This window comes from Peromyscus maniculatus, chromosome X, assembly GCF_049852395.1.
Source record: "Peromyscus maniculatus bairdii isolate BWxNUB_F1_BW_parent chromosome X, HU_Pman_BW_mat_3.1, whole genome shotgun sequence".
Classification (NCBI taxonomy): domain Eukaryota; kingdom Metazoa; phylum Chordata; class Mammalia; order Rodentia; family Cricetidae; genus Peromyscus; species Peromyscus maniculatus.
This window is the reverse complement of record NC_134875.1, coordinates 92,467,436-93,620,868: the sequence shown is the minus strand read 5'-3', so window position 1 is coordinate 93,620,868 and position 1,153,433 is coordinate 92,467,436. Positions and strand designations below refer to the sequence as shown.

Below are 1,153,433 nucleotides of genomic sequence, written 5' to 3'. Positions count from 1 at the left end.
ATGTGCTGTATAACCTGAATATGCAAGACCCACAAGGAAATGACTACTGAACTTGTTAAAACTGGGTGAGACAGTCCTTCAGAGTTCCTGCTTCATGGAAGAATCTGCCCGACATTCTGTAGGACATAGAAAAAAGCAACTGATGAATTTTGCCAAAATAGGTCATATAGTCCTTCAAATTTTCTGCTTCAGTGAGAAATCTGCCAGATACTCTAGGCCTGTTGGCTGCAGATGACTACTCCAACATCACAGAAGAACGTTAGTTGACTGTTCAGGCATTCAGATATCTCTGTCATTTCTAGAATTTTGGAAGTTGCTTAGTGCTATGAGATGTTCTGTATGCTGTGAATATGTTGCTCTGATTGGTTGATAAATAAAAAGCTGATTGGCCAGTAACCAGGCAGGAAGTATAGGAGGGATAAACAGACAAGTAGAATGGTGGGAAGAAGGCTGATTCAGGAGATGCCAACCCACTGCCCAGGAAGCAGCATGTAATGGCACACAGGTAAAGCCATGGAACATGTGGCAACATATAGATTAACAGAAATGGGCTGAGTTTAAATGTAAAAGTGAGTCAGTGGTAGGCCTGAGTTGATAGCTGAGCAGTTTTAATTACTATAAGCCTCTGTGTGTTTACTTGGGTCTGAGCAGCTGTGGACCAAGTAGGACATAGAAAAACTTTCAGCTACAAATGGGGCCAAAATGTGGACCTAAAACCTGAGAAAGCTTTAAAAAAAAGAGAGAAAGACTCTAAACTACAGCTAAAAACAGCTTCCTAGTTTTCTCTCTCAGGCCACCTGCAGCCTGTGGGCTTGAGTGCAGCATGGTGGATTTCCACCATGGTACACAATGGTATCTCCAAGCTGCACATTGCACTGCATTGTAGCAGATTTAGCTTTTGCTAATACAAAAAAAGAGGCTTTTTGGCTACATGCTACTGCATAGAAGCATAGACTCACTTCCTCACAGAGTCAAGCAGTGAGCGTAGTTCCTCCAGAGCTGGTGGTAAACATAATTTAGCCATGTTGGAAAGCTGAGGTATGCAGACCAAGCAACCAAAGCTGCCCTTTCAGTCCTAGTCATGTCTAAAGCAATAGATTCACAATAAGGCAGATTCAGATGGAACAGGACTTTAAATGCTTTACAGTGTGTGTAAAAATGTACATAGGCTTGGAAGAGAGAGAAAAAGGAATATATACAGTTATATAAAGAAATAGTTTTTAAAAATAAATCCTTTAAAAGGCAGTAAAGGTAGTATAAAAAATAAGCCATGTATAGATGGATATTACACATAGAATCTGGATTGTGTTGTCTTTGATGTTTTTAACTGCAGAAAAACATTTGATTGTAAAAGCTGCTGAGTTAAATCAATATGTATATTTTAAAGGTATCTCAATTTCAAAATTTATGTCTAAGGATATGTTGCTTTGGAAAAGAGGTTCTGCTTTTGTTTCCACAGAAGATGAGAACCTGTAAATTGCTTCCAGGCTAATATGGTTTGACCAGCCAAGATCCCCTGAAAGGTCTTCAATGACACCATGGCCCAGATGATCCAACATCCAAAATCAACTTCAAGGCAACTGGCTCAGAAAATACAGCCTCACAGGCTACTCCAGTCAGGACTTGACCATAATCCTAAAATTTCATAAGATTACCAGTGCCCTTTATCAGCAAGAAGTATCCTAGAAAACTATGTCTACATTCCCAAAACATAGATTATGGATGTTTGTCTTTGTTTAGGTTGTTGGTTACAAATTGTTATTGGTCATATTCAATCTCTCTATAAAAAATAGAAAGGTGGACATGTTATAGAAATATAGGATAAGCCGGGCGGTGGTGGCGCACGCCTTTAATCCCAGCACTCGGGAGGCAGAGCCAGGTGGATCTCTGTGAGTTCGAGGCCAGCCTGGGCTACCAAGTGAGCTCCAGGAAAGGCGCAAAGCTACACAGAGAAACCCTGTCTCGAAAAACCAAAAAAAAAAAAAAAAAAAAAAAGAAATATAGAATATATATATATATACATATATATATATATGATAGGATAAAAGGATGGATTGTTGAAACTACTTTTAAAGAGCAACTTGTTTAAGATATTTTACATTGCTATAAATTTTAGTTATTGATACAAATTTAAAGTTTGAAGTTAATTTTGTTATATTGTATATATATTTCTACTCTCATTTGAGGTATTATGTTTATGTAATTCATTCAAATTGTAATGGATAATTAAGAAATATAGATTATCAATTAGTCTTCTATGATAGTCAAACTAATAGTCATGTTAAGTTTTCTAGGTATACATAGATAAAATTCAATTAGGTAGGCAATCTTCAAACACTTCAAAGACCTACAGAATATGGCATTTAAAATATTTTAAAAACTTAGACTTTCTGGGCAGTGAGACATGTATGCTCCTGGCAGCACCAATTTACTTCAAAGAGGAAGATTGGCATTGAAGACACTCCATATGTGGAGTTTATCTTCTTCTTAGCAAAAATAGCCACTTGAGCAAGAAACTGTTCTTGCCTGGACTGCTTGATAAAATGTTGTATCGATTAGACCTGTAGAACCCATAGGAAGATGACTGCTGAATTTTGCTTGGCAAAATGGTCCTTCAAGTTCCTGCTTTATAGAGGAAACTGCCAGACATTTTACAGGACAAAGAAAAAAGTGACTGAGAGACTCTAGACCTATGGGCTAAAGATGGGTGCCCCAACATTGCAGAGGAACTTTGGATGATTGTCCAGGCAGGCAGCAGTCTCTATCATTCTAGATATTTGGAAGTTGCTTACAATGCATTTCCTGTTTACCTAGGTAATATTATATCCTTCTGAGGTCTTTAATGTAGTTGAGAAGTAGATAATTATAATTTTCTTTGTTTATGATAAAAGATAAATGAGATATAAAACTTTAGACTCATAAATATAGGATAGATAGAATATTTGATTTTGCCAAATTCAAATAGACTAGATATTGTAACATAATTCTTGCTTGATAATTGTTTGTTATATGTAATTTCACTATGTTAAAGTTAAACCCTTCCTTTTTGATTACAAAGAAAAGGGGAGGTGCTTTGGTATGTTCTGTATGCTGTTAATGTGTTGCTCTGATTGGTTGATAAATAAAAAGCTGATTGGCCAGTAGCCAGGCAGCAAGTATAGGTGGGATAAACAGACAAGTAGAATGGTGGGAAGAGGAAGGCTGAGTCAGGAAATGCCAGCCCCTGTCCAGGAAGCTGCATGTGATGGCACACAGGTAGAGCCTTGGAACATGTGGCAACATACAGATTAACAGAAATGGGCTGAGTTTAAGTGTAAGAGCTTGTCAATGGGAAGCCTGAGCTAATGGCTGAGCAGTTTTAATTAATATAAGCCTCTGTGTGTTTACTTGGGTCTGAGCGGCTGCAGACCAGACAGGACACAGGAAACTTTCAGCTACAGCTTACAATGCACTTCATATTTACTCAGGTAATATTACATCCTTCTGAGATCTTTGATGAATTTGAAAATATTATAAGTAGATGGTTATAATTATAGTTTTCCATAGTTATAATAAAAGATAAATTATATATGAAACTTTAGACTCACTAAAGATAGCATAGATGATAAAATATTTTCCTTAATTTTGCCAAACGTAAATATGCTAAATATTATAACTATACTTTTTTCTTTATAACTGTCTTATTATAAGTAATTTTACAATATTAAAGTGAAAACTTTCCTTTTAAATTAGACAGAAAAGGGGAAATGATGTAGGATGTCCTTCTGTATACTGTGAATATGTATTGTTTTTATTGGTTGATGAATAAAGCTGCTTTGGCTGATGGCAGGGCAGAATAAAGCTAGGCAAGAAAGCCAAAATGAATACATGGAGAAAGAATGGCAGAGTCAAGACAGATGCCATCCAGCAACCCAAGGAGCAAGATGCCAATAGACTTATAATGCCATGACTACATTGCAAAATATAGATTAAAAGAAATGGGTTAATTTAAGTTGTAAGAGCTAGTTAGTAATAAGCTTGAGCCATCGACAAAACATTTATAATTAATATAACCTCTGAGTGATTATTTTATAAGAGGCCACAGGACTGGGAAGGATACAGAAAAGCCTCTGGCTATAAATGACTTTTTAAATATATATATATGTTATGTCAAAGACCAGATGGAGAAACACATGAGTAATTGGTTTGAGGTATCAAATCACGCCTGATTATTTTATCCTTATCCATGTTTTTTTTTTTTAAAAAAGAATTTTACTGGTTATTTTTTAACATGTTCCTGGTTTTATTGTATTTTTAGTCATATTTTTATAGGATGACCTTCACCTTAAGCAATATAAACTCCAGCTGATGTATCATGCCTTTTTTGCTTACTCATCTGATTTACCATGACACCCTTTGTCTTCAGTAGCTTCTTTGCACAGACTGTGGATTCCTGCTAGTTGCCTTCATAATAAGCATATGAAGAAATGGTACTTTTCCTTCCTTCTCAACTGTTCTCTTAACCACTAACTCTAACTAAACAGTAAGTTTTATCTTTTCCTACACCCTTTTCTTGTCCAAACACGTATAGGATGGTTATTACTGAATGCCTTCTCTAGATGAAGATTCACTAAATTAGGGATACTGGGGAGAAATATTGGATGCCAAGTATCCCAAAATACTGTTTGTATTCCCTTTTCATTCTTGCTAAATTATAATACAAAATCATTTCCAGGGATTTGGAAGACTATGATGTCCAGAAACTCTCATCCCTATCCTCTTAGGATATATGGGCTTACCAGCTGTCTCTTTTACTTGTGAAGCTGAAAGCTCCAATGAACATCTCCTATATACTTGGCAGCCTACCTGTCTTGCATGGATGGCCATAATTTTATGCCAATATTGCTTGAGTTTGTCTGTCTTAGAAGCGAGAACACAGATTTGGTAGACCATAGGACAGTTTGTGGTTTCCCAGGAACCCTTTGAATGAGTTTCTGAGTGGGTTTACGTAGCACACTATCAAGTGAGGAGAGCATATAACCATCCCCATTCTGACTTTCAAAGGTTTAAAATCATTATTGGAAATCCATATATTTCAAATAGTGTAATCCTTCACTTGCCTGGCCATTTCTCCAAGGGTCTCCATTTGACTCCATATCTGTTTTTCCTCCTTTATCTCTAATACTTCTTTCATATCTAGAAGTAGCAGTATAAGTATACAGCAATCTTATGACCCTCTCACTTAAGATTTCTATTGAAAAGGTTTTCTTGAACACTGCAAACACAGGCCACAGTACTGTCCATGCTGAATCCTGACAGTAGGGCATTAGCTAGGAGGAGAGAGAAGGTATTGAATTGTATCACCCCCCTAACCTTGGCACAGAGAAGTCTTATCCATCTTTGGAGATTTGGCCCTACTTGACAATAATTTGTCCTCTTCATTGCCAAGACTAGTGGTGAATCAGTTCTTTGGTACAATTTGGGATTTAATTATTTGACAGATCACAGTAGATTCAGAAAAACAAGGCCCAGATGATATTTTGACAAGTTTCATGTGACATATTTCCATGTTAATAGTGTCTTTTAAATATTCATAGTGTTTTGACTCTGGCTTGTTGAGTGATAGCTTTGTTTTAAATAAGAGTATTGTTTTGTAATAGCTAAGGCAATAGAAAATACTTAACCCAGACAAAGGACTCAGAATTCCCTTTTTTGTATTGATATCAAGTATACCTGACCAGAAAGAACAATATCAAATTTATCTTAACCCAGAGATCTTTTACTTCACTTCTCATACTTAGATTGTAAATAAAAGCCCAGTGAGTTCCATGATATATTCTTTGTCTCTGAGGGAAGTAACCTGTGCCTGTTTATCTGAGAGTTTCATTCAACAACCCTTATTTTCTAGGACCATCATTATTTCCTTATGTATGATACCTCTATTCAACTCCTTTTAAAAAGTTAAAGAAACATCTCCTTACAACAGATGAAGTTAAGAAATTATTGAAGAAAACCACAACCAATTATAATGCAGAGCTGTGGATGCCAGTCCCAATGAATACATCTACATTGTGGAAGAAGGAGCAGAAAGATTTAAGAGCCAGATGAACAGAGAGTTTGCTAAGAGATTCTGTCTCCTAAGAATGTTAGACACTATATTCATGAAGTCTAACCAACATGGATACCTAAACATGATCTGAACAATGACAACACCAGTGGGCAAACCTTTATGGATGGAGGAAAGCTCAGAAGGCCCCAACCCTTCACAAAGAACTACAGGCAGCTAAGGAATGCTGAGAGTGATAGAAACAGTATTCCCCTAGGAAGAGCACATCAATTGGTTATCTAATACCAAATGGTCACACTTGAAAAATATATAACTATTAGTAATATAATATGGACTAAGCACATTGTATTTATATTTTTTGGAATACATATATTAGATAATATGTGTGTGTACATATGTATGTATGGAACCATGGTTAATGAAAAAGAGGCCATTAATTTGAAAAAGGGCAATGAGGGGTATATGTGTGAGTTTAGAGGCATAAAATAGAAGGGAGGGCTGGGCAGTGGTGGTGCACGCATTTAATCCCAGCACTCGGGAGGCAGAGCCAGGCGGATCTCTGTGAGTTCGAGGCCAGCCTGGGCTACCAAGTGAGCTCCAGGAAAGGCACAAAGCTACATAGAGAAACCCTGTCTCGAAAGAAAAAAAATAGAAGGGAGGAATGATATAACTGTATTATAATTTCAAAAAATTGTCTTTTAAAGAGAGAATAAAAGTGTGAAGTTGGAGAGGTGGAGAGGTGAGGAATATCTGGGAGCAGTAGGAGGAGGAAAAAGCATAATCAGGATATATTGTATAAAACTTAATAAAAATCAAAATATCAAATAAGTAGAGATTAATGATAAAAATATAACATGATTTTAAAAACTAAAAAGAAATCACATTATTTTCTATAACCAAAAACAAATCCCATGAGATGAAAACTAGAAATTAACTATTAGAAAATTTCATTCTAACTTCTGACATTCTTATATTGTTTCTTGTTTCAAATTGGAAAGAACTTGATTTTCAGCAAATTGTAGGTGGTAAGTTGCATTGTAATATGTGATGCTTGTTCTAGGCCTAAAATTAACAAAGTCATATGCATACATATGCATATAGAGCAGTTTTAGTTCTTCTATTCTTGTTTTGACTATTGATTCATCTTATACATTTATACCACAAGCACTTAATTATTTGTTTTAAAAATGGTAATTGACAGCTGAGTCACAAATTTCACATCAACCTGGGCTAGACTCTGTCTAAACAAATCAAAAAAATCATTATTCAAAATTTAAAGATGAAGGTATATAAATTAAATCCATTTCACTAGAATTAATCTTTAATCCTTTAATAATGTCCACTAAAATATTTTGTATCACTTCTTTCTAATTACTTATTGTGTACATTTTATTATTATTTTTTGCCCACTAGATACTTAGTAAATATTATTAAAATAGTCACTAGCTTAAAATGTTATGTTTAATTGGTTTATGAACTAGTGGGTCTTCATAAGGCTTCTTTATACAACCCTTAGTTTTGCCTAACCCACTTCTATCCTCCTTTTCCCAATCCCCAATTAAAAATTTAACTCATATTCATCCAGCCCCCTGTTATTTCAGATCACATGTGTTCTACTATCCCTTTTTTATATTTTTATTTGGATAACAAGATCATAGGTTCCCATGTAGTTTCTTCCTGTACACATGCACAAATTATTTTCATTAAACCTTATCTTACATCCTTATTTCGACATCCTCATCACTCCACTGCCTGCCTACTTGAATCACTCTCCACTTCATTTCTCCTCTTTACTTTCATTTTACCATAATCTACTCTCCCCTCTCCTGAAATGAATCCCCCTACTCACTGGACTGTTACTAGTTTCCTGCCTTCCACATAAACTTCATGATATACAAATACAATATAAGATTTGCTGGGTGGTGGTAGTGCACACCTTAAATCCCAGCACTAGAGAGGCAGAGGCACCAGGATCCCTGTGAGTCCCAGGCCAGCCTTGTCTACAGAATGAGTTCCAGGACAGGCAAAAAGGTACACAGAGAAACCCTGCCTCAAAAACAAACAAACAAACTCCCACAAGATTTTAATCATGCATATAAGAAGCACAGTGTTTTTTTAGAGGAGCCTAGTTGACCTTACTCGGTATAATTTTTTTCCAGTTCCAACCATTTATTTACAAATTTCATTATTTTATTCTTGTTTACATCTAAGCAATATTTGATTGTGGACATGTACTCATTTGTCAGTTGATAAACATCTAAGTTGATTTTATTTCCTAGTTATTGTGAATAAAACAGTGATGGGAATGGATGTGCAAGTGTCTGTACAGCAGGATATAAAATCATTTGTGTATATGCCCAAGGTTGGTATATTTGGTCATATGGGGCTTTTTTTTATAAACCTCCAAATTGATTACTAAATTGGTTGCAATACTTATACTCCCACCAACAGTGTAAATGACTTCCCTTTTTACCACGTCCAAGTAAACATTTGTTGTCTTTGTATTCCTGGTGATAGCCATTCTAAACAAAATGATATGGAATCTTAAAAATAGTTTGAATTTTCATTTCCCTGCAAAAACAATACAAGCTATTGTTATTTCTCTCAGACAATAAAACCCTATTGCTGAAAACTCCACAGAGTGAGGTTTCAGGACACAGAAACAGCAATCTTGAACTGAAGGGAAACTTTCTTCCTGCTGGTTAGCTTTCATAGCACCAGAAGGTGCTGGGGAGGAAAAGCCATCAATAGTCTTCCCCAGCGCTATCCACTGCATGCTATAATAATAACCTGCCAGGCAAGATGTGCCTACTGATGCGTAGTGGCAAGACTGTTCATGGTATCAACCGACCGCTCTCATAATTGGATTTGAAGCCTGCTCCACAAGTGGGAACTCATGCCTAGTATGGTAAACATGTTAAAAAACCATTGCTAAGGAAGTTGTAGTCCCTAGGGGAGAATGGTTTGATGTTGTTTTTGTAAAAGGTCATGCTGTAAAACTCTCTTCTAAATATTTATGTTCATAGCCATAGGAAAGGAGAAATAATAAATACTCCTTTAAAATTACTAGAGCAGGCTTTCTGCATGCTGACATAGTCTCTGTGAGTTCATATGTATATCAATTCTGTTGTGTCCCAAGCCAGACAAAATCACAGCGTGGAGAAAGTGAAGTAGACACAAAGTCCTACCCCTAACCATGAAAGGGAAAGGGAAAATCAGTTTTTTTTCTCCAATGGATTCTCCATATATCAACCATATATCAACCATACTCCAGGGCAGCCCCCATCCCCAGGGGTGACTGAACAACACAAAACAAACATCATGTTTCTTGTGCGTGCTTTTTGTTTCATTTTGTTTTGCTTTGATACTTTTTGTTTTATTGTTTATGCATGGAAGAGGGAAACAGAGAGAGAGAGAAAATGGGTTAAGAAGAGATAGGGGATTTCTAAGAAGGATTCTGTGGAGAGGAAACACATTGTATGAAAAAACTTTTTTTAAAAAAAAAGTGGCTAGAGAAAGTTTTGAATACCAGTTTTAACTCCTTTTTTTCTACTTTCAGTTCCTTTATTGACAAATAACAGACTATTAAGTTGGCTAAAGTGTGTTTCCCTTGTGGCACTCTTCAACTCAGTATCTGGGACTGAGTAATTTCTTTCTTTCTTTCTTCCTTTCTTTCTTTCTCTCTCTCTCTCTCTCTCTCTCTCTCTCTCTCTCTCTCTCTCTCTCTCTCTCTCTCTCTTTCTCTTCCTTCCTTTCTTTTTTTTTCCGATTCAGGGTTTCTCTGTGTAGCTTTGCGCCTTTCCTGGAACTCGCTTTGGAGACCAGGCTGGCCTTGAACTCACAGAGATCCACCTGCCTCTGCCTCCCGAGTGCTGGGATTAAAGGCGTGTGCCACCACCTCCCGGCCGAGTAATTTCTTAAGAAGGAAGAATTATTTTTCAGATCTGGGGCCTTCAAAGTATAAGACAACAGAATTGATTTTTGCTAAGTGATAGCCTAATCTATTCTATTGCAGGAGAGGGAAAGGACTAAGCAAAAGTTAGAAAGGAAATAAAGAATAGAGAGGCAGAGGAAAGAAAGGACAGTGAGAAAGAAAGATGAAGAACAGAAGTGAGTGGGATGGAAGGAGGTAGTGAAATAAGGAGGGAGAGAGAGACAGATTTGAACGAGAACCCAAAAGAGTCTTCAAGGAGAATCAGAACATGGTGACAAAGGTAATTGTGGAAAGAAATATGGAAGGGGGTAGAAAGGAGGATGTAAGTGGAACAGGGACAATAAGAGGTACTTTCTGGAGAGGGCAAAGGAGAGTGAAGGAGGACAAATACCAAGAGGGTGAGAAAGATTGCTTAAACACATCTTTTTATATATAGTATTTTTATTTTATAATGAACTTAATTTCACATATCAGCTACGGATTCCCCCATCCTCCTTCTTCCCACCCCCAGCCCTCCCACCCCCAATCCACCCTCTACTCCTACCTCCTTCAAGGCAAGGTCTCCCTTGGGAGTCAGCCCAGCCTGGCAGACTCAGCCAAGGCAGGTCCAGTCCCCTCCTCCCTATACCAAGGCTGAGCAAAATGTCCATCATAGGCCCTAGATTCCAAAAAGTCAGCCCATGCACCAAGGACAGGTCCCGGCTCCACTGCCTGGGGGCCTGGGGGCCTCCCAAACAGTTCAAGATAATTAACTGTCTCACTTATCTAGAGGGCCTGATCCAGTTCCATGGGGGCTCCTCAGCTATTGGTTCACAGTTCATGTGCTTCCACTTGTTTGGCTATTTGTCCCTGTGCCTCCTCCAACAATGGTCTCAACATCTCTTGCTCATATAATACCTCCTCTCTCTCGCCGATTGGACTCCCGGAGTTCCACCTGGGGCTTGGCCACGGATCTCTGCATACGCTTCCATCAGACACTGGATGAGATTTCTATTATGACAGCCAGGGTGTTTGGCCATCAGATCACCAGAGCAGGTCAGCTCAGGCACTCTCTCGACCATTACCAGTAGTCTACAGTGGAGGTATCTTTGTGGATTTCTGGGGACCTCTCTAGCACTCTGCTTCTTCCTATTCCCATGGGGTCTTCATTCATCATGGTATCTCCCTCTCCATTCTCCCACACTGCTGATCCAGCTGGGACCTCCCTCTCCCCTAAGCTCTCTTTCCCCTGACCCTTGCCCTCCATTACCCCCCTACCCCTAGTTTGCTCATGTAGATCTCATCATCTATTAAACACATCCTTTAAATAACTGATTTTCATGTAAATGAACCCTTTCCAACTCCTTTTGTCTTTAGCATGCTCACCACAAGTATTAAACAGCAAACTCTTAAGGTTAATTATTTAGGACTATGGGGGTTCAGCCCCTTGATAGTCCCCTCCCAGGGTCCGAGAAGAATCTACAACCAGCTGATAATTAATCTTTGATGAGAAGAAATGAATCTATGTACACGAAACTCCTTAGTTCATACACTTTATTATTATTCTGTGATAGTTCTCTCTCTACACAGCTTCTATTCTGCTCTCATGCCTAGCTCCTTCCTTGCCTGATTTCTCTATATTTGTCTACTGTCCCCTCTAGGTTCTATCTTAATTCCTTCATCTAGTTCTGTCCCTTCTAGGTTCTCATCTATCTAGTTCTTTCCCCTATCAGCTCCTCTCCCGTCTCCTTCTCTCTCATCTGGCTCTTCCTCATCTTCCATCTCGTTCCTCTTGTCCTCTCTTCTAGCCCTTCAATCTAGTTCTTCCCCATCTCAGTTCATTCCTCTCAAGTTCTTACCCATCTAGTTCTTGCATTCTCTTTTCTCTTCTCTCCCCTCTCGTGCCCTGGGAGTCCCAGCATATATACACTTACAAGCAGTATTCCCTTAGCAGTGCAAAACCAGGCTTCCAGGGTCAAATGGAGGGGTGATAAGAATCACATAGGGAGGCAATAACCGTTAATTATCACTTGCAACCCCAAAGGGAAGTGACCAATGGGGAAATGAATTAACTAAAGGCTAAATTCAGGTAATATCTAAGAAGAGGGCTCTTATGTGCTCAACTATAATCTTAAACGTGGTTGGTAGAAAGTGTTAAGAATCTATAAGTTGCTAGGTCAATGGGAGAAAATAAAACTATCTTCTTTTTTCCTGTAGCTCCTATCTGTCCAAGCTATCTGCCGTTTTTCTGCAGGGTGAGGGAAAGTGTGCTCAGTCGCTAGGCAACCTGTGTACAGCTAGATGCCTCTGGTGATAGTTAAAGGGAGATCTGGAACTGGAGGTAAGGTTTGGGAAAAGAGGAAGTAAGGCTTAATTAATTGGCACATCCGCCAGGCCTTCTCAAACAGGTAGCCTGGATGTTTAAGTCTGTTCTTAGAGAGTACAGAGGTATCTCTGATAAAGTACTTTCCTCCATCTGGGTATGGACCTGGCCGGATGCTGCTAATGATGATAATTACAAGGAGGCTTGAACTAGGGTTCTGGCTGAGCATAGCTGTCAGCACAGAAGGTTATCTAAATATTCCTAGAAGTGGTTAGGTAAGGAGTTAGCGGTCTATAAAGTTGGTAAGGCTGTAAAAAAGGAGGGTCCGAGCTGAATTGTGTAAAGCTATTACTTAACATCCACCTGACCTAGGTGGTGTCTCCTTGTGGAATTTATCTTAAATCAGGACACTTGCATGTGGACTGTTATTACTGCTCGTCCTTAAAAGTAGCCAAGGGAGATATCTGATTCCAGGGAAAGTCTTTCCTGAGGCTGTTCTCCAAATACCTGGAATGTGTATGTCCAGAGAGTGATCAGTCCACACTGTTAGGCTTTCTTAGGAAAAAGTCAATGGGGAAATCTATGAAGGCACACATGATTTTTATAAAAGAATACAGCTGATATATAACAAGCCAAGTAACACCAAAAACTCCTTGGGATTTGGCTTCCTCTGGAGGAATTCCCTGATTCCTCCAGGTAGTGACTTTGCCATAACCAGCTGAGTTCTTATGATATATTCCTGCGGCCTGTAGCAGTTAATCACTCTGTTAGTCTGTCAGTGATGCTAAAACAGAGTGCTTGAGACTGGGTCATTTCTTTTTATTTGTTTGTTGAACATAGATCCTTTTCTCATACCATATATCTTGATTACAGTTTCCCTCACACTATTCCTTCCAGTCCCTCCCTGCCTCCCCTTTCCTACTCTCCTCCCCTTCCTTCCTTGCAAATCCATGTCCTTTCTGTCTCTCGTTAGAAAAGAACAGGCTTCTAAGAGGACTAGAAAGCATAACAAAATAACATTTAATAAGATACTCAGAAGACAACTAGGACATTTTTACAAACTCACAGATATGAAGTGACATCTGAAAGGAAGGATGTCCTTCCCATATATAATAAAAATTTCAGGAAAGAAAATGCATTGCACTAAAAAGTACCATTGGAACAACCTAAAACAGCAACTTTCTATTGAAAACATGAAGCCCAAACTATCACCATTTTTCTTAAATTAGTAACTCAACATGAAATTCTATCATTCAACTCAAGAACCTTTTTCAGCCCTCTAATATCTTGCATCATAGCTTAATTTGGATTAGCTCTACATTTTTACAAACTGAAATATATCAAACATTAGATTGTATTATATGTTTGATTGGGAGTAAATAATGTAACTACTATATATAACAGAATCCTGAATTAAAAAAATAACTTTAGAAAAAATTGTAAGGACAAAACAGAAGAATCTTCTCTTGATAAAACAGATGTCAGTAAAAATCTGAAGAGATAAGCTAGAACAGGAAAAAATGAAGAAAATTTTTTACTCATAAAAAGAAATATAAGTAAACACAAATTTTAAAAGTATAGTTGGATCATTTGGTAGTAAATATTGGTTACATTTATTTATTTATTATTTTTTGTTTGTTTTGTTTGTACGGGGAGGTCATGGTTGCATATCCTTGTGTATGTGTAAAGACCAGAGCACAAATTGAGGGAGTCGTTTTGTTTGTTTGATTGTTTTGTGTTTTGTCCCCCACCTCTCTACTCTATGCAACCTGGGGATTGAATTTAAGTCATCAGGTTTAGCAACAAATACCCACAGAGTCATATTGCTGCCCCCATATTTAAGATTTCTACAATGGCTAGAAAAATTTGTGATCTCACCAGGTTTTTATGGGTTTCCTTTTTTTCTGTCCCAATTTACTCCAAAATTGTTAATGGTGGCTTCTTTGATCCTGGTTATTGTGACTGGAGAAGATGAAGTCTCAGTTTTGTTTTGAATTTTTCTTCTATTTACTAGGTATTTGCACTTCATTGAAAATTATTCATACTGTTCATTTGTCTATTTATTCATTGGAGTTTTTTTAATCTTTTGTGTTCAATGTTTTACCTCTCTATTCTCTGTATTAGTCAGATGTCAGATTAATAGCTCATAAATATTTCTCTTACTGTTTCTCCATTCTGTTTATTTTTTATTTGCTGTGTAGCAGCCTTTTAGTTTGATTAATTTTCATTCATCAGTTCCTGTTATTTCCTCAATCATTGAAGTATTCTTTAGACAGTACATTCCTAAGACTATATCTTGAGTTGCTTCTCCTGTACTTTCCTTTAATGCCTTCAAAGTCATTTTATATCAAAGTTATTGGTTTATTTTGAGTTGGTTTTTATAGATGGTAAAATATGCATGTGGTTTCCATTTTCTTGATGTGGATTTCTTGTATTCCCAGAACCATTTGTTAAAGAAACTCACTTTTGTCCAATACACACTTTGGGTGTCTGTGTCAAGAATTGCATTGCAATAGCTGTGTTCTTCATTTTTTCCCATCTGTTCTATTCTATTCCATTGACTGGCTTTTAGTTTTGTATAATATTAACATACTGTTTTTGGGGGGAGGTATTTATTTTGTATTTTTTATTCTTTTTACATCCCACCCAAAGTTTCCCCTCCTCCCAGTTCCTCTCCCCTACCTCTGCTTTCTCATCAGCCCCACCCACTTCTCCTCCTCTGTTTCTCTTCAGATACAGGTGGGTCTATCATGGATATCAGTCAGCCATGATATATCAAGTTGCAGTGAGACTAAGCACCTCATTTTATATTAAGACTGGATTGGGCACTCTGGTAGAAGGAATATGTGCCCAAAGCAGGTAACACAGTCAGAGACTGCCCCTGTTTCCATTGTTAGGAGTCTCACAAGTAGACCAAGCTACACAACTGTCACATATATGCAGAGGGCCTAGGTCTGTCCCATGCAGGCTGTCTGGTTGTCAGTTCAGTCTCTGTGAGCCCCTATGAGCTCAGTTTAGTTGATTCTATGGGTTTCTTGTGGAGTCCTTGACCCCTCGGGTTACCATAATCCTTCCTCCTCCTCTTCCATGGGGTTCCCAAGGTCCACTTAATGTTCATTTGTGAGTCTCTGCATCTGTTTCCATCAGTTCCTGGGTGAAGCCTCTCTGATGACAGTTGGGATAGGCACCAACCTATGAGTATAGCAGAATCTCATTTGGAATCATTTTATTCTTTTCTGCCAGTCATGTTTGGCTCTATCCTAGTTCCATGGAGTATCCTGCCTCTGGGTCCTTGCCATTAGTGGTAAGCTCCCACTCAGGGTATGGGTCTCATTACTGGACCAGACATTGTTTGGCCACTCTCAAAATGTCTGTGCCACCTTTACCCCACCACATCTTGTAAGCAGGCCAGACTGTAGTTGGAAGGTTTTGTGCCTGGGTTGGTGTAATAGTCCCTCCACTAGAAGTCTTGCCTGGTTACAGGAGATGGCCATATCAGGTTCCATATCCCCTATTGCTAGGAGTCTTAACTAGGGTCACTCTCTTAGATTACTGGGAGTTCCCATTCCTTTAGGCTTCTAGTTTCCATATCTCTAGTTCTAAAGAACAATTTGACTGTAGTTATTGTGCAACCAGACACATTCTATTGCCCACTTAGAGTTACTTCTGATAACTTTTATGAATCCTTCTGAATTTGGCATTGCCTTTTTTTTCTTTGTCTCTCTTGGAAATTAAATGTATATGTATTTTTTTCTTTGAAAAATTTCATATATAACATATATACAATGTATTTTGATCATCCCCACACACTGTACTCAGACTCCCCCCGACATATTGCCTTCCCAACTTCATGTCCTCTTTTTATTTATAACCCGCTAATATAATTAATGTTATGCATATGCACATGACAATCTGCCAGAAATCACACCCCTGAAGAAACTGACTCTCCCTTTCCTAGCAATCTCCAGTCTTGTCCAACTAGCTCTTACAATCTTTCTGCCCCTTTTTCTGTGCCATTTGAGCCTTGTGGGAAGAGGATGTGATATGAATGTTGTATGTAGTGCTCAGCACTCCACCATCACTTGTTCTCTGCACTTTATTCATTGTGAGATTCTGTATTAACTGAAATTCAATGCAAAAAGAAATTTCTATGATAATGCCTGAAAGCTGCACTTACTAGCACAAGGATTTGGAGTAGCAGTGAAAGTGTGCATCAGAATTTGAGCCTTTCAGGACAACTTACCTGTCTGCTCTAGGAGCTCTTTTCTTGGAATTTTGATATTGGAGATCGTTTATGGTAGGAAAGCCATTTTACAATACTTATTTTGGTGATTCAGGAAAACAGTGCTGAGAGCATCTTTTAATTTTCTAATCATTTCTTCAGCTTGGAGCTTCAGTGTTTTATAGTTTTCATTGGAGATGATTTCCCTTCTTTTATTAGTTTATTCCATTTATTCTGGAGTGTTTTATTTTATTTAGTATTATTTGAGCCTATTGTGAAATTTGCATAGGAAAGATACTGATCTTTCATGTTGATTTTGAATTCTGCTAAATTGCTGACTTATTAGACATGAAAGTCTTCTAGTGGAGTCTTAAATGTATTGTTAGCATAAGAACAGATAATTTCACATCTTTGTTTCTATTTGTATCCTTCTTATTTTTTTCTTTAGTGCTGTGGTTAAACATATGGATGTTATATTAACTAGGAGTATCAAAATTAGGTATACTTGTCCTATTACTGATTTTGGAGGAAATAATTTTAGTTTTCAACCAATCAATATGATGTTGACTATTGATTTGTCAAGTTTAGCCTTTATTTTATTTATGCATGTTCCTTCTGTTACTAATTTCTTCACAGATTTCAACATCAAGGAATGTTGCATTTACTCAGAAGCTTTTCTGATTTGTTAAAATGACTGTGTGACATCGATTCTTGTTTATTTTTATGTTCTTTAATATGTTAATTGATTTGCACACATTGAACAATCCAAGACTTGCATGTGTAACCATCAAGAATCCTGTCATTTCCTGTTCTGTCTTCATCTGGTTAGTGTATCATGGTGATTATGGCTTCACAGAATGAATCTGTTTCTTCTCTTTTGGTTACTTGGAAAAATTTGATGAGCAATAGCATTTTATTTGCTATGACTTTTATTAATATTTCAATCACATTGCTTGATAGAGATCTGCTTAAGGTGTTTATATCCTCTCAGTTCAATTTTGAATTTTGGCAGGTCATATGTACCTAGAAATATTTCTTTATTTTAGATATTCCAATGTGTTGGAATATATGTTATATAAAGTATGCCCTAAATGTATCTAGATTTCAGTGTTATTTGTTGTAATATCCACCAGATCATCTTTAATTTTATTAATTCTTGGCATTTTCTATCTTTTTATATGATTCCCTAATACTTTACCAATATTGCTTACCATTTAAGAGACACAACTTTATTTTATATCATTTATTACATGTAATTACAGCTCTAATCTTTATCTTTACCTTTATATGTTTTATTCTGTTTTCTATGTCCCTGAGATGCATCATTAGGTTCTTTTTTATGGTTCTTCTTGGTTTTTTTTAGATGCTAGACCTTCCTCAGAGCTAAAAAAATCCCTCTTATATTTGCTTTAATTATATCCAACACATACTGATATACTGTGTTTTATTTTCACTTTTTTCTAAAAATTTTAAGTTTCCTCCATGGTTTATTCATGTATCCACTGGTTTTTAAAAATATAAATTTTTGTGTTTGTATAGTACTTTCACTGTTGATTTTTGCTTCATTCCATTTTGATCTGATATGATACAATGAACCATTTTAATTTCTTTGTACTTGTGATGAGTTGGTTGATGATCTAACATTCTCTACTTAGAGAAAATCCCCTGTGTTCCTGAGAAGAATATGTATTTTAAAACTGTTCACTGGAATCTGTTAAGCTCATTTGATCTACCATATAGTTAAACTCTGATGTTCCTTTTTGACATGTTTATTTGGATTGTCTATGTATTTGTGAAAATAGGGTGTTGACAGAACTTTGTGTTGTTTTTATTGGAGCTTATATATTCTTTTATGATGAACAGTGCTACATCGTTAAATTAGATGCACCAATGTTCAGCCCATATGTATCTCCAAATATTGCATTATTGCTGGAGTGTTATTTTTATCTGTATGTACTGAGCTTCTTTATTTCTTCTGATTAAATTTAGCTTGAAATCAGTTTGTCATATAGGAATCTGACTAGTCTTTCTTGCTTTAAGATTCCATTTGCTTGGAATTTCACTCTTTCAGAGAGCATAAATTAGCAAATGCTTTTCTTTCTCCCCAGTCCGTCCGTATCTTTGAATGAAAGAATTTTTTCATTATAACTTTTTCTTCTTTTTATTTTTTTATTAGTTCTCTTTTGGATTTCCTTTGGGGGGGCACTACAAGGGTGAGGGGCAGATGCTTAGGGACTGGGAAATCAGAGGGATTGGGGTGAATGTGAAATTACTAAAGAACCAATAAACGTTTTTTAAAAAAAATGGTAGTATTTTGTGCTCTTTGATTAGAGAAAATTCTCTTAGGGATGATATAAAAGGCAGAACCAGTAAAAGAAATAATTAATAAAGATGATAGTTTACACTCGATACTTTTATTGAAAAGAAAATGCATCAATCCCTGTTTTTTTTGTTGTTTTCACCCCATGGGGACACTGTTCTTTTCTTTATCCTACATCACTTTACATTATTCTTTTATTTTATATGTAAAATAAAATGAATACTTAGTTTATTCAAAGTAAACAAAGAAAAGACTGAAGTTATAAGAAGGAATGTGAGGAAAGTATGAACAAGAAGAGCAAGGAACACAGAAAAAGGCAGGAAGGAATATGAAAAAGAATAAAAGATTAAGTCAAATCCAATTAAAGCCTAAATAAGCTAAGCATACTAGTGCAGAGCTATAAGCCAAATACTCCAAAGACTGAGGAGGGTGTATTGTAAACTACAGGCTACTCTGAGCTCTATAACAAGACTGTGTTAAATTTTTAAAAAAGACAACAGAAAGAAAAAGCAAACAGAAAATAAACTCAGGTAACATTTGAGATAGGGGTTTTATTGAGACAAAAAAAAATAAAAAAAATGTAATATTAGGAAAAGACCTCCTAGCTGTGGGAATTGAATTAGAATTTCTACTTCAGTTTTTAATATGGTGGAAAGTGCTAGGTGTTAGTATATGTGGTGGGGAGTATTGGTTCATAGATGAATATAATGCTATGTGTTCCCACCACACAGGAGATGCCATATGTAGGTTAATGACATGACCACTCAAGATTATATGAGTGACAGAGTAGCATTCAGTCCAGATGCTTAATTTCTGTGAATACTGGCAACTAATGCTGGCTACAATGAGCTTTGAAGACTGTGGCTACACAGGCAGTAATTGTTCCTGAGACCCTCAGTCTGTGCACTCATAATATCAAATGTCTAGACAAAGATTATCTTCACATGCATGGGAGAGTTGGAGTGAAAGCATTATTGAATTGTACATTGTAGGGTAAAAACTTTGGGAACCAAAAACTTGACTGGCCTTGGGATCCATGATATCAATCCTCACCCCACCAAAAATCTATAAGTAGACATTCTCTCTTCTTTCCACAAAGAGCATGGACCACTAAATGTGTGCCATATAAATCCAATATTCCCCACTAGTTAGCTCATTCAGCAGATCCATGTCATACCTTCACCCTCCCTATGATTGTCTGTAGATGTAATTCTAAACAGTCTTATTAAATAAGAAACACGGAGTCAAATAAATAGTTAAAAGCCCAAGAGGTCAGAGCACTAGCGAATAGCCTTTAGCTTACCAGCCACTGCCGTCTTTCCTCTGAGAAAAAGACCTGCTTCCTGTGTGTCTGTATTTTTTATTGCCTTTTTTTCTGCCTTCTCATTGGCTCTAAACCCAACCACATGACTTCCTCATCACTGCCTGTCTATACAGAACTCCAGGTCTCTATGGTTGCTACTGGGATTAAAGGCGTGTGTCACCATGCTTGGCTGTGTCCTTGAACACACAGAGACTCTGCCTGCCATGTAATTGGATTAAGGGTATGTGATACCACTACCAGACTTCTGCTTAATGGCTATGACATCATATCTACAGGCAACTTTATTTATTAACATACAAATAAAATCACATTTCAGCACAAATAAAATATAACCATATTTCCCCCTTCTATTCTAATAGAAAGAAAAAAGGAAAAGTTATAACTAATATAAGAAAAACTATACACAATAAATACAATAAGTATATACAATATATACAAACAATAAATACCTAAACAATGTCTAGTCAATTTGCAGTTGACAAACTCAGGGAAAATATTGCATTATCTATCCTATTTTGGTAAGTCCAAAATGTACCTGATTCACTTTCTATCCTAACTTATATTACTAACAGAAAACTATCTTATAATGTCTTTCAAATTTATATATTCACACCTCTTTAGTGAGTTTCTTTTCTGAAATTCTTAAAAAGGGAAACTATAACTATATAATCTTTAACTATAACTATAATTATATATAATCTTCAACTAACTACAACTATAACTATCTAATCTTCAACCCACTCAGAGACCCAAGAAGGAAATAATATTACCAAAAAAACAGGAAATGCAGCTCCCCAAAAAAATTGTGAGTTGACAGAAACAGTCAGCTGCCTAGACAGTCACCTGAGGTTTCTCCACAATGTTGGGGCATCATCTTCAGCCTATAGGCTTAGCATATCTGACAGATTTATTTGTAAAGTAGGATGCACACAAGGCCTACAGTTTGACCTCTCATTTGGTGAGTATAGTCCATGTACCAGAAACACGTGAATTCCACTAGTGTCCTGTCATGATTCAGAATTTTAAAATCTAGAAATTGTTGGTGTCTTTGGAATTCAGCTGTCCATTCTTCTTGGCTTATGGGTGGCTTCATCTTGGCATCCAGTTCTTCTCTGCATCCCATTCTTCTTGGTTTGTGGGTGGCTTCATCTCTTTTATTAAATGCCAGTCTACCATTGAGAGGTTAGTTTCTGTCAACCTAGTTACTCTTTCAAGAATAACTGTTTCAGCTATTATTCCATTGCACACCAGAAGCCATCGGTACATTGTCTCTTCAGCTGCTTTCAAAGAAAGGGGCACTGTACCTTTTCTGGATTGCAAAGGCCACTTCAGCGATGGTGATATATTGTCCTGGCCTCAGAGAATACCTGTTGCTAAAGCCACAACCAAACTTGTCAAGAATCCGTAGTCCTTTGTTTCTTGTCCTGTCTGTCCATTTTGTCCTGCTTGTCAGCAATTGATTCAAGGACACTTTGTTGCCCAGTGGCTAACTTTTGCCACAATGAAAGTTAGCTCCATATACAGTTTCTTCAATGCCCATATCTTCTCTAAAGTAGTTGGTACTGCCAGGAGCCAACATGTCTCACAGTCATAACAAAAGAAAAAAAAATTCTAAGTTATTAAAACATTTTAAATGCCATATTCTGTAGATCTCTGAAGGGTTTGAAGATGACCTGTCTATCTAAAATATATCTACTTGACCTTTAAAATATACCTAATATGACTACCAGTTCGATTGTAATGTCTAACTATTAACTTTCATTTCTTTATATCCTAATACTTGGTAATAATAACATTCAAGGATTAGCAAATTGCATTACATTGTTAAATGAACTGTATAAGTACAATATCTTGAACTAGATTAGAAATATACATATAGCATTTATTAACAATATATATATAATTTGTATATAATATACAAAAATCCAATCCAATATAAAGTATTTAAAACTAGTAATTGTCTTTTAAAAGTAGATTCAATAATATATCTTTTTATCTATATCATATCTATATCTTCTCTTTACATTTCAGAGTAGATTCAATAATATACCCTCTATTCTATCATTTCTATATACCTTTTTTTAAACAAAAACCTTATATCTAATCTTTCATTAGCACTTTTCCTAACCCTTAACAACAACTTGTAATCAACTATCCTAAACAATGAAAATGATCTCAGACCCAAAACCCATTAAAAAACCAAAAACCACCTGCCCCACACCACCTCTTTGGAAATGTGGGCGTCCTGTTCTTAAAATTGCTTCCTGCTGGTTATGGGCAAAGAAATCTTTATTCTGAAAAGAAAAATTTTGGGGTTAATTGTCCAATTCTAGGAAAGGTAGCTATATCATTTGTTGTCCAGTCTCTGCATAATGCCAAAGTTCAGGGCTTATCTCAAGTCATTATTCAAGTAGTCTGTGAAAGTGGATCATCTCAGCTAGTCATCTCAAAATTACTCTGAGCAGTTTATAGTCAAAGCTGATCTATAGATGATGTTTGTCAGCTTAATGGTATTATTATTGTCCATATGGAATTGTTGTTTTTGTGGGGCTCCATCATCTTTCTGGAGACTTCAAATTTGATGTTATACCTGGTCATGATTTCCTGCAGAAAACTGATAGAGACTCGAACACAAAGACATGTATAGGCAGCTAATTGAAGCCTTTTTTCTAGAAATAATGAGTACTCTATATGACCATTAATATCTTAACAAAGTTTAATAATTTATGCATAAATTATGTTACATATATCCTATTAACATTAATCTTCTCATGTAATTGTTCTACTTTCAGACTGCCTAATGTTTTATCAAACAAAGACCAATTCCCTTCTATTGTACAGATATTACCCATTTTTTTAATGTGGAAAAATTTTTCTCTTAAGTATTCTTTCCCTTTAAAATATATGATACTTTAATTGACTTATCAAGTCTACACAGAACAGTAGAAATCTGAGGGAGAGAGAGAGAGAGAGAGAGAGAGAGAGAGAGAGGACCTGACTTGGGCTTTGAAATATCAAAGCCCAACCCTAGTGACACACTTCTTTCAACAAGGCCACACTTCCTCCAACAAGGTCATACCTATTCCAACAAGGCCATACCTCCTAATCGTTTCAAATAGTACAACTTCCTAGTGACCAAGCATTCAAACATATGAGCCTATGGGAGCCATTCTTATTCAAACCACCACATTCCACTCTCTATTCCCCATAGGCTTGAAGCAATATCATAATGCAAAAATGCATTCAGTCCACCTTCAAAATTCCCCATAGTCTATAACTGACTCAAATTTATTTAAAAGTCTAAAGTTCAAAGTCTCTTCTGAGATTCAAGAAATCTCTTAACTGTAATCCCCTGTAAAATCAAAATCATAAAACAGATCACATACTTCCAACATATAATGGCACAGAATATACATTATCATTACAAAAGGGAAGATATGGAGCATTGTGAGGAAATACTGAACCAAAGGAAGCCCTAAAAGCAGCAGGACACACTCCAAGTTGTACATCTCCATATCTGATATCAAAGGGCTTTTCATATCTCCAACTCTCTTCAGCTTTGTTGACTTCAACACACCTCTCTCTCTTAGGCTGGTTCTAATCCCTGTTAGTGGATCTCCTCAGCAGATATCCCACAGCTCTAGCATCTCCAACATCATGGGGTCTCCAAGGCAATACAGGCTTCACTTTTACAGCTTCCTGTAATGGCCTCTCCAGGCCTCCATGCAGGGACACTCTTGACACACACCTCACCTCAGTGGCCTTCTTTAATGGCAGAGGAAGATTCCATAACCCCTTTTTTCTACCCTTGCCTCTAAATCCAGAACCACATGGTAGAAGGAGCCAAGTTCTACTGCTTGATAGGGCTGGAATTTGGCATCTTCCTTCAATTACATTTTCATTAACTTTTAGTTGTTGATCATTTCCTTCACTGCTTAAGCTTTTCTTTAATTCTTTTTCACAAATTTGAAGCTTATATGGGTGAGGTCTTGCCCTGAGTTCACCACTCCTTTTATTCTATTTAGCATCAGGCTCTTCTTAATTATTTTTTATCTCCTTATTCATTGGAATTAATGCCATTACACTTTCTGATGTTCCTTTTCTCTTCAAACTGCACATTTTTAAAATTTTCTTTGTTCAGATTGCTCCTTTTCATTATGGATCTGCAAAAGAATTTTTGGTCACTAATGGTGCAGGAGAAGTATCTGAAAGTTCTGCTTCCAGACCCACAGGCAGCAGGGAGAGAGTAAGCCACTGGGCCTGGCTTGGGCTTTTGCAACCTCAAAGCCTGCCCTCAATGACTCACTTCCTCCAATAAGACCTGCCTCCTAATCTTTTCAAATGATGCCACTTCCTAATGACCAAGCACTCAAGTCTATGAGCCTATGCAGACCATTCAAACTACTACAGGCTCTTAATGTCTTTTTCCACACTTTTCTATGATGTATCCTGAGCCTTAGGTATAGATGTTGTGTTGCAGATGTGCCAACTGTGGCTAGACACCCCATGGTCACTTAATTTCTGTATTTTGACCAGTTGTGGCATTCTGTAGTAACCTCTGTCTGCTACAAAAACAAGCTTCTTTGATGAGGGGTAAGAGCTACACTCACCTATGTGTATAAATATACATATTTAAAATGCAGTGGGAAGTTTATTAATAGGAAAATAGCAGTAGAACTCTCTTTGGCTAGATTTACAGTACCAAGCATGAATTCTCGTCTATTGAGTAGGTTTAAAGTCCAATTAGACAGCTGTTGTTTATCCCCAAGGTGGAAGTGTCATTATCGCACTCCATACTGGCCATGGTTTTGGTTCGCAGGCTTTATAACCAGATAGTACTGTTGATATTTTCTTCTTCCTTGGCAGCATGCCTGCTTCTCATATTATGGAAACTAGACCTAAGGGAGGAGGTTTCCAGGTCAGTGCCAGCTTGATTCCTCTAAGTTGAGTCCAAGATAAAAATAATATCTTGAGGCTTTATATCACACAAGTTAGAGTGGCTATCATTAAGGAAATTAAAACCAATAAATTCTGATGAACATATAAGGAAATAAGAACATTTAAATTCATTTCCAAAAAAAATGAGTTAGTCTAACCACTATAGAACTCTGAACCATACTATTTCCAAGACTTACAAATAGAAATAACTTATGATACACTAATACCAGTTTTGAGTATACACTTATACACACAAAAAAATCAAAGTCAGGTTATAATAAAGATGCCTGTACAGTAACATTTATTGTGGCACTATTCACAACAGCCAAGTAATGAAATCAGCTTTACTGTTCATCAGCTGATAGGTAGATTTAAAAATATATATCGGTATGTACCTACAATAAAAATTTATTCAGCCATAAAGTTGAACAAAATAATATAATTTATAGGAAATTGAATTCAAGTAGACATAACCATACTAACCAAATTAAAGCCAGATTGAAAAAGAGAAGTAGAATATATTTCAACTTAGGTAGAAATGCTCTTAAAGTTTATGAAAATAAAAGTATGCTAATAGGGATGAGAAAGAAGAAGATATTAGATGTTATTAGAGGGGATGGATATGATCAAAAGCTATACATTGATGAAAATTTCTCATTGCAAGCAATTGTTATGCATAGTTAATATGTGGTAATAATTGCATACATGCTTACAAAACAATAATTGGCACAGAAAATACATAAGCATTGAAAGCAATTGGGAAAATAAGGGTGCAAAAGGTCACTATTGTGAAGTCAGAAAGATAGTCAAATGAAAGTAACTCATTAGAACATTATAAACATCATTTAAAAAAACATCCAAAATATACTTAACAGACAACTGAAAGAAATGCACAAGTTGTTTTACAGAAACAAATGTAAAAACTTTTTGATACACCCAGGGAAAAAAAGTATCCCATAGAGATGTGTACTGTTTATGCATTAGAAAAGAGAATTTTGTGAAGATGTCAAAGACTCATTCTTTAAAAGACGCATTTCTTTGCACAAGACTGTGAAGATGACAGTGACAGGAAAGTTGATATTTCCCATGACTAACCTCAACCATGAAATAATAGAAGGGAAAATAATAACATTGTCAATAATAAAAGAATAGTCTTTAATCTGGATGGAAATGTAACCTGTATATGTTCCTTGAAGTGGAGAAAGATCTGTAGACAGCAACATAATGAAATAACAGAATTGGTTGGAGAAAAACAACTTTTGGTTGTTTTGGAGGCAGGGATTTTCTGTGTAATAGCCCTGGCTGTCATAGAACTCACTCTGTAGACCAGGCTGGCCTCAAACTCAAAGATCCGTTTGCCTCTGCCTCCAAAGTGCTGGGATTAAAGGTTTGTGCAAACACCACCTAGCAACAGAAAAAAACTTTTAAGAACTACCTTTTTTGATTATGACCATGGCTTCACTGAAGAAATCTGAGTTGGCGAAGCGCATCAGTCTGCTGCTAGCAGGGGAGTCATGTTAGGACAGCACAGTTATCTGAGTTATTTGAAAGTTTGGAGATTCTACCAAATCACTTGAAACCTATTTGATAGATGAAGATTACCCAGTCATTTCTTATCATTTTGACACAATATAGCCACAGGGATGACATCAGTATATCAAATATCATGTTAACTCATACCTGATCAGAGTTAAAATTCACTCCTGAAAGTATTGAACAAACAGTTCAGTCAACATATTTAACCATGGCTATCGGGACAAATAGACCCCATACTTTATTCTTAAGGGTGATCAGGGAGAATCAGTCTTCTCCAGGGATGAGCTTCACAATAGGTTTCCTAATCCTAAGTAGCCGTCTCTAAACATATGTACATAAGAATAACACTAAATGGACACACATATACACACATGCATGTAACAACTAAATAAGGAGTTATGAATTTTAAAAGGATTCAGGAGTACACAGGATTAGTTTGAAGGTGGAAAGGGAGGAGTGGAAATGATGTAATCATGTATGGAATTCTCTTTTAAAAGTTAAAATTATCTTTGCCCTGGAGGAGGTGGGAATGGGGGTGGGCTGGGGGGAAGGGGAGGGGGCAAGAAGGGGAAGAACAAGGGAATCTGTGGCTGTTATGTAGAACTGAATGGTATTGTAAAATAAAATTTTTTTTAAAAAGATTTATTTATTTATTATGTATACAGCATGTATGCCTGCAGGCCAGAAGAGGGCGCCCGATCTCATTACAGATGGTTGTGATTCACCATGTGGTTGCTGGGAATTGAACTCAGGACCTCTGGAAAAGCAGTCAGTGCTCTTAACCTCTGAACTATTTCTCCAGCCCCCGTAAAATAAAATTTTAAAAAAGTTAAAATTATAATTTATAATTAAAAGTGAATATACAGTGAGTCAATTCTTTCCTCTTACTATATGGTGCCCAGAGATTAAGCTCAGGTTTCAAGTTTGAAGATGCCTTTACTTTCTGAGTCATCTCACCACCCCACATTTTATTAACTCTTAGGGTAATTTAGATACATAAGAAGTATCTAATCTCTATATTAGTGATTTTGTGTTTATATGTATACACATAATGCTAAAAATTTCAAAAAAGTTTATGTGTGATTCACTCTGAAGTTTGTTGTTTTAGTACACTAAAGTATTAATAAAGTAATTCTATTACTCATCTCTAAAATACAGGTATTTACTCTTATATCCTCTGGAAATACAGCATCTCAATCATCTAGACTATTGCACTTTGTCCAAATAGAATAGGAAAATGTAAATAAACAAATACATGAAAGGCAATGGAAGGCTGTTTTTCACTATTGGAAGGACTTGGAAATGTGAAAGAGTAAAAGCTGAAGTGTATTTTATTGTGCTGGAATTAGTTGATGGCATATTACTTTCAATATGTGTGATATAAGTAGAATAATGTATATGTATTCACATATATATACATATACATATATATATATGTATATATATATATATAAACACATACAAAAATAAAATACATTGGTAGATACACAAGGAGGCTATTGCAGCAAGATGGGGGAAGCTTTTCTATAGGCTCATATGTTATCTGATGAAACTCTCAGCTGTTGAGTTGGTGAAGCTAGTGGTCTACTAAATTAATCAATTCCAAGAGGTTTTTAATCTATTAGTCACAGAGTGTTAGTTCAGATACAGAGATGGGCAAGAAATAGCTATCTGGGGGAATAGTGCCAGCCCGAGATAAGTTAATTTAGCCTATGGACCTATAAGATTCAAACCCCTTGACATCTCTACATTTCCCATCAGTCAATTAGCTCTACAGGCACAGCTTCTTACCAAGGAGTTCTCCTTCATGCTGATAATGGACAAGTCCATTATTTGACTCATGAGTCACTTAAAGTTGGAAAATGTGGACACTGACAAAGGAAACACATTTTTGAGCAGCTATCCTCTGGAGAATTCTAATCTTGGGAATACATACTGGTAATATTTTATAAATATTTGTAATTTTGATAAGCTCCTCTATGATATTAAAGTCCATTTTACCGGTTTAGTCATTGGAATTGTATTGCTGCACTGAATGATTCTTTGTTTTATCTGTGGACTCTGTCCAAGGTTATCTTTTAAAGATTAATGCTTTCTGTAGAGTGATTTTCTTTCAATTAATTTAATGTACCTTGAACATTTACAAAAGAAGGGAAAAAATCATTAATTCTGGCTGTTTTCATATGTTCCTACCTAGATTCATATATACATAAGCGTATGAGCATGTATAAAGCTTTATGTTAAAGGAAAAAGGGCATATATATGAATATTGGTTTGAATTATCCAATAATTTCTGGTTATCTTATCCCTATATATGGTTTTTAATGAGTTTGCTGATTTTACTTCCAATTATTATCATAATTCTGTGGGGTTCCTTATACTGCTGTTTCTATACAAAGTATATATTCCTTTTGCACTTGGAAGACCATAGGCAAGGCTGTCTGGTTGAGGGGCTTCCTAGTTCTTCTTTGACCCTTATTGATGTCTCAAAACCATAAGAGCCTTAACTTAGGGCAGTAGTTCCAGTTATACCTCAGTAATAGTTTTTAATATGTCTTAATAGAGTTAAGATTAGGATAATAAGTGCTGAAATACTCTTATCTGCAAGAAAAAAGAATAAAAAAATCCCTTGATTAGGTTGAATTGGTGGTTGAAAGAATACTTGAGAGGGAATAAAGAAATTATGTTTATTTATGTTTTATTATGAGACAGAAGCCTTAGGATAGTTTTGCTATCAGAAAAAGAAAGAAAACAATACAAAGGTACCCAAACTTTTTGCTTTTGACTACTACCAAGTATTGGCGTATCACAGAATTTACAAATTTCCTTTTAGAGAGAAAATGTAGAACAGGCTGAAAAGGCAAGGTCTTGATGTTTTCATGTTGTTTAGAATTCCATGTTCAGATGATAATATTGCTATTGAGTATTATTTTATTCATGTATTTAATACATTTATTCAGTTTTGATTTTATTGTAATTGTGTATTTCCCATCAGAACAGGATTCTTTTAATTTTCTGAGATGCATTTTGGATTAAAGCAAATTAAAGTGAATTACAAAACAATCATCTAGCTTAGCCTGGGAGAATTGTAACTTTGTGAGCTCTAGACAAATTGAAACCAATAATCTATGAAGTTGTACTCATAAACTTGTGAAATTTACAATATATATTCATAGACTTGGTCTGATAATCTAGAACTTCAAGTAATATTGAGATATTTATGCAAATATAAATGATATGGAACAAAAAATTGGATATTTAATAAAGTATAGTTATATGGTTATTTTATTTTCACACTTCATGGGGACTCACCAAGATAGACCCTAGAGGAGGACATGAGAAGCCTGGGTTCATAATGGTGTGGTTGGAGATAGCCCAGAAGGGATTTGTGTGTGGTTTTATGTAGAAGGAATCCTCATAGAAGCCTAGCTTTCGGCTTTGGTACAGGTAGATGTGGCCAAACTAAGTTTGAGAAAGGGATGTGAGGTCTTGGAGAAGCCTAGAGGTTTGCTGCATTGCAGTTGGAGTGGCCAGACTAGACCTGGGCCCTAGACGTGGGACCTGCAATATATCTGACAGATTGAGGAAAGTATGTGGATGGGGAGATCAGGTGTACTCATCAGGCTAGACCCTGAATGAGAATGTGAAAAGTCTGGCTAGTGGTAATAGAGGCAGGACAGAAGGAACCTGTGAGTGACTGCAGGTATGCATGGTTCTGGCAGAAAACTAAAGGATGACTGCAAAGCAGGCAAGGCTGGTCAGATTATACAAGGGAAATTGCCACTCCAAGGAAGTTTAGAGGCCTGGTGCTGTGCATGCAGGGATGGGCAGACTAGGACCAGAAACAGGTTGTGGGAGTCTAACAAGATCTGAAAGTTTTCAGAAATGGCATGTTAAGGTACTCACTAGACTAAACCCAGGAGGAGGACGTTAGAAGTCTGGGTACCAAACAGGGTGGTTGGGGGCATTGCTGAAAATGCCCATAGGCAGTTATAGGTAGGGTGGGTCCTGGCAAAAGCCTGGAGATTGGCTGAGTTGTGTAGCAGTTTCTGCTTCTGTAAGTAACCCCCACAAATCTCATTGGTTCACCAAGTTGGACTTACGTGGTATCTATACTGTGGTCTGTCATGGGCTCCATATCTACAGTGACTGTGTATTGCATCTTCTCGGTAAAAGTCTGTCGCACAGCATAATTGGTGCCTAAACAAGGATGTGACAGAACTAAATACAAATTGGGGATGAATGAGTATATTTTCCTGATTATGTGTAGGAAGGCATGCAACTGAGGCTGAGCAGCCTGAATGGAGGGAGGACATCTGTGCAGGAGATTCTGATAATGTCATCTTTTTCTATGTGCTATTTATTAATGTGCCTTTGTGCTATGACAGCAGTTGCATGGTTGTTGCTATGGCTAGTGAGACATGCTGCTAAGGCTGGGCCATCGGGATTATGAGTGTCTATGGGAGGAATCTCAGTAGAGTAGTCGTCATTTATATAAGCAGTCATCATTGTGCCTGCTTCATGAACGGGGTCCTTTTCTTTAATACAGAGATTCCATGAAAACAGTTAAAGGTTTAGAGGAAAATTTGTAATTGGTGAGATTAGTGCACAAGGGTCAAGATTGTTAGCAATCAGAGGCAGAGGTTTCCTGGCCAATGATGTGTATAGTAAGAAATGTATCTGAGGCTAAGATGGCAGTCAAGCAGGGACGTTTTGTGTAAAGGAGGAGTTCGAGCAAGAAGCATAGATGAGGCTAGCACCCTCCATGTTAGCCTCTGATTTGGTAATTAGACAAATGGGAGGATAAGATAAAAGAAGACGATAAGATGATAAGGTAGGATAAGATGACTTGCCTCTTCTTCAGATGGAGGCCAGAAGAAAAAAAGAGAGTACAAGTTAGATCCATGCTTAAAAGACCCTCCTAGGATCCAAAAACTTGGAATTCCATGAGAAGATTCAGAGAGTGATGAGGAAGAGAACATGGTAAAAGCAGTAAAAGATAATCGGAATTCTGATTTTTAGTAGAAGAAAAAGGAAAACACACAATTCAGCATGCAGATAGAGCCCACAAGATACACTGGTACAACAATGGTACAAAGCTTGTGGGAGTAAGAAACAAAGATCTGATCTGATTTAAGGTCCATTCCATCCATGAGATGGAGCCCATACCTCACCTTGCTTGTGTGGCCAAGAACCAGAGACTAAATAGGCTAGGAACCTAGAAGTAAAACCAAATACCACTGTTCTGCTAAAGTAATGTAGCAATAAAATGATTCCTACATGATCTTTTTCTATACTCATAGAGCATTGCCTTCGTCAACCATCATCAGAGAAGATTTTTTCAGAAGTAGATGGGAACAAGTACAGAGACCCACAGCCAGACCAGACAACAAGCAGAAAGTAAGAGACCTTGAACACTCAATCCTAAATAGAATGTCTCCATCAAAAAACTTTTGTCAGGACCCAGAAAACTCTGAGAAAAACAAGGCAGAAAGAATGTAAGTGCCAGTGGGGATGGAAGACACCACAAAACAAGGCCTTCTAAACACAACAAGGCCAAAGCACATATGAACTCATAGAGACTGGTGGCAGCATGCAGAGAGCCTGTACCAGAAGAGGTCCTAGAGCTGAGAGAGTTTGACTGGAGACACCAACAACTCTTTTTTTTTTTTTTTTTTTTTTTTTTTTTTTTTTTTTTTTGGTTTTTCGAGACAGGGTTTCTCTGTGTAGCTTTGCGCCTTTCCTGGGACTCACTTGGTAGTCCAGGCTGGCCTCGAACTCACAGAGATCCACCTGGCTCTGCCTCCCGAGTGCTGGGATTAAAGGCGTGCGCCACCACCGCCCGGCGACACCAACAACTCTTAAGGGCAGGCTGCATGCCCAGCAATGGATGGTCAATGAAATACAAACTCAATGGCATCTTCAGAGTTTCTTTGTCTCATGTTGTGTCAGGGCAATACTTTTTTAAGTTTACAGGACCTTTGTGTGTATATGTGGCTTATAGTTTGTGTTTATGGGGTTTCTGTGTGTCTCTGTGTCTATAAGAGTTTCTTATGCTTTTTCTTTGGTTCTTTTGCATCTGTCTGTTTTGTCCTATTCTGATTTGTTTGTTTTTGTTTTATCTTATTATTGTTTATTATTTTATTACTGTTTCTATGTTTTTTTCCTAAGAAGTGACAGAAAGGGTATGAATTTTTAAGGGGGGGAGGTGGGGAGAAACTGGGAGGAGGTGGGAGAAGGAAAACTGCACTCAGACTATATTGTATGAAAAAAATCCATTTTCAATAAATGAAAAAAGTAAAGGCTGAAAGTTTTGAAGAAGAGAATGATGTAGACATCTATTTATGAACAGGAACTAGTTTCACAAATATGCATTATGTAAAAGACTATTTGATATTTTCATAACATTAGCATCATACAGAATAAGATTAATTTACTAGGTTTTGAAGATACTACAAAAAATCAGATAATTATTATTTAATTTGTATTAATTTGTAAACATTTTGTTCACTTTTAAATAGTCTCCATATATATATATATATATATATATATATATATATATATGGTGTAGTTGTGGGTGTGGGTGTGTTTTCTAGACAAATTAGATTATTGATTATTCTAGGACCTTGATAATATACTTTTATGGAAATTGGGTTAGGTGAGACATAATTATTTTAAGAAGAAAATAATTTTCCATGTGTTACATTAGCTTGTGAAAAGTCACTTCCCATGTTAAATAATGGATGATACATTTGGAAGAACTCCATTTCTTTATTTTTCTTAGAATAAAATAGTTTTCTCTGTCATAAAAACAAACAAAAAAACAACAGTACAGCACAAGAAACTATGGTAATCATAGAATATTCAGTGTCTGAGCTGCTAGAGCTGTGGAAGACTTTTAAACAAGCAATAAAAGAGCCTGTCATAGCCTGGCTTGTGAGGTTGTGTGACATGGGAATAGATGGTATCAGTCTGACTGCTGTAGAGGCAAAAAAAAAAACTGAGTATATAACTACCCATCTCTCCTTAAGGCATAGGCTGCATAATATGAGACAGTATGAGAGAAATCAACCACTGATGGACTGGCTGATCAAATCATTAGGAAAACTTGGTTATCTCCATCTGAAGTCCCCATGAATATTTGGAAGACAATAGAGGTGGAACCGATGCTACTAAAGGAACTAGGAATAAAAGAAACAGTGCTTGAAGCCTGGTTTATGGGGCCAGATTGAACTGTGTTCACAGAAGCATTAAAGAATAAATTGATCTCATGGCTGGTGTGGAGTTCTAACAACTTGCTGAGTCCTTGGTGGGGTTAGATCTATAAAAAATAGGAAAAGCTTTGACATATATTGGTACCTTAAACCAGCATATAAAGAGAGCTGGTAAAGTGAGAGAGAAACCTAGAGGAGAGAAGAAAAAAGGAAAGCAGATATATGTGGATATTAGTCATTAAATAAATGATAACCAAGCCACAAGCTGAAGACCAAGAGAATTTAGGTATAAAAGAAGGGACTGTGCTGTGGAATAATCTTTTTGTACACTGTGAATATGTATTATTCTCATTTGTTTAATAAAGAGACAGCTTTGCAAGCTAGTCAGGAAAGGGTTAGGTGGGATTTGCAGGCAAAAAGATAGTGCTGGGAAGAAGGGGGATAGAGTCACCAGCTGATGCAGAGGAAGCAGGAAATGAACATGTCATGCTGAAAAAAAGGTACCATCATGTGGTAAAGTGTAGATAAGAAATATGGGTTAATTTAAGTTGTAAGAGCTAGTTAGTAACAACCCTAAGCTATCAGCTGAGCATTTATAATTAATAATAAGCCTATGTGTGGATATTTGGGGAGCTAGCTGTCACAACAAAAAACTCCACCTACAGGACTGAGGGAACACATAGATCTCCTGGGATGGGAAAATAGAAACTTCTTAAAACAAATGAAGGAGATAATAATGAAATCTCCAAATAATGGAGGAAGACAGTTTCCCAATTGGCTAACTCTTGTCACCAAATGAAACTTTCAGTACTAGGACTGAATTAAATCCAATTGAGCTGTTGGCCAAAAAGGTCCCATGGAAATCTCCAAACAATCAAGGCAGTTGCCAAGATAATAGGTTGCTCTTCACAAACTGAAAGCAAGGCCCCATTGCTTAAGACAACACCCATACAATTCATTGAACATGGAGTTGCCCAGCTGGTGTCTATATAGAAACTTCATCCCTAATTTCTTGTATCTTTGGTACAGAAAAGTGATCTGCAGGCTACCAAAAGAGAAACGTAAATACCAACACAACCACAATCCCTTTGATCTACAATCTGTCCTGACTGCAAAATATGCTAGAGCAATTGTGTCACAAAGTTTGTGGGAGTAACCAACCAATGTCCAATTTGACTTAAGACCCACCCAACAATATGGAACCTATACTCAACATTGCTTGGGTGACCAAAAACAAAAGGCTAGATAGCTCATAGACCTAAAGTAAAACCAAATACTACTGTTCTAAAGAAAACAAACAATAAAATAACTCCTAATGATATCTTGCTATACTCATAGATCAGTGTATAATTCAGCCACCATCAAAGAATCTTGTTGTATTTTTTGTTTGTGTTCTGACAAATAATGCTTTCCTGGAGATCAGAAGGCAGACCTAGCCACTAGTTAACCATAGAAGCCAGGCAGTGGTGGCACACACCTTTAATCCAAGCACTTGGAAGGAAGAAGCAGGAAGATTAGGAGTTAAAGGCCACTCTGGACCACATGAGACTGATCCAGTCTAAAAGAGAAACAGAGCTGGTCATTGGTAGTACACACTGTTAGTCCCAGCACTAGGGAGGTGGAGACAGGAATATAAGGTGGGTGGAGACAGGATATCCACCCCCATTCAGTATGAAGATTCTTAGAGGTAAGAAGTCTCTCTACTGACTGGCTGCTCTGCTTCTCTGATCTCCAGGAAAGCTTTATTTGTCAGAACACAGATAAAATATACAACAGAACCTTCCTCATGCAGAAAATGGAAAGAAATACATAGACCCACACCCAGGCATTACAGGAAGAGAGAAACCTTGGATGGAACACACAGCTCTAAATGGCATGTCTTCATCAAATCCTTCCTCTCAGAGTTCAGGGAACCCCAACAAAAGTGGAGGAAAAGTTAAGTAACAGCCAGAGGGGATGGAAGACACTAGCAGAACAAGGCCCACTAAATCAACTCATATGAACTCACAGAAACTGAAGCAGCATGTTCAGAACCTGCACAGGTCTACACCAAGTTCTTTGTGCTTATATTATAGCATTCAGTGTAGTATTTTTATGGGACTCTCAAGTGCGTGAACAAATGGATCTCTGATTTTGTGCCTTGTCTTGGAACACTTTTCCTCCTGTTGGGTTGTTGTGTCCAACTTTGTAACACAAATTGCTAAATGGTCTTATTAATTAAAAAGAAAAAAACAGGAGCCAGATATTGGGATGAAAGCTGAAAGACCAGAGAAACAGAGCAAGCCAGCCAGATTCTTACCTTTATGAAATTCTCAGCATGAAGAGACAGACTTCCTGTTTACTCATGCCTTATATAACTTCCTGTGCCCAGCCATCTTACTTCCTTCCTACTTCCTTCCTAGCACTGGGATTAAAGGCGTGTGCCACCATGCCTGACTCTGTTCCCAATGTGGCCTTGAACTCACAGAGATCCGGATGCACCTCTGCCTCCCGAATGCTAGGATTAAAGGCATGTGCTACCACTGCCTGACCTCTGTGTTTAATATTATGGCTGGCTTTGTCCTCTGATGCCCAGGCAAGCTTTATTGGGGTGCACAACATATCACCACACAATTTTGATATGATAGTTTTTTCCTCATCTTATTATATTTTATTTTGTCATGTTTTGTCATTATCTCTTAGAAGCCTGTTCTTTTCTAATGAGTGACAGAGAATGGATCCAGATGGAGAGGCACATGGGGAGGAACTGGGAGGAGTAGAGGGAGGGGAAACTTTAATCAGGACATTATATGAGGAAAAATCTATTTTTATAAAAGGGGAAAATAAAATTTGGATCAAATTAAAAATAAATAAATAGGGGGCTGGAGAGATGGCTTCCAGAGGTCTTGAGTTCAATTCCCAGCAACCACATGGTGGCTTACAACCACTTGTAATGAGATCTGGTGCCATCTTCTGGCCTGCAGGGACACATGCAGGCAGAATGTTGTATACATAATAAATAAATAAATCTTTAAAATAAATAAATAAATAAAAATAAATAAATAATAAGGTGAGAAAAAATATTTCTGGGAAAAAAAAGCAGAGGAAGAGGACTGTCTGGATCCCTCAAAGATAAATATGACAGGATTGGTGTTAAGCTATAGTTTCTAAGGAAAATCCTGATTAAAAAACCCACACAATCAAACATATGCTAAGGGGTTTCTGAAAGACTTTAAAGCCCAAGGAACAGTTTATAGAAGACTTCTATGATATGAGAGAACAAGTGAAGATGATCAAGCCTGTCCCATGGATAGATAATTAACCACCCAAGGTAAGGAGTGTAGCTGAAGGTTCTTCTGTGCTCGCCCAGCACCAAGGACCCCAGAGCCACTTATAAAATAATCATTCAGAAACTTATATTAATTAAAACTGTATGGTCTCATAGCTCAAGCTTAGCGTTTTGCTAGCTAGATCTTACATCTTAAATTAACCCATTTCTATAAATCTATACCTTGTCACGTGGCTTGTGACTTAAGGTGGCTGGTGACTCCTGACTCAGCCTTCCTGTTCCCAGAATTCTCCTCTCTGCTTGTCCCGCCTATATTTACTGCCAGGCTACTGGCCAATCAGCACTTTATTTATTAACCAATCAGAGCAATACATTCACATACATACAGAGAGATATCCACAGCACTTCCCCTTTTCTTTTTTTCAAAAAGGAAGGTTTTAACTTTAACATAGTAAAGTTACATATAACAAAACAATTATCAAGCAAGAATTACAGTCACAATATCTAGTCTATTTATAATATGTAGTCTATTTGTATTTGGCAAAATTAAAGAAGATATCCTATCTATCTTATATTTGTGAGTCTAAGGTTTTAGAGCTAGCTTATCTTTTATCATAACTAAGGAAATTATAACTATCTAGTCTTCAACTACATCAAAGACCTCAGAAGGATATAATATTACCTGAGAAATGGGAGAAGGATGCAAGCAACTTTCGAGAGTCTTGCGAGAGTAGACAGAGACAGCTGGTAGCCTGGACAGTCATCCAAAGTTTCTCTGTAAAGTTAGAGCATCTGTCTTCAGCCCACAGCCCTAGACTCTCTCAGTCACTTCTCTGTGTGTCCTATAGAATATCTGGCAGTTTTCTCTGAGAAGCAGGAACCTGAAGGACCATATTGCCAAGCAAAGTTCAGTGGTCACCTTCCTATGGGTCCTCTATGTCCAGTCAATCAAGCAGTCCAGGCAAGAACAGTTTCTTGCCCAAATGGCTATTTTTACCAAGAAGAAGATAAACTGCATATATAGTGTCTTCAATGCCCATCCTCTTGTCTGAAGTAAATCAGTGCTGCCAGGAGCAGACATGTCTCACTGTTCAGAAAGTCTAAATTTTTAAAACATTTTAAATTCAATATTCTGTAGGTCTTTGAAATGTTTTAAGATTACCTACCTAATTGAATTGTATCTATATATACCTAGAAAACTTAACATGACTATAAGTTTGACTGTCACAGAAGACTAATTATTAATACATATTTTTAATTGTCTATTACAATCTAAATGAGTTATATAAACATAATACCTCAAATGAGAGTAGAAATATATATATATACATATATATACATGTATATATATATATATAGTATAATAACCAAGTTAAGTTTAAACTTTATCAGTAAACTAAAATCCATAGCAATGTAAAAATTTCTAAACAAGTTGCTACTCTTTAAAAGTAGGTTCATTAATCTACCCTTTTATCCTATTATATCTATACTATCTGCCCCCCCTTTTTAAAAAGAGTTTGAATTTATAATCAACCTGCTTTAAATAAAAATATTGGTTTTTCTCTGTCCCACTACAGAGGGCTCTTCTGATATGGGACAGAAAAATCTCTCAATTTTTTTTTAGCAATATGGTTGGGTTTAGAGAGGGAGTGACCCAATTCCAACTCCAAAGTCAGTTTTGTATATTTGGGAATTTGGGTGTAGCTTCTCATACTACTTCTTGTTGGATGAAAGTGCTGTATTTTTATGGGGACACAAAAAAAATTAGGATTATGGAGTAGTCCATAAGGCTGTATTGTCTGAGCCAGTTGTCTTGAAACCATTTTGGATGTTCGATCATCTGGGCCATGGTGTCATCGGAGACCTTTCAGGAGGTCTTGGCTGGTCAAACCTGATGTATCTTAATCTGGAACAAATCCATAGCCTCTTGTTTTCTGTGGAAACAAGCACAGAACCTCCTTTCCAAAGCAACATATCCTTACATCCAAATTTTGAAGTCAAGGTACCTTTAAAATATACATAATGATTTAACTGAGCACCTTTTATAATCAAATGTCTTTTTGTAGTTAAAAATCCCAAAGACAACACAATCCAGATTCTTTGTGTGATATCAATATTTACATGGCTTATTTTTTATGTTACTTTTACTTTTTCTTTAGACACTTTATATTTTAAAACTATATATTTTTTATATAACTGCATATATTACTTTTTTTCTCTTCCAAGCCTACATACAATTTTACACACACTGTAAACCACTTAGAGGTTTATACCATCTGAATCTGTCTTATTATGAATCTATTGTCTTAAACTGCAGCATTTTCTATCCACCTTAGTTTCCTAACATGGCAGTGGTACATTTACCACCAGCTCTGGGTCTTGAAGCCATGTGTACCATCAACTCTCAGAAGCAGTGGGCCTATGCTTTTATCAAAGCAGCATGTAGCCCAGAAACCTCTTTTTTTTTGGTAGCAAAAGCTATATCCATCACGTACCATGTTGCATAGCTTGCAGAAACCTTTGTGTAACTTGGCGGGAATGTGTTATAGCCATAGAGTAGCTCAAGCCCACATGTTGCAGCGTCTTGCCCCCCGCATGAGACATGAAGCAGGAACCTGTTTTTTGGCTGCATTTAGAATTACTTATTAAGTATTTTCAGGTTTTAGGTGGAAAGTCGAGCTGTTGGGCATCATTTGTAGCTGGAGTTTTCTCCAGTCCCACTCGGGCCTGTAGCCGCTCAGCTCCAAGTAAACACATAGAGACTTATATTACTTATAAACTGTATGGCTGTGGCATGCTTCTCGATATCTAGTTCTTATATCTTGAATTAACCCATTTCTATAAATCTATACCTTGCTACGTTGCTCATGGCTTACCAGTACTTTTACATCTTGCTTCTCATGGCGGTGGCTGGCAGGTCTCTTGACTCAGCCTTTTACTTCCAAGAATTCTCTTCTCTGTTTGTCCCGCTTATACTATACTTCCTGCCTGGCTACTGGCCAATCAGCATTTTATTTATCAATCAATCAGAGCAACACATCCACAGCATACAGAAAGACATCCCCAGCAAAGGAGGGTATGTTTACCTCCAGAAAATGGTTAGGCTGGAGTGTAGTAGATGGTTTTCTCAGTCAAGGTCTACCCCAACATCCAGATATGATAAATAGGGAGGCAGTAGCTACAGTACCAATCAATGGCCTTTATGACCCAGGGACCCAGCAGGTGCAGCATGGGAGAATAAGTTCACAGTCCCCCTTGACCCTAGAAAGGTCTGAGCAGATTAAGTCATGCCCACTGGGTTCATCATGCATGGAGAAATGGAGAGAGGCTCTGTGGAAAAGCTCTAGGATATGGAAATGTGATGGCTCAGAGAAAATAAATAAGGATTACTACCTCCTGTCCATGCTTTGTACACAATCTGGATCTGTGAAGGAAGCAATTAAGTAAAATGGAAGAAACCTTTCCATTCTATATTAGACCTTCTTTGTGTTCAACTTTAGTATCTCTTTTATTTGTGAACTTCTGGAGTCACCTGACTGTTGCTCAGAACAGATGACAACAGACTTTCAGAGTGCTTCACCACAGTTATTTTTGTTATGGGATGGTATCTCAGGTTGTTTCCTTGTCCTGCCCATCCTCTGGAAAAGGCATTGTTATATAGGTAACATGATGCTGACCTCTGAGTGTTTTGAACATTTGGAAAGCAGATATTGGAAACACAACCAAGTATAATGTTATTTCCATCTACCTTACAACCACACTGAGGCTATGTTAATTAAAAGGAAAAATAATTCAAAAAGTACTCTATGTGGGTGGAAAAGGACCCTCCCAGAGGCCATAGTGTTACTGAATGAAAACCCCAGTTCTAGGGGTGGGCTAGCTCCCTGTGTGTTGTTAGTCAGGGAAGCCCCTAAAATTCCACAAATCATAAAACTATTGTTACTGCTGTTGCTTGTATGCCAGAACTAGATGGTAAGACCTTTCTATTTCAGAAGCTCATGATTTGACTGTAGGACTTGGATAAATTAAGCTGGGACTGAACTGGAAACTCCCACCTTGATGGCTGTCTTTAATACTGCCAAAGGGGGAAGGCATGCAGAGAACTGTCATCAATATTCCGGTTTGGCTAAGGATTTTGCATGCTAAAATACTGACATGCCAGGCAGAACTTACCTCCATGTGCAGCACTGGCTTTGCTCTCATGGATAAGTCCAAAAGCCTTCAGATTGGATTAACCGCCTGTTCCACAAGAGGGAGTTCAGGTCTGGTAAGGCAGGAAAAAATCCTGTGGCTGAAGAGGTCATGCTTCCCAGTGGGGAAACAATTTCTATCATTTTACTAGATGTATGTGATGTGCCTGTGAAACTGTCTTCTAAACATGTTTTTATACCCATACATCACTGTTGTTGTCATCCTCAACTCATAAGCACTAGTAAAGCAACATTTAAATGACAATTGCTGTGGCACCATAGCCTAATTTTTAGTCATAGGTAGAAAAATATAATCACACCTCTAAGACTCTAGGGTGGTAAGAGTTTAAGAGCCAGAGGAAAGGGTGGGGTGCTGTATAGCAGATTGTCTGAGATTGAAACATCCCATCCTGCACAGACTCTCCTTTAAAAAGAAGGTAAACAACTAAAAATAGCCTCAGGAAGTCCCAGAAACTGACTAGATTCTCTAAGTTCCTCCCTTCAAACAGCTTTATAAACAGTCAAGACTGCTCAGACTTACTTTCAGACAAGCCAAACTACAAAGGAGACTGAGAGTAGAGCAGCAACCATGAAAGAGCAGAAACCAGCCAAGCTGCCTGGAAGAGTTTAGACCAACTGAGTCACAGGTAAAGAATACTCTCCAACCTGTTGAGCTGCCTGCAGGGTGTGCAGTGTGCTCCAGGTTTCCAGATTTTGTGAGCTGCCACTTAATCTGGAGTGGGCTTTGGTGATGCAACTGTCTTTGAACCATTTCTGCTCCTGTAAGTAATCCTTCACCCATATTGCAGTAAGTAACCCCAATAAGGTTAACCAAGTTGAACTTAGGTGGTATCCATATTAGGGTCCAAGGGAAGTCTGATTAAAGACCATCAGTCACAAGTGTAATCATCATGAGCATTTATTAGTTCTAACATGTTGGGGTGGCCAGTGGCAACCCCAAAGACACTCAAAGACTCCTTTTAAGCAGGATTGGGGGAATTCTAAGGAGAAGGGATTAGTCTAGGGGATGATTGGTGGAGGACAAATTCCTCTGAGGGCTTATTGGTGGGAGGCTGTAGTGGTTAGGGACTTTCCAGCAGCAGAGTAAAAAGAGCTATCTCTAGCAAGCAGAAGACTTGCGGGGGGGCGGGGGGGGGGGGGTCAGTGCTCAGGCAGCAGAAGGCTGTAGGGTGCCTGTTGATTGGTTGCTCCTAAGTTGTGGTGCTCCTGAGAACTGCTTGTTCAACTGGAGCCAGTTTCAGTAAACTGAAACTAAGGCCTGGTCCCTGGCAGGGCTATTAGAAACCTGTCATAGCTCTGGTCTGGCTCCCCGGCCCTCTAATCCATAGTTTAATCTGCCATGGACTCCCTATCTTAGGTGAGTAGATGTATATTGCATCTCCCCATGAAAAGTCTCACTCAACAGGCTGCAAAATAAACAAGGGTGGTCATACTAGGCCAGAGCAAGGGACATGGGATCCTGAGTAAGCCTGCAGGTTGGTTTTTGCATGAGGAGTGGTCAGAGTAGGCCAGAATACCTTTTGTCAGACCCAAGCTATACATGACAAGTTTCAGAAAAGCCGTGGATGTGGAGCTCAGGAGATTTGCCAGGCTTGACCCTGGAGGAGTATCTCAGAGTCTTGGTACTAAGGGAGTGCTTAGAGGTGCTGCATAAAGGACCTGTGGGTGATTTCAGGGAGAGTAGGACATGGTAGAAGCCTAGATGTTAGTTTCAATGCAGGCAGGGTCACCAGTACAGGTTGGGGGAGTTGATGTGGTCCAGGGTTAGATTTGGCAGGTTGCAGCAAAGGCTTGGATTGGGAAATCAGGTGTACTCACAAGGCTACATCCTGGAGAATGTACTGGTAAGTCTGGGAACCAAAAGGCATGGTAGAAACTGCAAAGAAAGGACCTTTGTGTAGCTGCAGGAAGGCAAGCCTAGAGTATAGTGGTATTTGCTCTACCCTTGGCCCTGGGCTATACAACCCAAATGAGGTGGTGCTTGCTGCTGGTGTAAGTGACCTCTGTTAAGGAGCTGGGGAAGACAGACAGGCTCTCTCTCCAGGCTCCTGGCTGCAAGGTGAATTTGCTCCTGGTCAGATCAGAGCACAACTTATACTGTCTACTCTGTTCTGTAATTGTGAGTGTGTTTCCTCAATTTATATCTTAATAAATTCTGTTACCTATTCAATAGATTCAGGTGGATTAAATGTAATACTATAGGTTGTCTGCTATACAGGCAGGAGTGGTCAGACTAGGTAGAGCAAGGGATGTAGAACTTTCTTAAATCCTAGACCAGTATGGCTAGACTAAGTCAGAGCACAGGTTTTGTCACCCAGTCTACATCTTCCGGTTTGAAGAAAAGATGAGATCAAGGGAACATACCAGGCTAGACACAAGGAGAGAATATGGAAAATTTGGGTACAAAGTAAGGTGTTTGCAGATAAAGCAGGACCTATCAGAAGCCTGTCTGTTGACTGAGGTACTGGTGGGTGTGGCCAGATAAAGGTGTGGCACAGGCTGTGGGACTTGGATTACATCTCACAGATTGGGAAAAAGGCTTGTGGGGTAATACATTGTGTACCTAATAAAATTTCCCTGAAGATCAGAGAACAGAACAAGCCACTAGATTAAACATAGATGCCAGGCAGTGGTGGCACACACCTTTAATCCTAGCACTGGGGACACAGATCCATCTGGATCTCTGAGTTCAAAGCCACCTTGGACTACATGAGATTGCCTCAGCCTATGAGAGAAACAGAGCCAGGCAGTAGTGGCACACACTTTTAATCCCAATACTTGGGAAGTACACATGCCTTTAATTGCTGGGCAGAGAAAGGTATATAAGGCATTGAGGAGACTGAAACTAGAAGCTTTTTTTTTTTTTTGGCTGAGGAAGCTCATTTAGGTAGAGGCTTTTCAGGCCGAGGAGTCCTAGAGGTGAGAGGTGGTTTGTTCCTTTGTCTCTCTGATCTTTCAGTATTTACCCCAATATCTGGCACTGTGATTTTTTATTAAAAGATCATTTAGTAATTCATGTTACGGGCTTGGATGAGGAGGTCAGGGGAACTCACCATTCCAGACCCTGAAGGAGGATGTGGAATATATGTGTAACAATTGGCATGTTTTCACTTGATACAAAAAGGAACCTGTGTGTGATTTCAGGTGGGCAGGTCCTGAAAGAAACTTAGAAGTTGGCTACAGTGCAGGAGGGACTGATCAAATTAGGCTGGGGCCAGGGGTTTTAGACCCTCAATAAGCCTAGAAGTTATCTGCTGTGTATGCAGGGATGGCCAAACTAGGACTGGGTATTGACCACGATAGATTGGGCAGATTTCATAAACGATGTGGATGGGAAGATTAAGGGAATTCAGCAGACTAGACCCTAGAAGAGAACATGAACAGTCAGGGGACATGTAGATGGCTGAGCAGAAGGGATCTGTTGCTGGTTGCAAGTAGGGCTGGGACTTTCCAAATCCTAGAGGTTGGCTACATGAAAGGTTGGTCTGATAAGAGTAGGCCAGCAAAAGTGAGGTGGAACCCTAGCATAGCTTGAAGCACAGTCAGAGTTGGCCAAACTAGGCCATGGCACTGATTGTAGGACCAACACTAGACCTGGCAAGTTTCAGAAGAGGCATGTAGAGGGACATCAGGTAAACTCACTAGACTAGACCCTGAAGAAGTATCTGGGAAGAGGGAGTACTAAGTTGGGTGGTTGATGCCTAGCAGAAAAGACTGGTAGTAGTTGCAGGTAGGGCAGGTCCTTGTGGAAGCCTAGAGGTTGACTAATGTTCAGGTAGGGGTGGTCAGACTTGATAGGTGCAAAGGATGTGGGACCCTGAGGAAGCCAAGAGCTTGGCTGTGGACAGGCCAGAGTATCACACTAGGCCAGGTCACTGTTTTTATGACCCAAGCTACATACGGCTGCTTGGGGAAAAGGAGTGGATGGGGCAGTCAGGCATACTCACCAGGCTTTTCCCTGGAAGAAGATGTGGTAAGTCTGGGTATTTAGTGGAAGTGGAGTTGTGGAGACAACACAGAATTTCTGGGACCTGGGAGTGGTTGCTTATAAGGTGAGTCCTAGGGGAAGTCAAGAGTTTGATGGCAGCAGAGCAGAAGATAGCGGTCAGACTGGTTAGGTTGGGGAAAAGCTGTGGATGATATGTCTGGGAGACTCATAAACCAGGCTTGATCTTGCAGGATTACATGGGAACTCTGGGTACAGATGGGGTGGTTGGAGGCTTCACAGAAGTGTCTATAGATGTTTCCGGGAATGGTGGGTCCTGGCTGAAACCTAGAGCTTGGATGCATTGAAGGTATGGATGTTCTGCCTAGCACAGTGTGAGGGTTGTGGAACCCTTAGGAGTTCTAGAGTTTGGCTATGGCAGCCCAGAGTTTGGCTATGGTGTAGGCAAGGGTGGCCAGAATTGTCAGCTGTACAGGTTGTGCATCAGGAAAGCATATGTCAGGCATTGGAAAAGGCATGGATGGGGAGATCAGGTGGACTCACTAAGCTAGATCCTGGAGGAAGACTTAGGAAGTCTGGGTACCAAGTGGGGTAGTTGAAATCAGTGCAGAAAGCACCTGCTGCTGGTTGCAGGCAGGGAAGACCCTGGAAAAAGCCTAGAGGTTGGCTTCAGCACAGGAGAGAATGGTCAGATTACAATGGGAAAAGGGATGTGGGACCCTAGGGAAACTTAGAGATTGGCTGTAGTGCAAGACAAAGTGGTCAGACTCAGCCCAGGCACTTCTTGTGGGGCCTGGGCTACATGTGGCAGGTTACTGAAAAGGATTGGATCGGGAGCTCAGGGGAGCTCACCAAGCTACACCCTTGGGAAGGATGTGGTAAATATGAGTACAGGGTAGGCTGGAAGAGGTGATAGAAAAGGGACCAGTAGCCAGGCAGAGGTGGCACACACCTTTAATCCTAGCACTTGGGGGGCAGACTCAGGTGGATCTCTGTGAGATCAAGGCCAGCCTGGTCTATAGGGTGAGACCCAGGACAGGCTCCAAAGCTACACAGAGAAATCCTGTCTTGAAAATACAAAAAACAAAAAGAAGAAGAAAAGAAAGAAAGAAAAGAAAAGATACCAGTGAGTGGTTTCAGATGGGCAGAACCTGGGGGAAGCCCAGTGGTTGACGGAGGGGCAGGCTATTGTGGACAAACCAGGCAGTTTCGAGAAACCTGGGTCCTAGGAGTCTAAAGGTTGGCTGTAGTACAGATGGCGCTGGCTAAGTAGGTCAGGGCATAGGTTATGTGGCCTGAGCTACATCTTACAGGTTGAGAAAAATGAGTGGTCCAGGAAGCTCTCACTAGGCTAGACTCTTGTAGTGGATAGATGTTCTCACCATGCCCTGAAGCATCGCCCTTAGTGAGGTAGCAGGTAACTATTACACCTGCCTATGACCTTAAAGTACATGGCTCTGGGGCATGGCCGATGGGGACCCTTAAGACATGGAATGCATGTACACAGTGCTCTCTTCACTATCTCATGGTTTGGGATGCTGGGATGGACCAGGGGAGCTCTCGGCAACAAATAGTTTTGGACAGTGTCTCACCCTTCCAAGATCCTGTGATGAATTGCTCTATTTTGTCTTGTGAGTTTTATTTCCAAAATAAATTCCTTTGCCCATTTAGCAGACTCTGTCAATTGTTATAGATATAATCCCATTAGACCCTGGAGGAGGTCACGGGAAATCTGCATACTGAATGGGGTGATGTATGCAGTGCAGAGGGACCCGTGGATGGTTGCAGGTCCTGGCAGAAACCTAGAGATTGGCCACAAAGCAGGCAGGGTTGGTCAGGCTATACAAGGGTAAAAAGCCTGGCTGTTGGCGCATATGAGACTGTCAAAACTACTGTTGTGAGAACAGAGCTTAATCTGGTGGGTTCAAGATGAAGTTCAGAGGTATTTATTAGGTTATTGCTGGAGGAGTACTTGGAAAGTCTGGATACCAGGTAGTTGGACATGCAAAAGAGACCTCTGTGGGTGGTTATAGTTAGGACAGGTCATGGTGGTGGCCTAGAGATTTGCTGTGGCATAGGCAGTAGTGGTCAGACTAGGCCGGGGCAGGGGATGTGGGAACCTGGAGAAGCCTAGGGTTTGGCTGGAGGACAGGCAGGGATGGTAGACCAGTCTGGGCACTGGTTGTAGGGAAAGGTTTGGATCTGTCATGTGAAAAGGTGTGGATGGGGAAGTCAGGTGTACTCACCAGGCACAATCTTGCAGGAGGTATAGGAATTCTTCGTACTGATTAGGATGGTTGAGATGGGGCACAAGGGAGGTGGTTGTAAGCAGGGCAGGTCCTTTTAGAAACCTAGACGTTGGCTGCATTGCAAGTAGGGGTGGTCACCACTATGCTAGAGCAAGAGGTGTGGGACTCTGTGGAAGCCTAGACCTCAGCTGCTTTGTGTGGACGAGTGGTCAGACTAGGCTGGGACACTGACTGTGGGACTCATTCTACAACTAACTGGTTGTAACAAAGGTGTGGATGAAGATATCACCAGGATAGGCCCTGAAAGAAATTGTGGCATGGTCAAAGTAGCTTTGGTCAGTGGTTGTGGGACTAGGAATAGATTGGCAGTTTGTGGCAAAACATAATGGAGAGATCAGGTATAATCACCAGGCAAGACTTTGGTGGAGGGTGTAGTAACTTTAGGTAAGGAGTAGGGTAATGGAGGAGGCACAGAATGGTCCTATGGGTGTTTGCAGATAGTGAAGGTCCTGGCTGGAGCCAAGATGCTGCCTGGTGGGCAGGCTGATGTGACCAGACTAGTCTATGGCAAGGGATGTTGGACCCCAGGGAAGCCTAGAGGCTTCCTATGGTGCAGGTGGTGATAGTCAGGGTAGGCCTGGGCATTACCTAGGCCCTGGCTATATATGACCAGTTTAGGAAAAGGCATGTATAGTGATATTTTATTTGTATTGAAATGTGATTTGCATGTTAATAAATAAAGTTGCCCTGGGTGTCAGAGATAATAGCAAGCCTTAGCAGAAGCTGGGCAGTGGTGGTGCACACCTTTAGTCCCAGCTCCTGGGAGGCAGAGCTAAGCAGATCTCTGTGTGTTCAAGGATACAACCAGCATTAGAGACACACACCTTTAATCTCAATACCAACCATAGAAGACCTGGAGGTCTATACAGACAGGCAGTGACTAGGAGGTCATGTGATTGGGTTTACAACCAATGAGAAGGCAGAACAGAAAGTCCTTATAAAGACAAACACTCTCTTTTGGAGAGGTAGGACCACAGTGACAGTGAAGGGTAAGGTTTTTAGCTCTTAGCTATTGCTCTGACCTCTTGGCTTTCATCTCTGTATTGGCTCTGTGTTTCTTATTTAATAAGACAGTTACATCTACAGGCATGGATGGGAAAATGAGTTTTATTCACCAGGATAGACCCTGGGGGAGGATGTGGGAAGTCAGGGTACATATTGTGTTGGAAGAAGAATAGAAGGCACTGGTGGTTGGTTGCAGGTTTGGCACTTCTAGGTGGAAGCCTAGAATCATTTTTTCTTTAATGGGTTAAATTCAATGACACCAGAAAGAATACTAAAACATATGTTTTAGTCATATTAGTCATGAACTGGTTTCACTGTTGTTTAAATTTTTATTATTTGTTACGTGATATTTTGGGACTCTTTTCCCCTTAAGCCCTCAATACTAAAACTTTTTCTACTCCTACTTTGAAAATTTGATGTGGTGTATATGTTGAGAAAAACTGCAGAATTATAGCACTAATGTCATTTCTGTATAAAATTAAGTTACTAAATGGAAAATGAGAAAATGTCATTTTTTCCAAAAGTAAGTTAACTTGAAAATTTGCCCTTGTTTTCTCATTAGAATAGGCTTATCTATCCATGACTTAGCTAAATTTAACCTCAGTCCCATTCCTTAAAATGCCATTTGCCAAATGAAACTGCAGTTTTGAATTTACATATTTCTTCTGTTCTTCTGGGGAAAAAGTTGTGTGACATCTTGCTTGGAACAATCTTTTTTTAAAGTGTCACTCTAATATACCATATATTACTGTTTGTTCGGACATTATAGTCCTCCCAGACAAAATCATAGCATTCTTTACGATTAATAAGACCAATACCACCAAGGAAACACCTATTCTAATGCCATTTATTCTATTTTGGAATGAAAAATTAGAGTAAAAACTTCTTAAAGTATTATACCAACATTTACATATAAGATATACAGCAGTAAACATTTGAACAAATGCATCATAAACTCATAAAAAGGAACTCTTTGAATGATCTAATAAAATGAATATTTGGAAAATGAGTAAAATAGAATATAATCAGTGAATGCACAATGTAAGGAAAGAAGAAAGAGGGAGACATGATGTGTGGTGTAACCTAGAAAGCAAAGAAAATGTGCATCTGTTGGAAAAGAGAAACCACCATAGAGTTAGGATGTTCTCAACCAGAGAATATATAGCAGGGGCAGTCTGATCCACTGAGAACAGACTATAGACAAAGTGACTGGAAAGCAGTGTCCAGCATTTGGTAAACTGAAGTTATTTTGAGCACTGATGAAACCTTCATCCACACAAAGAAAAAAAATCTAAGAGATGCTATTCAAAGCATGCTGAATCACCCAAAATTTCTTCCCCAAAATTTTGCCCTAGGAGAGCAGTGATTTGAGTGTTCGGTGGTTTTCTCTTGTTAGGTGGACTTGGTATCATGATACAAATTATTCATCACTTCTAAATTCCATTCCCTCTATCCTGTCTCTATTTACATTCATGGTTGCCATAACAAAATCTAGTCCTTAATCAATGTTTGCCATTGAAAAACAACATGATTTTATATGGCCTGTTCTTTAATGGAGTCTAATTTTCCAAGTTCAAAATAAAAAGGATCAAAATAGTGGCTTGTGGGCATAACATCTTTTACAGTACTTCTCAGATACTCTGGAGCTAGAATAAGCACAGGTTACCTGCTTTGAAAACTGTGCTGTGTACAACAGTTGAAGGAGAATTGTGGAAAACTTCCCTTCCTTTCTAGGTGGAACTATCGCTGTCATTTACACACAATTTCCAATTGTCAGAGTCATTGACACATGGACCTGGATGAGTTTCCCTGCTCATTTATGGTGACAGTCTAGTTCATAACGTGATGGGATTAGAATGAGGACTTTGAAATAATTAGATCCCAATGATGGTATGAGTGTGGCTCCCCATTTTGAGATTATTGTTTATGTAAGAAATCAGAGAATACAGCTCTCTCACTCACTTTCTCATCTCTTTTACTCTTCCTCTCCCTTTCACTTTTCTCTGTCCCAATTCATCCCTTACTCTTTTTCTCCTTCTCTTTCTTTGCCCCTTTCCCCATGCTCTCTCTCCATACCTGAATATTACCCTTCTCAAGAACTGAATCTATTGCCAAATTTGTCTCATACTTCTAGAACTGTGAAAATGAAATATTGTTCCAGTGATGCTCTCCATCTCTAGCATTTATGATAATTTGAAACAGTCTTATAATTTGTTTCTCAATTCCAACACACCCTGAATGTAGGGGATTTACTTGTCATATCCAGAAGTCCAGTTAGTCCATCTCCCAGGATAAATAAAAATTATCAACCACTAGGGAATTGTTGCTTCCTAAAATGCCTCAAATACCTTGCCCTTAGAATGTTCTGTGACTTTTCCTGGATAGAGGTGAACAAATGTCTATACACTTCAAACAGGACACCTACAATACACTTAAATTATTCCACTCAAGTCCAGCTTATAGGACCAATATATGTATTAGGGATACTTACAGAGGTGTATGTGAGGGGTTTGTTACAGTATCATGGATGATTCAAGGGCAGATGCATAACCAAAAATCCCACCCAAGACTGAGTAATGACTGCTAGAATAAGCAAGGCTGGAGTTTTGTGCATTTCTCCCAGGCTGTTCAGCTGGCAGTATTGTCTCCTCTAACAACAACATGCTACAGCTTATCTAACTTTGGGGAGGGAATTTATAAATCTTGTTTCAGTTTTTTCACACATGTAAGTTTTGTTACTTACTGAATTTATGGATATTCTTCTTCTCTCTTAAAAGAAATACTTTATTTTGGAAGATATATACATATATATATATATATATATATATATATATATATATATATATATATATATTTCAGTCTGTATAATGTTACCTGTATGTATATGAACAGTAATTTATAAAAAAAAAGGATGCCAAGAATTTTAGATAGGGGTTGCATGGGAGTAGGTAGAGTGAGGAAAGGGGAGAGGAGAAATGATGTAATTATAATAAAAATTAATTAGTATTTTCTATGGAAAGTGATATTTAATTTGGGGTGGGTTGTTTTTTTCTGTAGGTGTGGGCAGCTAAACTCCTGCTATGTTCAAGGTGCAGCAACGTTAATCTTTCCATCCAAATTAAGTTTTGGCATTGCTTTTTACCACAACCAAATTTTAACCTTGTCCTTGAAGTTTAGCAAAGTATGTTCTAAGAAACCTGGTTTAAATACACTGTAATGAATCATAACTTGGCTCTATGAGCCAATTCTGAGTAACAGACAATTGTCTTCTTCATTTTTTAATTAAGAAGTTTTTTATTCATTTTAAATACCAACCACAGATCCCCCTTTCTTTCCTCCTCCTGCTCCCCCCATGCTCCCTCCCCCATCTCACTCCCTATCCCCTCCTCTGAAAAGGTAAGGCCTCCCATGGGGAGTCAGCAAAGCCTGGTACATTCAGTTGAAGCAGGTCCAAGTCCTTTCCCCTCCATTAAGGCTGTACAAGCTTTCCCACCCTTTGGTAATGGACTCCTAAAAGCCAGCTCGTGAACCAGGAATAGATCCTGATCCCACTGCCAGGGGGCCCTCAAACAGAACAAGCTACACAACTGTCTCCCGTATGCAGAGGGCCTAGTCCAGTCCCATGGAGGCTCCACAGCTGTTGTTCTAAAGTCCATGAGTTCCCACTAGCTTGGTTCGGTTGTCTCTGACTGGATTCCTGGAGGGACACATGGATCACCCTGGGAAGGGGAAATAGATGACATCTCCTTAGTAAACTGGAGGTGAGGAGGACAATATAGGGTAGGAGATGTGGGATAAGAACGTAAAGGAATAGGGTGGATGAGCTGGAACAGGGATGGAGTGGGAGAGCAATGAAAGAGATACCTTGATAGAGGGGGACATCATGGGGATAGGGAGAAACTGGTGCTAGGGAAGTTCCCAGGAATCCACAAGGATGACCCCAGCTTAGACTACTACTAGCTGGTACCTGAGCTGTCCTACCCTAGTAATCAGATCAGTGAATACCCTGTCATCACTGAGCCTTCATCTAGTAACTGCTGGAAGCAGATGCAGAGATCCACAGTTAGGCACCAGGCTGAGCTCCAGGAGTCCAGTCGACCATTGTCTTCTTAGAACTTCTTTGCCGTGGCCTGTGCAGCTGGAGCACGAAATTTGGCAAGGGACGCTGAGGTTAAACAGCACTCTAGACACCCAGTTTCAGTTTGTCAGGGAAGCAGCTCCCTTTATTCTTACCAACATGGGCTTATATACCCCTCCAACAGCAGGTGTCAAGGAATGGTTACTCTGTATCCGTAGGCAAGCCGGACACTTTTCCAAACAGGAAAAACCACAGGGGAACTGATCCCCAGCACCCTCAGGAACCCAACTGCACATTTTTCACACAAACAACTTAACTGGGAAATGACAAAAAAGGGCATTTAAAATTAAAGCAGCAAACTTACTGCTGCCGACACTTCTTCTTGAAGGATTATCATCCATTTCTCTCAGAAAATCTCTGCACTTCATTGTATAGCTTGTGCAGTGTATTTGCCTACACTGGGGTAAACAAATGGACTATCAGAACTTCTGTCCCAGGCAGAATTTCATCCAGGTACACTCAAAATTCAAAGGGACATTTATGATGTGTTTCCTGTGCCAATTTAAACTCTGTGATGCACTATCTGGGCTTTGTTCATCAACTCACACTACCTCAAGGAGCCCACCTTCTGAGGGTCTGGCCTGCATCATCACTCCCACAGCCTCTTACAACCCACCAGGCAGCATCACTTAAATCACAGACTGTTGACAGAATTGAAATTCCCCAATGCTCTACATGACCACAATCAGAAAATCGTATTGATAAGAGATTCTCTGCTCTTCTTAATCATTTCTTTTGCATGCACTTCTTAAAGTTTTCTATCCCTTTTCTTCTATGTAGCTGCTGGGAAATTCTAAGTCCCTGTGGGCAGTGAGTGGATCTTTGTTGTCATCAACAATAATGTTGTTGGGGAGGAACTACCAAAGAGCTGATGCCCAATGAATAACTGGGGAAAGTAATGAAATAACAAAGAGACTGATTATGAGGTTTAACTTCTTACACAGTTTAATAAAGTACTACAACCAACTCTGTTTCCATTAAAATTACAGAGAAAGGCAAAACCAATAGACACAAGGATGAACTGACCACTTGACTTTGTTTCACCAATTGTAGCACATCACATTCTGTGAAACCCTTTCTCGTGCCATGTTTTTTTACACTTACTGAGAAGAAATATGTGAAGATTTTTCCAATAAACATAAAACCCCAAATATCTTACTCTTAAACTTGACAAAGAGCAATAAATGTGGCAGATATAAAGTTAAGAAGCATATATGAGACAAATCTTCAGTTGCAGGAATATTAACAATGTAACAAAGAAACTTATATTTTCCCAGGCCTAACAGAAGAGGAAGATAATCTCTTAGTGCTGTCCCTTCTACCCATAAACACCCCACTACTCAGGAGACTGGCTATTCTCCAGCACAGTGACAGCTATACCCAAGGGCCAGCTAAGTGTGGGAGGAGCTGCTAGATTGGGCATGGGAGGGAATCCTGGCACCATGGTGACCAGAAGCCTCACCTCTCCTGGCTGCTCTCTCAGCCTGGTTACTCAGAGCCTCCTCATACTGCTGAGGGTAGAAACCAGGAATGGCATTTTTGATCTTAGCTAAAACATCCAGGACTTTCGCCTTGATGGTTTCATCGTGGGCCCTAGAACCCCACAAGAACTCATAGGTTGGGGGATGACTACCAGGCACCTGGCGGTACTCCACATAATTTTGCTCAACTAGCTCTTTGGTGATGAACTTCCGGGGCTCCCCAAAGATTAAATGCCTCCTCCCAGGATATATCCCCTGCATATGGAGGAATTGCCAGACCTCTTCCTCAGTGGCACGATTGCCCTTCATCATGATCATACCCAGGAGGGTCAGTATGAGACCCGTCTTTGGCAACTCTTTCTTGCCACCCTGTTTTGCCCCAGGGGGGATAGGTAACTTGTTAACAAGAACATAGGAGTGAGTGTGGTCAACCTTCAACTCCAGCCCATAGACCATCTCCAGCTGGTAGGTGGCTTTCTCCAGGATCCAGGGGAAGTGCACCTTGTACTTCCTGTTGATCAGCTTCAGCATTTCTGCCTCTACAGGCTGCTCATCCTTCTGGTACTTCTCCAGCAGGTAGTGGAGGATCTTGCTGGCCTTCCTGCTCAGAGGATCTCTGCGTGCAGAATCGATGGCTTCTGCTATAATGCAAGCATTTGAACGCTTCACATCAACACCTGCAACAGAACCCTCAGCACTGACATTAGAAACTGAGTGGGACACATTTAACTCAGGAGAGCCATGGGATGCAGCCTCCTGGGACCCCTGAGGAGTGCAGATATCAGGAGAGCTGGGGGCATCTCCCTGGCCAAGAGTGGGGGATGCTGCTTCCTTCTCTGAAGTGGGCTTAGCACCCTGGAGATTCTGGCTCTCTCCTCGAGCTTGCTGCCTTTTGGCCCTGGAGCGGCTCTTGCTCTTGTTGCCCCTAGGCATGGTGCTCTGGGTAGCCAAGCAGGAGTGCTGGAAAGAATCTAGGGTGGGGTGGGAGAGAGAATGGCACTGTAAACATTACTAGGTAGAGAGGAACTTCCCTTTAAGGAGGGCCCCCTCTGTGCCTTTACTCAGGGTACCTTTCTGGATTCAGACTGTGTTCATCTTCTCTTGTTACATCCACTTCCTGAGAAATCTGTGGAGAGAATCAGACTTTGTTAGATCAGTGGCTGGCAACCCAAGTTTGAGATTCCTAGGGTGAAAGAACGGTTTCTACTAGAGCCCATTTTATTCCCGGTGAACCCTCATGTTCATTTGTAACTATGTTTGGATCCCCACTTTACTCTGCTGTTCTGAAGTTAGCACTAAGATCTTCATTAGTAACACACAGGAGGTGTCTGACACCATTCGAGGACACCAAATAGACCTATACTTTTGTAAGCCCCACTCCGTTTATTTCCCTGAAATAGTTTCCACTGAAATCCCACCTCCTAGTTTTTCAAAGGTCCGAGTAGCATCTCAGCCCTTAGTTCAGTTGTACCCACCTGCACCACATAGGGAAACAATTTTTATTCCCCATACAGTATGGAGTCTTTCTAATTTTCATAACTCACCTCCTGCCTACACTCAAAGAGTCACGAACTTTCCCCTTTTCCCATGAACCCCATAACCTCTCACCTATGCCTTTACTACTTGAGAAGAACAAGGACCGTTAATGACAACAGGGTCTAACTGCCATATTCAGGAATTCTGGGAAATAGTGCTGGGACCGGTCCGTTGCTCGGGCAGGGTGGGTTGTGAATTTAGGAACCAATAGTGGGCTGTCACAGTTTTAACTCATCATAACCCCAAACCAGATAGATTCTCACTTGGGTGAAGTCGAGGCTTCTCAGACAAACGCCCAGTGGCACCACCGGCAAAGCCAAAGCGGAAACGAAGGCCCTCCACTTCCGGCCCCTCCCCTAACAACCCCCCGCCCCTCCCCCCCCCCCCCCCCCCCCGATTCACCCACTACTGAGCTCGTGGTCCTCTAAACAGAACTCCAAGGGGAGCTAATCCAATCTTTTTTTGTTCCGGGGAGGGAAACTCCCAGAGAGTACATAAAAATTATTTTTGTTGACTTTGAGTGGAGCTGGGATTCCACCCTTTAAGTGTGGGCCAGTGGGTCTCAGACAAAAGACCCAATTCCCATCAGAGTCTTCTTTAGGAAGTAGATGTAGCGATTCTTAGTCCAGTACCCATGCACAGGACCCCAGTATAAAATATAAATAATTGCTCAATCTATGTGTTTGTGATCCTTGTTCATGACTGCATTGTCCTCTTCTCACTCTTCTCCTCGCCCCTCACCTCCTCTCCTTTTCTCTTTCCCTCACCCACCATGTTTCATTACCTTCTTTTCATTATCTTCTTTTATTTTATTTTATAATTTAATTTACATATCAGATACTGGTTCCCCTGTCCTCCCTCCTCCCCGACCCCGCCCTCTCCCCAGCCCACCCCCCATTCCCACCTCCTCCAGGGCAAAGACTCCCCCGAGGACTGAGATCGACCTGGTAGATTCAGTCCAGGCAGGTCCAGTCCCCTCCTCCCTTCACCCAGGGTGAGCAAAGTGTCCCTGCATAGGCCCCAGGTTCCAAACCACCAGCTCATGCAGTAAGGACAGGTCCTTGTCCCACTGCCTGGGGGCCTCCCTGCTGCTGGGTTCTCCCTATGCCAACTCAGGCTGTTATGGAACTCACTATGCGTCTCAAGTTGCCTAGAAGTCGCTATCCTTTTACCTCTGTGTCCCCAGTACAGGTATTATTGTTACATATCACCATCCCTGGCATCGCACATTTTTCCTTATGAATAATTGTGTTATTTTATAGTGGCATTTTGAAACCAAATATTTCTGTGTAATATAAGTTGTCTTGTAAATGCCTATGTAGCCTAAGGTGGACTTAAACTCACAAGTCACCAGCTTCTGCATCTCCAGTGCTGGGATTAGAGGTGAATCGCCAACCTTGGATCTCACTAACTTTTTGATATTTTCTATAGTTGCTGGAAAATTGACATTTCCACCCAGTGTAAATAAGGATATTTTTCCTTGTAACTTCATTACAATAATTTCTCCTCTTCCTCTTCTTCACCATGGCATAGCAATAAATCTATTTTTTCATTTATTTTCCTTTTATTGAAAACAGATTCTTTCACATTTTCCATTCTCACTACAATGAGAGAAAGTCACAGTGCCATAATGATTTGTTTCCCTAATGGATAAAGGTGTTGGCTGTTTTTCATTCTTTTATTGGCTGTTTGTACTCTTCACTTGAAATGATGATTCAGTTTATTTGTCAATTTATGGAATGTGTTATTTATATTTTGCTATGTATTTTCTAATTCTCTCTTTATTAATTGCATTAAACTCGGTGTTATGAATAACTGGCAAAGATTTTATGCCATTCTATGTACTTTTCCTTCTGGAAGTTTGTTCTTTTGATATGCAGTGTTTTCATTTCCTGTGAGTTTCACTTGGCAATTTTTGGTAATATGACCACAGCTTTTGAGTTCAAGTATTTAGAAATTTATTGTCTGTACATATATGCTGAATTATTTTCCAAAAATTTTCCTCTAGAAGTTTCAAGTTTTCATTCTCAGATTAATTTCTTTGATCCATTTTGAGTTGTATTTCACACAGAGTAGATGAGGATGTAGCTTTTTCCTCTTTTATCCTTTAGTCATTATCTCTATGTGGATATCCAGATTTCTCAGCACTCTTTAAAAGTAGATTGTGTTTTTTTTAAATTATTATCTTTGCTTTTGGCATACAGAGAATTGAGACTCATATGGTGCATCAATTCTTTAAGTGACAGCACTATACTGTTACCAGTACTCTTGCTTGTATTTATTCGTATCTCTTTTTATTTGCTGTTTTTGTTGAATGTGAGTATCCACTGTGGTGTTTCATTCAATTGTCAATAGTAGAGTTTAGGTCAAATATCTGAGAATTCCAAACTCTGTACTGTGTATTGCTTATGGTTTTCTATTAGTATTTTCACTGTATACTTTATGAAATGGAAATTTGCTAAAAGCTATTGGCATTCTTGAGCTTTTAAGATTTTTCAAAGGCTTTTATTTACTTCCAAACATAATTACATATGTTTTCAATTTTATGGTAGCAAGGCTTTCCAATGAAAGATATTTGTAATGTGATATTCTTCCTTTCCTTGGACACTATTATTTTTCTTTTTTAAATGATTTTTTATGTGTATGAGTATTTGCCTACATGTATGTACTTGTACCATGTGTGTGCCTGGTGCCTGTAGATTCTGGAAGATGTCATTGGATCCCCTGGACATGGTTGTGAGCTATAATATGGGTGCTTGGAATGGAATCTGAGTCCAGAACAAGAGCAGCAAATGTTCTTAAACTTTGAGATACCTTTCTAGTCCTCATTTAAAAATTTATTCTTGTGTGTATGTGTGTTTGTTTCTATATTCATGTATGCCCTATTGCCTTATGTATGGGATATTTGAGGAGGCCAGAAGAGGGTATTGGAGTCCCCAGAAGCTACAGTTGCTGGTGGTTGTACTCTTAATTTTTAATTAGTACACCACTACATTGCGTATGCTACAAATTTGTTTATGATATTTTGTCTCTGTAAGTAAGCTGTCTCAAATGTGTTTTTGAAATTTTCTTCTGTGACTTAGCAATTAAGAATTTGTATTCATATTTTGTGTGGACATTATTTTCAAGTCACCCATGAAAACACCAGAGTTCAATTGCTGAATAATATGATAAAAGTATATTTAAGTTTATTAGCCCCTGTTAAACTGTCAGCCAAAGAAGCTGCAGAATTTTGTATTTCTGTGGGCACTAAATGGTGGCCTCTCTTGTTATACATCTCTTTTATTATTTTATGTTGTTAAGGTTTTGGAGTTTATCCATTTTAATAGGTATTTAGTGGTATCTCATTGTTTTAAGTGATAATCTTCTAATGATGTATGGCAATTAGCATCTTTTCATATGCTTATTTGTATAGAACATGTATCATTATTCTTAAATATTTAATAGAATCAATAAATGAACCATAGTAGGACTATTGTTTAAATTTATGTCATGGATATAGAGCTATTTAGATGTCCTACCTCTGCATATAATTACCTAGGTGTCTTTCAAGAAATGGGTTTCTTCCATCTATGTCATGAAATTTTAGAGTTATAGAGTTTTTCTTAATATTTTGTAATAAACTTTAATATACTTTTGTTGCTAGTGCAATCATCATTTTAAATGTAAATTCTCCTTAATTACTGATACTTTTGTACATGTATACAATGAAATACGATCATATCCTCTACCCCATTTCTCTGCTCCAATTCTCCCCATCTCTCTTCCAACAAATCTCCCTCCCAACTTCAAGATTTCTTCCTTTTAAACTTCTTTGATAACCTATTAAATTTAGCTAACATTGCCTTTATGTGGATAGGTGAGACCATCTACCTGGACATGAGAAACCTACCAGTGGCCACACCCTCAAAAATAATAGTGCTTCCTCCTCCACTAGCTGTCAGCTGCCAATATATTCTATGCAAGGGGTAGGGCCTGAAGAATACTTTCCATACCTATGCTGGAAGTTTTTTCAGGCTTGATCTTATGCAGACATTGTGCAGGTAACCATAGCTGCTCTATGTTCATGAGTGAAATAGCCATCTCATGTCCATAAGGCAATTCTTAACAGCACTTTTCCCCATCATCCAACACGTTGAATCTTTCTGACTCCTCTTTCATTATGTTTTCTGAGCTTTGATTTGGAGTTGATTTAGCTGTCACATGCAGGGATGAGTACTCTTTCTCTTATCCTCAGCACATCGTCTAGTTGTGTGTCTCTGCACTGACTACTGCTCACTGCGTCAGGAACCTTCTCTGAAAAAAATGTTGAAAGCTGTCCAGTCTATAGACATAAGCATAAATATTTATAAGGCACTTTGCAGCACAACCATTTATAAAATAATAACCATAGTTTCTACCCTAGGCCTATGACATCTCCACCCATGAACTTTTGACCAGGATTACATTACCAGGGATGAAATAACCTCTTGTTGAGCAGGCCTCAAATATACTCAGAAAGTGGTCATTTACCTCATTAGCCTCTCTAGTATTGTACCAGTAGGCATACCTAGCCTGACAGGTTGGCATTGCAGCATGTAGGGTCCATCCCTTGTTAGACTGTGTATTTTATCCCTCAGCAGCCTGTGTGTAGCACCTTCTTTCATTATGAAAGCTAGCAGGGGAGATATTTCTTGGTCAGTTTGAGAGAGGTTTTCTGTTTTTATTTCTTTTGTTTTTTGAGATTATAACTACTTCACATCCTCTTTCCCTTTCTTTTCTCCAAATCATCTTGTATATTCCTCCTTGCTCTCTTTCAAATTATGGCCTTTTTTATGTACTACAGCCAATGTATGTGGAATCTTCAACAATAGATTCTTAACATTCAGTTATGGGAGTAACTAAGGACAATGACAGCAGCCTGTGTTCATTTAAAGACGTATGGTGTCTCCCTGACAAATACATGTAATCACTATTGACAGACTACATTGATTTTTAGATGATAAACTTGTATCTTCCCCATTCTTAATGTGGCTGGATATGTTTAAAGTTTATTAAACATATAATATAAACATTCATTAAAATGTTATCTTTTGATTTTATTTTCTCTACCAATATCTTGTATTTCATTCAGTTCTAAATTAATGTATAGCATTTTTCCTTTTACTTGGAAATTAAATTATATTTAATTTTCTGAGGTAGGAGGAAGTGTGCATCCTCAGATTAGATAGTCTGTCTTCCTATTATGTGTCCAGTGTTGTAAATTTCTCTTCAATCACTACTTTTATTGCAACTCAAATACTTTGATGCATTTCTTTTCTGTTGCTTGCTCTGCAGTTGGGGTCCCACTGTCTCTGATCCCGGTGGCAGGGAGTGAGTAGACACAGAACCAGATGATACAGGCTCTGGGAGGCTGTAAGCAATCTCATTTATTAAACAAAGGACTGAGGTATTATGTGTGTACTTTTTGGCGGGCTCTGCTTCCAGCTGCCGTGATGTTTCCTGGTTAGCTTTAGATTATATGTCAACAGTGGTCATCTTGAGGGTCCAGTTTCAGATCCTCTGGGTCAGGATAGTGCTGAGCATGTCAGAACTCTTGGTTAGCTTAAGGCATAGCCTAGTGCTTTAGGCCTTATCTGCCTCACTTTTCAGCCCATGCACTTTAATATGATTTTTAAAGCATTCCATCAAGAGTCTTTTGACCTATGTATTCTTTAGAAGTGTGTTATTAACTCTTCAATTATTTGGAGATTATTTTCTGCAAGTATTTTATTATCAGTTTCTGGTTCAATAGCATTACAGTCTTAGAACATATATTTTATGATTTCTATTCCCTTAAATTTGATTTTGTTAATAAAGATACAATGTGGTATTTGCATATATATTTTCCTTGTCAGTTTGAAAAGGTGCTGCTTACTTTTTGTTTAAAGTATTCCATAATAGTCATGAATATCTTATTAATTGATGGTAATATTCAGCTTAATTAATAAGAATGGTTTCTTTAGCATGACTCATTTTAGCCATTTTTGGAGATAAAAATATTGGTACTATGTTTTTAGAATGGTATTCTTACCCATTCCTGCTGTGGGATGGTCTGTAGGTTAAATTGCTCTGATTGGTCAATAAATAAAACACTGATTGGCCAGTGGCCAGGCAGGAAGTATAAGCAGGACTAACAGAGAAGAGAAAAGAAAGAACAGGAAGGTGGAAGGAGTCACTGCCAGCTGCCGCCATGACAAGCAGCATGTGAAGACACCGGTAAGCCACGAGCCACCTGGCAAGGTTTAGGTTTATGGAAATGGATTAATTTAAGCTATAAGAACAGTTAGCAAGAAGCCTGCCACAGCCATACAGTTTGTAAGCAATATAAGTCTCTGTGTTTACTTGGTTGGGTCTGAGCGGCTGTGGGACTGGCAGGTGACAGATTTGTCCTGACTGTGGGCAAGGCAGGAAAACTCTAGCTACAAATGGGGCCCAACGTGTTGGCAAGAGTTTCCACCTTAAACCTGAGTAAAAAGATTCTAAAACGGAGCTAAAAACAGTTCCTAGTTGTTTCTCTCAAGTTAGCGGCAGCCTGCGTGTTTGAGCTACTATGGCGGGTTCCTGGTGTGTGTACTCGACCTGCAGTATGGTTGGAATGAGGCCTCTGCAAGTGGCACATTAAGCTGCGTGGTGGATTTAGCCTTTGCTAATACAAAACAAAAAGAGGTTTCTGGGCTACATGCTGCCTTGATAGAAGCATAGACCCACTATTTCTGAGAGTTGATGGCTCCCAGAGCTGGCTGAAAACATACCACCACCATGTTGGGAAGCTGAAGTGAGCAGAACCAGCAGCCACAGCTCCATTTCAGGCTTAGAAGGCTACAGTTTAAAGCAATAGGCTCAAGGTAATATAACAAATAAGCCACGTAAAGATGGCTACCACACAGAGAATCTGGATTATGTTCTCTTTGATATTTGTAACTGAAGAAAAACATTTGATTGTAAAAGCTGTTGAGTTATGCCAAAATGTATATTTTAAAGGTACCTTCACTTCAACATTTGGATGTAAGGATATGTTGCTTTGGAAAAGGGGCTCTGTTTTTGTTTCCACAGAAAGCCAGGGGCTATGGATTTGTTACAGATTAAGATACATCAGGTTAGACCAGCCAAGACCCCCTGAAAGGTCTCCGATGACACCAAGGCCCAGATGATCCAACATCCAGAACCATTTCAAGACAACTGGCTCAGAAGATGCACCCTCACAGACTACTCTTTAATCCTAAATTTTTTTTTATGTCCCCATAAGATACAGCATCCTCCTCCAGCAGGAAGTAGTAAGAGAAGCTACGCCCAAATACCCAAATATACCAAGCTGGCTTTTGAGATGTATAAAGTTAAAACCTTCCTCTTTAAAAAAAAAAGAAAAGGGGAAGTGCTGTGGGATGGTCTGTATGTTAAATTGCTCTGATTGGTCAATAAATAAAACACTGGCCAGTGGCCAGGCAGGAAGTATAGGCAGGACTAACAGAGAGGAAAAAAGAAAGAACAGGAAGGTGGAAGGAGTCACTGCCAACTGCCGCCATGACAAGCCGCATGTGAATATGCCGGTAAGCCACGAGCCACATGGCAAGGTATAGATTTATGGAAATAGATTAATTTAAGCTATAAGAACAGTTAGCAAGAAGCCTGCCACGGCCATACAGTTTGTAAGCAATATAAGTCTCTGTGTTTACTTGGTTGGGTCTGAGCAGCTGTGGGACAGGCGGGTGACAGATTTGTCCTGACTGTGCACAAGGCAGGAAAACTCTAGCTACACATTCCTTTATTTGCAATCTACTTTTATCTTTATATTTAAGATAAATTTCTTGTAGCCAACATACATTTGGCTTTGTTCTGTTTAATCTGTTCTGTCACCTCTCAAATCTTGGTTGGTATATTTAAGCCACCATTGGCATTTAAGGTTTCATTTATTTCTCTCCAGTGATTAATAATATCACTTACATACCTTTTACTTACTCTTGAAGTATAAGCATATTTTGAGCAAAGTGTTGTCTTCTAAACCTACTGACAACAGAAAGCAAATGATTGTATTTTGACTTCATTTATTCTGAAATGCTAGACCTGTCTGTGTATAGATCTGAAGTTTTGACTTACATCATTTTCTTTTTCATAGAAGGACATCGGCTTCATTTCTTCCAAGAACATTGATGAAAAACCCTATTTCTGTTTTTTTTTTTTAATTTTTTTGGTTTCTAGTGTGTCTTTTTTTCTTTGCCTATATACAAAGTTTTTGCTGTACATGGGACTGTTTCTTGTTTCCTTTTAATATTCTGTCTTTTACTTTATTCTTTCACATCTTTGTTTACATTAACATTTAATTTTACCTGTTCTCTACTTTTTCCGTTATGATCCTCAGCATATTAATCATAGATATTTCCTTCCTGCTCTGATAATTCCAATTTATTTTATATATGAATTTCTTATTAGTGCTCAATTTCTTGCTTCAAACTATATTTTGTCTTCTAGTATGCTTTGCTAGATTGTATTTAGAATTGTATATAATGTATTAGTAATAATTAAGTTAATTAGGTGATTAGTGTGAAATATTGTAATTCTCCTTCATAGAATCAATGTTTAAAGTGAGCTATATAGAGGTAATAGAGCCTAAGGCCTCTGCTGATATACTTAGTTTTATGTTCCCTTTTTCTTAGATATGCAGTTTTTTGGGGGGTTGGGGGGATTGAGACAGGAGTTCTCTGTGTAGTCTTGGTGCCTGTCCTAGATCTCGCTCTGTAGACCAGGCTGGCCATGAACTCACAGAGATCTGCCTGGCTCTGCCTCCTGAGTGCTGGGATTAAAGACGTGTGCCACCACCACCCAGCTTAGATATGCAGTTCTTTCTGTAGTGCTATTCTGTTATTAAAGAGGACCCCTCTAGATATGCTAGAAAGGTGTGAGGAGAGGGGAGGCATTGAATAATCCTATGATAGGGCTTCAGAGTCTCAGTGAGCCTCTGCCACTTGATTACTTCTCAAGATTTTTTTTCCTTTAGATGAAGAAGAAAGTTAAGAGTGTATGTAATGCCATCTTTCACTTCTATGCTTGAAAGAAGGGTCTGTAGTTTCATATTCATCTTTCTGGGAATCATTTTAGACTGTGCTAAAATGTGTGACCCATGGGCTCTGATGAACAGTTTGTTTTCCAGCAGGCTTTATTTTGAAGAACAGATAACACATACATTGGAATACCCTTTAAAAAAACCTCTATACTTTCACTGCAAAGACAACTTTATCTAATACTCGGTCTACATTGTAAAAAGAACAAATAAGAATACCTGGAAGTAAAACTCACAGTAGTGTATGGACCACTATATGCTGGGCAACACTAAAGCTCTTAACTCTCAAGCTGGGCTCAATTGAGGGCCAGTTACCCTGATGTTACCAGTAACAGTGGCTTCTCTTTCTTGCCTTCTGTTACAGACAGTTGTGATTCTGTCTGTCTTTAGTACATTTGTCCAAGTTTTGTGATCCATAGCTTCTCTTCCCTGTGATCTTGCTTCTCTTATTGATCATAGGAAAAAATGCTGATTTTGAGTTTATTAGCACATTCCTTAGGGTGACTATGTCTACCTACTTATATACTTTAAACTAGAAATTAAAAGCCACCATAAAATTTACTCTGCTTTCAGGATTGGTTTATTTTTGTCTAGTAGATTGTTTCATTTTGCTCACAAAACATCATCAGTTTTTAAACACCACCTGCAATTTGTATGTCATATTTTTCTCTTCACAGACTGTTTATAACATGGTAATTTTATACCTTAACATAAGCATGACAGCAAGAATTAATTGGAGGCAACACAATGTCTTACATAATATACGTTGTTCAGAAGCTGTTGTCTTTCATTTGGTATATAATGTGTTAATATCAAATGATAGGCCATTAACTTTGTCATGATCTATTCCTTATAATCAAACCAACTGCCGTGGGACAGAAGGTTACATGTCATGACCAGAAGATAAGAATCTTTGAGGATCCATAACATATTTTCAGACATATTTTGTCTTCTAGACTGTTATGTGCTTCTAGTCCTATTTCAAAGGATAATTACCATTCCAAAAGTTCCTCCCAGCCCACATTCCTTTGAAATACCTGGTAAGTACTCAAATCTTGTTATCTCAACTACATCTACTTAATGATGAGGCTCACAAGAAGTAGGTGTTAAATCTATCCAAAGGGAAAATTACACCTTTGTTTGTGACTCTATGAAACAAAAAATGGAATCATATACCCCGGAATAATACATGTTTCTATGTATACAGACATAATTGGAGCTATAAAAGTATAATGAAACCATATTGACTTTTAAACATTTTTTGAGAATTTCATATTTGAGTGTTGTATTTCTATAATTTTCACCTCCATTTCTTCTATCTAATCCCTGTTAGTTTCCACTACTCTTCAAATTCATGGCCTCTTACTCTTTATGTATTATTGTTTATATATATTCACATATATATATATATATATATATATATATATATAAACAGCAATACATTTATAAGTACCATCTACTAAGTTAATTCAGTGTTGTTCATTTGTGTGTGTGTGTGTGTGTGTGTGTGTGTGTGTGTGTGTGTGTGTGTGATGTATGCAGGGCTGACTACTTAGGATTGGACAACTTTTCAGGGGGATAATCCTTGGAAAAGACAGAATCTCCCTCTTTAAGTAGCAATTAATTTCCTGTAGTTCTTCATCTAGGCAAAAAGCCTTATGATATTACCCCTGTGTGTGTTGGCAAGTCAATTGGTACTGTTATTTTTCAAGTCATGCTTAGGCAACTACATTGTTGGTATTTCATGAATGTAGTGTCCCTGCCATATATAGAAAACACTCTGGTCCTCTAGCTCTTATAATCTTTTCACACTCTCCTCTGTGATGTTCCCTGAGACTTAAAGGTAGGGATTGTGTTGTAGGTGGACATATTGTGGCTGAGAACTTCATAGTCAGTTGTTCTCCATGTTTTGAGCATTTGTGGCTTTTTGTAATGTTATGTATCTCTTGTAAAAAGAAGTTTCTTTGGTGAGGGAATACTTATGTCTAAAACTGCCTCATACTCACAGAGATCCACCTGCCTCTGCCTCCCAAGTGTTGGGATTAAAGGGGTGCACTTCCACCGCCCAGCAAGACTCTAGAATCTTAATGAGCAAAGATTGACATATCCTAGATAAAACGTGAAGGCCTAAATGTTAGCTTTGTACCTACTGGCTCTACTGACCTGGGTACAAGCTCCACTCTCTGTGTGTTCTGCCACTTTTAGTGGAATATAGCACATGTTTGCAACAAAATCTGTAGAAAATTCACTGACCAAATTTCAATTGTTACTGTTATCATCAAGGATACTAATGTTTTTCAAAAATGTCACAATGGTTACAGTCAAAAGTGAGCCAGTAAACATTGATAGAATAATTCTTTTCCTCTAAACTCATGTTGAAATCCCAACCCCTCATGTAATGGGATCAACTGGGAAATCTTTTGAAGGTATGCAGGACATGAGTACCTAGTTCTCATCAATAAAATTAATGTTTTATAGAAGAACACAAGAGAGGTGGTTTTCTATCTCTCTACTGACATATGGGGATGGCCTGAGAACAAATTCTTCTGCAAACTTGAAACAGTGATTTTAACAGACATGAGAGGTCTGTGGTCCTTTGATATTATACTTGTCATCTTCTTAAAGTATAAGAAATAATTTAAAAAATTTAAACCATCCATTTTTATCAAATTTATTAATCTTTACTTTCTCCTAAATTATTGGATAAGTTATGTTAGTCTTATTATGAAACTAAAGATTTTTTTTTACAGAACAGTAAACTGAAAAAATTAAACATTAGGATTGAACATCTTTTATTTGTATTCATTTCTTGAACAAAATGATATTACTGTTGTGTTGTTTTAAATTTACTTTACATCATTTTTAAATATAAAATAAAATTAAATATTTGCCAATTAGTATTTTTTAACACCATAGCTCTTATTCTTAAACAATACTAGTAATGAGATTATACTTAATATGGTGATAAATATATTATGTTCTGATGCTAGTTCTGCTGCCTATATTTATGCCAATGTGATATAAGTTAAAGTCATTTGGGAAGATGGAACTTCAAAGGAGAAAATTCCCAGACCAGATTGGTATGTGGGCAAGCCTGTGGTAGATTTTCTTTCTTAGTGATTGATGTTGGAGATACCAGCCTATTTTGGGTTGTGCCACCTTTGGACAAATGGCCCTGGGATACACAAGAAAGTAGGCTGATAAAGCCCTGGCAAGTGTCTTGGTTTCTTGTTTATTACTGTGATAAGACACTATGATCAATGCAACTTATAGGAGAAAGAGTTTACTGGGGCTTATGGTTTCAGAAGCTGAATCCATGACCATAATTGCAAGGAGCGTAGCAGCAGGCAGGCATAGTACTGGAGGAGCAGCTAAAAGCTTACATCTTGAGACACAACCAGAAGACAGAGAGAGGCAGAAAGAGAGACACTGTGAATGGAAAGAGCTTTTGAAACCTCAAAGCCCATCCCCAGTAAAACACTTCTTCTACCAAGGCCACACCACCTAATCATTTTTAAACAATTCTACCAATTGGGGACCAAGTATTCAAATATAAGCCAGTCGGTGAAATTCTCATTCAAAGCTCCACAAGAAGCAAGTCAGTAAGTAGTGTTCCTGCATGGCTTCTACTCCAGTTCTAGCCCCCGGGTTTGTAGGTGCAAGTTTTCCTCTGGTCCTGTCTGGTCTTCAGCCACTCAGACCCAAGTAAACACACAGAGGCTTATATTAATTAAAACTGCTCAGCCATTAGCTCAGGCTTACCACTGACTAGCTCTTACATTTATACTCAGTCCATTTCTGTTCATCTATATGTTGCCACGTGTGTGTTCCATGGCTTTGCTGCCTGTGTGTCATTACATGCAGCTCTCTGGACTGCAGGCTGGCATCTCCTGGCTCAGTCTTCTTCTTCCCAGCATTTTCTTTGTCTGCTTATCCCATCTATATTTCCTGCCTGGCTACTGGATAATCATTGTTTTATTAAACTAGTGTACAAAAGCATTATCCCACAGCACAGGTTCCTGCCTTGAATTCCTGTCCTGACTTTCTTTCCATGATGGAATATTGTCCAAGAATTGTTAAGATGAGATAAACCATTTCCTCTCCAAGTTACTTTTGGTCATTTTGTTTTCTCACAGCAATAAAAATGCCACTAAGTGAAACAAGAATACACAGGCAGTAAATAGTTAATTCTCTGGATATCAATGCTAGCACTCCTCTATTTTTAAGTGTGACTGCATTGCTCAACCAGAATGTCTACAATCTGACAGAGTCCTCAGTGGCAATGTAAAAGATTTCATTGCATGCCACAGAAATGTGTGTCACCCATAGTGATAGCTTAGCTTTGGCTTGGGCTCTTTCCCTCATCCCATTAAGATAGTGGAGGCAGAGCATGAACAGGAGGATCATAGAGGGAGGGAGAGAGAAGAGGGTGACAAAGGAGAGAATACAGGAAATGACAGCTAAAATGAAGGGCCATTTGAGGTATCATATGTGAACCTAATATAATAGAAGCTTCCTAAAATATCTACATATATGAAGGCAATATAAATAAAATTGTGAAATAAAGGGGGGGGGAGATGGAACACCAACTTGACATCTCTCATCACCAAATGAAGCTTCCAGTGCCAGCAATGAGTTGTTGACCAATGGGGCCCCATGGAAACCCCCAACAACCTAGGCTATTTTCAATGTTATGGGTTTCTCTATAAAAACTGACAGCAGGGCTGGAGAGATGGCTCAGAGGTTAAGAGCACTGCTTGCTCTTCCAAAGGTCCTGAGTTCAATTCCCAGCAACCACATGGTGGCTCACAACCATCTGTAATGAGATCTGGTGCCCTCTTCTGGCCTGCAGGCATACATGCAGACAGAACACTGTATACATAATAAATAAATAAAATCTTTAAAAAAAACTGACAGCAAGGCTCTGTTGCTGAAGACAACACCTGCACAAGTCATTAAGCACAGAGAATTTGAGCTGGTACCTATCTAGAACCTTCACCACTACAGACTAGTGTTCATGATACTGAAGGGTACTGTGCATTCTGTCAAAGAGGAAAGATTAACACCAACCCAACTACAAACTCTTTGTTCTACAATGCTGACATGCCTGCAAGGTATTCTAGTGCAATAGCAGTACAAACCTGTGGGACTAACCAATCAGTATCTGTTTGGACTCACTCCATGAGATGGATTCAATCCTCAAGACTCCTCTGGTAGCCAAGAACCTGAGACCAGATAGTCCAGGGTGCTAAGGGAAAATTTAATGTAGCCATAAAATGACTTCAAAGATGAGCCATCATCAGAGAAGCTTCCTCCTGAAATAGATAAGAACAAATCCAGAGCCCCATAGCTGGACAATGTGCAGAGAGTGAACATTGTCTGTTTCATTCATGTTTGAACACTGAATCTTAAATATGATGTCTCCGTCAAATTCCCACTCATACCTAGGGCTCAGACAATAAGAAAATAAGGGCTTCTAGATACAACTGGTTTGATGCATATATGAACTCACAGAGACTATGACAGCATGCACAGGACCTGAACGGGTCTTTGAGAGAGGAGGCCCCAGCATTAAGAGGAAAAGTGAACACAAACCTTCATCCCAAATCCAGAAGCTGTTCCTGATTGATAATTACTTGCAAATGAAAAATTAGTTTCCTCCAATTGAGTCTCACTTTTGTATACAAACCACCCTTAAGGACTCTCCCATGCCCAATTGTAGATGGCCAACACACAGTGTACTCAGTAGCATCATCAGAGGTTCTTTGTCTCATCATGTTTTATCAGAACATTTTTTTTCTTTTAATCTTTCAGGTCCTTTGTATATATCATTGCTTCCAGTTTTATGTTTTTATGGGATTCCTTTGTGGGCAAATATGTGTATCCCTGTCTTTATATGTGTTTCTTGTCTTTTTCTTTCACTCATTTTCTTCTGTTGATTTTGTCCTATTCCGGTTTGTTTGGGTTTTGTTTTATCTTGTTTAATCTGTTATTTTCTTTAGATGCGTATTTGTTTTCAAAAGAGAGACATAAAAGTTGTGGATTTTGATGGCAGGGGAGGTGGGGAGGACTCAAAGGAGTTGAGGGAGGGTAAAGTGTAATCAAATATATTATATGAAGAAAAAAAAACTATCTTCAGGAGAGAGGAGGGGCTTCTTTTATGGGAAGAAAAACAGAACACTGTCCTTGACCTTGATCAAAATTTTCTGGACTTTAAGTCTTGCTGGTTTCAGTGTGGGCTCTTGAACTGCATAGACAGTCACAGGTGATATGATCTCGACTAGACTAATTTGATTGTCTTTGATGATCTTTCCCAGTAGCAAATCTCAGTTGATGAACAGTCTGGTCTGCACAAATACTAGAGATCTTGTGCTGGCATGCATCTGTGTCATATTCAGGAATTCTCATATCTCCTGCTCAGTGTTGCAATTTCCATTTATGGAGTTTGGCCACAGGAGAGTGATCAGGTTGCAAATCTTTATGACAATCTGCCATTGCATCCATTCCCATCATTGCTACTTTCAGTTTTATTTCAAGGACATAGAAAAGTTTAATAGTGTCAAAATTTATTCCAATCAGGATAGAATGTGGTGATGCATAACTTTAATCTAAACATTGGAGAGGCAGGTGGATCTCTGTGAGTTCAAAGCCAGCCTATTCAACACAATGAGTCCCAAGCCAGCAAAGGCTACATGTGAGACCCTGTCTCAAATATATATTTCCAATGAAGATCAGTGGCCAACCCCATGAGTAACAGATTCCTCATCAAATCAGTTTTTTTTTTGTGTGTGTGTATAGAGAGAGATGAAGATAGGATATCATATAGCCCGGTTTATACTCACAATGCAATGGAGGATGGCCTCAAACTCTTGCCTCTACTTGCCACGTGCTGGAGTTAAACATCCAAGATTATGTAGCACTTGGGATTGATACCAAGGCCTCATGAATACTGAAGAAACCCTCGACAAACTGAGCTACATCCCCAAACCCTGTTTGTTGATACTTTTAAGCATGTGTGTCTTTTTGATATTTAAATTTTTATGTACTCATCAAAAACCATATTATAAGATCTTAATCTTATTTTTAAGTGGCAAGCCTTATAATAGGTTTCTATAGTTATTCAATAATTCCATTTTGTACATAGTCACATCTTATTTAGCACACAGTCAGTTTGAGATCTACTGTGTTTACACCAAGAAAGTAAGGAAATGTCAACCCAATACTGTTGGATGAAAACACACTTTTCTCCATGGTTGTGTTTGGAATCTTGCAACCTATTTAATGGCTATAGCCACATATTTAATGTTAAAAATATGTACTTTCATCAAAACTGCCTACTTTTAAGTAAAAAATTAAAACTTTTTAAGAAATTTGAACTACAGACCACATATATTCTTGCATATAGCTTTTAATTCTACTGTTGGTTTTTACATTTTATAGTAATGGGAGACATCCATATTTTAGATTAATCACTATGAATGGCTCTACCAGGTAGGCAAAATGAAACTGAAATGAATGAGGATTTCTTCCCCTTTTTCTTTCTTCTGCCAAGGAAGATTTCCAAAATTTGTGCTGTTATTTCCTACTATATGCATGAATGTTAGTTAAGCACAGTTTTCAGCATATGATTAACAATATGTAAAATCAAATGCAATCAAATTTTGTGTTTTTTTCTATTTCTCTGTTTTGATCTTGCTATCTTATTTAGAATTTTTTACAAGACAGTCCCTCTTCATTGTATTGTTTCTGTATTACAAATCAATGGCTGGTTTTATAGTGGAATTTGGCATTCAGATTCCATATTAACTGATTTTTTAAAATAGGGTATGCAGTGAAAGCCATTTTTCCTACTTGAAGTTATTTTCATAAGTTCAATCATGATGGATTGGGTGATCATTATTAAATAGAGAATAATATGCCAGTTACTGCCTGAGAGGATACTAGAAAACGGAATTTCTCTCACAGAAAGCAGTGGTCTGATATCCTTGCCGTCCATATTCTGTGAACTACTCAGTCTCTCATATCTGAAAAACAACTGCATAACATCGGTAAATGTAGAGAACAGGGACAAAAATAGGATGATCTGTTTTATGCTGTTAGGTTTGTGGTGCCTTCAGTTTCTATCTCATTCAGAACTCCCTTGCTATTGATTAAAGGGCCTCCCAAATCCCTGGCATCTCTGAGCTTTGGCCAACTATATCTCTTACCAGGAATGGGCGGGGGCCTAGTTTACATATGAGGAGAGGAACCCAAACAAAAAGCATGTTCCTAAACAGAGATAAGGAGCTGTCACCAATGATTACTTCCTTTCTGTATTAATCAGGCTTTGTTTCCATACATTTTTCTGTTCAGAAAATATTGACATTATACAAAGATGAGCAGGACTGGGTGATGACATGAGACCCTGAACTTTTGAACATAGGGTAATATTGAATAAGTTATTGCAGGGACTAGAATACTTTGACTTATTCCATTTGCATTTGTATCCTCGTCTCCTTCTGTTATTGTATTGATATAGCTAAAACTTCAAGCACTATATTCAACAGGAATGGAGAGAGTGAGTTTTGTTTTAATACTGATTTTGGTAGAAATACATTGAGTTTTCTTTGGTAAAACATTCCTCTCTCCCTCTCTCTCCATCCTTCCTCCCCTCTCTCCTTTTCTCTTCATCTCATACTTCCAATCCAACCCCTGGGCTTGTGAAAGACTAGTTCTCTAACACTGAGCTACATCCAAAGCCCATTCTTCTTGTTTTCAGTCCTTTCTTTGGTATTTTAAATTGCTCTATTATTGTGTAGTTTTTTATGTAAATCAATTGAATAATATTTCTGGGATTAATCAGACAAAGTGATAAAAATAGATGAATTAATAGCATAAAGAGAAATGAAAAAGAAAATGACAAATATTTTTTCACAGAATGCAGTGTATGAAAGGTGTGGAAGAAATGTAATACTAGATATGTGAGGCTTGCTGTGCGTTCACATTGTAAATCAGAGTGAAATGCAGAAGAGTTATGGAATTTACTCATTTCCAAAGAATGTATAAGAACAACAGAGCTGATTTTCTGATGTTGAATGGGTAATGAACAAAATAGAGTGTTATAGATAAATGGCCTTGGGGCTCTAAAATTATAGTCAATTGTCTAGGTACAACAAATAATGTAAGATTTTTCAGAAAAGTTAAAAAATGACAGAATATATATTATAATAATGCCTTGGCTGAGTCTACAAGGCTGGGCTGACTCCTCAGGGCAGACCTTGCCGTGGAGGAGGTTGGAATGGGGGGAGGATTGGGGGGAAGGGATACGGGGTGGGAGGAGGGAGGACGGGGGAATCCATGGCTGATATGTAAAATTAAGTTAATTATAAAATAAAAATACTATAAAAAATGCCAAATCGTGTCGACTGTTAACACAGCAGGTTTGTGAAACTGTTTAAAAGTAAGGTAGGGATGTGGACATTTTCTAGGTAAAATCACATACTGGAAGTACAAATCGGTGAAAGAACTCAGGATAATATTATATGTATTATTAATAATATATATATTATTCCTTCAAGATTAATAAACCTATACACAAATTTAGGCTATGTGGCATATCCACCAGAGTGAAAGGTGAATGGTACATAAACCAGTGCTCAGTTTCATCATATGATTCTGTGTTCTTTTTTGTTTAACAATTTTTTTATTCATTTTACTTACCAACCACAGATCCTCCTCTCATCCCTCCTCCTGATCGTCCCCCAGCCTTCTCCTCTCCAACCCACCCTTCATCCCCTCCTCTGAAAAGGTAAGGCCTCCCATGGGGAGTCAACAAAGCCTGGTACATTCACTTGAGGCAGGTCCAAGCACCTTCCCCCCTCCGTCAAGACTATACAAGATGTCCCACCATAGGTAATGGGCTACAAAAAGCCAGCTCATACACCAGGGATAGACCCTGATCCCACTGCCTGGGGGCCCTCAAAGAGACCAAGCTATACAACTGTCTCCCATATGCAGAGGGCCTAGTCCAGTCCCATGCAGGCTCCACAGCTATTGGTCTAAAGTTCATGAGTTCCCACGATCTTGATTCAGTTGTCTCTGTAAGTTTCCTCATCATTATCTTGACACCACCCCCACTCATACAATCCCTCTTCCCTCTCTTCAAATGGACTCCTGGAGCTCTGCCTGGTGCTTGGCTATGGATCTCTGCATTTGCTTCCATCAGTTACTGGATGAAGGCTCTGTGATGACAGAGTATTCACCAATCTGATTACTAAGGTAGGCTAGTTCAGGTACCTTCTCCATTAATCTGGGGTAATCCTTGTGAATTCCTGGGAATTTTCCTAGCACCAGGTTTCTCCTTAACTCCACAATGTCTCAGTCTATCAAGATACCTCTTTCATTGCTCTCCCATTCCATCCCTACACAAGCTGGACCATCCCATTTCCTCAGGTTCTCATCTTTTGTTCCCTCCCCTCTATTGCTCCCCGTCACCACTAATTTATTCCAGAGATCTCATCTATTTCCCCCTCAGAGGACTATCCATTAGTCCCTCTTAGAGTCCTTGTTTCCAAGCTTCTCTGGAGCTGTGGGTTGTAGTCTGGTTACCCTTTGCTTTACATCTAGTATCCACTTATGAATGAGTGCATACCATGTTTGTCCTTCTGAGTCTGGGTTACCTCATTCATGATGATATTTTCTAGTTCCATCTATTTACCTGCAAATTTCATGATGTCATTGTTTCTTTTATAGCTGATTAATACTCCATTGTGTATATGTACCACATTTTAAGTGGGAACCTTTGGGAAATTGCTCCCCCCCACACACACACACATTTGCTTTCACTGTAAAAACAATTAGCTGGATGACCAAAGGTTGGGCACACAGTAATAAGACCACAGGACTGGGGATCCTGAAACAGATTTAGCCCCAGTATACAGGTCTCCAGCTGACTGCAGCTGGGAGTTGCCAGACAACAGCCTGCACTCTCCTCTACACCACAAATTGACACTTCTCAAATAGCCAGAACAGGAAGAGATACAGAGTCAGGACCAAGGACTGGACACACTATGAATAGAATTGCATCTGCTAAGATGTAACTTAAAGTTATAAGTAAATTAAATGGAATGTAGATTGGCAAATAATTAATATTTAGTGAGTTATAGCTATTATATAATTACTTTTGTTTACTTTGGGATTGTCATTAATTTTTGAGATGATTCATTTATGTCTTTTATTTTATTTTATTTTTGCAAACAATATTTAGTAGATAACATGCAATATATTATGACTACAGAAATATTCTCTTTTTAATATATTTATTTATTTATTTTACATCCTGGTCACAGGCCACAGCTTCCCCTCCCTCTTCTCCTCCCAGGCCCTCCCTTCCACCCTCTTCCTGTTCCCACCAACTCCTAATCCACTCCCACTTAATTTCTATATAGGAAAGGGCAGGTTTCCCACAAATATCAACAAAATATGGCATAGCAAGTTGCAGTAAAACTAAGCACCTCCCCATGTGTTAAGGCTGGGCAAGTGACCCCGTATAAGGAGTAGGGTCCCAAAAGCCAGTAAAAGAGTCAGATACAGCCTATTCCCACCGTTATGAATCCCACAAAAGGACCAAGCTACACAACTGTAACATGTGCAGAGTGCCTAGGTCAGTCCCATGCAGGCTCCCTGGTTGTCAATTCAGTCTCTGTGAGCCCCCATGAGCCCAGATTAGTTGATTCTGTGAGTTTTCTTGTGGTATCCTTGAACCCTCTGGCTCCTACAATCCTCCACCGCCCCCTCTGCAGGATTCCCTGTTCTCTGCCTAATGTTTGCCTGTGAGTCTGTGCATCTGTTTCCATCAGATGCTAGATGAAGCCTCTCTGATGACAGTTGGGCTAGGCACAAATCTTGTCACGGGAGATGGCCAGTTCAGGCTACTTATGTACTATTGCTAGGAGTCTTAGCTGGGTCATCCTTGTAGATTTATGGGAGATTCCCTTGTGCCAGGTTTTTACCAGACCCCAAAATGCCCCATTTTCCAGTAGTCTCTTTCAGTACTCTCCTCCTCAATCCCCTCCAACCCAATTGCTCATGACGTATCCCCACCTGTCGCCTATCCACTCATGAAATCTATTTCCCCTTCCCAGGGAGATCTGGGTGTCCACCCGCCCCCCCATGAACATTCCTTGTTACATAGTCTCTCTAGGTCTGTGGATTGTAGCATAGTTATCCTTTATTTTACAGATAATATCCACTTATGAGTGAGTACATACCATGTTTGTCTTTCTCAGTCTGGGTTACCTCACTCAGAATGATATTTTTTTCTAATTCCATCAATTTGCCTTCAAATTTCCTGTTGACCTTGTTTTTAACAGCTGAATTATTCTGTTGTGTAAATGTACTACATTTTTTTTATCCATTCTTCAGTTGAGGCACATGTAGGCGCTTTCCAGGCTCTGGCTATTACAAATAAAGCTGCTATGAACATAGTTGAGCAAGTTTCCTTATGATATGATTTAGCATCCTTTGGGTATATGCCCAAGAGATGTATAGCTGGGGTTTATGGTAGATTGATTCACAGTTTTCTGAGAAACTGCCACACTGACTTCTAAAATAGCTATACAAGTTTATACTCCCACCAGCAATGGAAGAGTGCTCCCCTTGCTCCAATCCTCTCCAACATGAGCTGTGTTTATCTTTTTCTTAGCCATTCTGACTGGTGTAAGATGGAATCTCAGAGTCATTTTGATCCACATTTTCCTGATGGCTGAGGATGTTGAACATCTCCTGTAGCTAGAGTTTTCCTGCCTTGCCCACAGTCAGGACAAATCTGTCACCTGCCAGTCCCACAGCTGCTCATACCCAACCAAGTAAACACAGAGACTTATATTGGTTACAAACTATATGGCCATGGCAGGCTTCTTGCTAACTGTTCCAGAGTCAGGGAATTGTCTGGTTCAGGCAGAGCTAAGAGCATATAAGCAGGAGAGAAGGAATCCAGAGGAGACGGTTTAGCAATTAGATAGAAGAAAGCTATGATATAGGGCAACTCTTTCCATTTGCCTGTTCACTGCAGAAGTTACATAATTCCCGTAAAATATGGGGATCTAAGGAACCTCTTGGTGGCTATTCTTTGTTATTTTCTAAGACATATTTGGGCGATCTGTTAGTACAGAGATGGACAAACTTAGGAATCTTTAAGCAAAGCATTAAGCTGAGAGGTTTTAAAGCTTCCAGAAGGCCTCCTGGGGGAGAGGTGAGACTGGTGGGATTGGAAGCCTTATTTCCCACATCTGCAGCAGAGAGGAAAAAAAATAAAAATAAAAAAAAAAACCTGATCCTAAGCCAAGGCCCCAGGCATCCCTAAGGCCAAGGACAGATCTGTACCAGGCACAAACTGCCAGATGACTCGTCAAGGCCTATGGCATGTGAGGCAAGGATTCCCCAGGAATCTGGACAGCATTTACTCCTTTGTCAAGCCAGAAAAACGTGTTGGCTTTACATAGCCTAAGAATGCACCCAAAAAAGGGGTCCAACCTTGAGGAATATATCTCAAACTGTAGATATGGGAGATGGCTAGAAATTCAAAACTGCATTAGGGACCAACTATAGCCAGTGAAGACCATGGTCGGGGTTTCCCCCAGTTTCAAGAATACCAGAGGGATACAGGACACTCACCAATCCCACAAAGTAGCAGTATTGTGTGTAGGATCCTGCGACCAGGCAAATGGACAGTGGGCTGTTGTGGACAGAGCAGACTCCCTGGTTTCCAGGTTTCCAGGCATAGAGTGCCCAGAATGGCCTATTGTGCCACGGCCAGGTGTTGGTTTTTAGTGGCGCTCTTACCCTGCGAGGAAAAGTCATGAAACACGACAGAATCCACTAACAAGAGTTTTATTAAGATGAGGAGAAAAGGATAGATGTGATCAGGCCTGCTGAAAGGACACGTGTGTGAAGGGGGCAGGGGAACATGGGGGCCAGCTTTTAAAGGCCAAGACACACCTGTGCACACAGGCCCACATGGCTATTTCACGCATGTGCATAGATCACTTGGTTGTGCCACACGCTTTACACAACCACGCAGCCATGGGGTCATGGGTCATGCAGGATGTATGACCCAGAAATGACTAGGCAGAAAATGACTAAGTGTCCTGCCAGGCATGCACGACCTTGGAGCGCGGAATTCCTATCAGGGGGTGCATCCCATGCATGGCTTGATGGGCACCATGGCTGGCCTCAGAGCAACTGGCCTGTGCCCTGGGAGGGACTACAGGCTGGGGCTAGCCAATCAGAAAAGGGTAGATCCTGCCACCACCACCCTGCCCTTAAGACATCTTGGCTTGTCCAGACTTGCCCTGACATGTCCAAAGATGACACAGCCAATCAGATTTAACTGCTACTTGTTTACTGAATCAGGTTTGTTGGAGATGACCTAACTGTCCCTGGAAGTCCCCTAGCTGTGTATAAAAGGAGCCTGTGAGCTTCTCTCAGGGTCACTGGCATTTTGTTGTGTGGCTGACCCCAGCACGCTGGAATTTGTTTGGGAGAGATAAATATTCTTGCTTTTGCAAACACGAGCAGTGGTCGTTTGTGAAGTGAATTGGGGACCCTAATACCCTTAAGTCAGCAATACTGGAATTTTCTGCTCCCTATTTGAAATATAAGTAGTGAAACTAAATATACATGGTGAAATAGTTCATATCACAGAAGTAAATAGTGGAGTAGAATCCTCAAACATAGTGAAGCAAAGAACTTCAAAAGCTTATACATTTGTAAGACTGGCCTTTCTTCTCCATTCTCCCATCCCAAACACTCCATGACATAATTAAATTTAAGTTTTGCCTCCACTGATGAACTTGCAATTTTCCAAATGTGCTAACCTCTGAAAATTTACATTTTACTGAAACTTTACTGTGATTTTAGGAATGTGCCACCATGCCTAGCACAATTATTTCTATTTTATTGGACTTATGGCCTATATATCTCATCATCATCCTTGTGACCCTACTGTTCCTATAAATGAAATTCATGGCATTCTTATCAATAGCACAAATAGCACCAAAGAAACACCAGTTACAATGCATTATTGACATGTTCTGGGTTACAAAATTAGAAGTAAAATTTTACAATTTATTATATTTGTATAAAACCCAAAATTTACTTTTGTGCTTGAAACATATTAAGTGTATAAACAAATGATTTACAAACTCCATATATACAAACTAAATAATCTAGTAATAGAAAAAATTAAAAATAAGGAATAGAGATAAGATAAATGAAGAGTATAGAGAATAAAGTGGGAGAGATCAAGTGATACATTTAATATGTCTCTTAACTTAGAATAGGAAGATGAGGTAGATGACCCCCAGGGAGTTGAAATGTTTTAAATCAGTGGAATGAAGAAGGTACAGTAAAGAGTTGCCCAGCAGCAGGTCAGACTCCAAAAGTGGGAGGAGTATGCTCTGGGGAAGACTTGAGAAAAGTGTCTTGTAATGGTGAAATGAATTAAAGATACAGATTTGGATAATAGTTAGTGAAAGACCCTAACCCTTCAGGTTACACCCCCCAAGCCCCAGCAGAATGAGGAACTAAAAACCTAGTTCCAAGGGCAAACTGACTCAACCATTACTCAACCATCCTTACCACAATGTATGGAGATTTCTGTTAAGATATGTTGCTCAACTATGACTGGGATAATTGCAAGTGTTCCAGGAAAGACCACTGTAACCTTTGTGTAACCTTCACTCCCGCCCTGATATCCCCCTGAGGTTCCGGGGAAAATTGTGTATGTGGACGTGATTGTACCTACCCTGTGATTAGGCCATAATCTTGTGAAAGTAGCCCCTAGACATGAACCAACTGGAACAAAATTGCATGGGAATTGTAATCGTATGGCTTTTGTGGGTTTTCCTTTTCCTTTACCCATGTGGCTAAAGTAGAGCTCGACTCTTGCTCTTGGGAGGAGAGGAGCCTGACTGTACAGCCACATCAATAAACCTCTTGCTGTTTGCATCAACTGGACCAGAATCTGTGTTCTTGGGGCGCCCACCTAAGAAGGTAGTACCCTGGGACTGGGGTCTATCAGTTAGTAGATCTAGAATCACCTATTGCTTAAGTGAAATAGGCCGTTTATGGGAAAACTTGTAGTACCAGATCATTCATGCGGAACAAAGCTCTCAAGCATCTAAGAACAATGGACACTGAGTGATGGAATATCAACTTTAAAACTATGTCTCAGCCTTCTAGGACTGAGAGTAGACTCAGGCTAGGATCTCTGTAACTTCTTTGGTTAACCAATATTGTGTCTTTGTGGTGTTATTTATCTGAAATTTCCTAGTGATTTTTCTATATATTCTATGGGAAGTTTGTAGGAAAAAGGTCATAGTACATAGTAACAATTGCTACTGAGAATTTTTGCTGTGGAATGTTCTGTATGGCAAATGTGTTGCTCTGATTGGTCAATAAATAAAACACTGATTGGCCAGTGGCTAGGCAGGAAGTATAGGCAGGACTAACAGAGAGGAGAAAAGAAAGAACAGGAAGGCAGAAGGAGACACTGCCAGGCGTTGCCAGGACAAGCAGCATGTGAAGATGCCGGTAAGCCACGAGCCATGTGGCAAGCTATAGATTTATGGAAATGGATTAATTTAAGCTATAAGAACAGTTAGCAAGAAGCCTGCTACAGCCATACAGTTTGTAAGCAATATAAGTCTCTGTGTTTACTTGGTTGAGTCTGAGCGGCTGTGGGACTGGTGGGTGACAAAGATTTGTCCTGACTGTGGGCAAGGCAGGAAAACTCTAGCTACAAATTTTCTTTTCTGAATATATTAAACACTATTCTGTGTCCAATATATTGGCAAACACAAATCAGACAAATTGTGGTCAGAAAGTAGAATTCAAGCTTATCAATTATTTAATGAAATTTAATTTTGGTGTGAGGTTGTTCATCTTTGGATATAGGAAAATCACCATCATTCTTGGTGTGAAGTGCTCTCGGCTTCCCTAAGCACTTCCTATTTTCTAAGTTATATGTTCTTATTCCTTTCATCCTTACCCAAATATTGAACCCTCCATCAGCATTTGGGTAACTATATTCTAAATAACCTGACTAAAATGTCCTTTTAATGGAACAAAATCTGGATCTACAAGAATGATAGCTCAGTGAATAAGAGGCTTAATGTATAACAGTTTCTTTTCTAATACATTTTGAGTAAAGCAATCACACCTGAAGTTTTTTCAGTTGATATTATAAACAAAAGGCAAAAGGTACTCAGCCAATTATGAATAAACCACTGTACTTTCATTTCGCCATTGTGTGATACCACATTGCCATAAAAGTTACTTTTCCAAGGACAAGTTACCTTATAATGTAGTGTAAAGAATCTTTAAGGTATCCCAACTTGTTAAAAACAACCAAACTTGATAAACTTTAATGAATGTATCAGAGAAGATGTTAAGAGACAGAAATTATAAAACCAATTAATCTTTAATCAATTAAACATCTGCAAACTAACAAAGGAAAAACATGAGTATACTTTGCTCTTGCTTAACAGGATGGTAAGATACATACTTTTCCCCCTCCTACCCATAAACTCTCCCCTACTTAGAAATCCAAACTGAAAACTACATCCCAACTAGGTGTGGCAGGAGCTTCATGCCACATACCTGACATGAGCCCTGGCTTTGATAACAGTGTCTGGCAAATTGAAGCTTTCCTTCCTGTTCTTTGTGCCTTAACTCACAGAGACTCCTCATACACTCCGGAAAGAATAATTATCCCTGACTTTAGCTAAAACTTCTAAAACTTTGATCTTGCTGGTTTTAGCATGTGTTCTGGAAACCAATGGGAACTCTCAGCTTGAGGGATCACTGCTGGATTCCTGGCACTTCTATGTTTTCCCAAAGATTAAGTTCCTGCTCCCAGCATTTATCTCCAGCACGTACAGGAATCTCAACAACTTCCTCAATGGCACAGTTGCCTTCCATTAAGATAACTCACAGGAGGGCCATTAACTGACCTGTTTTGGACAACCTATAGTTATGACTAAGACTTCCCTCGATGGAGAGATCTAACTTACATATAAAAGTATGGAGGTGATTGATAGGATTGACTTTGGTGAACTCAAAGCCAAAAACCAGATCCATGAGGGCCAAGATTCTCTTGAAAAATTCAGAGAAATACTCTTTGTATTTTCTGTCTACCACCTTTAACATATCAGCCTGCAAAAAAAAACACTCTTTCTTCTCATATTTCTGTAGCAGAAACTCTACCAAGGTACTGTACTTTCTGATGCGGGCTCTTAGTGTGGGCTGAATATAGGCTGCTGACTTGGAGAAACCTGAAAATTTTCCTCAGCGCCTATCTCATACATCTGAGCACCTGCATTAGGACTCCTAGTACCTACTTCATAATTTATCCTGAAACATCTGTATCAGAGAAGCAGTGGACACAGCTTCCCAAGACTGCTAGGAAGTCAGGTATTGGGAGATCTAAGGGGATCACCTTGCCCAAAAGGAAGAAACTCTGCTTCCTCCTCTGCAGCAGCTTGAGTACCATGGAGATTTTGGCCCTCCTAACATAAGTTGAGGTTTGGCCCAGGAGCATCTCTCATTGTTGTGGGATCTGAAGATGATCCCTGGGCTCAGGGACAGCAGAAGGTAAGAATGTTGGCAGGGGAACTGATAATATAGGTATCTGGACCAAGGAGAATGAAGACAAGTAAGACACCATCAGGAGGGAGAAAATGTCTCTGCCTGAAGCAGAACACCATGCTGCTTTCTTTGAGGGCACCTTGCCAGGAATGTACTAAGTTTCTGTTCTGGTCAAACTGTTTTGTAAGAATCATATCTTCTTAGGCTGCTGCATGCCATTCCTTTTCTGGGATTTCTGAGGTGAGAACAAGGGCTTTATAGGGACCCCATGTAACTTCTTGGTTTACCTTCATGGCTATCACATGTATTTTTGACAACGTCAGATCCCCACTTCCCTCTGTTGTTCTGGTACTAATAACACTACAGTTTTCCCAAGTAGGCCTCAGTAGGAAATAAATGAGCATTTACACCTACCGTGTCATTCAGGAGAAACCTTAGTACTAATAGTGCTTAGTATTGACAAGGGGGGATATTTTAGGGCCATTGCTATTACTTGTATAGTCCCTCTGTGGTCAAATTCTTCATACAGGTTCTTTTCCAGAATTTGGACCTCATCTAAGGATGGCAATCCACCTTTAGAACAAAGACCCCAACCCCCTATTTTTCTGAGAACAAAGTAAGGGAATACTCATACTAGAACCTACCCCTTCCTCTCAGTGGCATGTTGGGTATTTGCCCTTCACCCAGTTCTAAAGCATAGATTCCCCTTAGTCTTTACCATGGGCCTCTTTCAACTTCAAAAGGCCCTATATCTCTCTCTAGCTGCCTAAGTCCACAAGCTTCCCACTAAGGCCTCTGTTTTCTAAGACACACTGCAATGTGAACTAACTGTAGGCATATCACTTCTGGGAACTCAGGCGACCAGAACATGAGTAAGGCCCTGCATAGACTTTTCCAGAAAATAGTGTGTTGTGATTTGGGGAATCAATTGCCCAAATCTCATTAAGTTTCTTTTAATTTCTTGTTTGTGCTCAGCTAACTCACATCTATTGTTTTGAGGCCTTACATTCAAGTTATAGTCATCAACTCTTGAGACTGGTGATAATAAGTATTTATGTGATTCATCTGGCCACTTCTGTGTGACCTAGTTGCTGTAAATGTGTCATGGTGTAAGGGTGTGGGATGTTGTGTAATTTGAAGTGTGGATCTCCTGTTCTCACCTTAGTTTCCTATACTTACTGTGGGGCAGGACTATAAATACAGCTTTTTATGATACGTACTCATCCTGTTCTTTTAGCATGACCTTCAGCATCCCCAAGAAGAAACTGAGGGATAGGGACTCCTGAGCCTGAGAACCATGTCTCTGGATAATATACTGGCAGATATAAGTGCACATTTAAATTTCAGTGGAGGTAGGGTCAATTAAATGGCTCAGCCAATAAAAGTGTTTGCTATACAAGCCTGACAACCTAAGTTTGATCTCCAGAACACATGCAGAAAAGTCCCCTCCTCTATTTATCTATATCTCTCTCAAAATAAAAATTAGAAAAATACTTCCAGGGTAAATGTCTACAGTGATTAGGCAGGTGTTAGTAACAATGACAATTGCTATTATTTTCCACCATTCTAAATATATTTTGATAAGGTGATTATAAATTAATTCTATGTTCTCTTCAATTTAGCAAGTTTCATGTAGTTTATTACAGTATTTTGACTCATACTTCTCAAGTTTTTCAAATATTTGTGTTGTCTTAATATGACCTCATGGTAGGACAGGTGCAGTTGCTACCTCAAATTTCTTTAGTGAAGAAGTAAAAACATGTCGTTGCAAGGCACAGCAGAGGAAACAAGCCAAATTTAAACCTTGTCCTCTAGCCAATTCCATCATCTACTTTCTGTTGCAGACTACAGCATAACTTCAAGTTCAAGAAATAGTCACATTCAAGTTCTAGTTTTACACAGATTTAGAGGATTTTGTTTTCATGTTAATATTGCTTTTCTTTAATTACTCTATTGTTGATTTCAATTATGAGAACAGAAGACTAACTTCAGCTGTCATTTTCATGGCCATGTGTAAGACAATATACATGGCAACAATTTCAAATTAATTGTGTTATCCTACTTCTGGGCCTGGGGCCTGACCTGGAATGTGATTGATAAAAATGGTACACTCCACTGAAAAAAACTGATTTTCCCTTTCCAAGAAGATATCAACTGCAAATGGCTTCGTGGTTAAAGGTAGGACTTTTTGTTCAATTTCCTTTCTTAATTCTGGGATTTTGTCTAGTTTGAACCTTTGCAGGTCTTGTGTGTCCTTTTATAGTCTATATAAGTTCATATGTGTACCAGTCCTGTCATGTCTGAAAGATGCTGTTTCCTTGGAGTCATTCACCACCTCTTATTTGTTTGTTTTTGTCTTATTGATTTTCTTTTCTTTAGTTTGCTGGTTTGAATGAAAATTGTTCCATAGGCTAATATACTTAAATGCTTGGTCAGTTAGTGGAACTGTTTGGGAAGAACTAGGAGGTGTGGCCTTGTTGGAATAGATAACCTTGCTGGAGGAAGTCAGTGGAGATGGGCTTTGAGGTTTCAAAAGGCCACATCAGATCCAATCTCTCTCACTTTGCCTGCCTGTGAATCAGGATGTAAGCTCATAGTCCCATGCCTGCCTGCCTGCCTGCCACCATGCCTTCTGCCATGATGATCATGGCTTATGCCTCTGAAACTGTAAGCAAGTCCCCAATTAAATGCTCCCTTTTTTAAGAGTTACTTTGGTAATGGGATCATTGTGTTTCTTCACATCAATAGAACAGTAAATAAGACATTTAGTTTGTCTATTTTGATTCTTGTACTTTTGTTGCTTCTATGTTTTGAGAGAGAAAGTGAGAGCATGAAGTTGGGTAGATCAGGAGGATCTAGGAGAAGTTATGGGATGGCAAAGAATATTATTAAATTATATTTTAAAATATTAATTGTCTTTACAATACTTTCTATGAAGAATAAGCTGTATGTATCTCTATTAGTGACTCATTTTACTAAGTCTATCTAAGTTTTTGTGTGCCCTTCTTTTGGTTTTATATATGTATATTCTATATGGCTGCTGTTTGAATACTATATTGTCTGTTACATATTCTAGTCAGCTTCTTATTTTGTTTGACTAGGCCTTGTTGTTCCTATAGTGAGCTTCTGTACATCTACTTTCTGAATTAAATTATATAATTTAATATTATGCATTCATTTTAGTATTATTAGCATATATTAATTGTGTAATGTATTTGGTTTCTTTGTTACTTACTCACACATGCATATTATGTATTTTGATCATATTATTTCCTTTGCTTCCCTCTTATAACCTGGAACACCTTCCCCATATCTTCTTCCAATTTCTAATAGTCTCATCTCCCCCCTCTTTTTTCTTCCGGTTTTTCGAGACAGGGTTTCTCTGTGTAGTTTTGGTGCCTGTCCTGGATCTTGGTATGTAGACCAGGCTGGCCTTCAACTCACAGAGATCCTCCTGGCTCTACCTCCCAAGTGCTGGGATTAAAGGCATGTGCCACCACTGCCGGGCTCTCATTTCCCTTTTAATATACTGTTTGTTATAAATATTCTAAATTAGAGGAAACAATTTGCAATTTTATTGCTTGTCTATTTTTTGTGTATTTCCTTTCAGTTTTTAAAATATACTTCTTTGTGATTTATTATTTTAAAAAATCCTCCTTGTTGGTAAATAAAGACTAAAATTCCATAATATGCTTATTTTTTACTTCACATTCTTTCTCAAGAAGTAAAAAATACAAAAATCCCACAAAATGTATACCACAAAAAGATCAAGTTTTACTGGTGATTTTTTTATAACTTAATTATATTTATAACTTAATTCTTTATTGATTCTTAATTCTTTATTGATTCTTTGAGAATTTCACATCATGCATCCCAATCCCACTGACCTTCCAGTCCTTCCATATCTCACCCCCACCCCTACAGTATCCCTCAAAAGAATTCCCCCAAAATCAATTAAAAACAAAACAAACAAACAAAACCTCACTCCTCGGTCTTTCTAACACCTCTTTATTCATTCTAATGGCATTGGGAACTATAATGTGTCACACAGTACACCCTTTTGTCCAATCAGCCCCAGCCAAAAAAATGTTCATTGCAATGAGTCATTGGTCAGGTTCAAGGCCGCTGGCACTCCATCATCACTGGGGCCTCAATGAAACTCCTATCTTATATCTTGTTGTTGCCCTGAGTCATGGAGATCCTGTGGTTATCGTTCACAGGACCAACCAGTCCCTTCACTCACCCCAGAATGTCATAGATGGGGTAGATGTTAGGGTGGGCTACTTAAGGCCCAGGATGTGGGTCTGGGTGATAGCAGAGCTGATGGGTCTGAGCCACTGTGACTAAATCCCTCAGGCAAGGGGCAAAGCCAGCTCTCCCACACCTGTGGTAAAAGGTGGGTTCATCTCTCCTGAGTGCTGTGAGGTGGGGCCTGCTTTCCCTTGAGGGTGGGGCTGGTTTTCCTGCTGTGGTGTCCAGCAAAGGACAGCTATCCTATGACCAGTGAGGGGCAGGCCAGCTCAGCAAAGCTCTTTGATTTCAACACACATGGTTCCTATGACCCCCTGTGACAACATGGGCGATGGACATTAACACAGACCTCACTTGCAGGAAAATCACAGACCCAGACATGGCCCTTGGTAGCAGCTCAGTCCCAGACATCACCATGGCCCCTGATGGCAGCACAGGCTACCCAGATGAGTGTGTTCCCAGTGGCAACAAGGCCCTTGGACACCAACATGGTCACAGGTGGCCATCCAAACCTGGGCATCCACACAGCCCTCAATGGTAACAGGAGCTATGAACATCAACTCAGACCCTGGCCACTGCTGGGCCACTGACAGAGACATGGCCCTAGGCATCATCCCAGGGCCAGATGTCACCATCTGGTGACAATGCAGGTCACTCAGATCAGTATGGCCACCGCTGCCATGTGACCCTCGGACATCAACATGGTCCTAGGTGGTGGTACAGACCCTTTGCATCAGCATGGCCTTCAATGGTATCAGGAGCCATGGACATCAACACAGACCTTAGTTGCAGTAAGGTCACAGACCCTGACATGGCCCTTGGCAGCAACCTTGGCCCAGACAGCACCATGGCCCTAGGTGGCAGTGCAGTCCTCTTAGATCAGCATGGCCCTAGTGATGGTATGGCCCATGGAGCCCAACATGGTCACTGGATGCAACTTAGCCCCTGGGCATCTGTGTGGCCTTTGGTGACACCACTGGCCATGGACATTGTTTGGGTGGGAGCTCTACCTCATAGATCTCCTCCCCAAACCCGCCCCTTCAGAGCCTGCCAAACACAGCTCCTGCCCAAACCCGGCCCTTCAAAGCTCGACAAATACAGCTCCTCCCTCAGAGAGGCTCAGGAGGACTCCCACCGGGAATATATAAGTGGCATCCCCCAAAACAGACTCGTGGTTCTACCAGTCTCATGTCTCTGTCTCCTCTCTGAGGGGCTGGGGAATCGGCCAAGAGCACATTACCCATTAAACCTGCGCTTTCCAATTTGGTCTGAATAAGTTTGTTGAAAGGTAGAGAGGCCTTCAGGAGGCCTAAAACTACCAGACATTAGCACAGAAACCGGCTATGATAGGGCCATGGACTCAGACATGGTTCTCATCAACAACCTGGGCTCAGATGTCACCCTGGTCTCATGTAGCAGTGCAAGTCACACAGATAAGCATGGCCACCACAGCAGTGTGACCCTCAGATACCAACATGGCCCCAACTAGTGGCCCAGACCTCTGGCATCAGCATAGCCTTCAATGGTATCCAGATATTTGTTGTGTATTTCCTTTCATTTTTTTTATAACCGTCATAGTAATCCCTGTCTGATGAAGAGCTGGCAAGGATTTTCTGTTATTTTGGGAAATTTTCACTCTACTAATTCTTTCTTTTGCTGTGCCAATTTTTCATGTCATATGATTTTGTTTATTCTGTTATTTCCAGGTGTTTTAGAGTCTTATTCAGAAAGTCTTTGCCCCCAGATATATATTGAAATGCTTTCCTTGGGTTTTCCCCCAGCAATTGCACATTTCATGTTCAAAATATGGCCTTTGACCCAGTTTAAAGGTGGTGTTGTTGTTCAGGAAGATTAGGATCCACTTTCAGTCTTCTGCATTTGGATAAGCTCAATTTCCCAATACTACCTGATTAAGATGCTGGGTTTTCAGTAATGGTGGCTAGAATCAGGTGGTGGCCTAATAACTTTAAAAAAAATTGAGAGATAATATTGTTACCATTATTAACTGTCTTTATCATTCTTACCCCTTCCTTTTATTATTCTTATCCTATATGAATGCTACATCTGTATTTTCTCTAATTGTCAATAATCTCAATATCATACACCAATGAACTTTGGACTCTGTGCAAGATGTTTATAATATTATACTTTTAATAAGATTATTCTATAATTTGAAATGGAAATTTCTCATCATGAATTGGTTTGAGGTTTTTTAAAGGCCTTTTCATATATCTCTGCTCATAATAACATACGTTTTACCTTTTTTACACAGTGATTTCCAGTGTACAACATTTTATAATTGTGATATCATCATTCTATTCCTTGGAACCATCTATACTTTTCATTAATGCACTGCTATACTTGATGTACTATGAATTCGCATAAGGTATTGTGTCGCTGTGAGGTGTCTCTGATGTTATTTTATCCAGCCTCTGTACCAAGGAACACTACTTGTAAAATTGGTGGAGTAATTCCCTTTGTGTTTGCATGATTTGGAAGGGTTTTCATGGGTTGATGATTCCTTCATTTGTTCACATTTGATGGAGTGGACAAACCTGAAACTAGTTTGTCCACATACTTTGATAGTGCCTTGATGTGGAATACAGTTTGAGTTTCTACTGTGTAGTTAAAGATTTCTATTTATTTTTTCCCCGGTTTTTCGAGACAGGGTTTCTCTATGTAGTTTTGGTGCCTATCCTGGATCTTGCCCTGTAGACCAGGCTGGCCTCAAACTCAAAGCTATCTGCCTGGCTATGTCTCTCAAGTGCTGGGATTAAAGGCGTGCACCACCATCGCCCAGCAGAATTTCTATTTCTTTGTGAACGTTATACTGATGTACTTTCTAAACTGGTAACTTTGTTTTCAAACTTACAGGAATTATGCATACAAACATATATATTATAAAATTTGTAGAATGTATGCACTAGTACAATGGATAGTATAGTAAACCTAATTATCTGAGAATTAGCACTAGCTATCCTCAGGTTTTATGAGGAAAATCATGTTTGTTTAAAAGTTTATTTGTCTGTTGTTAATTGTACTGTACACATGACATTGTTTATGGCCTTCATGAAATATATAATGTCTGTTTTCTCCTTTTCTGAAATATTACTGGACATCACCTTTATCAGTTCACCTTTTAGGGAATAAAAGATGGTAACTCTCGAATTTTAAATTTACTTTGAGTTTATTAATTAAACTTTTGTGTTTATCATTCATTAATCTTGATGTGTTGGTATTATTTATAATATTACATTTTTAGTGTTTAGTCTCTTCTGTATCTACCTGTTTTGTGTACTCTATTTTCTTAGATTTAGGTTTCTGCTTGTTTTATTTGTATTTGACCTCCTAAAGATTTTCAAATAACTGACTTTAACTAGTGTTCTATACTACTGAAAAATTCATCAATTTTCCAGTTATAGTCTTTCTTCACATTTAATATAATGTTTATTATTTAGTTTCTTGGTTTATTTGGATGCGTTAAACCTTTTTCTGTTATACACATTTTGACTGTTTTATTTTAATTTTTTAGTTTTAAGAGAGCATCTCACTGTACGACCAAGGCTGATCCTGGAGTAGCCATATTGATCAGGACAGCTTTGAATTCTAGATCCACATATGTCACCCACCTACGTGCTAGTGTTCAGGGTTTGTGCCACCAATTCTGCTTGCAAATGTTATTAATAAGATGAATATTCTTGTGAGTACATCTTGGACTATTTATATCAACACAGCCAATTGAATTGCACATGTGATGTTTTAAATGTTTTTAAAATTAAATACACTTTTCATAATTCTGTATGATAGTTTAACATATAAGTATATTGTACGAATTATGTGAATTTGCTTATGCACATAAACACTAGAGAGTATACAATTTATTTTGTAAGAGCAGGGACAATTATTTAACAGAAGCTTCAGACTTCATGGGGGTGATTTGATGTATTATGTTCCATTTATAAATGATAGAAAATAACAAATATAACTGCTAGTGACAGCTGCGTTTTTGTTTTGAAGCAATAGAAGAGTTTCACATGAGAAAAATAAACAAAAATTCATGACCAATCATAAATAGTAATGGTTTATCTAGGCAAATAGGATCTATACAAAATAGATGAGACAATGGGTATTTTTTATTTTAGATTATTTCTAAAGCAGTTTTAGGTATACAGGCAAACTGGGTGAAATGTCCAAGGTCTAGGTAATCTGGCACACACCTAGCATATAGTTTCTCTTGAGATGGACATTTTCCATTAATATGACACACATTGTAGAGTTAATGGTGATGCCTATTAAAAGTCACTCTTTATTAATTATTCTATAGAGTCTTAAAATGTTAGATGTCTCTTCACAAGTGTAGTATCATACAAAATTGATGCACTGAACTGAAAAATATTGTTTTTTATGACATATTTTTTGTTTGATTTGGGAAGGTTTTGAGAGAAAGTTTCTCTGTGTACCCCTGACTGTCCTGGAATTTGCTTTGTAAATCAGGCTGGCCTTGAACTCACAGAGATCCCCCTGCCTCTGTCTCCTGAGTGATAGGATTCAAGGCATGCATCACCATGCCTAGCTCATCTTTTATTTTTTGAGATTGTAATATAATTATATCATTTCCCCATTCACTTTCCTTCCTCCAATCCCTCCTATATACCCTCACCTAGCACTCTTTCAAATTTATGGCCTCTTTTCCTTTAATTGTTGTTGCATATGGGTATATATACAATCTAAATATATGAATAGAACCACTCTGTATGTTATTTACATGTATATGTTTTCAGGGCTAACCATTTGGTATTGGGTAACCAATTGGTGTGACATCCCCAGTGACGATTATTTCTCCTGATCTCAGCATTTCTTAGTCACCTTTATCTAGGTAGGGTTGGTTGAGGCCTCCTGATCTTTTCCCCTTCCATGTTAACATATCTATAATTATTATCTTTGTTCTGCTCATGTATAGGCAGCCACACTGGTAAGACTTCATGGGTGTAGCTACTGACATTTATAGGAGACACCATCTCACAGCAAACTCCCTGTTCTTTGGACTGTTATAATCTTTCCAACTTAGTTGCAGGAGTTGTATTGTAGCTGTATGAGACTGAGCTCCACAACTCTGCATTTGGATTAGTTGTGGTATTCTGTAGTGGTCATCATGTTTTGCCTTGATGTTGGGTGAATACTACACTTATCTGTGGGTATAAGGATAAACATTTATAATGCAGTTAGGGATTATGCTGGTTTAGTAAAGTGATAGTTGTAGGTTCCAAACAACAACAACAACGATCCCCTCAAACAAACTCTCTGTTCCACTTATCCATCACTCCAGCCACCTGAACACCTCTGAACAGCTTACTTTTTAAATAGTTTTCATCATTTTGACTTTTAATTTTAAGCACTTCGCTTGATTTTGCCTTTTTCATAATGGTATAAACTTGGATTCATGTAAAATTCCCCAAAGTCTTTTTTATGGCTTATTAACTCTTTTTCATCACTAATTATAATTTTATTGTATAGATGTTCCAAACAGTTTATCCACTCATCTGTTGAGGCACATCTTGGTTTGTTTAATGTTTGGACAGTTATTATAAAGCTGCTATGGACTTTTGTATACAAATTTTGTGAGGGTATGGTTTTCACATCATCTTTGTAGTAACCAAGGAGTGCAATTGCTGAATGCAGGTATTGCAATACTGAATTTTATAAGATAGTTTCAATTTTTCATTGAATGAGGTTGTCCAATCATGTATATCTACAATTATCATGGAGATTTCTCTGTTTCACCATGTCTCCATCATTTGATTCTGTCATTGTTTTATAAATCATCCATTCTAATAGGTGCTTTATACTGTTTCATATCTATTTCCAAATCCCTTATGATGTATGATATGGTCTTACCTGATTTTTCACATTTGAAATTCATTAGTAAGCCAATTTCTGTTTGGGAACATAGTTTGTTTTATAGATATAGAGCTGTGTCTATTTATCATAGATAGATAGATAGATAGATAGATAGATAGATAGATAGATAGATAGACAGATAGATTGATAGATAGATTGATAGATTGAGAGAGTTAGAGAAATGCTGGTTTTCTGTCACTGCATATATTCATCTAAGTGGTTGTCAAGTAATTGGTATGCTTGATTGATGTTACCACATTTGTAGGCATAGAGTTGTTTTAAATAGTCTTCTATTACCCTTTAAATTTATATGAAAGCATTATTGATAATTCCCTGTGGTTTTAGATATTAGGAGTTTATATTCTTTCACAATGTGATCAGAAGTTTATTACTTTTCTTAAATGTGTTAATTTCCTTTGGTATTCACTTTTTCTCTAACAGTGCTTTTAGTTTACTTGATCTCTATTGTAATGTGTAGTATTTCTTTTCTCCTACTTTAGGTTTAGGTTTAATTTTTTCTCTTTCGAATACCCTAACATAGAAGCTAGGTGACTAGATTAACTTTTCCTTGTTTTTTAATATGTATATTCAGTGCTATAAATTTTCCTTCAAGCTTTCACTGCCACTTAAATATTTCTGTGAGCTTTGTTCTCATTTAATTTACTTCAAAGTGTTTTTAATTTCATTTTTCTCTAGGTTCCTTAGATGACCTATGGGTTCTTCAGAAATGTGTTCATTAATCTCTAACCACTTTATACATACAATAATTTCTTACCCATTTTTACTTTCTCTTATATCTTCATAGCATACTTTATATTATTTCTATCCCTTCAAATTGATGTCTGTGAAATGCACAGAATGTGGCCTATTTTTGTTGATGTATATTCTATTCCATGTAAACTTGAAAATATGTTTTTAGTATTTTTCATGTTAAGTATTTTATGAGTCCATTAAGTTAATGATAATTTTCTGCTCAACTTTTTCCTTACTGATTCTTTGACCTTTGCATCCACTAAATCTTCACACCAGTGATAAAAATCTTTAATGGTAAGAGTATATATTTTTGACCATTTTGACCATCATTGCCTCATATGACCCATTTTAACCCTGTGTTGGAGGCGGGCTAGGTTCTGGTGATGCTGTATTGCTCTTCATTTTGTTGTATGTACTTCTGCCTTGACGTCTGCCCATCTCCTTGTGGTTCCTTCTTGGTCTTATCAGTGTACTTGGTTCAGAAAGAGCTGACAGATTCAGGAAGTCTCTCTCTCTTGTCCAGATGGGAGTTCTCTTGTCCAAATGGGAACTCCGGGGCAGGATGGAAGCTCTTATCTGGACCGGAAGTCTCTGGTCCAGAAGGGAAGTCGGGAGCAGGATGGGAGATGGGGGCCGGTCTCTAAGTCTCAGGAGGTGGCTGGGGTCTTGGGCAGATGGGCGTGGGGGCAGGGCGTGGAGATTACAGGGGCTTCTGGGGGGCTTGGAGAAGGGGATCCCTCCCGGTGGGGCTAGAAGGGGACCTGCCCGGTGGCTAGAACCTGGGGCCAATTTGGGCAGGTCTTCCAGGAGTGGCTGGTGCCCCTTAAAAAATTATCTACTTAGAGAAACCCTGTCTCGAAAAACCAAAAAAAAAAAAATTATCTACTTGTATCCTTACAATGTGTTTTTCATGTCAGCATTCAACATGTTAATGCTTATTTTTAGTGTTTTCTTGACAGTTTTCAATTCTTAACTCATATCCTCAGACCACTGACTTTTAAAGTCAATAATAGATATATTAGTATATACCATACTGGTTATCAAATCAATATACTTTGCCACTACTTTTATTTTGTATTCTCAACTTTTATTCCTTCTTTGACATTAATTTTGGTATAATTTCAGTTTCCATCCCTATTAGAATAGCAATGGTACATTTTTTTTAATTAATTTATTTATTTTTCCATCACAGGCAATTTATTTTGTTCTATTCATTCACAGTTAATACAGAAAATACTTGGAAACATTTCCATATAATATTTGACACAGAAATCATCAAATAGAAGTATACAATGTTGACAGGAGGCAGTACATTTATAATTTATAACCCCAAATGTATTTATAAATTAGAAATGGAAAGATCTACAAATGAAATTATGAAGGTTCACCAAAGTCATCTAATCTGTCAGTTTCTCATTCATTTTTATGTCTTAATAATATTCTATTGTATGAATAAGCCACATTTTATTTCTCTCCAGTATTTGATAGCTATTTGAGTTGTTTTAACTTTTTTACTATTAGCAACACACTGCTGTAAATCTTCATGTACATGTTTCATAGGTGCACATTTTCAGTAGTTTGAGGTTATATTCCTAAGGGTAGAATTGTTGAGTAACAGAGTAACAATGTTTTGCATTTTGACCAACCACCAGACTGTTTTGCCAAAGTGGCACACCATTTTACAATCTCACCAAATCCTTGTTTTTAAGGCTCTGATTTTTGTACAAAAGCATTCAATCATTCTGTCAGACCAAACCAGGAAAAGTAAGCTATAGTTCAGAGCTGTTCTATTCCATTTACTATGCAAAGCCAATCTTGGTGTTTGCAACTCTCAGCCCTTTTGAGTATTCTTGCAGTGTTCACCTTTTCCTCCACCACTTTTTTTTCTTCTTTTTTTCTGGTTTATTTCTATCTATTACAAATGTATAAAAAATCCTCCATCAACACTGCTGATAGCAACAGAACCTTGAGAAATATACCTTTGGTTTGCCTCAGAAAAGGAACACATATTGTACTGTAAAGTTTATAAAATTGGCGCAAAACATTGTAATAATGTTACAATACCAGTTTTAAGAGTTCAGTGACTAATGGGGAGCCAATGGGATACATGCAGAACTGTGAAAGCGATCTCACTTAGCCAGCTGTACACGTAGACTGTAAATCTACATTCAGATCATTTCTGAACTAAGACTATCATCTCAGTTTATCTCTTGAGGTCAACCAGGAAACCCTAGAATATACCTTGATTTTTGCAAAAAAACAAAATAGGGGGAGGGGTTTCTTCAGCATTTCAGTCCACGAGTAACAGTATCCTAACAGGCAAAGTGTTCTCTCACTGTCAACATAGAATGAACTGCTGCTGGAGGTCAACTTGGGCTTTAATTTGCATTAGCACTTACATGCATAGTAGTCCAAGTTGTTGACCTCATGACTTTAAAAAGTAACTCTAAAAAAAAGTCTCATCAAAACAATATACCCTTTTATGAATTACGCCTCAATTAAAAAAAAAATAGCCCCAAATAAGAAGCAGCTCTGAAAAAGAAAATATAACTTAAGATATTTGAAAAAAACAAGGTGAATACAGGTTCAAAAGTAATTAAGATATATTTTCTTAAGGCTATCTAGAATTAGGCTTTAAAGAATTCTACCATTTCAAGTTTACCACTAGTTACTAGATACCTATTTACAAACAAGATGTTCACCTTTTTTGTTCCTTTATCAAGAGAAAAATCTACCTTCAGACTATGAGGGTGGTGATGGGGAGGGACTAGAAAACAAGATTCAAACAATCCCATGCAAATATCACATTTTTCAAATGGAAGAACTCCAAACTGCACTAGAAGTTCCAATCACTAAGACACTTTCCATTGAAATGATCTAAGTACAACTACACGGCACCAAGGTTTAGGCCTAATATAGGCCTGACAACCAAGACCTTGTTTTCTGGAAGAAAGGCCTCAAAAGTCCCACTCAATTCCATATAACAATACTTCAAAGATCAATTAGGTTTTCCTTTCCTTAATATTTTTGTTTTTGACTTCTAATCCTAAAGACTAGATTAAAACTGAGCTCATTTCCCAGAAGGCATTGCTTCCCTTTGCTCTATGAAAGAGTCCACCAAGACCTCTTCCTCAAAACCATCTAGCCCCCAGCCTCCAGCCTTTGCTTGTGATGCATCTTTCTCAACATCCTGAAAAGGTAATGTAGGTAAAATATGCTCATAAACATTAAAACTAGTTGTTAGAAAGACGTAACTAGCTTTATAATTTAAGTTTTAAAGCATAAATACTTGCAGCTTAATCTGCACTGACAATGATTGTCGAAGCCTAGAATTCAACATTTACAAATTCTCATTCACACACACAAAACACACTATTATCACACAACTTGTGTCTTGAGAGAATCTTCTGCTTTTTAAATCTTTGGCCTCCCAGTCAATCCCAAGTTCAACCAACTTTTCCGAGTTCTGGTAGTTACCTGGACCACTGAGGCATTGCCACAAGACTTCTTCTCTTTTGAAACATCCTTTTTCTCTAGATATTAGGATAGCTACACCAGCTTGTTTCTTCTGTGGTGTATGTTGGTGTGGGATTATCTATTGCTTGATTTTTCATGGATGTGTTTAGCTTCTTTGGGTTGAATTTTCCCTTCTAGTGCTTTCTGTAGGGCTGGGTTTGTAGACAGGTATTGATTAAATCTGGTTTTATCCTGGAATATTTTGTTTACTCTGCCTATGGTGATTAAGAGTTTTGCTGGGTATAATAGTCTGGGTTGGCATCCTTGGTCTCTTAGTGTCTGCATGAGATTTGTCCATAATCTTCTAGCTTTCATAGTCTCTATTGAGTAGTCTGGTGTTATTCTGATGGGTTTACCTTTATATGTTACTTGGTCTTTTTCCTTTGCGGCTCTTAATATTTTTTCTTTGTTCTGTGTGTTTAGTGTTTTGATTATTATGTGGCGAGGGGACTTTTTTTTTGGATCCAGCCTATTCGGTGTTCTGTAAGCTTCTTGTATCTTCATATGTATTTCTTTCTTTAGGTTAGGAAAGTTTTCTTCTATAATTTTGTTGAATATATTTTCTGTGCCTTTGAGTTGGTATTCTTCTCCTTCTTCTATCCCTATTATTCTTAGGTTTGGTCTTTTCATGGTGTCCCAAATTTCCTGGATGTTTTGTGTTAGGACTTTTTTGTCTTTATTGTTTTCTTTGACTGAGGAATCTATTTTCTCTATCATGTCTTCAGTGTCAGAGATTCTCTGTTCCATCTCTTGCAATCGGTTGGTTATGCTTGTTTCTGTAGTTCCTGTTCGTTTTGTCAGGATTTCTATTTCCAGCATTCCCTCAGCATGTGTTTTCTTTATTGTCTCAAATTCATTTTTCAGATCTTGGAATGTTTCTTTCATCTGTTTAATTGCTTTTTCTTGGCTTGATTTGATTTCTTCCCATTTTTTGTTTGTTTTTTCTTCCATTTCTTTAAGGGAGTTTTTAATTTCCTCTCTAATGGAGTTTTTCATTTCCTCTTTAAGGGAAGTTTTTATTTCCTCTTTAAGAGAGAGTTTTTCATTTCCTCTTTAAGGAAAGTTTTTATTTCCTCTTTAAGGTAGTTTTTCATTTCCTCTTTAAGGAAAGTTTTTATTTCCTCATTGAGGGAATGTTTTATTTCTTCTTTAAGGGCCTCTATCATCTTCTTAAAGTCATTTTTAGGGTTGATCTCTTCTGTTTCTTCTGTCATGGTATGTTTAGGTCTTGCAGGTGTAGAATCACTAGGTTCTGATGTTGCCATATAGGTCTTTATGTTGTTGCTTGTATTTTTGCACTGGCGTCTACTCTTTTTTTTTTTTTTTAAAGATTTATTTATTATGTATACAGAAGAGGGCGCCAGATCTATTTACAGATGGTTGTGAGCCACCATGTGTGTGCTGGGAATTGAACTCAGGACCTCTGGAGGAGCAGTCGGTGCTCTTAACCTCTGAGCCATATCTCCAGCCCAATGGTACATTTTAATATTTTTTAATTAAAATAGAAATACACCATCCTACCCCTCCCTATTCTTCCTTCAACCCTCTCCCCATTTGTCTCTATCAAATTCATGGCCTCTTTTGTTTTAATTGTTGTTTTAAACACACACACACACACCTACATATATAAATCAAATAAAACCTGTTGAGGCCTCATAATGCTACTTGTATGTGTGCATGTGTACACATATATGTATGCTATCTCAGGGGCTAACTTCATTTAGTGCTTGCTCTAAATCTGAACTATCAATTAATGCTCTACCATGTCACCATTTTTGCAAGAATCTTATAGCAGGGTAGTCTCAATATTTCTTTCTTTTTTTCCCATAGTGCCATCATACATTTCCCAAGTTCATAAAGTATAAACTCTGAATATATTAGTGCTCTTATTTTTTAATAAATTATCTGCTAGATCACTTACAAATATAAAATGAAGCCTTTTTTAAACCTTTGTTTTATTCTGTGATAAATTTCCTTTCTCTATGAAGATCTGAGTTTCTGCTTTACTTTTTTTCCCTTCTCTCTGAAGCAGTACTTCCACCATTCCTTGTAAGACACAATTCCTGGCTACAAATTATCTGTGTCCTTCTGTGAAAAAAAAAAAAAACCTTTTTGCTTCATATAGAATTTTATGTTGGTGGATATAATTATGCTTTTAGCATTTCAAGTCTTTAGCTTGATTTTTATCTCATCTCTGTGCCTTCATTATCCACCAATGTTTTCATGCTCTCCAGTTTCTCCATTATAGTTCTTAGCATATTAATCACAAGTATTTTAAGTGATTGAACTAGTTGGTAACTCTAAAATATTTTCTATATCTGAATATACCACTAATGTTTGTTCTGTTTTTTCAACTGATTTTTCTCATTTAATATAATCTATAGTGTTTTGTGAAATCCTGTTAATCTGTATTTATGTTTTTCTATCTAGGAGTCAGCCTGTATTTACAGTGGTGAAAAATGTTGGATACTGAAACTGTCTGGTATCTTTTTTGTCCACTTTTTGTAAGATGGTCAGTTCTGTCCATTTTAATCCTCTTTTATTACATAGGAGCCCTCTTGACGTGGTGGCAAGCTGTGAGGTGAGAGAAAGCATTCTATAATCCTATGATTAGATCTCAGTGTCTTAGTGAACCTCTGCCACATGGCCACTTCATAAGGACTTTTCAAGTTTTTTTTACACTTTAGATGAAGAAGAAAGTCAAGAGGGCATGCAATTTGGTGTTTCATTTCCACTGCTTAGAAAGCTAGAGAAGTCTGGACATGAGTATTTTCTTTCTTCCAGATTTCTTAGGTCCTGATGAAATTTGTATCAGGTACACTCTATTAACCAGCTTCTCTTTAGGCAGGCTTTTCTTTTTTTAAAAAATGGGTTACTCTGCAAATATACCATATGAGATATTTTCTCTCTCTGTTTGAAATAAAAGGCATCTTTATCCAATAGTCAATCCACATTCTAACAACCTGTTAGATTCTTAAAGTTAAAAGTCATAAAAGCATGGGATGCTCTTTATTCTGGATACTACTGGGGTACTTTAACTTTCAACATAGTATACAATGAGAACCCAGCAGTTTTTCAAACAGTTTCAGTATTTCCTATCCTGATTCTGTCTCCAGCTGTAGTTTCTGTCTAGTTTCTTCCCTAGCGAGTTGTGATTATCTTGACTTCCTGTATGTTTCTTTAGGTTTTAGAATCCTCCATTATCTAAATGATCTTTGAAAATTGGTGATTTTAAGGTTAGTCAACTATTTTATTGTAAAGATATTGGGGTGACAAAATCCATTCTTTTCATGTTAGACTAAAATCTAGAGCAACTCTTACGTTTATGTTCACTGTGTTTATTGCCAGAATTTATTGTCTTTTGTCTGTTGGATGAAGTGTAGCAAGATAAATCTAAGATCTTTTTCTCTCCCTCTCTCCTTCTCTCTCTGCCTCTCCCTCTCCCTCTCCTTCTCCCTCTCCCTGTCTCTGCCTCTCCAGCAGTGGGAATACAAGAATATACCACTATGGCTGGTTTTTATGAACTCAGATTCTCATGCTTCTGTTGCAAGTACTTCCCTGTTTTAACTCTCTCCCTAGCTTTTGTTTCTAATTTACTGAAACAACTTCCTCAGTTTTAGATTCTGGAATTACATGCCTCATCTTGCTTTCCATTAAACCACTCAAGAACATGGCAACTTTCTCCCATGGGTGAAGCCAGGCACCAAGAATTAATTGATAGCTTCTTGGTTTGTTATATAATGTGGATTATTAGAGATTTTTCATCTTACTTTTGCCATACTCAATTATCAGAGTAACATCTCATGAAATTTCTCATAGTATTTTCCTACAAATCTAACAAATATCCCTATCCACACTTAAGGTAGAAGGCATAAGGTATGACCACTAAAAGGTTAATATCCTTGGGGAGCCATGAGCTATATCCTTCTGTTATCTGTCTTCTAGGCCCCATTTCCCATGTCTTTACCTTATACAAAATATATTCAGCTTTCAAAATACTTCCAATCTATGTTCACATTACCACAATGTAAAATTTGGATTTTATCATCAAAACAGCAAACACCTGATAATGATACTCTTGGTGCATTTGTGATAAGTATATCTACTAGGCAAGTTATATATTTGCTTATAGATATGAGAAACAATAGAAGTTACCTATCCCATAGTCAGTGTATATCAGTAATGTAAGACTAGAGTAGTGGCCATATTCATGCTTAGGTACGGTTCTACTTTGCTTTGCTCTTGCTGTGATAAAACACTATGATCAAAAAGAACTTGGAGAGGAAAGAGATTATTTCAGCTTATAGGTTACAGTCTATCATCAGTGGAAACGACCGCAGCAAATCAAGCCAAGAACCTAGAAGCAGGAACTGAAGCAGAGATGGAGGAATGCTGCTTACTTGATTGCTACCATGACTTGCTTTCTTATACAACTCAGGACCATCTGTCCAGGGATGGCAATACCACAGTGGGTGTGGTGTTGTCATATCAATTATCAGTCAAGAAAATGCTCCCCTAGACTTGTCCACAGGCTAATCTGGTAGAGACAATTTCTCAGTTGATGTTTTTTCTTACCAGGTGTGTCAAGCTGATAACCATAATTAGCCATCACAAATACATACAGATATTATTGGAGGCACAAAAACATTACTAGACAGCAACAGAACTGATATCTTCATGAATAAACTAGTCAGTTTCAAAACTTAAAGTTAATTATTTTGTCTACGGGCATCATGCTAAGGCTTTCAGATTCCACCTTCTCTGTTACACTTTCTTTAAAAAATGAAAAGTAGCAAGAGTGAGTTTGCAGTTAAGTAAGTAGAATGACTACCTACCTTACTGTGATCAAATGCTATGGGTAAGTATCTGGAACCCCAGACTTGTGTCATCAAGGAAAATGTTTCTCTTGGGATATCTAAGGTTCAACAGTAAAAATGAAGAGTTATGTTGCATTCTCAGCTGTAGACAAATTTCTAAACAGTCTTATTAAATAAGAAACACAGAGCCAAATACAGGGGTGAAAGCCATAGAGATCAGAAAAATAGTGGGAGACACCAGATAACCTTAGCACACCACGCCACTGTAGCTTCCTGAAAGCGTCTTCCTGTCTAACCTGTGCTTTTATTGCCTTGCTGTTCTGCCTTTTCATTGGCTCTTAGTCCAGCCACCTCAGTTCCTTGTCACTGCCTGTCTGTACAGACCTCCAGGTCTCTGTGGTTGGTACTGGGATTAAAGGTGTGTGTCACCCACTTGACTGTGTCCTCGAACACACAATGACTCTGCCTGCCATGTGATTGGATTAAGGGCGTGTGCTACCACTGCCTGATTTCTGTTTATGGCTGGCTATGTCCTCTGATCTCCAGGCAAACTTTATTTATTAACATACAAATAAAATATCACCACATTTCAGCACAAATAAAATATCACCACATTTCCCATTTTATCTAATAAAAATAAAAAAGAATAAAAAAGGTATAACTAATATAAGAAAAACTATATACAATAAGTACAGTAGCTATAAACAATATATATAAGCAATAAATACATTAATAATGTCTAGTCCATTTGTATTTGACAAACTCAGAGAAAATATTCCATTATCCATCCTATTTTGGTAAGTCCAAAATGTACCTGATTCACTTTCTATTCTAACTTATATTACTAACAAAGAACTATCTTATAATGCCTTTCAAATTTATATACTTTACACCTCTTTAGTGAGTTTCTTTTCTGAAATTCTTAATAAGGAAAACTGTAACTATCTAATCTTCAACTCCCTCAGAGACCCAAGAAGGAAATAAAATTACCTAGTAAAACAGGAAGTGCAAAGCAGCAGCTTCCAAAAAAATGTGAGTTGACAGAAACAGCCAGCTGCCTGGGCAGTCAGCTGAGGTTTCTCCACAGTGTTGGGGCATCATCTTCAGCCTATAGGCTTAGCGTATCTGACAGACTCATTTGTGAAGTAGGATGTACACAAGGCCTACAGCTCAACCTCATATTAGGTGCGAGTATTCCATGTACCAGATAAACATGAATTCCACCAATGTCCTGTCATGATTCAGGATTTTAAATTCTGGATATTGTTGGTGTTTTTGGAATTCAGCTGTCCATTCTTCTCGGATTGTGGGTGGCTTCATCTCCTTTATTAAATGCCAGTCTACCATTGAGAGGTTAGACTCTGTTAGCCTAGTTACTCTTTCAAGAATAATTGTTTCAGCTACTGTTCCACTGCACACCAGAAGCCATTGGTCCATTGCCTATTCAGCTGCCTTCAAAGAAAGGGGCACTGTACCTTTTCTGGATTGCAAAGCCACTTTAGCGATGGTGCCATATTGTCCTGGCCTCAGAGGACACCTGTTGCCAAAGCTTTAACCACACTTGTCTTGGCAAGGATTGGTAGTCCTTTGTTTTGTGTCCTGTCTGTCCATTTTGTCCTGTTTGTCAGCAGTCAACTTGAGGACACTTTGTTGCCCAGTGGATAACTTTTGCCACAATGAAACTTAATTCCACATACAGTTTCTTCAATGCCCATATCTTCTCTGAAGTACATTCGTGCTGCCAGGAGCTGACATGTCTCATAGTCATAAAAAAAGAAAAAAATCTTAGTTATTAAAACATTTTAAATGCCATATTCTGTAGATCTCTGAAGGGTTTGAAGATGACCTGTCTATCTAAAATATATCTCTGCTTAGCCTTGAAAACACCTAATGCTTCAAGAGAACTGACACTGTGTTCACCAAAAGCATCTCAAGTGGCTCACAACTGTCTGTAACTTCAGCTTCAGGGAACCCTCCACTCTCTTCTGGACTCCGTGGGTTCTATACTCAAGTGCACATACCCAAACATATATGCACATACATGTGAATATATACATTTTTTAAATTAAATAAAACTTTTAAATAAAAGAGAATAACAAGAAGGGAAGGAGAAATGAACAGATGGAAGAAAGAATGAAAGAAGGGACAGAGGAAGAGGGGGAACAAAAGGGAAGAAATTCCTCAGGTTGTTCATCAAATCAAGGATAGAAACAGTAGTGTACTGTGTTCCCTCATGGTCCATAGTAGTTTTCTGTAACTTGTAAAGTTGACTACATTGTGCAGTCAGAATGTAAATAATCATCCTGGAACTTTGGTAACAGTGGCATATGTTGCACAGGGTCCTGAAACATGGAATAATCATAACAATAGCACCAACACTAGTTTAAATATACGCTTGGATTCTTTTAACATTCTTATTAAGAGATACTCATTTAGAGATAGAAAGAGAAATATGTCTTAGACTTTAATTAAAAAAAAGTTGGTCCTTTTATTCTTTGTAGTTTCTGTATGAGCTCTTGATCTCTCCAGTAACTCAAAGTCGATGAGATCACTGTTGAACACATGCTAGACTTTCTGGTACATTTTCCTGTACTACCAAATTTCGGGGCCTGAAGTTCCTGGGTTTCTCATAGATAAAATGAATTATTTCATACTGTGCTTGCATCACATTAAGAAATTCTTGGGTGCCTTCATTTGTGCAGCTGCCTTGTATGGAGTATGATTTTAGGAGATTTATCTGGACACTGGATTTTGGCAGTCTCTGTCATCACTCTTATTCCCATCGTTGGCGAGTTACAGCATTCTGAAAACAACACAGAAAGGCACAGTATTTTAAACTTACCTTAAGGCAAGTCAATGACCACTCTCACATTTCATAAGCTCTCTATTGGATGACTGAATTTGAGTATAAATATGTTGATAATTTTCAGCATGTGTAGCTTCATGATGGGATTTTTAACTTTATATCTTAGCAAAATATACAAAACAGAAGCAATACTTCCTTATATTTATCAAGTGGTCAAATTTATTGATAACAGTTAACTATCAATAGTTGATTCAAATAGATCTGTGTTACACATATTGTCATTTCATTTGGCACATACCAAAGACTGAGATGTGTTCCTTTTCCTCCCAGATTTCCAAGTGATTTGGGGAGGTTTTACTAATTTATTTCCTATTTTGTGTAGAAATGGTAATCAATCAATGCTTTCATTACAGGTGTTTTAAAATGTGCAAAGATAAAATGCATTTGTGTATAAATTTTATTTCATCTTGTTATTTTAATCTTCATATCTTAGCATATATAGAAAGCATCCTCTTTTTCTCATGTTGAATACAGTTTGAAGATCCATGGTTTCTTGTGTTTTAGGGAAGAAATAGTCACTCGGGTTCAGAATTAACTTCAATGATAATAATAATAATAAGTATAAGTATAAGTATAAGTATAAGCAAAAATTCACTTTCTTTACTTGAATTTTTTTCTTGAGGTTTTCCTGCCAGGTAGGGCATCTGTAATGCTCAGATATTCTTGAACTTAGCTGTTGACAACAACATGAGTCTGAAGTATGATTGGTGGATGGGATGAGCTGGAACGTGTGGAGAATAGCATGTCCTTAAAACCGACAGCATCTGGGAGATAACTAGAAAATTGGAACTTCCATTGCAGAGGCCGAAGATCCCTCTTTTGACAAAGCCATGGTACTGCCTCACTAACATCTAAAGACAGATGTCTGTTTTTTTTTTTTTCTGGGCTGAATGCAGGGGCAAAGATATGATCATTATTTGATTCTGAGATTTGTGATCTGCTCAGTCCTCTGTCATGTGGATGTTCATTGCTTTTTGATGAAAGGCTTTAGAGTTTCCTTGAGCCTTTGAACAACTGTATCCTTAACTGAGAGTGGGTCAGGGTCTCAGTCTAAATGCGGAGTAGGGAACCCGTGGCAAAAGGCGGAAGTTCAGGGTGGATGATGGGTTGCCAGAGGCAAAAAAATACATTGATCTATTTCTTTCTCTACTAACCAGAGTCTGTCTCCCTGTGTCACTGGCCAGAAAAGATTGACAGACATACCACAATGATTATCTTGAGCTGGATAATTTGGACAGACCCTGATCTTTTTAAGTTATTGTTAACATTGCATCATCTATTGCAAGTACCTGTTTATTTAATCTACAAATATAGAAGAATATATATGTAATAGTTAAAATTATTAAGAAATATATTTGTAAGTGATTTTGCATTTACAAATATTTTCACAGAAGATCAAGAGTTTCATGAAAAGAAATGTTAAATAATCTGCTTTTATTTCTTTAAATACCATACAATGATATAAAATATTATGATTGTCACCTGTTTAAAAAATAAGTTGTAAGTATTTAGTCATGTAACCAATGAAGTCATGGTACCTCAACTATTTATACTTTTCTGCTTTTGAATCTATGATCTGATATACTTTCTTAGGTTCCTGTGTTGAAGCATTATTAGGGCATTTCAGGAAGAAAGACGGTTAGAGTTTTAAGACATTTATTTTATTATAGTGTCATTCTTGTATCTTCTCTCACCAGCTATAGAGTAACCCTAACTTTAGGGCATGTCTTTCTTTTCCTACACAGTGAAACTAAGATTTAAGGTGTATGAAAAAGCCAGCCGGGCGGTGGTGGCACATGCCTTTAATCCCAGCACTCGGGAGGCAGAGCCAGGCAGATCTCTGTGAGTTCGAGGCCAGCCTGGACTACCAAGTGAGTTCCAGGAAAAGGCGCAAAGCTACACAGAGAAACCCTGTCTTGAAAAGAAAAACAAAAGAAAGAAAAAGCCATATGTAAATCTAGTGTTTTTTTTACTTTGTAATCTAATTTAAAAGTTACATATGTTTAACAGTATATGAATGGAGGCACCTTGTATTGGTGGAAAATGTTGCTCCCCAAAGCAGTCGGTTAATTGGCAAAACTCCCAGTGCCAGATGTAGCTTAGTACCTCCCTAAACGTTGTTGGTTAGAGAGACCCAGGAACTCTCAAAAAATGCAGGCCCTTGTCACTGCTCTTTGTGAACTGCATAGCAGGATTCAGTTGCTGAAGATACCACACAATTTGATTGAGCTATATAGATAAATTAAGCTGGGACCAAGTTATTAACTTCCTTCTTGGTGGCTAGCCAGAAGATGGTATGCAGGCTGCTAAGAGAGAAAAGTCATTTCATAGTCCTACCAAACTCTGGATTCTGTGTGCTACAATAATAACCCACCAGGAAAAATATGTCCACTGATATAAAAATGACATAAATATTTTGGAAATAACCAAATTCATTATGATTAGACTTGAGATTTGCTTCAAGGAGAGAGAAGATCTCATCCCTGCTGTAAATCTTACCTAAAACTTATGACTGGAGAAGTCACAGTTCCCAGGGGGAGCTTTACTACTGATGATGGACAGGTAATCAAACTACCTGCTAAATATTTATGTTTATACCCACAGGCAAATGCTGTTCTCAGCCTTTTTGCAGTTGGTGATGGTTAATGCAGGGACTAATAATTTATCAAAATGCTGAGAATAAGTGACTATTGAGTACTTAGCCCTAAATGAGATATATGTATCATGCCCATTAAAAGGCCCAAGGAACACCATGGAAGATATGGCAGGAAGCTTCCAAGAGCTAGAGAATGGGGAGCAGTGTTGTGAAATTGTGTGTTCTTGATATGACATGACTGTTGCAATCATGAGCACACAGTAGTTGTGTCTGACTGCATAAATCCTGTGAAAAAATATGACATGAATGTATAAGGGGACCAGTGGGGAAGAAGAAAGAGATCAGCAGGAAGCAAGACTGAGATGGTGAAAAGATGTGTTAATGCACAAATCATACATTGCATACATGTATGATATTGTCACAAATAAAAAAGGAAATAATACAGAATCAATAATTTATGAGGATCTGGTGCCATTGTATCACTCATGCATTGATTGTTGGTAAACAAAATGGTCCAGGGTCCATGAACACAAATTTAAAAGATTTTGTAAAATTAAACCCACATTTTTCTTATGATCAAGTGTGTAGCTAGAGTTTTCCTGCCTTGCCCACAGTCAGGACAAATCTCTGTCACCCGCCAGTCCCACAGCCGCTCAGACCCAACCAAGTAAACACAGAGACTTATATTGCTTACAAACTGTATGGCTGTGGCAGGCTTCTTGTTAACTGTTCTTATATCTTAAAGTAACGCATTTCTACAAATCTATACCTTGCCACGTGGCTCGTGGCTTACCAGCATCTTCACATGCTGCTTGTCCTGGCAGTGGCTGGCAGTGTCTCCTTCTGCCTTCCTGTTCTTTTATTTCTCCTCTGTTAGTCCCGCCTATACTTCCTGCCTAGCCACGACCAATCAGGTTTTATTTATTGACCAATCAGAGCAACTTGACATACAGACCATCCCCCAGTACAGCCAAGTGCAGACCATCTCAGACATCTGCACTCAGGCCCATGGTCCTAATCATCCTCTATGCAAACCTGCTGGGTAACGCCACAAGGAACCCAAGAAGGGCTCCCACAGGACATACATTAACATCCCACAGCACTTCCCCTTTTCTTTTTTTTTAAAATGAAGGTTTTAACTTTTACACATCTCCAAAGCCAGCTTGGTATATTTGGGAATTTGGGCGTAGCTTCTCTTACTACTTCCTGCTGGAGGGGGGCGCTGTATCTTATGGGGACACAAAGAATATTTAAGGATCATGGAGTAGTCCGTGAGGCTGTATCGTCTGAGGCAGTTGCCTTGAAACAATTCTGGATGTTGAATCATCTGGGCCATGGTATCATCAGAGACCTTTCAGGTGGTCTTGGCTGGTCAAACCTGATGTATCTTAATCTGGAACAAATCCATAGCCTCTGGCTTTCTGTAGAAACAAAAGCAGAGTCTCCTTTCCAAAGCAAAACATCCTTAGACATAAATTTCAAAATTGAAATACCTTTAAAATATACATATTGATTTAACTGAGCAGTCTTTACAATCAAATGTTTTTCTGCAGTTAAAAATCCCAAAGACAATATAATCCAGACTCTCTGTGTGATATCCATCTTTACATGGCTTATTTTTTATATTACTTTTACTTTCTCTTTAAAGACTTTATTATTTTAAAACTTTCTATTTCTTTATATAACTGTCTATGTTCCTTTTCCTCTCTCTTCCAAGCCTATGTACATTTTTACACACATTGTAAAGCATTTAAAGTCTTGTTACATGTGAATCTGTCTTATTGTGAATCTATTGCTTTAAACTGCAGCATTTGTAAGACTGAAACAGTGCTATGGCTGCTGGCTCCGCCCACCTCAGCTTCCCAACATGGCGGTGGTACGTTTACCGCCAGCTCTGGGAGCTATCATGAGTCTATGCTTTTATCCAAGCAGCGTGTAGCCCAGAAACCTTTTTTGTTTTGTAACTAGCAAAGGCTAAATCCACCACGCAGCTTAATGTGCCACTTGCAGAGGCCTCATTCCCGCCATACTGCAGGTTAAGCGCACACGTCAGGAACCCGCCAGTAACTCAAACCGGCAGCTGCCGCTCATTTGAGAGAGACAATTAGGAACTGTTTTTAGCTCCGTTTTAGAATCTTTTTTTCTCAGGTTTTAGGTGGAAACTCTTGCCAACACGTTGGGCGCCATTTGTAGCTAGAGTTTTCCTGCCTTGCCCACAGTCAGGACAAATCTCTGTCACCCGCCAGTCCCACAGCCGCTCAGACCCAACCAAGTAAACACAGAGACTTATATTGCTTACAAACTGTATGGCTGTGGCAGGCTTCTTGTTAACTGTTCTTATATCTTAAAGTAACGCATTTCTACAAATCTATACCTTGCCACGTGGCTCGTGGCTTACCAGCATCTTCACAAGTGACTCTTTCCTGGATATTTCACTATAAGACATAAATCACATATCTTTGTGAGCAAATGTGCCCATTTGTTACATTAACTTTTCCTGTTCAGATATAAAGAAATGTGTACTCACCCAAAATAGCGAACCAATGACACATCAAAGAAAAGTTTCCATGAAAGTCAGTTCGGCAAACCAGTGAGAGGTGTGTGTGTGTGTGTGTGTGTGTGTGTGTGTGTGTGTGTGTGTGTGTATGTGTGTGTGTACACTGTGTGTGTATTTTCTTTATGACTCACTCACAGAGTACTGATGACTCAAAGACAATTTCATTGCTGCAAAGTCACACCCCATAATGGATAATGACATCATGGGAATTGCATAATAGGCCCCTTTTCAGTTAACCTTCTACTTCCTCTGTACTCTAATATCCCCAGATATTACTTGTAGCTTGGGGAGGACAGGAAGGAATTATAGCTGGAATGCCAGGTGAAGGTCCTTTGATTCTTTCCTCAGTGTTCTAACAAGTGTCAATAACTCCATTACCATTAGCATATATTTTGGGTAGCTTAGAATGTTAGGTCCCCACAGACAAGAGGTAGGTTTCCATTCTTTGGACAGAAGGAAAGATATGTCCTCACAGAGCCTTAATCAAAGAAAGCCACTGTAAAAACAGGACAAAATTGTAGTGATGAAGATTAGATATTCGTTGTTAGAGGTTAAGGTTTGGAGAAGAAAAAGTATGACTTAAATGCCTAAGTAAAGATGTTCAGTGTGGTGTAGTTTCCTGATTGTAGTAGGGGCTACATGAATGAATGAATGTTGGATTAAATATCAACATTATTATGAATTGTGTTAGTTGATGCTTTATCACTCTCACAAAATACCTGAAGAATAATTTATTTGGGCTTATGATTTCAGCCCATGGTTATCTGCTTCCATTAATGGGGAGAAAGAATAGCAGAATATGTTGGACAATGAAGCTGCTTCCCACATAATGGCAGGGAAAAGTGAAAGATTAAGGGGAAGGGCATAGCCACAGAGATGTAATTTCTCCAACTAGGGCTCGCCTTCTAGTTTCTTTTACTTTCTAATAATGGCATCTAATATTGAAACAACCAGTGGATCAATCTACCTATTTTGTCAGAGCTATCATGATTCAATCCTCTGTCTTTATACTATTGAAACTGATGAAGGTATATTACTTGCAAGCAGTCCTTATAAATATGGAATCCAAACATGTCAGAGAAAATGCACTTTAACTATAAATATAATTTCTTTTCTTAAAATATAATCTGAAACTTTTTTTAAGATAGCCTTTTAAGTTGTGTCAGTATACATAGTATAATGCTTAGATTTCAATTATTACACAATTTATCAATGGAGGTTTTAAACTTACTTAAAAATAGAGTTTTAATAGAATTAGGGAACTATTCAGCCAATGTTACAAAACAACATCCTAGAGTGTGCGATTATTTTTGTTATTATCATGATTAATTTTATGTCAACTTGATTGGACCATAGTATGTTCATATATTTAGTTAAACATTATTCTGTATGTTTGAACAAGAGTAACTTCAGGAGCTATAAAAAGAGGAAGCAAAAAGATTGTGAGAGCCAGAAGAGATGGATGACACCAAGGAAACTGTCTTCAAGAAGCAATGGGACTGACATACATATGAACTCAAAGAGACTGTGAGCATAAGACAGGGTCAAACCACATAGGGTCTCAGTGCTGAGAGGGGGAAGTGGACAAGAACAAGGCATCTCCACGTAGTTAAAAGGGAGGCTTATTTGGGGGTTTTACTCAAAACAAGTAAAGGGATAGGTTACAGGGTCTAGTTGAGTTGAAGTGCAGTCCAGCAGTGTTCTCTGGAGAACTCTGCTCAGTCTACCATCCAACATCCCAGATCACCAGGAGCAAAGAGAGCCAGCACATCTGGATCTTGGGACTTAAGGGCTCCTGTCTCAGCCCCACTTCAGGGGCAGGCCATAGGTAGGTGTGACAGTTACTGGAAGCCTCAATGGGGGTAGTACTTCCAGGGCCGAAGATGGAACAGCTACCCACTACAGTGTGGTAGAATATTATTTTAAGGTGTGTTACTTTTGTTTATGCTGCATTTGTTTAACTCCATAAAGCTATGTTACTGTGCCTGATGGTCTAATAAAGAACTGAATGGCCAACAGCAAGGCAGGAGAAAGGATAGGTGGTGCTGGCAGGCAGAGAGAATATATAGAAAGAGAAATCTGGAACAAGGGAAAAGAAGAAGTAGCCAGAGAAGGAGGAGGACTCCAGGGGCCAGCCACCCGGCTACACAGCAAGCCACAGAGTAAAAGTAAGATTTACAGAAATAAGAGAATGGGAAAAGTCCAGAGTCAAAAGATAGATGAATTATGTTTAAGTTAAGAAAATCTGACTCCCATGGGAGGCCTTACCTTCTTATGGAAGGGAATGGGGGGCAGTTTGGGGGAGAGGAGGCTGGAAGGGCAGGAGAAGGGAAGAGGGGAATCTGTGATTGGTTTGTAAAATGAATAAAAAAGTTTGCTTAATTAAAAAAAAGTAAAGCTGACTAGAACTAAGCCAAACTAAGGCCATGCATTCATAATTAAGAATAAGCCTCCATGAGTGATTTATTTGGGAACTGGGTGCTGGCCCTCAAAAGAGCAAAAACGAACAACAGCACATAAGGGTAGGCCACATGCTCAACAATAAATATCCAGCACAAAAATGACCTCAGTGGGATTTTTGTAGAATTTTTGTTTCATATTGCTTTGTTTAGGCATTTTTTAAGTCTTACTGGTCTTTTGTTTGTATATTATGGCTTCCAGATTTGTATTTTCATGTGTTTTGTGTCATAGTTTGTGTGTTTTATTTGCCTACCTTTTTGTTTTCTAAAAAGAGACAGAAAAGGCATGGAGTTGGGTGGGTGGAGAGGTAGGGGGAATCTAGGATGGTTTGAGAGAGGGGAAACCATGATGAGAATATATTGTATCAACAAATCTTATTTTCCGTAGTGTATTTTAATTTAATTTTTTTGTTTGTTTGTTTGCTTTGAGACAGGGTTTCTCTGTAGCTTTGCGCCTTTCCTGGAACTCACTCTGTATCCCAAGCTGGCCTCAAACTCACAAAAATTCTGCCTGCCTCTGCCTCCTGAGTGCTGGGATTAAAGGTGTGCAATACCACCGCCCAGCTTAATCTTTTTAGAAAAGAATAATTTTGAGTGACTGAGTAAAGTACATTGCCCTCCCTAATGTGAATGGACCTCAGTCTGAACAGACCATAAATAATAGCTTTCCAAGAGTAGGAATCAGTTTTTACTGGGACATTAGCCCTTTTTCTCTTTCCTCTCAAATTACAGTTAAATAATCAAGTGATCCTAAATTTTGGGTTTGTCAGTTTTTGCTCTAGAAGTGTCTCATTGGAGCTCCTACATCTCCAGCTTAATGGCACTTCCTGAAAATGGAGGAAGTTAATCAATTTCCATATTGAATGAGCTAGTACTTTAATAGATGCATATATTCATACATGTGTAAATATATACATACACAGACATATTGATAAAAACCTTACTTAGTTCATTTTGACTAGCACAAAAGAACACTGTAGACTGAGTGACTTCCTTTTTTTTGGTGAACCATGAGTTTTATTGAGGTTACTTAGAGGAATATGGGTGAGGGGTGTAAGCATTGCAGCTTGGATGGAAAGGGATCCTGGCAGTCCGGAGCCAGAGTACCATAAAGTCACCTTAAGAGTAGCTGCTTGCAGCCCTGCTCCAGGGAAAAGTTGTTATAGCTCTGCTCAAGTCCCTGGAGTGTAACATCTCTGCTCTGCTAGGGGAAGGTTTCCACAGCATTTTTAATAGCGATCTAAAACAAACAAAAGCTGTTATCATTTTTTAATATAACCTTAAATATATTTTGCAGTTGTGAGGAGATACAAGAATACAGAATCACAAGCTCTGCTATTGCCTAGGTGGAGAGAAATTGTTGGGTTTTTTTTGTTGTTTGTTTGTTTTTATATTTAATTTTAAGGTATACAATCAATTTATTTATGTCTTAGTTACTGTTCTATTGCTGTGAAAAGACATCATCACCAAGGCAACTCTTATTAAGGAAAGCATTTTAAAAGGGCCTTGTTTACAGTTTTAGGGGGTTGGTCCATGATCATCCTGGCAGGAAGCAGACAGGCATGGAGCAGAGCTGTAGCTGAGAGCTTTACATCCTGATCCATAGGAAAAGAAAGAGATATTGGCTCTGATGTGGGCTTTGAAACGTTTTTTGAAACACATCTCCTCCAAAAATACCACAACTCCTAATCATTCCCAAACAGTTCCACTAACTGGGGGTTTAGCATTCAAAAACAGGAGCTTTTAGGAGCAGTTCTCATTCAAATTACCATAATTAATATAGTGAATTTTTCTCCTATATAGCTATTTGTATTTTTTCATTTATTCATTGAGAATTTTATATATTTGATTATATTTTTATAAGAAAAAAATTTTCCTTTTACATACCAACCCCTGTTCCCTTCACTCCTCTTCTCTTGCTCTCCCCCATCTAGCCCCCATTCTACCCATATCCCATCCCCATCCCCTCCTCATAGTGGGTAAGGCCTCCCTTGAGCAGTCAACACAGGCTGGCATACCAAGTTGGGGCAGGACCTAGCCCCTCCCCCCTGTGCAAGGCTGAGTAAGGCATCCCACCATAGGGAATGGGCTCTTGTAGCATGAATCTTTAAAGTTCTTATTAATAAAATCAAACCAGAGGCCAGTTATTGGGGTCAATGCTGGTAGATCAGAGAGACAGAACAAGCCACAGCTATCTCACCTTGTCAATTCCTCAGCTGGTCCTGTTTCCTCAGACTGGAAGCTTCTGTGTCCTCATCCCAATGGCTCTCAGCTGAACTGCTGCTGGGAAGCCTGAAGCTTAACCAGCCACATGCTTAACCAGCCAAAAACTTCTAGTTTCTGGTCCTCATGCCTTATATATCTTTCTGCTTTCTACCACCACTCCCTGGGATTAAAGGCTGGCTTTCTGGGATTAAAGGCGTGTCACCATGCTTGGCTATTTCCAATGTGGCCTTGAACTCACAGAGATCCAGAGGGATTTCTATCTCTGAAATGCTAGGATTAAAGGTGTGAGTGCCACCATTTTCTAGCCTTTGTATCTAGTGGCTGTCTGTTCTCTGACTGCAGATAAATTTATTAGAGTACACAATATTTTGCGGAACACAATACCACCACAGGCTCTAAAAAGTGAGTTTGTGTACCCCGGGATAAGTCCTGGTCCCATTGCCAGGGGACCCACAAACACATCAAGCCATTCAAATTTCACCCATATTCAGAGGGCATAGTTTGGTCCCATGCAGGCTCCCCAGCTGTCAGTCCAGAGGCCGGGAGCTCCCACTAGCTTGGGTCAGCTATTTCTGTGGGGTTTTCCCATCATGATTCTTACCCTCCTTGCTCTTACAACCCTTCCTCCCTCTCTTCAACTGAACTCCAGTATCTTGGCTAAGTGCTTGGCTGTGAGTCTCTGCATCTGCTTCCATCAGTTACTAGATGTAGGTTCTATGATGACAATTAGGGTAGACACCAACCCGAGTGCAGAGGAAGGCTAGTTCAAGGACCCTTCCCACCATTGCTATGAGTCTTAGCTGGGTCACAATCTTGTGAGTCCCTAGCTGCAGATTTCTCCTAATCCCCTTAATGGTTCACTCTGTCAAGATACCTCTTTCATTACTGTCCCTTGCCATCTCTCCCTCATGTTCCCACATGTTCTTTCTCTCTCTTAAAAGCAAAACCAAAAATAATGGGGTCTGATTCTGTTGGCCATTGAGTATCGGGCCTGTCCTGGAGCATGATTGATATATCCAGTGTTATTGATGCATATTTTTCTCCTCTGATAATGAGTATAGCACCTTACAGCACTGTGAATGATAGGCAGTAGGGGCAAAGCTTCCCGTTAGAGTACCAGTCAGAAATTTTCATGTTCTATATCATCAAAGAGTATTGGTTTTAAATGAACTCAGATCAGGGGTCTTGTCCATGCCCTATCACTTAGCATCATCAAGAACTTAAATAATTGTAAGTTCTTCATCAACAAAGTGAGTCTGATAAAGCTTAACTTGTAAAACTATGGTAATATATGTAATATTTGAAAACACTCAAAGCTAGGCTGGAGAAATAGCTCAGCTGTTATATATGAGCTCTTGCAGAGGATCCAGGTTCAATTCCCTACATAGCATTTGTAAGTTCCATGTCATAGGATTCTGCACCTTCTTCTGGACTCCAATGCACATCAGGCTTGCACATGGTGCACACACATGCATTCGGAGAAAACACTAATTCACATAAAATAAAAATAGTTTTGTAAAATACGTTCTGGTTGCTGGGCAATGGTGGTGCATGCCTTTAATCCCAGCACTCAGGAGGCAGGGGAAGGTTGATCTCTGTGAGTTCAAGGTCAGCCTACTCTACAAAGCAAGATCCAGGACAGACTCCAAAGCTACCCTGTCTCAAAAAACCAAAACCAAAAAGAAAAAAAAACACATGGAGGCTGTGGCTTTTACATGATGTAATTTATTTCTTATTATAACACTAGACAATGCTGCCAGCAACCTTGACTTTTTTAAAATGTCAGTATATATAAAAATATGCAACACCTTGGACAAAAATAAACAAGTTGCAAATAAAACTGCAGCAATTCTTCTCATGTGAGTCTGTCATTTCATTAATTTTGGGAGAAATTCCATGAGCTGAATAAAACTTGAAAGTCATAGTGTTTACGAAAACTTGACACTCAGATACCTGCAGAAACAAACCACTCCCTTTTTCATTCATTTGATCACTACCGAAATGAGTTCACCACACTGTATCCAAGGTAACCTAATTATGAAAATATCTCATTTAATGAAATGGGCTCTATCCTCTGCGCCCAGTGAAGAGTACAATCATCATAGCTCTGTGGCATCTCTTGTAGGAGATTATCACTCTTCCTTCAGAAACATCTTGCAGGTGATACCTTTTTCCAGCTATGCTCACTTGTGTATAAAGATTAGAGAACTTACATTCTTGGCCCAAGTGAAGATGTCCTCTGGTTTATTCATAACCCCAAATTAAATGTTAATTATTTTTTCCAGCCCAGCTTTTAGTTTCTTAACTCTAAAACGAATAACCTCCTTAATCCTTTATTCATATGTTCATAGTCTCATGTGACCTACTATCACATTTAGTATGATAGAAATTTTAGATACATTGCAGTTCCCAAATGCTTCAAGTTGCCTGGCTTCAGGTTACCTACACAAAACTCTTTTATCTGGAAACTTCTGTATTCCTCATTACATCATTTTTATTTATTTATTTAGATCATAGCATTTCACCACTTTTCTACTAAAATACCACACAAAGAGTCAACAGATTCTATTCTACAGATTCTATTGTGTGCATTTTATTAAAGTTGGAGTCCATTTAGGTTTCCTCGCGGCTTTACCCAGCAGGTCTGCATAGAGAGGATGATTGTCCACGGGCCTGAGTACAGGTGTCTGAGATGGTCTGCACTTGGCTGTGCTGGGGGGGGAGGAGGTCTTTTGCTCCACCCCTTGGTGTCTCTATAAAAACCCTAAGCAGAGAGAGTTGGCCTGATGGATTAGGATCCAGGCCCTCTAGAGGCAGTCCTGAATTTTCTATGTTTCTCTCCCCTCTATCCTTCTAACTAATATTTCCTGCTACTCCTACTCAGGAGTACACTGGGGAAATGTAGAGGTGAGATGCCCCCCCATATTACTATTCTTTTTTTAATTAAGAAAATTTTTATTCATTTTACATACCAACTACAGATGGCCCTCTCATCCCTCTTCCCACAGCCTTTCCCCCCAGCCCAGCCCTCATATCCTCCTCATAAAAGGTAAAGGCCTCCCATGGGGAATCAGCAAAGCCTGGTTCATTCGGTTGAGGCAGTTTCAAGCCCCTCCTCCTGCATCAAGGCTGTGCAAGGTGTCTCACCATAGGTCATGGGCTACAAAAAGCCAGTTCATGAACCAGGGATAGATCCTATTCCCACTGCCAAGGCCCCTTAAACAGACCAAGCTACACAACCATCTCACTTATGCAGAGGGCCTAGTCCAGTCCCATGCAGGCTCCACAGTTGTTGGTCTAAAGTTCATGAGTTCACATTAGCTTGGTTCAGTTGTCTCTGTAGGTTTCCCCATCATGATCTTGGTGCCCCTTACTCATAGAATCCCTTTTCCCTCTCTTCAGCTGGACTTCTGGAGCTCAGCCTGGTGCATGGCTGTGGATCTCTGTATCTGCTTCGATCAGTTACTGGGTGAAGGCTCCATGATGACAGTTAGGGTATTCACTGATCTGACTACCATGGTAGGCCAGCTCAGGCACCCTCTCCACTATTGCTAGTAATCTAAGCTGGGGTCATCCCTGTGGATTCCTGGGAACTCCTCTAGCATTAGGTTTCTCCCTATCCCCATGATGTCTTCCTCTATCAAAATATCTCTCTCGTTGCTCTCCCACTCTGCCCCTGTTCTAGCTTGGCCATCCCATTACCATATGTTCTCATCCCCTATCCCCTTCCCTCTATTCCCCCCTAACCCCAAGTTTACTCAGGAGATCTCATCTATTTCCCCTCCCCAGGGCGATCCATACATCCCTCTTAGGGTCCTCCTTGTTACATAGCTTCCCTGGGGATGTAGGTTGTAGTCTGGTTATCCTTTGCTTTACATCTAGTATCCATTTATGAGTGAGTACAAATCATGTTTGTCTTTCTGAGTCTGTTACCTCACTCAGGATGATTTTTTCTAGTTCCATCCATTTGCCTGCAAATTTCATGATATTATTGTTTTTCTCTGCTGAATAATACTCCATGGTGTATATGTTCCACATTTTCTTTATCCATTCTTTGATTTAGAGGCATCTAGGTTCTTTCCAGGTTCTGACTATTACAAATAATGCTGCTGTGAACATAGTTGAGCAAGTATCCTTGTGGTATGATTGAGCAAAAACCCAGGAAGGCTAAAAACAATCCTGTACAATAAGGCAACCTCTGGAGGCATCACCATTCCTGATCTCAAGTTCTACTATAGAGCCATAGTAACAAAAACAGCTTGGTATTGGCATAAAAACTGACATGTGGACCACTGGAATCCAATTGAAGACACTGACATTAATCCACATACCTATGAACTGATTTTTGACAAAGAAGCCAAAACTGTACAATGGAAAAAAGAAAGCATCTTAAACAAATGGTGCTGGCATAACTGGATGTGAACATGTAGAAGGCTACAAATAGATCCATGTCTGTCACTGTGCACAAAACGTAAGTCCAAGTGGATCAAAGACCTCAACATAAATCCAGTTATACTGAACCTGATAGAAGAGAAAGTAGGGACTAGCCTTGCATGCACTGGCACAGGAGACCACTTCTTAAATATAACACCAGTAGCACAGACACTGAGAGCAACAATTAATAAGTGGGACCTCCTGAAACTGAGATGCTTCTGTAAGGCAAAGAACATGGTAAATAACACAAAATGACAGCCTAAAAAAATGGGAAAAGATCTTCACCAACCCCATATCTGACAGAGAGATGATCTCCAAATATATAAAGAACTCAAGAAACTAGACTTCAAATTACCAAACAATCCAATTAAAAAATGAGCTACAGAGCTGATGAGAGAATTCTCAACAGAAAAATCTCAAATGTCTGAAGAGGAATGACATTTAAGGAATTGTTCAACATCCTTAATCATCAGGAAAATGCAAATCAAAATGACTCTGAGATACCATCTTATACCTGTCAGAATGGCTAAGATCAAAAACACTGATGACAGCTTAATTTGGAGAAGATGTGGAGCAAGGAAAACACTTCTCCAGTGTTAGTGGGAGTGCTAACTTGTACAGCCACTTTGGAAATCAGTATGATGCTTTCTCAGAACATTGGGAATCAATCTACCTCAAGACTCAATGATACCACTCTAGGGCATATACCCAAGGAATGCTCAATCATACCACAAGGACACTTTATCTGTTCTTTCAGAACACATGCAAAATTAATGGATGAGCTCTAAATCAGAGAAACAGTGAGAGAGGTGTCTAATTAATTATGGTTTATTTTTCCCACATTCCATGAATAAGCTAAGAAAATCAAGGTATATATCTTGTAATTTAACCCAAAGAAATAATGAAATAAATGGCAGTCTTCTTATTGCCTGAGAGCCATTTTGGAACAGTAAGGAAAAATGAACTTTTTTGTATGAAAGAAGTGAAAAATCCCGGGAGTCAGATGAATGCAGATCACAGCTCTAGTACAACTCCTCTACCTACAAATCTACAAAGTGCAGAAAATTGCATGTTCACTATTTGCCAAGTGAGTTTGGTAAGTACTACCTGGTTGGAATGCATATTTATATATGTATGTATGAAATGAATGATTAGAAAACAGTGCCCAATATCTTAACAATAGCAGCTCATGTTTTGGTCAGGGATGAAATCCCCAACCTCACTAGGATTTTTGAATTACAGATGTCAGTATATGTGGCATAGTTACATACAAAGAGTAACCAACTCCCATTACAAGTTCCTCCCTCTTTTTCCTCCTCCCTTAGACCTGTGTGCTGATAGGAACTACAAACCCATCCTGAAATTTGTCAGCGTGTTGAGATGGTCTAGATATATATGCCTCTATCTATTTCTGTCTTAATTTACCAATGCTGAGGGCAAGGGATAGTTTTCGTGGTTTATATGCTGTGATGTGGTATATGGTTGCCTGGGTCCTCAATGTAAGCATAATGTTCTCTTAAAAATCCTGTAAGCCTTCCAAAGCTGATTGCAGAACATAATTGCCTGTAGGCCAACTTTTTTGTTGTTAAATATATCAATTGATAATTTTGTGTGTGTTTATGTGTGTGTATGCAAGCCTTTTAATCATATCCACCCTACTAGGCCCTCCAACTCCCTTTATAATGTCCTCTCACAGTGTTTGCATCCAAATTTATTCTGTCTTTTTTTTTTCACATTTTTTCCTTTTATTGAAAATAGGTTATTTTTTCACATAATATATCCTGATTATATTTTCACCTTCCTTTGCTCCTCCCTGTTCCTACCCATCTTTCCTCCCCTCTGGATCCACTTCCTTTATGTTTCTCATTAGAATAAACTTCCAAGAGATAACAACCAAACATGTCAAAATAAAATATAAGAAGATGAAGCAAAAACTATATTGAAGTTGGACACAGCAACCCAACTGCAAGAGCCCCAAGAGCAGGCACAAGAGTCAGAGGCAATTTTGTAGTTGTTCTTTTTTTTAACTCTTTGCTTTTTGGGGACCTGCAGCCCAGCTCCCAAATAGATACACAGAGCCTTATTCTTACTTATGAATGCCCAGCATTAGCTTGGCTTATTTCTAGCCAGCTTTTCTTAAATTATCCTGTCTACCTTTTGCCTCTGGGCTTTAACTTTCTCTATTCTATATAACTTCCTTCCTTCTTCTTCTGTGGCTGACTGTGTGGCTGTGTGGCTGGCCCCTGGCATCCTCCTCTCCTTTTCTTGTTCCTCCCTCTCTGTGTTCTTCTTTAGCCTAGATTTCTCCTCCTATTTATTCTCTCTGCCTGGCAGCCCCACCTATTTCTCTCTCCTGACTAGCTAATGGATATTCAGCTCTTTATTAGACCAATCAGGTGTTTTAGACAAGCAAAATAATACTGCTTCACAGAGTTAAACAAATGCAACATTAAAGAAGGCAACATATCTTTGCATCATTCAACAAATATTCCATAGCATAAATGAATGTAATACATGTTAAACTAATATTCCACAACACACACTAATTCTCATAGTCAGAAGTTCATTAAAATACTAAGCAAATAGCTATAATATATTTGCAGAAGACCTGGTCAAGACCCATGTAGGACCTATGCTTGCTGCTTCAGTCTCTGTGAGTTCAGCTGATTTAGAGGAACTTATTCCCTCTGGATCATACAACCATTCTGCCTCATCTTCCATGTGATTCTCTGAGCTCTGAGGGGAGGGATTTGATAGAGACATCCTATTTAGACTCATTCTCCACATGATGTCTGGCTGTGGGTCTCTGCATCTGTTCCCATATGCTGCTGGAGGAAGCTTCTCTGACGATGACTGGATAAGGCACTGATCTGTGAGTCTAGCAGAATATCCTTAGGGATAATTTTATCAATACATTTTTAAGACCAACTCAATTGAATGCACCCTAGTCCCACCACTGTAAGCCTTGTCTGGCTACAAGAGATGGTCAGTTGAAACTCCATATACCCCATTACTAGGAGTCCTCATTAGGCTCACCTTCAAATTCTAGGAGGTTTATACTGCACCAGTTTTCCACATCACCTACCAAATGCCCCCATTCTAGCTATCTCCCCTGACTCTCTCCCTCCATTCTATCTCCTCCACACCTGATCCACCCCATTCCTGCCCCCAAGCCACCCCTAAAATCTGCTCTATTTCTCTCTCCCATGAAGATCCCTGAACCACCCCCCAAGACCACCCCTGTTTACCTCCCTGGGTCTATGGATTGTAACTGGATTAACATTTATTTAAGGGCTAATATGCCCTTACAAGTGAATACATACCATATTTATCTGGGTCTGGGTTACCTCACTCAGGATGATTTTTTTATAGTTCTACCCATTTGCTTGCAAATTTCATACTGTCATTTATTTATTTATTCTCTCTTATACTGCATCCTGACCCCAGTTTCCCCCACCCCATCTCCTCCCAGTCCCTTCCCCCCACATCTCCTTTCCCCAAGATCCATTCCTCCTCCTTTCCCTTCTGAAAAGGGCAGTCCTCTCAGGGATATCAACTAAACATGGCATATTAATTTATAATAAGACTAGGAACATCCTCTCATATCAAGGTTGAACAAGGCAACCCAGTAGGAGAAAAAGTGTTCCAAAAGCAGGCAAAAGAGTCAGATAGAGGCCTTGTTCCCACTGTTAGGAGTCTAATCTGTTTGGTGTTCTGTATGCTTCTTTCACCTTTATAGAAATCTCCTTCTTTAGGTTAGGAATTTTTCTTCTATGATTTTTTAAAACATTTTCTGGGTCTTTGTGATGGGTTTCTTTTCATTCTTCTAGTCCTATTATTCTTATGTTTGATCTTTTCATAGTGTCCCAGATTACCTGGATGGTTTGTGTCAGGAGATTTTTACATTTAACATTTTCTTTAACCAATGTATCCATTTTTTAAATAATATCTTTAATGCCCACGATTCTCTCTTCCATCTCTTGTATTCTGTTTGTGAAGCTTGTCTCTATAGTTCCTGTTCAAATTCCTGATGTTTGATTTCCAGAATTCCCCCAATTTTTGTTTTCTTTATTACTTTTATTTACATTTTCAGGTCTTGAACAGTTGTATCCCTTTCCTACAATTGTTAGTGGGTTTTTTTTTCTTTCTGTAAGGGATTTATTATTTTCTACAGTTGTTTGTGTTTTCCAGGGTTTCTGTAAGGAATTTATTCATTTCCTCTTTACGCACCTCTATCGTCTTCACATGGTTGGTTTTAAGGTCTTTTTCCTGTGCTTCAGCTATGTTGGAATATTCCGGGCCTGCTGTGGTAGGATAGCTGGGCTCTCTTGAAGACATATTGCCTGGCTGTTGCTGTGGATATTACTCTATGTAAATAAAACACTGATGGCCAGTGACCAGGCAGGAAGTATAGGCGGGACAAAGAGAGAGGAGAATTGGGGAAACAGGAAGAAGGAGGGAGAGACACTGCAGCCACCGCCAGGAGAAGAGCATGTAAAGAAGCCGGTAAGCCACCAGCCACGTGGCAAGCTATAGATTTATAAAAATGGGTTAATTTAAGATATAAGAACAGTTAACAAGAAGCCTACCACGGCCATACAGTTTATAAGTGATACAAGCGTCCGAGTGATTATTTTATAAGTGGATTGTGGGACTGCGGGGCTTGGGAAACCTGGAGAGAAGCTCTCCAGCAACAAATGGCGCCCAACGGCTCGAGTTTCCACCTTAAACCTGAAAATATTTAATAACCAATTCTAAACAGAGCCAAAAACAGGTTCCTGCTTCTTGTCTCATACGGGCAGCTAGACACTGCAAAACGCAGGTTTGAACACCAGCGGGTTCCTTGCGTGTGCGTTTGACCAACAGTATGGCGGAAATGAGGCATCTGCCAGCAGCACATTATGCTGTGTGGTAGATTTATTCTTTACTAGTATTAAAAAAAAAAAGGTTTCTGGGCTACACGCTGCTTTGATAAAAGCGTAAACCTACTATTTCTGACATTTCCAGAGCTGGCGGAAAATGTACCACCGCCATGTTGGGAAGCTGAAGTGGGCGGAGCCAGCAGTCACAGCGCCGTTTCAGTCTTAGAATGGTACAGTTTAAAGCAATAGGCTAAGGTAATATAAAAAATAAGCCACGTAAAGATGGCTACCACACAGAGAATCTGGATTATGTTCTCTTTGATATTCGTAACTGAAGAAAAACATTTGATTGCAAAAGCTGTTGAGTTATGCCAAAATGTATATTTTAAAGGTACCTTGACTTCAAAATTTGGATTTAAGGATATGTTGCTTTGGAAAAGAGGTTCTGCTTTTGTTTCCACAGAAAGCCAGAGGCTGTGGATTTGTTCCAGATTAAGATACATCAGGTATGACCAGCCAAGACCCCCTGAAAGGTCTCCGATGACACCATGGCCCAGATGATCCAACATCCAGAGCGGTTTCAAGGCAACTGGTTCACACAATACAGCCTCACAGACTACCCCATAGGCCTAAAGTTTTCTTTGCATCCCCATAAGATACAGCACCCCCCTCCAGCAGGAAGTAGTAAGAGATGCTACGCCCAAATTCCCAAATATACCAAGCTGGCTTTAGAGGTGGAATTGGCTCACTCCCCCTCTAAACCCAGACATATTGCTTTAAAAAAAAATGGTTAAGAGATTCTTGTGTCCCAAATCAGAAGAGCCCTCTGGTGTGGGACAGAGAAAAACCAATATTTTTATTTAAAATAGGTTGATTATAAATGTGATCTCTTTCTAAAAAAGAAAAGGGGATATGATATAGATATATAGGAGGATATAGAGATGATAAGATAAAAGGATAGATTAATCAACCTACTTTTAAAGAACAACTTGTTTAAAATGTTTTACATTGGTATAGATTTTAGTTTATGCTTAAAATGTTTTACATTGGTATAAATTTTAGTTTATTGATACAAACTTGAAGTTAATTTTGTTATACTGTATATATATATTTCTATTCTTGTTTGAGGTATTATGTTTATGTAACTCATTTAAAATTGTAATGGATAATTAAAAATAGGTTAATAATTAGTCATTTATGATAATCATATTTGTAACCATGTTAGTTAAGTCTTCTAGGTATACATAGATATATTTCAGATAGATAGGTAATCTTCAAACACTTCATAGACCTAGAGAATATGGCATTTAAATAACTTAGAATTCTGTTGACATGAGACACAATTGCTCCTGGCTGCACCAATTTGATCCCGAGAGAATGTTGGGCTTCTAAGACATTTCCATTTGGAAGTTTGTCTTCTTGGCACAAAATGGCCTACTGGGCAAAGAACTGCCCTTGCCTTGATGGCTGACAGTACGAATGCAATGCTGTCCTTCCTGGACAAGCGGGACACAAGGAAAGCGACCACTGTACTCTGCCAAGACAGGGTAAGATGGTCTTTCAGAATTCCTGCTTCTGAAAATGGTCTGTCAGATACTCTAGGCCTGTAGCCAATTTGAATGCACCAATAATGCTGAGAAACATTAGGTGACTGTCCAGGCTGCCAGCTGTCTTGGTCTACTCTTGCAGGATTCCCGAAAGTTGCTTGCATCCATCTACCATTTCTCAGGTACAATTATCTTCCTTCTCAGGTCTTTGATGTGGTTAAAGACTAGATAGTTATAATTTCCTCAGTTATGATAAAAGATAAGTTAGATATAAAACCTTAAACTCACAAATATAAGATAGATAGGACATCTTCTTTAATATTGTAACTGTAATTCTTGCTTGACAATTGTTTTGTTATATGTAATTTTACTATGTTAAAGTTAAAACCTTCCTTTTTAAAAAAAGAAGAAAGGGGAAGTGCTGTGGATATCACTCTATATAAATAAAGCTCTGATGGCCAGTGACCAGGCAGGAAGTATAGGCGGGACAAAGAGAGAGGAGAATTGGGGAAACAGGAAGAAGGAGGGAGAGACACTGCAGCCACCACCAGGACAAGCAACATGTAAAGACTCTGGTAAGCCACCAGCCACGTGGCAAGGTATATATTTATAGAAATGGGTTAATTTAAGATATAAAAACAGTTAGCAAGAAGCCTGCCACGGCCATACAGTTTATAAGTGATATAAGCGTCTGAGTGATTATTTTATACGTGGATTGTGGGACTGCGGGGCTTGGGGAACCTAGAGAGAAGCTCTCCAGCAACAGGCTGTTGTTGTTTTTATGGTGGTGTTTTAACATTTGGTTTTGGATGATTAAAGGTCTAAGTTCTGATTTCTGCATTTGTCTTTGTGGGGTGGGTGTTTTGTTCCTTGGTTTCTTGGGGGGGGTGGTTTTGTTTTTTTTTCTTTTTCTTTTTTGGAGAGTGTGGTGGCTGTATGTTTTCCTGGCCTGTTCAGCTGGTATGCTGGGTAACTGGGATGAGTTGGGGGAAGGAAGGTTGGAGAAGGTCTGTGTGATCTGGTGGGAAAGGGAGACCATAGTAGGTTTCTAGCTAGAGAGCTGGGCATGAGACTGCAGGAACTGGCTCTCAGGAGCAGTAGGGGAGGTGGGGATCTGCATTCAGCATATTTGTTGCCCTAAGTGGAGATGCCCTTGGGTTAGCAGGGGGTGACTGCTGGAGCTGGGGTCTGGAACACAGATACCAGTGGAGTGAAGGAGATTAGAAGGGGAAGGTTTGTGGTATGATCTAGGGGATTCTCAGGAGATGTGGGGAGGGGTGAGTGAAGGCTGATGCTGGTGTTCTGCTGCAAGGCTGGGAATGAGACTGAAGGATTTGATCTTGGAGAACAGAGAGCAAGGAGATCTGTATGCAGCCTACCTGGTATTCTCTTTTCTTCATTTTTTAAAAATATCCCACTTAGTTCAATTAGTTTTGTCTAGCTGTACATGGGTATAGGGTCCCCCAATGGAGCATGGGCAACCTGCCAGGGGATATGACCATGAAGAAAACTGAACCTCTCTCCCTCAGCATCCACCAGTTGTCAACAGCTCCTCAGCTAGGAACCTTTCTTGTGAGTCTATCATCTATACTGGAATATTGATTTAGGGCAACTTGATGAGACCTGTGTCCTATTGTTCTATTTTTTAATTGCCCTCATCTCCTGCCAATGCCTTTGTATTAATGTAACCTTTCTTGCAAAGGCCATTCTGGCAGCCTTGCCCAATTTGTTCCAGTGCACATGGTCGAGTAAGGTTCTGTATCACCTTAGTTCTCTGGGATTGCTGACCCTCAGTGTATCATTCATTGTACTCCATTTGTTCCTGGAGAGACAATGTGAACTTCTCTCCACTGTCCTGTTTCAAAGTCTCAGGACAGCTTTATTCTTTAAGAGAGAAGTCAGTCAATGTCAAATGGGCTAAACCTGCCTGTACCGTGCCAGGGGTAACATAAAGTTTCAGGCTCCTTGGGGTTCTCTCCTGTGTGTACTTCCAGTCCTCTCTCCAGTTCCTAACCTTAAATGTTTGGAGGCTCAGGTTTTCCTCTTTATAGTGTTTATGTATTTTAACTAAAATTGTACATATTAAATTGATATTGTAGGGTATTTCACTATATGTATACATTGTGTAATGTTAAAGTTTGACTAAATATGTTTCCTAAAACATTTATTTCTTTTTTTTTTAAACACGTTATCATTTATTACATGGACTTAGAAATCAACACAAATAAATGTCAGGCACTTCTTAAGTTTACACTATGAGAAATGTCTACCGAAGATCCATACATTGAGCAGGCAACACCAAAGAGACTCACTCTTCCATTTTAGGAACAGTACAGAGTTCAGAGAATTGAAAAGATGAAATATTGCATAATTAGCCCAATTGTATCCTGTTACATTTCTTCCCAATTTCAAACAATTTTAGGGTTAAATACAAGCACTCACTTAAGCATCCAGAGTGCTAAATTCTGCTTTTCTTTACTCCACTATCATGGTCTTCAATGATTGCACCTGCTGAGGAACGTGGCACAGAAGTTGTATTTTAAGTAGCATCCTGAATCTTTATTTTCTATAAGATCTGATTCTACAGAAACACATGATGGTTGATTGCTGGCTGTTTTTCTTCCTTCCTTCCTTTTTGTGATAGTCTTTTGCTATGTAGTCTTGGTGGCTGATCCTATTCAGCCCAGGTTGACCTTGTACTCCCAGCAATTCTCCTGTCTCACATTTTGAATGCTGGAATTAGACTCACACCACCACGTATTGCGTATTTTGCTGTCTTTTAATGCTTGTTTCAGCAAGTTTGTTTTGTAATACCAGGTCTCAAGTTACAAATTCCTTTAGACATTTAATGCTGATCTTTGCTATTTAAGCAAACACGAAGAAAAATGGAATGTGGGAAATCAACTTAGGCTGTCTTCACGTTCAACCCTATATACAGTCTTGTTTTGTCAACCTTCCCCATATTAAGCCAGCTGAACTGGTATTCTCCAAAACATCATTAATCTTGTTTATATGAGGATAATGTGAATGTAGCAATGGACTTTGGTCCTAAATCATAGCTCAAGGACCTGAAATAGTCTATGTATTTTTCTTCTCTTTCTGAATCTAGCTGTCAGCGTAAGAAGTTAATATTAAGTAAAATTAAGGGGCTAAATATAGTATAACATGAGTCTTCTACTGGTATCTCTATACCACAACCTGAATCTAGTCTCCTGATAAGACTCAGAATCTCTGGTGATGCAAAGGTCCCCAGCAATGGGTCAAGTCATGGTAGGTGGACAAACAGAATTAAAGTTGTTACTGAAAACCCAGTGGTCTGGGAACAATGGTTCCCGGTAGTTTAGGATCCCGTTAGATGAAAACGAGCAACCTTCATTGGTGGTGAGGAAACATCTAGGACAGTAAGGGCTAGCTGAGCTCTGAAAGGTGCTCCTGAACAAGAAATTCCACGTTGTGTTTGGAGAACGAAGTGGTCAAATCTGCTGTATAAAGAAACCCTCTCTACCTTGCCTTGAAAATGAGAATGATACCAGGATACCAAGAGCAATTAGAAGATCCCAAAGTTCACATAAGATCTAGGATGTGCTGTTATCCCCTATTAACAAAGTAGAACAGACTATAGATGCATTCCCAAAAATGCCTGCAGAAAAAAACTAGACAGCTGGCTATGATTTTTTTTATTTATTTACACTAATATAAACAGATTTTGAGGTTGTCTGTACTGTATGTGATTGCTGCAGTTACAGCAAGAAATATAAAGTGCCTGTAAGAGAGGACCAATACTGTCTCTCTTCTCGGCTTCTTAATACTATACACTCAGACAAAAGGAAAAGACACCTTAGGGACCTCTTGCCTGTCCTCACACTCCCCACACTTACCTGCGACTTCCTGTGACTACCTACGAGGCACTTCTTCAAGGCCAGGAAACACACTCTTATTCCTTCTACCTCATGCTATGCTTACGTAAGACTAGGTTTACCACCTGCATTCAAAATGCCAACCAGCAGTGCTAATGCACCTTTTTATTCTTAAGGCAAAATGTCACAAGAAAATGAATACTCATTCCCCACTGCCCAGCCCACTTGTCTTCTCTGTATTCTTTGTCTACTATGATGGCCAAGGTGTGCTAGAAATATAAGGGAAACTGAATTTTTAAAATAAAACTCTCAATATAATGGGAAACATACACTTTATAAATGTTATGACAAAATCAAATATATCCAAATGATTTATCTTATGGCCACTTTTACCAAGATATCAAGAGAAGTTAAACAACTTTCAAAATTAGTATCAAAACGGGACACTTAAATCTATTCACATGTACAGAGGTATAAATCTTTGTTCTTTTCAGAGCTGAGCACAGTGAGGTTAAATGAGATGTTTGTTTACACCCAGAAGTCGCATATTAACATCAGAAACCACAGGGCTTGCTGAGTTCTGCCCCATGACATGTAAACTGCCAGCATGACATCAAGGGGTACTCTGCCATAGTTAGGCCTAATACTGTTTGACAGTTTTGATATTTTCATATATTAAATCTCTTTTTACTCAGTTATAATTTTGTTTTTATGTACAAGTACACAAGAATCATATTTTTTGATGCTTAGCTTAAAAGGGTTAAAAAACCAAAAACCTCATATTTTGTAAAAGTGGTAAAGTTTCATGCTTTCTTATGACATATCAATAACTGACTATACTATGCCAACCTTAACAATGGAGCAAACACTTTAAACATCCAACTAAGAAACAAATTTTAGCCAATACCCTGGCAACATCAGAATGTGCTGGTATGTGTTGAACTGATGTAACAGTGATCCAAGCAACTATGCACATGATTGTTCAAATTAAAAAATAAAAATTTAGCTTTTTAGCAAGCTGTAGATCTGGGCTCTGGAGGGGTGGGAAGGGCTCCATTAGAGGCTGTTTGTCTTTAACAGAACTACGGAGGAGATGTGAGTCTTTAAGGGGATTTTCTAATACACCAGAGGAAACTTTTCATCGTGATTTGAAGTATGAGAACGTATGACTAGAACTTAGCACTACAAAGCCCAGTGATTGAGGGCTGATTTTCTCAGAGCAGGTGGACAAACATTAAATGCTGAGAATGTACTGGGAGGCTTACAGCAGATCTCAAACACAAAGCATCCCTGTTAACACTCATCCGCACCCGATGGGTTTAGACAGTTAAGTGTCTCACATTTAATGAAAGATTTTTCAAAGCTCCATTAATGCTTGTAATGTGGACTTCTATTTCTTATCAAAATCTTTAGGAAATTTTAAAGTCTGATACTAAAACTAGTTAATTTTTTTTTGAATATCCTAAATCTTGACAGTTTTGACTAACCTTCAAATTTCCAGGGCACAAAAGGCATATAGAGTCACCAAGAATATGTTAAAACACATGGTAATTTTGTTTATAGATATGACAGAAATACCTGCAACTTTTAGCTAAATTAGAAAAAAAACAGCAAATATAAAAGGTGTTTTGGATCAAATTACTTCTAGTACAAATAATGTAACATGTCAAATTTTCAATCAAATTCTCGAAAGCATTCAGAGTATTTGGATTTCCTAACTATTAAACAAGGTATTTTATGCAGTAGAAGAACATGTTAAGAAAACCTACAGAAATAAATAAATCTGCAAATTGAGAAATTATCAATGTTCACTGAAAATTATGCCTTATGCTTACTCTCAAATTCATTTTTAGCTGTTTGTCATGTTATACCTAAAAAGCTGCAGCTAAATTAATTACTACTATTTATAGAATGTTTCCTCTTTGGGCAGATATATTTCACACCATGATTTTCAATTAAAAATGACCTGGTAGTTTTAATCACAACTTATGACTGATTAGTAGCTGAGATGGCATAGGATCAACAGAAGGGAAAGTCTGGTAACTGCTCTGTCTATAATTCTGCCCAGTCACTCCTGGCCAGGAGTCTAGCAGACACTCTACTCACTTGTGTTACATTTGTCCATCTCAATTACTGAGCAAGAAAAATTGGTATACAATGTCAAGCTTTTTCCTGTTTTGTTTTTAAGGAGCAGCTCAACAATTCTAGGTCAGGGCTGGCTTGTTAGAACAATACAGAGAACAGAAGGGAAACTACAAAAATGACCCTTAACACTAACGTTGGTACTGAATAACATTAGGGTAATAATAACTAAGGTTATTATTGTATTATCTGCTTTTCTTTAGAACACAAATCAAAGCCATTAACCTGAACTTGAGGTATATACACAATACATATTCAACTTTAAGCAAAATACTTTCATAACATTCGTAACTGAAGAAAAACATTTGATTGCAAAAGCTGTTGAGTTATGCCAAAATGTATATTTTTTAAAACTGGGAACGGTATCTGTGCTGATTTGTATTTGATTCAACGTAATGAGAAGGGAACATTCAACTTGGGGTGGGGTGGGAAGGGCAAAGCACTCGGACAATAAAGCTCTACAGTTCAAATGTCTTCCTCTCCCTTCGTACTCGCCACAGCTCTACCACATCCGGAGAGGATTCATCGTGAGAAATGTCAGTCACAGCTTCGATGCACTTCGGAAGGAATGAGAGCAAACTGGGCGGTGACGTTCATCTTTGTTTTCAAATGAGTGGTCTTCATTTTCCTTCTTGTAGAAAAACACTTAAATCAGTTTATTATAAATATATCTCAACCGTTTTTTTTGCAGCTTGCAGGTAAAGTCCAGCACTTTGTTGATACAGAGTCTGTGAGAAGAGGTCAGTAGAGATCATCTGATCTTCAGCCGTGACATCATCCACTCGAGTCCTTGGCATAACCCCTCGCCAGTAAGAGCGCAGCATGCTTGGATATGCCACTGGTGCTCTTTTATAGACGTTAGCTTCAAAAACTGGGAGATCTCTGCTACTGTCATGCATTCTTTAACATCTTGTTTATTAGCAAAAATCAGCAATCCAGCTTTTCTTAAGTCCTCGTGGGCCAGCATTTTGTAGAGCTCTTCTCTAGTTACTGAAATTCTTTCTCTGTCTGTGCTGTCCACAACAACTATTACAAACTCAGTGTTAGTATAGTAAGTGTTCCAGGAAGATCGAAGCGATTCTTGACCTCCAATATCCCACATCAGGAGACGTGTATTATTAACCACAATCTCCTCCACATTACTTCCTATTGTAGGGGATGTATGTACAACTTCATTCATGGAAAACTGGTAAAGGATGGTCGTTTTCCCTGCATTATCCAGCCCAACAATGATAACTTTGTGCTCCTGGTGATTGAACAGCCTCCAGATCCGGGTGAAGAGAATTCCCATCCTCGGGCAGCGGAGCCCTCCAGCCGCCCGGGCTCAGGCTGCGGGGCAGAAGGACGCGCCGGGGCCTCCGCCACTGCTCCCGCGCCCGCCGCGCGCCCGCTCCCAGGGACCGGAGGGGAGGCCGCAGCCCAGGCCGCCCAGCCACGCGCGAGGCCCCGCCGCTACCGCTGCGGCGTTTGCCTGGCTCGCGGACATCGCCGCCGCGTTGTCTGAAAACATTTATTTCTTTGTAGTGAAAATATTAATCTTTTCTTCTAGCATTTGAAATTACAGAATACTATTACTATCAGTAGTCACCAAATGGTACCATATGATGAGGTTTATTACTTCCAACTGAAGCTTACTACACAGGGATCAGCTTTTCTGCAACCCTTCCTACCTCCTGATCCTTTAACTCTCAACTTGTTGGATTCCAAGTGTTTCACATTAGATTCACATTAGACATATGAGTAAGATCACACAATACTTAAAGGAATTATGTCCTGTGTAGAATACTCTTCCTCTCAGGTCACCTGTGCAGAGCAAAGCTCTCCTGTACCTAGGAACATGGTGCATCAAGCGATGAGGTATCAGTGTAAACCCACAACACCCTTCGAGGTCTGAGAAGAGAACCCAGGCTGGGATCTCTGCAATTCCTTTTCTTGAGCAGAATTTGTCTCTTGGAAGACTTCTAGACAGTAGCTATATCCCTGAAATCCCTTGGTTATTTCCCCTCTGCATAACCGATAGGGGACATACATGCTCCAAGAATTATAATCGTGACCAAGCTGAAATAGTAAAATAAGATCCCAGGGCAGGTGTTGTACAGTTACACAGGAAGAATAGTTATCTGTACTTACCACTGCCATCCAGGCGTGGCCTCTTAGGTAATTTCTATATAAAGATACTTATTTTCTATAGGAAAGCTTAAAGTTAGGATATGTGAACCTCTAATCTTTTGAAGTTTATTTTTTATGGAGTTTTAGGCAATTACATTGTCAATAATCCTTTAGGATGGGCCCTGCAGGTTGGCCTCAAAATCCCAATCCTCCTGCATCCGTCTCTCACTTTAATCATTTTTCCCATTTATGTTTTGTAGCTTCATTGCCAATTCCTTGGTTTCTGTATTGTAAAACAGTTCTGGAGGTTGGAAATCAGACGTTTATCATCAGAAGTACAGTTTGTAAGTAATGGGTAGAAAATGAGTCAGTGGCACAAAGCTTGCTTCTGGCTTGGAATAGTACAACACTATTTACTTCTGAGGAATCCAGATCAAGTGATTATTCTAGCTGTGTATCGTGCTATTCTTGATAACTTCAGAAACTGCAAGTTCTTTGACTGCATTTTAAAGGTCAAAAGTCACAGTGTAAGGCAGAGACTGTGTCTTTAAAAAAATGGTAGTTATCATTACACATATTTTTTATCTGTATGAATGTTTTGCCTGCATGTATATCTGTGCATCATGTACATGCAGTGCCCATGGAAGCCAGAAGGCATTGGACCTACTAGAACTAGAATTACATATGGTTGTGAGCCACCATGTGGGTGCTGTGAATCCAACCTGGGTCCTGTGGAACAGAAGCCAGTGTTCTTAGCCACTGAGCTGTCTCTTTAGCCCTGCTTAAATTATTTAGACTGAAGATGGTAACATCTTAAAATTCCCTATTAATGGAACATAATCTGGCTTTATCTGTGTATATTCAGTGAGCACTCAATGGCTTCTTAGTAACTCTTTTTAAGTATGACCTATATTTTATATAAAATCACTAAATATTGTTATATACAGTTCATGTACTATATTCATCTGCACTGGGGCATTGAACTGACTGTCCATTCTTGCCCCGGGTGGAGATTTCTTTGTGACACCCTCAAATTCCAAGAGCATGTAAGGTTTGCTTCCTGATTCAGACATAGTTTCTCCGCTCTCAAAAGTATCATGAGTCTGGTCCTTACCACTCCTATAGGCTTATCTAGGCCACTACAAAGCCTCACTCAAATTACTTCCCATTGATAAAATTGCAGTTGCCAAATGTTTTGCATTATAGTTTGTGAGACTCTAAAGGGGGAATCAATATTTTGGTGGTAAAAAATATTTAAAATCTTAATTTGGATAATTACTTAGTGAGGCTTATAGCCTTTAACTCAAAACACAAACTTTTAATTTGTCTACTAACAGAGAACAAGCCCACAACCCCATATGCAGATTAAATATTACACAATTGTTAAATCCTAGTAATACTCATTGAGCAGCATTTTGATTCAGTTATACCCTTTGAATTGCCTGTTCTAATATATTCCAAAGTGATTTGTACTTAGCTTTCAAGAAAACATCCTTCGTCGAGATCATGATGGGGGCATGTGCAGAGATGACCAGCCACACTGGTGGAAGCCCATGAACTGTAGACTGGTGGCTGTGGAGCCCCCATGAGACTGGACTAGTCGGTTGTTTGGCTCGAACTGTTTGGGGAGCACCCAGACAGGGGGATCGGGATCTCTCCCTGATCTATGGGCAGGCTTCTGGAACATGGTGCCTGTTGTGTGACACCTTGCACAGCTTTGGTGCAGTGGGGAGAGGCTTGGACCTGCCTAGGCTCAGTGTGCTGGGCTCTGCTGACTCCCCATGGGAGACCTTGATTTGGGGGATGTGGGGATGCGGGGTGGCTTGGGAAAGAGGGCTGGGGGTGGGCAGGAGGAGGGAGGAGATGGGATCTGTGGGTGGTATGTAGAGTGAGTAGAAAATTTAATAAAGAAAAATGAAAAAAAACCTCCTGTTCCTCATATGCCCTTTATATCTTACCTAGTATGTTACCCTCTTTCTTATATGTAGCTGCTGCTAGATTCTGATAATTCATTGTCAGTGACAATACCATGTTTTTCTTACTAGATCCAGTGTTATTGAAGGGAAGAGGGGAACTTCCAGAGAACTGATGCTCAATTAAAATTTGAAGAAAATAAGCCCAGCGGTGATGGTGCACGCCTTTAATCCCAGAACTTGGGAGGCAGAAGCAGGTGGATCTCTGAGTTCAAAGCCAGCCTGGTCTACATTTCAGAGTGAGTTCTTGGACAGCCAGAGCTACTCAGAGAAAAACCTATCTTGAAAAGAAAATTAAAAATTAAAAAATAAATACTTGAAGAAAATATAGTAATAAAAAATTACTTTCTAATGGCTGAGTAAAGTCATCAAATACAACTTTATTTCACTTAGCATTAACAAGGAAAAAAGTATACAGCTAACAAATTACAATCATATATGAAATTTAAAAAATTGCCACTTTACTTTTCTTTCACCATTGTATGACATCATATTTCCATGAAAATCGCTTTTCCAATGAAATGTTAACACTTCAGTAAAAAGAAAGCAGTGTTTTCCAGTTTGTTGCAAAGTAACAAAACTCTAAGTACTAAATTGACAAATGACAATAACAATTTTATGCAGCTAACATAAAACATGGCACAAATCACTGCCTAATTAAAGGGATATTTGCAAAGTAACAAAAAAATCTACATTTTACTAATGTATAGAAGGTCAAGAGTGTATACATTTTGCTTCTGGTAGTCTATGAAATCTCCACTAATTAGGAGGCTGACCGTTCTTCAAACAATGTGGAAACCATAGAACAGACTCAGCTACTTATGGGATCGAGACTTGGAATGAACCCTGGTTTTGGCAACAGTGCGAGCTCTACTTTGATCTCTCCTTCTTGCTCCCCCTGCTTGATCTCTAAGAGCCAACTGGTAGAGGTTAGGAAAGGCACTAGGGACAGTGCCATTGACCTTAGCTAAAACTTCCAGGACTTTCATCTTGGTGGTTTCAGCATGAGCTCTGGGACCCCACAGGAACTCAAAGGTTGGGGGATCACTGCCAGGAACCTGGCGGTACTCCAGGTAATTTTCCTGCACTAGATCTTTGTTTATGAATTCCTCAGGGTCCCCAAAGATTAAGTGCTTCTTCCCAGCATATACCCCCACTCCATTCAGAAACTGCCAGACCTCTTGCTCACTGGCACGATTGCCCTTCATGAAGATCACACCTAGGATGGACATTAGGAGACCAGTCCTGGGCAACCCCCAGTTGCTACTCAGACTTCCCTCAGTGGAGAGACCCAGTTTGCCTACCAGCATATAAGTGTGAGTGTTGGGATCTATTTCCTTCAACTCAATACCAAAGACTAGCTCTAGGCGTGCAGAGGTTCTACGGAGGATCTCAGGGAACTGTTCCTTATACTTCTTGTTTACTACTGCCAGCATTTCACTCCGTGTAACTGCCTCTTTCATCTTAAACTTGTCTAGCAGGAATTCTATCAGCACACTAGCCTTCCGCATGATAGGATCTTTAAGTGAATGCTGAATGGAGCTCACTACCTGGGTAGTATCTGAACTTTGCTTATCAGCAAGCACAACAGCATTCCTAACACCTACACCAGAGCCTGTACAAGACACATCTGCACTAAGAGATCCAGGGGTTTTCACCCCCTGTAGAGTACAACCAACAGGGAAGCTGGAGCCATCACTCTGGTCAGCAGGAGGAGATGCTGCTTCCGCTGCAGTGTGATGAACTGCTGGGAGACCCTGGAGCTCACTTCGTGCCTGCTGGCGTTTTGCACGGGAGCGGCTCTTACTCTTTTGACCCCTAGGCATGGTGACTGGGTTCAGGGTTGAAGCAGGAATGCTGACAAAACAGGAATCTGCAAGGGTAACAATGACAACCTGTAATTACCACGGTACTACCAGGTAGAGAATACCTTGGGTTTAACAAAGACCTGCTTTTGCAGCTCTCCAGATGAGAATCTTTCTAGGAACATACCAGGGCTCCTGTACTCGTGGATCAATCTCTATTCTGCAGATCCTGTGGAGGAAATGAAAGCTTGTTAAGTCTAGGTTCAGGCTTCCAAGAGTGAGTCAGGTCTTTCACTAGGGTCCCTTGGGAAAAAGACTCAAGAGTTCCCTTACTTTACATTCACAATCAATTATATCTATTGTTGGCAAAGTCTGTATGCCAATTTCCTTTTGCTCTTCTCAAGCTAACACTCCAAACTCGCTCAGTATCACTCAAGTAGAAATTTAATCTGCCTTCCTCTCCACTTCGTCATTCAGATGGCAATGGGGACTCAGCACTAGCAAAAATGGAGATACTTGAGAGCTTTTGCTATTACAAGGAGTGTTGTTTCCAGGGTGATTAAAGTCCTCATCCTAACTTTATCTGACCTAGGTATGATGTCTAGCTTATTGTTGGCAATGAGGTAAGGCATTTTCAAGAAAGCTCTTATTGCCTTACTTTCTTAAGGGAAAGTGAAGGAGCCCTTCAGGTTTTATACAGGGGTGGAGTCCCGTAGCTGTGCAGACCCACTTAGGCCACCATATGGGACAGAGGCCTGTGCAAAAAGACCCACTTAGGCCACGATACAAGGCAGATAAATAATTGTGTCCATCCAAAGCCACTTAGACCCCCCCACAGGAGCAGAGGCCTGTGCAGATAGACCCACCTAGACCACCATACAGGGGTACAGACCTGTGCCTGTACACACCCACTTAGGCCACCATATAGCATCAGCAGTATGTGTATGTTCACCCCAACCCCAGCTACAGAGCCTGGAATCTTCCAGACTGGCCTCTCTCAGTCCCTTAAAGCCTGATATTTCCATTTCAGTTGTCTAAATCCAACTGTCTCCTGCCAGAGGCATCGTTTTATGAGAACAGCAGAAAAGTAGACGGATCTGAAGAAAACTGCCACGTCTTTTTGAAAACTCTAGTAAAGCACACTGGGCCGCAAGCCAAAAGCGGCTTTTCGAATTAAAGGGCTCAGAGGGACAAGCAAGGGTGGGAGAGTTGAGTTTGTGATGATTTTAAAGTAAGTTACCCACCCCAAAACTCAGAAATACCTAGGATCGATCTCCACGCTTTCTGGACAACAAGCTGCTCGGCGCAGAACGTCACCCGGAAGTGAAGTAATCTCTAACATCCGGCTCCTCCCATTCTGTTTCTGTGGACCTCTAAACAGAACTACTAAATGAAGAAATCTTAAACTTCCGGTTCCTCCCATTCTGTTTCTGTGGACCACTAAACAGAACCAAGAAGGAAAGTAATGTTCAACTTCTGGTCCCACCCATTCTGTTCCTGTGAACCCATAAGCAGAACTACAAAGTAAAGTAATCATAAACTTCAATCACTTCTCATTCTGTTCCTATGGACCTACAAAGACAAATAATAAATCTGCAACTTCCGGCCCCTCCCATCCTGTTCCCATGATCCTCTACACAGAAACAGGAAGTGAAGTCATCCTCACCTTCCGGCCCCTCCCATCCTGTTCCCATGATCCTCTACACAGATGCAGGAAGTGAAGTCATCCTCACCTTCCGGCCCCTCCCATCCTGTTCCCATGATCCTCTACACAGATGCAGGAAGTGAAGTCATCCTCACCTTCCGGCCCCTCCCATCCTGTTCCCATGATCCTCTACACAGATGCAGGAAGTGAAGTCATCCTCACCTTCCGGCCCCTCCCATCCTGTTCCCATGATCCTCTACACAGAAGCAGGAAGTGAAGTCATCCTCACCTTCCGGCCCCTCCCATCCTGTTCCCATGATCCTCTACACAGATGCAGGAAGTGAAGTCATCCTCACCTTCCGGCCCCTCCCACCCTGTTCCCATGATCCTCTACACAGAAGCAGGAAGTGAAGTCATCCTCACCTTCCGGCCCCTCCCATCCTGTTCCCATGATCCTCTACACAGAAGCAGGAAGTGAAGTCATCCTCACCTTCCGGCCCCTCCCACCCTGTTCCCATGATCCTCTACACAGAAGCAGGAAGTGAAGTCATCCTCACCTTCCGGCCCCTCCCATCCTGTTCCCATGATCCTCTACACAGAAGCAGGAAGTGAAGTCATCCTCACCTTCCGGCCCCTCCCATCCTGTTCCCATGATCCTCTACACAGAAGAAGGAAGTAATCTTCAATTTCTGGCCCCTCCCATTCTGTTCCTTTGGACCTGTAAACAGAAGAAGGAAGTGAATTAGTTATCAATTTTCAGCCCCTCCCATCCTGTTCCTGTGGTCCTTTAACTAGAACTCCATGGGTGGCAGTCTGTTTTTTTGTTGTTGTTCGGGAGAGGGTTCCCTATTCTTATTCTTGTCTTTCCTAGCTAGTTCTTGTTTGTCCTTATGATGCCCTAGTCTACCATCTCTGCTTTTCTTGCCTCCTACTCTTAGTTTTCCTTTGTCTTTTCTCCTCCTCCTCCCCTCCCCTCCCTTCCTCTCCTCTAGGTCTTGTTCAGTGTTCTCATCTCCCACTCCTATCACTCCCTTAGTCTCCCCTCCCTTTTCTCTCCTTCCCCCTCCATTTTTACCTCTCTCCTCTTTAAGCATAGATTCTCTTCCCCTTCTAACCCCTCCCAGCCTCTTTATTCCCCTTCCACTCATCTTAACCTTTCTCCTCCAAAATCCCATCCCTTCCCTACCTACTTCACTTTCCTCCTTTAGCCTAATCTCTCCTCCCCTCCTCTATTCTCTCCTCCTTACTCATCTCATGGCTTATTTTGCCTTCTTTTCCTCTAGTCCCTATTTCTCCTTAGTATTCCTTTCCTCTTTTCTCCTCCTCTCCTCCACTTTTCCCTCTCCTTCCTCACCTACCTCTCTCCTTATTTTTCCTCTCCTCTCCTTCCTTGCTCAACTCCCCCCCCCAGTTTTCTCATTTCTTCTTCTCTTTTCCCCTCTCCACTTACTTCACCTCTCCTTGTTACTCCCCTCCCTGTCCTTCCTCACCTCTCTCTTACCTTCCTCTCCTCTCCCCTCCCCACATCCATTCCACCCTTCTTTCCTTCCCTTTCTTCTCTCCTTTCTTTTCCTACCCCACCTCTTCCCTCACCCTTCCCTCCCTGCCATTCTACTCCCTTGTTTCACTATGTGTTCAGGCTGCCCTCGAACTTCTATTTTTATATAGTTGGCCTTGAACTCTCAATACTTTGGACTGCTGGCATAACAGGTGAACAATCAGCTTTTTCGAGGGATTTGTTCTGAGGATGTACTTTGATCATAGCCTATCGTAGACTTAAACTGACAATCAGCCTACCTCAGCTTCATGCTCAGCCACTTCTACATGCTTTGTGGCTAACCCTCAAACTACAGACATTAATCCTTGAAACTGCTGATATGAAGTACTGTTATGCTTCATCAAGCTGTGTCTATCTGGCCTGGTTGATAAATGTAGTTCATAGTAGAGAACGGACAGAAGATTGTGGTGTTATATAATTTGAAATATGGTTCTTTCCTGTCCTTATTTCAGTTCACTATACTGCTGTCTAGGCCTGGAAATAAAAATTTTTCTCATATGAAATCATTCATTTCCTCCAACCATAGCCCAGTAGACTCTCTAAGGGGTAATACAGCAGCTATAGCTGAGTTCTTTGTAGGATGACATAATGGTATGTTCAAAATTTTCAGGAGTGAACTTCTACCCTTCTTAGATGTTAGTCTTGATTATACTTGCTACTCCACTTTCATCCGTGTTGGCATTTTCTGTTAGGATCATAAAAAATTGCTGATCAGGTCTCTTCTACTAAACAGGTTTCAAGTAGTTTATTCCTATCATTGGACTTACACTTCATCAGCAAACTCTAACATTTACGCTATCTTCGTGACTCCATTGATAATAGCAGGTACAGTTGCTGCCTTATTATCCTTCACTAAGGAAGTAAAAAAAGAATGTTCTGTTACAGATGGAACAGGCTAAACTTGAAAATGGTCTTTCTAGTCAATTATGTCATCTTCTATCACAGGCTACAGACATGCTTCCATTTTAGGGTACATTCATTCAGAGATTCTAGTTCCACACAGACTTGGACAGTTGTTTTTTTTTCATTATTTCTTTAATTGTTCCATGATTTATTTCAATCATGGTTGTCAGTAGGATGAGTTTTGTTGGCAACTTTACAGCCACAAATGAGGCAATAAGTAACAAAAATGTAAGATCAATTGATCTATTTTCTTCTCTGGTAAGTAAACACTGATTCTATTAAGGATTAATTTTTTCATATTTTTGCATGGCTTAATAACTCCTTTTTATTATGGAACTTTATTATAAAATTTTTATCTGAGAGAAAAGAGATGACACTTTTCCTTTGGAATGTTCCTGACTCACTTTGCTTTACTTGATGATAATCTAGTTACACCCAATTTCCTGCAAATGACATAGCTTTGTTTTTGAAAGCTCAGTAAAACTTTATTGTGCATGCTTGTATATATGTGTGCACTTTGTATTCTTGTTCATCTGGTGATAAGTACCTAACTTCATTGCATAATTTGGCTATTGTTGAAGTGCCATGTTAAACTTAGAGAATCAGCTTTATGATAAGCTCACTTAATTTTTTATGTAGGTAGAATTTGTATAAGTGCATAATATTGTACCTCTGTGTTATGGTTTCGTTAAACTGCTTTTCTGACTTCCATTTTGGTTAGACTAATTTACATCCACACTAACAGCATATAAGTTTTCTCTTTTCTTCATATTTTTGACAGAATTTATTGATAACATTCTGAGATGAGAAACATTCTAAATGTAGTAGGTTGATTTTGATTTCCCTAATGGCTAAAGATTTTAACTTTTAAAAATGTTTTTTATTGGTCATTTGTGTTTCTCTATTCAATTGTCCTCTTATTAGTTGGATTGTTTTTGCTTTGTTGTGTATATTTTTAGTTCTTCAAACATTTTCCATATTAGTCCAGTGTAATATAAATTACTGATAAAGGTTTTCTACCATTTTGTAATCACATTACTTCATTTTAGTAATTACTAAAAATCTTTACTAAAGAATTTTTTACAACTATACGTTTCTTTGGTTTTGATCAGTAGTTGTGCTGTGCAGTTAGCTCCGTGGACTTCTTTAGGAAGAACTATCTAGTCTCCTTCAATTTGATGTTGACAGCCACCATTTTTTTGGGTGATGTTAATTCTTTAGGGGTTATAGTATGGTGATTTTCTAATTCTAAAACTCCTTTGGAGCTTATTTCCTGTAATTCTTTCAGTCAACTATTTTTATTATTCTTTATTTTTTTAGTTACTATCTTGACATGGTGGTAATATCCATAATATTTCTCTATTCATTTTGACTCCCTTCTATATGTAGAACTTGTACTTTTTGTTTTCTTAGTATCATTTAGTTTTATTTCTTTCATTTGTTATTGAAAAGTACTTATGAAATTGTTTATATGTCTTTAAAGAGTTGATTTTAATTATTTCCTCATATAAAATTAATGCATTCTACATTTATTTTTTACTTGCTGCTTGTTTTCTGTTTAATTTGATATTCATTCTCTAATATTTTAAGTTAACTAACTGTCAAATAATCTTTCCACATATACATGCTTTGTTCCTATCCAATGTCTGTCTTTGTGTCTCAGCCTGGTCTGGCAGTGACAGTGGGGTTGAGATTGGTGTTGAACTCTACGTTCTCACACATCTGCCTATTAAAGGCTTATGCCACAAGCCTGAATATAAATAATGTTTTAATGAACAAAACACTACCATCACTGGCATTTGGGCTAGTTGTAAAACTATTGATAATAGAATTGTATTGTATGTTTTTTGTGTAAATATAACAAATATCGTATATATCTTTTGCAATTAAGTAGTATTTGGACCATATAAATATATTAAAAAACGCATTTTTGTAAGTGTGTATGAACAAAATCTCTAGGCAATGCTGAATAACTTTTGAGGGTAGAAAGATTTTTAAGAAGAGAAATTTCAGTGGAGAGGGGAGGGGAAGGGAGGGGCTTGGAGGAAATGAGGGAGGGGAAACTGAGGTTGGGATGTAATGTATGAGAGAAGGATAAATGGGTAAATAAATATTTTAAAAGTTTCAGAATTGATAGATTGATTCAGTATTATGTCATACTTTGCACTTTCTAATTACTTTCTAATATTAAACTTGAACAAATTTAACAACTAGGGACAGATTTTTTCTTTGGTAGAAACAAAAGAATTTACTTGAGATATAACAGTAAATGTAAGTAGACAACTACAAATATTCATAGAATACCCAGGAAAATTGAATTTCCTTTGAATAGCTATTGTAGATGGAGTTTTTTTCTTTTTCTCTATTCTTCTCTCATACAATACTTCCCAACCACAGAGCCCCCCCACCCCATTCTGTTCTTCCCAGTCCCCACCATCTCCCCTCTTGCCCAGATGCACTGCCCCTCTATTTCCATTCAGAAAAGAGCAGGCCTCCTAGTGATATCTGCTGAATACCACGTAACAAGATGCACTAAGATGAGGCACAAACACTCAAATGAGATGGATGAGGCAATCCCGTAGGAGGAAAAGAATCCCATGAGCAGGCAAAAGAGTCAGACACACACCTACTTTTAAGAGTCCCACAATAACACACACAACCATAACATATGTGCAGAAGCCCTAATGAAGACCCATGCAGGCTCTGTGATGGTTGCCTCAGTCTCTATGAGCCCCTATAAACCCTTCTTTAGTTAATTCTATGGGTCATGTTCTCCTAATGTCCTCAACCCCTCTGGCCCCTACAGTCCTTCCCTCCCCTCTTCTGTGGGGTTCCCCTGGCTCTGCCTACTGTTTGGCTGTGGGTCTCTGCATCTGTTTCCATTGGTTGCTGGATGATGCCCCTCTGATGACATTTGGGCTAGGCAACAATCCATGAGTGTAGCAGAATATCATTAGGCATCATTTCATTGACTTTTTTTGCCAGTTGTGTTTGGTTCTATCCTAGGTCTCTGGACCAACCAGCTTCTGGATCCTGTTGATCCAGGCAGTGTTAGGCATGGGCTTCCTGTTGTGGTATTGGCCTCAAGTTAGACTGGTCATTGGTTGGCCACTTCCACATGTTCTGATCCATTGTTGCCCCAGTGCATCTTGCTGGCAGGATGGGTTGTGGGCCCAGTCATAGGTTTTATGGTTGGGTTGCTGTCATCACTGGGAGACTTGCCTATTTACAGAAGATGGCAGGTTCAGACTACCATTTTCTCCATTACTAGGAGTCCTCACTAGGATCATCCTCATAGGTTTCAGGGAGTTTCCACTGCACTATGTTTCTACATCACCCCCTAAATGCCCACATATTCCAGTTGTCTCTCCCCACAGTCTCTCCCTCCATCCCTCTCTCACTCACCTGATCCTGCCTGTTCCCTTATACCACCCTGAATGTGCCTGATCTCATCTGATCTCAGACGGAGTTTTAAATTCATAGAGATATTCACAGTATTTTCACCTTTACTACAAAATTATGATAAATGCTTAGGGAGTCTTTATAAATTGTTGCAACTCAACACAGTCATTTTTTATACTGATAGCTTCATTAACATAATATTTGTGTTACAAAAATAGCTAATATTGATGCATTGTTATTAAGTGGAATCTATGGTTAACTTTAAATATTCTGTGAGTTTTAGAATAAACAATGTATGGGAGGATTTGAAAGATGGCCCAGAGCATTCACTCTATTTAAGAATACCTGGCTTTGGTTCCCAGCACCTGGAAGCTCACAAACATCTATAACTCCAGTTCCAGAGGAATCAGAGCCCTCACGAGGCACTGTAAACACATAGTACATTTACATACATGCAGGCAAAATAGTCATATACATAAACTAAAAGTTAATAAAATTTTAGAAGAAAAATATATGGTATGCATGTTGTCTTAAAAGACACTTTCACTACACTAAGATTCTTATTTGTTCACTTATTCACCTACCTCTCCATATCCTTGGTCACCTTGTCTTTCTAAATGGCTTTAATAGTATTATTCTTTTGAAACATCCAGCATTTAGCTTCTTTCAAATAGGCTACTTTCACTTATGCATATGCACAGCTTAGCAGCTTGTTTCTTTTTATCACTAAATATTAATCAATTTTATGGATGTTCTAGACATTGTTTATTCATTCATCTGTTAAAGAACATCTTGATTAATTCTATAATCTGACAGTTATTAATAAAACTGCTATCAATATTTGTGTGCAGGTTTTATGTGGACATAGCTGTAGCTGGAGTTTTCCTGGTCCTGCCTGGCCCACAGTCAGGACAAATCTCTCTCACCCGCCAATCCTGCAGCTGCTCAGACCCAACTGAGTCAACACACAGAGACTTATATTGCTTACAAACTGTATGGCCATGGCAGGATTCTTTTTTTCTAGTTCTTATATCTTAAATTAACCCATTTCTATTAATCTATATTTTGCCATGTGGCTCATGGCTTACCAGTATCTTACATGTTGGTAGTCATGGCAGTGGCTGGCAGCGTCTCCTGACTCAGCCTTCCTGTTCCCAGAATTCTCTTCTCTGCTTGTCCTGCCTATACTTTCTGCCTGGCTACTGGCAAATCAGAGCAACACATTCAAAGCATAGAGAACATCCCACAGCACATAGTTTTCAAAGAGTATAAATACTGAGGAGTTCAATTGTTGGATAGTATGATAAGAGTATGTTTGATTTTGTAAATTACTATTAAACTTTCTTCCAAGGAGGCTGTATAATTTTACATCAATACTAAAATGTTCTCTTGTTCTACAAATTCTCCATCATTTGATCTGTAGGTGTTTAGGACTTTATTCACTTTATTAAGTGTATAATTTCTTAAGTAGAAATACTCTGAACCAGATGTTCTCTTATCCATATATTTATTTTAATGTATTACAAAAAAACAGATTTAGTTAATCTATATTACTAACTTTTGGATATAGGGATGTTCATAGTATTTCCTTATTTTACTATTTAAAAGTAATCATTATTGACAGTTTATTTGATATTTGATACTAGGAAGTATGACTTATTTATAATGTGGCTGGGAGTTTATTAACTTTATTTTATTAAATGCTGGCTTATTTGACTTTATTGATTTTCTTTTCTATTAATGGTTACATTTTCCCTGATTACTGTTCTAATTTACATTTTTTGCTAACCTTTAATTTGTTCCTTTTCCAATTTCATTTTAGAAGACAGCTTAATTGATTGCATTAGATATCATGTTTCTGATATATATATATTCTATAATATAAATATATATAAATAAATATAAATTATATTCTGTAATATAAATATAAATTTTCCTGCTTTCACTAATGTTTGTATTTAAATTTTCTCCAGAATTATTCTTTCACCTATGTATTTTTTAGTAAAATTTTAGATAATCTCAAATATTTTAGGATTTCCTTATTACCATTTTTATAATTTAATATTTAAATTCCAGTGTCCATATAGATACAGATATTTCTTTTTCTTTTTCTTTTCAAAATTAGATTTTCTTCATACAGTATACTCTTATTATGTCTTCTCCTTCCCCCAACTCCTCCAAAATCTTTCCCACTTCCCCTCCTATCCAAATCCACACCTACTTGTAGTCAGAAGCTTTCCTTTGTCGTGTTTGGGCCTGCAGCTGCTCATATCCAAATAAACACACACAGGCTAACATTATTTTTAAATTATGGCCAATGCAGGCTTCTTGTTATCTAGTTTTTATATCTTAAATTAACCCATTTCTATAAATCTATGTTTGCCACGTGGCTTGTGGCTTACCAGTATCTTGCTTCTCATGGGAGAGGCTGGCAACATCTCCTCTGGTCTGTCTTTCTCCTCTCTCTCTCCCCTTAGGGAAAAACAGGCATCTAAAGAATAATAATAAAATACAATAAATTAAAGATAAAACCTCTGATTAGTTTTAGTTTGAAGTATATTTTGTCATATTTTAGGAGAGTGATACCTGTTTACTTCTTGTTCCACTTGATTGGTATATTTTTGTCTATCCTTTTACTCTAAGGTGGTCCCTATCTTTAAGACTAAAATGTATTTCTTAGAGGCATGTATTTTTTTTCAGCCATTCTGTGTCTTGATTGTAGAAATGAGGCCATTAACATTTAAAGTAATAATTGAAATGTGTGCATTGATTGCAGTCATTGTTTTCTTGTTTTTAGTTGGTACTTTATATTTTAGTACTTATGGCTTCATATTCTTTTCTAATATACTCTGGCTTGGCTTACTTGTGTCTTTATTCATAATTTACTGGATATGAATTTTTAGTCTGTTTATATCATGGAAAGTTTTTCTTGATGTTTTAAAAGATTAGGGTCATCCTTGGTGTGGTCTCTATTTTTTTGTTTGTGGATGGGGATGTGAGCTCTCATCTGCAGCTCCAATGCCATGTCAACCTGCCTGCTGCCATGCTGCCTGCAATTATAGTTTTGGATTCCTTTCCCCCTAGAACTTTAAGCACCAAATTAAGTGATTGATTCAATAAAATGCTTTGCTTATAGTGTTCTGTAACAGCAATGGAAAAGTAACTAAGACAGAGATAGGTACCAGGGACTAAGCTATTACTGTGATAGAAATGGAAATGTGGCTTTCTGGAGGAATGTGGAAGATTTTGAGACTTTGGAATAGAAAAACAGATGAATGCTGTAAGCAGAGCTTAATGGGCCATTCTAGTATGAGCCTGGAAATAGCAGAGCTAAGAGCTGTGTAGACTATGGAGGCTCAAGTCAAGAGGGCACTGGGAAATTTAAAGGAAAGCCTTACAAGTAGAATAATCAAGAAGGAGACATTATATGGGACAGATAATAATCAAATCTTTGGCTTTTGAGAATACGAAAGCAGCATGCAAGAGAATAATCAGGCCGTTAAAGACAAGATCTGCACCATTGGAAGTTTGGATTAGAGACACTGTTAATGTTGATTCTCTTGACCATGATGATATGTGGATAGGAGAAGCAATTTCAAGAGGTTTGAGGAATGTCAGATGTTTTGGATGTGGAAAACAAGGACATTTGAAAAGGGACTGTAAACAGGGCCTTCCTAGAAACAATGTTACTTCAAGGAACAATGGCAACAGAATGCCCCTTCCTTCTGGAGTATGCAGAAGGTGTGGTAAGGGAAAACACTGGACCAACAAATGTAGATCAACAAGGGACAGACAAGGTAATCCTTTGCCTCTGTCTTTGGGAAACGCCCAGAGGGGCCTCAGGCAGGCCCCCACAGCAAATCAAGTTCAGACCTTTCCTGCAGTCGTAGAGGAAACCCTTACTCAGAGAAATTAAATAACCCACGCTGATTGGGGTGATAAAACAGCTGAGGCAGAGAGATGCTGCTAGCTGCCGCCATGACAAGTAAGATGTAAGGTACCGGTAAGCCATGAGCCACATGGCAACTTATAGACTAATAGAAATGGGTTAATTTAAGATATAAGAACAGCTAGCAAGAAGCCTGAGCCATTAGGCCAAACAGTTTAAATAATATAAGCATCTGAGTGATTATTTTATAAGTGGGCTGTTGGACTGCTGGGGCTTGGCAGGACCTGGAGAAAACTTCAGCTATAAATGGCACCCACCGGGTTGGCAAGAGTTTCCACCTAAAACCTGAGAAAAAAGATTCTGAAATGGAGCTAAAACAGCTTCCTAGTTGTCTCTCTCAAGTTAGTGGCAGACTGCGGATTTGAGCTAATATTGCGGGTATGGCTGGAATGAGGCATCTACATTATGCTGCCTTTGCTATTACAAAAAAAGAGGTTTCTGGGCTACGCACTGCTTTGATAGAAGCATAGAACCACTGTTTCTAAAAGTTGATGGTTCCCAGAGATGGCGGGAAACATACCACTGCCATGTTGGGAAGCTGAGGTGGGCAGAACCACCAGCCAAAGCTGCTATTTTAGCCCTAGTAATGTTGCAGTTTAAAACAATAGATTCACAATAAGACAGATTCAGATGGAGCAAGACTTTGAATGGTTTACGATGTGTGTAAACATGTACGCAGGCTTGAAAGAGAGAGAAAAAGAAACATGTGCAGTTATATAAACAGTTTTTTAAAAATAAAGTCTTTAAAGAGACAGTAAAGATAATATAAAAAATAAGCCATGTAAAGATGGATATTACACAGAGAATCTGAATTGTGTTGTCTTTGATTTTCTTAACCGCAGAAAAACATTTTATTGTAAAAGCTGTTGAGTTAAGCCAATATGTGTATTTTAAAGGTACCTTGACTTCCAAATTTGGATGTAAGGATATGCTGCTTTGGAAAAAAGGCTCTGTGCTTGTTTCCACAGAAAGTCAGAGGCTATGGATTTGTTCCAGATTAAGATACATCAGGTTTGACCAGCCAAGACCCCCTGAAAGTTCTCGGATGACACCATGGCCCAGATGATCCAACATCCAGAACGGTTTCAAGGCAACTGACTCAGATGATACACCTTCACGGACTACTCCATAATCCTAAAATTTTCTTTATGTCCCCATAAGATACAGTACCCCCCCCCAGCAGAACGTAGTAAAAGAAGCCACACACAAATTCCCAAATATACCAAGCTGGCTTGGGAGATGAAATTGGCTCACTCATTCTCTAAACCCAAACATATTGCTAAGAAAAAAAAAGTTGAGAGATTCCTTTGTCCCATATCAGAAGAGCCCTCTGGTGTGTGACAGAGAAAAACCAATATTTTTATTTAAATCAGGTTGGCAATAAATGTGATCTCTTTCTCAGGGGAAGGACGGCAGTGGCAGCAAAGGGTAAGAAAAAGTTTTTAGTATCAGCTCTTAGCTACTGCTCTGACCTCTTGGGCTTTTAACTCTGCATTTGGCTCTGTGTTTCTTATTTAATAAGGCTGTTACATTGAAAGACCCCCACTCCATTATGAGGACATGGGGCGTTGGGCCAATGAAATCCCCCCCCCCGTCCCAATAACTTAGCCTAAGAAACGCCATTCTGAAAGGCAAGAACCAGAAAAACAGGAGTTCACAGCTGTGGCCAGCCACCCAGCCTTGAGAGAGATAACTGTGGCCAGCCATCCGGCCTTGAGAGAGAGATAACTGTGGTTGGCCACCGGCCTTGGGAGAAAAACCGTTGAGTCAAATCAGGATATTTATAATTGGCCCCCTGGCCTTGAGGAATAAGCAGCTGGGCTGGAAAAACGCCCACTGTACCCTAGGCAAGGCCAAGTCAGCCACACACATCAAATTTCCGAGAATTAAAAATACGTCCCCAAGTTCACGCTGGCCTTCTTTAAAACAACCAATAGGAACCCTGTAACTATGCTTCTCGCTTCTGTAACCGCGCCTCTGCCCCTGGGATCCTATAAAAAGTCCCCCTTGCCCTAGGAAGGCGCGCAAGTCTTCCAAGAGACTTCGCCCCAGGTACCTGTGTATCTGAATAAACCCTCTTGCTGTTTGCATCTGATCTGTGGTTTCGGCATGTTCCTTGGGTTTGGGGTCTCTCCTGAAGGAAGATCTCCCCTGGGGGTCTTTCATTTGGAGGTTCCACCGAGATAGAGACCCCTCCCTGGGACCACCGACCCACCATCAGGAGGTAAGCCAGCCGGCCTCGGTATATGTCATCCCTGTCCTGTCTGAGTGTTGTCTGTTTGTCTGTGCGCCTGATAATCGGTCTGTGGCGGTGGGGGCTGAAGGAGGTGACGAGCTCGGACTTCGCCCACCGTGACGCTGGAAGACATTCCACGGGTGTCTGAAGTCCCCTCTGGGGCACGGTTTTTCGGGGCCACTCATGTATCCGAGGGATACGTGGTGTTGGTCGGAGATGAGGGGTCCGGACCCTCGCAGTCTCCTTCTGGTTTGCTTTCGGTTTGGAACCGAAGCCGCGCAGTGCGTGTTAGTCTTATTTGCATTTGTCTGTCGTTCTTTGTTTTCTGTTTAACCGTTCTCCTCCTAGAAACAGCCATGGGACAGACTGTCACCACCCCCCTGAGCCTCACGCTTAACCAGTGGTCAGACGTGAAGACACGAGCCAACAATGAGGGAACCTTTAACCTCAGTCTTATTTCACAGGTGGAGGGAAAAGTTTTCGCTCCGAGTCCCCATGGCCACCCGGAGCAGGTCCCATACATCGCCGTATGGAGACTCCTGGCGACAGAACCCCCTCCATGGGTTAGGCCGTTTCTCTCCCCTCCAGCCCCCCCGGCAGCAGCAGCACTCGCCGAATCCCGGGGCCGAGGAAGCCGGGTTTGGGACCGCCCCCTGGCCGGCGACCGGCCACTGCCAGGCGCACTTCCACCGTGGCGGTGCGCCGAGTCCGGCTCCGGGACAGCTGGGGAGGCCCGGTTTGGGGAAGGTGGCTCGGGAGGGGCGGCGCCACCTATGGGCGCCGAGCCACCCCGCCACGAGTGTTACAGCCCCTCCACAGCATCACCACTCCCTCTCACCCCTCCTACCTCCTCCCTTTACCCTGTTCTCCCACGAAAGGATCCCCCTAAGGCCCCTGTCCTTCCCCCAGACCCCAATTCACCTCTTATTGACCTCCTGACAGAGGACCCACCGCCATACCCGGGGAATCAGGCGCCGGAGGGACCGGCGGCCCCTGCAGCAGCGCCGGAGGGACCGGCAGTCCCCTGCAGCAGCCCCCGAACAGCCTCTACAGAGAGAGCAGGAGGATGAGGCTCTGGCTCCCTCCCCAATTGCCGGTCGCCTAGGAGGAAGGCGCGACGAACCAGCTAAAGAATCCAGGGCCTTCCCCCTTCAGGAGGGCCCTAATCACCAGCTCCAATACTGGCCATTTTTGGCCTCTGATCTTTACAACTGGAAGCAGGTTCCAGGAGACGATGGAAGACCCACCCAATTGCCTAATATCATTGATGCAGCCTTTCCCCTCACCCGCCCGAACTGGGACTTCGCGACCCCAGAAGGTAGGGAGCACCTACGTCTCTATCGCCAGTTGCTCTTGGCGGGTCTCCGAGGGGCTGCTAGACGCCCTACCAATTTGGCTCAGGTTAGGAATGTGATCCAGGGAAAGGAGGAGATGCCGGCAGCGTTCTTGGAAAGACTTAGAGAGGCTTATAGGATGTATACCCCGTACGATCCGGAAGATCCAGGACAGGCGCCGGGTGTCATCTTGTCTTTCATCTATCAGTCAAGTCCAGATATAAGTGCCAAGTTACAGAGACTAGAAAGATTGCATTCATTCAGTTTGTCAGATTTATTGAGAGAGGCAGAGAAAGTGTTTAATAAGAGAGAAACTCCCGAAGAGCGGGAGGAGAGGATGTGGCAGAGGCGAGAAGAGAGAGATAAAAAACGTCATAGGGAAATAAGTAAAGTCCTGGCCACTGTAATGTCTCAGGGACAGGTCAGAGAGGGAGTTAGGACAGGAGATCAAAGAAGGACACCGCTTGACAAAGACCAGTGTGCTTACTGTAAAGAGAGAGGACATTGGGCTCGTGACTGATCAAAGAAGCCTCAAGGGTCTCGGAGAACTAAGCCAAGGGCCACGGACCTCCTCAATCTGGAGGATTAGGGAGGTCAAGGCCAGGAGCCCCCCCTGAGCCTAGGATAACTCTCAAGATTGGGGGGCAGCAAGTGACCTTCCTAGTGGACACCGGGGCTCAACATTCAGTCCTGACCCATACCGGAGGCTCTCTCAGTGACCGCACAGCTTTGGTCCAGGGGGCCACAGGTAGCAGGAGGTATCGATGGACCACCGAGAGAAAGGTGCAGCTGGCATCTGGACAGGTAACCCACTTTTTTTGCATATACCCGATTGCCCTCACCCATTATTGGGCTGAGACCTGTTGACTAAGCTCAAGGCCCAGATTTGCCAAAGCAAAGTCATTTACCTGGGTTACACCTTAGAGGGAGGACAGAGATGGCTCACGAAAGCAAGAAAGGAGGCCATACTCTCCATACCCCCTCCAGGGAACCCCCGCCAGGTGTGGGAGTTTCTAGGTACTGCCGGCTACTGCCGCCTCTGGATCCCAGGTTTTGCCGAGATGGCTGGCCCTCTGTATCCTCTCACCAAGCCCGGGATCATGTTCCACTGGGGAGAGGAGCAACAACAGGCCTTTCAACGAATTAAGAGAACCTTGCTTGAGTCACCAGCTCTTGGCCTACCAGATCTGACTAAGCCCTTTGAACTGTTCGTGGACGAGAACTCAGGCTTTGCAAAAGGAGTGCTGGTACAGAGACTGGGGCCATGGAAGAGACCTGTAGCTTATCTATCCAAGAAATTAGACCCGGTAGCTGCAGGATGGCCCCCCTGTCTGCGCATGGTAGCTGCCATTGCTGTTTTGCTCAAGGATGCAGGGAAACTGACTTTGGGACAGCCATTAACTGTGTTATCCTCCCATGCGGTGGAAGCTCTGGTCCGACAGCCCCCAGATAGATGGCTCTCAAATTTCAGGATGACCCACTACCAGGCTCTGTTGTTAGACACAGACTGAGTGGTGTTCGGACCAGTTGTCTCCCTCAATCCTGCAACCCTGCTGCCCTTGCCAGACCCATCCGAGGAGCACAATTGCCTCCAGATTCTGGCGGAGGCCCATGGCACCCGCTCCGACCTAACAGATCAACCGCTGTCGAACCCAGATTTTATCTGGTTCATGGATGGGAGCAGCTTCCTCCAAGAAGGAGAACAGAGGGCCGGAGCAGCCGTCACCACCGAATCAGAGGTACTTTGGGCCTCACCACTGCCGCCTGGAACATCGGCCCAAAGAGCAGAGCTGATCACGCTGACCCAGGCCTTCCGGATGGTGGAAGGTCCTCCTACAGGTGACTTCCAGCTGCCCTGCTTGTGCCCAAGTTAATCCAGGAAAAGCCCATCTGAGCAGAGGGAGCCGCCTGCGAGGCCACCACCCCGGAGTCCATTGGGAACTTGACTTCACCAAGGTATGGAATGCCCCAGATATTGGGGTCAGACAATGGGCCCGCCTTCGTCTCCCAGGTAAGTCAGAAGGTGGCCAGGCTACTGGGGATCGATTGGAAACTTCATTGTGCATACCGCCCCCAGAGCTCAGGACAGGTAGAACATGCAAATAGAACCATTAAGGAGACTTTAACCAAATTAACGCTTGCAACTGGCACTAGAGATTGGGTGCCCCTACTCCCATTAGCCCTTTACCGAGCCCGGAATACTCCTGGGCCTCACGGCCTAACCCCGTTTGAGATTATATATGGGGCTCCCCCACCAATTGTAAATTTCCTTCCCCCTGATATCTCCTCTTTTGCCACTAGCCCTACCCTGGAAGCACACCTCCAAGCCCTCCAACTGGTACAAAAGACGGTGTGGAAACCACTGGCTGATGCCTACCGGGAGCAACTGAATCGCCCGGTGGTGCCTTACCCATTCAAGATTGGGGACTCTAGCCGGGCGTTGGTGGCGCACGCCTTTAATCCCAGCACTCGGGAGGCAGAGCCAGGCTGATCTCTGTGAGTTCGAGGCCAGCCTGGGCTACCAAGTGAGCTCCAGGAAAGGCGCAAAGCTACACAGAGAAACCCTGTCTCGAAAAACCAAAAAAAAAAAAAAAGATTGGGGACTCTGTCTGGGTCCGACGCCATCAACCCAGGAACTTAGAGCCGAGGTGGAAAGGACCATACACTGTCTTGTTAACTACTCCCACTGCACTCAAGGTTGACGGGATAGCGGCTTGGGTCCACGCGTCGCATGTGAAGGCTGCCAGGGAACCCGACGGAGCTGAAAACACCGAGACATCTACATGGAAGGTTCAATGCTCTCCAAACCCACTAAAGATAAGACTCACCTGGGGGTCCCCTTGATCCCCCTAATCATCCTCCTGCTCATTTTATTGTTTGGGGCATGCATCCTCAACAGATTGGTGCAATTCATCAAGGATAGGGTTTCTGTTGTCCAGGCTTTGGTCTTAACCCAGCAATATCAGAAGCTCAGACAGTCAGAGATGGAGCTGACCCCTTATTCTCCATCCTAAAATGAAAGATTCCATTTGGTACAAAAGAAAATGGGGGAATGAAAGACCCCCACTCCATTATGAGGACATGGGGCATTGGGCCAATGAAATGCCCCCCCCCTCCCCGTCCCAATAACTTAGCCTAAGAAACACCATTCTGAAAGGCAAGAACCAGAAAAACAGGAGTTCACAGCTGTGGCCAGCCACCCGGCCTTGAGAGAGATAACTGTGGTCGGCCACCGGCCTTGGGAGAAAAACCGTTGAGTCAAATCAGGATATTTATAATTGGCCCCCTGGCCTTGAGGAATAAGCAGCTGGGCTGGAAAAACGCCCACTGTACCCTAGGCAAGGCCAAGTCAGCCACACACATCAAATTTCCGAGAATTAAAAATACGTCCCCAAGTTCACCCTGGCCTTCTTTAAAACAACCAATAGGAACCCTGTAACTATGCTTCTCGCTTCTGTAACAGCGCCTCTGCCCCTGGGATCCTATAAAAAGTCCCCCTTGCCCTAGGAAGGCACGCAAGTCTTCCAAGAGACTTCGCCCCAGGTACCTGTGTATCTGAATAAACCCTCTTGCTGTTTGCATCTGATCTGTGGTTTCGGCATGTTCCTTGGGTTTGGGGTCTCTCCTGAAGGAAGATCTCCCCTGGGGGTCTTTCAACATCTACAGAGACAGACTATCAGAACTTGAAGTAGATGATCTGGACAAAATAAGCAAACAACATGAACAAAATTTAAGAACACAGAAAAGGAACATACAGGAAATATAGGATACCATGAAAAGAAGAGAACTTTGAGTTATCAGCATATATAAGGGAGAATCCCAAGTCAATGGCATAAACAAGATCTTCAACAAGATCACAAAAGAAAACTTCCCCAAACTAAACAAAGACATAAACACACAGTTATAAGCAGCAGCACACAGAACTTTCTCCAACAAGGCCATACTTCCTAATACTTGCCAAATATTTCTACCAACTAAGGACCAAGTATCCATACATATAAGCTTGTAGGGTGTATATTATATAATATGTGCATATATGTATGTATATGTGTGTGGTGTGTATGTATTATATATAATATGTATATTGTAGACAATATGCATGTTTTTGTATAATCTTCTCTAACTACTGCAAACTTTTAGATAGTATATTGAAATTACTATTTTTTGTTATTTTTTATTTATTTTACATACCAACCAGTTTCCCCTCCCTCCTCTCCTCCTGATCCTTTCCTCCACCTCCTTTCTACCCACTCCCATCCACTCCTCAGAAAGTGTAGCTGAAAGTTGTCTGTGTCCTGCCTGGCCTGCAATCAGAACAAATCTCACTCACCTGCTGGTCCTGCTGTCGCTTGGACCCAAATAAACACACAGAGGCTTATATAAATTAAAACTGCTCAGCCATTAGCTCAGGCTTACCACTGACTATCTCTTACAATTAAACTCAGCCGCTTTTTGTTAATTTATATGTCGCCACATGTTCCATGGCTTTACCTGTGTGCCATTACATAGTGCTCCCTGGACAATGGGCTGGCATCTCCTGACTCAGCCTTCTTCTTCCCAGAATTCTCCTTGTCTGTTTATCCCACCTATACTTCCTGCCTGGCTACTGGCCAATCAGCATTTTATTAAACCAGTATACAAATGCATTATCCCAGAGCAAGAAAGGGCAAGGCCTCCTATGGCAGTCAACAACCTATGGAAACCACTATTTTAAAGTTACTTTTGTTGTAGTTATATTAATATAAAGTATTTTTATGACTGCGTATTTTGCTGTTTTGTTTTTGTATTTTACAAGGTTTTTAATGTGGATTGAACACTTACAATTCCATTTTTCCCTTCTCTCATCATATCTATTATATTTCCTTTTTGCTTTTTTAGTGCTTGCCACAGAGTTTCAAATTTATTTGTTGTGAATCCAAGTCCAATATCAAATAAAAGTCTATATTTTCACAGTTTTTGCAAGTATCTTACAGCATAGAGGTCTCAATATTTCCCTATCTTTTATCATCTTAGTATCTTCCATTTTACTTCTTCATAAGGTATAGACACTGAACACATTAACATGATTATTTTGAACAAACTGCAAGATCACTTAAGATTATGAAATAAAGGTGTCATTTTAACTTGATTTTAAGTGACTAATTTTTGGTGACTTCTAAAAATATTTCTTATCTTCAACTTGTTTATCTATAATTTATCTATATATAACCCACATCTGTTTGCATGTTTTCTGCTTTACTTACCTATTATAGTTCTTAAAGCATTTTCTATTTTATTTACTTATTATTATTGTTTAGAGATGTGTGTGTGTGTGTGTGTGTGTGTGTGCGTGTGTGTGTGTGTGTGCACATACACATGCACATATGCTTGGGCTTGTGTGCCACAGTGTGCCTATGGAGGTTAGATGACAGTTTGTGGGAGTTGGTTCTCTCCTTCTAATATGTTGGTCACACGAATTGTACTCAAGTGCACAGCTTTGTGATATAACTGCCATACCCTCTGAGTCACTTTTCAATGATCCCTCTGAGCTGTCACAGAACCCCAACAAATTCTAACTAATACTGCCATAGAGATCTAAAAATTGCAAGACTAGCATTTTGTTTTCCAAAAGAGGCAAATATTAAGTCAGTGCTTATAGGTAAAATGAGTTAAAGCAAATTGCTATTGAGTGAGTATCTGCATTCTTCTGAATTAGAATGCTGAAATCCTAACTCCAAATAATGAGAGAGAGAGAGTCTCACCTGACCACTTCTTGTCACCAAAGAAACTTCTAGTACTGGGACTGGGTTACATTCAATTGAGTTGTTGGCCAAAGTGGTACCATGGAAATCCCCAAATCACCAAGGATGTTGCCAAGACAATAGATTTCTCTCTACAAATTGACACCAGTGGCCTCACTGCTGAAGACAACATCAGTATAACTCATTGTACCAACTGCTGTTGAGTTGGTGACTCATAAAACCTTCATCCTTATGTTCTACTATCTTTGGTATGGGAAAGTAATCTGTGGGATAATAAAAGAAAAATGTAAACACCAAACCAGCCACAAACCCTATATCTACAGTGGTATACTGCCTGCAAATTATGCTAGGGGAGTGGTGGCACAGAACTTGTGGGAATAACCAACCAATGTTGTTTAACTTAAGGCCCCCTCTATGAAATGGAATCCATACTTGGCACTGCTTGGGTGACCAAGAACCAGAGATTAGATAGCCAAGAGACATAGGCAAAACCAAATATTACTGGTCTAAAAAAAAGTAACAATAAAATGACCCCTATTCTCCTATACTCATAGATTGGTGCCTTATTCAGCCATCACCAAAGAGGCTTCTGCAGTACATGGGACTAAATACAGAGATCCACAGCAGACATTATGCAGAGAGAGAGAGACCTTGGAACACACAATTTTAAATAAGATGTCTCCATAAAATTCCTCCCCTAGCACTCTGGAAACTCTGTGGAAGAGGAGGTGGAAGAGGAGGTAGAAAGAGTCTAAGGGCCAGATGGGATGGAGGACACCAGGAGAACAAGACTCTCTACATCAACTGGGCAAAGCTCATATATACTCACAGAGACTGAAGCAGCATATACAGTGCCTACACAAGTATGCACCAATTCCTCTGCATATGTATTATAACTTTCAGTTTAGTACTTTTATGGAACGCCTGAATTTGTGAATGAGAGGGTCTCTGAATCTTGTGCAATCTCTTAGGGCTCTACTCCTCCTGTTAGTTTGCCCTCTCCAACCTCAATGTGATGCTTTTTGTTTTATCTTATATTTAATTTTGTTTAAAAAAACACTATTGAGTATTGGTGGAAGTATTAAGACAACTCCATGTAGTTAAAAGGGAGATTTATTAGGGTGTTTTACTTACAACAAGTAAAGGGATAGGTTACAGGATCTGGGAGAGGTAAAGTGCAGTCCAGCAATGTTCTTCAGAGAACTCTGCTCAATCTACCATCCAACATTTAGGATTACCAGGAACCAAGAGAGCTGGTACATCTGGATCTCTGGTCCTAAGGGTTCCCATTTTGGACCCATCTCAGGGGCAGTTGATAGGTAGGCATGACAGTTACTGGAAGCCTCAATGGGGATAGTACTTCCAGTCAAAGCTGGAACAGCTACCCACTACAATTGAGAAAAAATCAAATTATTTTTTATTTTATGTATATGAGTGTTTTGCCTGCATGTATGCCTCTTCACCATGTTCATACATTTCCCTTGGAGGCCATAAGTAGGAATCAGATTCCCTGGAACTGGAGGAACAACAGTTAAGAGCACTTGTAGCCAGTTCCCAAATAACCACACAGAGACTTAATATTAATTATAAATGCTCAGCCAATAGCTGAGTTACTAACTACCTCTTACAACTTAAATTAAACCTTATTTTTTATCTGCCCTCTGCCATGTGGTGGTACCTTCTTTCAACATGGTACCTTATTCTTCCTTCTCTCTTCATATGCTTCAGACTCCTGAGATGTCACCCTTCTTCTTCTTCCTACCATGCTCGGTGTCCCACTTATACATCCTGCCTAGCTACTGTCCAGTCAGTTCCTTTATTAAACAAACCAGAAAGCACCTTGTTAAAGACACATCTTCACAGTGTACAAAAAGATTACTCCATAACATGTAACTACTGAACCATCTCTCTAGCTTCAAAGTGTTTATCTTTATGATGGGATTTTTAGTTTTATATTTTAACAAAGGGATCTAGCAAAAGTCAGACTCTTGTATTTATAAAACTGTCAAATTTATTGATAACTGTTAATGCCTCATAGTTTATTAAAGTCAATATTGTATGCATTGACATCATCTTTTTCAACTCACAACCATTAGAGACTGACATCTGCTCTCTTTACCCCAGCCAGAGCAGTAACAGTAAGACTCTATTAAACTAATGCCAAAAACAGAAAATCTGTTTTTCAGTGTGCTATTTGTAAATCAGTAATATATCTTCAACACATATACACATATTTTTACCATGAAATGGGTCTACTTTAATAGATAGTACCTAATTTTCAAGTTTAAATTTTACATGAAAAATTAAAAAATAAAAAAACCTGAAACACCTGTTTCTGTAAAAAAAAATTACAGCTGTTAAATATAAAGGTAACTTTTGGTTTTTTGTAGTAATAAGAGATTCTCTAATCAATTAATACAGATGGGAAAAACAAAGTTACTGTACCAGACAGGCAAAATAAAAATAAAACATGATTGCTGTCCTGTTCTCACCCCTTCACTTCATAGGAGATAAGAACAGTTTTCATTCATTTCTTTCCTATTTATTTCAAAAGTATTGATCAACTAATATTCCCAGCACAAGTCCAAAAATTATTCAAAGACAAAATAAAAGTGTGTTTTGAGGCTTTTTCCATTTTAATCCTTGTATCTTATACCAGAATGATAGAAGGTATCCCCTCTTTATCATGCTGAATTCAGGTTGAAGATTAGTACTTTTGTGTCAGGATAGAATTTGACATTTGGGTTCAAATTCATTATAGTCTTGAAACATAGGATATTGAGGAAAAGCCTCTTTACTTATTTGAAGTTCTTCCCACAAATTCTCAATGACAGGTAGCAGTTATATTTTTATCTCTTGGCTTTTGGTACCTTCATCATAGCCTGTAAAGGAAACATCTACACAGCTATTGAGTAGGCTGAATTGAAAGGAGCACAGTGTGTCCCTAACATCATTATGTGTTTATGGAATTAACATAAAATAGAATTGTTAGTATAGCAATAGCCTAATCTTGTTGGTTATTTTTCTACTCTTTTGGGGGGTGGGACTCACCACTCAGCTCCCAGATAAATGCATAGAGGCTTTTTTTACTTATGAATGTCCTCCTCTCCTCTTCTTGTTGCTTTTTTCTTTTTCCTCTTTCCTCCCAGATTTCTCCTTCTATTTATCCTCTCTGCTTGCCAGCCCCACCTATCTTTGCTCCTGACTTGCTATTGAGCATTCAGCACTTTATTAGACTATCAGATGTGAAGTACTGTCCTGCCTTGTTTTGGCAAAGTTCAGCAGTCTTTTTCCTGTGTGTCCTGCATGTCCAGTCTGCACAACACATTGTCAGTAGTTAAAGGCAAGAGCAGTTTCTTTGTCCAGTGGATAACTGTGGCACAATTAATGCAAACCCCATAAGGAGTTTCTTCAATGCCCATCATCTCTGAAGTAAATCAGTGCTGCCAGGAGCAGATGTGTCTCATTGTCATGAAAAAACTTAGGTTAACAAAATATTTAAATGCCATATTCTTTAGGTCTTTGAAGTATTTGAAAACCATTTATCTATTTAAAAAATACCTATTTAACTGAGAAAATATACCTAATATGACTATAAGTTTGATTATTATAGATTAACCACCAACTTCATTTCTCAATGATATATTACATTTTTTAAATGAACTGTATAAACGCAAACAAGAGTAGAAACATATACAGTGTAACAAAAATAACTTTAAATTTGTATCAATATACTCTATTCCCCTAAATTATAATAAACATCCATAGCCCACAAAATAATCAAAACCTCTCACAATCAAACTCTTGGGAATGTGGACATTGTTTTCATTTCCTCTTACTGCTTCCTGCTGTCTGTGGTTGAAGCATCATTAGGGTACCAGAGAGAAAATTTGAGATAATGGCCAAGCCCTGGGAAGATCAGCTATAACTTTTGTTGATAGATATCACCTTTGAAGTTTCAAGAGGTTTCCCTGGATCAAACCTGATCCATATTAACCTGGGATGAATCCACAGCCTCTGGTTTCCTATGGAAACAAAAGCTAAAATTCTTCCCCAAAGTATTTTTAATTTCCATCTGACAAATATTTTTTTTACTCTTTTAAGGTTAAGATATCCCTAAGGTATCTAGATTGGGCTCAATTTAGCAGTCCAGTTCACAATCCCATGTCTCTTAGCAGCTGTTGTTTGCTTATTAGCATTCAAAAAATTCAAAATCAATAAAATAACATACAGGATCCAGACTCCCTGTGTATTTCCCATTGCTATGTGGCTTATTCTTTTTTATTATATTACTTCTTTCTTTAAGTAGTTTATTATATTATTTTTTAAACTACTTAATTATTTCTATGACTGTTTATATACTTTTTCTTTCTTTCTTAAGCCTGCACACATGGCAAAACACACTGGAACCTGTTTAGAGGTTTTTAACATCTGGAACTTTTTTACTGTGTATCTTTCAGCCTTTTTTGACCATGCGAGCAAACTTTAAACTACTAAGTGGCATGGACCTCCACAAGGCTTTAGTGGCTAGCTCTACCCACTTCAGTGGTCATGAAAGCCAAGCCTAAAACTCATGACCCAGTTGGAGGTGCACTTGACTAGGAACTGCATTTAACCCCCCAGCTATGGAGTACCAGTGCCCTGCATGGTGTGAGGAATTTTTACTCAGTTTTTATTTGTTTCTATTTAACACACTGGCTGCTCATGGGCTCACTAGCACACCAGCAAGCATAAACTCTTAAAGGCGCCATATCCCTTTTTTTCTTAAAGCTTTCTCGGGCATTATTGAAATTCAAGCTCCATGTTGGTATGCCAAAATGATGTTGGTTATTTTTCTACTTTTTGAGGGGGGCTTGCCTAGCTCCCACATAAATATAGAGAGGTTTTTTTCTTACTTATTAATTTCCTCCTCCCCTCTTCATGTTGCTCTTTCCTTTTTCTCTTTCTTCCCAGATTTCTCTTTCTATTTAATCTCTCTGCCTGCCAGCCCAACCTATCCTTTCTCTTGCCTTGCTATTGGCCATTCAGCTCTTTATTAGACCATCAGGTGTTCTAGACAGGCACAGTAACACCGCTTCACAGAGTTAAACAAATGCAACATAAGCAAAAGTAGCACACCTTAAAGTAATATTCTACAACAGCCTAAGATTGCTCTCCTACCAGACTGTTGATGCCATCAAATTGAAATTCTTCCTTTATTGGCTTTATTTTGTTTTGGTTTGTCTAGCTTTGTTGCAGTGCTTGGAATAAAATTCAACACATTACTCATGCTAAATAACCAGTCTACTATTGAGATACTTAAAACATACCTTTCAGATGATTGTGTGAAATACCTAGATTTTACTGTGTTCACTTTACAAAAAGTACAGGACTTGATGCTTTCTTGTTTCAAGTGGAGCTGGACTCTGGCCTGTTCATAACACTGAAGGAAATGTTAAGGATGCTTTTCCACCTAGGTTTTAGTTTGTCAGCTCAGATATCTCTTGTCTGTGAGATAGTCAGTTGCTCACAGTTATCATAGACTCATCCAGCTTGCCATGCCATCTAACTTAAACATAATTCCCTTAGTAGATACATTGCAGTGCCTCAAATTCTCAAGCAGCCAAGCTTCAGCTTACTTAAACTTGACAGCTCATGTCATCAGACTACTTAGGCAATCCCCATTTCTTCTTTACACTTGTCATTTACTGAAATTTAGAATGTCACTATCTTCCTGTAAAGAAATCACCTGCAGACTCTAGAAACTTATTCTGTTGTCAGCAGCTTGGCTTTTTCCTTGTTGTTGTTTGTCATCAAGAACAGTTGCTAAGTTGTTGCCTAAGGCCTAAGTAATAGAGAGTAAGCAGTTCATTTAATTTATTACAGTGTAGCTATCCATGAATTCTTAAGTAAGCTGAGAAAATCTGTGGTGTGTGTATGCACTTTTTAGCATAAAAAATACTAATGGAAAGCCAACAAGATGGCCCAGCAGACAAAGGTACTTGCCACCAAGACTGATCTCCACAAACCTGCCATGCCACACATGCACACACATACACTGCAAATACTAAAGAATTAATCGAAAAGAATACTAAGAGAATTAAGGAATAAATAATTGACTATTGTGTACATTTCTGTTTTCACTTGTCATTATCCTAGCTACCATGCTGTTTGGTTCTGCATCATTAGAAATCACCACAGATTTTGATGTTACTTTTACGAAATATCAAAACTCTAATGGAAAGACACAATGCATAGCAACAAGTTGGTTATAGCTGATGGTATTTTGTCCCTATTTATCAATTATAGATGTTTAGCTGTTTATACTTTCACCAATTTTTCTGGTTACTTTTCCTTTGAACTCAGATTTCCATAGGATTAATTCCTCTGTAATATGCCCTTAAGGGTTTCTCACCCATCCCTATTTTGTTAGTTGGCCCTACATAAAAGTGGCTTTTTTTTGTTCCTAAAGCTAATTGTTGAGTCACCCCTCTGTGGTCATTTTGTTTTTAATTATTCTGACCTGTATCAGTTAAACTAAAAGATGATACAGTTCATGGTTTATGACAATTTTGAGGTGGAATTATGTAATTAATAGTACTAACTAAAAAGAAAATTTGAATCATTGCTTTCCTTGAGATACATTTCTTTCTTTTAGGTGAAAAGGGTCCCCTTGTACTATCTTGGGCAATAGCAAGTAGTTTGGTCTGTTGAGTAAATACAGCAAAGCTCAACTGGATTTGAATGGAAAGAACAGTATTTGAAAGGAACTTGACCTGCAAATTCTTTTCTTGAATTTTTACACCTTGATTGGAAAGAAAAGATCACTGAATTCCTTGGTGATTATCACATAAAATATATTCTGTAAGTCTGAATAGCATTATCAATAATCACATCATGTTTTCCACAACACCAAATGTTCAATGGATATTGGTATTCACAGAGTGATTATTTCTCTCCAAACTCACACATCGAGTTCCAGTTCCTAATGTTATATTATTAAATCCTTTTTGAAAGTATGTAGGTCTTAAGTAGTGAGTTTCCATGAAAATGATTAATATTCTATTAAAGATATGCAAGAGCTTATAATCCATCTCATGACTTGTGAGGGTGGCATTGGAGGAAAGGCATGTACAAACTTAGAAGAGTGGCTTCAGAAGACCCTGGATGAGTTGGAGCCTTGATTTTATGTGTGCCAGCGTCTAAAAGTATAAGATACAAATTTCTTCTCATGAAACCAATTATTGTGTCTAGTTGATTAAGATTTAATTTAGCCTATATTCTTAAGGTAAGTTAATCTAAAATATACAGGCATAAAGGGTTTTTATATTTTTTTACAAAAAAATAAACTGGAGATGTAAACAGGATAAGATTTGAACACCATTTTTATTCAGTTTTATGTTTTGAGTCCAACATTTTTATTGTTGCATTATTTAATTTTCCAAATAAACACTTCTTCACTACATTATTTTAGAATATAAAGTACACACTTAGAAATCTTTAATTTCTTCATTGTATGCTCTGACCAAATACAAACACATTTATAGCAATCATGTCACAAAGATATGCTTTCATTTTAAATATAATTCATACTTTTAAATTAGAGCTTAATACCTTTCTTGCAGGGTATTTTGGGTTTAGTAAGCAGATACAGCTTAATATTGAGAGTTATTTTTTTCCCTTTTTATAAATGGGGATTTAAAGTACTTTAGAATCAGGCAGTTCGTTGGCCAATATGGCAAAACAACAAAGCTTACAGAATATTAACCATACTTTTGGTATGGTTAATGTGATGGTTAATTTTATGTGTCAGCTTGACTGGGTCATGAGGTGCACAAATAGTTAATGACATATTATTCTCGGTGTTTCTATGTAGGTAAATGTTGATGCAGTTAACACTGGATTCAGTAGATTGAGTAAATCATACTGCCTTCCCTAACATGTGTGGGATTAAACCTGAACAGAAAAAAAAATCATAACCCTTTCCTAAGTAGGAGGCAGTTCCTCCTTTGTTCCAGTGGTCCCTGTCTTTTTATTATAATTGAACCATCAGGTGTTCCTGAATTTTGAGGCTGTCTGCCTTGGCTCTAGGACTGTACATTGTAGCTTCTGGTTCTTTAACTTAATGGTATTTCCTGTATGTCATGGAAACCATCACTCTCCATATTAAATGAGACAATCCTTATTCCATATATACAATATTCATGCATGTATAAATATATACACTTATGTGGAAATATATTTTCATGTTTTAGTTCATTTGAGCTGCTACAAAAGAACTCCATAAATAGGGTAGTTTCTAAACAGCAAAACTTTGTTCATCAAAGCTCTAGATACTGGGAATTACAAACTTGAGTCACTGACAGTCTGGTTAGGACCTACTTCATGCTCATAGATGACCATTGTTTTCAGTGTTCTCTTATGGGACAAAGGGTTCCTTTTATAAGGTACTTAATACCATTCATTATATAATCACCCTCTAAAGGCATCACCTGAAAATAAGAGGTACAGTGATGTCCAAATTATAATATACATATAGTCAGAAGATTTTCTGTGTCCTGCCTGGCCTGTGGTCAGGACAAATCTCTCACCCACAGTCCTGCAGCCTTTTATAAAATAATCACAGAGACTTAATTATAACTGCTTGGCCATTTGCTCAGGCTCATTAATGACTAGCTCTTACATTTAAATTAACCCATAATTTTTATCTATGTTTAGGGATGTGGCTTGGTACCTTTTTTCAGTTCTGCCTGCATATCTTGCTTCCTCTGTGTCTGGCTGGCCACTCAAGACTCTCCTCTTCCTCTTTCCAGAATTCTCCTTGTCTGTTTGCTCCACCTATACTTCCTGTCTGGCTACTGGTGAATCAGCGTTTTATTAAGCCAGTGTACAAGGGCTTTATCTCACAACATATACATATATTATTGTCATAAAGTAGCCATACATGTGATTCATCAGTACTGGAAAATATAAAAAATATGAATAAAAATTGAGTACTTGCCGGGCGGTGGTGGCGCACGCCTTTAATCCCAGCACTCGGGAGGCAGAGGCAGGCGGATCTCTGTGAGTTCGAGGCCAGCCTGGGCTACCAAGTGAGTTCCAGGAAAAGGCGCAAAGCTACAAGGAGAAACCCTGTCTCGAAAAACCAAAAAAAAAAAAAAAAATTGAGTACTCAGCTAAGTTTTCTCTGATAGTTTCTCTTGGTTTATATTCTTTTAGTGGAATATTAATTGGCCTATAAAATTTCATGCACACACACAAACATATACATATACTTATATTTTCATGTGTATGTGTGTGTATCTCAGTTTGCATCCAGGTTATTATTCTAATTTCTCTCTAATGTATATTGGCTTCCAGTTGGAAACATTTGCATTTCATAATAATTTCAGTTGTAAATGTGAATTATTAATATGAAATAGCTTCAACCACCTGCTTCAAACAGCTAAATGCAGAATAAACGACTATACATGAAGTCCAGGATATTAAACATTAAGTAATGAAAGAGTGTGAAACCTCAGGCATTGAGAATAAACATGAACCTGTTGTCACAGCTTGCTGCAATGATCACAGACTACAGAGAGGTAAAGTTCAGATGAGACCTGGACTTCTTTGTTGAGAAAGGTAAGGTTAAAGATCAGAGAAACATCATGTAGATTGAATTTACTTATTGAAAGTGAGAAAGACCAACAGAGATTTCTAGAGAGAGCACATGAAATGGCTTCCTGATCTTGCTAATTCTAGTCTGAAGACATGCCATGTCCAGGACAAAAGAGTAAAAAAAAAGGAAGAAAGAGGGAGAGGGATAGAAGGGGAGAGAGAGGCAGAGACTGACACAGAGAAATAACACTCAATAGTAATGTTTGTGTATTAATGCAGTCTTGGTCCTAAATGCATAATTCTCTGACAACAACTAATCAACCTTAAAGGGAATGATTGTAGGTTTCATAGAAAAATACATATGGATAAAAAAGCAGTATGTAGCATATTAGTGCTTTATAAATATGAGCAAGAGCAAATTCATAACATTTGCCCTCTAATTGAATTGGTAAGGGTGTAACAATGCAGAGCTCGGATTAGACTACTAGCAATAGTGGTGAGGGTGCCTGAACTGGCCTATCCTGGTAATCAGATTGGTGAATACCCTAACTATTATCATAGAGCCTTCATCCAGTAACTGATGGAAGCGGGTGTAGAGATCCACAGCCAAGCACCAGGCCGAGCTCTGGAAGTCCAATCAAAGAGAAGGAAGCAGGATTATATGAGCAAGGGGGTCAAGATCATGATGGGGAAATCTATAGAGACAACTGGACCAAGGTCATAGGAACTCTCAAACTTTTGACCGGGTGCTGTGGAACCTGCATGTGACTGGATTATACCCTCTGCATAAGGGAGACAGTTGTGTAGGTGATTCGGTTTGAGGGGCCCCTGGCAGTGTGATGAGAATCTATTCCTGCTGCATGAGCTGGCTTTCTGAATCCCATTACCTATGGTGGGACACCTTGCTCACCCTTGATGCAGGGGGTGGGGCTTGGTCCTGCCTCAACTGAATATACTAGGCTTAGCTATCTCTCCATGGGAGAACTTATCCTTTTGGAAGGGGGGATATGGTGGTATTTTATTTGTACTGAAATGTGATTTTAATTGTATATTAATAAATGAAGTTGCCCGGGGGTCAGAGCTACTAGAGCCATAGCAAGAGCATGGCGGTGGTGGTGCATGTCTTTAATCCCAGCACTTGGTAGAAGAGCTAGGTAGATCTCTGTGTGTTCAGGGATACAGCCAGCATTGGAGACACATGCCTTTAAGACCTGGAGGGCTTACATACAGGCAGTGACAAGGCAGTCACATGTTTGGGTTTACAACCAATGAGAAGGCAGAACAGAAAGACTATGTAAAGACATACACACAGGAAGTAGGTCTTTTTCAGAGAGGTAGGAGCACTGCAGGAGAAAGGGTAAGGTTTTAGCTCTGAGCTCTGAACTCTTGGCTTTCTCTTTTACATTGGTTCTGTGTTTCTTATTTAATAAGACGGTTGGTTACATCTACAGGGGGATGAGGGGTGGGCTGGGGGGGTAGGTTGAGGAGGGAGCATGAGGAGGGATGGGAAGGGGGTCTATGGTTGGTATGTAAAATGAATAAAAAACAATTAAAAAAAGAAATAGACTATAATTATGTATAAACAACAGTACACACCATAAGTAAACACAGTTATTAGCTGTCAAACTTAAAAGTCAGTGAATCAAAATTGATGATAGGATGATCAATGGTGAAGGGAATAAAAAGAATTGTTAAAACTTATATCCATATGTTTAAGAAAAAAGGAAATGAACCTATTTAAAATACATATATTTCGTGAGGAATAAAAAAAATTACTCAAATTGGTGCAATGTGTGACAAAATATTATTGGTTAATGTAATAACATTGTATATGACAAAAGGAAGGATCAGTCAACCTATGAATGTATTGTGAATTATTTTATCGTGCATTTTTGTACTTAGAAAAATAGAATCACCTTTAAAGTGATATTTATCTTATGCTAAATTCACTCCTGAGAAGACTGACAAGTTTATTAGTAATAATATAAAGTAGGCAATTTTGTTTCACTCTATTGTTATGATTATTAGCATACAAACATATAGGCACCATTATTTTATGTGATTAAAATGTCTAAATATGCCTAACAGCAGAAATGGCAGCTGTGCACTAGAGATGAAGGAATTGTTTAATAAGACAATAAACAAAATTAAAAATTTGAAATGAAAAAAAAGTTTATCCCTCAGTGCTCTGGAGGTGACCAGGTAATATAAAATGCTTGCTTAGCAAATGTGTGTCCCTGGGGAGTTCAGGTTAGCATGGGCTCCTTTTTAGGAGGTGAGCTAAAGAACTTGTTTAGTCATCTAAATGTGCTCAACAAAAAAATCAAAAAAGAAAAGTTGTTATGAAAACAAACCCTTTCATGTCTGACAGCTTCTAAGAAGCCCAGATTTGCATTGATTTCTCAGTAACTTTAGAGACTACAATATAGTGGTAATTTTGTAATGTAAACTCACTTCTAAAATTTTAGTTGTTGAATGCTGATTCTAGGGCTTTGTACATACTGATCATGCCATATCTTCAATCCTCTGTCTACTTTTATATATTTTATATATTTTCACAGAGTCTCATTAAGTTGTCCATGATGACCTTGAACAAACTGTAGCTAAGGAAGACTTTGAACTTGTAATCTTCCTCTCACATGTAGGTGGAAATTTAAGCTATGTCCCAAGTTCAGTCTAGTTTTATCTTTCCTATGCAAAGTAAGCATGCATGGTGGTTTGAATGAAAATATCCCCCATATGGGCTTATATCTCTGGACACTTGATCCCCAGTAGGTGGAACTGTTCAGGAAGGGTTAGAAAGTGTGAACATCTTGGAAGAGGTGTGTTACTGGAGGAGGGCTATGAGGTTTCAAAAGCCAGCACCATTCCCAGTTAGCTCTCTCTTCACCTCATGCTTGTTGTCTCAAGATGTGGGGTGGACTCTAACCCTCTGAAATAACAAGCCCTATTAAATGCTTTCTTTTATAAGTTGCACTGGTCACAACATTTTATCACAACAATAGAAAAACAATTAAAACATGTCTATTTTATTAATAATTGTGTCACTATAATGATATACCTAATTTGAGAGATTGGGTACTATATTAAGAAATTATATTTATTTATCTTGTAGTCCTGGAAATGCAAGATACCAGCATTGATTTGACTCTGATGGCTACGTGACACTGTGAAAGATGACATCATAGTGAGAGTGCATGTGAAAGTGAAATGTCATGTTACAAAACACGCGGTCTGGGGCTGGAGAGATGGCTCAGAGGTTAAGAGCACTGCTTGTTCTTCCGAAGGTCCTGAGTTCAATTCCCAGCAACCACATGGTGGCTCACAACCATCTGTAATGAGATCTGGTGCCCTCTTCTGGCCTGCAGTCATATATGCTGTATACATAATAAATAAATAAAACTTTTAAAAAAACACACGGTCTGGACTGGTCTAATCTGGTGACTGGTCTAGTGAATACCCTGTCATCATAAAGCCTTTGTCCAGTGACTAATGGAGGCAGATGCAGAGATCCACGGCCAGGCACCAGGCTGAGCTCCAGAAATCCAATGGATGAGAGAGAGGAGAGATACTGCAGGCGAGGGGAGTCAAGACCATAATGGGAGGATATGCAGAGATGACTGGCCACACTAGTGCAAGCCCATGAACTGTGGACTAGTGGCTGTGGAGCCCCCATGGGACTGGACTAGGCTCTCTGGATATGAACACTGTGGAGAAACCTCAGGTGACTGCCCAGGCAGCTGACTGTTTCTGTCAACTCACAAATTTTTGCTTGCATGCACTTCCTGTTTTTATTTTTGTTAGCTAACATTATTCCCTTCTTGGGTCTCTGAGGGAGTTGAAGATTAGTTAGTTATGGTTGAAGATTAGTTAGTTATAGTTGAAAATTAATTAATTAATTAGGATAGAAAGTGCATTAGATACATCTTGGATTTACCAAAATAGGATAGATAATGGAATTATTTTCTCTGATTTGTCAAATACCTGTTTAGGTATTTATTACTTGTATATATTGTATATAGTTATTGTACTTTTGTATATAGTTTTTCTTTTGTTAGTTATAACCTTTTGCTTTTTTTCTTTTTATTAAAATAGAAAAGGGGAAATGTGGTAGTAATCTAATTGTACTGAAATGTGATTTTGATTGTACGTTAATAAATAAAGTTGCCCGGGGGTCAGAGCTATTAGAGCCATAGACAGAGTGTGGCGGTGGTGGCACACGCCTTTAATCCCATAGATCTCTGTGTGTTCAGGGATACAGCCAGCATTGGAGACATATGCCTTTAAGACCTAGGGGGCTGTACATTCAGACAGTGACGAGGTAGTCACGTGTTTGGGTTTACAACCAATGAGAAGGCAGAATGACCATGGAAATGCCTGACACACAGGCAATAGCTCTCTTTTCAGGAAGCTGGGACCACAGGAGGCAGGGTGAGATTTTAGCTCTGAGCTCTGACCTCTTGGCTTTCTCTTTTACATTGTTTCTGTGTTTCTTATTTAATAAGACGGTTGGTTACATCTACATCTACAGTTCGGCTCAAACTGTTTGCGGGGCACCCAGGTAGGGTGATTGGGATCCATCCCTGGTCTATGGGCAGGCTTTTGGGAATCTGGTGCCTGTGGTGTGATTCCTTGCTCAGTCTTGGTGCGGTGGGAAGGGGCTTGGACCTGCCTAGGCTCAGTGTGCTGGGCTCTGCTGACTCCCCATGGGAGACCTTGATTTGGGGGATGTGGGGATGTAGGGTGGCTTAGGAGAGAGGGCTGGGGGTGGGAAGAAGGAGGAGGTGTGATCTATGGGTGATATGTAGAGTGAGTAGAAAATTTCTTAAGAAAACTTTAAAAAAAAGAATAAAAATGTTGAAAAAAATAAAATAAAAGAGCTTTCAAACTATTTTGAAGACAACCTGTGTTTGACATATTGTGCACCCCAATAAACTTATCTGGGGGTCAGAGACAGAACAGCCACTATATTAAACATAGTTTTAGGCAGTGGTAGCACACACCTTTAATCCTAGCATTCCAGAGGCAGAGATCTCTCTGGATCTCTGTGAGTTCAAGGCCACACTGGAAACAGCCAGGCATGGTGACACACACCTTTAATCCCAGGAAGTGATGGCAGGAAGCACAAAGGTATATAAGGCATGAGAACCAGAAACTAGAGTCTTGTTAAGCTTTTTGCTTTTAGCAGCAATTCAGCTGAGATCCATTCGGAGGAGGACCAGATAAGTTTATTAAGGTACACAATATTTTGGGGAACACAATACCACCATATTTCCTCTCGTTTTGTCTAAAATTAAAGAAAACATAACTAATACAAGAAAAACTATCCAATAAGTATATACAATATATACAGCCAAAAATTACATTAATGATGTCTAATCCATTAACATTTGACAGATTCAGATAAAAACTCCATTATATATATTAACAATGTCCAGTCCGGTAACATCTGATAAACTCAGACCAAAAAATTTTCATTACTTATCTTATTTAAAATAAGTAGTTCCTTTTTAAAAATAGATTCCATAATCTCCCTTTTTATCTTATTATATCCATATTCTCTCTTTTTTCTATTCATAATACATTCAGTAGTCTACCTTTTGTCATTTTTATATCTTCCCCTTTTTCTTCAGTGTAGATTCAATGATCTACCTATTTATCCTATTATTTCTTTATCTTTTTTCTCAGAGTAGATTCAATGATCTATCTCATATCTTATTCTCTTTTTCTTTTTTCTTTCTAGGGGTGAAGATATCTTTAGAGAATCCTGAAAAGAAAATTTTTGAGTTAATTGTCAAGTCCTGTATCATTTGCCCAGTCTCTGCATAAAAGGAAAGTTCAGGGCTTGTTTCAAGTCCTTGTTCAAGTAGTCTGTCAGGCTGGATCATCTCAGCTAGCCAACTCAAAAAGCCATAGGCTTTCAGTCTGAGGAAACAAGATCAGCTGAGAAGTTGGCAAAGTGAGGTTGGATGTGGCTTCTTCTACTTCTCTGAACTTTCAGCTTTCACCCCAATACCTGGCTACTGGGTTTGTTTTTATTAATAAGACCCTTTAAGATTTGTGCTCCAACAACCAGAGAAATATTTCTTTTTCAGCTTTCTATGGTAGAGTCCCACAATCAATCAGTCCAAAGGCTGTCCCCATCAAGACTTGGTGAGGGGAAAAAAATCTACCTTCTCTAACTATTGACTAATTAATTATATTTGGAACCAATGTGAAACCTCTCACTTCACCATGCTCTAACAACCCCACCCCCCCAAAGAAAAAGAAGTACTGAGTATGGTGCTGATTATTCTCCGTGGTTAGAAATGCTGAGAAAGAACAGGTCTCTGAAGGAAAATGAGATGGATAATGTGATTTAGCCACATTCACAGGTAAAAAGCCTACAGTCGCTGCACAGGGCAGAAAGGCTGCCTGAGTTTTAATGGTTAACTGTGCTAAAGGAACAGGTCATCCTTTTTAACTACATGGACACAAGTCAGAAGGAGGCATTAGCAATGCAGTAAAATCCACCTAAGTCTCAGTTACCTTTGAAAATTGAGCATTTATCCAATTGTTAAAGGTTTTCTTCTGAACGTCATTGTGTTTATTTGCAGGAGAGAAAGAGAAAAATGAGAACCAGATGAGTGTTTATACAGCTGGAGGGTGTGATAAATATAACCATCTCTTTGCTGGGGAGCTTAAAATAGGCATTTATGCAGCATGGGGCAAAGGACACAGCTAGTAATAAACCCACAGATGGGGCCCAATGTCTACATCAAAGTGAGACTCCGTCACCACATCCAAAGAATCTGGCTGTCCTACTAAACCCAAGTGGCTCACACCCAGTTATGAGATCCAGGATTGTTTAGTATAATCCAGACCTTCCTTCACAACTACACATGTAACATTTTCAGTTGCATTTTAAGTATAATATCAAACATGATAAGCATGTTAGCATGTATGATGGTTGGTTTTAAATGTCAGTGTGCCATAATCTAGGATCATCTGGGAAGAGAGTCTCATGAGGGAGTATATACAATAGGTTGGCCTGTTGGAATGTGTGTGGGGAATTGTCTTGATTGTGCTAACTGAGGTGGGTGCTACACCGTGGGTGAACAGCATCATCCAGTTTGGGGTACCATACTGTATAAAACTGGAGACAGAAAATTAAACAGTAGACATGTGGGCATTAGTTCTCTCTTTGCTTTTGACTGTGGGTCTGTTTGGCTGCTTAAAGCTCTTGCCTGAATCCCTACAATAATGGACTGTAACCTAAAATTGTAAGTCAAATAAACCAGTAGCAGAGGACCCCGCAGGAAAAACAAAACAGAAAACAAAAACAGGCAGTCATAGATTGGGAAGGAGCCAATTTCTAACTTTTAACATTTTTTTTCGAGACAAAGTTTCTCTGTGTAGCCTTGGCTGTTCTGGAACTCCCTCTGTGTTGGCCTGGAACTCACAAAGATCCACCTGCCTCTGCCTCCCAAATGCTGAAATTAAAGGCATGCACCACCACTGTCCAGTTTCAATTTCTAACTTTTGGAATCCTCTTTTTTCCCCCTGTGGAACCCTCTTAAGACAGCTATACACAGTCCTATGATAACTGCACCAATTCTTTATTAGGTTGAAGCCCAAGTGACTTCTCACTATACAACAGTTCTTTGGTTCTTTTATCCCCATTTTGACAATTTCATACATATAAGCAATGTGTTGTGAATATATTCACATTCAGGTACTCCATTGTATCCCTATTCTTGTTATTCTGAAACCCCTCTTCCCACCTAGGACCCCAGTAGCTATACCAATAAAGAAATTGACACCATCTTCTCCAGCAACTGGTAACAGTCATAAGCTCCTCAAGGAGGGATGGGGCTCATAGGAAACTTCTATATGCATTGTAAAAAAAAAAAATCCAAGGGCCTAATCTTCTATGGATATCCATAGCTATTGTGTGTTCATGGTTGCAACAGCAATGTCACATCTGGTTGTCAGCATTTCATGACACTCTTCCCCATCTTCTAGCTCTTAAATTCTTTTAGATATCACTTTTATTATATTCTCTGTGCCTTGGGGATTGGATGCAGATATCTCATTTAATGCTGAACACTCTTCAGTCACATATTCTCCAAACTTTGACCAGATATGAGGCTCTGCATTAACTGTCACCCTCTGCAAAAGTAGCTTCTCCACTTCACACTAAATCACATGAAGAGTTCTTGTGATGAGATCATTATCTCAGAACACTGAAGATAAGGCAGCAAGTGGCTTCCATGGCAGAAAACTTTTTGATTGAAACATGGGAAAACATGATGACATGGGTAATTTCAAAAGGAAGATTAAAGTCCTAGAGTAAGGATAGCTTGGCACACTGCAAAGTATTTCAGCATGGTGGTTTGAAAACAGAAATGAAGCCGGGCGGTGGTGGCACACGCCTTTAATCCCAGCACTCGGGAGGCAGAGCCAGGCAGATCTCTGTGAGTTCAAGGCCAGCCTGGGCTACCAAGTGAGTTCCAGGAAAGGCACAAAGCTACATAGAGAAACCCTGTCTCAAAAAACCAAAGAAAGAAAGAAAGAAAGAAAGAAAGAAAGAAAACAGAGATGATTCCCTCAACCCTTAAATTAGGTACCTCATCTTGTTTTGTCTTGTTTCTTCATTTCTAAAATGAGTTAGCTTAATATTGGCCCTTTTGACCTATGTGGCACAACTGCAACTCTGCTCTTTATGGAAGCTCTACAGTTCTTAAGAATAGTGTCCTACCTGCAAGATATGCTGGGAAATGGTGCCATGAAGCTTGAGGAAGTAACAAACCAATATCTGATTTGACCTAAGGGCCACTACATGAGATGAAAACCATACCCAACACTGCTTGGATAACCAAGAACCAGAGACTACATATTACAGGGACCCAAAGCAAAACAAAGTACTATTAATCTAAAAAAAATCTTGATAAAATAATATTTTAAAAAATTTGTTTAACTTGATGTATCTTAGTCTGTCTCTTTCAGTGTGACACAATACTATTAAAGTTAATCATGAATATTGTGCAAATTTTACCTTCTTGAAAATATTTTTTCAATGACATGTTTGTACATTACTCTTTTTTCCCTTCAGGTAGAATTTATAAACTTGATTTGTTACTTATCCCTTATGTCCTGTAATAATATAAACCCATTTTCGGGAAACTTGAAAACTATGGGACTTTGTCTTTGGGGAAATGGTTAATACATGCCCCCTTCACCTCTGAAGCTTAGGGTTGTAGTAATCATCATCAATAGGCTTAGCTGACCACTTGTCAGCTTAGTTACCATAAAATTCTTGCCGACCTTGCCTGAGACAGTCTGTCTTATAGGTGAGAATACTGTTTTGGTAGTTTATAGGGCATTCTTTGTTCATTGAGGGCTCCTAAGATCAAATTTCCTAGTAGGCCCACAGAACACTGGCTACATATGGAAGTAGGGGCACATAGCACCCATCCTGACTTGCAAAGAGGCATAATGCATTCTTGTGGAATGCATTGTTGCCAGGTGGTTTGAAAACATCCCTTTCTTTACCTTAGTCACGTTTCCAAGGGTCTCTATTTGTCTCTCTATTTCTTTCTCTATCTTTTATATACTATCCATATATTCATATATTATTTCTTTCTTGTATTAAGGGTGGTGTTGAGATGGACAGCAAACTTCTATCTCTTTCAGTAAACAGCCATAGTCAGGAGTTGTCTTTCATCACTGCAGATAGGAGCAACGGTTTCCTCCATGCTGAATCCTGTTGATAGAGATTTGACTGCTGGAGGGCAGATACGGGATGCTGTTATCCCACTTGTCTCTGCCTATGAGTTTATTGCCTCTGTGTTTGGAGGTTTGGCACTACTTGCAAATGATTTGTTGTTTATACATTTCCAAATCTAGTGGTGAATAATCTCTCTTTGCTAATTTTGGATTTCATGTTTTGTGGGGAACTGAGGAAGCCTTGAGTGAATGTGTAAAAAATGGATGAAGTCCAGAGTGTATGTATACTGCTGACATAGGTATGGCTTTTGAAGCTTGTAGAGTCCCAGTAGATTAAGAAGCCTCTAATTTGCACAAGTATGAGCATGTCAAACATACAAACCAAGGTGTCTATGCTCATTCATTAGACAGTATGGGAAGTAAAAGGAGTGAGTTTTACACTGTGGCTTGTGAATGCTGACAACATAGAGATACTCTGATCTGTCTCCAGGAATGCAGACCTATCCTCAGTGGTAATGTACAGGGTATCAGTATGTCTTTTTACAATAGAGGCTATGACTCACTAACCTCAGTGCTCCTCCAGACTCCACATACTTGATTTCTTAAATTTTTTGGCAAGTCTGTGTTAGAGCCTTACCCTTTCCATGACTGTCTTTGTTTTCATTACCCCCATCAGATACTGTGACAGGATGTTGCCAGTATTCTTGATTTGTAAGAATTCCATGTATATAGGTTCTTACAGTGACTTAGGTTCACACAGTAGGCTTCCTTTCAAGATGTCTCCTGGCAATTATACTCTCAGACTTGGAGAATAATTCAATATAATTCTCAAATGCTATCCTTCTAGACCAGAAGAATCACTGTCACACCAAATCAAAGCTCTTAATTCAAGACCTGGAAGAACCAAACATTTTTCTCAGACTAGGACCAATAGTTCTTTTTCACCAAGGATGTATATACTTTGCCAAATAACCTTATGCATGAGGCATTGCTTTCCCCTTAACTAATAGGAAGCTGGGATTCTAGCTAGATATTGTTTTCCACTTGTCTGTGGGCTGACTTTCTAATTCTCCATATTTTTTAGTTCCTGACTCCTCTATCTTGACTCCTGATCTCAACTTCTCTTTCCCTCATAAGAATTATTTGCTCTCCATTGTGTCCCTATCCTTACTGGAAGACTCACATGGAGCAACTTCTTAATCCTTTAACTTTATCTGGAGTCTAAGAACTGATGCTTTAATGTAGGCTCCTGTAGCAGGAATCTTAAAGGTTCTTACTAATAAAATCAAACCTGAGGCCAGTTATTGGGGTAAATGCTGGTAGATCAGAGAGACAGAATAAGCCACAGCTATCTCACCTTGCCAATTCCTCAGCTGGTCCTGTTTCCTCAGACTGGAAGCTTCTGTGTCCTCATCCCAATGGGTCTCAGCTGAACTGTGCTGCTCGAAAGCCTGAAGCTTAACCAGCCACATGCTTAACCAGCCAAATCTTCTTGTTTCTGGTCCTCACGCCTTATATATCTTTCTGCTTTCTACCACCACTCCCTGGGATTAAAGGCTGGCTTTCTGGGATTAAAGTGTGTGTCACCATGCTTGGCTACTTCCAGTGTGGCCTTGAACTCACAGAGATCCAGAGGGATTTCTATCTCTGGAATGCTAGGATTAAAGGTGTGAGTGCCACCATTTTCTAGCCTTTGTATCTAGTGGCTGTCTGTTCTCTGACCCCAGATAAATTTATTAGAGTACACAATATTTTGGGGAACACAATACCACCACAGGCTCCCACTGTCTCCAACGTCCTATTATGATCATTGCAATAAAGTTAGAAGTGAATGATGCTTCAGTTGCATTGAAGATACCTGAGTGAATGAGTTATTCATTTTCTCTATGTCTAAACTGTGTATACATGGTAACTATTTCCAAACTAATCAAGCTTTCCTGGGCCTTTTGCTCATCTTAAATGAAAATTGTACATAGCATACAAACTACTAGGTACACACAATCTCTCTGCCTTTCCTTTTGAAACATCAAATTTTAGATATCTATGGCTTTGTTAAATGTATATCACTGTCCATTTTTCTATGGAAAAGGCTTAAGTCAATCCTAAGGCCTCTCTATGATTGTTGAAGAATGTCATTAGTAGTTGAGTTCTGAGAAGTGCCTTCCTGATACTCATGATATTGGTGTTAGGAGTTTTGTATAGGATTGTGGAACAGGAAAAACAGACATTTTCCAATGAGATAAAGCAGGTTGTATGCTTCGTAGTCACGGTAATACTCACTGATAGCCCCTGAAATTTTGACCCCAAATAAATGCTTACTTTTTAAAGATTCTTGTATTAAGTAGTCTGTCATAGTGAAGAAAAGTGACTAAAAATTGTGATGCTATCACAGGCATTAGGCATTTCCATTGGCATTGCATCATGCTGATAAAAGCATGAGCACTGGGAACCCACAAGAATTCATAACATGGAAGACAACTGGTGGGTGCCTGCCTGTGTTCTGGGGACTTTTGCTACTTCATGTCTATCCTGAAGAGATTTCCAGCTTTTACTGTAGGGCATTGGTATCCAAGCAAATATTGAAATCTGATTCAAATGGTTTCAGATCTTTTCTGTGGTACAGTTTTCACTGATGAGAGACTATACGCAGGAGCAACACCAGTTCTTAGGCAATATTGTTTTAGTATACACAAACTTTCATTATGGGGGAGGTTCGATTTATTTTTAACTTTCCACAGCATCAAATTGGTCACAGCTATCAACTTTCTTTGATTCAAGGCCAGAGATCATGCCCATGTGCTCATAAGTTGTTCTCTGAAAACCTAAGAAAATGGTCTTATACATTTTTGGTGACAACTTTTAGTAATGCTACTGTTAAAAGTACTCTTTCATTTTGTATAATTCCAATAGAAATTACTTCATTCTTGACAACAGGATCTCTACTTGAGCTCTGAATGGAAGGTGCTGCTTAAAAAGAACCTGATATTTTCTTTTCTGAACTATTGGCCTCTATATTAGATGTTGCACTTGAAATACCTGAAAGAACAGTAGTGATGGATCAAAGCTCTGTGAAACATATTGGGCCTGTGAGCAGTAGATGATGTCTAAGATGTGCCCCCAAAACATAAATGAGGATAAAATGTCTTGCTTGTGTGATGTGGCTTGAGCACCCATGGGGCCAAGTAGCATTTTTAGTTGTTTTTTGTTTTTTTTGTTGTTGTTGTTTTGTTTTTCAAGACAGGGTTTCTCTGTGTAGTTTTAGAGCCTGTTCTGGAACTCACTGTGTAGACTGTAACATGAATCTTAAAAGGTCTTATTAAATTAAAAAAACAAAACAAAACAAAACAAAACTCAGGATCCGGGTATTAGGGTGAATGCTGAAAGATCAGAGAAGCAGAATGAGCCACAGCCAACCTCACCTTGCCAACTTCTCAGCAGATCCTGTTTCCTCAAATTGGAAGCCTCTGAGTCCTCCTCCAGGTAGATCTCAGCTGAACTGCTGCTAAAAGCCTAAATGCTTAAAAGCCTCTAGTTCCTGGTCCTCCTGCTTTATATACCTTTCTACTTCCTGCCATCACTTCCTGGTATTAAAGTCATGTGTCTTTCCTATGCAAGACATGAGCTCTCAAGTGCTGGGATTAAAGATGTGTGTCACCATGCCTGGCTATTTCCACCGTAGCCTTGAACTCACAGAGATACGAATGGATCTCTGCCTCCAGAATGCTAGGATTAAAGGTGTGTGCTACCACTGCCTAACCTCTATGTTTAATATAGTGGCTGTTCTGCTCTATGACCCCCAGATAAGTTTATTGGGGTGCACAATATGTCAACCACAGGAAATGAGGAGAGGAGGAAGGAAGGAGATGAGGGGAGAGGGGAGAGGCAGGGAAAACTAGAGGAAGATACAGGGAAAAGGAGGGAGAGAAGGAGAAGGGGAAAATAGAGAAATAGAAATATGGAGAGGGATAGAGAAATTCTGCTCTTTTGTTATAGGGCCATGATGGAGTCCACAAGATTATGCAGTAGATTACAGCTGATATTTAGAAGGCCAACCCACCAGAAATGTACATATCTGATGGAGGACAAACTCATATGCAGGATGATGAGGATTACTGCCTTTTGAATAGATGACTGCTTCTTACTGTAAATCTCTTATGTAATGTCATTGTTTCCCCTCACCCATAACAGCTTTGGGACTTGTTCCGCAACCTTAGCAATATATTCCTCATTTGTCAGGTAACATTATTCCTATATATTGATAGAAGGATGACTTCTTCCACATACTATGTAATTCTGATGAGAAAAATAAGTCCCATAGTTAAATATTTGTTCCACATTTGAATAAAAACTTAGAGTCTGTTCTCTATAATTATCTTTATGACAGGACAATTTGGTCAGATAAGGTGTCTGTGTTTAATATTATGGCTGTTCTGTTCTCTGACCCCCAGATAAGTTCATTGGGGTGCATAATATATCAACCACATTTACCCCTTTTTTGTCTAAAATTAAAAATGGCTTATAACTAATACAAGAAAAACTATATCCAATAAGTATATACAATATTTACAGTCAAGAATTACATTAACAATGTCCATTCCATTAACATTTGACAAACTCAGACAAAAATTTTCATTACTGATCCTATTTGAAACAAGTAGTTCCTTTTTAAAAGTAGATTCAATAATCTACCTTTTTATCTTATATCCATATTCTCTCTTTTTTTCTTTTCTGAGTAGATTCAAAAATCTACCTTTTATATTATATTTTCTATATCTTACCTTTTTTTTTTTTCAGAGTAGATTCAATAATCTACTCTTTTCTATATCCTCTTTTATTCTTTTTTTTTTAAAACAAGAACCCTGTGTCTAATCTCATTTATTTAGCTTTTTTTTCTGACCATTAACAATTCACAACTTGTAACCAACCATCATAAACAATGACAATGTCCATAACTCATTAAACAACCAAAAAATACCCACCCCACCTCTTGGGAATGTTGGCATCATGTTCTTAAAATTATTCCCTACCGTTTGGAGGTGAAGGCATCTTTAGGGTATCCTGAAAAGATAAATTTTGAGTTAAATGTCAAGTCTTGTAAGAGGTAGCTATATCATTTGTTGTCCAGTCTCTGCATAATGCAAAAGTGGAAGGCTTATCTCAAGTCCTTGTTCGAGTAGTCTGTCAGGCTGGATCATCTCAGCTAGCCATCTTGAAATTGTCATGAGCAGTTTGTAACACAAAGCCCATCGTGGGTGGTATTAATCAGGTTAATGGCTTTATCATAGTCCATGTGGAATTTTCATTGTGGGATCCTGTCATCTTTTTTAAGATTTCAAAGTCACTGTTAGGCATGGCCATGGTTCCCTGCAGAAATTTTGTGTGTGTGTGTGTGTGCTGCCTCTGTGGTTTGGAGCAATATCAATTGTATCTGTGCAGAATCGTGTCTCACAGCCAGCCCCAAATTTGCAGTACGACAGGTTCCATTCTTCTTCACCAAGATAATCTTTGATTTCAAATCTCTGTGAGCAATGCCTGGCTTTCCTTGTGTACCAACCATCTCCATGTGAAGATGGGCAAGACCGCTTACCCTGGACAGAGGAGTTTGATCAACCCTTCCACTGTAACAGTGTTTATTTATTCAAGTAATCAAAAAGGGATCCATGCTCATGGTAATCCAACACCAGCCACAGCTGAGTTCCTGTGCCATTGTATTTGTGGTCTGCTGCTATAATTTCTAGGATGTTTTAATGGTATAACATCACAGTCTGATAAGTCCCTGCCTCTCAGAACCACAAACATTCTTCCCTAAAAGAGAATATCTTCACAGCAACTTCTCCGCGCCACTTGCCTTGCCAAACTTCTCCAAATTGACCTTTGCCAGTGCTTTCTTGTAACACAATGGTCCTGGCAATCGTTCTCTGAACAAACGGTGGTAAACCTTTCATCCCTGGTAACAGTGTTGATGCTGCCATCCACATGATGATAAACAGCCAGCAATATGGAGCAGCAGCTGCTGCCTCCATGGTCCAACCACCACCATTTGTGGCCCAGTCTGGCCCTGGCTGCAGCTTCTCCTCAGCAAGCCTCCCAGGCTAGCCTAGAACTTGGGACCCTCCTGCTCCTGCCTCCTTCAGCAAATCCTACCGGCATGTACCACCACAACCAACTGAGTGCAGCTTGGGCCTGAGTTGGGGAATGCAAGGTCACAGGCAAGCGGCTTTTTCGTAAATCCGTGCCCCAAAAGTTGGACACCAAATGTAGTTGAAAGTTTTCCTGTGTTCCAGCTGGCCAGTGGTCCAGACAAATCTCTCCCACTCGTGTTCACCAAGTAAACACACAGAGGCTTATATTAATTATAATGGCTTGGCCATTAGCTCAGGCTTATTACTAACTAGCTCTTGCATTTAAATTAACCCATATTTTTTATCTATGTTTATCCATGTGGCTTGGTACCTTTTCTCAGTTCTGTCTTGACATCTTGCTTCCTCTATGTCTGACTGGTGATTCCTGAATCAGCCTTCCTCTTCCCAGAATTCTCCTTGTCTGCTTTCCCTGCTTATACTTCCTGCCTGGCTGTTGGCCTATCAGCATTTTATTTATCAACCAATCAGAGCAATACACATTCACAGCATACAGAGCGACATTCCACAGCACTTCCCTTTTTCTGTCTAATCAAAAAGGAAGGTTTTAACTTTAACATAGTAAAATTACATATAATAGAACAGTTATCAAGTAGGAATTACAGTTTTAATATGTAGTGTATTTGTATTTGGCAAAATTAAAGAAAATACACCTGGCTTTAGTGAATAAGGTGGGAAGTGATAGAAGAAGTCTCTTGATGTTAACCTTGGCTCTCAAAATACACATGTACAAACACTCAAATACATATAAACCCATACACACACACACACACACACACACACACATGTGCATGCATGCACGTATGCACTCACACATAATGAAAGACCCTAACCCTTCAGGCTTATACCCCCCAATCCCCAGGAGAATAAGGAACTAAAAAGAAAACTAGTTCCAAGGGCAACCTGACTCAGCCATTATTCAACCACCCCTGTAACAATGTAAAGAGATCTCTGTTAAGAGATGTGTGACCTTTGTGTAAACTCCACTCCCGCCCTGATACCCTCCTTGAGGTTTCAGGAAGAATGTACATGCGGATATGACTGTACCCACTCTGTGATCAGACCATGATCTTGTGAAACGAAATTATAATCTTATGGCTTTTGTGGGTTTTTCCTTTAAAAGCCCCCATGTGACTGCAGTAAGGTGTGACTCTTTCTCTCAGGACAAGAGTAACCCATCTGTACAGTCGCTTCAATAAAAACCTCATGCTGTTGCATCAACTGGACCAGAGTCTGGGTTCTTGAGGCGCCCACTTGAGACCCTATATTTTGGGGTCTAACAATACCACATATTTAAATAAAATAAATGATACTGTCCCCTTAGGCTAAACACTTGACCTCTTTGAGAGGCCATAAAATGTTGAGAAAAACCCATTATGCCAATGTTCCCTGGTTTGTCAGTGGCTAACACCATTATCTGACAGCAGTTATTTTAGGTATGCCCTGTCATCCTCACGGTCATTTACTTGACTCCTGTTAGGAGCTAGTTTTCTACTTTCAGTGTGTCTACTCTAATTATCAAAAGGCCCTCACCTGTTCATAAAGAGGAAGGTACACTTCTTACTGAGAGCTTTTCCCAGTTTGACTGAAACTTTTAGGTACTGCATACTCCATTTTGTCTGAGTGGACTGTTTATTTTCACTATAGGTCCTCATATTTTCTGCTAATCATACCTGAACATTGTATATCACCCTAAGGCCACTCTCAGACCGAGGTCATCATCTTTCTGGAATCTCAGTGTGAGAAATATAAGGAACCACATCTAGCCATGAGCATTTGGGCTTTTCTAAGGAAAGACAGCAGGGTCAGAATTCTATGAGACTATCTTTTGGTGTTGGTGGCTCTTTCAGTCCTTCCATTACAAGGTGGGACTTGAACTTCTACTGAGATGAGATTGCTAGCCTCATACAAAAGAAACAAGGGAGAAAATAGGGTACTATTCATATGGCACCCTTTTCTGGAATATTTATTTAGCTTCTTTTGTGGGAATGTCTCCACGTATCAGCATTTGATGATCTAATATGAAATTCAATAGGACATGTTAAGATTTACTATTTAGCTATTATGTCTCTGAAAGTGTTGAAAAATTAATGGCAACCTTCTTTTGTAGGCCTTTTAGGAAGACTCTGGGTCTGGCAGTAGATGCCAATTGCTCTTTCACTGGATCCTATTTTCAGGGACATTTACTTATAGAGCCACACTTATGGGATCTTCATCATGATGCTTCCTTTCCCTTTAACTAAAAATATGATAGGAAATATCACACCCCTTCTACAAACAATTGATCTAGTTCACTATTGTAATTGTTTTTTATTAAGAGATTTTGTATTCATTTTACATATCAACCACAAGATTATCCTGTCCCACTCCTCCTTCCACTCCTCAGCCTTCCCTTCCAACCCACCCCCCATTCCCACATCCTTCAAGGCAAGGTCTCCCATGGGGAGTCAGCCCAGCCTGGTACATTCAATTGAGGTAGGTACAAACCCCTTCTCCCTGCTCCAAGGCTGTGCAGTGTCCCACCATAGGCCCTAGGTTTCAAAAAGCCAGCTCATGTACTAGAATCAAGTCCCAGTCCCACTGCCTGGGGCCCCCCTAAACAGTTCAAGCTAAACAACTGTCTCACTCATCCAGAGGGCCTAATCCAGTACAATGGGGACTCCTCAGCTATTGGTCCACAGTTCATGTGTTTCCACTAGTTTGGCTACTTGTCTCTGTACTTTTTCCAATCATGGTCTCGATATCTGTTGCTCATATAATCCCTCCTCTCTCGTTGATTGTACTCCTAGAGCTCCACCTGGGACCCGGCTGTGGATCTCTGCATCTGCTTCCATCAGTCACTGGATGAGGGTTCTATCATAACAGTTAGGGTATTCAACCATCTGATCACCAGAGTAGGTCAGCTCAGGCACCCTCTCAACCATTTCCAGTAGTCTATGGTGGAGTCATCATTGTGGACCTCCCTAGCACTCTGTTTCTTTCTATTCCCATAGTGGCTACTGGTTCCAAACTCAATGGAAGAAATTGTACTGTAATTCAGGCTTAGGACATTTGTACTGTCAGAGAAAAAAACAAAACAAAACAAAACCTTTCATTTGCTTCCCTTACTAGATGTATCCCATTATGAAATTTTATAATGTATCGATTTCCTTTCTAGAGAAAAGGCAGAACAAAATGACTTTGAGAGCTATTGATAGTTTCATGTTATCTGGCCTTGTATATGTAGATGATAGTTTTGCAAATGAATGCTATTTTATTCACAAATATTATACATTTACTCAGAATTATTATTATTCTGGATTTGTGTTTTCAAAAAATGGAATATGGGTTCTCATTTATCTTGTAGTATTAGGAGTGATGAGAAGAAAGATGAATTATAAAATATAAAGTCCACCTTGGGCTGGGAGCTCTGGAAGATTGTATATCACAGACAAGTACTTCTTAAGCTTGTTTCAACTCATAAACAATCCCAAAATTCAAATATACAACCCTATGTGGAGTGAGAACTCACAAAAGCTATGCTAAACCCAGACTAGAAATTGAGTCCAGGTTTGTTAACTGCATGCTAGTGAACTTGAGAAATTTTCAGGTATTTTTCATCTGTGGAGAACATTTGCTAAACTGTAACTTCAAATTATATTGGAATATTTATAATGTGTATGTATATGTATGTATATACTATATTATATAAGTAAATAGAATATGGATTAAGAAATATTGTGTAATAAATATTAATTGTTATATGATTATTTTATTTTAAAGCTTTTTAATTTTGCTTTTTCTTATTTCTTCATTTTTTCTTTCCTTTTATTAAAATTTCTCACATAATATATCCTGATTAGAGTTCCTCCTCTTTCTGTTCCTCCTAGTTCCTCCCCACCTCCTCTCCTATCTGGACCCACTCCCGTTCTGTCCCATTACAAAACAGGTAGGCTTCTAAGTGATAATATAATAGAATGTAATATAATGATAAAACAAAAACTGACACATCGCAATTAAAAAGAATAATCAAGAAAAAGAGCCCAAGAGAAGGCACAAGAATCAGAGACCCACTCATTAGCACATTTAGTAATCCCATATAAAAATAAACTGAATGCCTATAATATCCAGAGGACCTGATGCAGACCTGTGCAAGTCTTTGCACATGCTGCCTCAGTTTATGTGGGTTGTTATGAGCTTTACTCATGTTGATTTAGAGGGCTTTGTTTTCTTGGTACTCTCTATCCCCTGTGGCTTTTACCCCTTTCCTGCCTCCTCTTCCACAGGGTTCTCTAAGCCCTGAGGGAAGGAATTTGATTGAGACATCCCATTTAGGGCTAACCTGTGTATCTTGCAGGCAGGTCAAGGTTGTAGGTCAGAGTTTGGTAGCTGGGCGATATTGATGATTGCTTTTCTCCTCTGGTAGTGTACAGAATACCTTCCAGAATCATGAATGCTTCTCAGTAGGGGTGAAACTTATATTTGGGCACCATTTTGACTTCTCCATGTCCGATGTTATATAAGTAAGTGGCCTCACACCACCAGGTATTTTGGCAATATCCTATGATGTTTGAGAGGACCTGTGACTACTCTGGCCAGCAATTCAACAGGATGTATTCCATTTCTAGCACTGGATGTTTTACTTGGTGGCATAAAATGTCTAGTTGGGCCGGGCGGTGGTGGCGCACGCCTTTAATCCCAGCACTCGGGAGGCAGAGCCAGGCGGATCTCTGTGAGTTCGAGGCCAGCCTGGGCTACCAAGTGAGTTCCAGGAAAAGGCGCAAAGCTACACAGAGAAACCCTGTCTCGAAAAAACCAAAAAAAAAAAAAAAAAAAAAAAAAATGTCTAGTTGGGACATAGTCTCCCCCATTGTATGAAAACTTCACTTAAATTCCTATCACATATGTATATATTAGGAAACATCTACTGCAGTAGGTTCCCATATGGTTTTTCAAAAGACCTTTGTGTTAGATAGCTCTCCAATGGTCCCTCCTTTATCATACTTTCCCACCCCCTTCACCATTTAATCCTTCTATTCTAGTTTCCACTTTAAATCTTTATAATACCATATTCTATTTTCTCTAACTTGGAAAATTCCCTCCCCTCTGCACCCCCCCCCGCCCACCGCCCCATCATTTACCATGTACCTACCCTTTGTAGTTATTTGGATTGAAGCACACATATTGAAAGCTTAAAAGCTAACATTTAGCCGGGCGGTGGTGGCGCATGCCTTTAATCCCAGCACTCGGGAGGCAGAGCCAGGAGGATCTTTGTGAGTTCGAGGCCAGCCTGGACTACCAAGTGAGTCCCAGGAGAGGCGCAAAGCTACACAGAGAAACCCTGTCTCGAAAAACCAAAAAAAAAAAAAAAAAAAGCTAACATTTACATATTAGAGAAAACATGCTATATTTGTCTTTTGTGATCTGGGCTACCTTACTCTGGATGATTGATTCTAGTTCCATTCATTTCTCTGAAAATTTCATAATTTCGTTTTTCCATTGTGCCACATTTTTATTATTTCAATTTGGTGGCTATCTAGACTATCTAATGACTTGCTATTATGAACAGATTAGCAATGAACATGGATGAGCAAGTGTTATCATACATATGTATATTTTATAAAATATAAAGATGGGTAAGATGTAAAGTCTTTTGGGTATATGCACAAGAGTGGTATAGCAGGATCTTGGGGTAAATCAATTTTCAGCTTTTTCAGGAACCTCCACACTGGTTTCCATAGCAGCCATTAAAAATACTGCTTTTTTATGTGTATGTGTGAATGGCTGCATGTATGTATGTGCATGGTACATACATGGTATATACATGGTACATACATAGTACCCTCTGAAGACAGAAGAGGGTGCCAGATCCCCTAGAACTGGAGCTATGAGTTGTTGTGATCCACCCAATGTGGGCATTTGGAACCAAACCTGGATCCTCTCTGCAAGAGCAGCAAGTGCTCCTAATAACTGAGCTTTCTTTCCAGCCACAAATTTTTAGTTTTTTTTCACACTGTCATTTACAGTAACAATTCCTTTACTGTGGGGTTCCTTTGGCTTTTTACTCCACCCAATACTAAGCCATAAACAAAAAATGCTTTGTGAATTTGTTTTCTTAATACTAAAACTGCGCAGTTTATGTGAGAACAAAATAATTGATAAGATTATTTGAAGCTAAGTAACTCTTGACTTAAAAGTACAAACACTAAAACAGTTACTTATTTAAGCAGAAAGAGCTTAAGAACACATGCATTTTTGTCCTCCATCCAGTAAAGTCTCCACCGCTGAGATGACTGTATGTTCCTTCCAAACAGAAAGTAAAAACTGTACTTCATGCTACCCCAACTAGATGAGGGATGAGCTGCTGGACATGGCCTTGGGTTGAAAGATAGAATTGTCAGAAACAACAGGCCAGTCTGTAGCTATCTTTGCTATTCCTTCTGCCTGATTACTCAGAATTTCCTTCAAAGGTATCATGGAATGCAAAAGGTAGAATTTACTAGTCCTAGATGAAACCATCCTGGATATCAATCTTGGTTGTTTCAGTTTAAATTCTGGGACCTCATAGGGACATAGCCTGAAGGATCAGCACCAGATGTTTGACAGTCACCAGGCACATCTTGGCACCAAATCTTTGCTAATTAGCTTTTTAGTTCTCAAACATAAAGTAGTTCATCCCACCAAACATGTGATGCCAGCACTTTGGTCACAGAAGGACAAAAATTTCCTTTTTGTTTTTTTTTGTTGTTTTTTTTTGCACTATTTGGTGCAACTGTGGACAAAATTCTGTAAGTTGTAAGAAAAATATAATTTTTAAAGTGTTAATATTATAAAATGAGAAATAATTACTTCTTTGTTTAAAATTCTAGTATTTGCAGAGTAATATTTAAGAACATTTTCCCTTAAGCCAGCAATATTGGTGCCTTTTTACTAACTGTATTTGGAGTATATGGAATAAAAAAAAATCTAGTGAAAAACATTAGAATAGCAAAAGTTAACATTTTTCCTGTTGTGTATCAAAAAAGTCAGAAACAAAGCTTCTCAATTTAATTCACAAATATAAAATCTACTTTATGCTTAACACATAACAATAAGAGTATAAACCAAAGAATTAGAAATACACCCAGAAAGTATTTAAATTATCTATAAAAAATGAAATGTTTGAAAAGCCATAGAAAAAAAGAAAAGGAGTGGGGTATAAGACGAGAGAGAGAGAGAGAGAGAGAGAGAGAGAGAGAGAGAGAGAGAGATTTCTAATATGTTGTATAAAGTAGAATTTGAAGGTGATAGACAACCATGGCAAAGGTGACAACAACATGGAGTTGGAATGTTCTGTCAGGGTTATGTGGAAGAGGCTATTCACTCCAATGAGAGCAGAATTTGACCTTCAGAGTAAGATGCAGTCAAGAGCTACTCATCAGGTCAGGCTCCCGAGGTGGAAGAAGTGCATACTGAGAAGATCCTGGGGAAGGGTGCTATACTTTGCAAAGACCTGCAGGTGTATCATACCAGGAATATTAGCTCCTGTATTGTGTTGCCTTTCAGGAAACAAAAGCCTAGGGCCACTATCTAAAGATTTTTTTAATCTGTTAACTTGCCTTTTATAGACTTGTTTTCACTACGTTGCATACTAGTATTTTTTTTGTCTGAGAGCCAGTTTAGAATAGTGAGAGAAAAAATACCGAATTGGAGGCATAGCATCTTCAAGTAGGAGTGGAAAAGTGCACCAGACAAATGTATATCAGGATTTAGTCTTACTATTCTATCTCCCAGCCTTAAAAAGAAAACCACAAGCTCAACATCAACCAAGTGAGTCTTGTGTGGGCTCTATCTGGTGGGAGTACACAGCTGGAAAAAAAATGCTCAGTCTTTGAAAAATTACTGTTATTATATTGGTCACAGGTGATACATCCACTTGTCGTACATCTTGTTCTCGTATCTTGAAAGTATTAGAGCATATAGAATAGTCTCATAAAAATTATAGTACACAGGGCAAAAGTAATGAGTACCACTATTTTCATTTCAACATGACAGCTCTAATTTGAGTGTGTGTGGGGGGGGGAGGGGGCTGTCCCAGATGACTACAATTCAAGGACTTAGAATTTGTTATAAGGTCAAATTCCACTGCCCCCATGATGTCCTTCTGTCCAGCTGCCTCATTTTAGTCATTATTACCTTAACAAAATGTAGCCCTTGATAAATGTTTGTGAAATGAAAATTAAGATAACTTAACATGAAATGCTCTTCTCATCAGTTAGCATCTACTTTTCAGTGCTAGTCAAACAGTGATGATGTAGTGGTTTCTATGGATCTCATCTCACTTGAGGGATCTCTCAAAATGTTGACAGAATATGCACCAATCACCTGATTTTTCAGTCTGACTTACCTGCACTGGAAAGAGAATCTAGGACACCTTTCCTTCCTGCCCAAATGGAGATTTTTGTTCCATTTGCCCACCAACACAATAACTTATATGTGGTGGTATTGTGTTCCCCAAAATATTGTGTACTCTAATAAATTTATCTGGGGTCAGAGAACAGACAGCCACTAAATACAAAGCCTAGAAAATGGTGGCACTCACACCTTAAATCCTAGCATTCCAGAGACAGAAATCCCTCTGGATCTCTGTGAGTTCAAGGCCACATTGGAAATAGCCAAACATGGTGACACATGCCTTTAATCCCAGAAAGCCAGCCTTTAATCCCAGGGAGTGGTGGTAGAAAGCAGAAAGATATATAAGGCGTGAGGACCAGAAACTAGAAGCATTTGGCTGGTTAAACTTTCAGGCTTTGGAGCAGCACAGTTCAGCTGAGATTCATTCTGGATGAGGATTCAGAGGCTTCCAGTCTGAGGAAACAGGACCAGCTGAGGAACTGGTGAGGTGAGATAGCTGTGGCTTGTTCTGTCTCTCTGACCTTCCAGTATTCACCCCAATAACCGGCCTCGGGTTTGATTTTATTAATAAGTACTTTTAAGATTCCTGCTACACTTATACCTTTCCCTGTCTTCACTTTGCCTTTCCTTTACCTTTGTCCATCCCTTACTCCCCTGTTCTTTTCCTCTCTCAAAGTTTTAAATAGGAATAGCATTGTTTAGAACGGGGTCAGCTGTAATCTTCATCTTACAATTTTCAGCATCCAAAACTATAAAAATTAAACCAAAATAAAGGTGATATACACCTCCATCTGACCCCAACCTCCAGTGTGTATTTTCTCTGTGTTGCTATCATAGACTTACAGTACTTTTCCCCATAAACTGTAAAGCATACCATCTAAGGAGATGGCATGTATTCATTACTTTTAAAGTCCAGTTAGCCCAAGAATTTCATGATCAATGAATGAAAATTGCATCTGTTTTCCAAGTTTAGGGAATTTGACTTTTCCACATGCCTTGCTCAATGAATTTCAACAAGATTGCTCTCATAAGAAAACACCATTGTCTTTATTCCTTTTTACTTTACCTTAAGTCAAAAAGAGGAAATCCAATCTTACTGGTAAAACTGCAGATACTGGCTCAAAATTTCTAAAATTGGAGGCTGGAATATTATATTACTGTTCTAACACTTTCACATCGACTTCTAAAGAGAATGTATTTGATATAGATTTGTACAATATCAGTAAATAAACACAAAGTCTAATTCATAAACATTTGACTTTTATTGACTTTTGTTTTACAAACCAGGGGAAATATTTAATTACATTTATTGCATTTAACTTTACCAAACCACATAATGAATGCAATTAAAGGAAACTAGACTTAACTGTGTTCTAATCCCCTGCTATTCCCAGTGTCCTGACCTACTAACTCTAAGATTATTTCATATTTTCAAGAAAAGCTTTTTTTCATGCTTTGTGTCCTTATCTCAATGACAGGAAAACTTTAAGGGTCAACGGGGACAGTGGGATTTGCTGGTAATTTTACTGAGGGATCTTCACTAGTTTGGTCAGTGGCATCAGAGTCATCTTCATCTCTGGCTTCTGTTTGTCCTTGGTCATCTTTCAAAGCCTCTTCGTAAATGGCAGCCATGGCACTAGGTGTTGTTTGGTTTATCTTGGCCAAATATTCCAGGACTTTCATCTTGCTTGTTTCAGCATAGGCTTGGGGACCCCACAGGAACTCATAGCGTGGAGGAACACTGCCGGCCACCTGCCTGTACTCCAGGTAATTCAGCTTCACCAAATAATTGGTCAGGAGCTTCCGGGGCTCACCAAAGATGCGGTGCTTCTTTCCTGGATAGATTCGCTTCTTCTTCAGGACTTTCCAGATGTCTTCTTCACTGGCACAATTGCCCCTAATGAGGATAATACCTAAGACACACATCACAAAAGCAGTCTTGGGAAAGCCTTTGCCAGGACGAATCCTCCCATTGTTGGGGAGCTTCAGCTTGCTGATGAGGTTGTATGAGGGCTTACTGGAGTTGACTTCCCTCACTTCCACTGCAAAGGCATCTTCGAGCTTCTGAGAGGCTTTCCTGAAGATCTCAGGGAAGTCGTCTTCATACTTCTTGGTGAGAAGCTTCAGCATATCTTCCTTAGTAGTAAGCTGCTTCACATTGAAGTTGTGGAGCAGGTGCTGTAAGAGCACTATTACCTTTCTTGCTACCATTTCTTGGTGAGGACGGATGGTGCAGGGCTGGTCCTCAACGGGGGATTCCTTTTCCTGGAATTCATCACTTTCCCCACAGGAATTCTCACGTGATTCAGAGGAAGAAATACTCAGAGTGCTTGAGGCAGATGGTGTTGCTTCCTGAGGAGCCTCGGGAGTGCTGGAAGACTCAGCCTCAGGCTGGCTCTGGGAAGCAGCAGAGGAGTTTTCTGCTGCCTCTTGTGGTTCCTCTGCTATTTCCTGAACACTTCCACAAGCCTGAGCCTCACCTCGGGCCTGGTGGCGTTTCTTCCGGGCATGGCGCTTATTCTTATGACCACGAGGCATGATGACTCTTGGCTAGGGACAACAGCAAGATGTGTGGGCAGGATGCTGGTGATGCAGACACCTGCCAAGGGAAGAATGAAATTATGTGAGCCCTTTTTCCAGGGGAATCCACCCTTTGTTTATTTATCTAACATAACCTCTGTATGTTTCCATGAGAGCACCGATTTTAGGAACCTACTGGCCTTCTGTTCTCAACTGCCTGTTCCCTAAGGAAGAAGCAGATTAAGTCTAGGCTTACAGCCTGTCATTCCTGCCTCTGCTGAGCTTGGCTGAATACAGCAGGCTGCCACTCATGCCTTCTAGCTTCTTAGAGTTGTTGGGGCCTTTTCAGTTTCCACTGAGAATCTTCAAGCAAGTTCTTGGAAATCCTGAACCTCTCTCCTCTACCACTTGCCAAATGTCTCCCTGTGATGTACTCTGTTGTGTGTGTTTTCCTCAGACATGACTTAAACTTCCTTGTAGAAATAGTTAGGCCATGTCCTCTGACCAAAATCCTTACCACTATTTTAGCTACAGCCTCATAGCATGGGAGTAAATGGGGGCCTGAACCAATACTACTGCAGAGAAAATCTAGGCTCTTAGCAGGGGAGAAGTACTCTGATTCCTCCCATGGAGTCCTTATCTGATTTCTGACCATACTCAGAGGACTTACCTGGCTAAAGGACCCTCCATTCACCCTAAGAATCTCATTACTCTTAAGACTCTTCTGATAGTAGTTAACACCATAGCCCTGCATATACCTCAAAGGATTGATGATAGGGGCAGGCTGTGAATCTCCTGAGTGTATTGGGATGGGGAGTTCCCTTAGAACACATTCTTAATTCCTTACAAAACATGGTGTTGCTTCTTTGGCCAATATGAGGATCTTTTCCCCTCATGTCGATAGCCTCAGTTCTCTAATTCTGTAGGAACAGAGGGCATATATCTGTGGGACACCCATGCTTGGCCTTTGTGACTATCTCCACCTGTGTTTTTCTGCATTTTCTATTGTCAGCATGGGCTTCTTTCCTCTACTAAAATGTGGCCCACATTTTTATTGACTGTGACATTTTTTGAAGCCATAAATGCATACATGAGTGTGTATTTCAATTGTCCCATTCTTCCCTGGGCTTCTCTAAATTGTTAGGGGTATCTTTTTCCTCTGGGGTGTTCCCCTACTGCAAACAAGGACCAGCTTCCTCAGGTGTGATGTGATTCCTTCTCTGAAAGTAATAGAGACTGAGAACCAGGGTTTGTGTGGCACAGGAGGGACAGCTATGATTTACACTGCACAGAGACAGATTAAAATGGTGGTCACAGACTATAGTTCTTGTCTAGGGTTGAAGCCCCCTTGCAGGAGGCCATGGGAGTATAAAGCAGATGACAACAAGTGTTTGACAGGTCCACTCACCAGCCCCACCTGATGAGGAGCCCCATCTTTCAATGCTGTGGATTCATTGACTGTAAAAGCCTGGCTGTTTCTGTCTGAAATTTTTCTCATGTGCCACTTCATTTCTTCCCTAATAACAGTTATGGGTATTTTCCCTACTGCTTATGTGTTTATCTCGTAAAAAATAAATTAGCTATGCATGGTCAGAAAGTCTGTTTAAGCTGTGTAATTCTGATCAATAAAAACAGTACTGGAATATTTTTCATAACTGACACAGGAAAGTAATAATTTTCTCATTCACAAAAGACAGCTAAGTTTAGATTTCAGGACAAATTCAAAACAGACTAACTGCCCTTGCTGAGAGCACACAAACATAAATTCCATTTGTTTTAATTGCTAAATCAAGATCAGAACTGAATCAACATTGGTCTACATAACCCCCTGCAATAATTCTCTTTCTGCATGTACTCCAACCATTCAAGGTTTAGCCAACTACTGTTATTGTTAAGTCCTGAATTTCAATCTCATTCTATGTCTGGGAACACTAACCATTCAGGCTACATGCTTGGCCAAGTGTTACCCACTAGCCAGTCAGTGCAACCTTCCTAGCCTGAGAAAAACTATGTGACTTATATGTTATGAGAATGGGTCAGACCCTGAAAATGTAACATATAATTTTGCAGAGTTTGGCCATGAGAGGAAGAAAGAGGAATGAGGCAATGTGTGAACATGTATGTGGGTATGCAGAGGGAGCTGAGGAAAGCGAATGAAACTAGGCAGGAGAGTGAGAACAAGAGAGACTTTCAAAAAGAGAAATACATATATATATATAGATAAATTATATATATATATATATATATATATATATATATATATATATAGAGAGAGAGAGAGAGAGAGAGAGAGAGAGAGAAGAGATATAAATATATGGAGTCAGATTTTCCTTTTATGTTTGGTTTTTATTAAGAAATATTTTATTTATTTTATATAGCAATCAAAGATCCCCCTCTTCCCTTCTCCCACCCCTCCAGCCACCCCCTCCCAACACAACCCCAATCATTCCTACAAGAAGGTAAGGCCTCCTGTGGGAAGGTATATTAAGTTGAGGCATGTCTAAGCCCCCGCCGCCCCGACTCAAGGCTGTGCCAGGTGTCCCACCATAGGTATTGGGCTCCAGAAAGCCAGCTCATGCACCAGGGACAGATTCTGACAATATTGCTAGGGGGCCTCTTAAGCAGATCAAGCTATACAACTGGGAGACAGATTTTCAGAGGAAGAGATTTTTTTAAGACGAAGTAAAAGAAAAAGTTACCATCAGAAAGCATATATGTTTCCTTATTTTCCCCCTCAGATAAAGTCTAACCCTCAAGTGGATAAGAATTTTTCCTAAGCCCTCACCAAATTCATGGATTTTTTTTGTATAACCTGGATGCAGTCTTGGAGCTGGCTCTCTTAAAGACTGCCTTACCTCCTGAGCTTGCCTCCCTCCACAGGAACATGCTGATTGCTGTCCTCCCTGTCCCTGTCTTGTTTGGACTCCAGTCACCATGAAAACATGTATGCATGTAGCACTACACACACAGACACACACACACACACACACACACAGACACAGACAGACACACACAGACACACACACATACACACACACACACACACACTACCACCACCACCAACAACAACAACACTGCCACCTACTCCACCACCACAACCACCACCAACAATTAAAGAAAAAGAGACTAGTAATTTAAAGGTGAGCAAGGTAGGTACATGGTTTGGAAAGAGGAAAAGGAAGTGGGGAAAAGATGGAATCCATGATATTTAAATAGCAATAAATAAAATTATTTTAAAAATATCAACATAAAAATGGTGGTAACTGAGGTAAAGGTAGATGTCTTCTGCAATGGCTAAAATAGAGAACAAGCTCGATTATTTGAGATGGAGGTGCTCCTCTGAGTTGGGCCAAAGCTGTTAAAAGGGGAAGAGTTTCCTACGGGACTGGGATACTTCTTTATGGTTAGGAGAGAATGTCACTCAGGACATACTTTGTGGGACTTGGCTATTTTTTGAGATGGGACAAGACTGAAATAAAGGGTTTCCAGTAGGGTGAGAATGGTGTTAACCACTTTGGTTAGTATAGAGACCAAGAACAATGATTTGGGTGTTGTGGGTTTTTTGTTTTTTGTTTGTTTTTGTTTTTTCCAGGTTTTTTGAATAAGGATTTCTCTGTGTAGCTTTGGAGCCTGTACTGGAAGATGCTCTGTAGGCCAGAATGGCCTTGTACTCATGAAGATCTGCCTAACTCTGACTGGGAGTTCTGGTACTAAATCCCCCTGCTTCTGCTCCCAACTAATGGGATTAAATCCCACTGCATTATTCTCCAGAGTGCTGGAATTAAATGTCCTTCTCACTCCTAGTGCTGGGATTAAATTCCCTTACCTCTAACTCCCAGTGCTAGGATTAAATCCCCTGTGTCTGCCTCCCAGTTCTGGGATTAAATCCCCATGCAACAGCCTCCCAAGTGCTGTAATTAAATCCCCCTGCCTCTGCCTCCCAGTTCTGGGATTAAATCCCCCTGCTTCAGCCTCCCCAGTGCTGGAATTAAATTTCCCTGCATCTGCCTACCAGTAATGGGACTAAAACCCCCTGCCTCTGCCTCCCAAGTGCTAAGATTAAATACCCCTGCATCTGCCTACCAGTAATGGGATTAAAACCCCCTGCCTCTGTCCCCAACTGATGGATTAAATCCCCCTGCATTAGTCTCCCAAGGGCTTGAATTAAACCCCACGTCCTTTCCTTCTGAGTGCTCTTATTAAATTCCCTTGCCTCTTACTCCCAGTGCTGGGAAGAAATTTTCCTGCCTCTGCCCCCTCCCCAGAGCTGGGATTAAATCCCCCTACCTCAGCCTCCCAGTGCTGGGATTAAATCCCCCTGCATTAGTCTACCAAGTGCTGAAATTAAATCCACCGGCTGGCTCTGCCTCCAGTGCTGGAATTAAATTTCCCTGGGCTGCCTCCCAGTTCTGTGAATAAAACCCCCTATCTCTGCCTCGAAAGTACTAGGATTAATTCCCCCCACATCTGCCTACCAGTAATGGGATTAAATCCCTCTGCCTCTGTCCCCAAGTGATGGATTAAATTCCCCTGCATTAGTCTCCCAAGGGATTGAATTAAATCCAGCTTCCTCTCCTCCCAGGGCTCTGATTAAATTCCTTGCCTCTAACTCCCAGTGCTGGGAAGAAATTTTCCTGCCTCCACCCCCCCCCCCAGTGCTGGGATTAAATCCCCCTGCATCTGCCTCCCAGTGCTGTGATTAAATCCCCCTGCATCGCCTCCCAAGTGCTCAAATTAAATCACCCGGGTCTGCTTCCGAGTGCTGAAATTAAATTTCACTGGGCTGCCTCCCAGTGCTGTGAAAAAAACCCCTGCTTCTGCCTCAAAATACTAGGATTAATTCCCCCCACAACTGCCACCCAGTACTGGGATCAAATCCCTCTGTTTCTGCCCCGGAGTGACAGGATTAAACCACAATGGCTCAGCCTCTCAGTGCTCAGATTAAAGACCCCTGAATCTTCCGCCAAGTGCTGGGATTAAATAACCCTATTGCAGGCTCTGACTGTTGGAATTAAAACCACCTGTCTCTCCCTTCCAGTACTGAGATGAGATCCCGCTGCCTCTGCCTCCTAGTGCAGGGATTAAATCCCCCTGCCTGTGCCCCAAAGTGATAGGATTTAATTCCCCTGCCTCTGCCTCCCAGTGCGGGGAATATATCACCCTGCATCAGCCTCCAAAGTGGTGAAAATAAATACTCTGTCCTCTGTCTCTGACTGCTGGAATTAAATCCTCGAGCTTCTACCTCCCAGTGCTTGGATTAAATCTCCCTGCCTCTGCCTACCAGCCATGGGATTAAATCCCTCTATGCCTCGATCCCAGTGTTGGGATTAAATCCCACTACATTAGCCTCCCCAGGTGCCAGAATTAAATGCCCCTTCCTCTGCCTCCCAGTGCTGGGATTAAATCCTGCTGCCTCTGTCCCCAAGGGATGGGATTAAATCCCCCTGCCACTGTCCTGAGTGATAGGATTAAATCTCCCTGCTTCTGCCCCAAGTGATGGCATTAAATCCCCCAGCATCAACCTCCCAAGTGTTGGAATTAAAACCCCCTGCCTCTTCTTCCCAGTGCTGAGATTAAATCCTCCTGCTTCTGTCTCTGAGTACTGTGATTATTTACCTCTGACTATCCCTCTCAGTGCTGGGATTAAATTCCCCTGCATCAGCCTTCAGAAACCGAGTGGTAGAATTTAATGCCCCTTCTTCTCCCTCCCAGTGCTGCGATTAAATTCCCTTGACTATGCCCCCCAGTGCTGGGACTAAATGCCCTGGCTCTGTCCCCGAGTGATGGGATTGAATCCTCCTGCATCAACCTCTCAGAGGTGGAATTAAATCCCCCTTCATTTCCACCACAGCAATGGGTTTTAATTCCCTTGCCTGTGCCTCCCCGAACTTTGCTTAAATCCACCTGGCCTCTGCCCCAAGTGACTGGATTTAATCCAACTGCCTCTGCCTCAAATGCTGGCATTAAATCTGCCTGCCTCTAACTCCCAAGTGCTGGAAGTAAATCCTCTGGCTTTGGCTTCCACATACTGGAATCAAATTTCCCTGTCACCTCCTCGAAATTGCTACGATTAAATCCCCCTGGATCTTCCTCCCAGTACTAGGATTAAATCGCCCTACCTCTGCCTCCAAGTGCTGAGATTAAATCCCCCTGCTTCTGCCCACAAGTGACAGGATTAAATCCCCCTGAATGAGACTCCCAAGGGCTAGAATTAAATCCCCATTCCTCTCCCTCCCAGTGCTCAGATTAAATTCCCTTGCCTCTAACTGCCAGTGCTGGGAATGATTTTCTTGCCTCTGCTTCCCAGTGCTGGGATTAAGTCCCCCTGCATCAGCCCCCAAAGTGCTGGAATTAAATTCACCTGCTTCCTCCAAGTACTTGAATTAAATTTCCCTGCCTCTGCCTCCTAGTGTTGGGACTAAAATATCCTGACTATGCCTCCCAAGTGATAGTATTAAGTCCCCCTGCATCTGCCTTCCAGGTGCTAGGATTAAATCTGCCTGCCTCTGTTCCTGAGTGCTGGGATTAATTTCCCCTGCCTCTGCCCCCAATTGATAGGATTAAATCCCCCTGAAGCAGCCGACCAAGTGCTGAAATTAAATCCTCCAGCTCTGCTTCTAAGTGCTGAAATTCAATTTCTCTGTGTCTGCTTCCCAGACCTGGGACTAAAATCCCCTGCCTCTGACTCCCAAGTGCAAGGATTAATTCCCTCTGCATCTGGCAACCAGGACTGGGATAAAATCCCCTGCATCTGCCGGGAGTGACAGGATTAATCACCAATGCCTCTGCCTCTCAGTGCTGGGGTTAAAGACCCCTGACTCTGCCCCCAAATGATGGATTAAATCCCACTGCATTAGTCTCCCAAGTGCTGGAATTAAATCCCGCTTCCTCTCCCTCCCACAACTCAGATTAAATTCCCTTGCCTCTAACTCCCAGTGCTGTGATTAAATTTCCTGCCAGTGCCCCCAGTGCTTGGATTAAATTCCTCTGCCTCTGCCTCACAGTGCTGGGACTAAAAACCCCTGCCTCTGCCTCCCAGTGCTGGGATTATATCACCCTGCATCAGCCTCCCAAGTGCTGAAAATAAATTCTCTGTCCTCTGCCTCTGACTGCTGGAATTAAATCCCCGAGCTTCTGCCTCCCAGTTCTGGCATTAAATCTCCCTGCTTCTGCCTACCAGACATGGAACTAAATCCCTCTGTGCCTCGTTCCCAGTGTTGGGATTAAATCCCACTACATTAGCCTCCCCAGCATCCAGAATTAAATGCCCCTTCCTCTGCTTCCCAGTGCTGGGATTATTTCCTTTGCCTCTGCCTCCTATTGCTGGGATTAAATCCCCCTGCCTCTGTCCCCAAGTGATAGTATTAAATCGCCCTGCATCAGCCTACTGATAATGAATGCTTGAATTTAATGCCCCTTTTTCTCCCTCCCAGTGCATTTATTAAATTCGTGGCCTCTGCCTCCCAGTGCTGGGATTAAATCCGACTGCATCAGCCTCCCATGTGCTGAAATTAAAGCCACCTGCTTCTCCTTCCAAGTGCTGGAATTAAATTTCCCTGCCTCTTCCTCCCAGTGCTGGGAACTAAAATACCCTATGTCTCCCAAGTGCAAGGATTAATTCCCTCTGCATCTGCCAACCAGACTGGGATAAAATCCCCTGCATCTGCTGGAGTGACAGGATTAAACCACAATGCCTCGGCCTCTCAGTGCTGGGGTTAAAGTCCCCTGACTCTGGCCCCAAATGATGGATTAAATCCCACTGCATTAGTCTCACAAGTGCTGGAATTAAATTCTGCTTCCTCTCCCTCCCACTGCTCGGATAAAATTCCCTTGCTCTAACTCCCAGTGTTGGGATTAAATTTCCTGCCTCTGCCCCCAGTGCTTGGATTAAATTCCCCAGCCTCTGCCTCACAGTGCTGGGACTAAAAACCCCTGCCTCTGCCTCCCAGTGCAGGAATTATATCACCCTGCATCAGCCTCCCAAGTGCTGAAAACAAATCCTCTGTGCTCTGTCTCTGACTGCTGGAATTAAATCCCCGAGCTTCTGCCTCCCAGTGCTGGCATTAAATCTCCCTGCTTCTGCCTACCAGCCATGGGATTAAATCCCTCTGTGCCTCAATCCCAGTGTTCAGATTAAATCCCACTGCATTAGCCTCCCCAGGTGCCAGAATTAAATGACCCTTCCTCTGCCTCCCAGTGCAGGGATTAATTCTCTTGCCTCTGCCTCCCAAGGCTTGGATTGAATCGCCTGCCTCTGTCCCTGAGTGATGGGATTAGATCCCCCTGCCTCTGTCCATGAGTGATGGGATAAAATATGCCTGCATTAGCCTCCCAAGTGCTTAATTTAAATCCTATGTTCTGCCTCCAAGCGCTTGAATTAAATTTCCCTGCTAGTGCTTTGTCTAAAATCCCCTACCTCTGCCTCACAAGTGCAAGGATTAATTCCCTCTGCATCTGCCAACCAGGACTGGAATAAAATACCCTGCATCTGCCCGGAGTGACAGGATTAAACCACAATGCCTCTGCCTCTCAGTGCTGGGGTTAAAGACCCCTGACTCTGCCCCCAAGTGTTGGATTAAATCCTACAGCATTAGTCTTCCAAGTTCTGGAATTAAATCCTGCATCATCTGCCTCCCACTGCTCAGAGTAAATTCCATTGCCTCTAACTCCCAGTGCTGGGATTAAATTTCCTGCCTCTGCCCCCAGTGATGGATTAAATTCCCCAGCCTCTGCCTCACAGTGCTGGGACTAAAAACCCCTGCCCCTGCCGCCAAGGGCTGGGATCATATCACCCTGCATCAGCCTTCCAAGTGCTGAAAATAAACCTCTGTCCTCTGCCTCTGACTGCTAGAATTAAATCCCCAAGCTTCTGCCTCCCAGTGCTGGCAATAAATCTCCCTGCTTCTTCCTACCAGACATGGGATTAAATTCCTCTGTGCCTCAATCCCAGTGTTCAGATTAAATCCCACTGCATTAGCCTCCCCAGGTACCAGAATTAAATGCCCCTTCCTCTGCCAACCAGTACTTTGATTATTTCACTTGCCTCTGCCTCCCAAGGATTGGATTGAATCCCCTGCCTCTGTACCTAAGTGATGGGATTACATCCCCCTGCCTCTGTTCCTGAGTGATGGGATTAATTCCCCCTGCATCAGCCTCCCAAGTGCTTAATTTAAATCCTATGTTGTGTCTCCAAGTGCTTGAATTAAATTTCCCTGCTAGTGCTAGGATTAAACTCCCCTACCTCTGCCTCCCAATTGCTAGGATTAATTCCCTCTGCATCTGCCACCCAGGACCTCAATAAAATCCCCTACATCTGCCGGAGTCACAGGATTAAACCACAATGCTTCTGCCTCACAATGCTGGAATTAAATCCACCTGCCTCTGTCTCCCAGTGTTGGGATTAAATCAAACTGCATCTCCCTCCCAGTACTTGGATTATAATTCCCTGTATGAGCCTACTGGGTGCTAGAATTAAATGCCCCTTCCTCTGACTCAGAGGGCTGGGATTATTACCCTTGCCTCTGCCTCCCAGTGCTGGGATTATATGCCCCTGCCTCTGCCTCACAGTGCTGGGACTAAAAACCCCTGACTCTGCCTCCCAGTGCTGGGATTTTATCACCCTGCATCAGCCTCCCAAGTGCTGAAAATAAATCCTCTGTCCTCTGTCTCTGACTGCTGGAATTAAATCCCCGAGCTTCTGCCTCCCAGTGCTTGCATTAAATCTCCCTGCTTCTGCCTACCAGCCATGGGATTAAATCCCTCTGTGCCTCAATCCCAGTGTTCAGATTAAATCCAACTGCATTAGCTTCCCCAGGGACCAGAATTAAATGCCCCTTCATCTGCCTCCAAGTGCTGGGATTATTTTCTTTGCCTCTGCCTCCAAGTACCATGATTAAATCCCCCTGACTCTGGCGCCAAGTGATTGGATTAAATCCCCCTGCATCAGCGTACTGATACTGAATGCTTGAATTTAATGCCACTTTTTCTCCCTCCCAGTGCATTTATTAAATTCCCTGGCCTCTGCCTCCCAGTGCTGGGATTAAATCCCCCTGCATCACCCTCCAAAGTGCTGAAAATAAATCCACCTGCTTCCTCTTCCCACTGCATTAGCCTCCCCAGGTACCAGAATTAAATACCCCTTCCTCTGCCAACCAGTACTGGGATTATTTCCCTTGCCTCTGCCTCCCAAGGCTTGGATTGAATATCCTGCCTCTGTACCTAAGTGATGGGATTACATCCCCCTGCCTCTGTCCCTGAGTGATGGGATTAATTCCTCCTGCATCATCCTCCCAAGTGCTTAATTTAAATCCTATGTTGTGCCTCCAATCGCTTGAAGTAAATTTCCCTGCTAGTGCTAGAACTAAATTCCCCTACCTCTGCCTCCCAAGATCTATTAATTTCCTCTGCATCTGCCACCTAGGACTGGGATAAAATCCTCCCAGTACTGGGATTATTTCCCCCTGTATCAGCCTACTGAGTGCAAGAATTTAATGCCCCTTCCTCTGCCTCCCAGTGCTGGGATAATTTCCTTTGCCTCTGTCTCCCAGTGCTATGATTAAATCCACATGCCTCTGCCTCACAGTGCTGGGATTTTATCACCCTGCATCAGCCTCCCAAGTGCTGAAAATAAATCCTCTGTCCTCTGCCTCTGACTGCTGGAATTAAATCTCCCAGATTCTGCCTCCCAGTGCTGGCATTAAATCTCCCTGCTTCTGCCTACCAGACATGGGAATAAATCCCGCTGTGCCTCAATCCCAGTGTTCAGATTAAATCCCACAGCATTAGCCTCCCCAGGGGCCAGAATTAAATGCCTCTGACTGCTAGAATTAAATCCCCGAGGTTCTGCCTCCCAATGCTTGCATTAAATCTCCCTGTTCAGATTAAATCCCACTGCATTAGCCTCCCCAGGTTCCAGAATTTAATGCCCCTTCCTCAGCCAACCAGTACTGGGATTATTTCCCTTGCCTCTGCCTCCCAAGGCTTGGATTGAATATCCTGCCTCTGTACCTAAGTGATGGGATTACATCCCCCTGCCTCTGTCCCTGAGTGATGGGATTAATTCCCCCTGCATCAGCCTCCCAAGTGCTTAATTTAAATCCTATGTTCTGCCTCCAAGCGCTTGAATTAAATTTCCCTGCTAGTGATAGGACTAAAATCCCCTACCTCTGCCTCCCAAGTTCTAGGATTAATTCCCTCTCCATCTGCCACCCAGGACTGGGATATAATCCCCTATATCTGCCGGAGTCACAGGATTAAACCACAATGCTTCTGCCTCACAATGTTGGAATTAAATCCACCTGCATGTTTCGCCCAGTGTTGGGATTAAATCACCTGCATCTCCCTCGAAGTACTTGGATTATATCCCCCTGTATCAGCCTACTGGGTGCTAGAATTACATGCCCCTTCCTCTGCCTCAGAGGGCTGGGATTATTTCCTTTCCCTCTGCCCCCCAGTCCTGGGATTAAATCCCCCTGCTTCTGTCCCCAAGTGATGGGATTCAATCCCCCTGCATCAGCCTACTGATACCGAATGATTGATTTTAAGGCACCTTCTTCTCCCTCCCAGTGCATTTATTAAATTCCCTGGCCTCTGCCTCCCAGTGCTGGGATTAAATCCCCCTGTATCACCCTCCCAAGTGCTGGAATTAAATCCACCTGCTTCTCCTTCCAAGTGCTGGAATTAAATTTCCCTGCCTCTTCCTCCCAGTGCTGGGAACTAAAATACCCTGACTATGTCTCCAAAGTGCAAGGATTAATTCCCTCTGCATCTGCCACCCAGGACTGGGATGAAATCCTCTGCATCTGCCTGGAGTGACAGGATTAAAGAACAATGCCTCTGCCTCTCAGTGCTGGGGTTAAAGACCCCTGACTCTGCCCCCAAATGATTAATTAAAACCCACTGCATTAGTCTCCCAAGTACTGGAATTAAATCCTGCTTCCTCTCCCTCCCACTGCTCGGATTAAATTCCCTTGTCTCTAGCTCCCAGTGCTGGTATTAAATTTCCTGCCTCTGCCACCAGTGCTTGAATTAAATTCCCCTGCCTGTACCTCACAGTGTTGGGACTAAAATCCCCTGACTCTGCCTTCCAGTGCTGGGATTATATTGCCCTGCATCAGCCTCCCAAGTGCTGAAAATAAATCCTCTGTTCTCTGCCTCTGACTGCTGGAGTTAAATCCCTGAACTTCTGCCTCCCAGTGCTTGCATTAAATCTCCCTGCCTCTGTCTCTTAGTGCTGGGATTAATTTCCCCTGTCTCTGTCCCCCAACTAATGGGATTTAATCCCACTGCCTCTGCCCTGGATTGATGAGATTAAACCACAAGATTCTCCCTCTCAGTGCTGGGGTTAAAGACCCCTGACTCTGCTCCCAAATGATGGAATTAAATCCCCATGCATTAGTCTCTCAAGTGCTGGAATTACATCCTGCTTCCTCTCCCTCCCAGTGCTCAGATTAAATTCCCTTGCCTCTAACTCCCAGTGCTGGGATTATATCCCTCTGCATCAGACTCCTGATACCTAATGCTTGAATATAATGCCCCTTCTTCTCCCTCCCAATGCATTTATTAAATTCCTTGTCCTCTGCCTTCCAGTGCTGGGATTAAATCCCCCTGCATCAACCTCCCAAGTGCTGGAATTAAATCCACCTGCTTCTTCTTCCAAGTGATGGAATTAAATTTCCTTGCCTCTGCCTCCCAGGGCTGGGACTAAAATACCCTGACTATGCCTCCCAAGTGCTAGGATTAATTCCCTCTGCATGTGCCCCCCAGGTGCTAGGATTAAATCAGCCTGCCTCTGTCCCTATGTGCTTGGATTATTTTCTCCTGCCTCTGCCCCCAACTGATGGGATTAAATCCCCCTGTATCAGCCTCCCAAGCGCTTAAATTAAATCCTCTGTTCTGCCTCCAAGTGATTGATTTAATTTTCCCTGTGTCTGTCTCCCAGTGCTGGGACTAAAATCCCCTGCCCCTGCCTCCGAATTGCTAGGATTAATGCCTTCTGCATCTGCCACTCAGTACTGGGATTAAATCCCCCTACCTCTGCCCTGGAATGACGGGATTAAACTACAATGCCTCTGCTTCTCAGTGCTAGGGTTTTAGACCCCTGACTCTGCCCCTAACTGATGGATTAAATTTCCCTGCATTAGTCTCTCAATTGCTGGAATTAAATACGACTTCCTCTCCCTCACAGTGCTCAGATTAAATTCCCTTGCCTCTAACTTCCAGTGCTGGGTATAAATTTCCTGCCTCTACCCCCGAGTGCTGGGATTAAATCCCCCTCCCTCTGTCTCCCAGTGCTGGGTTTAAATCCCCCTGTATCAGTCTCCCAAGTGCTGAAATTAAATTCCCTTTGTCTGCCTCCAAGTGCTGGAACTAAAACCCTCAGCCTCTGACTCGAAAGTACTAGAATTAATTCACCCCTGCATCTGCCACTCAGTGCTGGGATTAAATCCCCCTGCTTCAGACCCAGAGTGACAGGATTAATCCACAATGCCTCTGCTCTCAGTGCTGGGATTAAAGACCCCTGACTCTTCCCCCTAGTGCTGGGTTTAAATACCTTTGCACCAGGCTAGGACTGTTGGAATTAAAACCCCCTGCCTCTGCCTCCCAGTGCTGGGAAAAAATCCACCTGCCTCTGCCTACCTGTGCTAGGATTAAATCCTCTTGCCTCTACCCCAAAGTGATAGAATTTAATTCCCCTGCCTCTGCCTCCCAGTGCAGGGATTATGTCACACTGCCTCAGCCTCCCAAGTGCTGAAAATAAATCCTCTGTCCTCTGCCTCTAACTGCTGGAATTAAATCTCTGAGCTTCTGCCTCCCAGTGCTGGCATTAAATCTCCCTGCCTCTTCCTACCAGCTATGGGATTAAATCCCTCTGTGCCTCAATCCCAGTGTTAGGATTAAATCCCACTGCATTAGCCTCCCCAGGTACCAGAATTAAATGCCCCTTCCTCTGCCACCCGGTACTTGGATTATTTCCCTTGCCTCTGCCTCCCTGTGCTGGGGTTAAATCCCCCTGCCTCTGTCCCCAAGTAATGGGATTAAATCTCCCTGCTTCTACTCCCAAGTGATGGGATTAAGTCCCCCTGCATCAGACTCCCAAGTGTTGGAATTAAAACCCCCTGCTTCTTCCTCCCAGTCATCGATTAAATCCTCCTGCCTCTGCCTCTAAATGTTGTAATTATTTACCTCTGGCTCCTCATCTCAGTGCTGGGATTAAATCCCGCTGCATCAGCCTACCAAAACCGAGTGCTAGAATTTAATGCCCCTTCTTCTCCATCCCAGTGCTGGCATTAAATTCCATTGACTCTCCCCCCCCCCCAGTGCTAGGTCTAAATGTTCCTGGCTCTGTCCCCAAGTGATGGGATTAAATCCCCCTGCCTTTGTCCCTGAGTGTTAAGATTAAATCTCCCTGCTTCTGCCCCCAAGTGATGGGAATGTATCCTCCTGCATGAGCCTCTCAGAGGTGGAAATAAATCCCCCTTCATATCCACCACAGTGCTGGGACTCAATTTTCCTGTTTCTGCCTCCCAATTGCTAGGATTAAATCTCCTTGCTTCTGCCTCCCAAGTGCTAGGACTAAATCCCCCTTGGTCTTCCTCCCAGTACTGGGATTAAATCCCCCTGCTCCTGTCTCCCAGTGCTGGAATTAATTCCCCCTTCATCTCCCTCCCAGAGCTAGGATTAAATTTTCTTGCCTCTGCATCCCAGTGTTAGGATTAAATCCCCCTGCCTCTGCACCCAAGTGACTGGATTTAATCCAACTTCTTCTGCCTCCCAATTGCTAGGATTAAATCCCCTTGCGACTTCCTTGAAGTGCTGGAATTAAATTCTCATGTCTGCTTCCATATGCTGGGATTAAATCCCCTGACTCTCCCTCCCAGTGCTGGGATTAATTCCCCCATGCACCAGCTTCCCGAATGTTGGAATTAAATTGTCCTGCCTCTGCCTCCCAGTGCTGGGATTAAATTCTCCTGCCTTTGCCTCCCAGTGCTGGGATTAAATCCCCTGCACCAGCCTCCCAAGTGCTGGAATTAAATCCAACTGCTTCTTCTTCCAAGTGCTGGAATTAAATTTCCCTGCCTCTTCCTGCCAGTGCTGGGAACTAAAATATCCTGACTATGTTTCCAAAGTGCAAGGTTTAATCCTCTCTGCATTTGCCACCCAGGACTGGGATAAAAACCCCTGCATCTGCTTGGAGTGACAGGATTAAACCACAATGCCTCTGACTCTCAGTGCTGGGGTTAAGACCCCTGACTCTGCCACCAACTGATGGTTTAAATCCCACTGCATTAGTCTACCAAGGGCTGGAATTAAATCCCGCTTCCTCTCCCTCACACTGATCTGATTAAATACCCTTGCCTCTAACTCCCAGTGCTGGGATTATATTTCGAGTCTCTCCCCCAGTGCTTGGATTAAATTCCCCTCCTCTGCCTCTTAGTGCTGGGACTAAATATCCCTGCCTCTGCCTCCCTGGTCTGAGATTATATCACCCTGTATCAACCTCCCAAGTGCTGAAAATAAATCCTCTGTCCTCTGACTCTGACTGCTGGAATTAAATCCCAGATCTTCTGCCTCCCAGTGCTTGTATTAAATCTCCCTGCTTCTGCTTCCCAGTGCTGGTATTTAATCTCCCTGCATCTGCCTACCAGCCATGGGATTAAATCCCACTGTGCCTCAATCCCAGTTTTCAGATTAAATCCCACTGCATTAGCATCCCCAGGTGCCAGAATTAAATGCCCCTTCCTCTGCCTTCCAGTGCTGGGATTATTTCCCTTGCCTCTGCCTCCCAAGATTTGGATTGAATCCCCTGCCTCTGTACCTAACTGATAGGATTACATCCCCCTGTCTCAGTCCCTGAGTGATGGGATTAAATCCCCCTGCATTAGCCTCCCAAGTGCTTAATTTAAATCCTATGTTCTGCCTCCAAGCGCTTGAATTAAATTTCCCTGCTAGTGGTAGACTAAAATCCCCTACCACTGCCTCCCAAGTCCTAGGATTAATTCCCTCTGCATCTGCCACCAAGGACTGGGTTAAAATCCCCTACATCTGCCGGAGTCACAGGATTAAACCACAATGCTTCTGCCTCACAATGCTGGAATTAAATCCACCTGCCTCTGTCTCCCAGTGTTGGGATTAAATCAACCTGCATATCCCTCCCTGTACTTGGATTATATCCCCCTGTATCAGCCGACTGGGTGCTAGAATTAAATGCCCCTTCCTCTGCATCAGACGGCTGGAATTATTTCCTTTACTTCTGCCCCCCACTCCTGGGATTAAATCCCCCTGCTTCTGTCCCCAAGTGATGGGATTAAATCCCCCTGCATCAGCCTACTGATACCAAATGCTTGAATTTAATGCCCCCTTTTCTCCCTCCCAGTGCATTTATTAAATTCCCTGGCCTCTGCCTCCCAGTGCTGGGATTAAATCCCCCTGCATCAGCCTCCCAAATGTTGGAATTAAATTCTCCTGCCTCTGCCTCCTAGTGCTGGGATTAATTCCCACTACATCCTCCCCCAAGCGACAGGATTAAATGCCCCTGCCTCTGCCTCCCAGTGATGCGAGTAAAGGCCTGCCCCACCGCAACCGCCATGGCCACGGCCAGCCTCGTGGTCTTTCGAAATGGCGGCGACTGGTAGAAGGGCCGAGTTAAATTCCCCTGCCTCTGCCTCCCAGTGCTGGGATTAATTCCCCCTGCACCAGCTTCCCGAATGTTGGAATTAAATTCTCCTGCCTCTGCCTCCCAGTGCTGGGATTAAATCCCCCTTCATCTCCCTCCCAGAGCTAGGATTAAATTCCCTTGCCTCTGCATCCCAGTGTTAGGATTAAATCCCCCTGCCTCTGCACCCAAGTGACTGATTTAATCCACCTTTTTCTGCCTCCCAATGCTAGGATTAAGTCCCCTTGTGTCTCCCTTGAAGTGCTGGGATTAAATTCTGCTGTCTGCTTCCATATGCTGGGATTAAATGCCCCTGCCTCTGCCTCCCAGTGCTGGGATTAATTCCCCCTGCACCAGCTTCCCGAATGTTGGAATTAAATTCTCCTGCCTCTGCCTCCCAGTGCTGGGATTAAATCCCCCTGCCTCTGCCCCCAAGCGACAGGATTAAATGCCCCTGCCTCTGCCCCCAAGCGACAGGATTAAATGCCCCTGCCTCTGCCCCCAAGCGACAGGATTAAATGCCCCTGCCTCTGCCCCCAAGCGACAGGATTAAATGCCCCTGCCTCTGCCTCCCAGTGATGCGAGTAAAGGCCTGCCCCACCGCAACCGCCACGGCCACGGCCAGCCTCGTGGTCTTTCGAAATGGCGGCGACCGGTAGAAAAGCCGAGAAGTGGGGGGGAGGGGGGCAGATGGCCGGCGGGGAGGAGGTGGCGGTGAGGGGGCGGGAAGCTGTCCGGATGGAGGTGAAGAGCTTTATTCTGAGATGATGGACCACCTCTGGCAACAAGGGGCCCACGGGCCGGGCGGGGAGCGGGTCCTCGGCTTCGACGCCGGGCTTTAGGTAAACCGGGGGCGGTTGGTGCGAAGCCGAGTCTCAAGGACAGAGTCCGAGACCAAAGGCACGGGTTCAAGAGCAGGGAATTCGACTCTGAGATGCCTTTCTCAACCTTCTCACCTGGAACCACACAGACTGGGGCTTGTCTCCTGGTCCTGTTGAGCCGGCGGCCGCGGACAGCGCTCCTTACGCCTCCCGGTCTCGGTCTCGAACTGTGGAGAAGGAAATCACGCCCTCGCGGAGGGAAGAACCCCCGAGACGCTGCCGGAAGCCCCGCCTCTCTGGCGCCCCCTCTGGCGTGGGGGGTGTACTTCTCGGTCTCAGAGACAGTGGCCAGGGAAGACTCGAGCGCTCTTGCTGGGTTGCTTCTGCAACTCCACCTTCCTGGGTGTCTGCCTCCCAAATCCAACTTCCAGAAGTCACCCTCTCCGAGCGAACTCTCTTTAAACCTCAGGATTAAGCACGCAGAAAGGAAGTTTCTGCACAATTTCTTTTTCATATGTCTGTAATTATCCCGATCTCTGCCATGGTTCCCGTCTCTTTTAAATTTCACGGCAGAAGTCGTATCTGTAAATATTCACGAGTAATAACCCCCTTCAAACACCGGGAAAAGCAGGGGTGTGTCTTCGGAGTGTTGGGAGAAGATAAAGTTGAACATCAGGTAGAAGACTTAGAATAGGAGGAAGTAACTTCAAGAGAAAATATGTATTCCATCTCTTTATTATGCAGACTCAAGTTTTCAAGGTATTTGATTAGTACAGGAAGGAGACTAAGCCATGTGAGTTTGTAGATCCCAATCGGTTGAAGTTACACTTTACATAGAGATATTTATATTCTTACCAGTTTCCCCCTTTATTAATCAAACCCTCTATTTATGTTCATATTCTTTTTACTCTGGCAGTGGATTCAATCCAGTATTTTGAGCATAAAATCTCTTTTCAAATCATCTAGGATAAAATTTTGTGTTATTATGGGGGGGAGTGTATTTCTTGTGTTTTTTTTAAATTCTAGTTTTTGGTTTGTTTTTTAAAGAGAGACAGAAAGAGACAGAGAAAAGAGAGAGAGAGAGGGAGAGAGAGAGAGAGAGAGAGAGAGAGAGAGAGAGAGAGAGAGAGAGAGAGAGCGAGCCTATTACTAGGCTGAGGAAATAGTTATAGTTTGCATTTCATTTATTTATGCAGTTATAAAACTTCCACATATGAGATCTATCCCATCACCTTGAGATTATCTCTATGAACTTCTACAACTAATGGAATGATTTAAAAATACAAGAAAGTCGTCAGGCTGCTGTGGTACATGCCTTTAATCCCAGCACTCAGCAGGCTGAGCCAGGCAGATCTCTGTGAGTTCGAGGCCAAGCCTGGTCTACAGAGCGAGATCCAGGACAAGCACCAAAAATACACAGAGAAACTGTCCAAAAAAAAATAGATGAATGTCAATAAAAAGATGTCAAGTTCAAAAATAAAAGGTAGTGAAGAAAAAATTAATGCTTAAAACCACAAAAGGTCAGTTTTACTGTGGGAAGAGTAGAATCGCACATGCTAGATGGATCAACAGTCTGTACTTGCTCCAATATTTCATACCTTAAGAATCTTGAGAATGTTTTAAATTTATTTGAATATATATTTATATTATATTTTTATTTATTATTTATTTATTTATTATATATTTATATTATATATATATATATATAGTGTGTGTGTGTGTGTATGTGCATGCTTGTATGTATGCATGTTCACCACCTCTGTGTGTGTTGTGCTGCTAGAGGCATCAGATCTCCTGGAACAGGAGTTACAGAAGGTTGTAAACTACCTTGTGGGTGTTAAAAATTGAATCCAGGGCTTCTGAAAAAAAATAGTCACTGTTTTTTTTTTAATCTGTTTTAAAAATTTAATTTTCTTTTTTTCGTTATTTTATTTTATTTTTCATAATTTGATTTAATATTACATATCAGCCACAGATTCCCCTGTCCTCCCTCCCCTCCTTCCCCCAGTCAATCCCCCATTCCCATCACCTCCAGGGCAAGGACTCCCCTGGGGATTCAGCTACACCTGGAAGATTCAGTCCAGGCAGGTTCAGTCCCCTCCTCCCAGGCTGAGCAAAGTGTCCCTGCATAGGCCCCAGGTTTCAAACAGCCAGCTCATGCACTAAGGACAGGTCCTCTTCCCACTGCCTGGATGCCTCCCAAACAGATCAAGCCAATCAACTGTCTCACTTATCCAGGGGTCCTGATCCAGTTGGGGGCTCCTCAGCTATTGGTTCATAGTTCAAGTGTTTCCATTCGTTTGGCTATTTGTCCCTGTGCTTTTTCCAACCTTGGTCTCAACAATTCTCGCTCATACAGTGCTCTTAACTGCTGACCCATCTCTCCAGTTCTGAACCTTGAGAATTGTGTTGGTTATTTATCATACAATTGAGACTATTAAACTTTGTTATGGACTCAGTATTCATGGCTTTTTTCCAAACTTCATATGTGGTACTTTATTTTTTCTTTTGTGTGTGTGTGTGTGTGTGTGTGTGTGTGTGTGTGTGTGTGTGAGAGAGAGAGAGAGAGAGAGAGAGAGAGAGAGAGAGAGATACAGGGGTATAGCATCCAGGAACATGTGAAAAACAGGAAAACACAGTGTCACTGAATAACTTCCCTAGCGTTTTGCTTTTTTTGTATTTCTAGATAGCATCAGGTTAAATTGCTCAGGTTGATAATTGATAGTGAAGTCATTTTGTAGCTTAGATAGGCTTTGAACTTGCATTCCTTAACTTAAATTACAGAGCACCACTACAGCTCATAAGTTGAAAAATAACTGCTAATGTAACAGTAGAAGTGACCAGGGCCTTAGGGAGCTGATTTTTTTTGTTTGTTCATTTACTTACATTTGAAACAGGGTCTCACTGTATATCCTTGGATTGCCTGGAACTGACTATATAGACCAGGCTGGCCATGAACTCAAAGAAATCCACCTGCCTTTGCCTTCTGAGTGTTAGAATTAAAGCTATGTGACACTACTCTTGGCAATAATTATATTTAGATTGAATAATGAGCATAGAAACTTTATAAATTATGACCTTCATATGAAAAGACCACAAGTATTGTGTCCCAATCTACACCATCTGGACATGAAGCAAGCAAGAAAGTGTGTGAAGGGGTGAGGGGCACACCAGGTACCCAACTGGCCAGCTATTTGATCTTGGACTTTCTGTACTCCAGGATATAAATTAATAAATATTTTGTTGTTGTTTTTTTTGTTTTTGTTTTATTTATTAATTTTTATTTCTATTTGCTTTATATATATAAAATTTTACAATACCATTCAGTTCTACATATCAGCCACAGGTTCCACTATTCTCCCCCCTCCCACCCCCCTCCCCTTACCCCCAGCCTACCCTCCATTCCCACCTCCTCCAAGACAAGTCCTCCCCCGAGGACTGTGATCAACCTGGGAGACTCAGTCCAGGCAGGTCCAGTCCCTTCCTCTCAGACTGAGCCAAGTGTCCCTGCATAAGCTCCAGGTTTGAAACAGCCAACTCATGCAATGAGCACAGGACTTGGTCCCACTGCCTAGGTGCCTCCCAAACTGATCAAGCCAATCAACTGTCTCACCTATTCAGAGGGCCTGATCCAACTGGGGGCCCCTCAGCCTTTGGTTCCTAGTTCATGTGTTTCCATTCATTTGGCTATTTTTTCAATAATTGAGTAAAACCGAAATTTATTATAAGCCATAGGGACCTCCATGCTATATATATAGCCGCTATGGTTCTATGGGTTGTGGTCTGATTGTTCTTTATTTTATATCTAAAATCTACCTATGAGTGAGTGAAAGACCCCCAGGGGAGATCTTCCTCCGGGAGAGACCCCAAACCCGAGGAACACACCGAAACCACAGATCAGATGCAAACAGCAAGAGGGTTTATTAGATGCACAGGTACCCGGGGCCAAGTCTCTCGGAGGACTTGTGCCCCTACCTAGGGCAAAGGGGACTTTTTATGGGATTTCAGGGGCAGAGGCGCGGTTACAGAAGCGAGAAGCATAGTTACAGGGTCCCTATTGGCTGTTTTACAGAAGGCCAGGGTGAACTTGGGGTCGCGTTCTTTAATTATCAGAAGTTTGATGTGTGGCTGACTTGGCCTTGTACAGCGTATAGTGGGTGTTTTTCCAGCCTAGCCGCTTGTTCTTCAAGGCCAGGGGCCCGCCATAAAATATCCTGATATAACTCAACTGTCTTACTCCCAAGGCCGCTGACCCAATTATCCCCCCTATCTTAGGCCGGATGGCTGGCCACAGTTATCTCTTTCTCCCAAGGCCGGCTGGCTAGTTAGTCACAGCTGTGAACTCCTGTTTTTCTGATTCCTTCAGAATGGCGTTTCTTAGGCTAAGTTATTGGGGGGGGGGGGGGAATTACATCGGCCCAACGCCCCATGTCCTCATAATGGAGTGGGGGTCTTTCATGAGTACATACCATGACTGTCTTTCTGGGTTTGGGTTACCTCACTCAGGATGATTTTTTCTAGTTCCATCCATTTGCCTGCAAATTTCATGCTTTCATTATTTTTCTCTGCTCAGTAGTACTCCATTGTGTATATGTACCACATTTTTTTCATCCATTCTTCCGTTGATGGGCATCTAGGTTGTTTCCAGGTTCTGGCTATTACAAATAGTGCTGCTATGAACATAGCTGAGCATGTATCTTTATGGTATGACTCAGCATTCCTTGGGTATCTGCCCAAGAGTGTGATGGCTGGGTCTTGAGGTAGTTCGATTCCTAATTTTCTGAGAAACCGCCATACTGATTTCCACAGTGGTTGTACAAGTTTATATTCCCACCAACAGTGGAGGAGTGTTCCCTTTGCTCCACATCCTCTCCAACATTGGTTGTCATTGGTGTTTTTGATCGTAGCCATTCTGACAGGTGTAAGGTGGTATCTCAGAGTCGTTTTGATTTGCATTTCTCTGATGATTAAGGATGTTGAGCATTTCTTTAAATGTCTTTCAGCCATTTGTAGTTCTTGTTTTGTGAATTCTTTGTTTAGCTCTTTAGCCCATTTTTTAATTGGACTGTTCAGTATTTTGTTGTCTAGTTTCTTGAGTTCTTTATATATTGTGGAGATCAATCCTCTGTCAGATGTGGGGTTGGTGAAGATATTTTTCCATTCTGTTGGCTGTCTTTTTATCTTATTGACTGTGTCTTTTGCCCTGCAAAAGCTTCTCAGTTTCAAGAGGTCCCATTTATTAATTGTTGTGCTCAGGGACTGTGCTGTTGGTGTTTTATTTAGGTAATGGTCTCCGGTGCCAATGCGTTCAAGAGTGCTTCCTACTTTCTTTTCTATTAAGTTTAGTGTAACTGGATTCATGTTTAGGTCTTTGATCCACTCGGACTTGAGTTTTGTGCATGGTGACAGATATGGATCTATTTGTAATCTTTTACATATTGACATCCAGTTATGCCAGCACTATTTGTTAAAGATACTTTCTTTTTTCCATTGTATAGTTTTGTCTCCTTTGTCAAAAACCAGGTGTTCATATGTGCATGGATTAATGTCAGGGTCTTCAATTCGATTCCTTTGGTCTGTATGTCAGGTTTTTTTTTTTACCAGTACCAAGCTGTTTTTATTACTACAGCTCTATAGTAGAGTTTGCGGTCAGGGATGGTGATGCCTCCAAAGGTTGCTTTATCATATAGGATTCTTTTAGCTATCCTGGGTCTTTTGTTTTTCCATATAAAATTGAGTATTTTTCTTTCCAAATCTGTGAAGAATTGTGTTGGGATTTTGATGGGGATTGCATTGAATCTGTAGATTGCTTTTGGTAAGATTGCCATTTTTACTATGTTAATCCTACCTATTCATGAGCATGGGAGATCCTTCCATTTTCTGATATCTTCTTCAATTTCTTTCTTTAGAGATTTAAAGTTCTTATCAAAAAGGTCCTTCACTTGTTTAGTTAGTGTTATCCCAAGGTATTTTATATTATTTGTGGCTATTGTAAAGTGTGATGTTTCTCTGACTTCTTTCTCAGCCCTTTTATCATTTGTGTATAGGAGGGCTACTGATTTTTTTGAGTTGATCTTGTATCCTGCCACTTCACTGAAGGAGTTTATCAGCTGTAGGAGTTCCCTGGTAGAGTTTTTGGGGTCACTTATGTATACTATCATATCATCTGCAAATAGTGAAAGTTTGACTTCTTCCTTGCCAATTTGTATCCCTTTGATCTCCTTTTGTAGTCTTATTGCTCTAGCTAGAACTTCTAGTACTATATTGAATAAATATGGGGAGAGTGGACAGCCTTGTCTTGTTCCTGAATTTAGTGGTATCGCTTTGAGTTTCTCTCCATTTAATTTGATGTTTGCTGTTGGCTTGCTATAAATTGCTTTTATTATGTTTGGAAATGTTCCTTGTATTCCTGTTCTTTCTAAGACCTTTATCATGAAGGGGTGTTGGATTTTGTCAAAGGCTTTTTCAGCATCTAAGGAGATGATCATGTGTTTTTTTTTCTTTCAGTTTGTTTATATGGTGTATTACATTGACTGATTTTCGTATGTTGAACCATCCTTGTATCCCTGGGATGAATCCTACTTGGTCGTGATGGATGATTGTTTTGATGTATTCTTGGATTCGGTTTGCCAATATTTTGTTGAGTATTTTTGCATCAATGTTCATGAGGGAGATTGGTCTGTAGTTCTCTTTCTTTGTTGCATCATTGTGTGGTTTGGGTATCAGGGTAATTGTAGCCTCATAAAAAGAGTTTGGTAGTGTTCCTTCTGTTTCTATTGTGTGGAGCACTTTAAAGAGGATTGGTATTAGTTCTTCTTTGAAAGTCTGGTAGAATTCTGCACTGAAACCATCTTTTCCTGGGCCTTTTTTTTTTTGGTTGGGAGACCTTTGATGACTGTTTCTATTTCTTTAGGGGTTATTGGTCTATTTAAATGGTTTATCTGGTCTTGATTTAATTTTGGCATGTGGTATTTATCCAGAAAAATTTCCATTTCTTCCTGGTTTTCCATTTTTGTGGAGTACAGGTTTTTGAAGTATGATCTGATGATTCTTTGGATTTCCTCGTTGTCTGTTGTTATGTCTCCCTTTTCATTTCTGATTTTGTGAATTTGGGTGTTCTCTCTTTGCCTTTTGGTTAATTTCGCTAGGGGTTTGTCTATCTTGTTGATTTTTTCAAAGAACCAACTCTTTGTTTCATTGATTTTTTGTATTGTTCTCTTGTTTTCTATTTCGTTGATTTCAGCTCTCATTTTGATTATTTCCTGGCGTCTATTTCTCCTGGGTGAGTTTGTTTCTTTTTGTTCTAGAGCTTTCAGTTGTGCTGTTAATTCACTGGTATGGGATTGCTCCATCTTCTTTATGTGTGCATTTAGAGCTATGAATTTTCCTCTTAGCACTGCTTTCATAGTGTCCCATAAGTTTGGGTATGTTGTACTTTCATTTTCATTGAATTCTAGGAAATCTTTAATTTCTTTCTTTATTTCTTCCTTGACCCAGTGATGTTTCAGGTGGGCATTATACAGTTTCCATGAGTTTGTTGGTTTTCTATAATTTTTGTTGTTGTTGAGATCTAACTTTAAGGCATGGTGTTCTGATAAGATACAGGAGGTTATTCCAATTTTTTTTTGTATCTGTTGAGATTTGTTTTGTGGCCAAGCATGTGGTCAATTTTTGAGAAGGTTCCATGGGGTGCTGAGAAGAAGGTATATTCTTTTGTGTTAGGATGGAATATTCTGTAGATATCTATTTAGGTCCATTTGAGTCATAACATCTGTTAGGTCCTTTATTTCTTTGTTAAGTTTCAGTTTGGTAGATCAATCTTTTGGTGAGAGTGGTGTGTTAAAATCTCCCACTACTAATGTGTGGGGTTTGATGTGAGTTTTAAACTTTAGTAGAGTTTCTTTTATGAATGTGGGTGCTTTTGTATTTGGAGCATAAATGTTTAGAATTGAGACTTCATCTTGGTGGATTTTTCCCGTGATAAATATGTAATGGCCATCCTGATTTCTTTTTATTGATTTAATTTGAAGTCTATTTTATTAGATATTAGGATAGCTACACCAGCTTGTTTCTTAGGTCCATTTGCTTGGAAAGCCTTTTCCCAGCCCTTTACTCGGAGGTAGTGTCTGTCTTTGAAATTAAGGTGTGTTTCTTGTATACAGCAGATGGATGGGTCCTGTTTTCTTGTCCATTCTGTTAGCCTGTGTCTTTTTATAGGTGAGTTGAGACCATTGATATTGATGGATATTAATGACCAGTGATTGTTAATTCCTGTTATTTTTTTTCCCATCACAGGCAATTTATTTTGTTCTATTCATTCACAGTTAATACAGAAAATACTTGGAAACATTTCCATATAATGTTTGACACAGAAATCATCAAATAGAAGTATACAATGTTGACAGGAGGCAGTACATTTATAATTTATAACCCCAAATGTACTTATAAATTAGAAATGGAAACATCTACAAATGAAATTATGAAGGTTCACCAAAGTCATTTAATCTGTCAGTTTCTCATTCATTTTTATGTCTTAATAATATTCTATTGTATGAATAAGCCACATTTTATTTCTCTCCAGTATTTGATAGCTATTTGAGTTGTTTTAACTTTTTTACTATTAGCAACACACTGCTGTAAACTTTCATGTACATGTTTCATAGGTGCGCATTTTCAGTAGTTTGAGGTTATATTCCTAAGGGTAGAATTGTTGAGTAACAGAGTAACAATGTTTTGCATTTTGACCAACCACCAGACTGTTTTGCCAAAGTGGCACACCATTTTACAATCTCACCAAATCCTTGTTTTTAAGGCTCTGATTTTTGTACAAAAGCATTCAATCATTCTGTCAGACCAAACCATGAAAAGTAAGCTATAGTTCAGAGCTGTTCTATTCCATTTACTATGCAAAGCCAATCTTGGCATTTGCAACTCTCAGCCCTTTTGAGTATTCTTGCAGTGTTCACCTTTTCCTCCATCACTTTTTTTCTTCTTTTTTTCTGGTTTATTTCTATCTATTACAAATGTATAAAAAATCCTCCATCAACGCTGTTGATAGCAGCAGAACCTTGAGAAATATACCTTTGGTTTGCCTCAGAAAAGGAACACATATTGTACTGTAAAGTTTATAAAATTGGTGCAAAATATTATAATAATGTTACAATACCAGTTTTAAGAGTTCAGTGACTAATGGGGAGCCGATGGGATACATGCAGAACTGTGAAAGCGATCTCACTTAGCCAGCTGTACACGTAGACTGTAAATCTACATTCAGATCATTTCTGAACTAAGACTATCATCTCAGTTTATCTGTTGAGGTCAACCAGGAAACCCTAGAATATACCTTGATTTTTGCAAAAAAAACAAAATAGGGGGAGGGGTTTCTTCAGCATTTCAGTCCACGAGTAACAGTATCCTAACAGGCAAAGTGTTCTCTCACTGTCAACATAGAATGAACTGCTGCTGGAGGTCAACTTGGGCTTTAATTTGCATTAGCACTTACATGCATAGTAGTCCAAGTTGGTGACCTCATGACTTTAAAAAGTAACTCTAAACAAGTAAAATGACACTTCTTGGAAGACTAAAGAAAGACATCCAGCCACAGTTGTAAAAAGTCTCATCAAAATAATATACCCTTTTATGAATTACGCCTCAATTAAAAAAAATAGCCCCAAATAAGAAGCAGCTCTGAAAAAGAAAATATAACTTAAGATATTTGAAAAAAACAAGGTGAATACAGGTTCAAAAGTAATTAAGATATATTTTCTTAAGGCTATCTAGAATTAGGCTTTAAAGAATTCTACCATTTCAAGTTTACCACTAGTTACTAGATACCTATTTACAAACAAGATGTTCACCTTTTTTGTTCCTTTATCAAGAGAAAAATCTACCTTCAGACTATGAGGGTGGTGATGGGGAGGGACTAGAAAACAAGATTCAAACAATCCCATGCAAATATCACATTTTTCAAATGAAAGAACTCCAAACTGCACTAGAAGTTCCAATCACTAAGACACTTTCCATTGAAATGATTTAAGTACAACTACATGGCACCAAGGTTTAGGCCTAATATAGGCCTGACAACCAAGTTCTTGTTTTCTGGAAGAAAGGCCTCAAAAGTCCCACTCAATTCCATATAACAATACTTCAAAGATCAATTAGGTTTTCCTTTCCTTAATATTTTTGTTTTTGACTTCTAATCCTAAAGCATAGATTAAAACTTAGCTCTTTTCCCAGAAGGCATTGCTTCCCTTTGCTCTATGAAAGAGTCCACCAAGACCTCTTCCTCAAAACCATCTAGCCCCCAGCCTCCAGCCTTTGCTTGTGATGCATCTTTCTCAACATCCTGAAAAGGTAATATAGGTAAAATATGCTCATAAACATTAAAACTAGTTGTTAGAAAGACGTAACTAGCTTTATAATTTAAGTTTTAAAACATAAATACTTGCAGCTTAATCTGCACTGACAATGATTGTTGAAGCCTAGAATTCAACATTTACAAATTCTCATTCACACACACAAAACACACACTATTATCACACAACTTGTGTCTTGAGAGAATCTTCTGCTTTTTAAATCTTTGGCCTCCCAGTCAATCCCAAGTTCAACCAACTTTTCCGAGTTCTGGTAGTTACCTGGACCACTGAGGCATTGCCACAAGACTTCTTCTCTTTTGAAACATCCTTTTTCTCTAGATATTAGGATAGCTATACCAGCTTGTTTCTTCTGTGGTATATGTTGGTGTGGGATTATCTATTGCTTGATTTTTCATGGATGTGTTTAGCTTCTTTGGGTTGAATTTTCCCTTCTAGTGCTTTCTGTAGGGCTGGGTTTGTAGACAGGTATTGATTAAATCTGGTTTTATCCTGGAATATTTTGTTTACTCTGCCTTTGGTGATTAAGAGTTTTGCTGGGTATAATAGTCTGGGTTGGCATCCGTGGTCTCTTAGTGTCTGCATGAGATTTGTCCATGATCTTCTAGCTTTCATAGTCTCTATTGAGTAGTCTGGTGTTATTCTGATGGGTTTACCTTTATATGTTACTTGGTCTTTTTCCTTTGCGGCTCTTAATATTTTTTCTTTGTTCTGTGTGTTTAGTGTTTTGATTATTATGTGGCGAGGGGACTTTTTTTTGGATCCAGCCTATTCGGTGTTCTGTAAGCTTCTTGTATCTTCATATGTATTTCTTTCTTTAGGTTATGAAAGTTTTCTTCTATGATTTTGTTGAATATATTTTCTGTGCCTTTGAGTTGGTATTCCTCTCCTTCTTCTATCCCTATTATTCTTAGGTTTGGTCTTTTTATGGTGTCCCAAACTTCCTGGACGTTTTGTGTTATGACTTTTTTGTCTTTAGTGTTTTCTTTGACTGACGAATCTATTTTCTCTATCATGTCTTCAGTGTCAGAGATTCTCTGTTCCATCTCTTGCAATCGGTTGGTTATGCTCGTTTCTGTAGTTCCTGTTCCTTTAGTCAGGATTTCTATTTCCAGCATTCCCTCAGCATGTGTTTTCTTTATTGTCTCAAATTCATTTTTCAGATCTTGGAATGTTTCTTTCATCTGTTTAATTGCTTTTTCTTGGCTTGATTTGATTTCTTCCCATTTTTTTGTTTGTTTTTTCTTCCATTTCTTTAAGGGAGTTTTTAATTTCCTCTCTAATGGAGTTTTTCATTTCCTCTTTAAGGGAAGTTTTTATTTCCTCTTTAAGAGAGTTTTTCATTTCCTCTTTAAGGAAAGTTTTTATTTCCTCTTTGAGGGAATGTTTTATTTCTTCTTTAAGGGCCTCTATCATCTTCTTAAAGTCATTTTTAGGGTTGATTTCTTCTGTTTCTTCTGTCTTGGTATGTTCAGGTCTTGCAGGTGTAGAATCACTAGGTTCTGATGTTGCCATATAGGTCTTTATGTTGTTGCCTGTATTTTTGCACTGGCGTCTACTCATCTCTTCCTCTGTGCGGTGCAGGTGGTGTCTGTGTCTGAGAGTGCCTCTCTTGTTCTAATTTTTAGTCTTGGTTTAGTAGGGGTTCTTGGTTAAATTGGTGCTATTGGGCTGTTTCTTCAGGGACAGCTGATTTCAGTCGGTGAATTATATACTTATGATTCTCGTGATCTGTTTTGGTGACTGGGTAGCGCCTTCTTCTGTGTTCCCAGGTCACGTTTTGTTCATTTGTCAACTCCTCAGCTGATCTTGTTTCTTCAGACTTCAAACTGTAGGCATCTGAATCCTCTCCCAGATGGTTTCAGCTGAGCGGGGTAGTCTCACCAACACCTCCAAGTTGTTGGGTTTCACAGGATCAGCAGTTGGGCCCTGGGTTGTCCCCAGACAGAATGTCCAGACTCGCCCTGGTTCCGACCCACGGAGATAGCCTCTTCCCCAGGTGTTGGGGCTAGGGGCATCCCCATTCCAAGCTGTGTCCGCCCCTCTCCGTCCCAGGGCCTGTCCACCCCTGTGGCCCACCGCCACAGGCCCACCTGCGTCCACTTGTCTCCACCGCTGGGCCTGTATGTCCCTGTCAGCTGCCGCTGGGTCTGTCTGCCTCTGCGGGCGGCCAATGGGCCTGTATGTCTCTGCCGGCTGCTGCCGCGGGCCTACCTACCTCTGCTTGTCACTGCTGCTGGGCTCATCCACCTCTGCGAACTGCCACGGGGCCTGTATGTCTCTGCCAGTTGACGCTGGGCCTGTATGTCCCTGTCGGCCGCTGCCACCGGGCCCTTCCACCTCGGCAAGTCGCTGACCTGCATCCGCCTGTCTCCGCCGCGTGGCCTGTCCACCTTTGTGGGCTGCTGCCAGGCCTGAATGTCTCTGTCAGCCGCTGCCGCCGGTCCTGTCCACCTCCGTCTGCTTATCTCTGCCGCAGGGCCTGTACACCTCTGTGGGCCGCCGCTGGGCCTGAATGACTCCGCCAGCTGCCGCTGGGCCTAAATGTCCCTGTCAGCCACTGCCGCCGGACCTGTCCACCTCCGCGGGCCGCTGCCACAGGCCTACCTGCATCTGCTTGTCTCCGCCATCTCCTGTTATTTTTTGTGGTTGTGTTGTGTTGTCCTTCTGTGGTGTATGTTGGTGTGGGATTATCTATTGCTTGATTTTTCATGGATGTGTTTAGCTCCTTTGGGTTGGATTTTCCCTTCTAGTGCTTTCTGTAGGACTGGGTTTGTGGACAGGTATTGATTAAATCTGGTTTTTTCCTGGAATATTTTGTTTACTCCGCCTATGGTGATTGAGAGTTTTGCTGGGTATAATAGTCTGGGTTGGCATCCGTGGTCTCTTAGTGTCTGCATGAGATTTGTCCATGATCTTCTAGCTTTCATAGTCTCTATTGAGTAGTCTGGTGTTATTCTGATGGGTTTGCCTTTATATGTTACTTGGTCTTTTTCCTTTGCGGCTCTTAATATCTTTTCTTTGTTCTGTGTGTTTAGTGTTTTGATTATTATGTGGCGAGGGGACTTTTTTTTGGATCCAGCCTATTCGGTGTTCTGTAAGCTTCTTGTATCTTCATAGGTATTTCTTTCTTTAGGTTATGAAAGTTTTCTTCTATGATTTTGTTGAATATATTTTCTGTGCCTTTGAGTTGGTATTCTTCTCCTTCTTCTATCCCTATTATTCTTAGGTTTGGTCTTTTTATGGTGTCCCAAATTTCCTGGACATTTTGTGTTAAGACTTTTTTGTCTTTAGTGTTTTCTTTGACTGATGAATCTATTCTCTCTATCGTGTCTTCAGTGTCAGAGATTCTCTGTTCCATCTCTTGCAATCGGTTGGTTATGCTTGCTTCTGTAGTTCCTGTTCCTTTAGTCAGGATTTCTGTTTCCAGCATTCCCTCAGCATGTGTTTTCTTTATTGTCTCAAATTCATTTTTCAGATCTTGGAATGTTTCTTTCATCTGCTTAATTGCTTTTTCTTGGCTTGATTTGATTTCTTCCCATTTTTTGTTCATTTTTTCTTCCATTTCTTTAAGGGAGTTTTTAATTTCCTCTCTAATGGAGTTTTTCATTTCCTCTTTAAGGGAAGTTTTTATTTCCTCTTTAAGGGAGTTTTTCATTTCCTCTTTAAGGAAAGTTTTTATTTCCTCTTTGAGGGAATGTTTTATTTCTTCTTTAAGGGCCTCTATCATCTTCTTAAAGTCATTTTTAGGGTTGATTTCTTCTGTTTCTTCTGTCTTGGTATGTTCAGGTCTTGCAGGTGTAGAATCACTAGGTTCTGATGTTGCCATATAGGTCTTTATGTTGTTGCCTGTATTTTTGCACTGGCGTCTACTCATCTCTTCCTCTGTGCGGTGCAGGTGGTGTCTGTGTCTGAGAGTGCCTCTCTTGTTCTAATTTTTAGTCTTGGTTTAGTAGGGGTTCTTGGTTAAATTGGTGCTATTGGGCTATTTCTTTGGGGCAGCTGATTTCAGTCGGTGAAGTATATACTTATGATTCTGGTGATCTGGTTTGGTGGCTGGGTAGCGCCTTCTTCTGTTTTCCCAGGTCACGTTTTGTTCATTCATCAACTCCTCAGCTGATCTTGTTTCTTCAGACTTCAAACTGTAGACATCTGAATCCTCTCCTAGATGGGTTTCAGCTGAGCGGGGTATTCTCACCAACACCTCCAAGTTGTTGGGTTTCACAGGATCAGCAGCTGGGCCCTGGGTTGTCCTCAGAGGGAGTGTTCAGATTCGATCTGGTTCCGTCCCACAGAGATAGCTTCTTCCCCAGGTGTTAGGGTTAGAGGCGTCCCTGTTCCAAGCTGTGTCTGCATGTCTCCGTCCCTGGGCCTGTCTACCTCTGCAGTGTGCCGCAGGGGCTGTATGTCCCTGTCAGCTGCCTCTGGGTCTGTTTACTTCTGTGGGCTGCCGCCAGGCCTGTATGTCTCTGCTAGCTGCCGCCTCGGGCCTACCTACCTCTGCTTGTCACTGCTGCCGGGCCTATCTACCTCTGTGGGCCGCCACCAGGCCTGTATGTCTCTGCTGGCTGCCGCTAGGCCTGAATGTCCCTGTTGGCCACCACCGCCAGGCCCGTCTACCCCTGCGAGCTGCCGCCACAGGCCTACCTGCATGTGCTTGTGCTTGTTGTTTTTAAAGCTACCTAGTCTAAATCCCAGCACTCGGGAGGCAGAGCCAGGTGGATCTCTGTGAGTTCGAGGCCAGCCTGGACTACCAAGTGAGTCCCAGGAAAGGCGCAAAGCTACACAGAGAAACCCTGTCTCGAAAAAACCAAAAAAAAAAAAAAAAAAAAAAGCTACCTAGTCTATGCTATTCTGTTATTGACCCCAAATAAATTAAAAGCTTTATATAGTAATTGAATATGTGTCATGTATAAAATACCTGTCAAGGTAACTGCCAAATATTTAGTAGTTTATGAATGGCACTATAGTAATTTTGTACTGTAGAATACCACCATCTTCTATGAGTTATAAGAGAGAAAAGGAAATGCTTTCAAATAACAGCTAAAATTTTGCTATAGCAAGTAGAATTAGACTCTTCACTATGGCAACCCATGTTATTTAATTTGGATATTGGGCGTGTTCTCCACCTAGCTACAATTCAAAGCTCCTAGAGTTTTGTTAAGCATCAAAACCTTCAGTGCCTCTCAACTATCCTTCCATCTACATTTTTTTCTCATTCATTTCATGCCACAAAAAATATTCCCTTATGTTTAGCCAAAATACATTTAATACAGTCTAATAGGTAAGCACATTCAGTACAGTTCTGGGCTAATCATAGTAACACAATGGTGACTGCACCTCTCACCTTAGGGGGATATTACTCTTACTCTTCAGTAACTATCCAGCAATAAACAAAGAATGTCTGTTTGAGCATTGTATTCTAGTAAATGGAGGAAGCAAAATATTTCTCATTCCTGTCCATTATATTATTCTTTTTATTTTTTTATTTATTCTTCTTTCATATAATACATTCTGACCACAAGCCTTCCTTCCCTCCACTCATCCCAGTCACACACACCCCATCTCCCTTCTTCCCCAGATGCTTTCCCCTCTATTTTCCTTCAGAAAGAGCAGGCCTCCAGTGATTTCACCTGAATGTGGCATAACAAGATGCATTAAGACAAGGCACAAACACTCATATCAAGTCAGGAGGAGGCAACCCAGTAGAAGGAAAATGTTCCCCAAAACAGGCAAAAGACTCAGGGACACTCCTATTCCCATTCTTAGGAGTCCCACAAAAACTCCAAGCTAAACAATCACAACATATGTGCAGAGGGCATAACTTAGATGCATGGAGGCTCTGTGATTGGTCTCTGTGATACCCTATGAGCCCAGCTTAGGTGGTTCTCTGGGACTTGTTCTCCTTGTGTCCTTGACCCCTCTGGCTCCTACAGTCCTCCCTCCACCTCCTCTGCAGGGTTTCCTGAGCTCCATCTAATGTTTGGCTGTGGGCCTCTGCATCTGCACCCATCAGCTGCTGGAGGAAGCCTCTCTGATGGCAATTGGGCTAGGTACTGAAATATGAGTGTAGCAGAGTATTATTAGGAATCATTTATTGCTTTTTGTCAGTTGTAGTCTACCCTAGGTTTCTGAACCATCCAGGAATTTTCCGCTGCATTAGATTTCCACATTGTGCTCTGCCTGCCACCAATTCCAGCTGCCTCTAACCCCACTCTTTCCAAATCCCATCCCCACCCACCCCCAAAATCAATTCTATTTCCCCTTCCCAGAAAGACCCATGTGCCACCCCCAAGCCCTCCTTGTTACTTAGCCTTTCTGAGTGAGGCAACCCAGACCTAGAAAGACGAATATGATATGTACTCACTTATAACTGTATCTTAGCTGTTAAGAAAAGGGTAGTCATGCTATAATCCACTGGCCCATTATAATTTTTATTGAATTCCCACTCTGCACATGTAGATAACCTACCCTTTGAATAGACAGCAAGATGATGCCACTTAGGTTGATGACAGAAGCCTCATAGGAAATCAAATCTGCTGACATCTCAATATTGGACTTCTGGCTTCCAGAATTGTGAGATAATAAATACATTTATCCTGTTTAAGTCAATGTGGTACTCTCATATTATCCCACATAAGTTTACAGATTTTCCTGCATAATATTCTTTCTAGATTGCCTATGACCACAACATACTTCATAATCATGTTTTAACAGCCCATTTAATCTGCATGTGGGTTAAAGAGGAATTTCCATAATAGGATTATGTGATATTTAAACACAATACTAGACAGTATATAGAAAAGATGGGAATTGATTAACCATTCACATGTTTATTATACTCATAGTCATGAGAGTCTTATATTACTTGAAATACAAGGCCACACAGGGTTGGGCATACATGATAAATAAGCAAGGTCACTAGAAGTCAGGTTATAATAATCAAGGAGAACATCATACCCTATGCAATGCCAGTACATGTGAGGTTGTATTCTGAAACAGAGTAAACAAATGCTGAGGTCATTTGAGGTCCTGCTAGTTCCACCAAATGTCAAGGCAGTGTATCATATTAAAGCCTAATTTTACAACCTCTTTAAAAACTAGCTTTACATTCAGTAATCTATCTTCAATATTCTGATATATCATATCCTAAAAATCAGTGTCCTCTTCCTATACACAGCACTCAGTCTTCTTCATTCCAGAGAATCTTGGCAGGCCCAGGCTTTCTCTCCTCACATTATTCAAATGTATTTTAACTGATAAAACCACAAAATATTATTCTTGGTAAATTTTAGAGAGCTCAGGAGGTAGCTCAACAGGTAAGGATACTTGCTGTGTATGCCTATGAACCTGAGTTTTGGTGTCCATGTACAAATTAATACATGGTCACATATGTGCCAGTTCCCCCGGTTCTATAAAGACAGAGACAGGAGGATCCTTAAAGCCATCATCTTGGCTCCAACCTCAGTGAGAGACTCCTATCAAAGTAATAAACCATAAAAAGATGAAGCGGGTTCCCAGTGCCCTCCTCTGGATTCCTCGTGAGTGCACAGGCACATATCTGCACATACTGGTGGGCATATACCATATATATATATATATATATATATATATATATATATATATATATATATATATATCATGTACACACTCTTGTCCCCCCTTCTTCATGTTTTTGTCTTGGTCTTCATAGCTTATATACTATCTCACCTTCTTCCTTACATGTACATGCTGTCAGGCTTCAATATTTTTGAGTGACTGGTAGATAATTTTTCTTGTACCATCTCTAGTACTATTAAGGAATCTATTTAGAGCAGCTGCTTAATTAATGTTCATATAAAAACAAAATATTAAAAAGAGTTATAATTCTGAAGTATTACAAATCAATTTCATACACTTGGAGAACACTTAATTCCAAATTCAATTAACATAATAAGCACAGGATAAAATGTATATAAAACTATGTTATGAACAAACTATGATATGGTCAGGCTGCAGAAGTTAAAGGAGTATATACTGGGAAGAGTCTGGCAAAGGGTGCTGTACTTTGTTAAGACCTGCAGGCCCAGGTTTCTCATACCAGAAATACCAGCTCCTGTATCATGTTGCCTTTCAGGAAACAAAAGCCTAGGGCCACTATCTAAAGATTTTTTTAATCTATTTACTTGCCTTTTATAGAATTGTTTTCATTACTATGAATGGTAGCATCATTTTTTTTGTCTGAGAGCCAGTTTAGAATAGTGAGAGAAAAAATACTGAATTAGAGGCAGAGCATATTCAAGTAGTAGGAGTGGAAGAGTGCACCAGACAAATGTGTATCAGGATTTAGTCTTACTATTTTACCAGCCTTAAAAAGAAAATATGCTCAACATCAACCAAGTGAGTCTTTTGTGGGCTCTATCTGGTAGGAGTACACAGCTGGAAAAAATGCTCAGTCTTTGAAAAGTTACTGTTATCATATTGGTCACAGGTGATACACCGAATTGTACATCTTGTTCTCATATCTTGAAAGTATTAGAGCATATAGAATAGTCTCATAAAAATTAGAGTACAGAGGGCAAAATAATGAGTACAACTATGTTAAATTTCAGCATGACCACTCTAATTTGAGTGTGGGATGATCTGTACCAGATGACTAAAATTCAAGGTCTTAGAATTTGTGACAAGTTCAAATCTTTTCACTGCTCCATGATGTCCTTCTATCTGGCTGCTTCATTTTAATCATTATTGACTGAACAAAGTGTAGCCCTTAATAAATGTTTGTGAAATGAAAATTAACAGTATGAAATGCTCTTCTGATCAGTTAGTATCTACTTTTCAGTGCAAGTCAAATGGTGATGATGTAGTGGTTTCTATGGTTCTCATCTCACTTGAGGGATCTCTCATAATGATGACAGAATGTGTACCAATCACCTGATTTTCAAACTGACTTACCTGCACTGGAAGAGAATCTAGGACACCTTTCCTTCCTGCCCAAATGGAGATTTTTGTTCCATTTGCCCACCAACCCAATCACTCATATGTGGTGGTATTGTGTTCCACCAAAATATTGGGTATTCTAATAAATTTATCTGGGGTCAGAGAACAGACAGCCACTAAATACAAAGCCTAGAAAATGGTGGCACTCACACCTTTAATCCTAGCATTCCAGAGACAGGAATCCCTCTGGATCTCTGTGAGTTCAAGGCCACATTGGAAATAGCCAAGTATGGTGACACACGCCTTTAATCCCAGAAAGCCAGCCTTTAATCCCAGGGAGTGGTGGTAGAAAGCAGAAAGATATATAAGGCGTGCGGACCAGAAACTAGAAGCATTTGGCTGGTTAAGCATTTGGCTGGTTAAGCTTTCAGGCTTTGGAGCAACACAGTTCAGCTGAGATTCATTCTGGATGAGGACTCAGAGGCTTCCAGTCTGAGGAAACAGGACCAGCTGAGGAACTGGTGAGGTGAGATAGCTGTGGCTTGTTCTGTCTCTCTGACCTTCCAGTATTCACCCCAATAACCGGCCTCGGGTTTGATTTTATTAATAAGTACTTTTAAGATTCCTGCTACACTTATACCTTTCCCTGTCTTCACTTTGCCTTTCCTTTACCTTTGTCCATCCCTTACTCCCCTGTTCTTTTCCTCTCTCAAAGTTTTAAATAGGAATAGCATTGTTTAGAACGGGGTCAGCTGTAATCTTCATCTTACAATTTTCAGCATCCAAAACTATAAAAATTAAACCAAAATAAAGGTGATATACACCTCCATCTGACCCCAACCTCCAGTGTGTATTTTCTCTGTGTTGCTATCATAGACTTACAGTACATTTCCCCATAAACTGTAAAGCATACCATCTAAGGAGATGGCATGTATTCATTACTTTTAAAGTCCAGTTAGCCCAAGAATTTCATGATCAATGAATGAAAATTGCATCTGTTTTCCAAGTTTAGGGAATTTGACTTTTCCACATGCCTTGCTCAATGAATTTCAACAAGATTGCTCTCATAAGAAAACATCATTGTCTTTATTCCTTTTTACTTTACCTTAAGTCAAAAAGAGGAAATCCAATCTTACTGGTAAAACTGCAGATACTGGCTCAAAATTTCTAAAATTGGAGGCTGGAATATTATATTACTGTTCTAACGCTTTCACATGGACTTCTAAAGAGAATGTATTTGATATAGATTTGTACAATATCAGTAAATAAACACAAAGTCTAATTCATAAACATTTGACTTTTATTGACTTTTGTTTTACAAACCAGGGGAAATATTTAATTACATTTATTGCATTTAACTTTACCAAACCACATAATGAATGCAATTAAAGGAAACTAGACTTAACTGTGTTCTAATCCCCTGCTATTCCCAGTGTCCTGGCCTACTAACTCTAAGATTATTTCATATTTTCAAGAAAACCTTTTTTTCATGCTTTGTGTCCTTATCTCAATGACAGGAAAACTTTAAGGGTCAACGGGGACAGTGGGATTTGCTGGTAATTTTACTGAGGGATCTTCACTAGTTTGGTCAGTGGCATCAGAGTCATCTTCATCTCTGGCTTCTGTTTGTCCTTGGTCATCTTTCAAAGCCTCTTCGTAAATGGCAGCCATGGCACTAGGTGTTGTTTGGTTTATCTTGGCCAAATATTCCAGGACTTTCATCTTGCTTGTTTCAGCATAGGCTTGGGGACCCCACAGGAACTCATAGCGTGGAGGAACACTGCCGGCCACCTGCCTGTACTCCAGGTAATTCAGCTTCACCAAATAATTGGTCAGGAGCTTCCGGGGCTCACCAAAGATGCGGTGCTTCTTTCCTGGATAGATTCGCTTCTTCTTCAGGACTTTCCAGATGTCTTCTTCACTGGCACAATTGCCCCTAATGAGGATAATACCTAAGACACACATCACAAAAGCAGTCTTGGGAAAGCCTTTGCCAGGACGAATCCTCCCATTGTTGGGGAGCTTCAGCTTGCTGATGAGGTTGTATGAGGGCTTACTGGAGTTGACTTCCCTCACTTCCACTGCAAAGGCATCTTCGAGCTTCTGAGAGGCTTTCCTGAAGATCTCAGGGAAGTCGTCTTCATACTTCTTGGTGAGAAGCTTCAGCATGTCTTCCTTAGTAGTAAGCTGCTTCACATTGAAGTTGTGGAGCAGGTGCTGTAAGAGCACTATTACCTTTCTTGCTACCATTTCTTGGTGAGGACGGATGGTGCAGGGCTGGTCCTCAATGGGGGATTCCTTTTCCTGGAATTCATCACTTTCCCCACAGGAATTCTCACGTGATTCAGAGGAAGAAATACTCAGAGTGCTTGAGGCAGATGGTGTTGCTTTCTGAGGAGCCTCGGGAGTGCTGGAAGACTCAGCCTCAGGCTGGCTCTGGGAAGCAGCAGAGGACTTTTCCGCTGCCTCTTGTGGTTCCTCTGCTATTTCCTGAACACTTCCACAAGCCTGAGCCTCACCTCGGGCCTGGTGGCGTTTCTTCCGGGCATGGCGCTTATTCTTATGACCACGAGGCATGATGACTCTTGGCTAGGGACAACAGCAAGATGTGTGGGCAGGATGCTGGTGATGCAGACACCTGCCAAGGGAAGAATGAAATTATGTGAGCCCTTTTTCCAGGGGAATCCACCCTTTGTTTATTTATCTAACATAACCTCTGTATGTTTCCATGAGAGCACCGATTTTAGGAACCTACTGGCCTTCTGTTCTCAACTGCCTGTTCCCTAAGGAAGAAGCAGATTAAGTCTAGGCTTACAGCCTGTCATTCCTGCCTCTGCTGAGCTTGGCTGAATACAGCAGGCTGCCACTCATGCCTTCTAGCTTCTTAGAGTTGTTGGGGCCTTTTCAGTTTCCACTGAGAATCTTCAAGCAAGTTCTTGGAAATCCTGAACCTCTCTCCTCTACCACTTGCCAAATGTCTCCCTGTGATGTACTCTGTTGTGTGTGTTTTCCTCAGACATGACTTAAACTTCCTTGTAGAAATAGTTAGGCCATGTCCTCTGACCAAAATCCTTACCACTATTTTAGCTACAGCCTCATAGCATGGGAGTAAATGGGGGCCTGAACCAATACTACTGCACAGAAAATCTAGGCTCTTAGCATGGGAGAAGTACTCTGATTCCTCCCATGGAGTCCTTATCTGATTTCTGACCATACTCAGAGGACTTACCTGGCTAAAGGACCCTCCATTCACCCTAAGAATCTCATTACTCTTAAGACTCTTCTGATAGTAGTTAACACAATAGCCCTGCATATACCTCAAAGGATTGATGATAGGGGCAGGCTGTGAATCTCCTGAGTGTATTGGGATGGGGAGTTCCCTTAGAACACATTCTTAATTCCTTACAAAACATAGTGTTGCTTCTTTGGTCAATATGAGGATCTTTTCCCCTCATGTCGATAGCCTCAGTTCTCTAATTCTGTAGGAACAGAGGGCATATATCTGTGGGACACCCATGCTTGGCCTTTGTGACTATCTCCACCTGTGTTTTTCTGCATTTTCTATTGTCAGCATGGGCTTCTTTCCTCTACTAAAATGTGGCCCACATTTTTATTGACTGTGACATTTTTTGAAGCCATAAATGCATACATGAGTGTGTATTTCAATTGTCCCATTCTTCCCTGGGCTTCTCTAAATTGTTAGGGGTATCTTTTTCCTCTGGGGTGTTCCCCTACTGCAAACAAGGACCAGCTTCCTCAGGTGTGATGTGATTCCTTCTCTGAAAGTAATAGAGACTGAGAACCAGGGTTTGTGTGGCACAGGAGGGACAGCTATGATTTACACTGCACAGAGACAGATTAAAATGGTGGTCACAGACTATAGTTCTTGTCTAGGGTTGAAGCCCCCTTGCAGGAGGCCATGGGAGTATAAAGCAGATGACAACAAGTGTTTGACAGGTCCACTCACCAGCCCCACCTGATGAGGAGCCCCATCTTTCAATGCTGTGGATTCATTGACTGTAAAAGCCTGGCTGTTTCTGTCTGAAATTTTTCTCATGTGCCACTTCATTTCTTCCCTAATAACAGTTATGGGTATTTTCCCTACTGCTTATGTGTTTATCTCGTAAAAAATAAATTAGCTATGCATGGTCAGAAAGTCTGTTTAAGCTGTGTAATTCTGATCAATAAAAACAGTACTGGAATATTTTTCATAACTGACACAGGAAAGTAATAATTTTCTCATTCACAAAAGACAGCTAATTTTAGATTTCCGAACAAATTCAAACCAGACTAACTGCCCTTGCAGAGAACACACAGACATTAATTCCATTTGTTAATTGCTAAATCAAGATCAGAACTGAAGCAACATTGGTAGACATAACCCCCTGCAATAATTCTCTTTCTGCATGTACTCCAATCATTCAAGGTTTAGCCAACTACTGTTATTGTTAAGTCCTGCATTTCAATGTCATTCTATGTCTGGGAACACTAACCATTCAGGCTACATGCTTGGCCAAGTGTTACCCACTAGCCAGTCAGTGCAACCTTCCTAGCCTGAGAAAAACTATGTGACTTATATGTTATGAGAATGGGTCAGACCCTGAAAATGTAACATATAATTTTGCAGAGTTTGGCCATGAGAGGAAGAAAGAGGAATGAGGCAATGTGTGAACATGTATGTGGGTATGCAGAGGGAGCTGAGGAAAGCGAATGAAACTAGGCAGGAGAGTGAGAACAAGAGAGACTTTCAAAAAGAGAAATATATATATATATATATATATATATAGATAGATAGAGAGAAGAGATATAAATATATGGAGTCAGATTTTCCTTTTAAGTTTGGTTTTTATTAAGAAATATTTTATTTATTTTATACAGCAATCAAAGATCCCCCTCTTCCCTTCTCCCACCCCTCCAGCCACCCCCTCCCAACACAACCTCAATCACTCCTACAAGAAGGTAAGGCCTCCTGTGGGAAGGTATATTAAGTTGAGGCATGTCTAAGCCCCCGCCGCCCCGACTCAAGGCTGTGCCAGGTATCCCACCATAGGTATTGGGCTCCAGAAAGCCAGCTCATGCACCAGGGACAGATTCTGACAATATTGCTAGGGGGCCTCTTAAGCAGATCAAGCTATACAACTGGGAGACAGATTTTCAGAGGAAGAGATTTTTTTAAGACGAAGTAAAAGAAAAAGTTACCATCAGAAAGCATATATGTTTCCTTATTTTCCCCCTCAGATAAAGTCTAACCCTCAAGTGGATAAGAATTTTTCCTAAGCCCTCACCAAATTCATGGATTTTTTTTGTATAACCTGGATGCAGTCTTGGAGCTGGCTCTCTTAAAGACTGCCTTACCTCCTGAGCTTGCCTCCCTCCACAGGAACATGCTGATTGCTGTCCTCCCTGTCCCTGTCTTGTTTGGACTCCAGTCACCATGAAAACATGTATGCATGTAGCACTACACACACACACAGACACACAGACACACAGACACAGACACAGACACACACACACACACAGACACACACACACACACACACACACACACACATACACACACACAGACACACACACACACACACACTACCACCACCACCACCAACAACAACAACACTGCCACCTACTCCACCACCACAACCACCACCAACAATTAAAGAAAAAGAGACTAGTAATTTAAAGGTGAGCAAGGTAGGTACATGGTTTGGAAAGAGGAAAAGGAAGTGGGGAAAAGATGGAATCCATGATATTTAAATCACAATAAATGAAATTATTTTAAAAATATCAACATAAAAATGGTGGTTACTGAGGTAAAGGTAGATGTCTTCTGCACTGGCTAAAATAGAGAACAAGCTCGATTATTTGAGATGGAGGTGCTCCTCTGAGTTGGGCCAAAGCTGTTAAAAGGGGAAGAGTTTCCTACAGGACTGGGATACTTCTTAATGGTTAGGAGAGAATGTCACTCAGGACATATTTTGTGGGACTTGGCTATTTTTTGAGATGGGACAAGACTGAAATAAAGGGTTTCCAGTAGGGTGAGAATGGTGTTAACCACTTTGGTTAGTATAGAGACCAAGAACAATGATTTGGGTGTTGTGGGTTTTTTGTTTTTTGTTTGTTTTTGTTTTTTTCCAGGTTTTTTGAATAAGGATTTCTCTGTGTAGCTTTGGAGCCTGTACTGGAAGATGCACTGTAGGCCAGAATGGCCTTGTACTCATGAAGATCTGCCTAACTCTGACTGGGAGTTCTGGTACTAAATCCCCCTGCCTCTGCTCCCAACTAATGGGATTAAATCCCACTGCATTATTCTCCAGAGTGCTGGAATTAAATGTCCTTCTCACTCCTAGTGCTGGGATTAAATTCCCTTACCTCTAACTCCCAGTGCTAGGATTAAATCCCCTGTGTCTGCCTCCCAGTTCTGGGATTAAATCCCCATGCAACAGCCTCCCAAGTGCTGTAATTAAATCCCCCTGCCTCTGCCTCCCAGTTCTGGGATTAAATCCCCCTGCATCAGCCTCCCCAGTGCTGGAATTAAATTTCCCTGCATCTGCCTACCAGTAATGGGACTAAAACCCCCTGCCTCTGCCTCCCAAGTGCTAAGATTAAATACCCCTGCATCTGCCTACCAGTAATGGGATTAAATACCCCTGCCTCTGTCCCCAACTGATGGATTAAATCCCCCTGCATTAGTCTCCCAAGGGCTTGAATTAAATCCCACGTCCTCTCCCTCTGAGTGCTCTGATTAAATTCCCTTGCCTCTAACTCCCAGTGCTGGGAAGAAATTTTCCTGCCTCTGCACCCCCCCTCCCAGAGCTGGGATTAAATCCCCCTACCTCTGCCTCCCAGTGCTGGGATTAAATCCCCCTGCATTAGTCTACCAAGTGCTGAAATTAAATCCACCGGCTGGCTCTGCCTCCAGTCCTGGAATTAAATTTCCCTGGGCTGCCTCCCAGTGCTGTGAATAAAACCCCCTGCCTCTGCCTCGAAAGTACTAGGATTAATTCCCCCCACATCTGCCTACCAGTAATGGGATTAAATCCCCCTGCCTCTGTCCCCAACTGATGGATTAAATCCCCTGCATTAGTCTCCCAAGGGATTGAATTAAATCCAGCTTCCTCTCCTCCCAGGGCTCTGATTAAATTACCTTGCCTCTAACTCCCAGTGCTGGGAAGAAATTTTCCTGCCTCCACCCCCCCAGTGCTGGGATTAAATCCCCCTGCCTCTGCCTCCCAGTGCTGGGATTAAATCCCCCTGAATCAGCCTCCCAAGTGCTCAAATTAAATCATCCGGGTCTGCTTCCGAGTGCTGAAATTAAATTTCACTGGGCTGCCTCCCAGTGCTGTGAATAAAACCCCCTGCTTCTGCCTCAAAATACTAGGATTAATTCCCACCACAACTGCCACCCAGTAATGGGATTAAATCCCTCTGCTTCTGCCCCGGAGTGACAGGATTAAACCACAATGCCTCTGCCTCTCAGTGCTAAGATTAAAGACCACTGAATCTTCCACCGAGTGCTAGGATTAAATAACCCTATTCCAGGCTCTGACTGTTGGAATTAAAACCACCTGCCTCTCCCTCCCAGTACTGAGATGAGATCCCACTGCCTCTGCCTCCTAGTGCTGGGATTAAATCCCCCTGCCTCTGCCCCAAAGTGATAGGATTTATTCCCCTGCCTCTGCCTCCCAGTGCGGGGAATATATCACCCTGCATCAGCCTCCAAAGTGCTGAAAATAAATACTCTGTCCTCTGCCTCTGACTGCTGGAATTAAATCCTCGAGCTTCTGCCTCCCAGTGCTGGCATTAAATCTCCCTGCATCTGCCTACCAGCCATGGGATTAAATCCTCTGTGCCTCGATCCCAGTATTGGGATTAAATCCCACTACATTAGCCTCCCCAGGTGCCAGAATTAAATGCCCCTTCCTCTGCCTCCCAGTGCTGGGATTAAATCCTGCTGCCTCTGTCCCCAAGGGATGGGATTAAATCCCCCTGCCACTGTCCTGAGTGATAGGATTAAATCTCCCTGCTTCTGCTCCCAAGTGATGGGATTAAATCCCCCAGCATCAACCTCCCAAGTGTTGGAATAAAACCCCCTGCCTCTTCTTCACAGTGCTGAGATTAAATCCTCCTGCCTCTGCCTCTGAGTGCTGTGATTATTTACCTCTGGCTCTCCCTCTCAGTGCTGGGATTAAATTCCCCTGCATCAGCCTTCAGAAACCGAGTGGTAGAATTTAATGCACCTTCTTCTCCCTCCAAGTGCTGGGATTAAATTCCCTTGACTATGCCCCCCAGTGCTGGGACTAAATGCCCTGGCTCTGTCCCCGAGTGATGGGATTGAATCCTCCTGCATCAACCTCTCAGAGGTGGAATTAAATCCCCCTTCATTTCCACCACAGCAATGGGTTTTAATTCCCTTGCCTTTGCCTCCCCGAGCTTTGCTTAAATCCAGCTGGCCTCTGCCCCAAGTGACTGGATTTAATCCAACTGCCTCTGCCTCAAATGCTGGCATTAAATCTGCCTGCCTCTAACTCCCAAGTGCTGGAAGTAAATCCTCTGGCTTTGGCTTCCACATACTGGAATCAAATTTCCCTGTCACCTCCTCGAAATTGCTACGATTAAATCCCCCTGGATCTTCCTCCCAGTACTAGGATTAAATTGCCCTACCTCTGCCTCCAAGTGCTGAGATTAAAACCCCCTGCTTCTGCCCCCTAGTGACAGGATTAAATCCCCCTGAATGAGACTCCCAAGGGCTAGAATGAAATCCCCATTCCTCTCCCTCCCAGTGCTCAGATTAAATTCCCTTGCCTCTAACTACCAGTGCGGGAATGATTTTCTTGCCTCTGCTTCCCAGTGCTGGGATTAAATCCCCCTGCATCAGCCCCCAAAGTGCTGGAATTAAATTCACCTGCTTCTTCCAAGTACTTGAATTAAATTTCCCTGCCTCTGCCTCCTAGTGTTGGTACTAAACAATCCTGACAATGCCTCCCAAATGCTAGTATTAAGTCCCCCTGCATCTGCCTCCCAGGTGCTAGGATTAAATCTGCCTGCCTCTGTTCCTGAGTGCTGGAATTAATTTACCCTGCCTCTGCCCCCAATTGAGAGGATTAAATCCCCCTGAATCAGCCTACATAGTGCTGAAATAAAATCCTCCAGCTCTGCTTCTAAGTGCTGAAATTCAATTTCCCTGTGTCTGCTTCCCAGACCTGGGACTAAAATCCCCTGCTTCTGCCTCCCAAGTGCTAGGATTAATTCCCTCTGCATCTGCCAACCAGGACTGGGATAAAATCTATCTGCCCGGAGTGACAGGATTAATCACCAATGCCTCTGCCTCTCAGTACTGGGGTTAAAGACCCCTGACTCTGCCCCCAACTGATGGATTAAATCCCACTGCATTAGTCTCCCAAGTGCTGGAATTAAATCCCACTTCCTCTCCCTCCCACTGCTCAGATTAAATTCCCTTGCCTCTAACTCCCAGTGCTGGGATTAAATTTCTTGCCTGTGCCACCAGTGCTTGGATTAAATTCCTCTGCCTCTGCCTCACAGTGCTGGGACTAAAAACCCCTGCCCCTACCACCCAGGGCTGGGATCATATCACCCTGCATCAGCCTTCCAAGTGCTGAAAATAAATCCTCTGTCCTCTGCCTCTGACTGCTGGAATTAAATCCCCGAGGTTCTGCTTCCCAGTGCTGGCATTAAATCTCCCTGCTTCTACCTACCAGACATGGAACTAAATCCCTCTCTGCCTCAATCCCAGTGTTCAGATTAAATCCCACTGCATTAGCCTCCCCAGCTGCCAGAAATAAATGCCCCTTCCTCTGCTTCCCAGTGCTGGGATTATTTCCTTTGCCTCTGCCTCCTATTGCTGGGATTAAATCCCCCTGCCTCTGTCACCAAGTGATGGAATTAAATCGTCCTGCATCAGCCTACTGATAATGAATGCTTGAATTTAATGCCCCCTTTTCTCCCTCCCAGTGCATTTATTAATTTCGTGGCCTCTGCCTCCCAGTGCTGGATTTAATCCCACTGCATCAGCCTCCCATGTGCTGAAATTGAATCCACCTGCTTCTCCTTCCAAGTGCTGGAATTAAATTTCCCTGCCTCTTCCTCCCAGTGCTGGGAACTAAAATACCCTATGTCTCCCAAGTGCAAAGATTATTTCCCTCTGCATCTGCCACCCAGGACTGGGATAAAATCTACTGCATCTGCTGGAGTGACAGGATTAAACCACAATGCCTCTGCCTCTCAGTGCTAGGGTTAAAGACCCCTGACTCTGCCCCCAAATGATGGATTAAATCCCACTGCATTAGTCTCCCAAGTGCTGAAATTAAATACCGCTTCCTCTCCCTCCCACTGCTGGGATAAAATTCCCTTGCCTCTAACTCCCAGTGTTGGGATTAAATTTCCTGCCTCTGCCCCCAGTGCTTGGATTAAATTCCCCAGCCTCTGCCTCACAGTGCTGGGACTAAAAACCACTGCCTCTGTGTCCCAGTGCTGGGATTATATCACCCTGCATCAGCCTTCCAAGTGCTGAAAATAAACCTCTGTCCTCTGCCTCTGACTGCTGGAATTAAATCCCCGAGCTCCTGCCTCCCAGGACTGGGATAAAATCGCCCTGCTTCTGCCTCCCACTGCTGGCATTAAATCTCCCTGCTTCTGCCTACCAGCCATGGGATTAAATCCCTCTGTGCCTCAATCCCAGTGTTCAGATTAAATCACACAGCATTAGCCTCCCCAGGTGCCAGAATTAAATGCCCCTTCCTCTGTCACCCTGTGCTGGGATTATTTCTCTTGCCTCTGCCTCCCAAGACTTGGATTGAATCGCCTGCCTTTGTCCCTGAGTGATGGGATTACATCCCCATGCCTCTGATCATGAGTGATGGGATAAAATCTGCCTGCATTAGCCTCCCAAGTGCTTAATTTAAATCCTATGTTCTGCCTCTAAGCGCTTGAATTAAATTTCCCTGCTAGTGCTAGGACTAAAATCCCCTACCTCTGCCTCCCAAGTGCTAGGATTAATTCCCTCTTCATCTGCCACCCAGGACTGGAATAAAATCCCCTACATCTGTCCACGTGACAGAACTATCCACAATGCCTCTGCCTCACAATGCTGGAATTAAATCCACCTGCCTCTGTCTCCCAGTGTTGGGATTAAATCAACCTGCATCTCCCTCCCAACACTTGCTTTATATCCCACTGTATCAGCCTACTGGATGCTAGAATTAAATGCCCTTTCCTCTGCCTCCCAGTGCTGGCAATAAATCTCCCTACTTCTTCCTACCAGACATGGGATTAAATTCCCTGTGCCTCAATCCCAGTGTTCAGATTAAATCCCACTGCATTAGCCTCCCCAGGTGCCAGAATTAAATGCCCCTTCCTCTGCCTCATAGTGCTGGGATTATTTCCTTTGCTCTGCCTCCCAGTGCTGGGATTAAATCACCCTACCTCTGTCCCCAAGTTATGGGATTAAATCCCCCTGCATCAGCCTACTGATACCAAATGCTTGAATTTAATTCCCCTTCTTCTCCCTCCCAGTGCATTTATTAAATTCCCTGGTCTGTGCCTCCCAGTGCTGGGATTAAATCCCACTGTATCACCGTCCCAAGTGCTGAAATTAAATCCACCTGCTTCTCCTTCCAAGTGCTGGAATTAAATTTCCCTACCTCTTCCTCCAAGTGCTGGGAACTAAAATACCCTGACTATGTCTCCCAAGTGCAAGGATTAATTTCCTCTGCATCTGCCACCAAGGATTGGGATAAAATCCTATGCATCTGCCCGGAGTGACAGGATCAAACCACACTGCCTTGGCCTCTCACTGCTGGGGTTAAAGACCCCAGACTCTGCCACAGAGTGATGGATTAAATCACACTGCATTAGTCTCCCAAGTGCTGTAATTACATCGCGCTTCCTCTCCCTCCCACTGCTCAGATAAAATTCCATTGCCTCTAACTCTCAGGGTTGGGATAAATTTCCTGCCTCTGCCCCCAGTGCTTGGATTAAATTCCCCAGCCTCTGCCTCACAGTGCTGGGACTAAAAACCACTGCCTCTGCCTCCCAGTACTGGGATTATATCACCCTGCATCAGCCTCCCAAGTGCTGAAAATAAATCCTCTGTCCTCTGCCTCTGAATGCTGGAATAAATCCCTGAGCTTCTGCCTCCCAGGACTGGAATAAAATCTCCCTGCTTCTGCCTCCTAGTGCTGGCATTAAATCTCCCTGCTTCTGCCTACCAGACATGGGATTAAATCCCTCTGTGCCTCAATCCCAGTGTTCAGATTAAATCCCACAGCATTATCCACCCCAGGTGCCCGAATTAAATGCCCCTTCCTCTGTCACCCAGTGCTGGGATTATTTCTCTTGCCTCTGCCTCCCAAGGCTTGGATTGAATCCGCTGCCTCTGTCCATGAGTGATGGGATAAAATCTGCCTGCATTAGCCTGCCAAGTGCTTAATTTAAATCCTATGTTCTGCCTCCAAGCACTTGAATTAAATTTCCCTGCTAGTGCCAGGACTAAAATCCCCTACCTCTGCCTCACAAGTGGTAGGATTAATTTCCTCTTCATCTGCCAACCAGGACTGGAATAAAATCCCCTACATCTGCCGGAGTGACAGAACTAAATCACAATGCCTCTGCCTGACAATGCTGGAATTAAATCCACCTGCCTCTGTCTCCCAGTGTTGGGATTAAACCAACCTGCATCTCCCTCCCAATACTTGCTTTATATCCCCCTGTATCAGCCTACTGGATGCTAGAATTAAATGCCCTTTCCTCTGCCTCCGAGTGCTGGGATTATTTCCTTTGCCTCTGCCTTCCTGTGCTGGGATTAAATCCCCCTACCTCTGTCCCCAAGTGATGGGATTAAATCCCAATGCATAAGCCTCCCCAGCTGCCAGAATTAAATGCCCATTCCTCTGCCTCCCAGTCTGGGATTATTTCCTTTGCCTCCGCCTCCCAGTGCTGGGATTAAATCCCCCTGCATCAGCCTTGCAAGAGCTGAAATTAAATCTTCTGTCTCTGCCTCCAAGTGCAGAAATTAAATTTCCCTGCGTCTGCTTGCCAGTGCTTGAAATAAAACCCCCTGCCTCTACCTTCCAAGTGCTAGGATTAATTCCCCCTGCATCTGCCACCCAGTAATCCAATAAAATCTCCCTGCCTCTGGCTCTGTGCTGAGATTAATTTCCCCTGCTTCTGTGCCCAACTGATGTGATTATATTCTGCTGCTTCTGCCCTGCATTGATGAGATTAAACCAAAATGCTGCTCCTTCTCAGTGCCAGGGTTTAAGACCCCTGAATCTGCTCCCAACTGACGGGATTAAATCCCCATGCATTAGTCTCCCAAGTCCTGGAATTAAATCCTGCTTCCTCTCCCTCCAGGTGCTCAGATTAAATTCCCTTGTCTCTAACTCCCAGTTCTGGGATTAAATACCCCTGCATCAGCCTACTGATACCGAATGCTTAAATTTAATGCCCCTTCTTTTCCTTCCCAGTGCATTTATTAAATTCCCTGGCCTCTGCATCCAGTGCTGGGATTAAATCCCACTGCATCAGCCTCCCAAGTGCTGGAATTAAATCCACCTGCTTCTTCTTCCAAGTGCTGGAATTAAATTTCCCTGCCTCTTCATCCCAGTGCTGGGAACTAAAATACCCTGACTATGTCTCCAAAGTGCAAGGATTAATTCCTTCTGCATCTGCCACCCAGGACTGGGATAAAAACCCCTGCATCTGCTTGGAGTGACAGGATTAAACCACAATGTCTCTGCCTCTCAGTGCTTGGGTTAAAGACCCCTGACTCTGTCACCAACTGATGGTTTAAATCCCACTGCATTAGTCTCCCAAGGGCTGGAATTAAATCCCGCTTCCTCTCCCTCCCACTGCCTAGAGTAAATTCCCTTGCTCTATCTCCCAGTGTTGGGATTAAATTTCCTGCCTCTGCCCCCAGTGCTTGTATTAAATTCACCAGCCTGTGCCTCACAGTGCTGGGATTAAAAACCCCTGGCTCTGCCTCCCAGTGCTGGGATTATATCACCCTACACCAGCGTGGCAAATGCTGAAAATAAATCCTCTGTACTCTGACTCTGACTGCTGGAATTAAATCCCCGAGCTTCTGCCTCCCAGTGCTTGCATTAAATCTCCCTGCTTCTTAACAGCCATGGGATTAAATCCCTCTCTGCCTAAATCCGAGTGTTTGGATTAAATCCCAGTGCATTAGCCTCCCCAGGTGACAGAATTAAATGCCCCTTCCTCTGCCCCCCAATGCTGGGATTATATCACCCTGCATCAGCCTCCCAAGTGCTGAAAATAAATCCTCTGTCCTCTGCCTCTGAATGGTGGAATTAAATCCCCGAGCTTCTGCCTCTCAGTGCTGGCATTAAATCTCCCTGCTTCTGCCTACCAGCCATGGGATTAAATCCCTCTGTGCCTCAATCCCCGTGTTCAGATTAAATCCTACTGCATTAGCCTCCCCAGGTGCCAGAATTAAGTGAGCCTACCTACGCCACCCAGTACTGGGATTATTGCTCTTGGCTCTGCCTCCCAAGGATGGATTAAATCCCCTACCCCTGTCCCCAAGTGATGGGATTCAATCCCACTGCCTCTGTCCCTGAGTGATGGGATTAAATCCTCCTGTATCAGCCTCCCAGGGCTGAAATTAAATCCACCTGCTTCTTCTTCCAAGTGCTGGAATTAAATTTCCCTGCCTCTTCCTCCCAGTGCTGGGCAATAAAATACCCTGACTATGCCTCCCAAGAGCTAGGATTAATTTCCTCTGCATCTGCCACCCAGGACTGGGATAAAATCCCCTACATCTTCCGGAGTCACAGGATTAAACCACAATGCCTCTGCCTCACAATGCTGGAATTAAATCCACCTGCCTCTGTCTTTTATAGTGGGAATAAATCAACCTGCATCTCCCTCCCAGTACTTGGATTATATCCCCCTGTATCAGCCTACTCTGTGCTAGAATTAAATGCCCCTTCCTCTGCCTCCCAGTCCTGGGATTATTTCCTTTGCCTCTGGGCCCCATTCCTGGGATTAAATCCCCCTGCCTCTGTCCCCAAGTGATGGGATTAAATCCCAGTGCATCAGCCTACTGATACCGAATTCTTGAATTTAATGCCCCTTCTTCACCCTCCCAGTGCATTTATTAAATTCCCTGGCCTCTGCCTCCCAGTGCTGGGATTAAATCCCCCTGCATCAGCCTCCCAAGTGCTGAAATTAAATCCATCTGCTTCTTCTTTAAAGTGCTGGAATTAAATTTTCCTGCCTCTTCCTCCCAGTGCTGGGAACTAAAATATCCTGACTATGTTTCCAAAGTGCTAGGATTAATTCCCTCTGCATCTGTCACCCAGGACTGGGATAAAATCCCCTGCATATGCCCGGAGTGACAGTGTTAAACTACAATGCCTCTGCCTCTCAGTGTTGGGGTTAAAGACCCATGGCTGTACCCCCTGCTGATGGACTAAATTCTAATAAATTTGTCTCCCAAGTGCTGAAATTATATCCTGCTTGCTCTCCGTCACACAGATCGGATTAAATACACTTGCCTCTAACTCCCAGTGCTGGGATTATATTTAGAGCCTCTCACCCAGTGCTTGGATTAAATTCCCTTCCTCTGCCTCGCAGTGCTAGGACTAAAAACCCCTGCCTCTGCCTCCCTGGGCTGGGAATATATCACCCTGCATCAGCCTCCCAAGTGCTGAAAATTAATCTTCTGTCCTCTGACTCTGACTGCTGGATTTAAATCCCAGATCTTCTGCCTCCCAGTGCTTGCATTAAATCTCCCAGCTTCTGCCTCCCAGTGCTGGCATTTAATCTCCAAGCATCTGCCTACCAGCCATGGGATTAAATCCCACTGTGCCTCAATCCCAGTGTTCAGATTAAATCCCACTGCATTAGCCTCCCCAGGTGCCAGAATTAAATGCCCCTTCCTCTGTCACCCAGTGCTGGGATTATTTCTCTTGCCTCTGCCTCCCAAGATTTGGATTGAATCCCCTGCCTCTGTACCTAACTGATAGGATTACATCCCCCTGCCTCTGTCCCTGAGTGATGGGATTAAATTCCCCTGCATTAGCCTCCCAAGTGCTTAATTTAAGTCCTATGTTCTGCCTCCATGCGCTTGAATTAAATTTCCCTGCTAGTGATAGGACTAAAATCCCCTAACTCTGCCTCCCAAGTGCTAGGATTAATTCCTTCTGCATCTGCCACCCAGTACTTGGATAAAATCCCCTACATCTGCCTGAGTCACAGGATTAAACCACAATGCCTCTGCCTCACAATGCTGAAATTAAGTCCTCCTGCCTCTGTCTCCCAGTGTTGGGATTAAAACAACCTGCATCTCCCTCCCAGTACTTGGATTATATCCCCCTGTATCAGCCTACTGGGTGCTAGAATTAAATGCCCCTTCCTCTAACTCCCAGTGCTGGGATTATTTCCTTTGCGTCCACCTCCCAGTGCTGGGTTACATCCCCCTGCTTCTGTCCCCAAGTGATGGGATTAAATCCCCCTGCATCGGCCTACTGATACAAAATGCTTGAATTTAATGCCCCTTCTTCTCCCTCCGAGTGCATTTATTAAATTCCTTGTCCTCTGCCTCCCAGAGCTGGGATTATGTCCCCCTGCATCAGCCTCCCAAGTGCTGAAGTTAAATCTTTTGGCTCTGCCTCCAAGTGCTGAAATTAATTTTCCCTGTGTCTGCCTCCCAGTGCTTGGAATAAAACCTCCTGCCTCTACCTCCCAAGTGCTGGGATTAAGTCCCCCTGTATCTGCCACCCAGTGGTGTGATAAAATCTTCCTGCCTATGGCTCTGAGTGCTGGGAATAATTTCCCCTGCCTCTGTGACCCAACTGATATGATTAAATCCCACTGCCTCTGCCCTGGATTGATGAGATTAAACCAAAATGCTGCTCCCTGTCAGTGCCGGATTTAAAGACCTCTGACTCTGCTCCCAACTGATGGGATTAAATCCTCATACATTAATCTCCCAAGTGCTGGAATTAAATCCTGCTCCCTCTCCCTCCCAGTGCTCAGATTAAATTCCCTTGCCTCTAACTCCCAGTGCTGGGATTAAATCCCTCTGCCTCTGTCCCCAAGTGATGGGATTAAATCCCCCAGCATCGGCCTACTGATACCGAATGCTTGAATTTAATGCCCCTTGTTCTCCCTCCCAGTGCATTTATTAAATTCCCTGTCCTCTGCCTCCCAGTGCTGGGATTAAACCTCCCTGCATTAGCCTCCCAAGTCCTGAAATTAACTCTTCTTGCTCTGCCTCCAAGTGCTGAAATTAAATTTCCCTGCATCTGCCTCCCAGTGCTTGGAATAAAACCTCCTGCCTCTACCTCCCAAGTGCTAGAATTAATTTCCCCGTGCATCTGCTCCCCAACTTCTGTGATTAAATCCTGCTGCCTCTGCCCTGGATTGATGAGATTAAACCAAAATGTTGCTCCCTCTCATTGCAGGGGTTAAAGACCCCTGACTCTGCTCCCAAATGATGGGATTAAATCCCCATGCATTAGTCTCCCAAGTCCTAGAATTAAATCATGCTTCCTCTCCCTCCCAGTGCTCAAATTAAATTCCCTTGCGTCTAACTCCCAGTTCTGGGATTAATTCCCCCTGCATCAGCCTACTGATACCGAATGCTTGAATTTATTGCCCCTACTTCTCCCTCCCAGTGCATTTATTAAATTCCCTGGCCTCTGCCTCCCATTGCTGGGATAAAATCCCCCTGCATCAGCCTACTGATAACGAATGCTTGAATTTAATGCCCCTTCTTTTCCCTCCCAGTGCATTTATTAAATTCTCTGGCCTCTGCCTCCCAAGTGCTAGGATTAATCCTCTCTGCATCTGCCACCCAGGACTGGGATAAAAACCCCTGCATCTGCTTGGAGTGACAGGATTAAACCACAATGCCTCTGCCTCACAATGCTGGAATTAAATCCACCTGCCTCTGTCTCCCAGTGTTGGGATTAAATCAACCTGCATCTCCCTCCCAGTACTTGGATTATATCCCCCTGTATCAGCCTACTGGGTGCTAGAATTCAATGCCCCTTCTTCTAACTCCCAGTGCTGGGATTATTTCCTTTGCCTCTGCCTCCCAGTGCTGGGATTAAATCCCCCTGCCTCTGTCCCCATTTGATGGATTAAATCCCCCAGCATCGGCCTACTGATACGGAATGCTTGAATTTAATGCCCCTTCTTCTCCCTCCCAGTGCATTTATTAAATTCCCTGTCCTCTGACTTCCAGTGCTGGGATTAAATCCCCCTGCATCATCCTTGGAAGAGCTGAAATTAAATCTTCTGGCTCTGCCTCCAAGTGCTGAAATTAAATTTCCCTGCGTCTGCTTCCCAGTGCTTGGAATAAAACCTCCTGCCGGAACCCACGAAGTGCTAGGATTAATTCCCCCTTCATCTGCCCCGCAACTTCTATGATTATATCCTGCTGCCTCTGCCCTGGATTGATGAGATTAAACCAAAATGCTGCTCCCTCTCATTGCCAGGGTTAAAGACCCCTGACTCTGCTCCCGACTGATGGGATTAAATCCCCATGCATTAGTCTCCCAAGTCCTGGAATTAAATCATGCCTCCTCTCCCTCCCAGTGCTCAGATTAAATTCCCTTGTCTCTAACTCCCAGTGCTGGGATTAATCCTCCTGCATCACCCTACTGATACCGAATGCTTGAATTTATTGCCCCTACTTCTCCCTCCCAGTGCATTCATTAAATTCCCTGGCCTCTGCCTCCCAATCCTGGGATAAAATCGCCCTGCATCAGCCTACTAATAACGAATGCTTGAATTTAATGCCCCTTCTTCTCCCTCCCAGTGCATTTATTAAATTCCCTGGCCTCTGCCTCCCAGTGCTGGGATAAAATCCCCCTGCATCAGCGTATTGATAACGAATGCTTGAATTTAATGCCCCTTCTTTTCCCTCCCAGTGCATTTATTAAATACCCTGGCCTCGGCCTCCCAGTGCTGTGATTAAATCCTCCTGCATCAACCTCTCAAGTGCTGAAATTAAATCCACCTGCTTCTTCTTCCAAGTGCTGGAATTAAATTTCCCTGCCTCCTCCTCCCAGTGCTGGGAACTAAAATATCCTGACTATGCCTCCCAAGTCCTAGGATTCATTCCCTCTGCATCTGCCACCCAGGATTTGAATAAAATCCCCCTGCATCTGCCAAGAGTGACAGGATTAAACCACTATGCCTCTGCCTCTCAGTGCTGGGGTTAAAGACCCCTTACTCTGCCCCCAACTGATGGATAAAATCCAACTGCATTAATCTCCCAAGGGCTGGAATTAAATCCCACTTCCTCTCCCTCCCACTGCTCAGATTAAATTCCCCTGCCTCTGCCTCATAGTGCTGGGACTAAAAACCACTGCCTCTGCCTCCCAGTGCGGGGAATATATCACCCTGCATCAGCCTCCCAAGTGCTGAAAATAAATCCTCTGTCCTCTTTCTCTCACTGCTGGAATTAAATTCCCGAGCTTCTGCCTCCCAGTGCTGGCATTTAATCTCCCTGCGTCTGCCTACCAGCCATGGGATTAAATCCCTCTGTGCCTCAATCCCAGTGTTCAGATTGACGCACTGCATAGCCTCCCCAGCTGCCAGAATTAAATGCCCCTTCCGCTGCCTCCCAATGCTGGGATTATTTCTTTTGCCTCTGCCTCCCATGCTGGGATTAAATCCCCCTGCATCAGCCTCCCAAGTGTTAAATTAAATCTTCCGGCTCTGCCTCCGAGTGCTGCAATTAAATTTCACTGCTTCTGCTTCCCAGTGCTTAGAATAAAACCTTCTACCTCTACCTCCCAAGTGCTAGGATTTATTCCCCCTGCATCTGCTACCCAGTACTGGGATAAAATCTCCCTGCCTCTGGCTCTGAGTGCTGGTATTAATTTCCCCTGCCTCTCTGCCCCCAACTGATGTGATTAAATCCTGCTGCTTCTGTCCTGGATTGATGACATTAAACCAAAATGCTGCTCCCTCTCAGGGCCATGGAGAAAGGCCCCTGAATCTGCTCCCAACTGATGGGATTAAATCCCCATGCATTAGTCTCCCAATTGCTGGAATTAAATCTTGCTTCCCCTCCTTCTCAGTGCTCAGATTAAATTCCCTTGCCTCTAAAACAAGTTCTGGGATTAAATCTCCCTGCATCAGCCAACTGATACCGAATGTTTGAATTTAATGCCCCTTCTTCACTGTCCCACTGCATTTATTAAATTCCCTGGCCTCTGCCTCCCAGTGCTGGGTTTAAATCCCCCTGCATCAGCCTCCCAAGTGCTGGAATTAAATCCAACTGCTTCTTCTTCCAAGTGCTGGAATTAAATTTCTCTGATCTTCCTCCCAGTGCTGGGAACTAAAATATCCTGACAATGTTTCCAAAGTGCTAGGATTAATTCCCTCTGAATCTGTCACCCAGGACTGGGATAAAATCCCCTACATCTGCCCCGAGTGACAGGATTAAACCACAATTCATCTGCCTCTCAGTGCTGGGGTTAAAGACCCATGGCTGTGTCCCCAGCTGATGGACTAAATCCCATTAAATTAGTCTCCCAAGTGCTGGAATTAAACCCCGCTTCCTCTCCCTCACACTGATCAGATTAAATACCCTTGCCTCTAACTCCCAGTGCTGGGATTATATTTCGAGCCTCCTCCACAGTACTTGGATTAAATTCCCTTGCCTCTGCCTTTCAGTGCTGGGACTAAAAACCTCTGCCTCTGCCTCCCTGGGCTGGGATTATATCACGCTGCATTAGCCTCCCAAGTGCTGAAAATAAATCCTCTGTCCTCTGCCTCTGACTGCTGGAATTAAGTCCCCGAGCTTCTGCTTCCCAGTGCTGGTATTTAATCTCCCCGCTTCTGCCTACCAGCCATGGGATTAAATCCCTCTGTGCCTCAATCCCAGTGTTCAGATTAAATCCCACTGCATTAGCCTCCCCAGGTGCCAGAATTAAATGCCCCTTCCTCTGTCACCCAGTGCTGGGATTATTTCTCTTGCCTCTGCCTCCCAAGGCTTGGATTGAATCGGCTGCCTCTGTCCCTCAGTGATGGGATTACATCCCCCTGCCTCTGTCCCTGAGTGATGGGATTAAATCCCCCGGCATTAGCCTCCCAAGTGCTTAAGTTAAATCCTATGTTCTGCCTCCATGCGATTAAATTAAATTTCCCTGCTAGTGCTAGGACTAAAATCCGCTGCCTCTGCCTTCCCAGTGCTAGGATTAATTCCTTCTGCATCTGCCACCCAGGACTTGGATTAAATCCCCTACATCTGCTGCAGTGACAGGATTAAACCAAAATGCCTCTGCTTCACAATGCTGAAATTAAGTCCTCCTGCCTCTGTCTCCCAGTGTTGGGATTAAAACAACCTGCATCTCCCTCCCAGTACTTGGATTATATCCCCCTGTATCAGCCTACTGTGTGCTAGATTAAATGCCCCTTCCTCTGCCTCAGAGGGCTGGGATTATTTCCTTTGCCTCTGTCCCCCAGTCCTGGGATTAAATCCCCCTGCCTCTGTCCCCAAATGATGGGATTAAATCCCCCTGCATCAGCCTACTTATACCAAATGCTTGAATTTAATGACCCTTCTTCTCCCTCCGAGTGCATTTATTAAATTCCCTGGCCTCTGCCTCCCAGTGCTGGGATTAAATCCCCTTGCATCAGCCTCCCAAGGGCTGGAATTAAATCCATCTGCTTCTTCTTCCAAGTGCTAGAATTAAATTTCCCTGCCTCTTCCTTGCAGTGCTGGGAACTAAAATACCCTGACTATGCCTCCCAAGTGCTAGGATTAATTCCCTCTGCATCTGCCACCCAGGACTTGGATAAAATCCCCTGCATGTGCCCGGAGTGACAGGATTAAACCACAATGCCTCTGCCTCTCAGTGCTGGGATTAAAGACCCATGGCTCTGCCCCCAAATGATGGAGTAAATCCCACTAAATTTGTCTCCCAAGTTCTGGAATTAAATCCTGCTTTCTCTCCCTCCCACTGCTCGGATGAAATTCCCTTGCCTCTAATTCCCAGTGCTTGGATTAAGTTTCCTGCCTCTGCTCCCAGTGCTTGGATTAAATTCCATTGCCTCTGCCACTGAGTGCTGGGACTAAAAACCCCTACTTCTGCCTCCCAGGGCTGGGATTATATCACCCTGCATTAGCCTCCCAAGTACTGAAAATAAATCTTCTGTCCTCTGTCTCTGACTGCTGGATTTAAATCCCTGAGCTTCTGCCTCCCAGTGCTTGCATTAAATCTCCCTGCTTCTGCCTACAAGATATGGGATTAAATCCCTCTGTGCCTCAATCCCAGTGTTCAGATTAAATCCCACTGCATTAACCTCCCCAGGTGCCAGAATTAAATGCCCCTTCCTCTGCCTCCCAGTGCTGGGATTATTTCCCTTGACTCTGCCTCCCAAGGCTTGGATTGAATCCCCTGCCTCTGTACCTAAGTGTTGGTATTAAATCCCCCTGCCCCTGTCCTTGAGTGATGGGATTAAATCCCCCTGCATTAGCTTCCCAAGTGCTTAATTTAAATCCTATGTTCTGCCTCCATGCGCTTGAAGTAAATTTCCCTGCTAGTGCTAGTACTAAAATCCCCTACCACTGCCTCCCTAGTGCTAGGATTAATTCCCTCTGCATTTGCCACCCAGGACTGGGATAAAATCCCCTAAAACTGCCAGAGTCACAGGATTAAAGCACAATGCCTCTGCCTCACAATGCTGGAATTAAATCCACCTGCCTCTGTCTCCCAGTGTTGGGAATAAATCAACCTGTATCTCCCTCCTAGTACTTGGATTATATCCCCCTGTATCAGCCTACTGGGTGCTAGAATTAAATGCCCCTTCCTCTTCCTCCCAGTGCTGGGATTATCTCCTTTGCGTCCACCTCCCAGTGCTGGGTTACATCCCCCTGCCTCTGTCCCCAAGTGATGGGATTAAATCCCCCTGCATCGGCCTACTGATACCAAATGCTTGAATTTAATGCCCCTACTTCTCCCTCCCAGTGCATTTATTAAATTCCCTGGCCTCTGCCTCCCATTGCTTGGATTAAATCCCCCTGCATCAGCCTTGCAAGAGCTGAAATTAAATCTTCTGGCTCTGCCTCCAAGTGCTGAAATTAAATTTCCCTGGGTCTGCCTCCCAGTGTTTGAAATAAAACCTCCTGCCTCTACCTCCCAAGTGCTAGGATTAAGTCCCCCTGAATGTGCCACGCAGTGTTGTGATAAAATCTTCCTGCCTATGGCTCTGAGTGCTGGGAATAATTTCCCCTGCCTCTGTGACCCAACTGATATGATTAAATCCCACTGCCTCTGCCCTGGATTGATGAGATTAAACCAAAATGCTGCTCCCTCTCAGTGCCGGAGTTAAAGACCCCTGGCTCTGCTCCCAACTGATGGGATTAAATCCTCATACATTAGTCTCCCAAGTGCTGGAATTAAATCCTGCTTCCTCTCCCTCCCAGTGCTCAAATTAAATTCCCTTGCCTCTAACTCCCAGTGCTGGGATTAAATCCCCCTGCATCAGCCTCCTGATACCGAATGCTTGAATTTAATGCCACTTCTTCTCCCTACCAGTGCATTTATTAAATCCCTTGGCCTCTGCCTCCCAGTGCTGGGATTAAATCCTGCTGCCTCTGTCCCCAAGGGATGGGATTAAATCCCCCTGCCTCTGTCCCTGAGTAATAGGATTAAATCTCCCTGCTTCTGCTCCCAAGTGATGGGATTAAGTCCCTCTGCATCAACCTCCCAAGTGTTGGAATTAAAACCCCCTGCCTCTTCTTCCCAGTGCTGAGATTAAATCCTCCTGCCTCTGCCTCTGAGTGCTATGATTATTTACCTCAGGCTCTCCCTCTCAGTGCTGGGATTAAATTCCCCTGCATCAGCCTTCAGAAACCGAGTGGTAGAATTTAATGCACCTTCTTCTCCCTCCAAGTGCTGGGATTAAATTCCCTTGACTATGCCCCCCAGTGCTGGGACTGAATGCCCTGGCTCTGTCCCCGAGTGATGGGACTGAATTCTCCTGCATCAACCTCTCGGAGGTGGAATTAAATCCCCCTTCATTTCCACCACAGCAATGGGTCTGAATTCTCTTGCCTGTGCCTCCCTGAGCTTTGCTTAAATCCAGCTGGCCTCTGCCCCAAGTGACTGGATTTAATCCAACTGCCTCTGCCTCAAATGCTGGCATTGAATCTACCTGCCTATAACTACCAAGTGCTGGAATTAAATCCTCTGGCTTTGGCTTCCACATACTGGAATCAAATTTCCCTGTCTCCTCCTTGCAATTGCTATGATTAAATCCCCCTGGATCTTCCTCCCAGTACTAGAATTAAATCGCCCTACCTCTGCCTCCAAGTGCTGAGATTAAATCCCCCTGCCTCTGCCCCCATGTGACAGGATTAAATCCCTCTGAATGAGTCTCCCAAGGGCTAGAATTAAATCCCCATTCCTCTCCCTCCCAGTGCTCAGATTAAATTCCTTTGCCTCTAACTGCTAGTGCTGGGAATGATTTTCTTGCCTCTGCCTCCGAGTGCTGGGATTAAATCTCTATGCCTCTGCTTCCCAGTGCTGGGATTAAATCCCCCTCCATTAGCCTCCCAAGTGCTGGAATTAAATTCACGTGCTTCTTCCAAGTACTTGAATTAAATTTCCCTGCCTCCCAAGTGCTAGGATTAATTCCCTCTGCATCTGCCACCCAGGACTGGGATATAATCCCCTGCATATGCCTGGAGTGATAGGATTAAACAACAATGCCTCTGACTCTCAGTGCTGGGGTTAAAGATCCCTGACTCTGCCCCCAACTGATGGATTAAATCCCACTGCATTAGTCTCCCAATGGCTGGAATTTAATCCCGCTTCCTCTCCCTCCCACTACTTGGATGAAATTCCCTTGTCTCTAGCTCCCAGTGCTGGGATTAAATTTCCTGCCTCTGCCCCCAGTGCTTGGATTAAATTCCCCTGCCTGTGCCTCCCAGTGCTGAGACTACAAACCCCTGCCTCTGCCTCCCAGTGCTGGGATTATATCACCCTGCATCAGTCTCCCAAGTGCTGAAAATAAATCCTCTGTCCTCTGCCTCTGACTGCTGGAATTAAATCCCTGAACTTCTGCCTCCCAGTGCTGGCATTAAATCTCCCTGCTTCTGCCTACCAGCCATGGGATTAAATCCCTCTGTGTCTGAATGCCAGTGTTCAGATTAAATCACACTTTATTAGCCTCCCCAAGTGCCAGAATTAAATGCCCCTTCCTTTTCCTACCCAGTGCCGGGATTATTTTTCTTGCCTCTCCCTCCCAGTGCTCTGATTAAATTCCCTTGCCTCTAACTCCAAGTGCTGGGATTAAATACCCCTGCATCAGACTCCTGATACCTTATGCTTGAAATTAATGCCCCTTCTTCTCTCTCCCAATGCATTTCTTAAATTCTCTGGCCTCTGCCTCCAGTGCTGGGATTAAATCCCACTGCATCAGCCTCCCAAGTGCTGGAATTAAATCAACCTGCTTCTTCTTCCAAATGCTGGAATTAAATTTCCCTGCCTCTGCCTCCCAGGGTTCAGACTAAAATACCCTGACTATGCCTCACAAGTGCTAGGATTAATTCTCTCTGCATCTGCCTAACAGGTGCTAGGATTAAATCAGCCTGCCTCTGTCCCTGTGTGCTTGGATTATTTTCTCCTCCCTCTGTCCCCAACTGATTGGATTTAATCCCCCTCCATCAGCCTCCCAAGTGCTTAAATTAAATCCTCTGTTCTGCCTCCAAGTGCTTGATTTAATTTTCCCTGTGTCTGCCTCCCAGTGCTGGGACTAAAATCCCCTTCCCCTGCCTCCGAATTGCTAGGATTAATGCCTTTTGCATCTGCCACCCAGTACTGGGATTAAATCCCCCTACCTCTGCCCTGGAATGACAGGATTAAACTACAATGCCTCTGCTTCTCAGTGCTAGGGTTTTAGACCCCTGACTTGCCCCTTACTGATGGATTAAATTTCCCTGCATTAGTCTCTCAATTGCTGGAATTAAATACGACTTCCTCTCCCTCCCAGTGCTCTGATTAAATTCCCTTGCCTCTAACTCCCAGTGCTGGGATTAAATCCCTCTCCATCAGCCTCCTGATACCAAATGCTTGAATTTAATGCCCCTTCGTCTCCCTACCAGTGCATTTATTAAATCCCTGTCCTCTGCCTCCCAGTGCTGGTATTAAATCCTGCTGCCTCTGTCCCCAAAGGATGGGATTAAATCCCCCTGCCTCTTTCCCTGAGTGATAGGATTAAATCTCCCTGATTCTGCCCCAAGTGATGGCATTAAATCCCCCAGCATCAGCCTCAAATTGTTGCAATTAAAACCCCCTGCCTCTTCTTCCCAGTGCTGAGATTAAATCCTCCTGCCTCTGCCTCTGAGTGCTATGATTATTTACCTCAGGCTCTCCCTCTCAGTGCTGGGATTAAATTCCCCTGCATCAGCCTTCAGAAACCGAGTGGTAGAATTTAATGCACCTTCTTCTCCCTCCAAGTGCTGGGATTAAATTCCATTGACTCTGCCCCCCTGCCAGTGCTGGGTCTAAATGCTCCTGGCTCTGTTGCCAAGTGATGGGATTAAATCCCCCTGCCTTTGTCCCTGAGTGATAAGATTAAATCTCCCTGCTTCTGCCCCCAACTGATGGGATTAAATCCTCCTGCATGAGCCTCTCAGAGGTGGAAATAAATCCCCCTTCATATCCACCACAGTGCTGGGACTCAATTTTCCTGTTTCTGCCTCCCGATTGCTAGGATTAAATCTCCTTGCTTCTGCTTCACAAGTGCTAGGACTAAATCCCCCTGGCTCTTCCTCCGAGTACCAGGCTTAAATCCCCCTGCCTCTGTCTCCCAGTGCTGGAATTAATTCCCCCTTCATCTCCCTCCCAGAGCTAGGATTAAATTCCCTTGCCTCTGCATCCCAGTGTTAGGATTAAATCCCCCTGCCTCTGCACCCAAGTGACTGATTTAATCCACCTTTTTCTGCCTCCCAATGCTAGGATTAAGTCCCCTTGTGTCTCCCTTGAAGTGCTGGGATTAAATTCTGCTGTCTGCTTCCATATGCTGGGATTAAATGCCCCTGCCTCTGCCTCCCAGTGCTGGGATTAATTCCCCCTGCACCAGCTTCCCGAATGTTGGAATTAAATTCTCCTGCCTCTGCCTCCCAGTGCTGGGATTAAATCCCCCTGCCTCTGCCCCCAAGCGACAGGATTAAATGCCCCTGCCTCTGCCCCCAAGCGACAGGATTAAATGCCCCTGCCTCTGCCCCCAAGCGACAGGATTAAATGCCCCTGCCTCTGCCCCCAAGCGACAGGATTAAATGCCCCTGCCTCTGCCTCCCAGTGATGCGAGTAAAGGCCTGCCCCACCGCAACCGCCACGGCCACGGCCAGCCTCGTGGTCTTTCGAAATGGCGGCGACCGGTAGAAAAGCCGAGAAGTGGGGGGGAGGGGGGCAGATGGCCGGCGGGGAGGAGGTGGCGGTGAGGGGGCGGGAAGCTGTCCGGATGGAGGTGAAGAGCTTTATTCTGAGATGATGGACCACCTCTGGCAACAAGGGGCCCACGGGCCGGGCGGGGAGCGGGTCCTCGGCTTCGACGCCGGGCTTTAGGTAAACCGGGGGCGGTTGGTGCGAAGCCGAGTCTCAAGGACAGAGTCCGAGACCAAAGGCACGGGTTCAAGAGCAGGGAATTCGACTCTGAGATGCCTTTCTCAACCTTCTCACCTGGAACCACACAGACTGGGGCTTGTCTCCTGGTCCTGTTGAGCCGGCGGCCGCGGACAGCGCTCCTTACGCCTCCCGGTCTCGGTCTCGAACTGTGGAGAAGGAAATCACGCCCTCGCGGAGGGAAGAACCCCCGAGACGCTGCCGGAAGCCCCGCCTCTCTGGCGCCCCCTCTGGCGTGGGGGGTGTACTTCTCGGTCTCAGAGACAGTGGCCAGGGAAGACTCGAGCGCTCTTGCTGGGTTGCTTCTGCAACTCCACCTTCCTGGGTGTCTGCCTCCCAAATCCAACTTCCAGAAGTCACCCTCTCCGAGCGAACTCTCTTTAAACCTCAGGATTAAGCACGCAGAAAGGAAGTTTCTGCACAATTTCTTTTTCATATGTCTGTAATTATCCCGATCTCTGCCATGGTTCCCGTCTCTTTTAAATTTCACGGCAGAAGTCGTATCTGTAAATATTCACGAGTAATAACCCCCTTCAAACACCGGGAAAAGCAGGGGTGTGTCTTCGGAGTGTTGGGAGAAGATAAAGTTGAACATCAGGTAGAAGACTTAGAATAGGAGGAAGTAACTTCAAGAGAAAATATGTATTCCATCTCTTTATTATGCAGACTCAAGTTTTCAAGGTATTTGATTAGTACAGGAAGGAGACTAAGCCATGTGAGTTTGTAGATCCCAATCGGTTGAAGTTACACTTTACATAGAGATATTTATATTCTTACCAGTTTCCCCCTTTATTAATCAAACCCTCTATTTATGTTCATATTCTTTTTACTCTGGCAGTGGATTCAATCCAGTATTTTGAGCATAAAATCTCTTTTCAAATCATCTAGGATAAAATTTTGTGTTATTATGGGGGGGAGTGTATTTCTTGTGTTTTTTTTAAATTCTAGTTTTTGGTTTGTTTTTTAAAGAGAGACAGAAAGAGACAGAGAAAAGAGAGAGAGAGAGGGAGAGAGAGAGAGAGAGAGAGAGAGAGAGAGAGAGAGAGAGAGAGAGAGAGAGAGCCTATTACTAGGCTGAGGAAATAGTTATAGTTTGCATTTCATTTATTTATGCAGTTATAAAACTTCCACATATGAGATCTATCCCATCACCTTGAGATTATCTCTATGAACTTCTACAACTAATGGAATGATTTAAAAATACAAGAAAGTCGTCAGGCTGCTGTGGTACATGCCTTTAATCCCAGCACTCAGCAGGCTGAGCCAGGCAGATCTCTGTGAGTTCGAGGCCAAGCCTGGTCTACAGAGCGAGATCCAGGACAAGCACCAAAAATACACAGAGAAACTGTCCAAAAAAAAATAGATGAATGTCAATAAAAAGATGTCAAGTTCAAAAATAAAAGGTAGTGAAGAAAAAATTAATGCTTAAAACCACAAAAGGTCAGTTTTACTGTGGGAAGAGTAGAATCGCACATGCTAGATGGATCAACAGTCTGTACTTGCTCCAATATTTCATACCTTAAGAATCTTGAGAATGTTTTAAATTTATTTGAATATATATTTATATTATATTTTTATTTATTATTTATTTATTTATTATATATTTATATTATATATATATATATAGTGTGTGTGTGTGTGTATGTGCATGCTTGTATGTATGCATGTTCACCACCTCTGTGTGTGTTGTGCTGCTAGAGGCATCAGATCTCCTGGAACAGGAGTTACAGAAGGTTGTAAACTACCTTGTGGGTGTTAAAAATTGAATCCAGGGCTTCTGAAAAAAAATAGTCACTGTTTTTTTTTTAATCTGTTTTAAAAATTTAATTTTCTTTTTTTCGTTATTTTATTTTATTTTTCATAATTTGATTTAATATTACATATCAGCCACAGATTCCCCTGTCCTCCCTCCCCTCCTTCCCCCAGTCAATCCCCCATTCCCATCACCTCCAGGGCAAGGACTCCCCTGGGGATTCAGCTACACCTGGAAGATTCAGTCCAGGCAGGTTCAGTCCCCTCCTCCCAGGCTGAGCAAAGTGTCCCTGCATAGGCCCCAGGTTTCAAACAGCCAGCTCATGCACTAAGGACAGGTCCTCTTCCCACTGCCTGGATGCCTCCCAAACAGATCAAGCCAATCAACTGTCTCACTTATCCAGGGGTCCTGATCCAGTTGGGGGCTCCTCAGCTATTGGTTCATAGTTCAAGTGTTTCCATTCGTTTGGCTATTTGTCCCTGTGCTTTTTCCAACCTTGGTCTCAACAATTCTCGCTCATACAGTGCTCTTAACTGCTGACCCATCTCTCCAGTTCTGAACCTTGAGAATTGTGTTGGTTATTTATCATACAATTGAGACTATTAAACTTTGTTATGGACTCAGTATTCATGGCTTTTTTCCAAACTTCATATGTGGTACTTTATTTTTTCTTTTGTGTGTGTGTGTGTGTGTGTGTGTGTGTGTGTGTGTGTGTGTGTGTGTGTGTGTGTGAGAGAGAGAGAGAGAGAGAGAGAGAGAGAGAGAGAGAGAGAGAGAGAGAGAGATATACAGGGGTATAGCATCCAGGAACATGTGAAAAACTGGAAAACACAGTATCACTGAGTAACTTCCCTAGTGTTTTGCTTTATTTTTTTTTTATTTCTAGATAGCATCAGGTTAAATTTCTCAGGTTGATGATTGATAGTGAAGTCATTTTGTAGCTTAGATAGGCCTTGAACTTGCATTCCTTAACTTAAATTACAGAGCACCACTACAGCTCATAAGTTGAAAAATAACTGCTAATGTAACAGTAGAAGTGACCAGGGCCTTAGGGAGATGATTTTGTTTGTTTGTTCATTTACTTACATTTGAAACAGGGTCTCACTGTATATCCTTGGATTGTCTGGAACTGACTATATAGACCAGGCTGGCCATGAACTCAAAGAAATCCACCTGCCTTTGCCTTCTGAGTGTTAGAATTAAAGCTATGTGACACTACTCTTGGCAATAATTATATTTAGATTGAATAATGAGTATAGAAACTTTATAAATTATGACCCTCATATGAAAAGACCAGAAATATTGTGTCCCAATCTACACCATATGGACATGAAGCAAGCAAGAAAGTGTGTGAAGGGGTGAGGGGCACACCAGGTACCCAACTGGCCAGCTATTTGATCTTGGACTTTCTGTACTCTAGGATATAAATTAGTAAATATTTTGTTGTTGTTTTTAAAGCTACCTAGTCTATGCTATTCTGTTATTGACCCCAAATAAATTAAAATCTTTATATAGTAATTGAATATGTGTCATGTATAAAATACCTGTCAAGGTAACTGCCAAATATTTAGTAGTTTATGAATGGTACTATAGTAATTTTGTACTGTAGAATACCACCATCTTCTATGAGTTATAAGAGAGAAAAGGAAATGCTTTCAAATAAAAGCTAAAACTTTGCTATAGCAAGTAGAATTAGACTCTTCACTATGGCAACCCATGTTATTTAACTTGGATATTGGGCGTGTTCTCTACCTAGCTACAATTCAAAGCTCCTAGAGTTTTGTTAAGCATCAAAACCTTCAGTGCCTCTCAACTATCCTTCCATCTACATTTTTTTCTCATTCATTTCATGCCACAAAAAATATTCCCTTATGTTTAGCCAAAATACATTTAATATAGTCTAATAGGTAAGCACATTCAGTACAGTTCTGGGCTAATCATAGTAACACAATGGCGACTGCACCTCTCACCTTAGAGGGATATTACTCTTACTCTTCAGTAACTATCCAGCAATAAACAAAGAATGTCTGTTTGAGCATTGTATTCTAGTAAATGGAGGAAGCAAAATATTTCTCATTCCTGTCCATTATATTTTTCTTTTTATTTTTTTATTTATTCTTCTTTCATACAATACATTCTGACCACAGCCTTCCTTCCCTCCACTCATCCCAGTCACACACACCCCATCTCCCTTCTTCCCCAGATGCTTTCCCCTCTATTTTCCTTCAGAAAGAGCAGGCCTCCAGTGATTTCACCTGAATGTGGCATAACAAGATGCATTAAGACAAGGCACAAACACTCATATCAAGTCAGGAGGAGGCAACCCAGTAGAAGGAAAATGTTCCCCAAAACAGGCAAAAGACTCAGGGACACTCCTATTCCCATTCTTAGGAGTCCCACAAAAACTCCAAGCTAAACAATCACAACATATGTGCAGAGGGCATAACTTAGATGCATGGAGGCTCTGTGATTGGTCTCTGTGATACCCTATGAGCCCAGCTTAGGTGGTTCTCTGGGACTTGTTCTCCTTGTGTCCTTGACCCCTCTGGCTCCTACAGTCCTCCCTCCACCTCCTCTGCAGGGTTTCCTGAGCTCCATCTAATGTTTGGCTGTGGGCCTCTGCATCTGCACCCATCAGCTGCTGGAGGAAGCCTCTCTGATGGCAATTGGGCTAGGTACTGATATATGAGTGTAGCAGAATATTATTAGGAATCATTTATTGCCTTTTGTCAGTTGTATTCTACCCTAGGTTTCTGAACCATCCAGGAATTTTCCGCTGCATTAGATTTCCACATTGTGCTCTGCCTGCCACCAATTCCAGCTGCCTCTAACCCCACTCTTTCCAAATCCCATCCCCACCCACCCCCAAAATCAATTCTATTTCCCCTTCCCAGAAAGACCCATGTGCCACCCCCCAAGCCCTCCTTGTTACTTAGCCTTTCTGAGTGAGGCAACTCAGACCTAGAAAGACTAATATGATATGTACTCACTTATAACTGTATCTTAGTTGTTAAGAAAAGGGTAATCATGCTATAATCCACTGGCCCATTATAATTTTTATTGAATTCCCACTCTGCACATGTAGATAACCTGCCCTTTGAATAGACAGCAAGATGATGCCACTTAGGTTGATGACAGAAGCCTCATAGGAAATCAAATCTGCTGACATCTCAATATTGGACTTCTGGCTTCCAGAATTGTGAGATAATAAATACATTTATCCTGTTTAAGTCAATGTGGTACTTTCATATTATCCCACATAAGTTTACAGATTTTCCTGCATAATATTCTTTCTAGATTGCCTATGACCACAACATACTTCATAATCATGTTTTAACAGCCCATTTAACCTGCATGTGGGTTAAAGTGGAATTTCCATAATAGGATTATGTGATATTTAAACACAATACTAGACAGTATATAGAAAAGATGGGAATTGATTAACCATTCACATGTTTATTGTACTCATAGTCATGAGAGTCTTATATTACTTGAAATACAAGGCCACACAGGGTTGGGCATACATGATAAATAAGCAAGGTCACTAGAAGTCAGGTTATAATAATCAAGGAGAACATCATACCCTATGCAATGCCAGTACATGTGAGGTTGTATTCTGAAACAGAGTAAACAAATGCTGAGGTCATTTGAGGTCCTGCTAGTTCCACCAAATGTCAAGGCAGTGTCTCATATTAAAGCCTAATTTTACACCTCCTTTACAAAGTAGTTTTACATTCACTAATCTTTCTTCAATATTCTGATATATCTTATGGAGACCTGTATACTGTTCATCAGTATCATAGGCTCATATAACCGACCACGCAGCTTACTTTAAAATATATTACATTATATTGACTTGAGATTTTCAAAATCCAAAGTGCCTTGCCTCAGGAACTTCACTCTCACTTTCATCTATTCTTACTTTGCTGTAATTCCCATAGGGCATTGCAATATTTTCCTCATAAGATTTTATTTCCTTGGTTTTGAAATTCTATGGGATGAAATTCAATCTTTTTCTGAGTATCACCAGTACTACCACAGAACTTCCCAAAGAGCAGATACTCAGTTGATATATGCAAATATGAGAGATAAAGAGAACTAACTTCCTAAAAATCAGTGTCCTCTTCCTATACACAGCACTCACTCAGTCTTCTTCATTCCAGAGAATCTTGGCAGGCCCAGGCTTTCTCTCCTCACATTACTCAAATGTATTTTAACTGATAAAACCACAAAATATTATTCTTGGTAAATTTTAGAGAGCTCAGGATGTAGCTCAACAGGTAAGGATACTTGCTGTGTATGCCTATGAACCTGAGTTTTGGTGTCCATGTACAAATTTATACATGGTCACATATGTGCCAGTTCCCCCGCTTCTATAAAGACAAAGACAGGAGGATCCTTAAAACTTGCTGGCCATCATCTTGGCTCCAACCTCAGTGAGAGACTCCTATCAAAGTAATAAACCATAAAAAGATAAAGCCGGTTCCCAGTGCCCTCCTCTGGATTCTTCATGAGTGCACAGGCACATATCTGCACATACTGGTGGGCATATACCATATATATATATATATATATATATATATATATATATATATATCATGTACACACTCTTGTCCCCCCTTCTTCATGTTTTTGTCTTGGTCTTCATAGCTTATATACTATCTCACCTTCTTCCTTACATGTACTTGCTGTCAGGCTTCAATATTTTTGAGTGACTGGTAGATGATTTTTCTTGTACTATCTCTATTACTATTAGGGGAGACTGCTATTTAGAGCAGCTGCTTAATTAATGTTCATGTAAAAACAAAATATTGAAAAGAGTGAAAGTTTTGAATTATTACAAATCAATTTCTCTCATACACTTGGAGAAAACTTAATTCCAAATTTATTTCAATTAACACAATAAGCAAAGGAAAAAACGTACATCAAACTATTATATGACATTCTATATTCGTTACACCTTTATTGTAGCTACAGTTTTTCTAGTCCTGCCAGTCCCACAGTCAGGAAAAATCTCTATCACCTGCCAGTCGTGCAGCAGCTCAGACCCAACCAAGTAAACACAGAGACTTATATTGCTTACAGACTGTATGGCCGTGGCAGGCTTCTTGCTAACTATTATTATATCTTATATTAATCCATTTCTATAAATCTATACCTTGCCACGTGGCTCGTGGCTTACCAGCATCTTCACATGCTCTTGTCATGGCAGCGGCTGGCAGTGTCTCCTCCTGCCTTCCTGTTCTCTCAATTCTCCTCTCTGTTAGTCCCACCTATACTTCCTGCCTGGCCACTGGCCAATCAGTGTTTTATTTATTGACCAATCAGAGCAACAGATTTGACATACAGACCATCCCACAGTACTTTATTAATACTAGAGGTATATAAAATCACTTTTCCAAAACCATCTTATATTGTGGTGTGTTAAAAATCAATTATTTATGCTGTACTAAGTTGTTTAAAATCATCAAACTCTATCTTAAACTAGACAAATAGCAATAAACATGTCAGACTAAATATTAAGAAGCATAGACTGTGAGACATTTTCTTTGGTTAAAAGAACGTTTGCAATATAACAATAAAATATCTTTAATTTGCTCATGTATAACAGCACAAAAAGTTACAAACTACATTACTTCTAGCATATAATACATAGAAGGCTGACTACTCTTCAACAACCTGGAAAACTCTCAAACCCAGCTAGCTGTGGGAGGATCTGTGGGCTGTGCACCTGAGATGAGTCCTGGAATTCACATTATTGCCAGGCACAGCTGTAACTCTCCTTGCTGCTCTATTAGCCTCATCACTCAGAGCCTCCTCATACAGACTAGGGTAGGAACTAGGAACATCATTATTATCTTAGCAAAAACTTCTAGGACTTTCATCTTGGTGGTTTCAGCATAGGCTCTGGGATCCCACAGGAATTCATAGGTGGGGGGATCAGTGCTAGGCACCTGGCAGTACTCAAGGTAATTTTCTTCCACCAGATCTTTTTTAATGAACTTTTCAGGGTCCCCAAAGATTGAATGATTCTGTCCAGGATATATCCCCAGTGTTTTCAGGAATTCCCAGACTTCTCCCTCACTGACACTGTTGCCACTCATGAAGATCACAGCCAGGAGGGCCATCAGGAGCCCTGTCTTTGGCAACCCACTATTACTACTCAGACTTCCCTCAGTGGAGAGACCCAGCTTGCCCACATGCATATATGACTAAGAACTGGGATCAACTTCCTTCAACTCCAGGCCAAAGACAAACTCCAGCCAGGCAGAGACTCTTTTAATGATAACAGTGAACTTTTCTTTGCACTTCTTGTTAATTACTTTCAACATACCTTTCTGTGTAAATGGCTCTTTCACCTTAAACTTCTCCAGGATGAAGTCCATCAATATACTCGCCTGCCTGTAAATAAGATCTCTGTGTGTAGAGTCAATACTAGAGTCTATTATGGAGGTACATAAGGTCTCTTGCATCTATAACAGAAAACTCAGCATTTGTATCAGAAGCCTTGCCACCTACAGCACCTATGAATAACACACTTAAATCATCAGCAACAGAGGCTACATTCTCCTGAGTATCCTGGGGAATGTAGGTGTCAGGGGAGCTAGGAGTATCCCCTTGACCAACAGAAGATGTTTCTTCCTCCTTTGCAGCAGTGGGCTGAGCATCATGCAGACTTTGACTCTTCTCCCTTACATTTTGACGTTTGGCATGAGAGCGCCCCTTACTCTTGTGGACCCTAAGCATGATGACTTGGTTCAAGGGCAGCAGGACAAGATGTAGGCAGGAGACCTGGCAATGCAGAAATCTGGAGGGGCAAAATGACACTATGTGAGCACCATACCTTCACTATATTAGAGAGTAACTTTCCTTTAACGAGGTCCCCACTCTGCTGTTTTCCTAAACAAGTTTCTGGGAACTCACTTTGCTCCTATTGTCCTAGGTAATCTGTGTGTTGAGAAATCTGTGGAGGAAATAAATTCTAGTTAGATGAGTGCATGACAACTAGGTTTGGGACATCCTGGGTAAGAGTATGGACTAATATTGATCCCCATTTGCTAAAGGGTTTTTGGCACAGTCTGGATACCTACACATCCCTTTGCTGTTCTAATGTTAACACTGCAGTGCCTCCTAGTATTATACAGAAGAAAATTTAAAAAGAGCATGATAGGAATATTCAGAAGCAAACACAGATTACTAGTGCAGGCAAAGAGGGAGATATTTGAGGATCCCTGTTGTTACCAGGAATATAGTTCCGACAATGATCAAAGTCCTCACTATGAGCCTTTTAACCAGTAGGTAATGGCAGGCTTCTCAGAAAAAGTATCTCACTTCCCTGTTTTTCTAATGACAAATATCAGGGGCAACTCAGTCTATAGGCTTGCCCTTGAACACAATCAGGCCACCATAGAGGGGTGCAGTTCTGCATGCCACCCTGCCCCACCCAGCTTGAAATATCCCTTAATTTTTACTACTTTATAGTAATTGGGATAGAGCTTTCCCCTTCTCTGAGCCCTACAGTTTCCCAGGTAGGATTTCATTCCTGAGAAGAGCAAGGAAATCAATTGCCACTGAGCCTAACTGCCTGTTATGTTTTGAGATTCTAGAGACCAAAGCAGAGGCAAGGCTTTTGTGGCCTCCTTTTCAGGTGGATTATTTCTTGGAGGATTCACAGTGTATTTCACTTTGACACCTTTTGAATTCTGATTATCCTGTAAGGCATCTGACACCAGTGGATAGCATGCCTGACAGGGGCTGTACCTCTCAGCTGAAGCAAGGTCTTACTGTCTCAGGATCCTGAAGCAGAAGTCAAGGTCTCACCATGTCCACCCTTCCTCCCTTTACTGTGAATCTATTTGGTCCTCTGACTAGAACCCCAGAGTTGGAAGTATGCTAGCCCTCTCTCTTATTCCAGGCAAGAGAGTTGCCAAACAACTCAAATTGTGTTTATTTTGCCCAGGGTGAGTTTTGTCCTTCTTGAAATAAGCCAATGGGTCCCAGACAAAAGATCTTACTTCTTTTAAAATTATTCATTTGAAAATTTCATATAGTATGCCTTGACTCTGCCCAAATGCACCCCTTCTTCCCTCCTTACACAATTCCATGTCCTCACTTTTTTTCCCACTTCTCAAGTTCAGTTTCACTGCCCATGTATTCCTGGATCTGTGGCCTTCCAGTGGAGCATGAATGACTTGCCAGGGCCAACACTCTTAAAGAAAATTGATTCTCCCTCTTCCAGTAGCCATGAATTGTCAATACTGCCTCTGCTAGGGGTGGGAAATCATATTTACCTTCCCTCTCTGTGCTACAATTTGGTCTGGCTTGAGCTTGCACAATGATTGCTCATGCTTTCATAATTTCCATATGCTATGAGTGCCCTGATGAGGAAGTGAGATGGAGCAGTTCTGATTATGGTTAGGGCTCTATGGGGTCTGTTGGGACTCCAAATCATCACAACATTGAGTCTTATTCCTTTGTGATCATCTGTTCAGAGCATGGGAGGCAGAAATTTTCAGAGGCCTTTAAAGGATTCTCACAGATTTTTGCGGTTATACACCTACTCACCTGACAACACTTAAGATGTTTTATTCAGCTGAACAGAGCCCACACCAATAATACTGAAGGCAAAGCTGAAGTCAGAATCTTTGATTTCTGGGATGTAGTAGACCTGTTCTTTGGAACAGAAACCATGGGAATTTATGAGTCCTGTTATGATCCTGAAGGTGAGAGTTCCCAAATAACTCACAATACTAACTGATTAATCATTTGCTCAAAGCGTTTCCCATCTTCTGAAATGAGTCTAAAGATCTCAGATCATTGTTCTTTCTTCCCTGTGAGTTCTGACTAAGTAGGAAATGACTTTTCCTAGCAAGTTGTTCACTTTCTTTCTAAGGACTGGAGGCAGCCTGTAAGCCATAGGATATCAAATTGATTGCATACACTTCATTTTGTCACTACTTTTGGGACCTCTAAGACCTAACAGCTTCTGGGAGGCTTTTGGGGTCCTGTCTGCTTTGTGTTTCTGAGTCCCTCTGTTTTAACTCTTATTGTCATGTGGACTGCTGACAGGGCCTGGACTTCCTGATTTTTTTCTGATTTTCCTTTTCTGATTTTAATTATCCTTCCTTAAACCATGGCATCCAAAATTCTGAGTAGAAAAATGAGGATCCTGAAAACTATAGCTGAAGTCCTCCTTCACTTACATCATGGGCATTGCCAAATGTTTCAGGAATGAATTCATACCCTTGTCACATATGATTCACTTTCATTTTTCCTATTCCATTTTAGCCCATTCTTTATATTCTATGAAGGTGAGAATAATAGTTTAACATAGAATCCTCATTCTGTGCTCAGCATTCAGCCACTAATGAACTTTCAGGTGGTTGTTATTAGAATATCTAGATATACTGACTGGTCAACCCAAACGTTTATCCTATCCTGTTCCCATGGGCTCCTAAGAAGTACTTCACACTCTATCAATGGGGTAGTAGGACTTTTCTCCTCCAAGGAACAATGGAAGAGAAGCAAGGCTGAATCTAAAATTATTCTTCTACCTGACCCTGTCATCTGGTGTATATTAAAGTTACAAAGTTGTTTCCACTCCAGAGCTTGCCTTCACACAGGAACTAATTCAAAAGACCCTGAGTGTGCCTCAGGGCTCTCTTATTTTGTTAATCTACATGATGTTATTCATTTATTCCTTTAAAACTTTTGTGTATTTGGTTTGGGGCATTGGAAACAGCAGCCAAATCTTGATTGATATCTTGGAAGCTATTGATAAGAAATTGTATCTGTAAATTTGGAACTGATATATTTACAATAGACTTTCCCTTGAATACACATAGGCTCTTGGGCTTACTCTACTAAGTTTATGAGTAAATTTTTATAGTTACTGACAAAAGGATCTTGAAATTTCATTTTAGGTTCATTTTAGATATTGTTACAGTAAAGAATGGCATATTTTCTGTTATGTGCTTTAATCAGTTGTTTTCTAAATAGTAAATTTCAGTATCTCTTCTTAGGGGCAGGCAGGGCACCTTTGCCACAACATTGTTTAGCAGTTTGGTAAAGATGGATTTAGTTGGATGTTGTGCTGTCTTCAGTGTTTAAAGAGGAGACTTAACCTCTATTCAAGGTCCAGCCTATGGACAGAAGATGAACACAGGTGTGGTTTGAAAGAGACAAGAGAGGAGGTGGACTTGAGTTCTTGTTGATGGAGGTGGTTGGTATTGGGTTAAGGTTCATTTTAGATATTACTACAGTCAAGAATGGCATATTTTCTGTAATGTGTTCTCATTAGTTATTGTTGACACTAGTTAACTAATAGAAAAAAACCAAATTGTCTTATTATTAATATTAGTTAACATCTGAGTGCAACAGGAGCCCTCAGGCTGAGTAGCTGCTGCTATGATAACCTGCGTCTGCCCAGTTCACTAGCTCACTGCTCCAAACTATAGATAGAACTATTTCTGGGCACCTTCCAAAGAACTGCTGGTACAGATGGTACGATGTTCCTACTAATGTTGCTAAAATCTCCCAGCCTCTCTCTAGGTGTGTCCTATCATGGTCCTTGAGGTTGAGATGCAGGCTGCATTGTATACTTCTCAGACCATTAGAAAGACCATGATCACCCTGACTTAGAGTTCATCTTTCTGGTGAGAGTTGTTTATTAGGGCTTCTTCCATAGGTCTTAGTAGTGCTCAGCAAGAAAGCTCTCTGGTATGTGTAACATTTTGATCCCCACCAGCTCTTGGCTCTCACCTTTGAAAGCTCTAGATGACAGTCCCTAAAGAACACCTGGATTCCTCTAGATTCATCACAACCAGGGTACACATGCTGGCCCACTGAAGCTGAATTGCATACTAGTTTTGGCTTTGTGTGAGTACTCCCACCACATACATACACATTACACAGCAACTTGGAATCTTGATATGTGGCTATGGATAGGCTATAGATTAGGCTATAATGATTTTTTTAGGCTATGTTAGTTTTATTTTCTGTATCTACTTATATGTAGCATGAATCTTAAAAGGTCTTATTGATAAAAACACACCCAGTGCCAGTTATTGGGGTGAATGCTGGAAGATCAGAGAAGCAGAAGAAGCCACAGCTACCTCACCTTGCCAATTTTTCAGCTGATCCTGTTTCCTCAGACTGGAAGCCTCTGAGTCCTCATCCAAATGGATCTCAGCTGAACTGCTGCTCAAAGCCTAAAAGCTTAACCAGCCTAGTTTCTGGTCCTCATGCCATATATACCTTTCTGCTTCTTGCCATTACTTCCTGGGATTAAAGGCGTTTTTCACCGTGCCTGGTTGTTTCCAGTGTGGCTTTGAACTGACAGAGATTCAGATAGATCTCTGTCTCCCAAGTGATAGGATTAAAGGTGTGTGTGCCACCATTTTCTGGCCTCTATGTCTGTCTAGTGGCCGTTCTGTTCTCTGACCCCAGATAAGTTTTTTAGCATGCACAATATATTGGGGAACACAATATAACCATACTTATGTATGTCTGAATAGCCTATATGTGAAAGTACCATATATGAATATATCATGTATGATCTTATATTCGATGCTGTATCTGAATGAGTTTATATTACATGCAAATAACAGCACTTTGATATTTTGATTATAGAATTATATTGATGCTGTTACCTCTGTCTATTCTTCACTTATTTCATGTTTGTGCATGGTTTTCACATGTTTTTCCATGCTTTATTAAGTATCTTTTTAACATTTCACATTTACATGTTTGTTGATGATTTTGTGATGTGGACATTCAATTCTCCTATAAGTTTCCTGAAAGTTAACAACCAAGTTAGTATTAAATTGACACTAAAAGCTTTTTTCTTCCTAGATTGTGATCAAATGCTTTTTTCTGTCTCAACCTCCCCAGTCATGGGTTTACAAATGGAAACCAACATGCTCAACTACAATTTTGTTCTAACATGATTTCTTTGTATTCCTCGGGCCCAGCGAATTCATTAATTCATCACTATATTTGATATTTTATTAAATAAGATGTTAGTCTCTGTTTGTGTCTGAGTTTGATAGTGTTCTTTTGGGGAACACCCTTATCTAGTGTTTGTATCAAGGAGAACTAACCTGTAACAGATGAGAAATAATTTCACACTTTTTATAGGGTTTGGAAAACTTTACCTAATATGATGATTAGGTTGTCTTTCACCATTTAGCATAATGAACACTTAAATTTGGCTAGTCTGGAAGCATTTTGTGGATGCCTTGAATTTTTATTACAGTTTTACTTTATGCTGTTCAATGATATCTTCTATTTTTATGAGCCTATTTGCTAGTTGTTTTCTATATCACATTTTTCATGTAAAAACATAGCATAATATTTCTAAGAAGTTATTTTGTTATTAAAATACCTAAATATATACAACAAAATAATCATGAGCTCACTATACCTGGCACCAAGCATTAACACTTCTCAGTAGCTACTATAATCTTGGCCAGACAAAAGTGGGTTTATTGGCAAGACTATTCTTAAAATAATATTTGGTACTTCTATTATGAGATCCAGAAGGAGTGAGGGGAGGAAGAGACAGGCAGACAGACAAGGGGGAAGGGAGTAGAGGAAGAGAGAGACAGGAAGAGGCAAGGGACAAGATATAGCCCTCAAAGGCATAGTGCCCCTCGCCACTGTGATCTACTTCTGCAAAGCAGGCCCTATTTCCTAGTAGCCATTAAGCTATGAAGTTATCAATAGATGAGAATGACTTTCTCTCATCATCCAGTCACATCTCAACAGTGCCACCAACAGGGGAACAAGTATTTTATGCATGAGCCTTTGAGGCTATTTTATATCCAAACCATAACACAGAATGTGATTCCTTTCTGTTGATGTTAACAATCATTAAGGTTTGTCAGCCTCTTCTGTTAGTCTGCTGGGGCATGAAAAAAAGATAATTCTAACATTTGTTTTTATCTATTAGCATAATAATTCTATAGGTAGAACATTTCCCTGGTTCACTGTTGATAATATGATTTAAAAGTAAGCATATTTACAATTCTATCATAGCTATCAATATTCTCTTGAAGATATGTATTTACTATTTTAAAATATTTATTTTATATTTATGAGTGTTTTGCTTCATGTATATATATATGTATACACACACACACACACACACACACACATATATATATATATATATATATATATATATATATATATATATATATATATATATTATTTGCATGTCTGGTTCCATTGGAGGTCCAAAGAGAGCATTGGGTACCCTGTAAGTGGAGTTACAGATGGTTGTGAGCTACCACGTGTGTACTGAGAACCTAACCTGGATCATCTGAAAGAGCAACAAGTACTCTTAACCACTGAGCCATCTCTCCAGTCCTAGTATACACTAATTTTATTTAACTAGTGCCATGATTTTCTGCTTCTTTCTGTTATAATTGATATTACCTACAAAATGTGTTGGCTTTATTATCTAATTCACTCCTGCACTTAAACATTTCCTTGTAATTACTTAGGTATAATATGTCATTGTTTTCATAACTCTTGAACTGTTTGGATATTGCAAGCATTTTTTTCTTATAAATCTATTAAAGACCATAATATCCTTCAGGGAAACACTTATGCTGTTTTTCTTACATCACATTGTATAGCTTTACATTAAATGTTCAAAATTTTCTAAAGATGGATAAGTATCTATATTACAGAACTTTTGAATAGATGTGATATACATACATATGGAAAAGATTATATACCCAAACACATATAAGTATGGCAGAGTTGGTTTTATTTCTAGAACTGAAAGATCGAACATGAGAAAAAAAACAGTCAATATAATTAGTTCAATATATAGTCAAATGGAGATTATCAGGGAAGCAAAATCCTCTGTAAATACATTGATCCACACCGGCCAGTGATGTAACTCTCCATGGGTTGAAGGAAATGCCAAAGACCTGAATGGAGGAATCAGGAGGCTCAAGGCATTTGACTCAAGAGCAGTGCAAACAGAACACTTCTCATTTTTATTACTAAAGCAAGCAGTACATGAGGTGATGTTTACAGTTAGCTTAAACTAATGCAAAGTACAGCAGAGGGAATACACTTGGTGTTATGTCTTATTATCTTTGGTCATGTGAAAGAGCCAAAAATGTTCCTCCCGGGCTTTACTTTTCCCACAGAGATAATGTGGACATGTCAAGGAATTCTTTGCATGTCCTTGTTTTCAAGTGCATCCACTTATCGTAGACTGTGTAATTTTTTTAGAAGGACACCTTTTGGGAAGAACATTTTACACTCTGTTCCATTCATAGATCACACTAAGTTCACAGCTTTTTTTTTTTTTTTTTTTTTTTGGTTTTTCGAGACAGGGTTTCTCTGTGCAGCTTTGCGCCTTTCCTGGAGCTCACTTGGTAGTCTAGGCTGGCCTCGAACTCACAGAGATCCGCCTGGCTCTGCCTCCCGAGTGCTGGGATTAAAGGCGTGCGCCACCAACGCCCGGCAACACAGCTTTTTTTTTTTTTACACAGACTCCCACATATGTACCTAATGAGTTCATTGTAAGAAGTTGTTAACTTAATAAGCCAATCCAGGGTAATAAACACAATGATACATAACTCTTACCTGTATAATAAAAGAACAAAGAGAAAAGATACTGTTATTTGAGACTAGGATTTGCAGTTAGTCACATGGCGAAACATAGTTGATCAATAAGGAAGAAGTTGGAGCCACAAAGATATAGTAGAACCTGCTTGCTACAGAAAGAAGGGTGAAAATTTTTTAGAACTTCTTGGCTTTTATGTACAGTTGTTGTCAACTACTAGCTGGATTATACCAACATCCAGATTTTGAAGAAGACAGAGTATTAAAAATGCAAATTAAAGCTGGACAGTGGAGGCAGAGGCGGGGCATCTCTGAGTTTGAGGCCAGCCTGGCCTATAGAGCAAATTCCAGGACAGCCAATGCTATACAGAGAAACCCTGTCTCAAAAAAAAATGCAAGTTAAGAAGATTTTTTTGTTTTGTTTTATTAACTTTTTCTATTTTATTTTTAATTGACCCTTTGGGAATTCCACTTCATGCACCCTGATCCTGATCCTGCTCATCCTCCAATGCCTCTGTATCTGTCCCCACGCCCTGTAGCATCTCCCCATAAGGAAGGCTAAAAATGAATGAAAACAAGATAAAAATAAACAATTTTAAAAAAGGAAAAACATGTCACTCCTGTTTTTCCCACATCTCCATCACTTCTTCATTTATCCTGGTGGCACTGGAAGCTGCTGTGTATCACACAGTATACCCTCCTGTCAAAAGAGCATCATTTGAAAATGTTCATTGGGTAATGAGTTGTTGGTCAAGTTTTATAGTTGATAACAGAAGAAAGCAATGGAAGAATGGACTCAATAAATGCAATTAGGTCCAGGCCTAACATGTCTCATGGACACAGTAGAAGAGAAAACCTCATACCTAAAATGGTATAGAATAATGCTTTATACAATCAATATTTATTAATGATGAAAGAATAGGTTACCATAGTGGTAAAAGAGTAAAGGATATCTACAAAATCAATAGCAATAGTGTCATACTTAATTTGAATGCTTTACTTTAAAACTGGGAAATGAAAAAAAAGATGCCTATTATCACTGTATCTATTCAACATTTTGAAGAAGTTACTAAAAATACTGCAATGAAGAAATAGAGATTGAAAATTAAAAGCCAGCTACTATCCATTAACAGATAATTAGAATGTATATTAATATTTCTAGAGATAGACAGTAGAATGTGTGTAGATATTTCTAAAGATAAACAGTATAATCAAAATTATTCTTAAAATTAATGCTTATAAAATCAAGATAAAAACATTTGCTATTTTAGCAGCAAATAAAATAAAGATGAAAGTAAAATATAAATTATAAACTACTATAGAAGAATACTGTTACTTAAGAGATAGGCACAAACATATTATAATATATAATAATATAGTTATATATAATAGAAAATATACAAACATATTTTATATGTGCTAACATTGACTGATAATGAATAATAATATATTGAGAATGAAGCTATTATTTAGAGAAGTTAATGTAAATACGAGTAGAAAATTGTGATATGTTTGAACAAAGGAATAGTATTCAATATTATAAATAGATTCATTTTCCCCAAATTTACTCTATAGTGTATAACAATACTCATTCTTCTCAAAAGAAACATAATTGATTTTATGTCTGAAAATTGGCATGCTGCTTTTAAAATTTAATGTTACTTTAAATGTACAGAAAGTGTCAATATGCTCACGATGAAGAAAAATATATGAAGTCATATCCTAGTAGATATTAAGAGCAATTAAGATCTATAGTATTCAAGGACTTGTAGGTATAGTTGTAGAAGTAATCAAGCAGAGCATTAGAAATGAGTAAACGTCCTAAAACAGGCTTACCTATACTTGAACTCCTGATAATTTCAAAATGTCCTTTTAGGATACTAAATAAAGAACAGGCCTTTTACTAAAATGTAACAGACAAACAACTAGCTAGCAAAACTGAGTAATACTTGCAACTATAACATTTCTTCACACGAGACACAAGGTAAATCACACAGAGAATTTAAACTTGCCTTTAAATATTGTATGCTAATTTTTGAAACTTCTAGGAGAGAATAGAAAAAATGTATTATAAAAGGAGAAATGATTTCTCCAATTTGTATCTTATCTGAGACAATTCATATTTTTTACCATTAGAGTTTATATTCTTTGTCAGAATTTTAACTATTTCAGTACCTTTAGGGTCTGTTATTGGAGATTATGATCTGTTAGAGAAATCATTTCATCTAGGGTTTTTATGTTTCTGTGTTGTTATAAGTCCATCTGTTGTTATGGGTATTTATCTTCCAGTTTTATTGAATATACTTTTTTTTGGAAATGAAAATTATTTTATTCAAATTTACAATTTGAATTCAATTGGTAAACTTATAGAGGATACTTAAACATGGTGCTAATTAGAAAGCCAGCCACAGCAAGCTAAGGAATGAAGAAACAGGAGAAAGATCATAGTGGGAAGATAACTGTTACCGAATCTCATAAGAAAATACTCACAGAAAGGAACAGCGCAAACTTACTCACTGTTTTCTACTGTTTCTGTGGGTCAGACATTATTCCAAAGATATTTCATCTGATAAGTTTTCTATCTGCACAGCAAGATGATATTTAATTTTCCTCAATGTACAGATGAGAAAGCCGCAATGAAGAACAGTAAGGCTGAGGGACTTACCCCACACAACACAGTCAGTCCCACTGTAATTAGGATAGAAACTCAGGCAACAGTCTCCAAGTTGCCTGACCATTTTTTTATACTGCTGCCTCTTGGCTCATAGTAATAAGTACCTGTGTAAAAAGTAATTGTTTGGGAGGCATCTAGGCAGTGGTACCAGGTCCTGGGCTTGCTGCATGAGATAGCTGTTTGAAACCTGGGACTTATACAGGGACGCTTGGCTCAATCTGGGAGAAGGGGACTGGACCTGCCTGGACTGAGTCTATCAGGTTGATCTCAGTCCTTGGGGGTGGCCTTGATCTGGAGGTGGTGGGAATGGGGGGTGGGCTGGGGGGAAGGGAGGGGGGCAGGAAGGGGGAGAACCGGGGAATCTGTGGCTGTTATGTAGAACTGAATAGTATTGTAAAATAAAATAAAAAAAGACATGAATAGAATGCGAAAAATGCTTATGATAAACATAATGAAGTTGCTTTGAAATATTTTTGCTGGGTTGGCAGGGAATATCAGAAGGAACTACTTACATATGCTGAAAAAGAACACCAAAAACGTAGAGTGAAATCATGGTAGAATAGACTTAATAAACAGTCTTCTTTACAAGGTTCATCCCCCACTACTGCTCATAGAGGGGAATAATTACTGTAACAGTAACTCCACCAGAACAGACAAACAAACCTGATATAGAAATATGCGTAAAATTACATGAAGTCAAGTCTTTCATCACCAAATACCATAGAAAAGAATACTCAAAGACAATCTAGGTTAATCTCTAAATTTAGCAATTAATTAGATTAAAAGTAAATTTTAGTATATACATGAAATAAAGGACAAAGGCTAGGAAATGAATGAAGGAGTATTAAGTAAAAGAATCAAACATAAATAATGTTAACAATGGCAGTGATAAGTTTTTGCACCCCAATAAGCCTCTCCATCCATGTAGAAATCCAAATCAGACCAAATCAGACTGAATTAGAAAAAGCCCTGGTTTAATGGGTAAAGCATTCCTGGGTGATCTCTGCCTCCTTCCCCCCTCCGGGAGGAGAAAGGGATGAGAGACCAGAAAACTACATGTCTGTTTTCTGGGATGCAGCTAAAATACCCTGTGTGAGTGGTCTTGAGCCTCTCTGGGGGAGGAGCTATGTTTGACGAGCTTTGAAGGGGCGGGTTTGGGGAAAAAGATGGGGGAGGGGAGTTGAGGTGGATTTTGCACCAGAACATTCCAGACTCTTTGGGTATAGGATACCAGGATGCCAGGAGCTGAGGTGGAGCTGCCACCCAAAACATTCCAGACTCTTTGAGTGTAGGGATACCAGGGTGCCAAGGGTTGAGGTGGAGCTCCCATCCAAACAGACAGAAAAAGGAAAGATAAAATATTCTGCTTGCATAATAAAAAGTATAAGAAAGTGATTTACATAGACACAAGAAAAGAAATAAGGACAAGGACTTTTTAAAGAACAAAATATCACCCAAGTAATTATAATAATGTTATAAATAACCTGCAAATATGAGAAAAATTAATAAATTTTAAAAGACAAAATTTTGGTATAAATTCTGTCTAGGCATGCTAACATTATAGTTTTCCATGATGAGAAGGTGGTTAATTGGGGTTAGAATCTCTCATTTCTCCTACTGTTCATTCTAGTGCTTAGCTAGGACAAATTGTTTGTCAGGGGCACATTAACTTCAGTAGATTCTCATCCTTGCATACTGAGTCACCTAAATGTGCACTCCACTTAGCAAGCTCTGTGTGGGATAGATTCTTACTTTTCTGAGACTTCCTAGTTAGTAATACCCGGATTGTGTAGACTTCAAGCCATTTGAAGTCTCTTGAGAGTGTTCGTAGTTAAGGAAGCAAATAGAGCACCAAGACAACATCTGAAGGATTTGTGTCTGGGCTTTTAGGACCTCCATAGTAGTCAACTCCTTGCTTGCTAGAAGGAGGAGCCTGCTGTAACTGAATACTTCCCTGTTCCCACTTACAAAAACCATGTTGCAAAGAGGTAACATCAGAAGCCAAACACCTCCAATGACACTGGACATGGACCTATTAGTTTCCTCAGTTATGCTAAGATAAAGGAGTTTTCCTTTCTCCTTGTCACAGGATTAGGGCTCCCCAAAGTCTGGAATCTCTCAAAAATCTGAACTTTCTGTTGTCTGACTGCCCAGCATATTTTCATCTGGCACTTCTTGTATCCACAACTGCCTTATGTTACTATCACCTACCCAAGCCCTATGGCCCCACATCCTAGACTTTCTGACTTGTGTTTGGTCCTAATTATCAGTTTCCTGTAATAACTTTCTCAGACAGTAGATACCTCTCAAAGTGGTTCATAACTATAGCACTCAGAGATATGGAGAGTAATTAAATAAATTTCTTCTCTAATGATGACTTGCCAAGCAAGAAGAGTCATCATTATACCAAATCTTTCAACTGGATTTAGATTTATGAGAACTGTAGTTATGATGGTGAGTCTTTTTTTAACCAGGGCCACCAGATTATCTTGCAGATGAAGGTTAAGCTTCCCATGCCCTGCCAACTATAGATTGCATACTTATCTTTTACTGTACAGCCTTTCTGTTTTTCTGTGCTGTTCACATTCGCTATCACCTATTTTTTTTTAAATTTCTGAAGCTCACATTACCCTGACTTTTCCCTTTTATAGCATCACACTAAGGCAGTTTCTAATCTGACATCTTATTGGAAAGTCACCTGCATGCTTTTAATGTCATATCGGCTAGAATTTTATTTGTTGAAATTGTTACTCCACAAGACTGTAAATTTTTATATTTGTTTTTGTTTAACAAATTATAGATATAGATATAGATATAGATATAGATATAGATATAGATATATAGAGATATAGATATATTTAGACCCATTTTTGCTTGCAGATCAAAGAAGGGCCACAGCGAGACACATATTACTGTAGTGGTATGATATCAGTGAGCATAATACAGTTCTTTCCTAGAGTCTTGGTGGTTTATGAGCAGTGCACATTGATGATACATGCTTTGAAAGTAGAACAATCAGATACCCAGGGTAAATTCCCTACACTTAGTCTCATGGCAGGGAACTTTTTGATGCCTCCTTATACACAGATTATAAGTGTTCAGTGGAAATCCATCTTAGAACCAAAAAATTTCCCAGACAGTACTTCTGCTTCCTGTGTTAGGGCCTTATCATGTAGTCCTTGTTATGTAAGGACTAGCTAGTTATCATTTATCTTAAGAATGTGCATTTAAATTGGTTTGACTGTTGGCTATATAACTGCAAGAAATTCCTGTTTGTGCTATCTCTTTAACAGATTATCCTGCAATGTGTATCATATTTACATAGGTAATTTTTCAGTATTAATCTTCTTTTCCTCTTTTATACATTATTTAATTTTATTTAAACCCTCTAATACTGGAAGACAGTAAAGATTAAGAAATCTTCCTGGACTCAACTTTGTGTTCCAGAAAATGTCTTCCTGCAGTGAGCCTATGTTGCTCACATGAATAAAATAAGATCAAGGATAACTTCCCTGTTTCTCTGTGATAGAACTCCAGTCTCTCAATATTCCTTTGCTTTGCTTTGCTTTGCACATAATTAACTGAACTGCTTGTCCCAGATGATCAATGAAAAGAAAATGCTCGCTGATCAACATTGGTCAAGCTTCTTTTCTCTATCCACAGCCCTGAAATTTGCCACAATCTCTTCTCAGTTATTATACAGTCCCTTCTTAGTTTAGAAGGGCTTCTGTATGAAACCATATGACCTTTTCATCCCATTGTCTCGTATACCTTGTTCTTTCTTGTTCTGTTTACACTTCTCTGTAAAATAATTTTCAAGATTCTATAGAGTTATAAGTAACTATATTTGATGACATGTAAATGAATACTTGAATACTTCAAAATAGTTAATAAATACTTGAATACTCCCAATTTTAGAAATGGCATTTCAGCAGATGCACAGAAATAACTTTAAAAATAATTTTAAATTTTTATTACATGTGCATGGATGTTGTATCTGCATGCATTTATGAGCACTGCATGCATGCCTGGTTCTTGTAGAGGCCATAAAAAGGTACTGGATCCACTGTAAGTGGAGTTACATAAGATTGATAACCTCATGCAAATGAGAATTTATTTTCCTCCATGGAATAATAATAGTATTTAATTTTTATTGGTAATAATGAAAATATAAAAATTCATGTCTTAACAAATGGTTGCATATTTTTACAAAGTCAGTCAACAAAATATCCTACCCAGACCTTCCTATTGGTTCACATTCTCCTCAGAGCTTATACTTGTATTTCTTTTTGAGAATTAAGTTTGTTCAGTTTTATATTCAAATTTTTATGATGGTGCAGTTCTTAGCCCTAAATTTAACATCTGTGTCATACCACCTCCCCACAGTGCTCAAGGAACACCAAGAAAGAGGGGCAGAAAGTTTAGAAGAGGCTGGAAAGGACTGCTGTTAAAGAATGTCTCCTGGACATGATAGGATCTTCACATTCATGAGCTTCCAGCAGCTATGCCTGGCTGCACTAGACCTATACAAGATAAAGCTAGTTAGCATTCCAGCATGGATTGGAGAGGGGCTCATGAGTCTCCACCCATAGATGAGGAACTATTGGCAGTTGCTAGATTCTTGGAGAACTGTGTGTTATGTGTTCATATATGTATATGTGTGCACATGTTTGTGGATACACATGTAATTTCGTGTGTGTGAATGTAAAGTTAGTTTTCTTTGGGGATCTAGCCCCTGATACATCACTCAAGCTTCAGTGGATTGTCTTACACCCACACACACACACACATACACACACATAGGTAGCGATAATTGGATTCACTGGGTTATAAAAATAATTAAGAGGACATGAAGTGAGAAGGGGAACTCAGGGAAGGGAGTTTAAGAGAAATTGGAAAGGGAATAAATATGATGAAAATATATTACATATAATATTTTTATATATGAGAGATTCATATATGAAATTCTAGAATAATAAAAATGTTTTAAAAAGAAAAGACAACAAATTCTTCCTAGAATTGTGGCATAAACCTCTCATGATAGCACTTAGTGAGTGAAGGCAGAAGATTTACATGTTTCAGGCTAGCTTGGGCTACCCTAGTGAGTTCTAGGACAGTAGAGGCAACATAGTGAGACCCTGTCTTAAAAAAAAAAAAACATAAAAATAGTTTTTTTAAGACAGAAAAAAAAGAAAATTCCAAGTTCTATAATTACATTTTGCTAGGGGCTTTTGGAATGCATGTAATGGATATGAAGCAATTAATTTGGCAAAGAGATTATAGAAATTATTTCTTTGAAGAATGACAGTTATAAAAGTTACCACTTTTACAACAGATAACGCCATCCTCCCCTCTGATAAACTTGATTTGTTTTTTAATTAAGGACAGTGTGTACATTCTAAGAAAATTAGTGCCAAAATTACCTCATAATTTTTTTCAGGAAATACATATACAGTTTTCCTCATTAGGGAGTAAGTTACTTAATTTGCAATGAAATGATGTCTTCCTATTTGGAAACATGTCAGGGTTTCCTCGAACTTGTGTCAAGGATCAGCAAATTACTTTATATTTCTATCTAAACCACCCTTATTTTCACTCATTTCATTGCCAAATTAAATTTTGTTAGTTAAAAGTGTCCTTTTTAAAGCATTGGATTTGTGTCTCTTACTTCAGGATGAAGCAAGCCAATAAGAGCATCTCATTCAAGATACTTTTATCGTTATTTCTTAGAAATTCTTAGGAGATGCTGTGCATAAAACAAGATAGTGCTGTGTTTTCATCTGAATTGAAACAGTAGCCCAGGCCACCATCCATTTATGACAAATATTTTCTCTGGTTTAGTAATACTGTGTGTTGTGTGTTCATATATGTATATGTGTGCACATGTTTGTGGATACACATGTAATTTCGTGTGTGTGAATGTAGAGGCCCAAATCATCCTTGGGTCCAGTTTCTTAGGCATTGTCCACTTTATTTTTTGAGACAGGGTTGCTAACTAGCCTGGATCTTGTCATTAGCTGGCCAATTGAGACCATGTCTGTCTGTGCTTCCTTAGTGATGAGATAATTGGCACACATCATCAGCAGGCTCAGCATTTTAAGGTGGATTATATTAATCAAACTCATTACCCCAAATAATTCTTTTAAAAAAGGTTTTGTTTATGTGTTCATATTTGGATCCCCTGGATCTGGAGTTACAGGTGGAAGGAGATTGATGTGGGTGCTGGGGACTGAACTTGGTTCCTTTGCAAGAGGAGTATGTGTTCTTGTGGCCATCTCCCCAGTAACATTCTCAGACAACTCTTAAAAGGGTGGTGGCATTTATATTTCAGGATGATGAGACAGTGTGATCATCTTGGCTTTGGTCACCAATTTCAGGTATTTTGCTACTTAACTAAAATTAAAAGTATAACAATCTCTCATGTGCTTGAGGGACTAATTCTATAACACGAATTCTTGATATCTAATGCCAATACTCACTTGTGTGTTTTATATAAAACAGTATGTTATTTGCATGTCCTGTAGACATCCTCCTTATGCCAATTATACAACATTGTTTATGGAATAAAGATAAGAAAAATTCTGTACTTGTTCAGTGTAAATTCACTTTTCTAAATATCATTATCTGTGTTTAGTTGTCACACCAACTCCAGTGTCATCCGTGTGACATGAACAATTATGTCAATAATAGCGGATGGGAGATACGTGTCCCACGGGACTAAGCTCCCTGGAAGTCCCTGACAGAGTGCCCGTGTTATGCCTCCTTCTTGAAGGAGACGTGCTTCACAGATCATGAGCTCTCTGGGCTATGGGGTCTGTATAACTGCTTTTCTGATAATGTTCTAATTAATCTATAAAACACAGCCAAAATTAATGGATGCTTGGGTTGTAAACTATGGAGAAAAGGAGAAGCTGGACATGGACCTTATTTAGATGTAACAGAATGAGCTATTCCTTAAAGACCTCAAGCTGCTAGATAATAGAAAATATAATAGTTCAGGCACTTCTAGGGAATGAACACTCACCCACTAGGAATCCTTTAGGAATCCCAACTAAAGTGATTTATGACAGAAAACATTATCTCATAGGAGACAGATGGTGGGCCCCTCTGTTGAGGAAGTTCAGCACAAAAAACTTAAGGACTACAACAGAATCCCTTCCCCTTACAGGAGTAAAAGTACAAGAGTCCATATTCCAACAGGTAAAAAGGTTTTATATTAAAACAGATATGTCATAAAAGAACTAAAAAGAGACTTAGGGAGGATCTACAAAATCCAAATTTGCTAAATGGGTCATGAGAACCAAAAAAGTAAAAATGAATAATAAACTAGCGAGCAGCTAAGATAAAAATAAAAAACACACCCGCAACCACAAAGAAGCCTTCACAAGTCTAGGGACTGTACTAAGTTTAAAAAACACAGACTGCTCTTTGGGTCATAAAGTTCTTGTGAGTGAAGGGATATGTCTAGCACCGATTAATAATTATATGCTTACTGTTTTTTGAAAGATTATGTAATTGAATTATTGCCAAGCTCTTGTTGCTCATTGTATGACTTGATAGTTTTCTTTTCTGTATATAAACTGCTGATTTACAAAAATACAATTACAACAGATTCAAACCACTTCTAAATGTGTTGTCTGTCTGTCATTCACCGAATCCTTGCCTTCCTGACTACCCAAGCTCTGGTCCCCCTACGGTCGTGGTACCCCCGATGGGCCAGTCCGTGACATTTAGTTGTATGTATGTATGTGAAACCCACTCAGAGAAGGCCCAATCACAGATCACTGTAGAGTCTTACAATCACAAAAAGCCTTTCTTCAAATAAATTTTTCCAAATTGTTTTTAGCTACATGTCCCCTGACACACTTTCTGAATCCCTTCCTATCTTTTCACCTACTTATTCCTTTGTATTATTTATCCTTAGGTTTTAAAAGCCATTTAATTTTCTTCCCCATACTTTTATTGTTATTTAACTAGAAAATTCTAAACAGAGAGGCTGGGTATCTTGTATCTTGCTTTCACTACTTCTTTTCTTAAAATACTTGTATTATTTAAAACAATTTTTAAATTTAAATATATTTTGATCATATTGTTCCCCCAAGTCCTTCCAGTTCCTCTCTTCATCCTTATTCCCCCTACTTTAAGTTCTTTATCAACAAACAAATGTAAAAACAATCCCTCTAAACACCAAGAAAACAAAATAAATCCCCCCAAAAAGAAACAAAACAAAAAACATCAAAGTAACCAAATAAAAGTACACATATGTGTATGTGCATGTACACACACACACATACACACACACACACACACACATACACACACACACACATACACATACACATACACACACACACACACACACAAATCTGTTGTGGGATGTCCTTCTGTATGCTGTAAATATGTGTTGCTCTCATTGGTTATAATATAGCTGTTTAGCCAATGGTGAGGCAAAATAAAGCTAGGCAGTACAATCAAACTGAAGACAGATGAAGAAGGGTAAAGTCAGGGCAGATGCTGCAAGCTACCCAAGGAGCAAGATGCCAAAGGACTGGTAAGCCACAGGCCATGAGGTGATGCATAGTTTAATAGAAATAGGTTAATTTAAATGTAAAAGCTAGTCAGTAATAAGCCTGAGCCATCAGCCAATCATTTATATTTAATATAAACCTCTGAATGGTAATTTGGGAAGTGACTTCCATGTATAATTGGTTATATGGGACAGAAAGCTCTGCCTCCAATTACATATGGCACTCCAACATGCCACACATACGTCCACATAAAGCCTGAGAAAGCTTAGAAAAAAGGGTTCTAAAACACAGAAATGGAGCCAAAAATATCTTCCTAGTTATGTTTCTCATGTGGGCCATGGTATAGAGATACATTGGCATTCTGGCTTTAGCTATAGTGTAGAGGATTCCTGCATTCTCACACAAGCCACAGTACAAGTATGAGCTGTGTGGTAGATTTAGGGTTTGCTCATACAGCTAAAATGGGTTAAAGATACACAATAAAAACAGATTCAGGCAAAAAGTCCTCTAAACAAGTCACAGTATATTCAAAAGATATGCATAGGCTTAGAGGAGAGAAGAGAAAGGGTATAGACAGACATAAATTTTAAAAATTATTTAAATAAAGTCCTTGAAAGAGAAATAGAGTAATAAAAATTATGATAAGCCATGTAAGGACAGAAAATGCACAGAGAGTCAAGATTATGTATATTGTTTTGTTGTTCTTAAAATTTTTGACTGCTATGAGAAATTTGATTATGGAAGCTGCTGGATTAAACCAACCAATATATTTTAAAAAATCTTGATTTCAAAATTTAAGTCAAAAGGTATGTCATTTTTGGGGAGAGGTTATGTTTTTATTTCCACAGAAAATGAGAGGCCATGGATCCATTCTGGGTTAAGGAACATCAGGTTTGATCAAGGAAGATCCCCTGAAATCCTGACTACAGATGTGGTAAAATAAACCTAAAGTAACTACAAGACACGACATGTATTTTACTTGCTCAAACATAAAACAAAAATTACCTTTGACTGGTTTGTGTGTAATCCACAGTTTATATTTGTATTTATACAGATATATATGTTACCCTTAAAAGTTTGTGTATTTTCAGAACAAGGGACCAGACACAAATAAAATTGTATGGCCCAGATGATTCAACATTTCAGTATACCTCTGTTATAGTTTCTTCTGAGTTCCGCATCCAAAACAGCTTCAAGGGTTCTGGTTGAGATGGACCAGCCACACAAAATACCCTAGTCAGGATTTGACCATATTTCTAAATTTTCTCAGGGTCCCCATAAGATTACCAGTGTCCCCAATCAACAGGATGTATTTAGAGAACTACACCCAAACTCCCAAAATATTGTTTATGAATGTTTGCTTTCATTTTAGGGGGGGTTGTTTATAAATTGGTCGTAGTCAATCTCTTTCTAAAGAAGAAATGGGGATATAAAACTGATAAAGAGGGTAGATTATTGAATCTACTTTAATCCAAAAAAAAAACAACTGTTAATCTCAAAATATTTTATATTGGTATGGATTTTAATTTATTGATACAAATTTAAAGTTCATTTTGTTATACTGTATGTATATTTCTACTATTGTTTGAGGTATTGTGTTTATACAGCTCATTAAAAAATGTAATGTATAATAAAAATACAGATTAATAGTCATCTATAGTAGTCAAACTTATAGTCATGTTAGTTTGGTTTTCTAGACATACAAAGATATATTTCAGTTCGGTTCAGTTAGTTAAGTTCAAATACTTCAAAGAGCTACAGAATATAGCATTTAAAATGTTTTAATAACCTAAGGCTTTTCATGACAGTGAGACATGTCTGTTCCTGGCAGCATCAATCTATTCCCGAGAGGATGATGGGCATGAAGATACTCCATATGGAGTTTATTTTCTTTTTGGCAAAACTGGCCTATTAGGCAAGAAACTGCCCTTGGCTCAACTGCTGACAGTAAGTATACTGTCCAATCTGGAGAAGCAGGATACAAAGGAAAGCAACTACCAAACTTTGCCAAGACAAGGTAGGACAGTCCTTCAAATTTTCATGTTTCTGAAAAAAGTCTTTCAGATATGCTAGGCCTGTAGGCCAAAAATGGTTGCCCCAATGGTACAGAGAAAGTTTGGGTGAAAGTCCAGGCAGCCTGATGTCCCTGTCATTAGGTAACATTACATCCTTCTGGAGACTTTGATGGAGTTGAAGACTAGATAGTTATAACTATAGTTTTTTTTTTCATTGTGATAAGTGGTAAATTAGATATAAAACTTTAGACCCACCAAAATAGATAATTGATTGTTTTCTCTAATTTTTTTTTGAGACAGGGTCTCTCTGTGTAGCTTTGCGCCTTTCCTGGAACTTACTTGGTAGCCCAGGCTGGCCTCGAACTCACAGAGATCCGCCTGGCTCTGCCTCCCAAGTGTTGGGATTAAAGGCGTGCGCCACCACCGCCTGGCTGTTTTCTCTAATTTTATCAAATACAAATAGTATAAATAATATAACTGTAATTCTTGCTTGATAACACTTTTGTTATATATAATTTTACTATGTTAAAGTTAAAAATCTTTCATTTTGATTAGGCAGAAAGGGAGAAATGCTGTGGGGTATCCTTCTGTATACTGTGAATATGTGTTGCTCTCATTGGTTGATAATAAAGGTGTTTGGCCAATGGTGATGCAGAATAAGGTTAGACAGTACAATCAAATTAAAGACAGAGGTGAAGAACAGTGGAGTCAGGGCAGACGCTGTGAGCCACCCATGGAGCAGGATGCCAAAGGACCTGAAAGCCATGGGCCAATGCATAGATTAATAGAAATGGGTTAATTTTTTTTGGGGGGGAGACTTTTTTTATTTTTTACAATTTTTTTTTCATTTTACATACCAATCCCAGTTTCCCCTCCCTCCTCTTCTATCACCCCCCTCTTACCCTCATCCCACCTCCATCCACTCCTCAGAGAGGGTAAGACCTCTCTTGGGGAGTCAACAAAGTCTGCCATACTAAGTTGAGGCAGGACCAAGCCCCTGCCCCCTGTGTCAAGGCTGAACAAGGTAACCAACCCTAGGGAATATGTTCCAAAATGCCAAGAAATATGTTAATTTAAATGTAAGAGCTAGTCTGTAATAAGCCTGAGCCATGGCCAAGCATTTATAATTAATAATATAAGCCTCTGAGTGATAATTTGGGAAGCAACTGCTGGGTATAATTGGGCATACAGGACAGAAAGCTCTATCTCTGATTACACAAACCAAAACAAAAAATAAACAAACAAAAACAACAACAACAGTGGGATCCATTATATATTGTTCAACTACTTTTGAACATGAAGATTGTGCAGGAATAGTTTATATACCCAGTGTTACTCTACTGGAGAAAACTGATTTTCCCTCTCCCATCATAAACTCCCCATTTCTAACAGAATGACTTTCAAAGGTTAGATGCTAAATAACTTTGGATAATGAATAAACTGATGAGCATGAATTACAGTTTAAAATACTTTATTAACACTTATACTCTACAGGAAGATAAACAAATAAAAGTATATACACTTTATTTGTATGAAACAAAGTGAAATAAAGAAAACCAAACACTAAGTATTTATCCTCTTATTATTTTCTTTTCCAGTTTTGCTATCTCATTATTTAACTTGACATTGACTATGTTTTGACTCAGATTTTAGTCACTGAGCCAACAAAACCCTAAGACTGAACAGACTAGTAAATTCAAACTGATGTAGACTTCTCCCTTTCTTCTCATACATCTTTTTTTTTTTAAAAAAAAAAAAGTCCAGTTAGTGCTACCCATGTGGGTGTAGGTGTGGGTTCATCCACTGGAACATGGAGAACTCACCAGTGGCCACACCCTTAAATAAAAGTGACCCTCTCTCCCCAGAATAGCTTCAAACTATTCAAGGGCAGAAAATGTATAAGCAAACTCATTAATAATTTTACATTTAAAGGCATTGAAGCCAATTGAAAGAAACATCTGAAATATTACACAAAAAGCAAAATGAAATTTAAAGTAACAAATATGGCAGAGGAATGCAATGATATTCATTGTGCTCCTTCTATACCTATGCTGCCCATCTACTACTTAAAATATTCACTGTCCTTAATTTCCACATAGGAAATTTTCCTCGGACTTCAATCTATAAAATATAACCTAGAATTAAAAGAGAGAAAAAGGTAAACCTGGAAGTTACTAATATACAACAGAAAAGAAATACAAGCACTTGTTCCTCTCAGCCCATAATAACCCTTCACTATTAGGTAGCTGACAGACCATTACGAACAAATAGTGAGGAAATAGCCTTAGCTATTACTTAGCCTGAGAGGAGCTGCTGGTGTTGGCTTTTGAATGTGAACTGGCCATAGCAGCAGTGCGAGCCCTGGCTGCAGACCTGGCTCGAGCTCTTTCTTCCTCATCTTTCACAGCTATTTCATACAAGGCTTCAAAGGCATCTGGTGTAGTATCATGGATCTTGGCCCAAAACTCCAGGATTTTCATCTTGCTGATTTCAGCCTGGGCTCTGGAACCCCAAGTGAATTCAAAGGATGGAGGATTGCTGGTGGTCACTTGTCGGGACTCCAAGTACTTCAGCCTTACCAAATCTTCAGTGATAACTTTCTTAGGATCTCCGTAGATGAAGTGTTTTCTATTAGCATAGACGCCCATCATATTCAGCACATCCCAGATATCCTTTTCAGAGGCACAGTTATTTTTCATGAAGATCACACCCAGTACCATCATTAATAGGCCAGTATTGGGCATATTTTCCTCACCCTGCACTCCATCAAAGGTATGTTCTAGTTTGTTGAAAAGGGCATAGCAGTGCCTGATAGGATCCACTTCCTTCAGATCAACACCAAAAGCTAGCTCCATGTGCTCTGAGGCTCTCTTTAGGATCTCACTGAAGTCACTTTTTGATGTTTTGACAACAGATCTCAGCATATCTGCCTTTGTAATAACCTCTTTCTTTTGATACTTATCCATCAGGAACTGCACCAGTAAGACTACTTTGCGGTTTATAGGATCTTTATTCCAGGCCACAGTGTCATCAGAGTCATCTGAACTTTTCTCATCTTGGTTTCGGGCACCTGTAGTGTCTGAAATGGTACAGTGCGCTCCTTGCAGCATGTCGGGAGTTGTAGGCATACCAGTATCAGGAATAGATTGATGTGGATACTCATAGAAAGGACCTGGAGAGGCCTGTTCCTCCAGTGCATTTTGAGCACGGACCTGGCGACGCTTCTCCCGGGCACGGAGCTTGCTCTTCTGGCCACGAGGCATGATGTTTGTAGCAAGGAATACGGATAGTGTTGCAAACAGGTTAAGGAAGACGTCACCCTGGAAAACAAAGGATGAGATAATTTTACAATCTCTGTTGGTAGATGCTGCCATTACTCCATGAAAGGCCGCCTCACCGGGTTCCCTCGTACTGACTTAGCACTCAAAAGGAAAGAGGAGATTTAGATCTTGTCATCTCAGTTTCAACTCAAAATATTAACTTTTTTCCTGACCAGTACCGCTTCTCTCTTTGTTAGAGGCTGCCTCCTTCTATACACACTGCATCTCTGATTCCCAAGTGGAAGTATGGCGCGCGTGCGGGGGGGGGGGGGGGGTGGCCGGGGTCGGGGGAATATGGCAGTAGTTAGAGACACCCGAATTAAACAGCAAGGGTAGGATAATTTGGAGCAGGTCTCTTTGAGGTCTGTGGGGAGAGGGTTCCAGAAGATACCTTGACACTCAGACGTTCCTACGATTCCTCACCAGACGCTTAAACCAGCTTCCTGAAGGCTTCAGAGGCCTCGAAGAAAACCGGAGAATAATGGCAGTTGAAGACAAGGGGATATTACGGCTATCCATTTCCGGTCACGCCCACATAGCCCTTTAAAAAAAACCACGCAGGCGCAGACAGAAGTACGGGGCTCTGTCAGTCAATCATTGTTCCGAAGGCTGGTGTTTCACAGGAATTTAGTAGTTTTGTTTCTTTGACTTCACTGTAGCTTGAATTTTTCACTCTCATGAGCAGAGTCCACCTGCCTTAGATCCAGAATCTCATTTCACTCGAGTCCTGACTATGAAATTAGAAGCCTAAATTCAGTGGCCATTCCTGATATGTTTCACAACAGACAACAGAAGTGGAGTTTTGTGGGGCATCTCGTGTGGATGACAATACGAGTGTTATCAGTCCTTATTCAGTATCTTACCATGACCCATTATAAGTGCTGAGATATTCCTAATCTGCTGACTGTAGAACCTTTGCACCAGGTAAGTCATTAAATATACAAACAATTTAAGTGATATCTGAACAATAATAATCTATTCAACACAAATAGACATATCTTATGACATGAATTGGAATGTCCATTATTTAGTCTGTCACTAAATTTTCAAACTGGCTTTGATAAAGATTTTATGTGTTTTTGTTAAGTCTCTTCTTATAAATATTTTGGGTGTTTTTTTTTAAAAATAAAACTGATATAGGAAACAAATATGTATACTTATAGAATATGAGGTAAAGGTTCAATACATGTATGTATTGATGTTTAAGGTGAATATATTTATCTTAGTAAACATTACTTGTAGTAAAATATATTTTAATTCTAGTTTATTAAAACACAGTGTAGTTTTGGGTGATGGTCACCATACTGTGTGCTAGAACAGCATAAATTTTTATTTTAGTATCCACTGATTGGCCTGTGTTCATCTCTCTGTCTCTGAGTCTTTCCAGTTTTTGCCAACCATTATTCTACTCCTAATTTCTATATGTCAGCTTTTATAAAAATGAATGAGCCTGCCTATATGCATTCAGTATATTAAATGGAAATCAATGGGGTATACAGCTCATTCATTGATTTTTTTCTATTGGAATATTTTAAATGTAAAAGCAGTAAGCTAATGTTTATCTGACAGTATTTTCACAAATAGAGCAATGATAATATAACACAATGAAGAGCACTCCATGGCATGTTCAACTAGAACATCTCACTTTTAGTGATAATGCAGCATACCTATGAACCTGCCAAAACCTGTGTGGGCCTCAGTATCTGTTATTTTAGTTGGTTATATAATATTTATTTTTTGTCACTGCTTATATTAATCAACTTTGTCACTGTGAGAAAATAGTCAAAATAAACAAGTTAAATGAGAAAATGTTTATTTTTGCTCACAATTTGACATCTGATTCTATTATTTCTCTGTCTTTAATGACATGTAAACATAGAAACTGAAGTTCATGGAAAGAGAGTGCTGCTCATCTCATGGTAGCCAGGAAGCATAAAGAGAGGGAAACTGTATGAGGAGAAGATGATATCCTTTTAGGTCATTAAAGTAGTGTTCCTTATCCAAACCATAACAGCGATACTTATTAAAACAAAAGAAGAAACTTACATTCTGTAGGTAACACATAAATTATACAAAAAGTTCAAGAACAAAGATACTAATTTTATTGAGAGGGAATAAATTGTTGAACAAAGACAACAGCTTGTAACTAATTATAATAATAAAATATGTTGTAACTAGTGGTAAAGTTTTCCTTTGTTAAGTGAAAATTGTAGGGACTTAAAAAGGGGAAAAAAACAAAGTTAATTATTTCAAACACTAGAGGCTTTTGCATATTACCTATCAAGTGTTATTTAAAAAAATCTTAAAGAATAGTGTAATGACTGTACTAGAGATGTAGCTCAGTAATATAATACTTGCTTACCATGTGAGAAGCCCTGGGTACAATTTATAGTACACAGAAAAAAAAGAGGACAGAAAGAACAAAGATAAAAGTTTAATTCATTTACAAACATTGTTTGTGAGTTATGGTGTTGAGACAGTTAAAATCAGATCAAATAAAGTGTTTGAATTTGTTGTTTGCTTGTGTTTTCACTTTTAATGGGATATTTAAATCTTGGCCTCTTAGGATGCATTGGCTACCTAGAGGGCAGGTTAAATTACTAATTGCCATATGTTTATGTAAGTCCTAAGAAATAAAATTTTAATCAGACTGCTTTAACAGACTGGTTTATAGATATAAGATATAACTGGATTATAGAATGAGGCTTATAATGATCGCTATTCTTTGTACTAAAATATATGCTTGCAGTTGAGCAATGCAGACATTGAAGGGAGAACTTTACCAAAGTTATGAAAGCAGTAAATGATGAAAAAGAGCTAGAAAAGAAGACTGTGAGAAGTGAGAAAGATTCCTTTATTTATATCAAAGTAACTTTAGTTTCATATACTGCATTCAGCTTTGGTCAATACTTTCTATTGTTACATATCATTTTAATAATTAAATAATTGCTTGACATTAGTCCCAATTATTAAATCAATATTATAGTCACTATGATGAAAGCAATTAATGCATTATTATAAGATTTCTGTCAGTGACAGAATTGTTATAAACATAAACTTATCCCACAAGAAATATTATCTTAGCTTAGTGCTTTTAGAAACCCCATGGCTGCCGGGCGGTGGTGGCGCACGCCTTTAATCCCAGCACTCGGGAGGCAGAGGCAGGCGGATCTCTGTGAGTTCGAGGCCAGCCTGGTCTCCAAAGTGAGTTCCAGGAAAGGCGCAAAGCTACACAGAGAAACCCTGTCTCGAAAAACAAACAAAAAAAAAAAACAAAAAAAAAAACAAAACAAAAACAACAACAACAACAACAAAAAGAAACCCCATGGCTTTTATCAGGTGGAAAAATTAACTATATTTTTTATTCAAGTCAGATAAGATTCTCAGAGTCAGATTTATATATTTTAGAGCAAGGATATGATCTTAGTCTAAGCACCTTGAATAAAAAATTCAACTTCACGCCAAACTATGATGGTGCATGCCTTTAATCCCAGCACTCAGTAGGCAGAGGCAGGGGGGTCTCTGTAAGTTTGAGGCCAGCTTGGTCTGTATAGTGATTTCCAGGACAACCAGAGCTGTTGCACAGAGAAACTCTGTCTCCAAAAAACAATAAATAAATAAATAAATAAATAAATAAATAAATAAATAAATGGATAACTCAACCTTATAAAACTTCTTCCCATTTTAATGTTTTCTGGTCTACATAATACATAACACATATTTCAGTCTAAGGTTATTATTTGGCAATATAATTTGATCATATAATAGACAAAGGGGTGCATATAAAAATGTAAGTAAAAAGTGAGCAGATCCTGCCTCATGGAGCTTACTAGTTTTTATCAAGGAAAGAAAAGATAGATATAAATGCAAGAGAAACACATTTATATACACACTACAAATTGTTGTATGTTTTGAAGAAATGTATATGGAAATAGAACCATAAAAGACTATGTGATCCAACAGGCTTGGGAAGGCTATCCTGGAAAATTAGCATTTAATATTAGAATAATGATGAATATCGTCTAGATTGCAAACAATGGGGTGAAGTTTGAGGATTCTGTCTCTTAAGGAATTGCCTGGGCGAAAGCCTGGTGGCAGGATCAGCATGAATGCAAAGTGAGTGAGGAAACTCTATACTAACAACAAAAACCAAAATCAATAAAAATCCAGTAAAGATTTTAATGCAAGGTGACAATCTGAAACGATACATATTTTTATTTATAAAAAAAAAAAAGACTACTGTGGCCATAATGTAATAAAAAAAAAACCCAACATTTAAATTAATTTGTGTGAAATATTAAGTCTGAAGCACAATAGAAGGTGAATATTATAGAAATATATTCTATAAAAATTTAACACTTTATTATCAAGAGTTTTCATTATAGCATCTATTTGGGATAAATAAAAATGAAATTCATTATTTGCTTTTTTTAAAATTTAATTTAATTTTATTTTACAATACCATTCAGTTCTACATAACAGCCACAGATTCCCTTGTTCTCCCTCTTTCTGCCCCCCTCCCCTTCCCCCCAGCCCATCCCCCATTCCCACCTCCTTCAGGGCAAAGCCTTCCCCGAGGACTGAGATCAACCTGGCAGACTCAGTCCAGGCAGGTCCAGTCCCCTCCTCCCAGACTGAGCCAAGCATCCCTGCATAAGCCCCAGGTTTCAAACAGCCAACTCATGCAATGAGCACAGGACCGGGGTCCCACTGCCTAGATGCCTCCCAAATAGATCAAGCCAATCAACTGTCTCACCTATTCAGAGGGCCTGATCCAGTTGGGGGCCTCTCAGCCTTTGGTTCATAGTTCATGTGTTTCCATTCATTTGGCTATTTGTCCCTGTGCTTTATCCAACCTTGGGTTCAACAATTCTTGCTCATAAAAACCCTCCTTTTCTCACTAATTAGACTCCTGGAGCTCCACCTGGGGCCTAGCCGTGGATGTCTGCATCCAGATTCCTCAGTCCTTGGATGGGGTTTCTGGCACAACTATTAGGGTGTTTGGCCATCCCATCACCAGAGTAGGTCAGTCCTGGCTGTCTCTCAACCATTGCCAGCAGTCTATTGTGGGGGTATCTTTGTGGATTTCTGTGGGCCTCTTTAGCGCTTTGTTTGGGCTGGAGAGGTGGCTCACAGGTTAAGAGCACTGGCTGCTCTTCCAGAGGACCTGAGTTCAATTCCCAGCAACCACATGGTGGCTCACAATCATTATTTGCTTTATATAAAAAATTTATTACCAACTTTGGAAAAATATCCATTTCATTAGATCATTTATTCATTGGGTTGCTTAATTTACTACCTTTAGTTTTCTGAGCTCTTGGTATATTCTAGATCTTAATCCTCTGTCAAATGGATAGTTAACAAGCAGCAAAAGCATATATTCTGTTGAGAGTGGCATCATAGTGCTATGTGAAGAAAAAACACAGAATGAATGTTAGGATACAAACTGAAAGTTTTTATCAAGCCACACATGCGAATAAGTTCAGCATTCATGGCACAGAGACAGAGAAACTACTGCAAGTTCAGTGCCATCCTGGTCTACATACTGAGATACAGGGGATCTTAGGCTACAAGGTAAAATCCTATCTTCAAGAAATTGCATTATTGGATTTTCCTAAACTAAGTCATTTGTATTCTTATTAAGTTGACTATTCACTGATTAGTTCTAATTTGATTTCAGTTTGTACACCATTTAAAAATGTCATCATTTACAAATATAATTTTAATGCCCTAGCATTTATTTAAAAGAAAATAAAATGTCTTTTTGCAATATACAAATATCAAGTTTATTTTATTTTTTTATTATTTTATTTTATTTTATTAAATATAATCTTATTGTTGTTCATGTATATAGCTTGGCATTTACATCAAATAGTTCCTTTGTACTTTCCATTGTATATAGTTTATGGTTTCTATTGCAATAATGTTATATGTAATTTAAAAGAACCACTGAGCCTTAGGATGCATAGGATATTAAAATTTTATTTCCTCAGAATAAGTAAACAATCTTTGAATTAATTAACTTATTCATTTCTTAGACATGATCATGTTTTTTTTTTCAGAATTTAAGAAAACATTGCCAGAGTTATTAAATTCAAGTTCTGTTGCATCTCTATTTAGTTAGTTAAGATAACTGATAAGGCAAGAATATATTTGTTGTTATTTATTATTCCTAAGAAATGTTGGATTAAGTGAGGAGAAACATTGGCTTTTAAACTTTAGATATAAATCTGAAGGTTCAAGTATAACTTTTGAATTAGTTGCTAGGTAAATATTAACCTGAATTTTTGTATGATGCTTTTACATGAGTGTAACTATAAAACAAATATCTGAGATATTCATGGCACTGAAGTATATCATAAAGGATAAAAATACATAGAAGTATACAAAATTCTCTATAATATTGCAAAACTTCATAAGTGGCTTTAACCTTTCATTTTAAGCTCATATGTCAAAACACTAAAAGTTTTCACTAATATTATACAGTTGTAGTGAACATAGATATGTTTATCCTTATTTGGACACTATGCAATATTTATATATAAAAAACCCACGTTACCCAATTAATAATTCACAATTCCATTTGTAAGTTGAAAATAAATCTACCAGAGTGTACTGATGCCTGACTGTAGATCAGGAGGATAGCAATTGAAGTCCTGCATGGGATATATAGCAAGATACTGCCTCAAAAACAATAGCACCAACAAAAACAAAAGTTAATTTAGATTTTAAAATGTTTGAATGAAATTACTTTTGTTTTCTCTCTATGGTTTGTAGATTGGTGAGATAAACAACCAAAAGATAAACATCAAGATGAAAGAAGACCATGTAATAATAACCACACTAGAGCTAAGTCAAATACATCTACTTCAAAACCGTTATAAAGAAAATTCCATTATTTATTTTATAACCTTGGTGCAAAAAATCTAGCAACCTATTAATTAATGAGATTTATTATGAAGCACTTGGCTATTGTTAAATTCATACTATATTACTTTTTCAGTATTGTTTTTAATTAGATTAATTGCTCATAAGTTATATAAGAGCATTTTCACACAATTATATGATGTATATAATTAATATTTATGTAATATTCAATAATGTTATTTCCCACAGACACACAATGTATAATGTACATTTGAATACAATCTTCTTCTATCCTTACCTTTCTTACCCATATTTCTTCCCATTTGTCCTTTTTTTCCCCTATGTAGTTCTACTTATAAGTCCCTGTCATACTTGATTTTATATAAAATCTAGGAATCACAAATGAAAGAAACACATGATATTTGTCATTCTGTGGCTGACTTCACTTAACGTGATCATCTCCAGCTGCATCCATTTTGGTGAAAGTGACATAATTTTATACTTCCCTGTGGCTAAAAAAATTTTCTATTATGTATATGTCCATTTCCCTTTCCCCTTCCTTTGTTGATGGGTACTTAAATTCATTCCATAACTTATCAATTATATATAATACTGCAATAAACATTTATGGGCAAGTATCTCTGTGATGCGTTGACTTGGAATCCTTGGGATAAATATCCAGGAGTGGTATGGCTGTGTCATATGGACTAGTTTGTATTCCAACCATTAATATGTTAGGGTTCATTTTTGTCTGGATACATGCCCACATTTTTTGTTAATTGTTTTCTTAAGGACTGCCATTCTCACTAGTGTGGGATAGAAAAAGTAATATAGTTTAAATTTGCAATTCTCATATGGCCAGTGAGGATGAATATATTTTCATATATTTATTGGTGATGTTTCATTTTTTAAGAATTGTCCTTTTCAGTAGTCCGTTAATTAACTGGATTGATCTGTTTTGTAAAATTTAGTTTTTTGAGTTCTTTATGTATTCTAGATATTAATCCTCTTTCAGATGCACAGATACCAAAAGAGTTTTCCCCAGTTGAAAGGCTCAATTATTTGTTTCTTTTGATATGAAGAGCTTTCTAATTTCATGAGATCATATTTATCAATACCTGTCCTTATTTTCTGAATGAATGAAGCCCTATTCAGAATGTTCTTGAAACCATATTGAAATATTTTTCTAATTTTTCTTCTAACCTTTTCAGAGTTTCAGACCATACATCTTTGAGGGGCTTGAAGAGATCATGGTTAAGAGGATTTGAGTTAATTTTATATCAACCATGTCAATCAGGTAACAATCTCCTAACTTCATTTCTAGGGGCCCCTATTCCCCTAACCTCTGTGGGAATCTGCACTCACATGCAAATAATAGACACACACACACACACACACACACACACACACACACACACACACACACACACACACCATTAGAAAAAAATTAAAATCTTAAAAAGAAAAAAACAAAAGCAAACAAACAAAAACTCCTTTGACCTAATTTGGAGTTGATTTTTTGGAATCTAATTTTATTCTTTTATTTTTCCCATCACCATTTGAAAAGGCTGTCATTTCTTTTCTTTGATATGTATTTTTGACAAAATAAAGGTAGCTATATCTTTTTGGCCTTCTTTGTGAATCCTCTATTCTATTTCATTTGCCTACAAATCAGTTTTTGTTCATATGGATTTGTAATATAATTCAAAATTCAACTATGCTGATATCTCTAGCAATATTCTTTTTTACTAAAGTTTGCTATTGCTATTTGGGGTATTTTGTGCTTCCACATCAATCTTTTTTTTTTTTTTTCGAGACAGGATTTCTCTGTGTAGCTTTGTGCCTTTCCTGGAACTCACTTGGTAGCCCAGGCTGGCCTTGAACTCACAGAGATCTGCCTGGCTCTGCCTCCCGAGTGCTTGGATTAAAGGCATGCGCCACTACTGACTGGCCACATGAATCTTAAAATCAGTTTTCTTATTAATGTATAAATGGTACATGGATATTTCTTAGGAATGCATTGAATCTATAGATTGTTTTTTGAAGTATATAGCTATTTTGAAAACTCAATTCATGAGTATAGGATGACTTAGTTAATTTCCTATGGTGTTTTAAATTTTTCGTTGTAGATCTATATACTGATATATATATAGTTATAGCTATATGGCATTAGGAGTCATTTTGTTTCTATGTTTGTTTATAAGAAGACTAGTAGTACATTTTCCATTAAGGACCATGATATATCTGGTCTTATGTTTTTGGCGTCTTAACAGTGTTAGATATGAGTTCCATATCATGGAGTTGGCCTTACATCCAGTAAGAAAGTGGTTAGTTACTCTCATAACATTTGTACCACTTTTGCACCAATGGGTATATCTTGCAGGCAACTTGCTGTTGTAGATCACAAGATTTATGGACAGGTGAATTTGGAGATAACTTTTCTCCTCTGATAGCATGTATAGCATCATTCAGTACTATGAACACTAGTTGGTAGGGGTGAACCTTCTAGCTGAGCACCACCTCAATTCCTCCATATCTGATGATAGCAGTTTATGGTATCTTCAGCGATGGGGTTTTACTGTCAGTTTGTGGAGGGTTACCAATAACATTGACAATAGCCTGTAATTTTTTTTTTTTTTTGGTGGGGGAGGGTATAACAATAGCTCAAAAAGGATGTAACCTATTTCCTAGTACTGAAAGTTTATTTGGTAGTACATAATGTCTAGTTGGGACATTGTCCCCTTCATTATATGATAATTTCATTTAAATTCAATTTATATATGTATAAGTTTTAGGATCCGCCTGCCTCTGCCTCCCCAGTGCTGAGACTAAAGGCGTGCGCCACCACTACCTAGCCCACATGGCTTTTCAAAAGGCCTTTATTATCAGTTATCCCACTTGTCCAGCATTAATAGGGGAGGAGGTACCTAGTGTTATTGTAACTTGATATACCATGTTTAGTTGATATCCCTGGGAGGCCTGGCCTTTTCTGAAAAGAAATGGAGAAAGAGTGGATTGGGGGGGGGGGAATGGAGGAAACTGGGAGGAGAGGAGGGAGGGGAAACTGTGATTGTAATGTAATATATGACAGAAGAGTAAATTTGAAAGAAATTAAAAAAAGAAAAACTATGCAAAAGGTTGTCTTTCTAGGTCTGAGTTACTTCACTCATGGTGATATCTACAGCTAAACTCTCATCAGAAAAGCTTCTTCACTAATACAGAGAACAACGGGAAAACATGCAGAGAGTAAGAGACTTTGGAGCAATCAGCCCTAAATGGGAAATTTTTACCACACTACTCTCCTCTGAGCTCAGGCTATCTGTATGGGAATAGGAGGCAGAATGATTGAAAGGGTCAGATGTATGGGGTGACTCCAAAGAAACAGCTATTTCCAGACATAAAAGGGTTTGTTTACTTACATTTGAAATCATGAAGACTGTGACAATATCTGCAAAAACTGAACTCTTTTTTATTCTTCGGGTAAGCTTGGTTTTGTTTTTCTCATTATTGCTTATCTTTTCAAAGAACTAACTCTTGGTTTCATTGATTTGTTGTATATATTTTTTCATTCCATTTAATTGATTTGTGCCCTGACTTTAATTACTTCATCTGTGGATTTTTACATTTGGCTTATTTTTTGGTGTTCCACGCCTCAAAGGAGCATTGTTACTTGAAATCTCTAAGATTTTAATATAAGCACTTAGAGCTCTCAGTTGTCCTCATTGATTTTGTGTTTTCATTTTATTCTATCTTCTTAAAAATTCTTTTTGATTTCTTTTGTCTCTGCTTTTGAATTTCTCCAGCACCTGCTTTCTCTCTCTTTTCTTCCCCCTCCCTCCTCTCCTTTCCTCCTTCCCCTTCCTCCCCCTCCCCAATCCACGTGTGTGTGTGTGTGTGTGTGTGTGTGTGTGTGTGTGTGTGTGTGTGTGTGTGTGTATGTGATACATGCATACGCATATTTGTCTGCAGCTATACTTGGCTATGTATGTGCAAGTGGAAGCTAGAGATTAATATCAGGTGTCTCACTCCATTATTTTCTACATTATTTTAATTGCTTTTTTAGTTTTTGAAGTCAAGGGTTTCTCTGTGTAGCTCTGGCTGTCCTGGAACTTGTTTTGTAGATACAGTCTGGCCTCAAACTCACAGTGATCCTCCTGTCTCTGACTCCCAAGTGCTGGGATTAAAGGCATGCACCACCCACCTGGCCTCTAGGTTACTTTTTGAGACAAGGTTTTTACCTTAATCTGGAGCTCACTGCTTTGTCTACACAGGCCAACCACAGAGCTCTGAGGCCCATTGTTCTCTACAGTCTCTAGTGTTGGGGTTACAGATGTAACTATGCCTGGCTTTTTAAATAAGTACTAGAGGAATCAAACTCAGGTCCTTGTGTTTGTGCAGCAAGTGCTTTACCAGGGCGCCATTTTCCCAGCTCTCATTCTTTTATTCATGACCCATTCATCATTCAATAAGGTGTTGGTCATTGTTCATGAGTTTGTGTATGTTCCATAGTCTCTCTTACTATTGATTTCTAGTTTTACCCCATTGTGGTCTGATAAAATACAATAAATTATTTCATTTTTCTATATTTCTTTTTCTTTTTTTTTTCTTTTTCTTTTTTTTTTTTTTTTTTTTTGGTTTTTCGAGACAGGGTTTCTCTGTGTAGCTTTGCACCTTTCCTGGAACTCACTTGGTAGCCCAGGCTGGCCTCGAACTCACAGAGATCCGCCTGCCTCTGCCTCCCGAGTGCTGGGATTAAAGGCATGTGCCACGACCACCAGGCTCATTTTTCTATTTTTCTTAATGCTTCTTTTTGTTGTTGTTCTGTATATTACCTAGTTTAGGGAAAGCCTCATGGGTTGCCAAAAAGATTGTGAAATTTTTGGTGTTTGGATGGAATGTTCTGAGGCTCTTAGGACTATTTTATTTATGATATCTTTTAACCTAGTTGTTTTCAATAAGGGCACAAATCTTCTCTATGTGTCTGTCCTTCTCTTTGCAACAGGGGGTACTTAGGACATAGATTTTTATGGAAGTGGTAAAACATACACAAAAACAAGCTTAGCCTACAACCACAGTAGTATGTTTTAAGTCAGGCTATATGATTCATAGTAATTCTTTCATTTAAGAGTTTCCTGACATGACACTAAGTTTGTTGAAGTTATTTGAAATCTTTCAGGAAAATATCAGTTTTCTTATTGTCATTAAATTCATTTTCTGAATAGACTACATGTTTTATAGCTATTCACACTCATATAAGAAATAATAGCTTATAAGGACATAATGTAGGCTATGCTTTTATTAATGTTTATAATTACAGTATTATACATTTGTTTATTTTATCAGTGGGGGTGCATATGCACTAAAGCATGTGTCGGGGAGGTCAGAGGACAACATGCAGAGCCAGGTATCTTTTCCACTAAGTGGGTCCTGGGGATTGAATTCAGGTAATAAGGATTGGCAGAAAATACTTGCTGCCTCACCTGTTTCTAATTCTTATGACTGCCTAAAATAATATTATCCTCCATTTTTTTTAAATTTGAAAACCAATGCCAAGGATGAATTCTAGTGCAATAACTCTACTGAGAAGATTTGTGAAAATGATTCACTTTTAGACCCATTCAAGCATACATGCCTGCATTGTCTATATGTGCTTATATGGCTTTAAGATTTTTTTTTCATGCTGGAGAGATGGCTCAGGGGTCAAGAACACTGCCTGCTCTTCCAGAGGTCCTGAGTTCAATTCCTAGCAACCACATGGTGGATCACAAACATGTGGTTTTGAGATCTGGTGCCCTATTCTGGCCTGCAGGCATACATGCAGGCAGAACACTGTATAATAAATAAATAAATAAATAAATAAATAAATAAATAAATAAATAAATAAATAAATAAATAAATACATCTTTTAAAAATAATTTATTTATGCAATCATAAATTAATTACAACAAATGCATAATTTCTTTTTGCAATAATAATTTAATTACAACATACCTTTTTTTCTTTTCCTCCATCCAAACCCTCCCATATACTCCTCCCTATACTCCTTTTTCAGTCATTGTTAATGCACGAATATATGCATATATGTGTGTACATATTTAGAAGCATAACCTGTTGAGTCCATATAATGTTACTTCTCTGTATGTTTTCAGGGCTGACCATGTGGCACTGGAAAACCAATTGGTGTGCTCGTCCCTATGGAAGGGGCCTCATGGAAATTTTCTTGTCCATTTTGACATGTGCACTGGTGTCACCCCTGTTCAGATCACATTTGGGTAGTCAAGAGTGGCATGGTTTTACCAGGACAATCATATCTGTGGTCAAAGCAAATTTAAGATTTGGGGCCTAATATATATTAAACTGTGGAGTCATTCTTAGGAAAGCAAAACTAACATAAAATTAAGTGGAATTCAGGCGGGCCTTGCCGAAACTTAAAATTTATTAGCTTCATAGTATATCAACCGGCACTTGAGACATAGTAGAGCCACAAAAATTAAATAAGGAAATAAGTAATTAGAATATTCACAAAAATTTCAAGAAAAATATTAGGGAAAACAAAAATAAGACTGTTGGCATTGAGGGATTTATGGAAACTGAGTCAGAGAGTACTTTTGGAAGTGATTCTTCTTTTTCATGACTTTAGGACAAAAACTTTCCTGGTAGGGGAACTGTATTCAATCATCTGGATTGAAGTAGGCAAGGGTATATAAGAAACACAACAACCAGTAAGCTTTTCATTAAGTTTATTATTATTATTAATTATTATTATTATTAAAAATCAGGGTAGAAAAACAGCTTAGCAGTAAAGAGCACTGAATATTCTTCCAGAGTACCTGGGTTTCAATCCTAGTACCCACCTGTTCGTTCACAACTCCCTGTAACCTCAGTTTCAGTCAATCCAGCACCCTCTTCTGGCCTTCATGGACACCAGGCCTGTAGTACACAGACATACATGTGGGCAAAACACCCATACACACAAGAAAAATTAAAAATTAATTATACAGTTATTCTAGGTAGCAGATATTGATACTTGTTTCTTTCATTCCTTAAGATACCAGGAAATTGATCTGGGTTGCACAGTAGCATGACCTTGAGACTAAATATATGTATTTACTGGCTTAACTATGAAAACATTATAATATGTAAATATAAGTTCTCAGAACTATAATGTACATGAATGCCTACAAAATATGTTCATATTTTACCTTGTTATTAATAATTGATATTTTCAGGGGAAGGATTTGACATTATTCAAATAATGGCTACAGAGCTCTTCTTGGACTTCAAGCATAGTCAATCAAAGAGGATTTAAAAAAAAACATTTAGCTCATTGCTCACTTTGAAGTATATACTTTTAATTTTTCCTTTGATTCTTTTAGTCTTACTAGTGATTCATAAGCCAAGAGGTAAATCAATAACTCTTCAAGGAATACTGAGTTTATGGGAAAACCTGGGCTCGGAAAAATAATTTGTTCATTCAAGCAAGAGTGTTATTTTCCACCAACACCAAATTTTCAGGAAAGATTCTGTGTTAAAATGATACCTAACAGAAAACACTTCATAACTCACTTCCTATGTACAATAAATCTATTGTAATCCTCTTTATGATGAAACCTGAGAGTTTGAAAAAGTCCCTAGCTCCTCATACGAGCACTATAGTACTAGTAAAGTGTTATATATCTACTCAGAGCTTTGCAGGAGAACACACAGGGAAAATGGGAATTCAGAAATGAAGTTTTACCTCAAGAAACTTTAGACTACATTAAGTATGTTATCAAAAACTTGGGACAGTAACAATGTCTTGTTTCTCTGCTGAAAAAACATCCGAAAGTTTTGGTGCTAGATAGACTCAGAAAATTTGCCGTGGAATAAAGTACTTTACATATATATGCCTGCTTGTTTGTGTGTTTGCACGTATGTCTGCTTTCATGAAAGTATCATTAAAGATCCATTATTTTGTATAATAAAAATGTTAATACAAAAGATTTTATAATACAAACTTTGTCTAATAGCTGTGCTCTTTACCAAGTTATATACTTTTGCACGTTTATTTCAGTGGTACAGCAGGAAGATTGTCAACAGTAGAAAACAATATTCATACTTGAGCATATTTGAAAATATATGTTTATGCTAACCATGTTGTAATGAATTAGAGATTATGATTTGCACTTATGGGATCACTGAGGAACAATCATGGTAAACATATAGATATAATTACTATAGTGGGCTCACACTGAACCTGATTCTATCACTTGAGGTCTACCATTTCCTTTGTGAATCAGGAGACGTGAATATATATTCAAGCTGAGTAAGTCACTGACAGTATTAGTCAAGGACTCTTACAAAGTCCTGATTTGTTTTTTGTTTTGTTTTTTGTTTTTCGAGACAGGGTTTCTCTGTGTAGCTTTGCGCCTTTTCCTGGAACTCACTTGGTATCCCAGGCTGGCCTCAAACTCACAGAGTCCGCTTGCCTCTGCCTCCCGAGTGCTGGGATTAAAGGTGTGCGCCACCACTGCCCCGGACCAAAGTCCTGATTTTATCATCTGTAAAATGTGAGCATTCTGATGTGCAATATAAGATAGTAATTTAAAACCATGATTCCTAACTACATTTTAAATGCCTATGCTTGTATTTACAGGTAACTGTGCTCTAAATACCTATTCTTATATCCACAAATAAGTATAGCTAAAAGTTTTTCTTAATGTGTTTTATTTTTGTGTTAATGTACACAGATGCATGTGTCTACATGTGTTGTTGTGTTTTGATTTCTAAAACAGGAAATATTTGTGATAAATTGCATGCATAGTTTTGAAATCTGGAGGAGTATAAATTTAAATCTTCAGAGTGCATCTGTAGAACCATTACATATCCAATTACAGGTGTTCACTGATGGATTTCTTGCTTTAATCATTCTACCATGTAAACAAATAGAAAAGTTTCATTGTTGCCCATAAATACATAGTTTATATAATTATTTATCAATTAAAAATAAAACTAATTATTTCACATATAATAGTTTTCCAGATGTGGCATATTCAATATCCCTTGACTTCATAACCTAACTTGGTAGGTTTCATCAGCTCATAACCTCTCACTAGATAGAAGTGAGCACACAAGAATTGAGTATGTTTCATAGGGAAACAAAATCAAAGTGATAGGATGTCCCTGTAATGCTTATCTCATGCTGCACTTACACTAGTTAATAAATTCAAGTTAGTTTACTTCTTTGATGGTTAATCTGTATCTCCAACCCCTCTTTATCCTAGTATTTTATTTTAAATAAGACAACATATAGCTCCTAGAATTGTTTGGATGTCAAACCAGATAATACTCCTAAAAAATCTTGTAAGTAATAAAATAAACATGGAGTTCAAGAAACCATAAATACATTCACTTCCAATCTGTTATAACTTGTGCATTTTAATTTGCCTCTTTAGTGCTTTATTTTGACAGGTAATTGAAGTTAATTCTGGGGGCTGGAATTGTGGCTAAATAGTAAAGTACCTGAGTTAAAAGCATAAGGCCACAGGTTTCTATCCCCAGCACCATGTGAAAGTGATAAATGTGTTATTTGCTTGTTTGTTTGTATTTGTATGTAGATGTGGAGTATATTCATGAATGTTTGGGTGCGAGCACCCATGCACATGCACAGAGGCCATAGGAAGACATTGAGTATCCTGCTTATTATCTGGCTTATTCTCTTGAGACAGGGTCTCTCCCTGACTCTAGAACTAGGCTGGCAGCCAGCGAGCCTAAAAATCCTGTCTTCCCATGCTTCTAATAGAGCTGGAGTTACAGGAACAAGAACAAGCCACATCCAGTTTTTAATTTTAGTGCTGGAGATTTGAACTCAGGTCTTTATGCTTACAGTGCAAACACTCTTATCCACTGAGAAAACATTGAAGAAAAAAATTCAGGAGGTTGTATTTACATATTGTGCATATATATGTATGTATATATCCACTATGCCACAAATAAAATTTTGTATTTCTTACTGTTAACTTATTAAACATTTATTTTATCCAAAAGGTTTTCAAATTTTTTAATATGAACTCCTAAAAATGTTTTGATCTATTATTTTAATTTCACTATGATGCTTTGAAGTTTTTCCAAACCTAAGATTATTTAAATATATATTTGTGTATTAGTTAAGTAATTGTGGAATTTCAGTTTTGATATTGAGTAGAATCCATTTGATGCTTGTTTTCAGATGTGATGCCTATTTTGAATAAGTCAAGAATTATTCATTTGTTGTTCTTTTACTTTCTCAGCAAGAGCACATCTGTTCCTCAGCCCTGATGACCTTGCCATACATTATTAGAAAGGAAACTGCCTTATCTTTTGCATCAAAGGTAAGATAAATATCCATTGCCAGTTCACCACTGTAACCTGATACAACAGTGCTCACCAGAATCAATTTTACAGGTACCAACCATAATAGACTGTGTTTTTCCATTATGTGCTCTCAACTCACGTGTCAAAAGTCAGCTGACTATATACATGCTGATAAAATTTGGAGTCCATCATTCTATGGCCTTAGTTTTGTGTCCACTTTCTGCTGTAGTTTTTGGGTTATTCCAAATCTATAGTACATTTTTAAGTCAGTCATTGTATGATTTTCAATTTGTTGATTTTTTTTTTTTTTTTTGTTTTTCGAGACAGGGTTTCTCTGCGTAGTTTTGCGCCTTTCCTGGAGCTCACTTGGTAGCCCAGGCTGGCCTCGAACTCACAGAGATCCGCCTGGCTCTGCCTCCCGAGTGCTGGGATTAAAGGCGTGCGCCACCACCGCCCGGCCAATTTGTTGATTTTTTTATTAGCTCAGCATTGCTTTTTTGGCTATGCTTTGTCTTTGGTAGCCTTCAATATGGGTTTAGGATTGATTTTTCTATCCCTGTGAAGAAGGTAATTGGTATTTTGATAGGACTTATAGGAAACCATAGATTGGTTTGATTGTATGTTCATTTTAGCTGTTGTTTCTTTCTCTGTTTTTATTTTTCTGTGTGTGTGTGTGTCCTGTATAATTTCTTTCATTGGTGTTTTATAATTGTCACTGTAGAGAAGTTTCAATTCTTAGGATAAATTTGTCCCTTAATAGTTTATGGTTTTGTAGCTATTATGAATGGATAACTTACTTTCAGAGGAAGTTCATATGTTGCATAAAATGCAGTTGTGTTAATTTTATACTACAAGACTTTTTATAATAGTTTTTATAAGTTTTTACAAGTTCTAGTATATTTTCTTTTTTAATGGAGTATTTATATTTTTCTATGTGTCTCCATCTATGAATATGTATATTTTAACTCTTTCATTTCCAGTTAGGATGGTATAGTTATATATTCCATTCCCCCAATATATTGTGAACCTCAGTAAACTTATCTGGGGATCAGAGAACAAAGCCAGGCACTATATTAAACATAGAGGTCAGGCAGTAGTAGCACATGCCTTTAATCCCAGCATTCGAGAGGCAAAGATCTATCTGGATCTCTGTAAGTTCAAGGCACATTAGGAACAGATCCAGACATGGTGGCACACACCTTTAATGCCAGGACTTGAGATCTCATGCTTGCTTGAGAAAGACACACATCTTTAATCCCAGGAAGTGATGGCAGGAAGCAGAAAGGTATATAAGTTGTGAAGACCAGAAACTAGAGCTTTTAAGCTTTTATGCTTTTTGGCAGCAGTTCAACTGAGACCCTCATGGATGAGGGCTCAGAGGCTTCCAGTCTGAAGATTCATGGAAACAGGATCAGATGAGGAGTTGTCGAGGTGAGGTTGGCTGTGGCTTGTTCTGTTTCTCTGATCTTCTGGTTTTCACCACAATATATGGCTCCAGGTGTTTTCTATTAATAAGACAATTTAAGATTCATCTTACAGGGTGGTCGGTCTATATTTCTTCCCCTTTTTCTAATTGTTCTTGCTAAAATGGTACTCTATTTAATAAGAATGGTCAAATTCAGCATCCTCATTTTCTTCACGATTTTAACCCTTTCAGCTATCTCTGTTGTTCATGACATTGGATGTGAGTTTTTCACCTGTCACTTCGAGATATGGTACTTACATGACTAAATTGTTGAGAATTTTCATCATGAAATTATGTGAAGTATCACCAAATGCTTTTTATTTTAGATGTTGAAATGATCATAAATTGGGTTTGTCATTCTGTTGGTGTGTTTTATGTACAAGGCCCTTGGCTCAATCTTTAGTGTTATTGCTGGAAGAAACTCTTCGTTACCTGTAGCTTTTGTATTTTTGTTAAGTTTAGATTTATATCTGTACTCTGATTTTTATTGTTTCCTTTCTTCTATTTTCTTTTTTTGGTAGGCTTGTTTATGGTTTATGCTTCTCTTAGTCCATGTTGTGCATTATTATATCATTTCTTCAAGATGTTAAAATAATAATTTTAGAATTTAAAGTTTTAAATGCAATGAAAGTTCATCTAATAAAGGATGGAATTTGATGTAGTTATTAACAGCTTTATGTAGGACAGGGGTTTGTTTGCTTTATATAATTTTAGATAAAATATACCAAATAATCACAGCATCCCTAAAGTGGTAAGACACAATATTTCTGGCATCATCTAGCCTTAAAAACAAATATTCTTGTAAGAAAATACAAAGCCAAAACAGAAAACAAAACCAAAGAACAGTAAAACAAACGAGAGTGTAGAATTACAAATTAGTGAATAATTCATATTCAATTCACATTTTTGTATTATCTGGAAAAGCTTTTCTAAAATCCTTAGCATAAATAACCACTGTTTTCTATAGTCTCCCATAAGATTTGGCTCCTTTCTCTACTATTGAATACACTGATATTTGTTTCTATGCATGTCCAACTTTCCACTGGATTAAGAACAAGGAAGAGTTTAGACTTTGTTCTAACCACCATAATATGGCATTTCTCAAGAGGTTAGGTGCTACTAAAATTATGATACATACATCATAACTAATTGTATAAACAAAACATAAAAGAATAAGAGCAATAATTCCATACATTATATTAACCTGTACAATGTACACGTGTTCAATGCACACGCCTTTAATCCCAGCACTTGGGAGGCAGAGGCAGGCGGACCTTTGTGAGTTCGAGGCTAACCTGGTCTACAGAGCAAGATTCAGGATAGGTGCAAAGCTACACAGAGAAACCCTGTCTCAATAAACAAAAGAAAATGTTATTTTGAAGTCTTTAAGAATAATTTTGTGACAATTATGATAATTATTTTAAATATTTAATTGAGAAAATACAATGTGAAGATAAATAGACTTAGCACCATTTCTGTATAGTCACATTTCATTGCAGTTTTTTTTAAATCTGCACAGCATTGTTTAATTTGCAAAATCATTAATAATGTGTACATCTTGTTAAAACTTGTGTTTTTGGCTTGCTAGTTTTAGGAGAAGCTTGAGGGTTATATCTTGAACCTATCAGAGAAATACACCTCACTTAGTCAACTGCTAGATGCAGAAGCAAATGTTTTAGCCATCAGTACATCTCACAAACAGTGAAGACAGTTGAACATGAGAAATATTTTCCACTGATTTGCAAAGCCTAACATATTCCTAAACTTTTTTATTTATGTTTGAATATATGAGAGAATATAATCTGGGAAAAGTTTAATCTAAGCATGGATATAAAAAAGAAATACAAGGGTGTATTTACCATATAAGCTACATGATTGGAGACCAAATGCTACCATAATCTAACAGTGCCCATGTTTCTATACTTTAATTGAAACACACATTTCTGATTTCAAATATGACTTCTGAATTATTTAAGTAATATTTGAAATATTCTTCAAATTTATATTAAAGTTCAATTCTGGCATATATACAACATATAAGGTAAGAGATATAGAATATAGAACCAAGAAATTGTACTGCCACGTCTAAATTTCTATCCATTCTAAATCAGTTCATGTACCTTATAACAAATTTTACAAGAATTATTTTAGGGCCTTGGAAAAGAAAATTATGATTTTAAAAATTAAAATGGAATTGTGATGATAAGGGATCTGGGGAAAATGAGAAATTAGGGACATTTATTTGTCCATTCATTAAAGTATCAATTGCCACAATTGTTCCATATACTTTAGTAATCAAAGAAGTTAGAGCCTGAATTTTCATGTGATGTGACTAGAACACATATGAAAAAAAATAAACATAAACATAAAAGCCTCTGTTCTCCCCATAGTGGGCAAAACATATTTGTTTAGGAATGGCAGTTCAATTGACTCTAACTCAGTAGTAGTCAGAGAGTAATATTTAGCCATAGTTAGAAGTCGAGTGCTGGGGCTGGAGAGATAGCTTTACAGTTAAGTGCAAGATTATGCTGTCATGCATTTTAATATTCAGAAGCTTCCCTTTGTGCTTAAATAACGTTCGTACTCTAGAGCATTCTTCATATTACTCTTCTTGCCCTGGATTATGTTGAACTTCTCTTGTTTTGTCTCTGGATGTGTGACATTTTCTGTCTGGTCAGCTCCTCACTCTTAGTCCTTTAACCAACAGAACTTAACAAACTTGCCTTAATTTTATATCTTCCTTGACATAATGACCTGATATTTTATTTTTCCCTACTCTATACTCAGGGACTAATACTGTCAGGCTCATAATAACCATAATTTCATTATTTTTGACTGTTTGTATAAACCATATGTAGAGTCCTGAATGAATAGGAAAACCCTAAGATTCTTTAAAATTAAGCCTGTTAATTCACTTTCTACATCAAACTTAGTAATTTCAGTAATATTAGTTCAGATTTCTATAGGCCAGCAATCTGGCACAAAAACAATAGCTGCTCTATTTAGAGCTTCACAAGTCCAAAATGTCTTCCAAGTGTCTTCTGCTTGCTGTCAATTCTGTTGGCAGAATTGAGTTCCTTATAGTTACAGGGCTGAGATCCCTGTTTACTTGCTAGAGACCATTCTTACCTCATTATAGCAGTCTAATCCTATTTCATGTGATCATTTCATCTTTAAAACAATTCTTAATTTATTATTATAGCTATTATTATTATTGTGTGTATGTACATGTGGTTACACATACGTCAGCACATACATGCCATGGCACATGAGTAGAAATCAGAAGAAAAAAAATTGGGAGCTGGATTCTCCTCCCACAGGTATGTGTGGCAAATGCCTTTCCCCCCTGAGCCATCTCACTAGCCTTTCATTTTCAAATTGACAATGGTACTTTCTTTCAAGCTCTTTTCGTGTTTGACTCTCTAGCTTCTGCCATCAACTGTGGAAAGTTCTCATGTTACTAGAAGGCTAACCTGGATAGTATCCATATTTAGAATAAGCTCTGCCTATGCAACATACCTGAGAGAATGACACAGATTTCACCTTATTCACAGGTTCCAGGGTTAAGGCAGGTGAGAGTGGAGAAGCTTTTAGAAATGCTGCTCACTAAGAACTCACTTGTTCACAATACACATAATTCTCCAAATCCCACTTTTTTATTCATCAAATATCTTTTGCATATTTCCATTGTAATGGTCACAAAAATTTCAATGAGATATTTTAATATTTTCATGGTTTATGGAATTCTGTTTTATAATTTTGCATTCTACAAAGATAACATAGACATTAAAATCAAATGCAGACTCTAGCACTGTGTGCTGTAATTGTTTCATAGAATATACTATTAAAAGATCATTTCTATCATATACTAAAGAAAATAGCCAATTATTGACTTCAGAAAAGGGTTTCATGGAGAGAGAAATTGAAAGAAATGATGACAGGGATACATATATAAATATAGAATAATTAAAATTTTAATATTTTTACTTTCATTATACAAGTGTTCTAACTCAGAATGGTAGAAGCACATATAATAATGATCCTACGGATTTTTATCATAGCATTTGAGTCCGTATATGGTGTGTGTGTGTGTGTGTGTGTGTGTGTGCACATGCACATGCATGAATGTGTATATGCACAAACATGGCAACTAGAAATCAATATTGCATGTCTTTCTACCTTAAAAAACCCAGGATCTCTCACTAAACCTGGAATTCACTGATTAAACTGGTCAGTGAGCTCTATAGTTCCTGCTTCTTCCTCCCAGTGCTAGGATTGCAGGCGTGTACTACTGCACCCAGGTTTTTGTGTGTGCTCTGGCGATCTGAAATCAGGCCCTCATGGTAAGCACGTTACCAACTGAGCCATCTCCTTAGGAATGCTTCTTTTCTCCATGTTATGTTGTAGTTATTAGTACTTGCATATCTATCTAGTCTACTGATAAACCTAAATATTGTCCCATTTGTTTATATTGCTTTCAAAGCTCCAGGCTTATAAGAGCTGTGAAGTACATATTTTTCAAAAAAAAATGAAAATTATTTAAATGGAGAAATCTACATCCTATACAGTTACAGTGAGAAAAATAGAACGCAGTTGAGACAGAAGTTGTTTCACTGACGGCCTTTTCTGTTCCAGCATCCAATTAAAGATCCTACATTATATTTAGTCCTCAGTCCCCTTAGTCTCCTCCATGGAAGTTTTCAAACATGAATTAGACATAATGTCTATAATAGATTGCAGCCTAGAATATGTATGATGCAACAACCTATTTTTACCCCACCTATATAATTTTAGATTGTTGGGGAGAATGCAGTGAAGGAGAATGAAGCAGAATACAAGGAAACTTATTAATGGGCTACTGTTAGAGCAAAGGATGTTGTGTTACTATACTAAGCTGCACTGGTAGCTAGTGAGAGAACAGGTTTAAGTAATATCTGAGGCTTGTAGAATGTTTGATATTGGAGTATCAGAAATAGAGAAAGTGGCATCAGATTTCAACTTGGATACTGAAATAGCAGGTGGTTTTTTTAAATCAAGGTTTGAAACAATGGACAGAGCATTCCAACTTTGGCTGGGGGAAGAACAAAATGATAATTTGATTAGTGCTGCTTTGGGTGTATTTGAAGAAGTTATTTGGCAATTATGTTGATATATAAAACATTCTGTTGCATAAAAAATACCTGAAGCTGATGAAAAGGATCTGTTACTTTGCACTGTTGGTAACTGATTATGAATAGAATACATGTGGTGGTAAAATAAGAAAGATGAATATTTAAAGTAGGAGGCCTTGTTGCACTCTGAGGGATGGTGAATGAATCTTTAAATGTTTTGTGATATTGGAGGTGGAATTGTCTTCTGCTCTGTACTGGGTCCTCAGGTTTCACTTGTCTAATGAGTGTTGGCAGAGGCAGCTTCTGTAGACTGAGTGCTTCTGTAAGTTTTTGCTGAGAATGTCAAGAATGCAAAGCTCTGATTGCTTTTACCACAGGCCATTTTTAGAATGGGTTTAAATGGAACAATCTTGAGGCACAAGCAAGCTTATTATTTGCTATAAAAACCATTCATTATGCAATACCTTTAATGCAAAACTATTAAATCTGTCCATCTGATTGCTAAGCATCAATGAAATAAAATAACAAGCAAGCTTAATAATTTTTAGCTTTTGAATGAACTGAAATCAAATCTAGACTGAGCAATAGGTTGTAAAGCTTTTTAAAACGGAATATCATATATAAAAATAATTAATAGACTTGAATGTGAAACAGATTTGTAGAGAAAGAAGAGTAGATATGGGTAGTAGGGAAATGGGAGAGGGTTTGGATGAGAGTGTTTAGTATACATTATATACATTTGTGAATTGTCAAAAAAGAAACTCATTTGGAAAATGGTTCTAAAAATTAGATAAAAAGAATATCAAAATGAGTGATTAAAGTTGGGCATTGATATATATGTATATAACCATGTACATAATCATAAATTATTAAATAAAAAAATTATAGAACCAAAGGATATGAGGAATCTGAAGTTAAAAAAGGGGAAAGAAGATAATTCTAATCACTTAAAGAATTTGAGTAAATAATGATAGAAAAATGATAAATGAATTTGATAACTCATTTATTAGAGACTTTGATGGAAGGTGAATCAGGAATGGTGTGGATGCAGACTTAGGAATGTCTAGGACAATGAATCTCAAATACTCTATCTCTCAAGCTAAAAACTCATGCTGAGAACTACAAAATCCTATATGGCATATATCTATATATTTGTCTGTATTCATGCCTTAGAAATTAACACAGACATTTTAAAAAAACATTCAATTATTAACCATTGTAAGGTAAAAATAATAAATGTATTACATTTTAATAATGTTTTATTATAAAACATATTTTCCAAGAAAAGAAAATTGTGAAAGTTTGCCATTTTGGTGAATCTGCATAATACCAAGCTTTAACTAGCTTATCATATGTTGCATTGTATTCAGCTGGCTGATATCACAATTTGTGTGGCCTCTGAAAAATGTCAATAAGAATTTTTGAAAGTGACTACAAAGGTACATAATATGTTATTTTGAAAATATATTTGACCTTGTGTACCATGAATGTTTCTCGGCCACTTTCTCAGAGTCCTTGGCTCATACTGAGGGAACTGTTAAAGCAGAAAAGGGTGAATATTTATATTTAATATATTTTCATAATTTGACCAAATCACAAACAAAACATGGAGAGATTGCCACTGCAACAATGTATCATCCTATTTAGAGAAATATGAGTTAGTTTGATTGATTGATTTGATACTTTTCCATTTAAAAAATTTTAATGTAGCATAAAATAAAGTGAAACTGGCTAATCTCAAAAGACAGGACAGTAGCTGAGCGGTAGTGGCACACGCCTTTAATCCTAGCACTAAGGAGGCAGAGACAGGTGGAACTCTGTGAGTTCAAGGCTAGCTTGGTCTACAGATAGAGATCTAGGACAGGCTACAAAGCTATAGTGAGAAACCCTGTCTCAAAACACCAAAAAGACAGGGTAGTGCTTCTTGATTGGAGAGAGAGGCAATAAGACTAAGATTGTTTCTTCATAGGGATGCGAATTCCATGACTAGATCGTAATAATAAAAATGAAAGCAAGTTTCATTATTTTCTTTCTACCAGTAATGATACATGTGTGCTATACTCTAGAATATAGATTCTAAAACTTCATCTCTACTAATGGTTAAAACATAATATTTTAGTCTTATCAATGAAATGAGATTGTTGAATAATTTGATGACAGATGGTGAATGCAAAAAGTAAGCATTTAGTGAATTTAAATTTTATTTAGAATGTGGTATAAAATACTAACTTATAAAATTTGAACTTGCTAAACTTTTATTATTTACAGTATGTATGTTTATTACTTTATGTCTATCATTACTGCATGTCTGAGAGGTTTAATTTCCTGGGTCTTTTTAAAATGGAATAGCACTAATTTCTTTAATTTCTAGTAAACTCTTTGAATCAATCAGTATTTCTATTATTATATAATAGTTTCTGCAAAGGTAGATCTCAGCTGGCTTAATGATTCTCTACACTCTAGTGTTGTGAAAGGGTATTAATTGGTAACTCTTCTTTTGTAACCATTAATTACAACTTCATTGTGAATGCATTGTTTTCATATGCTGAGAAACTGCCAAAAATAATTTTTAATATGACACATAAAAATTCATAGAGAAAATTGTTTCCTTTGTTCTGTATTATTTTCACTTGGTTTGGAAAAATTCCAGGGAAGGCTTGACACATCATCAGACCATGTATAAAGGTATAAGCTTGCTACATTTATATTAATAACCTTCCATGTTAAAAATAGCAAGTACATAGAAATTAATATGCTGTTTATATATGTTCAAGAGATTGAATATGCTTAATGATTTCATCACTATACCCTAACACCTGTACATAAGGTAAAAGTAGTATTTAATAGTTTAAGCCAAAATGATTGAAACTGAAAACAACTAATTTAATAATATGATAATGGGATGAACTAAGTTTCATACATACTATTAGAAAAACATTTCAGAAAATTTTTATTTTGTTAAATGCCAGGGGGAAGCCTTAAATCAGATAAATTATTAGAGTAGTACATTCTTGCCTAGCCAGTCCCTTAATCCATTGCTTAGTCTTAGAATAAGAGCACAGGCCACTACAGGCCATGATGTTTTTCCCCAGAAGCTGAGCAGATAACAATTCACACTAAAATTCACAGTGTTTATATGAATTAGGAGCATCTGGTCAGTGAGTTGAAGGGTGAGGGGGAAGACACAGATTTTACTTTCACAGAAGCAATTCTAGTTAGTTGATTTTTTCCCCATATTATAGGCTACTAATAAAAATTTCTGCACAAACTGATGTGCTGGTAGTGTGTTCTTATAACTAATGTAGTAGAGCAGAATTCTTGATTTAAGCCAGTCGATATCAAGGGAATTGCTGTCAGAATACATGAAAAAAGTTAATGGCCTAATCTAAAATGAACATATAAGGCAAGTTTGGAAAATTCTGGAATGTCAGAATCATGCAAGCTGGAGGATAGTCAGTAGACCCTATGGAATACAATTCCTACCTCTTCCCACTTTTTATGTTGCACTCAGCAATTTAGTCCTTCTTTATGTGTAGGTACGTTGGAACAGTGGTCTTTAATTTTTTTTTCGTTCATCTGAATCCCCTGGAGTGCTTGTTAAAACACAAATACCTGGGTCCTACCAGAGGAATTTCTGACTGGAGTGTATGTGTGTATATTCTGTTGCAAATAACACAATACTGTAGAGTAAGTAAAATATGAAGAAAGAAGTTTATTTTGGCTAATTTTTGAAAATCTGAAGTCAAGGGGCTACGTGTGGTGACAGCTGTTTGGCTGGTATTGCCCCAGGGTCACATAGGGCATTACCTTCCAACAGAAAGGGGCTATGAGGAGTGATTTTTAGGCCTCTTTATTTTTATAAAGCCAAATAATTCAATTGTAGAGTCTTCATGGTAATGTTTATATAATTGCAATCATCTTTAAAAGGCCTCTCCTATAAATCCTATAATGGGTTAAGACTCAATTATCTTAATACTTCACTATAGTGTTCACATTTTAACATATATAAGGGAAGCTATCAAACCACATAAAGCCAAAAGAGTAGATTGGGAGGAAGGACTAAGAATATTTTTAATAAAATCCTAGATCATGGTGATGCTGACCATGCCCAACTAGGGAATAAACTTTAAGATCTTGTGTTTGGGGAAAACAGCAAAGTCTCTATCAGTAACTCACAATTTAAAAAATTTAAAAGTTCTTGTGATTTTTATTAAAACATAAGCAAAACATATGAGGAACCTCTGACAAAATGGGTATTTTATGCCCATTTGTATGGTGATATTTTATTTGTACTGAAATGTAATTTTATTTATATGTTAATAAATAAAGTTACCCGGGGGTCAGAGCTAAGAGCTAAAACCTTACCCTTCCTCCTGCAGTGGTCCTACCTCCCCGAAAGAGAGCTACTTCCTGTGTTAAAGTCTTTATAGAGACTTTCTGTTCTGCCTTCTCATTGGTTGTAAACCCAACCACATGACCGCCTCATCACTGCCTGTCTGTACAGACCTCCAGGTCTTCTATGGTTGGTATTGAGATTAAAGGCATGTGTCTCCAATGCTGGCTATATCCTTGAACACAGAGATCTACCTAGCTCTGACCTCTTGGCTTTCTTCTTTGCATAGGTTCTGTATTTCTTCTTTAATAAGATGGTTGGTTACATCTACACACTTAGGTGTTCTCTTTTTTATCTCAGTGTATGTAAATTTACAATTACCATTGTTTGTTTAAGGAGAGAAACAGCAAAAACATGAAAGTACTTACAGAGCAAAGTAATCATGCTGATTGGTTAGAAGTTAAGCATAGAAAGAGGATGTCATAGTAAAACACAAACTCTGCCAGCTTTATACTTTCTCTTTTGTTGGAAACTTGAAATCATATTACTTTATAAAATAGACTATTTGGTATTTTATATTACATTTACCTGATTTTGAAAATTAAGTGTTTAGAGTCCAATAGATTTGGAAGAGAAGATTCTCAAGTTACCCCTCTTTTTCTGGTAGGTTCTTTATGTTTTTAAAAGAACTATTAACTTCTTTTTATAGTCAACTTGTTTATCTGTTTTGACATCTTTCAAAATTTACAGCCTTCAACTCTATAGCTATAATACTCAGCTTTGACAGTACTAGTGATTATAGATGAAACAGAGGCTACTAACAAGGGTTACTAGGCACTGGGTCTACATTTCCAAAAAAAAAAAAAAAACAACTCATATGCAAATAATAATTGGTAAAGTATAAAAACAAAATAAGAGCATGTTCTATACTTGAAACTATTGTTTGTGGCAATCTATGTTGGTATATATTTCCAATCTGCAGTGGGTAACAATGCATATATGTTAAAAAATAAATATAAATATCCATACATTTTACATGTGTCACAATTATGTACATCTTTTAAAATGGAACAAAACTCAAAGTTTATTTTTGTTTTTGTTTTTGTTTTTCAAGACAGCGTTTCTCTGTGTAGCTTTGCGCCTTTCCTGGAACTTGCTTTGGAGACCAGGCTGGCCTCAAACTCACAGAGATCCACCTGCCTGTGCCTCCCAGTGCTGGGATTAAAGGCGTGCACCACCACCGCCCAGCAAAGTTTAATTTTTTACTTGCATATAATTTGGAGGTAGACAGGATGTGTGTATTGAGGGGAACAGTAATGTGGAAAATCTGTGAAAAATTGACCATATTCTCCTCTCTTTGGAATGTGTTTATCTGTATGGCTTTGAAGGGACACAGCATTAAAAACTCAGTAAGAAGTTAGAGAAACAAAAAAGCAAAAGGCACCTGGCTCATGAAAGCTTTGAACACACCTGAGAGAACTCCAAGGACAGAATAATCAAAGGAATCTAAAATAAGTCCAGCCAAAGGCCTAGTATTATGTTGCTTTCCATAATAGGGCCCAAAGTAGTCAATCTCAGCAGATTAGGTATATACAATACCCAGGTAAATACAAATCATTTGCATTTTTCTTGTGATTCTACCTCACCACGTTCCTGACAAGAAACAAACAAACAAAAAAGGAAATGGAAAATATGGGTGGGGGGTTGTAAAAAGAAATCATATTCCTCACACATCTTGTGTCAAGCCTGTAACAGAGATAGAAAAGATGATTAAATTCAGTGTGAGATTAAGGTTATACTTATATAGTTAATAAGAGAAAGTGATTAGAAAATATCAAGGAAAATTATTCTTATTTATTATATACAAGAAAGTTAAGAGAACCACTTTTAATTCCCTGTATATAGACAATGAATCATGCTTGATACCAATAAACAAAGGAGGAACCATCAACTATTTGTATCATAGACTTAAGATACTTTGATAAATTGATATGAGCAAAGTGTCAAAACAAAGAAGTTAATGAATATTGAATTCTACTCTATATCACCCTCCACCTTTTTACTCCTTTTTTAGAGCACATTCTATTTCACCTGTGAGGAAACATTATTTAAATCACAACTTTTCCCTTCCTAAATTATGTGCCTGCTAAGTTTACCTGTGTATTATGGACTGGACATGATTAGTCTATAATATATTAATTGTATTTTTCCCTGAGGTAGCTTAATGTACAATTTTTGTTAAAAGCCTAAACCATCTAGTTACTGCATTTGTTATAACAAAGAGCTGAAAAGCCCCATTGGATACAAACTATTCATATATGGCAATAAAGATGAGAAATATAAGAAATAGGAGTGGTTGGAAAGCCAGGTACTTTTTAGCTTATTATGGTACACCACACTAGTCTTAAATTTTATCAGCCCATAGGAACAGTAACTGACCATGATATGCAAGGGCATCCTTATCTCATTTCCTTAGAACTTTGGCCTGAAAGTAAGAAATAAAACCCCTAGTCTATATCTTTGTCTAGAATACATCAACTATTTGGCTGAAAAAAAAACTGAGGTAAGGTCAGTTTCCCCATGTTGACAGTAGGCAAGATAAGAGGCTGGAATACATTAATAATTGAACTTGAAAATGGATTTGATGGTCCTACATCTTTTAGCAACATATTTAAATTATTTCAGTTTTAGATTATGATTGATTTTCATTCTAAAATCATCAAATCATTTCATTAAACATTGAATATGTTTTTTTTTAATCAAGGACCATTCTGAGAGCTTAAAGATAAATAGTCATCTTCCAATGATAATAATATTTTTTTTAATTTGTAATACTAAGTACTTACTATTTTCTGGATGCCTTAAATATTCTCATGCTCCTTAAAAGATACTTCCCATTGGCTTCTTCTGTACTTCCTTCACACGTAATGATGTAGGTTCAAATAAATTAATAAAACACACAATTACCAGGACCAGGTTCAGATCCCCATGCCCACATAATAAGCTAGGCATCCTGTGTACATCTAGAACCCTAGCTCCAAGAGGCAAGGGAAAAAGGATGATTCCTCAGGCTTTCTGATTAACAGCCTGAGAAAATGTGAGTCTTGGGTTTGAGGAGAGACCTTGTCTCAAATAAAGCAGAGAGTAAAAGAGGAAGTGTTCCCTTCTGATTTCCTCACATAAGGAACACAGGAAAACATATGCTTATACATGTACACAGAAACATGGGTACATAAATATTGATTTAAAAGGTGCATGTAATCTGAATCATGTAGGCAGTGATTTTTTAGGTAGAAAATCGATGACATATCAAGAGGGAAGGGTTTTAATTGAAAAGCATGCAATGGATGATATACATCATCTTTTAAGGACTGTAGATACATGTGGATTAACATCAATAGGTTTGAGAAGGCTAAATGCAGATTAGTTTTGATGAGAGCCATGTGAAAGCTGCAGTCATCAACACAAAACAACTGCTTGAGTACTTTTCAGAATTGTAGGAAAGAAGGAAGGTAGTTATTGTAAGGATTGAGATGAGACACAGACAGGAATACCTTCTTTATCCTGTCTGTTCACTCCCCCTTGTCTGTTACTTCTCCTTTGAATCTGCACCTAGGACAAAGCAGAAAGGTCAAGGAATGGATTTTAAGGAAGATAACAGAATAATAATAATAGATCATATGAACATTAAAATAAAAAAACAGATCTGAAGCATTCTCATCACCAAACAATAGCACTAACAACTGATAGAGGTTGCCCATAAAACAGTATTCCTACAATGTTACAGATAACCTTGTTTGCCCTTGCTGGACTTTGCTTGATCATCATAGATACAGAAAGTTTGATGGAACAGCCTGTGTCCACCACTTCAGGAAGGAGAAACTGCAGTAGAAGAATGTGGGCTACATGCTGCAACAATTTCTTCATTTGTAAGTCCCTCACTCATCCCTATTAAGGGCCTCAGTCAAACTTTTCCCCAGCATACTCAACTTCCTGCTGAAGAGAGGCTTCCCTGCACCCCCCACGCCCCACACTAGTAAACACATCCCTGTTTGTTGAAAGTCAGACTCATGTCTCTTTACTCCCTCTTGTCCTTTTAAGTGGCCTCAAAAATTTTATATCATCATCAACAAAAACTAGAGAAAGCAATGTCAGGTGACAAAGTAACAGGCTATGTTAATTTGCATGATTGTGATAGTCATTTTACCATGCATTTGTATACGAAAATATCACTCTGTATATCTTAAATGACTGCCCATAATATTTGACAGTTCATCCCCCATCAAGCTTGGAGTGGGGGTTAAAAAAAGAGCCATGAAAATTCATTCAAAATAAAAACAAACAAAACACAAATATTTGAATATTGAACACAAATACATTTGAATGTTTTGGCCTTTCTCAATAACATATGGCTCAGCATTATATACTCATTTAAATTCTGACAAGTAATTCTCAGAAAAACTTCATCTAAACTCTTGTAATTGTTTTGTTTTTAGTCAATTTACTTGGTATTCTGTTTAGTTACCTAATCCATTTAGAAACTAATATTCTTACTAATAAAAAGCAAAAAAAAGTTATAAAACTGGATTTAAGTTTGAGTTCTGTCTAACTATTAATATGATGTCTGTAAATCGTTTTCCACATTCATAAAACAGAGGCAATAAAATTTAAAAATATTTATTACTCTTTACATTTTTAATTTGGTCATTGTGACATCCAGAACACTACATTTTCCCTATATGTTATTCTTAGTTTAATTATCTGTTTGCCTAGATCTTAAGCTGTATCATAATGTTATGCTCTCTTCCCTACTACAGTAATGTGTCACTTTCTATAACCTGCTCCTCCTACCATAAAAATTAGATCATCTCTCATATGCAATGTACGCGTGCACGCACACACACACAAACACACACACATATATGTATACATATGGCTGATATGATATTACATATATTCAGCCATTAAGAATAAGAAAGAATAGAAATGTCAGTGCCAATAATGATATCCTGGAAAACAAAGATAGGTAAAACCATGGGTTCATTCAGCCAAATAGTTTATGTTAATGCTGTAGCAATTTATGATTAGTTTTAAAGTTTCATTTAAAGCTAGGTCTTAGTATATTTTCGTATGATATATTGCATTTTTCAACTTAGGTTCAACAAAATCATTTTTTCAGAACTATCTTTTTTACCTAGTTAGAACATAAGTGAATAAACTGGCTAGACACTTATGGCTTTCACATGGTTGTGGCTTTAGTGATTATATATATACATACTCATTATATATTAATTCAGTCTCTTAAGTAAATTTTATAACAACTTTAGTGATGCTTTCTGTTTTATTATAATTCAAAAGGAAAACAATATTAAAGATACATTTATTCTGTCTATTAAACTTGGAATATATTCAGAAGAGTGGTAAAAATCACAGGAAATATTCTTGTCAGGTGGCAGCAACAATAGCCATTTTTATATTACTCTTTCTTTATACTCTTCATATACACTGAATTAACATCCAGATCTTGAAAACTACACTTGGTAAAAGTAGTGATAAAATAAAAAAAAAATAGACCAATATTATGGCATCAACTGACAAGGAGATCTTTCTGTAATAGTATTTAAACTAAACACAGCTTAAATAAGCTCATGGTTTTCATTTTGCCTTGTCTTTTTTTTTTTTTTTTTACTTTTTCTTACAGTGCATTCTCAAGTAGAGGACTGGTTGATTTTACTGGTATAGGTAACTTGTAGGTCTACTTTAAGAAATAAAGGACAGGATTTCAGGAAATAATATTCTTTTTTTTTTTTTTTTTTTTTTTTTTTTTTTTTTTTTTGGTTTTTCGAGACAGGGTTTCTCTGTGTAGCTTTGCGCCTTTCCTGGAGCTCACTTGGTAGCCCAGGCTGGCCTCGAACTCACAGAGATCCACCTGGCTCTGCCTCCCGAGTGCTGGGATTAAAGGCGTGCGCCACCAACGCCCGGCAGGAAATAATATTCTTAGTGTGTGACATAACAAGCCAATTAACAGCATCAATTCTTCCTACATAGATTCTTGCTTCTTTGTTATAGAATCTTGCAGTGTTTTAAACTTGAGTTTATTTAGTGACCCCCCCAATTTATTCTGATGACTTTCTTAGAATAATATAGTGATTGAAGTCTTGACCCAACTCATAAACAAAAGTGTACAAAGACATTTATTTAATATATTTTTCCCTTTCTGTCTGCTTATCTGCCTTTATCATGATACCATGAATATCCAAAATATACAAAAGAACCATGGAGGAAAATGATTCATGCATTTGAGAAGTAAAGTGGATACCAGGAAGGACCTAAGAAGGGAAGTGGTAGTATAGTGCGTATTACAGTACATTATACAGTGAGCTGCTCTTTAAAGATTGATGGAAATTGTATTACAAGACTGAAGAGTGGAAACATCTATCCCCAGATAACTGTGTAGGGACCATGTTACCATGGAGTCAATATTTATGATGCTGAAAGTTTGGGTTACAACTTTTTGCAGTCAGAATTACTGAAGAGTTTTAGAGCAAGGTATTGGTTGAAGTTCATTGAAAATGAGTGTATTAAGTGATCAAATTTTCTTTTTTTTTACTTAAATATATACAAATTTAAATCATCAACTATACCTCAGTAATGTTAGAAGAAAAATATCCTAAGCTGATAGAGGAGCAAAAACACTATTAAAATACAAGAGTTTCATCATGGAATCCTTAAAGTATGGTTTTATAGAGATAGCACCTGGTAAGTGAAATGACAGAAATGGACAGGGTTGCGTTGTTCATTCCTAAGTCTCCAGTAAACAAACTGAGATATTATGAAAGAGCTCACACATTATTTGGGAGGCAGGAAATCAAGGACGTTTTGATGAGGAAAGGTAAAACAAAAGTAAGCAAAGAACTGAAACAAATTTTGTGCTAGTGGCTACCACTTACCAAATGTGATGTGGTTCAAATGGTTGTGTGCACACTTGGAAATAAGAGGGCAGTGGAGGGAATGTGAGGGGGCTCATAAGCTTTGTGTCTAACATGATGTATCAACAACAAGGGACAATCTGAAAGCCTCAAAGTTTTGTGAAAATGAAAACAACTGGAAAAAATATATAATTTTCATAAAGTTTAAAATAGCAAACCAATGGAACCTTTTAAAACTGCATGCATAGTGTTTAGTATGAACAGAAAATATCCTACACAGATGTATATGTTAAAGACCTGATCACTTGCTAGTGGTACAAGAATATTTAGGAGGTGGTGATTACATAACTAGAGGAAGTAGGTTATTGGGAGAATGTTCCTAGAGGCTATATATTGCCTGTCTCTCTGTACTTGATAGAGAGAGCCACTTCGCCATGACACACACACACACACACACCTTTTTTTTTTCAAGTTATTCTTTTCCAATGGAGCTACCTAATCGGTGACTTAAAACTGCTAAAATCAGTAACTTAAACTGCTGAAACCAAAAGGCAACATAAATATTTCCTCCTTTGTAACTATTTCTCCTGGGAATTTTTATAGCAGTGAAAAACATACTAACACCCATAGTCTGAGAATTATCAAGAAAATAGTAGGATGATAAACATAAATGTTCAAAAGGAATCAGTCCTTTGGTGAAACTGAGGGGCCTATTACATGGGAAAAATATATAAAAAATTTTATCTGCAGTACTATATTTCTAAGCTTCTTTGGTTGAACCTGGGTATGTTGATATGGAGTTTGTATACCATCTTTCTAGAATGAAATATTTCATTAGATAAAATGTGATAATCATTGAATCTCAGAGGCATTCATATAAAACTGTATGAAACATAACAGGAAATAAATGGAACAAAAATAAAACTAGAACAAACTAATGAATGGCAAAAATGAACCAGAAAGAGACAATATGAAATCATGTAAAGTAGGAAAAATGGGGATGACAAAAATATCTCTAAACATATCTGTGATTACTCTGAATATGTATAAGCTAATTTGTGTATTTAAAATATAGATTCTCAGATTGGTATTTCAAACAAGCAAACTCAGCAACATTTTATTTACAATAGCAACTCTTAAGCTAAAATGGTGGTAAAGATTGAAAATGCAGAGACAATTATATATAAAACATATAAAAAAGGAAACAAGCAATAGGAGAAATATAAATATGAAATAAAATGACACTCAGGGTCAGATGAGGACAGAACTGAAAAAAAGATTCAACAAATTCCCCAAATGGCTTACTTCTTTAAGAGAAAAGAACTTTCATGATGACTTCTTCATCTGTATAGCACACAGCAGTAAAATATATAAAGCACATGATATGGTGATATTTTATTTGTACTGAAATGTAATTTTAATTTTATGTTAATAAAGTTGCCCTGGGGTCAGAGCTATTAGAGCCATAGCAAGAGCGTGGTGGTTAGAAGAGCTAGGTAGATTTCTGTGTGTTCAGGGATACAGCCAGTATTGGAGACATACGCCTTTAAGACCTGGAGGGCAGTACTTACAGGCAGTGATGAGGCAGTCATGTGGTTGGGTTTACAACCAATGAGAAGGCAGAACAGAAAGACTATTTAAACACAGACAAACAGGAAGTAGCTCTCTCGGGGAAGTTAGGAGCACTGCAGGAGGTAAGATTTTATCTCTGAGCTCTGTCTGACCTCTCGGCTTTCTTTTACATTGGCTCTGTATTTCTTATTTTAATAAGACGATTGGTTACATCTACATCTGGCGCCCAACGTGACAAGAATCCATTAAAAACTGCTTGGGGCCAGCTCCCTAGCCCGAGCAACCAGCTCCCTAGCCGGAGCAGCCAGCTCCCTAGCCCCTGCCCAAGGTCTGCTTGGCCTCAGGCCGGACTGTGAGCTGCTTGCTTAAAGCCAGTGCTACAAACAGCTCAGGCCTGCCCTGCTAAACAGGGCCCCTGCTTGTAAAGCCAAGCCTTGACTCGGCTCAAGAGGGAACAAGTGGCTGGCTTTAAGCTCTAGCCGACTACCCCTTCACTTTCACTTTCACTTTCACTTTCACTTTCGCTTTTGCTTTCTCTCTGTCTCTCTGTTTCTGTCTCTCTCTCTCTCTCTCTGGATTCACACCTAGGACACTAGGTGACTCTTTTGAAATTCGCTCGGATTTCTACTGTTCTACGCAGATTTGGTAAGTCATAAAGGAAACTATTTAAACGACAAATTTTTTCCACATTAAAAAAAAATGGGTTTTCTGTGTACATTGGAAGAAAATTGGGTTTTTGAAATTTTAGGCAGTTTGACAATGGAACAACTATATGAGAAGATTAATGTTGATTGAATTATGCAGTTTATCACCATGCTTATTCTCATTTTACTATTTAAAAAGATAGTCGATTTAAGTGCCAGGATAACAGCTTTAGAAAAACCTGTTAATTTTAACAGTGAAGTTGGTTCAAGTTTGGATCATAAGGTTACAGAAAGAAAGCCTGTTTTCACACAGTCACCCTTAATTTATCCTGTAACCGTACAGCAGATGCCTGATCAAATGGCTACAGAAAATACCTGGGCTCCAATTGAACTGATGGATTTTAAAAGGTTTAAGGAGGCAATAGTATCTTATGGCATGCATTCCCCATATGTAAAGCAAATGTTAAACTCTTGGTCAACATATAATAGGATTATACCACAGGACTGGCGGGACCTTGCACAAGCTGTTCTGGAACCCAGCCAGAGACTTCAATTTCTAACGTGGTTTAAGGAGGAAGCTAGAAACGTAGAAACACAATGGAGGGATAAAGGAATACAAGTTTGTCAGGATCAGCTTATTGGAGAAGGCCAATATGCTTCAATACAAACACAATGTTTATATGATGTTCAAACCCTAATTTTATGTCGAATGGCAGCCTTGAATGCATGGGACAGAGTTGAGGAACCAGGAAAAAAACCTGAGTCATTCACAAAGGTGATGCAAGGCCCAAAAGAATCTTTCACAGATTTTTTAGAAAGACTGGCTTCAGCAGTAAAGAGAATGGTCTCGGATTCAGAAGCTGGTAAGGCAATAATTGAATCTTTGGCCTTTGAGAATGCGAATGCAGCATGTAAAAGAATAATCAGGCCGTTAAAGGCAAGATCTGCACCTTTGGAAGATTGGATTAGAGAAACAATTAATGTTGAGGTTGATGAGCATGATGATACGTGGGTAGGAGAAGTAATTTCAAAAGGTTTGAGGAGTGTTAGATGTTTTGGGTGTGGAAAGCAAGGACATTTTAAAAGGGACTGTAAACAGGTCATTCGTAGAAGCAATGTTTCTTCAAGGAACAATGGCAAAAGAATGCCCCTTCCTTCTGGAGTATGCAGAAGGTGTGGTAAGGGAAAACACTGGACCAACGAATGTAGATCAACAAAGGACAGACAGGGTAATCCCTTGCCTCAGTTTTCGGGAAACTCCTGGAGGGGCCTCATGCAGGCCCCCATAGCAAAACCAGTTCAAACCTTTCCTGCAGCTGTAGAGGAAATCCCTGCTCTGAGCGATTAAATAACCAAATGCCTATTGGAATAAATCATGCTGGTCAGGATGATGAAAAAGAGAGAATAGAAAATTCAGGAGAAAACATAAAGAAAATTTTTTGGCAAACTTCTATTAATGAACAGAGACCAAAATTAACGATAAAAATAAATGGTGTTTTGTTGTCTGGTCTGGTAGACACAGGTGCGGACATTACCATAATTGCACCAGAATTTTGGCATCCAGCTTGGCCTCTTCAGGAGGTAAACGTTCAACTGTTAGGAATTGGGACATTATCTGGAGTGATACAGAGTGCAAGATGGCTCGAATGTATAGGTCCAGAAGGACAGAGAGGAAAATTAAAACCATATGTCGCTAACATAGCTATGAACCTGTGGGGTCGAGACTTGTTGCAACAATGGAATACTCAGATTAAAATCCCTCCAATCTCAGAAACAAATCATAAACTAGCACATGTTTCTGAGAGAAATATTAGAAGGCATTATTTTGAGTGGTCACCAGCCATCCATATTATACAAGAACAGGGCACAACAACTGATAATCCTCCAAAAATACCAACAGCTCTACCTTTAAAATGGTTAACAGACAAGCCTGTATGGGTTCAGCAATGGCCTTTAACAACAGAGAAACTCCAGGCTTTAGAAGAACTGGTAGAAGAACAGCTAAATGCTCAGCATATTGAACAGTCAACCAGCCCTTGGAATTCTCCTGTATTTGTTATTAAAAAGAAATCTGGTAAATGGAGAATGGTAACAGACCTTAGAGCAATTAACAAAGTAATTCAGCCAATGGGCTCTCTACACACATGTGAGAAACAAAAGTACAGATGAAACAGACAAAAGTAATATGAGAAATAAATGTTACAGATGATGAGAAAATGGAACCAATAGAACTGACAGTTGTTTCTAAAGATAATGATGAGTAGCAAAATAATGAATAATTTAGTACAGTAATCTGTACAATCTCAAATAAAAACATAGTGATAAAAATATGTAATCTGACATACTCTCCCTGATGAAATTATTGAAAATTGGCTAATGTGTGCAAACATGCATACAGACACACATGTGTGAGTGCATACAAACACACACACACACACATGCACACACACACACACACACACACACACACACACACACACACACACAGCCTGGTTAGTCTTTATTTCAAAGATGAACAAGAAATACCATATGGACACTCAACAGTAATATTAAGTTACATACATAAAGAAAATTAACTGAAATCCTTTCAGTACTTTTTGCAGTGATAATAAATACTAGAAAACCTACATTTTGGAGAAAAACTATCTGACACTATTTTTCTACCTGATATAAATCCATTCAATGTTAACATGTTAGTGCACATATAACTCTTTTTTTGCATAAAAGGACTCACAGCCTTGATTACCACAGCATTCTTGGCAAAAGTACTTTCCCTTTTAGAATGGACTCAATGTTATTGACTCAGGAATAAAATTTTGGTTTTCAAAGACAATGTATGGCTGACCTCTATTGTCCATGATTTTACTTTCAGCAGAATAACTTTCAGAAAATTCTAGAAACAAACAATCCCTAAACTTTAAATTGCATGCTGATCTTTGTAATATGGTAAAATTACATACTATCCCACCACATCTAACCCAGAATTTGAACCATTCCATTTTCCAGCATATGCACATCATATATGTTACCCACCTAGTAGTTTGCTAGTTTCCCAGACAAACTGCTGCGCTATTTTCCAATATGCTTTGCTTTGTCCTATTATATATAGGAAATTTATTATTTTACATCATCACAAGAAGAATGAGAACTGATGCCTTTATTATTAATAATTTCCTGCTATGTCTAATTTACAAATTTAACTTGATCATAGGTATTTAGACAGAGGAAAGCATAGCATCATAGCATAGCATTTTGTGCTACCTGTAGCTGTACGTATGCACTGAGAGTTTGATAACTAGGCACTACTCTTTTAGTTCATTCATGGAGCCATAGAGCAATATTATAAAACCGGATGTCTTAAACTATTTTATTTTCCTTTGGGACCAGAGATTGACTTTCTAAGACAAATGTGCCAGAATGTTCAGTGTAAAATAGAGTTCTCTTCATCCTTTGCAGATGACCTCATTTTCTCTGTGTCCTTCCTGGGAATTTCCTCAGTGGATACCTGGAGAAAATGTGAGGAAAATAGAATACTGCTATCTCTCTTTAAAAGATACTAATCCCATTGTGTTGGGATCCCACATGTAAGGACTCATCTAAAGTGAACTATTCTCCTAATTTCCTAAAGGTTCTATCTCTAAGTACAGACAAATGATGGTTATCTATGTATTTTGAAGGTCACAAAACTCAATCCATAAGAAAAAATGAATATTAAAATAATTAAAGCATAAATATGATTAGGATTGCATATGTACAATTAAAAATCAGTATCTTAAAATCCAAATATAAGCATATCAAATAAAATGTAAAAATAGTTTTGGATTTCATATATAACATCAACAAACCCAGACATGAATTAAGTTTGCATTAATTTTATGTCATTTTCAACTATAATGTACTTTTCTGACTTGATACTATATCAGTGTGGTAGTTTTAATGTAATTTGCCTCCATAAGCTCATAGAGAATGGCATGATTGGGAGATATGGCCTTATTGAAGTAGGTGTAGCCTTGTTGGAGGAAGTGTGTCTCTGTTTGGTGGGCTTTGTGGTCTCTTTTGCTCAAGCTTCCCTTAGTGTGACTTTTAATCCACTTCCTATTGTCCTCTGATTAAATGTAGCTAGTGTCAAGTGTGCCTGCACAAAGCTATGCTCCCCACCATGATGATAATAGACTGAACCTCTGAACTATAAGCTGTCACCTCAATTAAATGTTTTCCTTTATAAGAGTTGCTGTTGAAATAATGTCTCTTCACAGCAATAGAAACCCTAACTTAGACAACTGGATTATAATTTTATTTTAATCTTTTTGTTTTACTATGACTTACTGCATGCACAAGACCTGCACAAGATCAAAACAGACAAAATTCCAGCATGGAGTAGGGAGGTGATCAGGAAGTTCACACCCCTCGTTGAGAAGCTATTGGAAATTGATGACTTCTGGGAGAAAGACGGGCAGTTTTCTTCAGAAATGAGATTCCCAAGAGACTACCCATGTTCCAGTGCATCGCTCCACACCCATGCTCATACTTACAGTATTAAGTGGGCTCTGTGGTTTTAGAGAGGAAAAATGAGAACACATGACATGAGAGGGAATAGTGGTGATGGTGATAGGGAAGGAGTTGGAAGGAGGGAAAGGACTTGATCATTGTATATATGGAATTCTCAGTCAATTAAAAATAGATTTATGATTCATGTTTTTGAGGGTGTGCCTGTGAGTATATGAGCATATGCTTTCAAATACCCACAAATGCCAGATGAAGGTGTCGGATCCTCTTGAGCAGGAGTAACAAGTAATTATGAACCATCAATGTGAGTGGGTACTAGAAACTAAACTTGGCTCCTGTGAAAGAACACCAAGTTGTCTTAATTACTGAGCCATCTCTCCACCCTCTTTGGTGTGATGTTAAAATTCATATTAACTATTATACACTTAAAGGTGACTCAGTGATTAAATACATAGATACTTGTGAGATGATGGATGACAATGTGTTCAAATAGAGTGGCCATTTTAATGTGTGTGTATATTTTGCTGTATATTTTACTATAAGCTAAAATAATATTACATTAGAATTCAAATCAAATTAATAAGATATAAAATGTAAAGGACTTTTAAAATTGAAATACTATTTTTTTTACATTTTACCTTTAGATGAGTTAATCTTCTTATATAAGATCATTTTGTATGAACAATTCAAACTATTATATTTTAAGTATTTGGAAATAATAAAACGTTAATGTGTTGTTTTAAAACATCTGATTGTAGTGGAAATGTAACATCTCAATACATTCCACTTAAGCTGCACTCTGCTAGGCATTATTTAAAGCACATATAAGTTTGAGAATGCAAAGGCATTTTGCCAGCCCTCAGAAAAACTTCTAAATAGCAAAAAGTATTCCCCCTTTATCAAACACATTTGTAATTAGGAAGAAAAGGTTTAACAAAAACTGAAGAAGATAGGAATAGAATCCATCAAAATATAAGAATTCCATGTAAACATATAATAAGGGTAAACTGATATCTGTTCCCTGAACTGTAATTTAAAACTTACTCAAAATACAAATTTGAGAAATTTATATATAAACACATAATGCACACATATATTTATACATATGCTTACAAATGCACACACACATATAAGTATTGTATATGTAAGAATCTGTGTCATGCTGAATTAGTTCCAAAAAATGCACGTGCTTGAAAATTCATTTATCCTTCATTAATTTACTTAAGACATAAAAACCTTGTCTCCTAGACACAAGTCCAGTCAAACCTTACTCTAATCACATGATCTTGTTGTCCTATCATTCTTAAGCCTCTGTGTGACTAGTGAATAAACTAAGAGAGTGTTGGAATTTCTTTAGCTGTTTTATAATCTACATCCTCTCTTTCTCTCACTCTCAATACAAACAGGCTTCTAAAATAACAATAACAATAGCAACACACACACACACACACACACACACACACATACACACACACACACACACCACACGCGCGCGCACAGTAAACCCATAAAAATAAAATCAGGCTGGGCAGTGGTGGCGCACCTTTAATCCCAGCACTTGGGAGGCAGAGGCAGGCAGATCTCTTCGAATTCAAGGACAGCCTGGGCTACCAAGTGAGTTCCAGGAAAGGCGCAAAGCTACACAGAGAAACCCTGTCTCGAAACCCCCCCCCAAAAAAAATCAGAAACAATAATACATTAGCAAAATATCTGTAAGGGAAAAAACAAAAACAAATATTGTGTGACACCCCTCAAAAAAGAATCCTCCAAAACTGCCATTGAGTTCATTTTGTGTTGGCTATCTAAATCTACTGCTGGGCAAGGGGCCTGTCCTTCAGTGTGATTTGTGTACCCAGTGAGACTCCTTTGGAGAAAACCATCTTTTCATTTGGAAGCAGTTATCAATTGGAGAAAGCTTCTATGTTAGGGATGTGAGCTTGTATCCACTTCCTCTTTCAACATTGGGACCCCATCTAGCTTAGATATGTACAGGCCTTGTGTATGCTGACATAGTCTCTGTGAATTGATGTGTATATCAGTCCTGTTGTGTCTAAAAGGCCTTATTTTTTTGGTGTCCTCCATCCCCTCTGGCCCTTACAAGTTTTTTCTCATTCTCTTTCACAGGGTTCCATGAGTCCTGAGGGGAGGGATTTGATGGAAACATCCCATTTAGGACTGACTATTCCTAAGTTTCTTACTCTCAGAATATTATCCCATTGTTGGTATCTGTTTTTGCTACCATCTACTGCTGGAAGAAGCTTCTCTGATGATTGCTGAGCAAGACACTAATCTCTTGGTATAGCAGAATGTCATTAGTAGTTGTTTTATTTTTGTATTCCTTTACCAGAGCAGTAATATTTGGTTTTCTCCTGTTTTGTTTGTTTTTGATATATCTAGTCTCAGGTTCTTGGTCACCTGGGCAGTGTCAGTAGGGGTAAAGGCTCTAGGTAGGCTCTAGCTCAACTTCTCCATGTCCTATGAGTTATTTAAGTAACATCTTCAGCAATAGGGCCTTACCATCAAGTTATGGAGAGCAAACAATATCCTTGGCAATAGCTTGAGTTGTTTGGGAGTTTCCATGGGACTCCTTTGGCTAACAACTCAATTAGATGTAACTCATTGCTGACACTGGAGGTTTCATTTGATAGTGAGAGATGTCTAGTTGGGACTTTATCTCCCCTGTTTTTCGTTGATTGCAATTAATACATACATACATATACACATACTTACATACATTCATATATATGTACAATATACATATATACACACTTATGTATATATATATATATGTATGTATAAATTGTGATGTCTCCATCAAATCCCTCTCTTCTACTGTATTAGGTTTCCAGATGACCCCTCAAATGCCCTTTATTTTTATCTGGCTCTTCAAGTTCCCCTGCCTTACCCTCCTCTTTATCCCATTTCTAGTTTGATCGACCCATTTCAGCCACTCAGCCCCCTAATGTCTGTAGGAGTGATTGTTTGGTAAGTTATACTTTAAATTATTAATTGGCAACATATAGATATTTTGATGATTCTTAGGCCATAAGGGTGCTAAAGTTTGCTGATGTTGAAGGATATTAAAGGTATGGTAAATAATAGAAGATAAAAGATATTTACTTTTACCACAGAATTTTTGTCAATTAAATGGTGTTGCTAATGGGTGGCAATGTAGACTGTGTATTCCTGCTTCATATACTTTCATGAAAAATAAAACCATTTTCCTTCTGTTGGCCTATATTCTGTGCTTTAAATAAGGTGTCAGCACTCTACCTGTTTTTTAGAAGCCTTAATGGAACAGTCATCATGTACATTTGTAAATGTGCTATTTGTGGATAGTGTCAGACCTAAGAACAGGGATGAGTAGTTGTAACATAGACTGCATATAGTATTAAAAAAAGAAAATGTTTCCTCCAGAAAGCATGTGCCCTGTGTTAAATTTAAGAGCAGCATTACTAGTTTTCTTTTATTATTACAAAGCTTTCATTCTTATCCCGGAAAACAAACTAAGAGCTATTAATATACAACTTGAATACTTGGTTTACAATGTAGATCTTTAGTTTTACAAGGATCAAACTGCAATTGAATTAAAAAATACCAAAAAAAAACCTATTGAATAGCATTTCTTTGTAATAATTTCCTGACTGTGGAGGCCAGATTTAAAAGTATTTTATAGTTGTTCTTCAATTATAAATATATGAACACAAAGAAAATTGTCTAAAATATTATAGTTTTAGTTTCAGATATTTTGGATCTTAGTGATGAAAGTTTTCATAAAATAGTTTAAGAGGGGCTTTAAAATATGGCTTATATCTTATTGCTACACAATGCCTGTGAAGGAATATATCACTATAAATACTGCATAGCCTGTATTAAAAAATAGAATTACTAGGACAGAAACATAAAATTTATAATTTTATACTTGTTTTTAACTTCATGTTAAAAGAGCTTAAGAAAGAATTAGTGAACTAGAGGCAAATACAAAAAAATAACCAGAATATAGGTCATAAACATATTTAAGATGCAGGAAAACAAAACTGAAAAAAAACTAGAAGAGAATAAAATTAAAAGAATACAAAAATGTATAATAAAACAAAAAACAAAACTGAAGATTGTATTTAAAGAGGTAACTGCATAAAACTGTTGTAAAAAGATGGAAGACACCATTCCTCAAATTAAAGCAAACTATTCTGTTTCTACCAGAATGAAACACACATGTGTGCATAGACACATCACAGTTTAACAGGCACAATGAGACTCTCAAAGTCTTCTAATGAGACCTCACACACACTTATCCAGCAGATACTCAGAGGCTACTCAGTTTTCCCCAATAGCATCCCCTCCCCTCGTCTCCATATCCCAGCCCACAACTCCAGCAGAAGCCCCCTGTTCTCCCAAAGGACACACCAGTACCTGGAACCCCAGAACCCCAGAATCCAAGAGGTCATCAGACTGACAAAACCCTTAGAGAGGTACCCTACTGGATCTGAGGACTCACTGGTCACCAGCACCACAGGCTACCAAAAGCAAACAGAAACCAAGGAGAAAAGCACCCATTTAACAAAAACAAACTCAGAAATCAGCACCTGAACCCGGTTGCATAAAGGTCAGAGTTAAGTACACAACAACACAAAGGACAATGTGTCATTCCAGAGCCCATTTATCCTATTACAGCAAGCTCTCAATATCGTAACTCAGCTGACACATGAGAAAAAGACCTTAAAATCAACTTTATGAAGATGATAGAGGTACTTAAAGAAGAGAATATAGCACTTAAACAAATCAAGGAAGAGACAAATAAAAAAATGGTGGAAATGAAGAAATCCCTTAAAGAAGGTCAAGAAAAAGATATCAGTTGAAGGAAACAAAACTATTTAAGACCAGAAAGTGGAAATAGAAGAAACGGGAAAACACCAGTGAGGGAATACTGGAGATGGAAAGTTTAGGTAATCTAACAGGAATTGCAGACATGAGCATTGCCAAGAGAATACAAGAGATGGAGGAGAGAATCTCAAGAGTAGAAGACATGATTGAAGAAATTGATACATCAGTCAAAGAAAATGTTAAATCTAAAAAATTCCTGACACAAAACATCCAGGAAATCTGGAACATTATGAAAAAAACCAAACCTAAAAATAATAGGAATAGAAGGAGAAGATTCCTTTCTAAAAGACCCAGAACATATTTTTAACAAAATCATAGAAGAAAATTTTTCTAAACTAAAGGACATGCCTATAAATGTATAAGAAGCTTGCAGAACACTAAAATGATTAGACTGGAAAAGGAAAGTCCCTCTGCTACATAATAATCAAAACACTAAATATACAGAACAAAGAAAATATATTAAAAGCTAGAAGAGAAAAAGGAAAAATAACATATAAAGGCAGGCATATTAAAATTATATCCAAATTTTCAGAGGAGAATCTAAAAGCCACATGGACCTAGACAGATGTCTTATAGTCTCCAAGAGGCTACAGATGCTAGGCCAGGCTACCATACCCACCAAAACTTTCAATCACCATAATTAGAGAAAACAAGATATTACATGACAAACTCAAACTTAAATAATAGCTATCCAGAAATCCAGCCATACAAAAGGTACTAGAAGGAAAACTCCATCCCAAGGAGGCTAAGTACACCAATGAAAACATAGGAAATAATCTCGTACTAGCAAAAACAAAAGAAAGGAAACACAAACATTCTCTCTCTCTCTCTCTCTCTCTCTCTCTCTCTCTCTCTCTCTCTCTCTCTCTCTCTCTCTCTCTCACACACACACACACACACACACACACACACACACATACACACACACAAACCACCACCACTACTACTACCACCAAAATAACAGGAATTAACAATCATTTACATTACTATCTCTCAGTATCAATGGATTAAATTCTCCAGTGAAATGACACAGATTAACAGAATGGATGTGAAAACAGAATTCATCCTTCTGCTGCATACAAGAAACACACCTCAACATCAAAAATAGACATTACCTCAGAATAAAGGATTGAACAAAGGTTTTCTAAGCAAATGGACTGAAGAAGCAAGCTGATGTGGCCTTTGTAATATCTAACAAAATATACTTCCAATGGAAATTAATCAAAAGTGATGGGGAAGGACAATTCATAATCATCAAAGGAAAATTCCACCAAGATGACGTCTGAATTCTGAACATCTATGCCCTTAAGAAAGGGCACCCAAATTTATAAAAGGAACATTACTAAAACTTAAATGACACATTGAACTCCACGCAATAATAGTGGGAGACTTAAATACCCCCACTTTCTCCAATGAACAGGTCATCCAGACAAAGACTAAACAGAGAAATAATCAAGTTAACAAATATTTTTACTCAAATGTACCTAAAAGATATATACAGAACATTTCACCCAAACAGAAAAGAATATAACTTCTTCTCAGCACCTTGGAAGAACTTTCTCCAAAATTGACCACATACTCCATCACAAAGCAAGTCTCCAATTTGAAAGACCACCCCCCACCCGTATCTTATCAGACCACCATGGATTAAAGCTGAATTTCAACAACAACAGAAAGCCTGTAAAGTCAAGACAGAAATAAAGAAATACATTAAAGACTTCCCAGAATTCAATGAAAAATATGCACAACATACCCAAACTTATGGGACACAATGAAAGCAGTGCTAAGAGGAAAGTCTATAGCACCAAGTGCCTGCATAAAGAAATTAAAGTGATATCATAGTAGCAACTTAACAGCATACCTGACAGCTGTAGAACACAAAGAAGCAAACACCCAAAAGGAGTAGAGGGCAAGAAATAAGCAAGCCGAGGGCTGAAATCAGTAACATAGAAACAAAGAGAACAAGACAAAGAATCAATGAAAGGAAGAGTTGGTTCTTTGAGAAAATCAACAAGATAGACAAGCCCTTATCCAAACTAGCTAAAAAACAGAGAGAGAATATCCAAATCAACAAATCAGAAATGAAAAGGTGGGCATAACAACTGACACTGAGGAAATCCAGAGAATCGTTAGGTCATACCTAAAAGATATGGAACATTTCCTTGATAGACACTACTTAGCAAAGTTATATCAAGATCAGATAAACAATTTAAACAAACATGTAACCCCTAAGGAAATAGAAGCAGTCATTAAAACTGACCCAACTAAAAAAAGCCCAGGGCCAGATGGTTTTAGCACAGAATTCAACCAGACTTTCAAGATATCTAATACTGATATATTTTAAAACACCCCACAAAACAGAAACAGAAATAACATTGCCAAATCCATGTTATGAGGTCATAGTCATCCTGATATCCGAAACACACAAAGACTTAGCAAAGAGAATTATAGATGAAATTCCCTCATGAACACTGATGCAAAAATACTCTATAAAATACTGAAAAATCAAATTCAAGAACACATCAAAATAACATCACCATGATCAAATAGGCTTCAACCCAGAAATGCAGGTATGGTTCAAAATAATGAAAATCTGTCAATGTAATCCACCATATAACAAACTGAAAGAAAAAAATACATGATTCATCTCATTAGATGGAGAAAAAGCCTTTGACAAAACCCAGTACCATTTAATAATAGAAGTCTTGGAGAGATCAAGGAAGGATACAAGGGACAGACCTAAACATAATAAAGGCAATTTACAGAAAGCCCATAGATACTGTCAAATTAACTGGAGAGAAACTCAAAGCAATTACACTAAAATCAGGAACAAGATAAGGCTGTCTACTCTCCTGTACCTATTCAATATAGTACTTGAAATTCTAGCTAGAGCAATAAGACAACAGAAGGAGATCAAGGGGATACAAATTGGAAAGGAAGAAGTCAAAGCATCATTATTTGCTGATGATATGATAGTTATATGTATAAGTGACCCAAAAAGTTCTGCAAGGTAGCTCATACATCTGACAAATGCTGGATACAAGATAAACTAAAAAGAAAATCAGTAGCTCTCCTATATACAAACAACAAATGGGCTGAGAAAGAAATCAGAGAAATGACACCCTTCACAGTAGCCACAAGTAACATAAAATATCTTGGTGTAACTATCCAAGCAGGTGAAAGACTTGTATGACAATAACTTTAAGTCATTGAAGAAGGAAATTGAAGAAGATATCAGAAAATGAAAAGATCTTCCATGGTCATGGATCAGTAGGATTAACATAGTAAAAATGGCCATCCGACCAAAAGCAATCTACAGAGTGAATGCAATGCCCATCAAAATTCCAACACAATTCTTTACAGAGCTTGAAAGAATAATACCCAAATTCATATGAAAAAAAACCTGGATAGCTAAAATAACACTATATGATAAAAGAACATCTGGAGATATCACTATCCCTGATTTCAAGCTCTATTACAGAGCTATAGTAATAAAAACCGCATGGTGTTTGCATAAAAACAGACAGGTTGATCAATGGAATTGATTCAGTGACCCACAATAAAATCCATATGCCTATGTACTGTAGCATGAATCTTAAAAGGTCTTATTAATAAAAACAAACCCGGAGCAGGCACTGGGTTCAATCCTGGAAGATCAGAGAAGCAGAACAAGCCACAGCCACTTCACCTTACCAATTCCTCAGCTGATCCTGTTTCCTCAGACTGGAAGCCTCTGAGTCCTTATCCAAATGGATCTCAGCTGAACTGCTTCTTGAAAGCCTGAAAGCTTAACTAGCTTTCCTGGTCCTCACACCTTATATACCTTTCTGCCATCACTTCCTGGGATTAAAGGTGTAAGTCACCATGCCTGGCTGTTTCCTGTATCCAGACAGATCTCTGCCTCTGGAATGCTAGGATTAAAGGCGTGTGTGTCACCATTTTCTAACCTCTATGTCTATCTAGTGGCTGTTCTGTTCTCTGACCCCAGATAAGTTTATTATGGTGCACAATTTTTTGGTGAACACAATATACACCTGATTTTTGGATTTTACAATAGAAAAAAACAAAACAAGAATTGTACAATGGAAAAAAGAAAGCATCTTCAACAAATGTTGCTGTTCTAACTGGATGTCAGCATGTAGAAGAATGCAAATAGATCCATATCTATCACACCAAACTAAAATCCAAGTTGATCAAAGACCTCAACATAAAACGCATGCTGGTGAGGATGTAGAGCAAGGGGAACACTCCTCTGTGGTGATATTTTATTTGTACTGAAATGTTATTTTAATTTTATGTTAATAAATAAAGTTGCCCTGGGGTCAGAGCTATTAGAGCCATAGTAAGAGCGTGGTGGTTAGAAGAGCTAGGTAGATTTCTGTGTGTTCAGGGATACAGCCAGTATTGGAGACATACGCCTTTAAGACCTGGAGGGCGGTACTTACAGGCAGTGATGAGGCAGTCATGTGGTTGGGTTTACAACCAATGAGAAGGCAGAACAGAAAGATTATTTAAACAGGGACACAGGAAGTACCTCCCTCTCTCGGGGAAGCTAGGAGCACTGCAGGAGGTAAGATTTTATCTCTGAGCTCTGACCTCTCGGCTTTTCTCTTTTACCTTGGCTCTGTGTTTCTTATTTTAATAATACGATTGGTTACATCTACACTCCTCCATTGCTAGTCAGAGTCTAAACTTGTAGAGCCAACTATGGAAATCAATATGGTGGTTTCTCAGAAAGTTGGAAATAAATATACCTCAAGACCCAGCTATACCACTCTTGGGCATATACCCATAGGATACCCCATCTTACAATAAGGACATTTGCTTGACTATGTTCATAGAAACTTTATTCCTAATAGCTAGAAATTGTAAACAAACTAAATGTCCCCAAACTGAAGAATCCATAAAGGAATTGTGGCACATATGTACAATGGAGCATTACTCAGCTCTTTAAAAAAATCATGAAATTTACAGGCAAATGGATGGAATTAGAAAAAAAATTCCTGAATGAGGTAACCCAGACCCAAAAAGACAACATGGCATATACTCACTTATATGTGGACATTAGCTCTAAAGTTAAGGATAATCATGTTATAATCCACAGACCCAGAGAGGCTGTATAACAAGGAGGGCTCAAGGTGGGACATGGGACACATGAATCTCCCTAGAAAGAATACAATAGATATAATGGGTGGACTGTGGGGAGTCAAGATGGGAACAGGAGAGATCAGGTGGGAGAAGGATGGAGGGAGAGAGTACTGGGAGAGACAGCTGGAATTAGGCATCATTTTGGGGGCAAGATGGAAACCTAGTTCAATGGAAACCCCCAGGATTCTACAAGGGTGACCCTAGCCAAGACTTGTAGTAATGGGGGATACAAAGCCTGAACTGGCCTTCTATAACTATACAAGGATTCCAAAGTGAAGGGATTAGGACACCAACCCAGGCACAAAACTTTCAATCTACAATTTGTCCATCCTGCAACATGTGCTGGGTAAAGGTGGTACAGAAATTGTAGGAGTAGCCAACCATTTACTGATATAGCTTGAATACCCTGCCACGAGAGGGAGCTCATACCTGACACCTCCTGGAGTGCCAGGATCTAGAAGGTGGATGTCCCAGAGTCCTAGGATAGAACTAAATATAACTGGCAAAAAAAGTCTACGAAATTATTCCTAATAATACTCTGCTATACTTGTAGACAGGAACTTAGCATAATTGTCATCACAGAGGCTTCATCTAACAACTTATGGGAATTGATGCAGAGAACCATACCCAAAAATTAGTCAGATCTTAGGAAATCCTGTAGAATGTGGATGAGGGGGTTGCTTTGTAAGAGCCAGATGGGTCAAGGACATCACAAGAAAACCCACAAAATCAACTAACTCATAATCAACTAGCTCATAGGGACTCAAAGAGACTAAACCAACAATCAGGGCGACTGTATGCCTCTGACTTAGATCCTCTGCATATATATATATATATATATATATATATATATATATATATATATATGTGTGTGTGTGTGTGTGTGTGTGTGTGTGTGTGTGTGTGTGTGTGTGTGTGTGTATTCTGGTTATATAGTTTGGTGTTATTGTGGGACATCTTACAATGGGAGTGGGGACTGTATCTGACAATTTTTCCTGCTTTGGGGACCCTTTTACTCTTATTGGGTTGCCTTATCCAGTCTTAATATGAGGGAAGGTGCCTAGTCTTATTGCAACTTGAATGCCATGTTTGGTGGATATCCTGGGAGGAGACCTGCCCTTTTCTGAAGGGAAACAGAAGAGATGGGAATCTCAGGGAAAGGGAATGTGTGTATGGGGTGCCTTCTAGATGTAATATATGAGAGAAAAAAAGAAAAGATTGAAAGCCCTCAGAAAGGAGACATCTAATTGCAATGGAATTCAGAATAAAATGACTTAGTCCATTTGTTTTTTTAACTTAAATTCAAGTCACATCCATACCACAGGAGAACATATATGTGTTTTTAAATGTTGCCTGCATTCCTCTCTGTGTGTCTGTGTGTGTGTAAGTGTGTGTGTATGTGTGTGTGTGTGTATGTGTGTGTGTAGTAGTAGTAGTAGTAGTAGTAGTAGTAGGATGATGATTAGGAGGAGTAATAGTAAGTAGTAGTAATGATAATAGGAGTAGTACTAGTAGTAGTAGTAGTCACCATGGTGGTATTAATCTTGTAGTAGTGGTTGTATGAAAGAGAATGGCCCCATACATTTATACATTTGAATGCTTGGTCCCTGGTTGGTGGAACTATTTGGGAAGGATTTGGAGGTATGGCCTTGTTGGAGGAGGTATATCACTGAAAATGATCTTTGAGGTTTCAAAAGACAGGTAAAAAAATGATATTATATGTTATAGTTTCATGAGATTTTCATTTTTGGATATGAAGTATATGTAATTTTGTATGCATCACATGCTATAATAAAATAAATTATAATATTGGATAAGAAGTAGAAGTTATACTACATAAATTGATGGTATAACATAGGAAAGAAGGAGCAAATGAGTTGAATTGTGAAGCAATTTCAAACATATTTAAATTACTTGTATAACACAAACAATGAATAATAGAGCTAACTGATACTATTTTTTTGTAATTTCATGAATATTGCCCCAAAATTTGTTCAATTGTCTATTATCTATTCATTCATGCCCTCCTGTTAATAATCATACTTCATTTTAATCTGTGCCTTCTAGGTTCTGGGAAGGTTCCAGGTTCTATGGTTCTAGGAAGACATTTCAGATTGTAAATTCTTATGTAATTCTGGATGTATCACTCACTGATACTACAAATTTAGTATCATCCAAATCAACAAATAAATATCCATGTTTATGTTTATTTATTTGCAGTTCTGGGTCTGGAAGCCAGGGTCCTGTACATGTTTGCAAGTGCTGGACCACAGAACCATACACCCAGGCCTGGGTCATCCTTTACTGTGAAGACATATGCTGGTATACATTTGTTTTCATCTCACAGTAGACCTGCTATCACCAAAAATATGTTTCCTTTGGACAAATAAATGTGTGTTGGTGGATTTTCTGTCACATTAATGTAAAACACTGAAGTGCAACTGCTCTTCCATTGTAAATATTTTGGATTCCTTGTTATCTATAGTTTGTTGCTATTTATACTTACTGTATATTTGTCTTTGAGAACTTTTTCATATTTTAGTTTAACCTCATCTTTGAACACAGAAAATATCTATGGTGTTCAGCATTTTTATGTGGGGTTGGGGATATAGCTCAGTTGGTAGAGTACCTATCTAGTATACATGAGACCCTATGTTCTATCCCAACACTACATAAGTCTAGAATGTTGGTTCATTCCTGTAATCAATCCAATACTCTAGACGGAAGAGGATCAAAATTGAAGGCTATCTTTGGTTACATAGTGGGTTCAAGGTCAACCTACACTACCACAGACCTGATCTCAAAAAGAAAAAAAAAACACATGTGAAAATCATAAAGTGTGTTGTAGTTCTGTGGCCAGTACTTTGATGATAAGAGCAGAATCTCAACTATTTGGAATACAACAGAACATATAGAGATTTAAGGAAAAATGCCATGATAAAGAAATTATTTCAAAATTAATAGGTTTTAATTATATGCCATTAGAGGAATGGCATCTCATGATTCTCATGCAGAGCCTGTTTGCTCAGAGGGTAATGTTAAATCTAGGTGTCTTGGATATTTTGTTCTCCAGCAGGAAGAATAGTAAAAACAGAAATCTGCAAAGTTTGGGGATAGTAAAAGAACTATTAGAGATAAAGATACTTGATGGTCTAATGGAGGAATAACATAGACTTACAAAGCCTTTAATGAGGAGTTTTTCCTGTATGAAAACTACTCAGGGAAGTCAGCTTCAGTTCAGTTAATGAAAATTTATTTTTGCCTTGGAGGACATTTTCCAATTTTTTCGGCTTTCAACTAATCCTGGGACATTGGGAAAACTCTACACACTTCAGGGATTATCACTCTCAATTCTTTTTTTTTTTTTTACTCCCAGACATCCATATTTTACTTCTGTGCATCCATTAAAAGTTTGTAAGGAAAGTTTACATATACTCTGACTCAAATTCCTCAGAACTTTAATATATCACATTATCTTAACCACAACCATTAAAAGTATTTTAATGATCTGCCTGATTTCTCTTTTAATTCCATCTGTGAAGGATACCTTCTCCCTCCAAAGCTTCATCGGGATAAAAGCAAGCATGTTCCTGCTTTTATAAGAAATTATCAGCTGAGCATGGTAGCATACACCTTTAATCATATTACTTGAGAGGCAGAGACAAGCAGATCGTTGAGATCTAGGCCAGCCTGGTTTACAGAGCAAATTCCAGGACAGCCAGAGCTAAAACAAAAAACAAAAAACAAAAAACCCTGTCTCAAAAAAAAAAAACCTCTATGAAATTTGATCTGTCTGCATATATTTGCATTCTCAGCTCGCAAATAAGTTCACAAATTATGCATATCTAATTTGTTTGGTTGATTCTTAATTTTTATTGGAGTAATTGTTTCTTACGAATTTCTATATACTACTTAGAAGTGGAATTCTCCAATGTTTCTATAAATATATCTATAGAATAAAATATGCTGTGCCTTTCAATTAATAATGGCCTGTTTTAACAGCTTTCACTCATATAACTATCAACTTTTTCCAAGTTCTAAAGTATATCTTTGTACATAACCTTAAAATGAATTTCCATGGAAATATTTCTGACTCAATGGCTAACAGAAAGCAGAATAATGGCATCTTTTTAAAAGAAGACCACATCTCTATTAGTTTTCTATTGCTATGAGGATAGATAGAACAAACTTGGCTTTCAAATGGAAATATATCTTATAATAGGTAGTAAATCAGATACAGCTATCAGTGGGCTGAAATCAAGGTGTTATAAGTCTGAAATAAGACTCTGTGGGATGAAAAAAGGTATGAGGAGAATTATGTTTCTTCTGAAATCTCCAGAGACCATATTTACTTATTTTTTATCTCGAATTTTGGAGGCAACCTATATCTCTTGGGTTATGCTCTCTTTTCTCTGTCCACAAAGCCAGTAATGCTTCATTTCTTTAATACTGATTCACATTGGCACATTTCCCTTTCTACAACACCCCTTCTGCATCTTTTTCATTTATAAGAATTCCTGTAATTATGCTGGGGCCACCTGAACAACATACCAGCAGAAGTATATTAAAGACTAGTGATTGATTACATTTCCAGCTTCAGTTCTCCATTCATGAAACATACCATACTGACAAGTTCTGGGGACTTAAACTTGGGTATGTATTGGAGGGGAGAATTATTTTCTCTAACAAAGCAATCAGTATCTCTGTCAATCAAATTCTCAGAAATTGGTATACTTTCTCCAAAGAGGAATTCTAATTCTTGAAAAATTATGCATACTGTGACTTTCATTCTGTTCTTGCTTTTATTTTATTTTATTTTATTTTATTTTATTTTATTTTTAAAATTCAGTTCTACATATCAGCCACACTGTTCTCCCCACTCCCGCCCCTCTCCCCTCGCTCCCAACCCATCCCCATTCCCACCTCTTCCAGAGCAGAGCCTCCCCTGAGGACTGACATCAACCTGGTAGATTCAGTCCGGGCAAGTCTAGTCCCCTTCTCCCAGATTGAGCCAAGCGTCCCTGCATAAGCCCCAGGTTTCAAACAGCCAACTCATGCAATGAGCACAGGACCAGGTCCCATTGCCTGGATTCCTCCCAAACAGATCAAGCCAATCAACTGTCTCACCCATTCAGAGGGCATTTTATTATTTTCTTTCCCTAGACTTTTCTTTCCATTTGTATAAAAGAAAGAATTGCATGTTCTTTTTTTTCTATTTATAGGCCTGATCCAGTTGGGGGCCCCTCAGCCATTGGTTCATAGTTCATGTGTTTCCATTCCTTTGGCTATTTGTTCCTGTGCTTTATCCAACCATGATTTCAACAATTCTCGCTCATATAAACCCTCCTCTTTCTCGCTAATTAGACTCCCGGAGCTCCACCCGGGGCCTAGCCATGGATCTCTGCATCCAGATCCCTCAGTCGTTGGATGGGGTTTCTAGCACGACAATTAGGGTGTTTGGTCATTCCATCACCAGAGTAGGTCAGTCCCGGCTGTCTCTCGACCATTGCCAGCATTCTATTGTGGGGGTATCTTTGTGGATTTCTGTGGGCCTCTCTAGCACTTTGTTTCTTCCTCTTCTCATGTGGTCTTCATTTACCATGGTCTCCTATTCCTTGTTCTCCCTCTCTGTTCTTGATCCAGCTGGGATCTCCTGCTCCCTCAAGCTCTCTTTCCCTCGACCCTCGCCCTTCATTACCCCCATTCAAAAACCATTATGGCGATTCCAAAAAATCTCTATCAAAGGTAAAAGTAGTCTCAAATGTTTCAATGTATAAATGTTTAAAATCAATTTGTCAGTTTTAGTAAAGTTTACCTGATACATATTTTATATGTTCTTATATCACATAAACAGTGATGAGAACACAGAGATAAAATCTTAGCAGTATTTTCTTAAATAAATGAAAATTAAGTCTTCAAATGTTTATAGTATCAGATATTTTATTATGATGCCCTAACTAGTTGAGGTATTATCATATATTCCTCTAAAAAGGAAAAAAAAAAGTATCTATGTCTTGTTCTGAATACAACATATTATGGGATAAATAATATGCTGACAGTTGGCTGGCAGAAAGCAAGTCATTTTTTATAATATTCCAAGCATTTTACTGGAGAGCTATTTATCATGCTTTTCTATTATCACTTGGTATTTGAGCCATAAAGGTAATTAACTAGGAATAAGTGAACCGAATAATATGCTTACACCTGTCCACCCTTTATCAGCATGACTTTATGAGGCACAGTGGTAGGAGAAATGTTTTAGCTTGAAGGAAAAAATAAAATATTGATGTTTTTAAATATTGAATGCATTTTTATGCTTTTGGAACAGTGATTCAATAATATGAGCCATGCCTTGGGATTTAAAGGTATTGGGACCACACCTGAATAGCATCGTTGTTTCTTGTCCATGCCCAAGCATTGTGCCTTAAACCCCTACCTACCCTTAGTATCTCTCATGGGATATGCAGAGAAAGAAAATGAACAAAAAGTTCAGAGCCACTTTTAAATCATGGGATACCTGTGGAGTTGTTTGTTATTTAACCATACCTACATCCCTAGACTTTTCTTTCCATTTGTATAAAAGAAAGAATTGCATGTTTTTTTCTATTTATAGGCCATCTTGATAATTTTTAAATTACTTTATAATTTGACATTTTAGCATCTAAGTCACAGAATGCTAAAAATGACAAGTCATATATAATTTGATGCATATTAATAAGAGTCAAATGAATAAAGTATTAATTTAACTTCTTATGTTTATCAGCATATCCCATTAATGACCTACATAAGCCAGTCATTAGCACAGAAGAACACCGATTCATTCAGAAGTAACAATGGTTCAGTGAGAGGTGTCAAAGTCAGTTCACTGAGACAGAAGGACCAGGTAGAAGAAAGATCTCAAGGAGTTCATAAATTGATCAGTATCAAGGTGAAATATATTCTTTCACATGTAGAAGAAAAATTAAAAAGTTGTGGAGGTGACTATTTTTCATTTTCAATATTTTGTTAGGCTTTGTACATATCTAATAACCTGAGAAAATGGTTGCCATATCAAGAGTCAACACAGCAAAACAAATATAGGAAGAACAGTTGTGAATTTTCTGCCATTTAGAATTGAAGGAAAGGGTTATTTTCCATAAAAATGAGGCCATCTGATTGTTTACTTATACCTCTATAATAAATTATACATAACTAATAACTGTATAGTTGTGAGATAATACTACATCTTGCTCTTTTTTATGAACTGCTTTAACTGTTTCTTTCACATTTGTGATATTCCTCATAAAGGGATTAACACAAAGAAAAACTAAAGGCCTGTGTTGTTATAGAGTTGCCTTAATCTTTGAAAAGGCAGTTAGTAAAATGCAAAACAGTTGTTCATTAATATTCTGAAAAAGTGATAAAATTTTGACTAGGTATAAGTAGTTACTTTAAAAAGATACTTGCTTATTTATATAAAACATTGAATTCATACACACACACACACACACACACACACACACACACACCAATGGGCATCCAACTATTAATAACAGTAGCCAGCCAGTATCTGCATTGCCTACTCTATGGATACACATGAGAATATTGTTTGTAGTTGCAATGTTTTTTTTTTTTTTTTGAAAACTCCTTTAATCTCTAGGAATGTTCCTTCTCTTAAGCAAAATTTATGTGAATACTATAATAGCATAATAAAATGCAAATTTATTGATGCTCTATTTAGCAAACATAATTATCCTTTGTTTCACTAATATTCCCTTTAAGTACACCAGTGGCACATACACCAGGACATATTTAAAAGTAGATAGAGCAGGTTTCCCCATCATGATCCTGATGCACTTGCTCCTAGAATCCCTCTTCTCTCTCTTTGACTGGACTTCTGGAGCTCTGCCTGGTGTTTGGTTGTGGATCTCTGCATGTGCTTCCATCAATCATTGGAGAAAAGCTCTGTGATGACAGTTAGGGACACCTCGTGCAGCCTTGAGGCTGGGGGAAGGGCTTGGACTTGCCTCTACTAGATGTGCCTCCCTATGGGAGGCCCCTGCCTTCTTGTGGGGAGGAGTGATGGGTGAGGTAGGAGGGGGAGGCTGGGGGGGGGCTGGGAGGAGGCAAGAAGGAGATCTTTCATTGGTATGTAAAATGAATGAAAAAATTCTTAATAAAAATATTTCACCATAAAAAATTAGATAGAGCTCATATATTCTTCTAAATATTGAAGCAATTGCATATACAGTAATTCAACTATGTGTCTGTCTCATTGGAAAAACAGCATCATCTGGATTTGCTTTTGTCTTGAGTGTGTTATTTGCTTTTCTCTCATAATCAAAAGCTTTCTGCTGTCTGCCAAACAATAGAATTTCTCATCCTCTGCTGTGTTGAAGCTTTTGATGTTTTAATCATGTTTAATTTAAAAAACAACCTTGCACACATTTTTATCTTTGTTGATTTTTGCCATATCGCTCACAGCAGTTTCTAGTGCTAGGGGAAAACATTGCTTTGTCAATACAATCTGATTTGCTATTGAAACAGAAGATGCTATTTGATTTTGATTGCTTTACCTCCAGGGGAACTACACAATTGTAAATATTTTTAAACTCTTCTCTATTTTCCCTCCAGTAAAATATAAAATTCTCTAACACATCTAGTATAATGGGTTCTGTTTCTCCTATTTTCTGTCTTGCCATGTGAAACATTTTAATATATAGCAAAAACATGAATCAGACATATTTAGGTTATATTCCTGCCTGTGGCAACTAATAATCGTGTCAATTATGGCAAGCTTAATTGAGTTTTGAAATCTCCATAGCCTATCTTCTAAACCAGGGAGAAAATGCCCACTCTGAGCCATCTTATGATGTTCAAAGGAGAGAATAAATACAATGAATTCTGTAATTGCAACCCTCTATTCTGATGTAGTGAATAGGTTCTAAGAAATACCATCTGCATTAAATCTGCATGACTTGGGAACTGAAAATAACAACTACCAGCACAAACTTGAACATCTGCTTAATAAGAGTTCTTTCTAATTTCATGTTCATGTCACATAATGTGGATTATATTTCTTGGTTTGGTATCTACGGGGACACTTCTGGGTTTTACAAGCAGGTCAACCAGCCCAAATGCAGGATGCCTAGTTGAATTGCAATTTTAGATGGTTAATTATCTTTTAGTGTGTACCCTCTAAGTACTGCATAAGATGAAATTAATAAAGAAAATTAAATGAGAAGTTCTATGTCTAATGATACTACTTTTGAACACTAAGGCTCAGGACTGTCACAGTCAGACCTAGACTAGAAATGTGGCAAATCTTCCACAGAAATTCACCTTCTCTGTGGTAATACATTTAACACAGGACAGGAAGAGTTAGCTGAACATGGTTTCCAATTTATTTTACTCCACTTTTTATCATGATCTCCAGGGACTTAAATATCTCCTAGGGCTGAAGAGTTGGCTCAAAGGTTAGAGTCGTTCCTGCTCTTTTAGAGAACCAGAGTTGGGTTCACAGCACCCATGTCAGGTAGCTCACAACCACCTGTAATTCCATTTCTGAGGGAATAAGCAACCATCTCTGTCATCTGTGTACCCCCATGTACAAATACACAAGCACACACATGCATGTAAATTAAAACAAAATGGACCTTTAAAAACTCTGTGCATTAGTGCTGCTGGTATACATATGGGTATAGGACCATCTGCATGGGCAGCCTACAAGGGACTGCCTCCCTGAAGAAAAATAATTCAGTGGGGTTTTCTTTTTGCTGTTGTTTGTTTATTTGTTGGTTGTTGTTTTGGAGATTTTTTTGGAGATTATAGCATAATTACATTGTTTCATCCTCCCAATTCCACCTCCCAAACCCTCCCATATACCTCCCCACTTGAGCTTTCAAATTCATGGCATTGTTTTTCAATAATTGTTGTTACAAGAATATATGTTATATATGTATATGTATATATAATATATGTGTGTGTTTCTATATATTTATACATGTGTATTCCTAAATATATCCTGTTAGGTACATATGATGTTGTGTGTATATATGTTTTCTCGGCTGACCATTTGGCATTGGATAACCAAACGGTATTCTTTTCCCTGGGGAAGATTATTTCTCATACTCTCAGCATTCCTTAGTTGCCTATAGTTCTTTCTACAGAGTTTAGTCCTAGGGAGTTTTCCTGTACACTTAGGCATATCTATTGCTGTCTTCCTTGTTCAGCTCACATTTAGGTAATCATGTTGGTGAGACATTATGGATGTCACTTCTAGCATTCCTAGGAGATAGTCTCATAATAAACTCCCTGATCCTCTGGCTCTTACAATCTTTCTGCCCCCTCTTTTGATCATTATCCTTGGGTCTTAGATGCAGAAGTGTTTTATAGCTGTATCTATTGTGACTAGGCTCCACAACTCTGCATTTTAATTGGTTGTGGTTTTCTGTAGTGATCTCTGTCTGTGGCAAAGAGAAGTTTCCTTAATGAGGTGTGAAGGCTCTACTTATATGTGAGTATAAGGGTGCAGTATGGCATGCATACTTGATGGTAACCAAAACCTCCTAATTGGACTTAAAAGTCTGCTCAACAAGAGGGAAACTGTGCTGGTACTGGAAATCTAGAACTAGTTATTTTTAAAGTACAGGATAAGGATTGGAGAGATAGATTTACTAGTTAAGAGTATATGCTGCTCTCCCAGATGATCTGAATTTGGTCACCAGCACCCATGTTAGACAATTAATAAACACCTATAATTTCAGCTCTAGGGGATCTAGTGCCCTCTTCTTGCCTTTACCAGAACCTATATACATAATAACAGGCATATACACAGACACACACATGTACATAAATAAAAATTAAAGTAACTCTTTTTAAAGCACAGTATAAAGGATTGATATCTTTTTTTTTTTTTTTTTTTTTTTTTGGTTTTTCGAGACAGGGTTTCTCTGTGTAGCTTTGCGCCTTTCCTGGAACTCGCTTTGGAGACCAGGCTGGCCTCGAACTCACAGAGATCCGCCTGCCTCTGCCTCCCGAGTGCTGGGATTAAAGGCGTGCGCCACCACCGCCCGGCAAAGGATTGATATCTTAAGAAATGATGTGATCATTTTTCAGTAGCTCACTGCATGTTATGAATTTTTTTCAAAGAGGAGGTAATTACAGCCAATTCAGAAGGGATAAACAATTACCATTTTAAGATGAGCAGAGTAGTGTGATTCTTTCTATGTGGCCAACTATGGCTGTGTAATATTAATGTAGTCAGTAGGTTCTGTACTAAGTACATACCAGACACAGTTATTAGTATGCTTAGTCAATACCATAAAGTTACTATGTTTCTATCGTGAAATGTTGACAGGACTACTCTGAATAATTAACTCAATTTCACACCATCCTTAATGGTGCTTCTCACTACCTGGTATAAATAGTTAATTGTTTAGGTGTATCTATTGGGTGGTATTCACAATAGTGGGGATTGTCCAATTTAGTTCTATTTTTTTCTATTCTTGTTTGACTGAATTTACTACTGACTAGACAGAGAGGCCAGAATTTTATTCTCAAAATGTACTTCCCTCCCATAACACTTAGCTTAATATGTTTTTCTAATAAAATATAAAATTTTGTTCCTATCTCTAGTAAGACCAATTAAAGACTTATCCCGAAAGTGTTTAAATGGTATTTTTTTTTTTTTGGTTTTTTCTAGACAGGGTTTCTCTGTGTAGCTTTGCACCTTTCCTGGAGCTCACTTGGTAGCCCAGGCTGGCCTCGAACTCACAGAGATCCGCCTGCCTCTGCCTCCCGAGTGCTGGGATTAAAGGCGTGCACCACCAACGCCCGGCCTAAATGGTATTTTTTGATAATGTTTAAAATATTTGACATTGAAACCTACCTATTTGAGTGTATGTAAATCATAAGTTTCTCCCCCTAAGAGTAATAGTGTGCCCCAGTTTCTACAGCAGTAAAAACGCAATGATAGTCCCAAGTAGTATGATTAAAATGCCTTAATCTGTAAAATCCAGATAAAATGTTTAATGCCAGATAATGATGGCATTGTTGTTCTAAATTGTGCTGCCATATCAATAAACAGTTCTGTTCCTGGTAACGTAAATTATCAGTAAGAACTCCTATCTAGCCGTGCAATATCTAAAATTAGTCTTAATTGGAGTAAAAGCAAAGAAGTCAAATCTAATCTGGAATAGGTAAAAAGAAATAAAGAAATGAGAAAGGAAGGAAGGAACAAAGGAAGGGAGGGAGGGAGGGAGGGAGGGAGGAAGGAAGGAAGGAAGGAAGGAAGGAAGGAAGGAAGGAAGGAAGGAAGGAAAGAAGGAAGGAAAAAAGGAAGGATGGAATTAAGGAAGGAAGGAAGGAAGGAAGGAAGGAAGGAAGGAAGGAAGGAAGGAAGGAAGGAAGGAAGGAAGGAAGGAAGGAAGGAAGGAAGGAAGAAAGGAAGGAAAAGAAAACCTTTACCTTTAACCCAGGGAAATCAAAGAATCTGTTTGGATTATCTTAGCACAGTGGATCTGTATTGTCTTTAAGAACATTTTCAAGGCATCCTGGCATGTGTGGGCCTTATCTCAGCTGGTATGCCTGAGACCCCCTGAGCGTGAACCCTAGTTCCCCATGCGGCCCCATTTCCACTCTGACAAGATGAAAGAAACGATCATGAACCAGGAGAAACTGTCCAAAGTTCAGACCCAAGTGCGCATTGGTGGAAAAGGAACTGCTCGCAGAAAGAAGAAGGTGGTTCACAGAACAGCCACAGCAGATGATAAAAAAACTGCAGTTCTCCTTAAAGAAGTTAGGAGTGAACAATATCTCTGGTATGGAAGAGGTGAACATATTTACAAACCAAGGAACAGTGGTCCATTTTAACAACCCTAAAGCTCAGGCGTCTCTGGCAGCAAACACATTCACCATTACAGGGCACGCTGAGACAAAGCAGCTGACAGAAATGCTTCCCAGCATCCTAAACCAGCTCGGAGCGGACAGTCTGACTAGTTTAAGGTGACTGGCTGAAGCTCTGCCCAAACAATCTGTGGATGGAAAAGCACCACTTGCTACTGGAGAGGATGATGATGAAGTCCCAGATCTGGTGGAGAATTTTGATGATGCGTCTAAGAACAAGGCAAACTAAACTGAGGCGACTTCTGAAGACGGTGACACCTGCAGAAGTTACAGGAGCTGCTATTTTATATCATAATTGCTTTTTAAAATTCTCTTGTTTATGGATCTGATAAAATCTAGATCGCTAATATTTTTAAGCCCAAGTCCCTTGGACACTGCACCTCTTTCAGTTTTTGCTTAAACACAATTCATTCTTTGAAGCAAATTAAGCTGAAGAAGCCTGGGAATAAAGTTTGGAAAAGGGTTAATAAAATTCTTTGCCTAGTAAAAAAAAATATATTTTCAAAGATTCATGTTTTACTTACAACTACTATGAAAGACAAAACCCAGTGAGCTGGAAATGAAGAATTTCAATCTGAGCTCCAGAGGTGACAGCACTAATGGTAAGAGCTACCTAGGTCTTTTTTCTTATCTGTCTGATCAGCAGGTAGATCTAGAAAGCATCAATACATATCATTAAGTGATTTTGTAGCATCTCTTACATGAGAGAATGAAGGCCCCAAACAACATGTCATCTGATAAACACACACACACACACACACACACACACACACACACACACACACACACACACACACTGGCTTTCAGAAGCTTTGCTGTTTTTGTTTCTTTTATGAAGAAGAAAAGCTATGAGGATTAAAGTATTTCCAAGCTGCTGGCATTGTTGGTATTGGTCTTTCACAGGCTACTCCTTTAGTGAACTCTGTGGCAGATATGTAATGATGTAATCATGTAATATTTGTCAGAGGTAATGAAGAAAAAAAAACATGATTTAATCTCAAAGCCACAAAAAAGGGAATGATTTAATTCTTGACCAAGTTTTTTTTTTTTAAAAAAAAGTAACTTTAAAATGTATTCTTTAAATCCTCAAAATTTAGATTGAAGAAAACCTGAGACATTTTTTAACATTATTATAACTTCAACCAAATACATGAATGTGGGATGACTCATCCCTAACAGACTTGATGGACAGCTGGCCCAAACAAGTAAAAAAGATACTTTCTGAGAGCCGGCCTGGGTCTGCCTAAGGGCTTTAGCAACAGCAGCTGAAACATGATCTGGAGATGACCTGGACCAATGAGAGGCAGCCATGTCACGCCAGCAGATGCAGATTCATCAGACCTACCCCCAGGATGGGGTGGAAGGTATATAAGGCTTGCCTCTTCCTGAATAAACTGAGCTTGTTGTTTCGACATTCTCCCAGAGTGTGTGCAGTTTGACTCTGCGCCTACTTGGCCCCCTCCCCCAAAGGGAACAACAGCACAGGACCCTGCCACACATAAACATGAAAATATTACACATACCATATTTATAAAAAGTGAAATCAAAAGGGTGAACATCCATTACTTATTATATTAAGAGGTAGTTGTAACTTTATAGGTGGGTTGCAATAGGCATGACTTATCATCTGTACCATAAATAGACTAATTTCTTTTCTATCTTGTTTTTCCTAAAGATGATAGAATTCGTTCCTGATTTCTCATGTAATTATTATTTCTCACAATCATCCATATACTCTTTCCTTAACTGTAACCTCATGCTTCTTCTTTCTGCTTCTAAAGTAAAGCAATCAGAACAAATACAGCAAACCTAAATAAAAACAAAAAAAGTATAGAAATATTTAAACTAAGAGTTTAGAAGGAAAAAGTACTAGCCTGTTAAGGACTTTGACTGCATCCACGACATTGGTTTAAATTGGTCAGTAATTTTAGAACTATTTGCACATTTTTAAGCCACATGCTGGTTAGATGAACCCCTCCGAAAAAATAAGCTTTGCTTCAGCTAAGTGTGTCTATAAATGTTACAGTTGTTTATTGCCTGTGGACTTGATGTTAAAATGAAATAAGAACTTTCTGGTTCATATTACTCAAGTGCTGGATTATCTAAACTTGAATAGACTAAGACAATATATCTTTTAATAAAAGGTCAGACAATCACTTAGGATCACCAGCCATTACAAAAATAATGGACAGTAGAATGAAAAGGAATTTAAGAGCTCTCAAACTAAATGCCAAAACCACTTTTCAATGCTGCAACTTATGAATCAATGAAATTTAGTAACCAAAATGTATAAAATTTCTTATAATAGCTTAGATCTGAGGCCCTGACAAAATGACGTGGTCTCTATTCTTTCTGTTCACTTTTTCTCTCTTTCTCTGTCTGTCTCTTTCCTCTGCCACCCCCATGTTTGTTTCTCTGCATGTGTGTGTTCATGTGTGAACAAATCTGGATTCTGCATATAAGAGAAAGCAGAAATAATTGTCTTTCTGATCTGGCTTATTTCTAGAAGTTTAGTAGGTGATCTTCAAAGTGCTCACATGTAAGCCAAATATCACATTCTAATGCAGACTGTGGTCTCTTCTGTAAATATCTTGACTCAACTTTCTAAAGGCTTATTTTATGTCTGTTTCTTGAGCAACATGTCAAAAGTTAAGAATTGATATATTTTCTAACCTCTAAGAATTAATATATTTTTTATTGAAGTTGAGTTTCTCTTGTCTTTAAGTAATTAAACAACTAAATTAAAGCATCTCATTTGTTGTTATCCATGTCCAAGTCCTTTGAATTTGTGGCGATTTTTGTTTTCTTCTCATTTGCTCTCAAATTTATTATTATATATCGTCTAATTCCCAGGGTGTTATTATTTCCCTTGTGTGCTGCCAGTCCTTATTTTCTCATAAATCATTACAAAAAAACTGTCTACTGTTTTTCAGATTCAATTTATATTAAATGAGCTTAGTAAACTAATTATCCTCTACTATACCTTTACTGACAACATGTAAATGTTCAATGATATAAAGGGAAACAAGAACAAATGGGAGAAAATGGAAGATTATCAAGTACTCAAATCAAATTTAGAGAACAGAAAGTTACCCGATTTAAAAATAAAACTTACGCCGGGTAGTGGTGACGCATGGCTTTAATCCCAGCACTCGGGAGGCAGAGCCAGGCTCTGTGAGTTCGAGGCCAGCCTGGTCTACAGAGCGAGCTCCAAGACAGGCACCAAAACTATACAGAGAAACCCTGTCTCAAAAAAACAAAAACAAAAACAAAAAACCAAACCAATAAAATAAAATAAAACTTACACAGTCTTGGATTATGGAAGGGTATTCTTTTATGGAAGGGTATTCTTACATAAGAAAATATTAAGAGATTTTCAAAGCATATAGCACAACTATTGATTATGCAAAATGAAACAGAATAGGAACAATGATTTGTGAACAATACAACATGGGGAAGCAGTAGTGTGTGTGTGTGTGTGTGTGTGTGTGTGTGTGTGTGTGTGTGTGTGTGTGTGTGTGTGTGTACTCTCAATAAAAGCCCAAGATGGTAGAAAAAAACCCTATGGAAATGCTACCAAATATTCTGGATTTGGGACACTGTCAGCAGATAGTTGCACTAACTTCAGTGAGTTACAAATACATCAGAAAGACAAACAAATGCCCACAGCACATCATAATAAAATTTCATAACAGCCATACACAAATAAAATCTTAAAATTAGCCCAAATTTTCTGCCCTGGACTTTTCCCCAAAATAATAGGCAGGAAGTAGTTTTGCATTATTAATTTAAAACATGATGACATTGAGGTGATGGAAGTACCAAACACTTGGCATTAGGGAGAATAAGAGCATGTCATAAAGTAGGTGACTGGCAAATATATAAGAATGTGAATCCTGTTGTTGCAGATAAAAAGATAAAAGAAATAACTCAGTTTTCAAAGATTGTGCTGCAATCAAATCAAAAGCAAAATTGATTTATTGTACATTAGAGTACCCCCAAATCCTTTCTAACTTTAAATAGGAAAGAAAATTAATTGCATTGCTTTAGGTTTCATTCATATTTCTCCTGTCTCACCAAGCATTTTCAAATCTAAATTTCAAATTATTGATAAAGGAAACGTGATCTGAAAAGTTGTCATTTTTCACCGATAAAAACACATATTTCTATAGTTTATAGCTATCAATTAACCTGACCATAAGGGAGACCAGCAGAGCCAAGTATGTGAAGCATTAGTCAATAAAGTAGTGCCCTGCTGTACTCCAAAAGTCAGCTGGTTGGGTAGGATTATTTCATCAAGGATCCTTTCCATAGAACTATTTCTTGGAGGATCTTTTCCACATGCTCATAACTTCATATACTGACTGTGTGAAAGCAGGAACAAGCTTTTCTTTATATACTTGCTTTTGTTGAAGATGGGAAAAAAGCCAAACAGAACAAAACAAACAAATAAACAAACAAAAAACTTAGAAATCACAGGAATGCAATCAAACTGCTCCCTGTCACAAAACTGTGACAAAAGTAAGATAAGAATTTGAGAACTGGGCTGTGGAAAGCACAGACAGTATGTCTCAGGAGCAAACCAGCAGTCCAGATACTAGTTTAAGACAAAAAGTAATTTCACTTCAGAAATAATTTGTTCCTAAGGATAGGAATGTAGCCTGCTCAGTATTGAGTGATGAATCTGCACTTCCAGTCTGGGGTTCTAGAACCCCTCCCTTCAGAGGAGGCAAAAATCAAAAGTTTGTGCAAGATCAAATATCTCCCCTAGCATAGCCAGGAAATTCTGCGTGAGTGTGGCGGGGGGGGATGTGTGTGTGTTGGGGGGGCTGTCATATACCTTGATATCTTCCTGGAATTCATCCCAGTGATCCTTTGTTTTTTACATCAGGAATTGTTCTTGGGCAGTTCTAAATTGTGTTTTAGGTGTCTCTTCGCTATGAAAGAATTCTTTACAACCTTCCCTTAACCAGCCTCTTTTATCCATCATTAAAATTATGGCATGTTTGACCTTTAGTTCTTGTTGAATAAGTAATTATCTCTTGACGTTTGTTTAACATGATTTAAGTTATTCAACTTCATTCTAAAGTCTCAATAAATGAAGCATATTTTGCCACCTAATGACAAATATGCAATGAATAGAAGCTTTCTGTCACTTTTAGAAGTATAATGGTCTCAGAGAATTTCTGCATCTATTCAGATGTGTGTGTGTGTGTATTTACCATAGCATACTTTATATTTTCTTCTATAAGAAATTCATACCACACTGATATTTAACATAAGTTTACATAGTAAGCACTAAAACCATTCAGCATCTTTGTAGCACAGTTTCTTCTGGTGGATTTTAAATTGTTAACCACACACAGTTAATTCTATGGTTTTATTTGGAAATGTTTTTCGTTTTATATTTTCAATTTTTTTTCTTTTTCAAAATTACATTTCTTTCTTCTTTTACTATGATAAATGAAGCAGAAATCTGGGCATTTATTTTTAGTGGTAAGTTAGGAAAGAAAATTATAGTGCAAGTCCAGAAATAGGAGTTGTTTAAATTACAAAGCCTATGTTTGCCATGAGGATAAATTTATATACTTTAAATTTTATGCAATTTGATAGCAGCTACATATTTTTTACTGTGGAGGGATATACTAGTGATAAAATCTAGTCATCTTGAAGTTTTATGGGACATGTAACTGTCTTCACTTTTTGTGGGGATATTAAAATGATTCAATATTGTCTTGAGCTATATATTATTCCACCCCAGCTGTATCTGACATTTTAGACTGATGGTTAGCTTCGTGAGCTCAGCTCTCAACAGGTATTTCCATTTCAAAATTAGAATTCTATGTGATTACATGACCCAGTGTTTAATGTTCTGGACATTTATTTTCATAATTTGAAATTTGAAAAATTTATTCCTGAATCTTAAAATTACATATACAAACAACATAATGGCCTTATATGTGTACTTTTTTGTTTGGTTCTTTTTGATTTTGGGTTTTTTTTTTTTTGAGACAGGGTTTCTCTGTGTAGCTTTGTGCCTTTCCTGGAACTCACTTTGGAGACCAGGCTGGCCTAGAACTCACAGAGATCCGCCTGCCTCTGCCTCCCGAGTGCTGGGATTAAAGGCGTGTGCCACCACCGCCCGCCTTATACTTTTTAAATATAATGACAATCACAGTTATAGTGGTATCAAAAATATTACTAATGATAGTAACTGTGGTAATAATGATAATTAGAACTCATATATACAAATATTGCTTTGCAGGGACAAAGCACATTGTTAATTTTAATAACTCATGTAATAAGCACATAAGTAGACAGTACAATGATGCCTAGATTTTTTATTTTTTGCATGACAGGGTTCCTCTGTTGGGCCCTGGATATCCTGGAGCTCACTTTGTAGACCAAGCTGGCCATGAACTCACAAAGATCCACCTGCCTCTGCCTCCCAAGTATTGGGACTAAAGGTGTGTGCCACCACTCCTGGCAGAAAACAGGACTTTAAATATTTTCTTCATTAAATTTATTTAGCAAATAGATAATTTATAATTCTATCCAAACTTTTAAGGTTCTGAAACTGAGCCTTTTATCTTATGCTAATAAGTTTGACATGAGCTCTAATATATATTATTTTTATACATTAAGTAAAGGTACAGTGTGAAGTTTTTATTTATACACTGGATAGAAATCAACTCAAGGTAATTTGTGTACATGTGAAATTTATTTGTGTGTGTGTGTGTGTGTGTGTGTGTGTGTGTGTGTGTGTGTATGAAGGTATGTGTGCATATAAGATAGAGGACAACTCTAGTGCCATTGTGACAGTATGAATGAATGAGAAATTACCCCAATAGGTTCAGGTATTTGAATACTTAGTTTTCAGTTGGTGGCATTATTTGGAGAGGTTTAGAAGGTGCAGCCTTGCTAGAGGAAGTATATCACTGGCGGAAGGCTTTGAGATATGATCTCTTCCTATTTCCAGTTTGCTCTTTCTACTTCATGACTGTAGTAGAGATACAATCTCTCAGCTTCCTACTTCTGCCAGCATGCCTGCTACTTACTATCTATCACACCTGCCCATCACGACTGATGCTTATCCCTCTGAAACTATAGCCAAATCCAATCTTTCTGCTATAAGTCACTTTCATACCTGATGTTTTATTGTGGCAACAGAAAAGTAACTAATATACCATACAACTTGCCTTATTTTTCAAACAGCGTTTCTGACTGGCCTGGAGATTGCCTGTAGGTTAGACAGCCTGGTCAGTGAGCCCCAAGTATCCAACTATCTGTACCTCCCCAACACTGGGTTACAAACATGGCAGCACCATAACAGACTATTTTACATGGGGGCTTTGGGTACCTAACTCAGGTCCTCACGTTTACAGTGCAATCACTTTACCAACTTAGCCATCTTCCTAGCCTATCTAAAACCTTAACATTTCTTTATGGTGAATACATGCAGGCTATTCTCTATTTTGATATATACAGTACATTATTGTATACTATACTCAACATTATACACCATAAGATATCAGAACATTACCTCCATCAAACAATACCATTATGTGAGTGTGCGTGCACGCACACTTGCTTGCATGTGTGTAAATTGGCCTGTCTCATAGTCTTTGCTTTATCTATATGATTCTACTTACAAATGAAATCATGTTGTTAGTGTCTGATGTCTCTGACTTTACATAATGTCTTCCAGGCTCACCTATGTTGTTGCTAATTATAGCATTGTATTTTTTATTGAATCCATTATTTAAGTATACTACATTTGCATAATGGATATGATGATTCTTCTAACCTATCTTTAATTTTTTTTAGGATCCTTCATAAAGTTTCTATATAATGTTTCATTCTACCAACATCATGTGGAGGTTCCAGTCTCAGTTTCTCCACATACTTAGCAAACTATGTATTCTTGGCACCCTTGGTGCAAAACATTTATGTGTATATATACATCAGTTATTGTTTTTGTGCTCTGTGCTCTGTTTCATTTGTCTTTATGCCCTAACCATATTGATGTAATTACTTTTTCTGTGTGAAAAATAATGAAACTGATAAGTGTGATATATCCAGGTTTTTCTTGTTCAATGGTATTTTGGCCAGTTAAGCCCCTTTCAGAAACAATTATTTATGATATATTCTTTTCTTGGAAGTTTGAAGAATGTGCATTGTATAATAGATAATGATGATATTTTAAACTTTTAATTCAATTAAATTGTATTGTACTAGACAGTTTTATCAGCTACTCCGTAAAGATTCATTTTACTGGGGGGTAAGTAAGAAAGAGCATTGTCCTCAGAGAAATTCCTTCTAAAAACATCATTGTCTCTTCTGTCTTCATTTTCTTCAGCAGTGCTGTGGATTAATCCTAGGGCTTCACACCCAGTAAAGAATTCTACCACTAAGCTACCTCCTTGGCATCAAATGATCATTTTCAGTTACCAAATCCAGTGGTATTTAAACTATAATAACAATTGTAGTATTACTAGTCGAGTATTCCGTTTTGCTTACTAAAATAGAAATGTAGAAAAAGAATGTTTTTCTTCATGTCCAAATTAATTTCAACAACAAGGAAAGAACTGCATGGAATATTCTTAGTAGTAAATACAATGGTTGAAGCCCAGTAATAACTCATGTCTGATATCTATGTTCAGTCCTTCCTCATCCATAAAATTTAGCCTTTCATCTCTTTCATATGTGTCATAGTGTACTCTCATGTATAGTTGCATATATATATATATATATATATATATATATATATATATATATTCATGTATATGTAAGATCCTACATATGAGAGAGAACCTGTGGGTTTTTCCTTACTTTACAGGATTATATGATCTCACTTAATATTAATTGCAATGATAAGAAAACGCAGTTGAGAATTACAGAAGTAGAAATTATAAGTTAATTCTAAACCACAAAACTAGTTACAGTATTTTTAAATTGCTAAGATTAAAGATAGATAAATCTTAGCACATTTAAATATAGTTAAACTTTAGAAACACCTTAAAATTTCAAGATAAATACTGGAAATATTATGCATCCCAATAGAATAAAAGGTTAAGTGAATTTTAATTCTAAATACCATTAAGAAAGATAATGTTAAAAATCACCACAGTGCTTTTATATGGAAACTGAAAAGTATGCAGAAAACTGAAAAAAAAACCCACAAATACATGATTTTTAAAAACTAAATGGAGATCAAAATTACTTTGCACAAGTTTTCATACTGGCAAGTTATATTAGTAACAGATATAGCAGGAAGTCAGTGATAAGAAAAAGATTCCTCATGGAGGAGTTTATTCAAATACTACAGAGAAAATAATGAAATAAAATCATATACTGAACTTGTGGATGGCTCATTTAGTAAAGTACTAGCTTTGCAAGCACAAGGAACTTAACTCAATCCCAGAACCTGCATAAAAGTTATGGGTGTTCTGAAACAGGAATATCCCTGGAGCTCAACGGCCAACTGTTGTAGCCTAAATTGGTGAACTCCAGGCCTGTGACAAAGCTTTACTCAAAGGAGACTGATAGCACTCCTGAGGATGATACCAAGACTGGCTTTTGCTCTCCACACATGCATACATAAGTCTTGCAGCAACTTTATAAGTAAGGATCTATTATTGTTTTCATTGAGAAAAAATAGAAAGTAAATAGTACCAGAAACAGAATTAAACCTATTTTATTTTATTAAATGCACTTATAATGGAAAGAGTATTATGAAGTCAATTTTGGAGAAAAATAAGTTATAAACTAGAATAATCAAGTTGTATTCATTGTTAACATGATGAACACTATGATATATGTGAATGAATCAACTGTTACTAAACTAACTAATAAAGTTATCCAATATGAAAAAAATAAACTTAAAAAGTGGCTTAATTTGTGATTAAGTACCCGAGTAGATTGCATACAGAGAGAGATAGGTGTGGATTCTGCCTCTCAGCTTGATTTATTCTTTTTCTTCCAGGATCCCAAGATACCCCACATTCAGGGTAGATCTTTCCTGTTTTCTTCAACTTTGATGTAATCACTTTTAATGGCACACCCAGAGGTATGTTTCTATAGCAATTCTAAATCCAGTCAGGGTAACAATTAAGATTAATTATCACAAATCCACAACTTGTCAGTGTGACACCCAGACAAGCAAATTTAAAACATAATATTCAATCCCTGCTATCTAGTCTCATTTTCTTCTCATAATTTAGTCCATCTCTAAAAGTTGTTATACTTGTAAACATTCATACAAAAGTCCAACAGAGTAAACTTTCCCATTCCAAAAGGGAGGAATGGAACAAAGGCGTGATAAAGAAACATCTAACCTAAGTGAGACCAAAATCCAGAAGGGTAAACACCAAATCTTGTAACCCCATATCTGGCATCTGAGGACCAACAGTTACTGGAAGCACACATAACTTCTCTCTTGGGCAAGCTCAACTTCATGTCTGAAATTTATTTGGCAGCTATCCCATGGTCTTGGCACTTGTAGCATCTTTGTGTCTCCATCAAAACTTTCACAGTTACATCTTTACATAATGGACTCTCAGTGCCTCCTTATAGAGAATTCAACCCTATACACCTTGCCTGCCCTATACACCTTGTCTGCCGCCTTTAGGATTCTTGGCAAACACCTCTATAACCCCTTATTCTTGCATCTTTCATGATTGTGAAACCATCAACAAGTAGGTGACGCTGACAAGTTCTGTTGCAGGCTAAAAATGTAGTATTGCCTTCTTGGACCACAATTGCTTTGGCCTCTGTATGCCTAGGCATTGATTTTCTAGCAAAGCATGGAACTCATTCAGCAGCATTCTTAACTTAGGTTCTCTCCTTTCAATGACTGTGTTTGCAGAAGTTAGAGCTTTCCTTGAGTGGGTCTTCCTCTTAGAAAACCCTTCCTATTTTCTCATTACAAAGCCCTAGGCTTCTGTTTAATGGGCCTAATCTATTTGAGAGGGAAATTAATTTTACATCCTCCTTGTCTGCAACTTTGAACTTACTTGTACTCCTTTCCTTGCCAGACTGAACACTTCAATTTTCATCTTTCTGTTCTGCTTGTGTTCTTGTCCAATCTCTCTCTCTCTCTCTCTCTCTCTCTCTCTCTCTCTCTCTCTCTCTCTCTCTCTCTCTCTCTCTCTCTCTCTCCCTCTCTCCCTCTCTCCCTCTCTCCCTCTCTCCCTCTCTCCCTCTCTCCCTCTCTCCCTCTCTCCCTCTCTCCCTCTCTCCCTCTCTCCCTCTCTCCCTCTCTCCCTCTCTCCCTCTCTCCCTCTCCCCCCCCACATTAATACAATCAGGAAGTAGAAATACTACTGCTAAAGCTAAGTTTCTCTTTTGTGCTTAGTCTGTGACCCAAGTCCATGGATTGGGGCCACCCACCTTCATGGTGAGCCTCCCCTCTTCAGTAAACCTTTCTGAAAATACCTTCACCGACTCACCCAGAGATAAGTTTCTTTGGTGATTCTAATTCAGTCAAATTGAGGATTAAGATTAGCAATTACAGGAGCTAAATAAAGTTGTTGGAAGCATGGATGGTTTATAGGAAAGTCACATGGAAGCTAAATTGAGTATGTTCCCTTTAGTTTCAAAAGGGAACCAAGATATGGAATATATATACATATATATATATATATATATGTATATATATGAATAACAAGAAAAATCCAGTTCCTAAAACTAGGAATTTTAAGCATACGAGTATGAATATTATGACATAAATATAATCATAAGTCTGAAACTCAAAAATCTAAAATAAAGGTTTTAAAAATTAAGAAAGAAGAAATTAAGATTCTTTTGTCCCTTTTTGCAGTAACTTAAGAATACTATTCAGTTTTCAATCTAGGCTAATTCAAATCCTTAGTGCCTACTGTCTCAATACACCCATGGCTCAACTATCTACACAGGAAAAAAAAACTATACTATAACTTAATATATCCACCCTAGAAGCAATATGGTGAGAAATCACATAGTTGGCAGCACAGCTGAACAGTTTTTGGTCCCACAGGGAATATTGTTCATCTCAGTGAAACTCAGAAAGAGGAAACATTGCTTTAGAACAGATAACAGAGCCAGAAGAAAAGAAAGCAAAATTGGAAATTCTCACCACTCAGTATCACGTGTCTCTCCTAATATATCATTGTGTTCATTCTTTGCTTTCTCATAGCAATCCTCTTGATTCCTTCAGTTTCATAATGCAAGTGCATTGTGTTGAGAACATCCGTTTCTAATGCCAATGATAATACTTGCTAAGTGCTGTGATTGGAACTAGAGTGTCCAATACTTGGACTGAAGTAGGACAGATTGGACTTGGAATGTGTTAAGCCATGTTTTGAGGGATTATGAAGGAAGTAAGTAGCAAGATCACCTAATGCCCTTACTTGCCTGTGACTTTCCATTATTTCGGTCTGATATATTCTCATGATTATATAGAGAAAAACATAAAAGGTAAAAAACATATAAACCAGGAAATCAGAAAGTGCACAAACAGAGTGCTAAGAGCTTCAAGATGCCATAGTTCCTGGAAAAGTAATTTCCTTGTTCTATAGGTTATAAAAATCTTTCTTAAACCAGCTTTGTTGTCTAGAAACACCGGGGCTGACACTTATATGATCTCATGGAGAATGTGACAGCATGCACAAGACCTGCATTAAGTTGAAGCCTGACAAAATCCCAGCCTGGAGAAAGAAAAACAAAATCTCAACCTCTACTCAAGAAGCTATTTGCTATTAATAGCTTCTGTGAGAGAGAAAATTGGTTTTCTTTAATAGAGTAACACTATATATATCAACCATATTCCTGGGCAGGCTCAATGCTCAGAAATTGTTAACCGACAAAAAACAGATGCCATAGTTTATTTTCTGCCCCCTTTTGAGGGTTTGGTGTAGGTTTTGATTTTGATTTTTCTAAAAGATAGAAAGAACTAGAAGCTGGGTGGATAGAAGGGGAAGATAATGAGAGGAATTGAGGGAGAAGAAAAAGTATGATCAAAATGTATTATATGGAAAATTTTTTAAATTAAGAATATAAAAGAAAATATTTTGAGGACTCTTACATATTATTCTTTAGATCTACTGTGAGCTCAGTGTAATGAAATAGCTAACAACAAAATGTCTTTCACTAGATCAACTTACTGGTAGTCTGTGACATTGCCCATACCTAGTGAGCTCCTGGGAAATAGAAGAGCAGAGGGACACCACATGCTGGGCGGTGGTGGCGCACGCCTTTAATCCCAGCACTCGGGAGGCAGAGGCAGGCAGATCTCTGTGAGTTCGAGGCCAGCCTGGTCTCCAAAGCAAGTTCCAGGAAAGGCGCAAAGCTACACAGAGAAACCCTGTCTCAAAAAAACAAACAAACAAAAAAAGCAGAGGGCAGCAGGTTTAGGAAGCTATTCTGCTTTTTGTCTAAAGAGGGGATCTCTAATATTAACAAACTGTTTAACTTTGAATACTTTATAAGTTTTGTTTTCTTTACTAAATTGGGATGATATTGGTGGATTTTAATTGCATTTGATAATTGATTTCTGAGATGAAGTTCTAGTCTCATAAAATAACTTTGACCTATTTTATAACTGTAATTAATATTCTACTGAGGATGCAAAATATAGATGTAATGTTAGAATGCCACACATTAAATATAAGCCTTCATGCTCAATTATCACATTGGAAGGAGTCAAAGAAATCTTTTATCCCTTCTCGTCTCCCTTTACTAATAGTCTTCACTGATCGGCGTTCTAGTCTACTTCTATGAAATCAATCCTTTGGCTTCCACATGAGAGTGAGAACATGAGTATTTTTTTATTCACTCATTACCTGGCTTATTTACCTTAAGATATTATTTTAAAATTCTACAAAAGATAAGTAAGTATAAAATTAGTTTCAATTTAAGAAGAATATTTATGAGATTTTACATAGTCACAAGAATCCAATTGAATGTGAAAATAATTGATATAACATCTGAATTACCATAAACTTCTAAACTCTGTTTTTCCATGAGTAGTAAGTAGCAAAACAGGATGAAAATCATGAAATGTTTCTTTATATGTAATAAAAAATAATGAATTAGTAATCAAACAGGAGTTTAATTAAATTTAAATGATATGGTTAACGTTTTTAAATAATATATACAATTTATGTGACAGGAGACACGTATATATTTTTGAGAATGATTTCATTTTATATTTATTGTGTGTGTGTGTGTGTGTGTGTGTGTGTACATATGTATGTAGGAACCCACAGAATCTTAAAGAGTGTATCTGATGCCCTAAAGCTGAAGTTTCAGGTAGTTGTAAGCTTCCTAATATGGGTGCTGTGAACAAAAGTCAGTTCTTTTGCAAGAGCAGCAAGTACTCTTAACCACTGAGCCAAGTCTAAAGCCCCTGCATGCATGTATTTTCAAGACAAATGTATAGGTACCATTGATTTGAAAATAGAATTCTACCACTTAATTCAAAGCACTCTGAATTCTTTTACTCAATCAAATCTCCATCCAAACAAGAAAACTTTTTATTTCTTATCTTTTATTTGTAGCTTTATGACAAAATTATACACACCCAAATATTTGTATATATGTACACATATTTATGATTCTATTTTTATACTATTTTCTAAGTAATATTTAGATATTATTGCCTATTTTTATTAGTAATAAGATTCATGCAACTGTAAATTTTCTATTTACTACTCCATTTTAATTCTATAACATCATCTAATCACATAAGTGCTATTCAAGATTGTTTTTCCATTTCATTAGAATTTTGTGATTAAACTTGTATTATGAATCACCACAAGAGCCAGATGACAGACTCAGGATTTATTAAGTTGAATAGAAATTACTAAAAGCTGTACTTTGAAATTACATGGGTAATGTAATTACCCAGGGCTGGGAACAGTGAAGAACTCTACACTGTCATAGACCTGAAGAGAAAAAAAAATCAATTACCCAAACTTTGACACAGTAAAGCTTAGGTATAATATGATGGACTATCTTTTAAAAAACATGCTTTTCGCCAGGCGGTGGTGGCGCACGCCTTTAATCCCAGCACTCGGGAGGCAGAGGCAGGCGGATCTCGGTGAGTTCGAGGCCAGCCTGGGCTACCAAGTGAGTTCCAGGAAAGGCGCAAAGCTACACAGAGAAACCCTGTCTCGAAAAAAAAAAATGCTTTTCAATTGCACTGAAATCAGGAATAAGACAAAGCTGTCCACTCTCCTCATATCTATTCAATACAGTACTCGAAGTTCTAGCTAGAGCAATAAGACAACAAAAGGAGATCAAAGGGATACAAATTAGAAAGGAAGAAGCCAAACTTTCCCTGTTTGCAGATGATATGATAGTATATGTAACTGATAACAAAAAATCTACCAGGAAATTCCTACAGGTGATAAATACCTTCAGCAAAGTGGCAGGATACAAGATTACCTCAAAAAACTCAGTAGCTCTCCTATATACAAATGATAAATGGGCTGAGAAAGAAATCAGAGAAGCATCACCCTTTACAATAGCCACAGGTAATATAAAATACCTTGGGGTAACTGACTAAGCAAGTGAAAAACCTGTATGACAAGAACTTTAAAAGATCTCCCATGCTCATAGATAGGTAGAATCAACATAATAAAAATGGCAATCTTACCAAAAGCAATCTACAGAGTCGGTGTAATCCTCATCAAAATCCCAACACAATTCCTCACAGATCTTAAAAGAACAATGCCCAACTTCATATGGAAAAACAAAAAACCCCACGATAGACAAAACAATCCTGTACAATAAAGCAACTTCTGGAGGCATCACCATCCTTGACCTCAAGCTCTACTATAGAGCTATAGTGATAAAAACAGCTTGGTATTGGCATAAAAACCAACATGTGGACCAATAGAATTGAATTGAAGACCCTGATATTAATCCACACACCTATGAACACCTGATTTTTTACAAAGAAGCCAAAACTGTACAATAAAAGAAAGAAAGCATCTTCAACAAATGATTCTGGCATAACTGGGTGTCAACATGTAGAAGAATGCAAATAGATCCATATCTATCGCCATGCACAAAACTCAAGTCCAAGTGGATGAAAGACCTCAATATAAATCAAGTTACACTGAACTTGATAGAAGAGAAAGTAGAAAGTAGTTTTGAATGCATTGGCACAGGGGACCACTTCCTAAATATAACACCAGTAGAACAGACACTGAGAGCAACAATTAATAAATGGGACCTCCTGAAACTGAGAAGCTTTTGTAGGGTGAAGGACACGGTCAATAAGACAAAACATCAGCCCACATCTGGCAGAGGGCTGATCTCCAAAATATATAAAGAATTCCAAAAACTAAACATTAAAAATACCAAACAATCAAGTTAAAAATGGGCTACAGAGCTAAACAGAGAATTATCAACAGAAGAATCTCAAATGGCTGAAAGACATTTAAGGAATTGCTCAACATCCTTAGTCATCAGGGAAATGCAAATCAAAACGACTCTTAGATACCATCTTACACCTGTCAGAATGGCTAAGATTAGAAACACTGAAGATAGCTTCTGTTGAAGAGGATGTGGAGCAAGAGAAATATGTCTCTATTGCTGGTGGGAGTGCAAATTTGTACAGCCACTTTGGAAATCAGTATGGTGTTTTCTCAGAAAATTGGGAATCAATTTACCTAAAGACCCAGATATACCACCCTTGGGCATATACCCAAGGAATGCTCAATCATACCACAAGGACATATGCTCAACTATGTTCATAGCAGCATTGTTCCTAATATCCAGAACCTGGAAACAACCTAGATGCACCTCAACCTAAGAATGGATAAAAAAAAAAAATGTGTTACATACACACAGTGGAATACTACTTAGCAGGAAAAACAATGACATCATGAAATTTGCAAGCAAATGGGTGGAACTAGAAAATACGATCCTGAGTTAGGTAACCTAGACTCAGAAAGACAAACATGGTGTGTACTCACTCATAAGTGGATACTAGAAGTAAAGCAAACGTTAACCAGATTACAATCCACAGCTCCAGAGAAGCTAGGTAACAAGGAAGATCCTAAGATAGACACATGGAATGACCTGGGGAGGGGAAATAGATGAGATCTCCTGAGTAAACTGGGGGTAAGAGGGGGCAATGGAGGGTAGGGGATGGAGGATAGGAGCATGGGGGAATGGCATGATTGAGCTGGAACAGGAGCAGAGTGGGAGAGTAATTAGGGAGATATCTTGATAGTTGGAGACATCATAGAAATAGGCAGAAATCTGGTGCGAGGGAAGTTCTCAAGAATCCACAAGGATGACTCCACCTTAGACTACTAGCAGTGATGGAGGGGGTGCGTGAGCTGGCCTACCCTGGTGATCAAATTGGTTAATGTCCTAACTGTCATCATAGAGCCTTCATCCAGTAACTGATAGAAACAGATCCAGAGATCTACAGTCAAGCACCAGGCTGAGCTCCAGGAGTTCAGTCAAAGAGAGGGAAGTGGGATTCTATGAGCAAGGGGCATCAAGGTCATGATGGGGAAACTGACAGATACAGCCAAACCAAGCTAGTGGGAACTCATGAACTGTGGACCATCAGCTGTGGAGCCTGCATGGGACTGACTCAGCCCTCTGCATGGTGAGATAGTTGTGTAGCCTGGTCTGTTTGAGGGGCCCCTGACAGTGGGAATAGGATCTACTCTTGATTCATGAACTGACCTTTTGGAGCCCATTACCTATGGTGGGACACCTTGCACAGTCTTGATGCAGGGGGAGGGACTTGAACCTGCCTCAAGTGAATGTGCCAGGCTTTGCTGACTCCCTATGGGAGGAGGGAATGGGGGGTGGTCTGGGGAGGTGAGCGGTTGGTATGTGGAATGAAAAAAAATTTTCTTAATTAAAAAAAGAAAAAATGTGCTTTTCAAGGAAGGGAATTGCAGCTAACTTTGGATGACCTTGAAGGGAGCTGAGAAGTTTTCCACTCTACCCTTCAACAATTTCTAAGGCCTAGAGGTCTCTCCTATCATCAGAAAAATTAAGAACAACTGGAAGTCAAAAGACCTGACTAATGAAGTCTAAACTTATTCACCTTGCCAAAAGCACAGGGAAAAATGGAAAAAGGTAGAGAACAGATATGATGGTAAAATTAGTTATTTAGCTGTGTGTGTGTGTGTGTGTGTGTGTGTGTGTGTGTGTGTGTGTGTGTGTGTGTGTATGGGTACATATCCCTAGCCATATCAATACATATATATGGTGTATAGATATATAATGGATATATATACATATATATATACATACTCCTTATATATAATATATAAATATATACATGGATAAGACAGATGTGTATTGATGTACTGTGAACTTTCTGAGGCAAAAGAAAAAGAGTTTCTTCATTTGGCATATAATAGCAAGGAACTAAATTGCTGTGTCATCACTTTTTGTACTATCAAAATTGCTTCATAGTGTCATATGTTTTTGTGACTGAGTACTCCAATCACCAGTGTTTGGCACTTTCTTTTATCATCTTTAACTTTTTGTCATCTTTAATAGCACTGGGTTTCTCACACTTTACCTTATTTCTAGTAAGTTTGAATCAAGTATTTGTCTCAATATTTGTTAAATTTTCTTCCTCGGAGAACCATTGTTCTCCATTGTTCATGTTTCTTTTCGTTTATTTTGGTGTTTTTCTTAATCACTGCAAGCATGAATTTATATAGATATAAGGATAGACAATTCTTTTTCAGACGTGAATTGGGATTAATTCCTCCATGTCTCTCTCCTCCATCTCTCTCCTGTCACTCTCTGTGTTCTCCTCTTCTCCCTCATTGTGTTCTGTCTGCCTTTTGCTCTGTGCCCCCCTCTCTCCCTCACCTTCCCTCCTTCCCTCCATCCCTCTCCTCTGTTTGTCTCTCTGTCTCTGTCTCCTTCTCATTTCTCAGTGCTGGAAATGGAAACCAAATTTTTCATTTATTTCCTACAGCATAATTTGTTAATCAGTTTTGCTTCATGGCTGTGAATTTTGCATCTTATTTACAAGTTTTTCCATAGAGTTTTAAAATAGTTTTTTGTTATGCTGTGTATTTTTATTTTTGTATCTCGACACCTAACATAATTCATTTTTTAAAGTATTACATGAATAGACCTAATTTGCTTTCCATATAGATTACCAATTGTCCTATAACTTACCCCTCTGGAATTTTTCTATTTTATATTCTTTTAATCAGAATGTATTATAATATTAAATCTTTGTCTTAATTATCAGGGCTTTAATGTGCTCAGTTTTTTTCAGGCCAGACCTCAATTTTGTATTTCTTGTGATTATTGTCCTTTTCTCTGATAATGCTGCAATTAGTTTGTACTTTGCATTGAAAATTTCTGTTGGAACTTTTATTAGTATAATTATAAGATTAATTTACGTTTTTATTTAAATCCAATTCAACCTTCCATACCATGAATATAGTATAATTGTGTGAGTACTCTGACACCCCTTTATTTGTAAGAGTGCATTATTCCATAAAGACTAGTATCTCTTTTGTTATAAATAGCCATCAGAATTTTATACTTCTGAATCTATCTTCATTATTTTGAATTGGGTTTTCCTAAATACAGAATTCTTGTACTTGCGTCCTTTATTTGAAACTTAGCTTTTCAGAAAATGGTAGTATAGAAAGATATGTAGCTATCCCAATAGGAAACTAGTGCTTAATCCTTTACAGACACCCTGATGATCCTTATGTCTATTTAATTTCCACTCTTATTATTTATTACCTTTTAATATTTGGCATTAATTGTATTTCCCACCTTGTTATGTTGGGTGGGTAGGATATAATACTTGCCTTGTTGTTTGCCCTAACATTCATTCAAGGGTCTGCATTCTATAAAGGAATTTAAAAGCACTTATAAATTTGATATGTAATGGCATTTAAAATTTTATTTCTGATTATTTCCTAATAACCTTTCTTATGTTTGTTTGGTACATGGGCTATTTCAAAATGTTTTTTAAATTCAAACATACAGATTTTTAATTTTTTTTTCATAATTTAAAATGCAAATGAATTGTGATTAAAGTGTATAACCTGTAATGTATCATTCCCTTGCAGTCTGTCAAAACTTCCTTTGTCAAGTAGAACATCATCAGCTCCCTTTAATACCTCATGAATTCTTAAAAGAAAATGAGTATAATTTTTGTTTTATAATACCATGTATGCATAGTAGTTCAAGGTTGTGTTCTTGTTGTGATCTGAAAACAGAAGCTAAGTTAAGTTCTGTATTTCTACAAATGTCCTCATCCCAGAAACTTGTCGCAACATTTACCTTTACCTTCCAGTTTTAATATTTCCGTTTGATTTGTAAATAGAATATTTTTGTCTGACCATTTCAGGAATGTACTCAATGCTTTCATTCATCTTTTTCATGTTTTTTTTTCCTTTCTTTATCTAAACAGGGCTGTGCAGGGTATCAAATATATCATATAGCCAGAAACTTACATAGCTTTGAAGTGTTGAATTTTATTTTGCAAATATAATTTTTCACTGGGTCTCTAACTCATACTTCAATTTTGAAATACTAACATTTACAAATTACAATTGCTCCCAAGATCTATTGTAAAATAGTTTATTTGACATGGTCTAGGGATGAATTTGTGAACCCTACAGAAAATATGATATTCTTTTCAGCTCCTCCTAGACCAAGAAGGTGCTTTCTGGTTCCATGGAGAGTGAGAAAAAAATATGAAGTATATCTATGACAGTTAGAACCAAAAAAGTCAAAGTTGATGATGTAAGAAGTAAGAGCATGGCAGGAAATTCTAGAACAGACCATGAGGTAACCATTTTCAACAAATCTCAAATTCAGCTTTTGGATTACTGCCATTTGCTCTGACTTCAGGAAGCTTTTGTATACATGTTCAATCTTTTGTGATTAACGCCAAATTATCGCTTAGCCTCTACTCCTGAGGAGGTAATAAAAGTTTATGGTAAACGTTGTGCGAAAATAATAGTAGCATGACATTTTGTTTTGGTTAGGATTAGGTAATACAAAATATATTTCATCACCAACCACTATAAATGAGAGTGTTTGTTTTGTTTTACAAAATTAGAAGTTCAATACATTATGTTCTTAGAGAAATGTACTCTGTGTTGTGGAAATTTTGGGATGTAAGAGTTGCTAAAGTTCTGGCAATCAACTCTAAGGGAGAGGAAGTTGGTCCTGAAGTCTAGGTATGCTGTGATTAATATAACTGCTTGGCCACAACAAAGAAAAGTGCCAGCATTTTCTACGCTCCATAAAAACTGCTTATTAAATCAAGCTTCATATAAAATTGATTTTGACAAAGGAGTTTTCTTTGCAGATATCCTGGCATTTTGTGATGGGAGAATATCCCAGCTGTGAAAGCTCACACATCTCTAGCTTCCTATCCTGTCAAAAGTAGGCAGGCATTCAAATAAAAGGCTTTTTTTTTCCTCTGAGGATGGATCAGTTCCACTACACTATAATGTGAAAAGGTCAAATTGGGGCCTTCTGAATTAATTTGTAAAACAGAATATGCAGACACCTATCAAATACCTCAAAAAATAACAAATAATGTAAACTAAGAGGGTGAAAGCTTTCTACTAGTTGTCTAAGGAGATATTTTAAATAGGTAATGGATAAATAGTACTAAAGAACTTATGTATAAATTGAAATGTTAAGATGTACTAGTCACACTTGCAATTTTTTAAAATAATTTATTTCAGAAGATATATTAGACTAATGTAATGAGCAACATGTCAAATAGCCAGACTACCACATTTCCTTTTACATCTCACTTTTTACCTGTTTAAGACTGAGATGTTTTCAAATAATTCTATGTTCTTTTTGTATATTGAAATTTTCTTGAATATGTAAACTTAGGTACTTTCTCCTGTGCTATTAGTATAACGCAATATCTTCCAGTTACATAATTTGGTGAGTACATGAGCTTTTATTGATTATAATACAGGAACACCCAAGCAAACCTTGCCATTCTCAAAACACCATAGTTCAGTATAATCCACTTTTGATGAGCTAATCTGTTAGGCAAAAGGGTAAATCACCAAAAAGAAAGCAGTTTATATCAGGAATTTTACTTTGTTCCTAATGTTGTTTTCCTAAAATTGGAAAGTATTCTAATTAAACCTTCAAAGCTATATTTCCCTATCCAGCAGACAGCCTTTGGAGCATGCTTATTAGGTAAATATAGCAGAGCATAAGAAAACAGCATTTTTATTAATTTCACTAAGTTTGAGACAAGAACAATCATAAAAATCAATAAGGATTAAATTGAAAAGATGGAAATCAGTAGAGAAAGAGGGTTTTTTTGCCTATAAGGATGTTTCAAGAAAGAACCAATAAAAATGAACGTATGATAAACAGCAATTCATATGGATGCTTCATATTCAAAACCAAGTTTTATTTCCTAGTATTTGCCTGTCTTCATGCAAATGCTATGTGTGTTGGGGGAATTGGTGTATCAATATGAATACATAGATATAGATACAGATATAGTTTAATGTTGATATATCAGACTGGATAAAACATAATTACATGATTTCTTGGGTTCTACATGCTTCCCTAACTGTATGTTTTAATTGTTTTCTGTTTTCTTCATTCTTAATGACAGAAAAGGTCTCACCAAACAGGGAATTACATGTTTTGAAAACTGCAGCTTCAATATTGCATCCTTTATGAAACCTATTTTTATGTTTAGGGAAAATGCTGAGACCATTTAATACAGTTCCTCAAGTTGTGGGGACCCCCAGCCATGAGATTATTTTGTTGCTACTTCATAACTGTAATTTTGCCATTGTTATGGATCATAATGTAAATATATGATATTCAGGATACCTGATATGAGACCCCTGTAAAAGGGTCGTTCTACCTCCAAAGGGGTCAAAACCTACAGGTTGAGAATCACTGTTAGACAATTAAATATTTTTTCTTCACATAATCATACAGAACAATTCATCTTCTATGTATAGTGTGATGTATTGTTTGGTTTGGGTTGTGGTAATTTAGTGCCATTTTTACTAGAAATCAGGCTCTATTCTTCTTTGCTTTGCTGGAGGAGTGACAGAGGAAAGATCCAGTCCTTCCTCAATGGTCGTTTTATGAATAAGAGTTTTCACTTGTGCATTTCCTTCAGTCATATGAGTGCCTCACCAAGTTTTGTCTACCAAAACCAGTTCATATTAATACACCACCTAATAATAACTTCAATTTTCACAGGTAGATGAAACTACACACACACACACACACACACACACACACACACACATACACACACACACACACACACAAGTTGGAAGAACATTAACAAAACTATTGATGGATGATGGAATGGATTTTACTGTGGCTCAATTTAGGGTGCACAATTTCATACATTTGACTCTAAATATGTATTCATAAAAATGCATGTATGCTTTTTCCCGAAAAAGAACATGTTAAAAAGGAAATATGCCTTCTATTTTTTCTTTTGCCTTAAGTAATTCTCCCACTATTATTTTATTTTATCCTGAATAATTAGTGGTTTGAAAGCACAACAAAATTTTAAGAGGATGGGGTAATTTTCTCTTATTTTTGGTGAAAAATTACCCAAAATCTTCTTCTCCCTTATTTTGTCTGATTATCTGTAACAGAAAAACCAGCAGAGAAATGTGCATTCTACAAACATGATCTATGGGGGAAAAATCTTTATGATGCTCATAAATTTCACAGACTCTGAAAAACAGTCTGGAGCAGGCACATGATGCCATCCAATTGACATATATAAATGATGCATTCTCTACTCCAGCCACAGCTCATCTCCATAATCCACACAACTGCTGAGAAGACAAAGTGAGAAATGCAGCCTATTCGATGCCACAGCTAAAGGAAAATAAGCTGCAGTTAATCATTTATCGACCTGGCCAAATAATAAGTCCAGAAAGTAAATATCAACAGTAGACTACAATGAGCTAGAGAATAATGTGGGATATCTTGCATTTATAAAAGCAACCATGAACAGCAATCGATATCAGCATCTTATGTGAATGCATCAGCACTGTGTGTAATTTTGTTTCAATGGGTTTCACTCCTTGAGACTGAATGTTTATGTTTTATCTGAAACTATTAAAGTAAGAAAAGTTTTATTTAAGCCTTTAGAAGCATATATATATATATATATATGTATATATATATATATATATATATATGCTGAAAATAGATTATTTTCTCATACAAATACACCCAGACCACAGTTTTCCCTCCTTTCACTCCATTCTGCTCCCTACTACCTCCTCTCTCCTCCAGATCCACTGCCTTCCGTCTCACTCCAGAAAAGAAGATGCCTCCAAGAGACAACAACCAAACAAGATACAAGAAGACAAGGCAAACACTCTCATATCAAGGCTGGAAAGGGCAACTCAATAAAATGAAAACAGGCCCAAGAGCAAGCAAAAGAGTCAGAGACACACCTGCTCCCACTATTAGGATTCCCACAAAACCACCAAGCTAACAGCGGTAATATGTACACAGAGGACCTAGTGTAGACCCACGCAAAAGTCCTGTGCTTGCTGCTTCAGTCTCTGTGAGCCCATATGAGCCCTGTTTAATTGATTCTGTGGGCCATATTCTCCTGGTGTCCTACATACCCTCTAACTTCTACAATCTTACTCCTCCCCTTCCACGGGATTCCCGAAGCTCAGAGGAACCCAATGGAGACCTCCAATTTATACTCTTTCCACATCATGTCTGGCTGTGGGTCTGCACCTGCTCCCATCTGTTGCCAGAGGAAGCCTCTCTGATGATGACTGGACAAGGCACCTTCTATAAAAACCAAACAAAACACCTGAATCTTCTGCTTCTGTCGGTTTAAAGCACAGAAATGAAAATCTCTGTAGTGTTTCAGCTTGCTTGTTCTATAATGCTGACAATTTATGGCCTGGCGTTGGTGAGTAGTTGTGGAAGGGAGATGAGGAGCTGGTCGTTATGCCTGTCTTGTTTCACAGCTCTCATTCCTCTTGAAGCCAGAATGACCAAGTTTCAGACCTCAGGAGTTAGTTTTGCCCAGAGACTGTACCTCACTAATGCTGTAGAGGTATGTGCAGCTCTCAAATGTAGGCATGGTGGTGGGGTTTGTGTGTCAATGGACAAATGATTTATTTTGGTTAGTGTATTGAAGAGACCAAACTCAAGATGTAAAGATTGAGAAATTACACTATCAACTATTGTGGCTTGTGGTGGCCAAGGAATCCCATTATGTTACTGTGGAAACAGAATGAAATAAACAGTTTGTCATGTTCTTAGGAATTAAATAGGTTTTGAATGTGAGAAAGTGTTAGAAAGAAAATACTTTATGTAACTAAGTGAGCTTTTCAAAAGCTGAAAGAGAACAGCTTTACATTCTTTTCAGTGTTTGCTTTACAGAGCTACAAATGTAAAAGATTTCAGTTACAAAGCATTTATTTTACAAAATTGAATAAATAACACCTTGGAAACTTTTTTCATATTATTTCATGTTGGGAAATATTTCTCTAGTTAAGTCATATCAGTAATTTGGAGATAAAATGTCAAGAAAAATTAGTTCTTCCTTTAGTTTAGTTCACTTGGCTAAGAAGAAATACAACCACGTTGCTTTATTCTTTTGGGGGAGCATAAGTTTGTGCTATTGGTAACCAGTAAGTATATTGTAGCTAGAATTAACTACATACTCGTGTGCCTAGTTATACATACTAGAATAGTTTTAATTGTGAATAACAGGTATGTTTTACCTTTCCTTCTAGATTTAAACTACCTTTTAAATTTAAGGGACTTGTTGAACAGTATGCTACTTTATATCTGGCTTCCAGTGGTCAAAATACAATTTTTGAAAACTTACTTGTATTTCATGTGAAATACTTTTTAATGCATGTATATGTGTACAATGTGCATGCCTAGTACACACAGAGTCTAGAAGAGGGTGCTGGATGCCCTGGAAATGGAGTTAAAAATGATTTTGAGTTGCCATGGTGGTCCTGAGAACAGAATCCTGATTTTCTGCAAGAACAGTAATGCTAATAAGACTGAATCATCAATCATCTCTCCAACCCCAAATGTAGTTAATTTGAATGCATAAGGAAAATAGTTATGACTATAATGGACTGAATACAATATATCACACAGTATTTATCACATAGTTCCCAACTGCAGTTTCTCAGCTGGACAAGATGATTATTCAAATTGAACTAGAATGCTAACTGTAGCATGCCTGTCACAAGTATAATATTTAGGCAAACCAGAAATATGCTACCATTTCATATTTTTCCTATATTTGTAATCTAATTTTACCATTTAAATATGATACCCAGTGTTGGTTGTTCAGGAGTGAAGGCATTATAATTTTTCTAGAAGTTGGTCATGTTGAACATATAAGCATGGGCATTCTGTTATCCATAAGAATTTTGACATATCTCCAAGAGGTCAATACATAAAATGTAAGCATACTGTTTTCATTGAAAATTTTAATTTCTCAGGAATTGTTTTCATGACAGGGACATATTAGATTCATTTACTCTGGAGTGGGCCTAGTGATAATCACAGCAAATGCTTTTGTTTTCAATGTATAACATTTATAGAAGAGAAGTAGATGTAACTATTTTAGCAGAAAAATAAATTATATATCCAATGATTATAAATTCATATTATTAATATGGCCAATTACTTTTAAAATGAGTCCTTTTAAAAATGAGTAGATAGTGGGGAATATTTTACTCTGAAATTTTTTTCTGCATTAGAGGAATCTATTATGTAGGGTCACTCGTTATTATAAATCATCTAATGAAAGAAAAATTATTCTTCCTTGTTGGAAACACAATGGCAAATGTAAGTTAACAAAGCTTCTGATTGCTCTGTCAATTAAAACATAAAACTCACTATCAAATTTTGTAACTTCAAATGCATTTTACTGGGCATTCTCCAGAGAACATTTGAAGAGTACTAAAACAACAATAAGCTGTGATATTTTCTTTTTATAAAAATACCTTCTATTCACTTAGTATTATCTATGTAAATCTTGTTGCCAGCCAATCTAGTCCCCAAAGTACACTTTCAATTCATGATTACAGCAACAGTTCAATTATATTAATGATTTACATGGCCACATGAGAAAGAAACAAAAATACAAATGTCACTCTGTTTATTAACAGGGTTAATTTGATTGATCTTAATGTTATAAAGGTGTCCCCTCTTCATTGCTCCCATGCTTTACAAAACTGGGACCTGGGAGAATGAAAAGAAAGATGCTTATTATTTGGCAAAGGCACTATACTTAGCTGAGTTTCCCTACAATTATTTCTCAAAACAGAATGCATTATGGAAAGGGCTACTTATTAGGTGATTTTGATAAGTTTACTAGAACAGATAAAAAAAGACTTGGCTTTACCAAGGATTGCCAAGTATACCAAGACAAAAGCACAATTTTCCTATTCCTATTTCCACTTCCACAGAAAATACATATTCATAGTTAATTTAATTAATTACTACCAGATTTCTCTCAAGAGCGCCTTCACTAAAATACCAACAGGTGGTGATTTCTTCTTATCTTAATAAAAATTTTATGTATCTAATTTACAATTTCACTAATCCAATAATAATGTCTTCTTTTTAATTTTCATTTTTGTTTATTGACAATGAATATGATGATTTATTTATATTTGAATTACCTGCTCTGTGATAATTTTCCTGTTGAAATTCAACAGTTCCTTAAATATTCTGGGCCTTATTTATGCTGATCATAGTATCTTTGCAATGAGCCTCATTGTTGATATATAGTATATTCTTCTTAGAAAAGAGTTAACATAATTAAATCATACCTAACACATAAATGTATATTTTTATTGTATTAAGAATTCATTCTGGAGCCAGTGAAGTGGATATTTGGATTGCTTGGATCATTTTATTTAATTATTTCTATTTATGTGATTTTTTCCTCTGAATTTAATTTTATAATTTACAAAATCATACTGTGCCTTTTTAATGTTTTTTCTCTGACTTGTCATCTTTCTTTCTGTAGCATATCCTAAACTGAGCTATGGAAACCAAGACAGATGTTGCTTTGCTATTTTCTCAAAAAAAAAAGTGCAGTTGGTCCCCCTGCCATAATTTGTTTTCAGACCATATTTATTCACTCTGGGACTTCCTAACAATTCAGGTTAGAGCTCTTCCATCCCTGAGACCTGTCACAGGCTAAAGGAAGGTACTGAGGCCAATGTGATCTCCCAGTCTAGGCAGCCCGAAACATTTTTTTTAAACTAGCATATATGAAATTGATATATTAAGCCTATTTGTTTTCAACATCTTATAGCCAGTATCTGATTTTTACTTTAATATATTGGAATATATTTTAAATATTAGAAATATTGAATGTTTTCATGTATTTGTGTATTAAAATAAGGTAATAGTAATGAATAACAGATACATATCCTAAATGTAAATCTAATTGGGATTAATAAAACATTTGCTGCTATCTAGAAGCGTTCTTCACCAAAGGCATAAGAAAAAGAAAACAGCTCCACTACAGAGTAGTCATCCAACTACAGTGTGGTGTGTATCACAAATAATCTGCTACAGAGGTTACAAAGAAAGAAATCTCACTCTTCTATATACTCAGGCACATACAATTGACTTCATAAATATGTCCTCACAGGAAATAATCTTCAAATAAGAGAACTTTGTGGAAACATATGTCACACATAGTTCATCTTAAATTCTCTTGTTAGGTGCCGGCTATTTTTTCCAGTTAGTTACTTTATGTAAAGGAAAATCAACTTCTCATCTAAGGATGCTACTATCCAACAGCAACAACAACAAAATGAGAGACACAGGCAGGGGCACTGTGTTCTTTAATGAGCAAAGACCTGGCCCCCAGGAGTTTGAAAAAGATATACTTTGAATTATGAAGCTAGAAACTTTATTTATATTTTCAAAATGTTGGTATATATCTCAAATATAGAGATTCACAATTACAAGTTTTTTTTTCTATGTAAGAAGTTGGTTTCCTTTTTTTTTCTTTTTGGTTTTTTGAGACAGGGGTTTTTCTCTGTATAGCTTTGGAGCCTGTCCTGGATCTCACCCTGTAGACCAGGGTGTCCTCAAACTCACAGAGATCCACCTGCCTCTGCCTCCGGAGTGCTGGGATTAAAGGCGTGTGCCAACGCTGCCCGGAGTTCTTTTCCTTTTTGCATCACAGAAACTTTATATCTATTTTTTATTCATATTTACTTTTAAAAACATAACCAGTTACTTAACGTTAGTCACTTGACATTGAAGTCTGCATGGTTATGCAGAATAATAACAATTAGTAATCCTAGTGACATGAAATAGGAGAAAGGAGGGTCTCTGGGGCTTGCTGGACAGCCACTCTAGCCAATCTTCCAGCCCTAGGTTCAGTGAGAGGACTGACCCAAAAAAATAAGGTAGAGATGATAGTGGATAACTTCAGACACTGACCTCAGGTCTTCAGATGCATATAAACACAAATGTACTTGCCCTAGCATACACATGTGAATTCACATATAAATACATGCATACCATACATTCACACAAAAATCATGACATTAAGGAAGTAACAGGCTGAATTTTGTGTTTAAAGTCAGGGATCCTATATGGCTCTGACCTAGGCCCTCTGCATATATATTACAGTTGTGTAGCTTGGCAAGTCTTGTGGGACTCATAACAGTGGGAACAGAAGCCATCCTTAAGGCTTTGGCTGGGTTTTGGGACCCTGTTCCTCATACTGGGCTGCCCTGTCCAGCCTTAATATGAGGGGGAGGTGCCTTGTCTTATTAACTTGTTATGCTGTGTTTGGTTGACATCCCTGGAAGGTCTGACCTTTTCTTAAGGGAAACAGAGGAGGAATGGATTGTGGAAAGAGGAGAGGAGGAGGGAGGGAAAACTAGAGTCAGGATGTAATATGTGAGAGAAGAATAAATAAACTTATTTTAAAATGTTAAAAATAAAAATAATTCATATTTTCCATATAATGTTTGTTGTCAATCTTTTTTATTAGTGTGCAGGCATTAAGATTTATTATGGGATTATTTTTAGTCATAATTTGTTCTTGTTGATCATCGCCTCCCCACATCCTCTATTGGTCCCTCTGTCCTTCCACATCTCTTCACCTTCCATCTCACTTGTTTTGATTACATCCTCTTCATCTATCTCTTTTTCTCCTCTCATGGTTCCTTTTCTGGTTTCATGTCCAATACCTATACTCTTTTATGCATCTATAGAAATATTAAATGCAATAATCCTTATATGAGAGAGAATATGTAATATATCCATGCTTAAATTATAAAGCTTTGAAACTTGATTTATAATTATTTAATAGGGTTTTAAGCTACATTTATGTAGTCTGTACAGCTAGAAGACACTGCTTTTTATTGCTATATATTCCATATCGGTATGTCATCAAAAATGTATTTTTAAACATAACTTTTATTGATTCTTTGGGAAATTCACATCATGCACCCCAATTCTACTCATTTCCCAGTCCTACCATATCTACCCCTCACCCTTACAGCATCCCCCCAAAAAAAGAAAATTAAAAAAAAAAACCTTCGCTCCTCTATCTTTCCTGCTTGTCTATCGCCTCTTCATCCATCTCAGTGGCATTGGGTGCTGCTGTGTGTCATGCAGTATACCCTTTTGTTCAAACCGCTTTAGTTGCAAATGTTCATTGTGTAATAGGTTTTTGGTCTTGTTCAAGGCCTCTGGCTTCTGGTACACCATCAAATAGGGTATCCTGCTGTTGTCCTGAGTCATGGAGATCCTGCAGCTCTAGTTCCATAGGACCAGTTCCTTCACATGCTCTAGCATGTCATGGATGGGGTAGATGTTGGGGTGGGCTAATTCAAAGCACTGGATATAGGCCTGGGTAGTAGCTGAGTTGCTCAGTTTGGGCCTCCACTGGGACCACTCCCCTCAGGTGAGACACAGAGCCAGCTCTCCTGCACCCACACCATTGGAGTCAGCTTTCCTGCACCCATGGTGAGGGCTTTGGGCAGCTCTCCCAGGGCCAGGGTCATTAAGGCCAGCTCTCCTGTGTGAAGTGGGACCAGGTCTCCCACTCCAGCAGCCAGTGCAGGGCAGAGACACATCCCCCAGTCCCAGTGAAGGGCAGAGCAGGTTCAACATGGCCCCAAGTGGTAACATGGGACATGGACATAAACACAGCCCCTAGATGCAGCAGGACCACAGACATAGACATGGCCCTCAACAGTAGCTCAGACTTGGATGTCGCCATGGGCCTGGTTGGCAGTGCAGGTCACTCAGATCAGGATGGCCCCAGCTGCAACATGGCCCTCAGACACCACCATGGCCTCAAGTGGCAGCCCATTCTTTAAGCATTCCTATGGCCTTAGGTGGTAACAGGAGTCACAGACAACATAGACCCTGGTTGCAGTAGGGCCATGGACCCAGACATGGCCCTCAGCAGCTTAGGCCTGGATGACACCATGGCCCCTGGTGGCAGGGCAGGCCACTTCAATCAGTATGGCCCCAGCAGCAGCATGACTCTCAGATATCAACATAGCTCCAGGTGGCAGCCTAGACCTCAGGCATTGGCCTTGGGTGGTAACAGGAGCCACAGACATCAACCTAGACCCTGACTGCTGTAGGATCATGAACCCAGACATAGCCCCTGGCAGAGCCTGGGTCCTGATGTTACATGGCCCTGGGTGGCAGTGCAGGCTACACAGAGCAGCATGACCCTTGCAGTGGCATGGTCCTCAAAAATGTATTTTGTCTCTTAGACACTAAGATTTATTCAGGCTTTCCTATTATCAGTTTATTTCTATGAACATTCCTTCAGGTGTCTCCATTAACATATGAAAGAACTTTCCCAAGTCTGTCTGGAGAGCCACAACTAAAAGTGGGGTCATGGTAATACACATGTTCAACTACATGAGACAAATTCTCAAGCATGTAAGTAATATGTGATACCCTCAGCAATGTGTTATAAAATATGATGTTATATCCTAACCAGCAGTTGCTTTGGCCAGGTGTCTTGATTTTGCTAATATAGTAGATATAAAATAACAGCAAGAGACTTTATGGAATACTTCTATTGAAACATATTAGAACCTCACAACTTGATCACTGTTTCTTAGCTGCTGCACAGTACAAGTTTCTAGGTTTCTCAAGCAAACATAAAATAGAACTTTGCCTTATAACATTGCTGTATAGCCTGACCGTTCACGTTAATGCCAAGATGTGCAATGTTATGGCACACTGATTCTGTGGCCAAGTATTGGTCACATGGGATGAGCGTTAGCTAGAGGATATAAGCAACTTCTACTCCTTATTCCTAAAATTAGACTGACCTGAGATACAATTAAATACTTTTATTGAAGACAAATCTGTAAAACAAAGTAGTCAGTCAACTTAGCTGGAGTTAAATGCAAGCACATATTCACTCTCCTTCCTGGCATGCAGCATTCAACCTGTCCCTAAGTATTGCTGCTTGAGCTTGCCTTTTCAAATTGTTGTTGTTGTTGTTTGAAATGCAGACTAAGGTGTCATCTTAATTTCCATTGTATTGGTTTTGTAGTATATAACACCTAAAACTGTGATCTTTTGTTTTTGTTGGAGAAAAGTAGGGTGTTTATTATTGTCTCATGAAATAGTAGAATTTTATGCATTCTAATGACTACTCCTTGGAATTTGTGTGTTTTCCCCTTTCTGTTTGCTGCTTGTATTTTCATTTCTTTTTATTGGGGGAGGGAGATACTGCTTCTAGTCATTAACAGAAACTTTTAAATCCAGCTTAGTTGAATTGAATAAACTTATTTTTGTTTATCTTAGTTAATTTATTCCTAGTCTAAATTCACAAATATGTATTTCTGCATTTTAAACATATTTCAAGGATTAGAAGGATTAGTTTTTATATTTATATCTTAATAGATTTTTAAATTTTATTTTTGAAATTAAAATATAACTGCATAATTTCGCCTTTCCCTTTCCTCTCTCTAACTAACCCCTATGCTTTATTCCCTGCCCCCAGTTTTCCCAATCTTGATCTCTTCTTTCATAACTTCTGGCTTCTTTACTTTGTTCACACACACACACACACACACACACACACACACACACACACACACACACACACACACACACACCTCAGTCTGTTTGGTGTTATTTATACATACATGATTTCATGGCTTACCACTTGGTATTGGATAACTAATCAGTGTGCTCTTCCTTAGGGAAGACTCTTTTCTCTCACTCTCAGCATTCCTTAGTTGCTTGTAGTTCTTTGTCTAGGACTGGGACCTCATGAGGTTTAGCATGGCTCTTGGTGCTGTCCTTGCTCAGGTCTTGTTTATGTAGCCATGTTGCTGAGATTTCATGGGTGTAGCTTTGCTGACATTGCTCTTCAAAGCAATCTCACATCAGACATCCTGTTGCTTTTTTGTTAAGACTTTTTCTCGTGAACATTGGAGTTATGTGACAGCATACATTTTAAATAAACAAGGTGAAGATAGTAGAAATGGAATGTATTACAATCTAACATTTCTCATGAATACATATGTTAAAAATATAAGAAGTTCAAGGTATATAAAATGATGGTGTACACTACAAACAAGGGAAATTAACTGTGGACATATAATGTGTGTGGTGTATTAAATCTCAAATATGAGGAAACAATTGTACTAAAAGTATATTAAATAAGATCACTGAAGTGAGCAAATGGCAAAAGGTGGTAGGCCTAAGTAATGTTGGAAATGACCCTAATAGGCAATACTAAAAGCAGAGGAAACTACTCATAAACACATCATTCTCATTCCTAATTCTATTTCCTTGAGTGTTTGTCATTCTGATAGGGCTGTACATATATACTGGAACTGAACAACTAAGAATCAGTCGCAGAAGGTAACAACCAGATTTCTTCGTTTAGGGAGTAAGAAGTTGCAGATGAGCAAAGAACAAAGCTAAGCTGGTTAAATTCATAATATCAGAGACATCAGCCTGAACTAATTAATGTATACTCTAATGTACACAGATGTCTAAGTATAGAAACATATGTAGCTGTAATATATTATATATATTTATATACCTTTGCTCTGTTAGCTAGAAAGCCTAAGCAACGATAATCTACAAGCAGTAAATTAATTCAAATATTCAAAACTTAGTATCTTATACTGTATTCCAAGGAAAGATTAGGGAACTTTGGGTTACAGAAACAACTTAGATTCCCTTCAACCAAAGAGTGGATAAAGAAAATGTGGTACATTTACATAATGGTGTGTTACTCAGCTGTTTAAAATAAATGACATGAAATATGCAGGCAAATGGATAGAACTAAAAAGAATTATCCTGAGAGAGGTAACTCAGGCCCAGAAAGACTAATATGGTATATATTCACTTATAAGTGGATATTACCCATTGTGCAGGTGATAACCAATCTACATTCTGTAGATCCAGAAAGGTTAGGTAAAGAGGAAGGGTCTAGGAAGAAATGCATAGACCACCCTGAGAAGGGGAAATAGAATAGATTTTGTGGGCAGACTGGGAGTGGGTGAGAACTGGAGCAGGAGGGATCAATTGAGGGGGATGGACAGCTATAATTAGGAGGCTCTTGAGGGACAATATAGAAACCTAGTGCAGTATAAACTTCCTGGAATTTATGAGAGTGACCCTAGTGAGGACTCCTAGTAAGGGAGGATATAGATTCAGAACTAGCTGTCTCTTGTAGCCAGGCAAGGCTTTCAGTGGTGGGACTGGGTTACTTCCAGTTGACTTGTTGGCTGAGAGGGTCCTGTGGAGATCCCTGAACAACCCTGGCTGATGGTAGTGCAGAAGGTTACTCTTTGAAACTGACAGCTGGCACCCACATAGCTCATTGAATGTAAGAAAGGTCAAGATGGTGCCTGTGTGGAGCCTTCACCTCTTTGGCAGGAAAAGATACTCTGCAGGCTATGGAAAGAGAAACCTGCACACCACCCCAACCACAAAACCTTCCACCTACCTTCTGTCCTGCTTGCAAGGTATGCTGGGGCAATGGTGGTACAGAACTTGTGAGAGTGCCCAACCAATGTCTGGTTTAATTTGAGGCCCATGCCCTACACCATCTGGATGGTCAGTAACTGGAAACTGGATAACCTAGAAACCTAAGGTATAACCAAACACAACTGGGAAATAAGTCAATATACACATAGATCGGTGCCTTGTCTAATCATCATCAGAGAGGCTTCCTTCAGCAGCAGATGGGAGCAGGTGCAGAGACTCACGGCCAGACATTATGCAGAGAAAAAGTCTAAATGGGAGATCTCTGCAGGGTCCCTCTCCTGGGAGATCAGGGGAACTCCACAGAAGAGGGAAGGAAAGACTGTAAGAGTCAGGGATGGAGGACACCAGGAGAGAACTCAGCCCACATAATCAACTAAGTAGGCCTCATACAAACTCACAGAGACTGAAATAGCAAGCATGGAGCCTGCATGGGTCTGCATAGGTCTGCATATTTGTTATGGTTGTTAGCTTTGTGATTCTGTGGCACTCTTAACACTAGAAGTGAGTGTATCTCTGACTCTTTTGCCTGCTCTTGAGAATCTTTACCTCCTGTTTGTTTGCCTTGTCTAGCCTTCTTGTGAGGACTTTTGCCTTGACTTATTATATATAGTTTGATTTTTTGTGTTTGGTTGTTGGATCTTGGTGGTCTGCTCTTTTCTGAAGGGAAAGAGAGGGGGAGTGGGTCAGGGGGAGAGGGGAGGTGGGGTGACTGGGAGGAGTGGAGGGAGGGGAACCTGTGGTTGGGGATATATTATATGAGAGAAGACTCTATTTTCAGTTTATAAAATGAACACTTCTAATATTTAGGCAGGAAATAAACAAAATAATTGTAAAGAATTTTCATGTAGTAAGTTATAAGAGATTGCTTAATAAAAGTAACCAACTATAACCTAATAATGGTAGTGAAAAGATTTCCTTACAGCCTAAACCTGAACAGTTTGAACAACTAAATAACTGTCAAGCTATAATCCAAAGTATTATATAAACATGGTCAGTGTCTATTTTTATAAGTAAATGAGTTAAAAAAAAAGTGACAGACGATTCTATGATGAAAAATTTCAAGTAAATTCTGTTCATATTTTTCCAAGTAGATAGAACAAAACTACCATAATTTATAGCTAGACTGGCCTAGTGTGTACCTTTCTAAAATACCATATGGAAATTGAAAGAAAAGAATAACATTCCAGTAGCAAAACCTGGTAAATGCCTCAAACAATTGGTCAAGTTTTGCATCAACAGTGATGACTCATGGTAACATGAGATGTGATGAAAAGAACATTTTCTTTAATTGGTCTTTCTCCCTCATATACACAAACTCAATTTGGTCACAAAAAATACACACCAGAATAAGGGTCATTTCTCTAAAATCTCTGGCTAATAATCTTTAAACTATGGAGTCACCTAAAACACGAGTGTCTGAGAAAACTACCACAGCCAAGAACATTATAAGACTATATTATGATCAAATGAAATCTGGTATCCTGGAGTGTAAACATGATGTTAGACAACAAGTATGAAATCTGACAGAGTAGGATCATCAGTGAAGCATAATGATTTATCAGTCTTGCTTAACTAATTGTAAAACCTATATGCTAAAATGAGATGATAATAGCGTAGGCACTAGTGTAAGGCAAATGGAGATACATTTGCACTTCATAGTAAATCTAAAGAATTCTGTAACAAAATGTTATTTTTTGAAATGTATTGGAGAAAGCATTTCAGTGTATAAGTAAATCCTGATTTTATCTTTTGAAAGTAGTGAAACTGTAAGCTGCCTACTTGTATATAAGCTCTACACTCAACTTTAACAGGAACATAAAGAGTTAAAGGCCTAATATGCAAGGCTCCATAACTAGAGAGGATTATAACCATCTCCTTCAAGGATCTGGAGTGTTTCCTGCTGTAATGCAGTCCTCATGAGCTGAAGATTTGTTCTAAACTCTCCAACTTACCACATACCTCTTGTCAACAAATTATATATATATATATTTGTTAGCACAGTATATATACACACACACAATATATATATTTGTTAGCACAGTAATATATTTGTATACAAAGGAAACTTATTATAGATGTTATCTCATCTATGATAGTTACAAATAAGATTTAAAACAAAAGAGAGGATTGGGCCTTCAGCTCAATGGTGGAGTGCTTGACTAGCATGTAAACAGCCCTGGAGCTGATCTCCAGCACTGCATAGAAAAAAAAACAAGTAGTTTCTAGCCATGTGTGGTGGCTCATATCTATAATATCTGCACTAATGATGACTTGAGCTTCAGCCTAGGCTGCATAATGAGTTTCAAGTCAGCCATGCCTACTTGAGTGAGATACTATGTAGGACAAAAGGAAATCAGACATGGGCTACTTTAGTATCCTGTAGTGTCCTATGAGTTGAAGTATTCTCTCCCTGCACAGCTCTATGAGATGAGTCATCAATGAAACAGGATGTTTATGGCTTCTGCAGAAGACATTGAAAGTTTGCACAGCACAGGTGTTGGGCTGCTTTTGTATTATATCTTTTGATTGTCTGTTGCAAATATACCTATCTTACATTTCAGGCTTCAGGGAAAGAAAGCATAAAGTTCTAATGAGGCAAAGGAGTGAGAGAAATTCTATTTCCTTCTCAAGACATTGTAGTCATCAGTTTGAGCCATGTATTGAATATTTCTAGCATTTCTGACAGCCTGAAGTACTTTGTGTGCCTCCTTTATTTCCTCTAAAACTGGTAATAAGGTTTCTGGATTATTTCAATGCATACTCTTCCTTAATATCAATATTATGATGCTGGAGAACTTTGCCTACACAGAGTATTAAATCTTCACATTTCTCCATCATTTTAATGAGATTCTCCTACATGTAATTTCAACACTAATCTTTTCTGTAAAAACACTAGCATAGGCCTCATGTTTAAGATCTGAGAATGTAATTTCAGAAGTCATTAGTCATTCCTTTATACCTACAGAGGTCCTACATTTGCTTTATTATTAATTATGAGTCAAGTTTCCTATAAAATATAGCTAGTTGATTTTGAAAAAGATTTCATAGCTTTTTTTTTTTTCTTTCTTTCTTTTTTTCCGAGACAAGGTCTCTCTGTGTAACCTTGGCTGTTCTGGAACTCACTCTATAGACCATGTTGGTCTCAAACTTACAGAGATCCTCCTCCCTCTGCCTCCTGAGTGCTGGGATTAAACGCACACACCACCACCACTCGGCTTCATAGCTGTTTTTTAATGCACTCTGCGATAAGTATGCTGCCCTCTTCTGATGGTGATGTCACTCTGTGTGCTGTAAATATGTTGCTCTGATTGGTTGATAAATAAAATGCTGATTGGTCAGCTGCCAGGCAGGAAGTATAGGCAGGATAAGCAGACCAGGAGAATTCTGGGAAGAGGAAGGCTGATTCAGGGGACTCCAGCCTGCCATCTAGGGAGCAGCATGTAATGGCATACAGGTAAAGCCACAGAACATGTAGCAACATATAGATAAAAAGAAATGGGCTGTGTTTAAATGTAGGAGCTAGTCAGTGGTAGGCCTGAGCTAATGGCCAATCAGTTTTAATTAATATAAGTCTGTGTGTGTTTACTTGCGGGGACATGAGTGGGAAGATTTGCCCCAACTGCCAGCAGGCCAGGATACAGGAAATCTTCAGCTACACTCTTCCCCAAAGACAGACAGAGATATGTTTATGTTTGGGTGGGAGGTAGTGATGAGGGAACATTTAGGAGCAGTACAATGGAAATATTCTGCAATATGTGTTGATAACATAGTAGAGCCATTAGCTACATAGAGATACTGATTCCCTGTATGTGGTTCATGCATACAATTCAGCAACTCAAATTTTGTAATTCATTTAAGTTTGAATAGACAAAGACATATATGACCTATCTAAGACTAGAAGATACACTTCTATAAATTTATTGATTGAGTACACTTGTTACATTTTTGTTCCTCCATCCAGAAAAAATATTGAAAATTGTGATAAATTATGTGGAATTAAAGTCTTTAATACTTGATTGACTATATTTAAGAATTAGGATATTCATTGAGACAAAAGACTTTCTTCAAAATTGTATTCTCTGTCATAAATGATAGTGCTGTTTCTTATTTGAATTAGTTTACTATTATTATTGTAAAATATTACCAAAATTTTAGTGGCATAAAACAATACAGATTTATTCTCCAGTAGTTTTTGAAAGTTAGGAGTCTGAAATCTGATTCACTAAATTAAAGTCAAGATGTCAAAAAGTGGAGTCCCTGGCAGAAAATCCACTATTTGTCTTTTATAGCTACTAGGTAGGGGTCACTATAACTAGGTAGGGGTCACTATAATTTCTCTATCTTCAAAATGAGCATTTTGGCATCTTCCTTCTGACCTTCACTTTCTTCTTTATATTTCCTCTCTCCCATTCTGAGCATCTTCACTCTTTCTTACATTTGTGCTTTTAATTGGATTCCAGGATTATCTTAGGATAAGGATTATCTCCTTTTCTTGGGGTCTTCTTCCAAATCCTTGCCATTTGAGTTAAGAAATTTGTGGACATTTGGTCTTAGGTATTAGGTATCAAGCCATGTTTGGAGATACATTATTCAGTCTGCCATGACTGACATTTAAAAGTGATCTGAGTCAGAACTGACAATAACGAATCTTAAAGTATGAATTTTGAAAAATATTTTGTTCTAGAGTTGACCATGGCTGAAATTTATCATATAATGGGCCTGATCCTAATGAATATCTTGGTCTATCATTGTATAAACATATATAGAAATACTCTCACTGATCTGGCATTTAGGACTTCCTCCAGACCAGTAGTCCTCAACCTAAGAGTTGTGACCGCTTTGGGGGTTGAAAGACCCTTTCACAGGGTCACATATAAGATGTCCTGCATATCAGATATTTATAGTTCGTAACAGTAGCAATATTACAGTTACAAACTGGCAATGAAAATAATTTTATGGTTGGGTCATCACAATATAAGGAACTGTATTAAAGGGTATCAGTATTAGGAAGATTGAAAACAGTGCTCTAGACCAAGAAAGCCCAGGTCCTGAAATTACTATTTGGGCACATATTTCATGAATGAAAAACTATATATATATATATATCACTGTGTAATAGTGACTCTAGGAATAAACTATAAATGTCCCACCTAGCATTAATAGCATGCTCAAAGTTGCTACTTCCTGTGACTTAATAACCTTTTAGAGGTTTTTACTTTATATTCATCTATATTTAACAAATACTTCAACTTTTAATCTAGTACTTGTAAAATTAGTAGTAAAGGGAAAAGAAGAGAGATAAATGGATAATCACAGTAGATATTATTCCATTCTATAGATTAAATGCTATCTCGAGATTTGGGGGGTGAATAGAGCCTTTGACTTTAAATACTAAATGACACTAGATTTTTGAAACTTAAATGCTAACAAAGGTGATCTGCTTGCTTAAAATATGTAGTTTAGATATGAACAGAAATAGGGGGATACAGGACCACCTCTAAATTATTCATATCGAACACTGGGTAACTATTTTGGTGCTGGAAATTGACTGTTAGATTCTCTTGAAAGCTAAGCAAACACTATACCACTAGGCTATATGCTCAGTTCTTTTGTTTTCAATGATTATGTCGTTGGGCGGAATAACTTGGAAAAGGTATTTCCAGTGTCTCCATGCTTTCCCAACTTTAGTGCATTCTACTCCACAGTATAATATATTGTTTACTTACACTCATTAAGTACACCTTCCAAAAAAGTTTCTTTTCCTGTGATATGGTTGCCTATCAGTACATATAATTTTTAGCTGTCTGATCACTTAAATTAGAAACTTGGAAGGTTTGAAGTCCTCCCTCACTTTGCCACATAGTGCCATGCTCCATTAAATACAACTAATTCCTGCAATTATTGCTATAACCTCTTATAAGTCTCATCTTCCTCCTTAGGTGATATTCTCTTAATAAATTCTCATTCTCTCTACCAGAGAAAAATGTTTTTAAATTATTGTCCTTTTCCTTTCATGGTTAAAAAAAGTCATTAAAAGTTTTACAAAGACTTGTCTGGGCTAATTCCGGGCTAATAATCTGGCTTTATTTTCCTTTGTCAGCAAGAAAGGTATAATGACTAAAGAGTTCATAACTCTAGAATTGTGGTTTATTTTGTAATAGTTTTCATGATGTTTGTAAGTTATATTTATTATTCAACTATACCCTCTTTTAAATTAGGATGGCAAAAATATCTTGTCAGTGTAGTCATGACCATGCATATAAAGGCTTTATTATCTTTTATTATCTTGTTAAACACGAGGAAAAAGAGTTCCCGAGGACAGTCATACTCTATAAGCCTGTTATAAGGAGACATTATGGCTTGAGAGAGAGAATAAGTTAAATGGGGAGCAAGAACAAGGGAAATGGGAAAGGAAATTGGAATATCTGAGTAATACAAGAAAGAATATATCTAAGACCAGTCTGATCACAGTGAAGAAGCAAATGTGAAGAACATGAAGAGAACGTTGAACAGGGAGCTTTTTAAGCCTTTTAAAGTAAATTGAATTTTGTACCCACCTAATGCAAAACTCTGGGGAATTTAAAGCAGGAAACTAGTAAGAACTGATTTAGTTAACTAGAAAACTCACTCCGGCAAATGTGGAGGAAGTAGGAGAGAGGCTAGCTAGGGGGATAATGAGTACAAAGATGGTGATTTTCACCACAGCACTCCTCCAATTCTATTCTCATGAATTATATTGATGTTTGAATTCCAGTTTTACATGTTTGAGAGAGGCACTGGGATTTCCAATTTTTAATAGGACTTCAGGTGAAAGGGATAATGTGGGTTTTATAAACACTACTCTTTAAAAACGTATTCATATTTTATGTGTAGCCTCACGTATCATAATAATGCTAGCATGTACCTATGTATGCATGCATGCATATATATGTATGTTACACCGTGTGCATGCAGTACCTGGGTATACCAGAAGAGGGAGCCAGATCCTTAGGAATTGGCGTTACAATCCACTGTGAACCACAAGGGGTACTGCAGGGATTTCTGGGCAGTGGGAACTTTTGGCCCTATGTCCTTAATAGGTACTGGGAGCAGTGCCCAGCTGCTGGTGAGGAGTGCCCTGTAGAGGGTACACCTGGATGAGGTGGGCTCAGTGGTCTATGGTCTGATGGTCTCTGTCATGTTGTTGCTGGGAACTATCTGTGCCATCTATCCAGCCCCCATAAACCCTAGTCTTTGTGTATCAATGTTCTAGTATATATGTTAACTTTAAGAAAAACAGTTAAAAAATAAAGCTGTAACTAATATAATTTGTATTACAAAATAAAAATATAATGTAATTTTGTATTACCAACAGTAGAAAGAACATGATAAAATATTTAAAGTCATAGTTTGAATTGTATTTACATGTGAAAAATATTCACAATATTATCCAGTATTAAAATAACACATAGATAAGCATCCATTACAATAAGAACTTTTTTCCCCAAAATTTTATCATCACCAATGACTATTAAAATCAGAAGCACTTATTATACTTCAAAGATTTAAAATCTATATGGCAAGATGACATCTGTTCAATCTATAATTCTGGTTATTCACAGATTTGGGTTATATTTTCTTATGTCATTGGTATGTCTGAAATGTTTTATAATTTAAAAGTATGCACAAAATTAACTCAATGATTTTTGGAGTTTTTTTATCTCATAATGCATTGTGTGGTTATTTATTTTATACCTTACAGGTCTTTTGCTTATATATTATGGATTCTGATTTTGTGTTTGCATAGGATTTCTGTTTGTATGAGTGTGTGTGGCTCTGCATCTGAACGTTTCTTGTGATTTTTATTGGACCCTTTTATTCTATTTGTTTTTTTCCAATTCTTTTATAATCGTTTTTTATTTTATTATTTAGATGCTCATTTTCTAATGAAAAAGAGAAAAGGGGTGTGGCCTTTAGGTGGGTGGGGAAGATCTGGGAAGTGTTGGGGGAGATGAACCTATTCATAATATTTTATATGAAAAAATCTCTTTTCAATAAAAATACACATAATTCAATACTAAATTTGTCCTTAAAGTATTTCCTTTTTATTAAACAAATCAGAAGGTACATTATACAAGCATATATAAGCATACCCTTTGAGTATGTGGGCTATCTAAAAGAGTCACTTCATTCTTATATCACTACTGTGTGATTTTTATGCTTGGAGAACTTATATTTCTTGGTCAAGTTATATCGGTTTCTCTACAGAAAATTTACCCTTTATTAAGACTTCATTTTTCAATGAACGTATCTTTTAAATAAAGATCTTGCACAACTTTCCAAATTAGACTTCTACATTTATAGCCCATAATGCCAACAGTCTAAGATCTGTTGCCTGGGAAGTGGTATTTGGCTGAGCAAGAGTTCTTGAGAGCATGTAGAATGTTGAATATGACTATGGCAGGTGGCCTGCAGTAAGCCTGAGAATATGTGGAGTATTTTGGCCTGGTGGAATAGGGGAGGGGGAGGATATCTTTGTACCACTGTAGAGCCAGCAGAAGTGAAGAAACACGATTCCACTCTTGTCAGGAAGTGCCAAGGAAAGAATAGATTTAGGTCTATATCTGTACTTTTCAAGCAATTTATGAATGCACAAGCATTAGTGGACAATACATAGAACAGAAAGTCACATGAAAGGCAAAAATAGACATCTTTTGTTCACTATAAGGGTTTTAGGATTCTCTCTCTCTCTCTCTCTCTCTCTCTCTCTCACACACACACACACACACACACACACACACACACACACACACACAATTTGTCCACAAGCACTAATTTGAGGACACCTTTTAAAAGTTCTAAGTGAAAAATGCTTTTCTGCTGTGGGATGGTCTGTATGGCAAATTACTCTGATTGGTCAATAAATAAAATACTGTTTGGCCAGTGGCTAGGCAGGAAGTAAAGGTGGGACTAACAGAGAGGAGAAAAGAAAGAACAGCAAGGCAGAAGGAGTCACTGCCAGCTGCCACCATGACCAGCACCATGTGAAAATGCGGGTAAGCCACGAGCCACGTGGCAAGGTATAGATTTATGGAAATGGATTAATTTAAGCTATAAGAACAGTTAACAGGAGGCCTGCCACAGCCATACAGTTTGTAAGCAATATAAGTCTCTGTGTTTACTTGGTTGGGTCTGAGCAGCTGTGGGACTGGCCGGTGACAAAGATTTGTCCTGACTGTGGGCAAGGCAGGAAAACTCTAGCAAAACTTTTCTTTTGATGAACAACTAATTTTTGAATCTGGGGTTATTAATGATTTTGTTTATACATAAATTTCAAAAATATATTTCACATAGGGTAAGGTATGTGTCCATTTTTTTTTCTTTCTGTGTAAAATGTTACTCTGTACATATTGTGTGTAATAGAAAAAAGAAGTCTGACTTGCTGTGCATCTTTGCAATAATTTATTCACCTGGCTTAATTTTCAAGAAAAACGAAGTATAAAGGTGTCTAGAAGTCCATTCATGCAAATAAATCAATGAATGCTATGTCTATAGCAAAAAAAAATTATTTGAATTAGCCAACATATGAGTTTTTAACACTTGTGCCATGATTCGGAGATGTTACAGTATATTGTCATAAAAACTGATGATATGAGTAACCCCTACATATGTATTTCCATATATTATACATTGTATATGTGTTACACATTCCATTGTATCTTACCTATATTCTGTGCAAGGTACAAGAGGATGGGACCATAAATTTTTCCTTTAAAATAATACATATTTATGTTACAATTTGGAATTTTATTATGAATAAGATATTTAACTGACTCAATAATTTTATCATCAAGTGGTTCTTTTAATAATTTATTAGAGACAGACACAAACAAAGCCATGTTTTAATTTCAGTATTTCAGTTTATACTCACATAAAGGCTCACTATGGAGGAAAATTTGTTTGCAAACTACCAATATAAAGGCATAGCTCAGAAGAAAAGGCAGACCTTTTATGTAAATATTTTCCAGGAAACATGTGACAGTTTCCCCTTCAATAGTAGTCATAAAATTAATTTTAATAGCAATAACTAGTTTGTTGAACTTTACTTTGTTCCAGGCAGTATTAAATTCTTCAAATGAATTATGCTATTTAATCATCATAATTCTTTACTGTGGGATAATGCTTTTGTACACCACTGGTTTAATAAAATGCTGATTGGCCAGGAGCCAGGAAGGAAGTATAGGTGGGATAAGCAGACAAGGAAAATTTTGGTAAGAGAAAAGCTGAGTGAGGAGACACCAGCCCGCCGTCCAGGGAGAAGCATATAAAGCACACAGGTAAAGCCACGGAACATGTGGCAACATATAGATTAACAGAAATGGGCTGAGTTTAGGTGCAAGAGCTAGTCAGTAGTAAGCCTGAGTTAATAGCCAAGCAGTTTTAATTAATATAAGCCTCTGTGTGTTTACTTGGGTCTGAGCAGCTGCAGACCAGGTGGGACATAGGAAAACTTCCAACTACAATCCTTCAAGAAGGAAGGTGTCATTATTAGCTCAGTGTACAGAGAGGAAGACAAAAGGATAGTGAACCTAAGAATACTGCTGTGGGATGTTCTGTATGGCAGATGTGTTGCTCTGATTGGTTAGTAAATAAAACACTGATTGGCCAGTAGTCAGGCAGGAGGAAGTATAGAAGGGACAAGGAGGAGAAGAATTCTGGGAAGTGGAAGGCTGAGTCAGAGACACTGCCAGCCGCTACCATGACAAGCCGCATGTGAAGATGCCAGTAAGCCATGAGCCACGTGGCAAGGTATAGATTTATAAAAATGTGTTAATTAAAGATATAAGAACAGTGAGCAAGAAGCCTGCCACGGCCATACAGTTTGTAAGCAATATAAGTCTCTGTGTTTACTTGGTTGGGTCTGAGCGGCTGTGGGACTGGCGGATGAGAGAGATTTGTGCTGACTATGGGCCAGGTAGGAAAACTCTAGGTACAGAATACAGTCAGAAAACAGCAGAGCCAAAATTACAACTTGAGCTTTTATTTATGTAAGACAGGGTCTCACATGCTGTAGGCTTGCTTTAAACATCCTGTGCAGCCATGGATGACCTTAAACTCCCAATTCTCCTGCCTTCTCCTCCCAAGTACAGACATTACACAGCAAGCACTACCATGCCCACTAGGTGGAACCTCTATTTTTAAGCACATTTTTACAACCTACAAGGGTTCAGCCCAAACAGCATTGTTACCTTCCTGGGTCATATCTACATAGTAGTAGTAAAAAGACATTTTCTTCCTTCTTCATTAATTTGGGGGAGCCATGGGAGCCTTGAGTTAATGTGTAAACAGCAGATGAACTCTTCAGTAAGTGTATATTGTTAATGTATTATGTTATGCATTATGCATTATGTTATGTATTATATATTATGTTGTTATGTATGAGTCATGGACCAAGACTTCAGACCCATGAAAAACTGACAAAATTTCCCTTTAGGAAAATCCAAACAGAACTGAGTCTCATCCACTAAATAACTATTTGAGGGTTTTTGTGTGTGTGTGTTTGTGGGTTGCTTTTTTTTATTTGCCCATTTTGGTAATCTCACATGAAAGATGACTCAGTTCAAAAATCATCATATCACCTTGTAAAACACATCTTTAAAGTTATAATAGAATCTCAGCTCAAGCACATATATTTTCACTAGAAGTTATTATATGAACAATTTTATGGTGATATTTCAAATTATGTATTTAATAAGTATATTTATTTCATAATAGCCAAAAGAGCTTTGTAGTATATGTTGGTAAATTTTAAATTTTAAAAATTAATTTTATTTATTTTATACTCATGTGAAACTTAGTGTCATTTTAAGATAATGATTTTATAAAGAAATAAAACTGAATTATACAATGTGCACACACACCCATTCACATGACAAGCTGAATGAATGTTCCCTGAGCAGTAGTAGATTAGTGAATTACCAAGACAATTTTTATGTTGAAGTTCTATTCCCCACACAGAACATCAGAGGAAACTGAGGTTCCTTAAGAAGAATGGTTTTTCCTCTCCAGTAGGACTATTATTCATAAAAAACAGGCTTCTACAGCAACACTTTATTTTCCATCCAGTAGAATTGACTGCAATAAAATACTACATTTATAATATTAAATTTAATTCTAATACAACTGAAACTAGTAGATGGCTGCCCCACAAAGATGCCTATGCCTGTATCACTTGAGAATTTTTAAGGTTAGATGGCATAAGGAAGGAATTTAAGTTATTAATAGCCTGTATTTACAACATATCTGGTTAAATTGACATTCTACTAAAGTCAATTCAAGCTTGTTAATTTTAGATTATTTGTAGTTGTCAAATTTCAAACATAATAATAGAGCAGTTATTGGTTTTGTATCTTTATTTGTATCAAATACCCTCCATAACTATATTAAAGCTGATCTTTAATTATCTGTTTTTTATTTCTTATACCAATAAACATTTTTTGAACTGATCTGTCTGGAGAGGTACTTTATAACTGTCAGTTCTACCAGATGGTCATTAGCCTACATCTTAAAGAGTTAGTCCAATTAGTTTGCTCACATCATGAAATGATTTAATACTGGTGCCCAACCCCAGATCCTCTAAAATCACAAGTATCCAAGTCGTAGACTTTAGTCATCAGGTGTCATTTGGAAAAGTAATGAGCTTCTCCTTGCTCAAAGTAGTCTACTGGGGAGTTTGGTGTGGAATTTAATAGAAGGGAGAAGGAGAAGAATGAATACCCTCTTTGTCCTCTGATGTGTAACTGGTCAGTCTTTGCTTCCAGGTGTGAAAAAAGTTTATAAGTCAATATAGTTTGATTAATACTCTCAAAGCCATATATTTAGAAAAAACAGAGCATACATGTGGTATCTATTTATTAAGAAGTTTATTAAGTAAAATTACTTATCTCTGATGGTATAAATGTAGACTTTCTGCTTTTTACATTTTTTAAAATATTTCTTTTTAAATGTTTAATTAAATTTTCTTAGTGCTTTTTTTTGTTTTATTTTTAACAAGATATAACTACCTGAAATCCTCTCCTCTAAGAGACACTTTTTCCCTACATGATTCTGAAGGAAAATTGAAACTTAAAATGATAAGTACAGCAAGTCTCTACAAATTCATCTTAAATGCCCATTATGTTATTAATATATATGAATGGCACCAATAATGTATCGGGATTTATTTTAACAAGTTAGATGGAGGAGAAAATGAATTCCCAACCTTTATGAATACTAATCAAAATGTCAAGGCTGCCCTGCCCTCAGAAGGAGATATTCTGTCACATGTTAAAAGGGGAGATCGTTTTAGGATTTAGAGAACTTTGTTTGTTAGAGCATGTAAAGATAAGTTGAAAAAGGAGATTAGATGACTTAAAAATAATCAATTTAAAAGTGACATATATAAATAAGTCTTACAGGAAAAATATAATTTTTTCATTTTGTGTCCTTCTGTTCCAGATAATAAAAATATGACTCATTGAATAATTATTGACTATCTTAAGAACTTGAGTCCTATGAACAGAGATTGAAAGTTAAAACTCAAGGCAATATCATTTTTGTCTGTACTGAATTAATACATTGCTCCTGTTTAGGCATGCACTTTAACTTTATAAATACATATGTTTAGAACTTTTACAGTAAGCCATAATCACATTTATATTTATCTGGCATCTGAGCCAAACATCATTTTAAAAAACTTTATTTGTAAATCTATCTCTTGTTCATGCATAGATGGAAATGTGGGTTGTTTTACTATCTCAAATACCAATTAATTATTTTATTTTGAATAAGTTGACACTGTGTGACTGTTAAGTCAATTTTGGTCAATAGACCATTTGAACCTTGACTCCAAGTTCAAAGCTACCAACAATAGCATTTAGTAACACAAAATCTAAAACATAATTATGATAATTATTTTGAAGAAATAAAGACATTCCTTCCACATTAAAAAAAAATTAGAAAAAGAGGGCTAAAGAGATAAGGGATGGCCCATTGGTTAAGAGCACTTGTTCTTGAAGAGGACCTGAGTTTGATTCCCAGCACACAAGTGGTTTCTCACAACCATCTGTAAATCCAGTTCCAGGGGATCTGATACCCTCTTGTGATCTCTGTGGGTACTAGGAACACACATGGTGCACGGATATATATATATATATATATATATATATATATATATATATATATATAGGCAAAATAATCACACACATTAAATTCTTTTAAAGAAAATGAGAAGTCTGCAAAAATAAACAAGAAAGTAAATGTTAAAAGTTAGAATTTGCTCTATTTTGAGAAACAATTCTTAAATATGTTTATTAGGCTGCAGACTATAACTAAACATCAATGGCAACTATGTGGAGTTTTTATATTTACAGAGGAAAAAGGTGTCACGATTTTATGAGTTGCCTTCCTTTTTGCACACTTCATTCATTCTTTTGCTATTTAAAATGAGACAAGAAGGAAATAACTAACAATGTAGAATGAGCTTTGTCAGTTTGTTGTCATGCTTGGTATTTGCTGAGATATAATGCTTCATGGTTGAAAGCCTTAGAAAGATAGACATTTGAATACTAGCTATAATTAGCTGTTGGAACATGAGAAACTTTATATTGCTGAACTTGTTTCCGAGTTTTCTAGAATAGTAAGTAAGGTCTATTTTATAGCAAACTTGTAGGATCCAATGTAATATTCAATATAGAATCCATATGTAAGTATGCACTATGTGGTAATGATAAGCATATTTATTTTACTAATTTTGTTCATCTTTATTCTTATTATATTTTTTACAGTCTCCAAGGACTAACTCTCTTATTACCTGTGATTCTAAATATGTAAGGAGGGAAAAATAATAGTATCTGTTCAGTGAGTAATGTGGGGATGAACTAAGTCAATATATGTAAATCCCACAATAGAATGTCCCTTGTGTTTTTAGTATGTTATAAATGATAAACATTGTTATGGGTGTTAAAGAAATTACATTTTATGAGTATCAGTAAACTGAGTAAGGAGGTCTTTAAGGAATATACATCCATACATCACAAACTCTTATCTGTTCTGTTTCATTGTAACATTGATCCCAGTGGCTAATTTTATAGATTTTTGAAAAATTAAGTTTGTTTTTTGGCAATTGCATACATTCATCTAATGCATTCTGATTACTCTCATCTCAACCTTTTCTAATCTTCCTGACACCTATCAACCTACCACCCCCACCCCCCAATTTCTTTGTCATGTTCATGGTTTTTTGTTTTGTTACCTTTGGGATTAACCAGGGAAGTCTGTGTGAAAATGAGTTTGACACTGTCTACTGTTGGGAGGGAGCCTGATGGGCTAACAAATGAGGACACAACTAAAAACGGTGACTTCTCCACTCTCATTACTCATCAGTAGGCAAAGCTTCATCAGGGACTGGCAAAGCACCATGAGCCTCTTCGCCATCTGGGACTGACTGATGATAGAGCCCTGTGCAGGTAACCACACTGCTGTCAGCTCATGATTGCAATGGCTGTGACATACAAACAAGATGGCGTTTTGGAGCTGTGGTTATCTGCCAATCTGCCTAGCTTCCAGCTCTTAAATTCTTTCACAGTGTCCCCTAAGCCTTAGCATGGATAGTATGAATTGCCTTATTTAGGGTTAACATTTAACCAACACTTATTCTCAGAACCATGAGCAACCATGAGTCCCTGCACTGACTGAACTGCTGTTCCTTGCAAAGATAGGTTTTTCTGATTGAGACTGAAAGTAATATTAGTCTATGGGTAGAAACATAGGTTTTTGTAAAGGCAATCTGACAATGCCAATTGAGGTACACAATAGTAGGAATCTCCACCACAGGGCTTAAGATTTTTTCCTGTAATATGGTTTTGACTGGGCTTATAGATTCTCTCCTGTGGAACAGTTCTCAAATCCAGCCCAAGAGTGGTTCATTACATCCATACCACTCTGGCCACAATTGCCCAAATGGGCTCATCTTTCCTAGCAGATTGCTACTGTAGTTTATAGGCTTCAGAGCTAGTTAAGACTATTGCCTTTTCTTCCCCAGGAGCCTGCATGGAACCTTCCATCATGAAGCATCAGGGAGAACCTTCCAAACTCAGTTCCAGCTTGATTTTCTATATCTTACAACAAAAATTTGTGGTACCAATTTTGTAGTATGCTCTCAACTACTTAGACACCAAGAGTGAGATAGATCAATTTAGAAGGCTATGGGGGAGAGGAAGTATAGTGTGTGTGGGATATGCAAAGGTATATAATTGGAAAAATGGAGGTCATTAGATTAATATATTAATACACCATCTCATTATTTAATTACTACTGCCTATTCTCATCCAAAGTCATATATTAGTATACATATTCCATTCTAAAGACATTTAAAGATGAAAATACCATGGAGATGGGATTAAGCTCATTTGTGCATTCTGAGGTTTAATGTCAGAGTTTAAGAAGGCTTTATGTCTACTAGATTGTTGGGAGTCATGCAGCCTAGTCTTGGATCAGCATATGACTACCTGACCAATGGGTTTCCTTGGGGGAAGGCACCTGTGGAAATGGAATCTTACTTGGCAAGGACCAGTAGTCCATGGGACAGTGTAGGAATTTGCAAAATTCGTGCAGCTTGCAGGCTCCTTTCTCTCTTATTACATTTCTTGTATAATATTACCGGGACCAGCCTTAATATTACACATCCCAGAGGCTCAGAAGAGAGAGAGCTACAAACGGTGTGAACTATTTTTGGGAAATAGAATCTCCGCACACCGAGCTCCTTAGTCCATTTACTTTAATTCTCTGGAATAACATGATATTTACACAGCTTCAGTTCTGTTCTCCTGCCTAGCTCCTTTCTTGCCTGATTTCTCGCTATATTTATCTATTGCTCCCTCTAAGTTCTATCTTAATTCTCTCCTCTTAATTCTGCCTCATCTAGGTCCTTTTCACCTTGTTCTTACCCAGCTAGGACTTCCCCATCTGATTCTTACTCATCTTCCATCTCGTCCACATGTACTCTCTGGTCAAAATCCTCCTTATCCCTTTCTGTTCTCTGTCCTTAAGTTCTCCATGTTCCCCCTAAGTCTCCCAGAAATCCAGTTATAAACCCAAGCAATATCAGTCCCCTGGTTGAGCAAAGTCACCAGGCTTGAATTCTGAGGGGTCATAAAGGCAGGTAAGAATTTTCCTCAGGCAGTGGCCACCAGGCTTCCAGGGTCAAACAGAAGGATGATAAGAATCACATAGAGGGGCAGTAATTGTTAACTATCATTTGTAACCCAAAAGGGAAGTGACTAATAAATTAACTAAAGGCTAAATTTGGGTAATATGTAAGAAGAGGCATCTTATGTGCTCAACTATAACCTTAAACATGATTGGTAGAAAATGTTAAGAATCTATAACTTGCTAGGTCAGTGGGAGAAAATAAAACTATCTTCTTTTTTCCTGTGGCTCCTATCAGTCCAAGCTGTCTGTTGTTTTTCTGCAGGGTGGGGGAAAGTGTGCTCAGTCGCTAGGCAGCCTGTGTACAACTAGATGCCTCTGGTGATAGTTAAAGGGAGATCTGGAACTAGAGGTAAGATTTGGAAAAGGAGGAAGTTAATCTTAGTTGGCACATCCTCCAGGCCTTCTCAAACAGGTAGTCTGGACACTTAAGTCTGTTCTTAGAGAGTACAGAGGTATCTCTGATAAGGTACTTTCCTCTGCCTGGGGATGGACCTGGCCGGATGCTGCCAATGACGATAATTAAAGGAAGGCTTGAACTGGGGTTCTGGCTGTGCATAGCTGTCAGCACAGGCTATGTAAATATTCCTTTAGTAGAGGGGAAATGGTGCCCAATACATGGTGGAAAAGCTACAATAGCACACAAAAAACTCAGAGCAGGAAACGGATGATAATCAAAAGCCAAATATCACCAAGGCTGCTTGAATCTTAGCTTGACTTCTGGAAGGCCCTTGGCTACTTCCAGGTATTAGCTTTGTCATAATCAGCTGAAATCCTACTTTGTATATTTTTGCAGCTTGCAGCATACATTGTTGATTCTTTGAGCAGTTTTTAGTTTTACTTTGTCAGTCACACATGCAAAAGCTGTAATTTTCCATGGAAATTCTGTTCTCCCTCAAATATTTTCACCTAAGATTCAGCAGGGGACAAATGCTCCTCTAATCTCTTATCTGGAATCATTAACTACAACTCCTAACCCTAGGAACTTTTCTGATTCAAGAGAGTCAGTTAGGTACATATGAGAAAACAACACTTGGAACATTAACCATGTTTCATAGTTCTGGCAAGGAGAGTAAGGCATGCATACACAGAATAGGGGAAAAACCTCAGGAATAGACATAGTGCCAACTGTTGAAGGGTCGGGGGAAAGATAGCTTAGGGGAGCGGGAGGTCCCAGCTGGATTAGGAACAGAGTGGGAGAACGAGGAAAGAGAGACCATGATAAATGAAGACCCCATGGGAATAGGAAGAAGCAGAGTGCTAGAGAGGGCCCCAGAAATCCACAAAGATACCTCCACTGTAGACTACTGGCAATGGTCAAGAGAAAGCCTGAGCTGACCTACTCTGGTGATCAGATGGCCAAACATCCTAACTGTCATGATAGAACTCTTACTCAGTGACTGATGGAAGCAGATGCAGAGATCCATGGCCAAGCTCCAGGTGGAGCTCCAGAGTCCAATGGGCAAGAGAGAGGAGGGATTATATGAGCAAGAGATATTGAGACCATGATTAGAAAAAGCACAGGGACAAAATAGCCAAACTAGTGAAAACACATGAACTGTGAAGCAATAGCTGAGGAGCCCCCATGGAACTGGATCAGGCCCTCTGGATAAGTGAGACAGTTGATTAGCTTGAACTGTTTAGGAGGTCCCTAGGCAGTGGGACCAGGACCTGTCCTTAGTGCATGAGCTGGCTTTTTGGAACCTAGGGCCTATGCTGCGACACTTTGCTCAGCATGGGTGTAGGGAGGAGGGGACTGGACCTGCCTCAACTGAATGTACCAGGCTGAGCTGACTCTCCAGGGGAGATCTTACCTTGGAGGAAGACCTGAACCCAAGCCAAGGCAGGACCCTGGCACTAGATCTGTAATATTTTCTTTTGAGTAGACATGAAAATAAATATTTCACAATAGTCATTGCAAGAGTTTTACTGTTAAAAAAGATAAAGATTTTAGAAATGAATAGCGAAGAATATTAAAAGATAATATGTTTAAATTCTCAAATTAACAGGAAATATTTCTTGATAATAGACTATGATATCCAAAAAGATATGTTGAGTCATAGAATATGTATTAGATATTTTGTAGGTAAGTTTCCTTGGAGGAAATTAATATTAGTGGGGTTCTTAAAGTTGCAGGATCGCTTCTCGGCCTTTTGGCTAAGATCAAGTGTAGTATCTGTTCTTACCAGTTTAAAGTTGCAGGAAAGTGATTTGCATCATTTACCTAAGGAATAGTTTTCCTAAACTTACTACTTCTTTAAATTTTTTTCAATAAATATGGTACATATACACTATGAAATACTATTCAGCTGTAAAGAAAAATGAAACTATGAAATGTATAGGTAAATGGATGGAACATTTGTTTTTTCGAGACAGGGTTTCTCTGTGTAGCTTTGTGCCTTTCCTGGAACTCACTCTGTAGACCAGGCTGACCTTGAACTTCCAGATATCCACCTGGCTCTGCCTCCTGAGTGCTGGGATTACAGGCATGCACCACCACCACCCATCTCACATGTTCTCTCTCATTGGAGGCTCCTAGCTCCAAATGTTCAAATGTGAGTACATAGCCTGTACTAACTCAGACACCAGGAAATGAAAACAAAACCATTACTGGGACAAGGAGTTGGGGAACAATACAGAAGGTAATAGCAGGGTACAAGTAATCTCTGTTTAGGGAGTAGTGAGTACAGGAGGAGGGAGGAGGGTAAAATAACAATAAGTAAGTCTGAAAAAAGCCACAGGGAATCAATTAACTAGTTACCAAAATAAAATAAGCTTTATAATAAATGTAATTCCATGTGTGTATACATGGTTTTAATGAACTTTTCTCATCTGGGCTGACAGTGCTCCCTCTAATAGACTACCTAAAAAATGCCACAATACCAGACATGAGAATCCCTCTTTTGAGTTAAGAAGCCCTCTTTGAGTTGAGAAGCCCTCTTTTGAGTTGTGAAGGCTTCTTGAGTTGTTGGCCAGTGTTATCCCAGAGAATCCCAAAACATAAAGCCTGTTGCTATTGCCCTTGGGTGACACACCAGGGGTGAAAGGAAAGTACGTCCCTATTGCTGAAGATACCATGCATTTCAGAAACAAAACCCAGAGAGACTGCTGAGCTGGAACTGACCTGAATGCACCCTCAAGGAGAACTAGCTTGCAGGGTCCCAGAAGGCCTCCTGCAAACTTCCAAAGGAGGAATCTACAGAGTACTGCTTGGCTGCAGTGCTAGTGAAGTGATGATTATTGAAGAATGTACCGCCTTGAATTTACTAACCCAGCATAATCCCTAGGAACAATCTATAAACATCTGTCCTTATATTCACAGGTAATTATAGTGTTCTTTCCTCATAAAGGAAACTTCTCTTTGCAATGGACAGAGACCACTACAGAAAACCACAACCAATCAAACTGCAGAGTCATGGAGCCAGGTCCCAGTGAATACAGCTACAAAACACTCCTGCACCTAAAGCTCATGGAACATTGTGTAGGAGGGTGTGGAAAGTGTATATGAGCCAGAGGATAGGGAGTCTTGCTGTGGGATTGTGTCTCCTAATAATGTCAGAAGTTACACCCATAAAGTCTGGGGGTGAGGAGGACAATAGAGAAAGGGGAGAGGGTGGGGGATGGGAACACAAGAGAACAGGAAGGTTGAGCTGTGTGTAGGACGGAGTGGGAGAGCAATAAAAGAGATATCATGGTAGAGGGAGACATCATGGAGTTAGGGAGAAACCTGGTGCTAGGGAAATTCCCAGGAATTCACAAGGATGACCCCAGCTTAGACTACTAGCAATAGTAGAGAGGGTGCCTGAACTGGCTTACCCCCAGTAATCAGATTGGTAAATATCCTAACTGTCACCACAGAGACTTTATCCAGTAAATGATGGAAGCAGATGCAGAGATCCACAGCCAAGCACCAGGCTGAGCTCCCACAGAGACAACTGAACTAAGTTCATGAGAACTCATGAACTTTAGAATGACAGCTGTGGAGCCAGCATGAGACTGGACTAGGCCCTCTGCATATGGGGGACAGTTGTATAGCTTGGTCTGTTTGAGGAAACCCTGGCAGTGAGATCAGGATCTATCCCTGGTGCATGAGCTGGCTTTTTGGAGCCCATTCCCTATGTTGGGATGCCTTACTCAGTCTTGATGCAGGGGGAGGGACTTGGTCCTGAGTCAACTGAATGTACCAGGCTTTGCTGACTCCTCATGGGAGGCCTTACCCTTTTGGAGGAAGGGATGAGGGGGTTGTGGGGGGAAGGCTGGGAGGAGAAGCAGGAGGAGGGATGAGTGGAGGATCTGTGGTTGGTATGTAAAATGAATAAAAAAAATTCTTTAAAAAAAAGAAGGGAGTGGTCCTCATCATTGCTTCCTGCATGGTTGATTGTTGATACCAACAATCTGACTTATTGATTTCACCATGAACACAATTCTGGTGTGCCATTATTATTTCTGAAGTTTAAAAGCAGATCCCATAAATTTATAGTAAAGATAGTAGTAATCATAGTAATAGATATTTTTGAACACTTTATTTAATCATATAATATGTCTGTATGTTGTGAAATTGTGAAGACTTGATTCTTCAAAGGAGCTCTGTGTGCCCTACAGAAGGAAACAGGTAGAGTAGTCAGATAAAAGGATAATTTTGTAGCTCAGTGCTATGAACTTTTCCTATTGCCTCTGGCATCTCAGGCAATATGAATCCATTTTCTAAGCTTTAACAACAGTCCAATTTCTCTGGCACGTTAATGCTTTCTGTAACCGGTTGCCTCTCTTCATGAAATCCTCTTAAGTAGTACTTGTTTACCAAATTTGTCAGTATGATGACAAGGTATTATGAATGTGCATTGAAAGAGCTCTGTAGTTTTAAAAATATTCAGTAATTGGTCTAGGCATTATACTCCTTTTGAAAAACCTTGGAAAACATTAATGAAAATGCTTGTTTTTCCTTTTTCTACAGTGTTCTTGTAAAATGGCTTATACTTACTAGGATCATCCACAGACTGTACCTTCTTATTTTGATTATTGCTGTCCTAAAACATTACAAGTTTCATTTTTCACTTCATATTCTCTAAAGAATTACAAAGTTAGGAACAGAAAGTACTGTTTTCTTCAAGTGGGGCAAATTTGAGGGTGATTGTAAACTAGGTTACCATGGGAGATTTACAGCTCAGAAAACCATATCTGCATCTTTGTTCAAACAGAAGGTCAAATTGACCAAGAATAAAAGTTACAGTCCATTCTACTTGGAAACACAAGTAAACCCACAAACCAATAAAAAAAATACCTATCTTCCAAGTTTCCATAGCAATTCAATAATTGAAAAACTCTAGCATCTACTCTGTCATGTGTTGGCCTTGTGGAACAGACGCTGACACTATTCCATCCACATCCTTTTGGCTTGTGACATTTTTGTATTACAAAGCTTCCAGTTGCCAGCAACTGTGAGAGCTCTCTCTGGATGTTGGATGCTACTCTGCCTGCATGTAGGCCATGAGAGAGGTTCCAAGGGCATTGATGCCAACCTCCACAAGCCACCCTATAAGCATCATTTAGTATGACTGCCAGGAACTGGTGGATAATGTCTCCATTTACCCTAATTTCTGGTTAAAATAGCTCTGAGGCATTATCTTCCTTAGTCTAAGGGTTTTACAACTAGATGAAACTGCTTTTATCCACTTTAATAACTGGGTTTAAGATCTACCTGTTTTGCCTTTTATTGTTTTGTTTTATTTTTTTAAAATCCTTCATCTATGTTTCACTTTTAAATTTTGCTAGTGGTTGTTGTCTCTGCTCGCCTCCCAAATGAGCTGCTTTCACTCCAATCCCTATGCAGCATGAATCTTAAAGGTACTTATTAATAAAATCAAACCTGAGGCCAGTTATTGGGGTGAATGTTGGAAGATCAAAGAAGTAGAACAAGCCACAGCTACCTCACCTTGCCAATTCCTCAGTTGGTCCTGTTTCCTCAGACTGGAAACCTCTGAGTCCTCATCCAGAATGAATCTCAGCTGAGCTGTTGCTCAAAAGCCTAAAAGCTTAACCAGCTAAAGCTTCTAGTTTCTGGTCTTCACGCCTTATATACCTTTCTGCTTCCTGCCATCACCTCCTGGGATTAAAGGCATGTGTCACAATGCCTGCCTGTTTCCAGTGTGGCCTTGAACTCACAGAGATCCAGACAGATTTCTGCCTATGGAATGCTAGGATTAAAGGAGTGAGTGCCGCTATTTTCTAGCCTCTGTATCTAGTGGCTGTTCTGTTCTCTGACCCCAGATAAGTTTATTAGGTTGCACAATATTTTGGGGAATACAATACCACCACATCCCTATCTGGGTCATCACAAACTGAGATAAAAACTAAAAACAACTAAGGCAAATAATCCCAATTAATGATAGAGAAATAATAGTCAAAGATTAGGAGAAAACAAGGATTCTGAAATAGAAGGATAATAAAGTTTTACCAGAAGATTTAAGTCCTATATGTAATTCCTTGATTTAGCATTTCGGTGTTCTTTACAAATTCTTATAACTGCATGTGGCAGCTATGACGCCTGACTGCTCAGATATCCTTTCAAGTGAAATGCCCCTGGAATGAGCAGTTGACCAACAGCAGCATTGGTCATTGCTTTGGTTGCACTGCTTGTTCCTGGCAGTGACTAACCAGGACAGGCGTTACACTGGAGGAACAGACTGAGAAGGAATTGGCTCACATTCTGGGGCCTAACAAGACAATTTCAAAGCCAGTACTGTAAGCTGGCAAAAAGGAAGGCTGGAAGGCTGGGTCTAGCTGAACTTTTATAGGTGGACCTTCTTTAACCACTAGAAACATTGGTTCTGGACTTAAAATGAAACCCACCAAAATTATTGAAGCTAATTTCATTTATAAAAGTTCATGTGATGTTAGATGTCAGTCATATCTATGATATATTTTCACATCATCACACTATATTTGTGTTTGAATAATGTCTGGAGTCTATCCAACTTGGCTTATGAAACTAACCATCAGAGCAGTGGTACTAGAAACAGTCATTCTGCATTAGAGACTGCTCCTATGACAAATTTTTGCTCTAAGTCTCTCTACCATAACTGGGTATAAGCTTTCTCAGTAAAATCTCTGCTGCTTTCCATACATCCTTCCTTCTCTCTCTACAGAATCCAGACTTGGGGCATTGTTTCAATTCTTCTTGCCTTCTCTGCTTCCATTCCCCTTATCTTTCAAAATGAATCCCTCTCATAAATACCATGTAATTATATCATGTAGCACACTTAGAAGATAATCACTTTGATACTTGTTTTCTATCAGAATGGGTAGGGGAAATAGGATAAATAAGTTCTGGGGACTGAATAATGCATTGCCCAACTGGTATTGACATAATGCCTAATACTTCATGAGTCATATTTAATCCTGGGCAAAAAGTTAAAATGTTGACCTGTGGTGAGGTGATGCCTCAGTCTAAGGCAACAACTTTGCTGGAACAGTGATTGAAGCACTTGAAAAGGATGAGAGGAGAAATACACGTGAGGAAAGTAGAGCTGGCTAATTACTGCTGAGTTATATTGACAAGTAACTGCAAATTCCTCCATAATGAGAAGTTTAGAGTAGATAAGAAACAAATGTTCAGTGAAAGAACCAGAGGAGCTGTTCTGTAGCTTATGAAACTTCCTGTCTGCCAATCTGACTGACAAGTTCATGTTCACCAGAGGCTCAGAGTATTAGGAATGGGGCTTTTAGGCACACTTCTGGAGTTACAAGAGTCTACATTGTTGCCACACAGATCAACTTCTAAACAGATTATTTGGGGGCTAGCTAGCTATTCCATTATTCTCATTCTTTTGAGTGAAAAATTCAAATTGTTTGTATGTGTGTGAATGTCAAAATAATCTAGCATGATTTTTTAAAACTGTTCTTCAGAGGAAACAATAAGGAAAGCAGACTACAACTACTGTCACTACTGTTATTAAAACAACAAAATTGTTTAGTGATTATTGCAGTCAAAACACACTGGCAAATTCTTTATATACCTTCTGTCTTTATTTTTAATTTTGAAATCAGTTTGATTTAAATAATATGGCTATTTACTGCTGGAAGCAGAATTTAGGTCTGTTGAGTATCCATTATTTTTCTACCATACTAAGAGGGACTTTGTAATTTATTCTTTTAAAAGTATCAGATGATAATATAGAACATTAATAATGAGGAAAGTAGCAAATTGTTCTGAAGTTAATCTTTCATATTTCTGTTTAAAATACTATCAAAAGTAAGGACATTAGGTAAATTTCCCCTTTCACTGATAACCTGTATTATAATTTCAACTATCAATAAATTTAGAATCAGTAATTTAAAACCCACCATCGGAAGCTAACAGAGGTAGCAAAACTTTACTATAAATGCAAATTTCACAAATCCAAATAATTTTACACTATATAAAATAGTGGCTGCTTTTGCCTATATTTTTGTCAACTAGAACTATGAATAGACAGCATTATAATAATGATACAATTGAAATCTAGAGATTATTTCTTACACTTCTAAACATAATTGTCTAAGTAATATTACTAGACATGAATTGTACAATGAATTTGTCTTAGATATGCAAGTAAAACACTATAATAAGGTTAATATTTTAATCCATTACCTATACATCTTATTGGCAATTAAGTTCAAATATTACCCCTCTTATGATCTTTTCAATGAAGAAAACTAAATCTCTTTCATCAGTTTTACTTTAAGAGAATGCCTCACTGAGCAAGTAGAGCAACAATTCCAATGCCTTGTCAAAGCTCATTATAGCTAAAACTTATTTAACATTTTTCAATTTTTGATAATGTGGTTTTATATTCACTAGACCAAAGTTGGTTCATTAAGATACTTAGCTCTGGGGAAGAGAATTTTAAAAGATGCTTAGCACTGGATTTGCAATAAACTAGTCATGTATTACATTTTTATAGAGAATTGACATAATTGGAGAATATATTATGACTCTAATAAGATCAGATGGCTTAGTTAGTTATGTTTATAAGGTCAACGGCAGCCTTATGTAGAGAAGTTTTATATATATATATTTGAGATTTTTCAAGTAGTTCTTTTAAGCTCAGAGTAATTTCATATGTTTTCATGGTGAGACCCTGGATTTACTAACTTAGACATTTACATTGTTATGAAAATAAACATTGTTTAGATATCAAAAGCAAAGACATTCTTTTTTTTCTTTTTTCTTTCTTTTTTTTTCTTTTTTTTCTTTTCGAGACAGGGTTTCTCTGTGTAGCTTTGCGCTTTTCCTGGATCTCGCTCTGTAGACCAGGTTGGCCTTGAACTCACAGAGATCCGCCTGGCTCTGCCTCCCGAGTGCTGGGATTAAAGGCATGTGCCACCACCGCCTGGCCGCAAAGACATTCTTTAGAACTGTGTTGGTCCATTGCAGTATCTAATAGCAACATTATCTACTCAGGTTTAAATTAATTCAATATAATTTAAAAATCAGGTGTTCAGTTGCAGTGGTCACGTTTCAACTTTTCCTTATTTATAGACTGTGGCTAACATATTTAGAATGTGCAGATCATTTATATCACAACAGATATTTGTTTTATAGCACTACTCTATAAATTCTGTAAATTATCTGGCTAAAAGTTTAGACCTCACTTAAAATTCAAATTTTATGATAATTTTATGTGTTATGTTTACCATACACATACACTGATTTTATTTTTGTGAATGTCATTCCTTCTTCCTTAGAGATGAGAAAACAAAGGTTATATATGATACAGAAGTTAAAGTTCAGCTGATTCATGCTTTTTCTATTATATTTCCTTGAAAGTAAGATATACTCCAGGAAAATCTTCAAGGACTCTTATCAGAAAATATCAACGCTCTAGAGAGTACAATTTGGAAGTATTTCTTCTCTTAAAATGAGGGCACTAATAGTTTCTGGGAAGAATCATATAGGGAAAGTAGTTAAAAATAATTTGTAACAGGGGGACCATATCCAGACTTTGATATTTTGCCTTTTCATTTATTATATTTAGTGCATCCTATTACTCTACCTTAAAGTAGAAAATAAAGCATTTAGACGTTATATTTTTAAAATATATTTTAATGGGGCTGGAGATACGTTTAATAGTTGGATGCACTTGTTGTCCTTGAAGGAGCTGGGTTCCCCTTCTAGAACCTACATGGTGGCTTATAATCACCTGTCACTCCAGTTACAGGAGAGCTGATGCCCTCTTCTGACCTCTATAGGCTCTAGACATGTATGCAGTACATTTACAAACATTCAGACAAAACACTTATATGTAAAGTAAAAGTAAATCTTTTACACACACACACACACACACACACACACACACACACACACACACACACACCATGAGGAAAACTACAAAAGTTAAAAGTAATCAGAAATGACAAATAAATGAGCAGGCTTCCAGTGGTCTTATATAGGGAGAGTAAGTATTATCGAGATGTTAGATATTTCTAACTTGTTATATACACTTTAAGTAATGCACTTTAAGTGCATTAACTTCTCTTGTTGCTGTGACAAATGGCAGGCATAAGCAACTTAAAGGAGAGATTTATTTACTTATAATAACATACAGTCCATCATAGTAAGAAAATAATGGTACTAGGAGTAGAAAATAGCTGATTATGTTATATTTGTACACACGAAGCAGAAAGGGATGAATGTTGTGATCATGCTTTCTCCTTTTATACTTTTAATTTCATCTGAGACCCCAGGCCATGGAATGAGGCCACCCATATTTAGGTTAGTTTTTCCCTCACATGATCATCCCTGGAAATAACTTAGATACATCAGACTTGTCTCCTAGGTGATTCTAAATCCAGCCCAGTTAACAATGAAGATAAAAATCACAAGCTTATCCCTTGTCAACTTGACACTAGGATGTGTCATCTAATCTATAATATTTCACATTGTTCCCCAAAGGCTTTTACCCAACTTATAATGAAATATACATTTAGTTCATCTCAGTATCTTAACAGCTCTAACACTGTTCAAAAGCCCAAAGGTCAAAGTCTCTTCTGAGACACTATTTTAAATGTGAGATGTCAAATGTTATTTATTTCCTTCTTTTCTTATTTGGCTTATTTAGATAAAACTTTGTCAATATCCTTTTTATATTCAGAGTACCAAATTTGTGAAATATAGTCTTTACACTGATATTTTATTTTCTTTATATTTTGAATCTAAAATAATTATTTTCTTGATTTAAAAAAAACAATAAAAGTTTTCATGCTTTAAATATGCAATGTCACGGAGTAAATGTCCCATTCTGAAAGATAGAAATGGTGGCAAAATAAGAAAAGATATCCCAAACAAGACCTAAACCCATCAGGGCAAAGATGATATAAAGTTCCAGCCCTGGTATCTGGGTCTTTGAAAGTATCATCTGCCCTAAAACAGGATTGAGAAGTATTGCCCCTCCTGTTATGCCACTTGCAGAACATAGAACCTTTTACTAGAGGTGGCTCTGCCCCATACATTCAGCATGACTCAGTGGATAGATGCGCTATATTACTGGCTTCTCCAACATCTCCATCACAATTTATGTTACAACTTGATAGCTTCACACATCAGCCTTTGAGTGCCTGTGCTATTCTACAGTGCATTACCTGGCCACATCTACTTTCTAGAACAATGGTATAAGCCTCCAGATGCAATAATTCTTGAAATTTTCAGGCCTGCCAATTAATCATCATATGGACAATGCTGCCAGGTTCTAATGCTGGCTTCCTTTTCTACTGTGCTTGTGCATCTTCAGTATCTCCTACTTTGAAGAAATATTACAAACCTCAATAAAAACAGGAAGACATAGCTGTACGACAGCTTATTTATTACTTGATCTCAAAATTTCAAACAATTTATTCCACTCCTTTTTAGTTCGGCCTCTCTAAAATTTCAACAACATAGGCAGAATGCAGATGCAGGGTAAAGAGAATATCCTCTACAGCAGTTCCCAGTGAGTACTGGTCTCCCCTGTAAAACCTCACGAGCCACTCCTCCATGCTCTATATTTCTTTTCATTCTGATCTTCTAAACTCCCACCACAACAGTCTATTAAGCTCTTCTTACTTCATTTTTGAACTTCCATATCCCACAGCTTCAATTCTTCTAAATTCTTCTTACAATCTAGTTCTGAAGGCCTTTGAACCACCTGATCAGGTTTCTCACACAAGTGATCCCACTCCTCTATACCAGGTTTCTAAATTCATTTTTTTTCTTGCTGCTGTAAGAAAATATCCAAGGAAAGAAAGAAGTTTAAGAAAGGAATAGTTTATTTTGGCTCAGTCTACTGTTCTAACACCATGCCTGTTTGCTTCCCACCATAATGATTATGGCCTAACCCTATAAAACTGTTAGCAAGTTCCCGAATAAAGCCTTTGTTTTATAAGTGTTGCCTTGTTCATGGCATCTCTTCACAGCAATAAAACAGTAATTATGACAAGCAGTAAAATTATAAAACTATGAAAGTCATTAATGATAACATAAGAGAAACCCTAGACTGTAGATATGATGATGATTTTTTGATACAATACAAAAGTTATTTGTATAATAAATTATAAACTGGGCTTCACTAATATTTTGAATGTCTGCTATATCAAAGACAATAGCAGAATAACACAAAGCATAAACTTAGAAAAAATATTTACAATATTATGTATGATAAAGTGTGAAATGACTCATCCCTAACCGGCTTGAGGGCCAGACGGCCCAAACAAGTAAAAAAGATACTGAGAACCAGCCTGGGTCTGCCTGATGGTCTTAGCAACAGCAGCTGAAACATGATCTGGAGATGACCTAGACCAATAAGAGGCAACCATGTCACACCAGCTGATGCATATTCATCAGACCTCCTCCCAGGGTGGGGTGGAGGGTATATAAGGTTTGCCTCTTCCTGAATGAACTGAGCTTGTTGTTTCAACATTCTCCTGGAGTCTGTGTGGTTTGACTCTGCCCCTACTTGGCCCCCTCCCTCAAAGGGAACAACAGCAAGGACCCTGCTACATCTGGTGCCAAAACCCAGGAAATTTGGTGCTTGAACAGGGTCTGTTTGTCTCCCTTTACTCATGTGCGGCACTGGTTGAGAAGCCCCTTTGAGTGGTATATTTCGGTGAGTAGGCCTCTCTACGTTGTGTAAATTCGGTCTATTCAGCAGGTAAATGCTGGGACCCCCACTTTCTTCTTGCTGTTTGTCTTGTTTGTGAATCTGTCTGTACAGTAGGGTGACACATACTTTTGTTCAGGCTTGCCTGGTGTTTCCATGTAAGGGCTCGTCCCTCAGGAAACAACAGTTACCATCTGAGTATTTTTAGTTGTGTATGTGCATATATATGTATGTATGTATGTATGTATGTATGTATGTATGTATGTATGTGTATGTTTGTGAATGCATGCTTGTGCTTGTGGGTTGTGATGCCTGGAGAGATGGATCAGTAGTTGGTAATGCTTGCTCCATAGATCTTTTCAGCGAACATGTGGGAACCTGATCTGTGGGTAAGAGTTCTGTTCCTGGCCAGAAACAGCAAAGTGGCCTCAAGAGTAACTCTCCAATTGTTTGTTATGCCCATTTTGTTGACTATAATTGCAGTCCTAAAGTCATCCTCTACTGAAGCTCACAATAAGCACTACCAGAAACAAAGTAACACCAACTTATCTTTTGCCTTCATTCCATCCATGACTGTTATATCCTCTGCCTCTGCTGGCAAGGAAGGCATGAGAATAGACGTAAAGTGAAGGAAAGGGACGGAAAGAGAGAGGAAATGATTGCAGCAGCACCCAACCCTATACCGGTAGCCCTTCTGTTTCCCCCCATGCCTCGAGAGACTAACTTCTCACTGCAGTATCCACAGAGTGATTTTCCTGGATGTCTGCCTGCCCAGCCAGCTGCTCTGCATACCTCCCAGCCTGTTCCACCTATGGTGCCGCACATGCCCACCATGGCGTTTCCAGTTAATGTGGGTCCTGATGTGGCTAACCAGCCATGGATACCTGCCCCTCTTGCAGACCTGTCTTTGGTCCGTAAGGCTGCTAATGAATCAGGTCCTGACTCACCATAGTTTGAACTAGTCCTACGGCAATGGGCAATGCATTTACAGACTTATTATGACTGGTACCATTTCATGAAGGCTGTGTTGGAGCCTGCGGTCTTCCTTAATTGGCGAGCTGCCTATGATGACCAGGCTGAGGCTCAGGTTCATTTTAATATACAGCACAACTGTTTAATATACATCACTGTTTCTCTAGATGTGCTCACAGGCCAAGAACCATAAGTCACACAAGCCCAGATTGGACAACACACTTATTTACTTGCCTTGGGAGATACCATTGTCCTTGGTGCATTGAAGGGATCCCATCACCCTTTAGTGGCAACACTCTGTTGCCCTATTAACCGGGGGGCAAACATATGCTTGCATTTTTCCCCAGAATACCACTACACCAATATGGGTACCCTCCAGAGATGTGCATCCAGCAACAGACCAAGAGACTTTGGACAAAGAAGAAGCTTCAGAGGGGTAATGTATGATTTGTCCTGCTACTGTGACATTCATTAGTAAAGGTCATGTCATCACTTTCATGCGACCCTAGAGATTAAGCAGTTGCCTCACTCCCTACAAGGTCGATTATACACCACCAAAAAGACTTCAATTGGCATGATAAAAATGCCTGGGATCCCATCCATGTCCTTGAGATTGAAATTTTTGACTAATCCTTCTCTTGTTCAAATACCTTCTGTAACAGGTTCACCAACAGAAGGTGGCCACAAAGGTGACCCTACAGGTTTTATTGGCTCTCAGACACCTAGATCAAAGTACACCTAGAGAGATAATGCCTGTATGGCTCACTGAAGGTTACTGCCTAAAGCCCACCACCCAGACAGCTCTCCAGGATTGATGTTCTTCCAGGGCTGGTAGTCAATGACAGATACGAGCTTGTTTGGCAAGCCAATCTAAGACAGGCACAGTTCATTATGCTGAGCTCTCCTGAGGTGGGTCAACAAGGTTAGGGCAATGCACCCTAGCTCTCACTGAGCATGTCCTATAAAATAATAAAAAGGGGTGGATATGTGGGATGACTCATTCCTAACGGGCTTGAGGACCCCCCAGATGGCCCAAACAAGTAAGAAAGATACTTTCTGAGAGCCAGCCTGGGTCTGCCTGATGGTCTTAGCAACAGCAGCTGAAACATGATCTGGAGATGACCTAGACCAATGAGAGGCAGCCATGTCATACCAGCTGATGCATATTCATCAGACCTCCCCCCAGGGTGGGGTCAAGGGTATATAAGGCTTACCTCTTCCTGAATAAACTGAGCTTGTTTTTTCAACATTCTCCTGGAGTCTGTGTGGTTTGACTCTGCGCCTACTTGGCCCCCTCCCCCAAAGGGAACAACAGCAAGGACCCTGCTACAATAAAGTATTATCTAAAGTAGAAAAGGAACTTGTAACAATACGAAAAGCCAAAAGTAATTTAAAATGAGCCAAAGACTTTGGCAACCATTTCCCCATATATACAATGACAAGCATATAAAACGTCCTCCACATTACATGTCATCAAGGAAATGCAACTTTAAAGAATAATAAAATACTACTGTAAACCTCAAAGAGCAGCCAAAAACTGAAACATTTGACAACACCAATACTACCAAGAATGTAGAACAATGAGAGCTCTCATGTGCTATACTGGGAATGAAAAATGGTACAACTGTGTGGTGATTTCTTCTAAAACTAAACATACTTTTACTAAATGATCCAGCTGCCTTAGTCTTTGGTAGTTATCCAAAGGATCTAAAAGTGATTCGTACATATGAAAACTGCAAACAATTGTTTACAGCAGCTTTATTTATAATGCTCCAAGTTAGAAACAACCAAGCAACTGTCTAGTAGGTGAATAAAGTGTAGCATACCCAAACAGTTGCATACTCTTTAATGCTAACATAGTGAGCTACCAAGTCATCGAAAGACATTAAGGAACCTTAAATGTGTGTTCCTCATGTCCAAATGAACCTGCCCTACCTAGCTTAAACTGTCAAGTTGAAGCAACCTAGAGTCACCTAAAAAGGGAGTCTCAATGGAGGAATTGTTCAGATCAGAGTGGCCTGTGAGCATGTCTGTGGGGAACTGTCTTGGTTGATAGTTGATATAGGGGGCCTAGCCCACTGTAGAAGGCAGCATTCTCCAGACAGATGATTCTAGGCTGTATAAGAAAGCTAGCTAAGCATAAGTCTATGAGCAAGCCAACAAGCAACATTCCTCTATGGTTTCTGCTTCAAGTTACTCATTTGAATTCCTTCAATGATGGACTGCAACATTTAAGCTGAAATAATCTTTTTCCTTCATTAAGTTGCCTTTGGTCAGAGTGTTTTTTACCACAGCAACAGAATGAAAATTGAAGAGAATCCAAACTGAAAAGGTTGCCTATAATATGATCCCCACCATCAATATTGAAGAAATGACAAAACTGCAGAGACAATTAAAAGATTAGCAGTGGTCAGAGGTTAGAATGGGGATGGGTTAAATGATAGAATACAAACTTTTTGGGGAAGAGAAAATATTCTCTGTGATATTTAATGATAGACACGTGTTATTATACTTAGTCCAAATCCATAAAATGTATAACACCAATGTGAACTCTAGTGTTAACCATGGGTTTGGGGTGATTACATTGTATCACCTAGGCTCACTCACTGTTTAATAAATGCATTCACTTGGCAGATGTTATTAAAAGGGAAAACAATGCATGAATGGTGATAGAGTATATGGAAATTATTTGTTCCTGCTTCATTATTTTCCTGTTACCTCAAAATAGTGTAAAAAAAAGTAGCTTTAAAAGTGTCTGTCGGGCCAATGAGTTGACTCAGAGATTTAAGGAACTTGCTGCTAAGCCTGACAATCCCCAAAACCCACACAATGGAAAAAGAAAACTGACTCCCACAAATCATCCTCTAACCTCCATGTATGCAAACACACAATAAGTAAATAACAAATGTTTAAAAAAGAGACCTGTCATGCCGGGCAGTGGTGGCGCACGCCTTTAATCCCAGCACTCGGGAGGCAGAGCCAGGCGGATCTCCGTGAGTTCAAGGCCAGCCTGGGCTACCAAGTGAGTTCCAGGAAAGGCGCGAAGCTAAACAGAAAAACCCTGTCTCAAAAAACCACAAAAAAAAGAGAGAGAGACCTGTCATTTTGGATATTCTATCAAAGGAAAATGCACCCCCTCACAGATGGTTACATGTATGTGACATTTTCAGAAATATTACATCTAGAACAAATTGATATTAAATTTTAGAATCAGGTCCAGAAAGTATTTTATTAGGGAGATTTAAGGAATACTGTAAAACTACAGAAAGTTATCATGCATGTGCCCACCAGAAAAAAATGATTATTGTGTAAATTGTGTTTTATCTCCATTTTCCCATTAACTTGGAAAGGTTTTCCATACTGTGGACACATCAGGGAACTTAATGTATTGCAATTTATATTTGTTTTCATAAGGAAAAATGAATATTGCATCATCAAGCTCATTGGGATATATTCTTTACTTTTTGAAAGAGAAATATCTCTCATTCCTATCAATGATGTAGATAAATTCTGAATGGAAGTTGGTGTTTATTCCTTTCAGTGCCATGTTTCTGTGGTGAAAATGTAAATTAATCTTTATTGGAAAATTTGTTTTACCTTAGTAGTTTTACTTTAATTTCCATGCTGCAGAATGAGAAACTATGATGAATATTTTTCTGAAGGAATATCTCCTGCATTTGTCATGGGAATTTGAGCTCATTATTTGTATGAAAGATCAATAAAACACTTATTTGAAAAGAAGCTTAGAAACTGCATTATTTTACACTCAAAAGGGGAGTAAGCAAACAAACAGATATAGATATAGTTTGTCTTGGTGCAATGTTAAAGAGTCATAAGTACAACCTAAATCTATCTAGTTTCTAGAATGTTCATTTTTCTTATAGAAGAGTACTAGAAATGGAAGAGATGCCCTGCCCATGAATTACCCATTTGGTTACCTTTATACATATGAAATTAAATAAGAAAAATATATAGTTCTCATAGTAAACATTATTGGTTCTTCCATTCCAATATGGTGTAGCACAATTACCTTTACTTTGAGTCCATAGAATATGGAACCAGAAGATCTGTCATTCTACATTTTAGTAATGTTTCCTCCTAAAGACCATGAAGAGAAATGAGTTCATTTTACATATCTACAGATTCTGTAAAAGCATACACAGTGGATAAATTATTCATTGACTAAAATGTGTACATTCAAGAGGCTAAGGACATGGCTCAGTGAATAAAGCTTGTACTTGCAAGTTTGAAGCTTGCAAGTTCAGATCTCAGAACCCATGTAAAAATCTACCATATATATGTATCCCCTGTAATATCAGCACTTGAGAGGAAGAGATAGGGTATCTCCTAGAGCAACTGGATGGGTATAGTATCCAGTAACCATGAGCTCTAGGTACAGTGAGAGACTCTCCCTAAGTAAACAAAGTGAAGAGTGATTGAAGACACCGGATGTCAATTTTGGGTCTCTAAGTGGATGCATACCCATATATACACATGTGCCCACAAACATGCATGCATACATTCATGAATGCCTTACACACACCCATGGGAATGTTCCCCAGCCTGCATGCCCAATGATGCTCTCCATTTGCAGCCAGACCACTTTTATTTTATATCAAGGGACCAAGAAAAGTCATCTAACAGAAGGTTTTTCTTGGCCTCCCTCCACATCACACTTGAGACCAGACACACAGGCAAAACCAGAATATGTATTTCAAAATGTTCTTTGGTTCATATTAACGGAACTGTATTTCTTGCTATGTTAGTGAACATTTATAATATATGGCACGTCCATCTAGAAAATAATCTGAACCTCTTTGAAACCATGAGTTATTTTTCTAGTTTAAGATGTCATTTTGAGAATATTCTAGATTTAAATGATGTTATAGACTCAAGTGACATTAAAAATTTGTCACATAATAGATACATTTGAAGGAATAAATAGGCACTTGTTGCTAATTTAAAAACTCTCCCTCTAAAACCAGGTCTCTTCTCTCAACATAGGTTCAACTACTGTATGATTTTATATAGCAGTTGCAAGGTCACCTGAAAGTAATACTGCTATTCTAGCTACATATATGTTAGGAAAGTGCTCTATTTAAAACACTAACCTGCTATTGTTTCATAACTAGGGTTTTTTTGGAAAATGAGAAATAACTGAACAAATGTAAGCACATATTTTTCAGAGAAATAAGGAGAAATGAAGCCATGATTAAGTAGCAGAAAACAAAGATCAGTATTAAAGTGGAGGACTTTATTAGACATATATGTATCTTGATGTACAGTGATGTAACTTAGATTTCTAGTACAAAACCTATTTGAGCTTATCCTGAAAACATTTTGGTGGTACAAGCATTACTTAAGAAATAAAATTAGATAGCCTAGTTTTAAATATTGATAGGTATCTTTGAACCTTTCATAATTATCTAATTTTCTGTTTGTATTTTTCAGTCTTTTTAGATTAATAGTAACTTTTCAATGAGGTGGTATAAATTTTTTAATTTCTAATATGGTTAATACAGAATATTTCAATAGTTGTGTGAAAGGTCATGATACATAGTTAACACTTATCCTTGTCTGAGAGTGTCTAGATGGAGAATATGCATGGGACCAAACTAGGCCCTTTGAATGTAGGTGACAGTTATGTGGCTAGATCTGTTTGGGGATCCCTTGGCTGTGGGAACAGGTACTGTGGGATGGTCTGTATGTCAAATGTGTTGCTCTGATTGGTCAATAAATAAAACACTGATTGGCCAGTAGCCAGGCAGGAAGTATAGGCAGGACTAACAGAGAGGAGAATTGAGAGAACAGGAAGGTGGAGGGAGACACTGCCAGCCACCACCATGACAAGCAGCATGTGAAGATGCTGGTAAGCCATGAGCCACGTGGCAAGGTATAGATTTATAGAAATGGGTTAATTTAAGATGTAAGAACTAAATAGCTAGAACCGTGAGCCATTAGGCCAAACAGTTTAAATAATATAAGCATCTGTGTGTTTATTTTATAAGTGGGCTGTCGGACTGCAGGGGCTTGTCGGAACCTGGAGAGAAAACTCTCCAGCTACAAATGGCACCCAACGTTCGTAGTACGAATTCATGAAAAGCTGCTTGCTTGTGGCCTTGTGGGCCCCAGCTCAAGCCTGATCTACACTTGTCCGGTTGTGGTGGCACATGCCAGTTAGATTTACTAAAGAAGGCAGAGGCAGGAGGATGTCGAGTTTGAGGCCAGCCTAGGAGAAGCTTCAGCCTGGGCCAAGCCACAAACAGTGGTGGGACCATGGAGGCAGCGGCTGCTGCTCCATGTTGCTGGCTCCTTCTCATCGTGTTGGTGACTGAGGTGATGATGCTACCTGGATGAAGGGTTTACTGATGCTTGTTTGGAAAAGAATTGGCAGGACCATCATGTTACAAAAAAGCATCAGCAAAGGTCAGTTTGGAAAAGTTTGGCAAGACAAATGGTGGGGAGAAATTGCTGTGAAGATATTCTCTTCTAGAGAAGAACATTCATGGTTCCAAGAGACAGACATTTATCAGACTGTGATTCTGTGATTACTCCAAACTCCAGAGGCCAATAAAAAAAGTCTGCAGGGAACCATGACTACACCTAACAGTGACTTTGAAATCTTCAAAAGGATGATGGAACCCCACAACGATGATTCCACATGGACTATGGTATGATTCCACATGAACTATGGTAAAGCCATTAAGCTGATTAACACCACAGAAAGATCGACTTTGGACTACAAACTGCTCAGGACAATTTCGAGATGGCTAGCTGAGATGATCCAGCCTGACAGACTTCTTGAACAAAGATTTGAAACAAGCCCTGTACTTTCTCAATTTGCAGAGACTGAACAAATGATAATGGACTTGACAATTAACCCCAATTTTTTTTTCAAGATTCCCTAAAGATATCTTCACCCCTAGAAAGCAAAAAAGAAAAAGAGAATATAGATATGAGATAGATCATCGAATGTACTCTGAGAAAAAAGATAAAGAAATAATAGGATAAATAGGTAGATCACTGAATCTACACTGAAAAGAAAAAGGGGAAGACATAAAAATGACAAAAGGTAGAAATTAAATCTTCTTTTAAAAAGGAACTACTTGTTTTACATATGATAAGTAATGAAAATTTTTGCCTGAGTTTATCAAATGTTTCTGGACTGGACATTGTTCATATATATAATGGAGTTTTTTCTCTGAATCTGTCAAATGTTAATGGACTAGACACTGTTGATGTAGTTTTTGACTGTATATATTGTATATACTTATTAGACAGTTTTTCTTGTATTAGTTATAAGCTTTTTATAATTTTAGACAAAAAGAGAGGAAATGTGGTAGTATTTTCCCCAAAATATTGTGTACCCTAATAAACTTATCTGGGGTCAGAAAACAGAAAAGGCACTAGATACTTAAAATAAGCAGTGGTAGCACACGCCTTTAATCCTAGCATTCTAGAGGGAGAAATCCATCTGTTCAAGGATACAGCCAAGCATAATGACTCATGCCTTTAATCCCAGGGAGTGATGGTAGAAAGCAGAAAGGTATATAAGGTGTGAGGACCAGAAACTAGCAGCATTTGACCTGGTTAAGCATTCAGGCTTTTGAGCAGCAGTTCAGCTGCGACCCATTCTGGATGAGGACTCAGAGGCCTCCAGTCTGAGGAAACAAGACCAGCTGAGGATCCAGCGAGGCAGGTGAGGTAGCTGTGGCTTGTTCGGGTTCTCTGATCTTCCAGTTGACCCCAATACCTGGCTCAGGTTTGATTTTATTGATAAGAACTTTTAAGATTCCTGCTCGAGTTTCCACCTTAAACCTGAGAACATTTAATAAGCAATTCTAAACAGAGCCAAAACCAGGTTCCTGCTTCATGTCTCATAGGGCAGCTAGATGCTGCAAAACGCAGGTTTGAGCTACTGGCAGGTTCCTGGCATTTGCACTTGGCCTGCAGTATGGCAGGAATGAGGCATCTACAAGTGGCACATTATGCTGCTGCTATGTGGTGGATTTAGCCTTTGCTAGTATATATAAAAAAGGAGGTTTCTTGGTTACATGCTGCTTGGATAAAATGGCTTACACGATGGCTCCCAGAGAAGGCGGTAAACATACCACTGCCATGTTGGGAAGCTGAGGTGGGTGGAGCCAGCAGCCATAGAGCCATTTCAGTCTTACAAATGCTGCAGTTTAAAGCAATAGATTCACATTAAGACAGATTCAGATGTAATAGTTTACAATGTGTGTAAAATATACATAGGCTTGAAAGAGACAAAAAAGTGATATATACATTTGTATAAACAAATAGATAGCTTAAAAAATAAAGTCTTAGCCAGGCAGTGGTGGTGCACGCCTTTAATCCCAGCACTCGGGAGGCAGAGGCAGGCAGATCTCTGTGAGTTTGAGGCCAACCTGGACTACCAAGCAAGTTCCAGGAAAGGCGCAAAGCTACACAGAGAAACCCTGTCTCGAAAAACCAAAAACCAAAAACAAAACAAAAAAATAAAGTCTTTAAAGAGACAGTAAAATTAATATAAAAAATAAGCCATGTAAAGATGAATATTACACAGAGAATCTGGATTGTGTTGTCTTTGGGATTTTTAACTGCAGAAAAACATTTGATCGTAAAAGATGTTGAGTTAAACCAATATGTATATTATAAAGGTACCTTGACTTCAAACTTTGGATGTAAGGATATGTTGCTTTGGAAAGGAGGTTCTACTTATGTTTCCACAGAAAGCAAGAGGCTATGGATTTATTCCAGATTAAGATACATCAGGTTTGACCAGCCAAGACCCCCTGAAATGTCTCCGATGACACCAAGGCCCAGATGATCCACCATCCAGAACTATTTCAAGGCAACTGGCTCAGACGATACACCCTCACAGACTGCTCCATAATCCTAAAATTTTCTTTGTGTCCCCATAAGATACAGGGCCCCCCTCCAGCAGGAAGTAGTAAGAGAATCTACACCCAAATTCCCAAATATACCAAGCTGGCTTTGGAGATGTGTAAAAGTTAAAACCTTCCTTTAAAAAAAAAGAAAAAGAAAGAAAAGGGGAAGTGCTGTGGGATGGTCTGTATGTCAAATGTGTTGCTCTGGTCAATAAATAAAAGACTGATTGGCCAGTAGCCAGGCAAGAAGTATAGGCAGGACTAACAGAGAGGAGAACTGAGAGAACAGGAAAATGGAGGGAGACATTGCCAGCCTCTGCCATGACAAGCAGCATGTGAAGATGCCATGAGCCACGTGGCAAGGTGTAGATTTATAGAAATGGGCTAATTTAAGATGTAATAACTAGATAACTAGAAGCCCGAGCCATTAGGCCAAACACTTTAAATAATATAAGCATCTGTGTGTTTATTTTATAAGTGGGCTGTCAGACTGCCGGGGCTTGTCGGGACCTGGAGAGAAAACTCTCCAGCTACAACCAGGACTTATCCCCAGTCCATGAAATGGCTTTTTGGAACCCATTTCCTAGGGCTAGATACCTTGCTCAGCCTTGACCCAGGGGATAGGGGCTTGGTCCTGCCTCAACTTAGTATGTCAGACTTAGTTGACTCCCCAAGGGAAGCCTTACCCTCTTTGAGAAGTGGATGGAGTAGGATTGGGGGATATGGGGGAGTGGGAGAAGGTAAGGGAGGGGGAACTGTGTTTGGTATGTAAAATGAAAAAAATCCTTTTTCAAGTAAATAAAATTTCAAAAAATGAAGGCAAGTAAATTAAAAAAAAAATCTCTAGCATTTGTACTGAAACAAAACACACCAGAGAGTAGGGAGTACTCTTCCAGTGTAGGAGTCTTATGCCTTATATCTATGATTAGCTTTAGCTACATGGGGCCCTGTGTTTCCTTGTTAATTTTAGGATAGTTTTTTATTACTGAGAAAAATATCATTGGGACTTTCTTTGTGGTTGCATTAAATCTGCAGATCACTTTGGCTGCTACTTATGGTCATTGACGAGACTAAGTCTTTTGATCTTAATTACTTTTAAAAAATTATTTTATATATACAAATATTTGCCTGCATGTATGTATGTGAACCATGGGCAATGCATTCTCTGGAACTCTAGTTACAGACAGCTAGCTGTTCTAAACCCTGAACCATCTCTCCAACCCCAACCATTTGTTTTGAAAGGAGATACATATAAAACTCTAGAATGTTAGATCTAGTAGAATTATCTGCTTCACTCATAATTATGAGGCTCTAGACAGGTTGGGTGAATTCTCTAGGATCACATAGTGAATGGCTCAGATTAATGAGGTTTCTGCTACTTGTCACATTATGTTTAAAGAGATTTACATGATTTTATCATTTAATTCTGACAAAATTTTAGTATTATGGTCATGTCCCCATACTTTTTACTTAGAACTTTAATTTGTAGAAATATTGCAAAGGGTACACTTATTTATTGAATCAAGTAATTAACATTTTATCATATTTTTTTGTCTCCATCTCCATCTCCTGTTCCTCCAACCATACATTTATCTCTCTGTCTCCTGTATTTAAGGATACATTCCTAAGTAACCACAAAATTATCCATTAAGGAAATTTAACATTGATGCAATGGTATTTCCTTACCTTTTCTAATAAAAACGTTACAGTTGTGTTTAGTTTTAAAGTAGCAGCAGTATGTATATACCAACCAAGAAACATAAGTTCTTTCACAACAAGATGACTGAGCAAGAGTTTAACTCAAGAAAGTTCCAGAAATACAAGTAAATGTCTAGCAATATCATATACACGAGTAAGACATTTCTCTCAAAAGCATAAAGAGTGGAGGACAGAAGGATAAGATACTATGCATTGAATTCCAACACTTTACGTGGGCTTTGGAAGGATTCACATAGACTGTAAATATAAATGCTTGAGATAGCTGTGGTCTTTTCCATTTCCATTTGAATCTTAATTTTTTTCTATTTCTGAAGAATGTCATTGGAATTTTTGTGTAAAAGTAAAAGTATACATTTTGCCAGGCAATGGTGGCACACGCCTTTAATCCCAGCACTCGGGAGGCAGAGCCAGGCAGATCTCTGTGAGTTTGAGGCCAACCTGATCTACAGAGCGAGATCCAGGAAAGGCGCAAAGCTACAGAGAGAAACCCTGTCTCAAAAAACCAAAAAAGTATACATTTTATTCATTAATTCCATCAGCTGAGAACTGCCATATTGTACAAATATATTATTGAACAAAAATATCACAAAATGTTACAAAATAAAAAAGTACAAACTTCATTGCTTAATAAAATGCACTAAATGTAGTTAAAAGTAGCAACATATAGATTCTGTTCTTTTTGTTTTTTTTTGGGGGGGGGTAGAAATACTATTTGACCCTGTAAACCATACAAGCTGTTTACAATTTTACATAATACAAGGTAAATTATATTTTACCTTTTGGAGGAACTTTTTTTTTTTAAAGAATTTTAATATGACAGAATATTAAGACCGTAGCCTCCTGCTAAAATGTAATGGCCATTCTGTCAGGCCCAGCTACCTAAGCTTGTTGTTTAAAATCTTAGTTGAAATCAAGAAGCTGTATAATGCAGGAGGCAGAACTTCTCACAAAATTTCATACATGTTAAATGTCTTTCCTAAGAAGTTGAATAAGAAGAAAACAATCGAGAGCAGCAGACAATCTAAAGATCAGAGTACAGAATCATCATTCTGCCACAGCAATAGCAGACTTCTATTCAAGTAAGGCCTGGTACTGTCCTTTAAATATAAAAAAATCATCCCAAAGTGATCCCTTTGTTAACTGTCTTCAAGTGGACTAGTTCTAAAAAAGTAACATTTTTCTCCAAACAACAAATCCACTTGTTTCATCAAAGTGGAATGGGTTAATCATCTGGTAACATAATGTGTCAATGTCTACTATGATCCACTATCTGGGCCCAGAGGATTCTCTAAGGCCTTATATTTGGCTCAGTTGGCTCAGCAATGGACACTATGATGCTGTTTTTGACCACTCCTATCCTAACCCATAGTAAGACAATTGGTGCAAGCAAACCCAAAGGCAGAGAAAACGTTATGAAGAACTTGTCAAGTCCATGGCCATATCCCTGTCCAAAATGTATATTGAACAAAATGCATGCTCTTGAAAAGTCTGAGGACCTGACAAGCCATGGAAATGGCATACATCATTTGTGTTGGGAAAACCACACGAACTCTAATTAGGGTAATGGCACTTCTCAACTTCCTAGTAGATTGGCTGTAGGTGTAATGCCTTAATCAGTTTTTGAATGTTCTCTCAGAGCTGCAGGTTGCTGGGCACCTGAATGATGTTTCCTGACAGGTTTGGGTGAACCTACTGCTATTTATACTTTGCTGTATAAAGTGAGTGCTACTTAATTTACAAGCTGATGTGTCACGGTATGAACTTGTTCATTTCTGATAGTCTATTTTCTATAAAAATGTATTTATGCACATTTTAAAAAATGGGTGTACTTTCATCTATGACATGTTTCAGTTGCAAGAAATGGCTTTAAGCATAATCCAGAGAAGTGCTTTCTATGAAGTTAATTTCAGTTTGTGATTTAGTTGTTAATTTACATTGTTGTCATTGGAATTTATAATGTCAATTTAATTAAACCTGTAGATTATTTTGATAATGTAACTATTTTCATGCTATTAAATCTGCTAATCCTGTAGCATAGAAGGCCTCTCCTAAATCAACTGTCTCCTACAATTTAGTGTTTGGTGTTTTAATATTTTCATTGTTAAAGTATTTTACCTCCTTCATTGAGTTTATTCCTTAGTATTTTAAACTATTATTAATGGGATATTTTCTCTACCTTCTTTCTCAACAAATAATGGGCTATTAATTTTTGTATTTTAGTTTTATGTCCTATAACTTTTTAATAAAAAGTACTGATCATGTCAAAAACTGATTGCTGGGGTATCACATTTCTTGATGTGATAGTTATTTTATCAAGCCATAGTGACAATAATAACAGTGCTGGCTGCTAAATAGACATGTATACCAATGGAAAGAGCCAGAAATGAATCCAAACAACTAAGTCCCCTGGATTTTTACAAAGATTTCAACAATCTACACTGGAAAAAGAAGACAACCTGGTCCTGCACAGATAGTGCAGGAAAACCTGGGTATTCACCCGCAGAGGAAAGAAATTTAGACCTCTATCTCTGTACCTCTTACCCCACCAAAAAAAGCAATTCAAAATGAATCAAAGTCCTTAATTTAAGGCTTGAAATGTTGAAGTGTCAAAAGGAAAACAGAGTTCAAGATGTAGACACAAGTTAGAACTTTCTGAATAGAACTCTAATAGTACAGGAAAATAAATCCAAGAACTGACACAAAAGAATTCATAGAATTAGAAGGCATCTGCACAACAAAAGAAGCTATTAGTGAACAGGAAGCCTGAAGACTGGGAAAGAAATCTTGGTGTGTTTGTGTGCATATAAAAATTAAACACCAAAACTTCTAATCAGCAATAAATATGCTAGTCAACTGAACAGGTAGTGCTTGACCAGAGTCATTAATGGATAATAAATACATTGTATTTAAGTACTGCAAAGGGACTGATATTTCCTTCTGTTATGTGTCCCCTGGTAAGATACCTGTAACTGACCTTTACTCAACCAGGTTTCTGTACGAAACCCAAATGAAACTCATTGTGTCATCAAGAAAAACCAAAGACATGAAGAAGGGAGAGGAGTTAGGAAGAGGAAGTGTCAGCAGCAGTAAGTTTGCTGCCTTAATTTTAAATGCCCTTTTTTGTCCTTTCCCAGTTAAGTTGTTTGTGTGAAAAATGAGCAGTTGGGTTCCGGAGGGTGCTGGGGATCAGTTCCCCTGTGGTTTTTCCTGTTTGGAAAACAGTGTCCGGCTTGCCTACGGATACAGAGTAACCATTCCTTGACGCCTGCTGTTGGAGGGGTATATAAGCCCATGTCTACAGGTCCATCAACATATGAAGGGATAATGAAAATGTGGTACATAAACAGAATGGAAATTTATTTGGTTGTAAAGAAAAACAAAATCTGAAAGAAAATGGATGGAACTGAAATTTATTAATAGAGATAACCCTAGCTCAGAAATAGTGATACCTTATATTCTTTCTCATATATAAAACATTCATTCTATGTTTTAAGTTTTATATATTCATATTTATGTGAGTGTGAGTACAGATGTAGGTCACAAAACTAGGAAGGGGACCATTATAAGGGTTAACAATGTTTTAGGGTATGAGGGAAGTAAAAGAATACTTAGGCATGAAGGGTAAAAGGAAACTATTGGGGATGGTAGGGTACAAGTAGGGAAAAATATGGGGTTGAGGAAGAGGATATGGAGATTAAGATCAAGAATAATTATGTATGAAAATGCCATAGTAACACCTATTACTTAATATGCTGATAAAAATATAGATTAGAAATAATCATAAAAATAAAAATGTAAATCCAATATGAAGAACTTTTAAGAAGTTATTGACAAATATATTAGATGCAATCACATGAAGAATATATTAATACATACAGATATCTGTATTATGAGAGATATATACTATAATAAAGTATTCATAAGTAAAATGATCTATGACTTGCTTTAAAAGGTATCAGATAAACTAATAAATTTTGGGAGCCTGCTCCCACCTTTTGAAGGGTTCTAACGTTGAGGAGAGGGGAATGAGAAAATATCAGGTAGAAAGACAGACCTAGGTGACAAGAAGAAAAGCAGAAACACAGGATAGCTTTGGGAGGGCTTAGGTCAATACCCATCAGCCACTTAAAGGCTTTTTTATTACAATGCCGGGGTGGGGCAAACGACCTCCCCGTTGCAAGATCAAAGTACACCACACAGCCCAGTGCAGACACTTCCAAACACCTAGTAACCACACCCTTGGTCAAATCATCCTGTTATGCAGTCCTGCTGGGTAAAGCAAGCCCAGATTCTCTGGCCCTGAGTAAATTCTCACTAGGAAGCCTCTTTGAGTCTCCACAATAAATGAAGAAAGCAAGTAAATAAAGTAGTGAAGAAAGATTGGTCTAATATTCATAAATGTTGAAGTTGGTTGGTTGATATATGATGATCCTTCTATTATTTTTTGTTAGAATACATTTGAAAATTTCAGTGATAAAATACGTTGTCTTTCAAGAAAATGATCAGTGGTGTAACAGTTCTGGCAGGTACTAAAGGACTAAAAAGAGAATAAATTAATACTACAGACTGTCAATCAGACAGACAAATGGGAATAATCAATAGATATGAATAGGTCTCTAAGTGCAGAATCTTGGAAGTTTGTCAGCAAAGTCACCAATATATATCAAATTCACTCTGAGAAATACCACAGAGCTGTCTGTTTTGTGTTCTTTTTAATGCTGCATGTTTGAGAAGTGTCCTGTGCTCTTCAGTGCCCATTTTACAAGAGGTTGTGTCCGATATTTGCTCCTCTCATAAACAGTGACTGAGAGACCAAGATGCAAGAATTTCTTCTCAATCTCATATAATAAAAAAAAATCTCAAAAGATCTTGATGCCTCTTGCTCATAGAATCCCTCTTCTCTCTTTTCAACTGAACTCTTGGGAGCTCAGCCCAGTGTTTGGCTGTGGATCTCTGCATCTGCATCCATCAGTTACTGGAGAAAGGTTCTATGATGACAGTTAGGGTTTTACCAATCTGATTACTGGGGTACACCAATTCAACTGCGAGACAGTTGTATAGCTTGATCTACTTTAGGGGCCCCCTGGCAGTAGGATCAGGATCCATCCCTTCGGCATGAGCTGGCTTTTTGGAACCCACTACCTATGGTGGGACACCTCACACAGCTTTGAGGCAGGGGGAGGGGCTTGTAACTTGCCTCTCCTGAATGTACCAGGCTCTGCTGACTCCCCATGGGAGATCTTACCTTCTTGTAGGAGAGATTGGGGGGATGGGTTGGGGGAGAGGCAGGAGGGGCATGAGGGAGGAAGAGGGGGATCTGTGACTGGTATGTAAAATGAATAAAAAAAATTAATTAAAAAAATCTCAAAAGAATAAATGAATTTTAAGAAGAAGCATTTTTACAAAAATAAAAATAAGCCATGGGGTCAAATATAAGTTTCCAATAAGTATTTGCTATAGGAGTTTAGTTAATAGAAAAACCAAGAAGAAGGAGAAAAAAGAAAACTATCCTTGAATTATTTTTATTAACAAGTAAGAATGAGCATGGAACTTTATGACAATCAGATCTGTTCTCTAGAGATAAATTTTACTTATGAAACATCAATTCAAAATTATATGGCACTAATTTTCTCCATAAATCAACTCAGTAGCACCTTCACAGGCATTGGATTTTTAAATTCCAAAAAGACATAATTTTTTCTTTACCAAAAATTTTAGTGCAATATGTTTTCAAATGTTCCCTTTTCTTATAGTGCTATTGTTGAAGTGCTACAATTACTTACTGTGTAGAGGCATACTAGTCTATGTATCTGGAAATTTCATTGCCATATTTACCTTCTTTTAGTAATAGTCATTCCAGATTTCATACTTTTTATCTGTTTTCTTTAAATGACACAAAGTGTAAATGATAAGTGCAGTTTAAGGGATATCTAAGCAATAACTAAGATATTTACCTCAAATATCCTTTCTGTTATTTGTCAATAGTAATTATTACCCCTGGGGCCTTGTAAATTGGGGCTAAGAATGGCTGAGCTTCCTCACATTCCTAGGTCCTGGATGCCTTCTTTGTAGCTGTGGTGATATTTTGTTGTACTCTAGTAAAACTTACCTGAAGATCAGGGGACAGAGCCCGCCACAGAGTTGAACATAGAGATCAGGCAGTGGTGGCACACACCTTTAATCCTAGCATTCAGGAGGCAGAGATCCATCTGGATCTTTGTGAATTTAAGGCCACACTGGGCTACATGAGATTGATCCAGTCTAGGAGAGAAACAGAGCCAGGAAGTGGTGCCATACACCTTTAACCCTAGGATTTGGGAAGCACACATGCCATTAATCCCAGCCCTAGGTAGGTTGAGATAAGAAATTATATGGCTGGGTGGAGAAAGCATATAAGGCATGAGGAGACAGGAACTAGAGGCCTTTTGGCTGAGGACTCAGAAGCATTCATTCAGTCTGAGGATTCCTGGAGACAGGATCAGCTGAGGAGTTGGAGAGGTGAGAAGTGGCTGTGGCTTATTTCTTTGTCTCTCTGATCTTTCAGCATTTACCCCAATATCTGGCTCCGGGTTTTTATTATAAGACCATTTAGGATTCGTGCGACATGTAGCTGCTCTCATTCATTTGCTTAAGATTTTTCTGTGTAAAAGAGCAAAATAATTCTATTTGAGCTGTCAAATTTGAGAAAAACTCTGTTGCAGCATTTTAATGTGGGCCTTCAAAAATAGCTTTCAGTAGAGCAATGCCATGACAAAGAAAACTCAATTCCTTTTTTTTTCAGACAACCAAACTTTGTAAGGAACTGTTAAATATTGAACATCACTGAGCTTAGGGAAGATTTATTTGCTGTTTCTGTTTATTGTGGTCTCTTGCTAAAACCTCAGTTGTACTTCTAGGAATTTAAACAAAAAATAACAATCCAAAGCTTATACTTAGACAACTATAGGTGTTGTAAATTAAACATGTCCCATATGAATTACAAGTTATGTATTTTTATTCAGAGTCCATTGACCTAAACTTAGCTGTATGGCCACATCCTAGTTTAAAGTCAGGATCCCATTACTAAAAAGAAAAGATTAGCACTCAAGCCTTAGCAGTCTGAACAGAGTCCATATGCTTTCAACTGTGCATTGAAATGGTTCCATGATGTAGTATCAGGTTAGTTTTTTCCTTTGTTCTCATTATTGGAATGGGGAGACACTTTGGCATGAGTTGCACACTGTATCCCAGTGGCCTCATATCCATGATGACCCTGCTGCCTCAGTTTCATGTGTACCAACACTACAGGTGCTAACCACCTTGTCTGATGAGTTACTGGTTAAGAGTCAATCAAAACATTCAGCTTATTTTCTAAAATACACCACTTGATATAACCACTCTTCAAAGACTACTAGAAACATCTGGGGATTATTTGTTTTCCTACAAATTCTGATTTACCAAATTCCAAGGAAATCAGTAGAAGAAAGGTTGGTAAGGTAAATACTTAATTGTTGTGAGAAAAGAGTCAGGCTCATCAGGAACAGAAACATAGAAGTCTCTGGATGATAGAGAAAATGAAATAGAAACGAATGTTTAATATTTATAAAATATGGATAGATATGAACAGAATTTTCTAGATTGAAAAATTAATCCCTTGACATCTGATGCTAAAACTTACTTAACCAAGTATCATAAGTACTGAGACATTGGACTTGCTAGTTTAGTGATAATCAATAACCTGTTAGCTGAAGATGCATATCAGATTATACTCTCTAAAAGTTGAATAGCTTAAAATAAAAATAAACATGTATTGTGTTTTACAGTACCTACAGCATGAGACCTGTGGAGGAGCTATGTGATAGGTTCTAGCTTGGTGGCTGTCAAAATTTTGGCCAGTGCTGCAGCTAGCTGAAAGCTTAATTGGGACTGCATCTTGTTCTGAGCCAGCTCCCTAGCACAACTAGCAAGTTGCTGTGAATATTATCTGAGGTCTTCCTGCGTAGGCCTTCTCCAGGACTTGATGACTATACCATTGAAATGCTATCTGAATTTCCTCAGCAAATACAATGATTAGTTTTAGGTGCCAACTTGACAGGGGTATAAGTTACACTCATATATGTGGTCAAATGTTTTTAAAAAATAAAGCATATTGTTCTCCATACTGTTGCTGGGCCTTATCTAATCAATTTATGGCCTTAATAGACTGAAAAAGTAGACCTTTTTTACCTGAACAAGAGAAAACTCATCTTATTCCAAGGATTGTTTAGTGAGATGGGGGAATTTTTCTGGCACTCTTAGTGAAATTGATACCCTTCAAAGATACAGATACACACCCTCACCAAATCCCCATAATATACTTCCTTTATCTAGACCTTTTCTCCCAGAGTTTCCAACACCTCCTCAAATAATCCCTTTGGGGCACATTTCATATTCAAACCACAACAAGTGATTTGGTCTACTTCAAGCCTTCTATTTTCTTTCTGTTTTTGTTTGTTTTGTTTTGTATGTTTTGCTCTAGATAATTGGTTCTCAGCCTGTGGGTCAGGGCCTCTTTAGAGGGTTGAATGACCCTTTCACAGGAGTTACGTAAGAACATCAGAAAACACAGATTTTTACATTATGATCCATGATAATAGCAAAATTACAGTTATAAAGTAGCAGCAAAAATAATACTATGATTTGGAGTCACCACAACATGAAGAACTGTATTAAAGGGCCGCCACAATTAGGAAGGTTGAGACCACTGATCTAGATATTTCTGATCGTGGCTAAAAGTAGATGATTAAGGTATTCTGCTCTTATTATGTTGCAACCTATCTCTTTTCATGTCTATTAATATTTCCCTTATATATTTTAAGTACTCAGAGAGTCAGTATTATTTTTTTCCTCTTTCTGTCTTGACCCCTTTATCATTAGATAAAGACTTACTGGTATCCTTTTACATTAGTTAACCTAAACCCAAATCAGGTGACATATCCAATCTTGATTGTTTTGAATTCCATCTGGGTGACATATTTTTCTATCATTGCACTTTCAGTCTGATGTGTGATTTTTTTAAATACGTGAAGTAAGACCCTTGTAAGCACCAAAGGTCTTGTTTTTGTTTTGTTTTTATTGTTTTAACCATTCAGCCACATACTCTGTCTTTGACAAAAGCAAAACAAAACAAAAAACCTTAATAATGCATATGCATTATGTTACCTCATTCAGTGTAATATTTTCTGTTTCCATCTATTTTCCTGTTAATTGCATAATTTTAATTTTCTCTACAGTTGAATAAAATTCCAAATGTGGAGGCCACTCTGCCTCAGAGTGTGGGTGTCAGGCTCCACTACGGAAACAAATATGTGATGGAGAGGTGGGAAATATAGAAAAATGGAGTGGTATGTGCACACTGTGGAGAGAGGTGGGGCTGGAGACAAGACAGTAACGACAGGTGGGAGAGGGCTGAGGCAGAGAGGTCGCCATTGCCTAGTAGGGCTAGCAGGGTGGTATGCAGCAGCCTGGGGCTTACACAGATGCAGATGCAGGGTTAGCCCCTGAACACAGTGCCCTTCAGGATTACCTGGCTCTGGGCAGTGATGGAGGCCCAAGATTAGGAATGGTCCACTTTCTGAATTGGACCTCCTCTAATGACCACTGTGTTTCTTGATGCCTCTGGAGGCCATGTTGGTGTCTATGGTCCATACTGCTACCTCAGGCTGTGATAAAGCCTGCGACCCTCGTTGATGTACTCAGTCTGTGCTGCTGAGTGAAGCCTTGGTGATGTCCTCAGGCTTTATTGCCTTGGGGGACCATGTGGATGTGAATGGCCTGCGAAGCCAACTGATACCACGTTGAGGCCTATGGTCCATGCTTCCACTGAGGGTCATGAATGGGTCAGTGGTCCTGATATGGCCAGGATCTGTGTTGATGTCTGTGGCCCATATTAAAACTGAAGGCCATGCAGATGTCCATGGTTTGGGTAGCACCAGAAGCCATGTTGATATCCTTGGGATGTGCTGCCACTGTGGGCCATAATGATCTGAGTGGTCTGTGCTGCCACCTGAGGCCATGGTGATATCTGGGTCCAGGCTGCCTCTGCGGGCCTTGTCTGGGTCTATAATCCTTCCGCAGCCAGGAGCTGAATGTGTGGTCTGCGCTGTCACCAGAAACCATGTGGAAGCCCATGATCTGTGCTCCCACTGACTGTAAGAGCAAGGCAGCTACCTTTGCAGTGACATAGATGACTGCAGACACACATTGAGAAAGAGGGACATGGAGGGCTTCTGTGACAAACCCTATCCCCCCAACACCCCTCCAAAATTAGCAGCCTAAACAGGAGGCCATTAAAGAGAACTCTTAAAAAGTGTGAGAAGGATGCTGAAGTGTAGTTCTCCACAGTTGACATGGCTTCTGGTGGAGATGTGGGAGGGAAAGGACTCTGTTCTATTTAAGGGGGAAGGAGGGGTCAGAAGGAAGGGCAGAAATGGAAGGGCTAGGAAATGAGTATGATTGGGGTGCTGGATGTGAAATTCCCAAAGAATCAATAAAAAGTATTCCAAATCTGTGTATGTACCACATTTTCATTTTATATTCATCAGTTGATGGACATTTATGCTGTTTTCCTTTCCTGGTTGGCATGACCAGAGCAGCAATGAATGTTGATGTGCAGATATCACTGTGGAAGACCATGTCTCATCCTTTGGGCATCAGTCCAGGAGTGCATTAGTTTCCCACTGGTTCCCACAATGGCTGCATTAATCTACCCTCTCATCAACAGTGGGTAAGCCCAAACACAATATTGAAAAAGATCTCATGACCACTTTAAAGTTGAATTCTGGTGATCTAGAAAAATGCTAAAGTAATATATTTCTTAGGATCTTTTCCCTGTGTCTTAGCCTCTTAAAGGCTGTGGTTATAGGCTTATCATTCTCAGCTTGGGCAGTATTCTTTTGTGGGTATAACTAATATTTTTTTTTATTTCTAACTGTATGAACATTACCTATGCCACTTAAAGTTATAATGTGCTGTTATGCTCAGCAATTATTCAACCACTTGAAATATCTAGTTTCCTAATACACAATTTACTTTAATTCATGCAGTCCTTCTGGGAAGCAAAAAATTTCAAGTATGAGATGTATAATGTTTAATCTAGATCCATGTAGCTGATTACTGAGCAAGAATATGAGATGCTTACTGTGTTCCATTCACTACTCTTGTTACTGACACAGGAATCAGAAATAATCTCATTTTCAGAGAGTTTCCTGGGGACAGATGACAGTTTATTGTACTTTGTGGACATGGTGTTTACAAATTTATTATTGGTGTTTTTAAATCAAAAGCAATCTTTACCAGCTTTTGGAAACATCATTTTAAAACATTCAGTAAGCAACAAAAAGGGGACAAGTTTTGAGATTTGCTTTCCTAATACATTTTTCTAAAAAAAAGTATTTGAAAAAAGTTGGACTTGAAATTACATTTAAATGTGAAGGAAGGTAGTGCATGATTAACATAAACATTTGGAGAAAATGCCTGTAGACAGTTTTTCCATCCTCTTAGCCTGACTCCCTAAGGCTGAACAATCAAGCCTGACCTGACCATTTTAGAGACTGACATTAGATGTAGAGAATAAGAGATTAGTTGTGTGTCTAAAAATATTCTTCTCATAGAAGTGCAAATTGTGTTTCTGGGATACAGATTTGGAAACCACATTTCTTTGTTTCTACTTTCTTTATTTTCCCTGTCTCACAAGAGATTTTGTTAATTAACAGTTCACAAGAGAATTACATCTCTTACAGGTTCAGGAGAGTGTAAAATTGCCCTATTGGCAATGGCAGGGATGAACGAGTATCTTGGTCACATACATACATACACACATACATCATTTGGATTTAAATTCTAACATTTTAAAGAACACTTTGCCAACTGATAGAAAACTATGACTCAGTGACTATGTTTCTCAAGGTATGATTCCCCAGATCAATACCATCATCATTATTCAAGTTGTTAGAAATACAGGTTATCAAGTCCTGTTTCCAGAACTACCAGCTCAGAATCTAAAACCTAATAACCATCTGCTTTTAAAGGAAACTTTTGTTTTGTTTTTCTTTCTTGTCTTTAATGTTTGTTATCTTTTATTTTAGATAGAGTTGCCTTGTGTTGTCCAGGCTAGCTTCAGTCTCTCCATATAGACCAGGCTAACCTCAACTCAATATTCTCCCGAGTGCTAGGATTACAGGCACACAGCGACAAGCCCAGCTTTACATGTTTTCAATACATGATAATTTGATGTAGTCACCATGATATAAAATCTTTGAAACCTATTCTTCCTGGCTTACTGTAATTGTGTATCTCTTGACCACTATTTCTCCATCTTCCTGTCATCCAACCTATTCTCTAATAATCACTGTTCTTTTCTCAACTTCTATGAAATCAACTTATGTAGATTGTATGCATGAGGAATGTCATGCAATACTTTCCTTTCTGATGCTGGCATATTTTGCTTAACATTATTTTCTCCATATTTATATATTTTGTTGAAAATTAGTAGACTTCATTCTTTTTAGTGCTGGATGATATTTTATTACACATACACACAATCACACAACATTTTCTTTATCATCTTTCAGTTTATGGGCACTTAGATTGTTTATATACCTTAGCTGTGATTAATAGCATTTCAGTAAACATGTGGGGCATAGGTATCTCAGTGATTTATTGATTTCATTTTCCTTGAATATATACCATGTACTGGATTTGCTAGATCATATGGTAGTTCTCTTGTTTATATTTTAAGGCACCTCTGTTCTGTATTCCAATAGTAACTACACTAATTTACATTTACACCAACAATGTAAAAGATTTGCCTTTTCTATATTTCCTCACCAACATTCTTTTTCAGTTGTCTGTTTTATGACAGCCATTGGGGAAAGGTAATATTTCACTGTGTTTTTTATTTATATTTCCCTGGTAATTAGTGACACTGAAAATGTTTCTACATCTATTTGTCTATTTTTATGCCTTGTTTGGAAAGAGTCAATTCAGGTCCTGTGTGCATTTTTAAACAGATTATTTGTTCTTACAGTTCTTTTTGGTATTGAATTGTTTTAGTTCTTTATATATCCTGTCAAATGTATATTTTCTGATTTTCCTCCCATTCTCTAGAGCTTCTCTTTTATTTGTAGTTCAAAAAGATACTAATTAAGAATTTTTGTAACAAAAAAATTAAATACACACCATTTGATGATTAATCACCTATCTATTCATCTCATTATTATTTTACATACTGATTTTGAAAGAACACTAAACAATTTGGATAATATTAGATAATTGTCAACCATGATGTTCATGAGTTTGAGATCAAGCATTGTTAAATGCCTTTAGTCTGTATTGGGATATAATCAGTAACCCTGAGGAAAACTGAAAAAAAAACTGTCCAGGAGCATATCACTGCCTCAGAAATAATTATACAAAGTAGACATCATGGTTATTTCAAGTATAAGATGTAAAATTTTTTCATAAACCATTAGCAATGAATAAATTCAAGACATTATTCACAAGATATGGCTAGCTGATAAGCACATCACCAACAATGGTCTGTTCTTTAAACTTTCAATCTGTTTTCTTTGTTTCCGTAGATATTATAATTTGGTTATTGTTTCATAAATGAAAATAAAAATATGGATTTTACTACAAGGCAAAGAGCAAACTAATTATATCCTCCAAAACTGTTTAGTCTTATATTAAAATGGCAAATGCATTTATTTTATTAACTATGAATCCAGCTCCTTTACTAGTTCCCTATGATACATCTCTCTGCATATACTGATAAGCAAGTATATCTCAAGAGTTAAGTATATACAAAGCATGATGAAAACTGTTAGGATAAGCAGACAATGCCCTTACATCAAAGAATTTACCCTATAATATGAATTGGCAAACACCTTACCAATCAGTAGTCATATCATATTTGTGTCTTCATGTGCATTTTCAGATGAATTTATCATCCTGAATTTGTAGGATAAATTTACAAATGCAGACAACTAAACTTACATGTCAGCTTTGGTGCATACAGCAACACCATAGAAGCTCAAAATTCTCTGAGCTAGCAGAATAAATTATAAGACTGTACAGAAGTTGAATGTCAGGTTTGACCTTGGAGTGGGATTACACACGAGAGCAGTTACTAGTACATATCCTCCTTTACATTTTCATGAGGAAACAGATGCTATAAAAAATGTTAATCACTCTCACAAGTTATAATCAATAGTCCTTTTCCTCTAAACATTTTCTTAGCTCAAATTTCACCCACAGAAAGCAAATATTAGATGAGAATAAGCAAGCCCATTTCTTTGGTTTCCTTAGCTACAAAGGCAGTAGAAGCAATTCATTTTAGACTAAAGAACTTCATTATATAAGCCATAGAAAGACATACACTTGAAAAGTAATTGTTTAGGAAACCTTATTATCTATGCTATTTATACAAGCCAAAAAATGTGAGGTTTTTAAGGCAAAAAAAATAGTCTACTGTAATGTATCACTTCTGAATTGGTGAGGGACTGAATTAATGTATGCAAAATTTCTCACTCCTCTCATTTCTATAACCTCCTCCCCACAAATCAAATATTCTAGTTTAATATTAGCTTTGCTGAAGAACACACTTGACCATTTTGTAAAGGACATAAAATAAATTTTCTCACTGTTACTAAAATCATGATATAGTTAATTTGTTAAAATTCATGAGCAAATATTTATATAACTTAAAGCTAAAGTTCCACAGTTTGTACTAGAGTTCACTCTTAGCATTATGTATTTTATGGGTTTTTATAAGTGTAAAATGCCAAATATCCGCCATTACAGTATTATGTAGAATAGCTTCAATGTCCTAAATTTCCTCTGTGCTCAATCTGTTCACCCACACACCCTGCTCCCTCTGTGGGAACTTCTGGTAACCACTAATATTATTACCATGTCTATAATTTTGCCTTTTTTCAGGATGTCATATAATTTATATTTATAGGCATTCTACAATTCTCCATGCTTTAGCTAGCAGTAACTACACAGGGTCTTCCAGGTCATTTCATGCTCTCATAGCTCAGTTCCTTTTTTATCAGTGAATAATGTTCCTTTGTATAAATGCACCAATTTGTTTTTCCATTCACCTCTTAACTGTTTCTTTGTTGGCCACCCCTCATCCCCACTTTACCCAAGGAGATCTCATTGATTTCCTCTTCCCAGAGCAATCCATGCATCCTTCTTTGGGTCCTCTTTGTTAGCTAGCTTCTCTGGATCTGCTTAAAGGACCCCTGGCAGTAGGATCAGGATCCTACATGAGCAGGCTTTTTGGAGCCCATTACCTTTGAGACAAGGGGAGTCTACTGAATGTACCAGGCTTTGCTGACTCCCTATGGGAAGCCTTACCTTCTTTTAGGAGGAAATAGGGGGTAGTTTTGGTGGGGAGAAGGCTTGAGGGACAAGAAGAAGGAAAAGGGGGATCTGTGGTTGGTATGTAAAATGAACAAAAGATTTCTTAATAAGGCCAGGCAGTAGTGGCGAATGCCTTTAATCTCAGCACTCGGGAGGGAGAACCAGGTGGAACTCTGAGTTTGAGGCCAGCCTGGTCTACAGAGTGAGATCCAGGACAGGCACCAAAACTACACAGAGAACCCCTATCTCAAAAAACCAAAAAAAGAAAAAAATCTTAATAAAATAATTAATTAAAAAAGTCTCCTTGTTGCTTTAAAATTTGTGCATTTTGTCTTAACAAAGCTGCTATAAAGGTTCATGTGTAGATTTTTGTGGAAATAATTTTCAATCCACCTTTTGAAATACTAAGGTGCACAATCACTGACTTGTATAATAAGATAAGGTTTACTTTTGTTTTTCATTAATAGATTTTATGATATATATTTGTTTCCTGGTGAGTTTTTCTTTTGGTAAGATTGTAAAATTTCTAAATACTGGTTTTAGTTGAAACAGAGCTCCTCTCTTGGGTTATTTTTTTTCTTCACATTAATAATTCAGGAACTATTGATTCAGTCTATATTTGGAATATAGAGAAAAATTAGCAGAAGATAATAAATCATTATGTAGCTTATACTTTGGGAGGATATTTGCTTGGTTGGTTAAAAAACCACATCTTTGAGGACTAGGATAGAAGAAAAGAAAACAATATAATAACAGGATAGATGATATGATACAGTGTATCAACTCTGGATGTTATATGAAATACAATAAGAAGATAGAACCAACAGGATGGTATGATAAAGTGAACACAGAAACTAAAATAAAGGGGAAAATATTCTGATGGTGATGTTGGCCCTAGCAATTAGAAAACTTCACATGGGTTGGGTAAAGGATGGGAGTCTTGAGAAAACAATAATTTAATTTCCACATGTAATGTATGATCTCTTTAAAATATCCAAGCAGAGATATGAATAAGCATTTGGATTTAGTAATCACAAGTTCACTTGAATTCATGAGAAGGATCTACATTTAAAAATCATTGTATATATGTTGAACATAATAATGTGGGACACAGTCAAACCTATGAAATGAATATAAACCCTTCTTCCCATGTTTAATCTTTGAAAATGTTTTGAATACATGATGGGAAGGGAGAACCTATTTAATAATTAGTGTTGCAAAAATATGTACGTACAGGCAAACACAGGATATTAGTTCCCTGTCTTACACAGAATGCAAGATCTAACACAAAATATATTGAAAATTTAAATGTAAGATCTGAAACCATAAACACTGTAGAAGTAAACAGAAGGGAAACTCCTGAACTACTGTTTTCTTCAGCAGTCTTGACAATTTTTTAAATGCTTTTTGGTGTTTTCTTCTTACTTTTACCTTTTAGCTTCTCCTTCAGTTTGGCAAAATTCACTTTGTTTTCCATTTCTTTTTCTTTATTTTAAGATTCTATTTATGCATATATGTACGTATGAGTGGGTGTAGGTATACACACAGAGGCCAGAAGAGGAAGTTACAGTTGATTACAAACACCTGATGTGGTTGAAGGAAATTGAACCTGGGTTCTCTGGAAGAGCAGCCAGTGTTCTTAACCACTGAGCCATCTCTCCAGCCCCATCATTTCTGTTTTATAATATTAGTAAATCTTAATTTTTCACAATATGTATGCATGTGTCTCTGTGTGGAAGCATGTGTCTGTGAGTTCAGGTGCAAGAAGAAGGCAGTGGTTGCCCTGCGGATGGAGTTAAAGGTGGTTGTGAGCCATAGTAAATGACTTCTGCAAGCTGAACCTGGGTCCTCTACAAGAGCACTAGCTGCTTTTCACTGCTAACCCATCTCTCCAGCTCCTCCCTTTGTCCTTTTGTGAAGAACCAGTCTGATAGTTATATATTCTCTGAGCTTCTATTTCTCTATGAATGTGTTTCTCTGCTTTTCATAACTAAAGGATAGCTTTTTGGAGTAAACAATTCTTAGTTTTTATTAACATTAGAATGGTGGAAATCTCATCTGGTTAGCTTCTAACCTGTAAGGTTTCAGTGAAAAAATGTGGAGAGGGTGCCTGAACTGACCTGGCTTACCCCAGTGATCCGACTGGTGAATACCCTAACTGTCATCACAGAGCTTCCCTCCAATGACTGACAGAAGCAGATGCAAAGATCCATAGCCAAACACCAGGCAGAGCTCCAGGAGTCCAGTTGGAGAAAGAGAAGAGGGATTCTAGGAGCAAGTGTATCAGGATCATGATGGGGAAACCTACAGAGACAGCAAACCAAACTAGTGGGAACTCATGAAAGTTGGATCAATGGCTGTCGAGCCTGCATGGGCCTGGATTAGGCCCTCTGCAATGGTGAGACAGTTGTATAGGTTGATCTGCTTGGGAGGCCCCCTGGTGGTAGGATCAGAATCCATCTCTGGTGCATGAGTGGGCTTTTTGGAGCCCACTACCTAAATGGGACAACTCGGTGAAGTTTTGAGGCAAGGGGAAGGGCTTGGACTTGCATCTACTGGATGTGCCTTCCCATGAGAGGCCTTGCCTTCTTGTCGGGGGGAGGGGGAGGTAAGTTGGGAGGGGGAGGCTGGGAGGGCAGGAGGAGGGAAGAGGGGGATCTCTGATTGGTGTGTAAAATGAATGAAAAAAAATTTTTAATTAAAAAAAAGAAAAATGTGGCTATAAAGTGAACTGGGATACCCTTACATGCAATATCTTTTCTTTTGCTGTTTGAACATATTTTGAACATATTTTCCTTATCATTATGGTTTGACATAACTGTGAGAAGATAACTGTATCTTCCCTCAGACTTCATTGGTTCTAGATGCTGGCCTTTAAGCTTTTCCTAGACTTCGGAAATTTTCTGTTATTATTTTCTTTACTGAGGTTTGTTGTTGTTGTTGTTGTTGTTGTTTAATCCCTTTGCCACTTAAAAGTCCCTCCTCATCTCAGGTAATTTGCAAATTGTACATTAACGGTGTCTCAATGTTTCCTAAAGCTTTCTTCATTCCAGTGCATTCATTTGGCTTGTCTGACAGTATTTTCCATAGACCATAATTGAGCTTAGTGATGCTTTCCAAATTTTTATCTCATGTTTGTATTGCCTTGTGTTGCATTTTAAATTTTTTGTATCCCTTTCATCTCAAGGATTTGATTTTTTTTTCATGACTTCCATTTCTCTGTTCATTTAATTGGAAGTATTGGTTTGTGCTATTGTGTGTCTTGAAGCTACTTGACATTCCTGATGACAGTTGTTTCACACCTTCACTGATACCAACTGCTCTATGGTCAGTTTCTGCTGTATAAGTTGTTACCTTAGGTAAGGTACTAGCTAGTTTTCATGGCAGTGTGACACAACCTGGATTCATTTCAGAAGAGGGAACCTCATTGAAAAAAACGTGCTAGCCATATTGGCCTGTAAGCAAGCCTGTGCTGCATTTTCTTGATTGATAATTGATGTGGGCACCAGTTCAATGTGGGAGGTGTTATGCCTGAGCTGATGGTCATCAGTACTATAAGAAGGTAGAGTGAACAACCCATGAGGAGCAAGCCATCTAGTAAACAGCATTCTACCATGGCTCTGCATCAGCTCCTACCTCCATATTTCTGCCCTGTTTTAGTTTCTGCCCTCATTTTCCTCATTGGACTATGACCTGTGAGTTTTAAGATGAAATAAACCTTTTCCTCCTCAAATTCCTTTTGGTCATGGCATTTTTTTCACAGCAGTAGAAACCTGACTAAAACAAGTCAGGTCATGATGCCCTGAAAATTTTTTATGCCCACTTACATGTATCATAATTTGTGCAATGAAGGGATAAATGTTTTATTTTTAGTAATCTGGTTCAATTTGTTCCTCTTCCTCCAGAAATTCTCACCAATGTATTTATTTCTTCTGAGTCTTTGTACATTTAACAATATTTTCACATTAGAAAATGTCCTTTCTCCATATTTGTAGCAAGGCCACGGCTGTTGTGTTGACACAACTTCAGCTCTAAAAGGTACTACTCAAACTCCTGATTTGACACAAATCTACAGTTGCCATGTCATTCAGAATGAAGTTGGAGAATACATACATACAAAGGGTAGTCCATACATAGGAGCCTTTACCTGTGGACTGGGCACATATAGATGCTTCAACTGTACTTACTGACTTGTGGACAGGTACCATAGGATTCCATCTGGCTCTAGATCAGTTGCTTCATGGGAAGGACCAAGGGCCATAATAGTATTGTCTATCTGCTGCTGAGGTAGAATATTTAACTAAAACTGCTAAACCCAATAAAGATGATGCTTTCTGCAACAGAAATGCTGTCTCCTTGAGCCAGGGTTTCTACGTAGCACCTCAAGTGGTCCAGAAGCTCTGTCTGGGGGCACTGGCATGATGACAGAAGTCATTATGATCTGCTTATTGTTAGGGCTCACCAGAATGTCCCTGAGACCCAAGACTCAGTATTATACTTACTGTTCTTTCTGTCTTCAAGTCTTACTATCTGCTATGTTGCTTGAGATTATAGGTACCTAGGTATGTGAGGACATACCCCTAGGTAGTGAGGACAGTACCTTGGCTTTCCCAGCTGATTCTATCCTGTGCTTTAGTTTCACATCTCTAAGTACCTGTATAGCCTCAGGTTATACACATGCAATGGCTGGCCATGATGTGGTTTGAAATCTCCACCCATTCCACTGAGTTTCCAGTTGCTTCTTCATGCAGATAGTCTAAAGGCTCCATCTGTGAGCTCCAATTGGAGGATCAGGCTTTGACTGGCAGGAATATAAGTATAGAACTGCCTGCCCTTGGAGCATATTTCTGGGCCTGGCACCTGCTAGTTTAAATTGAGGAAGAAGTGATACCAGCAGCCCAAGTCATAGCTAAAATTGATCCAGAGCCTCGAAGTGGTGATACTTGAAAGGGTCAAGGGGCTCTGTATGGCACTAGTATTCACCATCACAGGCTTAGTACTGAAATTCAAGTCAAAGTTCTGAACTAACTTCCTTTAGCCTCCCTCTAGTGAATGGTATCTATCCCCAAACAATACTTCTTACCTTTTTCAATGCATCCTTTAGTTTTTCTATAAAAAGCAGAAACTGTGGTCTCTCATCTGACTTCTTAGCTTTAGTGAAAGTTAGGGAATAAATAGCTCTTCCAATTGGTATTGGTGTGCTGGGGTGATTGCTGGAGCATTTTACCTAGAAGCCATTTTGATCCCAATTTTCATATATTTTAAATGCGTGTCTAATAGCATGTCACTGATATTTCCAACATTTTAATTTCTCCCAAAATTATGTGCAATTTCTTTAACATTATATTTGGATCCTTATAAGCTGTTAATAGTTTCAAGCATTACATTTCTGTAGACTTTACTCATTTTTATTTTTTCTTTTTCCCGGAGCTGAGGACCGAACCCAGGGCCTTGTGCTTACTAGGCAAGTGCTCTACCACTGAGCTAAATCCTCAACCCCGACTTTACTCATTTTTAAAGTTTATTCTTCGCTCATACATTACATCTTGACCACAGTTTCCCCTTTTCTCACTCCTCCTCATATCAAGGCTGGATGAGGCAACCTAGTAGGAGGAAAAGGGTCCCAAGAGGAGGAAAAAATGTCAGAGACACCTCCACTCCCACTGTTTGGAGTCCCACAAACACCCCAAACTATAGCATGTATGCAGTGGACCTAGGGCAGACCCAGGCAGGCTTCATGGTTGCTACTTCAGGCTCTGTGAGCCCCTATGAGCCCTGCTTAGTTGATTCTGTGGGTTGTGTTCTCTTGGTTAGACTCTAGTCATTTAATTAACAGTAACACTCTGTGCAGGTATTAAAGTGCTTAGTAAGCTCAAAATAATCATGACAGACAGACAATATATACAAGTTTATTTATTTTTGTTTCAAAAATGTAAATACTTAAATCAAGTATTTCATTTTATATCCAGAATTGTTAAAAAAATCGTTTTTCAAAGCAAAAACTCATCAACTAAGTAGCTTCTCTTTATTGTGGTTGTTGAGTGTCTGACTAGACCTCATCAAATTAAGATATAACTAAAACTTTCTATGACATTTATAAATAATAAGTGATTTTAATCCATGATATATGTAAATTATATATATACATACATACACATAAAACAACCCAGTGAAAATAAAACGGACAAGAGAGTATGAACTTCAGCAAAGAATATAAATGGATGTCAAACATGCACAGATACTGATCATCAGTAGTCATTAGCAAATGAACATTAAAATCACAAGAAATTATAAGCACATACATTAGAAATTATAAAATTAAAATCTTGGATAGGGATATAGTTTAGTGGTATGCGTGTCTATGAAGGGGACACTGACAGGAAAATTGGTAGATCTTTCTTGCTAGATTCTAGCTAGCTCCAGGTTCAGTGAGAGAGCTGGTATCAAGGGAAAACTGTGGAGAGTGATAGACCAGGATTCCCAGTGTTTTCATGTGGCCACTGTATCTGAACTGGTGAGTTCACCCACATGTGTATACACATATTCATAACACACACACACACACACACACACACACACACACACACACACACACACACATTACATGATGAAGTGCTAAGCTCTGATTGCAAAGGTACACACAACAGCAAGTTATAAAATTTATCAGCATAATTCATGCACTAAAACAGCTAAAGAAGAGCAACTGGTCCTCAGCACTAGGCACTGGTATAGCATCACATACAATACAGAAATTATTTATTTAATTTTAGAAACAGTAACTTCACAGGATTATCTATTATATATAATATATTGCACATACAGTATGAAATCTTAACATTTCAGTATAATTTACCTTCAAGGTGGGAATTAAAGTATTTTTTATTATGATGTTTTAATAAAGGCCCTAGATATTACAGTAAAACAAGAGAAAAATAAGATGGATAGGTATAGCACATGATAGTTCCTACATAATTCCATACTGTAATGGGAGCTATAATGGAGGATAAAACTTCATGTTCAAATGGAATATTTTAATTTAATATGTACATAACATTCTAGACAATGGATAATCTTAAGTTATATTTGGTTATAAATGAACAGAATTGAATAGAGCTCAAAGTAAACCACCTGAGGACAAGGGATTATAAATATACAGTACTGGATATAACATTTTCTTGCCAACCATTCTGTTCAGTAGAAACACATAGACTACAACTCAGGTTCACAGTTGTGTTTTGTTGGGCTGTATAACAAGGGAGAATGGTACAACAGACTTAGAGGGAACAATAATCAGTCAAATGCATTATGAATCTACATATTCCATCTGGCTATTTAGTACCATTGAATCTATAATAGTATTTAAATGAGTGATTTCCATGTATTCAGGATTAATTTTGCTTTGAGCCTAAATCATAACGATTATCTGTGCATGTGTTTTCTTTATTCCACAAGCTATAATTTAGCATAAGAAAAAAGAATAATTTCCCAATATTTCTGCATTTACAGGGGATCTCATCGCTTTGGTCACAAATGACCTCTGCTACATCATCAGATTTCTAGCTTCTTAGTATCTTCCTATATGAACTTTCTTTCCAGAGAGCAACAGAAGAAATTAATATTTGAAGCTTAATATCTTTGATGTTGTCTGTAAGGAATTGAAGGGTGGGGGAAGCATAAGAAGAGCCTATTTGAGCCACTTTAGAAAAAAGCACATTTCATATAAAAAGCCTGTAATGCAGCTTAAAGATTAGCAAAATATCCAGGAGATACTCTAACATGTGCTAGTAATGGAAGGTTGCACTAATATTACTCATGAGGTGGCAATTTCTTTTTTAAAAGGCTTTCCACCTGAGTGAATATGCCCTTTGCTTACCATAAGAGGCTTCCCTTTACTAGGAAGGCAAGTTCATTGCCTAACGCATACCTGGAGACAGACCTAACCTTGATTTTGGTGGGGGGGCTAGATCTTGTTTTTTATTTGAAAAATGGAATATAATATATCAACTTATTCAGTCTTTTGTTGTTCTTAGCTATTATTGTTAGGGTTAGGAATATCCTTACACTATTCAAAAAATATTACAAGAAGCATGTGGTGTGGGACAGAACATCCCCAATCTAATTTCAAAATTTCCATGGTTGCTCTAAATTACTCTGGGCAGAAAAGTGGTAGCAAAGTTCTGTGAAAGTATCATTTTAAATGTCACAGAATCAGTAAGGTTTGTAACAAAAATGTCTTTTGCCTGATACAATCAAATAGAGAACCTCTATAAATTCTGTCTCCTGCCTGATGCCTTCACAAGCAATTAATTATAAATGAATAGACTGAGGGAATGAAAAAGATTAGCATAATCCCTCCATTATTTGAAAAATAAAACTAATGAGAATTTGTAACAATATGTTAGTGTCATTAAGCAGGTCTTTTGGAAATCATGAAAAATGGGGTGATAGAAAATCTTCACAGTGAGAATCCAGTCATATTTATGTCTAAACATTTTACAAAGATATAACATGTTTGCAGAAAATATATGTAAGGCATATATATATATATATTATATAAAATATATAAGGGAATACCTTGGTGCATTTTTATAAAACACACCCTTATTACTATTTCAAAGGTCAAGATGTAGAATGTTACTAGTTCTTTTGACACTGCCCTCATGCCCACTTCCAGAAGCTAAATGTTGAAGTAATGACAATTGTGATTTCTAACATCTTTGTCTAGTATGGCATTATCTGGAACTTCACATACATGGAAGTAAACAATGTGTAGTCTCAGTATGTCTTCTTTCCTTAACTGCTATGTTGACATTTTTCTCTAGTCCCCTGCACTGTTTTTGACTTCAAATCTACTTTAATCTGGTTTTTTGGGAATCTATTCCTCATACTGGCTCACCTTGCCCAGCCTTAATGCAAGGGAGGTGCTTAGTCTTATTGCAACTTGATAAGCCAGGCTTTGCTGATACCCATGGGAGGCCTGTGCCTTTCTGAGCAGAAACAGAGGCAGAGGATTAGGGCAGGGCAGAGGAGAGGTACAGGGAGGGATGGGTGGAGAGGAGGAAAAGGAAACTTCAGTCAGGATGTAAAATAAATAAGTGAAAAAGAGGTTGCCCTTCGGAAGTTCCTTATTGGGGAATAGGTCCTTGAAAGGAAGAGCAGGCCTCCGAAAGCATTAGGGACATCCCTAATCCCATTGTTAGGAGTCCTACAAGTAGACCAAGATACACAACTGTCACATATGTAGAGGGCCTAGGTCAGTCCCATGCAGGATCCCTGGTTGTTGGTTCAGACTATGAGTTAGTTGTTTCTGTGGGTTTTCTTGTGATGTCCTTGACCTCTCTGGCTCCTACAATCCTTCTTCCCTCTTTTCAGTGGGATTCCCCAACTTAGCCTAATGTTTGGCTATGGGTCTCTGCATCTGTTTCCATCAGTCCAATGACAATTGGGCTAGTCACCAATCTGATCACAGATGGCCAGTTCAGTCTACATATCCCCTATTGCTAGGAGTCTTACCTGGGGTCATCCTTGTAGATTGCTGGGAGTTTCCCTTGCATCAGGTTTCTCCCTGACCCCAAAATGCCCCAGTCATCTCTTTCAGTACTCTCCCCCTCTATCCACCCTCCAAACTCGATCCCTCCATTTCCATCCCCACCCTCTCCCAGTCCACCCAGGAGATCTCTTCTATTTCCCCTTGCCTGGGAGATCCATGCCTCCTCCCTGAGCCTTCATTGTTACCTAGCCTCTCTGTGTCTGTGGCTTGTTGCATGATTATCCCTGAAGGATAATCTTATCCAGATCTTTTTCATGAACTTGCTTCTCTGCTCTTTATTTTTTAATTTCTAATATTGTCTATATGTGTTTATGTTTTTATATTGTTTACTTGGCACCAAATTGGTTTATAAGTTAATGTGGATGTAAGTTGAATTACTAAATAAAACCAAATTTCTTCAGTTAAAAAAACAATCTACTTTAATCTGATACTGATGTGGTCATACATGCTTTTATTTGTATGTCCTTTGGAGAAGTCTTGTTAATAATGCCCAGTTAAGTGTTTCTTTTTTTTTATTCACCAACTCTTTTGTTGTTGTTGTGTTGTTTTGTTTTAGTTTTTCAAGACAGGGTTTCTCTGTGTAGCTCTGGCTGTCCTGAAATTAGCTCTGTAGACCAGACTGGGCTCAAACTCAAACCTGCCTGCCTCTGCCCCCCTAATGCCTGGTTCATCAACTCTTTTATGTGGAGAATTTAGTTCATTAATGAGATAAATTCTTATAACGGCTACATGTAACTGATTTCTAATTTTGTCATAGTTCTTCCTTACCCCTTAAAATAGTTCTTCCCTACCCCTTCATGGTCTGCTGGATTAATCTAGTAGGATATTTTGATTCTTTGATTATTGTTTTGGTTGGGGGAGTTTAGATTGCTAATTTGTGTTATAAAGACAATTCTAAATAATCTTTTGATGATTACTAGTTATTTTGAAATAATAGTAACTTATCATGATTATAGAAACAAGTCAGACAAAAATATAAAAGTATATTTCTATATTCCATTCCTCAATTTTGAAATTTGATGGCCCTTTTTACATTATGATGTTGCCTATTATATCATAATATTTGTATAGTTAGTGTTTTGTATTCATTCATCATATTAAGTCCATGAATAACTTACTCACCATGCTTATAATTGTACACAATTCTTAAGTTGTATGCATATAAAACTAATGAATTTGCCGGGCGGTGGTGGCGCACGCCTTTAATCCCAGCACTCGGGAGGCAGAGGCAGGCGGATCTCTGTGAGTTCGAGGCCAGCCTGGGCTATCAAGTGAGTTCCAGGAAAGGCGCAAAGCTACACAGAGAAACCCTGTCTCGAAAAACCAAAAAAAAAAAAAAAAAAAAAAAACCTAATGAATTTTATGCCTTCCTATATTTTATTTTTATTAATTAGTATCATTTTCTTCCACTCATAATCACTTCTTTTAACATTTCTTACATAATATATCTGGTGGAAATAGGATCTTTCTTTATAACATCACTTTTTTACTTTGTGTCCGTGTTGGAGTGTGCATGTAATAGTCAGAGCACATCTTTCGGGAGTCAGTTTTCTCCTTCCACCACGTGGGTTTTCAGGATTGAACTCATGTTGTCAAGCTTGGTGGATGTTGACAGATGAATCATTGACTTCAGTTCCTAATCTGGCTTTACCTGAGTCATTCTTTCCAGAAATTGATTTTCCATTAACCTATAGTTATTTTATGTCAGCACATCACATATGTTCAAAATTTCCAAATATTTGTTGTTGGTGCACTGTTTAAAAAGAACTAAGATACTTAAGATAGTACCTAGAAAGAGTAGAATGTCATGGCAGTCTTTCTCCTGGGATCAGGGTAGGTCCCATGCCTCATTGAAAATTATTGGCACTGAAAAATCCTCTCAGATCTGTGCAGTCATCTTGATGAATCAGGTCCTTACTCATGTCACACCTTAAAACCACATCCCATTAAGGAGCACTGTGTTATAAGTTACCTATTGTTGATGTTAATTTATGATCTCAAAGCAGTTTAACCAGACACAGGTGACATTAACTAACTGGAAAGAATTCTAATAAAGCAGGACTGTGTGTATTTCCCTTCCACAGAATCTGAGTGGCACCTTATCCAGGTAAGCCTGTGAACAGGAGTCCAGTGTTAGGTTTATCAGCTCAGGGCTAAATCCTGGGCAACATCTTATGCTTACTACACTCCAATCCAAAGTAATCATGTTCTTAAACTACCAACTACCAAGTTGGTAGAATAGTGATAGAGGTAGTCCCTTGGTTGCCAAGGATAGCATTAAGCTGGATTACATCTGATCTCATAGCTATATGGCCCTATACAGTCAGTCAAATGAGGAGGGTGGGTATTCCCTGCATCTGGTCCAATCCTGAACTTGATGCTGACTGAAACTGGAAACTTCCCAAAAGATCTCAGGTTTCATCTTTCAAAGTTGTTCTACAGTCTCTGTCTATAAGCTCTGGTATATGTGCAGAACCTTCAGCATCTAGAGAAATGTTGGATTACAGTGCATCAATAGAGTCTAGCACTTAGTTTAAAGCCAAAGTTGTGTCTCTTTCTACCCTACCTCCTCATTCTACTCCCAGTGCTAGAGAAGTAGTTTAAAGACAGCTTAGCACTGTCCTTAGCCATTGACCTGGTTGGGGGAAGGAGTAGTCAGTGAGATCTGCCCTGCAGCAACATGTTTTACTGTGGTAGGCCTAAACTCAATTTTCCCTCCTTTCCATATTGGGGAAGGCTAATAATACAGGGAAGGCTTTATCCTGTTTACTGAAAGCAAGCCCTGTAACTTCTTATCTTATTTTCTTATCTCTTATCTCTTGGGCTGGTAATTCAGTTCACGTGCTAATGAAGTAGGCATGCCCATGGAGAGAAATGTGCAGACACTTCTTACTCAACTGCCTCCATCATTTGCCCCATACATACATCATATTTGAGGATTATACAATTAAAGTTAAATTTCTCTGCCAGAGAACATATGTATCTTTAGACTGACAAGATAATGCCAAAAAAGATTTCCAAAAGAGTTATACCAATAAAAACTGTCAATTATAAGAGATGAAGATTCTCTTTTCTCTATATCTTAAACAGTCCTTGAAACTTAGAAGCAGTTAAATTATATGCATGCTGATATTAAAGTAGTTTGTACATCCTTTTGTTTTTAAATTCTTATATAAAATAGTCTTTAAACTTATAAGGATATTTTAAGCCTTAGGTGAACTAAGGACAATAAGTTTAATCATATGAAGTCAACTATGAACAATCATTATAGATAATAAATACTTGTTTTCTCATAAGACAGATTTTAGTTGATGAAATATTTACATATGTAACAATTTATTCTATTTAAAATATATTTTAGGACCTTCATTATCCCTTATTTAGGTACCAAATGAAACATTTGTATATTTCAATTCCACTGAATTGGTTATATCATAAAATGTAATCAAATCCTGGAAGAAATATTTTAAATTAATAATGCATGCCTGGTCTCCATGACAAAATTTGTTTAAGTTTATTTATTTTCCTTTCTGTGTAAAGAGCTGGGCCATTATGGAGCAGCTAATGGACTTAAAAGAGTTTTAAAGTTCTCTCAGCAATGAAGATTTTATACTCCTGCGTTATTTTTAATCATAAAATTTTTATTTATTTCCTTCAATGTTGATACAATGTTATACTCTTAATGATTATAAGTATCTCATTAAAACAAATACAAAATTTAATTTGTTCCTAAACATTGTTCAGATAAAAAAAGACTGCAATTTAAAATTTATAGATTTCCTGCTAAAGAAGTAGTTGACACCCAAACTAAAATGTCCTCATGTTTCGCTGCCACTAGACCCCTCCTGAGAGAAAGGAGATAGCTATCAATAAAACCTGTTTCTAAATATCTAGACAATAGTCTCAAAACAATGGGGCTTAGTAAATATTTTTTGTCTAGTTATTCATTGTTACAGTCTAAACTGTAAATAAATGTAAACTATTGGGGTGGATTAATCTGTGCTGTTCTCAAATGACCTAAGGTTAAAATCATTAAAAAGCAGGTTCACAGGTTAGAATCAATAATATTTAATTACCTTTTAAATGAATGAAGTAATCCATTCTTACTATATATTAATATTTTATCTGCTTTGTCAAGAATTGCACTCTATAGGGTAAGGCTGGAACAAGATGATGGCACTTAAGAAGACCCTTTGGAGAGCTCTCCAAACATACAGTGATTTGTATGTCTATTCAAGCATCAAAATGAATGAACAAGAACTGAGAAAACAGAGTAAGAAACACTAAGGAAATCAGGTCAGGAAATGTAGGGCTTACTTTTAGTATAAGAAGAATGAATGAATGAAGCAATACTTTGAGAAAGGCAGGAAAGATACATTCCCTAATCACCCTAATTCCAAGTAGCCCAATGCACAGAGATATGCTTCATTTTTCAGGGGCATGTGGTTAATTGCAGAACAAGACAGAATTATCCCAGACCTTAAGCATCAATCCAGTACAAGGCCCAACATAATGTGCTGGGTAGAGCCACACAGCCCCCACTGTCAGGCCCATGTTTATAGAAAAGCTAATATAGGTCTTTGTGTCAGAACCTAGTGACGACCAGGACCCAGCAGAAATTAAAGGCCCCAAATAAAGGCCAAATACTCTTCATACAAGATTATGCCTTAAAGAGGGTTCTAAAGCTGCCTGTGACCAGAACAGAAATTTACTAAACTTTTGGGATTTCCTTATTTTAAATTCTAAGACTGAAGAAAACACAGAGAAAGTCTCAACACTTTAACACATAAGCTAAAACACAAAAAGTATTTTACCAAAATAAAACCATGAGATTAAAAACATGTCAGAAGGCATCACTAGCAGAGATGAAAAGGAATTTTAGCAGGAAGATAGACTAACTGAAAATACATAGTTGGGGAAAAAGACATGTCTCCAGGTAACTCTAACTAAACAAGTGAAAAACATGTATGGTAGAAACTTTAAGACATCGGAGAAAGAAACTGAAGAAGATGTTATAAGATGGAAAGATTTCCCATGCTCATGGATCAGGAGGATTAATATAACAGAAACACCCAACCTACCAAAAGCAATCTACAGATTCAATACAATTCCCATCAAAATCCCAACACAATTCTTCACAGATCTTGGAAGGTCAATCTTCAGTGTCATATAGAAATACAAAAAAACACAACAAGAACAACAACAACAACAAAACCAGGAGGATAGATAAAACAATGCTGAATAATGAAAGAACTGCTAGTATCAGCATTCCCAATTTCAAGCTGTACTACAGAGCTACAGTAATAAAAACAGCATGATATTGGCATTATAAACAGACACATTGGTCAGTGGAATTAAATTGAAGACCCAAGCATAAATCCACATACCTATAGACACTTGCTTTTTGATTAATAAGCCAGAAATACACACTGGGAAAAAGACAGCATCTTCAACAAATAGTGTTGGTCAAACTGGATGGCTACATGTAGAATCCAAATGTACCCATACTCTGCACAAAACTCAACTCCAAATTGATCAAAGACCCCAACATAAAACTAGATACACTGTACCTGACAGAAGAGAAAGGGGGGAATTGCCTTGAACACATTAGCACAGGAGACAACTTCCTGAACAGAACACTGATAGCACAGGTACTAAGATAGAAAATAAATGAGACCTCATGAAACAGTAAAGATCCTGTAACTCAAAGGGCACCATCTTTCAGAAAAAAAAAATGGGAAAGGATTACCACCCACATCTGGTAGAGATCTAATACCCAAAATATATAAAGAACTCAACAGAAGAATGACTAAAGAAAATATGGGACATTTACACAATGGAGTATTACTTAGCAATTAAAAAAATGAAAACATGCCGGGCGTGGTGGCGCACGCCTTTAATCCCAGCACTTGGGAGGCAGAGGCAGGCGGATCTCTGTGAGTTCGAGGCCAGCCTGGGCTACCAAGTGAGCTCCAGGAAAGGCACAAAGCTACACAGAGAAACCCTGTCTCGAAAAAACCAAAAAAAAAAAAAATGAAATTCACAGGTAAATGGATGGAACCAGAAAAAATCATCTTGAGTAAGGTAACCTAATCCCTGAAACAAAATTATGGACTATATTCAGATGTTATTAGTTGTTAAGTCAATGATAACTGAATTACAACCTGTAGAACCACAGAGTTTATACACAGAGTAAGGGACTGGGGGTGGTGGGGTAGATAGATCTTACTAAGAACAGGAAAAGGTAGAGATAGTTGTGTATGGATGGGGGTGATGGAACAAGAGAATGCTCCTCTTATCTCTCCAAATCCTCCCATGTTCCACAACTCATTCCCAAATTCATGACCTTGTTCTCTTAAATCATTATTACTTATACACACACATTAAATGAGACAAATGTTTCATTCTTCTGCATATGTGTATGTAATTTTGTTGGCACTGTTAGAACTGTGTTTTCTCCAGTAGTATTTTGGCTCACATCAAAAAAATTCTGGGAATGCAGTGATCATATACGAAGTTCTCAAAAATAAGGAAGGAAAAGAAAAATTAATACAACTTTAAATTCAATACCAAATCAAGTACGTGCATTTGAATTTAGAAGTATGATAAGGCATACTATTTATTATTATTCAAAAGGCAAGCTAATATACCAAAATCAGTCTTCCATAATATGCATGATTCACAATAAATATCTTAAATTTCAATTTGTTAAATAGATATAAAACTTGTACATAAACCTTATCAAAGACATTTCAAATATTTTTCATTCAATAAACATCATTTGTAAAGGATCAGTACTAAAAATGACAAGAAGGAAGGAAGGAAGGAAGGAAGGAAGGAAGGAAGGAAGGAAGGAAGGAAGGAAGGAAGGAAAGAACAGAAAAGAAAAGATATAATGCTGCATTTCAAAGAGAGAAATTGAGGCCATCAAGAGTAGTGCCATCTTTGCCTCAGATGAGTTCAGGTAGCAAAATTATGCCTGGAAAGCTAGCAAAAATATGGGTGGAGTAAAAAAAAAAGAAAAAGAAAAAAATAGTTGGTGATGGAATCATGGCTCAGCAGTTAAGTGAAATGGATGCTTTCCAGTGGACCTGGAATCAATTCTAAGAAACCACATGGCAGTTTACAACCATCTGTTAACTTTACCGGCAACAAGCATAGTGTGGTGCACAGACATGCATATATGTAAAATATCTGTAAAAATAAAAATTGAAAAAGATGATTAACACAAAGTACAGCTGATAGTTCCCTAGTGGGAAGAGAGAATTATAAGGCACATCCAAAAGGTTAGCCAGGAAGAGATAGGTAACCAAACCTTCAGAACAAGCACATAGCCCCCACAATCCTCAAATCCAGTCAGGGGTGAGTTTGTGTGTGTGTGTGTGTGTGTGTGTGTGTGTGTGTGTGTGTGTTTAGTTTTTTGTTTTGTTTTTGTTTTTTGAGACAGTGATTCCTCTCACTGAATGGTCAGAAATGTAGAGGAATACCATTTTGTCACACTACCAAATACAGAACATCATGGCCAGATAATGTATTTAGACAGAAGTTGTTGTTAACAACTGAGCTACCCAACTATGTTCATAGCAGCATTGTTCCTAATAGTCAGAACCTGGAAACAAACTAGATGCCCCTCAACCAAAGCATGGATAAAGAAAATGTGGTACATTTACACAATGGAGTATTACTCAGCTGTAAAAAAAAAACAATGACATCATGAAATTTGCAGGCAAATGGATGGAACTAGAAAATATCACCCTGAGTGAGGTAACCCAGACTCAGAAAGACAAACATGGCATGTACTCACTCATAAGTTGATACTAGATGTAAAACAAAGGATAATCAGACTACAACCCACAGCTCCAGAGAAGCTAGGTAACAAGGAAGACCTTGAGATCCATGGGAAGACCCATGTATCGCCTTGGGAAGGGGAAATAGATGAGATCTCCATGAGTAAACTGGGGGTAAAGGGGGGCAATGGAGGGTAGGGGATGTGGGATGAGAACATGAGGAAACAGGATGGTTGAGCTGGGGGAGGGACAGAGTGGGAGAGCAATGAAATAGATATCTTGATAGAGGGAAACATCATGGGGTTAGAGAGAAACCTGGTGCTAGGTAAATTCCCAGGAATCCACAAGGATGACCCCAGCTTGGACTACTAGCAATAGTGAAGAGGCCTATTCCAGTAATCAGATTAGTGAATACCCTAACTGTCATCATAGAACCTTCATGCAGTAACTGACAGAAACAGATGCAGAGATCCACAGCCAAACACTAGGCTGAACTCCAGGAGTCCAGTCGAAGAGAGGGAAGAGGGATTATATGAGCAAGGGGCATCAGGATTATGATGGCAAAATCTACAGATACAACCAAACCAAGCTAATGGGAACTCATGAACTTTAGACCAAGAGATGTGGAGCCTCCATGGGGCTAACTAGGCCCTCTGTATATGGGAGACAGTTGTGTAGCTGGGTCTGTTTGAGGGGCCCCTGCTAGTGGGATCAAGAGCTATCCCTGGTGCATGAGCTGGCTTTTTGAAGCCCATTCTCTATGGTGGGATGCCTTGCTGAGCCTAAATGTAGGGAGGAGGGACTTGGTTCTGCCTCAACTGAATGCACCAGGCTTTTCTGACTCTCCATGGGAGCCCTTACCCTTTTGAGGGAGGGGATGAGGGGGTTGGGGGGAAGACTGGAAGGGAGCAGGAAGGGGGATAAGTGGAGGATCTGTGGCTGGTATGTGAAATGAATAAAAAAATTCTTAAATTAAAAAAAAAAACTGAGCTACCCTGGATTCCCGTGAAGAGGGAATAACTAAAAATCTAAGAGCCTCAGTTTGGCCTGCCACAGCCCTTGAGTAACAGAAGGCCCAGGGTGAGGAAATTGTGGAGAGCAGAAAGAGTTGAAGCTATAAAGTCAAGCACGAGGAAGTTCAGCTTGGGCAAAAACAGCCCCACTCTTGGTGACCTGGAGCATATCTGATCAACTGAAAATAGCCTTAGTATCAGTGGGTGGCTCAACCTATACAGATACCCAACTGGTGTTCAGGCTGCAGAGCCTGAGAACTCTGGAGTTCCAGTACTGGTCTTGATAACCACAACTGCAACCTTCCAGTTGGGTAATTATTTCTAAAATGGTCTTGAAAATATCAAGGCAGGTTTTCCATCTTTATAGATCTCAGTGCTGTGGTTGCATCCAATGTACTACCTACCTACAACATTAGTCATTCCAGGGTGTATGACCTGGGAAGCCTAGAGAAGATGAGAGACCCTGTTCTGACTATAGACTCTAATGCTGAGTGTGCCCCGCAAATGCTGTGGTGCACATTCAGAGAAGCTGCTAACCTGAAGACAGCTCTGGTGGACATTAGATGTTTGGTCCAATACAAACTCAGCAACAGTAAAAACCACAAGGAAAGGGGATCTTAAAACTGCCTATGACCAGCAGTTTTCAATTTGTAAGGACTCAGAAAGAAGTTCCAGTACTTCATCCATTTTTATTTCCTTTTTCTTTGATCCTTGTATTTTCATTTTTTCTACACCTCTAGCTGAAAATTATATCCGTTACCCTCATGAACATAACTACATATCCTAGTAGAATTTTTTGTATTTTTTTTAAGACAGGGTTTCTCTGCGTAGCTTTGGTGCCTGTCCTGGATCTCACTTTGTAGATCAGGCTGGCCTCGAACTCACAGAGATGTGCCTGGCTCTGCCTCCTGAGTGCTGGGATTAAAGGCATGCACCACCACCACCCGGCCTCTAGTAGAATTCTTACAAACATAATTTTTTAAAACTACAGAAGATACACCATGGCCATGTTGTTTTCCTTCCAGTGATACAAGAACAATTCAACACAGCCCAATCTATAGGCATAACACAGCACACAAATATTTCCATCCTGAAATCACTTGCTCATGCCATTAGGCCCCAAAGATGCCTTTGACCAAAGTCAGCATTCTTAATGAAGAACAAAACAAAACAATAAAACAATAAAAAAGAAACTGCAGAAACTAGCAGTAGAGGGGCAGCAAATGCCTCAATGGGTAAGGCCATTGCAACCAATGCTGACAACCTGAGTTTGACCCCAGGAACACAATGGAGAATAAGTATAGGTTAAATTGATTTAAAACAAAGCAAAACATAAAAACTTTTTAGTCATGTATTAAATTCTCAAATTAAAAAAGAGGCAGCAGTTTGACATAATTGCTATGACTACCAGTGATTTCTAATCTGATAAGAAAGTAATCTTATTTATTACATGAAATTTTGAAGATAGACTTGGAAAAATGTGGAGTCTAAAGAAAATATTACATCATTCTTTGGTGCTAATATTTATTGGTTTTTTAAAGGAATCTGAGGTAGTTATTGTTTTTCTGTTTTTTTTTTTTTTTTTTTTTTTTTTTTTTTTTTTTTTTTTTTTTTTTTTTTTTTACAGATACATGCATACTGCTAGTGTCTGTGCTGGAATTTGAACACAGGCAGGATGGTTCCAGAGTATGTGGATACAATTCTTTCACTATACTTTTTAATGTATTTACATGACATCAACAATATATATTTTACAGAAAAGTTCTCCTTTTTGCCATGTTGGTACATGGGATTTTTTAAATGCACAAATTGAATTCTAAATATCAACTATCTTTTAAGAATTATATTCTTTGGATGCTGCAGTATATAGTTGTGTGATAGACCATTTGCTGCTTAGCATGCACAAGGCTCTTGTTTGAAACCTGAGTACCACCAAGAGAGAAGAAGGGAGGGAAGGAGGAAGGCAGAGAAAGAGAAAGAAAAGAAACTTTACAAAAATATTAATTCCTTTGAATTAGTATCAATATTTTTTTTCAAGTTAAAAACAAAATCACTTGAACCAGGCATGCTGGTATATGCCTTTAATCCCAGGATTTAGGAAGCAGAGAGGCAGGAGAGCTCTGTGAATTTGAAACCAGCCAGGTCTATATAGTGAATTCTAGGACAGCCAGGGTTATGTAAGGGGACCCTGTCTCCAAAATTAAAATCACCATATTATCACAAATGTTTTCATGAACAAAGATACAAATTTTTAAAAAGCATGATAGTCTTTCAAAAAATTATCATTAACATTTAAAATATTTCTTGAACCATTTATAATAAGAGTTGACCTAGAAACATCACTATTGCAGTTTAGTATCCTTGGCAGTGACAAAGTTGGGCACCTCTGTAAAGGGCCTGTAAAATGTGCTTGTATCATGTCAATTATTTACAAAAGAACAAATAAATCATTTGTTTCTGATATATCTGAAAGTGGATGTATTTCTCTATCTTCTAAGTTTTAATAAATTTGTATTTGTCAGTACCTATTATAATACAAAAATAGTTCCATCTAGTTCCTATTTTTTCCTTTTGGGGTGTTTTGTCTTCTTCTCTGATGTCATTCCATTCCCATGTTTGAGCACTTATAGCCACTCAATAAATATCTGTGAATAATGAATAGTACCACAGGAACAAATATCCCTAAATCCCAAACCACTTTACATGTGGATTTTCTGACTATCAAGCATGATCTATGACTAGTGTTCTAAAGAATCATATTGACATCCGAAAGTCCAGTGAATCTTAAGGTGTTATTTGGGCCACTTTAACACAACCTAGAGATTCCAGTGAATCCCTCACAACTTCTACCGCTTTTTAGCTTTAAAACATACTTAGAAAATCTCAGTACGATTAACACAACCAAATGAAGTCTGGAGGCAGGTATTGAGGGTGTGTTTTGTTCCTCATAAACAAGTTGAATAAGACATATGTATTTTTATCTTACTCCTAGTCCCACCCTTGACATTTGGTAATTCTCGGATTTCCCTTATAAACGTTAAAAACCCGACACAGTACCCTTCTCCTTAATTAGAATATGCAGTTAGAATGCATTAAATATAATCTGGATATTAGGTAAAAGTACCACTTTAATGGGTTGAATTTTACCTCCTTCAACTGCTTGCTTTGCAAATTGTCTATGCCTAAAATAACCAATCGCCTATATCAGCAAAGATACACTTGAAAAAAAAGCTTTCACCATTAAAATTCAAGTTTCAAAACTTCCAGATGGATAGTTTCCAATTAGGAAGAGAGAGAATACAATGCTTTCGTAGGTAGTAAGAAAAGCGCCTAACAAAGGATTTTAGTTAATCCTATGTGGGTGAAAATCTCAGTCAAGAGGGAAAAAAAATCTCTTACAGATGTTAAAGAGAAAAGAACAAACTTTTCTATTTCTTAATGCTGTAGGAAGTGTAAGTACAGTAACTTTTCGAAAAGTCACTCAAACAAATTTGAATAACCAGACTAATAGGGAAAAACAGACCATGTGCTCCTATGAAAAATTGCCTTAAAACACAATGTAAAACACTGTTGATGTGATATGGACTTTGTCAGTAGAATGAAGACTGACTGAAGGACCAGATGAGAGTGAGAAAAAAATGTTCTTTTTTTTCTTTTTTAATTGTTTTTACTATTAAGTAATTTCTGTTAATTTTACATACTACTACAAATGCCCCTCTCCTCCCTCCTCCCCCCTCCCACCCCTCTCAGACTTCCCCCTCAACCCACCCCTCCATTCCCACCTCCTCCAAGGCAAGGCCTCCCATGAGGAGTCAGCAGAGGCTGGTACATTCAGGTGAGGCAGGTCCAAACCCCTCCCCATGAACCAAGGCTGTATAAGGTGTCCCACCACAGGCACTGGGCTCCAAAAAGCCCTTTCATGCACCAGGGACAGATCCTGATCCCACTACCAGAAGACCCCTTAAGCAGGTCAAGCTAAACAACTGTCTTGCCTATACAAAGGAACTAGTCCAGTCCCATGGGGGCTCCACAGCTGTTGGTCTAAAGTTCATGAGTTCCTACTAGTTTGGTTTGGTAGTCCCTGTAGGTTTCCCCATCATGATATTGATGTCCCTTGCTCATAGAATCCCTCTTCTCTCTCTTCAACTGGACTGTTGGAGCTTGGCCTGATGCTTGGCTGTGGATCTCTGTGTCTGTGTCCATCAATTACTGGATGGATGCTGTATGATGACAGTTATGGTATTCACCAATGTGATTACCAGAGTAGGCCAGTTCAGGCACCATCTCCACTATTGCTGGTAGTCTAAGGTAGGGTCATCCTTGTAGATTCCTGGGAACTTCCCTAGCACCCTGTTTCTTCCTATTCCCATAATGTCTCCCTCTATCAAGGTATCTCTTTCCTTGCTCTCCCACTCTGTCTCTGTTCCAGCTCGACCATCCCATTCCCTTATGTTCTCATCCCCCATGCCCTACCCCTCCATTGTGCCCCTTACCCTCAGTTTACTCATGGAGATCTCATCTATTTCCCCTTCCCAGGACGATCCATGCATCCCTCCTTGGGTTCTCCTCCTTAGCTAGCTTCTCTGGAGCTGTAGATTGTAGTCTGGTTATCCTTTGTTTTACATCTAGTATCCACTTATGAGTGAGTACTACCATGTTTGTTCATCTGAGTCTGGGTTACCTCACTCAGGATGATATTCTACCCATTTGCCTGCAAATTTCATGATGTCATTGTTTTTACTGCTGAGGAGTATTCCATTGTGTATATGTGCCACACATCAGACAGAGGGCTGATCTCCAAAATATATAAACAATTCAAGAAACTAGACATCAAAATACTGAATAATTCAATTAAAAATGGGCTACAGAGCTAAACAAAGAATTCTCAACAACAACAAAAAATCTCAAATGACCAAAAGACATTTAAGGAATTGCTCAATATCCTTAGTCATCAGGGAAATGCAAATCAAAATGACTCTGAGATATCATCTTACACCTTTCAAAATGGCTATGACCAAAAACACTGATAACAGCTTGTGTTGGAGAGGATTCGGAGCAAGGGGAACACTCCTCCACAGTTGGTGTGAGTACAAACTTGTACAGCCACTTTGGAAATTAGTATGGTGGTTTCTCAGAAAGACAGTAAGGGACCTTGAAGCACTCAGCCCTAAATGTGATGTTTTCATCAAACCCTTCCCCCTCCCCTCAAGGTTCAGCTATGAACTCAGAAGAGGAAGTGAGAAAATTTAAGAGCTAAAGGTGGTAGATGACTCTAAGGAAAGAGTCTTCTAGACACAACGGGGCTGATTAACTATGAATTCACAGAACTACACAAATGCAAGCCAAACAAAATCCCAGCTGGAAAAGGGGAAACTGGTGCAAAGTCCTATCCCTAACCAAGAAGCTCTTTGCAGTAGATAGCTGGGGGAGGGAAAATCAGTTTTCTTCAAAAGAGGGGCACTGGATTTATCAACCATACTCAGAATTAGTTGAGCAACAACAACAAAAGGACTCCACATGATTTTTTTTTTGTGTGTGTGCTTCTTTTGTTGTTATTATTGTGGTTTTTTTTTTATAGGTTTTTGTTTTTTACTTATTCATTTATTTATCTTGTCTTTTTCTTTTTCTCCTTTTGGGAAAGAGAAATAACATGAAGTTGGATGAGGTAGGGAAGTGGGGATGATCTAGAAGGACTTGGGAGAGGGCAAAGAATATGCTCACATTATATTGTGTGAAAATTGAAAAAAATTAAAGTTATAATTTTTAAAAGATAGCAAGATTCATAGGACAAAAATGGGATCAAATTAGAAGGCTATATTTATAATGTTTCATTGAACAACTCAAGGAAGATGATAAAACTTATAGAGCAGCACCTAATTAGCAGGCCCTGAATCTGTCCAAATACAAGGATGCCTTTGCCTCATTACCCTTCTTGGATATGAGCATGAAGATGCCGATGGATGACTTTGAAACATAGAAGTCAATATAGACAAAGAAATTCTCCTCTATCTAAGAGACTGAAACAGACAGACCACCCCCTCCCAATAAAACAAAGGAAAAAAACAAACTCCATATATCAAAGTATAATTTCCTACCGCATAGATAGGTAGGTACATATTACAAAGAGAAGTTACTCTTGGATTCCACTGTGACACCATTAGTAATCCCAGTGATGAAAGAGGATCATGACTGATACCTTGGCTGGCATTCATATGGAGTAGACCTTGCTAATTTATATTATGAGGAAAATAGAAAATGAGTTATTTTCCAATATTACTGTTTGAAGAAGTACAAGGCCAGCAATGTTAAAGATGTCAAGTCCTTGTCATTCTAATGGTCTGCATCAAAAACAGTAAAATAAAAATAAACTAATATAAAGGATTTGTACACAATAATGAAATAAATTTTAGTTTTTAATGAAATAAAACTTAAAAGACATTTTGCCTTTATGTACAGGAGGAATTGAGGCATTCAAAATGACCCTACTACCAAAAATAATCCACAAATTCAATGTGATCACTTTCTAAACCTCAATGGTATCTTTTAAAGAAAAAAGAAAAAAAACTATCTTAATAGTCATGTGGTACTACAAAACACAGCAAATAGCCAACCATGTTGATGAAAATCAAGATTAGATATTACAGTTCTTGATTTCAGTAATGATAAAACAATATAACACTGGCATTAATGCAGACATATATGTCAGGGGAATGGAACATGAAAAACAATTAAACTGAACTTTATACTTAATATTCAGCTGAAAATATAAAAAAAGATTTAAAGGTAACACTGGAAATTGTGAGAATCTTTCAATAGGAGTAAATCTTTGTGACACTGTTTTTAGTAATAACTTCATGGATTTGACATCAAAATCACAGGCAATAAAAGCATAGTAGAAAATTCGACAGCATCAGAAAACCAATAACAGGTAAGCACAGCCAAAGAAGTACTTGTTTGGTAGTGCTAAGGATTAAATTAAAAAAAAACACAACAATGAACTTCTGAGCTATATTCCTGGCCCTAAAATGAAATATATATATATATATATGAAGAGCAACCTAAGAAGTTTGAGGAAATATTTGTGAACGTGTTCCGAAAAGAAAGCATATTTTCAAAATATGTAAGCTTGAGCCTGTAGTTCAAGGATTCTGCCACCAAGTCCCAAGAAGGCCCCTGTCTTTGCCGCCTAGGGTTGAGGGGATCTAAACTCAAATCCTTATGCTTGTATGGTAAATGCTTTATTGACTGAGTCATCTTCCCAGCCCCTACTCAGGGATTTTAATGTACTTTTCTTTCCCCCAAGAAGACATACCAGGGTTCAACAGTTATATGAAAACAAATAAAAACCACAAAAAAGATGTCATGCCATACTTGTTAGGATAGTTATTAAAAAAGAAACTCCAGGATAAAAAGTATAGTAAGAGTTGGAAGGTTATAGATAAATTGAAGTACTTAGTACAGTTAGTGGGGATGAACAATGATGAATCCACCATGGAAAATAATATGGCAGTTCCTCAAAAAAATTATAAGCAGAACATGCATGCAAGTAGTAGCATTTCTGGGTATTTGTCTAAAGAATTGAAATTCAGGAGATACTGAGACTTTCCTATATATTGCAATGTTGTTGACAATGGTCAAAATTTGAAAACAACCTAAATGTTCATTAATAAATAAATGAGTAAAAGTATGGTACAAATTTAAACTAGCTTGGTGGATGTGCAAAGCCCTGAATTCTATATCCATCACTACAAGTTTTGATTTCATACAAGTAAACATTCTAGGGTCTATTCTTGTTAAGGTTTCTGTATAACAGGGAAACTGAGAAGTATATCTTCAAAAGGGTCATTATATAAATATCACCCTGGGCTGGTGATACTGGGTTCTGTAAGAAAGCAGCTTGAGTAAGCCATAAGGAGCAAGCCAGTAAGCACCAATCCTTCATGATCTCTGCATCAGCTCCTGCCTCCAGGTTCTATCCAGTTTGAGTTCCTGCCTTAGCTTCCCTCAATGGACTGTGATATATAAGCCAAATAAACCCTTTCCTCCTCATGTTGCTTTTGGTCATGGTGTTTCATCACAGCAATAGTAACCCTAACTAAAACACCAAGTATTTGTATATCACCACTTTCATCAAAGTATCTGGCAACCCTGCATTATCACTGAGTTAATGAGCCTTCACTTTAGTGTTAAGCTTTAGGATACTTCTAATAAAATGACTTATTTCCTTCTATTTGACCCAGTATTCTAGTCAGAGAATTTGAAGAAAAAGAGCAGAGATACCAGGTCTTCACACAGAAGCAAGCATGGTACTGTTTCTACCCCAGAATTAATGTAACACAGAAACAGTCGGTCATCACTTCTAACCTGGTGACTTATAAATTTCACCATAGTAATAAAATTCCATGGCAGACTTTCATGACTAAACATAAAGACAGAAGCTAAGAGAAGAAAGGAGATCGTTTCTCTAGCTAAGAGCATTAAGAGCTTAAATGGCATTTTTAGATGCTTGTGCTTTTTGGTTTTTTTTTTTTTTTTTTTTCTTTTTTTTTTTTCTTTTTTTTTTTTTTTTTTTCGAGACAGGGTTTCTCTGTGTAGCTTTGCGCCTTTCCTGGAGCTCACTTGGTAGCCCAGGCTGGCCTCGAACTCACAAAGATCCGCCTGCCTCTGCCTCCCGAGTGCTGGGATTAAAGGCGTGCGCCACCACGCCCGGCAATGCTTGTGCTTTTTAAGACAACAAACATAGCAAGAATAAGGCAACATCAGTGGTCCCAAGTGCTTGCCCAAGGATCTGCATCTTTAACATTTATGCATATCAACATCTGAGAAACAACTTCAGGTGATTGCTGCCAACCTTTTCATTACGTTAGAATTATCTTGGGAGCATGAATAAGTGCTGTAAGATAGATTGCAGCCCTGGTAATTTGATATAGTTGGTCTGGAATATTCTTCTGTTGTTCCACAAGTGATTGTTATGTTCAGTGGAGGATGAGGATCACTGGACTCAGAGTGGTATTTTATTGATTAGTGAAAAATTTACAAATATGTTTTAAAGGTCATCTTCTTCAGAAAAAAAATATTAATCGGCATAGCAAATTTGGGGGGGAGTATTTTCCAAGAAATATGAAAACTCAGATGCAACTGAAAGAAAACTCACTGAAGTAATTAGGTTTGTAATGCCACAGAGCCGTGCACAGGACAGAGTAGAAAATAGAAACTTTTAGATAAACGGTGAATGAAGAAGTTGAGAACCTTACCACCCAGGCTCAAGAAATTGAATTCAACTTGAGAGTCAATTTAGAACCACCATAGGAGTCTGCAAATGGTAGTGGCATGATGAAAACCGTGACTGAAAATGAAAACATCACTAACAATGTAGCAAGGTGGCCAATTCAGTGTTTCTTTAAAAGCAGTCTCCAGGGAGCTGTGCTGCCTAGTTTCCCCCTAACAGGCTTTATAAGCTATAAGGATGAAGTAATTCTACCTACCATTAAGAAACCACATAGGGATCATTAAATAATCTAATATTTGATAGTCCAAGTGGACAATGCCTGTTGGACTAGTCTAGCTTGCAAAGTCTTAATTCAAAGTTCAGGAAGACTGAAGATTTAGAGATTAAGTTCCCTTAATATATTATTTTGCCTGCAAAGAAGCAGCACATAGTGGCTCTGTGTGTTCATGATGCTGTGATTCCTGAGTTGTTACTCATGCAAGAAATTGTCCCCTGACTTTTAGACATCACCAGAGCCAGCATGTAGTGAGAAGTCTATCATTTGAGAATAGCTGAGAACCATGGGCTTGCTGTTTTCTAAATTATTTTATTCAGGCATTTTTGTATGTGAGCATTCAGAGTTTCTCACTGATACAGAAGTAGACTGTTGTACAATTTCAGGAACTTGTTTTCTAGTCTACTTCATGGGCTGCTTTGTTGAATCCCTGTGTGGGTAATGCTGTTTGCAACTGGGGCTTAACAGAAATAAGTTAGACTTCGAAGCTAGTGACAGGATCATCAGTAACTCCATCCCACTTAGAAAGAGATATTTCCACTATTCAACCTTAAGTTGTTAAAATTAGGCCTACAAAATTGAGAACTGGAGAATTTGAAATTACTTTGGCAATTATATAATTTTCTAAACTTTTATTCTTCTTTCATACATTACATTCCCAATCACATTTTCTCTTCCCTCCACTCTTCCCAGACCCTCCACATACTTCCCCTCCCCCCAGATCATCTCCTGTTCTGTTTTCCTCCAAAAAAGAAAGAACAGGCCTCCCAGGGATATCCACTGAACATAGAGTAACAAGATACACTAAGGCATGGCAACCTAGTAGGAGGAAAAGGGTCCCAAGCACAGACAGAAGAGTCAGAGACAGCCTCCACTCTGACTGTTGGGAGTTCCACAAGAACATCAAGCTACACAGACATAACATATATTCAGAGGGCCTACCTCAGACCCATACAGGCTCCCTAATCGTCTGCTCAATCTCTGTGAGCTCCTATAAGCCCTGCTTAGTTAATTCTGTAGGCCATGTTTTCAGGTATCCTTGTCCCCTGTGGCTCCTACAATCCTTTCTCCACCTCTTCTGTGGGGTTCCCCTGGCTCTGGCTAGTGCTTGGCTCTGGGTCTCAGTATCTGATCACATTGGTTGCTATGTGACACCCCTCTGATGACAATTTGGCTAGGGACTGATCTATGAGTATAGCAGACTATCATGAGGAATCATTTCATTGACTTTTTGCCAGTCATGTTTGGTTCTATCCTGGGTCTGTGGGCTGTCCTTTCTCTGGTTCCTGGACATTCAGGCAGAGTCACATATGGAGTGGGCCCCAAGTTGGACCAGTAATAGGTTGGCTACTCTCACAAGTTCTGTGCCCTCATTGTCCCAGGACAGAATGTAAGTTGAAGGTTTTGTGGCTGGGTTTATGTCCGAGAATAGGACACATACATGCTCACCAACAGATGAAGCCAAAGGAAAAATAAATATATGTATTAAATTGCTATACTCAGCACTTGTGTGTGATTACTAGTAACAAATGTGACACAGTTATTATCTGGTCCTATCTGGTTTCCTACCTATGAGCAACTCTCTTCTTTTCTGATGCCTTAGATTTTAAGACACATTATACCTCATGAGGCCAGAGTTCCTTAGTGTGCTTTCACAAGTCATATTAAAATTGCCCAGGCTTCTTTCTCTATAAATGGTGCTACTTGTTCCTTCCAGAGACCTACCGAATCAGAATATATTGTATCTGTGAATCTGCTTTTGTCTAAGATATTTAAATATAAATATTTAAAGCTACTTTGCTAACTTTTTAAAAATTCTTATTTATTTAAAATTCTAGGGTATGGTGCTATAGAAAGATAAAGATAATTTTACGAAGAGTCAAGTTTTTCCTGACTGAGAATAAGACAATTCTCGATCTAAATTAATGTGCTAATATTTTTAGCTATAGTTTGATATATCAGTCAAACTTAACTCTCCAAGGGGCAAACAGGGATGTGGGGAAATGACCCTTCTGCAGTACACAGTCAGTACCAACATGATTAAACAGGGCTAATTATTATCCTTTTTTCCCTATTTGGTTTTGGAAAAGAGAATTCTTTACAATAAAGAAGCTTTGGAAGGAGATACGCCAAAGATGTCTCCCAGATAGCACTAGGGGAAGAAGAATCACACAGCATGGTAGGGCCTGGCTATGTCCCACCTGCATGTGACAACACTTCTTTCTTCTGTGGGGGAGAACAGGACTGTTATCTCCTTCATTATATCTTCTCACTGGAATCTAGTTTTTCTAATCTTTGGCTGATTTAAAATGAAAATTGTGAATATATTGCCTGATAGAAATGATTGTTCTCATTCCTAAAGCATTGTCAGGAGCCTAACAGAGCTGTGTTTGGGGATTTATCTTTGCAGTGACTCTAAAAGACGATGAAAATAAAATGGCCTGAAAAGTATGAGCAGTAACGAGAGAAGGTTACATAAAATGGAGAGAGGTGTAATAAGAAAGTCATCTTAAATCTATGTCTGAGTTAGCTGTAACCTACCCTATGCAATGTTCTGATGTTCAACTTATCCCAGCAATCCTTAGCCAGATTGACACCAACCTTTTCTTCTTATAGGTCATACTGCCTCCCTTTCTAGTATGCCTTTGAGTCCCTTTTCTTTACAAACAACCCTATCCAATTTGAATCAAGAAAACCACACTACTTTGGTAACTTCTTTTTCTTTTGTTTGTTTGTTTTTGAGACAGAGTTTCTCTGTGTAACTTTGGAGCCTTTCCTGGAGCTCACTCTGTAGGCCAGGCTGGCCTCGAACTTATGGAGATCGGCCTGCCTTTGCCTCCCTGAGTGCTGGGATTGAAGGCATGCACCACCACCCAGCTTACTTTGGTAACTTTTAAACCTGGTGCTCTCTAAATTCAGGGAGCTGTCTGCCCAATAGCAGTTTGGCTACAGGCATCTGGTTATTGGTTTTATAATAAGACATTACCATGTCAGAAATATAGAACTTACCATGACAAGTGAAGACTTAATGAGCTGGTGTATCCTAAATCCTCCCTGTATGTTATCTCAGGAATTTTAGCTGTTGTTTTATTGTTTATATACAGAGCTATAGCTTCAAGGATTATATCATCAGAATCCTCTGTACTTTACCCTATTGCTCTGGACATTTCAAATTATTGACTTTTATGAGCTTTTTCAAATTAAGAGCTATAATCATGGGAATTAGAATTGAGCCAAACCTGAAAGAAGGGTAGAACATTGGATGATGGTTAAAGATGGCAAACAGGATTAGTTCTTGGGGCACCGCAATAAATTGGTGAGTAAAGTGCTACATCTAAAATTAATTCTTAATCAGCATGAAAGCATTTTCTCTTTTCTCTACTGCCTAGATCCTAGAATTATCAACTATGAATCAGAGGAGCTCTGTTTATACTACAAAATTATGGAAGCCTAGGAAACACTGGTACCCCAAGAATGGGGAGACACTGGGACATTTCTGCCTTTTACCTCTCCTGCCAACTGTGGCTTACTTTGACACATAGAAGATTTTATTTGTAACCTATGGACCATTAGACATTTAGGTCAGGTATTCAAAAGAATTTTGCACTATGAAAAATATCTGAAACATCCAAAGGAAGGAATTTTGGCACTTTTCTATCATTCAAAAATTGATAACCAATTTACTTCTCAAGCTCCCAGCTATATGATTTTAGATGAGAGAATTTTGGTAGCAGTGATTCTTTCAAAATCTGTTCAGAAAACCCATTACAAACAACCACAGGAAGGTGACCATCATCACTCTAAAAAGGGAAAGTAAACACAAGGCTTAATTTGTTGATGTGCAATAAATACCTTAGTTTTGCAGCAGAATCTAAAGTGAAGATTTTGTTCACTCTGGTCATTTTGGTCTCCCTGGTTGAAAGATATTACTGAGATAAGGCACCATGGAAACTTAGCATCAAGTAAGTAGAGTGGAAGGAATAGAATATTATTTGAGAAGTACTGACCTAAGTCTTCTTTGGCTTAAAAGACTAAAGCTTATACCCCATATGAACTTTCTTTTGACTTGCCCTGAGACAAGAGTCAAGTATCTTTAGGAACCAAACAGTAAAAAAGCAAAGATTCCTTTGGTAATTGTGTGTGTAGGATTCTTATATTGCTGTCAAATGAGGCAGCAAAAGCAAATTCTGTCATACTGATTCTACTTTTGAAAGGTTGGGTCACTTTGTGATTGTCTTTGATAGAAATACATCCTTATCACCATAGGAAAGCGTTACCAGCTCCGACACAGCTCTGATCAGCAGAAGTGCCCACCATGACTAGATGTAGAGAAATATGACATCCCTGAGACCAGCATGGCTTAGTGTGGGAGAATATATAAATGACACAGTTTACAGAGATGTGTGACCCGTGTAGCAACCTGTGAGGTGACTAACAGAGCCCTTAAAACTATTATTCTAAAAATGAAAGTAGTAGCTCTGTGAAAGATGATTTCCGGCACCAATATCTAAAGCTGGACTTCTTTACTGGTGCTAAGATATCCATATCCATAAGTCAAAAGTTCTCTTGAGCCGGGCGGTGGTGGCGCACGCCTTTAATCCCAGCACTCGGGAGGCAGAGCCAGGCGGATCTCTGTGAGTTCGAGGCCAGCCTGGTCTACCAAGTGAGTTCCAGGAAAGGCGCAAAGCTACACAGAGAAACCCTGTCTCGAAAAACCAAAAAAAAAAAAAAAAAAAAAAAAAAAAAAAAAAAAAAAAAAAAAAAGTTCTCTTGTAACACAGCACTACTTACAGTTATCTCATTCAGTTACTAAGACAGACATTAGTTTTCATCATTCAGCCTTTTTCACAGCTGAAGAGATAGTTTCCATAATCAGAGAAATTACATTGCTCTAGGAAATATTAGCATCAGGTTGCAATATTCTGTCTCTGGAAATACTAAAAGCACACACAAAAGAGATAACTATGATTTCAAAAATTCAAACTGACACTCTCCCCTCTCTTTGCAGCACATCATGGTGTGTGTCGAAAAGTACAGGCAATCAAATAAGTTAAATGTTGCACACAAGCTTTGCTTCTGGTGTACCCTGGAAGGTGAAGATAATCAGCACTGGATCAGAAATCCAACTCAGCTTGGTCAGTCTTTTCTATAGGAATTTAGATCTCAAGCAAAAAGGAATAGCTTAACTTGCTGAAAGTAGTCAGGAACCAGGAGTGGTGTCCAGTAAATGAACCACTGCCTTTTATTTCCTTTAGGAAATTCAGGGAAAAGTTGATTTCAGAGGAAAGAAATGCAAACTAATAAAAAAACAAACCTACAAGCAAGTTAAGTATAGGATTGCAAACAAGATTTGCAGAAAGAAACAGGAATCATGGATACATTTTCTTACAGTTAAATTTTGGGCTATAACAACAACTTATTTGTAAAGCATTGCCTTGGATGATATATAGTAAATAGATTTAACTGCTATAAAGAGTTAATGATCAAGAAGCTACTACCATATGTCTGGTTATAGCAAAAGTTTATCAAGAAAAAGAGAAGAAGCAGAAAATCAGACAAATTTTGAGTACATTTTGCAGCTAAAATCAATGGAATTTTCTAATTTAAGAAACAAAAAGCATGTAAAAACAATGATAAGATATTGACGCTTGAGGAACTGGATAGATAAGGATATGACAGATGTGTTCCACTTACTTAAAAATTTAAAGTTATGGAAAATAAAAAATCTTAAATTTAGAAAATATTAAATAGGCAACTTTACTTGTAACTGTTTTGCTCAGGAGTAAGCTAGAGTAAGTAGGGAATGAAATCTTCTTAAAAAAAATCTAATTTCAATAAGAGAAAAAAGTACAGCATGTGCTCTAGAATGAAAAAATGCTCTTCTCAGAAAGAAAAAGAGAGAAAGAAAGATAGAGGGAGAGTGAGAGAGAGACAGAGACAGAGATGGAGACAGAGAGACAGAGAAGGAAAGGAAGGAATGAGGAAGGAAGAAAGAAAAGAAAACTACTCAATCCTTATAAAAGAAATTAAACTATAATTTCTCTCATTTCTCCACTTTCTGGTTATAGAAATTCTACTAGTGATATCCCTATTGTTTCCTTATATGCAGAAATCTAGACACACACACACACACACACACACACACACACACACACACACACACACACACCAGTACTCACACATATACTTAATGTATTCTGAATAGTTTTTCACATCAGTAATATAGTTAACATTATATATAAAATCTTGTTTATAAATTTTGTTAGTTGTTTGCTTAATTTTATCTTAATTTATTATCATCTGTTTATTAGATACCTACATTGCTTCCAGTTATTTCTATATTAGTTTGCTAGGGTTGTAATTTCAAAGTTCCACAAACTAGCTTTTTGTTACAGATAGAGTGATATAATTTTCACTATACATATGCCCAATTTGTTGAGTTGTATGATAGGCCAATCCTGTGGTAGAACTTTTATTTTCTTAAAAAATCTTCTGGATTATTCACCATAATAATTTGTATTCCTACCAGTAGTTACTCATCAATGGCTAAATGAATAAAGAAAATGTGGAATGTGAAACGTGATCCTAATTAGTCTTAACAATAAAAACCCAGAGTCAAATATCAGGGTAATAAGCTGAAAGATCAGAGAAGCAAAGGTGCAGCCATAGTCACTTCTTACCTCTCTGAATCCTCAGACCAAATGGTGGTCCTCCTGCCTCTATGAATCCTCAGACTGAATGGGCTACCGAGATCCTGTATCCACCTCCCTTATATTCCTGTTTCTATCTCCCTAGGGCTGGGATTAAAGGCATGTACCACCATACCCAGCTCTATTTCTCTTTTAGACTGGTTCAATCTAATGTAGCCCAAGGTGGCCTTGAACTCTTGATCTTCCTGCTTTCTCCTCCCAAGTGCTAGGATTAAAGGTGTGTGCCACCACCCTCTATGGTTAACTAGTGGCTAGCTTCAGCCTCTGATCTCCAGCAAAGCTTTATTTGTCAGAACATAAACAAATACCACACAACAGGAATGTTAATGACATAATACTGGTCTAATTTTGTATCAAAATGGAGAGAAATTGAGCTATAATGTTAAGTAAAAAAAAAACAAGCAGTGAAAGACACATACCAAATGATATCACTTGCATGCAGACTTTAAAAAGTTGATTTCATAGACGTTGAGAGACTAGTGGTTACTAGACATGGGACAGGATTACATTGGAGAGGGAATAAAGACCAAAGACCAAGCAATCCAGACAGGCAGTGGTGGCACACACCTTTAATCCCAGCACTTGGGAGGCAGAAGCAGGTGGATCTCTGTGAGTTCAAGGCCAGCCTGGACTACAGAGCTAGTTCCAAGACAGCTAGGACTGTTACACAGAGAAACCCTGTCTCGAGAAAGAAAGAAAGAAAGAAAGAAAGAAAGAAAGAAAGAAAGAAAGAAAGAAAGAAAGAAAGAAAGAAAGAAAGAAAGAAAGAAAGAAAGAAAGAAAGAAAGAAAGAAAGAAAGAAAGAAAGAAAGAAGTTTTAGGCTACAGTTGTAGCTCATGAGTATTAATTTATAGATAGGTAGGAGCATGACTTTCTTGTGGGCTTTTTACAGTAGGAAGAGTATGGATAGTAATATAATATTGTATGCTTGAAATTTGTAAAAACCACTGGCTTTTAACACAAATAGTTGTTTGGGGTCTGAAGAGGATCTTTAGTGGTAAGAGCAGTAACTATTCTTCTAGAGGACCCAGGTTCAATTCCCAGCACTCACATGGCAGCTAATAGCTGTCTGTAAGTGCTGTTCCAGGGGCTCTGACTTTCTTTTCTGGCCTCTGCAAGCATGTGCTGCTCAGATATGTATCAAGGAAAACACCCATACACATGAAATATAATGAGAAACAATTTTCAAAGCTTAACATGACCTATACTGATACAATACAAATAGTTTAATTCATATTTTTATTTTATCATTGAGAACTAGTTATCTTTCCTCATTATAATTTAAATTTGTCTCATCTAGTCTTTATTTTAAAAGAATCATGTAATGTGTATTCTTCTGAGCATGGCTTTTTTTTTCCATTGAGTAAAATATCTTTCTGATTTATCCATGTTATTATATGTTATCAATTCTTTCGTTTTGCTGATTAAGCAGAATTCTATTTTATAGATATACCAGAACTTATTTATTCATTAGTTCCTACTTCTACTTACATGAAAGTATTAGACATATTTTTCAGCATGAAAAGTTTTTTTTTGATTTAACATATTTGCTTATTTTAGGAAGTTTCTACCTTAAATATAAAATGAAAAAGGTAAACAAACACTTTGAAACAAAGATTACTAGAACTCAAAAGAGGAAAGAAAACAACACTTTTTTTAAGCATAAATAGGAGTATGAGGTAGATTGGTAACTTCTGCTTTTCTTCAGTAGCTACAAATTATGGATTAATTTATGTGTGAAAATTTTGAGATGAGAAAATAAGGAATTTATTTTATTTATATCTATTTAGCATGTGAACATGTGCCTATATGCATGTGTGTGTGTGTGTGTGTGTGTATGCACACACTACACCTCATAATTTACAGGTGGAAGTTGTCAGTAGACAACTTCTAAGAATTGATTCTCTCCTTATACTTTGTGGGATCCAGGGATCAAACTCAGTTCATGAGGCTTGGCAGTGGGACCATTCATTTTGTGTGTTTTCTTAGGATGTGATATTTCTCTCTTTTTTATTTTTCTCTCATACATACATCTGACCTGCAGTTTCCCCTCCCTCCTCCCCTCCCAGCCCTCCTCCCACCTCCCCTCTCCCCCAGGTGCACTGCTACTCCATTTCCCTTCAAAAAAGAGCAGGCCTCCCAGAGATATCAACTGAACGTGGCATGACAAGATACAATAAGACTAGACACAGACCCTCAAATTAGGTTTGGACAAGGCAACCCAGTAGGAGGAAAAGGTCTCAAAAGCAGGCAAAAGAGTCAGAGACAGTCCCTGCTCCCACTGTTAGGAACCCCACAAAAAAAAACAAAAACAAACATAAACAACCATAAAATATAAACTGGGTAATACTATTTATTGTTTAACTCAGAACTCACACTATTTATCTATTATATCCGCACACCAAATACTACTTGCACATTATGTGTTAATGTAGTATTAGTGAGAATACCCTAGTGTATGTGAGCAGTACATGATTAAGCAATAAAAATGATATATGTCTTAGTCCATTCATGCCCCTATTAGAAAAACTCTTAGAGTATGTAATTTGTAAATGATAGAAATTTATTTTTCTAAGGTCTGGAGTGTGTAAAATCCAAGGCAATGCTAGCAAATTTAGTGGGTAGTGGAGGCTTGTCCCATAGTGGAGGCAATAAAGATTAAGGTTAACTAGCCACAGAAGCCTCTCTTTATAAGGGTTTTAATCTTATTTTTCCTTTTTTGTTGAAAATAGATTTTTTTGTTGTTTGCTTGTTTTTTTTCTTTTCATGACAGGGTTTCTCTGTGTAGCCCTGGCTGTCCTGGAACTCTCTGTATAGACCGGGCTAGTCTCAAACTCAGAAATCTGACTGCCTCTACCTTTAGTGTGCTGGGATTAAAGGCATGCACCACTATCACCCAATGAAAATAGAATTTTTTATAGCTCCAAAGATTTATCAGGATACATCTCATCTTCTAGTTTGTTAGTGAATATCCAAAATGACAAACTGAGGAATCTGATCAAATAGACATTGCACTGACCTTTTTTTTTTAATTTTGTATAAGAGATTTTCTAGTTGTTTTACATATCAGCCACGGATTCCCCTGACCTTCTTATGTCCATGTGAAATACAATCATTTCTAGGTTTAAAGAATTTCTCTCAAAGTCAATTTAATTGTCCCAAGCACAATTAAAACTTTTCATTTGAAACTCAACATGCTGGCATGGCTATTATCACTTGCACCTGTTTATTCAGAATTTGACCAGTTTTTTTTTTATTTAAACCTATTTAGCTTATGTAGGCTATAGACAAACATTTATACTTAAACCCAAACTTCAAAGTAAAAGTAATACACAAATCCAAGGTATATTTCATCCTGAAAATAAACAGAGATGTGGTGGTATTGTGTTCCCCAAAATATTGTGTACCTTAATAAACTTATCTGGGGTCAGAGAACAGAAAAGCCACTAGGTAGGCGGTGATAGCACACACCTTTAATCCTGGCATTCCAGAGATAGAAATCCCTCTGGATCTCTGTGAGTTCAAGGCCACATTGGAAACAGCCAAGCATGGTGACACTCCTTTAATCCCAGAAAGCCAGCCTTTAATCCCAGGGAGTGGTGGTAGAAAACAGAAAGATATATAAGGCGTGAGGACCAGAAACTAGAGGCATTTGGCTGGTTAAGCATTTGGCCTGGTTAACTTCAGGCTTTTGAGCAGTAATTCAGCTGAGACCCATTCCGGATGAGGACTCAGAGGCCTCCAGTCTGAGGAGACAAGACCAGCTGAGGATCCCGCGAGGTGAGATAGCTGTGGCTTGTTCTGTCTCTCTGATCTACCAGCATGGACCCCAATAACTGGCCTCAGGTTTGATTTTATTAATAAGAACTTTTAAGATTCATGCTACACAGAGATTTTAATCTTTTAGGGTGAATAAATTCTGTAACTGGAATATTTCTAGGATAATTAAGAAAGAGTTATTCATCTTCTCTGAAAATCCAGCTTATGCTGCCCACTTAATGTAAGTTTAAGAGACTGTCATTAGCAATATTTCACAGATGAGGTGTGTTTGAAATTTTATTTATTGTTTTTTTTGCCTAGTTTTCCCCTCTTTATGGTTTCAGTGTATAATAAATATTTTAAAAATAGATGTTTTCATATAATATATTCTAATTATGGCTTCCCTTTTCCCAACACCTCCAAGATCCACCCCACTTCCCTGTCCATCCAAATCCACACCCTTTCTGTCTCTTCTTAGAAAACAGGTATCTAAAGGATAATATAATAAGATAAAACAAAAACATACAGACAGAAGGGAAGAAAAACAAAGAAAAGCCAAATAAACATATATAGATGCAGAGATACACATGTTTGTACACACAGAAATCCCATAAAAACATCAAACCAGAAGTCATAATATATACACAAAGGACCTATATTGGGAAAAACAAACAAACAAACAAAAAACGGCTTGATAAAAACTTATAAAAACAAAGAGCCTCCAAAGATGCTACCATTGAATTCTTCATCTTGTGCCCATCAACTACTGGGCATGGGGACTGCTCTTAAGAGTGGTTTGTATCCATATTGAGACTGTTGGAGAAAACTAATTTTTCATCTGCCAGAGGTTATCAATTAGAGATAACCTCTGGGTCAGGGATTGAGACTTGTGCTGACTTCCTCTCTCAGTGCTGGGACCCCATCTGGTGCAGACCATTGCAGGCCCTGTACATGCTGCCACAGTCTCTGTAAATTCATATGTGCTTCAGGGGTGCTGTGTTTAGAAGGTCTTATTATTTCCTTGGTGTCTTCTATCCCCTCTGTCTCTTACACTCTTTCTGCCTACTCATCCAGAGGGTTCCCTGAGCCCTGGGGGGAGGGATTTGACGGAGACTTCCCATTTAGGGCTGAGTGATCCAAGGCCTCTCACTTTCTGCACATTGTCTAGCTGTGGGGTTCTGTATTTGTTCTTTATTTGTTGCAGGAGGAAACTTCTCTGGTGATGGCAGAACAAGGCACTGATCAATGAGTATAGCAAGATGTTGTTAGGACTCATTTTATCAAAATGTTCCTTTAGCAGAATAGTAATATTTGGTTCTCTCCTAAGTCCCTGCCTGACCTATCTAGTCTCAGATTCTTGGCCAACTGAGTTAGTGTTAGGGATGGGTTCCATCTCATGGAGTGCACCTTAAATCCAATCAGATGTATTAATCTCATTTTTGAGGGTAAAACTCTCATGGTTTACTTCTCAAAGGCCTGGCCTCTTCACCCTACAACAATGAGCATTAATTTTCAAGAGGAATTCTGAAGGAATTAATAGTGCCTACAGTAGGACATTGCTGGGTTTTCCTTCATGTTTTGTGGTTACTCCTTGATTCTTTAAATTTGAATATAATGTGTTCTGTTTGTTGCACAAAGTAATTGTCCCAACAGCTGTAGCAGCTTAACCTACTTTCTTGGTTATTGGCAAAAAGAAATCAGTGGGAAAATCTACAAGTTTATTAATATTAATTATGATAATATGAAAAATCAATTATATGTTTTTGTCAAAGAAAATCAATCAAATAACATTTTGTTGACTACATGAATCACTTGTTTTTTAAAGTTAATTATTTAAAATTTTTCTAATAAGATATCTTTGAATGCTTTGAAAATGTTTATCTTTTCGAATATAGAAACCCAATTTCAAGTTCTTCATAAACATAAAATATAATACTTGTTTATAATTTGTGCCAAGTTAAGTATTGCTTCTGTTTGTATAGAAAACTGCAGCAGAGATCAGTAAAGAGAAAATGAAATAATAAATTCCAGGGAAAAATGTTTTGCTTTGCTTTTTTTTTCATTAGGTGAGTCATAGCAGTTGGATTGATTACTGAGAGATCTATCAGACAGGTGTTACAGAGAAGAAAATCCAACAGTATCCACATGCCATTTTAAAATGTCAGCTTACAGTCCTGCAAAATGGGAAGGCACTTGACACCAAGCCTGATGACAGGAGTCCAGTCCCTGGGACTGACATGGTGGAACAAGAGAACTGACTGCTGCAAGTTATGTTCTGACCTCCATGCACACATGCACACAAAATTAATGAATAAAAATATAATAAAAAAGCTTGAGATGAAGAAAATGATAGCTTCTAGAAAGCAGAAAGGGAAACATACTTTGTAAGATAGTAAAACAAGATTACTACTACTTAATAAACAAAAACCTAGTGTCTGGCTCAGTGAGATGGCTCAGTGGGTAAGGGCACTTGCCACCAAGCTTAATGACTTTAGCACAACCTCTAGGACCCACATTGTGGAGAGAGAGCTGCCAGTTTTACTCTGACTGCCCCCAAACAGGTATTGTGGCACATATGCATTCATGAACAATAAAGTAATAAAAAATCTTAAAAACTCAAGTCTCTGTCTGCATAGTCAGTCAGCAAGCAACTCAGTACTTGAATTACAAAAACAATTATAAACCATTTTCCTTATAGTCACCCAAGGACAGAGTTCCCTCACACTAGCAATCTCTGCCTTGATAACCTTTAAGAGAAGAAATGCCCAGCAAATATGCTATGTTTCAGTACTGATATTCCATTATTACAAACTGTAAAAATTCTCAGAAATATTGGAGGACTTAAAATAAACTCTTTCAGACTAATTATAAAAGGGCTTATTTACCACACAGAGAAACACTGATTCCAGGTTGCAAGAAAGCCAGGAAAAAGCTATCTGGGATGTCATTTACAGGATGTCATAAAACTGAAACATGGCTAATGAGCCCTTCACAATGGTTGGCATCATGCTCATTTCTGACTGCCTTATGGCACTACTTTTCAGCAAAGTCCATTTCATCCATGCAAATCTCGTTGCTCTCTGCTCTAGTACCAGCATTAGAAAACTCAATTTAAATCAAAACTAATCACTGCTGCCAGCTGCAGGGCACTTCCTGGCGTGCCTAACCCACCCATACAGTCCAGCATGACTCTGTGTCTTGCATCTCTCAGCCTTCCTTCAATTCGACCACTCTCTAATTGGCTAGCTGGGGATTCCACTGTCACTCAAGCTAAACCCCAGGCTCATTGAGGGAATTGGAAGCTGAGTTTGCAGTTTGAGGTTGGTTCCCCTGGTGTGTATTTCCTGACCTTTAACAAAAGGAGAAGAAAAAAGACATTCCTTTAAGTAGCCAGAGAAAAGGGAAAACGGTGCATGAAAATATATATTAAAATTCAGCAGATTATTTTCCCTGACAGGCTTCATTGTTTTATTTCCACAACAGTAGTTATAAAAAGAAATGAAGACCTGTCTTCACATTTTGCATAGGAGGAAAAGAGATGTGACATCATCTGGTAGCCCCTTTCAGCAACCATTGGCTTACTACTTTTAAAATAATCTCCTGTGATATAAAGAATATTTGGTTGATGGAGGGAAGTTAGCAAAACCTGTCTGTAAGTACCAACCCATGTAATTCAAGACTCCATTTCTGCTTCTATAGTAGGGCTACTGGGATCAATTTATTTATTTATTTATTTATTTATTTATTTATTTATTTATTTATTTATTTATTTATTTAAATTCTCAGAAAGCGAAATATTTCTGAATTGGTAAGTAAAAAATGCTGCATAAGAGAAGTTGTCTCCCAAATACATCATGAAAAACAAAAGGGGAGACATTATTACCTCTGTGCCACTGAATTTAAGCTTCAGTGATGATGGCAAAGGATGAGCTTGTAGGAACTCTAGCACTGTGAGAAGTGAGGGAGTATCACTAAACACCTGACACAAAGTCCCTGCTGTTAAGAGTTTCAATGTGTTTTAAAGATTTGTTTTTATTATTTTTAAAACCATGTATGCGTATAAGTGTATGCATGTGCGTATGTGCAATTTTTAGGTGCGGGTACCTCAAGAGGCCAGAAAAGGTAACTGAATTCACCACCACCTCCTAGGAGCTGGAGTTATGGGTAGCTGTGAGCCTCCTGATGTGGGTGCTGGAAATTGAACTCAGGACTTCTGCAAGAGATGTATGTGCTTTTAACCAGAGAGCCATTTCTCCAACCCCAGTTTCCATCTTTACAGGAAAATGCTTAAGTAGAAAATGTCAAGAGTTGTATATAAATTAACATATTATACCAAAGATAACTGATAAAGGGTTGCAGAAGAGATAAGAATTAACTGAGATGATTGTTCTTTGTAATGCTCCTAAATAATAAAATGTTATTTTTCAGCTCTCTCTGATCAATGGAGGGACAACTGAAAATTACCTCGCTTTAACCCTTAAATGACTCAAACTGGCTTAATTCCTGTTCGTTACACCTCTATTAAGCTATGACTATCATATTATGCATTCCCCATCACATATGATATTCAAGCCCAGCTTACTCTCTGGCTACAATGCTAGTAAATCATTTCTCAAAAACAGGATAATGATTTCTTTTTAGTGCATTAGGCATACGAAAACATGTAAAATTTTTATGTACAATGACCGTAATAAATGTATTCAAGTATATAGCCATGGAAAAATCATAGGTTTAGTTGAAGGGTTCAGTAAAGATAGGAAAAATATTTGGACCTGGGGGAATTTGCAGAATCTCATCATTTACTCCAGTGAAAAGCATTCTATGTTGTTTTCAAATGAAATGAGTGGCAAAATATGTAAAGTATGAACCTGAATCCAGATGGCTGAATAGCTGTGTAGATAGCTGTTCTTCAATACATATCAGTTAAGATAGAACGTTCATCTGTGCTGCCTGACTCTAAGGCTCTCAACTACTTTCCATATTTTTATTTTTCTATTTTTCAGTAAGCCAAATCAGTGCAAATGTAACTAGATATCACAAAGAACATTTGTCCTCTCCAAAGAATTTTGTTCTCCCCAAATCCTTCAGTTCATTTTCTTCCACTCTTTTACCTCTTTCACATTTAATCAGTGACTGAAACTTAACATAATATGGACCTTGTTTTAGTTCTCTACATCAGAATAAATTATGCAAACTGACATCCAAAGTGCTTGAAGACTTTGTAAAGAAGAAGATAAGGAAATACTGAAGACAAATCATATGGGATTTATAGGAGAGATTCTTGAACATCTTGACTTTTAATGAATATGTAAGGTTTTATGCAAATGAACATACACACAGTTTTTTATTGAGTCAGTAAGTCTCTTTTCCTGGATCTGATACTGTTAGCACTTGATTTAAACAGGAATATCTGGAGTAATTCAATAACAATTCAGCAGTTTAAACATACTATACAGATAGATATACTACATCTATATTCAAAATTTAATTTATGTCTGAATATCTTAAACAGATCATGATTATGCAATGTTTTCAGTACTGTAAGAAAAGTGAGCTATAACATATTTGTACTAAATGTTTCCTTCCATAACTATTTTCTGATATGATTTAAGCAGTTCCTCATTATTTTTTTGTAAGTCCTGTAATCCTCCCCCTTCAACTCTGATATGCACAGTCATCTCATACTTTAAAAAGACCAAACCGTAACTGCTGGCTCCTGTTCTTACCAACAGTAATGAAGCTGTTCTACATATAATCACATTTATTTTAAACAACTGTACCAATTTGCCTACAACTAAGGCTTTTTTTCTGGATCACACAAATTTCAGTACCCAAACTAGGAAAATCTCAGCCACACCAAGATGAGGAAGTTATCCTAGGCTATCATCCATGTTGTTTAAACAAAAAATCTTGGAGTCACCCTTGATTTTTGCTTTCCTAAATTCTCATGAAATAAATCACCAGTTGATATTTAAGCTTCCACTAGGAGAAACACCCCTGGACTCAAACCATTGTTGGTAAAGAAAACATCATGCTTTACATGCATTACTGTGATGCATGCTGGAATGTAATCCTTCAGCACTTCCAGTTTACAAAACTACCACTGAACGTCAGGCCAAGCATGGTCCTGTCTCCACTAACTTTTCTATCGTCTAATTTCATAGTACCTGTAAGTTTACCTCTATTGTTCAGTTGAACTATTCCTGCTTCCACAACATGCCAAGTTCTAGCCTATTAAAATTTCTGTGCACTACTGTTTCTATAACACACAATGATTTGTACCTGCTGTTTTGAAACTAACTATAGCTCTTATATACTGTAATGTTCCAGAGAATCTCCACAAAAGCTCTTGGATTACTTAATCTGAAAATCTGTTCACTGACTTTCCATCATATAATTGTAACTTAGTTCTTGGCCTAACAACTCTTACAGATATGTTATTTATACTTGTTTTCTACTATCAAATTAATTTTTAAAAGATGCATAACTATACATGCACTAAGAACAAAAATACCTAAAAATATATGTATGACTATATCCAAGGATACTTGCAAATCTAGTATCAATATACCTTCAGCTAAAAATTACATAATTTACATTATTTGTTTTCTTCATCTTCTATATTTCTATTATTAATATGTAAAGCTTTCATAACTTCATAATCAAGTAAAATTGAAATTAAATTCATTACAAGATAACTTTAGTTATCTTGTGATTAGATGGCCCAGTTGTCTTACTCAGGATGATTTAGAAAGCCAGACTTTTCTTTTCTGTGCATACATCTATCATGATATTATAATTTTTTTTTTTACTTTGAAGGGAAGTCAGTGTGCCCATGTACCTGTATGTGAACTCTAGAGGAGGATATCATATGTCTTCCTCTATCCCTGTCTGTCTTTCTGCTGAACCCAAGGCTTGCCTTTGGTCCCGGCTGGCTAGCTAGAGAGCTCCTGGGATCAGCCTGTCTCCCACTCCCAGTGCTGATGTTACAAACATACATAACCATTCCCCTCTTTCTATGTGCACACTTGGGATTCTAACTCAGGTTCTCATGCTTGAACTGCAAGTGCTCTTACTTATTCTTGTAAAAAAATCATTTATTTAAAATCCATGCATCCTGCTTTCTATGTTCTAACATCTGATGTGGCTGCAGCATGTTTTGTTTTTATTTTTATTCTTCACATACATAATATCCTAACTGCATTTCCCCTCCCTCTAGCCTCCCAGCCTCTCCCCCTACAACTCCCACCTCCTCTAGATCCATTTGTCCTCCATTTCCAATTGGAAAAAAGCAGGCCTCCCAGTGATATTAACCAAACATGGCATAACAAGATGCACTAAGACTAGGCACAAACCCTCATATTAAGACTGGATGAGGCAACCCAGTAGGAACGAAATGGTCCCAAGAGCAGGCAAAAGTGTAGCAGGAATCTTAAAAATTCTTATTAATAAAATCAAACCTGAGCCAGGTGTGTGGTGAACACTGGAAGATCAGAGAAACGGAACAAGCCACAGCTACCTCACCTGGCCAACTTCTCAGCTGATCTTGTTTCCTCAGACTGGAAGCTTCTATGTCCTCATCCCAATGGCTCTCAGCTGAACTGTGTTGCTCCAAAGCCTGAAAGCTTAACCAGCCAAATGCTTAACCAGGCCAAATGCTTCTAGTTTCTGGTCCTCATGCCTTAGATACCTTTCTGCTTTCTACCATCACTCCCTGGGATTAAAGGTGTGAGTCACCATGCCTGGCTGTATTCTTGAACAGATGGATTTCTGCCTCTGGAATGCTAGGATTAAAAGTGTGAGTGCCACCATCTTCTGGCCTCTATATCTAGTGGCTGTTCTGTTCTCTGACCCCAGGTAAGTTTATTAGGGTGCACAATATTTTGGGGAACACAATACCACCACACAAAAGAGTCAGAGGCACACTCAACTCCCATAGTTGAGAGTACCACAAGAAGATCAAGCTATACACCTGTAACATATATACAGAGGGTCTAGTGCAGTCTCATGCAGGCTCCCTGGCTTCAGTCTCTGTGAGCCCCTGTGAGCTCCGCTGAGTTGATTCTTTGGCCCATGTTCTCAGTGGTGTCCTTGACACCTCTAGCTCCTAAAATCCTTCCTCAATCTCTTCTTTGGGGTGCCTTGTACAACTTCTGTCTCCCCAATCTCTCCACTCTTTATTTAGTGCTGAAATTACAGTGCAGATTTTGAGACTATTTTTTCTTAAGCCACAGTCTTCCTCATGTGCACCTAATCCAAATGTAATGCAGAACCCTCTAGTCTTGCCCATTCTGTTTAGCTTCCTAAAGTTTCCATTCTTTCTTTGCTATCTCTCATAGGCTACCTATTCTTCAAGTATCCACAGTTTAATTCCCCAAGATTGGAGCAGTTGGCATATAGGTTTCATCCTGGCCTCACTTTAAAGTTTGTATCTTGCCGGGCAGTGGTGGCCCATGCCTTTGATCCTGGCACTTGGGAGGCAGAGCCAGGCAGATCTCTGTGAGTTCGAGGCCACCTGGTCTACAGAGCGAGTACCAGGACAGGCTCCAAAGCTACACAGAGAAACCTTGTCTTTAAATAAATAAATAAATAAATAATAAAATTTGTTTCTATATATAATTGATTAGATAGATGTTCTGAAAATAAAAATCTAAACATACATCAAGAAATTGTCTGAACAGCCATAAATTGAACATTGTTATAACTCCATCTAAGGCACAGGGCACATCACAGAAGAAGACTAAATGAAAAAGTTTCAGGATGGAGAGTAGACCTGAGAATTGCTATCTTTTGGGTATGACATGGCTACTATACTTAAGAACTCTCAGCAGTGATAGGTTACTTATACATTAAGAGCCAGTCAACATTCCATCATGGATTGGGGAGTAGTTCATGCTGCCCTAGTCCTCAATGTTGAACTATTGAGAGTTAATGGTTGCAAAAGTAGGGGGAGTGTCATTTTATCAGTAGTGTAGCCACTGGTAAGTTATCCTATAAATGTTCATTCAAGAACCACTAAGTAAAAATTTGTGCCATAGAAAATGACATGAAAGTAGCAGAGGAGGAATTATAGGGAAGAAGACGAGTATCAAGAAGAGAAGGAGAGGCATGAAAGGGGTGAAAATGACAAAAATTGTGATGTATATCCATGGATGTGTCAAACTATTTTTTAATTTAAAAATTGTCTTGTCACCAGGCGGTGGTGGTGCACGCCTTTAATCCCAGCACTTGGAAGGAAGAGACAGGTGGGTCTTTGTGAGTTCGAGGCCAGCCTGGTCTACAGAGTGAGTTCTAGGACAGGCTACAAAGCTGCACAGAGAAACCCTGTCTCAAAAAAAAATCATCTTATCTAAGAAAGAGCTTGCAACTTTTTGGCCAAAATACTTTGTCGTCTTTTAAATTATAACAAATATATAAAACAAACTGTTTGGGAAGATCTTTGTATCCTACATTGTGTCTTATTATGGATGTAATTATACTCTATCTGGATTACGTGTTTCAGTGTCTGCCATCTTTACAGTGAGGACAGCTGTGGGATAATGCTTTTGTACACTGATTTAATAAAATGCCGATTGGCAAGTAGACAGGCAGGAAGTATAGGCAGGATAAGCAGACAAGGAGAATTCTGGGAAGAGGAAGGCCGAGTGAGGAGATACCAGCCTGCTGTCCAGGGAGCAGCATGTAATGGCACACAGGTAAAGCCACAAAAAAATGTGGCGGCATATAGATTAACAAAAATGGGCTGAGTTTAAATGTAAGAGCCAGTCAGTGGGAAGCCTGAGCTAATGGCCAAGCAGTTTTATTATACACCTCTGTGTGTTTACTTGAGTCTGAGTGGCTGAGGACTGGATGGGACACAGGAAAACCTTCAGCTATAGAGGACATCCTAATTGCACTAAAGAAGCAGGCCTTAGGAAATGAGGGATTCTCTCTAGCACCTAAACTCAAGAAGCACACCCACCACAAGTCCAGTGTTTGAAGATGGTTTCAAGACTGCCCTTTCACCAGGCACAGACTAGTGTCTGTTTTGACCTGCATCACTACCTACTTTATCATGGGTCAGTCTGTGCAGGTCCTTGAAGCATTTAGACTTAAGTGTGCTAACTTTCACACCAGCCTAAGAGGCAGAGACAAGCCCTTAACTAAGAAAAGGAGAGAGAATACTACAACATGGCAAATAGCACCATGGAAATGCAAAACATTATGTTATGACAACTCTGTGCCACAAGATTTGATAAGGAAGAAACTGACAGCTTCATGGACATATGGTCCTCTTAAAGACCAAACAATGAAAAAGCAGAAACAGTAACAGAGCAGTAAGATGGGGCTGGCGAGATGACTCTCACCACTTACCAGAATCAAATTAAAGTTGATGAAAGACTTAAATGGGAAGTCTCAAACTATAAAATCATCAAAGGAACGTATAGAAGAGTTGCTTTAGGGCCAAGGAATGGACAAGAATGTATAGGGAAACATCCCAAAGTACAGGAAATGGGAGCAAAAATAGACAAATTAGATGACATCAAACTTAAAGCTTCTGTACAAAAAGCAGACAAACAGTAGAGAGACAGTATAGAATGAGGGAAAGATGCTTCCAAAATATACAGGTGAGAGGTAGTTGATATCTAGAATATAAAGGAAGTTCAAAGCTCAATTACAAAATAAGAAACCAACTTAAATGAGCAATAAGGCTAAATACACATTTCTCAAAGTAAGACATACAAATGATTAACCTTTATCTGAAAAATGAGAATAGTAGAAGGCAGAGGGTGGAGAAAGGTTAATCAGTGGGTACTATGATACAGTATCATAGAAATAAAAATTTTACGAATATTAATGCATAATAGATCAACTAATAACATAAAATAATATAGTATATATTTTTTAAGACAGGGTCTCACTATGTAGCCCTACATAGTAATTCACTGCATAGATCATGGTGGACTACAACTCATAGAGATTTATCTGTCTCTGCCTCCAGCACTGAGATTAAAAGTGCACACCACTATGCCCAGCCAATAGTATATATTTTTAAAAGCCTAAAGAAATATTTTTAAGGTATTCACCAAAATGAAATAACCAATGCTTAAGGAGAGAAATGTTAGTCATGCACAGTGGCCCATGCTTTAATTGTAGCACTAGGGAAGGAGATGCAACAGGATTTCTGTGAGTTTGAGGATAGCCTGGTGTACATACTGAGTTCCAGGACAGCCGGAGCTGTGAGGAGAGATGTTGTTTAAAAAAACTATAAATAAATAAATAAATAAATAAATAAATAAATAAATAAATAAATAAATAAATACATGTTCAGTCTGATTTTAAGCATCATTCAGTGCATACATTATCAAATCATTAAGTGGTATCCTACTAATATGTAGAATTGTTTCTTATGCCATTTAAAATAGTTTTCCTAATTATAATAAAATAGAAATCCATTTCCTAAGCACTATTAGGGATCAACAGGTAAAGAACAACACTAATAAGGATAACAAGATACAAAACACAGCATAGTGAAAAGGATCATTTGGTTGAAAATCTAAGGTACATGACAGAGAGTTCTATTAATCCATTGTTTATAAAAGTGAGTGATAATAAGAACACTGTAAAGCTGTATTTAAATGGGCATCAAGACTGTGATACACTTTCATACCTCCAGTGTCAGGAGAGATAAATAACTGTGCTCCAACAGAGGGGGTAGCATGGAAACAGTGAGGCCAGCCAGGATCAAGGGGAGGAAAAATTCTATGTAGCAAGAAGTCTAAAACTTCAAGGATTTTTGCTGAGTTTGTATGCAGCTTTTCACCTTCCATCTAAAGCCTATATTATACATAAATTGAAAGATTACATCAGCATGATTATTAATTATTGGATGATTATACTCTGTTTCATGTGTATTTGCCAGCTTGTCTCTACTGACATAGCAACACATTTTTTATTTCTAATTATGCTACCGACATAAAAACCAGAAAGCAAAGAGAACAGATGTGTATTCCACGGGATTTAAAGATTAATCTATCCTCCATTGCACCCACTTAGTTTCGGGCAGGGAGAGAACACTTGCTAATGAGTCAGATGATTACCAGCATTGAATTTATTTAGAATTCCATGTGTGAGGGTGGACTGGGAGTGAGTACTCTCAGAAATGGAAACGTGAATGTCACCCTTTCAACGTTATTAAAATTAACACAGGCTGACAGCACTTTGCCTAAAAGAGGTTTATCAGTTGTTACTGTTATAAAGTACAGCTTCAAACTAGATGCTCCCTAACAGGCACTAATCTTATAGGTGTTGTTCAGCTGCCCACACAGCAGAGGTATACAGTATAAAAAGCAGAAAGGGAAATAATGTCATGTACTTGGAAACTCTATGACAAGAATTCTACTGCCATCAAGAGCATCTTTCCTTCATAGCAGGTTAAATGCATCTCTAATTCAATTTAGGAAACACTAAAGCTTTGCTGGAGAAATAGCCATACCAGCTCCCCAAAGCATTATGAAATACTCTCTCTGCACCAAACAGCAATTTATTTCAGAACAACAATTTGATTTTTGACATAAACTGAGCAATCCACTGAAACAATTGATGTTGCTAAACATTAATTTGTGATGACTGTTAGGAAGATGCACACATAATGATAATCAAGCCTTTCTTCTTTTGATTTCCAATTGTAACGTTTGTGTGGTTGGTTTATTTTAGTGAACAAAACACTACACATTTATTATAAGTTAATAGTCTTATCTGTAAATGTTATGCAAGACTTTTTCCTCTCTGAAATTTCTAAATCCAATTCAATTTCTAAATGTTACTATAATTTCTGCCATTTCCCCAACAGTCATCTTACATCTTTGTAAGAAATCTGCTGACTTCCAAAATTGTAAGGACACTTGAAAGCCTGAAGGGGATTCAAATTTCCACTTCACTTGGTATCTAATTATAGAGAAGCTTTGGTAATACTCACTGGTGGGCAGGTACAGGGGGGGAAATCATTAACCTTCCCTGAATGAATCTTACATATCCCTGAATAAAACCTTTGATCTTTAAGATCATAAAGTCACAGAGCTAGAGTACAATTGCTCCATTTTTTCATCATGTTTACAGATGCTAACATTTGTCTGTGGATTCAGATGAAGATTTTTGAGGTTAATGATTCTGGCTCTCTCACAATGGTGCAACTAGTCAAATCCAATAAGGAACACACATGTTGTTTACAGCAATATTGTTGGGAAGATGTAAGTAAGTTCTATGTTTCAGTAACAAAGAGAGTAGACCCAGGAGTCCAGAGTTCTTTCTTCTAATCCTAGCTTTTTTTTAGGACCCTTTGAGTCAATATTCTTTCATCTTTACAACAGCGACCTTCACTTCTATTTCACAATTGTTGAGATTAAATATTTACCTATCACATATTTGGTATTATCATGAGAAAAACTAATTCACTGCCAATATGGTGCTAACCCAAGAAATTATTTAATCAATCATGTGATTATAAGAGATGATTAAAGGGCAAAATTCAGTGTCAGATGATATCCAGTACACAGGAAGTTATTTTTACAGGCATATAATCAATGTCACATATTCTCCATCTTCAACATGTACCGTATAGCTTCTCCACCACTTGAAAGCAAGGTGCTCTTATTATAAGCATGACAAATATTTTCAAATTGAATAATTGAAAATACAAATTACATGGCATTAAGAAAGATAACCTGGGCAAAGATCTAAAACTGAAGAACATGAAACAAAAGAGGTAAAAATACAAAATAAAAATTACAGGAGAAATGGTTGACCAATGGTTTTATGACTGTTCGTTCCTTCAAACGCCTTCAGGAGAATTTTGAGGCACCAAAGCAAGTTGACAGTGGATCTAGGCATGTGAAGCTCATAAAATGAGTTTTCAGTCATACAAATCAGGAGTTCAAACGCATTTAGAAGCTAGTTGAAGCCGTGTGTGGGCTAAGTTACTCTAGTAGTATATATTGGATGAGAAAAAGAGAAAATGATCAAAGTTAGGATCATAGGTCAGCAACAATGATTATAAAGAATATATAGATATGCAGAAAATGCATGAGTAGTTTTCTTTAAATCTTAGGAGAACAGGATTTTAATAGGCTATAGTAAAAAGGTAACAATTGGACTGGATTTGCTGGTTATTTTCTTTTTAAAAATGAGAGTGGTGGTTGTTTTTCTCTTCATGGGGAATAAATTAGAAAGGAACTGTGGGAGTGAAGTGTAACATATCTCATGACAGTTCTAGTTAGTCAGGAACAATGGCTGTAAATATATTTCCTGACTATTTCTTAAGCCTAGAAAACATTCAGTATAGAAAAGGAAAAGATAGTCAACTACAAGGGAGAAGATAGACAGTGTAAAAAGAGAGTGGAAATGCCTCTTAAAAAACAAACTATGAGCTCCCACTAGCTTGGGTCAGCTATTTCTGTGGTTTCTCCCATCATGATTCTGACTCCGCCCCCTTGCTCTTATAACCCTTTCTCCTTCTCTTCAACAGAACTCCATGATCTTGGCCAAGTACTTGGCTGTGGGTCTCTGCATCTGCTTCCATCAGTCACTGGATGTAGATGACAATTAAGGTAGACACCAATCTGAGTGCAGGGGAAGGCTAGTTCAAGAACCCTCTCCACCATTGCTATGAGTCTTAGCTGGGGACAATCTTATGAGTTTCTGGGATTTTCCCTAGCTGCAGATTTCTCCCCATCCCCTTAATGGTACACTCTGTCAAGACATCTCTTTCATTGCTCTCCCTCCCCATCTCCCCCTATGTTCCCACCTCCCATTCCCTCCCCCTCTATTCCTCCCTCTCAGTTTACCCAGGACATTTAAATCATTTGCCCTTCCCAGGATGATCCATGCATGTCCCTCTTAGTGTCCTCTCCTTTACCTAGCTTCTTTGGGGTTGTGGATTGTAGCCTGCTTATCCTTTGCTTTGTGTCTAACATTCACTCAAAAGTGAATACACACCTTGTTTGTCTTTCTGGGTCTGGGTTACCTCACTCAGGATGATTTTTTTCTAGTTTTATCCATTTGCCTACAAATTTCATAGCTGACCCAAGCTAATGGGAGCTCATAGACTCTGGACTGACAGCTGGGGAGCCTGCACGGGACCAAACTAGGCCCTCTGAATGTGGGTGAAAGATGCATGGCTTGATGTGTTTGTGGGTCCCCTGGCAATGGTACCAGAACTTATCCTGGTACACGAACTGGCTTTTTAGAGCCCATTCCCTATGGTGTGATGCCTTACTCAGCCTTGATGCAGGGGAGAGGGGCTAGGTCCATCCTCAACATGTTTGCCAGCCTGTGTTGACTATCCAAGGGAGGCCTTACCCACTATGAAGAGGGGATGGGTGTGGGAGGTGGTAGGTGGGGAGCAGTGGGAGAAGAGGAGGGAGGGGGAACATGGGTTGGTATGGAAAAGGAAAGAAAAAATTTTTAATAAAAAATAGTATATATATAAAAAAACAAACTAAATTCCAAAAAGATGTGATTCCCTATGACTCTAGGAAAGAATCAGGAAAATATTATACTAAGGCAAATTTGAAAAGTGTCAGAGAGATACACCCTAATAGTTCTTGGTCATCTGCTAGAAGTAACATTCTTTTGAACACAGTTCAAACAACATATTCTTACTTCAACAGTTTGTGATCCAGTAAGAAGTATTAAGTCCTATCCATTAGAAAGTTGAGGGTCAATCACAGTGAACCAGATGAAATTATCCAACTAGAGTTAAGGAAATTTTTATAGCTTGAAATGTGCTCACAGGCACAAAGAAGACTAGAAATTGACAATAAGGGACTGGAAAGATGGCTAGTAGTTAGGAGTACTTTTCCACAGGACTCCAGTGTGCTTCCCAACACCCATATTAGAGTCTCAAAACCACCTGCAACTCCAGCAGATTCCATGCCCTCTTCTTAACCTCTAAATGTACCCGAGCTTCCAAGCATATACCCCACAAAAATAGCCATGAATAAAAAATAAAACAGATGGTTAAAAAAAAAAAGAATGTTTATAGTGAGAACCAGTACCAAAATAATACCGATTACAAACACAGGGTACATATGGAAGCTGCAAGATACATAGAAAACATAAAGCTGAAAATTTATTTGACTTTAAAACAGAACAGAAACATATGAGGTAAAACTAGAACCCTATGAACAAGAATAGAACAGAACATATCCGTAAATATGAAATTTAATCTAAGAATGCAGAAGCTCTCAACATTGACTTTGAAGACTTGCTATCAAAGATCATGATCTTCAAACTAAACAGCATGGTCAAGAGTTATCTGAAGTCTGCAAAAGGTGACAAGAGAAGAAAAAACAACTCTAAGTTTCAAAGCATAAACAAACAATTCCCCGGTCACAGAAAGAACTACCAAAACTCAGCCAATGTAATTCTTTGAGTCTCTTTATATAAAAGAAAAATACGCGAGAAAAGTTAATTATGGGGAAATCACTTTTGTTAATTTTTATTAAAAATGGAAACTATAGACTCTAGGAAAGATAATGCCAGCATGAATTGTAATATCAAATTAAATTGTTAGCTCTAGTACTATCTAAAGATTATCTGTACATGTGGGAGACTAGAAGAGGAAAATGTGCTCATAGCAGCTTGTGAGGCTAAACAAAAAGCTCTTGACAGAGTTGGCTTTGAACAAGGAAAGTGGGAAACATATTAACATGGGGGAAGGGAGCAGAAGCTGAGTAGGCTGGTGAGTAGGACATGTCCGGTAATGGGAGAAACGGGGCTGAGAAAGAAGAATGTACTTGTTATGTTGGGACAATAGCAGATCTGGAACATGTGTTACATGGGTAGACCATATTTCCCCTAGCAATAACACTGTCAGCCAATGCTAGGTTACCTTGAATGCAAAGCTTAATATGGACCTGTATTTTTTTTCCAATTTCAAAACGGCATCGTTAATAATAAAAAACTTGAAACTTTCTCTTTGTGATTAACTGTCCCAACCAATGTAATATTGAAGACAAGTTGTGCCACCCCTGAGAAATTGTTACAAATTTTAATGTATTGTGGATCCTTTAGTGTAAAGAAGATTTCTCACCTCTTTACCTACTGGAGGACTCCATGTTGGCACTTCAACACAACCTACATACTTTAAGGATTGTTCTGTTTTATAGTTTTTATAGTTTTTTTTTTCAGATCCTCAGCATTGAACTTAGGTCTTTATGGATGCTAGGAAAGCACTCTGCCACTAAGCGTACTCCAAGCCTTTTAATATTATTTTTTACATTTTATTTGTTTACTTACGTGTTTGGGGGGGTAGGTGTGTAGGGTTGGGTACTGCTCACATACTACAGAACTCATATACAGGTTAGAGTACCACTTTTAGGAGTCAGTTCTCTTTCCACAGTGTGGGTCCTGAGGATGGAACTCAGGTTTTCAGGCTTGGCTGCAGCTTGCCCACTGAGTCAGGTCTGCCAGAAAGCATTCTTATCTACCAGTCCATGTCACGGCCCCACGTGAAGGTTTTGGGTACTCATTTTTAACATGCCTTGAGTCTTGTGATACTTCGTAGTGTGGATGTTCTATTTTAGAAGCTGTCAGCCTGGTAGGCAGACAGGTGGAAAAAGTGATGAGAATCAGTGGTGTTGATAGCTCTTACATACTAATTACTGGATTTTTAGCATGTGTATCTTCTTCAAATTAAAATTTCAGTGAAAGTCTCAGAATTTCAAACAGTATCACCCACAACTATTTTTTAATATCGAGATGCTGTTACCAAGTGCAGAATTGAACACAACAGTTTGTATGTGAATAAATTCATTTCATTGCATTATGTTTCTACAGTAAAACAAACACTGCTTTTTTTTTTTCTGATCAGTTGAAAAAACATACTAGTATATTCCCACAGGTAAACTGCTGGATATTTTAACAGCTTAGGTATAACCTAAACAATGGTATTACTTAAAGACATTGAAAACTCAGCCACAATTTTTAGCACATACACATAAACTATAAGTATAGACGAGGCTGTAAATTGTTGTGGAGATGGTGGTGATAACTCAGGAGAAGTAGGGGTGGAGGCAGAGGTGGAAACAATACAAATACAGTGTGCTTACATATGAAATTCTCAAATAAAAAAAATGGACTTAAGCTAAGTATGGTGGTGGTATACCTGTAATTCCAGGACTCTGGAGGCTGAGACAGGAGGATATTGAATTTGAGGCTAGCTAGAAATTACACTCCAAAACAGCCTGGGTTACATAGCCAGATCTTGTTTCTAAGAAAGAAACAAAGTGACTTAAACACAGTGCATGTTATCTGAGTTTTAGTAGTAGAGGGGTAGAGACATTCTCTAGTTTTCAACAGGAAGCCATTTCTTTGAATTAGTTTCTGCCTTCAGGTTAAGCACATGTAATCTGATTAAGATACATAGCTGTGCATGTCTGGGTCCTTGGCCCTACACCAGCCAGGGTTTGAGTTAATGTCCATCCTCCTGTTACCACCGAAGGCTCTGCAGATACCTGAGGTCTGGTCAGCCACCTGAAAACATGTTGGTGTCCGAGGGCCATGCTGTAACTGGGGCCATACAGATCTGGGTGGCCTGTGCTGCCACTGGGGGCCATAGTAACATATGGGCCTGAGCTGCTGCCTAAGACTATGCCTCGGTCTGTGTCCTGGCTATAACTGAGGTCCATGATGATGCTCTTGGCCTGTGAGCTGTCCCCTCTTCTCACTGGCTCTGGGATAGCTGACCCTACTTCTCACTGGTCACTGTAGCAAGAGAGCTGGCCTCACCCCCATGGGAGAAGAGCTGGCCCCCAATACTCAACACTCCACTCTGAAGAGATAACCCCACCCTTCACCATGGTTGTAGGAGAGCTGGCCCAGATGGCACGGGCCTAGGAGAGCTGGCTCAGCCCCTTGCCTGAGAGGGGCAGTCCTAGGGGCCCAGACTGACCACCTCAACTACCACCCAGAACCACATCCTGGGCCTTGTTTCGGCCCACTTCAACATCTATCCCATCTATGACCTGCTGGAGGATGTGAAGGGACTGGTCCTGCAGAAAGATAGTCTCAGGATCCCCATGACTGAGGGCAACAGCAGGATATCTGAGAAGAGATTCAGTGAGAATCCAGTGATGATGGTGTACCAGAAACCAGAGGCCTTGAACCAGACCAGTGACTCTTTGCAATGAACATTTGTGGGTGAGGCTGATTGGACAAAAGGGTACACTGCATGACACACCACAGCTCCCAATGCCACTAGGATGAATGAAGAAGTGTTGGAGAGACAGGAAAAATGGAAAAGCATGGTGGTTTTTTTGTTTTATTTTTAATTAATTTTTTTGGAGGGGGTTCTTTGGGCTGATGCTGCAGGGGTGAGGGGCAGATATGGAAGAACTGGGAAGTGAGCAAGATCAGGGTAGATGATGTGAAATTCCCAAAAAAATCAATAAATTTATATTTCAATATATATGATATATGTTTATGTATTTATATATATATATGAATAAATAACTGATAATGAAAATAGTTTAAGTAAACTATAAAAGTATAATAAGGTTCTAAATTTATTATGTTTGTATTTCTATCACTTAAATATATTTCTTGATGTGCATTTACCAATACTGTCTAAATGACTACCTAAAATTATTTGAAGGTTTTTGAAGCCATATGAATTTCAAGACTAATACTACTGTTTCATTGTGAAAGACTGAATTGTTCTTTGTAAAATTAATTATCTCATGAGGGCTTTTATTCTTTCTTCAGTATAAACCATCTTTTCACAAACAACTCAGCTTCAAGTTGCAGGGAATTTTTCACCTAATCAAGTATTGACAGAAAATGTATTCCTGTCCTAACCCTAGCAATAAACAGTCGACGCCAAGAGGTTCAATATTTGTATGCTGAGTGTTATACAGATGATTTATGATGACACAAAAATGTCCTTTTCATCTTCCTGAAAGCATTTCCTTAGTTTTCGGCTGGAAGACAGGGAAAATCTGCCATCGCTCCTTTCTGGTTGGACACCTGAATTCCATTGAGAAGGAGATCTGGTGATGGAGTGGCATGATTACATGGTGCCTGGTGTGTTTACTGAGCATGGGCACTCGGGGAGGAGGACGAAGGCAGGTTTGGGGATGGGAAACAATGTGAGGAGTGAGGAGGAAATTCACGTTGCTTTTACTCATTATCCTAATCACAAGTATTGTTTAATCATAAAATGACATCCTGCTCTTGTATGCATCTTTCACAAACGATATTTTAACCCCCAATCAGCAGAAACCACTCTACTTTTCCCTAATGCCTGGCCAGCTGGCTTCTGAGCATAAGGTAGGCCGGATGCCAATTCCTGGAGTATCTGGCACCTACAGGTATAATGATTTGCCCGTGGCCGCAGGTCACCTACATCTACCAGGCAGAAGTGACAATTTGATTTTTATATCTCTTGTCATTACAGTAAAGTAGACACACAGTAACTTGTGGCATCAATTTCCTGTCACTGAGAAAGGGAATTGGTATTCTTCTTTTTTAAGTCATTTTCATTCTTTCCAATGAAAACAAGTTCTCCTGGATCACTTAATAACTTCAGAGTGCCTAGATGGAACAAATCCCCATGAAAATACAGGCCATCATTTCTTTTCAAGGTGTTGAATTAGTGCTACCTTAGGTAAAATGAAACATAATGTAAGCCACCTAAACAATGAAGATTTGGGGCATAACCATCAAGTGCAGAGAAGTCATTGTTTAAAACACAGCAGGTCTAGCAGATATACAAATTAACTACTATGTGACATGTTTCCTTTTCTTATGCCTGTGATGTGTATCTTCATTGATTTCCCCAAGGAAACAGTGTTACATACCCATCCTAGTGAAATGCTCTGAGGAGTCTGGAAGACAGAAGAAACTGGAAGCAAAACATGCAGTCATCATCAGTGACAGACACACTGGGCTACTTTCAAAGCCAGCAGCTAAAATGGCAGCCCTACTCAGATCTCCTACATCCACACCCAGGACCTAGCAACAGGGTAAAATCCTCAGGCATTGTCTTGGCTGATCATTTCCCTTTCTCAAAAGTCATTTTGAAGAATATCAAACAAGTTAAATGAGTGGCCTTGTCATTAATGTCCCTGACCCAATACAACTCCAGACAGACAGTGAATAAATTCAATACCGAAGTAGCAGTTTCTGTTTGAAAGATTTTGTTCTTTGAACACAAAGCAAGCAATCTTTCTCAGCAGAAGGAAAAGAGAGCTACTGAAATGGTAAGGAATACAATAAATAAACTATTTAGGTCTGTATGCATCTATTTCCTTGGGGAAATATATTTCAATTTATTTCTTCATAATCTTAATGCTAAGGTTTGTGTAGTTTGCAAATAGCTATTTAATTAGTTGTTATATGTAGGAGTGGGGGACTTTTAATAAAAACAAAATCTACAAAGTTATTCTAGTTCCTCCAAATAGAATTGGCCCTTATTCAAATTCACAGTTAAAAGGCCATTATTTCAGCCAAAGAACCACTCTATGGGAGAGTCAGATGCATAGGGAGGCAAACGCCTCTTCTCTCCGTTTTGACTGATGACGTTTACTCAGTGTGTGCTTCTGTTTCCACTATGTGCTCACTCTCATATATAGCGTAAGTTAGCTCTCTGCTCTCTGGAGAGAGCCTTCACATATACAACTTGGCCCTGCAGAGTGACCTGATACCCTGGGAATAGGCATCATGCCACGCTGACAGATGGGTACCAGTTTGACATAAAATATGCATCATGTTAGAGCATCACCAGGCAAATTATCCTTTGAAACCACTCAAAGTAAAGCCTGTAAATGTGAAAATGTTTTTATACATGAAAAAGTTCCCCAACTAGGCTAGTACAGAGCTATCTTATATAGATGAGTCAGAACATTAGAGTTTGAATTGCTGCACTTACCCACATGCAACAAGAAATGATATTTACTCTTCTAAATTTCATGGAAGGCAAACTGTCTCTGAAAGGCTTCTATCCCCTCTGCAATCCTCTAGCCAAAGCAGGAGAGCAGTTGTTCCCAATTATGACTGTTAGTGGGTTTTTTTTCTTTTTGTTTGTTTGTTTTAAGACAAGGTTTCTCTGTGTAGCCCTGGATATCCAGGAACTCGCTCTATAGACCAGGCTGGCCTCACAGAGATCCACCTGCCTCTGCCTCTCAAGTGTTTGGATTAAAGGGGTTTGCCACCACTGCCCAGTGCTAACTGCTCTTTTTCAGAACCCTTACAATGGAATTGTTGAATATATTTTCATCTCATTTGATACTTGATTGAGTCTACTCTAAACTAAATCAAGATAAAATATCACCTTCTTTGATTATCACTAAGTAGTTCACAAATGAACATTAACCTGCAAATAAGGAGATAATATTCAAGATTCGTTTCTTGAGGAAACAGATGTTTTCTATGCTAAAGTATATGTGTTAATAGGGTGGAGAACTTAATGTGCAAGGCATGCCATCTGCTGACTAATACAGAGTACTTACAAGGATAAGCACTTCCAATAACTATGTCTGATAAATGACTATATGCATTTGAGCCACAAATTGGATCTTAGAAATTTTTTAAAACTTAATTAGTCATGATTTGCCATTCAACCTAATGAGAAAATAAATTAATAGGTCCAAGGTAAAGCCTCATGGTAAGTTTTCTATGGCAGTCAGAGATCCAATAAATAAGTAATGAATAAATCTGAATGTTTCTACTTTCATCCATGTTAACAAAAGGAGCCAAATACATTCCTTGAACTATAATAAGCACTATGAATTTCTGAATTTCCTTTCTTGTTTGCATTGAGCTACTTTATAAATCAGTTTAAATTAAATGTAAATGATATTTGAAATTAATTTGTCTTCATGTAGTCATAGCAAGCAACACAGATGATTTTTAGAGATTGTATACAATTTATATTCAGTAGAAACAGTTCCAAGGACTTACAAAGGTTACCTATCTCCAATCTGCCATTGAATAATTAAATTAGTATGGCCAGATTACACTGATATGTAAATCCACTTAAAAGTGCAAAGCACATTTCAGGTAGCACTGTGGACATACTTCTGTTACTAAAACTAAATAAAATAACAGAATATTAAGTTTTTAAATTTATGTTTTTCTGAACTAAAATATCACCTATAATGATAGCTTCTGAGTTACTGCAGAAGATAATTCACAGTTTGAATTTTCAGGTTCAACTATAATTTTTATTTTTTTTATTTATTTATTTTTTCAACTATAATTTTTAATATCATGGAAATTTTGTCACCAATTTTATTTGATTAGCATGTATGTTAATGGATTCTAATACCATCACCTCTGTGTTAGAGGTATTTTTAATGATACCATGAATTCTCTTATTTCAAGACTAAAATTACTTTATGTTTGTTTGCTTTGTATTTTGCTCACAACCCTTAACGAGAATTCATGTATGTACTAACAACAATTAATGACAAAAAAGACCATAAATTGTAAAAAGAGCAACAAGAGGTGTGTGGGAGAGCTTGGAGGGAGGAAAGGGAAGGGGGAAATGATGTCATTGTAATCTCAAAAAATAAAAGAAATAATTTAAAAATTAATTATCAATTAATCTCTACTCAGTGATGAGTTGGTAAATGTGAAGTAATAACATATGACCTAATATTAAGAACTAATATGAAAGCAACCATAAAATTGCCTAGTGATGAAACTAGGATCAACGATTTAAAAATCAGCTATTAAACTATATTCAAAGACTGTAAGAACAAAAGTGGTCATGGTGCATGAGCAATTAAGAGGCTGAAAAAAAATGGTTCATCAGTTAGGTACCTATACTGCTCTGGCAGAGAACCCACGTTCATTCTCCAGAAACCAGCTCAGGCATTTCACGACCACCTGGCAGCTTCTGTCCACGGGCTCTGTCGCCCTCTGCTGGCCACTAAAGGTACTATACTCACATGCACAAACACACATATCCTTCTGCTGTTGCCTACCACTAAAACATGTACACATAATTAAAAATAAAATATAGAAATAAATAATGGAGAATTTCAGGGAAGAAACGAAAGCTATGCTTTTTAAAGGAGGAGATAGAAAGTCCAGAAATATGAAGTACAATATCTGAAAGGAAACATTTAGTAATTGGGCTGAATGGGAAACCAAAGGAGGACAGACAGGCTTTCATGAACTTATAGACCCACAACAACCGTCTCATTAGAAGAACGTTCCAAAAAATTGACTAGTCTCTAAATCTCCAATCGCATGTCTATTAGCCATGCTGGACCACATTAAGTGGCCTAATAGACATGTGATTAGAAATTTAGAGAGTAGAAAAATAGAGCAAAGGCAGAAAGCAATCTGAAAGAGTAGGGACTAAGTTTTTAAACTTGGTGAGCTCTGTGTTGTGGACTGAAGAGGCCTAGATATACCATAGTCAAACTTCTAAATGCCAAATCCAAACAGAAATTTTATATTAATACATTTTCAATTTTGATATTGATGAACCTTATTATTCTCAAACTGGATTTTTAAAATTGGGCTGAGATATCAATTTTTCTATTTTCCTTTTTTTAAACTTGATTTAAATCTCTGTTAAACACATTTTTTAAAATAAATACGAAAAGACCCAGTAGTATCAATTCAATGATTTAAGTTTTAAATTGTTAGAAGGCAGCCATCTATAGGCTGTTTACATACATATACATATGTGTGTGCATGTATAGTTATTGTGAAGTTTTTTAAATTAATTACTTTATTGATCTTGATACCCAGCACATAAATGCCCTACAAAACATACAGACTTTATTTGTAAACAACTACCTGGATTTATACCTTCTGCATTTGAGGAACTAAGTAAGTCAAGCTAAAAAGATCTGTCTGGAGGTGGAAACAGGAAGAGTCCTGAGTTCCTAGTCTATATCATAGATTCCAGGGAGGCAGAGGCTACATTGGAAAACTATCTGAAAAGAAAAGAACAAATGTTCCCTTTTCTAATTATAAGTAGGTGTCACTCAGATGAGTGACAGTCTTTTTACACAATTTGGTAAGGTGAAAGCTTACTGACCTCTCCTACACTCGATGTATTGAGATGAGGACTCAGTGGAAATAGGCATGGCAGAAATAAAGCTATTCTAAGATGTTTTCTCAGTCTGTTAGACTTTTGAAACAGTGGCTTGTTTTGGACATTGGTTCAAGTTTTACATTTGTATCTTTATATTAGAGCATTAATCATTTTTAAATTGGTTTTATTAGTTCTTAAACTGGGTTTTATTATTGGGGTGACATATTATTCTAACACCCTTTTGTGGATGATATTTGTATGTTGGTTTACTATGTTTACATCAAACTGTTTTGTTTACCAGATCTGTATGTTAAGCATAAGATTTAGCTCTTTCTTTTTTTAAAAAAACACATAACTTAAAAACAACTGGATATTGACCCAAATTGCAATGCCTGTTCTGACACTGGACATATTTGTGGCTTTTCTTGTAACAGAGAAGACTAAAATGATAGGCGACACAGGGATTTATAAAGGAGGAGCTGTGTCTTCCCAGGAAGGAAGGAGCTTTTTTGTGTGTGGAGCTTTGATATGCCAGGAGAGGAGCCTTGCCTCCTCACACCTGGACTCACCAGAGACCTTGCCTCACTTGTAAACTAATCTTTTCCCACTTGGTGCTCTGACTCTCTGTAGACCCCTTCCTTTGCAATTAACAATTAGTATGTTAATTCAGATGCAAGATTTTTACCACAGCCTGAAAAACTCCCAAAGACTCAGAGTCTCCGTCATCCATGGAGCTTCCACCAGAAAAGATGGAGCTTACTGAATGTAGAATTTTTTTCATTAACTGTCTCTTAAAAGCCCCTGAGAGCACTTCCCATTTTAAAATTGGGTCTGCTTTTCTGTGAGACATAAGGTTCTACACCATGTTTCCAAGCCCAGACACGAATACTACCTCCACCAATTATGATCTTGTTATTTGTTTTGGTAGAGGAGGCAGGTAGTAGGTCCTCCAGGCCCTGAAAACACACCTGCTTTGTCCTTTTAAAAAATCTAAATGGTCCTGAACCCCAAGGAGACTAAGAACCAAGAAAAGGGAACTCCAGAAATATATTGATGCATTAAAATATCATTTTAGTAACAATTCTAAGGCCAAAGTTATCCCATCTTAAAATTGTCAGTATATGCACATTTCAAAAGGACAAAGTCTACTGGTTCTCTGTATACAGATCAATCCTGAAACTCATCCTTTAATTTTACATTTTAAGTTTGTCTAACAAAATCTGTTCCATAATTTTTTGATTTTAATAAAATGGTATTTTTTTAGCTATCTTTAGGTTATCTCCCCTAAATTCTTTTAAGATTTTCTCTCAACCCAAATTTCCATAATTAACATTCAAAAGGAACAGACCCACTTAATTTTAATGAGTAAGCTTAAAATTAACATTTCAATTAAATTTAGATAAGCCTGCCAGAGGTAAACTCTGAAACTAGTCTCTTTTTTCTTAAATTTACACTTCCTGAAACCTTAGATTTTGGCTTTATTTTGTCTTTTTTTTAAAGACACAGCAGCAACTGCCCTTGTATAGTCCAAAATAATATGTGTATATATTCACACACACAAACATTTTTTAAAAGGCATTCCAATCATGATTATCAGCACATAATGATTAAAGACATGAAAAACTGAAATGTCCACAGTTTTCTCTCTAGGAGTTCCAGGGGCAAAATGGTTATTCACCTCATTACTGTCTTAGGCATCATCCTGGGTTTATAAATACTGGCAGGCAGCAAAGTAATAAAAGTATATTCATGGTTACCCATGTCATGGCAGGTTGCCCCAACATCCTTGGCTCTCTATTCTAAATGGCTCAATAGAGAACCTCAATGGCACAAACCTTTCCTATCCCATGGCAGATGCCCCAAATAATTCAACAGAACCCAAGATTTGCTTAAAAGAGCTTCCAAATTGTCAAGACCTGTCCTATAAATGACATTTGTTAGATAATGGACCTGTCTCATTATACTGGAATGTCAGACTTCTTAGACTGAGGAGATCTAGCTACATTCCCCTTAGAGGTAACAGACCCACCACAGTAAGGATTCAACCAGGGGACAGTGAACACAAGACAAAGGAGACCTAACCACATCCCTGAAGCCTTGAATTGCAAGAATGGCGGGAGCCATTTCTCTGTCTCTGTTGTTCTTTGTACACTATGAAGATGTGTCTTTGCCAAGGCGCCTTCTGATTGGTTTAATAAAGAGCTGAATGGTCAATAGCTGGGCAGCGAGAGGTTAGGCAGGACTTCTGGGCACAGAGAGAAGGAAAGGAGATGAATCTAGGTGCAAAGGCACAAGAGACGCCAGAGAGGACTGAGAGGAAGCAGGACTTGCAGGAAGAGAGATAAAAGCCATGATCCACGTGGCAGCATGTAGATGAATAGAAATGGGTTAATTTAAGTTATAAGAGCTAGTTAGAAACAAGTCTAAGCTAAGGCCAAGCTTTTATAAGTAATAAAAAGTCTTTGTGTAGTTATTCTCTCTCTCTCTCTCTCTCTCTCTCTCTCTCTCTCTCTCTCTCTCTCTCTCTCTCTCTCTCTCTCTCTGTGTTTCTCATGGCCGTGGCCACTGTGTATCTCTATTTAATAATAATACCCCAATATTGTTCAACAGAAGAACCCCCAAAAGACAAATTCATTCATCAAATTGGGACTGCCCCAAATTCAAAAGAACCAAATTGCTCAAGAGTCCAAAGGCAAACGGGAAAATAAAGCTTGAGGTACACCCAATTAGGGAGACTTACCAAGGGTCAGATATTCTCAGGAATCCAAACCAAGTCCAGAATTGTTTTTCTATGACACCAAGTACAGGTAAAAATCAGCTGATGCTGCTGAAGTGGAAAGTTACAAAAATGTCCCTGGAGAAAAAATGATTTCAGAAGCTGCTGGGAACATCTTTCCTCTCCACTTAGGGTTAGTTCACTGCCAGTGGCAGACATTCCAAAAATGTGTCTCAATCCATTTTGTTATCAAACTTATGGTTACTATTTTCTTATCAAAAATGTGTCACCATTTTGTTATAAACTTGAAGATGCCCCAAGCCAGTTCTGGTCACCGGTCCTTAATAAGCCAATTTAAAGAGGCAAATTAAAGGTGGAAGCAGGAAAAGGAGACTTATTGAATGTGGCCACATTGCAAAGAAAGACAAAAAGTTTCAGCGACACCTTACCACCACCACTCCCAAGTTCATCCTTGGGATTCTGAAGTGAGATTGAAGCTTAAATAGAGGTCTAAGGATATGCACATCTAAGCAATCAAGTCCAGGGCATGCTCCTGCCCACCTATGACCCATCATCTGGGCATCAGTCTCAGCCTGTAAGGTGGTCTGACAAGTTGTTAGAACTGTAGGAAATCTCTTTCTTGGATATAAGCTCCCCACACTCTGCCCTGGCTGGTGCCTTTTCTTCCTCCTAGCATGAGATCTTGGAGAAGTTACCATTTCTTTGGGATCCATTGTTTCAAGAGACTGATAGTCAGATTCTCTTTAGAATATCTTCATTTCTGCCAGACCTGTTACCACAATTGAATAGTTTAATATCTATTGCTTGGCAATTGATGGAACAAATATACCAAAAGTATTTATTGAAAACCACAAAGACTCTGTGTAATAGAATCAACCAAGATGTTTTAATTGGAAAATATGAAACATTATTCTTAAACTGTAGAATCCTCCTTGGTCTCCAGAGCAATTTCAAACCAACCTGGGTAAGACAGTGATACCTTGTCTTAGAAGGAAATATACAAAGAGAGCCAAGGCTGTATGCACAGTGATACCCTGTCAAAATGGGGTTGGTGGGAGGGAGGGAGGGAGGAAAGGAGGGAGGGAGGGAGAGAGAGAAAGAGAGAGAGAAAAAAACATTCACATTAAAGTTGTAGCATGCACAACTTTCAATCCTCTTTCCCCATATACACAAAACCATGAGAGGGGCTGGAGAGAAGCTCATCAGTTAAGAGCAGCTGCTACTCCTCCTGAGGACCAGGGTTTGATTCCTAGCACCCACACAGCATCTCAGAACTACCTGTAACTCTATTTCCAGAGATCCCTGGGTACCAGGCACAAACGTGAGTTCAAAGACATTAATGCAGGTAAGACACCCATACACATGAAACTTAATCTTAAAAACAAACAAAAAAAAAGAACAAAAAATGAAGAGCATATGGAACTGTACACTAGCTTATATACTTGGAATGAAAAAGATGTATTCAAATGGAGATAATCATATGAAACAAACAAATCCAGGCTTAGAAAGATAATTACTGAATGTGTTTTCTCTCATTACATAAAATTATATATGTATATATGACATGGAGATAGAAGTGAAACTGTCTTGAGAAACAAACGGGAATTTTTGGGGAGGGGGTACACAAAATAGGGTAGGAGGATAGGGGGAAATATGCTTAATGTACCATACAATATATGCTTGAATGAAAATTGTTTGGGGGCATGCAAGTATGACCACAAGAATTGTAAGAATGTCTAAAATGGTTTATTCATGACAGCTAAAATACAAGCAAAACCTAAATGTCCATTAATAATAAAAATATAGCTATGCAACTGAAATCTATGTTTACTTAACTAGGATAATAATGGTGAGATACACATTAGAACATACCATAGCCAGGTGGAAAGACTTACACAGCCTAAGTCTGCAAAAACACAGTCATCAAAAGAAGTGGGAAAATGAGATTTTACCACCATGAAATGTAAGAATCAGTTCATCTGTGTTTCCATGTTTAACTAGATAAATGAAGGATAAAAAAAGTTCTCCCTTATAGGAGAATGCACAGAAAAAGTGTGAATGGAAGATAAAAGTGTTTAGAGAAAAAAAGGGTGCTTCTAAAGACTCAAACTTACTCCAAATTGCAGGGCCTAGTCTACATGTGGAGTTCCAGGACAGCAGAGCTACATAGTAAGACCCTGTCTAAAAAATGAATAAGTAAATGCATACCATTACTCTAAACTTAAGAATTATGTATAAAAATATAGTTATTTTCCATGAGTTAACTGCAGCAGAGAGTACTTGAGTGGACTTGAGAAAATGTGTGCATGCAAATACATCTATAGATACAGAGAGAAGGGATGATGAAGTACAAAAGTAGCATGGAAATAAGTGTGAAGTTGGTAAAGATTTTGGGGGGAGTTCTAGGCACTGTTCCTATTTCTTTTATCTTTGAACATATATCAAAACTTGCACTTTTTGGTTGGCTCTGGAAGCTCATCTTTCTGCTTCTTAAAGCAAAATTTCTGAATAAAATGTAAAAGTCAAGCTGGTGAGTGGCTTAGTGACTAAAGGCGCTTGCCACTCAAGCCTGGTGAGCTGAGTTTGATCCCAGAACACACATAAAGGGGGGGAGGAGAGAACTGGCTCCAAAAGTTGTCCTCCAAACACACACTGTAGTATGCATGCGTGCACACCCCCGACACACACAGACACACAATAATAAATAAAGTTTTCTAAATTATAGAAATCCCAACTACCTGAAGCTCTGGAAATTAAAAGCAGGAAGATCTTGGAGGAATCCAAATGGAGCAGATTATTTAGAGGACCCTGTGCTCACTTTGTTTGCCAAGTGTCTTTAGAATCATGCTTTCATACTCACACAACAAAACAGGAAATATTATAAATTATATAAAAAGCAAAGGTTAATCTCATGCAGAAGGATCAAATTTGAAGGTTCATGAATAAATTATCCGCTTTCTAGTTTGAGTACTTACTTAAGCTCTTTAAAAAGATTTATTTTTGGTTAATGTATAGGAGTGCACATGTATGTATATGCACTACATGTGTGTCAGGTACCTGTGGAGACCAGAAGAGAGCATCATATCACCTTGAACTTAAGTTATAGGCAGTTTTGAGCTACTACATGTGCTAGGAACTGAACCCACTCTAATCAATCCATGTGGAGAAAGCCAGTAAGCAGCACTCCTCCACAGCCTCTGCATCAGCTCCTGCATCCGGGTTTCTGCCCTGTTTGAGTTCTTGCTCTGACTTTTCTCACTGATGAACTGTGATGTGGAAGTGTAAGCTAAAAGGAACCCTTTCCTCCCCCAAGTTGCTTCGGTCATGGTGTTTTTTCACAGCAATAGAAACCCTAACTAAGGCATTGTGTTAACAAATTCATGCAGCAGCAAAAATAATAAAAAAAAATCGCTGATAAAAGAATGTGTATGTACATTTGCAAAATTTCACAAAAAGTATATTCAAAGAATGTGTTGCACTTTCCAACTTTAACAAAGGACTTGCCTAAATATTTTATTGTATGTCAAAATTTGTTAAGTTATATGAAAATTAACATGAAAATGTAATATTATAGAGTATTAAAACTGCCAAGAAATATAACTGCTAGGTTTTTCAGTTTTGAATGTCTACTTTTTCTAATACCTACAGTAAGTTTGAATATTTGATAAGACTTGTGGATTACTACAGGAAGTTTGAATATTTGATAAGACTTGTGGATTACTATGTCAGAATCCCTGAAGTGATGAAGTATAATTTTTTTAATGAAATTATACAAACACCACTACTTTGAAAGTAAATATTGTGTTGATTGGGTTTTGACCAAGCATTGTAATAGTAATTTCTATGTTAGTACAGCACTAAAAATCATTATAACCGGAAGTAGACAGTTTTAAATGTACGATTTTTTCTCAGGTGCATAGCAAACCATGGTACAGGTGATATAAAATCTTGATCATCTATATATAACTAGAAAAGAAATATTAACATTATGGTAAAACAGTGCTGGCAAGATGGCTCAGTAGGTAAAGGCACTTGGCACCAAGCTAAATAACCTGTGTTTGATCCCCTTGGACCTGGCTGGTATAAAAGAAAACTCCCTCAAACTGTCCTCTGACCCCCACATGTGTACTGTGGCATGCACACGTGCGCACACACACACGTACAAAAGAAAACTGTAGGAAAAAATTTAAGTCATGGTAAAAGCCAAATATATAGTGTTACCCTTCAGAATCATACCTGGCTATTGGTAATACAAACTCAGTGGATCCTGCCCTCAAAAGTTTGACACAAAGATAGAAGGAGGTTAGAGAAGGTTAAATGCTAGTAATGTTTTAAAATATGTAGGCATTTGGGGGCTGGAGGGGTGGCTCAGTGGTTAAGAACATTTATTGCTCTTCCAGAGGATTAGAACTCAGTTCCCAGCAGCCACATCTGGCAGTTCACAACTGCCTGCACCTGCAGCTGTGGGAGATCTGATTCCTGTAGGCTCTGTGGGCACCCGCACTCATGTGCACTTACCCCACATGCAGACACACACACCAACACATAATTTAAAATAATAAAACATAGTAAAATATGTGTGAATTCTGACTAGGCTTCATTGTTATGTAATTTTATACAAGTACAAGGTCAGAATGCTGCAGTAGAAGATAATGAAGGAAAGTATGTAAGACCATCAAGACTTTTTGTTTCCAGTCCTTAGTTTAATGAGAAACCAGCTTCTCTACCAAACCCAAATAGTTTAATCTGTATGGCAAAGATAGTAGAGGTATTACCTTTTTAAAATTAATCGATCTTTAACTTGATGCTGCTTTTATTCTTGTGTTTTTATAAAGTGACATTTTGCTTTCAATAAAGAATTCTTGAATCACCTCAAATTTATTTTTCATTCATTTCTGCAACATCTCCAAACTTCCCTGAGATTCAGCATGTGTAGGACTGCATCTAAAGAGCACAATAGCTCTAGCCTCAACCTCTGCAACTTTTATTTCCTCCCACCTCTCATTTATTCAGCTTTCCCTTGTGTATTTTTCAGAGGCTGGTAGTTCATGTCTTTAAAATGCAACCAGATTCTTAAAGCTAGCCTATTGCTGTAGAGCTTTCCTCAACAAAGACTTCCAGAACCTCCCGGGATCCATGCGAAGACATTCTCATAAAAAAGAATAGCTCAAGATTTTGCACTGGCATTGCAGCTCAAGAAGACACATAAACTTTTACTGACAAGACCATTGAGAAGAAATTGGAGTTAGATTTATATGAAACAACTGAGTCCACAAATGAAGGGCATAGAAAATACTTTTAAGGTAATACATGCAAATTACATATGAAGATAAAGAAAAGATGGAAGGTAATTTTTAAAATTTCCATCTGATGCTGAAATAATAAAAATACAGCATTTGGCAAATATACTCACTTTGAGTGGCTGAAGAGATGGCCTAGCAGTTAGGAGCACTTGCTGTTTTGGTAGAAGACCTGGGTTTGGTTCCCACCACCCATATGGTGGCTCGTAACCATCCATAGGCATACACACATGTGGTGCATATGCATTTCTGCAGGGAAAATTCTCATACACATAAAACGAGTAAATCTAATAAAAATCAAAAATAACTTGTCCTATATGAGAAAATGTACTCTCTCTCCCTTCAATCCTTTCTTCCTTCCCTCCTTCCTTTCCTTTCTTTTTTCCTTCCTTTTCTTTCTTTCTCTTCCTCTCTCTGTATATAATAGAGAGATAGGTAGTTATCAGACTTTGACAGAGACTAATCCAAGATAAGTCTAGGCAGAGTCCTCTAGAGCTCAATTTACCCTTGAATGCCAACTTAAATTGGAAGTTGGTAATCAGACTGCATTGTAGTGATTGAATACTTTTTAATATGCACTTCAGTTTTTCAAAACTTGAACATGTGTGATCTAGATTATTTTATTCCAATATTTACTATAGAAAATGATACATTTAAAAAACTCTTCTGAATTACTTAAATCTATCTCTCTTCATCCTAATTTAATAGTGATGGTCCATTTTCTAAATACATATTTTCCTAAATGTCAAAAACTATTCAATCAATATAAGAAATATCCTCTTTGTGATAAAATATCAAGCTAACAATCTGTTAGAGCAATGAATCATCATAATGATAAACAAATTACTGTCCTTGCTAAATTCAATAAACACCATTTAAAAGGAGAGCTGAAGCCAAACAGAAATTACTAATAGAGATAAATCAGGTAGTTAGCATCATCCTTTGAAACTGAGTATGTGTACTTTAATAGACATTAGCAGCTTCTGTACTTTTAAAAAAGATACATTAGGCACCACTCAATACTCCAGGGGTAAACCTTTAAGGAGTTATCTAAAGGATGATTTGTCTTACCTACGCTTATTACAAATATTTACCCTGGCATGTTAACCTGCTTCAAAATGAACAATAGAATAAAACACACTGGTCCATCAACTATAATGTATAATACACTGTTAAAGCTCTTTTGTATCTGAAGCCTGAAATTTGTTCTTTCTTTCTCTGAACAATAAGTTCTTTATCATGCTTTAGAAAAAAAACTTCTTAGGGTAGAAGTCAAGAGACCTTATTCTTTTGGAAAAGTTGTTATGGAAACATATTATGGTATAATTGGATTTTACAAGTATCTATCTCAGTAAATCTTTGCAAAGTGTATAATAAAAGAATTCATAGCCAGATTAAGAAAGACAGCATTACAGGAGCCTGTCATCCCACCTCTATATGCAATTGGAAAGCAGCTCTTATCCTGATTTCCAATAGCATAAATAATTTTTTGCCTGACATTAATGTTTATGTCATAGAATCACACAGAATAGACTCATTTTTGACTGGTTTCATCTTTCAAAGTCATATTTGAGGGATTCATCCACATTGCTTCATGTATTGCAGTTGCTGTTAGTGTTTGTTACTAAATAGTATTCTTTTATGCAAAAATAGATCCAGTGTATATTTTTCTGATTTCTGGAATCTGAGTGTTTTACTGTAGGGTTATCACAATCACAAGCAGTGATACATGGGACATCCTGATATGTGCTTTGGGTAAACATGTCTTTATATAGCTAAAAATGGAATTGCTAGGTAATATGTCATTATTAATTTGTAAGTACATTTTCAAAATTGAAAAATGCAATGAATTAGTTTCTCATTCTCATGCATACATACATACATACACACAAAAACACACATAATACACATTTATATGTAAGTATATATAAATGAAGAGCTTTTTCCACTCACTATATTTACTATTGTATGCTCATCTGTACTTTTCACATACTATGCAAAATTAATAAAGGCATTAAAATGAGGAACAATAGTCAAACATAAGCATTGGAATGTTAATTCCCATTTCAAAAATATGTCATCACCAATAAACAGGCATCTTTCTTAACCATGTCACAGTAATTGAACTGAGAAGCATAATGTGAGATTGAGAAGCAATTATCTACACCAGTAGATAGCCAGTACTCACTAAATGACTTTGCTGACATTTTTGGGTGATTTTAATGATCTCTTAACTCTAATGGCACTTGTGCTGTCTAGTTTTATTTCAATATGACACAAGCAGAAGTCATTTGGGAAGAGCAAACCTCAATTGAGAAAATGTTCTCACCAGATTGACCTGTGTGTAAGCCTGTGGTGCATATTCTTGATTGATGATTGATGTGGCAGGGCCCAGCACACTATGAATGGTGCCAACCTGAGCTGATGAACCTGGGTGCTATAAAAAAGCAAACTGAGCACACTAGGAGGAACAATCCTGTAAGCCGCACTCCTTCATGGCCACTGCAACATTTCCTGAGTCCAGGTTCCTGTCCTGCTTCAATTCCTGCCTTAACTTCCCTCAGTGATGGACTGTTGTTACCTGTAAGTGCAAGATACAACAAATCCTTTCTTCTTCAACATTTTTATTGCCATTTTATCTAATGACAGCAATTCAAACTAAAGGCACTCAACTATGATTTCTGCTGGTTGTAGTAGTGTTTACATTTTACAAATCCATATAACACTTGAAAGAACTTGTTCATATTCTGACAGATATCCATCACCAGAAAAAGAGGCTCAAATCCATCATCTTTATGGCTTTAATTTGTATACTATCTGTGGTGGTTTGAAAGAAAATAGTCCCCATAGGGTAGATGTGGCCTTGTTGGAGTAGGTGTGGCCCTTTTGGAGGAAGTGTGTCACTGTGGGGGTGGGCTTTGTTATGCTTAATCTATGGCCAGTGTCACACCTTACTTTTGCATTCTGTACCTAAAGTCTCCAGTGGCGGCTTTGGGGACATGATCTAGGCACAACAAGACCCTCACTCTATTGTCTCAAAAAGGGGGCCTTAGACATAGATATCTCAATATAGATAGACCAGGCCAGTTTCAAGTCCCCAGAAATGATGGCGCCAGCCCCAGGAACTCAAAAGAACAAAGTCAGGATGTCTGATGGTAACCAATTAACCACAAGATGCCCCTCTCCAGAGATAACATGATCAGACCCCGGAGAGGAGTTGTAAAACTCCTGACAGGGCAAACAGATAAGCTAAAATAAGACAAAGTTCAGGCCCGGGAAAAACTGGACCAATCAAGGATGGACCCATACTAACCCCCTCCTCTCTAAGAAATTTTATGGGTTTTGCCTATAAAAACTAACTTCCCCAAGAAAGAGTAACTCTTCCCTGCCTCACTTGAGATGGCTTGAGATGAGTTCCCTGTCATGACTTGCAGCAGAAGTAAACCTTGCTTTTGCATTCTGGTATGTTCGTCCTTGGTGGTCTCTCTGGGGGTTACAATCTGGGCACAACAGAGGCCTCCCAGGGATATCAACCAAAAATGGCCTAACAAGTTACAATAAGACTAGGCACAAACCCTCATATCAAGTCCAATATACTTTTTGATGTGTGACCTTTCACTCTCAGAGTGTAGCTGACCTATTCATAAATTATTTTATTATGTAAATGCTGCTCTGCAACATAGCTTTAAAGTATCTCAGTGACAAAGATAAAACCGCCAGATAATAATTAAACAACATTTTAAAGAAAAGCACACTTTTCCTTTATATCTAACATTTGTTCTCTATTTACCATATGTGATATCCTAGTTGGAGTACTTATGTGTGTGTGTGTGTGTGTGTGTGTGTGTGTGTGTGTGTGTGTGTGTGTGATCTCAGTCTTTACCCTTAAAAGAAATGCCAGTCTCTAACATTAATATTATTGTGGTCAAAATCTGATACCAAGCAGCAAGACAATCAAGTCTATCCACTTATCAAGACTATGGTGTCTACTCAGCTCATAGAGATATCTATATTAAAAGATTTTTCATTCTTCTACTGCTTTCACATATAACTCTCAATAATAGTACAAAATATCATCAATCTCCCAAGACCTAAAATAATTACTTCAAAGAAGCTGTTGCTGCCCTAGTCAGGGATTTGTCAATAACTAAGATGTGGACCATGCATCCCAGGTGAGTCTCTTATGACCAGTGAACTTGTAGAAATATACACAAGGCAGACAGAACCACCTAAACATCTGTAATGCATGAATAAAGGTTTGCAGAGGTGCATGGCAGTGGAAAAACAAGTGTGTCCTAGATCCAGGGAGGAAATGCACAAGAATGAGAGGATTTGATGCAAAGAAAACAATATCAGTACTTGCAGTTCAAATTGATGTTTGCTTATCCTACATACAATACTTATCTTATGTGATCAACTTCTGAGCACCAATGCTGAGCCAGCCTGCCTTGAAATGGATGGCAGATTATCACATACTGCTGGCATGTATGGGCAGGGAACTAATCCCATTAAGGAAGACATTTTCCTAGTGTCAGATTAACAGGTAAACCCTGTAAATATTTGTGGGGGGGGAACCTCTGTATGTGAAGAGACACAAATTTGAGAGTAAGAGATCATCTAGGTAAAGACTAGGAACAGGCTAGTCTTTTTAGCTTTGTTGCATTGTGAAATAAAAAAAAATAGTGAGGTGTAACATTAGGTTTAAGGACGCATATCTTTGGGGTTGGAGAGATAGCTTGGTGGTTAAAGGCACTTATTCTTTCAGAGTACCTGAGTTCAATACTCAGAGGGTAGCTCACAACCATACATAACCAGTACCAGGGCATCACACACCCTCTTCTGACTTCCATGGGCACCAGAAACTCACATATATGTGAGAAAAATACTCCAACATGAACTAAATCTAAAACATGTATTTTTCAAGAATGAATACATATCTTTAATTAACTTGCTTTCCCACCCCTGTTGACATTTCTCACTCTCTTCTTCTTTGTCCTAAACCAGGAGGCGAAAATATGAAAAGAGTTTTTTTTTTTTTTTTTTTTTTTAAAGTGGAGAAATTGAATTCCTGAACACTGTTCATAAAATTACATAATAGAAGAAGACTGGACTACAGAGATTAGACATGCACAAATATGTGAGGACATCGTCTGTTCAAACCAGCTGATCACGTTGTCCACACTGCACAATGTTCTGAAGCACTGTGCTTTGTAATTTGTTCACATAATTTCTTATTTCGTAAAATAGATATAACAATGGATTCTTCCCAGGATTATAACAAATTAAAATAAGACATATGACAGTACCTATTGTATTTTAGATACTCAAAGACTTTGGCTGACTCCTTCTCATTTCTTAAAACTCACAGATTTTCTGCCTTTCCTGAAGCTTAATTTACTTCCTCTACTGCATATTAGTTAGTTCTTTGTGTGTTATATTTAGTTCTATTTGCAGCTTACCTCTTATATGCAATCACAGTAAGAGAAAAATAATATATGCATGTGTATAAGTATCTTCAATTGTTGGTATTTAGTAAATATTTATTGATAACTCTAACAGAAAGCACTACTCAGACAGCTGGGGTCCATGAAAAAACATAAAGAGCTAGATAAATTCAAAGCAGGCAATAGATGTTAACTCAGAACAGTAGAGAAAAAAAATAAAAAGCCTTTAGAAATGGTAGAAGGACCAAACAAACAAGTAGACTATGTTCGTGAAAACACAAGAGGATTGACGGCACATGCCTTTAATTCCAGCACTCAGTGGGCAGAAGCAGGTGGATCTTTTGTGAGTTTGAGGCTAGCCTAAGAATGTAAGACTTTAGCATGAGACATTAGTCTGGGTTTACCAAATGTCAAATTATCAGGAAAAATGAAAGAAAAAGTGAATTTGTGCATAGTTTTTATTTTTCTTTAGATTTACTTATTTTTAAGTGTATGGATTGTGGGAATTTGTTCCATTCAGGCAATGGCTTTGGGGTAGAAAGCCCTAGGGTGTGGTCTTGCCTGTGTGTGTGACTGCTTAAGAGCGGAGGAAGAGCCCAGCGGTGGTGGTGCATGCCTTTAATCCCAGCACTCAGAAGGCAGAGGCATGCGCTCTCTTGGGTGGTCTGAGAAGAAGCAAGCCTTGCTGTTGGTCCCCAGTGCCCTTGGGCAGAACGACAGGAGAGCCACAGTAGGATCAGCAGTGGCATCTTCCTTGTTCTGTATTAGTGACTCTGTATTTCCATTGCACCCCTTAATAAATTAATAGACTTTTGTGGGTTCACACATTTTATAAGTGTTTTGCCTGTATGTATATATGGTAGGTATGTGTACCATGCACATGTCCAGTGCCCATGATGATCAGAAGACAGAGTCAAATCCCCTGGAACTAGAATTATAGATGTTTGTGAGCCAGCCTTGTGGTTGCTGGGAACCAAATCTGGGTCCTTTGCAAGAACAAGTATTCTTAACCATTGAGCTATCTCTCCAGCCGCCTTGTGTTTTATTCAAAATAACAAAAGTATATACTCTTCCAAGATACTGAATTTGGTTCTGCCATCTGCAAAATCTAAGTTTGAATCTTCAGTCCATTTTAGGGAGATTAATCTTGACAAATTTTCTAAATTCTCATGTATACTCTCAAGGGTAATATTACCTATTTCATGGGCATAATGGGCAGGCTGTTATGGTTTAGATGTGAAATGTCCCCCAGAAATTCATGTGTTTGATCACAGATTTCAAAGCTGGTGGCAGTGCTTTGGGAGGTCGTGGAATTTATGGGAAACAGGGGTGGATATTAGAGGTGACAGTTCAGCCCTCCTTATGGTCCTGGTCTTCATTTCCTTGTTGTGAGCTGTGTTAAGAAGCTGATCCTCCAAGGTCCTGACACCATGAATCAAGCCCTTTCAGCTACTATCCCTCCCCAACCATGATAGAGTATATCACAGAAATTACAAAAGTCCTAACAGGAATCGCAGTGTCTCAAGCTAAAATATTCACTACAGTGACAGTAATAAAGTAAGTGTCCCCCAAATAGTAGTATACATTTGATTAAGGTTTCTATTTTATAAATTTAAAAATGCAGCAATATAGCATGTAAAATATTTTTCAAAGTCACAGATCTAGTAAATGTTAAAACTTGAAATCAAGTCCATGATGAACAGCTAGCAAAAGCCTACATTCTTTCTACCATATTGTGTTATGTTTACAGTAGAAGCAAGGGATTTTGACATAAGAACAAAAAGAAGGGCTATCACAGGGCTGATTCTGTTAGTGGTAGAGATCCCATTTAGCCTCGGTGGCTAACACAAGGATCACTCATATTGTAGATGCTATGGTTTCTGAACCAACCACGAAGGGGACAGCCTCAACATTCTTAACCTCCCTAAAAGCTACCAAGTGTTTCTGTAATCCTATACTCCTTTATGTGGGGGAAATTAACATAATGGATAAGAAGATAAACAGTAAATAATAACATGGCTCTTGCATATGCATGGTTTTAAATTCTGAATTTTTTACTTATTATCTCAGTCATTTAATATATTTAGGGTTAACATTCCTCATCTATTTAAAAATGACACTTAAAGGTAGGTACTTAGTAAAGGAAGTCTAAGAATTAATAATATGTAATGCATTGTTTGTACCTGTTAGCTATCTTAGATACCTTTTTAGTGCTGATTCATCCCTGGTTCTCACTTCTTTTGCCATGAAATAAAAAAACAAAATGGAGAATTTTCAGGTAATAACCAAAATTTATGACAAATATCTAAAGTACATTCTCACAATAAACTGAAAAAAGCTAAATACTGTGGTTTAATAATCACATATAAATTGAAGATAATTAGAAATTGGGAATACTGAAAACAGAAAAATAAAATGAAGATACTAAAAGAAAAAGCTCTGATGGGGCTGAAGAGATGAATTGGTGGTTAAGAGCACTGGCTGTTTATCGAGAGGACCCAGGTTTGGTTCCTTGCATCTACATGGTAGCTCATAACCATCTATCTGTAACTCCAGTTGCAGGAGACCTGATACCTTCTGCTGGTTTCCATGGGTGTTATATGTATGTGGTGCATAGACATCCATGCAAGCAAAACATTCAAACTCAAAAAATGAAATCAAAATTTTACAAAAGTAGTTTTTAAAATGTGCAAAATGTGTAATGTGGCAAATTCTAAAATTGAATTTTTTTTCAAAATACTGATTTTAAATATGGTGAAGTATCTACTCTTAAGATATAGGACTAAATTAATTTAATTTCAAGGAAGCTTCTGAAGAGCTAGTATGAGTGATGAATTATAGTAGGTGATGAATTATACAATCAAGAGTATGGTAAAGGAACAGACAAGTAAACAAAGTTAACATTCTTTGCAAGACTGGAGAGTTGGGCATCATGTGGTGACAAGCAACAAGATTCAAATAAATTAAAGTGTCTTTTTTATTTTGTGTAATCTTCTCAAATGCCAGGATTATATTTGATACTGTTGTTTTATGTCTGTACTAGAGTGAATAACATCATATGCTTGGAGCTAGAGAGTTGGCTCAATGGTTAGGAGCACTTTCTGCTTTTGTAGAGGACTTTGATTCAGTTCCTAGCACCCACATGGAAGCTCAAAACAATCTGCAACTTCAGTTCCAGGGGATCAAAATCCCCTCTTCTGGTCTCTGTGGGCACCAGGCACACATGTGATGCATAGACATACATGCACACAAAACACCCATACACATAAAAATAAATAAAACTTTAAAAGGATGACATGCTTAAAAATATAACTGCACCTGGGCAGTGGTGGTGCCTGCCTTTAATCCCAGCACTCAGGAGGCAGAGCCAAGTGAATCTCTGTGAGTTCAAGGCCAGCCTGGTCTACAGAGTGAGATCCAAGACAGGCACCAAAACTACACGGAGAAACCCTGTCTCTAAAACCCAAAAATAAATAAATGAATGAATGAATGAATAAAATAATTAAACAGTTAAATTCCAAGTGGAGAAGAGGCTTTCTTACCCTGTGGAAACTTAGAAACTGCAAACACTGAGTGGCTTACTCAAAATGAATTTCTCTCTCATTCAGAGTTCAATATATATGTTCCTGATCAGGGGTTTCTCCTTCCAGTAGAGACTCGGGGGTCTAATCCTTAACCATTTAGTTTTATGCACCTGGCTACCTGATGAACAGAGGGGAAGAACATTTTGGGAGCAAATAGGAAAAGGTAGTAATTCAAGCCTGGAAATGTAGTATAACATATTGCCCAGAACTAATAAAATGGTTTCATCCAAATATAAATTTATCAAATTAAGAATATGTACTAATATATCACAAAAATATGTGTAGATGCAGAATTAAAGGTATTTCATTTTTAAATACAGAATTTAAACTATGAAATAGGAAACAGAAAGTTCCTTGCAAATATATAACCAAGTTGTAGTTCAGTAAAAATTGTTAAGTGATGTGAATAATGAATCCAGAACAATTTTTTGAATCCATAAAATGTATTGATGCATTCACTACATGTAAAAGATAATACAGAATCTGAGTATAATGCTTCACCATTTCTCCAAACTAAAAATGGGCTGTAATTTTTACACTGAAGCTAAAACCCTCCATGAAAACCAGGCTTTTTATAAGACTATTCCTGGCATGTAAGAGAAGAATTTCAAATTAATGGTAGGGGAAAGCCAGATAACCTATAATTAAACAAATAGCATCATGCATCTAATAAGCAATATTAGAAACAATGTGAGAAATCTTAAAAAGGGGGAAGAAATAGAAAAAGGAAAAATATGAACATACTACATTTTCATACATACAAAAACTCAGAAATATTATACATGAGCACACTTCGGAAAGGGGCTACCAAAAGACATATTCCAGCCAAAGGAAAATAACACTAGAAGGAAGGTCTGAGACATAAGAAGCAATGGTAAACAAAATGGCAAAATCAGGAACTCCTTAAAACTAATGATTTATTATAAAGTATTATGCTTACAAAATATGCCAGACATGACAGACCCATTGTACAAATGAAGTCACAGTGTTTGTGAGTGCATGCACAAGACCTGTACACAAGAACCAAGACAGCAAAAATGTCAGCATGTGTAGGCAGGATGTGCATGAACTCCCATGCCTAATTGAGGAGCTACCTGACAATTGATGGTTGCTGGGGAAGGGAAAATCCTTTTTCTTCAGGGACACAGACCCGAGAAGGCTACCCTTGTTCCTGTAGATGGCCTTACACCTTGCACATATAGGCAGCACTAAGTGTACTCAGTGGGGTTTAAAAAATGAACATACAAATTTGACACAAAAGAAGGGATTGGGGAAATAGGGGAGAAATTGGAGGGGAGAGAACTGGGGATGGTTTGATCAAATATATTATGTGTATGTATAAAATTCTCAAATGATAAAAATGAAAAAAACAGATCTAAAAACAAAATCTCCAATAATGGAAGAAATAAAACTTGAAATGAGAAGAGCTGACAAAAAGAAAAGTGTGGTCAAGTTTTCATTTTGGTTTGGAGACTTATAATCACAGACTTCATGGAAAATTTTAACAGGTTAAGTATGCCTACTAAATATTTAACAATGATTTACAGACTTGTAAAAATTAGAATATTTGAAAATTACAATGGATTGAAGATTGTAAATTTGAAAACAGAAGATATAAATGAAAAAAGAAATATTTTCACAACCCAACACAAAGCCAGAAGAGGAAAAGAAAATGGCATATAGCACATAACAAAATAACAGAGGTTGGCATGAATAAACACAAATATTAGTATATGTCAAGGTTTCAAATTCTCCTATTGCAAGACCTTCACACCAAATTAAAAGCAAATGGTGGACATTTTTCTATAGATATGAGACTGTGCAGTATTTCTGTTCATCTGTTATTTCATTCAGTGCATTGTCTTTCAAGTTAATCCATGTCGTGAGAAATAGAAGGAGCATTGTTTTTAAGACTGGATTTGTAATAAAGTGGATATATCTATTCACTGATCTATGGACACTTAACTTAGTTGCATATGTTAGCCATTACCACACACAAAAGTTAACTATGGGGAGTATTAGACATGTTATTTTGCTTCACTGTAACAATTTTAGTCTTTATATTTTGTGAAAGAAAAATAAATATGGGGAAACAACTTTGGAAACTTAAAATCAAAAGAATATAAAATATATTCAAAAATGAATAAAAATAATGTATATAACAAGCAAAAGACTACAAAAGACAATGTTTCACTTCAGAAGGGCATCTATCTAGAAAATGATAGTCACATTCCTTTATTGATGAAAAATAAAGTTAATGTTTATAAAACTACATGGGTTACTTAATAAAATCTCCAAAATATTTGAGGATGACCTTAACAAAGCTTTAATCAGGCATCATTCAGTCAGGATAATAAAAATCAAGGAAGTTTGATAAGTAAAAGTATAAAACCCAGTGAATTTGAACATTCACATATTTATAGATTTCTCTTTTCAAACTACATACCGTTCTCATGCATATATGGGTATTGACAAGATGGGATTCTGTACTAAACTAAAAAAGAAATCAAAAGTTAAGAGAAATAACTATCAGACATTAAAAATCAATTACTTGCCTGGTGACCAAAACTAATATGATCATGAATGTAATACTGTCCTTTTCAATTATTTAAGAAAATTGATTGTAGAAATTTAAACTTATTTATGGTCAAATTATAACAAAATAAGATATATACAAAATGTTCAGGTATAGCTCAATAAGTAGGGAACTCTAGAGCTGTATCTATATCTATATATTCATATATACTCAACACTTAAAGAAAATTGATGTTTACTAATTCCAAAAGTTTAAAAAAATTCATAGGATAAATAAAAGGAAAGAAACAAAGAAAGTAAAATACACATTTTCATAATAGGGATTTATAATTAATAAATGAGACTCCTGAAACTGAGAAGGTTTTGTAGGGCAAAGTACACGGTCACTAAGACAAAACAACAGCCTACAGAATGGGAAAAGATCTTCAACAACCCCCCATCTGACAGAGGGCTGATCTCCAACATATGTAAGAATTCAAGAAACTAGACATCAAATACCAAACAATTCAATTAAAAATGGGCTACAGTGCTGAACAAAGAATTCTCAACAGAAGAATCTCAAATGGCTGAAAGACATTTAAGGAATTGCTCAACATCTTTAGTCATCAGGGAAATGCAAATCAAAATGACTCTGAAATACATTCTTATACCTATCAGAATGGTTAAGATAAAAAACACTGATGACAGCTTATGTTGGAGAGGATATGGAACAAGGAACACTCCTATACTGTTGGTGGGAGTGCAAACTTATACAGCCACTTTGGAAATCAGTATGGTGATTTCTCAGAAAATTGGGAATCAATTTACCTCAAGACCCAGCTATACCACTCTTGGGCATATAACCAAGGAATGCTCAATCATACCACAAGGACACATGCTCAGCTATGTTCATAGCAGCATTATTTGTAATAACCAGAACCTGGAAATAACCTAGATGCCCCTCCCCTGAAGAATGGATAAAGAAAACGTGGTACATGTACACAATGGAGTATTACTCAGCTGTAAAAAACAATGACATCATGAAATTTGCAGGCAAATGGATGGAACTAGAAAATATCATCCTGAGTGAGGTAACCCAGACTCAGAAGGACAAGCATGGTATATACTCACTCATAAGTGGATACTAGATGTAAAGCAAAGGATAACCAGAGTGCAAACCACAGTTTTAGAGAAGCTAGCTAAGAAGAACTGCTGTGGACATTGCTCTGTATAAATAATATGCTGATTGGCCAGTAGCCAGGCAGGAAGTATAGGCGGGACAAGCAGAGAAGAGAATTCTGGGAAGTGGAAGGCTGAGGCAGGGAGACTCTGCCAGCCACCGGCATGAGTACCAACATGTAAGATACTGGTAAGCCACAAGCCATGTGGCAAGGTATAAATTTATAGAAATGGGTTAATTTAAGGTATAAGAACAGTTACCAAGAAGACTGCCATGGCCATACAATTTGTAAGCAATATAAGTCTCTGTGTGTTTACTTGGTTGGGTCTGAGTGGCTGTGGAACTGGCAGTGAGAGAGATTTATCCTGATTGTGGGCCAGGCAGGAAAACTCTAGCTACAGAGAACACTAAGAGGGATGCATGGATTGCCCTGGGAAGTCAGGAGGGGGGGCAATGAGGATAGGGGATGGGGGATGAGAACATGAGGGAATAGGATGGTTGAATTAGAACAGGCATAGAGTGGGAAAGCAATGAAAGAGATACCATGATAGAAGGAGAAATCATGGAAACAGGGAGAAACAAGGTGCTAGAGAAGTTCCCAGGAATCCACTAGGATGACCCCACTTTAGACTATTAGCAATAGTGGAGAAGGTGCCTGAACTGGCCTACTCCAGTAATCAGATTGGTGAATACCCTAACTGTCATCATAGAGCCTCCATCCAGTAACTGATGGAAGCAGATGCTGAGATCCACAGCCAAGTACCAGGTTGAGCTTCAGGAGTCCAGTTGAAGAGAGAGAAGAGGGATTCTATGAGCAAGGGGCATCAAAATCATGATGGGGAAATATACAAAGACAACCAAACCAAACTAATGGGAACTCATGAACTGTGGACCAATAGCTGTGGAGCCTCCCTGGGCCTGGACTAGGTCCTCTGCATAGGTGAGACAGTTGTTTAGCTTGACCTGCTTAAGGGGCTCCTGGCACTGGGATCAGGATACATCCCTGGTGCATGAGCTAGCTTTTTGGAGCCCAATGCCTATGGTGAAACACCTTACACAGCCTTGGTACAGAGAGAGGGGCTTAGACCTGCCTCAACTGAATGTACCAGGCTCTGTTGACTCCCCATGGGAGGCCTTGCCTTGGAGGAGGTGGGAATGGGAGTGGGTGGGTTAGGGGGCAGGAGGAGGGAGGAAATGGGCATCTATGGTTGGTATGTAAAATGAACAGAAAATTTCTTAATAATAAAAAAAGAAAAAAAGGATAGGGTCTTAAAAGATTGTCCTAAAAACCTAAATCTCAGTGTTTACAAAGATGAATAAGATATATTGGGCTCTTAAAGACATGTCCCACAATTTCTAGGCCAAACTTTAACTCTAGATGTCTAGAAGTCAACTGCAAGGATGAATTGCATTGCAATGTATATGTCATGCTTTCTACATTTATTTAAATACTTGGCACTGAGCAACTACAGCAAGGAATTTCACCCTTATGATGAAAAAACTGAATGTACAAGGTTGTTAATGTGTCACAGGATCATTGTTAGACCAATGGGAAATTAGGGGTAGTTTATGCATGTTCCTCACTTCCTTTGTATGAGAAAGGATGTTCTATAGAGTTTTTAATTCAGAGCCATAGAAGATCACTTCTATTTGTGATTTACTAAGGGAGATCCATTCTCTTATTTATTTATTTATTTATTTATTTATTTATTTATTTATTTATTTATTTTACTCTTTATAACCTTCCATTCCTGTGCCCTGAACTAGGATAGTAAGCATTAGAAAATAAACCCACAAACAAAAACCAAACAAAAACTGAAGGAGAAAAGCTAAAATCACCGTGTCACAAATGAAAACACAATATCTTTAAACTTTTATGAAAACACTAAAAGTAACTTGAGTGTGAAAACAACTTCAATGAAATCAGCAATTTGGTAAAATTCTGTCAAAATTGCTCAAAAAGCTGCAAAAAGCATTGAAATCATTATGATAGCCTATACAAGTGTATCTCCCGAATGTTCATGAGCTAGATGCATAATATCATGAAACTGAGGTGACAGAGCCTTAAAGAGGTAAGGTTTGATTATGCAAGCACTACATGTGGACATTTGCACAAGACTGGGGTAGTTTCTAAACAAGTAGCTTGAAAAGGGCAAGCTGGGCCCTTCGCCTGTCTCTTCCTCCCTTCCCTCTTTACTTGCTATAGGAGGTCATCTGTCATGCTGTAATGTGCAAGCAGCATTTTGGCACTATGCTCTTGGTATTTTTCAGCCATGAGAACCAGAGCCAAATCAACCATTTATTTCATACATGGTTCCTCAATTCAGTCCAGGCTGGCCTTGGGCTCTATTCTCCTGGCTCACAATTCCATGAGATGAAAATTATAGGCATGCACTAAAGCTCCCAGTTTTGTATTAAGTAAAATTTTCAGCCATGTTGAAGTTCAGAATCAGAATTGTGTGCATTTTAAGCAAGTATACTATCACAGAGCTACACACTTAGCTCTAGTTAGCCTTCAAATGTATTCAAAGCATAGTGTTTTCTCCTATCCCCTATTAAAAACTCAATCAGGGCAGGAAATCAGTCATAAAGTCCCTTGCAATCTTATGTACACACATATAGCACACAGAAATAACCCAATTTCAAAAAATGGAATACAAAAACTGAGCTATATTTATAGTTCAACATCCAATATTCCCCTAGCTGGGCCAATATGAAGTGAGGAGGACTGAGTGAAGATAGAAAAGTCAAACTGAGTTAACTGCTGTTGGTACCATAGGTTATCATGCACTCTAGGCTTAGAAAATGTATTATATTGATTCTTTCTCCTGTAGGCATCTTTAATATTTTTCTTAGAGACTCTACTAGGGAGTAGAGTCATTTATACTTCCTATGACATAAGAAACTCCCCTTAAAGACAGACCATTCCACACAAATTTTCTATTGTCCTGTGGCTGTTTGAAGTTAGTCCTTTGGGCAAGATTTAAAGGCTCAAGTAAGATGTCTCTTTAGCTGACCTACATATAATCCAATCACATCTCTCCCTACATATCAAGGAACACAAGTCAAGCTCTCGGAATGTTTCTGTCAAATGTCAAAAGTTGTCTCGCCTGTGGTGGGATAAAACAGAATCTCTGTATGTCTTTTCCTCAGTGGCATGAATTAACAGCATGCTTCAAATAAAACAAAATACCAACACTTTTACAATCACTACTTAAGGTTAGAATTGAAGAAACACCAAACATCAGAAAACAGTCCTTTCTTTTAGAATTCACATTAGTGAAATGTCACTGAAATATACTTTTTATATATAAATACACTTTCTATATATGCAGAACTCACACACAATCCTAATGGAACAAAAGAAGAGTGAGTCAAGTTATTTATATATTACTATTTCCAACAGAAATATGTATCATAAGAAATCTTCCACCTCATTTTTGGCTTTAGGTAGCGCTCTAATTTAAAAAAGATTGCGTTGTAAAGCAACCAAACAAACAAACAAAACCTTGAGAGATTTTATCCCTTCAATCTCACTTATGAAACTGTATTAATTAGGGTTTCTACTGTAGTGATGGAACACCATGACCAAAAGCAATGTAGGGAAGAAAGGGTTTATTTATTTCTCTTACAGTTCCATATCAGTTTATCATCCAAAGAAGTCAGGGCAAGAACCTAGAAACAGGAACTGATGCAGAGGGCATGAAGGAGTGCTGCTTACTGGCTTGCTTCACGTAGATTATGCAGCCTGCTTTCTAATAAAACCTAGGACCATAAGGTCAGGAGTATCCCCCCCCACAGTGCCTGGGCCCTCCCCATCAATCACTAATGAAGAAAATGCCTTATAGGCTTGCCTGCCTTCAGCTGGATCTTATGATGATGTTTTCTCAGTTGGGGTTTCCTCCTCTCAGATGACTCTAGCTATGTCAAGCTGACATAAAACTAGCCATCACAATCAACTCTTTCTCACTTTGATACACAAATACATAACTGTTAAGCCATAATGTTTCCTTTCTTGTTCATCCCCCAAACCTCAAATATAAATACCCCAATATATTACAAATCTAAAAGTACCATAATCTTTACAAATTCAGACTCTTTAAAATTTAGTCTCCTTAAAAGTCTAAAATCTCCTTAAAAGTTCAAAGCCTCTCAACTGTGGGCTCCTGTAAAATCAAAATTAAATAATTTCTTATTCCAAGAGGGAAAAGCCAGGGCACAGTCACAATCAAATCAAAGTAAAAACCAAACACTAACAGTGTAAATAACTCAGTGTCCACTGTCTGTGATTCACTTATGATGGATGGGTTTCATGGGCTCCTGCAAAGGTTAAAGGTCATGTCTCTGGCTACAATCTCTGCAGCCCAAACAGATTGTCTCCTTGGTTCAAGCCAGTTCCACTCTATGGCCGCTGCTGTCCCTGATGGTCATCCCATGGCACTGGCATCTCCAAAATGCAACTGGACTGCACTTTCAACAGTAGAGAGCCTCTAATGGGCTCTCTTCATGGTGCTAAATCTCAACTCTCCGCATGACGCCTTCAATCCCAGGGCTTCAGCTGTGACAGAGGCTGCACTTCCATACCAATGGCCTCTTCTAGCATCTCACAGTTTTATGTTTTAAAAACTGGTATTCCCTGGGAGACTCTTGCAGATGACCAAGTTTGGCTGCCAGGTACAATGTTAGCTCTAGAACATAAATAGCCCCGAAAAAACACTTCCTAGATTTCACCTCACTGATGGTTGTTTCTTTTTGTTTGATTGTTTTTTTGAGATGAGGTTTCTCTGTATAGTCCTGGCTGTCCTAGAACTTAGGACACTATACTCTGGAGACTAGGGTGGCCTCAAACTCAGAGATCCACCTGCCTCCCCCTCCTGAGTGCTGAGATTAAAGGTATGCACCATCACATGGCTATGATGATTTCTTCTTAATCACCACTAATTTCTTAGTTCCAGCTAACCAGCATCAACTATCCCAGTAAAGCAGCAGATTCACTTCAGTGATGCTGGTCTCTTGTTAACCACCACTGGTTCTTCAGCCTCAACTGATCAGAACCACAGAATCTTAATTCAAAATATCAAACAGCCTGATAGTCTTTTCTCTGCTCTGAACCTTCACAAGCTAGGTCCCTGTCATTGGGAGCCATGTACTGCTTTCAAAATTAACCTGGAATCTTGCAAGTTCTCACAAGAGTTCACCAATATTTGAACACTCAATGCTTTTCCAGACCAAAGTTCCAAAGTCCTTCCACAATTCTCCCAACAACACAAGGTCAGGTTTATCAGAGCAGTACCTCATGATCCTGGTACCAATTTCTGTCTTAGTAAAAGTTTCTATTGCTGTAACAGAACACCAATTCTCTTATATTTTCAAATCACAGCTCATTGCAGAAAGAAGTCAGGGCAGGAAGGAACCTGGAGGATGCAGGAACTGATGACCATAGAAGAGTGCTACTTACTGGCTTTCTCTTCATAGCTTGTTCTATAGAACCCAGGACCACCAGCTCACATATATCCCCACCCAGAGTGGTCTGGGCCCTTCCCCATCAATCTCTAATTAAGAAAGTGGCCTGCACTGTAGGGCCTTCAGCTTGATCATATGGAGACATTTACTCAATTGGGATTCCCTCCTATAAGATGATCCTAGCTTGTGTCAGGTTGACATAAAACTAGGCACCACAGAAACATTTGTCATTTAAGTTATTTATGCCATGCTTTTTAAAAGTGCTGTGTCAGTTTTTCTTGCAACTTGCAACAACCAGGGAGAGGCCATACCTCCAATCTAACAGGAAATACCCCAATGTCAAGGAGAGAATAGTTTATGGGGTGGAAAACAGTCCAGTTGTGTATCCATTGATTGATTAGCAAATTTTCTAATTTTTCATTTTCTCTAAATAAATCTCCAAGAAAGGCTAAGATCCACTATATCCAGGCACTGTGGGCACATGTATATCCTACAGACATATGATAGTGTATAGAAGGATGGTTTCCAAACATGTATGGACACTATGAGTTAAATAATGAGTTAAATAACTTGTATCAATACTGGGTCACTTTTGACAAATTTCTTCCTACATGATGGATGCTATTTTATTGTGCCTTGACATTCCTCGTGTGGTTTTACAGTATTTCAGGAGATCACATTAAAGGTGGTATGGCCAAAGACAAAATTTTACAATATTTCAGACAATTTTTACTTTGATGGGTGCTGGGTATTTTTTATTACTAAAATATTTAGCTTTATCATGAAATGCCATTAAGCTACCAGAAATCATTTTCTCCTCCTCCTCCTCCTCCTCCTCCTCCTCCTTCTTCTCCTTCTTCCTCTTCTCTTCTCCTCCTCCTTCCTATCCTCCTCCTCTTCCTCTATCTCCTCCTCCTCTCACTCGTCCTCCTCCTTCTTTTTCCCCTTCTTTCTCTTCCTCTCCTCTTCCTTCTTTTATCAACATTCAGAAATACCAGAGTAGTGTTCACCACTGACAAAAGAATTCTGTGGACTTTCTAATGCTTCCTTAGTCATAAACTCCTACTGTCTGACTGGTGGGATTAAGCACTTTCGGTAGACCTTTCTACCTTCTCCATACTTTACCTTTAATTCATTTAGATTTTTCTTTTTTCTTTAGTATTTTTTCCTTTTATTTTATTTTACAATACAATTCAGTTCTACATATCAGCCATGGATTCCCTTGTTCTCCCCTCTCCTGCCCCCTCCCTTCCCCCCAGCCCACACCCCATTCCCACATCCTCCAGGGCAAAGCCTCCCCCGAGGACTGAGATCAACCTGGTAGACTCAGTCCAGGCAGGTCCAGTCCCCTCCTCCCAGACTGAGCCAAGCGTCCCTGAATAAGCCCCAGGTTTCAAACAGCTAACTCATGCAATGAGCACAGGACCTGGTACCACTGCCTAGATGCCTCCCAAACAGATCAAGCCAATCAACTGTCTCACCTATTCAGAGGGCCTGATCCAGTTGGGGGCCCCTCAGCCTTTGGTTCATAGTTCATGTGTTTCCATTCGTTTGGCTATTTGTCCCTGTGTTTTATCCAACCTTGGTTTCAACAATTCTCGCGTATATAAACCTTCCTCTTTCTCACTAATTAGACTCCCAGCGCTCCACCCGGGGCCTAGCCTTAGATCTGTGCATCCAGATCCCTCAGTCGTTGGATGGGGTTTCTGGCATGACTATTAGGGTGTTTGGCCATCCCATCACCAGAGTAGGTCAGTCCCGGCTGTCTCTCGGCCATTGCCAGCAGTCTATTGTGGGGGTATCTTTGTGGATTTCTGTGGGCCTCTTTAGCACTTTGTTTCTTCCTTTTCTCATGTGGTCTTCATTTACCATGGTCTCCTATTCCTTCTTCTCCCTCTCTGTTCTTGATCCAGCTGGGATCTCCTGCTCCCACAGGCTCTCTTTCCCTCGACCCTCGCCCTTCATTACTCCCACTCATGTCTAGGTTGTTCATGTAGATCTCAGCCATTTCTCTGTCATTGGGCGATCCCCATGTCTTTCTTGGTGTCCTGTTTTCCAGGTAGCCTCCCTGGTGATGTGAGTAGCAGTCCAGTCATCCTTGTTCCACATCTAGTATCCTCCTCTGAGTGAGTACATACCATATTTGTCTTTCTGAGTCTGGGTTACCTCACTCAGGATGATTTTTTCTAGATCCATCCATTTGCCTGCAAACCTCATGATATCATTGTTTTTCTCTGCTGAGTAGTATTCCATTGTGTATATGTGCCACAATTTATTTATCCATTCTTCTGTTGAAGGGCAGCTAGGTTGTTTCCAGGTTTTGGCTATTACAAACAATGCTGATATGAACATAACTGAGCAAGTGCTCTTGTGGTATGATTGAGCATTTCTTGGGTATATGCCCAAGAGTGGTATAGCTGGATCTTGGGGGAGATTGATTCCCAATTTTCTAAGAAAGCACCATATTGATTTCCAAAGTGGTTTACAAGCTTGCATTCCCACCAGATTTTTCTTTCCCATGCTTTTGTTGCTTTCCCAGCATACATTGCAGATCAGTAATTAGGTTGAGTGGAATTCTTTCCAGATCTTTGGCGTGTTCTGATTGTGAAGTACTCCAATTCTGAAGTATGTTCTTCTGTCCCACTAGCTTTAGTCACCTTTGTCTTTCAGGACTCTCCACTTTTTCTCCTCTAATTAGTGACTTTACTGAACTCATCTGGGTTTTCACTCCCCTCTCCAATACACCAGCATCAGAGCCAAGAAACATCCTGTGGTAATCAACTCTCAATCACATGTCTTTATTCTCTCTCAGGGACTTCTTTATTTCTTGATGTCAATGATTTCATTCATATTTTTGCTTTTTATTGTGGTGATATTTTATTTGTGCTCTAATAAATAAAACTTGCCTGGAGATCGGAGGAAAAAGCCAGCCATTGTATTAAACAGAAGTCAGGCAATGGTAGCACACGCCTTTAATCCTATCACTTGGCAGACAGGAATCTGTCTGGATCTCTGTGAGTTTAAGGCCACACTGGGGAACAGAGCCAGGCATGGTGACACACACCTTTAATCCCAGCACCAACCATAGAGGTCTGGAGGTCTGTACAGACAGACAGGAAATTATACAGCTGGGCAGGAAGAGGAAGTGATGTAGCTGGGCTGAGAGAACAAATGAGAGACCAGAACAGAAAGGCATATAGGTGTGTGTATACAGGAAATAGCTCGCTTTGGAAGTTGTGGAGTTGGTGAAGTGAGGTTAGCTGTGGCTTTTCCTATTCCTCTGATCTCTCTCGGGCTTTAACACCAATTTCTGGCTCCAAGTTTTTTTTTTTTTAATAATAAGACTGTTTAGCAATTCATCTACATTTTATTGTTTCAGGCAGAAAGGTAAATCTTCCCCTGTTATTCCTTCTTCTCTAGCAGTGACATTCTTCTGGACTTTTAAAGAAAAGGAAAAAAAAACATGCATAAGACTACCCATGTGTGCATACTCATCCATGTACACATTTGTCCATGCACATTTTAAGCCTCATTCTATGTGGTACTTTATGATATTGGCAGATCTTTTTCACTATAGTCACTCAAGCCATTTAAATTGATTGCTAAAGCTTCTACTAGGGCTGAAACGAGCACAACTTGTTCAAAAGCTAATTAGTCCTTTTCTCTCTGTGAACATGAAAGCTGCTTTTTGCAAAGCTCCAAAGAGGAGCACTCAAAACTCAGTTGGTAGGAAAGAAACTTCTTTGGGATATACTGCAGGACAATCCCATGGTACCACTAAGCTCGCACACAAGTGTTGAGAATCATCCTTTAAAAGACTGCAAGCAAGTCTCTTAAAAATATGGGAATTAGCTCCAATACTCCTTTGCTCAAAACTTCCTAGTGTCACTGAGTTCTAACATTCTTGCAAATATTATTTTATCTGAAGGCTGCATTTCCAGCAGAAATATTAAGTCTTCCTTCTTCCCACCTGTTCCTCACCTTGTTTCTCAAAACACTGAATTAATTTGCGTATTTTCAATACTCTGTTCACTTTACATTAACAGCTATTTCTTCTATCTGATATACTTTCTCGATGAACAATTACAAGTATGATTTTCACATATGAATGGAAGATTAAACAGTGATTAAGATCATAATGCATGTAGAGCCTGTTCCCTTTCTAATAATAAAGGAACAACTGCTAAAATTTCCCATGTGGAATGTATCAATTCAAACTTCAATAGTAGGGACTTTATCAGCTCCTGTTTTCTCCATAATTCTTGGTGTTCTTGGTAGCAAAGCTTTTAACATTTTTTTTTTTGCATTTGAGAAAGTTTTACTTCATCTGTATCCATCCTAGCCCCTTCAGATCTTCAGTTTATTTACCTACCTCTGGAGTGCCTTTAAATCTGTGTGGTGTCTTTACAGGAAAAGTGGTGGTAACCATTGAAGAGTTTATTTTATATAGCTTGCCTTTTCCCTAATCCATTAATAATTGCCTAGTGGGCCCATAAAACTGAAAGCTGAGAAAGTGAATCGAACATTCTTATTTGTTTTGTCCATAGAGAAATAAGTGCACTTGTAAGATTTAATCCTAGAATCCTTTAAGAAACTGGTCCAAATGTCATTGACTTCCAACTGAGAAGTCAATTCTTTCAATTTACGGAGATAATGCACCATTTTTCATGAGACAAATCTTTTTCACTTCGGGGTTTTTAACAGTATTATCACTAAATATCAATTCAAACTGCACTTAATGTCACAGTCTATGGATCAAACAAGAAGCCATTCATTCAAGATTCAAGTTACTTAAGCCTTTAGATGGTGAAAGTGTGTGTATGAATGAGGAAAAGGCAAAGGTGGGAGCAATGACGTGAGATCAGTTACGTGGGAAACATGGTGATTATAAGATGATGCTTTCTTGCTTTTCTTTTTTTTTAAGCATGAATGGATCAATGACTGGATGGCAATGGCAAGGAGCACAAATGATCTCAGTACAAAAGGAAGTAAACAGGAATGATTGTATAGATTTACATCGAGCCAGAAATGTGGCAAACATAAATTCATTGCAATCTTTATTATTGATTGAAGTGGCAAAGTTTCAGTTTTCTGAGGCCGGAATAAAAAAGATAACTAGCCAAGAACTAAATCTGAAAAACTCAATTTATTGAATAAAACATATGAATTTTGTAAACAAAGATAGAATTCTTTAAGTTCTGGCCAAGTGTCAAAACAAGTTTGAAATTAGAGGAAGAGGAAGTCAAAGCAGAGTCTAGGATCATATGTTGGGTTCCTATACTAGACAGAAAGAAGATACTAACGAGGAATCTTGGGGGAAATGTGTGATGCTTAATTGCCCACAGAATTTCAGTGCGACACTAGCAAAGAAAACAACATTATTTTGTGATGAGATTTAGATTAGAGGTACTCATTTACCTGAATTGCGTTTAAAGAAGCTGTACTCAGAACTGTGAAAACTTTACAGAGATTTGAAGCAGAAAACTGGTAATTTTTATTGAAGTAGACTTTCCTTAGTGCTTAAAAGGTCTTAAATGAGTCAATGTGTTTAGTAGTGAATCTAAAAGGACAGCTATGTCTCTGAAAGCTAGGAACTTCCTACCCTCTAACACAGTGCCATATAAATAGCTTTGCTAATAGAAGTTTAGGTATAGTCCATGTAAAATAATCAGATTCTCCCTTCCTTCTATTCTAGAGCTGGTGGCTATGCCTAAGTGATGTTCTCTTTGTTATGACAATGGCAAGGAACAATGGGACCTGATCGATTTTTGCACCTAGTAATGACAGCATAGTCTTTTTTTTCTTTTTTCTTTTTTTTGAGACAGGGTTTCTCTGTGTAGTTTTGGTGCCTTTCCTGGATCTCACTCTGTAGACCAGGCTGGCCTTGAACTCACAGTAATCTGCCTGGCTCTGCCTCCTGAGAGCTGGGATTAAAAGTGTGTGCCACCACTGCCCAGCCTACAGCATAGTGTTTTAAAAACTATAACCAAGATGCCTGTGTTTTTTGTAATCTTGACTACTTAAGAGGTTGAGGCAGGAGAACTGGTTGAGCTCAGGGGATCAAGGCCAGCCTAGAAAACACAACAGGACTTTGTCTCAAGAACAAAATAAATAAGCAAATGTAGTTAGAAGATATGGCAGATCTAAGTGCAATTAGTTCACAAAGTCATAAATGATGCTCTAAGAGTCATTAGAAACTAAGCTAAGCCGGGCAGTGGTGGCACACATCTTTAATCCCAGCACTCGGGAGGCAGAGCCAGGCGGATCTCTGTGAGTTCAAGGCCAGCCTGGTCTATAAAGTTAGTTCCAGGAAAGATGCAAAACTACACAGAGAAACCCTGTCTCGAAAAACCAAAAAAAAAAAAAAAAAAAAAAAAAAAAGAAAGAAAAGAAAAGAAACTAAGCTAGTTAAAAGCAGGATGAGATAGCAAATGCAAATTTTAACAATAAAATGGCTCTAGGTTGTAATTCATGATCATTGAGGTGGTCTATCCTAAGCTGCCTACTATTTAATCCTACCAGTTAAATTTTTCACAAATAGATACTTATCACCCCAAAGCAACATAGGAATAATCATCCACAAAAGTGACAAAATAGAACCTACCCCCATACTGTATAGGGATGTTTGTGTGTGAGTAGGATAGGAAGTGGACAAGAGAAATATACTTGAGTTATTTAAGGTTTTAGTCTTAATCATGCAAGTTTAAGTGGAAAGTTTGCTTTTTTTATATGCATTTAAATTTACTCTCTGAAATTTCTTATGCAAAGGTTTGTGCAGTCAGAATTGTTGCTTCTTATATTAAAATGCTTGTTGTGCTTCTGTCTGATTGTTCCAGGGAAATTTTTCTTTGTTCTCTGATAAATTGTCCATAAAAGGATGATAAACTATCACCATCATACAAATATTTGTTTCACAACTATGAAAAAGCTTCACATACAAATGAATACTAAACAGAATAAATGAAATCACATGGAAACCTGATCTAGATTGCCACCAGAAATGAAATATACAGTCAATGTATCTGCACCACCATGACAGGAAACAGTAATAAACACAGAAGGTTTTTAAAACCTATTATATACACTCTGGAATGCATAACCCAGCTAATGTAAAATTATTCTTTTTTCAATATGAAATTGAGGAAATTTTTTATCAATATCATCTTTCTTCTTTGTTCTGTATAAGCAGTGTCATAAATTTGAAAGTCTGAAAGAATGTTTACTCATAGCGGGAGCACAGTTACAGTGAAATGCTGGCAGTGTAATTAGTGAAGCTAAAAAATAAATTTGACAATTACAGAAGACAGTATAATGCAGAATCTACCCCAAAATACATACTCATGGACATTCCACTAGAATAAAGAGCAGTGATGGGGGTAATCCCCCCAGTTAGAGAGTGGTAACTCCAGTTATTTCAATGAGCATATCTGCTTCAGCATTCCTAGTACTTGGGTCTGTGTTTGAGTCTATTGTAGATATAATTTCTTATACAAGCAGTGGGGTTTTTTCACAGCAAAGTTCAAAAAAGTAGCAATGTCAGTTTACCAATGGGATTAATTAAATCTTCTCTGCGTCCTGCCCTTGATTCTCTTATGTCCATTTCCATTAGAAAGTTCATTTGTGACTTTTCTTTTTTCTTTATTAAGAAATTATCTACTCACATCACATACCACCCACAGAGCCCCCCTCCTCTCTCCTCCTACCCCCAGCCCTCTCTCCTAAGCCACCCCGCAGCCCCGCATCCCAAAGCAATTAAAGGGCAATGATACAAATCAGTGGTAGACGACTTGTGTATCATTTGAAAAGACCTGGGTATAATTGCTGGAACCACTAAATAAATATATAACTAAATGATAACAGTGGTGGTCTGGTGTTGCATACTTTCTATGGGGTTAAATATTATTCATATGAGCAACAATAGCTAAAATTTCTTCACTTATTTCTGTCTGCTGAACACTTGGGGGTTCACTCTTTCGCATATTTTTCCAATCATATTTGAAGAAAAATTGGAGGTGTCCAAGACAGAGTACTTTGTCCAAAATGACATAGTCAAAGAAGAGAAGGCTGAAATTGAAACAAGTCTTTAATTACGCCTGCACTGCCTTCTTCAAATGTAGCTATAGAGATACAGATTAGTCTCCACTTTTTGTAGCATGAGATTAGACAGGACATATTAAGGATGACTCAAGCCAGGACACTCTCTTCTGTCTCCTGAACTTGTATGAGTTTATTATAGAAATGTTGTGTTTGTAGAATCAAGTAGTATGTGTTTCACAGTTTCGTCACATTTCATGTAGCACGTTATATTAGTAATTCTATTTTAGTTCTTAGGAGATTCCCATACTGCTCCCCATATTGACCATACTGGTTTACATTTTCTCCAAAAGTATGTAAGTATATTACCTTTCTCCACATCCTTGTAGACATTTATTATCTTCCATTGTCTGATGATATCTATCCTAACAGGCCTCAGTAGGTATCTCATTATAGATTTTCTTTGAATTTTTGTAACTCTTATTTTAAATGGTCTTATAATAAAAACCCAGAACCAGATATTGGGGTAAATGTTGAAAGATCAGAGAGACAAAGGAATTAGCCACAACGTACCTTTAGGACTCCTCAGCCTGAAAAAAGCCTCAGCTGATAGGGCTCTAGCCGAATGAGCTCACTTAGCCAGAAAAAGCTCCAGTCCAAAGGGCTTCTAGCTGAAAGGGATGCTTCTGCAGAAAAGCCTTTAGTTTCTGTCTCTCACGCCTTATACACCTTTCTTGCCCAGCCATCACTTCTTGGGATTAAATGTGTGTGCCAACACCTCCCAGCCCTGTTTTTTTCTCCTAGACTGAGTCAGTCTCAGGTAGTACAGGATGGCTTTGAACTCAGAGATCCAGACGGATCTCTGCCTCATGAGTGCTAGGATTAAAGGTGTATGCCACCACTGTCTGGCCTCTATGTTTAATCTAGTGGCTTATTCTGTCCTTTGATCTTCAGGCAAATTTTATTAGTGTACACAATATATCACCACGATTTTCCTGATAATTACAGTTAGCATATTTTCATATACCTGTTAGCCATCTTTCCTCTTTGAAAAAAAAATGTCTTGCCAAGTCCTCTGTTCATTTTCTAACATGGTTTGTTTCTACTGCATTGTGCAATTCTGTGTGTATTTGGTAAAACTTCTAATCTGATGTATAGTTTGAAAGTATCTTCCCCTGTTCCACCTGTTCCATAGGCTATCTATTTTCTATTCTGATAACTTATCTTTCAGTGTGTAGACCATTTTAGTCTGATGTAGTACTACCTGCCTATTTTTTCTTATTTTGTGCCAGTTTTTTCCTAATCTAAGGAAATACTGCCAACATCAATTTCTCCTAAAAAAAATTATGGATTCAGGTCTCACATTTAAGTTGTCAGACCATTTTCTATCAAATTTGGGGGACAATATAACATAGAACTCTAATTTCACTCTTTTACATGTTGACAATGAGGTTTATCAGCAGGATCTGTTGAAGATTATCCTCTCTTCTTGTGTATTCTTGACACTGTTTACAAAGTTCAGCAAATGTTGAATATATGGGTTTGCATTCCACTGCTTTGTATTTCTACCTTTATGCTGCCAGTATCACATGGTTTCAGTTATTGTCAAGTTTAACTCTACTTTCTCAAGATCATTTTGACTATCCTGGGTTAGCTTAGTTCAAACAAGTTCTAGGACTCGGATGGAAATTTGTTCTTTTGTCTCTCTTAGCTTAGTTTTAGTATTGCCATTTTTGTTTGGAGAAAGGGTGTTTTATAGTCCAGACTACCCTGGAACTCACCATGAAGCTCAGACTGATCTAAAACTCACAATCCATTTACCTTGGTTTCCTAAATGGTGCAATGCATCACAGGCATGCTCCATTGGAATTCTGATGAGGATAGTATTATGTTATATATTGCTTTGCGTGGTTACAGGCATTATACCAGTCTTGAGTTCACCAATCCATAAACATTGGGTCTTTTTTATTTATTTGAGTATCTTTTAATTTCTTTCAAATGTATTTTTTTTGTACATCAGTTACAGTAATTTTATTCCTAAGGATTTCATTATTGTTGATGCTATTGCAAACATTATTATCCATTTCCTTTTTTGTGTGACTCACTGTCAATGTATAAAAAGCAACTTTGGATGCTGGTTTGATATATTCTAAATTCAACTAAATTTTACTAATTTGAACAGTTTGTGATACCTGCTTATGTAATCTTTATAATCTACTGACTAATTTCTGAAAAAGCAAAACACTGTTTATATGCATTACAATAAAATCCTTTTGACTTTACTGGGATATGTTCTTTTCAGCAATTCGGGAATTTTGTTGAGGATGGTGAGATATGCAAGAACTCACTGGTTATCCATTTCTGAATCTGTGCCTGAATAAATGAAGCTGTCTGGTCATCTGTCTATCCATCATCACAGATACCATGTAAAAACCAAGTGTAGCTAATCAAAGTAGATTCAGTTTTATGCACCCATGGAGCATTTACTCATAAAACAGAAATGTCAGTTTAGACAGATACATTTTGAAGTCTACACAGAATTGGAGGATGTTAGAAAATTTTCTTATCATTAAGAAGCTCTTAAAATCTTTCCTTTCCACATCTCTTGCATACTATAAATGGAATATAGATGTCAGGAAGACAACTCAGTTTTATTTTTCTGCAGATTTACCATTTTGGATTATTAAAAAAACAATGAGAAAGTATGTTGCTGTTCATATAATTTACCAGGTCTCTTAAAAAGGAACTTTATTTTTGGTTTCTGGGTTGATAAAACTTAATCAATTATTCTTCTTCAGAGGACTTGAGACCTAGCACTTTACCGAATAAGAGGAAAGTTACTGAATATGTTAGGGAGGGGAAGGAAATGCAAGACACATGGAGAAAAACAGATGCAATTCTTACATTTAGTCCTGATAGATCGTGAAAACTAATGATATAACTTCCAGAACTGCATGCAAATCAGAGCATTAATCTCTAGCAAAATGGTTTATGTTATAGGAACCCACAAACTGATTTCCTTCAACTGCAGTAAATCAGAGATGGTGGGTAGTTTCCGTTTGACTGATGAGTACACATGCCAATGGCAGGAGGGCAGTGACATATGGAAGAGCAATCAATTTTTCTTGACACTTCAGCAGCCCTTGCTCAATGACACTAACAGAAGATAGAAGACTTCAGGAGAAAATGCAAGCCTGTCTCTATTAGCTGCAGAGGCATCCCTGAGACAGCAGCTCCAAGGTGATTTGGGGCTCTGTGGTGGAGCTTGTGCATTTGGTCTTAAATAAATGAACACTCTGAAGGAAGAGAATCAATAGTTTCTCAGAGTAGGATTTGCATTTTCCTTCCAATTATGGTATTCTCCCAATAATTTATATTTCTTTTAATGGCAGTGAGTGATGTTGCACACCTTTAGACGTTATGACAGAGTGCCCATTCAAATTTTACTAAAGCTTTTTTTTAACCTGTTCAACAATACCCTCTCTCTGTTTTTGTCTGTATAAATTTCCATTAATAGTTGGGGAAAATGAGTGAAAATGTGTTCAAGCATAATAGAGATTGTGCATGTTATACATAGTATTGTCATTCATGTTCAAGAGATTTTTGAGATATCTGGTTCTAAAACACGTCTCACTAAATTTTCAATTTTCTCAACATTTCCCCAAACCTTTTCAAATGTTACGATGTTGCCACCTGCTAACTTTGGATTTTAATAGCTAATACAATTCTGTCTAATAAGAAAATTCCAAAGTTTTAAAATACTAACTTTGACTTATTTCTAATTTGACTTATATTGCCTCTGTTTCCTTTTGCGATTTCTGTCAAAGAACTCACCGAATCTAAAGTGCCAAGTCAGTTCAATTCATGGCTGACCAAGCACATGAATCAAAATTGATCTCTGGTTCTAGTAGAACTGAATATAAGTAACTTACATTATTCAGCTACATTCTGTGAGTCAAGACTGGAAAGGCAAGTTTCTGATTTTGCCACAAAAGAACCAACCAACCAGGGAGCTAGTCATTTTCAGGGCTACCAGGCACATCACTCATAAAGATACATGTGACAATAATACATGTTGGCAATAAGACAGAGGCAAGTTACACATTTTAATATAGAAATAATAATAATTTAGCAGTTTTGGACACAACATAATGACAAACATGATTTAAGGTTCTTTGGTCTTTTAAGTAGGAGCTGTATTTGCTTACTAAAAGGGTTTTCTAGTCTTCTGAGTACACATCCACCCACAAAGAAAAATTCTGTTAGTTTCATAATCATTGATACTGAGATAGTAAAGCAGAAAAAGAAGTCACATTGGCAGATGCCTCTGGGCTCATGTCATTCCCTGGAATTAAAATAGTCACCAGAGAATGGGTACCACATATGGTCACCACCAGTACTGATATGCATCAGCACAGATATGTGTCATGCTATTTCTGTGACCAATGACACATGTTAGTGTTGTGACACAGTTTTTCACCATAACCTACCCCTCATAAAGCATATAGGTTGTGTGCCACTGCCAGAAGCAAAAGCAGGTACCAAAAGGGCCTTGAATTTACCTGCTGATGCCTGACCACAAATATAAGCATATGTCACTGTGAGACCAAGGTATTGCCTCCTCTTCTCATACCTCACAAGGCTGATATCACCACCAGAAGAAAATATTCAGCCTCCTCCATTAAGCCCACCCATGCTACTTGGTCTGAGTATCCTATCATCGGAGCTCAACCCTTAAGTGCATAAAGAAATGTCCATCATTGGCTCCTATTGTCATAGTGAACATACAGTTATCAATCTCATCACTAACATTGTGTAGTTCCTAGAAAGTGGGTCTCTTAGATAATGCTATGGCATATGCTAAATCCAAAGCCATTAATTACAGCAAAGGAAGCTACAGAGGTACTACATTCTGGTGCCCAGCTGGAAACAAAATGGCACAACCAATTGATACTCTAAGACACATTTTCCGGAGAAAGCCATTTACTCTGAAGTCACCTTATAAAAATGATAGATATAACTAATCCACCGCACATGCAAATCTTAATGCAGGATCATGAGACACATGAAAAACTTAAAAAGTAACATGAAATACTCAGATGAACACACTACTAATAGGCCATTAAGAAAATGTATATTAATGAAAATGCCTGGCAAAAACCAAAAAAAAATGTTTTAAAGTTCAGTGGAATCTGACATAATACAGATAGTTAAAAATACAGATAGTTGGAAAACACTGAGTGATTCATCAAAGAGACAGAGATCTTGAAAAAGAACAGAACAGAAAAGAAAATGAATTCAGTTATCAAAAAATACAATGCAATGCCTCTAAAAAGGCCAGATCAAACAGAAGAAAGAGCATACCAACTTTATGATGAGTACTTTAAAATACAACAATAAAAACAAAACTTGTTAAAAGTAAGAAAGACTGAGTCATTAAACAAATATAAACCATTTTGGAGTTTCCCAAAGTGAAAGACAATTCAAGACACAAAGAAAATCTATTCAATGGAATAACACCTGGAAACTTGTCTTGGGAAAGATCTGGCCATCTAAGTATAGGGGGCCCTTACGAACTAAATAAAATAGACATATGACAAGAGGTCATATCATGACATACTCATTGCATAACTGTCAAAAATAAAGAGCATATAGAGAATCCCAAACACTAAATGTACCAAGTCACATGTAAGCAAATGCATATTACATGAACAGTATATTTCTAAGTAGGAACCTGATAGGACAGAAAGAAATAGAATGACTATTTTAAAGTCCAAGAGAAAACGATTGTAATCCAAAAGTACTATAGAAAATTCATCACCCCTGACTGGTTTTACAAAAGATGCTTAAGGAAAGCCTACATCCAACAGCAGAAAAAAGATAACTACCATCATGAACCAAACCCATGAAACTAAGAAAGTTGTTTAAATTAGAGATGCACCAAAGAGACTATCCACCTAGTTATCAGACCACAAAATGAGCAACAAATGATATCCAAAACAAATGAATAAAATGATAGGTATAAACACTTACTGACAAATAAAAACCTTGACTGTGAATGAACTAAATTCTACAATTAAAAATGCAGAGTGACTAAATGGATATAAAAAGAAGACACGGAATATTTCCAAGAAAGTCACTTCCCTAGCAAAAATGCACAGAGTCCAAAAGTGAAATGCTGGTAAGAGATAGCCCATGCCACTTTATAGCACAAGCACACCGACATAGCTATTCTTCTAGCAGACAAAATAGACTGGACAAAACAACAACAACAACTAAATAGAGATAAAAGGCCACTGTGTTATGAACCCATGATCAGTCAAAAACAAAATAAAATAATTTTAACTCGCGTAATGCCATATTTTTTTTTCATTTTTTGTGGTGTGTGTGTGTGTGTGCATGCACATGCATATGGGAGAGTAAGTAGAGGGACTTGAACTTAAGATTACCTAAGTTTATAAAACAGATGTTACTAGATCAAATATAACAAGAAGCTTTGGTGTAGTAACAATAGGAGAATGTGAATGTAATATCTCTCATTTAAACTGTATCCTAAGCTTAATGGACTTAACACATATTTATAGCTGCAGATGGCAGTGGACACTCAGGAGGCTGAGGCAGGAACATTTTGAGTTCAAAGCCAGCCAAGACTACATTGAAATGAAAATGAGGTGGGGAGATAGAGGGTAGGGATAGATATGGGGAGAGTTAATGATTGAGAGAGAGAGACAGATTTACCAGACAATTCATTTACCCAACATAAGACTAGAAATCCTAGCACAGCTGAACAAAGGAAAGAATAAAATACACACCAATAGTATTTTTTTTACAGATGACATGATTTTATGCAGCTAAGACCATAAAAACTCCTCTAATACTATTAGAACTGACTGAAAAAAATTTGAAATTTCAGGATACAAAATCAAAATTAATAGCCAGGCAGTGGTTAGGAGCCCTTTTTGCTCTTACAAAGGACACAGGTACAGTTCCTAGCACCCACATGGTGGTTCACAACCATCTGTAACTCGAGTTCCAGGGATCTCACATCCTCTTCTGTCCCCTTCAGGTACTATTCATGCATATGGTGCACAGATTTACATGCAACAAAAATACATATACATGTGAAAAATAAAATCTCAGCTACTGAATGAAATTTACAAAAGAAAAAACCTAAAAGAATTAGAAAATTTCCGTGACAGATAAAAGTGAGTACATAACCTTTCACTGCATAAAAAATAAATGTTTCACTTGCCAATTAATTTATCAACAATTTGCAAATGAACACCATATACTTGATCCTGTAGCAAGAGGCTGAAACCAAAGTAATAAATGAAAAAGACAAAGATCTTCTCTTAGTGGAGTCACATTTAGGAAATTGAAATGTGCTAAGGAATAGAAACATTCATATTGTCATTTCTAATTGACATGCATACTATAGTTTTTGTCCTGATTGAACTTAGGGTTTGCTAGAAGAAACCTATTAAATAACAACATGAATACTTTTACTCATGGTAAGTGTTACAAAGAAGTGCCAAGAGCATGGAGACTATCAAATCTTCTAAAATAGAGGAAAATTTTCTAGGCATAGTAGCACACTCCTGTAACACAAGCACATGGTAGGCAAAGGGGGGGCCACCGTCACAATAGCCAGGTCTAAATAGCAAGCACCTGCATTAAAAACTCAAAGCAGGGCGGAGCGGTGGTGGCACACACCTTTAATCTCAGCATTTGGGAGGCAGAGGCAGGTGGATCTTTGTGAGTTTGAGGCCAGCCTGGTCTACAGAGCGAGATCCAGGAAAGGCACAAAGCTACACAGAGAAACCCTGTCTTGAAAAAGGAAAAAAAAAAAGAAAAGAAAAAAAAACTCGAAGCAGGAAAAGACAAAGGAAAAAATGTGTCTTCAACGTGAGAAATCAGGGGTGGGAGAAGATTATTTCTGGAAGGCAGTATATGCAAAAGGGTGAGGTAGATGAATTTTTGCAACATTAGAGAAAATGCAAACCCACTGAGCATGATTGATACACAGTAAATGAAAGGTAGAATGGCATAGTAATGTACTGAGGTGATGGGCAATTTTCAGATCAGAGCCTAGTTGCCAGTTTTCTATTGATCTTAAAATACAAATGCATTTTAAATACAATTCAATATATTTCAGATTTTGATGTCAAGGCAGGAGAGGTGATGGTACAGTAGTTAAGAGCACTTACTGCTCTTACAGAGGAACCAGATTGGGTTCCCAGAATCCACATATGGCTGCTCACTACTTCCTGTAACTCCAATTCCAGGGAATCCACACTCTCTTCTGTTATCTGTGGGCACTTGAACAAATGTAATGCATATAAAAACACAAGCGCACACATACATATAAATAAACTAATCTTTAAAATATATTGATTCAAAATAGCTATGCATACATTTCTTTTGAAAAGTGTGGTAAAAGATATACAAAGCTATAATTACCAAAATGTTTGACTTACTGATTTTAACCATTATGATTGTATAATATGTGAAGGGTTTTATTGAAAATTTCAGAATTAAAATTAATCCTTTTCTCAAAGAACATACACCATATTCAAAATATTATTCTGTGGGAAAAGTGCAGGTCTAATGCTATCTGGTTACTTATAACAATTATGGGAAATGACATGGATTATGCAATATTATTTTAAATATCTAGGAAAGTTCCAAATATTACATATTCTTAGGTTACATGTTAATGGACAAAGAATAAATATCTAATGATTCTAACCCAGATTCTGTTTCACGCATTTTCTTTTTCCTCTTGTAGAGACCTAATAAAGCCAATAGGACAAATAAAAATTTCAATCTTATTTTTATGAGACATCTTGAGGGGAAATAAGCATAAGGTAAATGTATTCTCCTCCATAGAAGATGGTTCATGAAAACATGTGTAGTTAATATGAGCAAACTACTTGTAGCATTTACTCTAAAATGCAGGAATTACAGGATTTAAGTGAACTTAAAGAACGATTTTTGGAAAAGACACTCATGGCCAGCTTCACTGATGAGGTCAGACAAGAAAGAAAGCAGCTGAGTAGCAGGTGCCTCTGCATCATTCTATTTTCCAGCAAGTTCTGAACACTTAACTGCAACAACATGAATTTACAGTCATTCCCTACATGGAGTGCAAGCAAAGAACACAGTACAATAAATTGATGAGAAAAACTACACTGTGAGTGTGAAGATTTCTCTTTCGGGCTGTTAAACTTCCCATTCCAGTTCCATTAGGTCTTGCTTTCTTTCCAGTACTTTTTTTTTTCACTGCTATTTTCCCATGATACATCCTGTTTGAAATATTGATAAATGTGTGGGGTAAAGACATCAGCTTCTTTTTGTGTGATGTAGCATCCTCTATTTTCAACTATGGATTTGAATTCCACTTCTGAGACTAACACTATTTTCAGCTTTCATTTTCTGTATTCTGAGGCAGAGTACAGATTTCAAATAGCTGTTAAACTCGATATAACACATACTATAGATCCAGCCTATAAACTTTGGCAGTAAGTTTTTCTGACTCATATGATCTCTGAAAAGTCAGAAAAGAAAAAATAAAATGAGATCCTTTTTTTAACACCATGCTAAAATGGAAGCTTAAACATTGACACCAACATACAATAAATGATGCAACTCTAAAATGAGATATCAGCAGTATGTTTAGAAATTATAAATAAAAGAGAACCATTTATCATTGCATGTATACTGTGTATTGAAATAATCAGAGGAACTAGGGAAAATGTGGGTGACTAAATTCTATTAATTAATTATTACATTTACCTGGAGTAAGATCTGGAAATTGAGATATTTAAAAAGCTACCAAAGATACGGTAATGTTGACAATCACCATTTTAGCTACTAGTAATGGCATAGAGAATGTTAAAAAAAAATATACATTTTCCGGAAAATAAACTGCTGTAGTTGCTCAATAAACACAGCAAATTAAATCAATTATACAAAAACTTCAAATCCTGATATATATATATATACATATATATATATATATATGTATATATATATATATATGTGTGTGTGTGTGTGTGTGTATGTGTGTGTGTATAAAGTCAGGAAAGAAACTGATGCTAGAACATTGCAAACTTAATATCAACCTGGTCTATACAGAAAATTTGTTAACAGCCTGGGCTATATACCAAGACCTTGATTCAAAAACACGAAAACAAATCAAATGCTTTAAATTATATCTCACAAAAATTATATTTTATTCTGATCAACAATCTAATACTCCAGAAAACCCGAAAACACTATATTGTAAAAACAGTATTTATAAATTGCTTGGTGTAGCTGACATTCTAACATTGCATTTAAAGTCTCTATTGTCTATATCCACTTTACCATAATTATTGTTGCTCATAAATAATGGCAAATTTATGTGATAAGGATATTTAAAAACAAGTTTGTCTACATGGAGAGTCTTTCTGTGGATCAAAATACCTAGAATGTGACCAAGATAATAAGACTGAATTTTAGAAAGGTCTGTTTATTCCGAATGTGCCCATATTGCTGTAGATTTGGCTGGGCCTATGTCAGGAACTCCTTAAACTAAGCTCAGCAATATCTGTAAGCATGTGTATAGTAAATACAAGTATATGAAATAACCCCATACAAAAAAGAAATGATGACTTTACTGTCAAATAATCCTGGCACCAAATGGAAATGCTACTGCTTAATCATGCTATACCTCAGCTTATTGTGAGAAAAATGTAAAGGAACTATTGAAAAGACCAAGAAGTACTTTGATTTGACTGATATTCCACACCTTTTTTTCTATAGACTATTTACTAGTTCAAGTAAGATGCAAGGACCAAGAAGCTGAAGATGAAAAGCAGATATTCAAGGGGAGTAGATGATATTGGGGTGCTGAAATGAAAACTACTGTGATAGAGTATGGCAGTTACTGTCATTGCTACGTATGGTGGATGGACATGGGAAGGAAATATAGATTTCCTATATAAAGAAGGAAAGTCCTCATCAGGAAGGCCATTTGGCACTGAAATTAAGATATCAAATAAAAGTTTATTAGGGATCATATTCTACACAGAATGAAAAATGATATAGATGAACTGAAGAAGAAACAGTAGTTTGAGACAAAATACTTGTGGTAGGAGAATATAACCACAGGAAAACACACAGAATCAACTAACCTGGCTCATAAGGGCTCACAGAGACTGAACCAACAACCAGGGAGCCTGCATGAGACTAACCTAGGCCCTCTGCATATATGTGGCAGTTGAATAGTTTGGTTTACTTGTGGGACTTTTAACAGTGGGAAAAGGGGCTGTCTCTGACTCTTATGCTGGCTTTTGGGACCCTATTCCTCATACTGGGTCTCCTTGCCCAGCCTTATACATGGAGAGGTGCTTAGTCTTTCTGTAACTTGATATGTCATGTTTTTTTGGTATCTGTGGGAGGCCTGCCCTTTCTTGAACAGAAATGGAGGAAAAGTGAATTGGGGGAGTGGGAACAGAGAAGGGGGCTGGGAGGAAAGAAGGGAGGGGAAACTGTAGCCAAGATAACAAACAAACAAACAAACAAATAAATTTATTACAAAATTTTTAAAAAGAGAGAACAGTTTTAGAATATTATATTAGGATGGTATGCCTTGCCAAGAATTTGAATTTTTTTTCCTATTGATGACAAGAGCCAAATATTTTGAGCAAGAAACTAAGTCATGTTTGTTCCAGAAGGCTCATTCTGGCTTTTCTGAATTTGGAGATGAGCTTTGTGATGGGTAAAATTAAAGGAGAGAGAAGAGTAAAGATGGATTAAATAACATAGGTATACACTGCTGAGAATTTCAGTAGGGATCAATACTAAGCATAGAGATCAAAACTTAACCTATGTGTTTGAATGAGTAAATATGTAAATGCACTAAGCATGGGGCAGGCGATCTAGGAGTAGTTTTAGTTCTGGGATGTGGAAAATAGAATGGCTGGCAACTCTGGTTTATCAAGATAAGAAATTTCAAAAGTAACAGGTAGAAATGAGAACATGATGAACTTAATATTAAGCTTCTGGAATATGAGGTATTAATGGGGCATTCATTTGGAAATTGAAAACATCTAGAAAAAAACTGACATATAAAAACTAATAAATTATAATTTACCTTATCTTTATACCAAGTATAACTAGCTAAGATATCAAATATATACAAGCAAAACTTGAAGTAGAATAACTAGCCTTCTTTCAATTGAATAACCAGTTTTTCCCTAGGGGTTTTTCACATGGTCTTCCATTTGTCTAGGTACTTTGCCTGCCTTTTCCTTCCTAGAGTTGGCTTGTTTGATCTTTGAAGTCTTCATTTGAACATCTTCTAAGTCAAGCCTTCTCTGATCATACTGAATGAAAATTCCCAACTTAGTTTATATCACATCTTCCTATTTATGATCTTCATAGAAAACTTCTCAATTTCCAAGTAAATATGTCCTACTAATTTATTTATTATTCATTAATTTGCCTTTCCTTTTAGAGCAGTGGGTCTCAACTTTCCTAACACTGTAACTTTTTAATATAGTTCTTCATGCTGTGGTGATCCCCAACCATAAAATTATTTTCATTGCTATTTCATAACTATTATTTTGCTACCATTATGAATCATAATGTAAATTTTTCTTTTGGTTTTTTGAGACAGGGTTTCTCTGTGTAGCTTTGAGCCTTTCCTGGAGCTCACTTGGTAGCCCAGGCTGGCCTCGAACTCACAGAGATCCGCCTGGCTCTGCCTCCTGAGTGCTGGAATTAAAGGCGTGCGCCACCAATGCCCGGCAAATGTAAATATTTTTAGAGATAGAGGTTTGTCTAATGGGTAGTGGCCAACAGATTGAGAACCACTCTTATAGATTAAAATCTAAGGTCTGTATTTGTATAAATGATGAATGAATTAAATCAGTAGGTTTTAATTCTGAATTTGATTATCCAAATTGTAAATGTAAAAACTCTACTTGCACATATTGAAAATACACTAGGGAGAAGAAAAGTATATGTCTTTAATCCCACCATTCAGGGCACAGAAGCAGGTGGATCTGTATGAGTTCAAGGTTAGCCTGGTCTATACAGTGAGTTCCAAGCCAGCCAGAGCTACATACTGAGACTCAACCTACCCGCCCCCCCCCAAAAAAAAAACAAAATAAACAAAACACATTAGGTTGTAGCTGACGTTTTCCTGGTCATACCAGGCTTCCATGGCCCTGCGGCTGCTTGGACCCAAGTAAACACACAGAAGCTTACATTAATTAAAACTGCTCGGCCATTAGCTCAGGCTAACTATTGACTAGCTCTTACACTTAAACTAACCCATAATTCTTATTTATGTTTAGCCACATGGCTTGGTACCTTTTCTCAGTTCTGCCTTTACATCTTGCTTCCTCTGTGTCTGACTGGTGACTCCTGACTCAGCCTTCTTCTTCCCAGAATTCTCCTTGTCTGCTCATCTTGCCTATACTTCCTGCCTGGCTACTGGCCAATCAGTAATTTATTTATCAACCAATCAGAGCAACACATTCACAGCATACAAAGCAACATCATCCATTATTTCCCCTTTTCTTTCTATTTAAAAGGTTTTAACTTCAACATAGTAAAATTAGATATAACAAAACAGTTATCAAGCAAGAATTATTGTTACAATATCTAGTCTATTTGTATTTGGCAAAATTAAAAAAAATATTTTATCATTTATCCTTTATTTGTGAGTCTAAAGTTTTATATCTACCTTTTTGCTTATCATAACCAAGGCTGCAGAGATAGCTCAGTTAGTAATGTGCTTGCCTTGCAAACCTGAAGATCTGAGTTTCATTCCCAGGACTCATATAAAAAAGCCAGGCATGACACTGATTGTTATCCCAAGCACTGGAAAGACAGATACAGGAAAATACCTGGCCTCCCTAGCCACCTACTTTAGCCCAATTGTCCAGTTCTAGGCTAATGAGAGATCTGCCACCACTCCTCCCCACAAAAACAAAACAATTAAAAGGTGGAAGTTTTTTAACCATTGAAGGTTAACTTCTGCCTTCCATATTCACACACTAATACACACACACACACACACACACACACACACACACATATACACACACACACACACACACTCCACACTAAAAATCCATGTTGTTCTGTTTTTGCATATTTTACTCCTTGATATCTCAAGAAAAACAAAGAATGGAAATAAAGTTAATAAACACAAAATTATGCAACAGTCTCTTTAACTAATAGTAATTCCTGAGGCTATTTAAGCATCCTATTATAAATATAGTGATAATTAGAACTCTAGGAAGAAATATGAACAATAAGGAAATATTTCCAATAACACAAGTGAAGAAATCCCATTTGAGCTTCCATTATAGGCAACCTGTTATGGTGTATTTGGCAGCTGTTAAAAAAAAGCATTTAAAACAGATTTTATATATATTATATATATTTCTAATTTAATAATAAAGATAGGAAAATTACAAATGAGTAAGACATATGGCAGAATACAAAACAAATTATGAGAGATGTTTAAACATAGCACCATTCAAAACTATAAAGGCCCTTCCCTCAAGTGAGCAGTGCACTTTTTAAATAGAGTGGCCTAAATATCAGGTGTGGTGGCACATGCCTATAATCCCAACACTCAAGAGGTGAAGGCAGGGGAATTGGAATATCAAGGTCAGTTTGGGCTACATAGAGCAATTTTGTCTGCCTAAAAAAGGAATAATATACATACATATCATAGTTTTTTTGTGGCATGCTATCTCTATGTAGCCTAGACTTGTCTTGAAAACCTTATGTAGACTATGATCAGTTCATTTCCCTTAATGATATAAGAGCAAATAAAATCCATTTAAATTATTCTGTTCTGAAGTGACACTAACTAGAAGTTCTGTCAAAGTAAATAGAATATGACAAAAATTATTTGTAAGATGTGAAATAATATTTCAATGACTTGGTCATCTTCATCACTAATTTTTAAATTTATTTCATAAAAATCTCCATGATTTTCCATCATGTTAACTTTTAGTAAGTCAGAAAAAAATAAACCTAAAGAAGAAAATCTAGAGTAAAATGTGATAATTTATGTTTCTCCAGGAATGCTTATAATTCTCATTACTATTAGATTCATGTCTGCATCTGGGATCATCTATGTAGCCCCTCTGACTCCTACTAGATCTTGATTGATATTATTTTTCTAAATTTTGAAGCAATATCATGTTTTCAGGTGTGTAAAATGCCAGTTTCAAAGATATGTCCTCAATGGAAAGCTAGAAACACTTTCAGTGTGTTTTAGCACACCCTGTTTCTAGTCCATGCATGAAGAGGAGACCACAAATGTGGTCTTTGATGAAACACAGAGAGAGAAAAGAAATAATTAAGTGAGAAACTTTTTCCTACTCTCTTGGGCAAATTCTGTCCATAAATGTAGGTCTTCTATTCCCCAAATGTATCCTTATGTAAGACACAGATATGATATTCCAATTACAAATGATTTTTTAAATCTCCAATAAAAATACCATTGTCTTAAAATGGGCTAATGTCCATGTCAGGTCATAAGTGTGTAAGCCCCTAATTCACTGCTGACAAATACCATGAAGTATGTATTAACTTATATATTTTCCATATGAGCTGTGATCTGAAATTAAGCAAGAAGAAGTCAACTGTCCATTTAAAAAGAGAATGCTGGGCCAGCAAGATAGATGCAGATAAAGGTGCCTGCGAGCAATCCTGTAGAACTCAGTTTAGTCTCCCAGAATTAATGTGATGGAATGAGAGAAGCAACTCCACAGTTGTGCCCTGATGTCCAAACAGGAACACTATACACATACATAAGTATAGAAAATAAAGAAATAATAAATAAATACATATTTAATGTAAACATATGAAAAGGGGGCTAGAGGATGGCTTAAGGGTTAGAAGTACCTACTTCTCTTGTAGAGGCCCCATGTTTGGTTCCCAGCACTCATGTTAGATGGCTCATAACCACCTGTAATTCTAGCTCCAGGGAATCCCACACTTTCTTCTGGCTTACATGGGCACATACTCATAACCATACACAATCAACTTCTTTTTACAGCAAATGAAAGAAATAATAAAGAGCCACAACTGGTCAAAATCCAGAGAGCAATTACCAAGGGATGCCCAATCCCATTTGATACCTCTACAACAAAACTCCTGCACCTAAGGCTCAGGGAACATGGCAGAAGATGGGACAGAAAGACTCGAAGAGCCAGAGGATCAGGCAGTCTACTGTGAGATAGTATTATCTATCTATGACAAGGAAGCTGTACCCATGGAATCATCAAAAACATGGCTACTTACATAAGACCTGAACAATGACACCAGTTGACATTCCAATACGGATTAGGAAAATGTGACAAGACCCTCCCAACCTCTAGATGAAGAGCTGAAAGCAATAGGTGCTGAGAAAGAGAGAATCAGTCTTCTCTAGGTATAAGGCCCATGATAGATTATTCAAAACTAAGCAGTTAGCCCTAAACACATTATAAGCAACACTAAATGGACTCAGCAAGTTATATTTATATATACATGTAACAATAATTAAGGAAGAGGTCATGAACTTGAGAGGGAGTAGGAAAAGCACATGGAAGGAGTTGGAGGGGGAGAGGGAGTGGTAGAAATACTGCCAATATAGTAGTTACATATGAAATTCTCAAAAATTTGAACTTTAAATTTTTAAAGTAGGCAGAAGATGCAATCAGGCAATTCACAGAAAAAGTTAAAATTCAACTTGTTAAAGCTCTCAACATCACTCAAAATAGAAGAAATGCAAATTAAAGCATCCTGAGATACAATTTTTCATCATTTAATTTTCTTCAACATGTGATTTTGATATTTTTACTTTGAAAATAAAAAAAATTGTAACTGATAAAAGGTAAAAGATGAAAAAATAGAGCCAGAGGGAAGTGGAGGGGTCTAGAGTCATCACTTTACATTGTGGAGATTGAGAAATAATTTTCTAAAACTGATAAAGAAATATAAGCTTATGTAATTATGAAATAAAATATAGGTAATCAAAAATGATTTTTGAACCATATGGGAGAGGAGGATATATTATAAGAGGCAGATAATCTTTTTTTCATAACAGAGTCAGTCTCTATTGCTTGAAGATAATCAATCAAAAAATGGAAGGGTATGGATCCTTCAGAGTTGCTAAGAAATATGTGAAATATTAAAAACAAACTATTACCTTTGAAGAATGGAACTATTTCACCTTCTATATCCTTTTGAGTTTAAATTATATTTAATGTAATAATTTTTATTCAAAATTAGATTGGGTTGGATCTCTGACTTCTGATCTAGGGTACTACAAAACAAGAGAATCATATGAGGGCCTATCATTTTTCCACTCCTACATATTGGCAAAGATCACTTGTTTTGGACTTATATTCTGAGACTGCAGTCGGTTTCTTCATGAGGCACATGAAACTATTAACACATTAATAGAACATATGGTATTTTTCCTAACAATGATCCCTATACCATCTTACAAGAGAATAAACCTATTATGACTGCAATATTGCCCAGAGCATAGCATGAATGGACGTTTCAACTGCCTACTCTCCTATAGTGACTATTTTGCCAAATGGTAGCTCTTTTGCTAGTTAGATGGCCCAGTAACCATGATAGCAATAAAAGGCTATTTAGAATACTAGCAAAGCACTTAGTTGCCATTTCATGCTTCTAGGGGAAAAAATAAACATGACTGACAGCCAAACTAAATTTTACAAGGACATACTGTTTGACTTTATAAAATGAACCAATCTACTCTCTGCCATCATTAAGCTCTATGTGACTCTATTAGGCAGGTGACTACAAAGCATATATTGATAACTTAGAACATCTTGATATTGGCACAAAATTAATACCACTAAATTTCTTCACATAATTAATGCATTAAGGACAAAAGAGGTTTGACTAGAAAACTAACTCTTTTAGATGGAACATTTAACTCTGAGAATTTCTACTTATCCCTTGCCAAGATGCACAGGGGGGAAGGAGTCACAGTGTAACTGAAATTGTGAGGCAAAAATGCAGTAAAACACATGGATCAGGACAAAGGTAAAGATGAGGCTGGCTACCAAAATATGAACTGCAGAATAATCACATGACTCTGTACATTTAAAAGTAATTATAAGGAAGAAAGCAACCCAAGTTTATGAAATTCACTCACCTTCTACCTATCTTGTCTTAAGGTGGCAATTATTTATAAGCATAACAATCGCACCTAAATGTATTTTTACCAAAATACTCTGGAAATCTTTGATTTTTGCACACAGACTTGTCTTAAAATCACAATGAAGGTGGACAAACTGCTACACGAGTCCATTTGGTTCCTGAGGTTCCCCAGAAACATTATGGTATCTGTTGAAGAAAGGAGACTCAAGTACCTTTCAGGCCAGGAATGTTCTTTATTTACTTCTGTTTTTATTTGGAGCCAAGTGTTTACAGGAACTACTTGTGTCTCTCCCAAAATAAAGACAGAAATAAATCTACCTCAGAAACTGATTAGAGTAAGGGAAAGGCATGTATAACACATCTGCTTAGTGGCTATATTAAGTGGGAAATACTGTCACCAGAGAAACCAAATTGGGTTGTCTTTCAGGAGCATACTACTTTTCTAAGTTGTACCAATGTAGCAGTAAACCACAGTGATTAAAAAGATGACTTGGAAGCATATGTTTGACTAATCTTTGTGTTGATAAAATATACAAATCAAAAGCAAAATCATCACCTATGCTTCTACATGTCATAGAATGTGATCAATGAATAAGCTACTATGCAGAGTTAGTGCTTTTTTAAAAAACAAGTTGTACTAATGTGTGAGGAATCTTTCCAAAAGAGGAAAAATCTTAATGATTTTTTATTATCCCAAAATCACAAATACAAATTCATACAGAATATTTAAAGGAGAAGTAAAGGTCTTGTGAGAGGGGTGCAAGACCTGTCAGAGGTAAATAATCAGTGTTTTAGTAAAAGAAGCAGTCCATGAACTAAATTTGTCAGCATGGTGGTAGACTATCAGGCAGGTTTCTGAGGACATGTGTATCGGGTTTTACAAGAGTTGTATCTATCTAACGCATGCAACTTGCAAAAATGCAGGCTCCACATTTAACAACCGAGATAGGTCAACCTAAAACACAATACAACCTAAAATATAACACAAGGAAGTAGCTGATTCTCTTTGAGGCACATAAACTTCTAGTATTCATTTTCTTATATATAGTTGGAAAGGAATGCTTAACATGCAACCTGCTGATAACCTTCTCTGCTGGAAATTAGCTTCCAGTACTCACAACTAGTTTGTGTAGCAAAAGATGCAGGAAAGTTTGATTTTACAAAATCTGATGAAAAGTAATTTATTTAGCTTACAGGTTGCATTTTTTCACTTCCATTTAGGTCATTGACAGCACATTGAATAGTGCATATCAAGAATCTGAGTATAATTTGATGACTGCTTTAACAAAGGAAATGACTGCTTTTCTTTCAATCATTTGCAGCATGGGAGTGGCTAACATGCATAACTGAGTGCTTTGTGTACATTAAGAAACATGAGGGAAACTATTGTCCCTCTCAGTTAAAAGAAAATGAAAAACATGCTACAATATTCACCCTACTTCTGATCAGGCTAACAAAAAGAACAACAACAACAAAAATACAAAAGAAAACAAAAGAACAGCATCAAGCTTATACATTTAGAAAGTAAGTTTTCTCAATCAATTGCATTAGTGATTTTTAGGGGCTGTGAATGAGGCACTCGGTGCTAGAGCTCAGAGAATAATCATGAGAGTGTTAAATAAACCAGAATACTGATTCGGAATTATGCTGAACAACAACAACAAAACAGTATTTTAGATACCTAAAGTGAAATGGCCTCAGGTAAGTATTTTCTGATAGATCTGTTAGAATTTTTGCATCTTCTTGGGCTTAAGTAAGACTCTTTCAGACTTTACCTAGCCTGATAGAGCATTAGGCTTGAAGTGTTGCCAAATTTCTACTTGAAAGCCGTTTCTACTTGCTTCTTAAACCTAATACTCTTCTAGTTCTATTCTCTCTTGATGTTTTTCCTTTCTGATTACCTTTCAAGCTCATGTGTGATTTCTGCCTCCACAAATTCTTGTCCACAGCGAGATTGTTGACTCAGTGATGTACTCAATTTGGCCACTCTTCATTCTTCTTCAGTGATTATATTGATACCCATGGCTTTTAATTGTCCTCTGTATTTTATGGCCCTCCATTTTCATTTCCAGACTATCTTCTCTCCCAAGTTCCGGCTTTATTTTTTTTTCTTTCGGTTCTTTAGATACTGTGTCATACTAAATAGCCCTTAATAGCCTGTTACTCACTATATAGCCCAGCCTCACCTCAAACTTGCAATGATTCTCAGACTGTAGGCTCCCAAGTGCTAGAATTACAAGCATGAGCCACAATGACCAGCTTCTGAACTTTTATATCCAGTACACCTTCCTTACAACCCAGCCATTTCCCTTGACTATTACACAGTGTTAGAGACCCTGTTCCCTATCAATATGCACCCCCTTTTCATTTGGCCACTTACACAAGTTAAAGGTAAATGCTGTCATCCCTCTCAGAGATAAAGTTTACCAAGAGATATAATATCACTTGTGCAAGAGCTTCTGGGAAAGCAAAACTTGGATGTTCTCTGTCCCAATTTTGTTCTAATGCTTAATTGTGATTTACCCATTTGGATGTCCCCTTTTATGGACTATTTCCTGACTCTTTATTTGCTATTACAGTTGAGTTTTAAATGATCTGTCGGAGTCTAATACAAGCCTCTATTGCTGGTGGCTATGTCAGAGGAGCAGCAGGTGGCAATTGAAGTTCAGGTGTCAGCCTACCAGGAGAAAAAATCACTGATGGATGAATCTCATATAGGAAAGGCCCCGAGACCACAGTGTAGCACAAATCTTAAAAGGTCTTATTAATAAAAACAAACCTGAAGCCAAGTATTGGGGTGAATGCTGAAAGATCAAAGAAACAGAACAAGCCACATCCAACCTTAGCTTGCCAACTTCTCAGTTGATCTTGTTTCCTCAGACAGAAAGCCTCTGAATCCTCATTCAAATGGATCTCAGCTGAACTGCTGCTAAAAAGCCTAAAAGCTTAAAAACTAAAGTTCCTGGTCCTTGTGCCTTATATACCTTTCTGCTTCTTGCCATCACTTCCTGGGATTAAAGGCATGTGTCTTTCCCAAGCAAGACATGAGATCTCAAGTGCTGGGATTAAAGGTGTGTGTCAGCATGCCTGGCTGTTTCCAGTGTGACCTTGAACTCACAGAGATCTGTCTCTGGAATGCTAGGAATAAAGGCATGTGCTACCACTGCCTAATCTCTATGTTTAATATTGTTCTGTTCTCTGACCCGAGATAAGTTTATTGGGGTGCACAATATATCACCCACACCACAGACTCCAGAATGTCTTTTGCTTCTGTTGTGCCTTTACATGTTTACTACTGCCAGCTTTCTCTGGTATGGTGTGAATGGGTGTGGGGAGATCCCCACTGCCTATAATGTAGTATGTTTATCTCATGGAAATATTCTGTTCTACTGGGCATTTTTACCTATGGATTACTATGAAGATGATTTCTTTCTAAGCTGTACTGTCTAATTGATAAATAGAGTTTTGATGATAAAAAGTAAAACAAGGAAGTGTCACACAACTAGAACACATAAGTTTCTATTGAGGAGCATTATAGACTGTGGCTTAGGTTAATGATTAAGGAAAACAATTGAGTACCAGTAGCCCAGCTACTTTAAATTTAAATTTTTCTAATCTTAATGTCGGGAGATGTGTTCAAAGGTTTTGAAGTGCATCATAGCCGAAACAAAGCTTTGAAAATAACTTAAACTTAGCTTTGAGGTGAAAAACAAAGACAATCTAAAGTTTTAGGAAGGTACATAGCTGAATGAGGAATTCTTTTTTTATTATTTTATAATTTAATTTTACATTCCCTGTCCATGGATTCCCCTGTCCTCCCCCTCCACACCACCTTCCCCCCAGCTCCCCCCCCCCATTCCCATCTCTTCCAGGGCAAAGACTCCCTTAGAGATTCAGCTCAACCTGGTAAATTCAGTCCAGGCAGATCCAGTCCCCTCCTCCCAGGCTGAGCAAAGTGTCCCTGCATAAGTCCCAGGTTTCAAACAGCCAGCTCAGGCACTAAGGACAGGTCCTGGTCTCACTGCCTGGATGCCTCCCAAACAGTTCAAGCTAATCAACTACCTCACTTATCCAGAGGGCCTGATCCAGTTGGGGGTCCCTCAGCCTTTGGTTCATAGTTCATGTGTTTCCTTTCATTTGTATATTGTCCCTGTGCTTTTTCCAACTTTGGTTTCAACAATTCTCGCTCATATAAACCCTCCTCTTTCTCACCAATTGGACTCCTGGAGGCCTGGCAGTGGATCTTTGCATCTGCTTCCCTTGGTCATTAGATGAGATTTCTAGCAGGACAGTTAGGGTGTTTGGCCATCCTATCACCAGAGTAGGTCAGTTCAGATTTTCTCTCAACCATTGCCAGTAGTCTATTGTGGGGGTATCTTTGTGGATTTCTGGGGACATCTCTAGCACTTTGCTTCTTCCTATTCCCATGGGGTCTTCATTTGTCATGGTCTCTTATTCCTTGTTCTCCCTCTCTGTTCTTGATCCAGCTGGGATCTCCCCTTCCCCTAAGCTCTCTTTCCCTCGAACCTTGCCCTCTATTACCCCCACTCATGTCCAGTTTGTTCATGTAGATCTCATCCATCTCTCTGTCATTGGGCAATCCTCATATCTTTCTTAGGGTCCTGTTTTCCAGGTAGCCTCCCTGTAGTTGTGAATAGTAGTCCAGTCATCCTTGTTCCACATCTAGTATCCTCCTATGAATGAGTACATACCATGTTTGTCTTTCTGAGTCTGGGTTACCTCACTCAGGATGATTTTTTTTAGATCCATTCATTTGCCTGCAAACCTCATGATGTCATTGTTTTTCTCTGCTGAGTAGTACTCCATTGTGTATATGTACCACAATTTATTTATCCATTCTTCGTTTGAAGGGCATCTATGTTGTTTCCAGGTTCTGGCTATTATAAACAATGCTGATATGAACATAGCTGAGCAAGTACCCTTGTGGTATTATTGAGCATTCCTTGGGCATATGCCCAAGAGTGGTATAGCTGGGTCTTGGGGGAGATTGATTCCCAATTTTCTAAGAAAGCACTATATTGATTTCCAAAGTGGTTGTACAAGCTTGCATTCCCACCAGCAGTGGAGGAGACTTCCCCTTTTTCCACATCCTCTCCAGCATAAGCTGTTTTCAGTGTTTTTGATCTTAGCCTGAATGAGGAACTCTTAAAGAGTTAGGTCAGAGAACAAGAATAAAAAGTAGTCCAATTATCATTAGCTGATATGCCTTTCTTGCTAGGATTGGTTGATGAGCAAATGTGATAATTAATTCTTTATTTTGCCATCAATATCCTGATATATATATATATATATATATATATATATATATACATATATATATATGCATGCACTGTAAAGATTTAAAATAGAAGACTTTTTTTTCATGTATAAAAGTTTACGTTTGTGATTCCTTTAAGATTCCTTATAAGATTACTTTTCAAGATAAGTAATAAGGTAATTGGTCCTTTGTTTGTAACTGCAAAATGCAGCCTACCAGTAAAAGAATTGCTTTCTTACACTGTTCATATACAACAGTTGCTTGGGTACGAATGTACATGGGTTCTTGGGATAATTTGTTTTTCACATGTAGTAGGTAAAATGTTTAATTATGTTAGGGATATGTAAAACATGCTGTTTTTTACTTGTATGCATTGTAATCATTTACTTGAAAAACAGAATGTAACCACTTTGTAATTTTTATATTACCTGAAAGTTTTGCTGGGGTATAAGAGCTGTAAGGGAAAGAATAAAGATAGAGTTAAAATGAGTTAGAAGGAAAACATCAAGAATGAGAGTTAGAAGGATTACATCAAGAGAATTAGAAGGAAAAGGAAAAGATCTAGAAAGACAGAAGGTACATTTCTGAATATAGATAACAAAAGAGAATATAGAACACAGAATGAAGAATACAGAAGAATAAAGAAGGAAAACTTTAAGAGTATGTGTCTTTTCCCCTCAACCCCCTCATACAAAAAAGTCACAGTACATACCAACTCTGTGGATTCCCTTTGAGCCTTGCACTGCTGGAGGCTGGCCCCCAGGCTGTGATACTCTATTAAATATGGGTATTAGGAGTATTTTGTTGGGTGGGCAGCAGTGTTGCATGCCTTTAATCCCAGCACTCAGGAGGCAGAGCCAGGCAGATCTCTGTGAGTCCGAGGCCAGTCTGGGCTACAGAGTGAGATCCAGGACAGGCACCAAAACTACATTTAAAAAAAAAACAAAAAACAAAAACAAAAACAAAAAACCTTTAAGAGGATTTTTTCTAGTTATAGTTTTTTAAATTTGTTGAGATAATAATATATCATTTCCCCCTTTCCTTTCTTCCCTACAGCCCTTCCATAAACCCTCCCTGCTTTCTTTAAACTCGTGGCTTCTTTTTTCATCAATTGTTAATATATACATGTATGTATATGTAGATACATATATATTCCTAAATATATAATATATGGACATATTGTTTACTCTATATAGTGTTACTTGTATATATGTTTTCAGTGCTGACCAGTTGGTATTAGATAATCAATTGCTGTGTTTTTCTCTGAGGAAAACATTTTTTTCCCTCTTTCAGAATACCTTATTGCCTGCAGTTCTTTTGCTAGGGTTGAGGCCCAAGAGTTTTTACCTTTGCATGTTAGCATGTCTGTAGATGAAATTCTAAATGGTCTTAGTAAATAGGAAACACAGAGCCAAATACAGAGTTAAAGCCTAAGAGATCAGAGCACTAGCGAAGCCCAGGACTACCTTTAGCTTACCAGTCGCTGCTGTCTCTTCCCCTGAGAGAGACCTTCTTCCTGTGTCCTGTCTTTTTATTGCCTTTCTGTTCTGCCTTCTCATTTGCTCTAAACCCAACCACATTACTTCCTCATCACTGCCTGTCACTTCAGGTCTCTATGGTTGGTACTGGGATTAAAGTTGTGTGTCACCATGCTTGGCTGTGTCCTTGAACACAGACTGCCTGCCATGTGATCAGATTAAGGGCATGTGCTACCACTGCCAGCCAGCCTTCTGCTTAATAGCTATAACCTCTGATCTCCAGGCAACTTTATTTATTAACATACAAATAAAATCACATTTCAGCACAAATAAAATATCACCATACATGTCTATTGGTATCATCCTTGTTCAAATGTTGTTTAGGAAATGTGAGACTTCATAGGTATAGCTTAACTGGCATTTCTAGGAGACACAATTCCATATCAGACTTACAAATACTTTGTTAGATTTATTCCTATATATTTGATGGCATCATAAAATTTATCTTTTAACATATCATTTCCTATGCGTTCTATTTGTTTCTTCTGTATATAGTTGATTCTTTACGTTTTTGTAATGAAACAGTACAATTCCATTAGCTTAATTCTGGGTGTATTTTAGTTTCTCTCACTTTTATTTCAGTTTTATTTCTTCCATTTCAGGCTACATGACTTTTATCTCTTCCATTCTAAGGAATGTACATTGTACTTCATTTCTTTAACACAATATCCTAGATCAAATTCCCATTATTGTGTTTAATAAAGACAATGACAGCATGAATCCTTACCTCAACCTTGTCTCTGGAGGAAACCTTTTCATGCTTTTTCATCTACAAGGACTGGTCTAGAAGTTTTGTAGCTGTTCTTTACCAAATTATGGAATATCCTTGTTTTCATAATTATGAAAATTTCTTAAAATTATAAATGGTAGTTGAACTTTCCAAATTATTATTATTGCATGTGTTAAGAACATTGCAGAACTGCCTAGCCTGAGTTCCAGGCCCAAGATTTCTCTCCTTTTGTATGTTAATAACTAAATTACATTGATGAATTTTTAAATATACTTCCAATTCAGCAATCTATTAATAAATCATCATTTTTAGAGTTTATTGTCCCTTTTCCTGTATTGCTAGATTAGGTATTGCGTTAGCTTGCCATGGCTGACATAAATAAGCTAGAAGTGAGGGCCCATGTCTATAATCTCAGTTCTCAGAAGATGAAGCTGGAGATTTGCCCAAAGTTCTAAGTTAGCCTGAGCTATCCCATGAGTACCAGGTGAGCCAAGGCTTACAGGAAGAGTCTCTCCCCAAATGAACAACATCCACAATGGCGAAACATGGAATTTTTCCTTCAATGGCTCATTTATTTGCATAATTGGTTCCACAATCAACAATTACATTAAACTCAGCATGCATACATTGAACCATTCTCCTCATCCTAAAGTGCAGCTCCTATTGACTTATTGCTTTTATATTAACTATTTCCAGGTACCCTAAATAACTCCAGCTAATCTTTGAAATTAGTTAATTCTTTATTTCCAGCATATTTTTTAATTTTCTCTTTTACTGACACAATCTTAGGCAAAAATCATATTATGGGGCCTGGAGATATGGGTCAATGGTTAAGAATACTGGCTGCTCTTCCAGAAGACCAGGGTTCAACTCCCAACCCTCACATGGGAGCGAACAATCTGTAACTCTAGTCCAAGGAGATCTGGTGCCCTCTTCTGGCCTCTACAGGCACTTCATGCATATGATGCACAGACTTGACATGCAGGCAAAACACCCATATACATAAAACAAAAATAAAAGAATCAAGTTACAGTAGCCTGTTTTCCTTAATCATGATACTTTAGCTCAGAAAATTAGTATTTTACTTACTGTCATGTAGGTCTTTATTCCATTCTCTATCCCTAAATTTTTCCATCTGCGATGCTAATAGTTAGTCCAGGAAAACTGCCTCAAACTTGGATTAGCCCTTTGTTATTCCTGAACCCTGCATAACTAAATCATCTCCACTTCTCTAATCAAACTATGTTATGTTCCATCACAGGCCTTGTAGCTTCTCTTTGAAGTTATATTTACTTACATCCTACCTTCTTAATATCTGGTTCCATACATCATCCCATATATCATACCACAGAAATCCCCACTGTTATCCCCCACACTTCTAAAGTGCTTTAGACTTTATCTTGTACCCATCAGCTAAGATATAGCCCATTGGGTTGAACTTTTACTAACATGTCTTTTATCACCTGCAAGTCAATCTCATACTACTTTATTTGACCTTGTGAAAAAATAATCAATTCTTAGTTTCATGTTCAGATTACTGGTCTTGGCTTTAGCCTGTAGATGTCCCCACATCTCTTGAATACTGCATCTCTATTACTGATTGCTAAATTGAACAATTAAAGAAAGTTGACATATTTATAGCAAACTGCTACACTGAAACATGAACCAAAAAGAAAGAAAAGCAGTTTTCACTTTTCTGAAATATATCTCACACAATCCTACCATTAAAATCAATCAGCCAAATGTTTTCATTTATAAATGTCATAAATGTGCAAATTCTTACTTCAAAGTAAGTGCTTAAAGCAACGTTGCTTGCTAATTGCAAGCTGAGAATGTCAACAATTTTCATTGTTTTATTATTTGAAACCACCAGTGTTTATGTCAGACAGATAAGTAAAACAATGAGAAACTCTTCATTTCTAAGATGATAGTTTAAAAACCACACAGAATTTAATCATGCCTGCAGGAAGGCATGTTGAAAAACTAACCTCAGATATCATGAACTTTCTCTGGCTTTAGATTTTGGGTACTTGCATTTTCTTCTCCATGTGCAGGTTGATACCCAATGCTGTTTAGAAAAGACTTTTGAAAGCAGAAATGAAAAGACATGGCTACACATTTAATATTCTTAGTATTGCAGAAGAGAAACAGATCAACATGTGACCAGAAGGTTTTAAGTGGAGTTACATATTATAATGATGTTTCTCCTTCAAGAATTTATTTTGACTTGCAAATCCTATCCCTCCAAGAGTAATTGAAGACTATTAAGGAAAATAATTTCACATAGTTCAAAGCTTCCAAAAGAGCCTTGATGAAAGGCCTCATGTTTCAACACTCTCTTTGATTAGAGGAGTCCTTTGAACAGTCTAGCCCAGTCAGTTGCTTGGCTTGCCTATTAAAGCCAAGGGAACTCTTTCTGAGGATGTCATCATACTGTGGGTCCTCTAAAGAGCTCCTGATGCAAATCTAGGCCAATGTCCTTGAGAAAAGCCAAGAGTGAAAGCCAGGAAAAGAAGAGAGAAACATCAGGTCCAATGAGAGAGCCAGGGTCAGTGTTAACAGGGATGAAGCCAAGCATCAGAAACCAGATGGATTTGAGTCTGGCCAAATGAGGGCAAATAAATGAGCTTTGGAACAACTGCTTTTCAGAGGGAGGAAGATCAAGCAGACAACCAGGGCTCTTCCACTTATTATCACAGATAATGTTTAGAAGAGACTTTATAGTCATACCTTCCAATATAAGTCATTACATGTAGCTCATCATTTTTGAACAGTTTGCCAACAGAAAACAAAAACTGTGTTTGCCAATAATGAAAGTAAAATACTCCATTTAATGAAATAAAACATCACACCATAAGTATGTGCAATTATGTGTCAATTAAAAATGAAATAATTGTTAAGTGAAGAATAAAAATTAAAAAGTAAAGAAAATAAATGGATAAACTAGACAATACACTGTGATCAATTTTGAAAGGTTTATTTATTTATTTTTTTATGTGTACAAGTGTTTTGCCTGCATGTATGTATGTGCATCACAGATGTTGTGTGTGCTTGGCACCCTTGGAGGTCTGAAGAGGGTTTTATATCCCCTGGAATTGGACTTAAGGATAGTTGTGATCTGCCCTGTGCATGCTGAGAACTGAGCCTAGATCCATTGCTCTTCATCCCTGAGCCATTGCTCTAACCTTATAATATGATCTACTTTATTCAAGACTCTGTTGACTAACATTGTATATTAATTGGATCAACTACATACCCATAATGCAATTATAACAGATGGCTCCAAGAAAGACCCTCAGGTTCTACATTACTCTTAAGTACTTCCTCAGTAATTGATGAACAAATTATAGTTTGAATGGTTTGGAAGTCAAATGTAATCTATTTTTTTTCTTAAATGGGAAATTAATTCAATTAAAGACTTTAACTTCCTCCTTATTATGTGCAATCAAGACAGAATACTTTTCATCAAAATATCTTATTAATCATACCAAGATAATGCCAGATAAAGGGAAGTTTTTGAGTACAAAATAGTGAACTACTGAATATGAGAAGCAATAGTAAATTCTTTCAGCAATGATACTTAAAATTATTAAACACATACTATTTGCCAGATTCTATTTTAAATACTTGAAATATTTTCCTTCCTTAATTTGAACCATAATGGGATAGTATTTGTAGGGAAAGGGGACAAACTAAAGAAACCCACCCTGACCCTGGAGCCCAGAACCAGTAAAAGAAACATAGACTACATCTGGGACCTGAGCCAGTGAGAGAAACACTTTATCCCTGAACCCAGAATCAAAGAAACATGCCCTGACTCTGAAACCAGTGCCAAAGAAACACAATTTGTCCCTAGAATCAGAGCCAGTGAAAGAAATGTGCCCTGGCCTTAGAATTAGAGCCAAAAAAAGCTAAAAAAGACCAGTGAAAAAAACATAGTTTGGCTTTGAGATCAGAGCCATCTCTGCCCCTGACAACAGACCAATGAAACCAACCAATCACAGAGCAGGAAACCAACCAATCCCTGAGCACCCTGACCCTGGAACCCAGAACCTGAGAAAGAAACAGCCTGGATCTGGAACCTGAACCAGTAAAAGAAATACTTTATCCCTGAACCGAGAACCAAAGAAACATTCCTTGACTCTGAAACTGTAATGCCCACACCTCGAGTCCCCCAACAAGACCACCACAGAGCTGACTTTCTGATTCAAGAACAAAAGGTTTATTTATTCGAGCATGGGCAAGGACCTCATCCAACACTCCAACACAGCAAGTGAAGGAGGAAGGCCTGGAGTATATATTACAAGGGGTTTATACAGGAAAAAGCTTACAAGCAGTGGGTTACATGTCTTGGCGTCTCAGGATTGGATGAGGGAACTAGGGAGGAAGTAATCCTTTGAAATTATTGGTTGGGCTATAAGTGCAAAATTGCTAACAGCTGACATGATATCTGTAGGAAATCTCAAGATGCCGACAGGATGCAGGACATCTGCAGAGACATATGGTCTTTGTTAAAATTTTACTGCCTATATCCCATTTTGCTGGGTCCAGGATATATACATTTTTAGCTTTATTATTTCAGCACATTTCCACATGAGTTCAGCCCCCAGTTACCATTTCCTGGGGCTTGAGTTCAGCCCCCAGTCAACAGATGCCTCAAGATGGAGGCCTATTCTCAAGATGGTTGCTGGTTTTGCCTCTTTAAAACCAGAGCTCAAGAAACACACTTTGTCCCTAGAATCAGAGCCAGTGAAAGAAATATGCCCTGGCTTTAGAATTAGAGCCAAAAAAGCTAAGAAAGGCCAGTGAAAGAACAGTTTGACTGAAACTAGGGCCATCTCTGCCCCTGGCCAATGAAACTAACCAATCTCTGAACATAATAATCTTCTCACTGGAGAAGCCCCGCTCCTAAAGAACCCTACACTAACCACCCTCCCTGTTCAGTTGTTGGTTGTACTTTCCCTCCCTGGTAGAGGCAGCCACTCTCCTGGGCTCCTCCTTCCCAAATAAAAGAGTCTTGGGTGTGAAGATCTTCATTCACCAGCACAGAGAAGAGGAACCTTGCTGATACATCCCTTGGAGGACTGAGTAGAAAAACTTGTAGAGACATTCCCTTGGGGTGCTGAGTAAGGTGGAACAGAAGAACCTTGCTGAGACATCCCTTAGGGGACTGAGTAAGGCGGAGCAGAAAAAGTAACAACTTTTCACCCAGCCAGAGGAGATTGCTACATTTCTGCAGGGGTTTCCCCTTTAGCAGAGTGAAGCAAAAGAAGCAACATCTTGGACTGGAGAAGTAGAGCTCTACTGGGAAGCCCCTTTAAGTGGGAACTGAGCAAAACTCAGCTATAACAGCTCTCCAGGAGAGGAGCAGGATTGCTATATCCTGCGGGGAGACCATCCCCCACTGCACCCCAACTCCAGGAACAGCCTGACTCCCTGAATGGTCAGGATACCTTTCCTTTCAGAGGTGAGCTGCCCCATTGCAGCTCCAGCCATCAGAGCTGTCCTAGCAGCTCCAGGTATAGCATGACTTCCCCAGCAGTCAGGTTACATTTCCCCCTCCAGAGCTGTAACAGTCACAGTATTTACTACCATTATCAGTTTCATATTTGAGAGTGGAGGTTTAGAACTGTCAAGAAACTCACCCAATTTTTGAAAATGAATAAAAAAGCAGAAAAGGGGCATATATAAATAGAAAGATGTGATGAGGAAAAGCATTTAGAGCCTTAAAGGGCATAATGGGTGCTGATTTATAACCTTAGGGGAGGAAATGAAGAAAAGGCAGACAGACACATGTATCGTGAAGTGGGGCACTGAAATGCACACTGCCACAACCTGAAACCTCAGCGTGCATATTAGATACAGCACAGGGAGAGGGTTTAGCTACTCTCTGAAGGAGGTCTCTGTAGGTGAGCAGTCTCAGTCTGTAAATATCCTAAAGAAGGAAGGTGCAGTTGCTAGTGTTTTTACACGATGATCAATTATTCATAAACTCTTATACTCAGGCTCCCAAGAAAATCTTTACTATTCCTCTTGAGCCAGGCCCATATGGGTAATGGCTTTGCCATTTTCCCATGGGTCATTGGCCTTGGAGTCCTTGATAGGCCATGCCTATGCCAAAATACACATTCACTCAGGACTTCATTCACTTAGGGCTTCCTCTGCTCCCAACAGAGGTTAAAAGCTGTCGCCAGAATAAGGGAAAGAAATAGAATTTATTGCTGGCCTTTTATTTTGTAAGACAATATGAAGTTCTTTTTTTATTTATTTTGTTTTTTTGAGACAGAGTTTCTCTGTGTAGCTTTGGAGCCTATCCTGGAACTTGCTCTGTAGACCAGGCTGGCTTTGAACTGTCAGAGATCCTCCTACCTCTGCCTCTAAGTACTGGGATTAAAGGTGTGCACCACCATGCCCAGCTGCTTATAAATAAACAGCTTGAAAACTAATAAATAAAGTGGCTTTCTGTCATCATTAATGAGTCAGAAATGATAGTAACAACAGAGATATGGAAAATCATTCAGTTTTTGCCACTTTGTCAAATTCACAATGTCATATCAGGGGACATGTTTTATTTGGATTTCCTTACATTAAATTCATCCAATACTACTCTTGATGACCCTGACTGCCTCCATCTTGGGCTTGAAAGCCATTTTATAGTAAAGACAAACTAAATTCATTATTTATGGTTTAATCTCTGTTTCTCAAAGATTGTGCTATATCATACCTATAATCTTAACTACAAATGGTTCTTTCTGTACTGCCTGTTCCAGGACATAGCAATTATGTGTTTATTTCAAAGGGTTATTTTGACCACCTGATTATGACTACCTTGTTATGACCACCTTGCAACCATGTTTTTGTTACAGGAAGTTGTTATGACCAACTTTTTATGCTTATGTTCTATTCCTGTAATTGTAGAACAAATTCCTAAATGGTCTTTTAATAAAAATCCCAGAGCTAAATATTGGGGTAAATGCTGAAATATCAGAGGAAACAAGCCACAGCCACTTCTCACCTCACCAGCTCCACGAATCCTCTGACTGAATGCCTCTGAGTCCCCACACAGAAAGGCTTCCTCAGCCAAAAGGAGTCCACTTGAAAAGGGCTCCTCAGCCGAAAAGGCTTTATTAGTTCCTGTTTCCTCACACCTTATATACCTTTCTCTGCCCAGCCATATTACTTTCTTCCTAGTACTAGGATAAAAGGCATGTGTGCTTCCCAAATACTGGTAGCAAAGGCATGAGATCTCAAGTGCTGGGATTAAAGGCGTGTGCCACCACTACCTGGCTCTGTTTCTCTCCTAGACTGAATCAATCTCATGTAATTCAGGGTGGCTTTGAACTCACAGAGATCCAGACAGATCTCTGCTTCCCGAGTGCTAGGATTAAAGGTGTCTGCCACCACTGGCCTATATGTTTAATCTGGTGGCTTGTTCTGTCTTCTTATCTTCAGGCCAATTTTATTAGAGTACAACAAAATATTACCACATGTAACCCTGCCTATTTATCTGACAAGTTCCTCATTTGAAAACCCCCTACCCCTAAAGTATAAAAATTCTTATCTTACCCGTATACAATGCTGATCTCCACTTAGCCCTTGTACACAAATTTAAAGATTTGCCTTAATTAATTGCTTGCTTTAATTAATTTCGCCATGATGATTTGGGTTGGTGGTCTTTCTCCTTGCATCTGTAGCATTAACACTCTGCTTGAGCAAAACTATTAAAAGTTAATTTGGTAATTATTAGTAATGAATGAACCAGGTAAAAACTATGAAACACCAGCAGTTCAGCTGGCTCATTTCAGGAGCACCACAATTGGCATAGCACTGTACTGTTCTCTCTTTCAGTGTAATGCCAGAGCCCAGGATTATTTTCTTGACAACTTTCTTTTTTTCTTTCTCTTTTTTGTTTTAGGTATTCACTACAGTTACCTCTTTTTTTATTTTTATTTTATTTTTATTTTATTTTTCTTTATTAAGAAATTTTCTACTCACTCCTCATGCTATCCACAGACCCCTCCTCCTCCCTCCTCCCACCCCAGCCATCTTTCCCAAGCCACCCTACATCCTCCCATTCCCCAAATCGAGGTCTCCCATGGGGAGTCAGCAGAGCCCAGCACACTGAGCCTAGGCAGGTCCAAGCCCCTTCCCACTGCACCAAGACTGTGCAAGGTGTCACACCACAGGCACCGGATTCCCAGAAGCCTGCCCATAGACCAGGGACAGATCCTGATCGCCCTGCCTGGGTGCCCCCCAAACAGTTCAAGCCAAACAACTGTTTTCTGTAACCAGAGGGCATAGTCCAGTCCCATGGGGGCTCCGCAGCCACCAGTCCACAGTTCATGGGTTTCCACTAGTGTGGCCAGTCTTGACAACTTTCTATCTGGCTCACTTCCTTTTTACTTTTAGTCCAGTCAGCAAGTGAAAGCTTTCATCCTATTAACACTCACAATTCTTTTCACACTCATGATCTGCGAGCTTCTGATTATTTTTTCATATCCTACTACATCACTCTATATGCAGTGCCTTGCTAAGTGTTTGATGAATAAAGGAATCTTTCATTACTCAAAAAGACTCTAAACATTAAAATATTAGCAAGCTCCACAAGTTGAATTATTGAATGTGCTGTCTGGGGAAATATTTGCTCAAGATTCTGGAAACAGTACCTCTTCATGGTGATTTTACTAGTGTTACATTTCACCAAGTTCAAAAGGTTTATAATGTTATCATCACACATGGCTCTGATTTGCAAACTCCTGTTGACATGATTTAGTCAAAAAAACACCAGTCCTGGACAACACCATTCAAATTTCAATTATCACTATATTTTAACTCTGAGTAATCCTTTAAAACACATTATGTGTTGTTGGCTCCTTAGCCTACTGATGAGACTATAAATAACAGTGTGCATCATGGCTAGCAACAAATAACATCCCTTTCAAAATCTAATTAGTGATTACTTGGTATTTATTATTCCATTCACACAGACAGAAAAGTCTATAGTTATGTGGCCTCCTAGTGTCTCTATTGTAAACCCATGTGGCACTTCACAAAAACATCCAGAAACACATAAAAAGTGACAGTGCCAGAAAAGAAATTCAAATAGGTCATCAGTAGATTTATGAAAGAAATAGCTGGCCAAAGAAATGTTAACATCACTGTCATTTGAGGGACTCCAGAGATACATTCCAGAGGAACTTATTAAAGATGGATTTGGTGACATAGTATAGAGAACTGATTATGACAAAAAGATGACACTCACCTCAGAAGAAGTTATGCTTCTTATTTTTTATGCTTATAGAAAATCTTAACATTAAATGAACCAGTGCAGTTAGTTCATGGCATTGAATGAATAGTAGGTATGATGCTGAAATTCGATCAAGTACTAGAAGAAAAGTATAGCAATTCATCAAAACAAAGAAATTCTGTTTCCTAAGTTATATGATAGAATATAAAGAAGGCAAGCATTGTACAAACTTCTTAAATTTGTTTATAAATAAAGTACTTTAATTTTCAATGCTTAAATTATAAAGTACTAAACATAAGTTTTACTCTGTTTTTCCTCATATATTTATAGATGAAAATAAATTTTACTATCTTGAAAATAATTTTCAAAAAATAAGCATGTTTCCAATGATGCTAAAGGTCATTTTGCACGATTTTAAATTGCATCATCATTTTTATTCTCTTTTACTACCCTTCAAACTGTTTCAGAGTCAACTTCCTTATAAAAATTATAAATAAATGCAGGGTCGCTTGGCTCGGCCTAGGAAAAGGGGACTGGACCTGCCTGGACTGAGTCTACCAGGTTGATCTCAGTCCTTGGGGGAGGCTTTGCCCTGGAGGAGGTGGGAATGGGGTGTAGACTTGGGAGGAAGGGGAGGGGGCAGGGGGGGAGAACAAGGAAATCCATGGCTGATATGTAGAACTGAATTGTATTGTAAAATTAAATTAAATTAAATTAAAAAATTATAAATAAACACTGAGTTAAAAATGATCTGTCTTAGAGATGTCTTAGAGAACCAGTACTTAAAGAAAGTACTGAGGTTTGCTGTGGGATGATTTTCTGTATACTGTGAATATGTGTTGCTCCCATTAGTTAATAAATAAAGCTGCATTGGCTTATAGAAGGGCAGAATGGAGTCAGTCGGGAAATCCAAGAGAAATAGAGAGAGAAGAAAGGCAGAGTCAGAGAGACACTGCAAGCTGCCATCAGGAGAATAAAGATGTAAGAGAACAGGTAATGCCACAAAGCTACATGGCAATACATAGATTAGTAGGAATGGGTTGAGTTAAGTCATAAGAGCTAGCTAGAAATGAGCCTGAGCCATAGGCCATACAGTTTGTAATTAATATAAGCCTCTGTGTGTTTACTTGGGACCTAACAGCTGAGGTACCTGGTGGGACACAGAGAAACTTCCGACTACAGAAGACCTTTTAATTTTTAATATAATGGGGCAGCTCTAAGTACAATGGAAAGTTTAGAGAACCACAGGGACTTAGGATCCCTAAAACTGTTAGTACATGATAACCAAGTGAATTATTAACAGGGGTATCAACTTGCCAGGATTAGTAGGCCAAGAAGCCTCTGGTGAGCTAACTCATTGCTGGAATCATTTATTTGGCCACAGAAAATTGAACAGAGTGTCAGCAGTACAGAATGAGAATATGAGTCCAGAATTTTTGCCTGACATTACTTTTGGAATAATCAAATATATTTCATTTTTGAGACCAAACTCATTAGAGAATTACTCATAAATATACATAGTATCTTGCTTATCATCATGGAATCTGGTATGTTTTCCCCTCCTATTACATTCCATTACTAATGAGGTATATTGCCTTGCCTTTTATTTTAAACAACGGGGAACAGAAGACCATGTCTTTTGATGTTCACATTTCTACCAATACCTCCATAGGTTTACTAACATTTGAGTTCAATAGACCATGCTACAACTTGGCAATTAAGTTCACATACATCACAGATAATTAATAAACAGTTACCAAATTTTGTCTGTCAATCTTATGTCCTCTTTGTACAAATTCTGACTCATTTGTCTCAGTCTTCATGAAACCAAACCTATAATAATTTTATTATATTTTTATACAAGCCCACATACTCTCACTGCAAATGGCAAGTACATATTACTCTAAAGATGGTCACTGCACAATGCATTTTAAAGAATTTTTTTTAATTTTATGTGTATGGATGTTTTGTCTACTTGTGTATCAGTGTACCATTTGCAGTGTCCTTAGAGTCCAGAAGATGTCAGATCCTTTGGAACTAGAGTTACAGATGTTTTTTGGCCACTATGAGGGTGCTAAGAACTGAACCCAGGTCTTTTGCAAGAGCAACAAGAGTTCTTAACTGTTGAGCCAGCCTATCATAACACATTTTAAATGCATAAGAAATTGTAACAATTTTAACCATTTCAATAGTGTTCAAGAGATCTGTGAAAACAATCACTTCCATCTGATAACTTATTTAGAAAACAAGTAACTTCAATTTCCTCATCATTGTATGCTGGTTATATTCTAGTTTACTTAGAGGGGAAGCCAATAATATCTACTAGGAAGATAAGTGACAAAGGATTTTTTCTGATTCATTCCCAATCTGAGAATGAGTATCTCATCCCAATGTAGGACTTAGCTGAGAAAAACATACAGCATATATGTACTCTTGTGATACAGTGATAAATGGGCTTCTGAAACAATAAAATAACAGTAGGTATATATAATATATATCATAATATATGAGCCACTGCACCATAAATAATATAAAATTATATTGAGAATTTTAACATGGAAAAAAAGGTGGAAACGATAATTATGTGAGTAAATTTTATGCAACAGCCCTTCCCCTACTTTTGTTCTCTGAGCATTTCCTCAATTTTTTCCTGCCTATCATTCTTATCAACTCTTATATTTGTCATACTAAAATATGTAAATGACTAAATTACAATGATGTTCCTGCCAGAACATTTTATACCTCCTATTCTGTTGACTTCACTTGAACCCAGTCTCCCTAGAAAGAAAAGAAATCCAAACCAATCCCAGAAGGACACCAAAATATTAAAGTCACATAGCACTTAAATAACCACATTAAATCCACATACTTAGAAAAAAACTGAGTATGGTGAAAAGAATAATTATAATGGCTTAAACACAATAAACAAAAGGCTATCTAAAATAGATGTGTAGGCACTGTAAACATAAGTTGGCAAAAGTTTTATCTCTCTATTTTAATATGAGATCACTGAGGCCTGTTGTGGTAAAGCAGTTTGCTCAACTTTTTTCAGATGTTTAAAGACAGATTATGCCCTTTGTCTTTTGAGTTCAGTGTTCTATACCCTATAATGGTCTTTTATGTTGTTGGAAAAAAAAAACAAGCAGCATAGTGGATGATCAGAAGATGGCATTTCCAATAGCAAACTAAAATTTCACACAGATAAACTACACACATTTAATACAAATACAAACAAATATCTAGGAAGAAAAGGAGTAAGTCAATTGGGGGAAAAGAGTAAAAATATTGCGACTTTTATTTGAAACATGCACAGACTAATTTGTCTGCATTTTGCTAGTTAGTTCAATTCACCATATTAATGATGTGTAAAAATACTCAAATGATTCAAACTTTAATTCTGTAAATAGAAAATCTGATTTATAATACATAATTAAAATTAATAGAGCATTATTATTTTCAAGTAAATATGGTGGATAAGACACAAAATAAACTTCTTGGTTGTTGTGTAAAAATTTCCCACATAAGAATCAAACTCAAGTCCAAATGGATCAAAAATCTCAACATAAAACCAGAATACACTGAACCTAATAGAAGAGAAATTGGTAATAGTCTTGAATTCATTGGCACAGGAATAGACTTTCTGAACTGAACACTGATAGCATATAGCACACACACTAAGATCATCAATTAATAATGGGTCCTTATGAAATTGAAAAGCTTTTGTAAGGAAAAGGACACCATCAATTGGACAAAATGGCAGCCTACAGAAAGAAAAAGATTTTTATCAACTACACATTTTATATACAGCTAATGTCCAAAATACTTTAAGAGCTCAAAAACTAGATATCAAGGAAACAAATAACCCAATTAAAAACAGAGTACAGATCAAAACAGTAATAAAGAGAGTAAACTCAAATGGCTGAGAAACTCTTAAGGAAATGAGCAACATCCTTAATCATCAGGGAAATGAAAATCAAAACTGCTTTGAGATTTGATCTTACACCTGTCCTAATGCCTAAGAGCAGTAAAATAAGTGACAGTTAATGCTGGAGAGAATGTGGAGTAAGGGGAACCCTGATCCATTGCTGATGAGAGTATAAACTAGTATAACGCTATGGAAATCAATGTGGTGGTTCCTCAGGAAGATGAGATTTCATCTACCTCAAGATCCAGCTATACCATTCTTGGGCATATACCCAAAGACTACTTCATTCTACCACAGAAACACTTGCTGAAAGCTCTATTCATAATAGCCAGAAATTGGAAACAATCTAGATATCCCCCAATAGAGTAATGGATAAAGAAAATTTGATACATTTACATAATGAAATATTAAATAGCCATTAAAAATGAAAACATGAAAATTGCAGGCAAATAAATAGAACTTACAAAAAGCATCCCAAGTGAGGTATCTCAGATCCAGGAAGATAAATGTGGTATATGTTTACTTATATATGGATATTAGCTGTTAATACAATGATAACCAAACTACAGTCAGTGGAAACACAGAAGTTAGGTACAGAGTGAGGGGCTGGGGGAAGGTGGGCAGATAGATCTCCCTGAGAAAGGGAAATGGAATAGATAGTTATGGACAGAAGTGGGGGAGCTAGAATGGGAGGATCAAGTGTAAAGGGGAAGAGAAGAGGAGGATGAGGAAGAAAATGCAAAGGAAGAAATTAAATTAAGGGCCATTTGGGGGGTAGTATGTAAACCTGATACAGTAGAAGCTTCCTTAATTATATACATATATGAAGGCAATCTAAATGAAGTTGCCAAATAATGGGGAAGACAGAGCTCCAACTGGACATCTCTCACCACCAAATGAAGCTTCCATTACCGGAATTGGTTTACATCTAATTGAGGTATTAGCCAAAGGTGACCCATGGGAACTCCCAAACAATAAGGATGTTGCCAAGACTATACATTGCTCTCCCCAAACTGAAGTTAAGGCCCCATGTTGAAAAGAACACCTATAAAACTCATTGACTATGGAGAAATAGAGTTGTTGCTTATATAGAGCTTCACATCTACATGCTAGTGTCCTTGGTGCAAGAAGGTACTCTGTATGCTACCAAAGGAAAAACATAAACAGGAAGCCAGCCACAAACCCTTTGACCTTTGATCTACAATTGTGTCCTCTCTGCAAGATATAATAGTACAATGATATCACAAACTTTTTTTTTTTTTTTTTTTTGGTTTTTCGAGACAGGGTTTCTCTGTGTAGCTTTGCGCCTTTCCTGGAGCTCACTTGGTAGCCCAGGCTGGCCTCGAACTCACAGAGATCCGCCTGGCTCTGCCTCCCGAGTGCTGGGATTAAAGGCGTGCGCCACCACCGCCCGGCTTATCACAAACTTTTAATTTGACTGAATGCCATGCCATGCCATGAGATGGAACCCATACCCAACACTGCTTGGATGATCAAAAACCTGAGACTGGAGAGTCCAGGGACCTAGGGTAAAAACCAAATAAATACTACTGTCCAAAACATGTAGCAATAAAATGACTCTTAATGACATTCTGCTATACTCATAGATCAGTACCTCCCTCATCCATCATCAGAGAAACTTCCTCCTGCAGCAGATGGGAGTAAATACAGACACAGCCAGACATTACACAGAGAATGAAAGACCTTGCAAACACAGCCATAAATGGGATATCTCCATCAAATCCCTCCCCTCAAGGCACAGGGAGCCCTGCAGAAGCAGAAGTAGAAAGAATGTAAGAGCCAAATTGCATGGAGTACACCAAGAAAATAAGACCCTCTAAATCAGTATGATTGGTGGACATATGAACTCAGACTGAGGCAGCATGCACAGGGCCTGCATGAGTCTGGACCAGATCAAGTCCTAGAGCTGAAAGGAGAACTGGACACCTACCCCCAACTGTGGGAGCCCATTCTCAGGTTCCTAGTGGCTTTACCCAGCAGGTCTGCATAGAGAGGATGATTGGACCACGGGCCTGAGTGCAGGTGTCTGAGATGGTCTGCACTTGGCTGTGCTGGGGGAGGGGGAGGTCTTTTGCTCCACCCCTTGGCGTTTCTTTTTTTTTTTTTTTTTTTTTGGTTTTTCGAGACAGGGTTTCTCTGTGTAGCTTTGCGCCTTTCCTGGAACTCACTTGGTAGCCCAGGCTGGCCTCGAACTCACAGAGATCCGCCTGGCTCTGCCTCCCGAGTGCTGGGATTAAAGGCGTGCGCCACCACCGCCCAGCTCCCTTGGCGTTTCTATAAATGCCTTAGGGCAGAGACAGTCAGGGCTCTTTGGAATAGGTTCCAGGCCCTCTAGAGGTTATCCTTCATTTTCTATCTGTTTATCTCCCAATCTAATCCTTCTATCTAATATTTCCTGCTGCTCACACTCAAGAAAACTCTGGGGAACTGTGGGGTTGGTGAGTAAACGCCCTGCACCCAACCCCAACCCAGGAGCTATCTTCAATTGATAAACATTTGCAAATGAAAATTTAGTATTCTCCAATGGAGTCTCACTCATAATTCCAAGTCTCATGCCTAGCAGTAGATGGTCAACACAAAATGAACTCAATGGCATCATTGGAGATTCCTTATGTCATAATGTCATGGAAGGGCTATTTTTATTATTTTCATTGTGTGTGTGTGTGTGTGTGTGTGTGTGTGTGTGTGTGTGTGTGTGTGTGTATTCCCTCTTTCTATCCTACAGGTCCTTTGCATATATATTATGGCTTCCAGTTTAGTGTTTTTATGGAATTTCTGAATATGCAACCAAGTGGATCTCTGCATCTATCTGTATCTATATCTCTTTCATGTGCCTTTTTGAGGACTCTTCCTTCTGTTTGTTTTGTCCTATTCTGATATGTTAGCTTTTGTTTTCACTTATTATATTATATTTTATTATTATCCCCCACAAGCCCATCTTTTTTTTTTTTTTGAGACAGGGTTTCTATGTGTAGCTTTGGTGCCTGTCCTGGAACTCACTCTGTAGACCAGGCTGGCCTCTAAATCACAGAGATCCGCCTGCCTCTGCCTCCTGGGTGCTGGGATTGAAGGCATGCACCACCACTGCCCAAACATTTTTTTTTTCTAATGAGAGACAGAAAGAGGGTGGATCCAGATGTAAGGGAAGGTGGGAGGAACTTGGAGGAATAGAGGGAGGGGACCCATAATCAGGATATATTACATGAGGAGGAGGAAAATGCTATTTTCAATAAAGGGGGTAAACACAGAAAAATAGAAAAGTAGATAGAGGAAGGTCAGTAAAGGGAAAGATAAACTGAAAAATTAACATGAACTATTCTCCATTTTATTTTCTAATGCTGAGTCTTGTGCTTGTAATACAAATGTTCTACCACTGAGCTTCCTTCTTCTTTTTTAAATGGAACTCCTTCATTTTATTTTTTTTTAAAGAGAAACATCTTTTATTTTGGCAATAAAATAAAGAGAATCTTGAAATGTGTCATTGTATTAAAGAGACAGAAATTGTGTTATTGTATGAAAGAGACAGACTCAGAGAACTATGAGTCAATGTTTAAAAGGACAAAGTGGCCACCATAGAAAGAGGGCTTACAGTTGGTCACAAATGTACTTTAAAATGTGATAGAATTATTAAGATGAATTATGACAATGAATTAAAATGATGTCCTCATTTTATATCAGTACTACAGTGAGGAAGAGAATCCAAAACTTGGTACTTGTATTACATAAAATGCAATACATGGATTTTTAAAATAATGTCTATAAAATGAGCTAAATATTAGTTAATGTGAATTAGATAATTTCTACACTGGGCTGCTAATAAACCATTATCCTGTAAATAAAGAGTTTTGAAATATAATGAAAAGTTTGTTGAGAATGCAATGTGAGTACTAATAAAGACTTCAAAGATTGCAACCCATTTTAATAAGAGAAAAGAATAACATAAATGGTACCTAAAGAAATAAATGGAATGACTTTATACATTTAAAATTCAATTTAAAAATCAGGCAACACATGGGAGAGGTTTATAATACAAAGAAAAAAGATCCACAAAACTATGGAGTGGTTTATTATTATTATTATTATTGTTATTATTATTATTATTGGTTTGTGTGTATGTGTGCATGTATGCACACACATGTGCATGCCAGTGTGCACATGTGAAGGTCATAAGACAACTTTGTGCTGTCGGTTGTCTCCATCTACCCTGTGGGTTTCAAGAATCAAACTTAGGTCATCAGGTATGCCCTGCAAATGCTTTACTCCTGAGCCATCTTGCCAGTTTTGCTTTGCATTCTTTTGGACATAGTAATTAAGGTAGTGAAAAGCATACCAAGGTCAAACTGAATAGATTCATTGTTAGGATTGTGCTAGAGGAAGTCTGTCACTAGAGGTTGGCTTTGAGAGTTTAAAGCCTTGTATCATTTGCAGTTCACTCTCTGCCATTTGAAGTCTTGAGCTCTCACCTTACTGCTCTTGTTACCATACTTGTTGCTTACTGCCATGCTTCCTCACCACAATGTAACAAAAGCCCTGCAAGTACCTGCCCCATGGGGTTTTCTCCTGGGGAAGACACTTAGAAGAGGCTGAGTATCTAATCTGAGGGATATCAAATGAGTCTACGAACACCAAGCTCTTTCAGTCCATTCACTTTATTCTTCTAAGTCAATTCTCTGATCTCTTTTCTGTTCTCTTTCTTCTTTCTCTAGGTCTACAACAGCCTCTTTTCTCTCTCCTCCTCTGTTGCCTGACTTCTCATATTTCTCACCGGAGATTCCTTGCAATCCTGAGAAAAGTTTCAAAAGCCTCAAGGTCACAGCACATTCCTAGAATAGATGATAAGGCATACAGCCATTACCATGGTAACACAAGATTCCAAGGTCTCAGGACCAGAGGGAGGGGGTGTAAGTGCCTAGTGCCACAAACTCTGAGACATTGCTTTTTTCAACAGACTTGGCAAGTGAAGAATTAGAAGGCTTTTCTTAGGGTGTTTTGTGTTAGTAATCTTGGTAGACACCTTGCGCATGAAGTTTTAAACTTATGATTTATTTACAAAGGCCTTTAGTCTAGTTTGAACTTGCTCTGAGGTAAAAATGAGGTAAATGCCTAAAGTTTGTGTTAAACTGAGGAGAGATTATTATTTTCTGTGTTAGTCTGAGCAAAAGGAACAAAGAAGACTTTAAGTGGCTGCAGTCACATGGGACAAGGGATCTGGCTATGAAGCATATCCTAGTGTATTTTATATATATCAAAATTATACAGCTAATGAAATGTCATCTTCCTGATCACCCACAGGTATATGTGCTCATAAGACTGAGTTGTAATAATGAGATTACATATATACATTATATGAAGATGCATGGTAATGGGAAGATATCATAGCTGTTATTGCACAAGAAGTTTACAACAAGAAACAGCCAATTCATTCAAAAGGCAGTTTTCAATAACAATGGATTGTTTTCCCTTTGTAACAATAACTTTAAATAAACTCCTTCTTTTGAAGAAGGTTTTGTTTGTGTTACTTTATTACAGCAACAAAAATAACCAATATACTGAGTTTAAAGTTTTTATATAAAAGTATCCAGTTCTATATAAAATTATCCAGTTTTCAATACCATGCATCTAAATGTATGCACAAGAAATACTGTATGTGAAATCTACTACTTAAGCACCTTCTCTGTTCATTCACCTTTACCCATGTTCATTGCTGTTGCAATAACTCTGGTGAACTCTTATTTTTTGTGGAAGCGCTTAGCTATAATGTTATTGCCCCAATTTCCCCAAGCCAAATAAAAGATACTTGAACATAAATTCAAATTAATATTGAGAATACAAAATAAATATGCAAAGTACTGTAACTTATAAATGCTTATGTCCCAATATCAAAGTTGAGATATTAGCTATGCAGAAAACACTCACAATTTCTATTCTCCATGGCTGTGCTCCACTAAATTCAACTCATAAAATTCAAAACCATAATTTATTATACACATTTTAATTATAACTATATGAATGCTCCCAATTCCATTGCTCCATCTGCAGAAATTGTTTTAAGCTCCATTAAACTAACACCTAGCACCAAAAGAGCTACATGCCCAGGACTACTTACTACATAACCAGCTTTGGGTTTCCAGAATTCTGTCATCTAGAAGTGAGAAAATACAGAAAATCTGTCAGGTGTAGTGGAGCACACCTTTTAATCTCAGCAATCAGGAGGCAGAAGAAAAGAATTTCTGTAAGTTTGAGGCCAGCCTGGTCTACATCATAAGTTCTGGGCCAGTCAGGGCTACACAGTGAGACCCCATCTCAAAAACTGTAGAAAATCTACATTATCATATATAACACTTGACCAGTATATCATCAGTAACCTAAAATTCTCAAAAACATAAAAGCTCAAGTAAATCCTTTAATACATGGCTTACTACATTCCTCTCTTTCTCACCAATTTGCTTACAACATAAACTCACTGCACACATTTCTGTAGACTTTTCTACAAACTGTAAACAGAATAAGCTAGGTGGCCCTCTGATAAATCCTTGTGTTACTTTTATATACTTATCTATAATTTAATTCCATCACTGTAACATGTAATCCAATTGATAACTCACTGGTGGACTAATCCAAATAGGCAATTTGAGGACCAGGCTAAATGGTAAAGTAGCAAGAGAAAAAAGTAATGTTTGTGCTTCTCTTTTCACAACCCAAATTTCAGTTCTGTAACTCTCATGCCAGGAGTGATGCTTGGGATTCAACATTAAAATCTAAAGTTTCTAAAGTACAAAACTGCTAGAAAAAATATATTTTGGATTTAATAAGTTGAATGTTTTCTGTGAAATTTAATTAGTCTTGACTATGATAATTCACAAAGCAAATCATATAACTTCACAGTTTCTTGTAGAATATATTTCGTTACTTCACACATGCAAAAAAAAATCTCAGTTAAACAAATGAAGAAAATACAAAGAAATATTACTAATTACAGTTCAAATCAGTAATTTCAAACAGTGGCCTCAAAAGAGTTATTTCATTGATGTCAGTGAATTGTTAAATTTGGTTATTTCCCCCCACTTCAATTTATACACGACCTGAATTTTACAAACACAACATGAATTACTCTTATTCATTGTTTAAAATTTGACATAAAAAGTTCATGTTTCTGCCAGCTAAGTATTACATCATACCATCCAACTTCATAATATCCCTAGTATAGAAAATGAACTCTCTACCCCTTCCAGTCTTCCTCAAGTCACAGCTTCCATAAAGTAATTAGTGTTTGATTATCACTGTGTAGTCAATATTTTATGGTATGAATTTCCCTATTCTGGACATTTTATATAAATTAAGCCATGTACTATAATCTCTTCATATTTAAAGAACTTATCCATGTTGTCATATACAGCAATAATTTATGGTTCTATTATTAAATAATCTTTCATTGTATGGATATACCGATTTTGATTATGCAGGTGTACATTCTGGTTTTACTATGTTTGGGCCATTATGAATGTGGTTCTGGGGACTAGAGAAATGGCTCAGCAGTTAAAAGCACTGACTGGTCCTCTAGAAGACCAGGGTTCAATTCCCAGCTCCCACCTGAAGGCTTTCAATCATCTGTAGCACCAGTTCCAGGGCATCTGATACCATTTTCTGGCCTCCAACGGTACTGCACACACATAGTGCACAGACATACAAACAGGCAAAACATTTATACAGACAATATGAACATTGCTGTTGTGAATATCTATGCAAGTAATTTTTGTGGTCATTTTTTCTCTCCATCTCTCACTCTTTCTCTTCCTCCTCTCCTTCCCATCATCCTTCTTCCTTCTCCCAGTGCTGGATTGCTGGGAATTTGAATCTGTGGCCTCACAAACATTAGACAAACACGGTATCACTGGTTTATATCCTGGTTTTAATGCCCAATGTCTAATGTGAGTATTCCGACATTTTGTTGCTTCTCCTACCCATGATATATCTGCAACCTTCTACTTCTCCTTCTTAAATCTCCTTACTATTGTACACTTAAAGTAATAACAATACTATAGCGCTCATATGCTTATCCACGTTGGGCTTTTAGAACCTGCATAAATCATAAGAAAGAAGCAGTGTTTTTTTTTTCAATTAGTGATGGATTCCAAATCACTGGGACTGTGCACAGGAGTGGTAGTTTAAATTACATTCTGTCAATATGTCTCATTTATGGATGCTTTTGCTCACATGTTATGTGATAACTTAGACCAACTTTAATAACAGTTGTTCCTCTTGTTTGAGGTACCCTTTTCTTATTATTATAAAAGTAAAGCTACTCATAGAAATAACAGTCATTGGGGGGTCCTTTTTTTGTTTAATAGTGAAGGTGGAAACGCTTAAAGGCCAATATAATTTTGGAGTTTGACATCCCATTTCTTTTTCCTTTTTTTTTTTTGGTTTTTTGAGACAGGGTTTCTCTGTGTAGCTTTGGAGCCTGTCCTGGAACTCACTCTGTAGACGAGGCTGGCCTCGAATGCACAGAGATCTGCCTGTCTCTGCCTCCCTAGTGCTGGGATTAAAGGCATGTGCCACCACCACCCCACAGGGCAGCCTTTCCATTTATTTAAAATATGTGTGAGTGTGTGTGTGTGTGTGTGTGTGTGTGTGTGTGTGTGTGTGTGTGGTGTTTGTGTCTGTTTTGTAAGCTCCAGTGTATTGTGTACACGTGGAGGTCAGAGTCCAACATTTGCAGCCTCTATTTCTTATTACCTGATCAATCAAAGCATAGCTCATCAATTGGTTACACTGGCTGACCATTGAACCCCTGGGATCTGCCTATCTTCCCAAGAGCAGTGGAGTTACAGATGGACACCACCACATTTAGTTTTTAAATGTGTGTTGGAGATTCAAACTTGGAGCCTTACTGTTACATAATAAGCATTTCACTGAGCCATTCCCTTACCCTTCTGTAGTTCATTTTTAACCCAACAGCCTACAAGAGTAAAGATATCAGTGGCACAATTTTATAACCACATAAATTGAATTACCGATGTTCTTTGTTTACTTTGCCTAAGCAGCATAATCTGGACTGTTACTCTGATGCTAATTATCCATGGCAAGGGGCTAAACAGTATAGCATTTCTTACTGTCTGAGCCACAAATATTTTTCATTCTCAACAAACACTTTAGATCTCCAACCAGATTTTTAGATTGTCCTCCTCAATTTTAGTGTTGGTAATCAACATCTGGGCCAACAGAGAAATTGTGCTTCATGAATACAAACCAAATCATATTTATTTTTCTGCAAAGAATATGACTATGTTGATGTTATAGAAATACTCTGTTTATTAATCAGGTCCCTTTGCACCTGTTTGATGATCAGCCCAATTTAATCTAAGCACTTCACTAAATATTAATGAAGTTGAGCAGACAAAATTTTTCAAATCCTTGGCATCATCAAGAAAGGAATGCTCAGAGAATCTTCTGAAAAGATAACACACTGAGAGTATACTAATTGTAAATGTGGTTAGTGTCCATATTGTCGGGAGAAGGCATGCATAATTAACAACAATTGCAGACAGCCTCATAAGAACAACAACAAATTAAAATGTGATTTCAGTGAGTAAGAAATGAAAGTTCTTAAAAACACAAGAGATTTTGTTGTTGTTTTGGCTTTGTTTTTTATTTTTTATTATTTTCCCTTCTCAATATGGGAACTCAGCTCTGCTCTCATATTACAGTTATTTGAGAGAGCTTTAAAAATACCAAGGCTTGGAACTGGAGAGATGGTTCAGTGGTTAACAGCACTGTCTGCTCTTCCAGAGGACCAGGGTTTGATTCCCAGCACCCACATGACAGTTCACAACTATCTGTAACTCCAATCTCAGGGAATCCAATGCCCTTTTCTGGCCTCCTTGGGCACTGCATACACATGGTGCGCACACACACACACACACACACACACACACACACACACACACACATATATATATATATATATATGCAAGCAAAACACCCATACACATACACACAAAATTTAAAACAATAAATAAATAAAATATCAAGGCACAAGTTGCTATTTAGTGTATATACTATATTCATATTATGTTTCATAAATTCTTAAAGAATCATAACAAGAGGTCTAGGCCTCAAATAAAGCTTAAGAAATGCCAATAAACAGAACTCAAGTATGAGTCTCAAACTGAGCTTCTTAAACTTTAACTGGAAACCAAGTGATTCATGTGCAAAGGATGAATAATTCATTTTGGGACTTGGCCCAAGATTCTGGATTTCCAATAAGCCTTCTCATAATTTGTATGGTCTTCCACTAACCATGCTTTCAATTGCAAGGCTCAAGTTCAGTGGTTCTCAGATTTGAAAGTGTTCCAGAGTCCACTGGCACACTTAAAACACAGAAAGCTGAGTACTACCCCCGGAGGTCTTGATTCATTAACTCTGCATTGAGGCAAAAGAATTTGCATTCCCAGGTGGTGCTGATAAGGCTGATTGAACCACACTCTTAAAGAGCTACTGCTCCTCACCATCTAAGCCCTATCAGACACAAAAGTAAAGTCATTTAAAACACAAACCTCACTCTCAGAAAGTAATATAGTAAAGCAGGAACCAAATGAAACATGTTAGCACACTCAATATATTTTGAAAATGTTGAGTTATCTGTTTGCTATGCACATGAAGTAAGAGCTTCAAATATGAAGCAAAGTTAATGCTCTGCTGTAAATATGCTATGAAAGGTGTCAGATCAGAAGCAAAGGAGGAGCAGAAATATTAAGAAGCAAATGTGGAACTTATAAAGCACAACAGGTGTTGATGAAATATCTCTGCCAAGATAATCGGTCCCCTGGCCTCATTCACTATGCAGCCAACTGTTCTCAATTACCAACAGCCTTTGGATACCTACATCAAGCTTGCTCAGAGCAGATTCTCAATAAAATTTAGACAGGCATGAATGGCAAACAGGGTCTTCTTTTCGGCTAGGAGCTTACAGATGTTTTATCTGTCTAAGTGACATTTTTTTTAAATGCAGAATTCCTAGAACATGATCTAATTGGTCAATATTAGTTATCCTGGTTTCTATTATGTATCAGTCAAATGCTGACCACCTGAACCTTGAAATTCATTTCTGAACACACTTTCTGCCAACTCAAGCCCCCTACCACATATGAATTGTCTTCATTTTAATTTACTTACATACTTGAATCATAACTAAATCGATGTTGTGTGATGGTTTGGATCAGAATGTCTCTCATGGGCTCATTTATTTAAAAGCATGGTCCCCATTTGGTGGTACTGTTGGGGGAGGACTTGGTGGTGTGGCCTTGCTGGAGGAAAAACAGCACTATGGATGAGCCTTGAAGTTTCAAAACCTGGTGCCATTCCCAGTGCCCTCATGCCCTTCCCCATCTTTCTCTCTCTGCTTTGTGCTCAAGGTTAAAGATGTGCACTCTCAACGTCCTGCTCCTGCCTCTGTGCCTGATGCTTGCTACTATGCTTCCCTTACATGATGGACATCACTCCTTTGAAGCTGTAAGCACAAATAAACCCTTTCTCCTACAAGTTGACTTAGTCACGGTGTTTTATCTCAGCAAGAAAAAATTAAATAATACAGAAGTTTATGTACAACATGACCATTCCTTACCCATTGATTGTTCTCTTATTCTTTCTATCCAATGCCACTGTCAAGCTGGTATAAGGTCTATCTCCATCTATTCTGTATGTGTAGGAATAAGGTATACCATCTAATTATGCCAGTGATCAAATGCACCAATCCCAAATTGTGTTAGCAGCAACTTTTCCATAAAAGAGCTAGTAAATATTTTAATTTGTTGTCATATGTATTTTATAAACTAGAGGAGGAAAAACCAGATGTACAAAACAAAAGCTTTTCATTATTCTGAACCTCTTTTCACAGGGATAATCTATATTGTTGATCAAAGTAAATTGACTTAATATTGTGTATACAATTGTAATCTATATTTTCACTTACCTCATCAAGAAATTTTGTGGACTTTCAAGTACTATTACAGAGTAGTTGAAATAATCAGCTTAGAAAATGTAAAATAAATAAATAAATAAATAAAAACATTTATTTTCATTCCATGGTTGCTTGGCCCTGTATTTTAAGTACCCATTTCAAGGCAGAGTACCATGGCCAAAAAGCATTAAAGAGGATAGAACTCATTCACATCATATCAGTCATGAAGCAAAGGCAGATAGTCACCATAGGCTGAGGGTTCCAATATATCTTTAAAGGTCGTGTTTCCAGTGACTGGAATACCTCCTACCTAGACCTTTTAAAAAATTCTATTGCCTCCTGATAGCATTACAGGCTAGGTTCCAGCAAGATAGCTCAGTAGGTAAACTCATTTGCCATTAACCCCCATGACCTGAGTTCAATCCACAGGATCCATATGGTGAAAGGAGAGAACAGACTTCTGAAAGTAGTCTTCTGATCTTTATCAACCACTCCCCATCTGTGGTGGTTTAAAAGAAAATGGCCCCCATAAGCTCACAGGTTGTGGCACTATTAGAAGGTGTGGCCTTGCTGGAGTAGGTGTGGCTTTGTTGAAGGAAGTGTGTCTCAGTCTCTCTTCCTGCTGCCTGCCAATCCAGATGTAGAACTCTCAGCTCCTTCTCTAGCACCATGTCTGCCTTCACACTGCTGTGCTTCCCACCATAATGATAATGGACTAAACCTCTGAAACTGTAATATAGCCCAAATTAAATGTTTTCATTTATAAGAGTTTCTGTGGTCATAGTGTCTCTTCACAGCAATAGGAACCCTAAGTAAGACAAAAGTCTCTCTCGTTTTCAAGATATATAAACTTTTCAAGATCTTGATTAGAAGATAGAAATCAGATGCTAGAGTCATTGTTCTGTCTCTATTTCAGTTTTACCTACAGTAAAACTGAGAATGATCACACACCTTGACTACCCCACCCCATGGCTATTTTAAATTGATTATGTCTTGAGAGTGATAAAAGGATGAGAGTTTTTATTTACCCATTCTATAACATATATTTTTCTAATATTTAGTACTATTAAATTACTTGTAAATAGAATCATTTCATATAAATTTTAGGTGTCTGATTTGTTAATAAGAAATATTGACATTGGGTGGAAAACTTTTTGGTCATCATAAGTGAGACATTTGGATGGTAGACACCAAGGATAATGCTAGATAGTCTGCAACATGCACAATAGGCTCTCAGGCAAAAGTTAAAAAAATGATTGAAATATTAATCGTGCACAGGTTGAGGACTATTCTAAATCCATCATATTTGTAAGAAATACTTTCCCAGCTTATCTTAAATTTTCTCTCTAGAAAATGTTGAAAGTACATAAAATTTCCATACAGTTTTTATGTGGGTGTTAACTTTTTATATTATTATGTGGACATAATCAGTGAACTGAGACATAGAAGACACCTATTATGGATGAACTAGCATAATAATAGGGCAAGAAAAGGTGACTAATAAGCATAAGAGAAAAATTAAGGAAATTTTATTCCTCAGAACTTGAAATAGGAAGTAGTTCCAAATAGATGGTGGGAATTTCAGACAAAGGAAATGTTAACTAGGCCCAGTGCCACTCTTGCCAAAGGAAATTGCTTCATGGTAGAAAATGAGTCAAGACCACCCTAGCAACATTGCATGGAGAAAAGCAGAATTCTGCTATCAGAAGCACTTCTCTCTAAACAGAAAAGATATGATAGGAGAATCTTAGATTACACATTCATTACATTACTCAGAACATTTACATTGGCTCAAAGTTGGGCAAAGTCATATAGAACATAAAACATATTTTTAAAGTATTGAATATCTGATGAGATATTTTGCACTCAGTGCAGAAAGTGAAAAGTAGAGTGACTATTGTGATGGTTAATATTGCCAGTTTGACAGAATCAAAAATCACCTGGAAGATGGGCCTCTCACTACGTCTGTGATGGCTTATAATGATTATGTTAATTGATATAGGAAGAGCTGCTTTCATTGTGGTGAAGTCATTCCCTGTGTGGGTTGTATAACATGGAGAAAGTGAGCTGATCACTAACATCTCTGCTTGCTCATAGTGAACGCAACATGACAAGCTCCCCTAAGCTCCTGCTACCTTAACTTTTCTGTCATAATGGACTAAGCATTGAACTGTGTGCTGATAGAAACAGTTTATCTCATTAAAAAACACCAAAACAATTAGGGACTATTTGCCATTTGCCGAGTTATATGAATTCTATTAGGGACTGTTCATAGACATAAACAATTTCTAAAGACTACTGAGTTTACAAATTTCTTGCTATTCATTTTTTTGGTGAAAAGTCTATATTGCTAATACTTTTCCATATACATGACTGACTTAGTGTTATGAAAGAAAGCAAGAGTATTCCTGTTCAGGCTTGTGTGCTTTTTCTCCACATGTGTTGTCTTTAGCATCAAATTCCACCTTTCGAGATTGGGCTCCTTGGCTTTCCTAGGGTTTGGTTTTTTTGGTTTTGTTGGAATTCCTTTTCCTATAGAGGGAACAGCACATGGCTTCAAGCAAAAGGCCAGAGAAATCACAGGGTCCAACTCATTTCTTTCCCTTTTCACAGAGGTTATTTAGAAAACCATAAATCTAGCCTCTCTTCCTTCATCATCTTTCATTATGGTTATAATTATCCTTCACTATTGATTATAACCATGGTTAATGTCATGATGAACCTGAAAACATACATACAAGTGCTGTGGATATCACTCTATATAAATAAACACTGATTGGCCAGTGACCAGGCAGGAAGTATAGGCAGGACAAGGAGAGAGGAGAATTGAGGAAGGAGGAAGGAAAGAGAAATGGCCTGGAACCACTGCCAGGACAAGAAAGATGTAAAGTACCGGTAAGCCACAAGCCACGTGGCAAAGCAAAGATTAATAGAAATGGGCTGAATATAAGAGTAAGAGCTAGACAATGATAAGCCTGAGCTAATGGCCAAGCAGTTTAAATAATGTAAGTGTCTGTGTGTTTATTTTATAAGTGGGCTCCAGGACTGGCAGGAGCTGGAGAGAAATTCTCCAGCAACATACAAGTAATAGTATATGGACAGGAGAGGTTATATTTATTAATATATATGAATATACATACATATATAGATATATACAATAAAAATTATTTAAAAAGAGGCTTTGAATTTGAAGGATATTAGAGAGAAATACATGTGAGGGTTTTGTGGGAGTAAAGGGAAGGGAAATTATAATCTCAAAAATAAAACATAAAAATAATATAAAACAAAAGAAACTAACAATCATGTTGGAAAACTATACAGAAAAAATTAGATGAACTTTAGAAATATTGTATTGTTCATTTCTTTACTACTCTATATGGTAGTTTCCATTTAGCAAAAAAAAATAAAAGCAATATATATCTCACCAAATTGCCACTCCTATATTACAATAACAACAAAAAGAAGATTTCAACATCTGATATTTAGAGGGTAACTACAATTCCCTGTCTGAAAAGAAAATCATATGCATAATTAATGATCCCCAAATAGGTGATCCAACAATTCAAATATGCAACTGTACTCAAGCATAAAACTATTTCTATGAAGAGATAACTGTTTGGAAATATTAAGTAAATGAGTAAAGATGATAATCTTAAAATCAAAAGATCCACTAGCAAAAATTTGTTGAAGTTCTAATGTAAAGACTTAATACGTTTTTAAATATAAATGGATAATTCTTCAGGCATCAAGGCAGAAAAAGCAAGTCACCTATCAAAGGGGAGTTGTAGATGGGCCTCAAAATCTCCACATGAGTAGTTAGTGCCAGAGGGCAGTAGAATATTGTCTATGAGTTCTGAGGAACAGGTCTAGGCTGTTAGACGCATTGTTGTTTAAGAAGATCAGTAACAGGGAGAGATTTTTAAACATTAAAGAAGTCTGCTCTTCAAGATACTTTTTTGAAAATCTACTCTACAAAAAAGTTCAGGAAGCCAAGGGATAAAACAAAATAACTCATGAGTCAAATACCTGTGAGAGGATAAAAAGGATGGCAGGGGAAATAATGAAACTATAAATAACCAAACTTCAAAAGCAAGAACAACTGCAACATATCCTACATATATATAAACACATAAAATAATTTCAAATATGAATATTTATATGCATATCAAATGTTATATGGGATTATGAATTATTTGCTTACAAGATGTATAAAAAAGTCATATTATTATAAAATTACCCCAAAAATTCGTCAAAAGATGTCCATTAGAAAAACTAATGGAATCTAATAATTGATTCTGTTAGTAGCCTAGTATGTTAACTATTATAAATACTTCACTTACTGAAAAAGTACTTTAAATCTAGCTTCCACATATGACAGAAAATGTGAGGTGTTTGTCTTTCGGAGCCTGTTTTTTCTTTCACTTAACATAATCATCTCAAGTTCCATCCATTTTCCTGCAAATGTTATGATTTCATCTTTCTATATGGCTGAATGAAATTGCATTGTGTGCATTTTCTTTATCCATTTATCTGTCAACTGACATCTAATTCTGTTTTCTAGATAATGTGTGTATAGGTCATGGATCTAAATGTGGGACCATGGAAAGGGAAGAAGAGATCTTAAAGTAGGAGAGAGAAGGCGAAATGGGAAGAAAATAGTGTGGCAGCAAAGGGCAGAGGAAGGGAAAAACAAGACTTTGGCAGAAGGGATTGAGATCAGTGAGGGTAGATCAGTGAGGGAGGGGCAGATGAGGACAAAGTAGAATGGCATGTATGTTTGAAAATATCACAATAAAACCCACTATTATGGCCGGTCGTTGGTGGTGCACGCCTTTAATCCCAGCACTCGGGAGGCAGAGCCAGGCGGATCTCTGTGAGTTTGAGGCCAGCCTGGGCTACCAAGTGAGCTCCAGAAAAGGTGCAAAGCTACACAGAGAAACCCTGTCTCGAAAAACCAAAAAAAAAACAAAAAACAAAAAAACAAAAAACAAAACACTATTTTGTATATAAAATACAGGTATTTTACAGGTATTTAGCATGCAAACAACTCTACCTTTAAGAGAATTAACAAATACTTGATGTGCATGGGTGTGGTTGGAAAACTCAAAACCAGTTTTGCTCTCTGGAAGAATTGATTCCATTCTGTCTTAATATTATGGATTTATTCACTATACACCACTCTATGAATTAAAAAAATCCAGGGGTGAATGGAAATGTGATCAAGAATTATGAAGAGTTCATTCTTGCCTACAAAATTTACTCTAATTTGTTTAAATGCCAAACATCTGTCAACATACTAAATGCTAATAAATTTACATGTGATTGTGAAGATTAAAAGCTTGCTTGTAAATTAGATGTGTATGTTAAAGAATCTTCTGTAAATGTTGACAAAAACATAAGCACCACAAAATCAAAGTGTGGAATAATTCTTAAAGAATATTAAGTACTTCTCCTTTTATGGAAGACAGTAAACTAATCCCATCAAAACTTGAAATCAACTTTTTAAAATGCAAACTAGATTTGAGCTCTTTTTTTCACTTTTTATCTTAGTGGTCAATGGCTATTTTAGGAACCAGCTACATAAGAAAAGGTGTTTCAGAAGTGGTCCTTTAGGAATGGCACTATATCATTGAAGAATAGTACATATATAGATATATTTAGTTGATTCTGTCTCATCAACTAAATATATCTATATATGTACTATTCTTCAATGATATAGTGTTAAACTATTTAATGTCATGGGTATACATATAAAAGAAGAGTTTTTATTTTACCTTCCTGTATCTGAGTATTATATCATCCAATTTTAATACAGCTTTTAGAGAGTGCATTAAATCTTGTCTTTATGAGTGAACTCTCTTCTGGAGTAATGCCAGGTAGAAGATATTCATAGTCAAGAACATTCATTAAAATAGACTATTTAGATTTTGCAAAAGCAGACTCAAGGAATGTTTGTATTTCTGCTCTCCCAAGTACATAGAAACCAGACTATCACTTAGTAATGGTTCAAAAATTGTTTCATAAATGAATCAATGAAAATTGATTGCGACAAAATGAAATCAAGCATCCTTTGTTTACTAATTTCTTCAGGAGAAGGAATGAATCTCTTTCACAGCAAAGAAACTGTGGTATTGCATGCTTTTAATCCCAGCACTTGGGAGGCAGAGGCAGGTGGATCTCTGTGAGTCTGAGGCCAGCCTGGGCTACAGAGAGAGTTCCGGGACAACCAAGGCTATACAGAGAAACCCTGTCTCCAAAAAACCAAAAAAAATAGAAAGAAAGAAACGAAGGAAGGAAGGAAGGAAGGAAGGAAGGAAGGGAGGGAGGGAGGGAGGGAGGGAGGGAGGGAGGGAGGGAGGGAGGGAGGGAGGGAGGGAGGGAGGAGAGAGAGAGAGAGAGAGAGAGAGAGAGAAGAAAGAAAGAAAGAAAGAAAGAAAGAAAGAAAGAAAGAAAGAAAGAAAGAAAGAAAGAAAGAAAGAAAGAAAGAAAGAAAGAAAGAAAGAAAATGCAGTTCTTTGAGAAGGAAGGAGGAGGGAGTATGATCAGGAAAAGTGCAGGGTAGTTGATAGCAACTGCAGGAGACAAGGTAGCAGGAAGGGCCACTAATTTCAAGCTCCTACAGCTCTCTGAATAAATCTAAGATATAAAGTGAGAACTGAACTCTAAAGGGATTTTAAAACTAGAAAGGCAAAAGTGAAGGAGTTTCTAACAGTGTCTGGCAATGTAAATTTAGAATTAAAATCATGCATTAACAGCATTCAGAAAACCATTTGCCCAAAGGATTTTCTTGAGATTTATTTTTTATTCTAAAAAGAAAAATGAGATGGTTAATCAGCAGAGCTAGGGCATTTATAACAATGTCCTTTTTCTTACCATTGATTTGTTTTCATTAGGTAAGTAGTTAGGTTGTTGATTTGTTTCTCCTCTTTTGCTTTTGGCCCTAACAAAATTGGCTGTTTTGGTACTGTCATTATTTCCATGTGTCAACATTCCCTTAGAGAAGAATGATAATTTTAGTTTATTGAAAATGCCAAAGGAAGGGTAGTTTACTATGTATTTTGATGGTTACATGTTAATAAAGATATCATTTATCATTTAAAATTTCCGATGTAAGGCCAACACAAGTGTATAATATACAAAATGTTGAAACACATGAGTTAAAATAAAATAGCATGTGAAATTGTATGATATCATTATGGCAGACAACTGAATATTTGAAGACTCATAACTAAATAGTTAGGTTTTTAAATATATTTTGATAGACTTGAATGGGCACAGCCAGAGCCTAAAAGAAACCACTCAAACCTCAATGTGTAATATTTTCTTTCTTATATATTGGCACCAATTGTAGAATTATACCATGCCACAAGTGTTGAGATTTAATCAATAACAGACAGAAGCACTTTGAAATGGGCGCACTGATGACTACATAGTAGCAGTCAACTCTCTCACATGCTTTCCCATAAATCTTCTCTGAAATGTCAACAACAAGAATTATATGTGTCTACAAATTTCCTGGTGGGGGGATTTGGGAGATTATCTTGCATGATCCATCAGTTTATGGAAGGTAAATTGAACATGATAGCAATATATATTTTTGTCCTAAGGAGCTTCCAGTTTAATGAGAATATCCAACCAAGAAATTACAATATAGTAAAACAAATGACAAATAGATATTAATATGGAAGATGATAGAGCTACAAATATGGCATTATCTCTTGATTGGAAGGCTGTTAGGATCAAAATAACTTTCCTGAGGATGTTACTGGTAAGTTAAATCCATACAGATTAAGACATATACAGTCCAAATAAAGTAAAGGTATATATTAGAAATGGGACTAGCTATCCTGTTTATCACTCCAAAGGTTTGAAACTGGGAGAATGAAGCCTAAAAATGAGGTGGACTAAAGTCTCCTGCAATAGCCAACTTTATTCAAGGCATCAGTCAACTTATATTCTGATGTTTAAGAAGAGTCACATGAATAAATAGTAAAATCACAAGGACAAACTGTGTGTGGCAAAAACATGTTTATCCGTAGAGGTATTTGTAAACAAATAACAATAACCAGTTGTAATGAATAATCTGAAGTAAACTCATGCCTATCTACTACTCCTGGAGCAAAAACATATTCCAAGAACAATTACATGTTTTTGAAGAGACTGAAGTCACAAGACTCTTGTCTTATTTTCATGAAGTTTTCTCACAAGTACTCAGAATTCTTGTACAACTACATTCTTGGCCTGTATTCCAACAATATCCCAAGAGGAAAGAAAACTCAATATGCACTTGAAGGATCTACAAACAGTACACTAATATAGATTGTCACATAGAATTAGCAGTAAGATGAAGACCAGGGTGTGAGAATACTTAGCAAATTTTGCATCCATATATAATACATATGTGTACTTTTATATGTGCATATATACACATATATGCATGCACACATATGGGTGTGTGAATCAGCTACAACCAAAAAAAACCCATAAAATACTGCAGGTGATGTGTTCTATTTTCTGTATTTAATGTTTCATTTAGAAGTATTTGTGAATCTCCACTGCCACATAGGAATTGACCTACTAAAGTGCAGTGACCTGCGCTTTGCAATGGTTGAGAGGCAAGAAGCAGAGACCACATTATCATAAAATATTCAGATTAGACATGATACATTAGAAAATGGGGTGTGTGTGAAAAGATTTGAGCAGGGGCATAGGTGTAAATTACTCTCATTTATATTTAGAAAAAAATACTCCAAATGATTCCAGAAAGCATGAGAAAGGCTTTGGGATATGAGGGCAATTTCAAGAATTTCGTTTGTTTTTGTTCTGTTTGGGGATAATTTAAGCAATTGCTAATGGTGCCAAAATTAAGACAATTGCTTGAGAATAGTAAAGAGCAAATTCCTAAGTTGCAATGAATGGAACTTCATTATTAGAACAAGTAAATGAAAGGAAAATGAAGTGTTGAGATTTTTGAGATGTTTGTCTTAGGAAGCATGTGGATAATGATACCATTCACTGAGGAAAGGAAAAAATAGAAAAAAAGATGAGAATAAAGACTCAGTTTTGGTATGTTTGTGCTAGATATTCAAATAGAGATGTCAAGCCAGAGAATGTGATTCCAAGTAGGAAGGAACAAAAGGTCTGGGAGATAGTAGTATACACAAAGTAATTGAGGCTGACATCTAAAACCTATGCAGGCACCATGAATATTTATAATATATTTTCAATTTGTAAAGACTTAATAATTTATATGTGTGTGTGCACGTGTGTACATGTGTGTGTGCTTCCTGTGTATATGTGTGTACATCACGACTGGTATTCACAGAGGTCAGAAGAGGGCATTGGATCCCCTGTAATTAAAGTTACAGATAGTTATGTGCCACCACATTGGTACTGAGAATCAAACCAGGGTCCTCTGTAAGAGCAATAAGTGCTCTTAAACACTGAACCATCTCTCCAGCCCAGAATATTTATAATATTAATAGTACTTTCTAGATTTAAAAATGTATAAAACAGTGCCATAAACTCAAAATAATTATCATTCTCCTGTACATATTAGAAAACTTAGGTTCTCATATAACGTCCTGGTACTAGAGCATAAACACATAGAGACCATTAATGTAGTATGCAAGACTAGAAATATTCTTGACAAAGATCTCTAAAACACAAGCTGAAAGAAAAGATAGCTTCTTCAGCAAATAATGTTGTGGAAATTGGATATCTGCTGTGGGATGGTCTATGTCAAATCTGTTGCTCTGATTGGTCAATAAATAAAACACTGATTGGCCAATGTCCAGGCAGGAAGTATAGGCAGGACAAGGAGAGAGGAGAATTCTGGGAAGTGGAAGGCTGAGAGGAAGGGAGACACTGCAAGCCGCAGCCATGACAAGCAGCATGTGAAGATGCAGGTAAGCCACAAGCCATGTGGCAAGGTATAGATTTATAGAAATGGATTAATTTAAGATATAAGAACAGTTAGCAAGAAGCCTGCCATGGCCATACAGTTTATAAGCAATATAAGTCTCTGTGTTTACTTGGTTGGGTCTGAGTGGCAGTGGGACTGGCAGGTGACAGAGTTTTGTCCTGACTGTGGGCATGGCAGGAAAACTCTAGCTACAGATATCCATATGTAAAAGCATGAAACAGATTCCTACTTTTTAACTTGTACAGAAAAACAAAAGAAAACAATAACAAAACCTGGATCATGCACTTTAACATGAGACCCAAAACTTTGAAACATTAGAAAAAACTTAGACTTTGATGAAGTATTTGAGAGCTTTCTGAAAAGGACTCTAGTAGCCCAGGAAATAATCTTAATAACTGACTCACGAGACTGCATCAAATTAAAAGCTTCCGCACAGCAAATCAGTTACTAAAGTGAAGAGACAGCTTATGGAATGTAGAAAATTTTTGATAGCCATTCATCTAACAAGATTTATAACAGAGCATATAAATAACTCACAAAATTAAATATAAAAATAATAATAATAAATCCAAACTGCACATAATCAGGTGAACCAAACATTTCTAAAAATATAAAGGTACAAATGGTCAATAAATGCATGAAAAAGTGTTCAACATCTTTAGTCATAGGGCAACACAGTTGAAACTACACTGAGATTTCATCTCACTTCAGTCAAAATGGCTATCATCACGAAAAACAAAGACCAACAGATGCCAAAGAAGATGCAATGAAGAAAGACACTTATATACTATTGGTCGGGATATAAATTAGTCCAGTCACCATGGAGAGCAGGACAGAGATTTATCAAAAGATTGAAAATAGAAATACCATATGATCTAATATGTGTAAGACTTGAAGTCACCACACAACAAAGATACCTGCAAACTTGTGCTTATTTCAGCAATAGCCATAACAGCTAAGAAACAGTCAGCCTGGATGTTTAGCAATCGATGAATGAATAAAGAAAATGTGGAAAATATTCATATTTGAATTTTACTCAGTCATAAAATAAATCAAATCATAACATACATGCAGGAAAACAGAAATGCAAAGTATGATAAGTGAAATAAACTAGACTTGGAAAGATAAATGTTATGTGGCATATAAATTTTTCAAAATACCAAAGTAGAAATGAATTTTTGGGTAGTAGAAAGAGAATGGCAGAAGTGGATAGTGGGCAAGAGATGGCATTGGAAAGAAATAAAACCAAAAATTAATTTTATAAATGTATACAAATGGCACAATGAAATGATATTTTGTATAATTATATATTCTAATAAGAAGAAAAATGAGGCTCAAAGAGTTTAATAATTTTTAAAAGTGACATCATTTTACTAAAACCCAAGACTCAATCCTAGTCTCTTATAATATATCTTTTAGGGTTTTCCTTGAGTAGACCAGGATTTTTTTTTTCCCATTTAGCTGTCGGCTTTACCTGAGGTCACTAGAATAAACAAATTTCTCCTTTGTCTAAATAATATCCAGCTAATTTGTATTTCTGAGTCATTAATTATGAGTTCTTTGCTTTGCTTTGTTTTTTTGTGTGCAGTTTTGAATTAATCATACACCTTAGTACATAGAACAAAAACATCATTCATCCTTTGAAAGCCAATCTCCTGTTTTATGTATTATTTTTTATTTTCATAAAAATATATATTAAATATCTCCTACTCCCATTCTCTATTCTCATACTGTCACTGACTACTTTCCTAAATTGCTGGATATTCATTATTCTCTGTATTTAAATTGTACTCTATGTATGCGTTTTAATTATTCTCTTGCTGTATAAACTTAGAAATATGTTTTTTTACTAGTTACTCCTAACTACATAGACCTACCTAGTTTGTTATTTTTAACTTATGCATAGGAGTCCATACCATTTATCAACTATGTTTCATGTATAACTTTCCTCTGAGGTTGAACCCTGTCTCCTACTTTTGCTCTCAAAAACAACTCTATGACAAATGTCCACTTAAATGTTTTCTTAATGTACCTGTGTGATAGTCTTTGAGAAATTTACTCTACATAATGATGCAAGGTCACTAGAAATATGTATATTTAATAGCATGCCATCAGATTCATTTTTAGAATAACAATTAGAGCATTTGTACTTTGAAGAGTCTATCAAGAAGTTATCCCCATACCTTAGACTCCCCAAATACTCTTAATTTTCTTGCGTTGATTTTATAGTTTTGAATCTCATATCAGGTATTAAACCATTTCAACTTTATATAGATATATATGTATTATGTTTATGTACATAAAATGCACAGTGATATAATAATACATTTATAGTTTCTACAGCTTTATTGAGGTATTATTAACACATAGAAACTTGTATATTTAATAAATAATCTGATGAGTTTTGGACATACAAACTGATGTTTTATATAAAATAAGTTCATCTTATTACCACCATCCACTGCCCAAACTGCATTTTCTCCATTGGGTTTTAGTGTCATGTTATCATATATTAATTCTGCCTAACCACATATCCTCTTATTTCTAAAGCATGACTCATAAGCCTTGGAAAACACAATGTAACAGGTTTTTATCTAGTTTGATAAGCTTTTTCAAGTTTTTATAATTTCAGTTTTACTTTTATAGTTCACCCCTTCATTTTAAACAATACTAGATGCTCAGACCAGTTCTACCACACCTCTTTCATCTTTGAATTTGTCAAAAGCCTCTAAACCTAAGATGGATGGTTCAACAAAACCCTGAAAAATAGCGTTGTAAAGGAATGTGAGAGTAGAGAAAGTTTGAGCTACAACAGTCAATTTTTCCACTGATTTAAGGAGTCAATGACCCTCTTCTTGAATAAAATAAGAAATCTATCTGAACCTACTTACTTTGAAAAATATTGTAAATTCAATGTTATATTATCATCACATGAGACATTTACTGATATAAAATCTCAGTGTTTTCCATAAATAGATACACAATTTCTCTAGTTAGTGCATATGTTTGATGACAATCATTAGTACAGAAATTGCATTTATACATTTTGATAGTATTATCTTTCTTATGAATCTCTTTAGAGATTTTGTTTTGTTTTGTCTTGTTTTGTTTTAATCCTAACTAACAAGTCCCCAGTCATGGTTAAATTCTAAACACAAAATTTTACATATTATGCTTTTCACAGATTTGTTATTTTAAATCTCTGTCCTGAACCAACAGAAAATATTGCCTCTTGTTCTTCTTGCACCAGCAGCAATGGTGGCAATTGCTAGTTCTCCTTTGCATGACTGTCAACATTTGAGTGATGGTCACTAACTGACAAATACTTGCAGATCATATGCAAATTTACTTGGGATGAGGGTAGCCAGTAGCTACTTCTGTTTCTCTGTCACCATGCTGCCTGTATCGGCTCTTAGAAGTTGAGCTTTATTACTGTAGCTCTATAGTAAGACTTGAAGTCAGGGATCATGATGCCTCCAGAGGTTGCTTTGGTGTACAAGATTCTTTTAGCTATCCTGGGTTTTTTGTTTTTCCATATGAAGTTGAGTATTGTTCTTGGGAGGAGGGGCATGGACCTGCCTCAACTGAATGTACCAGGCTCTGCTGACTCCACATGGGAGACCTTGCCTTGGAGGAGGTAGGAATGGGGGGTGGGTTGTGGGGGAAGAGTGGGGGAGCAGGAGGAGGGAAGACAGGGGAATCTGTGGTTGGTATGTAAAATGAATAGAAAATCTCTTAATTAAAAAAAAGAATAAAAAATAAAATAAAATAAAAAGTTGAGCTTTACATTTCCCAAATGATGCTAGGAACTTCTGTTCACCAAGTTCCCCCCAAATACCTCAGGATGTTTAACTTACTCAACCCTGTTCCAAAAGGTCAAGCCAGTTTAACCTTACTCAACCTTGTTTCAAAAGGTCAAGCCAGTTTAGCCTCCACTAATTGCTACACTTTCTCTTTCTCTGTCTTGAAGTGTTGGCATCGTTTCAAGACAAATTATCCCATCTTCTGTTCTCTTTATCATAATGATCTGAGTAATTTTCATCTAATTTTTAAATCTTTTAAAGTGATTGATGGCATTCATTTAAAGAACAATTTCATCTTCTCTTTTTGCGCATCTTTTAATACTTCAGTTATTGGAAAGCAAATCTGAAAGAGGACACAGGCAAATGAATTCCCCACTTCTGTTGCCACTTTACAAACATATATGCCTTGAGCTTCCTAGAGAATTATATCATAATTACTAATTAAAAATGCTCTTTCCTCTGTTTCATATATTTACTAGAACTTCCTTGAGTTACTATCTACCCCATCCAACCCTAAAGCCTATCAAAATATTTGTAAGCTATCATAAATATAGTAAGAGTTATCTCCCTCTAAGTAATTTTATTTCTTGTCATCATTCCCTTGGAAATATTTTTTCACTTATATCCTTTTCATGATGCATATATTTTGACTTTCTTAAGGTCAGTAAATACTGAAACAGAGTAAGGCAAAAAAAAAAAAAGAAAACAAAACAGAGAAAGGGCACTGTGAACAAATTCTCTGATCTTCAGAAGGCATGATTTGAGCAGATAAGTATGAAGTGTTTTGTCTGTGTTCATTAAAAGTAAAAAAAAGAGGGCACTGACTACTGTAATTAATGTCAACATAAAAAAAAACTTACCAAGTTTTTTGAAAGACTGATTCAGCATTTTGGTTCTCACAGCTCCAGTAAGAATGAAAAAAAGATCTGTGAAATGAACTCATGGGGAAAAGAATCAAATGAACCAGACAATTTTAAATGGAATATTTAGTATTTAGAAGGAAGGATCATAAGAACTGTACAAGAAAAGAAAATAAGAACTAACAGTGGAATTCTCAAAGAGTTAATGAAAATATTTTAAGGAAATGACACCAGAGGAGAAAAATGTAGAAACAGCAGACTCTAGCAGAAGTAGAGGATGGGGGGCCAAAGAGGAAGGCAGTGAAAAATAAATAATACAGAGTGTAAAAAAATAACCTGGCTCTGGAAGACAGTCCATGAAGACCACTTGCCTAGAGTCTGCAAATCCCTGGTTCCACTTCCAACATTGAGAAATACAGACACATAAATGTAAGTTAATAACAACACACATGCTTAAACCATTATGCTAATTACACAATCCTGCTCACCAGAGAAATTTTCTGTTCAAGTTGTTTGAAATAGACGAACTGTCTTACTTAAATAGTCTGAGTTACATAGAACATACATGATTGTATGTCTATCAGTCTGTCTGATGTAGTATTTGGAGGGAGGATGAGAGCAAGACAGTGAGGTAGAGGTTAAATAAAATAAAGACAAAGATCAAAAGTCTATCATAGGACTGGAGAGATGGCTCATTGGTTAAAAGCACTTGCTGATTTTGTAGAAGACCCAAGGTTGGGGTCAGGGTTCAGTTCCCAACACCCACATGGCCACTCAAAACTATCTATATCCTCTTCTGCTCTCCTTGAGCACTGCAGGCACACAATGCATACATGTATAAATCTAGGCAAAATATATTAAAAATATATAAAATAAGGTAAAACATTAAATAAAAATAATCTTTATAAAAAGTCTTCCATAGAATCTTAACCAGAGCAGGATATCTGCATGTTTAAGAACTTTAGTTTATTAATATTTACACTACAATCTTAAGTATGTTATTTAATCTTTTCAACTTAAATGTCATCACCTATAAAATGGGCATTATAATGACATCTACTTTGGAGATTTTTCTGAAGATTAACGTAGCTTAAATGTAAAAAAAAAAATCATAAAACCCTGTCATAGAGTGTTTTATAAAAGTTAGCAGCAGCATTAATGAAGTTATTTGTGAGCCAGTGTACACAAATTAATATTCTGACCTCAGAATAGAAGGAGTAGTATATGTAGTAAAACCTCCAAGATTTGGAGTTACGAGATAAAAGCTCGGGTTTGATTTCCAAATACTTGGATGTGATCTTTTAATTTTTTAGTCCTGGCTTTCCTTTCACAAGAATCACAGGAATGTGTCACATTGTTGGGATACATTGTTGGGCTTTATTCATTTGTTTAACATCAAGATTTGTATGCATCTCTGTAGTGGGTAGCCATTCCAGCTTTGATCTGAAAGTTCCAACCCCCATTGAGACTCTGGCAACTGTCATGCCTATGAGGCAGGGCCAGGGGTGGCACCTGGAGACCGGAGATCTGGATGGGTGAGTGCTCTCGCTGTTCTGCGACCCTGAACAGTGGAGGTGAACCGAGCAGAGCTCCGGAGAACACCGCTGGACTGCAATACACCTTCCCCAGACCCTGTGACCTACTTATCCCTTAATTTGTGAGTTATGCCATTAAATAAATATCCTTTTAACTATGTGGAGTGGCCTTAATAATTTCACCAATATCTGACGCTCACATGGGGCAAATTCCAAAGGCCTGGGTGGCTCCCACCCTCTCCTCCCTGGCTGGCTGGTACCTAAACCCGCCTGCAAAGTTCCATATAACCAGGGAATGCCTACATGGTTCCATTCCCCAAAAAAGGGAGCAGCTAGTCCCATCTCAGTTCCTTAGCTTAGCTAGAGAAAGAGGCACTCCCCTGCTCCCTGGCCTGCTCCCTGCGTGCTGGCTCTGGTTTCCACCATCTCTTCTCCAGCCAAGATCACCAGCAGGCCCTGTTTTGGTGCTGTACCAACGCCACCTGCTGGCTGAAAAGTGCTACTACATGCCCCAAACCCACAAAAGGTAAGCATATTGTTTCAAGGTACTTGATAATTTTACACCTTAAAATTGACTAACAAATTTTGAGTAATTCTTGTAATATGGCCAACAACATTACCTCACAAGAATTTAAAAACCTTTTTGCCTGTATGATGAATGACATCTTCCTGGAAATATACAACATTCCTAAGGCATATCTGGCCTGTACCATTTTGGCATTCATCATAATAATTCACACAGTGTTCAAACACTGGTTTAAGAACAAAGATGAGTCATTATTTGGACTGATACAAGCTTTAAAAGATAGCAATGAAAGCTTATAGAAAAAGATTCTCCTTCTGGAATCTGCTTTAAAAGATAGCAATGAAGGCTTACAGAAAAAGATTCTTTCTCTAGAATCTGCTAATCAGGATTTACAAAACAGGCTTGTACCCAAAACTGATTTTATTGATAATAAATATGAATATTTAATGGATAGAACACTAACTCCCCAGAGTGAAGTTGTGGCTACTCAGACAGTATATAAGGAAGAAAGACTATCATTAATTGATAAGATAAGGTCCATGGAATCATGTGTTTCAGAAGAACATAAAAACTTCCATGATTCCATGAGTAATTTGGAATCCCTTGCAAGAGAGGAGGTTTACTCCCTAGAACAGACCCTAAGTGCTCATTTGCAAGCCCTGGAGGAAACTCTCAATAAACATGACAAGGGACCTAATAAGCAGAAAGGCAAGACCATACAGGTTGTAACATCTCTAAATGGCTCTCATACAATGGCTTATCCTGTTATCACCCATGAGAAGCCAGCAGATGACACAAGTATATGATATATATGACATATACATTACAACCAATTTCAACAAGGGACTTTAAAAATATAAAGGAAGCAGTAGTTACATATGGGATACACTCCACATACATAAAACAGATGTTAAATTCATGGTCTGTCTCACATAGAATCATTCCAGATGACTGGCATCAGTTAATTTCAGCTGTTCTAGAATATAGCCAGCAGTTACAGTAGAAAAGCTGGTTGAGAGAAGAGGAAAAAATTTAGAACAACAAGGTAAAATCAGAGGTTTTGTGATCTCCCAAGATCAAATACTTGGTGAGGGATGTTTTGCTGACAGGAATGTACAAACCACTTATGATGAGCATACAATATCCCTATGCCGTACAGCAGCTCTAAATGCTTGGGAAAAAATTCCAGAACCTGGAAAACCAACTGAGGTATACACAAAGATATTTCAGGGACCACACGAACCCTTCACTGATTTTTTACAAAGACTGAACACAGCTATAACAAGAGCTGTGTCAGATAAAGAATTAAGAAAAGTATTAACTGAGTCCTTGGCGTTCAACAATGCTAATGCAGAATGCAGAAGAATACTTACACCATTAAAGATCAGATCAGCTCCTTTGGAAGAATGGATTCAATATACTAATGGTATTCAGTCTCTTAACTACAGTAATGAGGCTTGGATAGGAGAGACAAATCCCAGAGGTGAAAGAAGGCCCCATAGTACCAAATGTTTTAAATGTGGTACACCAGGTCATATAAGTAAAAACTGTACATGGGGTACTCCTAGAAGTAATACTCCTTCTAGGAATAGCCTAAACCGGAGACCCCAACCACCTCCTGAATTATGTAAAAGATGTGGCAAAGGCCGACATTGGACCAGTGAGTGCAGATCAAAAATACATATACAAGGCAACCCTTTACTGGCGGGAAATGCCTCAGGGGGCCTCTTGCAGGCCCCCAAATCAAACGTAGTATGAACATTCCCAGCCACTGTGGAAGAAATTCTTCTCCAGGACAACTGAATAAACCAATGCCTAATGTAGAAACCGATACTGCAATGGATGATAAAACAGCTTTGATAGATGGACCACAGTTTACAAAGAACACTATAAAACAAATATTTTGGCAGATGTCCATAAATGAACAAAGACCAAAGCTTAGAATTTGAATTAATGGCCTGGTTCTGGAGGGACTGGTAGACACAGGTGCAGATGTGACTATAATTACACCAAAATCATGGCATCCTAATTGGCCTCTTCAAGAGGTAGATGTCCAACTTTTAGGGATTGACACCCTATCTCAGATAAAACAGAGTTCGAGATGGGTTGAATGCATAGGGCCAGAAGGACAGAAAGGAAGGTTGAAACCATATGTAGCAAATGTAGCAGTAAATCTTTGGGGCCAAGATCTGTTACAACAGTGGTATACCCAGAAAAAATTCCTACACTTTCAGAAAAATAATACAGACCAATGCATGTTTCTAGGAATAATATCATGACATGCTATAAAAGTCAGTCACCAACCATTCAGGCTGTTCACAAACAGAGCACGACTGTGCTTCAATAGAAGTTTTTATCTGTGACATAAGTTGCCATGGGCTTGCCCATGTAAGAGATCCATCAGTAAACACAGGGCTAGATGTTAAATACAATTCTTGTCTCTGTGGGTTTACAAGTAGTGGTGTAGAGCCAGAAAACATGTAGGACAATTTTAATGCTGTTTCTTACACAAACCACAGGAACAAAATCTTTGACGAGGATCATGCCTGATAAACGTGAGAAGAAAATAGACACAAATCTGCACCCCAGATAAAGGCCAAAGACTTTCAGAAATTGTCGCCTTATGCTCTTTCTTTGTCTATGTCTTGCTCTACATTTGAGTGAACCTATTATAAGAGCCTGAGCAGTCTTTCAGAGAGTTAGTAAATATTTTGCTGAGTTTCTTCAGTCAGACCTCATTTGGAATTCAACTGTCTTGGGGACTGAGGAGGACTCCCATCCTAAAATGTCTGGTTGTACATGTCAACTCCTTTTGTCTATCCAACACTCAAAGTTGTGAAACATGTGCTATAACTTAGGAGTCCATTGTGGTATGTATTATAAATTGCTTTTTAAGGAAGGGGGAGGTTACTAAGTAAATACTTTAGGATAGAAATGGATAGATACCTCTGTGTAGATATATGAAACTAAAATGCCTGTATTTGAAGGGTTTTGTAACACAAATCTTAGAAGGTCTTATTAACAAAAAAACCTGGGGTCAGATATTGGGGTGAATGCTGAAAGATCAGAGAAGCAAAACAAGCCACAGATAACCTCACCTTGCCAACTTCTCAGCCAATCCTGTTTCCTCAAACTGGAAGCCTCTGTGTCCTCACCCAAATGGATCTCAGCTTAACTGCTGCTAAAAGCCTAAAAGCTTAATAGCTTCTAGTTCCTGGTCTTCATGCCTTATATACCTCTCTGCTTCCTGCCATCACTTCCTGGGATTAAAATTGTGTGTCACTATGACTGGCTGTTTCCAGTGTGGCCTTGAACTCACAGAGATCCAGACGGATCTCTGCCTCCCAAGTGATAGGATTAAAGGTGTGTGTGTGCCACCATTTTCTGGCCTCTATGTCTATCTAGTGGCTGTTCTGTTCTCTGACTCCAGATAAGTTTATTAGGGTGCACAATATATTCGTGGATACAATATCACCACAGGGTTTAAAACAAAAGTAAATGATCAAAGTACATTATATACACACACAAAATGGCATGACAAACCCCATTATTGTGTGTACTTAAAGCACACTAATAAACAAAAACAACAAATATTTCATTAGTTAGATATTGTGTCATATGCCTATAGTCTTAACACAGAAGGTGGAGACAAGAATGAGGGGTTTTAGGATAGCTTGGACTACATAGCATGGAAATGGCCAGAATAGCCTAAATATTGAGATCCTGTCTCAGAACAAAAGTAAACTACTAGTCAAAGAATAAAATGACTAGGTTGGAAGTTATGTCATTGTAGAAAAAGACAGATGGATAATAATTTTTAGTGGAATTAGAGTATGGTATTAATGAAAGCAAGAAGTCATGGAGAGAAGATTTAAATGAAACAGCTAAAAAAATATGAGCACAGCCTATCAGTTTAGAGTCCACACTAGCATTAGAGACTGGACTATCAGGATTTTATTAGGTCAACCAATATCTAACAAATACTACCCAAATTCATTATACTGGAACACACACACACACACACACACACACACACACACACACACACACACACACACACCCTTACTAGGTTCTCTAATATATATCTCCCATTGTGTTTAAGTTGAGAAGTTTAACCATTTCCCTGAATTGTTTTCAACTTAGCAAAACTTCATTTTAATTAAATTATGAAATGATATTGCAACCTCAGATTATATTGTCTTGTACTTCACAAATACATTTTGTTTTTTGAGAACTACTGTACACTGTAATTCAATATGCATTATCACTCATTTTCTACCTTGTATGCATTCATTATTTTTCTCTTTCACTATTTCAAAGAACAGAGATACATGCGTTTATTCAATCAACATGCACTGATTTCTCAGTAATTCTGTAAGTTTCTCAAACTTTTCTGCATCCAAAACATTGGCTGTGTTCTTTTCTTTACTAAGTCTGAAATAGGCTTCATTATTTCTTAAAAGTCTAAGGCTTAATACCAAGAACAGAATTTTAGAATCTTAGTGTGTTCCTTCAAAATAATCCATTTTAGGAAGTGAATTCAATTGTTAACAAATAGCATTATTGACAATATAGAATATGGTAGTTTTATTCTGCAATGTAAAAAAAAATTGTAGAAAAGAAAAAGAAATGTCTAGGACAGGGAAAACAAGCAGCTAAGATTCAGCTCCAGGAACATTCTTTCTTTGACACAAACCTGTGTAGCAGAACTTAATTGTGAAGGATTTGTTTTGTAGCACATTGATTCCATTACAAAAAAAAGATAGTTCATTTTCTCCATTGTTTTTCAGCATAATTACTTCACAAGTAAGAAACAATTGTCAAACTATGAATACAGGGGTTTATTGTCATTGTTCAGTTGGGACATTTTGTCTACATTAAAAGAAAAATCCAAATTTTTTTCCAGAATGGCATCAGTGTTGAACTATTTCATTAGAAAGCCTATACTGAAGAACTACAGGCAACCAAAGATCACTGAGGCCAGGAGAAATGGTCTTCCTCAGGGAAAAGCACACTAATTGTTTATCCAATACCAAATGATCAGCCCTGAAAACATGCATACAAGTAACATTATACAGACTGAGAAAGTTATATTTAGGAATATACATACATGTTTGTAACAATTAATGAAAAAAGAAGTCATGAATGTGAAAGAGATTAAGAAGGGAGTTTGTAGGGAGGGATTGGTAGGGACAATAATGATTTAATTATATTATAATCCCCCCAAATAAAAGAAATTTAAAAAGAAAGGCTATATTGGCAACTACCTACTTATATCTAATCCAGTTCACAGAGGCAAACCAAGAAAAAATTTTATAAAGTATGGAATATATGAGAAATATGTTGTCTATGCTATTTAGGGACAAGCTATCCTTCTTCCTGAATGAATCAAAAATGCTAACATATGGATGCTAATATAGACAAGGTATTACTATGAGTATAACATATAGACACAACCACAAAAGCTCAAAGTAATCCACAGAACAATACTATGATCTAGAAAATTAATTTTATGTATAATTTTTATTAAAAAAGATTTCTTTCCTTTTACATACCAACCCCTATTCCCCCTCCCTCCTTTTCTCCCACTCCCCCCACCTACACCATCCCTTCCTCATAGAGAGTAAGGTCTCCCTTGGGTAGTCAACACAGGCTGTGATACCATGTTGGGGACGGACCTAGCCGCTCCCTCCTGCATAGAGGCTGAGTAAGGCATTGCACCACAGGGAATGGGCTCTAAAAAGTCAGTTTGTGTACCCAGGGTAAGTCCTGGTCCTATTGCCAGGGGACCCACAAACACACCAAGCCATGTGACTTTCACCCCCATTCAGAGGGCCTAGTTTGGTCCCATGCAGGCTCCCCAGCTGTCAGTCCAGAGTCAATGAGCTCCCATTAGCTTGGGTCAGCTAGTTCTATGTTTTTTCCCATCATGATTCTGACTGCCCCCTTGCTCTTAATACTCTTTCCTCCCTCTCTTCAACTGAACCCCAGGATCTTGGCCAAGTGCTTGGCTGTAGGTCTCTGCATCTGCTTCCACCAGTCACTGGATGTGTGTTCTATGATGACAATTAGGGTAGGCACCAATCTGAGGGCAGGGGAAAGGTAGTTCAAGAACCCTCTTCACCATTGCTATGAGTCTTAGCTGGACAATCTTGTGAGTTCCTGGGGTTTTTCCCTAGCTGCAGATTTCTCCCCATCCCCTTTAATGGTAAACTCTGTCAAGATATCTCTTTCATTGCTCTCCCTCCCCATTTCTCCCCCAATTTTCAGCCATTTTAATATCATTTTTAACATTGTACTAGATGTGTAAGTTGAGATGTCAAATAACTCCCCTAAAAATATACAGCTCAATTGGTTTTCAAAGGAAAACTGAACTGTAATGCATGTTTGTGTCCAACATTGTTGCTCCTGCACTAAATCACACTAATTCCTGCATTAGTTGCTACCTGGAAGGCATTTAATTTGTTTATGTTCCCATTTCAATTTTAATAGTATCACTTATTCTACTTTTCTCCCCAACTCCCCTTGAATGTGTGCCTTACATCATTCTTTGCTGCTATGGACAAATGAATCATTTAAAGGAAATAATTATGGAAGTATCATTCTATGTTTGCTACCATTAAAGGATAGAATAAATCTTGAAAAATAGTCTATGAAGGGCTGAAGGCAGAAACAAATATACAATAATCTTATAGTCATTAACCTCTCATTAATATACTAATTAACTTCCATGTTAAAAGCTGAAATACATTCTTTACATGTAAAACCATTTCAGACAGCCTGCTTAGCATATAGAAATAATTATAATAAATATTCCCACTTGTTAACTATAGTAAGAGTTAAGTATCTCAAATAAATCAATTTGTAAGGGATAAAAATCATATTTAAAGTCATGTTCCTAAATGAATTCTAAATTAAAATGACTATCTTCCTTCCCTAATTAGAAAATACTCAGCACCATATACAAACAAAAATATTTCTTTGAACAGGATGTATTTTTAAAATTTATTAGAAGTAAAAGTAATATCTTTAAATATCTCATTTTAATTTTTGACTTAATACTTTGATAATACATAGGAATAGTGTAAAAAATAAAATTTTATGAAATAGTAGTTGAAATATGACATTTAATTTTCTAATTTTCTAATTTTTGGAGACAGTTTTGCTGTGGATATCGTTCTATATTAATAAAACACTGAGCCGGGCGTTGGTGGCGCACGCCTTTAATCCCAGCACTCAGGAGGCAGAGCCAGGCGGATCTCTGTGAGTTCGAGGCCAGCCTGGGCTACCAAGTGAGCTCCAGGAAAGGCGCAAAGCTACACAGAGAAACCCTGTCTCGAAAAACCAAAAAAAAAAAAAAAAAAAAAAAAAAACACTGATGGCCAGTGACCAGGCAGGAAGTAGGTGGCCAGGCAGGAAGTAGGTGGGACAAGGAGAGAGGAGAATTCGGGGAAGCAGAAGGCTGAGGAGAGAGACACTGCAGCCACCGCCATGACCAGCAGCATGTGAAGATGCCGGGAAGCCACCAGCCACGTGGCAAGGTATAGATTTATAGAAATGGGTTAATTTAAGATAAAAGAACAGTTAACAAGAAGCCTGCCACGGCCATACAGTTTATAAGTGATATAAGCGTCTGAGTGATTATTTTATAAGTGGATTGTGGGACTGTGGGGCTTGGGGAACCTGGAGAGAAGCCCTCCAGCAACAAATGGCGCCCAACGGCTCGAGTTTCCACCTTAAACCTGAGAATATTTAATAACCAATTCTAAACAGAGCCAAAACCAGGTTCCTGCTTCTTGTCTCATACAGGCAGCTAGACGCCGCAAAACGCGGGTTTGAACAGTGGCGGGTTCCTGGCGTGTGCGTTTGACCAGCAGTATAGTGGAAATGAGGCGTCTGCCAGCGGCACATTATGCTGTGTAGTAGATTTAGTCTTTACTAGTATTTTTTTTTTTAAAAAAAAAAGAGGTTTCTGGGCTACACGCCGCTTTGATAAAAGCTTAGACCCACTATTTCTGAGACTTGATGACTCCCAGAGCTGGCGGAAAATGTACCACCGCCATGTTGGGAAGCTGAAGTGGGCGGAGCCAGCAGCCACAGCGCCATTTCAGGCTTAGAATGGTACAGTTTAAAGCAATAGGCTCAAGGTAATATAAAACATAAGCCACGTAAATATGGCTACCACACAGAGAATCTGGATTATGTTCTTTGTTATTCGTAACTGAAGAAAAACATTTGATTGCAAAAGCTGTTGAGTTATGCCAAAATGTATATTTTAAAGGTACCTTGACTTCAAAATTTGGATTTAAGGATATGTTACTTTGGAAAAGAGGTTCTGCTTTTGTTTCCACAGAAAGCCAGAGGCTGTGTATTTGTTCCAGATTAAGATACATCAGGTTTCACCAGCCAAGACCCCCTGAAAGGCCTCCGGTGACACCATGGCCCAGATGATCCAACATCCAGAGTGGTTTCAAGGCAACTGGTTCACACAATACAGCCTCAAGGACTACCCCATAGGCTTAAAATTTCCTTTGTGTCCCCATAAGATACAGCGCCCTGTAGATGTAACCAACTGTCTTATTAAATAAGAAACACAGAAACAATGTAAAAGAGAAAGCCGAGAGGTCAGAGCTCAGAGCTAAAATCTCACCCTTCCTCCTGCTGTCCCAGCTTCGCGAAAAGAGACCTACTTCCTCTCGGTTCGTATTTTTAAAGTATGTTGTTCTGCCTTCTCATTGGTTGTAAACCCAAACACATGACTGCCTCGTCACTGTCTGAATGTACAGCCCCCTAGGTCTTAAAGGCATATGTCTCCAATGCTGGCTGTATCCCTGAACACACAGAGATCTTATGGGATTAAAGGCGTGTGCCACCACCGCCACACTCTTGCTATGGCTCTAATAGCTCTGACCCTGAACACACAGATATCTATGGGATTAAAGGCGTGTGCCACCACCGCCACACTCTTGCTATGGCTCTAATAGCTCTGACCCCCAGACAACTTTATTTATTAACATACAATCAAATTAATATTTCAGTACAAATCAAAATAATATTTCAATACAATTAGATTACCACATTTCCCCTTTTCTATTTTAATAAAAAGAAAAAAAGCAAAAGGTTATGACTAACAAAAGAAAAACTATATACAAAAGTACAATAACTATATACAATATATACAAGTAATAAATACCTAAACAGGTATTTGACGAATCAGAGAAAATAATTCCATTATCTATCCTATTTTGATAATTCCAAGATGTATCTAATGTTTCATTGGTATAAATTTTAGTTTATTGATACAAACTTAAAGTTAATTTTGTTATACTGTATATATATATATATATTTCTATTCTTGTTTGAGGTATTACGTTTATGTAACTCATTTAAAATTGTAATAGATAATTAAAAATAGATTAATAATTAGTCATCTATGATAATCATATTTGTAGCCATGTTAGTTAAGTCTTCTAGATATACATAGATATATTTCAGATAGATAGGTAATCTTCAAACACTTCATAGACCTAGAGAATATGGCATTTAAATAACTTAGAATTCTGTTGACATGAGACACAATTGCTCCTGGCTGCACCAATTTGATCCCGAGAGAATGTTGGGCTTCTAAGACATTTCCATTGGGAAGTTTGTCTTCTTGGCACAAAATGGCCTACTGGGCAAAGAACTGCCCTTGCCTTGATGGCTGACAGTACAAATATAATGCTGTCCTTTCTGGACAAGCGGGACACAAGGAAAGCGACCACTGTACTCTGCCAAGACAGGGTAAGATGGTCTCTCAGAATTCCTACTTCTAAAAATGGTCTGTCAGAGACTCTAGGCCTGTAGCCAATTTGAATGCACCAACAATGCTGAGAAACATTAGGTGACTGTCCAGGCTGCCAGCTGTCTTGGTCTATTTTTGCAAGATTCCCGAAAGTTGCTTGCATCCATCTACCATTTCTCAGGTACCATTATGTTCCTTCTCAGGTCTTTGATGTGGTTGAAAACTAGATAGTTGTAATTTCCTCAGTTATGATAAAAGATAAGTTAGATATAAAACCTTAAACTCACAAATATAAGATAGATAGGACATCTTCTTTAATATTGTAACTGTAATTCTTGCTCGATAATTGTTTTGTTATATGTAATTTTACCATGTTAAAGTTAAAACCTTCCTTTTTAAAAAAAGAAGAAAAGGGGAAATGCTGTGGATATCGTTCTATATAAATAAAACACTGATGGCCAAGTTTTATTGACACACTTGGATAGTTTAGTAAAGCATCTTCACCTTACTGATGCAAGAGTATAGACAGCTGATGTAGACTATTGAACACAATGTTGCTACTCGGACAAAGATTGCTTCAGCGATAACACCTTTTAAGTCCACATAAAATGCTGTGGCTGGTAAAATTATTGAGACTTACATGCACCAGTTTCTATGGTCATTGGACTGTTATTTTCTTTGAATTGATCCTGCAAATGGGTATTTGTTGATATATGGGAAAGTATTGCTGATTGGTAGTGCTCTTTAAAAAGCTTATTTACAATTCATATCTGCAGGTATAAATTATGAACTCAGGAACCCCAAACAAAAGTCTTGGAAAGAACAGAAGTGGTAAAGGATGCAGTTCCAGCACAACAAAGCTCATTATTGTCAACACTGAAAAACTGGAACAGAAATTAACATAAATCAGTCAACCAACCAGAGAGGTGAGAAAAAGAAACAAGAAGAAAGTGGGAAGGAAATAAGGAAGCTATTATTTTAATGAGCTAAAAGAGAGAGGAAGCAGGGAGAGGAAACATCCTGAAAGCCAGAAAACAGACCAACTACTAACACATAATCAGGGAAAGGAAGCACAAGATATACAGAAAAAATGATGTGGATAAAATACTGGCAAAATGAATATTTGTAAGGCTAAAACCTCATTCTACAGATTGTTCATTACAATTAAAATTTGTCTATAATTACAGTATGACCTGGCAATTAGGATTTTCATCAATGATCAAGTTTAACATCGTTGTGGAATAACTTACATCGTTTGATGATGGGTTGCACTATATGTCACTTGTATAGCTTTCTCACTAGATATGTGTAAACAATATGAATCAAATTGACCTTATAACCTCAAGAAACATGAGAGTAGATAAAAATGTTAATACCATGAGGAAACAATCGTATAAAATTCAGGACAGGCAATTAGCAGATCACCTGACCTAACCTTAATGCCATGAGAAAAATTACTTGCTGCTCTTGCAGAAAGACCCAGGTTTTGTCCCCAGCTCCCACACTGGGCCATTTACAAGTGCCTGTGTCTCCAGTTCCGGGGATATCCCACAGACTCTTCTGATTTCCAAGGGCACCTGCATGCGTATGGTACATACATAGACAAGTAGGCAGAAATACATTCACATAAATAAAAATAAATATTTTATAAGGGCCAAAGTGTAAAGTAAGCTAAGAATAAATTGCAAAGTAAGAAAACTATTTCATCACAAAGAACTAATTCTGACATAATCCTTCTTATGTACAGAATGTTACATAATGTTAGTACAAAAATGTTCGAATGAAGAAATTGTGATAGACACCTTCCATTTGCTGCTCCCTGTCACTGTAGAAGGCTGACTCACACATGGTAGAGTGGTCTTAGTCCTCTGGCTTCCTTTTGGGCTTCACCAAACAGAAGACTAGTGAAAGGCCAGGTCATGAGATTGGGATATTTATCTCCCTGCTCCAGAAAATTCTTTCACCCAGACTGCTTTGAACCAGCTACATTCCTCTCCAGAAGCCACGGCTCCTTCCTGCTCAGTTTCAGTCATTATGCCTTTCCTTTCCCCTGCCTGGGATTCTTTATCATTTCTTTTTGGCTTCTTCTGGCATTCCATGCATCAGTACTCATTACCCTTTTATTAACGTTCCTCCAAATTACCATATTAAATATGATAGCTGCTACCTAGCAGAATTTTGACTGATTTTAAAAAGTCATATGCTATTCATTATAAACATATAAGAAAAGCACAAATAAAACTGGCAATTTCCTAAGAAATATAACTTACACAAACTAATTCTAATAGAAAAAGAAATTTCAATATACCAATGTCTATAAAAGAAATATACAAAGTTCCCAAAAAATATACCCAACATATCAAAGGCCATATTTAACTAAAGCCACTTTACTGTTCCAGAGACTAGGAAAGATAAATTATATGTTTTATGGCATATAGCATTTATATGAAAATTTCCTGAAAGGTGAAAGATGGAGAAATGGCTCATTTGGTAAAGTGTTCATGTGTGTACATAGTTATGAAATGTCATTGTCCCTGTCTTCTTTAATTGTTCTCTACTTTAATATATTTACACCTGGGCATGGTGGCATTCATCTTTAATCCTTGTGGTGGTATTGTGTTCCCCAAAATATTGTGCACCCTAATAACTTCTTATCTGGGGTCAGAGAACAGAACAGCCACTAGATAGACATAGAGGCCAGAAAATGGTGGCACACACACCTTTAATCCTATCACTTGGGAGGCAGAGATACATCTGGATCTCTGTGAGTTCAAGGCCACACAGGAAACAGCCAGGCATAGTGACACATGCCTTTAATCCCAGGAAGTGGTGGCAGGAAGCAGAAATGTATTTAAGGCGTGAGGACCAGGAGCTAGAGTCTTTTTAAGCTTTCAGGCTTTCGAGAAGCAGTTCAGCTGAGATCCATTTGGGTGAGGACTCAGAGGCTTCCAGTCTGAGGAAATAGGATCAGCTGAGGAATTGGCAAGGTGAGGTGGCTGTGGTTTGTTCTGCTTATCTGATCTTCTAGCATTGGCCCTAGTACCTGGCTCCAGGTTTGTTCTTATTAATAAGAACTTTTAAGATTCATGCTACAAATCCTAGCAATGGAGAGGCAGAATAAAGAGGATCTCTGTGAGTTCAAAGCCAGCCTGATTTACATAGTGAGCTTCAGGAAAGCCAGAGCTACATAGTAAGGCCCTGTTTAGGAAAAAAAAGATATATATATATACATATGTTTACATATGGGGTCTCTCATTGAACCTGGTGGTCACCAACTGATTAGACTGAATTGCCACAAGGATCTTCTTGTCTTTGCCTCCCCCCATGCTGGGTTATAGGCATGTACTGCACTACTGGGTATTCATGTGCATGCTGGGAATCTGAACTTAGAAGCAGTTGAGTGCTGGTGGCTGCTTGGGGAGGGAGAGTCAGTCTCCTGTAAAGGTATGGTCCATGGTAGTTTTCTCATTCTCCCATAGATGGCCCTGTACCCTTGGGCAGCACTAATTGGACTCTCAAAATTATAAAGAGAAGAGGAGGAGGGGGGAGAAGGGAGTGAATATGATCCAGATACATTGTATTCAAGTATGAAACTACCAAAGAATAAATAAAATATTTAAAGCCTGCTCCTTCAATTATCTCTTTATCATTTTCTGTCACATTTTTGCTCTAGAAAGCACCCTTTTCTTTACTTAATCATATCTTAATATTGTTTTCATTTGGTGCTATTCATTTCTTTATATGAACCAATATTTTCACTTCAATTAAATATCACACTTTACCGAAAAGTATTTGAATGCCTCAGCAGCTGTATTCTATGTGTGCTTTCAGTTAGCAACACTTAATTTGACTTTTTTCTCATTTCTCTATTATACTTTGTGATTACAGTCAACTCATTTAGGTCATAACATATTTCATATTTTGAAATATGAATTTTCAGACATCGACCCAGCTAAGTCTGAGAAAATTATGATTTAGCTAAATATTGCTAGAATATGGTAGAGTACCTAATAACCCAATATATAAGTGATCAAAAATTCATTAGGGAATGAATAAGTTCATAAAAGGCTTCTTTTGCCCTCTCGTCTCTGAGCTCATCCAAATGCTTATTTGTATCGCTACTTAGAGCTTTCAAAACTGTCTCAAGCTCAGCATTTTTAAAGCAGTCTCAACTTCTCAATCATCCTTCATAATTCGGTGTTCTTCAACAAGATTTTTGCAAATGGCCTGCTTCAACTTTGGGTGTCAGTGTCTTTAAAAACTCTCTTGTTCCAAGAGTTGCCACAGGCTATGTATGCTCCCTTCCCTACAAGCATTCTCGAAAATTCCTCCCAGCTCCCAATTTGTTTCTAATATTGCCACAGGCAGAAAAAAATAGGGAAAAATACTAAGGAATTTTATGTCATATTTTTAAAGTTATTCTAATAAAATTATGAAAACAATATAGTTTAGGGTAGAAACAAATGCAGAATATCCCACTGGACTTATCACTAAATAACTAAGCAGACAAACCAATAAAATGCGAAATAATTGTGTGTGTATGCACATGTGATTCATATTTATGTGGGTGCATATGTGTGCCCATGTTATTTAGAAGCCAGAGATCAACTTCAGTGGTCACTCTTTAGGTGTCATTGATCTTGTTTGGCCTTCCACTCCACAGTTCCACTAGGCTGCTCAGCCATGGAGCTTCAGGGGTTCTACACCTTCCCAGTGCTGGAATTACAAGTATGTGCCACCACCAATGGCTATTTGAGATAGGTTCTGAAGTTAAACTCAGGTTTTTGTGCTTGATTACATTACCAACTGTGCTGTCTCGCCTGTCCCACAAAATAAATTCGGAGTGATTCTCTTTTCCTTGAAAATGAATGATGGTTAGATTTGTTTGGTATCTTAGATAGCTGTTTCAACTACTTAACTGTTAATACCTAAAGAGAAGTATGTAATTATTGTATAGAAATGAGGAAACTTAGATAAAATACATTCTAAAACCAGGGTTGAAAACAGCATCTATGAAATCCCATTAATAATTTCTCAATCAAGCCCTTCAAAATAATCAGTAATGTATGACTACAATTCATATCCAAGGAAATTCAAACAGGATATCAAAGAAATACTTGCACAGCCATTTAATTTTTCCTTCCTTCCTTCCTTCCTTCCTTCCTTCCTTCCTTCCTTCCTTCCTTCCTTCCTTCCTTCCTTCCTTCTTTCTTTCTTTCTTTCTTTCTTTCTTTTTTTTCAAGGCAAGAAAGCCTTGTAGCTTTGGTGCCTGTCCTGGAACTCACTCTGTAGACCAGGCTGGCCTTGAACTCACAGAGATCCACCTGCTTCTGCCTCCCAAGTGCTGGGATTAAAAGTGTGCACCACGGCACAGCTCTAGAGCCATTTTAAAGGTATCAGTATTCATAATGGAACCGAAGTGGAGAGAGGGAGGGGAAGAAGGGAGAGGAAAAAAGTTGGATTTGGGTGATAGGTCACTTACATTTGACCTTCAGCTCTGCCATTTGTATATTTTATAACTTGGTGAAATTTACTTAACCACTCTTAGTCTCTATTTTGAAAGTTATAAAATATGGATAACATATTATCAATTTAAAATGAAGTGAAATGGGACACAATAACACTTCATAATATGTCAGAAATATAATTTTCATTAATTGTATATTAAATCCTAATATATGCCAGGTACTATTCTACATACCATAGATGAAGAAGTGACCATTACTTCAGAACTGTCTTGGAATGAATGTATTTCAAAAGGTAATATATTACTTCTTGAGGAATTCAGTGGCACACAATTATTTTCAGTCCTCTTATTCTAGGCAGACAATAACTTTACTCCTAGGTTTTCTGTTGCTGGTAAAGATTTAGATCCCATTTCTCTGCATTTTTCTTCTGCAATAAGCCTCAGTAGGAGAAAACACAGCACAACGGTACTAATTGCTAAGTAAGATGTGCCCCGAGTGTAAGGCATTCAGCATTTAAATACCTGACTGGCAAATTTTAAATTCAACATGATGTTTCCAGGTATAAAATAGTGGTTGATCTCTGACACTTATTGAATTCTGCAAATGCATTTGTGCTCGACAGCACATACACACACACACACACACACACACACACACACACACACACACACACACACCTCCCTTAATTCAACAGTAAGAGCTCCAGTTTCTATCGGTGACAATGTCTACAGCACATGCTGCAAATGAACACCTCTGGTGACAAAAGCAGAATCAGGGAAAAAGGCCTCACTGCAGTATCAGCACCGCCAGCATCTGCTCCAAGCACTGTCCTTTCAATTCAGGCATTACTGGATTCCTGATTCTGACACCAGAGAAGCTTAGAGGCTCTGTACTCCTTCTGCCTCAACATATTTAATTATCTTTTCTATAAAACTGTGTTTGTGATTATTTTTTCTATAAAACTAAACTCAGCATAAGGATGAAAAATAATGTAGTATGTATTTCAAATGTCAATTAAAAGTATGTGTTTGCCAATATGGATGCTTGGAGTGTTATTTTGAAACACTAAAATATCGGGTTGCAACCCCCCCTCCCTTGTTGTTTCACTTCAGAAGCAGCAGCGCCATCTTCTGGAATAAGTGGAATAAGAAATAATCACAATATTTAAAAAATGTCAGAATCCTGAGGAAAATAGATTATGTATTTGTGCACCAAAATAAAAAGTCTGAAGATGCATGTTAGTTGCTAATCACTAGGAAGAAATAAGAGGGAGCTAGTTTCTGGTGTTAACCAGCAACTGCACAAGAACAGCCACCTCTCTTCCAGCAGTGAGACTGTCTGCGCTTCTCGTGTCACTTAAAAATATAAAAATTAAACAGAATTAAATAGAAGCTGTAAGTATTTCTACCTGTCACTAAACATGAATGTAACACAAAATGGAACTGAGATATTTATGAAAGAAAAGTGCCGCTGCAGATCACACACAGTCAATAAATGATTGCACAGACTGGAATCACAGATAGGTTCATCCAGGGCATATGGGGTACTGAAAACAGTCTTGAAAAAGAAAGTTTATGTAGAAGCAATTTTTTTTTTCAAAAAAGTTTTGATGGACATAGCTAAATGGAATGCATGGACTTGATGATAGAAGAGGAGAATCCTAGAGTAGGGCAAAAGATGTGAAGTGACCCAGGGACATAATTAGTTTGGCAAGCAGAATTCTAAGATGCCCCATTTAAGATTCTAAAGCCCTGGTACAAATTTACTTTTGCCCAGTTATTCAATCAAATGCAGTAAGTTTACTTTGAGATACAAAGAGCATTGGCATGGTCCTAACTTAAACACCTGAGTCCTTTAAGAGAGAGGTGTATTAATGCTGGTTACAAAAGAGGGACTCAGAAATCTGAAGTACTGCTTCACAATTGTTGGCTTGAAGATGAGAAGAACCCCCAGCATTGAGAAGTGGCCCCTGCTCATAGCCACTATGGGTATGGAGACCTCTGTGCCACAACTGTAAATAACTGAATTATGCTTGCAACACAAAAATCACTTAGAAGCAGATTTTCCTCTAGAGCCTAAATCTGAGAATTCTGCCTGGATGACACCTTGATTTTAGTCTGTGAGAGCTTCATATTTAAACGTTGGCCATACCATGCTGTATTTTTTTATACATGATATCACTATATAGCTGTCTGTCTTTGAACTCTTTGTTTAGATGGGGTGGCATTAAATTCATAGAGATCCACCTGCTTCTGCCTCTGAGTACTGACATTAAAGGTGTGCAACACTACACCTGGCCAATGCTATATATTTAAACCATAGAATTGTGAGCCTGTATGTAGGTGTTGATTTAAACTACTATGTTTGTGAAAATGTGTTATGCAGCAATAGGAAATTAACAGTCAGATAAGAGCAGACAGGCTTGAAATTGCTTTCTAAGGAAAGAATTTTTTGAAACTATCCAGCTCATATTTGCTGAGAGGGTTATGCAATCTGTCCTTTCTTCTTGTAATGCTCAGTCTTGATTTTAAATAAGGCTTTGGATACATTAAAAAATTAATGTTTTGTGAGGTACTAATGATCAGATTTTTCAAAGGAATTACATCACCATCTTATATTCAGGTACCTTCTTATTTTCCAGTAGCTAAGGGCAATAATCTAAGTATTGAACTGGGAATATATGGGCATGGACCAATCACTCCCATGCCCAATCTATCAGAGAGAATATTAACTGTTTACTATACAGCCAAACACTAACCAAATATCAGATCTGCCAAAACAAAGAAACAAACAAAAAGGGTTTTCCTGAAGGGAAACAGGTATGATCGGGCATTTTAAATTGGTAGACTATTCTACTGGGAAGTAGGAAATAAGTTTTACAAAGTTTATTTTTTCTAAGCCTCATCATGCCTTTACTTTTAGTTTGTAATTATCACTCACATATTTCTGGTTGTGAGCTCATCACTATCAACAGCTTCACTCTGTTGTAAAACTCAGGGAAAAAATAATAAGGAAAACTGAATTTAAGACAAATAATGAATAATTATTTCGTATGCCCCAAATATATCATGGTCCCAATAGAGATCAGTTACTCTGAGCCAATCACCAAATACTGCATGATCCATAAATATTCTGTAAAAAAAAAAATCATTCATCTGAAGGCCAGATTCAACTAAGTATCCCTGTTTAGATTCACCTTTGTTCATTTTTCCTTTCTTCTGCAACTAATTTTTACTTAAAATAGATACAAACTTCTAGTCCGTGTCTTTTTCAAGTTTGTCGTGTTAACAACCAAAATTCACACCACTGCTGTATCTACACACTGTAACACTCCATCTCAACACTTTCCTAAACCAAATTTTGGGGCTGCCATGATGGTCTGCCATTTCCACTCTTGAGAATCAAGGAAATTAGCTTGCTTTTCCATGGCTCACTTGTGCTTCTGTGTCACCACCTGTCACAGGATGAGAGAGACATGCAGCCACTCCAGCAGAACTTAGTGCGAACCAGTTTAGTCCCAGACAGTCATCGCTCTCGTGCTTGGAATCAATCCTTATTGATTGCTGTTTGCCTAGGAGACTTTGTGGCTTGTTGTTAGACAGCACTGTTGTTATCATTGCTAACTCACACTTCCCTTTTTACTCATGATTAAGGTCTCCAAAGAGAAGTTCAATAACCACAAGGGCTAGCTGGTTAAGAAGCCACAAAAAAAGAAGGGGGAAATGTTTCTGTACATGCAAGAATAAATTACAATGCTCCTTTGACTCCCTCAGCTGTTTTAGGAGAATTCAAGTGGAAGGAGTAGGAGAAAGAAAACTTATTGTACCTTGCTCTAATGCTCCCAGAGTTATTGCCTTGTCATGCCCCTGTTTTATTTGGAACTGTCATGCTGAGCTTTACTGAGTATTATAGTGCTGGTGGGAGGATTTGATAAAGATTGTGTAGCATTAGCTTTCCCTGAGTTCCAGGCTTTAGTTTTCTTTTCATTTCACCTGGTGTCTATCTGAATCAAGCACTTGTGATTTTCTTATATCCACCAAAGGATTATAGCTAAATAACTTTATTAAAGGCCAGTGAACTGAAGTTCAATTCTCTCACACTCAGACATACTTCGTGGAATATGTGAAAGCTTTAACATACATAAACACCTCTGCAGTTTGATTTCTTTTTCCAGTACACTTGCTAAGAGCGCATATAGTTGAACCTTTTAAAAGTATTATTAATACTCTAACAGATACCTAGTAAATCCCAATGTCACACAGCCTTTCAGTTTTAAACTGAGGCAATAGCTTGTACTTGTTAATTTGTCTCCGATGACAGAGAAGAGATAAACTGAATCTAACTGAATGGCTTGAAGACTGTTAATGGATAATGGTCCATGTATTTCTGGTGTGCCATTTCTCCAAGTTCATTGGGTATTACCATCAAAAGTACCCCAAAAGCAAATTTAAGCAGTAGTCTAGCAATATTGAATCTCCATTAACTAGCTCTACTTCTCTTTGCCAGTTGATGATTGCAGCACATCTACAAAGTTCTCAAATGCCTCCTGGCTTGCACCATTAAATTATATTTAGTGTAATTTTGGTGCTACATGAGTATTTCTGAATTTCAGTACTCCTAACATCAAAATATCATGCATGATGTGCACAGCACTATTTCACATGCATAATTAGAACAAAATGGACATTCTCTCACAAGTGTATGCAGTTTAGGGACTATATTGTCTCAAGTGATCATTTATATTTACTCACAGGAAGCAACGACACACCACCTGTAAGGAGTCCACATAATCCTAACTGAAGCCTGACATATTTACTAGCCTTTAGAAACATTAGTGTGCCCTGAAAACAATGCTTCATAAGAAAAAAGGTGTGTTCTATAGCACACTAGAATCAGCATGACCTGGAAGTTTTCAGAAATGGAGACCCTCAGGCCTACTACAGGCCCTCCAGACCAGAATTTATATTTTGTTCACGAAAGTTCTCCTTCTGGTTATTCCCACACATATTGAAATTGAAGAAGTGTCTTGTGGCACATGCCTATACCCTCAGCACTGGAGAGGCAGGATGACTGCAAGTTTGAGGAGAGCCTTAGCTATATACCAAAATCCTGATTCATAAAAAGGAACATTCAAGGAGCAGTAATATCCCTCTAAAATTTGTAGCTGGATACCTTAGATAAATAACTTCAGCCTCCTGAGGAAGACTTTTGTGATTACATGAGTTTCCCAACATCTAGGTCCCAAAGTTATTAATAATAAATAATCATACATTTGAAAATGATCTGGGGTTTACCTACAGAATGTTAGCTGTTTTTGCTTTTCAGTGACTCTGACCTCAACTTTTCATTCCTGGCAGGAGAGAGAGAGAGAAAGAGAGAGAGAGAGAGAGAGAGAGAGAGAGAGAGAGAGAGAGAGAGAGAGAGAGAGAGAGAGAGAATAGACATGGTGGTACAAAGGATTATTCCTAGCGGGTAAATTTTATTGACCTTTGCACAGGTTTTCACCAGGTCCACTGCATATATATCATAGCTTCCAGTTTAGTGTTTTATGGGATTGCTGAGTGTGCTAACAAGTGCATCTCTAATTTTTATGCCTCCTCTTATGCTCCTTTTCTTATTTCTATTTGTTTTGTCCAATTTCAAATTGTTAGTTTTTGTTTTATGTTATATTTCATTATTTAAAAAAGTTTACTGTGCTCATTTTATAGGAGAAAGAACCCAGACAACTGTCCTCAGAGACATTTTCCTAGGCCTTACATCAAACTGATACTCTCTCTGATAGAGAGAAAAATATTGTTATGCAAATCTGATAAGCTTATACAAAAAGATGAATATGGTGTTCCTTCCTTGAGATACTGGTATAATGGGGAGGGCTTTCAAGGAATTATTTCCTCAGATAGTTTGGAAAAATACCTTGTAAATTTAGGCACTCTCCTCAGAACAAGCTGTTGCTTCAAGCCTATAGCATGTTGGTAGAGTCACAAGTATCAACACACCCGTACCCACACATTTGAAAGAACATGATACAAAAAAAATATACAGAGCTGAGCTCTAGCTGGACTCAGAGCAGAATTTCATTACACCTCATGATTTCCTTAGTGCACCTACTCATGTCTCACTCTTAAGTGGTGCACAGCCATCAAGACAAATCTGTCTTCTCTCCCACACACAGTTGAAGGGGATGTACTCTGGAAAATGATACTTATAACCTGTTCCCTTTATTACTATTCCTTCTCTGAAATGAAAACTTGCATGTGTAGTTATATTTCTGGCATATACTTTGTACTTAGATCCCCAAACTGTATGTGAGAAGGTATCAGTTTTATACTACAAATGTAGGAATTGCTATATCTGGACCAACATGATTTTTTTTGTTCTCAATCTCCCAATAAGTAGAAATTGCAATATTAGGGCTGGAGAGATGACTCAGTAGTTAAAGATCACTTAGTGCTCTTAAAGGGGAGCCAAGTTCACAACCACCTGTAACTCCAGCTCCAAGGGATCTAACACTCTCTTCTGGCTCTTGTGGGCAACTTCACTTAGATGTACATATTGCAACACACACACACACACACACACACACACACACACACACACACACACACACACACACACACGTTTTAAAATAATAATAATTTTTTGAAGGAAAGTATAGTGCCAGGCAATCCACAAGGGCAGGTATGACCTGTGGGGATGTTCTTCTCTTATCTGCTTGTTTCCACTTGGACATTTACTTTACTGCTTATTGGTTTGGATTTTAAAAATTTAAAACATTTTTTGTACTTATTAGTTTTATCATTTTCCCATACAATATATTTTGATTTTGTTCTATTCCTCCCCAAACTCCTCACAGATCCTCCCTACCTCTTTACCCACCCAACTTCATGTTTTAAAAAAATCCCCAAATCAAACCCATAAAAAAAACAAGAAGACAAAAAATACTAAAACAAAACAACAACAACAAAAAGCACACAAAAAACTTTGAATCTATTTTGTGCTGGCCAACTACTCTTGAGCATGGGTGCTTATTCTAGAGTATGATAGATATACCCAGTGACACTTCATTAAAGAAAACTAATTTTCCCATTACCCATAGGCATCAGCTGCAAACAGCTTCTTGGTTAGTAGTGGGACTTTGTATACTTCTCTCAAAGTGTGGAGATTGTTTTCTGGTTTGAATCATTGCAGATCTTCTGAATGCTGTCACGGTCTCTGAGTTCATATATGTATCAGGGCTGTTGTTCCTGCAATGTGCTGTTTCCTTGGAGTCATTTACCACTTCTGGCTCTTATAATCATTCCACCCCCTTTTCCTCATAGATTCTTGAGCCTTGAGGAGAGGGGTTTGCTAAAGACATTCCATTTAGTGCTGAGTGCTCCAAAGTCTCTCACTCTATGCACAATACCTGGTTGTCAGCACTTATTTTTCAGGGTTTCACAATACACTAAACTGTACCTAGAAGATTTCTTGTGTCCTGGCCTGTGGGTAGTCAGGACAAAGCTCTCTTACCAGCCAGTCCCACAGCCACTTGGACCCAAGTAAACACACAGAGACTTATATTACTTATAAACTGTATGGCCTTGGCAGACTTCTTGCTATGTAGTTCTTATACCTTAAATTAACCCATTTCTATTAATCTATATGTGGCCTTGTAGCTTGTGGCTTACCTGTACTTTTATATCTTGTTTCCTCTGTGTCTGGCTGGCAACTCCTGACTAAGCCTTCCTGTTCCCAGAATTCTCTCTGCTTATCCCACCTATACTATACTTCCTTCCTGGCTACTGGCCAATCAGCATTTTATTTATTAACCAATCAGAGCAACACAATTCACAGCATGCAGAAAGACATCCACAGCACTTGCCCTTTTCTTTTTTTGAAACTCACTAAAGAGGTATAAGTGTATAAATTTGAAAGACATTATAAGATAGTTCTCTGTTAGTAATAAGATAGGATAGAAAGTGAAACAGGTACATTTTGGACTTACCAAAATAAGGTAGATAATGGAATATTTTCTCTGAGTCTATCAAATGCAAATGGAATAGACATTGTTGAGGTACTTATTGCTTGTATGTATTGTATATAGTTATTTTACTTATTGTATATAGTTTTTCTTATATTATAACTTTTTTCCTTTTTTCTTTTTATTAAAATAAGAGGGGGAAATGTGGTGAGATTTTAATTGTGCTGAAATGTGATTTTATTTGTATGTTAATAAATAAAGTTTGCCTGGATATCAGAGGTCACATAGCCATAAACAGCAGTCAGGCAGTGGTAGCACACGCCCTTAATCCGATCACATGGCAGGCAGAGTCTCTGTGTGATCAAGGACACAGCCAAGCATGGTGACGTGAGTCTTTAATCCTAGTACCAATCATAGAGACCTGGAGGTCTGTATAGATAGGCAGTGACAAGATATGTGGCTAGGCTTAGAGCCAATGAGAAGGCAGAACAGGAAGGCAATAAAAGCACAAGTTAGATGGGAAGAAACTCTCTCTGGGAAGTGACATTGGCGAGGTGGTAAAATAAGGTAGTCATGGCTTTTCGCTAGTTCTCTGATCTCTTTGGCTATTACAGAGCCTCTGTATTTGGCTCTGTGTTTTTTTTGTTTGTTTGTTTTGTTTTGTTTTTCGAGACAGGGTTTCTCTGTGTAGCTTTGCGCCTTTTTCTGGAACTCACTTGGTAGCCCAGGCTGGCCTCGGACTCACAGAGATCCGCCTGCCTCTGCCAACCGAGTTGTGTTTCTTATTTAATAAGAATGTTTAGAAATTCGTCTACACTGAACCACATGCCTCCAAAACAAACCATTGTCAAATGTCTTAGCTGTTTATGCCAGGCTCATGCCACTTTCAAGTGTATGAAACATTTTCTGATGCTCCTACCATAAAATTCTGTGACAGGGTCTCAAACCCACCATTCTTATTATAGAGAAACAGATTCTGACTTCCTGTGTTCTCATCTTGAAAGAGAAGAAAAAGATATGAATCACCAGTGTCCTCTATTCTTGTATATCTACATGAGATTTCTGCTTGGGATACTAGCAAAAGCAGGGCATTAGCATGTTCCAAAGACCTTTTCCCTGGGAGTACCCGCACCCACTTTGGGGTAGCTTCTTGACTCTCCCTGACTCATTTTTAGCATATGTCTACAGTTAAGGGGGGTAAAATTTACTGACACTTATTAATTTCTCCAAAACTATTTTTATGTTCTAGGCTTTTCCATTCCTCTCTAAAGTATAACCTTTTGGAGTCCAAACACCAAGAACTCAATCACTTCTACCTTCTGCCATAAATTCAGAGTTAAGTAAGTCATTGAGCCTAGCTACCCAAACACAGGGTGTGTAATGGCAGGAGGAAGTACACAAGAATTCTATGCATATTAACATTGCAAAAATACTAAAAACGTTATTCTACTGCATATTTAAATACTATGGAATTGTCTACCTTTTCATCCCACCTCCAGCTACAATGAAAAGCAATAATAATGACATGACAGGGACTTGTTTACACCATCAGATAAAATGAAGAAGCATAAGCCAAAATTCCAAACTGATTCTACCATGCCAGCAACTATTTAATTTGCCTTCCAAAGAAACAGACAAACCTCTGTTTCCTTGGTGCCCTTCATTAAGGTTTCAGTAAGCAAGACCTTCTAATCTGAAAAGTTCATACACATTATCAGTGAGAGGAACCTGAAAGGAAAACTTCCCTTTGGTTTGTCTAATTAATCTTGGCAATAACAAGAGTTGGTATTTTTGAGTATCAGTGACATGGCAGGTACCCTACAGATCCTTTTGTTGTTTCCTTTTATTGTCCCACAAGAACCCATGAGTATATTATTATTTCCTTACTTTTTCCTATGAGTAATAGAATTAGTTTTTAGAAGTGGTAGAAGTAAGCAGGTGTTTCTGAAATCCAAAATTAAATCCACTTCACAATCACCCCATTCTATTGCAAAGCAAAAAAGAAGTAAATGCCACAACTGATGTGTCCTCTGATTAAGTTGGAATTGGAACACATTTGTTGTACTCTACATGAGCAAGACCTATATGAATCAACTGGATAAGTATACTTTACATGCCTAGAAGAGTAGTGTCATTTGATGTACCATTTCTATAACCTGGAAAAACATATATAATCTTTTAATGGTGTATATGGGAGGATCCTTTTCCTTTTAAGGGTGATTGAATATTATATAAACTTTGGTAGGCACAAAACAAAGATTTCTGACTCAAACATATTGTGATATGATAAGTCATCTTTGATTTAAATCTAAATTTAAAACATGAAGATGTCCAACCACTTTCAAATAGATCTCAGGCCTGAATATACAAATTAAGATCCAGAAAAGATATCAATATAACCAGAACCAATAAAATACTAAGAAAAAAAAACAAGTTAAGTGTTTTATATATATATATATATGCTCGTTTCTCTTATACTTATTCATGTGATTCTGTAAGACTTAATGTATTTTATTTCCTCACCATCATTTCATTCATATCTTGCTGCCTTATTCTTTTACTGACAACTGTTTTTGTTCCAAAAGCTATCACTATTACATCACAATTAGCTATGTAAGGAGTTGAGTCCAGCTAGAGTCAAGGGAGGCCTATAATCCTGTTACAAGCTCCTTTGTCTCTGGCTATAATTGTTGCTCTTGACAAAATGCTCCTTATGGGAACTAAATGACTAACACTTCCATAGCACATAAAGAAACACAACTTATGCTTAATTGGGAAAACATGAACTAATGCTTAAGAGTCATCTACTCCAGCCCATGGGGCCCATAGTGCTCAGTAATGGCAGTGCTTTAGTCCTCCACACAGCATGGGTTTCTTTCATTGCTCTGTTTTCCTACATTTCAACTCTGCTTGCTGAACATAAAAGATCTCCATAAGAACACTTCATTTCCCCAGCCAAAAAGAATTTATAATTAGAAAGTGACGGGTTGCTGTATACTGTATTTAAAGTGCTTTCAGAACTTGGGTTGCCCTAAAAATGATCCTTTAGAATTTTGATGTGAACTTGTTGGTTTTAATCACTGAGTATCTATTCTTTTTTCCAGCCTTCTTCCCCATGGTGTCTCCCCTTCTGATGACTTCCCCACTGGAGAGATGTAATGGTAGCATATGTAATTATCCAATACACATTTCAAAAAAACATTGAGTAATTTAACAATCACTGATATTTAAGCAGAACTTTGTCTTACAACCACACAGGATTTAAGGAATTAACCCTTTTGATTATTTATAAAAGGCTTTCAAGTTTTCATCAGTAAGAGAGTATGTGTTGTTGTTATTATTGTTGCTTTTTCCCTGACTCCCGTTCACTGGTGTTTAATCTCAAGAGGTAGATTAATAATTCCCTCTAAAATACTCTTTTCATACTTTTTTCATCAAAAAGTCATCATAAACTTCATAAGCTATTATAGACAGTTCAGGATACAGATATTTCAAAGACTAAATGCCCTAATACTAAATACACAAGCACAAAAACCAGGGACTTGATGATAAAGAAAATTAAGTGATTTTATCAAGGTGACCAGAGAACTCATCATACTCCTTATTTTTCTTCCTTCATTCATTCGAAGAATTGATGTCATTTTCCTGATACTACAATCCTGCATCCCTTTTCAAAGTCTCAAAAACAAATTTCTTATATTCAATGAAGAGATGCAATCATTAATTTAAGGGTAACAGATATACAAAATACTTATTTACTAAGATAAACAATTAACAATGACATCAATTAATGCAGACCTTGTTGTTTTTAGAGTCAATGTGACTTTGCAGACAGCAACATTTACTAGCTTAACGATAGCTCCATGTTATCTTACAAGCTACTTGTCTTTTTTCTTTTAAGGGAAATTCCAGGATTAGTCACTTTTCTCAGTCAATACCCATTTTCTCAGTTCTACAACAATCTCATAAAAGTATGGGGTATACGTACAGTTTATAGGTTAGATCAGAGAAAGTGAAAAATATTTTTTTCCAAAAGTCAAGCCCTTCAGCAGCTAACAATCAAAAGACAGTGTATATGGAGATGGCTGCTGAAAGAGGTTTCAACTCTGCTTAGGTAAAAATGCAATGCTCTAGCCAAAAGTTACAAAATAGCCCGCTATTTTAACCTCTATGCCATGTGGATGCAGCCTGGCCTCAACTGTAGAAACAATATAACATTGTCAGCAGTATCACTAGGTCCTCCAAAATTCTCAACTCTTCCATTTTCTATGCACAGCATTCCATGTGAGAGTTGAACATACATGATTTAAAGAAATGAAAGTTCTTTTCCTTAGACTATGTAATATATTGTAACCAAAAATTCAATGACATGCTCATTTATTCATTAATTTTTTATTGTTTTTTGAGACAAAATTTCTCCTTGTAGTTTTTGGTGCCTGTCCTGGATCTTGCTCTGTAGACCAGGGTGGCCTCGAACTCACAGAGACCTGCCTGTCTCTGCCTCCTGAGTGCTGGGATTAAAGACATGTGCTACCAGTGCCTGGCTTATTTATTAAAATTTTACTAAATATATTTTTAGTCTAGACTCTTCTTCTCAGAACTGGTGTCTACACTGGTAAATTAGATAAATTTATTGCCCTTATTTGTGCCTTGCAATTGTCTAATAAACCTCTTCTCCCATTTTCCAGGCAGTAACTACGGTTATAAAAGTAGCCTCAATAAGTAAGTATTATATAAGAACGGCTGATATTTTTATTCTAATGTGCAATATAGTTCCCAATCCCAGCATTAATATAGTCACTGATCCTTCTCCTTTTTCTGAATTTGGCTGACAATTAGCTTCTCTTTATTTGGAACTCTAAAGCACAATTGCCCCTGCAGAGCTCATTAGGACTCTTGCTCAAGTTACATGCATTATTGTACATAGTTGGCATATTTCTAACATTGTAAGTATGCCTTATTAAGCAGAATTTTGCTGAATGAAGCAGACCCTCATTTTTATAAAAGAGAGAAGGAGATAATACTGAATTCTTGAAATACAAGCTATAGGCCAGTCTACAAAAGTGACCATAATTTTGGACTCTGAAAGAAAATATACTTTGAAATAGCTCAAAGAAATTTACCAACTACAAGCATTTAAATTGACTGTGCTCAATAAAAATCTAATTATGTAATGGCATTTGTCAGGACAACCACTGGTTTGCAGTTCAGTTTAAATGGGTAAAATAAATGAAATCACAGAGGAGAAATGAATCTTTAAGTATAACAATCAGAAGAGTGGCTGTTCTCGGTCACAGAAGTGGATTAGAAGTACACATGATAGACTATTCTAGAATGGCATAAAGGTTTGATATCTCAGTTGGCTGGGAAAATGTGTGCATACATTTGTCAAAATTTGTCTGGTAATTCAGTGAACATCTGTGTATTGTACTGTACATAAGTTTGATATCATTTTTAAAACTAAGTAGAGAAAAATAAATATTTTGGGTGGAAATGACAAAAAAATTAGTCTGCAATAAAGAAAAATTCAGAAATTCAAGAAAAATCTGTCAAGATTTTCAAGGAGAATTGGCATCCAATAGTAGCCTTGAAGAATGATAATTATAGTCAGAGAATAAAACTGCTAGTGGAGGATCAGAAAAATATGTACCTTTGGGGAACGTGTTATATAGCTGTTTCCTCCAAGATTAAAACCTTCCATCACAGAGGGAAGCTCAGTAAGATACAGGATGTTTATAGGAAGATAAAACAACAGGATATTCTAAGAGGAGGTAAAACACTCCATTTTACAGGGAAACTTGTTAAGCTCAGGAAGTAAACAATTCAAAATAGCTTTAGAAAGTCCCTGAAACTAACCAGAATCATTAGGCCTCGCCCTTTCTAACCATATTTAGGAAGACTGCTAAAAATCATTCTCAGACAAGACTAGCTGCCTAGAAAAGGTCAGACCAACCAAGCTACCTAAAAGAGGCTCAGACAAGCAAAACTTTCTAGAAGAAACAGACATTAGCCAAGCTGCTTGGAAGAAGCAGAAACCAGCTGAGCTGCCTGGAAGAGCTCAAATGAACTGAACTCCACAAAGTAGACATCCTCCAACTCATTGAGCTGCCTGCAAGTTGTGTAGTATACTCTAGGTTTCCAGCTTTTGTGAGCTGCCATGCATCCAGGGGTAGTATTTGATGATGCAGCTAAGTAATTTCTGCTGTGTAAGTAAACCTGGATCTACATTCTAGTAAGTAACAACAATAAAACTCAACTGTAACAACTGTTAATTTGGTATGTCGTCAGTTCCCTCTCTGGAGTGAGTAGACATTTGTTCTTGTCTCTCCAGGAATAGTGTTATGCGACAGTAAGTAATTATGATAAAATCTCAAATAGCCAAACTGTGTGGTTATATAGAGTTTTGTCTTTAAAAAATGAGGAAGTATGAAAGACTTTCAAATGAAATTCTCTCTCTCTCTCTCTCTCTCTCTCTCTCTCTCTCACACACACACACACACACACACACACACACACACACACACACAGAGAGAGAGAGAGAGAGGGAGAGAGAGAGAGAGAGAGAGAGAGAGAGAGAGAGAGAGAGAGAGAGAGAGAGAGAGAGAGAGAGAGAGAGAGAGAGAGAGAAATCTGTTTGGTGGCTATCTGGTAATCTAGGCATAGAGACATAGAAACATTGGGCAATGATAGAAGGCATCATTAAGGAAAACATTTTAACAGAATCTTGTAAGCTGTAGAAGAGAAGGTTTTGAGATTTAAGTTTTGGATGCTATTTATATTTCTGGCCTGGGCAATGATGTTGAAATAGAGAATGTAAGAGGAGCAACATGGAAGGCAAGGAAATTGAATTCTCTCAGACTCCACTGTTTTAGATTCCCAAAGACACCCAACAAAATGGGACTATGCACATAGACTAGCATATACACACACACACAACACATCACAATCCAGAGATGATGGAATGCTCTTGGAATCCCCATGCTGGGGAGGTGGAGTCAGGAAGAACCCCAAGACTCACTGTCCAGCAATCCTAGCCTACTTGAAAAGCTCCAGGACAGTGAAAGGCTCCATCTAAAGAAATTAATTAAATATGAATTTAAAAGGAGAACAATTGAAAAACACCAGAGATTAAGTTGTAGCCCTCCCATGTGTGTGCACAAACACATACAGAAAACACACCTTACAGCTATCCAGTAAACTATAGTCGTCACTTCTAAGCCCTTTGACTGGTCACATATACTATCTGCTTTTATCAATAGACTGGAGAATATATATAAGGTGACCATAGCTATAGATTTGCCCAGAATATTTATTACTTAGGATTGTTGCCCCATAGGTTAACTTTCTGTTACTGCAAAAATATATGTGATGATCAAATTGTAACAAAAAAAAAAGATTTAAGCTATAACAATAAAGGTGTACTCTGGCCCAGTTTTAGATAGTTTAGCCCATGTTGTTGCTTTGGGCTTGTGGTAAAGCAACAAATCATGACATGAATGAATGGAAGATTATAACCACTCACTTCCTGGATAGAAAGTAAAAAAAAGAGAAGACAAAGAACCTCAGGTTTCACTCTCTTTCAGTGGGATACCCTCAGTTACTAGAAGCACTCTCACTAGGCCCCATCTCTTATGAGATCTACCACCTACCAACATCATGCTCATGCTAAAGAGTAATATTTTAGCATATGGACTTTGAAGGGACCTTGGTACAAAACACTCAGCAAAGGTGATAGTATCAGTTTTCTCTCTCCCCTACTATTATGCTTTTGCAATGAATTCTGTGGTCACCTGTTATAAAATTTTGGGGCTTGTGTTCAAGTTAGAGATAAGGGTTTTTTGGTTTTTGGTTTCTTTTTTTTTTTCCTTTTTTGGTATTAGTATGCAGAGTTAAAGGATGAGATTATTCTAATAGAGAGTAAGAAATAACAACACAAAGAAAAAGCTAGAAGAGGAGGATATGTGTGTGTGTGTGTGTGCGTGTGTGTGTGTGTGTGTGTGTGTGTGTGTGTGTGTGTGTGTGTGTGTGTGTAATATATCTAGACAGGGGAAGACTAATACAGAATATTATTCTGGAAATCAAAGGAGGTTTGCCTAGGAAATTTCCTCTAAAAGAGTATAGAATTCAAGAAGAAAATAACTTTCTACTGAACTCAGAGAGACAGTGTGTACTAAAATACTCACCATGTAGAAAACTACTCAATAAATTTCTCATAAGGATTTGAAATAAGCAACTTCTGTTGCTAAAATAAAAAATTCTTGCAAAAAGTACCTTATTTACTTCAAGATTCTAAAACAAAAATTCCATAGACTATGTAGCTTACACAAAATAAATTCATTCCTTACACTGTAAAAGTACAGATCAAGGTATATGGTTATTCTCTTCCTATAAGGGCACTATTCCTGATCTGCAGATAGATAGCTTCTTCCTGTATCCCCACGTGGCAGAGGGAAGGAGGGGAGAAGGGAGAGAGAGGAGAGGGTACATGAATGTATTACCTCTAGTGACTACTCATTTTTTTATGCTGGGGATAGAAACCAGCCTTGTGGGGACTGGAAAGATTGTTCAGTGGTTAAGAGTATTGGCTGCTCTTCCAGAGGGCCTGGGTTCAATTCCCAGAACCTAAATGATGGCTCACAACTGTCTTTAACTCCAGTTCAGGGATCTGATGACTTTTCTGCCCTCTGTGGTTGTTGGTATGCATGCAGTACACAGACATACATGTAAGGCAAAACAGTCATACACATAACATGAAAGAGAATCTAGCCTTATGCACACTAAACACACACTACTCCACCATCTTCATGTTTCCTTTCATGAGTGGCCCAGCATTATGGCCGGCATTATGACTTTTCAAAGGTGCTCTTATTAATACAATTACTTTGGGACCTAGGATTCAACACATGGACTTTGAGGAGGCACAAACATTCAGTCCATATTAGAAGCCCAGCTTCAAAAAATGTAATTTTTTTTTGTAAGCTACAAGTTTCATTTCAGGAGCTATGATACAAATCAATTCTTCTTTCTGAAACAGAGCACACATTATACCTCTAACAACATTATATACTCTGTGTGATTCTTCTCCCATGCTTCAAATGATATACAAAGAGATGTTTCTTTGTCCATAATTCCCTCAAATACTGTCTTCTTTTAGATTTTACTGCTTTCTATCATCCTTGAGTATAGAGAATTCAATTTGAAAAGTATCGCCCTTCCTACTGTTTATATGTACCTAACAACTAGAATTACTTCCCCCTATCATTCTTACATTTTTTTCTGTCATTTCCACTGCATCTTACCAGAAATAAGAACAACCAAAATCTTCCACAAAGAAGACACTAATCTCTCAGTGAATCTAGCAGTTAACTATTTGCTTTCCATAAGCAAATACATAATGTGCATAATGATTAGCAAAAAAATGTATGAAATGTAGTAAAATGGCACAAAACTTTCCCCCTCCCTCATACTGAAACAATTACATGGTAAAAAATAAAGTCTTGTTTGTCATGTTTATTTATACACACACAAACAATTTCCTGAACAATTTATGTATATTTCCAAGAGTTTGAAGCTCATCTGAATATAAACTGGTATTATACAATCTCAATTTTAAATGACATTTATCTTAAAATCCATAGCTCATCTATGTCGATGATACTGAAAACAGAAAAGATAAATAAGAGGAAAATAATCAAGCTTTATACTTCTAAGATTAAATATATTTGGCATAGTTTCTGGCAAACCACAGGGAGGAGGGGACTAGACCTGCCTCAACTGAATCTACCAGGCTGGGCTGACTCCCCAGAGGAGACCTTGTCTTGGAGGAGGTGGGAATGGGGGGTAGGTTGGGGGAGAAGGCTGGGGGGTGGGAGGAGGGAGGACAGGGGAATCCATGCCTGATATGTAAAATTAAATTAATTATAAAATAAAAATATCTATTAAAAAACTGGCATTATAGCCGGGCCGTGGTGGCGCACGCCTTTAATCCCAGCACTCAGGAGGCAGAGGCAGGCGGATCTTTGTGAGTTCGAGGCCAGCCTGGGCTACCAAGTGAGTTCCAGGAAAGGCGCAAAGCTACACAGAGAAACCCTGTCTTGAAAAACAAAAACAAAAAAAAATGGCATTATGTAGCTTCTTAAAAACTGCCAGTCCCTTTCCCTTTTAGTATAAATAAGAGTACTTCTGATAGGAAGAGAGCAATCTAATTGGTTTATCAGGCTCATATATAGGGTCCAGAGTAAATAAGATGTCTAGTGCCATACTTGGAACTGGAAACATTGATGAACTTGAGACAATGAAGGCAGAGCTCACTCACACGTCTGACTGGCTATTAACATGACCTCGGCAATATGCCTATCTACTGTTTTCACAGATTGTGAGTAAAGTCTTTCCTCCACTGGTAGGTTAATTTTGACTTGGTTCAAAAAAATGATCATCTAACCCCAGATCACTTAACATCATTGTAGACTGAACTCCAGCTCCCGGTTTCTTCATAAACAGATTTCATAAGTCGGTGGTTAAAATAAAACAGGAAAAGGTATTTAGAGTCCTTTTGAGCCTGTAGCAAATCTTAAACACCAACTGTACCAGTGAGCTACTTCTAGCTTTGAACCATTGTCTTATGTTACACAAGACTGATATCCTTCCAAATATATCAGAAAGGGAAAAAAAAAAAAAAAGAAGGGAAGAGAGGATAATCATCTGAAGACCGGAATTTCACAATAATTTAATGTATTCTTTTTTTTTTTTTTTGGTTTTTCGAGACAGGGTTTCTCTGTGTAGCTTTGCGCCTTTCCTGGAGCTCACTTGGTAGACCAGGCTGGCCTCGAACTCATAGAGATCCGCCTGGCTCTGCCTCCCAAGTGCTGGGATTAAAGGCGTGCGCCACCACCGCCCGGCAATTTAATGTATTCTTTAAGTATATCTTGGCTTCTTTTTTATAAATTATTGATTTTTTTTCTTTTTCCCTAGTACCTTAGCTGGGTTTTTTATTTCTTTAGAATTAATGAAGCTTTATAAAGGTGTTTTTCAGAATAGCTACATGAGGTTTGTTTGGGGGGTTGTTTTATTTCTTGAGACACAATTTAGGATAATCTCACCCATTATAAATTAATTTAGAGAAGATTTTCTGCCTTAAATTCTGAACAATGAAATTAATTCAATAAAGTTATACACCTTAGCTAAACTTTCAATCTTCTAAGGAATCAATGTTATTGGAATGTGCTAGAAATAATTTTAACTTATGAAGCAGGACAATATTTCAAGACATTGATGAGTTTTTTCCTCTTTATAAGTTTCTGTGATCCCATTATTCTGCTTCTTACTACTCAATATCCTCAAGGAGAAGATAAATTAACTATCAAAGTTAAATAATGTCCTCAGAGAAACAAAATAAATAGCAGACATGGTATTTCTGAAAACGATGGTTTCAATCAAAGAAGCCACAATACGTAGACAAATTATTTTCCTCTGTTTTTTATTAAAAAGACTTCTCATACATATTAAGATCCAGACATTTAACAGACATACACTTGGATAGTAAAGAATAAAAATTGAGGGAGGTTTTTAAGCAGATAGGTATGAGGAGTTAAAACATTTGTTAATGCAACTAGTTTCTCACTGCTTTAAGTGCTAGGAGTGTAGCCATGAATTAAAACAAGATAATTCTCTCTCTCTCTCTCTCTCTCTCTCTCTCTCTCTCTCTCTCTCTCTCTCTTTCTCTCTCTCTCTCAGAGATATAGTAACTAGTAGAGTATGAAAACCTAGGATAGCACTGTAAAATGTTTAAGCTGGTATATGGCAATAAATACATGCTTAATAGAGATAATCCAGTAGAAGATCAAAATTAGTTAGAATATAATGGACACTTTAGTTAATCATGTATTGCAATAAGGAGAGCATTAGTTAATAGCCATCATGATCAGAGGACATCATAGAAATTCAGATACTTCATGGTGGAGCCAAGCAACAAGAATGACATCCAACAGTCAGATGGATGAAAGCTCTTCAGAGGGTGTGATCAAAGATGAAGCCCTCCACACCACCCTGATTCTTTTCTGCTTATATCACTGTACCAACCTGATACCATAATAATTACCCTAATCCACACATCCCAATCACAAGATGGGATCTATTCTTCCAACTTGTGAAACCGATCTAGTCTTGCAATGATTTTGACCAACAGAATGAAACATAGTGTTGGTACGCCAGCTCTGACTCTGAACCTTGATAGACTATTTTTCCTTTTGTATAGTATTTTGGAGCCTTTCCATAACCACATAAACAAGCTGAGACTATCTTACTGAAGAATGAAAGATAACTTACAGGAAAATACAGTTACCTCAGAAAAAGCAAACATAGACCAGACTCTTGACATATGACTCACCAGACAAATCAGTAGTTCTTTAGATACCCAAATTAACCCAGCAGGAGCAATGATGAACACCTGCCTGAGTACTTGTGAACAATAATAACAAGTTTCATTTTAAGCCATTTATTTCTGAGGTGGCTTGTTACACAGTGATAAATAACACACATCCATGAAAATGTATGCATTCTGTGTAAGTTATAAAGGACCTTCAGATCCCTCTCTGCACAGTGAAGAATAAGGAGATAGAAAGTACAGATAATTTGACTTTAAATTCTGAGTTGACAGTAGGCTACATGATCTTAACTATAGTATCATCAAATGAAATTTTTGTGAACTAAAGTTCAATATGAAAGATAAAAATTCACAAACATCTGAGTCACAATTGTAAGTTAAAAACCAGTTACACTGCTGCTATAATGATTTGAATTTTTCTAGTGAGACACCTGCTCCAGGAAGTCAATGTTGTCACTAAATAGCTATGAATTTCAAGGGACATAGCACCTGGTATACCAAAAAGTAATTATTTCAAGAAATCTATAACTGTTGTTTTCATAACTTTTATTTAATTTTAAGGGCTGTTATTCTTTACATATACATTGGATAGCTTCTAAAAAGAAAAAATGTAAAATTAACTGTAGAATATAATGAAGAGCACATAGACTATAATAACATCCAGAATGCTACTGATTTCTTCATCACTTCCATGTACATGGTCAAATGTAGAGGTTGAAAAAAAGCCTTTAGGGCTCAATAATAGTGGAGGGTATGCTTAGCATGTGTGAAGCACTGGATCCAGTTCTCAGCACTACTAAAAAAACCAGTATGCACATTTGTCATTATTTATTCAAATAATATTAAAGTACCTCTTTCCCTCAACTGAAAACATTCATAAAAGAACCAGACCTAGGAACCACAGGGAACATACGAGGTTTCAAATGGCACTTCCCAATGTTAGAAGTTAGAAGCAAATCAGTTAATAAAACTTGGAACCAAATCAGGAATAATGATTCAATACAAACAAATGGCAGGATAACAACACATAAAATTTGGATGATGTCTCTAATTAATATGGTTGCAACATTTGCTATAATGTTCATAAAAATTGCTAAAATTTGGGCTGACTTGTTATTAATCAACTGATAACCAGAACAGAGGTCTAAAACTGCCCATTCAATGTCATGGATGACATAATTTCCTCTTCTAGCCAGAAAGGAAGCTGGTAAACAAGTAACACCAATAGCAATAGGCATTTAACCCACAAAGGACTAGATACTTTTAAATTAAAAGTTAAATTACTCAGCTCAGTGCACTGAATTGAACTAAATTTACTTTATTGAGTTTATAAAGTTACAAATTCAATTCAATAGCTGTATTTCAAAAGTTCAATAGCTACATGTGGTCCAAGGCTACACTGTTACATTCTGTAGACAGAGGGTTAAATTTCCATCTTTGTGTAAGTTTCCTCTGAATATCACGGTTTTACTGGTGTAATGTGAACCATAAATATCTGTATCTTTACTTTTAAAAAACTTTTCAATTAAACTTTGATGATAGAAGGCCTTAGCTTGCGTTACAATTACTAATTTCAAAATAGAGTATAATGTAGATGTCATATTAGAATTACACCAATAGGCACCTTATCACTTTATTATGTACTTGGATCTGAGTTAAGTTCTTGCCATTAACGAAAGTTACAAACATCAGCAGCTATGCCAGTGCATCTTATTGAATCTGAAGATTAAGACAAGAATTGTTTAATTGGTTAAATCTATGTAAAAGATATTGCATTAGACTAGAAGTTTCTACCAGTGAACCTTCTCATTTGTATAATGTTGGTCAGACAACAAGCAAAAACAAATGGTCATCTTGCTGTCTTCAGTAACCTTAGGAAGAAGCTATGATTATAAAGAAAATTTGGAAACAGATTGGTCTTTTAGCCACATGGAAAGAGAATGCTTCGGTAACACATAAAGAATAAGGCACATATCATGCAATTCAATTCTTTTGGTGGGATCAAAGTTCTTTTTTGGCAACAGTATTTTGTAGTATTTCAGTAGTGTTTCTGTCATTAAAAGAATAATGCTCTAAATATAAAAATCACAAAGGTACATGATCATAAGTCCTTGGAAAACAGGAACTATAAATGGTTTAGAATATGATTTGTACACAAAGGAGAATTGCTTAAAATCATTTGAAATTGACCGAATAATGCTATCAAAACAAATATGTCACTAATACATAAAAGCAGCAGTATAATAATGTCCATACAAGACATATATTACATGTATATTTTGGTTAAGTATAAGGCTCAAAAGACGCTGTGTATTTAAATCCTACTGTGCTTATATATTCAACAACAAAATAGAAAAATCCCACAGTGGAGGATAGGAATAGAATACTTTCAACTTTTAATATGGGAAGAATGTGAAGAGGACTTACAGAAAAGTAATAAAAAATGATTAAAGTTTTAGAAATAGGATTTAGGAATAAAGGTTAAATGATTTGAAATGATCAAAAACTAAAGAATAGAAAGGCAGGAGGTGTTTTAATACTGATCTCCAAAACATGAAGGCTTATGTCAAAAGAAATGAGTGTCTATCTCAAGAAATAAGTATCTATCTCTGGCACTGACAGAGTAAAAAGAAACAATGAAAAATATGTAGAATTACTATTTTCTGAGGAACTCTGTGATGCATTCCACCACAGGCTTACAAAACACGATTTTCAGGTTATAGATGCAAATATTTTAAAGTTACATAAAGTTTGCTATCAAAAGAGAGGCAAGAGCCTTTGTAAGAGCCCCTTTCAGCCCCACCTTGGTACGCATAACTTCTTCTAACACTAGGCCAACAGGGAAGTATCAGAATCTCTCTTCAATCTTCTAAGATAATCTCATGCAATCCAAATATTTGCCTTAGTAATCACTCTGTACTACCACAACCACCAACCTACTTATTTTTGCATGTATGTATGGGAGATGTGGGGCAGGGAGTGTATTTGATAGTGTATGTGATTAAATACTGTAGATGGACACCAGGATGTCTTTATAAATTGCTTCCCCATGCTATTCTGTTTTGAAACATAATTTTTCACTAAATCTAAATTTCAATGTTTTTTTTCTAGACTGCCTGACCAGTGAACCCCTGTCTCCAAACCTGCAGCTCTGAGATTATTATAGGTATGTACTCCACATTCTGCTCTACATAGGTGCTTAGAATTCAAACTCAGGTTCCCAGGCTTGTACAATAAGAACACCCAATGAGCTATGTCCCAGCCCCCAATCAACTTTTTATCCAAGAAAACTTTCATAAAGAACAGTTAAAGGAAGGAAGAATATAAGATAATAGGGAAAGAATGAAACATTTTAAATTTGAATTATTATTTCCCAAAAGTTAAATGCTGCACAAGTGTTGAAATAGAAAGTCATTGAAGTTAGATGAAAAATGATTTAAACTCAGCCTCTTCTGTGTTCTGAATGAATCATTTCCAAATTCATAGTAGATGTGTAATCACCAATGCAACAGTGTTGGGAAGTGAGGCCTGCTGGGAGATACATGGGTCATGAGAGCTCTACCTCATAAATGGCACTACTATAAAAATAGTACCACTATAAAAAAGGACTTGTAGAAGTGAGCTTCTCTCTCCCCAGATCTTCTACCATGAGGAGAGGTACAAGTCTTCCCTTCCAGAGGATGCAGAAGCAGAAAAAATGAGCCCTGAACTACTGGCACCCTGATCATGGGCTTCCATATCCTATCCAGAACTGGAATGATGTTCTTTGTAAATTATCTAGATTCAGTTATTTGTATAACACCACAATAGGCAGAGACAACCACTTATTTGATAGAATGACTTTTACTCAATTTCATTTTTATTAATTCAATCGCTGAATATTACGCAAGCACCCTCTATAGTGCAGGTACTACTGCAGGCTCCAAGAGAAACATCAATAAATAAAAGATAACAGCCTCTGCCCTCATGAAGCTTATTGATAAGGATTTAGATGTTATTTCAGTGACTCTGTCTTTTATTCTGAAAATATCACTAGCAATAGAATGACATTATCTAACATTTTTAGATGATTACTCTAGATTTTATGTTAAGAATCAGGAAGAAAAAGAAAAAAAGTAAGGTAGAGTGTTCAGGTAACATTGTCACAAAGAATCCAGTCAAGACGTGATGGTCATACTAGAATATTAGCTGTGAATGTGGTGAGAAGTGGTCTGATTCTGTAAGTATGTTGGCTCTAGTTTCAATAGAATTTATTGATGAACAGAATTCAATGAATGATAGAAAAGCCAATACAAGTCTTATGTTTTGTTTCAGAGAAACCAGAAAAATAGGATTGCTGTCAACTACGGGGAAGGTAAGGCCCCCCCATTTTAATTAAATGTTGGCTATGCCTAAGAATACAAGACAGAAAAGCTAAGGAAGTAATTACATGACCTTCACGTTCTTGGACTTGGTTTTACTTACCTATATCTTACTTGTATATCTTATATATATATACAAAATCATGAAAAACACATGCCACATGGTAGGTGATCAAGTAAGTGAGTGGCAACCACCATCCCTACACGGCGGAGGTCTGCTAATGTCAGTAGGGGAGATAAGAAGAAAACAGGGCAAATGGCTAGTTAATGATGGTCAGAATCACACTGCAAAACAAAAGTTACAAAATCGCAATGGCATACAAAAACAAACACATATTTAGTGGCTGTCCGATTATTTGGTCTGAACTGGGCTTTGCTTACTCATGAGTGGGCCACAAGCCAGAAACAAAATTGGTTTCAGACAGCATTAACTGGGAGTGGCTCTGCTCCATGTGGCTTTCATCCTCCTCTGGGGATCAATGTATTTGTCCAATAGTTGTTAAAGAAATTCAAGAGGTATCCTGACTAGTTGAGTAATTGCTGCAATATTTTACTTGGTTTTATACTAACTGAAAGGATTGTTAAACTGAAGCAGCCTTAGAAATCCATTTCTCAGTCCCCTGGTTCTCTCAATGCTGCCTTCTAGAGGAAGGGATTCGTTCCAGAGGCAATTGCTCAAAGGCAAACCTGAATTACATTCTAAGTGATATGAGCCATCACAGATCTTCATGCTACCAGCAATTTAGCTGTATCATTGCAGAAGATGGAGGATTTGCAATGAGGGACAATTTTTATTTTAAACACTTAAAAAAAAGAATGCAAATGTACATACCTCTTACTATAATGCCAGAAATGGCCAATCTTCTCTCAGTTACCAAAATATATCTGGTTGATTACAAGTGACGATTAGGATTCAGGTTCAGTTTTTAAAGTCATCAGCTTTCATTTCTTATTCACCTTTATTTTTACCATTACCTTGATTTTCTTAAATTTGAGCTGATGATATGTTATCAGGGCAGGGATGAGCAAGACTTTAACAACTGTTCTAGGTCTTTTCAATTAAACCAGTTTTATGAGTTGATGTTTTCATGGATGGAAAAAATATACCCACTAGAGCAACTTAATACTAGGGCATAAAATGTAAATACACTTATCTGATATGCAAAATTCTGCATTATCTATATTTAGTCATACTTGTATTGTACATACATATAGCATATAGACTTAAATATAGTTTATGAGGATGGAATTATGGTTCAGTTATTAATTAAGCAATATGTGGAAAGCAACATTTCTGACATTGATAAGAAAATTAAATTTCAAACATAGAAAGCCTGAGACACAGTTGGGTGCATCCAATCCCCCAAGGATGTGATTATCTAATGATAAGCCATGTTTCCTGCAGCTGCATGATTGCTGTTACAAAAGATGTTTATTATAAGTAAGATTGTGTTCTTTTTGTATGGAGAAAAGATAGAGTTAGTTGCACAGAATATCAAACAGATGTTTCAGCCTAATTGTGTCTCTCTTCAATGGATTAATTCTTGCTATTTAAACTGGACTACATCTGAACGCAGATATAGTCTATATGAGGAATATATAAATACTTCTCTAGCAAATTTCACTTCACTGTAAAATAAACAGATACTGAAATTACAGATGCAGGCAGTTTTGAGCCTCCTCATTTTGTATGTACATATATACAAAAGCTCATGAGAATAATACTGACTCAGGATGAGCTGGGAAACTTTCCATTAATGTAACTAGTTCTTCTATAGTGCTACCAGTTGTGAGAGGATTGGCAAGGATGAAAGACACAATTTTACTTTGTTAAGAAATTACAGAGTAAATTTAACTTTTTAAAAATAACACTGAATTTCTGATCTTGATCTTTTTAGACCAACTACAAGCTAACAATGCCTAAGTCATGTCTATACACTATCTTCTTCCAACCTAATGATTCTCATGCAAAGGATTTTCTGCTATTACTACAAACAAAACACAGATATTGAACAAGTTTGTCAAAGACCACACAACTAGAGACTAGGAACACTTGCATTTGAAACTAAGATCTGTTAGAGTTCAAGAACATGTTTTATGCTATCCCGTTTCTGTGGTGGGTACTTTTTGTTTGTTCCATTCAGATTTACATTCTACTGAGGGATCCTAATTTATATGAGCTCCACTGACATGCTCCCTTGCCAAGTTAATACCAGCAAGAGAACTGACAGCTATTATCTGGAAGCTGCCTCATTCTTCATTCATTCATCTCTCTAAGCCTGTCTCTGTGCCCCGCCACCTCAATTCCAGGTAAAACTCACTGTCTTTGTTCATTTACCCCTTGATGACAATAGGTTCTTTAGATGAGTAGCCACAGTTCCCTTTACATTCTCTTCTGGTTTCCACTTCTGCAAAAAAGATGTCTCATACTACATAATCTCTATATTGTTAATCTGGGTATTTAATTGTTTAGTTGGGGCTTTTTATATTTGTCATAAGGCAATAGTCTGTAAATCTTAGTTCAACTCTGGTCTTTCAACAACAAAAAGTTCTTGTGTATATATAAATATATATACATATATGTTATGTTTTGTATAACATATACATTATATATATGTATATATATATAATAGTATTATAGAGGATATTACAAGTGAATGTAGCTTAACTCAAAAACCAAGAGTCAGAGAGAGCTTTTATTGCTTAGTACATTTTCTGATGCTGTAATAGAGTATGTGAGCCTTGTAATTTATAAGGCAGAGACACTCATTTTGATTCAGGGTTCTAATAGCTGGGAAGTCCAAGAAGAAGGGCCATTTAGTGAGGGCCTTATGCTGCTACAACAACTCATGGCAGAAAAAAATGGAGGCAAGCAGACACACACAATGGAATTAAAATATGGGAAAATGCCACCTTGATTTATAACAATGGACTCTCCTGGTAACTAAGCCAGTCCCAAGAAAGTAGAAACATCTGATTTACCAATGTAGTTAATCATCACAGTAGTAGAATACATCACAGCTCTAATCCCCGTGTTCCCAGTAATTCCTACTAGCCCCTAACCTCCTACAACTGATACACCAAAGACTAAGGTTCTGGTGCATAAACTTCTTGGACACACACAAAAATCATAGCACTTCTTCTAGTGGTTTAAATGAGAAATGTCTTCCATAGGCTCATGTATTTGAACATTTGGTCCACAGTTGCTGATGCTGTTTGGGGAGGTTACAGAACATTTAGGAGGTAGAGCCTCACTAGAAGATGTATGTCACTGGGGTTAGCCTTTGAGGGTTTATAGACACTCCACTTCATGTTATTCTTCCCTACCTCTTTCTCTCCTAAGTTTGGACAAAATATAACTTTTCACTTTTTCCTTCTGTTGCCATACCGTCCTCACCATAATGACTACCCCTCTGGAACCATAATCCAAAAGATTCATTTCTTTTTTAGGTAGCTTTGGTCATGGTATTTTATTACTGCAACAGAAAAAATAACTAATGCATTAATGAGGAGTTGCTGAGATGGTGTGGAATTTGCTTGAAAGACGTTTTAATCAAACCACCCAGGATGACAAAAGCACAGAGGTTTGAGAAATCAAAAGATGTGGCAGGGGAAGAGATTCAAATATGGTAGGTCTTTCCACACATCGAGAGCTGGTAGTGCAAATCAGGCTTTAACAAGATGTGATCCTGGAGAGGTAGAGTAGTAATTCTAATATTAAAAGGATTTCTAATCTACTTTTTGTTTTTGTTTAATTCTTAAAGCATTACAAATGGTATATGTCAAATCTTGAATTTTAGAAAATTCTGAAAACATAAACATATGAACTATTTCTGAAGAAATTATAAAAATTTGAAGGAGGTGTGTGGTTGAGGCAGTGATCTTGGATGCTGGGTCTCTCATGTTTATCGAGTAGACATCTCTACTGCAAAGATGGTCAATGTACCTAAAACTCAAAGGACTTTCTGTAAAAAATGTGGCAAGCATCAGCTTCACAAAGTGACCCAGTATAAGAAGGGCAATGAATGATTCCCTATACGCCCAAGGAAAGTGATGCTATCATCAGAAGCAGAGTGGTTACAGTTGGGCAAACAAAGCCAGTTTTCTGAAATGCCAAAACCATAAAGAAGATTCTGCTCAGGCTTGAGTGTGTTGAGCCCAACTGCATCTCCATGAGGATGCTGGCCATTAAGAGATGCAAGCATTTTGAACTGGGAGGAGACAAGAAGAGAAAGGGCCAAGTGATCCAGTTCTAAGACCTGTGCTTTCTGAGAGGAAAATCTTGGAGCAGTAGAAAAATCATCTCCTGGAGCATGTGAAGTGCCCAGTCCTGCAGACCCAAAGCTGCAGCATTTCCACGACACAAGGCAACAGCAGGATAACCAAGAGGAGTTCCATTGAGGGCCCAGCATCTATAGTGTAGCAGAAGCCAGAAGCCTCAAACCAGACCAATGACTTGGTGATGTATTTATTGCCTGTATATATTATATATATACTTGTTGTACTTATTGTATATCGTTTGTCTTATATTAGTTATAACCTTTAATTATGTTAGACAAAAAAAGGGGAAATGTGATGATACATCGTGTACATCAATAAAGCTTACCTGAGGATCAGAGGACAGAGCCAGCCACTAAATTAAACATAGAGGTCAGGCAGCGGTGGCACACACCTTTAATCCTATGACTCGGGAGGCAGAGTTTTCTCTGTGAGTTCAAGGCCACACTGGGCTACATGAGAGAAACAGAACCAGGAAGTGGTGACATAAGTAATATGGCAGGACACAGAAAGGGATATATGGCATGAGGAAACAGGAACTCTCTTGAGGCTGAGGATTTCATAGAGGTAAGCTAGTGGCTGGCTGTTCTGCTTCTCTGTTCAGCTTTTATCCTAATATCCGGTATTGGATTTTTTATTATAAGACCTTTTAAGATTCATGTTACAATGACTCATAGCAATGAACACTTATACATAAAGATATATGATAAAAATGTTTACTGCATGACTCACTATATCTCATTACAGCTTCCATGATGAGATTTTTTTCCCTATTTTTCTTTTATTTTTCTCTTAAATTTTATTTTGTTATACTTTATTTGGGGGGTGAGGTTGCAAGGGCAGAGGGCAGATATGAAGGGATGGGAAGTGAATGGCATCAAGATGCATGATGTGAAAGACAAAGAATAAATAAGAAGAAAAATTTAAAAACAGAAAATACATTTATTGTTAGTGATACCTAAAAAATTGAAGCAAAATCCATTTTGTTTTGAAGTGGTGATAGAAGAGAAGTTTTAGACAGAAACAAATTGCTTTTGGTGGATTGGCTTATACATATTTTATATAAAATGGAGTCAGAAAGAAATAAAGGATGCCACTTAAAGTTCTGCTCTGGACCACCAGGTTTTGAAATTAATGAAATGTCAGGGTTTCTCTACTACATCTCAATAGCACTGAGGGACAAATAATTAGTGGTGATGGGGAAGGTATCTTGAGCATTATAGCATAATCAGCAGAATGCTTGAATTCTATTTGCTAGATACCAATATCCTTTCCCCATGAGAAATAAAATTGTGGCCAGACCTTGCCATATGTTCCCTATGTATGGGGGCAAAACCATTCCTAGTCAGGATACACTGCCCAATGCAGAACATGCAACTAAGAAATGACCTGTGTAACAACAAACTAAGTACTACTCTTGACAAAGGAGTTTGAAGATTTTATGTTAGAGTTTCTTTGGACAAAAAAAGGAGATAGGGCATAGAAACCTTGGTACAGAAATCTTTGTAACACTAAAAACTGTTATAAATATTAGTATATTAACTATGGAATTCTTGAAGATACTGAGATTACCTTGGAATTGCCCTGATAGCTATCTGACCAATTTCAATCATTAAATTTATTCAGGCCTCAAATTTTATGGCAATAATAATATCCAATAAACATAGGTAGTTTTTCATTTTTTATTTCCCAGAATCTATAACCTATTATCAATGAGTTTAAACACACATAATCAGTCAATTTGGGGGTTGTCTGTCACAAACAGCTTTTTAACCAAATCAGTATGTACCTCTGCACATGTGTGTATGCGTCCCCATGCACGCATGCATTATGTGCTTTTACCTATATAGTCTTCCCCTAACTACTCTATGTTATGAAGGGGAACATCATTCATAATTCCAGTAGCCCTGTTTTGAATAGATGGACTAATATGCTCTAAAATCAATTGAGTGGAAACAAGCAGCACAAGAATTAGAATTCAATGGTGTATGATTAATTTGGGTCAGGTACCTTGACACACTAGGTGATGTTTCCATACTTCTGTAGGAACTCAAGAGCACCTGAAATCTGCATTTCCATCATGTTAATAATTGTCAACGCTATTGACTGCTTACTACGTGCCTGTAACCTTTAGAACTTTATAGGCAATATCTCATTTCGTCTTAGTTCAAATCCTTGAAGTTGTTATTTCCTCTTTTGCTAAGAAGGATACTAAGGTTGAAAATGTTAATGGGTTTGCTCAAAGAGTTATAGTATGTAAAGACCATCAAATCAGAAGAATTTTGGGTAGAGTCGTGTTAAGTTGTAAGACAAATTGCTAAACGGTCTTATTAATAAGAAACCTGGAGCCAGATAATCGGGTAAAAACTGAAAGATCAGAGGAATAAGACAAGCCACAGCCAACCTCACCTTACCAATTCCTCAGCCTCCAAAGAGAGCTACTTCCTGTACCCAGGCGTATATCCTTTCTGTGCCCTGGCATGTCATTTCCTCTCTCTACCCAGCTACATCACTTCCTCTTTCTTCCCAACTCTATCACTTCCTGTCTGTCTGTACAGACCTCCAGACCTCTATGGTTAACTAGTGCTGGGAATTAAAGGTATGTGACACCACACCTAGTTCTGTCCCCAGTGTGGCCTTGAACTCACAGAAATCTGGATGAATCTCTGCCTCCCAAATGCTAGGTTTAAAGGCATGTGCTATCATTGCCTGACTTCTATGCTTAATATAGTGGCTGGCTTTTCCCTCTGATCTCCAAGTAAGTTTTATTTATTACAATACAAATAAAATATCACCACAATAGGTCTCTCTGGACTTCCATGCCATATTTTTACTCAGTCTCATTTTAATATCCACACATGAAAACAATAAAGGGTTTTACATATTTGACTTAGTAAAATAAAATCAATACTCAGTCCTAGCACTTGAGGGAATTAATTAAGGATAAGCCTGGGCTACATAGTGAAACCTGAGTAGTTGGAGGAGGAGATGGGGGAAATTCATGATATCTCATCGTATACATTGTTGAAATTTGAAAAATAAAGAAAAAATTAAAAATAAAAAGAAAAAGCCAAGAATATAAGCACAAGCTTGGGAAAAAATGATGAGCAGCTGAACGAGAAGAAGACAGAGTTTGAAGAAAAAGCAGTAGGGAAGAAGAATCTATTAAAAACTCATGAGACATTAAAGAAATTGAAGACCCCAAAGTATCCTTTAGAAAGGTAATCTTCATTTAAATTGTAGTTCAGCTATCATATCAAATTATGAAATTCTATGAGACGTCTTCACTATTAGGAAGTTAAGGAGCAGAAAGTTAAAGTTAAAAATTAATTCTATAAAGCATACAGGAAACAGTAGAGACAAATGAACTACTATACTTACTTTAGCTTGAATCATTTAACACATAAACTAGAACACTTTTATTCTACATTGAGAGGTATTGCTCAAACTACTATGGTACTTAAAAAACTGATAGCTGATGGCATTATACTAACATCATTAGTTAATAATGTATCATTTCCATATTAAGTTGTAAAAATATATTTCCAGAAGGAATGAAGTGAGGAAGGAATGTGGTCTGGCTGATCATTCAGAAAAGCCTGCCATTTGTTGGACAATTTTGTATTTTCTGCAAGCAAGAAATATACAAGCTTGACTTTCTGACTCTCTAAAGCACTAGCACATCAAGTTTCATCTACTCTGATCCTCCTGGAGGATGGCTATTGGCAGGATCAGCCTTCTTTGGATAGCATTGATTATGAGATGTCTGAACTGAAACTGTTTATAGTACATGACTCAAATACAAGCTTTCTACTGGAAATCAAACTCTATTGTCTGGTGGTTACAAAGAGACAATGGAATGAAACTATTTAAGTCAAGAAGAATGATTTGTGCTGTTCACTCTCTCCAAAGTGCCAAGGAGACACATGTAGAGTCTAACAAAAAATGTCAGTTTGTAGTTCTGCAAAAACCATGGGGCCACAATATTTTGTAACTGAAGGAACACTGAACATTGTCAGTAAATAGGCATGTAATCTCATTTCTTGTATTTTCTTCTATTTAATAGCAGAAATAGTTCTTCTGGAACTTTGAACCCCCAAAGATATTTGGTTCCTATGAGAATGTTAGATTTATACATAGTTACTGGAAATTCTTTGTAGAGAAATTCAATAATCAGTGAAGGAGACTGAAGAGTCGATCATAACATACATAGCCAGTGCTCTAAACAATGTAGAAATCAATTATACCACAAATCAGCAAATTCTTTGGTAATGATATCCAAGAGAATTTTTCACAACCACTGAAGTATTCTGTGTTTAATGACCAATGTGCTTGCCAATAGGCTCATATATGTTACTGAGTCTGTGAGATATCCCTAGTGCAACTGAGAAAATGAATTTTGAAATTTGTCTTTTATTTATTTAAGTTTACATTGTAAGATAGTTCCTGGCCTATATTTTATATGATGACTGAGAATTAAAGGTTATGGAGATAGAAAATAGGTTGGGTCAGTATCTCCAAAATAGTATGTTTCCTGAAGCCAGAAAGAATAAAACATATTGGAAGAATTATATTGTAGTGGATTTATGAGTGGGGAAATAATTTGAGCTAGTTAATTAAAACTTTGGATAATATTTATTTTAAATTATACTGAATATGCAAAACTGAGACAGTTTGAATGTTAAAGGTAAAATTTGATTAAATTTTTAAAGGCCCCTTTTGTTGGACTAGAAGTTGGGCAGAGATTTTTTCAGACATAAGCCTTTGTAAACATGTAAAATCAGATTTAAAAAAAATAAGCAAAAAGAAATGTTGTTGTCCTCTCAATCTGATGAGTGTTCTCTGTACATCATGGAAGGACTTCCTGCTCCCAGACTAAAATAAAAAATGCTGTCAACTGTATACTGACATCTCATGAGCTGCAAAGAGCCATTTGAGGAACTATTTCTGACTCCAAAGGCAATTTCTCCAACTATAGATCCCCATAGCCTCATATTCTTTAATAATATAAATAACTTCATGATTTTCACACATTCTACTTTTTCCTAGACTGTACAAAACATACCTTTCTTAGTTTGGGGTCTTAACTTTTGCCCCTATAATTATATAAATAATATATATATATAAAGAGCTGGGCTTCATTTGTGCATTTTTCCTTGTTTTCAGCTTTCAGCTCACTTATTAACAACTATGCAAAGGGCATCTTACTTTATTCCTGAACATAACCTTATTGTTGATTGACAGTGTGTCCCCTGCCCTCATCTGAGCCCTAAGAGCCCAACAAAAAATACAGAGTATTCCTAAATGCCCAATTTCCATGTTTAGAAATTCTTGATTTTATTTGATTGCCAATTAATGTGCTGGTGGAAAGCATGTAATGTGTCTTATAATTTTATTTATTTTAATAAAAGTATTAAAGAATTTAAAGATATGAAACACTCTTAAAGACTATATATGTAACTGTTCATATTTAATAACAGAAGCCATTGTCTGGTACTTTCTCAAATAACAAATTCAAAGAAATCAAAATTGCCAACCGCTAGATGCTAGTTTTGCTTTGTAGGCCACCTCTGAGCTAAAGACTGGGACAGCTATAATTCGGTCCACACATTCAAATACTTTAACAATAAAACCATTTTATCAAATTATTTCCACAGCAGCTGGATTTCACAGGAGATTAAGCATCTGGCAAGAGATTCTTTATATTCAGCATCTAGTGCATTATTTTTAAATATTGTATACAATTCTGCCAGGGTAAATACAGGCTTAAAAATAATGTACTACACTTCAAGGTCTACAGGTTAAAATTATGTCAAAATGTACTAGTAAGTATAGAAAGATGGTGGACTTGATCTAACAGCAAGGTGCTGTAGTTTCTCTTTCTCTCTTTTCAAATTCAGAATAAACACACTCTAAATTCAAATAGTCTTGTCTATTTTAAATTAAAAAGAAAAAACCTTCAGTATAGTACTTAGTGAGATGCATCAATTGCTAACACTGTTTTCCTGAATATTTGGAGAATGCATAACAGTTAGCAGGTCATTGTTCAGGTAAATGCCTTCAGTGTTTATCCCTAAGACCAAGAACGTACCATTATATGACTATAGTCCAATTAAATGAAAAACAATTTTACTAAATATTTGTACTTAATATAGCATCTGTTCCTGAATTTTGTCACATGTCCCCGTAACTCTCCACTGTATATAATTATGGTTTCTGAATCTTTTCTAGGTAAGCTTTTCGATGAATAGGCAGACACTTGTGCTGTGGGATGTCCTGTATATTGTGGATATATGTTGCTATAATTGATTAATAAATAAAATGCTGATTGGCCAGTAGCCAGGCAGGAAGTATAGGTGGGACAAAGAGAGTGGAGAATTCTGGGAAGTGAAAGGCTGAAGCAGAGAGATGTTGCCAACCACCACAATGAGAAGCAGATGTTAAGATACTGGTAAGCCATGAGCCACATGGCAACTTATAGATGAATAGAAATGGGTTAATTAAAGATATAAGAACAGATAACAAGAAGCCTGCCACGGCCATACAGTTTATAAGTAATATAAGTCTCTGTGTGTTTAATTGAGCCTGAGTGGCTACAGAAGCCGAGTGGACACAGGAATACTCCAGTTACACACTTGTTTAATTTTTTTTCTTATTTTTCTTCTATCCATTCTTATTTTCCTTTTGTTTTCACATTACAACAGATGTTAGAGGCTACTTCATAACAGTTCACAAGCATACAAGTATTGAAAGAGAAAGTTAGAGCGCAATAAGTTGTCTCATGTAAGGCCAACAGTTTAGTATAATAACATTGTTAAAATAGCACCACAGACTACTGAAGTGTGTAAGTTCACCAACTATGCATTCTCAAACTGTACCAGTCCTAAAAGAGTTAAGTATAAACTGTGGGAATAATTGTGCTTGAGAGAGACCATGAAAATACTTGGATTGTATCTCTTGGTCATTTCACCTTCATCTCATTTTTTCCTATTTTTGTGCTTTTTATTCTCATTTTTAAAATTTTTGAGATTATAATATGATTACATCATCTTCAAAAAGATACAATAAAACAGAGTTTAAGGCATTGCAGCAGGGGGTGGGTTTGAGAGATGCCTCAGCAGTTAAGAGCACTGACTGCTCTCCTATAGGCACTGGGTTTGACTCCAACCCATAGAATGCCTCATAGTTGTCTGTAACTCTTGTCACAGGAGATCTGATGCCCTCTTCTGGCCTCCATGGGCATCATACATACAAATGGTACCCAGACCTACATGAGGGAAAATATTTATGCACATTTTAAGAAATAGGATACCTATGTTGATTTTTGTCTGTTTTTGTTTTTTGAGACAGGATTTCTCTGTGTAACCCTGGATGTCCTGGAACTCATTCTGTAGTTCGGGCTGGCCTTGAACTCAGAGATCTGCTTGACCCTGTGTGGGAGCCCATTTTCAGGTTCCTAGTGGCTTTACCCAGCAGGTCTGCATAGAGAGGATGATTGGACCATGGGCCTGAGTGCAGGTGTCTGAGATGGTCTGCACTTGGCCGTGCTGGGGAGGGAAGTCTATTACTCCACCCCCTTGGCGTTTCTATAAATACCCAAGGGCAGAGATAGTTGGGGCTCATTGGAATAGGTTCCAGGCCCTCTGGAGGCTATCCTGTATTTTCTATCTGTTTATCTCCACAATCTAAATCCTTCCATCTAATATTTCCTGCTGCTTGCACTCAATACTTTGGGGAACTGTGGGGTTGATGGGTAAATGCCCTGCACCCCTGCCTCCTGAGTGCTGGGATTAAAGGTATACACCACCATACCTGGCTACCTATTTTGATTTTTTTTTTGTTTTTTGTTTTTTCGAGACAGGGTTTCTCTGTGTAGCTTTGCGCCTTTCCTGGAGCTCACTTGGTAGCCCAGGCTGGCCTCGAACTCACAAAGATCCACCTGCCTCTGCCTCCCAAGTGCTGGTATTAAAGGCGTGCGCCACCACGCCCGGCTTACCTATTTTGATTTTTAAGGGAAAGTAGGAAAAGGCAGTGAAAAGAATGTGGGTTTTAAAGTCAGAGATGGAATTACATGTTCAAGTTTCAGCAATGCCACTTTATTACCTAAGGGCTCACACTTTGTTGAGGTGTAGAACTTTCTTGAATAAATCAAGAAAAATATCACTTAGTTGTGAATTGTAAAAGACTATAACTTGAATATAAATAGTTTAATATATTATTTTAGCTCATGGTTTTCATGTTTATTAAGTGTCTTTTGAAAACATAAAAGGATTATGCATCTTTCTAAATATGTATTTTAATTGACCTGTAAAACTTTTAAATCAAATCTTGTAAGTTAACTTGATGTATAGACTATATTGCAGTAGCAGAAAAAGGACACCCTAGAATAAAAGTCACTCTTGAAATTCTTATTACAGTTTCTCAGTCTGCCCACTTTTTATGTAAACATAATGTCTTCCTTTTCTTGCCTTTTCAAAAAGTGCTTTTCTGGCATCCAAGCTGATTTTAAGATTGAGTTTCCATTTAAAAAGCCTAAATTGGAAGTTAACACTGAAGCAGAGCACAAATAGAAACTAAGACTTGAACACAGCCTGGGAACCCTGTTGAACAGCTACTGCAGCAAGGTTGGTAAGGCAATTTGGTATGCTGATCTTTTCCAATAGTCTTTCACTGCTCTAGCTGCTGTGTTCAGCACTTCTCTGGTGATGTCTAGTCCATAGTCAGTTTTGTTTGCTTTCAAAAGTTAATTTAAGGGTTTTTATTTTTGACAGCAATCTACTTGTATAGTCTCCAAAACCTACCTATGGATGTTTCAGAGACCTAGAGTGAGACAAAAATGAAAATCTTCTCTTCAATCTGAAGCATGCTACTGGCCTAATGTTCTCCACCAAGAATACTGACAGAAGACAAATTGTGTGTGTGTGTGTGTGTGTGTGTGTGTGTGTGTGTGTGTGTGTGTGTGTGTGTGTGTTGAGAGGGGAGAGGAGGGAAAGGAGAGAGGAGAGACATTGAGCTGTGAGGTAATTGGATGAGATAGGCAAGATGTTAATTTGAGGACTTGGGGAAAATTTGGAAAATGAAATATTATTAAAACAAAGTATATTTCTTGAGGCAGGCTACTGCAGTGATGGTCCATAATTTGCTTGCATGTACTTTTCTCCTTCTTCATTGTTTGATGGGACATTATTTATTAAATGTATTTCTAACATTTGGGGAGTTTTACATTTAGGTAAGGAGATCCCTTTAATTCAAAACACTTTGATTTTCAATAGTTATTTAACTCATTTGCATAAAAACTTAAGAGATGAGATGTGAGCCCAGAGTTGGATGCAACTGGATTCTCTCCATCTATGATCTCTGTCCCAGGAAGGTTTGGGTCCAGGTGAGGATTTCTTCCTGGTAAGTGCATTGTCTCTCAAGAGAGCTGCATCTCCTTAAAGTCACTGGTAATTTTTGCTGCCCACTCCAAAATAGCTTTTTCTCCTTTACACTCTAAATATTTTGAATCTAAGTATGTTGGTTAGGTGATTTTTCTTTTCTTTTCTCTTCTTTTTCTTTCTCTTTTTTAAATAGATTCTTTTCTCAAAATACCTCCCATCCACTCCTTCTAGTTCTACCCCACTTCCCCTCTCCCCCACTTCTACCCCCCTCCATTTCCTATTCAGAAAAGAACAGGCCTTCAAGAGATGACAGCTAAACAGGACAAAACAAGATACAATAAGATAAAGCAGAAACCCTCATATTGATTCTGGACACGGCAATCCAATAGGAGGAAAAGAATGCCAAGAACAGGCAGAGGAGTCAGAGACACACCAGCTCCCACTGTTAGGAGTCCCATAATAACACCAAGCTAACAGCCATAACATATACACAGAGGACCTGGTGCAGATTCATGCAGGTCCTATGCTTGTTGCTTCAGTCTCTGTGAACCCCTGTGATCCCTGCTTCGTTGATTCAGTGGGACATATTCTGGAGTCTTTCTTCCCCTCTGACTCCAACAAAGTCTTTCCTCCTCCTCTTCTATGGGGTTCCGTGATCTCCTAGAGAAGGGACCTGATGAAGACATCCAATTTATACTCTCTCTCTCTGTATAATGTCTGACTGTGGGTGTCTTCACCCACTCCCATGTGCTGCCAGAAGAAGCCTCTCTGATGATGATTGGATAAGGCTCAGACCTAGGTCTCTGTACTATCCAGTATCCAGTTGCTGGCCATCCAGGTAGTATAAGCTATAAGCTTCCTCTTGTGCTATGGGCCTCAAGTCAAATCAAACATTGGCTGCTCACTCCCAAAAGTTCTGTGTCACCATTGCCCCAGAAAAATCTGCAGGTGTTCATGTTTCTCTTTCTGTAGCCTTCAGAGTATTTTCTCATGCCAAAGAGACTAGAACATAGGGATGAAGGCTCCATGCCTGCACTAGCTTGACTTCTCTATCATTGACCGCAATGGGGCCCCACTGTCAGATTTCACAGAGAGAGAGAGAGAGATCATCTGTCATAGCATCAGTCTGGGTTGTTTAGAGATCTCCATGTTACCGGCTTGGACCAACAACTCAACCCAGTGCCCACCACTAGAAGTCTTGCCTGGTTATGAAAGATGGCCAGTTGAGACTTTGTATCCTCCACAATTAGGAGTCCTCACTAGGATCTCCCTCATAGATTCCAGGAGGTTTCCACTGCACTAGGTTTCCATACCACCACCTAAGTGCCCCCCCTCCCAGCCCAAGTCCTTTCCTTTGGGAAGTCCTCTCCCTCACTCATTCAAGACTGTGCTCTACAACTTGCTTTGGTGCTTGTGAGATTTAAAGACTCTCTTTCAGGATCTGAGATTCCTTTCCTTTGCTTAGAAACTTCTGCCATGTGACATGCTACTACTACTCTGTAAGAGGACATGTATAAAGCCTAGTTGTCCCCATCACTGTGACTGACAACCCATAAATTCTAGAGGTAGAGCCATCTTGTTAACCTGCATCTTAACAGAGATGTAATGCCAAGCTAAGAAACACAAAACACACACATATCTCAAAAACCTAATTTCCCAGCTAATCCTTGTCCTAATTGCCAACCTACAGAATTTTGAGTCTTAAGTCACTTAATTTTGGGATGGTTTGTTACACAGCAAAAGTTAACTTATACAAGCACATTTGACTTTTGTTGCTTAAAAGTGTTAGATAATGCAAAATAATATTTTTCTCACGTTTCAAATTTCATAATTATTAATTGCAGTAGATGCACTCAAAAGAAAAATCACTTTTCTTTATAATATCAATTAAGATTTATCGCCACCTATTTTACTTCTCTAAAGACTTTAATAACTCACTAACTTAAAAGTTGCAAATGTTGAATGTGCAATTTGATACTGGGATGACTTATTAAAATTACTTAGCATACTGCCTAGAACACATTAGGCTCTCAAATGAAAAGAAAAATACTGGACACAGACAGTAAAATAAATGGGCTACTCAAAAATTAACTATCAAAATCATCTCTAGGAAAAAGCCTTCAAATACAAAATTTCATATTAAACAACATATATTATGCTCTTTCTAGCCTGAAATCACATGCAGTATACAAGAAAGGTACTGAAGAAAAGACTTGGGTTGTTGATTTTTATAGAGTTGGCTATTGAGCCAAGGTTTTCTCAAATGTTGGGCAAGTACTCTAATCCTAAATCACATCCCCAGCCTTAAAAAAAAAAAAAAAAAAAAAAAAAAAAAAAAAAAAAAACTGATCTAAAGACACAATAGGAAAAGTCTTGGAAAGGAATAGTTAAGCAACAAGCCTTTGACTTATTCCTTACCTATTAGCTGGATGAATTACTTTAAGCAGACCTTCTTGTAAATGTAAACATGCTAATGGTATTCATACAAGATTTTTTTGTGTACACATAAACACAGAATTTGTATATTTGTGGGATATACTGCCTGTAAATGAAGTATAATTAAATAAGCTGTGTGTAATTAAAAAAATTTCTAAACCCTGCTGCATTCTTTCTATGGGCTATGTTGGCCTATTCTTACCTATTTGCCTGAAATCACAAACTGGTTATATGTAGGACAAAAGAATATGTTTTGGTGTCCCATAAGGCTTTAAAGCATCACTTTTGAGTGATGCTGGATTATGTCCTATGAATTATTTATTTTGGTGATGAGCAAGATTGATTATGTTATGATTTTGTGGTATCATGAGCATATTTTAACCTTTGTGACAGACTTCTTCATATGCCATAAATTAATAATTGTTATAGCTACATTTCATTTTTAAAACACCTAAGAGTTTTAACATTCTCACCATGAAGAATGATAAATTTGGGGTTATAAAGATTTTTACTTAACCATGCATATTCAAAAATATTATTCTGTATAGACAGTATTTGTAATTTTTCAATTACAATAATTAATTACAAATCTTTACTGATGGAACTTTTCTTTAAATTATGTTCCAATTCTGGGATCTATTCACATATCTAGTTTTTGCAAATTTGGGGGCCACAGCTTGTGCCCCAACAAGCCATCCTCAATAAGCCAATGATTGCCAATGCTTAAAACAAATTTTCAAGCAGTAAAATGTACAATATAATATAAATGGGAGAAGGCTTCTAGGAAGAATCTAACAATAATGACTCAAAGTCATAAGGAAAAATAGTCAAGCTTGATCATCTACAATCTTAGGATGATTTATGAAAACATTATCACATAAATGTAAAAAATGATAATCTGGGAAGCATACTTGCAATATACACAACAGACAAGTAGAAAAAGACATTCTTATACAGATAATTCCTGTGGGTTAATTTTTACAATAAATATTTCAACAGAGGAATATACAAAAATGACTCATAAAATACGTTAATATCATATATAACAAAGGAGACAACTAAACCTTCAGTCAAATAGGGCAATAATAAAAAAATACTTGTAAATTCACATCATAAAAGAAAAAATACAATGATAAATTTCACCAGACATCTAGCTACATATGGGAAAATAATGACTGAGAAAAATATGCATTCCCAATAATCCCTTGCATTATCAAAATTTATCATTGAGATGAGTAATATTATAGAGGTGCATCTGAGCTGAACATACAATACTCTCAGAAGACTGAAGAGAAGTTACTGATCAGGGCCCTAAAATTCAACATCAAAATGGTTAAAATGTTCCATAGCCTTTTCCATTAGTCCAATATTGATGTTACCATTTCAAGTTATATGAAGTAATGAGTCAACATGACAAATATGTCAATGACTATTTCTTTCATAGAAACAAAATTAAACTCTGTGCAATCCTGTTGGCTTTCTGTTAAACATGCAAGGTAGTGTACATTTCCATATTATATAAGGTGCTACTGCTTAGCTGCACTGTGTACTCCATATCAATTTTCTTATGTGTAGATATGAATTGATTCCAGAGGTGATATTACGTCTTTCCTCTACAAAATACACTGTGAACAATTTTGTGCACATGTACTGGAAGATGTGTGCATATCTTTATCAGTGCATTTATATAATTAGGTGTATTCAATTATTAAATATAAAAGTCTCTAAGAAGTTATAAGCAAATAATACTACTGCTAGTAAAATATGTGTCCACATTGCTTGTCTTCCTTGACAAAATTTGTAATCATTATGCATTTTACTTTTTGCCATTTTAGTAGCTATGTACTATTATTGCTTTGTATTTTTAATTTGTTTTATGCTAATCACCAATAAACTAGAACAGGTTTTCATATATTTGGCAGCTGCTTGAATTTCCTCTTGCTGAAGTACCTATTAAGCCATCTGTTCATTTTATATCAGTTGCTAACTAATATTTTGTTTATGATATAAGATCACCCAAACCATATTCAAATTCACAATAACTCTCTTGTTTTAGGTACTGGTCTCAATACAAAAGCATATTTTAAGCCCATTTTCATGCATCATCATCTTAACCTTGTACTTTCTCAGAATCTTGTTACCTTTTTAATATTTTTAAGTTTCCGTTTTCACTTATCATTAGTTTTCAATTAAAAAGTCAATGTACTTTACTATCTTGTTTTTCTGAAAAGGAGAAATTAAACAAAATCTTCATGGCTCTGTTACATTGACTTATTATCATACAGAAATTTACAGTTTACAGGATTTCACTATGTACATTGATTTTCCCTATGCCTTAGAAATTGCACAAAGGACAATAGAAGGAATAAGGATTACTACCATAGCAGTTTTAATGTTATTTGCAAGAATGTGTAATAATGTTGGAAAGTAGACTATGAAAATGGATAAATTAAAATTAATACTACATGATCTAGATAAATGTCTGAGAAAGAAACTACATAGCTATAGCATAAAATCTACATAGAAGAAATAAAAAAAAACACATGTTCAAATTATCTAAATGAAGATATGAAGAATAGGCAATAAAGAACAAAGCATATGGGAAAGACAGATGCAGAAAAAAAGGTAGCATATACTTATTAATTCTGTAGTCAGGTTCCAAAAAATGATCTGATTATTCCAATCAAAAGACCTAAATTTCAGAATAGTTTAAAATGCAACCAGTAGTGCTGTGCTTTCTATAAAGTAATCTACTTTAAACACAGATATTTAAAGGGCTTATCAAAACTATGATAGTCTCTATTTGTATCAGTAGTTGAATGTAGAGGTTGTAATATGTCTACATGATGCCATCTACTAACAAATTGAACTATGGATTCATGATTGGCATTCACTATAATGAGGAAAGTAAATCAAACAATGAAGAGTAGCCACCATATGATTAAAGTTACACAAAATCCTAGGAAGGTATCTTTGAATTTTTAATTAATAGAATTGATTTCTCAGCTCTAAATGGATCACAGATTTTCACACTTTCTCCCAAGGCTTAGAGATCGCTATGAAAGGAGTGAGCTGGGTGGTGGTGGTGGTGGTGGTGGTGGTGGTGGTGGTGGTGGTGGTGGTGGTGGTGGTGGTAGTGGTGGTGGTGGTGGTGGTGCACACCTTTAATCCCAGCACTCAGGAGGCAGAACCAGGTGGATCTCTGTGAGTTTGAGGCCAGCCTGGTCTACAGAGTGAGATCCAGGACAGGCACCAAAACTACACAGAGAAACCCTGTCTCAAAAAATCAAAAAGGAAGAAAGGAAGGAAGGAAGGAAGGAAGGAAGGAAGGAAGGAAGGAAGGAAGGAAGGAAGGAAGGAAGGAAGGAAGGAAGGAGGAAAGATTGTAAGAGCCAGGGTTAGTGGAGGATTGTTCCATGATAGTGTTATGATAGTGTTTTCTGGACATTACATGGTCATTATATGCATGAGCTTAAGTGGCTTGACTGCATATACAAGACCTGTACAAAATCATAGCAGACAAAATATCAGTATGGATGGTGGAAGGGTTCAAGAAATCCCACCCCAAGTTGAAAAGCTATTGGCAATTCATGACTGCTAAATATGAGTCTGTTTTCTTCCGGGATTAACCCATCGGTGGCTACCTGTGCTCTAGTAGATGGTCTTATACCCATGCACATACTGAGAGCACTAAATGGTCTCAGTGAGTTTAAAAAAATACATGAAGTTGGGACAGAAAAGTGGTAGGCATAGGTATAGAAGGAATAATAATGGTAGTAGTATGGAGTGGATTTGATCAACACACATTATATCATGTATGAAATTCTCAAACAATAAATTAAAAGTAAATACTTTCTAAGTTGTAGGCCAATATATAAGGGTTTATCTTTCTATTACCACTCATTCATTTCAGACCCTAACCTTCCTTCACTCCCAGTAATTGCCAAAGCAAGAAAAGTTCTTTCATTCCCAGAAGCTGAACCTTAAATGCCCTTCATTCTTGGTGTACTTAGAAACTCATGACCTTGTACAAGTGATACAGCATCATTTTATTGAAACAGATATTAAGCAATTATTCCACCATTTTTCACTCTGCGTCATGGAAAAAATCAGATAATGATCTCCAATCTAATGTCTGCATTGTAGTGTTGGGGTATGAACTCTTCCTTTACATGAAAATTTAAAGGGTTAAACCAAATAAGTTACATAACAACTTAGAACACATGGGATACATTATAAAGGCTCATTTTAATACCCTATTCCAGCTTTCATCACAACTAGTATAATTACCTCCAACATCTACCAGAATGCTTGACGAATCCTAAATATGAATTGGATATGTTAATATGAATGAACATGGATGTACAATTAAAATTTCCTTGCAGCTTTTACTTCTCTTCTTATTTTTAGGGAACCCTGAACTCTTTTCATTCCATTTCTGCCATCAAGACATTTTTCACATAAAAGAATTGGGAAAGTTGATTAGTATATTATACACACAAAGATGTATAACTTATATTTCTATTAGATGAGATTCTCATAAAATTGTATGACTTTACATTAAATATGTTACTATTATAATAAAATAAGTATATTAATTTGTTAAAAACAATATTGGTGTTGGTATTTATGGCCTTCCCTTTTGGACTAAATCAGGTTATATTTTGTAGGGATAAGTCACCCTTCTTTTAGAGATGTTGGCCAGGTCTCTTATCTTTATACAACATATTCAGGTTTTCCTACCTTCTGAAGAATGACTAAAACCAGTAGATATTTTTTCTAGCAGCTCCACACTAATGTCAACAACCTTCTCTTTTCATTCCCCCATCTTTCTTAAAAAACAGCCTATTTTGATTGTGAAGAAAACCAAGATTTCTGTATTCAAGGCTGGTGCCCTAAAATGGGGGCAAAAACATCTGGTGGGTGTGGAATGGCGTCGTCATTCTGTGTGGGACGATGGCAGTTGTAAGGGAGAAGCAAAGCGACAGCTGTGAGGAGGTTCTGAGCAGTTCCTATTTTCAGGATTGCTGAACTCATAATTCAGGCCTAATGAATGTGTCTTTGAGATGTAACAGCCTGTTTAGATTCCTGCTTCCGCTACTGAAAAAGAACTGAATACAAAAATGGTAATGATTTCATGTAAAATTCATAAATAAAATGCAAAGACAAGGGGAATGGCTTGCCCCAGAGCTACACAATGGACTGTCATGCAGTATGAAGGATACATAAATGGGGGCTGTTTTTAAAGCCTTAACTGCAGTCCATTTTATTTCAGATGGAATACAAGTAGAGCCAAAATATTTGTAAAGACCCCCTGACTCTTCGAAGCACAATAAACAGATATGCCCTATTCTTCCTACAAACTAACCAGAGTGATGTCATCATCAGTGTAAGAACCTCAGGCCAGTAATCAAGTTCCTGTTGGAGGACTGCATAGAAACTGCACTGCTCAAATACTTGGGCAAAACTTTTTTGGGTTTGAATCAATACCAAATACATGCACATCAGAAGTCAGATGTCTAAACATTTTTCATTATCATCACTCTGTATTTTGGAGGGGAGAGTTATTTTTGTATTTAAGCATGACCTTGAATTCCTGTTCCTACTGCCTCTCACTTCCCAAGTACTTTGATGATTTTGAACTCTGGATCCTCCTGCCTCTTGTCTCCCAAGTCCCAGGATAACAAAAAATACAGCACCAGCATTGCTTATTCTGGGATGTTGGCTGATAAAATTCCAGCAAGCAAAGACAAAGAAAACATACTAAAATGTCAGCCAGTTCTTACAAGTTGAACCATGTAACTTGATAGAAGTAGATAGCAATAGAAAGCTATAAACATAGGCATACTATAGACATACAGAGAGTCAAATACTTAGGACCCGTCTCATGTACATCTTTGTTTATTGGAATACTCCGTACAAATAAGACTTAGGGAAAAGTAGGGGAAGAACATATTGATCACAAGAAAGTTTATCATTTGGCTTTTAAATTACAAAATGAAGCAATTTTAACCTTTGTCTTTTCTTGAAAATGAAAAATGGACAGACTGAGGCAATAAACAGCACCTGTCTGAGTATTGTCATAAGATTGCTAAATCATACAGCATTTTTTATATTGCAGCAGGCATCACTAATGAGCAAAAGTCATCTTCAGATGCAAATAATAGAATAAACGCATTTATGCAAAGTAGAACATAACTTTATTCAAAGTAATGAAATCAAGATGTCTAGCTAGTTCCATACAAAATTTGTCAATTTAAAATCCACACATTCTGAGAATTGTCTAGTTTAATAAAATTGTATATACACACACCAGATTTAATCCTGGAACATGTCTTTTTCCCCCATTTTGAGTAAGCAAATATGACAGGAAAGTAAGTTTGACAGTAGTGAAAGGGAAATTGGTGACCTGACAAACTAAAACTTGATATATGGTTAAAACTGGCCCTCCTTATAAACATAACAATAATTCAGCCCTATTGGCAGGTCACAGGTATTTACACAGTAGTGAATTGTTGCCTCAAAGAAATCCTTCAGTAAATTGGTTCCCTCCTGAATGTTCCAATCCCTTCCAATCATAGACAAACTAATGAATGGCTACAGGAATTTAGGACTTACAGTTAATAAATTCCTATTATAGGGCCAGTCTCTTATACTGACAATTCACCATTGGTTATGAGAAAACTATAATTATAAAAATTTCCATGAAGGTTTTAGACATCTTTAGATGTCTAAAAAATGACAAGTAATAGTTGAAATGTGTGTATTTTACCATGGTTCAAAAAACATGGCTTCTAAATCCTATTTTTTATTTCAAAGTTCTAGGGAATTCTTGGAACAATGGCTATGCCAAACAGCAAGAAAGCTATTAAAGACCAACCGGTTAATTATGAGATAAAGGAACCTAGAATTCACTGAAAGATAATTTATGCATCAGAAATAATCATGACCAGTAAATTTAAATGTATGAGGTGCATATAAATTCATAATAAGAATAACAATAATGACTGGTTACAACCAGGGGCACACTTGTTATTCTGAACACGAATAAATAAAAAAATAAACATTTGTCCTTCCTTTCTCCTTGCTAAACATATTTGAAGAGAACCAAAGAGTTAATAGTGGCAAGTCTTTCTGTATATAAACTTCCCAGTTGATTAAGAGACAAGCATATCTAAGAATGTTACCAGTGTACAACCATTAATTCCATAATAACTCTAGGGGCTGGAGTCATGATTCAAGCAGGTAAGAGCACTGAGTGCTTTGCTGGAGGGCCTGGGTTTGATTCCCAGTCCTATGGTAGCTCAGAGCTGCCTGAAACTCCAGTTGGTGAATCCAAGGACCTCCTCTGGCTTCTATGCAGACCTCCATGGCACTTTATGCAGCTCGTGCACAGACAAACATGTAAGCAAAATACCCATACTCACAAAATAAAAATAAGGGGAAAAATTTTTGGAAAATAATGAATATAGAGAAACAGCATCAGTCTCTGCCAATTCCACTAGATGAAAGGTTAATGGAGAATATTATAGGGACTGGATTAAAGCCAAAATTTCTGAAGTCACCAGTCAAATACAGTAGCACTTAAATCAGGATAACTAGGTATTCAGTCAGTCATGTTAGTTTAAAAGCAATCTGAAAAGTAGCCTATCTAAAATTTAGATGTGCATTCAAGCAATATTCAATCACCTCTTTATAAGACATCTGCAGAATACAAAATACCTTAAATGATACCATAAGTACACAAACCTAGAATCACAGCATGATTTTAGGCTGAAGCAGGAAAACTGCAATGAACTCATGCCAACCATGGGATACATGTAAATTCCATGCCAGCCTGAGCTACATAATGGGAATATGTCACAAAAATAATTGTAGGGCAAAGGGCTAGCCAAATATATATATATATATATATATATATATATATATATATATATATATATATATATATATATATATCCTAACCCTGAAACCAGAGCCAGTGGAAAAACAAAACAAAAAACAAAAAATAAACAAACAAAAACCACCCTGACTCTGAAAACAGAGCCAGTGAAAGAAATACACCTTGACCTTGAAAACAGAGTCAGTGACAGAAACACACTTTGTCCCTGAAACCAGAGCCAAAGAAAACAATCCCTGAGCAGGAAAACCAACCAATCCCTGAGCACGAAATCCAGCCAGTCTCTTGAACTTGTTCAAGCTCAGGGATTGAAATCCCACCAATTGCTATTCTGAAAATTTTCCTCCTGGAAAAACTAACTGCACCCCTAAGAAGCCATATATAAGCCCCTCTACCTGCTTTTTTGGGGAGCTGCCTTTTTCCACCCTGGCAGAGGCAGCCACCCTCCTGGATTCCTCCTCCCAATAAATCTTTTGAATGAGTTTTGGGTGAAGACCTTCTTTTGCCAGAGCAGAGCAGAGAACCAATGGACATCTCTGCTGAGAAACTCCCTTAGCAGAGTGGAGCAGAGCTGAGCTGCAATGGCTCTCCTGGAAAGCATCAGGATTGTTACATCCTGTAGGGAGACCAACCCCTACCAAAACACAGCTATAATTATACCCTGAACCCCTAATAGTCAGGAAACCTTGCTCTTTAGAGCTGTAGGTACCCAGGATGCCTTCCCTTCACAGCTGTAGGTATAGCCTGACTTACAACAGGCAGGATACCTTTCCCTCCAGAATGGTAACATTTGCAATAGTAATAGCACAAATGAGGAAATTAACCAAAATGGGGATGTGGCATATTATTGCCAAATGACATAGTTTTTATGGCATGGTAAGCTGGAAGAGAACACACACACACACACACACACACACACACACACACACACACACACACACACATTATATTCTTATAGAATACAGTTAAGAGACAATCTAATCCAGTATATATACTTTGTTACATCATGTTTGTTTTCTTCAGATCAAGCCCAGGGCCTGCCTCAGCATGCTACAAGGGCTCCACTACTGAGCAATATCCTCAGCTCTTGATCCTAATCAAACAAAACAATTAGATAGAGATAACTTTTATAATGTTTGGGGAAAAACTAAATATGGAATGGATATTAAATTATATTTATGAGCTACTATTCAAACACGAAAGTTAGAAATTCACACTTCTTGAGTTTAAAACTTACTATAAAGTTGCTATAATCAAGATAGTATAATTATAATGAAAAGATAGGTGTATAGATCAGTTGAAGAAATTAGAAAGCACAGTATTAAGTATACACAAATGCAGATAAATTTCAAATTCAATGAAGAAAAGGGTCTTTTCAAGAAATGTTGATGGACAGTTGGACAACTTCTGTGCATAACACAAACCTTACACATAATTAAGTGGACCACGCAAACAAATGTAAATTTTAAAATGATCAAACATTTAGAGAAGAAAATAAGAAAGGAAATCATCAAGATCATGAAGTTAAAGAATTTTAATGCTTAAAAGTAAAACAAAACAAAAAGAGCCAAATATAACGCTCAGACCACCACCTACCCCCACCTTCCCTACACTCCCATGCCTACTTTCAGCCCTGCAGCCTGCTCACCATCCCACCTAAGTTAGTGCTCCATACCTATTAGCCCATACCAGATAAATAAACCAAGGCTGTTTGGCTCATGAAGCCTGTACACCTGTCCAGTCAGGTGAATGTCTTGGATCCCCACCAATCCATACCATTTCCATACTCCCAGAAGTCCTATATCAAGACTCCTGGTCTGTGAACCAGCCAGGTCAGATGACTACCAACTCTTCTGTTTGAAGTCAACCAAACTCCAGCAATAGCAAAAACAAATACTTAACAGAGGCAGGCTAGAATCTCATATCAGACATTCAACCAATAAAAGAATTCCACATGCACAGGTCACATTTCAAAAACACAAATAATATGAAAAGCCAAGATAATTTCTTCTCCCCCACCAACCCACTTGAACTATAGAAACTTTATCCAGTGGTAATTACCTAGATAACTCCCAGGATACAGAATTTAAAAAGAACAATCATAAATATGATCAAAGTATTTGTATTTAAAGAGGATACTAAGTTAGTAAACTTGAGGTATGAATAAACTGAGTGTAGTCCAAGGAAACAAAAAAATATGTTGTTGAGAGAAATGATAAAGACAATTCAGTATTTGAAAACTGTATTCAGTAAGAAGATAGAAATACTAAAGAAAACAGTGGCTGAAGTTGAAAAACTCAGTAACTCAATCAGAAAACTCAGCAGAAAGCCTTAAAATAGAATGAATCAAGTAAAAGATAGACTATTAGGAATTGAAGATAAAGTAGAAGAATTAGATTAATCAATCAGAGAATATGACTAATGTTTAAAAAAAAAAACTCCAAAGAATGTGCAGGTACTTTGAGACATGATGAAAAGACCAATTCTATGAATTATAGGGATAAAACAAGGAGAAGAATTCCAGGCCAATGGCACAGACCAGATCTTCAACAGGATCATAGAAGAAAATTTCCCCAAACTAAGAAAAGACATACCCATAGAGATACAAGAAGCACATAGAACATCAAATAGTCAGGACCAGAAAAGAACCTCCTCACAGCAAATTCTAGTTAAAACACTAATTATATAAAAAAGGCACCGAAAGTGCAAGAGAAAAAGAAGTCCCATATAAAGCAAAATCCAACACAACAGAAGCTGTTTTTTTTTTTCACCCAACGGAAACATAAAAAAACAGAAGAGCCTGGAGTAATGCACTCCAAATTCTAAGACCACAAATGCCAGATTATTTAACCCAGCAGAACAATAAGGATAAAGAACAACATTCCACTATGTAAATAGGTAAAGTTAATTCATGCCCACAAAACCATCCCTAAAAAGAATACTGGAAACAATACTTTGGACCAAAGAGAAGAATAAAAATAGCCAAGAGACTATAGAAAGAAAACAAATGAAATTCAAAATAGGACTAAGAACACAAACAGAAAAAATAATGAAAATCAAACGTACACCTTTCAGTAATTTGAAGCATTACTGGCCTCAAAACTCCTTTAATCCCAGCACTCGGGAGGCAGAACCAGGAGGATCTCTGTGAGTTCAAGGCTAGCCTGGGCTACAGAGTGAGTTCCAGGCACAAAGCTACACAGAGAAACCCTGTCTCAAAAAAAAAACCAAACAATAACAAAAAAACTCCAATTAAAGGCACAAATGAATTGAATAGATTAAGAAAAAAATTTTTTTGCTTTTGTTTGTTTACAAGAAACTCATCATTTCAGAATGAAAGGATAGAAAAAATATTTCAGGCAAATGGGACAAGGAAACAAGCAGGCATCACTCTCCTAATATCTGAGAAAATAGACTCCAAACTAGAATTAATCTAAAGAGATAACATTTCATTCTGATCAAGGAAACAATTAACTGAGAAGACATTACAATCCTAAATGTGTATGTACCAAATTCTGACACACCCATTGCATAAAACTTCAGCATATCAACACAGGTAATAACTTCAACTCAGTGATAGTAAGTAATTTCATTACCCCACTTTTTCCAATAAACAGCTAATCTGAATGAAATATAAACAGAAACACCAGAATTAAATGACATCAAACACAAAATGAACCTAACAAGTACCTAAGGAATATTTCACCCCAACACCAGAGAATATGCATTCTATTCAGCAGCCTGTGGGATTTTTTCCAAAATAAACCACACATTGAGACACAATACAATTCTCAAAAAAAAAAAAACCACACACACAAACACAGAGAAAAATTCATATAACCCCATGTATCCTGTTTAACCATGGTTCAATAAAGCTTGGCATCAAGAGCAAAAATAAATTTATGTTATCATTATTATTTTGCTCTTCTGAACTCTGATAGTTTTGTTTCAGACTCATCCCCTATCATTCTCAACATATGTATATGTGCCCTTAAATTTTCTCATTTGTTTCTTCTTAAGTTTTCTTCAATCTTTGGCTGTCTTTGGATGGTTATCATGACATAAGCTCAAAACAGCAGTTTTGTCCAAATTCAAAAGAATTAATTTTAAGGGCTGGGCATGTAGTTCAGCAACATACATAAAAGAAAATGAAAAGGAAGTTAAAATTAATTTCAACAGTAAAATATTGCTGAATTTGTTACATCTGTTAGTGGTAGGAAGATGACACAAAATACCAAAACATCTAAAAATAGCAGCCACCACTACTGCCACCCCTTTTATGTCTCTGTGTAACTTGACCTTGGCCCACCTTCCATCCAGAGACAGGTTATATTTATCTTCTGGTTCTAGGATACCTGTATGACTTGCTGTGATCATTACAATGCAGAATAAAATGATGTTGTAACTTTGAGGCCTCTTCTCTCAGTCTTTCTTAGAACCCTTAGACCATCTTGCTGTGAAAAAGCCAGATTTAGCTTATTGGAGGGTAATGTCTTGTGAAGAAAATTCAAGATGCTTCTTTGTACAGCCATCAGAAAATGACAGGCATTTGAGTGAAGTCATTTCCATCCTTCAGCCTCAGATTAAATAGTATATGACTAAAAATGATAGAAGAAACCCAGATAACATCACTGAAATACAGACATATCGCACAGCTCAGCCAACAACAAAGCACAGAATCATGCATTCTAGGTTAAGACAGATTATTATGCAACAGTCAATAATGAAATAGTTATGTACTGAGGTATTTGTGGGTGAGATGGCTCAAGGGCTGAAATTTAAAGAAGCTAAAGAATAGGAGGGATATATTAAAAACAACATACTAAGTAGTAGAATCTTGTTAAGTCATGACTGGATTTTATTACATTATTCTCTCTACTTTTGAGCAGGTTTTAAAAATTCTATGACAAATAGGTTTTTTTAATAACTATGCTTTAAAATTATTATGTTATTTACCTATATATCTACAATAAAAATAATAATAAACCAAACAAGAACAAAACAAAGCAAATGTAATCTTATGTAAATAGACCAAATGAAAACAATAAAAAATGTTAAGTACCTAATAGATTCATTTAAAACCTTTCTCTTATGTTTAATTCTATTTCCACCAATCTTTATGAATTCATACTTGCTTTATAGAGCCAGCTAAACTTGCACTGTTTTTCCACAGAGTGTGCTTTTGTAATAGTTTAGCTACACTATCATATAAGAGGAAACACAATATTTTGTAACTAACTCTCTGATCCTCCATTGTCTTAAGCTTAGAAAATCTCTTAAGAAGAAGGCAAAGGGTGGATGGTGGTGGCTCATGCCTTTAATCCCAGCACTTGGGGTAGAGGCATTCAGATCTCTGTAAGTTTGAGCTAGCCTAGTCTACAGAGCAGATTCCAAGACAGCCAGGACTACACAGGAAAGATGAGGAGGAAGAGGAAAAGGAGATGAAGAATGAAAGATCTTCCTTTGATTCTCTTAACAATAATGTCCACTTAATGGGCATCATGGTACTAGTAATCCTAGCACTCCTGATGCTGTGAGGCAGGGGTAATGGGAGCTTGAGGCCATCCTTAGTAACACAGAGAGACTCTCTCAAGAAGAAGGCTTAGAAAGAGAAAGAATTTGCATAAGTAATCACACATGACACATGTCTATTCAATTATATAAACCCATGTGCTTCTGAAAAGAGCCAATGGCATCTGATTATGAATGGTATCTATAGCTTAACATGATCATTGGAATAGATAACAATGATAAAGAGGGCTGTTTATTACCTGTGGAGTCTGAAATTGACAGATCATAAATGAAACATCTCAGATGCATAAAACACTAGTAGTAGAGATAGTAGTAAATAGTTAAGTTCATTTTTATTTTGAAATGGTTGTAGGACAGACTAGAAACTCAGGGTGAGAGAGAACTTGGTATATTTTCTAGGAGCATAATTACAGAAATTTAGGGGGCTTTAGGCCACAGAATCAGTTAATACATAATTCCCTACTTAAAATTAGAACTTTATTGCAACACTAGTCACAGTAGCTAAGTTATATAATTAACTTACATGTCCATTAACAGAGGAATAAAGAAAATGGTGTCTGTATATACATATAAATAATGTCATATAATACATAATATGGTATACTCTATTATTACATAATATATCAATGTAATATTATATACAGGCATAAAGAAGAGTGACGTTTTACCATTTACTGTGAAACAGATACATCTGGAGATCACCATATTAAGTTAAATAAAGCAGGTTCACAAAGACAAAATTACATATTTTCTCCCACATGCAGATTCTGGATTTTATGTTAAGACATAAAACCACACACACACACACACACACACACACACACACACACACACACACACACACAGGCATGAAAACAGAAAGGAAACTGGAAAAAGGAGAGACATTACAATGTAGGGGAAAGGTAGAAAAAGGATAAAGAAAGAAAGGATATGTGAGGTAAATATGGTCAAAGTATTTGGTGTATTTTGAAAGATACTATCCTTATGAAAACTAACAATACATATTATACATAATATATAAATGAATATACACTAATAAAATCAAAAAATAATTTTTAAAGATAATAAATTCAACACTTAACATGGAAGTATTTTTTACCTATTACTAACAATTTGAGATTTATCTCTTTTTTTAAAAGGAGGATAAGAAGCCAGATAGTATTATTTTGATGTGGGGAAATTATGTCTTGTCTGTGTTCTAGGACTGTATCTTTGAAATTAAAATGGACACAAATGGGTACTTGAACCCACTAAATTTTTTGGAAGTTTTTATGAGTGTATTTTTTTCATTGAAAAGAATCAACTTTAATTAGATTGTCATAGGAAAAAGTGGTGTAAGATTTAAAATAAGCAAAGAATCACTGGTTCAAATAGAACTAACTGAACTCTCAGTAGCAGCTACTGTCAGAAATCTTAAATATAATTTTTCCATCTAGGCCTTTTAAAGGATAAATTCCTCAAAATCAACTGACCAACAATTTATAAGTTGCTATGTTCCTAATACAGGAAGACTGTACAAGTACTTAAAAAGATGTAAGAAATCACAATTTATTAAGAAGTATATTACAAGCTTATGTTGAATAGAATCCAAATAATGACAATCATTTAAATATGAAATGGATTTCATAAAATGATCACAAATAACAGTTAAGAAACTAAAGATACCTTTTCTGTGTGAGGTAAAAAATAAAGGTATGATGAAACCAAACTACCTTTAGAAATGTGAAGTGTACCAATTTAATAAGTTCAAACACAGGGTTCATTTATGTTCTTTCAGGTGCTATATTATTTACTTTTCTATTGCTGTGATAGAACAACATGACCATGGCAATTGGAAAAGAAAGCACTGAATTCATCTTATGGTTCCGTAGGGTTAAAGTCCATGATGGCAGAGCAAAGGCATGGTGGCAGCAACAGCTGAGAGCTCACATCTCAACTACAGCAGGAGGCAGAGAGCACAACAGGACCAGCATGAGTCTTTTGAAACCTCAAAGTCCTCTCACAGTGGCACAACTCCACCAACAAGGCCACACTTCCTAATCTTTCCCAAGCAGTTAAAACAACAACAACAACTAGGGACCATGTTTTCAAACATATGAGTCTCTGGGGGGCATTCTAATTCAAACCTCCAGAGATATCCACAAACATTTTCATCTAAGGAACATTTCAAAAAACTAAACTCCAGTGTGTATTACTGTAAGTATACAACATGATGCCATGAAATAATATATAGTAAAACAGATACCAACTTTATTTCTGGCAGGGATAGATAAAATCTACTCATTTAGATGGAATCCTCAAATCAGTATAATTTCATTAACTCATGTGGTGTCTTCTGGCATACATATTGTCATTTCATCCTCAACACCTCTACCCTTGGCAACCACTATTTTAAAATCTACCTGTATTCATTTAAAGCTTTTAGTCTAGTAAGAAATGTTGGCAATATATAGAAAATGAAACCTCAGCATATTGTTATTAAGAATGCATATTGGTACAGTCACTGCAGTGAACATTATAGTAGTTCCTAAAGAAATTGAAAATCACAACTACCAGATGACATAGCAATCAGTATTCTGAGTATATAAACAAAAGAAATGAAGTTACTGTATTGTAAATCCTTCTGCACTCCCATGTCTACTGTAGTACAATTCATAATAGCCAAGATATGGAAACCACCTAAGTGTCTATCAGGGGACAAATGGATAAATACACAGAATGGGGTACTATTCAGCCACAGCAAGACTAAATTACACAACAGGGACATTTTTGAGAAATAAAACAAGTCATAATCCAGGATATGCCAACAACTTAATGTTGTTCAATACATTTAAAATATTTAACTGAAGTTTTTGTTATTACTGTGCTAGTTTTCCTTATTTCATCTGCCTTCCAATCATATATAAACCAAATTCATATCATACATAGACATATGAATGTATAATGACAAGACATATAATGTATAATGAATGTATGTACAACTCTGAAAATGCCATATCCATTGAGATTGATTTTTTTCTAAAATATTTACCTGCTAATGCTACTTTCTCATCAACTAATTAATCCAACCAATAAAATACAATCACCCAAAAGAGTGTTATAGTATCTGACATTCCAGGTGAGCTAACGTGTTTTCCAGCTTCTCTATAGCAAAAACACAATATAGTCATGCTGTGTTTTAAACTAATACCACTTGTAAACTATGAGCCCTCAAGACCTTGATATGACGTGTTTATAAGACAAAGAAATACATTTTAAAAATATTACATTTGAATATTCTTTTTGCCCATATTTTCAACCAACCTGGAGAACAATAACTTTATTCTAAGTAAACTTTATCTTTTGTCTCTTAATTTTAATAAGATCTTAGAAACTGTTTAGAACCTAAACTCTCATCATGTATTTTCTGTGTCCCAATGAAATTCTCGAGGAAGCTTATTCTTGCTGATGTACAGCAGTCTTTTCTTTGTCTCAATAGATAATTTACTAGTCTAAATGTAAACATTTACTGAGAAAGTTATGGAGATTTTGGTTGACCTATGCATTTTATTAGTATTGATATCTCTATATATTCAATATAAAAATGCCTGACAATGAAGAAAAATTTGCCAGATAAGGATATGGAGAGACAGGAATAAGAAAAAATCAAAATTTTGGTTGGAAATGTATCATCAAAAACTCAGCTAGAAATAATGTGTGCATGTACACACACACACACACACACACACACACACACACACACACACACACACGACAGGGCCTTACTGTATATCCCTGGCTGGCCTGGAACTCTCTTTTAGACCAGGCTAGCCTTGAATTCAGAGAAATCTATCTGCCTTCCAACTGTTAGAATTAAAGATGTGTACCACCATACCTAGAATTATGTGTTTTTAAAAGGAAATTCATGTTGGCAAAAATGGCTGTATATATGTGCTGGGTAATCTCAGTTGTCAACTTGATAAGATGTAGAATCACTTGGAAGATGGACCTCTGTGCATGGGCTACCATTTTGACTGAGCTAATTGAGGAGGGATCCTATACTACATAAAAAGAAGAAAGTGAGATAAGCACAAGCATTTGATGTTCTCTGCTTCTTGGGGATAAGTGAGCATATGTGGGTATAACTGAGCATCTGCCTTGAGCTCCTGTTACCATCACTTCCCTGCATTGATGATCTGTACCCTTGAACTGTGAGACAAAATGAACTGTTTTTCTTTTAGATTTCTTTTGTCAGGATATTTTATCATAGCAACAGGGAAAGTAATGAAGACAATACCCTGGATGAGTTCTTTAGAGATCAACTGATGCACAATTATCCACCTGTTTGCATGGGTTCCTTATCTAAAGAACCTGCAGATTCAACCAACAACAGATTGAAAATATCCAAGAAAAATGCATCAGCAGAGGTGGCTCAGTGAATAAGAGTAGTGCACTAAATATTCATATATAGGACTGGGTTTTGGTTCTCTGTGCCTGTATTTCAGCTCACAGCCCTTGGTAACTCTAGTTTCAGGAGCTCTGATACCCTCTTCTGAACTCCACAGGTACCCAGCAAACACATGGTACACATACAAACATATAGGTAAACACTCATGTATGTAAAATAAAAATAAATCTTAAAAATAAAATATTCAAGAAAATCAACTATACTAAATATGTACAGACTTTTTAGATTAATATTTTAAAATAATCTAGAATAACAATTTTATATAATATCCATATTATGATTTGTTTCTTGAGTTATCTAGAAAAGAATTAATATAAATAGGATTATATAGGTTATATGCAAATGATATGCTATTTTATATAGAGGACTTCACCATATGAAGATGTTGGTAGTCATTAGAGTCTTGGAAACAAAATCATGTGGATGCTAAAGGATTATATATTCAGAACTTTCAGTGTCAATGAATACAGTTTTATTGGAATACAGCCATACTCATTCATTTATAACTTGAGTAGTTGAAGCGGAGTCCTTATGGCCAGCATACAAATAGATATACATACATCTATATGCATATGCATAGTCATCCTTTGGTGTCCGTGGTATTTGTCCATTCTATATGTTAGCAATTTATGGAAACATAAAGGGTCTAGATCCAAAATGACATTTTGTTCACAGTGCTACTCTAAACTGATTCAGGAAGGACCTTCTTGAAATTACATGAAAACAGGAATTCTAAGGACAAACAAAACATATGATTTGCTGTATGTGTGAGATAGTTAATAATTATTTACAAATCAGGTTTTTAAAAATCAAAAGGAGGTGACATTAGTGCTATAAATGTGTCATGTAAATACCAAGAGGACACACACACACACACACACACACACACACACACATACACACACAGGAGGAGGGTGGCTTTCACTTAAAATCTTGCTTCCAGATAAAATATAGTTTTAGGGAAAAGTAAGAAACGGAGGGGATGGGAGAGGAAGAGAGAAAATGAAGATCAAAAAGAAAGAGAGGAGAGTGAGAAGGAGAGAGAAAGCAAGCACATGTAAGTCCAATCTCCATAAATAATTTACTGCTAGCTTATAAACAATAGAACAGCACAGTATGAAAGCAAAGAAGGTCTTTAGATGTCATAAAGCCATTCAAAAGTGCACTTGCTGCAGCAAGTCTCACTGTGAGCTTTGATGTGCTGAGAAAGAAACTGCTAAGTTGAGGTCATCAGTTAGCAGAAAACAATTTCCCTCATATGGAGAAGGCAATTCACTACTGTGCATTTGACATAGGTAAATTGCAATTTAGAAACAGAGTTGTATAATATGAGCTAGATGTGGGAATGAATAATGGATTCTTTGGGGTCTTCTGATGACTAGAGCTAAAGGAAAAGGTGTGATACCTCTACAAAATCAAGGTTTTTCAATATGGCATTGTGACTATTAAGACAAGATAACTCTTAGGTAGAGGCTGCCCTATGCAATGAAGAAAGTTTAGTGGCCACTACTATGCACTAGGTCCCAGTGAGAATCCTTATCCTAGCATACCAGTCATGTCAATTATAAGGTCCAAGATATTGACACATATTCCTCAGGGAAGTAAAATCATTCCTGATTGACAACTATTGGTCTAATGTAAATAAAACAGGTATGATGAAATTATAGCCCTCAAGAAGTTGAGGCAAGGAAATTGTTGCCCCAGGTTATGTAGAAAGTTCCAGAATAGCTTCTATTATATGGTGAGACCCTGCCTGGAAAAAAAGAATAAAATTAAAATGGAAACATTACAAATTCAAATGGTGGCACTATTTACACTTCTAATTCAATGTTGGTACAATTTACTTTCTTTCCTAGATCCAAACATGAATCCCAAGGAATGTCACTTTGTTACTCTTACAGCCTTTCCTACCAAACCCACCACTATGAAGAAAAGCTACAAAGTAATCCTGGATTCTATTTCTGATCATGTAGAGTTGCAGAAAATAATACATAAATGTATCATGATAACAAAAAGAATTACAGACAAATGTCTAAACTCTTGTGATTTCTTTTGCTGTTAGTATCTTGACATTGTATGTAAACTAGTGTTCTAGAATAGAAAGGTAGAGAGGCCTAATAAAGTCCAACTGTTTATTAATATTGAATGCAGGCAACTATTCAAATCACAAAGCCCTGCTGAGAAAAATATATACTCGCAATCATAAACAATGCATAAATGAGGCCGATTTAGGAGGAACAAAATCTGAAATTCTGATTAAAATGTGCTAGGAGCAAGCAAAACGGCACAAGAATGTAATTGAACACAAATGTCTTTACTCTGTCACATCTCCCAAAATGTGTTTGATGAAAGACCTGTTATTTTAAAGTGTTATTCTGTAGATCTCTTTCCATTCTGTGGTTTATAAGGTTATTTACAAATATCTATTAATACAATTTGATTCTTAAAATTTTACTTAAACACTGCTACAACCTTCTTCTCACCAAAGCCAGACCTGCAAGTCAAATGAATGACAGAACTAATGTACCTAACAAGATACTGTCTTGCATTGCTTCATAAAGTTTTCAATAAGTCATTAATGTCCGAATATAAATTTATTGACCTATATTGAGATTCACAGCAGGTTGATTATATTGACTGAATTCAAATGAGTCTGTTGGATCATGTTGGTCAATAAATGTTGATCCAAATTATAAAGATCAGCAGGGTCGAGAGTAATGAAGCTTGCAATAAGCTATAAGCTATGTCTTTTGTTAAGGAGCATTGCCACTAAGAATAAAAATAAAGCTTTAGGTAATAGCATATTACTGTTGACATTCACTTGCAAAGAAAACCATTGAATGAATGCATAGATACAATCAAGGATATGCTGATATAGCACTTAGCAATAATGTTATTAGCTTGTTTCAGAATGTTTTTAACTACCAAAATAATGAAATTGTATTGTATAAGTCCTGTGAACATCAACATCTAATCTATTTGGTGGGCACGCCAATGGTGAGGTTAATTCACTTCCAATTTAGAAAAATGAAAGAACCTTTCAATTCATAGAGGTGAATAATTGTTTAACCATTTAAATTTCACAATGAATGAGACAGTGAACAAGTAACTAAGACATGAATTATGATCATGAGAAATAATTATTATCATCATAGTTTGGCTTATTTAATACTCAGAATTGAAAGAGGTAAGGTTATTATTCCCATTTAATACATGGTGAAACTAAGGCTCAGAGAGTTAATATCACCTTGTTCATTAATGGTAAAGATGGAATTCAAACATACACAAATCTAGATTTAGCATGGAGTCTCAATAAGTACACTATAATAAGCTTTCCAAGAAAGAATTAGATCCCTCAAGACTTGGAAGATGTTTCCAGGGGAGGGATTGGACAAATGCTAAGATAGAAGAAATACAATGTATTTGAGTAATGAAAAGTAAACCTTGGTGGCAAGAGGATAGAGAGTATGGGGATGGATGAGATTAGAAATAGCAGACATATATGACATCATTGTATGTCTACTTTTTATTCTCCTTTATTTCATTCATTCCTGTTTTCAATTTTGTTTGAAAGCACCTGGGATTTGATTTCCTGATTATAAACATTTTCTCTTTGCCTACATGGAGTTGTTTCATAACAATTAGGAAGAAAAATGTTACAGCTCACCTGAATCTCATTCTCCCTTTCCTGAGGAAAAGACTATGGAATTTGGCCAAAGTACTTTATATTTCAGTACTACTTGCTAACAGATTTTGAAATGCTTTCCACAGAACGTGCCTGATTTCTCTTGGGTAATCAAATCTGGAACTTATGAATTCTAGGTTGTGGACTATATCATAATACAACAGGCAAAGTGAGGTATTATTAGAGAATGGGGAGGGTTTATAATAAAAAGGTGCCTTTTGTTAAATTGATGAGCATCACTTATTATTTTTTAATAGATAAGAGCTTTAATAAATGATACACAGTTTTCAGTCTTCAAAACTGAAATTGAATTTGTCATGTCAACATGGAATGATTACAAAATTTCAGTATGTCACCAAAAGTCATCAAAATAGAAATTATGCAGACCTCATTCACTTACAGCAAAGCCAAACAAGAAACTTACAAACAGAAGATAGAGACGTCTATGCATTGGTAAATTCAAATGTTCTTCTAAATAACTTTTGTTAATGAAAAGATCAAACACAAATTACTATTTAATTTAGTTTCAAAGACTAGTGAGATAACAGCACATATTATAACGTGGAAGAAAATCAATCACTTTAAGAGAAAAAATGCAAATATTAGTACACACAAAGATTAAGGACAAAGGGCCAAGTGTCCAATATTCAACAAACAAAAATTAATAAACATGGGCTGAGGATATGACTCAACAGATAAAGTGCTTGCTATGCAACATGAGGACCCAAGTTAGAATCCCCGGCACCCACATAAAAAGCCAGATGTACCCTTAAACATCTGGAACTCCAGTCCAAGAAGACCAAGAAAGGCAAATTCTTTGGGCTTTCTGGCCATTTAGCTTAGCCCAAATAGTGATCTATAGATTCAGTAAAGAAACCCTCCCTCAAAAATAAGGTGAAACGTGATTGAGGCAAACATGCTAGCACTGACCTCTATATCACACAAGTGTACACTCCTACATATACATGTACACACACACACTTCATGAACAAGCTCCATATCCAGTTCTCAAGCTTTGCAAAAGTACTACACATAAAAATATATACTGCCCAGGAGGTGTTGGCACACACCTTTAATTCCAGCACTCGGGAGGCAGAGGCAGGCAGATCTCTGTGAGTTCGAGGCCAGCCAGGGCTACAGAGCGAGATCCAGGACAGACACCAGAGAAACCCTGTCTCAAAACAAACAAAAAATACATACTTTTATGTACAATGTGCCCTAATAAATTAATACAAATACATGCTCTTACAATGTACCCTAAAAATTATTAACTGATTAATTAACTGACTCAGTAACAATTACTGCAAGTAGTTACCAAGTCAGGTCTAAACTAGCCCCATATTAAACTAAGCATTGATTTTATAAGGAAGACACTCCAAAACAATTCTAAGAGTTCAAGAATTGTGCAGTATGATCATCCAGAAAAAAGCTATATTTGTACATAAATACCATGCCAATGTTAAGTATAAGTACCTTATTTTCTATCAAAAAAAGAAACAACAACAACAAAGGGAGTTTTGATAAATTAGGAAAATTTTTTTCAAAATTACAATTATTTGCAGAATTGTCTACTGAGAAACTATATCATAAAAGTAAAGTTGAGACACTGAAAAGATGATTCAGTGGTGGAAAGCTCTTGCTGCTCTTGTAGAAGACCCAGGTTCAATTTCCAATATCCACATTATGGCTAATAACCATCTATAACTCTAGTTACTGTGACTCTAGTTACAGTACTCTAGTACTGGTATGCATCTGGTGCACATACATACATGCAGACAAAACATCCATATATGTAAAATAAAAATAAGTAAAACTATTTTTCAGACAGGGTCTTTCTATTTGGCACTGGCTGTCCTGGAACTCCCTATGTAGACCAGGCTGGCCTTGAACTCACAGAGATCTATCTTCCTCTGGTTCCCAATTGCTAGGATTAAAGGCATGTAGTACTGTGATCAATTAAATAAATAGTTTTAAAGAAAGTTATTCTCTAACCTCTACATGCTTAATGTGATGTACAGATGCATTTGTGCACATGTATACACATTAAATTTTATGAAATGAAAATGGAAGTTGAGTAAGTGGTCATTTTATTGTACACACATAAAAAAGTACTACTTCCCATGTAGACCAACAGTAAGCAGCTACAAAATATAAGGACAAAGTAACAATTTACAGTATCAAAGAGCACGTGTGTATACATATATATGTATGTGTGTACTTTTGCATGTAAACCAGCATGTGCTTAGTAGGTATAATATTGAACACACATATTTGTCTCTTTGTCTTATACCTACAAGTAATGAAAACCATCAAAATCTGCACATTAACTGCTTTTCATCCCTGTGCAGTGCTAAACCATGCCCCCCATTACCTATATACATTTAACATTTCCCTTTAATTCCAGACCCACATGAGATCCACTATATAGTCATATGTATCCCATTGTACTAACTTTTATTTCTGGTAACCAAAACTTTCCCCATAGCGGTTAAGTTTGCTTGTGTAACCTATGTAGGACGGATTTTATTTTCAGCATTAAGTGATGTGTATTTATCCTGTACTTCCTCCAGAAAACGTGCCATCATGGTTTGAGACCACCATTACCCTGAAAGGGTTTTTTTCATCACAGAAGTAGTCATTTAATCTATGCAGAGGATAAGAAAATTGACAGTCAAGATTTTGCTAACTACGAAGAGAAGGGAGGTGGTCCACAGAGCTTCCCTTACTTCCTAAGCCACTATTTCATAAAAAGCAAAAGGCCTGAAAGTAGTCTTGCAGCTGCTCCCTTCTACCACTGCACATCTGGGGAAAAGCCAGACATATATTAAGGCAGCACTAATGAGACCCACAGGGATAATGGGAACAGAGATACCTTGTCTGGTTCCAAGGAGAAATATAGTACAATCCACCTTGGTAGATACCACTCTGGTTTGCTGTCTGTTGCTGTGATTAAACACTATGACCTAAAGCAACTTGCAAAGGAAAGGGTTTAGTTCACCTTTCACTTCCAAGTAACAGTCCATCACTGAAGAAAGCCAGGGCATGAGCTCACCTCAAGAACCTGGAGGCAGAAAAGAATAGGAGACCACAAAGGCATGCTACTCCCTGGCTGGCTCCTCTGGCTCATGTTCACAAAGCTTTCTTATACATCCCAAGACCATATGCTCAGGGATAGTGCCATGTGCAGGCTTGGCCCTCCTACCAAATTATCAAAGGGAAAAAAAAGACAGTCTCTCACAGACATGGCCATAGGCCAATATGATTTGGGAAATCCCCCAATTTAGACATCTTCAGATACTTTGTACTGTGTCAAGTTGAGAGCTGAAGCTAAGTAGGACATATACCAATGTAGCTTCCAAGATTGCTGACATCTACTACCAAAACCTCCACTTCTCATCATTCCCAAATCACCTCCAATCACCAAAAGAAGTATACCAAAACTATAATGCTATGTAAAACATGGAATTTAATTGTTATATTGAGAAGAGAGGAGGTAAGTTATTCTTAATTAAATTCATTTAAATCTTAAGTAACTAAGTTTCCAGAACTTACTATATTTTTATTTCCTACCACTTGAAAGATGGGGGGGGGTCTTAAAAGTGAAAAGGAAAAACACGAACAGGAAAGTATAGTCAATGTTTTGTACACTAAAGACAGCACATAAAAATATATCTGCTGCACCATAAAAGCCGAAGAGAAATATCAATCAGTGCTGGTGAGAACAAATGTTGCTACCAAAGAGTGCATTTGGGCTCAGATTCATGAAATATCACAGAGTTCTCCACATGGAATTGCAAGGGGAAAGACTCTATTGTCTGTCTTGTGGGGATGGGAGAGAGTGACCACTTTTGTGATCTACCATTGTGGGCAATATGTGTCAGTGCAGTTCTGAACTGTGGCATTTCAAACTTGCTGACCCTGGGTCACCCACCTCTATAAGTAAATGAAAAAATGAGAAGATAGCAGCAACATTCTTAAACCAATAGCTGGAAACTCAGAAGTAGTAGTAATAGGAAACATGTGTGCTGCAGAAGCCTGATAATCAGAACATCCTGCTGCAGATGATGTCAGATCATTCTGACAAATTATAAGGCAGATATGAAAGTGTCAATTTTGGTTAGGATATTAAAACCCTGTTATATAAAATTTGGATTCCTTTAAAACCAGTCATCAGTATAGATATTCAACCACATACAATCCCTCTAATTATTTTCTATATGAGTTGATTTATTTTTGTTTTTTTGAGACGGGGCCTCATGTAGCCCCAGCTGACATCTAACTAGTTATATGGCTGAGGCTGGTCTTGAAATGCTGTTCATACTGCTTCTGCCTCCAAAGTACTGGGATAACAGGTGTGTACTAGCAATCCCAACTGTAATAAAATGGTTGTGAATGGACTTAGGGAATTTTTATTTCCAATCAAACCCAAATGAGTTTATTAGATCTCTTCCAAAAATAAGTAATTCTAATGCTAACATCTTAACAAGTAAGTACTGAGTGAACAATTTCACTATGTAAGGGGTTTTGAGACAAGGCTAGTGTGATTAAGTTAAATGTGAATAGTAATGCTGGCCCATATTCTACTTCTGTGGGTTATGCTTACAGAAGGCAGGTGGTTTATTACAACTTGGAGAGAATTCCTGGAAAGCTAACTATTTCTCTGGGAATTTTAACTCAGAGACAAAAATTTTGGACAAAAGTTTCCTATTTATTCAACATGCACTGCCAGGTAAATTAGAAGCTTCACAGCTGGCTGAACACAGGAAGTCAAACAGCTGTTAGACTTGTTTCTGTCTCCAAGCTGGTTCAATTCCAGTTGACTCTATCAGGGTCTAGAAAGAACCAAGTTTTCCCATACAACAGGTCCAGGTCTTATAGATACAAGTTTACATCGACACATGCTTACATTCCTTTAGTCATCCACAAAGAATACACCCACTTAAAAGTTTCCAGATACTATAGAATCATGATGATTCCAAAAACCTTACTGACTACCGCTCAACTGCTACTCTCAAGACGATTCACTAGGCCCCAAAGAGGTAAATGTGTGTGTGGAATTCAGTCTCTTCCTAGAAGAACACCATTGCATTGGGAAATCTTCCAGTATCCAAAGTGGCAGAAAGATAGTAAAAATACTTAAAGGCTCCATTTTAGTAAAATCCAGGGTTATCGTTATTAAAAAAAAATACCATCATTCACATGACAGCTTTGCAAACACAACTACATCATTTTTTATCTTTTTTTTACATCCTTTCCTATCATGGGACAAGTTGAGATAATACTGGCTGGTTCTCAAATACTGTCTATGAACCCAGCTCCCCATGGACTTATATCTTACAAGTTATACAGTTAGAGCAGAGCATAATCTATACAATCTACCATAATAAAACAAATCTCCTCTTTTCCAGCACAGTTTTGTGAAAAAATGATGCCCATTAAGGAGCAATTTCTGATATTTTGATCCACTAATCACTTCACAATAGGAATTTCGGCTTCTTTGTAGCCCCTTATTGAGTTTTTATTTTGATTTCTTCATTTATTTTAATAGGAAAGGTACTTTGTTGAAATATTCAGGTACTGGGACTTGTACATTTGTCAACTTAGAACCTACCTGAGAAGACAATTGAAAACATTTAGTAGATGACTGATACAACATGCTGCTCTACAGTAATATAATTGGTTTTTCACTTAGCTATACCATAAAATCTTGAGTTTTTGAGAATCATTATAAGTAGTCAACAGCCAGACCTAAGACCTAACATACACCCAGCTTTGTTGTCTGATTCCAAGTAGTTGCTTTGAGAATGAGTATCTCTATTAAAGTTATATTTCATTTGTGCTAAACATTTTTAAAATTCTTTTATTGATATAATCTCATATTTATAGATCGTTTGAAATATCCTTCTATAGTATAAACAACCTAGGGTTACTCTCAGTTCTCCAATAGTTTAGAGACAATACAATACAATATATCTACTATAAAAATCTCTCTCATGGGGATGGTTAAGTACCTATATGATTACCATACTAGAGGCAAAGTACAGATGGACTCAGCTTCCCTCCTGGTAGACTCCACGCAAGCTGTACCCATCTCTACATGATCTACACTTGACCATCAACTGAGGCACATACAGACCGATTGTCCTTCAATATGACTTCTCCTTATGCTTTTATGTTTGTTCCCAGACCATGGGCGTATCTACTTACAAGTTGTTTCAGTTGCTTACATCTGCTGGACCAGTTACTTCCATAGGTGCTTTTTCACAGCCACAGTAAGAACAAACAGCACAACACCTGGAAAAAAAAACTTGAGTTTCAACCAATTCATTAAGCACAGAAAATGTATTTTTTTTTAGAAATATCATACAAATATTACAAATTGATTGACTTAAACACCAAAACTCTATTGTCTCACTGTTCTGTGGGCCAGAAGAAATAGACATACATTGATTTAAGCAAAAATTGCTTACAAAGCTGCATGGGAAGGTCAAGGTGGTGCCTACAATGGAACCTTCACCCCTAAGTTCAGGTGTCTTTGGTATAAGAAGCAGCCTACGAAAAGAAAAACACAAACACCAACCCAGCCACAAACCCTTTGACCTACAGTCTGTCCTGTCTGCAAGATGTGCTGGGGCAATGGTGGCATAGAACTTGTGGGAGTGGCCAACCAATGTCTGATTTTTCTTAAGGCCCACTACATGAGATGGAACCCATACCTTACACTGTTGGGTGATCAAGAACCAGAGACTAGATAATCCAGAGACCTAGGAAAAAAAAAAACAAATATTACTGGTCAAAAACAAAAGTGTCAATAAAATGACTCCCTATGATATTCTGCTATACTCATAGATCAGTGCCTTATCCAGTCATCATCAGAGTGGCTTCCTCTAGCATCAAATGGGAACATAGCTGCAGAAACCCACAGCCAACATTATGTGGAGAGAGAGAGTCTAAATGGGAGGTCTCCATCAAATCCCTCCCTTCAGAGCTCAGAGAATCCCATGGAAGATGAGAAAGAATGATTGTAAGAGCCAGAGAGGGTGGAGGACACTAGGAGAACAAAGCCTTCTGAATCAACTAAGCAAAGCTCATATGAAGTCACAGAGACTGAAGCAACAAGCACGGGGTCTACATGGGTCTGCACCAGGTCCTCTGTGTATATAATTTCCAGCTTAGTATTTTTATGGGACTCCTGACTTAAGAATGAGTAGGTCCCTGACTCTTGTGCCTGCTCTTGGGACACTTTACATCCTGTTGGGTTGCTATGTCCAACTTTAATATGATAGTTTTTCTTTTATCATATCATATTTTATTTAGTTATATTTTATTATTATGTCTTAGAAGCCTGTTCCTTTCTAATGAAGGACAAAAAGGAAGTGTATCTGAAGGGAAGAGGAGGGAGTAAGGAACTCACAGGATTAGAGAGAGGGGAAACTATAATCAGGATATATCGTATGAGAAATGAATCTATTTTAAATAAAAGGGGGAATAGAAAATTATGCCAGTATCTCTGATGGAAAATAGATGCAAAAAATTCTCAATAAAATACTTACAAACCAAAAGAAGAAAGAATTAATTACTTTAAATGCAAACTATTTGTGTAGCGATTTAGAGAAAAAAAATAAAGTCACTTAAAATGGGCTCCGTTTATAGAACACACTCACTTAACTGACCAACAAGCTCTATCCCTAGAATACTAGGTATCTTTCAATATTCAATTTTTAAGTAAAGTTCAGGCATGCCTAGTCCATAGCCCACAGACCATATGCTGTTGAGGAGAGCTATGAAATTGATACAAACAATGCTTAAAATATTGAAACTTGTGACATTTTGTGTAACTTAATTGCATAGTTGTTGAGTATGAACTTTGCAGATGACAATGTCATGCATGTCATAATGTAGAAATGTTAGACACACCTGGTAGATAGAATGATGATATTTTTAAATAAATGTTGAAATACATAAGTATTTTTCTAAGTAGTAGGGTATAGAAGTTAGAAGCTGAGGACTTAAATGGCAGTCAGTATATCTTCAGTTTCTGATCCATCCCTCCTATCCTCATGCAAATTAAGTTCTGGAAACATCTTCTCCATTCTTAAATTACTTGCAACCATACCCTTGCAACTATTTGAGATTTGGTTGTTCTTTTTTCTCCACAGACACTACCCCAAGTTCTCTCCTCTTTGGAGTCAAATAGCTTTAGTCTGTATCCCTGCTCTAACACAAATAACTCAAGTAGGTAAGTTGTTTGCTCTCTTTGGAACTCAGTTGCTATCATTCTTGACAGACTCCCTCATTCTCATCATAAATGTTGGACTTAACTAGATGGCTCTGACACATACCTGGCAGTTATAAGATTGTTGAAAGCACAGCTTATGTAGTCATCTAATTCTAATTTGAATTCTCAGTAGTTCTATGTGTTGTGGATATATTGCTTAACATCTCTTAAGTTCACTTACTCATCTGTAAAGTGTAGATAATAACAGTTCCTCTCACAGAGTCAGTGCAGAATAAGATGAGACACTTAAATAAAACATCATAGCCAAGAAATGCACCTGTGGCTTAGAAACATAAACACTAGCTGGCTTCCAATTTCTGCAGACTTCTTCTGTGAGTGGTTAGAAAATTATATAACTATAGGAACTATGCTTTTAACCATTCTCTAACTCTTTGTTACATGTCTAGACCTTTGCTGCTCAAATTTGGGCCAGCATCATCTGGCAACTGCTTGAAAATGTATCTATTCGGTCTCCATCCTACACTTAGTGGTTCAGAGTCTACATTTATTTAAAAGATTTTGCAAAGATTTATTTCCAAGAAGAAATGGCAAGAGTTCATATTCTGTCAGTGTTTGGCAACTGTTCTTTTCTAGCCATGAAATATATTCTCCTGTGAAATAAAATAAGAAATATTTCTTGCACAGGAGCGATGATGAAACCACTATCTTTTATTTACCATCAATACAAGAATACTGTATACCAGAATCTACATTTTTCTATATCCCCAGGAACACAGAAGCACAATGAAGTTGTGTGGACAAGTACTCTAAAGCTTGCCCAATGTCCTTAGAAAAATAACATAGCAGGACTGGGTTTCTAGCCACCTTCTCCAATTCTACACATAAATCCATCTTTCAGCTTTCTTAGGTGTCAGAGTAGAATTCATGCTCTCTAGCCACTTGGCATGTATTTACTACCTAGTTCTCATTTCCAGATTATTTCAGTTTTAGTTCATGTTGAATTCAGGATTTTGACAATTATACCTCCCAACTGCATAAGATTTCTGAACACAAATCAAATTCATACTTCCCAAGTACTCTGAGTGCAATGTTTTCAATAAAGTTTGTGAACAATTCCATTGCTTCAGCTAGGACATGCAAGGTCTTAAAACTAATAAACTATTAAAGAAAATGTATTTTTCACCCTGAAAATGTCTTTAATGTATTTTCAGATATTTCAATATACACAGTCATACTTTATTAACACCTCCATTATTAATATAGGAATAAACACTGTCTGTGGTTCCCCAAAACACTCTTTTATAATCCAAATAACTTAAATCTCTATTAAGGCCAAACATACTGCCACTTTTGAAGCATTTTTGACTATACATCTCATAATGATCTTCAGAGCATATACATATGCTAATGTATTTGGTTGGAAGGTTAGATACAATAGTTAATGTTGAAACTACCCTTATTCATGGGAACTTCCTAATAAAGATTTACCTTTGTGTGTACTTATCAGAATGTAAATTGGATTGTTTTCTACACCCTTTCCACTCCTGCCATGTGTACTCGTTGGATAAAGAGCAACACATTAGAAGAGATTATTTATATTCATTTCAATAAAGTAGAATAAATAAAGACATAAAGTTAGTAATGTTTCTCAGGCAGAAGAATGTCATCATGAAAGGTCACCCAAAACTCAATGGCAATTTCAAGTACATTCAACCTCAAAGGCATGGAAATATAATGCTTGTGGAATTGTTAAAGTGATTATGTGCATTTCTTTACTTGTGTTTATGTATCTGCATTATAACATTGACCTTCCGTGTAGAATTAGAGGAGAAAATGTAATTAAAAAGCATTATATGTTCTACACTCCAATATAAAATGGCCCATATTGACATGCCAATGTCAAACTAACAGTTTTAAAGATAAAGATAAAGTGAGTGAATGAGCAAATAAATGGAGATAAGTATATGCCTTTTTCTAACTTGTGAGGGTATGGATGAATGAGGAGAATGGAGACAAAGAATGGGTTAGAAGGACAAAGCCTATTGCTTTGTCCTCTGTGCTCACAGCATTGGTGAACTCAGGCTCTGGGGAGTGCGACAGTGCAAGAGATGGGAGTAAAGAAGAGATGTTTCCATTAGTCCCTTTAAGGAGTAAATATGCACACTGGTAAACTCCATGTGATCTCTTATTTATTTGTTAACTTAAACTACACAAACAATAGGTGGAAGCCTACTTCTGCAAACTGATGTGTTCAGAATCAATATGATAAGAATAAAAGAAAATTTCAGTATTCTGAACATTGGGTATTATATACCTAAAGAAATCTTACTCGGGATGTTCATGGAGATGTTCTTTTAACCTATTCATAGTGGTCTTGTGGGAAGAAGGTACTTACGTTGGGGTCTGACACTTAATATTAGCAACTGACTCTAATCCTTTTAGGATAGTACAGTTAGGTGGATAGTCACATACTAGCAAGTTTGGATGTCATTGAGGATAGACCTCCATTCCTCGCATTCAGTGGCTTGTAAAAGAAGAAATGAAATAGGTAGGACTTTGATTACTAGTCAACAGAATGAGTACTTAATTGTATTTCTGGACCTGAATAGAGACATGAGATTCTATTGCCAGAAAGATAATAAGATTACACTCTGTCAAGCAAGAGGCTTTCTTGTAAAGAACAAGACATAACATTATCTTCTCCCTCAAAAGTTAATCCAAACAAATGACGCTGTCGATCATCTGGGAAGGGAAGTGCCAGAAACTGTGTCAAGAAGTTGTTTCAGAAACTTTAAGAAGCAGTATAAAGCCAGCCTAAAATGTGGGTTAAAAGAAAGGTCTCTAGGACCATGGCCCACTCTTCCCACTTGGCAGTATTTCTGCCCACTTTTACCTTGAGAGTGCCACCACTTTACCTAATAATAAATGCCACCAATCTATCACACTATGCTCCATGTTTCTCTTCTGAATGCTTGAAATGGGGAGCAAAAGGGAGACCAGAGTGAGACTGCAGTATTAGTGACAGGATGTTTCTCTTTTCCTGTATTTGTTTATCTGGTTTGGTTTGAGAAACAGTTCTTGTCCTGTTTCCCAGAGTATCCTGGAACTCATTATGTAGCTCAGGCTGGTCTCAAATTCAATGATCCTCCTGCCTCAGCCTTCCAAATGCTAGAATTATGGCCATGAGCCATCTCACCCAGTTGGAAGTTTTTCAATTTGTTTCACATTCTTTTGATCCACCTGGATACTTTTTTCAGATCACAGTATAACATCTCTCTATATCTACCACTGTCTATATGTACTGTGTCGGCACTTAGTGCTTTATCTTCTATGTCCTCCAAACATTCAAAATATGTTAATGCCTAACGTTTTCGATAATGTTTTTATTATAGATATATTACACATAAATGAAAAGTGTTTCCCTGTTTTAACTAATAAATTGATTGTAAAATAGTTTTAAAGTCTAAATTATCCTTTAATTGGCATTTCTACCAATTATATTTAACTCAAGAAATATATATTGAGATTATGCTATACACCAAGCACTTGGTGTATAAAGCTCTATAAAACATGATTTCACCTTGAAGTGGAATATGATTTATACCTTTTCCTGGTGAATTTAAAAACAATTTATCAGGATTTAAAAAATGTGTGGAATTCAAAACTTTCAAATGAACACAGATAAACTGTACTAGTTATTTTATGGTACCGTCACCAAAATACCTGTCAGAAACACCTTAAAGGGATGATTTTTTTCTTACAATTTTAGAGATCTCCATTTATGGTTGTTTGGTTCGATTGGCTTGTCAGAGTATCATGGCAGCCACAATATGTTGCAGAAAAGAGTTGTTCACTATGTGGCTAACCAGAAAGTAGAGAAAATGGACTGGCCATGCTCAGTGCTTGCTTTTTCCTTTATCCCTTTTTTCCTCAGTTTGTCCCTAGGTCATGAGATGGTGTTGTCCACATTAAGGATGGGTCTTCCTCTCTCAGATGATATTCCAAAAACACCTTCATAGATATACCCAGAACTCAAGGCAGTTCTTAAATCAATCAAATTTAAACATCGTGTAAGTAAAGAAAATTACAAGTCTAAAGCAAAACTAATCAATGTATATTATAAAATTAATAGATAAATAATCTTCCTGCATTTCATGTCTTATTAGATTCTAACTGAGAAAGTAATGACTAAATGTTATATGATCTCCCTTTATCACATAGAATCTGATAGTTACATAGTAAGGATCTGACAAAAAATTCTGTTGAGAAGTCCAAGAACATCATACTTTTTTCCCATTGAAGCAAGGTTTCATGTAACCCAGGCTGGCCTCAAAATATGTAGCACAGAATGACCTTGAACTTGCCTTCACCTCCTGAATGCTGGTATTAAAGGCTATTTCTATTATCACACCTGGATTATTCAATGACGGGGTTCAAGCCCAGGACTTCATGCCAGGCAAGCATTCGACCACCTGAGCCATAACCTCAGGCTTTAGTTTTGATTTTTCAAAACTTTGTAGCTTCAAACAGAATGCTAGAGCAGCACCAGAAAGCATTTTTCTACAATGAAGTAAAAGTATTCTTCTAACCTTACAAAAGAAAATAGTAAATATGGCAGGCAGGAAGAAAGCCTGGCCAATAGGCAGACATATGGCCAGGCAAACTTTTTCTGGAAAGGGAAATTATCTGAGTTGATTTAAGCTTATCATAGAATCTATTTATAGGACTATTGTAAAACCAAAACAAGAACAAATGCCTCACAAGTTGATGGAAGACCAAAACCAAAAATATACCTTACAGGTTAAGAGTTCTATTTACAGCCAAAACAGTTTTTAAAAAGTTCCTGCTTGTTTGGGGCTAAATCCTAATTAAGACAAGTCCGTTTGTCCTGTGTTAAGTCCCTGCCAATTATGGTTTTTGTTTGTAATCAAGGGTAAACTCCTGGTCTGATGTAAACTGCATGTAAGCCCCATTCAGTTGATGTATATCCTTGCGTTTGCCCCTCCCCTTTTCATTGTATTCTTTCAACAATGGATAATCACCAACCCTCTTACCCCTGTGAACACCTATAAGAGGGACTTCAAGAGGCCTGTGAGGGCTGCATTCTCAAACCCCAACTTAGGGGAAGACAGCTGGCTAGTCAGTTCCAGATATACCCCAATACAGCTTACTTTAATTTGGACAGTTGTGGAATAGGTCTTTTCTTTATTGTGACTCTCAGGATTAATATACGGAGACCCCAACAAGATAGACTGTCCACCCAAACTTTGCTGAAGCTGGGGCAGGAGTCTTCATTCCAGGATCCTTGAGAAGCTGGTGAGCCACCCCAAGGGTGCATTCACCTTAGGATAGATAACCTAGCTGATCCAAGGCCCGGGAAGTGCCTTCCACTATTCGAACTCCCTGGGTGAATGGCTATGCTTGAAAGGAAAACAGCAAGCATTTTTTCCCTTTTTTTGAGGAAGCTTCCCTCTGGTAAGTCATTGGTTCTATGGGATCCTAGTCTGGGGATGTGGGGGACCTGATGAGGGCCACCAATCCTTTGTCCAGGGCAAAGAGAGATGTTCAACAGCCCACTGGTTATTTCTGGCTAATTGGGAGTTTGGTCAAAGTCACCAGTTTTTTTCTGACCTGCCTTGGAGCACTGAGGATGCCCTGGTGACACTGGGGACCAGGTTTAGAAACTCAGAGAGGCCCAGCACTTTGGCAACATCAGCAGAGTTCCAACCAATAGGCTGCCCAACAAAGCCAAGGACACTGCGGGGCTAGACCTAGAATTTGGAGAGGCCCAGTGTGAGGACATTAGGCAGTCTAAACGTTGTACAAGGAGACAACTAAAGGAGCCTCCTGTTACATTCTGTTGGTCAGACTGTTGAAACCTGTGGGACACCACTTGTTACTGTCTTCTCTGTTGTTATCCTTGCTTTGGGTCTTGTTTTGATTCTGGTATGTCTTTATGCGTTACCAGTTGGTGTCACTAAAGTAGATGAACAACATGGGAAACATGACTGGTAAACTAGGCAGCCCTCTGACCTGTGTTCTAAAAAAACTTTAACAAACATACCCCCTATAGTTAAGGAAAATGACTATCCTATCACTAAGAGCTGGCTGAGAATGTTTTGTGAGCTTGAGTGGCCCAAGTTTGGGGTCAACTTGTCCCCCCAAGGGCACTGGGTAATAGTAAATATCATCCATGGGAATCATGGCCAACGGAATCAAGTTGGATATATTTTGTCCTGGCACAAGGCCACTTCCGTCCCGCCTCCCTGGATGAGAGTATTCATGATCCAGAGCAGGCAGGTCAGCCAAACTCTCCTAGTTGGTAGAAGTGCCTTCCAGAAAGTGGCAGCCCAGACTCAGGAGCCCACTCTACAAGAATCTGCCATACAAAACCAAGAGTTTATTTCAAAACCTGTCCTGCAGAAATCGCCAGGGGCATTGGAGCCACTCTTCCCCACTTATAACCACCTCTATGCGCAGCTTCCTTCGAAGTCTGAGTCTCCCACCTTATCTCCCCTCTCACTGTTTTCATTATTGATTACTCTACCTTTGCTTGGTATTTATTTTAAAATTTGTGAAACTAACAAACAGGGAAGATAAAAAGCTGTTAATGGATAACTAGGAAAAATATGGTTTATACCCTGAAGGATGAAGGAAATAATATAGATCTCCCTTTCAAGAGAAAGTATGTCCTATCCAATCCGGATTAAGAACTGACTGGATTCTTAAGATAAACACTTATGATCCAAACTCACATTAGCAACTCTTGCAGTTTGTAATAAATGTTGTGAACGAATCAGGAGCAGAATGTAGAACTGAAATACACATGACCTGAAGAGGAGAGCAGAACTCTTTCACTGTAGGACAAAAGGGAAAACTAGCCCCTGTCTCTGGACTCCTCCCTCAGATTGACCCAGGACAACTTCCAGGTGTTCCTGCTAAGTTTTAGGACTTCTCAGAAGTACTGCATTTTTAAAAATCTAGTAGTTTAAAAATTCCCAGGCTCTCTTTCTTAGCTCCCACTATTGCCAATGCCCACTGATTTGAAAGAATTAAATCCAAAGTCGCATCTCCTCTCAGGTCTGCTGCTAACTTTAGAAGGTAATGTTTCAAGCAGACACACGACTTCTCCAGAATGGTTCTCTAAATCAGGGGTGACCTACATCTGCCACCTGACATGCTCTCTGTAAATAATGTTTTATCAGAACACAGGAGTACACTGTTTATGGCTGCTATCAGACTACAATGACAGACTTGAGTGATTGAGACAGAGACCATATGGACCACAAAGCTGGAAATATTTACAATCAGGCCCTTTACAGAAAATGTTTGTTGACCTTGCTGGAGATAATAAAAATGTCATGCTGCTGTTATGCCTTTCACTGTGCACAACACATGAAAGGAAGAGTGGTATTATAACTTTGTGAAAGAAGACATACAATAGCCAATGAGCACTTGGAAAATATGTACATCATTGTACACTAGGGAGATGAAAATTAAAATCACAATAACTAAGCCTGCTAGCACAAACTGGTAGTCTTAGTACTTTGGAGGCCAAAGCAAAAGGAGAATGAGTTTGAGGTCAGCCTAGGTTGCATAGTTTCTTCCTAGTAATATCCTGTCTCAAAAACAGAAAAGCATCTCTACAACAAAAGAACCAAAATGATAACCAGGCTTGGTGGTTTGCATCTGTAATCCCAGAGCTCAGGAGGCTGGGGGTGGGGACTGCAATTCCCAAGCCAGCCAAGAATACAAAACAACACCCTGTACCCCAAAATTACAAAAACAAAAATCTGAAATGTAGTTCACCAAGACTCTTAGGCTTCATACTGAGGCCTAGAAAGAAACTGAATAATTACGGCACTGATTGGGGTTTAGAATAGTTATCATACTGAAGAGAAAAAATAATTTCTCACATTTCCTCATACAATCACATTTCCACAATTCTTCATATTCTCCTAATTTTTCACAGTACTTCCTAAATGTCACTAGACAATAGGCTTTCTCCTACTTTGGGTGGCTAAACAATGCCCAGAGTAGCACATAAAATAAAGTGACGAATGATGACTGAAGCTAATTTTGGCCAGGACATCTTGAACAACAAATGGACCCTGGGAAACAAACAAAAGGGAAACTTTCAAAATAGCCTTTGCTCCTCCACTAAGCCATTCCATAAAAAGGACTGAAAGAATGCAATCAGTGCATTTTCACAGTGTAAAATTGTTATTCAGATGAGGAGCTCCAAATTCCGATCTGCCTAGTGTTTTCCTCTCTCCTCCTACAAATGAGCTCACCCTAGGATCTAACCAGGTTGTGCAGCTTGTACAATTCTGCCTTGGCTTGCAATTGATAGGATTTTTCCCCAGTTTTTTTCTCCAAGAAAAAATCATTAAAGATTTCATTCTTCATGTTTTTCCAAACAACATGAGCTCAGCAAACAGATTTAGTTTTAAAAGTTACTTATCAACATTGACAGCGTTCTCTTAAGAACAGCTGTTGCCTTGTAGACTACAGTGTTAACCTACCCCTGCATTTAGAAACAATTCTGCTTTGAAAGAATATTGCACATTTAGCACCCTCCCCTTAATTACCAAAGACATTTGCATGAGAGGCCCATTTTTGTTGGGCAATTCACCTTCTTCGGTTTTTTTCCCCTATGTTTTAAGTTTAAGACCTGAAAGGTGCAGTTCTGTAATGAGTTTAGCTTGTAAGCAAGAACCACATTCTCGTCACAGGCCTGGCTTTAACAGCCCATTTTTTCAATTTTGGAATTGCTTTCTTTTCTTTTATGGCACTGGCTGTCAAAGCCAGTTCTTTTGCAGTTCTAATTGTGAGCTGCAAGGTCATTTGAGCCTTGGCTCTGACAGCAGAAAATGAATTTCTAAAGAAAGGAAGCACTCCTCATTCTTTTAATGTTTGAGATACTGAGGAGAATTTGCATAATCTGTGGTTTGCAATTTTTACAACTGACATTAGTCTTAAGGGTGCTGAGTACATACGATTATTCATCATCGTGTAAATAGAGATAAGTTTGTGAGGGAGTGCTAGAAAAACCAAATAGGAGAAAATATTGATGTAATAAACACTAAAATTCTCTTGTCTTCTTCCACAGTAATTGTTTATGCTATGGAATGGTATCTGTGAACTATTTGCTTCCTACATATGTCTTGAAATAAACTGCTACTGATATTCTAAAATTCACTGTTTAACTGAGCTAAGTTAATGTTCCCAAATGACTATTTCAAAGCCTTGCAAAGTTTATCATTTCTTATAGCAACACATGGTATGTACATATAAGAACATTACTGTACAAGTAATGCTTTTAACCTTTTAGTTTATTGTGAAATATTTTAGTATATGATATTTTTCTAAGGAGAATGGAACTAAGTAAGGACATGCATTGAGACAAGAACGATGAATTTTTAGTTAGCAGAACATCAAATGTACTTATCTCTTCCTAAAGAGGAAATGGCAGGGTTTTTTTAAGGCTACTCTGTAAGAGAGAAGAATAAGAATAAAAGAAGGCATAGAGGAAGAAGAAAAGTGGTGCTGCACCCCATCTATTGTTTATTTAGCATACAGTCAATACTACATAGAAATGTTTTTGAAAACATGCAATAATTAGCAAGTGACTAATGTAGCAGAAGAAAAACATACTTCTTTATATAAGGCCTACTTACGTTTTTATTATCAACTAATGAAAATCAAAATTTTTTCAGTATTAAAAAGTCAAGGGCTTAGGAATAACTTAGTAGGTAAGAGTGTTTTCTGTGACAGCAAGAGGGCCTAAGTTCAAACCCACAGCACCCATGTAAAACCAAGCATGTCCCCAAGGGCATTTCACTCTATTGTCCAGGGACAGAGACAGGTGGATGCAGGAGCTCACTGGCTGTCCAGCCTAGGCAAACATTAGCTTAAGTGCACTAAGACCTTGTTTTAAGGGAGGGAAAGAGGGAAATTGATTCATTGTATACTAACAGTACATTGTCACAGTGCTTTTCCCTTTCTTCTCATGTGTGTATCTTCTATCAAATATTAAATTGACATAGATAGGCTATTATATTGCTCTACCTAAAACCTGGCAACAAAAATTTATGGACTACTTAGGTTGTGTACCTATACCATATCAAAAAGTGTGTTTCTGCTCACTGGTTACCCATTGGCTGGGAATAGTGGTGCACATCTGAGATCCCATCATTCAGAAGCCTGAGGATCAAGAATTCCAGGTCAACCTAGGCTATATAGTGAGACACCATCTCAGAAAACATAGAAAATACTTGTCGCTAGTGGAGATATCATTTGACCAAGTAGTGGAAAGGGAACACAAATACTACATTGAACAGTGGAATTCATTACAAGTTAAAATATTTGAAAATAATTTATTGAAGAAGATACCATTTGAGCATGATTCGGAATGATGAAACAGGAAGTTAAAAGTAGCTTAAGCTAGGGAAGAAATGACATTGACATTATATAATCATCACAGAAATTGCTGGAAAAAATACCAGGAATGATAGGGAGACTTGCTGACTGCAAATGGAGGGTACCTGAAGATATCATTGGATAGGACAGGAACTCAAACAAGACAGGAGCCTGGAGGCAGAAGCTGATGCAGAGGCCATGGAGGGGAGCTGCTTGTCATGGCTTGCTCAGCCTACCTTCTTATAAAACCAGGGATAGCACCCGGCCCATGGATAGCACCACCCACCATGGGCTGAGCCCTCTCTCCTTGATCACTAATTGAGAAAATACCAAACAGCTGGATCTCAAGGAGGCATTTTCTCAACTGAGGCTCCTTGCTCTCTGATGATGATGATGTCAAGTTCACACACAAACTCAGCCAGTACACTGATCATTACTCATATAATATACTCATATTATTAATAAAATAACATTGTTATCACTTACCACAACTGTACAGTGCTGCAAGCCTTGATAACAAAGTGAGGGAAAATAGAGTGGTATGAGGAAATGGCTATATTTGGGCATAAAAGAACTCTAGTATATGAAACCTGAAAAGAAAAAGTCAGCGAGCAAGATTATATGAAGAGTAAAATCCAAAGGAAGAGAAGGATTTAAGTAGTATCTGATGCAAATAAGCCAAGTGAATATCAATAGAAGCATGTCAGGTGAATTTAGCAGCCCACTTTTAAGGAATGTTTTGAATGTGTCAAAGGGCAAGATCACTGTTGTTACTTTTGTTTAAAGATAGTAACTGGCTTTATTTGACATTCTAGAGTAAGGAAATACTTCATTTAAAAAACAGAATAAACTTTTCTTTTTTTTTTTTTTTTTTTTTTGGTTTTTCGAGACAGGGTTTCTCTGTATAGCTTTGCGCCTTTCCTGGAACTCACTTGGTAGCCCAGGCTGGCCTCGAACTCACAGAGATCCGCCTGCCTCTGCCTCCCGAGTGCTGGGATTAAAGGCGTGCGCCACCACCGCCCGGCTCAGAATAAACTTTTCAATGAGATGAATGGAGGAGCTAAGATTTACAGAGAAAGGCTATAGAAAGCAGAAAGAAAGAAAAAAAACTTAGATTGGTTATTTCAAAGTAACTTTCCCCATAAGGGGATGACAAAAGACAGAATAGAAAACAAAACAAAACAAACAAACAAAAACCTATTGGTTAATATCATGTTATTTCAGATCACTTTTTTGTTTGTTGTGTTTTCTGAAACAGAATCTTTATAGCCCAAGCTAGCTTCCAATTCTCTATCCTCCCACTTCAGCCTCCCCAGTCCTGGGATCACAGGATTACACTACTCTATCCTATGATGCCCAACACAGGTTGCCTTTTTTGTGTAATGATTTAGGCATAAAGAACACCTGCTACCATGATAGTCATAGGTAGCCTGTTTGAAAAATTTGGCTATTATCTTTGCTTTCTCTACCTCCTCATTAGCTAGAAAATCAGATAATAGTTTAGTTCAAGGCTTACTGACACACACCTGTAATCCAACTACTCAGAAGCCTGAGACAAAAGGACCCCAGTTTGAGGTCAGTCTGGCCTGCAAACCAAGACCCTACTTCAAAGGAAAATAATGACCACAACTTAGTTTTTCAAGGGATCATGTGCATGCCAGGTAGTAAGACTAGGAAACAACTGAGTTTCTGTTAGTTGACATGAAACTTCATTTGCAGTGTATTCTACCAGGGCTCAGGGTAGAAAACAATGGCCTCCTATAATTTTTAACCAACACCCGAAAACTAAAAATATAATAGCATTAGTTACATTTTGCCTCTTGGATACAGTCTTCTCATATATTTATATTCCTTTCTTTACAAACAGTCTACTGGCAAGTCTGTGAACAAATGGTTGGGGCTTAAGAAACACCATTTTCAGCAGACTTCTTTTGTTGCCTCAGTTGTATGAAGTTTATGAGACCAAAGCATTTTTCAAAAGTATTCGTACATTTATTTCAAACTTTTTCTTCTCAATTTAAAATAGTAGCTGCAGTACTACAATGAAGAATAATATTGAAATAATTGCTTTTAAAATAACAGACAAAGATGATGTGATGGAAAATACTGCCTTGCAAGCTGAGTTATCATTCAATAGATTGAAATGTTTTTCATCAATTCATGTATGAAAGTATGAATTTCATTACCAACACACAGTGAGGTAGTCAATATCTAATGTATAAAGTATACGTGGCTAAAAAGTCAAATATCTGAAAAATGAGGTTCATCTCTACCTTGTGCATGAAACTTAAATTCATTGAAATATCTTTAAAGAAGTTTCTAAAGAAAACATTTAAACATTTAAACTTTTTTTCCCTGCATAAAATTAAAATTTTCTTTAAAATTCCTTTCTACTTCACAATAATGGTCTGGAATCCCTCTGTTACATGTAGGGAAGTATCACTAAATGGCTGTTGGGAGGCTTATCACATTTTAGAAAAGATTGTTCTGTGTCATCTTAAGAGAGAATTCTACCCTCAGTATTTGACCTCCTTGGCTTGTTTTCAACAAGAATCCTATTAGGTCAATTTAGCAAAGAATTACCCTACTTTCTTAATTGTTTCCTTTCATTGATTCCCCCATTGACTATACACCCCCTCCTTTTCTTGTATTCAGAGTTGAACCCCGTTCTATACTGAAGTCTCCTTTCCCTCATTTAACAGTTTCTTATTGAATCTGCTTTCATGACTTTAACTGCTATTGGGCTTTATACTTTGCTTTAATGCCTGTAAAAGGCTAGTTAGTGTTTAGATGGATATGTTAGAGGAGTTGCATAATAGCAAAAACTGACAAATGGGAATACATTAAATTAAAAAGCAAAGGAAGTATCAGATGGAAGACATGGCATATAAAATAGGAGAAAAATCTTTGCCAGCTCTTCATTCAATGAAATATTAATACCAGAATATATAAAGAACTCAAATAATCAAGCACCAACAGAATAAATAATCCAATCAATAAACAAGAAAGTGAGCTAGCAGATAGTCCTCAAAAGAAGTACAAATAGCTATTAAATACATGAAAATTGTTCAATAGTCATAGCCATCATGGAAATGAAAATATAACTGCATTAAAATTCTATCTTCTTCCAGATAGAATGCAAATTGTGAAGAAAAAATTAAAAAATAAATTTTGGAAAGATTGGGTCAGGCAGTGAATCATTAATTAGTTGTTGATGGAAATGTAAATTGACCCAACCACTACGGAAATCAGTGTGAATATTCCTTAATGAATTAAATATAATATTATGTATTTTATTTTATTATTATTCCTTAGATAACTGTTAGTTTTCTACTGAGAGACAGAAACAATCTGTGGATCCAGATGGGAGGGGAGGTGGGGAAGAACTGGAATTATTTGGGGAAGGGGAAGCCATAATCAAGAGTACATTGTATGGCTGGGCGGTGGTGGCGCACGCCTTTAATCCCAGCACTCAGGAGGCAGAGGCAGGCAGATCTCTGTGAGTTTGAGGCCAGCCTGGTCTCCAAAGCGAGTTCCAGGAAAGGAGCAAAGCTACACAGAGAAACCCTGTCTCTAAAAACCAAAAAAAAAAAAAAAGAGTATATTGTATGAAAAAAATCTACTTTCAATGAAAGGAAATAGATAATTATGATATTATGATATAATCTGCCTATACCATTCCTGGGAATAAACCCAAGAGAGTCAAAGCCATCCTATTATATAGATAACATATACTCATATTTATCACACTGATATTTACAGTTAACAGGTTTTGAAATCAGCCTAGGTATTTGCTAACAGCTGGATGAGTAAAGAAAATGTATTATATTTTAATGCAATCAGGTTTTATTCACTTATAAAGAATTAAGTTGTGTCATTTATAGGGAAATGGAAAGAAATAGAGATCATAACATTAACTCATACCGCAAACTCTCATATTATGAGATGGACATAAATGAGGGGTGACCTGGGGACAAAATGGGACTGGTAGAAGAAAGAGTAAGAGAGTAAACGAAAATGATCAAATACATTATGGCTCAAAAAAAAGTATAAAAAGATGCCTAGGAATGTGGTGTAGATCAGTGGTAGAATATGTCCTTAACATATGTGAGGCCCTGGGTTTAATTCTGAGCATAGAAGAGAAAAACAAAATATTGAATCATAGTTTAAACTTTCATTGCAGTTTAAAATGGCGGTATGTTTGTTTGTCACAATGCTAGATATTTAAAAATTTAATATGCTCAGTGTTATTCAGCCAGCTTTGGGGAAAAAAATCTCACATTCTACAACTGAGTCTCTTCTGTCTGAATGGCATTTTATAATTTTCATTCAAGCCCCTTAAATGTGCATACTCATCAAGAAATCGTTCCTTGATAGAGTAGGCTAAGGAAATGTTTGGTATGTTCAAATGATGAATGACCAAAAATGTTTATATATGACTATTGTCAACTGTGAAATAAACAGTGGAAAGTATTGAATGACTGATCAGAGGTACAGAATAGGTAAACTATGAATACATAATAAGTATAAGAAACAATTAAAATGAGTGTATTTATTGTTATTAAATTAATATCAAAATATGCTGTCCGGGGAAAGGAAATGTAAAAAGCATGTGACTTTAGTTTTTTAATGTAAGCAAGCTCATTTGTATGTGTGTTTTAGGGTAAAAATCTAGGGAAGTGAACAGCATAATTTTAACAGTGATTATGTTGTAATGGTGATTTTATATAATTTCTACATCATTTCTTCCTTATTCACTGGGCTTTTTAAAATGAGTTTCTGTTTTTCACAATAAAGAATAAAACTTATTTTGAGGGAAAAAATTAAGTTCTTCAGCTGTCTTTTGAAAATGCATGAAGAAATTACATAAGCTTTTCTCTGTCATGAAGACCCTAGATTCTATTTTCAACCATAGATCTGAACAACACAGAACTCCTACTGAATTTTCCTCTACTAAAGAATCAGCAAAGAACTACACATGGAATATACCTAGCTACCTACTCTCTATAAGAAATCACCCTGACATTTAATGGACAGAAACAACAAACATCTGTTATCTCACCATTTTGGGTGTCAGGAATGCCAAAATCAGCTAGATGCTTTGAATGTAGTCTTTTACAGCATTGCAATAAAAAAGGCTTGCCAGAGCTCTAGCCATCTCAAGACTCAATTGGCAAAGAAGCCACTTCTGCTTTCACATAAATTGAAAAGACCTCATCAGCTCACCTTCCAAACTGACCTCTGGGCTTACCTCACAATTTGAAAGATGGTTTCCCTCCAGTTAACAAGGCAAGAAAATGAGAGACAGACAGCACTCAGTCCCCTTGATGCCGCCAATATTCCTTCCATTCACTAGAACTAAGACAGCTATCTTAGCTGACATTCAATGGCATTAATGCCAGGAGGTGACGATCTCTCTCTCTCTCTCTCTCTCTCTCTCTCTCTCTCTCTCTCTCTCTCTCTCTCTCTCTCTCTCTCTCTCTGTGTTGAGGTTAGGGACCAATCCAGGTATGGATCCTCACCTTCCACTTTGTTTGAAATAAGATGTCTTGGTTGTTTTCTATGGAATATGTGAAGTGAGTTGGCCCAAAAGCTTGTGAAGATTTTTCTGTCACTCCACTCATTTCCCTATAGGGGAACTTGCATTACAGGCATGCCCTATGGCTTCTATATGAGTTCTGGGGATTCAGACTCAGGTTCTCCTGCTTGCATATCAAATTTATTTACCCACTGAGCCTTCTCCCAAGAAGTGGCCCTTAAAGACTGTTTTAGAGACTGTCTACCAATGCTGACCAAAAACAACGGAAAAAGAAACTAAAAAGAAAGCCATATAGGAATATTCAGAGTATATTCATATGCAACAGCCAAAACTAGAAATAATTCAGCTATAAGCAAGAGAAAGATACATCCACATACCAGTGAACTACTGAGGAAAAAAGTAACAAACTACTTCCTGGTTTATGTAACAACATAATGAATCCTACAGATATTATACTGAACAAAGGAAGCTGGACTCAAAAGATCATACTACTATACCTTTACATAAAATTTTAAGTAGGAAGAATTAATCAGGAAAATGGATATTTCTTTTGCTAACAATTATAAAAAAAGACCCATGAGCAAGCTTTCAGGGGTGATGAAAATATTTTATATCCTTGTTAAAATATCAATTACACAATTGCATAGGTGTGTCAAACCTCAAAAAAATGGTAATACACTCAGGATCTGCAAATGGGTTTGCATATATTTCCTTAAAATGTGAATGCATAGTAAAATTCAAAAAGAAAGAAAAATTGAATAGTAGTATGAGTATAAAAGGATGAGAAAATTATTACTTCTTTAGAAATCTTCCAAAAATAAATGAAAAATTAAAAGTCTAAAGACAAAATGTCAGGAACATCTACTGGGAAAAATTTGGATGAATAGCAAATTTTCAAATTTTCAGTGTGGTTCAAGCTCAGGGCAAAGTAAGGGATCAAGAACTTTCTTAATATCTAGTGTCATTCTGAAAACAAGTCATAGAGTAAAAGAAATTCTGGCATGGGAGGTGAAAATCAGAGATTTTTTTTAAACAGAAGAAAGATGGCCACCAATTAAGTTAAGAGACTGGAATAAAAAGATGAGTTGTATTTGCCACATCACTAAAGAAATCATAACCAAGTCATAGTTCTTCTCTGATGTTGCAAAGCAGGTTCCAGTGCTCTGGGAATTTGCTTATCTTACCTACAAATACAACTATAATTAAAGTATTGTTTTCACTTGAAATCTACAAAGGACATCTGGATTTTTATCGTTTTCCCCCACATACTGAATCTGAACTCTTAATGTTACAACTCTGTCTGGTTTTCAAAGTTTCATCCCCAAACCAACTTTAATAAAGAAGGAAGAGATCTGTCTCTAAAGCTAGAGGGAAAGTTTTAATTGAAACTACTCTCCAGAGTCAGCACAAAGTTGAAGCAATCAAGACTAGCTTTTCTCTCTTGTAAAGAAATCTTTAGCTTAGCAGCCAACCTGTTCCAGTTCAGCCTGTGTATGCCCTGAATATCCAACTGAATAAAACCACCTGTTGTTCTGCAGTTGCTTTATTATGCTTTCTCCCATAAGGAAGTGATATCCTGAATATGACTCAGCTTCACTACAAATGTTTCTAATGGAATCACTCAATGCTTCAAAATCATATAAAATGTAACCTTATAATAAGAGTCCAAGAGAAAGAAAACTATACTGTAATGAACTTTTTTCAAAAACAGCAACAGTGATTTCTCAACAAGTTTCAGAACACTATTTTCCATGTCAGAAAACAACACTGGGACACAAAAACTGTAGACATGCTATGAACACACACACACACACACACACACACACACACACACACACACACACACCTCTATATTTCAACTGTGAGAATAAAAACATTTGGATTACAAAAAATGGGACCATCTACCATAGGGAAGATTTCTTCCTCTTCTTATTTATTTATTTGTTTGTTTGTTCATTTGTTTGTTTGTTCTTGTTGTTCAAGACAAGGTTTCTCTGTGTAACATCTCTGGCTGTCCTGGAACTCACTTTGTAGACCAGGCTGGCCTTGAACTCAGAGAACTGCTTGTGTCTGCCTTCCAAATTCTTGGATTAAAGGCCTGTACCACCACCATCTGGCATGAATGTTTCTTCATTACTGTACCAAAGAACACTTACCAGAAATGATTTTTATAATTACAGTGTATAAAATAAAGATATGAGCTTAAATCATCCCTACTGTCCCTTATGAGTTGTCCTTGGTGGACCTGGCCCTATGAGCCACAGAGTATGACATGGAGAAGGCAGACAACCCCATCAACAGACTACCTGACTATTTCATGCAGCCTTTTCTCTGAGTACCTTAAGTATATGGCTTCAAAATATAGGTCTATATGCCTTACAGAGAGATGAGAATTATTACATTTCTTACACGTAAACTGAGATCCAAATACAAGTAAATGGTCAGGAAATGTGGTAGTTTGAATTTAATTGACCTACATAACCTCACAGGGAGTGGCACTATTGGGAGGTGTAGCCTTGTTGAAGTAGATGTGGCCTTGTTGAGGGAAGTGTGTCACTGTGGGTGTAGAATTTCTAAACAATCTTATTAAATAAGAAACACAGAGCCAAATACAGAGTTAATAGCCAAAAAGATCAGAGCAAGAGCCATGACTACCTTATCTTACCACTAGCAGTAGCTTCCCCAGAGAGAGAGTTTCTTCCTGTCTGACTTGTCTTTTTATTGCCTTTCTGGTCTGCCTTCTCATTGGCTCTAAACCCAACCACATTACTTCCTCATCACTGCCTGTCTATTCAGACCTCCAGGTCTCTATGGTTGGTACTGGGATTAAATGTTTGTGTCACCCCGCTTGCCTATGTCCTTGACCACACAGAGACTTTGCCTGCCATGTGATTGGATTAAGATCATGTGCTACCACTGCCTGACTCTGCTTATGGCTCATTTTGACCTCTGATCTCCAGGCGACTTTATTTATTAATATACAAATAAAATCACATTTCAGCACAAACAAAATATCACCATATGTGGGGGCAAGCTTTGAAATCTCTTTTGCTTAAGCTTTGCTCATTGTCACAAATCATTATGATAATGGACTGAACCTTTGAAATTGTAAGTGAGCCCCCTCAACTAAATATTTTCCTTATAAGAGTTGCTGTGTCATGGTGTCTCTTCACAGCAATAGAAATGCTAAGTGAGCCAGGGAAGGATTATTCATTCATGCTGTCCTTTAACCTTTGGTTTCACTTCATCCACTGACTTAAACAATGGACAACTACTTTTGGAGGCCAAAGTGCTATGGGATAATGCTTTTGTACACTGGTTTAATAAAATGCTAACTGGCAGGAAGTATAGGTGGGATAAGCAGACAAGGAGAATTCTGAGAAGAGGAAGACTGAGTCAGGAGACACCAGCCCTCTGTCCAGGGAGCAGCATGTAATGGCACACAGGTAAAGCCATGGAACATGTGGCAACATATAGATTAACAAAAATGGCCTGAGTTTAAGTGTAAGAGCTAGTCAGTGGTAAGCCTGAGCAGTTTTAATTAATATAAGCCTCTGTGTGTTTACTTGGGTCTGAGTGGCTGTGAGACAGGTGGGTGAGAGAGATTTGTCCTGACTGTAGCCCAGGCAGGACACAGGAAAACTTCAGCTATACCAAAGGACAATTTTGGAGTAATATAAAAAAATCAGAAAGGGACACACACATGTACACACTCACACATGTGGGTATGAGTGTGCATGCATGCACACACATACACAAATACATTATGCTATTAAAAATGGAAATGTGCTTTATCTGAGAGCTCTTTCCCTTCTGTTTGTTTTGTCCAATTCCTATGTGTTTTTGTCTTATCATATTATATTGCATTTTGTTTTATTTTATTACTGTTCCTTAGAAACCTGTTTGTCTTCTAATAAGAGGCAGAAAGGGAGTGGATCGGAAATGGAGGGGAAGAGGGGAGGAACTGGGAGGAGTAGAGACAGGGGAAACCTTATTCAGAATATACTATGTGAGAAAAAAAAACTCAATTTTCAAAAATAAGGAAAAAACTAGAAAACATAAATGGACATAATAAAAGATTATCAATTTGAAGAAAAAATAATGCTATTTCTTAATAAAGATGTTAATTTTCCCTTCAAAAAAAGAAAAAAGAAATATCTTGCTGTCTATCTTCTGTTAATTGGCCTTGGTATTATTATATGAAAAAAATGAGCACAGAAGACTTTGAATTCTCACACACAATCAAGGGTGCAATAATGAATATTTCAACAGGTACACATTTGGAGGTTTTAATTAAAATCAGTAGCATTATTGATATTGTAATGTGTTACAGTAACACCGAGGCAAGTAATCACCTATCTCTCAAGTGAATGGCAATATACATGCAATTAATTATAAAAGACTTTGCAGTGGAATCACCTTGGAATTACAAAGATTTAGAGCAGTGACTCAGGTATTTAACTTCAGAAGGCTGCTCTACTGGTCCAGGGACATAGTAGCTGTTTTCCTTAACTGAGATACAGCATGTCTCCTTAATAAAGTTTGCTGTGATCTTTGCTCACTTCTATCACCACTACCCTCCTGCTTCCTATAGGCAAGGCTCACTTATACACTGCAGCCATTTTTGCTTGTTTAAGGTCATTCAGAGAAGTATTCATATTTTTGAAGTTCATTGTCTCATACCACTATGAAGTTCTTACTCTGAAGATCCTTTGAAGCTCCTAGCCCCACTTTTTCCATGCAAAAGTGGAAGATACCATAAGATCAAGCCAGGGCAGAAACATTTCAGTCTACATTTTTGTAGAAAACTTCTACTGCATATGGGCTGGAGGAAAGCAAAGGGGATGGAGAGAGCAGGAGAGTGTGTAATGACTAAAGGACGGTGGGAAGGTGAAAGTGAGAGTGAAAGATTGAGGTTTCTTTTTAAATCACCTCAAGTATTCTTAAAGTAGAGAAGCCTAGTAAGAAATTCACCATCCACCTAACTTCTTATTACAAGGATACATCTTTGGAATATCCTAATGTCTACTATTTTTAGAGAATGATTAAACCTCTAAACCGTGAACTCCTACTGACTATGCCACATCCCCTAAAGTCCAATGATATCTCAAATATGGAAGATATGAGAAGCTTTGATCTCACTATCCTGTTTTAAGAGGTTCTTTTATTTGCTTTTGTTGAGCAATGTAAATAAAGTTTACCATTATTGCATTCATGTAAAGAAGCCAATTCTAAGGACAAGTAAACAGTCATCAGTCTGAACATACATACACACACACACACACACACACACACACACACACACATGTAAAACCTTCCCCTTTCACATGGCATTTGCTAGTCAGCCTTTGAATGAAAGCAATTAATTGTAATAGTAAAAAAGTTAATTCAAACACAAAACAGTGGCATGAAAAACAGCATGAAGTTCACACACTTGAGAAAAGTGTTGTTACCTAGTAAATATTTGAAGTAATGATCTAGAAGCTGTTATATACCCAATTTCAGATCCTGAATCACAAACTAAAAGTATTTTTGGACAGAAAGTATGTTTAAAACTTTCAATCTTATACCAAATGTAAAAGATATGCATTTAGTTTATTCTCCTTTCAATTTTAAATAAATTTTAACATTTTAATAATTATAAAATGGCTCAATGCTTAATGTGGCATATTCCTCTCTTATAGTACAAAATCTGGTTAGAATCTAATTGTCTTAAACCAGTAATCACAATCAGCAACGAATTGAGAAGATTTTGGCAGATAAAAATGATCAGATGTGAATCCAATCAGACTCCAGTTCTAGCACATCTCTATGAACCTGCTTATTGCTGTTTAGTACCTTGACAAACATTCTTCAGTGAATAAGTTCCCGAAACTAAATTAGTAATTCTATGGCTATTAATTCATTTAACATCAACCAATCTTCAACCACTATTATGCTTTTTTGACATATTAGGAATATGGAGTTGAATGTTGCAAATCCCTTTGAATTTACAGGGCCTACTGACTAGGGAAGCTGTTATTTGCACTTTGATTTATTTTTCAATTTTATGTTTATTTATTATGTGTGTATATATATGTGTGTCCACGCTTGCCATGGAAACCATGTGGAGACCAATGGACAGTCTGTGGGATTCAATCATGTGGATTCTCAAGATTTAACAAGGGTCATCAGGCTTTAATATTAGCATCATTACCTGTTAAGCCATCTCACTGGCCTATAACTTGTTTTATTATTGCCTTATATACTGTATCTCCACATATAAACCATAGCTCAAATGGTGTTGTTGAAGCTCCCTATAGCCTTCAATTATCAAAACACTACATATATTATCTATAAAATATTATATATATTATTTAATATTGAATGCATAATATATAACATACATATATATAACATGTACTATATGTAATACTTAATGGGCAATATATACAACACAGTGATAAATGTATGATACATATTATACAATGTATACTATAACACATAATTTATAATGCTTGTGTATATCATGTAATATCAGGTACAATATACTTCATATGATTGTTATATAACATACAACATACTTTATATAATGTGCAATATATAATACAACTATATAATGTCTAATTTATAATAGATATCACATAATATATATCATGCATTATATATGATATAATATAATGTGTGTTATGTTGTATATTCCACAATAGCCATTATGTAACATGACATTTTGTGATACCTTATGTATATTTAACATTATACAATGTGTAGCATTATATATAATATATGGATATTGCTCTAGGTTCATAAGAATGTATGACCCAAAGGCCTAAGCCAAGAGACATATCTCATGGGGCAACTAATTTGTTACAACAGACAGCATATTCAGAACACATTAGACAGTACTTGTTTCAGCCTACCAAAAGTACCTTAAGGGTCAATGAGGCATAAGTAAAATATATATATATATACCTTTGCAGATGAAGATAAGAATGGATCAAACCAGGAAGAAAATGCATGACAGTCTACCTCAGTGACCAAAGATGAAAGTTTGAGTTTATAGAAAAAGGAAAACAAAAAAAAAATAAAAGAGTTAAGAATGGAAGAGGCGAAAATATTAACACGGCCATTGCACGGCAAGTATTGTGTCATTTATTTAATGGAGTGCTCCCTTTCACAGATGAGAAAACTGAATTCTAGAAAAGTTTCATGATCATAATTAGAGCTGCAATGACAGTACATTTTTTTTCTTCTGAAGCCTGTGCCCTTTCTTTCACAGTAACCTGGGATATGGAGGAAGAATATCTGAATACCATAACTGTCTTTGGAGGCAGCCAGGAAAGGTGACTTAGATAGTACAGAAGGGACCAGAACAGGTGTGGCTCTGCTTGTTAATATGTCAGAGAGGGAGTGTAATCGTCCAGGAAAGTGTGTGTTGTCCATTTGATTCACTGTCACAGTTGGAGTGGTTCCATCTCATTGGTTTTAGAGGCTTATTGGATCATCTGCTTGTTCATATGAGGTCATTTCCCTTCTAGTCATTTTTCACCTCTATAGTTAGAATGTGGTTTTCCTGAATACTGTTTCTATTGGGCAAAGTTGACAAATCAATATCCAATAATCTGTAAATATACAGAATAGGGTCGTGGCACTTTGTGCTCAGTAAATATTAATTTTTCATCAATACAAGAGACACACTCACTTAAACTGAGTAATGCATAAATTATGTTACTGTTTAAGCCATTCATAATAAACTTTAAAGGTGGCTTGCAATTACTAAATGGTCATTTGGCTGGATATTCTCCCTGAATTACCATATGGATTAGGGGGACAAGCACCAGTTTAGAGAAGTAAAAATTGTGGAGCCTTTAGGAAGTTTGACAGGAGGTCACAGCAAACTGGCATGACCTTAAAAATCAAAAGTCACCAAATTCTACTTTTGCCCAATTGTTTTCAAGGACTAAGTATCTGGAAGGACTGCTACTGGGGGAAAAAACATTAAGTTTCAAAGATTACATAGCAGCCCAGCAGTAGAAAATGGCACAAGAGGATTCTCTGCTTTAAATCTGTGCTCGCTTATAACCTCTCTACAGTTACTTGAGCCTATATCACCCATAGTCAGCAGATGGCAAATTCTAGGGTATAATGAAAGCAATTTTAGGGTGAAGCCACATGGCTATAATAGAGAAACTAAAAGCAAATACCAGACACTGCATAATGGTAAAAAGTAGCCCAGTCAATCGACAAAACCAACACATATCAGCTCAGGTACCCAAGCAAAGGTTTACCTACAGTCAGTGCTGTAGGAAATAGCAATAACTAGCATTAATCTATCCTTTGCAAGGTACCACGTAACTGCAGAAGGTGGCTATTCCTGGCCATCTTTCACTGAGAACGAAATTGGACTACTTGAATTAAAGAGGACTACTATTTACTAATCAGAAGTCATTAAGAAATCAGAATTTTATACTGCTGTAAGAAAGGCCAGTGATCTAGAGTTTCTTTTATATTAGATGATCAAAGACCAATTGCAGAGCAATTAGTATGATAACTCATAAAGATAGCTGGTTTGGACTCTCCTGGGTCACATCTTTGAAAAATTTATTCTCCTCCTTTAGTGTATTGGCAGTATATAATGAAGGCTGGTTAAAATTCATGTGCCAGTACTCTCTGGATTTTAAAACCCACTCTGCATATTACCAAAGTAAAACAAACTTGATACATAGGCTAATACAGTGTGGTATCTTTCAGAAAAGTTGTTGGCATTGTGTAAAAGTGATCAGAGAACATAGTGTAGCAGCTTCAGAAGAAAAAATTGGTCATCCCTAATAAGCCATGTGAATATTTGGGAACTAGGTTTGGCTAGAATTGTTTTCTCTGTTAACAGAGAGATAGCATGGTTAATATTCAACAGAAAGGCAGTGTGATTGTGCATTCCTTTATCCAGCACCCAGGAGGCAGAGGCAGAGGCAGGTAGATCTCTGTTAATTCAAGGACAGCCTAGTCAACATAGTGAGTTCCAGGACATCCAGGGCTATATAGCGAGACATTGTCCCAACAGAACAATAACAGCAGCAAAAGTATTCAACAGGGAGGAATAGGAACAAGGGATAAACCTCAACAGAACAGTAATGAAGTCAGAGTAGGCACCCTGTGGAAAGAGTGTACACACACACACACACACACACACACACACACACACACACACACCTCAGCTGACTAGGTAGAAGCTGGAAAATTCTTACAGAAGAGACAAAAGTATCAGTCAGTATTGATGACTGTTTTTTTTTTTTACAATAAATGCTTGAGTTATTCCTTACCTAATTTTAAGAGCTAAATGTTTCCATGATATGCCACATGGAAACATTTAGCTTTATTGTGGAAAACAGAAAAGGGGCATTCGATATCAGGATTGGTGCAAACCCTAATAATGTCAGCCCCATTGAACAAAGGAAAAAATATACAGGCAGGTTATATTTGAAAGCTTAGCCAGAATTTCTGAACTAAGACCATAATACAGCATCACTGTTATTAAATCAACTTAGAATCTAGCCTTGAATCAAAAGTATATGCTATCTATGATTGCTGTAGAAACAAGATGCCAGAAGAGTAGAGGCTTATCAAAGGTTAACTTATATGAGGAATATTATTTCATAGTCATAATCACAAAAGGGGCTAAAAGAAACAGAACTCTACAGAGGAGACAAAAATTATTTAAGTCAAGGCTGATATGAAGGGAAATACTACACCATTAACAAAGCAGTCAAATATAGCAATGCTCTTTTGAACTTATAGGGACCAAGAAGCTCATGTAATGTCACAATAATGTGGCTCTCATTATATAGAACAGGACATAGTATTGGTATATCCTTCCAGTACTCAGTGTCATATGATCAATTTGGGTCAGTAACTCCTTCATCTGTTTCACTATGCTGCTTCTTAACTTATTTCTATATCTGTTCCAGGATCATCAACTTTATTATGTTATCTTTTTGTTAATTTCACAAAATTTCAGTGGTTCTTTATCTACCCTTCAAGTGTTGTAGCCTACTACTCCCATATACCATCTCTGAATGTCAGACAAATAATAAATCCATTGTTCATTGCATTCTTATATTCATACTTTTGCACACATAACTCATTCATGGAATAATTTCTCTCTCACCTTTGGAAGTAATCAATCTCTACTAAATGGCACTTGATGTGTGCAATATCTATTATTTTTCTTATTATATATGAGCATCCTTTCATCTTTGTCTATATAGCCTTGGCCCTCATTATATCCACAGTTTGCCTGAGACTATAACCTCCACAAGGGCAGAAATATAATTTGTCTGTTTCACTGATTTATTGTAGCAAACTATAAATGATAAATATTATTAGGAGAATAAATAATAAATTGTTTTATTTTTACAGTTTTTCCAGAGATTTTATATTGTGGTGTTTCCCACTATTCACACACAATTCCATCCTCTGAAAAGATGACAAAAAATCAAAACACTGCCACAACCATCAGGAAATTAAAACAAATGGAAAGAATAAGCATTTGGGATATGAGAAATGCTGTAGACCCTCCCACTCAAAAGCAAACTTTTGAGGAACCCAGTCAAATTACAAGTAAACAAACATTGAACTAAAATGTATGGGAAAGGTCTAGTTGTTCATACATCAAAGAAAAGGTCTACTGGGTAAATTGCTTGATAACTAGGAAAGTTAACCCTACTTTTCCTTACTTTGATCTCTATATCTAACCATCATCATCAAGTCTCTTAAAAGTTATCAGCTAGGGAACCTGCATGGAACTGAACTCGGCACTGTGAGTGTGGGTGACAGTTGTGAGGCTTGGGCAGTTTGTGGGGCCCCTGGCAGTGGGACCAGGATTTATCCCTAGTGCATGAACTAGCTTTTTGGAGCCCATTCCCTTGCTTAGCCTCGATACCGGGGGAGGGGGAAGGGGCTTGGTCCTGCCTCAACTTGATATGCTAGACTTTGTTGACTCCCCATGGGAGGCCTTACCCTCTCTGATGAGTGGAGGGGGTGGAAGGGAAGTGGGGAGGGGTCGGGAGGAGGGGCAGGAGGGGGAACTGTGGTTGGTATGTAAAATGAAAAAAAAAACTTTTAAACCAAAAAAGAGAAGAAAAATTATCTGTATTTCTCTATCCATTCTTTGACTCTTGAAAGAAGTCTACCATAGTAAACAAGACACATAAGTACTCCTACCTAAGGACCCCACTGATCCCAAATCAAGGTCCCACTCCTATTCTGTTTCCTATCCCTAGTAAGCAGCTTTCTTAACAACTCTTCATTTCTCTTGATTTTGGATATTAGAGTAGTCCAATGAAGGCCCAATGTAATAGAAGAACTCTAGAGCTTAGGTGAGGAAGCAAGTTCAAGAACTCATCACAGAAAGTGAAAACCCTAGTCCCAAACAATAAAATCTCAGTGGCAAATACAGGTGCTCACATGTTCATTATTAGGTGTGTGTGTGTGCATATACCCATACAGACCATGCACACATGCGTGAGCACAAAGGAACATGTTTCTATGATAAGCCATGTATTTATTCATCATAATTTTTCTTTTCTTGTATTTTTAAGGTTAATTTTTGTAAATGCTTATATTAATCATAATTGCATGCAACAGGAAACAAGGGCCAGAATAACAATGAAGAGTATAGTATAAATTGCCCCACAGCTGCATGAACTAATTCATGATCATTTTTTCTTTATAGCCACACTTGTATCCTACTTACTAAGCTCCCCTCTCCAAGTGACGCCAAAACTGTTTTCAGTGGACGATTTTTGCCTTCTAGCTTTTATAGGGAGTAGACCAAAAACTGGCTTTTTAAAAGAGAATTTCTGATTCAGTCCTATAAAGACATAACTCAATATATTGATTCTAGGTTGACTTAATGTCATTTAAAAACAATAAAGTTCTGCATCTTTCTTTATTTTTGATGCTAGCAGAGGAATTTTTCTTAGGAAAATAGTTCAGCTTTATAGATTTCTATGTAGACATTGGACTGACAATGTAACAAAAATATTACCAAGAACATTATTTCTTTGAGAAACTTTACAAATGTGTTTTACCTATATTGTAATGTGCTCACTCATGGCACCCTACTCATTGCTACTCATCTCTTCTACCTGCTCCAGTTAGATCATGTTTGAATCTTCTATATCCCCTATCTCACAGCACTTCTAATTTGTAAACTACAAATAGACAAAGTATACATATTAAATCCTGGATGCTGTGTTAGCCTCTCAAATTAACAAGCTGAAAGGTTATTCTAATAGTGAATGTTATCACTGCAGCTAGATTAAGAGATGTAGTGAGGCTAAACATGGATATGCAATGCCAATGCTGCCCATTAATGGGAAAAAATGTGGAGGCCATCAAGAACGTGTTATGTTCCACGTCACAGTAACCATAGCCTAGAGAAAACCTGTAGTGAGTTATGCCAAGTAAATGTTATCAAAAATGTCATTAATTATTTCTCTAAAATTTAAATTGTATCTGATTCACAGTACCTTTTCCAGGGAACTCTTGGGAATATAACCCAGACAAGCATGAAACAGATAATTCAGCAATATATTTTAAAATAAGGTATTTGTGTTAGCTTTGTGATAAATTCAGCTAGATAAATATACAGAAAATAAATTCATATAAATCTCAGAAAGTTTAAAGAAAATTCAAGCCACAATTTAGTGCAGTCAATGGTACTAGTGCTACTGTATTATGCTTTCAATCCAAAGCTTAAGAATCATTATGATCATTAGAACCCAGCTATTTTTATGACAAGTGCACTTGCAGCTACTTGAAAAAAATAAGACTCATACATTGCTTCATATAAAATATAACTTGATGATGAGAAAGTAGTTTCTACAAGGACAGCCATTGTGGCATCACATCCCGACCTTTCAAAATATTTACCACCCATAAGACCTCCCAATTTTTTTCTAAGTTCAGTTGAAGATGCTTCACTGTTTTAAAACATGACTTTTAAAAGGAGAAAAGATTAGAGGCTGATATGGGGCTATCTAAGATTGCCATCAAGAGTCCTATGAATATAGGACAAGAACTAAGTAAAGAGCTGTGGCACTTCAAACGAGTGCCACAGAACAATTCTAAGAAAGCAGGGCTAAAGGTGACTGCTAAGCTTTTCAATATTCAGGCCTCTGAGGTAGAAGTGACTGCTTTTGAGTAAAAAAAGATCTTGTGGCTTGTCAACTAAGGAAAATATCTTATTAACTAACTAATAAGATACAATAGTAGTTCTGTTGTTCCTATCTGTTTTATAATTCTTAGTATAAAAGTTGTGCTGTATTGATGTTTAGTGAGGTAGTCTGCAATATAATGCAAAGGATCAAAAAGACCTACAAATTATATTACAAAGGATGGCAGTTCTCCCATTATCTTTTATGGGCCATAGAAGCAAGTACTTCCAATCATTCTAGCTAGAATGCTTACTTTTTTACTAACTACATAAGCCTAAATAACATGCTTATTTTATTCTTTCTAGGTTTGTTACCATTGTGGGCATTAGTTATTGATGAAAGCAAACCATTTGGATCACTTGCTCTCTGGTTCCTTCAAGAAGAATCCACTAGCGACACAAACACACATAGCTTTGATTATATGGTAATCAATAATTGCATTATTTTGGCTAACATATTATATTCACATCTGGATGACAGATTGACTTAGGGTTACTCTTTGCTTTTCTTGAATAACTTTTCCTTCTTGGAGTTCATAATAATGCTGTTTTCCTCAGCTTTCTGCATATTATTTATTAAATTATTCCTAAATTATGTACAATCTTGTCAATATATTCCATTTTCAGATATTTATCACTCTCTTTTCCATGGAGACATCTCTCAAAACTTCTGTCCTGTCCTAGTCAAAACTGGTGGCTCTCCAGGCAAGCTGCATGGCCATAATCCTCAATTTTTTTTCAATTCTTTCATGGTAACTCTTCATAAATCATAGATATCCCATTTTCCATGCTAACTTTCATATATTTTGAAGTCTTGTTTACCAGTTTTCTAAGAAAGAATGTGTGAGAAGTTAACATTATGATTCCTATGCAATCTGAACACATATGCATAATATACACACATTTAATTAACGGGCTGATACGTTTTTAGAATTTGAGGATACTATTTACTTTCTTCCTTAAATTTGAAAGCATGAATTCTAGCTTCTAGTATTGTTGTTGAAAAAGATTCAGGATTATTATTACTCATCCTTTATAATTTGATTTTTTTAATTCTTCATACTTTTAAAATATCTATCTCCAGCATTCCAAAATTCCATAATGGTGTTGTTTGGTATGGATATCATTTTAGCAATTGACCTAGCTGAACAATTTCATGGGGAGATTTTCCTGAGTTGCTTATATGATATAATACCATTCCCTCTATTTTCCATTTTCTCTTTCTGGAACTCCCATTGTTTGATTATTAGATCATCCAGATTTGACCTAGAATTTCCATAACTCGTTACATCTCCTTATTTCTGTCACTTATTCTTTTTGCTTTATTTTCCTGAAGATTTTCCAAACTTCATCTTGTAACCCCTCTTCTTTATGTTTCTCAGTGTGTCTACAGGTACTGTTATATGTGTGATAATATGAAAGAGTGAACAGAATAGATGGAAAACTCCATCCTAGCAGATTTGTCATCCTATTAGACAAATAAACCAAAAGATAAGTAAAATATATATACTTTTAGACAAACAATAAACAAGATAAACAGATTTTGTAATATTCATTTTGACATATTAAGAAATTATGACACTGAATAGTTAAATAGGATGCTAAATATAAGGATATAACTAAGTTCAAGATTCTGTATTAGTCATAATTTTCATTTCTGTTACAAAATATCTTATAAGAGGATAGATTTATGTGGTTCACAGTTTCAAGGTCATCAGTCCATTATTACTCAGCTCCATGTGTTTTGGCAGAACATAATATCAGAACAGGAAGCACAGAAGGAGATAGAAAGAGACCAGTGATAATATATCACCAAAGACCTGACCCAGTGACTCAACTCTTCTAGCTACATCACATCTCCCCAGGTGTCTTAGTTAGGGTTTCTATTGCTAAGAAGAGATACCATGAATACAACAACTCTTATAAAGAAAAACACTTAATTAGTTCTGGTATACAGTTCAGAAGTTTAGTACATTAGCATCATGGTGGAAAGCAAGGGTGGCATGCAGGTAGAAATGGTACTGGAGAGGAAGCTGGGAGTTCTACATCTGGATCCTCAGGCAGCATGAAGAGAGAAAAATCCTGGGCCTGTCTGAAGTATCTGAAACCTGAAAGTCTACCTTCCAGTGACACACTTCCTCCAACAAGGACACACCGCTTCACAGTGCTACTGCCTATGAGTTTATGGGGGCCATTTTCTTTCAAACCAACACACCAAGTTTTGTTCTACACACTCCAAAATAACACCACAAGTTGGGGATCAAGTTTTTAATACATGAAACTTCCAAGGAGACACTTTATATTTAAATCATACCAGTTGAGAAAAGTTTCAAAATTTGATAATGCTGTGGATGGAACCAGAGGCTAACACACAATTCTATGTGTAACTGCAGGGGATTTGACACCTTCATAGAGGCATCCACTGACAGCAAGCATGCATGTGGTGTACAGACATATATGCAGGCAAACATAGACACACACACACATTATATATATATATATATATATATATATATATATATATATATATATATATAAAATAAATAAATATTTAAAAGTAAACTACCAATACCAAAAGCCCCAAATAAGTAAAGGTCAAAAATTAAATGTGAACTCTATGGAGAAAGGACTCCTGATTTCAAAATTAGCTTTGGAAAAGATACCTCACCTTGCTATGCCCCCATTTCTTTATTTTTAAAATAAGAAAAATAATAAATCTGTCCTTGACATATTGTGAATAATATATATATGCCCTATGTACATGTTCTCATAACACTGAGGGGAGTGGAAAAAAATACAACACATTTCCAGTGAACTTCTGAAAATGCCATTTTGTTTTATATTTTTAAAAATATACTGAGGCTGAGTGGTGGTGGCACATGCCTTTAATCCCAGCACTCAGGAGGCAGAGCCAGGTGAATCTCTGGAAGTTCATGGCCAGCCTGGTCTACAGAGTGAGTTCTAGGACAGTCACCAAAACTACACAGAGAAACCCTATCTTGAAAAGCCAATAAAATAAATAAATAAACATATAGATAGACAGATAAGATAAGATAAGATAAGATAAAACAAGATAAGGTGAGATAAGGTAAGATAAGATGAGATAAGATAAGATGAAAATATACTGAAATGGGAGGCTGGAGACATGGAGCAGTGGTTACATATGGTTCTTGCAGAGGTCACAAGTTTGGTTCCTAGAACTCACATCAAATAGCTCACAACCACCTGTTAACTCCAGCTCCAAGAAATCTGATGCCCTCTTCTGGATGCCAAAAGGCATTTGAGAGTGCATGTGTGAGTGTGTGTGTGTGTGTGTGTGTGTGTGTGTGTGTGTAGCGCGTGTCTGTACATGTGTGCAATGCAGACAATTTAAAATACACTAAATCTCTTTTAAAACTTACTGAAAATATGAAATTATTGGACATTTCCTTACTCAAACTTACTTATCTGCTTTTTGATTGTTTGTTTCAACTCTTATCAATTGTAGCCCTTTCTCATTCCCAGTTTTATTCTAACGGTTTCAATAATTATGTAACTGTTACTTTGGCATCTCTATTGGTTTCCTATTTCCTTTGCTGTAAGTTCAACATTAATTAGGACCTTATTTCATTATTTGATCCTTCTTTTGCTAACTTCTCATGGGTCTATAGTGAAGTACCATTAGTAATTTTTCAGCCTCATCTTGTTTTCTTTCTGTATTACTAACTTTCTTCTATGGTTCTTTCTTTTCATTTAGTTCGTATGCTTGCCATAGAGGAACAGGTTTTCTTTTGTTATCAGCAGAAGCCAGGCATTAGTATTCAATATACACATTATGAAGGAAATTATGTATTTTACACCATCATTATTCTGAAAATAAGTCAAACAGATCTTAATCCCCTTCTAATTTATGAGGTGATTTCACAGATATGAAATATTTGATCTGTCTTTCCATTTCCAGCTGTGAAAAGATCAAAACTGATTAAATATCACTGGATTGATAGAGATAAAATGAACCACCAATCACCCTGCTTTTTGACTCCCAACATCTACTTGTACTCATTGTCTATGCGCAGAATCTTGTTGTCAAAGTTCTGTGTTTACAGCATTAATCTGGCCACTGCTGTCAGGGAAGAAACTGGCATAAAAAATCAGTTATAGGTTTCCTAGCTCATGTATGTTTCATGTATGTTTTTTTTTGATTTCTGAAGTTTAACATTTCTGCTAGAGAAAACCATTGCTTACTGCATTCATTTTCTAACTATAATCATTTATATGTATGTATATGTGTGAATTTGTACATATATTTTCAAATATCTAGAAAGAATAGTAACACATGCTGTGTCCATCCTTAAAATGTTGTTGCTGTGTTTCTATTATATGACGAAAGTCTGTTCTAGGACTAACCAGTTTGAAATATCCTATCACTATATTTTGCTAATTTTTTGGTGAGTGTCTTTATAAGCTTTAGTGGTTGTTATTTTCCCCATATGTCTGTTTGGGCTTGTTTCAGCACATTCTAAATTGGATGCCATTGAAAATAACTTTCATCAAAACCTTTGAGACCTCTTTTTCACAGGTCAGAAGTTGAATCTTTCTTAGATCAGAGTGACTTGCTAGAGTGACAGGTTGAAACTCTGGTACTGCACTAAGCAGAACTTATTTCTGCTTTTGAGCTTGAAGGCACCAGGGTCACTACAAATTCTCTTGATCAGAACACAACATTCAGTGGGTAGGGTTCTTTTCTATTTATCTTATTTTACTCAAATCTTATTTTACTCAAATCTATCACCTCTAGGTATAAAGGAAGAGATAGGAAAATTTATTTTCTTCCTGATTTTTAGTTTTTGTTTCCTTTGAGACAGATTTTGATGGTTAGTGGAAATGAAATTATTTTCTAAAACTTGAAAAATGTATTTAAATATGAAGATTTACTATCTTGTCAGCTTTTAAGATCAAGTGATTTTTCAAATGATTTTTAATTTGATATATAGTATTCTTTGCAAAGGTAAACCTACAAGTCTAAGTTTACTGGATATTGGGAAAGATGCAGTTTGGGGTACAAGGGTATTGGATTTGTTTTGTGAGAAAGATCTTGTGAGATAACTTAAACTGGCCTTGAATTTGCAATCCTTCAGATTCAGCTTCTTAGGATTACAGACATGAGCCACTACACCTAGCAAAAAAATTGTCCATGGTTTAAGTCTCAAAGAGTCAGAGTCATTCACTGAATGCCCTTTTAGCTGAGTGATGAAAATTAAAATGTGAAGGGAATTCATTAAGTATCCAGTATCATTCTATCTTTTTTCTATATTAAACTTGTCCTTCAAACACACTTGGCATGGTTGGGAAGGAGACTCAGTCAGTAATGTGCTTGACACACAAGCACACAAGAATGACGACCTGAGTTCAGATCCCCAGCATCCATGTAAAAGCTAGTAACAGTAGCATACATCGATAATCCCAGTGCAGGCAAAGAAAGATGGAGGACTCATGGGGTTTTTTGGCCAGGGAGTCTAGTTCAGTCACTGAGATCCAGGTTCAATGAGAGTCATTGTCTCAAAAAGTAAAATCAAGGACTGACTGAACAAGGCACTCAATATCAGCCACTCATCTCCAAACACACATGTGTTTGTATGTATGCACTCATAAACACGATGAAAAGAAAGTAAAAACACACTGTGCAAGGTTTCAGCATTATGTGTATATCATAAAGTAGTAAATAATTCCTAAAATATAACATACGATACATACTAAAGACATTATAAACTTAGTGAATTAGATAGCTACAAAATCTTGAGCCAACACTGAGGAGGATTGCAGTTTCAGTATCAACCTGAACTACATAGTGAGCTTGAGGTTACATAGTAAGACCTTGCTTTAAAATTTTTTTAAGAAAGGGATTAATTTAACTTTCTCTCTCTCTCTCTCTCTCTCTCTCTCTCTCTCTCTCTCTCTCTCTCTCTCTCTCTCACACACACACACACACACACACACACACACACACACACACACACACACAAAGAAATTGTCCATCTGTAGCCCATGGATTAAATACAGCCTACTATGAGATTTTTTTTTTTGGAAAAAAAAAACTTTATAGAAACATATCCATGCCTTTGGAACACAGCTTCTGTGTGCTGCCTCTGACAAAACACTTCCCAGATTTCACATCAGTGATGCAGGTCTCTAATTAATCACCACTAATTTCTTAGCATCAGCTGACCAGCATCAATTGTCCCAGTAAAGTGAAGATTTCACTGTAGTAGTTCTGGTCTCTTGTTAATCACAACTGATTCTTCAGTCTCAGAACCACAGATTCTCAACTAAAAATAGCAAACAGCCACATAGAGTCTTTAAACTTTCCTCTAAACCTTCACGAGCCAGGCCTCCATTGTCTTCACAACTCTCAATAATTTTATCTTCCAAGCCCCCATAGAACAGCTCACTGAGCTCCCAACACTCAACGGCTTTTCTAGCCCGAAGTTCCAAAGTCCTTCCACAGTCCTCCCCAAAATAACATGATGAGGTCAGTCACAGAAATACTCCACTATTCCAGTTCCAAATGCTGTCCTAGTTAGGGTGTCTATTGCTGTGAAGAAACGCCATGACCAAAAAGCAAACTGGGGAAGAAAGGACTCATTTGGCTTACACTTCAGATCATAGTCTAGAACTACTTAGAAAGCTGAATGCCATACTGTATTTCTCACTTCATTTTTGTCATTATAGTAATTTTTAAAGGTAGATATATAGACATTCATCTTTATAAAACCCCAAAAGTAAATATTTTTCTTATAACTCTATTGGCAATTCAGTTTTACCCCACTTGAAATTTTCTGCCAGCTAGTACTGGTATAAGATGTCAAGAAGCTATTTAGTCTCAATCTTGCATGGTGTGAACATTTCTATATTCTACTGCCTAAATGCATTTTATTAGGTAGTGTGATCCTGAACATCATGAAGTATTGAGTAATATAAAAACAAAACCTGTACTATTTTTCAAACTCTAAAACGTTATAAAGACCAAAAGATAACTAGACATTGTGGTATGGAACAAAACCTAATATAATAGAAACAAATGTTAATCTATTTAGTTTACTGTTATATTTATGAGAAATCTCCTCGTGTAAAGGTCATTTATAATTTTTTGTGATTCTTCTAGTGACAACAACACATACATACAGGAAAAGTACCAGACTTGTTTGTTATCTGATACTATAAAAACAACAACAACAAACAAACACCTGAGGCTAGGTAATTTATAAAGAATAGAAATTTATATGGCTCTTGGTTCTGGAGAAGTAAAAGAACATGGCAGCAGCATCTCCTAGGAAGCTGGTAAGGATCTTTTTGCTGCATCACAGCAGAGCAGAGGGCATCACATAGTGAAACAGAATCACTGTGCTCTTTTCCTATTAAGCTGCCAATGCAACCATTATGGTCTTATCTATCTTAATCATTCTCCAAAGGCAACACCACCAAAAACCTTTCAAGTATGTTTTTGAAGATTAAGTTTTGCAACACATGATCTCTGAGGGGACATATTCAAATTATCACAATATCTATTAAGAAATTAAGCTGGGCGGTGGTGGCACACACCTTTAATCCCAGCACTTGGGAGGCAGAGGCAGGCAGATCTCTGTGAGTTTGAGGCCAACCTGAACTACAGAGTGAGTCCCAGGAAAGGCACAAAGCTACACAGAGACACCCTGTCTCGAAAAACTGAAAGAAAGAAAGAAAGAAAGAAAGAAAGAGAGAGAGAGAGAGAGAGAGAGAGAGAGAGAAAGAAAGAAAGAAAGAAAGAAAGAAAGAAAGAAAGAAAGAAAGAAAGAAAGAAAGAAAGAAATTACTTGATCTTCAAAAACACAGATGACAGTTTATGTTGGAGAACACTCCTCCACTGCTGGTGGGAATGCCATCTTGTACAGCCACCCTGGAAAGCAGTATGACAGTATCTCAGAAAGTAAGTAATCAACCCACCTCAAGACCCAGCATTACCATTCCTGGGCATATACCCAAATGATGTTCAACCACACCACAAGAACATTTGCTCAAGTATGTTCATAGCAGCATTATTTGTAATAGTCAAAACCTGGAAACAACCTAGATGCCCTTCAACCAAAAAATGGATGAAAATGTGGCACATTTATACAATGGAGTATTACTCACCAGTAAAAAACCAATGTCATTGTGAAATTTGTAGGCAAATGGATGGAACTAGAAATAATCATCCTGAGTGAGGTAACCCAGACCCAGAAAGACAAACACGGTATGTACTCACTCATAAGTGAATATTAGAGTCAAAGGAAAGAATAACCAGGCTACAGTCCACAACCCCAGAGAAGCTAGGTAGAGAGGAGCACCCTAACAGGGACACACATGGATCGCCCCAGGAAGGGGAAAGTGTTAGGATCTCCTGAGTAAACTGGGAGGAGGGAGCAGAGGTGAGGGAATAGGAGGTGGGAACATGAGGGCTCAAGATGGCTAAGTTTGGGGAGAGGCAGGGAGGAAGAGCAATGAAAGAGATATCTTGACAGAGTGAACCATTAAGGGTATGAAGAGAAAATGTGCAGATATGGAAAACCCCAGGAACTCACAAGATTGTCCCCAGCTAAGACTCATAGCAATGGTGGAAAAGTGCTTGAACTAGCTTTCCCCTGCACTCATATTGGTGTCTACCCTAATTGTCATCATAGAACCTACATCCAGTGACTGATGGAAGCAGATGCAGAGACCCACAGCCAAGCACTTGGCCAAGATCATAGAGTTCAGTTGAAAAGAGGGAGGAAATATTATAAGACCAAGGTGGGTCAGAATCATGATGAGAAAAAAACCACAGAGGTAGCTGATCCAAGCTAGTGGGAGCTCATGGACTCTGGATTGACAGCTGGGGAGCCTGCATGGTACCAAAAGTAGGCCCTCTCAATGTGGGTGAAAGTTGTGGGCTTGATATACTTGTGGGCCCCCTGGCAATGGGACCAGGACTTATCCCAGATACACGAACTGGCTTTTTAGAGCCCATTCCCTATGGTTCGATGCCTTACTCAGCCTTGATGCAAGGAGGAGGGGCTAGGTTCAGCCCCAACATGATATGCCAGCCTGTGTTGACTACCCAAGGGAAGCCTTGCCCTCTAGGAAGAGAGGATAGGGGTGGGATAGGGGTTGGTGAGGGGAGCCAGAGAAGGGGAAGGAGGTAGAACAGGGGTTGGTATGTAAAAGGAAAGAATTTAAAAAAAATTACTTGATCTTTTGGTGATTGAATAAACTTTACTTTTGGAGAACTCTCACCCTCATACTTTCTTTTATTTCTACCAATCATCACTGCATATAATTTTTGTTTTCCTTCTTTCTAATATTTGCTCTCTTTTACCTGTATGATTTTATCTCTTATATAATCTGCTATTCTCTGAGATTTCCAAAACACAGCAACACCCTCCATGAATATTTAAGACAAAAAGTGCATCTTCTGCTGCCAATAACTAGAACAAGTGTGTATTTGATTGTCTGAACCATAGCAGAGTCTGAGAACATTGCATTTCACCTTTGCCTTCATGTGAAGTTGCAATAGATAATCCATGTGTATGCTGAGATTTTCCCCTTAACCTAAAACTTCTAATTTACCAAGTCAGCATAATCCACAACAACAATCTATAAACATTTTTTCTTATACCCACAGATTAGTGTAGTTTTCACCCCTCACCAAGGAAATTTCTCTTTGCAACAGATGGAGATCACTGCAGAAAATCAGAGTGAGTTGTGGAGCCCAGTCCCCCACACCTAAGGCTCAGGGAACATTGTGGAAGAGTAAGAGGATCGGGGAGTATAGTGTGAGACTGTGTCTCCTTGTAGCATCAGAAGCTCCACCTATAAAGTCACACGAACATAGCTGCCCAAACATGAGCTGAGCAAGGATGACACCAATAGACATGCCAAACTGGATGTAGAAATGTCCACAAGGCCTCAGCCCTACACAAAGAACTATTGGTAACTGAGGAAAGCTGAGAACCATAGGGGTGGTCTTCCTCAGGGAAAACACACCGATTGCTTGTTCAGTGCCACATGGCCAGCCCTGAAAACATATATACAAGTAATATTATATGGGCAGAGCAGGCTATATTTAGGAATGTATATTATACATTACACACACACACACACACACACATACACACACACACATCTATGAATGCAATAACAATTAGTGAAAAAAGGACATGAATTTGAAGAAGTGGGGAGGATAATATGAGAGGGTCTGGAGGGATGAAAGGGAAGGGGGGAAATGTTGTAATTGTATTACAATTTCAAAAAAACACCCACATTCCTGTCTTTCTGCATGAAGAATTTTCTGATGACAGCTAAACACCCTGTAGTTTCAGGATGTCTTCTACTGAAAAGGAACAGAAGTTAGGAGATAAATATTCTAGCTTCTCTAAAAAAAAATTAAACAAAAACAAACAAACAAAGAAAAAAACCTCAGCAGAACAATTCAGTGACTTCAAACAACCAAGGCTGATTTCTTACTTACTTCAGGGCTGATACAGGTTCAGGAAATGCCACAAAATTCTATATGACACATAACACAGTGTGTCTCCACTAATCCCCAGTGTTCGAGAGAAGTATACAGGCCTGATGCAGTAGGCAGCACTTATATGCTCCCATGATGTGATGGATATCACTACTGCCCACGCTTTATTAGCTAAGACATGTCTCTGATAACACCTAACTTCAAGGGAACAGGATATAAAATAACGTTGTGTTCCCCAGCAGAAAGAGAAACTAGATATATGGGAAAAGGAACGAAGGCAGCTACACATGTCAAATGCCTTCCTGTGAACTTTCTTTTTCTCTCAGTGTGCTCCTGAGATCTATCCATGTTAATAAATGTCGATTTAGCTGATTCATTCTCATGGCTGCTGTTTTTTCCTGCTGAAGGTGTTTCAGGTTATTTTTAATTTCTGTTATAACTAACAATATTGCTGTGATCATTTGGGATATATAATTCAGATTTTCACTAGACTGTTGTTCTAGGCTCATTTAAATAGTATTTCATGAGGACATCCAGGCTGAGGCATTGGGAAGGGTCAAGAGACTGCCTGAACCACTTGGTGCACAGCCTATCGTACAAAACCCCGAACTGGACTGAAAAGAAAGCCAACACCACAAATGCTGCCTATTCACGTTTGTTCTAAAGAAATAAAATGGTATTATTTTCAGAGGGCTTTACTTTCTCAATTGAACATAGCAGAACAAAAAGCCAAGGTTGTCGACAATGCATCATTCGGTTAACAAATGCCAAAATCAGATATTCTGGTAATTTTCTGCATTCTATTCACATTCTACTGAAAATTATGAGAGCAATTGGAACTTAATATTACTAATAGAAGACACACCTTCAAGGCCTTCTGCAAATGTCAAGATGAGTGAAATATTTGACAAGATAAAGAAGATGAATCAACCACAATGATCTCCATTTGAGAGTGAGAATATCATGAAACTCCCTGAGAACTAACTGTTCTAGGGGAAAACTGATTAAATATAAGGCTAAAAAACCTTTCTCAAAAAGTTGAGGAAAAATAATAATTCAATTGAATGAGTCTAACTTTGTAACAGAATAAGGACTGGGCTTGTGCAGTAATTGGGTGCTTTCCTAGTATGTATGAGACCCCCAGTTTGATTCCCAGCACCCAAAAATTAATATTATAGATATGGTTTCTTTTACACATACAAAAAGCTTAATCTTTAACACATGCAGGAAATTCCAGCTAAACTAAATAATCTGTTGTGTACTGAATGTTTAAGAAAATGTAGTCCAATCCCCGTGTGATGATATTTGGTTGTTAAGTCCCTATGATAGGTGATTGGAGTTTGAAGAAGTCACAAGAGTGAGCCATTCATGAACTTATTAATGTATGTAGAAAGAGAAGGACAAAATATTTTTATGCCAGAAACAGCTATCTGCAAATCCAACCTCAATATGCATCCATCTTGACCTTGAACTTTTATCTCTAGAACTGTAAAAAAAAAAAATCAGTGTTATTTAAGCCACCCAGTCTATGGTTCTTTTTTTTAAAAAAAAAGAATTTATTTTTATTATTATTGAAGTGTGTATTTATGTGTCTGTGTGGGGGTATGTTCATATGAGTGCAGGTTCCACTAGAGAGCACGAGATCCCCTGGAGCTGGGGTTATGGGCAGTTGTTGGTGCCATGTGGGTGCTGGGAACCCAACCTAGAACTTCTGCAAAAGCAGCAGGTTCTCTTGCTCACTGAGCCATCTCTCTAGCCATCTGCGGTACTTTATTGTAGAAGCCTGAATTAATATACTGTCTAAAAGTCTAAAAATAATTTGCATATTTGTTTTTCTTGATCACAGTTCACTGTTGATTAGATTACAAATATTTCATGACCATCTAAGTCAACGAAAACTCATTACTTTCATAAGTTGTATAAAGTAAAAAAAATAATTTACCTTACCATGGATTTTACAATCAGCTGAGGTATCTATATATCTCATTAGAGAAAAGCCTTTCAAGGAACAAAGTATTTGTGGCCATCATTTAGCAAGAATAAAAACACAGACAGATAAAAGGAAAAATACACTGAAACATTCTGTTTTGTTGAAAGATCCTTCCTTAATATTTGTGGGATTGGTACAAATACATACAAAGCCCCACACATCAGATGTTTGTCTTAACAACCTAGAAATCAAGGTTTGAATTTAGAATTCTGAGAGTCCTATACCACAAAGATACTTAAGTATCCATGTTTATTGCTACTGTAGTCACAATAGTTAAGAAATGAAAAGAGGATAGATTTCCATAAACTGATGAAAAATTATAGTATATGTATCTAATGAAATTTTATTTAGTTATAAAGAGAAAATCGTGACATTTGCTAGAAATTATAAGCCAAGTGTCCTAGACTCAAAAGCACAAATACTACATTTTTTTCATTTATAGATAGTATATTTTAAGTGTTATGTGTATATATGTATTTATATATGTTTATGGGGATATAGGTCATGAAACCAGAAGGGATACAAGAAGGGAAATATAGGCCCTAAAGGAAGGTTGGGAACAGAAATTAAGATAATTGGAATAAATGAAAGCAGGAGGGAGGTTGAGGCTATGGAGGAAGAAAGTCAACAGCAGGGGGAAGAAGCAAGGGTCAGACATAACCAAGTATGTATGAAAATGACATAATGAAGCTGCTAGAGAAATGAATTGGGGGTTAAGAGTGCTTGCTGCTCAATCCTGAGTACTGGAGGTAAGATTCTCGCACCTGTATGATAAGCCAATGCCAGTAACTCCAGCACCACATGATCTGATGTCCTCTTCTGGCCTTGATGCACATAGGTTCATGCACACATGTGTACATACATTTATGCAGAAACATACACATACACACACACACACACGCACACACACGCACACACACACAGTCTTTTTAAAAAGAGAAAATGGCATAATGAAATCCATTATTTTATATGTTAATGTTTAAAAACTAATAAAAGAATTTTAGGAGTCTGATGTTCTGAGTAAGAACATGGCCATATGAGAAAAGTATGTGGCCTAGATCTATTCCCTTCTCTTTCGCTACACTCAACACATTAAATTTGTAGACATATACAGGCATTTTAGATTGAAAACTTCAACTGTGCCCCAAAGTTCTGTAAAGCATTATGGTCTGACCAGTTCTTGGACCTATTGAGTGCACCTTGGATTGCCTTGGAGAGGACCAAAATGGCCCTTAATGCAAGAATGAATTCTTTGTAGAAACATTCTGGAATAATAGTTAACCAGAACATGGTATACAAGAGGGAGTACAGTATTGGGGTAGGTACATTCCTTTGGACCCACAGATTTTCTTTCCATGAGACAAGGTAAATCTGCAAGAGAGCAAGAGAGGAGTATTCTACATTGTGGTCTGTAAAAGAAAGTGGCTGTCATTAAAAGAATCAATAAATACCCAAATACTCTCCCTCAGAGTCTCATTTTGTGTAATAACCCTGAGCTACAAGAGATTTGAGCTGGAAACAGTAAGAGAAGACTTGTGAGAGAGTTCCTGGGACACAAAGACGGATTTTATTAAAGTTTGAGAAAAATATGATTGCCTTGGATAGTAGCACCCTTTTTTACATCATGAGCTTCTTCTATTATATTTCTTCTGTTTCATTAATCCATTTCATTTATAATGAAGTATTCAAATACCTACTATGCTATATGTGATATGGTACTTAGATAAGGACAAATAGGGCATCATCTTAGGAGTTTTTATCCCTCAGTAACTTTGTAACCTTCTTGAGAAAATGTCATTTAAGGCACCAGCAATGAAACAGAATGAGGGGATTTGTGCTCATGCCCTGAAACCCACAATGCCTGAGCAGTAAAATAGAGAGATCTGATGTGAAGTTTCCAGGAAAAGGCTCTTCAAGTCCAGCACAATCTTATCAGAATCAATAAAATTTTATGGTTTCTAAGGTTATACCACTGTTTCTCAAGAGCAATTTCTCAATTCATCCTTCCTAATTTTGCCCCAACACATATATATCAAAATCAGAAAATTTACCCAGATAAAAATGAAATTGAGTGCCAGGAAGTCAGTACATTTCTAACTTTGCTCAGCTTCCTCAAATGATATTCATGTGAATGGACAGAGTGATAAAATAGCCACATATACAGTCCATATCATCTGCAGGTTTACATCTGAAAGTGAGGGATATTCAAACACACAAAAAAAGAATGAAACTTTCTCATTTTCAGCAACAGAGATGAAACTGGAAGTCATTATCTAAAGTGAAATAAACTAGGCACATAAGATAAATATCACATGTTCCCATTCAAATGTAGAAGCTAAAACCATTAGTTTCATAGAAATAGAGAACAGAAGTTACTAGAAGCTAGTCTAGTTAACAGTGGGGGAGGAATAGAAGGAAATTAAATAACAAGCACCAAGGTAGGAATGAGTTCTAATGTTTTACCACACAACAGTACACAGTAATTTGTTACATATTTTATAAGTAACTAGAAAAAAGAAGATATTGAAGATTTCCAATCCAAAGAAATAAAAAATGTTTAAGGCACAAAATACACTAATTACTATGATTTCATTTTCACACATTATTTACAGGTATTAAATTATATGGTCTCAAATTTTTATAGCGATTCTACCTTAATAATAAAGTAGGAATGTTAGTATTGGAATGTACATCACATCAGATATACAAGAACGTTTAAGGAAGCATTCACAAAGAAAGCACCAGTGGTAGATGTGCATGTCCTCCTTTAGTCATTCAATCCTGAGATGCCTGCAGAGATCTAAAAGTGCCATCAGCCTCTGCCTTTGTGTAATAAGGGGAATCGAGTATAATTTTAATCTGACAATCAAAACCTTGTATCCAGCTCTGTCCTGTCAACTCACCAATACTTGGGAACAGCATTGGGTTCTTCACTGACTGGATCAGGAAGCTGGGATCTAATGCTTGTAATTACAGCTACATGACACAGCAAGCTAGCAACAACATTCAGGTCCTCAACTATGGGTTTGTGGAAGCAATGAACACTCTCTCCTTACATGACTGCTGTAGCTTGGTCACAATCTAACCAAGCCTTCTGAATTGAACATCACATACTCTGTAACATAAATAATTTTCAGAGACTTTACAGGCCATCTACTTTCTTGGAAGTTGGTTTATTTTAAATCGACTCATCCTTACCTTAAGGAAACATATTTTGGTAAAAAATGACAGTGGGTAAACAATTTGGAATTTACAAAAAAAGATTAATACATTTCAATAGAGGCAAAATGGGTGTTAGCTTTAGTATATTTAATCAATGGCCCCAATTATTCATAATTCATTATCTGTGTCCTTTGCTATGTGATTTTATAGTTTTCATAACAAATGGAGAATGATTTCCTGCCATCCAATTCTTGGTTCAACTACAATGTTTTGTTTTGACACTAGCATGTAAACAGAAGTGACATGAGCAGATACTTGGAAATTTTCTTGCAAAGTGGTCTTGGTCTCATGAATCTCTGCTGCTGTAGATGATTTATTGATAAATAAAACGCTGATTGGCCAGTAGCCAGGCAGGAAGTATAGGCGGGACAAAGAGAGAGGAGAAGTCTGGGAATTAGAAGGCTGAGTGAGAGCTACCAGCATGGGGAGCAGGATGTAAAGTACTGGTAAGCCACGAGCCACATGGCAAGGTATAGATTTATAAAAAATGGGTTGATTTAAGATGTAAGAATTAGATAGCAAGAAGCCTGAGCCATTAGGCCAAACAGTTTAAATAATATAAGCATCTATGTGTTTGTTTGAGTCTGAGTGGCTGCCGGACGGGACTGGAGATAACTCTAGCTACACTCTGCTACTGCTAAAACAAAGAAGGGCTTCTCCACTGATTCAAGTACAGCTTTAGACACGTGGACAAGATCCTCCTATTCAAGTTCAGTTGCGACTGGTCACAGTCCAGGCTCTGGCAGAGATAAGTAAGTGACCTCAGTCAAAACCTTCTCAGGTCAGCCTCCTTCCAATATGAATGACAGATTGAAAATTAAAAAGGATTTCAGTCTTAAGCACTGAGTTCCACTGTAATTTGTGACATATCAATAATTGATACAGTGTTCAAAACTACCTGGAAGAAATATTTTCACACTGATCACTGAAAGAGATGACACTGGGGTACATTAACGTACTAAAGGGAAATTTTGTCAACGACATGAGTGCACTTAAGCAAAGGCTACCACAACGGTGATTAGAACATCTAAAATGATGAAAGCACATCAGAGGAAATAAAGCAAGTGTTATTAGACAAGGTTCTAGAGCTATCCATGGTTATATGTTCTTTTATGATACTGGATTATGATACTACTATATCCATGGAAGCAGTCTTCATTTTTCCCTTACTAAATATTCTTTTAAGGTAATAAGATCCTTCATTTCATACTGTAAAAGAATATTTCATTATCTTCCACAGAGGTGCATAACCAAGATGATAGTATTAAGATGACTCATAAGCAAAAGAAATTGGGAAAAGGCCAGATAAACCTTTATATTTCCATATCACTACAATTTCCATAAAAATTTTAACACAGTTCTATCAAGCTTATGGCACTTAGTATATATTAGTTAGTGAGTATTTTCTTAAGATGGAAGAATCAAATCTAATGAAATAATTCTACTTTGGGGAAAATTGGCTTATTATTCAGCATACCATCAGCCTCTAGGATTAATCTAACAATTTTTAGGTCTAGCACATTGAAAAATTCTTCATTGGTTTATCAATAAACTTCTCTGTATTTGTGGAGAGAGCTGTTATCTTACTACTTCTGTTAATACCATAGAATGCAGGTAGATATCTGAAATCAAGTTGAATTAGGCCAAATAATCCTATTTGCTCAATACTAGAAATGAAAAAAGCATACAATCCTATTAGGCAATGCAGCTAGTAAAGTATTCAAGAAAATAAAAATCAGAGCACTTAAAAGGCATTCTCCAGGTTACAAAGCCAGCGAACAACTGAGACCAAAATTCAAGGCCCCTTATTTGTATACTACAGTATCTCTGCTATACAAGTTACTATCATTATAGTGGCTGTTTTAGTTCAAAACTGAAGAGTTCTATACAGTGGGTGATTATGAAATGTTTGATGAATGAATTGAAATCAAAAGTTGTCTATAGTCCTTTTGTTTGTCTAGGCATTCTCTAAATTGTTCTGTTCATCTTGGTTGACACTCAGTAATACATACCTTGCATCTTCCTGACACTTTCCTGAACCAAAATCTTTTGTAAACAGTAAACCTTTCTCAGATACTTGCTTGTATTACATCCTTACAGAAAATTTAAAGGTTTGGGATTTTTGCATTAATTTTCAAATAAATAAAAGGAAAATAGACTGAAAATTTCATGACTTATAAACCTAGCATGTGGGGGCTCTGAAGTTTTGTCTCAGATTTATGTGACTCCTAAAGGTGAGGGTAACACTTGCTGGGCCCTCCTCCTTCTATAGAATAACACCTTTTTAGATGATGGAAAAGTATTAATCTTATCCCAATCACACATATGAAAATTAATGTCCTTCAGATAAGTTTTTAGTCTCTTGATTTAGAAACATGGGGATTTCCTTATATTATGAAATACTGCTCTCATGAAGCAGAACTAGGAAGAGTATTTTAATAAGATAAATGACTGACAAGCTATAACATACATGACTTTCCCAAGGTCATTAAACTTCAAGCTTCCCTTTTCAATTTCTCCTAACACCCATCTCTGTCATAGCTTTGATTCCCATAAAACGGTTATATTTCTTGTCTTCCAGAAATAGAATCACACAAATGAACAGAGGATACCACCTAGCAAGAATCATGAACAGAATTTGCAATGAGGTTGGCCCTCATACCAATGTTAGATTTCATTAGGCACCAAATAACCTGACATTCCCTTTCAAGATCTGAAGAAAATAAAATAAAATCTAAAACTTCATAGATATAGCTCTAAGCCAGCAGCCTCCCTTTCTTATTTTCATATTATACATAAAACATCTAATGCTTCAGTACTGAGACTCAATTCCCAAGTATTTATGCTTTCTGAAAGTATTAATCACAGAAAGGCAATGGATATGATGCAAATAAGTAGTAGTTCATAAAACAAAATTCCCCACCTCTTCTTGTAGCTATCAGGTGGAGAGAAGTAAGCACTCTGGGAACTGGAGCAAGAGAGCAGGATACAGGAGGAATCATTGACTCTTATCCACAAAATCATCCCCTTGTGTGAAAATGCCACCCCTGACAAAAGACAGAGCGCTGCTTCACAAACTTCTGAAAACCAAAGCATTTGAGCTAATATTGCTTCAAGGTCCACTTTTCTGCCAGAGGTGACAGTACCTTAATTTGTCACTGTCAAGCGGGCCAATTTCTTTAAGGTCTGATTATTGTTGTTCTCCTCGACTGTCTCTAGACACAGCAGATTACCAATACAGAAAGCATGCTAGAGGTCAACTTGAGTGACATCAAACAGAGCTTATTACTGTGCTAACTGTTCTAGCAAGAGTGATGTGATTCAGGTAAGGGTATTTTTATTTGAGAGGGCACAGACAGTCCGAAGGTTTCTATGATTTTTGCTGTGATTCCTTCAGGAGAGGATGCTGATGAGCAGGTATCTGTTTCTCTGACACTCAATATTGAATGTGACACACTAATTTATAATATATAAAACACTTCATCCTCCTTCCTAGTGCACAAATCACTCTCCTAGTCCAAAGAGAGCTGAACTATGAACACAAAGATTTTCCTTCCATAAGCATCAATAGAGTCTTCCTGCATGGATAGAGCAAAGAATCACTGTAGAAAACTCCACTCCAGGTTTTGAAGGTCTTTCACTTACATCTAATTCAACAGACTTTGGATTAGCTCGTAGGCAAATATGGAAAAAAGCTTAGGCTCAAAGCTCTTTCTGTCATGCATATCCACCCCCAAGTTAATGTTTGAATTTAATTTTTTCTCTGAACAATAATACTAGGATGGAATGTTCCTGTGGTTTCCCAAAAGACTTTGGGGAAAATAAGACTTAACTCTCACAGATGATGTAATAGTATACAGTTAAAAGTTGACAGAAGCCAAAATTTACAATGTTATTTAGAAATGATAGAACAGTTATAAACTTTACCTAAACCTTTATAACCACTCTCTTCAAAGGATCCTTGCTATAGAATTAACTCACAGTTGGAAACTACAACAACAGAGACATTTTGCACTTGGATAGCAACAGCAGAATAAACAAAATGGTTATGTCACTTCCAACTACCCAAAGAGGAAGGCTCTCTGCTTCAATTCTCCCTTGAAGGGAAATAAACTGTTCTGCAAGAATAACAGTCGAAAAAATATTTTCAGGATATCTGAAATCCACGAGAATATTTTATTACTCACATAAGGGTAAAAGTCAGATATTGGTGTGATTAGCACATGCTTTTAAAGGTCATCCAAGTTAATGATACACTTGTTATCTTCTTTTTTTTCTACAAATTTCTTCAATGACACTGCAATCAATTTCGTTCTCCACATTTCTACTCAAACTAACTCATAAGAATAGACTTTTTGTCTTGTTGACCATGTCCTTTGCCTTACAAAAGCGTCTCGGTTTCAAGAGGTCCCATTTATTAATTGTTTCTCTCAGTGTCTGTGCTACAGGTGTTATATTTAGGAAGTGATTCTCTGATGCCAATGTGTTCAAGACTACTTCCTACTTTCTCTTCTATCAGATTCAGAGTAACTGGATTTATGTTGAGGTCTTTGATATACTTGGGCTTAAGTTTTGTACACAGTGACAGATATGGATCTATTTGCAGTCCTCTACATGTTGACATCCAGTTATGCCAGCACCATTTATTGAAAATGCTTTCTTTTTTCCATTGTATAATTTTGGATTCTTTGTTGAAAATCATATGTTCAAACGACAGCCTACAGAGTTGGAAAAGCTCTTCACCAACCCCACATCTGACAGAGGGCTGATATTCAGAACATATAAAGAACTTAAGAAATTAGACATCAAAATACCCAACAATCCAGTTTAAAAAAAAAGGGGGGGCATAGAGCTAAACAGAGAATTCTCAACAGAAGAAGCAAAAATTGCTGAAAGACATTTAAGAAATTGCTCAACATCCTTAGTCATCAGGGAAATGCAAATCAAAACAACTCTGAGATACCATCTTACACCTATCACAGTGGCTAAGATCAAAAACACTGAAGACAGCTTATGTTGGAGAGGATGTAGAGCAAGAGGAACAGTCCTCCACTGTTGGTGGGAATGTAAACTTGTACAGCCACTTTGGAAATGAATATGGTGCTTTCTTAGAAAATTGGGAATCAACCTCCCTCAAGACCCAGCTATACCACTCTTGGGCATATACCCAAGGAATGCTCAGTCATACAAGAACACATGATCGACTATGTTCATAGCAGCATTATTTGTAATAACCAGAACCTGGAAACAACATAGATGCCCTTCAACTGAAGAATGGATAAATAAAATGTGGTACATATACACAATGGAGTACTACTCAGCAGAGAAAAACAATGACATCATGAGGTTTGCAGACAAATGGATGGAACTAGAAAAAAATCATCCTGAGTGAGGTAACCCAGACTCAGAAAGACAAACATGGTATGTACTCACTCATAAGTGGATACTAGATGTAAAGCAAAGGGTAACCAGACTGCAACTCACAACTCCAGGGAGGCTACCTAGTAAAGACAACCCTAAGAAAGACACAGGGATTACCCAATGACAGAGAAATGGATGAGATCTACATGAGCTAACTGGGGGTGAGTGGGGGTAATGGAGGACAAGGGTCAGAGGAAAGAGAGTTTAGGGGAGCAGGAGGTCCCAGCTGGATCAAGAACAAAGAGGGAGAACAAGGAAAGAGATACCATGATAAATGAAGACCCCATGGGAATAGGAAGAAGCAGAGTGCTAGAGAGGTCCCCAGAAATCCACAAAGATACCTCCACTATAGACTACTGGCAATGGTTGAGAAAGTGCCTGAGCTGACCTACTCTGGTGATCTGATGGCCGAACACTCTAACTGTCATGATAGAATTCTCATCCAGTGATTGATGGAAGTAGATACAGAGATCCATGGTCAAGCCCCAGGTGGAGCTCCAGGAGTCCAATTGGTGAGAGAGAGGAGGTGAGCAAGAGATAATGATACCATGATTGGAAAAAGCACAGGGATAAATAACCAAACTAGTAGAAACACATGAACTGTGAACCAATAGCTGAGGAGCCCCCATGGAACTGGACCAGGCCCTCTGGATAAGTGAGACAGTTGATTAGCTTGATCTGTTTAGGAGGCCCCTAGGCAGTGGGACCAGGACCTGTCCTTGGTGCATGGGCTGCCTTTTTGGAACCTAGGGCCTATGCTGGGACACTTTGCTCAGCCTTGGTGTAGGGAGGATGGGACTGGACCTGCCTCAACTGAATCTACCAGGCTGGGCTGAATCCCCAGAGGAGACTTTGCCTTGGAGGAGGTGGGAATGGGGGTGGATTGGGGGGGGGGAGACTGGTGAGTGGGAGGAGGGAGGACAGAGGAATCCGTGGCTGATATGTAAAGTTAAATTAATTATAAAATAAAAATATTTTAAAAGAGAATAGACATTTTTTTAAAGCTTCATTTTTGTTCTAGTCAGCTCCAGGGCATTCTCTAAAATAATCGTCTTTTAAACTATCACGTTTCTTAACATGAATCTTTTCTTTTTGTCTTCTGGTTCCTCTAGTCTGCCCTTCCACCTCTCCCCTGCCTTGTTCTCATGCCTATAGGATAGTTCACAGCTACTTTCTACATTCAACAGAGCACTGGGTCAAACATAGCTACCCATTAGAATCCCCTAGAAATATTTAAAAATCGCCAGATGACTTGGTTGCACCCTCAACCCAGGTAAATCAGAATCTCTACAGTAGGACCCAAGCACAGAATCTTATCTTACATTGTCAGTTAAATTATATTTTACACACTATTAAAGATGCAAATCTTTGATTTCACATGGTAAATGTATATACCTATGTAACCTACCTCCTCCTCACAATATGGAAAATACCTACCAGCCTAGAAGTTCCTTCAAGCTCCTTTATGATAACTGCTCAACCCCACTATCTCCACAAGGTGGTTACTGCTTTAAGTTTTAGTCATCAAGGATTATTTTAGCTTGTTCCAAAACATCCATCACATAAATGGAAACATATTATGCATATACTTGTGCTTCTCAATCCATAATGGCATCACAAATCCCATGGGGATTTTTTAAAAATACAGTTTCTAATTCAATAAGTCTGGGGTAGAGCTTATGTGGGTTTTTTGTTTATTTGTTTGTTTTGTTTTGTTTCATTTCTGACAGTTTCCCACATGATGTTAATGCTGATTATCTGGAAATAGGTTGAGCAATGTGTCTGCATTAGGTGAGAGAGTAGTAGAAAAGAGTCCTTATAAGAAAAATTCCTTTCTCAGCAGGTATCAATTGCAAACAGCTTCGTCATTAGGGCTGGGAGCTTCCCTTTCTCAGTGCAGAATTCTACCAGACCTTCAAAGAAACAGCTAATACTCAAGTTATTCTGAAAAAATAGAAACAAAGGGAATATTACCTAACTCTCTTTATAAAGCATTATAAAGAGAGTTACCCTGGAATCAAAAACCTCACAAAGACTCCAACAGGAACTTCTACAGCTGATGACACTTTCAGAAAAGTCATTCTCTTAATATTATGTCATAATGTTCATGTAGCAAGTTAACAAGTCCTTGTGGACATTGTCTAAACAAAGTGGTGAGCTTGATGGATCCTATTTGGTTTTCTTTTTAAAACTAATGAGTAAAAATTTATGAAAAAAGTGACATAAAACAATTAAGTCTTCTCCAAATATAAATTAACTATTAAAATATTACAATATAAGAAGTTCACATTTGCTTCTGTTAAAATAAATTTACAAGAGTCTACCCATGTCCTTGTTTCTTAGAGGTAGTTAAACTAAATTAGTCTCAAAATAATATAATACTAGTGTTTGAAAATAATTCAATAAAAAAATCAATAAATACTGACCACAAAGCTTTATTTGCAAAGTCTGTCTACTTTTTTAATAGGCATGATAGGCTCACTTGTCTTTAGCATGAGATAAAACAATCTCGAAATACCCATCAGTTTCTATTGCCTTGTCTTTCTCTTATAGGAAAGAGACTAGACTACAGCCCCCAAATGTTTCCTTGGGCAAACCATCAGGAAATCTTATACGTAACTGAGATGTCATGAATCATCTTCCAGCATATGGAAATAGGTAAATGAGCCAATATCTGACAGTCATATTTATACTTTAAACTTCGTGTTATAATTTTGGAATTCTTATTGTTTAATATAATAATTACTGTCATGATTTAATTATTACTATTGTTGACTGGAAATGGAACTTAGAGGTGGTGTGTTTTCCTAGCATGAACATGGAACTGGGTTTGATCCTCAGCATTGCAAAACAAATTCTCATTTATTTTAAAGCAATAAGATCAGGTTGATATTTTATTAGAATCTTAAAAAGATTATGATAATACAAAAGGATCTATTCTTCTTTTTAAATTTTGTAAGAACTTATCTGATTTTTAATATTTGAATATAAAAAGTATATGGCTACATTCCATTTAATTTGATGTTGTGAAAATCAACCCATGATTAACTCCATTATGTCAGACATACTGCATATACTATCCATGAGTGCTATAAACATATAAAAAAGGAGGAAGTAAAGAATACAATACTAACATTGAGAAATAAAGAAGACATAAAAAAACAGATCTGACCAACAGGCAAGGTTTACTACACTGATGCTGTAGATGTGATTTTTGAATATGCTGCCCCCTTAATAGACTACTATAATGAAATTAACAATTGCCAGAGATAGAAAGAGACTTCATGATCACCTAGTTAAATTTCCTTGCTGAGAATAAGTCTGAAGCCTTGAAAATAAAGTAAACTTGTTCCTAGATATCTCGATTGGCAGCAATACCTGACATACCCCTGTCCTAAGTTATAACTAGTTGAGCTCATCTTGTAGTGTCCTCTAAAATTTTGGTACAATTCATTACTTCCTTTCCTGGCTTAAGGGTTCTAAAGATAATTCATTCATAGAAACAAAACAGGGCTAGAGTTTTTAACTGGCTCACCTCTTTAGTAAAGAACAGAAATGTTTGAAGGTATTAGAACACCCAAATTTTAGTTCCCCATTTTTTTAGAAGAGAGAAACAGTCTGTTTCTACAGTGTAATATAATCCATTTAGCTTATTTGTCCACATTCCCTCAGGCATGTGTGCTAGTGAGTTTTATGTAAACTTGACATAAGTTAGGGCCATTTGGAAAGAGGGAACCTCAGTTGAGAAAATGTCCCCTCTAAATTAGCCTATAAGCAAGCCTTTGGGGCATTTTCCTGATTGATGATTAATGAGGGAGGGCCCAGGTCATCCTGGGTGTTGCCATCTCTAGGCTGGTGGTCCTGGGTTCTATAAGAAAGCAGGCTGAGCAAGGCATGGAGAACAATTCAGTAAGCAGCACCCATCCAGGGCCTATGCATCAGCTCCTGCCTCAAGTTCCTGCCCTGGTGTCCTTTAGTGATACTATGATGAGGAACTGTAAGCTAAAATAAATCCATTTCTCCTCAAGTTGTTTTTGTCATGTGTTCATTCACAGCAAGACAAACCACAACTAAGTTAGAAATTGGTACCAGGTTGTGGGATATTGCTGTAACAGACAAGACCACCACGTGTTTTGGGGAGGATTGGAACTTTGGGCTAGAAAAGTCATTGGGTGTTTGAAACTTGATGAGCTGTTGTGGAAACTTAGAATGTAATGCTGATGGCAGTGAAGAAAATGGAGGCTTGGCTTCTGGAGTTTCAGAAGGAAGCAAAGATTCTATCAGAGAATTCAAATGATATTTTGAAGAACCAGAAAGTGAAATCTTTGCTGGGACAATTGATGGCTGGGATTGAAGAATCAGATGTGATTAAGACTAGAATGTCATCATTGAGGCAAAATTTCTAGGAGCATTGCTTCAGGGTCAGCATACAGGAGCTCTGTCCCAGAGGGTGCCAAGGCTGTACCTTTACTGGAAGCAAAACTTGGTAATATGTGAGAATTTCCCAGGTGGTTCTGGTTTCAAAGACAGGACATCATCATAGAGAGCACCTGAGGCTTGGCAACATAAGAGGCTATTAGTGAATGTACAGTCCCAGCTGACGTAGAAGCCCCATGGTTGGAGGGGTCTTGAGACTTGGTACCATTTGGCAGGGTCAGAGTCCCTGAAGACAGCCCAGACGAGACTATTGGTGAAGGTGAAGCCCAGTTGCAGTGAAGACCACAGCATTTTGAAGATGCCAATAACCATGGATGTGGCAGGGAGCTGGCTGAAGCCCAGGAGACAAGCAATGTGTGCTGCCAACAATGGAGCTGGATAAGTGGCCCAGGCTCTTTGGGGGTAGCCCAGAAGATCCTGAATGAATTCTAGACATTGGGAATTCAGTTATTTACACTGTTGGAGTTTGGTTTTGCTTTGTTCAGATTGTGACTGTGCCCTGATTCTTCCTTCCTGGAGTGAGAAATATTTAACTTACCTTCATTTTACAGGAGCTGAGAGAATGAAATTTTAGAGAGACTTCAAATATTTTAGGGAGATTTTGGAGTTTTAGATACAATTAGGAGATCTAAAGGGGCTTTAGATTTTTAGAAAGATTTTAGATTTTTTTTAAAGAAACTGAATTTTTAAGTATTGAAAATTGAAAGACAATGCAACTTTTAAAGTCATACTATGTTTACATTCTGATAGTAATATGAGCTCTTGGGGATGAAAACAATGGAAAGGTTATTACTTAATAGTGTTATATTGGTGTGTCAGGTTGACAAGGAGTCAATTGTCCTAGCTAGTTTTATGTCAACTTGACACAAGGTGGAGTCATTTGGGAAGTGGAACTCTTTATTGAGAAAATGACTCTATAAGATTTGCCCATAGAAAAGTCTGTACAGCATTTTCTTGATTGGTGATTTGGTGATTGTTGTGGGAGGGACCAGCTCACTGTGGGTGGGGGTCCTGGGTTGTATAGGAAAGCAGGCTGAGCAAGTCATAAAGAGCAAGCCAGTAAGCAATTATCCTCCATGGCTTCTACATCAACTCCTGCCTCCGGATCCCTACCCTATTTGAGTTCCTGCCATGACTTCCCTCAGTGAGAGTGTGATGTGGAACTTTAAGGTGAAATAAGCCCCCTTCTCCCCAAGTTTCTTTTGGTCATGGTATTTTATCTCACCAATAAAAACCCTAACAAAGAAAGGTTGTTTCCCCACGGGAGTGAAGTGACAGGATTGGGAGGTACAAGTGGCCTTTGTTCATTCCAGGCTTGCTTCTTTAAAAAGCAGTATCTCATAAATACCTCATTTAAGCAAACACTTTTGTTTCCACTTACCTACCTCCTATCCTTTGGTTAGGAAAGCAGCTGACAGAAACTTCTTTTGCACCTCAGAAAGCACAAATACTGCAGGATCTCACTCATAGTCTAAACTATGGATGCAGAATGAGAGTTACTAAGACACTATATAGCAAGCTCAGTGCCCTGTGTTATGGCCATAGCACTGAAGAAAAAGATAAAATAAGGAAAATAATTCAGAGTTCTCATAACCAACAAAGGATCAATATGTGGAACATAGGAAAAACTTCCTTAAATCAAAAAACCCAAAAGCAACCAAATACAATGAAGGTCTGAAAACTGAAAGAAGAAAAACTACTATGATTAAGGACAATATATAACTTTTGATGAAAAATTAAATTTGATTCAAAATTTTCAACTCTTCAGAAAGAGACACTTTATAAAACATGAAATCCAAATGACAAACATAACATGTTCAGCTTATTTACCAATTATAAAGTTTAAAATTAAAAACCATGCAATTAAAGATTCAGCAAACAAATAAAATTTAACATTTTAATGTTATCAAGATTGGGAAAGGAAAGATAGCATAAAAACATAACTCATCAATAATGAATATATAAACTTTAAAGAAAAAAAACACATTGAAAAGTGATTCATCATTACCTAGTGTATTAGTTACTTTTCTGTTGCTATGATGAAATTCCATGACCAAAACCAGCTTATAATAGAAACATATTATTTTGGCTCATTATGAGAGAGAGAGACAGACAGAGAGAGAGAGAGAATATGATGGAGGGAGAGGCATGGCAGCAGGTGACTGGAGCAGAAAGCTGGCTGATCACATTTTATTTTATGTGCAAGAGGCAGAAAGCAAACTGGAAGTTGGGCAAAGCTATAAAGTCTCAAAACCTGCCTCCAGCCATGTGCTTTCTCCTGCACACTCTAAAGGTTCCATAACCTCCCAAACAGCACCACCACATGGGGACCAAGTATTCAAATATGTGAGCCTATAGTGGATATACTTTATTCAAACCACTACATCAGGTAAAGTCAGAAATGTGTCTTCTGCAAATATTCTATAATTCTTCCCATTCCTGTAAGTACAACCCCTTTCTAGTATGGTCTTGGTGCTCCTACCATCTCTTTTCTTTATTCTGGGTAGAATTTATGACATGCTTTGACTAGAAAACATGGGTGTTAGCATAGGAGGATATGAAGTGCAGACCTCAAGAGACCTTGTAGCTTTTAACCTGTCCCCTCGCTGCCATGAAATTGCTAAGAAACCAAGCTAGACTTTAAAGACTAGAATATAAAGGAAGAGAAACATCTGATTGACAGCCAGCACTGCATGCCAGACACATGGATAAGGCAAGCTTGGACCATCTCATTCTAGCAGAGCTGCCAGATGATGGCAATAGTATAAATGAGCCTAGGAGAAACCAGCAAATTAACTGCTTAGCAGAAACCAGCCCAGATTTCTGATCCATAGAATTTATAAGCAAATAAAATGGTGGCTGTTTGAAGTTACTATGTTTATGATGTCTTTTTACACAGAGATTGGTAATTGATTGTTCATATCCTCTGGCTCAGAGTTGACTATGACATGTCTTGGGAAAACTCTTAAGAAAAACATAACTGCCCCAGAATACCTGTATCAAAATGCTCATAGATGCATTGATCATAATAGTTCCAAATAGGGAAAAATCAAATATCCATCAACAAAAATTGATCATTAAAGGGGTGCTATATTCATGACATAGACTCTAGTTTTATAATTACTCTTAATCCGTGTATACACTCCCCTACCAATGCGATATATTTCACAATCTTTTCAAATTAAAATAATAATCATTATATTTATTGAAATACATGAGCAATTTAGTTCTCACGAGTAACCAGTAAAGCAGATAGCAACAATGCCCTTGAGAAAGCCTGAACATTAGTTTCAACAAAGATAGATGAGGCCTATTTATCATGAAGGGATAAAGGTGAAGATTTAATAGAGTCTGTCACCTGCCTTGACATCAAGCCAAGCAAGGCATTCCCCAGGTTTGCGATCCCTTGCACAATTGTTTACACCATTAATGTACTCGATGACAAAGACAAGAGTCAGTTTGGCTCAAAGTAAATGTTCAAATATGGAAGCAGTTGCAGAGATCCATAATCAAGCACTAGGCTGAGCTCTGGGAGTCCAGTCAAAGAGAAGTAAGAGGGATTGTATGAGCAAGGAGGATCAAGATCATGATGGGGAAATCTACAGAGACAACTGAACAAAGCTCAAAGGAACTCACAAACTTTAGATCGACAGCTGTAGAACTTGCATGGGACTGGACTCGATCCTCTGCATTCCGGAGACAGTTATGTAGCTGTGTCTGTTTGAGGGGCCCCTAGCAGTGGGAATAAGATCCATTCCTGGTGCATGAGCTGTCTGTTTGGAACCCACTACCTATGGTTGGACACCTTGCTCACCCCCATAAAGTGGGGAGGGGCTTGGTCCTGACTCAACTGAATGTACCAGGCTTAGCTGTCCTGCCATGGGAGAATTTATCCTGCTGGAGGAGGGGGTGAGGGGTAGGAGGGAAGGGGGGCAGGAGGAGGGATAAGAGGGGAATCTGTGGTTGGTATGTAAAATGAATTTTAAAAAAAATAAAAATAGAGGATGATTCAGGCATGGCCCTTCTCTGACCATGAGAACAGAAAGCAAAATTGAGATGCCACACTCTGCTGCCACTGCCAAGACTCTAAAGAAATTAGTATTCTGAGAACGAATCTATTGAACCAACACATAATGAATTAGAATACACAACTTCAGAGTTATCCTGGTGGATTAGATGGTTGTTCTCAGTTCTACATTCTCCCCTCTTTTTCTTTAGAGAGTTTGCATCTTTGTTCTTTTCCCTTAAAGTTTCCCTTTTAGAAGAGTATACTTCTGCGCTCTAGCAATGCTTGGCCTTGTGACAAGACAGTTGTTGATTTGGAAGAAATTACAATGTGACAGCTCAAAACCAAGGCCTCAAGAAACATCACCTATTTGAGCTTGCCTCTTGTGCTCCTGTCATCTGCTATTACAAGAGCATCCCCAAGTAGCCATGTCCCCTCAAACCTTGCCTCTAGAAGACACAAGAATCAGATCTGAACCTGCCCACAAGTATGATGTCTAATCTGATCCAGTGAAATAGAACCTAGCTCAGCTGAATCCTACCTGAGCTACAGTCCTGAGTTTGAAAATACAGGCTTTGAAAATATGTTATTTGAAAATAATGCAGCAACCTCTGAGGCCTATATCCACTACAATAGGAATAGTAAGATTCAGAACACAGACAAGAGAAAGTATGAAAAATGTTTCACCTGTCTAAGATCTATTCAGGAGTGAGGCAGATTAGACCAAAGGACAAAACTTCTCTCATCTATAAGTGCAGGATATAGATGTAGTACAAACGTTTTCACAAATATTAAATGTTCACATTACATAATCAAGTCTTTCATTCAGATTCCATGCTAATACAGAACTCTGGGATTGTAATTTGATTTTGTATGCAACTTGCCTACAAGGAAAGAATATGCTACTTGAGGAACTAATTAAACAGTGTGACCTATATGAATAAGAATGTTCAGTGCCTTAAACACAGCAGAGCTCAATAAACTATAGCCTCCTTATGTCCTTCTCAAGGCCTCTGGAGCCCTCTCCCAAATGAAGGCAGTATTTCCTACTGTCTATAGCAGGAAATTGTTCTTGCTAAAACAAATCACTTCAGAGTCTATCCTTCTCCATTTGTGTCCTGCTTGACAAAAGACAGGTCAGATAACTTCCCTAGAAACCCACATTTAATGTATACTTGCTTTGCCTCCAAAGGAAAAAAAAACCCAACATTCACTGAGAAACAGGGTCATTTACTCAGCATCAGGCACATAATTGCATGATCAAAGAATGTTAATTTCAGCAACCCACACATGAATAAAACCTTTAGCTATTACTCCATTTAACTCTGTGGTGATGAATTGCAAAAAGAAGTCAAGGCAGAGTGAAGAGTCTGTACAAGTTTCACAATAGGCAACAGTGGAAGCAATGATCTTATGACCTTTCAGTGCCTGAGTGAGGAGATATAAACTAACTAATAAAGCCTCAAATTAGAGTTTTTAAATCCTTTAGTTTAATTTTATGCAATAGTAATTTTTATTTGCAATATATTTGATAATTCTTCACTATTATTCAAATTTAGGAAAGGGTAAATACTTCCATTTTGTACTTGCATAACCTATAACCTAGGGGACAAAAATGAGTTAATCTCTCAGAATTGCCAACATGTTAGAGACAAAATCCAGAACCAAACACTTGGTCACACTTGATGAACTAATTACTTTCTTGTGTTTCTTTTAGGGATAATATTTTGCAGGGATATTGATGAAGAGCAATTATTAAAGTGGGAGTTTCAACTACATGTACATTTTATAGACCACAGAAGCTTACTGTAATCCTAAGTGGCTTGTTGATAAGTCCTGAGAGTCCACAGCAGCTCTTTAACCAGGTAGTGATTCAGTGAAAGCAAAGACTGGGCATGAGACAGAAACCAAAGTAGAAACACAAAGCAGAAAGGAGAGGTACAGACATTCTTTTAAAAATAGATACTTCGGTTGTTTGCAGTGACTAAATCACTCTTCCAAGAAAGCCTCAAGAAGATAGTTCATCTATATGCTTCCCATGGAAAACCAAATCCTAGTACTCCAGAAGCACTGAAACTAGTAGGTCTGTTGTTAAGTCAGACGTCATAAAGGATGTGTATGTACAACAAACAAATAAGTCTGCTAATTATTCCAATATCTAACAATCCAATACATATGGAAAACAAAGGAGTATGACTTTTTATTAAGTACTCACTAAATGCCACATCAGATACCATCCCCACCTTGCAGAGAAGAAGAGAGATTTAAAAAGGTTACATTTCCCATATGCCATCACTAATATTCCCGAGAACTACAATCTCAGCTTGGACCTTCAGAACTCTTCTTTTCTTTAAAATGCATTCAGAATGAAACATTTTTTAGTGGATTGAATTGCATTAAGAATTTTAAATTTTGCCATTCTCATTATATCACTTTATAGAATCATTCTTAATCGTAAATAAATTAATTTCAGGAGTGGGAGAATAATTTTGTGGCAGTCGTGAGTACATATGCAAATTTCGATTACTTTTCTATTTCTTTCCAAATGAAAGCATTAAATGTGGCCAAGTTTAACATTACTCATTTTTAATTCCTATCTAAAAAGGTTTGCTGTTCTCACAATGCCACCTTTGATCAGCTAGAAATTTCCAAGCCATTCTCTAAGAGTCCTGGTAACAATCAATACATTTTTTAAACTATTGACTTTCTGAAAGCTTGTAGTATGCCTGAATGCCTTCAATTGTAATCACAGAAGCCAGACACTATTTGTCATTATTTTGTTATGCAGAATTTTTCCAGCTCACTCTTTTCTTTTCCCCACATCATCGTGTCACACAAACACCTTCAAGGACAAAAGGCAAGGTGGAAGTTTCAGGACCTTTTCCCCTCAGTCTTCAGGAAATCTTTACCCTTTTGACAGTAAAAGTGCTGAGGTTCATAAAACTGTCTAAAGAGCAGCCAGCACAAACGGGGAATTACTGCTGCAATGTTTAAGAGCCCACAGACAATAGTGAACAGCAGAGCTCATCTCTTCTCCAGTTACACATGCATTAGGTCTGTCTGCATCGCCCACACAATGAAATGTCAGCCTGCATCTGTGAGAAAAAAGGCACAGTGCAATCATCTCCTCTATTAAGAGGCATGTTAGATTGGGATTCCTCTTTGTTTATCACATTTTAACTGCTAAGTCCTACTGCCTTTGACAAATTAAGAGCAAATGAATCACTCCTTAGATTTTTGAGGCATTAACTAAGTCACTGTGAAAGTCACTGTGCTCTCCAAGTTAGTATTACAAACAGCAATTTTAAAGAGACAGTGTAGAATATGAGCTCACAGAAGCTGTGACAACATGTAGATGGCCTACGCAGGTTTAAACCAGACAAAATCCCAGCACTGAGAAGGGGAAGTAGACACAAAATCCTACCCCTAACCAAGAAGCTATTTGCAATTAATACCTGCGGGGAAAGGGAAAATCAATTTTCTCCAATGGAGTGGTACTGAGTATATAAACCACACCCCAGGGCAGGCCCCATGCCCAGTAGTAACTGGCCAGCACAAAACAGACTCCATGTTCTTGTGTGATTTTTGTTTCATTTCATTATTTTTGACTTATTGGATTATTTGTCTTGAGTTATTTTTTCTTACACGCACACACACACACACTCAAAGAGAGAGACAGAGAGCATGAAGTTATGAAGTTGGATGGATAAGGAAGTAAGTATTATTAGAAAGGAGTTGGGATAGCAGAAAGAATATGATCAAAACAGATTGTATCAAAATATTTAAATGAAGAGAGACAGTGTGGAGAAAGAACACATAACTTCACAAACTACGAGTCATTCTCATCTATGAAGAGAACAAGAAAAGGGATGGGGAGGAAACAAAGAAAGGAGGAGCAGATAGAACAGAAAGACATGGAACATGATGCTGATAGACTATACATAAGTGGATAGAGTTTAGGACAATAGGTCTACTAGTTCCTTAACATCACATCTTTAGTGCAAACTTTAGCCCCTGTGAAGATTATTGGTTATTGAGCTCCAAAGAAAGCACTTCTCAAACAAAACCCTCTTCAACTAATGAGAATAAAAAGAACAACTTTAATGGAATTATCTTTCCTCCTAGATCTATTCCTACAACTATCTTCTTCATATTTTATATCTTATATCACATTTAAAAACATCACCTTGCTCTCCTCAATGTGACTTTATCCAGAGAAAGTTAGCTAGGGTAAAGGAAGAAACAGAAGCCTATGGTATTATTTATCGAAAATTTCTTTAAGGCTATACAAATATGTGCACATGAACTGAAAATATAAATAAAACATCAACACATAAAATTCATATGAACAATTGTGGATCTCTGTAGTAGTGTTCATCTGTTGCTGATGGAATCTTCTCAATGAGGGGTGAGAGTTATACTTATTATGTTGATATGAGGATAAATACTTAGAATATAGTTAGAGCCAGACACCCTATCTCAAAACACAAAGTAGAAACAGAATATAGTTAGAAATTATATCAGTTTGGGGAAATGGTGGTTGTAACTTCTCCACAATTGGTCAAAATACAGAGAGACTATAATTGAGATAAAAAATGTACAATGAAGGAAACACAAATGTCAGAGTTCAAAGATCTATTTTAGTTCCAACTTCCCTGTGGCAAATTACTTAAGCCCCCTAAAGCTCTAAAATGGAGCTATCAACACAATTCATACAATGTTATGTGTCCACATTGGATTTGGTGGCCTGATATTATACTCTCTACTGAAAAACAAACAAACAAACAAACAAACAAACAAACAAACAAAGCACTTTGTCTCTGGGAAAATACTTTTCCAAATTTAATTACATGGTTCAATAAGAAAGCCCTAATTCTTTATGAATAGCTATGTTGGCCACTCTTCACTAGTTCAGTATTGCCTATCCTTTATAATCTGGAGTCTACAATTGGACTTTCTAAATTTGGATCCTCTTCTTTCTATTTAAAAACATTCTATGACTTTGAATGAACTACCAACTGTGTCTTCTCATATTTCAAATCCGTATAATCATATAAATTTTACTTATACCATTTACTGTGATTCACCATAGTAACTAAAAGATACTAAGCATTTGTCATGAGTCAGTTGCTACTTTATACCACTATTGTTGTCATCTGAGTCAGTGATTTAGACAGCCGTGTTCCTGACTGTAGAGAAGAAGTAAGTAGAAAACCACAGACCAAAACTGGAAAGACTGCTTAAGTGGGATCATTCTTGGGTTTCTGTCCTAAGCCCCAGCTGCCAAGGCTTAGGGGAATACAATTCCCAAACGTCTCCTTTTGGCTTAACTGATTTGAGTCAGATTTTTGTTTCTTATGTGGTGATGCCCACCTTTCATTCCAGCACTCAGGAAGCAGAAGTAAGTGGAACTCAGTTCAAGGCCAGCCTAGTCTACAAAGTGAGTTTCAGGAGAGCAAGGGCTACACAGAGAAGCCCTGTCTCAAAAAAAAAGTATTAACACAATGAACATAAAAGAAATGGAAGAATTTCAAGTCCATACAGATCAAGAACATAATTATTTAAGCTCAGAATAGTAAGTATAAACCTCTGAGTTTTCTTTTCAGTATAGTTTAAAATATGTGCCTCTATGCTAGAAGTGCCATTACAAACAACTAAAAGTTAAACAGTCTACTCATAAACATGAGATAAAACTGGATCCATGTAGTGAGCTCCATATTTTCACTGTAAAAATATTTTTCTGACACATATCAAGTTCAAGCTGAGAAGAAAGAAGTCTTTTAATGTTAACATAACCATGTGCCTAGATTTTTCCCTTTTTATTACTTCCTAATACAAAATCAAAATGTTTTTAGATATGATTCATATATAAAGCAGCGCTAATACTCACATGCTCTCTTTCAGAATATGCATAACATTGGTTGGTCACCAAATTCAGTATATAGCAGAGAAACTCTGAAATCTCAAATCCCTGGATCCCCCTCCTGCAGGATTCCTAACTCAGAAGAACTGAAATACAGGCCAATAGTTTACTTTTGTGTCAATGCTGCTGGCCCAGGTATCACACTTAAGAACCATCGTATGTAATCAGTTAACTGGAAAGCCTAATCCAAGCTAAGAACTATGTCAGCTTTATACTGTGGCCATATTTTCTGTTTAAAGAGAAAACTGTAGGTTTTAAAGGCCAAATTTTAAATGCCCCATCCCGTAATGTATTTTGTCATTGCCTCCAAATATGTGCCTTTTGTTTTCCTGTGATTTCACAAGAGAGCTTTAAAATCATTGTTTACTGGTAAAACAGGTGGACTCATCTACTGCAAGAAAACAACACATAAAAATGCTCATGTTTTTTAAAATAACAATTCTACTCCAAGGAATATTAAACAGAAGGAAAATGATATATGCATAAAGTTGTTAAAAAATCATCTATGTTAGCAATAAATTAGACTACATAAATATTGAACTTTCAAAGAACAATTTAATAAATTTGGTATAACCAATGGATGACCAAGATAATTGCTAACCATTAACATGATGATTGTTAATATAATATAGAAAATCAATAATTATTTTAATGTGGTATCAAATAAAGAATAATGTTGAAACTATATAAAGAAAATTCACATAGAAATTTAAATTGTCACAATAGATGTCTTATGATAATATGCTTCTTTTCTATTACTAGTTAGTAATGCTACACCTGTGTGTATCACATTGCAGTTCAACTTCATGTTCTTTTATTCAATACCATAAGGGTTTACATGATGGAGATTATAAAACTGGAGAAGGAAGAAAAAGACTTGCTTTTTATACTTGTTTTCAGTTGTTCATCATCCCAACATGACTCTACGCCAGAAGTAGCATTTAGTTATAATTTGTAGGACATTTTTTTACACATACACATACACAGAACCTATCTCATTTTAACTTCACAGATTCCAGCACCTCATAACTGGCACCCTATCTCCACCCATCTAAGTCCTGGTTCCTCAAGTCTCCTTTTAAGTGTGTTTCTTAATCCCTTCAACCTTATTTCTTTGTGCTTGCAGTCCTGGAAATCCTTAACAGTTTCATACTGTCACTATCACTAGTAGACTGCCACATCTCCACTTTGCATTTTCCATTCTCTAATACCTGATTACATTTTTTTCATGTGTTAACTTTTCCTGGGAAGACAAAATCACATTGAGTACCAACAACAGACCAAAGTAATGACCTCACCCATCTAGCTTAGGACAGCTGCATCACCAAAAAAGTCTCACCCAGTGGGCATATGAACTTTCTTATAGCTGCATAGAAGAAGCCCGCCCAGTTATCTTTCCACTCCTTATATACTCTAGTAGCTCCCAAGACCACATGCAGCAGAGTCAGAATTACATGTAACTGGGATGAGTACACAGAGACTGGAATCCCTTTTCTAACTTTCCCTTATATGAGAAAACATCAGTGGGCACAAACTTGAAGGTTTTTTTTTGTAGGCAATAACCGCTGATCTAATCAAGATGATAATGGCTGTTACATTCAGAGGACAGTGTTCCACAACACAGTTTGTTTTGTGTGGGCAGGGGAGTGTGGGTGGTAGTGGTGTGGGTGTGTGTTTTTACTAAGTTATGTCAGTTAAAACACTTGATGTGTATCATTCTCCTGAGCAAACTTGGATTGATAAGCTACTCTATTGTATTATATTGTCTTATAAATCAAAAGCAAGAAAATACATCAAGTCTTGTTGACAATAGGCAGATGAGTGAAAGAAAGTAATTGACAGAAACTACAAATAATTAACCAAAATGTTTTTATTTTCAGGAGAAAACAAAATCTCTGACTCATACAATGCTGCTTTGAGCTAAATAAGGTACATTTGATTTTTGATTGGTTGATGTTAATGTTTATGTTCACTCTCAAAATTATACATGCACCTTGTCTGGGGCTCCATGTCATCAAATGGCCCCTGAACACATGTTCAACAAATAGTAAAAGAGTACCTTCTATGTGGCCAAACTCTGTGCTTTGTGAAGAGACACAAATCTCTTAACTAAAAGAAAACCAGTAGTTAAAAGATCATGTGATAAATGCAATGATAGAAACATGTCCAGGTTGCCATGGAAACAAAATGCATCTTTTGTTTGTTCAGATCACTTTCCCTTGTACCTATTGCTTCAATAATATTGAGATGATTTTAGATTGATGGAGAAAGTATAAAGACATATTCTATAAAATATCTCTTGAAGATTAAGGGCATAGAAATATGAAAATATATACCATGCTTGAGGACTTGCAAATATTATCTGGCAGTCACAAGGCTAGCATGCAGCAAACAGATAGATCTGGTTCAACTGGTGAAGGCACTTGGGGCCACTGATGGATTTTTAAACAATAGTCTTCATAGGACACTGGCTGCCTAGCATGGGTTTTACAATTGGCACACCGAAAGGATACAAAAACAAGAACAGAGGCCTGCTGTCAGTGTAAGAAGGATATGTCCCTGGCTGGGTCTTAAACTGCCTTTCATCTACCCACAACTACAAACCACCTTTGCTTGCTCTATATTGATTGCTGCTTGATGTCTCCAATTCCTTGTTTACGCTAGCCTTAATGCTTTGACATCTGTATTGATTACATTTTTTCTGTCTCAAAACTGTCCTACTTCTTTCTTTTCATGGCTTACCTTGTATTCCTTAATTCTTGGAATGACTGCTTCCATTTGATCTCTTCAATTCAATTTTGTTTGATGCTCTAGTCCTAGAATTTTCTAACACCTTAATATTGATTCCAGAAAATCTTTCTGCTCTTAGGGAAACGTGGCAGAGGGTTTGATGTACACATGGCAAATAATTTTTAATTGAAAGAGATATAAGGTTACATTGTTGTACAAATACTTAATTAGCATCACATGACTCTGGCAAATGGGCAAGCAGTTAAGAATAATGTTTCATGCATTGCTTTTCTCTTTATTTTCACTGAAACTTATCCTATATGATATAAGTACAAGGTGGCATAACATCCATCATCTTGGATCTCTTAATAACTGTATGTAATACAGCCTCCCCCATGAGCCCACACTGGATATGTAGCATGAAGGATAATAAATACAATAAGTTCAAATAAGCTTTTATATGCATTCAACCACTTAAATTTCACTGTTGATAACCCTTTATAATATTCATCCTATCTTAACAAATACATTAATCATATGGCCTTAAATAACATATGTATATTTTATCCCTCATTGTTTGCATCAAAAGAAGAGGAATGATAACACAGAGAGCTGGAGAAAGATTATCAAGATATTAGATAAAATTAGATATACTATGTGTGCTTCTTTGGCATGTATTAATTCATGATTTAGTTTGTAAAATTTGGGAATGATCAATAATTTAGAAGTTGAGCTAGTTCATGTGCCCCCTTTCCCAGTACTGTTTTATCTACTAAATAAAAGGAACTAAACACCAAATATACTACTGAAAATGAATGGTAGAGCTATAACTGTTGGCAAAATCTTTCCTCATTTGTTCTTTGACTTGCCTACAGCTCCAAATTTATGATTTATGAGTTTTTTCTTCACTCCTCCAAAACCCTCACTACCTCCTTTAAAAAAATTTGTGTGTGTGCGTATGTGTGTGTGTGTGTGTGGCTGTCTGTCTATCTGTCTGAGTGTATATATGTGCACCATGTGTGTGCAGGCTCACACAGGCAAGAAGAGCTTGAATCCCCTAGAAACTGGAGTTATAGGCAGTTTTGAGTACCAGGTGCTCCTCACCATAATCTCCCGACTTAAGCCTAAAGATGATAGAGATAGCTGATCTTGTACAGAAACCTCTAAACCAAGAGCCCAAAAGAAGTTATTTCCCACATTCAAATAGTTTTTCTCAGGCGTTTCACCACAGCAACAGCAGTCTGGGAAACACATGATCTATTTAGACAGTCTAAAGATCTGAGGACTGAGGGGAAAAGGCGAGACACTTGCTCCTGCATCACTTAGGGAGGCCAGAGCTTGGGTAGTAAACAGTTACCCAGTGGATGAAAGGGTGATTCCTTTAATGTTCACCGTGCTGTGTTCTCAGGCACATAGTTTCCTCAAGAACTTCAGAGAGAGGAGAATTATCCATTATAGATGAAAGGAGTCTAGTTTTCCAAGTTTGCTTGTCTTCAATGTTAAACAGCAGAAACAAGACCTTAACTTCATCTTTACAAATAAGAAATGGGGCCTCAATTATAAAGACATCCCTGCCCAATTCCCACTTCAGCCTATAACCTACCTACTCCCCATCTATCATCTCTGTAACTTTTGTGTGTCTTATGCCACAATGAATGGATGGATTTGGCATATCCTTCTCCCATGGTAGACTATAAACATCTGCTTCCCATATAGCTTTGTCATGCTATGTTACAGGAGTTCCAGAAGTGTTTATAAACTAGACTGAACCTAGTTCATTATAACAGTGATATAATTTCCAGATCTTCAAACCACAAGTTAACAGGTATGACAATGCAGCTCAGAATATCTTCCCATGCAAAGAGAACTTGAGCAAAACCTCCCTGAAATATTTTCCAGGTGAATGCTGTAATCCCTCTCAATTTTATTTTTCACTGGAACCCTATTTCTTTATCTGTTGAGAGACAGTGTGTATGTGAAGGAAGATATAAAAGAGGTACAAACATTATTAATATTAAACCCTTCAAACAAAGCAGAATTCTATGCTCATTGGTGATTTGTCTTAAAACTTTTCATTCTGACATACAAGTTTATAAGAAGAAATGCTTAACTTGGTAAATTGTATATTTTTGTTAAATTTTATTTTAAACATTCATATATTAAGAGCTATTTTAGAACAAAGGAGTCTTGGGCTATACTATACCTATACTATACACCTGTTGTATTGGACTCTACATTCCAGCAAAATTCTTCAGTAATATATGCTAAAATTCAAATAGTGGCCTACTGTATATAAATACATGATCTCATTTTAAACCACAAAAAACCTACAAGGTCAATTTAAATTTCTCTTAGTATAATTAAAAAAGCTGAGGCTTGAAAAAAATAAATGTCCCATCTAATATCACAGTCAATATGCAATGATGCCACAATGCAAACACACACACATACAAAGAAAGTTAGATGTATACTATAGTATATCTTGGATGATATGATAAGGGGTCCAGAATTTATTTCAAGAGGTAGAGATAGGGGTATTTTCAAAGGTATGTGTTAAAAAAAAAAAACAGTTCAGCAAGCCCATGTGAGATAGATAAGAAAAAGAAAACATGAAAATGAAAAAAAATGTAGCATTCACCAGATGTCCCATTCCAGCTCCACGGACTACCTAATCACATCAAACCCACTATGCTCTGTGTATGCTTTTCATACACTGAGTTAACTTGAGATGGATGGCAAGACTCACACTTAATTCGTTTTTGAATCCCCGAGTCATTTAACACAGTGCTTTGCACATAGTAAGTATTCAATAATATGTGAATCATGAATAAAACCCTCCTACATTCTCTCCACTTCTCTGCAGACAGAATAATACCCTTTCTATAATATTTTGTTCAAAAAGCTAACAGACCAGACTTTAAATCTTAGCATAATAACTACTGATTATACTTCCTTTGTCTCTCCCTTACAATGGGAATCCTTTGGGGGCAGTCAGGTTCAGATACATAATTTTTGAACCCCAAAGGATAATGAAAATGCGGGGTCCTCATTTTAAAAGTATTAAGAATTTTAAGACAATGTTGAGTGGAAGGATGCTCTGAGTAGCAGGTCCTGTATGTACAAGTCTTAACTTCAGGAGCTGGCCTTGAGGGCAAAAATATTGTTTTAGCCATGATTCTTACCATGGGAATGTTGGAGAGATGTTAATTAAATGTACCAAGCAAACAATGAAGGTCAGGAGAGTTGTGTGAAAAGGGAAGGTTTACCAGGGGAAAGTCTAATGTAAGTGGAGTCTGCTGCATAGTCAGGCAGCCTGCTAAGCACACATCCAGGAGTGAGTGTCATCTGCTGTCATTTTGCCCTTCCCCGGTCTCAGCATCTTCTCCCTGACCATCTGTATTGCACAATGTATATATAACCTCACTTCATCCAAAAGCCTTGTTCGTTCTGTGATGGCTCACGCTTTAGGAGACTCCGGCTTTGCTTTCCTTCTTTCTTCATTTCCCCTGATGTAATGGCAATAGCAGGGGTGTAATGAGTAAGAAAGCAAATAGCTGAAGGGATTTTTCTAGACAGAAACAATGTATTGACTAATGACATAAGACAGGAGGGGTTGGTACTCATAAAGCAAACAAGGATGAGTTATTTGAAAACACATTGCAGACCAATCCCAGTTAAATGTTTGAAAAATGTAGAAGGGCAGAAAAGTATATATTGATCACCCTCTCTGAAGGACAGCACAGAGCTGTGAATGAGCTATAACCATGAAGAATCATTTTATCTGTTACACAGACAAGACAATTTATTGAGTCCCTTCTTATCACAGGTGAGTATCCTACCCACAAAACACAAATATTTATCTTAATATCTGAAAATGCTTCTCTGTGACACTAAGGAAAAGAAGCTGCTTAAAAGGCACCAGTCCTCCGCCCACCTTCCTCCTCATTTCAGCCAAGTTGCAGCAGTTGCTCCTGAGCCACAGGCAACACTTAGCAATTGTAATGGTGACCCCCAGTGGCAACGGCTTGCAAATGAAAGCCTTGCTCTGTTTCTCTACCAAGGATGTCAACTTTATTTAAATGCTTTCTATATAAAGGATATTGGCAATTGCGTTGAACTGTAATAAAAATGAACCACATATTTGCTGTAAAAAATCAATACCTTCTCCTCCATGTCATTGTCAACAGTTAAATACACGAGTTTCCTTTCGAAGTAAAAAGTGCAGTTTCTGGGGAAGTCCTGCTAAAAACCGGTGTTATCATGTTTTTCTTTTCTCCAAAAGAGAGGTTAAGAAAAAAAAAGTGTCCACCCATACCCTGAGTATCTGTTAGGTTTCTGAAAATCCACCTTGTAGAGAATTTAATAGGCAGCCACTTATATAAGTCCCATTGAACTCTGGAACAATCACTGACATTTATCTGAACACTGGAAAGATGTGTGATCAATACTTAAAAACAGTTAAAGATATTGGCCTTCCCACTGAAACTTATATTCAAACACAAGACCAAATAAAGCCCCAATTCAATAATAGCAATTTGAACAGTAACTCAAAATAATGAAGTGTAGGGTCCTCTACTATAATCAATTTTCGCAACATGAAACTTTTATTTGGAAATAAATAAGGGGATGAAGAGAGAATATACTATTATATATATATATATATATATATATATATATATGTATTTGGCACAAAAGACTCAGTTTCACATACAGCCCCTTCAAAATACCCTTACTATGACACCAACTATTGAAATTGAATAGATGTACTTGGTAGGTCAAGATAAACTGTAGCCCCTAACTGCACTACAAATCAGAATCTCTAGGCATCTCCTAAGAGTCTCTAAATGCAGCTAGCCACCCAGACTAATTGTATCATAATTAGTAGAACATAATGCCCAGGCATCAGTATTTTTCAAAGCTCCCTGATTCTAAGCAATTCCCATGAGGAATTGTGCTTAACTGGCTCCCTTAGTTCAATGATGGATTAGCATATCATTTACCTAACATATTATTTACATAACTTAAACATACATGTTTTATTGCTAATACTCTATTATAGCATTATGTGGAGACCTTTTCTTTCTTTCTTTCTTTTTTATTCCAGTACCCTAGCTGTACCTGAGACCAATTTCAACAGAATTTCTCTATCCCTTCCATGCCATCAATATTTTAAAAAAATTCCTCAGGTGATTTCAAAATGCAGTCAAAATTGAATAACATTGTACTTTCAAATACTGAGAAGGAACAATTTAAAAAATCCTTAACCAGACACAACAAAATCATTTTAGTGTGCAACATATGCTTATTTTTTTTACTGCACTTTGAGGCTACAAAAAGATATCTCCCCAAACCTAGAGAAACAGATACTGCCTTCTGAAAGGAAACACAGAAAGGGACTACCTAGACACATAATTTAGCCATCCTGGAAGGGAAGAAAACAAATTAGGAGGTGGTGGAGAGAAGGGGAGGGAGGGAGAACTGGGATTGCTATGTAAAATGAAAAAAAACTTTTTAAATAAATAAATTTAAAAAACAAATAAATAGCCTTCTCTGAAGATCCCATCCAGTGTTCTAACCCTAGATATGCATTGTAATTGCCTAGGGAGGTTTTTAAACTTTCCAGCACTTAAGATCTAGCAATGAGGCTTTCTGATATAATTGATTAAATTGATAAATTCAAAAAGTGACTCTAATGTGCATCCAGCATTGAGAAGCACTGAGCCCATACAAATCAGGAATATCAGTGTGCCAAAACAGCAACAGAAACTATGGTGCTGAGGGAGATAAGGAGAAAGTGGGTATTTACAGAAACTCGTGATGAATCACAAAAAAAGGGACAAATAAATAGGAAATACCAAACACTGGGCACACACAACTCTGACAAAGAACATGCTTACCAAGTAACTTAAAATATCCTGGTTCTAGTAGCAAAGTAACTTCTCAATCAGAAGATTTGTTCATCTATTTTAGCTGGGAATTTTCGTGGCATCCTCTTTCTTACTCAACAAGGCAAACTTTGGGTTATGTGCTGAATGGACTACAGATGAGAAAGCACTTGTGCAGACACTGAACTTTGACAAATCTCGTGGGATCTTAATCAGTTGGCATCCTAGTGTCTGTCTCAATCTTATGCACGTTCACTCCCCAAATGTTAGCAAGGTCATGGCTAGCCTCCTAGACATGCTGCCAATTTTATCTATGAATTCCTATATTTATAATTTCAAGATCGTAAATAAGGAGCCACAAATAACTCATTTTTAAAATATGAAATTTGAGGCACTTTCTTAAATTCTATTTTTCTCTCATTGTGTATGCAAATGAATAATACCTCATGAAACTGATCATCCTTACCCTTAATTTTTCTAGTGTTTTCCCCCCATTCATATGAACTTTTACAAATTCAGGCAGCAGCAGTGACTAATTGCACAAGACTTGCACAAGACTGGGCCCATCAACATTCCACGATGCCTCACCCCTCCCAGAGGAGCTATGTACAGTTAAAGGTTGCAGAGGGAGAGGGCATCATATTCCTTAGTGGAGCAGACATTGGTGAATTGTTTCCACACAAGCACATAATCCCCCACCCAGGTTCATTCAGCCAACTCTAATTAAATACAGTGGGTCACATACAAAAAAGGACATGAAAATAGAAGGGGGACTTGGAACAAGGAAGGGATTTGGTGAGAGGGAGAAGGAGAAAAAAAAGAGGATGGTGATGGGGTATTTCAATCAAAGAACATTACCTATATGTATTAAATTATAAAAGAATAAATATGTTTAAAAAGATCTCTTTGTTCAGATTTTTCTAACAAAATTTTGATTATCAGAGGGGAGGCCATGCCTCCCAGAAAACCTGGTAGACTACTGCATACAGATCTCTCTCTCTCTCTCTCTCTCTCTCTCTCTCTCTCTCTCTCTCTCTCTCTCTCTCTCTCTCTCTCTCTCTCTCTCTTCCCCTGGACCTAGTCCCTATGTCCCATTCTCAGATCTGCAGCAGAACACCCATGACAGCCTTCCTTAACCCTTCTTACTCCCATTTCCTGTGGATCCTACAGATCTCCCCCTTCTAACTTTCCCTTCCTCACTTGTTGCTTTGTCCCAGACCCTAACTCCAGTGGGCATCCCCTGCTAAACTAAGGGCTACTGCTCCCAGGGCAACAAGTAGGCTGAAGGCAGACCCACACTACTCCTACTGCTCCTGAGATCCAACCTCCTGCAATGGTAGCACAGAACTTGTGTGAGTAGCCAACCAATGTATGATTTGACTCAAAGCCCACTCCAGGAGAAGGAACCCATACCTGACACTGCTTGGGTAGCCAAGAACCAGAGACTATATAGCCCAGAGACCTAGGGTAAAACCAAACACTACTATTCTGGAAGAGAAGGAGGAGAAGGAGGAATAGGAGGAGGAGGGGGGAGGAGGAGGAGGAGGAGGAGGAGGAGGAGGAGGAGAAGGAGGAGGAGGAGGAGGAGAAAAAGGAGGAGAAGAAGAAGAAGAAGAAGAAGAAGAAGAAGAAGAAGAAGAAGAAGAAGAAGAAGAAGAAGAAGAAGAAGAAGAAGAAGAAATGAAAGGAAATCAATAAAATGATTCCAATAATATTCTGCTATACTCATAGATAAGTGCCTCATCCAATCATCATCAGTGTGGTACCCTCCAGAAGCAGATGGTAACAGATGCATACACCAACAGCCAGACCTTATGCAGAGAGAGAACCTAAACTGGAGGTCTCCATCAAATCCCTCCCCTCAGAGCTCAGGGCATCTTGAAGAAGAGGCAGAAAGATTATAAGAGCCAGAGGGGATGGATAAACACCAGGAGAACAAGACCCTCTGAATCAGCTAAGCAAGGTGTATATGAGCTCACAGACTGAAGCAGCAAGCACAAGGTCTACATTAGGGTCTACACCAGGTCCTCTTCATATATATTATTTTTAAAAAGCCACAGAGTTAAACACAGAGGTCAGGCAGTGGTGGCACACACTTTAACCCCAGTATTTAAGAAGCAAACATGGCATTAATCCCAGCACTAGAATGGCTGAGATAGGAAGTGAAATGGCTGGGCAAAGAAGGGCATATAAGGCATGAGGAGATACGAACTAGAGAGCTTTTTGGCTAAGGACTCAAAGGCATTCAGTCTGAGGATTCCTGGGAAGTTGGCTGAGGAGTTGGCGAGGTGATAAATGGCTGTGGCTTGTTTCCTCTGATCTTTCAGCATTTACCCCGATATCTGGCTCTGAGTTTTTTATTATAAGACCATTTAGGACTCGTGCAACAATAGCTATTAACTTAGTGTTTTTATGGGACTCCTGACTGTGAGCATGAATGGGTATCTGATTCTTTTGCTTGCCTGCTCTTGGGACTCTTTCATTCCTGTTGGGTTGCCATGTCCAAATTTGATATGATAGTTTTCCTTCATCTTACTATATTTTATTTTGTAATGTTTTGTAGTCATAATTTTCTCCAGTTCTGCCAGCACCATGGTCAGGACAAGTCTCTCCCACCCGCATCCTTCAGTCGCTTGGTCCCAAGTAAACATACAGAGGCTTATATTATTTACAAACTGTATGACCTAATGGCTCAGGATTCTTGCTATCTAGATCTTACAACTTAACTCAGCTCATTTCTCTTAATCTATGCATTGCCACATGGCTTCATGGCTTACTGGTACTGTCACATCTTGCTTCTCCTGGTGGTGGCTCACAGTGTCTGCACCACTCTCCTTTCCTTCTCCTCTCTCACCATTGATCAAACAGCTTTATTTATCAACCAATCAGAGCAACACATATTCACAGCATACAGAAAGACATCCCACAGCAATGTTTGATTGTTATCTCTTAGAAGCCTGTTCTTCTTTAATAAGAAAAAGGAAAGGAGTGGATCTGGATTGGAGGGAAAGTGGGAAGGAACTGGGAGGAGTGGAGGGAGGGAAAAGTATAAGCAGGACATGTTGTATGAGAATGTATCTATTTTTAGTAAAAATGATATTTTAAAGATAAAAATAAAGATATAATTTCATCTAAAAGTGCCACTGTGTTAAAAGTGTTGATTTTAAATTCCGCCTAAATTAGTAGCTAAAAAAAAAAAAAGAAAGAAAGAAAAAGAATCTTTCCTTTGAAGACCACACCACTTTGTATACTGCAGATGACCGTTGTCAGAGTGGTTTTGTAACTCCTTGCTCAACACTTAGAAAACAGAAACAGAGAATTTATATACTTCATCTATTTTGGGCAGCAAAAATTAGTCCTTCTGACCCAGTGCTATATCTGGGCAAAAGTTTTGGTTCAATGGTCAAAAGACTGAGCATTAAGTACATTCCTAACTCTGTTCCTAAAATCCTCCCCTACTTACTTCTCAAATGCTCAAGAGAACAATAAAAATAAGAAGTAGTACTAAGTGACATAAATAGGAACAGTTATTTCAGCAATGTGTTATCTTTTCATATTTTCATATAGTTAACAGGCATATTTATTATAAGACCAAGCTGGAGCTATACAAGAAGCCATAAAAAGAGTGGTGAAACCTTTTAGTCTTTGATGTTAGACAGTTTATCTAACCTTTTCTTTACTCTTGTTACTTCATAAGTAAAACACAGAGCAAATGTACTTCAGAAGTTGTTGAAGAATAAAATGAGCTAAGTTACAGAAGGTTTTAAACCACAGTGGCATTTACAAATGTTTGATAATTGAGTAAATCCTCCTTCCTTGAGTAAATCTCCCTCCATTCTCAATGTCCCAACTTTTAAAAATAAACACTACTGCTCAAATCTGGTTCACATATACCTTTACTTTTGAATTGGATTGTGATGTTTGTTTTACCCATTTTTTCCAAACGTAGACGTGTGTGTGTGTGTGTGTGTGTGTGTGTGTGTGTGTGTGTGTGTGTGTGTGTGTGTAAGTGAGAGAGAGTTAATCTTAGATGAAAACCTGATAGAATTTACAATAAGGAGACAGGGTGTTTCCAGAGTAGATTAAACAAGGAGGGGAGACTTACACTGACTGTGAGTGGTAACATTCTAGAGACTGAATAAAAAAAAATCTCTCTCTGCTTCCTAACTATAGATGCAATGATGACAGATTCATGCTCATACCACTATGCCTTCCACATCATAATGGACTGCACCCTCAAATTGTGAGGTAAAATGAACTGTTAGTCCTTAAGTTGTTTTGTCAAGAATTTTGTCACAGAAATAAGAAAGGTAATATAGAAAGTTGGTACAAGAAGTGAGTTCATGGTGTGATAAACATGGTCACATGATTTGTAGATCTCTACAATTTCTTTGCTGGAGGAATGTGGATTTTTGGAGCTACAGGCTAGAAAAGCCATTGAGTACTATAAACAGAGTTTAATGGACCATTCTAATGCCACATTAAGACAAGACAAGAATGCTAACAGAAATCCTGACAATAAATATGGTTCTCATGAGGTTTTAGTGGGGAGCAGACTCCTTTGGGATTCTTCATTTGGGAATGAAGCTAGTGGCCATTCGCATCATATTCTCAAAGAATCAGACTGTGTTATGCCCATATCCTGAGAACTTGGGTGAGATTAAGTTCAAAAGTAGTGGCAAATTTGTTTGGCAGAGAAAATTTCAAGACAGAATAGTATTCAGGTTGTGTCATAGAATTTTTAGAACTAAGAGAGAACATGTATGTAGCAGAAAGACCTGAAAAACCTGAAATTTGGCAAGGAGTGTAATGTGAACTAATTTAAAGTTGCAGACAAGAAAGATGCATAGCAACTGCAATTACATAGATGAGAACAAGTAATGAGAAGCTCACACATTGCACTGAGACTATAGGAAAACTGCCTTGAAGATAAGACCCCCCACCGATCAAAGGCTCCATCCCATGAAACAGCAGATTCCTTAGAAATGAGAAAAACTGAATAGAGAAAGTCCTATTTAAAAACAACTGCCTACAGAACTGTTTTCCTCAGTTCATCCACAAAAGTGCATAGAGGCCACTACAGGCATAGTTAGAAGGCAACCATTCTATACCTTCATTTGGTACAACTTGAAGCATCATTCACGTTGTTTTGGAGGCATACACCTTGCACGGCAGCGTATAGAGTCACAGAGGCCTGCACCAAGATTCTAGACAGCCACCAAAGCAGAGCATTGTGTGATTGTTTCTCTACAAGCAGGGATCAAAAGGACACTGCATGAAGCTGTCAGGGTGAGTTTTAAATTGCAATAAAATCCCCAGGATGTTGCAAGTGTCAGGACAATGAGTTCACCACTAAGGGAAACTGCAGGCACAAATTAGAGCCAGCACAAGAGCCTGTGAGTTGTAGGTGGCAGAACTAGAAGGGTGGAGCTATCCAAAGCAATTAGAGCACAAATAATGCCACCAAAAGCCCCAGATATCAGACAAGGAGTTGCAGAGGTTTGTATTTGCCTTGTCAGGCCTCAGTCTTGATCGTTTCTCACTATCCTCCTATTCCTTCCTTTTGGAACAGGAAAATTTACCCTGTGCCATGGTACATTGGAAGTATGTGCCTTACAGCTTTGATTTTATGTGGCTCAGAGATAAGAGATTGCCTGCGTATCAGAAGAGATTCTGCGCTTACATGTATGAATAACGTTGGAACTTTTAAGACGTTGGGACTTTTAGGTGTCTATTAAATACATTTTGGAATAACATGAAGATGAGACTTATGTTTGGGTGCCAAGTTGGCAAGTTTTAAATTTGTGGTGATTAATCTTCAATATTAACTTGACAGGATTTAGAGTTATCTAGGAGACAAAACTCTGGCTGTGTCTGTGAGCATGTTTCTAGAGAGGCTTAAGTGAGGTGGAAAGACTCACCCTGAATGTGAGTAACACTATCATGTGGACTAGAGGCCTGGAATGAATTATTTTTGAAAGCAAGTGAATAATTAGAATTCATCTCTTTATGTTTCCTGAGTGCAGATGCATTGGGACCATCTGTTCAATGCTCTCAACTAGATGCTCTTAGCCATAACTGGAGCCACATTCTCCTCCACACCTTCTCCACCCACCGGGATGGACTGTACCCTCAAACTATGAGCCAAAGTCAACTCTTAATTTCCTTTGACTGCTTTTTCTCCGGTATTTAGCAACAAGTAGAAAAATGCAAAATGTGTACTGTAACAAGGTTTCTCTGTCCAATTTCTTCAGAGCAATTTGACATGGATTATTCCTTGAATATAATAATATTAAATAATTGTCAGCTTAACAGATTATATTTACTCCTTGTCTGCTTGCAAGTTATTAACAAGATTTATTCTAAGGAGTACATATATTTTGAAGTTTAGATATCAAGTAGACAAGTCCTTTCACCTAAAGCTCAAGGATGAGGAAATTCATGGTAAAAAAAAAAAAAAGATGTAATTTCAAGAAACAAGGTGAAAATTGTGGTTCTCTGAGGATTTCTATATTCTTCTTCATGCTGAGGGTTCCCCATCACTCACGTTAGAAAGAGCCACAATTTCATTAACTCCAAATCTACACAAAATGAAGACATTAAATGTACTCATTTCTAAAGAACTTCCAAGCTGCCTTTACTTTTGTTTGCTTGTTTAATGTAGATATAATGAACACCAAGGACCATGTAATGTATTATTCCAGTTCTCTTTTTCTCTTCCATTGATCTCCATTCCTCAGTCTACAGGGTTCAAGATGGAGTACAGAAATGCCTTGCTTTTGCTAATTTCTTGACACATTCCTTCTAACCTAACATCTCAACTTCTCTACTTATCTTCATTTCAGGAACATTAAGTCTAATGATTTGCTCTACACTTCTGTTTGTGTCATTCATCAAACAAGTGGTCATGGTTTATTCTCAGTGCCCTGAGACTTCTTTACCACAGGCTCTGCACATCTCTTTTCTAGTTCTACCTCTCATTCCTCTGCAACTCCTACTCTTCCTTTTCTACAATACCCGTAACTAGTATTGAAACATTTTTTGGGTCACAAGACTCCTGGAAATTTTTCACCATTGTTAAAGATACCAAAGAGTTTTGTGTGTGTGGATTATAGTTATTGATATTTGCTTTAACAGGAAGTTTAAAAATTAACATATATTCATTTAAATATTAAATGCATCACACATTGACATAAAATATGTATTTTACTTAATAATCTAATATTTAAAGCAAAAAAAATTAGTGAGAAGAGAAACATTTTTTACATTTTATAAGTCTCTCAAAAGCCTGGCTTAATAGACAGCTGGACTCATATCTGTTTTTGCATTCAATCTGTTGTGATATGCTATATAAGGAAAATTCAGCCTTTTCTGGATATGTGATTAGGAAAAGAGAAATATTTTAAGAATCTTCATAGATAATTGTGGCTATTCTCTTTTGACACTCTAACATAACTTGGAAAATTGTAGCTTTAAAAATTAGTTACAATGTGGAATGTAAAAGTACATTAATAAATACATTTATATTTTGTTATACTATGGTCTGTTAATCTGCCCTATACCTATATATGTAATAATTCACCATATACTTATGTATACAATAATACCATGCCTCTGCAGTTTGAAAAAATTAGTGCTTTAATGAGTTCTAAATGAGGAAACGTTTTATTACACAATATCAGGAGACTCAGTTTGTTAATCTCATCACTAATCTAATCAAAAGTGTTTTGAGCATTGCCAGTTGTTTCTTTGGCATATAAAATGTTCCCCAAATCTTAATTTTACTTGAAAGCTTAAAGTTATCATTGACAACACATATTGCCAGTCTTTTTGCTTGAAATTACAGGTTTACCTTGCTCAATTTGGAGAAAATGTCTACTGCTATTTAAACTTGGGTCATGATTTTTTTTATTGTCAGTCTTTCTTTCGGGTAAAGAAAATATTCCAGGGGGAATGTGATTAGTTCAGCTCATCCCCCAACCAGTACTCAACATGTGATCTTCTTTAAGATAGCCATTGCATCTCACCATGTAGAAGTAGTGTTTGATGCACAATTCCAATTTAATGATACAGAAGATTTAAAAGTTATAGCCACAAAGGACTGAGACTGAATGAACACAGTAAGACCATATTTGATTTGTACATAGGAGGAGTATAATTGTTGCACAAAGGGAGTTAGGAGTTGTTACAGCATATTAGCATTATGTTATAATCTCTCAATAGCCATTTTTGCAAGCATTATAAAATGAGATTTGTCATCTTGTACTTATTTTGTCCTTGTACCAACTAGGATATTTCTTGCTGCAGGTAACAGTAAGATGTACATAAAAAGTATTCCAGCCATCAGTAAAAGGTATCTTCTCTCAAAAGGAGAAATTATAAGGTAAGACATCTTTGGGTTTATCTACTTTAGGGTTTGTGGTACACATTTGCAGGTGATATACTAATATGTGGCAATTCTAGTGCAAAATAAGAAGCTGCCCTTTCCCGTCTCTTTCTAAGAATGGAGAGGCCTTTGCCCAGCATAGCCTATCTTACATAACAACACACAGAGAATAGAATTCCCACAACTGGCTAAACTTCCAAATTTATTCTTAGAATTTCAGAAAGGCCACCTAACTTAAGAAATAAATGCCTGGGTGAAGTAAGGCTTACTCAAGAACATGGAGTAGACGATCCAGTGCCCCACTGGCTGTCTCCATGCTATTGGCTCCTGGGCATGAAGCTCTATGTGTCCAGAGTGAGTCAAAATTACCAGACAATTGATACTCCCAGAAGCATTTTTCAGTTATTAATGGACAGGATTCTGCTGGAGAAATACCTAGCATCCTGTATTCTCATGTGGGATAACTCTGAAGCATGTTCTGTATTTTTTAGAGTTAATTAGAATAAGCTATAGTGTGAATTACATAATAATATATTTTCATTGGCTGCCCTCTCTTTATCTCATTCTTCCCTTCTCTTGCCTTTGTTTCCTGCTATCATCTCCCAGATAAAAAGTTTGTAGTAGCATTCTTTACTTGGGGTCTGGTGCTGGGTAACCCAAATCAGGAAAATGACTCACCCACTCTTCAAAACAAATCCCTGCAATCAGAAACTCAAAGTACTTTTAAAATAAATTGTTCTCAGAAAGCATATTTCATACCATTTTCCTATTAAAAAAAAATCCCTGTTTTCAGACAACATGAATATACAAAGAAGTGGTCATTCTTACTTAAGCATGTACAAAGAGGATTCCTTCCTTTGTTTCTTCCTTTTTCTCTTTTTCTTTCTTTATTTCCTTCCTTCTTTCTACCAACTACACATGAAACGAATTATGTCATTTGCCATACCCAGGGTTTATTCTCGGGAACAAACCTCCACTTCAATCTCTGTTCAAGGAGGAGCCATATGAGCCATATTTGACCCAAGGGCAGCCAGTCCTTGAGCTGGACATCCTCACATAATATCAAAAGATAAACATTGGAAATTCCATTTCTTCTCTTGAAAATTTAAGTCAGGAAATATCAGTATCAAATAAATGAGTTTTGCTGTGAGGATAAGCTAGAGTTATGAACAATTTGTCAGGACCATAAAGTCAGTAGAAAGAAAATCTTATGAACCATAAACTGTGGGAAAATAAAAAATATGCAACATTAATAATTATATATATATAATAAAAAGAAACAATAATCAGATATGGTCAGTTTAAAAAGAAGTAAACATGTTAGGAACACCCAATTCCTATAAACAGGGTGGCTATAGAATGGATACTCATGTATCTGAGGTTTCAGAAGCCATCCCTCTATTCCCACCTTGTCTTCCAACAATCATTCTCATGAGTCTTGTTACTGTAAGAGCTTGAATTGTCTTGAGATTCCATCTCCTTATTGACCATGCCTGTAATGATATTGCTTCATCCTCTGTTAATCAGCTTAGGTAAGGCTTCACAACCAACAGCAGAATCAAAATTCTTTTAAAACTTGACACAGATAGCTAGAATTCTTTAATGCACAGGGAGATATTTAAAATAAGGCCTATGTTCAACCACAGTGTGAATAAATATTACTAAATTGCATACTTAAAAAGATGTGCAAGGTAAATTGTGTTATATGTTTTATCACAATTATGCATATAATAGATGTATGTTATGTATCATATTAATTCAAATCTGTATATCTTTAGATGAAACTTTATAAAGGAAAGTAAAGAACAGTACATAGTACATAGCTGTAAAAGACTTTATAATAATTGATCCTGTATTGTGACACACTACATAATAATTGTATTTTCAACAATAGTAGACTGTTACCCTTCAGTTAAGATTCAAAGAAAAATAACCTATTATTTTACCCTTAACTTAACACTAAAAATGAAGATATAAAAAGACTAAAAGTAGTTGAAACTAGAAGAGGAAGTTTGGAAAAACAAATGATTTATTGAGCCTACTTCCTTACACTGGGGGAAAGAACTCTAACGAGACTGTCTGAAAAGTTACATGTATTTCTCATGCAGGTGGAAATGCATACTGGGTATGGGTTAGATTCATCCCTAAGTAATGCAAGTGTCCAGGATCTAGCCAACAGACTGCTGTAAAAACAGTAGTGCACAAAATACTTTTTCATTAGGGGGTTATGTGCATCCCTGGAACAATTTGGGAGAGGCGTTCTGATGCACACAACAGAGTTAGTGTGGTTTTCTTCATCTCGGGTTTTATCTAAGAGATTTTGTGAAGGGACAAGTAGAATTTGAAAGTGTCACCAGGTGACTAGGAGCTAAAAGAAATCATAGATACATTTGGCTCTACCAAGGGAACACTGAGTAGGAGAAAGAGACTGAGTAATGAAGTGAAGCATATGGCCACAGAGGTCTTTGGTGAACCAATAAGATATTCCTTAAAGACTGTTTGTTTTAATTTTTAATTATGTATTTGGTCATGCATTCATTTTTGTAGTGGTAAGCATGGGACCAGGACTCCTTTTATACTAGATGATTTTTATATGGCTGAACTAGATGTCTCATCCTAAGACTTAATTTTGTTTTGTTTTTTGTTTTGGTTTTTCGAGACAGGGTTTCTCTGTGTAGCTTTGTGCCTTTCCTGGAGCTCACTTGGTAGCCCAGGCTGGCCTCGAACTCACAGAGATCCGCCTGGCTCTGCCTCCCGAGTGCTGGGATTAAAGGCGTGCGCCACCAACGCCCGGCCTAAGACTTAATTTTAAACACCTACCAACTCCAGAGAGAATTAGTGGTAGGTCAGTAAGCAATAACAGACAAGGCAGAATTTTCTTGTCTTTTACTCATCTGGCCCCTGCAGCACAAAACCTATCATGTTTTGAAAATATTTCTGGGTGAAGGGGTTACTATACAAGAGGAAGAAGGAAAAGAAAGGCAATCAGGATTGGACATACACCACCCACTGACTAGAAGCCAGCCTGCATCAAACAGACAACAACAAAACAGAACAGAACAAACAATAAAGCTTACCATAAAATTTATTATTTCACAAGACAAAACTATGGACTGAAGGTTATTTTCTTACCTGAGAATTATCATCAAAATCGTGGGACATGCCTAGATGCTATTGGCACATGCCTTTCTTTAATCCCAGCACTCAGGAGGCAGAGGCAGGTGGATCTCTGTGACTTCGAGGCACATAGTCAATAGAGTGAGTTCCAGGAAGCCAAGGTGACACAGAGAAGCACTGTCTTGAAAAACAAACAAACAAACAAACAACAAAATCATGGGACTTTATTTAAATTTGATTGGAGGCCAACAACAAAAAATTCAACCCTGTGGAATAAACTTCAGGAGATAGATATGGATAGGCAAAATTAAATTACTTTATAAATATATCCAATGAAGCCTACTTATTCAATCAAAATGTTACAATTGTGTAATTTTAGGAAAGCATTATACTGGATAAAAATTTAAAAAACTACCTCATCATAGAAACTTTATATTTTAAAAATAACCAAAGAAAACAATATAAACTATTATTCAGATAGGAACAATGTTGTTGAGTGGCAAAGAAGCAGGAAAAATAAAATAAACCAAAGCACGGCTTAATACACTTTTGGTTATATGTTAAAAAAAAAAAAAAACTTTATTACAATCTCAAAAAGAGAAGAATTTTCCTAAACAGGCAGATGGCAGGTGGATCTCAGATGGCAGATGGTGGCAGATATCTGTAATTTCTGAACTGAGTAGGCTGAGGTGGGATGATGGCAAGTTTGAGGCCAGTGTGAGCTACATATAGAGATCCCATGACAGATACAATTCCCTGCTAAAAGAATTTTCACTTTCTTTTTTCAGGGACTTAAAGTTCTTGTCATATAGGTCCTTCACTTGCCTGGTTAGTGTTACCCCCAAGGTATTTTATATCATTTATGGCTATTGTAAAGGGTGATGTATCTCTGATTTCCTTCTCAGCTTTTTTGTCAATTGTATATAGGAGGGCTACTGATTTTTTTGAGTTGATCTTGTATCCTGCTATGTTGCTGAAGGTGTTTATAAGCTGTATCAGTTCCTTGGCTGAATCTTTGGGGTCACTCAAGTATACTATCATGTCATCTGCAAATAGGGAAAGCTTGACTTCTTCCTTTCCAATTTGTATCCCCTTAATCTCCTTATGTTGTCTTATTGCTCTGGCTAGAACTTCAAGTACTATATTGAATAAGTATGGGGAGAGCGGACAGCCTTACCTCGTTCCTGATTTTAGTGGAATTGCTTTGAGTTTCTCTCAGAAAACATTTTCATTCTATTTTCCTAACTTAGACACACTATTTTGTAATGAATACCATTAAAAAATTCAAGGCTGACCGGGTGGTGGTGGTGGTGGTGGTGGCGGCGGCGGCGGCGGCGGCGGCGGCGGCGGCACACGCCTATAATCCCAGCACTCGGGAGGCAGAGCCAGGCGGATCTCTGTGAGTTCGAGGCCAGCCTGGGCTACCAAGTGAGTCCCAGGAAAGGCTCAAAACTACACAGAGAAACCCTGTCTCGAAAAATCAAAAAGAAATTCAAGGCTGAGTGTTACTCTTCCCTCAATACTTTTAAGTTTGGGTTTTCTGTTGGGGGATAATCTTTTTGTACACTGTGAAGATATGCTTATTTTACTTCATCTGTTTAAGGAACCTTCTGATTGGTTTAATAAAGAGCTGAATATCCAATAGATAGGCAGGAGAGGATAGGGAGAACTTCCAGAGAGAGAGAAGAACTCAGGGAAAGAATCAGAAAGGCATAATTTGCCAGCAAAACACAGTGCAAATCAGACATACAGTATGGAGGAGAGGTAAGAGCCATGTGGCAGAAAGTAGGTTAATAGAAATGGGTTAATTTAATTTTTATGAGCTAGATGGAAACAAGCCTAAGCTAAGGCCAAGCTTTCATAATTAATAAGAACTCTTCTTGTCATTATTTGAGAGCTGGCAGTCCAAAGAAAGTCCAACTACAATTTTTCCTTTCTAACATGTGTAACTAAGTTTATGCATATTTTAAATATAATAATAACAAGACTAATAAGAAAAATTGTTTGCTGTGTGATCACTATTGCATCAGGCTTGCCTATACAATCTTACTAGACCTTCAAACACCTTTATAGGTAGGTAGATGCCATTGTTATTGTTACCTTAACTTTGTAGATAAACTTACCAATGTGGGGGAGTGTGGGGGGAGGGAAGTGAGTTTAACTAGGATTGTGGAACTGATAACTTCCCACACTGAACCTAGAACCCACAGTTTTAAGCATGTTTCACTTTACTAGGGAAATGTTCAACCATAAGAGATTCTTAAAAGTATTTATTGATCTATCGCCAGGTGTTGCCTTGCCTTCTGACCTTGGCTTGGGTCCCAGGATCCTTTAACAACTGTGCCATTTGGACAGATGGAATGAATATAGTGTCCTCTGCCAGATAAAATCCTACTTTCACAATGGCCTGTTAGTAAATGCACCTGAAGTAATCAATCCTCCCAGCTCTCAGGATATAACTGTCTAATTAGTAAATCCTAAAATGGTTAATATAAATCCTCTTTACAATTACTATCAGCGAAAACATTAACAAATGCAAATAACTTCCATATGTTCCTGGTTTTTCTAGTGACAAAAGTCAGGAATCTATTGAAGTTACTTCTGGCAATCAAGCAGAAAATCAAATGTGCTCTTTGTAATTCTTTCTTATAGCACTGGACCAGTTTACCAAGAAACAAGCTAGCTCTTTCGATTCCATGAAAAGAAGGAAGAAAGATCTCCTTTGTTACAACCTTGATGCTTTTTACATGGGTAGATTTCAATATTTGTGGGTAAATTATTCTTTCATAACTGTAGAAAATGTGTGAGTCTGGTAACACTTCTATAAAGAATATATTATTCTGTAGAACAAAGAAATAATATCCCAAAGCCATATAACCATTCTTATGTGCATATTCTCTTCAGAATAACACTTGAGATTTTTGTCTAGTCATTGATTTGATTCCATTGATCCACCTGTCTATTTTTATGTTGTTATTACTATAGCTCTGTAGTAAAGCTTGAGATCAGGGAAGGTGAAACCTCCAGAAGTTCTTTCATTATACAGGACTGTTTTAGCTATCTTGGGTGTTTGTTTGTTTGTTTGTTTGTTTGTTTGTTTGTTTGTTTGTTTATATAAGGTTGAGTATTGTTATTTCAAGGTCTGTAAAAAAATGTTTTGGAATTTTGATGGGAATTGTATTGAATCTGTAGTTTGCTTTTGGTAAGACTGCCAATTTTACTATATTAATTCTACCTATCCATGAGCATGGGAGAGCTTTCCATCTTCTGATATTTTCTCCAATTTCTTCTTCAAAGACTTAAAGTTCTTGTCATGCAGGGGTTTAACTTGCTTGGTTGGAGTTGCACCAAGATATTTTATATGATTTGTGGCTATCATCATTTGTATATAATAGGGTTACTGATATTTTTGAGTTAATCTTCTATCTTGCCACTTTGCTAATGGTGTTTATCATTCTGTCAGAATGGCTGTAGGAGTTCACTGGTAGAATTTCGGGGTTGCTTATGTATACTATCATGTCATCTGCAAATGATATGCAAATCCTAGCCATAAATCCACACTCCTATTGATACTTGGTTTTTGACAAAGAAGCTAAAAAATATACAATGGAGAAAAGAAAGCATTTCCAACAAATGGTGCTGGCAAAACTGGATGTTGGCATATAGAAGAATTCAAGTAGATCCATATCTATCACCCTACACAAAACTCAAGTGCATGTAGATCAAAGACATCAACATAAATCCAGATGCATTGAACCCAGTAGAAGAGAAAGTAGAGAACAGTTGTGAATGCATTGGCACAGGAAACAACTTCCTGACTAAAATGCCAGGAGCATAGGCACTAAGATAGATAATTGATAAATGGGACCTCATGAAACTGAAACGTTTCTATAAGGCAAAGGACATTGTCAATAGGACAAAGCAGCCACCTACAGAATGGGAAAAGATCTTCACCAACCCCACATCTGACAGAGAGCTAATCTCCATAATATATAAAGAACACAAGAAACTACATATCAAAAAAACAAACAAACAAACAATTAATCCAACTTTAAAATGGGGTACAATTCTAAACAGAATTCTCAACAGAAGAATCTCAAATGGCCGAGATACACTTAAAGAAATATTTAGCCATCAGGGAAATGAAAACCAAAATGACTCTGGCACACCATTTTACACCTGTCAGAATGGCTAAGATAAAAAAAAAAACACAAATGACAGCTTATGTTGCAGAGGATGTGGAGCAAGGGGAGCACTCCCCCATTGCTGGTGGGAGTGCAAACTTGCATAGCCACTTTGGAAATCAGTATGGCAGTTCTCAGAAAATTGGGAATTAATCTCCCCCAAGATCCAGCTATACCCCTCTTGGGCATATACCCAAAGAATGCTCAAACATACCACAAGGACACTTGCTCAGCTATGTTCATAGCAGCTTTATAGTCAGAACTTGGAAACAACCTAGATACCCCTCAACCAAAGAATGGATAATGAAAATGTGGTACATTTACACAATTGAGTATTACTCAGCTGTTAAAAAAAAACAATGACATCAGGAAATTTGAAGGCAAATGGATGGAACTAGAAAAAATAATCCTCAGTAAGATAACCCAGACCCAGAAAGAAAACATGGTATGTACTCACTCATAAATGGATATTAACTGTAAAGTAAGGGATAACCATGCTACAATCCACAGACCCAGAGAGGCTAGGTCACAAGAAAGGCCCAAGAGGGGACACATAGATCTCCCTGGGAAGGGGAAATAGAAGAGATCTCCTGGGTGGACTTGGGGCAGGTGGGCATAGGAACTTGAGGAATTAGGTTGAGGGTGGGTGGAGGGGGGAGAGTACTGAAAGAGATGACTGGAAAGGGGGAGGGGTTGGGGGCCACATAGAAACCGTATGCATGGAAAAACCCCATGAATCTACAAGGATGACCCCAGCTAAGACTCCTAGCAACAGTGGATAGTAGCCTGAACTGGCCATCCCCTGTGATCAGACTGGTGATTACCCTAATTGTCATCAGAAAGCCTTCATCCAGTAATGGATGAAAAGAGGTAGAGTCCCACAGCCAAACATTAGGCTGAGCTTGGGGAATCCTGCTGAAGAGAGGGAGGAAGGATTGTAGGAGCCAGAGGGGTCAAGGACATCATAAGGAAACCCACAGAAACAACTAACCTGGCTCATAGGAACTCATAGAGTTTGAACCAACACCCAGGGAGCAGGCATGGGACTGACATAGGCCCTCTGCTTCCATGTGACAGTTGTGTAGCTTGGTCTATTTGTGGGGCTCCAAACAATGAAAGCAGGGATTGTCCCTAATGCTTTGGCTGGCTCTTGGGAACCTATTTTTCATACTGGATTGTCTTACCCAGTCTAAATACAAGGAGAGGTGCTTAATCTTATGGCAACTTGATATACCATGCTTTGCTGATACCCCTGGGAGGCCTGCCCCTTTCTGAACAGAAACAGAGGAGGAGTCGGGGTGGGGAGAGCAGCAGAGGGGAGGTAGGAGAGGGGAAAAGAGGAGAGAAGGGAGGGGTTCTGTAATAAGGATATAAAATAAACAAACTTTAAAAAAAGAACACCACCTTTGCTTTATTTAAGTTTTTTGGCAGGCAATCTATGGGGGTAATGTGATCAGCTGCATTTTATTCCACTGAGGGTCACAAGGAAAGGTACCCTCTTCCTCCTACCTGCCTGGTGCCCCTCACGAAGGTTAGAGTCTGCCCTCTTCCCCTAGGCTTTGCAACCCTGTACTTGCTTCCTTGTCACTAACCTTCCCTGCTTCTCTTCATTTCTATGTCATTATTAGCTTCATTGTCCTCATCAGATGACTTGGAGTGATCACAGGGACAGGTGGTAAACGAATGACATTAGCAATCAGTTTACTGGAGGTGGGCCCTTCTCCTTGTATGTGAGAATTGCAGAGTTAGTGGATCAAGGAAAAAGAGAAAGAAGAGAAAGAAGGAGACAAAGGAAACAGGGAGGGAGGGCGGAATAAGGGGGGAGGGTAATATGGCACCTCAGATATTTGTAGAAAAGCACCTAAGAGAGAATATATAAAGAGTTACATTATACCATTCCCACCAATAATATATTTTAAAAAATATGTGTGCATATAAAACACATATCTTTGTTTATACGTACAGACTCTTCTAAAGCATATATACATTCATATATGCTCTAGAAGAAAGCAGGAAGTGCTTTCAGCAGAAACTCTGGAGTGTCTTCTAGATTCTTTTACTTTCAACAATTTTTTCCCAAGTAATTCCATCTCATTTGGGATAGAAGGACAGCAGAAGGTAGAAAAATACATATTTGGCCTCAATTCAGTGTACATGTAGATATGAAAGTCAGGCAGTCTGCCCAATATGACTGGATTACCTACCAAATGTGCTGGAATAGCTACAACATTTTTGAATGCCCTGAAGCACTTTTGGCTTGCCAAACATATGCTGAACTGCAAATATTTGCATTGATTCAAAATGAAAGGAGTTGAAGCAGATAGAAGTGACATAAAATATTCTTACATTATGTTAATAAAAGTATTTTATAAATGTATCCTCCTAGTCACATATTAAAATTCTAGTCCTCGCTAATTTGGAATATGGTATTTCTTTCCGTGTACATGAGGAAAGGTGACCACCTACAAACCATATCAAGAGGCATGAAGAAAAGTCAGTTCTGCCACAGTTACAATTTGGGAATGATAGCATGTAAAATTATATGGAAATGCTTGGCTGTTTAAGCAAACCAGACTGATGCTTTGATAGTCATAAAAAGTCGATATTATATAGACTCCAAGCATCAAGCTGGATGTGGTGACCTGCACCTGTAATCCTTGCGTTCAGGAGAATCTGCTGCAAGTTTGAAGCCAATCTGGTCTATATAGTAAATTCCCAGGCTGGCCAGGGACACATAGTGAAACACTGTCTAAAAGCAAAAAACACAATGAACAACAAAATATCCCATAATCCCTTTTCAGGTTTCAAAAGACCACAGGTCATAAATTGGAGCTGTTGGATCTTGTATCTGGTAAGGATATGAAAAGAACTCCAAAATTATAATTCAAAAACAGAGGTAATGCACAAATAAATGGAATGCACTTATTTAACTATTTTCTTTCACTGTTTCAGAATGGACTGTGAAGTATAGGCTTGGATCAACAATGTTATGAATACAAAAAGAAATGAGCCTTTTTTCAAATCTTCATCCCCTCATGAACATAGGACTTGGAAATTCCTTTGGCTGTTGAAGGAGAGAGAAATAAAAAAGTATGTGTAGACAAAACAGCTTCCTTTATGCCACGATCTTCTGGTTTCACCGTGAATAAACATCTTCACAAAGAGAAAACATGTTTCATGATACTGCATTGAAAACTGAAAGGAAGCCAGAACCAGTATATTGAAACATCTGCATTTCTGTTAAAGAAAGTATAACATATTATCTCTTATGTTATAGGAGGGTGTTTCAACTACAATAATAGCAGCTATAAAATTCTATGTGGCTATAGGAAGAATTATGTTTAAGAACCAACATTACTTGTCACAAACATACTCATTTATTTATTTCCCACACCAATACCTTCTACCGACAGTGTATTTCACTATATAAATCAAAGGTAGTGTGAGTGTGAGTGTGTGTGTGTGTGTGTGTGTGTGTGTAACTTGTGTGTACACACACATGACTATGTCTAACATAGTAGAGAATGACACCCATAGGAAATTATATCAACATGTGCAGAATACAAATAACCTATTTGGAGGAATGTCTAAATATCTAATGAAATTCCAGAAATTTCAATGTGGAATAAAGATAAAACAGTCATCCTAAACACTGTCATTCATTTTCATTTTCCTCTGTTTTACTTATCTACTTTTAGCTCTTGGCATCCACTGATCTTTGCAGACTCCTAGCCTTCTGTAACTCCACATTATTTTCTAGAAGCAGATTTATCTACATGCTTCATTTCTATTATTCTTGTTATTAGTCTAATAAGCATTCTCCCTCATACTCACTACTAAGTGGTTTTTTAACAGCACAAACAAATAAATGAATAAATAAATAAATAAATAAATAAATAAATAAATAAATAAATAAATAAAGTGATTTCATTTGCTGCACACAAGACTTGTACTTAAAAATAGGCTGCAGTTGATTTTTTTAATGTTCTTTCCACACAAGAAATTTGAAAATCTATCAGGTCAAAATTACCAGCATATGCAAAATGCCTACTACATATCACCAGCCTTATTTTTAAAAGATATTTGAACAGTTTGAAGCATTGACAATCTGTACATATTTCTTTGATTATAGAAGAGACAGACTGCCATTATACCAGAAATAATTAATATTACATCAGTAGGCAGCCTAGAAATATACAACTCCTTCTGCTTTCAGATTTATATTTATTTGGAACTGTCTAGGCAGTGAGTTCATGCCAAATTCTTTAAGGTTTTATATGCTTACAGCCTAGCTTTTATGAGAATGTAGATTAAAATCTTAGCACTTATAAGGCTTATTTTCCTCCAGGAAGTATTTTTAATGTGATTTTCATAAATATATACTTGGATGTTATTTTTTTTTGGTGTTTTGTTGTTGTTGTTGTTGTTGTTTTGTTGTTTTTTTTTTTGTTTTTCGAGACAGGGTTTCTCTGTGTAGCTTTGCGCCTTTCCTGGAACTCACTTGGTAGCCCAGGCTGGCCTCGAACTCACAGAGATCCGCCTGCCTCTGCCTCCCGAGTGCTGAGATTAAAGGCGTGCGCCACCACCGCCCGGCCTTGGATGTTATTGTTATCATAGACAACTAAATCCTAAAATAAAGTTACTTATACATGGGTTTTAAAAGGAACAACTTCAGCAAAATATATGGAAATTTGGAAACTTGTAAAGAAGCACTCATCAGGGGATATTGTGATATTTGATGTGAAGTGATAGATTGACTTATTGGAGCTGGTGAAGTGACTCAGTGGATAAAGGGCCTTTCACCAACCTGAAGACATGAGTTCTTCGCCACTTGTGCATCTCACAAAAGATTAGTATCCAGAATCCATAAGAACAAAAACAGAGAGAGAGAGAGAGAGAGAGAGAGAGAGAGAGAGAGAGAGAGAGAGAGAGAGAGAGAAAACAACCTATTAAAAAACAGACTACAAAAAAAAAAAAAACAGACTACAGATCTGAACAGAGAACTCTCAGGAGAATGAATAAAGTAGCCAAGATGTATCTCAAAAACTGTTCATTGTTCTTAGCAACTAGGGGAGATGGAATTCAAATGAACTTTGATATTTCATCTTACCCCAGTCAGAATGACTAAAGTTAAAAAAAAAAAAAAAAAAAACAACTAACAACAAATGCCAGAGAGGTTCTTGGGAAAAGGCAACCCTCACTCACTGTTGGTAGGAATTCAAACTGGTGCAGCCACTACGGAAACTAGATGGAGAATCCTACAAAAAGCTAAAAATGAATCTATCAAATGGCCCAGCTATAAACACCCTGCCATATACCAAAGGACTTGACCTCCTACTCCACAGATACTTGATCAGCCACATTCATTGCCACTGTGTTCACAATACTTAGGAAATGGAAACAACCTCAATGTTCATCAACTGACTATTGGATAATGAAAATATGGTACATATAGCTGTAAAAAATGAAATTATAAAATTTGCAGGTAGATGGATAGAACTAGAAAAGATTTTATTGACTGAAAAAAAACACAGCCACAGAAAGACAAACACCACATGTTCTCTTTAATCTGTTGTTCCTGACTCCAAAGTATTCAGATTGAGTATAGAATACTCAATAATACATGGAGTAACTGCAAAACCAGGAAAATATAAAGGGAACTATGGGAAATCACTAGGGAAGGGAATGGCAAGATATAAGTGATTTGAAGGGGAAAATGAGTGAAAGCGGGGTGCCTTAATTGAGGAGAGGGAAAGAAGGTCAATACAGAAGGAGAAGGAGAAGGGAGAGAAAATCACACTAATGGCATCTTGAAAAGCCATAAAGAACCATATTATTATTTATTTACTAAAATTGTGTATAATACATATAAGTTTGGGTGTATACGTGTACATAAAGAGTTTTAATGAACTTATACCACTTGAGTTGATCTTGGAGGCTCCCTTCAAGATCTATAGACTAACAAAACTCCCATACCAGGCATAAGAAACTCAATTTTCAGTCGTTGGTGAGGGGAGTCCAAGAGACATAAGCTAACACTATTTCCCTTGGCTGCCTGCCAAAGGATGATGCTAAGTCCCTATCGCTGAAGACACCACACACTGAAGACCCAGAGGCTCTGAGAATGAACTGATGTGAAATCCCCTCCCTGAGGAATAGCTTTTATAGCACCAGATGGAGCTATGCAAGCTTCCAAAGGAAAGAACCAACCAAAATAGTACTACCCAGCTCTGGTGTCTATGAACTACCATGATATGGCAAGATCTCCATAAGATATGCCTAAATAATGGCATTCATATCTTGCCAGTAACCAAAAACCCTCTAATTGGACTTAAGATCCATTCAACAAGAGGGAAATCATGCCTGGTACTGGAAGAATATTAGTCAACTACTCATAGCTAGTGAGGTCATAGATCTGAGAGGAAAACCTATAACTGCCACTTTGCTAAATTAGCATAAGTCTTAACTGCACTCTAAATATTTATCCTCATACCCACACATAAGTGTAGCTCTCACTCCTCAACAGAAAAGCTTCTCTTTGCAACAGAAGGAGACCATTACAAAAAAAAAACAAAACAAACAAACAAACACACACACACACACACACACACACACACACACACACACACACACACACAACTGGTCAAAATACAGAGAACGAGTGACCATGAGATGTCCAACGCAAATTGATACATCTACAACAGAACTCCTGCTCAGGGAACATTGGGGGAAAGGGAGAGAGAAAGATTGTAAAAGCCAGAGAACTGGGAAATCTGTTGCAAGATTGAATCTCATAGATTATGACAGTGAAGCTGCACCCATGAAGCCTTAACAATATGGCTGCCTAAACAAGACCTCAACAACAACATCAATAAACATGCTAACATGGAAGGGGGAAAATCTCATGGGGCCACACTTCTAGACAAAGAACTGTAAGCAACTAAGAAATGTTGAGAATGGAAGAAAGTTTTCTCCAGGGATGAGATCCCCTAATTAGTTATTCAATACCAACTGTTCAGTCCTGAAATCATATATATATATATATATATATATACATATATATATATATATATATATAACACTAAAAGGATTGAGCAGATTATATTTATATATTTAGGTATGTGTATATGTGTGACATGTATGTAATAATAACAATTAAAGAAAAAGAGACCATAATTTCAAGAGGGAGCAAGTAAGGTACATGGGAGGGGATGGAGTAAAGGAGGGAGAGGGAAAATGATGTAATTGTATTTTAATAAATAAGTATTTTTAAAGGACATAAAAGAATTGGAAAGAAAAGCTCAGAGTGGAAGACACTGTAATCTTTGAAGCGATGAATTGGTTAATTGAAGCCAGTGAAATGACTCAAAGGATAAAGGCACTTGCCACCAAGCCTGAAAGCCTGAATTTAGTTCATTCCTGGGACTCACATGGTTTAAGGAGAGAACTAACTCTTTCAGAAGCTGTCCCTGATCTCCACATGCATGGTATGGCATCCATGTATATGTCCACATCATGTGCATACACAACAATAAGTAAAATGAAGTTGCAATAAAAATATTTAGATAGACGTATTGCCTCCATTATTCACCCTAGCCTCCATCCACAGGGACTGGCATGTAACTGCACAGTTCCTCCAATAGAAACTGTGTTGCTCTGGATATTATGCTTGCTTTGACAAATGGAGCATTAGCAAGCAAAGACTTAAAATGTGCTCCTATGATAAGGCATTTATCATGATAAGGTGCTTTTGTGCTTCACATATCCATTTGAGAAAGAAGCACCTCCCAGAAATAGCTGCTGCTCTCCCTGGCTTGGTCCCTGTAATGGTTAATCTTGGTTGTTAACCTGAGTACATCTGGAATCAACTAAAACCCAAGAAGCTGGGCACAGTTGTGAGTGATTTTTGTTTGTTTGTTTGTTTGTTTGTTTGTTTGAATCATTTGTGATGGGAAAATTCACCCTAAATCTGGGCCACACCCTGTTGGTAGTCCACATAGAAGGACAAGGAAAAAGGCAGCTTTTGCTTTTCTTCTGTTTGTGCTCACTCTGACTGGCAAGTTCATGTATCCTGCTGCTGAGGCATTCCTTCACTAGCATTAGAACCTACTTCTTTGGGATTCCACCATGGACTGAAGACCAGCTGAAACATTCAGCCTTATGGACTGACAGCTACCTGACTCTTGGTTTTTTCCTTTGAGAGATAGCCATTGCTGTGACTAGCCTGACTCTAAAAACCTCCCCTTTTAATACATACTTATTCTATCTGTTCTGATCCTTCAGAGAACCCCAGCTAATACAGTCCCAGAAGGAACATATCTAGACCAGACCTTATCCCACTTTTCTGCATGGAGCCAAATTCAGTGACACAGTATGAAGTGGAGCTATCCAACCATGCCCATTATCAGTTAGACACCTTCAGAGATGCCAAAGGATTCTGTCAATGAGTACTGTTACCTAACAATGGCTAAGTTTATATACTTGGAGACAGGCTATAATTTGAATAAGTTAAGGGTAAAACAAGAATGCAGCTATTCAATTCTCAAAAAAAATAAATTAAAAAATGCAACTGTTTCTAATAAAATATGCCTGGCCAGCTTCAAATGCAAATGTTTCACAATTCCTTTACTTCACCAATTACTCATCACTCTACTAGTCCGTATTTCCAGGGTTTCTGAAGTGCCCTGTCAAAACTAATATTCCTCTCATACAGTCAAGAAATGTGATCACCAACTCAGCTGAAATCAAACCAGAAGAGGCCAAGAGTGGCCCCAACACAAATGATAGTTCCCACTTGTCAGCTTGCCCTGCTCCCATCACTTACTCGTTTTAAGTGTCTCTCAGTCTTCACTGTGATGACAACCAAACTAGTTTAGATGCCTGTACAGGACTGAGTACCACCCCTAGAATTCTCAAAGCTAGAATGCTTTCAGAGACATCTATTTACATGCTTATCACTTGCTTTCAACTAGCTGAAACAGAACACCTTAAAGTCTCAACCACAAACAACAAAATCCAGCCCTCTCCAGGATCTTCTAGATCAATCCTTAGGGGAAAAGATTATTCTCACTTTTTCTGTAAGAAGTATCTGTACTGATCTACCAAAGTGAGAGAGAGGCTATCCAAATGAACAGACATCACCATCTTTGCTCACACGGAGCCCCTTGCCCTCATATGAAAGTTTCTCTTCTCTCCAGGAAATAACTATACATATTAAGGAGTATCCGGAGAGGCATAAAACTATACATCAGATAATAATGACTGTGGTGTCCCTTTACCTTCTATTTCTATAATTAAAATGTTATATAGAGGTTTAAGGAAGATTGAGATAACTTCGCTCCTCAAGCTATGTATTCCTGTTCCCTGGGAGCAGCAATTTGAAATTTCTTTTGCTAAAACTGTTTTTAGACTCTGTCTTACCAAGCATGCTACCAGGAACACAAAATTCCCAAGATAGGAATGAACTTGAGATATTTTTGAACTATGCATGCCTTGAAGAAATATTTATTGACTCCTAAATGGATCCAGACATATTACTGGGTGCTAGGAAACCTCAAATAAACAAGATATTCCCCAAGTCTTTAAGCTCTCCCACCTCCTCTCTAGCATGAGAGATGAATATGGAAAAGGGTACTGTCGATAAGAGAAGTATTAAAAAATAATGCTCAGAAACAGGTTGCTAAATAAGTCTTTATAGCATCATTTAACTATTTTCTGTCCTTGAAAATGATTTAACATAATATGTATCAACATGAAATTATGTTTCTGGTATAGTTTTCAGCAAGGGGTGGCTGTGGTGCTGGCTCAGCAATTAAGAGTGCACACTGCTCTTGCAGAGGACCCCAGTTAGGTTCCCAGCACCAACACTAGGTGGCTCACAACTGCCTGTAACTCCAACTCCAGAGGATCTGACACCCTCTTCTGATTTCTGTGGCAAGCACATTCACATACACAAACTGACACAGTTATACACATAATTAAAAATAAAAACAGAATTCTTTTTAAAGGTAGATAGATACAAGACTGTAGCATCAGCACATACTTATTATGTGAAAATAATATAAACACTGATAAATATATATTATTGACTAAAATGTTAATTATAGTCACCTTTATTTCATGTATGTATATGTCTCTCTGTCTCTCTCTCTCTCTCTGTCTTTCTCTCTCTCTGTCTCTCTCTCTCTCTTTGTGTGTGTGTGTGTGTGTGTGCATATGCAGGTGCAGGTGCATAATGTATGCACATTCATATAAAGGCATCAAGTGTCTTTCTCAACCACTCTATATCTTAATCTTTTTTTAATAGACAGAGTCTCTAACTGAATCCAAGGTTCACTGATTCAACTAGACTGACTTGGCCAGAAAGCCTCAGGGATCTTTTTCTGTCACCCCAGCTCTAGGATTACAGGCAACCCACCATACCTAGATTTTTACTTGGGTGCTTAGGCTCTGAATTCAGGTACCCACGCTCGCATGGCAAGCACTTGATTGCTCCTCAGTGCCTTAGTTACCCCTCACTGCTGAAGTGATAACAGCCTTTTCCCCTTTTGCTTACTCACATATCCTAATTTACTCATACATAGCATGGATTGCTTGTTTTAAAAAGAAAAACTTTAGTAATTATAAAAAAAATAAAACACATGAAGACCAAGCATCCAATCAAATGATAAGAACTTAGAAATGGTGAAGCAATACAATATCTTCATCATAAGATTCTGGGATTAAATTCCCATGTTGCTTGGATCTAGATGTAGCTCTAAATGGGACCAATCTTGTTACATATGATACTTTTTTCTTACAGATTTTTTGCAAATAATTTTAAGTGAATGCTTTAGGATTGAACATTTTACGTAAAATCTCTTCCCAAATCATCAAAACTAAGAATTCATTTCTTTGAGAGTATGACTTATTTTTAATGTTATTTGCATAAGAACTTGAGAACAAGATTGGTAACTGTTTATGCTAAAATACTACATGTGATTGCAAACTTGTTTTTCTCTGTGCAGTGAGAAGAAAAGCACATAGATATAGACCTATTGTGAAAAATCTGTATATTTCATCTAATTTATCTAATTTTTGTTATAAGATATCCAGTCATAATTTATTTATACTCCCTTAATAATCATTGGGGAAAAAATCAATGTATTCATCATATTCTGTTTCAAGTATTATTCAAGGCCTCTCATATAAATTTTCTCATTTGACTCTCAGACAATTTGGATACTGTTATTATCTGACAGTATTTTTTATAGTTGTATTTATTTTTATTTTATGTGTATGAATGTTTTGCCTGCATGTGTTTATGCGTACCACATGTGTCTGGTGTCCACAGATGTCGAAAAAGGGTCTCAAATACCCTGTAAGTAGAATTACAGACTGTGGTAAGCCACCTTGTGAGCACTGGGAATTGAACCCTGGTCCTCTGTAAGAACAGGCAGTACTCTTAACCACTGAGCCATCTTTCCAGCTACCTGCCACTTGATTTTATAAATTAAAAAAAAAATGATATGTATATAGGTTCTCTGGGAAAGGAATAAAGCTCTTGGGAGAAATAGATGATCCATTATTGAAGAAGGTCTCTCTCACATACACACAAATGCTGTGGGATGTCTTTCTGTATGCTGTGAATATGTGTTGCTTTGACTGGATAATAAAGAAAGCTATATTGGCCTATGGCAAGGCAGCTTAGAGGCAAGCCGGTAACACAAGAAAATAGACAGTAAGAGGAAAGGCAGAGGTGGAGGAGATACCATCCCACCATCCAGAGAGCAGCATGTAATGGCACACAGGTAAAGCCATGGAACATGTGGCGACATATAGATTAACAGAAATGGGCTGAGTTTAGTTGTTAGAGCTAGCTAGCAAGAAGCTTGAGCCATAGGCCATGATCATACAGTTTGTAATTAATATAAGCCTCTGTGTGTTTATTTGGGTCTGAGTGGCTATGGAACCATGCAGGACAAAAAAAAACTTTCAGCTATACACACACACACACACACACACATACACACACATCACACGTGCATGCACATGCACGCACGTGCACACACACACACAGAGCTGAGCCTGGACAAGTTTGAAAAGTAAGCAAGAATGGAAGCACCCACAAACTCAAAAGAACACACAAATTAGATTGAATGGGTTCTCACTGGAAGAAAATTTGACCATCAGAATAACAACAGCAATGGTTTATAACACAATCAAATTAAAAAATAACCTCTGCACAATAACCCCAAGGGTGCAGTTGTGGCACACATACATTGGCACTAACCATCAGCTTTCTAATTGGGCTTAAGACCTGCTAAACAAGAGGGAGATCAGACTTGATTGTGGAAACTTTCCCAATTACCTAGGGCTAGTGAAGTCATGAATCTTGGAGAAAAACCTACAGCAGCCACATTAATAAAACAACATAGCAACCCCTAACCACATTCAAAATATTTGTCCTCATACCCACAGATAACTGTAGTCCTCACCCCACACCAAAGAAACTTCTCCTTGCAACAGGGGGAGATGAGTACAGAAAACCACAACCAATCAAAAGGCCAAGGTGTGGAGGCCAGTCCCAATGCATACAACTACAATTCCCACACCTAATGCTAAGGGAACATTACAGAAGAGGAAAGACTGTTTTTAAGAGACAGAAGAATAGGTAGTTTGCTGTAAGACTGTGTCTCTTAGGAATGTGAGAAGCTACACCCACAAAGCCTCACCAACATTAACTATCTAAACATGAGCTGAACAACAATACACATGCTAAAGTGGACATGGGAAAGTTTTTGAGGCCTCAATCCTGTACAAAGAACAGTGTTAAGGAACACTGACAGTGGGATAAATAGTATTCCTCAAGGAAGAGCACACTGATTGGTTATCAATACCAAATTGTCATCCCTGAAAACATACATACAAGTAGCATTATACAGACTGTATGTATATGCATATGTATATGTATATGTATATGTATATGTATATGTATATGTATATGTATATGTATATGTATATATGCATGTGTATGTATATATATGAAATAACATATAATGAAATGTTATTACAATTAATAGAAAATTAGGCCATAAGTTTGAAAGAGAGCAACATGGTGTATTATAGGAGGTTTGGGAGGGAGGAACAGGAAGGAGAGAATAATGGAATTATATTATAATTTTAAAAAAATAAACCATAGACTACTGGCAATGGTCAAGAGGGTGCCAGAGCTGGCTGACCTACAATGGAGATCAGATGGCTGAACACCCTAACTGTCTTGATAGAACCCTCATCCAGTGACTGATGGAAGCAAATACAGAGATCCACGGCCAAGTCCTAAGTGGAGCTCCAGGAGTCCAATCATCCATGACAGAGAGAGAGGAGGGATTCTATGAGCAAGAGTTATCGAGACCATGACTGGAAAAAGTACAGAGACAACTCGCCAAACTACTGGAAACACATGAACTGTGGACAAATAGCTGAGGAGCCACAATGGTACTGGACTAGGCCCTCTGGATAAGTGAGACAGTTGTTTAGCTTGAACTGTTTAGGGGGCCCCCAGGCAGTGGAACTGGGACCTGTCCCTAGTGCATGAGCTGGCTTTTTGGAACCTAGGGCCTATGCTGAGACACTTTGCTCAGCCTTGGTGCAGGGAGGAGGGGAATTGGACCTGCCTCAACTGAATGTACAAGACTTTGTTGACTCCCCATGGGAGACCCTGTCTTGGAGGAAGTGGGAATGGGGGGTGGGTTGGGTGGTAAGGCTGGGGGTGGGAGGAGGGAGGACAGGGGAATCTGAGGTTGATATGCAAAATGAATAGAAAATCTCTTAATAAAAAATAAAAATCAATTAATTAATTAAAAAGAATAACTTTTAAAAACTACATTTTAAAAAACTCCCCACAGCTGTGCCTACAGGCCAATCTGATAGAGGCATTTTCTCAGATGACTCTAGATTGTGTCAAGTTGACAAAAAACTAATAAGCACAATAATGAAATATTAATAATTGGTTGAATTTGAATTGGAGTCTAAATTCTAAATGCTTTGTGACTGGTTTCCTGCTTATAGTGTAGTAGTTAGCATTCCATTACCATAACCAAAATGTGAGATAAACCAACTAAAAAGAAATGATTAATATTATTCATGGTTTCATAGATTTCAGTTTATGATTGGTTAGCTACATCACTTTTGAGGTTTGGGTAAAGATGTACATCGTATGGGTGTATATTATAGAAGAAAGCTTCTCATCTCACTGAGACTAGCAAGGCGAAAGACAGGGAAAGGAAGAGGTAACACATAGAGAACCCAAGAGACAGGAGCAGTGGAGACATAGAGACCTAACTTCTTTGCATTAGGCCCTTAATGGTCTTATCACCTCACAATCATGGCATGTGCTGGGAACCAAGCCTTACAAACAGACTTTGGGGAGACATTCAAAATCTAAACCTATGAGAAGCAGTCTGAGAAGGAGATTATATACAGCCACCATGCTACACTGAGATGGGAAGACAATGATTCCTGGCTATTACACAGCATCTTACACATAGAAAGGATTTTGTATACAGAGTTTTTAGTTTCTTCACCCCCTCTCCTCCTGCTCATTCTTTATCCTTCCAAGGAATAAGGACTAGTTTCTCTCCTGGGGTCCTCACTTCTTACTCCCCATATGTAATAGGTTGGTATAGCTGAATTAGCTTTGTATTCCCAATGAGGATCCAGATGATAACATCCACTCAATCACCAGCAGGAATTAGAATTTTGATACCTACTTACCCCTGGCATAAAGGCACTGTATAGTCACTAATCCTTATATGTTTGGTTGTAAGCCTAGCCTTTGGCAGCTGAGCCCTCTCTCCAGCCCATAGCTGATCCTTATAGAGACACTGCTGCAACTGTGACCTTGGTGTTCATTTCTTTGGGTCAGCATCTGCTGCATCAGAGACACTGCCACCTGTCCTGGCTCTCTTCATATCCTTACTGTTCTGTCATGCATTTCATCTTACTTAAAACTCAATGATCCAAAGTCTGGAAATGCATTTTGGTTGATGTCTTCATTTAAAGCATCTGACAAAAGAGAACATATACAAATGAATGCATTATATCCTATTGGTGCTGCTCACAAGATGTTAGAAGCTCTCAAATCTCATGGAACTCCAGCAGTACTAGCAACTTTGAAGGCATATATCGGTGTGCCAGCTCAGCATGGAGATCTTTATCTAAATAGTACAGACAGAATTTCAGGCAACTATATTTTATAAAAATACTCTGACTAATTGTAATGATTATCCAAATTTGAAAAGCACTTTTACACCTCAAGAAAGTGTGTGTGTGTGTGTGTGTGTGTGTGTGTGTGTGTGTGTGTGTGTGTGTGTAGCTGTGGCCTCAAAAGGAACAATACTAAGCAGGTGATAAAAAGAGGGAAAATTACTTTACTGATCTTCAACAAACAGCATGGACAGTCAATGACCAATAAAAGTCAATGAGGTGCTAAGAGTCCATTTACACTATTGATTTAACTGCTCACTGAGCTGTATTTCTTTATTTGCCTGCCGTCCTTTTTAGTACTAGCCAGGTCCCATTGAGAGACATCTAGCAACTTTGGATACTTAAACAACCTTGATCACCTTCAAGGACCAATACATAGAAGATATTATAAAATGTGTCTGTGTTATATACAAGTAACACTATTCAGACTGAGGAGGTTGCATTTATGTATTTAGGAGTATATATACATAAGTGTATATAACAACAATTAGTGAAAAAACAGGCCAAGAATTTGAAAGAGCAAGGAGGGATATATGGGAGGGTTTGAAGGGAAGAAAGGTTAGTGAGGTATGATATAACTACATTATAATCTCAAAAAAATTAATAAAAAACAATATGGCTATGATACATAAGGCCCAGTAACATCAAATCAACTATTTCATCATAGAAGACATGGGGTAAATATAAAACATTGTCATATATTAATAACTACATCATGCCTCTTATTTGTGAATCCTGAATAAAGCTATACTTGTTTCACTTAATTCTAATAGTCAATCATATCAAAATAAAAAATTACAAGCAAACATACTGTTTTTCTTTTCTTTGAGAGAAAGAGGACATTAAGTTGGGTGGCTAGGAAGATGGAGAAGATCAGGGGAAAACTGAGGGAAAGGAAAGAACAGGATCAAAATATATTGCATGAAAAACATTTTAAACAAAACATAAACAATTAAGAAGTAAGAAGTTTTCATTGCATGGATGGCTGCTATAATAGACTAAGAAAACTTTTATCTATCATAGAAAGAGATCCATCTTTCCCACAAGGAAAAGACCTGACAGTATTTCCTAATTCCTCCGATATATACTTCAAGCAATTAAAGTAATAAATCAATTTCAAAATTGTATTCAACTTAAGGATAGGAAGAAGAAAGACAATAGGAAGCAACTGATATGATACTGTTCCCTATCATGTTTGCTCATTATCACAAACCCTACTAGTCTCTTGCAACTTAGCTCTTACTTCCTGTCAGTTCAAACTGAATATCCCTAGAATCCATCCTGAGCATTCTGACTCATCACTTCCTGATTCATTTGAACAAAGCATAAAATGAATCATTATTTACATTCTCATAAAGCTATAACTTTTTCCAACAACTAGATCTCTTTATTTGTATTTTGTGTTATTGTGTATATGTCCTCACAATATACAGGATAACTAGTAAGTGCTCAAAAAATAAGGGAATTGATTTGTTACTAAGAAAAATTATCTAATTTATGAAAATTGAATTTTAATCATACTGATTTGAAATACAGTTGAGCAACATCCCATTCTGAAAGTCCTAATCAAATTAGACTTTTAAAAGTATAGTATTTTTATTAATTCTTAGAGAATTTCATAAATATATCTTGATGGTAGTCACCTCTTACTCTTCCCAGATCCATGCCCTCATCCCCTGTTTATGTCCTCTTTATTTAGATGAGATTATCTTGCAGTAGCTTAACATTCCCAAAATCCCAGGAATATTTAAAAAATAAAGTAAGATCAATGTAATGTAAATTTTCCTTCCATTTCCTTCCAATATTTGTCTGGAAATATTAACCCATTTATATAATGAATTTCAGCCATTTTCTTTCTTATTTTTTGACTTTTATTGATTCTTTGCGGATTTCATATCAAGCATTCTGATTCCACTTATGTCTCTGTTCCCTCACATCCACCCTCTGCCCTTGCAATCTCCCTCCAAAAACAAAACCAAATTTGAAAGAAAAAACAAAAACAAAACAAAGAAACAAAACAAAAACAAACAGAAAAAGAAGAAGTATCTTCTTGTGGAAGCTATACTGTGGCCCGTTGAGTGACATAGTTTACCTTTTATTCATTCATCATTGCCAAAAGTCATTGGCCTGGCTCCAGGCCTCTGGTCTCTGCTATACCACAGATAATGAGCTCTCTCACTGGGGATCCTCTTGGATATCCTGTTGTTGTCCTGTGCTCTGGAGATCCTGCTGTTTTGGATCTATAGGTTTGCCCCCTTCACAGCTCCAACAGTTCATAGATGAGGTGGGTGTTGGGGTGGGCTAACTCAGCCCTGGCTCTGGGCCTGGGTGAGAGTTGATTTGTTCAGACCTCCAGCTTTCCCTCATCATCACTATCCTGATGAGCTCTCCAACACTACCTCAGCTAGCTCACACAATGCAGCCACCAGAAGGAAGAAGGACCAGTTCTTCTGCTCTCTTGGAGCACTCAGATCCTGGTCTCTCTCACTCATATCACCAGGACTAGCCCTCTCTCCCAATTGAATTTCAGCCACTTTCACTCCCCATTTTCCTCACTTATCCTACCCTGTCCCACTGACACTATTCTTCTCAACAATTTCAATTTTAATTCTAAATAAAACACCATTTTAGGCATTTCTTTAAATGCATGTAATGAATAATATGGATTATATGATGGTAATTCAATTTTTAGAGTTTTGAGACAGAGTCTTGCTATATACTCTAAGATGGTCTGCAACTCATTATGTAGCTCAGACTTGTATCAATTCCATGATCCTCCTGCCTTAGTCAGCCAAGTTCTGGCATTAGAGTCATGTACCATCACATGTTGCTAAATATTTTCCTTCTTTGAGGAACCTTCATACTGTTTCCATGATAACTTTACTAATTTACTATTCTGATAGTGTGTAAGAAGCATATATATGGTAAAAATGCAAAAATAAACAAAATGAGATTACATTAAACTAAAAATATCTGCACAGCAAAGAAACAATCAACACAGTGAAGCCACAATATACATAAAGGAAGAAAATACTGGAAAGCTCTACATTTATTTTAAATTGAGTTTTTATCCAGAATATAAAAGAACTCAGTTGAATAACAAAACACCAACACAATCCAATTTAAATGTGGGCAATGGACTTACTAGGCGCTTCTCAAAAGGGGTATACAAGTGTAGTTGGTTGGTTTTACTTTTTACTCTTTGGGGAGCCTGCCACCCAGCTCCCAAATAAATGCACAGAGATTTATTCTTGCTTATGAATGCCTGGCCTTAGTTTGGTTTATTTCTAGCCAGCTTTTCTTAAATTATACTATCTATCTTTTGCCTCTGGGCTTTTACCTTTCTATATACTTTTTTTTACTTCTTACTCCATGGCTTGCTGTGTAGCTGGGTGGTGGGCCCTTCAAGTCCTCTCCTTGTTCTCTCACTCTTTCTTCTTTTCCTCCCATATTTCTCCACCTTTTTACTCTCTCTGTGTCTGTCAGCCCCACCTATCCTTTCTCCTGCCTAGATATTGGCCATTCAGCTCTTTATTAGATCAATCAGGTATTTTATACAGGCAAACACAGCTTCACAGAGTTAAACAAATGCAGCATAAAAGAATGCAATACATCTTTGCATCATCAAACAATATTCTACAGCATAAACAAATGTAACATATCTTCAACTAATATTCTACAACATACAAGTGACCAAAAAGAACGTGAAAAACGTTCAACATCACTAATCAACATGAACATTCAAATCAAAACTTCAATGAAATATCACCATATCCTAGTTATAATGCTCTCATAAAAAAGAAAAAAAAATATTCTGAATTGTCTAAAAGTTGAAAAATGAGTGATGTCTTACACAGAGATGAAATAGACATTTGGAACTCAAAAGTAAATCTCATTTGTAAGTCTTCTTACTACTGAACCCACAAATTCTTAAGAGACAAGAACAAATTACAAGGAGTTGAGGGAAAACAAAATGTGATTGATAAAGGACAAAGTGCCAAGTCATGAGAAAATAAAGCAAAGTGTTAGCAAAAGTCTACCCCCTCTTTCTTCCATACCTGTACCAAATAAGTGGAGGTACTAAGAAAACAACTACCATTGATTGAAGTAAAATCAATAAATATTTAAGTCAGAGTACTCCATCAATTATTTCTATCATTCTCCTTGTGATGTCTTGGTATAATTCTCTCACATTTAACAATTTCCTTCCTAGAAGTATAACTTAAATTCAAATGAAGACTCAAAAAGATAATGTTTTATGTGCTTATAAATAAGTAAATAAAATTTATAATTTTTATCTTATCTTCAGCAGCCTGGAAACTTTTAAATGTTCTTAATTGATAAATAATAATTTTATATATTTACTGTACTGTGGGAGTTTTCAATATACTTTAGCACCCTGAGGTCAAAAACTATGCTTTTTCAAAGGAATAATTGAAGTATATGACTTCATAATAATTGAAGTGTATGACTTCATAATAATTGAAGCATATGAAATATAATGCATCATTATAATATATTTTGATCCCAAAGTTCTATAAACTAAAAATTGTTTTCTCTACCATGATATACATCAACAGGCCTAAGTTGAAATCAATTCCGTAGAAGCTTTAATGTAGCTTACTGATTTTGCTACTTTAGATGCCAGAAATTTGCTCTGATAGGATTTGCTTCAAGAAGACAAAAAGCTAGAATGATGGAAAGAAGTTTTTTCTACACAGGTTTAGGATTATTAATTGAAATTCAAATGACAGCAAGTAGGAAAACAAAAGCAAAATTTTGTGAAATGTTGCAAAACTTGCAAACAAAAGAATGCTTTTGCAAAGAAATAATTAAATTGCAAGAAGATATAAGACTGATTTCAGATCAAGTAGCAAATAATCTTACTTTATCTTTCCATGAACCACCTACTTACCAAGTCACTGCCAGACAATCAAGTTTTTTTCCTTTGTTAAATTATTTAACGATGGCACTTCCAATGATGGTTAACAGGTTCATCCGGCTTCAAAGACCTCCAGAGAGGAAGTAAATTCATGATTGAAATGCTGGTATGAACCATCCTATCTGCTTCAGGCAACGTGCCAATTATACCCACAGGGAACAAGGTGTCCCAGGGCTGATTCTGAGAGGACATGCAGCTCAAGAAACAATGATACTTATTAGTGGAATCCACTGTCAGTTATCAGATGCCCAAAAGAACATACTGAGATACAATTTGTTCTAAAGTTTACACTGGTTTTTGAAAAGAAAGTCTCTGAGCAAATTGTTTTCTCAATTATTATCACAAAAGTCATAGCTTTTGTTCAAATGAAAAGTTAGTCTTTTGTATAATATACAAGTCCCTCTTACACCAAACTCCATAGAAGCAGAGTTTGTAATCCTAGTATTCATGAAGAATAGGCAAGGATATCACTAGTTCATCCTGTTCTACTTAGTGACTTATAGGCCAGCCTACCTGGAGGAGGAGGAACAGAAGGAACTGAAATGAGTGGGAAAGGGATGGAAGTGGAAGAGATGGGAGAGAAAAGAAAGGGGAAATAAAATATAGTGTTATAAACAGATAAAAGGAAACTAGAATAGGAGGATTAAATGGGAAGGGGGATAGGCGAGTAGGGTAAAGGAGGTAATATGGGGAGGGACAACTAATACTAAATGCCTTTAGAAAAGCCATATGGAAATCTACAACTGGACAGTGTGCAGAGAACATGACACTTTGGAGCATTCAGTCCTAAATGAGATATCTTCACCAAATGCCTCCCCTTGAGGCTCAGGGATCTATGTGGAAGAAGAGACAGAAAGACTGTAAGAGCCTGAGGTGGTGGAGGACTCCGAGGAAACAGCATCTTCCAGACACAACAGTACCAAAGCACATGTGAACCCACAGAGACGAGCAGCACACACAAGACCTGCAGAGGTTCAAGCCAGACGGGTCCCAGCATGAGAGGGGGAAGTGGACACAAGTCCCACCCCTAACTACGAAGCTATTTGCAATTGATAGCAGCTGGCAAAGAGACAATTAGTTCTTTCTAAAGAAGTACACTGGACATACCAACCACACTCCAGGGCAGGCTCCATACCCAGGAGTCATTGGCCAATAAAAAAGTGATTCTGGGATTTTTTTGTATGTGTGCAATTTTTGTTTTGTTGGTATTTGTTGTCCTACTTCTTTTTTTAATTTAATTTTATTTTGTTTTACAATACCATTCAGTTCTACATATCAGCCACAGATTCCCTTGTTGTCCCCCGTCCCGCCCCCCTCCTCTTTCCCCCAGCCCACACCACATTCCCATCTCCTCCAGGGCAAAGACTCCCCTGAGGATTGAGATCAACCTGATAGACTCAGTCCAGGCAGGTCCAGTCCCCTCCTCCCAGACTGAGCCAAGTGTCCCTGCATAAGTCCCAGGTTTCAAACAGCCAACTCATGCACTGAGCCCAGGACCAGGTACCACTGCCTAGATGCCTCCCAAACAGATCAAGCCAATCAACTGACTCACCTATTCAGAGGGCCTGATTCAGCTGGGGGCCCCTCAGCCTTTGGTTCAAAGTTCATGTGTTTCCATTCCTTTGGCTATTTGTCCTTGTGCTTTATCCAACCTTGGTCTCAACAATTCTCGCTCACATAAACCCTCCTCTTTCTCGCTAATTGGACTCCTGGAGCTCCACCCAGGGCCTGACCGTGGATCTCTGCATCCAGATCCTTCAGTCGTTGGATGGGGGTTGTTGTTGTCCTACTTTTTAAGTTTGTTTCAATTTTCATTTTTTTCCCTTTGAAAGAGAGACAAGAAGAGAGAAAAACATGGAGGTGGGTGGGTACAGAGGTAGGGAGGATCTGGGAGGAGTATGGGGAGGGGAAAGAATATGATAAAAATATAGTGTATGAAAAAATAATTAAAAAGAGAAAGCTGTTTCTTATCCACTTGTGGTAACCTTCATGACAAGAACGTTACTCAGTACTCAGATTCTTGCTATCAGACTATCCCTTTTTTGGAGTATAATACAGAAACTCTGGTTTCTAACTTTTACTTCCTAGGTCATTTAGCTTCTATGAGATCCCTTTGTCATATTAGCAAATTGGAAACAGCCTTATCTGCCTTTCCCATATGCTAAATTGCTCTGAAGAACAAGGTAGGTAATATCAATGAAAGCACTAGGTAGGCTAAGTAATGGGTTACTCAAGTCAGAGACATGACTTAGGAGAATGAAATGGAGAGTAAGATAAACATATCTCCCTTACAAATTCTCAGCAGCATATCATCAAAATGCTGTTATTGTGCCATAAAATTATTTAATAGCATATTAAAAGATTCACATGGCTTGAAACTGTGGATCACTCTCAAAGTACATCAATATAAATATTATGTTGGTCACATTAAAATACAATATTGACTTTTGTGTAATGTCTCACGGTTCCTTTCACTGAAACTAAAACAATGTATCTTGTGTTTGCAAAAGCTCTTCTGTCATTTATTTCACAGAGGCTTCTGTAGACAAAGAAAGTAGGCATAAAAATGTGTGTGTTGAGTGTCTCTTGCTTGCTTGCAAAGACAGCATCTGTTAAAAGAAGTCTGTGGATAATGTTACAAAAAAAAAATCCCTTGCTCTACTATGAAAATTCAGACACATGGCCCTGATTGTGACCTTCTATCCCAAAGTAAACCTGTACCTACACTGCATGTAATGAGAACACGGTTTATTCTTTGAGAAATGACTGAGAAGTCAACATGCTTGTTTCATCTCAGCAGTCATAGAAAAGGAAAAGTGGACTGCTGTGGGATGGTCTTTCTGTACACTGTGAATATGTGTTGCTACCGTTGGTTAATAAAGAAGCTGCTATGACCTATGGCAAGGCAGAATAGAGCCAGGCAGAGAACCCAAGCAGAGAGACAAGGAGAAGAAAGGCAAGGTGGGAGGAGAGATGTGGAGCACTGACAGGGAGCAAGATGTAATGGAACACAGATAATGCTACAAAGACACATAGCAAAACATAGATTAATAGAAATAGGTTGAATTAATTTGTAAGAGCTAGGTAATGATAAGTCTGAGCCATAGACCGACCAATTTATAATCAGTATAAACCATGGTGTGTATATTTGGGACTGAATGGCTGCGGGACTGGGCAGGATAGAAACTTCTGTTTATAGTTGGCTCTAAAACAAAAGACGATAGGACATGGGGAGGAGCAAAAGAGACAAATAGAGGTATGATTAGAAACTTTTTGATGTTTAATAGCACAAACTTAAAAATAATGCTTGTCGTGTTAGCTTGTTTTATGTCAATTTGATACACCCTAGTCATTTGGTAATAAGGAATCTTAATAGAGAAAATGCCTCCATGGGATTTACCTATAGGCAAGTCCGTAGGGCATTTTCTTGATTGATGATTGATATGAGAGAGCCCAGCTCACTGTGGATGGTTCCCACCCTTAGACAGGTGGTTGGGCCTGGGTTGTCTAAGAAAACAAGCTGAGTAAGCCATGGGGAACAAGCCAGTAAGCAGCACTTACTCCTTCATGGCCCCTCCATCAATTCCTGCCTTGAGTTCTTGCCTTCAATGATGGATTACAAACTGTAAGACTAAACAAACCCTTTCTGCCCAAAATTGGAAGTCATGGTATTTAATCATAACAATAGACACCCTAACTAAGACACTCATTAATTAAGCAATGAATTTACCTAAGAATAGCTGGTTAACTAACAGTTCTATCATCAATAAAATATCAACCATAGCTAATGACGCTCTGTGTTGTATTTAAAAATTAAGGACTCTTGAAACCTATGTCATGACATATCGAGTAGTGCATATCAATGTCATTACTTACCTAATAGTGCATATTCTGCAGCAAGACATTAGAATGGATTTTCTCTGTGAAAGATTGCCTGTATGGCAATTTTCCAAGCTGACACTTGACTTATAGCTTCTTCTATTGTGGCTTCCATAGCAGCAAGTCCTTTCAGTCCAGAATTCTGGCTATACATTTTATTACAGTTACAAAGTAATAGGAACCTAATTTCTTTTGAAAGGGTTTGCAGAAAGGATGAGTGCAACATTAGCACAGGAGAAAATTTCGGACCTTTCCCCAGTGAAGTACAGACAGTTGAGGTTTTAGACAATCTGATTTTTTTTCTCCTAACTTGCCTTTATTCCAGCATGCCCTGTGTCTTCTGGAGAGATCTCTGGTATCCACTACTACTTCAGAGCAATAAGACATATTTAATAAAATATTTGAGTCAATTCCACTAAGTTGCTACATCAATATTGAATTTCAGGGATCTTCAGTGTTTTGGGAGCTGATTTTCTTCACTCCACAGAATATGGATAACTCTTTCGATGAGACAAACTACCAAAGAAAATGTGCAAGGGAGATTTTCTAAGACCTCAGAAGACCTCTGCCTTTGACTGAAGGATGAGACACACATATGACAAGATCAAATAGTTCTACTTGCTCCACATCGCCCAATACAACAAACCACTTTCTATCAACCACTTGATCAGGTTTTCTGATTACAGTATCCTTTTTTCCATCATTGTGACATTTTAACCAACCAAACAGTAGAACATTTATGATATTGGAAATTAAAAAGTTGTCCTCTTTGGGGTTGGGGGACGGCTCAATGGGTAAGAATACTTACAGCCCAAGTATAAAGACCTGAGTTCAGATCACTAGCACTCACATAAAACACCATGTGCTACACACCAGTAACCCCAATGCAGAGAGGAATGGCAGGGAAAGAAGATCACAGGAGCTTGCGGGCTGCCAGCCTAGTCACAAGACAACAAGCTCCAGCTTCAGTGAGAGAGCCTATCTCAAGTGGATAAGGAAGAAAGTGTTAGAGGGGAATATCCAACAACCACCTCTGGTCTCCAGACACATACTTTGAAAAGAAAAACTGCACACACACACACACACACACACACACACACACACACTTTTCATCTTTAGTAGAACCATGTAGTAATGCTAAAGGTAGAGTGATGTGGCAGTTATAAGCAGGTTGTAGAACTAGATTTAAATCCTTTGTGATATTTAGCAGCTTTGTGTTGTAGTTTGAACGTAAAATAACATTCATAGGTTCATTTGCGTCAAAACTTGTTTCCCAGCAGGTGGCACTATTTGGGAATGTTATGGAAGCTTCTGGAGGTAGAGCCTCACTAAAAGAATAAGTGAGTCATTTCAGAATGATACTTGTGATTTTATAGCTTGGCTCATCTTATCTTCTCTCTGCCTCCTGGCTAGACCCACAATGTGACAAGAACTACCTCACATTGCTACCACCAAGCCTTCCCCACCATGAGAAATTGTGTTCCTTCTTAAACTGTAAGCCCAAATAAGTCTTTCCTCCCTTAAGTAGCTTCTCACTAAGTATTTGGACACAACAAAAAAAGTAGGTAAGAAAACGTGGTCCATGAACTGGGGGCAGGTGGACAATAGCTGGGAGAATCCAGACTTTTGGTTGACACTTTGAGCTCCATAAGCCTTAGGATGTTGCAAACAAATATTAATTGCTCACTCTGGTAGCACTTTGGAAGATCAGAATGAAAAAAAAAAAAAACCCACCAACAATTGTGACCCAGCTCACGAGGGTTCAGAAGGGAATGAGAATCTTATTGGAGAATGGGCTAGAGGGCATTAATGTTGCCTCATGGCAGAGAATCTGGATGCATTTTGTCCATGACCTGAGAACTTGAGTTAGGCTGATTTCAAAAGTAATAAACTAATTTATTTGCTGGAAGAAATTTCAAAACAGTGTCGTGGTTATTACTTTCTGCTTACAATGAGGGAGTACAAGTCGAACCAAAAAAATTAATAAATGTGTCATTTGATAAGGAAAGTCATGGATTTAAGGTTGTAGACAAAGCAGTTGAAAAGGCAGTAAAAATTGTTAGAAATTAACATCATCAAGGAGAAACTTAGTGCAAATTAATTTAAAGGATAGAGCCTAAAAGCGAGAATACCACTAAAAGGGTTCAGCAACTGCTCAAAACCAGTGACCTAACAAAGTATTTCCCCAGGATCTGCAAGGAATGCACACAAAAGTTACTACAACTATGGTCCAATGACATATTCAAGTGGTTAAATTTAGCAAGGTGACATGAGTAGAGAAAATGAAATTTAAATAACAATTCTACAAATAAACAGTAGAACAGTACATGGGAATAAACATTTAATGAAAGGAATGTATATTTTCAGGCTAGGGATGTAGCTTAGTTGGTAGAGTATTTGCCAGGCATGTATGATGCACTGGGTCAACGCTCATCACACCATAAAACCAAGTTTGGTGGAATACAGCCTTAATATATGCCTTTGGGGAGATGAAAGCAATAGACCAGAAGTTCAATATCATCTGTAGCTACATAGTGAATGTGAGGTCAGCCTGTGCTACATGTGATCCTGTCTGTTTGGGGTGTAGTGGTTGGGGGTGGGGGCTCAATACAGCAAAAACTTACTTCAAAATATTTTTACAAACTCTTGCTAGGATCATAAATTTCAGTCTCGAAGCTAAAATTCTAATAATCAAGTGCCACACCAAAAAAGCCATGGCATGGAAGTTCTAGCAGGGATCACTGAATTAATCTAAACACAGACTAGTAAATAACTGATACCTCAAGTATAAAATAATGGCTACCGTACTGGCCTTCAATCTTGATTTTTATTTGAATATTTCAGATTTTGATCTATCAAAAGATTTATTTATTTTAATTTTATGTGTTGAGTATTTTGCCTGTTCGCATGTATGTGCACTGTGCATGCATGCTTGGTACCTGCAGAGGCCAGAAGAGGGTGTCAGATCATCGACAACCACAGTTACAGTTGGTGGTGAGCCAACATGTGTGTACTGGGAACCAAATGCAGGTCCTCTGAAAGAGCATCAAGGGGTATTAAATTCTGAGCCATGTTTCTCTAAATTTTTCAGATTTCAATCAGCTAGAAGCTTAAAATTCTTTCATATTACCTTTTATTTCCTGCTAGCATGTGGTTTGCTTATTATCTTTTTGTAAGAAATATTTATTTGAACAGAATTACATCACTTTGTACTCTCCCTTTCCTCCCTCCATCATTCCCTTTGAAAACCATGTTACCATCATCCATTTATTTAGTTAGTACTTAATTGTATTTATAAAACACTCTTTGTGCCAGGCATTGTCTTTGCTACTTGAAGTGAAAAAAAAGTAAAACAATGATTTAGAACTTCACATATTTGTGATCATTTTGTAGAAAGAGACAGATGATTATATTAGTATTTATACAATTTCAATAAATAGCACCAATATCTCTAGTAATTGTTATAATTTTTAGTCAAACTACAATGAGGGTTACACATGGGAGAGCAAAATAGGAGAGAATATGTAAATTGGGTTTTAGAGATGCAATAGGAGTTTTCCCTGTAAATAAAAGTACATAATTTGAAGAGAGCTAAAGAAGAACATTGCATACTGATACTCAGGAAATTTTTGTTCTAACACATGGCAAGAATCTAGAATGTAAAATTAGTAGTGACAGATGGTGCTGGTGGAACCGAAGAGTAAAGACTGAAAAGGGGCTGTTTAGTCAGGTTAAATGAAGGATCTGGTGCAAATGGTTTTATATGAATGCCACACAATTAATAGGCTGGCAATCAAGTGGATGAAGAAAAGTCAAAATCATCCCTGCTAAGTGCAGCATTGTTCCCATAGGGAAATATGATCTACTTTCTAAAGACATTTTGCATAAAATAATTTCAAGGAAAATACTACAAGGAGAAGTAAGAGGACTGACAAATAATATTAGCAAGTCTGATGTTGGCAGAGACTTGAAAAAGCAAGTGTGCATGTCTCTTTGCCCTTCCGGACCTCCGGTCTCTTATCTGAGGTATACCTGGGCCAGGCTGTGGGAAGAATGCAAAAGAAGTACAGCAGAAAACCTAATTGTCTCAGCTGATCTCAACATCAGACCAGGCGTTCCCTAGGCCAAGCCCATGGAAATGTTGGTGGCACTACCACAAGGCACAGATACACAGAAGCAAGAAAAATTTGGGCCTATAATATAATCAATTGATTTGGACCAAAATATAAAAAAAAATGAAAAAGAACAACTTGAATTTCAATGTTACACAATGTGACACAGGGAATCTATTAAGTTGAAAGAACAATGAATCTACTCACAACTCTAACTCTTCAATGGGGGTTAATAGCATCCATTTATTTGGCTAAGAAAATGTTTTTCTATTTCTAGTACCCTATTAAGTCATAGGACACAGGACTTTTACTTTCTTCTCATTTTACATTGGCTCCTCTCCTTCATTACCATGCCATTTGAGTTTTTGCTCATAGCCTAGTGACAATAAAATTCCTTGGGTTTTGTTTGTTTGTTTGTTTCTTGTTTTCTGATAGGTCTTCTTATGTAGCTCTGGCAGGCCTGGAACTTGCGATGTCATCACACATTGCACTGGTGTTAACACTATCCCACTTTATTCTTACAAGAGCCACATTCAGTAGATAGAACTTCCAGTTTTGTTTTGTAAACTGGATAGCTGTATCACAGTAAGATCAAATAAAAGGACCAGGTAGCTTATACAACACAAGCATAGCAAGAGAGCTTGACCTTGAATACCGGCCTTACCATTAAATAAACTGCATCTGTCTGGCAGTGACTCATGCTCTGTTTATAGATTCACTCTATAAACATGAGATAAACACATATCCAGTGCTGTGTAATCATATTGGACATTTCTTTTTTTCTCAATTTGTTTCGTTATGGTGTGTATCTAATACTTCTGGATCTTCTTGAATAAAACAAGCAAATTAGCACATCTCTAATACCAAAGCCTTTAAGAGCCAGGTTTGGAATGAAAACAAGCTTTGTGTCTTTGTAGATAGATACTTATATGCAAAATATATTACAAACCATTCCCAAATATAACTGTGTAGAAAATGAAAACACAATGAACAACTTATAAATATTTGACTTTACACATTAAAAAGGACTTTATAAATTAAAGAGAAAAAATCAGTCTCATCACAAGGTGAAATTCCATATGTGTATTTTCCTTTGCTGTGAATATGTGAACAGAGAAGACTTTTAGTAATGTGTGTTAACAGATGTGTTTCCTTGTCATAAGGGTCTACCATATTTAATGTGGCTAGTTCTTACGGTCTCTGTGTCCAAAGAGAACCTATATTTATTCCTGTGTTATTTTCCCCCATATAAAAAGTCAGATGCCTCTGTTTTTATTAATTGGCAGCAACCTTATTCTGAAGGTCTCAATGTCCTTCAATCAAAACATTATGTGAACTGTTTTCCTGAGTCATCTGTGATTAGAAATTAATTTGAATTCCCTGTGACCTCTATGAAGAGGACAATTCTCTCATTTATGCTACTGTTTTCAAATGAAATGCCCTGAACTTAAATGTACAATAATATTTTAGTTCATAATCCTAGGTTTTAATGCCACATAGATCTTAAATCTTAGGAATGACCATCATACCTACATTAAGGAAAATGCAGTGTGGGGACTAACAAAAGTTGGAAAAGGATAAGAAAATGAAAGAAAGGCATCATAGTTTTGCTCCCCACCTCCCTCTCTTAACTCAGTGAGCATTCCTACCGCCTCAACTACTCTGTGTGTATGGGTGTTCATCACAAGGTTGCTGTCACAGTTTGCAGTGAGTTTAGATAGATTAGGTATTAAGCCACATAAAGTTCTTCGAAAAACAGGGCATGATCTTTGTGCTCTTGGGAGAACAGAGGCAGAACCTTATAATCGCTTGCTAATTATGCCGAATAAAGTAATTTGTTTTATCTGTCTGCCATTTGGTTCCTTGCAAAGTGAGGGGAAAAACTATTATGGGATTTTGCTCAAACTAATTACTACTATTTTATCATGAAGACTGTTCAAGCGTAACCCTCTTTCCTTGGCCTGCTTTCTCCTTGAATTTAAAGTCTATGGAAAGCAAAGAAGTAGTTTAAACATCCTAGACTGTAATAGATAATCCTGCTTTTTGGTCTCTACTATAATAATGTGCAATAATACCTTGGTAATCTAAGTCAACAGCTGCTAATAAGCAGTGTATATGTCTTTTCTTATTATAAGGCTCTCGGATGCTTAGTAGGTTGATATTAAAAGAAATCATGTTAGTAATTTGTAACAGAATTCATAAATGCCATAGTTACATAGTATGATTTAAAATAGATGAAGTGCTCTCAGATACCTAATTTCATAGAATTCTCAGATATAGTTAGGTGTTGGTTATGGTAGATTATGCTAGGTTATCTTCCATAAAGTATTCACTCCCTACCTCACACATGTCATATAAAGTATATTTCTTCATCCCATTAATATGAATATATGGCTTGCTTTGTATAGTAGGATGTTAGCAAAGACTTGAAGAGGGCTTCTATAATTATGCTTTTGCCACCACCAAAAAAGAACTTGTCCCAGAATGCTGGTATCAGAGTAAGGAGCCTGTGTCATTGACCCAGACCCAACTTGAGCCAGGAGGCAATTTCAGTAAAGTCCATGTAACCCTGAAGATACATTAACATATACATTAGAATTGTGAATGTTCTTATAAGCTTCAGAAATACTTTGGCTATTATAGAATATGATCTGATATTCATGACATCGTCATTCCTACTTTATAATAAATGAGAGGATCATTCAGAAAAGTAAAATAAAACAATCAGAGTCTCCTGGAAATTTAGTAGCAAAGCTATAGTCACCCAAGATGGCTGAGAGGGTAAAGGCGTTGCTGTACAAGTGCAAGTCTAAAGACCTAAGTTTAGTCCCTAGAACCAATGAACCAATTTAAGGATGGAAGGAGAGACCAGACTCCACAAATTTGTTCCCTGACCTCCATATTCATGCTGTGACATGTATTCACACTCTTTCCTCCTCCTCCTTCTTTTCTCACTTATTCTATTTCTATTACTATAACACATGCCATAATAACAATTTTTAAAGGAATAGGAAAAGAAAATAAAGTGCCAATGACATTTATGATGCTATACATGATGCATGTTTTTGATATGCTTTTGATGCCATGACGAAGAAATCTATGTGTTGCTGAATGAGAAATAACATAAAGCCTGTTTCCCTTTTGTCTTATCTATTCAAGATGAGTTCTAATCACTGATGGCTTTAAGAATGGATACTGACAGTCTCAATCACAATATTAATAAAATATATTGGCTAATAGAAACCTTGAGGTTTTGTATCCTTTGTTGAGCCCATTAAGATGAAATCCAGCTCTGGCAGTATTCTCTCATTTGAATGGCTGGTATGCTTTCCCTGATTGAAATGACTGCTCTGTTGAGCTGAATGACTGGCACTGATAAAAAGTACTCTGTCAAATATTGATGGCTAATTAGATGGATTTTTATCATGATAGTCAACTACACTAACACATATGTACACACACATAGGAACACACAAACTACTAAAGCGCTTGACAAGAAAATAAACTGATCCATAGTACCTCTGTTTATTCAAAGCTCATTTCTAAGTTTATCAATCAAGCAGAGAGATTGTTTAAAAAATCAGTGAATGATAAAAGCAAGGTGTCTCTTAAAAACTTCATTAGTAAGGTTATATTTATTGTAGAATTTCTAAAATTCCCTTACCAACAAGATTTTTAGAATCTGTGCAATTTCCTGGTTAATAATACTGTTCTTGTTTGTTTTGTTGCTTGCTTTTGGATGTTTGTTTCCTAATTTTTAGGAACAACCCAGTGAAGATTTTATTTTTCATAAAGAAATTGTAAAAGGACAAATAAAATGGCTTCGGTGATTTCACCAGGAAATTGCCATGGTGAACTGAGTAGAAGGACAAGCTGTAACTACAAATGACAGATATCAGAGATAGTAGAAAGTCTGCGTACAGGAAGGCCAACAACAAGGGGAAGGGAAAAAGGATTGATGAATGCTGAGATTGTTTAACAAATTTCCATTATCAGACATCTTGACTCTAGTTAGCATAAATAAAGCTACTCATTGCTCTTTAGACTTTGCTCTTTAGTGAGAATTACAAGTGTTAATACAGGCTGAGTTGGCTGGGTTGATAAAGTGCTTGCTATGCATGCATGTATCAGGACTTGAGTTCAGATCCCCAGAACCCATGTAAAAGCCTGAGAGTGCTGTCAAGCCTCTGCAATCTCAGTACTGGAGAGACAGAGAAAGTCAGTCTAGTCAGTCAGGGAGCTCTAGGTTCAATGAGAGAGCCTGTCTCTAAAAGTCAAACTTTGACTTCTGATGGTCACATGAGCACAAGCATGCACTCATACATGCACCCACACAAACACATGCACCACACTCAATAAGAAAATAAATGAAAAATAATGCCCATAAAGCACTGACTAATAAAAAGGTTTTGAGACAGCTCTGTTGGATGCTTCTTCTTCCCTCAGATTCATGAATTATTCTTATCAAATACACACAGATCATTTGGCCAATTTGTAAGGCTCCTTTCAATATTCCTCTATTAGAGTATTTGCCTCTCTACTGTGGACTGTATTGCAATCTAACTCTTCTCTGGGGAATAACCAAGGAAGAGATTAAAAATTAGATTTAACAAAATTCATGATTGGTTAAGCCAGATGAGACTATTAATATTAATAATTAGTCCCCATATGTTGAATATTTGCATGCTCCATTTGCAGTCAACAAGACAAAAAGAGAAGTGGCTTTCACAGTGCATACTTATATTAAAACAACATGTTAGGTTATATCCCATAAATATGTAATTCGGGTCTCATTAATTGTATAAAAATGAAGGGGATGACTAAAAATAACATTTAGAAACCTTTCTATGTTCATATACCACCCAATCCTGCTTGTTAAACATACCAAACTCCTAATAATTTAGAGCAATTTTCCCCTTGAAATAGATTCTTTTCTCATATAATATATCCTGATTATGGTTTCCTCTCACTCTACTCCTTCCAGTTCCTCCCCATCTCCATTCTCATACAAAGTTTTTTTAGTTACTGAAAAAATACATTAAAGGTTCTGAGGCCTTTAAAAATTGTAGGACTTCAACTTTCTGAGCATAGTAACCACATACACCATTTATCTACCTCAACATACTGTTCCTAACACTAATTGCATTTAAAAAGTACTCTTCATAATGTGTTACACCAGGAATCATCAAGTTACAGTCCACGAGCCAAATCCAACCTTAAGACTATTTTATAAATAATGTTTCACTGAAACATGGCCATAAGCATCCACCTATGTACTACCTGGCTTTTGTGAAGTACAATGGCGGGATCCTGCTGTTGCAGTAAAGATCATGTAGCCTACAAATCCTCAGATATTTACTATGTGTCCCTTTATGGAACTTTTTTCTTACCCTTGGGTTATAAGAGGATTTAGAAAGTTTACCTTACTTCATGAAAATCTTGTCTTATTCCTATTAAGACATGTCCTCATGATTCTACACCAAGAATCCTATAATAGTTAAAACAATGCCCAGAAAACTATACACTCATTTGCCAAATAAAGTAAAAACAATGAAGTGACTCTATAAGTCTACTGTTTGTCTGTCTGTTTCTGTATTTGTTTGTCTTCAAAATTTTTTTAAGCCAGATGTTGTAATGCAGAAGGATTTCCAATTTCAGGCCAGCATTGACTTGAGAACTTGTGTCAAAAAATTGTAATAAAAAATATCTTAAGTTATTGATGCCAAAAGGTTTATTCATCAAGTAGTAAGCATATATAAATAGAAGATACTGCTGTTTGAGTTGTAAACATCACTTTAAACAAGATATAGGAGCACTCTCTAAACTCTCATACTCTGGACTAAACAGTAAGGATGCAAATATAATATGAAGTAATAAACAAGACTTGTCATTGCAGGATGCAACAGACTTTCATCTAGTGGATTCCTAACACTCGACCAGCTTCACTGAGATGCTACAATAAGCATATCCACAGTAATGCTTCAAAGCCTGAAAATCACGTTCCCTCAGCTGACTTTCTTTTGTTTTTCACAAAATGTCCCATGCATTCCCATGTACACTATTCTGCTGATCTAGCTAACATTGTTCCAGGCTGAGCCTTTTGCAAATCAAATGTTTCAGTTTGAAACTTTGGGTCATCTACAATGATACACTGCAGTCTTAATCTCTCTACAATGTGGCATGTTTTGATACTGAGTCTATAAGAAAATGTAAAAGTTAAATAAGGGCTTGAGAACAGTGTCCTAGTCCTGTAGAACTGGTGTCCTTAATAAGAGAGAGAGAGACTAGGATTGTCTCTCTTCTCATACACAAACAAGAGGTCATGTGAGTACACAGTAAGAAAATGCCATCTATAAACCAGGAAAAGAGGCTTCACTGGGAACTGAATCTTTTGAAGTCCTGGTCATAGATTTCCACCTGTCAGAATTGTGAGGAAACTACATTTTTGCTGTGTATACTTCACATTTTCTTGTGTTTTGTTGTACTGTCTAGTACAAATCAATACATATAAAGCTTTCAAAAGTGGCACTTTGGGGGTTGGAGCATGGTTAAAAATAGTTCAGTGTTAATAATGTTTGCTGCATAATTACAAGGACTGGAGTTTGAAATCTTGGACCCATGTACCAAGCTGAGCATCCCATTTACACCTGTAAACCCAACTCTGAGGGCAAAAACAGGATTTCTGAAGCTTCCTGGCTTCCAGTCTAACTGAGAAAACACCAGCTCCAGGTTCAGGCAGAGAACCATAGAAACCATTTCGAGAGCGTCAGAGGAGGACATCAGATGCCCTCTTTTGTCCTCCATATGCATACACAGGCACATGCACCCATACACAAATGTGCACATACAGACATATAAACAAATAAAAGAATAAATAAATAAATAAAATTGATACTTTTATTTCAAGAACATGCATTAGCAGAAAAATACAGGGTATTTAAGCTCTGGTCCATAGACCTGCCATGTGATTTCTCCTCCTCCCTTCCCCCAAGATCATCCGTAAGTGCTTTGCTTAGATTAAACCTAGTCTTTTACCTTTTAAATATGCCTGATTTGACTTATTGCATCAGTAGAGAAACCACACTACCAGGGATTCAAAAACACTTATTCAAAGACTCCAAGTTTTAAGACAGCATGAACTACATAACAAGTTCTAGGCTAGTCTGTGCTACATGGGAACGGAGCAGGGAAAGCAGGAGACAGCAAGAGGTAGAGGTGAGTGGAAAGCAAGGGAAGGGGGGAGGGAAGGAAGGAGGGAGAGAAAAGCTCATGGCACAGGCCTGCAATACATTCCAAGCTATTCAGGAAGTTAAGGCAGGAAGATTATAAGGCCAAGGACAGCCTGGACTGTACAGCAAGCTCAAGGAAAGTCTGGGAAACTTAGATCCTTTCTCAAAACAAAAACAAAGACAAAATAAACAAAAAATAAGCAAAAAGAGGGCTGGAGTATAGCTCTGTGATACAGGTGTTGCCTAGCATGCACAAAGCCCTAGATTTAGTCTCCAGTCCTGTAAATCCTAAAACAAAGGATTAAAATATGTAAATAGGCACATTTTATGTGAAAAAGTCATTTCTATTCATAAAGCAGCAAGATAAATAAAAGAATAGATTTTCTTACACAAAAGATAAAAGTGTCCATATTCAAAATATTTGGACCAAAATTCATAGACAAAATTAAAACCAAATAAGAGGAAATTATTTGGAGCAATTATGGCAAAAGAAGAGCTCAAAAGTAGACAGTGTACTAGCATGAAAAATGCATTCAAGTGTGTTCAAAGCAGACCTTCATCTCTGCATGTCACTTCTCCCTTCTAAAGTTATTTCCATTTCAGAAATTTGGCAATAAGCAAAGGGACTTTTGTAATTCAGAAAAACTGAGATGAAGAAAGAAAATATAAATGAGAGAATAAACTACCATGAAGGTTCTCTGGTTAGCAGACATAGGTTGCTGTTGGTATAAAATTCACCAAAGATTTTTTTTTAATGGGAGGAACTAATGAAAGAATTAGTCTCCTCTGGAATGGGAGTTACTTAGAATCTTCATTATGGAAATACCTCTGGCCAAAAACAGAAAGTCAAAGAAAAGGTACTTTGAAATAAGACTGAAAGAAAAACAATTTCATAAGTTATAATATGCTGTTCAATCAATTTTATACTCTTTGATAGAATAAAATGCTATGATCCAATTGAAAATCTTCACTCTGTTTCACATTTTATGAATACTCACTAAAGTCTATCATTAAATTACTAAACCAGAATTCATTTTTGGATAATAGACTGATAATGAAAACACATAAAATCAAGAAATTTTAAAAGGAAGAAAATCACTTATTCAGTATGTACTGAGTATCAGCAGGCAATCAGAAGGTAGAATTAAAAGCCCCATTGTTTGTTTCCTGCCTTAAATAACCTGTGCTAAAAATTAAACTGTCACTGAATTTGGGTTTTGAGAATTGAGTAAAATTTAAGTCACCATTCTAACAGTTATAAACAGACTACCTTGTCTCTTTCAGATGATGATGTCAATACAATGAAAAAAAATTAAGTATTCCCCCATTGTGTTAAGTTCCTCAGCCTATTAAGTGTCACAGAGAAGTAAACAAGCAGTTATGGCATAGAACAATATGTGCTAGGATGAGCACATAAAGCTTTGATGGCACATAAGGGCCATTTATCTCAGATACAAGTGGTCAAGACAGCTTTTCTGAAAGAATATACGTTTGAGCTGAGACCTGCAACAGATTGTCTTAGTTGGATTTTGTGCTGATGGGACAAAATACCTGAAATAACAATTTAAAGGAAGAAATGTTCATTTGGGCTCTCAATTTGAAGAGTCTTAGTGCATGGTTACTTGGTTTCATTGCTTCTGCTCTCCTGTGTGGTGATGCAGAACGCCATGGCAGGATGGAGCAAAGGCTCACTTAATAGTGAGCAAGAGGCAGAGATAAAGCCCAAGGATGAGTGAGACTAGGTACAAAATGTATCCACAGGCTAATCCGCAGTTCCTTATCGCCTCCTACCAGGCCTGACCTTCAAATGAATAGCCTATTGTGTATGAAGTCAGCAGGAATTCGCCAGTGGATCCACGTGATCCAATCACCTCTCCCCAGTGCCTCCAGCTGGAATCAAGACCTAAACAGAGCTTTGGGGGGAAGCATTTCACATCCAAATGACAACAGGAGCTAAAATGTTAACCAATAATTATGAAGAAGAAAAGAACTATAGGTGGAAAAAAAATAATGTATGCAAAGCATAACACAAAAACACACAGCTCATTAATGGAGCATAAGAATATGCAGAATGATTGGTGAGAAAAACAGAAGGAAGAGTTTAATCAAGGCAAGATGGATTTATTTTTAAAGAGGATTTAATTTTTTTTCGTGTGTGTGTGTGTGTGTGTGTGTGTGTGTGTGTGTGTGTGTGTGTATGTGTGTGTGTGTGTTTGGGTGCTCATGGAAGCTGGAAGAAAGAATCGGATCCCTTGAAGCTGAAGTTACACACTGTTGTGAACTGCCCCAGGTGCATGCTGGGAATCAAACTCTGGTTTGTTGAGCCAACTCTCCAATTCCTGGATGATTCTATGATTCTTCTTCTTCTTCTTCTTCTTCTTCTTCTTCTTCTTCTTCTTCTTCTTCTTCTTCTTCTTCTTCTTCTTCTTCTTCTTCTTCTTCTTCTCTTCCTCCTCCTCCTCCTCCTCCTCCTCCTCCTCCTCCTCCTTCTTCTTCTCCTTCATATTCTCCTCCTCCTCCTGCTCCTTCTCCTCCTCTTCCTGCTCCTCCTCCTGCTCCCTCTCCTCCTGCTCCTGCTCCTCTTCCTGCTCCTCCACTTCCTCCTCCTTCTTTGTAAAATTCATTTATGTCTATGAGTGTTTTGCTTGCATGTACATCAGTGAACCATGTGCATGTTTGGGGCCCTCAGAGTTAAGAAGAGAACATGGAAAATGGAGCTTTGAACCATCTTAAGCAACAAAGTGGATGCTGGGAAGTAAACCAGGGTCCTTTGCAAAAGCAGCAGCCACTTCTCTTAACTGGCGAGCTATCTTTCCACCACTACCACCCCTCCATACACACAAACACACACCTTGGATTTCTTAAGGTAATAAAAAAACCCAATTGATCATGAATAAAGCAGCTGATAGAACCAGGTTTCTATATTTGAAAAATAGGAAGATTAGGAGAAATTGAATGGATTCAGCAAGGAATGCCATACAATAATGTAGGATTGTCACCTAGGCTAGAATACCATGCTAGAAGAAGGAGAAAGATTAAAATTTTTTAAAGATATTTAGGAGTCAGAATCTTAATAATCATTGACCATGGAGAGAGTTGAAATGTTTATTGTTATAATATACTGACATCAAATATACTGATAAAGTTCTCTATGGCAATCATGTCATCGTATTGCTATCTGCAGTGTCTGTCATGACACTGCAATCTCTCACTCCTGATACTGGCAATTTGTGTCTACTGTTTCTCTCATGGTCCAGGCAGAGTTTCATCAGTGGAATTGATATCAAAGAAGTGACTCAGTTTTGTGGATTTTTCTGAGTTCCAGGCCATTGGTTCCCATATTTCTGTTCTGATTCATATTTGTTTCATCTACTTTTTTGTTTTACTTGTTCTTCTTTACATAATTTCTTCTTTGTTTTATGCTTTCTATACCAGAATTTTAAGCTTTCTTGGTTAACACCAGAACATCATTTATTTCAGGACATTCTACTCAGTGTTCAGGAACTGTGATATCTTACACACTGCTTTGTGAGAACAATACATTTTCCTAGACTTGAGTGAGCACTAGCAGTTTTTCTTTCTCATCCTTTCAAGTGACCCATCACAGTCATGTAGTAATCACTAATCAGATGTGAAATGAGCCCTCTTTGGATCTGCTAGGTGTAGTTGGAAAGTTGGCCTGAGAGACACAGTAGGAGGGTACCAAATGTAGTCAGAAGGTTTCTCCAGTCTCACCCAGCTAGCTCAGTTGGTAGAGCATGAGACAGATTGTAAGTACAAAAAAAAAGTTTCTGGGCTACATGCTGGTGGATGGAGGCATGGACCCACTGCCTCCCAGAGTCAGTGGATAGTGTGGCTCCCAGAGCTGGAGGTGAATTACCTCCACCATGTTGATAAGTTGAAATTGGAGGAATCAGCAGCCAAGACTGCCACTTCAGTCCTTTAGCAGTTTAAAATCTCTTCTTGTGAGAGAGGGATTATAGATTCACAATGAGACAGATTCAGATAAAATAAAACTCTAAATGGTTTACAATGTGTGTAAAAATGTACGTAGGCTTGAGAGAGAGAGAGGAAAAGGAAAGGAGAGGTGGAAGAGGCACCATCCACCATCCAGGGAGCAGCATGTAATGGCACACAAGTAAAGCCGCAGAACACGTGGCGACATATAGATTAACAGAAATGGGCTGAGCTTAGTTATAAGAGCTAGCTACCAAGAAGCTTAAGCCATGGGCCATGGCCATACAGTTGATAATTAATATTGAGCCTCTGAATGATTATTTTATGAGTGGCTGTGGGACTCCAGGGGAGAGAAATTTGTCTGGACTGCATGGGGCTGGGCAGGAACACAGGAAAACTTCTGACTACAGTTAGGTCCTGTCTATACAGCAATTTCTCTTCCCTTACTCTACCCTGCATCTATGGCTTCCTATATGCAGACAATAGGAAGTGAAAATTAGAATGGATTTACCACCTCCATAAAGTTGTGTAAAGATGTGACACTTGCTTTTAAATAGATTGAGTACATATCCCTCTTGGTGCACTAAAATCCCTAAGTCCAGAAAATTCCCAGTTTTCTCTTGAATCATCTACATTTTGTGACCAAGAAGATCCATTATTACAAGTAAACAAGGAGTAAAAGTAAATATCCATCTCCGATGAAAGTTGTATTGGTTAAGGTGTTGAACAAGGTAATAACAAAATGAAAAAAAAAAATGAATGGGGTGGTGATTACTTCTTCAGCAATGTAAGAGAAGTATATTGGTAATGTGATGGAATTGTTTTCCATTTTAGGAGCATCTTAGGAAGCCCAACACCCTCAACTCAGGCTCATTCTCTTCATCCCCTGTGGACCACAGTACACGAAACTGAGTCATTAAGTAAGAAGTTTGTTGCAATACCTTTATCTTACTGTCTTTACCAGAGATAGCCAACAATACAGATCAGGTAGATGTTTATAGTCCCCTGCTTTTGATTTACCTTTTGTGTTCCTTAGAGGCAAGGGAAATTACAAGGCTAGAACATGGTAAATTTTTAAATTCCTTAGAGCACCTTATGAATATCTTCTCCTACCTACCTAACCCTATCTAATTTTCTTCTGGGTGATTTTATTTGTAATTCCATGTGTAAGACACAGCAAATGATATTATTCTGGAGTTTCTCAAATTGTAAGTAAATATATGTCAATTCTAGCAGTGTTAAATGCTAGAATATTAGCAAATTTCATTACATAAAATAATAGAGTAAACTTCTAGGTAGGTTATGTCCATATTATTTTTGAAATTCAACTTATATAAAATTATAAAGGGCTAAAGAGATGGCTCAATTGTTACAAGCATTTACTATTCTTATAGAAGGCCTCTGTTGATTTCCAGCACCCACATCTCACAATTGGCTATAACTTCAGCTCTAGGAAATCTGATGCCCTCTTTTGGCCTCTGTAGGCATCCACATGCACATACACATAAATAAACAAAATAAATCTTTAAAACATTAATTAAAATTAAAAGACTGCTCCCAACCATAAACTGCTGCCTTCTGAACATGACACTGCTACTACATTCATAAGCTTACAACATACTACTGTTACCTACACAAGACCTTCATAAGATCAAGTCAGCCCAAATTTCAATATAGATAAGGAAGTACTCATGAGCTCTCACACCTAACTAAGTAGCTACTAACAGTTAATAGCTACTAAGGGAGAGAGAATAATTTTTCTTTTGGTGGTGTGGCCATCCCTGCTCTGCTGAATGGTCCCATACCCATGCACATATGGGCCATACTAACTAGACATAATGGCATTTTTTCTTGAGGAGAGGACATAAAGTAGGGAGGAGGATTTTTGAGAGGGGTTGGAGGAGAGTTACAAGGAGGAAATGAGGAGTGGACATGCTCATATTTCATAAAATGCTTGCATAAAATTCTCAAAGAAAATTTTTTTAAAGTTAAAACAGTAATAATGCCTTCCAGAAAAGAAGGTAAGATCCTGTGGATGAAGACACCACACACTTCAGACATAAGACTTGGAGGAATCAATCTGGATCAAACCGGGAAGCCTCATCACTGACAACTGCTTCTTAGTTTCAGCAGGAACTATGCAAACTGCCAAGGAAGAAAAACAATCAATAGTCTTGTCTAACTGTAATGCATATGAACTTCAACAATACCAAAATGGCAAGAGATCTGAAGGGTGCAATACTCTGGGTGTGACCAACAGTCACAACCACCTAATTGGATTTAAGGCTCAACCAATGGGAGGGAATTCGTGCCTGGTACTGTAAACCTAGCCAGCTATCCATGGCTGATAGAGTCATGGACTCTAGAGAGGTGACCTACTACTACCAGCTTCCTAAACCAGTATAACTTGCAGCTGGATTCTAAATGTACCCTTGTAGCCACAGATAAGTGTATCTCCCACCTTTCATCAAAGAAGCTTCTTTTTGCAGCAAATGGAGACCCACAACTGCTCAAAATGCAGAGTACAACTGATCATGGGATGCCCAACACCAACTGATACATCCACAATGCAACACCTACACCAAAGGCTCAGGAAACATTGCAAAGAAGGAGGAAGAAAGACTGCAAGAGTGAGAAGACCAGGACATCTCCTGAGAGATAATCTTTATTTAAAAGAGAGAGAGAGAGAGAGAGAGAGAGAGAGAGAGAGAGAGAGAGAGAGAAGTGGAGGTGAATATGATCAAAATACATTGTATGATATTCTCAAAGAATTAATAAGGCATTATATTATTGAAAATTAGAAACAAAATAAAATTAGACTACTTTTTTCTTTATCATCTTTACCTATTAGTACCTGCTAATTCTAGCTGAGGTGACTCAAAGTATAATGTGCTTATTAGTATTTCCCTTAGACCTGAACAACTTTGAGCCCTGTCTTTGTTTCCCACTTTGGAGGCATTAGCTCTGCCCTTCAAAGAAAGTAAAAAAAAAAATCATATGCATGAATTGGGGGAAAACTGGAGAGGAATATTGGGCTTCAGTCCTTTATGCTTGTTTCTTCTGCTTCCTTTTGTTTTTCAGTAGGTGACTGCTGAAAAGAAGGCCACAAAGAGCAAAGGAACTCTCCTCCTCCTTCCTCTCAAGTCACATGTTTGAAGTACCATATCTTAAAGGAAAATAAAACTAATTACAAGATATAAATCCATCTTCTTAAAACTGCTTTTAAAAATCTTCTTTAAATCTCCCATTTTATATTCTGGTAGCATTTAAAATTTATTTTTGATAATTACATACATGTTTAGAATGTATGTTGATCATATTCAGTCCCCATTACCCTCACCTGCCCTTCTCCTACACTTGCTGACTCCACTTCTCTCCTATTAAGTAAAAAATTAAAAAAAATAAACAGGATTATTAAGCACTTCTGTGCTTGACACAAAGCAATAGCGAAAGTCTGGAAATGTGAGAGACTGTTGGATTCCAATTAACTTTGCCACTTAACTCTGATTGCTGTGTTACTCTTGGTGAACTCACTGTTTATTAGTAAATAGGGGTGAAGATCTCAAAGATTAATGATGGCGCTGATTGCAGCTACACAATGAGACCCAGATGTTTCTATACTTACTACTTCCTCTCCTTGACCCTCTTTCCTACAATTACTACAGAGAAAACACAAATATGGCATCCAGTAAACTGAACTACTGAGGTGGTGAGGGGATAAACTTTTGACAAAACTTTGTCATAAACTCAGATTTCATAAGCTACAGAACACCATATCAGAAATACTAAAAGGAAGAAAATATCCATATTTAAGATTTGTGAGAACAGGTAAAACTGAAGGCACACTGAGCATGCATAATTATGTGACATTAAAGCCATGCAACTAAGGAATGATGAGAGCTAGGGAAGAGCACACCATTTGTTATCCAATACCAAATGGTCAACCCTGAAAACACATACAAGTAACAATATATTGAGCAGGGTATTTAGGAATGTGTGTGTGTGTGTGTGTGTGTGTGTGTGTGTGTGTGTGTGTGTGTGTGTGTAAAATAATTAATTTAAAAAGAGGCCATGAGACCAAGGAGAGGTATATGGGAGCATTTGGAAGGAAGGAAGGAAGGAAGGAAGGAAGGAAGGAAGGAAGGAAGGAAGGAAGGAAGGAAGGAAGGAAGGAAGGAAGGGAAGGGGTAAATATATAATTATAATCCCCCAGAATGATACAAATAATTTTTAAAAATTAATAAGACCACCATTTAATGTTAACCTTAGTCTTATTAAATTATACTGTTTAAGTGTTTCCTGTCAGTTCATATTTTGGGAGCATGTACTGTTATTTTTTTGTTTTTGTTTTTTCGAGACAAGGTTTCTCCGTATAGTTTTTGGTGCCTGTCCTGGATCTCACCCTGTAGACCAGGCTGACCTCGAACTCACAGAGATCGCCTGAGTACTGGGATTAAAGGTGTGTGCCACCACCGCCCGGCAGGAACATGTACTTTTTAAAGTGTATAACAGGCTCCATCCATGGTGTCACCTCCTGAATGAGAAAATTTCTTACACTGTTCTCAATATTGCCCCTACTTATGAAATTTTCCTCTCCATATCTAATTTCTAAAGTGTCTCCATATTTTATTATTGGACTTGTTTCACAAGTATGTATGGATAGTTTCTATTATTCTGCTACATGAGAAAACATGATTGCATGGAGCAAACATTTTTATTTTTATGCATAGACAATTAGAGAAAAACAGAAAACTGAAGGATAGGGAGGAGACGGATGCAGTGTTGATGAATTATGTCACACCCAAAAGAAAGCAACTTTGCCATCAGCACACTGCAGTTCCTCATTGCCATCACTACTGAGAGTGGTTTCATCATCTGGAGTTTAATAACACTCTTGTGCCTCAATATATATATATATATATATATATATATATATATATATATATATATATACTGAATTTTTGATATGCCTAATCCAAAACAAGTCTCTAAAATCTATGAAATTTCTTTACTTTGACATTTTACTTTGAGGACCTCCTCCTTAGAATTGCTGGCATCATAAATCACATCATTGAATTTAATTTTATTTAAAAAGAAAAGAGCAAAGTATCAGATACCCTAATATATTAGACCTGCATTAGACCCACAAATAACATGTTTCGATTTCACATGTGTGTTCATGCATAAACATACAGAGACTCAGGAAGGGATATGCTATGGACTCCCTGTCAAGAGCTACATTCAAGAAACACAAGTTAAATAAAACATGATCAGGGCTGGAGAGATGGCTCAGGGATTAAGTATATTGGCTGCTCTTCAGAGTACTTGGGTTCAATTCCCAGCACCCACACATTGGCTCAAAACCACCTGTAACTTCAGCTCCTAAGTATCTGATGCCCTCTTCTCTTCTGGCTTCCATGGGCACTGAATACACACACACACACACACACACACACACACACACACACACACACACACACACACCACATATGCACAATTAAAAATAAATCTTAAAATACATAAAGAGATAAATAATAAAACATGACCTCTGCCCTCCAGGAAGAATAAGGGAAAATACCACAAAACAAGTCAGGTAGTAAGAACTGTGGTCTGAAAGTACTATGGGAGCTGAATGGAAGACAAAAACTACTTCTATCCAGAGGAAGATGAAGGCAGCCTCACAGAAGTGATCAAAGCTGAGTTATGAAGACTTCGACTTTTCTGGGTAGAAAATAAAGGTGTATTTAGGAAAAGGCACAAGCAACACCCAGTGACAAAAGAACTCACTAAGTGTTCAAAGACACCTATAATTGTAAAATGATAGTTAAAAGCAGGTGAGCAGAGAACAAAAGGCACATTTTAAGCCAAGTTCTTTCAGTTATCTATTACTGCAAAACAAGTCAGCTCAGAACTGTGGTGTAAAACAATAGCTCAGTGTTTTTTGTCCTATTTCTAGTTCATTTTTAACATGTCCTGCTTTTTCTTTTTCTGGACTGGTCTCACGGCTGCTTCTTTGCTGAACGTTTGTATGCTGGGATGTTGCAATCAAATGTTGGCTGAGAATACAGTTCATATGAAACCTCCATCAACTGCATCAACTGGCCCAGAGATTCAACTTTCCTCAATCCCAAGGCTATCAGTTGGCGCTGAGAGCACATCTGGAGCTGTCGACTGGAACACATAAGCATGACTTTTCCAAGTGGTCTGGAGTTTGCCTAACTATGTTACAGGAGGGAGTATCCTAAGAGAAAGTGGTTCAAGAAACAAAAATTACAGGGGAGGGGGAAAAAATTACAAACAGCCTGTGTCGTAACTCCTAAGCCAAGAAACATGAACTGCTTTACATTAGTCATATTTATTTTTTAGTGAAAACTCTCACAAAGTCCACCCATATGCAACAGAACAGAGCACAGAACCCCACTGCCCAATGACTCAAGTGCTAAAGAATTTTAACCTGTGTTGTGGGACTTTTCCTGGGAAGATGTGAACAAAAGTCTGTTCACCTCAGATAGGGCACCAGTAACAGAGTGAAGAAATGATTGCACCCAGGTCTAGCTGAGCAGACCAACAGTTGTTGGGATTACTTACAGGAGTATGGGTGAGGGGTTACTTACCCATACAGCATGGATGTCTCACAGCCAGTGGAATCACCAAAAATCCCACTACAGCATGGGTGATGACTCACCAACGCTAAATCTCTGGAGCTCCCTGCATAGCTTGCAGGCAGCTCTGTCGGCTGGAGAGTCTCCTTTGCCCAGCAAGTGTTACTGTTTAGATAACCTTGGAAAGGGGCCTTGTGAATCTTATAAGTTCTGGGGCTTTCTGAAACTTGTTACTTCCTGGGTCTTTGGCGACTCTCTCCCTCCTCCAGGAGGGAGTGTTTCAACTGCTACACAGCAGTCTAGCACATAGCCGGCTCCAAAAGTAAGTTTCATTGTGAAGGCCGACAAACAGAAGACTGTTAGGACAGTTATTCCTGAGAAGGTTAATTGAATGTTGGCGGAGTTGAAGGCAATCTAGCAATTAAGAAAAAGTGAGTTTGCATTAGAGATTATGGAGGCTTGAAATTCTGACTGCTTCTATCCAGTTAGAGAGGAGAGAACAGAAAAAAAAAAAACTCTAGGAGGCACAAGAAACAGGACTTGATAGGGACAGACAGGGAGAAGACAAACAATCAGGAATCTAGGTTTATAGCTAAAAGAATGGTAAACTTGTTGTGTAAAATAAATGTTTTCAAGAAATGTAGAATGGTGAGGACAACAAGGATGAATTATCAGTGCAGCTCCATTTTGTTTCTAAATCCATAAACATGTTTTTCAGGAAACAAAAATTTCATTCTCCTAGGAATAAGCCTTGGACACTTTATTTCTCTAGAGATCAGTTGTCTTCTTTATATTCAAAAAGAAGATCTTTCCATTCCCATTTTATTTCTATCTATAAATAATTTATTAGCAAAACTATCATCATTCTGTTACCTAGAAAAAAATTAAATTTAAAAATGGGAGGTTTATTAAATTCTAAACGGGTCATTCAATATTAAAAACATTTATTTTCTGCAAGAAAGTTTCCCACTACCTGCCATTTTCAAAGCCATCTTTCAGCATGTATCCACTTTACATGTTGATCATCTATGAGTGATTGGCTTTAGCTATTTTAGGTAAACCTCCACTTGAACTCCTGGCATAGAAGAACTGAGATCAATATTTGCCATAAACATCTACCTAGCCAACCAATCAATTGTCACTTACTGTGACTAGAATGCCAGCTACAAGAATAGACAATACAGAAATAAAAACTACATACTTTAAACAAGATTTTGACAAGGATCCCAAGAACACACAATGGAGAAACGGCAGTCTGTATAGTGTGGTGGTGGGGAAAGTGGGTATCTTTGTGCAGAAAAATGAAATTAGATCATCATCTCACCTCGTATACAAAAATCAAGCCAAAAACAAATCAGAGGCTTAAATATGACCTGAAATTAAGAAAAACCTGCAGAATGAAAACATTAGGGGATACCTCCATCACACTGACAGTGGAAGGCAACTACAGTGGATAGCCCTGATGAATATTCTGGCAAAAATCCTCAACATATTATTAGCAAACTGAATTGAGCAGCATATAAAGAAGATTACACACCATGACCAAGTAAGATGCTGTACCTGGAATGCAAATATCATTAGACAATGATAATTGGTGCTATCTATCACATTAGCCAAATGGAAGATAAAAATTCCACAATCATCTAAAAAATGAACAAAAAGGTTCAACTTGTGTCACAGTAAGACAACAAACTAAAAAAATTAAGGAAGTTATAGCTATGACACACTAAAAGGCATATATGAGGAACATCACTAACATCACACTTATTGTAGAGAAATTGAAGGATTCCCCTTTAAGATCAGAACAAAGACAATATGGTCTGCTTCTGCCACCCCCATTCAGCATAGCATTGAGAGTCCTAGCCCTAGCAATAAGGCAGATATAAAAAGAACAGTCCTGCAAATCATTAACAAAGAAATGTAATTATTTCTGTTCACAGATGACATGATCTTCTGTGTACAAATATCTAAATTCTATTGTGCCATTTTGATACCCAAAAGTTTCTTTCTGCAAAATTGTATCTGTAATCACTGTTCTTCTAAATGATCAATTTGTATTTTTCTTCACCATAGTTTCTTTGTACTTCCCTGCATTTTATTCCTAGGTGTTGGTCAATGAACACTAAGAAAATAAAAAGATTGCAAATAAACTATCAAGGTTCAGAACTGACAATCTAAATAAAATATTGATAATTTGAAGTATGTGCACACACAAGGATTTCTATGTATATGTGTATGGTATTTGTATGGGTGTTTGCATGTGGATGCACATATATGTGGCCAGAGGTCAACATCAGGTGTCTCTTCCTCAGTCAACCTCTACATTATTGTTTGGGACTATCTGTTACTGAGTCTGGAGCTCACCAAATCAATTAGGCTGGCTGACCCATGAGCATCAGGAATCTACCTGTCTCTGCCTACCCAGTGCTTAAATTATAGATGTGCCACTGAGTCTTGCTGTTGACATGGTTGCTGGAGATCTAAAGTCAGTTCCTCATGCTTCAGTAGAAAGCACTTTACCAACTGAGATATCTCTCCAGTTCCTTGATAAATTATTTGACACAAGCCAGTGTGGTGTCGCATGCCTTTAATCCTAGCACTCAGGAGGCAGAGGCAGGCAGATCTCTGTGAGTTTGAGGCCAGCCTGGTCTACAGAGCGAGATCCAGAACAGCCAGGGCTGTTACACAGAGAAACCCTTTCTCTGTTACACAGAGAAACAAATATGCAAGCAAAGTATTCATAAAATAAATAAAAATGTTTTCAAAATGCAACATTAAGATATACCAGGTTTTCCTGTCTAGTTTTCCTGCTATCAGACTGAACTTACTGTTATTGTCCCCAAGCATACTTGGACTAATAACATGTCATTGTTTGTACTTTCTTCCACCTGGAAATCTGTTCCCATTTTCTCTTCCTGGTGACTAGCTCCTACTAGCTCCTCATGATCCAGCCTAAATTCTGCCATATACATCAAGAGCAAGAATTCTCTGGCTCCCAGAAATGTGTAGGTATGTATGTGTATGTATGTGTAACTATAAGTGCACTTATGTCTCATTTCTCTATAAGTAACCACCGAAGGTTGGCCTTTCCTCACATGCAATAGGATTTTCGAAGGCAAGGAATGTGTAAGCATCTTTCTAGACCCTAAAATTGGGGGAAAAAATCCTGGTATACAAAGCTCTTCAATAAATGTACTTGGTTTTATTGTTGAATTTAGTAACACCTAGTATTCACTGAATGTAATATAAATTTATTAAGCCAAGATTTTTTAACTCACTAAAACCTTCCACAACTCTGAGTTCATAATTATGCCCAATTTGTGGATGAGTAAATTGAAGTTACTAGGGGCTAGCTTTAGTGTTAGAGGTGAGACTATTAATTCAAGTTCCCTGTTGCTAGAAAACTTACTGATTTATTTATTACTTATTATACGTAAACATATATGCATAGGTAATATAAGTATAAATATACCTATTACAGAGGCAGTTGAGTAGTCTCAGTAGAAACTGTACAGCCTACAGAAACTAATACCCACTATGTTGTCTTTTATAAAAGATTGCCAAAATATTTATCTGGAAAAATAACTGAATCAGGTCAGAAAGGCAAATAAAGATTCTGCAAAGTAAGTATGGCTCCAATCATGTCTTGACTGGTTTAAAATGAGAAGAGAAAGTAAATTCATTCAAGAAATTGGTGTACAAAATACAGTGAATTAGTCAAACAGGCAGTAGTAAGTAAGGAACAAAATAACATATTTACAAACTGATAAATATTAATATTAAATTTTTAGGAGAAGAAACTTACTCTGAGAAGAACTCAGAACATGGTTGAATGACAAGATTCAGCAATAAGTGCAAGCAGAAGTTGGAAGACAAATCATGCCTTACATTCTAAGTTAAAAGAGACATCAGCACTTGCATGATTCATGGAGGTCATTATACAAGACAATGAGTTCTCCAAGAAAAAAAATACAGACGTGCAAGAGGATGAGACTATGAAGACAACAAAGGTCTGCATTTAATGAACAACTATGACATTTTCAGTCATTAATAAAATATGTAACACTAACTATAAAAGTTCATTACCCATATAATTTCCTAACATTGTAAGAGTATTCCCATTTTATATGCTCTTTTAAAAATTATTGAGGGCAGGACGGATGTGCCAGACATTGAAAGGCTAGATTCACAACCCAGTTCCTTATTTAACACATAGCAGGTACATAGTATTGTACTAAGTGGTAGAATGGAACAATAAGAATTTGGTTACAGTGCCCAAAAGAGTTTATAATATATTAGGGAAACAAGGGGAAGTAAAGAGACACATAAAGCTGGCTGACAAGAATAAAGATGGAGATGGTTGAACAAGTAAGTAACCTCAGAGTGGTTACAATTAATGTGGAATAATTTAGTATTTCATTGTATTATTCAACTGTAATTGTAGAGAGTGCTTCCAATTTCAGAGGGATGAAAATGATAGCTCTTAAACCTTAGTCGTTGTGGTGGTTTGAATAAGAATGGCCCCCATAGACACATGTGCTTGAATGCTTGGACCATAGAGAGTGGCACTATTAATAGGTGTGGCCTTGTCAGAGTAGGTGTGACTTTGTCGGAGGAAGAATGTTGGAAATGTGTCACTGTGGAGGCAGGCTTTGAGGTCCCAGATGCTCAAGCTATTCACAATGTGGCTCACAGTCTCTCCCTGCTGCCTGTGGATCTCAGCTCCATCTCCAGCACTATGTCTGCCTGCATGCTGCCATATTTCCCACCATGATGATAATGGAATAAATTTCTGAACTGTAAGCCAGCCTCAATTAAATATTTTTCTTTATAAGAGTTGCTGTGGTCATGATGTCTCTTCACATCAATAGAAACCCTAACTAAGACAGTCATCTTCTGTCCATGGCAAATAATACAGATATTCATCTTCAAAGAGGTACCACAGTAGCAACAATACATTGGCTTTGAGTTATGATTGCCCCACCCAGCCTGCACCAAACCCTTTGAACTGCTCTACTTATTAAAAATTCCTGCCCATTCATTATACTGCTCTTTCATGGAGAAAACTAAATTTATCAATAAATCCCACTATACAGATGCCTTCTCATCTATCAAAAAATCAAGGCCTTAAGGCATCAAAACTCACCCCAGCTATGCACTTTTTCTTCAAGGTAATGGCAGAATTGCAATACAATCAGGAGAGCATTTTTTCCTCTAGAACTGACTTTTAATAATCATTTTATGATATAAATAACAAAAGCAGCTTACACTGGCTCTGAGTCCTTGGAATCCTCCCGAGGATGCTGTACTTTTACGGCTCTACCTCTCTTGTGACTACCCAAGGGTAAGGAATAAATTGAAGCATAATACATTCTGCTTATAGAGTGTGTAAGAAAAAATATGCAAAACGTCTATTATTAGACAAATACCCTGATCAAAAAAAAAAAAAAGAAAAGAAAAGAAAAAAGAAAAGCTTGATAGACCAGTTAAGAAAAAAAGCACTATTTCTGAAGAGACTCAACTTCTAAGGAAGTTTTCACAGATGATAAAGTTAGCAGTCACAGTGATGGAAAGGGAACATTATACTTTAAAATGTAATGCTGTTAGGACAGATGTGGCTAGGAGCAGAAAAACAAGACTATGCTGCATGTATCTAGAAATTCTAAAATAGAAAGAAAAATGCCTACTTTGCCTATTTTTCCAAGACGTCATGTATTTACCCACTTTTAGTTAAGCAGGAAATGATTTCAATCAAAAATATCCTCTCTGCTAACAGGTTAAAACATGATCGACAGTTAAATGAACTATCATGAGCCTGTGGAATTTTATGTCATTCAATTATTTACTGCCACTAAAGGTCCGCTTTCCCCATATAACAGGAAATTGACTTTCTTAGAATGAAAAACATCCATCAATCTTACAATACAAGTTTTATTATACACATAAAAATCCATATAATACCCCCAGCCAGTGTTTTATGAGGTCATACCACCCTGTCTAAACAATAGTGGAATTAGAGAACTAAAGAATTTCTAGAACAGTATTTATGTAATTAAAACCTTCATGTATTTTTAATGCAGGAACTATGTAACAAATTAGTTACCTAAGAAATCTAGGTACAAAGTATGCCTTGATTTTACAATTCCTTTAAGGTGAGACTAAATAATAATTCCTCCTCCCACACCCAGAGCTTCTTAGAATAAGCCTAGCAAAAGCTAAAATGGGAATTGGATTTGAAAGAGGTCTAGAAGATGTTTCCCTGAGATTGGTTAATTTTGTTTCATTAAAAGCATACTTCTCAACTGAATGTACCAGGCTCTGTCTTACCTTATTTGAGGAGGGAATGGGGGATGAGTTGCTTGGGCGGGGGGAAGGCTGGGGGGTGGAAGGAGGGAAGACAGGGGGATCTGTGATTGGTATGTAAAATGAATAAAAAATTTCTTAATAAAAAACATAGTTCTATCATACAATAAATACATAAAAAGAATCCCACTGGAGAATCAGATTTAGAAGGGAAGAGACTGCGTATCGTACTTGGAACTCTTCAGAGCCTTTAAATAAACATTGGCAAGTATATGATGATGTGAACAAATCTTTTGTTTATATACAAAGTATATACAGTACATGATTATACACAAATTTTAGTCCGTATAACTAACGGGGCCAAGGGCCTGAAGCAGCCAGCTTGTATTTGAGAACAACTTGGCCACCCTGTGTGCCACTCAATAGATCACAAGGGTTGATTTGGTAAATCTGTTTTGCAGGTGTTTCTTTCTCCTTTCATATGTATTTTTCCAGAAGCTATGGAATTTATCATGGCAGGGACACACATTTCTCAGCCAAAGAACAAAAGCAACAAGCTTTGGGGTCATCCATTTTTCATGGTGCCTTCCAACTCTCTTTGCAATCTACCAATTTTTCAACCCTCCCCCACCAGGAAATTTATTGTTGTTATCTTAGCACTGTTGATTAAAAGTGATTGCAGTGATTTATATCTGTAACTACTTTAAGTTGATTATTCTTATGATTTTTTTTTGGTTTTTTTTTTTTTTTTTGGTTTTTTGAGACAGGGTTTCTCTGTGTAGCTTTGCGCCTTTCCTGGGACTCACTTGGTAGCCCAGGCTGGCCTCGAACTCACAGAGATCCGCCTGCGTCTGCCTCCTGAGTGCTGGGATTAAAGGCGTGCGCCACCACCGCCCGGCTTATTCTTATGATTTTATAGTATGCTTGTAACACAAATTGCTAAATGATCTTCTAATAAAAAAAAAACCCAGGTGCTAGATATTGGGGCAAATGCTAAAAGATCAGAGACACAAAAGAACAAACCACCTCTTACCCCTAGGACTCCTCCGCCTGAAAAAGCCTCAGCCAATAGGCCTCTAGTCAAATGAGCTCCCTCACCTGAAAAGCCTTAGTTTCTGTCTCCTCACACTTTATATACCTTTCTCCGCCCACCATGTCACTTACTTCCTATTGCTGGGATTAAAGGCATGTGACTTCCCAAATACTGAGATTAAAGGTGTGAGATCTCAAGTGCTAGGATTAAAGGTGTGTGTCACCACTGCCTGGCTCTGTTTCTCTCCTAGACTGAGTCAATCCATTGTGATTGAAAGTCTGGGCTGGCATCTGGTCATGTAGAGTCTTTAGAACATGTGTCCATACCCTTCTGGCTTTTAGAGTCTCCACTGAGAGGTCATGTGAAATTCTAATAGGTCTGCCTTTATATGTTACTTGGTCTTTTTAAACCCTTGAAGTTTTTCATAGTCTTTCTTTATTCTGTATTATTATGTGCCAAAGGGACTTTCTTTTCTGGCCCAGTCTATTTGGTGTTCTGTATGCTTCTTGTACCCTGATAGGCATCTCCTTCTTTAAGTTAGGGACATTGTCTTTCATGATTTTGTTGAAAATATTTTCCTTGCCTTTGACTTGGGTTTCTTTTCCTTCTTCTATTCCTTTTGTTCTTAAATTTTGTCTTTTCATAGTGACTCACATTTCCTGAATGTTTTGTGCCAGGATTTTTTTAGATTTTAACATTCTCTTTGACTGAGGTATAAATTTTTTTTAGCTTGCCTTCAGTGTCTGAAATTATTTCTTCCATCTCTTGTATTGTATGGTGAGGCTTGCCTCTGAGGTTCCTGTTCAACTTTAAAATTTTTCATTCCAGATTTGCCTCACTTGGGGTCTTATTTACTGATTCTATTCCACTTACAGGTCTTAAACTGTTTTATTCCTTTCCTTCCACTATTTGTTTTTTCTTTATAAAGATTTCTTTAAGGGGTTTATTCGCTTCTTCTTTAAGTGCCTCTGTCATATTTAAGACCCCTATTCATCAAGGCCATTTTAAGGCATTTTTCTTGTGCTTCAGCTATGTTACAATGGTCAGGGCCTGCTGTAGTAGTGTTGCTGGGCTCTAATGGAGACATTGTCCTGGCTGTTTTGGATTGTTTTTGTTGTTTGTTTGCTTGTTTGCTTGTTTTTGTTTTTTGCTGGAATCTAGGCATCTGGGTTTGGGAGGATAGTAATTCTAGTGCTGATATCTTGTCTTGTCATATTGGGTGGGTGTTTGTTCCACCCACCTCATTGTTGGGTGGTTGGTTTCTGTTGCCCTGTCTGGTTCTTTGGAGAGTGTGGTAGCTACATGTTGCTGTTACCTGGTAAGAAATTCTTCTGGAATCCTGCAAGTGTGGTCATCAGGGGGTCTAGGTAAAGTGTGTTTCTAGGTATTGGGAGCTGACACTTAAGAACTGGGATGGGCTAGGTATGGGAGGAGCTGGGGCAGGAGGGGTCCACAGGAGGGAGGAATGCAGAATGTTCCACCAGGATCTGCTTGGTCCCCTGGAATGGGGACAGAGAATGAGGAGAGGCAGCAGCATGTGTTCTGCTACAGAGCTGTGGTTGAGACTAGGTTATTGGATTTGAAGGAGAGGAGGGAGAATGAAGATCTGAAGCTGGTCTACCTTCTTCCCCAGCCTTGGTGGCCCAGGGAATGCTTGTTGGATTTAGGTCTGGGGTAAAGCAATGAGTACAGGGAAGGAAGTTTTGAGGGGAAGATCTATGTGATCCACTAGAGAAGGGGTCAGAGAGGAAGGGGTAGGTCACAACCAGTGGTCTGCTCCAGAGCTAGGGATGAGACTAGGGATTGGAATTGGGAGAGTTGAGAGAGAGAGGTGAAGATTTCCTTATATGCTTCCCTGGTCAGAGTGCCAGATATTTTCATAAGAATGCAAATATTCCTGAAGATGTAAAGCATTCCATGTGGATGCAGATCCCATATGTGATGGAATTCTGTGTTTTTGTTTTTTTTTTTTTAAATGTATCCTGTTTAGTAGATACAGTGCCATTGGATCCAAGCAATAGCTCTGGGTTAGCTGTCAGCCATCAGCTATCCCCAAAGTCTGCATTATCTATGCACAACAATATGAATTTGCATGCTGATAGTCAATAAACTTGGCTCATATTTCCTTCAATGCATCCACATTCTTGTTGATGCTATCAAAAACTAATCTCCTTACGCTAGGCAAAACCTTCTTGAGAGACCCCAAAATGAAATTCCATCAGTATCTGATCAGCCATCCTGGGGAAATTGATCATAATTTAACTGAACCTGCCTTGTGTCAAGGGCATTTTATCCAACAAAACCTCATTCTAACACCCTTGATGGCTGCCCTCAAAAAGCTCAAAAAGAAACACTTTAAGTCGAGTAAGCTTCTTCAGTTTTCACTGGAATTTCCTACACCAAGCAACATTATCCTGCAAATCTTTATCTAAAATTTTATTTCTGCAGTTTTGATTCAGTAGTATTTGAGAATTACTTCATACAAGTTGTTAGTCATTGTATGCATGTCCTACCAACTTCGAATTTTGTTACATTATGTTGATAAATCACAGCCACAACAGGAGTATTTGTACAATGGGAATTGGGGAGCATGGCCCATCATGGTTTCTTCAAACAAAGACCCAGTTTTTTGTTTTTTGTTTTTTTTTGGTTTTGTTTTTTGTTTTTTGTTTTTTGTTTTTCGAGACAGGGTTTCTCTGTGTAGCTTTGTGCCTTTCCTGGAACTCACTTGGTAGCACAGGCTGGCCTTGAACTCACAGAGATCCTCCTGGCTCTGCCTCCCAAGTGCTGGGATTAAAGGTGTACGCCACCATCGCCCAGCAAGACCCAGTTTTTAAACATCAACTGGCACACAATTGTTCTGACTCAAAATTTCAAATAAGTCTCTACTCTCACACAAAAAAAATTTATCAGAACTTACTATTTTTTTATTCAGCTGCCTTTTGCTTTAATTTTTCAATACTTCACATGTAGGAAAAGCTGTGTTTCATAGTCCACCGTATTTCTAGAAATAGAAGTTTTTAATCAGCTAAAATTTGGTTCTTTCAAGATTTTACCACTTACACACCCATAACAAATTCCAGGTATTCTTTAAAAGTACTACATTTGAGGGATCATTTTTCTCTATAACATTCAATGAGTGCTCTTATTATAATTTCTCTCCACATATAACATTATGCATTAACCTCCCTGACTTCTTGAAAGTGACTTGAGGGAAAGATCCATGCTAAGTAACTTTTGAACATCCAGTAGCTGCACCTTGCTTCTCATTGTTTTTGGAAACCATTGTTCCCATCATTCTCCTAAAGAAATGTTTTTGCTATAATTTTTTTTCAAGACATGGTTTCTTTGTATAGCTCCTGGAACTTGCTCTGTGGACCAGGCTGACCTAGAACTCAGAGAGCTGCCTGCCTCTACCTCTAGGGTGCTGGGATTAATAATCTGGCTCTACTTAATCTATGTCTCCTCCTTATAGCCAAATGCATATTTCTGATAGCTCCTTACAGTCTTCCTTTCAACCCTGAACCCTGATCTCACACTGTGCAACTTCAACATCCTTGAGGATATCTCATACAGCTCCACTTCTGTTCCTGTAATTTTCCTTGGAGGGTCATGATGGTTCTAGCATCAACAATATTATGGGGTCTCCACTGTAACTTAAGCTTCACCTTCATAGCTTCATAAAATGGCTGCTCAGGGCCTCTTTTCGGGGACTATGGCTCTACCATACATTGCCTAGCATTAGGCCCTCTCTGAAACCCAGAAGTAAAACTCAGTGCCACCTCAGTCTTCCACCTCCCATGCTTACAAAACCAGTACCATCTAGATAATACAGTCAAGATATGCTGTCATCTTAGGATGGAGCCTAGGCCCCTTGGATCATAATTGTATCCAATTCTAGATACTGAATCTGAGAGAACACTCTTTTAGACACTGCTTTTGAGAAGCATGGTATACCCTCAGCTGAATTCTCAGTTCCAGATTTCTCCTTTCATATAAATTTGCATCTTTACAAGTGGGAACTTTTAATAAGTGTGAACTTGCCCTCAGGACACATTTTATATTTTCACAGTGCAGTGTTGGGTTTCTCTTTAATAGTGCTAGCCTATCAACAGGCACAGCTCCTTTGTTGTCTGTCCTCTTCTCATCTAAAACATTCACCTTGCTCACACACCATTCCTGTACCAAATACATTAGTCCATTATCTTCATAGGCAATTTCATTGAAGTTCTCAGGACAAGAGCAAAATGAAGCTAGATTCTTGGCCAAAATTGAGCATGAATGGCTTCTAGGTCATTTCCTGATCAAACCTTTGTTGTTGGAAGTTTTCCTGTGTCCCTCCCAGTCTGCAGCTGCTCAGACACAAATAAACACACACAGGCTTATATTATTTTTAAACTATGGCTATGGCAGGCTTCTTGTTAGCTAGCTCTTATATCTTAAGTTAACCCATTTCTATTAATCCATGTTTTGCCATGTGGCTTGTGGCTTACCAATACCTTTACATCTTGTTTCTCCTAGTGGTGGCTAGCAGTGTCTGCCTGCTCTTTTTTTCTCCTTCCTCTCTCTCTAGTTAGAATGTCTCTCTTAACCTTATTCTGCCTCACCATTGGCCAAACAGCTTTATTTATCAACCAGTCAGAGCAACACATATTCACAGCATACAGAACGACATCCCCATCATTTCCCCTTTTCTTTCTATTCAAAAGGAAGGTTTTTAACTTCAACATAGTAAAATTACATATAACAAAACAGTTATCAAGCAAGAATTATAGCTATAATATCTAGTCTATTTGTATTTGGCAAAATTAAAGAAAATATTTTATCTATCCTATATTTTTGAGTCTAAAGTTTCATATTTAATTTATCTTTTATCATAACCAAGGAAATGATAACTATCTACTCTTCAAGTACATCAAAGACCCCAGAAGGATATAATATTATCTAAGTAAATAAGAAATACATTGTAAGCAACTTCCAAAAATCTAGAATGACAGAGACAGCTGGCTACCTGGACAGTTACCCAAAGTTCTTTTGCAATGTTGGGGCATCCATTCTTCAGCCTACAGGCCTAGAGTGTCTCAGTTGCTTCTCTCTGTGTCCTGAAGAATGTCTGGCAGCTTCTTCTGTGAAGCAGGAACCTGAAGGACCATCTTATCCTGCAAAGTTCAGTGATCACCTTTCTATGGGTCCTGCATGGCCAGTCAATACAACATGTTGTCAAGCAGTCTAGGCAAGAACAGTTTCTTGCCCAAATGGCTAATTTTTGCCAAGAAGAAGATAAACTCCATATAGAGTGTCTTCAATGCCCATCTTTCTCTTTGAAATAAATCAGTGCTGCCAGGAGCAGACGTGTCTCACTGTCCAGAAAAGTCTAAGTTTTTAAAACATTTTAAATGCCATATTCTGTAGGTCTTTGAAGTGTTTGACGATTAGCTTCCTAATTGAATTATATCTATGTATACCTAGAAAACTTAACATGACTATAAGTTTGACTATCATAGAAGACTAATTATTAATCTGCATTTCTTAATTATCCATTACAATTTAAATGAGTTACATAAACATAATACCTTAAAGGAGAGTAGAAATAAATATATAGTATAACAAAATCAACTCTAAATTTGTATCAATAAACTAAAATCTATACCAATGTAAAACATTTTAAACTTTTTGCTCTTTAAAAGTAGGTTCAACAATCCACCCTTTTATCCTATCATATCTATATCTTATACTTCCGTATCATATCCCCCTTTCTTCTTTTAGAAAGATATTGATAATGACCAACAAGATTTTGTAACCAACTACCTAAACAAAGACAAACATCCATAATCTATTTTTTCAGAATGTGGGCGTAGTTTTCTAGGCTACTTCCTGCTGATAGAGGGTGCTATATTCTTATGGGGATCCTGAGAAAATTAAGAATTATGGTCAAGTCCTGACTGGAATAGTCTGTGATGCTGTATTCTCTGAGCCAGTTGCCTTAAAGTTGTTCTTGGATGTTGGATCATCTGAGCCTCTCAGGGGGTCTTCCTTGGTCAAACCATATTATCCTGGAATCAACCCACAGGTTCTCATCTTCTGTGGAAACAAAAGCAGAACCTCTTTTCCAAAGCAACATATCCTTAGACATAGATTTGAAATCAAGATATCTTTAAAATATATATATTGGTTTAACTTAGCAGCCTTTACAATTAAATGTCTTTCTGCAGTTAAAAAAAAAATCCCAAAGACAATAAAATCCAGACTCTCTGCATATTTCCATTTTTACGTGGCTTATTTTTATATTACTTTTACTGTCTCTTTAAATATTTTATTTTTTAAAACTATGTTTTTCTTCATTTAATTGTCTATCTTCCTTTTCATCTTTCTTTTAAGCCTATGTACATTTTTACACACATTATAAACTGTTTAAAGTCTTATTTCATTTGAATCTGCCTTATTGTGGATATATAATCCTTCTCTGACCAGGAGAGATTTTAAACTGCTAAACTGCATGGCCAGGATGAAAAGTGGCCCACTTCAGCTTTTCAACATGATGGAGGTAATTCATCTCCAGCTCTGGGCCATGTGTACTATTAACTCTCAGAAGCAGTGAAACTCCATGAGCTGGGTCCCACTGTCTCCATTTCTCACAGCATGCTTTTCTTCTAAGTTCTGACCAGAAAGGTCCATTATGCTCTAATTAGAGCATTCAAGGACTTTTCCAAACCAAAGTTCCCAATTCTTCCACATTCCAGTCACAAAACAGGGCCTAAGAACCAAATGATCAGGTTAATCACAGCAATGGTCCCACTTCTAGGTTCAATTTTCTCATTACTGTAATCAGATATAGTAACAAGAGGAACTTAAGAGAGAAACGTTTGCTTTGGCTCACAATTCACGAGTGCTATTCATCATAGTGGGAAGGTCAAGGTGGCAGGAACTTGAAGTAGCTAGTCATAGTGCATCCACAATCATGAATAAAGAGTAATGAATGAATACTGATGCCCAACTCCTTGTTGTATTTACTCAATACAGGATTACAGTCAAGAAATGATGTCATTTATTGTAGGTGTCTCTTCCCACCTCAGTTAATACAATCAAGATGATTCTTTACACACATACACACATTAGCAGAGGCCTGTCTCCCATGTGATTCCAGATTCTGTCAAACTGACGATTAACAGTCGTCATTACCACTAATGTACCACACAGCTGAGATTACATCCTTCTTTCTTTTTTCCCCAGATTAGAGCCACACATTTCTCCACTGAATTTAAACTCCCTGAAGAATCATTTTAAGTATTCTTGCCAATACTTCCAGACAAGTCAATTTTCTATGCTTCAATAGCATTTACCTTGATATCACTCACCTTATAATAGGAACTAGAAAGTACTTTTTCTCCTCATAAATCTGGCCTATGGACTCTGCTGAGAGAAAAAGAAAACAATTCTTTGTTCAGAGAAGTTTCATGGCAGAACCATGATTTCTAACTACAGGTTGTCCCCCTGTTTGAAACACTCTAATGTTCTTGCTTTTATTGTTGTAGTAAGACATGTACGTTATTTATTATTTTAGTATGTTGCATTAAATTTTGAAAAAGCTTTTCTGAACATATAAAACTCTCTTTGAAACGCTTATTATTACTAGCCAGTTTCCAGTCTTTAGATTTTAATATATAACCTGAAGTATCAAAAAAAAAAAAAAACAGAAAGGCAAAAGGAGACTCTGGAGGGATGGGTAAAAAGGAAGCTCCAGAACGTAAGATACCGTGCTATGAGGAAATAATCAAAATAATTGTGGGAACTTTAATTGGTGACTGGGGAGAGAGATGATACAAGGGTTAAGGGAAAGCAAGGGATCAATAACACTAAGGATGTTTGAAAATGTATATAACATTATTATATACACTTACTTAAAACAATACACATATGTATGCATATATATGTATGTGCACACATATATTTTTAAATTGATTTATGCCCCATGAGGTAATAATGCTCCCCCAAAGAGCTGTGAATTATCTAAAAAAAAAAAAAAAAGCATACTGCAAGGCATGGGAAACCTCCCTTCATGGAGTTGGTTAAAGGATTATAAGCATTTCTGAAACAATGTTGAGTATTCACATTGTCCTTTATTGCTTTCCAGAACTTGAAGCTAAGACCCTATTGCTAAAGATAACACATACTTCAGACATAGGACTTAATGGCACTTTTATCTTGTGTGCAACCAGCAGTTGTCCAGTTGGACTTAAGTCTCACTCAATAAAAGGGAATTTATGCCTAGTACTATAAATAGAGACAATTACCCATGGCTGGAAAGGTCATGGATCCTGAGAGAAGAACCTACTATTGCCATTTTCCTAAACAAATGTAACTTTTGAATGTATTCTAAGTATTTATCTTTGTACCACAGATAAATAAGCTCTTATGCCTCATCAAAAAAAGAGCTTCATTTCACAACTGGTCAAAATTCAGAGTGACTATGAGGTGACCAACCTCAACTGATATGTCTGCAACATCACTCCTATACCTAAGGCTCAGGGAATATTGCAGAAGAGAGGAAAGAAGGATCATAAGAGCCAGAAGCCCAAGATGCTTTGCTTCTAGATAGACAAAACAAGGGAAATATACTCATGCACTCTCTACAATATGGTTGTCTGAACAAAACTGGCATATTGGCAACACCAGCTGATATAGCAACAGGGAAATTCCACATGGTTTTTACTTCTGGCTGAAGAGCTGTAGATGATCAGTGGCTGCTAAGAGAGGGAGAATCAGTTTCCTTTAGGGATGAGCTCCCATATAGGTTCTCTAATTCCAAGTGGTCAGCCCTAGACATATGTATACAGGGAAATTCTAAATGAATTCAGTGGGTTGCACACACATAAAGAGAAACAGAGACAGAGGCAGAGATTGGGATGATAATCACAAAGGAGAAATGAATAGGAGTGGGCAACAGGAGGACGGAGGAGTTGGAGGAGAGAGGCAGCAGGTGGATTGATGTAGATGCCCTGTTTGTATATGGAGTTAGAAAAAAACAAAATTAATTTTAAGAGGCTTTTCTGGACATGTACTGCTCTCTTTGAAACCGTTGTTATTCTTAACCATTTCGGAGAACATTTTTTCTCCTGATATGGTTACAATTAGAGTTCCTATGCATGTTTATGCCCAATGCTTATATAGCCTAGGGCAATGCAAACTATGTTCCTTCCTTTTTTTTCTACCAAGCCCAAATTTAGGCTTCTCTAACAAATGTATGGACACCACAACTTTGTGTAAGTACCACCCACATACCCAAACAGATACCTCTTGGCCATCCCTGAGATCTAGAGGTGCAAACACCAATTGTAATCCTCTATTGGGAAAATATGTATTTGGAAGCAATTTGTATAGGACCTGAAAATAAGATTGTTTGGGAAGAAAAATCCTAAAAGCCACAAATACCTTGAGCATGGTTTAGAAGAGGTAGCTCAAACTCTAGGTGGGCACTCCTGTTAGCGTCATAAACCACAAGTCAACAGCCATAAGGGAGACAGACTATGGCCTTTAACCACTCCGTTCTACTTCTCTGGAAATCCTTTCTTCCTATTCCCTAGTCTGGGCAACAACTCTCAGACTCAGTTTATTCCAGTTCCTTCTACAATCCTTCTGAACACAGTCTCAAACACCACAACCTCAAATGTTGAAATCCTTAAAGTCTAAAACATCTCAAATCATAATCCCTCAAAATTAAAACTCCAAATGAAAACTCCAATTATCATTTTAACAAAAATAAGAGAGGTAGAAAGCAAAATCTGGGGAAAGGATTGCCTCTATGACTCAGCAAAGTGAAAACTTCATTTAAAAATATGTCATTTGTCTGCACTGGTATTCCTTCCAGTTGATGAAATTCCAGGAGCTTTTAATGAATTAACACATTTGCTTAAATGAGTCAGCCAAGTTACTTATTGGTTCAAAAATAATTGTGTGCATAGTAAGATAAAAAGATAATAGAATTGTTATTCAATCCCGTAGTGTCTCTGTATCTGTGGTCTATATATGAATGCATGCAGAGTGGATTTTTGAGTACTCAAAACACCATAGAGGCATGGCATAGAAGATGAGCAATTTTAATAGCAAATGTTAATGTCAGTGTATATGAAGTCATGGAGGCACATCGGAAAGAGCAATGCCAGTAGAAAATGAATGTGAACCTATTCTCTAAGAAAAGCCATTTCCTAAAATATGTAGATGAAACCTAAATAGATGTGCATGAGTGTGTAGGGCACATGCTTATGTAGGAACATGCAGAGACAAGAGGGCATGAAGTTTCTTCCTCCATCACTTTACATCTATTTCCTTATGGTAAGGGTCTCACACTGAACCATAAGCTTGCCAGATATCTCCTGGGATCTGCCAGTCTCTGTTCCCCAATGCTGGCTTCTCTAATGTGTAGCCATGCCCAGGTTTTTATGTGGTTACTAGGGATTCAAACTCATGATGGAATAGCATGTGCTCTTAAAAGTTGAGCCATATCCTCAGCCACTGTATACAGTCTCCAAAAACGAATCATAAAACAGGACATGGTGAGTCATGACTGGAATCCTAGCATATGAAAGGCAGAGTAGAATTGCTGCAAGTTCAGGTCAGCCTAATCTACAGAATGAGACCTTATTTCAAACATCCTATATAAGTAAGTAAGTAAGTAAGTAAGTAAGTAAGTAAGTAAGTAAGTAAGTAAAGGGACCGGAACTGAACTGGCCTATTGGTGCCACAGGAAGTTCCACATCTTATACTGGCTTCAGCAGAAGCAACAGATACTAGATGGGCCCCAAATATGGATTAAGACAGAAAGTACAAGGGAAGCTCCACATCTCCCAGTGGATCCAGTGGATGCTTAGGACCCAGTGTGGATAACAAAACTAACTGACGATGAGGCCCACAGGCATGCATGGAGTTCTATAACACAGGGTAAGTTACAAACCCAGTCAGGAGGTGTGGGCTGACAGAAGGGTTGTGGTGAGTTTATTTACTTGTTCTGTCTACTTGGGTGTTCTGCAAGTTTCCTACACCTGGTTGGAGATAGCTTTCTCTGGATTTGGGAAATTTTCTTCTATGATTTTATTGAAATTATTTTCTATAATTTGGATGCAGTATTCTTCTGCCTGCTTGTGGCATCCCAGGCTCTCCCATGTTCCACTCATATATTTTCTAAAGTGTACAATTGATCATTACTGAATGATATAGTTCCTCTACTTTTATCTTCCAGCTCTGACATCCTGTTGGTGAGGCTTTCTACTGAGCTTTGTTTCTCACTCTTCTTGTTTTTCCTTGACCCTCAGAGAAAGGCTACAGATACTCAGTCCTACAGAGGGAAATGACATCTCACCTATACTACAACCCAGTCCTCTCCTGAACATTGCAAATACCACCACTAAAGAAAAAAGGGGGAATTGAATTTTTAAAAATATACAAAATGAAACTAAAACTAAGCACCATACTAATTCCAGATGTGCAAGTCCCAGCACAGAAATAAAACCAAGATAACATGTCTTCCACCAAAATTACTAACCACATAATAATGGCTCCAAATGAGAGTAATTTAGAAGAACTTCCAGACAAAGAATAATTGTACCTGTGTTCCCAACCTAACCACAAAACCTTTGATCTACAATCTGTTCTGCCTGCAAAATATGCTAGGGCAACAGCAACACAAACCTTGTGGAAGTAGCCAAAGAATGTCCTATTTGACTTAAAGCACACTTGATGAGATGGAACCCACACTGGACACTGATGGAGTGACCAAGAACCAGAGTCTAGATAGCCCAGAGACCTAGGATAAAACCAAATACTACTGGTCTAAAAGACTGTAACAATAAAATGACTCCTAATGATATTCCGCTGTACTCAACAGATCCATGCCTTATGCAGCCATCATCAGAGAGGATTTCTTCTGTAGCAGATGGGAACAAATAGACCCAGAGCAAGACATTACACAGAGAGTGAGACCTTGGAACACACAGTTCTAATCAAAGCCCTCCTCTAAGAGCTGAGGGAACCCTTAGAAGGAGTGGAGGAGACAGAGGGAACAGAGAACATCAGGAGAACAAGGCCCTCTAAAACAACTGAGCAAAGCTCTTATGAACTCACAGACTGAAGCAGTATGCGCATGGATCTGCACCAGGTCCTCTGCATATATACTGCAACTTTCAGCTCAGTACTTTTATGGGACTCCTGAATGTGTAAATGAGTGGGTCTCTGAATCTTGTGCCTTCTCTTCGAGCTCTTTTATTTTTCTGTTGGCTTGGCTTGTCCAACTTTGATAGGGTGGTTATCATTTATAAAATAATCTTATTATATTTTATTTTGTTATGTTTTGTTGTCATTGCCTTGAAGCTCAGAATGACCAATGCAGCTACCACCCAGGCCCACATCCAGTGCTTTTGATTGACCCACCCCAACATCAACACCATCTATGACCTGCTGTAGGAGAAAGGACTGGTCCTGTGGAACCATAGCAACAGAATCTCCATGACTAAGGGCAACAGCAGGATATCCAAGAGGAGTTTTGGTGAGGGTTAAGTTTTGATGGTGTGCCAGAAGCCAGAGGCCTTGAACCAGAGAAACAACACATTACACTGTGGGGACCTGCCCCACCCGGAACTTAGGTCACCTGTGAAGAGGTGGACAGGAACCAAGGAAAGGCAAGTGCACACCGCTGGCCAGTTCAGTTCCCCAGCCTCCCTCTTACCCGGAGACAATCAGACACAGCGGGGAGTCAAGTCAAGCAAGAACTCCTTGATTGATAGGCAGTAAGCTTCTTTTATACCAGAAAACCTCAGGATCCTAGGAGGGGGTGAAGGAACCAACCAATCGTTTTAAAGGGCACCCTATTTACAAGTTGTTTATGTCCTGACACTATCTCTTGTTTTTTAGTATCTTATCTTAGCATAAATAACTTGAGCTAACTTCCTTCCTCACCATTTGTATCCACTCTCTGTGTGTAAACACCTTAAAGCTTAAGCTCTATTTATTTGAGTTTGCAGCCCATGTATGCCCCACATTACACAATGAACATTTGTAACTATAGTTGTTTGGACAAAGAGATATACTGCACGAGACAAAGCAGCTCCCAGTGCCACCAAGACAATTACAGAGGGGATGGAGAGGCGGGAAAGGAGAAACGAAGTAATTTTGCTTTTGTTTTTTAACTAATATTTTTATTTTTATGCTTTTTGGGGAGGCGCTGCAAGGGTGAAGGATGGATAAGAAGGGACTGGGAAATGAGTGAAATTGAGGTGTATAATGTGAAATTTCCAAATAAACAATAAAAAAAAGTTAAAAAATAAATCACCAGTTGAACTATTCCATTTCTGGAACAGTCTATACAATCAACAGTTACAACTTCAAAGTAGATTTTTTTCTAGTTTGGTCCATGAATATTTTGTAAACAACATCTAATGCATCTTCACATTTCTGTGTTTTATAAACAGTTCAACAAATTAGATGTCAAAAAGTCCTAAGGGCGGAAGTTTCCTGATAAGAGGAATCTCATAAAGAAATTATGGTATTTTTAGAAACCAGAATGACATTTCCATCCTTTATTTGTTTACCACTTGAACTTTAGAAACTATATGGCAATGCATTAAACGTCTTCTTAGTCATTTTCTTGGTGGTTTTCCAGCCTGCTGAAAAAAATATAGATTCAACAATAGTTCAAGGACTTCACAATTCACTAAAATTGTCTAAACTTCTGGAAAAGCTTTTTTCTAAAATGCTCAGTACTTATAGCTTTTAGAACTAAAACTGATCAGCTTTCAGCTTGAAGTCTTTCTCAACCTGTGGAATTTATTAATAAATCCATTATTTCCTGTCATATCTGTAAATCTTTACCATATATAAGTTATAGGAAAGAGGGAAAAATAGAGATGCTGTCAATAACAGCAGTTCTAGCAGCTACAGCGATTCCAATTAAAGGCCTGACCAGTGGCTATGAAAGTGCCTCTCTATACATAAGCCTCATGAAAGTGCCCCAGCATGATGGCAGAATTCAAGGAGTTGTTTTCTTTTTCTTTTTACTGTTGTGTGTACTTGCATTTTGGACGAGTTATTTAAGCCTTTCTTCCCCTGACACACTTTAGATTTCTGATCAGTGATATTTTATCATAGATAGGAAAAAATAATTAGATACCTAAAAGGTTTGACTTTGGCTGTAACCATAGTGATTTTTATCACAGCATGGGCAGAAAAGGGAGAGAAACCGACATGAAGTAGTGAAAGGAAACTCTCAGCAGGAAAGAGGGCAAAGTTTTTAGTGAGAAAATTATGTTGGACAGGATGCACACAAAGTACACTGTACTGAGCAATCAATATATGTAAAATCTGGCATTTCAATGGCATCTTTTATTCTAAGAATAATCAAGAAACTTTGCAGATATAAAATATACTTTCCTAACAATATTCATGTGGGTTAAGAAACAAGTATTTCAGCATATTCGCAACACACAATTGCAACAGAGCAAACAAGAAAATGTGAGTTGTCTTACCATGTAGAAATATTGTCAACCAAGGTCCTTAATATTCTATCTAGTCCTCTACACAAACTAACTGATATTAATCTGCTTAAAATCAAGTGATACTAGAATATTATGACAAGCAGGATGGTGAGTACGGCTAGGAGCTATGTCCTTCACGTCAATCAGCAGAAATCATAAACTACAAAATATTTTTCCTAAGGGGGGATAGGTTGGCATTTTTTGACATTAAAAGCCACAGTAAGAGACTGCTTCATTTTGGTACTGTTTCTGAAAGAAATCTTACAACACACACACACACACACACCACAGAGTCATCTATGTGTATCACCATTATAAATACTAAATATAAAAGAATATAAGATTTAGTAAGCAATTAGCCAAACAGTAACAAAAATTGCAAAAGTAAAATAAAAACTTAATAAAATAAAATATGAGTAAACCTCAGACCTAAAGTAATTAGGGGTGTCATTAATATTAAAATACTAATATTACTTACTGCAATATTTATAACTTTTAGATAAAATTTATGAACAATGTTATTAAACAGACAAATGATAAATAGGCTTCTTACTAGTTTTTGAAACTAGAATACAGAGTAAGAAGCTTCACTGTGACATTTTGTTTTAAGTTGATCCCTGAGCACATCTTCCCAATCTCTTTCTACAAGTAACTTTCCTAGGAATAAAGTAAATTTTCATTTGCAAGTGGTTATCAACTGGAGAGAGCTTCTGTGTTAGAGATGGGGGAATCTGTCTACTTCTTTCAGATCTAGTACCCCATTTGGTGCAGATCCATGCAAGCCCTGTCCATGCTGCTTCAATCTCTGGGAGTTCATATGACCTTGGCTCAGTTGATTTAGAGGGCTTGTTTTCTTGGTGTCCTCTATGCCCTCTGGAGCTTACACTCTTAGCTGCTTCCTTTTCCTTGGGGTTCCCTGAGCTCTAACAGGAATGATTTGATGCAAACATCCCATGTAGAGCTGAATGTTTCAAGGTCTCACTCTCTGCATAATATCTGGCTGTGGGTCGCTGTGTTTGTTCCCATCTGCTGCAAGAGGAAGTTTCTCTGAAGACTGGTGAAAGAGGCACTGATCTATGAGTATGGCAGAATGTCATTCAAAGTAATTTTATTGCTATGTTTTTATTGTTTGTTTCCTTTTTAAAACACACTAGTATTTGGTTTTACCCTAGGTCCCTGGGCTATGTAGTCTTAGGTTCTTCATTGTCCAAGAAGTGTCTGGTATGGTTCCAAAGCATGAAGTGAGCCTTAAGTGAAATCAGATATTGCTTGGTTGCTCCCACCAGCTTTGTGCCGTCATTACCCTAGCATATCTTGCAGACAGGATATCATTGTAGATGAAAGGGTTTCTGGCTGGGTTGATGTTTATGTTTTTCTGCAGTATACATTCCTATATCGAAGATGCTGGAATGTATGTGTGAAGGCTCTATGTAGGTATCAGCTCAACTTTTCTACGTTCCATGAGTTATGTAGTTGTTGTCTTTAGCAATACAGTCTTGCTGTCAGTTTGGGAGGTGGAGCAAACCTTAGTTGTAGCAACAGCCTGGGATTCCTTTGGCCAATAACTCAATTAGAAGTTCCATTATTTGGCAATTTTATTCAGAATCCCTCCATATATATATACATTTTAGGAAGTTTCTATTATATTACATTTGCATAGTACCCCTCATATTGCCCTTGATTTAGCTGTCTCTTCCATATTTCCTCCCTTGTCTCCCTCTTCGCTCACTGTCTCCACCTGATTCTGCTGTTCTAACTCCTCCATCCACCCATAAGTATCTATTCGAGTTGCCTTTCCTAGTGAAATCCATCTGCCATGCCCCAGTTCCATACTCTGTGGTTCTATAGATTGTAGATAGGTTATCAGTGATATAACAGCTAATACCCACTTCTAAGTGTATACATAACATTTTCGATTTCTGGGTCTTTGTACCTGCAAATTTCATTCTTTTTAATGGCTGAGTAATACTCCATTGTGTAAATGTATCTTACTCTCTTAGTCCATTCTGTTGAGGGACATCTAGTCTGTTTCTAATTTCTGGCTTGTGGTGGGATATTAGATCACACTGTGAACTCTGAGTTTGCATTTGTATTAAATAAAATTAACCTTGGGTCAGGAGGCTGCATTAGCAACTAGTTGACAGGAAGTAATCATAGAGCCTCAGAAGGCATCTGGGAGAGATAGAAGGCACAGGAGACAGTAGGGCGGGATTTGGAGTAGTGCAGGTTTCTCTGGTTTGGTGAAGCAGAAGCATGGGTCTTCAGTGGATGCCAGCAAGGAGAGAGGGTTAGCAAAGTTGCTACTTAGCCTCTCTGACCTCTCAGGTTTTCACCCTAGCTCTTCAATCTTGAATTTCATTCATAATTAGAAAGATAGGTATTTAGTTAAAGCTACTTTTAGCAGCAGCAACAGTGCCAGTGCCTGTGGGAGCAAAATTCTCACCAGGCTGTGGCCTGAGTGGCCAGGCCACTGCTAGAGAATCAGGTTGGTAACTGCAGAGTTGCAGTTGCTGGCTGAGATAGCAGTGGATGGAGGCAAAATTATGAATAGAACAGCAGTGAACATGGTTAATTAAGTGTCTTTGTGGTAGTGTGAAGCATCCTTTGGGTATATATGCCTAAGAGGGTTATAGCTTGATCTTGATACAGATCGATTCCCATATTCCTGAGGAACCACAATGTAGTCAGATTTTTATTTGGACTGTCATCTCACAAATAATGACACAGAGAATTATAATTTTGTGGGGGCCATTTTTATTAAAACTATCACATTCTACTCCCTGGACCCCATATGCTTGTAGATATATCATAACACCAAATGCATTTAGTCCAACTTCAGAAGTCCTCATAGTCTTTAACAGTCTCAACCTGGTTTAAAAAGTCTCTTCAGAGAGTAATGCCAATCTCTTAACTGTATCCCCTGTAAAATCAAAAAAAAAAAAAAAGATCACATACTTCCAACATATAACAGCACAGATATATATTACCATTACAAAACATAGGGAAGGGAGAAGAGTGAAGAAATATTGGACCAAAGCAAGACTGACAACCAGCTGCCCAAACTCCAAACTCTGTATCTCCATGTCTAATATCAAAATGTTCTTCAGATCTCCAACTCCTTTCATCTTTGTTGACTGCAACACACTTCTTTCCCTCATGTTGGTCACACTCTCTGTTAGCAGCTCTCCTTGGCAGGTATCCCACAGCTCTGGCATCTCCAACATCTTGGAGTCTCTAAGGCAATCTAGGCTTAATCTTCACAGCTTCACACAATGGTTTCTCTAGGCCTCCATTCAGGGACACTCCGAAACATACCTGGCCTCAGCGGCTTTCCTTAGTCAAAGAAGAAGACTCCATAGCCCATTTTTTCAGTCCTTGACTCTAAAGCCAGAATCATGTGGCTGAAGCTGCCATGTTCTGCTGCCTGCTGTTTGGGTCCTAGAGAAATCCCATAAAAGATCACCATCCATGTATGCCATCAACAAGAGCACTTTTATTCGAGCATGCTAGTGTCTGCCATCCCATACAAAGGAAAAATGGTTAAGACCGAGAATTATAATTTTTTTTTTTTGGGTTTTTGAGACAGGGTTTCTCTGTGAAACAGTCCTGGCTGTTTTGGAACTCACTCTGTAGACCAGGGTGGCCTTGAACTCACAGAGATCTGCCTGCCTTTGCCTCCCAAGTGCTGAGCTTAAAGGCATGTGCCGCCATCACCCAGCTGAGACTTATTATTAATTATGGAAGCCCAGCTAATAGCTTAGGCTTGTTCCTAACTAGCTCTTATAATTTAAATTAACCTGTTTATATTAATCTGTGTTCTATTATATGGCATTACCTCTTTTCCATCTTGCATCTCCTGTTACCTACCTGTGTCTTCGGCAACTCCTGTGCACCTAGATTCCTCCTCCTCTTCCTTTCTCTCCCTAGAAATCCTGCCTATACCTCCTACCTAGTTATTGCCTATTTAAATTTTTATTATACCAATCACACACAGCATTACACACATCCCACAGTATAAAAATATCCCACAAAATTTCTCCTTTTTTGTCTAAATAAAAACAAAAACCTTTTGACTCTAACACAGTAAAACTATATACAATAAAGACAATTATCAGATAAGAATTACATTTACAACATCCAGGCCATTTGTTTTGGCAAATTTAGAGAAAGTACTGTATTATCTATCTTATCTTAGTGAGCCCAAAGTTTTATACCTAGACTAATTTTATCATAACTTATATTACCATCCTAATACATCTTTTTAGACCTTAAAGCATCTTCTTAGATAAACAATGTAAGCTTTTATGTTTTTCAACTTATAAACTTTACATCTCTTATGTAAGTTTCTATTTTGAATTTGGTAACAAGGAAAACTGTAACTATAACTATCTGATCTTCAACCCCATCAAAGACCCAAAAAGGATATAATATTACTTCAGCAAGCAGGAGGTGCAGAGCAAGCAACTTCCAAAACTATAGAAGTGACAGAAACAGCTGGCTGACTAGACAGTCCCCCAAGGTTCTTCTGCAACATTGGGGCATCCATCTTTGGCCTACAAGCCTAATATCTAACAGACTTTTCTATAAAGCAGTAAATTTGAAGGACTGTCCTACCTTGTCTTGGTAAAGCTTGACAGTTGCTTTCTTTTGTATCCTGCTTGTCCAGTTTGGACAGCATACTGTCAACAGCCGAGGCAAGAGCAGTTTCTTGCCCAAATTGCTGGTTTTGCCACATTGAAAGCAAACTCCATATGGAGGTTCTTCAATGTCCATCATCCCTTTTTTTTTTTTTTTTTTTTGGTGCTGCCAGGAGCAGACATGTCTCACTGTCATGAAAAGCCTTATTTTATTTAAACATTTGAAATGCCTTATTCTGTAAGTCTTTAAAGTGTTTGAAGATTGCCTATCTGTCTAAAATATATCTCTATGTGACCTTGAAAGCATACCTAACATGACTATAAGTTTGATTGTTATAACTAATGTAATAACTAACCATTAACCTGTATTTCTTTATTATTCTAAATAGCTTTCACGGACTAACACTTTACATTTTTCAATGAGCTGCATAGTTACAATAACTTAAACAAGAATAGAAATATCTATACAGTATAACAAAAATAACCTTAAATTTGTATCAATATATAAAAATCCATACCAGTGTAAAATATTTGAGACTAGTGTTGTTCAAAAGTAGACTCAATAATCCACACATTTATCCCATCATCTCTATACTATATCCCCCCTTTTTCCATTCAGAAAGATATCCCTGAATCTAATCTCTTTTGTTCAGCTTTTTTCCTGACCATGACCAAGTTACAATAATAACTTGTAACTAACCCTCCCCCCGCAAACAATGACAAATATCCATAACCCAACAAATGAGCAAAAGCCATCTACCCCCAACTTTCAGGAATGTGGCCATCATGTTCTCTAGACTGCTTCCTGTTGTCTGGTGGCAACAGCATCTTTATGGGACCCTGAGAAAATTTGGATAATGTTCAAGTCCTGGGAGAGCTAGCTCTATTTTTTTTATATATAGTTTCTGTGTGATGGGAAAGTGTAGAGCTTATATGAAGTCTTGGCTGGACAGTCTGTGAGGTTGAACCATCTCAGCTGGCAGCTTTGAAGTTGTTCTGGATGCAGAATTTTGAGGAAACTGAAACAGATGCATTCTGAGGTTAGATTACCTGGGTTACTTGTCTTCACTGATGTCTGATCCTTTTTTTTCTGAAAACACACAAACTTTCAAAGGTAACATATATATCTGCATTAACACAAGTATAAAATTTGTGGTATACACAAGTCAGTTAAAGATGATTTTTTTGTTTTATGTTTGAACATGTCAAAGTCTTCTGTTAACTTTATACATTTGTTAACTTTATACTGTATAACCAAACCTCTATCCATGCCGTATGAAAGGATGGCATATAATAATAAGTCATGTGGATTCCACAGTCAACAAGATTTATCATGTTTCATCCAGTCTCAGAGTTGTTCCCATAGTAGAGGGATCAGCATATATGTCACTTGTCTTGTAGTCTTTCTTGGTTTCTTTTAAGAACTTTAGAAAAAAAAAAACTCACTAAAGAGGTGTAAGTGTATAAATTTGAAAGATATTATAAGATAGTTCTGTTAGTAATATAAGTTAGGATAGAAAGTTAATTGGGTCAAATGCAAATGGACTAGACATTGTTTAGGTATTTATTGCTTGTATATATTGTATATAGTTATTGTACTTATTATATATGGTTTTTCTTATATTAGTTATAACTTTTTCCCTTTTCTTTTTATTAGAATAGAAGAGAAAAGTATGGTGATATTTTATTTGTGCTGAAATGTGATTTTATTTGTATGTTAATAAAGTTGCCTGGAGATCAGAGCTAAAAGCAAACCATTTAGCAGAAGTCCAGCAGTGGTGGCACATGCCCTTAATCCGATCACATGGCAGGCAGAATCTCTGTGTGCTCAAGGACATATGTAAGCAGTGACCCTAACCTCTAATCTCAGTATGAACCATAGAGACCTGTAGGTCTGTATAGACAGGCAGTGATGAGGAAGTCATGTAGTTGGGTTTACAGTCAATGAGAAGGCAGAACAGAAAGGCAATAAAAAGACAGGACACAAGAAGATGCTCTCTCTCTCTCTCTCTCTCTCTCTCTCTCTCTCTCTCTCTCTCTCTCTCTTTCTCTCTCTGGGGAAGGACAGCAGTAAGTGGTAAGATAAGATGGTCTTAGCTCTTAGCTACTGCTAGATCTCTGGGCTTTTAATTCTTTATTTGGCTCTGTGTTTCTTATTTAATAAGACCATTTATAATTTCATCTACACTGGGGAGCTGGTCTGCTATAGAGCTGGGGATGAGACTGGTAAATGAGCAGGGCTAAGGAAGGTTGGAGGGAAAAATATTTTTAATCCACTGGTTATTTCTGATATTTAGTATTTAATACTAAATATATTAAAATATTTTCCTCTCAAGTAGCTAATATTATTTACAGAAATTACAATATTAGCATTACACAGTTTAATCTTGAGGGCACAAATAAACACCAAACATTGTCACAGCAACACCAAAAACTGCCAATGTTTATTTTATTGAGGTCTCAAATAAACTTCTTATACTGTATTTAAACCAATTTGACTTATTTTCTCACCATCTATAGAACACTTTAGATATAAATAAAGTCTATAAAAAGATTTACAATATTAATAGAATGTATTTAAAAAAAACTTCCCTGTTTCTTTTTTTTTTCATTTCAAAAATCACTTTACTGTCATTTTATGGTTTAAAAAACATAACATGGCATGGCTATAAAGTAATGAGACAAGTTTTTATGTGTGGTTTGGTTTATTGAGTCTCATTCATATATAGTCATATCCTGTCTCAAGTCAGAAGAAAAATATGCCTTCACTATATGATCATCAGTTTTGTTACTTAAAATTTATTAAGTGCCAACAGAGCACTAGGCACATATATAACACAGAATTGTACAGTCTCTATGTTGTTTCTTATTTTGCTTTGTATTTTAACCTGAGGGCAGGGAAGGGTGTTGTAGCTGTTTCTGGAATTTGTGTGCCAGGAAACATATACACATACACACTTCAAGTTTTGGAAAGAAATTTACAATGCTTGTGTGTTATCCACAGAAGTGGATTAACAAAATAAAGACAGATGGCAAGGAATTAATCTAACACCTAACTCTAACACTTTTCAGCTATGTTGCCATTACATACTTATCTACTGTACTAATTCAGACTTCATCTTGACATTGATCACAAAATTGTATGCATGTATTCAACACCATCTGCTGCATAAGTACAATTCAAGGGGGTAGGAATAGCCACCATGGGATGCCAACAATAAAAGCTTATTTCCACTTCCACAGTAACATTTTTTTCTAATGGGAAAAGGTAGGTAGTTGGACTGGCATGATTGCTTGCCCAGTTATATTGACTAAAATCCAATTGGCACTTCCCCACTTCAAATAATTTTGTAAAAACAAAGAGGTGCAATGCAAACAGTCCTTTCTGATTTATATATCTTTAAAGTAAGTTTTTCACTTGAAATGAAAATCAATGAAGTTTTATAAATAGATATTTCAGTTGCTTTTATTCCTGTCAGAAAGATTTCAAGCCAACAGAAAACAAGGAGATTTTGAGTGTGCCAAGTGTGAAAACAGGATTCAATATTCTGTGTACACAAAGCCAAAAATACACATGCAAATCAAATGCCATGCTTCCAAACAAACATCAGAAGTACCGAGCTTTCCAAAGAACACTTACTTACCCTACCCAAATTATTCAGTCCAAGATCTAGAGTAAACCTAGAATATTGAGCTCATTCTTGATCAGGATTCATAGAGAAGGTTGTAGTAGTGTCAAAAATTACGTATGAATTATGCATTTTAGGCTGCCCATCTAAAAAGAAAATAAAACATTAGATCATGATGATGCAGAGATGTTTAATGCACTGTTTTGACAGACTTCAAATACTTCAAGTAAGAAAAAACCATTTAATAGTAAATCAGAAATAAAGATGAAAATATAGCTAAGCAACAAAGAATATAATGGAATATATTTGAAGATATTTTGACATGTCCCCACCAACAGCACTCTTTTTGGAAATTTGTAAACTAGAGTAAATGTATTTGTGAAATGAAGAGAGAAAACAACAAAAACATTTCAAATATAGTTTTAATACCCTACCAAGCAGCATATTTCCAACATTAGCACTAAGCCCTAAATGGAACTAGAAACAAACAAAAGATTCTCACACAAACAGTTTTGTTCTTATTATAATAGCCATGTATTCAATAAACTCCCAAAGGCCAATACAATCAAAGTATCCATAAATGAAGTTTACCCTCTTTCTACACTCATATTATTAATAAAAGTATCGAGTAATTAATACAATTAACCAGTATCCCAGGAAAGAAGCTTAAGAATACCTTTATCTACATTTATTCAATGCTACTTCCAAAGTAATCTATAGTATTAGAAAATTAAAATCCCCTTGCCAGGACTATAGCTTTGCTTTTCACAAACTGACAGCAAGGCCCCATTGCTGAAGGCAACACCCACACAACTCATTGAACATGGAGAAGCTGAGCTGGTGCCTTCGCTCCTAAGTTCTAGTGTCTTTGGTACAGAAAGGTGCACTGCAGGCTGCCAAAGGAGAAACATGAACACCAACCCAACCCTTCAATAAGGCCTTCAATCTACAATTTGTCCTGCCTGCAAAATATGCTCAGGTAATGGTAGCCCAAAGCTTGGGAGAACAACCAACCAATATCTGATTTCACGTAAGGCCCACAAGATGGAACCCTTACCCAACATTGCTTGGGTGACCAAGAACCTGAGACTAGATAGCCCAGGGACCTAAGGTACAATCATATACTACTGTTTTTAAATGACAACAACAAATCCTTAGCAATAAAATGACTATAAAATGATTCCTAATGACATTTTGCTATCCTCATAGATCAGTGCCTTGTTCAGCCATCATCAGAGAAGCTTCATCCTGCAGCTGCAGCAGATGGGAACAAATACAGAGACCAACAGGCAGACATTATTGAAAGAGTGAGAAACCTTGGAACACTCAGTACTAAATGGGATGACTATATTAAATCCTTCCCTTCAGGGCTCAGGGAACCCCATGGAAGAAGAGGTGGAAAGAATGAAAGAGACAAAAGGGGAGAAGGGCACCATGAAAAGAAGGCCCTTTAAATCAACATGAACAAAGTTTATATGAACTCAGAGACTGAAGCAGCATGCACAGGGCTCAGGGTCTCCTTTAGATCCTGTGTGTGTGTGTGTGTGTGTGTGTGTGTGTGTGTGTGTGTGTGTGTATTTATGGATGTATATATGTATGGTTTCCAGGTTTCTATAGAATTCCTGAGTATGAGAAAGAGTGCGTCTCTGATTCTTGTACCTTCTCTTGGGCTCTTTTCCTTCTGTTTGTCTTGTCAAATTCTGGTGTGTTGGTTCTTGTTTTATTTTATTTTATTATTATTCTAAGGGATAAGCTTGTTTGATTTCTAATGAGAGACAGAAAGGGAATGAATTTGGGAGGGGAGGGAGGGAGGAATTGATTGGAATAGAGTAAAAGGACCTGTAATCAGGATATATTACGTAAGAAAAAAATCTGTTTTCAATAAAAGGAAAAAAATTTCCCCCAAATCTTATTATAAAATAAATAAATCAAATTATTCTCCTTATAAAAAAGATTTCCTATATTACAAATGGACTAACATAACACAACACCCTTGTGCAGCTTTTGTTTGTTGGTTTGGTTTGGTTGGTTGGTGATAAGGGTCAAACGCAGCATTATGCACATACCAGGCAAGTACTCCAACACTGAGCAACATGCTAAACCTTTCATGTAACATTTTCTCAGTGTGTTCATGACTCAGAGGGTGTTATATGTCAATCATAAATTACAACAAATCTTAAAACAGCAGACAGAATTACTGAACTGTGACTCTTGTGGGAATATCCTAAAAGGAAATGTTCATTGAATTCCTTTATTTATTTTAATTCATTTGCTGGTTCATTTTTAGTATGCAAGTACCCAGCAGGGAGGCAGGGAAAGACTTTGTGTCTGACCTGTTGCCTAGACGTGCTTGTGAAATGAAGCAAACTCATGTCTCAGAGGAAAAGGGCATCCCCTACAGCTCAGCACTTATTTTGGACCAAAGTGCTGCTTGCAATTTCCATTTGTAACATGATGCCAGGAGAGGAAGCCACACTGTGTAATACACAGGGCACAGGCTTGGTTCACAGGCTTGCTCAAAACTTGCTTTATGTTCTGCTTTAGATCTCCAACATGAAGACAAGTCTTTGTAGCGCTAAAGGGAGTCAGTGTGATATGATGGTGGATTTGGGTCTTTTCTGAGTCAAATGTCAGTTCTCATTCACCTGGAGCAATCATGGGCTATGTATATCAAATTCGACACCAAATGATTTTGATGCCCACATACTGGGTTTTGATAATGAATATTTTTCAAATTATAAGTATCTGTCAACTACTTTGGTGTGGTAATGCATAAATAGAATACAATCTAAAAACATTAAAAAATGGCCGACAATCATATAAGGTAATAGTTAAAGGCTCTGATAGTTTCTTGGACTACATGGCCTACTTAGACATTCAAAGAGATTATGTTTGTCGGAGTTTTAATTATCTGAGATGTTGTACTGATAAGAAATATAAATACAAAATAAAAATTAAAATGTATTATTCATGGCTTTCTTGTTCTTTATTCTTAGTGAACTAAAATGTTGTGTTTATATTTTTACTTTTGTTTGGATACAGTGCATAGTATTACCCAGCTTTGTAAAATATGCTTGCCTGAAGAAATGCAATCATGTTCCCTGAAATGTCCTTGAGGTATTTTCTTACCATTGCATTTTAAAGTGTACCTATTTTGATTTAATTTACAACAGTAAGAATACCAGTTTATTGCTGTAACTGTGGAGTAGAGCTTGAAGTCAGGGATGGGGATGCTTCCAGCAGTTCCTTTACAGTACAGGACTGTTTCAGCTACCCTGGGTTGTTTGTTTTCCCATATGAACTTGAGTATCACTCTTTCAAGATCTATAAGAATTGTGTTGGAATTTTGATGGGCATTGTGTTGAATCTGTAGATTGTTTTTGATAGGATGGCCATTTTTACTATGTTGATTGTACTGACCCATGAACATAGGAGATCTTTCCATCTTCTCATATCTTCTTCAATTTCTTTCTTCAAAGACTTGGAGAATAGCTATTTATAAGCATTATATAATTTTTGATAAATTACGGCTCATTTTAACTAAACTTTATCTACACACATAATTCACAAAGATTACTTTAAAAAAAGTAATATAGTTCTGTATGAGAAACTGGAAACAGAATTGACTAAACTACAACATACCATTCCCTCTATGAAAGCTTTTTACAAACTTGTAAAGAAAGTTTGTTTGTACACTCTAAATAGTTGGGAAAGAAGGTATAAAACATGTTTCTGAGCCAGTACAAGAACCAAGGAAGACCAAGAGGACTACAATGAATTCACAAAAGCCTACATGAAATTAGAAGCACATTTGTACACCTTGTGGCACATTGAAGAAAATGGATACTTTGATAGTCTTTTGAATGTTAACAAGCAGACATGTTTATGTTTCAAGGATAAAAAAAATATAGAAGTGCAATGATTTGATAGTTGTGTGTGTGTGTGTGTGTGTGTGTGTGTGTGTGTGTGTGTGTGTGTGTGTGTGTGTTGGGGCTGTGCGATATACTTTAAAGCCTCATAAAGGCTTGTGCTGTGAAAAGGTAACAAATTTCATTGTTCTTCAATATGGATGGGAATAACTGAACAGAAAATTAAGGAGTGCTATTCATTTGAAAAATTCTTAGTGAGCCTCCCTGCTTCTTCAGCAGAGGGCACTCTGCAATGAAAAGTGACTGAAAGTCAATGATTCTGTATTTCCAATATATTATCCAAGAATACAGTGAAACTGTTAGTTAGAGGGAAAAAATTGCCTCCCCCACCTTAACACATCTATGTGAAGTGATAATAGTCATGCTACAGTGGTCACAGTTATTCTGTTAATCATCCTCAGCTCCAATGTTACCTAATCCTCCCAAGCTGCCTTTCTTATTCTGTTATGGACATGTATGTGTAGCAAACAGATCAAGAAATCAATCCTATAAACGCTGAGAAATCACTACAAATTGCTGAAAATGTCAACACTCTCTTGCACACACAAGAATACTTATTAAAAAATTGATGCCTTTAGATGGAAAACACTATAGAATTAAGCTTCCTGTTTCATACCAAAACAACACTGAAAGTAGAATAGCCCTCCTCTCTACTTTCCCAGCCCCATCATATGATTGTGGTTAGCACAGAGTAGTAATCTTCACTGCTGAAACAACTGAGAACACAGAAAATGCTGTGCAACAGGCTAAAGAGAACCATAGCTTAGTAAACGGCAGTCCCGGCCCAGGTTCTACCGCTTATTTGCTTAGTTTGGGACTTGGAGCAACTTAGTTAACCTTACTTAGTTCCTTCCTTAGAGATGATTTAGTTCCTTTTCAAGACATAAACACCAGCTTTTTCAGAAAGAATTATCTTTAAAGTAATCGGTTCTTTTCCTAACATAAAAATGCAAATAATGTAATGTATGTCAAGGGTTCAGTTTTTGGAACAGCAAGTACTCTGGATATTTCAGTACTTATCATTAATAATTATAATATCTCTGTCATTTTCATCATTTCTTTATTCTGCTCTTGGAACTTATACATTTGTCTTGTTAAGTTCTTATTTGGATATTATTAGAATGCAAAGGTAATATTTTTTTAAAGATTTATTTATTTATTATGTACATAGAAGAGGGTGCCAGATCTCATTACAGATGGTTGTGAGCCACCATGTGGGTGGTGGGAATTGAACTCAGGACCTCTGGAAGGGCAGCCGGTGCTCTTAACCTCTGAGCCATCTCTCCAGCCCAGCAAAGGTAATATTTACATAAACATTTTAGCAATAAAGGGCCTAAAATAAAGATTTTGCACTCCATCTTTCTATGCTTACTTACTGGCATGTCACCAAAATAGTACTAAAATTTAGAGGTTACTTTTTTTTATAAATTTCACATTATACGTATATATATATATATATATATATATATATTTGTGTGTGTTCAGTTATTTCCATCCACATTAAATATATATAAAACCATGATATAGTTGGTCCTTTATGTGGGAAGGATACATGGATTCATTGAACTACATATAGATAATATTCAAAAAATAAATTGCTACTGACATGAACTATTTAGTTAGGCTAAGGATAGATATAAATGGTGCTTTTCTTCTTTGTCATTATTCCATAAATATCTAGAGATGATTTAAAGTTGTGTATATGCAAAACATGTCCATTTTATATGAGAAAAAACCTACACATTCACTTTGTTAGTATGATACTACTATTTCAGGGATATAAGCTATGTTTCAAATTAAAATGCAGAATTTTAAAATGCAAAATCATTACCTTTCCTATCTTATCTACTCTTTTACATAGATAGGTGCACACACTGTTTCTCCCACAGGAGCTCTCAAGCAAGATTTATTGACTTAGTGAGGAACTAATGGAAGCTCTAGGAAAATGAGAGAAGTAAGTGACTTCCACAATAGATCTATATGGCTGTCTATATGAGTTAATAGTAGAACACTTGACTAGCATGTAAAATGTTCAAGCCTCAACCCCCAGTATCACCCAAGCAAAGAGTGCCTAGGGAAACTCAATACTCTTTAAAAGCTTACTCCTTCTTCTTTGTTCTATTTTTTTCTTTATTCAATTCTCTTTAACTTCTATAGAACTATTATTTGCCAATAGATCAGAGACCAATTGTCATAAAATATATGGCTTAAATAAACTTATTTTCCAAACTTGGAGTGTAGCACGCATTTATTTCTTGTCACTGTAGTGCACTGAGTCATCAGGTGGTGGCACATTAGTGGCTTCAGAAACCTTACCAAGACTAAATTACTCCCCAAAAATTTTGGATGGGGAAATTACTATCAATTAATGCAATTAGGATCAATCTAAAAGCCTGCATGAGGTAGCATTTGAACTGTTCACACCCCAGTAATTCAGATTTGGCAAAAAGTTAAATGGAGCACCAAAAATAGGCCAGAGAATTGTCGGCGGGTATTATAAAACATTTCAGTGATGCTGGTGAAGCACATGCTATTCTACCAATTACATGAGGTGGCAGCTAATGGTTCAAGGAGCTACAGTATTAGGTGACAACTTGCAGCACTTAAAATGCCACCTATTAATTTTGTTGTCTGTTATTTATTTTAAATATTAGTCAAAGAGTGTCAACTGGACTTCAAGTTACTAGAAATCCTCTAGATAGTATAATTTCTCTAATGGGAAATTTACTTATCAGTTTATCATTTAATGACATTTGTCATTTCTGACTGATGGTGAGGAGTGAGATATTTTGACTTTCAAGAGGGTACTGACTTATTTGCATTTCCCCATATTTTTAGATTGAAAATTGTGTAAAGCATTCTTCTTTTCTGTGTTTTTATATAAAACTTAACCAGGTGAATCCTAGGAAATATGAACTTTAAGCATGTAATACACCTTCGACCCCTGCCTCCCCTGCTCCCAGGCTATGAATTTCTGTTATTTGATTTTACCCATACCACAATTGTACCCAATTGTTATGATATGTTTTTTCACACATATGGAAATGGAGACAATGTATTTGAGCCTGGTCAGAAATTCACAGCATATTATCTGCCTTCAAAGCTCATATGCTCATCTTACAGTACTGCTACTTTTTCTGCAACTATCAAAACTTCAAGAAAATCTTTTAAATAAGAACCTCAGCAAAAAGGAGATGGCATTTTAAATTCCGGGAATATTTAGCATTGAAATGAGCCAGTTCCCCCAATCAGGAAGGAAAGATAAGGAATGATGAATGCAAATGCCTGATTTACAAACAGGCAGAGGAACGCTGAACATCATTAATCAATTATGGATTGCTTACACTAACAGAACAGAGCAGACATTCTGACAATCTGGGAATACAGTCTTCTTAAAAATTATGTTTGACCTTGGACTTCTTATTTTCTCATTTGAATCTTATATCCTAGACATTAACATTTTGTTAAAGGAGCATTTGCTCCAGGCTGGATCTATCTGATTCAGAGGCAACAGACACCAACATCTATAGCATTTCCCATCCCAGCCTCAGCTTCTACACTCAAACCACATGCTGACTTTGAGGACATATCAGGCTTGCAGAAATGGCTCAGTGTGTAATGGCGCCTGCAGCCAAATGAACATCCAGAGTTGCATCCCAGGAACCTCATGGTGGCAGGAAAGAAGTAACACCCACAGATTGTCCTCTGCCTTCTACATACATGCATACACAAACTAAATGAAACGGATCTTTTAAAAATTCCACATCTCAAAACAAATATGATTTTTGAAATATAAAGTATAAGCAAAGTAAAACTAGATAAATCATTATAGTTGATCTTATTAATTTGTACACTTAAAATATGGTAATTAAAATAACTAAAAAGGGAAATGGCAAAATGAAAATCAATGGGAAAATGTGGAGTATTATGCAGCCTAAATGAGGTAATTAACAGGAAAATCTTTATTAGATTATAGATTTAATATATTTTGTTATTCCATATGTAATTATAGCAAATGAAAAATAGATACAAAGAATTCTATAGACAAATTTTTGTACAAAACCACACACAACTCAGTGCAGGTGTGACTGCATGATTCCCATAATGGGAAACACTTCACTGATTTCAGTCTGTTGTACTACACTCAATTTTCTAGTTTATTCTGAGGATCTTAAACTCCAATTATGGTCCTCGGGCCCTAGAATTATTTTATCCAAAGATAAAATGAGAACACTATTCTAAGTTGCAGATTGCTTTAAAATTATCATAACAGCCTTTTAAGTTTATTTTTAATACTTGTATAATAATGGAGAAGTCAAAAGAGGAGAATTTTAAAGTATGGTTACAAACTCTAGTGCCAGTAGTACTCAAACTGGCAATATTTTCTTTATTCATTCACGTCATTACCTTACAAAAGAAGGTTCTGATTAACTTGTGTATTAAGAGTTACACAATTCAATAGGATAGTTTCAAGTGAGCCAGTGGCTTTGAGAGAAAGAGCACAGTGAGTGGAGTACTCACTAGGAACAATACAATCTACTACCAACTTTCTATACATGGTTTGCTTCTATACTTAAGAAAACCCTCTGAGGAAAGTAGAACTATCTCACATATTAGGAAGGGAGAAGCTGAGTTTGAAAACGACACATGCAACAAGCAGCCACCTGATCTCTATTTCATCCCACAGTATCCTCTTCCTAAATTCAAAAGAAGACAGGGACAGCAATTAGAGTGAGAAAAATAAGTCACAGCCCTGATACACAATTTTAGAGTTAAGTGACATTATGACCTTTAAAGTAATTGATGTAACTTTTCATATCTAAAACTTAATATGAATGCAAATGCTAAATGAGTATACATTAATATATGCAATCAATATTGTCAATTTTAAAAAGGACTTTACATCCTACTACAGAGATACTTGCTCATCCATGTTTATTTCTGCTCTATTCATAATAGCTAGAAATTGGAAACAGCTTAGATGTTGTTCAGCTGAAAAATGGATGATTAAAATGTGGTACATTTATACAATGGAATATTATTCAGCTGTTGAGAAAAATGAAATTTTCAGGTAAATGGATGGTGCTGGGTGAAAAAATCACCAAGTGACTTAACGCAGACATCAAAAGACAAATATTGTGTATTTCCTCTTATAGTGGATGTTAGCTTTAAACTTTCAATATGTGTGTCATAATCTGAATAACCACAAAGGATAGGTACCTAGTAAGATAACAACAGGGAGGAGAGGATCTCCAAAGGAAGGGAAAATAAAATAAAATATCATAAAGAGATAAAGAGGAAACTATAATTGGAGGATTAAATGGGGAAGGGCACGGAAGAGCAGAATAAAAGAAAGAACATGGGGAGAGACAACTAACACAAAATCTTCTGAAAAACCCTAAGAATATCTGCTGCTATAGACGTGTGTGTGTGTGTGTGTGTGTGTGTGTGTGTGTGTGTGTGTGTGTGTGTAATTGAAAGTAATCTGTGGAGTTACCATATAATTATGGAGACAATGTCCTAACTAGACATCTTATGCTACCAAGTAATATCTGCAGTGCCAGGAATGAGTTACATCTTGTTGAGTCATTGGCCAAGAATGTCCCATGGATCTCCCCAAACATCACAGGCTATTTATTGCTAAAGCTATTAGTTGCTCTCCACAACCTAATGGTAAGGCCCTATTGCTGAGGACAACATGTGTTTATATCCTCAAACATGGAGAAACCTAGCTGGTGTCTAACTAAAAGCTTCATCTCTACGGACTAGCACTCATTGTGATGGAAGGTACTCTGCACTACCAGGGGAGAAAGGTAATCATCAATATTACCCAGATACAAACATCCAGCTGCAACCTACAACAGATATCTGCTTGCAAGGTAGACTGGAGAAATATTAACACAAATGTTATGGCAGTAACCAAGCACCTTTTTTAAAATTGGATATATGGCCCACTCTATGAGATGGAACCTATATCTAACACTGCTTAAAGTGGCCAAGAACATAAGACTAGATAGGTCATGAGCCCAGGGGAAAACCCACTATTATTATTCTGCTAAAGGAACACAGCAAATAAAAAGACTACTAAGGACATACTCTATACTCATAAATTGGTGCCTTGCTCAACCCTTATCACAGATGCTTCTTCTTGGAGTAGATGGAAACTAACATAGGGACCCACAACTGGACAATATGCAGAGAGTGAGAGACTTTGGAACACTCAGTCCTGAGTGGAATGTCTTCATCAGACACCTTCCCTCAAGGCTCAGAGATCTATTCAGAAAAGGAGGTGGAAAGCCTGTAAGAGTCAAGGAGTCATTCACCAGATACAATATTACTGATGCACATAAGAGCTAGCAAAGATTGTGGCAGATACACAAGACCTGCATGTTACAAGGCAGACAAAATTTCAACACTGAAAAGGAGAAGTGAATAGAAAGTCCTGCCTCTAACCAAGAAGTAAGCCACTTGCAGTTGACACCTGTGGGGAAAGGGAAAATCAGTGATCTGTAATGGAGTGTCACTAGGTGTATCAACCACACCCAGGGCAGACCTTGTGCCCTCGAGTAGTTGGCCAACACAAAAAGAACTCCATAGGTTTTGTGTTTGTGGGTTTTTTGTACAGCTTTGTTTCATTTGGACATTTTTGTACTATTGTGTTTTTTTTAGTTTAATTTTTGTTTTGTGTTTGCCATTTTTTTTTTGTTTTTGAGAAAGAGAGAGAGAGATGAATTTAAGTGGTTAGGGAAATGGGGAGAATCTTGGAGGAGTTGGTGGATGGAGAGGAAAAACATAATTAATATGTATTGTATGAAAAATAATGAAAAATTTTAAAAGAATTATGTTTCACTTAGTATGATCCAAACACAAAAATAGATTGTAAAGTGAGGCAAAGAACAATACAAAAAATAAACCTCAAGTGGAGGAGTCATAGTTTTAAGTGATATACACATTCTAGATGTTGAGATAGCATGTTCTCTTTACAATGTGTGGAGCCTCTGCCAGTTTCTTAGTGAAAGCAGATGCTTTAGAGGTAGAGGAACAGGATATCAACAGAAAAAGTGTCAGATAACAATGTCTGTAGAATCAGCCTTACAGAAAACTTCAGCAAATAAAGGAAATAAAGTAGCTCACATGTTTTGAAGCTTTGGTATAAAAGGCTCTCAAAGTATGTCCCTCAGCATCAAAATCACTTGAGAACATGAGAGAATGTAAAATGCAAGGCCCCATCTAGACATACTAAACCAGAAACTGGGTGTGGCATCTTTGAATTGTTGATTTAAAGCTGATCAGAATACTCCCTCAAGTGAGAAGTGCTCCACTTTACTCAAAAGCAGGTAGGAACAGGAATACACCAGAGAAAAGGAAGCAGTGGCAGACTGAGTTTTTGCAACTTGTAACTCTGCTGAAAGACATGGTCCTCCTAGAGGAAACAAGGTCACTTGCTTTTCCTACTAATACATGAGCTACAAAATACACATCTCTGTGGTCATTGGTTAAATGAGCCAGGTAAATGCAATTCCTATAATGCTCAGTCTAAGAACAGAATGCTTACCAACAGTAATGATTTTTTTTGTTATAAATTATATTAAAATTCTATCTTTTCCTCCCCAAACCACAAATGCAAGCCACAGACAATGACTCCATAGACAATAGCATGGAAAGGAGGAAAGGGGGAGTCAATTAAGAAGCAAGCACTTCCTTAGGCAAGTTATGAAGGTTGCTGTCAACGGTGAAAAGCCGGGATGATTGTGTGTCCTCTAGAAATGTTGTGAAAGAAATGGCATTTCATCCCTATGCTCTTCTTCCCAAGACCCTGGAACCCTAGTCTTCCCGTTGGACAGATGGCAATAGAGAGACATTCTATAAAATACCCAAGCAGTACTCCTCAAAACTGTCAAGATCATTGGAAATAAGTCTAATCAACTATCACAGACCACAAGAGCCTGAGGAGACCTGGTGACTAGGTGCAATTTGGTATTGTGGGAAGAAAGAACCCTGGAAGAGATAAAAGAATATCAGAGTTAAAGCAAAAGCGTAAGAAATCTGAATACAGATTTCAATTAGTTCTAATATAAAAATACAGATTTATCAATTGTGGAAAAGTAATCATACCACCATGACATTAAAAATAGGGGAAACTCATGGTGAGGTGTCTCTGTACTATTACTGCAACTTTCCTATAATTCTGAAACTATTCTAAATTTACTTTTTAATTTTAAAATTTTAGTCTTAATAGGTAGCTATCCAATTCAAGTGCATTCCAAATATACCAACAAAACAGTGCATATTTCAGAAAAATATCTGGTGATTTTTGTAAAGTTCTTAAGTACCCCTCCACTATTGTCTCTCTGGATATCCACAAATCTTTACTTTTCCATATTTGAAATTACATATTTTCTGGTTTCCCATATCTGCTTGAATGAATAACAATGTAAGTTTTAATGAGGTACATTTTACATCTGAATAGTCAAGCTCCTTTTCCTTGTCACCTTTACTTAAATACACCAAAATTATTCTATTGAACACAAGACATTCCTCTTCCTTTTATTAGTCTTTGGAAATCTGGCAGAAAATTGGGACTACTTTATTCCAACCAACCTTGTACTGGCTGAGGTGCAGAGTCATATTCTGGCTATTTATACTTAGTAGAAGCAGCCGTGGAAGAAAAAAAAAAAAAAGCAAGGCATACAGACTCAGCAAAGAAAAATTTGATGGGAACTTCTGTATAGTTTATCAAATAAAAAAAATTAAAATAAAAGCCAGTTCTACAGTTTTGGGATCCTAATTAATAAAGGCCCATACAAGAAACACATGGTAAAATTATGATAAGGGGCAGATTTAAGGCAGAGAAATAACCCTGAAGATATAAATCATGGAAATTTTTGTCATAGTACAACCAGTAAAAAGAGGACCAGCTTGAGCTCTTTGTTCTACTACTGCTGATGAAACAAGCTTACGGAAGATAAACCAAGTGTTCCTTCTCTCCCAGGAAAAGATTCAGTAGTCACGTCTTTTTGCAGAGTGAGATAACTTTAGGCGTATCACACCATGTAGCCTTAGCTGGCCTGGAACTCACTGTGTAGATCAGGCCTTGAACTCATAGATATCTGCCTGTCTCACTTCCAAATACTGTGATTAAAGGTATGTGCCACTAAGCCTGGCCAGCAAATTTTAAAATTTACACTTTCATAGGAAGATTATCTGGCTCATTTAGGAGGATCTACCACTAATTAACTGGTAAAATTAGGTAAATTTCATAATAAACAGGACTTTCTCTTATATATATTTTTAATGAATTTTTGTGCATATTTTTGAACAGCACCTTTCTGTTCTTGACAAACTTTTTTATATTATCTCATTTCAATCTAACAATGAAGTGATAAAATTGACCAGGCAGTGATTATCTTCCTTTCATAGGTGAGGAAATACAGTTTATAGTGTCTTTAATTTAAGACGGGTCACACAGCCAGAAAGTTGAAAGTGTGAGTCTAACCTTAAGTTTTCTGAGTTAGATGTCTGCTCATCACACATCTTCATAAAGCTATCTGGAGATGCCTTGCAGCCCTAAAATTCCATTACCCTTTGACTAAGAAATGGCTTTCAAATTTTAAATTCATAATCTTCTCTCTCCAGCTAAATAAATATGAATGTTCCACTGAAAAAGTCAATATGTTTTTCTAGTTCAAAATGAGAAAAAAGATTGGAGATTTTTAAAAGCATAACAATCAATCATAATTTTAGCATCTCTTTTAGATTTTAAAAGGTTTAACATGCTTCACGAAAAGTAGAGCAATTCCTCAAAAGAGCATTAATAAAGCTGCAATCAAATCTTAGACTGATGTATTATCACAAGAAAATAGAAACCAAGGAGTTCATGATTTCATTTTGTCCCTCAGTCTAAACTATGGTAGGAACCTAAAAGTAATGAAAAACAAGGAAGCAGCTGTTTTCCTCCATAAATCATGGTTTGAAACTATAGTACCTATTATTTTTTGGATTTTGGCATCTCAGGTGCAAAATGAGAATCTAAACAATGATAAGTAAATTATAAAAAGTGAAAGAAATAAATCTTGAGAAAATTCTGGCACTGCCACTCTATAATTATTAATTTCACAATTACTAATTTAAATTTATGTTACGTGGTAATCTAAAGAATTTTAATTACCTTAGTGATTTACAAAGAGAAACAGGTAGGCCTTAAAAATGTTGGATTTGTCTTAAAATAGCTACAAGCTTAAAAATACAAAATTATTACTAGTAATAGAGAACACACGCAAACAACTCCATCCTCAAATATGATTGAAAATCCAGAAAACATAACAATGCAAATCTGTATTAGGAGGCTGGGAAGTCCAGAACAGTAAAGAAATTCCCAAAGATATAAAGCATCTCAAATTCATAGAAAAGTACAGAACTGTTAAAGAATTCATTAATATGTCAAGGCAACGGGGTTGAAATGTGAATTTTCCCAGATGAAGCCTGAGATAACTGCAACAATAGAAGCCATGGTGGCTGAGAAAGAGCTATCAATTAAAAAATGGTAGAATTGGATGTACCCATTAACTATGGAAAAATGGCCCTGGCATTTGCTCCATACATTAAAGCACTTGGAACATCTCCACACACAAAATTAGAAGTTCTGAAAACTACCTCTGCTGTGTCCATTGGGGTGGGAAAAGTAGATCATGGAGAGCATGTTAGGCTATTATGAAAGAAGGGAAGACCCCACACTCAGGAAACAAGATACATACATACATCATACTGACCTGGCTAACTAGAGGAGGCCCTGTCTGAAAATGAAAGGGCACCACTGCATAAACTCTGGCTCCTTCACTTAAGTGCTGGATTCGGGTATCCTATCATCAAAATGCTCACTCACTGCCAAGGAAATAGGACCTCTCCTCACATGTAGAAATTATGCCCCTAGGAACAGTGACCAATCTATCCCAGCAACTATAAGTCTGAACAGACAACCAAGAACCCACAAATATTTGAGGAAAAATGAACAAAAATGGGAAAAAACCCACATACAAATAGGAAGAAACAATACCCCATGGAACACAAAATAGAAGAAACATTTAAATAACCTATCAATACAGAGTGTTTAGTGAGACTGCTCCATTAAAAAAAAAAATCTTCTCTGACAAAGAAACAACGAAGTATCTGAAATTTTGAAATCCCACAGCTGCTTCTTAAAATCTCAATGAGTTAGCTGAGGTTACATTAACAAAAGGAAAATCAAGTCAAGACATTTCCCAGAGTGCAATACAGAGTGATAAAAAAAAAAAACAAAACTATGACACAAAACCTAAAAGGTGTGTAGGGTAAATTCACTGGTTCCAATATCAGATCTACTGGAGGTGCAGGGGTGGAGAAAATATTTGTTAGGCTGGGGAAAGATGACTCTTCAAATTGTAACACCCAGCAAATGTTAAGCAGTAATAATAAAAAGGACACATAGACAATTACTGATAAGATTTCTGAACCATGATAAAAAGCTTTCTGAGAGGTAGTGGCAATAGGACCGGCATCATAGTTCTTACCAGTAGCATGGAACTTGAGAAAACTAAAAAAAAAAGTCTTTAAGTAGGCCTAGTGCATTTCTTCAAAAATATAATCTAATAACATTTACAGTGATCGATTTGTCATAGGTACAAAAGTGAAAATTAAATATCCCTTAACAACGCAGCTCTACTAGCAGCAATTTATCCTGCTAGTGAGTTTACACCAATCCAAACCGCAGACATAGAATCATACTGACCTGGCTAACTAGAGGAGGCCCCTACACACCTGTGCAAGTTGCTGTTAGCTAATAATCCCTCTTTCACTTCCTTCCTTTCCTCAGACAGCCAACAAGCTAACTACAGCATCATTTCTTCCCCAGCTATCCATCTTAGACTCCCAAACGCATTTCCATATATATCCTAAGCTTGTGAATATTTATTGACATCTGTAAATAAGGTAAATATGAGCTGTAGTACTTGAGGAGCATATTTCATGTACATCAAAATATTTTTCATTCAAAGGTAACTAGCAATAGTGGAGGATACCAACCTGGAAGAGTCCAAACAGTAAACTTTTTTCATACTAAATAAAGATATCTTTTCTTTCTCCCAACTAAATTTATGATCTTCTTTTAAAAAAAAATAGAATGAATAAGGTCTGTCACATGTCTCCCTAAAGAGTAAGACATATCTGCGCATAGTCAGTCTGAAAAGAACACAAGTATAAGATGAGAAAAGACACAAAGAAGAGACTGAAAATTAAGTCTACAAACTCCAGGTTGCCTGGAAAGAGTAGGAGGGTCTCTTGTATGAGCTCAGCGTGGGTCTGTTTTAAGCTAATTCAAAACCCTTCCAAATGAGCTTATTAGATTCTAATTTGGTGGCTCAGAACCTAATAAGAATTCAGATCAAACTGTTCTTCTTTCTTGAAGAGACAGCATTGTCAAAGAGCCAAAATTGGAGTGGGTGTTTGGGGGATTGAGTTATACAGCTTTCACATTATGATTCACCTCTCCACAGCAAAACCCTTCCCCCACCGCACTCACATCTGTCTTACATTTTTATTCAAATTCCTCACTACTGAGGGCAATCAGGAGCTAAAGAGATGCTCCTACAGAAGTGACCCCAGCAAAAATAGAAGTCAATAACATGGCCAGCTGACACAGAAGATGTCAGGAAGTGTGAAATGATGAGGGCAAAGAAAAAAGGAAAACCTGTGTAAGGCAGAAAAGTAATGCTCACAGGACAGGATGAAAAATTAGGGCAATTATCTGGATAATTCAGCCTCAAAACTCTCCTCCTGATGATTGACATAAATGTGTGTTTTCTTCTCTCAGCTCCATTTTCACAGTAGATGGCACACTGGAGCTGCAATAAACAGCATTCTATTCTTCATCATTGATATTTATAAGACGTTTAAAGGAAATACATCTTCACTCACTTTAAGCTTTATACCTACTGTGAATAAATGTTTTAAAAATATGATGTTATGTGACAGTATGCCTAAGATAAAAAGATAAAATTACCTTCTTGCCTGGCTGTTTCTTGCTTGTGTTATCTGAATATTGATCCCACTTCTCCAATTCTGCTGACATCTAGAATTAGGTTATCAGGAGTTATAGGTTTAAAGCCAACTTGTAGATGATGAAGTGAAATAGGCCCTCGACCAATTTACCATTTCAATTGTATTTCCAGTTTACATAAATTTACATGTACCTTTCTTGTGGACACATACAATTAGCAATGTTTATATTAAAGGAATGCTGAAATTTTGAAAGATGTGTACACATTTAGCAATCTTTAAAATTATCTTCAAAATATTCATGATGTTGGTGAATTATAATCTTACTTTACCAATATGGAGAGTAGGGAGAGATGAACCAATATTTGGTAAGCATCTAATTTATTCCATGTTCAATCTGTCTTATTATGATCTTTATCTTTAAATCTTTACAATATACAAAGGGTACAATTAGATGAATAAATTAAGCTAAGAAAGATCCAATAGCTCAAGTCAGACAGCTAATAAGTGGCATAGCCAAGAGATCAAATGAGCTTCATCTTGGTCTCTAGCCTACATGTCTATTAACAGATAAATGAGTAAAGAAGATGTGGTACATATATGAAAGGGAATGTTATTCCACTATATATAAAAGTGAAATCAGGATATATCCAGGAAAATTTGAGTAATTGGGGATCATAATATTAAGTGTAAGTCAGATTCAGAAAGACAAATACATTATTTCTCTCAAATGAATCGAGAAAGAGGAGGAAGGATCCATTAAAGGGGAGACAAAGAGGAGGAGCGGGATGGCAGTGGAGAAAGGGAATGGATGAGAACAAAATATAATGTCATATAGGTATTAAAATACCATTGCATGTTAGCTTAAAAATACTTTAAAATTCTGAATTCAGGCTTACTGGTACTCAAGGCCATTAAAGGATGTGTACATGTATAGGTATCTCAGGACATATGAAGTGATATAAAATATATACTGCCCAAACAGAATGTGAAAATCCTTCAGTTTCTGTTTGAACAAAATAGCATCCTGGCATCAGCAGTGGTGAAAAGAGTATAGAAGGAGAATGTCCTTTCTTCTCTTTTAGGTTGTCAACATGTACAGACTCCAGCAAACAATCGACATTCTCAGATTTTCAATGAACAATTTCTACTCTTCCTAAGAGATGATACATACCAATGACAAGCAATAACTGAAAATCACCTTAAAGTGCAAATGTAAATAAGGAGGACAGGCAAGAGCAGGTCACTTACTAAGTAAACCTAGTCTACTGACTAGTGTTCTCCTCCAACATGTGTGTGTGTGTGTGTGTGTGTGTGTGTGTGTGTGTGTGTGTGTGTGTGTGTTATCTGTAACAGGTCTTCTATTATACTGATACAACTATAGGATAATGTGTGTGATGGTGATATAGTGTTTACTCACAGACTTCAAGATTACTATAGGTGAGGAGAAGGGAGAGGCCCACTGCAATTAAGAGCTGACCTCATAGAATAAGTCTATAAAGAGAAATTTAGTTAGCTACTATATTAGTGATATTTATCATTATTATGATCAAAGACCTGACAAGCAGCAGTTTAAATGAAGAAAGGTTTGTTTTTCCTCTCATTTTGAAGGTGTGCTCCATCATTGCAGAGAAGGTGTATGAGTGGGAGTATAAAGCATCTGATCAAATTGTGTTCATAGTCAGGAAACAGAGGTGAATGGTAGTGTTTTCTCTTATTTTTTTTCAGTCTAGGAACACAGCCCCACTGCCAACATTCATAATAGGTCTTCCCACCTTATTTTATATGATCTAGATAATCCTTCACATGTATGCCCAGAGATGTATCTCCTAGGTGATTTCAAATCCAGTCAAGTTGACAATGAGGATTAACCATCATAGCTACTGTTAGGAAAAGTTGCAGGATTTCCTACATCTTATCACTTCCAGGACTCAGACACTAAAATGTAAGATACACTGTACACGTTTCCCCTGTTGAACTCTCTATGTTGGGTGCAGGGTAAATCAATATGGCATTTTATTTCCCAGAGTTACTTACTGAGACTAATGAGGTGGAATTGATTCAAGATGTTCTTCTCCACTGATTGGCATCTGGTCGTTTTCTATTATCTATGGTCCCAACATACAAATAATCCACAGATTGCTGAATCTTGTCATGACTGCTGTGCTAAGAAACCTTGCCAGTTGTCTTAGTTTTTGTTATTGTTGAAATAATATAATATCTGAGACTAAGTAATTTATAAATAAAAAATGATTCTTTTGCCTCATGGTTATTGAGACTGGGAAGTCTAAGAACATGAACACCAGCAACTGGTTTGTTACTAGTGAGGGTCTTGTGCTGCCTAACCTCATGGATGAAAATGGAAAGGAGAAAGGGAGGATGAACTGTAAGAGTTAGCCCATTCCCAAAGAAAAGGTATAAACTCATTCACAAGGCCTCTGACCCTATTACATGCTTCATACTAGATCTTACCTCCCATCATTGTCACATCGAGAAATTAAGATATAACATTAGATTTTTGATGGGATAAATCCATATTCAATATTTAGCAATAGTTTTCTCTGTCATCCAAGAAGCATTTACTCCTTTAGTGAATATTTTGTGAATCACGATGATGAATTGGATATTGTTTCCTAGTGAATCCAAAATAATTGTGGTAGGCTCTCCAGTAGTATGTACAATAAATGTTACAATGTGAAGAATGGAGAGAAAGTATTTCTTATTAATCATTCTAAGGTAAATCGGCAGGCAAATGAAACTTAATTTCAGTATATTATCTAAGGCAAATGTCTGAATGCTTGCTTCTGAACATTATTAAGAGACTGTACTAATAGATATGGATAGGATGTCTCTATCCAACAGAAAAGATAACACATCAGAAATATTGAAAGTATGACAATTTTATGCAGTACCGAGGATCAAACTCAGGGTCCCATAAAGACACTTTTCAACACAGGATATACGACTTTAGACTAGAAAGGTATCTTATGAAGCACCTCAGCCACAGCCTCCTATATCTTTTCCCATCTTCTAAGACAAACCAAATGCTGACCTCATCTCTGAAAATAACAAATGACATGAAATAAAATGAGGCATAATTAAGATGATGATCTACCAATGTAATTCAGACTCACCAACTATTATTTTCTGTTAAAATAATATATATTTAACTCAGAACAAAACAATTACACTTACAATGAAATTTAATTATAACTACTAACAGTATAGATTTATAATAAATAAAATACTCAAAACATTTATTAAATAATGATTACCTGCCATGTCCCTTACATGCAACAATGAGAAAAAGCAAATAAATTAACTTTTATCCACTAAGTTTAATCAATGGCTAACTCTGTCTTGAATTTTATCTGATTCCAATTCTATGTAACTTGATCACAAAATCATAGTTGACTTCCAGAAGGGAATAGCTTGCCCTGCTCCTAACTCTTATGATTAACTGTCTTCACAAACAAGTGGAAATTGTCTTTTTATCAAATACCTGTATAAGCTCTTTTAACTATAATTCATAAAACAATACATCAAGATTGGCATTATAGTACATTAAATGCAGAATCAGCTTGGTACTCTTCTTCTCACTGTCAAGTAAGAAATTGTGAAGATAAATGATCCCTGGGAATTTCAAGATCTGGAATGTGATGGCAGCTGGTGCATGGAGGAAAGGAATTCCATCAGGCTACCTGATGCTTCCTGCCTGGAGCAGAGCAGTTTGCAAGCTAGTAAAAGGACCCAATTTATCCTTGTCTTCCTTGTGGTTTAAGTGCCAAGGGAAAAGGGTCTTTAACTCTACTGATAAGCAAGAAAAAATGTACAAACTGGTGGAAACTTTATAACAGGCCTAATATACTTTATTTTGGAGATTGAGAAGGAATTTTGACAAGTGATTTTAACAGTTACAGTTTATCAGATAGGAAAGCTGGCATTGTACAATAGCTAATGTATAAAAGGTAGAGATGAGTTTTTCAAACTTTCCTTGTGCACTTAACTCCCTGGTTTTCATAAAAGCTATGAGTCAACAGAATGATTAAAAAAAAACAGGATTTCAGATGTTTGGATGAACTGTACTGTCTTACTAAGCATTTTAATTCATTTTTGCATCTTTCATTACAGTTTCTCTGAAATGCATTTGTGTTTCAAATCATGAATTAACTACCTACTGTGTAGTGAGTGCTATGCTGAATGTTCAAAATACAAAGTTAAATAAGATAGGCTTCCTCCTTTAGAGGCCTAATGTTTCTAGAACATGAACGTGCTGAAAACTAAATCAGATATCTATTGTTCTGCCATTTTACAAAGTCATGTGGTGATGATAATAGAGAAAATATGTAGTGTGGCTTTAAAAATGGTGTAGAGATCCCTTCTAATCTAGGATGTAAACCAGCATGACTTTGTAGTCTACAAAGAACTGTCAAAGAAGGTTGATGATACAAAAGCACAAAAGTGGAATAATACATAAGAGTTAAATTTACTCATGGTCATCCTGCAAGATATGGATGGCCTCCTGCTTCTCTCTGATGTGACTTCTCTCGTGGAGATCTGCTCCACGGCCATGACCTCAACCATCACTGCCCTCTCAGGGATGATGAATTAACCTTATTGCTTCAGATTATAACAGTCTGTCACAGACTATTTGAGGTAGTAATTTCTAAAAGAAAGGTTTATTTTGGCTCACAGCTTTGGATACAGGGAAATCCCGGATTGAGGTTGAAGGTAAAGTCCCAATGTTGCATCATAACAGGGAAAGGGCTGGGGTAAGCAGGCTTGTGCTCAAGAGAGAACTCACAAGAGGCAGCTTTGTTTTATAACAACCCACTCACATAGCACCTAATCTAGTCCCGTGACAGCAAGAACTCGCTCCTTCTCTCTAGAATTAAGCCATTCACATAAGAAAGACATTAATATCTCATAAAGTTCTCATCTGCCAAGACAGCAGCAGAAATCAAATTTCAATATGACTATGAAAGGTGGCAAAGCACACTCCAATTACAGCACTTATTCTCTGCCTTATGTTTAAACAGTTCTACTAAGATGTCCTACCATTATTTCAGCTCTAGCATAATACAAAAATTACCACATGAATCCCCAAGACAGCTCTTGCCTACTCTATTTTTGAGGTGCCAGTCTTAAATTCATTCAAACGTAAAACTCTGGTGTTACCTTTGACACTGTTTCCTTCTGTACAATGAAAAACTGTCACCAAATTTCCACAGATCCTCTGAAATCAGTGTACTTCTCTCTGTTCACTCCTGCCATGCAGTTCCAGCATATATAGTATATAATATATATATATATATGTGTGTGTGTGTGTGTGTGTATATATATATATATATATATATATGCTAAAGTACAACAGCCCCCTCTCAGTTGGTGTCCAGTTCTATAACTCTCCAATCTCCTTGTACAAATAAAAGGCCTCTTTTTTGTACAAGGAGATTGTTACTAAATAAATGCATGCCAAGGTAATTTTCCTAAATCATCCATTTCATAGCAATTCTGTCCATCCAGTTAATCTCTGACAATTCATTGTCCAGTTTTGTAAACGTGAAATGAAGGTCCTTAATCAGGCATTAATAATTCTCCTTTATAAGTTGTCAAGATAATTTTCCTTCATTTTTTCCTACTGAAGTACACTGCATGTAGACCTATGCCCCTCCTGATATCATTCCCTTTGTTACCCACCCTGTGGTATCACCTTCCAGAGTCTTCCTGACTCATTCCCTCCTTAAAGTTGCTATAATTTACATTCAAAGTTTATTGAATGCACTTTTCTATTGTTTAAATATATATATAGTTGTACAAATCCTTAGATTGGTATGAAATTAACAGTAATCAAATTTTATCCAAAAATTAATTAACAAAATAACAATTTCAAATGATTCAATCATGATAAATGTCATTTTATTATTCACCAGGGTTCCTAGACTGTATAGCACATAATAGAGAATCAATTTTCTTTATTATCCTTATCTGTAAACTGAGCAAGTGAATGAGAAAATCACAGTTTCTGAGGGGAGAGACAGCAGTCTCCCTCTCTCCCACCTGATAGCCCTTCACCACTTACCTGTTTCTACTTAGTCACATTAGCACTTCCACACTGAAAATACTATTTTCTGCTTCACTTAGGATAAGCTGGCCCATTTGGCTAGGATGCTTCAGTCATAACCCTCTGGCTAACATAATATGTTCTGCAATAGTTTCAAAGGGCTGCTATAATGAGATACCGAAAACTTGCTTAAAATAACAGAAATCTATTATTTTAAAGTACTGAAGTTATAAGTCTGAAATCAAAGTGTCTATGGGGCCATACTCACTGAGACCCTTCAGGGAATGCTTCCTTGCCCCGTCTTGGTTTCTGGAGGTGACTGTCAAGCCTTGGGTGATCCTTGACTTTAAAGTGCAGCACTTCCACACTTGCCGTATCATCACATAGTAGTCATTCTCCACTCATGTTTCTGTGCCCAACTCTCTCCCCTTCACATTGAATTAAGGATCCATATGGTATTCTGACCTCATATTAACTGATAAGAACTGCAATGGGCCTGTTTCCAACTAAAACCATATTCTGAGGTATTAAGTGTTAAGGCCTCAAACCCATCTTTTGGGTAAAAAAAAATTCAACTAGTAACAGGGTCCTTCTTGAAAGTTGAAGTTTATCTAAACTGAAAACAGCATGTTCTGGACATGAGTGGGAGCAATGAAGGGCGAGGGTCGAGGGAAAGAGAGCGGGAGATCCCAGCTGGATTAAGAATAGAGAGGGAGAACAAGGAATAGGAGACCATGGTAAATGAAGACCACATGAGAAAAGGAAGAAACAAAGAGCTAAAGAAGCCCACAGAAATCCACAAAGATACCCCCACAAAAGACTGCTGGCAATGGTCGAGAGACAGCTGGGACTGACCTACTCTGGTGATGGGATGGCCAAACACCCTAATTGTCGTGCTAGAAACCCCATCCAAGGACTGAGAAATCTGGATGCAGAAATCCACGGCTAGGCCCCAGGGTGGAGCGCCAGGAGTCTAATTAGTGAGAAAGAGGAGGGTTTATATGAGCGAGAATTGATGAAACCAAGGTTGGATAAAGCACAGGGACAAATAGCCAAACGAATGGAAACACATGAACTATGAACCAAAGGCTGGGGGGGGGCCCCAACTGGATCAGGCCCTCTGCATAGGTGAGACAGTTGATTGGCTTGATCTGTTTGGGAGGCATCCAGGCAGTGGGACCAGGTCCTGGGCTCGTTGCATGAGCTGGCTGTTTGAAACCTGGAATTTATGCAGGGATGCTTGGCTCAATCTGGGAGGAGGGGACTGGACCTGCCTGGACTGAGTCTATCAGGTGTATCTCAGTCCTTGGGGGAGGCCTTGCTCTGGAGGAGATGGGAATAGGGGGGTGGGCTGGGGGGAAGGGGAGTGGGGCAGGAAGGGGGAGAACAAGGGAATCTGTGGCTGTTATGTAGAACTGAATAGTATTGTAAAATAAAATAAAATAATAATAATAAAAAAATTAAAAAAAGAGATAATTGGAACAGATTAAGAACAGGGAATGAAACAGAATCATAGAAACCCACAATGCCCTCCTTTCTAACAGCTGTGCCAATACTGTAGAAAGTTGACAGGAAGAGGACATGAGAACAAGGGATAAGCAGTGCCAACTATTGAGTGAGCTTTTAAGTTATGTTGCTTACAGGATGATAGGAGAAATCCTGGTACATCGCCTTAGGAGACAGACTAGCACAGAATGAAGAATAAATTAATCCATCTTTGGCTGGTGAGCTGATTGTGAGAACTTATACCTTACCAGAAGTAAATGTTAACCACTTGAGGCAAAACTGTTCTTCACTTTGCATGATGCTGTAACCACAATGCTGCCAACTGGGCACACTGTTGTACCTGTAGGTGTGCCTAGTTAGAAAACTTCCTTTGTCACTTGCAACCTAGCTTATGCTTCTGACATTAGAGCTATGAATCAAGTAGGTAATGGTTACCCGTGGGAAAGTGGGGGGACAGTAGGGGAATGAGGTAAAGGAACAAACTGGCAATTGTTGTAACCATTTTTAGAAACTTAAGGAAACAAAATTGATTGTAAAACTGTTCATGCAAACCATTGAAATTGTACAAATAAAAACAGCCCAGGCTACCCAGTGCCACTTGTTTGAAACAGGTGGTCACAGTTTCTTCGTTGAGTCAACTTCACACATCCATCCCAGGTTATCAGACCTGTTTGGAGCGAGGCTCTCAGCACATTGTGAAAATGTAACACATTTTCTTTTTATCCCTCTTTGGTTGAGGGACATCTAGGTTGTTTCCAGTTTCTGGCTACTACAAATAAAGCTGCTATGAACATAGTTGAGCAAGTGTCCTTGTGGTATAGTGGAGAGTCCTTTGGGGATATTCCCAAGAGTGGTATAGCTGAGTCTTGAGGTAGATCAATTCCCAATTTTCTGAGAAACTACCATATTTATTTCCAAAGTAACTGTATAAGTTTTCACTCCCACCAGCAATGGAGGAGTGTTCCCCTTGTTCCACATCCTTTCCAATGTAAGCTGTCATCAGTGTTTTTGATCATAGCCATTCTGATGGAATATCAGAGTCATTTTAATTTGCATTTCCCTGATGACTAAGGATGACAAGCATTAAGTGTTTTCAGCCATTTGAGATTCCTTTGTTGAGAATTCTCTGTTTAGATCTGTACCCCTTTTTCAACTGGGTTTTCAGTTTTTCAATGTCTAGTTTCTTGAGTTGCTTATATATTTTAGATATTGGTTGTGGGGTTGGTAAAGATCTTTTCCCATTCTGTAGGCCGCCATTTTGTCCTATCAACAGTGTCCTTTGCCTTAAAGGAAGCATTTCAGTTTCGTGAGGTCCCATTCCATACAACACATTCTTAAAGTCATGCTTTAAAATGAATAAATGAGAAATAATGCCCTAGTCAATATTAAAGAAAATATAGAGTAGAATAAAAATCAAAGCATTAAAGTGGGTAAAAATATTTTATTTTGTGTTTTTAAATACCTTTTCTTTTTATTTATACTATTTATTGATGGGAAATAAGTCTGTGTGTGTGTGTGTGTGTGTGTGTGTGTGTGTATGTGTGTGTGTGTGTGTGTGTGTGTGTGTGTGTGCTCACTCGTACATGCACACACATGCCATGGTGAACTTATGGAGATGATAGAATAACTTGAGTCAGTTCTGTACTTCCACCACGTGGGTTCTGGTGATCAAACTGTAGTCATCAGGTGGCAAGTCGTTTTACTTGCCACTAAGCCAGCTTGCTAATCCCCTATATTGATTTTTAAATTCACAAACAGTACAATCCAACAAATGTACACCTATCATAAACATCTGGGGATGTAACAACATTATATTGAAGTACGTAAGTCAGAACTTTTTAAAGCAAATAAGCAAAACCAAAAATGGAAAGCTATAAATTTCAGAATTTTCAGAATTTTGATATAAGAGTAAGAAATTGAAAAATAAAAGAAGTGCCGCACACTAGACAAATTATATTTGTGATATCCAACAAGCAAAAAATGCACCATGCTGGCCCAGCAATATTTAGTGGATCAGCCATATGAAGCCATAATGGGTAAGCCTTAACTCATCTGAAGACCTGAGTTCAATCCTAGTATTCACGTGGTAGAAAAGAACCTACTACCAACAGCTGCCCTCTAACCTCCCCACACACATACACAATGCTGTGATGCTCACACACACACACACACACAGGCATACACACTATAGATAGATAGATAGATAGATAGATAGATAGATAGATAGATAGATAGATAGATAGACAGATAGATAGACAGATAGACAGATATGTTGTAGAATATTATTTTAAGGTGTGTTATATTTGTTTATGCTGTGGAATATTTATTTAAGGATGCAAAGATGTGTTGCATTCTTTTATGTTGCATTTGTCTAACTCTGTAAAGCTGTGTTGCTGTGCCTGTCTAAAATATCTGGTGGTCTAGTAAAGATCTGAATGGCCAATAGAGAGGCAGGAGAAAGGATAGGTGGGACTGGCAGGCAGAGAGAATAAATAGAAGGGAGAAGAATGAATGAAATAGGAAATATTGTTTTAAAAAGAATTTAAACAGAGGTATCCTGCATGACTGTATAATGGTCCTCCCAGAAACCATGAGATTTTAAAGAAAATCCCAGTGCCATTTGTGAGATAACCACCTAATGAATTATTAGCTAAAGAGGTTCCAGACCCTCCCAAAACAACAGAGCCTATCGCCATTGCTCTTGGTTACTCTCTTTCTATAACTAGTTGGTAAGGCCCTGTTGTTTAAGATGCCACACCACATAGTTTAGATACAGAACACAGAGAAATCAAGCTGGAACTGATCTGGAAGCTTCTTCTCTTCTGGCTAGCATTCATAGTGCTGTAAGGTACTATGTAGGCTACTGGGGAAGAAAAATAATTAACAGTTGTACCCAGCTGCGGATCCTGTATGCTACAATCCTGGCTTGCCAGTCAATACTGGCCCACTTGAGAAATAATGGCATCACTTCTGGGGGGGGGCACAAACCTCTTTCTTATTGGGTTTAAGACCTGCCCATAGAATAGAATAAATGCTTATTATTGTAAACCTGATCAGAAGCCTATAACTGAGGTTCACAGATCATAGAGGGCCCTAATTCTGTTGTTTTGCTAAATGGACATGTAGTCAAATTACCTTCTAAGTATTTACATTACCATAGACTAATGCTACTTTCAGCCTTAGACAGAGAAGCTTCTTTTAGCAGTAGGCAATGGTTAACAGAGACTCATCACTTGTCTAAATGCTGAAAATAACTGTTAAGTGTTTAGCTTTAAATGGAGTTATCTTTACCACCCTACAAAGCTCAGGTACATAATGGAAGAGAGAGCAAAAAGATTGTAAGAACTGGAAAATGGGGTAGACTGCTATACAATGTTGTTCTCTAGGTATGTCATAGCTGTTATAAGCGTGAACACATAGCAGTTGTAACCACTTGCACAGGACCTGCACACACAAAAAGACAGAAAATTTGGAAGAGGTAGTACTTGGAAAGAAAAGATTCAATAGGAGTAGGAGGAGAATAAGAGAGTAATTAAGTATTTTAACTGTAATACACTGTATACATACTTGTATGAATTATCGGAGAGGTTACTGTGTTAAACAATAGGAAATTTAATTTTTTTTTTTTTTGCTGTAAGGTCAAATTCCTGGTACTGTGTATCTCACATATACAAGGACTAGGTACAATCCCTAGCATCACTAAAATGTTCATAAAGTAAAAACTATTTTTCTATGAATTTCAGCACATCTACAGATGTAGTACAACCAAACGACTGGTTTTGTTGTCAGTTCTGTCTGGAAAGTGAAGTTTTAAAATATTCTCTTTGCTAAGATGCATTCAAAAACTATTTTAAAATATTTTTCATTGACTGACAATCAGATAGCACATAGGAAATATTGTATTACCAGAGCCAAATGATATTTGGAAGACTTGTCACTGCCTTTTAAAAGGTTTTTTTTTTTAGAAAGTGAAAATGCTTAAAATAGCATCACTCCTAAATGCTTTAAATAGTAGACAAAATAATTACAACAATAAAGTTAAACACCCATTTACAGAAAATGAAAAGAAAATTATCAGGATATATATGACCTCAACCACACTGGCAGCCTACTTGATCTGATTGGCATTTATAGGACATTTTTTTTTCAAATGCATGCCAGGACAGACTATCTTCTAGTAAAACAAAATTTAACAGATTTAAAGGAATTGAAACCATGCAAACAAAATCCTCTGCGAACAAAATAATTGAACCATTTATAAACTCTATGTAGAACACATCTAGTTCCTGTTTATTTCTTCAAAACAGTTCATTAAAGTTATATATTTCACAGCTACAGAAACCAGAAAAGACCAACCAGATTGTGGAAGCTGAAAACTAAATGCGCCGTCAGTTCATGGTGTATCAAAATTGAGAACATTGATCCCTAGGAAAAAGCACAGGAGGAACCTTATCTCACAGAAAGATTAAGATGTTCTACTTCTGAAAACAAAACAGCTAAAACAAGAGGATAAAGTCAAATGCAGTGACGTAAATGAAGCTCTCCCCTCTCATTCCATAAAGCCAAGATAACTCCTTCCCTAACATTAAAACTAGTACATATCCTCTGCAGAGAAAAAGACCCAGGTTATTTGAGCTTTGCCATTTCAGGCAGAGTTGAAAGAGAGTGCCATGCAAATTGAGAGGGCAGCCTTGGAAGAAAGTAGAAAAGCTGAGGACTCCCCATGGGAGACCTTGCCTTGTTGGAGGAGGGAATGGGGCGTGGGTTGAGGGGGAAGGCCCGGGTTGGGGCAGGAGGAAGTAGGAGAGGGGGATCTGTGATTGGTGTGTAAAATGAATTTAAAAATCCTTAAAAATAATATTAAAAAAAAGATTTCTAATCTTTCTCCACTAAGTTCTCAAAATGTAGTGGCCAGACTTATACACTCCAGGGAGAAAATGTGAAGAACACTTTTCTACAAAATTTAACTCACTGAAAAGAACTGAGTTTTTTTTTAATTGACATGATAGTCTGTTGCAAGCATGTCTGACCAGAAACTACAATTTACAAGCCTGGAGATCAAGTTACCAGTGAGTTTTTTCAGTAAAACTGAAATATGCAAATGAACAACAATGTAGAGCTCATACACTCACCTAGATAGTCTAAAAGGAAATTGGAAGAAGTAGATCATACACAACAAAGGAAGCTTAAATAAAAGTCTTATTTACCTAAACAGGAAATAAGCTGTTGCTTTCCTGAAAGGACACAGGGATACTATGAAAAGAAGGATCAAATAAATTAAAGAACTCTTGGAAATAAAGGAGAAATAATATAAAGATTCACAATTTTTGCAGAAGAATTAAAAATACTGTTGTGGATATTTTAACAGAATCAAAGTAAAAGGTGAAAAAGAAAATTACAGGGCTCTTTCAAGAATTTTAGCATCGTAAAATGAAGAAAGAAAGAAGAGAAAATAAAAAAAGAAGCTATTTAAAACATTATTCAAAAATATTTCCTATATGGCTAGAAAGATGCCTCAGTGGTTAAGAGCACTGGCTGCTCGTACAGAGGACCCAGACTGAATTCCCAGAACCCATAGGCAGTTCACAACCATGTGTAACTCCAGTCCCAGGAGATCTGAAGCCACAGGCATGCACAGGATACACAAACATACATGCAGGAAAATCACCCATACACATAATATAAAATATAATTATATTATATTATTTCATATAACTAAAGCACCTGAGTTTCTAGATAGAAATAACCTATTATAGATTAAAAAAATAGCTTTCCCAAATTCACATAATTATAAAACAGAAACACTAAAGAGAAAATTCTTAATGTTTTCAGACAGGAAAAGTAGATTTCATTTGAAATGAAAATGACTTCAGACTTCCTAGCAATATTACTGAAAATTAGAAGGCAATGAAGCGGGGTACAATGTTTTAAATTCTGAAGAATGACCTCTAACCCACATTTAATTTTTGTCTTTACTTTTGAAAATTTAGTACATGTATATAATGAAATATGGTCAAAATCTACCCCTTCCAACTTCTCTACATCCCCTCCAACATGTTCCCTTTCAACTTCATGTCTTTTTTCTATAAACTAAGTTCAATTAAATCTGCCCATATGCTCATGAATATGGGGCCATCTATTGGAGCATGGAAGAACTACCAGTGGCCATATTCTCAATAAGGAATGATTCTCCCACCCCAACCCCAGCAATTTTCCACTGCCAATAGATACTGTAACCCTGGTCTAAAACATATCTCTATAGCCAGGTAAATTAAAGTGTATAAATAACATCTAAAACTTCATGTTTGAGAAAGTCTTCATACAGAAGTCATTAAGGGAGTTGGTCTAATAATGAGAGTACACTAAGAGAGAGAAATGAATAGGACACAGCATACTAAGCTCCAACAGGAAAGGGAGAAAGATGGAGCTCCCCACAGGATGGTGGAGTGACTACTTACAACAAGATAGACAACCACCAAGCGAAGAAGACAAAAACTTTTCAAAGGGTCAAATAAGTGATTTTCCAAGAAGAAACCAAGTACTCAATGTACATGTATATATTGAAAAGATTTTGAAGTTAAACTAGGGATAAGAACATAGAAAATTAAGCAAATATAAAAACAAGATAATTATTAGCTCTGAAGAAAATTAGAGGGTTTTCTAAAGAGGAAAGCAGAGCAATCAGCTGTGAATAACTATTCCTTGGTTCACAACCTTGGCTGAATATTAGAATTTCCTAAGAAGCTTTTTTTAAAAATCCAGATGCCCAAGCCACACATAGATCATCACATCGGAAAGAGCATTGGTATTTTTAAGCTCCCCAGGTGTTGTAAATGGGCAGGCAGTATGACACTGATTATTCAGAATACACTGAATATTGATGTAAGCACCAACTAGAACAAATTGGAAGCTTAGAGAGTAGAAAAGTGTGTGGTAGGGTAAAGGTGGGGAGCAGTGAGACAGAAAGCTAAGTCTCTACCTCTATGATAGGAAATCAGTTTGAAGTGCCCCAAGCTGAGCCTTCAAGATGCAGACTGATCGAAAGGTTTAGATTCATCTAAAACAATTGAGTGTGGCTGTCCATGAAAAACGGAAAACAGAAGGGTGCTCAATATTTCTCACAACATGCTTTGTAGAAATGCTTGACACTAAACTGTATACATGTATGACTAACTTTTAAAAATGAAATTAAAATACAAATCAAAGCTAAAATAAAGTAGAAATTAGCTAGCTATTTTAAAGCTAATTAAGAAAACCTTGGAGAAACAAATCATAAAAAGTCAGTTCGCACAAAGTTAATGTATACATTTCATGCAACTCTACTGAGAATCTCAAAAGAGCTTCTTTTCATAAGTTGCTATTAGAAGAGTAGGTCTGTGAGAATAATTAGAGCCAATTATAAATGATTTTAAGATAATAAACATACTATAAAGTGATTATATTCAAGAGTATTTTCCTGATGGGAATGAATAATACATTACTGGAATGAGAGGGTGAAGAAATAAATCCCAATATACTTCATTTGTATTTCATTTCAATATGAAAAATGTGTTATACATTAATAAATGGTACTGTCACAACTGGTTTTTCACCTGTAAAAAATAAAGTCGTGTAGCTGAAAGTTTTCCTGTGTCCTACTCGGTGCACAGCCACTCAAACCCAAGTAAACACATAGAGGCTTATATCAATTAATTAAAACTGCTCGGCTGTTAGCTCAGGCTTACTACTGACTAGCTCTTGCACTTAAACTCAGACCATTTCTGTTATTCTGTATGTTGCCATGCATTCCGTGGCTTTACCTGTGTGCCATTACATGCTGCTCCCTGGACAGCAGGCTGGCGTCTCCTCACTCAGCCTTCCTCTTCCCATAATTCTCGTGTCTGCTTATCCTGCATATACTTCCTGTCTGGCTACTGGCCAATCAGCATTTTATTAAACCAATGTACAAAAGCATTATCCCACAGCAAGGTTGGATCCCTACCTCACCACATGCACAAAAATAAGCTCCAGCTGGACTGAATGCTTAAATGAAGAGCAAAAAAAATTAGAAAGTTTAAATAGTTAGAATATATGTATTAATTAATGGTTGGAGAGTTTTACAACAAAATGAGAGATCTATGACTTATAAAAGATCTGTTTAACTGCATAAAATTAAAATATACTATACTGCTCTAGTGGATACCCTACACCCATGAATGAGTATATGGACAGCACAATTTGGACTTGGTGGGTCTCATAGGTGGTGTTAGCTGTCAAATTGAATATTCCTGGGATGAGGGAGCCTCAAACTTGCATCTACCAGATAGTCTGTGACCATGTCTGTTCAGGAATTTTCTTGATTGCTGGCTGGTATACAAGGATCCAGCCCACTGTGGGTGGTGCAGTTTTTAGGCAGCTGGACCTGGGCTATACAAAAAAGGTGCCTGAAAATGAGCCTCAAGCAAACCAGTATGCAGGATTCCTCCATGTTTTCTGCTTCAAGTACCCTCAATGAGTTACAGTAACCTATAAAATGAAATAAAGTATCCTTCCTAAGTTGTTTTCAGTCATGGTGTTGATTATCATAGCAACAAAAAGCAAACCATGACAGTGGGTTATTTAAAAAATAACAAAGGTCATGAAGTTGGGTGGGGGTAGGGAAATGGTGGGATTGCTCTAGGAGGAGTTAGGAAGAGGAGTGCAGGGTGAATGTGATCAAAATACAGTTTTAGTCACTGTTCTATTGCTGTGACAAGATACCACGGCCAAGGCAACACATATAAGACACAGCATTTAATCGCAGGCTTGCTTACAGTTTCAGAGGCTTAGTCTATTCTCATTGTGGCAGTGAGCACGGCAACAGGCAGGTGTGGTGCTGGATCCACAGGCAGCAGAAAGAAGAAGAGCCCTGAGCATGTCTTGGGCTTATGAAACCTTAAAGCCCACCCGTGGTGACACACTTTTTCCAGTAGTGCTACATCTCCTATCCCTTGTAATTCTTCTCAAATAGTGCCACTCCATGATGACTAAGCATTCATATATATATATATATATATATATATATATATATATATATGTATGTATGTATTCATATATGTATTCATATATTCATATATATATATGGGCCTATAAAATTCTCAAATAATTAACAAAATATATTTTAAAAGAAGCTTAAAACAAACTGGGAAAGTATAAAAAAAAACTCAGAATGAGCAACAGAACACACATAGATAGACATATGTATATAGACATATACATACATATATACACACACACATACTCCACACACTCAGACCATTAAGTGACACATAAGTTGATATCTAATATTAAATAAAATTGCAAAAATGATATAACACTTTATATTATTTGATAAGCCAGATGATCTGAATGATCTCCTAAACCACACAATAAGTTAGTTACCAAAATTGAATAAAGATCATGTTTTAAAAGCCTGACAACCGTAAAAGAAACTTAAGAGTCCTATTCAAAGTCAAATAAAATGAAGACATTCTCTATCCCAGCAACTTCATATTCAAAGATATTCATTCTATGAGGCAAAGAACCTCCAAAAATGCCATCAAGTTTGTTTTGTGTTGTTTATCTACTGCTTCATTGAGGCATTTTTCCTTTTTTTAAACTTTACAGGGCTTTTGCATATGTATCACCGTTTTCAGTTTCATGTTTTTATGAGATATCTGTGTGTGCAAATGTGTATGCATCTCTGCATATATATGTTTCTTGTGCCTTTCCTGTGGCTCTTTTTCTTGTTTTGTCCTATTCTGTTTTTTTTGTTCCTTTATTTTATCTTATTCTATTTTATTTTTAGATACTTGTTTGTTTTCTAATGAGAGAGAAAAAGGGGGTGTGAATTTAAATGGAAGAGGAGATGGGGAGAATCTAGAAGGAGTTGGGGAGGGGAAATGGCAATCAGAATATATTGTATGAAAAAAATTATTATTATTATTATATTATTTTTTATTTATTCTCCTCTCATATATTACATCCTGACCACAATTTCCCCCTCCCTCCTCTCCTCCCAGTTTCTGCCACTTCCTCTCTCTGCCAGATTCACTCCTCCTCCTTTCCTGAAGCAGGCCTCCCAGGGATATCAACCCAATATGGCCTAACAAGATAAGACTAGGCACAAACCCTCTTATCAAGCTGGACAAGGCAACCCAATAGGAAGAAAAGGGTCCCAAGAGCAGGCAAAAGAGTCAGAGACAGCCCCCATTGTCACTGTTTGGAGTCCCACAAGAACACTAAGCTATACAACCATAACGTATATTCAGAGGCCCTAGCTCAAGCCCATACAGGCTCCCTGATTGTCCCCCCGTCTCTGTGAGCCCCTATGAGCTCTGCTTAACTGATTCCATGGGCCGTGTTCTTGTGTTATCCTGGAGCCTTGCCTTCTTCTGTAGAATTTCCCTAGCTCTTCCTAATATTTGCCTGTGGGTCTCTGCATCTGCTCCCATCAGTTGTTGGATGGAGCCTCTCTGGTGATGATTATGCTAGGCTCCAGTATAGAATATCATTAGGAATCATTTCATTGACTGGTTTTTGTTTGGTTTGGTTTTTGTTTGTTTGTTTTGTTGTTGTTTGGTTTTGGTATGTTTTTTGTCAGTTGTATTTGGTTCTATCCTAGATCTCTGGACTATCCAGGCAGTGTCAGACGTGACCTCCCTCTTGTGGCCTGGGTCTCAAGTTGGACCAATCATTGGGTGGCCACTCCTGCAAATTCTGTGCCACCTTTACCCCAACTCATCAGACAGGACAAATTGTACTTTTGAGGTTTTGTGGCTGGTGTCCCAACCCCTCCACTGTAAGCCTTCCCTAGTTACAGAAGATATTCCTAAAGATACAGTAGTGGCAACTTATATGTTGGTAGTAACCAACAGTGAACTAATTGGATCTAATGCCCAACAATAGGAGGGAAATCATGAATGATACTAGAAACACGCTAATTACTTGGAAATAGTCAGATCATGGGTCTTAGAAGAGAACCTATTAGTGCTACTTTACTAGACAAGCATAACTCCTAACTAGATTCTAAAACTTATCCTTATGCCCCCAGGTAAATGTAGGTCTCACCCCCTAATCAAAGAAGCTTATCATTATTATAAATGGAGACCATTAAAAAAACACAAATAGATTGAATTCAGAGATCAATGAATTGTGGGAAGCCAGCACCAATGGATGTATCTACAACACAACTCCTGTGTTCAAGGCTCAGGAAAGATTGTGGAAGAAGAGACAGAAAGACTGTAAGAGCCAAAGGACTAGGAAGTCTGCTATGACACTGTATTTCCTAGAGATGGTTGTCTAAAAAGACCTGAACAGTGACAATATCAGTAAATATGCTAATGCAGAAGGGAGAGAACCTCACTGTGAAGGTGCATCCCTAGACAGAGAACTATAAGTAACCTAAGACTGCTGAAAGACGGAGAAATCACATGCACACAAACAACAAAAACTGGTTCGATTCGTTGTATTTAAACACTTGTGCACACACACACACACACACACACACACACACATTTAACTATAATAATCAAAGAAAATGAGGTTATCAATTTGAGAGGTAATGAGTGAAAGGACATGGGAGGCACTGGGTGGATGGGATAGAGGGAGGAAAGATGGGGGTAAGTGATGTAATTATATTTTAATTAAACGTGTTTTGAAGGTAATTAAATTAAAAACTCAAAAGCAAAAAAATATTCTAAGTTTTTATATGAATGAAGCTGACTTTACATGGCTGACTCAACTCATTGAGACTCTTAAATACTAAGTATGAGAAGACTGTAGATGTGAAAAGGAGTGACAAATAAATCCTCCTCCATTCCAAATTGTGTCAAATGCACAGCCCATACAAAGTATAAACCTTTCTTTTGGGGTATTTAAAATTGAGCTTTTGCTATCGCTTTCCACAAATTTTGACAATATAATGAGCCCTGTCCCTGACCTAAGACTATTTCTGGGTCCAAGGAAACATCTTCAAACTAAATAAGATGAATTTTTTAAAAGACCAAATAGCTTACTGTCTGATAATAGAAAACATGAAATTATTTACAGACCATTTTCATCTAGCTCGACATTAAACAAATCATCTGATCTACATTTTTAAAATGTTACAAAACAAATCATGGGGTATAGTATAAAATACTTTGACTTTGAGGCAGCCTCAGAGAAAGACCAATTTGGTGGAACCATGTCCTGACCTTACCATCCTAAAAAATCCAGTCTTCAAATAGTAAATTACATATATAATGTACATGGTTTTAGGTATGTAGTATATTTTAATGGGAAGAGAAATAAATATGAAACTTTAGAAACAAAATTTAGAGATGATGACATCTGTTTTGGCCCTCAGCAATTTAATGATAATACTTCCCTTCATTTTCCTAGTTCCTTTAAAACAAGAAGCTTTGGTGTTGCCTTATTTAATTAAACTCAGAGAGTGAAAAGATTCCACATGAAACACTGTCAAGATACCTCCATATCCCTAACTTAAATATTTTTTTGTTCACCATAAATATGACTCGATCTCTCCACGATAACAAATTAGACCGCAAAAGTACTGAGAGCTGCACGCTAATGTTTTTGCATTTTGCAGACTCCAAGTAACCATTCAAAGTACTGCAGTAATGGGTGGATAGTGACCTTAACCCATGGAAATTTACAATACTCTAGAGCAGCCATCCTAGATCTCTAGCCTCTACTGACAGTGTGGTATTTGAGTTTCTCCCATTTTCACAAGATCAACTTCTGTCCATGTCCTTTGAAGAGCAAAAAGACTTATATGAGCTGAAGAGAAACCAGAGTGTCTGTCAATGCCCTTGATATAAGTGCCTAAACTAGAAAGAACAGTTTAGATCTCTATTCCATTTGCTAACTCTACTTTAGATAGTTTCATAGTTTCTCCAAATCTCAGTTTGATTGTCTTTAACATTCAGAAAAAATAAATCCTGTTTTTATTTTTTCTATCACTCATATTTTGTTTTACTTTGAAAATCTGAAGAATATATTGGAACTTCAAAAATTGGAAATCTAGGGGCTGGAGAGATGGTTCAGGGTTAAGAGCACTGGCTGCTTTTGCAGAGTGAGACGCAGGTTCGATTCTCAGCACCAAGAATGGTGGTGGCTCACAAGCATCTGGGTCTCTAGCTCCCTCTTCTGGACTCTTCAGGCACTGCATGTGTGTTGTGCACAGACACAGTCAAGGAAAACACTCATACACATAAAAGAAATATTTTATATAACTGGAAATATGCCTAGCTTTTACAATTCTATTTGTTATGCTGAGATCCCACTCCCGTAGATTTAAGTAGCAGCTTCTGCCCACTCATATAACTGACTTTGACCAATATTGACCTCCAAGGTATACTTGCTGCTGGTGAGACAGTAGATTGATGCATTTTCCATCCAGATGTACCCTCAAGATATCATTTTGGCTTCAGAGCTACATGAAGCAGAAGAAGAAAGATAAGGAACAGTATTAGAGTGAAGAGAAAAGTATAGGAGGAGGGAAATGAGGGGAAAGGAAATGATAGAACATATGGAATTCTAGTCAGTAAGCTGGTTGGAACTACCAGCTAATATATATGTGTATATATATATATATTTACAAGTGTTATAACATGAACCTTATATGCACATTAAAAACTCTCACAACATGTCAAGGTAACATTGCCTTTAGTTAGCATATGGGAAAACTGAGCCTTTATATTATTAAATTGTATTTCAAAGTTTCTATTAAGAGCAAAGGACAGAAATGATATATAAATTCATTTGTCACCTTCAAAGCCTATGTTTCTTCTGAAAGAATGGGTTTCTTTCTCCCCAGAGCACATTTCCCCTCACCAGTATACATAAATTAGTGGACAGTTTCCAAATGTTTTTAAATGTTTAAATTGTAAGAGTAATTTACTTTAATTGATCAATGAAAATCACTCCCAGAATGTGAACTTGAATGTCATTTACCTGAACCATAGTAATAGCTAGCAATTATTCAGAGGTTATTATGTGTTTGGCACCATTCTATTTATGTGTACGAACTCATTTAATTCTATGAATCATAGAATTACCTAGATTATCTAGATAATATTAGCATTCCTGTTTTACAGTTGAAGAAAGCAAGCCCAGGAAGGTTAAATAAATTACTCAGGACCACACTGGTATAGATGTGATCAGAATCCATGCAATCTAGCTACAGGACCCAAGCTATGTTTTACTGCCTCTCAACAATCAGAATAATTGTGCCAAACTCTCCACTTAACTTTGCATGTAGAAAAAATGTAGAGATCTAATCAATTCCTTTGATATCTGAAGCTACCAAAACCCATTTATGGAAAGCTAAGAAGTGGCAAGTTGGTTGCAGTCAGGCTCCTTGATTACTCATCACGTTGGATCTTTTCCTTCACAAAGATTGAAGATAGAAAATCCTGCATGTTACTGTAGATGTCACACTTATCTAAAGAGGACGTATTTGGGGATAAAGTGGAACCACTTCCAAGAAAATAATTTCTCCTACAATAAAGTTAATACTACTTCTATCTGGATAGAAGTTTTAAATTCTAGCAGGAATGGAGTATACTGAAGTCAAAGTTTATCATCTAACTTTACAATAAAGTAGTTTGCCTACCACTTTGGAAATTTTTCATGCTATATACTCAAAACCCCATATATTTTAACTTTCTGTTATGAACAACAATAATCAATGAAGTATTTAAATTCTGAAACTCTGGCTTGTTTTGTTTTTTCTATTGTATGAGTCAGTGTCTGGCACGTATAAAGTAAAATGAAGAAAGTGAGCTTATAAATCACAGTAATCTCCCTGATAATCGCTACTCATTTACTGAAGGGACAATGTGCTCGCTACATGAGACTTTCTTATAAAAGATGCCAAGCTACAATTAACAATATAGAGATCTCATTTGCTCTGAATTAGTAAGTGCTCTGATTGTAATAAATTCTTGATACCTAAGGACATTATTATTCTGATTATTTTTATCTGTGTTCTTTGCCTGCAGAGAATAGAGAAGGAAATAATTTCTTTTCCAAATGCCAACTGAGTGGATTCTTTTTACTATATTCCTCATATATCTACAGAGGAAGATATTTTAACCAAAACAATGTCAAAACACATTCATTTCTTAAAGAAACTGACAATATTCCCACAAATCTCTTAAACAGAACATATACTCATCACAATAATTACATAATAAATGATGTTTAAATTGTCCTTAGCTAATAAAAAAATTTCCTAAAGGAATTCTAAATTATAAGAAAAAATTACTGCTTTTGGCCTTATTTTGAATTATTTATATTATATTATGATCCAAATATATACTGTGATATTTCAAAAGTATTACCTGCATACAACATGAATTTTCATAAACATAAATGTGATTACCCTAAGATATGATTGCATGGGCAGAATATGAAATATAAAACTCATTTTATCACTTCATTTCCCATAACAAAATAAATATTATTTCATTATTCCTGTCAGGCATTAAGCCTTAATAAATGCAAAATGGAAAAATTAACAAACAGCTCAACCTTGAGACACAAAAGAATGAATCTAAGATAGATTTCAGAATCAAAATATTCATTAAGTTAAATTCAAAGAAAACTTTGTCCATGTTATAGGGCTTTATCTCAAACAAAGGCTCCAAAATGAAGAATTCAAGTAATGCAAGTAGCTCTCTGCCTTAGCGCCATCTTCCTTGAAACTCCTGCCCCATGAGAGTAAAGCAAAGGAAGAAGCAATTGCACAGACTAAAGTGCAAGCGAGGAAAGATGAGGCAGAGGTGCAAATGAATTAGCTTGTGCACCCATCAAGGCTGCAGGAGCAGAAATAAGGGATGCTGAAGGCCTGGCCACTGGGACTGTATATTACTGTTGTTGGACTGTATATTACTGTTGGTAATATGTCTCAATGGATCTGGGACATCGCCATCTGCTCGCCAAGACCACCTGAGAGACTGTTTGCCTTCTGTACAAGCAAAACAGTCCCACTAGCCCTCTGCCCTGGACCTGTGGCATTCTGAACTACTTCTGTTCTCACCTGTGGCCAAGTGTAACTTGTATACAATAAATCATCTTTCTTGCTATCTCAACTGAAAAAAAAATACTTCAAGTAGAGCTCAAGACTTAAGAGTTTAATGTTTATACGTACTTGGGGAGGGTGGAGTTCTCATCCTGAGAATATCTCTCCTTTTAAACAAGGCTGAGAGAACCTTAAGGCTAAAATTAGACATAGGTCATCTTAACTGTGTAAAACATTAGAGCCAAGGTCTTTAATGCAAAAACAGAAGAAAAGACTTGGTTGAAGCAAAGATCTCTCAAAATGTCCCTGAGAGCAGAAATGTCACTTTGTAAAGTGTCCCAAAACACAATACGGTAATATAAATTTCATCCTGATAAAAGTCCATTCAAATCCAAGAAAGGGCACAAGGGAGAAAGGACCTGTGTGGATAGGCAGAAAACCCAAGTATATCAACACACGTGCCACACAGCACGGATAAGATCACATCTCTGGACTTACGAGATAGCTGAAAGGGAGGACAGTAAAGGTGATTGAGTTCTATCTTCAGGACCTACATGGTAAAAGGAAAAAACAGCCTCCTACAAGTTGTTCTCTGGCTTTCACACATGCATGTGGTGTGTGTGTGTGTGTGTGTGTGTGTGTGTGTGTGTGTGTGTGTGTGTGTGTAGGTGGGGAAATGAGAGAGGGAGGGAGCAAAGAAGGAAGAGAGAGTGGAGAGAGAGAAAAAATACACATAATAATTTTTAAAAATCACATCTCAAATACTGGGAAGAGTGCTATGAAAAACGCTTCTTCTAGCACCTGTGACATTAAAAAGCATTCTTTGCAGAACCCTGAAAGGCAGCAGATCATTAAAGGCATTTTTGTTACCACACCCTATCAACTGCAATTAAAATGCATCTGCCAAGCAGATAAAGAAAATACTTTTTTCGTGTTTTTTTTTTTTTTGATATGTGAGCTCACATCATAGTAAAAGTAATTGGAGCATTAAGCAATTTCATTTCAGTCCCAAACACAAAGTTACTCTTTTTCTGCTTTCTCACATAAAACATTAATGAAATGAATTTAATCTAGTCTTGATGAAGAACTGTCTCAATTCTGAATATCAATCATCGGTCTTCTACTTCTTTTAGGGTCTGTCACCTTCCTCCTGCCATTGCCATTTTCCTATCTCTATCAGCCTTGCATATGCCTTCTAGCATAGGCTTTCTCAGTTATCATATTTATAACCCATATGCAAATGCATTAAATTAGCATATTAAATACATTAATGTTGGAATAGAGTTACACTTTTGTTTTCACCTTATGCCCTCTGTTTTCCTCACTTGTTTCCTTGCTTAAAGGTTTTAAAATTTCTTGTCACCAGCACCATTTTATTCAAATATTTAAAAACAACAACAACACATAGGAATTTATACAGCAAAATAAGACAAAAATAAAAGTGAAAAAAGACAAAAACTCATAATAAGACAAAATAGAATATAAATTAGATTTGATGGATAAATTCAAATGTGCAAAAAAAACTATTCAACAAGAAAACTACCTGAAAACCAAACAATTTGAAATTTGATGATCTGTCAGATAATATCATGTGGCTTAACACATTAATATTAATTGTCATTCCAGAAGAAAAGTCATAGAGGGATAAATAGGAAAATTATTCAGTTTTTGTGGGACTAACCTAGGCACTCTGAATATATGTTACAGTTGTGTAGCTTGGTCTTCTTGTGGGACTTTACCAGTGGGAACAGGGACTGTCTCTGACTCTTTTACTGGCTTTTGGGACCCTACTTCTCATACTGGGTTGCCTTGGCCAGCCTTAATACAAGAGAAGGTGCTTAGTCTTACTGCAACTTTATATGCCATGTTTTGTTGATATTCATGGGAGACCTGCCCTTTCCTGAACAGAAATGGAGGAGGAGTGGATTGGGGGGTGGGAACAGATGGGGAGGTGTGGGAGGAGAGGCTGAGAGGAAAGGAGGGAGGGGAAACTGCACCTGGGATGTAAAATTAATTTTTAAAAATCTATTCAAGACTTTAGGCAATAGAAGTATGTCTTTAAAGCACTGGAAGAAAAAATGTCAATTGAGAATTATATCCTTAATAAAAATATGTTTCCTTAATAAAAATATGTATCCTTAATAAAAATAAAAAAGATGGAAGGGATCTAGTTTCAGCTCCAACATGTAAAGAGCTTAAAAGTCATCGCTCCCATCCTTCTAACAAGACAATGTTGGACAAATTAAAAATCAAGACTCTTTGTAGCTCCATCAGGGAACTGAGGTCACAAGGGCAAGCCATCACTTTGAAATATGGAGAAAGGGGTACATCTGGAATTGCATAGCTAAATGTGCTTACCTGGAAGAGACATTGAACCCCAAAACTAGGAGTAACAATGGTAGTTTTGACAGGTTAAGGGGTATTGAGTGTTGGACTGAGATGAGAGCAAAAATTTCTAGGAGTCAGGAGTTAGAGAAACTTACATTCTTGTGAGTTTTTACCTTCAGCAAGCTCACCTAGTTCTCACATGAAAATTCAACTCTGAGATACCATCTTACACCCATCAGAATGGTTAAGATCAAAACACTGAAGACAGCTTATGTTGGAAAGGATGTGGAGCAAGGGGAACACTCCTCTACTGTTGGTGAGAATGCAAACTTGTACAGCCACTTTGGAAATCAATATGGTGTTTTCTTAGAAAATTGGGAATCAATCTCCCCTAAGACCCAGCTATACCACTCTGGGCATATACCCAAGGAATGCTCAATCATACCACAAGGACACATGCTCATCTATGTTCATAGCAGCATTATTTGTAATAGCCAGAACCTAAAAACAACCTAGATGCCCTTCAACTGAAGAATGGATAAATAAAATGTGGTACATATACACAATGGAGCACTACTCAGCAGAGAAAAACAATGACATCATGAGGTTTGCAGGCAAATGGATGCATCTAGAAAAAAATCATCCTGAGTGAGGTAACCCAGACTCAGAAAGACAACCATGGTATGTACTCACTCATAGGAGGATACTAGATGTGAAGCAAAGGATGATTAGACTGCTACTCACAACTCCAGGGAGGCTACCTAGTAAAGAGGACCCTAAGAAAGACACAGGGATCGCCCAACAACAGAGAAATGGATGAGATCTACATGAACAGCCTGGACATGGGGGGAGGTAATGAAGGGCAAGGGTCGGGGGGAAAGAGAGCTTAGGGGAGCAGGAGATCCCAGCTGGATCAAGAACGGAGTGGGAGAACAAGGAAAGAGATACCATGATAAATGAAAATCAAGATAAACCCACTCATGGCTCTGGCAGAAGAACAGAACTACAGACAAGGTCAGCATGAAAATCATGTCTACAGCACTCCCTGTAATGAAAGCCTACTCTCCATATGTAAAGGCCTTTCCAGAGCTTTATCATACCTGGGAAAAGGTATTTCTCTAATTCCAGTCCCTTTTGGCATCATATATCACCTAAGGGATAATTTCTACTACAAAAGCCTTATTTTCATTGGGTCCAACACTGTGGCAAGGCACTAATGTATTTTAAAAAATTGTCTAATGCCTGGAGACAAAGGCTCAGGCCAAGGTCCTAGTGCCCAGAGCTAAAGAGGACCCACTCAAAGGCTACTGAGGTTAATCTAGTCTATAGTGAGAAAAAGCCAAGAAGTAACTGTTTTGGGGCAGAAAGTCAGAAATTTGATGCAGAAAACATACACAAGGAAATACTTTTAGGTCACAGAAATATTCTACATCCTTACTTTGTTGATGAATATATTAGAGTACACATGTATATTACAGCACAGAAAAAAACTAACAATTAAAATTGGTTGTTTGGACAACATTTAAGCAGGGGTTAGTGTTGATGTAACCAACCGTCTTATTAAATAAGAAACACAGAAACAATGTAAAAGAGAAAGCCGAGAGGTCAGAGCTCAGAGCTAAAATCTCACCCTTCCGCCTGCGGTGTCCCAGCTTCCCGAAAGAGGGCTACTTCCTGTCTGTACGTCTTTTTTATAGTATTATTGTTCTGCCTTCTCATTGGTTGCAAACCCAAACATGTGACTGCCTCGTCACTGTCTGAATGTACAGCCCCCTAGGTCTTAAAGGCATATGTCTCCAATGCTGGCTGTATCCCTAAACACACAGAGATCTATGGGATTAAAGGCGTGTGCCACCACCGCCACACTCTGTCTATGGCTCTAATAGCTCTGACCCCCGGGCAACTTTATTTATTAACATACAATCAAAATCACATTTCAGTACAATTAGAATACCACCACAGGTTAGGAACTGAATACTGAACATTTTAAATTTAAAACTGGTTATCTTATCAAGCAATATTATTTCATATTATTCTTCCTTTTAAAAACTATTCTTCATTAATGCTAATCTCTCCTCAACCAAATGATTTCTAGACTTAAAGCTACCAACCCAGTAATCTCACACCCTTCTCCTCTTGAAGTAAAGCAAGAGTGTTACATTAATCTTTGTTGCTCCTTGCATTTTTCAAACCCTTAAATTATTTTGATTGCTTTCTTTGTATTACCACCATAAATTAGAATTTGTGGAGCTCACAGGGTGCTTTGAAAAATCCTGTCTATTGTTTTTTTCATACCATAAGTAGATACCTTATTTTAAATTATTTATTTAAATGAACACATAATAATTTTTAAATGATCTTAAATTATATTAAAAAAAGTATCAAGAGGCAGCTAAGATATTGTTCTCTGTCATGTCTAAAACTATGTATTATTTTATATTAAGTTAAAATTCACAATTTTTATGGAATAACCTCATATCATCTTCCACCCAGGAAAGAATCTACTTTAGTTGGTTGATTTGGGTTTTTGAGATGCCTGGAATCCAACCCAAGGCCTCTTACACTCTAGGCAACTAAGTGCTCAGTGCAGCACCGGGCTACCCACCCCCAGCTCCTCTTAAACAGTCTCCTACTTCCTATCTCTGGATCCTTCTCCAGTGTTGGGTTCTTTTGTTCAGCACACAAAAAAATTTTAAAGGAAAAAGCAATCTTTGCTCACAAAGACCTTATCTTTCCTTTTGAAATCAAACCTTTCCCTAATCTCTTTCTTTCCTGTTTATTATTTTATATGAAAGACCCCTTAACTGAAGAGACTATCTCTTTACCTGCCAGTACATTTATCACTGCTCTGTAATGTATTTTCTCATAAATAATGGTAATGAGTTAATGATAATGAGCTCATAAATAATGACAATGAGCTAATGGTCTTCCCTTTTTTTCAATGACTATATGTCATTTATGTTGAGCCAAAAACAACTAGTAAGTATCTACTGCTTGATTTGTAAATGACACCTCCTAATGAAGGTAATGATAAAAATCATATGTCATTCCATATCCTAAAGTCAACCACATGTTGCATGTTCTTAAGCCAATCACTAGTTTCCATTAGCTAAATAGATACTAATTTATATATTGCTTGTAGCCCCCTTTCTACATAACTGTGTGCAGTGTCTTTATAGCACACAATGTACATCCAGAGCCTATGAAAAGAAATTAAAGTAACCCTTTATTCAATCTGCCAAGGGACTATGGAACCTTGTAATTATCTGGCTTTAGATAGAAGAGATACATTGCAACTGGGTACACACAAGGGCACAGGTTTATGCCTCTGATGACAGATGGCAGGGAAGAAACTCCAGAGTGCAATCTTTCTACCAGACCCTTTTAATTTATTTTCCCCAAATGGATCACATTTTAATGCTGGCTCTCTGACCCAGTATGTTAGCTTTTTTTATGAACTTATGATTAACTAGTAGCATAGTTGTAACAGTAAAATTGTCTTCCATTTAAAACTAAATTTTACTCATAAAAGTTATAACCCCTAAACACTGGGTGAAAGAGACCAAATGAGAAATGAAAGTACTTTAAAAGGACAAATGAGAACAGAAAAATGTAGTCTAGTACTATAATTACCAGAGCATCTGGAATTCCATGCACCAAATTTAGTCAGTTACAGTCCTGGAAAATTCAATCTGAAAAGCAAGGTTCAAAAATTGGCCATAGCAACTACTGCCAAATAGCTCTGTCCCCCAAATACAGATGACATTCCCAAGCCTTTCTTCCAAACCATGTGATAGCCTTGGGTACAGTGATACTATATGAAACACAAGAATTACTTTTACACCCCATAAGATGAAGCACTATAACTTGGGTGCCTAAATTATGTCAGTGGAATGTGGACTTACAAATACATGGCAAGAATATAAGCTTGGCTTATAGTTTGTCATGAACACAGAGCTGGGGTAAGTTGTCAAACATATGGTAGGCTTCTGGCCAGATAGTTTCATTTTGAACACTCTTTCTATGCATAACTCTTTCTAGTTACTGTGAAAAGAATTTGGAAAAATAACTTATATATGTCACAAATATAGCATGACTAAAAAGCTTTTCATGTGGTTAACTGATTACTGCATAATTTTAAGGAAAAAAAAAACATATTACTGTCCAAACTGAACAAAGGCTCTGCGATGTGCCTCAGTGGGTACAGGTGTTTGCCATCAAGGCTGAGGACCTGAGTTTGATCCCTAGAGCCCACATACTAGAAGCAAAGACCCAACTCCTGCAAGTTGTCCTCTGACCACCACAGGTATACTGTCACACACACACACATACACACATGCACACACGCACGCACGCACGCACGCACTCACACAACACACTGAGTAAATAAATAAATGTATTTATGCATGTCAAAAAAGTGAATAAGAATCCCAAACGAACTCCTCTTTCTCCAACTCTTGTTATCATTGTCTGTTTGCTAGGGACAGTCATATACATGTCAAAGCCTCCCTCAATTCCACTCTCTACCATCAATTCCAGTACAGTTAATTTCTCAACCTATTTTCTTTTTTTAAAAAAATGTCCTTTGAGGTAATTATACTTTTATTTCAAAAATTAAAATATTAAGGTCTTTTCATATGTTAGTAAATATTTTGAAATTAAATTTCCCCTCAATAATAAAATAATAGTATTATATTAAAAAACTAAAAAACAACTCTACTCCTAGAATTCCCAAGAATACTTTACAAGCTTTGGTGTACATTTTATAAAAACTTCACACAGCCTTGAGGCAGGGGAGGCCTTACCTTCATGAAGGAGGGAATGGGGGGTGGGTTGGGAGGGGGAGGCTGGAGGGGTAGGAGGGGGGAAGAGGAGGATCCTTGGTATGTAAAATGAATAAAAAAATTTCTTAATAACAAAACTAGCTAATTTTCTGTTAGGCTTTGCAGGAAAGCTAGATATGTTGGGTGTTCAACATAAGTGAATTATCTCAAATTCTCTTACATTACTCAGTTTTGCTATCTCTACCTTATCAGAATTCAAACACTTGCCCTTAACAACATCTACTATCATTTTATCATTTTCATGTAAATTCAAATACATAATATATATTAAATGTTTCAATTTGCTAGGAGTAGGAAAACAAATAAAACATGGTTTCTATCCTTAAGTAGCTCAGCAATTCAAAAGAGAAATAGGTAGCAGGTATAAACAATTAGGTATTTATGACTTTACATAATGATGATATGTCACTGTCATCATTGCTGCCATGAGATATTCAGTCCTTACTGCATGCCAGGCACTAGTCTGGGAACAGTAACTCTACCACTTTAAGTTGCATGCTCACTCTAGCTGTAAGATAGAGTTAACATTTTACAAAGAAGGGAAAGAACAAGTAATGCCTCCATTAGAGCCCGACTTCAAACTCTCAAAGTAATGATTCTAAAAGTCTGATTCAAAACTACTAGACAAGAATGTGTCTCATAACTCACAATTAATTCTGTTAGTGACTTAGGATGAAAGACCAAATGAAAGAGTTCCAGAAAAGGTGACATTTGCTATGGATAACTCAAGGACAAATTGTACCTTGAATCTGCAGCCATGTCTTTATATTTAACTATTTAAATTTAATTTTTGTTTTGTATTTTTCAGATTATCCATATCAATACAAATTAAAGGTTAAAACATCTAGATAGGAAAAAAAGATCAAGGAGAAGTCATATGGCATCTTCATTTATTTCTGAAGAAAAATAAATGAACAGAAGTGTGAGGAGGAAAAAAGCATGGTGTATGCTGTCCAAATAAAATCTCCACTAAATAAAAATGACAGTAGTGTGTGAGGATTCATAGTCAACATAATTTAAGGAGGGGACATTTAAAACAGTGCACCTTAATTCTATACATGCCTTCCCAGCTGTACCACTGCGATGTCTAATATTTAAATGTGTCTCCATGCCTGCCTGTTCTTGCAGGAATATTCCCTTTGCCTGAGTCTGTCTTCAGACTCTCTTCTCAGTCGAAAATCTGGGACATGATTTGTATTCATCCTGAAATCACAGGCATTAATTGCTTTACTGCTTTCTGATTACTGTGTCAGCAAAGTAATATAATTTAAATTCTAGAAGGAAGGGATTCCTACTTGGCAAGAGTTAACTAATTCAGGGTGAAAAATGGAGAGGAAGGGTCCCTGCAAATTATACAGTAAGCTTTTAGTAAAGATTATCTTAAACTTATTCTTGATTTCTTATTAATCAACTGAGTTTTTAATCCTTAATTTAAAAAATTAATGTCACTTTTTCATATATTAAAAATAATAATTCCAAATACCTGTTTGGTGGTAGCTTAAAATTTTTATTGTACAGAGAACTATTGCTAACTTGACTTAGAAATTACATTTCATTTTCCTTGTTTCAATACAAAACCACATGAAAAACCACTACTGCAGAAGCATCCTAAAATATAAACATACATATGCAAAAAGAACTTAAACTAGAGTTACCCTATAATGGAGCAACAATTCCCCTACTAGATATCACAGGCTAACAACAGCAACAAGATTTTCTGATATCAGAAATGGGTTACCTCTACTGGAGTTGTTGGTCAGTGATGCCTGATGTACCCTCAGATAGTACATGTTATTTCCATTACTATTGGTTACTCTCCAGAACCGTAAGACCCTATTGCTAAAGACACCACATACTTGATTCTTAGAACATGGAGAAACCAAGTTTCATCCCTATTGGATAATTTTCTTTTGGTTTTTTTTTTTTTGTTGTTGTTGTTGTTGTTTTCAAGACAGGGTTTTTCTGTGTAGCTTTGTGCCTTTCCTGAAACTCACTCTGTAGACCAGGCTGGCCTGGAACTCACAGAGATCCGCCTGGCTCTGCCTCCCGAATACTGGGATTAAAGGCATGCATGTGCCACCACCGCCTGGCAGGATAATTTTCACACTGCTGGAAAGTGCTATGCTTGCTACCAGAGGGAAAAAAGGATTATCAGTCTTATCAAAATGTGAACGCTGTGAGCAACAATTACAATCTGTTTGCTAAGACGTGACCACAGGTGCAGTAGTGACATGAATGTCATGGGAGTAACCAACTTCTTTCTGGTTGGATTTTGAGGCCTGCTCCACAATATGGAACCACAGATCACACAGTTATTGAAGCCAAGAACATGGGGCCAGAAAAGTGGTAGGGGAGATCCTGCTACAACTATTCTGCAAGTAAGACATAGTATTAGACTGACTTGTAATGACTTCATATTGCACCTGTAGACTAATTCATCTCTCCTACCTCATCAGAAAAGCTTCCTTTTGGAGTAGATGGTGATTGAAACAGAAACCCACAGCTGGTAAAGGTGCAGAAAATAATGACTGAAGAATGTTTAGATATAAATGGGACATCTATATTATACCCCATCCTCCTCCTAAGGTTCAGGGATCATTGTGGAAGGGGAGGAAGAAAGAGTCAGAGTCATTGCATAACTACAAGGAAACGGTATTTTCTGGACACAGTAGAGCAGCTGGAGGGTATATGAACTCACAGCAGTTGTGACAGCATGCACAAGATCTGCGCAAGTTCAAGCCAGACAAGACTACCAGCATAGAGGGCTAAGGTGGGCATGAAGTCCCACCCCTAATTGAAGTATTGGTAATTGATAGCCACCAGAAAAGGGAGAATTGTTTCTCTTTAAAGGTGTGGCCTCTATTAGGTCTAACATATCTCAGTTGATGTCCACATACCTAAGAGTATGCAGGCAACACCCATAGGATTCAATAGATTTTTAAAAAGTAAGACAGGAAACTGGGTGAGTATGATGATATGAGAAAAGATGGGTAAGAAATTAAAATACAAAGTATGAAATTCTTGAAGAATAAAAATATTTCTTCATAAAAATCCAAATAGTTCCATAAAGAAGGCTCAGTGAATAAAAGTACAAGCCTGATGGTCCAGGATTGACCCCTGGAACCCACATATTTAAAAAAAAAAAAAACACCTAGATGTAGTGGCAAGCTTCTGTCATCCCAACACTCCTGTGTTGTGGGAAGTGGAGATAGGCAAATTAATGGGAAGCTCTTATGTGCAGTGCTGCACCAGAAATAAGACAGATCCTGCCTCAAAGCTGAGGTGGAAGGAGAGAACCAACTCCCAAAATAGTTGTCCTCTAACCACCAGACACACAGGAAAAAATAATAAATCTTTTATAACAATTCAGGTAACTTAACTTTGCATTTCCATGATGTATTCATCAAAACTAAAAGACCAACATAGGAACACCACTAGTCATTAAAATCTTTATACACCCACCTCATCTATGAACTGTGGGGACATGTGGAGAGGACAAACCTACAGATCCAAAACTGCAGGATCTCCATGACACAGAACAACAGGATCTCCCAGTGAGGAGTCCCAGTGAGAGCCCATCAGGCCAGACGCCTCGAGTCAGACCAATGACTCATAGCAATGAATACTTACAAGTAAAGATGAATGGACTAAAGGGTAAACTGTGTGACTCAATGGGCCACACTACAGCTTCCATGACAAGATTCTTCTCTCTCTCTCTCTCTCTCTCTCTCTCTCTCTCTCTCTCTCTCTCTCTCTCTCTCTCTCTCTCTCTCTCTCTTTCTCTCTCTCTCTCTCTCTCTCTCTCTCTCTGTTTGTTTGGTTTGGTTTTGGGATTTTCTTTTTTGTTTTGTTTTAGGAGATAGGTTGCATAGGGAGATGAGTGGGACTGAGATGCATGATGTGAAATCCACAAAGAATCAATAAAAGTTAAATTAAAAAATTATTCAGATTTTACTGCCATTTCCAGTAATAGCATCTATCTTTTCCAGGATCTTCCCATAATACCAGGCTGAATTAATTACTTGTCAACTCTTACCGGTTTCTGGTTGGGTTTTTTTTATTTGGTTTTGTTTTTTACTTGCATTTCATATAGACCTGATATTCTATATAAAGTAATTCAAAGTGGAGTTGTCTGTTTCTCTCATGACTAGACTAGGGTTAGGTATTTGGCAGAGGAAAAATCATAAAGATGGAGTAACTTTCTAGTCACATCACATTGGGGGATATTAGATATCCCCAATTATTACATATTACCTGATTAATGTAATGCTAGTCAGGTTTCTTAACTGAAAATTTACAGTTTTTCCTTTACTCTAGTATATACAAGTCACTTTAAAAAATCATTGAAAAATCTTTTATTATTAAGAAATTTTTTATTAATTTTACATACCAATCACAGATCCCCCTCTTCCCTCCTCTAACCTCCCCCCCACCCCCCCACCCCCCCCACCCCTCCCCACCCCCGCCAACCCACCCCTCATTCCCTCCAACAAGAAGGCAAGGCCTCCCATGGGGAGTCAGCAGAGCCTGGTACATACAGTAGAGGCATGTCCAAGCCCCTCCCCCTGCATGAAGGCTGTGCAAGAGATGTCCCACCATAGGTAGTGGGTTCCAAAAAGCCAGCTCATGCACCAGGGATGGATCCTGATCCTACCGCCAGGGGGCCCCTTAAGCAGATCAAGCTACACAACTGTCTTCCTTATGCAGAGGGCCTACTCCAGGCCCGTGGAGGCTCCACAGCTGTTGGTCTAAATTTCATGAGTGCCGACTAGTTTGGTTTGGTTGTTTCTGTAGGTTTCCCTATCATGATCTTGATTCCCCTTTGCTCACAGAATCCCTCTTCCCTCTCTTCACCTGGACTCCTGGAGCTCGGCCTGGTGCTTTGCTGTGGATCTCTGCATCCGCTTCCATCAGTTACTGGGTGAAGGCTCTATGATGACAGTTAGGATAGTCACCGATCTCATTACTGGAATAAGCCAGTTCAGGCACCCTCTCCACTATTGCTAGTAGTCTAAGCTGGGGTCACCCTTGTGGAGTCCTGGGAACTACCTTAGCCCCCAGTTTCTCTCTATCCCCATGATGTCTCCCTCTATCATGGTATCTCTTTCATTGCTCTCCCACTCTATCCCTGTTCCATCTCGACCATCCCATTCCATTATGTTTTCCACCCCTACCCCCTACCCTCCCTTGCCTCCCTCATCCCCAGTTTACTCATAGAGATCTCATCTATTTCCCCTTCCCAAGGCAATCCGTGCATCCCTATTTTGATCATGTTTTTCTCTCCCCCAGTTTCTCCTAGATCCTCCTCATCTTCCTTTAGAACCAATTTTGCCCCCATCTCTGTGTCTTTAAAACAAACAACAAAAGAAACATTCACAAAAAGAACCCCACAAAAACAAAAATCAAAATAAACAAGCAAAAGACCAGTAAGACAAAAAGCACCCAAATAAAGCAAAATGAGACAAAAAGTCTACAAAAATACCACTTAATTTATTTTAAGCTAGCTTTTGGTATGGTAGGTAAATAATATCCACTTCCTTGAACTGGATAACTGTCATTTGTTATAACCAACTACTTCTAATGCCAGTTAAAGCAATAGTTCTGACAATGTAAAAAAAGATTAACTAAATAGTCTTCAAAATTGTGACTAAACTATGGACCAGAGTGAAGTCACGATATAAAATACTACTGATGATTTACCTTTATATCTGAGTTATTCTCATAATCAAAAACTGTGATTCTGAATTCATAAATTATATGATAAGGGTTATGAGCACTTTCTCATTAAAATGTATATAATATGCAAAAATTTTAACTATTGATAGAAATTCTCACCCTTGAGTCTCCACATTCATAGTCCTAAAATGTTAGTTAACTTATCATTTTTAATGTTTGACAGTATTTCAGTGAAGTAAGTTCCCAGGGAAGCAAAGCATAACATAAGAGGCCTATCTCATCTTGCTGAAGGTCTGCCATTAAGCGAAATCACAAAAAGATATGGGTCCATAAAAGGTTTGTATCCCAAACTCATGATGTAACCCATCAAATGTCTGCCCTACAAACCCATACTATGCAGTGGTTCTCACCCTTCCTAATGTTTTGACCCTTTAATACAGTTGGTATGGTACAGTGATTCACAACCATAAAATTATTTCATTGCCTACTTCATAATTGTAATTTACTACTGTTATTAATCATAATGCAAAAATCTGAACTGCATCCTCCAAATGGATTGTGACCTACAGGTTGAGAAATGCTGCCATGGTGGCAGGTATTTGAGTAAGGATGGCCAAGAAGTGAGCACATATAGACATAAAGACTGTAATTTTCTTGCTTCCAGCATTTGAAGAAATGTAGTCAATGCTGATGCAACCACTACTACGACTGCTTCTTTTGTAAAGCTTGTGGGATGCATGTGTTGGTAGGGCATAGATTATGCTCAAAGCAGTGAAACTATTCATTGTGGTGCTATAATAGTATACACATATCCAAACCCAAAAGATGTGCCATATCAGGAGCAAGCCTTAATGTAAACCAAGAACTATGGGTGATAATGATGCATCAGTTTAAGTTCAGACAATTACGATAATGTATCTTTCTAGCAGGAGGAGTTCTGCATGTTGAGGAAGGGGATCAATGGGATCTCTGACTTGCATTCAATTTTCTAGCAACCAAAACCTGCTCGCTTAAAAACAAAGTCTATTGCCCTCTCCCAAACAAAAGCCTATGGGCATATACTATTGTATAAGAGACAAAGAGCTTTACTTTAAATTTTACTTGATAACTGTCATGTTAAATAAAACCATCTTTTTGAAAATATTTAAAACAAATTAATGCTTATAATTCTTTGAGCTTTGCCCATAGATGGCATGAGTATTAAGACTTCACCTGCCAGAGCCTATCTGATGAATTGATTGCATTTAAATACTAACAGTATATTTATTCTGAAATCTTCCTCTCAATTATTCTTCCACCTTCTTGTCTCCTCTTCCAAGCCCAAAGGGTCCCTCATTCTTATGAGAGTTCAGACACTGATGCTTTTGTCTTAATTCTTAGTGTTAGTCACCGCATTAGTCATTTCCAACTTCCTTGAAGCAATACTGAAACCTTCATTACCAAATCCATTACCTGCTATGACTAGAACTGAAATCATCCCTTCTTGACTCCTAGGCCTGCCAAATTCTCAACCCAGTAACTTACTGGTTATACATGTGAAATGGAGTGTGCCCACAGGAGAGAAAATAGCACATAGAAACAGTGACACAGTATACTATTGCAATTCTGCCGAGCATAATCCCTCATCAGGAAGAAATTTCTTTCCTCTGCACAATTTTCTCAGTGGCTAAGCTACTATTTTGCAAAATTAAATAAGAGTTATGATTTTTATTTTTTAAAAAAAGCTGAGTGTTTCATTGATCAGCAAGAGATGGGTATTGTGGCACACAGTAGCATTTTTAAAGAGAGAGAGAAACTCATCCCCATACCACTCCTTCCTCCTATACCCCCAAACAATATGATTGTTTCAGAGGATATGTTTGCATTTCAATTTCTTCCCAACACACAGTGGAAAAATTGTAAAACTGGAGCCTGAAACCAGAAAGTCATGCAGGGCTTTGTGTGTGCTTTGAAGGGGAAGGGAAAGCGATGAACAGAAAGGAAGCAGAAACCCATTGTGCTGCTCTGGGCTGCAGCCAAACCACCCCACTTACTCCTGTTTCTGGTGCCTTAGGGAGTTTGTTTTGTTTTGGCTTTTTTTTTTGTTCAAGCTTTTGTGGCAAAAAGAAAAATGTATTTGGAAATAGGGGAAATCTATTTTGCAAAATGATATTATTTAGTCCAATCCTAGCAACTGGTAATGCTACAAAAGTGAAGGCATGGGATTGACTTTTAGAAAATGGTATATGAAAGACGTTCATGTATAATTGTTGTATCTACTAAAGATCAAATAACAGTTATTTATGCTAAAAATTAGTTTTTAATTTTTCTCAACAACTAAATGAGAGTCTTTTGTCCCCACTTTGCATATTTACATGTACAAGAAATTATTTTTGTGGGCTTTCTAGGAGTGAATCACATGGAGCTACTTGCTTCATAAATTCATGATAGAACAGAGGAGTGACATGTTAAAACACCGAAGGCCAGCAATGAGCACGAACATTATGAAAGGTCATCTACCAGCCTGCTGATTCCTCTAAAAGCCAAAGCCTTCTCTTTAGGAAAATTCTGTAATCCTATAAAGCTGAGAAGTTTCAAAAGTCATCTAGCTCTGTCATCTGTGAAACTAGAGTTTTTTTGTAGGAAAAAAGTCTTGGATTAGTCATTGACACATTCCAAAGAAATGTTACCAGAACATAGCAATATTATAAAATGCATCATTTGTTTAGAGTCTTTCCAAAAATAACCTCCCTGGAAAGATGATAAATGAGCAAATATATAAATATATACATATATATAGATATCTGTACTCATAAACATTTGCCTACATGATAATTTATAGCAAATATGTTATATACAGGTATATATCTATATATAACATGGTATTCATTATTCATATATGTATAAACATAATTTCATTTCAAGCATCTAGCAATAATTGAAAATTTTCCAATTTTCACAAATGTATGAAAATGTAGACTAAATTGTGTGAAAATATGACTAAAATATAACTCAGAGGAAGAGTACATGCTAGCATGTAGGAGGCTGTGAGTTCCATCCTCAGTATAACAAAATTATGTAGATCATTTCTAGTGAGCACAAAAAAAAACACTTATGGGAATGGACTTTGTATTATATAAGGAATAAATAGGAGATACTTTACATTTAGGTAAACAAAATAAGGTAACAACAACAACACAGAATCTTATTGTCAGAGAGCTTTGTGTTATTCTAACAAATGCTCCATTGCTATATAAGTGGTGGCTTCCCATATACAAACAAGATGGTTAACTCTTATCAATAAAGATGCTACTTTCCAAAACCTCAACTGCCTAGTGTATACACTGAACTTTTACATAAAACTCCAGTAAGTGGCTTGAGATCATTTAGAAATATGTATCATTTTGAGTAGATTTAATTAATTACAATATTTTCAGAAACACATTATAATTTTATAGAAACACATTAAACTACATAGCAGTGACAGAGATCATCTTCACCAAAAAAAATCATTCATTCATTCACCCTTTCTCTAATACCTAAAACATATGTCATGCCATATTTGATCTCAACTCTGTCTTTCAGTGTTTTAATTAAACTGATTTATTTTTCCTATTGGGTTCCACTGAGCACTTGAGAAGCTGTGGAATTATAATGAAAGAAAAATAACATTTTTCTGTTTGATTTGTCATTACTTATGTCAGTAAGGTTTCATAATCAGTTCTTTATGTAGAATATTTACAGCATTAGGAACCCCTTTAACTTTCAACCTTCCTTCTTTGCAATCATTTCTTAAGATGAATCTCTCCAAGACCACTTTATTTTAGCTCTTTTAGGAGACCTGTGATCATTTTGTTTCACTTCTCCTCCCTTTAGAATCCATCCTGTCGAAGTTATCAAGACCTTCCTTGGCTATTTCTCTTGTGAAATTTTGCACAAATATAAATATATACAAACTGAGTAACCATAGGAACGTTAGCTTTTGATTCTCAAACTGAGAACCCCACACTTGAAATATATTAAAGGAAATTTTTCACCCCCTTTCTGGAGCAAGTTCAGAATATGACATCAGAAATTAGAGCTAATGGAATGAGCCACCAGACTTCTTTAAAGGTAATTTAAATGGAAAGCTTACTAGTCTCCACCCTCAAGAAGTTTCCTAAAAGTAGAAAACCGAAGAAGGGGACTTCAGAAGTCACAAAAGTTCAACACATTTGCCTGTCCCAGAAGGCTTAGTCATGGCTGGGAATCTCAAACACTGGATCTTCAAAAAGGTTTTTGCCTGCTTTGGGGACCCTTTTCCTCTTACTGGGTTGCCTCATTCAGCCTTGATAAGAGGGTATACGCCTAGTCTTATTGTAACTTGTTATGCCATGTTTGGTTGATATCCCAGGGAGGCCTGCTCCTTTCTGAAGGGAAACAGAGGGGCACTGGATCTGGGGAGAGGGGATGTTGGGGATAAGAGCTCAGAGGAGGGGTGGGAGGGGGAACTGTGATCAGGATGTATCACATGAGAGAAGGAAAAAGGGAAAGAAGAGGTAGGGAGGGAGGGAGGGAGGGAGGGAGGGAGGGAGGGAGGGAGGGAGGGAGGGAGGGAGGGAGGGCGGGCAGGCAAGCATGCCGGCCAGCCCCTGTAGGCCTTTTAAGGCCACGAAGACATTGAAATAGTGACATTTTACTTTATTTTCTACTGAAAAGCTTACCTCTTCATAGATAATAAAAAGTCATTTGCTTCAAATGTCAGATTCACTACCACTATTAGAACTTTCTGCCTTATGGACTTTGCCTGCTATGCTGTTCAGAATCTGTTGACTTTTCTTTCTGATTCATCCATCTGACCTTTCCCACTCTTCCCACATCAACTTATGTTGTGTCTGTACTATCAGAATTAGTATAAGCCAAATTCATGTCTGTACCAACCTGATTTTTAGGAATATGGAAAGACTCAATTTGGGGCTTACAGAAATATCAAGCACATAAAGCTTTCTATATGTGAGTCAGAGCTTTAACTTAGAAGTCTTCTGGAGCATTATTCCCAGATAAAAGATAGTTTCGATCCCTAGTCTGAATAGATAAAGAGTCAAATGAGCATGAGATAAATATACTAATGATGTCCTCGAGTACTTTGGCTTGCTAATGTTGGCCAGTTTCACTGGCCTTAACAGCACATGAGTTGAAGGTAAAATTTCACTTTCAGGTCTTTGGGTATTACAGGGTAGGCAGTTGATCCTAGACCTTTTTAGCATGCCTAATAGAGAAGGATTTAAGTTGAGTTTATTATCTCTTCAGTGCAGAAGTCTGGGAAATGAAGAGGCTAGACCAGAGAGACTCAATCCAGCTAGCAGCGTTCCTTTTTGTTTTTCAAGCTGCCCTGACAATAATGCGGCAGGGTGAAAAGATCAGGAGCACTTTATACACATTGTGCTAATTACTGCAAGTACTTAAAGTTGTAATTAGCTTATTATACTGCAGAGATCCTAACATGGCATGTCTTTCAAAAGAATTTCTCTCCAGATCATTAGTGGGAAAGCTAACAACATCTGCTTCAAATAAAATCAACCAATTAGCACAGGCAACTCCACATAGTTTGCAATCAGAGAATTATATTGTGCCAAGTGCTAATTTCAATGTGAATGCTATCTCCTTCTCATATCCCACGCTTCTTTGCCAGCACAGCTGGTGTTTAACACCACTGACTTCAGCGAAGTCTCCAAAAACTTATGTTAATTTGAAATAACCTAATCAGAAGTGTGCAATACAGACTGAGGTTGATCTCAGCTTAATTAAAACTGACCTTGTCATTTCACTGCCTGTAAAACACCATTATCTCACCATTTATCACTCAACTACCACAAATATTCCATTTACGTGAAAACCTAGGAAGATGGATCCCAAGCCACTAGAGCTATTTTCAGGAGTACTGTGAGCACTGGAGCTTAACGGAAGGAGAGGTCTGCCTATAAGTATGGGGTAACAATAAAAGTAATTCAGCAGACTCAAAATAACTTGTCAGCCCTACCCATGAAGGCTGCTTCTGCCCACTTCCGTTGGCTCGAATGACATATTCACTCCAGAGACTGACAGGCATTAGCAGATGTGAAGGCTTTCATTTTAAAATTAATATCTCACCCAGTACCTTTCAGTGAGCTGAATCGTTCAATCAATAAGCATGACATGGCAGGTGTGATGTGTACAAGGCACTAAATTCTTCTGCCAAAGGTACTAGAAAACATCTGCTCACATGCGTGTGTGTGCATGTCAATGGATGAACTGCTGAGAAAAATGATTGCAAGTAGAATATGTAATATGCTTGTACTCACTGAAATAAAATAAAAAATAAAGCAAAATCGTGGTTTTTTCTACGTATATGCCATCAAATGTACCTTGTTTAACCTGCATTAAGTTCCTAACCCTGCATTGTTTTGTGTATGGATGTGTGTAGTCAACTCTCTGTCAAATTAAACAGCCACCATTCTGGTTCTCTGCACATTAATATGAGTTTTAAAGTGGCTTCAGTTTCTCCTTCCAGGTTTTGTTTTCATGTTTCCATACAACCTCAGCCAAAACCATATTGAAGGCAAGGCTAAAAAGAAACATTGAAAATTCTGTTTGTGAAACCATTATAATGAGGGAAATTTTTTTTAATTTGTCTTCAAATCACATGCTTAACACCAACAATATCATTGCTGATGCTTTCTTCCACTCAAGGAAAGATCTTTTTTGGTTTTGTTCTACCCACAGTCAACCTAATCCCATGTTAATATTGATCATATCAACTCTAACTCTGTAGCACTTATTTACAAGAGTCACCTTTTTAATGCAGATATTGACTGTCTTGAATTGTTGAATTGTGGCAGCTTCTGTTTATTTTATATATATATGAGTGCTTTGCCTGCATGTGCACCTGCATCACATGTGTGTCTGGTATGTATGGAGACTAGAAAAGGGCATCAGATCCTCTGGAAGTGGAGTGGCAGACAGTTGTAAGTGACCATCTTGGTGCTGGGAACTGAACCTGGGTCCTCTGCCAGAACAGCCAGAGCTTTTAACTGCTGAGCTATCTCTCCAGGTCATGTGTGGCAATTTTATCTTAGCCATGCTATAGGAAAAATACTCTTATTTATGAGAATATCTTCTATTTGTGTTGGGAAAATAATGATCATTGTATAACAACATTTGAATATAATTTTTGCTGGGTCTGTGACTTTAAACAAGTGTGATCTTGAGCCATATGCCAAATTTTCCACATTCTAATTTGTACATGAGATACATGATATCCACTTTAGACTGTTAAAGATTTTAAAAGAATCATAATAAATGTGCCTAAATGAGAGTTCAATAGATATTTACTGAATGAGGCTCCTAGAAAGTAGCCAAAAATTTAGTGAAACATAAAAGAAAAATATATAAGACCACTTAAGAAGAGATCGTGTAAGGAGAAAGGAAGTAGCCATTACACATCGTGCACATGATAAGCCTACATGCAGATAAAAGGAATCTTATATGTTAAAAACACTGTTTTTAAGCTGATCCCAGCACTTAGGGGGTGAAGGCAAGATGATCAGGAAGTCAAGCTCATCTTCAGATAGATAGTGATTTCAGGCCAGCCTTGGCCACGTGAGATCCTGTCTCAGACAAATGACAAAAACATCCACTGTTTTTGAAGCAGAAAAGTGTTATTCAGGCTCAAAGGGAGGGATCATTAAAAACACCAGTGTGATTTTAGCCAATAGAAATAAGTCAATATGTCTCATTCTGCTTAGTAGATAATTGCCCTTTGAGGAGAAATTACTGGAACTGGTAGAAAATTTTGTAATGCTAAGGGATAGCTTCCCTGAAAGAAGACTAGATGAACAGCTTCTGATTCCTTTCAAAGAGAAGGTGGAGTTACTTAGGCCATCTTCTTGGATAATCTATTATGAATTACATAGTATCTTGAGGCATTATAATTTGATAGTGAGATACTTCAACTCCCATTTTATGAATGTTGTATGATCCCATTCATCAGATATTTCCTGTTTTCTGCCTCTACGGTCCTGTAAAACTTGTTTCCGAAAATTTCAGTCTACTTCTAATAGCATCATCTATCACTCTGGTTAGTAGATAAGAAAATAGTCCACGTCAAGTATTCAGTGTTTTGCCCCTGGCAAATAGCTACTGTTGCTATTTTTACTGTGTCTACCCCTGCTGTGACAAAACAGTAATGTTTCCTAGAATAATCTTGAGCATTGCTCCTTTGTCACATATCAGATATCAGCTTCTCTGTGTGTTCTGCCTCCAGGCTGGATTATTCACCCTCTCTTCTACTTTACAGAACTTTGTGCATATTTTACTGAAGGGTTTTGTCATGATTTGCATAATAGTTTCTTCATACCACTGCATTTCTGCCAATTTTTTGAACTATTAAAGAGATGTTTTGTCTTAGTAATATTTTTGTCCTTAAAGTTGATGAGCTGTTTCACATAGTAGAAATCCAATATTTATTGAGTAAAGAAATGGATGGATAAATGTATTAATGTGCTATATAAAGATATATAAGTATTAAATGCATTCTTTGAAATACTAAAGTCTTCTGAAGTTCATAATAACAATCTAATAAATTCAAGAACTTAAACTATACACAAAATGTAGATTAACCTTGAGAAATGGATTCTCTTGAAGTTTTTCATATTTGCTACCATTAAGGCAATTAAATAAAGGACTTTCCTACATGCTAATGTCTTTCCTCAAAATGTCCAATTTTGTGAGTATAACAACTATAAGGCAAGATAATACATGAACAAAATAAATAATATACAGACTGGATAATTCTGTTTTCAGTGACAGTCAATTTTATGTGATTTTTACTATATTATTATGGTTACTGTTATCTAATTATAGGTTACCTTAGAGTTCCATAGAATGAACTCTAAATCAGAAATTAAGAACTTGTGACTATCTCTGCTTCCTTCCTCTCCCTTTATATTAACCTACCTTCTACCTCTATGGCTGTCTTTCCTTTCCTTGCTTCTGTGTTTATATCAGGTTGTATACTCAAATCTAAGGATTTAGAGCTAGGATCTACAAATAAGAGAGAACATGAGGTGTTTGCTTGTCTTAGTGTAAGTTACATAACTCAGTACAAAATTAATATTTTCCAGTTCTATTCCTAAATGAACTCACTAGAATGTGTGTGTGTGTGTGTGTGTGTGTGTGTGTGTGTGAGAGAGAGAGAGAGAGAGAGAGAGAGAGAGAGAGAGAGAGAGAGAGAGAGAGAGAGAGAGTGTGTGTAAAACAATAATTGAAGAAGCGCTTGAATGTGAGGGATTGAGAAGGACATGGGAGGAGTTGGAAGGGGTGATAAAGGGATGGAAATGAAACAGAGATAGAGTCTGTATGAAATTCTCAAAAATATTAAATTTAAAAGGAAAATTTGCAACTTTAAAGAAAATCTTCATCAATTAGAAAGTATAACTGCAATTAGGGCAAAGTAAATTTTGTTTTTATTGCTGGCTATAGAACCTGGGATATCGTACACCATCAAAAATATACTATTTCACTAAGCTGTAGTCCCAGGCTCTGTACTGAAGTTTGTTTTCAAAATTATACCTACTAAAACACAATTTATGCAGAATCACACAAACTAAAACATACCAAAATTTAAACAATATGACCTCAAGGTCTTCAGACCACCAGAAAAACTGTGTTCTGTATTTTGAGACCTAATGTATTTAAACATATACTAATATTAATGTAATTAAAATTTGTGTAGCTGAACTGAAGGGTAACTATTGTGGCTTTTCTAGGACTGTCTAAATTTCCCATGTTCTGTCATTGCCTAAGTAGGAATGTACTCTTCAAACAAAATATTCCAATTTAGAATGTAAAACTTTGGATATTTATACATAATTGCAAGTCATCAGTTAACTAGAATAAGCAATGAACCAGAAATTCTATTTCCAGTTATTGACATTGTACTTCTAAACATAAAATCTGATTTGTGTTTTTAAAACAAATATTTGTGGGCCACCTGTATGTCACTCCAGGAATTCTCAACAATGGATTTAGGCCAACATTTCTTCAGCACAGATTGGTGATGCAGATAACCCCTACTGTCTTTCTTCGTCTTATTAGCTCTCTTTTTCCTTCCATTTCTCTCAGTTCATGGTAAACCTTCTTACTGCCCATGTTATAACAACTTCCATTCCAAAAAGCTCAGACAATGGATGATGTTTACTTCTTGTTTGCAAACAACAGAATCCACAACATTGCCAGCAGATGCCCTTGATTCACAGTGAATGAGGAATGGAATTATAGGAAATCAGTGTGTATTGTGTGTCCAGCTGAGATGGATGCTAGCAGAGCAGCCTCCAGGAAATATTTTAGAGCACAAATATGTATCCTCAAGACTTTTCTCACTCTAGGGCAAGTCTTTGAGGGTGACCATCTCGTTAATACTTTTGTTCAATGTATATCCAGCTCTCGACTCTTAAAAACAACCTTTCATTTCTTGAAGCCTTCTGTGCTACTTTATCAGACAAACTTAAAATGGATCACTAAGGCCACACTTTCAGATAGTGTTATGCTTTGTTAGAGAACATCTGGGGTTTCAGGATCCCAAACACAAACAATGAGTTTCTAATAATTTTTTTCATATAACTCATAGCTCTCAAGTCAGTGAAGAGGTATTTATCAAGAACTATGAAAGGTATGAGATTTTTATCCATTTACAAGCTGACCAAGTAGTTTGGTCATGGTTTCTCAAATGCTGGCAGAAGACAAGAGACTCCTGGATCAGAGACAAATTCAGCCTAGCCAACAAGTGAGTGTCAAGTTTACAACAATTCTTCTTCATTGGCAAGTCACATAGTGTGACACAGAGGGGTGACATAGATGGTGCTTCAGCACCTGCAATGGGTATTCAGAATGGCTGAGGAACACTGAGCAGTGTAAGCTGTGTAAGTCATGACACACTCAAAGAGAATTATCTATCAACTGTATAAGGAAGAGACTTTTACCAGGTGGCCCAAGTATCTTATTATTTGGTACTGTCAGCTATAAAACCAATAAATAAGCATATACATGAGCCACAACCACTGGGAGATGAGTTCTGTGGATCTAGAGTGTATCCTGACAAGATGCATTTGTAAACTATCCCAAGTACAGTTGACATTGTTACTTCTAACAATCACCTTTCTTCCATGTCATAAATGACAGTTTATTTCATTGATTTGTATAGAAAAAAGATAGAATTAAAGGTGACAAAGCTCACATACAGAACAAACAAAAGCAAATAAATAAAAAGGAAAACTGACCCCCACTCTTATTCATAGTGACCAATGCTGGTATGTGACTTCCAAGCCTGTGCACATAATATGAGTTCCTACTTTTTGACTTTCAGCTGGGAACTGATAAGGTTACTTTGCTATCCTGAGCCCAGAACGCAGAACTAGGAAGTTATGATCCTACACACTAGTCCAAACTGAAGGGTAATATTCATGCTGAGCAAATGTCCCTGATCTCATGCTATTTTCTCCTATTATGGTCCATTTACCCTTCCCTTGGGATGGGAAGTTTCCTGGATATATAATGTTGAGTTTCTCCTCCCAGGTAACATTCATCTATTGATCTTGTATATTTAGGAAATGAGCATTTATATTGGGGTTTTTCATGCTGATAATGCTGAGAGATATTTAAATGAGATTTTTTTGCTAATGTTATTTTTATACTACTCAAGAAAAAACTAGATTATAGCTTTAGTTTTAGAAATAATGTTTTCATTCACATCAGAGTTATGCATGAATATATATATATATACATATATATACATATATATATGTGAATGTCTTATAACCCATGAAGTTGTAATTGTGATATAGTATGGGTTAGTATATACTTCATGCCTTCTGAGATCAAAATTCAAATTGCCACATGAATACGAGGATGCCAGACCTACATCCTTCTCCATCAGAGAGACAATTAACCAATTTTAGTCTTTGTCATCTTCAACATTTTTGCTATGTTTAATGTCACCCATGTACACTTTGAGGTAACCTATACCCTTAATTTCCAAGGCATTAATTTGGTGAGAATTTACATGATTATTTTATCATTTAAGTAAAATGGACACTTGTGCATTATTTCTAAAAGACAAGTAATAAACAAAATTAGAAATCAAAGGATTACTCTAAGCCACATCACTCAGAAATAGACATAATCAATATTAGGTAGTTAATATATCAAGCTTCTCACTATACTTACAGAGTAGGATGAAAAAATGGACAAATATAATGTTAGAAAGAAACACCAGTGAGGAAACATTAAATAGTAAAAGATAGATTGGCAGAGCCTACCTCGTAAATGGATAATATTCCAAATGTTGTTTTTAATGTGATGTATTAAAACTATATGAATTTAGCTGGGAGGTGGCAGTGCACACTTTTAATCCCAGCATTCAGGAGTCAGAGGCAGGTAGATCTCTGAGGTTGAGGTCAGCCTGGTCTATAGGGCAAGTTCTAGGACAGCCCGGGCTGCACAGAGAAACCCTGTCTTGAAAAAATAATCTATATGAATTCAAAAGAAGAAAAAAGCAAGGAGATTCCCGCCTTCAGGTTGAACACAGACATTTACCTTCAATACATCTTAAAGCAGTGGTTCTCAACCTTTGTAATGCTGTTTTTAATACTTTAATACAGTTCCTTATATTATAGTGACCTCAACCATAAAATTATTTTGTTGCTACTTCATAACTATAATTTACCTACCGTTATGAGACATAATGTAAATATCTGATATTCAGGATACTTGATATGCGACCCCTGTGAAAGGGTTGTATGACCAGCCAAAGGGTCACAACCTATAGGTTGAGAACCACTGTCTTAAAGCCTAATTAAAATAATAGTGAATCACTATTTGTATAATGATAAAGTAGGGAAGAATCAATAGCATAAAATTTTGTGTACATAGAAATGAATATAGCTGCAGCCCAGTAGGAGGAAAAGGGTCCCAAGAGCAGGCAAAAGAGTCAGAGACACCCCCCACACCCACTATTAGGAATCCTACAAAAATCAAGCTAACATCCATAATATGTCTGCAGAGGACCTGGTGCAGACCCATGCAGGCCCCATGCTTGCCACTTTCAGTCTCTAGGATCCCATAGCACCCATATTCTATTATCAAGATGTCAGTATTCAGTTTCTAATATGTTACCCAGAGTCAGTCTTAGGAGAGATTTAAATTCCTACCCTATAGAATATCAAGAAGCAGGAGTAGGTTAATATTTCCTAGTCTTGTTTCTTTGCGTGTTGCTAATTGGAAAAATTTCCATATAAATAAAAAAGAAACAATTCAGCAAGAAGGTAAGAGTAAGATAAGCAGGATATGCAAATTGGATGTAGGAAGTACTTGTTGATTCATGTCAGAAACACTAGCCTAGATGATTTTAACATCTGCCACTGCCATATGATCTGCTCCTGTCACTCTTGGTTCATAATTTTAATTTTTCATTATATTATTTAACTGTTTTGACCCTGACCTTAGAGCACTGGGTCTTTAAAAAAGCTTCATCTTTACTTACCTTATTCACCCCAAGCATGGCCATGCCACAGGAACTGGCATCCCTTGAAACTTTGTTCTAACTCACTGATGGCAACTCTGTAACTTCCTTCTTTTCCTGTTCCCTCAGTCATACCTGACTTTTCTTTAACTTCTTTAGTATCTAACATTTTCTCATCCTTCAGAGAGTCCACTAAAATAAAATACCTAATGAATGTACATACTAGAACTTGGATTTTCTTTCTTTCTTTCTTTCTTTCTTTCTTTCTTTCATTTATTTGAATTTTATTTATTTTTTATTAAGAAAATTTTTTTATTCATTTTACATACCAATCAAAAGATCCCCCTCTTCCTTCCTCTCGCCTCTCCAGTCTCCCCCTCCCAACTCACTCCCCATTCCCTCCTACAAGAAAGTAAAGCCTCCCATGGGGAGGTACATTTAGTAGAGGCAGGTCCAAGCCCCTCCCCTTGTCTCAAGGCTGTTCTAGGTGTCCCACCATAGGTAGTGGGCTCCAAAAAGCCAGCTCATGCATCAGGGATAGATCCTGATCCTACTGCCAGGGGGCTCCTTAAGCAGATCAAGCTACATAACTATCTTGCTATGCAGAGGGTCTAGTCTAGTTCCATGCAGGCTCCACAGCTGGTGATCTAAATTTCATGAGTTCCCACTAGTTTCAACCTGGATTTTCTTACTTTACTATATACCTCTCATATCTACTCAAATATTTACTAATCTCTAAAAAGTACAGTTTGCCATTTTTTGTTTCATAGTCATAGTATAAAACTCTTTGCCTAAGACACACAAATGGCAAATAAACACAAATGGATGTTCAACACCATGTGTCATTAGGGATGTGTAAATTAGATTCATAATGACACACCACCACATGTCTACTAGGATGAGCTTAAAAATGAAATTGAGTATAGACAAGGATGCAGAGTAGCTAGAATTCTCATCACTGTCTATATTAGTGATGCACTTCTATTCTAGAAAATAGACCAGCACTTCTTCGTAAATATGGTTACCATACAACTTTTAAATATGTACCCAAGTGTGTTTATTTTTCTGTATATGCAAATACTAAAATATCTTTATTCATTACCACCAAAATAGACCACCAAATGACCTTCATCTGGAAGATGGACAAATAGGTTTAGTATTCATTTCAGAGGAAGTGGAAATTGGCTTTTATAGAAATTACTGCTCTGTTAGCCTTCTTTTCTTTTTTTCCTTATAGATAAGGTCTCATTTTATAGCCCAGAATGGAGTTTAATATACAATATTCCAATATCTACCTCCTGCATGTTAGGATTGCAGATGTGTGCCACTTGCTCAGGAATTGGTCAACTCTTAACTTGTCAAACCTTTCATCAGTTCTATGAACCCAAATCCTTCCAGCAAATTCCTTTTCCTTATCATACTCTGGCCTGTTTTATATTTTAGGCAACCAGGAACCCTAACGATTCAAAGCCCAACCCAAATGTAACAACCTCCTTTAACACCTGTAGACCAAACATCTTCCAAACCATTAACACCCAAACATGGCATCTCTTTTACAACTTCATCTTCCTTACGACCCTGTCATTTCTATCTCTTTAACATGTCAAACACCTGTCTGAAATAAATGCATATCTCTGTGAAATTACAGCACCAGACAAACCTGTTTAAATCTCATTCGTCTTTTGAAAACTAATTCAGCATCAGCTCTTGCCCTTGCTCCATCTTTTATACCTTGCAAGATTAAGCCATGCCTCACTCTAAACTTTTATAGCACAGTTTCCCCATTTACCTAACCTTATTAATGCATTTGACTATTTCTATTGTTTAACCGTCATGTGTTAGAACTTTTTCTTAGAGCTGGAAATACAGAAATAAACCAGGTAGGCATCACCCGCTGTCTAGTGGGGAGACAGACAATGAACAAAATGATAAGTACACTGCATAGGAGGATAAATGGTGATAGCTACTAAAGAGGAAAAAGCAAACAGAGAGGAGGCTGAAAAATGCCACCAAGTATACCATTCCAGAAAAGATGAGCACAAAGGGGTATATGGAAGAGATGACATTTAAGAAAAGACAAGATGCAAATGAGGTAGCAGAACAAGTAGCTGTCTTAGAAAAGATCATTCAAGGCAGAGGAAACAGCATGTGCAAAATGCCAAAGTTTGAAACAGTCTACACTTGTTGTAGAATAATGGAGAATCAGAGTGAGAAAGGGAGGAGAAGAATAGCAGGAGAGGTAAAAGAAGTAAAATTGTGAAGAACCTTATTGATCCTGGTAAGGATCTTGGCTTTTCTCTGAATTAGATTTGGAGTCATTGAAGAGTTTTCCACGAATGTAGTCTAACATAGCTTTACTGTGTCATTCTATATCCAGAGTAGACTATGGTATATGAATACAGAAAGAAGGAGGCAAGAGATTATCATACTTTATCAAGATGTTGATGGAAATTGCATTGATTTTAAAGCTTCTTGAGCTCCTTTCAAAAGTAGGAAAAGCAACCAGGATAGCATATGAAAAGAGAGGAAAGATATGGATTGATTCAAAGACCATGTCATTAACATTTTGAGAAATGACTTTCCCTTAGGCAAGAATATAGGAAGGCAGCAAGGAAAATGTGGAGGATAGAAGCTCCACAGAAAATCAGGGAAGACATGGAGATTTCTATTAGTTCTGGGAGCAAGGGAACATAGATATTTCCAAAAATAATTATCATGCAAAGGAGGAAAATTCTCGTCCTCCCATTAGAGATGAGTGCAAGGGGGTTGAGGTACTGGATATTCAAGCCCTATAGGGCCCCCAAGAAAGCCGAGAACTCTACATGAAGGACAAACTCCAAGGAAGAAACTCAAGACTAAAGCAACAAAATAGAGAAAGAAATGTGGTGGCAGAAGAAGCCAATGGATTCCATTTCAGGAATAACTTAAGAGACAAGAGAGGGGTCTACCAAGAGACCATGTGTAGTGGGAAGTTTTCCTGTGTCCCACCTAGTCCTGTGGCCACTGGGTCCCAAATAAACACACAGAGGTTTATATTAATTATAAACTGTATGGTCTATGGCTCAAGCTTATTGCTAACAACCTCTTTCATCTTAAATTAACCCATTTCTATTCATCTATGTTTGGCTGTGGCTGTGGCATTACCTGTTCTCTCACATCTTGCTTCTGGTGGTTGCTCACAGCATCTCCTCTGACTCTGCCTTTCTTCCTCTGTCTCTCTGCTTGGATTCCCCACCTGCCTCAAAGCTGCCTTGCCAAAGGCTGGTCAAGGCAGCTTCTTTGTTAACCAATGGTAGCAATACATATTCACAGCATACAGAAAGACATCCCACAGCACTTCCCCTTTTCTATCTAATCAAAAAGGAAGGTTTTAACTTTAACATAGCAAAATTACATATAACAAAACAGGTATCAAGCAATAATTACAGTTACAATATCTAGTCTATTTGCAGTTGGCAAAAATAAAGAAAATATTCTATCATCTATCCTATTTTGGGGAGTCTAAAATTTTATATTTAATTTACCTTTTGTCATAATTAAGGAAAACTATAACTATCTAGTCTTCAACTTCATCAAAGACCACAGAAGGATATAATATTACCTGAGTATACAAGAAGTACATTGTAAGCAACTTCCACAACTCTAGAAGTGACTAGAGACATCTGGCTACCTGGACAGTCACCCAAATTTCCTCTGCAATGTTGGGGCATCCATCTTCAGCCTGCAGGCCTAGAGTCTCTGGCAGACTTTTTAGTGAAGCAGGAAATTTGAAGGATTGTCTCACCTATTGGCAAAGTTCATCAATCACTTCTCTCTGTGTCCCGCAGAATGTCTATCAGTCTCCTCTGTGAAGCAGGAACCTGAAGGACAATCTCTCCTTGTTTTGGCAAAGTTCAGTGGTCATTTTCCAATGGGTCCTGTATGTCCAGTTTATAAAACATACTGTCATGCAGTCCAGGCAAGAGCAGTTTCTTGCCTAAATGGCTAACTTTGCCAAGAAGAAGATAAACTCCATATGGAGTGTCTTTGATGCCCATCCTCCTCTTTGAAGTAAATTGCTGCTGCCAGGAGCAGATGTGTCTCATTGTCCAGAAAAGTCTGTTTTTTAAACATTTCAAATGCCATATTATGTAGGTCTTTGAAGTGTTTGAAGATTGCCTATCTGTCTGAAATATATCTCTGCATATCTATAAAACCTAACATGAAAATAAGTATGATTAATATAGATGACTATTAATTTGTATTTCTTAACTATGCATTACATTTTTAAATGAGCTGCATAAACATAATACCTTAAACAGGAGCAGAAATATACATCAAGTATAACAAAATTGACTTTAAATTTATATCAATAACCTAAAATCCATACCACTGTAAAGTATTTTGAGATTAACAGTTGTTTTTTTTGGATTAAAGTAGATTTAATAATCTACCTTTTTTTCATCATTTCTATATCATATCTTCCTTTCTTCTTTTAGAAAGAGATTGGTTATAACCAATAACAATTTGTAACCAAACCTCCTAAATAAAGAAAAACATCCATAATCCATTTGGGGGGAATGTGGGTATAGTTTTCTAGGCTACTTCCTGCTGTTTGGGGGTGTTGGTAATCTTTGGGGGGCCCTGAGAAAATGTAGGATTATGATCAAATCCTGAATGGAGTAGTCTGTGAGGCTGGATCATCTCAGCCAGCAGCCTTAAAGCCTTTCTGGATGCAGAACTCAGGAAACTGCAACAGAGGTGCTCTGAAATGTTGGATCATCTAGTCCCTCTGTTCCCATTGGAGATTTTTCAGGGGATCTTATTCAATCAAACCATATTAACCTGGAAGCAATCCACAGGTTCTCATCTTCTGTGGAAACAAAAGCAGAACCTCTTTTCCGAAGCAACATATCCTTAGACCCAAATTTTGAAGTCAAAATACTTTAAAATATATATGTTGGTTTAACTTAGCAGTCTTTACAATCAAATGTCTTTCAGCAGTTAGCTCATTAGCAGTCAAAAAATTCAAAGTAAACACAATAATATACATAATCCAGACTCTCTGTGTATTTTCCATCTTTACATGGCTTATTTCTTTTATATTACTTTTACTGTCTCTTTAAAGACTTTATTTTTTTAACTATTTATTTCTTTATAAACTACCTATACTCCTTTTCCTCTCTCTTCCAAGCCTACATATATTTTTACAGACACTGCAAACCATTTAGAGGTATTTTCCATCTGAATATGTCCTATTGTGTATCTGTAATCCTTTTCAGACCAGGAGAGTTTTGGAACTGTTAAGCTGCATGGCTAGGACCAAAGCTGCAGTTTTCTTGTTGTTATTATTTGTTGTTTTCAATAGTCCCAAAGTAACACTAGAAAAAGAAGCTAGAGGTGGAAAACAACCAACGTCCAATCTTCAGGCACAATAACATATATCTTACCTAAACATGAAGTAAAGAAAAGAGTGTTTTCAATGTGACATAAAAATAAAATACTACATTCAGTGTTTTTCTCACTTTGGTAGAGATAAACGTGGTGTGATAGTAATCCTATGCTCCATGAACACAAATGCAATATAACTATCAACACTGGAGGGAGGCAGGCTAATTGTAAGACAAGCTAAAAAAGTTTGTTGGTTTCCTTATATGGACAGAAGAAAATAAGTTTAGAATTGACATTCTAGAGGAAAACAAGAAGGCAAAACAATGTTATTAGCTAATGTAAAGTTGCTCCTGGAGAAGAAGCCAAAACCTCTGTGCCGCTGGAATACAGAGGAAGTGATCTATTAGCATATGACCTTGAGAGCCTCTGAAAGTACCATAACAACAAGGTCAGAACTCTCTAAGTCACAACCCAGGTCAGCAAGTCAAATTCAAGAACACTTGAACAACTTGGAAAAAGTATCCTTGGTGAAGCGAGGAAATCACACTGTGCTAAGGAGACAATGTATGTAAACTATTAGGAGAACATTAGCTAGTGTTTATTATGAAAGCATATGGAAGTGTGACAGGACCAGTTCTTCCATATGCTTCTAGGAGATTTAATATAAAAGATTTACAGAGGAGACAAAAGATCTGTTACATAGAAAAACCTAAGCAGTCATTCAAAGTTCCTTTGCAATGTTGTGGCAACCTTCTGCAGCCTACAGGTCTAGACTATCAGGTAGACTTTTCAGCAGAACAGGAAATTTGAAGGACTGTCCTGCCTTGTATTGGCAAGGTTCATCAGTTGCTTTCTTCTGTGTCCTGCAGACTATCTGACAGACTCTTCTGTGAAGCAGGAATCTCCAAGGACTGTCCTGACTTGTTTTGACAATGTTCAACAGTATTTTCCCTGTGTGTCCTGTATGTCTAGGCTGCACAGCACATTATCAGCAGTCAAAAGCAAGAGCAGTTTCTTTGACCAGTGACTAAACTTGTCACAATGAAAGCAAACCCCATAAGGAGTTTCTTCAATGCCCACCATCTCTGAAGTAAATTGGTGCTGCCAGGAGCAGATGTGTTTCATTGTCATGAAAAACCTTAAGTTAACAAAGCATTTTAAATGTCATATTCTATAGATCTTTGAAGTGTTTGAAGACCATTTATCTATCTAAAATATATCTTTGTCTGATTTTGAAAACATACGTAATTTATCTACAAATTTGATTGTTATAAATAACTACTAATCTATGTCTCTTGATTACCCTAAATAGTTTATAATAACTTTCAAAAACTAGAATTTTGACTTACATTTTAAAATGATCTGCATAGGTACAATACCTTAAACAAGAGTAGAAACATATATGCACTGTAACAAAGGTAACTTTAAAATTTGTATCAATATACAAAAGTCCTTACAAATAAAATATATTTGGGATTAATAGTTGTTTTTTATTTAAAGTAGGTTCAATAATATATCCTTTTATCTCATCATTCCTATATTCCCCTAAATGATAACAAACATCCATAACCCTCCAAATAATCAAAGACCACTCACCCCATCTTTTGGGAATGTGAGCATAGTGTTCTCTAGACTGCTTTCTGCTGTATGTGGACTAAGCATCCATAGGGTCCCAGAGAGAAAATTTGAGATGATGGCCAAATCCTGGGAAATCCGGCTATAATATTTGTTGATAGATATCACCTGTCAAGATTCAGATCTCCCCTGATCAAGCCTGATCTGTATTAACCTGAAGGAATCCACAGCCTCTCGTATCCTGTGGGAACAAAACTCCAAAACATTTTTGATTTCCATTTGACAAATATATTTTTTGTCTTCTTATTTAAAGTTAAGATATACCTAAAGTATCTAAGTCAGTTTAATTTTGCAGTCCTTCTCAGAATCTCATGTCTCCTAGCAGCTGTTGTTTGCTTATCAACAATTAAAAATTCAAAATCAACACAATAACATACAGAATTCAGACTCCCTGTGTATTTCCCACCTCTGTGTGGCTTATTCTTTTTTAACATTACTTTACTTCTCTCTTTAAAAACTTTTTTATTTTTAACCTATTTATTTATTTTTATGACTGTCTATACCCATGTTCTTTCTTTCTTAAGCCTACACACATTGTAAAACACACTAGAACCTGTTAAGAGGTTTTTTCCCATCTGGACCCCTTTTACTGTGTATCTTTTATCCTTTTTTGACCAAGTGAGCAAACCTTTAAACTGCTAACCTACACCTGGATCCTCCACAAAGCTCTCATCTGGATCTGCCCACTTTTTGCTTTCTGGGTCATGAAAGTCAGGCCTAAAGCTCACAGCCCAGTTGGAGGTTTGTGACTGGGAATTGTATTCAACCTTCCCAGAGTTCTAGAATGCCAATGCTTGCACTGTGGCAGACGTTTTTACTTACTTTTTTGTTCCTACTTAACATAGTGCCTGCTCAAGGGCTCACCAGTAGGCAGAAACTCTTGAAGGAGCCATATCCTTTTTAAAAAAAAAAACCTTTCTAAGGCACTATAGACATTCAAGAGCTCCACATTGGGCATCAAAATGTTATTGGTTATTTTTGCTCCTTTGAGGGGCCTGCCACCCAGTTCCCAAATAATCATACAACATGGAGATGTTTTCTTATTATGAATACCCAGCCTTAGCTTGGCTTGTTTCTTGTCAGCTTTTCTTAACAAATTATCCCATCTACCTTTGCCTCTGGACTTTTTCTTTTTCTTACTTCTGTATATCTTACTTTCACTCTTAGTCTGTGGCTGGCTGGGTGGCTCAGTGGCTGGTCCCTAGTGTTCTCTTCTCCTTCCTCTCTTGCTCCTTCTTCTCCCAGATTTCTCCTTCTATTTATTCTTTCTGCCTACCAGCCCTGCCTATTCTTTCTCCTGCCTTGCTATTGACTGTTCAGCTCCTTTTTAGACCAATCAGGTGTTTCAGACAGGCAAAGTAATACAGTTTCACAGAGTTTAACAAATGCAACATAAAGGAATGCAACACATCTTTGCATCATTAAACCAGTGTTCTACAGCATAAGCAAATGTAACACATCTTAAAATAATATTCTACAACAGAAAATAATCTAATTTTTTAGCACAAGAGGTTATTAGCATCAGCTAAAGGTAGAATGGCTGAATAGGACAAATGTGGGCTTAAAACTGAACAGACTTAATTTGAGTTAATTAAATTATAAATAAATTTCTCACCTTCTATGAGCTCCTAATTTTTCCTTTCTCTACAAGTTCAAATACACACACATGCATGCATATAAACACACACACACACACACACACACACACACATTTACAATATCTTTATTAGCAAAAGTATGCTGTGGTATCACACATACCCAAGTCTTCCCCCCTCCAATACCCATTGTTTGTTTGTTTTTTATTTTATATCCTGGGCACAGTTTCTCCTCTCTCCTCTTCTCCCAGTCCCTACCCCTACCCACCTCACTGTTCCCCAAATCCACTCCTCCACCGTTTCTGTTCAGGAAATGGCAGGTCTCCCATGAATATCAACAAAACATGGCATATCAAGTTGTAGTAAGACTAAGCTTCTCATGTATTAAGGCTGGCCAACGTGACCCAGTATGAGGAGTAGGGTCCCAAAAGCCTGTAAAAGAGTCAGACAAAGCCCCTGTTCTCACTCTTAGGAGTTCCACAAGAGGACCAAGCTACACAACTGTAACACATATGCAAAGGGTCTATGTCAGTCCCATGCAGGCTCCCTGGTTGTTGGTTCAGTCTATGTGAACCCCTATGAGCCTAAGTTAGTTGGTTCTGTGGGCTTTCTTGGAGTGTTCCTGACCCTTCTTCCTCCTAACCCCCCCCCACCTTGACTTCTACAGGATTCCCCGAGTTCTGCCTAATGTTTGGCTATGGGTCTATTTCCATCAGTTGCTGGATGAAGCCTCCCTGATGACAATTGGGCTAGGCACCTATCCATGAGTATAACAGAATATCCTTAGGCATTATTACATTGACATTCTTTTCCTCCGGTCATGTTTGGTTCTATCCTAGGTCTCTGGGTTATTCATTCTGTGGGTCCTGTTGTTCCAGGCAGTTTCAGAAGTGGGCTTACTCTCCTGGCATGGGTTATAGGCTAGACTGGTTATTTGTTGACCATTCTCTCAATCTCTTGGCCACCCATACCTCAAGTACATCCCATAGGCAGGACAGACTGTAGGTAGAAGGTTATGTACCTGGGTTAGCTTCCTACTCCCACCACTTGAAGTCTTATCTGGTCACAGTAGATGGCCAGTTCAGGATATGTATCCACTATTGCTAGGAGTCTTAGCTGGGGCCATCCTTGTAGATTCCTGGGAGATTCCTTTACACCAGATTTTTACCTGACTCCAAAATAGCCCACCCTTTTCCAGTCATTTTTTTCAGTACTCTCCTCCTCTGTCTGCTCCAAACCTGATCACTCATGTTCCCATCACCACCTGCCCCGAGTCCACCTGCAAAATCTATTCTATTTCTCCTTCCTAGGGAGATCCATGTGTCCCCCTTAGAGCCTTTCTTGTTACTTAGGCTTTCTGGGTGTGGATTCTAACATGATTATTATTTACTTAACAGATAATATCTACTAATAAGTGAGTATATACCATGTTTATCTTTCTGGATCTGAGTTACCTCACTCAAGATGATTTTTTTTCTAGTTTCATCCATTTGCCTTCAAATTTCATGATGTATTTTTTTCAACAACTGAGTAATACTTAATTGTGCAAATGTACCATATCGTCTTTATCCTTTGGTTGAGGGACATCTAGGCTGTCTCCAGTTTCTGAGTATTACAAATAAAGCTGCTATAAACATAGTTGAGCAAGTGTCCATGTAGTATGACTGAGCATCCTTTTTGTATATTCTCAATAGTATAGTTGGCTCTTGTGGTAGATTGATTCCCAGTTTCCTGAGAAACCACCACACTGATTTCCAAAGTGACTATACAAGTTTGCACTCCTGCCAGCAATGGAAGAGTGTTCTCCTTGCTCCACATCCTATCCATCATGAGCTGCCACTTGTGTTTTTTATCTTAGCCATTCTTATAGTTATAAGATGGGATCCCAGAGTCGTTTTGATTTGCATTTCCTTGATGGATAAGGATGTTGAACATTTCCTTAAGTATTTCTCAGCCATTTGAGATTCCTCTGTTGAGAGTTCTCTGTTTAGACCTGTACCCTATTTCTAATTGGATTATCTGGTTTATTGATGTCTTTATATAGTTTCTTGAGTTCTTTATATATTTTTGAAATAAGCCTTCTGTCAGATGTAGGGTTGGTGAAGATCTTTTCCCATTCTGTAAGCTACTGTTTTGTCTTATTGATGAATCCTTTTATTACAGAAACTTTTCAGTTTCATGAGGTTCCATTTATGAAGTTTGATCTTAATGGCTGCACTATTGGTGTCCTGTTGAGGAAGTTGTCTCCTGTGCCAATGCATTCAAGTGCTGTGGGATGTTCTGTATGGCAAATGTGTTGCTCTGATTGGTTAGTAAATAAAACACTGATTGGCCTGTGGCTAGGCAGGAAGTATAGGCGGGACTAACAGAGAGGAGAAATAAAAGAACAGGAAGGCAGAAGGAGTCACTGCCAGCCGATGCCATGACAAGCCGCATGTGAAGACGCCGGTAAGCCACGAGCCACGTGGTAAGGTATAGATTTATAGAAATGGATTAATTTAAGCTATAAGAACAGTTAGCAAGAAGCCTGCCACTGCCATACAGTTTGTAAGCAATATTAGTCTCTGTGTTTACTTGGTTGAGTCCGAGCAGCTGTGGGACTGGCGGGTGACAAAGATTTGTCCTGACTGTGGGCAAGGCAAGAAAACTTTAGCTACATTCAAGGCTATTTCCCACTTTCTCTTCTATCAGGTTCAGTTTATCTGGATTTATGTTGATGTCTTTGATCTACTTGGACTTGAGTTTGTTCAGGGTGATATGTATGGATCTATTTGCAATCTTCTACATTCTGACATCCAGTGATGCCACCACGATTTGTTGAAGATGCTTTATTTTTTCCATTGTAAAATTTTGGGTTCTTTGTAAAAAATCAGGTGCCCATAGGTAAGTGGATTTACACCTGGATCTTCAATTCAATTCCATTGATCCACCTGTGTATTTTTATGCCAATACCATTTGGTTTTTATTATGATAGCTCTTTAGTAGAGCTTAAAAGTTCTTTCATTATACAGGATTGTTTTAGCTGTCCTGGGATTTTTGTTTTTCCATATGAAGTCCAGTATTGTTCTTTCAAGGTCTGTAAAGAATTGTGTTGAGATCTTAATGAGAATTGCATTAAGTCTGTAGATTACTTTTGGTAAGATGGCCATTTTTACTATGTCATTCCTACTCTTATATCCATTTTGAAAGGATACTGAAATTAACAAGCATAACCATATCATGACACTTTGGGAAACCACTTTGTGATCTGCCCTCAGTACTTAAAATAGGTAGCTCTCACTCTCAAAAGACTTAGTTTTTAAAACTAACGGCTGAGCTGGAGAGATGGCTCAGCCGTTAAAGGCTAGGCTCACAACCAAAAATAAAAACTTCAGCTTTTCTTGTTAAATAATACTTGCTATTTAAGATAAATGTGAATGCTAATTTTAAGTGATTTTTATAGCTCCTGATACACAGTGTTTTGCTATAGACCATTAAACAGTTGTTACATTCCTTATGTGATTAAAGACACTTTTACTTTAGTTTTACTGTGTCGTATTGGTTGTTAGATCATGTGTAGAAACTGGATAAAAGGCCCATCATCAGTGCAAGATATTAGTACTCTATCTTTGCTGAGGAAGCATTCTGGGTAATTAGAATCAAATTTAATTAAGGGCATTTGCATCATTCAGTTCTAGCAAAAGCAAAACTGTCATTTTGTCACATTAACTTCATTCTGTCACCTTAATGACCAGAACTCCAAAGCTAGGCTGCTTGGCCATGTAAGAGAATAGTGAAGAAGTTATTGGAAATAGTATCATCATTTAACTCACACTTGTTGACTCCCTACACTCAGCTCTCACAGTATTTACACAATCATAGGAATCCAATAGCATAGCTTTCCACAATTTAGTCCAGCTCCATGAAATTGGAAAATTGCCCACAGTAGTCAAATACACAAAACAGGCTGATAAAGAGATATCAGAGGCTGGGCGTCGGTGGCTCATGCCTTTAATCCCTTGGGAGGCAGAGCCATGCGGCTCTCTGTGAGTTAGAGGCTAGCTTGGTCTACAGATTGAGATCCAGGACAGGTAACAAAACTACACAGAGAAACCCTGTCTCGAAAAACCGAGAGAGAGAGAGAGAGAGAGAGAGAGAGAGAGAGAGAGAGAGAGAGAGAGAGAGAGAGATATCAGAGGCAGTGTGATCTTTTTCTGGCTATAAAGTAAAAGGAAAATCAAAGAGCTCCCAGATAACAACCAATGACTACATCTAGCTTGAAGAAATGGCCATTTGCAAATAAGCACATTATCCTTACAGAGGCTAAAGTACAATTCCCGCAAGAGCCAAATTTCCATTACTTATTTCTTTATTTTACAACTGTCCTCATTGTTATTACTGTTAAACCAGAATCCGTAGTGTGTGTGACTGATAAGATGGATTTGAACTTGAGGTCCAGTTTCCAATGATAAATGACAACAAATCTAGGCCTGTATGTCACGAACCAACAAGAAGTGATAAGGCTTGGGTAAATGGGAGGGTGCAAGAACAACAGTGGTGCCACCTCGTTCTAGCTGATCTATTCTAAGTGGACTAACTGCAATACTGCAGAGATGCAGGCAGTTTTTAATTGACCTTTGAACAATTCAAGTTCAAAATACTGCCTAAGCTAAAACTAGAAACAAACAAATGCATATCGCTATTTTATAAATTTTACATGGTGTCAAAAAGAGTATGGACAGAAGGACAGAAGTGGAGAGAGGGAGAGAGGAAGGATAAGAGGGAGGAGGGAAAGAAGAAGGGAGGGAGGGAATATTTCATGTAGACACATAGCAAAAAAATGCTGTATGAAAGAATCTTCAAAACAAGGCAACAATATATAATGAGGACAAAATTTGCACCATCTATAATTCCATATTTTTGATTATTTAGGCTGAAGTATCAAAGACAAACTTAAAGCAAAAATTTAAATAAGCAAGGTTATAAATAAATTCTTAATTTCATCCAATTAACTACACCAAGAAACCTCCATATATATATGAACATAAAACACAGTTTTGGTCTGGTCAAGAGAAAAAATTATTAAACCATATATTGCATTGATATTTTTGTCCTATATTCAGAATACCTCGGTGCTCTTAAATACTCTAAGATCTTAACAATTTAAATATTTTAACTCACATAGATACCTCCTGAAACTAATTTAATGTAAAAATTTCCAACTAACTCTGATTTTACTACTTTTGACTTATTCATACCAAGCTTAAAATAAAATAACAAAAAAATGTTTCAAGTGGCTTGGTTTTTATTCCTCAGGATTGGAAAATTGAGTTTCACAAGAGATAGCAATCAGTATATACATGTGCTAGTCCTCTGATAACTCAAAGTCCTTTTTCACATGACACAAAATAGTTTAAGGAAATTGCAGAAATTTTTCAAAGATGGAAGCAAGGCATGATGGTACATGCCTTTAATCCCAGCACTCTGGGGGAAGAGGAAGGCAGATCTCTGTGAGTTCCAGGCCACCAAGGTCTACATAGCAAGATCATCTCAATATGGCAACACTCTATCTGCAAAGGAAAGAATTGAAAAATAAAGTTGTTAGAATATCTGAGATGTAGAGTATTTGTGTGCATGTGTGTAGGCCAGCCGTCAACCTCAAGTGTCCTTCCTCAGCCATCTACATTGGCTGGGTGACCAGTAAGCTCCAGAGAACAGTCTGCCTCTCCCTCCCTAGCACTAGGATTACAAGCTCACCACTTTAGTGTTTTAGATCACGCCCACCACCTGGCTCTTACTCAGGACCCCATGCTTCCATGGCAAATATTTTACCAACAGTCATCTTCCCAGTCCCACGAAGTATTTTTAAGCACTTTATTTGTGGTTAATTTTTTTACAGTAAAATCCAGGAAAGGTGAAATGGAATAATTTTGCTTTTATCATCCTCACCATGTAAAGATAAATAACAAATCAATCCTTGCAAAGGATAAGGATTCTTACCATTTCCACATAAATGAATTTTTCATAACTGAGTGATTTACCATGAACTATTGGCCTGAATGAGTCACTTTGTAGTGTTTTATGCAAAAGGACATACTGAAGTTCAAATACATTGCTATGTTTTAAAACACTTGTTTCCTTTACCTTTTCTCACAGCTAAACTTTATATTTTTTTATTTACTTTTATTTCACATATATGGGTGTTGTGCTGGCATGTATGTCTTTGTACTTTGTACATGCCTGATGTCCACAGAGGCCAGAGAGGGTGTCAGAAACCTTACAACTGGAGATACAGATGGCTGTGAGTTGCCATGTATGTGCCGGGAATCAAATTCAGATCCTCTGAAAACCTGCTAGTGCTCTTGACTGCTGAGCCATCCCTTTGGCCTCAAACTTTATATTCATTGAGCAAACGCCTCCACTCAGATCACAGTAACCACTACTTTACCCTTCTGTGGTGGTTTGAATGAGAATGGTCCCCATAGGCTCATATGTTTGAATGTTGAATATTGGTCCCCAGTTAGTAGAGCTGTTTGTGAAGGATTAGGAAGTGTGGCCTTGTAGTGTGTCACTGGGATTGGACTTTGAGATTTCAAAAGCCCATGTCAGGCCTAGTGTCTGTCTCTGTCTGTTTCTGTCTCTGTCTCTCTGTCTCTGTCTCTGTCTCTGTCTCTCTGCAACTTGCAGATCAGAAGTGAGCTCTCAGGTACTGCTGCAGCATATGCCTGACTGCCTGCCACCATACTCCATGCCATGATGATCATGGACTAACTTTCTGAAACTGTAAGCAAACTCCCAATTAATGTTTTTTTATAAGTTTCCTTGTCTCCTCACAGCAGTATAACAATAACTAAGTCACCCTATTTCTTTGAATTTGACTATCTTCAATTCTTTATGATGAACAATAAAATGCAATATTTGTCCTTTTATTTCTGGCTCATTTCACTTAAAATAGTATCACCCAGATCCATCCATGTTGTCATAAATAACATGATTTATTTGCTTTTAAGAGATGGATAATATCCACTGTATGTATCATATTTTCTTTGTTCATTTTTCTGTTGATGGAAAATTAGGTTGTTTCTAAATCTGGCTTTTAAAAAATAATACTTCAGCCGGGCGGTGGTGGCGCACACCTGTAATCCCAGCACTCAGGAGGCAGAGTCAGGCAGATCTCTGTTGAGTTCAAGGCCAGCCTGGTCTCCAAAGTGAGTTCCAGGAAAGGCGCAAAGCTACACAGAGAAACCCTGTCTTGAAAAACCAGAAAAAAAATTTTAAAAAAATAATACTTCAATGAACATGAGTGTGCCACAATAGCTCTTTCAGTTCCTGGTATCAATTTCTTTGGATATTTATTCAAGAGTGAGTTTGCTTCAGGGTGTAGTAGTGCATACCTTTAATCCTAGAACTTGAGGCAGAGGCAGGTGTCAGTTTGAGGCCAGTCTGGTCTACATAGCAAGCTCCAGGCCAGCTACCAATAAACAATGATACTCTGTCTAAAAAAAAATAAGAGTAGAGCCGGGTAGTGGTGGGACATGCCTTTAATCCCAGCACTTAGAAAACAGAGCCAGGTGGATCTCTGTGAATTTGAAGCCAGCTTGGTCTACAGAGCAAGATCCAGGACAGCCACCAAAGCTATACAGAGAAACCCTGTCTCAAAAAGTCAAAAAATAAATAAGTAAGTAAGTAAATAAATAAATAGATAAATAAATAAATAAATAAATAAATAAATAAATAAATAAATAAATAAATAAAACAAGAGTAGGATTGCTGAAATAAATGCATATTTTATTTTTGATATCTTAAGGAAGTAACACACTATTATATTATTATTCACAGTGCTTGTTTGTGCCATCACCTACATTTAATAACACGTTTTTTGTGGTGCTGGGACTGGAACACAGGACATTGCACAGTCTGGCTAGCATTCTACCACTGAGCAATATATACAGCTTTCTGTTATCCACATTTTAGAGAATATCTACAATTGATATGGGGTCTTGAATTGATGGTTTCTTTCTCGTTGCATTGTGTTCCCTTTCTAGTTCTTTTGGTTCTGTTCAAAACACAGATATCAATGTTAACTTTGCTCTTCTTGAAGGTTATGTAGCTCTGGTTTTTTGGATACTTTCAACAATGATTCTTTTTTCTGTTTCTGGAAACTTCTGCTGTGACATACATTAAGGTAGTTTTCTTTATATTTAGATTTACTGGCATTTGTATCATTTCTTTGTACAAGAATTGATATCTTTTATCATTTTATCAATATTTGAATTTTCTAACCAAGTCCTCTCCAAATACTATCTCTGTCCCTATTCTGTATGTTCTCTCCTCTGGAACTATATATATATATATAATTTCCACTTAATATGTCTATTACTCTTCTAAATATTTTCTTTTGTCTATTCATGCTTCCATTTGAATATTTTTAAGTAATTCTACATTTAGCTACTATAATTCTCTGTTTCCCAGTATCTAATCTGCCACAATATTCACCCACTGAATTATCAATTTCAGCTATTAGATTTTTTATTTCTAGTATTTTATACATATATATTTTTCTGCTCTTTTCTGAAGGGAAACAGAGGAGCAATGGATATGGAGGAGAAGGGAGGTGGGAAGGGCTGGGAGGAGTGGAGGAAGAGGAGCTGCAGTCGGAATGCACTGTATGAGAGAAGAATAAATAAAAAGAAAAAAGGCAGGGAGTCTTCTCCTGACTGAATGCCTTGGTCACCCTGGAATTTCTGTGAACCGCATTCTCAAGGAATTCTGAGCAAAAGTCACAAGACTATACACCAAAACTGAGGCTACAGAATATTTCTATGCCGTAGGGGAGAAACTTTGAATCAGAACTGCATAGTATTCAGCAAGGTGGGAGCCTGGAAAAAAACCAGAGATTGCAAGAGAATATGAACAGGACACAGGCTCAAAGCCATGCAGGGAATGCTGGGAAGAACCACCCAGGGCTCTGACCAGCATTTGCCCTACAAGGGAAGCTTCTGTGACCCCACCTTGAAAGTGGCTGTCCATGGGGCATCACTGAAATCTGGGAGCCATACAAGGAATACTATGGTTCAGGAATTGTTTCTGTAATAGGCAAGCAGAAAAGAGACTTCATTAAGACTCTATATCACAATCCAGCTCTCGCCACTTCATATTAACCCTCCTTTATTTACTGTCCAGTGTCACTTAGCAGGAAAGTTCTGTCCTCTTCTGTTCTCATTTTTTATCCCTTGATTTTTTTCCTCCTTTGTTTTCCTTTGTTTTTCAATACCATACTAATCTCAGTATGTCTCAGCACATTTGGCAAGGAATTAATAAAATTACCCCAGGATGTTAAAATAGAATATTTTCCTCATTAACATTAGCAGGCCAATAAAATTCATGACTTATGAAAAAAGAAAAATGAGAAGAATCTGATCAAGAATATCCCAAAAAAAGTCAGGCAGTGGTGGCACACGCCTTTAATCCCAGCTCTCGGGAGGCAGAGGCAGGTGGATCTCTGAGTTTGAGGCCAGCCTGGACTACAGAGTGAATTCCAGGACAGGCACCAAAACTACATGGAGAAACCCTGTCTCAGAAAAAAAGAAAGGGAGAAAAGAAGAGAAAAGAAAAGAAAAGAAAAAAAAGAAAAGAAAGAATATCTGTGGTGGTATTGTGTTCCCCAAAATATTGTGCACCCTAATAAACTTATCTGGGGTCAGAGACAGAACAGCCACAATATTAAACATAGAGATTAGGCAGTAGTAGCACACACCTTTAATCCTAGCATTCCAGAGGCAGAAATCCATCTGTTCAAGGATACAGCCAGGCATGGTGATTCACGCCTTTAATCTCAGGGAGTGGTGGTAGAAAGCAGAAAGGTATATCATTCATGAGGACCAGAAACTAGAAGCATTTGGCTGGTTAAGAATTTGGCTGGTAAGCTTTCAGGCTTTGGAGCAACACAGTTCAGCTGAGATTCATTCTGGATGAGGACTCAGAGGCTTCCAGTCTGAGGAAACAGGACCAGCTGAGAAGTTGGCCAGGTGAGATTAGCTGTGGCTTGTTCTGTCTCTCTGATCTACCAGCATTGACCCCAATAACTGGCCTCTGGATTGATTTTATTAATAAGAACTTTTAAGATTCCTGCTACAAATATCCAGTGTTTACAAACTACTTATCTGATAAGAGATTAATATGTAGAATACATTAAATCTCAAAAAAAAAACTCAAGGAAAACGAGCAATGGATGAACTGAGGTCAAAAAGATAGCCCAGTGGGTTAAAGCAACTGCTGTACAAGCCTGACAACCTGAGTTAGATTTCCAGGACCCACATAAAAAGGTGCATGTGGTGATGCACCTCTTTAATCCTAGAACTCCTGTGGTGAGATGGGAGCAGAAACAACAAAATCAGCCCAGTATTTCCAGACCACCTAGCCTTCAGTATGAGCATAGTAGCAAAAACAAGAGGAACTTTGTCTCAACAAGGTAGAAGGAAAGACCTATCTCCTGAAAGATTGCCTCTAACCTCCACATAGCACATTTCACAGACATGCATATGTGCATACACATTACAGGTGATAGATAGATGGATAGACAGATAGATAGATAGATAATTTTAAATGGACAAATTATCTTAACAGAAGACATTTTCACAAAAGATACATTAATGACAAGTATATGAAAAATTTAAATATATTAGTCTACAGTGTGCTATATTAAGAAGACAAAATGTTGATGAGCTTATGGAGACAAGAGAATGTTGTTTGGGAGTGACACATAGTAGTTCCTCAAAATTCTGAAAATATATGTACCATGTGGATCCAGGTATCCCACTCTTGGAGATCCTTCCCAAACAGCTCTACTAACTGGAGCCCTCACTGGGACTCCTCTTTAATATCCTATTGTTGCCCTGTGCTGTGGAGATTCTGAAGCTTTGGATCTGCAGGACCTGCCCCTGCACATGCTCCAGCAAATTGCAGATGGATAGATGTTTGGGTGGGCCAACTCATTGGCATGGTTCTGAGCCTGGGTGGTTACTGGGTTGGTAGCCTGCCAGTTTTCCCCCATCCTTACCACCAGGGTGTGCTCTCCAGCACTGCCCAGGCTAGTTCACCCTATGCAGCTAGGAGCAAGGGGTGGAGCCAGTTCGCCTGCTTTCACACCCTCAGGGCCAGCTCACACACACCTATGACACCAGGACCAACTCTACTGCATTGCCCCAGACAAGGTGCAGGGGCCACTCTCTCTAGTTATTTAGCTCTCATGACCTTAGGGCCAGCTCTCCCACCTGTGGTTGGTTGTTTTGGCTCTTTTGGGGGGCCTACCACCCAGCTCCCAGATAAACCACACAGAGGATTATTCTTAATTATGAATGCCCAGCCTAAGCTTGGCTTGTTTCTTGCCAGATTTTCTTAACTTTAAATTATCCCATCTATCTTTTGTCTCTGAGCTTTTCCTTTTCTATTCCTGTATACCTTTCTTTGTTTCTTACTCCATTGCTTGCTGTGTAGCTGGGTGGCTGGCCCCTGAAGTCCTCCTCCTTCTCTGGGAGCTTCTTTTCTCCTCCTCGATTTCTTCTTCTACATATTCTCTCCGCCTGCCAACCTGCTTATCCTTTCTCCTGCCCTGCTATTGGCCATTCAGTTCTTTATTAGACCATCAGGTGTTTTAAGCAGGCACAGTAGCACAGCTTCACAGAGTTAAACTAATGCAGCATAAACAAAAGTAAAACACCTTAAAATAATAGTCTACAACACTCACCTGCCACAGGCAGTGAGGGGCAGGGGGAAGGAGGGCATCTGTCCCTCATCCATGCAACTGTATGACAGAAGAGGGGAAGTGTAGCTAGAGTTTTCCGGCCTTGCCCACAGTCAGGACAAATCTCTGTCACCCGCCAGTCCCATAGCCGCTCAGACCCAACCAAGTAAACACAGAGACTTATATTGCTTACAAACTGTATGGCCGTGGCAGGCTTCTTGTTAACTGTTCTTATATCTTAAAGTAACGCATTTCTACAAATCTATACCTTGCCACGTGGCTCATGGCTTACCAGCATCTTCACATGCTGCTTGTCCTGGCAGTGGCTGGCAGCGTCTCCTTCTGCCTTCCTGTTCTTTTATTTCTCCTCTGTTAGTCCCGCCTATACTTCCTGCCTAGCCACGACCAATCAGGTTTTATTTATTGACCAATCAGAGCAACTTGACATACAGACCATCCCCCAGTACAGCCAAGTGCAGACCATCTCAGACACCTGCACTCAGGCCCATGGTCCTAATCATCCTCTATGCAAACCTGCTGGGTAACGCCACAAGGAACCCAAGAAGGGCTCCCACAGGACATACATTAACATCCCACAGCAGGGAAGGGCCAGATCTCCCCACCCCCATCAACAGGGTCAGCTCTCATGAGTGCTGCAGCTGGTGAGGGGCAGGGCCAGTTCTCCTGCTTGCCATAGGTGGTAAAAGAGGGGGAGGGCATCTTTCCCTCACCCACACCAGCACATGGCAGACAAGGGGGGTCAGGACCAGCTCTCCCACTCTCATACCCTCAAGGCCAGCTCACCTGTACTACAGAAAACAGGGTCAGCCCCTGAGGCAAGGTATAGGACCCGATCTTCTGAGTGTTGCAGCCAGTGAGGAGCAGAGCCAACTTTGTACAGCCCTATGCTCTCAGCTTTCAGTGGTAATAGAAGCCCTGGGCATCAATACAGACCACGGCTGCAGCAGGGTCATAGACCCAGGCCCAGACATCACCATGGTCATGAGTGGCGAGCACCACTCCTCAGCACCTCACCTTCTCAGATCTGCCTCTCTCTACAGGGCATGAACCATTGTGTGTGTGTGTGTGTGTGTGTGTGTGTGTGTGTATGTGTGTGTGTGTGTGTGTGTGTGTGTGTGTGTGTGTGTGTGTGTGTGTGTCTCCCATACCTCACCATACATTTGCTCACTATAATAGTGCCTGACTGCTTGGTGTCACAAGGTGCTGGGTGGGCCCATGTTTTCTCTTCACTCCCCAGGGCAGGCCACCCAGGGCAGGTGTGTGGGTCTCCTCCCACTCAGTCTTAATGGTGCTGAGCAGGGTAGTGTTTTCCTCACAGATCATTTTTTATAGTAAGATTAGTTTTTTAATTTTTTAATGTTTTTTTATATTTTATTTTTTATATTTTGAAATTTTCATATGTGAGTATTGTATTTACATAATTTTTACCCCTCTTTCTACTGCCACCTTCTTCTGCCATGTCCCCCATATTCCCTCTCAAGTTCATGACCTCATCATTCATGGGCTTTTAGCCTTCTGACTGGATAACTCTATTTTATTAAATAGGCAATTAAGTATGTAAGTTGGAAATAAATTGCTTATTATCAATCTTAAACAGAAGCAAACTGTTAGTATACAATTTTATGGGCCTTCCCTAACATTATCAATCATTTCATCAAGGTCATCTTCTCTGTCTTATAGTTTATGACAGTTGACAGTATAAAATTTAATATGCAAGTTCATATACTATGTGAAGTAAGACAGTCTCAAAATGATAATTTTTTTTTTTGGTTTTTCAAGACAGGGTTTCTCTGTGTAGCTTTGTGCCTTTCCTGGGACTCACTTGGTAGCCCAGGCTGGCCTCGAACTCACAGAGATCCGCCTGGCTCTGCCTCCCGAGTGCTGGGATTAAAGGCGTGCACCACCACAGCCCGGCCAAAATGATAAATTTTTGATTACTCCACTTATATACAGTATATAAAGTCTGCAAAATTGTGAAATTCACAGAAACAAAGTAATACTTTCCAAGGAATAAAAAGAGAAAGAAAAGGATGACCTGTTGTTTAAAATGTTTGAGTTCAAAACAGTCTACCAGGGAACTCCTACAGTTGATAAACATTATCAGTGAAGTGTCTGGATAAAAGATTAACTTTAAAAAAGATCAGTATCCCTTCTATATACAAACAATAAATGGGCAAAGAAAGAAATCAGGGAAACAACACACTTCACAATAGCCACAAATAATATGAAATATCTTTGGGTAACTCTAACCAAGCAAGTGAAAGATTCATATGACAATAACTTCAGGTCTTTGAAGAAAGAAATTGAAGAAGATATCAGAAGATAGAAAGATCTTCCATGTTCACTGATCTGTAGATTAACATTGTAAAAATGTCCATCTTACCAAAAGTAATCTACAAATTCAATGCAATTCCCATGAAAATTCCAATACAATTCTTTACAGACCTTGGAAATACAATTCTGAACTTCATATGGAAAAAAAATCCAGGATAGCTGAAATAATCCTGTATAATAAAAGATCTTCTGGAGGTATCACCATCCATTATTTCAATTTGAACTATAAAGCTATATATTAATAAAAAAACTGCATGGTACTGGCATAAAAACAGACATATTGATCAATGGAGTCATACTGAAGACACAGACATAAATCCAGATACCTATGGACATATGTTTTTGATAAAGAAGCCAGAAAAAAGAAAGCATCTTCAACAAATGATGCTGGTCTAACTGGATGTCAGCATGTAGATGCATGCAAATAGATTCATATCTATCACTCTGCACAAACACAAGTCCAAGTGGATTGAAGATCTCAACATAAAACCAGGTACACTGAACCTGATAGAAGAGAAAGTGGGGAATAGCCTTGAATGAATTGGTGTAGGAGACAACTTCCTGAACAGAATGCCAATAGCACAGGCATTAAGGTCAACAATTAATAAATGGGACCAGACCTTGTGAAACTGTAAAGCTTCTGTAAGGCAAAGGGCATCATCAATAGAACAAAATGGCAGCCTACAGAATGGGAAAAGATTTTCACCAGCTCCACAACTGAGAGAGCTCTAATATACAAAATATGAAAAGAACTCAAGAAACTAGGTATCAACAATCTGAACAATCCAATTAAAAAATGGGGTACAGATCTAAACAGAGAATTCTCAACAGATGAATCTCCAATGGCTAAGAAACACTTAAAGAAATGTTCAACATCCTTAGCCATCAGGGAAATGTAAATCAAAATGACTTTGAGATACCATCTTACAACCATTTGAATGGCTAAGGTCAAAAACACAGGTGACAGCTTATCTGAGAAGGATGTGAAACAAGGGGAACACTCCTCCAATGCAAGTGGTAATGCAAACTTCTATAGCCATTTTGTAAATCAACATGGTGATTTCTCAGAAAATTGGGAATTGATCTACCTCAAGACCCAGCTATACCATTCCTGGGCATAGACCCAAAGGATGCCCCCATCCTACCACAAAGACACTTGCTCAAATGTTCATTGTGGTTTATTCATAATAGCCAGACACTATAAACAACCTAGATGTCCCTCAACAGAAAAATGGATAAAGAAATGTAGTACATATACACAATGGAGTTCTACATAGCTGTTAAAAACAAATGACATCATGAAATTTGCAGGCAAGTAGATGGAACTAGAAAAAAATATCATCCTATGTGAGTGGGGTAAGCCAAACCCAGAAAGACAAACATAGTATGTACTCACTTATAAGTGGATATTAGCTGTAAAGTAAACGATAATCATGCTACAATCCACAGACCCAGAAAGGTTAAGTAACAAGGAGAGCTCAATTGGGGGTGTGTGGCACAGATCTCCCTGGGAAGGGGAAATAGAATTGACTTTGCCTCTGAACTGGGCAGCATCCCAGGCTTGGATGTTTCCATGTCCCCAGGTAGCAGTGCCCGCCACTCAAATCAGGATGGTCTCCGTGGCAACATGGTCCTCAGACACCAACATTGCCCCAGGTGGCAGCCCAGACCCCTGGCATTGGCATGGCCTTCTATGGTATCAGGAGCTACAGACATCAACACAGACCCTGCCTGCAGCAGGGCCATGGACCCAGACATGGCCCGTTGCTGCAGCCCTGGCCCAGGTGATACCATGGCCCCGGGGAATGGTGCTGGCCACTCAAATTGGCATGGTCCCAGAAGTGGCACAGCCTTTGGTGGCAACATGGGCCACTGGACATCAGTAGAGAGCCCAGCTGTGGTAGAAAAACAGACCCAGACACGCTCCTCAGCAGCAGCCCCGGCCCAGATGTCACCATGGCTCCAAGTGGCAGAACAGACCACTCAGATCACCATGGCCCCCATGGCAATGTTGCCCTCAGAGACCAATGTGGGCCCAGGTGGCGGCCCAGAATATGGGCCTCTACACGGGCCTCGGTGGTGACAGAAGCCACAGACAAACTCAGGTCCCTTTGGCTGCTTCAGGGCCTCCGACCAAGACTTGGCTCTTGGCATAGCACAGGCCTAGACATCACCTTGGAAGCAGGCCATTCACATCAGCCTGTTCCTCACCACCCTCACCTCTTCAGATCTGCCTCTCTCCTCAGCCCATGAACTGCTCCGCCTCTCTCTTTCTTCTTCCCCCCACCCTGTACTCACTCACCATAATGGTGACCAACTGCCCAGCAACAGAGGTGCCAGGCAGGCTCCTGTGTGAAGCCTGCCTTCCTCAGCCACAAGGCATGGTGCAGAGCCGTTGCTGTTGTTCTCTCACCAGCCTGGGCCTAGAAACCCTGGAGAACAGCCTCTTTTCAAAGAATGGCAATGCCTGGCTCTGCCTCCCGACTCCAGCCTGTTCTACAGAGTGAGATCCAGGACAGGCACCAAAACAACACAGAGAAGCCCTGTCTCGAAAAACCAAAAGAGAGAGAGAGAGAGAGAGAGAGAGAGAGAGAGAGAGAGAAGAAGAAGAAGAAGAAGAAGAAGAAGAAGAAGAAGAAGAAGAAGAAGAAGAAGAAGAAGAAGAAGAAAAGAAAGAGAGAGAAAGAAGGAAGGAAGGAAGGAAGGAAGGAAGGAAGGAAGGAAAGAAAGAAAGAAAGAAAGAAAGAAAGAAAGAAAGAAAGAAAGAAAGAAAGAAAGAAAGAAAGAAAGAAAGAAAGAAAGAAAGAAAGAAAGAAAAGAATGGCAATGCAATATGGTGACATTAATTACCCCTGTGATGGTTAAAATTGACCTTCAACTTGACAGGATCAAATTCTAGGAAGCAGGCCTCTGGGCATGTTTAGGAGGGAGTCTCTAGATTATGCTAACTGAAGGGGAAAGATTTGCCTGTTGTATATTTGATCACACTGTGACCCCGAGACTGCCTTATTTACTGGATAACATGTTTCTAGTTGTGGTGTGCCCCAGAACTAGAACAAATCTTTAATCTAAGAACTGTCTACTTGGATATTGTAAACAGGACTAAATAAAATCAACCTTGGGTCAAGAGGTGGAGCAAGCAACCAGTCAACAGGAAAAAAGCCATAGAGAGTGAGAGGAGTAATAGAAAGGAGGTACATCTAGTTGAAGGAGTTTTTTATTGTTTGAAAGGGTGGTGTAGGAGGAAGCCCTCTTTCTGGGTAACAGTGGAGGAGGAAGCAGCTGAGTAGCTTCTCTGCCTCTCTGAGCTAGCAGGTTTTCACCCCAGCATCTGGCTCCAGAGTCATTATTGATAAAATAGAAAGATAGAGATTTAGTTAAAACGAGCACTTGCTCTAAATGTGGGCACTACCACTCCTTGGAATGGGCCCCAGAGCTGAAAAAAGAGAAAGCAAGCAGAATACCCACATTCATTTCTGTATGCTTCCTGGGTGTAGATGCTGGGCACCTACCTCACATTCCTGCTGCCATGACTTCCCAAGACTCTGTCTCAAACAAACCAAAAGAAAAAACATTTCACTGAATTAAGAAATGCTCACTCTACACAAACTGCAACTTACTAGGATACTTGTTATTCAAAACTATATTGCATGTTTGTTTCTCAAATACAGAATCTGGAGTGTGTGTGTGTGTGTGTGTGTGTGTGTGTGTGTGTGTGTGTGTGTGATATAAGTGTGTGACTAGAGATTATTTGGAGGATGAAGGGCACCATTGGGAAAATGGAAGATGGGGCCAGGCGGTGGTGGCACATGCCTTTGATCCCAGCACTTGTGAGGCAGAGGCAGGCAGATCTCTGTGAGTTCGAGGCCAGCCTGGGCTACCAAGTGAGTTCCAGGAAAGGCGCAAAGCTACACAAAGAAACCCTGTCTCAAAAAAAACAAAAAAAAAATGGAAGATGGACAGAGTATGGTAATGGGGGTGAATATGAACAAAGAAGTACAATTATACATGTGTGAAAATGTCATAATAAAATTCATTATTTTGTGTGATAATTGAAGAATTAATAAAAAAGAAAAGCATAAGCTATTTAGTACGTTACTCTGTTGTTGGAATTGTTAAAGAAATAGATCTTTTCATATTCCTAATGCTGGGACCCCTTTTATTTAGTCTTTTAATTATCAACTCTGATGTCACTTCCTCAAAGTAGATTTCCTTTTCTACCCAACCCAAAGAATCTAAAATAGTCTTGTTAATTTGTTTAATTGCTCATTTCTTTACACTATATATAAAGCTCATTGTAGGCAGGGACTCTGATGGGCTCATTAGATTTTAATTTACATAATAAATGCTCAACAACAATGATAGAGATTAAAATGAAAGAAGTGACTAATATTACAAAAATCTTTGAAGAATCATGTATCTAAAAATAATCATATATCTAATACACAACAACTTTAGAAGGCAGAATTTATGTATTCTAGAAATATAGATTCAGAATTCTGAAGGCAGTTTGAAATATCAGTATTTCTTAAAACATGGAAATAGAGCAGGAGCAAATTTCCATTTCCTATAGGTTACCCTTAAGGTTCCTTCGTAAACTTACAGTTACTTTTTCTCATTACACACTCATGATATATTGTAATTACAAGCCTCAAGAATCACATAGCATTACTTCTTTAGAAAATATAGTGAGGTTATCTCTGAGTGGTTTTTTGTTTTGTTTTGTTTTCTCTTGCAAACTTTTGGCATTGAGTGTGAAATATTTTTGCAATTGGAAAAAGGAATAAATCCTATGCTTTAAAGGGGTGAAAAAGAGGCATGGTTCACTAAGGAGAATGAGGATTAAATCTGATGTGAATAAATTTTATTGCAGTCTACCAAGCCAAGCAGCATAGCTGTGAAGAAAACTCCAAATGTTTGCCTTTCAGTTAATTCAGTTCAATGTGGACATTTTAAAAATATTTCCTCCAAATGCTGAGAACTGAGACCCGGACAAGCAAGAAATCTACTTGGTAAAAATTAACTTCCACTTTCACTATATATACAAAGTGTTTTTCAAAGTGCTGGGATTAAATTGATATCCTTGGGTGCTTATCAAAAACACATATTCTTAAGTCCCATCACAGAATTCTCTTTAAGATCAGTCTAGTGTGGCAGATAGAGAACCACATCCTGGTGCAAGCCTTCATCTACCTCAAGATCCCCGACTGGGATGGAGGGTTTTTTTTCCTGCAAATGTAGTGTTCTGTCTTCCCTTCAAACCCCAGGCCTGTCAAATGGCATTAGTACAGCAAATGCCAAAAGGAAAGTAGACACCAACAGAAACTCTGAACTCATCACAATAGATAACTCCTCGTATATATCAGAAAAGTGATTTTCACACATTATATTTTCGTCTAACTTCTTTAAAATGGTTATTTGAGTATTCAGTAATCTTTCCTGTGAGCATTTATAACTTTTCTTATTCTTTAACAAATCAATATGATTTTTCTCTATAGCCTTGGGAGAGAATAAAAATTTGCCATCAGTTATCAACAGAGCATCCTGCCACAGTGATACTGTCTTCTCGATTATCTACAGAGTGCTTCCAAATGCTCATCAGTTCCTCTGTCGCCAGTGATTCTTGGGGAAAGGAAAAGGCTGGGCTTGCCCATTTCTCCCTGTTGCCATTATGCATTCTTTGAAACTCATGTGTTTGCATGTGCCCTGAAAGAAAACTAATGAATTCTATTTCCTTCACTGACGGCAATCGGAGCTAAGCACAGGCGTCAGTGATGCAATTGGCGTTTGATTCATCATGCCCACAGTTCTGCACCTGTGCCACTGCCAGCAGGGGCGAGGCAGTACAACATAACACTTTGCTCATCCGTATCCCCAGGGACAGGAGAGTGTACACGGGAAGGAAAACAAATTCCTGATGCAAATGATTTCTATTAACAACCAATGTGTACAGTTTAGATGAACCATTCCCTGACACCTTGTATTTTGTTAGAATGTCTACACAGCATTGTATAAACATCTGTAAGTTGTCTGCTCAGCAGAAGGATTCAAACTTTCAAGGTTGTGCAGTTTTTTCCCCTGGCTATCAACAAGGCCACCAGCGGTTTAAAAGCCAGGGCAGATGGACTATCACAGATTCCTGGACCAGTTCTCAAGATTTAACTAGAGATGCCAGTCCCACATGGACTCAGTAGTCTGTTCCTTGCTTACTTCTGCTCCAGCAGGACAAATCTCCTATCCCTGCCACATCTCCAAAATAGAGTCATGATGGAAGGGTTTTGAAGGATACCAGTACCCAGCCACTGGCTGGTAGTCTTGCCCACCCCTCACTCTCACCCCATACATTAACACACCCGAGTTTCTCACAGAGACAAAAATTATTGTTCCTATTACCATGGCTAGACCTCCATTTCCTATGTTCTCTTCTTCCTCCACCCACTGCAATTATGATTAGGGACAAAAGAAATCTACTTGAGGGTTTAAGTTGACCTGAAATTCAAAAGATGCAGTGTCGCTTAAGAAACCAAACCAGTAATTTCAAATAGGAAAAATACAATATAAGAACTAATAACTATGTAAAAGAGGTTGACTTCTAAAGTCTAAGTCTGGTACTCAAGAGTAATAGCATGGGAAAGATGAAGAACAGGCTTTCCCTCTGGGCCTGAAGGAAAATATGAAGTACCAGGTTTTTCCCATCTCAACAGTGTAATGGCAGCTGAGTGGTAGAGAAGAGCACTGAGGCGCCGCAGGCAGAACTGGTTCAGGATAGTGAAGAAGAATCTACCCGTCAAAGTGCTACAGAAACCCCCTGGATGGTGAATACCACTTAGTCTCCTACACACTATTGGCAACAACATATTCAGAGCAAAGCACCCCAACTGAAGCTATTCCTTGCCACTGTGATGCCTTGCAGTATACCTACAGTGCCCTCTACTGACAAGGTTTATGCTATGCCTGCTGGCAAGTGAAATGACAAGATCCAGCTTGCAGATTATAAACAAAGCATACATTCTCACATTCCTATTCAGCATCATATTTGATGCCCTGGACAATAAATTAAATGAATACCTGTTGAATCAAAAATTAAAACTGCCTTTGTTCCTTTAGGATATAATTGTCTACACGGAAAATCACAAAATAACCAATACATAAATAAAACCTTTTAGAACTAATGAAAATTTATGTATAAAAGTACAGGATACCAGTTTAATATATAAAACCAACAGATTCCCTATATATTTCAACGAACAACTGGAATTTGAAACTCAAAATACAATGTTATTCACATTAGCACCTAAAAATAAAATACTTGGGCACAAGCATATATGTATACATATACATACATATATATATATATATGTATATATATATATATGTATGATTCACGTAAGAAAAAACTATAAAGCACTGATTAAATAAGCCAAAGTAACCTAGAATTTAAAAAAATAGTCCATGTTCATGGATAGAAAAACTCAATTAGTCCAAGTGTTTGTACTGCCCATCTTGATTTATATATTCAACCCAAAGGAAATCAAAATCCCAAGTGACTTTGTGGATGGTAAGAAACTTATTAAATATTTTATGTGGGCAACAAAAGATCTAACATACAATATTGAAGAAAATTAGCAGTTGAGAACTGACACCACATATATTAATACTGTGGTACAAGGACTGTGTGATGCTGCAAAATAATAGACAAAGAGATCAACGGGTCAAAAATAGACATCCCAGAAATAGATTCATATACTCAACTAATCTTTGACAAAGGAAAAAACACTGTTCAATTATGAAAGGATATTCATTCCAGTCAAAGACTTCCCCATGCAATAAAATTCATTTTTACCCTGACTTTACATATTTTACAAAACTTACACTTCTCACAAAAAATGAACTGTAGCCTTAAATATAAAGTGCAACATAAATTTCTAGAAGAAAGTATAATAGAAAATGCAGGTTTGGGGTTTAGCAGAAGTCTTTAGAACCAACACTAAAAGCACAATCCATAAAGGAATACATTGGTAATTATTAAAATTAAAAGCCTCTGCCAATGACATTGGAGAGAATGAAAAGATACACCACAGACTAAGAGAAAAAAGCTGCAAAATATCTATCAACAAAGATGCATTTGGGTGTATGTTAAGGATGATACTGATTGTCAAGCTGACAGAGTATAGGACCACCTAGGATACGAACCTCTGGGCATGTCTATGAGTTTCTAGATTGAATTAATTGAGGTGGAAAGATATACCCTAAATATGGCCAACACCATTCCACAGACTAGGGTATTGGACAGCATAACAAGGAGAAAGTAAGCTTAATAACATTCATTTCTCTCTCTGCTCCTCTAACTACACATACAATGTGACTAGCTGCCTAGTGCTCCTGTGGCTATGCCCTCCCAGCCAGGATGGATGATATCTTCTAACTATAAGCTTCTTTCCTTAAGTTACTTTGGTTAGGTACTTAATCACAGCCATGAGAAAAGTACCTAAGACAATGTGTTTATATTTGTATGCATATAAATATAACCAGATCCAGACATATACCAAAATATGCAAATAATTCTCAAAACAGAACAGCAAGAAAACCATCCATTTTAAAAATGGGCAAAATTTTGGAAGCTTCATGAGTTACAGGGAGTATATAAGCATATTAATGGGGTTTCAATACCATATATCATAAGAGAATTGTAAATTGTCAACAATGGGATGCCACTAAATATCTACTAAGATGGCTAAAGTACAGAACACAGACACCACCAAATTCTGGCAAGGATATGAAGCAAACAGACCCCACATTCTTACTGGTGGGAGTTAAGAGAAATGGAAAAAGTCACTTTGAAAGGCAGTTTGACACCCACTTACAAACCTAAACACTCTTACCACATGACCCAACAATTAAATTACTTGGTCAAAACATGTCTATGAAAAACTTGCACATGTCTACAATACCTTTTTAAATGATTGTTTAAACTTGGAAACAACCAAGATACCTTCTAGTAGGTGAGTGGAAAAACTATAGTGCAGCTAGCTACACAACAAAAAGAAATGACTTATTAGGCCTTGAAAAAGCATGGACAAATGTCCATGTCTAGTGTGATAAGGGTGTATACTAGATGCTTCCATGGTATGGAAAAGGCAATCTATAGAAATGGGGGAAAAGTCAATGGTTATCCAGGATGTAAGCAAAAGACAGAAGACTAGATAAACAGCTGGAATGCAGGAAACTTTGAGGAAAGTGAAACTATATGATTCTATATTATTAGGCATATACAGTATGCATCCATCAAAATCCATTGAATTAAGCCATGCATAATGGTAGACATCTGTAATCCTAGCTCTTGGGAGGCTGAGACAGAAGGATTGCCATAAGTTGGAAGCCAGGCTAGATACTAAGATTCTACAAGGAATATACAAACAAGGAATATACAAAACCAAGGATTAAACTTACATGTAGATTACAAACTTTAGCTAATGGTATATCAATGATCCTGTATTGATCTTAACAAAATTTCTCCACTAATAGAAGTTAACCATAGGAAACTTGAGGAGAGAAAAGCAGCATATAGGGATTCTTGGTGCTTTCTCCTCAGTTTTCCTGTAAACTTAAAAGTACTCTATAAAACAAAGTCAACTCAACTTCTTACAGAATATATAAAAATATCCATACTATGGTGTAGGGTGTTATATTAGTCAGCAGCTTTGTGTTGTTACATTCAAATACCTGAGTGAACTCTATAAATAAAAGAGGTCAATGGCTCATAATTCAGGACATTCCAAGCATGGCATATGCCATGCCTCAGTTCTGGTTAGAATTTCATGGAAAAATATTAGATGGCAGTGGCAAGAACATATGTTGGAGCACACAGTCACATCTTGAACAAAAGGGAAGAGAACAGGTACAAGCAAGTGACAGGTGTATCTTCTAGTAGGTCCCACCACCCAAAAGTTTTACCACCTACCAGCACTACGTAGCCCTGTAGGGATCATACATGTTATCACAATTGACCCTTGGAGGATATCAACCATATTAAATCCATAGTAGGTATGATAAAGAAAGAGAAAACTAACATTATTCAAACAAAAAGTAAACTGTTCCCAGCTGAAAAAGCAAAATAAAGCTGCAGGAAAATCGGAAGTGCCTTTGAATTCCCAGAGGAGCAGGAAAATATGTAAGAAACTTTCACAAATAAGATATATCAGACAATGTGTTTACCTGTTTAAATCTGAATCAATTAAAATGATGATGCATGTAACCAATATATAGGTTGTAATTAACACTAACAAATGTTTTTACTAAATATAACATAAATAGAACACTAATTATGAATTCTGCTGTGGATTCAATAATTCAATGACTTTGGTACAAATTAGTAAATGATCAGTCTGCCAAAACTTATAACAGGTCCTTGATAACAGCAGACATATTTTGAATCAAAGAACACACATACACAGCTAGAATTCTTTGTGCTTATCATTTAAAATCTTGGAGGAAATACTGCCATCTTACTTCTCTATCCTCTAGAATTTTACCATATGCAGCTCCCACCAAGTGACAAATTATGCATTGTAAAGACAATATATGGAAAAAGTATCCAGTCTTAGGTATGTTACAATTTAAGGACACTGACAAATAATCATTTGTACAGAAAGAGAACAGAACAGCAAGGGTCTAGAAATCATAGTATGAAAAATGAATGGGATCAAAGAACATGGAACAACCATAAGGAGAAGGCAAAGAGTGGAATTTTACAGCAACTTTAAAAAACTTAAGGAACTCTATATTTTATTTTATTCTGGAGATGAGTGGTACACCATTTTTTATTTATAATGATTAAAATGTGAACATTTGCAAGTAATTTACTTTAATATAAGCTATAAAGTGGTCTCTTTACCATGCTACCAAGATGTACTGAGGCATTCTCTCTCTCTCTCTCTCTCTCTCTCTCTCTCTCTCTCTCTCTCTCTCTCTCTCTCATTCTTTCTCCTCCCCTCCTCCCTCTATACCTTCTTCTCCCTCTATGACACTTTCTTCAATGATCTAAAATGTAGTCATATTATAGCCAGTTGACTACAAGAATATAACCAGAATGATACCTACTTCTCTAGAGATATACAAGCAGAAGCAGGCATATTTGAGCTCAACTGAGTAAGTAATAAACAGAATTGGTCCATCCTAGAAAGTATTAAGGTTCCTCATAATAAAAGTATCCCATGAATTTACAAGATTATCTGGCAGGTTAGGAAAAGGGCCACCACACTGAATAGATAATTATGAATAATTTCTAACATCTCTTTTAATAAATAAATGAAAATATCTGAAAAACACATTACAGTTCTTTAATTACAAACAAATGTTCCTCAAGGTCAAACAATACAGCAATATTTCCTTTCTTTTTATTAATTGTATTTATGATCATCAAGGAAATGCAAATCAAAAAAACTCTGAGATACCACCTTATGCCTGTCAGAATGGCTAAGATCAAAAACACTGAAGACACTTTATGCTGGAGAGGATGTGGAACTAGGGGAAGTCTCCTCCACTGCTGGTGGGAATGCAAGCTTGTACAACCACTTTGGAAATCAATATGGCGCTTTCTTAGAATACTGGGAATCAATCTCCCCCAAGATCCAACTATACCACTCTTGGGCATATACCCAAGAAATGCTCAATCATACCACAAGGGCACTTGCTCAGCTATGTTCATATCAGCATTGTTTGTAATAGCCAGAACCTGGAAACAACCTAATGCCCTTCAACTGAAGAATGGATAAATAAACTGTGGCACATATACACAATGGAATACTACTCAGCAGAGAAAAACAATGACATCATGAGGTTTGCAGGCAAATGGATGGATCTAGAAAAAAATCATCCTGAGTGAGGTAACCCAGACTCAGAAAGACAAACATGGTATGTACTCACTCAGAGGAGGATACTAGATGTGGAACAAGGATGACTGGACTGCTACTCACATCACCAGGGAGGCTACCTGGAAAACAGGACCCCAAGAAAGACATGGGGATCGCCCAATGACGGAGAAATGGATGAGATCTACATGAACAGCCAGGACATGAGTGGGGGTAATGAAGGGCAAGGGTCAAGGGAAAGAGAGTTTGGGGGAGCAGGAGATCCCAGCTGGATCAAGAACAGAAAGGGAGAACAAGGAACGGGAGACCATGGTAAATGAAGACCACATGAGAATAGTGTTGCTGGAGAGCTTCTCTCCAGATCCCACCAAGCCCCGCAGTCCCACAACCCACGTATAAAATAATCACTCAGACGCTTATATTGCTTATAAACTGTATGGCCGTGGCAGGCTTCTTGCTAACTGTTCTTATATCTTAAATTAACCCATTTTTATAAATCTATACCTTGCCATGTGGCTTGTGGCTTACCGGTGTCTTTATATGCTGCTTGTCCTGGCGGTGGCTGGCAGTGTCTCTCCCTCCTTCTTCCAGTTCCCTCAATTCTCCTCTCTCCTTGTCCCACCTATACTTCCTGCCTAGTCACTGGCCAATGTTTTATTTATATAGAACGATATCCACAGCAGAATAGGAAGAAGCAAAGTGCTAGAGAGGCCCACAGAAATCCACAAAGATATCCCCACAATAGACTGCTGGCAATGGTTGAGAGACAGCCCGAACTGACCTACTCTGGTGATGGGATGGCCAAACACCTTAATAGTTGTGCCAGAAGCCCCATCCAAGGACTGAGGAATCTGGATGCAGACATCCACGGCTAGGCCCCAGGTGGAGCGCCCGGAGTCTAATTAGCGAGACAGAGGAGGGTTTATATGAGCAAGAATTGTTGAGACCAAGGTTGGATAAAGCACAGGGACAAATAGCCAAACGAATGGAAACACATGAACTATGAACCAAAGGCTGAGGGCCCCCCAACTGGATCAGGCCCTCTGAATGTGTGAGATAGTTGATTGGCTTGATCTGTTTGGGAGGCATCCAGGCAGTGGGACTGGGTCCTGTGCACACTGCATGAGTTAGCTGTTTGAAACCTGGGGCTTATGCAGGGACGCTTGGCTCAGTCTGGGAGGAGGGGACTGTACCTGCCTGGATTGAGTCTACCAGGTTGATCTCAGTCCTCGGGGGAGGCTTTGCCCTGAAGGTGGTGGGAATGGGGGGTGGGCTGGGGAGAAGGGGAGTGGGGTGGGAGGGGGGAAAACAAGGGAATCCGTGGCTGATATGTAGAACTGAATTGTATTGTAAAATAAAATAAAATAAATAAAAAAAGAAAAGCAGCAAAAGGAAAAAAATTGTATTTATGACTTATTTTTTTAGTATTAATTTAGTTTATGTGTATGAGTGTTTTGTGTACGTGTGTGTGTGTGTGTGTGAATCACATGTATGCCTGATGCCCCATGGAGTTCAGAAGAGGGCACTGAATGCCCTGGGTCTATAGTTATAGATAGTTAAGAACCACCATGTGTATGCTAGGAATTGAACCTGCATCCTCTGGAGAAGCAGCTGGTGCTCTTAATCATTTAGTCAACTCACCAGCCCCTATTTCCTATTTTTGAAGGAATTTTCTTAAAATAGGAATCTCTTCCATAATGGGTTTAATAGAGGTAAGCTTCACAACTGTGAGTCCTAATTCTTACTTGTAATATCTTTGAACTCAGTTACAAATACAGGATCAGAGAAATTGCTGGCAGTTCCAAGTTTTTAAAAGAAAGGGAAATACAATTTCTCTAAGGAAAAATCATACAGAACCAACATAAGAAATTATATGAATAAGGGGCAACCCACAGATAATTTGTTTTAAAATCTTAATTGTTTTGTCAAGCACAGAGAGCTGAATTAAAGACAGGCAATCAAAGGCAGTGATTATAAACCACTTATCCAGTTGGCATCATGCTAACAATGGGATCCCCTAGCCATCATGTAGCACTGATATTATTTTGACATTTTTATAAACAATGTGTGAGAGAAAGACGTCTTCAGATTTAAAGAATACATTAAGCTATTGCAAGTACTGAACTGTCAAACTGGTTGGGGGAAAACTGCCTAAAAATGTCATATGATTGAAGGAGTGGGATGCAAAAAAGAGGCAGGTGGGCTTTACAGTAATACTTCTAAGCAAAAATTATTGCAAGGGATCAACCCTCTTATAATGGTTGACTTTCAAACCTCTACATACATTCCCAACTTCTGTTCATAAAGACCAGGCTGGTAAAGCCATCTCCCAGTTACATGTTTCCAACTGTATGGCTCAAATGCACATCAAACTCAAGATATCTTCATTTAAATTCATCTCTGCATACACCTAGACACATTTTAATTTCGGCCTTTATAATCTCTAACATGTTGACTAATGTTATCAATCATTCAAGATAGACACAAGAGTCACCATGTTCTCTTTATAACAAAGACCACCAGCTGTCTACCATAAAACTCACCAGACCAGTAGCTTTGAAGTGAGAAAAATCAAATAATTCTCCCATTTAAAAATCACCCAAAGTTCTAACATACTAGATCTGTCACTTATCTTTCTAAACTCACGGTATGGCCTTACAGTCTTTATCATCTACACTCATAAAATGCAAGAATCTTTTTATTCTAGAAACACTGAATTGTTTCTCTATACCACATTACCCAATAAAACTGTTTTCATTCTACCCCTTTAAAGGGATACAGTAAGTTTTGGAATTACATATATTCTTATCTGTGTTTTAAAAAAAGAGACAGACTTGTTATTAAAGGATATTCATTGAAGCACTGTGTGCATTGGTAAACAGTTGGCAACAAATCAAATGCACATCCACAAGACAATGCATAAATGAATTATGATATATTCACATAAACTCTAAGGCAATAAAGTAAATGATACATGAGTGTGAATAAATCTAAAATACATGCTGATGAAGGAACCTGTCAAAGAAGAATTTACAATGTATCACTGAAACACACAAAATAATATTTACTATGAAAATAAACTGTGCTTGGGATAATATTTCTGATGAATGAGGCAGGTAAATGATGGAAGGAAGGTGGATATAGGCAGCTTCAAACATGCATGTAGTATTTCAGTTCCAAGAAAGTATCTAAAGCAGGTGTTGCAACATAAAAGATATGGTGCAACACAGCGGATGGTGTTATACAGGAATGTTTGTCAAAACATTCTAATACTTTTTACATGCTTGAAATACATTCCAAAAATACATTCGTAAGCCTGCTGTTGTGTGTACCTGTAATTCCAGTACTGAGAAGTGCAGGCAAACGAGATGAGTTGCATAATTGATCAAAGTTTTGAAAACAAGAGACTGTGAGTGTTCACCTCTAAATGGAACATCTATATCACCCCTACCCCCAAGACTCCGGGAAGAACTTGGAAGAGGAGGCAGAAGGATTCTAAGAGTCTGGGGAACGGAAGGAACATTGGAAATGCTGTCTTCTGGACATGACATGGGTAACATTTGCTGTGGATATTACTCTATGTAAATAAAACACTGATGGCCAGTGACCAGGCAGGAAGTATAGGCGGGACAAAGAGAGAGGAGAATTGGGGAAACAGGAAGAAGGAGGAGAGACACTGCAGCCACCGCCAGGAGAAGCAGCATGTGAAGACGCTGGGAAGCCCCCAGCCACGTGGCAAGGTATAGATTTATAAAAATGGGTTAATTTAAGATAAAAGAACAGTTAGCAAGAAGCCTGCCACGGCCATACAGTTTATAAGCAATATAAGCGTCTGAGTGATTATTTTATATGTGGATTGTGGGACTGCGGGGCTTGGGGAACCTGGAGAGAAGCCCTCCGGCAACAAACATTCTTGTGAACTAATAGCAGCTAAGGTTACCTGCACAAGACCTGCCCAAGATCAAACCGTCTAATGTTCTAGCATAGGTAGAAGAGCTTCTCTCCTGGCCCAACTCCTAACCGAGGAGCTATTGGAAGCTGATGGTTGCCAGAAAAGGGAGAATCATTCTTCTTTTGAGAGTGTAGCTACTGGCAGGTTTGCCATGCTCCAGTCTAGGACCCCATCCCCATGCACATATGGGTATCACTAACTGGACGTAGTGGGTTGTCAAAAAAAATAAAGAAAAAGGAAGGGAAATAATGAAAGAGAGAAAGGGGGAGGGAGAGCGAAAGGAAGGCAGGCAGGCAGGAAGGAATCAAACAAGGAAGCACGAAGTTGGAAGGTGAACATATAGGGTGTGCTGGGTGTTATTATGTCAACTTAATATAAGTTAGAGTCATTTTGGAAGAAAGAACTTTGATTGAGAAATTTAAATTACTAACTTCCATGGTAATAGCCTGTGGGTAAGTCTGTAGGGCATTTTCTTTTTTTATTTTTCTTTTTTAAGAAATTTTCTACTCACTCCACATACCATCCACAGATTCCCCCCTCTCTCTTCCCACCCCCAGACCTCTTTTCCAAGCCACCCCACATCCCCACATCCCCCAAATCAAGGTCTCCCATGGGGAGTCAGCAGAGCCCAGCACACTGAGCCTAGGCAGGTCCAAGCTCCTTCCCACTGCACCAAGGCTGTGCAAGGTGCCACACCACAGACACCAGATTTGTAGGGCATTTTCTTGCTTGAAAATTGATGTAGAAGGCCCCAACTCACTGTGGGCAGTGCCTCCTCTGGGCAGATAGTCCTGGACAGTATAAGAAAGCAAGTTGAGCAAGCCGTGGGGAGGAAGGCAGTAGACAGTACTCCTCCATGGTCTCTGCAGCAGTTACTGCTCCAAGGTTCCTTTAAGTTTCTGCCTTGAGTTTCAGGGATGATGAACTACAAGCTATAAGATGAAATAAATTCTTTTCTCCTCAAATTGCTTTTGGTCATGATGTTCTATAACAGCAATAGAAACCTAAGATATCTTGGTATGTGAGATTTGGAGGTTAAAAAAAAAAGCAGGGTGCATATGATCATATCTCACTGTATACATATATGAAATTCTCAAAAGGAAAACAAGAAACAAGAAGTATGGTGAGCAGGAAGCCAGCGTTGGCTACACAACATAAAAACATAAATGTGCATTGCACATTATACAATGTAATTTTAATTGTCCTTCCCTCATTCAGCACATTAAAATGGGCTCTCTTATATTTTTGGTTGTGAGCCTAGCCTTTAACGGCTGAGCCTTCTCTCCAGCCCATGATGGGTAAGGTGACCTGCTGACTTCCCATGCAACCCAAGTCAGAAACTCATTTTTTAATAAAAGGGGGACCTGCAGGTCCCTGGCCCCCGTTTTGGGTAACTGTTGCCTTGCTTGCGGACCTTGACCTTGATATCCTCCCAATGCTAATTCCCTGACAGGTTCCACCCTCCTGAATGCTTAAGGGAAGTTCCTTGTCTGTGTATCCTGAATAATGGGCGTTAACAGCTTAGATGCAAGATTGTAAAACATCAGTAGCGAACTTCTGCCCTCTGGGGTCCTCCCATTGTGCTGTAAGCCTGTATTTAAGACCTCCTACCCCCTTCAAGAAATGACATTCGACATTTAAAATTAAATATATATATATATATTTGAATGAATACTGCGAATGTAATCTATGAATACCACAAATGTGATTAATATCATGAGTGTAATTTAAAAAATAAATAAAAAATAATAAAAAATAAAATGGGCTCTCTGACCAGTGGTCTATAGCCAGAATAATCATGAAGAAAAGATATGAGCTAAAGAACATTTGCATAAATCAAGTAAAATAGTACTACATATGGTTGGGATAATGAAGAAGCTTTTCAAATGCTCATAAGTCTATAAATTTTTATGATCTGTAGCAAAATAACTTTGCAATGGATATTGAAAGCACAGGAAAGAGACTGGGTTGATTGATTAGGCTTTGGTAATCCTTTTTGAAAAATTGTTATGGCTTCAGAGCACATCAAATGGGTGATTTTCTAATCAGTGTGGCGGGAGATGCAAGGCTATCCTATTTCTTTATTGAGTCTCCTTTCAAGTCGGATTTTGTGTTGTGTTGGTGGTTTTGTTTGGGGTTTGGGTTTGGTTTGGGAGTTTTGTTTGTCAACACTGAGTTTCAGTTTGTAGCCCAGGCTGGCATGAAACCTGTTCTTTTCGAGTTTTATATAACAGGAAATATACTGAGCCATAAGGTTTACCTATAAAATCTGTAACATTTAATTTCTACTTAAATCACAGCCAAAGTGTTGCTAGGTTGCTGGAGGGCAGTTTTACATGAGACTAAATCTGTCTTTCCATGTCTAAATCAAATAATTTTAAAAGGTCTTAGTAAGGTTAATAGAAACTACTCAGGTAGAAATTTTATATTTTATTACCAAAAGCATATCTGTATATATATAATATATGTTTGTGCACTCACACACAAATATATATATGAGAGAGAGAAAGGGAGATTAATTGATTTTAGGTGCTAACAGGGAAGTTTATGCTAACCAATGCTAATCAAGTTGTTTCTGATTACTGAGTGTAAAGAGTCACGATAAACATGAAACAAGTATCTCATTGCAGATTTTTCTAAATAAACATATCTTGGTTAGTACAGTGATTTGATTATATCAATCACTAATGTTGTGAAACTCTATCATAAATTAGGAATATACTGAGATTCTGAGTGTTTATTGTGTGGGGGTCAACACTAGCTTAATTATAATCTTACCATGCCTTTAAATCATAGCTTAATTAGGGAGGAAAGGAGATTTGCAGAGAATTCTGAGAAATAAATCCAAGTTTGTAAAGTGAGACAAGATACAGAAATATCCCATGGTACAAACAGATGGAGAAAATGGCAAATCTTCTAGCCGCTGATTAAAACCATTACCTGCTGTAAATTTCAATTTTCTTAAATATCATTAACCTTGAAATTAACTGGAAACCTGAATATTATGTTTGTTCTGATTCACAGAATACTGCTTAAGAACATTAGTATGCCACAATTGGATCTGTAATTATTTATTAACCTCTGCACTGCCCATAATGTGCACTACAAAAATCCTATGGAGTTGCAAAATGAGTTGCTCAATAAATGTCATTGACTGCTTGTCTGTAAGCTATCAACCTCCTATTCCTCCAGGAATGCCAGAGGAGAGAGGTGATGACAACCAAAACAAGCGCAAGTGTTAGAATGGCTAATTTACTGTAACTCGTAGTTGATATCAGAATTTTGAAACTGTTCTTGGGGCTGCATTCAGAAAATCTATGTCAAGCATATGTGTTCTCTTAGGAAATGGAAACACAGAGCAATGCAAAATTCTCCCTCTCTCTCCCACATGTATAGTCTGCAATCAGTTGTCACATTATATAAACTCTGCTTCATCTCATGCTTGTCATCTTATTTCCTCCTCTCCCTTTAGGATGTCAATGGATTAGTTCTAAATGCTCATTTTTAGTCAGTGTGTGTGTGTGTGTGTGTGTGTGTGTGTGTGTGTGTGTGTGTGTGTGTGTGCTTTGTTCAAGACAGCACTGTTTTAAATTGTGGGACTGATAAGAGTCAAGACATCTACATAATCATTAATAGGGAACAAGCTAATACATTAAAGAAGCTAATATTTTTAGTTAAATAATGGAATTTAAAGAGGCTATCAAACAGTACAATACAAGGCTGGAGAGCTGGCTCAGTGGTTAAGAGCAGTGACTGCTTCCAAATGATATGGGTTAGATTCCCAGCACTATACTGCTCACAATCATCTGTAACTCCAGTCCTAGGGGATCTGATGCTCTCTTCTGGCCTTTATGAGCACTGCATGAACATGATACATAGGCACCCATGCAGGCAAAATGCCCATATGAATAAAAATAAAATTAAAGTACAACATAGAAATATATCTGAGCTCTTTCTCGTGTTAATCTGTCTTTTATTATAGGAATCTTAGCTGTGAATCTACATCAGGTAAAGCAACCTTTCCTCTACTACAAAGCATGCTACAGACATATTATTTTTGCTTTCTTCACTGAATATATCTGAGAGACCTATTAATATCGGTATATATAGTGCTTCCAAGTTCTTTTTAGTGTCAGTGGTACACATAATATTCATGTGTTAAATAAATGAACTTCCACTGAATTCTCTCTATAGATATAACTTCACAGAATTACTGATTGTGATCAAAAGTTTGCTTAGCAAACACAGCATGGGGATTAAAGGAATGAGATTAGGATTTTCCCAGGGGAACTCCATTTGCACTGATGCCCTGAATTAATTACATAACTTCCAAAATCACTCACAATAATGGCCCAGGTTGGATGAGCAGTCATTCATCCTATAAAAGGAAAAAAACAGGGCCGGGCGTGGTGGCGCACGCCTTTAATCCCAGCACTTGGGAGGCAGAGGCAGGCGGATCTTTGTGAGTTCGAGGCCAGCCTGGGCTACCAAGTGAGCTCCAGGAAAGGCGCAAAGCTACACAGAGAAACCCTGTCTCGAAAAAACCAAAAAAAAAAAAAAGGAAAAAACACTGTAAGGCTGAGGTGCATGTGTCTCTTACACAGGTAAGTTATTCAACCTCTCATCAGAACCATGCTAAAGATGTACAGTCATTGTTTCAGTCTATGTACTTTCTATGCTCTGTGGGTGATTAGCGCTCCCCATGCTCTACTGTATCCTATAAATCTGTTTTTCATTAGAAAAGCTAACATATAACTTCAATGAAAAGACAAGACCCCATTCTTATAGTTTTGTGAATAAATGTGCTAGGACCTACAATATCCCCTCACGTCATCATAATTTCCTGGGGAAGAGGAATAAATTACCAGTGGATGTTGGTGCCCCCAAATTTTACCCACAGAAAGCTTTTTAGCTATATACATTATATACATTTGTGCTAAGATACATGTATTTGTGGATGAGAGGATCCTTTGAATACATCAAACAAGAAAGCATATTTGATTTGCTTATGAAGTGATTCACATGCTCAATAGCAATATTTATGCTTCCACTCAAAAAATTTCAGGAAGTGAGGAAAGAAAAAGAAGGAATCTCAAGTTAATTCGTGAAAACTGTACCTGGAATGTAAAATCAAAAATGTTTAAATAGTACCCCAAAATACTAGGTATTTTTTGAAACATAGGGTTCAGCTTCTGGCTTAGTTGGATTTGTTTTGGGAGCTTTCACAACTTTTATTTATTATTATAATCCTCCTTTTGAGGGAATGATATTACAAGATAGAAACATTAATTTCATAGTTGATCAGACTTGGAATGTAATGGCAATATTCAGAAGGGCTTCCAGGGCCAGAGGGTTGACAGGAATTTGAGAGCCCCTTTGCCTTGTTACAATCCCTTCTCCATGCTTCTCATTTGCATTGAACTGGCCACTGGTTTTTGTTTTGTTTTAACCATCTTGGGTTAGTGATTCAGAAGCAACACCAGCAGCCTGTCCCTTCATAAATGAATGATGGCCACAAAGCAAACAAAGCTGGGACCGGGAGCAAAATAAAGCTGAGAATGTAGGCAGTCCTCCTGCTACAATAAGGCTCTTGGAAATGGCATGACCCCGTAAGCTCAATTTTTAAAGGTCTTCTCTCCATTATCAAAGTATGATCTTTATCATATACTTTAGTTTCTACTCACCTGTAACCCTCTGGGGTGATGAACCACAAATAACACATTGATAAATATGTTGAATTGATGGATAAGATTTCTTTGAGGGATTTGCCCCCTCCAGGGCAGCCATAGACTGAAGGAAATTTTCCAGCATCATGTCAACCTTTGAAAAACATAAAATTCAATAAAAAGTGGGCTAGATTTAAATAATAATTTTCCCCCATATTTCTTGTCTCCACAAATATTATGATAATTGTTCCCATATATGTTGAAATTTGGTGACAATTAAGAACTCGACGGAAATATATCAGCCTAATACATTTAGAAAAAACAAAGATTTCTGGGAAATCATTTCTCTAAAGTTAAACAAAATGGTAAAAACCTGGTAAACTATTACATTTCAATGCTACAAACTACGAATTGAAAACAGAGGAAAGAAACAGAATTATGAAACAAAACAGCATACCCTAGCATACTTTCCACTTAAGTTTCCTGTAACCTTCAAGACTTAAATTGTGACTTATAAACATCATAGAAATTATCACTGTACTAATGTCTACAAAATAAACTTCAGTTCAAAACCAGTGAGAAAAAATAAATAGGGTCACTTCATACTGATTAAGGAAGAAATCCATCAAGAAGATATTATGATTCTAAACATGTATGTCCTAAAACATAGGTGCAATTTCACTCCAGCATCGTATCACTTTAATCAGCTTACATTTTCCACAGGTTGACTTGGTACTAGAAAGTGATGACATGGGAAGTCAGACCAGATTTACCACGTAGTGCCAGCGAGGCCTTAGGGAGTCTAACCTGAGCTTCCATTTCTTTTCCTGTGAAAATGGAGGATATAAATGTTTAGAGTTACAAGGGGATATTTACGTTTAAAGTCTAGAAATCATTCAGAACAATGCATGCAGTGCAGTAAAAACTAATGGTTGCTATTATTCTATTTTAATTGAACTACTTTCTGTCAAAAACATAACTTATTGAGATAGATTTTGACATCATTATAAGTTCCACTATGATCAAGGTGGTATAAAATTCACAAAACATCTCTAAACTATGCGAGCTGATAATAAAAAAAATTTACAAGTAGAGCAAATTCTTTTTTGGACTAAGAAATTACCTAAGAAAATTAGCTCTTTAACCTTTTTGATAAATGAAACTCAATATAGCTATATTACAAGTAACTAAAGGCATATAATAAGAGGTTTGTAGTCACCAAATTGGAAGGTATTATTACAAAAGTATAGACTGTGCTCTGATTAGCCTTGAGGCAAAGAACTTAAAGTAGCTTAACTGCTTGTTACTTTTTCTCTACTTTTCTATTGATAAACATGATGATAAAAGAGAGTAAATTTGATTTACTCAGGCAAAGAGAACAGATGTTATATGTTGTAAATTTTGCTAAAAGCCTGTGAGATAAGAGAGTGCATTTACATGGCTGTCTAACTATTTCCAATTTAATTTATGTGGTACAAGTAGAAACATTAGAAAAGTTTTACTTTCTCCTGTCCACTGCTGATTAAATCAATCTGAAGAATCTCCCACTAAATGAATCAGCCTGAAGACAGTGTTCTTTATGGTCTCTAATGTTACTCTGACAAGAAGAGAACTGAGAATCATAGACTTCTGAGAAGAACCAGGGAACAAACCAAGAAAACAGAAGGTTACATAAAATGAATGAGAATAAAAATAATTTATAGATTAGACATGTATACTTTAGGGTTAAAATTATCAACTACCAGCCCTCAAGAGAAGAGAATAACCTATTCAGCCCAGTAAAGAGTGATTTGCTATATATAGTCTGAAAGGGAAGAGTTGGAAATTAGTAAAATGTAACAGAGAGGGAAAACATTTGAGAGAGTGAGTTGGTTTTATTATAATGTGAGCTTTATAAGGAACTCTGTTGTTCCCCAAATTGTCAACCTATAAAATTCTCCCCAAAGACGGGAATATAATCTGCAGGTTTCATAGCCACAAAAGATAAAAAGCATTTATTCTTCAATCCTTCAATTTAATCCCAGACAAAGAGGGGTATCCTCAACATTAAACATCCAAACAGAATCAGGTCAAGGGATGCAATAAAACAATAGTTATTTGATTTATAGGAGAAGTTTGATACTGTGATTTTATTCTGAAATCCTACGGGCATTTTAGAAACCTGGGTTTGTAAGTAACTTTGTTCCAGGTCTTAGTATAAGTAGTTAAAATATTGAAGGTGAATTTTATTATTAAATGTTAATATAGTAATGTTGACACAATTAAGACTTGTAGAATGCTTACTAGTCTTTAGATATGGAGTAAAACCCTTCACATATAACATTTATCTATTCTTTCACAAAATTCCTAGGAGGTATACATTATTATTTCTTTTCACAGATGAAAAAACTTTAGGGTAATAACAATTACGTAGCTGAAAATTGGAGAATTCCTGTGACTTCACAATTTTGTCCCCAGGCCCTTGTTCTTCCTAGCCAATACCTTTAAAGGCCCATGAGACACTGAAATGGATAAATATAAGTTCAGGAGCCACACTTATCTCAGGATTTTCCTTTCTATGGTTTCAGTTACCCATGTTCAACTAAACCTCAATAATATTAAGTAGAAAATTACACAAATAATTCATGTTTTGAAGACTGGAGGTATGGCTCAGTGGTTAAGAGCACTGGCTGTTCTTCCAGAGGACCCAGGTTCAATTCCCTACTCCCACAAAGAGGCTCACAGCCATCTGTAATTCTGGTCCCAGGAGACCCAATGCCCTTTTCTGGTCTCAGTGGGCAGTGTATGCACATGGTGCACAGTCATAATTCAGACAAACACTCATACACATAAAATAAAAATAAATAAAATCTCAAAAAAGAAAAAAGTAATTTGTGTTTTATTGCCCAGCTGTGAACCCTATGAAATACAAGATGTAAGCAAGATGTGCCCAGTGTGAAATAATGGTACTATTTACTGTTACAGGAGTAACCAATTTCTCTCTACATGAATTTTAGGCCCACTCCCCAGGAAGGAACCCATTCCTGGTATTGTAAAACTAGTCAAAAATCCATGCTGGGGGAGATCATGGGTCCTAAGTAGGAACTGAATATTGTTGTTTAAATTGCCAGAGTGCCAAACCGCCTTCCAGATATTTATGTTTATAGCCATAGACAACTGCTACTTTCAGCCTTAAATAAAGAAGCCCCTTTTTCCAGTAAACAGTGGTAAATACAGGGAGTCATGGCCATATATGGTTCTGAGAATTAGTGATTATTCAGCCCTGACAAGATATTTACTCCATACCCTCTGTGGAAGAGAAGACAGGACATGTATAAGCACCAGAAGATAGCGAGAAGGGCTATAAAATGTCATCTTCTGGGCACGATCTAGTCATTGCAGTCATGAACTCACAGCAGCTGCAGAACAAGAATCAGCCCATCAATGGTCAGATACTGGTGTAGGAAGTGTTCAGGGGGCCCCAGCCCTCACTGCTAAATTATTTGCTTCTAATAGATTCAGGGAGAAACAGAGACATTGCCTTCAGTTGGGTACTCCCTAATGACTCCACCAGGCTCCAAAGGATAGTTCCATTGCAGTGCTCACACAAATAGCCATGGTTAAACTAAGTAGGTCATAAAACAAAATCCAAAGCCATGAATCAGGGAAAGAGATTGGTAGGGGGCATTGATATGAGTGGGAGAAAGATAAGAGAGGGTGGGGAGAGAGTATTCAGGATATATTATATATGATATGAAATTATCAAAGAACAAAAAAATTAAACCATAAAAAGAAACTCGTGTTTTAATTGATTTAATTACTACATACTGTATTTATTGCTCACTTTATTAATTGCTACTTCTTACTATGTCTAATTTATGTATTGAACATTATGATAGATATGGATGTATAAGTGGGAGGGATACAAAAGAGGGTAGGGATAGGAACAATCAGACTGAATTATATACATATAAAAATTGTCAATGAACAAATTTAATTAATTTTTAAAGCTTTTTTTTTTTCTTTCGAGACAGGGTTTCTCTGTGTAGCTTTGCGCCTTTCCTGGAACTCACTTGGTAGCCCAGGCTGGCCTCGAACTCACAGAGATCCACCTGCCTCTGCCTCCTGAGTGCTGGGACTAAAGGCGTGCGCCACCACCGCCCGGCTTAATTTTTAAAGTTTTTTAAAGTCACAAAAATTTCTTCCTTAACCTGAATAAAAGGGAAAAAATCATAATATACAGGACTCAAAATTATTTATTCTTTCAGGCACCCACTGGAGATTTGGCGCACATACCTTATATGTAAGGGAAAGTACTGTGAACTTGTCAAAGCAGTGTTTCATAAAGAAGCTTTTTGCTGCCTATATTTTCCTGACTTTGAGGTACAGGAATCCTGACACAAATGTGCTGGTAATTGCTTCCAGTGTAAAGTACAACTTCTGTTAATAAACTACAACAAAACTGGATCCTTACTATAGAATAAAGTGGCCAACCAACAAAACGTGGATCAAGCAAAGTAATATAGCAACAGTCTAGCTGCTGAGAAGGGTGTTTTGGTTGAGTAAATCCCTGGTATAGGTCCCTCATGGATCACATCCTGAGTGTCATGTACTTCAGAAGACAACTTCTCAGAAGTATAATTTAAAAATAAATAAAAGCTCTCCACACTATTTCCTGGGCTCCTCTTGGTCTATCATAGCACCCTATTTTAACATTCGTCAAAGGTGGCATAGGATTTAAGCTCAATCTCTTTTGTCAGAAAACCTCCTTAAACTTTTTAAACTGCAAAAAAAAATGTAATAAAAAGGAAAATGGCAAGTAGGACAGCAAAGATAAGAATGAAAAGGAAAAGGGGTCCCACGTAACAGAGTAAAGCAAAAATCAGGAATCAGCAAGGAGGAAATGTGACCCCAAGAGCCCCCTAACTCTGCCTGGGCCCTGTTGGTCAGGCAGGGCTCCCAAATCAACTCGGCACTAGGTCTGTGTCTGACATTCAGACTGTTTTGAGGATCCATCTATCCTCCCAAAGTTCCCAATAACACTAAGTAGACTTCAAAACCCTAGCAGCATGACACTTACGACGTCTGTCTTAGAGCTTCACTATGGCACTAATAGGGGAAAATATTTGAAATAATAAGTTTTCAAATCACTTGATTCTAGATGTTATTATATTTCTCCAGACTGACATTACCCAAATGGTTTTGTTTGAGATGTTAAACAATTAAATTAAATAGGAGAAAGAAATTTTACGTATATCAGCTAAAGAAGAAACACAATATATCTCAATTTGCTGATGATATGATTATATACCTGGATAATCTAAGAGAATCCACTGAAAAACAAGTACAAAATAGAGCATTAAAATTAATACTCAGAAACAAATAGTCATCCTACATACAAACCCAAAATATAAGCCAGTACAATGGGGGATAAGACCCTATAAACAAGAGTAACAGAGAAGATAAAACACTGTGGAGGTACTTTAACAAATTAAAAAACCTATATGAGAAAAACTTATAAATCATCTCAAAAGACACAAAAATCACCTTGGAAAATTTAACAATATTCTACCAATGTTGTTTTTAGTTTGATTTGGTTTGTTTGCTTGTTTGTTTGTTTTGAAACAGGGCCTTACTATGTAGACCGGGCTAGCCTCCAACTCACAAAGATCCGCCTGCCTCTGCCTCCCAAATGCTGGGGTTAAAGATGTGTGCCACCATACCTGGCTATACCACATTCTTGATTATAAATATATCACTTGTCCTAAAAGAGTCTTTAAATTTACCATAATCCTCATTTAAAAAAAATACAACAGATGAGCTGGCAAGATCGCTCAGCAGGTAAGGGCTCGCTGGTAAGGTTGAGGACATGAATTCAGTCCTCTGAACCCACGGTGAGCACTCACTGTTCTTCTAGAGGATCCATTAGTTCCCACCACCCAGGCTGGGTGTTTCACAACTGACTAGAATTACAGTGCCAGGGGCACCTGCATTCACATGCACATACTCACACACAAATACACACACATATACCAAGAGTTAAATATAATCAAAATAAATTCTCAAAAGTACCACTATTTAATTCTTGACATTTACAGGCTGATTCTAAAGTCTATATGGGAAAATGGAGCAAGAACAATCAGGAAAAGCTGTTGTGGTCTGACTACAAAAAGAAGTCCAAAGAATGGAGAACTGGAAGTAAAAGATGTGTTAGTAGCTCTGTGTGTGTGTGTGTGTGTGTGTGTGTGTGTGTGTGTGTGTGTGTGTGTGTGTGTGTGTGTGTAGTCTATGTAGCATGTGATATACCAAAATGAAATACAAAGTTATGTGTTTAAACCCTAAACCTTAAATCACTAAAGTACTGAAAGAACATGTTAGTATTTAGTTTATAACTTTAGCATGGTGAAGGACTTCCTTTTTTAAAGTTTATGTATATGCCACATGCATGCATGTACCCATGAACACCAGAAGGTGTCAGATACCCTGGGGCTGGGGCTACAGGTAGTTGTGTTTAAACTTGGATCACTTCCCTAAGATATCTCACTGTGTATATACAAATAGTCCAAAACCCTAGAGGAAGGTCCTCAATCTTAAACATATGTCTATTCCCAACATTTAAATATTTATTGGCGGGGGGCGGGGGGGGGGGGGCAAGTGCCCTTACTTGCTCAGGAATCTCTATATCCTTTGTTTGTTTAAGATTTATTTAACTGTCATACATTCATTTACATTAGCTGTTCTGACTGAGGTGAGGTGGAGTCTCAAAGCAGTTTTAATTTGCATTTTTCTATTGTCTATAGATACTGAATATCTTTTAAAATGTTTTTGGTCATTTGTATTTTGGGCACTGTTTATTAATTTCATAGGCCCATTTATTGACTGGAAGATTTGGGGGTGGTGTTTAAATTTTGCTATTGTTTATATATTCTAGATATTATCTTCCTGTCTGAAGTATAGCTAGCAGATTTATTCCTATTCTATAAGCTGTTTATTCTGCTGATAGTTTTCCTTCTTATGCAGACTTTGTCTTAATGTTTTTAATTAAAATATAATTACCTAATTTCTCACTTCCCTTTCCCACCTGCAACTGCTCCATGTCTCAACTTCAAATCTTTGGCCCCCTTCTCTTTATAACTGCTACACATACATGTAAATGCATAAGTATATAAGTGGAATCTGTTGAGCCCATTTGGCATTGTTTCAGGTACATGATTTCAGGGCTGATCTTTTGTTAATATATAACCAATTAGGGAGCTCTTCCCTGAGGAAGACTAATTCTCTCTCTCTCAACAGTTGTTAGTTACCTGTAGTTCTTTGTCTAGGGGTGGGTCATCTCAAGGCCCCCACCCTTTTTAGCAAGCCTGTTGGAGTTGTCATTGTTTAGATTTTGTTTAGGCAGCCATATTGTTACAGTATCATGGATGTCATTTCCTTGTCATTTATAAGAGATACAATTCTCACAGCAGCTTTCCTGGTCCTCTGGCTCTTAAATGTTTCTGCCCTCTCTTCCTCAATTTTCCTTGAGCCTAAGGTGCAGGAGGTATGTGGCAGATCTATCACCTGGGGCTAGGCACTCCATTATCAGCTGTTCTCTGTAGTTTGACCAGTTGTGGTTTTCTGTAATGGTTTCCACATGCGGAAAAGAGAAGCTTCTTTGACGAAGGGTAAAAGCTACACAGATCTGTAGGTATACGGGTGAGCATTCAGAATGCAGGTAGGAATTATGCTGGCATAGTAACGTGGTTACTCCTTCAAGAACCATGATCTCACTAGCTCCAAGTAGTTAGCTAGGTTTCCAGTAACCAGCAAAGACTTTCCTCCTGTTGAATGGGCCTTAAGACCAATTCACCTGCTGTTGGTTACTGCCCAAAGAGAGCCACTATCGCACCTTTAGGGTAACTTGCCATGCTGGTCATTGATGTGGCTCATAGGCATCACAACTGCATAGGACTATTGATTGCTTCCCTCCCTTGACAGATTGCATAGTACTTTCTCATACTATGGAAGGTAGACTGCAGGAAGGAAGCTTTCCAGTTAGCTTCAGGGGGATTTCAGATTAGATCCAGTTTGAGTCATCTGGGTTCTGTGTCTAAAGTGTATACTGCCTTTAGCAATAGGAACTTACCTTCATCCTCTGAGAGGTAACCAAGGGCAACAGCAATAGCAATAGTCAAAGTTGTTTTGGAAGATTTTTAATTTCATGTAATCTCCTTTTTCAGTTCTTGGGATTGTTTCATATACAATTAGAGTCCTCCACAGATCATTCTGTTCATGTTTTCCTCTGCTCTATCCATATCAGTGTTTCAGATTTTATATTAAGATCCATTTGAAGCCGGGCGGTGGTGGCGCATGCCTTTAATCCCAGCACTTGGGAAGCAGAGCCAGGTGGATCTCTGTGAGTTCGAGGCCAGCCTGGGCTACCAAGTGAGTTCCAGGAAAGGCGCAAAGCTACACAGAGAAACCCTGTCTCGAAAAACCAAAAAAAAAAAAAAAAAAAAAAAAAAGATCCATTTGAATTTATTTTTGTACAGGGTAAGATATAAAGATGTAATTATGTGGATATTCAACTTAACCTAGCACCATTTGTCAAATGAGTATCTTTTTTTCAACATACATGATTTTACCTTTGTCAAAAAACTAGGTGGCTGTAGCTGTGTGTCTCTGCATCTTACATTCTACTCCACTGGCACGTATATCTGCTTTTGTGCCAGCATCACACTGTCTCTGACACCTATAGCTCTGTAGCATAATTTGTGCTCATGGAGTAGAGTGATTCTAGCATTGCCAAGAAAAGTGTGGATTGCTATGGTTATTTGGGGTCTTTTGGGTCTCCATACAAATTTTAGGATTGTTTTTCTAGTTGGTGCAGATCTCATTGGAACTTTGATGGGTTTGAGTTGAATCTGTAGGCTGTTTTCAATAACAGGCATTTTGTAATATTCTGCCAGTATATGAGAATGGGAGGTCTTACATCCAATAAAATATTCAATTTCTTTCTTAAATGACTCTAAGTTTTCAGTGTAAAGGTCTCCCACCTCCTTGGTAGGTTTCTTCCAAGGGATAATATTTTTTTTGAATTGTTATAGATGGAATATCTTTCCTAATTTCTTTCTTGGCAAGTTTAGTATTGGTATATACAAAGGTTATTTATTTTTGCATCCTATTTTTATATATTGCTATAGCTGATAGTATGTCTTAGTCAGTGTCCTAGTGCTGTGAAGAGATACCATGACCATGACAACTCTTACAAGGAAACATTTCATTGTGACTGGAGATTTAGTTCATTATTGTGGCAGGAAGCATGGCAGCCTGCAGGCAGACAATGGTTCTGGAGGAGTAGCTGAGAATTCTACATCTAGACTGGCAGGCTGCAGGAAGAAAGTGAAACAATGAGCCTGGCTGAAGCATCTGAAATCTCAAAGTGACACCCCCCACAGTGACTCAATTCCTCCAATAAGGCCACACTTCCTCCAACAAGGCTACACCTCCTAATATAGTACAACTCCCTATGAACCTAGGAGGCCATTTTTATTTAAACCACCACACAGTGTATATCAAATATAAGCATTTTTTTAGTGGCATCTGTAGAAACTTTTAAGCATAGGAACGTGTCATCTGCAAATTAATTTGAATTCTTTCATTCATATTTATAGTACCTTCTTTCTCTTGTCTTACTGCTAAGACTTTGAGAGAGAGGGCATCTTTTTTTGCTTGTTTGCTTGTTTTGTTTTTGTTTTTTTAATTTTATAATTTGATTTAATTTTACATATCAGCCACGGATTCCCCTGTCCTCCCTCTCCCCCCACCCTCCGCTCTCCCCCAATCCATCCCCCCATTTCCCATCTCCTCCAGGGCAAGGACTCCCCCGGAGATTCAGCTCAGCCTGGTAGATTTAGTTGACGCAGGTCCAGTCCCCTCCTCCCTTCACCCAGGCTGAGCAAAGTATCCCTGCATAGGCCCCAGGCTCCAAACCACCAGCTCCTGCACTAAGGACAGGTCCCGGTCCCACTGCCTGGGGGCCTCCCAAACAGTTCAAGCCAATCAACTGTCTCACTTATCCAGAGGGCCTGATCCAGTTGGGGACCCCTCAGCCTTTGATTCATAGTTCATGTGTTTCCATTCGTTTGGCTATTTGTCGAGAGGGCATCTTTTGAGACTTCAAAAAATTGCTCTTTTTCCCCCATTTAATATAATGTTGACTATAGGTTTGTTATATGTAGCCTTCAGAAAGTTGAAGTATTTGCCTCCTATTCCTAGTTTCTTCAGAACATTTTTCCAGTAAGCCATATTGAACATTATCAAATTTCCTTTCTGCTCCTATACATGATTTCTGTTGTAAAATCTATTTAAATGGTGCTTTACATTTATTTGCTTAGTAGTTTGATTGCCACCTTCAAACCTGATTTTGGATATCTTTGTCAGTGAACTTCTTGGAAATAACAGTTGGATCACAATTTGTAATCTAATCAGTTAGGCTGCATCATTTAATTGGTGGGTTGAGACCATTTCCATCTAGGGTTATTATGGGGGGGCTTTCTTATTCCCTATGATTTTGTGGGTTACTGTTCTGGTTAGTTAGGTTTGGGAAAGTTCTTTTCTCCTTCTGTTAATATTGGAGCTTTAGTATATACTGTGCTAGATATGAGGGATTCCTTCTCATCTATCCTATGTTCATGTAGTACCTTAATCAGATATATTCTTTCCTGTGTTTTCATGAATGAGACCATCTTTCTTTTACCACTGTGTACATTATTCATTTACATATTTTCTGCAGTGCTGGATTGATTGTCATGAGTTGCTATAGCTTGTGTTTATTTTGTAATGTTCTTATTTCTTCACCAATTTTAAGAGATAGCTTTGTTGGGTATAGTAATTTTCATGACAGTTATTTACTTTCAAAGCTTGAAATATATTGTTCCATGCTCTCTTGGTTTTCAGCATTGCTGACAAGAGATCTAATATTCTGCTGATATTTCTGCCTTTGAATATGAGTTGCTATTTTCCCTGTAAGCTTTTAATGTTGTTTGTTTGCTTTGTATTATTGACAACTTTTCCCCCATTTTTCTTTATTAAGAAATTTTCTACTCACTCTGCATACCACCCACAGATCCAAGTTCCTCCCTCCTCCCACCTCCAGCCCTCTCTCCCAAGCCACCCCACATCCTCACGTCTCCCAAATCAAGGTCTTCCATGGGGAGTCAGCAAAGCCCAGCACACTGAGCCTAGGCAGGTCCAAGTCCCTTCCCACTGCACCAAGGCTGAGCAAGGCATCACACCACAGGCACCAGATTCCCAAAAGCCTGCCCGTGCACCAGGGATGGATCTAGATCCCCCTGCCTGGGTTCCCCCAAACAGTTCAAGCTAAACAACCATCTTCCATATCTGAGGGCCTAGTCCAGTCCCATGGGGACTCTGCAGCCACTAATCTACAGTTCATGGGCTTCCTCTAGTGTGGCCAGTCATCTCTGCACATCTTCCCATCATGCCAGCTCTCATTGATTGGATTCCTGGAGCTCAGCCTAGTGGATCTCTGCATCTGCCTCAATCACTGGACAAAGGCTCTATGATGACAGAGTATTGACTAGACCGGTCACCAGAGTAGACCAGACCAGGTACCCTCTGGACCACTGTCAGCAGTCCAAGGTGGGGTATTGTTGACATCTTAACTATGACATATTGTGAGAGGATCTTCTCTAGTTGTATCCCTTTAGAGTTCTAAATACCTCTTGTATTTGAATGTCTATCTTTTTTTCTCTTACTTTTAGACATTTTCTGCTATACTTTTTATTGACTTTCTTTTTTAACTTTGTCTTAGTTCCTTCTTGTACCCCCACGGATTGCTATTCTTGGTCTCTTTAATGTACCCCAGAGTTCTTGCAGGTTTTGTTATGCTCATTATTTTTCCCATATACATATTTTTAATTTAATTGATTGATTATTTCTGGAACATGTTTGGCTCTTTTCCAGAGTCTCAATTTCTTTGCTGAATTTTTCTTCCATATTTTTGAATTTTCCCAATAAGTTATTGACCATTTCATTCACTTTTTAACCTTATTGACCAGTTCTTGGACTTACATTCTTCCTTCATTAATCTACGTATTTGAGCTCTCTATATGGTCATTAGTCCTATTTACAGTGGAATTCTGAAGCCTTTTCCTAGCATTTTGCTGTCATTATCTTTTGTTCCCAGTGTTGAGGAGTTGTGAGCTGTGTTGTGTTTTGCACATCTTTTGGAATGGGGCGTCCTCCAGTTTTTTTTTTCCAATCTTTACCATGCCTTTTGTTTGTTTGTTTTATGTCAGTCCTCCTTGGGAGTTGTCTTCACTTGGATTTATGTTCACCACTGCTGTTTTGAGGAGAAGCCAACTACAATAACAAGTAAGATTTGAAAACATGCCTGGTTTTAACTTTCTTAAAAATTTATTTATTTATTTATTTTACATCCTGGCCCCAGTTTCCTCTCCTTCCTCTCCTCCCAGTCCCTCCCCCCACGCCCCTCTGTTCCCACACCCCAATCCACTCCTCCTCTGTTTCTGTTCAGGAAAGGGCAGGTCTCCCATGAGTATCAACAAAACATGGCATATCAAGTTGCAGTAAGACTAAGTACCTCCCCATGTAGTAAGGCTGGGCAAGGCAACCCAGTATGAGGAATAGGGTCCCAAAAGCCAGTAAAAAGAGTTGGAAACAGCCTCTTCTCCCACAGGAGGACAAGTACACAACTAGAAGACAGAAATGTACTTATTTGTTGTCTCTATTAAGTTTAGAGAGCTGTGTTTGGATAGTAGATGGAGAAATTATCATCTGTGGGTTTTTTTAGAGCTAAATATATCAATATTTAGGTGGTGAGCTGAGAAAAGAATGAGAAACATCCTTGGCCTCAGTCTCATTCCCAGGTCTGTAGCAGACCACCTGTTATTCCATCTCCTCATTCTCTGCCCTCATTCCCAGGGAACTAAGCAGAGCCTGGTGGAACAACCCACTTTCCTCTCTCCTGTGGAATCCTTTAGCCAAACTATCACCCTTAACCCATCCCCATTCCTAAGTGACAGCTCCCAGTACTGAGAAACACATTTTACTTGGAACCACACCTATCAGGATCCTAGAATTTCCTACCAGGGAATACACAGCCATCACACTCTCCTAAGAATCTGAGAAGGGCTTGGTGGTGGTGGCTCATACCTTTAATCCCAGCACTCAAGAGGCAGAGTCAGGCAGATCTCTGTGAGTTCGAGGCCAGCCTGGGCTACAGAGTGAGTTCCAGGAAAGGCCAAAAGCTACACAGAGAAACCCTGTCTTGAAAAACTAAAAAAAAAGAATCTGAGAAGGCAACAGAAACCAAGGAACAAAACACCCAACCAACAATGACAAGACCAGATATCAGCACCTAGAGTTACAATCTTCCCAAATCCAGATGCTTAGATGCCAATGTATAAACAAAGGCAATTACAGTCAGAACAGTATGTCTCCACTAGAGTCTACCACCCTACCACAGCAGGCCCTGAGTACTGCAACATAGCTGAAGCATAAGAAAAAGAACTTAAAATAGTCTCTTTGCATATGATAGAGGTCCTTACAGAAGAAATGAATAAACCCCTTAAAGAAATCTATGAAAGTTCGGGTGGTGGTGGTGGTGGTGCATGCCTTTAATTCCAGAATTTGGGAGACAGTGGCAGGCAAATCTCTGTGAGGAAGAGAGTGAGTTCCAGGACAGCCAGGACTTTTTCACAGAGAAACCTTGTCTCGAAAAACCAAGAGAGAGAGAGAGAGAGAGAGGAAAGAAAGAAAGAAAGAAAGAAAGAAAGAAAGAAAGAAAGAAAGAAAGAAAGAAAGAAAGAAAGAAAGAAAGAAAGAAAGAAAGAAAGAAATCTATGAAAACAGAGTGTAAAAAAAGGAATAAAACCATTCAAAACCTGAAAGTGGAAAAAGAATTAATAAAGAAAACCTAAACATCTGGAAATGAAAAACTTGGGAACTTGAACAGGAACCTCAGAGGTAAGCCTTACCAACAGAATACAAAAGGTGGAAGAGAGAATTAAGGCATTTAAGACATGATAGAAGAAATAGATACCTCAGCCAAAAAAATGTGAAATCTAAAAAAAAAAAAAAAATCCAGGGACAAAACATTCAGGAAATTTGAGCCACTATCAAAAGACCAAATCTAAGAGTAATAGAAATAAAGGAAGGAGAAGAAACTCAGGTCAAAGTCACATAAAATATTTTTAATTAAATTTATTTATTTATTTTACATCACAACACCAGTTCCCCCTCCCTCTTCTCCTCCCATTCTCTCCCTGAACCTCCCCTCCACCCACCCTCCAATCCACTCCTCCTCTGTTTCTGTTCAGAAAGGGGCAGGCCTCCCATGAGTATCAACAAAACATGACATAAACAGATGCAAAAACATTAAGCAGAAAATATTTTTTAAAAATCATAGAAGAAAATTTCCCTAACCAAAAGATGGAGATGCCTATACAGGTACAAGAAACATACAGAACATCAAATACACTGGACCAGAAAAGAAATTCCCCTCCATACATAATAATCAAAATATTAAATGTAAAGAACAAAGAAAGAATATTAAAAGCTGCAATGGAAAAAGACATATAAAGGCAGACCTAGTAGAATAACAACTAATGTTCTAAATGGAAAGTCTTAAAAGCCAGAATGGCCTAGACAGATGTCATACAGACTCTAAGAAATCACAGATGTCAGACTAGACTACTATATCTAGCACAACTTTCAATAGCCCAGTGTCCTATACCCAATCATAATAGATGAAGCAAGCTAGGGAGCCAGGTGGTGGTGGTGCATGCCTTTAATCCCAGCACTTGGGAGATAGAAGCAGATGGATCTCTGTGAGTTCAAGGCCAGCCTGGTCTACAAAGCAAGTTCCAGGACAGCTAGGATTGTTACACAGAGAAACCCTGTCTCAAAAAAATAAATTTAAAAAAAGAAGCAAGCTAGGGTAGTCTTTTTAATATCAGACAAAATAGACTTCAAATCAAAACTACGCAGAAATGATAGGGAAGGACAATACATATTCATCAAAGGAAAATCCACCAAGAAGACACTGTAATTCTTAATATCTATGTACCAATTCTGTAAAATAAACAATACTACAGTTGAAATCATATCTTTTATTATTATTATTATTATTATTTTACAACACCATTCAGTTCAACATAACAGCCACAGAATCCCCTGTTCTCCCCCTCTCGCCCACCCCTCCCCCCAGCCCACCCCCCATTCCCACCTCCTCCCGATCAAGGTCTCCCCCGAGGACCGGGGTTGACCCGGTAGACTCAGTCCAGGCAGGTCCACTCCCCCCTCCCAGACCGAGCCAAGCGTCCCTGCACAAGTCCCAGGGTTCAAACAGCCAACTCATGCAACGAGCCCAGGACCTGGCACCAATGCACAGCTGCCTCCCAAACAGATCAAGCCAAATGACTGTCTCACCCGTTCAGGGGGCCTGATCCAGTTGGGGGCCCCTCAGCCTTTGGTTCATAGATCCTGTGCTTCCATTCATTTGGTTATTTGTCCCGGTGCTTTATCCAACCTTGGCTTCAACAATTCTCGCTCATATAAACCCTCTTCTTACTCACTAATTAGACTCCCAGTGCTCCACCAGGGGCCCAGCCGTGGATGTCTGCCTTCAGATTCCTCAGTTCTTGGATGGGGTTTATGGCACCACTATCTGGGTGTCTGGCCATCCCATCACCAGAGTAGGTCAGTTCCTGCCGTCTCGTGACCATTGCCAGCAGTCTTTTGAGGGGGTATCTTTGTGGATCTCCGTGGGCCTCCCTAGCTCTCTGCTTCCTCCCCTTCTCACCTTCTCATGTGGTCTTCATTTACCATGGTCTCCTATTCCCTGTTCTCCCCCTCTTTTCCTGATCCAGCTAGGATCTCCCACTCTTTCCCTCGACTGTCGCCCTTCATTGTTCCCACTCATGACCAGGCTATTCATGTAGATCTCGTCCATTTCTCCGTGTCTTTTTTTGGGGTCCCGTTTTCCAGGCAGCCTCACTGGTGATGTGAGTAGCAGTCCAGTCATCCTTGTTCCACATCTAGCATCTTCCTATGAGTGAGTACATACCATATTTGTCTTTCTGAGTCTGGGTTACCTCACTCATGATGATTTTTTCTAGATCCATCCATTTGCCTGCAAACCTGTGATGTCATTGTTTTTCTCTGCTGAGTAGTATTCCATTGTGTATATGTGCCACAATTTATTTATCCATTCTTCAGTTGAAGGGCATCTAGGTTGTTTCCAGGTTTTGGCTATTACAAACAATGCTGATATGAACATAGCTGAGCAAGTGCTCTTGTGGTATGATTGAGCATTTCTTGGGTATATGCCCAGGAGTGGTATAGCTGGATCTTGGGGGAGATTGATTCCCAATTTTCTAAGAAAGCGCCATATTGATTTCCAAAGTGGTTGTACAAGCTTGCATTCCCACCAGCAGTGGAGGAGAGTTCCCCTAGTTCCACATCCTCTCCAGCATAAAGTGTCTTCAGTGTTATTGATCTTAGCCACTCTGACAGGCGTAAGGTGGTATCTCAGAGTTGTCTTGATTTGCATTTCCCTGATGATTAGGGAAGTTGAGCAATTCCTTAAATGTCTTTCAGCCATTTGGGATTCCTCTGTTGAGAATTCTCTGTTTAGTTCTAAAGCCCATTTCTCAATTGGACTGTTGGTCCTTTTGATGTCTAATTTCTTGAGTTCCTTATATATTCTGGATATCAGTCCTCTGTCAGATGTGGGGTTGGTGAAGATCTTTTCCCATTCTGTAGGCTGTCGCTTTGCCTTGTTGACCGTATCCTTTGCTCTACAAAAGCTTCTCAGTTTCAAGAGGTCCCATTGATTGATTGTTTGTCTCAGTGTCTGCGCTACTGGTGTTATATTTAGGAAGTGATCTCCTATGCCAAGGCGTTCAAGACTATTTCCTACTTTCTCTTCTAGCAGGTTCAGAGTAGCTGGATTTATGTTGAGGTCTTTGATCCACTTGGACTTAAGTTTTGTGCACGGTGACAGATATGGATCTATTTGCAGCCTTCTACATGCTGATATCCAGTTATGCCAGCACCATTTGTTGAAGATGCTTTCTTTTTTCCATTGTACACTTTTGGCTTCTTTGTCAAAAATTATATGTCCATAGGTGTGTGGGTTAATGTCAGGGTCTTCAATTCGATTCCATTGGTCCACATGTCGGTTTTTATGCCAATACCAGGCTGTTTTTATTACTGTAGCTCTATAGTAGAGCTTGAAGTCGGGGATTGTGATGCCTCCAGAAGTTGTTTTATTGTACAGGTTTCTTTTAGCTATCCTGGGTTTTTTGTTTTTCCATATGAAGTTGAGTATTGTTCTTTCCAGATCTGTGAAGAATTGTGTTGGTATTTTGATGGGGATTGCATTGAATCTGTAAATTGCTTTTGGTAAGATTGCCATTTTTACTATGTTAACCCTGCCTATCCATGAGCATGGGAGATCTTTCCATTTTCTGAGATCTTCTTCAATTTCTTTTTTCAGGGACTTAAAGTTCTTGTCATATAGGTCCTTCACTTGCTTGGTTAGTGTTACCCCAAGGTATTTTATGTCATTTTTGGCTATTGTAAAGGGTGATGTATCTCTAATTGCCTTCTCAGCTTCTTTGTCCATTGTATATAGGAGGGCTACTGATTTTTGTGAGTTGATCTTGTATCCTGCTATGTTGCTGAAGGTGTTTATAAGCTTTATCAATTCCTGGGTGGAATCTTTGGGGTCACTCAAGTATACTATCATGTCGTCTGCAAATAGGGAAAGCTTGACTTCTTCCTTTCCAATTTGAATCCCCTTAATCTCCTTATGTTGTCTTATTGCTCTGGCTAGAACTTCAAGTACTATATTGAATAAGTATGGGGAGAGTGGACAGCCTTGTCTCGTTCCTGATTTTAGTGGAATTGCTTTGAGTTTCTCTCCATTTAATTTGATGTTGGCTGTTGGTTTGCTATATATTGCCTTTATTATGTTTAGATATGTTCCCTGTATTCCTGATCGCTCCAAGACTTTTATCATGAAGGGGTGTTGGATTTTGTCAAATGCCTTTTCTGCGTCTAGTGAGATGATCATGTGGTTTTTTTCTTTGAGTTTGTTTATATGGTGTATTACATTGATGGACTTTCGTATGTTGAACCACCCTTGCATCCCTGGGATGAAGCCTACTTGATCATGGTGGATAATTGTTTTGATGTGTTCTTGGAGTCTGTTTGCCAGTATTTTATTGAGTATTTTTGCATCAATGTTCATGAGGGAGATCGGTCTGTAGTTCTCTTTCTTTGTTTCATCCTTGTTTGGTTTAGGAATCAGGGTAATTGTAGCCTCATAGAAGGAGTTTGGTAATGTTCCTTCTGTTTCTATTATGTGGAACAATTTAGAGAGTATTGGTATTAACTCTTCTTTGAAGATCTGGTAGAATTCTGCGCTGAAACCATCTGGTCCTGGGCTTTTTTTGGTTGGGAGACCTTTAATGACTGTTTCTATTTCCTTAGGGGTTATTGGACTATTTAAATAGTTTATCTGGTCTTGATTAAACTTAGGTATGTGGTATCTATCCAGAAAAATGTCCATTTCTTTTAGGTTTTCCAGTTTTGTGGAGTAGAGGTTTTTGAAATATGACCTTATAATTCTCTGGATTTCCTCAATGTCTGTTGTTATGTCCCCCTTTTCATTTCTGATTTTGTTGATTTGGATTCTCTCTCTCTGTCTTTTGGTTAGTTTGGATAAGGGCTTGTCTATCTTGTTGATTTTCTCAAAGAACCAACTCTTTGTTTCATTAATTTTTGTATTATTCTCTTAGTTTCTAATTTATTAATTTCACCTCTCACTTTGCTAATTTCCTGGCGTCTATTCTTCCTGGGAGACTTTGCTTCTTCTTGTTCTAGAGCTCTCAGATGTGCTGTTAATTCACTAGTGTGCGATTTCTCCAACTTCTTTATGTGGGCATTTAGTGCTATGAATTTCCCTCTTAGCACTGCTTTCATAGTGTCCCATAAGTTTGGGTATGTGGTGTCTTCGTTTTCATTGATCTCTAGGAAGTCTTTAATTTCTTTCTTTATTTCTTCCTTAACCCATTGGTGATTCAGTTGAGCATTATTCAGTTTCCATGAGGTTGTAGGTTTTCTGTAGTTTTTGTTGTTGTTGAAATCTAGCTTTAAACCATGGTGGTCCGATAGAACACATGAGGTTATTCTGATTGTTTTGTATCTGTTGAGATTTGCTTTGTGGCCAAGTATGTGGTCGATTTTAGAGAAAGTTCCATGGGGTGCTGAGAAGAAAGTATATTCTTTCTTGTTAGGATGGAATGTTCTGTAGATATCTAGTAGGTCCAATTGGGTCATGACATCGGTTAAGTCCTTTATTTCTCTGTTAAGTTTCGATTTGGGAGATCTGTCCAGTGGTGAAAGTGGGGTGTTGAGATCTCCCACTATTAATGTGTGGGGTTTTATATGTGGTTTAAGCTTTAGTAATGTTTCTTTTACATATGTGGGTGCCCTTGTGTTTGGGGCATATATGTTCAGAATTGATACTTCATCTTGGTCGATCTTTCCTGTGACGAGGATGTAATGTCCTTCTTGATCTCTTTTGATTGATTTTAGTTTGAAGTCTATTTTGTTGGATATCAGGATGGCTACCCCTGCTTGTTTCTTAAGACCATTTGATTGAAAAGTCTTTTCCCAGCCTTTTATTCTTAGGTAGTGTCTATCTTTGAATTTGAGATGTGTTTCTTGTATGCAGCAGAAAGATGGGTCCTGCTTTCGTATCCATTCTGTAAGTCTATGTCTTTTTATAGGTGAATTAAGTCCATTGATATTAAGGGATATTAATGACCAGTGATTCTTCATCCCTGTTATTTTTGGTGGTAGTGTGTGTGTACTTCTCTTCTTTGGGGTTTACTGTTGTGGCTTTATCTATTGCCTGTGTTTTCAAGTGTGTATCTGACTTCCCTCGGTTGGAATTTTCCTTCTAGCGCTTTCTGTAGGGCTGGGTTTGTGGATAGGTATTGTTTAAATCTGGCTTTGTCTTCGAATGTCTTGTTCCTTCCGTCTATGATGATTGAAAGTTTTGCTGGGTATATTAGTCTGGGCTGACATCCATGGTCTCTTAGTGTCTGCATTATATCTGTCCAGGTCCTTCTGGCTTTCAAAGTCTCCATTGAGAAGTCGGGTGTTATTCTGATGGGTTTACCTTTATAGGTCACTTGGCCTTTTTCCTTGGCTGCTCTTAATATTCTTTCTTTATTCTGTACATTTAGTTGTTTAATTATTATGTGTCGAGGGGACTTTTTTGGGGGGTCTAGTCTGTTTGGTGTTCTATAGGCTTCTTGTATCTTCATAGGCATTTCCTTCTTTAAGTTGGGAAAGTTTTCTTCTATAATTTTGTTGAATATATTTTCTGTGCCTTTGAGTTGGTATTCTTCACCTTCTTCTATCCCTATAATTCGTAGGTTTGGTCTTTTTATGGTGTCCCAGATTTCTTGGACATTTTGGTTCATGGCTTTGTTGGCTTTAGTGTTTCCTTCGACTGATGGAACTATTTCTTCTACTGTATCTTCAATGCCAGAAATCCTCTCTTCCATCTCTTGCATTCTGTTGGTTATACTTGCATCCGAAGTTCCTGATCTTTTACTCAGGTTTTCTATTTCCAGCATTCCCTCTGTTTGTGTCTTTTTTATTTTTTCAATTTCCCTTTTCAGTTCTTGGACTGTTTCCTTTGTTTGTTTCATTGCTTTTTCATGATTTTCTTTCAGTGCTTTATTGTTTTCTTCCAGGACTTTAATGTTTTCTTCCAGGACTTTATTGTTTTCTTGGAGGGCTTTATTGTTTTCTTCTAATTTGTTTGCCCTTTCCTCTAGTTGTTTACAGCGTTCTTCCAATTTTCTTGTCTTTTCCTCTACACAAGCCTCTACCTTCTTCATGAAGTTACTCATAAGGCTACTTTCTTCTGCTTCTTCCAATTTTTGGTGTTCAGGTCTAGATGTTGGAGGCGAGCTAGGTTCTGGTGATGCTGTATTGCTCTTCATTTTGCTGTATGTACTTCTGCCTTGACGTCTGCCCATCTCCTTGTGGTTCCTTCTTGGTCTTATCAGTGTACTTGTTTCACAAAGAGCTGACAGACTCAGGAAGACTCTCTCTCTTGTCCAAAAGGGAGTTCTCTTGTCCAACTCTTTGGTCCAGAAGGGAAGTCAGGGGCAAGCTCTGGTCCAGAATGGCAGTCGGGGACAGGCTGGGAGCTGGGGGCCAGTCTCTAAGTCTCAGGAAGTGGCTGGGGTCTTGGGCAGATGGGCGTGGGAGCAGGACGCGGAGATTGCAGGGGCTTCCGGGGGGGGGGGGGCTGGAAAAGGGGATCCCTCCCGGTGGGGATAGAAGGGGAGCTGTCCGGTGGCCAGAACCTGGTGCCAAGTTGGGCAGGTCCTCCCGGAGTGGCTGGTGCCCAGGGATGGGGTCCGGGCTGGACCCAGGCACTCACCTCTGGTCCAGAAGGGAAGTCGGGGGCAGGCTGGGAGCAGGGGGCCGGTCTCTAAGTCTCAGGAAGTGGCTGGGGTCTCGGCAGATGGGCGTGGGGGCAGGGCGCGGAGACTGCAGGGGCTGTTGGGGGGCTTGGAAAAGGGGATCCCTTCCGGTGGGGCTAGAAAGGGAGCTGCCCGGTGGCCAGAACCCGGCGCCAAGCTGTGCAGGCCTCCCCGGAGTGGCTGGTGCCCAGGGATGGGGTCCGGGTTGGACCCGGGTACTCACCTCTGGTCCAGAAGCTGAAATCATATCTTAACCCTCAAACACTGATAGTGGAAGACTTCAGTACCAACTCTCACCAACAGACAGGTCATCCAGACAAAAGCACTAAAAAGATAAATACTGGAGCTAACTGATGTTAATCAAAAGGACCTAACAGATATTTTATGGGACATTTCACCAAAACACAAAAGAATATACCTTCTTCTCAGCACCTCATGAAACTGTCCCTAAAATTGGCCACATACTCAAACATAAGTATGTAGATACAAGAAAATTAAAATAACACCCCGCATCCTATCTGACTACCACAGATAAAAGCTGGATATCAACAACAACAACAACACAAACAGAAAGTTTACAACATGGAGAAGGCAGAAAAGTAGGGCATACAGAATGAAAGAAAGGTAAAAGCCCTGAAGCAAAATGTAGATCAATAGAAACAGGTTAAATTAAGTTAAAAGAGCTAGAAGGACAAGCTTAAACTAAGGCCAAGCATTCACAAGTAATAAGTCTCCGTGTCTTTATTTGGGAGCTGGTTGGCAGCCCAAAGACAATTCCAACTACAAGATTCTACCACACTTTGAAAAAAAAAGTTAAAATATTCCACAAAATAGGAACAGAAGAAAGATTAGCTAACTCATTTTATGAGGCCACAATTATCTCAACACCCAAATCATAAGACCCAACAAATAAAGAGAAATACAGACCAATTTCCCTTATGGATATAGATTCAAAAATGTGCAATAAAATATTTGCAAACTGAATTTTAGAAAATTAAAAATGTCATCAACCATGTCAAGTAGGCTTCATTCCAGAGATCCAGGAATGATTCAACATATGGAAATCAATAAATGTAACTTACAATATAAATAAACTAAAAGACAAAAGCCACATGGTCATCTCACTGGATGCAGAAAAGGTCTTTGACAAATTCCAACACCCTTCAACACCCCTTCAATAATAAAAGTCCTGGAGAGATTAGAGATGAGACATACTTTAACATGATAAAGGCAATTTACAGCAAGCCAATAAATTAAATGGAGAGAAACACAATGTAATTTCACTAAAATTAGAAACAAGACAAGGCTGTCCACTCTCTTCATACTACTCAAAATACTGCATGAATTTTAGCTAGAGCAATAAGACACCTGAGGGAGATCTAGAAGGTACAAATTAGAAGAGAAGAAATCAAAGTATCTTTGTTTGTAGATGGTATGAAAGTATATGTAAGTAACCTTAAAAATTCCACTGGGCAACTCCTATAGCTAATAAACACTTTCAACAAAGTAGCTGTGTACAAGATTAACTCATGAAAATCAGTAGTCCTCCTATGTAAAAATGGCAAATTGTTTAAGAAAGAAATCAGAGAAACACCTGTCACAATAGCCTCAAATAATATAAACTATCTTGAGGTAACTCTAACCAAGCAAGTGAAAGACTTATATGATGAAAATTTTAAGACACTGACAAAAGAAATTGAAGATATCAGAAGATGGAAAGATCTCACATGCTCATGGATTAACACAGTAAAAATAGCCACCCTACCAAAAGCAATCTGCAGATCCATTATAATCCCTATCAAAATTCCAACAGAATTCTTCGTGGATCTTGAAAGGACAATTTTTGGTGTCATATGTAAACACACAAAAAAAATGGATAGCTGCACATAGAGGAATAATCCAAATAGATCCACATTTATCGCCCTGTTCAAAACTCAACTCCAAATGGATCAAAGAACTCGGATATACTAATATGATAGAAAAGAAAGTAGGGAATAGCTTTGAATTCATTGGCACAGGAAAAGACTTTCTGAACAGAACACTGTTAACAAAGGCACTAAAATCAACAATTAATAAATGGGACCTCATTAAACTGAGAAGCTTCTGTAAAGCAAAGGACACCATCATTTGGACAAAGCAGCAGCCTATAGAATGAGAAAAGATTCTTGCCAAGAACATATTCAATAGATGTATAATATAAATATAAAATATATAAAGAATTCAAAAAACTAGATATCAAAAAAACAAATAATCCAATTAAAATGGGGGTACAGATCTAAACAGAATTCTCAAAAGAGGAAACGGAAATGACTGAGAAACACAGAAATGTTCAATATCCTTAGCCATTGGGGAAATGCAAATCAAAATTATATTGAGATTTCATCTTACAACCATCAGAATGGCTAAGATCAATAAAAAACAAGTGACAGCTCGTGCTAGTGAAAATGTGTAGTAAGGGTAACACTCATCCATTGTGGGTGGGAGTGCAAACTTGTAATAGCCACATTGTGGAAAACATTGTGGTTGTTCTTCATGAAGATGGGAATCAATTTACCCCAAGATCCAGCTATACCACTCAGGTATATACACAAAGGATGCTTCATCCTACTACAAAGACACTTGCTTAACCATGTTCATTCCTGCTCTATTCATAATATCCAGAAACTGGAAACAATGCAGATATCTGTTAATGAATGAATGGAAAAAGAAAATGTAGTACATTTATACAATGGAGTATTACTCAGCTATTAAAAAATAATAATGAAATTCACAGTTAAATTGATGGGATGAGAAAAAAAATCATCCTGAGTGAGGTATCCCAGACCCAGAAATACAAATATGGTATACATTCACTTATATGTAGATATTAGCTGTTAAGTCAATGTGATAACCAATCCACTATGCAGAGAACAAAAGAAGTTAGGTATAGAGTAAGGGACTGGGGGCACAGATAGATAGATGGATAGATAGACAGATACATACATACATAGAAAGATAGATAGATAGATAGATAGATAGATAGATAGATAGATAGATAGATAGATAGATGAGATAGATAGATAGATAGATAGATAGATAGATAGATAGATAGATAGATAGATAGATAGGTAGGTAGATAGATAGATAGGTAGATAGATAGATGAGAGAGAGAGAGAGAGAGAGAGAGAGAGAGAGAGAGAGAGAGAGAGATCACTGAGCTTACAATTAAAATGGTTTAGCCGGGCGGTGGTGGCGCACGCCTTTAATGCCAGCACTCGGGAGGCAGAGGCAGGCGGATCTCTGTGAGTTCGAGGCCAGCCCGGGCTACCAAGTGAGTTCCAGGAAAGGCGCAAAGCTACACAGAGAAACCCTGTCTCAAAAAAACCAAATAAAATAAAATAAAATGGTTTAAATGGATGCTGGGAAGATGGTTCCATAGCTTCAACGCTTGCTGCAAGAGCACAAGAAGATTAATTTGGATCTACACACCCCTCCCCACAAAAGGTGGACATTGCATGTCTGGGGTGAGGGGATACAGGCAAAGACATATCTGTGGAATTGGATGACTAGTCAGTCTAACCAAAACAGCTAATTCCAGGTTTAGTGAGAGATTCTGCCTCAAGAAAAAAAATGAGATGGAGACCAATTGAAGAAGACAACCAACATCAACCTCTGACCTCCACACATGCATATATGAGAGCATGCACCCCTACACATACAGAGGGGGGGTTAAAACAGTAACTTTTGTTCTGTATTTTTAGCACAGTAAGATAAGTATTTCTAGAAAAAATAATCCCATGGCTCTTTGCCACCTATTAGAACAATTTTCCCAAGCTAGTCCATCATTTGTTGGTAAGTGATATATATCAGTAGTTGAGGTTAACTTTTATTTATTTTTTATTTAATATTTTTATTTTATAATTAACTTAATTTCACATATCAGCCATGGATTGCCCATCCTTCCTCCTCTCACCCCCCAGCCCTTCCCCCCAATTCACCCCCCATTCCCAACTCCTCCAAGGCAAGATCTCCCCTGAGGAGTCAGCCCAGCCTGGCAGACTCAGCCCCATGCACCAAGGACAGGTCCCAGCTGCACTGCTTGGAGGCCTCCCAAACAGTTCAAGCAAATCAACTGTCTCACTTATAAAGAGGGCCTGATCCAGTTCCATGGGAGCTATTCGGCCATTGGTTCACAGTTCATGTGTTTCCACCAGTTTGGCTATTTGTCCCTGTGCTTTTTCCAATCATGGTCTCCATATCTCTCTCTTATACAGTCCCTCCTCTCTCTTGCCAATTGGACTCCCAGAGCTCCACCTGGGGCTCGGCCATGGATCTCTGCATCTGCTTCCATCAGACACTGGATGAGAGTTCTATCATGACAGGGTGTTCAGCCATCCGATCACCAGAGCAGGTCAGCTCAGGCGCTCTCTCAACCATTGCCAGTAGTCTACAGTGGAGGTATCTTTGTGGATTTCTGGGAACTTCTCTAGTACTCTACTTCTTCCTATTCCCCTGGGGTCTACATTCATCATGGTATCTCCCTCCCTGTTCTCCCACTCTGCTCCTGATCCAGCTGGGACCTCCCACTCCCCTAAGCTCTCTTTCCCCCTACCCTTGCCCTCCATTACCCCCTCACCCCTAGTTTGCTCATGTAGATATCACCCATTTCTCTGTCATTGTGTGATCCCTGTGTTTTTCTTAGGGTCCTCTTTACTAGGTAGTCTCCCTGGAATTGTGAGTTGCAGTCTGGTTATCCTTTGCTTTACATCTAGTATCCCCTTATGAGTGAGTACATACCATGTTTGTCTTTCTGAGTCTGGGTTACCTCACTCAGGATGATTTTTTTTCTAGTTCCATCCATTTGCCTGCAAACCTCATGATGTCATTGTTTTTCTCTGCTGAGTAGTACTACATTGTGTGTGTGTGCCACATTTTATTTATCCATTCTTCAGTTGAAGGGCATCTAGGTTGTTTCTAGGTTCTGGCTATTAAAAATAATGCTGTTATGAACATGTGTCCTTGTATGACTGAGCATTCCTTGGGTATATGCCCAAGAGTGGTATAGCTGGGTCTTGAGGGAGGTTGATTCCAAATTTTCTAAGAAAGCATCATATTGATTTCCAAAGTGGCTGTACAAGTTTGCACTCCCACCAACAGTGGAGGAGTGTTCCCCTTGCTCCACATCCTCTCCAACATAAGCTGTCTTCAGTGTTTTTTGATCTTAGCCATTCTGACAGGGTTGGTGGGTAAACGCCCCACAGAATGGCGCCATGAACAGGGACTAAGGAAAAAAGGAGAAAAAGGGACTAAAGAAAAAAGGGGGGACTAAAAAAAGGGGGGACTAAAGATAAATGAACAGGGACTAAAGACAAAGTAATAGGGACTAAAGATAAAGGAAAATAATAGTTTTATTACAGAGTTTTTGGTGAAAGTGCTGAGTGAGCCCTGCCAGTGGAAAGGCATGCTGGTGTTATGGAAAATATATATTTTTTATATATATTATTGAGAGGCAGGGGTTTTTTCCTTGAGAGAAAAGGAAAGCGGACTGGAAGGATGTCCGATGCTGCAGTGAAATTCTCTTCTGTCAAAATTTTCTTTCTTCTATCCCTTTCTCAGTTTCTATCTGTGAAAAATAAGTATAAGGTATAGGGTAGTAATATAGTGTGAGAAAAACTTATAAGTGTAAGATTGTGTAGGAAAAAATAAGTAAGGCAACTAGAGAGAAAAACTTCAATTTTCTAACTTTGGGGGCTATGAAAGCAAACTGAGGAAAAAATCTTTCTTTGGGCTTTTCGGGTAGTAAAAAAAAAGCTCTTCTCTGAGCTGATGGGGAAGAAAAAGTTTCCTATGGAAGCTTTTGACCTGGGGACAGCTGAAATGCTAAGTCCAAGCTGCAGGAGAAAGTGATTTCTCCCTGAGGCAAAAATGGGGGTGTAAAAAGTCAAAGTTTAAAGTTGGGAAGTTTGGGGAAAAGTTGGTCTTTCTCCTGGGGGGGGGAATCTTTCTCTTAAATTATAAAGCTTTTCTTGGAAAACTTGGGGGGAAAATCTCTCTAAAAAGCCTTAATCTTTCTCAAAAGCTCTCTTAAACTTAAAAACTAAAGCCTTTAACTTTGTCTTAAAAGGGCAAAAATTAGAATCACCTGAAGATATTAGTATGGGGACCACCTGTGATTAGCTCTAAGGGAAAACAAAACTCTTAAGACAGCAAAACCTCTCTAAGTTATTTCAAGCTTTAACAATCCTCCTTGCAATGCAGGAGGCAAGGACAAGTTCCTAAAAACCTCTTCTAAGCTCTGTCTCTTCAAGCTAGTAAAAGACAGAGGGTCAGAGTACCCTGAGGGAAATGCTTGGGAGAGTGGTTGAAGAGCTACAGAGAGCCCAAAAGGGCAGGAAACTTTACCTGAGAAAAGCAAAAAAGCCAAGCTTTTCAGTTACAGCCAAGCTAAGGCATCAAGGGTTTTGAGTGAGCGTTTCAGAATGAAAAGGTTCTCCTAATCGTCCTAATGCAAAGATCCCCTGAAGCAAAGCAAACTGTTAGCATTGTATCCTGCTTCTGACCAAAAACCCAGAGGCGACTGGCCAGCATTTCTGAGTTGGAGTGCATTTCGGGGATACTAGGGTTCCTGCAGTGTTAAACTTCCTGGAGCACAGAGCTGAGGCAGGAAGGTGCAGGACCCAGGGGAAGATTGCTAATAAACAAACAAAGCTAGAGCCGGTGGGAACGGCACAGTTGTCTGCTTTCCTACAAGTCCTGGGTTGATAGGTCCACAGCTGCAAAAAGAAATCTGAGAAAAGCTTTCCTATCAGAGTAAGGACCTTTCTGGGAAAACAGTAAAGCTGAACTCTGTGTCTGAAGCAGTTGTGCTGCTGAGTCAGAACGCTGTCTGGGGAAAGAGCCCAGCCAGGGCAAAACAGAACTATCCAGGAGTAAAGCTTTCTTTTCTGTCAGAGAAAGCATCTCTCTGAGAAAAGCTTTGTTTCAACTGACTCCCTGAGATGAGGGAGTGTAGCCCTGAGGGGTGATTGCCTCTGGCCTAAGCTCTGTCCTTGAGCACCCAGACAAGCAAACACAACCCACTGGGGGACTGGGCCAGGTGAAGGCCTGATGAGGCAAAACACCTGTCCTAATGGGAGTTTAGAGATGGCAAAAACCTCCCTTGTTAGATTTTCAGTCTGTACGCAAACCACACAGACCCCGAAAGCAGAAACGGACAAAAGCCCCTACCTTCAGTAGCAGGGAAAGCCGCCACTGTAGTGTCGGAAACCGTTTCTGAGGTAGAGGGGATAAGTTGAGACCAAACTGGGAACTGTCTGGGAGAAAGACTCTGAAGAAACAGAGAAGGGACATAATCCTCCCCAGAAAATATATGACCTGAAAAAAGGTGCTAGAATTTGAGACAGATTCGGGGGGAGAAAAAAAAAGCCCCTACCTCCAAAGGCAGCTAGCAGAGGTACAGAGCCGTAGACAGATACCTGAAGCTCTGCATCTGGGGAAGGAAGGAGCAAGCAAAATGAGAATAAGATCAGTGGGAGAAAATCTCTCTGAAAGAGCTATGGAAAAGCTGTTGCACATGATCTTGTTTTTCACTGACTGGCTAAAACAAACACAAGCCCGGAGGAAAGTTGCTATCAGAAATGCCAGCCTCAATGCTTGCTAATGAGGCAGGTGTGGTTCTGATCCGGGGCCAGAGTCAAATGAAGGAGAGACACCTGTTGAAGCCAGCTGAGGAGAGAATAGGAATCTCCCAATGTGCCATAGCTGAAAATGTAAAGTGCTTGTTCAAATCTCCCGTTGCAAAGGCAAGAGACATTGTTCTAACCTCCCAGGCAAGTCTAGTAAAAGAGAACCAGTTGACTCTCAGACCCGAAAAGAATTATGGGAAATCAATGATATAAGGAAAATGATATAAGGGACTGATATGGGACTGATATTATTATGGACTGATATAAAGGAAATGCATTCTGGGAAAGGTAGTTTTTCTGCTAAAGATGGCGACATTGCCCTGAAACACTTTTGTCAGCTCGAAAATACGTTCATGGTAAACTTAAAATACAGTCTTTAAAAGAATAAGGAGGAAAATCATCTAAGAGTTTTAGTGTCAGTTCCAATGAAAAATTGAAAGGATACAGAACTAGGTGCTTCGAGGTTTGGGGGTAGGTAAACTGCCTTATTTACCGTAATAGCTGTGCAAAGTTTTTACGGTAGCTGGATGACAAAATGCTACCTTTAAGAGCAAACAAGCCACTTTAAAATCCTTAAAACAAGGGAAAGCAGTTTATACACTGAATGTTGTCTTAGATATGAAGAAACTTATGTTGAAATTAAAAAAGTTCTTTGCCTTTTGAACAAACTGCCTACAATGAGTAATTCCTTTGCAAATCTAATAAGGAGACAAGGAAACAGGCATTCAAAAAAGAAATGATTGCTTTATAGATGGGAAACAAACTTCAGAAAATCTAGCTGTCTTACAAAAGAGTTGCTTCACCTGAAAGTTCCTTATAAAAAATCAATGCTAAATATCACAGCTGCTAATAACATCAGGAGTTAAAGCTAATGAAATGAAAATACTAAATCCTGAAAATGCTTTTTTTCAAAGTAAGCTAATGAAGGATATATTTCATGAAAGAACATCTTTGTTCTTGACTCCTTTGAATAGTAACAGTTTTGGTGAAAATATTGAAACTAATAATCAAGTCAAAATATTTCAACAAAGTCAAGACACTATTCCACAAAAGAAAGCTGCCATACTTTGTGGGCCATATTAGAGCTCACTCCAATCTTCCTGATCCTTTAGCTGAGGGTAATGCAATGGCTGAGCATTATCCTAAGTGGAAATGGCTCAACAGTCACATGATCTTCGTCAAAATAGCAAAAGTTTAAGATGGAAAGATCCCTGCTCGGGATTATGGAAGGGTCCCGATCCTGTGTTAATATGGGGTCGAGGACATGTTTGTGTTTTTTCACAAGAGGAGAATGAAGCTCAGTGGTTACAGGAGCATCTGGTAAGGAGCTTAGAACTAAGAAAAGTCAGCTCCAATGACATTTCCTATAAAGGAACCAAAATGAAAGTGGCTCGATTAGTATTTCTGAGGTTTTGTCACTGGTGAATGCAAACAGTAAGGAAATAGAGTTCGGAGCTGTGCCGCTTTTGGCTTTACTAGCTCCTTTAGAAAAATACTTTATATCACCTAATAGCTGTGCAGTATTTGGTGAAGAGCTTTACAGCAGCTAAATACGGTAATTTCACCCTCAGCGTGAAGTGAAGTTTTTCAGTAGAACAACCAAAAATACTGCTGTAATAGAAACGTTTGTCTGAATTGAAGCACTTAGGGGAGCTATTATGAATTTGGGTGAAGGGACAGCCTCTAGTTAAAAACCGTTTACCACTGACAGTGCATCTCTGCTGGTTCCAGAAAGGCTGAGAGAACTCGGCAACTCTGGGGTGTGGCTTCGTCCCGAGAATGTTACAATCCCCTAGCAACAAGTATCACAACTCTATAATGACAACACTCACTAAATCCCAGTGCTTTATAACAAAGCTGACTATAAACTCTAAACTTTAGAAATGATGTACACACTTCCTGTCTAGTTAAGAGAATCTTTCTAATAGAGATGGTGATAATAATTAAGAGTAAGAAGTAGAAAGATGAAAATAAGATATGTGAGTTTGTAAAAATTCTCTTGTTAGATCTGTGTTAAGAAATCTTTAGGTGTTTGCTAAGTTAGATATATGCTAATGGTAGCCCTATATAAGCTTGTAAAATAGATCTATAGAGTTCCTTTAAGAATATAAGCTTGCAAGAAGTATCTAAGGTAGTCTTAAGACATGTAGTAATAAGCTTGTAAGATGCTAGTTGTAAATGTAAGTTTAAATAAGAATAAGATGGAATGAATAATAAGAAATATATTTGCTAAAGTAGTTTTATAGTTTAAGGAGTATAAATAAGTAGATGTTAATACTTTATATGTGAGTTTGTAAAAATGTGAAAAATGGCCGGGCGTTGGTGGCGCACACCTTTGATCCCAGCACTCGGGAGGCAGAGCAAGGCGGATCTCTGTGAGTTCGAAGCCAGCCTGGGCTACCAAGTGAGCTCCAGGAAAGGTGCCAAGCTACACAGAGAAACCCTGTCTCGAAAAACCAAAAAAAAAAAAAAAAGTGAAAAATGTGTAGATGTTGAATGTGAGTCTAAATGCTTTGCAAGGCAAAATATGTTATATGTGAACTTGTGAAAAAGTGTAAATGTTAAGTGTGAGTCTATTAATGTATATGGTGAAAACACCTGAGGCACAGGAGATAAGGTCCTAGTAGACTGCAAAGTAGGCAGTCTGAATGGTTTCAGAAGCTCCAGAAGCCGCTAAGAAGCTAAGAATGGCGGATGCCAGAACCAGTGCAAGGCATCCACAGCTGAGATCTGTGGAAAATCGACGCAACACAGAAAAACCTGAGCTAACATCAAAAACGGTGCGGTTTAGAATACTACTGTACCTAAAAAGGTCTCTGGCTTGAGAATAAAAGTTCAGAGACGCTTGTTTGAACAAAAATTGTTAACTGCAAAAAGTTTTGGTTGAAAAACATCTCTTCATATTTGGAAGTGAAAGCCTGGTACCAGAATTTTTCTTGTTTGAACTTTTTGAACTTAAAATGAGATAAAATTACAAAAAGATTTTGGTTATGGATTTCTCATATTTGGAAAGCTAGTGCCAGAATTTATCATTTGAATTTTAAGACTTAAGAAATGAAATAAACAATAGAGATTTCATTGCAATGGGACAATTTTGAGTTTATTCATAGTAATGACCTAGGAACTGTTTGCTGGAATTGGGTTAAAAATGGAACTGTTTAAATGAAGAAATTTATTTCTACCTAGAATCCAAGATACAGTTTTGTGTATGCATATATGCTTTATTAACTTTTGATTCATGAATTGTTTTGTGGAACTGTTTATGTAAGAATGGAATTACTTATGGAACTGGTTTTGTGTTACAAATGGAACTGTTTAAACAGAAGTTTGGGTTTTATAACTAGGCTTGAGATTTTGCTTAAAAAATTATAAAAGGGAGAGTTAATATTCCTTAGTCTATTTAATTTAAAAAATATTTTCTTTTTAAGCATTGTTATGTGGAATTGAGTGGGACTTTTGAGGCCTTTCTTCCAGAAAACAAGGATTTGGTTGTCAGTCCTAAACCTTGGTGCCATGTAGTTGTACTTAAATCATTTCAATGGAAAGTGTCTTAGTGATTGGAACTTCTAGTGCAGTTTGGAGTTCTTCCATTTGAAAAATGTGATATTTGCATGGGATTGTTTGAATCTTGTTTTCTAGTCCCTCCCCATCACCACCCTCAGAGTCTGAAGGTAGATTTTTCTCTTGATAAAGGAACAAAAAAAGTGAACATCTTGTTTGTAAATTGGTATCTAGTAACTAGTGGTAAACTTGAAATGGTAGAATTCTTTAAAGCCTAATTCTAGGTAGCCTTAGGAAAATGTATCTTAATTATTTTTGAACCTGTATTCACCTTGTTTTTTCAAATATCTTAAGTTATATTTTCTTTTTCAGAGCTGCTTCTTATTTGGGGCTACTTTTTTTTTTAAATTGAGGCGTAATTCATAAAAGGGTACATTGTTTTGATGAGACTTTTTACAACTGTGGCTGGATGTCTTTCTTTAGTCTTCCAAGAAGGGCCATTTTACTTTTTTAGAGTTACTTTTTAAAATCATGAGGTCAACAACTTGGACTACTATGCATGTAAGTGCTAATGCAAATTAAAGCCCAAGTTGACCTCCAGCAACAGTTCATTCTATGTTGACAGTGAGAGAACACTTTGCCTGTTAGGATACTGTTACTCGTGGACTGAAATGCTGAAGAAACCCCTCCCCCTATTTTGTTTTTTGCAAAAATCAAGGTATATTCTAGGGTTTCCTGGTTGACCTCAACAGATAAACTGAGCTGATAGTCTTAGTTCAGAAATGATCTGAATGTAGATTTACAGTCTACGCATACAGCTGGCTAAGTGAGATCGCTTTTACATTTCTGCATGTATCCCATCAGCTCCCTATTAGTTACTGAACTCTTAAAACTGGTATTGTAACATTACCACAATGTTTTGCGCCAATTTTATAAACTTTACAGTGCAATATGTGTTCCTTTTCTGAGGCAAACCAAAGGTATATTTCTCAAGGTTCTGCTGCTATCAGCAGCGTTGATGGAGGATCTTTTATACATTTGTAATAAATAGAAATAAACCAGATTGCAGTTTTAAAAAAAAAGTATTTTCTTTGAGTGGATTAATGTCATGTTTTGTTAGTAAGAAATGCAAATGGGGTATACTAAGAGACTACTTTTAAAGTGTGTAAAGAGTTTTATTAAGAAACTGCTTTTGGATGTTTTGCTAAAAGTTTTCAAAGTGTTAATGGTTAGATTGAAAATACTGCTTTTCAATATGGGTTTGTAGGAATTGTATAAGTTTGGGTTCCTCTAACTAGGTTTGAGTTTTTGTTTAAAAAATTATAAAGAAAAGGAGTTATGAGATAGAACTATGTTCGCAGAAACCTATTGATATTAATGCACCCTGGTTTTGTGGAGTTAAGGAAATGTTTAAGTTTGATGTGAATACATCGAAGTTTTTCCTATGTTCTGTTCACAAGAAAATTCAAATGACTGAGTTAAAGTTGTAAGATGGAGAAAATTGTTAACTATATGTAGCACCATATATGCTAATTCAAATGGTTCTGTTAAGAGTTTACTTTGAGTTGTAAGACTGAGAGAATTGTGACTATGTATAGCAATATTTATGTTAACCTGTTAATGGTAATGATGAAGCTAAGGGATTCTTTAAGTTTGTAGTCGCCTTAAGAGTTTTGGTTTAGAAAGGGCTTGAGGCAGCTAAGACTGCTGTAGTCACCTTGGACCTAATTCAAAAGAGAAATGCCATCTATATCATCCTCTATTCCCATACTGGGAGGTGTAACAGCTATGGAGATTGCTGTAAGCCATTAATAGTTATTTTTTTATATATTAAGAAGGGGGGACCTGTGGGAGCCCGTTCTCGGGTTCCTCGTGGCTTTACCCAGCAGGTCCGAATAGAGGATGATCAGGACCACGGGCCTGAGTGCAGGTGTCTGAGATGGTCTGCACTTGGCTGTGCTGGGGGAGGAGGTCTTTTGCTCTACCCCTTGGCGTCTCTATAAAAACCCTGGGCCAGAGACAGTCAGGGCCCGTTGGAAAAGGTTCCAGGCCCTCTCAAGGCTATCCTTTATTTTCTGTCTGTTTATCTCAGCAAGATTCTCCGCTATAAATCCTTCTATCTAATATTTCCTGCTGCTCACACTCAAGAAAACTCTGGGGAGCTGTAGGGTTGGTGGGTAAATGCCCCACAAGCAGGATTCATTGAAAGTATGATACCAGCTTCATCAATACAGTGAGTTCTAGGCCATCCAGGGTTACATAGTGAGACCTTCTCAAATAAAAGAAAAAAATTAAAATTGAATTTAATCAAATCAAATCATGACTTGGGCTGATTTGTTTTACTTTTGTTCAGTACACATTAGCCCATGTTAGAAATTTTATACCTTTTGAACACTTTTACCAGTGATTCATTCTGAATTCTCAAAGGTTCTTCCTCAGCAAGTTTTATTATTTGAACACATTTTAAGATACTGCATTGAACTAGCTGCATGAAGTCTATACTGCATACAAAATCCCAAGCCTTTGTTAGCTTGCTGTTATAAAAATTGTAATGTGCAGAGCAATAAAGAATTCATACATCAAGTACATAAGAGATCAATGTCTACCAAAAAAAGAAAAAACTTCATAAGAACTTTGAACCTGAGAAATGGTGCCTACAATATTCTTGAAAACATTGTTCTTCTACACTTTACTCAAGTGACAATTTTCTAACTCCCCTATGACCCTGACATCAACTAAAGGGCTACAATAAAACACTAATAAAATGAAATAAGTTATTTTTATCTCATCTTTAACCACTTCGAGTATAACTTTTGAGAAGGAATTTTCAACCTGAATTAGTAAGTAGAGAAACAGGGAAAATTTTTGAGCAAGCATTAAGGATGTTTCTACCCACACATTTCTCAGTTTCCTTGTATGAAATGAATATAGAATACCTTCTTTTCCTACCTGACAATGGTGTTGAGAATTAGTTAGGGAAGTGAGTTTTGAAACCTGTAAATTATTTTCACCTTCATGTGAGTGTATGATGTTCATGTGTGTGTTAATGCTCATGTATGACATGCCACAATATACATAATGGAGGTCAGAAGCCAACCTTGGGTGTTGGTCCTCAACTTCTATCTTATCTGAGACAAGGTCTCTTACTGGACACTGGTATGCTAGGCTAGATTCCCCACAAGTTTCAGAGGATTCATTTATCTACACCTTCCATCTTACCAGAGGAATACAGAGATTACACTACTACACCCAGCTTTTACAGAAGCTCTATATATCCAAACACAGGTCTTCATGTTTATATGGCAAGCACTTTATTCACTGAGACATCTCTTCATGCTAAAACATATAAAATATTTGACAATATAATGTTGACATTATATTAATTTCAGAATTAAATGCAGTTTATTCCAGACAGAGGCAAGTAGGTTAGTCATCAACAAAATTTTTGCATTAAAATAGTCCAACTTCCTTAAGAAACTGCATTCATACCTCAATAAACACATTAAATTCTAAGGCAATGGTTAGTAAGATAGTAAATAGAACCATGTGTCTGGACCAATCCTAAAGCATATTTAAAAATTTCACCAAAGTAATCAAGGTTTGATTTGGAAATATTTGAAGAGAGTTTTTATGTATCCAATAGATAAGAGGAGAGGTACATACTTTTCTAGAAATAAAATTAAAACCCTCACTTTTAAAATGTGAGCAATAATAAAGATATCAAAAAGTTGTAAGTTGTACACAAGCTAGTACCTTATAAACTACACACTGTTCTGAGTTCAGACTGCCAATATCTAATGATATCTTTCTACTTGCTGAAAACTGTGGTAAAGTTCATGATCATTTAGGAGTCTGAACATTTCAACTGGAAACAGTTTATTTTAACTGAGCCAGAAAGTCTTGAATGATCCCTTAAAAGTAATTAGATACCATTGGCTTCAACAATGTTTCATTCTAAACAAAGGTAAGGTACTTGCTCTTTCCCTGTCTTTCAAGGATGGATGCAAGAAGATTCTGCTTTTTCTGAAAGCATGGTATTGGGAGACTAGGATATACTTCTTCTATGAAGAGGTCTTCTAGAATATCAATGTCAACACTGAAAATAAAAGTTTCAAAGTTCAACTATTCAATGAAAAAAATCCACAGGTTCTACTAAGGGAACACAGAACACAATCTAAGAAATTTAGAAGTCACATTATAAAAATGGTTGAACACCCAAATTAGACATTCATACTGAGTCTCCAGTTTGATTATAAAAATCAAATAAACTTACTTCAAGATTCTCAGGGTTAAAAGATTTACTCCTAAGAAACTCTGTACCTGAAATTGTTATTGTTAAGAACAGACTTTAAATGCACTAAGTATATTCAGAAAACTAAACAGAAAAATAACAACACTAATTGGGCTGACCCTCCTGCCTCTAGAAAGTAAAGATATATGTTTGACAGGTAATTAAATGTAATATTCAAAAATGAGAGTGAAATCAGCAGAGAAACTCTGCAGAATACCAATGGTAGAGTAGCTTGTTTCTCTCGCCTTCTTTTGACTTTCACATAATTCTTTCCACTAAAGCACTACTAAAATGGACATCTTGGTCACTGCCAAAAGAGCTTCTCTTTACAATTAATGTATATTTTGTATGACGAGGCAATATTATGTTGAAAAAACATGGGCTTTAACATTGGGTGGACACAAGCCCAGATTCTGACTTTGTCACTTAGCAGTTCATAAAGCTGAGTTATTTAATCTCTCCAGTTATAGAGTTTTTCCTTCATAAAATAAGGACAACAATATCTTTTTTGCAAAATTGTTAGAATCAGAAATTTTCTAATTGTTTATGTAACTCATTTACAGTGCCACAGCATAGTATAGTCACAATAAGTTTGCATATACATACACACACACACACACACACACACATATATATATGTGAAAAAGAACACCATCATTGCAATGATAATAGCTATTATTTTCCTGAAAAGGATATAGTTAACTTCTATTGGGACTATTTTTAGTGCTAACAGCTTTCAAACACAGATGTAACTTTTACTCTTAGCACTAAGGCCCATCCACAAGCACAGTTAATCCATATCAGTCTTCCCTTTTAAAAGGTTGTAATGGTATCAGACATTGAAGGTTTTGATTGGATAATTCAAAGAATTTCCCACCTGCTGTGATTCTGATTGGTCGAGTGGAAAAAATAAACCAGATATATGTGAGTTGACCTACAAAACTCATTTTCCAACAAAAAAATGGACAGTAGAATTTGCAAACAAAATAAAAGAGAAATATTATGTAACATTCACCATTTAAGGGTTCAGAAAATGCTAATGTTATTTTTTAACTCTGAAAATCATCATAAAATATAAATACATTGAAATCTCTAAAAAAAACTATTTAATAATTACAGAAAAATTTAGAGATTTATTGAACATTATAGGCCAATGAATAAGTCTTCTTGGGTTTAACAACAATAAAAAAGTATGGCCTATTTTTGGTGATTTCCTTCAGTTTGAGCATGGACAAATTTTCTCTCCACTAAGAATGGATTCTTTTATTCTCAGTTTCATTCAAGTAATAGTGGACTCAACTTTTCCTTGGTATTGTGGGATACCATGCTGTGGAAATGGCTTCAAATAACGAGCACTGGGAGGGTGGCTGAAATGCTGCTCATGTTTACACTGGCACACAGGCACAAACAAAAGCTCCAGCACACCAGCAGTATTCTGTTGATCTGCTGATTTTCTCCGATATGGTTCCTGCCGAGACACAATAACAAGGGAAAATAACAAAAAGTCAGCTAAAAGATCCGTTATGGGGACGGTGAGCAGCACCTTTTTAAAATAAGACTATAATATGCTCATATAGTGCTGAAATTCAGCCAGACTCCTCAAAATAATTCATAAAGATGAAGTTGCAAGACTATTGAAAATATTCCCACAGGGAACTCCACTGGTGTACACATGTCAAATAATAGAGTCCCGTCTAAAGAAGATGCTGATTGTCTATGCTAGCCCTTCTATCTGCCCTTCTTATCTAGCACTCTCCTCCAGGGTATTGTTAGAGGAAGCTATAGTAGGTCGTTTGGCCATAAATGGGCACAGCTTATAATGGATATATTGTGCATAACATGAATATGGCCATTTTAGGACCTGTGTATATCATGACCATTTCTCCTTTTGTGAAATGGTCACAATCTCTGATTAATTTATGAGACTTCCTGTCAGTAGGCTCAAGTCGATATCATCTGTAGAACTGACCTTCCCGTCTGAAAAAGCACTAATTTTGTGTGATTCTTTATCAAGGATTAAAGTTCTATAACCTGTAGAAGAAAGAAAGGAAAGACCTAATCTGGGATTTTCTTAATTAGTCATAGTGATTTTTACGTCTATAAATCATTTGGTAGCCCAAACTCAACATCAGTTACCATAATGGAAGACACAGCAGATTTTGTAGTTATTTGTTCTGACATCATAGGAATTAATCAATAGCTGTCACTAGTACTGATACAGACATAACAAAAAAAAATTTTAAAAAAACCTAGGCATAGGGAGATGGCTGGCCTTAACCCTCAAATTGTTAGGTGATGGAATAAAAGTGAAAGCAACACAAGAAGCAATGTAATGAATTTAATGACACTCAAATAGCTTGGTCTCTGCTGGATGCCACTGGCCTCACTCTAAACATCCTATTCATGCTACTCACAATACCAGTAGCATCACTTTTACTGACAATTTTCAATTTGCCCTGACTCTGGGCCAATTCTACCATCCAATCACTCTAACTGAGAGTTGGAACAAAGGTAAGTCAGTGGCTTAAAGTAGCAAGTGCTTTTTATTTATATGTTCTTCTTCCTGTACTATCATGACTTTCTCTCTCCATACTACGTAACTCCTATTTACCTTTCCACTAGATATGTAGTAGGTATAGGAAAAAATCAAGGAGAAATGAAAGGCTAAGAAGAGGAGAACAATCCAGTAATTGGTGGTCAATAACACCCAATACCAGAATCTCTGGTACCATTCCATCAAAGACCCAGAAATAAATTTGTCAATAAGACTCCGCTATAAAATAGTCTTGACTTTACTCGACATGATTTAAATTCACATATTCCTAGATAGGAAAGCAATGAGACCCAAAGGAATTGAAGTTTAGTAAGAATAAATAGGTTGATATGTGATCTTTTCATTGCAGCTGATAGGAATCTAATACAATATGGCTCAAATGAAGCAAATGAGAGGTTTTTTTTAATATTTCAACTCAAAGTTCATGGAGAATATAGCTTTAGGAGTGGTTTGAACTGCAGGCTGAAACAATGTCCTAGGGATTCCATTTCTCCCTCAGTCTCCATTCTTCATTTCTGTTTTCCTCTGGAGATCCTTTCCTATCCTTCAATCTACCAGGACATATATCCTGGCACGAAAAAAATAAAGTTTCATCTTCTCAATATTTGCAATGAAATATGAAGGTGTGTATGTTCTACTCATCAGGGCGAGGTCACATACAATTCCCTGTCATAAAGGAAAGTATAGAGAAACATGGTCTGAGAGTTTTCCAAAGGAAAATCAAAGCGCTATGGCCTAAACAGAAAGGAGAGGGCACAAGTAAAAGCAAAACAAAAAATATCCACCATGTAGGACTACATATTTAAGTGGAAAAATTCATCTAGACATACATAATTTTCCTAAAATAACAGAAAATGCTATGCTTTACAGTGTCTATTTTATTTCTTTAGCTAACAATCTTCTACAGTTTTATCTGATGTGTGGCTGGCTACCCTAACAGCTAGGTGTAGCTGTTTGACCAAGATTGGGCTGATGGATATAAAAGAAAGTCTTATGTGCAACTCTCAATTTCATCTCAAAATAAAGATGTTTCTGTGGATAACTTCTATCTCCCTTCTCATTGAGAAATAGCCACAATATAGCTTCCTCCTTGGACCATGATCCAGAAGCCACATATTGAAGACAGCAAGGTTCATTCAGTAGCCTGAATGGCTGGTGTTTTCTTTTCACATTGATGTGACAAAACACCCTGACAAAATCAAGCTAAGAAAGGAAGTGCTTATTTTCTACCACAGTTCAAGGGTGCAGTCTGTTGAGCTGAGGAAGTCTTGATAGTTAGGATCTTGAGATAGATGATCTCATCATATCAAAAGTTAGGAAGCAGAGAATGATGAATACTAGTGAACAAATGCTGGGTTTCTTTTTTTATGTAGTCCAGGACCCAAGCCCAGGGAATGGTGCTGGCCACTTTTAGGATGTCTCTTTTCACCTCAATTCAACTATGCAAAATAATCTCTAAAAGGCAAGAGGCTAACAAAATCAAGATAATTCCTTACTGCTGGGTCTGGGGCTTTGTCTCCTAGGTGAGTCCAGATCCTGGCAAATTAACAGTCAATACTACCCACCCTAAATGGTGAAACAGAAATTTTCTTTCAATCTGAATTACCTTTGGAATTTTACCTGAGAGAGAAATGAACATCTTATATCTATCCTCTGTCTTATTTAAGCTACTGTATTGGGGGATGTACATTTTTTTGCTTAACCTGTACCCTAAATAATTATGAAAAGACTCCATGTGGAGAATTATAGAGGAAATTGGCACAAGTATGCTAAAATAATGGAACTGTACTGCTTTCTGAGTTCATATATATTTTGTGTAACTACAATATTTGGATATATAGTAAGAACATGTTTCTTAATCTAAGACTCAGTGTTCAACCCTAAACAGAACATAGCTCTACCACTACCAGACTCGGAACATTGTAGAAGAGGAGGTAGAAAGAATATTTGATCCATCAAATGAGGAGGAGTGCAGTGAAATGTAGTCTTTTGAACACAGTATGGCTATTACAATCATTATCTCACAGTATATGAGGTTACCTCCACAAGAGCCATATGAGATCAAGTCAGCCAAAATCCCAGCATGGATATGGTAAATTATTTCCACATCCCATCTCATACTGAGAAGCTATTGGCAAGTGGTAGTTGCTGGAAGAGTGGGAATCATTCATTATGGACTATATAGCCACTGATAGGATTTTTTATGTTCTAGTGGATGGCTTCATACCCATTCACATACAGGAATCTCTAACTAGACTTAGTGGGTTATAAAAAAAAAATATGTGAATTTGGGAGGGGCATGTTGGGAAAGATATAGAGTGAGTTAAAGGAGAAAATTGGGAGTAGATATGATCATATTTCATTGTATACATGAATGAGATTTTTAAAAAATAAATTTTTAAAAAATAAGACATAAATTTAAAAAATAGAACATCTTTCTTATATTAGATTCTTACACAAGTAACAGAATAATAGTTATTCTTGCTGATAAAACTAGATGTTATTTTTATTCTGTCTTCGTATTTTTATTAATTATAAGTTTTCTAAAATTAACTTATGTTTGAAGTAAAACAGGGGCTTTTATCAATCTTATAAAACAGAAGGAAATGGCTTTTCCAAGGGAATTCTGTCTAGAAAATTAAGATGCCATAGTAACGGTCAGTGAACAAACATATGCTCTTTGATCCCATGATAGACTGCAAAAAAAAAAATTAGGACAAATTTTGCTGACTTCAACATCTAAGCTCCCTTCATAATGTGACTTTGCAGCTCTTCCCATCAAAAACTTCAAGTCTTTGAAGAAAGAAACCAAGGAAGCTATCAGAAGATGGAAAGATCTCCCATGCTCATGGATCAGTAGAATCAACATAGTAAAAATGACCATCTTACCAAGAGCAATCTACAAATTAAACACAATCCCTATCAAAATTCTTTATAGACCTTGAAAGGACAATACTCAACTTCATATAGAAAAACAAAAAAACCCAGGATAGCTAAAACAATCCTGAACAATAAAAGAACTTTCAGAGGTATCACCACCTCAGATTTCAAGTTCTACTACAAAGCTATAGAAATAAAAACAGCATGGTATTGACATGAAAACAGACATGTTGATCAGTAGAATAGAATTGAAGACCCAAATGTATATCCACACACATATGGACACCTGATTTTTTTATCTTTAATTAATGTACAGTTTTGGAATTTCTTTTTTTTAATTTTATAATTTAATTTAATTTTACATATCAGCCACAGATTCCCTTGTTCTCCCCCCTCCTTCCACCCCTCCTTCCCCCCCCACCTTCCCCCCAGCCCATCCCCCCTTCCCACCTCCTCCAGGGCAAAGCCTCCCGCCGAGGACTGACATCAACCTGGTAGATTCAGTCCAGGCAGGTCCAGTCCCTTCCTCCCAGGCTGAGCCAAGTGTCCCTGCATAAGCCCCAGGTTCCAAACAGCCAGCTCATGCACTGAGGACAGGTCCCTGTCCCACTGCCTGGATGCCTCCCAAACAGATCAAGCCAATCAACTGTCTCACTTATCCAGAGGGCCTGATCCAGTTGGGGGCCCCTCAGCCATTGGTTCATAGTTCATGTGTTTCCATTCGTTTGGCTATTTGTCCCTGTGCTTTTTCCAATCTTGGTCTCAACAATTCTCGCTCATACAAACCCTCCTCTTTCTCACCAATTGGACTCCTGGAGCTCCACCTGGGGCCTGGCCGTGGATCTCTGCATCTGGTTCCCTCTGTTGTTGGATGAGGTTTCTAGCACAACAATTAGGGTGTTTGGCCATCCCATCACCAGAATAGGTCAGTTCAGGCTTTCTCTCAACCATTGCCAGCAGTCTATTGTGGGGGTATCTTTGTGAATTTCTGTGGGCCTCTCTAGCACTTTGCTTCTTCCTATTCTCATGTGGTCTTCATTTATCATGGTCTCTTATTCTTTGTTCTCCCTCTCTGTTCTTGATCCAGCTGGGATCTCCCGCTCCCCTAAGCTCTCTTTCCCTCGACCCTTGCCCTTCATTTCCCCCACTCATGTCCAGGTTGTTCATGTAGATCTCATCCATTTCTCTGTCATTGGGTGATCCCTGTGTCTATCTTGGGGTCCTATTTTCTAGGTAGCCTCCCTGGAGTTGTGAGTAGCAGTCTAGTCATCTTTGTTTTACACACCTGATTTTTTTATTTTTAAAAAAGCCAAAAATACACACTGGGGGGAAAAAGGCATCTTCAACAAATGGTGTCAGTCTAACTGGATGTCTGCATATAGAAGAATGCAAATAGGTCCATATTTATTACCCTGCATAAAACTAAAGTCTAAATTGATCAAAATCAACAATATAAATCCAGATAGGCTGAGCTTGATAGAAGAGAAAGTGGAAAGTAATCTTGAATATATTTGCACAGAAGACATCTTCCTGAACAGAACACTAATAGCACAGGCACCAAAATCAACAATTAATAAATGGGACCTTGTGAAATTGAAAAGCATCTGTAAGGCAAAGGACACTGTCAATAGGACAAAACGACAGCCTCTAGAATGGGAAAAGATTTTCACCAACTTCACATCAGATAGAGGGCTAATTTCCAAAATATATAAAGAAATCAAAAAGCTAAATATCAAGAATACAAATAATCCAATTTTTTTAAATGGGGTACAGATCTGAACAGAGAATTCTTAATAGAGTAAATCCAAATGGCTGAGAAATACCTAAAGAAATGTTCCAGAGAAACCCTGTCTCGAAAAACCAAAAAAAAAAAAAAAAAAAAAAAAAAAAAAAAAAAAAAAGAAAGAAAGAAAAGAAAAGAAATGTTCAACATCCTTAGCCATCAGGGAAATACAAATCAAAATGACTTTGAGATTCTATCTTACAACTGTTAAGATGACTAAGATCAATAATGCAAGTGACAGCTCATGATGGCAAAGATGTGGAGCAAGGGGAACACTCCTCCACTGCTGGTAGGAATGCAAACTTGTACAACCACTATGGAAATCAATATGGCAGATCCTCAGAAAACTGAGAAGTGATCTATCTCAAGACCCAGCTATACCACTCTTGGGCATATACCCAAAGGATGCTCAATCATACCACATGGACACTTACTCAACTATGTCCATAGAAGCTTTATTCATAATAGCCAGAACCTGGAAACAAACTAGATGTCCTTCAACAGAAGAATGGATAAAGAAGATATGATACATTTACACAGTGAAATATTACTCAGCTGTTAAAAAATGACATCATTAAATTGACAGGCAAATGGATGGAACTAGAAAAAAAATCATCCTGAATGAAATGATCCAGACCCAGAAAGACAAACATGGTATATACTCACTTATTAGTGGATATTAACTGTTAAGTAAATGACAATCATGTTAAAATCCACAAACCAAGAAAGCCTAAGTAACAAGGAGGGCTCTAAGGGGGACACATGGATCTCCCTGGGAAGAGGAAATAGACTAGATTTTGCATGTGGACTTGGGGAAGGTGGGGATGGGAAAAGGTGGGATGGGGGGAGATGAAAAAGAGAGTAGTAGATGGTATGACTGAAATTAGAGAGCATTTGGGGATGTAGAAACCTAGTGCAATGGAAACTCCAAAGAATCTATGAGTGACCATAGCAAGGACTCCTAATAACAGGATTTGGAACCTGAACTGGCCATCCTCTGTAACCAGAAAAGCGTTCCAAAGGTGGGACTGAAACACCAACCCACCCACAAAACTTTTGGCCTATAATCTATCCCACCTTCAAGATATACTAGGACAATGGAGGCACAGAACTTGTTGGAGTAACCAGCCAATGAGTGGTCTAACTTGAGCCCCACACCATGAGAGGGAGCCCATACCTGACACTATCTGGATGACCAGAAATTGGAGGCTGGGTATGTATTCAAGAAATACATAAAGCATTTTTAAATGCTCACAGCAGACAAAATGGAAAGGAAATCAGAAATGTTCTGAATTAGAAATCAATTTAGAATTGATATGGTTCGCACACCTTGTTCTACAGTTGAGGAAGCGGGGACAGAAAGGTGAATGGCTTTCTTATGTTTTACAAGCCTTGTACCAACTCTAAAAAAAAGTTCCACTGCACTGTGAATGCCTCTTGATTCTAACCCCCAATCATATGGCAATTTCAGAACCTTGGGGAAATTGAGTTTAGGAATTTTAAATCAAAAAAACAGCCTGACACTTAGTAAGAGTTCAACATATGAAAATCACAAAGAGCTAAATGATGTAATGAGCTCACAGCTAGTCCAAGGAGCTCTCTATAAACATGGGCTCAATTCCAAAATTGCACCCTTATGCTCTTCCTCTGAAATACAGCAAAAAAACTAAAGTAGACACAATTTTGGAAGTGGGGAGGATAGATGCATTCTTATTGGCAATCAGAGATAAAAAGAACTTTGTTAAAGCCTTAGATTTCTTTTCTGTGCCAAGCACTCCTAATGGAAAAAATGTGCACAGCTGAGATGAAAATCCTCTAGAATTATGCATTCAGTTTATTGCTATAAACCAACCACCGCAAAACTCAGTGGCTTAAAACAACAACAATTTATCACTTCACGCAATTCTATACATTGACTATGTAGTTCTTCTGCTGATCTCCATAGGACTGATATTTGATGAGCAGCACAGCTATGGACTGGTTCAGCCAGAACACATGACATAGCTAACTTGTCCCTCCTTGTGGCTCTTAATATAAGCCCTCCTTATACAATGATAGTCCAGGGCAGCACATGAAGAGAATGGAGGTTGTGGAAGCCCCATACCACATTCTACTAGTCAAGTAAAGTTATATGACCAACTCATACTCAACTTTTTGATGAAAAAAAGCAAATTTCTGTGCTACCCTTTCTTTTTAAGAACAGATACATATTGTATATATTTTTCAAGTAAAAAGTCTTTATTGATCTATTTACTTAAAACCATATATCATTAGCCAAATTTCCTGCTTATACAGCTGTTCTCCTTGCCTGTTTGGTCCTGTGACATTTTTCCAACTGTCATGCAATAATCACATATGAGGGCCCCTTTACTGGCTACACAGCTCTAACAAAACATAATAATACAAACTATCTCTCAAAAGAAAAGAAAGGCTCTCCCCAAGTATTTAGTCAACAAAACCACTACAACGGCCCAGAATTTTACATTCATCTCCCCTTAATTCTCAGATTACTCCACCCTTTCAACCTACTAATAGCAACTCTGATCTGTGTTCAACTATTTAGTTTTCTGATATAGCTGAAATGAGAATCCTCTGAAATTGTACAACTAAATACTTCAACTGCACCTAACTTATTTTTTTATTCTACAGAAGCACTGTATTTGCTTTGTTGTGATTGGCAAGTGTCAATAACCTTCCTGAACAAGATGCTTCTTCATCCCAAGATGTTTTAAACCTCAGCATAATCAAAAATATAACCAAAGAAAAGTATTAAGAGTTTTTCAATCTACAAGATTTGAGATTTGAATCTCAAAAGGGATTGTGTATAAAAATTGATAAATGTGATTTTTTTTTTGCTTTGGTTTTAGTTTGGGAGACTTTGGGTTTGGTTTGGTCTTGAAATTGTCTTTCTTAGTCCAGGCTGGCCTTAAACTTGACATGCCCCCATATCAGCTTCCTAGCTATTGGGGTTACAGATATCTGGTACCATCCCTATACTAAATGGAAGACTTACTGACATACCACACTGAGGTTGCAATTAAAATATAACAACCATATATAGTGTTTACTAAGTACCAAGTGCCATTCTAAGTACTTTACATGACTTAAGTCATTTGGGTACTATTTTAGGATGAGGAGAATAGCGTACAAAATAGCTATGACAGAAATCAATGTTAGCTTCTAAGTAGCAGAGCCAGTTTTTGAACCAAAGCATCCCTGTCTTGAGGATCTAACTCCCTAATCACAGAGTCCTACAGAAGATGGGAAAAACATGAGAAAATATTTATGAGGGAAATTTTTTTTTGTTTTGTTTTGTTTTTCGAGACATGGTTTCTCTGCGTAGCTTTGCGCCTTTCCTGGAGCTTGCTTTGTAGACCAGGCTGGCCTCAAACTCACAGAGATCCTCCTGCCTCTGCCTCCCAAGTGCTGGGATTAAAGGCGTGTGCCACCACTGCCCGGCATATGAGGGAAATTTAATACCTTGAGCAGGTTAAGGTTTCTTGGAAATAAAAAAAAAGAAAGATAAAACTATACTAGACAAGGTCTGTGAACAGACAATCTACCAGAATGGTCTGCACAACATGAGAGTGATTGACTACTAGCCATTATAGCAAAGACAAACAAAATGATCATATCTATTGGTATTGTATGCCTGCTTGTTGAAAGATAAATTGTTTATATGCTCTTCCAAAGTGATTTGAATATGTAGATATATTCAATTGTAAGTATTTATATATGCATACAGTTTTAGCCAACCATTTTACTTGTAGTAATTTTCCCATTAAAAAAATCAGATAAGGGGTAGGTGTGGTGGTGCACACTTCTAATCCCAACACTCCGGAAGCACAGGCAAGCAGATCTTCATGAGTTCAAGGCTAGCCTGGGCTACATACCAAGTTCCAGGCAGGCAGATCTCCACAGTGAGACCCATCTCAAAAACAAACAAATAAACAAAATCAGAAAGAATCAGATGAGAACTTGTAGTTGTAGGCTAATGAAATTTATTAAACCATTGTTTATAGTATTTGCCAAAATATGACAAAATAAAAGACATATCTTTCTACTTAATGACATAGAAAAAGGATCATAAGATACTTTTAAGGAAAACAGTAGGTTTATAAAACTGTATAAGTAGTATAATCCCAGTATAAAATTTACATATATATTGTATATGCTTACACATTATATACACTCTCTAAGTGTTTAGAAACTTTTATAAATGTTATATTTTAGTTTCCATATTACTTATCATATATTCATGTATCACTTTTCTAATCTTGTAAAACACCAGTAGCCTCATTTCTAGAAGTTTAGAGAACTGAAACCTTTCTTATACAACATGATTCTTTCAAAGAAAATCTTAACAAGGAGACCTTTTGTTCCCTATCTCAGTAAACACTTACATGACTGATTTTGATAGAAATATGGGGAGCACATGAACTGTTACCCAATAAAGGCTGCTCATAATCATTGGGTCATGACTTCATGACCTCTAACACCACATCCCCTACTTGGTCTGCTTTCTAATCACCAGTCATCTGAGAGCTGAAGATAAACATAGATATGACAAATCACAGCTGCCCAGAGCTCATCAGCCAATTCAATTCAGGAGATAAAATCAGCCCAGTAATATATACTTTAAAATGGGTTTGGAGGGAGACAATGAGAGCCCAAGAAAAGTCACTTCATAAGTGCAGGCAATTAGCAGTCACCACATTGCAGGCCTTCTTAAGCAAAGATGTCACATGCTTAGAGCCAGGGACAGTGAGAAGCTGCAGAGTGTCTTCACCTGCTGACTGATGAAAATGACTGACGCTGGGGCGCCAGCTGAAAAATCAATTATTCACATCTACTAGGCAGCTGCCCCCTACACAGTAAGCAGCAGCAGGTCGCAGGAAGGGGAGATTGTTGTGGTTTGTTGTTAACATGCACTATCCATTTCTCTGGACTTGGAGTTCAACAACAGCAAAATCAATAGGCTGCTCCAAACCAAAAAAAAAAAAAAAAAAAAGAGGTTGAGCACCACCTGCATAACAACTAACAATGCTGCCATGTACTAATGGCAATCAGCCCTTATCTCACCACCGTTCTCTTCCATATTAGATGTCTATTGTATCTCCTAAAGCGATAAGAACCCAGAGGTTTGTGACATTCATAATTACTAAATTACTTCTGCTAAAAAAGTAATAATGGACTATAATAGACCCATTAGCTGCTTTTCATTATTTCATCCATGTCCTCTCAGTGTCTTATGTCCTGTTGGCTCTTTATGTATGTAAGGCTGTCTTTTCGAAGACCAAGCATGATTAGGTTAAGAAGCTCCAAAAACACATGATCAAGGAACTATAAATCTTCTTTAGTCAGATTATTTATGTTTGGAGTGCATTTCAGAAAAGTGTTTATTTGTATGGTTCTAATGTCTGCTGATACTTATAAATAAAACACCTTGTGGGAAAATGTTGGGATACAAAGTAGTACAGACATTTTATAAAACCATTTGGTAGTTTCTCATAGGTATAACCTCACCATGTTATTGGCATCTCACCCCAGATGAAATGAAAATTAATGTTCACATAAAAAACCTGAGCATGGCTGATGACAGTAGCTTTATTCATAATATCTCCAAAATGTAAATAACTAAATTTTCCCTCTCTAGTGGATGGGGGAATGGATAAAATATTGTGCATAAGAAGATTATAATATTGGTCAGTAATAACTAGGGGGAAACTCCTGATACAGACAAATGGATGAATGAATCTAATATATTAGCCCAGCAGTTCTAATATAGGGGTCGTTACCCCTTTGGCAAACCTCTATCTCCAAATATATTTACATTACGATTCATGACAGTAGCAAAATTATATTTATGAAGTGGCAACAAAAATAATTTTGTGGTTGGGGGTCACCACACTATGAGGAACTGTATGAAAGGGTCATAGCTCTAGGAAGATTGAGAACCACTGTACTAGACTAAGAGATGAAGGGCAGACTCAAAAGATACATACACTATGATTCCACTTACATGTCATTCTTGATAAGCCAAAATTATAAGAATGGAAAAGAGACTATTGCTTAACAGGCAATGCAGGCCTGGGCAGTGAGAGGCAGAGTACAAATGGGCAGCTGGCAGGAGTTATTTAAAACAAAACTCTTTTGTATCTTTATTGTGGTGGACGTTTATGATTATATGTGTTTGTGAAACTCCACAGAGACATAGCCTAGCAAAGTAAATTTTACTATATATAAAGTATACTTCAGTTTTCTTAATTGAAAAAAAAAACTAAGGTAGGTAAAAGAACTCCAGGAATGCTCACTTTGGCAGCACATATACTAAAATTGGAAAGATTATACAAATTAGCATGGCCCTTGTGCAAGCATGACATGCAAATTCACGAATCTTCATATTTTTAAAAGGAACTCAAGGAATTCATCTACAGCACTAAACTACTTTATTGCTCATCCCAGTACATTTAGCTTGTGTTTCATCATCTTTACTTAGCCTCATTCTCCCTGTCACATCTGCAGCTGGAGCAGACAGGACGCTCCAGAATGTATTTCTCCTTGCAGACCTCTATTGCTGTGGACAGAACGTCCAGCCAGGACCTACAGAAAAAAATTTAATAATTCATGGCTGTTCAAGTTTTAAAGACTTTCCCCTAAGAACTTCCTGAAAAAGTTAGAAAAATACAGGCAGATCTGTGGTGTAGAGTGATGGGCAAAATTTGGGGAATTGGGTGGAATTTTACCAAATTTATCACTGCTTCCACAGATGATCTTCAACAAATGCTCCACATTTTCTATCATCAAGGTCTCTGGAGGGAAAAAAAAACGACAAAACCCATGTCAAATGATTCAAGAGGCTTCTAAAAGTGTGGGCACAATGAAGGAATTCACAGGAACCAATGAAACACCAGACGTTAGCAACAATAGGAATCCTTTAATGCAATGGTGATGGTGCTAGAGGATGAAGTGGTACCTCTGCCTGCGATCCTTAGTACTTACAAGTACAAGACATAGAGCTATAGAGGGAGGATTTCCTGGCAGGGACTATGATCATGAAAGACGACCCAAAGGCAAAATCACAGGTCCAAGTTGAGAGACAACAGAAAATAAAAAATCTGCCATTTCTCTTCTGCGTTACCCCAGGTTCTTACCGTTTCTTCCAATTGGCCAAATCAAATACAAGACCAGCTGGCAATGGAAGCTTCAGTGATGATAGCCTTGGTGGTCAGGCTCTAGGATCAAGACCAGAAAGGGAAAGAGATCAGATCCTAGAAGGGATAAAATGGGAAGTGTTAACTAAGAATAGCAAGGCCTTATTATTTATCAGTCATGTGGTTTTACAACATTTAAAATTCTTTGGTTAAGCACTTCCCCTCCATATTCTTTAGGAACCCCACCTTCACATGAAATAATTCATAATTCCTCAAAAATGTGATTAGCTTCACCCACCGGACTGGACTTTGTCTTTGATCCAGGTAAACTGAATTTTACTCAGGGTGTGTACTCCGCATCAGAATGACTTGATTGAAGATTGCTGAAATAATCTTTTAGAGGGATTATTGGTTGTATATCAAAGCTTTAACCAAGATGCTACAAAGGAATAAACATATGAATGAATCTTTACTTTTAGAGCTACAGAGATGAGGATTCCAGATATTTATTCCAGAAAAGATTGCAGCCATCTTGTAGGACTTCCTTCCTTCCTTCCTTGCTCTAACATCTCAGGTATAGAATTATGGATACTGATACAAACAGAATAGAGCATGAAGTAGAAAAGTTTACAGTCATTTTAATATCATTCACTCTGTATATAATGTATCTCTTTCTTGACTCTATAACTCTGTAAGAAGCTAAAAATAAAAACATTTACACTTACATAATAGTATATGTATATATTATATTTTATGTATATATTTAACAGAGCAAAACCACAAGCTCCATGGCAAACTGGATCGTTTCCAGATGAACAGTGTTTCCAAGCCTTAAAGCACTGCTTAGGACTGACAAAGTATCACACCTACTTTGATATTTTTCCCCACAATTTCCAAAGTGAAACTCTTTATTCTTCTCTTCAACTCAGACAACTCTTTTTAATCTGTATATATTTCCAGCTACAATAGGAATAAAAACCATCACAATGCGAGAATGAGAACTGTAAGAGGGAGCATGTCAATTACAGCCTCAAGCAATGTAGCCCTCTGTTGTCCTCAGAAGTCCACACACTACATTTGGCTTGGCACTGGTGCTGCCCAACAATAAGCACTCCAGCTCTCCCACTGGGCTCACAGTGGTGATCATGTCCAGAGCAGTTCTTGAGAGGATGGAAGTAGTACCTGGCTATCCATTCTGTTAAAACATTAACACTCTCTGTCCATCAGGTATTGAGTTCTTGGGCTGATCTGCAAGAGTAACAGTGCATTAAGCATGTCACCAAGTGCATGCACATAGAAAAGAAGGAGGTAAAGGGTGTGGAACTGTAGATACCCTTTCCAATTGGGGTCTTCTTCCAATTTAAGGGCTGTCAGGTTTACATAGAATCAGATAACCAATGTAGTCATTGAATGGTTAGGTGGCCAGAAATCCTCATGTTACTTGACAATTTAAAGACTGCTAGAATTAAAACAGAGCCAGATAACCAATGGCTAGTGTTGTGCCACACTGACTTCTAAGAAGCTAGTTCCACAGTGTGAGGAACTATTTGGTTTATTTGCCTCACAATTGCATGGCAGAGGTTCTGTGGCAGTGTTCACAGAGCTACATTGAATAGATTTTTGTTTATTATCAATGTTGTTGTTTTATTTTTAGACAGTTCCATACTACGTACAATGCAATGCACTGTGATCTTATTTCCCACCCCTATCACCATCCCTCTGAACTCCTCCTATTCCTCAACCAGTCCCCCCCCCAACACATTTTCATGTACATTCTCTAGTGGAACACAGTGTTCCTGAATATACATTAATGGGATTCATTAGAGTAGCTTACAGGCTGTGACTGTAGTCTGGATAGTACAACAGTGGCTATCTCCCAATAGAAAGGCCAAGAATCTGACAATTGCTCAGTCTATGAGGCTGGATACCTCAGCCAGTCTTCAGCATATGTTGGAATCCTAAAGAAGTAGGTTCTAATATCAATGCCTCAGCAGCAGGGTAGATGAATTTACCATAAAGAGTGAGGGCAAGCAGGCAAAAAGCAAAGGCTTCTTTATTCCATGTTCTTTTGCGTAGGCTGATACCAGAAGGTATAATCCAAATTTAGGGTGGATCTTCCACCCTCAAAAGATCTGATCAAGAAAAATCATTCATGGGTGTTCCCAACTGGTTAGATTTTAGCTGATTCCAGATGTAATCAAGTCACCAACCAAGACCATACATGCCATTCCTTTCTCTCTTTTTTGGCCTACTAAATATGTGGAGTATGTAGAGCCCTCCAGTGGCCACACTACTAAATAAAATGACAGCCCCTTCTGTGGTACGCATCAATTGTCAATAGTTCTCAGAAATATGGACTATTAACCAGGTCAGTGTAACACAGGCCTTGTTCAGACAACCATAACTGCTGTATGTTCATGTTTGTAACAACAATTTTATAACCAGTTGGCAAAATGTCAAAGCACTAATCCCCATCCTCAGCTATTATTTTATTCTACCCCCTCTTCTGCTATGTTCATGCATTAGAAGTGACATAGATGTCCCATTCATGGTTGAGCACTAAGCAGTCCCGTATTTCTCAGCACTTTGAGCAGAGTAATCATTGACTGCCACAAAACAGAGTTTCTCTGTCCAAGGCTAAGAACTTCCCTGGTCTCTGGGTATGATCATAATTACTTAGAAGGCAATTTGATATCATGGCCATTTAGGAAACTGTAGTAGCAGATTCATCCCTAGGGCCTATGACCTCCCCAGCCATAGGCTTTTGTCTGGGTTTTCAGTACCTAAGGTGTTCATTCCCTGTCAATGAATGCATTTCAAATCCAGTCAGAAAACAGTTGGTTACTACCAAAACAGTCATGTCACTATTCTTCCAGTGGGCATATCTTTTCTGGAATATTGGTATTAGAGCCTCAGGGACCACAGCTGGATACAAATGTTAATGATTGTTCTCCACTAACAATACTAAATGGCTCTTTCTGATGCTAAAAACACTAGCCAGCAAGGCTGAAGCTGCCAGCTCAGCTCCAGCTTGAATTTTTTCAATATCCTGTAACCAAAGAATGTGATATCCTCAGCAACAAGATCTTACTTTTCCAGCCTTGTGGACAAACAAGAACAATGACAATACTCTGCATTATTTTGGGGAGTCTCTGGTCAATAATTCATAAGGAATTATCTTTTACTTAATACTGAAATTTTCACTTACAAACTATGGTTTCTGGGAGCAGCAGTTTATATCCATACATGATAAGAATGTTCCCAACTGGTTTCCAATTATATTTTTCTTAGCTTACATAGTAATAAGTTTCTATATTGTTTTTTCATACATCCTTAGATTTCTTCCCTACGCCACCTCACCCCCATTATCCTGCCCCATCTCTGTTTAAACCTTTCTATATATAATGGTCCCCCATACTGTTATATCCCAGGTATTCCAATGTCCCCACTGCATTAATGCCTCCTCTGATGGCTTCTCTCAAGCTTCCTGAGTTCTTCAGACACTCACTCCAACTTACCCTCAAAATTCAAAACTTAGAAACTAGGATACACATATAAGAAAGAACATATATCTTCCTGTGCCTGGGTTTCCTTGCTCAGTATAATACTATCTATCCCTTTTCCTAAAACTTCTATAATTTCATTTTTCTTTAGTGGTGAATAGAATTCCACTTCTTATGTGCCATGTTTCCATTTTCTACTCAGCCAGGAGGCATGCTGGTGCATGTCTTTAATACCAGCTCTTGGGAGGCAAGAGCAGGCAGATCTCTGTAAGTTTGAGGCCAGTCTGGTCTACAGAGCGAGTTCCAGGACAGGCTCCGAAACTACACAGAGAAACCCTGTCTCAGAAAAAGAAGAAATTCCATTTTCTACTCATCATTTGATAGACATGTAGGCTGATCCCATTCTCCAGCTATTGTAAATAGAGCAGCAACAAACATGGATGTGCAACTATCAATATAGTAAGACACAGAATTCTTTGAATATATCTAGTCAGATATTAATATCACAAAAATTACTACAATTCTGTTCTTGTAAGCATTACCATTTTTGTATGTGAGTAAGTGTGTAGCACGTATGTGTGCATATGTGATTATATCTGTGTACACTCCTGTACACATGTGAAGAAGAGAAAATATTAGCTTTCTCCTATCACTCTCCACTCTATCTCAAGACAGATCTCTTACAGAACTTATAGTTGCTTTTTGTTTAGCTACATGATAGCTATGAAGTCTAAATTATCCTCTTGTCTCTGCCCCAGTGCTGGAGATAAAGGTATGGGCAACCGCACCTAGCATTTTTAGGCTTTTTTAATGCAAGTGCTGTGGATTCAAAATCAAGTCTTCATGACTTCACACTAAGCATTCTTGCCCACTAAGTCATATCACCAGCCTCTATTCCCTTTTTTTAAGTTGCTTTCTCTTGCATCTCCAGCTACTCTTTTCCTATCTTCCCTGCCCTGCCCTTATAATGATCTGTGGCTCTCAAAAATTATCAATTGGTAAGATACTCACGGGTAGCTAGCCTTCCCACAATTAGCTCTTGGTTTAAAAATCAATTGTCTTATTTTTTTTTTGCTTGTAAGCCTAAATCATTTCTCTCTAATGGCCCCATAAAATGCAAATGACTGAGGAATATCTGAATTTGAGGCAAAAGTTGTCAAACCCTGATAATATCACGCTTGACAAAATAAATTGTTTCTCAAAGCAAAGACAGTAGAGAAGAAGGAACTCTCCATCACTTCAAACTTTCTCAATGGGAGAACTAAAGTTATGTTTGATGTCTTCCAGGAAGTTCCCTCCTTCCAAAAGCTATCATCCATTTTATGTTATCCCATTTCTTCCTATGAAGAAGGTTCTAGTTAAGTCATTGATTTAATTTCAATAATTATATTGAAATATCATTTTGTAGACATTTATCAAATGTTCATCACAGATCCCTTACCTCAAAATTTATGCTACTAATTACACATTTTCAGATTACTGTTTCTTAATTAACCTCTAACTCTGGTGATAGTTTCTCCTACACAATTATTCTGTATTCCAGTATTATTCCATGTAATCTATCTTAAATGATTTTAGAAGTAAATAATCTATAAGTAAATGTCAGTTAAATATATTTTGAAGACCTTTATAGAAAAAAGAGAATTATTCTGAGTCTAGGATTCAACATTAAGCTGGATGTTCATAATGAGATAACCCAGAGCTTGAAACAAGCCACTGTGTCAATAAGCTGTTACCAGCTTGCTCCATAGAACTAGGCACACCAGCAATTGAAGCTCACACAAGCTTTGGAAAGCTCCGGCCCAAACTAAATTATCAACTATCTCCCTTGAAAGACATCTCCATCTAAAATGGTATCTCAGCTTCCCAACCAACTTCATACTGCTCATACTAACATTTTCAAAATGCAAGAAGATCATCATAGATCATTTCTTGTCATGTTGGATGCTTTTTGAAAGAGATAGTAAGATTGGCAAATGGCTCCTAAAAATCTATTAAATAAATCTATCAACAAAATGCAGAATAAGCTTGAAAAATAATGAAACCATTGCTGAATGAGGCAGATGGCTTGGCAACCCTAAAAGACTAATATCAAAACAAACATTCATTTGAGTCTTCATCAAGCTTCACTAAATTAGTATGTGAATTCAAACATTTGTCTTTCTACATTTCTTTCCCAGTGATAGGGACTGTATGAGGAAGGACCACCAGTAAGAAGAGCAGGAAATGTTAACCAAAGAAAAGAGTACTTGTGAGTGATGCTGACACTAAGCCTTACAGTAGTATAATAGAAACTATTGGAGACCTTCCATCTATACCTCAAAGACCTAAAGATATATTTGAGTTCTTTCCTCACATGTAATTATCCATAATTAACACCCCAAGTTTTTCAAACTTTGCCACCATATTTTTTTGTCCTGAAGTAGAATAACTGCCATGCTATTGGTGAATTGATTTACAGTGATAAATGTACTCATAAACAGAAAAAAATGCATTTTTAGGCTACACAAAAGTTCACAGAGAAGTGTATGTAGTGGGGAGAAAATGTATTGGACTTGTTCATAAAATAAGAAATACAATCATATTTAAAAAAACACATCCTTCCAAGATTTCAACATTTAGAAATATGGCCACTAAACTATGCAAAGAACATAGTAAAGATATGTTTGTATCCCACAAAATTCACTTAGAGTTCCACATTCACACACACACACAAAATGTTCAATACATTAAATGCTTATAAAAGATAATAAAGTATAGCTCATAGTTTAAAGGGGAAGCTACTGTGAAAGCAAGGATTTGCTATTCACTCTGGAAAAGTTCATGATAAACTCCTTTTGAAGTGACTCATCATGAAAATAGAATATATTCAAAACACATCAACAGACTGTGTGAGCAGCATTAAAGGCAAATTAGAAGACTGGTTTTAATCTCCTTTGGGGGCTGTCAATCAAAAGTATTCCTATACCTTTCTAGTTATCACATAGAACTCATAGCCCTAATGAAAAGAAACATAATGATATATAAGCATATTCTAATGGCACATGATATAAAGCTGTCCTCAGTGAATTGGTATTTCTAATTAGATAAGAACCAAACTACTTGGGAGGCAGAGCCACGCGGTTCTCTGTGAGTTCGAGGCCAGCCTGGGCTACCAAGTGAGCTCCAGGAAAGGCGCAAAGCTACTCAGAGAAACCATGTCTCGAAAAACAAAACAAAACAAAACAAAACAAAACAAAACAAAAAGAACCAAACTACTTAGAAGCCTCTTCCCAATATTCAAGTTGAGTTCATGTGCTATAATCTGGGACCCAAAATCTGAAATACTCATCAGGTGACTATTTAAGGTAATTGAATTTCCAATAAACATGGAGGTAATTCTTACAATATCATTTTGATATACAACTTCCTGAATTCCATCTTTTGCACAACTAATTGAAACTGCCTATTTGCTTTGTTTAGAAGTAATAAAGAATCTATTTTGTCTTTCCCTGAACTGAAGACAACTGGGTAAAAAAGAAGAAAGAAAAGAAAAATCTTTCTTCAGATTTTTTTCTTTGTGTGTGTGTGTGTGTGTGTGTGTGTGTGTGTGTGTGTGTGTGTGAAGCAGATTACGGTATTTTTGTTTGTTTATGGCCTTTTAAACAGGCTCTCAGTCTATGTAGAAGTCATGCAGGCTTGCCCCAAGTTTGTATTCCTCAGATCCCAGCTTCTTAGACCAGAAAAGTGCTAGAATTATAGACATGTTTTACCACACTTGATTATTCATGCTCATCCTAAGGCATTTTAAAATAAAGTGCATGTAACATTGAGATATTTGAAACAATCTAAATCTAATTGGGAAGTATTTATATATGTTCTGGCTCATCCACTTCATACAATGACATTTGTGATGTATCTTAGTGGGATGAAAAAGCAAAAGATAGAGGTCATTTCAGTGCATGTGTGTAGCAGTCATTAGCCAAATTTTTGTGGTTTTCTCATTGTCTCACCAGATAGTATGTTGAAGCTTCATGGCCCACATGAATAGTAATTTGGGGCAATAAGTTGTAAGTAAAAGTGGTATTTGTCACTGCAGACCAGAACCTTTGATTTCTGGTATAAAAGCCTCCAGGGCTTTTTTTCCATTCAGTCACAGCAACTTCCAAAAAACAACTTCCCATTAGCTAAGTACAGTGCTGAGAAAACGGCACTGTGGAGCAAAGCACTCAACATGTCTGTGACAACTTGAACCATGAGTGTACTGCTTAAACCCCCATTGATTTGAAGGTTGTGAATTATATCAGCGTGTCCTAACATATTTTAACAATAATAAGCTATGTACATTATCACTCATGGAGAAGTTTTACTCAGAAGCAAATATACTAGTATGTTAATGTAGGGTAAATATCCTTAGGTGAGTCATAGATAAATCTTTATCAACATTCTGAAGTGTCCATATTTTCACAATCTCCATATAACTTTGTAATTGGAAAAATACTTTCTATGCTTCTAAATGGTAAGATATATTATAGAGATAAATTCCTTTCATTGGTTTCTATATTTTCCAATTAATAAATTAGACCAACTTCTACTATACAGCTCTCCCATGAAATGAAACACACTTTTCATAGTATGACTAAAACTTCTGTTTGTTATTTTTTGTGTGAATTCCAGGACAGCCAGGGCTACATGGAGAAACCCTATTTAGAAAAACTAAAAAATAAAAATAATAAATGAATAAACCCCCACATGACCTGTCAAATGAAGAGTTACCTCCTTATTTTAATTTTTAAGTGTCTAAGGCATCCTCTGCATATAGAATTATAAGTAAAAGCCTGAAATTCAAAAGGGTTTCTTGTGTTAGCTCTGTTTCTTATGGAACATGGAACTAATAAAGGAGGCATTAATAGATAAAAGCCTTTTCCTCTAGATACCAATTGTGTTACATCGATTACAATGTAAAGCTCAAGTGTATAGAAATTCACTTGACAGCTACTAAACAAGACAGCATGAACAAGAGTAATCTAATATATACTAATTTCAGCACAGAAAATAAATGTTTGTGGGAGGGGGAATTTAAAGTGGCATTTAAATATAAGTACTACTGTAAGTATTATTTCACTGTAAGTTCCCACTGTTGCATACAATGCTGGGCACACAGTAAGTAGTCAAGTGGTTTAGTGGAAAGAACATTACATTAAAAGGCAACAGGCCTGGATTTTTGCTCCAGCTTCACTAATATGTAATTAGCTATGTTTTAATCTGTCGTTTTTTCATTTCCTCATCAGTAAGTTGGTAATGGAATCTACATTGTCTGCCTCAGATATAGATAGTGATACAATGAAGGCAATGAATGTTTTATACAAAGTTATAAAGAATTCTTCAGCTGATAAATTTACCTTCTTTTATATAACCTTGATGTACAAAGAAAAAACTGTCTTATAAGATTTCATCTTACCTTCACTAAGATCAATAATAATCAAAACCTACATGCTTCTATAAGTGAATCTTGGGACATGAACTACTTAGATGTTAATAAATCAAAGATATGGAGGTCTGCTCTTCATGGTACTTGAAATTCCTACTTGCTACAATTTTTAAAACAGTCTCTCTGCTGAAAATCAAGCCAAGGTCACTGCTTAGGGTTTTGACAATTAACATAGTACTTCATTTCTTCTGTCAAACATCCACTGCAGAAAGTTATAGCTTTTTTCCTTTAACATAGAGTATTGTTGCTAGTAGATCCTAAATAATCTGTTTTCATCTTTATCTGGACTGACAGAAAGACACTGGAAAGGGTTAAAGGTAACAAAGACTGCAAAGACATCTGGACTAAAGTCGAAGTAGGCCAGTGATACTTAAGTGCTAATTCTTGAAAATGTTCAGCAAGAGCTACTTCACTTTAGACAAAGAATCATCAAAGTTTTTCTGACGACCCTGAATAGTCAAAGCAATTTTGGAAGTATCGCAAATTATACTACAGAGCAATTGTAATAAAAACCACATGGTACTGGCACACATAAACATACAGAGAGTGGGGAGGGAGAGGGAGAGGGAGAGGGAGAGGGAGAGGGAGGGGGAGGCAAATTAATGGATGGAGTAGAGTGGTATGGCATGGCATGGTGTGGCATAGTGTGAAATGGAATAGAATTAAATAGAGTGGAATAAACTCTCTCTGCTAAGCAACAAAACATACATTGGAAAATAGATTGCCTCTTTTACAGGTAGTTCAGCGGGGGGGGGGTGGGGGGGTGGAGATATCTATTTATAGAAAGCTGAGATTAGATCCCTATCTCTTACCTGGCACAAAACCAAGTCAAAGATATAGATGTTAGAAAGATGTTCAGTGATTGATAGTGCCTGCTACTCCTGCAGAAGTTCTGGTTTTAGTTTCCAGCACATACATGGCAGCTCAAAAACCATGTATAACCCATTTCCAAAGGATCTGATGCCCTCTTCTGGCCTCCACAGGCACTGGATATCAATATGGTCCACATACACATGGGTAAAACAGACACATAAAAAATAAATTTTAAAAATTGAACCAAAAATATTAATGTAAGGCCCAAAACTTTGAAACTACTAGAGGAAAATATTTCACACTATGGGATGGGCTTCTAAAACAGGACACCAATAGCTCAGAAAATAATAGCAGAGAATGACAAAAGGTCTTGAATCAAATTCCAAAGCTTCTGCACAATAAAAGAATCAATTAGAGTAAAGGGACAGACTACAGTTGGAGGAAATCTTTGTAGATATTTATCTAGTCAAGGATCTATAAATAGCTCAAAAATTAAACAGCACATAAGCAAATAATAGAATCAAGAAATGGGCAAATGAATTAAATGGACATTTTCCAAAAATGTGCAAATAGACAATAAATACATTTAAAAGGTCCACCCATCATATTTTTCATCACATTTCATCAAGACTGAAATGACACTATTTACAGGAAAATGGAGCTTGAGATCATCATGTTAAGTGAGATAAGCCATATTCATACAAGTTACATGTTTTCTATATTAGGAGGAATCTAGGTTTTAAAAATACTAAGACATGAAAGTAGAAGGTGAAATTATTTGTGTAAAGAAGAGAATGGTTATAGTGTAGGAAGTATAATATAGGGTAATATGGGGTAAATGTGACCAAAATATATACATGTGTAGAATTATATCAATGAATCCCATTCTTTTGTACAATTAAAATATGCCAATAAGCTGGACATGGTGGTACATGCCTGTAGTCCTACCTACTTGGGAGGCTAAGACAGGATCATTTGGGCCCAGGACTTTTGGGCTATTCCCACCAGTGTATACACTATATTTGGCATCAATATGGTAACTTTTGTGGAAAAGGAACCATCAGGTTGCCTAAATGTCCAGGTTGCAAATGGACAGATTAAAATATGCCAATAGAAAGAAATTCAATAGACTTTCAAAGTAATATAAAACTCAATGAAAATAAATAGTTCTTAACAAAATTACTAAAACTTTAGCTATATTAGAAAAAAAGAGAATACTCAAATATGCAAAATTGCAGACAAAAAGGGAGACAAATGATACTACCAAAGGCAAAAGGATCTTAGACTACATTAGAGACATATATATGCCAACAAATTTGATCCTACACAAATTACTAAGTTGCTGGACACATTCTCCTTAATAAGACAGAATCATGAAGACATAAAAGTCTGAACAAACAATAATAAGAAACAAGACTAATCAATAAAACACCTCCTATCACAAAAATATCTTATGACCAGATAGTTTCATACTGAATCCTACCAAACTTGTGAAGAACTAATAACAATTTTTCTCCAATTACTCCAAAAGATTAATAAAGGCATTCTTCCAAACTCATTATATGAAGCTAAATCCCTAATGAATATTAATGCAAATTCTTCAACACAACATTCAAATCTTCAGCAAACCAAATGCAATTGAATATCAAAAGTATTTTTTACCATGATAAGTGGGATTTATTTGAAAGATATAAAGATGGTTCATAAGCAGTCAGTAACTAAGATACACTGTATCAGCAGAATCAAGTACAAACGCCATAAAAACATCTCAACAGAAATATTAAAATCATTTGATAAAATTAATCTTCCTTTTTTAATAAAAGTGCTGAATTAATTAAGCAAATAAAGAATAAATGTCAGTATAATATATACCACATATAACATGTCAACAGCTACAATTATACTCAATGAGAAAAATCTGAAAGCTCTTTAAGACCTAGAACAAGACCATCAATATATCACTAAAAGTCCCAATGAGGCAAGAGAACATTAAATTGTTTGCAGATAAGTCTTTTTACTTATTCTTTCATAATTTATACATATATAGTGTATTTTATCATATTTTCCCTCCCCCCCCCATTATCTTCTATTATCCTCACCACAAAATCCCTTTAACAAGCAGTCTTGTACATTAAAATAACTTCTAAGATGCCACTAAAAACCTCAAAAACTACATACATTTTTTTCAGCAAAGTTGTAGGATATAAAACCAACATACAAAAATCAGTAGTTTTTTCTTATACCATGGGACACAGTTAAAGTTAACTGGTGTTCTTCCCTTTTCATCTTGCCTGGCTGTTACATGATGCACAAAGTGAAATAGCCATTGGTTAAGGTGGAATATAGTAAAGAGAGAAGAAATTTTTATTTCTTTGCCATATGCTTAAACATTAAATGATCCATTAATTTTCTCAGCATTTCTAGATTTTTCTGAAATTTCCTGCCAAATATAATATCCAGCTGATGCAATTGTGTATAGAGAAGAAATTGTGCTTTTAAAATAATCAAATTAGCCTAAATTTATTGAGTTCTCAGGATACAATCCCTGCTGGGCAAGAGCAATGTTTCTTCTAATTTCTCCATCATAATCATGATTTAGAACAATGTATTCTTACCAAGCATGAAAATAACTTTCTTTTCAGTTAGAGTTTACTTTTCAAAATAATTATACTGATGGAAAAGTCTATTGAATCTTAATTGTATCTTAATGTTCACCATAAAAGTTAACACTTAAACTGTTGGAAAATATTTGTATAATGGAAACACATTTAATTTGTCTTAAGTCCAAAGTTCAAATTATCAGACTAGCTTAACTGAGACCTGATTTTACAGATTTTCATGATCAGCTAAGAATTTAATAAACTATGTTTCCTTTTTTTTTTTCCTTTGGTTTTTTGAGACAGGGTTTCTCTGTGTAGCTTTGCGCCTTTCCTGGAACTCGCTTTATAGACCAGGCTGTCCTTGAACTCACAGAAATCCGCCTGCCTCTGCCTCCCGAGTGCTGGGATTAAAGGTGTGTGCCACCACCGCCCAGCCTATCTTTTCTTTCTAAAGGACTATCACACAGATCATTTATACATTATATATATATATATCACAGATAGGAGTTTCAAAATTTATGATGGAAAGAAAGGATTTCCCCACTTGAATGGCTTCTCTGGCTAAGCAGTTATCACACATCTAAATGCCACCAACTTCCATCTCAAAATCCAGCCAACAAAACTGGTAGTACTAGAGCAGACAAGAACACTGCCTTTGGGGCTATTTGAGATTCCTCTCATTGAGAATTCTGTTTAGATCTGTTCATCATTTTTAATTGGATTATTTATTTTTTTGAGATCTGATTCCTTGAGTTCTTGATATATTTTCGATATTAGCAGTTGGTAAAATTCTTTTCCCATTCTGTAGGCTGCCATTTTGTACATATTACAGTGTCCTTTGCCTTACAGGAGCTTTTCACTTTCATGTGGTCCCATTATACAACCAAACAGTTTAGTGCTCAGGGAGTCAAAAAGGGCTGTTGGGGGGACTTATATGAACTGGTTCATATTGCAATGAGAATTAAACTAAAATGCCTCTTTTTTCACTGTACATGTTTGCATGTAATGCTATCAGCAGAAGAGTAACCCTAAGGACAAAGCCCTAGCTGAAGATATGCCCTGGGACATAAGAGGAAGGGAAGAAAACCGGTTGCCTGATCATGTGATCTTTTCCCATTCTGTAGGCTGCCACTTTGTCTGACTGATGGTGTCCTTTGCCTTACAGAAGCTTTTCAGTTTCATGAGGTCCCATTTATTAATTGTTGATCTTAGTGACTATGCTATTGGTGTCCTGTTCAGGAAGTTGTCTCCTATGCCAATGCATTTGAAATTATTTCCCACTTTCTCTTCTGGAAGGTTCAGTGTATCTGGTTTTATGTTGAGGTCTTCAATCCACTTGGACTTGAGTTTGTGTAGGGTGATAAATATGGATCAATTTGCATTCTTCTACATGCAGACATCCAGTTAGGCCAGCACCATTTGTTGAAGATGCTTTCTTTTTTTCCAGTGTGTATCTCTGGCTTCTTTATCAAAAATCAGGTGTCCATGGATGTCTGGATTTATGTCTGAAACTTCAATTTTATTTAATTGATCAATATATCTGTTTTATGCCAATACCATGCAATTTTTATTACTATAGCTCTACAGTTCAAATTGAAATCACGGATGGTGGTATTTCCAGAAGTTCTTTTATTGTACAGGATTGTTTAGATATCCTGGATTTTTGTTTTTCCATATGAAGTTCAGAATTGTACTTTCAAGGTCTGTAAAGAATTGTGTTGGAATTTTCATAGGAATTGCATTGAATCTATAGATTGCTTTTGGTAAGATGGACATTTTTACTGTGTTAATCTACAGATTGATGAGCATGGAAAATCTTTCCATCTTCTGATATCCTCTTCAATTTCTTTCTCAAAGACTTGACATTTTTTGTTTTGCTTAGTTAAGAGTTACCCCAAGATATTTTATATTATTTGAGGCTAGTTGTGAAGGGTGTTATTTCCCTGATTTCTTTCTCTGTTTGTCACTTATATAAAGGAGTATGGTGATATTTTATTTGTATTCAAATGTTATTTGTATGTTAATAAATAAAGTTGCCCAGAGGTCAAAGCTATTAGCAAGCCATAGGAAAGCAGGGCAGTGGTGGCGTACGCTTGTAATCCTAGCACTTGGTAGGCAGAGCTAGGTAAGTCTCTGTGTGTTCAGGGATACAGCTTGTATTGGATACACATGCCTTTAATCTCAATACCAATCATAGAAAACCTGGAGGTCTATACAGACAGGCTGTGACAAGGCGGTCATGTGGTTGGGTTTACAACCAATGAGAAAGCAGAACAGAAACACTATAAAAAGACAGACACACAGGAATTAGCTCTGGTTCAGAGAGGTAGGACCACCGCAGAAGGAAGGGTAAGGTTTTAGCTCTTAGCTCTGACCTCTTGGCTTTCTTCTTTGCATTAGTTCTGTGTTTCTTATTTAATAAGACGGTTGGTTACATCTACAAAGGAGGGCTACTGATGTTATTTTTTTTTAGTTAGTCTTGCATCCAGCCACTTTGCTGAAAGTGTCAACTGTAGGAGTTTTCTAGTGGAGTTTTTAGGACTTATATGATAGTCATAACATAAGTTATGACACTTATGTATACTATCATATCATCTGCAAATGATGATACTTTGACTTTTTCCTTCTTATTTATTTTCCCTTGATTTCCTTCAGTTGTCTCACTGTTGTAGCTAAGACTTTAAGTACTATATTGAATAGGTATGGAAAGAGTAGACAGACTTGTTTGGTGGAATTGCTTTGAGTTGCTCTCCATTTAATATGATGTTGAATATAGGCTTGCTGTAAACTGCCTTTATCATGTTGTTATGTCCCTTGTATTCTTCATCTCTCTGGGACTTACCCATGAGATTGTCCTTGTTAACATTCTGCTAGAGCAATCTTGTTTTACTCAGCCTGATTGTCTTACCAGGCTAAGGCTGGTATCACTCTGTCCTGTATAATAATACTCATAAACATCCTGAAATGTTTTAAGTTCCTTTTTCCTCTACTTCACCCAGTCTTATCTAGAAGCGCTCTGACCATAAAGTATTATGTGTGGTCCCATTTGTTATTTTCCATGTACTGTTAAATTCATTCCTTAATCTATTGTCATCTTTCCAACATGTCACCCTTCCACATTTCCTGGGAATGAGATGCCCAAAACAGCCTGTAATCCCAGACCCAGGGGACCCGGCACCCTCTTTTGTCCTCCACAGGCACATGCACACATATGGCATACATTCACACAGGCACAGACATACAAATAATGTTTTAAAACATAAAGATATAAAATCTGTTGGGGGAGACCAGCTCCCACCTTTTCTAGTGTTCTTATGAGAGAAGGGTAAGAAAATATTAGGTAGAAAGAGAAACCTAATTGATCAGAAGAAAGACAGAAACACAGGATAGCTTCAGGAGGGTCTGTATCACAACCCAACAGTCTTTTACATTTATTCAAAAGGTTTTTATAACATGAAAAGGGGAGAGGAAAAAGACCTCCCCCTTGCAAGATCAAAGTACACTGTACAGCCAAGCATAGACCCTTCCAAACACCTGGTAAACATGCCCATGGTCAAATTATCCCACTATGCAGTCATGCTGGGTAAAACAAGCTCAGATTATCTGACCCTGAGTAATTTGGGCCTCCACAAATTCCCCCTTCTTATTAATATAAATCTCAAGTGGGGGTCCAGAGCTTAACTCTATGCAGCTCTAAATCAGCTTTCCCACTAAGAGCTTGCAAACAGCTGCAATTACCATAGCAATATTCCTACTCCCTAGGACTGCCACAGCTCCCAGTAAAGAAGTAGAGGATGATAAAGATAGAATGTCCTTTTTTAATGACTCTAAGATGACTACAGCAGTCTTAGCTGCACCAAGCCCTTTTTTAAATCAATGAACTCCTGATGCAACCACATCAAACCTAAAGACTCCCTTAGTGTCACCATTAACATTAACAGGTTAACATAATTCTTGTATGAATATTACCATAAAGAATTACAATTCTTACAAATATACATCCAAAAGCAAACTCTCAATAGAACTACTTACACTTTACAAACTTTAGCAAATGTCCAAAAGCAATCTCTTAAAAGAACTATTTATAATTTCTTGCTAACAAAACATAGGGTACATTAACACGAGTTAGCATTAATCCACTCAAAGGACAAGAAAAACTTTTTTAATTAAAGAGACTGAGGAATATTAACTCCCTCTTTTCTTTATAATTTTTAAGCTTCATCTGGAGCCTGGGTAGAAAAACAAGTTTCTCTATTTCTATACAAAACATTTTCATTTCTTACATAAACAGTTCCATTTCTACATAGTTAATAATGTCTATATGCATTAGTGAATTCAAAGCTGTCCCATAGCAATTGAATCACTCCTGTCCATCCCATTTCTTGTCTGAAAAGTTCAAAAAGACAGTTCTGGTACCATTCTTAAAGTTCCTCAGAGTGCTCAAAATCAGGGCCTGGTTCATCAGCTGCCCTGAAGTCTTTGTATAGCTGTCATAATGACTCTGAAGTAAATAATTCCAAATATGAGGAGTACCATTACCAAAACTTATTGCAGTTCCCCTGAATTCAATAATTCAGTTCAAATCAGAGTATCTGCACTTTCACTCTCAACTACAGCTGTCCTTTGCAGTCTGTAGCCTTCCCTTGGGCAATTTTTGCTCCAGAGCAAAAGTTATTAGTTCCATGATAGCTGGCTGGTGCAGAGTCCTCTCAAAAGACACCTCCTTACATTCAGCAAACAGAAACTGCATAGATTTGGCTGCTGGCTCAAATAGCAGCAAAAGCCTTTGTCCCAGTCTGCTTTTTTTAAGTTCTGGTCCTGAGGCCAAGGACTCTCAACCACCTCTTGCCCCAGAGGCTCAAGGCTCCTCCCCACTGCTATGAGCTGCTGCTTCTCATTTAGTACCCTGGTCCCAAAGGAAACCCAGCTGCTATGAGCTGCAGTTTCCATGGGTCCCATTACCTGCCCTGCCCTGAGCTTAGTACCCCAGTCCTGGAAGCCTCCGTGTGCTACTCTGCTTGCATGGCCAAACACAGCTCCCAGGGTAGCCACACGACTCTGTCTCTGCCTCACTCTGTTGCTGGGAGCTCAGGCTGTGTCAGTCTCAGCTGTGCATCTGGCTGCTTCTGCTCTTGCTGCTGACATCTCTGCTGGGCACTCACTGCTCTGGCCACTGGGGTCTGAAGTCTCTGCTGCACTCTCCAAACCACTGCTTACTGTTCGCCTCTCTCATGGAGTGGCTCTTTCGTGGCAGAAAACATGCAGAACCCCTCTGTTTTCCCTGGCTCTTGGCGCCTGCTGCCTGGGAAGCTATGACACCCACAGGTCTCAGCCACTCATGTTCCGCTGCTTCTTTCTGAAGCTGGCAGTTTCTGAAGTGGCTTTTCATTTTTGGACTGCCAGGTTTGCAGTGCCTGCTCAGTCCTATGTGCCCCAGGTCCCGCTTGGGAAAATCTGCTCTTACCCTAAGTGATTTTCTTATTAAACCTTCACCATATCCCTGGACCTAAAGCTCATTCTACCCTAATATACCTAAGCCTACACTTCTCAAACTAAACTTCACCAAACTTTTTTACAACTTTAGAGAAACAGAGAAACATAGACAGAGACAGATAACTGCTGCAGCCTAACTTTGCTTTGCTTTATATTTACAATTTTACTCCTGAAGATTAGAATTCCACTGCCTCAACTTAATTTGTTAATTCATAACCAGACATGTCCCCCTGTTTCCACAATGTCCCAATGTCCCCTCCCTCTCTTATCTTTCATATCTAAGTCCCTGTTCAGGTGCCATCTTTGGGAGACCAGCTCCCATATTTTCAAGGGTTCTTATAAGAGGGAGTAGGAAAATGTTAGGTAGAAAGAGAGACCTAGTTGATGAAAAGAAAGACAGAAGCACAGGATAGATCAGGAGGGCCTGGATTACTACCCAATGGCCTTTTACATTTATTCAAAGGGCTTTTTATACACTACCAAGGGGAGAGGCAAAAGACTTCCTCCTTGCAAGATCAGAGCACACCATACAGCCAAGTGTAGACCCTTCCAAACACCTGATAAACTTGCCCATGGTCAAATCATCCTATTTTGCAGCCCTGCTGGGTAAAGCAAGCTCAGATTCTCTGACCCTGAGTAATTTGGGCCTCCACAATCTATCATTTGGATTTATTCGAAAATGTGAAATGATTTTTCTCCTAAAATAAAGCTACCTAAAGGCAGAAAAGACTGAGTTCAGATGAAAAAACACTAGCATCAGGTATGCTCCTAAAACAAACTATAGAATTACAAGTTGGGGATTTTTTTCTATACTCAGAGGATAAAAATGTAGGAAACACAGAGTATGAATGTAGGAGACTACATACCTAAAATATAAGCTAAATGTCACCTTGCTCCTTACAACAAGGCATAACTGGTGGCTTACATTCTGCTACTTCTATGACCTATGGAAGTTCAATGCACTCTGTTCATTTCTCTATGCTTTCAGGGAACCTTTGCTCTAATTTCAATATTTTGCTTTTCTTTATTGCCATATCAGACTGGACATAGAACTCAATTCTTTCACCAGGTCCCATTTGAAAGTTCACTTATTTAGTAGGTTAGTACATTCAAGATTAGTTAATTTTTGCCTTTTCAATGTATTCCTCTGTTTTTTCCTTTTCCTACCAGTGATCTTAACCCCCTTTCTTTCAGTATTGCCCATTCATTTAGTACTCATTCAGTCAGTAAATACCCATTATAGTGACCATAAAACAGTGATGCAGGCAACCAACTCCTTAGCTTAAGAAAACTGTCCTTCTAGTGGAAGGTGTAGAAGATAATTAACAAATATATAATTCCAGGTAGCATATTAGTCCTCCAAGGTTCCATGACATACTATCACAAACTTGGTGAGTGACTTTCTGGAAGCTAAAAGTCTGAAATAAAGGTATTCTCAGAGCCAGGTGGTGGCGGTGGCAGTGGCGGCGGCGGCGGTGGCGGCTGCGCATGCCTTTAATCCCAGCACTCGGGAGACAGAGCCAGGTGGATCTCTGTGAGTTCGAGGCCACCCTGGTCTACAGAGCGAGCTCCAGGACAGGCATCAAAACTATAAAGAGAAACCCTGTCTCAAAAAAAAAACAAACAAACAAAAGTTATTCTCGGTTACTATCCCCCCCATGGCATTAAGAAAGTATTCATCCTTGCTTCTAGCTTCTGATGGTGGCTTTTGAACCTTGGCATTCTTTGGCTTATGTCAGCAGGGCTGCCTCCCCCTTCCTCTCTGTAAACCTCCCCATATCATGCTTTCCTTTTAACGTCAGGAAACATTTAGATTTAAAACTCATCTTAATTCAGTGTGACTTCATCTTAACTTGATTATATCTGTAATCCAATTTCCAAACAAGATCACGTTCATAAGTACCAAGAAGTGAAGATTTTGTTATGAGCTGAGCATGTGTTCCTCCTTCTCCCCAAAAGTCATATGCTTAAGTCCTCACCATTGATATCCCAGAATATGCCTGTATTTGGACACACAGTCTTTAAAGAGGTAGTTAAGGTTAAAAGAAGCCATTTGGGGAGACCCTAATGTAGCACAAATGGTATGGTTCTGTGAAGAGGAGATTATGACACAGAGAGAACACTATAAGCCATAGAGAGAAGTTCAAAAGCAGTGAACCTTGCTGGCACCTTGATCTGGGGCCTCCAAATCTCTAGAAGTATAAGGAAATAGATTGATGTTTAAGCCACTCAGTCTGTAGTATTTGTTATGGCAGCCTTGGAAAGCTAATATCCATTTCAATATACTTTGGGAGGGCTATAATTCAACCCACAATAGTGATTAAATGTCAAGAAAGCCTGTAAAGCAAAGTAGGAGGATAGTAAGAAAAAAAGACTGGGCAGAAGAATTGAAGTTTCTCGATCTCTACTCACAAAATTTCTTACACAAAACTATCAAAGTATGTCATAGCACCTATGTTCTAGCTGGAGGTGGATCTGATTTTTCTGGGGAAAAAATGGTCAGAAAAGAAAGTAAACAAAGATCATTTCCTTTTTGTTGACAGCTGAGTAGTATTCCATAGTGTATATATACCATATTTTCATTCTCCATTTGTCAGTTATATTAGATTGTTTTCATTTAGTAGCTATTGTGATTAGAGTAGCAAAGAACATGGCTGAGCACATATCTATGTGATAGAATGTTCTGTTAAATTATGTGAACAAGCTGAGCATGGTGGTGTATGCCTGTAAAACCAGAACTACAGAGGCTGAAGCAGGAGGATCATAAGTTTGAGACCTATTTGGGCCTCAAGATACCCCATCCCAGAACAACAACAAATAGTCAAATGAACAATAGTTTTGTCCAATTTACAAATAAGAGGCTTATGAGGGCACAATGGCTAACTTAAACTCAAATAGCTAGAATCTACATCCTTTAGCTCCTAAATACATTTCTCAACCACTGTGATACATCATGCCCCACTTCTATATAGGTTATAAATAAGGATTTGCTGTGTTGAAATGTTCTTTGAGGTTAAAATGTCTTTAAATGTAAAGGTTTTATGTAACTGAAGATCAGATAAATATATGTGTATGTATATGTTTATATGACACATATATCACACATACATATATATAATACATATATATTATTTGTCATGGATTTGTTTTCAGACATGAAAAGAATCAATAGAAACACTCAGCATATAATACTATGAATCTATTTGGTTTAGCTATGGATAATAACCTAGTAATCTTTCTCCAAAGCTAATTCCTTGTCAGATACTTTGTCCTTCTATAAAGCAAGTGATCCAAAGACATAAGTTCCCCTCATAATCTCAGCTGTACGGAAAAGGCAGCTATCTCCAATGAAAGTATTTCAATAATCAACTCTATACCCCTAAAATGTGTTTATTAAATAACATAGACTGAACTAGAAGCCCTGAAAATGTAGAGGCCCTGGAGGACACTGGTCTGATTACATTCTGGTACTGCTGAAGAGGCATGAGACAGGTCAGAAAACAGTGAAGCCCCTGGCTTAGCAGGTACACCTGAAAAAGCCAAAACTGGATCCTGCAAGAATAGACTAGTCACTCCAGAAACAGAACCAAACAGAAATTCCATACAGAAGACTGCAAAGTGGTCCAGCTGCTGTGAAAAGTGAGTCCTAATTAAAACAAAGGCAAGGGAAGCACAAGTGGAGGCTTTCCTGCTGGGAAGTGGCAGAGCACCAGTCCCAATCCCAAACTGGAGACCCAGAGGCAAACCCACCATTCCCAAGCCTTCCCACTGAGTAACACTTACAGCTAGTCCGTTCTTGCTGTTTGTAGAAAGCCTTTATAGATATCTTGAGAATACACTCGATACAGAAAGAGGCCTGCTGTTTGGCTTTTTTACTGCTAAGCTATTGATATTTTAGGAGAGTAATTGAACTTCTCAGTACTGACTTGTTTTTTCTCCATGAGCTAAAATTCCCCAAAGATTAGTGATTTGGGGGGGGCATATGCAAAAGTAACTTTAAATTCAGTGCCTAACTGGCATTTGTATTTATCAGGCTTTGAGAGAGAAGGAGGCAGTCTATCATGAAATTATTCTTCCAGTTTAAATCTGTCCTTCCTTCATCTTACACACAGGTACCCCTCTACATCTTGACTTTTTTTAATGAGGACAAAAAAGTGGAGATTTAATTTTTTAGCTAACAATTGACATTTCTCAGAGAGAACTACCATGATCTGCTTGCCTATACCTAGAAGTTGCTTTTATCCCACACAGTCCAGCTGTTATTCCCAGGTTGCTGAAATAATGAGCACCATTAAATAACAGTCTTGAAATGAACCACCATAGCTCATGACCACATTTGATTCAGTACAAATTAATGAGTCATTCAGAAGGGTGGGGTCCCTTTCCACCAGTGTCTCCACCCTCCAGTACTCACAGTGCCCCCTTCCAGCAATAGTAGGTTATTAAAGTAGCTGGGACAACACAGGCCAGTACATCTCCTAGCAAGCCCTGACAGTAGAGATGAATCACAGACTCACATCTCACTCGTTTCTTTCCTTAATATCACAACTACACAGTGGTCAATGTTTCAGCTAATGAATGGCATAGTGCATCTTAGAGACTATATCTTTCATCTATATAGACCACTATTAAAACTTTTAACATCTTTGTAACCATTTGACCAGTTATCTTACAGCAGTGAGTTCACAGCATCCAGTCATCAACTGTACCTTAAGCACTACCTATTATGTGGTGGCCCTATGGTATAGATTATATCCCTACTGATTTGCTCCCTGACCTCTCACAGCTTACCTTTAGTGAGTAGAATGTGAGTTAAACACGCAATAACAACATGGGCTATGCAGTGGCTATAGAGAAGGTAAGGGTGGTGATAGAAACATACAGTGAGGGCTTCTAAACATAGTAAAGGGCTTTGTACAGGAAGTAAGATCTAAATTAACACCTGAAACATGAGTAGAGATCATCAGATGAGGGTGTATTCCAGTCAGAGATAATGTCTTAGGTCACATTTCAGGCAGCGGGGTGGGGGATGACAGGTTTTAGTAATTGAAAAATGTGCAGTATGTCTGAAGCATGGAGTTAAAAGGAGCCACGTGTTTAGACTTCCTTAAACAGTTTGTTTCACTTTAGAGTGTTTGCATCCTCAAACTTCAGTGTATCCTTATCTAAATCCATTATCCATCCTTATTTTTCTAAAAACAACTTCAGCTAATATTTATAGACAAAAATAGAAGGTACCAAACAAAACTCCGCCCACCCATTATCAAACATAGAAACTATCATTTAGTCCCAACTGTCCTGAGTGCTTTCTCCAGTCCAATGCTTCACAGAAGACTTACATTCTTTTATATATTCAATCTCCCCTTATCAAATAATTCAGTCTCATAAATTTTAAACATGCTCAAATTTCTTCCGTTAAAAAAATCCTGCCTCATATCCTCCAAGTAGATCTTCCTCACAAGAAAACTTGAATCAACTCATGAGTACTTGTGACCTCCACCTGCTCACAGCCCAGTCATTCCCCACTGTGTAGTTTATACTAATGTCACCAATGACAGCCATGTTCCTGCACCAAAAATGGCAGTTTTCCATCTTCATCTTCTTTAATGTCTAAAAGCACTGACCATTGTGAGCCAACCAATTTTTAACATTCTTTGCTTGACTTTACACCCACCTCTAGCTTTCTTCTAACTTTTACCTTTGCTCTTTCTAACTCCCTTTTTCATAGAAAGTCATTAAGTGTCTAAATTCTTCTGTGGTTGGTTTAGTACTCTTCTCTTTCCTTGGTGCAAACTCATTGCTCCCTATATAAAATTACATCACTGACTTTGATTGCTATTTTAGGCAATAATGCATAAATTTATATCTTCAACCCAAAGAGTTCTCCTATGGGTCTCATTGTTATGTGTGTACATATTTCCCTACTTAGCATTTCATCTGGGTGTCTCAAACACAGTTCAAAATCTGTTTGTTCAAACCTGAATTCATATCCATTTGCAGTCTTCCTTACACACATAACCACACATTTAAAATAATGATCTTCAAATATTTCCGATATTGGAAAATGGTACTATCATTCATCCATTTTTTCAAGCCAGAATTCTAAGAAGCATCTTTTACAAGTCCCCTTCATTCCCTGCTTCTAGATTGTTAGAGTCCAATGAATTCCACCTTGAGCGTGTCTCTTGAACTCAGACTCTTCATCACACACCTGCTATCTTCCTTGTCAAAGCTCTCATCACCTCCTACCTAGACTAGTACAGTGATCTAGACATGAACTGCAGTGTCTTTCCTCTTATTTGTCACAATAGATTGATCTTTTCAAGGCACAAACCAGGACTTCCAAGGCTGGCCAAAATGGAATAAGCCTACTAGAACATAGCCTATCAGCTACAACCAAAATAATACACTATATATAAAAGGCAAGATCCTGAGAACTCTGCAAGGACTGTAATAGGAGAATTTGGAAATGAAGCTAAAGCTTAAGAAAACAACCAATGTGATAGTAGGTTTCCACATTATCGCCCTCTCAGCTCCATCTCTGAGTATCAATTATAGAACTGCAGGACAAGCAGGTAGCAAAACCTCCAAGAGCAGTTCTGTGATTTTTTTTTTTACTACACTTGATCTTAGCCAAAAGGCCGAGAAGCGATGCTGTGATTTTTTTAGATTATTATTTGATTACAACCTTTCTTCCTTCCCTTTCCTCCCTCCAAACCATCCCATATATCCCTCTCTTCTCTCCTTCAAATTCCAGCTTTTTTTTTTTACTAAGTGCTATTGCATTCATTCGTGTGTGTGTGTGTGTGTGTGTGTGTGTGTGTGTGTGTGTGTGTCCCTAAATATAAACTATTCGGTATATCCTTGAATAGACAACCAGAGTAATGGGCTCTTCTAAGTGGAAAAATACAGAAAACAGAAATAAGTGCAAAGAAAATATTTTTGGACAGGCACCTGGCAACCTGAGTTCAATCACCAGAACTCATATGGTAGAAGAAGAGAAAAGACTTCTATAAGTTGTATATATGTAAATACACAAACACTAAACAAATGTAAAAAAAATAAAATATTTGAAATAAAAATGATTTAACTTTCAATCAAAACAAAATTGTAGTAATCCATGAGTCTATGAGTTACCTACAGTTTTCTACAGTTTGTCTCTCTATACCCTTCCATTTAAGATCAACAATAAAGACTTGTTTGAATGTTCCATGGCATCAGATAATGATCAACCTTTGGAAAGACTATGTCAGTGAGATCACAAACCTATTTTACAACCTTCTCTAAGACTCCTCATGGTCTTTCTGAATAATAAAAAATGAAAAATAAACTTTGACTCTAACCTGGGAAATAATGAGAAGACAATCTATCAGAAATAAAGATTTTAGTGAGCCAATCAGTCCCTGGCAAGATGTGTCCCATTTACTGATTTGTCTACCACTAAAGCCTAGTGAAAGACATTTGGGAACAGTCAGGTTTAATGGGAAGGATGTGACAAGACAAGATTGAATTTATCTCAGATACAGTTAGGCAGCCATTGTCAATTTCATGGTCCTGTCTTTTCCAATCTACACGTTTCATCAATGTTCAAATAGACTTAAAAGTAAGATGCCTAAAATTTTGATTTCTATCCAAAATGCTAGACAACCAAAAATTAATACATATTATCATTGCATAAAAATAGCTCCTCCTAAGTCATTTTAAAGAGATGGTGATTTTTTAGGTCCTTATTACATTTCTGTCAACACTGTTACTTGCAATAACTTCATAGAAGCCTAAATCTATCACATTCCTTTCCTTATAGAAAATGCAAATCTTTCTAAACATTCTGATTTTTACAATTGTGAAAACATAGCATACTGTCTGCCATTCTACAATGCTTTAAGTCATGCTGTATGGTAGAAATTTTAAAAAGAAATACCACCACTTTGCTGATCATTATCATTTTTCTCTTCTGATGGTCCTGGGCATCATGTCAGATTACACCTGGGATACACCAAGGCTACTTGCCATTCTTCTAAGATTTCATGATTAGGAGCCGAGGTAACAGACAGCACGATGACATTGTGGACAATTGAGTTGCTGGATTTGGAGGCAGAATTGAATGTTGATTAGTGTCTGTTTCCTTTTTGGGAGAAGAAAGAGGATGTTAAGGTGTTCTTTTTCTTGCTTTTCCCAGATAAATGAGAGAAAAGGCAGCGTGTCATAGCTAACAACTCTCTCTGCTCCATTACTTCTGGCCTAGCATCTGAGAGCAGTAAATGATTTCACTGATTAGAAAATGAATCTTGAAAATTCAAGAGCTGCACAGAATACTGGCCCAGAATTGTACAGGTATTTGAATGACTGCTGGAAAATAAATTCATTTAAAATTACCAGTACTATTAAAGATGTGTATTTTGGTGCAATGATCACCATTACTAATATGGTTAGAATGCTCTCATAATACTAGATCATTTTGATATTCATGCATGTTTTTGAAAATTGTAAATCTATCTCCATTCATGGTGATTAATAAGGATACATGCCTTTTATTACTGAACAGAGGCCCCTTTGGGGTTGAGAAAGTTTATATCTCAATTAGATAAAGGGTTGAAAAGAAGTTGTGAAAGTGAAATGGTAATAGTGATGACTATACTTCTGTTTCTATAATATATGAGATATGATAATATGGAGAATGAGTTGCTCCCTGGGTTTAAGGTAGACATTTTTAGAGGTACATTAACTTCTTCAGTCTACTAGTGTAGCATTTAGCAAATTGTATCCCCAGGCCAATAAAAAGCACTGTAATGGTCAGGAACAAAGCAGGAAATGAGAAGTGCATTATCTGCTATGTTCAATGTGGTTACATTACTCCCATGAAATGTGGCCCGATGATTATATAATACTAAGTACTGAGAATTACTAATTTGGAACCAAAAGTGTGACACACACACATACACACACACACACACACACACACACACACACACACACACACACACACATGTCTTTGGCACACTGAGGTAAATAATTAGACCACGAATGCTCAACAAGAAATGGTCAAAACTAATAGGTTTTCTTTCTATCTTATCTCTATCAGTTATATCTTTTGGGAAGAAAGATTCATGATCAGGATTTCTTCATTCACTTGGACCCAACAATGAAAGAACAAACTATATATAAACACCACTTGACAAACACAGCCACAAACAAAATTATGTGGGTGTTTCTCTGCTTGCCCTGCTAAAATTGAGTCACACGCCAAATCGTAGTTATCTTGTGATTTGTAAATGAGCACAAGATAATATAAAATAAAGATCAAATAGAGATCCACTGAATTAAAAAGACAGAAGAGAATGAGCTAATGAGTAAAAACGTGTTTGTGACAGTTTTGATGGCAAGGTTGTAACGTAGTTTGAGGATAGTGACCCAAATAAGTAAAACCAGGGCTAGCGATAGAGCTGTGCAGATCAGTTCTAGTGGAAGATAAGGCTTTAGAGCCCACTTTTGAACTCCTGCCATTTATAAAATAAGGATTCTGGGGGGGGGAGAGGATTCTGTGATCCAGAGCCTCCAACAACTTGTAAAAAAAGTCACACTGTTGATCAGTTACAGTGAGTAGACTAGAAGGTCATATTGAAAATTTTCTCTTTGGCATTAAATAACAGCAAGAAAAAGCATAAACTGGGGGTATTGTTGACTACACATGAAGAAGCCAAGCTATTCTTCTGATAATTTGAAACACTCTGGCTCCTTCAACACTCTGACAACTCCTTCAAAGGTACCATTTCATACCAGAAAAAGTCAAAATTCCATGAATGTAACACATCTCTATTTACTCCTAATTTGAAAACACAGTTCTAATGTATTAGTAAATTTCCTGAAATGAACTCAACCTGCTATGTGAAAAGTAGTTCCATGCCTTTGTTGTTGCACTGTGTATTGAGTTCAGGAAAACAAAACAATGCTCTTCAGAAAACATAGCTAGCAGATTGTATTATTTAATACTCCTGATAGACGATAGTCATTTTTGCAAGTGGCATCTGGCCAAGATTTGCAGGTCTCAAAGAGTATCTCAACTGTGTTCAATCATTGCATCTCCCTCGATTAAAAAACCATATTGAGATTTCTAGAACCCACAGCAATCAATCTGCTTGATTAATGAGATTTTTTTAAGCTTTTTGTTTTCCTGGCACTGGCTCTCAAAAAAAAATGAGATGCTCATTTCCTCCTCCATTTGTGGTTGCTAGGAAAGTGAGAGATTTGGTGATAAATATTTATTATCTCCCAATTCCTGTCTCCCTTATGGTGGGGTTATTGCTTTATTCAGTTCCAGAGCTAAGGAAAATGTATGCCATGTCATTAATAATAAACAAAGCTGTAGTGTGTGTGCAATAATGAATTAAGCTCATCCCAGCCCATCTGTGCATCACCATTCACAGGCATCTTGTCAACTGAAGGTTCTGCAGAATCCACAGGTCCTCCATCCTCTCATTATGGAAGTAATTTGTGGGAGGAGGCGAGGTAAGCCATAAAACATTATTATACAAAGTTAGTAACCTCTTTTCCCAAAGAAGCAGCTGGCTGTGAAGCAGAATTCTAGCTTTTGTTGCTTCAGGTCTAAAGCAGGGGGTGTAGAAAAATCCACAAGGCTCAATTGATCTTGGAGAATCAACAGAGCAGCCTCCCATGTAAAGTAAGCATCTGTGGAAAGGTACAAATCAGTCTGGATTTGTTCACTTTTCCATTTCTTCACTAATTTAGAATGACTCCCTCAATGTGCTGGCAAATCTTTTCCAAATTCCCCTTTGTAAAAGATTTCAGTCATAGCATTTCTACCATTTCCCTTCATTAATCATTCCCTAGTAAACATCACTGTAAGGTTCACTGTTCTAACAATAAAAGGTTGTTCTCTTTTACTTAAAGGCCTCCATACTTACTTGACCTATCCTTAGCATGACATGTGCCCTAGATCAGTACTTCTGATTCTGATTCAGTTGGTCTGAGATTTGGCATCACTATCAAGCTCCAAGAAATACCAATGCTGGCATCTGCAGGCTTCCTTTTGAGAAGCAACATCTTCAGGAAGCCATCTCCCTGCCCTTGCAATTTTAGCTCGTCATGTAAACGTAATAAATGGAGAAGCCTATATAAACAAGATAACTTTTAAAAATATTTTACACAGATGAATTGGATGTTTCCATCTAGAATTGCCTCTCAACTGTTTCTCCATATATTACAACATTCTGTAACCCCACAGTCAGGGAAGTGCCACAAACTAATAAATACTGAAGTGCCCTTATGAGTGGTAATGCCATAAGAGGGTTCTTCTAGTGTTTGTTTACAGAATGCTTTCTTTTCACCTAGTTCACAAGATGCCTAAAGCAACAAGAATCATGCACTACTCCCTTACTTATCAAGCTGTCAAGAAATAATCCAACCAACATTTCTGAATACCTACCATATGACTGATGCCATGCTGAGCCCCAGAGACGCTAAAAAAAAATAAGAAAAAGAATTTAACAGAAAGGGTAATGTTCTACCTGAATCACTTAGACATAGCATGTTTTAGAAATCTAAATAAATACAACACTGGGCAGGCATGATCATTTTGTGATATAAAGATAAATATATTAATTTCAATTCTAGTCTTTTAAATTCAAAGCATGTCCAATGCCCATACAAGTTTTTAAATTCTTTTGAAACTGCTTCAGTCTGTTTATTATAGAGAAATAAATGACAGCAAATCAAATGACCACATATGAACAAATGAGGAAAATGAAAATAACAAAAACTGTACTCTTAATTCTTGAGAAGATTTGACAGCTGTAATATAGATGCATTCTATACCACTGAAGTGGAAAACTTCTAGAAACAACCCATCTAAAAGGATGTTTTCTTTTACTTGTTACTTAGCAGTCCAGTCACACAAGGTTAAAAAATATAATTTCCATATTCCTTATCTAAGAGGAGGAACTCAATCAAGCAAGACTCCTCTCAACCTTCATTGGGATGAAAAGAAACAGATGTTAGGAACATCTGTCCTACTTCAAAATAATAATAATAAAACCACTACTGTGATAGCAAAGGCAGCTCTGGGTCACTCTATGAGACTTTCCTCAAAACAGAAAAGTGTTTTAAAGACAGTTATTGTGGTTAAAATCAAGAATGATACAGCTCAACATTTTAATTATCAACCTGAAAACCTAACTATTGGTCTTCTCTATCCTATCCCACAACATTAGCACTGATATTCCAACTGAAATTTTCTTATTTGCCTTTTGGGGAACTGAAAAATGCCTGAATACTTGACATTTTTGGTGCAGCAACAGTGACATCCAGTGGGTAGCAAGATTACCCCAAAATTCTTCTTAAACTCGGTAGAGGGTTAGTGTATTCCCAAAACTGTTGCTGGCTACCATGGTCGTACCATATGAGAATTATACATTTTTTTACTCCCTTGAGATAACAATCCATTTTGTCATGACAGGAGTTAGTAGAGAAAGAAAAGTTGCATCTTGTGTAACTGGCCAAGATATTGCTATAGTTTCATCCAGAGTCAATGCCGCTTGTTCCAACAATAAATAAATAAACTCAGAAAGTTCTTATTTTGTAAGCAATATACTTTCAATATTTGCTTTGCTTCTTCTTTTTTTTTTTGGTTTTTTGAGACAGGGTTTCTCTGTGAAGCTTTGTGCCTTTCACCATTTGATCATTTGAAATATTTCCAATTACCAAGAACTTCCTAAAGTTTAAGGAAAGAAACTCAAATGTTGAGTTTTTTATATATATTTTCATTATGCATATATATACAAATATATATTGTATATATAAGCATATATTTGCATGTATGTTGCATGTGTCTTTATATATATAAAATAAGCTTTCATTTTGTGTTGGGTTGGTAGTTAATGGGGTTATATAAAACAAATACATTGATTTTCAGATCTTGTTTTAGTCATCTGTTTCTCAAGCTATTGCTTCCATTTCAATGTTAAGCCTTTAAATATACTTCAATATAATTTCTGGAAAACAGGCAACATAGAAGTTTAATCACTTTGGAGAAAATAGTTGTTTCCCAGATACGAATTCTTCAGGCTTATTGGGAAGAGGTTAATTGCCTAGACCCTGGAAAGCTATCAGAAGAGCCATGGATGTCCCTGAAATTCCTTGGAAGGTAGAATTAAATTTTAAGGTGTTCTGTGGAAGAACACTGTTACTGCACCAAAAATGTCCAATACTCAAGCTTTCTTTTTCCCATGAATTCACTTCATCAGCCCAAATGGTAGAGGAGGGGAGAGCAGGGACTCTGAAACAAATGAGAAACGCTCAGTAATTTATCTGGATACACCTCAAAAAAAGTGATCCATCAACTATATGATCAGATTTACCACATACACTATCAAATTTTATGTAATTTTAAAGTCAGTAGGAAGGCTCAAATTCTTGGGTTCTGCTAGTAACACAACACACTTTATAAGGCATTAGAATAGGCCCATTAAGTTTTTTAGACAAACTAAAACATTGTAAGATATATATATATATATATAATTAAAGGTAAATAAACTTAGAAAAATGCATGAAAATATTAAACAAAATGAGAGCCAATCCCAAGATATTTAATCTGTTGAGGTCACCCTGCCTAGCATCATAGCTACCAGCTATGTAGCATGGAAAATATGGTCATTCTGGACTGATGTATTTTAAGTATAAACTGTATAGCAGATTTAAGACAATAGTAAAGAATATAACATCATTAAATCATATAGCAAAATAAAAGCCATATATGACATGTCTGAAGCTAACGTTATATTCTCTGGGTAAATAATGAAAGCTTGAGCCAAAATTAGTCAAAGATGCCCAGTTTATCAATTCTGTTCAATATGGTATGCGAGGTCTAGAGAAGGCAATTACACAAAAGAAAGAAATGACATCCAAATCAGAAAGGAAAAAGCAAAACTGCTGTAGATATTGCTCTATATAAATAAAACACTGATGGCCAGTGACCAGGCAGGAAGTATAGGCGGGACAAAGAGAGAGGAGAATTGGGGAAACAGGAAGAAGGGGGGAGAGACACTGCAGCCACCGCCAGGACAAGCAACATGTGAAGACGCTGGTAAGCCACCAGCCACATGGCAAAGTATAGATTTATAGAAATGGGTTAATTTAAGATATAAGAACAATTAGCAAGAAGCCTGCCACGGCCATACAGTTTATAAGTGATATAAGCGTCTGAGTGATTATTTTATATGTGGATTGTGGGACTGCGGGGCTTGGGGAACCTGGAGAGAAGCCCTCCAGCAACAAAAACCCATCCCTGTGTACAGATGATATGATTTCTATACACACACACACACAAAAAAAAAAAAAAACAAAAAAAACAAAAAAAAAAAAACCCTAATGTCTTCTCTAAAAGCCAAACGCTAAAACTAATAAATCCAGTAAGGTAGCTGAGTACTAAAAACAATCATTATTCCTTCTATATATTAACAATGAACTACATAAAAAAATAAACAACATATATACACACAAACAAAACTCTCTTTGGCTAGGCATGGTAGTGGATGCCTTTAATCCCAACACTTGGAAGGCAGAGGCCAGTCTGGCCTATAAAGCAAGTTCCAGGATAGCCAGGGCTATAAAGAGAAACCCTGTCTCAAAAAAACAAAAACAAAAAATTAATTGATAAATCATAAGAAACAAAGTACATACTCCAAAAAACAACTTGAGAATAAGTCTAACAAAAAAATGAGGGCTTGTAAGATAGTGTAGTGCATAAAGCCAAGTGTCACCAGCTCTGACAACCTGAGTTTGATCTGCAGGATACACATGGTAGAAGTAGAGAAATGACCCCCACAGGCTCTGACCTGTGCATGTATGTGTGTGTGCAATATGTAAAAACTGATTAAGCAATTTTAAGTAAAAGATCTATACACTTTAAACTATGAAACACTGAAGAAAAAGTGAGGAAAGAAAAGTAAGTAGAAATACATCCCACAATCATAGATTCAAAGAACGTTATTTAAATATTCATACTACATAAAGCAAGCTATAGTTTCAGTATGATTCCTACCAAAGTATCAGTGATATTCCTCACATACATTTAAAAAATAATCTAAAATCCTTATGGAACTATATATAATAGATTTTAAATAGCTAAAGCATCCTTGAAGAAGGTGGAAGTTGAAAGCATCATACAACTTTAGTTCAAAAGATATCATAAAGCTATAGTAATCAAAACAACATTAACTGGGGTGGTGCATACCTGTACACTTAACACTTGGGAGACTAAGGCATGGGTATTGACACGAGTTCCAGGCTATCCATGGCTACCCAGTGAGTATGAGGCTAGCATCATCTAAACCCTGTTGCCCCTGTCCCCAAAAAGAAAAGAGCCTTATAGTGGTATTTGCTCTGCCCATGGCCTTGGGCTATGCACCTGAAGGAGGCAGTGCTTCTTGCCATTGTATGTGACCTCTTAAAAGGAAAGGGAGAGGGGTCATGAGGGCCTTTCTCCCTGCTTCCTGCTTCCTGGTGTGAATGAACTGCCAAGTGAATTTGCTCCAGGTCAGATCAGAGGATGACTTCAGTCTACTGCTTTCTACTCGGTTCTATATTCATGAGTGTATTTCCTCAAATTATATCTTAATAAATTCCTTAATACTCCTTAAGCAGACTCCCATGGATTTCGTGCGTCATCTGATGCCCAACGGTCATGTACAAGAAGTACCTCCTCCTTCAGGCCATATAGCCCGAGGTCATGGGGTGAGTAAATACCACTACAACACTGTATCTTCAAAATCCAGATCTTAGCTTGACTCTTGTCATTGGCATAGCCACATATTATTACTCACCTGGCTAAGAAAAGTCTGACAACAAAGGGATTTGACTCTGACATCCCTAGTGAGGGTTCCTTGGGCTGGCCAAGGAGCTATCTAACTTCGTAAGTCAATTAAATAGTAAGAGAGAAAGCATGGCAAGAAAAGATTGGGCCCAAACTCATGACTTCACACACAAACCCATATAGTGACTACTTTCAGAGAAGACTTGGCAAAGGAATCATAGTGCATTGCTCACAGGACCACTAAGGGAAGACAAGCCCCGGTACCCTTAAACACATTGAGAACATTATATAGGGTGAAATAAACAAGGAGCAAAAAAAAAAATACCATATGAACTCACTCACATGTAGAATCTGAAAAAATATCTCATAAACATACAGCAAAATGATGGTTGCCAGAGGCAGGGTTGAGATGGAGAGTAGAGAGGTGTCAGTCAAAGGTTAAAATTTTTCAGTTAAATAGAAGGGATAAGTTCAGGAGCTCTGGTATACAATATGGTGATTATAGTTAATAATATATTGCATACTTGAAATGATAAGAAAATGGGTTATAAAGTGTTTTTACCACAAAAATGAGAACTATGTGAGGAAATGCATATGTTAATTAGCTGGAGTTAGTCATTTAATGATGCACACATCATTCAAAAGATGATGTTGTACACAGCAAATAGAAACAACTTTATGTCAATACAAAAATAAAAGTTAGAGATGCAAAAATAATTAATATCTTGATTACATGATAAAATGACAGGATTTCAGATGTACTTGGTTAAATAAAATGCATTATCAAGATGACTTCAGGGGCTGGGAATGCAATTCAGTGGTAGAGCACTTACCAGCACATGCAAGACCACAGGTTCAATACACAACATGGAAAGAAATTACAATATATATTTATTCTCATTTTAAGGTGGCTACTAAAATTGTTTAAATGCAGATGTGCTATGTGTTACACCCCTATTAGATGGCATTGCTCTAAGTAATATACATGGATGAACATATATTAGTTCATAAAAAATCTTCACAGATAATTAATACACTGTTATCATCTAATGTATTTATCTTCTTCTCACTTGCCCTGGGGATGTTTCTTGCTTTTGAAATTCACATGAATTATTTAAGTATATTTAAAATTAAAATTAGTAAATACAATTTCTGCTGCACAAGATATGTATAAATCAATGGTTAGAGATACAGATCACAAAGCAAAAGTAACCAAAATCCAATTCTAGGCCTGCCCTTTACTAGTTGGACAATGACAAGTAAGTTATTCAAGTCTTTTGTGTCTGTTTCCTTAAATGTAAAATGGAAATAACAATTGAATAAGTGAACATGTTGAGGATTACTACTCATATTAAATCATGACAGAGGCTGTCAATTACAAAACATTATTAAGTAGAAATCTGCTTTATTCTTTGTTGACAGCTTAACAATGAATAATGAACATGTGATACCTCCAAATATGCTGGGAACTTTGAGAAGCATTGACTATACATACCTTTCAAATTTTAGTTCACTCTTCAGATAACAATTATATAATAAGCTTTCCTGAGGAAATAAATTATTTTCAATGTTGGCTAAATTCATAATCTAGTCTTTTTTTTCTATGACATTATCTTTTCCCTTTCCTTTAAGTGCTATCTTATAACACCTAGATTTTCCATCCTCACTACTCAAATATAAAGCTCATCTGTTTAAACCCTCACTATTCCATGTGGGTCTAAAATGCAGTTCCTACCTGATTTCCCTTCTGATCCAAAACATTTCTCCTTCCTAAGCACATATACCCCCTTTCAGTTCTGGTACAAGTTTCCTGTCTCTCTCACAAATCTCTCCATCCACTTCAGCCTGCCTTGTCCTCCTTTCCAAATCTTCACAGTTCTCATTCATCTAATTAATATTTCTTGTCTGCTTACATAAAAATCAGGATCTGAAATACCAAAAAATAAATGAGACAATGCGACCATCAGAAGATGGAAAGATCTCCCATGTACATGGATCAGTAGAATTAATATAGTAAAAATGGCCATCCTACTAAAAGCAATCTACAAATTCAATGCAATCTTCACCAAAATTCCAACATGACTCTTCACAGAAATTGAAAGGACAATTTTCAGCTTCATCTTCTTATGGAAACACACGCGCACACACACACACACACACACACACACACACACACACACACACACACAAAACACCCCACAACGGGATAGCTAAAACAACCCTGAATGATAAAAGAACTGCTGGAGGCATTACCATCACTGATCTCAAATTGTGCTACAGAGTTATAGTAATAAAAACAGTGTGGTACTGGCACAAAAACAGACATGTTGATCAATGGAATAAAATCAAAGACCCAGACATTAAGTCTACATACCCATTGTCACATATTTTTTTAATAAAGAAGCCAAAAATACACAGTGGAATAAAAGACAGCATCATCAACAAATGGTGTTGGTAAAAATGAATATCTGCAAATAGAAGAATGCAAATAGATCCATACTTATTACCCTACACAAAACTCAACTCCAAATACATCAAAGAGCTCAACATAAGATCATATATACTGAACATGATAGAGGAGAAAGTGGGGAATAGCCTTGAACTCCCTGACACAAGAAAAGTCTTTCTCCACCCCCTTGCCCAAGGTGGTTGGCTCAGGGGCCTGAACTGACCATCTTGGCTACCATCCAGGCGCACAACAAAGCCTTGGGTTGACCCACCCTAGCAACTACCCCATCTAGGATCTGCTGGAGTTGGTGAAGGGACTGGTCCTGTGGAACGATACCCACAAGATCTCCAAGACTCATGGTAACCACGGGATATCCCAGAAGAGTTCTGGTGAGGATCCAGTTATGATGGTGTATCAGAAGCCAGAGGCTTTGAACCAGACCAGTGACTCATTCCAACAAACATTTGTCAGTAAACCTGATGGGACAAAGGGGTACACTATATGGCAGACTGAAGCCTCCATTTCCACCAGGACAAATGAAGAGGTGATGGAGAGGCAGGAAATAAAGAAAGGCAATAAGATTTTTCTGTTGTTGTGGGTTTTGTTTTGTTTTGGTTTTGCTTTTGCTTTAGTTCACTTGCTAGCATACTTTGATTTGTTTCCTTATATGGGGGGGAGTGGCAGGGATGAGGGGAGGATATGGAGGGACCGGGAGGTGAACAGAATTGGGGTGCATGATGTGAAACTCCCAAAGAGTCAATAAAGTTAAAGAAATAAAAAAAATTTAAAAACGTCTTTCTGAACAGAACACCATTAACACAGGCACTAAGATCACAAGTAATAAATGGGACCTCATGAAACTAAGAAGCATATGCACCACAAAGGACACTGTCATTCAAGCAACAGCCTATAAAATGGGAAAAGATTTTTACCAAGTACACATCCTACAGAGGGCTAATATGCAAATATAAAAAGTACTCCAAAAATGTGATATCAAGAAAACACAAACCCAATTAAAAATGGGATACAGATCTAAACAGAATTCTCAAAAGAGGAAACTCAACTGGCTGAAATGTTCAACATCATTAGTCACTGGGGAAATACAAGTCAAAACTATGAGATTTCATCTCACATCCATCAGAAGGGCCAAGATCAATAAAGCAAGTTACAATTCATGTTGGTGAGGATATGGAGTAAGGGGAGTATTCTTCTATTTGCTGGTGGGAGTGCGAACTTGTACAGCCACTATGGAAATCAGTGTGGCATTCCTCAGGAAGATGGGAATTGAGCTACTTCAAGATCCATCTCTACCACACAGACATATACACAAAGGCAACTTCATCCTACTATAGAGACACTTCCTCAATTATATTCATTGCTGCTCTATTCATATAAGCCAGAAATTGAACCAATCCAGATGTCCATTGACAGATGAATGAATAAAGTGTGATACATTTATACAATGTAGTATTATTCAGCCATTAAAAAATGAAATCATGAAATTCATAGCTAAATGGATGGAAATAAAAAAAATCATCCTGAGCAAGGTATCCCAGACCCGTAAAGATAAATATGGTATATATTTGCTTATATGTGGATATTAGCTGTCAAGTCAATAATAAGCAAGCTACAATCTATAGAACCAAAAAGAGTGAGTGTAGAATAAGGGATTGGGGGTACAGACAGATCTCATCAGGAAAGGGAAATAGAGTAGTTATGGATGGACAAGGAGGGGAGACTGAATTGGGCTATCAAACAGGAAGAGAGAAAGAAGCAGGGACTGACAGTGGGAATAAGGGAAGGGACAGTTAAAATCAAGGGGCATTTGAAGGGCAGTATGGAAACCTAATACTGTAGAATCTTCCTAAAATACATTCACATATGAAGGCCTTCTAAATAAAATCATCAAATAGCAAGAGAGACAAAGCCCTAACTGGACATCTCTCATGACCTAATGAAGCTTCCAGAACTGTGAATGAGTTACTGCTAATTGAGTTTTCGGCTGAAGGGGTCCCATGGGAATATCCACACAACCCCAACTGTTGCCAAAGCTATAGGTGGCTCTCCACAAACTCTTTCCAAGGCCTCCTTGCTGAAAATAGCACCTACACAACCCATTGAACATGGAAAAGTATAGCTGGTGCCCACTCAGAGCCTTCACACCTACAGGCTAGTGTTCATGGTACTGGAAGGTGTTCTGCATGCTACCAAAGGAGGGAGAAAGGTAAACGCCAACCCATTTATAAACCCTTTGATCAACAATGGTGTCCTGCCTGCAATACACACTAGTGAAATGATGGCACAAAGCTTGTGGGAGCAACCAATCACTATCTGGTTTGACTCAAGATGGAACCTATACCCAGTGCTGCTTAGGTGACCAAGAACCTGAGACTAGACAGTCCAGGGACCTAGGAGAAAACCAAATACTACTGTTCTACTAAAGAAATATAGCAATAAAATGACTCCTAATGATAATCTGCTATACTCATAGATCAGTGCCTTGCTCAGCCACCATCAGAGATGCTTCCTCCTGCAGCATTTGGGAAAACTTATAGAGACCCACAGCCAAATATTATGCAGAGAGTGAGAAAGCTTGGAACACTCAGGCCCTAAACTGGATGTCTCTCTCAAATTCCTCCCCTTAGGGCTCAGGGAACCATATGAAAGAGGTGCCTGAAAGAGTGTAAGAGGAGGCTGGAAAGATGGCTCAGTGGTTAAGAGTCCTGGCTGATGCCATCTGTAATTGTAGTTCCAGAGGATCTGATGGCCTCTGTATGCACATGGTGCACAGACATAGATGCAGGCAAAACACCAATACACATAAAATAAAAATAAATAAATAAATAAATAAATAAATAAATAAATAAATAAATAAATAAAAACAAGTCCCTTTAAAATGAATATAAGAGCCAGAGGGGATGGAGGATACAAAGGAAACATGGCCTTGTTCTGTCCTATTGGATTGTTTTGTCTTGTTTTATCTTATATTTTGTTACTATCTCTTAGATGCCTATTTGTTTCCTAATGTGAGACAGAAAGGTGGTGGATCTGAATGGGAGGGGAGGAGAGGTGGGGAAAAACTGGGAGGATTAAGGGGAGGGGAACCCTTAATTAGAATATATTGTATGGAAAAATCTATTTTCAGTAAAAATATTTTTTTAAAAATCTCCAGAGAAATGAATGTCATGATACATAAATCAGGGAACTAGAAAATTCATTTAGTCACATGCTTGTGCTTTGATTCAAACTATTAAGCATGTCCTTCATGCCATAATAAGCACTCCAGTGTCGATCACACTACTAAATTTGTAAGGAGACTGTAAGTGCTGGCTGAATAAATAAATATAAGCAATTTTTTGTCACTTAGATCCCATCTTTCTCCCACATTCTCTACCACTTTGGCCTCCCAAGATCCAACTTTGGCCACTCATTATTACATAGAACAGAAGAAAAATAACCTTATTTATATGACATAAGCCACACCCCAGCTCACAAACCTATTGTGATATTTAGTGTTAATTCTCAACTGACAGGCTCTAGGATCACCTGGGAGACAAGCTTCCCCCAGGCATACCTGTGAGGTACTATCTAGGTTAGGTTAGCCTCTGGGCATACTTGTGGGGCTTTATTTTAATTGTGCTGGGGACTCTCCAAATGTTAGTAGCATCATTCCCTGGCTGGGTTCTTGGTCTATGTAAGTAGAGCAAGGGAACAATGGAAGAGCATGCATTCATCCTTCTCTGCTTCCTGATTGTGAATGTGATGTGAACAATTGCTTCAATTCCTTAATGCCTTGACTTCCTCACCACGATAGACTATTTTTTTTATTTTTATATTTATAATATATTTTGATAGAGGTTGTCTCTCCCTCATCTCTTCCCAGATCCTCACTATGTCCCCTCCAACTCCACACCTTCTTTTTCTCTCTATAGAAAACAAATAGGCAGATAAAAACAAATAACCAGAATAAAATAAACAAAAAATTAAAAAAGCACGAGACACACATACACATAGAGACACAGGACTGATGCACATATGAACTCACAGGGACTATATATAATCTTTAACTGTGAGCTGAAATGAACTTTTCCCCTCTTAAGTTGCTTTGTTGAGATATTTTATCAAAACAATAGAAGAAACTAAGACATCTACCAACCATATACTATGAGGCAAAGTGTCATGTAAGTGTAAGATTTATATCTTCTTTAAGACTCAGAAACTGTCTCCAAAGTCCGAAGTTCATGGCTGTTCTAAAAAGCACATGTAGTTCAAAAACACAAATATACTCACTTTTGACATTTTCATATAGATTTTTATCTTAATCACATATATACATACACACATACATATTTTGTCTTCTAAAATAAGGTCATAAGAATCTCATAACTAGAAACTGGAGAGATGGTTCAACAACTAGCTGCTCTTCCAGAGAACCCAGGTTCAATTCCCAGCACTAACATGGCAACTCACAACTGTGTGTACCTCCAGTTCCAGGGGATCCGACGCACTCTTCTGGCCTCTGGTGGTACTGCATGAATGTGTACCCATACATACAGACAAAATACCACATACATATAAAATTATCATTTTTTTAAATATTAGCCAATAATCAAGAAGTAGTATGAGAAATTGAGGTCCTTTGACTAGTTTTTAATGTAGTTTTTAAAAACAAACATCATGCATTCTCTCTCATTATAGGCTCCTAGATCCAAAACTTCAGAGGTTAGTACATATATTGGAGTAACTGCAAAAACCAGCAAAGAAAAAGGAATCATTTCTGGGGTAGGGGTAGGAGATAATACAGAGAGGGATTGTAGGATACAAGTGATCTATCATGAAATGAAAAAAGGGTCTCTAATTAGGAAGGGAGATGGAGACAAATACAGAAGGAGGGAAGAGGGTAAAACAAAAGATATCTGAAAAATTCATAAGGAATCATACTATTAACTATTTACCTAAAGGACTATAATACAAATAAGTCTATGAATAAATATACATATATACTTTAAATGAAATTTTCTCATCTGGGCTGACAATGTTCCCTCCAAGAGCCAAAGATGAAAACTCCCAACACCAGGCATCAGAAGTCCTCTTTTGAGATATTGGTCAGGATTATCCAGAGATTCTCAAGATATACTGCTATTGCCCTTGATTGCTCCTCAGAGGTGGAAAGTAAGTTTCTATTGCTAAAAATACTATTCCTTTCAGACACAGGGCTAAGAAACCCCTGAGCAGGAACTGAGGCCTCTTCCCTAAGGATTGTACCAGATGGTACCATGCAAGCTTCCAAAGGAGGGAGGCAACCAACAGTCCTACCCAGCTATGATGCCTGTGAACCACATCAACAAGCAGCATGGCACAATAACCCTAAGGTTACAATAGTGGCACACAGACCTTGGCAGTAACCAACAGCTCTCTACTTTAACTTACTACCTGCTCAATGAGAGGGAAACCACGCCTGGTACTAGAAACCTAGCCAACTACTCAGAGTTAGTGAAGTCATGGATCTTGGAGAACAACCCACAACTACCACTTTACTAAAGTAGCATAATTTCTAATAATCTAAACATTTGTCCTTATACCTGTTAAGATCAATGCACATGAGTCTATTTAATGGGTAATAGGGATTTATTAAGGTATAAATTGAGAAAATACACTCATGAATACAGAACTGAGTAAACAGCTGAAGTCGTCCTCTTTTCTGTCCTGGAGTGAGTGCATGGCTGTCTGATCATGCTAGGAAGAAGGAAGCAGGAAGCATATGACCTCTCTTCCTTTCCTTTTAAGAGGTCATTTACGAAGGCAAGAAATACCTCCTCTTTCAGGCTATATAGCCCAAGGGCAGAGCAAATACCACTACATTTCCCTTTTTTGTCTAAATAAGAAGGTCCTAAACCTAATGCAAACTATATACAATAAGAATGATTATTAAGTATTGTCCAGGAGAAAGAAAGGGTAATAAAATAAACAAAAATGGAACTACAACCAACAAGAACATCAAGTAAGAAACATGCTAAGTATCCAGACTATAGGTAAAAGGCAAATTGTAGAGATTACTTCAAATGCTGTCCTATCCAGAAGAATCTAACTCTAGTATCTAATATGTTCTTAGCTAAGATACAAGAGGATTATAACTGCAACTATAAAGCTGCATTGGCCTATGGCAGGGCAGGATGGAGCCAGGCAGGAAGATCCAAGAGAGATAGAGAAAAAAGAAAGGCGGAGTCAGAGAGATGCTGCAAGCTGCTGCCAGGAGAAGCAAGATGTGAGAGAACAGGTAATGCCACGAAGCCACATGGCAAAACATAGATTAATAGAAATGGGTTGAGTTAAGTTGTAAGAGCTAATTAGTAATGAGCCTGAGCCATAGGCCATACAGTTTGTAATTAATATAAGCCTCTGAGTGATTATTTTATAAGCAGCTGCAGGACAGTGGGTGGGAAAGGTTCATCTGGAGAAACTTCTGGCTACATATTCCCACAAATAAGGTTAGTCTTTTCCCCTCATCAAGAAAATTTCTCTTTGCAACAGATAGAGATAACTACAAAATACCACAACCAATCAAACTGCAGAGCTATGGAGCCCAGTCCCAATGTGTACATATTCAAAATACCCCCACACCTGAAGCTTAGGGAACATTATAGAAGAGGGGTGCAAATTTGTAAAAGCCAGCAGATCAGGGAGTTTTCTGTGAGATTGTATTTTGTAATAATGACAGAAATTATACCCACAAAGTGTCACCAGCATGACATGTGGAGGGGGGAAGACCACAAGGCCTCAGCCCTACGCAAAGAGCTACAGGTAACTAAGGAATGCTGAGAATGGGTGAAATAGTCTTCCCAAGGGAAGCGCACAACAACTGCTTATCCAATACCACATGGTTAGCCCAGAAAACATCTCTCTCTCTCTCTCTCTCTCTCTCTCTCTCTCTCTCTCTCTCTCTCTCTCTGTGTGTGTGTGTGTGTGTGTGTGTGTGTGTGTGTGTGTGTGTGTGTGTGTGTGTGTTAGTTTGGGTTATTATTACTGTGATAAAACACTATGACCAAAAGCAATTTGGGGAGGAAAGGGTTTATTTCATTCACAGTTCCATATAATAGTTTGCTGTGGATGATTGATTGATAAATAAAACACTGATTGGCCAGTAGCCAGGCAGGAAGTATAGGCGGGACTAGCAGAGAGGAGAATTGAGAGAACAGAAAGGCAGAGAGGAGGAGAGGCCAACCTGCCATCCAAGGAGCATCATGTAAAGGCAGCAGGTAAAGCCATGGAACACGTGGCGACATATAGATTAACAGAAATGGGCTGAGTATAACAGTAAGAGCTAGACAATGGTAGGCCTGAGCTAATGGCCAAGCAGTTTAAAGCATCTGTATGTTTATTTTATAAGTGGGCCACAGGACTGCTGGGGATTGGTGGGACCCGGAGAGAAAAACTCCAGCTACAATATTTCATCATCAAAAGCAGTGAGGGTAGGAAACTGGAGGCAGCTGATGCAGAGACCCATAGAGGAGTGCTGCTTACTTGCCTGCTCTCCATGGCTTGCTCAGCCTGCTTTCTTATAGAACCCAGGACTATCATCCCAGGAACAGTCCCACCCACAATGGACTGGGCATGCCTCTATCAACCACTAGTTAAGAAAATGCCCTACAGGCTTGCCTAGAGCCCCATTGTATGGAAGCATTTTCTCAGCTGAGGCTCCCTTCTCTCTGATAATTCTAGCTTGTGTCAATTTGACATAAAACTAGCCAGAACAACTAACCTCTTGTCAACTTGACACACAAACACATCACTTTTCAATTATAACCTTTCCTTTCTCATTTATCCCCATGATGGAACATTAATATTGATATCACAATATGGAACATAAATAAAAAGTCCCACAGTCCCTACAAATTCAAACACATTAAAAATTCAGTCTCTTTAAAATATCCAATCTCTTTAAAAGTCCAAAATCTCTCTTTAAAAGTTCAAAGTCTTGGGGGCTGGAGAGGTGGCTCAGCGGTTAAGAGCACCGACTGCTCTTCCAGAGGTCCTGAGTTCAATTCCCAGCAACTGCATGGTGGCTCACAACCATCTGTAATGAGATCTGGTGCCCTCTTCTGGCCTGCAGACATGCAGGCAGAACACTGTAGACATAATAAATAAATAAATAAATATTTAAAAAAAAAAAAAGTTCAAAGTCTTTAAGCTGTGGGCTCCTGTAAAAATAAAAAAATTATTTAAATACTTTCTTTGAGAGGGAAAAACCAGGGTACAGTCATAATCTGAACCAAGCAAAAACAAACTCCAACAGTGTAAATAACTCAATATCCAATTGTCTGGGATTCATTTACAGTCTTCTGGGGCTTGGGTCACTTCTCCAGCTCTGTACCCTGTAGCACACACAGCTTTGACTGGCTCCACTCCACTGTTGCTGTTGTTCTTGGCAGGCATCCCATGGCACTAGCATCTCCAAAATGCTGGGTTTTCTGCTGCAGCTTGGCTGTACTTTCACCAATAGACTTTCCTGGGCTATCTTTGGGGACTCCAGCCCTGCCACACAGTGCCAGGCCTCAGCTGCTCTCCATGACTCCTTCATGACTTCCAAGCCAGTACCACCTGGGAGACTCTTACACTACCAAGTTCAGCTGCCAGCACAAGGTACATCCTTAGCCATGTCTGCAACAGCATCTGTGTGCTGACTCTCAGGAAATACTTCCCAGAAAATCATCTCCCCTCAATGATGTTGGTCTCTTCTTAATCGCCACTAATTTCTTAGCTCCAGCTGACCAGCATTGAGTATCCCATCAAAGCAAAGGTTTCACTTTAGTAGTTCTGGTATCATGTTAATCACAGATGATTATTCAGTCCTAGCTAATCAAAACCACAAAATCTTAATTTAAAATAACAAATGGCCCCAATGGAGTCTGTCAAGTTCCCTCTGAAACTTCACAAGCCAGGCCTCCATCATCTGCTCTGCTCTCAACATTCTTATCTCCCAAGCTCCTACAAAACATCCCACTGAGCTCTCAACATTCAATGGCTTTTCTAGCTCAAAGTTCCAAAGTTCTTCCACAATCCTCCCAAAAACAACATGGTCAGGTCTGTCACAGCAATACCCCACCATCCAGATACCAACTGTCCTAGTTAGGGTTACTATTGCTGTGATGAAGCACCATGACCAAAAGCAACTTGTGGAGTAAAGAGTTTATTTCACTCACAGTTCATCATCAAAAGCAGCTAGGACAGGAACTCACACAGAGCAGGATCCTGCAGGCAAGAGCTGATGCAGAGACCTTGGAGGGGTGCTGCTTACTGGATTGCTCCTCATGGCTTGTTCAGCCTCCTTTCTTATAGAATCCAGGGCCACCAGCCCACAAATGGCATCACCTACAATGGGTCAGGCCCTCTCCCATTGGTCACTAATCTTAGGCCATACAGCCAAATCTCATGAAGGCATTTTCTCAGTTGAGGCTCCATCCTTTCTCATGACTCTAATTTGTGTCAAGTTGACATAAAACTAGTCACTACAAGAAGTAATATTATACAAACTGAATAAGTTATATTTAGAAATAGATCTGTACATCTCTCTGTGTGTGTGTGTGTGTGTACAGATATCCAAGTAAAAACAATAAATGAATAAAGAGGTCATGAATTTGAAAGAGAGCAAGAAGGGATATATTGGAGCGTTTGAGAAGAAGGGAGAAATGATGTAATTATATCATAATCCCCAAAACAAAAGAAAAAATGGACATGAAAGTAGAGGATGCTCTAGTTTGGGAAGATTAGCAGCAGTGGAGGGGAACAAGAAAGGGTAAGGAGTGGAGAATGAATATGATTAAAATATATTATGTACATGTATAAAATGCCCTAAGGCAACCCATTATTCCATAAAATAAATTTAGTTTGATAAAATACATTGAAAAATAATTGAGACTATATTTTGAGACATTCGGGTCCTTTGCTTAGTTCTTTAATGTAAACTTACATATTACAGGTGCCTCCACATACACAGGTATAGGGCTGACCACTGGGGCCTTGGTAACCTAACAAGGGGCTTGCCCCTAAAGAAAATTATCCCTCATCAGCTGTTCACTGCTTGGAGATACTCAACTAGGTGTGAGGCCTTGTAAAGCCTTCCTTCATCCATGCTAGAATGTGATTGGTGTAGTCTTGCCAGTCTTATGCAAGCAATCATAATTTTGAGAGTCCGTGGGCACAAAAGCCTGGTCATGACCAGAACACACTGTTTTGTTGGCAGTCCTTACAGTACTTCCAGTCCTCTGGCTCTTAGAATCTTTCTAGCCCCTCTTCCATTATGTTCTCTCAGACTTGGATGTAGTAACGATGTTACAGATACCCCATTTAGGGCTAGGCACTCCTCAGTTGCTACTCTCTTCACTTTGAGCAGTTGTGGTTCTCAGTAATAGCCTCCACAAGTTGCAAAAAGAAGTTTCTTTGATGAGAGAGAGGTCTTCACTCATCTCTGCATATAAGTATTTATAAGACAGTTGGATACCATATCAATTTAGTAAAATGGTAGTACTAGGTTTTCCTTTAGGGTCTTTGATCTCTCCAACTATGGGTACTTGGCTAGATTTCCAGTACCAGGCACGAGCTCTCTCCTATTGAGTGGAATCTGAGTATAATCAGGCAGCTATTGACTGTCCCCAAGATATTAGTGCAGCTATTACACTGATGGACAGCTTATATAGCACTATCCAGCATTATGAGAGCTAGCCATCATCACGGAGGCTTTCAGGTCAGTCCCAACTTGATTTCTCCAATTCCTATAACCAGTATGTGTGGTATCTTCAGCAATATCATCTTACCCTCAAGTTCCAGCAGGTAACCAAGAGCAATAACAATAGTGGATTATTGTTTGGGGGTGGGGGCTCTTAGACCTCCCTGACCAACAACTTGAAGGAAGATGTCCCTTTCCTGGCACTGGGCCTTTTGTTTGGTAGGCTATGGCTTCTGTTGGGTAGCATTATTCCCCTCCATATGGGATGACTCCAATCAAAGTACATGTTTTAAGAGAGCTTATAGAGTAGTAGGTTTCCAAGTAGTTTTCAAAATTGATACAGTATGTGTAATATTGCTAGAATGAGTCTAAATGTCTTAGAACAGCATTACAGAAGTGTTGATACAACAGTGAAATTCATCATCTCCACATAATACATTGGAAAATTATCAGTTATGCAGAATGATTTGGCAAACTAACGCCCCATGGATCTGCACCATTCAATACCCTGCCAGTAACAGATATAGCTCTTGATTTGCTTGGGAGATTGAACATTTCGGACTGCAACTCCTCATGAATTTGAAATAGATTAACAAAATATCTTTTCTTCTTTTATCAAGACTGGAATTTGTTGTTCAAACCCATCCTAAAGAATCAAAGGAAATAAGATACATTTTCTTCTTTTATTTTGTACTCCACTCAGAAACGGTTTCTTTCGCAGAAAAAGTGGAGAACCACAACTCTTAAGTAATCAAGATGTGCTCTTGAGGAGCAAAAAGCTCCTGAAGTCTAAAAAGCAGTGAATCTAGCACACTGTGAACAACTCACAAGTGTATTTGATCAAGCCTTTGAAAAAATAGCTGCCCATGTGTAGCTGATGACGATCACTCTCTGAAAAAGTAAAACCCCTAATAAAGACATGTCATTTGAAATAGTACAAAAGTCAAAGTAAAAAAAAAAATCACTGTTGCTTTAAAAATACTTACCATTCTCTTTTTCCAAAAGATAAAAGTTTTCTCATGGTCACCTTGGAGGCCTGGAAATGATGAAGTCAAGAAGTTCAATGATAGCAGTCTATCTGATAAGACTTCAGTTTGTTGGATTATTGCAGTGATACTTAAATAATCTTATATGGATGTGTGTGTGTGTGTGTGTTATGAGTTTGTACACATAATTGTGCATGTTTGTCGGGTTCAGAGGCTGCCATCAGATACCTTTGTCTATTGTCTCCACCTTCCTTTTTGTGACAGATTTCTCAAAGAATCTGATTTTCACTATTCTGGCTAAAGTGGCTGGCCAGCAATCCCGCCCCCTCCCACTACCCCAAGATCCTCCTGTTTCCACTCCTCTAACACTGAGGCCACAGATGCATCCACCACACCCGACTTTTGTTTGGGTTCTTAGGCTCTGAACTTGGGTCATCACAGTTGCTCAGTAAGCACTTAGTCCACTTAGTCATCCTCTATCCCAATACTTAAATGTTCTTCAGAAATAATACTGTCAGGTAGCCATCGCCACAACAGTGCTCCAGAAGAATCACCTGTGAAAATTCAAAGACACTCAATAGTCTTATTTCTAACTCCAGGACAGCAACATTTCACTGATAGAAGCTGCGTTCAAATCTCTATTCATGGCTATAAATTAGGTCCAACTCTGTTCCACATGGCTCTGCCCTTCCTGCCTGAAACACATTCTTCTCAAGGTGAGAAATAGAATTCAAAGAGGACAAAACAAATGATCTGAATATATTCAAATATTTTCTTAAATCATTTTCATTAACACCTCTAGGCTGGGGAACTTCCTCTACTCTATTTTATTTAGTGTTGGGGACCACAAATTAAACTGCCAATAGATTGATAAGCAAGGGGGAAAAACACACAAATTTTGTTAATTTTTAATTTTTAAGTACACAAGGGCTTCATAGAAAATAAGTGAAAACCAAAAAAGTAATTGATGCAGAGGCTCATATAGCAGTTAAATAAAAGGCAATAAATTATGGAGAAGAGATAAGACAAGGGAAAGAGGAATTGGACTCCAGTAAATGGTGAGAGCACAACTAGGAAATATATGAGGGAGACAAATAAAGATAAGGGTTAATTAGTAAAGTTTGTTTATACAGACTCATCTCAGCACCGGCTCTCTAGCTCCAGCCATAAGTGTCATATAGATATCCCGCAGTCACTTATTCTCTGTAATGTGACCACTTGTGCTTCTCTGTAACAGCCTCCATCTGCTGCAAAGAAAAAGAAGCACCATTGAAGAAGTGTGATCTAGGAAGGGAGTTGTTTTTTACAACACCTTCACAGAGAAAATTTTACCCAGAATTGTAGGCATCTAAGGGAAGGGCAGAGAACTTGTTCTGCAGCTGTTAACACTTTTTTCTTTTTAATTGGAAATAAATATTTTCATACAATATATTCTGATCACAGTTTTCCCTCTCCCAACTGTTGATTCTTAATTGCCTTCTAGTCAAAATAATTCTATGCCTATTCTATTGTAGAATGTCCTGCGACAGAATATTCCAAATTCCTTTACTTCCGTTTCACCTAAACAAATTTATTGCCTACTCAAAAATTAAACACTGAAGAAGTAAGACTACTTATTCAATCCATTGAGTCAGCCCAGGGATTTTATAGTCTTAAAAGTGACATACTCCCTTTGGAATATCTGAATCAAATAAAGCCCTATCCTTTAAAAAGTATTTTGTCCTTCAGGATGTCACAAGAGATAATTTCCCATGCCATTCTAAATACTATTTTACTTGGTAATATGACATTAGCAAACCCAACAATTTGATAAATATCATGATGCTATTGTAATATAATCTATATTGTTTTATATTTTTGTTTACATGTTTAAAAATTGCTGGTCCAATGATATATAATGTTCTTCCTAAAATTATCAATATACTTTTAGTTTACAATTATCTATCAATATCCCTATTTCATGATTTGAAAGATCTTTTTAATATACTTTATTCTTTAAGAATTTTTTTATATTTTTAGTGAAAATATACTTACATTACTTCTCCCTTCTCTTTTCCGCCTCCAGCTTCTCCAATATCCACTCCTTTCAAACCCTCCTATGCCCCCCACTCTCAAATTGACATACTCTTTTTCTTTGATTATTGTTGTTACATATATATGTACAAATATATAAATACAACCCAACAAGTCCATTTTTTGTCACATGTGTGTTTATGGTTTCAGGGCTGACCACTTTCTATTGAATAATCAATAGGAAGCTCATCCTTGGGAGAGGCTAATTTTCCCTCTTTCAGCTGCCATTAGTTGCCTGTAGCTTTTTTTTTTTTTGGTCTGGGAGCAAGAGCCCATGATAGTATCCTTCTTCCACATTAGCACAAATATTGATACTGTCATTTGTCAGTCTTCTTTAGGTGGCCATTTCTAGGAGACACAGTCTCACACCAGATGTCTTGGTCTTCTGGCTCTTACAAACTTTTGATGCCCTCTTCCATGATATTCCTTGGGCCTTAGGTATGGGAGCTACATTGTGGATTATAGGCCAGGCTTCCTGCAATCCATTGATTTCTGCAATGTGTTCAGTTGTGATTTTCTGTAAAGGAAAGAGAAGTTGTAAAGAGAAGCTTCTTTGCCCAGTACCAGATGTGAGAAATCCCCCATTTGAATTGTTGGTCAGAGTAGTCTAAGTAACTCTGTTGTGGAATATTACGTTAACCATGTAAAGATGTATTTATGTGTTTACGTAAAGATTTGTTTATGTTGCAGAATATTACTTTAACTACATAAAGGTGTGTTGCATTTGTTTAATTATGTAAAGATGTGTTGCTGTTTTACCTTGCCTGCCAAAGGCACCTGATTGGTCTCATAAAAAGCTGAATGGCCAATAGCTAGGCAGTAGAGAGACAGGCAGGGCTGGAGGGCAGAGAGAATAAGTAGGAGGAGGAATCTACTCTCGAGAGAAAGGGTGAAAAAGAGGGAGATGCCCAGGGCCAGCCAGACAGCCACCAGCCAGATAGACACGGAGGAAGCAGTGAAAGTAGGACATACAGAATGACAGAAAGGTAAAAAGCCCCAAGGCAAAAACATAGATGAAGAGAAACAGGTTAAATTAAGTTATAAGGAAAAAAAGGTATAAGAGCTAGTGGGACAAGCCTAAGCTAAAGCTGAGCATTCCTAACTAATAATAAGTCTCTGTGCCTTTATTTGGGAGTTGATTGGTGGCCCAAAGAAAGCCTGCTACATAACTCCTAAAACAATATTGGCTATTGCTGTTGCCCTTGGTTACTGCTCAGAGATTGAAGGTAAGTCCCCATTGCTAAAGATACCAACCAAACACTTAGGACACGGAACTCAGTGATTTGAGCTGTATCTATTCTGAAAGCCTTCTTCCTCCTTCTTCCTGTGGTCTAGTTTTGATAGTACCAGAAAGTATTATGCAAGCTGCTAAGCGAGGGGAAGCAATCAGTAGTCTTATCCAGCTGTGATGCCTGTGAACCACAACCATGACCAGCATGTCAAGATATTCTTAATGCTGCAATGGTGGTACTCATATGTTAGTGGTAACCAACAGCTGTCTGATTGGACTTAAGGCTCCATTCAACAGGGGAAATTATGCCTAGTACTAGAAACCTGGCTAACTACCTGGGCCTAATGAGGTCATGGATCTTAGAGGAAAACCTACTACCAACACTTTACTAAACCAGCATAATTACTAACTACATTCTAAAACTTATATCCTCATATAACTGTAGCTCTCACCCCTCATCAAAGAAGCCTCACCCAACAAATCCAATTTGTGCTGCCCTTATACTCAGAGTGTAGGGTCAGCAACTGAAACATGTTTGATCAAGGGCCATGCCCTTAAACAACACGGAGTCTCCCTCCTGTAAAAGCCATCAACTGCCCATACTCCCTCAGCTAAAAGTGGAGGCGTGTGAGCCCTTCTACCATCCATTCTAGAATATTGGTTGTCTTGGTCTTGTATGAGTCTTGCGGAAGCAATCACAGCTGCTGTGTGTTCATAAGCATAGCCAGCCTGTCATGTTCAGAAGACACTGTTTTGCTCCAGTTCTTGATAACCTCTGGCTCTTATAATCTTTCTGCCTCTTCTTCTATGATGGTTCCTGCGTCTTGGGGGAAGGGAGTGTGATAGCAATGCCCCATTTGCAGCTGAGCACTCCACAAAGTTATTCTCAGCACTTTGACCAGTTGTGAGTTTCCATGATAAGCACTTAGCACTGCAGAAACTTCTATGACAAGATCTGAGAACTGCACTAATCTAGGAATATAAATTTTGTGAATGTAAAGAGCAGTTTGTACATTTAATAGGTTTCTTCCTGGGACCTGTCAGCTCCCCCATGGGTTCACGGTCAGATTTACAGTACCAGGCATGTGTTTTCTTCTGTGGAGTCAGCCTTAAATCCATTCAGAAAAGTGGAAGGCTTCCCCTGCAGCGCTTATGCCACCATTGTACCCATGAGCATAAAACAGAGGTTTCTATACAGCTTCTCAAACATCTTTAGTGTTAGTTACCAAGACCCTGTTCTTCACCCTACTCTCATCACTTTCTCACTGAAATTTTCCTCCCCAATATTCCCCCTTTGCCTGCACATCGCCTCTGTTCTACCATCTCCCCTCCCTTCAGATCTCTCTTCCCCTTCCCCACCAATGGCCCCTTTCTACTTTCCTGGAATCTACAGTTACTCCACGTTAAACACACAAATTTAAGAGTTCGACACTAAGGTACACCTATGAGTGATTACAAAAGGCTTGGTCTTTCTTGATCTGAGTTACTTCATTCAGTATAATGTTTTCCAGTTCCATCTATTTATCTACAAATTTCATAATTTTAATTTTTCTTTGCTACTAAATAAAATTCCAGTGTGTATAGATACCATATTTTCACTATCTATTCCTTATTTGATGGACTCTGTTCCACTGGCTACTATGAATAGAGCAGCTATGAACATGTCTCTGTAGCAGAAATTAGAGTCCTTTGGGTATATGACCAGGAACAGTATAGCTGTAAGATTTTTAATAATCGGCTTATACTAGAGAAATGAGACATTTAAATTTATTAGTAATTACTATACCGTCTTACACTTTTGTGTTTTGTTTTTCTTTTTTTCCTTTTATTAAAAATAGATTCTTGAACTTAACTGAATTGTATTGTAAAATAAAAAAATAGATTCTTTTCTCATACAATATACATAATTATAGTTTCTTCTCCCTCTACTCCTAGTTCTTCCTCACTTCCACTCTCATCCAGATCTACTCCCTTTTTGTCTGTCTTTAGGAAAGAACAGGTTTCTAAGGGATAACAACCAAACATGACAAAATAAAATATAATATGAAGAAAAAATATTCATATTGAAGTTAAACAAGTCAAACCATCAGAGGAAAAAAGTCCCCAAGATCAGGTACAAGAATCAGAGACATTGACACACTCAGGAGCCCCATAAAAATACTAAGCTGAAAGCTATAATATAGTTGGAATTTTCTTTAGGCCTTCAACAAGCTCCCAAATAAAGACATGGGGACTTATTATTAATTATAAATGCTCAGCCTTAGCTTAGGCTTGTCCCATTAGCTCTTTTATCTTAATTTGACCTATTTCCATTCATCTGTGTTTTGCCTCAGGGTTTTTTAACCTTTCTTTCATTCTGTACATCCCACTTCCCTGATTCCTGTGTATATGGCTGGCTGGACCCTGGTGTCTCTTTTTCTTTCTCCCCTTCTTTCTTTCCCAAGCCTAAATTCCTCCTCCTACTTATTCTTCCTGCCCAGAAAGTCTGTCTATACCTCCTCCCTTGTTATTGGCCATTAAGGTTTTTATTAGACCAATCAGGTGCCTTAGACAGGCAAGGTAAAACTGCAACACATATTTACATAATTAAACAAATACAACACATCTTTGCATAGTTAAACAAATATTCTGCAACACTACAATATATACAGACGACCTGGTGCAGACCCATGTAGGACCTGTGCTTGCTGCTTCAGTCTCTCTGAGTTCATTTGAACTTTGATCATGTTGAGTCAGAGGGCCTTGTTCTCCTGGTGTCCTCTATGCCCTCTGGCTCTTACACTCATTCTGCCTCCTCTTCCATGGGGTTCCTTGCACTCTGGAGGGAGGGATTTGATGGAGACATCTCATTAAGAACTGTGTGTTCGAAGGTCTTTATCTCTCTCTGTGTGTAATGTCTTAACTGTGGGTCTCTGTGTCTGTTCCCATCTGCTGAAGGAGGAAGCTTCTCTGACCTTCTTATTCTCAAGATTTTAAATATATATTTAAACTGATGATAATATAATTCAAATATTATATCAACATCTGCTATGGGTCAATTTTAACCCCCCTTAAAAAATATATTAAAGTCCTAAGTCCCAAGACCCATCATATGAGTTTATTTGGAAATAGGGTCTTTACAAATAATGAAGTTAAGATGAGGCCATTATGAGTCTTACTTCATTATAACTGATTAATTTTTAAAAAGGAAAATTTGGACACAGAGACAAACACCAATAGAGGAAAGATGGTATAAAGATGCAAGGAAGTTTCTCTATAAGCCAAGACTTGTAGCCTGGAGACCAGCAGAAGCTAGGAAAGAGCCATGGGGCTGATTCTTCCTCATAGTACTTAGAATCAATTCTGACAACTTAATTTGGGCCGTCTAACATACACAACTGTAAGACTATGTATTTCTGCCAATTTGGGCCATCTAGTGTGGGGAATTTCATTAGAGAAATACTAGGATACAGATAATGCACCAAATTTAGGGAGCAAATTGTATTTTCTAAGTTGCCAGGAAAGGTAAATATTAATAATAAGTCCAAATAATGTGCCTGTTTAATTTTACCGTTATGTTCATTATATTTAGTGGTAACATAATTGATCACATAGACAAGGGTCCCAGAAATGACACTGAAATAAGTATCTGGCTATTTAGGAGTTCCAAGGGGCAAAGACAAAGTCAGTTTGAAGCAAGTATTGAAGCAGATGCTAAATGTTACTACAGCCTCTTTTATAACCGCTTAATATGCCGCATATTTTCATGTCTTTATTTTGAGTGTGGTATGCTTCTCCTATATTCCTGTTAGAAGGGAAGCATTGTGAGGGTGAGGGTATTATCTATTTTTCTCACCACTGTATCGCTAACGGTATAAGTATGCCTGGCATATAACAGGTATTAAGTCATTATTTTTCCAAATAATGAAATCAATCTCCAAGCAGGAGTCAACTAGTTAAAAAAAAATTCTCTTAATTTGGCTACAGTTTTTTTTTGTTATGTATTCAATTCCTCATTTGACCCACAACTGATAAACATGGTTGGTTTGTTTTTGTCCTCCGCAAAGGAGACATTATAACAGGAAAATAGGTACTATGCTGGTTCCCCAATCACAAGCTGCCAGAGCAGTTTTCCCATAAGGAAACTCTCAAGAGAGTCAATTATTTCATTAATGATCTCAGTCTGCAATATTCCTGGGAGGGAAATTCTTTCAAATGGACACTAAAGTTTCGAGTTAAAGTTGGGAATTCACAAAGCCTGAAGCCAGATTGCTCTTGGTTGATGGAATGCTGACTGATAACAATTAAAAATGTCTATGTCATAGGTTTTTCCATGAAGTGAAGTGATTATTGCTTCCTTCACAGGGTGCTGTACTTTGTAAATGGACGTATATGAAGCACCAAGAATTGTGTGTGGCAATGCTAAAAGTCTGAGCACAAATCTAAAGACTATCACTAGTATAGCCCATGGAAGGAAGAGAGTTCTGGCAAGACAAAATATATGCCAACAATGATTTTTTGAGTGTTTCCCATATGATTTCTGACTTTACCTAAAACTGTCATAAGCAAAATCATTGAGGCTCTTTGCTTCAGAGTTTGGAGAGGAGCTGAGGGTTTTTTTTTTTTTCTAGTCTCTAGAGACTGCATAGAGACCATTCTATGTTCGATGTTAACATTAATTGAAGCAGTATTTAGCAGTTCAACACATGGTTGAGTAAAGCATGGGGGAGATTAGATGATAGTATTTCTAGGGGAAATTGCCAATGAACAGAAATAGTAAGGAGGCAGTGTGGCCCAGGGTTTAACTGCAGTGTTTTTAAAGAGGCAAAGCCAGACAGTCCTTGTTTTCAGCAAGTATTCTCCTGAGAGCCAGCTCCTTACCTCCAAGCAGTGCTATAACAGCTGAAGTCCTTAGCCTTTGAAAGCCAAGCAATTGCTAAAAGGCAGGTTGACTAACAAATCCCTAGCTCTGTGTTTGTCATTTCTTTCACTCAGGTTCTGTGGTGCAAATCCTGCCTAGTGCCAGAACGAGGGATTACACTAAGTTATTACAAGTGTTTATTACTATGGAGATTCCAAGAGGAGACGGCCTGTAGACCATAACCCCCCCCCCTTTTGTCACAATAAAAATGAATCCTATATACTGACAATAATATGGCTAATAATTATCCAATTTGAGGATGATCCAAGTCTCCCCACTGCTCGTGCCTGGCATTTAACCATTTGATCAGGCTTCATAGAGGTTATGCATTGGCTCAAACTGTGAAGTTCAAATGAATACATTCTGGTGCTTATTAATGAGAGGACCCGGGAGCCAGACCAGAGCCATGACAGGTTTCAAATAGCCCTGCCAGGGAACCAGGCCTTAGTTTTGGTTTTACTGGAACTGGCTGGAGCTGAGCAAGCAGTTCTGGGAAGATCACAACTCAGGGGCAACCAATCAGCAGGCCCCACGGCCTTCTGCTGGCTCAGCAGGCACCCCAAAGCCCCTTCTGCTGGCTCAGCGGGTACCCCTCAACCTTCTGCTGGCTCAGCAGATGCCTCCCAGCCTTCTGCTAGCTAAAGATAGCTTTTCCTAGCCTCTCGTCAAAAGCCCCTAGACACTACAGCCTCCAACCAATCAGCTCCCAGACTAATCTCTCCTCCACCAATCAGCACCAGATTAATCCCTCCTCCCTGGAATTCCCCTAACTCCACTAAAAAGGAGCTTGCAACCCCCCTTCCAGGTCACTATTTGCCACTCCAAGCTGTTGGAAATAAATGCTCTTGCTAAATTCCATACATGACTGTTGTTGGTCTTTCTTGGGGACTTCTCTCAGACCCTAACAATTGACAGCTCCAAAGAGGTGTTTAATAAAAGTTATTTCTTGAATTCTTCTTTGCTCCGTTTATGAATTGAGATGTGACTGTTACCACAAAATGTCAGATTGGCAGTTTTACATATGACTCCCCTTGACCATAGCTGTTGGAAACAGTTTTAGGCCTAAACATTAAAGGAGCTTAGCTATCTCCAGCAGTATAAAATTAGGAAATAGCTTACTGTTGCTGCCTTCAGTTTTCTTTCCCTCTAGCACTTCCTGAATAGCCTATGCAGTAACTGTAGCAGAGATGTGGCACCTAACAAGTACCAGATTTACATTAATTCATATTCACAGATGCATCTTGTGTTCATCTCCCCAAGTCTACCATCTAACCTTGCTGTGAACATCTATTCCTTTTTGCTACATGACCTAGAAGGTCTACAATCAAGACCACTGCTTTCTCAGCTCCAACCTTGCTTTACGTGTCATTTAAATCCAATTTATATATTATTTATTTTTATATTTTATTTTATATATTATTTCTTCTTAAGAACAGGCTCACTGTTTTCTGACACACCACCAAGTAATCCAATAATTGGATTAGGTATGCATGGAGAAATAGCACTGATAGTAGTATTATGTAGCTATCTAAGGTGAGATTTAAACGAATGGCTTTGTGTGTGTGTGTGTGTGTGTGTGTGTGTGTGTGTGTGTGTGTGTGTGGAGTTCAAGCTGTTCCATGACATCTGTATGCTGAATAAGAAGGAGTGTTGGTGGGGGAATTCTATCCTATTTTGAAGCCTCAGAAACAAGGGAGAGGGGAGGAACGGTGGTGGAAGTACCACAGTCTGAAAGGATGAGGACCACAGACTTTAACATCCAGAGGTAGATCAAAACAGATGTTCCACTGCAAGAGGACAGAGACAATTCATCATCCGTCTGCCTTTTTCTTCTGTCTGCTCCCTCATCAAATCGGGTGCTGCCCATGCACACTAGTGAGGCTGTATCTTCTTTACTGGATCTACTGATTCAAGTACCAATCTGTTTGGGGTACACCTTCACAGACACAGTAAGCCAAATGTTTTGCCAGCTCTCTGGCTATCCCTTACCTCAGGCAAGTTAACATAGAAAATTACCCATCACATAAATTAATTTGCATTACATTAAAAAAAATGTCTAGAAGCCAGTAGTAGAGAGGGTGTTACTAGCACTCAGAGAAGTTAATGTGCCTATTTGACAAGCGTTTCTTTGAACAGATGGGAAAAGTAACTGAGAAGAAACTGGATTCATAAAACTTACCAAGATTTAAAGAATTATATATAGTAATGTCTTAAAATTAAATATATATTCACTTAATATACTAACCAATATGCTACACTCAAAGAGAATACAAATAGTAGTTTCCAGTGATGCAGATCAAGGCATCATTTAGAAAAAGAGTTTTTGCAACTAGATAAAATTGTTTTAATCACCTTAAAAGCATCAAATAGCTAAACTCACGGACTAAACTGTGGAGGAAGGACTATCCAGAGAGTAAAGTGGAAATGTAGTGCCAAGCTATTTCTTCCCAGAGTGCATTTGCTCAAATTACACTATACACGTAGGCCTTGGTTCAGAAGGGACATCATATGAAGACCCAGGGTCAGCCAAGTGTAGGAAGCACTATAAGAAAATTCAGAACAACAAGAAAAAGACAAGATTCTAAAAGGATTGGGATCAGAATAGCATAACCTTTTATAACAAGACACACATGAAGTAGTGTCTTCAAAATGCAAAGAGGAAAATTATTTTTCAATTAACAGTATGAAAGATAACTCTAAATGCAGCCAAATTAAAAATCAATTCTGCATTTAGAATTATGTCTTTTCAGCCACTTATTTCTTATGTTTCTTTTCTTGAAAAGTTACACGGGGAAATCTTTTCTAATAAAAAGAAACTTTAAAAAGAGCATAGAATATATGAGACAGTAGATGTAACACAGACAGGTAGGGGAGGGAGACTCTGATCAACTATACAAAGGGCCTAAAAATTCACCAACAGAGCAAGACGATGGCCGTCAGGAGGAAAACCCACAGCAGGGGTAGCAATAGCCAATTTTCTGTTTAGAATATAATTGTAATAGGTATATAACAAATCCAATAGAGCACATAGAAAAAACAAAGCTTAAAGGTGACAAAATAGATCAATTGTAACTTCAAAAGAAACAACCAGCCATATAATGAAAGGCAGCAACAGACACAATTTGGCTTAGTAGTAAACAATATTGGAATAATCATAATAATGTAAATACTCCTGAGTTATGAAAATAGGAGCAAAACTACATGCAAATGAGAGAAGGTTGAGTGTATAGAGTACGTGCATATATAGGTTTGTGTGAATGATAGGACAAAATTTTCAGTTACCATAGCAAGAAATTAACAGACATATAAAAAGCAATGAATTTTTTAAAATCTCTTTTGTCTCAGAAATTGCATTTTGTTTTTTGTTCATTTGGTTGGGTTTTGTTGTTTTGTTTTGTTTTTTGTTTTGTTTTGTTTTGAGACAGGGTTTCTCTGTGTAGCCCTAGCTATCCTGGAACTCACTCTGTAGACCAAGCTGGCCTCAAACTCAGAGAGATCTGCCTGCCTCTATCTCCTGAGTGCTGGGATTAAAGGTGTATGCCACCATCACCCTGGTGTCCAACGTGTTGGCAAGAGTTTCCACCTGAGAAAAAAGATTCTAAAACAGAGCTAAAAGCAGTTCCTAGTTGCTTCTCTCAAGTTAGTGGCAGCCTGCATGTTTGAGCTACTATCTTCTATGGTGGGTTCCTGACGCTCAACCTGCAGTATGGCAGGAATGAGGTCTCTGCAAGTGGCACATTAAGCTGTGTGGTAGATTTAGCCTTTGCTAGTACAAAACAAAAAAAGAGGTTTCTGGGCTACATGCTGCTTGGATAAAAACATAGACCCACTATTTCTGAGAGTTGATGGCTCCCAGAGCTGGCTGAAAATGAACCACCACCATGTTGGGAAGCTGAAGTGGGTGGAGCCAGCAGCCACAGCACCTTTTCAGTCTTAGAAGGCAACAGTTTAAAGCAATAGGCTCAAGGTAATATAAAAAATAAACCATGTAAAGATAGCTACCACACAGAGAATCTGTATTATATTGTCTTCGATATTTGTAACTGAAAAAAAAAATTTTGATTGTAAAATCTGTTGAGTTATGCCAAAATGTATATTTTAAAGGTACTTTGACTTCAAAATTTGGATATAAGGATATGTTGCTTTGGAAAAGAGGTTCTGCTTTTGTTTCCACAGAAAGCCAGAGGCTATGGATTTGTTCCAGATTAAGATACATCAGGTTTAACCAGCCAAGACCCCATGAAAGGTCTCCGATGACACCATGGCCCAGATGATCCAACATCCAGAACCGTTTCAAGACAACTGGCTCAGATGATACACCCTCATGGACTACTCCATAATCCTAAAATTTTCTTTGTGTCCCCATAAGATACAGCGCTCCCCTCCAGCAGGAAGTAATAAGAGAAGCTACGCCCAAATTCCCAAATATACCAAGCTGGCTTTGGAGATGTGTAAAAGTTAAAACCTTCCTTTTTAAAAAAAAGAAAAGGGGAAGTGCTGTCGAATGGTCTGTATGCCAAATTTCTCTGATTGGTCAGTAAATAAAACACTGATTGACCAGTGGCTAGGCAGGAAGTATAGGCGGGACTAACAGAGAGGAGAAAAGAGAGAACAGGAAGGCAGAAGGAGTCACTGCCAGCCGCCACCATGACAAACAGCATGTGAAGATGCCGGTAAGCCACCAGCCACGTGACAAGGTATAGATTTGTGGAAATGGATTAATTTAAGTTATAAGAACAGTTAGCAAGAAGCCTGCCATGGCCATACAGTTTGTAAGCAATATAAGTCTCTGTGTTTACTTGGTTGGGTCTGAGCAGCTATGGGACTGGCGGGTGACAGAGATTTGTCCTGACTGTGGGCAAGGCAGGAAAACTCTAGCTACATCGTCCAGCACATTTTGTTACTTTTAATAGTATTTTATTAATTCCTTGAGAATTTCATACTGTATTTTGATCATATGCACCTCCATCTCCCAATCCATCCTCAACCTCCCTAATCACCTGAATTCAGACTTCTTATTTTTTTTATGCTATGGAGTGTTATTTGCGTTATGCAAATACTTTTGGATATGAGGCCATCCTCTGAAGTATAGTCAACCTACCAGGGGTCATACTCTTAAAGAAAAATGATGCTTCTTCCAGAAAAATCTTTTGTAAGTTATAAATACAGGCCATGAGAAACAGCTGTAATTGTTGAACGTGATCATCTGTGGGCAACAGACCAGTCTATAAGGAGAGAAAACAGAGGATGCAATTGTTTTTATTTTTCTTTTTTCATTATAAACCCTTTAATAGTCTTTGTTTTATAAACTATGTGGATGTATTATGTTGAAAACAAGAACTTCATCAGAGCAGGGGGCTGGACTGATAGCTCAGCAGTTAAGAGCAATGACTGTTCTTGCAGAGGCCCTTAGTTCAATTCCCAGCACCCACACAGTGGCTTACAACCATCTATAACTCCAGGTCTAGGAGACACAATGCCCTCTTCTGGCCTCAGTGGACACCAGCCATGCAAGCGGTACACAGACATACATGTAAGCAACATACTCATACACATAAAATAAATGCCTTTTTAAGTTTAATTTGAAGAAATAATTCAAAAGAAAAAGTAGATATACTCCATTTCAACTTAGTTTCTTAAGGAAGAAAAGAATTATGTATAATACATTTCAGAAAATGGTGACTTCTAGGATTAGATTGAGTTTCATTTTTCTTTTGCTTTCTGTTTCTTGTTTTAGGTAGGCAATGGTAGCAGAGAAACTATATGGTATAAATATAGAACATTCTTCTAAGTTTTATATTTACTTATTACATGGAATCATGACAGTAACTTAATAAGTAAAATTTATCATTCTTTGTGACAAAAGGGGAAACTATGACTTGGAAAGATGACATGACTTATCCTTGTCCACAAAGCTAAAGAATGACAGAGCTAAGATTCAATACAGGTTTGTAGATTGGTCTGTCTCTGAAGCCTACGCCTTCACCATCCATGCTATCCCAGGTCTCAGAGACACAGCCCCACCTTACAGTCTCCAAAGCGTCACCCAACAGCTCTTGCTAGGTCCTGTCATTTCTTCTTGATCAAACCTTAAAGTTAAGCAGGAGATTTTCAGCCAAGTATTAAGGAAACAAAATAACTCTATTAATGTTTTCAAATTCTTATGTTTTGTTTGTGCTATCCAGAGAGTTCTTTCCAATGCCCTCACTGATAGCATTGCTATGAGAGGATACCATCAAACCAAAAGCGACTAGAAGAAACAGTCAAGGAAGATAGGCAAGTCTCCAACTGTCAGGTAGGGCTTGTCTCAGTAACTTCTCTGCCCACCCCTGAGCCCCCAGTAATCACATTCTAACCACACCATACCATATGAAATTGTATCAGGTCTTAAGGGCCCTTGACTGTATACTCTACTTCTTCCCCGCTGCTCGGCTTATAGAATCTCCGGGATAGCGTCTTCCCTAGCCCATCCAGGTAGAAGCAAGCACTCCTCCTTTGGCTTCTATATCAGAATCCATATAACAGTGTCACACACACTTACAATCTTGTCTGTTTCTGACTTAACAAGCTATATGTACCCTAATGGCATGTGTGTGCATCTCTGCATGAATAAATATTTGTGTGTGACTATTAATTTTCTTTCATAAAGGAAATGTCATATGATAACATCATTAAAGAATGTTAAATGACATGCTAATCATGATGATCCTTAAGGGATTGAATCATGTGCTATCCATTCTTTCTGTGCTTCTAAAATTTCTGTAATAAACATGTACTACTTTGGTAAAGACACCATAAGGTAACTTGACTACATTAAAATAATGTTCATCTGAGATATAATTTCAACAGTAAAAAGGAAATCTGCAAGTGTTCTTGTGCCATACAGAAAGAGAACTCCCACGAATCAATAAGACACAAGTAAAACAGTACAAAGTGGGTTTAAGTAACAACTTTTAAAGGAGGAATTGTGAACTGATTATACATCTCAGTGATAGAGCACTTACCTAGCAGGCATGCGGCCCTAGGCTTAATCCCAAGCACTGTAGTAATAAAAGGCAGACTGAATAACCAAAGAATATATTTCACATATATACATATTTCAATATTTACTTTAAAGAGCTTAAAGTCATTAGTAATTCAAAAAATAGAAATTAAAGTTTTGATGAGATATGACATCATTTTGGCAAAACAATCAATACCAAGTCCTATAATACCAAGTGTTGCAAGGACAGAGACAATCAAGAACTCTCACACACTGATGCCGAAGTATTAACTGACTCAACCACCATTTTGGGAAACAGTCTGGTGCAATCTGCCAATGTGCAGAAAAATATGTTTCTTTAATCAGGAATACACACAAAAAAATAGATGTATATGGACACACATAAAAAAGTCCATTGGTTATAATTACCCCAAACTAGAAATTATCGCAACAATGGAAAGGATATACTATGACATTACCGTACAATGAAATGTTACATGGCAAAGAAAACTCCTGAATGAGAACTATACAAGAGCATAAATGAGTCACAGAAACACAATATGGAGCAGAGAAAGCACAACAAATACAAACAATATGATTTTATAATTAAAATCAAGTTCCAAAGAGTAAAAACTACCATTCTTTAGGGATGCTAACAGTAAATAGAACTACAAAAAGGGCTGGAGGTATACTTGATGATAGACAACTTGCTTGGGATGCATGAAACTCTGTTCATTTCCCATCACTGCAAAATAATTAAAATAAAAAAGACACTAATCAATAATGAAAATTCTGATTACTATACAAAATCAAGATGGTAGCTATATCTGTTAGGGAAGGAATGCAGTTGATGGGAAGGGATATTTGGGAAGCTTCTGAGATACAACTAATGCTTTCTTTGGATGGCAATTAACATGAGCATATGCTTTATAAATTATAAATATACAACTAGAAATGTATGAATTGTTTCTCTAAGATGGCTCTTAATACTAAAAAGGTCCTCCAAGCTGGCAAAACAGCCATTTAAAATTGAGTGTTAGTATGAAACCTAAAAGGATGATTCTAAACAAAATTGATGTGAATCCTGGTGGGCTAGAAACTTATCACTGCCCTTTCATCTTTATCTCCTCCAAGAAGCTATTGCCATTTACTGTTCTTGAATTGCTAATTTCCTGCTTTACAACAACGTGGCTAAGACCTGGGATTCAACTCTTCTTAGTACCAATAGGTACACATAGTTTAATACAAAACCTTTTCCAGAATTTGAAATTTCTGGCCTATGGTACCTAAAAGTCTGGCTATGGCCTATTTGGAATATCAAAATCGAAACAAGACCCACTTTATTTTAATTTTGTAGTTAGAGCTTGTGACTGGAAGACTAGGTTAAGAAATTGGGTTATATGATTGGAAAAAGCACAGGGACAAATAGCCAAACTGGTGGAAACACATGAACCGTGAACCAATGGCTGAGGAACCCCCATGGACCAGGCCTTCTGGATAACTGAGACAGTTGATTAGCTTGAACTATTTAGGAGGCCCCCAGGCACTGGGACCAGGACCTGACCTTAGTGCATGAGCTGCCTTTTTGGAACCAAGGACCTGTGCTGAGACACTTTGCTCAGCCTTGGTGAAGGGAGGAGGGGACTGAACCTGCCTCAACTGAATCTACCAGGTTGAGCTGAATCCCCAGGGGAAACCTTGCCTTGGAGGAGGTAGGAATGGGGGATGGATTGCGGGGGGAAGGCTGGAGGGTGGGAGAAGGGAGGATGGGGGAATCCGTGGCTGATATGTGAAATTAAGTTAATTATAAAATAAAAATATTTTTTAAAAAGAAGGAAATTGGGTTATAAAAACCTACAGACTCTAGGGAACAATTCATTCCTTGCCTCTTCCAGGATTTGGCAGCCACCATCATGCCCTGGTTTATGGCTGCATTGCACCAATATCTGCCTATATCTTCATTTTATTATCTCGTGTGTGTGTGTGTGTGTGTGTGTGTGTGAAATCTCCCTATGTCCCCTCTGAAGAAGTTTGCAATGACATTCAATGCCCATCCAGGTAGTCTTGGGTGATTCCTTTTTAATTATAATTTTTCCATTAATTTACAAAGTAGCAGATTTCTGCAAGCATTTTCATGCACACTTAGTTTTGGGTGACCACTCCCCTCCCCTCATCCTCTCCCCTATCTCTCTATTCTCCATTGCTGCTTAAACCCTTCTACCTCCAATATTACCCTTCCACTTTCAAATCCTATGTGTTCTTTTACCCTCCCTGCATTACCATCCCTCTGCTTTTTAGGTCTCTTTTTCTGTTATTGGTCAATTCCTAGTTTCCTGCCACAATACATAAACCTACATTAAATACAAATATAGTACAAATGGAAGCTAGGATCCACGCATGAGAGAGAACATACAGTATTTGTCTTTCAGACCCTGTGTTACGTCACATTTAAAACATTTCCCTAATATGATCAAGGAGTGAGAGCCTGGTATCTTTAGGACCACCATCTAGTACCACTATAATATCCAAATATAAAGCCACCCATGCCCAGTGACACTGTCCAACTGCTTACGATGCCAACAAGTCACCCAGTCTTCTTGCAGTCTATCTATGAATCGCCTACAATGCACCAATACATCATTTTTTAGACTTCTACACCAGCATCAGTCTCCACATATCCTTGATATTAATGTATCTCATTCTCAATGTAGTATGTTTATCCTACAATGTATCACTGCATTGTTCCATTATTTGGGTATATAAAAGTAAGAATTTTAGTTTTAATTAAAATTTTCATACAATATATTTTGATCATACTTTCCCCTCCCCAACCATCTCACAAACCCCTCTCCTCCCTAACCACCCAACTTCATGTTCTCTTTTTCTCAAGAAAAAAAAATCAAAAACAAAATTTTAAAGATAAGAAAAAATAAATGTAAATAGCATCAGTAATTCTTCCAATATCCAAATGAATCATCTTGGTAACTCTCTGGGTACACACATCCCATTACTGAAAACCCTCTTGCACTATGTATTTCTGCTCCCTAAAATTCCAAGGAGGAACTTCAAGGACTGTTGCTGGTGACGGGAAAGTTGAATGGGTCCCAGACTCTCCACTTTAGCTTCACTCCTGGCAAGTCAGACTGTGTCTTTCTGATATATTTGGGGGTTTGGGAAATGATTTCAATAGGGAAAATGTTGCTCTGCAAAAAAAAAATGACAAAAAATAATAATAGGTTTGAAAGGCACTTGTCTGGAGCACTCTCTTTTGGTGTGAGCCTCTGGGCGGCCTTTCATGCAGGTGGCACATGACATCACTCGGCCCCAGCTGTTCCTTATTAACTCATCCTCTCGGCAAAAGATACAGTCTTACAACTTGACTTTTTTAAGGAGACAGCCCATTTTGCAAATCAACCAAACACATTAAACACAGTTCGAGCGCAACATTGCATAAAAATAAATTTGACAAATAAATTCTCTGTGTTCCTAGCCTCTGTTAAGACAAGGAACAATGTGAAGGTCTGAAGGACACTAAGCTTGGCAAAAAAAAAAAAAAAAAAAAAAAAAAAAGCATCTCTATTTGAACAGAATAATGGAAATGCCTGCCAAGTAGACTGCTGCAGACTGCTCCTCCAGTGGGTCAAAGCATAAGAATCACCCAGGAGCCCTAACCCTCACAGAGACCTCTAAACCATCTCCCACATGAGCTGACTCTGTGAGTATGTTCTTTGCCTGCTCGTGATGCCTAATTAGGCCCTGACCACGAGGCTAAGAGGTGGAAAAGAAAAGCCAGGACGCCTGCAGGCTGCCACTTTAGTTCACAGCAAAATGACAAGCAGCATGTGTGATCCAAGGGGAAGAATCTGACAGTCACACTTCAATCTTTCAGCCACATTTTTTTTTAACATGAGGAGGTTGTGGCATCAATAGTGTCATCTTCTAATAGAAAGGACAACTGCATATAATGCATAATTGCTGGTCTAAATGACTTGTTATTTTGACTGCCTATTCTAAAATGTCTGTAATTGCTGCCAATGAGACTTTGAATAAATGATAAGTCAGCACGGGCAATCACTGGTAGAGACATCGCAAGGCTTTGGAAAACTTAGTACACATTATTTTGTCATGTGTCAATTTCACCAATTCCTGATTATGATCACTAGGCATTTGCACTGCTTTGTTGAATATATCTCCCAACTGTGTCCCACTTAGGCAACAGAAGGAGTACCACACGTAGGTGTATAAAAGAAAAGGCAGTTTATTTTCAAGGGCAATGAGCAGACGCTGGCAGAGCCTGATAAATTAGTTTTATAGAATTTTAGCTTGTGCCAAATCCTGGTCCTTTCTGTAAAGCAGAACAAAGTAAGGAAAAAGCACACCTCGCTGAGAGTTATTGCCATCTCTCCAAATAAACTCCCCCCCCCCATATGCTTGTTTGCCAAGTCTTAAAATAACAAATCACTTCTTTATAACAAAATTGTCTCCCTGGAATAATAGGCTTCAGTGTGAATTCTGATAGAGCAATAGCTCCTCTAAATGACAGCAAAGGCTTGCAGCAGGGATGTGAGGCACATCTATTTCAGGGCTTCCCATTAGCGTGAAAAGCAGTTCGGTAAGAAATGAAGTCATTTCCTGACTCATTGGGATGCCATCTTTAAACTGCAGTTTTCAGCCTAAGGATACAAAGGTTGAGAAAATGTGTGCCGAGCCTAAAAGAGGTGAATCATCTCTTAAGGACACAGGAAAGCAACTTTTTTTCATGTCCTTCAAATATGACTAGATCATATTACATGGAAAAGGGGGGCAGAGTAAGAGCCCCCATCTATTCTTTATATGATAAGAAGGCTCTCCATCCTTTACCTTCTGTTAAAGCCAGTTCCATAAAGAATCTACTGGTATAAAACTACATTTGTAAGTGGGGAAGTAAAAGATAACAGCTCAATATTTAAGAGCTAGAAACATCAGATTACAAGGAGAAGATGGATTTGAATTCTGTTAATTTTATATGTTTCTACAATAAGTCAACAAATAGTTGGCTGAGCAGTTAAGAACACTTGCTGCTCTTGTAGAAGACCCAGGTTCAGTTCCCAGCACTAACATGGTGGCTCTTAACCATCTGTAATTCCAGTTCCAGGGGATCCAACTGGGCACTAGGTCTTCATGTAGTACACAGGTATAAATGCAAGCAAAACACTCATATATATTTTTAATTTAATTAATTTTTAATTAAAAATATGTTTATTGAACTTTAGTATTATATAGATGACAAGAACCAACTGAATGGATGCTTATTAACTTTTAGCTGAAGTCTTAGTTACTTTTCTATTTGCTGTGATGAGACACCATGACCAAGGCAACTTTGAAAAGAAAGCACTTAATTCAGGGACTCACAGTTCCAAAGGGCTGGAGTCCATGACCATCATGTCAGGGAGCATGGCAACTAGCAGGCAGAGATGGTACTGGAGCAGTAGCTGAGAGATTATATCTGATCCACAGACACAAGGCAGTGAGAACCAACTGAGAAATGGCATGGGCCTTTGGAACTTCAAAGGCCACTCCCAATGACACACCTCCTCCAACAAGGCCACACCTCCTGATCCTTCCTAAGAAGTTCCATTGACTGGGGACCAAGCATTCAAACATGTGAGCCTATAGGGGCCATTCTCATTCAAACCACCACATTCTATTCTATGACCTCCATCGGCTTATGGCCATATCATAATGCAAAATGCATTTAGTACAACTTCAAAAATCCCCAGTCTCTTACAATATCAATATAGTTTAAAAGTCCAAAGTCTCTTCTGAGACTGAAGGCAATCTCTTAACTGTAACCCCCTATAAAATCAAGATAAAAAATCTAATTACATACTTCAAACATAGAATGATATTGAATATACATGCCATTCCAAAAGGGAGGAAAGAGGGCATAGTAAAACAAATACTAGACCAAACCAAGACTGAAACCCAGTAGGACAAACCCAAAATCCTATAGCTCTATGTCTGACGCCAAAGGGGTTAGATGGCTCTGCCCTTCCAGCTTTGTTGACTGCAACACACTTCTCTTTCTTGGGTTGGTTCCACTCCCTGTCTGCAGCTTTCCTTGGCAGATAAATATCCCACAACTCCAACATCCCGGAGTCTCCAATGCAATCCAGGCTTCCTATTTACAGCTTCACCCAATGGCCTCTCAGGGTCTCAAAACAGGGACTCCCCTGCCACACACGTGGTATCAGTGGCTCTCCTTAATCTTGGAGGAAGGTTCCACATCCTCTTCACTCATGTATCCTTCATGACTCTAAAGCCACATGGCCAATGCTACCAAGTTCTGCTGCTCACTTGAGTGGGAACCTGGCCCTCTCCTTGAATTACATTTGTATAAGCTTTGGGGTTGTTTTTGAAAGTTTTATGAACAGATAATTCCTTAGTCCTTTTCTTTTCACAAGTTGCAGGGTTAGCTGGGTAGCGCACTGCTCTGAGGCGGCCACTCCCTTTATTTCCATTTCTCCTTATCTCTTGAAGCACAAACCAAGGTTCCAACATTAAATTTCCTGATGTTCTTTTTCTTCTCAAACTGTACCTTTTGTGTTTCTTTTTGTGCTGCTTGCTCCTTTTCATTTAGATCTGCACTAAGAGTGATCACTAATAACCATATGACACAGTAGGCTGTCTTAAAATCTCCTCTGGCAATGTAATTATTCCAAAACACTTCCATTTAGCTTCAGGCAGATTCTTAGCACAAGGGCAAAAAGCCACATTCTTTGTGAAAATATCACAAGAATGGTCTCTATCCCAGCTGCTAATATTGTTTCCTTCTGAAACCTCTTAAGTTGGTCATCATAGTCCACATGGCTCTCACCACCACTGTCTTCCATGTTCCTACTAGAATGTTCCACTAAGCCCCACTTAACAATGTTCACCCACTTTCCTAATCCAAAGCCCCACAGTCTTCTACATTTCTCTAAAAAAATAAAAAAACAGCATGTTCAGGCCTGTCACAGAAATAGCCCACTCCCTGGTACTAACTTTTATTTTAGTTAATTTCCTATTGCTGTGATGAGATATCATGACCAGGGCAACTCATAAAAGAAAGTATTTAATTTGTGGGTTCATGGTTCTACAGAATTGGAGTCCATGACAATCATGGCAGGAAGCATGGAAACAGGCAGGCAGGCATGTTATTGAAGCAGTAGCTGAGAGTTACAGCTGATCCATAGGTATGAGGCAGAGAGATTACCGAGAAATGGCCTGAGCTTTTGAAGTCAAAAGCCTACTCCCAATGACACACCTCTTCCAACAAAACCATACCTCCTAATTCTTCCCAAGCAGTTCCATCAACTGGGGACCAAGTATTCATATATATCAGACTGTGTGTGGGGGGGGTGTATTCTCACTCAAACCACCACAGCCGAATTCTTATAAAATATTAAAAATGAGAGTAAGTGGCTGGTGGTTGGGGGAGTATCAGAAAAATTATACAGAACCAGAGACAACTCCATAGAAAAAAGGCAAAGAAGAACTATCCAAGAAATTTAAGTAAAAAAAAAAAAGAAAGAAAGAAGAAAAGAATGGAGAATAGTAAACCACAGTTTCCTCAAAATTATTAGTGTATAAATAGCAAAGTATTCTATTTTTAATGAAGTTAATATGACAAAGACAACTCTAGAAGGATGTATTCCCCAACAACTAAGACATATTGACTGTTATCATCATGTCTGTCACTAGTAAATAAATGAACATAGTAAGATATTTGCATTGACTATAAATCTTATGATTGCTTTATAGGATAAGTACTTCTACTGTGCCATTTGAACAGAAGAGAGAAAATGGGGCTGACTAGTTAAGTAGCTTACATAAGCTTTCACAATTCTAAGAAGGAAGAACAGGGATGTGCTCCTGTGAGCTTCTAGTCCCAGGCCTTTATTGCTATACACATACAGCTCCACCTACTCAAGACAGTGTGGTTCTGTCCTGTGAAGTTGTACACTTCCTTAATCTATGCATCTTTAATATTGAACACTTACATTTTTTCATGTTTGTTGCATTTTGATGCACAAAATGTCTTCCGAACTAAACTACAAAACATTGCATACAGTACTGTAAATAATACTTCTCTGTAATCCCCACAGTACTTATCACTGTTCCCTACTCATTATATAAGATTTAATTGGAACTTCAACAAAGAGATAACTTTCAAAACAACTATTCCAATAATTTTGCAATCAAACGAACTCTACCAACATCCTTTGCTAAGCAGCAGTCATCTTTGGAAATTGTTCAAAATTTAAGTTGAGCAAAGAAATGTTAATGCTTTTTATCTCATTCTATTCCTTTTGACTGATGAAACCAAAAATAATCACTTTGCATCTCCAAAGTGTTTCACCCCCATGAAAGCAGGGGGAGAGTGAGCCATCACTAGCGCACAAATGTGTTCTGCTGAAAGCAATCAAATAAATCAAGCAACCCCCAAAATATAGTTAAAGCCAAGTGACTCAGAAACAGCTCATGTTTTTAGTCACTTAGAATCCAAAGTTACTCTGAAACATGAATATTTTTTAAGGCATTACTCATTTTGCTTTCTCTGATAAAACTAAAATAATCCAATACAATTATCTGAATGGTTATAATTTAAAGATTTAAAATGCATGCTCAAAACCTAACATTTCAAATTAGTGCCACTCTTTAGGACAAACTCTAACTAATAATAATGATCTGGTATAAAAGTATCCTGGAGAAACTAATTTGCTACCATTTTCTTTTTATTAAGCTAATCTGAAGAGAGAGAGAGAGAGAGAGAGAGAGAGAGAGAGAGAGAGAGAGAGAGAGAGAGAGAGAGAGAGAGACCACGAGACTGTCCTAGTGAATGCACAGCACTGTAGAAACTGTGTATCCGAAAAATCATTACTCAAAATTGAAAGTCACTTTCCTTTCTCACCTACAAAAGCATTTATTCTCATGCTGAAAAATTAAATATGGTTCAAGACCTTTACTTAAAAATAATTGAGTTTCACAAAATCAATAAACTCAAACAATTTCCAAGTGACCTTATCAGTAGCTCAAGGATGACAAATAGGTTTAATCATACACAACAACACCTGCTGGTTGGTAATAGAGATGTGGATGCTGTGTTGAGAAAGATTCTGAGGCCACATCCAAGAGAAAACATGTTTAGATCAATCAGCAAGATCAACAATGTGTGTGAAAGAGGAACTATTCGTATCAAAAAATTTTCATTTACTGCAATAATTTCTTAAAAGTGAAATACAAGACCTCAATCTGGATATGAGTCATGGATTTAAAGGTGCCATTGGGTTGTTTGGCTCATTTCAATAGAAAATTCATTGGTAAGAAGTGATTTAGATGTATGGAGCTATAATTGAATAGAAGTAAAGGAATAGGAAAGGAACTGAACATTTTGATAGCTTGATATATGCCAAGCACTGAATATATTAGCCTTACCTCAACCATATGCTCCCATGGCCATATTAAAGACTTTTATCATTATCAGTAACAGTGCCCCTGTGTTATCTTAATCATTTAACTCTCTACCATGTCATATCTTTCTGGTTTACCCCACCATGTTCCCATCCTTCCAATAACCTGTCTACCTCACTAATATATCCAAGCTATTGAGTCTTTCCATGGTTTCACTGTCTGTCATCTCTACACCGTGGTCTCTCTCCTATTGACTTGCTACTGACTTGTCAATCACTCCCTTGCATCTGCTCTCAGTTCCATTGCTCCTTTCTTTATTCATCATAATTGCCTAGCAATTATAAACCCAGTTGTCTGTTCACTCCAGGCCTGTAGCCGTGCAATAGGAACATGGCCATAGAGCTGATTACTCATATTCACAAGTGATTATCTCAATCAGGTCCTTAGTAAGGTTGGCAGTCCTATATTTCCTTTATCCAGAGTCTTCCACTAGACATTACTCATTCCTTCTTCTGTCTTCAAGCCCCTATGTTTCTTCCTCCTTACTTACTCTCCATTGATGGCCCAATTCCCTGATTAATAGAAAACAGAGAAACAACCAGAAGGAAATTCACTCCATTGTATGCCTCTCCATCTACTTTTATCACTCCCCTACTTTCATCATTTTCTGTATGCTCTACCTTTGTTTATGATACAAGGGATAGGTTGTTCATTCTGTGGCCACAAACCAAGTTCTCCACTTTTGTATTAGATCCTACCTCTCTTCATTAATCAGACACCTCCCCATAAATCATGCCCTCTCTCATATCTCCAAGTAGCCCTTTCTACTAAATCATTCCTACTAGCACTGAGACAACTATGTTTACTTGCCAATTCAGGACTCCACTCAAATATGCTTCCATAGCACGTATCTCAAACTTTTCAGGTTTCAAACTAAATTCCTCATATTGCCCCAAATCCCAAGTACCCCATACTGTTCTCTATCTTGGTAAATAGCAGCCTCTATCAATATAATTGCTCATTAAAATAATTCAGCATCATCTTTGAATCCTTTATTCTCTAACCTTTCATTCCTGATCGATCAGTAAATCCTTTTCACTTTAACATCTAAATCCAGCCACTACAAAAATTACTGTTCATCAATCCATAGTCTTAGACACACTTACTGGATTTTGCTCTAACCTTAGCCCCACTACAGTATTATTTTGACATAGTGGCTAGGAACATACCTTTAAAAAAATCTCATGTCATGTCATTTTCCTGCTTGAGACCCTCTAGTGCAATGACATGGGTCGTGACCCCTTTGGGAGTTGAAAGAGCCTTTCACGGGAGTTGCCTAACACTATTGGAAAGTACAGCTGTTTACATTACAATTCATAACAGTAGAAAAATTACAGTTATGAAGTAGCAATGAAAATAATTTTGTGGTTGGGGGTCACGACAACATGAGGAACTATATTAAAGGATCAAAGTATTAGAAAGGTCGAGAACTAACAATTTAGTGCCTTCCTATCTCATTTAAAATAAAATTTAGGGCTAGAGAGATGGCTCAGCCATTAAAGGCTAGGCTCACAACCAAAAATAAAGTGAAATTTAGTCTTGCCAAGTCCCTATAATACTCTCCCTATAGATGCTACTCTAACTTCAGCTCTTCTTATACTCCCCTCATACCTCCACTCGAATCACAGTAGATAGATTCCTTTGCTTTCTTTCTTTCTTTCTTTTTCTTCTTTTTTTTGGGGGGGTGCGGACAGGGTCTTACTACGTAGCTTTGGCTGGCCTGGAGCTCACTACATAAGCCCTGTTGGCCTCTTACAAAGACCTCCTTTACACTGCCTCTGAGTGCTGGGGTTAAAGTTGTGAGCCCCCACACCCAGTCTCCTTTTCTTTAAATGCCACCTTTCTCCTTCCTCCTCAAAGCCTTGTCATTTGGTAACCCCTCTTCCTAGAGTAATCTTTACCCAGATCTGCTCTGTCAGCTCCTTCATCCTTTTATGGTCTTGGCTCAAATGTCATCTTTCCAGTGAAATTTTCTCTGAATAGCTTATTTTAATTTTTAAAAATATAAACAATCAAACAAATTAATAAATAAACCAACATGCTCTTTTGCTGTTTTCATCATCAGGAATGCTATATATTTTACATTTGTCTTTCTACCTTCACCAGAACAAAATCTCCAAACAAAATAACCAGAATCCAGAGCACTGCCTAATACAGAATAGACTATAAATAATTGCAGAATTAATGGAAGAATAGATTTATCTTATTTTGTTTTCATCTAAGTCTACTACAAGACAAATATTATATTTGTTTTATTGATTCAGAAAGTAACGCTCAAATGGTTTAAATAAGTTGCTAACTACCACATCTGGAGAATATAGAAATCAAGATTTAAGCACACACACATAAACACTTTCAAAGTCTTTTATTTCATAATCTTGAAGAATCAAGTATTTATACAACTATATGTGAACTGTACCAGTGAATAGCCAAATGAAAGATGAAGGGAAAGGTCTTTTTTCTGGAGTTTTTCAACTTATAAATAAAATAGAAATTAGTCGTTTTATAACTATTAATATAAGTATTGAATATCAGACTTCTAAATGTCTGTAAAGATATCTATACTTTATGTGACTGTTGATAAAGATCATACCACCAACAATTTTGCCAAATACATATACACATACATACATGCATTTATGCACTCATACATGACGTACCTACACCTGAATCTGAGCAAATCTCTAAACTAGGGATTCTCGAACTCAGCACTGATGACATTTGGAAGTGGATAAAGCTCTTCAAGGTGGAGACTGGGGTTGTTCTGTACATGGTAGGATGTCTATCACTATCACTAGCCTGTACCTCTTAAACTAGATATTGATAATACTACTTATTCCATTGTAAAAATCGAAAATTTCTCCTAAGAACTGCCAATGTCTCTCATGGAACAGAAAATTGTGCAAATCAGTCCTAGTTAAACACTGGTCTATATGCAACTATCATTCCATATGAGAAATAGAGGACAGATGAATGTGATAAATTAAGCCACATGGATCCAATCACCAGAATGTACTGTGAGAATCTGCACAGATCAAATGATACACAGCATTTGACGAATACATTTTGATGACTAAGTTTCTGGGATAAAAGACAGAAATGGAGGGGTGTTTTAGATGAAAATATGCTTAGAAGACATGTATATTTTAACTGAAAAAAAAACCTAAGCTATAGGATTCAAAGATGTGCCACTCTTTGATAAAACTATAAATACATAGGAAAGAGTAATTACTGTAAAAGTCCAATAGGGAGGAGAGGGTAGTTGAAGTTGATATGGGACACTTGGCTAGCCTTGGGGCTCCTAAGGTGACTGACGAGATTCTATTTCTTGACTTGGGTGGCATTTAAAAGAATGCTGACCTTATAATAATTAATTATGCTTTATGATTGTCTTATCTTCTGCTCTATGTCTATGTTTTTCCAGCAAAAAACGCATAAGTAAATGAAAATATAATAAATAAACAGAAGAATTTGTCTTCCTTTCCACTTCACTTAGGTTTGATTTCTGTGAGAACTGTCCTTGAGAAGAGGACTATGAATTTATAGAGTTCAGGTTGATGTTTATGTCCCCTCAGCCCAGAGGTGTAAATCTTCATCACTGCTTCAAAAATGACTTTGGAAGTCATAGCAGGACTTATTCCAACCCAATACAAGCCATATGTGTGATGTCCATTTCTTGGCCTACTCCTGAAGGGATGTCTCATGTCAAATCAACAAATACCTACCAGGGAGTCTTGTGATCTAGGCCGTCTGCCAGGCACAATGAGGGGAGCAGAATGCAAAGCAGTGAAGTCTTGGCACGTGTGAACAAAGCCCAAGAGAAGTGCGTAGGCTGAGTAGAGATTTGTGAGACAATGACTTGTAGAAGAATTTGCAGGAAAGGGGAGGGGGGACAGAGAGGGAAAGAGAGAGAGAGAGAGAGAGAGAGAGAGAGAGAGAGAGAGAGAGAGAGAGAGAGAGAGACCAACCGACCACAGGTGTACCTCCTTCCTTGCAAAAGATCTGCTCCTGAAGAGTTCTGTGGTGATTAAATTTTTATAAATTTAATTATATTTTCTCATTGACTTACATTATAATCAGAGAGTGGCTTTATCTACATTTTGGATTAATCTTCAACTGGCAGTGGCTCCCAACAGTTTAAGTTTCCCTGCTTCTCTGTCAAGTAGTTAATAGTTTATAAACAAACATTTAAAGGCACTATTTAAAGAAACCCTTGAGTGAATCCTTTTGAACAACAAAGGATACTTCGGCAATATTTATAAATAATCATTAGATCAGAAGCTTATCAGGGTTCCTTGAAATAAAGCAGACCGATATACAGACTCCAGTAGCCTTTCATTGAGTTTTATAATAATTTTACTGTAATTAAATCTCTAAACCTATTTTATGTGCTTTTTAGAGCATCTGGCTTTATTCCCCTTTTTAATAGCATTCAGAAGATCATTTTGTATGGACACTTAGAGGAAACACTACTAAACATAGCTCATATCACTGAGGTATGTGATTCAAGATGACCTTGGCTTCTATGCCCATATGAACAATTATTAAATAAAAAAAGCAATGCTACTAAATGTAAAAGAGAGGTGATTTGAATTGACCTGCTGATCTGCTTGCAACAGAAGATGCTTAGGTTGCTCACTTTAGCATTGTCTTTGGAAAAGCAAGCTGCCTGGAAATCTCAAGAAGGTTACTGGAGAGCTAGAGCAAAGGATGTAGCTTATTAGCTCTACCTATTCCAGCAGCGTCACCACAATTCTCTCACAGCATCCTTTACACTACGTGAGTTGCCTCCTTTTCATCTATTCTCCATACCCCGCATTTGATGCTCACTCAGACCTCACAATGTTATTTCCCCAACAAGCTAAGGAAAGATTACCCTCAGTGTCAGTAGCTTGAAAGCCCATTATACTTCGTATCAATCAGGTTACATTTGGGTCTAGAACACAGAAGAGGATTCCTAAACTACCATAAAATAGCAAAACTCCAGGGCCATTGATGCTTCTGTAGCCGGTTTAAGGCAAGTTGCCCTTGCACTTCATCTTGACTGCAATTTGTAGACAAGTTTTAAGCTCACTCTACTGGTTACACATAGCCAAAGGGATATGATTTATGAAGGGTTTTACTCTGGCTAGCTTAGTTCTGTCTGATTAAAGACCCCCATTTATTTTGGAGTAAATGGATAAAGGTTAGTTCACTGTTTTGTCTTCAGTGACATGAATATAACTTATTATTGGTTTATTTAGAAAATATACTGGAAATAAAAACTGGAATGCAGTACAGAAGAATAAATCAAGGATGAATTTTGGTGTAGAAGGAAAAAAGGATGCTCCTGCCAAATCAATTCCTTTCCATGAGTGATAGTGCTGCTTCTCAAGGAACAAACTCTGTCTCCCACACTGTAATCAAGAATCTCCATCCCTAAGGCATTTATCTGAATATAGCAATATGACTGCATAGTTATAGTTCTATACTACATATGGCATTCTATACCTGTTGACAAACATTCCATTACAGCCATTGTGGTAGACAAAATAACTCACACTCTTTTATAAACCCTGACACTTGATTGAGGAGTAGGTCCTATAAATTCCATCTAACCAAAGGAATATGGTGGAAGTCTTTTCCAGATGTAACAAAAGTTCCTAATCAGCTGAATTCATTGTTGCAAGGGAAGATCACATCTGAGTGTGATACTGCATTCTGTAATCCCTGATAATAGAGGAGGATCATGATTTAGAGGCCAACTAGGGCTGCATAAGCAAGCTCCTGTCTGAAAAACTGGGGAGGAGACCCTGAGTGTGCCTGACCTAATTACATGGTGTGTTTAAAAGGGTCTGGATAGAGAATTAAAGAAATATTTGGCTGACTTTGAAGAAGCAACCTTCCATTAATGGACTTAAAGAAATGGATTCTGGGGGATGGAGAGATGGGTCTCAGAGGTTAAGAACACTGGCTGTTCTTCCAGAGGTCTTGGTTCAATTACAGCACCCACATGGTGGCTCACAACTGTCTGTAATGAGATCTGGCTGCCTCTTCTGGCCTGCAGGGATACATGCAAACAGAACACTGTACACATAATAAATAAATAAATCTTAAAAAAAAGAAATGGATTCTGCCAATAACCATGTGATCTTAGAATGAATATATCTTTCCCTAGTGAGTTCTTGAGATGAGAGGTCAGCCTAGATAATGCTTCAATTTCAGCCTTACAGGACCCAGAGCAAAAAAAAAATCAACTAACTTTATATGAAAACTTTTGATCCACATAAACTATAATACAATGCATGACTTTTGTTTTAAGACTCTAAGTCTCTGAAAATGTATTATGCAGCAACAAAAAGCAAAGATAGCCATAAAGAATCAACCATGGGGAACCTTAAGCCAAGAAAGTAATGGGGGCAATAAAACCAAAAATTAACATAAGTTAAAACAAGCATTATCATTCTACTTTTCCAGAACTAAAAGCAAAGGCTCTAGAATGGAGCTCTTATATTCATTTCAGAATGGTTTTCCCCATCCAGCATTGCTCACTGACTATAAACCACCATTCTGTAACATTTTTAGGACACTATCTCATGTATCTCAGGCTGTCCCCAAACTCACTACATAGCTGAGATGACACTCAGCTTCTGATCATCCTGCCTCCCCCTCCCCAATACTGGGATTATAGTAATGGATCACTGTACCCAGTGCCAAGGATCCAACCCAGGGCTTTGTATATATTGAGCAAGCACTCTACCAGCTGATTTACATGTTCAAGCTCCCCATTCTGTGTCTTCCTTGCAAAAAGAAAAACCCACATGTACAGCCCAGTCTTTAAATGCAAAGACGGGAAGAAACTAAATATGCCTCCAAACAAGTAAAGTCATAAACTCAGTAGACAACTGAGAAGTGGAGATGAGAGAAAGACAGACAGACAGACAGACAGACTAGAGCCTGGTGTGGACTTTTGAAACCTCAAAGCCCACATCCAGTGACACACTTCTTCCAACAAGGCCACATCTACTCCAATAAGACCACATCTAATCCTTCCAGACAGTCTACCAACCTGGGACAAGGCATTCCTATAGGGTCATTCTCATTCAAACTACCACAGCATCCACAACTATATGAGGATTTAATGAAAGAAAGAAGTCTGTTCCCAGTGTATCGGGTAGCCCGGATTTGCCTGCATAAGGATGAATAAATAAATAAATGAGGGTCATAAGGAAAGAGTTTATCGTCACAAAGGAATAATAAATGTGAGGGATGTGTACTTTATATGCAAATCAAGGATGAGGGGCAGTAACAAAAAGTCTTAATGCAAGAATCCAGAAGAGTTAATGCAACCACAAAGCAGTGGTTTGCAAAATGTGGCCCTAGGACCAGCAATAGCGGCAACACCTGGACTTTGCTTGGAGATGTAAATTCACTACCCCAGAGTGAAACAGAAATTCTGGGGAAGGGCCTAGCAATAGATTTCAAGGACCAAGTATGTAGACAAATGAAGCAATCTTATGGGGTTAGATTATAAAAGAAGGAAGACCAGCAAATAGTCTTAACACTACATATTAAAATCAGCTGCCAAACTATAACACTGAAAATGTTCAGGTGGGCCCCTCATCAGAAACTCCACCCTACTTCATGTGAAGTAGGGCCAGGCATCCAAATTATTTACTAGCTCTCCACATGATTCAAATGTGAAGCCAGAGTTTGGAACCCATGATAGAAAAGGTGAGTTGGAGTGCGAGGACATCACTCCAGAGTGCTATATAAATGACCTCTTAAAAAAAATGGACTCTTCCTGATATGGTGTTCCACTGCCTCCAAAGTATTCGCACATACATTCTCAGCTGTCAACACTGCTATGCTTTTGCACAAGGCAAGGAAATTGCTTTTATTTTGGCAGTACAGAAAAAAAAGTCAGCAGCAGCTGGCCCTTTTCACAGCCCCTGCTCACCCTCTGAGCTGGTGTATGCAGCGGCAGCACTCTGCTTTCCTGACCTCAGCCTTTGCAATGCTCCTGAGAGACTCTGAGGAAGAAAAGCTGCAGTTTCTTGTACTTGCAGTTGTAGCAGTCATCACAGGGTCATTGTCGTCCTTGGCCTCCAAACCTCCCTTAGGACCTAGCATACACAGGCAGCTAATCTAAGAGGTCCACACAACCCGTCAACAGCTTGGAGACACTCCATTGCTATGTAAGATCTTAGAGAGAATGGCAACACTGTAGCAAGTCCAGCTGGGAGAGACTTTTAAATACATGAAGCTTTCAACTGTTTGGGAATCAGCACTGTGTCTAGAGCCCAGTGATAGTCATTTAACTGTCCACACAACTACAATTTGCTTGGGCTAGTGAGTAAAGAGTAACTGATGGAAACAGATGCAGAGATCCACAGCCAAACACCAGGCCAACCTCCTGGTCGGAGAGAGAGAAGAGGGATTCTATGAGCAAGGGCATCAAGATCTTAATGGGGAAATCTACAGAGACAACCAAACCGAACTGGTGGGAACTCATGAACTGTGGACCAATACCTATAGAGCCCCCATGGGACTGGACTAGGCCCTCTGTATAGGTGAATTAGTTGGGGAGGTTGACCTGCTTAAAGGGCCCCTGGCAATGGGATCAGGACCCATCCCTGGTGCATGAGCGGGCTTTTTGGAGCCCAGTGCCTATGGTGGGACATCTTACACAGCCTTGATGCAGGGGGAGGGGCTTAGACCTGCCTCAACTGAATGCACCAGGCTCTACTGACTCCCCATGGGAGGCCTTGCCTTGGAGGAGGTGGGAATGGGGGGTGGGTTAGGGGTTAGGGTTAGAAAATTTCTTAATAATAAAAAAAGAAAGAAAGTTCAAGCCCAAGTACACTTTAGAATACATAGCTCTGTGTAACTTACAAGTTCTGTATATACACTTCAGGCTTTTGCAGGTATACCAGACAGAAATTGCTCTATCACTAGCTGATCCAGTGGTGACATCATTGGATAGAGTCACAAAACATGGATGACACCTAGGAACAAGCAATAATGCTTTATCCCAGAGACTCGAGATGCAATACATAATAGATGAGAACGATGACAGCAACAAGTTTTCCACTGGAAATTTCAGGTTTTAAAAAGCTCAAGATGGTTATGATGGCACACGGTGGTAGGATATGCTGAAGAGGCTGAGCCAGGGCTGCACTTTTAAGGCCTGGTATGGTGGCCCACACCTTTAATCCTAGCACTCGGGAAGCAAAGGCAGGCAGATCTCTGTTGAGGCCAGCCTGGTCTATATAGTGAGTTCTAGGCCAGCCAAGGCTACACAGAAAAACCCTGTCTCAAAAATTAATGAATATGTAAAAAGGAAATGCAAACAAACATTTCAAAAACTATAAGCATGTTGCTTCAGCAAAAATGCTCAAGGGCAGTCAAGGAATGAACGTTGGGCAGATAGAAGACATGATATTGCAGGTGAAGTATCAGGTCAGGTCTTGGTTTTTGTTTTTGCTTTTGTTTTTTCCCCAAGAACTAATCAAACCAGTTCTCAGGTTGGAACTGCTATCTAGAGCAGTGGTTTGTGGGACTGATTTTGCCTGCCATGGGACATTTGGCAATGTTTAGAGGCATCTCGGTGTAGAAGGATGCTACCACTGTCTAGTGGGAAGGGCACAGGATGACTCCACAACAAAGGACCATTCAGCCCCATGGTATTAGTGGCAGGACTGTGAAACTCTGATTTTATGAAATGCCTCCCCCATGAACAGTAGAGGAGGACAATCCTGATGGTTTCATTTCTATGAAGTCCTGGACTCTTCCCTTTGGTTTCCCCAAGCATCACAGAGGAGACAGATAAATTTGTCTTGACATAATCTCACTCACCCCTGTGTTTCAGGGAACTCCCCTGCATTTCAGGGAACTAAATGTATGAATCACACAGGACACAAAACTCTCCAGGCTCCCACCAGATAACTTCAGGAAGAAAAAGTAAAGCTCCACAGCCTCCCTGTAACAACTCATGTCAACACATGTCTTCTTCGTGGATAAAATATTGAGCAGAATCACTTGAAGTTGCCAATATTTGATTAATTAGGGCCTTCAAAGGGGCAATTTCATGTGGTTCAACAAAAACTATTTTCATTATGCTGGTGCTGAAGGTTGCTTAATCATGTTGAACTGCCTCAGTTTCACTACCTGTGAAATAGACTAAACATTCCTTCCTTCCAGGAGCCATTTTCTTGTGTTGGCTCTTCAGTCATTGCTCACACGGTGGTTTTTAGTGACAATACCTGCTCATCAGATGTTTGGTAGACAGATCCTATTTCCTATCCATATGCCCTACAAGGCAAAATAGTGATAGTGTTGGTATTTCTCTCTCTCTCTCTCTCTCTCTCTCTCTCTCTCTCTCTCTCTCTCTCTCTCTCCCTCCCTCCCTCCCTCCCTCCCTCCCTCCCTCCCTCTCTCTTTCCTGCATTTTCAGTTATAATTTCATTTTATACTGTGAAAAGGAACTATGATACTGCTATGTGTACAGGGTCTTAGTACTTGAGCAAATCCAAAAGCCTATCAAGTCTTGTTCTCTTGGGTACTTTGTATCCACTTTGACTGATACTGACTTTGTATTCATTTAAACAACCTGACCTCTAATTGTTTCTGTACTCAGTAGGAGGAACTTACAATTAGAAAATGCCTGTGACATGCCAATGTGCTTCAAGCTTTCTCCTAAGTTATCAATTTAATCTCATACACAAGGCTGTGAGGAAGGAATGCAATAAATTTTTGTAGAGACCAAGAATGCCAAAGTGGCCACTAGAGAAATACATTGCATGGTTAGAAGAGAATTTGCCTTTCCTTCACCATAGTGAAATGTCTACTTACAAAAAAAATTATGATGTATATAATCTCAAGATATCAGCATCATCTTCTTTTCTCATTTCAGTATTTAAAAAAAAATGGCCAATAAAACTGCCTATGAGCTGTTTTTTTTATCTTGCTATATCCGTTTTCAGCTGAAAGTATTATGTTGCCTTTCATTCAGCTTTCATAAAAAAACATAAATTCACTGATTAAAGATGAAATCATACATATTCTTGTCTTCCAAAAACACTGCCTAATGTACTTAAAATTCTTTTCATAAGGGGGTCGAGGAACACACAATGGAGATAGTCTATGCAGGTGGAGGGGTGAAGTGTGGCCACCTTGTGGCTAATTGCTATGGGGACAAAGGCAGAAGGACCTGCAGCCCCTGACATCTGCAAACTTGCTTCTTAACTCTGGATTTCTCTCTGAGTGCAGTGATTGGGCATTGACTGAGCAGAGCTGTACTCTCCATCATTGGAGGTAGGGAAGCAGCTCGGCTTGGGAGAGTTCCACAGTTGCTACCTTCTTCAAGTTGCACAGCTTATGGTGTTGGATGCAGTCTCTGGGGAGTGTTTAACAGCAAATTCAATTTCCTTCTCATAGCTCTAGGGATGTAAATTCTAAAATAGCCATGAGTGATTTGCTCATGGTCTGAAATAAGATTATGTTGTGTACAAATGTGTAATGTGGCCATCCTAAAATAAATTCATTAGCTTCTAAATGTCAGAAACAGAGAATGATTGTGCCTCAGTAAAAAAGGGACGAGTCTGGGGGAATAAAAAATTGACTTTCTACCAACTATACTCATCAACTAGATGTGCAAATTTAACTCTTTCTTCCTGTTTGCTTATGACTAAAACAAGAGGCAACAAAATCGGTAGATTTTCACATGTTTATTTTAACAGTGGATCCGTTTTTATTTTCAAAAAAAGTTTCCAGAACCTACATGCACCAATGCCATCAAAAGGCAGAAAGGCCACATACATCCACCACTACTGTCCCTTTCCTATCCCTCACTTCCCCACCACCCAAGTCCCTTTAAGCCACCTCCACTGACTCCTGGCATCAGCCAATGACCACTGGACAAACTGATTTGCAGGATCCTTTGTGTCCTAAGCATCTAAATAGACAAAGATTTTCAAAGGAAAACATTTTGTGAAGATGCTTTATAGACATACTCCCAACCTCTTGGCTTAGAAAAGATTAAGCTCATTAAGTAATTAGAGAACAATTCAATTCTCTACGTTAAGCCATGTGCCTCCAGTGCAGAATACAAGAGAAGGTTCTCTGAAGAGCACTGGATGAATTGCTCTTAAAAAGTACCTGAAGTGCTGTGGCCTAAGCAACCTTACTGATTGTCTCTCCAGCTTCGGTCCCCACTGACATGACGGAGGCATGCTGCCGCTGTGCAAAGCACACAGGTAAGACCTATCATCTAGTGATCGCCGCTCAAGACTGGGCTCGTGCCTCCTTTCAACCCAGATCATGCCTTGCTCAGGTGACAACAGCTGCCTTTATTACTGCCTTCTTTCTTACATGAGGGATAAAATGTGTTTGCATTTGCCCTTGCACTCTGAAACCTAATTATTAAGCAATCTAGAGTGGGAGACATCATTTTATCTTGATGGGCTCTGAGGCCCCAAAGGAGAACTTAATATAAAAACAAAATCAACATTTTTATCCTGATGGAAATTGGCAAAATATATTGATTTAGACAGATACCTACTGTTGAAGAATACTAAAACTGTTTTCGAAAAGCTACAATTCATTGAATAATCAATTCAAGCAATTTCTACCAAATATAAACTGTAGTTCAGGCACTGCTGTAGGTAGAGCACTGTCATAGTCCACAAGTCGCTTACCCAAGTCCCTCACTACCACTCATGAAATAACTGAAACTGAAACGCAGCATGGTAAGTACAACAATTAAGAGAAAGTGTTCCCAGGTGGGGCTAGAAAAGTTAGTTTATAAAGGGTGATGTGGTGAACGCTGTTTTCCTTTTGGTCATTGTGGCAAAAACCATTATCACTCCTTTCCTTTGGAGGAACATAGCCACGTGAAATTTTTTTAATAAATTTATTTCATTATTTTACATCCCCGCCACAGTTTCCCCTTCCTCCTCCCCTCCTAGTACCTCCCCCCTCCCCTTCTGTACACACTCCCCAATCCACTCCTGCTCCAGTTTCTGTTCAGGAAAGGGCAGGCATCCCATGGATATCAACAAAATATAGCCTATCAAGTTGCAGTAAGACTAAGCACCTCCCCATGTGTAAAGGGGAGCAAGGGGACCCAGTATGAGGAGTAGGGTCCCAAAAGCCAGTAAAAAAAGGCTGTGGGTCTGTTTCCATCAGTTGCTGGATGAAGCCTCTCTGATGACAATTAGGCTGGGCATCAATCTGGTCACAGGAGATGGCCAGTTCAGGCTATGTATCTGCTTACTGCTAGGGGTCTGAGCTGAGGTCTTCTTGGGAGATTCCCTTGCAGCAAGTTTTTACCTAACCCCAAAATGACCCCTTCCCAGTAGTCTCTTTCAGTACCCTCCCCTTATGCCCCCAACCTGATTGTTTATGTTCCCATGAAATTTCTAAGTCTCCCCTGCAGATTACAGTAAAATGTTACCATGCGTTAGTTCTGAATATAAGCATATGTGATGTGCACCACCTCCAAATCTGTCCCAGAAAAAAAAATCTCACACTCAACACTCATTTCCTTTCACCATGCATCATCTGGCTGAATGGAAAAGACTCCAAGGACTTAGTGGATCCAGCACATAGTAGAAGCCAGGGTCCCAGAATCTTTGAACAGAGCATCCTCCAGTCCCAGTTGTCAGGGGTGTTGAGAGATAGTTATAATTCTGATAACTAAACAATAGTGGCAATGCAAAACTTTGCTACTCACAATTTAATTATGAGGCAAATGGGTAATCTTTGAATGGCTTTATACAACAAAATAAATGACCAGTTTCTTAGTTAGGAAATAGGACTCGGGTGGCAATATGGAACATAGATTGGGAGATGGGACAAGAACAGACAGAGAAGCAGAGATAACAAAACAAACATTAGAACCATAAGTGAAGGCAAGAAGGGTGTGTGTTTGAATTTGCTCATTAGCAATCAGCACACAGAACAAGAAAATGACACTATTGAAAGACCCACTAGAACATGAATAGGTGCGTAGAAGATTGGGGAGCCATGTGCAACATTTTAATTCCTGGGATTGGTGAAGTTGCAGTCACAGGAAATGAAACACAAATCGTGAAGATTTGTATGAAAGATTAGTAATCATTTTGAAATATGTCATATAGGTAGATACCCATAATACAATAGGACATATATAGGTCTAAAAGTCGAAGAAAAGAAGGCCTGAACTGAAACTCGGGTTTGAGAATCACTTGGTTAACATCATGCAATCTGATGAGGTGGCCCAAGAAGAATATTTACAATGAAAAGGTTACAACCTAGAGAACATTTAAGACGGGGTAAGTGGAGAGCAGCCTGAGGAAAACTACAAAGGACTGAGCTGGGAGGTAGAGGAAAAGCAGAGAAAAACAAAAGCAATGTGCAAAGAGAGTTTAACAGGGGTTATTAGAGAGTTCAACTCCTGAAAAGTAGTTTGCAGCAATGGGAGGGTGAGGGAAAGAGGAGAGAGAGAGCCAGAGCCAGAGACTGTTCCCCGACCTCTCTCTTCTACTCTGCAATCATCTGCTGGTGCACCCCTGCCTGGAGGTCAGAAATCAGCGGCAGCTGTTCCTTACCAACTCCAGTTGACCAAAGAATGTAAAGAGTGGATCTGAGAGCAAGCAGCTAAACAACCCAGTCTGCTCTCAACAGAAACGGTTCTAGTGATACAGAAGCAGAGGAGACTAGGAGGTTACAATGTAGAGATGGCAGCTGTGGGCTTTCTTGATGATTCTTTTTAAATAAGAGTGGCCTGGAAGGAGGGACAGAGATAGATAGATAGATAGATAGATAGATAGATAGATAGATAGATAGATAGATAGATAGATAGATAGACAGACAGATAATTAACCCTGTTGATGGTGGTATTCATGGTTAACTTGTACCATCACCCTGAATCTTATCAACAGCGCTAAGGCTAACACTTCTGGTATATCCTTGGAAAAACTAACAGGGAGAATTTTAAACTGTATAGACTCTCTCAAGGATACTTGCTGGATTAGCCCTTCCCTCTACTACATACATGTTACAAGCCATTCAAGGGTAGCTGGCATGCCTCCAAACAGATGATCTCAGGAAGTACTGAGCAAGTCCTCTTCTGCACTTGAACAACCTACTCATGGTCATTTATTGCACTGTTGATGTCAGTTAGGTGGTCAGTTTGCTTGTCCATTCGACTCCTGTAGGGAGTGAATTTGTTGTTGTTGTTGTTGTTGTTGTTTTTCTCTCTCTGAATCACCACAGCTAGCTTTTTAATATGAGCAGAGACTGCACTTACAACAACTAGGAAAGACTCATGTCTTTATGATATAAGTGTGTCCCTATTGCTGGCCTAATATCAACATCAGTCATGATGACTCACCAGAAGCACTTCTGGGAGCAGAAGAAACTTCATATGAAACAAACGGCATACCTGTGGTAAGAGGAGGGAGGGAAGATACAGCTCCTTATCACTTTGGATACTATGTGATAATAGCTGGGCTGTATAATCCATAGCAGTCCACAGTAGCTGCTAACACATGCAAAAGCTGCCCACAGTGATAACATCTTACAGTTTTGGAACACCAATGCACTCCCCAAAATGACCTTCAGAACTCAGGACCCTGGGGAACACAAAAGATACACACATGTATTATTCGCACTCTTAGATAACCAGTCATTAATTCCATACATTTTCAACAGTACTTCTTAAGCAGACTTCACTTTGTTTATTATAAACGCTGAAAATGCAGAATTAGACAAAAGGGTCCAAATCTCTGCCTTCAGGATGCATATATTCATATGGGTGTCATGTATGTTGAAGTGCATACCTATGTCCTATAACCAGGATATCATAAGACTGACAACACTGGAGTTTAGTTGTTGTGACAACACACTTGTTATGGGAATGCTCTCTTCTCCACACTGTTAGTCATTCTAATAACTTCCATCTCAAAAGTTGATTTCTTGTTAGTAGTTAAATAGTATGTCAAGCTTATAAATCCTGAATCTTAGAGAAGTACATGTAGATTTTCAAGATGCTTCCTTAGTTCTAGACACTTTCTGATCATTATTTAACTCCCTCATCCCTACAGCACCAGAAGCTGACATTGAATACAATATCCAAACTGAACAGACTAAGAAAATAAGACTAACAGAGACAAGGTTGCTCTCCACCATATAAAGTGAAGATTTGATCTCAAGTCCATCTGGTGCCAGTGTCTTTGCTTTCTTAAGTGACTTTCAAATCACTCATTTTAATGTTCCATTTTTATCCAAGGAAACACCAGTAAGTGCTTCTAATGTACACCGATTTTCTTCAATCTTCTATTTAGTTGCACTTGTTTTATGAACTACACCTTAAAAACTCCTTCTAGCTCTACAATCAATGAGAATACTAAATGGATTGAGCATCTGCCCTCAGCATTATTATTCTAGATAGGAAAATGATTACCAAATTCATGCCTGTGAGTTCACCTTTCAACATTCATTTAATCAAGATGAGTAATTACCCTAGCGGGCAGTAATTAGGTAATTAGTAAAACTAGTTAATACAAATAGCATATTAATATAACCAAATAAATGCTAGTATAATTTTTATAATTATTGTGGCGTATAGGTCTACCTGATTTTTTTAAGTGAAAGACACATAATTTCTGGGCTATGTATTGTACAATTTCCACTTGCATGTGGGAATGCCTTTTGACATCTGTGACCCTGCAGAGTAAAAAGGAGATTGAGACAATTATCTTGGGTACTGAAGCAAAAGCCTGCTTGCACTAAAATTATCAGCCTAGACTTTGCCTGATTTTCGCTAAATGGTTGCTCCATTTTCTCATATAAAAAAAAAGCTACCTTATAGCACTAAACCTAAATAGCTTTCTCTGTTTAGAAAATGAAAGTACAGCATTATAGGAATAATTTATCCTGGACAGACAAACAACTATTCCCATTGGCAAAATAGTGTATACATTGGTGTTTATCTCCCCCCAAAAGAAAAGGTTTATCTTTAGCAACACTACCCTGTGGCTTCCCCACCCCCATCCCAACATGGAAAACCTAAGCCAAGTGTAATGAAGAAACACATTCAGGAGAAAAAGCATCTCTTGATATGACAGTGTACACACACACACACACACACACACACACACACACACACACTTGCATCTGTATTTCAGAAGTAGGTATTATATCACCATAATCACCATATCCTGTGATGGCTTTGCTTGAAATAGTTACCAATCTTAGCATAATCTTCAGATAGGTATTGATCCACACACAGGATAAACAATAATATGGGAGTAATATTTATAGAAATATCTCATCTCTCCCTAAACATGAACTGCTGATGATTGATTTCCATGCAGTCAGAAAGGCCGTATGCCAACAAGGATCAACTAATGCTCCAAATCCTAGAATGCCAGCCGAATAAACAACTTCCAAGGTCATTACCTGGCATCTAGTTTATGGCTCTCTTGTTTGAAGTAACCACTTAATACTCCATTTGATTCATTTTATTATTGTCCATGAACATAAGATAATGTACTTGGTGTCCAGACCTTCTTTTAATGGCAGAAACCCTAGCTCAGTCAATATCTTTCCATACTGGCATCAGTAATAAAGACATATCCTTGAAATCTGGTTCATTAGTTTGCCTGGTATTAGTCCTTCTAAAGAGCCAAGGTTTCATCTTTACCTGTGACTGCATATATTATAATATATCACATTTCAATTAGAACTTTTTTGTCTTAAGAATACAAATTCAATTATAGTTGGTAAGTCAATTGCAATGTCTCTAAAATCAGCTGGCCCCTTCTACACAATCCAACCTCATTAACTTTGACTCAAGCCTTACTGATATGCAAAGCAACCTGAAATCTTGCCTGGCTTCCCAAATCCAAGAAGCTAAATTTTCATACGATTTTTCTGTCATTGTTACCAAGAAAAGTAATCATTTCTCAAACTATGAGCTATTCGTTTGAATTTCCAGTCTGTAAATTGTGAAGAAGGCATGTGGATATGAAACAAGAGAAGATAAATTGCAAATTGGAGCTAAAGAGAAAATAAATACAAGATCTTAGTGGATTCTAATTGTTTTCCACATATTATAGGAACAGCTATTATCCTCCCTTCTAAATTTATGTCATCTGTGCATTTATCTATATTCCTATTTGTCTGTCATCTATCTGTCTTCCACCTGCTTGTTAGTGTCTATTTATTTGGCATGGCAAGTTGTGCTGTCTTTGTCTGCAAAGAAGAAAAGAAGGGAAAAATGATGACAAATCTTGGTGTAGCATGAATAGCAACGAGGTAAGGCTGATGCCTGATGTGCGGATGAACCCTGGAAATGAAGTGGCCCTTGAATTAAATTAATTTAAAATCTGGCAAATATTACCCGGCATGTTTGTCAATGTGCTGTATAATTATTAATTTGTTCATTGAAGCAACTGTATAAATAAATAGAAAGCAGACTGTCATGATTAAGCAAGCATTGAAAATTCCAGGGTCAAGGAGCCCTGCAATACAGAGATCTCAATAGCTTTCCTGGGCCTTACTTTCACATCTCCTCGCAAAGCCACATGTCGATAACAGCAAATTAATTGGCCCACATTTAGATGCCAACAGGGCTTTTGTATTCTCAGTGCACATTTTTGTCTTCTTGGAGTGAGATGTTAGTAACAGGGGTTTTAATATTACCCCTAGGGGAGCACCAGAAAATCTTAACAATTTCCTTCACTAGAGTATTTTCATTAGCGCTAAATGCCGTGCAATTTACATTTGAAATCAGGTGTAGGGGTGAGCAGAACGTGACAAGACATGTTGCTGTGGTGCCTTTTTTTTTTTTTTTTTGCTGTTCCTCCAATGTTCTTTATTTACTGCCATGAGGTCTCAGAATAAAAGCACATACATCCAAAATGAAATATTTCTATATTTCCCTTTGCCCTTCCCTTTAAGTGACAGAAATTCCACTTTCCTCAAACACTCAAAGCATGTTTTACCAAGATAAAGGAACACTTAAAAAAATAATAACAACAATGCACCCAAAGCAGAGTGGCTACCATCACATGACACCTATGAACAGAGATCACAGGAAATGGACAAAATCCTGTGAAGAAGGAACAAGATGTAAGTTAATGCAAACACTCTTGGCTTCTCAGTTTATGTCTATGTGGCTTAATTACACAACAGATTTTAGCCTGCAATGATGAAATGAATATCTAACATTGTTTTTATTTTAAAATATAAACCTCAAGTAGAATTTGTATTGAGGATCTTAGGATGAACTAAATTATGGCTAATGTCATTTCAGTTCAAAAAAAACATACCTCTACTGGAATGAAAAAAATTGCATATATGTGAAATCGGGCACTGATTTTGTCATTATTTTCACAGTATCTACTTATGGTGTATGTTTGTTTATTTAGTTTTTGTTTTGCTTTGGGTTTGGGTTCTGTGTTTTGAAACAGTGTCTCAGTACACAGCCCAGGATGGCTTTGAACTCATGACCCTCTTGCCTCAGCCTCAGAAGTGCTGTCACTTATGATTTAGCTAGTATCATCTCAGCTCCTAAATGCTTTAGTTGAGCTTCTAAGTGCAATAAGGTAGACAAAGCCAGGAGACTGTAATACCTGAAGTATAAGAACCACTTTTTGTGTCAAAGATGGTTCTAAGTGCTGTACACAAACGTACAGAATCTAGTCCTAGGCCTAGAAGTCTGGTTCTGTCATCCTCAACTTTACAGATGTTAGAATGAAAAACAAACATATTTGCAGAAATCCAAGAACTATTTTCTTATTGCATCTATCAGGCTTGCATACCAACTGCCATGGCATTCAAAGAACGAATAAAAGTCCAGCTGATACCAGGCAGTGGCAGCACATGCCTTTAATCCCAGCACTCAGAAGGCAGAGGCAGGCGGATCTCTGTGAGTTCAAGGCCAGCCTGATCTACAGAGTGAGTTCAGGACAGCCAGAGCTACACAGAGAAATCCTGTCTCTAAAAACGAAAAACCAAAACCAAAAACAAAAAAAGTCCACCTGATGATATTAGAAATTAGCCAGCATTTACTCCTTGGTTTTGACAGACTTGGGACAGTCTCTGGATGCATGAAAGATGAAGCTATTCTCCAAATTTGACTGAGTGTCAAATTTATGTTTCCCATTTCTAAGCATGAGTTTGCCAGGTTACTTCCTGGCCTGCTGTTATGCTAACATATTAATGAGTTGATTTGTTTATGGCCTCATGTTCTCAAAAATGCCCTAAAAATGGATAAGGACAAGATAATACAGCAAGAGACAGAATTTTCTAGCACAAGAGCTATTATCTTATTGCACATCAGGAACACTTTTTAAAATCCCAAATCACAAGCCACACCATACATCAACTAAGTCAAAATCTCTGAGCTGGTACTCAGGAATCAATAAATGCTTATTTAAATCAATAAACGTAAGTGTTTATCTGTTCTAGTATCAATGAATACAAAAGAAATGTATAATTTATAATTAATAAGGCATAACTATTTACAAATCCCCACCTGGATCTAAGTACCATAGTATGCGAGTCAGAAAATGTCAGTCAACTCTGCTGCACTATCATCTCTACCATTTGGGGTAAATTCCAGAACCTTCTTATGTCTCAGTTTTCTCTTCATAAAATAAAATCATACTTGTCTTTCCTTGAAGAGAAAGCAGTGTGTCAAACAAAACTATTCAAATTGTAAGCATTTCTTTCTGTTCCCAGGCCTGTAAATTGTAACCAGTCACTGCTAAAACTAGGCATAATGCCTTCCCCCAGCCACAGTTAATCTAAGTCACAGTGAACTTTGTACCACCAGGGACCAGGAGCCAATTAGCATTTAAACTATACCCAGAAGTCTTTCCTCAGCTGTCAGCATGCTTCTTTTTCAGCCTCTGGTAAAACCACTTGTGAGCAAAAACACCTTGTTTAGCTTCAGGAGCAACTGATTCAGCTTCGGTGTCTTTCTTTTGCTTTTATTCTTTCCTGTAGTGTGATTCCATCAACATTTTTCCTACAAAAAACAAACAAAACAATAATAAAAACCTCCTCAATCAGAAAATAACATAGAGAGCAAATTGTGGACTTAAGATTTGCCTTTTGATTTGTTTTGATTTGTTTTGTTTTGTTTTATGAAGTTGGAGATTGAACCCAAGGTCTTGCATGTGCTAGGTAATTGCTCTACCATGGAACTTCATCCCCAGCCCTAAAACTTATCTTGAACAAACAACTTCTACATTTATTTCTTAAATCTACACTTAAGAGCATAGACAATTTCCTCAACCGCTTGACTTCCTCCTCTGAGAGCTGGGGATAAATATATGTATCTCCCCAAACTGTCAAGTAATATCAACGAGCGAATATAAAGCTTTCAAACCTAAGGTGGAGACGGGTGAATCACTGGGGCTCACTAGCCAACCAACACAGCCAAGTCCGTGAGCTCCAGCCTAGTAAGAAACCTGTACTGAAAAACAATGTGGATCATACCCGAGGGGGAAAAAAAAACATCCAAGATTGGTCTCTAGCCTCCCCATATACACATACACAAATGTGCGTGTGTACCCACATACAAGACTTTTGAAATTAGAGCTATGTTGTTAAGTTTAAGATTTTTAAACTTAAAAATGTGGCAGAGGAGGGGATATGTTCCTGTGTGTGTAGTGCCCAAGGAGTCCATAATGGGATAATGGATCCCCTGGAGTGGCAGTTCCAGGTAGTTGTGAGCTGCCTGAGATGGGTGCTGGGAACTGAACTTGGGCCCTTTCTCTTAACCAATGAGCCATCTCTCCAGCCCTTAATTAGTTAATTTCAAAATAATCATGAGATCTTCACAATATCACTTTTTCTAATGTCAGCCATCAGGGTCTTTCTTAATTTTTAATTTTTTTTATTTTCTTATAATTATGTGCAACATTCCCCCTTCCCTTTTCTCCCCACAAACCCTCTCATATGCCCCTTTTTTCGTGGCTTCTTTTTTCATTAATTGTGTGTAGCTAGAGAATTGCTCTCCAGCTCCCACCAAGTCCTGCCAGTCCCAGAGCCCACTTATAAAATAAACACACAGACTCTTATATTATTTAAACTGCTTGGCCATTAGCTCAGGCCTACCATTATCTGGCTCTTACTCTTAAATTAACCCATTTCTATAAATCTATACCTTGCCACGTGGCTCATGGCTTACCGGCATCTTTATATGCTGCTTGTCACGGCAGTGGCTGGCAGTGTCTCCCCCACTCAGCCTTCTACTTCCCAGAATTCTCCTCTCTGTTAGTCCTGCCTATACTTCCTGCCTGGCCACTGGCCAATCAGTGTTTTATTTATACAGAACGATATCTACAGCAATTGTGTTACATGAATGTGTGTATGGTCAGGTCATATATATATAAACATAAACATATATATTATATGTATTCCAAAATATAACTGCTCAGTCTGTATCATGTTACACATGCACACACACAAAATAAATAAATAAGTGTTTAAAAATCTAATAAAAACTGAGCTTGGCAGTAATGGCACATGCCTTTAATACCAACACATGGGAGACAGGTGGATCTCTGTGAGTTTGAGGCCAGCCTAGTCTACAAAGGGATTTCTAGGACAGCCAGGGCTGTTACACAGAGAAACTCTGTCTCCCCAAAAACAAAACCAAAATAAAAACAAACAAAAAACAGTAACTAATAAAAACTGAAATAAGGTTATTTCTTTGTATTTATCTCCTTTTCTATTTCTTCTTAACTAAGCATAATCAAACACACATAATAAAGAGCTAAAAGACTCCCAGTTATGAGAGTTTGGACTGTTTTCAAGATCGAGGCATTCTGAGTGTTCATTGCAAATTCCCAAGTACACTGCTACAATCTCTGAAATTAGAAAACACACACACACACACACACACACACACACACACACACACACACACACTCAGGTAATGAATCTTGAACTTACAATCTGTCACATACAAAAGAAACACTCTACCACTGAGTTACATGTCAAACTCAGAACCTAATTTTGTTGGAATTTTATAAGCATTTCACGGAATCAGCCATGGACCAAAACTTCTTCACTTGGGCTTATTTAAATCATGTGTTGGGGCTGGAAAAATAGCTTAGTGGTTGAGAGGACATCTTGCACTTCCCGAAGACCTGAGTTCAGTTCCCAGCACCCATGTTGGTCAGGTCACAAGTGCATATAACTTCAGCTTCAAGGCATCTGGTACTATCTTCCAGCCTCCAAGGGCACCTGCAAGTATAAGGTCCTCTTTGATCTAAGTAGAGTACTGCTGTGGAAAGTGTTGCATCTAGTAGCTGCCAGTGTTGTACTGGTACCAAAGTAGTCATGTGGATCAATAGAACAAAATAGGAAGACCCAAACCTAAGCATGCAAAATTATTTCCATGTGATATTTAACAAAAATACAAGCAGTACTGGGGAAACTGGAAGGAAATGAGAACTATATCTATCACCCTGCAGAAAAATCAACTTGAATTTTAGCTCCATCACAGTCATCAAGAGGACTTATACAACTCAAATCAGTAATCCTCACCTCTAGAATTTATTACCAGGTCTGGGGTGGGGCTCCAGAATTTATTGCTCACAAGTTTCTAAGTTATACTGTTACTGCTGGTCCACACTTCAATAATCCCTCTCCCAAATAAACTAATCAGAATTTTGAGGAAGAAAGCTAAGCATTATTATTATTATTATTATTAATTGTTGTTGTTATTATTTTAGGTTTTCCAGATAATTCCACTGTACAGCCAAAAGTAGGAATGGCTGAGTTAAGGCCTTCATGAACCTTCCCTCAGGCTAATGATAAAAAGAAAAAACAATAAAGTGCAGGTAAATACCCATGTTGACATCTGCTAGGTCTATAGCATCCAGTCTCCAAGGGAAGCAGAGCTAGCGGTTCCGGTAATGGACTTAGTACAGCAGTGTGCTGGCAAATCGGCTCTCAAAAAGAGCCCTGATTTGTAGCACTTGCTGAGTTTTACAGTGGAAAAGCTCTCTGTACAGCTGATTTCAAGCATCCAAATGGACAAGGCCTCAGTGAACGCTGAGAGGCAGGCAATTGGCCCTCACAAGCTGGCACAAGCTGGCTTGTTGTAGCAGCAGCGGCCTCGGCGCGAGTGGCGGCAATGACCTCATCAAAATGATTATCTGGCGCAGTTTTGGCTACAGACCCAGATAGATAACTAGCATTCCTTATTTATCAGCCTTATTCCTGATCTTTCTTGGTCATTCTGAGAACTATGCAATACTTTCTAGTAAGTCATTTAGCTCAACCCAAACATATTTCTATTGCTTAAAGCTCAGAACTCTGACCTTCTAAAGATCGACTGTGGAGGTTAAGAACCTAAAACCTAGAGTTTAACCTCCTGCAGTCCTCAGAAAGATTTTACTTTAAGAAATTTGCATCTGAAGAGGATGAAACTCTTAAACAAATGCTGCTCAAACTTTAATGAGAATCACCTGGGGATCTTGTTAAACTGCTGATCCTCACTGCTTAGGACTCAATAGAAGCAGAAAATTGACATTTCTCACAGCCCCCTGGGGATGCTGCTGCTGCTGTTGGCCCAGGAGCATATCACGGGGGAAATTTTAGAACTACAAAACTAATAGTGGAGACTCAGGTGCGGATTCTTACAGGCACCCCTAATTTCAAGCTACATAATGACTTGCCTACCCTCCTTTTCTAATCAGTGTCCCAGAACCTGGAATATCTGTCATTTGTGCTGATATTTTATTTGTGCACCCTAATAAAGCTTATCTGAAGATCAGAGGACAAAGCCAGCCACTATATTAAACATAGAAGTCAGACAATGGTAGCACATGCCTTTAATCCTGTCATTCAGGAGGCAGGGATCCATCTGGATCTCTGTGAGTTCAAGGCTACACTAGGAACAGAGCCAGGTGTGGTGACACATGCCTTAAATTTCAACACTAGTTAACCATAGAGGTCTGGAGGTCTGTACAGACAGACAGGAAGTGATAGAGCTTGGCAGAAAGAGGAAGTGGTGAAGCTGGGCAGACAGAGGAAATGAGATGGAAGAACAGAAAAGCATATAGGTTTGGGTATACAGGAAGTAGGTTTCTTTGGAGACTGCAAGGTGAGGTTAGCTGTGGTTTTTCCTAGTCCTCTGATCTCTCAGGTTTTTACCCCAATATCCGGCTCCAGGTTTTCTATGAATAAGACCGTTTAGCAATTTGCGTTACTGTCATTGGTGACGTAGATGGGGCTGCTGTGACAAGCGCTCTCTAGAAGCCTGAGAATGCAAGGCCAGTGCAACTTCACCATCTCTAGGCACCTTTCTAAGTGCTAGTACACAGCCATAGGCGTCTGGCAAATCACTTATTCAAGCACTCAACATGTCTTTATTTGTTGTTGTGCAGTCTTATTTTTCTTTGGGGTTTGTTTTGTAAGGTAACAGTTTACCCTGTAACCCAGGCAGGCCTCATACCCTCCATTGCCCTGTCTCTGCCTCTGCAGTCTTGGGATTACAGGCATGTATCACCACACCTGAAAATCAATAATATTTATTTATCTTATTCTTAATGCTCCCCCTAAGTTTAGATAATTCTCCACCTATTTGTTTTAAATAAACTGAATTGGGAGCATTTATAATGCCATCATATGAGGACTGGATTTAGCACATGTAATACAAAGCTAAAGGTCAAGTGGATCTGTGTCAGCAAGGTAATGTTCCAAACCTGCCAGCAGCTTGGCTGAGGAAAACTGGGACTTGATAATCTGTCAACTCAAGCTGTCAGTCAAAGCCCATTATTACTATTATAGCACCCATCTGACACTAGATCAATAGGATAAGCACTTTCTGATGTCAGATCAATGGAATGACTAAGTTTGGGGGTGACAGCTAAACAATTGCCTCTCTCTCCTAGGTATGTGAATGTTATTACCAGGAACACCAACTCAAAGTGAAGTGATAAACCACTTCCTGCACAGCGTTGTGAAAGAAATGTTCAAATCCCCAGAAATTCTTGATGCTCCCACCTACCAAGATAGAAAAGGTAAAGTGCGTTTTTAATTTCTATGATTTATAAAGTACCCATTTTGCAGCTGAGCTCCGATGGAGGGTATATCTCATAGTTTAGCCCCCAGAGCTTATAGAATAAGAGTTTCTTGTCATGCCATAAAATTGAAGGAGGGCAAAGAAATTCACGTGAGCTGTGAATTTTTTCCTAACTGTAGCAGTTTCCTGTGCTTGAATAGCTTGTATCTTAGAGGTTCAAGAATGAATTTTAGTCAAGACAGGAAAGAGGTAAGAAGATCCATATTAGTTTCCTTTCTCTCAACTCTCAGAATCCACATAGCATTCATATGCTTGTCCATCTATGAATAATAATGTGCTTCATGTAGTAATCACTGTGTTATGCTCTCAGGATATGAGTCTGGAAAATGGGCCACATAGTTGAAATACAAACCTAGTCTGGGATAGATTAGAGAGATCTCCTTAAAGAAGTAGTATTTAAACTAATACCTAAATCAGAAGCGATATAATCACTAAGCCAAGAGTGAAAGAACATTCCAAAAAGAAAAGGTACAGCCAGGCATGGTACGCACCCTTTTGATCGCAGCACTTAGGAGGCAGAGGCAGGAGGACCTCTGTGGGTCTGAGACAAGCCTGGTCTAATAATGGATTCCAGGCAAGCCAGGGCTACAAAGTGAAAGAGAGAAAGATAGAAGGGAAAGGGAAGGAAGGAGGGAGGGAGAGGCACATCCAAGGACCCTAGGGATAGAGAAAATAGAGTACACTGAACTAGACCTATGATGTAGGGGCACAGAAAACAAAGGGGAGGGTGGAGAGTTTGCCGAGACCGTGGAGTCAGGCAGAGGCCAGAGCTATGTGGCCATCCACGTGCATGCCTCACATACACACACTTGGGATGACGGACTGATCGCTAGTGTCCAAAGATAACTTTCATTCTAAGAGTCAGAGAAGAGAGTTTGCTAAGAGTCGGCACATACTACAAAGACAAAGTGGCCTTAGCTTCACTCTGTGATATCCCTGAGCAGACTGTGAGGGAGGTAAGTGCCCGGAATCTATATCTCATTCCCATTCTCAATTTTTTTCCTATAGCTACTGGGCCTTCTGAATATCCCTCTCCACCAGCCCATCCCAAATCACAGTAAATCTTGGAAGGGCAGCCAGTGACGGATCTTAGCCACATGAGTGTTTTTTTTCCAGAGATAATTAGTTTTCCGATAATATGGCAATGATAGGGAAGAACATATGAAGGGGGAAAGAATGGAACAGCTTGAGGTATACCTTGTTCTAGTCATTCCAACTCACATAGTAGCCTATTACTCAACCATGCATTATGTGTTTATATTAGACATGAATTGTATGAAGACAAGATTATATACTATGAATTATTAATACATCCATGAATCCATATGTGTAGAGCCACATCCACATGTATAACATCTTAAATGGCTCTGGAACTCTGATCACACACAGAGTTGCACACTCAGCTGAGGACATTGCATGTATAATTCCAGCAGTGACCCCAAGCCATAGAGCCCTGTTTTGTACCCATTTTTCTGGTAAGTAAATTACAGCTTAAAGTAAGTTTCTCAAAGACTACCTTTTCCTTAGTAGTCTCACCCATTTTCTAGCTCGTGAAAATTTTACTTTGATGTCTTCATTATAGACCTGGTCTGTTAGGTGCCCTTGATGGGGAAGAAAAGTTATATGTATTTTCAAATGGATCCTAAATGCCAGGCTGGCTCAACTTGCAATGAAGACCTGCATTTCATCAGGGTGCATTGAAGTTCACAAGATGAACAATTGAAAGATCTTTAATAAAATACTGTCACATGGATCTTGGTTAGCCCCTCACTCTAACAGCCTATATTCTTGCCATATGGGCAATAAGTCAATCCAAGTCTAAGGGATGTGTCAGGAACAAAGCCCTGCTACCATGTTGCAGTCATAAAGCATTCTGTAAAACAGAGATTCCAAACCAATTTATAATATGTATGATTATAGACCTGAAATGATCTGGTCTAGAGAAGAGGGATAAGTTAGAGTGAATGTTCCAGCCATACTCTCACAGTAGGTAAAAAATGGATTGTAAAGCAAAGAGCATCCTTTATGCACATGCCTTTTCAGGCCTACTTACCAAAAAGCAGTTTCACTTACCTTTTGAATAGCCAAAATGGCACTTTAAATGCAACCAGAGTGGGAAAGACAGCTGCCAAGAAACAGCTCATCGCAAATGCCTCAAGCTGTTTGCGGTCTGTCTGCTACCACAGGAGACCTGCAAGAGACAATGTTCATATAGGCCTGCAGATCTCAAGCTTTGGCATGCACCAGGATCCGCTGGAAGGTTTGTACTAGCCAGGCCACTGAGTCCCAGGCCAGGTGTGGGGCCCAAGAAGCAGCATTTCATGGCCCAGGGATACTGATGCTAGTACTGATGTTACTGATCCCAGGACTATAATCTGCAAAGCCCCAGAGCAAGCATTGTTAACCCCGCGCCACTAGCATTGCCTACAGTTCTCTAAAAAATGGCTAAAAGGAAGCAGCTTGGACAACAGGATCCTTCAACCTGAAGAGTCATCTAGTCATAAAGAAGACTACAGATCCACAGGCAAAAGGCTTCCTCCTAGGGACCCACCATCCTCCAACCCCCTGATATTCATTCCCTCCAGGAAGGGTAATGATACCCATGGAGCTGGGTAAAAGCTGGTGAAGCAGCAAAGAGGGAAGCAGCTATCACATGAAAATCCCTGGGCCCAGAGCAATGCAAGATTTTTCGAAGCAGAGCACAGAAAGCCCAGTAAGATAGAGGTTCAGCCTCTTTCTTCCTCCAAACTACTGTGCCTAGACATTTGAAAATGAACTAACAACTGTCTTTCTCCTCTGCTGATTTCAAATAGAGCTTGTCGAGACAAGCTGTGCATAAGCGCCAAGGTCAGGTTTGGTTCCCCAGCAAATGACAAAATAGCTCAACTCAGGAAAATCAGACTTTTACTGCCATCCCATTCTACCAGGATTCCCTGTGTCAAATCTCATTCCTATCCTGTTTTGCCCTGTCTTCTGTGAATTAACCAGCCCTGGTATTAAATCAATTGCAAAAATGTCAGGCTGTGTAGCATGCCTACAACACTGGCCCCTGGAGAACTTGCAAAGGAAAAGGCTATTGTCCAGTACCTAAGCGAATGGAATTTTTGGAGGGATAGAGAGATCTAGGATGAGTGTGACACCCCTTGGGTTTAGCTGAGCCCTGTTAATCCTTCCCACCATGAGTGTCTATGCTGTCAGGCTTTGTGATTGAGAGCTGCTTAAACAGGTGAGAACATTTCAGGAAGCTAATATGTCCCATCTAATCAAGGGTAAGTGTTCCCTCTTTGCCCGAGCCCTCTTATTTGCATGAGTACCACATGGTAATGGGTAAATCATTTCTTTCAAGGTTGTTTGAAATGCAGGCCCTTCAATAAGTGATCTTTGCTCCCTGTCATCTACAGGAGAGGTTACCCAGCAAGCCTCAAGATTCATGCCCTCATCAAAACTATTCCCAGCCTTTAGGAAGCCAGCATACAACAGGGTTACAAACCAAGAGATTTATGTGTTCCCATATACCCAAATTCACCTTCTCTTTGCTATCTGTAGTGATCAGATTTAGCCACTGTTCAGCCTTTTCTGGCACGTTTTCCTATTTCTTTGATTTTGTGGCTTTTCTTTCCTCCCTTTGGTCCATGTATACTGTTTATTTAAAACGACATCAGCAACAACTTGCCTCTTCCATGCAGCATGTAGGAGCAGAACTTGGGGCAAAGGGTAACAGCTTTCAAGGGTGGTTTCTGCACTCACAGCAGCACCACCTGGGGACTTGTTAGACATACAGATTCTCAGGCCCCACCCGGATGCTAGCTCAGAACCTCAGGGAGGGGGATGGACTAGCCATCTGCCTTAGGCACTCCTCCTGAGGATTCTGGTGTGGGCTATAGTGTGAGCAGCATCCTACCAGATGATGTGAGAATAAGAAGTTGCAAAAACACAAGTTCAGAGTACAGAATTATCTTGACCAACAGAAGTGTTTTCTTTAAGCCTTTATGCTACTGGACCAAGTAAAAACAACTATGCTACTGGACCAAGTAAAAATACAAGCTTTCTATTGTGTAAGTTACTTCTTGTGACAATATGCCATCTAATTCTGATCTTACCAGGATGAGGTACTGGAGCCAACCCTTATCAGCTTGTGAGAGCTCATTGTTAAATAGCCAGGAATTTTCAAACCACTGAATATCTTTCTTAAAGATTTATTTTCATTATTTATGTGTATGTGTATGTGTGTGTGTGTGTGTGTGTGTGTGTGTGTGTGTGAGAGAGAGAGAGAGAGAGAGAGAGAGAGAGAGAGAGAGAGAGAGAGAGAGAGAGAGAAAGAGAAAGAGAAAGAGAGAAGAGAGAGAATGGGTGTTCTGGGTGTGCAGGTGCCCAAGTAAGTCAGAAGAGGGAGTCTGATCCTCTGGTGCCAGAGTTACAGGCAGTTGTAAACTACTCAATGTGGGTGCTGGGAATTGAACTCCAGTTGACTCTGAGAGCAGCAAACACTCTTTTTTATTATTAATAGTTAAAGTTGTTCATTTATTTTACACCCAGACCACAGTTTCTCCTCCTTCCTCTCCTCCCATTCCCTTCCCCCACCTTCCCCCTGTCCACCCAATCCATTCCTCCTCTGTTTCTATTTAGAAAGGGCAGGCTTCCCATGGGTGTCAATAAAGCATGGCATATCAAGTTGAGGTAGAACTGAGCTCGCAAAAACAGTCTCAACCAACACAGAGTTTATACAACCAACAAAGTAAGTGAATAGATAAGCACATAGAAGAACAAACATATGAGAAGACAGTGATAAAAACTACAATATGAACAATTTAGCATTCAAGTGATGGTAAAGGATTATTTGACATGTGTTCATATGTAGCTAATTAATATTAGATGCTCGTATCTACTTCAGTGATAAGGTAGCCTTTGAACAGAGACCCAAAGAAAGTGAGAGAGCAAGTCCCAGCTGAGAAATGATTCTCCACAGGTGTCCTGTGTTTTTGCACAATTTGGAAGCAGAGGCCCTTACTACCTTTACTCTGGATAGCTTTCCAAGGATGTGTATAAAGCAAATGTCCATAGACGGTAGAGATAATGTCTCCTTCCAAAATAAAGAGCACATTTACTCACTGTTCAATGAGTAAATAACAAAGGCAACACATCCCTCTGGAGAAAATGGCAGCCACAGTCATTTGTCATTTTAGGCAACCCGTGTTTCCTAACATCAGAGCCCAGCTCCAGTTAGAAAACCCATGACATGTGCTGATGTTACCTGGTCCTCTTTGTAGCTCCTTGTGGGAACTGGGTCTCAGAGAATCAGCTCCAAACAATACTGTTGTCATGAATAATAAAGTCCATTGTCTCCTACCCAGAAATCAGCTCTGCCGGCAGCCATGAGCTGTGGCAGACTAACTGCAGGCAGGATAAGGTAGAAATGCCCTCAGAGTTCAGGAAAATCATGGGGAGGGATGAGAGATGAGCACTGCAGGCAGCAGAATCGGCAAGTGTGTGCCCCAGGGAGGACATGAGTGTCCTTCCTCGTGGTGATGGGAGTCGACTTACTCTACTCCACTTGTTCTGCCAAAGTCTCACTTTTGCAACAGTACCACCTCATTCAGCAAGATCACAAAGTGATCATGGAAGAGGAAAGAAGGAGCATCTCCTGTTCCCAGAGGGCGTCATAGCAAATTTGAGGACACACAGGATTTATCTAACTCAGAGGTTGAGACCAAGAGTCCAAGAATGACATACAGTGCCTGGAAGAGACATTGTAAAGGACAACACAGATAAACAAGACCAATATCCCAAAGCAACAGCCAGAATAGTAGATCTGATCAGAGAAAATAGAAAAAAAGTTTAGAGAATGCATCATAAATCCCCAATTGGAATGTTCAGCTCAGAGTTTTTGCATTAAGTCCATAACAAACCACAGCAAAGATAGGCATGCTCACAATGGCAAAATAATAGGACAACCTTATTAATAAAAGAACATGTATGGTGAAGAAAATATTATCTGGTGTATAGATTCTAAAGGCCATGTTTGAATGAGTTTAATAATCAGTTTTCCAGAACACATCTTCCAATTGGATGAGAGAAGTGTTAGATAGAACTTTTTACACAGACAATTTTATGCACAGACAATCCTTAGAAATAATTTATTTCAAGAAACATAAATCAGCTAGGTCTGGTGGTGCAGGTCTGTAATCCTAGCTATTTGGAATGCGGAGACAGGAGGATAACAAGTTCAAGACTACTCTGGGGCACTTAGTAAGACACTTATCCAAATAGAAAGTTTTATAAAGGTGGTAGAGAATCTATCATACATACACAAGGTTTTAGATTCAACCCCAAATACCATAGGAGGGAAGAGGGAAAGAAAAAAAGAGGAAAGGAAAGAAGGGAGGGATGATGGAGGGGCAGAAGAAGAGCCCAACCCAGTGTGGGTGCTGCCAACCCTTGGCACCCGAGTTTTATAAGAAAGCAGGCTGAACAAGCCATGAAGAGCAAGCCAGTAAGGAACTCTGCACCAAATCTTGCCTCTAGATTCCTGCCCTGATTTCTTTCAATAATGGAGTATGACCAAAAAGTCATAAAATAAAATAAATCCTTTACTTCCCAAGTTGCTTTGGACATGGTGTTTTATCACAGCAATAGACACTGTGAATAACTTTAGTTTTCCAGTGTTAAAAAAAAAGAAAGAGCCGGGCGGTGGTGGTGCACGCCTTTAATCCCAGCACTCGGGAGGCAGAGGCAGGCGGATCTCTGTGAGTTCGAGGCCAGCCTGGGCTACCAAGTGAGTTCCAGGAAAGGTGCAAAGCTACACAGAGAAACCCTGTCTCGAAAAACCAAAAAAAAAGAATGCTCAGTTAAGCCTAAGACGAGCAGTCAATATTTTCCTTTATGCTATGATTCAATTTACCAGCCATTCTGATGCTGATAAATAACACACGACAAGAGAAAATTCACACCATGATTCCTGTTTTAAATATTATAATTTCTCTCCTATCTCCAGAGAATATTCTTCCTCCCTCCATAACTTTTACAAGCTCTCTATTCTGCTGTGTGATGGAGGCATGGGTAGCTTAGACAGTAATATATGTGCATACTAAAAGTTCAAGCCCAATTTGATCCTGAGTTCACCAACTCCGTGCAAGACTATAACAACATTGGCTAAAACAAGACCTTCAGGGAGGGACGCCTCACTGTCTCATAAAAATCCCCTTTTGAAAAATTCCTATGAAGAAGTATTTAGTTATAATCACAATTATTTCTGTATTATTAGAAATAAAAAACTAGAAACACCTTAAGTGGCCCTAAGTAGAGCAATGGTTAAATACTTGAGGCTACAACCACATGGCAAGGCTTCTTGCTGCTATTCAAGATAATGTTGAATAGTAATAACATGAAAAGATTGTCACACTCATAAAAAGTACAAAAATAACATGTACAGGGTGATCTTTTTCATATGGATATTATGTGTGTCTGTAGTCTTTATGTTCATAGTAAAACTTTGTGTATATCTTTTCTTTTTCGGAGACAGTCTGAAGTTTTAGCCTAGAGTGGCCTCAAACTTACTATATAGCCCAGACTGGCTCCATGGTCACAATAATGCTCCTGTTTCAGTCTCCCTGGTACTGGGATTACAAGCATGAGCCACTATGCCTGGTTTTAAGTACTTCTTATGTCCTAAGCATTATGTTGGGTTCTGAGAGCACATTAGTGAGAAGAGGAACATAATTCCTAGCCCTGTAGAGCTTGTCTAGTCGGGAAAGCACAGTAGATAAATAAGTGTGTGTGACATCTGTTAACTGAAATCAAGAGAAATACTGCAAAACCATTTCCATCTAAGCAAAACCTGGTCCCAGGCATTGTGCTCAGCCTCTCCACACCAGCTTTGAACAGCTCTTCTGGAAGATAAGGTTAAAAGATGTTCTCTTTCCTCATACATGTTTCCTGAGTTTTGTATGAATATGTCTTTATAATAAGAACAACAAAATAAAATTTTAGAATTCCTGCAAAAAGCTTCTCATTAAGCACGCCATCCTAACAAAACCAACCTTGCATGGGCTGACTGCGAGGCCTCACTCCTCAAGCCCTCGTTGCCAAGCTAATAATGTGATTTGTTTGAACCTCTCCTTACAGGCTTTATTTTCCAAGCTTTAAATCATCTTCCCTGTCCCTTTATGAACTGCCTCCAAGTTGGACTTGATTAATGCGTGCTCATTAGATGCTGAGCAAACTTGAGGACAGATGTGCTCCACAACTTTAAAGGCTTCTGTCCTGTCAAAGCAGCGCTGCAGCCAGTGTGCAATATATATCATCTGCATCTATGATAAGCACACCTCTTCAAGTTGGGTTCTCCAGGAAGACATTCAATCTTCCCATTTCTTACTAATTAAGATCTTCTTCCCACTTCAAAGGCCTGGATTACATCCACAGCCTCTAAATAATGTGTTTCAGTTCTTTAAAAATATCTTTTCCCTGAAACAGCATTACAAACATTTCAACATGTTTTTTTTTCTCCTGTCCAGGGCTGTCAGCAGATTCGCTACTGCTCTGGCCATCAGATACATGTCAAGTCCAAGCAATTTCACTAGCTCAGCATTTCTATTTTGTGACTGGAAGGCAAAGGAAGATGCTGTTTTAAACATTCAAAATGTCATGAACAATTTTTGGGTCTCTAATATTTCTTGTGTACCTAATATGGATTTAATATTTCTCTCATACAGCCAAACATGAAGATGAAGTTCCTAAGGTTCCAAAGATTAACACCTAAACAGGAAGACAGGACAAACAGGTGGGTTTACACAGAAAACACACTGGCCTGTATATACACATTAAAAGGCCTGGGTTACTGGGGAAATACACAGCAATGCCTAACAACGCTATACGACCCGAGCTGAGCATTAAGATTAAGCTCTGCTCACTTGCTCAAAGTTTCCATGGACTAGATGACTTTTATGTGGCATTTTTATTACAGTTGGAAATAACACACAGGGCCTAGCCAAACATACAGTTGATCACTGGGCCAAAACCCTAGCAGAATCACCACAGCTCAAATTAAGTCTGACTATTTTACCGCCACTAAAAACTTGCATAGAATAATACATCTATTTTTTTTCACTTTAACTTTCTGAATATGGCTGAGTTTTCAGTGTTCATTATTGTGAACTAAGACTAAGCTGTAGGTCCAAATAAACCAAGTAGAAATTTCTGCAATCTTTTGGTACATGATGTAAAATTTGGTTCACTTTCATAGCACTATTAACACTGTTGAATTTTGTGCCAAAAGGTAAAACTTTGGACTTTAGACTTAAATTTAACTTTGAAACAACATAAATGGAAGTGAAATGATTAATTTCTCATTCCAGGTCAATTTCATCAATCACCAAAGAGTTTCTAAGCAATTCAGATATAGTATGCATCCTGTAGATGGTCACAAAGAGTCCCTCAAAGAATGATGAATTCTCTGGAGTGTAGCAAACCAAAAAGTCTTAGTGCTTTTGCATTTTTATTCTCATAAAATAAAAGCACTATGGTGCAGACTTCTTAGAAGGGAAAGGGGAATGAGACTCCTTCCTACAGACAACTGTCATGTTGGACTGCAAATGTTGGACAACCCAGAATTCCAAGGCCATACCTAGTCTAGAGTTCCACAGAATGGCAACTTGGACCCAGCTGTCTCCATTAAGCAGAGATTTGGGAGAGCCCAATTGACAGATTTAGGTTTGGCCATCACAGCTAATGAGCTTAAATTCATTTAAAAATCTCCTTACTTTGGGTAATCTTTGGTCCCCAAAACCTGAGCTGAACACTGCTGGAGTTAAAAGGCCCCAGGTGAAAAGTTAGAAAGATAAAGAAGTAGTGATCTATGAGGATTATATTCTAGCTCAAGATGAGAGATGACATTTGGTTCCTTCATATTCCTAATCTTTTGCCTATAGCATAATCGCTAAGTGCATATTGAACAGCCGCATAAGTGATTTCATGTATATACCCTAATGTCAACTTATGAATTACCATTCCTCTAGTGTTCTGTGCTCTCTTTTAACATTTATAGTCATATGTTCTTTTATTTTAAGCCTGACTTTTTGATAAATTCCATGTTCTCTGATATTTCTATCACATGATTACACTTTTGTCAATATAAAATCAATCAAATGGAAAGTTCAAAGTGTCTTATTCCACAGTACAGACAGGCCTATTCTGAGCCACAGAAAATGTGTGCCTATAAAACAGAACCTTTTCAAGTTAGAAATAAAAGATGTGCAAGCATCTCACATGGAATGGAAGAATATGCCACATTCTTACTAAATTCTATAACTGCATTTTAAAATGTTCTAACAAGCCTTTGGCCCCATAATGCATATAGGCTTACACTGAGCAATAAGGAATATGTTTATAAAATAGAAGCTACACATCCTTAATGAAAGATGTATCATGCACAAACTTTTCCCATAAAGTAGTCATATGTCATATTCTCAATTATCTCTAGGACTGCATTCTAGAAAAAAATTAGCAAGTTAATAAAGAGAAAAACCTAAACAATCAAATCAGTGTGATAATGATATATTATAACTCATATATGTTACATATGTTTATATTTAATACTGAAGCCTGGTAACAGAGAGTAGATGTTCTTTCCGAACCATATTTGGCTGAGTGTAGTGGCATATGCCTTTAATCCTAGCACTTGGGAGGCAGAGGCAGGCCCTATGAATTCAAGGCCAGCCTGTTCTACAGAGCAAGGTCCATACCAGTCAGGGCTACACAGAAAAACCCTGTCTCAAAAATGAAATAAAAATCAAAACATATCTGGACATTCATAAACATTTACTGTATCTAAGCCATAACAAATTTTTAAATTCCAAATAATATAACTAATACACATAACATTCTCAATCAGTGATATAATGAAAAGAGAAATTAATCACAAACTCAAACAAGACCTTAGCAAACGGAAATTTAAAAGGCATACTAATGGAGACTAGGAAGATGGCTCAGTGGGGAAAGAGTTTGATGTGCATGCATGAAGACCTGAGTTTGGATCCAGCTGGGCATGGCACAGGTGAATGGTGATATCCCAGGGCTGAGGAAATGGACAGTAGGATCCCTGAGGCTTGCTGGCCAGTCAGTCTAGACAAATCAATGAACACCATGGTCAGTGAGAAACTGTGTCTCAAAAATAATAAAGTGGAGCAGGGTCGAGCACAGCAATATCAACATCTGACCTCCATGTGTGCATACATGCACGTAAACACACACACACACACACACACACACACACACACACGTATGTACGTACATACTTATGAAAAAACTTGTAAGAGAAAACAGCAGTACAAAAGGAAATTATAAAATGTATTGAAAATAATTTTAATGAAGATACAACATATAAAATATGTGGACTACAAGCAAAACTTTTACAAAAGGAAATTTTAAAGCATCAAACTATATGGGAAAAAAGGGGAAAATAATTTAAACAACCAAGTAGCTAAAAATAAAATGTAAAAGAAAGAAACAGATAGCCAGGAATGTAGCATATGCCTGTGGTCCCAGCATTCAAGAAGATTATGAGTTCAAGGTCAGCCTGGGCCACATGGTCTCAAAAAATTGTAAATTAACTATTAACATGAAGAATCGAATATTACATGCCTTTAAAATAGTGTATAACAATCGGGTGTTTTACCAGGAATAAAAAGGTGGCCCAATTTAGAGTTTTATAAAATGCCACAAAAAGGTGATCATTCACTTGCTTTTATGGATGTTAAAGGTATTCAACAAATTTAATAGTTATGCATGTAAACAAAAATAAAAAATGATACCATGCGAACTGGTGAGTGCTTTCCCAGCTTTGTAAGTATCCATACAAAAGCCAAGGTAGAATTTCCTGGAGACATACTAGATGCCTTCTTGCTAAGGTCAGGTATAAGAAGACATGGATGCCCACTCTTCCTACTACTATTGATACTATGCTGTAGCCATTAACTAATGCAAGAATTCAAGAAAAAGTAATTGAGAACAGAAAACATTTTAAAGAAAAAGTAACACTATCTTCACTAAGAGATGATATTATAATATATCTGTAAAATCCAGAGTCAATGGGAAAACTACTACTAACAAATGGGACAATTTAATGAAGTAGAACATTATAAAATTAACATAAAAATCAATAACCTTCTTATATACAAGTAAAAGCAGTTAAGAAAAGAATGTGGAAAAATTAATGAAGTGATGAGTCATGCTTTCAGTTAGGAAACATTAACATGATAAATACATTACTTTTCTCTAGATTAATTTATAAATTGAGCATCACTCCACTAAAAATAATCACCAGGGGCCAGTGAGATGATTCAGACAGTAGAGATGCTAGGCAGATCTGAGAACCCGAGTTTGAATCCCAAAAGGTGGCAGAAGAGAATCCTGACCTGTACACCTGTGTAAAGACACTCACACGTATATGTGTGTGCGCGCGCGCGCGCACGCGCGCGCACACACACACACACACACACACACACACATGTGCGCACACACACACATACACACATAAAAATTGATTAATTTTTTAAAAAATATCACCTGGATTTTTTTTTCTGAATCTTGACGAACTGAAGGGCATCATTAACAACTCCAGTTTGCTGAATACAAGCTTAGTAAAGTGTTCTCCCTAGCTTTGCCTTTTAGAAGATTTACATAATACAAGAAGCTTATATATAAACACAAAAGAGCCAGGAACAATTAGCATCATTGCACAGAAGCAAAATTTGGAATCTAGCTCAGGAGGATAAGTCTACAGTAAAAATCAAAATTTTAGAGCTCTTACAAATTTGAGGAACAGTGCCAGTTCTTATAGACTTTTCTTTCTTTTTTTTTTTTTCATTGAAAAAATAGACCTGTGCTAATACAAGTATAGTAAAAACAGAATGTAAAGGGCAAATAACAGTGCCAAAAAAACGTAAAGAAAAAAATGGCATTCCTTGGAAACTCACATTGAGCTTTGAAAGTAGACAACCAGAAGAATCAACATTTATGTCTGCAACATGGCCCCTGACTGGCTGTAGGCAACAGAAGGCCAGAAGGGCCAGCTTATGTTTAGACAACATGACACTGATATGGATATCTGGTATAGGTCTCCTAAAACATGGCTGATGCCGGATATCTAGGGACCCCAAAGTAAACAGTGATGCAATCTGTTAGATAACTGGATTTGGCAGAGTGCCACTTTTGTGTGAGTAGGTATAAATACAGTCACTAGTTCAGAGGCCTGAACCTTTACTTTCTCCAGCCAGCCTGACTGTAAGCCTGTGTGCTGCTCTACACATGTGCCTGTCCCTGCCTATGTGTGGCCTGTATGTGCTGGCATGTACCTGGGTGCCTGCTGGCAGCTGCCAGCCTGGCAGCCTTCACCTGGACTGAACCAAGTATATCTCACTGCCTATGAGTCCTAGAAATCTATTCACCTCCCAGTCTTCCACGACCCTCCACCTTTCCTGGCATCAGTACATGGATTTCACAGTGTCATATTCACCTCAATCTAACTTCTCAAACATTTATTGAGCGTCTTCTATCAGCAGCATACTGTGGGATAGTGTGAGCAGAACTGTGGGAAAACTTGTACTAAAGACTTAACAGTGAGCAAAGCTGTAAACTGAGACCAGCAGAGTGACAGCAAGTGAAGAGAAGAAGAATACTGCATGGTAAAGACAAAGGTGTATGTGATGACTAATCTTGATTGTTAACTTGACAGAATAGAGAATATCTAGATTACATTAGCCTCTGGGCATGCTGTGAGGGACTACTATCTAAATTAAGTTAATTGAGGTGTGAAGACCCACCCTAAATGTGGTAGCACCATTCCATGGAGTGGAGCCCTCCACTAAATAGAAGGAGCAAGTGAGCTGAGCACAAGCATTCTCCCTCTGTTCCTGACTGCAGATACGATGTGACGAGCTGCCTAAGGCTTCCCACCATGCCTTCTCCATTATGATGGACTATACCTTCAAACTGTGAGCCAAAATAAATCCTCCCTTCTTTACATTAATTTTGTGGAGCATTTTGTCCCAGCAATATAACAAGAAATGGATACAATAGCCTACCTAAATAATAGATGGAATTTCCAGAAAGGTTACTAAAACAAAAGTGGATGATAACTGAGGACATCTGCAGACTGTGTGTGTGTGTGTGTGTGTGTGTGTGTGTGTGTGTGTGTGTGTGTGTGTGTGTGTGTACACATATATATTGGATAGTAGTTTCCTGGTACTAATAGTTATATTGTGGTTATGTAGTAGAATGTCTTTATGTCATCTGCAATAATCCCTCAAACAGTACTGTACAAAATAACATACGGAAGAAATGGGGAAAAGGTAGGGAAGGAGGCAGGAGAGACAGACATTGGTTGTCAATCTAAGACTGAATGTAAAATCTAAGAGTACGCATTGCCAGATACGCTGTGAGCTGGTTGAAAGGAAGTGATTTTTATGCTCTGTTTTACAGAACATAAATAATGAGCTCACTTCCATAAATGAAGAAGAGAGGAGCGCATCAATCAAACTGAATTTTATTAAATCATCACTTCCCGGCTGAAGACTAACTCTCTAAGATAAATTCTCCAAAGCCAATCTGTAAATAAGAAGGAATTCTCTGGCCAGTAGGAATCAAAGGTACACAGTCATGATCATCTCAATGAGCTTTGGTTTTGGCCTTCTCTACATCTTGCCTCAACCAATTTAGCAATCAGAAGGCAAGACTATAATGAAACAAGCCTCAACAAAAAGCTCTACCATAATCATAGAGGGAGGAAGCAATTTTCCAGTTCTTCCAACTCATTTGTGAGACTCCCCTGGAAATGGCTTAATCCACAACACAATTAGCAGCTATGAAAAGTATCCAACTGTTACCAAGCATTCCATAAATTGGGAAGAATTCCCAAGACCCTGTACTAGCAATCATGCTTAATAATACTAAATATAATTTTAATAATCCTGTAGAAAATAATTCACATATCTCACAATTTACTCATTCAAGTTGTGTGATCCTGCATAGCATTCATAAGGCACTGGGTTTGATCCCAGCACAGCACAAAAATAAAAGCATAGCATTCAGTGCTTTTTAGTATGTTTACAGGGTTGTACAAATGTCACTAAAATTTAACTTGATAACATTTTTACCTTTCCTGTAGCCATTAGAAGTCATTCCCCAATCCTTCTCAGAGGTTCTCTCTTCTGCCAGTTCTACATAATCATTTGCATATTCTGGAGATTTAATACATATGGAACCTTACACCAAGTGGACTTCTGTGACTAGCTTCTTTCAGTTGCAATACTATTTTCCAAATTCATCCATTATAGCATGTATCAGTGTCTCATGTCCTTTTATTCCTAAAAAAAAATCCATTGAATAGCTATACCACAATTTCTTTACTCATTCATGAGTTGCTAGACATTTACATTATTTTCACTTGGGGTCTATTATGAATTAAACTGTTATGACCAATAATGTGCAAGTTTTATATGGTTTTTTAAATTTTCTCTTGGGTATACACTTAGAAGTAGGATTGCCATCTCATACTAAATGTATTATTAACCATTTTAAGAATGTCTAAACTGCTTTCAAAGCAGCTATATCATATTAACATTCTTATAGCAGTATATATATATATAAAGCTCCTGATGTCTCTATATCCTCTTCAATACTTACTACATGTTTTCTTTTGTTTGTTTGTTTATCTTATGTGTATGGGTGCTTTGCCTGTGTGTATGTATGTGCCTAGTGCCTGCAAAACCTAGAAGAGGATATCAGATTTCCTGGACTAAGAGTTATAGACAGTTGTGAGCTGTCATGTGGGTGTTAGGAATTGAACCTGCTGCCTCTGGAAGAGCAGCCAGTGCTTTTAATCACTGATCCATCTCTGCAGCATCCCCTCTTTTGTCTTGTAGCCATCCTAGTAAGGATAAAATAGTATCTCATTGTGGTTCTTTATTTCTCTGGTAACTAACAATGTTGAACATTTTTTCATGTGTTCTTAAGCCATTTATACATTTCATTTTGCTATTTAGATATTTTGTCCTTTTTCAGGGAAATAGGTGAGGTTGTCTTTTATAACTGAGTTCCAATTTTTATCTATGCATCCTGGATACAAGCTCCTTGTTAAGATGTATAATAATTACAATTTAAGATGATGTGTATTGAGAACCTACCATGTGTGAGGGATTATGCTGTCTTCTAATTATTATAACATTAAATTTTCACAACAAACTTGTAAGATTGAGCTATGTAGCACAGACACACAAATTCATACCATTCACAAGCAGTAAAGCTAGAATTGTTTGTTATTGTTTTGCAAGACAGGGTTTCTCTGTGTAGTTTTGGTGCCTGTCCTGGATCTCACTCTGTAGACCAGTCTGGCCTCGAATTCACAGAGATCCACCTGGCTCTGCCTCCTGAGTGCTGGGATTAAAGGGGTACACCACCACCACCCAGCTAAAGCTAGCATTTTATTTCAACAAGTTAGATGGCAGAACTTATATATCTTACTCACTGCCATGGAGATTTATGCAGGCAGTTTCCCCTTCTCCATCAAGAGGAATCTGGTCAATAAAGCAGATTTCCTACTTATCTCACTGAATGTTATAAGAATAAGGTTCCCTGAAGCACCACAAATTTCATTAGAGAAACATGTTAGAGAAAAAAATGCCCAACATATGTTCTGTATCACTTTGGCCCTAGAAGTTACTCCTTGAACAGTATATGCAGACAAATAGTCTAAGAGATGCTGCATGCCCCACCACTCTCTGAAGATTTTTATAATACAGCTTCCTACATAGATGTCCATGAGAATTCTTGCAATAAAATGAATTTTAGAGTGATCATGCATTTGCAAAACCTATATACTCAGAAAATCATAAACACATAGAACACATTTTAGAAAATAACATGTGAAATAAATGTAGGGTGCACAGGAGGAAGCTAGAAAATCACCAGGGGTGTCTAAGCGATATAATCTCCCATGGATTTTATGCCCTAAAGCTTCAAGAATGAAGCACAGGCAAGTTCAACCCAAGACCTTGACCTGCTTTCCACATTTCTCAGCCTTATTGTAAATGCAGAAGATCAACACCTTAAAAGGGTAAAAACAAAGTCTGTCATTACTCAGGTAGCTATTGTCCACGTCTCTATCTAAATTTTACATCTCTGGCCCATTGGTGCAGAAGAAACCTCTTCGTGTCGTTAGTTATTTTTATTGCAAATATCCAGTTTTCCATTTCCTTACCTGTCATTGCTTTCTGTGGATGGGAACCATTTGTGTCATTCAAAATATGTTCACTTATCCATCTCAGATATTGTTTCAGAGTAGCAGACATGTTCCCAAACTCTTAAGTGGATTACATCTGGAAGTTGAGGGGCAAGAAGTGAACATGTAAGCTGTGTGAACTTGACATTGAACAAAACTAAGTAACTATATTTCTGATTTTTAAATATGTGAGAGAAATAGTACAAAAATGTATAACTTCCAAGGAGAATAGTTATAGAATTGTATCAAATACTACTGCAGAGTTAATCATTTCAGAGAGCTAGTATTTTTTTATTAATTCTATGAGAATTTCATGCAATGTATTTTGATCATATTCACTCCCACTCCCCCTAACATCTTCCAGATCTACCCCACCTCCCTAACTTGCCCCAACTTCATATCCTCTTTTTTTAATGACCCATTCACTCCAATTTACATTACCCATATTCTCCTGATATGGGGCCATCCGCTGGAACAGAGCTGACCTACCAGGAACTTTAAGGAAAACTGACTTTCCCTCTCTTAGAAGCCATCAACTGTCAGGAGCGCCTCAGTTTGGGATGGGGATTCATAAACCTCTTCCCACTCTGTGCTAAAATGTTGAGTGCCTTGAACCTGTGCAGCGCTTGTGCAGGTAACCACAGCTCCTGTGTGTTCATGAGTGCAGCTATCCTGTCATATCCAAAGACACTATTTAACTAATTCTTCCTGACCTTGCTCTCACAATACTTCTGGTCCCTCTTCTGTGATAGTTCCCGAGTCTTGGAGAGGAGGTATGATACAGATGTCCCATATGTGGCTGAGCACTCCACTAACAATTATTCTCTACACTTTGACCAGTTAAGAGGTTCTGTGTTAACCACCATGCACTGCACAAAGGAACTTCTCTGATAATGTCTGAGATCTGCACTCAACTATGGGTATAGCGAATTTAGAGGGATGTTTGGTACTATGTCCATTTAGCAGAATAATTATAGTAAATTCACTCCTGGGGCCTATGAGCTCCACAACCATTTATTCTTAGGCAGATTTACAGTTTTAATCATGTGTTTTCTCCTGTAGTGAATATCTTAAATCCAATCAGAAAGTGGTTGATTGCCACATAACATTTCTGCTACCTACCATTGCACGCACATGCATACATTGGACTGATACTTCTCAGGTTCATTGTTTTAGATATGTTGACTCAGAAGTAATTCTAAATGTGATGCTCTGATAATAACAAATAGAACCCATTAAATCTAGTAAGTTCTTGGATTTATACTGCTTAGAGTATTAGTTAGCTCTCAATATATAACAGAGTGTATCAAATTCAGTAAATTAAAACAGCAGTGAGTCAGCAGGCTTAGCTTCAAGTTACTGATCTTCTTTGAGTCAGCAGGTTAACTAGCACATGCCCTTATGACATGACAGAAATGTATGAGTTCATGATGAATCACATGAACAGATTTCACATCCAGGCTTACATCGTTTCTGCTTAATCATGCTTGTCAACTCAAGTACATGATCAAGCTCAACGGCAATGGGAAATCAAGCTTACACCACCCACCATGAGATTAAAGTGAGTCACAATACCAAGACCAGCAGCAATGGAGTGACCAAATATGCTTCCCTGAAGGTATGAGTAGTGAACATTTTTAAACAATAATCTAGCCCTCCACAGGCTCTGTTCTTGATTTTACTGTTTATCAGCTGTGCAGCTTTGGTCAAGTGTTTCAAACACTGTTCCTTTGTTACACTATTTTTTCCAGAAGGATTTTTAAACTACATGTATAGAGGTAGAAGAGTATGTGCACACAAGTGAAGACCAGAAGAGGGTGTCTGTCCTAGTCTGACTTCAGTTGCTATGATAAACATCATGACTAACATCAACTTGGGAAGGAAAGGATTTCTTTGGCTTAGAGATTACAATCCATCATTGGGAAAGCCACGGCAGGAGTGCAAAGAAAAGACCTAGAAGCAAGAACTGAACAGAGGCCATGGAGTAATGCTACTTACTGGTTTACTCCCAGGCTCATGGTAAACTACATTTCCTATGCAGCCTAGGCCTACCTGCCCAAGGATTCACTATCCATGGTGGACTGGGTCCTACTGCGTCCATCAACAATCAAGAAAATGCCTCACAACCAGGGTTACAAGCCAACCTGACCAAGGCAATTGTTCAGCTGAGGTTTCCCTCTTCCCAGCTGTGTCAAGTTGGCAACCAAGATTAGCTATCATAAGTCCACCCCTTCTTACTTAGGCACACAAACACATCACTGTTAGTAACAACCTTGGAACTGGAGTTGCTAGCAGTTTTGAGCCACTCATTGTGGGTGCTGGGGACTGAACTCAGGTCCTCTGCAAGAATAGTACCTATCCTTAACTACTGAGTCATCTCTCACAAGCACAACTTGCTTAAATATTCTATAAAGTGGTGATTAAAATTAGTGCCAGGATGATAGAGTTGTGTGAAAAGAAAACCAGAGAAATGCATGAAAATTATTGGTAATTATTATTTTATTTTCTATCATCACCATCAGCAATTTCAGGAATGTCCAGACTAATGTTTTTCTTTAGGAAGTGAAACAAAGGTACCCTGATCATTAAATGTAAGTACAAAGACATTTTTACTTTGACTCCAGCTTCTTTTCAATATGGAAAGTGTCTACAGAAATGCAATGGAAAATCAAAGAAAGAAAACCAAAGTCACCATGGAAGGTGTTTTTAAAGATTTATTTGTATATATGCTGAGGAGTGGTATAACTGGATCTGAGGTACATCAATTCCCAATTTTCTGAGACACCACCATATTGATTTTCAAAGTGGCTGTATAAGTTTGCATTCCCACCAGCAATGGAGGAGTGTTCCCCTTACTCCACATCCTCTCCAGCATGAGCTGTCACTTGTGCTTTTTATCTTAGCCATTCTGATAGGTGTAAAATGGTGTCTCAGAGTTGTTTTGATTTGCATTTCCCTGGTGGCTAAGGATGTTGAACATTTCTTTAGGTGTTTCTCGGGCATTTGAGATTCTTCTGTTGTGAATTCTCTGTTTAGATCTGTACTCCATTTTTAAATTGGATTATTTGGTTTTTTGATGTCTAGTTTCTTGAGTTCTTTACATATTTTGGAAATCATTGCTCTGTCAGATGTGGAGTTGGTGAAGACCTTTTCCCATTCTGTAGGCTGCCATTTTGTCCTGTTGACTGTATCCTTTGCTTAACAAAAGCTTCTCAGTTTCAAGATGTCCCATTGATTGATTGTTTCTCTCAGTGTCTGTGCTACTGGTGTTATATTTAGGAAGTAGTCTCCTGTGCCAATGCATTCAAGACTACTTCCTACTTTCTCTTCTATCAGATTCAGTGTAACTGGATTTATGTTGAGGTCTTTGATCCACTTGGATTTGAATTTTGTGCAGGGTGATAGATATGGCTCTATTTGCATTCTTCTATATGCCAACTTCAAGTTAGACCAGCACCATTTGTTGAAGATGCTGTCTTTTATCCATTGCATATTTCTAGCTTCTTTTATCAAAAATCACATGTCTATAGGTATGTGGATTTACATCTGGGTCTTCAATTCGGTTCCATTGATCAAGGCCTGCACTTTTCTGAAGGGAAGGGAGAAGTGGATGGGAGGGTGGAGGAGGGACTGAGAAGAGAGGAGAAAGGGAAGTAAAACTGTGATAGGACTGAGAAAAATTAATTAATTGATTAATTAATTTTTAAAAAGCTGCCTTTATACTTTATACATTTTCACTTGACTTCAACAAGTACAATGCACCCAGATGATGGGAACAGATAATGTGAAAGGTCAAGATGGTGCTTTCCACTCTCTGGGGGAGACGAACATTCTCAGGATGCTTTCCAAAGGAACAAAACCAACTGCCCTGTGTGCTCCTCAAGCAGCAACTGTTTCAAACACATTTATCCAAAAACTCTTTGAAACCTTGGAGAATTTTAATGATTTATACATCTTCACCTTGGCCACAGAAATATTTTTTGTCATTGATATTTCCATTAAATTGTACTTGCTTTAAGAAAAAAAAAGATGCGTGTGTGTGTGTGTGTGTGTGTGTGTGTGTGTGTGTGTGTGTGTGTGCTTACATGTATGTCTGTGAGCCACGTGCCTGCCTGGTGCCTGAGGAGGTCAGAAGGGGGCATCTGATTCCCTTGTACTGAAGTTTCATTGTGAGACATCACATGGCTGCCGGAAATTGAATCCAAGAACTCTGCAAGAACAAGTACTCTTAACCACTAAGCCATCTCTCTAGTCCCACATGGAAAGCTTAAACCAAATGCTAACCTTACAAAAATCTAGAAAAAGCAAATGAGAAGTGTATTTATTTACATTTACATATTATATATATATATATATATATATATAAACATACAAATATATATGCCTTAGTTTTAATTTTTCAGCTATGTTTTAAAACCTGAGTTACGAAAAGCTGAATTATCTATAAAGGTGCTACAGTCCTCCACTTCATTTTGTATAATTTATATAAAAAGAATGAGTGGCTTTATTTTCACTAAAACAAACAAGTACTACAAGTAAAAGACATTTTAATATTTTTAAGTAAGTGTAGTGGGTAGCCATTCCAGCTTTGGTCTGGAAGTTCCAACCCCCACTGAGGCTTTGATAAGTATCACGCCTACAAGGCGGGGCCAAGAGAGAGCCCTGAAGACCCAAGATCCGGATGTGCCACCCTCTCTTGGTTCCCAGACCCTGGATAGAGGTAGACCAAACAGTGTTCTCCAGAGAACACCGCCGGACTGTGCTACGTCTTCCCCAGACCCTGTAGCCTATCCCTTCATTTGTGAGTTACCACACAAAATAAACCTCCCTTTTAACTATGTGGAATGGCCTGAATAATTTCACCAATAGTAAGTCTTTCTATAGGATTAGATGGATGAGAAGAGGTCATAATAAAGCATCCCTACACAGAAAGAAACTTATTGGAAACCTTTCTTCAAAACTCACTTGTGAATGTAATTTAGCCCAAACATATCAGCTTTTTCCACGGGGGGGGAAAAAGAAAACTTAAAATTGATTCACCTTCCAGAGTATGCATTCTACACCTTTAGTTCTAATGGGATAGGCAGAATTCTGGATCCTCTCCACATGCAGAGGTTCCAAGAGAGGTTTGTCCTCTCTTGCTGCTTCTGATCCTTCAGTCATCATGGAAACAAGCCTGAAATATCATACTGGAGAGAGATGCCAGCCATATCAACTGATATTCAGAATAGATGAAGGACCAGCCAGCCCCAGCTGAACTGGCCTACACCAATGGCTAGCATAAACTCTCCACATATTCTCGATAAATAATAAAAGACTATTGTTTTCAGCTATTATGCTGTATACTAAAACAACCAAATCATTTTGTCTCCTGTTTAGAATCCCATAGTGAATTCTCTCAAGATAAAGCCCAAATACCTTAGCATACTATAGTGTAGTTCTTCATAATTTAATGCCAGCTAAATGCTACAATCTCCTCTCTCACTGTTCCCTCTCCTCCCCTCCCAACTTTTGCCATATAATTAAAATTTTTAAACCTTTAAAATCCCACCTAATAATAAGTGAGTTCCATTTACATCCCTGGCGAAACCTCCATCATTATCTGAGTCCTTCCTGCATCCTGGTAAATAGCCATTTCTTGTTGGTTTTAATTTATTAAACACACACCACTCAATTTTCAGTGCCCTGTAGGAGGCTCTTTCACTGTATAATAAAAAGTTGCTGCTGTTTATTCATATTTTAATGATACTGTGAATACAATGGTGCATGTTCTGACTCCTATTCTTAGAGAAACGGTCTCTGTTGGATTCTCAATGCCATTCACTTTTCCATTTATTGTTGGACTTTGCTATTATGATAATTCCAGATACATCAAAATAATATCATCATGGGCCAGTTGCTTTGTTCAAAAACAAGCCACCTTGTCAATTTGTTTCTTTTTATATTCAATAATAGAGCTTACAGCTGGATTAATGTTTTAATTGAGCCCCATTTGTATTTGTAGCTCCTTGTAGAAAGTCAGTCGTCCTCCAAACACTAAACTCATTACTCTATTCCAGCTGCTGTAAATACATCCTCCATCATTTGTTTAAAAGTAGACATGTATTCCTTCAGGCTGACACACATATACTGTGTGTACATAGCAAAGGTCATCATTCCCATCAGTTTGATAGTTACCTGGTTAGCTTGATAAATGCATACAGTCGAGATACATCATTCTGGCTTCAACTTAGATACCCAGTGACAATGCCATGAATTCTCACTTGGAGATATGACATATCGACCCAAACCACTCATGCCTCTATTTTGCAAACCTAATTCCCATGAAACTCTGCAGAAAGAAGGGAAGAACCCTCTTTAAATTCCAGGTCCATGGACAAAAATGTTGACTTGCTTGGTTGAAATGGCATCCCAGAAAGGTCTTCTATTTCTCTATCCCATAGCAACACACACACACACACACACACACACACACACACACACACACACACACAAAGCCAGTTTCAGAGAGATGATTACATTTTCACAGAAAACTGCTGGCAGAATATAACTGCAAAAGGATGAGACTAAATGTGAGCCAAGAATGTGGTCACTTCAACAAGCTCCTTTTATTGTGTTTCCCTGTCATCCACCCACGGGTATCACTACCTCTTCTTCAAGGGACCCTCCTACAATGACCAGCTAAGGCAGCACACAAACCCACTGTGATAAAAAGGGGATTTGTTTTTTAAAATAGCCCTTTGGGTTTTATAGCTAAGTTACAATTATGCTGTGCAACTTACTTATATGAACAGCCCAGCTATGTTCCTTTATTAGGCTAAAATTCATTCAGTGAGTCAACAAATATTTACCCAATGCCTGCTAAGTGGCAGTCACTCCATATTTTCAAAAAATTGAATGAAACTCACACTATAATTTACATCTACCCAAGTTAACATGTTTCCTTTCACATAATTCACCATGAAGCTTTCCTATATCCATAAGCTATGTTCAGAACCCACAGTCCATAGCCAAGTCTCATCAGTTGTATGTCCCCAAGTTACTTCATTCTGCCCCCTTGCTTCCCATCTCTGCTCCCACCACTTATATCTAGGCCTTGGACTTACTACAACCTCCTAGCAGATCTTCATGACTTCATCTTTCCCCTTTCAACTCAAAATGACCATCAAAAAAATGACTATGCCATTCCCCAGTGCAAAATCCCCATCTCTAGATACCCTGTTGTCACCAGTCTTGAGCTCTTCCCTGAGTGAAAACCTGAAGGGCTTTGGTGAATGCGCCATGTAATATTAATATTCACAGAGAGGCTTGTTACATGTCAGCATCCTCCTACCACAAACCTCTCTTATTCGTCTTAGATCCTCTGGAGCTTAGGTGCTGGAGACAGCTGGCAAATAATTACAGTAGGTTTAGTTTCCATAAGCTGCAGAACCAAGCTTGGGCAAATGATAAAAGAATTGACTACATTCTCAGGCTCTGCTTCACTTGGGCTGAAAGTCAAGGATCAGGAATTGACTTGTGAAGTACTACACCTGCTCAGGGCAGCTTCTGTTTCCTACATACATTTAGAAACACTCTACAACAAATTTTACAAATCAAGACCATTTAGAAAGTTCCATTTAAGCCATGCAATAGTGGCGCACACCTTTAATTCCAGTGTCTAGAATTTTGGGGTCAAAGCCAGCCTAGTCTACAGAGTGAGTTACATGACAGCCAGAGCTACATAGTGAGACCCTGTGTCAAAAGACAAAAACAAAACAAAATGAAAGTTCTATCTTAGAATGGTGGAACCTAGAACCGGATCCTACATCTTGATTTTGAAGAGTATCTACAGACCCAGAGGAACATACAGCAAGACCAGTATCTTTATGATATTATCTCTCTGTTCATAGTGCCCTTTTAGCCTGGGAACTACATACAGGTCATCATGGAAGTAACTAAATATTGTTTTTATATAGTGATGTGCATAGGAATAAAGAAAACACAAAAATCATTATTAATATATGAAATCCATGGCTACACTTTAAACATCTTATTGAAATATATAATCACACAGAAACGCACCACTTACATTTTGGTGGATATCCATATGGTCTTCTTTGTAAATATAGCTTTGCATGTTTTTACCAAAACAAAATTATACATGGATATTTCTTATTTCCCATATTTTCATTTTTAGTAATAATGTATTATGAACAATCACTCAAGCCATTAAATATTCTTCTACAGTATCATTTTAAGAATGGCTTAATATTCCATTGTTCAATTCAGAAATACCCTAACCTACATTTAGACATTGACATTGTCTTCATGCTTCATTATTATAAACAACACTGTAAAAAACACCTTTTCAGACATTCTTGTATGCTTCTATATTTCTAAGACTCTCAAGTTTTCTAAAACTCCTAGAAAATACAGCATATTAATGATATCTTAGACATAATTTTCTCTGAGACTGATGTTAAACAACTCTACAATCAATAGTTCTAGGAGAAATTATTTAGAGTCACTAATTAGAACTAAGTTTCTCAGAATGAATAAGATTCTGGTTCTACTTTTAAACATATATCACATAATGAAAACTATATGAGAGGAAAGCATAAGCAATTCAAAGGCCACAACCTCTATAAGATATAAGTGGGGATTTTAACCTGAGAACCCAGGTCGTCAGATTCAAAAGAACATGTGAGATAGAGTACTATGAGAAGAGTTTATAGTAAGAGAATAAATCCAGTTCAATATTTCATCCACGTCAAGATTATAAAAGAAGAGTTTGGGAGACTGTGGAGATGGCACAGCTGTGCAAATTGAAGAACTGGAGTTTAGATTCCCAACACCCATTCAAATGGTGGCCTGGCCTGACTGTAATCCCAGTAGAGCAAGCTGACTAGCTAGAATGGCTCCAGACAGCAAACTCTGGGTATAAGTGAGGAACTCTGTCTCCGTGTATAAGGCAGAGAATAATTAAGGCAAACGCCCAGTGTTAACCTCTGGACATGTACTCCCCACACACGTATTTAAATACACATACACTCTAACATATACATCACACATGTATGCACACACATAAAAAGAGGGTTTGTATTAGAAAGTACAAGAACACATAAAAGGATACATTTTTCCCTTCTAAAGAAGGCTAAGTTCTGAATCTCACAATTGTTGATCTCTAAGGGGACAGAAGATAGGGAGATTTGACTCCACTCCCCAAGCCAGGTGACATGGCCTCACAGGAACCACTTGAAGAGCTTAATGTGTGCTCAGTGGCAGATGGCACACACTGAACTGGTAGTTGACACACTTTAGAAAGTCAATGTAGCTGGACACATCAGATTAAAAGGCTGTGTCTAGGAAGTAAATACACTCCCCTCCAGTGACAGTTCAAATGTGTGTAAATCTCAGCGACCATATGTCGACACTGCCCACAACAGCAGCCTGCTGACTACAGAGCCCTCCAGGACTGAGAGGCTGTGTGTGTCACCCAGACAGAGAAGGAAAAGAAATAGAGACACTGGCTCAAACCAAAGAATGAGGCATAGAATCCACAAAAGTGCTCGGGGCTCATCCTGTGTTACATTTGACCAGTAGTGACAAGTCAC

General features: G+C 38.0%; 5 protein-coding genes, 1 non-coding gene and 5 pseudogenes across 9 annotated transcripts; 4 read left to right on the top strand and 7 right to left on the bottom strand.

Moving 5' to 3' along the window:
• Positions 1-53,632: 53,632 nt before the first annotated feature.
• On the bottom strand, positions 53,633-56,082 carry LOC102924945 (melanoma-associated antigen B4-like). The gene is made up of 3 exons (XM_006998106.4): positions 55,994-56,082; positions 55,265-55,320; positions 53,633-55,165 (listed from the first exon to the last, which is right to left on the bottom strand). Exon 3 carries the CDS (start codon positions 55,125-55,127, stop codon positions 54,105-54,107), a length of 1,023 nt encoding a protein of 340 aa, XP_006998168.1. The 5' UTR covers positions 55,128-55,165; positions 55,265-55,320; positions 55,994-56,082; the 3' UTR covers positions 53,633-54,104.
• A 76,497-nt stretch (positions 56,083-132,579) lies between these two features.
• Positions 132,580-133,708, bottom strand: LOC121825690 (ADP-ribosylation factor-like protein 5A pseudogene; annotated as a pseudogene).
• A 2,948-nt stretch (positions 133,709-136,656) lies between these two features.
• Positions 136,657-139,541, bottom strand: LOC102924313 (melanoma-associated antigen B4-like). The gene is made up of 3 exons (XM_006998105.4): positions 139,364-139,541; positions 138,289-138,330; positions 136,657-138,169 (listed from the first exon to the last, which is right to left on the bottom strand). The coding sequence occupies exon 3, from the start codon at positions 138,120-138,122 to the stop codon at positions 137,112-137,114; it is 1,011 nt and encodes a 336-aa protein (XP_006998167.1). The 5' UTR covers positions 138,123-138,169; positions 138,289-138,330; positions 139,364-139,541; the 3' UTR covers positions 136,657-137,111.
• Positions 139,542-193,909: 54,368 nt separating this feature from the next.
• LOC102924010 (melanoma-associated antigen B5-like) lies at positions 193,910-212,937 on the bottom strand. The gene is made up of 2 exons (XM_076561678.1): positions 212,800-212,937; positions 193,910-195,268 (listed from the first exon to the last, which is right to left on the bottom strand). The coding sequence occupies exon 2, from the start codon at positions 195,205-195,207 to the stop codon at positions 194,155-194,157; it is 1,053 nt and encodes a 350-aa protein (XP_076417793.1). The 5' UTR covers positions 195,208-195,268; positions 212,800-212,937; the 3' UTR covers positions 193,910-194,154.
• A 20,298-nt stretch (positions 212,938-233,235) lies between these two features.
• Positions 233,236-259,781, bottom strand: LOC143270698 (melanoma-associated antigen B5-like). Its single transcript, XM_076561606.1, has 2 exons — positions 259,646-259,781; positions 233,236-234,594 (listed from the first exon to the last, which is right to left on the bottom strand). The coding sequence occupies exon 2, from the start codon at positions 234,531-234,533 to the stop codon at positions 233,481-233,483; it is 1,053 nt and encodes a 350-aa protein (XP_076417721.1). The 5' UTR covers positions 234,534-234,594; positions 259,646-259,781; the 3' UTR covers positions 233,236-233,480.
• A 7,260-nt stretch (positions 259,782-267,041) lies between these two features.
• LOC107402839 (melanoma-associated antigen B4-like) lies at positions 267,042-268,088 on the bottom strand (annotated as a pseudogene).
• A 22,320-nt stretch (positions 268,089-290,408) lies between these two features.
• On the bottom strand, positions 290,409-835,554 carry LOC102911433 (melanoma-associated antigen B18-like). Of its 4 annotated transcripts, none has more exons than XM_042269237.2 (6): positions 835,410-835,554; positions 698,950-698,997; positions 698,441-698,527; positions 324,130-324,187; positions 306,189-306,264; positions 290,604-292,467 (listed from the first exon to the last, which is right to left on the bottom strand). In XM_042269237.2, the coding sequence occupies exon 6, from the start codon at positions 292,408-292,410 to the stop codon at positions 291,439-291,441; it is 972 nt and encodes a 323-aa protein (XP_042125171.1). In that variant the 5' UTR covers positions 292,411-292,467; positions 306,189-306,264; positions 324,130-324,187; positions 698,441-698,527; positions 698,950-698,997; positions 835,410-835,554; the 3' UTR covers positions 290,604-291,438. The 4 variants fall into 4 exon arrangements, with proteins under 4 accessions (XP_015863897.1, XP_042125171.1, XP_006990183.1 ...); XM_006990121.4 differs by lacking the exon at positions 835,410-835,554 and adding an exon at positions 811,171-811,312; XM_076561541.1 differs by lacking the exon at positions 835,410-835,554 and adding an exon at positions 809,592-809,693.
• On the top strand, positions 356,886-357,637 carry LOC102911129 (transcription factor BTF3 pseudogene; annotated as a pseudogene).
• On the top strand, positions 411,520-411,640 carry LOC121825978 (U2 spliceosomal RNA; annotated as a pseudogene).
• Positions 658,509-658,995, top strand: LOC107402843 (large ribosomal subunit protein eL42-like; annotated as a pseudogene).
• A 191,548-nt stretch (positions 835,555-1,027,102) lies between the features above and the next one.
• Positions 1,027,103-1,027,205, top strand: LOC121825911 (U6 spliceosomal RNA). The gene has a single exon (XR_006068281.1). It is a non-coding gene; the product is annotated as a U6 spliceosomal RNA (small nuclear RNA).
• The last annotated feature ends 126,228 nt before the right edge of the window (positions 1,027,206-1,153,433 follow it).

Excerpts from the sequence above, each read along its gene's own strand:
- LOC143270698 (XM_076561606.1), bottom strand. The coding sequence starts at position 234,533 with ATGCCTCGTGGTCATAAGAATAAGCGCCATGCCCGGAAGAAACGCCAC.
- LOC102911433 (XM_042269237.2), bottom strand. The coding sequence starts at position 292,410 with ATGCCTCGTGGCCAGAAGAGCAAGCTCCGTGCCCGGGAGAAGCGTCGC.
- LOC102924945 (XM_006998106.4), bottom strand. The coding sequence starts at position 55,127 with ATGCCTAGGGGCAACAAGAGCAAGAGCCGCTCCAGGGCCAAAAGGCAG.
- LOC102924010 (XM_076561678.1), bottom strand. The coding sequence starts at position 195,207 with ATGCCTCGTGGTCATAAGAATAAGCGCCATGCCCGGAAGAAACGCCAC.
- LOC102924313 (XM_006998105.4), bottom strand. The coding sequence starts at position 138,122 with ATGCCTAGGGGTCAAAAGAGTAAGAGCCGCTCCCGTGCAAAACGCCAG.